Source organism: Vanessa atalanta, chromosome 1, assembly GCF_905147765.1.
Source record: "Vanessa atalanta chromosome 1, ilVanAtal1.2, whole genome shotgun sequence".
Taxonomy (NCBI): domain Eukaryota; kingdom Metazoa; phylum Arthropoda; class Insecta; order Lepidoptera; family Nymphalidae; genus Vanessa; species Vanessa atalanta.
Genome location: NC_061871.1, coordinates 3,007,994 through 4,152,095, shown reverse-complemented (window position 1 = coordinate 4,152,095; position 1,144,102 = coordinate 3,007,994). Strand labels below are relative to the sequence as shown.

The following is a 1,144,102-nucleotide window of genomic DNA, read 5'->3' as shown; positions in this document are numbered from 1 at the left end:
CATGGGATGTGTTTTAGAGAGAGAGACAAACTCCATTTATGTTATTAGGCATATACGACGTCATATTTGGTTACGTACAATCTTGGATCGCTTAGATTGAAAGGTTGACAATATTTAATACAATATATTCCCAATATGAATACTACGTTTTGTTATTATTAGTTTGTCGACGTATTCAGATTATCACATTTAAAGGATGAACATACGTCTCTTTCAAGATGTGGCAAAGCTCCCAGACCGCTTCCCTCGTCCAGTCAGAACCCGCCACCTTCTCCAGATAATCGGTTCACCTAGCTGAAATGCGTTGCCAACCTGCGATCTCTGATCAATTAGTAGTATTATCATAAATATTTAATAAGTAGATATTGTAAGATTTGTTCTTTGTTTATGCAAAAAGAAAATAAATAGAAGTGTAACAGTTGCTTTTTATTATTTTAATTACATGTTACTTTATGAAGACGGAAATGTATACGATTATTGGTGCTAGGGCTATGTGCGAGCCCGCCTGGGTAGACACAACCAACTCATCATATATTTTACCGCCAGGCAGTACTATATATATATATATATATATATATACTGAGTATTTATGTGTTCCGGTTAGAAAGTGAGTGCGCCACTGTAACTACAGGCACAAAGGACATAACATTTCAGTTTGCAAGAAAGGTTCCCCATTATGAACTACGCTAAGATAACGCTAACAAAACGAAAATATCCCAAAAATGGGCAGTCTGCTGTCTTCTAGAAGAAGATTTGGACCTTAGCCTACTGTGTTGCTGAATTTCATCCAATATAGCTGCAGCTGAAAACTACTCGTGGGTGTGTTTCACCTACCCAGAAGAGCTTACACTAAGCTCTACTATCGTTGAACTAGATTAATTAGAATAATTAAGCATGTGAAGTCAGTTTTGCTTGCCAAGATTTGTACTTGCGATCTTCGCTTAAGATCTAGATAAGACTGTTCTTACTCGTACAAAGAGGTCCAACTCATGCAGATACTTGCATGTACGTTAATCACTATTCATTGTCGTTTGAAAACCTTTTAATCCAATTAAATTATTTTATATGTACTATGTTGTTGTTATTAATATGTTGATAATCACTGTATAGTTTAGTTTTAATATTTTCTTGGTGGCTGAGCTTCGGACAAGTCCGTCTGGATAAATACCACCTACTCATCAAATATTTTACTGCGAGACAGAAATATGTATTAAATATGTGTTCTGGTGTGAAAAGCAAGTCCTACTAACTATATATACTACTAGTATATATGTACTGTCCCGTACATATAAACTCATTGGCTTTCAAACAGGATATATCACATACATATCTAATTGTATGTAACTAAAATGACTGTATTTTTTAAATATTGAAATAATTGGTTTCTTGCAGGTTCTTCTCGGTAGAATCTACATTTCGAACGTAGATTTTGCATGTTAGTTTAAAAATAAAGCATCTGTCCGTATCTCCTGTTTTTAGACTTTTTGATTGAAAAGTAATTACTTTAAGTTTATCGGTTTTTATCAGGTCTTTTACTTTTATTTGACGAACCCGCGGTCGTTTTTACTTTGACTGTAAAGAAATTATTGTAACGCGAGAAAATTAGAAAATATATATTTTTAGTTCAAAAGCTATATTGAAAACTCATTTATTTGAACTGACAAAGCGAATCGACAATGTTGTGTAATATTTTATTGTAGCTTTGCCGACTTTGTACTGCTACAATAAGATCGTATACCAAAATACTTTCCTCATAAATATAGTGACGTTAAAAAAATATAACTTTGTATTCTCATTCTTGTACTATCTATCAAACAGAAATTGAAGCTCACTCTATCTCTCAGTATAAACGAAAGCTAATGATGTCGTTAAAACTGAATGCCAATCGAAACTTTTCCAATTACTGAAGTTAAAATGACTTGAAAAAGAACTGAATTTGCTTTGAATTTATTTAATATATAAATAAAAAGAGTTTATATCAATAAAAACAAGATAATTATCAAACAAGATATAAAAAGCCCATTAGGGTTTTGCAACATCGAATTTTTATATGTATTTTTTTTTTGTTTCGGTTCCACTACATTTGGATATTTGTCGTAGGATCATTTGATAATTCTAATTTTCGAAAAAAAACCCTAAATTAAGATATGCTTAATATCATTTGAGCTTCGAAAAAAGATTTTTGTGCCAAGCGAAATATTTTCACCATCCTCCAACATCCTATTATCTGTGTTTGATTTGAAAACACAGATAATAGGATGTTGGAATACGACACATTCAAAATCCTTCTGATTAAAAAAAAATAGTTCATTAACAATATTAATTAAATGATTTTATTTATGCGTTATTGTGTTTTTATATGTATAAGTCTTAAATTATTTTGAAACGCGTTACTACATATAGGCGTACGCCTTGGACTCTGTTCTGATCTTAATAACAGTTAGTTACGTATACGGTAAGAAATATAATATTCCCTAAGAAATGAAACTGAAGATGAACTCGAGCGTAAATGTTCATAACAAACGAATTCAATGTTATTATTTTAACATAGCGTACGCTCTTTGATATGTAAAAGATTTTCATATTTTCACTGAACGATATTAAAGAAATATATTAAACACATTTTCGTTATTTATTTTGTTTCGAAACGGCAAAAGTGATTGAATAACAATATGTCACGTCGATTGAGACCACAAGTTGTCATGTTCGTGCATAGACATTCACGGATGAAGTGTAAACCACTAAAGTGCTGCTGACCCAGAATTCTAAAATGTTATAAACCTTGTGGTTGTAATTAAGGGTAATTAAAGTAAAGGTAGGTTTTATGGCTCGAGGGTGAGTGACGTTAACGCGGGTGTGTATGTTTAAAAGGTAAAAGTACATGGCAGAGTTTAAAATATTCTTGGTCGAATAATTAATAAGTGAGCGTGACCCATACGGACCTGTACCTTACCTTCTGAAAATGAAGATAAACTGATAAACGTGTACCAAAAAAAATTCCTGAAACTACCAACAAATAAAAGTGACAGTGATACCTAATGAGTACTTGAAAATAATACCTTATAATAATGCATGTAATTAAATAACAAATATTGGTCAAACGAAAATAATATAGTTAAATAAAAATGAAACAGATACTGTACTAACATAAAGTGAAGAAACTTTATTTTTACATCAAAGGCATTTTTCTTGAAAGAAAATTGGAAAATGTGTTAAATAAGTTGAGACGGGAAGCTCAGATGCTCTTTAATTTTCCGCTCTTATTATCTTTGAGTGGCTGACTTTGAAGTCACACTTTAGATTACAGATTCTATTGTAATTTTGAATAGATTAACAAATATACCAGCTGGTATTGTTTCAAGAGCAAATACTAAAAACATGATTTTAATGCGCTTTCTGCTCTCGGCTTTATCCATATATGTGTAGGTTAGTGAATATTAGGTACCCTATGTCCTTTTCCGCATTCAAGAATTGTATTCAAGAAAAATTCGTTTCGTGTATGGACGGTTGAATGTCTATCGAAAAAAAAGGAATCAATGTAAGTGAAATGAATCTATTTCACATAATACATTCACGTCTTTAGCACTGTCACCATTATCATCATCACCTTAGCTAAAAGACGTCCACTGCTGAACAAAGAGACCCCAAAAACGTCCACAAGAAATTCAGATTTCTTTATTCAACAAGGAAGTATTACACTTTATTACTGATTTTCAAAATTCTACCGATAATTTGGAAATAAACATCTCAGACCTAAAAAGAACCGGTGCAAGTAACTCAACGGGATTTCCTTTGTCAAAAATTTGTGATTAAAATGATAGATTACTTATTTTTGAAACAACCGAGACGCAGTCATTTCGTTCTCAAGACGTACAATCGTCTATCAAGTCGTTAATGTCATCATAACCTTTGACACACAAACGTCCTGTAACGGTTCTTTCGAGAAGAAGAAGAAACATTTCTTCAACGGCCAGTATTGCGCTACTAGCATCTAACGGCTTCCTCACAAGATCATCAGTCCACCTTGTAAGGGTTCTGCTTACACTGCGTCTTCCAGTTCGTGGTATACTTATAAGAACTTCTCTGCTTCATCGGCCGTCGGTTCTACGAGCTATGTGGCCCACCTACTGCCACTTCATTTCGGCAACTCTTTGAGTTATGTCGCTTATTTTGGTTCACCTGCGTTTTTTTTTCATTTCTGATTCAATCGCTTAGGGAAACTCTGAGCATAACCCACCTCATTGCTGAGCGATCTTCAGCCATCTTAGTTAGCGACCATTATCTGTTCGATAAGCCGTCACTATATCAAACACTTTCAACTTGAGATACTCCGATATATGAGACGAAAAAATGTTACGGAGCTTCCCAAATGCAGCTCAGCAGTTGGATTCGGGGATTTGCCATTTCTCAAAGTTGGACTAACTTAGTCAGGTAGCCTTGCCTGGCGTTGGTACAACATGACAATCATAACACTCGACTTGTCCGTGTTCGCTTTTAGACCCACTTGCTGAGAAACTCTGTTGAGGTCATCGAGAATTGTGCCGAGGTCTTTAACCAGTCTCCATAAATAAAAAGTTGTTCAAATTGTGCTTCAGAGTTCTGTAAAGAATGGCAATCTATATATTTATATACATATATTTCCATTCACATATATTTATATATACTAAAGGTAATATACATTTCTGCATCGCAAACCAAATACTAATACAATTAACTCCCCTATTTATACGTAAATCGTATTTATTTAGCAGCTCTCAATCGCTTTAAGTACATTAAGACTCAATCTCCACAAACAAGCGATAACGGCGAACTTACATTGAATATAAATGAGAATCGTTAGTTCAGAAAATATAGCAAAGCGCTTTCCTTTCAGTGCTGGAATAAGAATAATATTTGTTTAGTATAAATTATCGATAATTTAATTGGATAATTTATCGATAACTTAACAGACAGTAAAAGCCAAAAAAATATCGGTTTCTTGTAATTGAAACAAAATTTAAATAATTTACTCCATGAAACACTAGAGAAAAACCTTATAATCTTAATTATAATATTACTATTATTGATTGACTTCAATTGGTTTTTGGTTTTACAATTTCACACAATATAGCGTTGCTTTATTTTTACTTAGGCGATGAAAGACACTGTTCAACACATACCTTCAGACAACAACAGACTCCATTGGCGCCTAAGCCCCAAAAACCTTGATATTATTGTTTATTTGTTGTTCCAAATAAACTTAAAGACTTAAAGAATATTAGTGTTCCCAATTATTATCTTAATCTTGACAAACTGTGTCAATACTACTTTTTTCATATCTTACTACTACTACTACTAACGAAGTTACTTTCGAATCAATAATAAAGTATTCTATAAATTCCAACTCACGGCCCGTAGTTATCTACACTATCATTTATATTTTAAAAACATTCCAGTAAAAAGTTTTTATAAATTAAAATTAAGTTTTATAGTATATATAAATATTATATGTATTATTTAATTAAAGGTATTTTAGAAAATATTTTTTTTTTTTTCCAGTTGGATACAAAAGATTTCTATTAAACGAACAAACAGACACGTAGGTATAAATGTATCCAGCATGTTGGTAATATTCCAAGGACGATATCGACGAGGGAGAAGGCGCCACAGCGTCGGGACACCCTCTTTATGTCTTGGAATGTTCTTGACTGCTTCAATATTAAACTCTTATTAACGAATAAAACTAAGTTTTCTCTAAGAAAGTACCTAACTTTATACATATTAGGATATTAAAATACATATTCATAATAATATTAAATTAATTTGAATAGTTATTAATTTAAACAATTAGAACTAAATATTGTTTTATGTTAATATATTATTAACGAAAGGCTAAAATAAATATTGATTTAATTTATTAAATAAATACAATTACGAAAACAGAAATAAATATATATTTATATAATACGGTTAATTAATGTGGATCAAAAGATAGAAATATTTTTATGTAACAATTTTTGAAACAGCAAACGTGAATGAATAATTGTATATTTTATGAAAAACTAATTTTCAATTTATATCTCATTGAGTACTGAGTCGATTTCTTATGTAATTTTTAACGGATTTTGTAATGATTTAAGTCTAATAAGCCTACGTTTTTTAAACTTGCAATTGGAACAGCGTTTGAAATTGTGTGAGTTCTCGTGTTTTATAATAAGAGGGGAGTTTTTCTAACCGGGTCAAGTTCATCGGATAGTCTGTTTGATCAATACTCATAAGGAAAGTCAATAGTGATTCTGGAGGTAAAGATTTATATATATACAACATCAAAAGTTCTAATTAAAAAAAAATACGGCAAACATATTTTTACGGCACGTGTATTGTCTGAAAATCCTATACGATTTATTTTTGAAAGGTCGCAGAACTTTAATTAACTCAATTGCTAATCAATTTCATTCATATTTCGTTTTAACGTTTGTAACGTATTTGACCCAAGCGTACAGAATAGGCGCTTTATTACCTTTTTGAAAGAACTTAATTTTACATATATTAGGTACATATATTATCTTTGTTCTGGCTATAATAACTTTATCAAATATAAATTTAGCTACTGTTAATAGTTAAGTAAGTTATTTTTCAAACTTTTAAGTAAATATATTTCAAATATGATTTCAAATATATATTTTATAAAAAAAAATTAACATAGTTTTTTGAAAGTATTTATTAGTATTTTATTTAATATTTTATAACGTCGAAGATCAATTTTTGACAGTTTTCAAGCGATCAACAATTATCTTTGAAAACTTAATCAAAAGTGAAAGTCTTATATAAGAGATATAGTCATGAATAGTCTTATATAATAGATTTTCATTTAATTAGTTTGACAATATGAGAAATAAGTAAAATGTTACGTAAGCAATAAAACTACGTAAGTACACGTTATTAAAGTATATTTTACGTCTTAAAACTATTAACTTTGATTTGTTTTTATATAATTTATTTTTAAGTTGCAATAAGAACAAAATACAACATCTGTCTGTGTTTTTACACCAAACAATAGGCATATCAAAAAATCGTCTACCTAAAAAATCCCGTAAAACTGTCATTGTATAAGGTAAGGCACATAACACACTGTGATGCGTCACGCGAAAGATTTTTAACGTTAAACATATTATTAAATTATTATTATTAATTAAACACGTTATTTTTACTTTTACTTAGTGTAACTCAAAATAGAAAGGCAAATCGTCTCTATTCTAGTAATAACCAATCAAGTTTTTCTTACTAGAGAAAATTAATCAAAGTCTGCGGTTGACATTTATGCGTAGTTATAAAGTTATCTTCAATTAGGTAATTCAACACAAATGAACCGCTTATCGATTTTGTTTCGTTTTATTTCTATCGAATATCTTCTATGAGCACGATGTTTATTTGGTTATGCAAGAAACCGAATTGATGACAGTAGTGCCTCAATGTGTTTTAAATTATTCTTATTAATTATTTGCACTCTCTAGTTCTTTTTTCAATATTTTTTTAACTTCTGAGTTTTTAGCATCCAATAAAACATTGCTTAAGATGCACCTTAAAGACAATTTGGAACCTAGTTCTAAGTAGTTAATGAGACCTTTGAAACCCACATCTTCAACTACAGAAAAAGGCTGAGGTCTTTAATAATCATTTTAAAATTATTATTTTTTCTCATACTATACCTACTGGGCTTCTAATTAATGAACTTAACATGGTCTGCTGCGCGTTGGTTTCGATCGCATAAGATACTGTTTTAAATACAATAATATCTTATTGCTCGTGGGACTTACCAGCTGAAACGATGCTGAACACATTAGATGGTGATCGTTCCTATAAGTAAATAGGGATTTAGCAGGAAAAGTCCGAAGTTACCTGGAGACAATTGGAGATTATTACTAGAACTGCAGGATTGGTCGATGGATAAAAGGTTGTGTAATTATGTGTTTTGGATATGTATGTGATTTTCGGGTTAGATATAAAGAGAGGCTAAGTCCACTTGACCATTTCTGAGATTCTCTTAATTTATGATGCAGAATAATAATAAAAAAATATTGTAATTATTAACATTATAGTTCGTATGTGATATATGAGGATATGAACTATATTTAACGCCACATCCGGCCGGTGAGCGGATACAACGAACCGCGATCTGTCGAGTCGCGCGTCGCAGTGTGTAAGGCGCTTAAGACCAGACTTCAGGCGACCTCAATATCAATTTTTGCTACGATCAGTTCAGTACGACTTATCACGACTATATAGTCGTGATGAGGCTACGAGAGAGAATCGTTGTGTAGATAAATCTTGAACGTTTTAACTAACTACTTAATATATCCTGTTTTTATTGGATTTTCTTTAGAATAATTTCTTTTGAATATAGAATTCGACTTTAGTAAAAATAAAAAAATAGTTTATTAATATACTATCCAACTCAGCAAAACTAAAAGTATCATGAATATAATATATTCATAATTAATAATGTACTGAAGACTAAAAAAGAAATACCGCTACAGACGCGATAAAAGTATGATCTCAAAAAAGGTTATAAATAAATCATTTATACTCTGTATTCCACTTGCAGATAAGTATTATTAAGTAGGTCGTACACTGAAGCGTCCAACATACTATATAATAGCATTTTACCCTTGCTGACGCTATTGCCTGTCTGACTTTAAAGGGTCTAAATCAAAATCAAAATGTACTTTATTCAAGTAGTCTCTTGCGAGTATTTTTAAATCTTCATTTTACATTAAATTTGCCGATTCGAAATGTAGATTCTACCAAGAAAAACATGCAAGATACTTTTTAGATTGTTTATTCCACATGAAAATTTCTATTATCTACATTATCCTTTATTGAGTGATACGCCTTACTAATCAAATTGTTTAAACGTGTGATCGAAATTTATTAACTGGCAAAGCTAAAAATATTCGAGAAATTTTATTACAAAAGCGAACATCTTGCCCAAGGAAGTATTATAAAACTGTCTTCCTAGATTCGAACCACATGCTAGAAGTTAATATATAGGTATTTTATTATTGTATCCGATTTCATAAAATTATTTAAAATCGATTTCAGAACGTATACGTAACGTATAAATAACGATTCGTATGTATTTATTACAACCCATCACTAATCTGCATTATATATCCGACATGTTTACGGTTTCTCTCAACTAACCTCCACTATCTGCCCTCCATCAATATTCATTTAGTAAAGTATTAGGTCTGTCTTGCCTCGGCCATGTGTAAAATATACCTAGTTATATACAAAGCGTACTTTATATATAAATAGTCACAACATCGTATTAAATTAAGTTGCTTACCGCTGTCTCTCTGTCCCTATGTATGCTAAGATCTTTAAAAGTACATAACTGATTTTAATGCGTTTTTCTTAAATAGAAAGTTATTCGAGAGGGAGATTTAAATGTATTATATAACAGCCTGTAAATTTCCCACAGCTGGACTAAGGCCCTCTCTCCCTTTGAGGAGAAGGTTTGGTGCATATTCCACCACGCTGCTCCAATCCGGGTTGGTATAATACTCATGTGGCTGAATTTCGTTGAAATTAGACGGCCATCACGGCTTTAAATGAATAACACATAAATAATATTGTATAACATTAATAATTTTAGAGTTTTCTAATGTGATGTCGTAAGTAAACACCTTATTTGCGCTTACATTGCAAACGCTGACTGAACCTTACGAGATAGATCAAAATAATGTACTATAGCATTGTACACTTTAAAAAGTTCTATAAAAACCCACTATAACCATTTTCTATCCTTTACTTTTTACGAGGATTAATGGCTTATTTACTAAGTGATTTTAAGCAACACAGCATTAATACTTATTTAATCACCTTAAATAAATTACGCATTTAATACATTTAATATGGCACTTTACAGCATGTAATTTAAATGAATATTTAGTATCAGCATTGAAGCCGGGGAAGCAGTTCGCTAGTTACATATAAAGTATACTTTAGATAATTAAAAGTTATTTTATAGAAAATTTATGAATGATATATAATATCATTTTTAAATTTTCTTTTTAAAATTAATTTGTATCTATCGAATATCTATTAAAACAGTATATTTCAAAATTCGCACTTTAAATACGTTTAAGTTTTCAACTAATAAAATAAAACAACTTAAAAAACTAAAAAACATGCACGCACTAAATTATAAATGGAGCGTTTTGTACAAAAATATCGTAATCCTGACAGCAAACCCATTCATTTGATACCCATATCATGGGGGTGCATTTCAAACAGCTAGTCCGTCATCTTGGGTAGGCCACCATATTGGATTTATAATGACGTTTCTTAGCTAGTCACGTATTGTCATCAGAACTCAGAGCGTGTGCAAAATTTCATCCTAATCGAAGACCGGGAATTGGGTCAAATTAAGATTCTAAGATTTTCTTACATATATAGTTACAAGTAAACCTAGTATAAACGTGTTAATAAAATTGGTATGTTAAAGGGACGGACTGTTTATAAACAAACAATTTAAACATTAAGAGAACTTTGTCTTATAATATAGCGGCGCACGAATAAAGGATTTCGCAAAATGTTGACCTTACAGGCCACAACTATTCAATCTTCATATATATAAACTATCTCTATCTATCTATAAACTATCTAAGGCTTTCATATCACATCAAAACAAACATACATACATATATATATATATATATATATATATCATATATTATATATATATATATATAAAAAATTAAAAGGATAGACAAATATTTTACACTAGCACCACACATATACATATATAGTTCTTGTCTGTAAATTTATTTTGTAAAAACAAAGGAGCTTGTGATCGAGTCTTGTTCATGTTTCCTATCGATAACAATACGAATCGTTTTGGTCCAGTTAATTAAAGTCATACATTGCTGCGTGTTCAAGTTATAGCGCTTCAAAGGAGAAATTTATATTACGGACAGTAGGTTAATAATATTAAAAAATACCATGTATAATATTTTTTTATAAAATCCAACGCCCATGCCTAATAACTCACGCATCACGGATCACGCACCACGGATCATATACATAAAATACAATTTTATATATATTAAATGTCCAAAGTAACTAATATATTTATTTTAATTAAATTTGATATTTAATTGGAGTAAAGCCATAATAATAATTACAATTATATTTTTTAATAATCTGTAAGAGGTAATAATACCTTAGATAATAGGCATACCTTACAGCAGACTTTTTGTGGATACTTTTAAGTACTACAATGTTCTAGTATATTGTTTTGATATATCTCCAAAGGTTGAGACAACTTAAGCTATATACATAGCGAACAAAAACAGTCTTTTTGTATAAGACAGCGTGACAGTTAACCCATTTCATACAAAACATTAACAAATTAGGTGTATTCTACTTCATGACAATCTTTCTCGTTTATCGCTCTTTCCGTTGAGTGGTTTAAGAAGTTAGCGGAGATAGCCAAAAACAAAAGGCTACTGTGTTGTATACTATATGTAGATTAAATAAAATAGAGAAATCAAGAAGAAGTAAAATATGTATGTGTGTTCTTAACCGACGCATGTTTTTGTTAAGTTATTATTATAGTATAGGTTGATTATGCACGATTTAATCAATTACCTCAACCTCTAGTATTTTATCTGTTTTATCCGGTACGAGAAGCAAATTTCCGCAAAATCACCGATTTTAAATATTCAAAAGAACCTTACCAATACTCACATAAAAATGTATATATTAATCATGATTAAAGACCAATGTATTTCTTAGATGAATGCGCTGATGTTAAAAAATGACTAGAATATTTTAAACTAGATATCTTAGCCACTTTACTAAACCAGCGGCAAAACGAAACAAAAATTAAGTAAGTAAATTAGTGAGTAGTTTTGGATAAAACTTCTAGAACGGTTCTTCATGTCACTGTGGTACAGAGAATGGGATCATAGCAACAGAGCTAACATATGTACGTAAGGCGCATTTCAGGTTGCAACAAACATCAGGATTCTACGAAGATACAACAAATGACTCAGTTTAGTGCCTTGGTTTGCGAATCATTTAAAAAGTGATGTACTCTTAGTCTTTCAAAGTGCTGTACTCTTGGTCTTTCAAAGTGCAAGTCTTGTGGATACATGCCATTATATCATAGTGGAGAATAATACAAATAATATGTAGGACCATATATTTTTCGTCATTTTCCGTTACTATCTTTCTGCGTATCTTAAGAAAATTTGAGTGGTTTCTACAATAAAAAAATAAAACAAAGAACTAAGGGAATTGATTAATTATAATAACAGGACAAATTTCAAGTGTTTTATTTTTCAAAACGAAGTTGAATTGCTTATATCTGATAATGGTTGTCGAAAAAAGGTTTGAATGATACTTAAATAAGACCACTTCACGTTTATCCGTGTAATCAGCTCCAGTGTATGCCATTAATGAACCCTATAAAGTTTTCGACCTTAACAGTTCCTCTATTATGTACACCTTAATTTTTGAGTTACTAGTAACCAGACGTTAAAGTAATCCTAAAAGTTTTCACGTCACGTACATGACATACTACGAAACTTACAAAACATTTTTAATTGGGACACTTTTGAATTACGCCTCTTAGAGGAATGTACTATACAAATTGATTCTTGATTATTGTAACCCGAGATTAGGCTTATACAGGAATTGATTGCGTCGCCGTCGCTGGTTAATCATCAACCACTGCTGGACATAAGCCTCTCCGGAGGGGCGCCAAAGCTCCTGGTTCTCCGCCTTCCTCGTCTAGTCTGGTCCCATCATCTTCTTCAAATCATTGATCCATGTGGCTCGAAGGCCCCCCATTGATATATTATTATTTTTTGTATACCCTACAAACTTTATTAATATTGTTATATCTGATGATTTATGTTAATATAATTATATTTGTTTTCTACCGTATACTTTAAAGTCGCATGAAATAAATTATATCTCCAAACTTATTTTATGTCTGAACTTTATTATATGCATATTTTCTATTGATGTGCAATAAACAGTATTTGTATTGTTTTATTTATATGAACAAGCCGATTGAACGATATGGCCTGCTGTTATCATCGATTAGTGCGTTCGAAAGCGATAGAAAGATTCATAATGTACAGGTATGTTTGTGTATACTTTCACGAATCACGTGGATCCCATAAATAGTAACTAAAAATATAACTTAAGTCAAAGTAACACAGTTTTAAAGGATAAGTTTTGAAGCTTATTCCATCAAGCTGCGGGTTCGCGGAAACGCATGTGGTGGATATCCATGTGACACGTGCAGGTTTCCTGACGATGTTTTCCTCCACAACCGAGCACGAGATGATAAACATAAATTAAGCACATTATACTTTGTTATATATCTAATTAATTAATGTTACGGGTGAGCAATTCGTAGCTCTGGACCTGCGGCTTCGTCCGCTTGAAACACTTGCAATCGTGCTTTTTAACATAAGACAATTTTATAATTATAATGCATGTTTGAATAATAGATAAAAACGTATTAATAATTAGGAAGCGTGAGTCTAAAGTGGACTGCAACGCAAAGAATTGATACCACGACATGCACTTGTGCCATTCCAAAGTCTAGTCTTCGACCAGCACCGAATCAGCTTGGTGGACTAAGGTATCCCTATTCCAATGCTAAGAAGGAGTCCAAGTGCATAAATGTTGATATATTTAATTGTTAAAATATAAATACAATATCTTGAATGGATCAATTTTATATCCCTAAAAACGATGTAATCTTCATACTAACTATGCCTATATTTAAATCATTTTAGAATGAAGTTGACAAAAACGTTAAAATGACATTATGTTTAAATAGGTATAAGTACTCATATTCCCAATCTAATATTATGAATTTACACATTACTACACATAGGTGGATAACCAGCAGGAGGTTCGCCTGATGGAAAATGACTATCACCGCCCATAGACATCTGCAACTCCGGAACATCCCCAATGTTGCCTAATTTATGTTGCCTAATGTTGCCTGATTCTGAAAAAACCCTCATATTACTGATCGTTATTTGTACCGAATAGCCTAAATATTAGTTTTTATATTTCTATTTTAAATAAGTATGGCAATACCGTATAAAGTTACGAAATTCATACAAATTAGGGTTTTATTGTACGTTTTTATTTTCAAAACTAAATACATTACATACATCTCTCTGTAACCCCATATTTACTCCCCTGGAAGATACAATTAAAAAAAACTTACGTATATCGTCCGTTCAAGCTTGTTTCGTTTAAGTTTCAGAATCGGTTCAATGGTTAAGACGTGAAAGTGTTACAGGCAGACAGACAGACAGACAGATATATTATCAAATATAAACTGTAACGGTAATTAAGTATAGAGTAGTCATTTAGATGAGGTGAATAATATTATTATTGTAAGATTATTTGTATACTGACGTTGCCTGTAAGTAAGATTCAAAATATTAAGTTTTTTAAGTTCAATCAACGGAACATAAAATAAGCAACGTATTTTTAAGTTATATTTCTGGGAAATCATGAATAAAGCACACTTCACCCCATTCCAGGTAGGCGCGTGGCGCAATCCGAGGGGTTGGCACCTCGATGAATAATAATAAGGGCACAGGACACACGTGGCCATTATTCTTTACCGAAATTATTGTCTTATATAACTGTACAATGCTTAAAGTTTTTAAAAATGAGTTTCAATAAACTGTTTGCATTATATATGTATTATGAAAGCGAAAGTAGTTCATTTATTAAGCTTGATTACATAAATGATCATCATTAAATTTTGCAAACGTTCTCAGAATAGGGTACCTAGCACCTGCCCCCCCGTTACACGCGGGCGAATCTGAAAGCGGAAACTAGTCTTTTGAATTCTACAATTATAAAAACGCTTTACATAACATTATATTTAATTTTTATCATGAGCATCAAAAGGATATATTTTTGAACAACGCTTTCAATAAACTCACTAGAATAATCCTCAATTAATAGCTTTAAGGTATCTCACGGGTCTGGCTATGTTATTATAGGAAAGCAGTTGAAGCGAAAATAGCCTGAAAATTCACTTAATTACTTTGAATTAGAAGCTAGAAATATTAAATTGTTTAAAAATAAACGTCTATTCAGTTTCTTATCAATAATATATCCATAGAAAACTATGCAAGTTGTAAGTGTTTGTTGTCCCACTGTGCTTTTTGTCGCTCTTGTAGTAAGGTGCTATAATTCACAATTGCCTTAAAAATTATAAAAATATAATATAATATAATAATAGTCCTCGTAATTTATTTGACTCCACTTAACCTAAAAAATATCTTTTATTTTGTCATTTTTTTCATAATGACCACTAATAATATTTTGTACTGTTTAATAAAAAAAATATTGGCGTAATTTTAAAGAGAGGATGCAATGCATTAATAATAAAGTAAGGGCTCGCGACCCGCCGTATTGTGCGGAAATTAGTCTGCCTTTAAAGCAGAGACGAACAAACTTTTAGTTGGAAACGGGAATATAATTTTGATAGTTTAATTTATAATAGAAGAAAGTCCGTTTCCCTTATAACTAGTATTTAGAAGAGAAACAAATCACTAATTTTTAATTTGCTTATGAAAAATAAACAGGCCATTTTTCATAACAATGTGTTATTTTTATTTTGTTTTATTGAAATATTTTTATGATGATTGACTATTAGATTAAGCACTCTTTATTTCCTTTCTCTTATGTTCCGATAAGGCTACTGCTCGACCCGGGATTCAAGGGCCAGACTCCAAGGACTGCATTCGAAAAATATAACCTAACGAGGCAGAAGTCATAATTTACTCATTTACACTTATTCTAGTATGAATATGTATTTATTGTATACAATTAGCAGTAGATATTTAACGCCCACTAAAAACCTTTAAAATTTATTAAATAACATATAATAATTATAATATACTTACAGAATTTATAAGGAAAAACAATACAAATTTCGTTGTAAAATTACATTTGTAATAAAATTCAATTGAATGTAATTTTTTTTAAATAATAACCTACTCTATACATATATATTACACACAGGTTGGAAACCACTGGCCTATAATATTGGCGGCGAACAGTAGTCTGGCGCAGTGCGGGAGCGTCTAGTGCATGTGCTGCACACGCCCGTCTCGACTCGTCCACATGACTCTTTACGATCTAAACCTTACTTGAATGGTTTTACGATTTAAACTTAACGAAAATAAAACTCATGTTCAGCTGTAATAATGTGCAAACATTTTGTGTTAGTTCCTTTGGAAACGAGTGAATCTGGTATGTATTTTTAAATATTAAAATAAAAACCATTTGTTTGTGTTATGTTGACGTTTCTAAATACATTAAAGTATTCCTAAACCCTAACTTGCTATTATAAAAAGCATTTAATGAAATTTGAATTTATCAATATGTTTTAATTATGAAAAATTACATACATATATATCTGAGTACTGGCACAAAATCGTCTCGTTTCCTGTTATATTTATAATATTTCCGAATAAAGTTCATTTTATTATAAGAACGTCTAATTTATATAGAACGTTTCATATCTACCATTAAAAGCAAAATTTTCTCAATTGCTCAGAGAATTTGCAGCGAAAAATTAATGTCAACAATTGTTTTATTATCACACAAGTGTGCGCGCGCCTACGAGTAAAATCACATATTAGAAGACCATTTGTTTTTATTAAAGAACATATATATTAATCGATTATTAAAAAATATGTTGACGAAATTGAGTGTAGTTGTCGAGCCATGAAACCATAGCCATGGAATTAATTCTAATCGAGCGGCAGGAGAGGGTTATTAGTAATATTGACATCCTACAGCTCGCTCCGCAGTGGCTCGTGGGCAGCGCGCCTGCGCGCTACGCCGAACGTATCACCAACGTATTAAAAACACAAGAAATACGAATCCTTGTTATTTGTTACAATATCTATAGTGCTGGTTTGTTACTTCACAGTTCGAATGAACACGAAAATTCAATACGAAAGATGAGATTACCGAAATTGGATATGTGTGAGTTCACAAAATCGTTCGTGTTACTTACGTTTTTTGTGTACACTTGCATGATCTTCCTTCTGTTTTAGTGACGATTGAAATGTTTTTGCTTTTAATTATAAAATAATTAAGTTCTAAAGTTTATCTTCCATTTTCGTACAAATCACAAGAGAAAAACATTTTGTTTAATTTGTTAAACAATAGTGGTTTTTTTATTTAAATATAATGTTCTGCGAAATAGTTGCCCTTGTCTATATGCAAGAGTTAAATATAATAGCAAATAAATAAAAACTACGCTTAGTATTTAGGTCATTGAAATTTTGGGACGGACGTCGAGCGTCAATGTATTAAAATGACATTAAGCCTAGGAAATAGACTACAATTGTATTCGCTATTTCTATATTACCTAGCGTATAATATGTATTATATATACAATATATAATTTAGGCTACGTAAGTAAAATTATTATTATTATTTAAGCAAAGTATTGATCGCAACGTTATACCTATATTTAGGTTGGCTAACTATTTTCTCTAGAGCACCAAGTAGATTGAACGAGGATAACCTGCCAGGACAATTTATAAACTAACATGAAAAAAATATATGAAATTTGATTTTCAAAATAAAATAGATACAATTTAAAATAAGTCTCGTGATATTTTAAGTTTCAGTAACAAAAAACTAACCTACAACCGAGTGCTATAATCAATTTTCTCTTATAAGTAAATTTTGATGAAAAGAATGACAAATTTACCGTGTATTTTACATTTTCCATACAGAAAAATGTGATTATATTGGCTGCCCACTGCTGGGCTTAAACATGTGACGATGATGATGATTAGTGTGGCAAATTTACCCAATTGGTTTGTTATCCAAGTTCGATCCTAAATTCAATTCTTTGGAAAGGTTTTCTTTCAGGTCTTCGTAACGTTCGTTTAAAGTTCGGTATTAACTTACTAATAATAATAATTTGACTAACCGATTTGACGACTGATTCGATACGTTATTGCATAATGAACATTTGATAACGTTTTTATTACATTCGATTCAGTTTATTTTAAATTGTATCGAGCGAGTGTGATGTGTGTCTTACAGTCAGCAGTGCGATTCTGTAAGTATTCACTACTTATCTCACTCGTGATGTGTCGACAACTTACGGTGATACGCCATTTTGCTACGTATCCTTATAATTAATATTATCAATGTCGCATATCACAATCTGAAATTTCACGCTCGTGTTCTCCCGTGAGTTTAGAGTTTCATCATAAAAAATATCTCTAAAAATATGAATTTGTTACGAGTATGTATACATGTCTAATAAAAACTAAAATCTATACTATAATCTTTTGAAAACTACCCACAAAAATAAATATTTATTTTCAACAACATTAAATAATATTTATTTTCTTAACACCCATCAAGTACCGAATAATTATAGTTTAATTCATATGGATTAACAGCAAATCTAATTCCTGGCTACACTGAAAAATATTATTTTTATTACTCAGTTACTTAGTTTGATGTTGTATTATAAATGAAAGATATAAATGATTAACATGTAATAAAAATTAATAAATTAGCCGTCTTAACTATATTATCGTAATGTTATAGTAAAAAAAAAGTAAAAAAAAAAAACCAACAAAAAAGGATTTTGGTTCTTTAAATAAATATATTTATTTGCAAGCTTCAGAAACTTATTCAATGAGGAAGTAAATAATCTTTCAATTTCACCAACTATTAATAATGCCATCGTCATCGAATCTGTCTGTACATCCGCCTTGCGTTCGATTGCAAGTCGTAAAACTTTGTATTGTTTCGGTCAGCCAGTTGTTGTCGTAGGTGTTTGGTTCAGTGCCATAAAGCTCTTTCTAATTAACAAATTCTGTTTATTAAAAATGATAAACTCTAGTCAAGAACATTATTGTTAAGTAGATTATTCTTTAGTAACCATAAAATTTAAAACAAATCCAGAATAATTAGTCTCGTAAAGGTAAACGCTTAAATAAGTACTTTTTAAGTAGACCTCCTTAAATTCACAAGTTTATTTTAGAAGTAATGGCAAGTTTTGTAAAAATTATTGCACTTGCTCTGAGTGCAGTGTCCACAGATATAATAATGAAGTATTATAATAATGTTTCACACGATTAATTATCTTTTTTAGTTTAATATTGATTAATAACTTTAACTAACTCAGAAACCCATCTAAGTTCTTTATAACGATGATACAGAGAAGATTAGCCAGCTAACACTGATTCACTCACCAGCATAGCAAAAGCCAGGGATTGTTCATAAAATAAGAGTTTTGGTAAGCGGTAACCTTTTTTTCCTCGCTTGCACTGGACATTATTAAAACGGGATTCAAAATATAATGTAAAAAATATAAACTGAAAAACTAACAACCGGTATTTTATATGGTTATCCCAAGAGACGGAGTGATTCGTGAGAAGGTTTAGTTGTATAATGGTAATTCATTAGAGTTTTATGTAAATTATTGGAAAAAAACAAGCCGACTGGAAGCTTTACTGGCGTGCACCTCGTAAACCAATAGATTTATACGTTTTACGATCTAAATGTTTTATGTAGTTCCTTATGCTATCCATCCGAGTATCTGTTGATGGATAATTATTTTCATGAATTCGTCAAATTCTACGGGGATAAGCTGCGACGTACAATGAATAACGTAATGACAATAAGCGTGTACGTCAATGATATCAAGATCTAAAACAATTAATTACGAGTATGAATGAATATGTTCCTATTAATTACAATTTGTTAACAATCGTATGACCTAGGTCTATTGCAGGTGGCCAATTAATGCTGGTATCCATTGGCAACAGTCCTGCAACAGTAATATTCCAATTAATCGCAATTCAAACTCTGACATTCACTTGAACTGTCTCGACAAACAATCAACATATTGTGATATGTATTGTCTGTCAATCAGTCAAAAATATTCCCCTTCAATCAATATTTGTCCGATTTTGATTGGCTTTTCATTACACTCTTTTGAATGTCAAAACTCTCGATTGAATTCCGACTGAAACACTTCGATCTTCTAAGTTCTATTTCATAAATACTGAATATGGATAAAAGAAATGAAGATTTATTTTTGAAAACTTTATAAGAGATCTATATATTGACTTAAAGTTGTTACTTTGGTCGAACATTATTTTTTTCTCCAGAATAACCTGAGATGGTTGCTGAAAGGATACGATGTGACGAGACGACTTAAATGCTCTAATTAAGAATTTAATAGCGATTAAGCACTTACATACGTACAAAGTCTAGTCGCCGCGTCCATTCATAAACAGTGAATCATTATTTTTAATAAAATTTGTCGTGTTTTTTTATTTCTTAATTTCAAATGTTATTCAATAATATATAAATATTTGAATAAATTTATTTAAAATAACTATATTGTATAAGATTGACATTTTACAAATTACGTTTTAGCTACCACCCTAGCAAACCTACACTACCAAGTCTACACCTAGACTAAAAAATATTCTATTTTTAGTAAACCATTGTTGTTTGTTTAAAAAAATCGTTTATCAAAATATGAAGTTCTAAAGCTACTTGGGAACAGGTTGACTCATACATACCTATATATAATTCTAAAAACATAAACCTCATTTTAGGTGTCGTCGAGTAAAAATCATTTCGAACACATCATTGCAAAAAAAAATCTAAATTAATAGGCATTTATTGTAAGGGTTTACGTGTTTGTGAATAATAATGTATAACTGAGCAATGATGTCGTGTCAGGATTATTGCGATTTATAACACAAGTCGCAGCATCCGCTCGTCAAATTGTCAATTCTGTGTCTGCTATTCTAGTAACACCATTCCGTATTGTGTACATTGTCATCCATTCAACGTGCTATTCTTAAAACCGTATTATTCAATAGATGAATCAATATTCAATTCTCTCCAGCGATAGATAATGATTGTTAGCTTTATTTATCCTGGATATTGAATCTTTAAGAACCAGTTTAGTGTCAATGCGATTCAAATTAAAATATTATATCAATACAGGATGCATTAGATTAAAGTAACTGTCGCTATAATAAAAAAAAAACATCTCTCAGCGCTTCGGAAAGAAATACCCGATTTATATTATACAGAACCTTCGCAAAAAAACTCGGCGAGTTTCGGTCTGGAAGCGATCGCCTTACTTGCCCCCATCTCAACTGTCGCTAATTTTATTAACCGTTCAAATGTAAACGTTTCTTTAACAAGCCTTTTGAATATTACAATAATATATAGCTTGATCGTCACAATTTCTAGAAAGAATTGATGCTTTTGTGAACAAATGTTAGTTTAGTTTGGTTATTAAAAAATCTAATAGAATTATTACCGTTTTTTGAATGTCTGTCTATTTTTCAAAAGGATTTCAGGCTACCTCCACCGCGCCCTGACATTGACGCCGTTTTACTATTACTTACATCGCCTTTGGAGTTATATCCCTTGTAATTATAATTACACTGGCTCACTCACCAAACCAGAATACAACACTACAAGTATTGCTGCTTTGTAGTAGAAAATATGAAGGTGGTACCCAGACAGTTTACTTGCAAAAACCACATAATGTGACCCTATTCGTATTATTTATACGGAAATCAAATTGTTTTTAATAAAATGAACGAAAAACTGTAACGTCATATTGAACATTTACAATAACAAAGTTATTTTTATTTAAAATTTAAGTAAATGTGAAAGATACTTAACATACTCTAACTAATACATTTAATAAAATTATCAAAGAAAATGTTGCTTTCCACTTTCCAAATGTCATCTGTTGGGAATAATAACGAAACGAATAAAATATTACCGAACAAATAAATAAAATACCAGTAGTTATAATATTATTTCAATAAGAATAGACACATTGTAATGTTCACATGTAAAGTCGATCTACCAATAAAATAAAATAAAATAAATACATATTATATTTAAATATCAGCTCGCTGTGCACACACACCGTCTTCACCGCGCGCCCATTTTGTATATCCTCTTTTCCCGCGCTTTTGCGATGTGTGTCACTCGAGATGACAGATGCATAAATACACAGATAATATATATCTATATAAAATATAAATCTAATGCTAATGAATATATTATTATAGATCTCTGTACACTACATCCCTCCTTTGTTATAAATATAAAATATTATAATATATGGGATAAATAGTAAACTTCGATTTCTACAATAAGTTTTTATTTTTTATTTTTATTATACAACCAGGTAGACAAAATGAAACCATTTTACTGATCTCCATTCGTCTGAAATGATGGTTACTAATCGGTACCTCCACATCACTCTTTAATTGGCTTTTCACCGGGATCAATACTATCGTTATCCTTTTAGTACATGCCATTGTCCTACCATAATTTTTTAGGTGTACTACATTTCGCCTTATTTGTTTACCTGTCTTATCATTGTGGACTATTACGCCCCCGCTCTTACTCCATTCTAGTGTGAGGAGCTGGATCGTAATTCAAGCTTATTTTATTATTCTTTGTCATGTTTTTACGTATACCTATCCCCTACGATTAGTTTACAGTCTGAAGACTGTCTCTTTTTGTCTGCATTCTTTTCCCTTCTTTTTTGTTGTTTGTCTCTGATTCTCACTTCCTGATCTTCCGCACATGTCAATGTCTTGAATCATAGGTAATTTATCTCGGAAATGACGATGGAAGAATAACTCTGTGGGAGTCTTTCCTGTTATGGGGTGTGGCGTATTGTACATTATCTTATATTCTCTTAGAGCTTTTTTTCAGTCCAAGGTTCAGATAGAAACTCCCTCTGCTATAAAGCGTTTTGGAGGACCAAGGTGCATCACATACAGGATTTGCAACAATCTTCAGCATCTTTGTCGCACTTCGGTATCCAGGTATCCAGAATTTTTCTTAATCTAATCTCCATTGCAACGATTCCGGGATGGCCTTCATAGGCAGATCCTAACACTCGACTTCTTAAATTTGTTGGAATCTCGATCACAAAGTTCACTTTGTGATATATTATAAGTGTTAATACTTTCACCCAAATAGTATTATAAAGTTCCTTTACTTTTGATATCACTGCATCCTGATATAGATTTCCTGCAGTGGTATCGTGACAGGTAGACGTGACTTGATTATACTCAGAACTTAGTCATGATCAATTACTTTCAGATTTAAAGTCAATTTACAAAGTCTCGAAAGTGAATCTGCTATATTTGTTTTACCTGGTCTGTATTTGACATCAAAATCATATGGTTGTAGCCTTTCAATTCTGGCACATAGCTTTGATTTTGGGCTAAATACTATCTCTAATGGTTTATGGTCTGTATTTATTCTTTTTTTTTTTCTTTTTTTTTTTTTTTTTGCCGTAAAGTAACATCATCGTCAAAATGTACAACTACCCATACTAGCGCTAACACTTCTTTTTCTGATTACCGGTCTTATTACCGAATACAATACTATTATATTTCTCATCAATGTCTTACTTCGTTCGAACCTTTTTTAGTGGTTCTGTTATTATTGCTAAATGAGGAATCCACTTCCTCACAAAATTTACTAAGCTCATAAATATCTATACATTTATGATAATATTTTCTTACGCCACTTTCTTTTACAACTGAAACTATAGGTGATACCCAACTAGATGAGCCATTGACTTCTTCTAATATATATATTTTTTTACCAACTCATTAAGTATGGATTTTGTATTAAAGTACTCCTAAAGAAGTTGCGCCAAGCCGCCCTAGCAAATTTCGGGACCAACTTCCTATCACATACAATGTCGTATTCTCTGAAACTTTTTTAAATTTGGTTTGAAATGACCTCAATAGATCTAGCGGTACTGAACTACCCTAAGCTACAATAGTCTTGTTAGAATTCCGGTTCATATTTGTTACTTGAGCTTTTATTATGTTTCATAATTTACTAGGTCTTTCATGTGATTAAATTATGCTACATACAGCCAGAGTCTATTAGCATGTGACTCTTGTTCCACCAAAGCTACATTTTATCTTTATATCATTTTCCACTTTAAAAAATTATCAATTTTATTTTAATTACTTATTATATTATATGTTGATTCGGTCTTATAAGAACTAACATTGTTTTGTTATCTATTCTTTCTTCTTCTAGATTGCTCTTTTTAGGGCCTCTAGTTCAACATTTTACCCTAAAGTGGTCTATAATTCCACATTTTAAATAGGCCTTCCCACTCGCAGGTCTAATTTTAACATATGACAAAAGCTTTGTACTTCCACACTTTTTGTCCAAAAATTTCCAACTGTCTGTTTATGGCTTCTAACACATTAGTTTATATTACTATTTCATCTAAGGTCTTCTTGTCTCCTGCTTTTAAAATTGTCTTTCTCAAATCGTCCGTCCGTCTCAAATCGATCTATATTTTCTATTATTTGATCGCTAATGTGGTCCTCTTGATCAAGAACTGATATTTACAAGCTTGATGTCTTTACTTTACTAGGAACTTCTGAGACTTCTCATCAGAGTCTTGCTTTAATAAGTGATGAAATTTCAATAAATGATGCTCATATACTTTCCTTTGCTTTGGAGCAAAATACTCATGTTACTTTTTAATAGCTATGTTAAATAAATCTCCTTTATTATCATTAGCTCCCGGAATACTATAAAATATAACCTGTAAATCGTTTCCTAAAAAAGAATTGTTATAGACAGAGACCTTTTTTTAATTCGCAATAACCGCTGCCTCAATATAAATATTTAGGCCCCGCTTCCATCTCTCCCATCTAATGGAAGCTAACACTACATCTCTCTCGCATTCGAACTTTTCTAAGTGTTTTTCTAAATGTTGATATTACACACTTCCTATTGAATGCGCAAACATTTTTTACGGTATACAATGCTCAAATTTAATGTTCGTTATATTCGCAATTTAATGCTCAAATATTCCACGCAATTTAATGCTTAAATACCCAACGCAATTTAATGCTCACGATATTCACAATTTAATGCTCAAACATCCAACGCAATTTAATGCTCACGATATCCGCAATTTAATGCTCACGATATCCGCAATTTAATGCTCAAACATCCAACGCAATTTAATGCTCACGATATTTGCAATTTAATGCTCAAACATCCAACGCAATTTAATGCTCACGATATCCGCAATTTAATGCTCACGATATCCGCAATTTAATGCTCAAACATCCAACGCAATTTAATGCTCACGATATTCGCAATTTAATGCTCAAATATCCAACGCAATTTAATGCTCATGATATTCGCAATTTAATGCTTAAATATCCAACGCAATTTAATGCTCATGATATTCGCAATTTAATGCACCAAAACCACGACTCGCTTAGTTAATGATAACTTACAGAAATCAGTACTTAATACATTTCCCAATTGAATGCTCGTGTTATCCCAATTTCGCAATTTAATACTGATATCACACCATTCACATTTTGCTGCTCATATGTCTCTTACCCATATATTTTTTTCGGGACTTTGTCCAACACAGGTACGTCAGGCCCATTGTATATGGTAAACTTAAAAGTAATTAAGAGTAATTTATATTAATTAATTATTTTCGTATAAAATAAGAGTAACCTAACCCAACAATTATTATTACCTGTGCGTCTCCCGCGAATTTTCGCGTTTATTCAACAAATTTTAAGGAATTTCGAAACCTATGACAGGTTTTGTTCCGAATTCATCCCAATATAAACTGCTAGTCACTCAAAGTAATAGAACCTTTTTTTTTTTAATTTTTAAAGTCAAATAGTATAGTATTTAGTTCAGTTAGAATTGGAGTTTGTCGATAACAATTTTTTTGAATTTTGTTTACGTTATTCAACTTTTGCTGATACAACCGTAGTAGGTACCACGCTCTTACCAGCCAGTACCTTTTTCATTCTCTAAAATTAAGTATTTGGTAATTTATTAAGCAAACTACAATCAAGAATCCTCCCTACTTTTCTGCACATCTACGACTACAGCCCTCATAAATGAGACCATAACCGACCTTTTATATGCTGCTCTCGTCCTATGCTCACTGGTATAATATATTTAACTTAAAACAAACTTAAATGTTTCTCCATTTATATTTAAGTGATCAGTGTTAGTCCAAATAATAGATTAACGTTATTATTAACTTCGTCCTATGTAAGTGTAATAGACTTAAGTCCTTGGAAATAAAATCTTAAATTAAACATCGAACATCCACTACAAGATTCTAGTTATTGCCTACCATATCATCCTTAGCTTGAACTACCACCCTCATCGGGAATCGAATTCGTTTTAATTTTTGTATTCAATAACAATAAGTCCCTTTTATGATTATTATATATCACAATGTCTAATATTTCAATAAGATAATGAACTATTAAAGTTTTCTAACACTTGTTGTAGTAGGAGTCAATGTATTGATACATTTACTACAAAGTGATTAATTATGTTTATGTTTATTAATTATATTAAAGTTCTTTGTTTAGTATGTTTTCAACATCAGTATAATTAAATAAATAACTATGATATAATTAGAAATGTTAGGAAAGTGAATATATCTGCCTGGGAATTTCCTTTCCTATAATTGAAAACAAAAAAAAATAACTCACAATTTTCCTCGTCGCCACTTGTAATGTTCACATGTAAAGTCGATCTACCAATAAAATAAAATAAAATAAAATAAATACATATTATATTTAAATATCAGCTCGCTGTGCACACACACCGTCTTCACCGCGCGCCCATTTTGTATATCCTCTTTTCCCGCGCTTTTGCGATGTGTGTCACTCGAGATGACAGATGCATAAATACACAGATAATATATATCTATATAAAATATAAATCTAATGCTAATGAATATATTATTATAGATCTCTGTACACTACACACATAATATCTCAATTGGTTGGAATTTTTAAAATGTTGTTGTATGAGTAACGAGAAAGTCTGATTTTTGTATTGGTTACCTCCGAATGAATGGCTATGTTGTTGTTTATCAACGCCATCCGTTGTTATCACTGACGACATTTTCTCAATTAATATTCTGAATGCCCGCTTTGATTGTATAATTATCACCGATCCTCGTGATATTTTCTGTGTTATTTATAAAAGTACATTTCAATTTTGTCGTTTAAAGAATTAAAAAAAAAAATGATGACAGATTTTGATTACTACATTGTCTTTGTAAAAAGGTGTATTACAATAGAACTAATTGAATGAAAGTATAAGTTATGTTTATTATAAAATAAGAATATTTATCAATTAACTTTTAGTTTTGAGTTAATATTATAATTTTGGTTAATGTCTTTGTGGTAAAAAGCTAATAGAAAATCATATTACAAAATAAATAGAGTTTACTTTAAGGTAAAAGATTACATCGTGATGACACATGTGTCGAATTAATTTATTGACATGTATCTATATCTATTTATTATATTTGAATTGTTACAAATATTATTATATAAAAAAATTAAATATAACATATTGAGTGGTAGTATAACAACGAAGTTGCGGTATAATTATTGTTCATCTACGTGTAAATTAAGTTTATTGTTTATATTCATAATTTTAAAACATTGTTTCTCAGGATATTTTAGTATGTAGGTATAAAAATTTAAAACATTTTTAATTTAGGTTTATTTTTAACTTTGTACCAAATTATACCTTACGTATTTCAGTACAAAGATAAGCGTTAAATAATACAAAATTTATAATTAATTCTAACTAGGTACATACACATATAAATGAATATCTTTAACAATCATAGACGCAGCAGAAAGGGGTTTTAATATTATGTGTCATAATATTATAGATTATATAATTACAGGTAATTCTTATGTACAATCATTAAATTATCAAGCTTTCTGATACGGCCAGGATATACGGTAGTGGAACTATTGTAGTAAATACTACGTGTAGTAAATAGTAAGTAAGCCCTACGAGTTTACAGCAATCTGGTCATTTTGAGTCCCACATTTTACAGATTACACCGATTTTTTTTTTTATATATACATACATATTATACGTAAATATTTTTTTTATTTCAGTTGAGAAAATTATATCTAATCAATTTTAGATGTAACAAAAAATTCCAAAAATATTTTCAGGTGTTCAGCATATTTGTATTATTAGTTTTATGTTGTCCTTTAAATTTTAGTTTTCATAAAAATTCATAAATATTCTTTTACAGCGATGAAGAAGACGTGCAAGCCAGCTATGCTGAGCAGGATCTGGCAAGCTAGCCGACGAGCCTTGAACTTGGAACATTCTCCTCCGCAAGTATTCGCCTGTAGTCAGTGGCAGAATGGATCTCACCCGGTAACATCCTATTTTGTTTACAGGTAATTATACATCATTAACATAAAACTATGTATTTTCTTTAAATCATTTCAAAGAATATTTATTAAAAAGCCATTTAACATTTTCCAATGAATAAATTTAAATCGCATTTAAATCGTAATCAAAAATCTCAAAAATAATATGGAGTTAGTATTCGTAAATATTTACTCAGGATAAGGTTAATAAATCAATTTTAATTGCGGATTTTCTTGCTGGTTCCTCTTGAAAGGACTAAATTTTAAAGCTGATAGTTTTCAATTAAATTTATCTTGTAAAATTGTTTTGCTTGCATTGATTTAAAAGTTGTTAAAAGAATATATATATATATTTTATTTTCAATTTGAGTGTCTCAATAATCTTTGACACATATTACCAAATAGAAAATTAATTAATGAGTTTCAACATTACAATGCGCAGTGCACCATTAATTATATCAAAAGAAAGAAGGCCTACAATATAGTATAATTCAAAACTTTTTATATTCAATATGTATGTAGATAGTTTAATAATATGAGTATTTAACGACTTTAATCCAGGAGGATCGAAATATACTGTTTAAATACAAACGAACTTCATCCATAACAGGTGGCTACTATTCCTCACTGTCCTATCGATTGGAATATCTAGTTTCGCCTGTCAACGTCTCCCACGATTGTACAAGGGGCCGAAAGTGGAGCTGAATTACTTCAAATGGTTCATATACTTCACCAACTGGGGCTACCTGCTCATCGTAGTGCAAGCAGGTCTTGCGCTCGCTGTTGTCCATCGATACAAATCACAGAGATCTTTTAATATACGTAAGTAATATTTAAATTCTAAAAAAACAGTCACATAATTTATTTTTACATAATTAGGATAAATTGCTTTTGTTGTTCTCGGTAAAATCTACCTAGAGATCGGAGATGCTTACGCGATTTCCCAGATAACAAAACCATGTTTAATTTTACTAATATACGAAAAATATTTGTATACAAAAATGGTGACCAAAGTCATAGTCTTCCTAATATAATCTCTTAAATAAATTGAATTAGTCTGAAAATAATCGGCAATGAACCTTAATATTCTTAATTATAGCAATAAAAGAAGAAATGACAACAGCGTGTGGTCAAATCTCTGGATTTCAGCAATGTCAAAAGCCTCGCGTGATTTAGTTCGCTTATCAAAGGAGGCCCGCGTACAGTAATCATTGAGAACAATCAACTAACATCATGAGTCGCGTGTCGGGAGCTAAATACTTCTGGCTATTTAATGTTTCAATAACAACATTAATACAAACGATACGGTTCCAGATAATCATTGCTTCAAATCCGTTTTTAAAATTGGCCTTAGACTTATAGGTTATATCAATACTTCAAAATGATAATGTATTCATGTTACATTATCACAAAACCATTAAACAAATTATAACAATCAATTTTAATAATATACTGCAAAATTATGTTTAAGTTTAACAAATTAATTTTGATCTATTTTAACCCACAATTTCAATGGCAAAATAATGAATGAATGAATTTTGCATGACGCTTCACATTTATACACAAATGAATGTTGAATAAATGTAGCATCAGATAAGGATCGGTTTTCAGCTTATTGTATAGTGTTCATAATGTAAAGTATTTGTTATACTGTCGTGCCTATGATAATATAATAATAATTAATGCAATGTCATAGCAAATAGTGGAATGTCAACATTTAACTGTTAAAATGTTTTGTTTTTTTTTTTTAACATGATCAAGATATGAACTTATTATTATTCCTTTTCATATTATTCCTTTTTTGTTGCCATGAAACATTAAATTTTTTTTATAATTTTATTATATTTATTACATTTTTATATTTTTATTATATAAATTTTATTAACATCTTGATCATGTTAAAAAAAAAAAACAAAACAATTTAACAGTTGTTAAAAAGTTAATCGTTTTGTACTATTTTCAAGGTTCATATTTTAGTAATTATGTGTTTATATACCGTCCTCATGCATTGATAACTGGTAGAGAATGCCTTCAGACATTAAGTCTTCTGTTAAATAAATATATAACATAATTTTGCAGAAATCGTTAATCCATATCATACGAAGCCGCATAAGGTCGCTTTATCGTGAAAACCCTAATTGCATAAAACGTAATATTAAGGAAGATTAAAACTGAAAAAATATTTATCAGTAGAGTAAATCGAAGTAAAATATATCTTAAACTTTTGACAAATGACTTTAGTATGGTGGTGGATGAAAGGCTACAGGTGTTGTGGAGTTAAAATCATAATTACCGTGATGACGTCATTTAACACATATCATTATTATACGTTCAAAATACGTATGACAGGACTTTCTACTTTCTGAAGTAAATACAAGAAAAAGTAATAACATTTATGTTTACGTGGTTATTACGAGATGGCGATATGTTCATCATAAGGGATATAAGAATAATAAAAAAAAAACATTAAAAATAAATCAATAACTAATAATCCCATAATTGTTCAAAAACTACAAAATACAAATGTTTACATAAAACTGTACATATAATTACTGTTAATACTTTCACTTGATTTTACTGTACCTCAGATACCATAAGTATCTAATGTTTGTTAAAAGGCCCCGTTTGTTTGCCTTGCATTAATTGTCAACGTAAAACTCCTCATAAAATAAACTCTACAAGTATTCAATATCTTTAATGTATAGTCATCGACACACCATTATGAAATAAATATGTATTGATACGAATACTATACAAATCATTCTATTTTTATTTGTAATAATGTGAATAACATTAATAGACTTTCGTAGCTTACTGTACATAAAGGCAAAACATACGAGGGGACGGTTTGGTTGAAGTGCAGTTGATTGATACAATTTCGCGTCAATTAAACTCCGAGTGGGCTGCCACCCGCCACAATTATCCTCATTGGTTCCTCATTCCTGCTATTGACGTCCGAACCGATACTATAACGAACGACAATTGATATATCGGCCACATATGGTCACTATTGCTATAACTCCAACCACAACATAATTTTGTTGCTAGGTAGAGCTAGTTGAATTTTAAGGATAAACTATAGCAGTAATTTATTTAATAATAAATAGGAACACTACATTCATCGAGTTTATCTTACACGAATAAAAAATATAAAATGAAGAATATATATCTTTACAAATATAAAAACTACTTACACGACAACAGATGGTCCAAGACATGACAACTATATCGGCCTTCGTCTGAATTTTGCAATACTAAAGAAAAACGTTAATTGTAAGTCATAATAAGAAGTGTCAAGCATAGGCAATAGCGATAGGAGTGAAGACAAACAAATCTTATATAACAGATTCCATGCGATTTGCTTATAGCTTTAAAATATGATGTACTAAATTACATTATTGATTTTTTTATCATTATTTATAAAACAACAATAAGACTATTAACTATTTATATCCACTTTAATACTACTTCTAAAGTTCCAATAACAACTTTGTTGACATACTTAACGTCATTTTTTCACAAATCCATAAGGAATACAGTATATTTTACAAGATCTCAGCCAATGTTATATTATCAATTCAAAGTCAAAGTTATATAGGCTATAGTTATTACTACAAAAAAACCAAAGGTGAGTCGTAGGCATCCTATCCATGTAATGGAATAAGTTCCTGGCTACTTCTCTCTCCTTAAAAGGAGATATTTGAAATAGGACATTTATTCAATTGTTACTAAACTATACTTTAAGAAATACTAAATATAAGTAAACATTTGAAAAATAATGACTTTACATATTTTTTTTTTGACAGCATGTGAAGACGAAGAAATCCCGATGCCTCGTCGTCAGAGGACTCCGTTGCTGTGTCGCTCGTACTGGTTGGCTCACACCGTCGCAACTGACCTGGCTTTCGTCATCACGCTCATCTATTGGACGTTGGTGCATGATCCTAGTGCGTTACTCACATAATGATACAGCTTACAAATTCACTTTTTATTTTTTATTCATCTGAGAAATTTATTGAAAATCTTGTATGTCTACGATATAATAATATTATGTATAATACATAACAAAATTGTCTTTAAATGGTTAAATGCTAATCTATTTATCTTAAATCCATTTAATATTATTGATATTGACAACTGTATCTAATATTTTTTACTTAATTTGGACGGAACAATTGATGTAATTCAAAATTTATTTTAGCTTCATAAGTTAAATATCGGAGTTGGACCAATGACTCCTAAACCATTTAGGAGTCATTGGTGCATAAGTCGAACCCGCAGCTATAACTCAAAGATTTTTACAAGATACCGTTTTAATGCACAGAAATCCATGAAATCAATACACTCAATCTACTGGTCCACGGGGGCAATTCACTAGTAATGCTGCTGGAATTAGCCGTCACTGCTCACCCAGTACGCGCTGCGCATGCATTGTTCGGGGCTGGAGCAGGCCTCGCATATGGTGTATTTAGCGGCTTCTACTGGGCGGTTGGAGGTACCGACAGAATTGGACTACCTGCTATATATCCAGCTCTTGATTGGAATAAACCAGGTATTTAAGACATCTTTAAATTACGCCTATTATTTAATAATATTTAATTGTATCAGTATTTTTGACGTTTCGTGTAATAGCAGTGTACATGCTACTAGGCGCTTATTCTGAGTGATAAGTTTGCTTCCAACCAGTAGTAAGTTTATCAAAAGACGTGGTGTGTACTTTAAAGGCAAATAAAAAAAACGTATCGTAAAAAGTAGGTAGATAATAAAATTAACGGATTTACCAGTCAAGAATTTACAGTGCACTAAGAAGAAATAACACTTTTTTTTACTTTTGATCGTGTATACATATAATATAATGTTACATTGTGTATAATCAAAACGTGGAGGCCTTTACGCGTTACTTAAAAGAGACAAAGTTGTTATCCCTTTTTTCATCCCTTTAGCTTTAATATTTTCCGTTAAATTGGAATGACTCAAACCTGAAAACCTAGTTAACGAATCTCATGATTTCCCAGCCACATTCACCCTAATGGTGTGTATGGTGTTTTCTCTCAAATATTTATGAAATCTATTTAATAAAAAAGAATCATTACACAAAATCCGTTATCTACTTCGATTTTGAAGACGGCTGAAATGTATTTTCTGCAATCATACAAATGAATAATACTCTTATCACTCGCACCAACGTGACTAAGGTTTTATTAACAAAACCAAAGTGGATTTTCTATATTAAACGAATTGAATGTTCATAAGATTCCTTGAAAAATATTTGATAAAGTGTATCTGGGAATTCGAGTAGACGTAGTAATATTTCACACTAAACACGTGTAGCCATACTTGGAAAAGATACTATCAAGTTAATGTTTGTTCATGATAGCAAGTCAGCAGCGACTAATATGACGTGCGTTTTTATTTCACATGTGGGGTCGTTATTATATTGTATCAAGTTGATTATCTAAATATGGATCGTCGAAGTTTGAGAAGTTGCGGACAAATTAATGTAATTCTCAATTCATACGGCAATCCGTTTTTCAGGTATATCGTATATATACGGACCTCCAGTGTGAATGTGCACTGCAAGTATATAAATTTGGTGATCATTTTAAAGTTCAAAAATTAAAATCATTTTAGAATGTTTTCAAAATGCAATTTTACTTTACTTAATTATTTTCTTGTAGAGTTACTCAGTAATTCTACTTGTATAATAAATTATAAGTCTAGTCATTATTTCCGAAGAACACTTTTAGTTTATCAGTAATTAAAGTTCCAGTTATAATTCCATCGAATAATTATCAAAAGTATTATGAATTTATAAAACATTTATCTATTCTTAGCCGAAAAAAAAACAAGAATTCGTAAACCGATTAAAAAATAAAATTGAAATTGTTATTATTTACACTATCGTTATTATTTATATATTGGCATATCCATTATACGCCAACTATACAACATTTGTTGTATATTTGGCGTATAACGGAAAATTTAACTAATTTATAGTTTGTAAATTAAGTTGTCTACTTATTAAATGATTAATATAAAATTTCAGCATCAGCTCTGGGCTTCGTAGCACTTTGCGCTGCGGTGATGATGTTCGCGCATGGCGTGGCAACGTGTCTGGCGTATGCTCGCTCCCGGCTGGCTGCGAGATTGCTGCCCGCTCGCGCGCGGGCCGACCGACTCACGCTACCCACGCACTGAGGATCGAGAAAACGTCGCTATCGTGTAAAGAACTACAGGAACGCTTACAGTTATAGGTTTTAGGGAGTAAGTGTTAATTCTTAAATTACATTCCTTTAAGGATTGCTGTGAAAACGTTTGCTGAGCGAAGAATTGTTTTGAATAAAGTGTGAAGTGATAATGAAATACGGTTTCAGCAGATCTTAATGAGTGATACCATGACGCGTTAATTAAAAAAAAACCAAAACAGTGAAATTAGTAAATAATAACTGCAATACAAAACTAAAGCAATTGATAACCTTATGAAAGATAATGTATTTAATAGTTCTATTAATGCTTCTATATATATTCAGATATATAAAAAAAAAACATTAATTCATTAAATAAATACTATTATTGAATGATAACGAAACTAGTATTGGAAAGTGAATGATTATAAATCATATTAAATTAATTGAATATATATCTTCTACGGGTAAAGTGTATCAGAGGATGGGTGATATTAATGGACATAGTAATAGCCTGTTTTTCCATTTATATATTGTATAGTACTTTAGAAACAACACTACAGATTGCATAATATAATATTTTTCAATACCAATAAGTATTACTTGCTTTACGAAAGGTACATTTTAATATATATCAAATATATTATATTTTAATAAAATAATCTGATAAGGAAATTTTCCTTTAAGTATTAAATTATTGTTTTGATTTATTAATATTATAAATAATCAAAAAAATATTTTATTCTATGTACGTAACACTATTTATTAAAGTTTCTAGTACTCGTTTGAACCAAAGAGGGTGAAACTAGTGTACCTATATTAATATAAAAACAATTCAGACTTGTATAAGAAATTGTTGTGACCATTGCTTTTAAAACACATAAGATAGATAGGTACAGAAAAAAACAGTATTTTTTCCAAAAATGTAATATCAAATATTTTTATAATAATTAATACATTTTTTTTTTTGTTATTGTTAGTTAGTTCGGCATGCTATGCACACTTATGTAAAATATTTCCAAATTTATTTTTGATTACAAATGACACATTTTTAAAATTCAAGCCCAACTTTCATGTGTCAACGGTTTATTACTGAAATAAAAACTAAACCATAGAAGTGTTTTAGTTTTCAGCATCATATTGAAAGGTTCCTTAATATATTTTATTAAATCCTAAACAGTTTCTATTCGTAATTTATTGTTCAGTTTTTCTTTTAAATATCAATAGTAAGGCTGATTCTAACTGCCTGAACACCTTTTTGATTCTGTCATAATTAACAATGATTATTAAAATGATTTGAGGTAAACAAATATAAAATAAACAAGTAGAAATTCAAGAAGTGATAATTGTAATTATATACTATTGTATTATTACGCAGCATTTATTATTGTGACATTGTTACTCTTTTTTAATAATTATTTGACCGAAATTTTTCGGTTTTTGTTTACATGCATTTATTTATTATGATACGCGACTAGCTTTAAAAATATTTCTTTTAAAAGTGCTACGTAAGAACGTACGCTGTTGCTCGAATGTGTAACTAGTTTAGCGTGGTAAAAATTAGATGAAGAAGGCCGTGCCGCTCAGAGGTGGGCGATTAATTATCTACTATTTGCTAATTAAAGGACGTTTAAAAAGTGATTTTTTGTCTATGACCGTTTTACAAGATTCGCGGCTGGATAACTATTTGAATCATTCATTCTGGTACTTGTTATTCTAAGCTAATCTTTGGAATTGGTGCCGTCTCTTATAATGTGTACAATCGCTCACTTCTTTTGGGAATGGTAACAAAATATTTACAATTTACCAACTGGATTTATCAAGTTCCGCATATGAACGTGTAGAATGATGAGTATCGAATGAATAAAAGAGTTTAAATATCGAATCTCAATAACCATATAACATCATATGCATTGCTATAAAATATTACACTATTGCATTTTCCTGTCACGATTTTTTCACAATATAAGGAAAATATATTCTTTCCTACATTTGTTAACGTTTTAAATATTGAAACTTGGTAATATGTACTGATATATACTGTTGTACTGCTGTACTGTGTAATGTCTTACGGACTTACCTATAAATGTTGTTTTTGGGGTGAATAGAGAAACAATGTTGTGTCTTTTTCTTTCGAATATCAAATCCATAATAAGAGAAAGAGATCAATCTATGTTTAATGCATCACTACAATGTTTATAAGTAAGACCGTTAATTTTTAGGTGTAATCAATTTAAACATCAAGGTGAACCGTATGATTTCATTTGAAAAGAAACATCTGGATGATTAATTTATACCCATGTACCTAAACACTTTTATTTTTTCTCAGGCGCAGCATGCAAATATTGATATTAAACTCATTCTAAATTTAATAAAAATGTAAGCAGCTCTATGTATGCGATTATATCATATATTTGTTGCTACGTTGATTTCTATCGTCGAAATTTTCATATTGTTAAAATGTAACAATTACATTATGACTAAACGACCTTTAACAACGTCGTTTCATTATTGCTTTATATACGTACTAAATCTATTTTTAATATGATTTTAATGTCATTTCCGGATTATATATAGAAATTAGGGATGGGTCTAATAAATTCAGCATTAATTATATATAATATTATATTCGTCCAACTTACCGAACATTCGGTATCTCTCAAAAATTTCTAATAAAAATTGTACCCAATGCATGTCTAATATAGTAGTATAAATATTTGAAGCAAGCATATTCATTAGAGGTATTCTATAATTAACTATTCTTGATGAAAGAGGTCCTACTACATCTTAATTCGCTCTACATTCCCAAACTTATACTTGTAATTGACAAGCAAATGGGCCACCTGATGGTTAGAGGTCACCTTCGCTCATAGACAGCGGCACTATAAATTATTGTTTGAAAACAGCAGAAATAAAAAAAACCTTAGATTGATATATTCCATGTGATTTGCTAATAGCTTATGCACTACAGTCAGCTCTTGAATAATATATTTGTATTTTTATAACAACACTTATGAACTAAACCTATGTCAACTTTAATTTATTTTACAAAATTCCGATAGCATTTCTATTCGTATTTATTGTGAATGCCATAGATTGTATTATAGGTATCGAATGATGTCATATTAATTCAAAATCAAAGGTAATCCTTCTTCTCCTTTAATTTACCTGCAATTGGAACAGGCTATAAGATGTTATGTCTCTTGTGTCTCTAATTACTGAATTTGGCAGAATATTCATATTCGGTTAAATCTTTATTCGGCCCATCACTAATAGAATACTATCAAAGTGTGTTACCATATAAAATAAAATTATTTAGCATTAAATAATGAATAATTAACGTATAATTTCATACTCAGTATGTTTATTGTGATTTTTAGAAATAGCGTTATCGTTCCTAGCCTACATATAATATTTAGGCAAAACTCTGTGATGCGTTCTTCACGCAGGTAGTATTATTGTGGTATGTGTATTATGTAGGTAAGAATAATCTAAAATCAATAGTTTTGTATAATGCTTGGTATAATGAATTGTGAATTATCAATTATATAAAATAAAATCTAATCTAATATTATTTATAAATCTGGTACAAAGTATTAATATAATATTCTATGTATTATCCATGTGGTATCTGGTATTAATTAGTTTATCATTATAATAAAATTAAATTTCTTATACGAACGTTGATTTCATTAATCGTTATCGAAAATCCTCTGCAACTTACTATCCCAGGAGCATTTCTACAAGTGTGGTGTCGCCTTAATGTTAATTTATAAAACAAAAAGCAACTCACAAGATATTTGTTTTTTTTTTAAATAGTTTTTCTGTTGCACCAAGGCGTCCAGGCTTATAAATCCCTAGTCACACCCAATGATAAAGAGTGGTCACTAACACATATTTTCATTGACACTAAGAAATATAGACTATTCCTTTCATCACCAATATTCGTCCAACTTGGAAACTAATAATTTATGTCCCTTATCTGTAATTACTCTATGAGCAAAATTACAAATATAGCCTTACAAAACCTTCAAACTAGAACACAACAATACTAAGTACTTATTCCTGATTGGTGTTAGAATATCTGAAGAGTGAGTGGTGCCTAGACGGGCTTGCACGGAGACCTACCACTAATATAAAGGCTTAACTATTCAAAATTATTCCCCATTAAAGTATACATTTTATTTTAACTGGGTCATTTACTTAGTCTTTACATTTTATTTAAACTTTGGGAAACTCAAGTACCTATATTTTAACATGAATGCGCCTATAAATATATTTAATTCTAAAAAAATACAACGTTATGGAAGAAACTATATTTTTTTCGAAAGGCGTTTAAATATTTATCGTGTATTTAGGCTATTAAGTACTTCTATGGATAAGACTAAAGACGTTCCATACCTTTTTAAAGGTAATTATTAAATATTAGGAAAGAAAACAAAGGAATTCTTTATAAAAAATGATTTCACGCTCATATCGTCACATCTTATAACAACACCTCATAGTCGTGGGATTATTGTGTACAAAAACACTGTTGTAACCAACTATGAAGTACAAAAAGTAGTTGATTAATCTCAATGTAAGAAATCCATTTCATCATCAATGAATTTTGTTGAAAGCTAGTAAAAACAAAAAAACGTTTTTAATATTTATTATTTTCGAGATTAATTATCATAGTTGAAGCCAAATTAGTAAACACAATTTAATTAATGAATGTATATGTAATATTATATAATTATATGCTCAATAACACTACAAAAAAATAATATAATGGCTTGTTTTTTATGTGTACGTATCAATTTAAATAACAATTATTTTTCTTATGTTATTTCGTTTTCCAAAAGTAATCCACATTTCGTATTTGTCCTTATTAAAACATATATCATTTTACATTTGTATTTTTTAAATTAAAAGCGAAGACAAGACAACACGATTTATATAAGACTTTTACATCTATCTATAAAGACGTTAATATAATTAATAAGGGAGGTACACCGTTTGATTTAATTTTCTCAAATTTTGAAATACACAACTACTGATTTTTAAATAGTCTTCTTTTTGATGTTAGCATTTTTTTAAACCGATAAGGTCGAAGGGGTTAGAACACGCAATTGTTTTTTATTGCGAATTTTCATGTGCTTAAATTGTTTTTATACTTCTGCGGTGTAACATATGATCGTGAAGAAACCTACATGTTTCGTTAGAAAAAAACAAACAATTTTTATTTGGCTGTGGTACCACCATTTGCCTGTGTGATAATAATTATATCAACAGTCAGTATCAGTCATCTAAATCTAAAAAACCTGTATGGACTTTAGCTCTACAATATTTGTACCGAATCCCAGTAAATATTAAAACTAAATAATTATACCTTTTCTAAACCTAAACAAAATCTTATAACCAGTTTAATTTTAGAACTTATTTAAATGTTGTTTACTTTAAAAAATATAATCAAATGTTTTCTTGCATATACAAAATACTAGCAAACATTAAAAACTAAAAATAAATAGTGTAAACCACTGTTTACACTATTTATTTTTAGTTGACAGTATTTGACCTAATTTATCCATATAAGACACGATCTTGAAGTCGATTCGTTATATATCACGTTTTGATACACAATACACAATTTATCAATTTCTTTATACACAATTTATCAATCAAAATATAATAACATTAAGTGCTTAAATATTTAAACTATTTTTAATTAATATTTGTATATATATACAAATATGAATTCAAAATAGTTACTGTATAAATCTTGACCGCGTTGAAATAATAAAATAAATAATTATAATTCGCACCTACATGTTTTAAGTGAAAATAAAAACGCACATACAACACTGTTCATTTCTATCACTCTTCAACACAACAAAAGAGGGTCCAACCGGAGAACGAAGGATTTTACGTGCTTTTCGAGGCACGGCATTGAAAACACTTCCAACATCCAAAATCTAGGCTACAACATAATAACATTTTACCCTCAAGATATACGCCCTCGTTAGCTAGCTAATAGTGACCAGACCAACGAGATGCAAAAGTAATAAGAAAGCACAGAAAAATAAATATTTAATATTATATATTGGCAGTATTTGCCTTGCTAGTTATAGTAGAGTAGCAACTGCTACATTATGAATATTTAAATCCTTTCCCTTATATTAAAATATACTAACGACCCCGAACTAGTACCGGTAAGCGTGCAACCTGTACAAGAGCGTAAGCTGACTGAATTGTAGGGGAAGGCGGTGAGCTGGGAACTTTGGGGGACTCAAGGGTTCTGGTGATGATGATGACGATGATTAAGATGACTGTTCAAGACATACCTATACCAAGTTTCAAAACCAACCAGATATATCATATAATTATCATATCATATAAAATCAAACATGATACCCCCTCCCCCCCTAGGGGTTCGTCTTAAACACAACAACTTACAATTTTATATCCTACTTTATAAGAAAAAATCTGTTAACAGCTGTCTTTTCTGAATATTAAGCATATTCAACTTTGACAAGTAGAACTCTGCGTTTGGTTACTCAACAGTGTGGGAGTGACTTTAGATGGCATCCGAATGATTGACGGTGCGTGAAGGCAAATTTTCTTCTCGTAGACCTTGAATCAACGGTAGACCGCGCACAGTCGCTCACGCATGCGCTATCGATTAGGGCTGCTATATTATTACTCACAAATTAAACTAACTCACATTCAGTAATTTAATTTTTATAAAATATTATTATTTTATTTTATTAAAACAGTAATATATATATATATATATATATATAAAAAATAAAATACAGCGAAAACTGACACTAACCTCTTTTTTTGTTTAAACTTGAATATTTATTTGACAAAGAAAATATTACAACTAAAAATCTAATCTATTCTTAAAAATCATCGTCTCACTGGTTTGTATTTACTATTATTACGTGGTAATTGGCAGCCCTATCGTCGCCACTCAATTCGTCTGCTAGATCTTCGCACTGGTACACGAACTATAGAGTGTTGACTTTAGAGTCAGTCGCACTCGCGCGCTGAATGTGCGCACGGTGCGCGCGATTTTATTTTATTATTTATTTGTTTATGTCACCGGTATTATAAAAATAAGTTTATTTTTTTAATTTCAATTATAAGCAAAGTGATCGTAAAATTATTCTTAAAAAAATATTTATTTTAAATTCGGTTTTCGAAAAATGGTAAGACATAGAATATAACATAATATATAATAAATAAATAAAAATAGTTTTTTTTAAATATAACTCAATTTTAGTCTAACAATATACAGCGCTACTACTTTAATATATCTATTCAGTGTAATTAGTTAATTATATAAAATAATAATAATAACTTATTACATATACTTAATTATTTTATATAAATTGAAAATTTTCCAATGGCAACATATCACTTTTTTAACTACATATGTACAATTTATTTATATAAACATTGATATAAAGCTGTCTCATCGTACAAATTAAACAAAAACCCGTAAATAATACACACATGAACTTCTTGCCTTTGTGGATTATTCAAATTAATTAATGACGCACGTGTATTTTTATTTATGTTCTGTGCAAAAAAAATAAGTTGTTTTTCTTTAGCAGCAAAAAATATAACAATAAAAAATTATAATACAATTAAAGAACAGGATAATTAAATAATAAATGTTTTGAACGGCTTTTTACACAAATGGTTTCAGTTCAAATATCTTAATTAACTTTAACAACACAACAATAGTATCTCGGAAAATGGATCCATTCATACATTTCTTGCTTTATATATTTCGTAGTGTAGGTTACCACATATTCAACATACTTATTTGCCTTAATATTGCATGGTCTGTGCCAGCGATTTTTCATTGTTTGGCCCTTGTAAGCTATATTATTAATCACCTTAAAGTTGACTATACCGGCAATATAAACAAGAAATAAAATTAAACTCAATTTAGTTTCGATTTTTTGCAGTGTCTATAAATCTTTATTTATGTTTAATATTATTTGAGTTTATTTTTTTATAGTAATTATTAATAAATTATAACGACCTTTAACAAAAATACATACTTACCTTTAAATAATTAATAGTAATATTTCGTTAATGTAACATTGATTTTTTTCTCAAAGTTATGCTCATAATACTTTTATGGATACTTATTTCATATCAAAATGATTTATACCATATTGTATATTTTAATAATAATTTATCAAGGTAAAATATTTTTGTAAATTATTAATCTACCAACTCACATATATTCTGTTATGTTAGTGCCGATATTATATTTTCATTATAAAATTCGGCTACTATTACCTACATACATACATTGAAAAACGATATAGTTTAATTTCTAAAGCAAACCAGCTGTTTCTTTTGCATATGTCGCATCATTCAAATCATTAGTACTTTGCCAACGAAATTTATATGCGGTGCATTTGGTTTTGCGTTTTTCTGGCATTCTTCCAGGCTTTACCTAAATAAATAGGATAAACAAAAAACACTTGCATACGTTATCTAACGCGCATATAAATAACTTATATATATATATATATGTTTTATCATGTGATAATCCATACAATACGAATGTAACTCTGTGTCTCGATATCTGTTACCCTTTCACGGCTAAACCACTGAACCGATTTGATGAGATTTAGTATAAAGCAAGTTCGTTTTTTTTTTATACCTAAAATCTACGATCGACTCCCCAATATGTGGACGAAGCCGCTGTTGAAAAATATTTAGACAATTATTTGTGAAGTATGAAAAATGTCTACACAAAAAATAAGTGATTAATTTTTATTAATCAAACATTACGAGTGACATTTGACACACATAAAAAGATTCAATAAAAAATAATGCAGTATCTGTCTCAAAGATTGTTAAAAACAAACAATTTTACACTCACATAAACATGAACGAAATCGCATGTTATAGCGAACGTTTATATTTCGGTAATTCTGTATATATTTTGAATGGTATTTATTTTCCATCCGTAAGAATACTCAAAACTCATTGCATACTCGCATCCTCAAAGCGTAATAGGTCATTTTCCTCGATTTCTATAGCCGTGAATCGATTAATCAACCTACATTTTACATGAACACGCAATATGTAATGAGGGAAACCAAATAAAATGGTATTTAAATAAATCTTATCACTTGATAACGTAGGTAATTGGAGAAATTTGATGAACGGACATCCTCAACAAGAAACTGTAATAAATAAAATACTACTTTAGTAAATCTTCAATGACTGATCTTTAGTTTTTATTTTTGTTGCTTTATAATATTTTTTTTTATTTTTAACAATCATAAAATTGTTAGTTTACTTGACTGTATCCTTAATTGCAATCACGTGTCTAAAGGTCGTCGTCAATACTTTACCGTATTTACAAGCTATAATTGTTAATATTTCGATCTTAAATTGCAAATAGTCGAATGGAATTATGAATTACAATATAAATTAAAAAAAAATCATTAGAACAAATCTGATGTGTAAACTCGTTTATCTTAAAAAAAAAAAAAAAAATCAGTATATGTATCAATTTTCTAAAACAAATAAAAATAAGCAAAGGTACTATTAATTGATTAAGGCTATGAGTGCAAAATTTCAGCTCAATCCGTTGAATGAACCTCAATCAAAATTCAATGATAAGATCGATATAAAACGCCTTTAAATTAACCACCTTATTTCCTAAAACGATCAAGGAAGTAGTAAATAAATTCGAATAGTTACTGCATTGAAGTCGTAATAAAAGGCAAAAACCTAGTCGCATACATTTTAATAATACAATAAATTAAAAACTAGCGTGCTAGCAATACTTAGATAAAACACACGAAACTTATTGTGGTATTTAATTGTAATCGTTATATTCTGCGGTAAACTTGGAAAATAATTACTACAATCTACAAAGTCATCGTACTATATAATTATTTCGAGCAATTAATAAACCAGAATTTTTCAAAACGAATTATATAAGTACAATATTTTTCTCTCTAATAAAGAACTACTGGTAAATTATAATATATTTATGATTATGTAAATGCATACATCACAAGGTTCTTTGTATATCAAAGAGAACAATACGTTTCCTTCCAATCATGCAAAATAGTTATCGCTTATTAAAAACATATACAAAAATGAAAATAATATGTTCGATTTTAAATTTGCGTAAATATAATTAAAACAAAAGTGACGTTAGCCTTGATTTTTGTGCTTAAGTTTTTTTCCAATAACCTTTCATAGCGATATTATTCACACAACAACAAAGTCTATCGAATATAAGAATTGTAAACGTTTTACTTGGACCTGATACTCTAGACGACGCTCTGACACGATAATTCATTTTTCACGGTCGTTCAAGTGTATTACATATTCAACTTAGCCAAATTCATATATTTCGGTGAAGGTTATGTTGGATTACTGTTGTGTATGTGTGTATTTCTCGTTGATACAATTATTTTTTTTGAAAAAAAAACATTTTATTTGTTCACAGAGGTATAAAAGGCAAAGAAGTAAATTTTATAACATACAGACTATTAAAAATTAAAGACGTCAGTTCCAAGTGCAAGTGATTTTTTTTTTTTATAAAAAATGGCAAAGGTTCAAAATTGGAAACAAGAAGCGCCAGCAAACTTCTACGCTTGTTGTACCGCATCGCTTAAGGAAGGAAATGAATCGCCAGAAATATTCCGAAGATGTTGGAGCCGAAGGATATCGCCTCTTTACTGGCGAGTGCCGATTTTCCTATGGACTGTTATCATCATTTCCTGGTCAACGGTTTACTTTTGGGGACCTCGAGAAAAGTTCCTACTATACATGACTCATTGGGGACTTATTCTGATTTTCCTCGAGTCTCTTTTTGGCATCATTGTCGTTGTCAACAAAAACCCTGAGAGTCTATCAGGTAAGATCCTTTTAAGAATGTAACTAAAAATATTTTTGAAATACTCGTATTTAAAAAGTGATATAAATAAGTATCTAGATATTGTAGAAGTTTAACAGTGACCTGTTTAATTTGTACTATAGAGGTTTAACTCATCAAATCAAAGATCACCCGTCTCAAGCAACACTCTTGCAGTACATAAATAGCACAAGCTCGCGCTCCCATTCTGTTCACAAAATATAAACGATTGGCACATAGTGTCATTAATCCCGGCAGCAACATACAGAAAATCATTAATCTAATTTGAAACAACATACAAATTTATTACGTTATTTTTGATTTACATTATGAGAATGTTTATTTATATCGAACTATTATAGTATTATTTTAACAGAATATAATTTTAATTATAGTATCTACACTATTATTACTTAAAAATAATATGTATATTTATCTGCATTATTATTTATTAATAATTACTAATTATTAACCATGCAATAGGATGTATAATATATTCAATGCATAACGCAAAAAGGTGACCTTATTAGGTAGGTCAAATTACTTATTAAAAAAAAATTGTTAAACGATTTCGATCTTAGAGATAAAATTCGTGTCTTAATCAAAATAATGAATATAACTAATTACAATATTATTAAAATTAAAATAAACATAATTTATCGTGCTAAGGAAAAGCTTAAAATTTCATAATTTTTTTTTTTTTAAGAAATATTTTATTAAAACACAATTCATCCTTACAAAAATCTTTAATTTAAGTTGTATACTAAAAATAATATTAACTAATAATAATAAAACAATACGAATATTTCCTTACGTTAATAAAAGAAAACACTAAGAGTACGTGACCTGGTATGGCAAAATTAGTTTTATCTTTATTATTATAGATTTAGTTTGCAATCATCAAAACGTCAAGACTCCAAACGAAATAGTCGGTGACCCTGAAATGTTGAATCTAATAAAATAAATGACTAACATGCAACTAAGATCGTCGTAGAATATAATTATGTCGAAAGATTAACTTATACTTTTCAATATATCATTAATGCAATAACGAAACTCTAACGTCGCCTACGTGCGTATTTTCAATAAACACTCATTTTACTAAAAAAAAATAATTAACCCAACAATATAAACATACATTACAAAGAATACACGCCGTCCAGATTATATATCCTGTGGTGTATCTACAATTGTACATCAGTTTCGTAGAAAAGTCTATAGACTTTTTATACTATTTTAAAACATCATGTATTACAAAACTTACGCCATGCTATATCATAAAATGCCTGTTATGTTGTTTAATTAAGTCATAAATAAGGCGCGATCGAGGTGAGGATTACCTTGTCCTTGTGGAAAATTGAATTGTTGTGACTTTCGGTACACAATAAACGTGCGTTAGAAAAACTAGCATTGAAATAAACAAATAAAAAAGACATGTTATCCTTATATTTAAAACGTTTAAATGATCGTTCGATTCATGTAGCAATATTACCAGCTGTTCATGTGACAGCAATGTATTCCTAATAAATTAAATATGAACACTATAGTAACTTTAAACTTAATTATTCATTTATGCTTAGAATATAAATAATATCTTAGCTAGAAACCGAATAGCATATAATTTCCGGATAGTTTTGTGGTTAAGTAATTAGCTTTTTTTTCTCTTATATTAGCGCTGTCTATAATATTGAAGAGATAAATATTTTTTTTCACAAGTGTTAACCTAGACCTAGATTTAAAAAATTACCATTTTCATGTATTTATATTCTATTTTCTTCCAAAATAACTTATTTATTTTAACTGTCTTCCAATAAAAGTAAAATTAAGTTTAAAAAGTTATGTATTCTTTTGTCTCAATAAATAGTAGACTACCGAACGGAATGAGTTTTTTTAAAAAGTCTATTTTTTTCTTGAATTCCTAGATATTTATTTATATCAAATGGGTTCACCGACCTTGTGACATACCAATGAGTGTACTTCGCTTCATTTACACATATACTTAGGTACTACGATAATTAGTTTTAAGGCAACAAACATTTTCTAATCAATGCTGACCTAAAAACGTCTGCGTTCACATGATATGAAGGTTTCTCACCAATTTTTGAGAAGTTCATTTTATAAAAGTCAAGCATATCGTATGTTCAATTGTGTCTACGTATTCTAACAAATGAAACGTATTGTTTGTATAGAACATGTATTTTTATATAATTTCAGATTCGGCAAAGGGAATGCCTTGGATTGTAAAAACATATTGGGTGCTCTACAACATCACTGTGCCCGTGGCATTTCTTATCACACTATTCTACTGGGCAGTTTTACGAGGCTGTATGTACTTCTAATGCTTAATAAAATATTTATAGTAATTAACAAAGATTTCAATTTATAAATATCTATAGATATAATAAAAACCACGTTAAGATTACCCATTTAAACAAGTACTTATGTTGCTTCGATTATCGGACGAGAACCGGTGTATTCAATTTGTTGTGGACGGTGGCTTATCACCTCCGCTCAGCTCTGCATTATTAACTAAGCTTTATTCCGTCCTTGTAAATACCTATGAGAGATTTCTTATCTGTCATCGTAACCCGTAACCTTTTATATGCAATCGAAAAACATAATTGAAATTCTATCCACAATATTAATCTCTACCTCTTACGCAAACATTATACACCCATTTAATTATTCATACCTTTAGACATTAAAATATTTTTAATTGCAATTTTTACAGCTGGGAAAAAAATGAACTATGCTCCAAATCCGATCCTGGATATAATGCTGCACGGCGTGAATTCAGGGCTGATGTTCGTCGAACTCGTCTTCTCGACGCATCCAAGTCGGCTACTACATATAATGCAGCCTTTGTATTTCGCACTGGCCTACCTGCTGTTCAGCGTCGCATATTTCATCGGTGGAGGACTTGATCCGTAAGTTTTATGCATTAAATACATTTCCATACTTGTGCACAAAATTAGCTCAAACAAACGAAACATATCACCTAAAAAATAAAGATTATATATACATATTTATATGTATGTATATTATAAATAGTACTACTACTATTTATCTTTAGAATAGTATTTTATACAGATCTAATAAATATACATACAATTTATTTAAAAATATACTTTCCTTCTAACTTTTTAAGTTTCCCGATTAATAAGTAGTGTTACATGAAATTAGATATATTTCAACTCAAAATAAAATAGCATCTAAATATATAAAATATCAGAAGTAGGTACAATTATTTTGCTGAAATGTACATATATTTAAAGAATAAAAACGAATACCGATGTATTAGTTGATAAAATAAAAGTAATACATAGTTATTTGTAGAAGTATATACTATTGACTAATGCTTAATGCAATTGAACTAATGTTATTTTTAATGTATTGATCTTAAATATTTTAATATAATTATTGACTTACCAATGTTAAAAGCAAAATGGTTTACACCTTCTAGTATCTGCATCTCGGTTTAATGTGGAAATTAAAAAATGAAAATTATTATTATCATATGTAACCAAAAGACATTAGATACTTAACACTATACAATAACGAAGTAAACTAATATAATATGCTGTTGCTTAATAAATTAGATTTAAATTTATTCGGCTCAGCAAATTGCAAAATATTATTAAAATATATTTGTTTGTTGTAGAAGATAGATAGATAGTAAACGATATATTCTACGACGATAAGTAAACGAATAAATTATGAGATGTTTTGTATAAATATACGAATAGATACAACGCGTTTAAGGGAAGATTATAGACTTTTAGTAGATATATAATAATACCTATTATATATACTAAAAGACTATAATAAGTAGCAGGGCTTCGCAGTTATAATTTAGACTATTATTTCCCTCTTATGATTTAGACAATTATTGTATCAACTGACAAGCGTAATTTATGTTCTTTTATTGTAAATATTATTTCAGATATTAATATAAAGAAATCTTACAGAGAAATGATATGTTATATATCACTAACAGCTCGGAATTAACATACGAAATTAGGTAGCCTTAAAAGTGAATATAAAACTGGTTATAGAATGTCCAACTCTCGATTAACATTAAGAAAATATTAAGGCCTACCAGTTTATAAAGAAATTATAACAAATTTTAAATACAATTAATGTTCATTGAAATGTATTATATTAGTTCAATAAATTTGAGTAGTATTTATATTATGTATATAAATATTTAAACCTTTTATCCGTTTTTGTAAAAAATAGTTTAGATCTTGACTCTATCATGGAGCAGCGCCTTTGTTTACAATGTCGAATTCATAATTTATTTATCTATTATTCATATATTTATTACAATTTTTTTAAAAGATTATTATTGAATTACGAAACTTCTCCGCAAAACAGCCTTAAGGCTGTTTGTGTCTTAGAAGTTTATGCCTAAAGGCAACATTTGAATAATATTTTAAATTGATTACTAGCATTTTAGTTGTGTACCTCATACGTAATTATCTACTTATGCATTTACGAACCCTGTATCCGTTTTCGTAAATGTCAGAGATGCTAATAGTAAAGATACTTAAGTCTTAATAATTAGTTTCTAACGAAACATTTAGACCTTGACACTATGAAAGGCTATTAGGATGAGTATTCTTTGTTTACATCTATAGAAATAAAAATTAATGTTCTTTTGTTTGTCCTCTATGCGCTGATAAACCATAGATCAAATCGTGATGACACTTTAGTTAGTTGTTCTGCGTCTGCGAAGTTTTTTATCCCTAAAACATTAAAAAAAAATCTTTGTATTTTCTATTCGATCTATTCAGGCAGGTACTTATTCCACCCGTGCGAAACCAGGACGGGTAGTCAGTTATTTATAAATTAAGTATCAATTTTAGTAACTGCTTTAAAATAACATTTCAGTTAAATCATAAGTACTTAAGGGTTCTTGACATATTATCAGACATCCTTTCTTCTCCGAAGGTTAAGCAAATTAGACAAGATACAAAAGATACGCTGTTCACACATATATAGTCATTTTGTCAATAAACAAGGACATCGTTCGTATTTGATCGTATAAATCAAACAAAGTTTAAATTGCGCATATTTGTGGAGACCTTTGCGTTTAACGACTTTACTAATACGTAAATATATACAACTTGGGCAAAAATAGGTAGTAAGAGATTGGTGTTTATTGCTAAAACTAGTTACTACGAAAATATACTCTAATCTAAACCTCGCTTTGCATTTTAACAAAACATTAAAAACAAATTAATTTTTTTATAACCTTAAAAACTTTTTTTGTGTATATGTCGTTGAACTGTGGTTACGGCATAGTTTGAACTTTAAAAATCATTTATCAATTGCATTAATTCATATTTATAAATATATGCATAATGTACTGTAGTTGAATTTATAATTTAAAAAAAAACGACTACGGAACCTTTTTAATTATCTTTTCTATGTCTAAGCGATATGTTTGTGAACACTTCATAAAAAAAACACCAAATATATAAATCCCTATAAATCCAACAACTCGGTGTTATTGTTGTCAGTTTAAAGTAAAATGAAACTAAAGTAAAACTTACTTAATTACACTTTAAACTTAACCAATAAAAACATTGTCTTTTAAAGGTAATGAAATGCTATTGAGTGAAATAATATGATTAATTCCATTTTTTTAATAATTTTATTCGAATATACAAATTAACAATTGATAAACGTATAACCTTAACATACAGGTAGTGAGCGTGTGTTATTAGATTGTACAATATCGTTGCACAACTTTCAAAAATTGGACATTAAACATAATTTGTTTCTTTAGCCGCCATTGACCTATACCATAGTAATTACATAGGGTTGCCATTTCAATGAAAATCTATAATATATTATATAAATAATACTTAGTAATCATTTATTTTGACGAAAGTGTTTACTTTAATGATAAAGAAAGTAATAAAAAATATAAACAAGGTCAAAGTCAAACTCATTTCGTAATCATTAAATTTTGCTTGAAAAACCAATATTTACATTGTGTAAATTAATAAATCAGTCATATAAAACATCAATTAAATATTTAATTGAATTGAAATTTTTATTTGACGCAACATATTACTTGACGACACAAAGTTAATTCCATAAATATATGCAAATTACCTACATACAAAATAAACATTTTGAAACGAAACAATACAATATTTTAAAATACAATATGTTTGAAATTTACAATCTCATAAAAACGTGAGTATATAATGTTAATATTACAATACGCTAATATGTATATATCTACTAAGAATAATAAAGTATAAAACTAATTGCATAAATGATAATAAAATACGTTAAATTATATCTGACAAAAGTTAATAATTATAGCAGCGGGGCAACCCTGTGACAAGGTCATCGTAACGAAACCGATTTGATTATAAGACAAAATAAGAAATTACACCGTATTGAAATAAATAGTTCTACAATCAAAATAAACCCTGGTGGATATTACTACACATTACCATCCTGCTACAAAGTTTGGTAATCGGACATACGAACTAAATAACATTTTACTAGCTACGGCTATTAAACAAAAAGAACTATAAAAATTAAAAGTATTTTTTTTAATATTGGAATTATTTTAATTATAAAGCAATATAGTTATTATAAAAACTCACAAATTTTATTGATTATTAATGATTGTACGCTTGTGAATAATTTAGCATTGAGATTTCGTTTAGTGGTGAATATAAAAAAAGACATGTATCTCGTAAAAAAACTTAAATCAGGTTAAGGTAAAACCAACTGCATACTCAAATAATTTAACATATTTTTAAATGTGTTAAAGGGGCTGTTAACATATACTATTATTGTAATCTTAATTACCGCTGTCAAATGGTGCAATTATATTTTAAAGTAATTTACTAAACGTTCCGGGACATCTCAGAGACTTAAGGCAAGGTAAACGTTCGCCTAAAAATAAAATCAATTACTTTACAATAAATAGTGCAAAACATTGACTGGGTAGATTTTTGATTATCTACTAGCAAATGTAACGCTCCTATATTGAGTAAAGATTTTTAACTTTCACTTTTTTGGCTATTTTATAACAGAGCTAAACACAAAAAAAAGTTTATTATAATACTTAACCAAAGAGATGAATAGCTCGTTCCGTAGATGCGTTTCATTTTTTCACGAGTTCCCCATAACTTAATTACTACAAATATACCTTTTTATTATATTAAAGTAATATATTATAATTATATGAAATTAATATAAGGTTTAAGTATTCATGCGTCGACTATGAAAAAATTGAGGTGATAAACTAAAGAAAAATTATTTGTTAAGTCATCTACTGAGAATGTGACCTTCTTTCTTATACGTAACGTTATCCTTACGTCAAGGTGAATATTATAATTAATCCGATCATTTAGAGATGGTACTGCATACTAATTCAAAATACAATAAAATTGTACCCATACAATGTAACAATCATTATATTATTTTAAACAAGTAAATATTCCTTGCAGGTGGGGTAACGCGTTCATTTACCCGGTAATCGATTGGTCAAAACCTCTTCAAACACTAGTGGTAGTGACTTTGACGGCATTGTTCCTGGCTCTCATGCATATAATAACGGTCGTCGTGGCTTCAGCGCGCGACTTCATCATCAGAAAGTACTTTATCGACAAAAATGGAGAGTACAACGATGGATTCGAAGCCTAGATACGATGTTATACCCTAGTGATGGTGTAGACTTTATCCGATCGATATTAAAAGTTTTGAATATTATAAGGACAGTGATTCAAACAAACGAACAATGTTGATAAAAATGATGTGTTTAAATGATCGTAGTTGATACGGTCAATAAGGAACAATAAAACATTTATTGGAGTATTATCCAATTACGACAAATAAAAAAAGTATTTTTTTTATTTAATATCAAAGTGACATATTTTCCTTAAGAACTGCTCTAATAATAGTTTCTGAAAGAATGCATATTGTTGACACATATAAATAAAATAATACAAATTAACGTTAGTAAACATTAATCCAGAGTGTTTTTTAAAAGTGTCAAACCGTTCACCCTTGAAATAGAAGTTGATATTGACGACTGATTGGCACATATATTATCGACAATGAACTTTATAGCATTATGTTAATTATAAAACTGGTTATCATTTTCAAAACAACATTGGTAACCAGTTTAAGTACCTGCAGATTAAATAAAAACCCTATGTTGTTAAAATTTTACTGTATGTATGTATAGTTTGAATTTTTTATCTGTTTGGTGTTCATTTCTCCTAATAAGTACTAAATTTGTATAAAAAGTATTACTGTGATGTTTATCTTAGTTCATTAATACTATTAGTTAAAATGTTTGCCATTTTTTGTTATATTAAGAAACATATCATCCGCTGAATTTATAAAAATTATATATGTGTATATACTGTAAGAACAGGTCACTATACTGTAAAAGGATCTGCGATGCTGCTAATGAAACTATTGTAGTTATTATGTTCAGATGTTGTACTTAAACTTATTTATAAATCTATTTACTAATGAAGGTGCGTCCGTCCATGCTAGCTTAAAGATTAATAAAATGAAGGAAACAAATATATATATATTTTTTATTTTGCTGTCTCGACTCTTAATCGTTACAAGCACACTTAAGTTATCCTGATATTTAATGTGGAGGGGCGCGCCTTCGTAAGCGAATAAATCTATAATAGTCTTATATACATAGCAGTTTACTGCAATGACTTTAGTTAAAATATCTGACTTTAGTCATATAATTTTGATAATGTAATTCATAATTTTCTATTTATAGCTTACAGTTTTTATTGAATGTTGGTGTGTTAGCGATCAACTTAAAGAATAATAAAACGATTTTGAAAGATTTTTCCCCTTGATACTTTAGAGGCTATGTATACATGTTTCTCTATATTAAAATATATTCCTAAGATTTTGATATTTAGATTTCATCGTCTTGTAAACATCGTGTTTGTACCTAAATAGTTTGTGATTTCCTGTGTACCTATAATATAAAGATAGATATAAACTTTTCTTTTATAAATATAACATTAGCTACATATTACTTTAGTGAAAATGGTTTTTGGATTATTTTGAGGTTGTATTTGTAAGGCCGTTTTTCGAGATGAAAGTGCAATGTATTATATTAATTGTAAGTTATTGAAAAATACACAAATTATACAATTACGTTTATATTTTAATATATTCTATCTTTTTATCTACACATGTACCTACCTGACTGAGAATTTATCCTCGTAATCTAAATAACTACTGATATTTTAAGCGATAATCTTTATTCATTTATTACATTCTATAGAATAATTATGAATAACAAAACAAGATTATATATATACATATATATATTAGAGTTACGTATTTAAAAATTGAATGTGAGTACAATTTAAAATAGCAATGTTTATGTTAAGACAACATTATTGAAACTCCAAGCAAAATTAATATTTTCAAGTTTCCCCTGCATGACAATAATATGTCATGTTTTCCTCATGCACTAAAATCATTTAGTTACTATTAAGAAATATAATAATAACAGATTCTTAGGTAGATAAAGATACGGGAAATTGCTAGTTCAGACAAAAATGTATAACCCAATCGATCGCGAATCTTATCAGAGATAAGAGCAGAGTTTCAGACATTAGTGTGAACAACATTAGTATGACAACTCGACAACAGTTTGTAGTGACGCGTTTAAAGCAAATAATTTCGGGGTCGTGTCAAGATGGGTGCGATTAAGTCCTATTTTAAACAACAATTCCAATTTCGAAAGTTTGGTTTAAATTATGAATCGGAAACGGATTTTTATGTCAGTTGCTTTCAGAAGAACATATCACCTCTACCACTGTTATGTGTAAGGGGTTTGATTTTTTTGACATGTATTGGAATTATATTGGCGTCTTTTATATTGACAACGATGTATGTTAGCGCAGCCACTTGGCCGATATACATGACACACTGGGGCTTAGTGTTAATAACTCTAAGTAGTGGTTTTGGATTTGGCGTGTCGGCGACAGTTTACTACAACGGACCCATTGGTAAACACATAATAATATTAATATATACTTACTAACCGATTATAGTTATGTCTATTCAATTCAGTCAAAATTTAATGTATTTTTTCAAAACATTTAATAACATAATTTCTAAAAAAATATATTCATTACATTTATAAATTAAATTTACACTTATTTTTTTAATATCTTGCTTATTATGTGTCTTTGATAACAGACTATGTGATTATAGAAAAAATTATCACGGAAAGACCTTGGCTGTTTCACGGATCAAAATTATTGAGTCAAAGTACATAACCGCGCAAATTATATTTATTTATAAACAACACACACGTTTATATCTAAGTAAATTAATGTGTAAATGTTTTTTTTTTAAACATTCAAAAGTTGCGACGAAATGTAGCTTAATCAATTACTCATACAACTATTATCATACATGTTTTAATGATATTAAATTGTATTTTCAGACTCATCCTTTGGTCTACCTTGGTATATCAAAGTATATTGGGTATTGTATTCAATATCAATTCCGATAGCATTTTTTATCACCGTCTTTTATTGGATATTTCTGGCAAATGAAAGTAAGTATAGCTACTTAAAAAAAAAAACACTTTTTAATTGTTGACTTTTTTATTATTATATTTTTATTTTTATTTTGTTACTTGTTGATATGCTCAAAATATCCCAAAATATTTGATGAATTCTTAAAATTTTGTTCCTCATTTTAATAATTAGTAATAATAATACAAAATATAAATAATCAACAAAGCGTCTGATTAGATACGTGACATAACACCTGAATTATACATTAAACATTTAACGAATGACTCAAGCTGTTCGGCCTCCTAGATTACGACGATAAAAATTTTTACAAGAAAAAATATACTTACTAATTATTACAAAAATAGAATCTTACTAATAAAGGGGTAATATTTGTATCATTACCTCTCTCGGATTTACACTGAAACTATTAGTAGTAGTGAAATAGTGCAAAAAGTTCTTCCTTTTTTTTCATTGAACCGCCATTTATCTCTCCTGAGATTCTTCCTATATTTACTTTGTTTTATTTTTGCTACCAAACAATTTGTCGTAGTACCTTTATATATTGCAATAAAAATAAACCAAAATTATAAAATGTACAGTGACAGTCGGTTAACAGCTCTAGGTTTAATTGCGGCAAAAATTTAATAGAGTAAATTTGGGAAAATTGTCTAAGTCTGCTTAATATAAATCGCTATAATATTATGTTTTCCATTGACAGATGCGGAGTTCGCCGCTACAGTCGTGCTGGACATCTTTATCCACGCTATTAACAGCGTCCTTATGCTGATCCTGTTCCTCACGGCCCGACAGCCGACTAACCTGCTTCATTTTTATTTGCCTTTCTTTTTTGCTGTTATATACGCCATATTCACTGCGATATATTATGTTGCTGGTGGCACAGACCCGTAAGTAAACATTTGATGAAAAAAATCTCATCGAATATAGAACCTCTTCTTTTTTCAAATACGCTAGAAAAGTATTTAATGTGGGAATTGTAATTTGAAATATAATCGTTATAAGTTTAAAGTAAATTTTATTATAATATTGTTTTACCAAAGTCTTGCATATTTTGTGCCAAATATATTTACGTTAGTTTTGTTACTTTCGAAAATATCACGTATTATATATTAATTTCCTTATAAAATTATAAACACAACAACATTCTTTTTATACATTGAAAATGATATTCTCAAGGTAACGATTTAGCTTAAAGTAAATACAAGTAATAATCAATACATTTTATTTTCAGATTCGGAAATAATTTCATATATCCGGTTCTGGATTGGGCTGAGCCGGGTACCGCTATGATCATGATAGCATTATCCGCCTTTCTGATACTGGTTCTCCATTTCTTTATCGCAATGTTGACGATTTGTCGAGACGCATTTGGCCGATTTTGTCGGCAAGACAACGATGGTTTTAGATTGTCGGCATATTAGAGAACAAGATAACATTAAATCAATTGTGTTAAGTGATAAAAAGTGAAGTGTGGTTGCAGTAAGAGTGTACATATGACGTGTGTAAATATTAGGATGAGCTCAAATTGTTATTTGTAGTTTTTATAAAGATTTATGTGCATGATCTGTAAATAATCGAAAAAAAATATTTATTTATATTTCTTGATAACATTGAATTCAAACAATAAACTATGTAATATATTTCAATAAATTAAAATACATTTAATTTTGGCGTTTATTTGAACATTATACATAAATAACTGCAGTGTGGTTCATGTGATTCTAGATTTAAATAGTTTTACTATGCCGTTTTAAAAAAAGATACTAACAATGTTTATAATGGTTAAACTTAAATATTTTATTATTTATAAATTGTAATTTAATATAGTACAACAGTTAAATAAAATCTTGATTCTAAACACTGATAACGATAAATCTAAGTAACGTTACGACACTTCGAACGATTATTTGTCAGTCGTGATTGAAGCTTTGAATGTATGTGATAATGCACCCAAGATAATCAAACACATGGGGTTATTTTTAGCAAATAAAATAGAATGGTTATTTATGAAGTGAACTTTTAACGTCGGAATAATCTGTCATTGTTAGATAACTTTAAACGGAGTACTCACATTATTAGTATGACAATGTATACACAAATAAAAAAGACTACAGAATTATTATTGTAATAGTACCTAGTTATTGGTTGGTTCTTGGATTAGTCAGATTAGGTACAAGTCAAAATCGATTTTTTTCCACGTATTATGTCGTTTATATTAACATATATGTAGCAATAAAATACATATTACAGGAACTTGAAATTTATGCTTGTCACGTCAATAGTCTTAATGCGGCTATAACTGCGAAACGTAGCTATTAAAAACTTCTCTGAAACGGGCTGCATCTTCAGTTATAAATTTTATATATATTGGTTTAGTAATATTTCAATTTTGAATTTGTTTGATTTTTAGTAAAAACCTCTTTATTATTATTATTATTTATAAAATAATAGCATACCCAGCCTCGCGATGCTGTGTTTACGTTATACGTTGAATTATTTTATACATATGATAATGTTTAGTGAATAAACTGTTCTGACCTGATCTGATGATATAATGATACAAATTTCATGTCAAAATACGAGTACCTATATAGTGGTTTTTGATTTTTGTTAGGCGCGTTAAAAAAAAATGCAAAAATACAAATATGACGAATGACTATTTTTTGCCTGACAATATACTTCAGACACACCTGGGCTTAGCTGATAACTACTGCTGACCTATTAATTCTAATTACATAATAATAATAACCTTTTTGTCACTTTTAATAATGTAACTTCATTTAAGTAAAATAAAATTAAAACTACCAAAATGATGTCATCGGCTAGTCCCTGATTTTCGTTGAAAAATCCAAGAATTGCACACAACTGATATGAGATCAAAATTTGGAACTAGATTACGATTTGGCATTGATAGTCATATTGTGACACACGATAACCGGCGTTCGGCGATACGATATCCGTTGACGATAACACCATACTCAGTTCGGCGTTAGCGTGATCACATAGAAATGAGCGCCATTAAAACCTATTTTAAAGAAGAATGTCGTTTGCTAATGTTAAGCTTAGAACACCCTAAGAGTACAGATTTTTACATCAGTGTTTGGCAATCCACCCGGTCTCCTCTACCACTCTTGATATGGCGAACGCTGTTGTTTCTAGCATCATTGGGTATAGTTATAACTTCAATCACTTTCTACATAGTTAGCCCCATACCTGCCGGTTACTGGTTTATATATCTGACTCATTGGGGCCTCACCCTGATGCTATTTGCTACCGGATCAGGAGCGGCAATCTCTGCACGCTGTTACTTCGCTGGACCAATAAGTAAGTTTTTTTTTTTATATATTACTACGTTAAAGATTGTATGTATTTTTAAATGAAACACAACGAACGAACCATAGAGTATAGTAATACAGATGATGTGAACTTATATCCATTTTTTTTTTGTTTCTAACCAAGATGCTCTTTTTTTATTACAGGCGCCGAATTTTGTTTGCCCTGGTATGTGAAGACGTTTTGGGTTCTACATAATGTATCCGTTCCCTTGGCTTTCCTAATCACAATATTTTACTGGACGATACTTTATAGTGGTAAGCATTCATTATAATAATTCATACTACTAAGAATACTAGTAATTCCTATCTATTTAATATTCTTAATACGAAAGAGTTACTTTCGTATTTATAATATTAGTATAGATTATTATAGGTAGTCCGTCTGTCTGTTACTTTTTCACCAAACTTTAGGTTTTGTCAAACCACTGAAACGAAATTGATGAGTTTTTGTATGTTGCAAATTTGAACCTCAAGGAAGGAACGTAGACATGTACTATATACGTACCGAAAGACGTGTACCGAAAGCCTGACAATCATCTCCTAAAACATCCCTGGGCAACAACCAGTGATCTATTTATGCGAATACATTTTTTAATAACTATTAATGTTTAAGTTGATATGATTGAATTTAAGCAGCAAGCAGTTAAAAGTTTTCATTACATTTATGCAAACGCTATTTACCTTTTCTTTTCTTGAGTGTGTGGGAAGATTTTTTCAAACTTAAGGGTTTATTATTATTTTATTATTTAACCTTATCAGATCATAAATACATATGTACATCATAGTGTAGCTAATAGTCATCTAGTATCTAGCAGTTACCCTAAAAGGTTACAAATCCTGAAACCCTAACTTGGAACCTGGATCGGCCCAAAAAGCGCAGCATCCCAGATTTATGATTTTGCCAATGTTCCACTGTCATGTCTCGGGAAATCAATAAAACTGTTGCTAATGTGTCTGGTCTTTAGAGAGAGACTGCTAAAAGATCATACCAAATTTTCGTTCAATCAATAAAATGTGCTATAAAATCTCCTATGTAGATGATAAGTATTTAAGATAAGCGACGTATCCTAAATACGGTCAGAAATTAGTATATAGGTAATTTCATTTTAACATTTCAGAGGACTTCCTGGAGGAGTTGAACGCCGCTTTGGACATCGCAATACACGGAATCAACTCCCTTATAATGTTCCTGCTTCTTGTAACTTCTTCTCACCCCATCCGCTTCTTACATCTATTACATCCTTTTGCATTCGCGTTTACCTACGTGTTATTCAGCATCGTATACTATCTCGCTGGCGGCACAAGTCCGTAAGTTTATAAATACTCGAATATTTTTCTATCAGAATAATAACTAACCTTTTACCGAGACATAACAATGCCTTTGTACGATTAATCACGAACATCCGATATGAATTAGCGTTTTTAAATTCCATTGAAATGTTTACACGTGAGTTTTAAACCGCTCATCGTTTTAATATTCATGTTATAATAATTATTGCTGCACGTAACTATCAATTATGCCAGTTCTTTTTAGACTTAACGATAATAAGTCTGTAAAATAAAAATACTTCATTGAAGTTTTATGGTATGGTACCCATATATTTGTTTTTCTTTTTAATTTTACTCTTTTAATAATTACAATTTAAAAAAAACTTAATTGTATTTTAAGATTGAAATTACTGCAAAACAGATATAAATTTTCGCCTAAACTCAAACTCTAAATAATTTATTCAATGTAGAAGCATTATACACTTACTTGTTGACTGTCAAATTAAACTCTAACGTATTCCTGTAAGATATAGACTTCGTAAAAATGTAAATAGTTTAACATAATATTTTAAAAAAACATAATTAATTTCCAGGTTGGGTGACCCTTATATATATCCCGTAGTACATTGGGGTGAGCCGGGGATAGCCATTGTTGTCGTGGTAGTAACGGGGCTGATGCTTATTTTCCTACATTTTATCACCATCGGCCTGGGTGCGGCCCGGGACGCTATTGCAGACCGTCTCATCAGGCCCTCGGTTACAGTCCACGTGGATGAAGGCGTCGCACTCCGAAACCCTAACCCACAAAATACAGCAGTCTGACGTTCAAAAGAGAAAATAACATTTGTCATCGAATTTATTCTTTAGTATATTTAGTCGTAATCGTAAAACGATTATTGCAATGTTTCTGCGATTTTTACTAATGTTGAATAATTTTAGGTCTATCGTTAAAGGGATGTGGGAAATTAACCTTTAATTTATTTTATTGTTTATATTTTTTTGCCAAAAAAGTTTTACGATTACAACAATAAATAAGTTTAGTGTACTTAGAAAACTTTAATATTTTTACATGAAAAGTAACGTTGAAATGTTTTAAAATAATGAATAAATACTTTTATACAACAATTACGTATCTAATAAATATACCTACGATCTTTGATATTTTTAATAATATATTTTTTTATTATTATTATTAAAATTACCTGAATGAAAAGACTGACTTCAAAACCATTCCTCTATTATTTAACCACTTAACATTTTGAAAATTTAACCATTTTTAAATATATCAATCTTTTTTTTTTCGTGTCGGATGCTTTATCAAATATTTATAATTTATAATACAATTATATATCTTTGTTTCTATTAAAATGATTATCGTTTGTTACGCTCATTATGTTTACAGCAGTGAACCAACCCGCTTTAGTACTTAAATTTTTGTTCTGTTATAAAGATACATTTTTACTTTTTCATGTAATATATTCAACATAGAGCAAATTATTTAACACTTAACTGTTTTAAATATATATGGCAATTAATGATAATATTGCCTTAGAGTGCCTTAGAGAGTTAATTAATAATAGATAATCATAATTTAATTAAATTATTCGTGATATCAAATAGGTACGAATTAAAAAGGGTATTTAAATTTAACATTACATAAAAGATCATTGAACTTATGTACTGCCTTGTTTTAATAGTATTTTAATTTCAATTATTTTCTAACTATAAACTCATTTATACATTTTAAACTTAATCTGTTACCAATAAAGGTGGTTACATAAAACTTAAGATAAGGAAGAAAATTGTACAAAGGATAATACTTATTTCCTAATTGAAGACTATTGACTAAAAAATTAATAATTCAAAGACTAAATACATAATAAACTTAAAAATAAACTCTAATACAACTATCGACTAAGTTAAATAAAAATATGCTTACTACTAATAATGAAATATCATACTATTTATTTATTGCTCACAGTACGCAAAACAAGCTAAGAAACATCAATGACAAGACGAAGTATGAAGTATGCAAAGACCTTATCTATTCCAGCGATCTATTCCAGGAAAACTCTTATTAGAGCAACTATGACAACACCGGGAACATCGCGCTTAAATTACAAAAATATCATAATAAATTATACATACAAAAAATTGATTAAGAATAATTAATCATAATAATTAAAACATAAAACCACATCTATATAACATACGCATATAACGTTTAAATTCCAATTTGACTGCGAAGGTACCACTCACTCATCATATATTTTACCGCCAAGCAACAACACTTTGTATTGTTGTCTTCCGGTTTGAAGGTTAAATGAGTCCTGTCTAAATACAGACATTATAACTTAGTTCCTAAGGTTGGTATCGCATTGGAGATGTAAGAAATCCTTAAAATTTCTTACGTCGCCAATGTCTATGGGCGTTGGTGACCACTTGCTATCAGGTGACTTATTGGCAGGCTTGCCTACCTACTTCGTAAAATAAAAATGTCTTTGATTAGTTTATTTGATAGTATATAGAAGGCTATTTATACCAAGAAGACAACAGTGATAATATACACAAAGTTTGTCGGCTTTTACAGTAAAAGATTTCTGTGTAATTAGGTCCACCAGAACTGCATTAAAAGAATTATTGAGAGCCGCAAACAGAATCACTCTTTAAGGTATGGTGACATTTAAGAATAGTCGTGTATATATTTATATGTCACGTATAAATTTTTTAATAATCTATTCGTAATAAGTAATACATTGTTCGTGTAGCGATAAGATTCTGTTTAAAGCAGAATCTTAACACTTTCGGAGCCGAGCACTTGATATGCCTTTCAACTAGAATACTTATAGGTACTAAATAAATTTACCAACTAATTATTTATTTATCATTTTTGGTAAAATTGGTTTTTAAGTAAGGTAAGGTAAAGGTGAACAGATTTTTCTGCGATTTAACTATTTTAACTTTAATTTAGTAAAATTATTTTTCTTAAATAAGTAGCTTTTCTTTTGTATATTTTTATGTAGATAAATATTATTAACACACACCAAATAATCCGCACGCCAAAATGTTATCGTATTAATTGTAAAACGATATTACCTAAGTAATTTTAATATTTGTAAAAGATTATATCCACTGATTTTGAACCAGCATTGGCCAAGGAACACTAACCAACTCGACATAAAACACTGTAGCACTGTAGTGCACAAGTGCGTGCACCAAAACAGGAATACTCTCTATCCTCATTCTCACATAATTATTGGATTATAACTTTTAGCAAATCCGACGCGATTGGAAAAGAAGTTCAGGTACGGGTAACATATTATATGACAACTTGGAAGTTGGGAGTCTACAGCTACTAAGGTTTTTTTGACAAAAAACCCCAATATCTAGTATCACTTTTATAAATTGACAAATAAAACGTTTAACCATTATTTGAAATTTAATAATCTGGGTATACCCAATTAGGGTAAAAACTGTGTCCCATCCATTATTAATGCCTATCCAAAATTGGGTAGCAATTATTGACTAACAATGTTACGGCATGTATTTCTTGACATTGAGACATAAAAACCTGTTTGAATCTGCAAAACAGCTGATGGTATTACATAAAGCAGGACAGTTTACGCAAGTACACCGTTGAGTGCGGCTGCGGCGCTGCGCCGCGCAGTAAGCGACTACATCGCTCGTACACTGACGACCGTTCTCACCTTTATTTTAAATATAAGCATAGTATCCAATCAACTGTTCATGGTAGCTTAACAAAACAGAACTATGGAGTTTATCAACATCACTAATGTATTATTCATGTGACTCGATTCAACATCATATTAGCGAAACAACAGTCGACGAAGAAATATTATTAGTGTATTATATTGTTTGAGACAGAGTAGTCTAAATAACCGTTTATACTCGTGATAATGATACTTTATCGATAACGAATATCTTCATTTCTCGACGACATCTCACTTTTAGCGGTGAGTGTTGCGAAATTGTTATCAACTTGTGCTCTATACTTTAAAGTTTTAAATTTAGTGTATAGAGTATTAAGAAAACGAGAAATGCATAAAAGTGAAGTGAAAAGCAAGTGAGTTATAGTGAAAAATGGTGAAAAGAATTGGTAATAAATTTACGCTATCCGATTTATGGGTAACTTCAAATGAAAAGCTGAGCGACTTTTACTTGACGTCATGGCAACGGGGAGATTCAGCAGTACCGATGTTGCTGGTGCGGTTGTTTTTGAGCATGGTCACTGTGGGAATCTTAGTATGGTCACTGATTTCTGGAGCTAGTCCCTATTGGTTAATATACCTTACAAACTGGGGCCTACTTTTAGTAACATCATTGACTCTTAGTAGTCTATTGGTGTCATGTCTTGCAGTTGGCAATAAATTACCTGGTAAGTAGTTTTGATCCTTTTTATATCAATTATATTTTTTATACGTTTATTTAACGAAATTTTACTTATCTTATTTCAATGAAGACTATAAATAAATTAACATTGTATTATATAGCTTTGTGTATTTTATTATACACGTTGTATTTTTTAAAGGTAGGTAATTATTATTAAATTACAATATTATACAGATTTTATCGCAGAAAATAAATTTGCTGACGTAGATAAAATTATACATAATGTTTGAACGGTCGTAATTACTAAACGCGACACGCAAACGACTATAAAAAAATACAAATATTTTTAAATTATGAAAATGTTATTTATATTTTTTCCATTTCAACGCAATAATTAATAACAACCATTGTTCTTAAAAAACCCTGCTACAAGTTGTGAGAATTTATCAAAGTCTATAACTGGTTAATTGATTATTATAAAAACCCATGTCGTTTCTGGGTAGCGAGGCAAATTCCTAATCTTAAAATATAATATACAATAAAGACAATATAAAGGAAATAGATAACTGTACAACCTTGAAATAGATAGATACAAATTTAATCCTATTTAACACCAACCAAATACTTGTTTTTAATTATTATCATAATAAACCAAGTATTGTTCTTCGTATCCAAAACTTAAAATAATTGCCCAATAAAATAGTAAATAAAAACAAGGAAAGATTAGTCAAGTACTAAAGACGAAATTTTACTAGTCTCAAGGAAACAAATCAGCTTTAAAGAATATTTTTATCATATCGCTTATTGCTTATTTTCATATTTTATAAAATAATTCTAATATAATCACTTCCGCTTATAGAAAGACTCATACGGTAACAAATATTAAATATTAATTACACGATAATTCCTCGCAAACGAAGTAATGTCCCTTTTGCCTGAAATTACACTGACCCACTCACGATTCCAACCGAAACTATTCAAAGCATTGTTGTTTGACTTTAGAATAACTCAAATCCTGCCACCGATAAAATATAAAATTAAACTTTAATTCTGACTTGTACATAATTATAAAAACTTCCTTATAACTTTCGGACGTCGAACAAGACTAAATATTTCTTATAGTGGCAAGTTGACCGCAATGGGATATCCATTCAGTTTCGAAACAACATTTACATTTCACTGAATGCACGCAACTTATATCCCCGACACCCAGCGATGAACGTTTTATGTATTGCAAACACTTTTGTTGACGTTTCTTTCACGCGTACTCGTACCGGCATCACCTATGCAATGACGCCACGGATTGCCGTCATAAGTTGGCCGGTAGTTGGCCCACATGCCTCGTGCTATGACATAACATTACTACTACGGTTTATTGTTAGTCATTGGATACGTTGAAAGTAATAGTATTCTTTGACCATTCACTTACTTATATAAGGAATCGTGTCATTGAATTATTTTATACAGAGTGTTATTTTTATGATTAAATATTCATTTTATTAAATGTTTTACACAAGTTTTTTATAATGTACAAATAATAAAAAATTCTCATTAAAAACTATAATATTTTTCGTCATTATCAAACTGCTAATTAATTCTTTAAGCTACTAGTTTCAGTATAAAAAAAATATCTTCTGTTTTCAGATGGAGGCAACTTGCCGTGGTACGTGAGCTTATACTGGCTCCTTTACAACATCACTGTTTCCATAGCTATAATGATAACCGCTCTCTATTGGATTCTACTGTTTAGTCCAGGTGGGTATAATATAAAAATAAAAGGTTTCTCACAAACGTCTGTGCATAACCTGTCTGGTCTATTAACGATCTTGTAGCGCATGGCTCTATATATAATATAACACTTAAACTCCTTAATACTACACAAAATACATTCACATCAATATAATGTAAATACACAATAAAACAGATAATATCGATACAATTGAAATTAATGATTATTAACATAAAAACGATAAATAAAGATAAACTTATAAAACCTTTTTTCTGCCAATGAATTCAATACATTCTTTTTGCGGATATTGTTTTTGGTATCTTTTAACATTTGCTTTCATTTTGCCTAATAAAAATTTAAATCTTATGTAAAAAAAAATGATAAACCCAGAGAACAAATAACATGACGCAAAATTTATTATAACGACGACAGAAAACGATGCTTTATAATCTTTCCAGCTTAAAATACGGAAACATTATCCTTAAACCCATATATAAATTTATCTCATCTTTAATTTGGAGTAATACTTGATACTCACCTTATTCACTTTTAATTAATTTCTAACTCGTCCTAATCCTAACGCATGTTTCTTTTAAGTGTTCTAGCGATAAGAATGATTGAATGACTATTATTATTCTCTCATTATGAAGTTGTTGATTACATTTATAAACTTAAGGATACGAATTCATAATGATAAAAATATTTCAGAAATTAAAGCGGAACAAACTCCTGCTCAATTCTGGTTGGACGTGGCGACCCACGGATTCAATTCTTGTGTGGCCTTTGTTGAAGTTATTCTGTCACGTACTCCGCTCCACTTTGTGCACATCTACCAACCCCTTGGCATAGGGTTGTGGTATGCTATGTTCTCGGCCATTTACTATTTAGCCGGAGGTACAGACAGGTTTGTACGATTTGATATGATTAAGTATACCATAAATAACCGCTGTATTAGTATCGACTTATAGAGCTCAGATTATAAAACAAAAGGTATTATCTGACTTTTTAAGCTTACCAATAATTTTAATATAGCATCAGTAATATAATAATAATACAAGTATTAGATAAAATTTAACCGTAATAAACCTCTTGTGTAGTGCTTGATAATCATGTTTTGCGATGTTCGGCTCATACCGAACATTCCGTTAATTTCTACCGGATCCCGCTTAATCGGTAAAACCCAAATTTGGCCCAGCGTTATAACGTAGTCGTATTTTAAGTACATGCGTCAAAAGCTGCATATTATTATAAATTTAAATCAATAAACATAATATTAAGTTTGGCTTTTCGATATTATATAATTAGTCTGAGCGGATGTTGGTGAATATTATCACCAACAAGATTGGTGTATTGGTAGGATCACTTTTTATTCGTGTTTATTTACGTAACACTTAGTTTAGTATATTGAGTACATATATTTCTAATGTTGAATGGATTGCATAATAATAATTATATATTACCTACAATAATTATAAAATAAAAGATTAACCCTTTATACTAGTTAAGAATAGAATAATAATTACATTTAAAGTGTTTTAGTGGCAAATCAATCCAGGAGCATTCCTTTGAAAGTTTGGCGTTAGGCAGGTTGGGCAGTGATAGGTATAGCCTTCTGAATCCTGAACGCCGACCAGAAAGAAATGCAACTAATGATTGTGATGACTTAACACTTTTATCAAATAAGTAAATATTAAATAATTTGCTTAAAATTGCAACCCACGATTACTACATATGTGTGTAATATATTACACATATTTACAAACGTTTTGCAAATAAACACTTATACACTTTGCAGTATACAAATACAGATATATAATCAGTAGACAGTTATCCACAGGCTTATCTGACGTTGTTATCGACGATATCAACTCTCACATATGTACATTAATGTGTAAAAATCGCTGATTTAACAAAAAAAAACTATTGTTAGAAGAAGTAACGACTTAGTTGATTTTAATGCCTTGCTTATAATGGTGGTTCCGCTGTTCTGGTTTTAGATCGAGACAATACAAACTATATTAGGTTTTTTTATTAAATACACTCAGCATACCGAAATACAAAACAAACACTCGTGTACTATAATATATACTACCTGTAACCAGTATTTCTTAAAATTTTCCGTCGTGAACAAAACCGGCCAGGAACAACTAATTAGACATTAAAACAGATAATGTATAAAATTATAATAAAAATTAAGTTAATAACATTCAATTTTTTTTCTTTCTAGCATTGGTAACCCTTTCATCTACGAGGTTTTGGATTGGAGGCAATCAGACCGTGCTGGGGTGATAGTCGCAATATCAGCGGCTAGCCTTATTATGCTATACACAGCATTATGGGGTCTAAGTATATGCCGAGATAAGTTGTCTACATTACTCATTCGGACTACGAGCCTGAGTCTCCCTCTGACGCCTCCCGATAGGCACACGGCAACTGGGATAGTATGACATTACGAATATAATTGTTAAGAATAGGTACTTAAATATTTTCAATCAAATATATTGGAAAATACAAATCCTGAAACATTCCAGAGGATATTTTGAAGTCCTATTGATTCTTTTCAAAAGATCGCTACCTTATGTTTCAATTATAGTCAAATTAATGGACAATGCATTTTTTATGACATAAACAGTTACTCAATGCTGCTCTTTAAACAATAACGTCAAAATAGAGTGCAGGGTTTTTATAATATTAAAATAGACTTGTGATTCGTATTTCTTATTTCAAGCCAGTTTTATGAAAATATCCGAGCAGACCTATTCTGTAAGAGCAAACTCGAAACTCGCAGTACACAATCATAAAATGTCAGAAAGTTATATGCGACGTTGACTAAAATAGATATAACTTATAACACTAAAATGATCTTCTTAAAATCATCAAAATCACCATAAGTAAGTTAGATACAAAGTGAATTCAGAATAGGTCTGTTACACTGAGTGTATCTCGTGGCTCCGTTTCTTTATGATAACAAGATAAAAGTATAAAAAGAGCAGATTTTTACGCAAATAATATTCAATTTGTCCATAGTTAGTTCATATTACAAATTTGTTCGCATTTTTATTGTATTAATAATAACATTAATTACGGAGCTACATTATAAGACTGAAGTTTAAAAGACTGACTCAGGGCATCAAAAACACTACTGTCATGAGTCGTCAACATCAATATCCGCCTGCCCTTTTAAATGACATATAAGATTCGAAATTTACATTTACATTAGCCTTGAGCAAGAATTGTACATATTTCACAACTTATCTCGTACTTAATTACATGGCATATTTCTTATTATAACTTTTAATGATCATTAATGAGACATTTTTTATGTTATAGGTATGTATTGTACCTAAACTTTATAGTAACACTAATTCTAAACTCAAAGAGTCTATCTATTGAGGAAATTCCCAGCCACAGAGGTAATAAATCGTATAATTAATCTTCCCGCCCAATATTTGATCAAAACACAAATAAGATATAAACGAACAAAATAATTATTTAACATTAAATTAGAATGTACAAAAGCAGCCTATGTCATGGTTTGTTCTCGTTATTAATCTAAAAAAGGCCATGATATGGACGGTCATTCACGTCACAAAGGACAGAATCGGACCTATTAAATGAAAAGAAAGAAAGACAGATAACCTTTTATTTTAATTTATAGTAAGACAACAAATTTGTAGGTTTTAAAATTATTGTTTAAGTACTATTTTTAGTATAAAATGTTATCTAGATAAGCATTTCTGTATTGATTGTCGTCCTATTTCGGATTTTATGCCTACTTACTACTATATCGACGACGGCGATCATCATTCTTATAGAAGATAATCGGAATAATGTAACTTAAGCAACACTCTAGGTATCTGTCGTAAACCTCTTCGTATTCATTTCGGTTCGTGACGAAAATAGCACGTAGAAATACAATCGAAACTTGATTTTATTAATTTTAATCGATGTTAACTATTAATCAATGTAGGTAAAATTTAACATCGTTACCAACATAATTATTTACTCGAAGTAATTTTATAGTACATTAGTTACATTATATTTAGTAATTTACAAGTTACACGTTTTCATTTATGAATCATAAATCTCAGTTTGTTGCCTTTATGATGTAAATACAAAAACATTCCATCACTACTTATAGGCAAAATAATTATATGATAATGATAGTAACTTTTTCTATAAAACTACCGGTGTCGATTTTGTTGTTCACATTCTCTCATTTAAAACTTATTTAGAATATTATAAATATGTTTAGAAAAGTGTTACCTGCTTATCTAGCGAAATTTGTATGAACGCTTGAGGCAGTGGGCTAATAACGTTGGGCAAAAGACTGATGACCATTGGATCAGAGAAGTCCTAAATTGAAGACCGTGGATCTGCAAAAACAGCACGCAGAGCCCTGAACCTATGACCTCAAAAAAGAAGAGGTCTCGGTTGGTTGCAGAAGAGAGAGCTGGGAGTTTAGGAGCACCTTGGAGACGACTATCCAGAACTGGACTGCGGTTGACCATGAGAAGAAATATAAGACCACTTTGTCCTGAGTGTGTTTAAGCCTGGCAAGTCATTAGTGACTTTATTTTTGTCAATTTAGTTCATTTATAGATTGTGTAAAACAGAATCGACGTTATTATATATTATTATAGCCGAACCTTTGTTCGATTTTCATCACATGAAAATTTGATATAAGGTAAAAACTTATTGAAACCCCTGTATATATTATTGTATACATTTCAAGTTTCCCTATGTAAATATTTAGGTTTTTATTTTGTGATAATAGCATTGAGTTGTTTCTTTTTTATTATATTATAAATCAATATTATATTTTCTTCGAAAAAATTATGTTAAAGCAATAAAACACATTTTTATTCAAAACATTTATTTCCTATAATATAGCAAAATCTGAATAAACACGAAGCAACCAATTATAATATAATTAATAACAAAACTAAATATGATATGTGATTAATTTAAGATTGACTTAGCGCGTCTGTTCTGTGCAAAAATGTGATTACATTATCCAAATTACAAAAACAAATATACAGCAACAACTAAAATAAAACTTATTTATAAATTAATATAATTTAGAATTTCATTTATAGCTCCTTATTTGATGTATTTATTTGGTTTATTATTATTTTAGTTCAGTTCAATCGAACACCAATCTTTTGCATGCACTTTCTGTAAATTTAAAAAACAAAAAAATTGTCTATGACCATTGCATAACCCTTGACTACTTAAAAAAAATACAAATCAGTCGATTTTTCGTATTCGAATGTTTTATTAACAACAAGTAAGGAGCTGCAGACATAACTTGAGATAATAATAAATTTTAACAAAAAGTTGATTTTGGACAACAGTCTCAAAAAATAAGCATCTCACCATATGTTTGTATATCCAAAAATATAATTTCTTATTTACAATATAATTTTAAACTAAATTTTCGTCTATATAATAAAACTTATTCTAGCAGGCGTTACTTGGCTCGTTCCTTGGATGTGTTTTTGACTAAAGCTGAACATGACAAACCTACGCATACGTTAAGGCTTTTACAACCTAAAGCCAGTATTTAATATAAAGGAGTCGAGCAAAAATGCATAGAACACTTAACACAGAGGAGTTCTCTGCTTCATTAACAATAAATATAACATTCATTTGTTAAAATTAAATAATTTATGTGACTGGCGAATGTGTAGTGCTTAATCCGCAATAGAAAAAACTGTTTTGTCGTAACGTTCTCTTAAATAAACTACTAAAAGACAATATAAGACATTAAGAGATTATACAGAGTTTTTAAAGTAACTTTAACTTTTTAGATATATATAGGACATAGGTTATAGGTTTATAATTATATCAAAATACTCAATAATTACGATTATATGTTTTGTGCAGTTTGGAGCCTTGACAATTGACAAATACTTAGATAATATATGTATGAAAATCATGATATATGATTGCAATTTGCAATCCATCAAAATATTCAACGAACAGAAATGAAAACAATTAAAATAATTTTGACAAATGTTTCGTTATACTCACTGGACTGGACCGTTTTTCGCCCGACTCCTTTTATATATGTATATTTTTGTTTAGTGTATATGCATTAACGGCAATTTAAGAATTTGTTATACACAAAATTGATTTTGTTAAATTTAATTTTTAGTTTAAAAATGTATAATACACTCGTAGAGTTATAACGACGTTTACAGAGTCATTTTATGCATACCATAAGTCCTGTGATACTTACTATATGTGTAATTTATACAAAGTTTATTTGTGTATCTGCTTACCCTGTGCACGTGAAAGCAATATTTTTTTTTTAACTACCAATGTCAGCAGTGCATGTCAGTACCCCGAATGTACACAACACCAATTTTAATTATTTTTGTGATATTGCCAATATGACCCCTTTTGTTATGAAACAAAAAAAAAAGCTATAATGTAATCATATAAAACCTGCAAAGAGATAAACCTTTTTTACAGTACAAAATTTTTATCAAATGTAACATAAAGATCGTTGCACCAATTTACTCCCATCGCGCCTAAAACTTTCACTTAAATATTAATCTAAAAAATATATAAAAATACATATTTTAATTTGCTCTCTCGTAAAAAGGAATCAGTGTTGCGTACTTCCAGCGTACTGTGATTTCAAATAGTTGTACTAAAAAAAAAACACTAGATTGTCATGTCAGGTAAAACTATCCAAACTGTTAACAATCACCTTAACCTACGAACCTAACCTAAAAACTTACCTTAGTAACATATTGTACATTATGCATATCAAAAATCGTTATCACAAACATTACAAAATTATGCTATTATAGAAATATACATAAAGATTAATTTAGAAGGCATGTAGAGATCAAGTACTCTCATCGTCCTCGAGCAAGTGTGATATTATTAACTTACATAATATTAGCAGTCGAAAGTAAACATAACACGTTAAGACGATATATTTTAATATATCAAGTAAATGGAAAACAGTATTTTCCTTTCAATATGTAAATATTAAACATTTTTTTTTTATCAATAACTTATTTTATTTGACGATCAAAAATTGAGACAATCAAATTTTAAAAATGGCCTAAAATCATCAACAAAAACAAATTTATTGCACCCTATATATCATTATTAATTAATTTCGTATATGCACAGATATTTGTACCGTAGGTTCGTATATTTTTCACGTATCAACTTATTGCATTACAAATTAAATTTTCCCAGACTTAGTAATATAACTAATCACTATAAAATAGTTCTAATAATATCAAAAAATTAATAGTTGTATAGCATGTTTGCAAATGTTTTTAACAATTGCATAAATATTATACAAGACATTTTTATATGCAGAATTAATGCCGTAAAATCTTGCCTAAGATTTAAGTAATAATCGTTAACTCTATATAATTATTATAGTCGGTTTATGAACGCGATCATACCGCTATTATTTTCTTATCTGTGGTCGTCACGAGCTGACACACAGTCGGGACAAAATACCAAAAAAGACAATTCATTGATGGCAAGGCAAAGGCAATCGAATGAACGCGTTCATGACCCGATCACACTTCATATACAATCATTAAATTAAAAACAGTGTGATGTTAAATTGTCAAACATTCAAACGAATATCACTCAAAAACATATTTTCGTTAAAAATATAACCCGGAGGCAAATATTGTTTAGTATTTAGAAGATATCTAGTATACGACTATAGGTTATTATTTTATTGTGATATTAAAGAGATATTCGAACGAAAGTTTATCATATACTAGTGAATAGGAAAACAATGCTGCGTCTTGTTCTTTCGAATGTAAGATCAATGATGGTAAAAAGAGAAAAGTACACTTACTTATCTCTTTTAATCATGTTAAACTGCTATAAGTAGGGCCGGACTATAAATACATATTTAGAAAGTTCAATACGGAACCTTGGACTTGGACCTTTAAATAAATGATTTAAAGTAACTTCTAAGCATCATCAAGTTATATTAATTAGTTCATTTATATCGTATGAAAAATCCTTAATGCTCGTTAAAGTATAATTTGAAGGTTTAGAAAACTCGTATAAACTAAATTAAACATTACTTGTAACTTAAAATGGTATTTCAGTCGTGAACACGTTTTATACTGTGTTCTCATTGATATCGAAGATTTCTGAGTTATATATGTAATCGATTACATCTTATATCTATCATTTTTTTCTAAAAATCAGTGGCGAATTTACCACTAGGCCAAGCATACAAGATAGAGTAAACCAATATTTCAAAAAAAAAAATTGTGATTGTGATTGATAAAATGTGTGACACTTCAAAGTGCACTACAGAAAAAACTTAATACCTAAAAATAAGTTTTTTACCAAGATTCTTATTTTTCTCCTGTTTTATTTTTCTAGAAGAAATAATAGTGGTCTAACTCTATAAAATATGTAAACCCACCACGGCTAGGAGTGATATAACATGTAATGAATCATTGTCGCTGAAAGCTTCTTTAGATAGACAACTATGCAAGTTCCTCACCGCTAAGCAGAAACACTCTAAAGGAAGACTCGTCGACCGCATCCGTGTACAGTTCCTCCTGAAAGATAATAATTTCAATTTTATTTTACACTTATTGAATAAGCAGCAATAATTACGGACTGGATAAATATAATATAACACAAGAACAAAAATTTAAATCGCAATATTCAAATATAGAGTAGCACTTACAGTATGTAAAAAAATGTGCATATTAGATAAACGTCAAACGTGTAAATGTTATTATTAGTTTTAACGCCGGTACCTGGTCGAGGTGCACGGAGGGCGCGTCCAGCAGCAGCTCGGCGTCCAGCGCGCCCGCGTCGGCGCGCACGCAGCCCGCCATCGGCCTGCGGACACGCGCGTTCAGACATTACACGCTTCATATAAAGCCACAGGTCCTGTGGGTCTGGCTTCAAAACCCAGGTCGGGTCGATAAAATGTTATTGGATTTTTCTGTCGAAAAATTTTCAGTAACAGCCCAAAGTCTGGAAGTTGGAATTGTGCACACTCACGTGCCTCGTGAGTTCAGCGCCCGAACTCTTAGCGGTCGTGTCGGATTCTCATAATGCGATAGGACGACCTAGCGGATTATGAGAGAACACCTGAGTTTGCAATTCACGATTTATAAAAGAGTTTATTTCAATAGAGCTATATGAGTTCTTGTCGTTTATTTTCGATGGCGGCTGCTTTTCGAAACGGTGGTAGAGTTGAAATATCGACAAGATATTGACACGAACTATGTTTTAAAGTATTTATTTTTAACATTAACTGATACTCACTCGCTGTCCTCGTTGTGCAAAACGTTCCCGTGGAGAAACAGGTCACTCCTTACTGTGTATATGTTACTTTCGGATCCTTCTGATTGCTCAACCTGTGAACAGATTAAACAGAGAGTTTGTTCAATTAATTTTATGAGCGAAATTGAATTTAATATTTATGAAATACATGTCTGTACTATCCTCTTCTTTTATATTACCAAATTAGAATATACACATTACATTATTAAGTATTCATTAACGTACTTAGAAGTACAAACAATTCGATATTAATGAATACCGTACCAAGCATAGCTGGACACGGCCATACTAAGTAACGTTCTTGATATTACAATCACTGAGACACAAAGCATCAGACCACCGATACCATATAACCAAGAAATAAAGCAACACGCACGTGCACGTCCTCTTCGAGCACGTAGGCGTCCGCGTGCTGGTAGTGCTCGGCGCGCGACAGCGGCCACGTGCAGTGCGTGCGCGCCGAGTGGCCTTCCTCGCCCAGCGACTCCGCGATGCCGTCGCCCACCTCTACCTCGCCGGATTCGAGGGCGTTTGGTTCTAATAAACTGACCTGTGTAATAGGAAATGACTACAGTACTATCTTTGCATATTACATACCTACCTTTATATTTAACACATAATCATACATTGCGAAGAAAATATAACTGTTTACTGTTTTTGTTTTATCAGATACTAGTAATATAAATAAATATATATATATATATATATATAAATTCTGTGTGAGTCAAAACACCGCCTTTTACACCACTACTACTCTATTCACTCTTGTTAGTGTAATAAAAAACCCATAATGAATATCATAGATTATTTTAGATATTGGCCAATGACATCATTTCAATTCAATATCAAAGTGTGAATAACAATTTACAAATAAACTTTAAATACACTTTCAACTTACCATGAATAAATTATCTGAAGGTGCTTTTGGTAATTCTTGATTTTCAATCTTATTGAGGTTCTCAGGGGAATTGTTTTGTTCCTTCCTATGAATCTTCTTCATATGCATATACAGCGAACTCATATTTGTAAAGCTTTGCTCGCAATCTAGAAATTTTTTTACAAATATTTTATAATTTGTGAATTAAAACTCCTCTTTTTTTTAAATATATTTGTGTGTTACATTTATATTGAGATTAAACAAGATCATTTGCTATATAAATAACTGTAATAAATAATAACAATAAGTTTTATTATAAAACCGGCCCAGTGGCTGGTACACCTGAATTTTAACCAAACATTGTTGGTTCGAGCCCAACCAAGCAATATCGTTTTTATGTACTCATCGGCCTTCTTGTGTCGAATGTAATGCACCAAGCATGTTTATCCTCCAACTCACATTGGAGAAGTTTGGTAGAATAAGTTCCACATCTTCCTGTCAAAGGAGAAGAGATCCTTTTGCCCAGTGGTGGAATATTCACATTCACAGGCTTGTAGTAGTTAGAAAACATACGGAAAAGACAGATTCAACTGATCCCCACATCTAAGTGAGTGAGTGCGTACCTGCGTGCGGACAGGCGTGCAGGCGGCGCGCGTGCGGCGCGTGGTGGCGCGCGGCGTGGTCGCGCAGGTGCTCGCGGCGCAGGAAGGCGCGCCCGCACGTGGCGCACGCGTGCCGCCGCTCGCCCGTGTGGCGCCGCGCGTGCCGCATCAGCTTGCTGGCCGTGCGGAACGACCAGCCGCAGTTCTACACGTGAGCGTCCCTTTAGCACCACCTCATTCTCATATGTATGTCTTACTTCATTTGATCACTAGGTGTGTATCCACTGAATAACGAATTGAGAGAAAAATTTTCAGACATTCATGGAGAGTCGTATTTACCGGATAGCTGCACGGGTAGGGCTTGTCGCCGGTGTGAGCACGCGCGTGTTCGCGCAGACGGCAGGGCTGGCGGAACACGCGCGCGCAGCCCGGCCACGGACACGCGAGCACGGCGCGCCCCGTGCGCACGGCATGAGCACGTGCGTGCGCGCGCAAGCCCGACGCCCAGAAGAACCGTCGACTGCATTCCAAACATCTGAACACACGAGGATACCAGAAATTATAAAAAATATAAATTAAATTTGAGTTCACATGGAATTAATTGACTGACTTAATACCACAGATAATTAATAATTATTTTTTACCTATAAACCGCTTCTTCTATTGTATGCTCTTCGTTTAAATGTTTTGCAAGTTCTTCTCTAACATGAAATATCCTTCCACATGGCTCTTCTAGTCCATTTTCAAGATTCCTTTTAACGGGGCACTCTACTGTTGTCTGTCTCGGAGCTTTTGTGCTCTCTTTGTTGTGTGAATTTGTATGTTTTCTTAACTTCTGCTCACTCATGAATTCTTTATTACAATTTGGCATTTCACACTAAAACAATATTAGAGTATTTACAGTATTATTAATAAACAATATTAAGTTAGATAGCACGAAAAAAATTGAATTAAGTTGTGTGTAAACAAATTACCTTAAATCTTATCGGTGCAGTAGTTAACTGCTCCATGGAAATCTTTTGTATAGTGGTCATGGCTGGAAAATTATCAACATTACTCAGGTCATGATCTGAAGATGACATTGTTGATGCATTTTGTATAGTGACCACAGAATTGAAATCTTCACATGAAACGGCTTTAGAGAGATCATCAAAGGATGGCACACTGACTAAACTTGTTATTGAAGGTATAGAGGTATAATTTTCGTCTTGCACTGTTTGTGGATCTTGACGTAAAGAAGACACGGCAGCTAACGGGACCATTGTGCTGACAATGTCTGATTTCTGATCTAGATATAATCCTTCAAACTGGGACCCATCATCTGCAATTTAAATACAATATAATGCTTATATAGCTAATGTAAAAATGTAAAAATATAAAGATTATTAGCTTATATAGCTTATATATTAAGCAATTATTATAAATAATACATAAAGCTAATATTAAACAATAATTATTTTAAAATACTTACAATGTTCAATTATAATCTTCTGCGAGTCTTGAGTAAAATCTAAACACCATTTTTGTTTACTCTGATTTTCTAATTCTTTATTCTGCTGGAGATCGTTTTCAGATATAGGAATATTCTATAGAAATAGAAATGATTTATAAATTATAAAGTTAATACATATCATTGTTTTAACTATGCATAGAAACACATTAGGAAGAATATTGATGAAAAGCTGTCTCAAAAATGTCCCGTTCACATATATTCCCTTGTTAGTCAGTAAATATATATATTTACACTTAAAAACAATTTAATTTATAAATATATATACAGTCTATTCCAGCCGAAGTAGGAATAAAGATAAACAAACCTTAGATTTTGCTCAGTTATATTATGCACTACCAAAAATTTTTGATTAATATATCTTTATTTTTAATACAACACTTAACTATAAATATACACTTTAATTTTACTTCCAAAACTCCCATAACAGTTTCGTCAATACTGAATATCATAGAAAAATCAAGCTCTCGACCTATTATATTGCGTCAATTCACTGTCAAATATTGTTTATTTAGCTTTTGTCCTCTCGTGTTTGGAATAGACTATATGAATAATGACTACTAATAATATTTAAACCATTGGTGGCTTTATTTAAGCCCCACTCCCCAGTAATAGTACTGCCAAACAACAATACTAGCCAGCTTAATCACAGTCACAAGGAACATCTTCAATTTCATGATTACATTGAGAGTATTTGTGATTTATAAGTCTTATATGTACTGTGGTGTGAGGTTACCATTTACTATCAGGTGCCCAAATTTCTTATGGACCTGATCTACAGTAAATAGGGATATGTTGTACATATTTTGTATAAATACTAATACAGTTATGTCCCCTTTTTATTATACATATGTCCCCTATATCTTTGTCTTCATCTTAAAGCTACATTTTATAATACTTACTAGAATCTTAAAATACTGATTATAACAGTATAGTGATCATTATTATATGTATATAATTATCATTATTAAAAAAATATATATCATAATTTTTTTCATTATAATATTAGTATGTTTAATTGTTGTACCTGTCTGACTACTTCACCCATTAGCAATGACTCCACACTTATAGAAGTTTGATGTTGATTCTCCTCATTATCTAAATAAAAATACAAACAAACATATGTAATTGACAATACAAAACTAAATTATACAAATGACAGCCTACATTATAATATATATATATATATGATATAAATATATTCATTTTTACTTTTAATCTTCTTTATGAACATATATACATTTTTGCATCCAAAATATTTCATTGAATCACATACATTTTTATCTTGCTGGTAATACAATTAGCAGAAAGACATACATGCATATCAAAAAAATGTAATGCTATCTTTGTTTTTTTTTTAAATTATCTTACTATAAAGGATTTTCAATATTTATACACAGCCAAAACCAATGCAATTTAACATGAATATTATTCTTCATACTTACTACTAGGGCTGTTTTCAAAATATATCTTTGTTTCAACATTTGCTTGATTTTTAGAAGCAGTATCTAATTCAACTTTATTTACATTATTGTCTACTTTCAGCAAAGATTGCTTCATAGACACAAATGTTTTGTTGTTTTTACATCCTGTTATTTTTTCTATGTTGAAGTCATTATTTTTTTGATCATTTATAAAAGATGTGGTTAGAAGCGATCGAACTTCTGGAGATTCATATTTTGTAGTTTTATTTGAAGCTCTCACAGTTGATGTCTTATTTAATAAGTTAGACCTTTTGCGCAAAATATTAGGCTTTTGGAATTTTTTCTTGCTAGAATTTGTATTTTCGTGGGAAACAAACATGGTTTTCAAATTATATATTCCATTTGACACTCTTATCTTACGACCAAGCCTGAAAATAATAAAGCAAACTTAATTAAATGTAAATCAATTATTTTACATAAAAATATTGACATATAATCTAAACAACGTAAATATGGTTCAAATAAACATACAATATTGAAATCTTTATAAATAACAGAAAATTTTAACAACGATTACCTTTAATCACAATTGATCGGGACATGTAAAACTAATTTAAAGAGAGTATTAAAAAATACACTACCTATAACAAAATAATAAACCTATCCAACGACAACAAAAAATAGGTTAGATTTTTTGCATTTTATGTCTATTTACAAAGAGCACCGAATAATTAAACTAGAAACAACATATCTAAAAAACATTTCTTTTTATATATAAATGCACAAACATTATTTTATCCACAAAAAGCTCAAAGGAGAATATGAAAATACATGTATAAAGTATTACTGACAGTGACAGTTTCACAGTTTATGCAAGCAAAGAGTTTATATCTCATCATAAACTATTTATGATTATCTTATGTCACTGTCAATAAAAAGCTATATTAGAACTATGGAGTCGATGGTATTATTTTTCCATGTACACTTTAATGTTTGATATTAAATATAGCGTATACTAATACAGGGCCTGATGTAATCCTATTCTGCTTGTGGTAATCGAATACATCAAATTTTATAAATCTCGATAATTAACGAATACTTGATCAATGATTTTAGTTTTCTTTAAAATATTGCTTAGATAATGTGAATTATTTATTTATTTTTTACCTATAGCCTAGACCTTTTTATTATTATTAGACTTATAATGTTTTATTATTATAAAATTGAATATCCGGTCTCAAATAGAGTAGGGTGTAATTACTTTAGTATATCAAAGGCTATGGTGCTTTAAATTATATATTATCTCATGTTTATATTTTATGTATTTTTATAAAAATCATCGACGTTGTTGTAATATTCATAAGATAAATTTGTATTGAAGAACATAAATGTAATATATAACCAAAATTGAACTATGAGAAATTTAATCCATAAATTATATAAACATCGTGCGGAGTACGTTTTTATTTGTAGCAATTACAGTTTATATTAATATACAATATAGTTTATAATCTATAATTCTTTGATGTTTTGATTTGAGTTTGACTAGTTTTGACTTTTGACTGTTAAGTTTAATTTATGTTCACGTGAAGTCGTGAACCTATTTATTTTACTTGTATATTTGCATATGAATAGTTTACTATTTAAGTTTCATAACAAAATATATGTCTGTAATAGATGTATTAATGATTTATAACCTTGTGCCTTAAATTAATAATTTTCTACCATGGAGGACACGGACCTATTAGCACGTTTTGAAAATGTTGAAGATTTAAGTGATCCCACTTTAATTGATGATTTACAAATGGTCTTAGAGCAAATTCAAGCCGAAGACGAGGAATTTATGCAGGTGTCAATTTAAGATATTCTTCTGCGCAACTAAAGATTTTCTTTAGTTAGAGTTTCCATAAATGTATTATCCTAAAATATTATCTCAAAAAGAGATGATAATATTTTCTATTCCATTGATTAATTATTATATTTTTGCACTGTACAGATACTCTTAGATAAAATAGAAAGCATGGTTATTACTTGGGAACAACCCTGGTATCAAGAGCCAAACTGCCTCACTAGACCTCTTAAAGTAAAAGATGATGATGTATCTCAAGATTATCGAACAGATACCATATGCTCTGAAGAAAGAGAATTAATATCTAAAAATTGGAAAGACTTTCGAAAGGTATGATTTTTTTTTTTCATTTAATATATAACATATTAAAGGTTTTAAATATTGTGTTATATATTTATCGATTTAGACTTATGGTGTTCCAAATAAACCCGCATGTCTGGCACGATGGAGAAATAAAGATAAATCACGCCACCCTAATACACCAGAAGAGTTAGTGAGAAGATTTGTTATGGCTTATCTAGCAAGAGGCTTAAACAGAACTATTTATCAAGTATACAAATTCTTTATAACCCATTATGGCAATAGATTCAAAGGGCGATATTCTGTATATGAAGAGAAAATTATGCTTGTTTGTATGTACCACAATCCCAAAAATGTAGTTCCATATTTGTCAGCTGTTCTTGGACGTGAACCAAGGGGAATTTATAAAAAACTTCTTCAACTTAGTAATGGTATGTAGTATTTTTCAAATTTAATTTACAGAAGCTATACAATGTGATTCAATTCAAGCAAATGTTTTACTTAAAATTTGCTATACATTTTCTAGCAAGTGTTTAAAAAAACGAGAATAAAAAAAGTTATGTAACTAAATTTATTGCTTTGCTTAAATTGTGTACAGATTATCTCACTGCCGTCACCTGAGAGTAACACATACAGATTTACTAATGACAATTAATTAGTAGGCATCCATAACAACAATAACTTCTAACAGTAATAACACCTTGATTAAGTATGTCCATTTAATTGCCTGACATTCATGATGTCACAATTAATTAAATAAAAATGGGAATGGTAATGTGTCTCTGTTGATCTTTTATTCATATTTTCTTTACGGAATATGTAATTAATATCAACACCTATATGAACCAAGAACTTTATATATACCAAAATAGCAGAATATCTATTTACCATATAATTTTCTAATGCAAATGAAAAAACAGTGTAATTCAGAATATCATATTCTCAATACATTTAAATATTATCAGAAGGCTTAAAATATATTATCACCTTTTTTTAAGGAAAAAAAACTGAGAGGAACAATTTTAAATGGACATTGCCCTTGTGCACAAAATTTTTAAAACTTATGATGAAATACACTGGAGAGCCACTAGAAAATTTGCAAAACAAAAGGTTTGGAACGTCAATATGGGTACAACTTGAAGAAGCTATGGGAAAAGAACATATATGCTTACAAATGTTTTGGTACAACAGTTTGCATGTCCAACTATTCGTTAGATGTGATATAAAAATCAATAAACTTCGAAAGAAAATTTTGAAAAAGTAAGTTGGTAAAGTATTTTCTCATTTAAGATTCTTGATTTTTTTGTTTATTATAGTATTCATTCTTTTTTTTTAGATTAAAACTTTATCCTTATAAAATTTGGTCTGACATTCGATGGAAAGAAATTCTCAAACATTTTCCCGATGGCTTCACTCATGGTTTCTTGTATAAGACCACTTCAAATATTTTTAGAAAATACAAAGATTATCGTCAAACTCCCTTAGAAAAACTAATAGATTATGGTCTGAAAAGGATTAAAACAATGCCCAACAAAAGATTGAAAACATTAATATTAAATGAAAAACAAGAACTAGAAATAATTAATTATAAAAAGTAAGTTGTTTTCAATTACATTAATAAAGTTATAAAATAAAATATGTTTTCCTTTATCATATCAATACTACCTCTGATACTACAATCGAAAAGACATAGCTTATTCCAATGTGTAATTGCATTCAATTATATAGGAGATAAAATGATAATGATAAATTATTGAAATAATAATAATATGTTAAATATACACACAGTTGATAAATAAAAAATAAAAACTTTGAGCAAAATATTAAAATTGATTGTCACTCATATTAACTGTGCTAATTCCTTGAGTCATTTTAATATGAAACTGCCATCAAAACTTGTAGTCTGTTGTATATATTACTTTACAAAAAAAATTATTACCCTGACCTTTAAGGACACTGGTAGTTTAATTATAAATGGCAACTTAATTATGAGTTCATAAACGAATACAATAAATTAAAGGCACTAAGGTTTTTTTAATTCAAGGTAGGTAAGTTATAGTACCTAAGAAATGCGTGGTACCTGGTTCTAATCAAACAATACCTCCCTTTTGCGAAGTTGGTTAAAATGTATTATGAACAGAAAGATATCATTTTCTATAGTTGAAGTTAAATATAAATAAAATAAATACTTCACATTAAAACTTCTTAGCCGAGAGAGGGGGAGGGGGGCTTACATAGAAAATAGCTATGTGTAATGTGTATTTATGAGTACGCGACGACAAGACGCTCAGCGCAGTATGCTAATTTGGGCGTTGCGTTTCAATGTTAATAAGTAATTTAGAAAAATAATAATAAAGGATAATGATTCGTAATTAACATCGAAGTTTTTTTTTCACTAATCATAGACTTAAACTTTATAGTTGCATAAATATTTATTCGGTTAACGATGTATTTTTGTAGAAATAACATAAAGTTTGACGCTTTATAATGTGCATTTAACCTAGCTTTTTATCAATACAATACATTCTAGGGAGGCGCGTTTATATAGTGTTTACAGAAACCACTAACAATTATTTTTTATGGGTGAAACAGCGTTCAATCAACACTGAAATGTAGAAATTTTTGAAAACATGATTTTAACAAAAAATGACAAATATCTGTAATGTTTATTTAAGCGTCTATACTTTCATTTAACTGAAAAATATTTGGCTCACAATCCCTTTAAAAAGAGTCGTGAAAATGACTAATTCGGTATGAGCGCTCTTAAAGCTTCATGCTTTGCAAACAAATTTATTCCTGAATTGTGGGACTTACTGGAGATCTATCATTATGAATTATCGAAAATAGTTAGCGGAACCCTTTTCTTTTTTTGTTTAACTAGGAGGATAGGCGTTTACGCATGCCGCCCGGTCGGGGGACCGGGACGAGTATGTGGGACTCAACCGCACTTAGTGGGTAGGACAGGGCACGCTAGTGCTAATGCCCTGTCCTACCCACTAAAACCATCCTCGGGTTTCCACCATGCCGTCGAGTGGTGAGGCCACGGGATCGCCACTCACATGGTCCGCCCTGACGCCGATTAAGGAAATACCAGGAGCAGCCCCGCGGCATCCCTCACGCCAGTCTTAGCCGTGGCTGACGAGCAAGCTCAAGCCGGCCCCGTTACCCAGGGTACACCACGAGAAGGTGACTGACATGTACCCCAAGTTAGCAGAACCCAAGTAACGTAACTTAAGTCTTTTAAGTTGGCTAGTTAACAGTTGTAACTTAGCTCTGTTATGTTGGCGAATTTCCGGCTTATGATATAATTTTGTTTATTATTTTTTTTAATAATACAACAAAAAAATTTTTTTGATATAATCTCAACTGACAATCAATTGATTGAACTAAAAAAAAAAATGTTCACACTTGTAACTAAAGGGCCAATATTGTTTAATTTGAAGAAAAAAACTGAACCTTTGACTAGCTACCTGTTTAATTACGACGCCTTTTAAATTGGCAGTATGATATCCCTTTGTCTTCCCATTTTATATACATAAATGATGAATATTGGCGTGTATGGTTGGCATTACATTGTTTCCATAAAGAATATAAATTTGACATTAGTTGTCATACATAAAAAAGTGTTATTTGGTTATGTACTCTGCAGATTGTTTTGATAATGGGTATGCCCGGTTCATAGACTTCAGCTTATAAATTAATAACTGTAGTAAATTATTTTCAATAGTAGCTAGCTACTAGCACAGAGTATCTATCAATATCAAAAAAATTTAGACAACATTTTTATCTGTCAATTATTAAAACTATTAATCAAAATATTTTTATCGTACAAAGTTTTATGACAATATATAAATGTTACTTGATAGTGGCAAAATTGTAGACTGTTGATAAGTTGCCTCCGTTTACTTCTTTTTTTAAAGAATAGAATAGAATTTAGTACCAGTGTCATTGTGCAGTTGTTCAGCAGTGACTAGTAAGTGGTGGCAGTCGGTAGTTTAAATAAATTTTGTGCTTACAATTCAGATTCATTCATCAGAACTCAGATTAATAAAAACGATATTTTTGTGATTTGTTATTATAAAATTGACACAGCCGTCAGCTAAGCAATAAATTGGTATTCTGAGTATTGTACCAAAATGCCAATCAATAATACCAATAATAATAGATTTGTAGAGTTGTTAGATAGCGACGATGAATTACCATGTAAGTATACACTCAATCTAAATAAATAAACTTTATAAATACCTAAGAAGATCAAATAATAAATAAATATAGTATGGATAATATAAATTATATTTTGGTTGTTCACATGCTTGTCTACCTTTGCTGAAAAACTTAAATATTTTTGAAAATTGTTTGATTTCAAGTGATCAAATTATTGTAACACATTAAATGTAATGTTTTGCTATTTTTGAAAACAGTTTTCATCTTCATTTCAGTGGAATATACTGAAGTTTCTACAACACCAGCTTATCAAATTGATAGCAGATTTGATATGATACAGTTTAAGTGGATAAATAATTTTAAAACTTATGACAACCTCAAACAATGCAGCATGGAAACTAGTTCGACCTGTACGAGTACTAGTGATAGTGAAATTAAATATCCTGTTACAGATAATAATAATTATAATCAGACACCAGTAATTCAAAGAGGTGTGTTAAATAAACATGATTTATTCTGTTTAAAATCAATAGAAGGGTTCACAGGTGACTCTACACTGATTTGGCTAATAAATTTTTTGCTACACAAAGATTTGCAATCTGGTTATATGTTTCTCAAAAGTTGCCTCGTTAGCAATAATTTGAATAATGAAACTCTTGATTATAAATATGTAGCACCAAGTGAAACGAAACATCTTTATAAGATTGTTATAAAGATTTAATTCAGAATATTAATAATTCTTAATAGTTAACTGAGTTACCACATAAATTTTATATTATTGGTGTGGGGGGTGCGTCATACTTCTAGGATAAAATCATTATTCTACATCATACTTAGGGTTAGGTTAGGGTAAAAAGGATTTTACAATTATTATTATTTATAAAAAACTTTACATTTAATTGCAGTTTTAATGTGTCATAATTAAAAATATCTAAATCCTAAAAAAAAATATTGAAAACAAATGTTACAAACCAACAACTGTAATTTGTAATCTTGAACAAAATGTTGAAAAGATAAATAATCCTTTTGCATTTCTGTTCTCCTCATATAATTTCATTATATAATAGAGTAAAACTTGTTGGCTCAATAGTACTACCAGATAAAAGATTAGAGAAAGAATTAATTAGTCCTCAATTTATCCAACATATTATACAACTATCTGTTTTGAAATCATCTCCAATCCTAATTTTTGCTGCTTTCCTTACTATGTGAACTAAACTACTGTGACTTCAATGTGAAAATAATATAGAATGTATACAAATTGTGTCAACTGTACACCTATGTTCTAATAAAATAGTCATTTTAAAAATTCTGACACAATTAACTTTTTATTTTTATCGAAATATTTATACCTGACTTACATACCTATGTGAAGGTATTGTATTAGATATTATATTGATAGAGATATTTACCTAGGTGTAGATATGGTACTGGTTCTCATTCAATGGTAACATTAAGCTTTGGTGTGTTAGAAAACATTAAATGCAGCAATAAAAACTTGAATTGAATAGTAATTATTTAAGTGATGCCCTTAAATTATACATATAAAAATTCTACATATACAAGAAATTTTTTTTCGCGTTTCGTTCTTAAAAATTGTGACGTCACATTAGACAGTCATCTACTTGGCTTGACCGCATAGTAGTAGAACTGGCTACTTCGTACATAAGTTTTACACATTAAGTTAAGGTTTTACAGCGTAATATTTATGTTACAAAGGGTTATAAAGAAATTGAATTAGTTTTCCTACGGCAAAGTATTCGTTTCAATGGTAAAATTCCGCTTATAAAAAATCGTGGACTTTATACTAGTTAACTTTCAAGCTAATTTATTTATATATCTTCTTTTGATCTTAGATTAATGTTTCTGTTAGGGCTGCCATTCATCCGGAATTGCCCATAGTTTGAAGGACGTCCGGGGGCCGTCCGGCAGGGGTTTTTGAAAAGTGTCACTTGTTGTCAGGGGAAAACCAACTTTATATTATATAAACATTGATATAAATCTTAGTTAAATCAAATTCAACTGGATTATGTTGCCAAACACCACTGAAAGTACTCCATGTCTAATGTCGAAAAAGGTCCTATCCCTCAAGGAAAATAACATCGAAATTGATGATACGAAGTTGATTGACGAATGGACAAACTTAAAAGCAACTTTATAGCATGAACCTTACTGGCGGCGACAAGCTTTTCAGCACCAACCAGCTTTGGCTGAATTTTTTTAAACCTAACACCCGTTTATGTTCTGAACTGCTCAAAATCGCACAGTATTATTTTTCTATACCAGCTCACAATGTGAATGCAAAGAGAGTGTTTTTGCTAGTCACGTGCTAAGGATACACCCGGTTTCTTCTCTGATCAAAATCAAATATAATTTCAAGAACCTGAGTTGTTTCGACTTTTATAAATTCTTGTTGGAAAAGAATGAAATGGAAAGATATTTTATCGAAAATCGGGAGGACTGAAAAATAACAAAAAAATAAAACAAATTGATCTCGTTAAAATTAAAAGTTTTAAGAGTTTCTTAAGTACTTTTATGTTATAAACTTATAATCAACAACTACCGGCTACCTAAGTAGATGACTGAAAATATAATTGGCGTAGTTAATTTTAATATATTGTTAGTTACTAGTAGTATCATATAATAATTTTTGTAACCATATTTTAAGCCTCAGAAAGTATTGAATTTTATTAAAAATTACTATTATTTGTTGCGGCTTCATACGTACTTCATTAGGTTTTAATAATATGCTGAGTAAATGAATAAAAAATAAAAAATTATAAAGTTATTTTTATTTTTGTTGCAAAAAATAAATTTTTAAGAGGTGTCCGGGGAAAACGTATTTTGCCCAAATGACCGGGACTTTAGCGGCCTTTATCCGTCGGCAATTCAAGTGATGACAGCCCTAGTTGCAGACGACGAACACTATTCAGATTGATAATAATATCGATAGCATCGTCTTGCTTCAATACTGTCCATAGTAACGATATCTCTTATTGAGCAATATTATTGATACCAGCATAGTATCGTCGGTTTAGGACTCGACAGCCAGTGATTTTTTGATAGTATTACTTTTTTAGTGATAAAATATATTATTATTATTATTATTTTCGGAAATTTTGTTTTTCTCAGCCTTTAAGCTGGTGTAAACTACATTCACGGATATAAATCAAGTGAATGCAGTAAGTGGTGTGTGTTATTTATGTATGTAATATTTATGTGTAGTAATTATGTTGTGTCAGTCTCTTCTAATTGCATGAACTTTCCTACTATTCTACATGTGTTCAAGATAGCAGCCTTCTGTATTGGGATATAAAGGGACTCATTTAGATCTAATAATTTTAGACTATGGAGGAGATGGTTTGGGACGACACCAGTTGTGGAGATAACTATAGGGATGATGTACACTTTTTCTTGTTTCCAGATTCTTGTAACTTCTTCCTTGAGCTCATTATATTTATTTATTTTTTCAGCGTTATTTTTCTGTAGATTGTGCGTATTGGGTACTGCTATGTCTATAAGGTAAGTGACTTTATTTATTTTGTCCCGTAGAGTTATATCTGGTCTGTTATAGTGAATGGTCTTATCGGTAAGAATGCCTCGATCGTAATACATTTTGTGTGTGGCATTGTCTAAGATTGTTTGTGGTGTGTATTTGTAATATGTCGTTTTTGTGTTTTGTATAAGTTTGTATTTGAGTGCTAGTTTTTGATGAACGACATTGCTTACTTGGTTATGTCTATGAGTGTAGTCTGTCTGTGTAAGGGTTATGCATGCTCCTGTTATGTGTTGTATGGTCTCTGGTTGGATATGACATTTACGGCATTTATCATTTGTGATAGTGGGATCTTTGATAATATATTTTCTGTAGTTTTTCGTGTTAATGATTTGGTCTTGGATTGCTATAATGAAACCTTCGGTTTCTGGGAAAAGGTTTCCTATTTTGAGCCATTTGTTTGATGCTATTGTATTAATGTGGGGCTGTTCTAAGTCATGTGGGTGGCGTCCGTGTAGTACCTTCTTTTTCCAGTTTTCTAGTTTTTGCTTTCGAGGATCATCAATACAGTCATTCATATGATATCCTTGCACATTTAAATTTAATGGGGTGTAGTTAATGTCATTTAAAACTATTGCTTTATGTATATCACTAATGCGAGATTTTAAATAAAAGAATGTTTTTAGTGTATTAATTTGTTTTTGCCAGAGATTATAAATATCTATCAATCCCCTTCCTCCATTTTGTCTTTTGAGTGTTAGGCGCTCTATTGCAGATTTAGGGTGGAGATTATTGTGTTTTGTTAGAATTGTGCGTGTATTTCGTTCTATTTGTTCTATGTCAGTTTTAGTCCATTTTATAATTCCAAATGAGTATGTCAGTATAGGTATATCATATGTATTAATGGCTTTTATAAGATTTTTCCCAGAGAGTTGAGTTTTACATATAACGTTTATTCGTCTTTTATATTCTATTGTAAGTGTATGTTTGATTGATGTATGGTCGAGTCCTTTAAGTTGTTTATAGCCTAAGTATTTATATAAATCTGTTAGTTCCATAGCTGTTATTGTATCAGAAGAAGTTATTGCGTAGTTACCCGGTTTTATTTTGCCTTTTATTATATGTATTGTTTTGCACTTATCTAATCCAAATTGCATGTTGATATCCGTGCTAAATTCTTTTGTTACTTCTATTAGCTTTTTCATGTCTTTATCGCTCTTTGCATATAATTTTATGTCGTCCATATAAATCAGATGTGATATAATGGTTTCCTCTATACTTTTAAGAGGATATCCTACTCGACAACGGTGTAATAGATGCGATAAGGCGTTAAGGGCGAGGCAGAACCATAGGGGACTCAAGGAATCACCTTGATAGATCCCTTTCTTAATCTGTATCTGTCGTGTAACGATAGTATTTTGGCCATAGTTAAGGTGTAGTGTTGTTTTCCAGTATGACATTATTTTACGCAAGAAGTCTATTATTTTTGGGTTTATCTTATATATTTCTAATATTTGAATTAACCAAGAGTGTGGAATACTATCAAAAGCTTTCTGATAATCTATATAAGTGCAATGGAGTTTTTTATTTTTTGTGGCAGCATGTTTGTGAATTGTGGAATCAATAACTAATTGTTCCTTGCATCCCATATGGGCCCGCCTGCACCCCTTTTTTTCTTCTGCTATTATATTGTGTTGTTCTATGTGTGTGTTAATTTTGTTTGTAATGGCTGATGTTAAGATTTTGTATATTGTAGGTAGGCATGTGATCGGTCTGTATTGGGAAGGTTGTGGTGAGTGTTTGGTTTTTGGTAGCATGTAAGTTATTCCTATTGTCATGAATTCGGGTATTTTCTGTTGTCCTAATACGACATGTGTTAGATTTTTCGCTATGCATTTATGTAATGATGTTAATTTTTTATACCAGAAGTTGTGTATCTTGTCAATGCCTGGTGATTTCCAGTTGTGTAATTTTGCTGTTATGTTTTTTATATCTGTTTCGGTTACCTCTACAAATTCCATCTCTTCTATTATACTAAATTCTATTTTTTCGTCATTTATCCATAATGCTTTTGAATTATGGCTTACCTGTTCTTCCCATATACCAGACCAAAATACTTCTAGATCTTGTTTAGTAGGTACGTCTGTGTTCCTGTCAGTTACTGTGTTAGTGGGAGTATATGGTTTTTGTAAATTTCTATAGAAGACCTTTTCATTCGTTGTAAAGATGGCGTTATCATTTCTTCGTTGTTGTGCTTTTTTTGTATCTTCGGAGTCTATTAACTTTAAGAGCGAGTTTTTGTTTTAACGTGTCCAAATATTCTTCTGGCTTTCTATTATTTTTGTCATGTTTAGTGTGTATAATACAATTTTGGAATATTTCTTCTACTCTTTTTACTACTTTATTTGATTTATTATTATTGTAAATATACTGAGTTAGTCTACCGCAGTCCGCTCTGAGTTTTTCGATATATTTTTCGAGTCTTTGTTGCCACGGTGGTTTATTAGTTTGCTTAGTTTTTGTGCGTTGCATATTTTCAATTTGTCTAGGCTTAACTTCTTCTGTTATTACTAATGCTGTACAGTATATGAGGGTATGTATGTCTATTAGCTGTGTATCTTCTGAAATAAATCTATTTAATATGTTTTGGTTAAATATTTGAATTAAATTGTAGAGTTGTGGGCTATATTTTATTTTAGGAAGTCGAGGACGTATTAGTGGATCCGTTCCTGAGTATTGCAATAAAGTTGTACTAAATTTATCATATATTTCTTGTATGTACGTTTCAGTAATCGGATTTTGTGCGTTTAAAGTATTAACTTCGTTTTCTAATATTATCGTTACAGATTCAGTTTGTGTTGACATATCTGATGTGTGTGTGTTTTGTGTGTTTGGTATTGTAAAAGATTCTGTTTGAGAGTGAAATTCTGAATGAGACGGATTTCGGGGTAATGGTGTAGTAACGTCGTGTTGTTATAGCTGTATACGTGCTTCTTCTTTTAATCGGTTCAATTCGTTTTCGGTTAGTAGTTTGTTTTTTACTATAGTTCTTCTCTGATCGGAAATTCGCTGTTCTGTAACCGTAATCCTTGTGTAAAAAGTTCATGCATCTTCTGTCTATATGTGGTCATGTCAGTCTCTAAATTGGTAATATAGTAATATGTTCGCATGATAAATGAGTTTACCTCTTTGCTCCATCTCATGCGAACTCTCGGTTTTCCAGCCTTGGTGGACGCGGGCAAAAAGGCATTCGCCTCCCGCGCAACATTCAAAGCTGGTAAGTGTGGTTCTGTATTTAAGCTAATAGTGGAAGGTGATGACTGGACGGAGGGTGTGTATGATGAAGTGCTAAGACTATTATAAGGCTCTATTGGGCTACTTGTTCTGTCTGCCAGTCTGTTAATTTCATCATCGGTAGCGGCTGTAGCATTAACGCCGTGGGCCCGCCTGTTCAACTCACGACGACCGGCTGTAGTGTGGAATTTATCGGGAGAAGCCCGCCTGCTCAACTCCTCACCGCTGACGGTCCGCATGCTGTCACACCCAGCGCCAGCTCCAGGTGTGCCCCGGCGATCGCCCCCGGGTAGCGGTCCTATACGTTTCTTCTTACTACGCGTCTCCATACTAAATGGGTTACCATTGCCACGTTTGCCACGCCAGTAATTTAATTATCGTGTGTCCGCCCCCCACGTGATTAGATGGTCAATCAGGACGTGTGGTTGGTTTTCGGGGGGCTTATTATTATTATTATTTTTTTAAGTGATGTATATTTTAATAATTTTTATATACCGAAGAAATCATTTTTTATTATTTTAGTTTTGTTAAATTAGTTTTATTTCTTTTACTTTTACATGGATATTGTCTTTTTCTCGTTAAACTAAATTACTTATGTTTAGAAAAGTACTACTATTGAAAAATTACTGACCAACGCTAGTAAAAAACCATCGAAACTATCCATAGTATCGATAGGTTTTGGTTAAAACAAATTATTTTTGCAATACTATCAATAATATCGCTATTAATAATAGTATTGCTCATGGGCAGCAATACTATCGATACTATTGCTTACACCTTAAATATTCAAAGATGAAATCAAGTGTCTCTCAATAGTGGAGGACTACCAAATACGAACGAGCCAACTTTATTATCTTGGTTGCGAGAGTCACGCTTGACACTCGCTAAACGTCATTCAAATCAGCGTTGCAGAACTATCGATAGTTTGACTATCGATAGTTGACCTCGAAAACTATTCAGGATATCGATAGTACTATCGATAGTATCGATAGCTCTCCGTTAGCAATACTATCGATAGTGGCAATACTATCGATAGTATCGCTAAGCAATACTATTGTTAGTAGCAATACTATTGCTACTATCGATAGTATCGATAGTTTTGGACTATCGATACCCAGCGATTTTTTGATAGTATTGGTTTTTTAATGTAAGTAATGTATTCGTAATGTATTCTAATCGCTAGACTCAAGATTACTACAAAAAAGTTTCATTATAATGCCACCAACCTAATAAAAGTTTTTTTAATGTTATGATTATTTATAATGTTTATTCATGAATCAAACAAAAAAAATGTTGACAACATTTTTCACATTAAAATTTTTCATTATTCCTTATTCCGCACAAAATGTCTTTATTCTAAAAACAAATGTTGTGGTAAATTTAATTTCATTTATTTAAATATACACTATAGTTGGCCTACTAAATTACTTATCTTGAGAAAGCAATACTATCGGAAATTACTGGCTATCGATAGCACAAAACTATCGATACTATCGATAGTTTAGGTTAAAAGTCATGGTTTTTGCAAAACTATCGATAGTATCAATAGTATTGCTCATGGGAAACTATCGATAGTATCGATAGTATTGACACGTGACAATACTATCGATAGTCTCGATAGTATCGCTTATACCTTCTATCGAAAGTCTATCGATAGTGGACTATCGATATGCAACACTAATTCAAATTAATTGACTTTACTAGTTTGTATACACACACCTGTCACACGTTGTTTCCAATTTTTGGACATTATTTTTTCGATTTGTTCTCAGCTTTGACAGTCTATCTAAACATATAAACAATCAAAGTTTCTAATATAACGATTTTCCATGACGGTTTTCAATCATTCAATATTTTATATTTTATAATTACGTATGAAGTCTCGTATCATAAAAAGTGAATACCAATGAATCTCAGCAGTTCATTACAATAAGTGTTATGCAGAATGGAATATAATAAAGGATTAGTTTCGTTTTTTTACTTCAAAACCATCTAAAGTATCGACAATCCAATGCCCCAGCCTGTCTTGTGCATTTATTTGTAAGCAAATAAAATTGTAAGTAATTTGTTATACTTAGTTTGACATTATAATCTCATATGTAAGTGATTAGTTACGGTTTATGTTGTCAATATTTTTCTAATGACCTTTACTAACAGATAGTACTATCTATTCATAATTTAAAATAGTTACAGTATTGAATTGTGCCGAGCAACTACCAGGCTTGATAAAACATATAATATTGGTTATACTCTTAATATATAAAAGTTAATTTATTATAGTTAAAAATGAAACAAGTTTCATCAAAAATTAATATGAACAGAGTAAGTAAGACTCTCAACAATGTTCAATCAAATATACTAACTTGGGGTAATCCCTTTAGTGACAATGGACAAGAGGTAGTTATTTGTATAACCGGAAATCCAGGAGTGTCTGATTTTTACATAGATTTTGGTTCAGAATTGTACAGAAATTTACGGCTACCTGTTTGTGTATTAGGTAAGTACTTCTTTTATTACTTAGTGTTATAGTAACAGTGTGAATATAATGTGTATATATATGTGCAAATATTTTCTAAAAGTAATTTTCATTTTGCAAATTCTAGAAATATTTTTTATTGTTTTTTTTTCAGGTCATGCAGGTCACGAAGGCAATTCTCATAACACATCAATTGTATCAAAAAATGATTTGGCTCTATTTAACTTGGAAGGCCAACTTCAACACAAATTGGATTTTATAGAAAATCATGTAAATCAAACCAGTAAGATACATCTTGTTGGACATTCTATTGGTGCCTGGATGATTATTGAATTATTACAGAAAAATGAGAAATTAATGGAAAGAGTTTTATCCGTTAATTTGTTGTTTCCTACTTTGCAAAGAATGGCTGAATCAAGAAATGGTATATTTGTCAATAATGTTTTTAGAAAATTTGATTGGTTTATTTTGTTTTTATGTAAACTGTTATATGTACTTCCAACTTTTGTTTTCCGTTTTATTGTTTATTTATATTTAATGGTTACCTCTATGCCATCATGTTATTCTGATACAATCATGCAATTAGTTGACCATAATGTGATTGAAAAGGTTTTTTTAATGGCTTTTGATGAAATGGACACAGTTACAACACTGAACAGAGATGGCTTGAACAAAGTTAAACATATGACCAATGTAATTTATGGACATCAAGATAACTGGGCACCATTAGAATATATGGAGGATATAAAAAAGTACCAACCCCACATCCAAATGACAGAGACACACAACATAGACCATGCCTTTGTACTAAAGTCATCTGAGTGTGTTGCTAATATGGTAGCAAATTTTATTAAATCGAAAAGCATTAAAAAAAGTTAAAATATGTGCACTTAAATTTATTAAAATCGTTATATTACATATTGTTAATTTGTTTTTAGATCAAGATTTATAGAAAACCATGTATGACAAAAGCATCTTTTGCCACCAAAACATAGAATATGATTGATTTTGATTTAACAAATAGTTTTTTTAAATATATAACTTATTAGTAGAGTATTTTATTTAGTTTACAAATCTTACAATTGAATAACAAATTATTTAGGATTATAAAACGTTAATTAAACAATTATGGTATGCATTTGAAATAATACAGACCCAATGATTTTAAATTGGCATTTATGTAACTGAATTTGATGTTGTGATTACTCAGATACTTAATGATTGTCATAATGGATATTATTTATCATGTTATGTAAAGTCTTATTCATTGAATTTATATAAGCTTGACCTTTGATAATTGCCACTATAAGATTTTTATGGTTTAATTAAAATAATATTGAGGTTGGTATTTGAAACATCTATAGATATTCAGAAAAAAAGAAAAATTTCTTATAAAAATTCTGTGTGACAATACTAATTATAATTTAACACTGAGCTAAACTAATATTTGATTTTTTATCTTTTGAAAACATCCATTCGAAAATAGTTACAATATATGTTTTTTTTATAATTTTGAATTCTAATTATAAGGAATAACTTAACATAATGTTTTGTTAATTTGAGACAATCTTAAGTAGAAGTAAATTAAATTGTATATATAGTGATTTTTTTTGAGATTGCAGTTTTGTTCTGCTGATTTTGTTGTAAGCAATAGAGTAATTTTAATAGGACTAAAAAAAAATAAAAAAACTGTACTGCACTGATGTCTGCAGGCAACCTCAGTGAGATAATTAAACATTTATATCATATATATATTCACTTTTTATGTCTCTAGTTTAAGCCAAACCATTTTTTTCAGTCCTGCCAAAATATTTAAAAAAAACTTAACTTGTGAAACACAGAATCAGCATCAACATAGACATTAATTTTAATAGAAGAAATAGCAGTTCTTAAAATTTTATTTGTCCAACAATAGATTATTTGTAATTAATTATCTTAGAACAGTTTATTTAGTCAAATGTTAATCCATTCCTGTTTTCTTATAACTTTTAATTATAATATCTGGCAGTAGATATAGATATAAATATCTGACTGTCACCTCACCTTCACCTTTAACTATAAATTAAGGAAATTTTATTTAATTTGTAGTACTCACAATATTTTACAATAAATTGTTTTTTCTTTTCATTATAATTTTGTTCTTTTAAGTCATGGCTGCTTAATAACCATATCAGCTATAAATATATTTTTCTAAGCCGCATGTCTCAAAATACTGTTCGCTGGAAGTAATTATTTTATTAGAAAATAGAATATTATATCAAATAACAAATAATATTTATATAAAACTTCAGGCCTTATAAAAAATAATAAATATGCTGAAATTGTATTTTTCATAGCCTCCGATTGACATAGGTGGTTACATTTTATTAACACTTATTTGCTTTTATCTCTTATAAAGAAATGTGTTTATTTAATAAATGGTTTGTAAATAAAAGATGTTTGGTATGATATGTACTACAGATATAATATATTTCTGATTATCTAAACAAAATAAATATAAACAATAGATATTGATTTTAAATTACCGATGTATAAAAACTTATAAATATATTAGAAGAATCTGTTCTAAGCATGCCACGGTTTTTAATTAAATAGACTAAAAATGCTGATTAGAAGATCATATGAGAACTACTGTCGCTGTTGTTATCTTTATTTATTGTCTGTTTAAGATAAAAATAAAACTTAAATTTTAATTTATTTTCGCACAGCTCCATTAAAGTAAGTTAAAAATGTAGTCTCAGATTCTTCCTAATTAACCCTATGAAACTTATCATTTACTTTTGCTTTAAGTTTATGAAAAATTATTTACTGCGCGAGATAACAGAACTTGCTTACTTCATTAAAATTGTGACATTATTTGTAATTATTTCAAAGATTGGTAGATATACATAAAAACCAAGGAAGCCCAATTATGAGTCTGTAGGAAGGCTTGACTTGGTTATACTGTGTGGTAATAACCTTTTTTTGCCATTTCATGATTTTTAAGAATATCTGGAATGTTAAATCGAAAATTCTATTATTCGTACTTCCAAGCACCATATTGTGTTATATTGTTTTTACAATTAGCAAACCTGGGTATATTGTCGTCAATCAAGTTCCTATATCAAGTCCATTTCAAGCCAATTTGTACATAAAACCAATTTTCAAGTTAGTATTAAAATTTATTTTTCTTATTGAAAATTCACATTTATATAATTTAAATGTTATTTCGGTTATAATAGTTTGTATTGTACAAATTGAGTTGCAATAGATTATAAATGGATTTATTATTACATACCTGGTGGTGACATAGAATTTAACATTGAATGTAACTAACAGTATTTCAAAGGGTTGTTGAGAAAATAAATTTACTTAATAATCAATGCATTATCGGATCATATAATCATTATTAGTCACATTCATTTAAATTGTACTGTTGATTTTAAAGTGAGGTTTCTAATTTTATGTGTACAAATAAAATCTATGAACAAATGATTCAATCTAGCGGTATTTATAATTTAAAATGCGGAAAATTTATAGGTTCTCGCCAGTGGGTTCAGTAACAAGTGCGTTAATTTTTACATATATTCCATTTATTATTAAAATACTTAAAAATGTAACTATACACTAAACAAAGGACCACACACACATGACGGAACCAATAAATATTTACTATCGACCTTTTATATTCTATTATTATGTTCAAAGGAAAAGATATTTTATAGTTATATATTATCAAAGTAATTAATTTTCTGCTCGTCTGGGGTGATTATATTAAAAACGATTTTTTAAACAATTGTCGTTTTAGTAAAGTTACAATGATAATAAATGGTATTTGTATATGTATATACTATCGTCAATATTAAATAACACTTCAATGTAAATTAGTGTAAAGTATATGAATTTACTTAATTACAATTACATAATTTAATTTTTACGTGAATTAATTGTCCTGGACTAACATCATTGAGGGAGTAATGTATAAACATAGGAACTAGTAAGATATCGTTTTCACATAATACATACAATCGTTTTAAGTATTTATCGATACTAAGTTAATCTATATAATTTTGTATGATAATAATTAAAATGCAATCATCGATACACATTCGGCACTCATATAATTTGCGCACAACCTCTCATATTTAAAGATAATTACAATATCATAAAAACATAGATATAATCATACCATAACATACCAAAACACTATGTAATAATAGAATATGATACAATTACAATTTTGAAATCTTAAATCTAGCGGGATATAAAAATTCGCACTAATAATACTCGTACATCGAAAAGATAACACGCATACGTCACACTAGAGAGACTCCTCAGCACGTGGTCTCGAGCAGCGGGTCCGGCGTCTCGCTCTCTGTCGTCGAGCAGATGAGGCGCTGCGAAGTTGACTTGTACAGGCGGCGCGGGCGGCCCTCGTCGTGCGAGTGCGCGCGTAGCGGAGGCCGCGGAGACAGGCGCGCAGGCGACGGGCGCGGCGAGCACGTGCACGCGCTCAACGCGCCCGCGCCCGCGCTCGCGCCGGCCCCGCGCCAGCACTCACAGCTCGAGTTGCCGCACGAGTCGCAGATCACTCCAGCCGCGCGTTCGAGTTTTCCCCGCCGCGGTCTCGTCTCCGATCCGGCGCTCACTTCGTCTCGCGAGGCGGCCCTTCTCGTCGGTTTTCTCACCCAGGGGTCGAGTGCGTGCGGAGCATCGAGCGAGGCGCGCGCGACGTTTCGGCCGGCGCGACCGAGATCCATGTCGCTCATCTTGCGCCACGGATCGGCTTCGGGCCGCCCGCGCGTTTCGTCGACGAGCGCATGTAACGATGCATCGGGCGAGGAACGTTCGCTGCGAACTGCACGCGGCAGTAATGCGTGAGGAGCGAGTGGTGAGGGAGCCGCACTCGTTGCTGCAGGCGGGCGGCGCGGTGACGGTGCCGGTGAAGGCGTAGCAGAAGGAGCCACGGAGGGCGCCGGAGAGGGACGTGGCCGCTCCGAGTGAGAGCGCGCTCGGGCGGCGGGCGAGCGTGCAGCGGGCGTTACATCGCTGAGCGACCGCAGGTGAATACGGCGGCGAACGCCGGCTGGAGAGTCGGCGTCGGTCACGTTGATGCTAATGTTGTGTGCAACGGTACGAGGACTCCGCGCTTCGTCATTGTCGGCACTCTTGTCGAGGTTGCGCGGGCTCGCGGAACCATCCAGACTGATAACATTCTTTTCGGGGCCGGCCCGACAGGGCCCGGCCCCCGCTAGCTAGAGGAGTCTCTCTGTCGCCGAACTCGAGGTTCCGGAACTGAGTGTGGATGCAGGGTTTTGATCTTCTCCTAAAACGTAAATTGAATGAATGTTATAGGTAATATATAAAGAAAATCTTTTACGGACACTGCAACTAAAACTGAACCCACTTGATTTTAAAAATACATGATCGCGAAAATCAAAGCTACACACATGCGCACTTTTCCGCTTCTGTTTACACTTATTAATGTTTCAGAATTTCATTTTGACCCATACAGAATAGTGATGCTTTTATATAGACACACAATATCTTATCCACTGAAAAGTGGATAAGATATTAAATTAAGAATTATCCGGAGTAAATGGTATAAAAGAAATATTTTTAAAAAGTTTAAAAAAACATACTATTTTTAGCACAAGAATTGATAAGCTACGATTAACAGGCACTTCAGGCGCATACTAACGGTTTTTTCCCAGGTGTGTTATATTGTTTAGTTTCTGATTCCTGCTTAAAAAGATTGTATTATGGAGAAAGTTAACAGATGTGTGGAGTATATTGAGTACTATCTCAGTACGGGTGGTGAATGACGATGTCGTCCTGACCGATTTCAGGCTCAATCTCAAAGGAGACCAGCCACCTACGCCGGAAATATTATAGTGCACAAGTGTGTGTGCAAACACAAGTGCACTCTCTATGTCCTCACTCTCATAATCCCATGGGACGGCAAATCCAACGCGACCGGAAAGAGTTCAGGCGCAGGACCAACTGCTTTACGTGCTTTAAGAGCACGTTAGTGAACACACATCAAAATTTTAGACTCCATGCTGTTTTATTGAATATTGCTCGGTAAAACAACCCAATAACTTTTTATCGGATCGATCTAGGGTTTTAACCCTCCTTAGGATGTGTAGCCTTATATATAGCCACTAGACTAACGAGATTAATACCAAATTGGTAATACCTGAGTGAAGTATATTTATTTGAAATATTATAATAAAAAACGAAAAAAGTAAGTCGAAGTACTTCACGACAAAATTAACTTTTATGCGGATGGGCTCGATCAGCTCAAGTCAGCAAAACCCAATGCATTCATAATGATTAGAATGTCATTCGTGATTTCATTGATCAAATTATAAAATGTGCTGTGTTGGGGCAAGTGTGCTATCGGGTGTGGTGAAGGCATTGCACCACATATGTAGATAGAGACAGATAAACTACTATGCCTTTTCAACTTGCATGCATGCAATGCATATTCTTGGCACCCTTCGCAATAATACGCCAAGCGAAAATACAAAACTCAAACTCATAGTAAAACAGTCCTTATCTTAATGCTTCCCATCAAAATGATGGATTTTGCACCATCGGTATTTATTACAAATAACCAATATCAATTATTATTGGTATTTTATGATGCAATGTTTATTTAAATGTCAATATCCTACTTCCACTGTGTCCAGCGTTTTCGTCGAACTACCCGCGAAATTTTAAAATGTAAAATTTAATAAGAATTTATTTGTATCAATTGAATAAAAATGTTTTATTTTTTTGTTTGTTTATTGGCACTATAGAGTCGAAATAAGACACTTTTTTTAATGGGTATAATACCCCATTTATATTGTCTTAGATGTGCGGTACAGGTTATTTTATCATTCTTCTGTCAAATAAACACACATTACATTTTTTCTGCTGCCCTTAATTTCACCAGAATGTTCCATTGATGTTTTGTGATTTTTAAATAAAGTTTTTAAATATTTACAAATATTTTAAAACAGATTTTTGTTTGATATACTTTGTTTAAACCAGTTTAGCTAGAACATAATAAGTATAACAAAATTTGTGCATTTGAAACGGCTACGCTGGGTTTAAAAATTCTGTATATGTTAAATAAGAATCAAAGTTCATGTTCGCTAGTAGCAGTGTTTTATTCATCATCCTTACATAACATTGTTACAGGGCAAATAATGGAATACAGCTAAAAGTTTAAATAGTACTTATATGAAATACGATATAGCTTCTTACTATTATATTATAAATAATTTTCTAATATTAGTTTTGAAACTGTAAAAGTAACAAAATCAGTTAAATAATTTACTGATATGGAACTCTATATATAGTCTGATCACATATAAAATGCAAATTATATTCACGAATATGGTAATACAACAATGTGTAGTTGTCATGGCTAAAGGTAAGTGATCTAAAGTATATTTTTAAATTTATTATTTATTTCATAATTTATAATTCTTAGCAGCTGAATCATCAATAAGGTTAAAAGTAAAAGAGAACGGAATGTAACATATTAATTACACAACAATTTTGGTTTACAATTCATTATAAAGTGACATACGAAAAAGTTCCCAAAAATTGGTTTATTCTATATTATTTAGTTTTTCTATACAATTAGACTATATCTTGGAGTGTTAGGGTTTACATATGTAATTTTGAGGATTCACAGTGTTTAAAAAATAATGACTCACTAGAAAGGCACTTTGAGGCGCACATGAATATTTTCCTTTTGTAATTAATTACCGTCACTGTTTACGTACATGAAATGTTGTGCACAAAATCATAGCAATTGAAACATATTAAACTAAATAATTAATAAATATGAAAAGCCTAATATCTACTACTAGGAAGAAAATTATATCTTAATCATAAAATATTAAAGATCATTTTAAATCTTCTAAGAGCTATTAATGGTATCCATTATACTGTTTATTACAACATATTTGTCTAGGAAAGCTCTACATCATGTTCGATTATACTATAAATTTGTCGTGACGGTAGTAATTGTTAACGTAACGTAGGAAACGTAACGTCAGTCCGTATAAAACACGGGCTAAAATATATATTATAACGAATTAAGTCAGAACGTTAATATTCAAGTATCAGTTATTGGTTAGTGCATGAGTGCCTTTCGACGTTAATCGACTTATTTGAACACATGTAACATAAGTTGAATAAAAATATGTCAATATATATTATTTAAAACCCTACGTTTAGTCAAATAAATTGTCCCTTATTTTGTATTGACTATGAAATAGTGTTAATATATTTTAACGAATTCAAGCTTAATAGGAAGTAGGTTGTGATTTGTTGTAAGGGTTGTTAACTTCAAATAAAAATGAAATAATTCCACTATTATGATTTGATGAGATAATCTTACAATATTTAGTCTCGATTTTTATATATCCCAATAATATTTTATCTTTGTTAAATATATTATAGCCTAAATACGTTTGGGCTATTATTAGTTGAATTATTTGATTTTTGTCATTACCTTATGTTGCAGTTCGGTGAGAATTAAATGGTAAATAAAGTTGGTGGCTTCCTGAAGAATCGCAAGCAGTTGCAAAAACCAAAATCAAATATGTACATAAGAATAAACTAAACAAATACATATAAATTTAGAGATGCGGAAGAGTACAAAATGCATTCGATAATTATATCTTTTGACAATTTTACATATAATTTACAATTTACAGGAAAACAAATATAATATATGGACTAGTATTTTGTATGAAACTTTAAATCGTTTAAATCTAACAGATCCACCACATATAAATAAATAATAGTCTATTTTCAATGGTCGATCGTTGTCCACGTGAAATACCAAAATCAATTTCATACCATTGGGTATTTTGTACTGTCTAGAACGACTAGTGACATTTTGACGTGGCTTTTGACCTAGCACTGTAATAACTTGATGGAAACATACAATTAAAACAAATATTTCTAATGGTTGCTTACTTTTTCACGATACATGTGTATGATTATATATTTAGAAAAAAGAATAGCTATTTATTACCTTGAGTCGTCTGGCCCGTGGCCGGCAGTCTTTGTCAGTTGAGCAATTCGACTGAGACGAAACGTTTCAGTCTTTCTAAGTATTGGTTAAAGAGCTCCACGTCATTATGTCCAGCACCCTGCGAAAACAGATACGTAATTCAAAAAAAGTACTAGAAACTACTACGAATATTATATAACAAGAAGGAAATTTCTAAAGAATATATTTAATGCATAGTTGCACTCACGCATAAGAATTTCGTTTTAAATGAATACGGGTGAACGGAAATTAATATTGAAACAATGTCAAGTGAGTCGGAATTGATTTGATTAAGTATTTTAATTTAGTGACGATGTATATTTGGGGCTATTAAATGTTTATAAAAAGGAGAAAAAGAATCCTTGTCAAAATAAATAACGTTTTCATTTAAATGTTTCACAATTTGAAATTAGAACATGTAGTAAATAAAAATATTACAAGTTATTTAAATAAACGCACGAAAAATTTATGTGCGTATTATACGATGCATTAGAACAGTACAGGCAAATAGATCGGTTGGCGAATGTTTATATCTCATTGGTTAGAAAAATCTTGGAATAAAAATCTTTATTATACCAATACGCAATCGGGACAAGCAGCTAAATATTTACACAAGTAAAACGGTTTGATTCTAATTGTATCAAATCTTTTAAGGGAAAATCAATGTAAATTTATGCATGGGCATATTTAAAGACTTAAATTAAATTCCAAACATTTAATTTAAGTCTCTAATAACGAAGATATGTATACGTAATTTAAACAAAGAACGATTTTAATAATCTATTATTTCTGAGCTTCACAAGCCTTTTCTCGCAATAAAGTTCATCTATTGCTACTACTTCTACAAATCTAGTTAAGATTTATTTTTCTCGTCAGAAAATAATGATTTTCGTGTCTAGCATCAACCAATTGATGTCAAAAAAATGTCATAACTTATCAATACAGCAAGCATATTTTAGGCTAAAATTTAGTATTTTAGTCAAAATTTTCACCAGTAATCATGTATAACAATATCAGATGCCACAGACCGTATACCATTTTTGGCCTATTCTGTTTAGCAACCAAATCAAAACAAGTATTATAAATAACACTTACCTCTACCCATAATGGCTCTACGGCGCGTGGGCATCGTTCATATATGGCGAGTCCATGAGAGAAGTCTATCACCTCATCTTCAGTTCCATGAATAACAAGAACCGGCGAGGTCACTTTGGGGATTTTATCAATACTGAAACGAAAAAAACACATAAATTCTAAACAAAATCTGTACATTGTTATATGAACATCAAAAATTAATAGCAACAATAAATCATATGCCAAAACAGTAATCTTATTTTAAAAATAAACTAGTTTTATTTTTAGAAAATGATGGTTTGAGTCCAGTAGACATATTTAAGGCATTAAAAAAGCAATGCAATTATTGTTATAATCACATTTATGATATTTTTATGTAGCAAGTTTTTGTAACTTAAAAAAATATACCAGTAAAGTTATGTAATTTGAACAGTTACAGCTGTTGTATGTTAATTAAAATAATAAATAAATAAAACCAAATGTATAATTATTCATTAATTATGAAGAATTTACAGATAAGAATTATTAATAACCTTGAAGTGATAAGAGGTTAACCAAAGTCAGACTTCATAATTGTTTTGTCTGCTTTATTTTTTTGGTTTGATCGAGAAATTTAAAACACAGTTGTTATCAAACTAAACAAAATTTCAAGAGCAAGGCAAATCATGTTGTTAAATATATTGTATTTGTACTTATTTATCTCTTTACCAATTGTATTTTCCATTAATTATAGGATTATGTGGTATACAGTATATTGAATACTAGAGAAACCATAAAATTGAACATGAAGCAAAGGAGACATCAATCATTACATTGTTAAAATCTTCGTCTTTATGTATTGTTTGAACTATGGTATGCACTTTTCTTAATATAATTGTGTGGTCTGGTAATAAGTGCCCAAGTATTTTTTCGAACAAAATGGAAAACAACCATTTGTCAAATTGTTTAAACAATAATAAATTTAGTTGTGCTAACTATAATCTTAACCAGTACCAACAATATCACACAAAAAGCTAGGAAACACCAAACATAAATTAATTCTTTATTTTCTGATTATCAAGAATAAGGGTTAATTATTAAGCCCTTTAAGCAGCAGGCCACAATAATAATGAATAGTAAATAGGACAGACAATTGAAGAATACAATAATGATAAATTATATACAATAAAAATTTAAGAATCATATGCCTTGTTACAAAAACAAGATCAATGAGTAGATAATAACTAAATCATATACTTTTTATTTTTAGCTTAGTACCTTCAAAGATTAAAAAATACAAAAACCATTATAAATACTCATTATTAAATATAAATTAATTGATCACAGTGCACTTTTTCAACAATAAAGTTTGTAAATAAGACTTTGTTGACAATGCAGACAAATTTTATGAAAAAAAAAACTTTTTTATAATGATAACAACAAATTTAATTTCTATAAATACAAATATATTTTATGTCTTTGTAATAATACAAAAATCCAAGCAGTAATCAAAAAAATTTAATACATGTAATATCTTATGAATGTGAATTACACTATTATGGTAAAGTGAGCATTGTTATTTAAACTTACCTTGGAAATGCATCAAAAAACCAAGTCCTCTTAGTATTAGGGAAGGCTACACGCATGCCAGACATCAGAGGTGAATGAAGGACAACTGCCCCAACTTCATAACGGGCTGCAAGGTCTACTGTAGGCACTGTACCAATACTTTGCCCGTACAGTATTATATTCTCTGGGCTGATTCCATATCGAGTCCGTAGAGCCTGCCATGCAGCATCAATATCAGCATACAAATTTTTTTCGGAGGGCTTTCCACCACTCACACCATAACCAGAATAGTCATAACTGAATATGTTACAATTTATTCTAGTACCTAAACCTAAATAAAAGCTACTCATCTGTCCCAGATCTACAGCGTTTCCATGCGAGAACAATATTGTGAACCGAGCATTAGGGCTACATCGAACAAAGAGACAAGCTATTCTATTGCCTCTTGAAGTTCTCGAATAAAACCCTTCGATATTTTCTTTTTCACGTTCTGAATATTGCCATTCCGCACGCTCAGTAAGAGTTAACGAGAATTTGGATCCAGTCTCATCGGGTGTGAATGCATACGTGGGTTCAGGAGGCAGGAATGCTAACTTAGCCGCGATTTTCCCTGGGCATGGCGGACAACAAAACAGGCAACAGAGTTCACTGAAACTTAACCCGTTCATAGTGAAATTTTATTTTAATTCATCGAAATAAACATTCAAACATTATTCTTTACAAATCACAACTCACGAATTACAGGTCATTGCGAAAATAAAAGAGATTTCACTGATTTTGACAGTTAGACAACATTTCAGCCATTTTTTATGATATTTAATTTTTATTTAGGGCCTTGGAGAGAGTCCTTCAAGCCTGGTTTCGTTTTGAAATTGATAATTGACGAATATAAATACTTAAAATATTTCACTCACACTTAAATATATTATATTATACATTTAGTTAATGTTTAACATATCCACAATATTATAATAAGCTTCTAGTGTACAAGTATAAGTTACACATATTTTTGAGGTATAGTGTCTCACTCTATCACTCTCTTTCTTTTTGCATTTCTTTTTTTTTTAATTTTATAGGGCAGTATTTTTAGAATATTTTTTCTTTAAATTTTAGTATTATGTTTAAAATGTAAGTGAAGCGTGTTTTTTTTGTGTGTTGGTTAGTGTTATAAGAACAAAAATATCACGATCAAATATCAACTGCCAACTTATTATTGACAATATCTATGTCACTGTCAAACAATTTGCTATTTCCACTTCTCTTTGTTGACAAATATTGTGTATTATTTATTTAGTAAGTATGTTTATTTTAAACTCATAAAAAATATCTTTAATATCTCATTACCATTGTTTAATTTTAATTTAGAAATCTAATTAATTATGTACCCGTGACATATTCTTATGTAACGATAACGGTAAACTTATTAAAAATAAACGAAATAATTATTTTTCTTTGTTTTACCTAAGAATTAATATACTAATCTAATGTATCTCTGATCTTAGCTTTCTGTTTAGCAATTTTTTCTTTCATTTAAATGTCGTATTATGGTCTTGTTCTTAATTCACCCTTGAGATATAAGTGTGTGACATAGATTTACCATATGGGGTTACTTGCAGGACTATTAATGGACATATTACTCATACAAGATCTCAAACAGTAATTTTACGTATTGGCCATTGTGACCTTTAAAATCACTTAACAAAATGTGTGATGTACTACAATCTGTAAAAGAACAATTAGTTGATATTGAAAATGAATGTATCTCTCCATGTATAAAGCTTGATGATGTGTATAATGCAGCTGAGCCTTGTCTACAAAATATGCCACTGGAGGTAACACTGGAAATAAGTAATTATACCAACTTGTTTGTAAAAAATCTTTATTACTTTTAAAAAGTCATCATATATTTACAGATTATATTAAAAATATGCTCATATTTAGATGCAAATTTTATAAAAAATAATTTGAGCAAAGTATGTCAGAGATTTAATGACATTTTAGACGATATAAGTCTTTGGAAGTATAGAGCTAGTTGTAAGATGAGGGGATGTTTTCCTCCTTTATCTAATTTGGACAGCTGGAAAGAAGATGATGTTGACTGGACTGATATGTGCATTGAAATGGAATCTGAGAGAAATAAATGGTGCAATGTGGATAAAACAACAAAACACCTTGTCATAAAAGATGTTCATTATGCATCTGTTGATGCAGTTATTTTGGTGAATGTAAGTAAGACTATGATGTAAAGATAAAAAAAGTTCTATAAACTAATAATTTGTATGATTCAACCAGCTAGACCATAGGCATACATACATCATGATATCAATATTAAAGTAAATGAATACCATATAAATGTTTCAGTGTTTTTGTTGATTAATGTATCAAATATTTCCAGAAAGGTCAAACATGCATTTCTGGTGGTAGAGACAGATGTTTAGCTCTTTGGAATGTATTAGATATACAAATAGATGACAATATTGATACAGTGTTAACAGATCTCAAACCAACAAAAATTAGACATGATGCTCATGCTGGTTGGGTGTGGGACTTAGCCACGGTAGATGTTGATTCAGCTAACACTGTGTATTCTGCATCCTGGGACAACACTGTCAAAGCATGGGATATTAATTGTGGCTTTGAGTGCATAGAAACATTCAAGTGAGTTTACCATTTATTTAATTTTATAAATTTTCCAAAAATGGCAAGGGGTGCCATTTTCCAAGTGTTTTTATTTCTTTTGATTTTTGCTTCATTGCATATTTCTAATACATTTTATATAAATATATATATGTATAACTGTATTAATAATGAATTTATTATTCTTACACTAGTGAAGTAGTAAGAGTAGTTTATCATTTATTACATAAACCAAATCACATTATCTGTTTTAATAATTTTATTATTTTATTTTTGTTAAATTTTATTAATGTCTATATAATATATTAATGGTACACTTTAATATAAGTGTTTTATTGATGTGATAACTAAGTGATAATAAATTATAGACAGATAAATATTTAATACAATTTAATGTTTGTATGCTAAAATTTCAACAAAGAATAGTATACAATTAAATTAGTGTTCTTAATTTATTCGGGTTATATTTACGTAACATCACCGACGTGATTATGCCGTCCATTTTATGTTGGCGGGATCCATAATCTTCCCGAAACATGTTGGGTATAACTATAACTAAATAATGCACCTCAGTGAAACCTAATTAACCCGTAGCAATAATATTAAAATCGACTTTGACATTTTAAGAAAATACTGCAACTTAAATACACACGGTAAACGCCGTCGCCTAATTTTCTATTTAGTTTAAGAGCCTGCCAAGGGCTTTCAATATTTAAAGTACCCTTTTATAATGAAAATTATACTTTCAGTTGTAGTATGTCTGCCCTTTCCGTGGTTGCATATGGAAATAATGTGATGGCTGGTTTATATTCTAAAAAAATATTGACATTTGATATTCGATGTGGTCCCAATCCTACTAATGTATACAAGCCACACAGGGGTCCTATTTTGGCCTTAACAACTCATAAGAATCAAATTGCGTCTGTAAGCGAGGACAAAACATTAGCAATATTTGACAGCGTCGCTGGGAAAGTACTGAAAACTGATATAAAAATGCCGTCAGAGAAAGCATACCCAGTGAGCTTGAGTTGGAATACATATGCAATGTATATTGGCGATTCGAAAGGATGTCTTCATCTCTTTGATCCTAATAACCACAACTATGTTAGAACACATGAGTTATGGCAAGAAGCCTCTATAACCGAACCTTCAAATAGAATAGCAGGTTGCCACCAGGGTGACGGGACTTTGATTGCGTGCTCAGATAGAGGTGAAATTAAATTTTTGTACAATTCAAGTCCGCCGACAGAGTATAAAAGTATGCAAACTAGCACCGTGGATGTTACACAGGTAAAATAATTAACTTATACATATATTCAGAATGTTAATTTGTTTACTTGCTTAAAGTAATCTTATTGAAAAATAAATATTATTTATTTATTTCTTACCATGGTAGCCAGTTACACAGTTTTTTTTTAATCAGTATAATAATCTGTATAGTTTTAATATTCGATGTATATTTTTCTGGCCTACCCTCTTTTTATAAAATGATTAATTTTAGGAACAAATCGTATAGAAACTGTTCAAACAATACCAAGCATTCAAAAACCTACTAAAAAAAGAAAAAAATAATAAAACAATAATCCTTAATCATCAAAATTCATAGTGCGCGGATTATACTTTGACTACTCGTAACTTTAACCCTTAGTATTAATCTCCTAGATATGACTATTCGTACGCTTAAACTGTGATTCATGGAGACTAAAACTCAATTGGCTGCTAAAAAAATTTGTTACTTAAGCAGGCCCATTTCTGTCCATTCAAGGAAAACCCTTGCCAAACATTATTGAAATGGCACATCTAATAATTATTGGAAGCTGATTTTAATCAGATTAAAGCATTAAATTCAGGATTTCTGAGCTGAAAGCCTCGGTGTCGCATCACGAGGTGATGCATAGATGATTTTAGCCACAGTTCGGAATATTGAATAACGTGATTTTGTTAAGTCAATCTTCGGAGATTGGGTGTTGAATATTGTTTTGGCATCTGTTTTCTGTAATCATAATGATCTAAGGTTATCTTTAAGGCATTAGTTTTTCTCTATCTCACATTTGATTTGTCCCCAATATAAGTCAATAGTCTATTTAAAAATTGCTGTCTGAAACTGTCAGCGCATCGTCGGTATTGTGTCTATTTATTTTTAATTATTATGTAAATTGGTTTTGTTTTAAAACTAAACTACACACTAACAATCTTCATCATCTCTATAGATGATCAAAATAAATAATTCAAATACCTCAATACAATTAATAAATTGCTGCTACTATAAATGGGAATTTAAACGTTAATTATGATATTGTAATTTAACTTCCTGTATGAAATTGGTCATGTCAAAGGATTCTTATTTTTATTTTTCAGTTGCAGTATCTAAATGGAATTTTAGCTGTTGGAACATGTGATTCAGCTCTCGAGTTTTGGATACCTAATGAACAATTGAATCACAACAACTTATAAACAATTTTACAATTAGATAATAACAATTTATTGAAAGCATAATATAAAAAATATAATAACTTATTAACTCGAAGCTTCCTAACTTTATACTATGACGTTTTAATTGTGGAACAAGTGGTAATGAACCTGTATGTTAAAGCATAATATTTTTATACTCAAAACCACTAAAACAACAACTTTATACGTAAAATTAAATAAATAAAAAAAAAAGGTAAATTCACACAATTATTGGGAAAATCATCAGTTAGGAAAGGAGACACAAAACCCTATGAATACTCCTCTATATTTATTTCTTCTGCAACATTCCTTAAACAATCTATTACATATTTGTTTCAATGAAATAAATGCACACAACTAATGTTGAAAAATTAAGCGCACAAAATTTATAATCTAAAAAATTCACAAATATTTTATTGCCTAAATAAAACCTAGTGTGTTGTGTTGTGTTTCTTTTAAACTAAAATTAAACCATTGTATTAATTGTTTTATAACGATTAATTTTTAAACAACATTTCATAATAAAAATGATATTTCAAAAGATAACTCTTTTTCCTTTTATTTAGATTTACAAAAACAGTTCGGTATTTTATCAAAAATTTTTTCCTATACACGCGTTCAAAAATCATCTCCGCGAAACCGAGTCATGAGATTCTCACTTGCTAAAATCCCTCCGTGATCGTCTTCGGCATGCATTTTAACCCCCAGCTGTTTACCCCGGTATTCCAATGTAAAGAATAGCAATTCGAACACCGCTTAATAGGGTTTTAATTAAGCCTATTTTTGCGGGAGGCAAAAATAGCAACCATAACTTCTTTATCCATGAAGATTCACCAGATTTTCAATACTTGGTAGTAAAATAATGTTCTAATAAACTTAGTAGATATATTGAATTTATATAGACATTCCATTTGTGTGGAACCATTATAATGAAAATACGATCCAATAAAATCCAATTTACACTCAGGCTGAATGTGTTGGGCATGGTAGTTTGCAGGGAAGTGGGTCACTCGTCCTGTAACTGCTCATGGCCCGGTGCTCTCTTGATTGTCGGGTTTTCGTGCGTGAACGTGAATGAGTAGTTAAAATTCAGCAGTCTTGATTATTTGGCCGGGATTTTTGGCTTTGAGCGCGAAGGAAAGTATTTCCTTTTCTTAACTTATTTTTGTGACTTGTGAGTCATTTAGTTCAAACTGTGAAAGCTAGATGTAGATGTAAAGCTAAAGGTATTAAAATTTCTTATGTTTGTACTGTCCAAATAGTATACCATCACCACGGTATCTGTAATGTCCCGAGAGTACAGCTAAAACCCATTATAATTACTATATCTATCGTAAGCAATAGAATTTGATTTTATCTTTATTTTATCCCTTTTTGTAATTTTATAATTTCTGAGATATAAAAATTGGTTTTGATAATAGGATGATAAGTTTTACAAGGTTATATGTATAATTATATTTTAATTCAATAAAAGTTATGTGTTTGTATTTAATACTTAAATTAAAATAAATTACATACATTTTAGCGGTTTGCATTACTAAACGTCAAGTGTAAAAGTCACTAATCCGCAGCTTACTTATGTTTGACATGATTCATATTTCATGATATTATCAAATCAAACTTCAAACTTTAAAGAGACGTAAATGTCAACCCCTGGCACACTAATAATTTAGGAATAATAACAAATAATACTATCATACATGTTGCAAGTTGTGTCTTTAATACTTCATTGAGTGATGAAATTAAAATTTAAAACGCCTTAATAAAAGTGAGTAAAAGATAAGTTCATTGGAATAACATTTTTAACCTGTTATATTTCCCATCCTATTCGATATTACTTTTGGTATATTGGTGCTATTATAATTCAATTAAAACTTCTATTATAAAATTAAAAAAATACTTACCATGGATAAAGAAAAACCAGGTGCATCTCGTGAAAGTACAGAAGAAATGGATGTGGAAAAAGATTTGACTAATAAATTTTTGAGTGGTGAAATGTCTTTTGCGGAATACTCTAGTGAATGGTGCGATGGGGAGGACGAAGAAGATTCTGAAGAGTTTAAAAGAAATGATGAAGATGTGGCACAATCTGTACAATTAATAGAAAAAAGTAACTTTAGACGACGAAGGCGTACCCGCCTATCTCCAGCCTTAATGGGTTTGATGGGTGAAGCAAACTTAAGGTTTGCGCGTGGTGACATAGAAATGGCAGAACGTATGTGCCACGAAATTATAAAACAATTACCAACAGCTGCAGAACCATACCAAACATTAGCACAAATATATGAACATGATATAGAGAAGTCATTACAGTTTTCACTATTAGCAGCTCATTTAAGTAGTTCAGATGCAGAACATTGGTGGAGACTTGCGGGATTATGTAAACAGATAAATGATGTAAAGCAAGAAATGATATGTTACTCTCAGGCTGTAAAATCTGAACCACAAAATTTAGAGGCACATATGAAAAGGCTTGAATATTTAACAAAATTAGAAGAAAATAAATATCCTGTTAATACTTTAAATATTACACGAGTTAAATGTTATCACAAAATAGTTGTATCTTTACCATCAAGCGAAGGGGAAATAATAATGAAATATGCAAAAATGGCTGCTACTATGTATCACAGTACATCGGAGACTGAAAAAGCAGTTGAAGTAATGGCTGCTGCATATAAAAAATGTCCATCATTATTTACTTTGGAAGATATAAATATACTACTAGAATTATTAATTTTACAAAAACAATACCAATCATGCATAGACATTTTTGTTTCAAACATAGGTGTTGAAATTGAAGCAGAAATACAAACAGTTAAAAATAGTAATGACGAAATAGAAGAACACACTAATTATTTAAATTGTGTTATACCTGACAATATGGCCGTAGATTTAAAAAGTAAATTGTTAGTTTGCTTCATTCACTTGGGTGCTTTTACTCTTGTAAAGAATTTATTAAATGATTTCTTGAGCAGTGACGTTGAAAAGGCTGGAGACCTTTATATGGATATAGAAGAAGCATTTTCATCAGTTGGCCATTATGAGATGGCTATAAAGTTATTGGAGCCTCTGGTAACAAATACAAATTTTGATTTAGGAGCAGTTTGGCTTAAATATGCAGAGTGCTTACAAAAACTTGGTAGAGAGGATGATGCTATACAGGCATACTATAAAGTATTGAAACATGTACCACAGCATCCAGATGCTTGCAGAAAACTTTTTACTATTTTAAAAATGAGAGGAGATATTGGAGAAGCATTAAAAATTTTACAGCAAGACTATAAATATGTTGTCAGTGCTAGTTTATTGTATGAACAATGTCAGATATTAAAGAATCAAAATAATTTATTAAAGTATTTAGAAGTTGGGGAAGCTCTTTTTTCAAGAGATTTAACGAAATTTAGAAATCAAGAAGAATTAAAGATAGCTTGTAGGACTAAAGGTAATGTGGATCTCATTTATAGTTTTCGAACTATGAGAGGTGAGAGTACTTACCATGAGGAAGACATTCAGTTTGAAGAAGAATCATTTCGGCTTACAAATCAACAGGAGTATGAATTTTTTAAAGAATTGCTGAAAATAGCTTGTGATAACAAACTGTATTGCACAATGCAAAGATTGACATTTTATGCCATGATTTGTAAAGGATTACACTTTTGTCGCCAAGCTGTTGAATTTTACTGTTTTCAGGCTTGTTTTCTGAATCGTGATTACTCCAATGCCCTACGATTTGTCAAAGAATTTTCCACAAAATATCCTGGTCCAAGGACATATAACTTATTAAGTTTTGTTATAAATTCTTTAGATGAAAATACACATGGAAAATTTTTATCAAGGCTTTTTTTAAAAGATTACAATATTGTTAAACATATGTTTTTGGGTAATAATTTCTTGATATCAGGCAGATATCTTGTTGCCTTGAAATATTTTTTGGAATATCATGAACAGTGTAGAGAACCTTTATCTGCCTTGCTAATAGCAGTAACTATACTTGCAATGGCAGCCCAGAGAACTGTGGATAAGCATCACAACTTAATATTACAAGGGATGTCATACTTCCTAACATATAAACAACTTAGAAAATGTGACCAGGAAGCTTATTACAATATAGGCAGGGCTTACCAGATGTTGAGTATCAATAACTTGGCTATTGAATATTATGAGAGAGCATTGGCATGTGGTCCAATTACAACATGTGACAAGCATGGCCAAATAGATTTAACCAAAGAAACAGCTTACAACCTTTATGTACTGTATAAAGATCAGTCACCGGAGATAGCAAGGAGATACATTATGAATTATTTAGTTATCTGATTAAATACTAAACCATACAATCGTGTTTTAATGTTATATTTATTAAGTCCTGTTAATCTATGCTATAAATATTAAATAAAACTTAATTAAATATACAGTTAAATAATAAAAACAAATTCGATATTTTAAACATTAGATATTATTTTAGGTTAACCTAGAGAAGAAAAAATGAGTGCAGCTGTATCCGATTTGGTATCAGCAAATCTCTTATCATTTGGAGAATTGTGTGCTGTACTCGAACAATTGCAAAAGAAGAAGAGACATAGACCAGAGCAAAACAAAATATTAGCAAATTTCTTTAATAATGTCAGAATCAAAATGACGAATTCTGAAGGTGGCAAGGTATTTTATTTAATCCGTCTTATTCTATGTTCATATGTCCACAACCTGATACCCACTTACCCAGTGGCGGACTAAGCCGGTCATAGGCCCGGGGCGGCAAAGTTGAATTAGGTAGCCCACAGCTTTAAAAAATGTTTAGTTTTACAAGCTTTTTATTAAGTTTACATTTGTGTGTATGAATAAGTGTTTATGTTAATTTGAAAAAAGTCTTATTCGTGCGATAATTTCAGAACACACTCATAAACTATTACATATCAACGTAATGAAATTTAATATATTTTAAATATGGCCATTGTTTATATTTCGACGTAAATAGAATGTAGTGAATGTAAATCTAGGCGTACAAGAGTTAATTATTTGCACTTTACCCGCTACAAAGACGGGGGTTCCCCCAGCGTATTGGACGCGTTCAGCAAAGTAGGGTCTAGAGTGTAGTATTTTGATGTTGATTAAATTATGGTAAGGTATTAAGAACATTTTTAAAGTCTTGTTTAAGATTTGATCAGGGCAACGCGGATGCATTTGGGGGTCTCCCAAGATTGAAGGCCCGGAGCGAGTCGCCCCTTCAGCCTCCTTGTTTGTCCGCCACTGTTGATGCCTAAATATTTTTCAATCCTTCAGAAACAACATGAATTTTATTTTCATTTTGGCATTGAATCATAACGTTTAGTTAGCTTTTTACAAATATAAACCCCATGCTATTATTCATATTATTGCTAAAACCAATTTCTTAAAATTTTCTTTCAGGATGTTGCTTTCTTTCCAATTCTGAGGCTTCTCTTACCACAATGTGAAAGAGAAAGAAATCCATATAATTTAAAAGAAAAAAAACTAGGAAGCTTACTTGTGAAAGTATTGTCACTTAACCCAAAATCAATAGACGCTCAGAAATTGATAAATTTCAGTTCTGTTCATAGTTCTACTCAGGAGAGCGATTTTGCATGGGTAGCATATTTTGTTTTAAAAAATAGATTTGTTCAAATGTCGTCAATTTTATCGATAGCCGATATTAACGAAATGCTCGATAATATTGCAAAGGCTGATGTCGAAAATAAAGGAAGTAAGTTATTATGACTTTAATATTAATAGTTATCTCGAATCTATTCGTATGAGAATCTTTATGTAATTCAAAAAAGGTCTATTATTGATTCATACAATTTGGAAATTTATACCAACAATGGCTTATGTTTTTTATATATGTAAATATAAATTAAAAATGGAACCAGTCTGCCAAGTGTCGTAGTAATTAAACTATGTACTGGTCTTTAATAAGAAATACAGAATATGCCAGCAAGAGCCAACAATTTTTTCAAATTATCAGTAGACCGAATAGAATCATGCTCAAGTTAGCACTTGAATACAATGGTGTTTCTTTTTGATCACCGGATTAATTTTATCAGGACCCTAGGCAATGCACATACCGAAGCCCCTTTATTCTTCTCTAAACATATTTTATTTTAATTGTGACGCAATCAGCATATTAATTAAGAGTAATATTTGGCTTCAACAATTTTATTACCCATAAATTTGAAAACTTTTTCTCAATTCTCGGCCTGCATAGGGGCCCCGTATCGGCTACATGTAATGTAGTTGATTTAAACATTAGTTAAATATCTCCCGTTCGTCCGTCTTGCTATAAAGAAATAGCCTTATTTATTTATGTATGTTAGTTTGTATACAAAAAAATATATATTTTGAATAACATGCAAATATATGTAAAACAAAACTTTCAGTACTTCTAGATGAAGTGTTTAGTTATGCAATAAGAAAGCTAACAGCGCAGGAATTTAAATGGTTTTTGAGAATTATACTGAAAAATTTGAAACTGGAAATGAGCGAAAACCGAATACTGGGAACGTTTCATCCACACGCAACAGAACTTTACCAAACCTGTAGCAGTTTATATGAGGTGAGAGTGCCGTTCCGACTTTTTTAAGTTTTATCAGAATCTTTAAAAAAAACTTAGAAGTATAAAAGACACATCAAGATCTTAAAGGAATTCTCAAGTTGTTTCTACGTCTTCATTACTTAATGTTGCCACTGATATGTAGGATGCCGGGAAAATATAATAAAAAAAAAAAATATTCTACCTAAAACAATTTTATTAAATATATAGTTCGTTTGACCTTGAAAAGAAAACAATATTATACACAATCAACCATCATAAAGTTACTAAATGACTAACACAAGTCTAAGGTTAGACTTTAATTTTTTTTTTCTTATTACATTTAAAAAAAAAGTCCCGTTGGCCCCTGTAGGTTCTTATAAGAATCGTTATATAGGTACATGAAACTAATTCGCATATAAAATTTAGATCTAAAAATATGCGCTAGTGGATTGATATTTTGTGATCACTTCAGGTTTGTGAAAAACTAAAGACCAGTAATGTTCTCTCTGGAACCGAGAGTTCTGATGAAGCGGTTGTCAAATTATTCTTTGCAGTGAAGCCAATGCTATCTCAACGACTGGACGTAACCAATATCCATCAACTACCTCCCAGTATTACAAATCATATAGAAGATAAATTTGACGGGGAGAGGTTTCAGGTATACCAAGCATTCTCTGTCTCCGGCAAATTTGGGTAAATAACGTTTTTTGAAAAATATTTTTTTTTTTTTAATTTTTATCTTTTAAATATATAGATGCATATGGAAAACGGTGTATTTGAATATTTTTCGAGAAATGGACACAAGTATGCGAAAAAATACGGAAGCACTTATGATTCTGGTACATTGACACCAGATTTGAAGGATTGCTTTTCGGCGGATGTTCATAATTTTATAATTGATGGTGAAATGATGGGTTGGCACAAAAGAGACCAATGTTTTGGTTGCAAAGGTAAAAAAAAGCTTTTTACAAAATAGCCAGAAACAATATATTCTATATTCAAGTAGCTTCTTACAGGCGCGTTTTTAATGCCATATTACATAATTGAAGTAACATTACATGTGCATTGAAAGTATATTCCAATGAGAAACAATTAGAAACTTTTTTTTAAATTATATAACATTTAAAACAATATATAATTAATTTAACATATAAAAATCAGCTAATTATAATTTTGTGCTTTTTTCACGTGCATTATCTTGTACTGATTGATAAGCCCTATTTATTCATGTTTTTAACAAGATTTGAACTTCTTAATTGTTAAAGTAAAAAGTTTGCCGAATGTTGTATCACCCAGTTATTAATCAACCTTAGCAATATCCGGGTCTTGTCGAACATTTTTCGACTTCGGATACTTAAATTGTAGTATTATACGTATAATTTTTTTTGAACTTGTATTTTGTTGGCAAATATTATACCTTTATCAGACCCAATATCCATTAAAGCGATGATTGGCGAAGAGAATAGGAACATCTATCGAAGTGAAGCTGAGTTAAGATATTGGAATAACAATAAATTAATTGGCTACTTACGAAACTCTCTCTTTGCCAACCTACGCTTTGGTTGATACTAAACTTTCATTAATCTCACAAATCCAAGAAACAATTCTTTGATTTATTTAATTCAGGCTTTTTTTTATAGGAATGTCATATGACATAAAAACGATAACTGAAAATTCATCATACCGCCCTTGTTATTGTGTCTTTGATATTATATACTACAACGGCAAATCGCTCATTGGCGAACCCGAAAAGGGCGGCTTGCCACTGAAAGAGAGACTCAATATATTGGATACGCTATTCACAGATGTACCAGGCGTTATACAACATAGCAAACGAAGTATTGTCAAAGATAGGTATATTACATATATAATTATATTATTTTAATTAACGAAACATTTTTTATTATAAAAGTCGAACAAAAAGGTCTTCTGAAAGAATCTTAAGAGAAAATCGCGGGATTTTAAGTCGAACAATTGAGTTTTCATGTACTCGTAAAATTCACCAATGCAGCTCTGAAGGAAGTCGTCGTGTCGGTTTAATATACGCCAAATGTTCTGAAAGATAGAAAGTACCAACGTTTGGGCATAATATATATACTTACCATTAATATTTTACCGTTTTAGTACAGACGTCTTAAACGCTTTGAACGCGGCTATCGACAACCAGGACGAAGGCATTGTAGTGAAAGATGTGAATTCATATTACAAGTCAAACAAACGTAACGAGGGCTGGTACAAAATCAAACCGGAGGTAAGTCTAAATTTTGGAAAAAACTGGTCATATTATTATTTACTGTGAAAATTAAAATTCTACGCTACCCGAAATACTTGGTAGTAGGATTTTGTACAACCCCATCTGGGTAAATACCACTCACTCGTCACATATTCTACCATCAAATAGCAAACAGTTGTGTTCCGGTTTGAAAGGTGAGTCAATCAGTGTGGTGTAGTATAGACACTATAGGCATAACATCTTATTTCCAAAGTATGGCGGCGCATTGGCGATGTAAGAGATGGTTAATGCTTTTCGCCAATGTCTATGGACGTTGGCGACTGCTTACCAACAGGTGGCGTTTTTATGCCTCCTATATATTGTATATGAAAAAAAGACCACGAAGCATTATCCAACTAATAAAGTAAAATAAAATCGATCGATACTTCCGTCGGAAACACGGTTAAGTTTAAAGTATTACTTTTGCAGTACACTGATGACACTATGGTGGACTTAGACTTTGTGGTCATTGGTGCAGACGAAGCTGAAAATAAACGACAAGGCCGCGCTAAGAGTTTTCACGTTGCGTGTATTGATGTCAAACCTGGTAGAGTACTGCATAAATATTAAAAAAATACCTTTACTATTTTCCATCTGATTGGTGAACCAGTGGTCCGTCTATTTACCTAATAATAATATAACGAAGGCAAATAAGTTTTTCGCTATTCGTGATTAGTTGGAGGATGCATCGTAGCAAACACTAAATAATACTTTAAAGCTCTTATGAATCGTTCTTTTTTAATATATTATTTATAATTTATGTATATTTCAACGAAGACTATAAATTAATGACTGACACTAATCTAGTCGCAGCTGCTCTATCCAAACGAATGCCTATCTCACCTTTGAAGGATGCAAAAACATCCCGGATGTCACAACATCATAAGGCAATGGATGGCATCGGCGCCATGCAGTACGCAGTGTATAGTGTAAGTGCTCGCGGCAGACGGGGCGCGCTGGGTGTGCGTGGGGCGCGTGGCGGGCGGGCTGGCGGGCGCCGAGCGCGAGCGCGTGTGCGCGGCGCTGCAGCCGCACTGGCGCGCCTCGCGCAGCGCGCCGCCGCCGCCCTGCCTGCACTTCAACAAGGAGACGCCGGACTTCTGGGTCTTGCCCGACCACTCCATCGTCTTTCAGGTGAGCGATACTCGATTAGCGACATGAGTGGGGACGGCGATGATAGGCATCCTCATCATAGGATTGTTATTCGTTACCTTCAAATATACAAAGTATAAAACAAAGTCGCTGTACGCTCAGATCTTTTTAACTATGCAACGGATTTTAATTCTATTTTCATCAATAAACAGAGTGATTTATATTTATTTATTTTTAGATCTATTTTTAGTTTGTCCTTGAATGTAAAAGTCATATAAAAACCGTAGGTACGATACCCATGTGAATATATTTGTACAATAAATAAAACATTTTTGAGTTAATAGACTCTTACTGGATGCAGGTGCGAGCCACGGAGCTGATCCGCAGCTCGACTTTCGGCGCGCCATACACGCTGCGATTTCCGCGCGTCATGCGCGTGCGCACAGACAAGCCCGTTAGCGACATTATGACATTGCAGGAGTTCAACCAGTTAGTATCCGTACGTATAAAATAAACTATATTATAAAGACTATTTTCTAATATGATCATTTGAAATTATAAGTTGAATTTTGGATATTTAAGACGAGGAGTCCAGTGATTAAATTGAGCAGAAAACGCGTTAACGAGACGCAACTGAACCAAATGCAGCCGATGACGCTCCGCAGGAGGGTGGCGAATTTGCCACAAGTGTCTGAAAGGTTTCGAACGAAAACGACTGGCGATGTACAAGTTGTATCTAAGGCGCTCCTGGATAGAAAACTCTGCGTGATTTCCGATGAAGAGGACTGCAAAAAAGCAGATTTAGTAAAAGTTATTGAGTCACACGGTGGAAAACATGTTGAAAACCCAGGTAACTGAAGTTGTCTTTATATTTTTCTATGTAAAGTTTAGTTATATGTTCTTCACCGAAAACACAACTGATTGAACATCAAGACTTATATTCATAATGCTTTTTTATCTAGCTGTAAATACATTAATTACGCATTCCCCTACATGAAGAGGGGGAATCCCACATACCCCCTATATGTGAAATTGGCCGGCGTTGAGAGCGCTGGAATAATACTACTCATTTCCACTTAGCTACATATATCCATTTTAGTTTTATTTTCAAAGTTCAAAGTTTCGCTGACATAAAAATGGTATATACGAAAACAAGGTGAATTTCGTTCGTAGAAAACATTGTTTTCTTTATAACTCATTAGAAAAAGGGCGATTTATAAGCTTCATTAAAACAGGTCCAGACACTTGGTGTTGCGTAGTCGGAAGAATGACACCATTGGCCAAGAAACGCATAGAAATTCAGGAACTGGATATTGTAACGGCTTCGTGGCTCCGTTCGCTTCCTCCATCAGACACTCTATGCTCCTTAACCCCTTTAAACATGCTGTCCATGAAGAGAGAAACGAGGTGGCAGTTGAGCTTAGATTACGATTCATTTGGAGATAGTTTTAAAGACGAAATAGATGAAAACGTTTTAAAGAAATGTCTTCAAAACATGGTAAGTTTTAAAAGATGCAAGTAGTTGGTTGTTAATCTATGTCTAAATCTTATTGTCTTTGATTATTTAGTATCTATTATCAATAGTTTAGCTTAAAAGTAATATTATCAATAGTATTGCTCATGGAGATTATCGATATTATCTGTACTATGGATAGTCTATCGATAGTGGACTATCGATATGCAACACTAGACTTTAACAAGACTTACAAACTTAATAGTGAAAATAATACATTGGTGTAATATCGTTTGTAAAGCTGTAGATTCCAGGGCTATCAAGTGGCCTAATGGCCTGTCTTCCAAAAAAAAACTCTTTGTGTATAACAAATTGTAAACTTATCTGTACATTTCCTTTTCCAGCAACAATCAATATATCCAACAACAAAAGAGAAATTGAAACTGGACGAGCAGTTATTTGGTGACAATAATCCATTCTCTTTCCTTAGAAGTTGCACCATACACATTGCAAAGAACCCCTTGCATAGGCTACTGGCTAAAATGTATGGAGCTAGTGTCAGCGATGATTTTGCTTCTTTGACACATATCGTCATACCACGCGACACGTCTTCTGAAGATGTACAAAATTTCAAGAATGACGTAAATGTGAAAATTGTTTCTGACGAATGGTTAGAAGCTTGCTTTCAGGCTAAAAGGCTTGTAAATGAGTTGGACTATATAATGTAAAATTAAAAAGTAAATACATAGCCTATAAATGTCCCACTGTTGGGCTAAAAGAATATGTAAAAATCGATGTTAATTTATTCCTAAAATTTCGCATGTCATGAAAAGCACGTAGAGCCGTCGGCCCTGCAGCGGAACTCTGGCAGGTCATGTTCCATTGGGCCATGAGTGATGGAATAGTTTAACACATCGCGTAATTAATATCTACTGCGCGTGCGCGTGCTTCCAGCCGACATCATCTTATTTCTAAAATTATATTTTTCGATTATATATGTTAAAGGAAGCTTTTTTACAAAATTCTATGTTTATTGTTTTTAAATTATCATGTATTATAATCTACTTTTATTTGTAGTAAATATGAAATAAAATAAATAATTTATATTTTATCGTTTCTTTTCTATTACATATCTCCGATTTTATTATGTACGTATTATTGATTTGATTATATAAAACAAAACAGCTAGAATTATTTATATTTAGCTTTTGAGGTAAATGTCTCTGACTGCCTTTAAAATAAAACATTTTCACTGTCTTTGGAATATAGGTATATCATAATATCTAAGCAACATAAAGTCGTGCATAAAAAAGCATAAATTACAAACACTAAACAACCAATATTTTATAAGCAATCATTCTCAAAGTGCACATATGTTACTTTATGAGGTATGAAGACTTATGTATGTAATTGATACTTGGTTTGTACGATGTGAATAAGCAATTGTACGATCACAAGCGCTCGGCCGCGAAATGAATTAAAATCATCCGTGAAGCCACGATATATTAACTTACGTACATATATAAAGCCAATTTCAATAGAACTTGAGCAACCATCTGAAATGGCGAAACGCGCGATATGTTTGTATTTAAATTAGGAATACAATATAATGTAATTAGTAGATTCAACACTTTGTTACGCTATGCCCATTTATTTGTTTTTTTTTTAACAATTTCTATAGTGACAAAAAAAAAAAAATTCGACTTTTAATTTAAGCCTGCATGTACACTAAAAATATTATTTTTTTTATCATTTTTTGGCAATCCAATTTTATGTAATAAAAATGGACGACATTGATTAAATTAGATAGCGCTGCTTAGAAAAAAAGTAATTCATCCACAAATATTTTATTTTTTTACATGTAATCTCGTCATCGCCTTCTAAAAGGAAATTAAAATTCATTTACAATCGACAAAGGCATTGAGTAATGTACACAACAAATGACTCTGACTGATTATTTTTCACCTTTACCTATTTGCGACCACTCTCAAATATGTATATCCTATTGAGAAAAGAGGAGCATTAAAATCGGCTATCACTCACGTTGAACAGAATAATTACTTTTCCACACGTTCACATGAAATGAACCAGTCAGATGGTGCATTAAATGGTACCGCTTCATGAATAAACAATTATCGCTTACAATTCACTGTTTGTTATAATGCTCAAGCCTGAAAGATGTAATTATTGTTTTATTTAGTGATCTATAACCAACACTGAATATATAAGTACTTATTTTAAAAAAGATCCGACTTCTTTGTTTTCTATGAATTTAAATGGAACCAAACCGGAATGATTTCCGTCCACTCAAATAAAAAAGCACCTACCTAGGTACTAGAAAAAGGTGAATTTATGATAACTATAAAATCGCTTATGTTTCTAAAATTTACTACGCCAAACTAATTATCCTAATTTTGATATTTTACTTCCTAACTGGCTATCACAGACTTTCGAGAAAATAACGAAGTGCCGAAAAAATTTTGAATAGGGGATTGTACATATAGCATAGACGCTGATATTAATGGCTTAATAACTTTTTAAGCCGTTTATGTGTCACCAACCGATGACACCGGCTCCTTCAAATAGAAACAGCAAATAGCAATATGTTTTGTTGTTAAGCGTTTTATAAAATTCTGAGTGATAGTATCCACCCAAAGTTAACGGCAGATGTATAAAGTTGCTTCAAATTTCACGAAGGTTTTTTTTTTCTCAGAGTTGTTTTTGTTTTTGTCCGCTTACACATAAAAAAAATTAAGTCCGGCATGTACTTAATACAACTTAGCTATTATATATATTATATATGAAAATTACCATCGGTTCATAATATAGATTCTACCTAGAATAACCGGAAACTCATGAGACAGAGATTGTTTTCCCATAATTAAATCAAATAGAAAGAATTATTAACGATCTTTTATCCACTTCTATAAATATACAAAAAAGATACATTTATCATTAAATAAGTACCTACGCCTTACCAGCCCTTTTTTCTACATAGGTTTTAAATTTATTAATATTTTTTAAACAACTAAAAAACATTAACTACTATTATGTAAACCAATAATGTACCAAATCATACATCGGATATTAACGGGTATTTGATACTTACCTCAGCTCAATCTAATATTAATCATAACATGAAACAAAAATACTTACAATATAAGAGTCTTCTTAGTCAGAACAGAATTAGAAATGAATAAATCGCTGGACACCGGCGAGTGTAATACGAGATGTAATTGGCAATGGTCACCCGAGATTCCGTAACTATCGTTTACATGGATTGATGATCAAACAGTCATGGTTATAATATTATTGGATAACAATCGGTTATCAAAAAATAAAAATATATCTTTAGCTATAAGTACTAGAGCGGTTAAACTGCTAAGAGCGTAAGCTACTGACATTATATAATTTATTACCTATGTATATGTTTGGAGCTTGGGACCTTCGGTATGCTTGTGGATATACTTACAGTTGCTTTCACAGTATGTTTAATAGTTTAGATATTATGTAGATTCACGATAGTATAGATATTTTTGAAAGAAATTGTGTAGACGAAAAGGAAAGGTAAATAACACCTAGATTCATACTTCGCCAAGTTAATACATCCTTCCTGAGGCAGGGTATTCGTTTCTCTAATAAGATCCCACGGTTATTTTTAACTTGGCCTATTAAAACATCATGTCAAAAATAACTTTGATAAGATAACATTTTACTCAATCCAAGATTATGGTAAAGATAATAATGCGTTGTTTTTGTTGATTTCTATCAAGGATATATATAAATTTAATTGTACTATGATTTATGATTGATTAAGTGATTTTCTTGCCGGTTCTTTTCTGTAGAATCTACTTTCCAAAACAGTGGTAGCTTAACATTAAGTCTACGCTGTAACATGACGATTCAAAAGTGCTTTTATAAGCATACTTAAATAAAGAATGAGTATTAGATTTTGATTAATGTAATATGTACCCTACTAGATGAACTCGCGGCCTCGCTGGCTTTGAGTATAGTTTGTGTCGAAAAACTCAAAAGAATTCGTTAGCAATACCATAAATAAAAATACCATAAAAAATAAAAAAAGCATACCATTACCAAGCATCACATTAAGCTACCCTTAGTTTGACTCGTTGGTCTATTTACTAAGACGTAGTTAAACTTGTAAAGCCGGCAAATCCCAATCAAGTTAATCTATTTTTTTACTAAAAAAATCACAAAAACAGACTGATGTAAGAAAGTCTCAGGTTTACACACCCATACAATTTCCGTACCTTGGAAAGCACATGTTATAGCCGTTGGTCTATTGGATATATTTTAGATCTTGCCCTGTGTGACAATGAGCGTGAATTAAGAGGTGTGATAGGTGCACCTGTTTTTGTGCACTATACGAGTATAGTCTCTTTAACGTAGTTGACTAGTTAAAAACCTCTAATACGCCGTAAAATAGCTGTAGGTAGGTACTCGTTGTGAATCGTAGTTATTCATAAATAACATATTTCATATTGTACATGATATAAAATCAAGATATATGAAGATAAAATCATAAAGCATTCTTTGATTTTCATAAAAAGAGCGTTGGTAGATAAATTAATAAGTTGATTATTATTAAATTTATATGATTGATGAAATAATGTAGCTAGACAGTTTGTAACTACTTACAAGTTAGTAAATACTGTGTTTTATTACGGTTCTTCTCGGTGCAATTTATCTGGTGACAGCTTTATATTAAAAATCTTATAAAATGACAATTTACGAATGTTAGTGAGGGTTGAGGTTTTTGTATAATTTATGATAAGCACTAATGCATTTTTTTACAATTATGATTTTCTCCATAAGTAAGTATTATAGTAATTATATATATTTAGACAATTTATGTTCTTCCAAAACTTCTAATCCTCAAAATTTTTCAGCAATCTCAGCCTACATGAAGAAAGTATACTAAGCGCAAAGTGAAAATAGAATATTAGATAGGTACTTTATTATTTGCCAAATACCTAAGTACTTATATTTAAAGAATGGACACCTCTTTCAAATGAATATACGATAGTTAGGTATAGACTACAGACTCATCATTCAATAATGTCTACTGAAAATATACATGATAATAAGTCAAACAAAAGATTTAAAAAATATCATTTTACAAAAATAAAATAATTTAATACATGTTGGCGTAGCCGCCCCCTATTCGCTTGGCCAATAGTGATCCTACGTGGGCGGAGTCTGTATTGTTTAAGAGAACGATCTCGTAATGTTTAATCTCTGAAAAGTTATTTCAGCGGTAGCATCTCCAGTTGATTTACAAACATCTGAATTCGAGACGCTAATATCGTTGAAATTGTCACTAGAGTTACAGTACTTACCACGAAATAAATATGAAGTAAAATGTGTTATTATGAAACAATATGTTTGAATTAATTATGTTTATAAATAAGTAAATATTAAATAAATATTCAGTAATGTGAAATTTTAATACTGATACCGCCATGCAAAGTGATAGAAAAGACGGTGATTGCAATGGTGGCGGTAGGAAAGCCCTACGTACGCCCAAGTGCGCCAGGTGTCGTAATCACGGTGTAATATCATGCCTGAAGGGTCACAAGAGACTCTGCCGTTGGCGGGATTGCCGCTGCCCAGGCTGTTTGCTGGTGCTTGAGAGACAACGAGTTATGGCGGCACAGGTATGTTTAATTTAAAATCAATAAAAGGTAAATCATTAAATCATTTTACTTGGTGGTAGGGCTTTGTGCAAGCTCGTCTGGGTAGGTACCACCCACTCATCAGATATTCTACGGCCAAACAACAATACTCAGTATTGTTGTGTTCCGGTTAGAAGGGTGAGTGAGCCAGTGTAACTATAGGCACAAGGGACCTAACATCTTAGTTCTCAAGGTTGGTGGTGCATTGGCGATGTAAGGAATTGTTAATATTTCTTATAGCGCCATTGTCTATGGGCGGTGGTGACCACTTACCGTCCACCAACCTATACTATAAATAAAAGTTTAACATTTTCTAGTGCAGTATGTATACGGATATAGACGTTAATTAAGTACTTAGCTATTGTGTCAAGTGCAATGTCTCTGAAAGTGTAAACAAATTATAAGTACACTTATTAATAAGCGCAATAAACAAATGAATAATATTTAAATATAAATAAATTAATATTTTTTATTATATATTCACAGTACTTAGGTAAACAAAATTTTAGTAGGTACTTATTGCAATGCTTTATACGAATTTATCGAATATAATCTAACAAGTAATGGAGGAACGACTATTGAAAGTTATCAAAAGTTATCAAACCTACGAATGCTCAATAACTTGCAGCCCTCAGTAATGGTACCTCAGTATAATATTTATTCAAATATAAACATATGTACTTAGTACCTGCATATGTGCAGGGCCAGCCTTAACAATTAAGGCGCTACATGCTGGACATGCATTCAGGGCCATTTTATTTATGTTATATTTGGTCAAAGACGACCCTTAGAAATATTGAGCTTAAGTTTGAGTGATCGAGGACCGATTCTAACGATATTCGTAGATACTTCAGACCTCACCACCCCTGAAATTAGGCGGCCTGGGTCGTCGCCCCCTCTCTGCGGCACTGCATACATAGGTACTTATATGTAATCACGTCATGTATGATTTATATTGGTATGAATTATAACAAGCAAAAAGAAGATTCAGCTGGTAGATGATATTCCTAAATATTATCGATACTATTATGAATTATGCAAATTCCACCCGTTGGACCGGAGGGCTCATTAAGGTGAAGCTTCATTGTTCATTTAATTTGATAAATATTATTCGTTTACGTATAATATACGTGCAATATCGGATAATGTGAAAACGCTCTAACTGCCATCGGCAGCACGAATTCTAAGTGTGTTTCAGTACACTTATATCTAATTAATACGTAAGTTTATTTAAGAAGTGCAATCGTTTAATTTATCTCAGACTCACGTGAGAGATATGTTTTGTCCATATTGTGTCATCATTATACATTTATATTATATATTCATAATATAATATAAATATATTTTGAATAAACTTCTCACTAATTTGTCTAATGTTAATGGTGTAATATTGCATTGTGTTCATGACCATCTTGTACTTACATAAGCTTAAAAAAAGGTTCAGAGAACAAATTTTTTGATCTCAATTCATTGACCCCAGTCATAAATCAGCATTATGCCATATAGTCGTCATTATATACATTTGGAAATGCAAATGAACCGAGAAGGCAGATTTTTGGATATATTGTTGGAGGACCTCAGAAAAGCTTAACTTGAAATTGTTGACTTCAATTTTCTATGTACGTTCGCCGCCATCTTGAGAAAAGGGTTCAATTTGTTTTTTTTTTTTTGCGATAACTCGGCTGTGCGTCGTGTTACGACAATTGTAATAAGATACTTTTTTGTTGCTTCATTTATGCTCTACAATTTAGGTCCTACAAATTTTTAACCTACTGTTGATGGTTATTGCGATATCAAACACGAAACGCCATTAATAGCATGGGTGTGCCACAGGGATCAATTTTAGGTTCTTGTCTATTTTGATATACAACAAAACTTAATGTGCATGTTAGGCATGGGCGATACTATTCTAGCTGACACAGTTTTGTTAAGGAATTATTTTCTATAGGACAGGAAGATCCAGTGATATCTTCATTTGTGATTTGTAGTTGTACATCTTGAACGACTTTGTTATTCTTCTCAGTATTATTATTCATTACATCATCGGCATAATTAAAAATAGTTTTTATATAGTAGTTGAATACACGGCTTTAACCCAAACATTCACCCTCCATTTTACCTTGATTGATGAATTAAAAAAGTAGCCTTTGTCATTTCATAAGGCTTAGGTCTAATTTCACCAAACTATGTTTGTTAAATCTTAATCAGTAATTTACTAATGAGTTGTTAATAATTAACGGGCTGTTATATCATTAAATGTCCCAGGAACAAAATTTAACAAGCCGTTATTAAACAGAACATTTAACTGAATGGCTTGTAAGTTACTCACTCTTATTTTAAGCAACCAAATTGAAATGCTTATTTGTGACATGTCATTTAGACGAAGTTCGGTAATATTTTATCTAGTCGTATAATACGTCATTTGTTGTGCTGCGCGACCAATTTCAAAAATCGTTAGCTCCGAGTGATTTCAATGAAATGTTAACTACTTTTGATTTAAACCGATTGAAACGTCAAATAATTATAACATGGTAATATTTATTTTTGAGCTGAGGTTATGCAGCATTATTTTGTGCTCTTTGATTGTGTTTGTGGTGTGCTTCTTATTGAATATAAATAACTATGTCAAAGAAAACACGCGGACCGAATTTTTCGTCAAATGAAAAGGAAATCCTTGTTCATTTAGTTACAAAATACAAGGATCTAATTGAAAATAAGAAAACGGACGCAGTAACTACTGCGATCAAAAATGAAGGATGGAAGAAACTAGCGGAAGAATTTAACACGCGTCGCACTATTGTGTCTAAGTAATCTAAATTTTCTAAAACATTATTTTCGAAAATAAAATTGTACGCAGCGTCCATCTTGAGTTTAATTGTCTGTTACGGTCTAACGGACGTCTACAGCGGTGATTAAATTTAACGGCTTGTTATAACAAATAAACACGCGTTAACTCGTGGTGGGACACTCGATAACTTTAACAGTCCGTTAACTGACTTAACAATACGTTAAATATTTAACAGGGTATGGTGAAACTGGACCTTAAGCTTACTCCGCACCAAAATTCATCAAAATCTGTTTAGTGGCAACGTCGTGAAAGCGTAACAGACAGGCGCATTTACTTCAAGTTTATAATAGTATTATCATTAGAAGTGTGTCTACGACAAATTAATCTTTCCGTAGTAATTATAGATAGAATGTAGATACGGTACGTCCGTAAAAAAATTAAGTCATTTTCTAATGATTGTTCAAAATGCATAAACGTTGTTTAAGTTAACAAAAAGTCATATTATAATGAGTTTTATATTCCTTACTTAAGATTGTACTTTAATGATTGACTCCCCATACAAACTTCCACCCCTCTAGAATGATTTCCGTGATAAAAACTAACCTTTGTTCTTTCCCGGTACTCAAAGCGTGATAAGGTAAAAGACAGAGTTACTTTTAAATTTATAATAATTATTAATAGGGATAACAATAACATATCTGTTTTTATTAATAAAATTATATATTATCATTAGGTATTATGATAAATGTCGTTTCTTTTAAAATGGTCATTAAATTTTAGAGTATATACATAGCTAGTATACAGTATTTGTATAGCTTGCTTATATAGAATAATATAGCCAAGCTATACGAATACTATTTACTCTAAAGATAGAATAGAGATGCTTTTTATTTACACACACATTTGTACAGCATCAGATCTCATGCGCAAGTAAGTCTCCTTATAGTATACATTAGCAGCCTGTAAATTTCCCAGCTACTGGGCTAAGGTCTCCTCTCCCTTTGAGGAGAAGGTATTGGAGCATATTCGACCACGCTGCTCGAATACAGGTTTGTGGAATCCTTTTTACCCGTGGTAAAAGTCGGTCAGAAGTACAAAATTAATAGTATATCCAGGAATGAATTTACACTAGGGCCACCCTAGGCTAGGCACCCCTGGGCAGCAAAATTAGTATGAGAAAAAAAACGGAATCGGAAATGTTTTTCTTATCTTCCAAAATAATAAAAAAACGTATTTAATAAATTTACTCTAAATGAGTAATTTTATTAATTTAGTAGATAGTTGTGTAGATATCAATATTCTGCAAAATTTTGATAGTGGGGCATTTGTAGTTCCCAGGGGCAGCGTTAAGATTGAACTCAGCACTGAATATGTCTGTAGGTACATTGTTTCCTGCCAAATTTATTATAACAAAGAACCTTTAAATAATTAAAATTTACGTAAATGTTAATAAGATTAAAATAGCAGCTACTTACTATTTATAACATCAAAACTAACAATATACGACATTAAATAAAATTAATATGGTTATAAATTGCGAGACATACATAAACTCAGGTAATAATATAAAAAAAATTAAAAGTTTATCCTACTCCATTAGCAAATTGTTGTATTATAGATAAAAAATTAAAGATATAATAATCAAGCACTATTTGTAATGCAGTATGCATATAGTGATAAGTATAGCAGAGATATTAGTAAATCGCATGGAATATGTAAATTTATGGTTTGAAATAAAACTGAAACAAAAGCGTAGTGTGGTGCAAATTTGCGATATAGTTTTAATTGCCTGCCGTTCATTCAACGATTTTTATTTGCACACAGGTCGCGCTTCGACGGCAGCAAAGCGCAGGCGGCGCGGCTCGCGACGGCGAAGCGGCCGCGCTGGCGGCGCGTAAACGTGCTTACCGCGCTCGTCTACGCAGTGTACAGATTTCGCGGAATTACGCCATCCCGGCCGCAACCTTTGGTGAGTTTTATGTTTTTTTTTGCTCTACCTTCCACAGCCTCAGCAGAGAAAACTCATTCAAAAAAGGATTTACAACAAAGTGATTTACTGTTTACAAAAACAATAGATTAATAATATATGTTATGTATATTTCTTTAAAATTGCATTGATTAACAAAAACACAATGATTTTGTTAATCAATGCAATTATATTGTTTCAGTATATAAAAAGAGTTGCTCATCATCAAATGAAATCCTAAGTACTATATAAAAAGTACAAAAACACAAATATGGTATTTAGATTTTTGTTAATACTACTCAAAAAACTAAATGAGATCAGAGAAAGAGTGCACAATATCTCAAAATGAACCTAAAGTATTGAAATGTAGTATTGATTGAACGCTCAATACGTTCACATAACTTAGTTCCGTTAAAAGATAATAAACGTTGTTTAGGTAATCTAAAAGAGTTCACTTTACTACTGCGATAATGTCCGTTATGTCGCGTAGCACTCAGCGTTTTGTTATTCTTGTAAACGAGTAGACTCTGTCGTCTGTTTCGTTTCTCGCTACTGATGCCTCATGCGAATTAGCTGAATAAATATTTATTTTGGAACATTCGATCTTGTTTAAATTGTATTTTGAAAAGATGTGCTCTAGAATTTCCAACAAATTTCTTTAAAATGTGTATTTTCGAAATATCAGTTAATACATTTTTTTGTTTATGACCCAAGAGAACAGATTACATTTTTATTACGAGTCCAAATTCAATTTACGTAACGTTTTGTATGTGTGATGTTTAAGTGGTAATATTCTTTTATGTAAAAAGATACTCTTCATACTATTTAAAAATAGAGCACCGCAGTAATAAAATTTTGAACGGTGCTTCTAAGCGTCCCCGCCTCATTATAGAACAAAAGCTGTCATTTAAAACTCGGCAACATTTCACTGTCTTTAAAAAAAGTTAAATATCTTTTGACTATTTTTATGAGCTCTAAAAAATGTGTAGATTGTTTTACAAAAAACGCAAAGGCGGCTCTTTGTCGGGGTGTCGCGTTACAGCGTACTGTTGACTGTAAACATGTCTTTCCGCTCGGTTGAATGATAGCTCAGCGGGTGCCAAAAAAGATCTTTTTAAAGAGTGTTGCGAGTGTATAGTTTGATTCGATACACTTGTATCATTATATCTAATAATAATGGGTGTATGTTTATCGCTCGTCACATTCTTAGACAAAATTAGAATGAGGATAAAGTAAGTACGTACCTGATAAAAACAAAAAAAACAACAAAAGTATAACAAGATATAAATGTTAATAGTCTACTAAATATAAAAAAGTATATTAATATAGTTAATAATTTTATATTTCGTTAGTTGGTACGTTAAATAAATATAAACTGATCCGGATTCTTACTATTGGGTGATGATAAAACACTACCACGCACATCTCATTCAAAATAATATCTTCAATTCGTTCCTACCTCTCAAGGGTAGATCGGGAATAATTCGTTCCTGTAATATTAAGTTACTACATATGAATCAAAAATCAATCGATATAGCAATAGGCGTCATTCCCGGTCTCTCAGAGCACACGAGCGGCACGGAGAGCGACCCGGCGTGGAGCGAGCGCGTGCGGCGACGCAAGGCGTTCGCGGACGCGTCGCTGGAGGCGGGGCTCGCGGCGCCGCTGGGCGCGCCCGGCCCCGCGCTGTGCCGGCACCTGCTGGCGGCGCTGCTCTCCAGCTGCGCGCCGCCGCAGCGACCCAAGATATCCTTCTCAATCGAGTCCATCATTGGTGTGAAGTAGATGCATCCAACGTGTTAACGATCTATTTGTAACTATAGCCTATTCCAACCACGAGAGGACAAAATCCAAATAAACAACATCGAATTGACGCTATATCATTGGTGCAAGAGCAAGAATAATATCATATTCATTTTGGATAAAATTATAGTGGATATAAGTACTTATGTGGAATGGTTTGTAATTTTTTTGTTTGTATTTATAACACATATTAATCAAGGACTCTTTATAGCGCAAAATATAGCTGTTAACAAATCGCATGGAACACGTAAATGTAAGGATGGTTTACCTTTATTCCTTCTTCGATTGGAATAGGCTATATATTAATACTGTCGGAGTTCGTCATTTCGTTACAAATACGTATTTAATATCAGGGGATTATTATTAAAAGAGAGTACTTAATTTTAATGATGTAACGTTAGCAGCTTTTAACTCCATTTAATTCTTATATGGAATATTATGATATTCTCAGTCTGCTTCTACATTATAAGTTAGTGTTTTATTTTGTTTCATATTTCGATCTTTACTTTAAAACTTATCATTTTAAGTTAATTTAACATTCATACAAATATTAGGGTAGATATATTTAAACAGTACGTACTCTGTTGGTGTTTGTTAGTAACATTCGTTATTCGAATTTGATCACTTCTACTTGCATACAAATATAAGTTTTATTAAAATAAAAGTCATTTATCGAACAATGAGTGCTTTATTAACGAAATGTATGGTAAAAGAATGTCTATGGTGAGGTCAATGTATTACAACCAGAACTTATACATACATAGGTACACTAAACGATGCGCAGTATGAACTGCAAACTGTAAATTATGGACAATTTTGATAAAAATGAGTACAGATATATTTTTTTATATATGTTTATAAAATAACAAGAATTTGTTGACACGTCTTCGGCTATTTAGGCCTTAGATTAGAGGTAGGAATGACTTTATTAATCTCGATTTTATATGAAATTTGTACTCGACTGTACTCCCAAGATCTACCGAACGAAAAACAGCCACAACTCATTACGGGGGCCGGAAAACAAGCAGACATTCTATTATAATTTTTTTTTTACCAAACAGATAAAGAAAATCAAAACAACATTAACTTTTCACTGTAAGATTTTTAAATCAATGATTTTTCTGAGGTTTATTTTTTAGTTTATGAAGTGTAAAATATTAACAAGTTAAAAACACATGACAATGCATTGCGACTTTAGTAGGTATATAATATACAATTTTGTTTCGCACGAATTGAATCGAAATGGATAGTTTCGTGATACAAATTAGTACCTAAGTGAATTTGTATAATGATCACAGTTCATCTAAGGACATTACGATGCTTTCGAATTATACAAATCTGGTTTTTGTTCAACGTGAAGCAAGCTGTTCTAAAAAAAAACATACAAAATCTTTACTGTACTAACATTTCAAAACTATTTGTACGAGACAAACGAAGTACCCAAAAAAATATGCCTTTGAAGATTCGTAACTAAACAATGCACAATTTACAAAATAAAATAAAAATACATTTTATTTAATACGTACCTAATTTTTGCTATTAAACGGATTAAATTTTAAGTCTATTGTAATCGGCTAAAGCTACCAGCCCCCATTTTAAGTGCTTCACATGCGATAGCTACATTCTTTTCAATAACTGACAACTGTAAGCGACGTTTACTTGTTTAATAGTTAAAATATAACTAATAAATAAAGTATTACAGAAAATATTCATAAATATTATAAATACAATACAAATATCAAAATAGATACATGTAAGTACGATTTATATAATTAATTTCGACGACGACTAAATACATATCCTCAAACATCAAACAAGGGTGAAGGCGCTTCGAGTATTTATACAAACAACTACGCGACATCATAATCTATTCCATTTGAATGATTGTCTCAAATGATTTTAAATGTACTGACCAATTATAATTTATGTATTTCAACGCTTAAAAAATTGTTAATAGAAACTTGGTGACTCGAAAACAGAATACGAAAAAACATGTAAAATCTGTTGCAACATTTTATCAAAGTTTTAACCGTGGATGAGGTCTCGTTAAGGTAAATCGAATAATGTCCAGAATCACCAAATTGTATTAGAAAAAGATACATAACTCGATAAAAACGGTATTGATGTCTTAACCACGTACAAAATTTAATTAAATTTACGATTCACAACACAAAACATTACGGTCACAATTGTACGATACAACTAAGACGCAGACCGGCCGGAGGATGGGAAGTGCCCCACGAACGCCTCGCTCACTCACACACTCACGCAAACACTTAAACAGCTATTATCACGGTTTTTAGGAAAACGATACTACATTTAAAAATGTCGACAAAATCTACTAACCTTAAAATATAAATTACGAGATCACCCGTAAAGTTCGCGTTTCGCTTATAAAATAATGTGTCCGATATAAAAATTTCAACCGCAGTTCGGAGAAGTGGAGCTACCAAAATATGACTTTACTTTAAAAGTTCGTGTTCCTACATTCGTGTGGAAATACTCACGTTCCGTTCATGTGAGCGCTCATACCGCAACGGGCGCTATCGGGCTTCGTTGGCACTCGACGAGGACTGGGACTAGACGGGACTCGGGGGAGGAACGACTTGGACATCAGGGACGCACTTGTGGGTGATACATATACGAATATTACACACAATTTAGTTGTATATAACGATTAATATATACCGTCCGGATAATTTCAATCGAATATGAGACCGAAAAATAAATGAAATCCCCAAGGAATGTAAATTTAACTGTTTCCCCGAAAAACCCTTAATATTCCACTGCATACTTAACCCTACGCGATTGCAAAATATACTAATGTTCAATCGAACTACAAATTTTCAGATCCCCACTTGACAGGCTCCCTTCTAAAACGTCTTTCGTATTTATAAAAATAATTACAATAACTTTTTAAAATATTAAAAAAAAATGATCTAAAATATTTCATGACGATCTCAATTACCGATACTAGTATTCATTTATATTTCGACATTATTTCAAATTTTTAGAAAGGAGCCTGATATATCTGAAAAAAAAAATATATGACATAACAAGTGTTTAAAGTCAGACTTTTAGCTTTTATAAAAATAAAAGGTAACAATTTTATTTGCATATAGTAATATAATATACAACTCAATATGTATTTACATATACATAAAAATATTTTCATTTAATATACACATAAACAATACTTTATATCAATCGTACAAGTTGCCCGTCGTGAATCAACCGTCGCCATGCCAACTGCAAAAAAATATTACTTCCAGCATATTCTAATATTCTTTTTTAATATATTATATAAGTAGTTACTTTTCTTTACACGATATCAAATAATATTGCATATATTTTCTATGTGTGATTTTTTTTTTTCTAAAACTTATTATTTATACGTTTTAGATACACAGACGAGGGTGTTATTTTTCGAAGGGAAAAATAAATGTTAATAAAAATATAGATTATACAATTTTGATAGGAAGCAAGAGTCAACATCACAAGAATTCATTCGACGAGGGCAACTCAACATACAAATCCATTAAATAAAATACAACGTAAAAATACTATTTGGTATATTATATAGCAGATATCTAGCCCGCGTAAAATCTATCAAAGCAGTATATCTACATCGACATCGACATATATTCGTACACATATATTAGTCAAAATAAACCAGTCACAAATCACAGTTGACATAAATTCTCGATTTTACTAAGTCTTGTAATTTGTATTTTAAAATAGTAGTTAACACATCAATTTTTATATACTTAAAAATATAATCGAAAGAAAAGCCTAGTGGAGACACGAATAAATGCTTTTAGACAAATATGTGTATAAACTTTTTTGTTAATTTCTCAGTATACATTATCCAAAAACTATTAAAATGTTCACAATTAACGTCTAAAGGGATACACTTGGTACAAATGTTAGTCAATATTTAAGATAACACAAGCGCACGAAACAATGGCAGAACAGTGATCGTCAAGAACGGTACTAAAATTAATACATACGAAGGCATATGGACATCGACTCCACTGTAAGCTATAATATACCAGCGACGACATCGCGCTCGTCACAAACCAAAGCAGACAATCATACGTACTCGATATCGAACGGTCTAACACGCGTCGATTTTAATCACGAAACGACTTCGGTCCGATTCGATGTGCGATAACAACGCTAAACGTCAGCACTATGTTATTAAAATTTCACAAGTTTCCACTATGGAATATTACGGCGACCGACGGACCGTCCACGACTCTCTACGTTGCGAGAGGGACACCGTCCGCGACAAAATCAATTCGAAAATAAACAAACGTACTCCGTTCCGGTCTCGCTACGGGCCGGCGCCTAGATGCCGCACATGGCGGACAGGCGCGCACTGAGCTGCACGGGGAACTGGTCCGTGAAGCGGCGCCAGTTCTCGTCGCCCACCTGCGCCTTGAACCCGTGCAGGATCTTCGTGAACATCTCCTTCAGGTCGTCCTTGGGGTGCGACCACGACGCCACCGCGTCGCAGAAGAACATGAAGTCGGGCACCACGCCGCCCGGGTTCACCTGGATCATCTGGCAGATGCCGCGGAACGCAGAGTCCTTCTCGTCGTTGTCGCGGATGTTCCGCAGCGACGTGCACCTGCGGGAGGGGAGGGGGGTGAGCCCCGGTACTTGTCGTGAGCTTGGGCGTATCTTATCTAGTGAGCTCTGTGTTGTGATGTGGGTCGTGTGGTCGGTCGAGTGTGGTGACCGCTCGCGGGCGGTCGCGACATCCGAGGTGGGTCTCTGGACAGTGTGAGTGTCTAAAGTTTGTTATGGAGTAAGTCCTACATGATGATACATCTAGAAGGCAAATGATAATTTGAGTCCTCTCGATATAAAACGGAAGATCAACGTGTAAAAAAGAATAAAGCATATTAACATAATCGTACTAAATATATATAAATATATACAGAAAATATAGTATCGGTTAAAGTGAATATAATATTAGAGAGTGTCCAGTAAAATCATAATTATATAGACATTGAATAGCATGTTCCAAACTGAAAGCAAACACAAAACAGTACGAACGTGTGCTGCGAACGAGTCGCAAGCTCTCGGTTAAGTTAACGTTCCTTCGAATTCGATTTGTCTCGCAGTTTGGATAAAACAAAATAAAAATATAAAATTAGCATCTCATATATATTTAGAAAGCGGATGGTGTTCAACACACATACAGTACAACACTGAAAATAAGATGATTAAACAAATACCACCCCATATATCAGTGATAGTCAAAGTGTGGCCCGAGTCACATGCCTGGTTCAACAAAAACGGGATCAACTTATCGGGTAAAACAATACAACATTAATAAGCCACGAACAAACACCATCCACGATCGAAATAATAATAATCGATAAACTTATTCGATATTAAAACGTAATAGTAAATATAAAGTAATAATAAAAAAAATTGACTACAGACCACTGGCGTACGAATTGATGTAAAACGGGTGCGACGTCGTGGGGGCACACATAACCTAGCCGACCGATAGTAATCGCTACGCCACGACAACCACGACAACCGAGAACAAAACCAAGAAAACAAATCAACAAACCATTCAAAACATAGTTAAATTACATAAGTACAGCAACATATCGGTGCTACGGATGGAAATAATATCGGAACAGTTCGGAGACGGCGGGTCCCCCAGGCGCACACTAAGGGTCTAGGCACACCCCACAAACTAAAATAAATAATGGCTCAAAATGCAATGATCGTTCATTATTCGCTATCTCTAGCTGTGTTATGTTTCGGAGCTGTTTGATTATAATATACATATAAATATATATACAGGGACAGTTTCGACGTTTTGCGATGGGACGCATTAATTTTGAATTCTATTTATTTTAAATTAATATATTAATACATTTTAGTGGTTTAAGATACATAGACTTTTGATAGAATACTTCTTGCATTTAATATGTTAAAAATTAATACAAACAGAAAATCGATATATGATGAACACATTGTAACAAAAGCCGTGAAGAAGATATAATCAGTCATGACTGCCACCAAGGATAACTTTTAAACTATTTTAGCAAATAATAAAAATCATTAAGGGGTGTCAACTAAACATGAAGTCAGATTCCTCGTCTCACTTACCTGTGTTTTCGAGTAACGTCTTAGGCGTGTTGGGCCTGTTGATGATGTCTACGAGATGACTCAGTACGAGAGGTATGTACTTCGATGTTTCCGGTCCTGGAAAAGATCAAATATGATCATGTGGTTTCCTTTAACTTGTAGGTCCTATTAGTAATATGTGATATCTGCAGCGCAGTGTAAGTTTTGTTCTGATTAATAATATATAATCAAGTTTAAGTTAGAAACCATCTGTTTACCGGCATTTCAAATTTACCAGCTACTACATACAGTAGCTATTATTCGCGGTCTGATATTCCAGGATAAGACCAAATTAGACTGTTTATTTGTGCATATTTATATAAACATATATTGAGGCATAATTATATACGTTTAAAAATTATGACCTCAATTCTGTAACGAAATCGGTTCGATGTTCAGATATTATTTATATTGTATTCGCAATCGATAGTAAACAATACGTGTAAAAGCATGTTTCTGTTGATATTCGTATTTTTATCTATTCCGGATTATCCTCGGAATTAACTTTTCAAACAATTCCGCTGATATAGCTATATCGGCACTTTGCTGTAGCGTATTATATCTCAACTACAAACTATAGAGACACACATGCATCCAAAGTAAATGTGTCACCTAGTTTGATGCTGATCTCTCCGATGGCCCACGTGGCGTTGTTGCAGACTGAGATGAGCTCGGGGTTGAGGTTCATGCCGAGTATGGGCAGGAACTCCGGTATGTAGGGCAGCACGTGTTGGAAGCACGCCTTCGTCAAGTCGCCCAGTAGCGCGAACGATGATTGCCGAACCTGTATTTTATATTTTTTGTCTAATTAAAGGATTACCTTAACCTGTGACTTTATATTCGCAATCGTAATTTTTTTTTATTACCTTTTCCTCAGAAAAATAAAAATTAAATATCATTTGAATATTAGTAAAAAAAAAATTATATTCAATTTTAGAATTAGAAGATTTGGAGTAAGTAACAAGCCGAGGTTTCGGGGCAAACGTACCCGAAGTAAGTTTCAGGCTGACTTGCCGTTGATAATATTGAGATAGTTCACCAAGATCGATTAATCGATTCATGACATTGGAAACGCCAGATTAGTGAGATCTCGTGTTTCTTACCAAAAATGATAAAGTCAGTCATTTATGTGAAAATGATTAACCAAGATTAGATCGCCGAGGCATCTTCTACATTATATAGATATGGGGAAAAGCATTTTCTATTAACATTAAACCTCTGAATCTGAATACTCGTTACGTCATCATAGATCAGAAAAATGACCCTCTTTTAATACATTTTCGCCTACTAGCTTTCATTAAATCTTTGATAAGACTTACCACAATAGCTAATGTGTAAGATACTACAGACTCTACCACACGTTAATAGGTATCTGTGCGCCGAAATAATCCAGTGGCTACAACAGGTGAATCCTAATTGAAGTTTTTTGAAATTTAAATCATACCTCTGGCATTGGATCCTGCATACACTGGTACAAAAGTTGCATAAGATTAGAGTTCAACACTAAATGATTGATGTGTCCGTCCAAGCCTTCCGCGAGACCGCTCAGCAAGTCCAAAGCGACTATCATAAAGTCTTTGTCTGGTGCCTCGAATTGTTCTGGACTCTGGCTGTTTGCCTGTGGATACAAAAACATTAAATTGTGAATATTTAAAGAATTGGAAAATGTTTGCAATCGTATTAAAGCCACATAATATACGACTTAAATCTTATACTCAACAGAACATTTAAGTTACTTGTAATTCATTGATAACAATGATTTAAGAAAATCCGCTACGTTCCTTTCGCCTTCCTTTCCTTCTCAGGTCAGGGTATTTTTTAATAACACAATCCATAAGTTAGTGAGTGTGATTTTGATTTGATTTAATTTAACTAAAATAATTAATCAAAACTGGGAACCCAATATTAGTAAAATAAAATTAACATATGAAAAAAATTTAGTGAAAGGTTAAGAACATGTCACAACTTTATACATAATCTCTAAACTAATTTGAGCGAAAGCAATCGCAATTTTCAGTCCAACTAGATAGAAAACGGCAGTCGCGAGTTAAAAGTCGGGAAACACCGCCGAGATCATTTGTTTATTTAATTTTTTTATAATTACCACTCACATCATTAATCTCTGAGTATGAGATGAATGAATGAGGTGAAAGAAAACCAAATGTCAAATAATACTCTGTTACAATTGAATCTAATAATCCAAACTGGAACAGACGGAGCAAGTGTTAAACCTCGCTTTCTAGAAGGCGAGACCTTTCCACAGAAATGTGACATAGTACGCTTTTATTTATCTTATAATTGTATAAATCGCGTTCAACAGAATCAACACCAAGATCAAACTAAGATGATATGTAAGGAATTTAAAGTGTGCCTGTTGTTTCAAACAAATATAATGTATAATAATAATAATAATATTACAAAACACTTATACACACAATTGACCCGGTTATTTTCTACACTCATTGAGCTTATCATATAATATGTTCGAAATTAATCTGATATGTTTATTGAGATAATATGTATTACTCTTGAACATAATATTGTTTGGATAGATACACTTCCTATAGGCACATATGTATGGATGAAAAGAACTTATATATACTTACAATATTTTGATTTAATGTTTGTTCTATTAGTGACACACATCTCCTGAAAACTGGTTCACAATACGGTAGGAATCCTGACTGCAGAGCTGTGGCGACTGATGACAAACACTGAAAGAAATATAACATTTCAATATAATTAAATATGACAGGGTTATAAGTATGTAAACAGTAAAGGTAATAATTATATTGACCGATTAATAAAATAAACAATATACGCTATGTTAGCTTAGCTGAACTAACCTCAAGTAACGGAAATAAATCTTTATCTTCATCCTTTAAGACATTCCACTTCGTTATAAGGGGCGGCATCAATAGATCAATATACTCCTGCTTGTTTAAATGGTGTCCCACTGAATCCGCTAATGTACCGATAGCGTCGTACAATATTAACAAGTTTTTGTGCTGATATCTGCCAAAAGCGTACACTAACGTCTGCAGGATGTGGCCCAAGTATGGAACGAGTTCTGTACAAGCCTCTTCTTCTAATGTGGCGAAGGCGGAACACGCGGCTTCTTGTACGCGTTTGTTGTTATCCAGGACTCGTTTTAAAAGCTGCAATTATATTTAAACATTTACGATAAAGTCAAGGCTAAATATAAAATCGATATAGCTAAGGCTGTAGACAGTAAAAATATTTAGAAATTTAAAAATCTGACCTCGGTCATGACGGGTCGCAGGTAGAGGTCGTGCGACTGCGACACTATCCAGTGGGAGTAGCGGGACAGAGTCCAGCACGTGATGGCGCGCACCAGCGCCTTGCTCTCGGCCAGGCAGCACACGAGGTAGGGCACCAGGTCGGGCAGGTGCGGCACCATGCCGCCCATGCAGCCGTCCGCCACCGCGCCCACCGCCAGGATGCCGCTCTCCTGCGGGACGGGCGCGCGTCAGGGGCGGCAGAGCGGGGCGCTCGGCGAGCGGCGCCGGACCTACCTTGATGACCCAGTCGTCGTGGAACAGCGTCTCCTTGAGGATGGGGAACAGCACGGGCAGCAGGTCGGCGCCGAACACGTTGGCGAGCACGTCGAGCGCGGCGGCGCTGCACTTGCGCAGGTTCCAGTCGGACAGCGAGCCGTCGTCGTCGCCGCCGCCCTCCTCCTCGTCCTCCGACTCGCCGCCGCCCGACATGTTGCTGTCGCCCGCGCCGGCTGCCCGAGCCACGAACGAAACATCGCAAATAGTTACGCAAGATTTATTACATAATTAAAAGAAATACAAATTTATGTCAATATAAAAAATTCAAATCTCCTTTAATGATCGCAATCGAGTTGTTACCAAGTAACTATTACTGGTCATGTTAAAACTAGTATGATACCTATCTATTTTAGATATGCATTTTAACATTATGTAATATTTATACTCCAATTAAATACAATGTAAACAGCCACAGCACAAACGAGCCTTGATTACCTTCAAAGTCCAATAAAACAATTTAGGTTTACCTACATTGTTTTTATTTTACACTTACAAAAGACTGACTTATATTACTGATAATCAATTATATGAAATCAATTATATTAATATATTTTTAATTGATTTATAAAAACAACGTTTCAGATTTATCATATATCCATTATTATCGTAGAATATTGGAATGCACAAATAAAATGTAATTTCTATGAAGGTTATCAGAAGTATATGCTTGTTAGATTCATAATATATTGTACATTTAATGGCGTGCATAATATCACGTTTAATAGCTAGTCACGTTTTGGATAAGGTCAAAATCATAAAACGTATTATATACCGTAGCTTAGATATTGTACAAAACGTTATTATTACATTTGGTCTTAGTTAATTCCATCACCTAAAGCCAAAAAAATTGGCGCTATAATATATTTAATTACTATTATTTAAACAATGAACGCATCTCAAGCATGGGACGCTAAAATATTATGTTATTTCTAATAAAAACAGACTTACTCACTGTCAAATCAATACACAGTAATACAAAGTATTAATGCTTTATTTTATCAACCAAAGGCAAACTGATTCTTTTGTTTCATATTACTATAAGATCAGTGTTTCCAAAATAATTAAGAATTTAATTGTAATTTTACTAACTTTCATTATATATCAATGAAGTAGAAAATATCACTATATAATGTCACATAAGCCAAAACTCTACTTGATATAAAATCCACGGCTACAAATGCTATAGGGCTAGGAACTAGTAGTTAAGAAGTATTTTGAAAGTTTGACAGTCTGTGTCTCACCGTTATGCTTGATGGTGTGCGAGCGCGGCTTGTGGAAGCGCGGCCGGATGTCGGACTCGCGATCGGGCTCCGCGTCGTCGGCGTCGTCGTCGCGGTCTCCGCGCAGCAGGATGACGTCCATCACCGAGTAGCGCATGCCGCGCACCAGCACCGGCAGCAGCGCGGGCAGGCGCGGGCCCAGCACCTGCACGTCACCATGACTCTTATACCCTGGAGCTCACAAACAGCTCCCAAGAAAGAAACCCTCCTTTTGAATCAAACAGAAGATGTATTGGTTCTTATGTATTATCATTTATGAGATAGTACTATTATGATTATAGCCACTGCAGGTGAGACGTAATACAAACACTATTTACTTACTGATCAACTATTTATCTCAATTGATATGTATATATACGTATTTTAGATGTAAGCTGACATTGCCAGGAGAGTCAACAATCAATCTTAATATTGAAAATAAAAAATATCAACATGATTAAAATTAATACTCAAAAAATATTTTTCAACAAAAGCTATAAAATTATAAAAGATTTCTGGAAAATTATGAATATGAGGCAACATATATTATGTTATTTTCTAACTCAAAAGAAGGCAATAGGTTAATAATAGTAACTATTTGCTGCTGATAATACCATTTTACAAAAATCAACATTTGCTTGATCCAAATAGTTTACTTGAGTTATATATGTATAGGAGGAATTAAATCTGAATATGTATATCTCTTTCAAGTAAGCTTTTCCCTATTAATATATGTAAAGCTCATAAGAATCTCAGTAGTTTCCTTACCCAAAACTTAATTACAAAGGAATGTTAATTGAATACAATTATTTTTTTATATCCAGCCTGAAAATCATTAAATACTAACTCTACTACTTCTTTTTATCATTTACATAATCTTTCATGAACAAATAATGAATATTCCACAAATAAACATTATTTATTCATGAAAATATTATATAAATATAGATTTTCTTCTTAACTTTATCATAGGCATGAATATCTTGCCATAGATAATCTTTATTGACTTTGCAGTCGGAAACTTGGTATTAAGAGCTTATATTAACTTTTACACTGATTCTATCAAAGTAATATTAAAGTGAATATACATAATATATTAGGTTTAAATGTTTTCTTTCCCCAAAAACAAATTCTAAATGTAATACATTAAAAATTTAAACAAACCTCTCTGCAAACATTCTGTTCGGCTAACGATAACCAAAATTCACATGCTTCTAAAGCTACACCCTCTTCAGCATCTTGTGTACGCATTAACATGTACTGTTGAAAAAAGAAAATCATATAAAGTAAATTTTGCGCAATATTTTTTAGTAATGTAAATTCAATATTAGATAATGAAAATTATGTCATAATTACCTCGATAATGTTAGGTAAGTATGGTATGAGTCGATCTAATCGAACTTCTAGGAGTAACACTAAAGCATGACAAACATTTTTTCTAACATCTGGATCTTCGTCTGCTGCCAAGTGAAATAAGTTCTGCAAAAGTTTATATATAAAGAATACACTTTGTTAAGTTTCATTTCTATGGACATTTTCTTAATGGAAAACATAAAATCTTACCTCTATAAAGGAATCAATATGTAGCATCAATGCTTGTGTTCTTCCCATAATAAAATAATTGACGCAGGCAATAGCATGACATCTTATTTTAGGTGACGAGTGACGGAAAAACTGTAAGAATTTAGGTATCAAAACATTTAAGGGTCTATTTAAGGCATCACTGTCTAGTAGCTCTGCTGTGTCTTCACATATTTTCTGTAGAGCCCCAAATGCTCCCTAAAACATGAAATGACAAAATTATCATAACATACCAATTTCATAACAAGCACAACATATATTATATAGCAAAATGTATTTTTAAAATTTGTAAAGTTTATGTTCAAGGCATTTACATACCTCACAAACATTGTAATCCTGTGAATCAAGCATCTGACATAATGCTGGCAATAGTTCTGGCCATGATGTGAGTTCTCCCTTGCTAGCTATAGTTGTTATAATTATACCTACAGTAGCCCGAATCAGTGGGGAAGGATCTCCAACCGCTGATAAGCATTCTCGCTTAATAAACTCAGCTACTTCAGGTAAAAAGCTGTTATAACGCGCTTTTACGTTATTCTTCAATATTAAACCGCTTAAAGATCTTGTTGGTTCTGCTTCAGTGACCAAATTTGTCAATACAAAAATTAAATAGTTGTTGAAGTCGGGATATTTATTTAATTCTTCCAATTTCTGAGATTACATTGTTATGGAAATCAAAATCTGTCAATGACTGTCATGTCGGAAAAATCGATTTCATTACGACCGTGAAGATAACAGAGCTGCCGCTAAACAACCACTATATATAATAACCAAACTTAAGCTACCCTTTAATTTTACAATAATTGAAATAAAATCAATAATAAAGCGGTTATAATATACAAAAAAACATCCACGCCGATATATGCAATAGCTTGAAATTCTTAAAAAGGATACTTGTTGAACTGCTCTTTGAGTAGCAGTGTCTGGTGATTGAGACTCCTTAAGAAGTGTAAGTATTTGTCTTAGTCCTTCTTCTTCAGGTTTCCACTCCATTTTCATAATAATTTTACGAAAACGGTTGTATTTTACTCAGTCCTGTAGAAATCAACCATGCCAAAATTTGACGATTTAGAGTTGCCAGATGTTAAAAAAATTTAGCGATGGTAGGCAAAAAGGATACAAACTATCTTATTGGTACTTTTTTAATTAAAAAACCTAGTTTAGGGCAAAATGAAATAGTTGTTGAAATTATTATACATTTCCAAAAAAAAAATTTTTCTTAATTTTTAATTAGCAATCACAGGAATGATAGGTAATATACTAGATACTACTACTAATACTGTAGAGTTTAGTATTTTTTAAATAATTAGGTTACGATTTAGCATTACTTCTTTTTCGAACATGTTGAAGTTTGGGGTTTTTCAGTAGTCTAATGGCTTATAAGTAGTAGTAGTAGCTTATATGTATATAGTGTTCAATTATCGTATTGTTTTGTAATAGCAAAATTAATACATTCAATCGTGATTAGTTAAAATGAATGTTGCCGTGAATATAGATGAGTCTGAATAGATCCACAGAAACATAGATTTTTTTTTTTTTTTTTTCGGAAACATACTGCATAGTATAATACACAAACATTTGATATCAAAATAAGTCTAAAATTTTTTATTTTAATATGATTTCGTTATAAGTAATCTACAAGTAGCTTTTATTTAAATATAATTTTACATTTCCTAACTCAATATTACTAACCACAAACAAAATATACCTTTTATAACGATAAACATATTTATAGCATTTATCTTAAAAAACTCTTTAACACGTGATTCCTGGATTTTTTATCAAAAAAAAAAAAAAAAATAGTTTTAAAATGCCAAAATTTAAAGCCTCTACGATAAAATACCAATGCCTAGTCATATAGGAAAAAAAATGTTGAACAATTAATTGTCAATGTCAAATAGTAAAGACTACAAGTTCTAATATTTATTTTAAAACTTAATTTGTTGAATAAAGTTATTTTTACAAACTTACTCTAGACAATTGTAAAAATCATATTTCATAATGCCTAAAATTAAAGTTGAGAAAAAATCAAGAATTCACAATGAAGTTGCTAAGCAAGGTAAAAATGGTTATAAAGATGAGGTTAGACGAGCATGAAACAAACCTTATTTTTTTATTTAAAAACAAAGTTTATGTCATACATTCTCCCATATCGAAACTGTTTGAAATTTTAAATAACTATATCATGAAATGGATGAGAATCATGTGGAATTGTTATAAGTGTCAATATAAATTTTACGTGAAATCTATAACATACAACTAGAGCTAAATACTAACATTAGTTAGTTGTAGTTCTTAACTGACATACAGTTAAGAGAATTTTCCACAATGTTTATCATTTATGTAAATATTTTTTTAATGTCTGCTATAAATATTTCCAGAATAATTAGTATACATATAGGCAAAACTATAATCTCTTTTGCAGGAATTCAATTTAATAAAGATTTTGGGCAGCATATATTAAAGAACCCTCTTATTATTACTTCTATGTTGGATAAAGCAGGTCTGAGACCCACAGATGTAGCACTTGAAATTGGTCCAGGTACTGGTAATATGACAATGAAAATGCTTGATCGAGTCAAAAAAGTAGTTGCCTGTGAAATCGATACAAGGTACATAAATTTTATGGAAAAATATATGTTTATTAATTTTTCAGATATTACCTTTAACACTGACCCTATTATTATTTAAGAATGTTTAAAAATCCAATTTTTATTTCTCAGGCTGGTTGCAGAACTTCAAAAGCGTGTTCAAGGTACACCATATCAAGCCAAACTACAGATTCTAGTTGGTGATGTCTTAAAAACAGAATTACCATTTTTTGACATATGTGTTGCAAATATACCTTATCAAATAAGTTCACCATTAGTGTTTAAACTGCTCCTTCACAGACCATTCTTTAGATGTGCAGTTTTAATGTTTCAACAAGAATTTGCACAGAGATTAGTTGCAAAACCTGGTGATAAATTGTACTGCAGGTTGTCAATCAACACTCAACTTTTGGCCAGAGTTGATATGTTAATGAAGGTACATATAATACATTCTTTGATTAAACAATTTTATGATAACTTACAACATGGTAATAAGACTAGTTCATGTAATCATTATTATTTTATTATTATGAATGTGTATTGTATGTACATTATTCAATATTCTTGATTGAAATATTCTTAAAAAATATTTATTTTACAGGTGGGTAAAAATAACTTCAGGCCACCACCAAAAGTTGAATCGAGTGTAGTTAGAATAGAACCAAGAAATCCTCCTCCACCAATAAACTTTGTAGAATGGGATGGTCTGACAAGGATAGCATTCGTTCGAAAAAACAAAACTTTGGCAGCTGCATTCAAACACAATACAACAATGGCTTTACTTGATAAAAATTATAGAGTACATTGTTCTTTACACAACAAGGTGAATAAGCAATTCCACATAAATATATATAATAAGAACTTTTATTAAAAATGAAACGCTACAGTAGCCTGCACTAAAAGTTCCAAATTAAGGCTTGGAATATTTAGCTCTATTTATAACATTGTTCAGCATTTAGTTAGATTAACTCAATTTCATTCATTATAAAACGAAACTATTAACAACATAACAAAGCCACTTGTTTTTAATAGAGTTTAATTAAAGTAACTAACCTACTATTTGTTCCTACACAAATCGGTCCTTTTACTACAAATCCTAAAAATTTGTTTTTAGGAAATACCAGAAGATTTTGATATGAAAGAAAAAGTGCAAAACATATTAACAGCGGCTGAGGCTGATCAAATGCGAGCAAGGACAATGGATGTTGATGATTTCATGAAATTGTTACATGCTTTTAATTCAGAAGGAATACACTTTGCGTAATAACAGTTGTTTATTTTCAGACATGGCATATTATTTAGACAATGCAAATTCTATTGTACATTTCTCAATAAACTACTAAAATCTATATGAAATTATATATAACTCATTATGTTTACTTTGAATCAAAAATAAGAGAATTGCTGTAACCTCTATCAGCAAAATCGGAATCTTTAGTACGTTGAGATTTATAAGGAAACCCAGGTTGTCCAGGCAAAACCATTGGTTTAGTCCTGGTTACTCTCCAACCTCCCTTTTTAGTCCAATCCTGAAAATTTTCAATGATTTATATAAATATTAGTTATTTTTATGAAAAATATTTTTACATACTGAATATATATACTCACATTTCCACTGTATTTAAAGTAATAATGTATGGCCAGAACCCCAACCGCTGCTAAACCAAGTTTCCCGGTAATGTATCTATAATCTGCTGCACGCTGCACTCCCTAAAATTACAGAGGTTGTTTATATATTTTATTAATATTATATTATTATAGTTTGACATTAAATTTAAGATAAATAAAAAATATAGAAGATGCAGATCTTTTGATTATAACGATAAATTAACAATATCCTCCCATCCTTTCTAAGTTCAGACTCCATCAATCAAAATATGATTTTTTAATTGAAACTTAATTTATTACTACTTCCTTATAATATTGTGTGATTGTCAAAGCTTAGCCTTCATCTATGGTATCTTAACAATGTGATAATATAATAATTATGATATGAAGTGAAGTGTATTAAAGAAATAATTATGATATTATCAAAATAATATAACCTTAAGCTATTTACAATATTATGTTAGGTTAGTTTTGTTATGTAATCTTACCAGCATAGGTGTCAGTTTATTAAATAATACATCTAAAGGTTTTCGATAAAAGCGGCGTATCGGATTTGTTCTTTCCTTCCAATATTCTTCTACATGAACTGGTTCATTCGAAGCTAAGACCTGGTCCTTTAGCCATTGCTTACGCCAAGCTCTTTCAGCATCAGTCATACCAAGACATCTTTCTCTTTCAGATGCCACACGACCTGCAATGGCTATGGGTTTTACACCCGCTGTCTGTGCCATTTTTATCTACTTTAATTATCCTCAGTTAACTGATGTCTAGTCCCAATTCGTACTATTTTTCTCTAATTTGACATTGTCAATTTTGACATTTGAAATTCACTTTATTTTTTAACTCCCAAGTAATAAGACATACAGCATAAAAGTATCTAAGTTATGCTAATGATATCAATTTAAATTTTGTAGATTTTTTTACTCAATGTAAAAAATTAGTGCAACGTGAAACGTTATAAATTGATGTAGATGCTTATTAAGTTTTAAGTTACATTTTATCCATAGATTTAAATAAATATTTATGAACTATTGAGACAATAAGTAACCTATTTATATTTGTACAATTTAAATACAAAGAATATTCCTGTCTGTATTTACTTTTATACAGCGTAACTGAATACAGTTTTTCTTTAATAATGTGTTATCTTATCTGTCCAATTTTGCTACCAAATACCAATGGCAATAAATTGGCAAGTCGCGCCGTGTGACAGTGAGATAAATTATTTTTTCAACGCAAACCTTAATTTTTGTTTACGTTTATTTCCTATTTATATAATTGTAAGCAGTTGTTGTAAGAGGAGATCACCATGCCTCGATACCATACAGTAGAAATTAATAAAACAGAATGGATTGTACCTGAGAGATATCAAATGCTTACACCTGTGGGTTCTGGCGCTTACGGTCAAGTTTGGTATGTATTTATTTAGAATGGACAGGCACGTTGCCAGTATTTATTTTTAAGTTATTTTTGTAAAGAATATCACATTTAATGCATTGATTATAAGTAATAAAAGTAGTAAAAATGTTTAAGGAATTAAATAGAGCACTGGTTTGTGTGGGTGTAACAGGTTTCATGAACGTCCTATCAATTTTAATTAAATATTATCTATTGATTATACTGATTAAATAACAAACAAATACAAGCCAACTTAAATTATACCAAACTTAAAATAGCTTCTAGGTATATAGTTTGTAATTAGTCTATTTTTAATCACATATTTTTTCATTTTTTAATCACACAGAAAAGTATAACGACTATATTAATCAAAGATTCCATCAATAATTATAATATAATAATCATAATACTGATAACAAGATTTGATAATGTATAATCCAAAATAACTTTTCCAGCTCTGCCATTGATACTTTGCATAATATGAAAGTAGCCATCAAAAAATTGGCACGGCCCTTTCAATCAGCTGTCCATGCTAAGCGAACATACCGGGAACTGAGGATGTTAAAACATATGAACCATGAAAATGTGATTGGTACGTATGAATTACTTTTGTAATATTAAATAGGTAGATATGTATACTACCAAAATTCCCATAGCCATGTAATTTTAATGCTAGAATGATGTAATTATGTCTTTAAATTTTAATGAATACCATTCTTTTTTTTGATTTTACTTATACATATATGGTTGGACATTCAAAATGCAATTGTAAAGCAAATCCAAATTAATATCAAAGATTCAAGCTATTGTCGTAAAATAAAAGTATATAAAATAAAATCATTGTACAAAATAAGTTTCATCTGTTTTTAAGTTGTGTTATTTGATTTTAAGATAATATGCTTAAACATAATGGAGCAAACAATGAGGATCAATCTTCAAGGAACTTCATAGTGCTTAGTTAATATTTCTCTCAGTGTCAATGAGTGGTTATGACCCCTTTCCATCAGGTACCCATTAGCTAGTCCACCTGCCTATGATAAAACAAAATAATGTTATCTACATTTACACATACACAGGGTTTTGTGATTGATTAAACTTAATATTACTCCTAAAATGTATTAATGCATTATATATTTTTTGCAGGCCTTTTAGATGTATTTACTCCGGAACGCGGCTTAGAGGAGTTTCAACAAGTTTACTTGGTGACACATCTGATGGGTGCCGATTTAAATAACATAGTTCGCACTCAAAAGCTTTCCGATGAACATGTTCAGTTCCTTGTCTATCAAATTCTAAGAGGTCTCAAGTATATACATTCGGCTGGAATTATTCACAGGGTAAGAAACTGCAAAACTATTGGTTTAGAATACTGTAGAAGAATTTTTCTTATAATTGATAAGTTATATTTTATTATTATTGGTTAAAAAGTAATTTATTGGAGGACTTTCCACGTAACCTATTCTAGAGGAAATTAGCATAAGGATATGATTATATTAGAATTGTGAAAGGAAAGAAAAGAGAAAGAGAACTCTTTATTGACTTATTTTATCTTTACACATCAACATAGGATCAATCTGATAATTTTCACAGAGATATTTAATAGTGAAGTGAGATATAGATCATTAGATAATGCAAGGAAGGGAAGCCACGAGTTGTGGGCAAAGTTTGCAATATTTTTATAAATTGCTTGCCAAAAATAGCTATCAATATTTCTCTAAATTTATCTTAACTACCAATTAATGACTGTTGTAAATTCCATAATATGGGGAAAAAATTGTTATCTACAATAATTAGTTTAAATCTGTACTACTATTATATGGTGATCATAATTACTTTAATAATTCTAGGACTTGAAACCTTCAAACATCGCCGTAAATGAAGACTGTGAACTAAAAATATTAGATTTTGGTTTGGCTCGACCAACCGAGACAGAAATGACGGGTTATGTTGCCACAAGGTATGTATGGAAGTATTATTATAATCATTTTGAATACTTTTAGAAATTAATCTGCCAGACGATTTCATGGGAAACAAATAAGGCATTTTAACACTATAATACCAGTTTGTTAATATAATATGTATAGAAGGATATTACATTACATTATATTACTAAGAAGAAATGATGTCGAAAGAAAAGGTATATTATTTTTTTATAAATTAAATTAGTTATACTGTACAATCTCTTTATTTTTATGACTTAATGACATATTAGGTTTAGAATTCAAATTTTTTTTTTAAACCATGTTATCTAATCATGTAGTAAATTTTTTTTTATAATATATTTAGTTATTTATACACATCCTTTCGTAAAATATATTGAGACTGTCAACTTTTTCCTGTGTTGCTCAAAATATGTGTGATAAGAATCTCTGAATGAATGAATATCTGGTAATAACATAAATGGGAGGTCATTTATGTCATTGAGCACATCTTTCACAGAATCTATTTGTCTTATAGCCGCCATATTAAGTATTATATAACTCGTTATTATTTATTTTATGAATTCATGCAAACATATTAGATTTATCACATGTGTTTTTTAATAGATATAAAACGAATGCTCATTTTTCCCATTTAAAATCTATTACAAATAAAATCAATTAAGTTATTACAATTGTTATATATCTTAAATATTGTATATTATAATGTTAGTTAGATGTCATGTAACTCTCTCGATTCAACATTGACTACAGTCAGTCGGCGTAGGTTAATTTCTATACTTACTTTAGTTATTAGCTTGCATTCCTCTCACTCAAAACAGTGGCATTAACATAATTTTTAACTTCGATAGGTGTGAAACATGAAAAATTTGATAAAAATACTTCGTTTCAATATAAATTTAATAAAATTAGTAAATCTAATTGTCGATGTAAGTTTTCAGGCCCTTTAGGTATGCTTTGAGTTTCAAAGCGCCAAACATACATGACGTGAACGTTTGTTATCGTATTTGATTGTGATGTGATACACGTGGATATTGTCTGTAGGTGGTACAGAGCACCAGAGATCATGCTCAACTGGATGCACTACAATCAAACAGTTGACATCTGGTCTGTCGGATGCATCATGGCCGAACTACTGACCGGCAGGACTCTGTTCCCTGGCACAGACCGTATCCTTTTGTTACTTCTAATTATTCATGTCGTAGATAGTAGATATAGTAGATTTTTTTTAATATAACTTTATTTTAATTAATGTCGTACTTGTACCATAACACCTTGTACACTTTATATTATTATTTAAAAAAGGATGAGCATGAGCAAACTCAAGAGGTCTGATATTGAATTTTAACTGAGGTAAGTTTCAAACACTTATATATAATATTTACTATCTAAAAAAATATAGGATAAGATTAGTTATTAAATAATAAATGAAAACATAAAATTATGATCTGTGCAACAAAGAATAAGCTGGACGAACTGTTGCATCCGAATGTCACATTTAGAAATGTTTCACTGAATGATGTATTTAAAATGTATTCTCATCGCGCCCAAATACGTTTCATTTTAATAATGACATCACATCATTAATTAAAACATTAGAAAATGCTTTTTGTGGTAACACTGTATTTTAGCTTTCGACGTAGCATAAATTCACTTTATTTCGCTTGTAAACCTTAATGGACCAACAGATATTCATCAGTTAAATTTGATCATGGAAGTTCTTGGTACACCAGCACAGGAATTCATGCAGAAAATATCCTCAGAGTCTGTGAGTATATCCATACTTTGTGGGAGATTCCGGTTGAAACACATGTACATACTTGAATATGTTTAGATGTAAGAGAAATCTGCATTTAATATTAATATTGCCCATAAACAAATCTGAAATTGCATTTATGTACTAAACTATAGTCTATTCCAACCTTAGTAGTAAAGACAAACAAAAAATTTTTACATTGAAATTACGTGATACCACTAGTCCAGATTTAAATAATCTATGGTATTAATTATGGATTCGTTTTGAAAATTGATGAAGATTTTTTTTAGAACTTGGAATTTAAAATTAAAGTAGATTTAAGTAATTAAGTGGCATAGTATTATTTTTAAAATAAATATATGATAATGAAGTACCGTTTTTAGTACATAATATAGCAGAGGCATTAGCAAATCGTATAGAATATGTAAACCCAAGGTTTGTTTAACTTTACTCCTTCGATTGGAAGAGGTTACAGAAAAGAGATATTTGTACGTGTCGTACGTGATGTTATATATCACGAATTGGTAAATAAATGTTTATAATAATCTGCATATGGGCACTTATTAAAAGCTTGTTTAATATTTATTGTGCTTGGACTGGTGCTTCAATTAAACTCTGGTTTTGTCTCGTTACTATGCTTGTGTAAGTTTTGTGCTTGCCTTAACATTTACGCGTTCAGATATTGATCATCTCACAAGAATATTATTTTTGTGCGGAAAACCAGAACAAGAGACGATTGACAAAATAATAAGCGATGAGGTAAGCTAACTAATCAGTAACTTTGATAATAATGTACCCAATATTATATGTTGTTGTAAATTTATTCATATTTATTTACCGAGTATATTGCTGTTGTGCCTCACTAGTGAGGCGTTTCTAAATTTTTGTTGAATATTTTGTTTTATAACAAAATTCATTATTGGGCCAGTTTGTATCAATTTTGGATTTCGTGTCGCGCTTCTAATGCTTTTGAATAATAAAATCCGAATAACTTAATATTAACATTGCCGATTAATATATTAATTTTGGAAAAAAATTAAACAAAAAAGTTTTTGTTTAATTATTACGCGATTATAGCGATCATTTTTTTTTTTAATTTTGTCTCGTTCAAAGTTTGTGAGCATTGTAACCGTTTTGTCTTGATCTTTGTGATTTTTTGTCGCGTGTTGTCTTGGCGATACTTTTCAATGTTTTATATGCAATTATTTTTAAATTCATGTTGAAGTACAACCTTAGTAAATAAAACGTTAGAAAACCAGCGGAAATGGGTAGAATATAAACGTTATTTACAATACAAAATAATACGGATTATTTATAATTAAATATAGTACAACGACAAGGTTAAGGAAACGATCACACACAGCACATTTGCATTGTAAGAGGGTGGCAACTCTGCAAGAGTTGCTTATACCTATTGGGAGAAGAAAAGTAAGTAGGATTGCAGATATTAAACACTTGCAAGTAGTACAGAATATCCTTGTGCTCTGTTTATAATGCATTTCGTACTCGGCCGTGACGGAAAACATCGTGAGTACCTTCAGTTTCAGATGAAAATCCGCATCCGAAATTGCAAATGTATTTCCGTTAATAACCTGTCTTGGAGTAGCGTAGTGAAATAAGCTCCAAATCTTCTCAAGAGGAGAGTCGTCAAGCAGTGAGCTATTAACGAGTTTTTACTTTACAAATTATCGTTCTGGAAATTTCAGGCACGTAATTACATCCAGTCGCTGCCTACACTGAAGAGACGTGACTTCCGCGAAGTGTTCCGCGGCGCGAACCCGCTCGCCGTCAATCTGCTCGAGCTCATGCTGGAGCTAGACGCTGACAAGTGCGTATTGTATCATAAAAACATCAAAAATGTGACCTTCCAATTTTTTTAAATACCTGAGCTGATTTATGGTTTGTGTGTATAAACATTAGAACCAAATAGATGTATTCTTTGGAGTATACACTGGTTATTACAATTTACAACATAAATTTCTTGTGTTTTCATTCAAACTATAGTGGTGTTTATTTGTTTCTATGTGTGATTGCTTAATTGCCTCTAACCATGCGCAGACGCATCACGGCGGAGCAGGCGCTGGCGCACGAGTACTTGTCGCAGTACGCAGACCCCACGGACGAGCCCGTGTCGGCGCCCTACGACCAGAGCTTCGAGGATATGGAGTTGCCCGTTGACAAGTGGAAAGGTAACCTGCCTGTGGTGTCTTCTAGAAATACCATTCCGGACGAATTCGTCGTATCGTAGCAATTTACTTATAAATTAATTTGTAATCAAAAATTATTGTGCTCTGGCTAACTTTTATATGCGGCTGATGATCCTGAGGTCTTGGGTTCAAATCTCTGGATCTGTTCCAGGCTTTTCAGTTAAGGAATTTAGTTTGACAGTGTCGAATCCCTCCCTCATGTATGCGCCATTGTTCAGGGTTTTGTTTTAAATTATGGCTTATTATTTTTTTCTAGACGAAGGGTCTCCAAATTTACTCGTGTTTGTGTCCACCCATGCCCCTACCTAGTTATAATACGCATTCGCAGTTGCTCCACTAAGAAAGGCAGCTGTGGTTGAAATCAGTCAGGGAGATTTATTCATTGTATGCGTTTATGTTAATCGTTAACAAAAACGTTTTAAACATATTTATTTTCTACAGAACTAGTATGGAAAGAAGTAGTGGAGTTCAAGCCGCATCCGCAGCACATGAATACGGTGATCGAAGTTAACCCCTCGTAATTTACATATTATTGTATTAAAAATATATAGGCCATAGGCCATTTTAATTATTGGACTAGAACGTAATAAATGGAGCAGGCGTCCGGATAACTTTATAATACAGAAAAAAAAAAAACTGTTCTCAAAGAGTATACTAATACGCCTGTGTATTCTCTATAAAGATAATATATTTTTAATTTTTTGTTCATCTATAATCAAGCCCTGTGAACCCACTATAAATAAAATTAAAATTATAAAATGTCTGATAAGGGGAGCAACTAAGCCGGACTAAGGACGTCTGTCTCCGTTATCAAAAGTCAATTCTTATACGTATTGATTATATGATGTTATTAAATAACACTTTTGTGTCGGTCAGTATGTAACAGTATAAATAAACTTAAAACTTCTACAACGATCGCAGCCTTACTTGTCTATGGACGTTTATTATAATTTCATAGACATTTTTTTAATAAGTTTATTCCAAGTATGTATCAAAATAAGTTGTCTTATTAAAATTTATTGTAGAGTTTATTGAAAACGATGAATTTCGTATTTTATCTTTTAAGTAATATTTATTCTTTTGCCCATTAATGAGCTTTGCGTTAATTATTTGTATTTTATTTTAATCTTAGTGATTTAAAAACGATCTAAGAGCTTTATTTACTACTTACACTATTCAATCTGTTTTTTTTTTTTAAATATTATAAAATATTTTATAATTATAGGGCTATTTTATCTGTTTGGATAAATTTTAAAAGCAGTGTCAGTGTAAATTTGCCTAATGTATTATTGAGCACTAAAATGCAGTTTAAAATATTTTACGCTTTGTATTGATATTGTATTGCTTTTCGAAAATAGGTAAAAAGTGCAATAACATCGAACTTATTGTCATTATATTATTGTAAGAAAAAGGCATACTGGAAAATACCGTCCATCTTAGATGGCTATAATTATTGCTCATTTTTTTTTTAAATAAGTTTAAGAAAGGAAAAATATATATATTTTATAATTGTTTTATAAACAGGTTTAAAAACCGATTGCCATAATCAGAAATGTTACCCTTCAATTAATTGCCACATCAAGTACAACTCCGTCACAATAGTTGCAAAATTGGTTCATTGATGTTTATATCTGTGGCGAAAATCCTTAATTTAAAATATTTTCTTCCGAAGTGACGTTGAAACATGACGTTGTTGTATTCGATGTGCGACGTGCAAACAAGTTTTATCTTGTTATTGTAATGTATTGTTATTTTGACTTAAGTTTAGTATTTGAATGAATATAAGTTTACCTCGAATTTATCTTTTATTTCTTAAGAAATTATAACAGTTATGTCAAACTAATGTCCTATTTCTCTCGCTTATAAAAACAACTGTGTCCTAAACTAAGCTCCATGAGCGATTTTTATAATTTTAGAGTTTCTTCCATGTATGCTGTTGGTGGATGCTCAATAATTTAAATTTCAAAATTAAAATTTACTTTATCACATTAAGTTCACTTACATATTTAATGAAACTTGAAGCAAGAAACAATTTCATGCCCACCGATCGTTAAAGCCTACTCCAATCGAAGACGGAATAAAGAAACAAATATTAGATTTACCGTATTCCATAGTACAGCTATATAGCTTTATTTATAAAACAACGCTATTCAATTCAAATACTTATATCTACTTTAAATTCCTAAGTTACGTCACAGTATCGTTGACATTCAAAACGGCATTTTTTCGTATATCAATAAATAATATCATAGATTATTCAAGCTCTCGACCAATAATATCGCGTCAATTCGATGTAAGATATAGTACTTTGTCCTCTTGTGGTTGGAATAGACTTTAGGTGTTCTCACATTTTGGTGCGTGAAATTTAATGAAACACATTCATCTGACTGATAGGTACACTGCGCTATCTTGTCGCGAGTCATTTTTTACATGATAAATATATATAATTCAAAAGAGTATTATATATATACTTACATGTATGTATGATATAGCACTCGTATCGCTGTTTCTTCTCACAATTATCAATTGAAATGTAATAAAACTCCGGGTTAATTGAGTACATTAACTTTTATTTCGACACAGTTCAGCACTTCTGATTTACTTTGTACAAATGAATTACGGTTTTAGTTTTTCTATGAAAATAATGAAACCTCATCAGACGTACTGAACGTAGTCGTATTTACATTCTCAACGTCCTGTTGGTACATTCGTATTCCTTTATGACAATTAAGTATCTCAGGTTTAATTTAACATCTCGCTATATATCAACTCATTGTAAATCATAATGGAATCTTCAAATTCGATAAAAAATACCCGTATTTCAAACAAAATCTAACATTATCCTAAAATAAAGGTGATATAAAACGACATTGTATTTTGAATAATTTTGTACATATAGCTTGTGATTTGCCAGTTGATCGAATATAATACATTTAGTAAAATTACTTCGAATTAGACTTTATTCAACAATGATCGTATTAGATACAATCAAGCGATTAAGGTCAATAAGTAAACGCTTAATGTCTTTAGCAATTTTCGAAAATCAATATTAGACTTTGGATGAAAATTAATGAAAAGATATCTTACAAAAAAAAAATTAAGAGAACAGCAGTTATTACAATATTTACAAACATGGCATGCGATATGATGCTAGGATCTGTTCCGAGTCTCATTTTTTATTTCAGAAATGTTGGATTAAAATAAATAATTTAATTGAATGATTTTTACATATTACATTAAATTTTAATTCTATTAGCAAATATTAAAATGAACGAATGAATTAACAGTACAGATGCATGACACACTAAGCGATCCTTTCGAGATCCAGCTCATTAAAATAGTAAGTTAATCCATAAATAATATAAAATTATCACAATGTTTGTTTATGTTTTTGAGATATTTACAGTGAAGAGAATGCGTTCGCTATAGAAAGATTTAGGGGCAGATCGTCCTCGGAATCAGAGTAGTCCGTGACCATTCCGCGTACGCTGCTGCCCGTCGACCGGTCCGTATCGTCCGGTTTCGCCTCTGACTCCAGCGTAAAATTGTTTGTATTATAACTTCGATTCGTTGAACTACATTTTGAACTACAACTCGACTCACCAGAGTTTTTTTGACTATTAATTACGTTAACAACACTCCTCAGTCTTTTGCTCTCGCGGCTTAATCTGCGACGATTAACATTATTTTCTAACTTACGTTTATTATTTCTAGAGGTCCCACTGGTGCCGGGCTGGTCTAGATTCGGCAGCGGCGGCTCCTCGCACGCCGTGGCGGGAACAGCCTCGCTTGACTTCTTCGTGGACTTGACGCCCTTTCCGGAGTGGGACTTACGTTTACTTCGCTTCTCTCGCCCGGCCGGAGTGGTAGGAGACTTTTTGGTTCTGCGATGAGAAAGTTTTTTCTGTTTCCTCCTATTTCTCTCGGTGTACCCGATTCTCCTCCGAGACTTCTTCCTTTTGTTCTCGGTCCTCGAACAGTCGGAGTCGCTAGAGGGGTTCGTGGAGGAGGACGAGGAGGTGGGGGAAGAGGAAGTGGAGGCGTAGGATGTGACGGAGGAGCGGCCTTCGCGGGAGGGCGTGGTGCGGCGCGTGTCGGCCGTGCTGGCCGTGCTGGCCGAATGCGCGGAGCCGAGGCGGCGGCGCGGGCGCGGCGGCGACGGCGAAGGCGTGTAGGCGCTGTCGCTGTCGGAGTCCGGCACCTGCCGCTTGAGCGTGAGCTTCACGAGCGGTGTGGGCCGACCGTCGGTGGTGTCGCCCGGCGGCTCGGCGGGCGCGTTTTCCTGGACGATCACGTCGCTGTCCGAGCCCAGAAGGTCGACGACCTCCGGCGTTCGGTCCTGGGGCGGCTTTATGTACCCCACCACCATGACCTCCGATGAGTCGTCGTCTGTATCTGACTGAGATATCGTTTCGATGGGAATTACGTTGTCGGCCGTCGGCTCGGGAATATAGTTCTGCGGGTAGACGGGGGCCGGTACGCGAGCCGGTGCGGGCGCCCGGGACGGGCCGGGCGGCGGGTCGGCCGGCTCGGAACTTGAGATCATGACGATGTCGGAGTCAGCGCTGGCCTCTGACTCCGAGCTCGATATTACCTCGTTGACCATCGTGGACACTCTCGTGTCCGTGGTGTATTGTACGTTGCGATCGTAGCCGGTCATGTCGTAGGGCGTGGAAGCGAAGCAGTATAACTCGTGGAGAAAATGTTCAGTTCTATCTCCGAAATATCTTTGCAATGTCTCTCTGAACTCGGACGAGTTGATGTGGTACTGAGGGAGTAATTCTAAAATTCGTGCAATGACATAGGAAATGTGTCCAATGTTTTCATTTAACAAGTAATGTAGTTCCCTATTCAGCCACGGTACTAGCCGATGCATTTGAGAGTCATTGTACCTATAACATGAAATTAATCCAGTAAGTATTAGCAGATCAAATCATTTCTGGTACAAATTACAAGTACAAATGCTAAGTGATAATCACCTGTAAAATTCAGGCGAACAGTCTCTAAACCTGCCAGTAAAGTCAGGCAGTGGTCTGGCCCACAAGTTGTAGCGGTACACGGTACGACGGAAGGAGGCGGGGGAGCGGCGACGGTGCGCGGGCGGGGGGAACACGTCCGCCATCATGGGGTAGTGCAGCAACAGCTGCTGGATGGCGATCGTCTCCCGCCGCGGCAGCGTCAGCGTCGTCCTAGGCGAATACATGTCATCAAAGGCCTCATATTCAAATCTTATTTTGTTAAAATCATGAAAGCAAGCTTTTTCTATTGGGTGTTTTATATAAATGATTTTCTTCTACTTCGATTTTCTTTAATGATGTTGAAAAATAAACATATTTTGAAAAATGTTTTTATGAAAATAAATTTTGTAAAATATACATTCATAAGAAAGTGACAGAGGCAGAATCAAGAGAAATAGATAGATAACATTAAAAAGTTAATCATTATGGGGTATTAACATACCAAAATATTCATTGACATTTTAAAATGGGAGTTAAAACCCAAAGCACACAAGCATGTTAAAAGTAAATTATAATTATAAAACCATACAGCATATTATATTTGCATGATAATACTTACTCTTGAGTGAACAAAAAGCTTATCATTTCTGATTAAGGGTAAGTTGTGATGCAACGAGATAAGCATGACATTGCACAATAATAAGTACTTGTATTTTAAAAGGGACACAATACTCTAAAACTACTCTACACAGTTGAGATGGCCCAGTGGTTAGAGCGCGTGCATCTTAACCAATGATTTCAGGTTCAAACCCAGGCAGTTACCACTGAGTTTTCATGTGCTTAATTTGTATTTATAATTCATCTTGTGCTCGGCGGTGAAGGAAAACATCGTGAGGAAACCTGCATGTGTCTAATTTCAACGAAATTCTGCCACTTAGCTCAGCAGCGGGAAATTTACAGGCTGTTTATGTATGTATGTATATGTACACAGTTGATAATCAGCATTTATTTATCTAGCCCTAAAAGACATCGGACTGACAATTTTTAATTTAAAATACATAATTCACCATGGAATTATAGTCTTAAACGAAGTAATAAAAGTTTTTCAGAAATTTCCCAATTTTTCTATTATATTTTTTAGATAATCTGTTTTTTATTTATAACAAACATATTACCTGTATCTAAATCTTCTAGTAGCTGTTGTGATATTGTCGATTTCGATTCTATCAGCGATTTCATCAGTCTGCCTTTGTTCCACCATATATTCCTCATACTGATGGTTTGATCGGACATTGTGAATAATTGATCTGAAATTTTGCTTACACAGGGGACACTCTGCTTTAACCTGCAATTATAATACAAAATGAAATAAGGATTTCTCCTTTAAATTTATGTATTAGCTTTTAGTAAACTATGTTACAGAAATAACAGGGAGTTTACATACCATAAAATTCTAACAAATATTTAGTATCATACTTATTCAGATATTAACAGATAACTTATCTATCAATATTGTTCAAAATATTTATAAATAATTGACTTTAATAAATAATATAACTTACTTTACTCCAGGTGAGTAAGCATTTGAAGCAAAACTGATGGAGACAAGAATCAGTAAATGACTTGTTGCGACATGTTCCGAGGCATATTGCACACTTTGGTGGTGGCGAACTTCTGCCGCTCTCATGTTGGGGACTACTATCGTCACTCTTAACACTACTTGGATTGGCCCCTGAACTGTCATCTTGAGCTGGTGACAGTGTATCCATGGTTGATAACACCTATCTGTAATTAACAATTCCCACTCATATATTAATAAAATTTATCTGATATTTTGTTTTTATTATATTTAATAGATATTTATACCTTTAAAATGTATCTTTAAGTCTTTATACATAATTGCTGTAAGCAATAGCATCCAATTTATTAATCCATGTTTCAGTTCAAAAGCAAATCACCAATTGAAAATAATGTTATATAGAATGTATGTATTTTAATATTTAAATGTATAAATGACATAATGAAATATTATCGACTTTTATAATTGAATAGTTGTTCAATTTACAATGGCTCTAAAGCAATATATGCAGATTTAATTCAGATCCCTATTTACATGTCTACTCTGGATCTGAGTTTTGGCCATTTTAAATTGACTTCGATTAATCAAAACAGATTCAATTTGGTAACCGAAATAAAAGAACGTTATCACTCAAATAAACACCAGGTAATAATTAGTCAAATCTGATGGCTGCTTTAAGTCTCGTAATTCTTCTCTGAACTTAAATTTGTCACCTACTGTGCCTCAAATCCTGACAAACAAGTCTAGAAAGGTACATTACAAATCAATGATTACCTTTTCATGAGGGCTAAATCACACCGAAATCAATACTTCAAAATTTTTAGCTCTTAACATTTGCACTATGGCTGCAAAGCTCTATTTTACTGTAATGCAACGATTTTTATTTTATTGTCGTAGTGCGTGATTCTGATGTACATGTATCTTGACAAGAAACAGTATTGGGTGAACATACTCAAATATAAATAATAAATAGATCATTGATTGCCATTATTAAAAAATTGCAATAAAAAGAATATATATATATAAAATACACACTATTATTAAAAGTAATAAAATGGGTTACAATTACTAAGTAATATCAATATAAGATATAAAGAAGTGTTATTCTAAGATCGATAAATAATATTTGAAACAAAACTACAAAAAAAAAATCTTTATTCAAGTACCTAGGTTTTTACAAGAATTTTTAATCGTCATTTAACAAACTATATTAAGTAAAGCGGTATATTTAGTAATCGGAATGAAGATTCTACCCAGAAGAATATTAAAAGTATCGAGAAGAATTACTAGAATATTTTCAACTTTACATTCTAAAGTATCCTAATTTTTAGATGACACGTATGAAATTCAAATTAAGCACAAATCTCATAATTTTTGGTGGATACTGTGTGATAATAATATGTTTTTTCTTTTATTTATTTTAATTAATGCTTCATAACTACATTGTATTCGATATATCGAAACAATTTTTTTGTCACACAAATAGTTTTTCCTTTAAATGCATAGTTATATTGATTATGATTATCATACATATTCTATTTTATTTTTGATTCGCTTATTACCTATTTTTTTAATTTAATTTATTTCAGTAACATATCTTGTCATTTGTCAATGTCAAAAATCTTGTAAAGTAAATATCGAAATCAAAGGCATTTGCAGAATAAATCTGTAGGAAATTAGAGTTTTCTCTAATTAATCATAGGATAATGGGGTTACTAAAAAAGGTTCCACTTTGAATTTAATATCTGAAGATTCCTTTTCTAATGTTAATGGTTATATAACAGTCATTTGTTATTTTTGAAATTGGCTTATATTGATTTTAGGAAGGATTCAATTAATTCAGAATAGTTAAATTTTGATAATTATAGCAAAAAATGTTTTTAAATTGAGCCCATATTTTATATTCCAGACGACAGGCCTTGTGGGCATGGCTGTGGCGCCTAACCCTCATCATACTTTAGGATCACTTTATGGCAAAATTCTCAGAACATTGCAAAAGATGCCAGAGTCATCAGTATATAGAAAATATACTGAACAGATTGTTAAAGAAAGAGCAGCTGTTTTAAAACAGGTAATTTTATTGTATTTTTTTGTTTAACAATCATATAAATACTTACTCAATTTGGTTTCTTACTTTATAATTTTTAAAAGTTATATTTTTAGTAATTAATACCTGATGTTTTTTACAATTTTTAGACAAAAGACACATATGAAATTGAAACTAAAATAAACTGCGGTCAAGCTGAGGAGCTTATTATTCAAGCTGAAAATGAGTTAAATCTGGCACGTAAAATGTTAGTCTGGAAACCATGGGAGCCATTAGTTGCCAAGCCTCCAAAGACACAATGGGATTGGCCTCCAACCAAAGCTTAAACTCATTGCACATTGATAAGAGAATGAATTTAACAACTGTTTCCATCGTTATTTGTAGAATGCAATTATAGTTTTAATTTGTTTGAAATAAAGAGACACCAGTATAAATTAAATAACATTTTTATTCTGAACAACCTATTGAAACAAGGGTTCCCTTACTATGAATATTTCATAGCATTGAATGTTCATGTCAAATGTATTTTCCATTACAAATCTGTAATACTGTTAAAGTAAAGTGTTGAAAACATGAAAGAGTTACATTATTAATTAATCTTATGTGGCAGCAAATTTGTTATATTTACAAGAGATTTTTTTTAATAATATATGTTTACAATATTGTATAGTTATCATAAAAATTCACTAAGCTTGTGACCAATACAAGCGATGAAACAGTTAATGTCTCAAAGGTAATACATGTAAAATTTCAAATATTACGTTCTCAATTATAACTTAAAATATAACTGTATAGCATCAATTAAAAATCACCAGATGCTTTTTCATAAGAAATATTCATGTATTTTTTTTTTATAAATTAACCCTGCATGTTCAATAAATGTATTATTATTGGATATTTCTTGTCATTTTAATGGTTTTTTTATAGATTTAAGTATATGTAAGCGCAAAATTTTTTGATATATAAAACTTAAATTAATGCTATTTGTAATTAACAGAATCACTTTACAGTATTTTCAGGTGCAACAGCTCTTTATAGTACATTATTTCTTAAAAATTACAATAAATTCACCTTTTTAATTTATTTTTCAAGGTTCATAATAATATATCAGTTTACATAAGTTTTAATTGTAGTAGCAAAAATAAAACTTCCAAATCCAAATGCATGCTATTCACTTAAAGAGTAAATGTGAAACTTACTTGGGCCATTTCATAAAATTAAATATTTAAAAAATAAGCAGCAAAGAAATGCACTTAGATGTATTGCTTTATTTATTTAGATGTAAACGGATAATAATGTTTCATATACTAAATAATTCATAACAAAAACTTATTGCTTAAGAGTTTTTGATGTAAAACAATTCTTGATCTTTTCTGAATGAAATAACACAACATTAGCTCATAGACATGAGTAAGTTTTTAAGATGTACATGTATATAAAAAAAGTTTGTATAGTTTCATAAAAGAATATAGTTTCGTAAAAGAATAATAGCTCACAGAAGATAAACATACTCTTGCAAAGTAATATAAATAGATAAAAAATAAACATTTGTAGCATAGATAATACAAATATATATTGGCGGATACATTATCTTCCTAAATGGTTATTAAGCCAGTTTCATTTAATCAGTCCATTTAGCAAGAACGTATAAGAAGGTAAACATTATATATAAATATTTATTTAGTTGACACAGCAAAACAGGTATACAAAGCGTTTGAGTAGTGTGTCTTGAACCTTAATAAATATAAGACTTAATACTAGAACTTAATTAATAAATAAATTACTGTTGCAATAATGATTTTTTAAAAACACCTTTGTGTTGGCTATAAACACTATTGAAAAAACTAGTTAGTTTGATTCTCATCTATGAATAGGTTACTTGTACTATTCTTTGGCATGTCACTGCAGTACCCAGAGAAATTGTTTATATAATTATTTTCCATAAGTAAAATTAATGCATTGACTAACAGACTATTTAATGAAACAATAAGTGGGTTGGATGAAGGTTGGAAAAAATTTGGCACATTGCAAAAATAAATCAAGGAATGTACATTTATTAAAATAATCTGACATTTAAATTATCATAACATGATAATAATTGACAAAAATATCATATAAATGATTCATACATTAAAATTCATCACATTTTTTTAACATTTATATAAATAGTTCAATTATTCTTTATATATTATGAGAAATTCATTAATCATTTTGTTTATACTGCAGGTCACATGTCATCTGCGTGACAATATGGATTTACCCAACTCTTAAGTTTTGTAAACATTACAATGGTAACTCACTCATTTAAATGGTGTTAACTGTTAATATAAGTTACCGAACCATGAAAATAACTAACAACAAAATATAATATTACTGAGTTCTTCAATATACAAACTAAGTGCTCAATATGTCTAAAAATAAATAACTTTATAAAAATTACTCATTCTACAATACTTGCCTTTGAACTCTTTCAACTTAAAAGAAATATTTAAAATAACCTTTACATCTCCAGTTATGTAGATGTAACCCCTTTCCTAGCTACGAGTAGGTTCAGGACAGGGTGTTTTTTAATGTAACTAACAGCTTTTTTATGTGTTACCATCGTGAAGTCATATCCATTGCATTGTAAAATTTTGTCATGCATCCGTAGACCTGCTTTTGCAGCAGGGCTTCCTTCATGAACTTCTGTTACATATATACCCTATAAATAATGACAATGAATATATATATAGTAACGTATGAATAAATCATTATTATTAGAGTAAAATAATAAAAATTGTTGATTAATTTATTATTACCTATTTCCATATAATTGAATGGTTGAGCTTAAGATAAAACAGATTAAGAACAAATATCATTAATTTAAATAATATCAAAAACGAGTTATCAATAATGACTAATATAATTAAAAAAAACAAATTCAAAATAAATGTATTCATTTTACATATAATACAAAACATAATTATTGTATTAATCTACTTACGTTAATATAAATGTACTTGTAATGTTATTATGTACTTACGTTGTCCGTATAGCCCTGGGGGCTCTTACGATAGTCTTGGTCAATACCACCGCCGATTTTGAACCCACATTTCATAACTTCTCGACCTTCTGCATCAACACCGGCCTCTTTTTGGAGCGTAATTGGAATCTGCGGGATGTTTAAATATAAAAAATACTTACTTTGAGAAAAACAATAAAGAGAAAACAAAACAAGAACTGGGAGTGGTCTCCGAACTAACACTAAGACATTCCATTGCCGTTCCGGCTTGGTGTTGAAAAGCCATTTTCGCCATGATTGCGGTTTAAAGTTGATTTGTTTATAGTAAAATTTAATTATTTATAATAACTATATCCTTATGCGTTTGAAATCTCAGAAATATTATAAAATTTATCAATCAACGTTGAGTATACTCTTGACAGTACTTCATGTACTTGACAAGCAACCTGTATCTGTACTGTAAACTCCACAGAGTACAATAACAACTATTTTTCTTTACTCTGTACACATATATGAAATAAGATATATTTATTAAGTGATGCGCAGATTATTTTCAGATTTTTTTTTAAATGGGGTGCTGGCCAGGCCGAATGGCGTATGGGAAGTGCTCACCGCCGCCCCGATACCCATGGATATTGACACCGTAAGAAATATTATCCATCGTTTACATTGGTAATGATATTAGTTTTTATGGTTATTGCGATTGCTGTTTTTACGCTAAATTGTATTTTTTTATTTTGAATTTAATTAAATTTTGTAGGCTGGGAAGCTAACATTTAGAGGAATAAAGTAATTCAAAATGAATAATAAATGAGTAATAAATAATAAGCTACATTTTGTTTAAAAATATTCACGGTTGTTGACTTTAAGTAAGAATTTAAAAACGAAATCTAAGGCTGTTAAATATAAGCCAAAAATAATATAAAGTAATTATTTATCTTTGACTATTATATTTGAAATTGACATTTACTTTTAAGTCTGACGGTCTGTTATGACTTTTTAATAAAAAACGCAATTGTAAGATCAAGAAACAATTATCGATGAAACGAAAATAATATAACAAATTATTAATAGTGTGATTTGCAACAAATAAATTCCTATTATTAAATTTAACTTTTTTGCAATGGGTGAACATAGACACGTTTGGAGAATAGTATTCAGAAATTTTATAAATTCCCTTAAACCACGACAAATTCAAGGAAAAAATATAGGTATATATATATATTTTTTAAACACTAAGTATAATATTTTACAATTGAATAGTACAATAATTGATGTTTCTTTTCAGGCAAAGATTATATTGGAAATGTTTACTATGAAATCCCTGCAGATCCGAGTAAAGGAAAGAGGAAGCCTTCACGTTGGTATGACCCACCGAAGGGTCTTGATTTTCAAGATCCATTACCTGCTGAATGGGAAGCGTGGCTAAGAATGAGGAGGTATATATATGTAAAATAACTATATGTAATATTAATTTTGTACACAGCAAAGAAAGCAACCATATGTATGTTGTGGTGGATAAATTATTTTTTACAGTCACACTTACTGTATAGATAAGCCTTCAGAAAGTAATGGCTGCCATAAAATTGTATACATGAAAATCATGCTTCTTTATATACGACTTCATCTGAGAGAATGATGATTTATATGACAAAACAAAACGTAACATAACTTCTAGTAAAATAATCAGTTTTTTATTGTTTATTAAAATCTTGACATACTACAAACTCAGAATAATACGATTAAACTCTTTCATTAGCTGTAGACCTTGACAGTAAGAAGTGCATAAATGCTGATATCAAAAATGTTGCTTTATAATTTTTACAGAATAGAACCACCAACAGAAGAAGAAATAGCAAAGAACCTTGCCATTGCAGAAATGAAGAAGGTTAATGCTGCGAAGATTGAAAAGCAGAGGTTGATAGATGGTGGTTCTCTACCAGAACCAGTAGAAAAAGGTCATGAATCGTTTCCAACTTATTCAGAATTCACCCCTGGAGATCCAACCAATAAATATAGAAATTGAAACCTGAACACAGTATATAGTATTTATTATTGTAAATAATAGTTGTTGCTAATAAAATTAAATTAGTTTTAAAATGTGTTGGTTGTTTTGTTTTTAATAATAGCTATTAAAATAGGATAATGGCTGGCACTATTCACATTTTCAACAGAGATTAATCAACTGTGCAGGACATTATGATGCAGAATAGTGCATGCAAGCACAGATACACTGTCACTCCATGATACGTTGTAACTCCACCAGATTAGTCCTAATCCAGGTTGCAGGAGGTACAAAAAACCCTGGTGCAACACGTTGGGGCGTTATTATTTTAATGTGTCTGCATGTCTATTCTCTTATAATCTCATGGAATAACAATTTAGTGAGCATTGAATGAAGATAACTGATTTAATACATCAACAATGGAAATTTCGTATTTTTTTTCGACTAAAGGGGGGGAATGAAACTGATTTAAGTTAGGTAAATGTTTGAATTAAATAAACCAAGAAAATATAAGAATTTGGTCCATATCAGATAATTGACACAATATTATTCTTAATATTGTGTCCATTCACTTAGTTTTAAGATGATTTTACTTAGAAAAAGAAAAGCATATAAACTATAAAAAAAATGTTTTAAGAGACCAAAAATATACCGAAATTTTTAGCCACGGGCTTAAAATAGCTTTTAATATTTTAGTTTGGTCCTGGGTGTCGGGTAAAGAAAAAAAACTCTTAAGTAGAGATTCTGTATACTAGAGGCTACCTAGTAATTGCACAAAAATAATATTTAGGTATTAACTATGCTCAAATTACATTTTAAATACCCAGTTAGAAGTTAATGTATGTATCAAACTATTGTTAGTAATTTCCTGCGAGAATTGTGAAGAGGAATCCTATTAATCGATTTTTAATAGGAATAGGTATATCAAAAGATCGGCCCAGAATGTAAATCTAAGACTTTCTTCAAGATATTATAGACAATTGAACAAGTCTAACTATGTACATATAGGTATACTTTTTTTCAAATATTTTGATATGTTCCAAACGTAAAGCTTATAAGGCCAAATTTTCTTTGCATTTTTTGACCTTATTTAATAAAATAAGTTTTCCTTAAAATATTTTTTCTTTAAATACCGACTACGTTGCATTTTTAGAAATACTGTGAAAGTACTTTCCGTCAACTCAGCATTCCAACCGTAAGCTTATTCTATAGATCCGTAGAGTAATAGCTACTGAGTACAAAATCTATGCTTGCAGCTTGCACCTATTTAGGAAAGATATCCTTTAAATAACTTACTATGTTTGTTTCAAGGATATTTGATATAGATACGTAATACGTATATAATTAAAAGGTTACTGCGAAAAATTTAATTCAACCTGACGGAGTCGAGAGACTCGCCTAGAATATAATAAAGATATTTACTTTGTCCTAAGCATTTTTTAATTAGCTTTTAGCTTGCTCGATTTATATATGATAAAAGATAAAAATGAAAGAGTGATGAATACCTTTTTAAATTGTTATTACAAATATTTAAGTAAAATAATAACAAATACGAATTAATTATCAATAGGTATATCACGAAACTAGTTCCCTTAGTTACTAAACCCTAAAAATAGCGTTAAATATTTCGCGACTCTGATCTATTATGAGATTGACAAGAAGATTGAATGACGTAACCGACGTAACACTAGAATCACTTTATTAATTTTTACCCATAAAGTGCTAGAGCTACCTCCCATTTTTATCTTAATATTATTATCCTTAGAGTCATTGAATAATTCTAGAATTCACTATTTAAAAGTAAATATTCAAGGTCGTATTTAAATACAACGTTTTTGACGCAAAATGTTTTCATTTGTAATAATTTTAGTAAGTAGATGGATTTTTTCTTTAAAATGATGAAAAACTAACTAAAAACTTGCCTAATTGGGCCACAACCTCACATGGGAAATTCCCTTACGCATTCAACTATTTTGTAAGTTGTAAATTGTGATAGATATATAAAAAAAACTATAATACTAATACTAGTACATATTTAGTGTAAAACGCATTTAAAAACAACTGCGTTAATATAAATGATCTTCAAAAGTTACGAGATATATTTTCTTTTTTATTCTAGACATTTTGAAAGTCTACAAATATTTTATACACAATATTAGTATATCTGTTACAGTTTTGGCAGCGTTCGTTTGGAAAACGTTAGTTCCGGTTTTTCCCGACTATGTACGTATTTTCACTCATATAAACTATCAAATTAAAAAAGACCCTATTTAAGCCACATACATACAAGTAGACTGTACAAATATTAATGAAATTTAGCCGACTTGATTTAGATAATAAAATGAATAGTTGTCTCTTCGACTACAATCGGTGTAGTTTTCCGTTGTGTTGATTTTAGTTAGTTCAATTTAGTTGGTATGTGATAAAGTGTTCTAAGTTACATGTGCCGATAGCGGTCAACAGTCACATCTGAGTTTGGTCGAGTAACTGAATATAGCTAGCTCTCGAGTCTCGAATTCTGAGGTATAATTATACAAAGTCAAGGTTATTTTAAATTAGCATTTAACCTGTATCAGTTCAGTCGCATTTACTAAATATATGTTGCTAAGTATATACAAGACCTTTAATGTGTAACTAATTTAAGCCAAAGCTTTATTTTATATAAATATCCATTATCGAAGAATATTATCGCACACGTCGTGTTTGTAGGTAAGCAAAGTATCTATATTTAGCATAGGTAGAGTCTTTAACATATTGTGATAAAATTAAAAGTGTAAATATAATTTTAATCTTTATTAAACATTAAGATTACATGTAAGCTAATAATTGTATATAATGGAAACTTTATTTTCCTTACTGGGTTAAACTTGAACGAGTTGCTCAGTACTGGTCAAACATTAAAGTAAACTGCTTCGCTTATCACAGTAATTTAAACTCGCATGTTCATTGAAAATCTTTTTAGTAGCGTCTCTTATCAAAAAGTTACTATATAAGATGCTTTATAGACTCATAAATTGCATTCATAGATGTATCTTTGTGTATTGAACAAGTAGTGTTTACAATTTATCTCGTGCAATATACTTTAAGACAATTGCAATCACTTATTCGGATATAAGGTACATAAACTACTTTTTAAATTTTATATTTACTCATATATATGTGATTATTTAGTTATCTTTGTATTTAATTTAAATACTTATACAAAATGTTTATAGGATCAAACAAATAGTAATTAAATTAAGCGATTTATTATTATTTCAAAATGTTTGTATATACATATATATATGAACGTATTTGTAAGTTTTTAATTTAATAAATTATTATATTAAGTTGTCATACTGTTTATTTATTTTCTAACGATTTTTATAGATAGGTGTTTCTTTAAGGATATTTTGTCGGAAAATTTATAGAATTTTATTATAATACATTTAATTAATAATTTGGTTCTAAACGGGTTATATTTATAATTTAATATACTTACCTATTTATTACAGAATGGCCCAGCAAAAATCCCTATCGTCAAAGGAAATTTTCGCACTAGAAGATCAATATGGATGCCGAAATTATGCGCCGTTATCTGTTGCATTGTGCCGTGGAGAGGGTACGATTTCATATTTATATAATACTATTTTCAGAAAAAATATTTTCGACACTATGTGATTAGTACATTTATACGTCTCTTAAATATGGTAAACTTACAATTATTATTATATGTATATATTTTTAAATATATTACATTGTTTTTGCATATGTATGAGTAATATAAATTGAGGACCTCAACAAGTATGCAGCAATTATATTTTATTGAAACTATATATTAAATCGAATTTAATAACTTAACTAACTAAAAAAAATAATTAACAAAAAATGTGTGAAAGATGACCTTAACTTACTAATAGATATTAAATTATATTTATTTAATGCGTTTGTCGAAATTCCAGTTACTCGTGTATTTATTGAATTTATGGTTGATTTTCATTAAAACTACTTTCACTAAACTTAAAACTATAAGATAATTAAAAAGAAAATAACATATATATATATAAAGAATTTAATGAAATCATATCATGAATTATTTATCGCTCATCAAATAGTAGAAATACTTAATGAAGTCCTTAAATCATTCTTACGGGACTAAATATAATTCGCGTTTTGAAAAAATAGTAACGAATGAAAAAGTAACATCGTCATATTTTATTTCAAAATAATTTAAATTAGGACATTAATTAAGTATAAAAATTCAAAAGGAACCCACGAATATGAAATAATTTAAAAATACATAGTAGAGTCAAGGTCCGTAAGATCCAGAGTGTATCCAACTATAAAATCTTGCATAGTTGGTGAAACTAATTTGACGAAGGTTGTTAATACATTTTTTAATGATAACTCTATTATTTATATAAAAAATAAATTTGAAAATTGAGTCTTAGCGTCAAATGATAATACGTAGAGCATTTAATCCATTGCATGATGAAATATATGTCTCATGTATACAAATTGTATGAAGATGACGAAATGCGATAAATACAGTTTATTTTTGTTGATCACGAGAACTCAATAGTTGATAAGAAACTGTCAATGTATACTGTCAAACATATTTCATATTTAATATGAAATTTATTAAAACAAAAGTATATGGAAATTCCTAACTTTATCGTGGATTTATCAATGAACCAAATTATTGACATATTTTTAATCAGATTGATGGATAAGTGACGCTCATACATACATTCTTTGTCTTATATTATAATAGTCTTACCCCTTAAATATACTATAGAGTTGATAAACGGATACACGCATTATATAAGTCAATTGATACACTTAATTAAAAATATAATCCTTCGGATTTGCTGTCCTTGTCGATGAGTTCAATAGTACGATTTAAATGTTTTTTTTTGGCTTTATTTTTCTATGCTATTATATTTTAACGGTGGTAGGGTTTTGTGCAAGCCCGTCTGGGTAGGTACCACCCACTCATCAGATATTCTACCGCCAAATAACAGTACTCTGTATTGTTGTGTTCCGGTTAGAAGGGTGAGTGAGCCAGTGTAATTACAGGCACAAGGGACATAACATCTTAGTTCCCAAACTATACTTTTAAGCAAATTAATGTTATAGTATTATCTTATGGTAATTCATATTTCATATATGTACCTAAAATTATCGTTAAACATATTCAAATAATTGTTTTTTTTTTCTAAATTATTTATCATTCACGGGCGTGATGAAACACCAAAGGTCAGTTGTCCCTGCTTTTCTTTACTTTTAGCTATCACAGTGTTAACTTAAAACAAGCTATCTGAAGCATTTCTTCTCTGTTTCCGGAGCTCTCAGCCGCGCAGTATGTGTAAGAACTGTGATTCTATATGTTATTCGGTACAAATAATTAGGTATTTTTTTGGATTTATGCTCAATAACAGTAAAGATATGTAGGATCAAAATCAAATAGTTATTTATATATCATATTCTAAAATTTGAAGAAAATTGTTTACATTAATTTGTTTAAGAAAGTGTCTAAGTGAACAGTTTCTGTACATAACACTTAATGGCTAAATTCTTTGAATAGGGTTTAAGATAGTAAGCGTTTTAAAAAAAGTAATGAATAACACAAAATGTACTTTCAATTATATGAAAGCAAAGATACCTAAATAATAATAATAGCAGGAATATTTATATACTGATACTGTTTTCTAGCTATAATTTTTATTTCAAAATATCGGTTTTTACTAAGTACTTAGAGCTTGACGTCCTGCTGACTGCCTCAAATTACATCGGTAGCGATCGTCGCGTTTGAAAGATATATCTTATTTAAAAATGAATACTTGTATAATTTGACTTAGTTATTTCACAAATGGTAATTAATTACGTCGTTTAAAACTATACAATTAATTTTCAAAGGAGATACATATAAATGAAAAATAGAGATGTTAAATGTTTATAAATAATATTGCAGGGACGTCGTGCTTGGTTAACCCTAAACGTTTTTGTTTCTTGTTCGTCACTTCACCGTCGTAAGTGTGTGTTTTATGATAGAACTTTTGTGAGGCAGTCCAACGGCTTCCATATTCCACATTGGACTATAGCAAGCTCCTAAATTGGAATAATTAGTAAAAAAAAGTAAAGTAATTTTGGTGGCAGATTTCGGATATCTTTTTTTGCAAATTGCCAAAGAAGTTATTTATACGATATATATTTTTATATGGGTACAAATGTGGTCTAATAAGGGCTACAATTACTCTTTAATGTAGGTATTAGAACATTGTATCGCGTGAGAGTTGTTTGATTGTATTGTTTTATCTTCAAGAAAGCGGACTATACTGGAAATTTTATTATTTCTTATCTTTCTCTTAAGTAGTGAACAAATACAGTTATAATTATATCATACACACATGAAAAGTTCTAAACGAAAGCAATGTCAATTATTACAAAAACATACCTATTAACTGTTGAAGGATATAGATTATGTCAAAATATTTGTATGTTTTTTGCTCAAATTAATAAATTAGGAGACGTTTGTAATGCTTAATTAAAAAACTACTAAACCAATAAAGTTTTTTGAATGACGGGCGAGCAAATGAGCCACCTGATTGTCAGTGGTCACCATCGCCCATAGACAATGGCGCTATAAGAAATATTAACCATTTCTTACATCGCTAATGCGCCACCAAGCTAGGGAATTAAGATGTCCCTTGTTCCTGTAGTTACTCTGGCTCACTCACCCTTTAAGCCGGAAAACAACAATACTGAGTACTGTTTGGTGGTAGAATATAAGGCTATAAATATATAAAACTTATGACACGCGTTTCGGATATTTTAATATATTATACACTGTGGCGTAGCTAGGTGGGCAAGGGCCCCGGTGCATAGAAAAAGAAACAGGCCCTCATCCCCTCTTCAACTTATATTGCCCTTCAAAACTATAGATAGCAATAAGAATAGGATACAGGATACATTGAGATGAACTTATCATTAGTAAGCTAAATCCATATGTCATCTCTATTCAAAGCTTAGGTTAGAGGGCTCCCTGAGCTTCGGGGCCCTGGTGCACTGCACCACCTGGCCCTACGATAGCTACGCCACTGATTATACCTTATACATCTCTGACATGTTTTACCGACGGTTTTGCTTGTATATATCTATGTTGTTATACATATACGTACTTAATTTTTTCAGCCTATAAAAGGAACACTTGAAAAATATATAAAAAATATTTGGTTTTTCAGGGGTTTTCGTATGGGATGTAGAAGGCAAGAAATATTATGACTTTTTGAGCGCCTACTCAGCTGTGAACCAGGGTCACTGCCATCCTAGAATAGTAAAAGCGCTCAAGGAACAGGCTGATAAATTGACACTTGTGTCTAGGTATGTGTTTCTAATATTATTATATTTAACTGTTGTACAAAAGGCAGACTTAATTACTACCGGTATTCTTTATCCGGCAACCTTAGAAAGCACAGGAAGAAACTTTTCTGTTTTATAAATGAAAACTTAGTGCTTTCACAAAAAAACAGTTTACTCACGTTTACAAATACAAATACCTTGGTATATACGTACGAAAACGTATACCTTTAAATATAAATGTTATGTATTTTAACCAGGTATATGAAATAATTCAGCACCAAGAAATAAAATGTGAAATTAAGTTATAAATGTATTAACTATTTACGTATAAAATTAATAATAAGATACTCATTTACCGTGGAATTAATAAAGATATTTAAATTTTATAAGATAGGTAACATTATGGGAAATGCATATATATAATTTAAATACATACAAACGCCATGACTATATGTATATTTATTTTTTAAGTGCCAAGCTGTTTATGGCAGATTATAAATATAAGATCAGGGAACAGGAAAGAGAGGCGAACAATGATGATTATGATGATGAAATTTTTAATTTCAGAGCATTCTATTCAGACCAGCTCGGTAAATATGAGAAGTTTATGACAGAATTGCTGGGTTATGACAGACTTTTGCCAATGAACACTGGTGTCGAGGGCGGGGAGAGTGCATGCAAGATAGCTCGGAAATGGGGTTACGATGTCAAAAAGATACCAAAGGACCAGGCCAAGGTGAAAATTAACTATAGTATTCAAAATATTGGATATTACAAAGCATATAATTTTACGCGTTTATACAATCTTTATTAATAATAATCTGAAATCGTATTATGAGTTGATAAATATAGTTAAAATACTTTTTTATTGATAGCAGTTAAAACCTATCATCATTTATTTAAGGTTAAAAAGATAACACAAAGAAGGCAATGGACAATGATATCTATGCATTGTATGTTATGTAATTCTAATAATAAAATGTATACGTTTGTATTTACGTTTAGTCATAGAGACAATTACAAATGGTACAGCGATCTGAGAAACTAGGTCATAGGAGGTAGCCTACTAAAATTGGGAGAATAATTTGCGCAACAAGTGGTATTTAACAGATTATACCCCACTTACAGATTATTATAGATTTGTTCTTTTTTTTTCAGATAATATTTGCCGAAGGTAATTTTTGGGGACGCACGCTGTCGGCCGTGTCATCGTCGTCGGACCCCGTTTGTTACCAAGGTTTCGGCCCTTACATGCCCTGCCTCGAACTCGTTCCGTACAACAACATTCCAGCGCTAGAGGTGATTCACTTGATGATATAAACGCATGTGTTCTTGTACTTTAAAATTGCATGCGTCGTAAGAGTTATCCTTAAATCATATCATATCATCGAATTTTTTTATGAACTTTTGCTGGAAAGACGCAAATATTTGCAAGTCTTTCCTTTATTAGCAAGTTTGTACCTATAAAATTTTAATGTTTTTGTAATACAAATTTAAAAATTAATTATTAATGGAGATATATTTTTGAAAATAAACTTTTTCTATACATTTTGTTTATTCGATATATGATTTTTATGTATAGTAGTTGTTTGACAAAAAAAACCTATATTTCAGAAAGCGCTTCAAGATCCAACAGTAGCGGCATTTATGGTAGAACCTATTCAAGGTGAAGCTGGTGTAATTATTCCCGATGACGGTTACTTAAGGAAAGTTCGAGAACTCTGCACAAAGTACAACGTGCTTTGGATCGCAGACGAGGTGCAAACTGGATTAGGTAAGAATCTGAGTAATCTCTATCACGACGTCGAGTCAATCGATTCCTGATAGATGACAAAAAAAATGTACAATTAATCAAATGTTATTATTATATTACTATAAGAATTAATGAAAAAGTTGGATTATGACACAAAGGTTATATTAAATGTTTTATTATATCTTACAATTAGAATAGACTACATTTAGAATATTCATGGTTTTTATACAAAATAGTATTTTGTCCTTGTAGGTACTTCTTTTAAATAATGCTATCTGGGTTTTGCGACGAATTATTAATACGTCTATTTTACACCCATTTTATTTTACACGTTGGTCTTTGCTAAGCGCAAAGACCAACGAACTTTCTTCGTTTCTCAAACTAAGTATGAACCGATTTTTACGATGATTTGTGTGATGTGAGAGCACTCTGAACTGAACTCATAACTAAATAGCAAATTAACTTATCTGACTTTAGTTGCCAACTTCACTGTAATCTAATGTAATCACTGTAATGAGCAAGAAACACGCATATGGTATTAAAATATTTCGTTCCCGAAACAAACGCATTTATTGCAGTGTAAAAGCTTTACGATCGCTTAGGAAGCGAAGCTTGATTTTCTGAAAAAAGGACAGAAGCGTGTAACATTAAATTGAGAAGAGCTATTTAATTAGACCAATCTGCGCGAGTTGTCCTCGAGTTGGTCGTCTCATATTTTTTACTTTATATGAGTCGACCATCTCGAGCGCCTAATTTTTATCATAAAGTATCCCAAAGCCTTACAGCTTAGAAGATATTAATATATATTAGATAACTTTGTAGTTTTCACTTATTAATCACGCAGGACGAACTGGCAAGCTGTTGGCTGTGGAACATGAAGGAGTGAAGCCAGACATTCTTATTTTGGGCAAGGCTCTCAGTGGTGGAGTACTTCCAGTTTCAGCTGTCTTAGCTAATAACAGCGTCATGGATGTAAGTTTATCTTTCGTTACGGAATTCAAACAATTATAATTTAAACTGTAAATAATCTTTGTCTAATTTTATTTGATACTGTTTTCCAAGGTACTCAGTTTTATTTTAAAGAAATATAACATTGAAAATGTACAATTAAAATTATACCTATATAAAATATACCGAATTAAATATTCTTAAAGGTAATAAAGCCTGGCACACACGGGTCGACGTACGGCGGCAATCCCCTTGCGTGTGCTGTCGCCACGGAGGCCATTAAGGTTATGAATGTTTCATTTTATTTTATTAATTTTCTGATCAATAATTATTTTTGGAAAAATAATTTCATATGTTTTTTATGAACATACATAATGTTGTTGATTATATAATGAATCGTGCCAGTTAATATTATTATTAATTAATCTTTAGAAATCTGGGTATAAAATATACAAACTACCCTCTTTTGTAGGAGATAGATCGTATATTTTGTGTTATACTGTGGAAGTAACTAAAATACACCAGACGAGCCGAACCTATATCAGTGATCATTATTATATTCTATTTTTATTGCAAATACTTGAGACTTAGCATCTTTGGAATTGTATTACTCCGATAACGAGTAATACTTCACTAATTAAGAGTTTATTCGTTTTTACATATGTAACGTTAAAAGTAGTAATTTTTTTTTAAATGTAATCATAGTTGAAGTGTTACCACGGACAGTATTTATAGTCTCAAAGTTACACTAATTATCACTTATAATATTATGTAGGTATTCGTCAAGTTTATTTAAACAGCTACATAAATATAAATTATTCTAAAGTTATTAGTAATTTAAACATTTCCAAGACCAATGTATGATAAGGTATAATTATATCGTCAGATACCTAATTATTAAGTTACTCTACTTTTAATTACGCAAAACTGTCACTCGCAAATTTTCGTTTTAATAATATGGAATATGGATATAGCCTTCGATTTAGCCGTATTAGATTTCCAATGACTGCATTTTATATCGTATGACACTTTTACGGTTTTATTATTATTGCATATCAATTATCAAAATTCGTTGAAACGGCCTAGTGGTACTATTTATACTTTGATGTATATATGTTAACTAGTTCTCGCCCGCGGTTTTGTTCGCATTTGAGGAGGTGGTCGTCAGGCGTTAGACAAAAAACTACCCTTTCTTGAAGTTCAAGCTTGCTTCATACAAAATTTCATCAATTATTGGCCGTGAATGCATTCGCATTTATAATATTAGTATAGATTAAAATAACACAAGCAAAATGTTTTATAAAACAGGTATTGTTGGAAGAGAAATTGTGTGAAAATTCAGAGAGACTGGGACATGTGTTCCGCGAGGAATTGGAGAAGATCCCCAAGTCCAAGGTGGTGACCGTCCGCGGTAGGGGACTGATGTTTGCCATTGATGTCCACGACAGTACGTATCTCATATATTATTATAATATTTGGCTATTATTATAATATAATCGAATTTTGGGATGTTTCTGTAACAATTATAATTTTAATTAAGGTATTCCCGCGTACGATATTTGTCTCCGGCTAAAAGAAGCGGGTTTGTTGGCGAAGACAACTCACGGGCAAACGATCCGCCTGGCGCCGCCGCTCGTCATCTCCGAGGAGCAACTGAGACAGGGAGCGAGCATCATCCAGAAAGTGTTCCAAGCTTATCAGAATTAATATATATATATTTTATATAAAAATAATATCATCATATTATTTATTCATAAAGAAAAACGCAAGTACCTTAGTATTGAAAATGTATTGTAACTAAATAATTGTATTTCTATTTGTTGTATAGCTATGTATTTAAATACGTTGCCATTAAATACTAACAAAGTAATTTAGTTTTTTATTTAACCCTGAACATCATCATTATTTTGTTTTTCAAGCAAAGTAGTTGTTTTGTTAGTTAAATATGTTAAAGTTCGTGTAATGGAAGTGTATTTGTATTTCGTGTGAGAGTCGTTAAGCGTAAAGGACGTAAATAACATTTTCTTAAATAATAATATCTGTTTCGCAAAATATTTCATGCCGACTCAAAATCCACTCGACGATGTCGATATAATTATACTACATGTATTTTATTACGGGTCGAACATACATGTATGTTTCTATATTTATTAAATCGCGATAACATTTACAAGTATGGATCGGGCAGTCATTACTCTGCAGACTGAATCGCTACATTTAATAAAAACGTTATAATTTTAGCCGAGCGTCATACATCCGAATGTAGAACTATAAGGTATTTTCAAAACTCATACACACGTATATTATTGTATAATTGTGTATTAAACGAATATTTATAATAGATATTTGAATGACAGAAAATCAATGTTGCTATATAAATAATAAATTATTTTCTAATATTGTATTTAAAATTCTACTGTGGTAATGTTGGTACCTCGATGCAAAAATAGTACCTAAATGTTAAGATGTTACATCACTAAGGTATGGTGTTTCTGATATTAACTATGTATATATTTTATATTGGACACGTTATTTTCATGTATATAATTTATAGCAATATCGTATTTAGTGACTCACTAGACTAGACTACACGAACTTGTTTAAGAAACAATTTAAAGTCTCGTTTTCGACGAACATGTCAGGATCAAAACTAACTTATTTTTTGTAGTCGACTACGGACACTCCTTTGCCTCGGACAGCATGTAACCAATCGTGATCGTGTGATTCTGAAGGTAAAAGGAATGAAAATGCTCGCGTACACAAACGCAGGAAAACACCCAACGCGTTGAAAATTGATTGGAAGTTCAAAACCACTGTCACATGTTTTTAATTTATAAATAAAACAAAAGTTAGAAATTATGAATTGACTACTAACTTCCAGTCTCCGTTTAACTAGCCTTTCAGGAGAATTTTCAAATATCCTCGTTTAGTGCTCACCTATGTCCTATAAAGAATTTATCTGTATCATTTTATCCCGTTAGACACACCGTTTTATGTTGTGCGTTGTATGTCAAACAAATAATAGAAAATCGATTATAATTAATCGATACAAATTTTATTTAAATCCGTTCGCTCAACTTTAATTGTAAAACATAATAATCAACAAACACTCACACACCCATACAACAATTTTAATATTTTAAAATAAATTCTCGACAACGTCGTGTCTGACAATTAACATCTAATCATGTTAATAAACTTTAAGTAGTTCGAACGCACGCAGAACACTGCAATCGATAAAAATAGTATTCAATCATTTGCAAATAAAACATTCGAGTACAATAAATTAGCATGTATATTTTTAAAATATATAATATTATAATACGTGTCACAACACACTTGAATCACAGTTAGTTGAGGTAAATACTGTACTTGTACGGTGAACATGATTAATGGAATTTAAAAATCTATATCTGTTCTCGTAATCACATCGTATCCACCGAGTCTAGCCTAAATTTATACTATACTGGCATTTATTTATTTTGATCTTTATTTTATTACATTAAAGTGCATTATCGAGTACTCCCAGTTGCGTCCTCATTGTGTCGCTCAGCTTCGAGAGGAGTATACTCTCGTCTAAATTCATTTTTGGACTTTCTAGCAAACCTGGAACGAGCATTTTAATATTATATCATTTGCATTATAATTTAAAATCTTTGATTTGTTTTTGTTTTAACGGACTTGAGTTTCTTAAAATAATTAAGTACCCACAAAAGCAGATTTGGTAGATGGGAATGTTTCGTAATACATAAATAATCAGTAGGGTCTCCTTTCTCTCATATTTTTATCTGCTTTAGAGTTTCGGAAATCGTTTATTGAGATCGGTCACGAAAATATTATGTTGATATCTAAAAATATATATACGAAAGATTAAGTTTATAATTACCTTGACTGATACAATCCCAGCATTCCTGTATTTCGTAGCTGAGACCGGCACTATTATGGAAGTGAAATTTATATTTGCCTTTAGGTAAAGTCCATTCCGTAATGTTAGCCGCCGATATGTGGAGAACAGTCGGGCACCAGAAGTAGTCCAACTAAAAATAAAAAAATTAACATACCATTTTAAATACATATTTATGCAAAGTATACCACTTGTATAAATATTGTAGCTGAAGGCTTTATAGCATTAATTATTGATAACATTAATTATGTTTGTATTTACTATCTATAACAATCTAATAATAATGATGATCAACTGTCTCCTTGGTGTCGTAGCTACTTTATACTATTTTAGGTCAAAATTCTGATTTCTGGTACCCTATAAAATATTGCTTTTTTGTCGAGAAAATTTCGCTAGCATTTCAAAGTGTATCAATTGAATAGAATAATTTGTTTTTCACGCTATCACGTCTACTCGTACAGAAAGGTCGTAGGCTACCTAAGATCGCAACTCGCCCCACACGCCCGGGCAAAGCAACAGGGAACAGGTTCATAATCTATGGATAGAAAATCAAAATACCACTCATTGCTTAATCACAATGTCACAGAAACTATAACATCCAAAAACTTGAAATTGTACAGGTAGGTTCCTTATAGGGTGTAGACACCCGCTCAGGACTGATTTTACGAAACTCTACCTCTAAGGGAGTAAAACGAGGTTTGGAACTTTGTTTTATATTCTAGCTAGTCTATAATAAATTCACTTCGATGTTCCCAAATTATCAATCTGTCACAGCTATATACGCTTCTATTTATTTTTATAACAAATTCATATGCACGTTATGCGTTAATATTTTTTATGAATAGTAAACTTTGAAAAGACTAAACAATACGGGAAAATATACATAAATAACTATAGCTATTTAGAAATGTATGAAGTCATCAGCGATAAGTTACGAACCATTAGTTCTTATATTTAGAACCAAAGGAACATACAATTCTTAATAACCCGATTACAAAAGTATTTACAATGAAACTTAACGAGTCGCTCGTGTTATTTGCAAACTTTTGTGTTACAATAATTATATTCTATTGGCGCAATGGTATTGTATGTGCTGCGATGTCGAAGACGCATATTTGATCCTAACTAAATTATAAATTGAATATTAGTTATAAATTAAAGGCATTGCTAATTAAATGTCAATACACGACTTATTAATTAGGTATATTCGTATCGATCGTATCGTAAGCGATTGTATCGAATATTGAGAATATTTTTGAACACTATGTACACTACGTACGACAGCAAATTTAGATAATCATTTCGGCATATTTCATTTCAGCACAGTTTTATTTTTGTGGGTAAATTAATGTCACTCAAGAAATGCCAACCTACGTAAGTATGTTTAATGTAAATATATAAGATATCAATTATTGAAATTGCATTACAACATACAAATGTAAACGGAGTTAGAACCTAATTAGCGGTAAATGGTTACGTATTATAATTAACTAGAAAATCGTCCCGGTTTCACACGAATACAATAAGGGTCTACATGTAACTATACGATTGAAGAACAAACATTAAAAAATATTGTTGTTTTCCGGTTAGGAAAGTTAAAATTATCGACTTTTCTCAACTATCATAAGCGTGTTTTATAAACCTTCCCTTCAAGCACTCTGTTTATTAACGAGAATAGCATTACAATCCATTGCGTGGTTTAAAAGATCTAATCGTACAGATGTCGGTAATCGACTTTTTTACTTTTCTTACTCTCTACAGTATTAGAGATAAAAAAACATTCGTGGGGCCTGCATCTCCTCATTCAGATTGGATTGCGGTTCCAAAGGATTGTAAATTAGAGTGGATCTGTTTGCGCAAGCATTAAAATATATTTTGCTCAGAGGCTAATCGTTCTTGAGATTGGCCGCTATGAATGCGGGTGAATCTTCGCGAAGATTCTTATTATAGCTGTGAATTTATAACATATTTATTTCTACCTTCATTTTTTTTATTTATATATGATTATTCAATAGATCCTTTTAATGACGTTTTATTCATAAACTTGTTATTTAAATAACTCGAATAATTTTATAATCTTTTTATGCAAGAAATAAACAAATATATATTTCGTATCTAAATAGAGATATAACCATTCAATTTTTAAAATAAGGATAGATGAGAAGATAGGGCGAGTACACAAGTAAACGCTCTACGATCATGTGAGAAACAATCGTTGTTAAGGTGAGCTGTTAACTTTCTGGAATAGCATACAATCTATGTCAACGTATATATAATACGAGTCTTCGTCCCATGCATGGCGACGATGAGCGACGATGCGATAATTGACAACGGGCGACAACGGGCGACATCGGGCCGCGACGGGTGGTGACGGGCGCCGAAACGAACGACGCCAACTGACGTCACCGGTTATATCAATATTGTGTCCCAGTTTAAATGTATGCCCTAATTAATAGTCGTAAAGAGAGGTTAAAAAAAATACCATGCAATGAAAATTATATTAAACTTTACTTGAGGAGATTTTAGACAAGCTTTTGAATCGTCTAAATACATAACTAAATTAAATTCTGTGCTTAAAACGGCTATTAAGACAGAGGTCAGAGAGCAACCGCCCCGACTCAAACTTTAATCTACGATCAGATTAAAAGTAAATAGTTGCCTAAAGAAAAAAGTGACTTACAGAAAGGTATTTAAAAATATAATTAATTATAATACTTTCTCGATAATATCACTACACATATTAAAATACGTTTGTAAAGACATGTGTCTTAAAAATAAATTAGTCACAATAAAGTTACTTCAAACCATATCCAAATTTAAAATTGACTTTATAGATTAATTAAAAAAAAACTATTTTTTCATTATCTACTAACTTCAAGTTGCGCTTGCGAGTGGAGGATCTAACGAAATTTAAAATACAAAATTAAAATTCCTCAGTTATATTGTCAGTATAGTGTCAAATAGTTTGCGTTCAAGTTTTCGGCAATTGGGAAAATGTGAGTAAGTGTTTACTCTTCTTAATTTTTAATTTAAATGCATTACCATAACTAAGAATCTACTAAATTGAATTGGATAAAAAAGGATGTGATCTCTGCCAAATCCCTCTAAATATAGGGCGGTTAAAACAAACGAAAATGGTCACATTATGTAAGAATAAAACAAAATCCAGCCCAATTGCTGAAAAACATATAAGCTCTTTCTTTTTTTAAATTGACTGAAAACTAATGTTTAGGAATATCTATCTATGGTCAGATTGATATAAGGAATTGCCGAGCTCTGAATTAAAAAAAAACAAGGCAGTTTATGCATGTATATATAACTATAAAAGTTAGTAGGTAATTAAGTCCTGTATCTGCTGAAGTTTAACATTACTCACCAAAAGTGTCCCTTTCGTTCCCGTGATCTCAGCTCGGTTGGCCATAGTTGCTCGTGTATGAGCCGCTATAGTCGCAGTTTTTCCGTCCTTATACTTTATAGCACAAGATATGGACTCGTCAACGCCGGTCTTACTCAAGTGCCCCGTACACATGATGTCCGCTGGCGGCTCCTTGTACACGAATTGCAAAAGTTGTAACATGTAAATACCCAAGTCCAGCACAACGCCGCCACCTAAATCTTTCATTCTGAAATAATTAATGGTTTTATTATAATTAATAACTTAAGAAGAAATGTGTCATTTGTAAAAAAAAATGAACGATGTGAATAAAATAAATGTGTTAAATAAAGCAAATAGACCATAGATATATGTGATGTATCAGCAGAGTATGAAAATAAAAATGTCTTACAAATTCCTCTCAATGTCGTTAATTTCAACCCCAAATTGTATGTTTACATGATATATGTCTCCAAGCCCACCACTCGCAATGTGCTTGTCTAAAGCATCATAAGCAGGAAAGAACCTCGACCACATCCCCTCGAGGAGAAAGAGTTTTTTTTCGCGCGCCAAGTCCACTAAACTTTTTGTCTGCTTGTATGACATACCCATAGGCTTTTCACACAACACGTGTTTACCGTTTTCTAACATTATTTTTGCTACATCAAAATGCTGTAAATTAAGGACGCTGACGAAAACTATGTCTGAAAATAAAATGCGACATGCCAGAAAATTAAACCAAAATTATTTAAAAAGAACGAAAGATAAATAATAATAATAATTGTGACGTAAAATAATGAGGGCATCGTATATTGTTTTAGTATTCAAAATAAAGAAATTTGAACTAGCATCGCGAGATAAGTCCACGAGATACATATGTGCAAGGTTAAGATCAATTCATGCCAGCGATAGTTTCTGTATAGAAGGAAAATTAGAATTGCCCTAAGCGCCCTTGACGTTAGATCCGCGAGGAATGACTGATAAGGAACAGGAAAATCGAACGTTAGTTTGGTGTGTCCGGAGTAGGAAATATTATACAAAATGTACAAATTGTATGCAAGAGACGAAATAACACTAAACATACCAACGTCGGTGTCGGCTGCAATGGATTCGTAACCTTCATAGGCCGTGTCGATATTGTGGAGCGTGGCCAATCTGTGAACACGATCTAGGTCTTTGCCAGCGATGGCAACGACCTTGTGTTGTTCAGCCGGCAAGGATGCCATTGCTGTCAGGAAATCGTGAGTGATCATACCCACTCCAGCTATCCCCCATTTTAACTGTTTACCCATCTAAAATAACGTTCAACACGAATTAAAAAGTTACACTATTGTCGATCTAGGAATACACAAGCATACCAACATATACTGGCACTTATTATAACGTCTGTATTTAATTATCAAATTTCTTATGATAAGGTAAACCGTATAAAGATAACACTTGTATAAAAGGGATTACTATATATGTAATGATAGTCTAAGCATAGAGCAAGCTGAATATGCAAAATGGGAGAGTTCTAGACAATTGTGCTTTTATATGAAATTCAATATGCAATTTAGCAGTTACATAACTAGCGTAACCCAACACTGCCTCAATTGACATCTATGTAAACACCTTCATATATGTAATAACAAGTATATATATCGCGAAAAAATTGATAAAATTAGATAAAAAGAACAAGTTCTTATCAAAGATAAATAAATAATAATCTTAACACCTCTTATCTGCATTACATTTAATATTGTACTGAGATTCCTACCATAGAATAAGGTATTTGTTAGACCTTGTATATTAATGTCCTCTATACATAATTGCTGACAATAAAAGAGAGCATTTCAATTGGTCAAGTACCTTGATTAGTAATTGTTTGTATTACTTATCACAATGTTTGGTATATCTGTAACAATGTTTGTTTACAATACTTTTATTACGATTGACAATGTTTTGATGGTTTGTTAAACTGTAAACATAGCATTTAGTCCATGTCATAAACAAAATTACAAATGTTTATAATAAACAAAGTAAAATAATTACTACTTTTTTAAAAAAATGAATACAAGTAAGCTAATTTTAAAAATATATTATAAACTAAAACTATAATGAGAAGAACATGATACTGTTTCTTGTTGCCCTCCAAATATTTATTTTGTGAGATCTTAAAAATCAATAAACACAAAATATAGTTATTTGAAATAAATTAATCATATTACACTAACAAGGACTAGCAAGAAACGTGGTATTTTTTAATTTTTTGCAATTAAAATACATAGTTAATTAAACACAATCAGCATAATAAACTGACTCCACTCATTTATCATTCTGTTATATATATCATTACATATTTATGTGCCTTTTTTTACATATTCAAATTGGCATCTTGTAAATTATAAATAGATTACATTACATTTTAAATCTAAGGTTTTAATTTATGGTAAATTTCTATGAAGTCTAAAATTCAATAAAATCACTTAAAATTTTTCAATCCATTCATTTTAATATAGTAGAATATAAAGTTAAATTATGTTTAAAATAATTAGGAATTATTAAGTAATGTTTATTACTTTGTTTACTTACAATTTTTGTTTGTTCTGGCATATTTTTATTTTCTTGTTTCTGTAATATGATATAGAGATAAAGTTAATTTATTCAGTAGCACATGATTTGCTTTTTGTGTTAACAACTTAATTAGAAATAGCATGTTTTTAAGTCAAATAGATTAAAGATTAATTAAATAACGAGGTGAATGAAATCAACTTTTTTTTATATCCTAATTTAAGGACACTAAATGATATTTAATTATTTTACGTTAACCAAAATTAAAATATATAAAAAAAAAAAATTTAGAGTCATATATACATGAACACAAAGAATTACTAGACATTTGGAGTTATTATAGAAGTAAAAAAAGCATTATTTTTAAATTATTGTTAATTTAAAACTTTACTTACCTTATTTAAATAATAGTAGTCACTACGAGCTAATTATTATAACTACGACTGACGACTACCATCACAACAGATCACGAGACGACTGACAATGACAAATAACAATTGACATTTGAAAAATCAGAAATGGCAGTATATGACAAATTGACATTTGTCATCTCTGGCAAAATAATCTGCGCCCTGTTAGCGTCTTTTGTGGGGTCGATTACATTAGTCAACTAGCAGAATCTATTTAATTACAAATTAAATTAAAAACATTCGTAGTGTTCTTTTTGTAATTAACCAATGGTACCGCACTCCAATGCACCATATTTTCATACAAATGTATTCCAATGTCAAACAAGTGTTACTATATATGTTGTTGAACAAAACTGCGGGTTGTATTATGTATATGAGCTGTATTATCTTAGTCAGCGTGATCACTGTTGTATATCATTGAAATCATACAAATCCTTACAAAACTAAATTTGTAATCGCAATGTGAATTTCCGCCTATATACAATTTTAGCATATATTGTATACCTCATTCCTAATAAACTGTCTACGAAAAAAATAGCAGTGAATTATTTGAATATAAGGCTACTCAGTCATCAGTTACCACAATAATTACGTACAACACTTGGGATACAGATGTAATGACAGTATGACAGTGACATATCAATAACTTAATCTTATCTGTTTTGACATTTAAGTATTATTGTTATGACGTTTTTATTGACATAAAATGGCTCAATAAATAATGTCGTAGTTACATTACATTTTTAATTTTCTTCTGAGAATTATTATTTGCTTGCTTGCATTTCTACTAGAAATGTCATTTATTTTGTGGCGATCGTATTCAAAAGCAAGAAACAATGTTTTATCATGTGCAAACAATTGCAATTCGCTCTCATCGATTTACACTTATTTTACTCGTACGTTTAGTGACGAGAAATTTTATGATCCAGAATTTAGTAACAGCACGATTTTAATAGAGAATGGATTCAATGTACATGAATTACCAGTTGTTGTAAGGAAATTGAAAGATCTAGCAGATTTAAATGTCCCTCCGTCGACCGAAACTCCACGAGCTACAAATGACTCTCTCAGTTATCATCTGATACAAGAAGAGTTTAAGCAATGCATGGATTTACGTGAAGTTTTTTCATTAATAACAAAATGTACTAAAATTACTCCAAATATTGCATTAGGAGCTATTGAAAGGATATATGACTTAGAAAAAGATGGAAACTTGTATGTGCCAAAAACAGAAAATATTCATATAAATTTTGCTAAAGGTGCTATATTAGAAAAATTGTTAAAAGTTGTTATGAAGACTGAAGACACCCAAACAATACTTAATGTACTCAGGACAACATCATTGGTTATGGAACCTCATAAACACAAGTTTTGCGATGAGTTATTTTTAAGAGTAATTGACAATAAGTTAACTTTAGAACAATTGTGTGACTTCGCATTGTTCCTAATTAAAAATAATAATCAACAAAAATATTCAGAAACTATTGATAAGTTGTGGGTTGGATTTGTTGATAAGGAGAAAGAGATAAATGAAACTAATATTGTGCATGTCTTTGCAGTTCTGCCAGGATTGAGAGTCAGCAAAAAAACTATTGTAGCGTTACTAGAACTGAAATTATCTGAATTATGGTCTAAAATCAAAGTTCAAGCTATGCAAGATATTATTAATATTTTCATTACAGAAAAATACTTTTCATTGCAGTCTTTCCCTGTTTTGGGACATTGGTTATATACAAACATCCATGCTTTAGATGATGATGAATTATTAGATATTATTACAAAGTTCAATCGGCTGAAGTACACAGATCAGCAAGTTGAGGCAGCTGTTGAAAAGTTCTTGAAACTTAAAGGATCAAAAATCAAATCACAGGTTTTAGTCATAGGTATTTTGAATTATTGTATGCAGTTTCAATTGTGCAATCAACATATTCTCAATGTCTGCAGTCAATATTTTTTAAATAACATAAAACAGGTGCCGTCCAGTTTTTTAAAGTCTTTTATATACCCATTTGGATATTTATACTCAAGTCCTAGTCCTGAGTTTTGGACATCAGTGGAAGATGTTCTTCTGGATAATTGTTACAAAATTAATACTGATGATCTGAGTTCAATTATTCTTTCGTACATATACTGTGGTCAATACCCATTGAAGTTGGTATACAAAATATTTAGTCCAGAATATATAGCTAAAGTAAATAATAATGATGTTTTGAAAAAACTTCATTTAATTGATACGGCCTTATCATTAGAGTGTAAAGAATATTCCGGTCCATTATTACCAAAAGATCAATGGTTTCAACCAGTGTTGCAAGACTGTAGAATTAAAAATATTGTAGAAAAGATTAAGGTTAATATTTTGTCTGTAATTGGTGGATCTATGGAATTATCAACAGGTATTGTGTTACCAAACTATTGTTCTGATGAAACATACTTAATTGATGTAATGTTGCACCCAGTGGGAAAAGGCGATAATACTTTTAACTGGAAATCTCCAACTATAAGAAATGGTAGCATAGCTATTCTCATCCATTTGCCTGACCATTATTGTTTTGATTGTGAACAATTAATTGGCCCTCAGATCATGAAGAAAAAGCAATTAAAAATACTGGGTATCAAAGTAGTAAGCTTAAAGTACACATCACTTAGTAAGTTTTATACATCTCATGACACGGTATCACTTGAGAAATATCTCACAGAGAAAATCAACAATGCTGAACCTTGCTCGTAAAATTATCTTGATTATAAAATAAGTTATATTAATGTTAGTAAACAGGAATTATATATAAAATGAAATGTAAGTACATAAAATATTTATCAGTTTTATTATGTTGTTTAGTTATCAGATCAATTGTTAATGCACTTTTAATCTTATAATGTCATGTTTCATGGGTTAAACTTTGGTTCATATATAAATTTTGCCTTTTTAATGTAATTCTAAAATTAAAAAAAGCATATAAAACGAAGTTATATATGTTGTAATATATATATAGTAAGTATAACAACAGTTCATTTATTAATGATTTTTTTCTACAAATAGTGTATATGTTAAGTTTTAATTCATTTACAGATGTGCTTCTTACTGCATTGAATTTTCTTCTTTAAGTAGATACATTGATTAATAAACAAACATTTGTGATAAGTGAACCAAACACATATTAATAGACCTCTGGCCTGCCTAATGATTATATTTTATCTATTTTGATAATTATTGTTGTAAAGGTGGTAATTCTGATACTTGAATTTGTATATTCTGAGTAAAATTTATATTTAGTTCTATATTGTTAGAAGAATTAGTTGAAACTTATAATAGAAAAAATCATCAGCTTAAATTTAGAATATATTCGTTAAATTGTATTTTTATATTATAATACAAAAATATATATATTTTTAAAAAATATTAAAAGTATTCATCAACTTTGTGATATATATATATGGATATTATGATACAATTTTACAGTTTAAATAAGTGAACTATTTTTCTAGTCTCGTTTTAGTGATATACATAATGTACAAAAATTCCAAAATTTGTTGAACAAATACCTACATGTCAAACTACTGAAATTTGTTTTGAAGAAGCAATTGAGAGGGGTCACAATTTGTAATAATCTATTTTTAAACTTTTCAAATTCTTTGTCTTCCTCTCACTTAAATGTAAAAACTCTTCGCGTAAGCGATATTCTATAAAAGATTTATTTTTAAAACTATTGATATATCAACATCGTAGCCTCCATTAAATCGCGGCCATTATGGAATAACGGTAACCCCCTTTTAAAAAAGTAAGTAGTAAAATTATGCGTTTTTGGAAAACTTCATTTTGAAGCAGCGAATTAGGTGTTTATAGTGTTGTCCGGTACAGACCAATTGATTTATTGGATTGTTTAAAATATTATATATTATGTACAGTCTTTTTCGTATTGAGGTAGTGTTAGTAAAATGTTATACTAATCGTCATTTGAATACCTGATATACATTTTATAAGTCATGTTTTCGATCACTAGCATATATATAAAAATACAAACATTTAATATAAGTTCTGACTGTTTTATTCGAATATATGCCTAAATGTTTTTATTTCGATTACTTTCTGTTTTGTAATCTTGTACCTAGCGTACTGTAGGGAATTGTGTTTAAACATTACAATAGTCATGTTCTAAGTTATTCGATAATATTGATATCGTCAGTCGAAAGGAAAAAAGCTAAATGACCAAAACGGTTCTTTTAGGAATTGATGTTTTAATTAATTTCAAGGCATAATTTGTTAGTTTGAACTAAATCGAGGTAACAAAAAGTGAGATATGAATTTTCTTTTTCATTTCCACTGGTTAAAATATCGTCTTGTCTATTGTATTGCTTCCATGTTTTTGTTCGTGTAGATAACTGGCATAGACAACGATGGAGAGAAATTGAAAATCTCAAAGTTCATACGAAATTGTATTTTGTTTTTTTATTTTATTCTTAGAATTGAATAGGGGGTGTTAAATAAATAATTCGTTCATTATTATAATTTATTTTATTATACTCATAACATTTTCCTTAAATTTACTCACTTTCTAATTTACTAGAATTATTATTTGAATAGATAATTATTTTATTAATTTATTAGATAGCTTTTACAGTTGAAAACTTATATAGTTTTTGATAAATTTGTAGATCAAAAGGTTTAATTTAAACAAATTAAAAAATTATATGAATTTATTCTACATCACTATTAATTTTTTTATTTTTTTCGAAACAAAGTAATTTCTCATTTAGAAATGTTGTTCAGAAGTACAAATCATGATATTTGCAACTAGATTTGAGTAAAATCAAATATATTATTTCATTTATTGATAAATATTTAGCTTTTATCAATAAAAGCTATAGCCAGAAACGAATACTCTATACTTTATAGCCAAATGGTGTATCACAGCAACTCTAGCTTGAAATATCAAAATTTTAATGAATGTGTTTAAACTTTACGCTGGCTCACAGCCTAAAATCTAAAATAGACAATTTTTATTCATTAAGTTACAAGACACTCGATAGAGTTAGGTACATTCATTAAATGTTTATTTTTTAAATTATCCTAGAAATAGGTATCTTTATATAGATTGAAAATACGAACACGATATTTCTTTCTATTTGAAATTTAGGTTTATCTATGTGCATTTCGTATGGTGTACAAGTATAAACTATTTTAGTCAACTTAATATTTCTACCACACAATATTTTTTCAAAATCTATTGTAAATATACCCATAAGTTCAATGAACTTTAAATTGTTTTATGATCTTATGGTAACTCTACTTGGTAGATTCTATTATGGTAATCTCACCGAATCTAATTTTTTTAGATTAATTTTGAACTTTGGCACATAACAATGGTGGACTTAATGCGGTCGATTGAAATTTTTATTTTTTCGTTTTATAATTGTGTCAAAATGTTTTACATTAAACAAAATTTATCTTGTTTTTTAATGTTTTTTTTTTTTAAATCTTAGTGTGCAAATCGTGAAAAGGAAATGACGTTAGGTTTAATCTAACATCGACTCAAAAATTTATCAGTGCCTATTAATAGGCATAAAACAGTTGAATAGATTATTCATAAATATATTTATTTTTGTTTATGGTTTTTTTAAAATGAAGATATGTCAACTATAACATTATAATGATTCTGTATATTTTATATCACTAAGTGATGAAGAACACATCCACGTATATATGCTTTACTATTTATAATCTTTTAAAGAATCCGTTAAATATATTGAAATTTAGTTATAGATATAATATCTACTTAATTTTATTAAGTGAAATCTGTTTATTCAATCCTCAAGTACCATTCCATTATGAACATCACAAAATGTATCACCTTAAAAATCACGGCACAATTATCTACAAGCATACTTTTTTGTTGACAATTTATGGTCGCCATTCATACTTCTTTCACATTGCCGGAAAAATAACACAAATAATCCGGTAATGTTGTGACAGAATCATCCTTGAAAAAAAAAAAAAAATGGAACGATCGTTTTTCTATCGATATAAGCCACGTTAAGAATACGCACTATTCGCTTTTAAAGCATTTATTAAAAATGCAAAGATTAAAAAGGTTTTAATTATAAATGTTGTTAACATAATAATCTGTCACTAACATTCGTCGGATTTTGTGGTTTTAGTTATACAAGTACTTTAGGGCAGTTTTTTTAGTTAAATACATAGAAGTTTTATATATTAAATAAAATTATCAAAATTTCAAACATTCTGCAGCTTAAATAAGGTGTATTAATTTAATCAATGTTTCGAAAAATAAAGCAATAATCGATATATATTCTGTCACTGCACTTATGTTTTTGCTTAGATTTTATGAGTAGTACGGTCGACATAACAATTTAATACTGAAAGATATAGGTATTACATATTCAGGTAAACGTAGACAGGTCCATTGCAAATTAGATGTTTACCTATTTTTCAAAACAGCGTTACTGCCATCGAAGATTTTTAATTTCTATAATTCAGAGGATTTAATAATAATTAATCTATTTAAATTTATAATCTAATATTCGCAAAATTGATCATGCACTATACTTAACTATCTTTCAATCAATCTAATTTACTATTATTATGAAGTTTCGAATGATGAATTAATTTAGAATTAACTACCTAATCGCTTAAGGACTAGGAATTACAACATCGATTTCTATTTGGCAGTAACCTAATACTCGTTACATTAATTTCTTATATAATGACACCAAAATCATAAATTGACAATTTTACTTGATTAAGTATGTAGATTATTTATCCGAGACACAATAGAAATACGTAGTTTTTTAATGGTTTGTCTTTTTAAATGACAAATAAATGAAATGTTAAATAGTATTCCTTTAAAATCGCTTAGCTAACATTGACTTTGGTACTTAAAAGATATTACGAATACCGGTTTTTAATAGTATTTAATATCTGTCATTAGCAAGTATAAAGGTGAGAAGAAATTGTTACATTACTCTGTACTCAACGCAAAGTCGTTTTCGATAATGACAGATTTATATCAGTAATTACTTATAGTATTTCGAACATTTCTTAATAGTAGGCCTTATAACTAAGAATCTTGACAAGGAGCATAGTCCTTTAAGTCGTTATATATAAGAAGAATTATAATTTTCTTATGAATAAAACACCCATTTTGTAAGTATATGGGTGTCAATTACATTATAATAGAGATGACACAAACATTATATAAATGATCACAGTAAGAAATCAGCTAACTACGCGAATGTGCGTAATAATTTTCAGGTTTCGACATTATGAATAAAAACGAAACGAAAAAGTCGTACAATGTTCTACTTAACTATGAAAATTAATACATATATATATATCATGTAAAATATACATTGCGTATGTTATACTAAATCTGAAATAAAATGATTAATAAAATAACAATTAAAAAAAATGTAGTCAAAATGTTAACAAATTTGCATCGTCTGTAAATGACTAGACTAGTGTCTCTACAATGATCCGGGAAGTAAACATTTAAATTTCATCAATCTTCAGTCCCATGTTATATTTAACTTGAGCAGACAATATTCTTAGAACAAAATAACTATTTACAAAGTTAATTTAATTTAGATAAAATATTCCATGATTGTAAATTATCTACAATTTCATCAACATTATAAATGTTATTATTAAAAAAAAATCAAAGAGATACATTAAAAATCTTTAGAGGCGTGTCGGTAACTTTAGTCAGATTCCCACTTACAACTAATCTAAATAGTAACGGAACAAACGTCGAGCTAACCTAAGTTAAGGCTCTTTAAGATTCACGAATATTTCACACATATGTATGTATACAACAGTGAATATATTTTTATTAATTAAATCACCACTAAGCATCAAATGTAACAAAATTTAGATCTAATCTAACATTTACACGTCAAACGAACATTAATATAATTTCAGTAGTCGTAAGTAAATACGATATATTATACAAACGAACTATTAAACATAATATTCAGACCGCTCTGCGATCATCCGCGGCAGGTTTATTATGCGATTGTTAATTTTACATAACGATCAACAAGACGCGATCTCGATCCGTTTAAGATCCTTTAAAACAGAGTATGAAACATTTACGAACATATCACGTAGACTTTTGTAAATTGCGTTCGAAGGCGCGAACGTTTGCACTGATAGTTCAACATATATTCCTGTAGTAAAAAGATTAATATTACGGAGGCGAGAGTATAAGCGGTGCGCGTTCACGAGTAGATAGTGATCACTTCGCGTCCTCCTCCACGAACCATCAGCACTTTCTCTAGACCCTCCGTCAACACCTCCAGGAACTCCATATCTGTAATTTTAAAAAGTTATCAATAATAGAGAAAAATATTTTATTTTCAGCCATTCTGGTCCAGTCGTTAGATGACGTGGGTGTAATCAAAGATTGTGGATTCAAACCCCTGGCTCTATTGAACCAGTCCTCTCGGCTAATGCTGTGTGATGTGAATATGTACCTACATATATTTAAATTTAACATTAACATTCATTTAACATATTTTTTTTAATTTTTCTTTTTTTAACGTAGTTCAAAATAGAATTAAAGCTGTGTCTATGAAAGATAAACTCATTAATTTGCCAACGTACAGTTAGATTCCCTCTCGAGTTTGGTGTCGCGTGGAGGGCCAGGTAGATTCAGTATGACTAGTTGTGCGTCATGTGAGCGCGACACAATCACTTCGTTCAACTTCACAGCCGTGTGCATTCGTCGAACAGTGCCCTCGTCACTGTATAAAAAAAGTATATTAGTTTATTTAATATGTAAATTAATAAATTGTCTCTTTGTTTTTCAAAGTGAAGCATAAACATGTTTTTTTTTTAGTTATTGTCCGACTGAAGGTTAAAAATTGTGATACTGGACATACAAAAATATTTGTTTGTTGTTGTTTAGAAATACGAGTAAATTAAAAATAAAAGTAATAATTACAATTTAACTAAAAAAAAACAGTGTTATATCAACAACAAGTTACGGTCATTTAACTTATCATTATCATATTATATCATACAAGTTAAGTTTGCTAAGTATGTTATATTTTGATTTATAACTGGCGATGATGACTAGCCGGTGCAACTCAGTATGACCCTCTTCACATATTTTCAATTCAATTGCCTTCTTGCACAATCGTAAGAGCTTGTTGAGTTTTGGCACTTAATAAAAACCTTAAGCTTCGGCCCTAAGTTCGGACCATTTCACCCGAAGTCGAAACCGAAATTTCGGTTGGACACTAATTTGTACTAACAGTATAAATTAAATGCGTTACTAAGCCACGGAAGAGATTGTTTTATCCTCTATGCTTGCAATAACACTGGCTTAGTGGAAGAATTGTAAAGTGGGTGGTACATATTTACGGGCTTGCTCAAAGCCACCAGTAAGTTTTATATATGACAGGAGGATATTTTGCGGTGGAGAAAAAATATTGATATTTTACAATTTTATTCTTATTATTACTTAAAATGAAATATATATAAAGTTCGACTTACGGAGTAATGTTGGGCATGTTGGGCTTGGGGTTACCCACGTCGCCGTTGGGGTTGCCTTCCTTGTGCTTCTCGGCGTCAGGCGGCGGCGACTCACACTGCGAGCGTTCATCGGGCGAGTCCCACATTGAATCGATTATGTGCAACAAACTACTTCGAAATTCGTCCTAATATTTACCCCAATTTTTTCATCGTTCCATTTCGAAATTTCGTTTAAATTTGTTCGTATCGCGTACCGAGCGTTGCACATGACGGATTCAAGGCGAATGAAACACGGGATGTCATATATTATTTAAATTGTAAAACGATCACTGACTACTGACATTCAAACATCCACTCTTAGCTAATGTGGTATGAGAAACTAAAGTGAACAAACCAATGTGAATGAACTAATTGCAAACATATGACCACCGTGTGTAAATTCGCTAGGACTCTTTATGGTTAGCTATACCATGCAGTTGACCAACATAATCATAAAAATAAAATGATTAAGCAGTGCAGTAGTATCAATTAATTACATTTAAATCTCTTATCGATAAATTTATTCAGTTATTGAAAGCAATACTTAATTTATTTCAACAACTGAATAAAATCGAATATTTATATTTATAATTATTGTGGTTATATATTTTTCATTAATATCAAAGACTAAGGTGCTTTAGCTCGGTGAGAAATAAAAAAAAAAAAAAACAAAAACACGAAAATGTAAAATAATAAGACGCTGCGTTTGGTAGAACACGAAAAAGCAAATGATTAATTTATTTTGCTTGAAGAATTGGGGGTTTTTAGTAAACTTTCAGAACTGTTTTAAATTATTTCGGAAAGAAAAATAAAGGAATTATGATTCAGGTAAACCCATTCATATCTTTAGATTAAAATAAATACAAGTAACTCGATATTTCTTACATATAAATATTAATCTCATATTAACTGTATTAATTACCCACATTAATAAGGTGGTTTTCAAGTCATTTTGTAACCTATCTCATTTCCAAGAGAGTAATTACAGCTAGCGTACCACATGTCATATTAACTTTATTAACAATCACCTTTTCGTCCTTGTCCTTGTCATCGATCTCAGCGAGAGGAGGAGATGGTGCATCATCAGGGGCAGGGTCGGAGCCTGGTTCAGCGAAACGGACCTTGCTAGCCGTTTTGATATCCGCATGGTGGTGGTCTACGATAGCTTGTACCTATAAAAAATATCTTTTAATACTTTGTCGTTGGAGTAATGAGATATTTACTGTAAATTAACAGTTATACGTACATAAATGACTACAGAATAAGTTTTTAAAACTTTTAGAATTTTTCTAAAGTAGAAAACACTTAAATATTGTCTAAAACACATATTACTACCTTAAAAAAATAATCTAAGTGTATTTATTGTACATTTATTTACTTCTAATTGGAAGTAGTGCACCACATTAAGAAGAATAATATTGTGACATGGTTAAAAAAGATGTGGTTAATAAAAACAGAGAGTTAACACCGAAAGCCAACAAATGCTCAGTGAATGTTAAGCAGTTTAGCGGATGAGAAGATACAAACAGTTAAACATTACATGATAATCAGAGTAAGGGATTTGGCTTAATGATATGAATATAAATAAACATAGAAGACAATAAAATAGGCTAAGATAACAAAAGCAACTCGAAAGCAAAGATCAAGAAATCAGACCCTCAGTAATGTAACGATAAACAACCGTGAAGCCAGGGCGTAATGATGATGATATGGAATGCGAGAACTAATGATAAAATATTAGGGAACGAATAAGTTCTAAAATGCATATTAAAAGTGGACTCGATCGAGGGTAAAGTATCCAGTTTACCAGAGGCAACTTCTCCTCAGCATTTTGTTCACGATAGTCCACCAAATTTTGCATCTGTATCGGCAGCGATAGACAAACGGCATATTAATTATTTATAACTTTATATTGTGAAGTTGAACAAGCCACGCTTCATTTGTACAAATACATAGCACACTTAATAAATACACAGCTAATATGAAAATTTTAGCTTTATATCCACAATGATTTTAGTGATTAATATTAAAGTTTTAAATATTTCGTTTCAACTTACCATTCCAAGAGTTTCTTTCTTGTTTAGTCTGAGTTCTCGTAACATTTGATTGCGTTGCTCCATCATCAAGGTCCGTTCGTAAGTGTAAGCGCTGATATCGCTGTCAGTCTGAAATTTTTTTTATACATTTTATTTATTTTTTGTATAATATTGGTAAACGGACGGTTAAATGGGATATCTATTAGTAAGTGGTCACCATTGCTCATAGACATTCCATACATCGCCAATGTGCCACCAACCTTGGAAACTATGTTGTTATGTCCCTTGTGCCTGTAATTACACTGGCTCACTCACCCTTCAAATCGGAATACAAAAATTATAAGTATGCTGCTTAGTGTAAGAATATATCAATAGTTACGTTATAGTGTATTGTTTTGGTATTTTATGATTATCATAGTAGGTAAAGATTATTATTAGAACACATTTTATCTTACCATTTCAACGACTTCTACTTCTGCTTCCAGACGTAGCTGGTAGAGGAACATCTTCAGGTCTTTCTTCATTTGAATAGAATTATCTTCAATCTGGGCAACAGTGAAAATACGCATCTTGCAATTCTTCCAAGTACGATGTTGTTTTAGAAGGAATGGTAGCAACATCAGCATACCACCATCATGCACAATCCACCAAATATCTATATTACCGGACACCTACAAAAAATATACAAAATATTTATATAATTTTGTCAACAAGACCATAAAGAAAGAATTAATTGTGAGCCTACATAAGAAAAAAAAATTTAAGTCGTTAATATGTAATATATGTCTGCAAACAATGATTAAAATGTATTATATAGGATTAAAAAAATACCTTTTCTGTTGAATCAGGGAAGAAGTTGATCCCCTTGGGCACTAACATTGCCATTCTCGCGGCCGTGACAGCTCTTACGGTGTGTAAGAATACTTGCCAAGTGCGCTCGTCTTCTGATTGCCGCCAGCCATACGGCCATCCCACTATCACTGTATTGGGTTTTAATCCACCAAGACCCGTTGTTTGAACGCTGATATAGGTGTAAAAAAAAATTTATATAAAAACAATCTAAATAGAAAATCCATAATCTCATTATTTGGTTCTAGTATGACTAATTTTGGAATAAATTTGTAAAATGATAAGTAAATGCACTTACAAGTGACTTAAGCCATCAGAAATACTGTGAGATACAAGGACATCAACGAATCCTTTTACTTTTTCTTCATCCATGCATTTCCGTAAATTCTGCCTGGCTGAAGACGCTTCACCTGCCCGGCGTGTAAAGTCTCCACCCAAGACCGATACACAGACCGTAAGACCTTTACCTGTTTGGGAAATTTGAGACATGAGAAAAAAAAAATCGTTTACTGTGTCCAAAAGAATTGTGCCTTACCAGCTTTCAGTTGACTGGCAAAGGCTAGCATTTTACGATACTTGGGATTGAGATCATCGTTCAGTTTTGCAAGTACAAGAACTTGTGGGCGCCAGTTCTTTGTATGTGGAGGACCCTGTTCAAGACGTAATAAGGAGTAACGAGCAGCTGAAAGGGCTAAACCACGTAGACCATCACCCCACTCTTTCTCAGCACTGGAAAATTTAAAAACATTTTAATTTTTATACGACTTCTGTAATTTATAAGAATAATATTAAATATTAATTATATTATTATTGATCTTACCCTCGATATTCAATATATTTGTAGATAAGACCCGCCATACCCATAGCGATGAGAGCGTAGAACCACGACGTCATAAACATGATAGAGATGCACAACGTTAAGCCAGCAAGGGAAAGGGACCTAAAATTTTTTAAATATATTTAGTTTTAACGATTTATCGAAAGTTGTTTTATTCTACACCATTTAATCAATGAATAAACTTACCAATGATAGTATCGGAATCTTGGTCGCCAGTTTGGGGTTTTAAGCAAAGTTTGCAAGGCGCACGCCAAGTTAACAAAACCGTAGCACATGAGGAAAAACATCGAAAGTAGTGGGGCGAGGATATCGACGTTGCCGAGTAAGATGCCGCATTGGCAGATCAACATTGTTAAAAGTAAGGCCCTGTGGAATGATTTAATTTATTAAAATAATTTCAACACGCTTAGTTTTAAAATTATTAAATATTTTTTTAGTTTAAAATGAAATTGTAACCTTGTAGGTTCGCCTCTGCTCGAAGAAACGGCAAACGGAGCAAGAAACGGTATGATTTCATCTTTAGCTATCGCTTGAAGTAAGCGTGGAGCTCCAGTCAAAGATTGTAATCCTGCACCAAGCGTGGAAAGAAATGATCCAATCAAAATAACCCATTGATTAGGCCACGCCATATTAGCTACGACAAGTTTTCCGCCGATAGATTGACCAAATCTGAAAGTAAAATTAATACCGTTGCTTAACAAGTCAAGAGCTAATAACTGGATATTAAAAAACGAAATATAAATATCATGTCAATTATTAATAAAGAATTATTTCACAATACCCATATAGCAATATAGGTATTGTTAAATAATTCTTTATATTTGAAATTGATAAAATATTGTACTAACTTGTCACGGAGTAACAAATTGTCTACAGTTCCAGCAAAAAGTAGCACACAAGACAAATAAACAGTCGATGTTGTAAGGATAGCGCAGATGGTACCGATAGGAATACTTTTTTGGGCATCAGCCAAATCACCAGAACGATTAGACCCAGCCATAATCCCTAAGGAGAGAAAAACAATGATTAGTGTAATGTGCTTTTTTTCTATTTACCTGGTAATAAGTATTATGGTATACCTGTTACAGATGGGAAGAATATTCCAATTAAAATCGTAAACGTAGTAGTAAGGTCAGCGTAAATCTGGTTGTATGTAGGACGTTCCATTTGTTCAATATCATCGGGTTCTTTTCCATATGCGACATACTGACCGAGTTGTAGAAATGAATCTTGCAAGTTATCGAAAAATACTCCGCTTGATAAACCCTGTTACGATATTTAAAGCAAAGTCATAGATCAAGAAAAACAAGATACAGGTAGTGAAATAATTGGAATTTAGTAAGTACCTTAATGCCTTGAACAATGCTAACTTCATGTGTTTGATAGTAGGGATCGCAAGTATTGTTAGCACAATATAATTGATGTAATTCACCGCCGATATCTTTAGTGCAGTTGTCAATGTGTATGTCTTTCAATAAGCGCTTCCCAAGTACACACATCCTAAAATTGTTTTTTTAAGTAAGTAATTTGAAAAAAATGCAAAGAAATGAATATATTAAGTACGAAGCTTTTTAATCTTACTGAAGTTTATCATTTCCATTGAAGTTGACGAAAATGCCGGCATAGACAGCTGTTATAGAGAGTATGACACAGGCTAGTGCGATCGTTGCGAATTTATTTACGAACTTCACGCCAACAAACACCACCATGCCCATAATAAGCAGTAGCCCGGTGCCGTACACTCTGAAGTTGTTGTACATCGCTTCTGGATCCTTCGTGAAGTCGCCGAATATGGACATCCACGGTGCCATGTACGTCTAGTAATCAGATCATTCGATATTTATTAGGAAAAAATACTAACGAATTTAATCTGGATATAAATATTATAACATTACATTTTAAACTATGTTAGAGATCTAAATGTATTTTACGAAATTAGATTATAGATCGAATGGAATTTCACTTCTACTTGAATAATTTTATGATATCATAATATTTTCACCTATACAGCAGAGCCTGCCGTTTTATGAGTGTATGCTAAAATATAGAGATGGTCGGTTATATACTTTATTTTACGTCTCATAAATTTAATACCATTTTTTTTTTATTTTATCTCTATTATAATGCAAACTATCCGGATTAGCCCATAATACATGTTTGTATATTCCGATTATTTTATAGTAAGTGAAAATTTACCAATGTCAATGTCCCTGATCAATAAACTCTGAGAGGAACATTCGCTGTTTTTTTTACATAGCAACCATTAAATGTTGGCTTGGAAATGCAATTGAAATGTTTTTGAGATTACTATCAATTAAAAAAATATAAATATCTTTAAAAATAAATTTATAAAAGATAATTTCTTACCAAAACGATTTCAACAGCTCCAACAATATACATAGCCGCGGCTAGGGTTGTGCCTGTGTAGAATAGCATTCCGACTGCGCCTCCACACTCTGGACCCAATGAACGCCCGATCATAAAGTATGACCCGCCAGCTGGCACCACCCCATTTGTAGCAATAGCCGACATCGATATCGCAGTAAGCATCGTCTACGAGTAAAAGGCTCATTGTACAAAAACTCGATAAGAGGTCTTTGTTTTTTAAAATAATATTTTTTTACTAATACTGATGATATAAATAATAATACTACTGAGATGATAAATAACAGAAATATGATTGATAATTAAATTGAAAAAGTATTTATAGGTATATGAAAAATAACTAAAATAATAAATGTCAATTGATACTAACCGTACAACAGCAGATAAGCACAATCAAAAATCCCTGAATAGCTCCAGCAGTTCCAACCACCCATGTTAAACGAATGAAGAGTATGACGCCGAAGATATTTTGGATACAGGGAAGGTAGACGCCAATAAGCGTGCCCATGCGAGCTGGTGGTGCCGGTTTGGGAGCATCTGGATCAGCTGCTGATGCAGTAGGTATAGTGTTCGAGTAATCCGCCAGAGAACTAAGGAATGTGGCCGCTCGGGGTCGGTCTTCGATTTCCTCCTGTGATGAGATAGTAAAAAAAACTTAGTATTTAATTAATTTTCGAATTTCGAAAAAGGATTCATGATCCTTATATATTGTTATTATACAGTATATATTATATTTATATTGCCTTATGATATAAAATTAATTGTTTTATATGTACAAGAAAGAAAGAAGTGCTACTGATCAGGTATTTCCAACCATATAATAAAATCTTCACTTTAAATTTTTGTATTAAGTTTTTCTCGTTCTCGATACGAGATTTACCTGAGCTCGACTTTAAAGTGATCGTTTTTTATTCACGAACTATTTCCATCGTTCACCTTAGACGCTGAAATGGTCCTCAGTACCGGAAACGTCGCTTACATCGGCCTCGTTTTATATATAAAACTGAGTATACTTCGAACGACGTACTTTGAAAATTGTGAAATTTTTGTGCATATATGTATGTATGCATTATTACATATTTATACTTATATTTATATTAATTTGCCGTTGACTTTAGTTAAAACAAAGCTAAAAAGAATGGTTTTCATTCATAGGATTTTAACAAAAATAGAACCAGTGCTTAAAACACACGACATACATTAAAAAAAAAAAAAATTAGGACAGGCGTCTGCCTGTAATTGTTCTGTCTGTCTGTTTCTGTCTGTTATTGAAATTTGTCAAACTGTAAACTTTCTTACTCATTGAAAGCAAAAAGGGACAAAGGTACAATTTAAATTCGTCATAAGATAACCCTTCGATAAAGCTCCCTTAGTTATTTTAGCACAATATATAAATATATTTTTTTTATAGAATTGAAACAAAATGTGGATTACACTATCTAAAACTGTCCGTTGTTTTGTTTGAAACCCGAATTATAAATCATGAAACGTTTTAAACTGGTGACTGTTACAGCCGCTGTAAATTTTCACTTGCAATAAAACAGCGGGCCGTAACACGAGTCATTTATTACTCGGCTTCTTCTATTTGTTTCCATTTGTCCTGTCACCGTTACCTACCACTTTATTTAAAATGTGGATCTCTTTGGGATTACCGATCTAATCAAGTCCATTCGCTCAGTATTCGATACGAGTGTATTGAATAAATTCAATACGTAATCGTTATTAATGGCCTTTAAGTTAAATAATTTATTAAGAGTAAGCCAGAGAATTAGAGGTTAATATTTTTAATATGTGATTATGTATAAATATGGCTCGAAATGTTTTGAGTTTGCCTCAGAATCTATAGGAGTGAATTCTTTACTTTATGTTTATTTTTTAAATATTAATATTCACGTTTGTTTTAAGCAATGTAGTATAGAAGATTTGTTAAAAAAACAGTTCGCTTGTTCGTTAGTTGTTACAGATTTAGAGTAGACTAGATACCTTAAGCCAACCGACCAAGCTTGCCCGACTTCATGCGCGCTACTTTAGTTTGTCTTCGTGTAAGTGTGGCGTTGTAATCATTAAAAACTCTTCTAGGATAGTAAATCGAGAAGTCATGTGTCAATGGAGGTATTACGTACCATCGGTAAGCAATTTTGTTGCTCAGATAGTTGTATAATTAATTGTAAAATAATTCAATATAATGTTCAAGTATGAATGGGATGACTTAACCGTAGGTATAAAAAAGATCATACACTCGGTTTTCCTACTATCGTATGAACACGCTGTATCAAACTAAGTCTGTGGCGTGTTATTGATTGATAGATTATATAGATCTATCTTTGGCTGAGAGTTGACTCTTATGTTGATAATTTATAACCGCAATTAATAATGGAAATATGTTTATTCGTATTAATATTTAAAAATTTCGAACAAAGCCACGCAGTATAATAAAGAACGAAGACGTTGAGAACACTAAGTAATTTATTCGCAAAGCGTAACTCAAGAATGCTTGACCCCTGTGAGTAGCTCGGAGCACCATTTCATTTCTTTTGGTATTGATGGCTCTTGGGCTTTGCCGCGGCCTCAACTTGAGAACCTCAGATAATCTACGAAGGTCGCCCAATATCCGCCCTCGTCGTTTATATATAATAGCATTTTTGTAACAAGTACATAAAATCTTGGAATATTAAGGATATATTTCTTTCATATTGAATACCACGAGGCTCTTGATATTCTTTTTAAAACATAAATCTGAAGAACAATCTCAAATTCCTTACTTTCTAATTAATTTATACCTACTTTGCACAACATGTAAGGAACAGATGACGTGAGAGAAATAGAAAAAAAGTACGCAACGGCGGTTTTTTCTCTTATGACGATCTCTCACAGACAATCCAGACAGAAGACAGAAGTTTTGTAAGTGAAGATATGTATAAATAAATATGTGTATGGGAAATAGACCATCTGATGGTAAGTGGTCACCACCGCTAATAGATATTGGCGCTGTAAGAAATATTAACCATTCCTTACATCGTCAATGGGCCATCAGCCTTGGGAACTAAGGTGTTATGTCCTTTGTGCCTGCAGTTATACTGGATCACTAACCCTTGAAACGGGAACACAATAATACTAAGTATTGTTGTTTGGTGATAACATATCTGATCTGTGGATGGTACCTACTCAGACGGGCTTTCTCTAAGTATTATGGTTTGATAACCATAAAATATAAATAAGAGTAAGTCAACAGTAATAAATTGTTCAAGAACAAGTGCTAGTATTTCCCATTTAGTAAAAAAACCGTTACAGATATTCAATAATATAAAACCAAGAGCCATAATATGTACATAATAAAAGGCCGCCTTTAAACCAATACAATATAACAAGGTTTCATCTAGGTAAACGAATTTACGCGGAAAATACTTATCAATATTTTCGAAAGAATATTATACTACGGAAAACGGGGTCAGTGAAATTGCATCGACTTTCAGATAAACGGTTTGGACAAGAGTTCAATTATTTTCTCGTTTCAAAACATTGTAGCGCCAATTTTACGCGTTTTGTATATAGTTGAATTTATAACGGTAGTTTTTACAAATTGAATTTGCAATATCGTATTAATATCTGTATCGGGATATATTACTTATATAATAACATGAAATTTTATATATGCGTGTCGTATAATGCTTCGCTTGTCTAGAGACTAGGATCTGGGTTCTAATATCGAGTCTGATCAAAGTTACTGGGGCTTTCTATCAAGATATATGTGATTTATATATATTATTATATATATTTTATTATATTTGCAGCTATCTAGAGTATAGAAAGCTCTGAAAGCACGTAAAACCTCGTTACGTCAACCTGATATAACAGAGAGAGAATCTGGGCTTGCGTACTCACATGTGCACTATGATTTCTGTTGCGCAGTTATACCGGTTAGACACTTATGTTATGACTATCAAGGCAATATCATAATCATTGTCCTATATCTTAGTTATGATGCGAAATATGTATATCTCCTTATTTAAACGACGTTAGATAATCGGAATCGTCAATAGCACAACGGTTTAGGTGCCGTTTAGCGATGTAAAAAGTCTCAGGAACGATCCTGACCCCTTGGGCTAGTGTTGTCTCCACTCCTAACAAGCGATAAGCTTAAATAAGGAATATTAGTAATTCCTTAATTCATTTGGGGCGTTACTACTAGTATAATAAATTAAAAAATCATTATGTTTTGTTTTAAGTTAAAGTTGTATTACAGTCTTATACATATATTTCACTTATATATAGCTAACTTATTTCGGTTTTATGTAAAAGAGCCTCGAAGCAATCGTTTTACCCCTAAAGCGTTTTACCATCCACAAAGTCGCCAGTCGATAGTAACCATTAGCACACAAAGGTTTCTTAACTATTTTACCATTGAAAACGGTTGGGCGTTTTCCGGGATTTCCGACGAAAGGGTAACTATCTATCTATAGTCGACAACGTCTGTAGTTCCACATAGTAAAGTATGAAAAAGAAAATAACGCTCATCGACTTTAATTGTTACTTAAAAAAATTGTTTTGATTATTTTAAAACAGTATTCTTTCATATCTCCTTTTGTTTAATTGGGGTCAGTTCAGTGTCTAACTACATGGATAAGAATTGGCAGAATTTTGCGACCGTCCGACTGCCAGACGCCAACATAGCAAAAAAATTCCAAGTCTAACTTTTTTTTTCATTTCGTCGCCATGAAAAAAGATCATTTTTATATAAAAATCGCTTTGAATTTGATTTGATACTTGACAATACAATACCGAGCATTAACTTCATATTAGGGCTTCGTACAAGTTCGTTTGGGTAGATACCAATCACATATACTTTCGCCAAATGGCAATATTTAGTATTGTTCTGGTGGTTTGAAATATTAGTGAGCCGAGTAATTACAGATTTAAGACAAATAACATTTTAGATTTAAAGGTTGGTAAAGGTTGGTTGGTCTCATTGGCGGTGACAGGGCTATAAAACTTCAAAAGTCTATAAGAATTGCCTTTTAAAGTTACAAAAATTAAATGATTATTCAAAAATATTTATACAACACATTACATTTTCTTATTGCTCAAAATTCTTAATTTCATAAGAACGGTGGTAGAATTTTTTACTTTATATACGGTTATGTTACTTTATAGCAACATCTCAGACCTGACAAGAACCCGCGAAAGAAACTCAGTACGATTTTTTTTTGTAAGAAATATATTTTTCCAATGATAAATTATTCAAAGCGGCCTGGAGGCGATCGTTTCATTCCTAAGGCATCTATAAAGTCGTTAATGTTATTAGAAAAACCTTCAGCATACAAACGTTCTTTGAAGTTTTTTTAACCTTTCTAGGATCCTGTTGTAAAATCGTATACACAGTCCTACAAAATAATCGCTAACCCTGTGTACAGGAATAACAAGTTTATGTCTATGAAAAGCGTGCATCACAATTTTCTAGAAAATTCATTTAGTATGTATAACGGACATTCATTACATTATTGAGTATATATTGTGAAGCGACAGTTAATAACTTTTTCCTTAAATTTACTTCACAGAGAACTCATCGAGCGTACCCACAAATAGTTCTCATATGTAGGACGTCGTATTTAAATTGGCTACATCACCCTAAAGTAAAATACAGTAACATATTATACCGTGAAAGTTACTATAGTCTACAATGCGGGCTCTCAGTATTTTTTATCGCGAATTCCGCAAAACCGGTTCTGCTCACCAACTAACTAATACGGTTACAGTACCGCGATGGTTTAAATTTATTGGATTTTTCTAGAGGAGTGAGATAAATCCAATGAAATTGGAAGTGTATACACTCCCATGCTTTGGATATCATGGTAAGTTTTTGCTGCGCGTGAATTATTTTCGGTCGGGTTTGCCGTCTCATTGCGTTGTAAGAACGAGGGAAATAGATTACATATATGTTTCCTGAGACATTTGTGAACTATGTTATATGTCCTCCATACTTGGCTAATCTCCCTTAAGATTGACCGCCCAGACCACATTGATCCACATTGTAGTTCTATCTTAGGTTGAGCCAAAAAATTGTATAGCGTTTATAATGTCCACTATCATTTCATTTTAACACACGTATATACCTTGGTGTAAATTTACCTATTTATTTGTGTGAAGACGTGTTTCGAAGATTTATTTTAATTTATATAACCGAGAGCATATCTATAAAGTGCTATAGACATGCTCTCGGTTCGCGTACGATTCCAATTTCGATTACATTGTACTGGCATATTATGATGGCTTTAACGCGGATTCAGGCGGATCCCGCATTCAATCTCGCTTTTATTACTTTTTCTTACAGTTTTAAAATTGCTTTAGAGAAATTTATAGCCTAATAATGTATAATAAGACAAGCTGAAATAAATATTAACTTTATTTTTCATTATGGCCGGTGAAACTCAAGTTGCAAGATTGCGTTCATTTTCGAGACAGAAATATTCGCCGACTCTACGAACAATTTTAAAATCTTTTTAAATGCAATGCTTTTTTGTGCAATGTAAAATTGAAATTTCTTAAAGTTAAGATAGCGTAAGATCGAAGAAGTTTATTCAAGTAAGAAATTGGGTCGTAGCGCTACGCTGCTACGATGCCTTGAAGAGATGCTACGAACGCGATACGCGCGACTACTATTGCTACGATAGGTCAGTAACAGATTGCTGATCTAAAAACGTTTTGCTATCGTTGCTTAATTTGTATCATATTATTGGTTCAGCTATTTTTGTTTCTTTGTTATATATATAACAAAGAATCAATGAATCAATCTATGATTCAAATACATCTATATATATATATATATAATTTGAAACAATAGATTTTTAATATTTAATTTATCATTTTTTATACTTGATTAAATACGAGTAAAGTAAAGTTCACGAGTAAAGTGGGGATTTTTTAAGTAAATTAGACAAAACACCTTTTTTAAATACTTTCATTTCAGTCTCATGAGCTGAATCATAAAACTTGAATTTAAGGTTGTTTTGACTTACGTCAGTCATTCATAAAGATTAAATTAAGATGTGTATTTAAAATATTGTTTTAGCTTCGAACTATACAAGGTGTGATATGAATCAAAAACAAAATATGAATGAACATGATATAAAAACGGGCGCACAATATTTTCCGAAAACGTAAGATGCTTTCACGAAGAAAAAGGAATATTGTATGAAGTTAATCTTTAAGAAAGCAATATCCAAGATGGGAGGAAAATGTAAGATTTATAGCTCTGAAGAAACAGCAGACATACGATGATATTAAAATTACAAGCAGGGTAAAAAGAAAACAAATATTCGATCAAAATTTCGTCGTAGCTTGTCGACATTTTACGAGGCTGGACGATGTTTACCGAGCAAACAATATTAAGTGTGATGCGATCCCGTTGCCTAGCCGAGCAACGTGCTGGCGATTATCCTAACATTTACGATGGTACTAACTACATTATAAGCATAAATGGCGTTTAAAATATTTCGGCACTGTGGATTTATTAAACAAGCATGTGTTATAAGGATGCTTAATATTTTAGCTAGAAATTATTTACCTACACGATGTTTGTTCTACTGACAGTTAATAATAGTCTAAGATACCGTATGTATAGAAATATACATAATCATTTGTTATTTTATGTTGACATATTTAAATTTCGCTTAAAATCTAACATTTAATGATAGTAACCGTGAATATGAAAGACTTTCGACATGGGAACTTAATACTGTTTTATAGTGAATAAATTAAGCTTTCATTTTATAAAAAAAAATACAATTATATATTATTAACGCCTGAAGTTGATTTATTTGATAGTTGTGCAAACCTGTTTGTAATGGCAACATTATTGTTGTATTGAAGGTAATACAGGAAACTTATATTTTTCCAATTCCTCGTGTAATCTTCTCTCGATATGTTCTTTTGATCATTAACAATTGGGGAAGTTGGTCAAAAATAGTTACTTAAACTTTATTTTATTTACCAGCTTGTAAACATAGCTAGGTTAAATCATATCAATATACATTGTACTTATTATTTAATATATAATTTTTGTCATCATCAAATAATAGACAAGAGTATATATATCTTATACTATAATATTTGTATTTCATTCCTATATAAGAAGTGAAAATATATCTAGAACTATTGACAAACTTCGAAATATTTTAGTTATTATACATTGGAAATTATAAAATACTTTGAACCTATTATTTTAACTAAAACAAATATAATACAGATTTAAGTATTACTTTTAGATGTATAGCTGAGATGACTTAGAAAAAATTAAGGTATAATTTGAATTTATAAGTTCTGTACTCGCCTGAGATCACAAGGGTTTTCAATTACATCTGTATAATATCTCATGGGATTTTAGATGACAGAAAACAAAATGGGAAACCAACTCGTCTGAAATAATTTTGACACCGATATCCGCAAATCCACTTGGGACCAGCTTTTTACATTTAGACAAAAACCTCTCTTTTACTAAGCAAAAGGTCCTTAGTAAAAGAGAGGTTTTTACCTCGAAATTGGACTTTTACAGTATATTTAATATATAATTTAAGGATAATGTATAATTGTGACTTACATGGTAGAGATAAAGGGTCGTGTCGCAGCCCTTGTCCTTTTCCTTGGGTAGGCCATGTTCGTCAGTGTCACCTGTAAATAAAATTTTAATATAAATAAATGTTTTATAGAACTACATATATAATAATCTCAATGTCTTAAAACATGATTATAATTGAGGTTAGTTAAATCTTTTTATATCGATGGTATTGAAGAAACAAATTACGATGAAATTTTAATAATATGCATCTAGACTACTCTGATATATATATATATGTTTTCTTTTTTAGTGCAGTTTGTTAGTTTATAATGTTTCTTAAAACAAATGAATACATTGTAATTTCACTTCATAATTTATCGTTCCTTTTATGACATTGACATTATTATAAAAAAGGAAGCGTCTTCCCCTTCTCTAGACGACCTGTCTGTCGAGACTGATCATTAATTTTCCAGATATTAAGTAGCTTAAATACGAAATCAATATCAAAATAAAATAAAAACTACTTCAAAATTGAGGTAAAAAAAATATTTTAACATTCACGGTAAATATATGTATCAAGTAGATATCACTTAATTTTTCTTAACTAAGTTAATTTAATTTTCGAAATAGAAAATTAGTTCTAATGAATGCGACTTGAATGAAATGGTCCTTCCAGAACACGAGTAAGTTTGTAAAGGCTAAGTACAAATTGCGCGATTGTCAACAAGTTGTGGAGCGAGTAAACAAAGTATGTAATTTACTTACGACCCAGTTCGTCTTTAAAACGGGAGTCAAAGAACAAGGTACATTGAAATTTATTATTGAGAATAGCAAACATTCTGGTAGTAACTCGGTTAAATTCAATTCAAAGTACACTTATATAACATAAAGGCTCTCTTCAATAACAAGTTAATCAAGTTTTAGTTTATAAAGCATTGTGCAATGTGTTTTATAATTATAAAACAAGAGAGCTGAATTGTGCTATATTATAATATATAATGAACCAAATTAAAGTAAGGAATGCTATATATGCATAGCAATATGTTACTTACTGTATATGTGTGTATGTGTACTGTTTATGATATTTATTGGAGAAAAGAGAAAGAAAAATACATTATATGCGTAAAGAGAATATCTCGCGTACATTATTTGCGCAATTACTAATGCAAACATAGCCGTGCCCTTTAGGCACTCGCGCTTATTATTCTAATGCACCCCTAAGTAATGTAACAATATTTGTAAACTCTAACAACTCACATATGTATGTAAATAAATGTGTGGTCTTGAGTAATTACGGAATATTTGCCGTTTTTTGTTATAGTTTTTTTACATTCTTCACCGTAGAAATATTTTATTAACTATCTTGACGATGTTTCAAAAAGCCAAGTTGTAATAAATAATATTTTATTTGATTTAATACTCTTAATGATAGTTTTGTTTATAAGATTTTTTTTTTAATGTTAACTGTCAGTATAATGTGAATATTTAATGAAAAGGTTAAAATTTTAAATACCGAAGGCAAAATGAAATATGTCGCCAATGTAATAAGTGAATAAAATATGAAAAGGAACATACTAGTAGAATGTCAAGGGCTGACCTTTACTAACGTTAATGCTATAATGTCGACAGGACGAATATTTTTGGCGCGCTTGATCACATTATCGCTACGTGTGCTGTGTAACTTTGTTAATTTCACAACTTATATTGAGATCGTCGGATATGATGTTGCGAGAGTGTTGTTTAAAATTTTTATTAAAAGCAAAATGATTAATATAGAATCTAGGTTTAACAATAAACTTTTAAATCTAAAACGAGAACTGTACATTGTGTTTCGTCATAATCGATTTCAGATCGTTTATAAAGTTATTTAATGTAGCTTTATACAACAAATATAAACTAAATTATATAAATTTTGGTAATCAGAATTGATATTTATTATTATTCTTCATAAATAAATCCGTTACATAAATGATATATCTATTCATTATAAAGTTAAGAAAAGCAGCGATATAAACAATTAATATCAGTGGTATGATTTGTTGAAAAAATTTGGCTCACATTACATTCTATACAAGTATCAAAAGTACGATATTTTATAAATTTGAAAGTTATTTCGTTTTAAATAGTTTTACAGTCACATAATGTCTAATGAAAACGTAGCATCTTTTTTATCTTAAACAATAAAAATAAATATTCTATTTAGTTAAGTTTGAAACTATAAATATTAACAAATACTTCAATACCATATATATTTTGTTTAAGAATATTTCATTCTACAATTCGTTAGAACATATTTCATAACATAGAATGTTTTAATCCAAAACAAATATGAAATATTTCGTATTCACAAATTCAAATGGTGAAGTACGAAATGCATGTCCGAAAACACTGTGATTGTTGGCGTGCAATCATTGAAACTTTTTCAATACGTCATTCGTTTCCGGCTACAGTTAAAGCGCGGTTATAACAAAAGTCATATTGAGATTTTTGCGACTTCCGCGCGAATTTCTATACATAGTAGTGTGTGTTATTCATATGCAATCAGAAATAAATTGTGATACATTTTTTTACGATAAGCTATGTCTACGAATTCGGAAGTAAAACTGCATACAGCTAACGACTTTAACAGCCTGTAAATGTCCCAGTACTAGACTAAGGTCTTTTCAGTCTTTGAGGACAACTTTTTCTAATTCCGCTACGTTGCTCCGTGCGGGTTGGTTTGATACTTTTGTGGCAGAATTTGACTGAAACAAGATAAATGCAGGTTTCCTGACGATGTTTTACTTCTTCGGCGAGCACGAAATGAATTATAAACATAAATTAAGCACATGCAAATTAAGTGCTCCTTGCCCAGGTTTGAACCCGCAATTATCGGTGACTCGTTTAACCATTGGGCTATCGCAGCTGCCAAACTATGTAAAGTAAATATTTTAATGAGCTTGACAATTAATGATTTTAATTGATTAATTATATTTAGGTAGACTGTTAGTATTATTGATAAGAGTTTTCTTATTTAATTTATCATCCATCACCTCACCTAATTTAGTTCAAACTAAATGATAATATATTTCAGAATATATATAAATACATTTGTAAGATATTATAAAGTATCTCCGCAATAAAAAAATTATCAATTGTACAAATATTTTATAATAAAGTCCACGAATATAAAGGAAATAAGGGAACAATTGTTATTATGTATAATAAATTATCTTGAAAATAATTAAATTCTGTGTGAAGTCTAAAAATAGGATATTTACGATGACGTGTGATCAAGTAGCTGAAAAGAGACAGAATTTAATTAGACTCTCCTGTACAGCCGCTCCACACAGTGATCAAACATCCGAACGTGAACATCCAGTTCACTGTTAATTAGTCATAATAAATCTACATTACACGTAAAAGGCAACATCGGTTCGTACTAAACTAAAACTCCTAAATTAAGGGAACCTGAAATAAAATTAACCTAAATTAAGAACAACACTGGTGATCAATAAAGAAGATAAATATTGAGTTTCTTGTCAGTTCCTCTCGGAATAATCTGCCTTCTAATCTGTTGGTAGCTTTTATGTTTTTTTTAAAGAGTTTTGCTTAGGCTTATATATTATATATATATATATATATATATATATATATATATATATATATATGTATATATATATATATATATATATATATATATTCATAATTATATAATATGGATCGATGGAATTCGACACGAATAGAGTTATGTGATGTTACACTGGAGTGTAGCACTGGTAATTTCCTAACTTCGGACTGTTACTGAGTGTTACTGTACTTGTTTTTAATAAAAACATTAGGCGGACGGGCGCATGGTCTACCCGAGGGTAAGCGGTCACTATCGCCCATGGATATTGGCGTCGATAGATATATTAACCATTCCGTACACCCACCACCAACCTTTGGAATTAATATACTTTGAAACGGAACACAACAGTACTGAGTATTGATAATGGACGGTGTAATATGTCATTGAATGTAAGAGAGACAGAAACACCAATTAACTTTTCACTGGTCCCATCCGGAAATCGAACCTGTGACTCTAGCATCTTCGTCCTTTTAAAATATCTCTAGACCAACGATGCAATAATAAAATAACAATCATGTTCTTCAGTACTTTACAACAGAAAATTCATAATTATTTATTCATTTATTTGATGTCCGAACAATTGTCATCAGTTTTAATTTGTTTGAGCGGAATAAATTGAGTCCATGAATCTTAATTATATTCGGCTTCGATGTAGCCGCCGTCATTACGTTTCCATCGGGTTTTTATATTTTCCACTGTATTCAAATATATCTATTTTTAATTTTATAAATATTAATGAATTCTGTAGACATGAAGGAAAAAGTAAGCTCGAATGTTTACGTAAGATTTTAAGCTTACTTTTTCAAATACACTGTTTGTATAAATCTATATTATAGCTGGAGAGTTTGTATGGTTGAAATCCTTACTTGACAAGATAATGTGATAAGAAGATATAGATACGAGCTCCGTATAACATTATTTTTATTTTACATATTTATCAAGCCCGTCTAGGTAGGTACCACCCGCACATCAGATATTCTACCGCCAAACAACTAAACTTAGTGTTATGTTTCGGTTTGAAGCGTTAGTAAGCCAGTGTAACTACAGGCACACGGGACTTAATATTTTAGTTTCCAAGGTTGGTGATGTATTGGCGATGTAAAGAGAAATTAATAATTCCTACAGTACTAAAGTAATTTCTATAGGCAGCGGTGACCACAAATAATATAAGCCAGGACACTAAAGACCAGAGCATAAATGATTAAGTTAAACTATTATCACAAATTGTATAAAAAAGGAATTTGTTTAATCCAAATATACGCGTGTCTAGCCGCAAGCGCATCTTGCTTCTAATATAAAGCTGGACAGCTTGTTTTCATAATCTCAGGAACTATGATTGCAATTTGAATGAGTAATGATTTTAAACGTCTGTTACGTGAGGAAGCTTGTAAAACTTACACCCTAAAGAGGCGAGCGGTAACAATAAATTTCCAATATAAGCAGCTTAAAATGGGTCAGATTTAATGCGAATGAAACTGCGGCCACAGCTAGTACGAGCTAGTATTATATAAATTGACTAGAAGCCATAGCCCGGTGATATGTGATAGCGATTACGTGCTTCGAAAGATACGCTAAGCTATCGATCCCGCCTGCTACTAATGACTCTAACAAAGTAAGACGACAGACGTTAATCCAAGACTTTTCTATTTGGATGTTCTACTGAAATTGCAGTTATTATTCTTTTGTTTTTGTCATTTATATAATAACTTAAGTGGTTTGGTTTATATATATTAAATACGAACAACATCTTAGTAATTAGACATTACGGTCCAAAATTGGTTCCGAAAAGTGTTTCCATTTCTGTTAAAGACTGTTCATCTTCGGTGATTTTAGTATTTTTTGAGGTCGTATGCCTGTTATGTGTGTCTAAGATCCTTATCCTAAATAAAAGCAAACCTAACTGTCCTTCCTTGCTCTTCATAAATAATTCGGAAGCTGAATATGTTCGAATTAAAAATTCCTTTTTGTTTTTGTCAATGTGTCGGGTCAAAAAACATACGAAATTCTTCCGTATCACAAAGTTAATACGTTTTCCAGTTACGCTTCCCCGACCGTCAAAAGTTTGTTTTTCACAAAGGAAAAATGCACCAAATATGCTCTGTGAAATCAAATACTATGTGCGAGTTTTTATAGAGTTCTCTTTGCGTTTTCATATAATTTACCGAATTAAAAACGTACATATGATATATGTACAATTACATACATGGTGAAAACTGGAATTAAGATTTGCTTTTTAAATTGTTACAGGTTCCGTATGTTGACTGACTAGCACAAAGTTCACAGGACCAGGGGAATGGCCTCACTTAACATATTGAAACATATCGAAAGATATAATTTTGATTCATGGCTATTATATTTATAGATATAGAGATATTTATGTATCTATCTAACTATAATAAACTATATTCAAATAGAGTAAAATTGTGATTATAGAAAAATTGTTCATTTACTAGAAAGTAATTACGACGAGTTTGAAGCAAATATATGCTACATACATACAAAATATATGTATACAATTACAACGTAGATAAAAAAAATATTCGAATCTCTTGTAGCCTATTAAAAGCAAATACATTTTTTTATTTTATTTTTAAGATAAAACCGCTTTTGACGAGCGGATATGTATTTTCATACGTATGTACGTGCATACACACTGAAATAATATTTTGATGTTCCATAAATAAAGTACAGTTTATATAAATCATAAAATATAAAATTCGACCTCTATAAAACTTCTCTTATAAAATGTCTCGACATTTTATGTAATATTTGAGAATATTTCATACTGATCCAATTTTTATTTTCATTTTATGCTATAAAATTTTGTTCGTTCGTTTCCATTTTCAAACTTAAGTTTGATGTAAATGTGATGTAAGTATTGTAAGAACATTATACTCGTATAAAATATTCGTGTAAAAAAGAACTCTTGTTTAATGTCACATCTTTGTTAGCGTATTTATTGTATTTTAAAAATTTAATTAATATCATATCATACCATCACCGAAGTTAATGCGAATGCAGTCGCAAAAAAAGTTTTTACCGTATCTAAGAGAGCCAACTTGCTAACGACGTCTGGTGCAGTAATCTTGAAAGTCTGGAATCGATTATTTCTTACAATATTGATTATCTCTGTACATCTGGGATTGACTTATACACGTTCAATTGTGAGTCATAATAGCCGTCGTATCTAATAGTAATAACACCCATACATTCTAAGAGGTCAGAGAAATCCGAATGAAACTGAACTAGTAGATTCGTATTAAAATAATAAATAACGCAAGCATAGTTGGTTTGCTAAGTTTATGTATTCTAGTTAAATTATGAAACACATTTGTAGTATTTTAATTGTTAAAACGAACACCAACATTAAGTTTGAAACGTTCGCAGCGTACCAAGTTTTTATCTCATTTTCCGCGTTGTGAGCAGCTTGGCCAAAGTTATATAACATTTTTTGTCGCAGCAACGCATTATTCTCAGATTATGGCGGGCATTGTATACGACTATTCATGGTCTGTGCTATGCACTTAATACCTCTGATTAATCTTTCTCATTAAAATGCTTATTAATCCGCCAATGTGGATACAATATACCCATTCTTAATATAGCACCAAAACCTGCAAATTATATCCAGAATCACCTCCACACATCATCTTTCAGTTGATATCTGTATAACATAACTATGTGGTATTATATTAAATTATTATTTTTTTAAATAATCATATCGTAACAGACCTTATTGTCCATTCCGTTGGGGTATATTTTCTATAATTTTTAATGGCTTTGTCTGCCTGCATGTTTTTATTCCCAGATAGCATTACAATCAAACACTACAAAATTGAACACATAACACTACAAATTTGAATTAATGTGTATGTAAGTTTTTTTTTTTATATGTATTTAACATTCTGATTTATTCCTTGACTCTTAATACTAGACTATATTGTGTGACAGATAATTTTCTTCATTTTTGGTGTTGTTTGGTGATGTCGTTTTGATGTCCTATCGTTAAGAGTAAAGTACTTCTTATCTTCAACTTGACGATAGGTAAAACGAAACCACGAGTCAAACACCAAATAGTAGATGATTTTAATAGATATTTTTGATAAAACAAAAAAAATAAGTGAAGAATCTATTTCGAGTAAAAAGTATAGCTTGTGTTTTGTAAGAGATATCGATTGGCTGACGAAGATGCAGTGTAGCAGCAGCCTGATCGAACTCCAAAACTTCTCCTTAAAAGATAATATAAAACAGTAAAAATCAAAATTAATGATCTTTATTTAATATAGATGCGTTACACTAACTTATTGATTTCTTCAAGAAAAAATCTACCATAATTTCGGAAAGAAACAACTCAAATCCGAGAGGAACCGGCGAAAGAAACTCGGCAATGAAGAGTGCAATATTTATCCTAGGTTTCCAGTATAATTTCGCTAGGCATTTTTATGTTTTTTTATGCACCTTCGAAAATTATGAAAGAGAATTCTACTACCCGTAAGCAAAACGAATTGTTTCATGAATATAATCAGCATTACTGTTACTGAACGTGATAGTTTAAGCTTTGACGTTAACAAGGTTTAGATTAAGGATGTTAAGACGTTGGCGTTATAAATTATGGTGCAAGAAACGTAATTAATTAAACTATGTTGGATTGACAGAGATTAATTACAGACTACATCTCATGTGAACAATATAATTTCTTCCAGATACTGTAGGGCTTGTTTGGTAACTTTTTTTTTTGGTTTCTCTTTCTGAAAAAGCTTATTAACCCTACATGACACTAGTGTTTGTGTGTGTCATCGTCATTCACCCCTCCTCCCCCCGGTTGTGAACGACGATGGTTGTCTTATGAGGGCCTCCAATACCTAGTGGGCTTCCCGCGGTTTTGTTTACTATTGCCAATTTCGCTTATTAATAATTGCGGTGATTATCGGGTTATTGAGGATGTCTCATCATAAATCACTGAAACGATTTGATAGATCGTACATTACGAAAAAAATCAATTTGTTCTGATATCAATCAATTTCATATAATAATCAGACTAGATTATCAATCGTTCAGATAGTGTTTGTGAGTGTGGCATAAACTCCGCGATTATGTGCGTCAGGAATGTTCGCGGAATATCCGGATCGATTGTTTTTATACCACGATGCGTAAAAGATGCGCAGGCCTAGTGCGCAAAGTCAGTGGCAGCACCTACAGCAACCTTAGCATGATCACCAGCAGACTTGACTGCTTTTATATCAATCACTCTTGTGCAATCTCTAAAAGAATGGCGCAGCAGTGATTATTTAGTTTTTCTTTTTTGTTTTATTTGCTGTACTAACACTAGGATAAGAAAATTGTTACAAACAAAATGGGCAAATAGAATAAACTATCATTTATTTCAGAAAAAATGATTTATTATTCTTATTATTATTATAAAACCTATAAAATAGCATACAAATCACAAATACCACCGTAAGTTATGGCATTAATCTTATTTAAGTTAACTGTGTTTATAACTTGGCCACGTAAAATTTAATCATTGATATAACGATATCAATGTATAAGACAACACAGAGTAAAACTTATGTGATAAACAACTTATTCCGGTTTTAGACGGCGGCTTTCGGTCGAAACAAACTTTGTACAACAAATTCTCAATAGGAAACTTCGCCTAAGTCCGACGTTGATAGCATGGAGTTGAATCTAGTTCAACTTCGTATTAAGATGACCCGCTCAGAAACTACTCATTTAAGTTTGTAATAAGCTTTGCGACAATAATACATAACCAATCTAAATATATTGAGATATTATCATATGAACCGAGATGGTTCTGCGGTTATAACAATTGAATTCTAACCTAAAAATGTGAGTTCAAATTTGGACAAGCACCCAATTCATCTCATCACGATTAAGGAAATTATCGTGAGGAAACTTGCATGAGTTAAATGAAAATTCACCATATGGGTATTCACCAAACTGCAATAGCTGGACGGATGAGCTTAGACCAGCCGTGGAATATTTACAGACTTTAAATATTCTGTCTAATACGTAAATGAAATTGTTTGATAAATATAACTCGTATGCGGACTAGTTAATATAAGTATACTAATGGTTTCACTGATGGAATGCTTGCTTTTGATATATATATATGAGATTTTCGCGGAATAATTAATAGATAGGAATAAACCTCTACTACGAGTAAATTACCACATCCATAATCTATTTTAGCCTTTAAAAGAGACAGAGAAATAGACTAAAAGTCATTTGAAATAGATTTTTTATATCCGCGGTGTAACAGAATTAATTACATAACTTAACATAATTAAATTCCTTTAGTAATTTTAAAACATGGCTGTTCATTTTACTTGAACTTAAAACTGGAACGCAAGTCCAATTGCATTTACTATAAAAGTTTTCAGTAAAAAAACTCCGCGAATATTGTTTCTTTGCAATTTGTTTTTCCTTATCTAAACAACAGTAGTAATTAATTGAAGTTTTGTCGTAGCTGTTTCTGCTTCTTACTTTTAATTTTGTTTCGACTTTGTAAAGCGTAATATATCTTAAGAATCAAAATAGATCGCATTAAATCAACTCATATACTCTCTTTATGAGGTTGTAACAAAAAACGAGAAATACATTCTGATTTTTTATAAAAGTTTTAAATATTATTCGAACTATAATATATTAATTATTATGGAATCCTGAAATAAACTACACAAGTAATTCTTGTAAATACTATTGTATATTTATTTACATAATTTAATTCATTTGAGAAAATGCCTAACTACCGAGTTCCTTGCCGGTTCTTTTGGGTAGAATCTACATTCCAAACCGGTGGTAGATTTATTCTTTGGTGGTAGTTATTGCTTACCGCACTTAACTGTATTAACTGTTTTTTATTACTCTGAGGATTGGACCCAGTGCTCGAACGATTTCATATTTTATTGAGCTATTATATATATATTGGCTTTGACGTTCTAGTGTAGCAAGTTCGCATTTAACATATAACCAATAGTTGAGGTCACGTTGGTATACTTTGGACTCGATTTCCACTAGATTTGTTCCCGAACCCAAAGTACATAGCGTGGTCTGGCGGGTTGCCAAACGTCACTCGGTCATTTTCGCGCCCTAATTTTTCTTTCTAAAAATTATGTGACCTATGACAATATCGAGACCAAATATCTTAAGTGAGATTATGTGGATAAAGAATATCTGTATGTTTTATCTATTATAAATATTTTTAGAATACACTCTAAACATATTATACGATAGAAAATATTTGTTAATTTGGACCCTTTCCCACGTAAGTAAAGTAAAGTATCAGTCTGTATATGTTTCACTGCTGGGATAATACCACCACGCTGCTCGAATGCGGTTTGGTGGCCGTATTTCGATGAAATTAGACAAATGCAGCTTGACGCATGTTGTCCGTCACCGTCGAGCACGATATGATTAATAAACATGAATTAGCACATGAAATTTTAACAGTACTTGCCTAGTTTGAACCTACAGTCAATGGTGGACACGTCACCGATGGACGCGTTCTAACCACTTGGCAATTTCGGATTTCTCACGTATATCTAAAATTTAAGTTATCATATTCATTCAAGAGTAAGTTATTTACGTACTAAATAAACTGAAAATAGTTAATTAACAACAACACTTTGGAGAAAATTACTTATATAGAACACATACATACATAAATATTTATTACAAGACAAAAGGATTTTGTTAAGTTGCTAATATTGGCGACAATATAGTAAGTCCCTACATTAATACTTAATACATAAAAACGAAGTACAATAACAATAAACTAGTTATTATATCAGAAGACCTCGTTCTTCCTAAGCACTTTATAAATTGAGCAAAAATAAACCTAATATACAATATGACGTAACCAAAAAAACACTCTCATACCTACTTAAAATTATAGAATAGAAAATAAAATTGTTAACGCGCGTGAAAGACAAGATATTTAACTACAAAATGTATAAAATATTAATATCTTGTCTTTCACATTTAATACATTTTGTAGTTAAAAGACTTTTATTTTAAAAGAGCCAATGAATCGATTACCATTCTGTAAAAGGGTGACTCCTAAATGAATTCTGGGCGATGTGTCCAATCATTTAACACTGAAATCTCTCGTACAAAGAGATTTTGGAATAAACGAACCAAATTCAATATACTGCAATAGCTGCCGCGTGAAATTGAAATTAAGTCTTTTAATCCTTTCCTATCCCTTACATTTTTATACAGTTTTTAATTTTTATTTTCAACTAGAGTTTGTTTGAATATTGATATAAGTATTAAATATGATAAGTTTATAATTAAGACTTTATCTAAGCATTGTATAAATAACTTGTTTATCTTTTGCTTAAATTTACTTGTATTCCCATTTAGGTAGATATAACCCACTGCTATCATAGTAGTTATTCTACCTGTCGTGGTGAGTCCAGAAAATTACAAGGGATAAAATTACTTAGATTAGGTTCTTATCTAATGGCAGTAACTTTTGTTCGCTCGAAAAATGCCCTAAGGCGTTTCCCCCACGTAAAACGTATGTGGTACTCGCCGGTGCCCGCCAACTCACCGAAATACCCACTAAAAAACAAATACCCGTTCCGTCTTTTCGGGCGGGTTTTCAAGCTAGAGGAGTACCCGCGGTACCTAATGGCCCCGTACTTTGGCTTACCATATAAAATGTGGTTTATGATTATTCTCCTTAAATTCTCTATAGGTCAAAAGGATTATTTGCACGTCGGCCTCCCAAAAGTATTTATTTAAAAAAGTATAGAAATCTATATCCTTCATCATCATTATAATTATTTACGATATATATTTAAAACAAAAATATTATGATACATTATATATTATACAATAAGAATAGTCACCATTTTCCAGTATCCGAACTAGTATTACTCATCAAGGAATCCTTGTTATTACTTGGTCATAACTTCTTACATACAGATCTCTGAAACTTTCGGTCTTTATGAGAAAAAGGGCAAGAGGAAAGTGGGGAAAGTCGGTCAACAATAAAATGGGGCAGCCAAAGTAAGGATAACTAATATTGTTATGTAAGATTCGTAATAAAAGATGATTGAGACGTTCAGATGCGAGGGTCGTTAAATATGAATTATACAACGTTGTACAGATTCCTTGCCATGATAATGATATTGTTTCCCTTTACTTACATATAACGAGTGTTATACCAAATCAATTTCAGAATTACATAATACAATTATAAATAATGTGAAATTAGTTTTTGCTACTCCGTAGTTTTGGATACACAAATACCCATATCTTATTTTTTTTATGGAATTAAAATTCAAATACATTTATGTAATATTTTTTCAAATTATTAACGGTTTTCATTTGTACTGGTAAACTTCTCAATTAAATTAGCCTAGTATTTTAAAGGCTTTTCAATTGTTGGAATTGGAATTTAATTCAGTTGCAAGATGATTGTCAGATGTTCTCTCCCCGGTGTCATCTCAATTTTATATTACTATTATTTTTAAATCGTATTCTTATGCTCACTTACGACTCACGTGTTCTTCAAAGGACACTTTGCTGGCTTCTGACTTTACTGGCTGTTATAAATAAATATGTTATGGTGTATCTTTATTAAAAATCATATTTAAATTCCGTATTTATTGGAAATAGGGTAAGATAGTAAAATGGAATAAACGTGGTTTTCGATGTTCATTTTATTTATTAAGTATATTTCTTGATGCAACGCCCATCGACCTACACGTGATATGTTACAAATACCAAAAGGTCAGCACAAAGTAAAAGCGTCGGTTAATAATGACAAATTATTTTGAACACGGTAACGGAACGTATGTAGGCACGGTTAATATTTTTGGCACTAATCACAGCGCACGTTTGGGGTGAGGGTCAAGTTTAAACAATACTGTTGAAATTTTTCAATGCCATTCTTTTCATAATTTACTTCTTCAAAGATTTAGAATAGGCTTAGATTTATCAATGCAAGCGTTTATCGACGAAACAGTAAAGGAATACACTTGGAAATTTCAAAATCTGTGTCGATATCTGAACGGTTTGAATCTATTATTATCGAAGTTATGGGTTTGATCCTGACTGCTTAGCCTAATATCTTACCTACTCCTTGCATTAGCTGGATGCTTAAAAGAATAAAAGCAATGTTTTTAACTTACTGACAAAAAGAGGATTACATACATATATATTACAAAATAAAAGAAAACGAATGTTATATCTTCACTTTCAAAAAAAACAAATTCCTAGAGCGTATTTTTTCTCTATAAGCTGTGTTTATTATATTTATTTTCTTCAAGGACACGGCTTGAAATAAATTGAAAACAAAAGTCTTTTAATTTCCAACGAAGTAGACTAATTCGAACCGGTATTTCTCGCTTCTTAATGTATTTAAATTATGGTATTTGAGTAGTAAACTTGTTCTTCCAATCTTATTATCAGGATAGCCATAAGCTATATGGCACACAAATTAATCATGTTGTATACACAATATTAAATTCGATAATAATAAGAAACCAGTAACGAGTGTCTTGTTGAAATATACATTAATATGTATATTCAATTATTACACGTGTTTACACGTGAATAAATATAACTTTGTAGCATTTTGGAATTTGTCTGTTCGCTATGTCGAATAAATAAATGCATATGTTGAGACAAAGGGAATTGACAAAGTGTCCAAAGTGCTCGGCGGACATTTTAAATAATCAACTATATGTTTCTGACTATAGACAGTAACAAAGGTCAAGAGTACTGAATTTTTAAATGCTTAGCTGTAAGTACGCCACATTGTTAAAAATGCATGTTAACGCCTCAGTTGCTTAAGGGACACTACTTCTAGTCACAATATAAAATATAATACAGGCTGTAAATACAATGTGAAACGAAAAAGCTAAACGTTATAAAGATAATTAATCAAAAAATATATATTTTACTTATTATATAAATGAAACTGATTTTAATCAAATGTAAAGGCAAATGGTTGTATGTGACGACTGCAAATAAAGTAAGTTGTTTATTTTTCACCCCTTTGCCTTAATTCTTTATTAAAACTAAAAAAAACAATTGTTTCAATTCCTGAGATATGAATCAATTCCGTTTCACTATTTCGTATAAGATCCTTTCGGAGGCATTTTCTTTTAATTCCATACCATGGTAGTTTTCATAGTGAGGGCAAGGTCAAGATAGTTGGTTACTATGGTTAAAATGATTTTAAGTTTGAATCATTGTGAATATTTATATATTTTTTTAAATACTATCAATGATATTATGATTAATAATCATTATTCGATATTTTCAAATTAATTTTATTTATCGCTGAAAAATTAACTTAGACACACAATATACAGGCTTCACAAAGGTTTTCTTCACCGCCAAGCGAGAGTCGCATAATAGACACTGTGAAATTTGTGAAAAACCACAAACGACGTAAAAATGGTTTGTCAAACAAAATATCACAAGTCAAAATGTTAATACTATAGTATATGTATTTTCATAATACTTTAATATATGTATTTTTATATAAATTTTAAAAGTAACATTAATAAATTGTTAAATTGTAATCATTGTTTTTTTTTTTTATTTTGTAATATTGGCTTAAATTCTGATTTTAACGACTCTTGTCTGCCTTGTTACTTCCTGCATTTTATTTGTATTAAATATTGGTGGAAATTTTATGAGGTTATGTGTTATTTTATTGTTTTTTAATATTAATGTTCTATTGTACTGTTTGTTCCCCGAAAATTAAATAATAAAAAAAAATACAGTTCAATCGATTTAAATTAACTAACTAATATTAACAAATATTTTCTTGAATATTCCTTATTATGGGCAAGTCACTATTAATGGCTTATACGAAATAACTGTATAAGACGTGTAATAAATTTTCCGATCGCTTTTAACATTTTATTTGAGACAGCGTTCAGGTTAGCGAGCTTTCAACATCGGCATCGATTGTGGGTACGAATTTCCCTCAAACATATATTTGCATAATCTAACTTGTGTACCTATGTACATATGTATATTTGTTCCATATATTTGAACTTGTGAGTCACTCTTTCGTGCTCACAATACTAAGGAGTCAGTTCTGGTGATTATGTTTGATGTTAAATAGATGATATAAGTGTGGATAAGGCTAATTATTTTTTTTACTTTGCTGCTGTGATATTTGTAGGTATAAAAAGATAAAGATAAAAATTATCATGTCCTCCTTAACGTTTTCGGTCACGGCGCTCATTCTCCACGGACCAACTACGGGTAGGAAATATTATAGAGCTAGAGTGTGTGACTGTACCCACACATGCACTCTTAATCCGTAAAAACTCTTCACCTTTAATCCGATGGGGTGGTTATCCAGTTGAAAACAGTTCAGGCGCATGTTTGACGGTTTTACGTGTTTTTCAATGCACGGGAATGTTAAAATTGCCAACTACCAATCTCCGAGCTGCTATTAAGTATTTTTTAACAGAAAAAACCAAAAAATATTTTGGCTTGACCCGTGGTTTTTCACCAGGACATCAGACCATAAATAGTTTCAGTACGGGATATGAGTAGTATGGCTTAAGAATTGGGAGGTATTCGTCAGTTGCAATCGAAAAACTAGGAAGGCATACAATGTGAAAATGTTAAAAAGATGATGATGCTATACCATTTAATAGCAGCTATCTATAGTCATTTATATATAGAAAATACTTGGAATGTTAAAAGGTCACAATGGGGATGCAAAATTATATTTAAAAGTCGGGGCTGGTGCACGAAATGGCTTTGTCTGAATGCTGGGAAATGGCGATAATGCGATTCGATTTCTTTGCTTGTGTGTGTGTGTGTATTCATCTGTAATAACGATGTGTACATTAATATCACTTAGCTTATGCGGAGCTATCTCTGCTACTAACATTGTATGACACGTTATAAATATGTATACTTGTTTATTTACTACACGTAACCTTATTTACATATTATGATAAAGCTCATGTATATTATGTTAAATATTAGTTCAAAATACCGAAATGTTTAAAAACCGTTTTCATGGCGTAATTATATTTTATACTTTTGCACAACTAACGTTAAAAAGGTATGTGAAAAAACAAAATGTATTCAAGAATGGTCTATATTCATAAATTTAACTAATTGATATATGTATGTAACTATGGAGTATTATTCGCTTTTATTTCAACTAATTTGTTACGACATATTATTTAAAAAGATAATTTAATACATTTTTTTTAAATAAATTTATTATATATAAATTCCGTGATGCTAAATACCTTATCACTTCTACTTGAAATAAGAACAGATAATAGTAGGATAAAATTCACGTAACCGCGTCCCTCGCTTACGTACGAATAGATGCTATCAGCGGAAAATTAATGGTGGAATGGTATATTAACTCTATTCAGTCTCAGGCAGGATTACAGATAAGAAAATGTAAGTAATGGAGACACTCTCGCGGGAAACAAACTACCTGTGAAGATGACACCCATATGCATCAAAGTGACATGTATGTCTATGAAAAATAAAGGAAATAATAGTTGACCTAGAAAGAGTCGTATTAGCCCATAAAACTAAAATAAGGTAATAACCACGTTAAGTTCAAATAGTGTGTTCTATTCTATTATAGCAAATGGTAATGTCAGTAAAAGTGAGAGCCCATAACGCCCTGCTGTTGCTCCGATACGGCTCGGTAAATACGCATAAGTCATAATGTCAGCCACAATATGCGGTATTCTTCACGATGTTTTCTAGAGTATATGATTACTATAAATGCAAAAGCACAAGAAAACCTAGCCTTGCTTCCCGTTTTTAATTTTAATTTAAAATAATAAGACTTGGTCATATTTATACGTAATTGAATATATATATTTATATTTATTAAAGTATATGGAATAAGCTAGAAACCCGTTGGGATTTTGCTATCCACTCAAGAAAGCTTAAGCGAGGAGTAATATTTCAATGTTCAACGGTTTTTGACAAAAGCGAATGGATTGAAAACCAATTCCGACGATGAAAAGACTTGTGGTCGTGGATAGACGTAATCTTCTTTCGTTAGCTCCAGGCGTTGGGATTAAATGTTCTGTCTTCACTGAAGATCTGGAGCGAGCGTATAAATGCTTGCAACGTAACTTACGGCCCGATGAGCTCTTAAAATATGGGCATACTATTTCTTCTCTTGCGCTTTAACACTTAAACGTAAATGATTTCATTTTTGTATTTCTTAAAATGTGTCTTCGAAATGATCGACGAGTTAAATAACTATGAAATCAATACGGCTTCTCATTATTACCAGACACTCGCGTTTAAAATTTAGATCCGTGAGGATAGCCTTCATTTTAATATTAAATATAAAAAGGAATCCTGAATAATTCGCGCTGGACAACCAGAATCAATTTAAAAAGTTCGAAAGGAATATATCTTGAAAGTTATGCAGATGAGTTATAATATAATTTTGTACAGCCTCGATCATAAAATTTAATGTTTGGAGTAACGTTTTTAATATTCGCGAAGGAATTGAAAATTCGTAAATCTAATGATTATTCTATAACGTTTTAAAAGTATTTTTGCTACACTATTATATTATACTATATTTTGTTTACTATTTTGTCAGTATTTGTAAGAGTTTAAGTTTGATTATTGAATAGACCGTTATGATTTTGGAAACAATTATGTGAATCCTCCTTAGAGCTACATTAGTCCTATGAATACATTGAATGGTTATTATTATTTGTTATTTTTAATAATAATATATGCCAAAGAACGGCGGAAGCATTCAAATCGAAGTATATATATATACTAAGACCAACGCAGCAAATTTTGTAGCAAAATACTAATATTATAAAGTTAATGAGTTTGTTTTGTGGTTTGAACGCGCTTATATCAGTATCTACAAGTCTAATTAAAAAAAAAACTCTTTTTACATCAGATAGCCCATTATTGGAAAAGATTATGACTATATTATAATATCAAGTTACGTTCTTCGGAATGTAACGCTAAACTTGGGTATAACCGCGTAGAACAGCTAGTCGCGACTAAAACAAAGCGACTTTAGTGCTAAACTTTTATTTCATTTGCAATTGTCATTCCTTGTTCTTTATATTGACACATAAAATGATTATAAACAGAACTTATATAACAATGCTATTAAGCGAGTCATAGACAATAGCATTCGCGGCTAAACGGATTTATCACTGTTGTGGTTCGAAGGCTTGAAACCTTTCAAATGATAACTTGTCAGTTTATTTTGGAAACCTTGCCTTCACCTTCAATTGGCGTGGGCTGATCTTTTTAAATTGATGCCTAAAGTAATTCTCAAATGAAATTATTCCATAAAATATAAAGAAATTAGCTCGTGTAAAAATAGTTAATAGAAATAATATATATATACACATGAAGTATGTTTTAATTATGTATTGTATCTCTAAAACTATAGCTTGTACTGTTAAGCTATTAGCCTACCTTTTTTGCCAGGTGAAGTGCAGTTACTCTTGTTAGATGGCGATTTAGCTTCGGCAGCGGCCATTTTCTCTTTCTCGGACGACATGCTCACACGCAAAATCCCGTCAACGTCCGTCTTTACGCAACGGTTCCGCCGATTTTCATTACTATTTCAAAAATATCCGTTAACACTTCTACCGACCACTCCCTTCGACCGTACCATCGATACACTAATTAGGAAGATAATGAGCGCTGATTTGGTGATTTCTATGACTAATTATACAAACATAATATAACCGATGTCCTATTGACATAAAATATAAAATGTTTCGTATGAGGATGTTTGTATTACCTGTTGAATGATAAATAAATAAAAAGTACGTTGTTTAATTGCGGTTTAGAATAATATCTGGGTTTATTTTAATATGTTTGAAGTTATGCATGGGTATTCGAGTTATTGTGTCAATATTGGATCAATTGCTTAGTATTTTAAATAATTATGTGTTTTGGCACTTTATCTTTATGTAAATAAAAAACTAACTAGTATAAGTTAATGAATAAATGACACACTCAGATTGGTTGTTATTAAAATTGGAAATTTTAAAAGCTTACTTTTGAATTGAAATAAAATATATAGCTTTATTTTAAAATATCCGACGTCCGACTAAAATGTAAAGAGGATACGAAGGTTTGAGTAATTTTAATAAGATTTCAGTAATTAAGGGTTACGGTAGAATAGATATCATTCCAATTTTGAAATCTACATTACATGTGCGTTTAAGTTATGCCCATAATTGTATTCTTTGATATTCTGAAGGTTAATTAAAAATGATTCACCTTCGGAATTATGAATTCTCACGGTTATTAACCTTGATATAATCTGCAGTGGCTGAATCTTTGATATTCCAAGCATCTTATGTACACTTTCGCTTTCAACCGTGATAATAATTATTAATGTATATATGTAATAAATAATTTGAACATTCAATAATACGTCCGTTAAATTTTTTATAAATTCATCAAATGAAAAATAATTTTCAACGCTTATGGTCACTGGAAACAAATCAGAAATAACCGTCGGATTTTTGCAAAATCGTAATAAAATTTAATTAATTGATAAATTATAAAGAATATAATATTTTAATGATTTAATGTATATGTATATGAAACAAAATGTTGTCTAAGAATATGAACTATGACTTAATGAATGTTTAACGCAACGATATGAGTTAATTAATATAGGAATTAAATCATTAATGTTTGATTTGTATAAATATAGACGAAAATAAATTCAGTATGTATGTACAGTTTTTGCTCGAGTATTACTATTAAAATTCAAATGTAAAATGTAGGTAAATCAGCTGGTAGAAATAAAAGCTATTCCTTGTAGAAAGACTGTCTATAATAATGACTGTCAATTAACGCTACATTATTTTTTTTTTAAAAGATTCAGCATTAAAAACTAAAGCGAAATGTGACAGCCTCTTTGTTCGGGTTATGCGTACTTTATCTAATTTGAAAAGGGTCGACTCTGCGGGCATGGCGCGTAAAAGTACTGGCCTGTGTCAATCATGACCCAATTTTTAGGATTATCTTGTGTCAATCGATGAATTGAATAAATTATGCTATAATCGATTTATATTTTGATTGTATATATGATTTATAAATTTCGTGATCTGATTATATCACAATATTTGAATACAAATATTTAATTGTATTATACATTAAAATTTTAAAATGAGATTCATGCTGACGTATATATATCTATATTTAAAAAAAAGCTATTTTTGTGAGAAAATGAAGTAAAACAATGTTGCTGTGAATAGTTTAATGAATACAGAATGAGAGATGACTTAAAATGCAAACAATACACAATGAAAGTGATTTTTATAAATATGACATGGTTTTAAATAAAAATAAAGATTGTTCTATTTCGCAGAAGGCGCGAAAGCACGTATTCTTATTTGGCTATGTGTGAGTAACGGCACAAGTTCCTCAGTAAACTCGAAAGTTGTTTAATATGCGAGATTAAATACCTGAACGTATATTTCGTTACAATATTTCGGAGCGAAAACTTAACATTCGCGTTTTTTAACTTTTTTCAGAAATGTCACGCCACTCAACACATAACCTGTCAATACGCACGAAATCCGTTACGTAAGCGAGCACGACTAACTGCACCTGCACGGGGCACAGCCAAGGGAGGGTAGCGGTCGGTGTGCGTGCGAGCGTCGCGGGCGCTCGGGCGCGTCGTGCGGGGCGCGATGAGCGCGCGGTGGTGGCGCGGGCAACCGGCTCGCCGAGCTCTCCCGGGCGGGATCGATGCGGGCGGCGGGCGGCGGCGGAGTGCTGCACCGGGAGGCTGCGCCGGCCCCCGGCCCCGGGCCCCAGCCCCCTGGCCCCGCGCACGCGCAACCAGCTCATGCCCGCCGCCCGCCCGACGCCGCTGGACCGGACCGACGTTTCAATTCCCTCTCCACTGATTTACGATACTCTCGCTTAGGTCTGTTCTATTTTTTTATCTTAGTAGGCGCGCATTTCTTTAAATACGTTTTGTTTCGCACAAATATAGATCTGACAGCGACATAATATACTTCTTAAAAGCTCTATATAAAGTCAACTACTTAAAACATAAATCTGTTTTTCTATTACCCAGATATTCTTAACTAAGGCTCCATCTACCAAAATACTTTATTTTAATAAGTTTATATCTTAAATATTATTCAAATTAATGATGAATTTCGTTATATTCTAAAATATTTACGCGTTGAACTTCTTAGTAAGATGCCTCGTTTTACTAAATTTTAACATTAGCAATTCAATTTTGCTCAGGTATTAAAATACAGAAGTTGTTATATCTTGCTGTTCGGTTATTATACATTCGCGTAGTGAAGCCTGCGGTGATAAAGGCCACGGTTTTCCGTAGAATGGTGCCAAATGCCAATTCTCACGATGCGAGCGACAACGGCGAAGCTGTCGGCCCGTATTAAGGGCTGCCATTGTCTACAGCTTGGGCCTCCTGCGCTTGTCAGGAATTAAATCATATCTGCGGATGTTTATACTGAGGAGATCTTTTAATTTCTTGTTTATAGAAAGACACATTTCGAGGCAGAACGACGAGTTTTTATTTCTTGTGTTATTTATATAATTATCTATTTATGTTATTTATCCATATTTTTTGTTTAAATTGAAAGCCTATGGATGTCCCATTGCTGGGACATCCACCGCATTTGTCAATTACAGGGGCGGTTCACCGCTGGGAGTGAAAAAGATAATACACATAATTGGTATAATGGGTAGTGTATTACTGAAATTGTTTTATTTAAACATTAAGATATATATATTGCATTATTGTAATGTCAGATACTCGTTTATAAAGCTTTATTGACAACATATTATAATTATATTTAATTGTAAACACAAATTTACCGAGTTTGAGCCTAGCAGCCAAACATTAAATAATTAAATGTTCGATTGTTGAGTAAGTTATTGTTTGAATAAGACGTTATGGAATACACAGCATTAACATAAACTAACCTTCTACAAATTCATTATTATGCTGATATTTGTTACCCGGACCTCAGAGATTAAATAAGCTCGATTGTATATGAAATTATTCGGGTTCCTTGAATTCGTAGTTTGGAGTCCATGATAGGAGGTCATCTACATTTCTGCCTTTCGTAATTAATTTGAGTGTCTTTCAATCCTTAATTATCTATATCGGAAACTCGTAAAATAATACAAATCAAGAACAAGGTGAAGATATATATTATATATAATATTAAATAGTACAAATGTATATTTGTTTCATTGAATATTAGTAAAATATTTATGTCGGTTTAATTAATTCACTTTGTTTAAATTGGTAATCGAATGTTTAGAATAGTTTAGCTTTAAGCACTCGATTTACGTTTATAATGCATGTTCAGCAGAACAGCATGTTCTTTAAGAGAATAATTAATTTTTTGAAACGAAATACAATTATAACATCAATTAATTATCTTGCACAAAATATTTATGAATTATTATACTTGCAAACGTTCTATGTAAATTAACACACACATACACATAGATATGGATAAATGAAGTCGATAGATATTCCAAGTGCTGTATTTTTATTCTTCTACCGATAATTTATGTTAATACATGAGGAGACATTACTTTTGTTCCCTAACTGAAAAACGACGAAACTGAAGTACATAACATTTATAGCCGAAGATTCAGGGCGTTTTGGAGAAAAGCTTATATTATATGCGAAACATTTTATATGATGTTATAAATGTCAAGTTATTAAAATATTCTATCTAGCTAACATACAAGGGCAGGTTGACATCAGATCTTTCCTCACAGACTTCATTAGTAAGGTGTATTCATCTAAATCATCATTTAAATATCGCCCTCAACTAAATGTAAACGTAACACTTTTTTTTTAATTTATTTAGAGCTTTTCAGTTTTCAGGGAAAATTTTAGTAATATATTTAAATCTTTAACTATATATTTCATACGTTTTTTTTATTTTTTGTATTATTATTGTACGTGGAAAGTGTTATACTATACAAATAATTAGTTCTGGAGAGGTAGGGCACAGCTTTTACCAGCACAGGTTTATTAAATATAGACGGAGGCAACTTTTGCTTTATAAATTAGAAGCGCAAGAAGAAAATATTTTGTGTAATTTTAGGGCGGGTCTTTTTTCATTTAGCACTTCAGGAAAATTATAAATATATAGCTGATACTAATTTTTGTAACTTCAATTTTCACAGACGAATCCTCGGTGGACAGTATTTATTTGTATACTACGAGGCGTTTTTTAACCGATCACAGTATTGTTGCCGCTGTAAATGTGACTATCGTTAGAGAGATGTGAAAAATTGCTCGGGTTGGATTTAGTCTACACCGACAATGCAGTTTGCTTTTAGTGACAATATTCATTATTTGATTGTACCTAAACCGAAGTTTAGGGGTTCAAATCTAGTCACTGAATTTTCATAGCTAAAATGTTGGAAGGAATTATTTGTTGGTAGAATGAGCCAGTGTAACTACAGTCACAATGAACGTATCATCTTAGTTCCCAAGATTGGTGAGATTTTTTACAATGGCAATGTTTATGACATTTAGAGGCTGTTAGGTTACTTTTATACTTTGACACTACTCATCGCCGTTTTAGTCTGTTATTGAGAATGTCTAATCAGATATATTTTTACAAGTCTCAACCAGAATTTAAGATCGAGACTTGATGGTGTGCACGACACGACGACGACGACGTACCGTACGACGCTGTTGTAATACAATATAAAACGCTAATCAATCAAAATCAAATTAAGTATTAAAAATATAAACATTTTGAGCGTAATTAAATCTTATCATGCGTATAACAAGAAATTCCGTTTACTGTTTTAGCGAATAATTGTCCACATATTACCGTATAAGTGTTACCTCGAGGGTAATTACTGTGACCTTGAAATTAATTTTGCTTATTACATTCAACTTAAAGATTTGCAATATAATGTGAGAGTTTGCTTGCTTCTTACGATTTCTCGTCTCAACTGTTCCAATCGTCGTGAATGGGTATCAAAAAGGACTTGGTACTAACCTGCCCTCCCCTTTTCACGGGCGAAGCCACGTGCAGAAGTTATAGTAATACTATATGAAATTCATAGTTATATAATACAAACAATATATTTTTTATTTAATCTACAAGCTGCGTAATTACTTCTTGAACACAATAGCGTCTCGTGATAAAATTTGTCTTTGATTAGTAATCCATTTATAATTCGACCCACGCACTTAATTAAAGGTTTTTAGTAATACAAATCGATCCGCGTCGGATTAAGGACTGGCTTATTTAAAAATAACACTACGAAGAAATAGTAAATATTTTGTACATTACAAATAATAATCATATTATAAATGAAATAATTATGACAAATATATGCTGAGTGATCGTATTAATTGAACCCTTTGTTACAATTTATGACTTGTTATATTAAACCAGTGAAAACGTTAATTAATAAATAAATTTTGTGATGATACGTTATGATGTTAATCGCTGAAGTAATACGCATTTATTGTGTGTGTGTATTAAATAAATTGTTTGAAGACTAATGACAGCAAAGAAAATAAATTATCAAAAAATTATTACAAACTATTTTTTTTAATTGTCTGCTCTGCGTTTATCTAATTCTTTGAAGAAATAGTTATTATCTTATATTCTTTCATGTGATAAAAATTACAAAAGCGGTTTTTTATCATTCGTTTTCATTAATTTATTAGTATTACAGTGCAGTGTAATTATACAAAGTGTTTTTATATAATCATAGTACCGACACATATGGATGTGTCGGTACAATGGAGTACTTACTAAATTTTATTGTTCATTAGGATTTAAATTCCAAACTCTCAATAGATTTCCATTATTATAATCTCTCTTCTCTATAATCTATAATCTTATATACTCAATAAAATTACGATTCTTAGTTACAGTTTTAATAAAGTATTTATTGGTTTTATTTATTATTTGACAATTCAGTGTTACAAGCAATAATTTATATATAAAGCAATATCTTCATCATCTAAACTATTTGCCCGAACGGAAATCAAAAACGTAACCATAAGCGATAAACGAACGCCCGCTGTCATTGTGCCAGAATTTTGCTAAGCATTCACTTAACAAAATTTGCGTTACTTTATAAAATTCTCCGCAACACATAGGACATAGTACATTAAAATCTATGTTAAATGCAACATTAAGAGTGTATATTTTGCTACTAACTGTTTAGTAGCTACATGGTACATGTATTTATAAAATTCCTTATTTGTTTATTAACTCATAATAAAGGCTCTAAACGCTCTAAGAAATTAATTATGATTTAACTTGTTTTGTATGTAATAAATCCTCTTTTTTCCTAAAATATTCTTTCTTGCTAAATATGAGTCGTTTGAGAATAGAGTCTATACTATTTTTATTAATAAATGTTCCGGTTTAACGTTGTTCGTGATGGGTGTCAGCGCCATGACGATTGGGATTGTTATTTCCCGGAAATATATCGAGTACTCCTCGACCAATAACGTGAGTGTAACAAAAACATTTAGTAATAACAATATTACACATTCAGTGTGTTTCCGTATGAGACCAACCTAAAAAAACACCATCATATTAAGTGACTTTTTGTTTGAACAAGCAGCAGTTATACACACATATTAATGTTCATACACGAAAATCTATTGAAACTTTAACCGACGCCTATTACATTACATTATGTAATCGCTGGTCATATTGTCTATTCAGAGAGATTAAATTAAAATCCTTGTCTATGCATATAATTACAACATGTACACGTAAAAATTTAACGATTCAAATTGACTTAACGTTAATATTGTTGGCATACAATTGTTTTTCTATCACATGTAACGAAAATACAACGATTGAGGTCGTGGTCTGTATTCAACAAAAAAAAGAGACAACATAACCCGTATTCGATAAAAAATTAATGAGGCGTCCCTATGTTGGAGCATATTCCTATACTGAGCTCGTGTAGTGTATAATAATAGGTACTGAGTGGAAATGTAGGTTTTATTTTTTACACTAGTATCAGGGGAAATTATGAGGACACGGTGGATGGGAGGCTATCGAATCCACCTCATAGCGGCGTTCGCTTCGCTGCTTAAGTGTGTAGTTAGGGTTTTCACTTTGCAGAATTAAGTTAATTCGTGTTATCTTTTAAAGAGTTTATTATCATATCGAGTTTGAGTTTTATAGTAACAGATATCTAATGAGTATTATATGCAATAGTGTGGAATAAAATCTTATCTACACGCCTTAAAACTACGTGTACGTGGATTTAATTTTATTATGCATTAAATTTATTGTTTTGAAGGATATTAATAAGAAAGAGAATAAAATAATTCCCCATTAATATAACTATGATATTATTTTTAAGGATATATTCTTGTAAACAATTATTAAATGTTATATGTAATTTAAGTTAGCATATGTTAGTTTATTCAAATAAAACAGTAATCAGGTAATGTCAAATCTTCATGTATCTCTCTAATAAATAAATATTATGACCCTAAGGATTTTATCTGTAAGGGTAATATAACCTTTTATGTGTGTTTCGAATGTGTGACAACCTTTTTAAGTGTATCATTATTATTTTCTCTGAGGAAAATTTGTAAGGAGATATTTTCGGCTACATAATTGCGTGGCTTTGACTAAAATAACAACACATTTGGCGAAGTAGACGAATATAGGTCATGCGAATCTAGGTATAGACTAAGGGCTGACCTAGTTTTTAGATGAGCAAAATAAAAACGATAGATAAAGGGTGATTCCAGCTTTTGTTTTAGGAAAGCTTTTGAAAGATCGACCTTGAAGCAAACAATGTCCTCAGTTTGTCTTTTTAATCTTTTGTTTAAGAGGTCTTAAGAGGCCTAATTGTTGAGAAAATAGTCTAAGAGGATATTGGTCGATCGTGGATCGTGAAACTACATTTCGATGAATATTATTTTCATTAATCGAATTTAAAAAACAAATAATATTTCTGTTTATCGAAATAATCATAGAGGCGGTGTATTCAACGTAAAATAACATTTCTAGTAAAGCGACTTCGTTCATAAAGCCGTAAATATAAATTCGTTTCGTTCATAAAAATAATATCGATGCGAAGTTTCTAAGTCGAGTTCTTAACAAGAGTTACTTCAATTAACGTAGTTGGTGGTAATATTAGTTTCAGAATAAACGGTAATAGATTTTTATTATATTTTTAATAGGTTTTAAGTTTTATTATATAGCAGGCAGGTCACATGATGTTTGGCTAACTAGGGATCAGTTTCAATGTGATTTTGGCCGTTGAGGTATCAGTTGAGATGTAACTACTGAATATTTTTTATTAAACTATATCTTGCCGTTTTTTCGGTAGAACCTGCATTCCGAATCGGTGGTAGATTTTAATTAGTTCATAATATATTGATGTTGGGTTTTAATTTTCAACTGCGTTTATAAAAAGAGTAGTATAAAAATTGTCCTAATTTGTTTATTTTAAGAAAAAAAATTATTAAATAAATAATAATACATACATTACAATTTAAAATAATTTATATATATAAAATAGAAGTATTGCTTACTGATTGTTAAAATTATACCAGTAGCCCCTTAGAACAGAAAAAACCGATATAAACACAGCGGATTTTTTAGCGCTAAATATTATTAAAAGTATATTAATTATATATAGAGTAACCATAAAGAACAAACATCCAAAAACACCAACTTACTCAAATACAACATTCCGTAATATGAGTAAGATGTAGAATAAACACATATACATCTTAAAATTTCGGTAACACGTCTATCGTAAATATCAATTTAAAACAATCTGGTATAAGAATTACTTGCCAAAATACAAACTGCATACTGACGATTTTACGTTCCTCATCCGGCCGATTCTTATCAAAGCCGTTCGGGAATCGCCATCAATAACTTTGCTATCGAAATGTAAATTACTGACTACGTAACGAACCTCTAGTGATCGGCATCCCCCTATTGTGACCTAAATGTCACCGGTCGACATTATTTCAAAAGAATTTCTCCTCTCGTATAATCCCATTGTCTTTTGATTTCGTGTCATAAATTAGCTCTCGTATACGTGTCTTTTTTATTATAATTTGTGTTATTCTTGTTCATTTAGTTTGTAAGGAACTTCAGGGTTTCATGCCTCGGTTTTTCTTTTAACAATCTTAATTCCGATCTGGTAGTAAATGTTACCTCAAAAATATAATTGTAAAATCTTTTGGAATTAATTATGATTCAATTATTTTTTACTAAACTATCACGAACCTTAGGAGTATATCTTATTCATTTCACCTTGTTTAAAAAATTATTCATATTTTACAAAATATTTTCGTTAAATTTAATAACGAGTTAGTACAGATTTTATGTATTTTCTATACATACACAACTTAAATAATTGTAAATTATGTTATAATCAAAACATAAACATTATGTACAATTGTTAAATACAACATACACTAATGCAATAAACACTAACAGTAACATGTCGGAAGCCATGGATTACGAGTCTATGTATGAGTATGTATTCCTCTCACAACGGCTTCCTAAGTTGGGATTAAGTAATCGTGATTGTGTTGACGTATTAAGATTATTCAAGGTCATATGTTATTTTTATATATGTATTTTTTTGTTTATACAGTTATTTAAGACTAACAGTGTGCCCATATGTTTGTTACTTATTTTTTAATCTATGTTAGTATTACATACATTATAACAATATTAATATTAATAATAAAATTACATTTCAAGTTTTTTTTTATAATAAAGGTAGGCGAGCAAATGGACTTACAGCGCCATAAACAATGGCGCTGTAAGAAATATTAACCAGTCCTTACAACCCCAATGCGCCACCAACCTTGGGAACTAAGATCTTATGTCCCTTGTGCCTGTAGTTATACTGCCTCACTCACCCTTCAAACCGGAACACAAGGTTTCTGAGTACTGCTGTTTGGTGATACAATTTAGTGCTCATATTATCGCTATACATATTATACATAATTTAGTAAAAAGTACAAAAAAAAAGGTCGTATGATAGAAATAGGGTTTGAAATATATTTACTGAATTTATTTACATAAGGTAACTTTGAAATGTGAAATGAGAAACTAAGTTACTTTAAAATTAATTTCCTTATAACAAAATTATAATAAGTTGTTGAATAAATTTCGAAGTGATTAAATTTTCAATATATAACAATCTTAACAATTTCTAAGTCGAAAACTGTTAATTAGAGATACAGTCAAATACACGTTTTGGCTTAAAGCCAGGAAAATGCCACTGGGAAGCAAAGGCAAGGCATTAGTAGACAGGTGTAAAATGCCTAATGACTACAAACTGTAACAGTAGCGAGTCTCACTGACTTTATATGAACTATAAACGGTTTGAGTACTACGTTTAGTTTCGGACGGCGAGTTTTAGCAAATATTAACATTTTGCCGACAAATTCGCCAAATATTTAGCCGTACTGAGCTTAATTAACTATTTAATCATTCATTCTATGAAACTTAATATAAATAACAAAACAAATTACTACTTTTTTTTAAATTAAATTATTACTAGATTTTTGACAATCAATAAGCAAGTGTAAGCACTTCTATATTGAATAATGATTTTTGACTTTCACTTTGACTTTGAAATAAATGTTTTCATTTATACAACTGAATACATTTAGATATTAAATAATATATCAAAATTGACACGATTTTCTCTTTTAAATATATTTTTTTATAGTCGTAGGTTTAATCTGGGTCATGATGTAAAATGTTGTACGTTTTGATTTCATCTGAAACTATTGTTGTCTAACCTAAAAGGTTACGCTTTGCAAAATAAGAATATTCGCAGTACATAAAAAAAAAATATTTCACTTTAAAATATAGTCCATTAAGAAAGCGATTTTTTCTGTCGCTTTACGTATCTTTTTAAAGTGAATTATAATATGAAATGATCTCACAATCACAACGATTATATTTAGTGTATGTTTATATAATATTCACGTAAAGGTGAAATTCGAGGTGTAGTTATAGAGGCATTTTGTAGGTGTCTTGGGAAATAACGCTCGCATCCTAACCGGAGATTATCAGATCGGTGTATGTACATAGGAAATACCGGATATTCAGACATCGAATGTGAAATAATTAATTATAAATAACATGAAATGACCAGAATAAAAAAAAAATAAGGCAATTTGAGTTTAGTTCACTTTCATTTAACATGGTGCTTTTCTATTTTATATTGAAACAAACTTCAACATTACAACGGTAGAAGCAATTGAGAAAGTTAAGGAACAAATGAAACACCCCCACCTGCCCTTACACGGGGGAAATGACTATAAAATTGACTTTTCTCTCACTCCATTGGGTTATATTTACTTATAAGCTGAGTGTAATTTCTCACGTAAACTATAAGGTTTGTAATAATCATTATCGCAATATCCGATAAATATTGTAGTGTTGGAAGCGGATAACTTATCAAAACGCAAAAGTGATTGTGTTCTTTTCACTAAAAACGCTAAACGATGTTTATGATATAGCAGTTTGTAAATAATATATTACTTTACATTACATTACATTAGCAGCCTGTAAATTTCCCATTGCTGGGCTAAGTCATTGAGGAGAAAGTTTGGAGCATATTTCACCACGCTGCTCCAATGCGGGTTGGTGGAATATATATGCAGGTTTCACGATGTTTTCCTTCACCGCCGAGCACGAGATGAATTATAAACACAAATTAAGCACATGAAATTCAGTGGTGCTTGCCTGACTGCGCCATCTCGGCTCATATATTACTTGGTGATTGGGTTTTGTGCAAGCCCGGGTAGGTACCACCTAATCATCATAAATTCTACCGTGATGCAGTAATACTTAGGATTGTTGTGTTCCAGTCAGAAGCGTGAGGTGTCTAGTGTAACTACAGGCAAAAGACACATTGTATCTCAGGTCCCAAGATTGGTGGCGCATTGGCGATGTAAGGAATCGTTACAATTATTACGGTACTAAAACGTATAATATCAGTTTTAAGTCATATTGTTGAATATAAAGAAGCATTTTTTTTTAAATCAACTTCGTGATCGACGATGTTATTACATTAGGAATTTAAAATACTACTTCTACCTTCCGTAAAATTCGCACATACATCGAAATTATATCAGACTTAATTAAATGAAGCCTTACTTATAAACGTAGTATAATTAAATAGTGATTTCTTTTTTATTATAATAATTTAGCACCTGAAAGAAGGTTTACAGATTTTACGGATTTACTTGTCAATAAATAACATTTACTTTATTTCTTATGTAAACCTGATAGAACTATTTGTTATTATATGCATTCTTACGACGTAATATTTATTCTTGTGATAAGACTTGCCTTTTTAAGCCGTAACTGTAATATAATATTTTAACAAAAAAAAAACTGATTTCAAATTTAATTGGAACCAAGCGGAAATATTGGGTTTACCATCCCATTTGATCTCAATTAAATTTTAAAAACATTAAGCTATTCCCAAACAGAAAAATAATTTTCCAAATCGACTCAAATCGACAAAAATACGCTCGAATTGATAACCTTCTTCTTGAAAATAATATGTTAACTGTTTCTCCATTCTCCGTTCCCATTACAAAATAATAAAAATAGAAACTACTTAAAACTTGATGTATAAAATTCGTAACGCTGTAAATACATGTATTTTAGTGGTACGGTTATTTTTAACTTGTCACAAGTAGCTAACGTTCGCTCATACAAAACAAAAGGTAATTTCAAATTCTGTACTTACGAAGCTCAATAACGTCGTCCTCGAAATTCTGCCGCTTATCGCTACGAGTCTGCGGAAAATATTACTAACATTACCGTAGTAACGCGATTTGTTTTAAACGACGTGTACCTACTCTTTTTGCTCCTTACAAATAGCAACGACTTCTATATATATCGTTGTTTATTTTAAATTACTTTAACAAAACTGGTATAAGATTTATTACATAAAAACAATTGACAAACGAAGCAAACGTTTTTATTTTAATTCATATATATAAACAACATTGTATTTAACGTTTAACCTCGGTTAAAGCGGAAGTTATCTTCGTTCAACTCTATATACTACTACAACTATGTAATAGACTTAGCTAAACGCTAATATAATCGATGAGATAATAATCAAGTTTTGGTATTATTATTAATTAACTTATAATTTATATCAAGAAATTCTGCAGAGATATCATTTATGAAATTTAGGTGAGCACTAAGAGATGATTTAAAATGAGGGATGAAAGTGTATGAAAATTCGTTATTTCTAGTTTTGCAAATATGTTAATTAGTGTTTAAGCTGCGTTAAAGAGTTTCTGAAAGTTCATCACCTCAGTTGGTGAAATTAGGGATATATGTTTATATGGATGTTCGTATTTTTTCACTGCTTAAAATAAAGGATTAGAGGCATTTGTTTTTGAGTAATAGAAAGCAGTTATTACTAGCTACAGCGTTTGATAATTCACCTTAAAGAGGTAAAATCGGCTATAAAAGTTTGTTTGGAAATTCAGTAGTTTGAAGTGATAACTTATTATGGGAGGGTAAACCGCTACGTTCCGTAACGCGTTATGGCACCAGTCTGTCTTTTCCCTTACCTATACGGCAGCGGTAGGTATGAATGTTCATTAGGATTTTCAAGAATTGTAACTAAGAATAAAATATATCTTATAATCAATAAACGATTAAGTGAATAAATAACCTTTCCTTACATATGAATATACATAAAACTTAGGTAATAACCTTAGCTTTTCTCAAGTTAAGTAATTTAAGTATTAAATAGTTCAACTTAGATTAGTTTAAGTAATCACTTCTGTCGGGCGTCTCGAGACGCTCACGCATTTTTTTTAATTTACATATATGGGAACTGGTGTTCAGGCTTACGTTTATAAGTAATGACCGACGTTACAGTATTTTTCGACAAGATGACCAATCGCATACGCGTAAGATACTAGAAATACAAAAACGTCACTTTTTCAGGTGAAATCTAATAATAGAAATTGAGAACTTGAGAAAACAGGTACTTGTGAATATTGAACTTTTGGTCTTTGATAAAGATTTAGATTTCGTATTTTATTTACTGGGCCATCTTGTCTCACAATTCTGCAAGACAAACGCTAAGATTAAAACTGGTTAGAAGGGGTAATTTCCTTTGTAGAGTGACGACATGTAATGTTCCTCGGTATAATAAGTTTGCCGGCGAAATGTTCGCTACACTCCATCATGAAAATTTTTCGAAAACACGAAGCGTAATTTTACATATGAGGCTAGTAACAAAGGCTCTTTATTTTAACAAAATTATATTTTAAATGAAATGAAATTAATTTTTAGGTCAACTTCATACCCATAATTACATTACCTTTTTAAGAGTGTTTCTGTCTGCTAAGGTAATTTTTATTTTATTTTTGAATATAGAAAATATAAAAATATATTAAATTTAAGTTCGATTCAATAGCGGTTTATATTTTATCTATAAATAAAAAATATATAAACGATTAACAAGCTTATATGTCCCATTAAAAAAATCCGGTCAATTATAATTTAAATATCGAAGAGAACATAAAAATGTCATTAAAATGATTTGTCGTTGACGAAATAAAAACTGCTTTGTTAAATAATTAGAATCTTAAATCAAATTTTATTCGTTTTTTACGAGTGTGCTTGTACTCACAATGCGTAGTAAAGACGTAAATTATAATTTTATGAACACTGTATTTAAATCCAGAAGCTTATGATTACTACGTTTTAATTTAAACATTTTACCAAAAAGTCTGTACGTGATGTATTTTAATTGAAGCAGAGATATAGTGAAGTTGGAATTCTCATATTATTCGAACCGAAACATATTTATTAGCGAAATGTCTGTAGAGCTATTCTGGAACAATAAATTCGAAACTCATCACAAAAATACGTTTACGAATATCAGACTACAGAAATAATCATTATAATTAAAATAAACTAGTTATATAATAATAAATATAAATAATAAATATTGGATAACATCACATTCATTACTCTGATCTCAATGTAAGTAGCTAAAGCACTTGTGTTATGGAAAATCAGAAGTAACGAAGGTACCATAAGCACCCAGACCCAGGTCAACATAGAAAAATAATGAACTTTTTCTACATCGACTCGGCTGGGAATCGAACCTGGGACCTCGGAGTGGCGTACTCATGAAAACCGATGTACACGCTACTCGACCACGAAGGTCGTCGGACTCGAATAATGATTGGCATGGCGGATCAATTTTACATCAGCTAAAAGTAAAGTAACGACCTGTAAATGTCCCACTTTTGGGCTAAGGCCTCCTCTACCTTTAAGGAACAATTTTAAAAAAGAAATTAATAATACATACTTTAGTAATTTTTTTATTATATTAAAATGTGAGCATAGAAACAACGGCAAACAGTTCAGGAATAATTTCCTCAAAATTAAACTCCGGTGTATTAAAGTTATAATAGTCAAGTCTATAATTAACGTGGTTAAAGCACTCGACTAAAACGCTAAAAGTTAAAGCGAGCTTGTTTTTATGAAACTAATTAATAATGCATGCTTGCTACCCTTGAATTCGCATAAAACACCGGCATCATATATTCTGCGTAAACGAAGCGTTTATAAAATATGCAACGGACGCTGCCGGTCGAGCCTATTTCATGCACAAATTTCTGCGGCTGAATGCTTATGATGTAGTGAGTGTAGTTAGTTTTTGTTACTTAGGAATATATTATTTGATGTACCCAGCATTGTTGGTTCTAGGTATGGTAGGATACAATGAGCTGGGAGTAAGGAAACAGCTCGCGCTTGTAATCTATCTTTTTAATGTAGTTAGAGGTGTCGTCTATAATGCTGATGTATTAAGCCAGTTGAGTCTGTGCGCCCCAGATAGATATGTTTGGCGGAGTCATTGACTGTCGTTGTTGGCGGTGCCCAATGGGCGAACCAAGTTGCTCAAGGAGGCGCTATTGATGTGCGCGTTACGTACTCTCAACGTGATTGCCGATAGTCTGGATTTGTTTTGTTGCAGACTGAGTGAGCTTACAAAGATCTGGACCAGCCATCTGGACTCTATCCTATATAACGTAGTAATGTATTTGAAATATTGACATGTGTACAAGTTTGATAAATAAACAAATTAATTTATTATTATAGTATCTTTCTTAATTTTAGTATAATTTATTGCTAATATATGTATGTTATTTAATTTGTGGAAAATAGTAGCTACTGACTACCTTGCCGTTCTCCTCGGTAAAAACTTCATTCCAAATCGGTTACTTTATATTTAATATAATCCTGTAAAATGATAATTAATTCTTGTAATGATATCAATGCATATATAATTTGCATTTTAGAGCAAAGTAACATTCTCAAGCCGTCAAAGATTAACATAAAACCCTATATTCCAAGATCGTTATTCTTTGTGCCTCTGATAATATTGGCTTACTAAATACTAATACGGAACTGTAATACTGATATAATAACTAAAATGTGGGCGGTACCACAGATACAAAACTAAAAGACTAGAAAGCCAAAGGCATACGCAATTAAACGAATTTATTCAGCACTTTATTATGTGACTTCACAGAAATAATATACAGTTAAAGTTATATTATTATTCATCCTATATATTATATGTATCTAACTTATAATATATTGTATAATATATTTAATATGACTAATTTAATGGATTGCTTTGCTCTTTGAAACTGAGGGTCTGGATTCAAAACCCCGAATCTGGCCATTAAAATGCCTGTATTAAGGTATATAAAACATTTAGAAGTTGGGAAGCTCAGAAAGTACTTAAGACCTTTGTATTGTTTGCCTAAAGTCATTTTTTTTCATTATATATTTCATTATGTTTGTTTATTTTAAATATTCATCAGAATAATATATTTGACAGATCGTAACGTGATAGTTGAAAATACAAATATCACATAGTTATATGATTTTATGAAATTTGTTGATATTTAAAAAGTTTATTTTGGAGTTCAAAACTAGTAGAATTTAAAAAATACATTAATAAATTATTATATTCCATGAAAATTTCAACTCTGATTTAACCAACTATTATGTTTGTTTCATAAAATTTACCATAATATACGTTGATGAATATTATAATATATGTATCTATTTAAAATGCATATTGAAAATATTATTATTGGGTGGCCAAGATTTGGAGCGACCTGCATGGGTCTATTTTTCCTGATAAGTTGAACTCTGGAGCCTTTAAGAGTAGACTGAATAGGTTTCTTTTGGATGGGCGTGTGCCACCTTAGTCTTCATCTACACTTTCCATCAGGTGAGATGGAAGACAAACGTCTATTCCATTACAACTATAAAAAAAAAATATAGCTTAACAATAAAATTTAGAGTTTATCTTGATATAACTACTGAGGAATTCAATAGAGAACTAGTGGATTATTCTGTAAGAATAAATTCGAAACTCGTTGAATTGGTACGTGAAGAGAAAAAACTAACCCCGTTGGGGCTTCCAATACAATAATAAAGGTTGCATTGTTGTTGCCCCAGTTAGTGACGCAATCTATATAGTGACTTAAAATGAAATAATATAAATGATAAAAGTATAGTTACTGCCTGTAACAGGGATTCTCTACTCAGCCTGTGTCGTAAAGAAGCTTTACCTCTGGAGAAGGTTTGAAGGTTAATTATACAATAGGTTGGTGCTAACACGTCATACAAAACTTCGACACATACAAGTTTTTTTACGACCACGAAATAGGTTATAAGCAAAAATGAAGTGAATGAAATAAATGTTCCTTGCCAGCATTAGAATCCGCAAATTTTAGTTAAAAGTCATATGCTTTGACCACTGGACCGATTCGGCTCGTGTTAGATTAACGTAACGTAATGTTAATCTTTAATATATATGTATATTTCGTCGCGTAATTTCTTGTAAATATCTTTAAGGTCTACATTTTTGATTGTAAATGACCTAATAAACTTTAATGTTAATAATATATTTCTTAACTTTTCTGGTTTCACTTAGGAGACACTTATTTATCGGAAGGACATCGGTTCCGAGAATAATGGAGGGGACGCCATATTATGTCCTATCCCTTCTCCTTTGCTCCATCATGATGGGAAGTGTCTTTACTACTAAAATATATACAGGTATTCCACCCTAGATTAAGTTGGTAAATCCGGAATCTTTATTCCAATTGTAAACATCCCTAATAAGAGTATTTCAGATTACGAATGCTTTGTAAAGTAAAATAAATGCGATTTAACCAATCGGTGCTTAACTTATTTCTTTGAACATTACAGACTTTTTTATTCGATATATGTTTGTTAAAAAAGTTTCCTAGAATATCCCTGGATGACCCAAAGTCAAGTCAAGTTTAAAAACTATTTCTTTACTTACACTTCGTTGAGCTCAATGAATCTAATAAAAAAGGTAAAAATGTCGCAGATTCTATTCTCGTGGACTGACCATGGTGTTAAAAATTTAATATGAAAAAAGGAAACCGTTGTCCAGTAAATGATCATAATATGATCGTAATAAGCAAATAAATATACCTAAATGTTAAAACAAATTTCATAATATGGTATTTTTTTATAAAAAAAGTATAAATTAAAGTAATTTGAAGACTTAATTTCTACTTTGAACTCGTCCTACATACTGCTAAACATCTTGGAGCTGCGTAGAGCTCTATGAAAATAAATTTGAAATACTTCGAAACTTGAAAGTTCTTTAGAAAAATGGGGAAAAAATTCAAGTTTATAGAATATGCTCGCATTCAATTCTCAGCTTCTCAATAATAATTCTTTACAAATATCTCATACCAACACATTTTTTAAAGTTTGTTATAGGTTCTCGAATACTCAGAAACTTTGTTCTAATTTTTTTTGCATATCTTTTTTTCGTTTAATAGAAATCATACAAGTGTAATAAAAATGAATTCAAATTAGTTATTTAGTTTAGAGTTCACGTACAATTTTATGCTACACTTGTTCACAGTGAAAATAGTTGTGAGTATATGCAGGGGAGGCACGCGACTCTCTGTAACGTTATTTATCGCATCTGAATATTAACTGAAAGGACCTTTTCAACCAAACAACAATGCTAAATGCAAATTGGTCCAATTTAAAATTCTCTTTGAATTGCTGGTCGTTGGAAATGTAGTTTTTCTTATTGTTGAAAGATTCATTCATTTACATTTAATTTGCATCAAATTTAACTAATATTGAGATATTATTGTTGCTTAAGTTTATCGCATTTTAGAAAAATCGTTAATATGAAAATTGTTTTAAAAAATATAATTTCGCACATTGAATGTACAATCAATTATTAAATTATTAAAAAAAAAAACTCAAGTACCTTCCTTTTTCTTAGATGGCACAACCGGTTTTGTTTTATTTCATGAAGGATCTCTTGCCATAAAAAATAAGGCGTCGGGTTTTTCTAAGAAAACATGGCAAATTTTTCGTCAAGACCATAATAAGAATAATGACTTAGGAAAATAGAGCGAGGTCGGCGTAAGGTTGCGATAAATAGCCTCATCTTAGGCTTATTCGTTGTTGAGCACGCGGTTCAATTTATAATTTGATATCAAAGTGTACTTATACTGCGAAATATACCAAAGCTTAAAGACACCGTTAGTGCTCGCATATCTTAAAACTTTCTCAAAATTTTGTAACAAATAAGCGCTTTTGTTTTATGGTATAGGTAGTCGAAGAATTGGGTCACCGGATGATAAGGGATCCACACCGCCCATAGAAATTGGCGTCTTAAGAAATTTAAATCATTGCTTACATCGCCTCACCCTTAAAACCAGAATACAGTAATATTAAGTATTGCTTTTTGGAGGTAGAATTTCTCATGCATCGGATCTACCCAGATGGGATTGCACAAAGCCCTACCACCCAAGTTTCACAGTGCTTAAGTTGAAGTGTAGTTAAGTAGCTAGTAGTCTTGCTATATACCCTGTACAAGTTAGATCGATATTTTTCAGATGTAAATTTTCCTTTTCAACATAACTTTGTAATGACGAACATATCATTTTCCTAATTTAATGTTTTCAAAAATTTTTAAAATATTAAAAAAAATACATACAACACAAAAGTCCCTAAAAATTCAAGCGTTATCCGAAAATTTTGAGACTTTTTATTGCTTCAAAGTCAAATTTAAATAGGAACACTGAAAATAATAGACGCTTATAAAATTTTACATCGGTCGGACGGATGGGATGTGACACGAATAACAGTCAGTAACTGTTACAAATATCAATTACAAAAAATCATTGTTAAGTTATTGTTACGAACCTTTGATTGGGGTCTCTTTAGGTGGTATAACTCTTAGAAAAAAAGATATTTCGTATGGAAGTTCTGAATTTTTTTTTCACTTTTCGACCCGTGTTTCTTTTGGAAAGTTGTTTACTTTCATGGTCTGAACCACCTATTTAAATTTGGTGGGAAGTCCAATAATAACCCTGTAATATTAAATAGTTTCTTATTATGAATATTGACCCACCGTCGCTTATCTACCACCATATATATAGTACCATAAAGAATTTCACACATAATACACCCATCTCGTCACAGTTACTAGTATTTTAAAACGTTATTTTTTGGAATACTATAAATTTCTGTTTCCCATCACTAGTCCGTCTGTCAAAAGATCAAGCTAACTTGTACAGGGTATAGTTTTATTAAAAACAACTTTGTTTTTACATTCTACGATTTAAAGTGGAATTGAAATTGACATTTTTGACATAATTGACACCTGGATATACTTTAGGCCGTTTTAGTGTTACATATATTTATAAAAAAAATATAAAACTAAAGCGGTAATAATAATAAAAACGATTTGTCACTCAACGGTCGAACGTTATTCACTGCTAATAGAAATGAATGATATTCATAGAAGCACCCTATATAACATCTTTTTCGGACCCATAATTTACGGAGTTATTTGAAAAATATGACATATGAGAATAATGATTTAGTTCGGCGAAACCCGGTCAGCATGGCGATAAAAAACCCACGGAATTGTATATTTTGACCGTAGACTATATAACATAGGCAATTTGAACGTAAATAATTAAAGCAACAGACAGACAGAGCTACTTTTGCATTTATGTTAGTATAGAAAAGATGTATACATACATGATTTTTGGTTTTTGCACGACTTGTTTATCCATATAACCAAAATGATTAAAAGGAGTATTAAAATCTTTTCATGCTCTGAAATATAGATAATGATGAAAGAATACCCCAAGTTGATCTAATATATCTCACTCCAAGGAAAATTCTTGACAATATATATTTAAAATGATATATGTACGAGGTGAATTTTAGTTATTTAATGTACTATATTTATCCAATAATTTAAATAATAATAAATTTAAAGGATTTTTTGGATTATATTTTTAAATGTAAAATTTAAGTGTACATAAAGGTGCGCATAGTTTTCTTTCATTGACTTCATTAACGGAGAGTGCTTCCCTAAACCCATCGAAACTAAGAATCAAGTATTTTTTTTTGTCGTAGCGATCTTTGGACTTTAATTAATTGTCCACTCAGAAAACAAAGGAGATCATTAGGCAGTTTGTGAGAATTTTAAGGAGTCAAATTGTTCAGAAATGACGTACCCGTAGAAACAGGACCGAAGCCATTAACAGACGCCTTTCATCAAAGTCCTTTGTGGAAATTGGTGTTTGAATTTTTATTACAGACCAAAAATAATATTGACTGACTTAATTTCAAAAAAGCAAAGACGTTTCTAATTTTCCTTATTAAATTCAACATGTATACAATATTAAAATAAGAACAAGAATAAACTTATTAAGCACTTCATATGAATTCCAATTTATATTGAAATATCATTATATTCAAAATGTATATAAAATAAAACAACAAATATCATTCTAGTATTGACAGTAGGTATGTATAATTGCTTTTAGTCATTGATTCAGCTTGAAGTTTGAACAGAGCTCTTATTTAAGTTAAACAAGGACGCTTACTCCGAGAGATAAAATGAAATGTAAATAATAAAAAAAGGACTTATACGCGTGAGAAATTCTACTTCTCGGCGTACTTAAAAATAGATTGTAATTGCATGCAAATAATTGATTACAATAAAGTAATAATAATATACTTATTAATAAAAAATATAAATATATTTAGATTAATGTATTTTGTAAATAATAAGTCACAATATAAATTTGTAATAAAATAAGATAAGGATGTTTCGAGCGGCTTGATAATATAATTATTTGGTTGTTTAGCGAGCAACTTCGTCATGTAGTTTTCAGGTAACCCCTGTGCGGGCGCATCATCACAATTCATCATTTCATTTTCTCATAGCGCGTCTAAAAAAGTATAACTTCAAAAAGAAAGTTATGACTATAATAATGATGATGAGTGTCATCATGGGTAGGGATCACGTTTCTGGGACTAAGCAGGCTATTTCTTGACACGACGTGTGCGAAAAACATTCATCATCAGCAATAATAATGGTCATCTTGAACATTAATGTACATAGATTTAACAAACAATTTAAAAAATATGATTTGTTTTTGGAACAGCGGCGTAATTAATTAAAAATATATTTCTTATTCATCATTTGTGACTTGATGGTTTGTTCCTTTTTCACTCAGAGAATCGGAATTGCAATTCAACGAGGAAATGTAGCTAGTATTTTTGTCACTTGTAACAATTCTCGAGGAATTGTTGCAAGTTCTATGATGTTTAAAGTAATTTGTTTTTTTTTTTTTTGGAAATAAATTCGACATTGACCGATCAGAAAAATCTCTGTTTAACTAAATTAACTGTAATACTAATGTTTATACGTAAAGCGGTATATTTATAAGCTGTCTTTGAAATAAATATTAAAAAAAAATATATATTTATAAAAGACATTTTCGACGATAAATTTGATAATGATCGAATGTGTTTCATGGAGTTTGTAAATATTGTTTACTATGAATTTTGGGTTTATTTTCTAACTCCAAGAAATAGAAGCAATAGGCCGTAAGGAAAATGTACACAATACATGAGTGACAAATGAGAAGCATTAATATCTTGTATCCTTCTGGGGCTGACATCGGGAATAATAGATCTCATTGGCCCCGTCACATTTGGGCTCGAAGAAAAAACTTTGGTCATTCTTTCGACTCTATTTATGCGTAAACTGCAATGTCAGTCCTTTTTGAAATATATTGCTGTTGTTATACAGAGGGTTTGTAAAGATTAAGTTTTTAATTATAAGTTTTTGCGGGATGACCAAAATAATAGAAAAATGTAGTATATAAATAATATTATATATTAGCCACTAAAAATGGCTGGTCATCGGAATATTTAAAAAAAATGAACATAGCATTGTTGTATTTGGGCTTACAGGGTGAGTGGGCCAGTGTAACTACAGGCGCAAAGGACATAGCATCTCAGTTCCAAAGGTTGCTGGCTTATTGGAGATGTAAGAAATGGTTAAAATTTTCTACAGCTTAAATGTCTATGCGCAGCGGTGACCACATTTCATATGTGTTATATTAGATCTATAGAAAATATTTCAAATTAATCTTATTTACCAACATATATTACTTACGTATCTCGTTATAATACAAGAGACATTAACATTCGATTTTTTTTTTATTAAAAAGTAGATTCGAAAGCACTTTCTTTTTTTAAATGAAGGAAAAAAATAATGTTAACATTTAGTTCCATTTTTGAATATCGCAAACTATTCGCCAATAAAAGTTTAAATTTAGCCTAAAAGGTCATATATAATCCGATTAATTTCACGTGGCTTATTACATTACAGAAAAATGACGTCACACGATTTGAAATTGAAGCCAATGAAATTTTAAACGTGATATCAAATTTCGCAATTCGAAGCCAATATTCATGGTAATCGCATCGATATTAATTTTGTGTAAACGATGTCAGTGGGTCGACTCGAATGAACTTGGGCGTATAGCAATAATGGCCTATTGGTGATGTGAGTTTGGCTTAATGCTATTTGACCAAATAGCCGGAACTATTCGCCTTGAAGTTCCCGGTGGGCTACCATGTTGGCCATACGCTTGACGTTTAGTGGCAAAACTTTAAATTGATAAGTTTTTATATTGAACTAAAATTTATTCTGTAAGTACTTGGAATTGAGCTGAGAACTAAAAAGACTTTAGTTAGGATTTCTTTATATAATTATTTAAATAAAATATCGATCTATTTTATAAATTGATGATCAAAGAAAAATCCCGCCCTATAACGACTATCTGTAAATGTCGATGTTGCCAGTTTAAAAATGTAGTGTATTGTTATGTTTATACAAAGTGACAGATACTCGTGTGCAAAATACAGAATGTTCTTTAACTAAAACAGTAAAGGAAAATCTGAAAATATAGAAGATTTAATGAATTTGTCTGATTAAACGTTTCAAATTTAATTATATTGTACCAGATAAAGTACACACTGTAAAAATAATACGTATAACATTTAATATTGAATATTATATTCTGGTCGAGCAGTATTTTCCGAATATTCTTATAAAAAAAATTATTTTGCTCTGTAACGAAAATATTTTAATGAATAAACTTAATCTTCCATTTTCAGTTCGACAATGTTTCTGAAGCTTCTACAAGATATTAATTCGAAGCGCTACGGTCAGTTCAATCGTTAAATCTAAAATTGAAAGTCTGTTTCCGATTCTTGCGACTTTAAATACAATTATTATAAAAATATTAAAACGCCAGTATCAGTAATATATTAATATGTGTCGATATATCATATATCCATTCCGAATTCATTTCAATTTGATGAGTTGGAAGTTCTTTTGAATTAAATAGCTGAACGCTGTTGGCAACATATGCCTGAAATGTGTGAGTTACAATATAAATCAAAGCTGAAAGATTATGAACATTTATTTTCAATTAATGTATTTATTTAAAAGTTTTTTGAGTTCATATAAAGTTAATAGTATTTTAATACAAACTTAGGACGATTTTTTTTTACCTTTATCACAATTGTTGGATATTTTATTTTTCATTTAAAAAATATTGGGTTAATTAATTTATTTGTAATATTTATTGTTGTATAATTATACGTATATATGTATTAGCCTCTACAAATTACTTACGTGTTAAATTGTATGTTGTTATCATTGTCGCTTGAAATGTAATTAGTGTATTAATTATAAATATTTATACCTTAATACTTTCGAGAGTAATGAGTAAAACCTTCAATGTGCTCGTAATGTTTCTTCTTTCAAAAATGTAAGAATTAACTTCTTATGATGAACTGGAACTTACCTGAAATAGAAAAAAAATAGATTAAATTACTTGCATTTCATATATGTTCATGATCTTAAATGTTTAAGAAAAAAAAAAATATATATAACTCAAACGAACTCGGTTTTTCGCTATTAATTTTGTAACACAGTAATATGTTCAAAGAAATTATGTCATTAACATCTATTCCAGAAAAAAGTCGATGGCCTTGTATAAGAGGTATATTGTGGGTAGTGATCGAAATCAATAAATAATGTATAATATAGAATATTTCTGTTACTGTTTGTCTCCGCTTTCTTCTTCTAAGCACTCAGTGTATTTATACGGTGAAAGAAGAGAAAAGTTTGTATATATAACATGCCAATAACTTATAAAACTATATGTATACATCTTTATGGCTAACGCTTACTAAACCTTAGGAGATACATCAAAACAATGTTTCAAAAATAATGTCATTTCACACTGTAACTACTCCGACAAACATCATGATATTTTGCAAAAACTAAAGAAAAGGTACCAACACGTCTCCGTCACACGCTACAACAAAAATAAATAAATTAAAAATAGGATTGAGTGTGACGTTCATCGTTCACGCCTCCATTGAAAATGAATGTTTGTTTTTTTTTATTAATTGCAGTCAATAATTAAATAAAGGTCCTAGGTGTTCCTTGTATCAAAGTCATTTAATGACGTAACATAAAGTTTGTATTGAAACAGCCATTTACATTTTCCCTCATAAAACAGATTCGGTTTATAGTTACTTAAGAGCACAGAACTAAGGAGCTTATACGGCTTCAAAGGGTACTAAAGTATTAAGATCTTTATCCTTCTATAGAAAGTTGAAAATGTAACTATTAAATTAAAGCTAGTTTGTTGGCCGACTAACAATGTATATTTTTATACATTTACTATCGAATCCCGACAGACATTGTCCTGCAGTTTTTTATATCATTCCCACCTACCTACCAGCAGTCATAACGGTCGGTTAAACGGTATAAAAGTTGATGTGCTGCAGTGACATCAGGCAGCGTAGTTAAGAGGATGGTATAAAAAATAGCTTTTTTTGGGCATACTTAATGAGATAACTTTCGTGGTAATCGATCAAATAGTATCGCTATCTTAATCTCAAACAGTTACAACAAATAAAACAATACATATCAGCTTGATCATTGTTTCACTTTAAACATAATATATAAAACGGTTGGTTTCAGTTTTTAATTAATACTTCCAATTATTTACATAATCTATGATTACATGAATAAAAAAAAACTGTACACAACGATTACTATATTTTCTACCGATTAAAGCTGTGTAATATTAAAATAATTCATGTAATTTTAGATAAAATAAAAGTTTCCAATATTAGTTTCTAATAAAAAAGTATAATAAAGTTCAATATAAAGATATAAGTACAGTTATTAATTTAGTAAAATACATATAAGGTTAATTTCTTCAGAAATGTTCTCCAAGATAATTATCACTTTCCAGATGAGCACCAATATACACATGAAGAATGTTCATTTAATTTAATACAATTTATTTAGTAATTACCTGCGTTAATTAAGAGGCAGTAAGTTAAACGGCAATTCGTTGAATAATTAAGCCGGTGAAGTTTATCAAAAATAACGTCTACATGATTTACAATATCGCGATAATGTTGAGATAACGATACGCGTCTGACCTATTTATTATTGCACAGGATATATTGTAGGGCACAAGTTTGTGCATCAACGAGAGTGCACTCTTTTTTATTTATTCTCACCATTCGGTAAGACGGCTTACCAATACGATCGAAAAGATTTGATGACCATAGGTTTAAGAGTTATTCGAAGCACAGTAGTGTAAGCATTGACACCTTCCAAACTCCGAGCTGCTACGGCCAACGGTAATATACCAAGCGATCTGTTGCAACAAAACGTGTAGAAATAAATATCTCGGCATTTTTTCAGTATAAACTACACACACTGACACCAAACTGATATAATTATTGCGGCTTAAACATTTTAGCGCGAATTACGCGTATAATGACAAGCCCGTCTGGCTTGATATCATCCACTCACCAGTTATTCTACCGTAAAATAGAAACACTATATATTTCTCTGGTCTTTTTTATAAATATGTCGAGGTCGAGGTTGATCACACGTATATATTTTATCAATCAATCAATCAGAATATACTTTATTCAAGTAGGCTTATACAAGCACTTTTGAAACGTCATTTAACAAACTTTATAAATATAAGCGAAGCAGCAGTCTGAATATTCTCTCTTAACCAATAATTAATTATTACACGTGTTATTGCGACCTCACCTTTAATAAATACCTGTAATTAATACGAATTAGCCCGACTATCAATATTATTCTCATTACTGCTCAGTGTTATGAGGTTATGACACAGTCATTTATCGTAATCACCCATTAATGTTCCGTTTTGTAATTTTGAACCGTTCAGGATGAACGAGGTACAGTCGGTATGATATTACAACATTATTTCTGTGTTCCTTTTATAAATCTACTAGCTGTTAACCGCTCATTTCGCTGGCCATTAAATAAAAAAGGGGGAGCTATCGTTGAAAATTGAAAAAGAATAGCTTTTAACCATCTACGGACGATTTTGCGGCGATGCATCACAGTCTCATAGCGATACGTTGAATAGTTTTCACGTGATTGACGCACAAAGAAAATACGTAACATAGATTTCATTTTGAAAAATATTTTTTATATCATTCATATCTGCACAGTGCACAGACATGTCAGTTTCATAAATTTTTATTTGTTTTTTTTTGTGTATGTGTGTGCGTGTATAATTGTAAGGCGGCATCCCTATTTATGCTTTAGGATTAATTTTATGGTTTTATTTTTAACCCGCATATACGTGCGTTGATGATATTTATTTGTGTTTAATATCGAAAGCAATTCAGTTTTTATTAAAGATACGTAATAAAAATAATACAATTATATATTCTACATTCGAAATATTTATCCTAACACATCTGTCGTTTCTACTTCGAAAATGACAATTACTCCATACTATAAAAAATGGATATATACTCGTAAACGTGAAATTTACGCCGTTTTTTTATGACTGTCGTACATAGGAATAATTATTCAAAGGGAAGGAAGAAATCTATTTCGGTTCGAGCTTAGATAGAATAATCCGATTAATTGCAATCGAAGACCGTCGATTCAATTCTTGATATTCCACGAAATCGGTTATTTGAGCACATTGAACTCTCATATGCTTAACTTTTGTTTATAATTCGGCGGTGAAAGAAAACATCGTATTAAAACCTGTACCTTAATGTCGCAATCACCACTAGAGCAACCTGGTGGAAAAAGCCCTAAACTTTAAGAGAAAATAAGGCTTTATTTATTATGAATTGATAATAAGGTATAAAAAAGTATTTATACAAATAGCTGTTATATTATGAAAAATAATACCAAGCAAACAATATTTATTGGTGGCAGGCCTTTGAGCATGCCCACCTGGGTAAGTACCATCGATTCATCACATAGTGTCCCGCAAAAAGCAATACTAAAATTGTGAAAACAGTGCTTCTTTGTATTTTAATTAGAAGGCTAATCAAGTCAATGTTACTATGGACACATGACATCACACCTTAGCTCCCAATATTAGTAACGTATCGACGATGTAAGGGTTGGTTAATATTTCTTACAATACCGATAACTATTAGCGGTGGTGACCACTTACCATCAGACATCCTATATGTCAGTCTACTTTTTTCCATAACTATTAAAATAAAATAACATTAATAATTAGGGGTAAATAGTTGCGACGGGCGTGGGAGCTGGTATTATTTTCTTATTTACTTAGTCGACCTTCGCAGACATCTTGTTTCTCTGTTAAGTTCAGAGTAAATATTAAATACTAATATTGCTAAGTCCTGTAACATCTGGCGTCGAACATTTCAACTTTTTATCAATTGAAAAACATTTCCACAGGCATTATTAACGACCAATGTTCAAGGTAATGTTTGACTTCGAATAGGACGGGGAAGCCAAAGTTATTTGACATTGTAAAAAGCTGAAAAATATTGTCAAATTATCAAATTGTGTTTATTATGTGTAAACAAAAAAATCCGTTACAATAAAACGTATAAAAGTGAGTTATATTTAGTTTAGGAAAACAAGGGTGAAAATATAGTATCTTTTCGGTCATATTAGGGCGTAAGAATTTTGCAAAATTGGCGAATGGTGGCGAAGAGACAGTAAGGAAACCTACATATATCGGATGAAAAATTCCTTAATGTGACTCTACAAACCGAAATTGGAGTAACGAGCTGGGTTAAGATATAAGCCGTCTTTTAAAAAGGAGGAGGCTTTGGCCCAGCAGTGAGTAGCTGTATAATTAATTTAGGTGTCAATTTCGATTTACAGGCCGCTCAGTCATATAGATACAGGTACAACCTTGAGCTCTTGGTCTATGACCGTCCTCACTCCTAGCCTAAGGTTACATAATAAGAATATTTTAATAGGTATATATGCAAAATCTTAAACATGTTGATCCAATGGTATTAAAATAGTAAAATTAACTCTAGATGTAATTTGTGCATTCATTCAACATTGCAATTTACTTAGTAACTGACACGTAACGTCTACGTTAATATCAATTATCGCCATTTAAAATTTTTAATAAAACAACTCCCAACAATGTAATCATGTTGATAGAACACCAAGTTACAAAACCAATTCAATTACAACGAGGGAAATGGAACGTTCAAATTAAGCACGATCGTTTATTATTTATATTTTGGAACGTGAAAATTAAATTTGTTTATTTACATTGTGAATAAAGTACTACAAATTTAACAAACGTTTATCGGACATTGTTCCTCAAAGTGTGTACATTTTTATTTAAATACCGGCGGGCAAAATCTGACGGTAAGTGGTCACCGCCGTTACATTGTAAGAAATTCATCGCTATTGCGCCACAAACCGTGCGGACTAAGACGTTATATCCATTCTGTTTGTAATTACATTGGCTCGCTTACTGGCTCTTCAAACTGTAACACAAAAAGTATTATTTGGTGATAGAATATATGATGAGTGGGTGATACCTTTCCAGAGGGAGCAGCAGGTCTTAGGGGCATGTTTCAATAAAAAAAAAATTAAAACATTTTTAGATACCATATTCGAAATTTTTGGATTACGAATTGGTGATTATTTTTATTATTAATAATAATATTACATTAAATAAAAAAAAAATGATTTAAGAACACAGATAAAAAAGGTTTTGCAAGAGATACAGTCTTTTTGAAATTCGAATTCTAATCTTTGACAAAAGGATGACAGGATACGCGCCAAAAACTGTGGACAATAAAAACGTTTACCCTACATAAGAATTGAAATACACAGCAATCCGTATTTCAATATAGTGAAAAAAGTTTATAAAAAAGTAAAATTAATAATAGCGTAACTGCTAATGATGTGTAACGTTTAACCTAATTCCCACTGAACTACATTCCAGCGCGCGCTTCCCCCAACCTCCTGCTACACACTTCCGTCGAATTCGCAAAATTAGTCCTTTCCAAATCTGCATACCGAATACTATTATGTTTAATGACGACAAAACAATCAAGATATAAAAAACAGGACAACTTATTCAGTACAGTACATGAATCAAGTACCCTTATAGCAATTTTATATATTTTTTTAAAATAGATTGATATACGAGATGATTGATCTGTATATGATGAGGTAATAATACGGCCCTTTTTAAAGCGACTGCCCAGTTATGAGGGATGTATAATAGAAAACATAAGTTCACCCTCTATTTTATTACTTTCATAATAATTTGATAAGGCGGCAAACCCGAAAGGATTGGAAAGATTTCAGGGAGTATATATACTGTCAATTTTCAAACACCAATAATGTTTTAATGTCGTCACCCAAAACTTTGAAACCAGAACCGCGGTCGCTCTGTCTCATAAGTTAGCTACTCCACTAACGAGGCAGTTACGAGTAGAATTGATTGACAAATGTATACGGAGCACAAACGGAGGGCATTATCCTCTTCGCTTATATCACAGTTACAGTATATTCAGCTAAAAATACTCGTACATTCGTTATAAACATGTATATATTCAGATTGCTCTCACTAGCGTTCTATTATAGTTCCATTCTAAATTTGCTTATTACATTAGCATTTATGAGGCGAAACTCTGTTGGGATTATACGCGTTATAGCACTACACATACGCATTTATCTTATTCCATGTTGAATTAATGTACTGTAGCTTAGTATAGATATTCCATATCTTGTTGTTGTATATGTACATATAAAATATAGCCGACGTCTTTATATAACAAGATTAGGTGTGGTACACGATGGTAACCTAGACAAGTATGTTTAGAGGATTCTGTTTTTTGAAAATACTTTTTATGGTAGAGCAGTCATTTTCGGTTAGGAGACATTCTTTTTTATAATAAAAAAAAAAGAAAACTGTTTCTATACATACTTTGATAATTTTCGTTTAGTATACTTTAGTTATTTTCATAGTATTATGTCATATGGCATATTTCTTTGTATACTGGTTTTATTTTACAAAAGAGAGCAGTCCAGTCTCTTTATAATCTTGGAGATACTCCCTTTGGGATGTTTTTAACAAAGTAGGAATACTCACAGTTTGTGCCACAATATATTTACAACAATGTAATGTATATTCACAGTAAATTAGATCCCTTTGATAGAATCAGTGATAATCATTGTATGTTTACGAGACGTAAGGATAAGCTTATACCGCCAAGTTTCCGACTCCGCAAAGTCAATAAATCCTTCTTGGGGCAAGGTATTCGCTTCTATAATAAAATGCCGCAGATATTTTTACCTTTGCCGGTTCCTAAATTTAAATAATTTGTTATGTTTTTCTATAAAAATAAAGTATATTTTAATTTTGATTTTGGTACGATAAAATTAAGAGAAAGGTAAATAAATAAATTTATTTTAAGGTAAATAAATTTAAGAGAAAGTTAGAGGAAATATCGATACATAGAATACAATACCTACATATCAAGATAACGTCAACTTATTTTATTTATGATGAAACATAAGCAATCGAAGGCAAGATTTACAATTTTTACCATTTTGATTTTGATCAAATCAACACGCCCAAAGCCGCCAGCGTGAACAATTTATTGAAACACATTGTCTATTACGCAAACGTGACTACTATTTAAATACGACGTAAAAGGCTTTTAACGTATTGCAACAATGCAGTTGAAACTTTTGGCACAAAAAATCCAAATCAATCAAAACTCATTGATGACAGACTCTCCACTAAAATTACATTATGACTTTTAATCCAAAAATGTATGAGTAGAGGACCAAGGGCTTAATATATGTCAATAAGTAAATTCATTAGTCTCTTATAGTAGCGTTAAAAATGATCAGATTGAACAGTAGCGATAATGACCAAAATGTCAATGTACTATTGCGTATTATTAAAGCACGCACACATCAACACGTGGAGGGGTTATGTAGTGACGTCACGGGAAAACGAGATGTGTGATGTAACTGTCATATAGTTAGAGAGAGAAGGAATATAGGCCAAGCACCGACCTACCTCTGATACAGTGGCCCGCGGAGCCACCTACGTCAACTACGTAACTCATAATAAGGCCGCCGGAGAAAGAGGGAGTCTTCAAATTATTCCAACGATTTTTTTTTATTTAACTTTTGACGCAAGCACCCCATAATGGAATTCAAATTTTATTCGCGACCCAGAAAATTGCGACGTCTGTAATCAGGACTTATTTAATTCCGTCTAATTTTAATTGAAATAACGGGTAAATCGTTATCTAAATAAAAATTATGAATTATGAGTACTTTTCTGTAAATATCTTATATAATAATATAGTTATAAAAACAGATCAAGCACATGTAAACTGATTAGCGCTTGCCCCGAATAGAATCTGCAAACTTCGTCTAAGATACTACTTCAAGCCACTGTGCCATCTTGTTCCGATTTAATTCTGAATTCAAATAAATAAATGAATAAAGGAAATATTACCTGTAATAATAATAATCATCTTATTTATTTTTCTTATTAAAGTTAGTAAATTAAACGAGAAAATGATAAATATTTTCTCAAACGGCTAGCATTAAATAGTTGCCAGTAATCTGCAGATATTAAGCCGTTAAACAGCCTGTGAGTCAGCTATCTCCGGTTCCGTAAGCGCTAAGTATCCAACAATTGTTTTAAATTGAACCCAACGGTACCCTTCTGTACTTATACAAAGTTAAATCATTATTTTTAATACGTTCTAAAAAAGCAAGTAAAGTCTGTAAATGTTCCACTATTGGGCTCAGGCTATTTGAGGAGAAGGCTAGTTCCACCACAATGCTCTAACGATTGGTGGACGAAGAGTGGCAAATTTTTCATCGACAATTTTATTAATTTGTTCCTAGAATATATATATTATTAAAATTATGTAGACGTGCTTAGTCAATACTAAGCACGTCTACATAATTCACATCACAATCACACAATCACACTAATGTGTGATGATATGTGTAATTTAACAGATATTTAGACAATCATAGTGATTTTTATAGACATAATTTTTCCTTACCTTGACTAGGTAGTTGCTTCAATAGAATTAGATTATATATTTTTTCAAAATAAATATAATTCGATTATAATTGGATCGAAGCCTGGACGGGTAGCTAGTATGTTGATATAAAATTTATAATTCAGATAAATGTTATCAAGGTTTTATTATATTTTCGATATGTATATATTTTGTGTTATCATATAATTAGTTCAACGATTCTTAAATATTTATCATATAATGTTTATACAAAGATAGTCTTTTGGGATCTTTGAATTAGTGATAAAAAAACTGCGTGTGTCATAAAATAAATTATTCGCATGAAGTAAAAATACTTCCAAAGCTTCTTAGAACCCAAATTTAAAGATCGCATATATAATTTATGATGTCGATATCGAGAGTTTTTTAAATAGGTCATGATTCAGCAACATCTCATTTCGGTTAAGTATACACTATGTGACGTGACTCGAATCTTATGTACGCATAATACAACTCTTGTTTATGTAGAGGTAACTTGTATTGTAACTGTCAAGCTGTATCTATATTTGATATTTATTAAAAAAAACTGCGTCGTTGGTTTAGTAGCTAGATAAGGCTGTACACCCCGAAGTCCATGGTTAGTTCCCCAGGTTGGGCTGATAAAAACTTATTGGGTTTTTCTATCGAAAAATTCTCAGTCTGGTAGTTGAAAGTGAGTACAATACAAAAAATAGTTGTTAGTGTTGTGTTAACTCTTTCTAGTGAAATCGAATGTGCCGTTCGATCGGGTTATGAGATTGCACCTGTGTCTACCCACCAATTTGTGCACTATAATAACGTAATAACTTCATAATTGGCTGGTCTCACTTAAGATTGGTCGACGTGTTTAAAATCGGCCAGAACCACAAAAAAAAAGAAAAAAAAAGTAATCGATCTTTAAAAAGTATTATTATTAATATTCCCATATACCACTCCATTTCGGGTTATCATTTGTATTAGGTACAGGGACGACAATATGCCAAGAGGTCAGGATCGATCCTGCGACTTTTTACATCGCTAGGCGGCTCGTAAGCCATTGCGCTACTGACGCTTAAATTTGGTAAAATCGGTTATAGCTTCTTCATCTTATAAGTCTATTTATAATTCGAGAAAATGTATAAGTTCCTACGGGATAGTTTAGAATGTCTATACAAATTTGAAGTTCACACGAGGAAAGTTTTGGGATCATCTCGTATATTTTAAGTAAATTCACCAAAATTTACATATATCGATTAGTTCCAAAGGCGTTCATCATTTTATGCTCTATAAATTTTTGATACCGATAACAATCCCAATGTGTTTATTTAAAACTAGCTGTGCCCGTGACTTCGTACGCGTTTGATTTTAACAAAAAAGTAAGTGTAGCCTAATTCACGTCAAAATCGGTGCAGCCATTCCAGAGATCAGCCGAAACAAACAGACAGTCAGACAAAAATTTTAAAAGTGTGTTTCTTTGGTATATGTGCCGCGTATACATACATATGCTTTTAGCAAAAAGCGGGTATATTCATGTTACAAACAGACACTCCAAATTTAAATTAATATATATATATATATATATATATATATATATATATATATATATATATATATATATATATATATATATATATGTATATATAACGGTGTATGTAATATGATTAGTAAACTGATATAATATGTGTATCTACACATGCAAAAGTAACTCTGTCTGTATCGCTAAACCAAACCATTGAACCGATTTTGATGAAAGGGGTATGAGGAATATTGTAGGTGAAGGTATGAAGCAAGCTTGAACCCTAAGGTAGGACACTTTTTTGTATTAAATATCTGAGGACTAAAACCCTTAAACCGCAAGCGAAGCCGCGGGCGACAGTTAGTGGAAATATAAAATCGAATGACAATAAATGAATCAAATATTGTAATTAATCGCGATGGCTTAGCGGTTAGGACAAGTCAATATAGCGCTGGTTCAAATGTGAGTGGTTCAAGTGTATATTGTTTGTGGTTATAATTCATATCGTATCTGGTGTTTGAGGAAATCCAGATTTCCTTAACCACCAGATTTCATCCAGCATATTCAGATATGCTGGATGAAAATCTACCAAATTTCTATCCAACGTTCACAACCTCTTCTTAAAAGGAGAAGCCTTAATCCAGCGCTGAGACAAAACTGTCATATATATAAAGCCTTAAAACATTAATCAGCATAAAATAATCATTTCCATAAATAAAATTACTCTGCGTCATACACAATATTACCGATCGATGTTGTCTCCGCACAGATAAAAATGATGAGATTTACATAATATTTTCAGCATACATAATTTCTTTGAAATATCGTTAAATTATTTTAATCAATCAAAGTACGCCAGCACCGGGCTTATATTCCATTCTCTGTAGGCAGTGACGGATCCGGTTTACGCCCGCGAGGCATGAGCTTAGAACCGTAATAATTGATGGGGCCAAAATTGTAAATTGGTTTTAGTTATCAAAACTAATTTAGCGCTTTCCTATTCCTTCATTAAACATTAGATTTTTTATTTAGGTAGGTATTTAGGTAGATTTATGTTAATTGTAAACGAAAAGTTACGTAAAAGTAAACGTTAAATTTGTATGAGGGTGTATATTTCTATATTTTAGACTAGCTGTGCCCGCGACTTAGTCCTTTAATCAGAATGGAAACAGTTTGTGGTTACAAGAGTACATATTAACATAATTAAAACTTATTAATTACTCATATAAAATATTGCCTTTGTTATGTTTCGATGTCGCCTTTTGTTATTCAAATAATATATCAAATATCTTTGATATTTTATTTATATTAACAATTTATCCCTATTGTGGTACAAAATATTCACATAATAAATTATATATATAGTCTTTAAATATTATGTTATTGAATTATGAATATTTCAATGCAGCTTAGGATTTATCTTGATGATTAATGAAATGAATAAAAAAAACAACTTAGACATGATATAATTATTATTTTTTATTAAACATTTCTGTTATTAGTGTTATAATATTAATATGAATATTATTCCACATCCCAAAAGACTAGGTAAAAGTAGTTTCAGAGAGACGGTCGTTATGCTGTCTCTTCGTGTAGGCTGCCTGCTCGTAGGTACTGGGGCGATGTTACGAGTTTTATTTACGACTTGCGTCTGAGCTCAACTCCGACTTCGCCTCTGGAGGATTTAGGCCTATCTCATTCGTAACAGAGCAATAAATCCCGCTATATACATTTATATGTTATTTATTATATATCGGTTGTATAAGTTTTATATTTGAATGTTAGAAATCTTATTTGCATTAAAATAAAAAAGCTGAATATTGATGGTCTTTTGTTTGAACGCGTTATCCTGAAGAGAATATTTTAAATACGACTGTACGACATACTGGTAGTCGGTGAGTCGAAAAATTAATTTTGCATTTGATATCTCAACAAAATAATAATCTATTTTCAAAATTTCGCCTAAGTGTACGCATGAAATAGAAACTATTATAACAATATTGACAACGTCCAATACCAAATTAAGATGGGACCGCTTTAAAGCTATACTGTACCTAATGAAAGCGCTTTCATTAAAATCGGTTCACAAGCAAAAAAAATACCGCAACATAATTAAATGAGAGGTATCTCCCTTTTTTGAGTGCTCAAGATAAAGCCACTGTCAAATCGTCAAAATTGTCTGATTTTTGAATATGGGCTACTTATAATTCCTAATACATAAGTAAGAATTCTTCTAATCAGAATCGTACGGCACATTATCAAAATAATCAAAATCTTAATTGAATATATATATATATGTATATATATGAAAGCACTTTTGAATCATGTAAGAGTGTTTAATTAACTTTTACCGAGAAGAACAGGCAAGTAACTCAGTAGTTAATCTTTTCAACCATTTTAATTACAGAGTATGTCATTAAATTATAATGAAATTTATATCCTGCCTAGAAATTAACAAATACCAAGTCCACAATTTTTATCATTACCTAGTTGTCGCCTGCAGCTTCGCTCGCATTTTAGAGGTTGATTGTGATATGTTAGGCAAAATCCTTCCTTTTAGTTCAAGTTTGCTTCATACCAAATTTCGTCAAATTCGGTTCATTGCTTTGGCAAAGAAAGAGCGACAGACAGACAGACAGAGTTACTTTCACATTTATAAAATTAGTGTGGATATGCTCTTGTTTCGAGTAATATGTTTTATTTATAAATGGTTTTAGACTGAGAATGAGCGGCCAAGTTAAAAATAACGGTGGAATCTTATATAGACAAATACCGTACCCGAAGAAGGAATTTATAATATAAAATTTATGATGTTATTATAATGTAGACTGAAGCATTTAAATCTTCTGATTTATATTCCTACTCCTTATTTAAAATTAATGTTATAATTTTAATAATAATAATTATATTAGATTTATATTTAATTTAGATTAGATTGCTCACGAAATTATTTCACCGAAGAACATTTCCGATTAGCAAAAAAAAATATAATTATTTATAAATTTTTTAAAATAAAATTTTAAGATAACGAAAAAATAAAATAAAGTTGAGCAAATTTATATACTTCATTGCATTTTACAGCTTTATAAAGAAATAACTCGCTAGAATAAAAGTTTTAATCGTAGCGTGGTAAAATGCCGGTTAAAGGGAACATAGATTATGTTAACGATATGAAAAAACCGATCGACTTATAAAGGGAGCTAACGATGGGTTATACGTGAGGTGATTTCGAAGTATTGTTAACAGCGAAGTGAGTTAAATATGTTATTTGATGGGCTGTCATCCGACCCGGTGAAATTCCACGCGGGACCCCTTGAAAGCAAGTGAATGTGCCCTCGACCTGTCATAAAATTCCCATAAAACCCGCATGTCTGCGCCATTCAGGTGAGAAAAGTTCACATGATACGTATCCTTAACTTTGTGATAGATTTATGTTTTTTATACATGACTTAGTGTCGTGTATTATTTATAACTATGCATCATGGTTTTACATTAGTATAATAAATATTCTTGTTTTTTTCGGCTAGGAAATTTGAAATTCTCGCTTTATGCTTTTCTGTACTAGTGATGATGTCTTCCTGGTCACGACGGACAATCTTAAGAGAGAGAGTATTACAACACAGATGCACTCTCTATTCCGTCACTTCATAATCCGATGGGACGGTAAATACGACCAAAGAAAGAGTTCAGACGGTACACATTTTTCGACAGATAATCCCAATAACTTTTAATAGGCCTTACCCGGGGTTTGAACTCAGAACATCGGGATTTGTGGCTTTATATCAAGCCACTAGACCAAAGAGGCAGTCATTTCTCTACTCTAAGGTCTACTATAATTTGCTTGGATTAAATACATACCTTTCTCTTGAATCACTCGGTTTATTGATGATGGACAGACGGTGGGAAGCGACATTGTTTTATACTAATTAACTACTTGTAGAGATTGGTAGATGGAATGGCAAATAGACATTAGCATTGTAAGAAATATTAACCATCCCTTACGTCGCCAATGCGTTACCAACTTTGAGTGATGAGTGGGCTTGCAGGAAGCCCTACCACCGTGTACAAGTAATATCAAACGAATAAGTAAAAACAATAAAATAAAATTTTCATTATATAATATTGATTGATATTGGTTAATCTATATCACTGTGTATTATCACATTAATAATATGTCAACTTTGATTTGACATCAGGGATTAATAAGATTAAAATCAATCTATAATCCGATGTAATGTAATACATACGCAATGAAAGCGAATACAAAACCAAAAACGAAAGCAACGGGTAAAAACGTTCTAATCATCATCATTATACAACCTAAACTAACCAGGCACTCAAACACACATAGAAGATCTATGGAGTTTAGTTATGAAGATTAGATTATATCTCAAATTAAGTATTTGAGAATAGAAAACGACAGTTTTTATGAATTACATGTTTTTTTTATATCATTGGAACCGACATGGCCTAGTGATAAGAACGCGTGCATCTTAACCGATGATTGCGGGTTCAAGCCCAGGCAATCACCACTGAATTTACATGTGTTTAATTTGTGTTTATAATTAATCTCGTGCTCGGCGGTAAGAAAAACATCCTGAGGAAAAGTGCATGTGTCTAATTTCAACAAAATTCTGCTCCATGTGTATCCACCAACTCACAATGGAGCAACGCGGTGGAATATGCTCCAAAACATCTCCTCAAAGGGAGAGGAGGCCTTAGTCCAGTAGTGGGAAATTTACAGACTGTTAATGTAATATCATTACAAACCAACAGAATTTCTCATAGAATAAAATTCTAGAATACTATAAATAGTTACAAGTTCAGTATTAATCTAGAATTCGTAAATGACTGGCTAATACTCGTTATGTATTCACTCGTTTTAAATAATTCGCCAGTCTTGCAGTTTCTCGGTACGAGCGAGAGAGAGTTAGAGAATTATTGCGATGAATTATATATTATACGACAGTCGTTTGCAGCTTGCCTGTGGTTGTAAGTTTCGCTAAGTTCATTAAGACCCTACTCAAATATATACGAGAACTTAGTATGAAAATAATTGTAACAATTGTACAAAGACTTCGAGCAGAAATTGCCAAAGGAAATATTCAATTTAATGTTTGATATTAAACTGTTGTAACAGTTTATTTAGTAACAATTAGTAGAGAAGAATACTTATCTATACTAATGTTATAAACGCGAACTTAATTGTGTCTCTTCGTTGCTCTTATGCTTATGCTCAGTATGAGACTTGTGAGAGATTATCCTTTAAAAATCTCATTACCTGCCCTTATTATACTTGTGTCTGTCAACATATTACCCAACCACTAATTACTCCTGCGAAATTGATATGACGTCACCATTGAGATTCCAAAATCGAACAATAAAACATTTCTTAAAGCTTAATAGTTCTCAAAATTTCATATTCATGCTGAGATACTGATACACATAAATTACACTTAAATACTACTTACTACTAATACTTAGTATTACTTACTAATACTTAGTGACATTTTTAAAATCCCTATTATTACAGTGTGGTATTGTTTACAAGTATTTTTGGATATTCTCTGGGTATAAAAGGTATATTAATACCCATATCGAGAAATAAGACGTGGTATGTCATTAAACGTAACGAAGTTATTAATTAAATGTCCGTAAATTTAATGAGCAAATTGATCAAGAAGTTTCGATACGGGCATTCAATCCTGTTACCATCCAACGAAATATACCATTTTCCCTCTAAAACTTTGATTTAGGATCCATTTAGAAATTGTTTTGTTTATGTTGCTTTTATTATAACTTGGGCAAAGTCGAAATAACTACGTTTCCAGCCGCTGTCAAGAAGAGAGAAAGTTATGGGATATTTATTGGTATAGTCAAATCTAATAATGGAATTATTACAATAAATAAATATATTTTACAACTATTATTGTATATATGTCTTGTATATTAATAAAGTAAGCCGATTTTTGTCCCGGTGATTATGGGACGATAGCTGCACATAAAAATTCGGCCTCGTTTTGAAGAGCTCCAGCCGTAGATGTGCAGAAAAATAATGAGGATTCTTGATTGTAATAAGACTAAATTGTTACAATTTAAAAAATAATTAATTTTAGAGAGCAGAAAAAAGTTACTGGCTGGTTAGAGTATAAGATAAAAAAAGGAAAAACGTAAACGAAATTAAAGTAAATTGTTAACGACAGACTCCAGTTCTAACTTAACTAATGTATTTAAATAAATTAAAAATTTCATTAAAATAAAGTTGCATCATTTTAGCGCCAAATGTAAATGAGTGACTTGCAGCATACAATTAAATGAAATCAAATCAAAACCTGCCATATTTGCCTGCCATTTTGAAATTTGTAAAAAATCTTTTGAATAAACGCGAAGTTTCGTGAGCGACCCACTAGTTATTTTAATTCGTGCTAATTAAATTACTATGCAACGGAAATGGTCACTAATTAATTGAACGTTTTCTTTGCAAGGTTTTCTTCGGTGAGTTATATCGATGCTGTGAAGTGCGGATGTAAATCTGTCATATGTGAATTACTCTAAGAGACTTTTGCACTTCAATGACACAATCACTGGCTGTGCCTGAATTATATTTCGAACAAACTACTGTAGTATACTGTGTATGTATGATGGTACTGTTATAGATTTTGTACATTTTGTGTATCCAGCTATCGTATCGCGACGTGATACCGCTGTCGTGTTATATGCAAACATTTTCCCTGTAAACATAATACCTGCAATTGTTTTATCTGATAAAAAACATTATTTTATTGAAAGGATAAAAAACCAATGGCTATTTCACGTACACGGACTAATTGATATGCAATCTGAATCACTTGGCAAGTTTTGCAAAATAACTTTTGGCTTTATTTAGAACTTGAATTACATTCTTAATTTTATTTGATGCTATGATTTTACTTTTAGAATACAGAAATTAATTTAAGACTTAGTATTATAATGTCATAATAATATGATGTAACGTATGTGGCACAATTTTTTATAATTCAATGTATTTACTGTATTGTATTTAGAGGTGGGGGACGACCAAAGAAACGATGGATGAATTGTGTGAAAGACTATATGGTTAGAAAGAATGTTACTTATGAGATGACGTCCGACAGAGAAGTATGGAAGAAGAAGACATGCTGCGCCGACCCCAAGTAAAATTGGGATAAGGGCAGGAGAATGATGATGATGGAGGATGATGTATTTACATATTGTTACTTGTAATAAATTGGTGCAAAACAAATACCAATGCAATGTCCTTAACTTGCGTTTTTTGTCTTCTCGCCCAGTTGCTTTGCTCTCGCTGGTTATCGTCTTATTCAATATATCCGGCTATATGGACTATGTCCATTTTGTCACCATTATCTAATTATATTCAATGGAAATTACAACAAAAAACATCCCTATACATCAAATCACTTTTTCCTTCAGAGATTGATTTGGCACGATAACCAGGTGTAATAGCGTTGCTATACAAACTGAAGTTGAATTTTATGCCTGAGTACTCAATGTTATAAATAAATCACTCAAAGCAAAATAAATTTTAAGTAAAAAATATGATCTATATTTGAAATCGTTAAAGTGTGTCTAAACTATAAAACGTCATACAACCTTATTTAAGTGTAATAGTGCGTTTCTAATCAAATATATGTCAAGGTATGAATTTTCCATGTGTAGAGGTATTTTAGAATCGTTAACTTTAAGAAATACTATAATCTATTATAGAGGTTTATATTAGCATTGTAAAAGTAAAATATATTTATCAATCTTGCTAATCTCTGCAGACGTGTTGTCCGTTCCTTTTTCTTTGAGTTTGGTAGTTTTGCGTGCCTGCATGTTTTTATTTTCAAGTAGCAGTCCAATCAAAATTACAGGACTTTTGTATTGATTTACAATATTTTTCGTAGAATTAGCAAATTACCCGGAACCATACGAGCGTTACTCGACGAATAACTTTCTTGATATATGGTTTAGTTAATACTAATTATAGTGAAATAAATGCTTATTATTCATTTACTATTAAAATATGCAATATTATTTAATATTTGTCCAGCGCAAGCCACTGACCTTTCATAAGAGCCGATTCAGACGCACCGCCATCTTTATCTTGCCCTGATAACAACCTCATCTTAATTCAATACACTTTAAAGGTAATCCAATCACTTTATAAAACTGTTTGTTTCGATAATAGATTTTTTTATTTATACGAGAAAAAGTAGGTTATCCTTTGGTTATCGCCGGGCATGTGACTGATAAACTGCCATGAACCAAAGATTTTAATCATTGGTTAAAAGCAAGGAGGTTGGAATTTAAATGACAGCAATGATTGCAATTAACACAATCTCTAATTTTGATTGAATTTAAATTTGGAATATAAAAGATAATATCTGCTGTCGATTTAAATCCAGTCCGATCCATCCGTCTATAAACACAAGTATGTCTGTTTTAAGCGTATGTGTATCCATATACATATATGTATGAAATTAATTAATTCATCATACGTTTTTGTAATTGTAAAAAAATAACTCCAAGAAATCAAATGAAGAAGTTGTGTAAGAAGGCAGGCAAAATTACATCCAGCAAACTTTTTTCATGTGAAACATTAGGTGGCGCGCATTTGGAGGAGGTAAGAAGGATTTGTATACTTTGGCAGCAAGCGGTTTGATGCCCTGTTATGCCATTATGACCTTCTCAGGTGCCGCTTTTTACTTCCGTATTTATTAATTTATTTTATTTTATTTTGTCTTTATAAATCCTTCTGAAATAACAGTCATAATTATATTATAAAGTGGGGAATTATACTTGTATCTTCTGGGAGTACTACATTTCTAAATAATAAAATAAAAAACATCCAGGGCACTGATTGGCTATTATATATACTTATATGCAGCGTACATATTTTGATATACAATACATATACACTAGTTTATTACGTTAAAATAGTCGGAGAATTATTTGACCGTTCACCTTTCAAAGGAACGCCGCCAAAACACATACATACACGAAAATTTAGCGTGTAAGATTTGTATATATGCAAATATCGACAGAATATAATCATATACGATATTTTAAGCATATCCTTTATACATACAATAGCATCGTTAAAAAAAAAGAAGCTAATCTAAACGTAATTTTGTTGGTGGGCTCTCGGACACTAAGGTAGGATCGTTCTTGGCGCGACATTTTTTATTATTGGTAAAGCGTAACCGCAGCTGGTTCTTGCTGGGTCTTTACATTCGTAACCAGTGGTAGTTTTATATATAATTTAATAGTATTATAATTCTAAACTGCTGCTGTAACTGCTGCAACATGTCAATTCAAACCCGCTTAAAGCTTGCTTTCCTTACTTTGATTTGGATAATGATCGTTATTACAATTGTGGTACATAATTTTTACATTTTAATTTTCATATCTTACCGTTACTGTTAACTGAATTATATTTGAGATTATCACGTTTTGAGTTCATATCGCTATTGGAACCGAACAAAACACAATTAGAAGATTCCACTTTGTAATCACATTAAATACTATTCTCTTGAGTTATAAAATAATACTGGCTCTTAATATACTGTAAGAGTGTTATCATCCATAAAGTTCTATGCACTTCATTGGGTTTTATCTGTATTTATATTTTATAACTTAGGTTCAAACGAGGCGCATCGTGAATCATTCTACAATCAGCTGCTACGACTTAAAGTAAGTGATGTATTTATTGCAAAGCGAATAAAATATATATTCGGAACCGGTGCGGTGGTAACGATTGCAAATTATAGGAGTAACTCTAAATGTATTTTTGAATAGTAGCCTTAATTAATTGTTTATAAAAATCAGCAGCTCGGAAAAAAATATAATTGGAGATGGGATGGATGATTACGTAGACGGCTATGAAAGCATCGTGCACTAGGCTACACAATCAATAAGTGATTACATGTCTCGTTAGTTTAATAGCTAGTGTTCAAATAAAGCCGGTCAATAAGGAGTTATTCGGTCGAAGTTCTTTTACGTGGCTTACAGTAGAGTTAACTAGGGTAGTCAGGAAAAAGCGTTACGCTCCCACGAGGCGAACATTTCATCTTTTCTCTCTTTTTATTATATAATGTGTATAACATTAATATTAAATATATATTTTTTTGTTATAGATTTAATTCATACGGGATTTTTAATAAAGACAATATTTATTGTCATTTAATTATTCTTAAACATTAATATAAGTCACCGTATCTCATTTAATACACAAAATATAACAAAAGTCACTTCGTCCCAACCGGGTGTCCCACGATTCATCTCGTTTTGTTTTATGTCGAGTATATCTCGGTACCATCTCGAATTCAGCAGTATTTGCTGTGGCTAGAGATGTAAGTAAGGCTGCTCGTCTTGTGCCAGAATTGTGCGCGGTCGTGTCGGCTTACCGTTGCATCGAACTAAGAGACTCGGCGTTAGAGAGTGCCTCTGAGAGTGTTTGCGTATACACTTGCGCTCTATATTGTATAAGTATCAAGTCTTACATTGTCAATGTCTTTGAAGGATTATTTTTCATTCATTATTTTACTATGTTTATCATACTTTATCAAAGCAGGATTAAAAGGTATTAGCAAACAATGATAAAATCCATGCATGTAAAAAATTTGAGTTGGTGGTGAATAGTCGCAATATTTGTTGAAAAAAAAGGTAACCAAACAGTAATTTATTCGTGACGATCTATCGAATAATTTTAGTTCTTAAATAACTAAAATATATATTTTTTAAATATGTTTGATATAGATGAAGCCGAATTTGTATACGTAACCTGATACTGAGATGACACAAGAATCTACAACTATTCTAAACGAGACTGCCATACGGCAACGTTAACGCTACTGATTTTCAGATCGATCGCTTAAAGTGATCTAATGATGAGGTTAAGGTTAAGGTACTGAAGTTTGGAAAGCATTGGCTTTAAAAACAACAATTGATTACATTTCCATTACTTGGACTAGCCCTGTAGAATACTTACCTGCTTAAAACTGGACCTGCCAATTCACCCGTATGGTAAATTGTATGAGAATTAGTGGTGATCGAGAATTCATACACCAAGTTGTGCTGTTAGCTATACGATACGTTCTCACCATGTTACATGAGAGCTACACGTGTAAATAGGCCAACCATAAACGTGTCGGTTTATCATGCCACTACACTCTCTTCATCTTGATATTAAATGCATTTATTTGAGCTCAACGATTCAATTGCTCGGTATTGACAAATATAAATAATGTCTAAAGATAAATGGGTAATCTTATCAGAATATTCCAGTCAACGAACCAGACCAAGGTTACAGAAAAAAAAACACAAACATAGATGACGTGGTTGACAGCGCAATGAAGGAGTTTGAAGTGGTTCAGACTTCTTAAAGTTCCAGAGTCTATTAGCGAAAGTGTCCAGTTACCATGACGTGGTCAATTTACTCGTCTGTGTTCGTAACATCCATTAAAAATATATTGTAAGAACTTTTGAGAACATGTATTTCTTTTGAGAATTCTAGATCAAGCATTTAGTTTTAAAACACTTTTTTATAAATGCAGTATTAACCTCTTAATCATTTTCAACAGCAGGTTTGAATTAAACAGGAATTTCAAGGAGTGTGTAAATTTATAGTAGCTGAACTATTTTCATTTGTTAGAAATTGTTATCCGAAAAAAAACTATTCAAATTTCTTTAAAACAATCGCGTTCTTTTCAGATAACTGGGCTGCCATTGGACGATAACCGTCCCATTGTTGGCCGCGTTTAATATAATTCAAATCACATGATTTACTGATAACGATCTGCCACAAATTACATATATCTTGATGTTTATATTGTCGATGATGTTTGCGCAGTCCGTTTCCAAAATTAATTGCACGCAATTCATGTTATCTTTACACGGAATCATTATTATGATAGCATACATCACATTCACAACACATAATGCTTTTTATGCTGTAATTATAACTTGCTTAAAAATTTGGTTTACGAATGAAGTTTTATGAGTTATAAATAAATAAATATTGGACAACATCACATACATTACTCTGATCCCAATGTAAGTAGCTAAAGCACTAGTGTTATGGCAAATCAGAAGTAACGACGGTACCACAAACACTCTGGGTGTTTGTGGTATACCCAAGACAACATAGAAAACTAATGATTTTTTTCTACATCGACTCTGCCAGGAATCGAACATGGGACCTCGGAGTGGCGTACCCATGAAAACCGGTGTACACACTACTCGACCACGGAGGCCGTCATATATTTCATGCAATAAAACTATGGTTCGTATAGCTTTCGATTTACAAATCGGCCGTATTGGCGATTTAGGTGTAGATTTTATGAACAAAAAAAATTATTCTCGGAACAAAAACAAGATTAAAAATATTGCTATCTCTTTCTCTCGTGTAAGGTTGAGAAGGAAGGGTTGAGAATGTTTCTAAATTTTCGTATATTTCGATGTACGAAAATGTGATTACATTTAATAACAAGACTTTATTTGTATTTATCGGTGATGTGAGATATATTTTTTATTACACGATTATTTCTTAGATTCGGGCGAAATTCAGAATACGTAGCTGTGCCAAATACGAGCACTTTATTGGATTGTGTTACTGTACAGCGCCCGGTAATCTTGGGAGAAATTTCAAAAATCGTCCTCGGTCTTCGTGCCGAATACTAATGATCAAGCATAAATTGATTTATATTGGAGCCTGTGTGGACTATATTTGTTGAATGATGTAATAAATAGAGTTTCCTTTATTTTTGTATTTGTTTTTCTTTATTCATCACAAATACCAAAAGCGTTTTGGTTTTATCTTATTTGGTAGGGCTTTGTATAAGCCGGGCTGGACAGGTATCATCCTCAGATCGTATAACATTCTACCGCCAAATAGCAATACTTATTGTTGTGTTCAATTTTTTTGTGGTAGGGCTTTGTGCAAGCCCGTCTGGGTAGGTACCACCCACTCATCAGATATTCTACCGCCAAACAGCAGTACTCAGTATTGTTGTGTTCCGGTTTGAAGGGTGAGTGAGCCAGTGTAACTATAGGCACAAGGGACGTAACATCTTAGTTCCCAAGGTTGGTGGCGCATTGCTGATGTAAGGAAGGGTTAATATTTCTACAACATAAAAAAAAATTGTCAATGTCAATGTACTTCCACAGGTTGGGTATAACATTTTACCAAAAGTTGGAGGCACATTGGCAATGTAAGGGAAATATGTAACCTAAATGCCAGTCTATTAAATTATTTAAAAAAACGTTTATCCCTTTATATTCTTTATTCCGCTATAAACGTAATTTTTGTGTTTAGAATTGCACGAGAAACCTTTTTTGTCATGAACTCATTACATTTGTTTATTTCATTAACAACTGTGATCATTATCATATCATGTTCTATTTATTTTATCCAGAAGAAAAATCTTTTTAAGTGATAAGACCGCTTTTTGCTGATTTCATTTCTGTATACAGCTATGTTGTTGAATGTAAAAGAACATAATAGTATTGCATTTAATTCTTCTATTTATGAGCTACTTATAGTAACCGATACAAGAGTTATTATTTACACTTTCAATGAACTGCTTGAAATCTTGGATGATTTTTAGTACACATTAAGCCAGCATTGAGAATTCTGGTCGTCTTTGTTATGATCTCACTTTTTCATGATATAGGTAGGCGGACGAGCAAAGAGCCACCTGATGGTAAGTGGTAACCACCGACCATAGATAATGGCGCTGCAAGACATTTTATATGAACTATTTCTTACATTGCCAAAGTGCCACCAACCTTGGAAACTAAGATGTTATGTTATGTCCCTTGTGCCTGTAGTTACACTGGCTCACTGACCCTTCAAACTGGAATAAAAGAACACTACGTACTACGTAACAGCTTGGATGTAGAATATCTGATGAATACAACGATTATACAATATTTTTATACGTGTATCCTATATGATACCGGATAACTATATGTAGTAATGGCAGTTTGTTTATAATAAATCTAGCCTGATTGCAAACTGTCGAAAAGTTATGAACGGCTCATATTATTTCAATATAACAACCGCCTATTAACCTAAAAGATATCGACATTTTATGCGTTTTATTGTAAATTGACTCCGTTCACAATTTTCCGACAATTAACAGTCTAGATTTATTGTAAAGTAACGGTCATCACAATTTAACGGTGACAAAATTATTATATTTACGATAGTCACACGATCGTGTGTTGTCAGCACGCGAATATGACATTTCAAGATGGCGTTCTGCTGTGAGTTTCGAGTCTCTACCTACCTTTACCGATACCTTTGTAAGTTTAAGTCTTGCTTGTGGTTGGGTGGTAAAATATACTGTTTTATATATTAATATAATAATACCGAGAGTTATATTTATATTTGTGACTATTTGTGACGATTAATTATGAAGAATTATATAGTGCGATCGTATTAGCACCGCGGTCGTTCACCACCGCACCAGGTAATTCACCTGGTGCGGTGTCACCATTAAAATACAATAATAATAACCAATACAAAAATATAATATTTCTAAGTTGGAACGAATAGTTAGTATACTTAAATTTTTGTATAATTTTATTAGTTATAAGTTTTATAACTAATAAAATTATACAATACTCTTAAGTTGAAAATATAAGTGTTATTATATGATATAAGATTATGGCTGGCTTTACGGGGCTGAAATTTAGTTAAATTTTATCAATGTAACGAAAACAATCATCTTTAAAGTTATTTCAATGCAAATGGAGACTAGCAAGTTTCTGCGCAGACACAGGTACGCTCTCTATTTCTTTACTATAATAATCCAATAGAACATCAAATAGGACACGACCGGAAAGCCTTCAGGCAAAATACTTAGATGTTTGCCGAGGCGTCGAAATCTAAATACTTCGATTATTCGGGCTGTTTCTGAAACCAAGTAACTATTGGTCACACACATCTACTCAAAAAATATTTGCAAGAAAAACCAAGTAACTTTTGGTCAGACCCTGGATTTGAATTCAAAATTTCGAGATTTGCAGCTAGCCACTATGCCAATGAGGTATTGGAATAAAATATAATACGAAACATATACGCCATTTATATATACTTCAGTTATCATATCATTCTAGATAATCACCATTATCTAAGTCTGCTATATCTTGTCATTGTAAAGAACCCTGTACATAAGATACCAAACGCATGAATAGCTTTTACAGGATCTACTTACTACTACTACATGTTGCGATTTTTTTTTATTTTGAAACCTCGATTGGTCCGCTCTGGGAGTAAGACCGACTCCTAAGACGTGAAGACTAACGGCATGACGCATTCTTATGACTCTTTGTACTCCCTTGTGTACCTGGCGCGTAAATTACATACTTCGTTGATACAAAAATATATTTATTTTAATAACGAAATTCGTAAGTTTTAATTCATATTTACTTATTTCATCATCATCATCTAAACTGACCGATCTCTACTGTTGGACAAAGGCCGCTACCAAGGATCTCCACAACAGCCGGTCTTACGCTGCCCACATCCGTTATTTCGTAGGGAAACTTCGAACATAGTCCTCTCTATTGCTCTTTTTGTGACTTTGAGCCCTGTTATGAGGCGCTAAGTTAGACATCACGTCTCTGTTCCATAACTCATCAATGGCACACATTGGGCGATGACTTTCGACTTGAAATACTTTGGGACGAGAAGATGTTACTTAGCTTTCCAAACGCTGCCCGAGTTGGTTACGGCAATTGAACTTTTTTTAAAAGTTGGGTATGTCCTAGGTAAATATAATCGACAACAACAACAGAGTGCAGAATCTGCAATTTATTAATTTGGTTGAATTATATATTTTAATATCAATAACCATCAATTCTTACTGGGGTTCCTTGCCTGATAATTTTTTTATAGATGGTAGAGCTTTATACGACACATGAATACTTTTATTGTTAAGGGGGAGTTAGCAAAAACAATAAAAATAGGTTAATATTTTTTTTTAAATAAATAATTAAAAAAATATATATTAACAATATATAATATCAGTTATCTGCGTGGCGCTTATATGTTTGCTTATTGTTTTATATTATTTATCTTTTTATTTGCAGATAATTGTTCATTACGACTTGTTTCATCATCATCAGTTTTCCATCATAGCTGTCGCTGTTTAAAGTAGGGAGCAAACTAACACACATGCAAAAACTTGAATATAAAACTTTGTCTAGTTTCAAAGCTGCTTTATTCTGAAATATTAAAGCGACATAAGAGCTGAGTTAGACAGAACAGACACTGGCTAGAACACGATTTGAATTGAAGATCGTACGTTCAAAACTTGTCTTTTTGTTGGCATAATTTGTTTATAATCAACCTCATGCTTGGCTGTGAAGAATCAGAAACCTGCATTTGTTGAATAAATGTATTTAATTTAGCTCTAAAACCTACTCGTCAAAAGCTGAGGAGATTTTTAATTAACCGCGGGACTATACAGAGTGTTGCTATATTAAACAAAAATTTTGTTTTTTTTTACGTCCGTATTTTATATAAATAATATCACCTAGCACCCATTAAAGTAGGGTTTTACGTTTTACGTCGTTAAATAGGAAAGAAAGGTGTAGAGGGAAATTATCAATTTGTTTGTATTTTTTTTTGTTCGTTACCCGAGAACTCCGTGATTGGTTGGGAAAAATTCTCTTTGTATGGGAAATGGAAAGAATAATAATAGAAATAGAAAATAATATAATCCCTATTCTTTTCATCAACATTTGTAGCCGGATATATATATTATAAATAAGTATAAATTATTGAATGTTCTATTTTAATTACAAAGGATTCAAATCGTGATTAAAAAAAAACGATTTTCAATTGAAGTGTACCGTCATTTTTATTTATATATCTTATCATTTTTAATGATAAAATTGGTAATAATATCACTGATATAATTAATAGATACAGTCGTAATATCACTTGTAATGCGTACACATATTTTTTTTGTAAATAGAGAAATATAATTTGAAACAATATCAAAAACATTTTTTGTAAAGCTAATAGCACAAATACAATCGTATGTCTTCGTTAATATATAACGGGGGATATCTAATTGCACATAAAAACTGAACGTAGATATCTCCATTTAAATTTGGCTACCTTATCGGCAGCAAGACAGATAATTATATATCTACGGGTTGCGGGTGCTAAATAACATAAAAGATATTCCATCGTATATATCCTAATCACTTCTGAGTGTGCACATTTCGATGTGCAGTACAAGTAGCAGTTTATAATGAATACCAATAAAGTATTTAATTTTTTATTATATATGGCCTGACTATTTTAGTCATATCTATATATAGTATAAATATGTTAGTTACTTTGGACATTTAATGATGATTAAAATTGTATTTTACAGTGTAACCTTCGAATGAACACTCTAGAATATAATATAATGTGCAAACACATCTAACGATGGAAAACGTTCGATGCGAGACGGGTGGTCGGATAACTGACTGTAACAATACATTTTATCGAATTCATATATCTAGGAAAAAGTGTAACTGCTGAGTTTCTTGCCGGTCAGCAGAATCTTCTTTCCAAACCGGTGTTAGCTTTATATTTAATTCAACACATGACGATTCAAAAGTTCTTGTATGAGCCTATTTGAATAAAGGAATTTAAATTTGATTTTTGAGTGTACCAGCGACCCGTCCTGGTTTTGCATGGCTATTCAGCCATTTCCGTTCACAATGTTAACAAATTATAAATACAAATCTTTATCTATGATCGTTCTTTCTTTTAGTAAAAACTGCTTCATAATCTGTTGGGTGGTTAGGAAGAAAGCGAAGACAAACCCAAATAGAGAAATAGTTTAAATGTTCACTTATAGTTAAATTTAGAAATTTATAAATTAATATGACCACAATTATTTTACACAGAAAGGATAAAAGTGTATTCCTTCTAGATAGAATTACATTTTTAAACTAACTTGACGAGATTATTGTAAATATTGAGATATATTGGATTAAATTAAGAATTAGAAGAAAAATCAAAAACGTATAATTTAATATACATATATGAAAGTCAAGACAAAGTGTAGATTTATGTTGATACAATATTATTAAGGCAAAACAATTATTATACTATATGCCTCTGGGAATTTCCAAATCAATAAAATTAATAATCCTAATACATTAATAATCTATGTAAATAACGGATATCGATGACGATAGATTGGAATTAATCATTATTTAAGGTGTTAGATATATTGTATACAACTATATGACATCACAAAACCTTAAAGTCAGATATAAAAAATATACTGATATGTGTTCCATGGCTCTCTTTCTGTGGTAGTTGTAAGGTCTGGGGGTAGTTTGACAGAGGTTAAGGTTTGCTTAGCAAGGGAATATGATAATATGTAAATATTTGTGAAGTAAATCGAACATTGACAAATAAATTAATACTTGAGAATAGAAAATATGGATACTTTTAGAGGTTGGATGTCTGGTATAATACAAAAAAAGTAGAACTTTACATATAGGTATATTTTGGACAGTATCTTTATATATATAACCTATGTGTTATTCTTATGTATTCACTATATTATCGTAAAGTTTCATTAAAATCCATTCAGTACACTTTGCGTGAAATAGTAACAAACATCCATACATACAAACTTTCGCCTTTATAATATTATTGAGAATAAATTATCGCGATAAAGAGCGCCTTATCGCTATACCGTACCTATTCTAGGTAACCTCTTAGACGGAGAGATTACTGTGGGATTTGAAGAATTAGGGTAGTAAAAAGCTGGACATTAACAAAAATTAAGTAAAAACATATACTGTGCTTAAATTTACAATAGAATATAATCATTATAACATTATGGTGATAATGCAATAAATAAAATAAAGTACAGTTAGTAGATAGTCCTTTTATATATGAAAGGTTTATATGGCAGCGTTAATCATTGAGGCAACTACTACATGATCTGTATAATCTAAATTAAACTTGGTTTTAATTAAATCGTACTTATAGTGAATAATAAAAAGTATTAATTATCTTTGTCAACATCGATTGTCAATTTACATTCGACATATCAACAGCTTATGGATTAACTTGGCATTGATCAATAATAGTACAGTTACAATACCAAAATAACATCCTCGTCAACGACTATTCACAATCTTATCGTAGTTTAAATCCTAACTTCGTCAGAAACCTTAAATGTTTTAAGAAAGGATTAAGTTTTCGATAAAGTGACATCTGTATTATAATGATATTGATAATAATTAATCGAATGACCAATCGAATGATGCTTAGAATTTTTGGTTATTACGTATCGTATTAAAATTGTACATTAGCAAAATTTTGAAACACTGCGAGTGAATTATGTGAGATAGATAGAAATTTCATTAAGATAGCATCTGCTTTGATCGAGTGGCTTATAAAACTGAAGCCCCAAGTATCGGGAAAATAAAAAATCGTATGGTTTTACCGTCTATGGTTTCGATATATTGGCATTTGCAAATCATCATCCGTGTGGTGGCAACTTAGGAACCCAATTACGACCATAATTATTTCAGAAATAGTCGGCTATAAGGTCTGCTCAATCATTACGCCGCTGCACCGTCCTCAATAGAAGATAAAACATGACTCTCATATTTGTATTTATTCATATATCTATGATATTTAGTTAGTCAAATAGAGTAAATATACACCGAGAAGAACCAGCCTATTCTCGGTAGGATCTACATTCTGAACCTTGTAAAATGTCTATTCGAAATCCTTGTAAGGGCCTAGTTGAATAAATTAAATTATGATTTGATTTAAATGACAACAAATGTTTTTTTTTAATTAAGAATCCTACGTAGTAAGTAATTGTACCTTAAAGTATATTCATTATGGATCCTTTTCGTTATGAACTACCGTATTTTTACACTAGTCATTATCAGTAAAATAAATGGTACTTGTATAAATTATCTTCATTAAATTATATCGCTCGTACTGTGGTAATCCTTTTAATTAAAATTTCTTAGTACATTTAAAACGTGTCAATATTTTATATAGTGCTAGTTGTCGCCCGCGGCATCGCTCGCGTTTCAATGGTTGGTCGTCAGGAGTTTGGCATAATAAGCCTTGCCCTTCCTTGGGGTTCAAGCTTGCTTCATGCACAGTTTCATCGAATTCGGTTGAGTGGTTTGACCGCAAAAGAACTACAGACAGACAGACACACGGACAGAAGCACTTTCGCATTTATAAATTTAGTATAGATTTTTACCGGAATAGCGGTTCCACGCATTCAACGAAAACTGGAAAATGATTATGTTCACCTGATCAACCACTTTAAAAGAGAGGTCAGCCAACTGCGCTGGGCATAGAATAGTGCATAAGTTTTCCGTCACTCTCATAATGAGATAAGTCGGCAAATCCAAAAGGAACGGTTCGGGCACATGACCAAAGGTTTTACGTACTTTATAAGACTATGAATTTTCCTTGTAATATAGCACCTATTTTTTTGTTTTTCTACGACACACGCGATTTGATAAAATTGAATGAATCAGCAATCTCAATCGTACCGATCAATCTTCCTTGTTTCACTTTCTGTAAATTTTACGTACATTGGCGGCATATTATGATGTCAAATCAACATTTCTGTGTGTGTTTTTATGTGTAACATCAATTATATGCGGTTATGGCAAATGGCACGACGCTCTCTTATGTCGTCGTGACGCAGCCTTCCTTAAAATCTTATATATGTAGGGCGCGTGTTTTATTTACTTCGTTGCTATATATTGTTACAATAACAAGAAATACTTTAACCGAAACAGCATTGTTTACGACTCGACAATTTTTACACCCCGTTCCAAGGTTGATGAACTGGTCAAATTTAGTTCATATATGTGTATTTATCATGTTCATATAAACTCGATAAAGTTTACAACTGGCGTGATAATTATGACATGCAGAAATATAAAGGCAGAAATACGTTATATATATATTATAATCAGTTATTGTTACGATTATGTTTATCACACAACAGAGTTATTGATGATGACAAATTATGCTCGTGGGAGTCTGCTTTCGTTGTGGCTCATAGTTTGCTTCAAATAATACCCGTAAACCCGTAAACCATTGCGCTATTGACGCTATGTCAATAGTCGCCGAGCGATGTAAAAACTCGTACGTTCAAGCCTGATCCCTTGGGCTATTCCTAGCGCAACCTTTGAGCTAAATTTGTGGGGTTATAAGAAATATTAGGAATCCTTTGTAATTTGCAATTTTTGCTATGCAGTTAGTATTCTTAAAAAAAATACAAGTCAGGTTAGTTTTTTTTATAGTATATACGTTGCTTATAACAATTTAAAGAGGTTGACCAAAAACTGAATAGACACGGCTATTATTTAATTATTAATAAAAATGATAAAGATGCATTTTGTTTGGAGTTTTGATTAATGAAAACAAATTTGACTGCGACTGCAAATAACAATTAAAACGAGGCAAATGTTAATTGTGAATTCTTTTGTTACGGCTCGACACGGCTAATGAAAAACAATGGAATAATGATTCACGTTGCTGTCAAAACCAACAGCAGTTTGGACAAAATATTAATCTAAGTAATATTAATTGAACGACGCATTCCCATAGGCACTAATATAATTTTGAAGATAACTTTTGGGCTGTATGTTTTTTTTTAAATTTAAAATTGGTCGGCGGACCGGAAAATGGCCCACTCGATGGTAAGGCACTACTGTTTGTGGGCATGGGTGCTGTTTAAACTATTCCTTACACCACCAATGGGATAAACCCACACAACCAATATTGGGAGCTAAGATGTTTTATCTTTTTGGCTGTAGTTGATCTAGCCTACTCATCCTTCAAACTGCAACACATAAATACTAAATATTGCTGTTTGGCCGTAGAATAACAGATCAGTAAAATATGATGATGCTGGGCTGGCACGCACAAAGTTTCCTCCAAAACCAAATTTATTAATCGATGTTTGCTAATTATTTATATTATGGATGAACTATTAACTCTTCCAACACTCGAGTTTTGCAGTCTTAGTCATAAAGTCCTTGATTAAAACTAAAACTTGGCATGTTTTATGTATGATAATGGATCATCAAATTATTCCTCTACCAACAGTTAAGATGTCCAACATATCGATCATCATCAATCATCGAGTTGAAACTTATATTTTTTTTTAGTAATCACGTTACCAACTTCATCCGTTCTTTAAAATGAGGCCTACCAAGGAGGCAACTAAAAGAAAATTATAGGACGTTTTTATAGTACCTACCTATTCATAATAATAGTTTCGAATAAGGACATTTACAGGCTCGTAATTTTTTAATAGCATAATTAAACCTCTTTGGTTTTTTTTTGTATTATTGTTAGAATTATACATATATCAAAATAAAGACCTAAATAATAATTATTTATATTATAATATTGTATAATATAATATATAAGGTCCTGGACAGGTATAAATTGTATATATATCATATTGAGCTTACAAAGATGTTGTATTGAGTCCTTACAGTAAAATATACTTATCTCAACGATGGAGGCACAGTTTATTCTTATAATTTTGATTAAATTTACTGAAATAACTCGCGTTAATTAAGAAAGAAAGGATAAGAACCCTTTTAGTACATCATTGGAACATGATATTTAATTTATTCGTATTTTATTAATGCTGCCTTTCATTGAAATGTGATTCTATGTTTTTGGATTAAAGATTATTGTAACTTTTGAAATAAAAAAAAAAGTTTAACGAGAATAATATATTCGTGGTCCTCGTTATACAGTCGTAAATAGGAGCGTGTTCAACGAAACTAATGTATTTTACGTATTTTGATATATACGTTTTTATAAATGAGATTCGTGTGTTAATAAATCCAAATATATATGATTCTTTCAAAATTAACAATTTTAATTGGATTTAAATTATCATTATTGAATTGATTAAAAGATTAAAAAGATAAGATTAATAAGATTTGACGAAACGCGAGTCGGACTTACCTACAAATGGTTCGGCATAAAGTTGCAGGTTAACGACTTGTCCGATGGCATTCAATGATTCAGATTAAGTAGTTCGTTTTACAAATGAAACTTGGTACTAATAAAATAATAAATTTATATAATAAACATAATTTTAATATATATTTTCTATTATGTTGTAGTATCTATGTATGTATGTTTATAAGTATAAACTCAAATCCTTCCGTCCTTGAATATGGAACATGAAATAAAAGTTAATAATTAAATTAAAATTAATTAAGAGTTCAGTTGGGTCGGTGCTATAAAAAGTTATCTGGTTTGTCTGCGGAAAAGTTCTTAATAACACGAAAACCACGTAAAGCATATTATGAGAGAGAGGAAGTAAAGAGCGCATCTTTGTTTGCACAGCACAGGGGATATATTGCACAAGAGTGGGTGCACTCTTGTGCAATATATCCCCTGTGCTATGTAACGAGATTGGCTGACGTAAAATTATCATCATGTCTCAAATTGGACAAAATTTTGTAACACTATTATCCTCTAACTCAAATTGGACCACCGTGGTGGAATAACAAACACTAATAACAAATTTGTGTTTATTTATTCATCTCGTGCTCGGCGGTGAAGGAAAACATCATGAGGAAACCTGCATGTGTCTAATTTCAACGATATTCTGCCACATGTGTATATAATAATAATAATAAGCTCCTAACCTTCTCCTCGAAGAGGGAGAGGAGGATTTAGCGCAGCAGTGCGAAATTTACAGACTGTTACTGTTGATGGATTAAGCTTGACTTCACAAAATAGAAGGCCAATCCCCGGTAGTGGGATATAAACGCATTTATACTGTATGTAACTATTTAGGAATAAGAAATTAATCAATAGTCTTATTGATCTTATGTTTAGACGAGCAGTTGTGCTTAGACTGAGCGTAGGTATTGTTATATTGTGGTTATATTATTATTATTGAAACTTATAAATACGTACTCATGCGACATTATTACATTCACATTTAGTCGATATTTTTATAAAACAAGGTATACATTGTTTTTTTACCTACCTAACTACCTTCAGCACGAATTTGGAAAATGATATACGTGATATTAATTATTATTATTTAGAGTTTAAGTCTGTAATCATTTGCAAACAATACGGAGTAAATGAGAATCTATATTATGTGTTTAAATATAAAGATGTAACCCTAAATAACAAGATACAGGTATAAATTTAGTCTTGATATTTACGTTGTTCCTGATAACGTTTTTCTACTAGGTTTATATAATCCTATTAAATGTGAGCGATACGAGTCGATTTTGGTATATATAAAGAGTCTCAAGCAGTAGAATCACTAAAGTTGTAATTGTCACATAAAACAATGCGTGCTGCTTTTATTTTGGCCCTTGGCCTAGCGGTGGCCGTGGGTGAGTTTATTAGCTTTCTAAATAAGTAGAAATAGCAATTATCTGTAACCACCGATTGAGTACCAGCATTACATATAGAGATAGAATAGAAGTCTATATCTGACTTAAAGTGTCCTGTGTATTTTTTTATGACATGAGCGATAGTCACCACTACCCATAGATATTGGCATCGTACTTGGCGGTAGGCCTTTGTACAAGCCCGTCTGCATGTGTACCACCCATGTACTCATTATATATTATACTGCTAAACAGCAGTACTGAGTATTGTTGTGTTCCAGTTTCAGGGGTGAGTGAGCCTATGTAACCACAGACATAAGGGACATAAGATATCAGTTCCCAGGGTTGGGAATGGGCTGTGTAAGGAATGGGTAATGTTTCTTACAGCGTCATTGTCACTTACCATCGGATGGCCCATTTACCCGTCTGTCTATCTATATCATAAAAAAACCGTAAAAACCTTAAAAAATCCTTATAACGCCAATTTGCCACTAGACTTGGAAACTATGATGGTAAGTCCCATGTCCCTGTAGTTACATTGGCTCATTCAACTTTCAAACAGGAATACAATAATACTAAGTATTGCTTCTTGGCGGTAGAATATATGTTGAGTGGGATGTACCTACCCAGACAGGCATACATAAAGTCTCACTTGTAAAGTGCCACCAATAGTACCACACTTATTATAAAAAAAACCAATAGCGATATGTTAGGAAAAGCAATTTTATTCAATTTTATGTAATATGCATTTTCAGCCAGCACTTCGGCTAAAAGGATTATCGGAGGATCTGTGACATCGATCGATCGGTATCCATTTGCTGCCGCTATGCTTCGTTCACCCTCGGGCACTGGAACGTTCTGGCAGGCTTGTGGTGCTTCTATTTTAAATAACAGAGCCGTTCTTACTGCTGCCCATTGTTTCAAGTGAGTATATTTTTATTTATAAAATTTTAAATTCATGAACCATCTTCGTAATGAGTGTATTATGTGTATTATATAAAGAATGAAGTTAAGTTTCCGAAAGAATCATCATCATCATCCTCTCCAGTTTTGTCGAGTCGTTTTCGGTGTTAGGTTTTTGTGTCCAGGTGATACCCATGACTTTAAGGAGTCAATGTCGTCGATACATTTGCTGCAGAACGATATGTGTTTCACGGACAATGCCTTGACCATCATTATATTAGGATCTTGCTTCACCTGGCACCATATGGCCAGCATATAAACGTTACGAAATGAACATTACTTCTCAATTTCTTCCTGACTTCATGAATTTGGCTTAAGAAAATGTTGTATTCTTGGTTTTATTATTTTTACTGGACATAATCACTTAATTGACTTCAATAGGAGAGGTTTCTCAATTTTGTCCGTATATATTATTTATTTCCACCAACCCGCATTGGAGCAGCGTGATGGAATATGCTCCAAACCTTCTCCTCAAGGGAGAGGAGGCCTTAGCCCAGCAGTGGGAAATTTACAGGCTGCTAATGTAATGTAATGTAAAATATTATTTATGATTTTGCTAAATCGTTTTGGGATTCCTATATTGTGTATAAGACATTCTAGTTCAGGCTTCAGTTCAAATGTAAATTCCGACAAATTTTTGAAGTCAGATTTTATTGATTTTGAAAAAAAAAGCAAATAGATAACTAAAACCAAATGTATAGTCTTTTACTGGCAGTTTATTTATTTGAATCTATAATCTTAATAAAATAGTATTTACACTCAACATTGTTGTAACCATATTATATCTAAAATAACTGTTATTCGTTTTAGCTTGCATCCTTCAAATAATCAATGGCGTATTCGCGTTGGGTCCACCAATGCCAACAGTGGTGGTGTAGTGTTTACCAGCAACAGAATTATCAACCACCCTAGTTATAATAGAGTCACCGCAGACTATGATGTCGCAGTCGTAAGAATTAATGGGGCATTCTCTTTCAACAACAACGTGCGTGCGGGACGTATCGCTGGCGCTAACTACCATTTGGCCGATAACCAGGTCGTGTGGGCCATCGGATGGGGACTAGTTAATGTAAGTTCTATATTAACTTACTTATTGCATCGTATAATATGTATTGTAAACTATAGTAAGCGAAGGTAGAACTTTGTGCAAGTTCGTCCTGGTAGGTTAGGATTGGTGAGTAGGTACCAACTGCTCATCACATATTATATCGCCAAACAGTAATTCTTAGTATTGTTTTGTTCCGTTTGAAAACAATTTATCCATAAATGCTTATATTTTCCAAATTTCCAACTGCGTCACTTTAAATTCTAAGGCCCTCACCTGCTGGTGAGGCCCTCACCTATCAATAGTGGAACAATTTGAGTCAATCGAAATTGAGTCTGCTGTTAATGTGTAACATCTTTCCTCTCGCTTTTTTGCGATCTGTGAATTCGTGAAAAAAGTGCAACAGAAGCTGGAACAGAAGCACGCGCTCTTTGATTTGAGCAATGAATGCACGTGGTGCTACAGTTGGTTGCAGATGGTACCAACTAATTTGTTTGTAAGATTAATTTTTATTCAGAAGAAGCGGTCTTATTGAGCGGCAATACTGATTTTTCTGATTTGTTTTAATTATTTTCGTTGATAAGAAACGATATTAGTGTCACAACGTATTTCAAAATCGGCGTAATACAGCTGGCTTTGTATTGCTGCTTCTCTCAGCGATGTTATGTTACAAATTGTATTATTATAGGTTCCATACTGTAGTACTCAGTTTTTCACACTCACTAAATTAATGCTTGAATCTGAACTACTATAGAGGTGTAATATATATATTCTTTAAGAATCTTGAAATTTGAAACTCACCGCAGAATACGAACGTGAAATGTCATAATGTGATATGAGACATTGAATATAGTATTCATACAATTTATAGAATACACTCATCCGAATGGCATATAATCGTAAGTTGTAAACAATACACGAGTGGAATACAGAATGAAATCTTTCAGAATCACAGTGCTGTTACAATACAGGCGAATGCTCTCGTTTAGGGACCGCTCTAACGAATGTTGATTGCTTTATATAAAGTGCTTAATATTAAATTATGAATAATCTTTCAGTTGAATGGACCGGCTTCTGAACAGCTTCGTCACGTTCAAGTTTGGACTATTAACCAGGAAATCTGTAGGAGCCGTTACGCCAGGATTGGACGCGTCGTCACTAATAGCATGTTGTGCTCTGGTTGGCTTGATGTCGGCGGTCGCGACCAATGCCAGGGCGACTCAGGCGGTCCCCTGCTACACAACGACGTTATTGTCGGTGTTTGCTCTTGGGGAGAGCAATGTGCTTTGCCTTTTTACCCCGGTGTTAATGGTCGTGTATCTCAGTTTTCTTCGTGGATTGAATTCAATGCCTAATTGTATAATTTGAAATAAATATTATAACAATTATCTTATAAAAACAACGTTTTATTAAGTTTTTAATGTATTTTAGGTTGTAAATAAAAACACTGAAAAAGTATTAATATAAATTACTCCGATACACATTAAACTACTACCGGTAGGTATAACATGGTCAAAGTAAATATTTTTATTTAATAAAGAAGCGTTAAACTTGCTTGTTAATTATCAAATATAAGAAGAATCGGCGAAAATCTCAGCGGAATGTTTTTAAATTTTATATTTAACAATTATGTGCTCGTAGCACTATTAAAATTCTTTAAAAGATCATCTAAACTTTAATTGTTTTGTAATATCTTTACACAAACACACACACAAACAATTCTTTATCAATTTAATATTTTTGAACATTTTCTGGAACCTGGTAAAAGCGTATACAGTGTCAGACAAAATATCAATCTTACTTTGTTTATATAGAGTTTTCCCATATGAATAGATTGACGAGTCAAATTGGGCTTGGCATGACGAATTCAGGCTTACTTTATAATCTATAGTGATACCACAGAATTCGGTTGTTTCTAGAAAAGCGAACAACGGTAAGCGCTGCGGTAACGCAGCCACACACACTCACACACACATGTAAAAGCTTATCTTAACTACCTATGAACTACCCTATGGCAATGTTTGTACTCGATTGGGTAGTCAAAACTTAAAAGCGTAACGAAAAATTAAAAAAACCGTCTTTCGCATTTTCAATATTAGTTATGTCATTATTTTCGAAGGGCTCAGAGAAGTGAAGAAATTTACGGCGCACTTTCCAAGAAAACGCTGCCAGAGCTATAACAGATTCAAGAAAACCTTACACATAGGGATTGCAATCCGGATCCAATAAACCGGATCCGGATTGCGATCCGGTACCAATATACCGGATCCGGTGCTAGCAATTTTGGCAAAATGATAGAACTGTTGCATGAGTAGACACTTTAAATGCGCTTGATTGTTAGAAACTCTTTAACCTAGGCTTGATTAAATTACATCGTTAATGTACTGCAGAACATACTATCAGCACCGCTTAAAAAACTTCGGTTTTGATACTGAATAGATATTATTGGCATGAGCAAGAGTCATGGTCAAAGTAGATAAGCTTATGATTTGATATGAACAGCTGTGCTTTGCACATTAGCTATGATTAGCTATGGTCGATATTTTATATAAAAATAATAAAGAAAAGATGACCGCCTAGCAACAACTCCAACATTATTAAATGAATCAGATATAGGCGACGAAGACACAACGAATGATGATGAACGAGGAGTTACAGTTACAATAACTGATCCTCATCATCCTTATCTTTCTAAGGCAGAAGTAATTCTTAGATACAATGAGTTTCTTCAATAAGTGGAAAAAGTATTAAAGCTTTTCAAAAGATTGTCTACTAAAAACGATATGTAACTGCAAACATATTTGACAGACGAAACAGGTAAAGAATAACGCCTTACTTTGGATTACCGCTAAAAACCTAATTAATGTTTTTTACCGTAACTTGTTGAAACTAAATTTTAATTATATTACAAACTCATTATTGTGGTAATTGTGCCACTCATTAGACAGATTTATCAAATAGTATTTAACTGAACCGGATTCCGTTCGATTCCGGCCGGATTGGTAATCACGCCGGATTGCAATCCCTACTTACACACTACACTGTTACACTGGGTCAGTCACCCTTAAAACCAGAATACAACAATACCGAGTATAGTTGGTTGGCGCTAGAATAAACGACAAGTGGGTAGGTAACCCAAACGGGTGTGCATAAAGCCCTCCTGCCAAGTAAATTGCTGTACATTTTAAATTACTGTTATTGATATTACGTTACGGTGTCCATTTTTTAAAGCAGTGGTGGCTCAGTTGCTGGAACACGGCCAGAACCATAAACTTAATGTTTATGTGTTTAATTATATTCAGTGAAGTAAAACATCGCAAGGAGGACCTGCATGTGTCGAAATTCACTAAAACTCTGTCACATGTGTATTCTACTCGACTCGCAATGATGAAAAAGCAACAAAGGTTTTTCCTCAAGAGGAGAAAAAAAAATTGTCAAAAAACTGTAAAAAAAAGCTTAATAGCTTAATAGAAAATATAATATGGGGGCAAGGTAACGCGCTCATTTCGAACCCTTATAATTTGAAAAGCACCTATATAGTTTAGATTTTATTGCTATCTAAAAAACCCTGATTTCGTCACTAGCTCAATCATTTCTTAGGGTATCTTCTAATGTCCTAAAAATCTGAAATACGGCATGAAAGCTAGTATTAGGGCACAAACAACAAAAAAAATAAATAAAACTTGTATCTTTTGTCCTTCAACCTCTTAAATTAGTTTGTATGACACTTCGGTAATTTTGGTTTGCAGGTCTGAATATTGATATAAGGTCGCTTGTTATTATAAATTATAAATATAAAGACTGATTTCCACTTCTATCAGGGTAAACCATTTGAAATTTTGAATAACACAATATGAGGAACAAAGGCGATTCAAAGTGGTAGCGACTCCACAAAAATGGTGTTGAACATTCCCGCCAACCAAAAAACGGAAAAAAGCAAATGTCACAGGCAATTTACAAAAAGAAATGAAATTGCACCAAAACCATTTTCACGTAAAATGTTGCTCAGTCTAGACCATATGACTCACACAGTCAAAAAGTTATCAGATCTCATGTAGAGCCAAGCTTCTAACTCTACACGCCTTGTCACTACAAGGCATAACTTCACAAACGCTACATCTTAGTCAAAATTTGTGGCGTGGCCCTTTGGATCCGATAACCTTTTGATAATGCGAGTCATATGGCGGAACCTTGGCAACATTTTGCATGAAAATGTTGTGTTGGGATTAATATTATTCTAAAACAGATATAAAAAGCAAATTAAATATATGACAAGTACATCATATCTTTCTTCACCTGACATCTTTACGCACGAGTGTTTTCTCAACCGTTCAATGTTTATATTTTTCTCAATCTGGGAATTTGCTATAAAAAGTTGTCAGGCACGAACATAATAAAAAATAAAATAAAAGTCAGGCTAATGTTAACACAGTGCAGCTTAATTGCACCTTTCTTTTCAACAATTATAATTATGTATTTATATTCAATAATAATTTGAGGACCCAGAAAATCACAAACCTTAACATCTTGAGTGATGCCAATCGACATACCGTCTAGGAGGAAGAAAACGAATATATAAATATGTAAGAAATTGGACTGAACTTATGCTATAATAATATAAAACATAAAGATTTATGTAAAAGTTTAGAATATTTAACTTATATTTTTTGTATTGTATGAAATTAAAACCAAATATACGTTTTTGAATTTCCTATTGTGTTTTTAAAATTTTGTTACGACAGAGAACGGCATAATTACTATTTTTATTTGTAAGGAGACGAACGACGTTCTCGATGGAAGCTGCGAATACTGTGGACGAATTACCTTGCTTTTTGTTGTATTTATTACCTTAGTTAGCTGAACCTATTAAAGTCTACGAATTCCGTCAGTCAGTCACTGATTAGTCTGAGTTATTTTAAGCGCCATTTCACTGAAAGCTTATATCCTTTAATATACATATAATGTCATGTCAAGCAATAGATTTGAATTTCACTTTTAACATTTTTACTTTTCCATGTTCAATATTTTATAATTTACAGTAAAAAATATAGTTAGTTTAATACAGCTTTGTTGTGTAAAAAATATTTACTAATGTGTCTCCTATTTTCATCATCAGTGCACATTTACACAAAGTCTGTATTTTTAACGGATCTATCACTATCTAACTGGAGGTGTTTGTTCACTGGATCTGGAATACCGTCAAGTATGTGAACTCATTAACAGGAACTACATACGCCATTGCTGGAAATCAAAACGTATTAGTAAGACGAACGTAAGACGAATCACGTTATAAAAATTAGAGAAAATCAGTATATATTTTCTATCATTTCGTGATTGTCGAAATGATTTTTTAAATTCATAAAAGTAGGTAAAGATTGTATGAACATGCTACAAAAAAAGGACAAAATTTTGGGGGCAGTCTGTATGGCTTCCCTATCTCTTACGCATACGGCATCGATAAGTCTATAATATCACTTATTTCACTGTCGGGCGTCCTGAGACGCTCACGTATTTTCTTTTGTTAATTATAACTGACATATGTAACAAAAGAAAAGTATAAATACTCTAATTTATTCAAACGAGTGTGGTCCATCAGCACATAAGAAAAAAAAATAGTCGCACCAGATGATATTAAAATGATGACGTAGTAAATAATTAATTGGTAAAACTGGAAAAGTAAAAAATAACATCTCCCGTTCCAACCTCTCCATTAACAATAAGCCAATTACTTCGGCTCGGGATCGCTACTGTGTTTATAACCTATTTGCTGATATTTCAATTTCGAATCTCTCATATCATATCCGACCTTCGCTGAATAGTTACTGAAAAACGTTGCCAAATAATTTTTAATTTTATTACTCTAAGGGCCGATTTTTCAATCCTTAGATAAACAGACAGATAGCGTTTATTCGACCGATACCCAAAAAACCAGTTGTTCAATCGTCAGATAGACTTTATTCGACGAGTAATTCCATTATCGAAGGAATAAATCTATATTTAACCCTTTAACGACCCGATAACCGCTATTTCATAGATAAACGTTGAAAAAGACGTTGATTTTTAATTGTTGAAAGTTTAACTTATGAGTAGCTGAACTTCTGCCTCATTAAAGTTCGCCGAACGCTCTCTCTTTTTAGACTCCATTATATCTACAGTCTACACCAATTATACCTATTCCAAAAAAAATACTTTCAATTAAACACCACATCCAACCAAACGACAAAATTAAAAATAATAGATACGGTGTGTGACATGACAGTGACGTTATTGACAGAAATTGTGAAAAACATCTGTCTTGCTCTAATGCTTGTCTAAGCAATATATTTGTCTCGCTCCTTTGAAGTTGGAGTTGCCAGAGTTGAATTATTATGTCAGGTAATTATCAATGGAATAAATAACAGTCGAAAAACCGGTGAGCATTTATTCATCTGATAAACACCCAAATAATTTTATTCCTTAGATAGTTGTTGTACCTATTAACTGAGGATTGAAAAATCGGCCCTAAGTGTTAAAGATGTAATAAGTTCATTTAAATTATTGAATATAATGCAAACGACCGACCTTTGTTGGGGAACTCTGTGAAGGCAGTCAATTTGATAATTGATGCGATTGCACCTTACCTCTTAAATCCTATCTTGAGTGGCGTGATTTCTGAGATTATGGAGCACTATGGAAGTTCCAATTTTTAAATCAGGTACTTTAGATGCCAATGATTAATCTCTGTTGTACCGACTCTTTGCAAGATCTTTGAAAAACGAATACTAAATCAAATGTTAGATGTATATTTTGACAAATACAAGTTTAAATTAATTTGGCTTGACAGAGGGTCGCTCGACAACCGATGCTGGTGTTGAGCTCGTAATAAATACATATTTTAGAGCCTGGGAGGACTAACAGGAAGCTTAAGAAAATTTAAATAATGTAGGATATGAAGAAGGAAAAATGAAGTAGTTCATAAAAATGTTAAAAGTAAAAGTTTCAAATTTGCATGATTCTCTAGATTACTAAGGGAAAACTTATTTAAATTAATGTTACATAAAGTCTACTTTAGGTTAATAAGATAAAGCCAAAAGACGTTTAAAATTGTTACATTAAACATTTTTTTTTTGGAATTTTAACTTTTTAATTGTAATAAAATGTCACAAAAGTGTCGAACTGTATAACTAAATTTAGAAACTGTAAAAGTAATTTAAGATCTGTTTTTTTAAGAACAATATGTAAAACCCACCAATATATTTTGTTACTTGCATTTAAAAAGTTGTTTAAATGAAACCTTCTTCTTCTTCTATTTCCCCCAGTTTTTATATAACAAAATAACTCAGTCCAATGAATACTTCATCTAATGAAGTGCGTAGAAATACAACGCACAGTAATCGCAGCCCTGTTCTAGAGCATAGTTCGTCTACTTACAAATAAAAATAGTAATTATGCCGTTCTGTGCCATAACAATATTTAAAAAACAAAAACGGAATGTTGATAGAACTTAAGAATGTGGACGCCATAACATATAATTTAATATTTACCCGGGATCTTGAGTTACTCTAAAATGTCTGTATAATATTAAAATTTCGTGTCTTATTCGAAATTTAAATGAAATTATTTTTTAAAACAATATTTAAGCAAACGTTAAATTATAAACGCAAGTAATTTTATTATAATTATAATAAAGTAGAAATCGCTTATGCAGCATCAGGTTCAACATCTTATGAACATTAGCCTGATTCTAAATTTGATTTTATTATGTTGGTGCCTGTCATTTTTTTATAGCAAATTTCTAGATTATGAAGTCCTTATGAACATTGAACGTTTGAGAAAACAGTCGTGCTTAAGCACTTCAGTAGAATAAAGATACAATGCACTAGTAGGATATGTAATTGAAAGTTGATGACTGAATAAGGTATAAATTAAAAATATGACGTAGTAAATTTCATACGATATATTGTAGTGTGTTAACGGTTGCTTCACAATATATTTATGATAATATAATTTTTATACGGAAGAATATACAAAAATATACCATAAATGCCGATACATCTTTTTATATATTAATAGCGTAAGCCGATTTTTGTATTGACTATGGGAGCTGCACAAAAAATCGTTATGGTCTCATTTAGAAGAGCTTCAGCCGTAGATGTGCAGAAAATTAAAGAGGATTCTTGATTGCAATTTACTAAATTGTTATAATTTGAAATAGAATTAATTTTAGAGACCTTTGCTACGGCTGTATAAGTAAAAAAAAAATTAAAAACAAACAAAATTAAAGTAAATTGTTATCGACAAACTATAAGTTATACTAAGTACATATAAAGTTTCATCATTTTAGCACCAAATTTGGATGATTGACTTGCAGTTTACAATCAAATGAAATAAAAAAAAACCTGTCTAAATATGTATTGAAATTCCCAAAAAATCTTTTGAATAAAGGTGAAGTTTCGCGCACGACCCACTACTATATCGTATATACATACATATATATAGTGTCCTGATACGGTAAAGAGAACGATTTTGGGCAGTGGTATATTAAAATACCGAAAAATATCATCAATTTATCGTTTAGTAAATTTAAAAAAAATCTAAGACAAAATTAATCCATAAATTTTATTATTATTTAATTTATTTGACTTTTTGGATAAATATTAAGAGATAGAAATATAAGGAGGGTTGATAAAAAATTTCGAAAATACTTACATCACTGTGAATCTGGTTATTTAACAGAGCAAATAATGCGATTTAATTGCCGTTTCTTCTCGCTGGAGGATTCGAAAATGCTTTATCGTAACATTTGCTGAATAAAATATATCTGATTTGATTGTTGTAATTATGTTTGTTTCATAATAAAATATTTATTATTATAGCTAGATATCTATTACTTAAGCTAATATTTGATTAACGTATAAGTAGGCTTATTATAATAAATTAATGAGCATATTACTGATAATATATTATTTGTTTCACAGATGCGATAAGAAATGTAATGTTAATTTTTTTTGTTAAACTGCATAGTCATGATTATTTTTTTTTATGTATTAGGTGGTAAAGGATTACAGAGCTCAGCCACCGCGTCTGTTCTCAACGGAATACTAAATGCTTAGAGTAAATTATAGTGCACAAATGTGTGCGCAAATCCAGGTGCACTCTGTACCAAGGGCTTAACGCGCTTTTCGTACCATCGCAGCGTAAACGCTGCAAACATTCAGGCTTTGCACTGCTATTAAAATTCTCGTAGAAAAACCAAATGTTTTTTAATAGCCGATCCGGGTCGAACTCACGACCTCAGACTTTTAAGCTGGTCGCTAAAGCAATGAAACAATTCAAATCATACTGATAACATAAAGCCGGTAACGAGGATTTCTGTTTTTTTTTTCAGCTCAAGCAATCAAATTATATCCGTCTTATTGGCGATCGCTCGAAAAATCGTTAATTGCAATATGTATTTAAATAAATGCATAAAAATATTTTCAATTTGACAGTAATTTCAGCTCTTTTGTTAGCCATATACTATATTTTTTTATTATAATTTTGCTCAATGGAAGGTAATTATTTTTTACACCTGTTGTTTTGGTAATAATACGATAATATAATAACATAAAAAGAAAGGGAATGATAAAACTAGAGTACGGCTTTGCACGATACAAAATATAGTATAATATAGTTATGATTTATTATGTGAATAAAAATACTCTTTGAAAATCTTTTATTTGACCAGTTAGTCGTCAAACTAGTTTTGTTATAAAGTAATCGGATAAATTTACTCTATTTGAATTTTCTCTTAAAATAATCTGATTTCAACCAGATGAGAGAATTTCAATTAATAAGAATGAATAAAAGAAGAGTTTGCTTGGTTAATTTTCGTTTGTTTGGTACAGATAACTATTAAAAATAAAAAATAAATATAATTATCATGTTTATTCATTGCAGTGTATTTTATAGACACTAAATAACAACTCGCTCGTTCTGACAGACCGATAAGTTATGAGTGAATTTATAATTAATGAGAACCAATAAGTAATTATAAAGCAAATTATTAATTCGTTGTATTATTATAATAATATAATAAAACAACGAACGAAAGTGCATCGGTGGAGACGGGCTATGATGACATAAAGCGTTGCACTGTTTGCCTTCACGACATACGCGCCGATTCTACTCCCAACGCTCATCAATACATATTTAAATATGAAATATCTATCATTTTTCTGAAGGCGAAACTCCTCGAGAATGCTTTTAATGGTAATTTTCCTATCTATTCGTAATAATTCATTCATTATGAAACAATGAAAAATGAAACCTTTGCCTGCGGAAATATGTATCTTATGACTTTGTGTAGACATTTTTTAAATATGAGTACATCTTTTATGTATAAAAATATCCAAAATATACTATAAGGGCAGTATCATCGATAGTTGCTTAAATTTAATAACCGCGTATGCTGCGGACTTGAGTCGTATGAGATGAGACAAATGGGAATTTCAGTTTTAATATACAATGATTATAATTATATAAAAAAATAACAATAACCTAATCACTTTTAAAGAGACTTTTGTTCAATAGTAAGGAATAAACGGAGTATTAAATTTTACATTAGATTTTTTGATTTTAAAGAGTTTTTAACGAAATTTATTATTACCCACACTGTACCGCAACTTCGACCGGATCAAAGTCATAAGTCAAAAATCTTCATTCAAAATAGAAGCGTTACAGTTGCTTATTGATTGTCAAAAATTTACCAACACCCACCAACCTGTTTCGCATATATAAATGTACATCTTTTAAAATATCAATAATGCAAGTTGGGTACCATATTCGTTTTAATTACCTTGACAAGGTTGTACATTAATTTGACGATGATAAAATTATATTAATACGATATTAAAGTAATATTTTATTTGATTCCTGCATAAATCACTCGATAATCAAGGATTACTGCGTTTGTATATTAATCCGGTTTTTCATAGTTATCTTATCTCATACACAAATGGTACGTGTAGAGTTATTAATTTGTAATTTTTACACATTATACGACTATATCGAATTTATTAATTGCCATAATTTAATGGCTTCTCGCAGTTTTTGTCGTTAATTGCTTTTATATATTTTGTAAAATCTTAATTTTAGTTGAATCAAACTTCGTTGGCAGAAGTATATTTATTAAAATTGAATTATTTTTAATAATAAACTAGCTCAAATAGACAATAATAAGAAAATTTGTCATGTCTTTGTTGTCGTCATTATCGGCAATCTTTAAAAAAATACTTTTTCTGAATGCTTAATTCGAATTATGAAATATATTTTTTTAAGAATAAATGACAATTCAATTAACATAATAACCTACATATTTAAATTGGTCTAAATGAGTTAGGTACTTCGAGTTTCCCCATGTTCACTCAGCTACATTAAAAACTGGTATAGAACTGTTCACTCACGGAGGAGAGCGGCATCTTGTTAAATTATCGACGTGCAGTAACAAATATAATCTCAAATTGGACGTATTTTTTTAAATTAGTCATCTCAGTCTACATGCTCAGTATCCATCATTGCCTACGCTTTGGCTTTGTAAGAAGTACATTTTGCTAATACGCCACCAATCTTGGGAACTAAAAAATTATGTCTCTTGTAACTGGAGTTGTAATAGCTCATTCAACTTTCAAACCGAAACTATCAATACAAAACTGTATATCTGTTTGGCGGTAGAATATTTGGTAAGAGGGATGTCCCCACCCAAATGGTCTTGCACAAAGTCCCATTACCTAGAGATGCTGTTGCTAAAATGATCGTTTGACACTCGAACCATGGCAAAAATGTTTTTAAATAATGAATTTAATACTGGAAAAGCGTAAGTAATAAGTCAGCATTAATAAATATGAAAGTAAAGCAGATTTGCATCCGTTAATCACTATAAAAAAATCCGTTAATCACTATGAATCAATCGCCATAATTCACAAGCGGTGATATGCGATTCGTTTACTTCCGGATAGCAGAATTGTCTAGGAAGCGTTATCCGGAAGTTTTACTGGCTTGCTACGATTATTAGATAGTACGGTAAAATATCAGACGTCTTCTTACATTTATTCAAAAATTAAATAAAAAGTATTTTTTTTCATAGTATTCGGACTTCAAGCAACCAAGCAGATAGATGCAAATTTACAAAGTAAATATTTTGTTAAAAATAATCACTAACTTATTTATGTTACTAATTATGTTTGGTATTTTTTTTTTTGGCCGAAAAGAAAACGGTTGTTTCGGTTTTTGTACGAAATAACTTTTTCATTGCGAAATATATATAGTAGACATTAAAGGTGACATAAAAGTATATACATATAAAAGGCGTGTTATATTCATATTATAGCAATTTCAGTTTTTTTTTCATATGATACCGACTTTCAAATGTAGCTCTTAACAGTAAAAATAAAATAACTTAGAACAATGTCATAACAATCTAACTCTTTGTAACTATTGTGCTAATATCTCTTTTCGAATCTCATTGAACTTCAGGTGTTTTGTTTTCTACTTTTATTAATAATATTTTATAATATGTGGAATATTACTAAAAGTGGTAGTAGTATATCATGAGGACAGCGCTAGAAGAGTGGGATGGAGGCATTTCTATCGGAGGCATAAAAATCATTAACCTCCGGTATGCCGATGATACTCCACTATTGGCTTCCTCAGAAAAGGAAATGGCTGAAGAGTCGAGCGCACAAGTGAGATGGTTGGTCTTTCCATTAATAAGATGAAGACTAAAGTCATGGTAGTAGACCGAGCTGGAACTTTTGCACAAACTTACGGATCTGGAGTTTGTTAATGAGTTCGTGTACCTGGGATCACTTAGAAGCAATCAGGCACAAATAAATTTACAGACATACCCAGAATACTACCAAGACCAGACTCGTGCGAAATTTGGTATTCTCAATATTTCTGTATGGCTCATGGTCAATCCGAGTAGCTGACCGAAAGAAGATCGAGACTTTCGAAATGTGGTGATACAGACGAATGTTGCGTATACCGTGCCAGCAAAAAGAACCAACAAGTCTATTCTCGACCAACAGGAGGTTACTACTAGACTATCCACCAACGAGTTCTAAGATATTTTGGTCATATTGCCCGGTGACAACCGGACAGTCTTGATAAACTAGTTGTAGTTGGGAAAATCGAAGACAAATGATCACGCGGTCGATAACCTATCCGCTGGTCCGACCAGATTCAAAATATAACGGGACTCAATATTTCGACTGCCCTGAGACTGAGACTGAGACTGAGTCGAGGACAGAGTGGTGTGAATAAAGCTAGTCGACACATCGGTGATAGTATTTCAGGACTAGCACGACTTTCAGTAATGAAGCACATGAAGCAGAAGAAGAGAAGAAGATTTAAAACATATATAAATATTAAAACAATAATTATCGGTCGGTAAATTTTATTTTAAATTTGTATATTAGTATTATTTATATTGGGTATAGTTTTTAATTAATTTTGTGGGAATTTTAAAGTACGACCATTAGTCCGCTTTCGTTCATGTTCGAATACGAATTTCCGTTGTGGTCATTTTATTTCAGTTCCTTTCAATTAAATTCCTAGTTGTTATTCATTTTTGGAAAGCTAAGAAAAGGGTAATATTTTTAAAAATCAGAAGAAAAAAATCCTTTTTTATAAATAAATATTTGAAGTTGCATTTTAGACTTATTTTGGAAAAAGCTAAAAAACCGAAAAGTGGTTCACTTTTGCATGATGCGTGTGGGGGTCAAAGTTATCGCAAATAGTCATCCCTATCACCTCCTAACGGGAATACGTCGAATTACCAATGAGCCTGTATATATAGCATTATTAATAAACTTATTATAAAATTAATAAATTCTTCATTGCTACAATAAGAATATGTGGCCTTTCCATGTTTTCCAAAGCAAATCATGGTGGTTTTAATAAAAGGCATTTTTATATTTTTAATCTTAGCACATATAATACATTTGAATTACAAATAACTAACGATAGTGATATCGTTAAATATTTGTAATTGATTAATATTATATAAGGAATTAAAGGCCTTAATGAGGGATTTAGTATTAGTGTTTTTATCAGATGATAGTTTTGACGATTTCGACTGGTAGGTATAAAAACATATCGTCTCGAGTGTAGGATATCACAGTCTGAGCGAGTTTCATTCAGGATGCGTGCTGCACTCATATTATTGGCCCTAGGCTTAGCTGCGGTTACAGGTATGAATAAGTGTTAATAATTACATTTAAATTTTCTAATAATATACTGTACAATAAATTTTTATTCAAATGTTTACATTTTTGCTACAGCCGTACCTTCCAATCCGCAAAGGATTATCGGAGGATCAGTCACAAATATTAGTCAGTACCCGAGTGGTGTGGCTCTTCTCTTCTCATGGACTGGATCTGGAAGCTTCTTCCAGGCCTGTGGAGGTGCCATTATTAACAACAGGGCCGTACTTACTGCCGCACATTGCCTCATGTAAGTAGAACTGCTTCTGGATTTGACTAATATAATCAAATATTTTGAAAAACAACTAAAACAAATTGATTTTATAATTCGATTCTTAACTTATGATTTCGTTTATGCAATAATTTCAGTGGTGACCCGATTGCACGTTGGCGCAGTCGCGTCGGTTCCACCAATGCCAACAGCGGTGGAGTTGTTCACACGACCAGCAGAATAATTATTCATCCTAACTACAACACGCGCACATTCGACCAAGATATAGCAATCTTGCAAATCGCTGGCAGTTTCTCTTTCAATAACAATGTACGCGCTGGTCAAATTGCAGGCAGCAACTACAATCTCGGTGACAACCAACCCGTTTGGGCCATCGGATGGGGAACTACAAGTGTAAGTTTTACGAACTTGGAAGTATTTATTTAAAGTTTTTACGAGATTATATATTTGGAAATACTCTTCGAGAGGCATTGGGTGATTTTCATAGTGTATTACCATGCGAGTTTAAATATGCTAATAAATAGAAAGCACATGTTAAATATAAATAATTTATAATTAAATAGGGCCGCACGAATTCACAATAATTTTGAACTTATTTCTACACTTTTCTATTATGACGGAACTGATATAATAATTTCTTTATTTCAGGTTGGTGGAAGTCCTTCTGAACAGCTTCGCCACGTCCAAGTTTGGACTGTTAACCAGGCTACCTGCAGAACTCGTTACGCTGAGCTGGGTCGCACTATCACTGACAATATGTTGTGCTCCGGTTGGCTCGACGTTGGTGGTCGTGACCAATGCCAGGGAGACTCTGGTGGTCCTCTGTTCCATAATGGAGTTGTCGTCGGTGTTTGCTCTTGGGGAGAGAGATGTGCTCTGGCTCGTTATCCTGGTGTTAATGTTCGTGTATCTCGCTACACATCCTGGATTCAAAGCAATGCATAATTTTAAAAAGGAAACGATACTGTTATAAGCAATAAAAAAATACAAAACCAAAATATCTTTCATTTAGATACATGTCAAAAAATTTGGTAACAAATAAAATACTATTTATCCATTTTTGGTCCAAATGTATAAGTACGGGCAAACAAAAAAAATGTTACATTATTATGGAACTTATTTATTATGTATATGTTTTATTTTGACATCAAGCTCTAGGACCTTGAATTTATTTGAGTTAAAAAATTTGTTACTTTTTAATTAAATGAAATGTTTCTCAGACCATTTTTTTTAGTTTTGTTGTTCTGATCACACTATCATTCAAAGCTTTTAATAATTATTATTTATTTATAAAATTTATAGTCTTTAATCGCTTGGCGTAATAATAACATCTAAACCAAGAATTGGAGAGAAATATCTTGAATAATCGAGCTTAGGTCATAAACCATAATATGCACATAACATGTACTTAGGCGTGGAATAATTGGAAAAATCGTATCATTGTGGAAATTGATGGTTGCAAAAGACCGGATAATTGGAATCTTCGAAAGGTTTTTACAATCGTCTGATATATTTCTGGATCATTGCAAAAAACAACAAGTTTGTTTAGGACAATTGGTAACTTGACTTCTGATTGGCTAATTTAAGAGTTGATTTATACATCTTGATTCTGATAAGCTTTGTAAGACAATCAGTAAATGCACATCTGTGAAGACTGTAAAGTTACTATCAGGCAGTCAATGAGTTACTAATATTAAATATGTAGGTTGTATTTTTGGGTTGACCCTAAAAATAGCTACGACGTTTGAGAGAACCTTAGATGCTAATTGTCATGCATTGCCACAAAAGGCCGGTTGCCGGTTCGTCGAATTAACATGAATCGCTCATGGTGTATATCAGTTGAAGCAAGAAATAAGTCATTTCAGAGAACACATTCCCGATAACGGATCATTTAAAATTGAAGTCAGTCATTACTGAGCTTATAATATATCTTCAAACGGGGGACGTCTTTATGTAGCCGATACGATGGTGTTTTTGGGAATAGCATTGGATTCCAAGTTTCAGAAAAGTTAGACAACTAAATGATTTTGATACCGCTCTAGTATATTTTGGTTATTTTCACAGTATTATATTACTTTGGGGTAACGCTGCATATATTGAATCTGTTTTAATTTTACAAAAGAGATGTTCGGGATGTTGTTAACAAATTAGTAATACTCAATGTTACGTCACAATATATTTACAAATATATTATTTATATTCACAGTAACAATGATCACTTTGATAAAATCAGTGATAATAATCATTGTATGTGCACAAGAAGTAATGATAAGCTTATAACGCCAAGTTTCCAACTTCGCAAAGTCAATAAATCCTTCTTGGGGTAACATTTTTAACTTTGCCGTTTCATAAATTCAAATTATTTGTAAAAAAAAAGATTGACAAAGAAGATATAACATTCAATACAAGATTATAAAGATGATAAAAAAGCGTGGAGTTATTACTTGTCGATTTCCAGGCATCCTATATTACATACATATATAATTGTATTTAACTAACATGACTTTATTTTTAAACGTTGAAAAAGAGTAACTACTGAGTTTCTTGCAGGTTTTTCTCGGTAGAATCTACATTCCGAACCGGTGGTAGTTTCACTTAATATAGTTTGTTAAAAGACGATTCAAAAGCCTATTCGAATAAAGTATATTTTGATTTTGATCTGCTGACCAGAACAGAGTTACAAGGAACCAATTCATGGATGGTTCGTGGACGTTTCATATTGCAGCTTATCGGTGCCAGACGTTATAATGTATATAAGTATTTTCATAGATAAATCTTTATCAGGAAAGAACCGATCGTCCGACAGTTATTGTACGATTGTAAATGCGTCATTGGCAAAAGATTAATTGCATTGCATAATATGTTTGCATAGGATAGGCTATGTTCGAATTTTACGAGATATATGTATCTCCTCCAGCTGTTGGATTGGAGAATATTATTATGGTGCCGAACGATTACGATATAATTGTTTAATCCAGTTACTACGACTGAGGTTCTTGCCGTTTCTTCTTGGTAGAATCTACATTCTGAATCGATGGTAGTTATACGTTCAATCAGTTCTGTAAAATGACGATTCAAAAGTACTTATAACACACTTGAATAAAGTATATTTTGATTATGGATGTTGCTGTATCCCTTATAAGCCTAATAGAATAATAATTAAAGATATTAAAAGACAGCGTTATTAGAATGGGGTACGAAGAACAGGCACACTAATAATCTAACAGCCAGTGTTCCGCAGACTTACAGTACAGTAGCAAACTCCATACTAATGCCACGTATACTGCTTCACCTGCCGTTGGGGAAATGGAGGTTCACTATTCCCAACGAGGGATCCTTTGAGCGCGCCAAGGAGTCGAAAAGCATAAAAAAATACTGTCAAAACTTGATCGCAGCATGTCTGCTATTTTGATATCATAAAATATATAAGAAAAAATATAGAAAAATTTAATGGCAGACACTTATTCCGGTTCCTACTATATTTTATATAATTTCAAAACTGCTTAAATTTTATACAAATTTACGTTATTTCAGCAAAGCTTAAATTTATATATAATATTTATATTATTGTTATATACGTATATTTACAAAAGCAGATACATAGGCTGTCTGTTCTAAGATGCAGGCAGACCACATAATAGTTTCTCAGTCGTGCTAATAAAGGTGCATTACTTTGATTCTCGCACTCTTAATTTCACAGGTAACTATTGTTTCAGCATAGCTGCAATTTATGTCTTTTATTTATATAAATAATAACAATAATAGTTAAAATACAAATGAATTTATATAATAGTTTTCATGAACTTAAAATGCGTGCGTTGTGTGTGTGTTTGTGTGTGAGTGTGTGTTTGTTTCAATCAGTAAAGAAGACATACTGTAGTATTTTAAAGCGTTATTGGTTCAATCGGGTAATATTTCATTGGTCGTTTAATTGTACTGGGCACATTTGGATAAATGGTCTTCTTCGTGTCGACCATTTTGGCAATTTTTTGTAGAACTTCTGGTAGCGTGTAATAGTATTTAGTATACAAAGTCGACGTACACTTAGGAGATTTGATATAGGTACTATATCATTTTTCAGTAGGGATTCGATGTTTATTAAAAATAATTTAAGATACATCTTTGCGCGCGTTCTTTCGATCAGGTGTGTGGTCACCAATCCTCCAAATACAGTTATCCAGTCAATGATAAGTGAAGAAACATCACCATATAAAATGAATTTATTATTATGTTTGATGTTATAAATACTCTGAGAAAAATGGTTTGAGCTAAATCTAGAAGTGGACGAAACTCAGTACCTAAATGGGCGTTATTGTAAGTGGCATTTATTATAACAATATAATAATGTACCGCGTCACCAAAAATACACATTAAAAAGTACAATAAATTGCAAAGATAAATAATTAAGATAAACAATTGAATTTTAACAATTTATTAAAAATGCCATAACTTCAGCTTAGGTTGCTTTTCAGTCTACGTTTTGTACATTTGCTGCCATCACTTGCATATATAGTTTTTTTATAAATTATTATAGTAGAAAAAAAGTACTACCCTAGAAGACGCTCTATAAATAAAGATTGTTCTTGATAATAAGTAAAGAAATTTCTATAGATATTATAAATAAGGTATACACAATTAAACTTAATAACCATTCCCATAATAAAAAAAACACAATATACTTTATCCAAGTAGGCTTTTACAGGCACTATTAAATCGTCCTTTTACAAAACTGTATTAAGTGAAGCTGCGACCGGTTCGGAATGTAGATTTTACTGAGAAGAACCGGCAAGAAACTCAGTAGTTACTCTTTTCCATATTTTAGTCCAGACACATTGAGATTTTTGTAACGTTAGAAGCTATTGTCTGCACAGGGATTTAAGTTAGTATGATATCGTAGCATTTAAAACTGCGAATCAAAAACTACCTCGAATATGACAAAACCGAAATAATCGAATATGGCCGTCGTTAGTAGGAACTAAGTAAAATCCATGAAATTCATTTAAAACTGACTTAGTAAACATGGTTTCACTATTTTTTTAAAAAACTGTATGTGATCATCAAATATAAATATATAAATATTTCCACTTTAGTAAAATACTATTAAATATATATATATATAAAAAAAAAATGAACACGTCGAACATAATATTAAGAATCTCGTTACGAAGTCTATTTAAAACTTTCTAAAATAAATATTTGAGTGTTTACACACTAAAAATACTAATGTTTATAATACATTAAGTTGCTAACTAGTAAGTTAAAGTAAATACTTCTAGATGTTGATAATGTTACATGGGCAATGGTTCACTAAATTCTGAGAATGTAGAAACCGTTGTTTCAATGCGCTCACAATCATAATTTGATTATTGGCGATCGTATAATCTTGAAGATAGCGAGGCTTAGGTCAAAAGGGAAGGGAATTTATCGAATTGTTTTTTTTGTTTGGTTTTCATTATTAGAGAAAATTTAAGTTAATTTTAGGAGAAGTAATAACGTAGCAGCAACGATCTGATATTTACTTCAACAAAGGAACAGATAATTCAGGGCCATAAGACAAGACCGGTGTAGAGTATTGGAAAGATTATACTCATAAAATCGTTTATTCTGGCTAATCATTAATAAGCCAAGTCTACTGATTATTTAAATTTGAAAAACATTCAAACCATAAACCACTCTGTATCCAAAAATAACCAACCACGTATCACATATTCTACCGCCAGCGACAATACATAGTTTTGTTGTTTTACGGTTTCTGGGTAAGCCCGTGTTATACAAGGGATATATTAACATCAATGTGTATGGGCCGTAGTGACTACGTACCACCACGTAGTCTATTTGCCAGTCCAGCCCGCTTACCTTTGGCATAAAAAAAGATTTATTTTATAATGTAAGCATCCGCTAAGATAGGATTTGAGGAAATTATTTACGGAGGGAAATAGGGAGGGTAAAGTTGTATGAATTTTACCTGTAGTAATATAATTTTTAATAATCTTTATGTTTATATATTTCGCATTTCTAAATTGGCTAGTCGGTCAAGTAGTCACCTTTTAGGCTGAAGATTCTGAGGTACTACTGGGTTCAAATGTTGGATCGGACCAATAAAATGTCAGGTATATCGTTCGTATTATTAGTTTGCAAGTTTGTATTGTTAATAAACTTTTGTTAAATGGCTTTTCCAAAGTGCTTGTAAGAGTTGAATTTCCCACTGCTGGGCTAAGGCCTCCTCTCCCTTTGAGGAGAAGGTTTGGAGTTTATTTCACCAGGCTGCTCAAATGCGAGTTGGTGGATATACATGTGGCAGAATTTTGTTGAAATTAGACATATGCAGTTTTCCTCACGATTTCCTTCACCGCCGAGCACGAGATGAATTATAAATACAAATTAAGCACATGAAAATTCAGTGGTGCTTGCCTGGGCTTGAACCCGCAATCATCATCATCATCAATCATCGGTTAAGATGCACGCGTTCTAACTACTGGGCTATCTCTATCTATATGTATCGAGTGGAAAAACAGACAGTGCATCTACGTTTTTGTATACGCCTGTTTGCTATAATCTCCTCGCTGTTGGCTTGTTCCTAATGAAAACGTCTTTCTATGTTTGCTCCAATGAATCATGGCGGTTTTAAATATGAACCATATCATGTATTTCGCTATGGAAATGTTATACATTGAAATTAAATTTGACCACAACGCGCTTTGAGCCTGTTTGTCGTTCAATGAACTTTATTATTTGAGTATAGCAGATATAATAAATTTAGATTTCATATAACACATCACTATCGTTACGGATTTATGCCTTTATAATATTTATAATTAATTATAGAAAGAATTAAAGAGCTTAATGAGGGATTTAGTTTTAGTGTTTTTATCTTCTGATACTTCTCCGATTTCGACTGGTAGGTATAAAAACCTATCGTCTCGAGTGTAGGATATCACAGTCTTAGTGAGTTTCATCCAGGATGCGTGCTGCACTCATATTATTGGCCCTAGGCCTAGCTGCGGTTACAGGTATGAATAAGTGTTAATAATTACATTTAAATTTTCTAATAATATACTGTACAATAAATTTATATTCAAATGTTTACATTATTGCTACAGCCGTACCCTCCAATCCGCAAAGGATTATCGGAGGATCAGTCACAAATATTAGTCAGTACCCGAGTGGTGTGGCTCTTCTCTTCTCATGGACTGGATCTGGAAGTTTCTTCCAGGCCTGTGGAGGTGCCATTATTAACAACAGGGCCGTACTTACTGCCGCACATTGCCTCATGTAAGTAGAGCTGCTTCTTGATTTGACTAATATAATCAAATATTTTTCAATATATTTAACCAATTGATTTTATAATTTGATACTTAACTTATGATTTCGTTTATGCAATCATTTCAGTGGTGACCCGATTGCACGCTGGCGCAGTCGCGTCGGTTCCACCAATGCCAACAGCGGTGGAGTTGTTCACACGACCAGCAGAATAATTATTCATCCTAACTACAACACACGCACTTTAGACCAAGATATAGCAATCTTGCAAATCGCTGGCAGTTTCTCTTGCAATAACAATGTACGCGCTGGTCAAATTGCAGGCAGCAACTACAATCTCGGTGACAACCAAGTCGTTTGGGCCATCGGATGGGGAACTACAAGTGTAAGTTTCACGAGCTTGGAAGTATTTATTTAAAGTTTTTACAAGATTTGATTTTATATTTGGAAATACTCTTCAGGATGCATTGGATTACATCGTTCTTTTACCATGCGGGGTTAGATATTTTAATAAACAAATAGTAAACACATGTTAAATAATTTGTAATTAAATAGGGCTGTTCGAATTCACAATAATTTGGAACTTATTTCTAAATTTATTTAAGCTTTTCTATTATAGATATCGATTATAACGAAGTTCTATATTAATTTATTTATTTCAGGTTGGTGGACGTCCTTCTGAACAGCTTCGCCACGTCCAAATTTGGACTGTTAACCAGGCTACTTGCAGAACTCGTTACGCTGAGCTGGGTCGCACTATCACCGACAATATGTTGTGCTCCGGTTGGCTCGACGTCGGTGGTCGTGACCAATGCCAGGGAGACTCTGGTGGTCCTCTGTTCCATAATGGAGTTATCGTTGGTGTTTGCTCTTGGGGAGAGAGATGTGCTCTGGCTCGTTATCCTGGTGTTAATGTTCGTGTATCTCGCTACACATCCTGGATTCAAAGCAATTCTTAATTTTAAAAAGGAATCATAATATTATAACGTGCAATAAAAATATAACAAAAACAAACAAACATTTTTATTAGTCTATCTGAAACTAAAAAACATATATTAAATAGGTTTGCCGTAGAACAAAGTATCTAAATATTTCAAAATTTTCTTTTTGGGATAGAAGAAATTATTGTGGGTCTTTTACAAAAGTATACGAAAGTATCTACTTTCTTTATGTCATATTGGTTGGTGGACTAGCAATTGGGCAACCTGATTATGAGTAGTAGTCATATAATTTAAATATTTTTCTATTTTTGAAGTTGCAATTTTGACTTATTTTGAAAAAATCTAAAAAACGCGATAACTCAAAAATGGTTCACTTTTGCATCATGTATATGGGTTGTTAAAATTATTTCAAATAGTCACTTCTATCACCTCCTAACGGGAATCACGTCGAATTACCAATAACCCTATATATATAATTTTTTATTTAACCCATTAAAGACTTAGCTTTATACTAATATTTACATAAGAATTATTTTACAAGGTATACTGAAAATGAAAACTCTAAGTTATTTAAAATAATGTCTAAAACTTAACTCAAGTTCGATGAATATTATTACCCTTAGTACTAGGTGAACTGTATGACGGATGTAATATAAGAAATATTAATCATTCCTCATATCCGAAATGCGCCACCCAACTTGGTAACTAACATGTTATATCTCTGTGTCTGTAGTTATACTGCCTCACCGATGCCTAATAAGTATTATATAGCCCGCTGCGTTTGGGGGTAGAACATTTGATGAAAGAGTGGTACCAACCTAGACGGTCTTGTACAAAGCTTGACCATTTCAGTACAAAAATAAATATTTTTTTAATTGGAACATTGTTTCATGAAATATGACTTTTTGTTGAAGCTCGTGCGTGTCATGTGAAAAAACACTACGTAACAATTGGCATGTTTTTGCTTTTTGGTTAGGTTGTGTCGGTTTTTCAAAATTACTTCCAGCACATATAAATATTTAACATTCAAGTAGTGGCGTTGTTGGCTTCGTGAGCGTGATGTGGTTGTAAGATTGCATATAAATCATAAATATCAACGCTCTCGTGAGCCTCGCCATACAGGATCTGGTTAGAATCGGACCACTGAACGTATCTATTTAGCAAAATCGACGCTTTATTAGTGCGAGTTGCACCTGTTGTCCTCTGTAGTATGTAACAAGTCTGGGAATGTCTGTAATGTCAATAGATAATCAGCTTAGTGGCTGAATATAATAGGTGACTATCGAAAACCTCATATCAGTAATATGCGACGCAATGTAATCCATTTAGTCGTGCACAACGACTCAACATGTAAGTGATTAGGTGTTATAAATATGATTATTAAAACGATCAGCTTTAACAAGGAGGATTGTATAATCTTTAATCTTTACATAATACGTTTACGGACTATGGACAAAAAAAAAAACATATACAATCAAGAATCAATCGGCTTTCCTTATAAAAGAGAAATACTAGAATACAGTGGAGGGGTTATTATGTACGGATCGGACGTGTTTAACTATATAGCCGCCAGCTGAGATTTTTATAACATTTTTATAATAATTTATATAACATTTTATATAACATAATTTCTTTAATTTTATCTAAACTAATATTATTAATATGAAACTAGCTCTGTTTGCTTGTCTGTTGTTCTTTTAAGAATTTGATGAAATTTGGCATGAAGTACGTGAACTCCGAGGAAGGACATAAGCTACTAATAGGTTCTTACATACCCAACACCTGACGACCAACCCCTTAAAAGCGAGCGAAGCCACGGTCTACAATTTTCAATGGTACACATTAAATCGATTCAAATAACATTTTATGAACGTATAATTGCATATATTTTTTTCGAAATTAATTTTTAGGCAACACGTATTTTTATAAATGAATACATACCTATTTTTATTATTAATTTAATTCTTTATCACAAATCATTCAACTGTGTCTGAACTGAATACACAAATAATTCAGCGCTCTTAACTAGGATTCAAATATTTTTAACAGACCATAAGCTGAATTATTTAATTAATAAACAATAAAATTAAAATAAAAATTAAAAATAACATTACTTAAATTAAAAAGTCAAAACTCAAATGATCTTTCTATACTAAGGTTGCAGTTATAACATAGTAAGTTGCAGCTCATTAAAGATAAACAAACAATTTATTTTGAGAAACATCTATATTTAAGAGATATTAATTATTGTTGATACAATATATAATATTATCTTTAAATATCTTTAAGTGTGTTTATAGAAAATATATAGGACTGATTTTATAGTACTGTATTATTATAAATATATATTTATAAGTGTTTAGAAAACTGTTTAAATGTTTTTTTTTTTTTTATATAAGTAGCAGTGTTCGAATGTATGCGCAAACAGACATTTTCATCATATATTTAAAGTGTATCTTCTACCACGGTCTGAGATATGCTTTACAATATGCACTGCAAATCTGAAGGTATCGAAATAGAAATAACACGAAAACGATTGCTTTGTTATCTTGCGTATTGTTCGAACTGCTATTAACTCGATAATTTCTACAAAAGAAGGCTTAAACGATATAACGTTACATAGCTAGGGTCACGTAGATCTATCGTAGATATGATACGACTGCTCATAACAATATTTATTGTTCAGCGATTGACCAGTTATTAAACTTTAATGTAATAATATTAAAAAAACATTCTATTCCACGTATCGTATAGAGGTCTATCGTAGAAAACAGTTATCTATTAGCTAGTCTGGCACGCACTTATCCTTGAAGATTTTGGACTTGATTATTTGAGAAATTTTATCTATTTTAAATCCAAAATTATTTAGTTTCATTAATAATCATCTCAATGATATATATATATATATAATACTACATACATATATATAATACTAGCGAGCCGCTCCGGCTTCGCACGGGCGCATTGCTGATACTAATTATACTACAGAATGTCTTACAACGTTCACAGCTTTTTTGACATTAGACAGTACAAGCCGTTATGTCCCTGCATTTTTTAATCTATAATATCTTCGAAAATATTAATTTAAATTACAGGCTGCAAAGGGATACATTAAATGCACAATGTATTTAAGGTTATCAATTGGATAAAGATTCATGTTGTATTGTTTAAAATAGCTTCGAAAATAAGCCATTATTTCTCGTAAAAAGTAGAGGAACTATACAAGAATTTGCATTAAGGGTAGTCGTCCTTTTGTGGTCCTGAAGGAGACGGCGGAGCAGAAACGGGTCCAGTGCTCGGCTTAAAAGATCACTAAACCTTGTACCCTTGTGCACTATTATATATCCTGGGTAGTTGGGTGGTTTCCCTTGGAGACTGGTCGCCATAGCTGCAATCTTTCAGGACGACATTATCACATATACCAACTTAGATTAATATTACATATTAGATTTTAGATATGCGACAGAATGAACCGTGAAGCAGATCTTTTTGTTTATACAATCTTTGTAAAATTAATGGATCTAGTTTAGAGAAAAAAATAATAATTATGAAATACATTTAGTTTTGTACGATTAAAATTTCTCATTTTTCTTGATTTATAGTTAAGGGAGGCAGAAGAGTAGATAGAACAGCTGATATACAATTGATCTTTACTCAAACAATTTTAAAGCGCTTCCAACGACGATCTAAGATGTTACGACTTGTGTATAAACACTGGCTCACTTACCCTTCCAACCAGACAAGCAAAAAAATAAACAAGTGTTCTACTAAAAATATAAGTTTGCACATTTAAATATACCTAACTTCACTTACGGGGAGATTTTACAATTGTACTTTTTAATTACGTATTACTATTTTTCATATTTGTTATTATTTTAATTAAATTTTCTTTGTTTGTGCGGAAATTATAAATTACATAATATACTGTTTAAAACATCACATAAATTCGATTAATAAAACAGAAAATATCTTTAAAGACAAAAATACAAATATTTATTTATTTAGCCCTGACATAGATAACATTACATAGGTAAAAGTATAACAATCTACTACACAGATAAAGTAGATTCTTAAAAACGGTGATAACTAACAAGCGTTGAATGTTCCGGTTAAATCACCATTTCGATTCAAATGGTAAACATTAAATCAGCCTTCCTATACTAGTTGTAATAAAAAAATAACTAAACAAAATTACATTACATCAAAAGTCAACCCATCAGTAAAGTAATAAAAATAATGCATTAAGACAGGATGGTATTTTAATACTAATTTACAAATGCACAATTACGTTAAGTAAAATTAAAGGAAATGATATACATAGCTATGACGCTCCATGCATAGTTTAACTCGAGTGCTTATGCTTTAAGTGGTTTAAAAGTTTACCTTGTAGCCTTAAATTATAAAGCAACTAATTAAAATTTTCCATATAAATTCAGGTATTTATTTTGTTCTTACCTAAATGTTTGGTTCAATCAGATTCATTTTTCCAATAAATCGTGAAACACGTTTTGTCATTTGTTTATCCAACATATATAATAAACCAGATAATATAAGATGGGACGAACAACAAAGAAAGGACCTTTTGCTAAAAACATATTAGTGCTCACGTATATACGAGTATATTGCAATCTCAATCCCCTTACTCTCATAATCCGATCGTATTGCAATCAGATACGATCGGAGTGAGTTTAGGCGCAGGACAAACATTGGCAAATTCCAAACTTCGAGTAGCTGATAATTTCTCCGTAAGCGCTCGATCCGAGCCCTGAACTGGGAATCTGAAGTCTTTCAAATTAGTCTCTACATGAAAAGAACAGTGAAAAACAAAAAGAGTTATTATCATACTGTTAATTTTGGTAATCAAAATAATATTCCTTGATTATCTGATGTAAATGAATAAAATATATCAACACCGTGACGAAGTGTGCACGTGTCAGGCCAAATTCCGAAAAAAAAAAACTGTAATCGTTACCTCAGGCAATTGAAACCCGTATAAGACTAAATAATGTAAAGGTAGGTCAGCTCTTTAAATATAAATTGAAGTTCAATCGAGAGATAAAAGTATTACGCGATTAAAAGCGGTTGCAAATTAATTTCGGATAACATTCGGTTGGAACACAAATTGAAAGATTTGGAACATGAGATAAAGCAAGGAACAGAAGAGATTATTGTACTTTAACAAGTATTCCTGCGGATTAATTTTTATTCTTACTTAATAATACAATTTTATTACGAACATTACTAATATTGGGTATGCTATCTATATTCAAAGATATTTTATTTTTACATACATATGTACATTGCCTGATTTGTATACTTCGGCTTCGCTTGTGTTTTAGGGGTTGGTTGTCAGGTATTAGGTATATATCCTGCCTTGTGGTTCAAGCTTGCTTCGCAACGAATCTCGTCAAATTCGATACAGAGGTTTGGCCGTAAAAGCGTAAGAGACAGACAGAGTTACTTTCACATTTGTAATATTTCTATAGATAAGACTGTTTTTAGTTCGGTGGAGATACGGTTAGGTGCTAACAAGTAATAATGTAATCAATGAATGTGTATCAAATAAATATTTCGGTTAGTTATAAAGTTGACAAAAAATTGTTTTGTCTCAGTACATTAATGAAAATAAATATATGTTATATATTTATTTAATAAGTTTAATTCACAAATGTCAAATAAAAACTAAGAGCATGACAAAAACTGTTCGAGTTTTGACAATTTAATTTTAAGCATTAGTCAATGCTTTAAATAAAGTAAAGTAATAAAATTTCCTTCGAAAGTTTGATTTTTTTGACAATATTTTTTTTCTAAATAGGTTAACTTGAAATAAATCGAACAATATAAACCAATCGTAAATGTTTACGTCATCAAGTTCCTAGAAATGTGATAATAAACAATTGGTTTCTAGCTATTATTAGTTTCTTGAACGAGTCTGTCAAGTACTCTTCATTGTGTATGACGAATAGATTTTGGAGTGATCGAGATATGTTTCTTATGCGTACCGCCTTGGAAAATTCATTTAGAGTTAAGGCGATAATCACACATTTTTGGGCCTACTATACTTCAAAAGTAAAATTCAACATTTTGCCCGCCGCCCGTCTGTTAGGATCCTAATTAGAATAGGGCTTGAGTTACTAAGTCAAAAAATGTATGGTTGATACGGTTTTTTGATAGCGCGTCGGATAGGTACCACTTACTCATTATATATTCTACCATCGAAGAGCAATACTTAGTATAAATGCATCACCTCAGTAGGTAATGCAATTAGGTATATGTTTAAAATTAATTTATTAATTTTTATACCCCCTCTGAATCTAAATAACTCCAGTTTGAAAGGTAAGAAAGTCCGTGTGTGTACTGTGAATCTCAGTTTTCAAGGTTGTTGGCACTGTTATATGAAAATCATCTCGTAAAACAAATGAATAATCTAATTATTATTACAGTAGCAAGCGGACAGATAGGAGTGATCCTGAATAGATTTTATTTTCATCAGATATACGAATCCATATCAATAAGAACTATTTCTATAATTTTAACCACTGTCTAAGCAGTAATCTTAAATTTTAATGAGGACACGTTAAAAACGTATGACATTATGATATTAAATTAAAAAGTATATATATATTCATTTTTCTTCCTCGGGAAAATAATATAGGTAAACAGTCGGATATAATATTTTTTTTGTATTATTATATGAAGATGATCAATATTTATAAATGAAACAAGATTAAATTGAAATGACAGATAGTATCACTTATCTATTAGTAAGGTTTTAATCAATTAACCTCTCTATATAAATTGTGAGACAGATGTGACACAAGCGCAGTTGGCTTGTACAGTGAAAATGAGAGGTGTTTTCATGTTTACGTTTCTGGCCATGGGGCTGGCCACTGTCAGCTGTGAGTTTTTTTTTTTGACATATATAAACTTTTTTATTTTATTTAAATTATTTATTGTTCTTATTCTTTTGTATACAATCTCTAAACTTAAGAAAATATTGCTGAATATAGACAAAATTTTATATGTCGTTGCCACGCGTGGATATTAAAGGGGTAGTTATTAGTGCTGTCAAATAAGAAATTATGTGCAAACGAATCAGTGCAGTGTAGTACACAAAAGTAATTTTATTATTATGTTCACAATTCAGTTTGTACGCTTAATAATCCTATCATCAATGAAATGCAGTTGTTCGCACGTTTAAAAAAAATACAGTGAATTATTATGATGCGCGCGCACAGGATGACAGGATTACATTATGAAGTTGAATATGAATGATTAGAAAACTGACAAACAAAATGTTTGTTTGCTTAACTGCCACACAATTAATTTAATACATTATTAAGAACTTTGTATCAAGATGGTGGCAATGCGTTGGCAATTAAAGCGTATTATTGATACAATTCTTCCTTTGAGGTCGATGATGGAAATTCTTCTAAAACGGTACGGCTGTAAAAGTTCTTACCCTGTGGGTTGTATTTTGGTCATAATTCTACTTTACTTTTCTTTGATTTATTTTAATTCAAAGATAGGAAAATAATTATACTTTATATTCGGATGATAATGTTTCAAATAGCATCTTTATAACGTAGCGCTAAAATCTTTTGTGTTTATTGAGATTACAGACTTGTGCAATCTCAAGCGGGAAATATGGGGAACTCATCTTATATTTATCGCAAAAAATGTTTATTTGAAGGGACGAGTTTGCCAGAAGATTCTTAGATGACCGCTTTTAAAAGCTAAATTTGAAATATAAATATATGTTTCTTTAGTATTCATATAAGAAATCCTTTTTAGATTATTTCCAAAGGGTCACAATTTACAAATTTTAAAACGTCTAAATAAAATCATAACAATTGCCTGCATTCATATGTAATTTAATTACCAATCAGTAATCAGAGTATAATACGTACAAAATAGATACAGTACAAGTTTACCGCACGTATCAAGGGTTTTTGGTAGCTAAAGCAATAACGTACACTTCGCACAGCATCGAATTCAAGTATCCATTGAACGTAAAATTAATGTTAGTAATACCATATATTGTCAAGGCAGAAATCGTTATGGGTATCAAACCAAATTGAACGAGAATTAAGTCTTCAGTACTGTTTAATTGCCGTCGACTTTAACATTAAGGTTCCTGTTAGAATGAGGGCTATACTCGTCTTACAATGTCACTATAATATTACGAATATTGACCGATTATGCAGCCGGTGACTAGACAACTAGCATCTATTATATTTCTTACCCGCATGACAAGTCGATGTATATCGATGCAAGCAGGAATCTCATTTTATTTCAACGATATCGAATCTCGTTACCGATCTTTTAGGTTTTATCAATTTATTTTGATGCGAACATTCTTTTGTGTTTTCTGTAATTTTGATTATATCATCGACGCATATGAGATGACAAATCATTCTGTGTCTCGTATCTGTAATTTTTAAGAATGTTTGTGTATGTGTTTTCTCTGTATCACCTTTATGAAATTCACATTTTATTTCTAAATTTTGAGGACGAATAGATTATTAGAATATTGATAGCATTTTTTTAATCCTACATAATACTTAAAGTATATAATGTTATGTTACAGCCCAGGCATCAATGAGGATAATGGGTGGGACACTCACAAATGTCGAGTCGTATCCTTACATTACTTCACTCCTCCGTTCGCAAGACATGGTGACTTATAGGCAGACATGTGCCGGTAGCGTTCTTACTAGCAGACACATCTTGTCTGCCGCTCAGTGTTTCGTGTAAGTTTATATTAATCATTTATTTATTAATTATATTTAATAGTTTTGGAGCATACTCGATTAAGAATTTGTATTGAATTGCTTGTCTGCACTAAAACCATAGAGTCGATATATCAATGAGAAACTTCACACGTTGCTTATGAAGGATTCAGAATTGAGATTCTGATTACTGAACTGAGATATTAATTATTAAATAATTTTAACTCTGAGAAATCAATCGGCACTACATTACATACATCATTAACAGCCTGTAAATTTCCTACTGCTAGGCTAAGGCACATGCAGAATTTCATTGAAATTAGACTCATGCAGGTTTCATCACGAAGTTTTCCTTCACTGTCGAGCACGAGATGAATTATAAACACAAATTAAGCACATGAAAATTCAGTGGTACTTGCCTGGGTTTGAACCCGCAATCATCTGTTAAGATGCACGCGTTCTTACCACTGGGCCATCTCGGCTCAATCGGCACTAATTCAACGCTTTTGTTTATGATTTTGAATTCGGTAATAATGTGACTTTTGTTTAGTTTGTTAAGTGACAAAATTAAAAGCTAGGGTTGATAGGTCACCAGCCAGATAAGAATCAGATATTCTTGCGACAAACAGCAATACTTAGTATTTCTGTGTTTCTTGAAAGGTGAGTGAGCGTGTACAACTACAGGCACAAGACACATAACATCTTAGTTCCCAAGGCTAGTGGCACATTGGCTAATTTCCCCCAGTTACATATTATATCATAAAATAATCTAAACTAAGGTATAACCTAATGTAATTGTTGTGTTGTTGTTGTATAATGTAACTTTAGAATATTGTTCGTATGATATTATTAATAAAAAAAATAGGAAAAATATATATAATAGGTTCACTTATATACATACAATACAATAACTATATAATATTAATAATGAAACGTAATTTTACAGCGTTTCTTTTCGTGTGTCACGTAGATGAGTTGAAACTTAATGACTTACCGCTTCTAAACTCGAACGACCTCTAATAAAAGCTGTTTGGTGTAGTCAAAAAAAATTAGCTTATATATTTTTTTTTGATTTTTCAGTGGTGATACAGCAAATAATTGGCGAATCAGGGCTGGGTCCACGTGGGCCAACAGCGGCGGTACTATTTACTTCACCGATCAGATTGTCCGCCATCCTAATTTTAATGCACGCACGTTCGACAGTGATTTAGCCATTATTCGAACTACTACGCCTATAGACATCGTCAACACCGTACGCGTCGGATCTATCGCTGGCACTACCTATCAGATTCTCGATAATCAAGCTGTGTGGGCTATTGGATGGGGAGCAACTTCGGTGAGCATATTAAATCATGCCATTTTATAAAAATCTGTTAAAAGTGAATTTTAAACAGTGAGTTTTTATATGCTCAATTCGTGTTAATAGGAAAATAATTATACAAAGGAAATGCATGATTTTCATGGTATAGTTAGGCGGACAGCCAAATGGGCTACTATATGGTATGTGGTCACCACCGTCCATTGAAATTGTTGTTCTAAGAAATATTAGCCACAATATGTCATAAGCCTTAGAAGCCGTAACGTAATGACGTACGTAATGACGTAATGACGTTGCCAGAGCAAAATAGCCAGTGGCTGGCTCGTTCATCTTTCAAACTGAAACATAACAGTACTAAGTAATGCTGTTTAAAGGTATAATATTAGATGAGGTAATATATGATGTGAGTGTGTGTGTGAGCCATACCAGCTTGTAAATGTATCGGATTACATTAAAATCAAATTCAATACCCAAAAAACAAGCACAAAATATTAATAAACAGGCCAAAATGAAATTAGTTACATAAGTGTTTAATGCAGGCCTGTGCGTAAGAAACAGTGCCACTCCAATTAACAATGTTTTGTATTATTCGTTGGACGGGTGCACGAATTAGTGCACCGACATGGCCCATAGTTACGACCAACATGGCCAATGTTTGTAACCATATTCAATATCAAGGTGATCTATCAATTAATAAAGTAATTGATATACGTGACGAGATGTTTCAACTTAAATCTACTACATGAAACAGAATAAATGGTTTCAAGTGTTGACGATTAAATATATTTATTAAATTTTGAACTTTATCAATTGTTTGTCAATAAAGTCAATACAGTGGTGATAATTTTGAAACTGATATATTAAGAATCCAATACTGAACTCACTAATGTTCCGAGTGCTTTCTAACTCGTCTCATAATGTTATATTTGAATTTGTCTACCGGTTACTAAGTTGTATGCAAGACGTACACAGTTACCTTACGTTACATCATACCCTTATTTTGTCCGGTGTTGCCACTTACTTTCTTATAATTGAAATAAATGTTTTTTTGATAATATTTTACAGTTTGGAGGTGCCAAGTCTGAGCAGCTTCGCCACGTGCAGATCTGGACTGTAAACCAACAGGAGTGCAAAAATCGCTACGCTGCTCTGGGGTATCCTATCACAGATAACATGCTCTGCTCTGGGTGGCTCGACGTTGGCGGCCGCGACCAATGCCAGGACGACGCTGGAGGTCCTCTCCTACATAATTCAGTAATCGTCGGTGTTAGCTCGTGGGGTCACCAGTGTGGGTTAGCCCGTTACCCAGGTGTAAATACGCGCGTTAGTCGGTTCACTCCGTGGATTCAGGCTAATACATAATCTTGTTAATAACCATTGATATTAAAGAAATTGAAATAAATGGTAAAAATGATAAGAAATTATATTATATGAGTTTTATTTTTAAAAGTATTTATAACATACTTGCTGTTTCCCGACCGCTCCACTGGGTATTAAATATATAGATTGGAAAGAATGAATGTAACTCAAAAAAATAATATACATTTAACCATTTAGGGACGATTTCGCGTTGATCGGTCATAATCTCGTACTAATACGTTCAATAGTATTCACGTGGTTGAGTTTTATTTCATTGACAGTACAAAAGTAAAAATAAACATTTTTTTTATATATATGGATTTGTGTATACCGTGTCACAGTGGCGAATTAAAGAATGTGTTACGAGACTAGCCCTAGCCTCCAATACGGTGCTACGTCATAGGTAACATAATTAATAATATCATTAATAATGTCACATTATTATTATTACATATTATTACAATTATTATTGTAATTAATTGATCAATAATTTGTACAACTTTAGTTGATATTATTTTATAACATTTAAAACTGGCATGTAACACTATTTCTTATTTTAAAAGTGATTGAGCTGTCATAAGGAAAACAATTGGATGATTGGGGGCATTGTAAAAATATAGAGGGAGATTGAAACATCATTGTACAACATAATTTTATTTTGCCATCCCGAACTACTGAAATTACAAATGATAAAATTTTGTATTATGATTTTGCAGTACATTAAGCTATTGTCGATAGGAGTTCTCTTGGTTGACAAAAATGTTGCTTGATGATATTTTTATATTAAGTTTTCAAGAGATATATTGCTTAACATGCTTACATTCAGTGCACATATTTATCTGAGTGTCATTGGATAGCTCTTGAAAAGCTCATTTCTCTAAGTTATCAACTACACGATGGAACTTTTTAAAACTTGAACTTAAAAAAATCTTAAAGAAAAATGGTATCTTATCGTGTAGTTTTTGAGCAATGGAATATTTTCATAGCGGGCCTTTGTAAAAACAACCTTTTTTCTAATTCTTAATATTTTCAAGAAATCTGGAAAAAAAGCCGAATATTGCTATGAAAAAGAATTAAGTAAATGCAAGCGTAATTATTCAGTCTTATTAAAAACGCTACAAAGATATATCAACAGTAAGCACATGCTTTTATTTATTATATAACACGTATTTTTATTTACTTATTAAATCTTTATTGCACAAGATTTATAATAAATATAAAAAGAAGAGCAGGTAAATTATAAAGTATGCAAAGGCGACCTTATCACTTAGAGTGATCGCTCTCAGGAAACCTCTATTCAGAATTAAGGTAGGATAAAAATCCGGCAAAGTGTTCACTTATAAATAACTTATATAAAAAAATAACTTAAGAATAAGATATTATATATAAGAAATACACACATATCTTCTTTATCTTTACATAGTATAAAACAAAGTCGCTTTTTCTGTCCCTATGTCCCTTTGTATGGTTAAATCTTTAACGCACGCAACGGATTTTGATGCGGTTTTTTTAAATAGGTAGAGTGATTCGAGAGGAAGGTTTTTGTATATAATACATAGACAATATAGTTAAGTAACACTGATAATTTTAAAATTTTCTAATGTGATGTAAATTTATACATTTTTTTCGATTACATTGTAAACGCTGGCTGAACCCTACGAGATAGATCAAAATAATGTACTTCAGTATTGTACACCTTAAAACGGTCTTCAAAAAAGTCCGCGATGGTATATGTCTATCTCTTAGGGATCACCCACATTGCAACCGTGCGAAGCCGGGGCGGGTCGCTAGTAATATATATAATACACACACAAAGAAATATTATGCATACGTACACGTAATAATGTATTATGATAAAGTTTCATTGATAGGTAATAAGTACACAAACGACTTTTACATATCTGTATGGTTTTAGCTTGACGAATTTTACGCGGCAGGAAATTATTTGATAGTTTTAACTGTAAAGGTGTCGCGGGGGCGTCAACAATAGACTATTTGACTGGTTTTTAAAATGCATTTTATATTATTTGGTAGAGGTTAAGGAACCCAGTAAAAGTTGTCTTTTTTAATTTTAGTACATATTTGCTGAAAAATATAAAAAATATTACATATTCAAATAGCGCGCGAAAACGCCAATATGGCGCTGCAATGGGGTCGGTGACGTCACTTGCTCTATTGTAATCTGTGGCACATATAATCTATATACAGTAGGCAAACGAGGTTAATAAGCAAGTGACGTCATCATAAGCCCGACCAATCGGGAGCGTTTTGTGTCACGTGAAAAACGTTTAAAAAAATGCATTTTTATTCATTATATATACTGGTTATAATAATTTAAACTTTATTTTTCGCATTGTCAAATAGCCTATTGATTTGCCATTATTTAATATATTTACTGAATAAATATGGTGTATGGGATAGTATATTAATATTTCTTAGTGCCAATCTCTGTGGCCTTTAATAACTGTAGTACACAGATGGCCCATTTTCCAGTATGCCAGACATTATTTAATTTAAAAAAAAATTAAGTTGATTCTTTTCTGATGACGGCTCATTAGATACTATATCGATATGTTTATACAGTTTAGTAGAGTAGTAGAATTATTGTAACGAAATGTGTTAATCTAATTCATTGTCCATTGCAATCATTATCAATCGATAATAACGCTTAGTTTCTAAGCTGAGTTAACGAAATTAAATGTCAGACAATATTTTTTTTCTTATCGGTTTTTAAATTAAATTAAATTAAATTTTGTAAATTCATTAGATAATATTGATTAATGTTGCAAGTCTAGTTATAAATCAATACAATCAGTTGTTATTTTTACCTCTAAGACTCATATTTGTCAATACATTAATATATTTATAAACTTTTCGGTAAAAATATATTAATAATATTATTTTCGATTGTTTTTAGATTATATTTTATTTTTCGAAAGTATAGCATATCGCCTAATTGCCTCCACTGGTGACAGGACGGCTGGTTCATGTTTTGCCCAGAGGATCGGAATTGCGATTCAATGAGAAAATGCTGCTAGCTTTCGTTCCACCGTTCAACGCGGTCATGATTTGTACAGTAAATATTTATAATTTTCATTTGTATTATTATATTAAGTTATTACAAATCATAAATATATTTAATGTAAAAAAAAATCTTCATCACCCATTGGATTTTCGACAGTGTAATTATATTATAACTGCGCCAACATAAAACATATTCATACATCATAAATGAGATATTCTATCGTATATTAAAATTCAAAATAATATGTTATAAGTTTAGTAATAAACTTGTGTATGCTGCTGAGATATTTTATGTGTTCAAGCTTAGGCGTCCATTATACATTTCAGAGTCTTTGCGAAAGGCGACTTTAATGTTAATAACTTCGTTCATTGCTGGGTTTCTTAACAACACTTACTAAAGTTTACTTGTACACTTATTAATAGACGGGTAACGTAAAATATCGTAACAGTAGCACGCTTCGTTTCAGCTTAAGTAGAAATATGGAAGGTTGCCAACTTTGCTTGTTAGACATTGTTTTTCTTGCGGTCTAGTTTTTGGATTATACGTAAGATTAAATAGAAACGTAATGTCTTTTTTTATTACATTTTCTTATAATGAAATATTTCGTAACGATAAATATTTAAAGCATTATACGGTTTCACATATCACTCGCTTATTAAGCGAGTGTTTAGTGAACAATGATGTATTTTGCTTTGCATGGTCAAATCAATGGTAACAATTTATATATTTTAAACTAATTGTCGCCCGCGGCTTCATCGTCTTCTCTTTTATATGTTACATTGGCAGATTATTTAGCGCTAAATTTGCATTTTTAAATAAGATGATAAAATCCTTTTTTTTAAGTTAATAGTTTAAATAAAGTTCAACCTATGATTATGTAAGTCAAATGGAATATATATTATTATGAATCTTCTCTTATATTATTATAAAGCCAAATCCAGATTAACTTCTTCGTTGTACACTTAAAATCCCATTCGTAATATTTCCTTCAATAACCCGAGAATGGTCGGGCCATTCTTATTGTATCACATAAATCAAGTAATTATTAACAAATTATGTTAAAACAATAATTTATTTTAATTCACTAAAATTAGCGTAAAATCTGTGATGGCATTGAAAACGTTGTTAAACGGGTTATTAAACATTGTTTTCTCTCTTTCTAACCTAAATGCCTTGACTGTCGAAAGACGAAGATACAACATTAACCAATCTTCGCCTAAACATAATTTATATGTTAATATTTAGGATAGGTACTTGAAACAATGGCTTGAAAACTTTTTTAGGAATTTAAATGATACGAATCTTATTATATGGTTATCATATAAATTCCAATTGCGTGTAAAAGGAGTAATATGCTTATAAATGATTTACATAAATATATATAGTATGTATGATGTAATTTTGAATGTTTATGTTCCACAAACTATATAGAGATAGACGTGTGCATTAATGTATAATGTGCCTGAGTTATGGGTATACCTTTTTTACTAAACTTATTTAAGTTTGCAAAGTATCGATCGTCGCCTAAATAAATACTTCGTCCTTAAACTCACCGAGTACCCCAAATGATAGCGTGACTCAGCCCTTCTCATTCTGGAAAGTTGTCTACGTACCTGAAAGGAGATAATGATGTATTACTTATGATTTTATTTAAAAAAAATCATTTAAACGTTTAATTTTTTTTGTTTAGTTTTTTTTTTAGTAAATGATAGTAAGCGGTTACCACCGCCTAAAGACTATGGCGCTGTAAGAAATATTAACCATGTCTTAAATCACCAATGCGTCACCAGGAACTAAGATGTTATGTTCCTTGCGCCTGTAGTTACACTGGCTCACTCACTCTTCAAACCGGAAGACAACAATACTGGGTACTGCTGTTTGGCGGTAGATTATGTGATGAGTGGATGGTACCTAGAAAAAACAATAAAACCAAAATACATAAAACCCATACCTCAATATTCAGCGATTAACTATGTCATTTAACAAATTTAAATCCCATGTCATAACCAAAAAATATTACAATATTATATTAATTACAAAAAAGGTTATGTAATAATTTAATTGTAATTAACTGATAAAATTCTGATATTAATTGTAGAGAAGAGTATCTACTGAGTATCTCCCCGGTTCTTGCCATTATAATCTATTTTTCGAATCGGCTTAAATTTAATACAAACATTGTAACATGATGATTCAAAAGTCCTTTAATAAGCCCATCAGAGTTAAAAATATTTAGCCCTGATTTTGCTAAATATTTTTTTTTAAATATCGCGTTTCGCAGTTTAACCCGCTTTAAATTTAGACTGTTAACGTGACAAGCGTGAATTACTTGTTCTTTTAACGAATAATTAATATTCTATTATCAGCGTTTTCTTAAACTCTCATGGTTTTTTGTTTCGCTTTGAGTTAAAGTTACACGTGAGATTTAGAGGCATGGTCTGTATTCAAGGCCATTTCGAAATGACTTATTGTGTCTGAAAAAGCTGACAGTATAGGTATACCATTGTCAAACAAAGGGCAGATGTTACTTTTTTTACATTCTCATTTCCTCTTACGTCTCTTATTACTTTTGACGACCTCCGTGATCGAGTAGTGTGTACACCGGTTTCATGGGTACGCCACTCCGAGATCTCGGGTTCGATTCCCGGCCGAGTAGATGTAGAAAAAGTTCATTAGTTTTCTATGTTGTCTTGGGTCTGGGTGCTTGTGGTACCGTCGTTACTTCTGATTTCCTATAAATAAATAAATATTGGACAACATCACATAATTTCACATCACATTAAGTGCTTTAGCTACTTACATTGGGATCAGAGTAATGTATGTGATGTTGTCCAATATTTATTTATTTATTTATTTATAACTAATATGTATAATGTACGTATGTAATTAGTGATTATTCATCCATCATCCAGTGTAAAGTAAGAATTTAGTCTTATACATAATAATGTACTTGAAATATTTATATAAATATAAGGTTTTATATATTTACATTAAAGATTAATCTGTTTAAATCGTTATTAAAATAAGTAATGAGTTTATATTAAATATATATTTGTATTCATTGAAATCCTACACTATATATATTCTACATGTAATTATAGATTATGACAAATACATTTTATGAATTATTTTTAATCTAAGATTTTATTTCATTAAGCGTAACAATGACTTTATTATGACACCAAAAAGATCCTTAGTTCACTGAGCTATCTTTTATATAAAGTTTTATCTACTTGCCTTGGTGGTCAATTGGTTAAAACGCTGAATTTCTATGGACTTAATTTGTGTTTAAAATTCGTCTCGTGCTCGGCAGTGAAAAAAACATCGTGAGGAAATGTAATGTAACTTCAATGAAATCCTACTGTATGTTGTCCAACAAAGCACATTAGAAGAGCGTGTTAGAAACGAATGGTAACGCCAAACCTTCTCCTCAAGTTGTCTCCTTTTATAGTAGTTATATATAGTCAGGAGACAAGACGTGACTAGCAAAACTTAATTTTCGTTCGTAATTTTAACAAGTTGTAATTTTTTTTTTTATTAATAAAAATTGAAAACAAATAGCACATTTTATATTAAAGAAATCAATAAATATAAATACATGATATGGACTAGTACAAATCAGATATCTTATATAATTCAGGAATATAAATAGCAAGGAAAATTCAAATTTCACAGCGTCAAATACCCGTAGAGCTAAAGTGGAACCACTCCGAGCGGATTCTATGATTTGAAAACCTTCACTTGGAATACCAATTCTAAACGAATAACTTACGTAGCGAAATACATAAACGTAGTCAGCTGATACTGAATTTATTTAAGTATACATATACCTCCAAGTTTATATCTTTAGATCACATTTCATAGACACTATATGTAAATGCCCCCCAAAAGTCTCGTTAGGAATAAGGTTTAGAAAGTACGATTATCTGTAATATACTCATTCACAATTATTAGAAGGTTTTTTTTTTTCTTGTAGATCTTCAACGTCGAGAGCATAATTAATTATAAAGATAATTTAGTACGAAAAATGATGCTTGGCCGAATTTAAGCCCGTTATCTTCGTTAAACATCCTCCATATCATCTTTCCAGTGAGTCTTGGTCACGTCGTCACGTCCCCCACTTCAACGTCGCTATATATTCCCGTGTTTTTTTTTCTCCAAGACAGTAGTACAGTAAGAAATATGAACCATTCCTTACATCGACAAAGCGCTACTAATTTTGGGAAATAATTTTTATGTCCCTTGTGCATGTATATATGTAGTTATACTGGCTCACTCACCCTTCAAACCGGAGCACAACAATACTGAGTATTGCTGTTGGGTGGTAGAATATCTAATAAGCGGTTACCGACCCAAAAGCTTGCACAAAGCCCTACCACCAAGTGCTATATGCTATATGCATATATTTTTATAATCATATCTTTTTCGATGTTCATTATTATTGTATTTCTCTAATTATAAATTAATTTAATAAACATCAATTTAGATGTCTCTCATCGTCCATCCCGTGACGTAAAGGCAACATTTTTATCTATCTGTGCGCATTGCATTAAGTCTTTGATATAAGCGACGTTTATTTTACGAATTTTGTCAATAGAATGTCGGAATATCTTTGATGAGAATTTGATAATTATAAATTTCTAACGGTTTTAAAGTAAAGTATAATAACATACAATTTATCTTGAAGAATACTCAAATATTATTTTGCTAAGACCAGAGTACTGACTGCCAATTCACCAGTTCCAGGAGTTCTCGTTACATTAAACAGTACAGCTCTTAATTTCATATGCTATTATATAATTGCATTACCGATAATGTATACGCAATAAACATGATGAATTAATTTAACTCAGTGCAAAATGTTTAGGTACTGTGATATTATGTATGTAACATGTCTTTGTATAAACTACGTTCCAAATATATGTTCTAATATGCATATATGTGATTTCCGGTCGGTGATTTTATACGATTACAAAATAAGCTTTTACATTTCATAATTTTATCAATAAAGTTCCATAATTACAATATTTCAGCCCCTAATTAACAATTAAACATTTTTAGCTCTAATTGTTTGTTAGTATGTTTAATATCGTTATAGATATAACATATAGGCATTTTATTAAAATTAAAAATCTTACACTTTATTTAAATAGACTTTTACAGATTCCAAGTTCCTTTGATTCGTTATTTAAAAATTATACATCTTACATAATGAATTATAAGACTCACTATTTAGTTATTCTTATACATTAGTATAAAGAAGTAAAATTTGTTTGTTTGTATGTAGGGATAATCTTAGGAACTAAATATCCAATTCTTTAAAAAAAATGCTGGTAGAACTCTACATTATTCCTGAATATAGAGTATAAATATTACATACCTATATCATATATTATTATCTTTACTAATTAATTGCAACCGTGTGAAAACTGGGTGGGTGATGAATTAAATGTAGAGTTAACAAACGGTTACTGTTACTTTAAATGTATATATTTGAAATAATATGTGATTAGATGTGAAAAGTCTTTAAAAAAGTATGATATTTGGATTTAAATAAGCAATATGTTATATTTGCGACCAATTATATGAAAATTAACATATAATTGATGTTTCTTAAAAAAAATGTTTTTATATTTAAAGTAAAAAAAATTAAGTTAATAGATTTAAGAGTAATCGTATGCTCTATTAATAATGAAGCAAAATGTATTTTATTAACTTAGAACTAGAATTACCTTCTCTTTACTTTCACTCAGTTTCAGATAAAAGTGTGGGGTTGAAAGCTTTTATAACTTTGCCACATAGAGGTAAATTGCAGGCATTTCCGATGTCTCCATTGGGAGTGCTTCAGAGCCAAGCCAATCGAATAATATTCGGTCGCAATATCGTTTAAAACTTTCACAGATTTCAAAGTTTCGAATTACACATCCCTGATATATTTTTTTAGCGTTATATTTTTTATTATATATATTATTTTATATTAAGAATGTGAGACCATATTGCAAGGTATCAAACAAACTCAGAATCACATGTGATTTTAATACCTTTGTGTACCAATTAGAGTACATGAGCTTTGTAGGTAAAAATCTTGTTTTTGATAAAGATATATGTACTTACAAATTCTTTGGCTTTCACAACAATATTTTATAAGGAATTGCGGGTATTTTTCTATCCAATACTTAAGAAACAGCAAATAATGCTGTGATATAATTTTACTATTGTAATGGTTAAAACATTGATGTGTTAATTAAAACAAAATTTCTGTATACTGTAATTTTACTGGTTAAATTTCAAGGGCACTACTTTAGGTTAAAAAAACACCTATTAAAAAAAATATATTTTTTATTTTTTATTCAACTGATAAAGCCTGGGTCTTAAATTTGTGAACGCAACTCATTTGACTAAATTCTCCGTCTGTTGTAACGGAAGCCAATGTCAGCGAGCGGAAACACCCGAGCGGGCACGGCGAGGCCCGACTACCTGGATCGATACTTGAACTTGCTACGTATGCCTCAGCATTGAGCAGTTTATAGCTTCTATTAAGGTACGGTCATGGCTGAAGCCAAGGCTGTTTTATTTGAATTCGAAACACAAAAGGGTTTATTTTAATAACAACGTGTTCGAGAATTCAAATATTCGTTATTTAAAATTATAAATTATGACTGGAATTATTTCGGGAAACTGAACGTTTTATGGCTGCGTGGTACAGTCGTAAGCCTGTTTAATTTTTGGATAATGAAACTGTAAATTACAATACTCCAAATTAACTAACTTAAATGTTAGATTATGCCATTATTCAAGCCGAGTCTTCGTAATAGAGACATTTATGTAATAAGGGTCGTTGGATTATTTAAATTTTAAACACAAAAAGAGTTTATTTAAATTTATTAGGAAATAAAGGCGACAAACGTCGTGTTATTTAAGACAATTGCCATTTCGTTTATTTTATAAAAAAAATCAGACATTTAAAAAAATACTTAAGTATAACGAAACGTAACAAATTGATTACGATAGTTTTCAGCTATATATATATATGTATATTTTAAATATAATATTGGACAACATTACATACATTACTCTGATCCCAATTTAAGTAGCTAAAGCACTTGTATTATGGAAAATCAGAAGTAACGACGGTACCACATACACCCAGACCCAAGATAATATAGAAAAGTAATGAACTTTTTCTACATCGACTCGGCCGGGAATCGAACCCGGGACCTCGGAGTGACGTAACCATGAAAACCGGTGTACACACTACTCGATCACGGAGGTCGTCGTAATAATAATAAGTATGTACCAAAAAAATTGGGTCATTGACATTTTTACTTTTTACTTTACCTTCTTAAAATTTTTACTTTCTTAAAAATTCTATATTCGATCTCATCAAATTTATTCATTCATTTATATTTAAGCTCATTATAACCGTGTGAATATGACAAAATATCGCTTTCACGACCTTGAAATGTTGGATTGACATTGGCGTGTTGATATATCATTGATTTATGACATGCGAGTCCTTGATATTGTTATTGAACGACGTACGATCGAAATAGCAGTCGCCGTATTGTAAGTGACATGTAATGAAAAACAAACTTTACATTCTGATAAAATGAAAACGTATATTGTTTGTTATTTATTATAATAATTATAGCTTCTTTTTTTATTAATTAACATAGATTGATAAATGGGCTACGCGATGGTAAGTTACCACCGCCTTTCGATCGTCAATGCGCCACCAACCTTGGGAATAAAAGATGTCATCACTTTGTTAGTTGCCCTTCGGATTGGAACACAAAAAGTATTTCTGTTTGGTGGTAGAATCAACAAAATCGTTGTAATTCGACGTCGCATGTAAATATATAATTGTTTGTCTAATATAGTATCGTATTATTAATGTTTGAACACTCAGTAGGAGTTATGGTTATAATTGGATAGTAGGCCTTTGGTTATTTTTAGTCCAATCGGACGTTATGAAAACATTAAGTATTAACGCAAGGTTTGTATCATATTGAAGACGTCGTTATTGTCCTTGGTGTGTGAAGGTTACTTGTACGGTTACTGGTTGTGTTGCTGGTTTCCATGACAGTTAATTGCATTGTTGAATGCCTCGTTAGTGTTAGTTATAAATAGTGGTTAGCGGTTCTGCGGCTCTGGATCTGTTAGGTCCAGGGTTTCCGTGTCAGGCTAAAGTAAGTTTGGTTTTTCGATCGAGTATTTCTCAGTAGAATCTGGAAACCCGAAATCTGGAAGTTGAAAGTGGTTCCACTCCCATGCCTTTTATCACCTAATGTTTATATTTATATATTAAAGATCACAGTTTTTATGTGAACGTTTTATTTATAATTATACCGTCCAAAACTTCATACTGAAACCTTATAATACCTTGCAAAATTTTGCTGCACGTATTCGGAATATCTAGTATATTTCTCATCTGTCGATATTATCCGGTCGATACACAGCAAGGGACTACGTTAGGTGAAAATTGTGAAATGATCTGGTGCAAAATACGGTCTATGATATATTCTCCATGTAGGTATGCGGGCTGGCACGACGTTGGATGAAATTGATCACGTATTTATGGGAGCTCAAACTTGATACGAGTTAAGAATTTCGCTACAATAGGGATTTGAACATCGTAATCGCCTCGTTCTATACATAAGCAAATTAAGGGATGTTAAGGTATGTGATAGGGAAAAATTCAAATATCAAATAATTTTGGATCTTATTACGTCTTGGTCATGGATATATAGAATAGAAGATTTTCTGTAGATTTCTCTGGTTCTGGAATAAAACTTCCAACTCAACCTTTTTCTTTCACGCTGTGGTAACCTGTAGAATAGTATTCGGGCCTTGGAGCTACTTGGACCGTTTTCGACACGTATCGGTGAGGCTGTGGGATCGTGTTGATGTAACACATTCCCCAGTGCGGCTAAGTGGAGGTCTCCAAGGGGTTCTCTATCTAACTTAACCTTGTCTAACAGCTGTGCTGTTCTATAAGAACTGTCTTCGTATATCAGCCGTTAAATGTTGAAAAGCGACTCAAAGTGTACAACAACATATGTATTACATATAAGATAATTGTATATATTGATCTAAGTATCAATTAAATATTATAAGTTTTTAAATTTAATGGTGCACAACATTTTCTGAAATTTGATTATCGTATTTTGTTTTGTTTTGAGTTTGAGTTTATTCTTACATAATGTTTCTATTAATGTATTTAATTTCATGATATATCTTAAGTACGCACTTTAATAGTAATATTACTTTAAATTCAAGTGAATGAAAATAATCTGTTTTTTAAAATATAATTGCATGTAAAATGATTTTCGTATTTTAAAATTAATATATTTCTCATATAATTGGGGATATTTAAAGGTCTTTAAATTTTATATATCTCTGATGATACGATTTCTTCCAACGCCATTCGATTTGCACGGTTTCTTATTTGTTTTAATGCCATATTATTCGGATACCTAACATTGGTTACCCTGTCGTGATGTTTTCTTCGGATAACTGTCAGCAGTAGGTAGTTTACGATAGATTATCTACTATCAAGAGTCATTAACAGACTCGCCTTTGAAAATGAACTACATTACAGACAAAAGGAACAGTAGCACAAAGAGCCCTTTGTAACGCGGGACAATGTTTCACTTTCATCGAATTACGTGAACTTGAGACACACATTAGCTACCTGACCCTGTAAAGTTAACCTACATGTAATGTGATTAACTGCAAAATATATTTTAAATAATATAAAGTTTTATATAAACCTCATAGTTCTTAAAAAGAATCAACAATTTATTTAAATTTAATTTATGCAATATAAAATTACTTTTCTTAAGTTTTTATCTCGAGCTATTCGTAAAGTTAGGTTTATGAAAATGGAAGTTGAAAGTACCGTGCGCTTTGGAGCCTTAAATAGTTTGTTTAATTTTTTAGTTCAGTGACGTTCAATGTAAAGAAATTTCTTTTTATTGAACGTCGATTGGAAAAAGGTAAAGTTTTCAGGCATTATGCCTATCACTTAAGACCTATTTTTAATTTTAGACGATAACGGAATGTGATTGATTAAATCATTATATTTAAAACAATAATATTTTATATTAATATAAATTTATATTATCTTTATGTTTTCATATTTTTTTTAACGTTTTGACGCCTAAATATCCTACAAGATTAAATTGAGCAACTAATTCTTGTACAATAAATGTTTATTGTACGTTCTAAAAACTACTAATTAACTCGTTCAAACGTAATGCCAATATATATTTTTATAAATTTTTGAAAGATAGTTGACTGATATACCTTAGGGGGTAAATAATAATAATAATTAATAAGAAAAGCTACGATGATAATAAAACAAAATATATTTTTTTAGTAGTATTTGTTTAGTTAGTAGACTCTCAATGGTAGTTTTGAATATTTTTTAGGAATTTTACAATATTAATTTTTATTTTTATTTCTATTTACCAGTTCGGAATATCAATTCAACAAAGGACCAGTAAGATACTAAGTTTCATAATAATAAAAAAAGGTAAATGTAGTAATCATATACATACAAATTATATTTACATATCGTTTATATACGAATACTTAATTTACCGATACGACTTGGGAACCTTCAAGCACAGGGCCGGCAATGCACCTGCAAGCCCCCCCATTATAAAACCAATAATACTTTTCAATAATTTATTTTATCCTGTACAGTATAATAATCCTTTAATTATTGTTGAGTTTATTAGCTAATAAACAAAAAACCAACATCATACGTTTAATTATTATTCACATTGTAAATATTTACATGATTTATTAAGAGCGGAGCCTTCATGCTATAAATAGAATGAAAGCAAAATTCATTCAATCCTAAAGTCTGGCATAACTTGTGTATTTTTGTTAAAAATTATAAAAGTCATTAATAATAATCGTTTACTGTGTACTAACTTGTAGTTTAATAATACTAATTACACTAACTTACTAAAATAAAAGAACTATATATAGTTTCATAACGAAATATTATTTATTACGCGACGAAATATGAATGGTATGTAACACTAATAAATTTTATTCAACTACTATATGAAGTTCGAATGAAAAATGGGTTATAATTCCCTGGGTCAAGGTGTATGCATTTATCACGGGTTAGAAAGATTTTCAAGATGGTGTTCACTCAAACATATTAATCAAATCTGAGCTTCAATATCCTGGAAATATACTATTTATGTTGTTATGAAGAAATTGGAAAATCTGCGATTAATTTAAGTAATACTACTTGTTGTCTGCGGCTTCGTTTGCGTTTTAGGGATCGATCATCAGGTTTTAGGTATAAAAAGCAGCCCTTGTCCTTCCTCGGGCTCGCTTCTTGCTTGAAGCTTGCGTCATATAAATTTTCATTGAATTAGGTTCAGTGGTTTGGCCGTAAAAGAGCCACAGAAAACAGACTTAAAGATTTACTTGATTAAAAAAATATATGCATTTTGATTTTGGAACTTGGTCCTCATTAGCGAATTTTATAGAGTGCGTAAACTTTGTGTACGCTTTTAGAATTCTAACACTGATTGCACCTTAAATATAAATATTTAACTAGTGACCCACCCAGCTTCGCACGGGTGCAATACTGATACTAATCATCATTTAATTTTACATTAAATTTAAAGCTACCACCGGTTTGAAATGTAGATTCTAAGCTGAATCGGTAAGAAATTCGTATTCGTAGCTAACCCTTTCTGACAATCAATTATTTAGATTATTAAAAACAATAATTCAATTATGTCTTATCCTTCATCGAAATCAACGAATTCTAAATCCTCACTTTTTATCATTTATTTAATCGTTAATCGATTTATACGCCTTATCAATCAAAGTTCTCTTATCATGTGATTTAAATTTATTGACTGGCAAATATAAAAGTATTTGAGGATTTTTTTTATTATAGCGAACACCTTGCCCGAGGCAGAAAAAATGACTTTTCGGAGACACGTGTTTACAATATATTTTCCAGTATTTTTTGTATGACATAGGTAAGCGGACGAATACATGGGTCGACAGTCACCACCGCCCATAGACAATGACGCCGTAAGAAATATTAGCCATTCCTTACATCGCTAATGCGCCACCAACCTTGGGAACTAAGATGTTTACCCTTCAAAACGGAACACAACAATTCTACTGCTGTTTGGCGGTAGAATAAAATAATGATGAGTAGGTGATGTCAACCCTACCACCAAGTGAAAGCCACTGTTTCTTTCAAAATAATCAATATGATATTATTATATATTATGTATTACATACTGTGATATATATAATTTACACACTAATAATTAGACCATGTGCTTGGAATGACGGTCATAATCAATCACAGGATGGCGTCTGCGTAATTAACACATCGTTAATGAGTTTGACGTTATTGATGAACATTCTTATCTACATTTTTATCTCTATGTGTATTGGCATTAATAATTCAAAAAAATTATAAATAGCACTTGTTATATTTGAATAAAATATTAGTTTTATTTAAATATGCTATTTTATTTTATCATTGACTTCCTCGTGAGCGATTCAGCCAATCTGATGCTAGACTAGCGAACTGCACACGGCTATAGGACATAATGTATTCCCTCGTTATCATAATCCGATAAAATAGCATATCCGATCCGATAAGACCGGAAAGAGTTCAGGCGACCAAAGTTTTACTTGCTTTTCGAGGCACGGCAATACATACACTGCTTACTTTCAGACTCCGTGTGATTTTCTCGGTAGAAAAACCCAATAGTTATTTTCTAGTTCGACCCGGGCTTGAACCCTCAGGACTCTACTAGCTAGCCACTATCTAGATTAACGAGCTACTCAGTCAAATATCACATTATGATAGCCTATGTTTGTCTGCACAATGCACATTTGATAACATGTTGATGTTAATTTAGTCGGAAAACAAATGACGGTTCGGGCACTTAATCAGGATTAGCTATGCGTCCCGAATTCACACAGATAAATATAAGTATAAAATTAATATAAACATCTAACGTAACCGAGCTACGATTAGTACCATTTTTCCACACCCTCAGTTCTTTCGTATGTTTTTCTCATATTCAATAATATTCTAATATTATAAAGAGGTAAAATTTGTTTGTAGGTATTCTCTGGAATCGAGATCTGATCGAATTCTAAAATTTCATTTTACTGGTGGTTTTAATGTAGATTACATTGCTCTTGAGTGCTATGGGGTGAAAATTATATTTGTATTTATATCGTGAGAAGGATGAGCGAGTCATCCTACAAATGCTTCAAAAAATATTATCGTTTTGGGATATTTAGCATGGAAAGCGTCTAATCCGACAATTTTGTCTACAAAAATTAGTCATCAAGATATATATAAAAAAAAAAAAAAAATATATAATTATCCCCAAGCTATAACATACCATATTATGAAGTTTCCATGAAAATTAGCTTAAAAGAAAAATACATAAAATGATTGTTCTTTCAATATTTATAAATTGCAATCGTTTACACTATATTTTAATTTATTTAATTTATTTATTCGAAGGGAAGAAGGTTTTGTATAAAACAGAATTAGGGATCTTTTCTGATTGGTAACTTCAACTGAGCTTGATATTGAGATACCAGATCAAGCTTTTACAAGGCTAAGTGAGAAATTGGAACTACTTTAAGTTTCATGTATTCTTATTCCATTAAATTTGAAGTTGCAATTAGTCAAATTGTTCCATAGGTTATGTAGATAACCCTTGAAGAACGCATGGTCCTGTTACACCATACTGTACTAAGCATTTTATAAAACGATCGTTGTTATTAATAATAATAATACTATCATTTTAAAATCTTTAAGATTATAAATGGCCTAAATACATTATAAACTAATTTAATTTCCATGACGAGTAAGTAATGCATCAAAAAATAATGTTGATTTTTAAATAGCAAAAACGTTTCTAATGAATTAACATTAAGTAGTAAGTAGTAAAAGTACCGCCTGCAGTTCCTACAGCTTTTTCGTTTTGGTTAACAGCATATAAACTTAAATGTGACTATTTTTGTGAATATCTTGCATTAAAACGAATATAATTTATATTAAAAAGATAATTAGTCTAAAAAATAAGGTATATTTTAAATCTTTGTACTTTAATGTGATAAATATGACCGCCCAATCATAAAACTGAAAAGGGTTGAAAAATGTATGATCTTATCTAATGTATTACATGTGTACATATATTAAAACGTATATGTCTCAATACTGGGGTAAGGATACGGTCTAATGTAGGTAGGTGGATACATGCGTAGCAGAACGATAATTTTCTTTTACCATAGGGGGAAGAGATCAATTTTAAAACGAAAATTCAGTGGAGCTTGCATGAGTTTAAACACGAAATATTCGGTTAAGATACACGTTCCAACCACTGCGCCACCTCGATTGTCAAAAATATTATCAAAGCTTAATATAAAATGAAAAATGTATAATTTTTCATTTTTATATTAGTACCGCAGACATTTTGACACACTATTGAAATTACATTTTATAAAAAAATAAACAGTTAAATTTTTTGTATGATCGATACGGTAATAGCTTTGGCATAAATTTTAATTATAATAACTTTTATTTCAGGTTACCTACCTTATAATAAGGTTACTTACCTTATGGTGATGTAAAAGGTATTAAAAATAACGACGTATGTGTTTCTTCGTCTATTTTTTTTCTAGAACATACGGTTATTGTTAGGAAATTTAAAATATGTACTGTATAAAGAAAATAGTAAAAATTATAGTGTATGTTCTGTATTAAAAAAATCCTCACGTCACTTTGTTTTATTTTTGTAACGAGTTATCCCATCAGTGTAACCGTTTCGCCAATCAGATAATGAAAAAAAGTCGTTCCTTGCCCCTTTTGCAATTAAAGACTTGCGATAGCTACTTAGAAGGTTCTGTGCTTGGAATTGCAAATCAAACTGGAACAATAAACTATTTGGAATAAGATTCAAGCTTTTTTTTTAAGAAAAAAATATTTAAATTTCTACCAGCCAGTAAGTAACAACCGGATGATATCGGTAGCGATTATATAATTATTACTATCTCTTTCCCATACGAGGGATTAAAAAAGGATAGCCAATGTGGTATCTTTTAGTCCTTTCTAATTAAATGAGATTTTTGATCGTGAAGGAACGCAATAGTACCATTCGATTTTTATATGTAAAAGTAACATTAAATATATATATATTTTCCTTGAACTTGATTCTGAACTTGACCTTATTTCACATAATAATATTAATAATTATATGTTTCGTAATTAACAATAATTACCTTGTGATATGCTGCTGTAGCCATCCGGTGTCATCAACGGAGTATCTCCACTACTGAACATTTTCACCACTTGTCTCCACACACACGGATTAACGGATTAATTGTTCATTTTCTTTTAAAGCCTAGTGCACAATATATACTTTAATCATATGTATTTTTTGCAATTATATAAGTGTCAAAATAAAATAAAGTTACGGCTTTTAAACTACCCGCTAATAAGCAAAGGACTCTTCTCTTTGGAGTTTAGAGTTTATAACATTACTCTGATTCAATGTGGGTTGTTGTATATCATTTTTTGCAAGTCCATCTGGTTAGGTACCATCTCTTTATCACATATTGTACTGGAAAAACTTAGTATATTTGTATTCCGATTTAAAGGATAACTGATCCAGTGTAATTAAGGGCACAAGGGACATAGCATCAGTGTCTAGAGTTAGTGGCGTATTGGCGATCTAAATAATGATTTTTTATTTAACATAACACCGATATCAATGACCCGTGTGCCTGTCCACCTTCCTATACTATATATTTTTTCACAATTTAATTTGCTACATGTAAGTTTCCTCACAATGTCCCATACATTATATACCTTCAACGCCGACGACCATGTGAATTATAAACACAAATTAAGCACATGAAAATTCAGTGGTGCTTGCCAGGGCTCGAGCCCGTAATTCTCGGTTTCTATTACTAACATACATTTCTAGTTACCGAATACGCTACGCTATTAGTAAACGCGTCTAATATAGAGTATAATTTATCGCAATTTCAATAGTTCTTAACGTTAATTATACTGTGAAACTAAATCTATGAAACCTTGTTGCCAAGCTTATTAAATGTACCTACAATATTGTTTATTACAAAATATACTAATACATTGTCGACATCATACATAAAGCATGCATATAAAATAATCAAGGTGTTAAAGGGTTAGTGTAAAGTACATCGTGGGAAGAAATTGTCTTAATATAATTCACTAGCGACTCGCCCCGGCTTTGTACGAGTGAAATGCTGAAACTAAATATACTACAGAATGTTTTACAACGTTCACAGTTTTTCAATCGTTAGACAATAGTAACCGGTCTTTTTTAAGACCTTTTTAAGGTGTACAATAATGTAGTACATTGCTTTTAATCTATTTCGTTGGGTTCAGCCAGCATTTGCAATGTAAGCTCAAAAATATGTTTATTTACGACATCACATCAGAAACCTCTAAAATTATTAGTGTTTCTCTGTTATATTGTGCGTGTATTATACACATAACCTTTTCTCTTAAATCAATCTATCTATTATAAAAACCGAATCAAAATCCGTTGTGTAATAACATATCAAAAAATCATAATGATTACTTGACCTTCACGGGCTTTATTGACTGGCCTATATAACTTTTATGTATTTTGGTGAAGTTTTATTTATAATTATAGGCATTAAATAAACGTCTCCCAATTTATTAGTAGATAGATGACGAATAAATAAATATGCTTTTATTAGTTATCTATAAACAGTGATACGTTATATATTTTATGAGATATTTAAGCAACGAAAGAAATTTATTGATCTAAATTTCGAAATTTGTGTATTTTCCTCGCCCTTAAATTACCATTAACCAACCTCTCCGTAAATCCGCTCACCATAAATAACTTTAACAGCTAAGGGTTTAAGCGTTATTAAGGCTTGTAACACTGGGCCTATATTATTGATATCAACTTGTTTAACAGATACCCAAACGGCATCATACAAATTTATACAAAATGCTGTGTCCCTCGTGTGTAGTGACACTAATAGCACTGGCTCATTTTATCAATTGTACTAATGTGTTCCGTTTTAATTTTGAAATATTTCTTTTTAAATAAAGTAACAAATGAAAAATCTAAATCAAAATGTACTATAATTCAAATAGACTTTTACAATCATTATATTTTTATTGACTATAATGTACAAGATTTTACGAATCGTCGAACTATCTACGGCCATTAACGTAGATTTTATTTAGAAGAACAGAGATAAACTCTGCAGTTCCTATCTCTTTGTTCCTTATCTCTTTGATCGACTAAGTTAAATAGATGTGAATTAAATACAATTATATCAATACATAGTATAAAACAAAGTCGCGTCCCGCTGTCTGTCTGTCCCTGTGTATGCTTAGTTCTTTAAAACTACGCAACGGATTTTGAAGTGGATTCAAAAGGAAGGTTTATATGTGTAATACATGCATGACATAGTAGAGGAAACACTGATAATTTTAAAGGTTCTAATGTGATGTCGTATACAAAAACTCTTTTTTGCACTTAAATTTAAAACGATGGCTGAACCCTATGAGATAGATCAAAATAATATAGGTACTACAGTATTGTACACCTTAAAAAGTTCAACAGAAAAGTCCGCAATGTTATATGTCTATCTCTTATGGATAACCCACAATAATCATTTTTTGTCCTTTACTTTTTACGAGAAATAATGGCTTATTTACAAAGCAATTTAAAGCAACCATTGATCCTTTTCAAATTAAGTACCTTAAATAAATTATGCATTTAATATATATCAATATGGTCTTTGTGCTTGTATTTTAAATAAATATTTTCGAAGAAATTACAGATTTAAAATGAAAGGCCATAGCGGTTTGTATTGTCTAATGACAATAAAGATGTGAACGTTGTATATAAAGACATTCTGTAATATATTCAGTATCAGCATTGTACAATGAAAATCAACAAAAATTAAGTAACTTCACACTTTTTTAACATGATCTATTTTTAACGTTGAGTAAAAATATCTGCGTAATTTTATTACAGAAACTACACCTTGGGCGTTATCTACGAAGTCGAAAACTTGGTGTTATAAGCTTATTATTACTCATTATTTTCCCATCACATTTCATAATATGTGACTTTGTAATCAGTTCAGTGCTGAAAAATAAACGATACTACTATTATAATGAAATATTAGTTCGTAAATTTAAAGCTTAATATGAAATTATCATTTCTAGATCAGTTGAAATTAATTAAAGCGTAACACGTGCATATATATTAATACGATTTTATCGTTATTCAAATATGGCGTTTAATTACAAGATCGGTATTGGACGATTATTGGAAATGCTCAATTATCTGTTACGTCACGTCCTTTTATATTTTGCGGATATTGCTATTTAGTTAAATTAGTTATCGGAAAATGTTCAAAGTTAAATTAATTAATTGTACTATAATAATTGTTGCAATACAAAGTTTATTTTGATTTGTTAATATGTTTTATAATTATAATACTTTGTAATGAGTTTATGTATTAAATATATAAAATTAGGCTGTCGGAATGAAGCCTCGTGCTTCTGTAAGCACGAGGGAGTAATCTTTAAATTGTCTGTATTTGATCTTTGATTCCGTTTCCGAGGGATATGTAGTACGATATCTAAACTCTAGTCTAATAACCGAACGCTTGGACATCGTGAAGCAATAGAATCCGATCTTCACCGAGACAAACCATATGATTGAATTGTGGAACATTGCTCAATGGCGTCGCCAACTCGTCAGTGTTTGAAAATGTTATAAACTTTAGCAGTAATTGTACCCAATATTATCAATGCGAACGTGCGATTAATTGTGTATCGGTTTGTCTGTTACGAGTTCACGTCTTAACTACTCAACCGATGATCATGAAGTTCAGCATACACATTGTCAAGCATACAAGGATACATAGAGATCAGAGGATAACATCTGCCCCATAATTGGGCGAATACTGGTTTTGAATAAATCTGTCCCTGATCCGATTTTACCTTAACGTACTTATTTAAATATACTCTAGTATATTTTACGTACCCCAAGTTAAAAATGCGATTACGTATAGTGATAAAGCCCATCCTCTGTTTCGTTTAAATATTGTATGACATAATCCTATTATTCCTATTGTGATGTTGCCTGCAAAAATGTCAATAAATATAAATACATACATAAGCTAAACTATAATCACGGAAAACTAGTTTCTAGAGACTTCTCATAAATAAACTAAAATATTAAACGACAATAATCATGAAATCATTGACAATATATATATAAAAAAAATGAAATAAGATTAAATATTCGAATATATGCAACGATTCACAATACCTCAAAGCAATGTTCTATCTAGTTTGACAGTTTGGATCCGCTTAAACCGGACTCGGATTAAATTCAGCGAGTCCGATGTTCAGCATGAATGAAATTAGGTATTTGAATATTTTAATTAATCTGCTTGGCTACGGTTAAAACTTTCCATATTTAGTTGTTTCACTGAAATTAACATTTCAGAACGTAAACATCAATATATCAGGTATAATAACAACATATATCAATGAATATGGTTATACTGTATTTTATATAATATATAAAACACTATATATGTATATAATGAACGCACTATTTATTTGTTCACTTATAACGATAAAGTTCAGTAAAGAACATTCCGTCACAATTCAACGCATTTTGTGCAATCAATACTTGTATCACTCACTTCAATACGTCAAGATAGCTCAACAAAAGTTAACGAGTAAATCGAGAATTTTCCCTTCGCGAAAACACGTCGGATCGGGTATGGTGGTGCGCCACCACTGCCACCACCGACCCCATGAAAGCTACGCGACATTGAACGTGTATAAATTAGGTACGGTATATCATTCCATCGTTTCAATATATACGTAGCTGTTACGTGAAATCGCTTCAGTCTTGCGTTTAGGATCGCCCATAGTTTAGTTTGAGTGCAGTCATGCAACAGAACTGATTTTCAGTTTGTTCGTGTAAAACTTTATATTAAGTAGTACAAAAGTATGCGGAAATCATTTTTAAAGTACTTTAAGCTTACTGTGTTTCCCTTTTATGGAACTTAAAACAAAAAAATATATATATAAATGTTTGTAATGATTTTATTAGAAACCTCAGTTTTTTTATGTTCATGTGCTAAGTTGTTTCTGAAACAAAACACTGTCTATGAAACTCCAAACTGCTTAAATTTTAATAATAAATAAAATTTATCTTAATTAAAATGATAAACTACATTTATAAAAATGATTTATATTATATTTTATTAAAAATAACAGCCACGATTATTCTGTGTACAACCCTGCGAGTTGCTGACGTCACGACAATATACTGATCATGCACTGCGAATGCTAGACCACACCTATTGTGCAAACTTGACATAACAATGCAAACCGTAACAACTGCATTAAATCATATTGCTGTATATAATAAAACGTGACACCTGTAGGTCTATTCTGTAAGGACAATCTCGAAACTCACCGCTGAAAACGAACGTGAAATGTCAGGATGTGATATGGGACATTAACTATCCTATCATCCTATATATCATATTCCACCACGCTGCTCCAATGCGGGTTGGCGGAATACACATGTGGCAGAATTTCGTTGAAATTAGACACATGCAGGTTTCCTCACGATGTTTTCCTTCACCGCCGAGCACGAGATGAATTATAAACACAAATAAAGCACATGAAAGTTTAGTGGTGCCTGCCTGGGTTTGAACCCGAAATCATCGGTTAAGATGCACGCGTTCTAACCACTGGGCCATCTCGGCTCAATGTATAGAGTACATGCATCAAAATGACGTAACGACGTAATTTTTATCGTTTCACTAGTGAGACGTCTCACGTCACATATGTTCCAATAAAGTAACGAAAACTACGGTAGAAACACAATTAAGTTTTCACGTATGGGCAATAACTTCTTCGGAGCATATTCAATCACTTTGCTCTACTATGGATTAGTAACATGATAATTTTACCAAACACATGAAGGTTCAATGGTTTTCTTTACTACTAAATACCGTAATTATAAACCAAAGCTTACCAGTGCTTGTTTGAATTTCGAACGAAATATTAAAATACGTATTCTCGAATTACATGATGTTGTCGAAAATATCATAGAAAAATTCGAAAAACATATAAATTCTTTTAACTGTCGAAATGTAGCAACTCACCCATTTTTTCTCATTTAACAAGAAATGCTGACGTCAACCGAAATGAAACTGCTACGAGACCGTGTAACGAGATCTTATATTCTTATAGTCCAGTCTTAATTGCTTTTTATTAATGTTTAATTTATTTTACTAATATATATTGGTATAAATGGGACTCCAATACTAAAACATTTTGTAGATATGAAATGGATGTTGAGTTTAATTTTTTTAAACTATTATTTAATTTACGTGTAGACAGACTGTTATCGAGAAAGGAGCCATCAATTCCCTTTCAAATATTAGGAGCAATAATAACAAACAATTAAGGATTTTTTGTTATTTTTTCAAATAAAAATAGTCCTAATAAATAGTGATAAAGAATGTTTATTGATTCGTTTGTGACGCTTTAACTTTTCAACAAATCTTTAAGAAAATCATACATGTTGACAAACGTTATCTAATACATGACGAGGAGGTGTAGCCGCTTGTGGAATCTAGTTAATATTAAAATAGCGTTTCATTTACCATTGACAATGCAAGGCTAAAAAAGACATATCTGTAATTATCCTAGGCTTATACCCTTTTTGTATGCAACATAATTCTTAGAAAGGTATTCCCTCTTCAGAAGTAGGCCGGGTAATATAAAGTTTCTGCTCACAAAAAGCGTCTTAGCGTTCGACTTCCGCTTACAATACCTAGAGCTTAGAATTCATAAAAAGCAAATAAAAGGCCAATTCATAAAAACGTAACAGTCTGTAAAGGTTCCAATGCTATGCAAGGCTTTCTCTACTCTTGAGGAGAAGGTTTGGAGCTTTTTCCACCACACTGCTCTTCGGGTTGATGGATATATGTCTAGCTGAATTTCATTCAACCCAAGTTTACTCTATAAGGTTTTTTCAGCGCTGAGCACAAGATGTTAATTTTAAATTCAAATTAAGCACATATCAGTTTCTTAACCATGGTACGAATACTAAATCTTCGTTTAGAATTCACGTATAAGATACCACTAGGCCATCTTATTTAAAAATGTATTATTTTCAACAATACATAGTAATCACTTAAATAAAACGTTTATTGTGTTACATATTATATATACGGCGGACTTCATCCATAATGGGTTAGGAACCAAAACCTAGTAAGTTACTAGTAAGGACTGTGTTAGGTGGTATACATATATTTTTAAATAAATTACTCAAAAAAACATGGAATCATAATACTAAAATTTAATTAGTTCTTGAAATTCAAGAAAAACATATAACCGATATTTCTTTTTTTATTGTAATATAATTCAACTTAGAATCAATTGAAACGAACATAAAATTCACTTCTCCACCAGACAGTCATTAAATTTCATACAAAACCCTCTTCAATAAAATTTATTCGAATTATATCTATTATTTCTTCATGACCGTAGAAAATGGAGTTCGCAATTATGAATTCAAATGGTTATTGAAAAAATTATAGCAACAGTAACAATTTACAATTTCCCTCGTTCCCTGATTTCCCTTTATCAACAACTTTGAAGTTTCATCGTTCGTTATCTACAAGAGGCCGGCCCTGACCGCGCCATGGTCGTCGTTGTATTTAATTTATCGATCAGGTACATAGCACGAGCCGGCACATATCAAACAAGTTGTATTGTTTGTTCTGTCATTAAGGTTTTAATGTCACACTGTTTACAATTACAACTGTTAATATACTTGAACCGAAGCAATACTGTACTGTCTTTTGATAAAATATAAAAATTAATGAAAACTATTTTGTACTTTTAAGCTACAAAATAATTTTCATTTTTATTTATTTTAATATTAATTACAAAGTCTTACAAGTAATTTATCGCTCTGCTTAGTATTACTTTACTGGGTGGTTTACTTTGTGGTGGGGCTTTGTGTAAGCCCGCTTGGGTAGGTATAATTTAATCATCAGATATTCAACCGCCAAACAGCAAAATTATTGTGCCTGTACACAAATTACATAACATCTTAGTTCCCAAGCTTGGTGGCGCATAAGCAACCTAATGGATGGTTAAAATTTCTTACAGTGTTAATACCTACGGGCGGTGTTGACGACTTTCTATTATCTAGTTCGCTAATCTATCTCTACATATGCTTCTAGAATTCTTGCTACCATTCCACGCGATCAAAATCTATACGGTAACTATTTTTAATTAATATTTGTATAAATTTACGGACTTAATGTTAATGATTCTTATTAAAATTAAAAAAAGTTCTCTACATAGTATAAAACAAAGTTGCTTCCCACCGTCTGTACGCTTAGATCTTTTAAACTACCTATCTGATTTTAATGCGGTTTCCAAAGTGATTTCAGAGGAAAGTTTATATGAATATATGCATACTTTAGTAGAGAAAAGTCGTGAATTTCAACTTCACTAGCCGGAAAAACATAAGATTTTTTTCTTTTTATATTTGTGCTTCAATCTAAAATTTGTATTTAGACCCATATCGTACTCATATGAAGCCGGAATAGGTAGCTAAGTACTATAAATAAAAATGCATTGTCATCGGTCCTGAGCCAACAAGCAAGATTTCAAATCCGTAGGATAAGATCGAGTGGCTCTAATTGGGCTTGTAAGATTTGACCTAAACAAACTAATATTGAAAGTTAAATAAAAGCTTGTATAATGAGTACCAACTGATTTTCTTGTTCAGTTCTTCTCGGTTGAATTTACATTGATTATATATTTAATAATTATAATATTAAATAGGTCACGAAATTTAGGTCGAGGTATCAAATACGGGTAAGCAATATGGCATTTTCGAGTGTTTTATTTGTGTTTACAATCCATTTATTTCGTGGGTTGAGAGAAATATTGAAGAGTTGTGAGTCACGTATATTCGCTACGAAATAGAATACAGCCTTTTGAGTAGTTAGTTAAACTGCATTTTATATCGATGGCAAAGACGTTGGTTTTAATTCCTTTATATTTTCTTGCCAGATGTCTGCATTTAGTTAAATGGCTTAAGAATGGGATCTGTTTCTAATAGTCACAACTATTCTGTTGCTAGTAGTTCTCATTTCAAAATAACAATAAAAAGATCTAGTAAGATTGTGTGTTGAACATTATTTTCTTAAACAATGGAGCGTGCGCGAGGAATTTGGGTAAGGTTAATTATAAAAGCCTCCACTCACACTTACAACGTCACGTCCTACTTAAATAACTCATATTTTCATAATTGTTTTTCAATTTAGGTACTCTATATATAATGCTTTGTTCTGACTGATGAGCTTAAATTACACAGCACACACAGACTTGACATTCGGAAAGAAATTGGTCGTTAGCGTAGAGGCAAGTTTGAAGAGGGGCGCTGCACCTAGTCTTTCACTTTATATAATCGATGCGATCGAAGATCTTGGCATACTAAGAGAAATAATTATGGTCGACTGGTCGTGTAGCAAAGATAACGAGTAACGATATTCTATTATATGACAAAGGATCGGTTCGGTTTAGTCTTCCAAGAGATGTTAAATAACTGAATATTTTCATACTGTTTGACAGGTCAAAATGTTCTGTACCCCATTTCGTATTTTCAAGCTGTTAATCTCTTCGATCACACTATTCGTTGATGTTTCTGTAGACGCTAGTCAATCCTTTTCATCAAGTACCCTCTGCTAATTTAAACTACGTGGTACCGTGTCGTTTCTTAGCGATCAATTAAATGATAAATAATTAAAAATATCCACCATATCAAACATTTTTTTTAAATACATAGGTATATTTAATTTTTTTAGTGTAATTTTAATCTAAAAACGTAATTCTGATTTAAAAACTGAAATAAATACTAGACTTATATTATTTTTACTTTGTTGTTGTTGAACCATATTTTTGGCATAAAACCTAACCTACTTTCATAATCGTTGCTTAAAAAAGCGCACAGAATTTAAGTGAGGTAATCACGACTTTTTATAACTTAGCGAGCGTTCTTGTAAATAGGGCAGGGCAGGGCCCACCGCAAAGGGGCGCACGCGATAATCTGTCTACCGTTGCCTTTTGTAGAGACTTTGATACAGACATTTCGCTACATAAATGTCTGCAGTATTTGTTAAGAGGATTAGTGAGTTTCATTGTTTACATACTTTAATATTTCCAGTAAATATTAACATTATTAACTTTTGTTAAGGTTTACATTATAAGTAATTGGAAAACTTTTAGGCTCATTTTCTTAAAGCAACGCTTTATTCGTTATTATAAACCTTTTTTTGTACTGAAGGAAAAATATGTACGGAGTTTTAATTCAACAAAGTATTATAATTTATTTTAATATTTCGGTAAGGATAAAGCACGTTAATACAATTTGCTAATATTTTACAACTTAGTGGCGTTATAATGTAAAGAGAGTTTTTTTATTATTAATAATGAGAAATTTAATTTAAGTAGTATTTTCTAACATTCTTCTATTTCCACATTCGAAAGTGAAAGAAAGATGTTTATTTTTTAAGTTTCTTCCTATAGACATTAAGCAATATTGTCTAACGCTTTCCTTCTTCTCTGCTACTAAGATTCTTACAGGCGCAGAAGTATAATCTTATCAATATTTGCATTGAAATAGTTTGTCATTTCGATGTTTGCAATAAATGAAATAAAAACATTGACTATAGATCAGCATTAGTACCAATTTCGTTAAAAGTTCAAAATAATTCTCAAAAGATATTTTGTTTCAACCACACATTTTAACATCACACAGGTTACTATTTTTCATTTTATAGAAATAAAGCAAATTAATTTTAATAATAAGTAATTTCTTTTAAGATTATTTCAACTTACATAAATAGATTTATTTATTAGCATATTTTCTTTTTGGATTTCTCGTTGGTCTTTTAACAAACTAATAAGACACTTCACTTAGTGGTAGGGCTTTGTGCTAGCCCGTCTGGGTAGGTTCCACCTACTCATCAGATATTCTATTGATAAGGAATATATATTGAGGACATTGATAAGGAATGGTTAATATTTCTTACAACGCCATTGTCTATGGGCGGTGGTGACCACTTACCATCAGGTGGCCCATTTGCTCGTCCACCTACCGATATCATACAAAAAAAAACTAATAAGGCTTAAAAATGAGATGTTGGGTTGGAATTCTGAGGTGTCGTGTTTATCTTGGGTTGAAAAGCTGATAATCATATCCCTGATCTCTCTCAGTTAGGGAAGAATGCACTAGTTATGACCATTTTATTTTTTGTTTGATTAAATTTTTAGACTAAAAGCAAATAAGTTGGGTACTAGTAAAAACTCGGAGGCGAAGAGGCCTTCGTCGCTTCTGCCTATTTAAAAACATTATTTCTTGTCAGCCTTTTTGTGGTTATGGAAGGATTTAAGAGTTGAGCTGCCGAAATTGTTTTCAAAAACTCTTACACAATATAATATCTTCTGCTTTTTCCTGAAGCTTAGTCTTCATGGCCATCATTCTGTCAAGTTGACAAATTATGCCGCTTAAAAATTCTTTATTTTAATACTACCGAGCAGTTGACAGTCACTATTATTATTAAAATGCTTAATTAATGTTTGTCGTGAAAGATATGGCTTACATATCTTATCATCTTAAAATCAACTATTAGTATACGCGCATAGTTCAGTACCTCGTTAGTCTAGTGGTAAGTATAATATCCTGAAGGCCTGGGTTTATTTGCCGAGTCGGGTCAATAAAAGGATTTTTTTTTTTAAAGAACTGTTCATTACCGGATAAGTTGTAACTCACATTGGTTCCAAGCCTGCAAAGAGATTATTATAAGAGTCAATTCATAAAAAAGGATTGAGTTTGCGCACAATTTTTCACTATTATACGTTCCATGCAGTAGGTTAGAAGAGGACATCATCTTCATCGGCATAGTTAGTACATTTGAAACGTAATGATTATGAATGGTAATTAATCTTAATGACAATTTTGTTTTCCAAAGAAAACATCCTTTACTTTCTTAACCAACAACATATTTTAATAATAGGGTCTTTTAGAAAATATTTGTTAGTCACATAAATAATAAAAAATAACCATTAAAGTAATTAAAATTCTTCAGTAGTTTTTATAGCACTGATAAGATCCGATTCATTGTCAAGTACGAGCATACTCGCTACTAACGATGATTAGAATTTTATTTTCAGCAGCGCATGTAATTGGATACATTATGTAAATATTTATTAAGTTAATTAAACATGCCTTTATATGTTTGTTCTAATAATCTTAGAAAAATAAGTTACATTACTAGTAAATATTTTACTGCTGGACAAAAGGCTTGACGAGTTCATTCTTTCTGCTCCATCAAGTTGGTGTATACTCGTGAAGTAACTATGAAAATCAAAATATTACGTAATCGAGTCGATCGAGAAGCAATGTTATTCTACAGGATTAAATTGAATGTGAAGCGACTACCGTTCGAAATGTACATTCAACTGAGTAAAACTCGCCAGATATATCATAGTCTTATAATGTATACTGTGTAGAATATTCAGTCAGTAAAAACGTATATTTCTATAAATTTGAATATAAATCTTATCATAAATATCGTTAGATTGAGTATTGTCGGCGGGAGTATTTTCATTACAGGATTTTACGCTATGTAGTAGTTATCACTTGCAATCAGCCTACTAATGTTTGCTCTTATTCGTTCAAAACATCGCTATTTTTTTACCAACACTTTATCTTTAATTGCTAAGGCGTTTTTACTGGTGATAAACTATTGTTAGTTTAAAACTGTTTATAATAATTGCACTACTATTTTTACTTCGCATTATCGATTCCTACGAACTTGTTTTCAGGTGGTTTATAAGTCAGGCAAATGAAATTGAATAACGTAACTCTACTTTAGCAGCAGATTTCAATTAAGCTTTTAAAAATATTCTTAACGTTACTCTGTTAGACCTTGGTTAGGAATATCTCAAATTATTAAAAACTAGTCAAATTGTCTATGTCTCAAACTCTTTGTCTTTGATTATTTCTGTCTATGATATAGTATTTATTACACTTGACAGTACGCCAGAAGGATATGTAAGAGGGTCAACGTCTATATCGAATAACTCTGTTATAATAATGAATATATATTCAATTAAAATTGACAACAAAACAAAATATGAGTATAGATGCATTGTAATTTTAAAACTGGATGTTCATCGGATAAAACAATTATCAGATTAGAAATAAGACTGTTATGTAAAGTTTTTGAAAGTTAAACAACAAATGTAAATGACGAGAACGGGACCAGACGATTCGTAATACGATTCAATCTGAAAGTGAATCAGATCGTCTTCATAAATCCAACATTTGCAATACTATGCAAACGGTATTTGCGGGAGCTTTGAAATATTCAATTAATATAATGTTTTTGATGGCTCATTTTAGTAAGACAAATATTTTAAAGATGATTATAAAGGTGTAAGTATCATCATCGTGAGTCGCTATCTATTAACAAATATGTATATAGTAATGTATACATACATATAGCTATGTACATATTTAAACAAGCAATCCATGTCTAGTAATGACCAGCCATTGTTTGTCTTGTTTTCGATCGTTTCCAAGTAAATAATAATTATTCATTATTTTATTATATTATATTTTTTGTGGATGAAACGAACATTAAAGTAAATTTCGTTATCAGGGATAACATCATGTTTTTTCAAACATACACAATATGTATATATTTTTCAACATAGTTGTATAAACAAATATTTTGAAACTTTTAAGCGTTATTTAAAATATATATAAATATTTTGAACTAAGTTGTTTAGAAAGGAGATAGAGATAGGACACGTGAAACTAACCGAAGATTAATCAAGCCTTCCTCAAGAGTTGGGCTATCAAATGCAAAAATATACATTCTAATCCGACTGGTAGTTCTAGAGATTAGCGTTCAAATAAACAGCTTTATTATATATAGTGTGGATAATAACTACTTAGCGGTTTATTTTCGGTGTAATGTATATTATGGGCTGATATTATGACTGTGATTTTATATTACATTTGATAGTGTAAAGTGATATCAAAAGCCTACTTAAATATTGTATATTTTAAATTAGAAAAAAAAAATCTATAACAAATAAATCGTATTTGGGATCACTAATCTCTCAGAACATAATAATATGGCCGTTTGAATATATTGATTCAACGTTGTATGATGTAAATCTGCGTCCACTGTGACTTTCATTACCAAATTTCGTCTCAGGTCAACAACCGGAATCATTGTCGGGATGAGTCTCGTGTCTGATGCTATTAACACTAGGAACAAGAATAAACTTGTTACTTCAAGTACCCGATTACACAGGGTTAGTAACTATTTTTTGGGGCAATGTATACGTTTTTACAACAGGATCCCAGAAAACGTTCAAAATTATTCAATTATAAAATTCAAAAGAGTCGTTAAAGAGCGTTTGTGTGCTAAAGGATATTACAACACTAATGACTTTTTAGTTGACTGCACACCTTGGGAATGAAATGATCGCTTCCAGGCTGTTTCAAACAACTAAAATATACTTATCATTGTACCTACATGGAAAATGGTTAAAAAAAATATATCCCGCTGAGTTTCTTTCGCCGGTTCTTCTCAGGTCCGAGGTGCTAAATTCCGAACCGGTGGTAGATTTTTGACAATCAATAAGCAAGTGCAAACACTTCTATATTGAATAAAGATTTTTGACTTTGACTTTTGACTTTGACTTTGACCTGCCTGGAAATTTGTTCCAAAACATAACTTGATTGATTTCTTTAAGGAAAACTCATAGTTATATTTTAATTTGGAATTGTAATTAAAACCGTAAAGAGGATTAAAAATCGTTAATATCACAGGTTTTTTTTAAATACATGTGGTAGGTTTTCTTTGCGGACGGGCAAATGGGCCTACTGATGGAAAGTGCTCTCCACTGCCCATATTACATTAGCGCTGCAAAAACAATAAACCAATCACAACATTTGACATATTTACTTTTAGTTTACAAATAGTTTTATTGAGCCGTTTAAAGGAGAAAGTAAAACAGTTGAAGTCATTAACAGTACAAAATTAAATAATACGGAACTTAAAAGTTGACAAGTACATGTAATTACGGTAATCAAACTTCATACAAAACTAAAGACTATTTACATGAGATAAAGACACATGATTACTTGTTTGATGCAAGGTTCAGTTATCGTCAGCATTTCGACGTAACTCTCCAACATGGGCGTCAAAGTAAAAAACGGTAAAAAATATGAATTGGTGGCGCCAGATGGTGGATGGGGTTACATGATTGGTGTAGGCGTGATTATAAATTTGGTGAGTTTATTTAGAATATCAGATAATTTATCAACACAATTAAGTCCAAATATATGCGATGTTGATACATTTATTCCCTTAGCTGATTTAAAACATATGTCACTACAAGTAATTTAACTGCATTATCGGAAGCGAATTGTTTGTGATTGATGAATATTTTCATCACCAAAATTTGTTTTTCATGTTAAAAATGTGTTAATATTTTTATAGAAAAAATCATATGTTTTATAACAAGTTCATCTTACATAAATATACAAATTACCTAAACGAATACGTTAGGAAATATTAGATAAGTTGGTAAAAAATATACTTACTTCAACGGAAATCTTGTACACCATTTTTAAATCGTAGGGAATCTCAATTACTTTAAATTCTTATTTTAAAATAGTAAATTACACCATCAGATATTCAAAGCAATCAGCTTACAAAAAGGAACGGACTTTGAATAAAAATCATTTGGATAAGTAAATAATAAATACGAGTAAATTTAATTGCTTTTAGAATAATCTTCCATTCGTATATTTTGTTACTTTTAGTTACAATAGGCATTATTTACATACATATTTTCCATGTGACCACCAACCACTGTATAACATACAGTGGTTGGTGGATTGGCCTGGTTATGAGCTGGCCAATACATTATGAAAATCGTAATCTATTTTTTTTTTAAATTATCATATCGTGTTTTCCATGTCTTTTTTGATAAAATGACGAGTGCCAACATTACCTATTTACCTCATCCATTTCGATTCGTACAACTAACATAAACGATCTAGAAATTGTTTAGTTCACACCAATTTCAGTTTGTTAGTCTTACAAATACCTCGCAAGTAGATATAGTTTTATTGATTTTAGTATTGCTTCAAGACTTAAGCTCATAAATATATTGAAGTCTTTGCCTAGATTTGATGCTTAATATATTTTGGGTTAAAAATGAGGAGCAGAACAGGCAAATTTTTGCAAGACCGATGGTATTTTCTTAAGCCGTTAATTTTCATATTTATGGCTTTTGTTTTCGGTTCGTATTATTATTCATCAATACTTTGTTGTTCAACAGATAACCATATCAACGTTCCTGGCGAGTTTTGGAATGATATTTAAGGATCTTTTCATTGAACTGAACATGGATTCAACTAGTATCACTTTTTTAAATGGAGTTAGTGCACTAAGTGCTGCTTTAGCAGGTATTTATATAAGCAAATCTATTTTGTTTATTGTTTTGACAAGCATTTCTAAATTATATTCATATTTTATAAAGCTCAAGCTTCGTTGTATTAATTAAGAAGAAAAAGCTGTTTTGTTTGTCTGGATTTTAATAGAAGGGTTACTGGACCTCTCATTGAGATTAAATGATAAACATCGAACCTTTTCAAATTTTATTACTACTGACGTAAATGGTACGGTACATTTTATGGCATGCCAAATTTTTATTTTAACCTTATTAACTTTAGGATCCAAATCCTGAAATATATTTTTGTAATTTATTATTAAAACACTTTGATTATATAAAAAAGGCATGTTTATTAAAAGTCAGATTATCCTACTGTTTACTTTTCCGTTTCACTACAAATTCACTGTTTTCGTTTCCAGGAATGATTGTGAATCCTCTATTAAAGCTTCTATCCTTACGTCAACTCGGCCTGGTTGCTGCGACAATATTTAATTTGGGAATATTTGGCAACGTTTTTGTGAATTCGAAACTGACATTTTTCCTTTGCTTAGGAGTGCTACAGGTAAACTTTTTTATAACTATTTTAAATAAAAATAGATAAAAACATAAAAATCTATAAATATTGTAAACTTTTAAGCGGTACTTTGGGAACAAAATGAATGACTACAGAAAATAATTTGATCATACTATTCACGTGCAACAATTACAATAAAAAAAAATAAAAAATATGTAAAATTACCTTCAGAATATAGATTCTACCAATTCCTAATAAACTCAATTCAGTTACTCTTTTTAATGATCAAAATATGTCGATATACTAGCTACTTAAGCACCTGCATATAAGAATAATAATAGTAACTTCATGATGTTTTGTCATCTCTATAATTTTCTATAGACTTGTGTTAATATATTATGTAGGTAATGACATAATATATGGAATTGGAAACTTGTTGTTATTTTTTTCTTTAAGCTTAGTGCTTATTTAATGATAACATTGGACACCTTGATGTATTAGCAGCAAATGATTTCAAATCGCAATGCCATTGAAAGCGATGAATTACATTTGTATATCAAAAATAGGAAGGGACCTAAAATAAATCCTCGTGGAACGCCCATTTTCTTTATAGATCTGAAAAACTTTGTTATATTTATTAGCTTTGATCTAGGTATGAGAGAGAAATGAGATTATGAAGTCTTTATATCACAACAAAGGAATTCTGCTAGTTCTTGTATTTATTTATTTTTAAATCAGAAAATTATTGTTGTACTCAGATGCAGGTAAAGAAAATGTGCAGAAAAAACATTTCGAAGTAGCACTATGATCATATCGTAGTATAAAATTATTTAATTTATTGTATTTCAGAGTGTGGGTAACGGATTGATATATAATATATCCTGTACAGTATTGAATAACTATTTTGTTAAGAGGCGACTGCTGGCTGTCAGTTTTACGCAGACTATTATAGGTAACAAAATTTTTGTTATTTCTTAGCAAAACTTTTTTTTTGTTATGATACAAACAAGATTTAGTCTTCGTAATAATATATTTTAAAATAAACATGACAATATAAAAAAATACTTTTGGCATTATGTTAAATTGCTATATTTTGTTAGATCTCAAAACAACCGAGAAAAAAACTTAAGAACCTACTTTATAATTAGTAAGACTGAGCCATGTACAATACATAATACCAATATGGGTTCGAATGCTCCTAAAATTAAGGACATTAAATATATTTTCTCAATAAAATTAATTAAATAAGTAAATTAACTATAACTTTATCTTTCTAGGAGCTATCGCCTTATTTTCACCTCAATTTGTCAAGTGGACTTTAGAAACATTTGGATTGAGAGGAACTTTATTAATCATATCAGCTGTTTCCTTGCAAAATATAGTCGGAATGGCCTTGATGCAGCCAGTGGAGTGGCATATGAAAAAGGTTGAAGTATCCGAAGACAATGAAAACGGTATACCACTTATATTATATTAAAAAATACAAGATGTGAAATAAAATCTGATTTACGATGATTATAATATAATTATTAAAAATTCAATTCTCAAAATCTAACCCAAATATTTCATAATTCAAAAATTATTATATCTGTGATATTTCAGAAACTAAGTCCCTTTTGGCTTCGGAAGAAAAAGGTTTCAAAGGCAAAGAAGATTTAAAACCAGTAAACAAATCTGAGCTCGAAAACGGCATCAAGAAATCAATTGAGAAATTCAGTGTTGAAAATACAAAAAATGAAGAGTATCATGGCAGAAAGTAAGATCTTAATCTGGTCGTCTTAACGTACAGAACCGCATTTTTAGTAATACAAGTACAGAGCTTCATAATAATTCAATACGGCAAATAATTTTATACATATGATAACATAAACATTTATGTAAAGAAAAATCGAAGTTAGAATTTTGGTGCTATATTGGAGACTAGGGAAGGCTACTGTTTGGAAACATTATAACAATTCCGAATAATATTTAAATTTACGTTTTATCAAATGATAATATATTTGAAAAAATACAAACACATAAACTCCCTCCACGCTAGTAGCTAGCGCAACTCAGATATTTCTGTACCCATTTTGATTATATAGTTTTAAGTTAACGAAACAATTTAATTCTTTTGCAGAAATTTCATTTCAAATTTCATAGATGTCTCACTTTTTAAGACCTTTCTTTTATCGAATGCAGCTGTCGGAGTGGCTCTAAGTTTGTTCTCTGAATATTTATTTATATTTATGCTTCCACAAGCCTTATACGCATTAGGATGGAATGAGGTAACTTTTACCAAATTTTTATATGAGCAAAAAAATAGTAATTTTCTTTTTTCGTTTTCTTTCACTAAGTTCAACTTGAAGCGGGTTAATTATTCATAAAATAAGTGGCACATTAGCTTTAGATTTTAAATATTTATAATGCAATATTTTTAGGGAAATATAGCTTGGGCTCTGACTTTAAACGCGATGACTGATTTGGGGACGAGAGCTTTTTTTATATTCATGAGCAGCTGGCTTCTTAACGTTGGAAGCCATGAGATTTACGTGGTTGGACTAGTCCTGGCTCTAATTACCAAGCTTGGTATGAACTGTTGTATAATAAGTTATTGACTATAATCCGTACCTACATTAAGACAAAAATAATAGCGTTCCAAGTAATTGTGGTGATTATTGGTGGTTGACCTTTGGATTAGCCTGTTTGGGTAGGTACCTTATATATTCTACCGCCAGACAGCAATACTTTGTATTGTTGTGTTCTGGTTCGAATGGTGAGTGAGCCAGTGTAGCTAAATGAACAAGGAACATAATCTTAGTTCCTAAAGTTGGAGGTTCATTGGTGATAAATGGCTTATATTTCTCACAGGGCATCTTTTCACTTACCGTCCTATTGTAAAAACATGATAGAAATTTTAGCTAAACGCTATAAATATATTTGAATTATAATTAATCATAATTCTAATTATGATTATAAATGAAATTAATTAAAAATTTTATGATTAATAAATTTACGACAAGAAAACGGAATGTAAATAAAGGAAAGTAAATTCTAAAAATTCTTCTTTTAGGAATGCTCTGGTCAGATGATATGCTGGTGATGACAGTTTTTATAACAATGATGGGAATACCGCGTTGCACTATAATGATGCTTCTACCAGTAGTAGTGGCGGATAGTGTAGATCAAGACAAGTTTAGCTCTGCAATGGGAATAGTGCTACTATTATTTGGATTCTTCAATTTGTCTGTCGGTCCCTCTATAGGTAAGTTGTTACATGATTTTCCTTGTAAATTAACTTTTTAGTTCGAAGTCTGTATTTCATACCGTAAAATCTAGTAGGTATCAAACCAAGATTTTAAGCCTGATAATCATTATAATAAAAAAGTTAAAAATAATATGTACTATCTGAGTTAAGGATCATGATTTATTTAAAATCTTTATTATTATTTATTATTGACTTTCAAGGCTAAAAGAGTTTCAACACAAATAATTTATGTGTAAGCATATACATACATAATAAGCATCTTTTCTAAAATCGATAGTCCTGACGGAATTATCAACACACAGCTAACAGTACTGAGTCTTTAAAGCTGATATTTGGAATATAAGTTTATTTTTAACGAAAGCATTTTTAGGATTATTATACTTTAAAAGAGAGAAACAAGAGTTGTAACTTTGTAAATATTTTATATGAACATTAAATGTGTTATGATTGTTTATACATGAAAAGAGTATCGAAATATTTTGATAATCGTCATATTTAGATATATCCCAGTGTTATCAACCTTTAACAAATCTTCTGATAGAAGACGAAGCTAGTCTACCAAAGTTGCTACGTATGTTCTCAAAAAAATCTGTTTTTGTGGGAACGGATCAAAGAAAGGCGGAACGGATCTATCAATATTTTTGAAAGAAATCACCATAACAATTTTGGCCGCTTATCAATGTTGCCAACCTAATTTAAGATTATTTTTTTCTAGGTGCTATACGAGACTTGACAAATAGTTACTCGACAGCTTTCTACATATTATCATCATGTTTTGGTATAGTCATTATGTTCTGGACCATAGAATTGATATATAAAAAGAACAAACACAAGAGGATACCGAAGGAAGAGCCGATAAAAGCCTGATATTACTAAAGCTTGCTCATGAAGTTATTTATGAATTAGAATTATTTATTATTATTGCTCATTATTGTAATTATTAACACAATATTTAATAAATAATTTGTAATATGTTATTTTTATGATTTGGCTTAACTGCTGTGTATTTAACCAGATAAACATTTGGTCGCTTTAATTAAAATTAAGTTATTATATTAAGATTTAAGGGTCAGGACCCTATATATAGTAACATATATTATTCTACAATACAATCAGCATCGAATCAATTTATCTATTCGCTAAGCAGTTGAGTGTTCAAATTGTTAAGAAATTATTTTTTTGACCCATTTGCTGTTAAAACATTCACGTTAAAGAAAAAAAGGAAATAAATAATTAAATTTATACACAGGGATGAAAAGTCATTTGGTAACAGAGGAGTTGAATGACGACATAATAATTTGGATAATTCATAAATACAAAACGTTTATTACAAAAAATTAGTAAAAAACTCATATTAACTAAACACAATTATATATATGTGGATAAAGATAAAAAGCGTGTAGCTAGTGCTTGTTGACTTTCAGGCACGATATGATATTATAAAAATTTAATTGTATTTGATTCAAAAATGTTGGAAAGTAAAGTAACTAGTGAGTTTATTTCCGGTTCTTCTCGGTAGGATCGACATTCCAACTCGGTAGTAGCTTTACATTTAATATAATTCTGTAAAATGACGATTCAAGAGTGCTTGTAAAAACTTCTTGAATAATAATAAAGTAACATTTTGATTTTGAATAAGATCTGATTTAAACTTTTCACAAGCAACTAGAACTAAAACCCGGGTTTGGAATTATTTACTTTGATTCGCCAACTTCTTTACACAGCCCTTCGTAATATATTTTAGTGACTAAAGACCTTCTGAGGTATTGAAGTGCAAATGCTGCCAACTTGCAAACAACTCCGGTCTGCTGCTGAGAATTTCTTGACTGCAAAATCTTCTTTATTGGTTCGGTCGGGTAATTGTATCCAGAACCTCAGTTGACCAAGTTTATGTACAAATGCAAAATCGCCTAGACCAATGAATTTCTCTAAACATAAATTATGTTAATAGAACTATATTTTAAAAATATAAGTAATGCTAATAATATTAAAGTTAACTCCATCAAATTGATAGTAATTAATAAATATAACTAATAGTTTTATAAGGACGTAAAGGTTTAAAATATGAATATAATTTCAGTACATGTTTTGGTCAATACATTGTTCTAGATATAATTTAAAATTATAAATTTAGTAATTTTCTTATTTTTTATTGCCCTTTTATGTCTAAGGATATGAAATCGTTAATAAAAATAAATGCCTCTACTCACTCGACTGGTTCACATTTATTTGGTAATAAGGCTTTATGATAGCCCATCTGGGTACCCACTAATATTGTTGTGTGCGACTTTGAAAGGGTTAGTGAGTCAGTGTGACTGCACGCACAAAGGACATAACATTTTAGCTCCTAGTTAGTTAGTATTTCTGGTTAATATCACTCATCACTTATCATTAAGTTGCCTGTCTGCATCTTTTAACGAACTCTTTTGGAACACTATCTTATTATTTAATGATTCGTGCTCTTAATCATAAAGCTCGACGCTTATTTGCTTAATTGTCCTGAGTTGTGGGTATTAACGTAAGCTGAGGTACTGCATAACGGAATTCCTGATGCCAAAATATATTTGAAGTTTGTAATGGCATTCGAATTTCAAAGACGCAAAATGACACAGTAACATTATCAAAGTTAAGTGCCAACGTCGTCTATTCTCGTATCCAGTTTATAATTAAGGTAAATTATCCAGTACCTAATTTTATAACTCATAAGAAGGTCGGGTTGTTGGCCTTACTAATGACTTTTACCTCGCATGTAAATAAGGTACTAAGTTTCATTACACTTCATGTGTTTTCAGGTCCCTTTTGTAATGTAGCATTAACTCTTGTTTACTTTTGATTATTTATTTTAAATTGAAATAGAAATTCACAAGACTACACTGTCATATGCACAAAATAATCTTTAAGGACAATTAAGTGTTAAAGGATTTTATTTTCATAATTTTTCTAATTATACTAGCGACTCGCCCGGCTTTGCACGATTGTTATTTACTATAGGTACGTATATTAATTTTACAACATATATTTAATTAATATTAGTTTATATAGATACGTCATATCATAATATTTTTATTATTCTGAAACAGTGATCAAAATGTCGGATTAATTGTTACACCCAGTTATCAGATTACCCGCAGCGAATGATTTTTTTAGTTGGACATAATACGGAAACGGTAGTATCCGCTGTTTTCATTCGGCTGTTATAGTGTAATGGTAATTTTTATTCTATATTAAATGCATATGGTAACTAACATATTTATTTCAATAAGAATTAAAAAATAATTTAAAACACAATCACACAGTCACAAAATAAGTTAAAAATTAGTTATTATGTGGGTGCCTAAAATATAAACGGTTTCAATAGCTAAGTATTTTCTATAGGTATTTTAATACTCTACAATTTTCTAGTACACTGTTTTGATGTATCTTCTAAAGTTTTTCCAGCATTATAAAAGCCCAGTGTACGGAAACAGTCCTTTGAATACTTAAAACATTCCTCGTTTATGCTTCTTTCTATTTATACTAATAATAACCGTAATAAAAATCCGTTTAATGGCTTGGAAGTTGAGATACAGACAGAAACAAAACCCGTCTTTGTTTTATACTATACAATAGATATTTTTATTTATGCTTATATTTGTATAATGAAAATAATACCAACAACTTCGAATTGTTAAGAAACAAATAATTGTGAACAATGTCAAAGTAATATTTGTTATAGTTGTCATAACTATGAAAAATTAAAAAAAAAAAACTTATGTTTAAGAGTTTTGTTAATGTATTGATATACAATTTGTTCTGTACAATATTGAATAAGTACTTTGTCGAGAGGAGACTCCTAGCTGTCAGTTTCACGCAGGCCGTCGTAGGTTAGTATTTTTTATATATTTTTCTTGATCAAAACTATTCTCTGTACAATAAAAACTCATTGCTAGCGACTTCCTCTCTTTAATAGGGTATATTCACATTTCATGACTTCACTTACCAAATAGTAAACATAAATACGCATACTCATACTTCGCAACGACAACTATTTTTTCTATGTAGGCGTATTCTTTCCGAATAATATTTCTGAGCATCGCCTCGTACTAATTTTCTTTCTACAGACTCCTTGTGGATTCAACAGCTCCTATCCGACGATGGTTTATCATGTTATATATCTGGAACTCAAAAAATCATGCCCATTTACGTATGATTCCGCGTTGATTGATCAGTCTTACAACGATTCATTAAAAAACGTTAGTGCATATCAAATAGATCCCAATATTAAATTATAAGTAAGTTTAATTAGTTAAATATAATAACTCTTTTGTACAAACAAAAGAGTTATCATATTATTTCAATAGTACCTTTTGTTATTGGATATTGTTTTATTTGCTTCCAATTGATTGCGTAACATCCTCCTTAAGCAATTTTTATCTTCGTAGAACTTTATAATATTAACTGATTTCCGCTTGTTATTTTGTTGTTATATATAGGGTTTGAATTATACTTACAGTGAATTATACTTTACGGTATTCAAACTTACATTAATTAAACTTAACTTAAATTACATTCAAAAAACACTAAATTATCATATCAAGAGATGTCGTTGTTGTCGTCTCATAAAAGTGAGATAAGCTTAGGCTTAGAGGATATTTATTACTTTTATCGGATGTTTCGCTGCAAAATATCATCGGAATGGGCTTGATGCAGTCAGTAGAGTAGCACATGAAAACGCTGACATACCTGAGGACAAAGAAACGGCATATTAGTTATATTGTAATAAATACTATAATACTATGACTAGGAAAGAGAGATTTAAATGCATTTAACAAATAATTTGACCCCGAAAACCTCATCAAGGTACCAACTCAGTAATCAAATATAAAATATAAAGACGAAGAAAAAATTATCAGAATGTTAGTACATTCTTGATCCAATTGACTTAACTTTTAAGTATTGTTATGATATATTTCCAAGAAAGGGCTTTCTTTTATAAAATACCAAAATAGTTTACAGCGAAATGGACTTTTCATAACGTAAAATACCAAAGTTTTTAGTACCTAGCAAACTGTATTGGCAATACCATGTTATTAAATCGGTACTGTGCGGTTCGATTACAAATCATTTTCATAGTAATTTAAACTTTGATGGCTTTTTCCAGTATACTTGGTAAGGCGATTTCGAAAATAATTGGAACCTCTGAAGCGCGTAAGAAAAAAACAACCAATCGGACATTACTGTTTACATTATATTTGTTTATAGAAACATTCTATTATGTTTCCAGATAGTCCGAATTCCAAAGTCGTCTTACTTTTGAATACTTATGTAATGCATCTTGCAGAGCGGTTCTTTGTGTGTTCTCGGCGTATTGATTTATAATTATGCTTCAACAACCCTTATTCACATTTGGATCGAACGAAGTTTATTCCAATCACTCTTTGAATAAAGTGAAAAAATAAATCACGTACGCTCCTACGCGCTTGATTGCAAAGTTCGTCTTGAACTTAGACTTCGGGATTTTTTATGAATGTATACAATATTTCATTATATTGAATGTAATGTTATATGTATGATTTTTAGGGAATAATGCTTTGTCTTTAAACACGATGAGTGATTTGGACACGAGTGCCTGGTTTATATTCATGAGCAATTGAATGCTTATCGCTGGAAGCCACGAAATTTATGTCGTTGGACTAGTACTGGACCTAACTACCAGGCTTGATATGGGCAGTTTTGGTGTAAATTATTAAATTTAGTAGAACTCGTATCTGCAAAACGATAAATAAACGGACATTTCCAGTTAGAGTTTTAATATTTACATGTATACATCTACTTACCTAATATTTGAAATAAATAATAATAGCAATTGCAATCAATACCTATACTTATAATAAAATTGGAGTGTCTGTTTCTAATATTAAAATAAACACTTTTTAGTAAATGCATTATATATGTACACGGCATATACCAAAATTCTTTCTTCTTCTTTAATGTTTGTCTGTCTGTCTGTCTGTTTCTTCCGGCTAATCTCTGGAACGGCTCGATTTTGACGGGACTTTCACATAACTTTTTTGTTAAATTCAAACGCGCATGAAGTCGCGGACACAGCTAGTATATAAATATAATTGTTCTGAAGATATTGTTTGTTGACGGACTGCCAAAAAATTATTCATCTGACTGGCATTAATAATAGTGTTGGCGCGTAAATCTCAATTGATTTGTTTTATTAAAAATGTTATAACAACTATATTATTTTTTTATGTATGAGCCTAAGCAATGCCTTATTATTATTAGTATTATGACAATTAAAAAATGTGATATTTTGAACAATCGCGTCGAGATGCGACTATTCGGAACCCCAACGTTTTAAACTCTTCGCAAACAACTTATTAAAATACAGTGACAGTATTAATAAAAATTCTTCAAGAAGGTGAAGTTAAAAAGTTTTTTTATCTGTGGTTCCAAGCAAACATAAATCCTCAAATAGCATTAAAGTAAAACTAAAGTTATGTCATTGTAAATATAACTCTATACATACAAATCAGAATTTATTTTATTTTACGGAATAAATAAAATATAAGTGACATACATATTTGCGCCTTTCGTGCTCTTAGTATTTACTTCAATGGTTTCCGCCCTTAACGTCTTTCCTGACAGTGTGCCAACGAGTGCGACTTTCTGCAAAAATGCTCGTTCTAAGCCTTTGCCTTGCCTTGTCATATTTAGAATTTATTTAATAATATTGACATTATGATACTTGGATAAACTCTTTACAAGCCAAACCTCAGATTTATTATTAGGTATTATGTACTACAAACAATTCTTGATTATTATATACTTATTTATGCACTATAATTTTATTTCAAAAATTCCGTTAACATTTTCACCAACAACCAACGCCATTTTTTTACAAAATCATAATACATACTACTTATAGACTTCTCATGTCGTTTATTTATCGTTACTTCTGCAATTGGTTTAGGCTACAAATATTTGACAGATAGATGCTGACATAACTTAATTTAATACTACATTTTTGCATTTTGTTAGGTATTTTATTGGCTTTATATTATTAGTTACTCAATCGCTTTTAATTTTTAATATTTGTCTTTAGTTATAGCTATTATACCTTGCACGTAATACTTGATATACACGTATAAAAAGAACATAGAAATTAACAAGACGAAGAGACGATTAAAGCACGACGTCGCGAGGTATTGCTCTTGTAATTCATCTTGAAGTCTTGTTTATTTATTATTATTAATTATACTTACACAATATGGAATGAAAATATTAAGTATTTTTTTTACATTACATGCCTGTAAATTTCCCATTGCAGGGCTAAGGCCTCCTCTCCCTTTGAGGACAAGGTTTGGAGCATATTCCACCACGCTACTCAAATGCGGGTTGGTGCCACACATATGGCAGAATTTCGTTGAAATTAGACACATGCAGATTTCCTCACGATGTTTTCCTTCACCGCCGAGCACGAGATGAATTATAAACACAAATTTAGCACATGAAAATTCAGGGGTGCCTGTCTGGGTTGAACCTGACCTGACCCGAAATCATCGGTTAAAATTCACGCGTTCTAACCACTGGGCCATTTCGGCTCTTATATTTTTGAAGTTATACTGATTTTGACACGTTGTGATAAAGGATGAGAGTGATTTTTTCAAATGACGCGATATCTATATGGTGAAGTTGCTCGTTAAATGTAATTGATTTATTTTGAGTAATTATTGAGTTAAGTCACTAGAAATAGACAACTTCACACCTTACCTTATTTGACAATGTTTGTTTTATTACAAATTTAATTTACGAATGTTAAAATTTATAACTAACTGTTTTTGTGGTGATGAAAATGAAGAAATTATATTTCTTTTAATAATTGTTATTATATTATAATTTTATTAATAAGTAGATTATACAGATAAAGGATTGTAATTATTAATTATGATTATATATATAAAACTATCACTGATTTGTCCCGTCAAAGATAACCGAAGTGCATTCGAAATGTTTCAAATAATTTATATATTTATCGAAGGGGTTAGGCGTCAACTCGTTATCAGAGATGATGATATTCGTAAATGTAATTCTTGTCGTTCACGTTCGTAATATATTTTCGATACTCCCATCAACTATCACACTTTTCGGTTGTCACTTGTTCTTATACGTCATACTGACGGTGCCAGATTGTACGATATATATTAATCCTAATTAAACTTTGTGATGCTTCGACATATTCATTAAATCTAAATCACCTTCATATCACTTCACGAAACACCTAAGACTACTCGTTAACCTCTAAGCTATTTGTCGTATACATTCAACATAATTGGAATTTAGAAGGACGTATAAGTTTTTCGAAACTGAACATAACATAATTACATTACATTACATTTACATTACATACATTTACATTACATACATTTACATTACATACATTTACATTCATTTACATTACATTACATAATTAATTAAATTAACATCTTTGTGAGAGAGTCCTTGTTGTTATTTTTATCTTACTTTAAGAAATATAGAGCTATCTATTCGTATTTTGGTATGATATATCTTCACCTATGAGAACTAATTCCGTATTTTTTATTTATGATACGCCTCAATATTCGATATTATACTAAGTTGAAAATATATATATGCTTAGAAAATTTTGAGTATCAGTGTTTCGTGACGGTTCACGAAACACTGATACTCAAAATTTTAAAAATAAAGCCTTATCGGTATAAGGTTTTATTTAACTCATGAAATAACTCTTATTTAACTATTAAAATATTTCAAGATTTTTTTTTTTCAAATAAGGCAAAGAAGACATATCAAATATATTTAAATATAAAACGATATCACGTATTCAAATTTAAATGTTTATTTTCCTTGTCTGGCAACGCAGGAATCGTCCAAAATATAAAAAAAAATCTAATTTGTCTGCTGGCTAACTGCTTAGGTAATATTATAGTGCTTCATTGTCTGCACAGGTGCATGTGAGTTCCGGTGCATGGTTTACCTGTTTTCCGAGGCCAGGTATCTACTGTCAAATTCTAGATTTCGGTTTGGTATGAAATACTCAATAGAAAATCCTAATAACTTTTTAATGGCCAGAGCCGAAGCTTGGACCGACGACCCATCTGTGGCCACAGGACTACCAAGACAGTTTCAAATAGTATTGGATATTTAATAATAAAGTATTTTTATATGTTGATTACATTTATATACTGTAAAATTTCCATCGCATTATATTATTATACAGTTAAGAAAAGTAAACATAATAAAACAGTAAAGTCGTGTGGGGTTTACCTCAATAACGACTCTAAGCCGTCATATTATATTGTCTTAGATTCGAAACCGAAATACGTTGTAAATATGCGTGGGTATGTCAACATCAGAAGACAAACACGTATTGTAGTGTAACTCGTGTGTTTGAGATTTGATTTAAAACTGAGAGTATTGATAAAAGCAAACAACACATTTTCAAATTTCGAACTCGCTGTATTGTGTAATTTTAATCAAAAGGTTTAAATAACGAAGATGGTAGCTTTGACGAAGACGTTGGTTGTTCGTCTATTAAATATCATACACTAAAACCTCTTTATCTTAAACTGCTTGCTTGGAAGCGCATTACCGGTATAAAATTTAGTGTATATTTGAAGTGCCAGAATCTGTGGGTAAACTTATCATTATAGGAGTACGTTTGTTTGTGTGCGTTCTTACAATAAATTTAAATAAAGGTGGAAATATTTCTTTCGGATTGGCCCGCGGAGAATAGCAAATATATCTTTACAACAGATATCTTAAAGTTTATCCTTTATTGTTAACTCTTCAGACGTATATACAAATAAATAAACACTTAGTGAGTCTCATAACAATAATAATAGTTTTATAAACGTGTATGTATGTATTGTTTTGGGAAAAACAATAGAAATACACTATTATGCGGCTATTGATAATAATAATTTATCTATTCCTGTTATTATTTATGTTATTGAACGACTTATGATGCGAAGCGCTATAAAGTGACTTCGTTGTGGATTTTTTTTCACAATTTCTCCAACTATTTTATTATTATACTCTTGTTAGTTCACATAGTCAAGATAGTTTGCATAAAATAATTTAATATAGATCAATTCTCTACTTTAAAAAAAATATATAATGTGATACATACGTAAAAACCATCTAGATAGAACAAAAACTTTTCCAATCAATTGAAAAAAAACCCTAATTGGTTTTTTTTTTAAATAAATTTGTTTCAGTATATATTATGTATGTTCCAGTAACAATAGGTATGGCAAACAATAAAATAATAATTGATTAAAAATTAAAAGATATATATATATATATATGTTCGATTCATTTATTCATTACCATTACATGATTACTATATTGAACACATTGAAGTTTATCCTAAATGAAGATATAAAATTCAATTCAATACAAAATTCAAATTCAAATGTGATAGTTTTTTTTTTTATAATATATTATGTTCATTATTATTTATTAGCGTAGGCAGCTAATATTTATAACTTTTTGATTATATGCAGTGGTCGATAGTTGATATTCCAAACTTATCTTAAAATAAATAAATCTTCTGTTTTACTGCTCCTAAGCGGCTGGACCAAAGGGTTTTTGTGTGTGTTTAGATTGGACCCGATAGGTGTCGCTGCAAATTCTTCTCAGGTCAGTATATTTTCTTTTCCGAACCGGTGGTAGTGTTTAGTTTGACTACCAATAAGTAAGTGCAATGTTTTTATATCAAATAAAGGAATTTTAGTTTGAATTGTAAGTGAATACAATTCTTATTTAAAAGTCAAGGGCAACTAGTTTATATATATATATATATATATTTATTAATAAAAGTATATTCACAAAAATGTTTATCATGGTATTTTGTCTCTGAGTCAGAGACAATCGTTAAATAAACACGAGAAGTAAAGATATACTACTAAGTTTCCAACACCGCAACGTCAATAAATCCTTACAATGATAAAACAAGCTATATATATTTTATATTTGTCAAGCTTTAAAGAGCTTTACATCTCATCTTAAAAGAAATGTTACTGAATATTAGTCATTACGAGATAGTAATCGAGATTCTAGATGATAAAAAGAGATGAGTTGTTTAATTTAATTGGTGGTATCTATTGGCTTTCTCGCCGATTCCCTTTGACTAAATCTATTTTCCGAACCGTACCTTTGTATTCAGTATTTTTTTTTTAAATGATAATTCAAAAGTGCAAGTTAATGTTTACGAACTCTGTTCTCTCGAAAATATCTAAACTAAACTTTAAAATTTTGAAAAACGTAGTGCAAAAACCTTTTTAAAAGTATAACATCTCGCTATATTGCCTCCACTGGTGACAGGAGGAGATTATTTTTTTGCCCAGAAGATGGGAATTGCAATTCAACGGGGATTCCAGCCACCATTCCACGCGGTCATGATTCGTACAGTAACTAATTTTAATTATTATTTGTATATAGTTAAGGCTTTACGTTAATATTTCTTATGTGAATAAAGTTAGATAAAAGAAGTTTAAAAATGTATTAATAAATTAAAAAAAAAAAACTTATTTTTTATATATGGCCTGTGTACAAGGATATTGCCATGATCTGATGAAAACAAATATCACATTGTGTAGGCGATATATGATAAGTTCATAAATTAAAAAAAAAAAGAAGTGTTATAAGATCTTAGATATAAGTATTTACTATTAAAGCCACTTTATAGGACCTGTTTGTTTGACTAAAACTAAACAAATCCGGCGAAGTCGATCAATCAACTTCAAAATAGACAGCACACAGACCTCTAGGTTATAAAAAACTTGTCTGAGCCGTTTGCTTAAAATACTTCTAATTAAATTGTTGGTTGTAACAGAAAATCATAGAATTGATTATATTTAGTAACAATTCTAAATATAATATAAATGATTTACTAACGACATAATTCATTCCCTGGCAGCTTGTTTAGTTTACATTTGTAAAATACAAGCTAATATATATTGAAATAAATGCTTATTGTATCCGTTTTAGAACATTTCAATACAAGCTTGTCAAGAGAATATATATGTAAACATAAGTAATTTTAAGCAAATTTATGTATTATTTAATATATCATATAATAAATATATTTTTCTTTTATTTTCTTATCTGTTGATAATCGTATTTCCACAGATGTGTTGCCCGTTCATTAATCGTGTATCGTGGGTCATTCCTATAAATTTATTTACTTTTCTGAAGATTTTGACTGCTAGAAAAAAAAGACTGGCATGATGCAATACGCTTGTATGTTTTTATTTTTTTACCGATTAAATTTTTATATCATAAAGTGATTCTAGGTTTTTAATAGGAGTTGTTTATTTTGGCATTTAATTAGTAAATTGATGCAGTGAAATCGCAGTCGACCTGCTTTACTTATGTAACGAACTTTTTACAAACACATCCGGTAGGTTTGTAACATACTCTTTAGCTTTGTTGTTTTTTTTTTTTATAATATAACAGATAAGTGCTTGTCGCTGCTCATATTCTATGCGTTCACGCATCGTTCAACCGATTGAGTTCAAGCTTTGTATAGTCGGCACTTTTACAAAAGGTGTCGCACCGTGTTGGACAATTGCTTACAAAGAAAAAACGGCGTGCCGGGAATTCACTAATATTTCTAGAATGAGATATATAATATAATGATAATATTTCATAGACTGTATGAATTTTGGAATATTTTTAGAATGTATATTTTATTCCTTGTGAAAGACCTCAAAATAAAATAAAATACAACAACATTAATTTATTACACAATATTATTCAATTGTATTAATTGTCGTATTATAATACGACAAGATAACCACGACATCCTCAGATCATTAGTCATAATTAATTTCAATAGTCTTTAATCAAAGATGATGAAGATTTAATGTAATTGTCATACAATTAAATTTTAAATGCAAATGTAATTTGGACTAATTCAATTTCTAAACTAGGTAGGTACATGTATTCCTTTCTTGAATGGAGTATTCACTTGTGTATCGAATAACAAATGTCGCTATCCTAGTCTTTGCATTATAATTGATTCATTTCTATTTCTATATTTAAAAAAAAAAAATATATTCTTAACGTGTTCGCACGTCTTGTTATCATAAATATATACTGGAAAGCAACATTAAATACTTTTACGTTAATAATCGCGTCGAGGTGTTTTATAGACTTCGACTCCATTACTCAGAAGTAAAACGCCAAATATGTTTGAACTGTAAAAGTAACTAAAGCTATATTAAGGCGCGCCGTATCCACATCAGTCAACAGTCTCATTAAAACCGAATGCTGCAGAGCCCACCAACTTATTAATATTAGAGCCTTATTAAAGCTTACAACAAATAATACATCATCTTTCCACATTTTTAAATTAAATTGAATTATTATATAGCATTTTTCTCATCGTCATAGATTAAATTATATGAAAAGGCCTTGTTCATATTTGACAACATTTTATTTTAAAAATCACCGGACAGTCAGTAACAAAGTATTTAATTACTCAAATATATCTCTCTCATCATATAAATTCCAAAGAGAATTAAAATAATAATATCGATCGAGTCGATGGTGGGTAACAACGTAGTTTGCTGGTGCTGAAAGTACAACGCTGTATAAAATACTTTACGGGTATAAATAGGTATATTGGCAAAAATATTATTTTTTATTTGTTTTTAGAGGTTTGTGCAAGCCCGTCTGGGTATACCGAATTGAAGGGTGAGGGGGCTGGTGTAACTATTGGTACATTGGACATAAGATCTGGATTGGGATTTGACGATATAAGGAACGGTTAATGAAGGGGACCACTTACCATCAGGTGGTTCATTTGTGTATCTGCCTATCTATTTTATATATCCAATAAAACTACCTTTTTATGTAATAGGTAGGCGGACAGGCAAATGGGTCAATAACCATGCCTTACTTCGTCAATGCGCCACCGACCTTGGGAACTAAGATGTTATGTCCCTTGTGCCTTTGCCAATACCAAGTATTGCTGGTTGGCGGCAGAATATCTGATGAGTGGCTGGTACCTACCCAGACGGGTTTGCCCTACCACCATGTAAACAACTATAATTATCCTTTAAAATGCAAATATTTTCAATATTTTATTATGCAATACGATGATATTGATGACGACTCAAATGCAGAAATTAAAACAAAACCTTCATAATATTTTGCGTCGTTTCATTATTGCCAGTGTAATAAAAACTTGTTCTATTAAGTCTAAAAATTCACTGGAACGCTCTTATGTTAAGTACCTGATGTACACACATTGTCAGCAAAGTTTTACTACAATGAAAGAAAACTAATATTTATATCCTGAGTGTTCTGGTTTGAAGCAGTATGAACCAGATGTTGAACATTGAACATTCTAGTTTGTTAAAAAATATAATAAGTCAATTTTAGACTCAGTTAAAAAAAATGTTTAATAAAATTTATTTCAATATTTGCCTTTTGAATTTCAATGGCATTTGTAAACTTGATAATAAAATAAATGCATCTATGAATAATTTATCTTTTTAATACAGGGCATTTCCTTCAAAGAAGGTTGTTTTATAAGCCTTGAATTGTTTAAGCAAAATTTATTATTTTTATCTTTATTGCGAATTTTTTTAGTAAGGGTACTACTTAATAAGGATGCGGCTTGTTAAAAACTAATCGTATTATGTTATTTTGGCCCGATGTCTCATCCGGATTAAATAATATATATATACAATTGAAAGTAGGTAGGCATGTGGAAAATTGGGTCACCTAATGCAAAATAGTATGTAAGAAACATTAACCATTTATTCCAAAGTCGCTGCGTTATCTGCCTTGTAAATTAAGATTATGTCCCTTGCGCCTGTAGTTATTCTGGTTGATTCACTTTCATACTGGAACGCAGTAATACTAAGCATACTGTTTGGTAGAAAATTTGACGAGTGATATCTACGCTTCCGAATAGATACCTTCTTATCATACATTCTCACACAAAACTCTACTACCAAGCAATAGTTTTATTTCCTTGTTTTATACTAGATATTAAATCTATCGAAGAGGGTCACCTCGTTCATGATGTCAAACAGGACTAGTAACAAGATAAGTATCCCTCAATGAAGTTCAAAGTTTAACATCCATCATAAGTTCGCAGGTTATCAGCACATATTGAGAAACAATGTAATCCAATCAAGTTAGGAAGTATGTCAAGTATGGTCTGGAATGATGAACCCTTAGATACTAATTGATGTCAAAAAACTTGAGGATACAATCACACTTGGCACGTGTAATAATATAAGTTAATATTAGACAGTAAGTTTTAACGTGTGTGCTTATGTACTTGTAATGAATACATTAACATTGTCATCTAGAATAAACAGCACACATAAGCAAAATAATATACACGTATAGCTATTGTTTGAAATTTTTAGATTAAATGCAATTTTAGTTTGACTTTGTTGTTTTTGTAAATTATTTTCAACTGCTCAATATTTAGTATTATGCTAATAACTAAAAATGTAGTCAAAATAATCGTATTCTTTTGTTTTTTATAATGTCTATGTAAAGAGGTAGGTTTATTCGGTAGAACTGAATGACGTCAAATTAAAAAAAGCGCATGCTTTCGGAAACCAGACTCGGAAGAAATTCTGACGTAATATATATGACGACATAAGTATAAAATAGCTTGGTATATATAACATTGTTATGGTAGAATGAGTTCCAATCCTTCTACATTATAGGACTCCGGCTACTCATCTAATCTCGCCGGATAATCATCTAAATATTATTTAGTCAATTGCAATTTACTGTTGTGTGTACATCGTACGTATGCTATTGTAGCGTTACACACGCGACATTCTTATAAATATTTTAACATTTACTAAAGACCACACTTTTCACTTGGTGGGAGGGCTTTGTGCAAGCCCTCTGGTTAGGTACCATCCACTAATCAGATAATCTACCGTCAAACAGCAGTACTCAGTATTGTTGTGTTCCGGTTTGAAATTTGAATGGTTAATATTTCTTACAATGCCATTGTCGACGGGCGGTGGTAACTACTTACCATCAGGTGGCCCATGTGCTCGTCCGTCTATATATGAAAAATATTTGTAAGAATATAGTTGTATAAACCTAGACAGAACATTTCGGTATTTTAATTTTGCTATTGATTACATATTAGTATCGAAGACAATCATCATGTCCTCATCAAGATCACGATTAAGCTAATACATAGATAAGAATCAAATAAATAATAAATTATATCCACTTGCATTTATATTATTAATATGATATTTAAATTTTATCCAAAAAAAAAACAAAAAAAGAATTAAAAAATTGGAGGACTTTAAATACAAAATTAACATTTACTTTAAACGGTGCTATCAAAACGAAAAGTGACCTTTATAAAAAAACTTTTACTTTTTCGAACTTGACTGTTCGGGTTCGACGATGGTCCGACTTCAACTGGTTCTGAAAAACCTTAACAAAAACTTTCCGTCACTTAACCCATTAAGGTACGACGGATTCGTTTTCGAAAATCGATATATAAATTAAATTCAATTAAAAGCGTTCACCTTTTTCTGTGTTCGGTCTTTATCTTATTGCTTATGAGTTGATATCACTTGATTAAATTAAGGCTGTATCAAGTATACATATATACCATTATATAATTATATGTATGTATATTTTTTTAATTAGTTATGAACCAATACCATTTATATTACAATATTTATTGTAGTAAGTGATTTATCTGCCTGTAACTATTTTTCTAACGGTACCTCACCGGACGGCTTATTATTCCTCAGGTATTAGAATAAATATGTCTAAATATGTCGTGTTATATGTCATATAAATTTATCTTAATATACTCAACTAAATTGGAAATTGGTCTTAGCAGGGTAACTTATACTGTAAAACTAAAATACTAACTTTTTTATAAAGCGAAATGCAAAAGTTAAAAAAAACCTATAATATATTTATTAAGTTACATAGTAATATAGTTTATACATTGTAAACATTTTTTAAAATGTACCAATACATATATTTGTCCGTAAGTATTGTTCCGATTGCGATAAACAATATGATTAATTATAAAAATGTTTAAAATTAATATTAAGTTCAATTTATGGAAGGAATATATTTATTGAAGGAAAGTCGAAGGTGAGTAAGTGAATAACAATGTAAGCTGTGCGAGGTTCCAAATAATTAAGACACTTGTGCACCGTTTTCGATAAAAAATAAGTAATGATATCAAAATATGTATGAAGAGTTTGAATAAGTGAAATCTGTGCTTTTTCATTGCTCGAAAAAATGATTTTTAATTTTTTGTAAACGAGGTATCTTGGCTCAGATTGTTGTTTACAAAATATAGTTTTTTTGAAAATCGTTGAGTCGTTTGAGCCGAGATGGCCCAGTGGTTAGAACGCGTACATCTTAACCGATGATTTCGTGTTCAAACCCAGGCAGGCTCCACTGAATTTTCATATGCTTAATTTGTGTTTATAATTCATCTCGTGCTCGGCGGTGAAGGAAAACATAGTGAGGAAACCTGCATGTGGCTAATTTCAATGAAATTCCGCCACATGTCTATTCCGCCAACCCGCATTGGAGCAGCGTGGTGGAATATGCCACAAACCTTCTCCTCAAAGGGAGAGGAGGCCTTTAGCCCAGCAGTGGGATATTTACAGGCTGCTAATGAGTCGTTTCCAAAGTGTTGTAGATATAAAGTTATTTTTTTCGGTATCAATATAAAACATTTAAAAAAATAGATAGGTGTAAAATTTATTGTTTGACTTAGTATAGATACAAATTTAAAGATTGACTAACGCTGTTCGCCTGAAATGCTTAAACAGGCAGTTTTATCTCTATTTAGATAAGCAGTAAGTATTCCCAAAAATATAGGTCCGAAATACAAGCAAATAACATAAAATATATCTGTTGCTGCTATATATAATAGCAACTATAATACTATTTAACTATAATATTACTATACTCACTAACTATAATATTATTTCAAAAGTACATTATCAGTAGGGATAATATAAGCTGGTTTTCGAAACAATATTAAAAAAAATCATCATTAATTATCCTATAATAAAAAAAAAGTTGGTGAGTCAAAGTATTCTTAATTTAAAATTATTTCACAACAATCACTAATTAGATATTTTTATTATGCTAGGGCAATATTTACATTGTTATTAACAATTAACATTAAAACATTAATAATAACATTTCACTATCTAAGCACGCGTAATTACGATAACATTAGATTTTAAAGTTCAACTAACGCACGAACCGACTTAAACCCGACCGAGGTTGAAGACATAATATTATTTAAGAAATATTTGGAGATAATTTAATGGACTGCGGCATCGTTGTTTTAACTTCACTTCGAAGTAGAGTGATGCATTATCTAACGTTAGATATAGAACCGGATCAAAAACAAACACGATGTCCCCGTGTGTTTTCAATTCAATTAATATCAAAATCCTAGTTTAAATCCAAGTTTGTTTGTTTATTTAAATGTATTAATGGTATTTTTATAGGTGTGTATCCGTGTGCGTTTTTAACAAATTGATAAATTAATTAGGAACTTCTATATATATAAAAACGAAATACCACTCACTGAATAATCACTAAATCTCAGAAACTATGACGTCTACAAACTCGAAATTTGGCAGGTAGGTTCCTTATAGTATATATTCCTCTACCCCTTAGGGGTCAAACGGGGGTTGGAAGTTTGCGTTTTATATATTTCGCGCGGGTAAAGCCGCAGGTTCTGCTAGTATAAAATAAATCGTTCGTGAATTTATCTTTAATACTATATACATATAAGCTAGCTAATCGCCCGACTACATCCGAGTTCCCATTCCCCATTCAAATATACAAAAAAAAAATCATCAAAATCCGACCATTTAGGAGAGGATCAATACGTACACACGTATAGAAGATTTATATATGAAAGATATTTTAGGAAATTATGACAAGTAAAGATGCATGATCGGCTTACCCTTCCTTCATCCATAGACACTGGTACGATGATAAGTCAACCCTTACACGCTTCATCGCGCCGTCAACGATCGAATATGAAATATTTGTTCCTTATGTAATTACACTGGCTCACTGATCCTTCAAACCGAAACACAGCACCATAATCTATCGATATCGATATATTATATTACAGATTTGCGGTGGAATGAAAGCTACATAAATTAATATGCACTATTGTGTTTGCAACACTAGTCGACCGTTCCCTGACTCTCATAGTTGAAACGGAAATCTGACACCACCAGTTAGAGATCAACGTACAATACCCAGATTTAGCGCCCTCTTTAAGGTAGAGTATCACAGCTAACTCCATTGTTGTATTGTGAATTTTTCTATAGAAAAATCCGGATTTGAAATCAAGACCTCAAATCTGAAGTTAGTCACTATACCACCGTGACAGCTAACAATTAAGAAAATATAGTACCTCCACAGACGTGCGCCTGCACAAAGGCTGAATGTATAAATACTATGAGTGGATTATGACTTCAAACGGATTTTTCTTTAAAAGGTACGAAGACAATGGCCCCTTTAATCTCTCTTTCCCCCTTGTGAGGCGCACTCGGCTTGGGGCGCACAGACAAAGATGGTAACTGAAGATTACTAGAAAAAAATAAGAGTTTAAAATCAAGTTTTGTACGTGAATAATTATAATATTTCATAGTAAAAATACGATAACAATTTGGTAAAAAATTACTGAATAAGATTACTTATATTTTATTAAACTAGGAAAATAAGCCAAACTATATATTTAACAAAAAAAAAAGGTTTTTAATATACATGAAAAAACATTGCACATTTCAGATATTATATGATTCATTGTTTCGCTTTACGTCTCTTTGCTTTACAAGTAAAAACTGTACCATATTTAACCTTTAGCTATTCGCATCAGAATACATACATACATCGTTATTTGCGTCGGATCCAGTACTTTGATTATTTAGATGAATGAAGTCCATTCATCTAAATAATCAAACACAATTATTATGATATTTAACTCAAGCGAAGTTTTTTACTAGCCCATTTAAAATTACGTGATAATAAATATGATATGTTTTAAAAAATACATTCGAAATTCAAAGTTATTTTATTTTAAACATAATTCATAAAATTAAAGAGATAATTTAAGCTCAAAGTAAATGATTGAACCCAAAATCTTCAACAATCTTCAACGAATTATACACCTAAACCGTTCTCGATTAACACTCAGTCATTGGTTACCGTAAAACCGTATGAAAAATCCGATTGGTTGGTTTTGATTTTATCACGTCGCGACAAATAAACAGACAGGCACGAGGGGGGGGTTATATGATGCAGTGATGTAAAACATATTCTAGACACTATATTAAAATTCCATTGTATATACAGCTGTCCAAATGTATTGAAAAAAGGATATCTTGTTTAAAAACTTTAAAATTAAGAAACTGCGTAGTTAAATAGTAAACAATCTTGTTTACTATTCAAATTAGCCAGCGGTGGAACACGCTCAAATTTATGAAAAAAAGCGCGAATCCAAATGTCTGCGGAGATTTGATTAACTATTATAAGAAACTCGTTTACATTTACAGTTTTAGAATATCGAAATACTCATTAACATATAAGAAATGTAATATTTATTACTACAGTTACCAATATCTCGAGATTTAAAAATATCTACGAATTATCTTTCAATACGCGACAACCACAGAATCACTATAAAATATTGATTTGTTTTTCTTATAATCACAATATCTATATACAGAGGTCATCGCTTATTTTAAAACTGTCCTTTTGCTTATCTGCCTTCGAATTCTATTCCGGTAAATGAATTATGATAGATGAAGCCTATCTAGTACATTGGTCCAAAGAAATCATGCAAAAGATCTCCAAACTTCCGGACACATTAAAACGCAGACACGCTAATACAAAAATTAAAATAATACAATTAATGTAAATGTCTTATTTGCACTTGACAATAAAGTCGTTTATTGTCAAGTGCAAATAAGACATTTACATTAACAGCCTGTAAATTTCCCACTGCTGGGCTAAGGTCTCCTCTCCCTTTGAGGAGAAGGTTTGGAGCATATTCCACCACGCTGCTTCAATGCGGGTTGGTGTTTTCGGAAATGATTTAAAAACACAAATTAAGCACATGAAAGTTCAGGGGTGCTTGCCTGGGTTTGAACCCGAAATCATCGGTTAAGATGCACGTGTTCTAACCACTGAACCATCTCGGCTCAAGTGTAAATATTAATTAAATTAATTTCAGGAAAATATTAGCTGTCGACACCCACGTTACGAAAATAACCTTCAGAGGTATAAGAAAATGGTGTCATCTGCAATTCCATTTCCATTGTCAATAATTAAGAATTTCTACAATCGGTACTATTTCCTGCGATCGTTCACACGGGATAATTAACGATTCATTGATGTAGTTTCGTAAGAAAATATATTAATTTGCACGCTCATTATATTATTATCCGATACGTTGTTTTGTTGTCACTTATATATTTTAAAAATATGGTTAATATAACATAAAACCAGACATATATTTTAACATATAATCTATCTACATTATCTTTATAATATACTCAAATTATATCCTACAAAAACAGCTTAAAGATTTTATCGCTCGTTAAGTGTGTTATAAAATGTGTTCTAATTAAAATATATAACATTTATTTATTTATAAATATTACTTAGTTACATTAAGATATTTCTGAGGAATAAATAACTGTTGGATAGAATAAACAGTCGTAAAAAATAATTTATAGTAGGTACAAGCTAAAATGTAGGTAAGTATTCAAACAGATTATTGTTACCGTGGATAAGTTCAAGTCTAACGCAAGAACAAATTGTAGAATAGGATAAAATGATTAATTTATTCGTATTGTGGAAGGAAAATATACTGAAAAATTATTACTTAGAAAAAAGAATTGTGTCAATTTTATTGGTCAATTCTGAAAATAGATAAGTAAGATTTGTTAAGAATTGCATGAGATATTATTTATGTATGTAATTTATTTAAATATATTTTTGTGTGTTTTTGTTGTACACAGGCACACAGGCAAAGGCCTGTAATTATAAGTGCAATTTATTTATTTCACAATAATTTGTATTCAATCTCTTATTTATTAAAATATTGAGACTTTTGTTGGTGGTTCGATATATATAAATAGATGGTAAATTTTGTCCCAATGATTGTGAAACGATAGCTGCACATAAAAGATCAGTTATGCTCTTATTTTGAAGAGCTTCAGCCTTAGATGTGCAGAAAATTAAAGAGATTTCTTGATTGCAATTTACTAAATTGTTACGATTTAACAAAGAATTAATTTGTGAGAGCGGAAAAAAGTTACTGGCCGGGTAGAGAGCGGCGCAATGGCTGTATAAAAAAAACGAATGTAAAACGTTCGAACAGACGTCGTCAGTTTACAATGACATAAAATCAAAACTGTCAAAGGTTTCGAAATTTGTAAAAATCTGTTGAATAAACGCGAGCATTTCGCGTGCGACCCGCTAGTCTTAATCTAGTCTTATAATAAATTTGAATTCATTCACAGCAATTTTACTACTAAGTAAGTGCCGTAAGCTTACGACAATTGTCTAACCAAAGGTCAATCGCGGAAGTATTTATAATCTATACATATAATAAAATTGGAGTGTCTGTTTGTAATATTAAAATAACCGCTTTTTACTAAATGCATATGTATGTATACATGGTACGTACACCAAAATGTCATTTTTTTATTTTTTGTCTGTCTGTCTGTCTGTTTGTTCCGGAAAATCTCTGGAACGGCTGGACCAATTTTGACGGGACTTTCACTGGCAGGAAGCTGATGTTATAAGGAGTAACTTAGGCTACAGCGATAACTTTTTGGTTAAATTCAAGCGCGCACGAAGTCACGGGCACAGCTAGTGTTATATAAAAACTGTATTAACTGTTTCTTAGTTACAAAAAAGACGGATGGCTGATGATGAACCGTTAGCTTATAATCAACCCAGCCGGATTTTAAACTGATACAACGGGCCGATTTCAGTTAAATTATAATCTTACCTAATATATAATATTACAAATTATCGATTTTTTATGTATTTTATTTTAAACTAGCTACCAGTACGGGTAGATAATGGTTAATATAAAACGTTTATATATTAATATAGATCTCTATTGATCGCCATGTTTTTTTCCATAACCAATTCACGCAAAACCTTTAATTAATTATGCACATAATCCTTACTTATTAATATCTTCGTCCATTAGTGAAAGCTGTATTAAAATCCATTTGGTAGTTTTTGAGTTTATGGCGTACAGGCGCAGCGGGAGGACTTGATTTTGCTCTATTTACAGTTTAAAATATCTTGATATATTGTAAATAGATGGCAATCTTAATTTTTGTAATGCTTCAATTGTTTTAATCTAAACGCTTAGATACCAACAACAACTTTCAAAGACTCGAAATTTGAACTCTCTCGGTTTACATTTAAAAACTTAGGTCGATCATATTGAGAGTATGTTATTCTACGTCATAATTCTTAAAAATTCTGCCCTTAGTTATTTAAAACACAATAGATTTCAATAACAACCAAAACACAGATTATTTTCAGACTTCTAAGGCAGGAACAAATTATGGCTGAATGCTTTTTGAATTATGGCATATATATCGTACACGAGCTATAAGCCATTAAATGCTTATGGAATTGGAATCCATTCACGTTGAAAGTAGTTTCGCACCCAATAAATCTTATACTTTTGTTTTATATAAAATATATTTATAATTACTTAAATATGTTATCTTTAGATTGTTAGTCTTTTACATTTGCAAACAAGAAGAATATATTATAAGCCTTTTTTTAATCATGGGAAAATTAATAATAAAACGCTCATGATATCTTAACAATTTCATTATGAATTATATTTAAAAATACATAATTTATGCAAAAACTGTCTGCATAAAAAACATCTGAAGCAATAAAATATAGTTGATGATGTTAATAGTTAATGAAATTAAATAAACAAATTCCTGTTTTTTATTTTTCATAAACCGGATACTTAAAAATAATCTAAGAAATATAAAAATAGATAAGGTTTCGTCGAATAACCGTTTCGAGAGCTAAAAATAGACGTATAAAGTAAGTGAATAAATTAATTTCAATTTCAACGATATCAAGGTTTTCAAATTCAATTTTTATTTGTATAACATTTTTTTTTAGCCATTAAGACATTAGCAACGGATTCTTGTGGAAGTAGCAACGAAATAATAACTTATTATCCAACTGTATAATTACTCCCTAATTAATATGCCAATAAATGTGCTTGATAGGTATTTTAGTGCGGTATGAATGAAAATACTCGACACAACCATTTGGACGCTTGTAAAAACTTTCTGTCAACACATTTGGTCCGAAAACTGACATTGAATATAATATTATGAAATCGTGGCAGTTGATGTCGCATGGAAGTAAAAGAGAGACGCGTCCCTGAATAATAAAATCGATTTTTAATAATCATAATGAAATAAATCGTTCAGTGTGTTTATGAAGATCGCGTAGTGTGCTTAGCTCATTGTGAGACAGCGCACGATGCTGTACTGACAAGAATATTTCTTGGTTTATCAGTTGTTTGTCAGTTTACGTTTGGGAAATCCGTTATTTCTGTTTACGGTCTTATGCTATAATATATCCTTTATTAATGTGATATATTTTAATCCTTAAACAAACAAAATCGGAGCAGTTTATTTATAAAACCCATGAGACCACTATACGAGGTTGTTTTATAAAGAAAGGTTGTCGTAATTGATTCTTAGATACGCTTTAATCGTTGAGGCGTTAAGTAAAATGAGTTCGCAAGGTAAAAGTAGCCTGGGAAGCTGTGATAGTGATGAGAAGAAATATGAGCTGGTGCCTCCCGAGGGCGGCTGGGGGTATGCGGTTTGCGTTGGCCTCTCTGTTATTTTTGTAAGTAATATTATATTTTAATTTAAGTGTTCGGAATAATAGTTCTAATTTTATTGCCTTTATTTAGAAATCAAAAGTAATTGTGATTATTAGATATGTAAACAAAAAAAAAATAATTATGGTTGCGACTTTTTTTTTAGTTACTTTTAATATTATTTCCTTCTATATATATTAAATTTTATTAAATTATGTTTCAAAATAGATAAAATAATATTAAATGTATTTTTTATTTAAAATAAAAAAAAAAACATATTCCTATTTAATTATATAAATTCAATAGGAATTGTTACTTTTAATTAATAAATTGTTTATCATAATCTAAAGATTTATTAACAAAATCTTAATACACGTTTAATTTTTGCATATTTACCTAACAACAAGAGATTCACGTTTTGTATCACGTATATATTTTGAACACAAATCATTTTGACCCGTGCTACATTGTCATTAGGATATATTTTTGTTAATCCATAAAAAATATCCTATCGAGTAATAATACTTTGTAAGCGAAAAATATAATGCACATAGAATTTAACCTCATTTAAAAATATAATACAATATGTTTATACATATTTAAAGGTATAAAGTAATACAGCAAAAATTACTAAGATACATTTCAAGTTTTTGGATTTAATTGGAAAAAGATTTACTGTGATACGAGCTTTACTTTGAATTCGGAGCAGAGGTATGGGATCAAAGGCGACGGATTTTATCTAAATCTCAATCTTGTAGAGCCGAGAGGTAGAGCTTAAAAAACACGTTGGTCTAAAGTACAAATCTTGGGTTAAAATTTGAACCACTAGTTTTGTGTGTTTATGTGTGTGTTGATGATATGCATGCATTGGAAGTCCTTAGCATAATATGATAATAGATAAAATGTTGTGGAACATATATATTCAAATTTATACTTTAATACATAATAATAAAATACGCCCTAGTGATAATATCTTTTGCATTTTAATTGTTAAAACATGTAAAAAATACATTTGTGTTTTAATAAAATTTAGATATTATATTATAAGCGAAACGACGTACCACGTTGTTTTATGTTTATAAAATGAAAATTATGATTTACGAATTCAACCTATATATTTTTCATTACATTTTATAGCATTCAATGATAATTAACATTTAACATAAAATCCTAACTAATCATATAAACCAATAAATCAACATACCGCGATAAATTATTTAACGTATGTACTACGAGCAGAAATCGAACCCCCAGCCTATCATCTGACTACTGAGTCATCAAATTGTAATGCGAATCGCGCTACCACTTACGTACCTACTTGATATATGATCTGTAACCAGTACTTTACGAAATCGTATCATGTTTATCATATTTAATAGACAAATAGACTTTATTTTATAATAAATATTCCCTTTTTCATCAAAAATATCACCACAGCATAATAATAATTATTATATAAACAAGATTCACGCAAGTCTCGTCAATTTTCTCCATTTAAAACTTGTTAAAATACTTATATAATAATATTATGTACCTTCGAAACTCGCTGAATTTCTGGAATAATTTTTATGTATATTTGTAACGATATTTTTTTTACTTAGGTATAAGAATAAATTGTCTCCTTTAAAAAATATATCGATAAAAAAAAGTCCGTTTTATTTGTATTACGCCTTAGAGCCCGACATTTAGGTCATTTAAATAAAAAAATAAAATAAATAAACATTACTAATCAAACAAGGCGTTCTATAATTTAAATCCTCATTAACGTCAAATGAAAATAAAAACAATGTATGTTTTTTTTTATTCATAAAATAATATCGATCAACACTTTTATCTTATAACAACTTTATTACAAATGAACATAGCTTAAGCGTAAATAAATAACTTAAATACAAATTAAGCTAATCATTACTCCCGAAGATTTAAGAAAAGGAGAATATATGTTTTATTAAGAGCATTAAAAAAAGCGTAGAGTCTGTAATTGTTGATTTTCGTGTAGGATATAAAATAAAATTTAAATTGCAAAATACTACTGAATTCGTAGTGGGTTCTTCGTAATAAAATTTATTTTCCATAAGTACTACCTTAACATACTGGGCAATACCTACATCTGTTCTAAAAGAGGTTTTTAGAGTTGATTTAATTATAAACATAAATTAAGCATATAAAAACATTTATGCTTGTCCGGACCTGAACATGCGACATTTAACTCTACATGTTTCTTTCTACTGGTCTCAACTTTGGATACAAAATAGAATCATATATGATGAGCCTAATTCAATAAATAATGTTAGGATTTTTGATCTAATAATAATTAATTATTACAATACTAAAATAGTTTGTAGTTTTTTATATTTTGCGCTAAAAGTCTTTGGAAATAGCATTGCACGATTTTACATGTAGATATCTATTATGTAATTAATAATAATGACGTGAAATTGGATTGAATCAGCCTCATTATTATATTAATTATTAAATAATATCACAGTTTTTAATGATTTATTTTTTCTATGTTTTCCTTTACACACTAGACGAATACACGACTTGGTTTATACATTATGTTAAGTTATGCAATATGTTTTGAAAAAATAACTCCAACTAGAATGAAACAATGATACGTATTTGTGGTAACTGTTCGGTGGTGTGGTGTGATGTGGTGGTACCTACTCAAGCCAGCTGCCATAAAACTCTACCACTAATTAAATATAGAGTCTCAAATACAATATTAGCGTGTATATTATGATCTTATTCGATAAATTTAAACCATTTATTTATATGTCTTGCTATAATTTTATATCAATTTTATTGTGATAATGCCCTTTGGCCTATAATTAGACATTAGTCTGCAAACGATTCTTGATGTGAGGGTCGAGACCTCCAAATGAATGTCCATCAAAATTAAATAGTAGGTCAATTATCTTAACAGGCAAGGTGTTTTAACAATATAACTAAGAATAAGAAACACTACTTATTTATGTTAGATAAACTCGCTCGTTTTTGAAAGAATAGATGTTGATATGGACTACTAATGGTACGGTACTGTGCAACTTGGCTATAAAGTATTCAATGATCAGTTATAATATTAGTTAAAAACAATATTATTATACCCTCAATGATATTGTATTCTTAGTAAAGTAATTAAATGCAGCATGTAAGTAATTGTTATAGTAAATATAAATAAAAATATTCTTTAAACAAGCAGGTTCTTACAAGCACTTATGAATCGTCATTTTATAGAAATATATTAAAAGTTAAAATATCTGTTCTGAATGTAGAACCGAGAAGAACATTCGAAATACATTATATTACTTATTTTCACGCTTTTTTATCATATATTTAATCTTGTGTTGAATAATATGCCTTTGAATATGAATAATTTGAATTTATGAATCATTACAGTGGCAATCGACGTGGCTCTCTATTATAAATTAAAAAAAGGAATTCACTTGAATTTTAAGTAGATATTATATTTTATAAATAAATATTTAATAACTTACATTTTTAAATACTAGACAGTTCATATAACAGAGACATTAAGGTAATAAAAAATAGTATTCCGACTATATTTTAACGAATCAACAGTTACTGTTACAAATGTTAATATATACAATTGCAGTAAATGACAAGAGCAAAGACATAAATTAATCTTCCAATACCAAGCCCGAACGTACTTAAGCATTTCACATTTGTGAGATAGTGTTTTTTTTTTTTATTGGGGCCGAAAGGATGACAGGGCAACGACCGATCACAGAGTAACTACTAATCATTAAATAAGTGATTACTTTTTTTAAATGTTAGACATCTTGACATATTGTTGATGGCACCATGTCATGGCAGAATGATTCTCTATGTAGTCAAAAATGTAAATATCATTGTTTATTGTGAAATCTTATAGAAATGAATAAATAGTATTTTTTTTAATAAATCATTAAATTAATTAACTTACTAAATTACCACTTTACAAAGGAACCTAACCTAACATTCGAAAAAGAGTCGATTTAAATACAGCAATTTTTTTTTTGTTTATCAACGACCACAAGCAAATTCTACGTAGGATCAAAGCATTTTCTGTTATATATGTGTTATGTACTATTTATATTAAGAATAAATAGAAATAGAGTATTGATGGCCTAGTTGTAACAAGACGCGAATCTCAATCAATGGTTCTGAATTCAAATCCAGGGAACCACTGAATTCCTATTCTTAATTTAATTTTAATTAATCTCCTGCTACGAAACCTTGTTTATAAGAATCTATCACGTGTAAACTTCTTCTCACTAAAAGAGCCAAGCAGTAAGGTATTAAGATAAGACAATTAATTAATCGCAAATCTTTCATTATTAATAAAAAAGATCTTACTCTTAACCTGCTGATTAAAAAACCAGTAAGCATCATCTTATCTAAAGTTTATCGGTGAGACCACACAGTGACATTGCCAGTTATCTTAGATAAAGCGATTTAAAGCGCGTACACAATAGGCGATTTTTATTATTCTTCTGCTAAGGCAAAATGATTTGAACCATATAAACAGACTATTAATTATATACAGGAAAAAAAGTATATACTTTAGTTCGCTAATTATAATTTATTTTTATTAATTGATGTGTAACATCTTTCCTCCCGCTTTCTCCCTATAGTGTGAGTAATTGTATGAGAAGGGACGGAAATGTGTAACAGCAGTGTTGTAATAAAAGAGTAATGCTGAACAACCCATCGAAGTGTGTACTTGTGCATAAGCGCTTGTGCATAACGTGCACGCATGGCTAGATTAACATACATTGTATAGCTTATAAATACTTAAAGTATGTTAAACAATTAATAATTATATACAAGAAAAAAAAAGTTTTACCTGGCATATATATTTAAAAAAAAAAAATTTGCTTTTTCTGCGTTGATAAGTTCTTGTTAATTAATAAATAAGTTCTTATAAATTTACTTTTTATATCGCTATTTATATATATATATATATATCTACGACATTAGTAACAAAGACCTATAACACCAATGTGCCACCAAACTATTGATCTAAGATGCTATGACCCTTTGTAGTTTTACTGGTTCACTTATCCTTTAAGCCGGACCAAAACAATAAAGACTATTGTTGTTTGACGATAAAATATATCTTGGCACAAAATCTCTATTACCAAGTGTAAGATTTTCCAAGATTACTAATATAAAAATTCGGACTTGAATTAAATTATTTTATTTTAACATACATATGAATATAATAGTTTCATTTAAATGTGAAAGGGATTGTAAAAATACATTCAGTTTTCAATTGATTTCCGTAAATAATAATAAACAAGGAAATTCGAAAGAATTTCAATTTTTTTTTTTATTTTTTGTAAATATTAAAACATCAAGCGGTTTCATTTTTTCGATATTTCAGACAATTTATGTAGAACATATATGTTTTTAATTAATTTTAATATATATATGTATGTATATATAGATAACATCACCTTCAAGGAATGTCTCTGCTTTAATACCTTTCTCTAAAACTACATTCACTCTTTAGTAACACGTTTTAATATGTAACATTTAAATTACACAGTATTTAATTATATTTTATCGTTCGCAGTACGTAGACACACAAGTGTGGTCATAGCTTTATAAACAATAGTTTTGGTTACGTCGTTAACGCCGTTCATTTCCGTATAATCTTTTGTGCGCGAGTGTGTTCAATCCCTTACTTATACTGCCAAAATCTAAGTACACATTTTTTAAAGATTAAATGTAAAATAAGACTAAATAAATAAACACCTTTTTTATCGCTCGGGTAATGTAATAATTTATTGTTTTGGTTATATTCATTATATATCTATAAAAAAAATAGTAAACCATATTTTAATAAAGCATTTGTTAAAATATAATTCCAAACTATATTATAAAAAAGTCTTATCATTTTATTATCAGGGCTATAATTAATCAGTGTCAGAAAAATTAAAATAATTTAATTTAATTACTTTATGATTTACAAGATACATATAGAATAGACTTGCCAACCGTATAGTTTATTTCCCATTATAGTTCATGTGAATAAGATGTATTAAATTTATGTTATATGCTACCGAAAAATCATGATTCAACGTTCTGTATCGTATGTGTGTCATAAATCTTTACTAGCGGAATCTTATTTATAAAACATAACCTGCACACAAACCGTCTTGACGGGTGAATTAAAATAGCAGTTCTTGTCCGTTATTCAAACTATCTCCACAACAAATTTCATCTAAATCGATTCAGCGGCTTAATCGTGAAAAGGTAACTAACACAATTTTTTTTAAGATGAAATTATATTTGAGACAAATAAAATCAAGTAACAGCTAAGTTACTTGATTTTATTGAAATCCATAAAACTAAAGGCAGCTGATTTGAAAAAAAAATGCTTTTAAATTGGATGAATCGTTATCTAATGGCGTCATATAATAAGGATGCTATGGCCTGATCAACAACAAAAAACTAGAACGTAAACAAAGTGCTTTCTAACTAGCGTAACCTAACGGTGTCAATAGGAACGCGTCTAAACGGAAACTTTTTGAATACGATTAAGATTAAGCCTTGATTACGGAAGTGTGTATTCATTTAATCAGTTGCAAGAAAACAACCCATTCATTCAGTAAACAAAAATATTTTTTTCCGTTTCAACTGGTTTTAAATGAGTATAAATAATTTATTACTATGACCTAAAATCTGGGTTTGCGAAAGTAATAACAAAACGCAGTAGATATCTATTCACGTTGTTATGTACTCTATGGCTTTTTTGTATTCCTTTTAATGTGGAAGTATAATTTTATGATAATCAGTTAATCAGTTAGACATGAAAGCGTAACAAACAAATAAATAACCAGTAACATCAATTTATCGAACGATATATTTTTTTAATGATATAATCTTTTGAAAACGCGTCACCATAACAAACTAAACTATAAGTGACAAATTAACTTGATATTAATATTATAATATTCTTATTTTAAATATTATGGATTATGTATTTTATATTTAACAAAACCAACAAACAAACGAACGCTCTTTATTACCACTGTGATAATTTTAAATAAAATAAATATAATATAAAACTATATCATTTCCAACTCCAATACACAATAATTACTCAAAGAGTAAACATGCTATTAATAAATTGTATTAAAATAAGTGTATGTACTATATTTATTGAACTGCACATGATACTGGTGAGCTGACATGACCGAGATCCGAGATGATGATGAGATGAGGTGAAGGAAAACATCGTTAGGAAACCTTCATATATCGGAGGATATTATTTCATAAGCATAGGGATAAGTTAGAAAATAATATATCTCTTTTGAAATGTTAAGAAAACGAACAAAAATATGCTCAAATATTTACTGCTTTTAATATGTATATACCATCAGTATTCTCCTTATTGGGTTAATGTTCAAGATGACCTTGACTTCATTAAACGACAATATTTGTTACTTATTACTGTTATGTTTATTTATAAATCACGACAGACTATAAGAACAGATTATTTACGATTTTATAATTGATATTCAAAACTCATTGTTTCAGATCGCTGGTACAGCCCACCAACCGGTCTTTGGGTTTATATACAATGACTTTCTAGACGAGCTGGGCGTGGGTACAGGCGCTGTGACAGTGGTATACGGGGTGTTTCAAGTTACACTGGCCATTGCTGGTGAGTCTTACTTTTAGTATGATTATATAAATAAATAACAATTAAACAGTAATTGCAGTAGGTACCAAATATATAATTCGAAAATAATTACATATATAGATTTATTTATAATTTTCTAAAAAATATTGTAGAGAAAGTCTTTGTATCAAAAACAGGATGCTATCAACTTGGATCATAAATAAAAGTGTAATTTTGTATCAAAAATGTTATTTATATAAAAGTTACGGCAAAACTTGACCTTGAATTTTAGTTCTAAAGCCGCATATTTGAAATCATAACTGCTGCTTGGACTACATCACAAAACTAAGACTACAGCACTGCAAAATCATACCGCGTAACGTTACTTTCGCGATTTAAATGAACACGTGGTTCACGTCAAATTTATAAAAAATCATATTAACGCACGAATATAAAATCTCGACTTGTACAATTATATAATTCAAAGTGTGACGTAATTTTCGCATTTCGGGTTAACCATAAGAATGGTTTAGTAACCGAATAACGAGTCCTTTTAATGTATTTACGTCAGTAGTACGAGTTGTAAGCTCAAATTATCACGTTGCCTTTATTATATTAATTGGGACACGTGCAGCGCTTCTGGCAGATAGTTAATGAAATGGTATTTCATAATCACTTCGGTGGTGTGAAATATTTATCTATGAAGCCAAAAATTTAAATCTTAAGGCAAACCACTTGTGTTATGTTTTAATAAAGTTTATTTGTTTGAAACTCATTGATAGACCAAGTTTAATCTTTCATCGGTTAAAAAAATGCTTAAATTTATTAAGAAATGTGATATAATTTTCAAAATATCATAACATAAAAAATTTAAAATGTATATTTTCCAAGTAACAATATTAAAATACATATTTTTAACTGCTTATGTTTTATGTTTTTTATGAAAAAATAATAAGAAAATATATATATGTACATACATATTAAATATACGAAATGAAAGAATGGTTACTAAAATTATTACGAAAAAATCGAATATACACGCGGAAGGTTTATTTGTTCAATACGTTTTTTTTATTCTTTTGTAAACTATATGCAGGACGACTTTAGGAAGTAGCATACTCAATTTTCTTTTGACAGTTTTTTGTATGTCAGATACATACAAAAAATCTAATTTTGGTTACAGCTAAAAGTATAAATGGAAAAAACAAATATACATTTATTAAAACGTCTTCTTTAATTATTAAACTTTACAAATATCATATCATATAATATTTTTGAGTGCTTATCTTTCATAAATATTAAAATAAAACACGGCACTCAAATTTTTAAATAAATTAAAACAAAAAGGTATCAAACGTTCTGCTATGTGCAAACATATATTTGAATGTTGTCTCCAGTTATTTTAACTTATTCATGTCTGCCCGTAATAAGACCATGGAATAGTCTTACTAATAATTTTCGTGATCTTAAAGAAATTATACATCTTTGTTAATTATTATCGCTTTCAGACATGGCGTCTTGTAATGCCTGGTTAAGCCACTCATTATGTCATTACTTGTACTCATATTTATACTACATTTAACTTATTATTTTAACCGCAGAAAACTGTAACAGCACTTGCTGCTATGTTATTATTTTAATTTAAAACAATTATAATATAAATATAAATTAAAATGTCACTTGTTACCAGGCTCTCTACATTCCTACTTGTTTATATTTTATTGTTAGTAATAATTATATATTTAATTACTTTTTAAATGACGTGTACGAGCTTTTAGCTGTAAATTATTCTGCACCTACGCATTAAATGTTCAAGTAAATTTTTAAACTATTTTCATTTAAAATATTTCAGTTTTTTATTATTGTCCAAGGAATTTTTAGTCCACATTTTATTTTTATTTATGAAAACTAATTTTGACTTGACTTGCCGATAGTTGTTTCTGTGTTTAAATATATATATTTTTTTTTATTTTAAACATTCAAAACAAAACTGAATACAAATACGAACCCTTACGAAATATTGATAGATACAAAATAATATGCACAGCTATCACTGTAAATATAATAAAAAAAAAGATAGAGCGACTATATAGCGAGACCTGAAAAAAGAACAAGGTGTTCTTTTTTCAATATAAATTAATATTACTATTATATATATTTACATACCAGAGTAAAATAGTCCCTAAGTATATTGAAAGAACAAAAAGTATTAATTAGTCATTAGAACTTGTACATAATTACCAATTACTCTTTGCATTATTTAATAAACTTAATTACATACATTACACGATATTTAAAAAAGAAATTATTTTGTATATAATCTGTGCTCAGTTACGATAACCTTATTTTCAATTAAACAATAATTATACTGATTAGTTGGTTAAAAATGGTGCCTAATTGAATTACGGAGATTCTATCGTGAGTTATTGTAATAAATAACAATCCTTATTCTAGAATCCACGAAATTTGTTTTATTTATTTATTTAATTTGACAAGTTAATTTGTAAGTTTAACTATGTATACGAAGTGAGTATTTCCACCATGATTTACCACATAACAAAATATCAAAAGGTTGTCACACTTTCCACAACAGATACGATCCATAAACACAGCACTTCAATGTTTAAAAACTTTAGATATCCCAAATCATATTTCGATGAACATGCGAAAATCTGTCATTTTAAACACGTGTAGTGTTTAAATTCGTGACTGCAATAGATTTGACCTTATCCAATTAAACCGTCACTTCTCAATACGAAAATTGTACCGCCTAGTTATTTGCCTTCAGCCCGTTTCCGTGATTAAACTTCAGGCTAACGACTGAGGTATACATAAAAAAAGATGTGAAACATTGAGATTTAAATTATTTATAATCAAATAAAAACAGTTTGATTGATAAAATAAATTTATTTTTCTGATAATTATAATAATAGCAGCAACGCAGTGTATTGTGTACGTGCCATGCATACATGTGGGGGTGTAGAGCGGTGGTAAAGAAGGATTAGAAGAGCGTTATGTCGTTTGACGTCACGGCATTCGGATCAGTCGTAACCCGGAAATCCGCCAATAGATCGATTTCAACATAAAAATAATAATTAATAAATATTATCAGATAAATATCATGTACTTCGTTCCGTACATACACAGGTAAGTAGATACATATGTATCACCTTACCTTATCGATATTGCTCATTCGCATCACTGATCCCCAGTATTGCCAATTTTTACGATTCACGTGTTGTGGGAAAATTTCGATATTCTAGTCTCTCGTGAACCATATCACGTAATAACCGATGCCTAAACATCGCAATTTTCAGTCCATGTTCTCGATAAAATACCTTTTACATAGAGCAACATAATATAATCATATAAAAAGTAAGTACAAAAACTAAAAACCAACTACTGACAAATTGCACTAAATAGTATTAAACAAGAAAATTACCTGAAACTCTTGAGAATGACAAGAAATATGGTTTGTTATATGTAATACATATTAATAGTTATATATAGAGGATAAAATAAATTGTATCCATTAAGTAAAAAGCAGATATATATATATATATATATATATATATATATATATATATATATATATATATATATATATATATATATATATATATATATATATATATACTTGATGGATACAGTTTCATTTATCCTCTATAAATAACTATTATTATATATTACATACATACATATATGATGTCGGTAGCTCACGAGAAAATGGGCCACCTGATGGTCAGTGGTCACCACTGTCCATAGACAACGGCGCTGTAAGAAATATTAACCATTCCTTACAACACCAATGCGCCAATCACACATGTTTTTCTGATGGTGACCACTTACAGATGTCAGCTATTTTTAACCTTATCAATTCAGAAATTGAAATCGTTTATTAAGACAAAAATGATAAATAAGGCATATTATACAACACAAGATTCTACAGATACCAAAAGCGTGGAGCTAATACTCGTTGATTTCTAGACAGGACACAAACTTTTTAATTAAAATGGTGGCAAAGAGTAACTACTAGGCGGTCTTTCTCGATGAAATCTACTTTCCGAACTTCTGGGAATTTACATTTAATTCAATAATGTACATAATGATTTAAAATTTGCTATTATATTGTCAACTTGACAAAGAATATTTATATTTGATTTGAAGGCTCATTTGTTAGTTTTGCCTATTACAAATAAAACTCATTTTCCCTCTTTTTTGTTGTTGTACATTTTTACATTACATTAACAGCCTGTAAGTTTTCCACTGCTGGGCTAAGGCCCAGGAAGGTTTGGAGCATATTCCACCACGCTGCTCCAATGCGGTTTGGTGGAATACACATGTGGCAGAATTTCGTTGAAATTAGACACATGCAGATTTCCTCACGATGTTTTCCTTCACCGCTGAGCACGACATGAATTATAAACACAAATTAAGCACATGAAAATTCAGTGGTGCTTGTCTAGGTTTGAACGCGAAATCATCGGTAAAGATGCACGCGTTCTAACCACTGGGCCATCTCGTTCTGTACATTAACTAACATAATTATGGTAATATCGGTGTTGGATTACTTAGTAAATATATCATCTCGTCAAAACTTAGTTAACTTTCCTCTTAGTCAAAGCCGAAAATCAGTTTAGTTACATTAAAAGTGTTAATGGAATTTCGGTGTCTATGTTGACAGTGTCGGAAGATCGCAAAAACAGAAGTCCACTGAAGCTAGCAACAGGTAGCTAGGTAGAGCTATAAAACATTTTTTCAATCGATGTTTGTATCGCTTTTATAACGGACACTAAATCATCGTATGTCATAACATTTCAGGTTTAACTTTTACACGAACTTTTCAATAAATAAATGTTAACGAATAAAAAAATGAGCATTTAATATAATCAAATTTTACAAATCAAAATATACTTTATTTAAGTAGGCTTTTACAAGCACTTTTGAATCGTCATTTAACAAACTATTTAAAGTAAAGCTACCACCGGTTCGGAATGTACATAGATTCTACAGAGAAGAACCGGCAAGAAACTCAGCAGTTACTCTTTTTAAACATCTAAAAATACAGTCATATTAGTTAAATACATAAATATATATGTATGTTATGTCTCCTGACTGGAAGTCAACAAGTTAATGAGTTCCTAATAGTTTAATTGTTAAAAAAAGAAAATGTTTTGTTGAACAATTAATAAATTTATCTTATTAATAAATTATTCTATAAAAGTCTATCTACTACGATTATTTAAATTTAAATCAATGCACCGTATAAAATATTACTCTATTATAAGTTGATTGGCATTTCTTAATTTTAAATGTTATATTGATAAAAATCTGAATCAATGAGAAAAATGCAAAGTGATAAAAAACCAACGCCATAATTGTAGCGAATTACAATATTCTCTCGCTATAATTGCATCCAGTGGTCGAACACCTTTCCAATCGACAAACATACCTTATTTAACTAGAGACTTAAGTTTCGGATGAGACTCAATCTTCTGAGCTAAATAATTATCTCAACGCTGTTATGTATCATGAAAGATTTATTTCTTAGTTTTATATAGTACTTGCTTTAACCTAATAAATATATTTTATATATAGTAGGCAATAATGTGAATATACTTTATATAAATTTGTATCAAAAACAATTTTTATATGATTTCGTATGTGTATTTTCGACTGCGAAAGGGTTCCCTTATCTGAATTCAATCCTGCGAGCCGAATAAGATCATCCTTGGAAGATTTAAGCCGTACTAAAAACATTACACTTTTTTTATTCAATAATTATAATTACTCATTATAAATTAAATGTATAATAATATTTTTTTGGTTTTAATAACGATCTTATCCTTTTATTCGAAATTTGAATATTTGAAACAAATATAATATGAAAAATAGATATGATACAATTTTACAATATAAATTAAATATAAAACTATAATTGATGCTTAAAATAATATATATCTACACCTTACACATTAGATCAATTAGTTGATTTCTTATTAAGCCTAAAATAGAACAGTCTCTAAATACAGGATACATTTAAATCAATGATTCGACACTATGAAGTATTTTTATATAAAATATTTATATTGAATTAACGTATCAAATAGCAAAAACTTTTTACATGAATATTTTATTAGTGTTTATTTATGCAGCCAATTTTGTTTCTTCGTGTAAAATATCGCAAAAAAACCAAATGCCTCATGTTTCCTTCGCGTTTCTTAATAGTGTTCTGTACACTATTAAGAAATCATATTACCGAAGACGAGACTGTATGATGCATACCTTTGCCTTTTTTTTTAAACAAATTTAAAAAATACACTTATGACATAACTTATCAGAAAACCGATCAAATTTAAACTTGCTATTAAAGGAGTGGGGAAAACTTTATAGATCATTGGAACTGTTAAGTAAATTAATTCTACTCTAATTTTAAGGAGTATGTGAAGGGAGTTTGACTCACAATGCATACATAAAACTAATATAAACTACTACTTAAATGGTAGTTCACGCTGTAAATAACGTATAAAGCACAAGATAATACGATTTATTATTAAAACATCGTCTTTTATTATAATTACTTTATTTAAGACATGAGTATTCAAGATCCCATCAAATTGACGGTAGAGTTTCCATCAGAGATTTAAGATAAAATAAGGAACCCTAAAACGATTAGATTATAAGGAAACGGGAATTAAGAATGAATAAATTGTCTAAACTAGTTCTATAAATGCAAAGAAAAAACAAGTTAGATTGAATTAAGATAATCTTGTTGGATTCGGATTACACAACTTTATTTTTAAAATAACTTAAATACTTTTATATGTGTATTCAGGATACTATTTAATTAATTATATATCACTATTAAAATAATCATCTTGCTAAATAAAATTAATTAACCAACTGGTTTTGTAAAAACTATCAGCATGTTGTTAATTTTCACGTGCACAAAAGCTGATCGCCGGATGAACGCTTACGTCCGAAATATCAACGTGATTAAGTGGCATCGATATCGCAACATGCAACAAAATATTACGTTTATATATAAAGCACTTTACATCATTATCTTTAATTGTCTTTACGTATATTTCTATAAAAGTACGTACTCTGTGTCAGCACGTTTAACTGGTAGGTCGATAATTATATGGATGGAAGTATTTTTAAAAATTCCTAAAATATTTGAACCTTTTTAGAACCGGATTCGGTCGAAGGTTGAGAATAGAGAATCAAAAAAGACCTTCGGTCGGCCATAGTTTGACATTTATTGAACCACGCTGCTCGCATTATTACATGAATACAAATGAAAATAAATTATTTTTTAACCCATCAAAACAACGATATGATTAATTATCCTGACATTCAATGAGTTTAATGTGAAAAAGTCTTTAATCGAATATATATATATATATATATATATATAGGTTTGCTGAAATAATAAAAGAATGTTGCAATATTAGAAAATTAACGACGGGTAATTTCGTTTGTTTCAGGTTTTTCATCGAATATCGTCCTCAAGAAACTATCACTGAGGCAAGTCGGACTTATCGGAGCGTTTATTTACACATTAGCCTCATTCCTAGCTATATTTGTGTCATCTACAACACAATTAATTGTAACGAATGGGTTCCTTCAAGGTCTAGGAATGGGTCTACTTATTCCAGTATCCTATACTAGTTTCAATAGTTACTTTACAAGGAAAAAAGTGCTTTATTTAAGTTTGTGTAAGGCTTCAATTGGTTTGATAACGATGGTATATCCATTGTTCATAAAATTTACGATAACGGAGTACGGATTTCGAGGGACGTTGGCTATCCTTTGTGCAATCTCCGCTCACAGCATATTTGGTGCCCTAGTCATGCAACCTGTGCAATGGCATATGGTGAAAAGAATGAAGTCTTGCGAAAAAATTGTCCGTAAGTATACACACGCTATAATCTATATGTTACTATAAAAGCTCGAATTACGGTAAATCTTAAGATTGCCCAGTAAAACCTAAAATTTACCGATTATGAATGGTAAATGTCTATAAAACTTTGGGATTCGAGCTCTTACCATTATTCACTTGGTAAATCTTAGGATTTACATGTAAGGCTAGGTTAGGTTGGAATGGTAAAAGTCTGAAAAAGTCGTCCCTTTATAATAAATACTTACATTTACCAACACGGACGTTTTAGTGGAAAATCTTAAGATTTACCTTAGTTCGAGCTTTTACAGTAACATATATAAAAGTTGATAAATTTGAAACTGACTTATCTGTCTCATAGTTAGGTTTAAAACCCCGGTTGGCTAAATACGAATATACTAAAAGTTTAGATTGAAACATTGGTAGTGATCATTATTCGAACATTGGTAACAGTCAGTAGTTTACAGTCACAAAAAGCACATGAAGCCTTTGATCCCGGACCTCTTTCCGGTCATGTCAGATTGCCATTCTCTCAAATACGAGAACGAAGAGATAGAGAAAGCATGTCTGTTTGAATACACACATATATGCACTCCCGTGACAGCGATCAAGAATTTACAAAAAGTATAGAGGGAGATTTATTAAAAAAAATAACAATCGCCCCAATTACTTTAGAGACAAGAAGCGTAAATAAGTTATTACAGAAAAAGATCTTTATTTTTATAGGTGACATTATGATTGTTAGTTAAATATGCCTAAAATTAAGTATAATTTTGCAGTTATTCCACCAACACCTGCTTCTGAAGATAATGACAACAAATTCGACTTCTTAAAAACCAACAACATCGCAAGACAGGACACAAAATCCGTGCAAAATATATATACGAAAACTTATGAAGATGGTCAAAAGGAATCGGGATTGTTATTCATTCCGAAGTTAACAGATTCGAGAAGGCTCAGCATACCTGTAGTTCTGATCCCCAGCGATGCAAGGACAGACAGCAAATTCAACTCTAGTGATAATGTATACTTAGAGAACCTGTTTAAAGCCGCTTCGGTATCCAGTTTGGGCAACTTTGGTAACATTGTCGTGGAACCAATGCCGATCATTAAGAACAAGGAAGGCAAGTGGTGAGTTTGACTTATTAACTTAACTATTTAACCTATGCTAGAAAATATGTATAAGCGTGGGTAGATACCACTTATGACTTATTTCAACCACAACATAACAACAACATTAAAAATTTTAACAGCCTGTGAATTTCCCACTGCTGGTCCTCTTCTCCCTCTGAGGAGAAGGTTCGGAGCATATTCCACTACACTACTTCAATGTGGGTTGATGGATACACATGTGGCAGAATTTCGTTAAAACTAGACACATGCAGGTTTCCTAACGATATTTTCGTTCACCGCCGAGCACAAGATGAATTATACACACAAATTAAGCACATGAAAATTCAGTGGTGCTTGCCTGGGTTTGAACCCGCAATCATCGGTTAAGATGCCCGCGTTCTAACCACTGGACCATCTCAGCTAACACTTTTATTATTTTTTATGTCTGTGTTAGTGTGTTAAATACAGGCATAAGATATATCTTAGATCCAATGATTTGCAGGGAGTTGACAGTACAAAGAATAGCTTATGTTTCTTAGAGTGTTTTTATATAGAATTGTTTTGTCTATTCTAAATTTAAAAAAACAATCTTTGAATGCAAAATTTTAACAAACCGCTTTCGAGATCTGTTGTTTTCCTTTTTGATTATGTTAATAAATTGCATCATTCTGATCCATTACTTAACCTTCACAACAATCTATAAATTATTCTTCTTCTGTCTAATTTCTCGTTTTTCCTTAGCTTTCTATACTTATTGCTCTTTAGTTACATACAAAAAAAACTGCAAAAGAATGTATTTGTTATGTGTGTATATTAGTAAAATTCTCTTGTTTTAGGCAAACAATTGCGGAATACTTGGATTTAACGCTTTTAAAAGACATTGTTTATGACAACATAATATTTGGGATGTCGATGACATTTTTTGCGGATTTAACGTTTTTCACACTCGAACCACTTTTCCTTGACAAGAATAACCTTAGTAAGGTAAGTTTTTCTCTTATACAATTAATCACAAAAATATTCTCTGCTCAGTCCACATTCAGCATTACTTATATTTTAAAACAGTAAAACTGCATTCCTTATTCTAAATACTAACTTATTTTCCGTTAACTCTTCTCGTGATATGCTTAAAACTATTAATAGCTTTGCTTAGATTTATCCGGTCGGATTATTGAACTGACGTTTTTTTTTTCAAACCTAGAATATAATTAAATTATAAAGCTTCTAATAAAACACATACCTTTTTTGGAATTTGAAAAGTTTCATTGTTTAGAGAGAGAAGGTTACATAGGAGTTATCTATCTAAGAATAATTCATGTCGGACTGGTAGTCAGTTTATTTTTAACGGTGTAGAAACCCTAAAAATAAAACAATCTATACTGATATTAAAAAATCGAAAGTAATTCTCTTACCTCTTCACTTTTTTACCGCTGAACCGATCTAGATTAAATTTGGTAAGGAGATAGTTTGTGTAGACTACTTTTTTTAATTCACCCTTCGAGGGAGTAAATTAGGGTGTGAGAGTTTGTTTGCTATAAGTAAATCTTCATAAATTTCACGCGTGTCAAGCTGCAGGTTCAACTAGTAGTTAATAAAATATGTTTTTTTTTTTCAAATTGAGTGAAGGTGAAACCGCAGCACAGAGCTATAGCTATTAATTTCATAACAGATCATTATCTTAAAGATCACATTGCTTTATTGTTATTAAGTAAATTGTGATTTTTAATTTAGTAATCCATACAGTACGTGTAACATTATGACGTATATCGTATAACGTTAAAAAGGCTTCAATTTAAAATTATAGTTACCTTGAATTCGAGTATCAAGTATTTGAATTCAAGCGTATGCTCGTTGACCTATTACACAATATTATATAATTTCAAAAATGTCTAACGTTTTCAACGATCATATATTATATCATAATTATAAAATCAGTCAAGCCTATTAAATATGCCGGGGAAATAACTATAATACGTTTGACTATAAAATGCGAACTAAAGTTCAAACATCATTCGTCAGTAATTCACAGCAAATTTGCTACAGAAGAACTTAAATAAAAAAGTGTTCAACTTGCTAGATCTTCGCTTCGCTCGTAAATTTTTTAAAGGTCTAATTAAAAAGTGCATGATAAATTTACATTCCAAACTTTAATGGATTCCGTCCAGCCATTCTAATGTGATTGACTTTTGAACGCACACAGATACAATTAAATATATCTATATATATATCTATAAATATATCTATATATATATCTATATATCTATAAATATATATATAAATCAAATATCCATAAATATCTACAACACTAACATAAGTCTTTATAACAATATAAATACATATTTTTTAAATTAACTCCACCACTGAATTCACCACCTTAAATATGAATACTAGATCGACAAGGTCATAATAAATAAATCGACCAGAATAGCGCCTTAGCTGTCGGTCGGTATTTAGTGCTTAATACATTAAGATGTACGGGACCGCTGAGTGCGGTAAGCTACAGCGTATTTTTCTTACCCGGGTTCAACATCTGCTAATATATACAAAACTACTCGTCCAAATTGAAAAGTGTGCGTACCTATATTTGTATATACCGCAATCTTGAAGTAGGAAGATATTCAAAACTAGCTGCTCCATGACCGTGGATCTAAGCGTAATGTCATAAATTACATCTAGACCTTTCTTAAGAAATGTACTATTTATCGGATTTATTTGCAAATATAATCTTTGATCGTATGATAAGTGCATTCAAACAAACGAACATATCTGCATTATATTTTAGTATGCCTTTTGCAGTTTTGTTAATATTGCGTGATAAATAAACGGAGCTTAATAATTATCCTCAAATTTAAAATATAGTATTAATAAAAAAATTACCGGCATTAAAATTTTCATTTTTATTTATTAAGGCTTAATATATATTTTATTTATTTATTATATATTATTTCTTTTGCATTATTCAAATAACTCGGCCTTGTATAACTTTAGATTCAGGCCCAATTTCCACGAGATAATAAAGTGATCATTAATAGCTTGAATGACATTCTATTAATAATACTAATCTAAAAAACGACTACAAAAAAGGTTATCCGACGCATTTAAAACTTCTTGCTTTTTATTCCTATTCTATATTTGAATTTAACGTATTATGTTAGTTAATTTGAATAAGAGTAAGATAAAACGACATTCTATCTGTATAAGCTATGTGGAACTGTGTCATAATTAATAAATTTATGCTAATAGAACATCTACATGAATCTCTTTTATTAATGGATAATCCGTTTTGTTATATAAATTATAACATACCTTCAAATATATATAAACATTTTATAACAATTTAAAAAAATAAATTTAATTTTTTTATTTTAAAGCGATATTTTGTAAACTTACAAAAGTTTTATAAAGTGAAATGTCAATTAATATATTATAATTAGTAGAATCGTTTTGTTATTTAATAAATGCACCAGATAACATATCTAACTAAAACACAAAATTAAATCTCTAATAATAAAATTAATTGTCTTGACTCTATAGGCATCTGTTGAGAAAGGTTTATTTTCAACTTTAAAGGAAGAAAGAGGGGTGGGAACAATGTACGAATCTTACTCTTAGGAAGTTGGAACGGAAAGTTAATTCTCATTATTTTTTTTGAAATATCTTAATGATTAAGCTAAAGATTTAGCAAAGGCTTAATTTTTATATTGAACGCACAACTAACTACGCAACATATTGCAGTCGATATCAGCTAGGTAAAATATGATGTAAGACATTAATTGACCTTAGGTCGTTAAAAAATAAATTTAACTGTTAATTAATTCCCACAAATTAAATTATAAAACAATTAATGGTCTGTTTGTTTGAGCATCACGCGAAAACTACAGAACGGTTTATGATTAAAATTATTCGGTTGATTAGACTTATTAAAAGCAGTACGACTGTAACTCACAATATTCTAAAGTAAAACCGTGAGAAATACCCAATGAATACGAAATAAATCCCAATGCGTGATAAACTAAAATGTAAGCGGTATAGGCCGCAGTTATAAGACACAAAATTACATAATATTATACAATCGGATCGTAACATTTTGTGATGCATGCCGCGATATATTTGTTAGTACAAATCGAAAAAAAAAAATCACTCTGATTCTGTTTCACCGGGTGTCAGGTCGGGGTATTTTCTTTTCCGAGCCGGTGGTTGTGTTTTATTTGACAATCAATAAGTAAGTGTAATGCTTCATTATTGAATAAAGGAATTTGATTTGATGCAATTAATATTTTTCATTTAAATAATTGTTTTATAATCATTTCTATGTCTAAATTCATATTATAAACTCTGCCTTCTGGTTAGTTACCATTCAATTACGACCGGTCGTAATTAAATTTGACATTGTGGTAGTTTAGAAACACGATCCCTGAATATCGTAATTATTTTGGGATATCCAAAAATAATCTGATACAAACAAAGTTACGGGAAACAGTTTATAGTTGTGCATTTTATAATAACTTTGATGTGGCTAATTTATTATAATTTAAACTCCAAAATTCCTTGCATGTCATGCATGTCAAGTAAGAATTTAAAGACAGCGTCTATTTAATTCTAGTTTTTTACATATACGATAAAATAGATTATCTAAAAGTAGATGCATAACTTAAAACTAGAAAAAACCGGATTTACGACTAGCTTGAACTTGACCTAGCGTAAAAATGGAAAAATTCAGTGTGTTTATAAAAATATTTCATGTGTTTTAAACGCATCAGATGAATAAAATCACAAATAAAATAGACTTAAGAGTTTTTCTTTTTGGTAAAATATTGAATAATTCCTAATAGAAACATAGAATTATTAAATAATAAAAAAAATATATGTTGAGTTTTATAAAGTAACAAATTCGAAACAGGTCGTAGATTTACTTATGAGTTATGACCTTTTAAAGTAGAGGAGATTTAAATATATATATAGCATGACCGGTTGATTTTGATACTTTCTTTTACAAATATTGAAATGGAAATAATTAATATATATTAAATGTCTTGTTTGCATTAACTGAATAAAACAACCATATAAGCATTGTCTTTTGTATATTAACAATTGATTCACAATGAATAAGCGTGGTGGGTACCACTTCAAGCATTTTTAAGATAAAAGGTCGCCTTTGTTCAGCAAAGGGATATTTACAAATGGTAAATTTTACTTTTTAACTAAAACTCGCAGAAATGCAAACGCGCCATTGGGACTATACCTTTACACCGACGATATGTAGATTTGTTTTTATGTTAAACGTACTTGAGTTCGTTTTATTTTTGACTAAGGTTATATGGTAGAAAATGATTAAATCATTAAGGCATTTACATCATATATTTTCGTGGTATACAAGTTATCCTTGAAGTCATTTCATATTTGGTCTAAAAATATGACTTTAAGAAGTGATATTTAGCAGTGAGTTATGTCATAGGTGCATTGAAGGCATAAGTGAGCAACCTATTGTTATAAGCACAGAGTCACGTAAAATTTATTAAAATCTTATCTAACTTTACGATAACAAAATTAGTGTTAGAGGACTCGCATTATTATTTAAAATATTTAATATCATAACATCTTAGTTCCCAAAATTGATGGCGTATTGGTGATGTAAGAAATGGTTAATATTTCTTACATTGCCATTGTCTCGTCCGCCTACAGATACCATAAAAAAAGTATGATCACCACAAGTGCAGTCTCCATTCCCGTTCATATTCAAAAACATTATTATCTTTTGATAGTGTACTTTTTAAAAAAAAAATTAATTAATTTAATTTAAATTAACACATGAAAATTGTCTTTTTTATTTTTTTTTTATTTAATAAATTTCATCATATGACAAAATCAGACCATGTGTCACTGTCAAAAATCTACTTTCAAAAATATCGATTATCTCTTTAATTTATTTTAATTTTCGAATCCAATTATCGAGGCCATAATGCAATAACCTTCAAAATTCTGAATTATCTGACTCTTGGTATCAGACCTTCTTTCTTGTTTACTTAATACATGAACGATAATTTAATTATTATAACATAGATGTATACAGTTACTGTAACAAACGACATACACCGCAACGCGGTCAACACACTCTCGTAGAGAAATAAGCTTTGATTTCAAGATACAGGAGTATTATAATGTGGCATTTCAATTACAAAAATATATTTGAAATTTAAACAAACCTGCAATACCTAAATCGTACATATTTTTTAATAACAATGTTCATGTATGTAACATCCAATTGTATGTATATGAGATGAAAATAATTAAATCAGTAGAACAGGCTTCTTTCTTAATTGAGCTAATAATAATAATGTAGGTTCGGAACGTTGGTTGTTCAGTCTCTGCTGGATAAATAATAAATTTTTGTTAGATATATAGACAGATATGATAAGACTTTATTCTGTAATCAACTAATATCTTTCATACAGAACTTAAATAAACCCAGTTTTTCTACGGCTGATTAAAACCTAATTTTTTCCACGTTTGGATGACATTTCTCGAAATTGCTCCAATGCGGGTTCTTATGTGGCAGAATTACAGTTTACACATGAAGTTTTTTCATGACGTTGTCCTTTATCGTGAAGTTGTGACAATGAGAAGAATTAAAAACACTAATTAAGTACATGAGAACTTAGATGTGATGGTAGGAAGGGATTTCCCTATAGACCGAGTAGGCCCGGGAGAAGTCATTATCAAAATTTAAGGGTCAGTCAAGTTTAGTAGGTGAGCATTTAGTGGTCGCGCAACCTACTCGTCAATGCTTCAAAACTCAAATAAATATCCGTAGTACCTCGCAACGGCAAATTACCGGCGTTACTTTGCCATAGTCCTAGGACAAACGACGTATCAAATCCGCTCTTTGGTGATAGTCCGATCTGAAGTCGCGATCTTTGGTTACTACCGTTATATAAATATGCATGTTGCTATTGTATTTATTCCTTTTGCCTTCAATTCATATTCTTTACCCATCCAAAGATTACAATTTATTCAGTTCGTATTCTCTGCCGTTTCTTTCGGTAAGAAATTGTAGCCGAAACAAGCTCAACAAAATGACTGACGCGAGAATATGCCGCTTCTGTTATTTTCGTTTATAAACGTTCCGTTGTCTGTTGCTTTTCTGAGATTCATTTTTCAAGTCTGTTCTCAGGCCGAGATAGCGAACATCATAGCGGTTGGAGGCGCAACGGATATGACAGCGAGATTATTGCTCGGCCTTTCGGGACAATTCTTTAAGCTGAACAGTCGCTATATGTTTTATGCGGGTGCTTTATTCGCCGCATTATTCAGATTAGGTAAGTTTTAATTTACTTTCTTGACTTTCATTTAGTATATTTATAGGATTTAAATATAGAATAGTATATTTTTAAAATAGATCTAATAAGGTTATTATATATAGTAATAAAATGTGATATGCATGCGAAATAGACCAAGATAAACGAAAGAAGGATGGTTTTTGCAGACGACTTTTTAACAATAACGATACAATTATTTCCTTGTATTTGAATTCCACACATTCCGAGTTGACAAAGGAATGTATTATGTGGTTTCTCATTCTCTCTTCCTTTCCAGTTGATATATTTCTACAATATAATTGAAATATAATTCCATAAATAATGCCACTTCAAAGATTCCAACGATTAGTGTTAAAATAATCAAGGCTTAAGTTTGTTTATGTAAGGAATTAAATACAGCAAACTAAAAAGAACTAGATTGTTTGCTTTGAGAATTTTGAATAGTTGTGATAAAAATATTAATGTAATAAATTGGATTATAATAGTCCTTACCGTTGCGGTATCTGATACTATAAGCAACTTTTAAATATAAATATAAAAAAGGCTAAAAAGAACTCTAATGATAGTAGTAAATACGATGACCATTTACGTATAATTCTATTGATCAGAAGAAAATACTTTTATATTTATTTGTCCTTTGTTTCATACCAAAAAATGGCTAGATATAGTGGCTAAATATAAGGTCGGAGATCCCGAGGCCCTGGCTTCAAGCACCAGGTCGGACCACTAAGAGACATTAAGAGATTTTCTTTCAAAAAAAATCTCTCCTCCCGTGACTAGGATAGAACGTCAAGCCCTCAGTCCTGCGTCTGAAATCTTACCGGTCGTGTCGGATTACGAGATTAAGAGAACAGAAAGTGCACACACTTGTACAGAATAATATGTCCTGCGTATTTGGCTAGTCTCTCAGCGGTCAGGTTGACAACAAAACCCAAAATCATACACAAAACGCAAATTTCTAATATTTTTTTTTTTTTTCAGTTTTTATACAGTTCACCACATATCTTCCTATGCTGATACTGACGGGGATACTTGGAGCTCTCCGGTCTCTAGTGCACATAGCGCAGCCCATAGTGATGGCTGAACACGTTCCTATAGAACAATACCCACCAGCGTATGGCCTTTATATGCTTTTAGCCGGTGGTATCAGCTTGAGTGTGGGACCTATGATAGGTAAGCTATAAGTTGGGCTAAGGCTTCCTCTCTATTTAAGGTTGGAGTCTACCTCGCGGTTCCAATGCGGTTTGGTGGAGTAAGCTATTTAACCAAATATGTGGGTATTTCCATTATGTTTCCACTGTTTTCTAACTATTTTAAAGCTGGATTTAAGACAAATTAATGCATTCTTTAGATGATAGCATCGTCTAATAAAGTAGTAATATCATAAAGATTGTAATGAATGCAATGATCATTTACACGGTACCGAATAAATGAAATGATTTATTGTTGAATATATATTAATATTTAAATGCATGAGTTGACATTTCCACGAAAAAAGTCATAAGTCTTCGTAGACACGTGCAAATCATAAAAGTCTAATGAATAATGAATTTACGTTATCAGTATTTTCTTGTAAAATATATATATTTGAATTATTAACATTAAGTGCAAATATGAATTAAAAATAGTTACTGTATAAATTTTGACCGCGTGGAATGGTGGCAAGAATGCTAGTAGCATTTCCCCGTTGAATCGCAATTCCGATCCTTTGGGCTAAAAACGAACTAGCCCTCATGTCACCAGTGGAGCCAATAAGGCGAGGTGTTATACTGTTGAACTATATCAGTTGAACTATTGATATATCTTGTAAAGTTTATTATATTCATGAGACGGACACTTATTACTGTTTCTTAAATTTAAATGCTAATAAAATAAAACATTTTTTTTTCTTGTTCAAACAACAATCTAAAAATTGCTTTACAAACAGAAGGCAAACGGGGCAGTAGCTTACACTTATCAAAATTATGATAAAAGTTTTATAAACGCGGAGCATTTGAGTGAAACTTCGCGAGGAGCGTAGAGAAAGTTGTAAGACTTTGAACCAACTTCTCGATTAATATTAAAGAGCTCGGTAAACACACTTTCTTGTTCGACGAAAATATAAGCTGAATTCGGAACTGGAATATTTCCTTTAACGACTTGTTGAATATTGTTACTTGCATTCATTCTCTATCGCCTTCGAAGAAAACAACGAGACCAGAGAGTCAATAATGAAGTCACCGCGACATTTCTTGCTATTACAAAGTTTGAACGTCAATATATCAATAATCTTTTTATTGTTTCGCGAATTTGTTAAAAGACGCTGTAAATCTTTTTCGTGTATTATTGTTTTCAAATGATGACTTTACCATATTATTTTTTCAGGTTTTATTCGTGACTACACGGGAAGTTACGTAATTGCTTTCGTCATGCTAGCAGTTTGCAACTTTTGTTGTGTCATTCCATGGACTGTAGAAGGCATCATTATGTTTGTGAAACGAAGAAGAAGTCGAAACACATGATTTAAGTGATTATAAAAATGTTATTTTTAAAAAGACTTTCAGTTGAAAGGTGTCAGTGTCGATTTAAACGTTTTACTTTAAAATATATTGTGATTGTTAAAACAAACATTATAACGCGAGTACCCAAAGAACTAACAAACTCAACTTCACTATAGTGTTGACTATTCATTAAATAATCCATTTATCCAAATATGTTAAAATAATAACCGGAATTATCGGAAAATATTATTGTAAAATATCTTGAAGTCGCAAATATAAATTAATTTATGTATTGAAAATGACAAATATTATTACTCAAAATAATCGAAACTAATGTTTGTATTTTTACTTTAAATGTAAGTTTATTGAGAGATATGAATATATTGTTTGAAAATTTAAATGAAAGCGCCTGATTATTTTAAATTGCAATCGTGCATGTATACGTATAAACAAAAGCAGTGCATAAGTGGAACAGGAGTTTGTGATATAAATGTTGTGCACCATTTGAAATACTAAAGTTATGTGTTCAGTTACGTACGTTAAGACTCTTATTGTGTTCGTAATAGGCTATTATGATAGTACTTAGTAATTAGTTTATGTTATATTTTATTTTTATGTGTACGTCATACGGATATATATACTTAAGAAAATATATAAATCGAGTTATATTGTCTAGTAATATGTGCCATTAATTTGTATAAATAAATAAACTTGCTACATATTTCCAATATTCTTATATTACATATTTACCAAAAAAAAATATAACATTAACATATCAGCTTATAATACTCAATTTTATAATGATTATCTACTCCAATAAAATGTATATGTACGAGTATATTATGTTTATAAACAAATACTATTGTAAAGAAAATAAGTACATAAAATATCAAAAAGATCTCTGGATATTAAACAATAAAACTGTTGGAAATAAATATGGTACTTTTTTACACACAACTTTTTTTTAAGCTTTCCTGAATTTTTATAATGACGACGCTTTAAAGTTTAAAGCTATCTGTCAAACTGTGACTGTATCTGAATTAACAAGCATGTATTTAATGCAGGAAAGTGGTTTAAGCCACACACGTTTAAACGTACAACACATCTTTAATTTTGTATGTAATATCTATAATTCTACAGTAATATTATAAATACGAAAAAACCCCGTCTGCCTGTATGTATGTGTGTGTGTACATACTTAAGGGAGTGGATAGCTAGATTCATTTAAGTTACATTGATTCCTATTTATTCAGTAATAGAAAAACTTAAAAAATAATTTTGTTAACGTACATCATATAGAGCACTTCCTCCTCTTTTCTAAAACAATTAATAACAATTCAATGACATAGAAATAAATATGCAATGTATCCTCTGAATTTGTTATTATTAGCTTTTTTCCTTGATCTATCCATCATAAGATTTTTTTTATTATATTGTAATAATATATAACACAGTACTAAGGGAACCTTCAGCTTAATTTTGCAATATATAGTTTGAATTATTTTTTACGTAATCGATACACGAACTAGAATGAAACGCCTCAGTCACCTAATTAATTAGTCCGGGACATAACCTTGTCTTCAACGGATTTACAATAAATTGGTGTTTATACTTAATTATTGATATAGTTTCATATTTATCGAGTATATCAACACAAGAAAAAAAAGCCAGTCAGCGGGTTGTTCTTCGTTATAAAATTTATTATCATTCTTTATTGTAATTCAATCCCAACGCTTAGATATCATATATTAATTACTAGCGACCCGCCCCGGCTTCGTGCGGGTGCAATGCTAATACTAAATATATTTAGAATACAGAATGTCTCTAAAATTATCAGTGATTCTCTACTATATTGGGCATGTATTAAACATATAAACCTTCCTCTTGAATCAATCTATCTATTAAAAAAATCCGTATCAAAATCCGTCGTGTAATTTTAAAGATCTAAGCATACATAGGGACAGACAGCTGTAAGCTACTTTGATTAATACTATGTAATGAAGATCCGTCTTAATTATTTAAAGCAAAGCTGTTCTAGATATTTGATAATTGATTTGTATCGCCACATATACGTAGTTGTAAGTCTACAAAATGATATACTATTCAATAATTGATTTACTTGATGGTAGGGCTTTGTGCAAGTCCGTCTGGGTGGGTACTACCCACTCATCAGATATTCTACCGCCGAAGACAGGACTTGGTATTGTTGTGTTCCGGTTTGACGGGTGCGTGAGCCAGGGTATAATATCCAACTACAGGCACTACAGAGATATAATATCTTAGCTCCCACGGTTCGTGGCACATTATTGTTTTAAGGAGTGGCTTTCGCTGAGTTTCTTTCGCCGGTTCTTCTCAGGTCAGGGTGTTTCCTTTTCCGAACCGGTGGTAGTGTTTAATTTGACTATCAATAAGTGTAATGCTTCTATATTGAATAAAGGATTTTGAGTTTGAGTTTGAAAATTTCTTACTGTTAAGATATCTTTGTGCGGTAGTAACCATCAGGTGACCCATTTAGCCGTCCGCCTACGTACCTATATGATAAAAATTACAAAAATGATCGCACGTCCGCATTTAACTTCATTATTTTTGTAGACATACATAATCAGATCTATTATTATATAGACCTTTTAAACGTTATATACAACTTTGTGTTTAATTTTTGAACAACAATAGCATAACATTGTAAAGATGACTAACTCGTAGAAATAAAGCATAAAACATAACTGACAATAAATATTTTTCACTGTTAATAAACATTCGACAAATGCTTATAATAATAAATCTTCAAAAATAACACTTGTCTTTCGAAATCACGTCGCTTGAGATTTGGGACTCTTGTAGATGCGTATCTGGGATTTAGACCCGGGATTTAATTTTGCAACAAACAATAACAAAGGTCATATTTACGAAAATTATATTTTCGTTATAAATACACAAAATGGCATGACCTTTTTCACAACATTAGAAAATATTGAATACATTAACTATGGTCACAACTAATAGCATTATCAACGATTTATCAATGTAAATAATCGTAATGATAAGAAACAAAATGTCACGATGAAATACGAACAGTGAAATTATTTCAAAACGCACTAACATTGCAGATGCGAACGAACAAAGAAGTTTTATCGGTGTGAACACACAGTCCATTTACTATGAGCTGACACGTATAGACTTTTATCTAATGCATCCGGTAGCTTAGTCTGTCTGTGGCAATAGTGAAGGAACAACGAAACTATTTATAAGAATGAATACAAAAATTGATACGGAGAAAAGTGTACGATGTGCTTCGGATAAAGACAAATGGGGATACATGGTGTGTTTTGGTACTATTATTACATTTGTAAGTACACACAGTTATTTAATTATATTTATTAAATGTAAATATGCATATAAAATAAGCATGAAGTGAAGCATTAAACGGAATATATTTATATCTTTCTTTGTTTATCTAGCTTAGAAACTAAATCGTTGTTATCATTTTATATGTTTAAGATACAGAACATTGATTGTGTTTTTTGAAATAGGCCTCTAACATTTACTAGATATGAATCAAATTGCAATGAATATAAATAAGGAAAAACTATTCTGATACCTAGGGTCTTCAAATATGATAATATCTTGTATTACATTCAAATTCTATTTTATTTTAAATATCTATTAAGTATATATAATTAATATAATTTGTTAATATATTTCATATTGTTATAATTGACATTTTATTCAAATATCGGTTATTAATAAATAATATGTTTGAATACAGTCATAATGACAGCGATAATAATGAATTGTGAAATTCAATAGATTGCATATTTATTATTATTTAATTCTGTAAATAGCATAGACTCATATCGGAAATAGGTACTCTAATATCTGCTCTAATCTGTGTTAAATACATATTAAAACATTACATTATTTTGAGCAGCTAAACTATATATAACTATATAATATCTATATATTGTGTTTATTTTGTTGCACTAACCTTCAATCTACTAGGTATACACACGTTTTATGCGTTAAAGACCGTCAGCTATACATTCATTATATCGTTGTAAAAATCTAACACAGACTAAAAAGATGTAAACAAAATAATAGTATAAAAAACAGCTGTTACAATTTCTTCAACAAATCGCTATATACAAGTACCTTCTAGAAGTCTAAAAAAAGAATGTATAACAACTGAGTTGTATTTTTTAATTTCCAGATCGCTGGCATCGGTCACGTGAACTCGTTTGGCTTGATATACAAGGATTTTATAATTGAGACAAATTCAAATGCCAAATCCTTAACAACAGCTCACGGGGTATTTTCTATGATGTTAGCAATAGGAGGTAAGTAAACGTGACGTATGAAATAAGAAATATCTTACAGTTCAATGATAAATACAGTAAAAAGTAAGTCACCCTCTGTAAATGTCCTAAAGCTGGGCTCTCAAGGAAAAGGTCTCTAATTTACACCATCAGGCGGCTCCGTTGTGGGTTGGAAGATGTCTATGCAATGGAAACCTTCAGAAAGGCCCCCTTGTGGACTAACTAATGTAGGATTTTTAATTATATAAGTTATGACGGGTTTGCTGATAGACTCTCGCATCTATATTCGCCAGAATATCCAAAGGTGGAAAGCGCGCTAGGATTGTTAATACCTCATAGGATGTCGTGCGTTATCGATGACTACTCTCCACTACAAATTTTGGATCTTAGTTCTGTAGCGGTAGATGATCGACCATCTTTTTTAACAAACGGGCGCCCCGTAGAGGGCCATTAATCACACGATATCTGCATCAGACACTAGTCCACTTCGGGTGTGTGTGAACTTATGGTTTTTTTACCAGTGCTACTTTTGCTAATTCTCCTCCAAATAAGCTTATAACTCTAAATAGAATCAAAGGGGACTAGAATAATCGTTAATTTAAATTCCAATCAAAGAAAACTAAAATTGAATCTATATTGTTATCTGTTAGACTAAAATGGTTACAAAGATCTACGTCACTAACGAAATTACCTCAATTTATCCACAATAATATTGTATTTTATGTTTCTTTTAGGTTTAACTTTGAACGTGATGTCTAAGAGCTATACTTTAAGAATCGGAGGTTGTATCGGAGCCTTCTTCGTGACGATGGGCTCATTTCTAACAATAATCATAACAAGTGCAAATCAACTTCCCTTTACATTTGGGTTACTTCAGGGAATTGGTTTCGGAATGATGGTCCCTGTTTGTTACTCAACTTTAAACCATTACTTTGTGAAGAAGAGAACTCAAGTGATGAGCTTAATAAAAGCGACGCAAGGAGTCATTTTAATTTGGTATCCTCAACTAATAAAAATGATATTATCAAATTACGGATTCAGAGCAACCTTACTCATTATAAGTGGAATATCTTTACATACTTTTCCAGGAATGTCTACAATGGTAACAAATATTAAGAAAACACGAACAGCAAGTATTTTTATCTCATATAAATTGTTAGCGTCTTTTATAATATACTATATCACGGCTGATTTCTTACAGATGAGATAGAAGTAACGAAGGAAAGAGATGAAAATGTTGATTTACTACAAGATCATAAAATGAGCAATGTCTCGAATGAAAATAAAACATTTGATAAGAAAAAGTCAATAACCACACTTGGGTATGATATTAATTTTTACTATTACAACCGTTTGAATTACATAATATCGCATGATATGAGTATAGTGAAATAACATTTAATATAATAGATATTGTGTTTCATGCTGTAAAAAATGTTATATTGGCATCTACAACATCTATTGAATCTATATAATGATTCGACTCATCATTGTCTTCTCTACCTTACCTGATTTCTTCGTCTGACGCCATGGCGTGCCATACATTGCCTATGATTATTTTTTAACTATTTTTTTTGACATATAAACTTAATTAAAATAGTGTTTATTTTACAGAAATAATTTCTTGGAAATTTTAAATGTAAAAACTTTAAAAGATCCCGTCTTCTGCAATATATGTATTGGACAAAGTTTTGTTAATTTCTCCGATATGATATTTTTCATCTTACAACCGATGCTTTTATATCAATATGGATTTGATACGGTAAGTGCTCATTGAGTATTTATGAATAATAATAATAATATGAGATGAGAACCCAAAAATCGAGACAAGCAGCGTAAAGTCTTTTTGTTATTAATTTTAGTTTATAATTGTTTTATTTCCTAAGCGGTAAGTGAAAACGTCATACATATATAAGACTGAAACGGAACACGTGTTTACATTGACATACATTGGATTAATCTGGTGGAATTCGATTCAGAATATTTACTTAACGGGAGCAATGGCCTTTGTCCAACACTGGAACATATACGAATGTTAATTAATTACTTTTAAAGGTATTTAAATGATGAAATTAATAAATAACCTTTCAAATATTATTTTCAGAATGAAGTAGCGGCATGTATATCAATCAGCGCCGGCGCAGATGTCGCGGGTCGTTTTGGTCTTGCATTTTTAAGCAGTATCGTCAATGTGAACACAAGATTACTGTTCTTCGTGGCAACATTATTAACTCTGACAGCTAGAATAGGTATCGAACTATTTATTTATCCAAGTACTTAAGCTTATTATAATGATTGCCCAAAAACTAATATTAGCATTCGATAAGTTTGTTACATAGTTTGTAGACATTTATAATTTTGTACATAATAATGGAAATGTTTACACTTTATGAGCTATTTTTGTAACGTATTCAAGTCGCTCTACATCAGCGTCATAATAATAAATTATGCAAGAATAAGCAATTATTCAAATGCGTTCAAGTGTTTATATCCATGTTCATAATTATAATAAATACTTTAAACCAAACTTGGTTGGATATAAAACATTAGACATGAAAGTGTATTCAACCAAATATTACAATATATTCGTTAACCTTCCAATAAAACAAATCTCAAAATTAATACGAGTTAATATATAATAAAAAATCGAATATGAATTGCGCAATATATCAAAACTGTAATATTATATACTTTATTAGGTACACTTTAATAGTTATTTTAAAATTTTGTACTTGATTGAAAGCTACCACAGCTACGAAATGAAAATTCTACCGGCTAGAAACGGAGTAGTTACTATTTTTCATCGATCATATATGCATTTATATAATACCTTGAAAATATTTAATTCTTTTTTATTATCTATAAAATATTGCACAGCGTACAATACCTTATTCAGTAATATATTTTTAACATGTTATTATTTATTGGTAATTTTTTTTATTTTCTAATTTCAGTAATTCTTCATGTACGCCAATTTGTATGGGTCGCTGTCGTAACGAGTCTTTTGGGTATACTTCGGGCATGGCTGCACGTAACCAGCCCACTCGTCATCTCGAACCACGTAGCCCATAAAGATTTCACAGGAGCCTACGCGCTATTCATGTTAGCCACTGGCTTGGTTAATATCGTCTTCTCCCCATTTATTGGTATGTTATAAGTTTTATATTATTAAAAATATTATTGATTTCATAACAATAAAATAATTATTTAAACATTTAACAGCCTGTATATATCTCACTGCTGAATGTTTAGATCTTATTCCACTATGCGACTCTAATAGGGGTCCGTTTGTACACCGGACACGGTAGATTTTCGTCCAACATGCAGGATAACCTATGTACCTGGTTATGTTTTCTTTAACCGTTGAGCACGATCCAAATTATAATTATTAACTGATTTATCTATAAATATTTTTAGGGTGATTAGTTGATCGATGATGTGTCTTCTTTTTTCAAATTTCAAATCTATAATGTCAGGAAGATAGAAATCAGTAAACTGAACAGTCAAACAATATAAAAATTTGAATACTATTATGCAATCAAAATCTGCATCGATATTTTCACATATAGTATAGAGTTGTTCCCAACGTACTGTTTTTAATCTCGACATACAGCTCCTCTGCTAAATTAAACGTCAGTTCTGCGGCACAAGTGCTAAAACTAAAATGAAGCTGTGTCTAAAAACTTTTCGAATTAAAATCCTTTTCCACACGTTAAATTGCCACTGTGACCTTAATCTTGTGAACATTACATTCTGGAACGATGTTCCTACAAAATGGTTATGCAAATAATGTTTTACACTGTCCCTTTAAATGGAGATGTAAAAAATTTCGCCAGAACGAGGTTTTTCTTGCAATGTTTTTTTTTTTTATTTTATTTCATGACACCTTATATGGATAATAAACCTTATTAAAGTTATATGACATTAATTTTAAGGAGGTCTTATTGCTTAAAGCGATCTGATACCGACAGCCGGCGAAAGAATTTCGACGAAACTCATAAGTACAATTAAAATGTAAAAAATATATTTTAATTATAAGAGCCAATTTAATAAAATAAACGTAAGAAACATAAGAACTATAAACATATTATATTATATATGTAAATTAATATAAAAATGTACGTATACAGAATTCACATTGATCTCGAAATCTGATTACCTCATAGTTTAAAGTCTCGAAAACAATTTTAAATCGAATTTAGGATTTAAAAGACTACATAGCTCATTCCTATAATCCAAGATTGAAAACTTGCTCGAAAATATGTGTTCTTGCATGAATTCAATTTTCTAGCGCATATTGCTACACGCGGCGTATTTTTAGATTGAAGTGTTTATTCATGGTAAAGTGGAGCAATTCTAGATGTTTCCATTCCGACAGACATGTAAAAATATTCGTTTGTTGAATAGACTTATATCTCCTCTAACCTATTTGGATAAAATAACGAAGCAGATTGAATGAAATATCTCAAATCCGGTACAAAATATAGAATTCGGGCATAAAATAAGATTCTCCGAGATATTATTTCGTATTGTAATAATTTCAAAAAAAATTAAGGATAGTCCCGCGACTATTCTTAAATATGTTTATATATATCCTTATAAGTTATCGATTAAAATATATAAAAGTTTTTATAACTAAATATGATGATATAAGAAAATCAGAATCGATCGGTAATTCGACCATAATAATGATTAAAAATTTGAGGGACTATATAAATAAAATGGTCCAAATATTGCAACTCGAAGGAATTAGATATTTGGACCATTTTATTTTTAATGATTACACTGAAGCTCGTCGTTAGCTACTTAACAAAAAAAATATATATCGGATGACAAATATGGTATAAAATGGCATTGATCTGTTTTGTATTTGCTTACTTCTGTATCTCTAAGTTATAATGTCAAAATCAGAAAAAAAAATAGTTTAAATTTTTACTTACTTTATTTAAACATACTTTTGCATAATGTGTTAATTTATATATTTATCTGAGACTACTTAATTTTTGTTAGGTAACCTATACCTTTTATCTGTTTCAGGGATGCTGAAAGACGTATATCAAGATTACATACCAGCGTTCTACGCTTTGACAGTATGCTGTCTGCCATGTTTATTTTTATGGTCCCTGGAATATTACATATATAGAAATAAAGAACACAACTCCAATCCAATCGATACTGTCTAGATGTCATCAATAAAATACCGCAAGATAATATTAAAATCATATGAACTACATAATTAAGCTCGTAACTAGGTTACGGTATATTGTTTAAGATAAAATTGTATAATACCTTAGACTAGATCAAGAATGTTTCTGTACATAGACGTCACTACGACGCCTAAAGTGTAATGAAATTTACTATGATATAATATGTTAAATACGTTATGCGTCTGTAAATAATACTATTTAATCTTAAAACTTAAATATTTATAAATATATTAAATTGTGCATAAAAACTTTTTGATCGTTCTGTATTCTTATTTATTTTTAAAATATCTATATGTCACTAAAATTAATTGGGACATTTGCTTTTTATGTCTGTGCTTATTGCGTAATAATAAAAAAAAAACGTAATATGCATTCGAGTTTACTCGTGATCTATGGTGGTATAATCGTGTAAACATTAAAAAATGGATCGACACTTATCTTCAGTGTCTTAAACACTGATTAAAATCACATAAACCAACTCGTCTTTATATGTTAAAAAGACATTAGTCGAAAGCTAATGACGCATTAGCTAACCACTGAGCGTGCAGTGTTTAGTGCCTCTGATCAGCATTTTAAAAACGATGTTAGACTAGTTCATAAAAAACAAAAATAACTTTTAATGAGGTTTTATATTTTTATCATGATTTGCACTTTATAAGGGTTATGGGTTATTATGAATTATAAATTGTGTTAATTATAAACGACAAACTGAGCTAAAATTCGATCATCAGAAGTGTAGACTCGTAATTATTCTCAGGGTCACTGTGAGTAGAGCGTTTGAGGTCGAGTGGGGTGTCTGAGTCTGAAGAGTAGTTACTAGGCCTTGAGTCTTGGTCACATCTTATTCATTTTACACATTTTATTATCTGTTTTTTTACTTCAAACCTTCAATCATTAACGCTTACATTAGTAAACAAAAATAATGTTTAAGGTGTGTGAGTATACACTAGGTAATAAAATAGAATTAATTTTTCTTTTTAATTTGACTTGAATTTCGTTTTAGCCTATTTAATAAAATCTATGGTCCAAATTTTCGATATAGCCAATGCTAAATGATGATTCAAAAGTTTTTGTCAGAGCCTGATCATTATATAACATACAATGTCCAGACTACTTTGAAGAAAAATGTAATATGGTATCACTTGATGGTCCTTGTTTCGATATAGAATAAATACTTTGTTGCAGAGATTAATTGAATACGAACATTGATAATCAAAAGACTAGACAGAATTATTTATTTATACGTGAACACGCATAATTAAAATCACATACAAATTTTAATTATACTCTTAAATAAAATTAAAAAACGTGAAATTATCCATCAGCTCATATATAGTACGTCATTATTTAATATTACATATGTTATTATGAATGCATATCGTGACAAGGAACAATTTACTAGTTAAGGGAAGTCTGTCATAAATCTTCTATTTATAGGAAACACGCAGATCGAACACTTTATGATCAACTTATTGTCTTGGCTGATGTTTTGTTCAGTGATACTTTTTATCAAATTAATAAAGAAGTTGTATATGCGGCTAACAACTAAAAATTATATTCTAGACTAACCTATCTTATCAAAATGGTTTAGTTTAGAATTTGTCTACATAGCATAGCATAGCAGCCCGTAAATGTCCCACTGCTGGGATAAAGGCCTCCTCTCCCTTTGAGGAGAAGGTTTGGAGCGTATTCCACCACGCTGCTCCAACGCGGGTTGGCGGAATACACATGTGGCAGAATTTCGTTGAAATTAGACACATGCAGGTTTCCTCACGATGTTTTCCTTCACCGCCGAGCACGATATGAATTATAAACACAAATTAAGCACATGAAATTTCAGTGGTGCCTGCCTGGGTTTGAACCCGAAATCATCGGTTAAGATGCACGCGTTCTAGCCACTGGGCCATCTCGGCTCTATATAGGCTCTATATGTCTACATAATAAACATCATCACTATACAGTTGAAATGACTCTACTAGGGGTTTATATTAGTTAATAATATTTCATAATAATAAATCTATGGTATTGAGACACCTTCAGTACAATACAATACTCCTATTTCTAATTTACGATTTCGTCATTTAAAAATGTTGTTTAAAACATTTTTCTCGAACATATTTTTATGACCCACATTGTTCGTTTGATATTTCCATGGGCTTGGTAGGTATAGATTGCCAGGTCGGATGGTATAAGGTATTATTTGTATCCGTAAATAGAGCCACTGCCTCGGGGCTGATAAAACACCTATCAGTCTATTTGCAGTTTTTCAGCGATAAGTAAATAACAAACAGAAGAGTTATCACTGCGATTTTTTTATACAAGACTTTTTTTTCGCTATAATCACAATTCGCCCAGCACGTCACACAATGTTACTAACATTCTGCCACGTGAATGATTTGCTTCATATGTTGCGTTGGCAAAACTAGACATTAAACTAATATGTATCTCGATGATAATGATTTTAGGTTTGGGTCACTGGCAAACGGTTGCCCCGTCATGGCAATTTATTTGTATTGGCACTACGACTGTTTATCCTGGTTTGGACGAATGTGTTTGTATTTGCGACATTGGCACCCTACTTTATTTCCGAGTGAAGGCCATTGAATATAAAAGGTTAATTTATTTATTTTTAAATACAGTTGTTACTTTCAAATAAAATTGTTTGATGGAAAAATGTAATTTGCGATTAAATATATAGCAGCAGTAATGACGATTCCGGAAATTATTTTTTCGTTAATAGTTTAATTATAAATTAAATGATTGATCGCCTTAAGAATCACTTGCGTCTGCGCGAGCACACGCACGCGTTTGCTCGACCTCTCACTAACTACGTATTTACATTGCAGGTTAGTGGATAGAAATAGGCCAGAATGTCTTTCAAAGATTGCATGTCTTTTTTATTTTTTATCTTCATGAATAATTATAAACTCAAATTTTATACATGAAAAGCTTATGCCGGCATGGTTTGCAGATTTGAATATTCGTTTAAACGCCGTATAGAAATGCGTAATTAATCCACAGAGAGACGCTTTATTAAAACACATCCATTAGTTGATTTAAGCGATATATATTTGCGGTAAGAACTCATTAATACAAATTATTTACCAACAGCCTTAACTTACCTAGTTTGTCACTCCATTCAATGGTCCTTAATGATTGGCCCGAGATTTCGTGTGCAAATCCTACATCGTCAAACATGGACCTCACGACGCGGTGAACGCACATCTACGGACTGAATATTAAGGCGGAACGTGGTATCATTAATTCTAATAAATCCGTCAATTTACAAAGTCATTTATAATGCGATATTTAACTTTAACTGACGTTTCTACTCGAACGTAAAAATGTATATGAATTATATAGATATTTAAAATTATTATACATATATTTTGTAACGATATGTTTGTATAAAATACATATATGCTTAATAGATTGTAATTATAGTTTATATTATTTTAAATAATTATGAAGTTAAATAGACAAAGTATCTTCAGAACTTATAGCGTTTTCTATGTTCATAATAATTCAATTATTATTTTTACATGTGGGAAATCTTTTAACGTATCTCTATGGGATGATCCGGGGTTAGCGGGATTCTTACGCACTAAAAGCCCTGCGATGTCCTTCCTCTGCGCGGATCGGACGGGTCACAAATGGATCAAAAATAAAAAAATAAATATAGCACATCAATACAATGTTTTGTGGATTGTATACGATATTTAATGCGGCATTTTTAATAATAATAATAATATATATTTGTATTAAATTATAAAAGTAAAATAGAATAGAAGGTAAAAATTAGGGAAGCATAATTATAGTAAAATATAATATATTCAACAAAAGCACAATTCAGAATAGACAATTATTATAATCTTTATCCAATTATTTTACAGCAACAGCAAAATATAATTATTATTTCACAAATGTCATATAATTACAAGATAAAAGGTGAAGTTTTATCATTAGTGTTGAAAGTGTTCAATCGAACAAGTTCAGTTCAAGCCATTGTTTGGCAAACAATAGAGTTTTTTTTTTAATATTGTCTATATAGACTGGAAAGCGTTACCTTCCAGGCACAGGCAGGTCTAGCTCAGAACTCGCGATCGATAGAGCTAGCTCGCCCGGGGAGTCGGCGTGAGAACAATGACTGTGCGAACCTTTTTCAAATAAAACATAATCTGAATTTACACCAAGATTTTTTAGGGTCAGATCGTTATTGTATTTGTGTAAAAAAGAAATTAATTATATTTTAAGGTGCTATTTTTTAACATACCGGAGATTTATACATTAATCTCACTGAATGAATATATAAATATACATAACCCTTATATTTTACGTGCTATAATCTCAATTGAAAATAATATGTTTATGACTGTAACACCTATTTTTTTGTAATGTCTGAAAACTTCTAATATATATATATATAAGTATACGAGAAGATGTAGCGCGTTACGGAGATGGTTTTAGTATATAATGCCGACGGTTCTTAATATGTTAGTTACACAGGGTTATTTTAATTGACATTATATTTTACTGTAACTCAAAGCCAACATTAACTTAAATATGAAAGCGAAAAGCATTTCAAATATTTAGTATAAAAATTTACTAGCATTTCGTTACTTGAAAGTTATGAATAAAATTTGTTCTAACAGCTCACGAAGTCACGCTGAGTCATAAACAGTCAGACTGTTAGGTTAAAAGTAAAGTAATATACATACGACGTTTCTGTTTAATTTTATTTCGAAAGTAAATAAGAAAATGTAAAGTTCATTTTTCGTGTCTTTTTCTATTACATAAATTTTGATATAAAGAGGTTTATGAAACTATATACGCTTGAAAAATAGCTACAGACATTATTTATTTACTCAATATATCAAAATATGTTTTTAAATTAAAAGTTACTCAAGGAGAAACAACAAGAAGAGGCTACTCTTTTCTAAAGATTAAATTACATATGTAATTAAATACAATAGAATTATTGTTTATCTGCAAGTAAATCAATTCCTATAATAATCGTTTATCAATGGAATATTCATCAACATTCGATTTAAATATATCAATTGACATATTTCAAATTTATGTTAAAGGAAAAGTAATCCAGATTCTATTGATTTTTTACTCTAATATAAAAAAAACTGTTTCATAGAATATGCGTTTCATTAAAATTCGTTCAAGTTATTAGATTTTAAACAATATACCTGCTATTAATAATTAAATATTTCCAATAATTTCCAAGTTATATAAATTATGTGAAAAAAACACGCCGTCGTAAAGTATAACGATAGGAATATTTTGATTACTAATATATGTATGTACATTATCATACTAAATAAAAATAGTTGAAAGTTGTTTTGACTCTATGTAGGAATCTTCCACTCACATCGTCTACGTATGTATGAATGACGTATTAATTTTAGTTTAACGGTATATTACGTAAAGGCATTTATTTTTAATCTCAAGGCGATATAGTACAGCTTCCATAGAATTAGTTAGTAGGTTAAAGCTATAGTCATTTTTAATACCTTCACTTCAATGTACAAATCATTAAAATAACGTTTGCACCAATATCGCGTAAAAGAACTTCATTACAAAATTAATTTATAAAAATAAGAATCCTTATAGACGGCATTAAATGAGTATTTGATAGAAATGTCACACACAATTTAACAAGAAGATTCGCGAATAAAAGTACTATTAATTCTATAAAGCCTCTTTTCGCCTTATTAGCCCAGCCGATTAAAGTAGCAATTTTCCCTCGGAAATCGTTGGGGAGGTCACTGGCAATCTACATTTTGGTTTACGTGATTCGCACCCTGTTGCACGTATTAAGTATTGAGTAACTTGTTTTTTCCGTTTTTTGTTCTTCGAGTAGAAAAAAACGAGCAGGGAGAAAATTAAGACAGTGAATGTGGTGGTGTGGTGGTGAATGCTTCCAATCAAATAAAATTTACTTGGTGGCCTTATGCAAGATCCTCTGGGTAGGTACCACCCACATAAACTACCGTCAAAAATAAATAGTTAGCGCATTTGTGTTACGGTTACGGTAGTGGAAATAAATTTTAGTACCCAGCTCAGTGGTGCATTTTCGACGTTAGGAATAGTAAGAATGACTTAAGGCGTTAATGTGTATGAGTGTTGATGACCACTACCATTAGATGGCTTATTCCTTCGACCGCCTACCTATACTAAGCAATTTACAAAAAAACATTACGGCTGTTATCAATACTGCAGTCCTCTCATATAACTTTTATTTGCATAGGCAAATTCAGACTACCTGTCTCAAGTTTAGATAACTTGAAATATCCTTAACAGTTAAACAGGGCTACTTACTTAAACTTTACTCAACTTGACCTTAATTAATCGATGGCGCTGAACGGCTTTGCTTACGAATATTTTGACTTAAATTTATCTATATTTTAAATTTATCTATCTATTTATGTATTGTTTCGTTGTGTAACTCACAAAACAATTACACTCTGATCGGGTGGTTGTATACTTATTTATATCTACACATGATATGATATAACAATGACTATGAAAAGTAACTCTATTAACGAAACTCAATGTTTTAATTTACTTTACTCCATATTTATTTTTTAGTTTTCTTAATTATTAATTCTTTCGATAAACACAAAGATACTTTACATCTTCCGTACCGACATCCTGTAACGGACACTTTATTAACCTCTAATGTTTTTTGACAAGAGTATTAAAAGGCCAATTTTTAGATACATAGATGGATCTATAATTTTAGGTTTGCACTTGCTTTGTCCACTACGGGATACAAATATACTAATATTGTGTCCATTTAAGCTCAATTTAAATAAATACCGTACAAATTATAACACAAAATTAATACTGTAAAAAATACAAATCAATTTGAGGTGAATATCAAGGATAAGCTCAAATTATATTATATCTCATAAAAATTTATATAATAAAATCCTCCGCGTCTGTCTGTACTCCTTATTTTAACACTGAAACTATGGAACGGATTTTCATACGTTTATCAATGGGCGGAGTGATTCATGAAGGTTCATGTGTATAAATCATTAATAGTGCCATTATGCCGACTGGTTGCTGTACTAGACTGCAGCATAAAAATATAACCATTATTATAACTCTATTGGTTATAAATATTATAACCTTAACTGACCCGTACACGCCGGGACGGATAGTTAGTACATATGTAATAATACTAAGAGTATTATTTTTTCTTTTTATGAAAAATTTAGGCGAACCACGGTCACCACCGCCCATAGACATTAGCGCTGTTATAAGTAATAACGATTCTTTACTTCGCCAACCTTGGGAACTAAGATGTTATGTTTATGTGCCTCTAGTTAAACTGGCTCACTCACCCTTCAAATCAGAACACAACAATATCGAGTATTGCTGCTTGGCGGCAAAATATCTGATGAGTAGGTACCTGCTCAGACGGGTTTGCAAAAAGGCCTACCACCAAGTAAAAAAAATATTTATGTACACATTACATATTAAATATATACCTAAGCAACAAAACTAACTGTGTACAGCATTAATCACTAGAAAATGTTACTACAGATTTGTATTCATAGACGTGTTCAAACTTCTGATATCATCTGAAATTTAGGTAACAAATTCTATAGGGGATTGCAACAATCCACTGTCAGCCTACTGTGGGAATATTTGCATGTGGTCCAGATTACTAGCGCCATCTATTAGGTCGGGCGTCACCTTGTTGTATCTGAGATTTGTTTGAATTTAGCTCAAATGAACCCGATATTAGTCTCCCGTTGTGACAAAGCGAGTGGAAACTAAAATAGATTTTACACTGCCTATCGATGTATCTTTAACAGGGTCTATTAACAACTTTAATTCTCTCATCAAAAATATAAATTAATTAGTCTTATCGCTCAGTGAAGGACTAAATAGATACCCGTCACAGGACGTACGTCATCTGTGAAATATCTTTTTGTAAATGATCTTTTCTTATTGAAAGAATTATAATCATGGAATATAGTAAATAAATATGGAAAAATGTAAATTAAAACAAATTTTTTGAGGAGAAGGTTAAGAGCATATTCCACCACGCTGTTACAATGTAAGTGGATTCAAATTTGGCAGAATTTCGATGAAATTAGACACATGCAGGTTTCCTCGCGATGTTTTCTTTCACCGCCGAGCACGAGATGTATTATAAACACAAATTAAGCACATGAAAATTCAGTGGTGCTTGCCTGGGAACCCGCAATCATCGGTTAAGATGTACGCGTTCTAAGCACTGGGCCGTCTCGGCTCTTAATAACATATAGCAACGAAGTATATAAGGTAGAGGAGGCATGATGACAGCAGAGCGTTATGCCATTAGCTGTATAGGAGTCAATTCTACTCCCAATGTGCGCCAATAGATGTTATACATTAAAAGGAAGTATTAGTGTTTAATTAATATAATTATGTAACTTGTTGATTAAGAGTAACTTCTCAGTTTGCCATCAATATTCCCAATAGGATATAATTTCCGAATCGGTATTAGCATTACATTTAATTCAATACCGCAACGTGATGAGTCAAAGCGTAAAAACCTAGTTGAATTCATATTATTTCAGTTTTGATTTTGAGACATATTCATATATAAAGATACTATATAAGTGTTTCTGATTTTATATCTAAACTATCCCATTCAAACGATTTTTGAAAGTTTGGGTCACCATTGTTGATGACGTTTAGGTAGATTTTACGTTGATATATCATCAAAGGATGGCTTAAATGGGCGTAATTATATGGAGCTGATTGACATAGATCTTCATGTAGATACGTTTATATTGAAACGACTCTGCCTATTGAGTATTTAATTAAAGTGATAGTCCCGATTATTTTATTTTAAAAGTTTAATCAGCTTAACTTAAGTATCGAAACTATAACACATTATGTCGTTTTGAAAACTTTATACATTTTGGTAAACAGATGTTTAACCTTTGTTTATTATATCCAATTTATTTAATATAAGTTATGTCTGATAATTCGCTTTACATATTAATACTGATTTAGTGTTCATTTTCAAAAGGAAATAAATTCATAAATACGATTCCTTAATGGAAAAATTTATTACTAAAATTCAGTGTAAATAATTATAATTATTGCAATTATATTAATTTCGACTATAATAGTCAATAAATTAGATTTTATAAATAAACTAATAGAAATACGTATCTACATTCAGTAGATTATCCAATACCGAAAGGTAAAGGCCTAGTCTTATTTAGAGAGTTTGAAGCTCATTCAAAAACGCGACTTGGTAGTCGATACATGTGACAGATTATCATCGACCACTGGCAGATTACGTTATGATGTTTGAATTCACGCCAAGCAAGAGGTGAATCATAAAAACAAATTTAAAAGTACATTACTTTGGTGGTGCTTACCTTGGGCTTGAACTCAGAATCATCGGTTAATATTCACGTCATGTAACAACTGGGCCATCACGGCTCTCAACCATTAACAAGTAAAATTGAGAAAATATAGGTCTCATTAAATATTACTGACTGATGTACTTTCAATAACTACAAAGACTGAACTAGTTATGAAGCTCTTGAGGCAACGCTGATTACTGAGTTTCCGATTGAACTTCCAACTTAAATTAAACCTCTCATACAACGATACCATTTCCCAATAACTTTAGACTGCCTTGTGTTATAATAACGTCGAAATGTCTGAGCGTCTAATTAAAAAATAATAGTATATTAATCAACAATTTTCAAATTAAGTTGGTATTTTTAATGATCGAAACTTACCTACAGATATTGATTTTATTTGTAACCTGGGCTGGATTTATACTAAGGGCTAGGGCGGAAATTTTTCAGGGTTAAAATAATAAAAATCTTAGTGTTATCGAAAATGCGTTTTTTATCTTCCAATAAATAATAAATTGTTCACTATAAATGAGTTATTTTATTTATTTATTAATTGTATTGAAACATTATCCATTTTTTGCTAAATTTCGGTCACTGGGCTGCACTTTTTTCAGTGCCCTGGGCACTGGCTATTTGAATTCAGCACTGATTGTAAAATACTGCTAAAGTAACTATGTCTGCCTGTTTGATACCTCGTTACGACTAAACTACTTAACCTATAGCATGAAATTCAACATAAAAAGAGCTTAGACCCTGAAAAAGGAAAGAGATAGAGGATAGACCTATTTCGCTCACACGTAACTCCTACATGACCGAAAGATTCGAACAAATACAGAAGTAATAAAATTAGATTGATGTTCACACAAATGACTTTTATTTGTTAGCGATAAATTGTGAACAAAACATTATCGTCGAGAAATGCTTTTCATGTAAGTGGAGCAGCAGGAAAATTTGATGATACCGCTTGGCTATGGGCCAAGTTTTGGTTCCGTACATTAACACGAGACGTTTCTGTTGTGTCAAACACGATCTGTTAGTTTGCTTAAGAGAGTGATGACGTAGCACGATATTGACAATATTTAAAAACAGTTCGTTTCTTTTTGGAATAATCTGTACTAATATTATAAATGCGAAAGCAGCTTTGTCTGTTGCTCTTTCGCGACCAAAGCACTGAACATACTTTTATATGCCTAACACCCTACGAACCCCTAAAACGCGAAAGAAACCGTGAGCGACAGCTATACCCTGTTCAAGTTAGCTATTGTAGTAGGGATATAAACGAGAAAATACTGCTAACATTCTTGCTACCATCCCATCCCATATATAGGTACATGTAATTAAGATCTAAGATTATTATGGAAATAAAAATAGAAAAATAAGGAAACTTAATTTCTTTAATATTTTAACGATATATATTTCGTTGTAATATCTATTTTTCAATGTTAGGAGTATCTATGCCATCTAGTAGTTACTAAGCGAACCTATGTCTACGCCATCTAGTGGTACTGGTTAGAATTATCAAATTCCTCAAACTGTTTCCGAATGAAAATGGCGCTGGCTTTGCTATTGTAATACTACTCTCGTGCAATAGATGGCGTTAGAAAGGAAATTTAAAGGTTAAAATCTAAAAAATATTTTGTAAAATGTATTACACAAAATTTAGTCTATAATTTAAACATTTGCAAAATAAGACAGAAACAGAAATAATAACATTAATTATTTATAAGGCCAACACGCAATGAAGATTTTACAGAAGCTGGTTTTGAAATGTTTTTTTTTTTTTTTAATTAAAATGATTGAAAATGGACAGTATGCATACAGGCAAACGGATCACCTAAAAAGTTATAGCTACCATTGATACCAAATACCATGCCTCAATATCAATTTTACATCCTGGGCTGTGAAGTTTATAATCGTATTTCCTAAGTCATAAATGGCAGAGCGGGAAATAAGTACAGTACTTAGTTAATTTATTGTTATAGAACAGAAACAGACTATATAAAAATGAACGTGGTGATCTGATTGATTTTTACACACACAAAGGCTCGCCCCTCCACGTTCAATTATTGGCGTAATTAGTTTATAATATAATAATATTAATTAGTTGAATGACGCTCGTGTTCACAATATGTGTGCGTGAGATTAATAAAAATTAAGAGTAGAGACAGCAAAAAATACGTGAAGGATGTCTTCGTGAGTGAATATAACTATACCACCGTATTATTTATCGTTTATTATTATTATTCTTAGTAGATTCATTTTTTTTTTAATACGGGTAATACCTATGCAACAAAAATATTTTTTCATGTAAAATGGTTAGCGATAATATATCTAATCCATTGTTATCAATAGCTTCCAATACAACCTAATTTAACTAAGTATTCTAAATAATAAATGTATTTATACCATACTAGCTAAACTTCCGGCTTTACCCGCGCGAAATTCAATAAACTTTATCTATATTTATCTTTTTTTTTTAGTTATGTTCATAATTTTATATCAAAATACGTGAATACGACAAAGACCATTGATTTTTTCTGTGCTTGAATAACAGTTACAAATTCATCATAAGCTCGCCCTTGGAGGAAGTCACCGCGAGGAAACCAGCAGTATATTCACCAACCCACGTTGCTGTATCGTGATGGAGAATCGAAACCTTCTTTATAAAAGGAAATTTATGATATATGATATATTTACTTTACTCTAATAAATTAAATTAATATTACTATAATTTGTAAAAGGCGTCGATAATAATCTACGATCTATAGAGATCATTAAGCACTTAGTCGTACCTTCTGAATATGATTGAAATCATTAACATAAATGCTTTGCTTTGTTAAAATTTGAATGAGAGTTTTAAACTTATTAAGTAATTAAATGTTTGCGGTATTTAATCTAATATCTTGCCCCGGGACCGATCAAACGAGATAAGACCATCAAAAACCGAACAACATGTACCTACGAATATTACAAATGCGAAAGTAACTCTCTCTTATACCTCTTCACACTTAAACTTTTTAACTGATCTAAATAAAATTAGCTGCGGAGATAGTTTGAATCCCAGGGAAGCACGTAGGCTACTTTTTTTATTTACCCCTTCAGGGGGTAAAATGTGGAGTGTCGGTTTTGTGTGGCACAGATAAAGTTTAATAAATTTCGCTCGGGTAAAGCCGCAGGTTCAGCTAGTATGATATATATACATACATTTCGAATACTTAGCTAAATTACGTTGTATTGAAAGCTATTTGATAACAATAGATTGGATTGATATCAATTACCTAGTATAGAATATTTAGGTTGAATTCGCCACAGATCAGAAATAATTCACGGTCAGGGATAGCATCCGAAAGGTCTCGGTCGCCAGATATAGCAATCAAGAAATCGATTTCAATTAAAATCCAACAGCGCTCGTATTGTTAATCATATTTAACCGACTTCAAGGGGGAGGTTCTTTATTTCCCTTGTAGATATTTGTTGAGATTTCCGCATTAATTTTGATTCCTATATTGCTTTCACTTAGTGTAATCTTTGTGTATAAAAGGGTTCTTTCTCATGTGCAGACTTTTAGTTAAAATAGTTTTGTTAACAAAAATTAAATAACGACACAAAAGTTTCTACGGGTAGGAACCTACATGTCGCTTACGGTCTCGTTTTTGATTTTTCAAAAGACCTTCAAACTCTGCGTCAATTAGATAGCCTAGATGAGCCTTAAGTATATACAAACTAATAAAAAATGTAAACAACTGCAATAAATCGATGTAACAAGTTTATACAAATTTATTATTTTAAACAGAGGCTAACTTAACGATTTGTTCGAACTGTTTCTATTGTATTTTGTTAAAATAGTTTGCCTATAACTGTGCAGTGAGCAAATTTCTAATCTACGAGTATCGAATACTTGATAAATTGACCGATTTACCGGGTTTTATGAACGTAACCTATAAATACTTTACTTTAAACATATAATACTTGGCGGCAGGGCTTTGTGCAAGCCCGTCTGGGTAGGTACCACTCAAACGTCAGATATTTTACCGCCAAACAGCAATACTTTGTGTTTCGCTTTAAAGAATAAGTGAGCCAGTGTAACTACAGGCACAAGGGACATAACATCTTAGCACCCAAGGTTGGTGGCGCATTGCTGTAATAAAAGGAATGGTTATTATTTCTTACAGTGTCAATTTCTATGGGTGGTAGTGACCACTTACCATCAGGTGGTCCTTTTCCCGTCTATACATATTACATAAAAAAATGTCATAATAGCCGATGTCGCATATCACTTTGATTGATTTTATATCAATCAGAATAGTTGTACAGGCGGCAAATTGTTATAACTTATAAGGGTAACTTATAACTTATATGATACGTTTGTCATTCTATTTCGATCCCAGTTCGACTATTCCTCAAAAAAATTGACCTAAGTTTAATCGTTACTGAGGTCCAATTCTTATTATCATCAGTTACGATAGGATCCCAATGATATACCGATCCAACTTTGATGAGAGTACTTTAATACAAAATTCGAAATAGTCTTATTTTTTCGCGTCAATCAATGTTAGATGTGCTCGATTTAAAAGTAATTTTTCTCCATCTATTTGAAAAGATAAGTTTTTGACATCTTCGCAATTTCCTCAAAGGATACTTACGAGCTAAAACTGAACATCGATTTCTTATTCACGCAGTCTTTTAATTAGTTTATGCAAATAGAACTGTCTTAACTGTAACGTTTCGTCTGAAACGGCTACGATAGGTACATAAAAACAGTTCATTCATTAAGCGTTTAACTAATCATCAATCAATTCATCCTTTTTCTGTTATTTTTTCGATAGGCGGACGAGCAAATGGTAACTGGTCACCACAGCCCATAGACAAAGGCGCTGTAAGAAATATTAACTATTCCTTATATCACTAATACTCCACCAACCTTGAGAACTAAGATGTCCTTTGTGCCTGTACACTTGCTCACTCACCCTTCAAACCGGAACACAACGATACTGAATATTGCTGTTTGGTGGTAGAATATCTGATGAGTGGGTGGTACCTACCCAGACGGGCTTGCACAAAGCTCTGCCGCAAAGTAAGTCATCTAATCATCTCCGGTAGCTATTGATGTATTTGTTTATATAAAAAGTAATATAAACAAAGTAAGTTGTTATAAATATTTGCAAATTTCGAAAATAAATGACAAATTAATAAAGTAAAGTACAGTAACAATCACATTGCTGACTAAAGGCCTCTCTATTCTGGAGAAGTTTTGGAGCTTACTCCACCACGCTGATCCAATATGTGTTGGTTGATACGTGTGGCAGATTTTCATCCGAGATGCGTGATGAATAATGTTAATTAACAGAAATAAAGCATAATTTCTGTGGTGCTCGTACCGGGTTTGAAATCAAATCATCGGTTAAGATTTACGTCTAAAAACCGTCAATAGCGCAATGATTTACGGGCCGCCTTTGTTAAAAGTCGCAGGATTGATCCCGAAAAAAACAATATCCGTCTCATAAACAAAGGCAATAACAGTTGAATAATGAGATTAGTTCTCAGTCGCTGTTTACATTTATTACTGTTGGTGTGATAGTGTTTCTTTTTGTCATAAGAAAGACCAGCGATATGAAACCCTGTAAATAAAGGCTAAGCCCTGTAAAATCTGTCATTCGCTCTTTGATAACAGGATGATCTTTACACTCGTTGCTCACTACATGTTTACACATACTTTAAACACCCCTATTATGTTACAACTTAACACGTCTACGAACTACTCGGTATTATATATTTACATGTGTGCATTTCAGCACATGAGATAACACACGCGTGTCTGTGAGTGAGATAACACACGTGTGTGTTTATTTACGATGACTGACAATTACTTATTAATATAAAATAATATATTTGTAATAATTGTCAAAAATATTGACAAAATTAGAATTTATAATTACAAACAAATATATAAATTATATATATACAACAAGGGACGCCTTAGACGAGGCCGCGTCTTTGTCCACTGAGTCTGCACTAGTGAGATAGGCTAATACTAAGTTACCCAAGACCAAGTCCGTTTCAAACGTACAATTGAATCTTTAAAGTTCGTATCATTTATATTATTAAGTTAGTGAGTTTGTATGTTTAAATAAAATATAATTTAGATAATTTCAAGAAGACATTTTGGGTCGGATAGTAAGTATTCTTTGACATGTGTATATACCAACTTACACTGGAGCATTTATTATATAGACTCTATATTTATGAGATTTCTTTTTCCATACAGTTGTATGGAAATGTTCGATGAAAAATTTTATTTGACTTTCAGTTCTAAGTATGGGACCCCAAAACATATTGTTATTTTTGTGTGAACATCTTAATGCGTTTCACATAATACATCTACATATCAAGTTTCAAGAGTATAGTTCTTATAGTTTCGGAAAAAAGTGGCTGTCACATACGGACGGATAGATACACATAAAGACATGACGAATCTATTAGGGTTCTGTTTTTTGCCATTTGGCTACGGAACCCTAAAAAAACACCATTAATTTTTCTTTCAGGCTCGGACAGTAAGGTCGATATTGGCGCGACTTATAATATGCTAAAAGAGTTTGTTGTGTTTTATTTGGAATTAAGAGCTTAACTGAATAAGTAGTTTAGTTCAATATGTACGATTTGGTGGTTTATTTATGTTGAGATATATTCGAAGTGAGAGCTATTTTTGAAATTGTTTTAAGTGAATTAAATTATTGTTTTTAATCCATTTCTCTTCTGGACGCTATACATATATTCAAATAGGTAGGTAAGACTACCTGGTGGTAGGCGATCACGACCACCATTAGATAGTAATGTAAGAAAATTCCATTAATTGGCAATGCGCCACCATCTCTCTTGTGCTTGTTACGCTGCTTGACTTGAAACCAGAACACATCAAATTATTTTTGGTGGTAGAATATGTAATGGTTGAGTCGTACCTACCCAGACAGGTTTGCAACCCCCTACCGCCAAGTAGTAATACTAGCCTAGTAGATCAGTAAACTCTATTTTAAAAAATATATTGCGCAAAGTCAATAAATCATTATTGGGGCAAGGTATCCGTTTCTATAATAAAATTTCGCAGACATTTTTAATTTTGCCGTTTCATAAATACAAATCATTTGTAAAAAATACATTTTTTAATACAAGATTATATAGATGATAAAAAAGCGTGGAGTTAATGCTTGTTGACTTCCAGGCAGGATATATAACACACATGTATAATTGTATTTAAATAACATGACTGTATTTTATGAAATGACTGTATTTAGATGTTGAAAAAGAGTAACTACTGAGTTTCTTGCCAGTTCTTCTGAGTAGAATCTACATTCCGAACCGATAGCTTTACTTAATATAGTTTGTTAAATGACGAATCAAAAGTGCTTGTAAAAGCGTACTTGAATAAAGTTTATTTTATTTTGATTTTGATTATAACATTAATCTTAAAGACTCTTTTTAATTTATGCAGTAAATAATTACGGGCTTCCACTGCTTTATAACCTCCCTATAAATCTGACCTTGCTCTGGATAGAACTTATTAATAGTCTGACCCAGAATTTTAACACAAGACCTCAGCGTCTCCAGCTGTATAAGTTACTAGACCAATGAGGTAGGATTTTGATTGATTGATTGATATTCGATGATTTTATGAGCACTGGATTTGAGAATCGTATCATAACAATGTATTTTACGTCTAATCTTTTACGGCTCCCTAAATTCTTTAGAAACTTTACAACGGAGTTCTATCTGTGTTACATAAATTAATATTTCAAGAAATTTCTTTCGTTTACATAACAAAGAAAACATTTCTATAAAAATCTATAAGGAATGCGAGACGTACCTAATCCTGAACAAACATGGATCTTTTATATTTCATCAGAAATATATTTCGGCTTAAGATATTAAACGTCAACCTTCATATTATTCGATCATTAAAAAAATAAACGTAAGGGAGTTCTCTGTATTTCAAATTTCATATTTGTTAAAAATGACGTATTCGTAGCTATACGCAATTTTTTAGGCGTATGTGAAATTATTCATATATTCTATTCATTCATCTGTATCTGTAACTAAAAGACTGATGAGCATGAGAGGCATGGAGTGGAAGAAGATGACCTAAGAAGACATGGATGGAGGATATGAGGATGGATGTGGACGATCGGATGACGAATAATATAGGAGAATGGAAAGAAAATACATGCCACGCTGACCCCAAATAGTTTGAGACAAGGCTGCCCTTGAAAAGAAAAGAAGAAGATATTTATTAAACTGTCATAAAGAATATTTTTTACTATGAGTGTACCCTAGAAACCTTTGACCTTTTTATGACCTACAATTTTCTACTACGTTGATTGGTATCTCCTTAGGTAGCGTTAATCATGTACCATTTTATACTAATTATTAACAAATAATATTCAAACCGGCCTCGTTTGTCGCTCTTTTTAATAGCGAAAACACCATCAAAATTCGTTGATTGGTTTAGAAGAAGTTAGCAAATATACAAATAGAAGCAATAAAGCGTTAAAAGTCGCTTTACTGTTACTATTTATAGATATAGGTAGAAATAAGTATGTTACCGTGTTTAAACAAAAAACACTTCAGCCTTAAATAATATACATTAATTTTTGAAACAGCCTGTCAGTTTCTGCCAATGTGTGCTTATTTTGATAGCTATTGTTCTCGGCAATTAGCCTACTTTTATAAGAGTTTGTTCATTTTAGTAGAAGCATTAAAAGTTGAGATGTTACATTTTTCCTTTTATATATGAGTAGCATCTAGTTCTTAACATATTCTATCTATAATTCTATGTACAATGCAGTTCCAGTTGGTTTTATATATATATATATATATATATATATATATTTGTATACAACTTAAACTACGAATATTATATGATGATGATGTCGTCTTGATCGATTTCGGTTAACTAGTGCTCAAACACAGGCGTTCTCTTTATTCTCTAGCTCTAATAATCCGACGGGACAACAAAAAAGAGTTCAGGCGCAAGACTAACGGATTTATGGGCTTACGTGGTGCTTGCTGTTACGAGGCACAGGATTGAACACACTTCAGAATTTAGAATTTAAGATACCAGTATCTGTTTCTCTACAGAAGAATCCAATTACTTTTTGATGCAAGGTTTGAATGTAGTAACTCGGGATCTGTGCCCTCGTTTGAGATATGTCCACTACACCAACGAGGCTTTGTATACCTATACTAAATAATTCCAAAAGTCTCATTGTTGTTAATTTTATCTCAATGCAAACTTATCTATTAAGGATAAGCATAGCATCGTAAAAACTATAATACAAATTCATGAAATAAGATTAAAAGTATGTGTGGTGTGGGTATATTTTTAAACGCTGGTCCGTATCTCAATTTATATTAATACAGGATAATCCGTGTCCTGGAAAATGACAATACAGTTCCAAAAAATAAAAACTGAATGTTCATAAATAGCGTGCGTCGTCAAAGTCCCGCGAATAGCTTGTATAATATTCCTTATTGGTTCCGCTTGCTCCATTAGACGTCTTTCATCTATCATAAATCTTCGGAACTAGTCGGGCCCATTTATTTGATATTTTGTTCATTGGCCGAATATAACGGACAATGGTCTAACAATATGATGAATCGCTTTTACCTTTTCCGTTGAAACATTATTCACGTTACCTGTAATGAAAGAATAATAAATATTAATAACGAAACTTCATAATATTTAAGGGAAAAATAGTAGAATTCGAAATTTGAATTTACTAGAAAACATAAATTTTATATCAACATTATCGATCGAAAGACATCAAACCTAGAGTTACACTGGCTCACTCACCCTTCAAACCGCAACACAACAATACTGAGTACTGCTGTTTGGCGGTAGAATGTGATGTTTGAATGGTACTTACCCAGACGGGTTTGCACAAATCCCTACCATTTAAAAAATCTTATAAATTTATTGCAAAGAAATAATTAGCCATTTCAATGTTCCAAATATGTTCCCATTCCTTATAACGAATGATAGACTAACATTGTCTCTTTCCTTCGTTTCTATTATTATTTATGTCACGTCGTTAGTGCTATCGCGCGAATCAAACTAACAACTGAATTTGACTAGCGACAAATATTTCCATAAACGAGTATTCAATGTACTATAACAATCAGATAAAAACGAGACAAGATCTTAGTAAGAGAATATTTAAAAATATATATTGTATTTTTACTACCAACAAAATCGTATTTATTATAAGCTCAGTTAGTCAGTAGGTTTAAAGATTTAACCCACACATACTCACTAACAGGTGGAGTTAAGTAAAAGCTTGTAATAAATAGGAACTGTTATCGTCATAGAGCTAGATAAATGTTCTTCCATAAGGCGCGTTAAGAAAAATCTTTAAAATATATTTAAAAATAAGCGCGTTCTCTCCAGGTTCACTCGCACACAAACAAACAAATATTCTTACGCACACAAACTCTCGCAAAACATCGACTGCTATAATTTTATAGATAAAAATATATTTTAACTGATTGTGTAATCTTATTTTGTTTTTGGTTACGAATAATATTATCCTTTAAGTTGGTAATATGTAAGCATTTTAATTTCATAAGAATTGTCATTTAATATAATATACAAATATTATTTATAAATAGTTAGTCTATAAACCATGACAGCGTGAAATGGTGGCAAGAATGCTAGCAGCATTTCCATGTTGAATCGCAATTCCGATCTTCTGGGCATAAAACGAACCAGCCCTCTCCTGTCACTAGTGGAGTGTTACGCTTTAAATGAACCTTTTTTATTACTACTCCAAGATGTTTCAACAGCGAATAAGACAAAAAAATAATTTGGAATATGAATTTATAGGTGTATTTGTTATGTATATATATGTATATAAATGTGTTCGTAAATAATAAGCAAATAATATCCGTCTGAACAAAGTTTGTATACTAGTAGTTCCGTATATTACAATTAATCATCCCGACGTGTTGGCGGTTCACGGTTAATCCGTCCTGCTTCGTTGTTATCCAAATAATCCCCGCCTAAGACATTTACGTTGCACGTATTAACTCATGGAATATTATTTTAGATAAACGACCTGATACGTTTATCTTTATTAATATTATACATGCATGAAAATTACTCTTTCTGTCTGCTTGTTGTTGTTTTATGGTATAATACTAAATCGAATTTGATGAAATTTGGCTTGAAGCAAACTTGAACTCTAAGGAAACCATAGGTTGTTTTACCGATGACCAAACATAAAACTCGAGCGAAGACGCGGGCGACAGCTAGTATATTAACGTTGAAATAACGCTAGCAATCTTGCCACCACACAGCTTTTTTAATTTTTATTTATACGTACATATAATATTATAAACTTTTTATGCCTGACAACGGATTACTAACCCCTAAAATGAACAAAACCGGTAGTACTAACTACTTATACGTATATATTAACGCTAAGTTATATAAATATACTTATATTATAATTGCAAAAGTGACTTTGTTTATTTATAACCCACCATCATTAAATTTTGGATACACATTACCTATATATAGAGTATCTAGTTCCTGCTAAACCCAATATACAATCAATATACATAGTTCAAAACATACAAGCATTTTCAGTATAATTCAACACATAACACTGAAATACTCAAAATTCCTACGAATATGTTAGTCTTTCTGAATACGATTACGTGTTTTATATTTAATCAAAAACTCGGAACAATTAATTATTATAAACGTCCGCGTCGTAATAAGAACCGTTAAACAAGATTAATCCTTTTACATCAACGTGAGGCGAAATAAAGGATGGTATCATTTCGCTGGAATTTAGCATTAAAGAGTTAACAACAGGTGATGTAGATTATCGGTATAATCTTGTTGACAATATAAAAACGTATTTGATTTTATTAATACATTAATGTTAAGCCGTTACTGTTATATATATATGGGTATATATAGCTGTTACCTGCCGCTTCACTGGACATTAAATAAAAAAGGGAGAGTATGAATGGGTCATCTATGAACGATGGAACGAAACTATCATTATATCGTTACATAGTATGAAACAAAGTCGCTTACCGCTGTCTCTCCCTGTGTATGCTTAGATCTTTAAAGTTACACAACGGATTTTGATGCAGTTTTTTTTTAATTATCTAATTAAAAAAAAATAACTGATACTGCACAATATAGTTGAGAAACACTGATTGTTTTAGAGGTTTCTAAAGTGATGTCGTAAATAAACATACTTTTTTGCGATTACAAAAGTTCTTCAAAAAAGTCCGAGATGGTATATGTCTATCTCTTACGGATAACCCACAATAACCATTTTTTATCCTTTACTTTTTACGAGAAATAATGGCTTATTTTCGAAGTTATAAAAATATTAACATAAAAAAATTAACGGTTTAAAACAAGGGACAGACTGTATGACTGGATGACGATTTGTATTGTCTAATGTCTGAAAAACTGTAAACGTTATAAACATTCTGTAGTATATTTAGTATCAGCATTGCACCCGTGCGAAGCCAGAGGGGATCGCTAGTATAAAATATTAAATATATAAGCATATTCAATAATAATTCAGCTAACAAATAGTCATATCATACGTATTTTTCCTCAGTCTTTCTTTCATAGAAGCTACTGGAAAATGTTAAAAAATTAAAAAATATATTTTGATAACGATTAATACTTACATCAAAAGTATTAGTGAAAATAGGTTAAAAATATTATATCACGATGCTTAAGGAGTTTTTCCTGAATAATCTAAACAGACATGCCTTTCATCTTGTATTATTAGTATTTTTATTTTGTATATTCGTGTAACAGGTTGACGTAAACATATAAATTTGTTGAAATCAATGGTTAAAAAAGTACGTTAAATAAAATATGATTTTTTTAAAACGTGTTTCGAACGAGTTTCATTTTCTCGGTGAGGGTTTTGTTTCATTCCGTTTCACGAATTTATAGACTTGTGATTTAGACTCTATGTTTCGTTTGACTGCTTTGTTAGTTTGTAAGTGTCTAGATATGCAACTAGAAATACGACGAAGCGCATACGACCTCATTGGGCTATTCTGCCAGGAAATTTTCAGTAGCAGCTTTCAGTACGGATTTAGTAAGCAATATTCACTGTCATGTTTCTCGGAAAGCAGGTAAAGTTATTTTTCCTGCGCCCGATATCTGGTATTCTGACAGGCATATAAAATTACTTTTAATAAAATATATTTAAAAACAAATATTACTCTCAAGTAAAGACCTTTCAGTACTAGACTTGGCTTATTTATGGTTTATATATTCTTATGTCCCGTTCTCTGTCTTAGTATCGAATTCACAGTTTTTCTTCAGTTAAAATAATTTAAGGAACCCTAAATTATAAGTATCGTCTAAAGATTAAAACTATTCAGAAAAGCGTTTTTTCAACGTAATTACAATTTTTTTATTTAGATTATAAGGACTGAAAAAAATTAAAATAAATTCATTAATTAAACTTCTCATTCAAAGGAATCTGCAGCGTTCACTTAAATGCGAATTTTTATGCAAACTTTTCATTTTGAAATATTTTGTAAAGTTTTAACCGTGTCTACAAACATCTCTCTAGGCAAAGTAAAACAAATACACCCTTGATATTTATATTACATTTAATGAACACATTTTCATTTATATTTTTTTTATTAGAGTACATTTTTTTATATTGTCAACTGGCCAGACCGAAAGAAAACCAGACAGGAAGTGTTGATGGCTTAAGGCAGAACGCTCGGGGCCACCACCACTGAATTAAATTGCTCAATTAGTTCAACTTGTGCTCGGCGGTGAGAATCTGCCACGTGTCCACCACCCATCCACCAAACCGTAATGAAACAGCACGGTGGCACTCCACTCCAGTTAAAAACCTTCTCCTCAAAATGTACAGGAGGCTTTTGCGCAACAGTGGGACGTAAACAGGCCATAATTTACTTTTCACAACAAATAATTAAAACATTCAAAACAGTTATTGTATAATAATTACATGGAATAGTTGCAAGTATGCTGTTGTATGATATGAATGGATCAAAGACATCATTTGGAATAAGAGGCGAATATTTGGATCGTTTGGTAATGTGACCGTGATAGTGTCGACGCCAACGACGGGGTTAGTATGTCAACACATATAGTGTCCCACACTAGGGTCCGTCCTCGTTCCCAGGAAACCAGTGTCATTCCATTAGATCTCTTGCTATGATCCCGACTAATTCCACGAGGCTCGATAAGAGCAGGAATATTTATGGTTTTGCAAAAGCCTTTTTTATTGGATAAATAAGAGAACTGTGCCGGAAAAGCCTAGCTGAGCTCCTAAACCAAAAAGACCGTATAAATCGAAACAGTTCACCTTCTTTCCACGCGAGCATCTTTGTTCAGAACACGGCAGTTAAATAATAATTAAAGAAGCATAATATTCTATTTAACTAATATTAAAAAAAAAACCTTATTGTGTTACTTAAATATTATAAAAATAAAAGTATTTTTGTTTAAACTGATCGTTGATCGGTTGTCAATGAACGGTTAATGAAGAAAATAAAAAAGATAAATAGCCTTTAATTTTCACACACAGAACAATATATGCTCGTAGTAAATAGTCATTATACTAAATTTATATGGTCACTGTAACTAACAGCTGAATTTATTGATAGTTTATACGCTTGGCTTGTACATTTGAATAAAATTTGATTTTACAAATTAAAATTTTCATTTCAATTATTTTTTGACGTTGTTAAAAATAAAACGATAATTATTTAACCATTGTCCAAAGAAGTTATAGTCGAAGTGTATTTAAAGTTAGGGAGAAGATTGAAGGCGTGAACTAATACATAGCTTCGAATAGGAAGAAGAAACTTGAAGTACACCACATAACACAATTGTAAAATGTCAAGAAGTGATATGCGACTTTGACTATTATAATTATAACATTAAAAGGATGTCCGCTTCAAAATCTGTCGGTTTCCGACATTTCACGCAAGGTACGAAGTGAGTTATTACGGAATAGCGCTGCTGTACATTGCTGATCTATTGAAGCGTACACCTCCCGACATATTGACAATACACTGGCAGCCATGACATTTACTATTTGTATGCCTTACAATAGGTAAACATAGTGATTTAGTTTAGCGAATATTATGTATCTTGTATACACTTCGGAGGAACAATATACCTTCAAAGTCTATTGTCGAGGTACTAATGTTAGTTGTGCTGTCTGTTAGTTTAGACATTGAGATATTACATAAAATTTAATTAATATTATATAAAAATAATACAAAACCTTCTGTTATTTTCTCTTTTACTATTCGTTCTACTTCTGTAATTAGTTTAGGTGTGTGTCGAAAGCCACGAGCAGGAAATGAAAACCACATTGAGCAATATGTCTTGTACTCGTTGCTCGAGAAAATTCCCGTTTGATGAAACGAGGAGACTGGACATGTTGCAAACGGAGGCGATTACTGCTCATCAAATTGTACTCAAGCATGAAGTAATATGACTCTGCATATGGCACTACGCTTATAAAGATTTTTAGTATTTTTAGGGTTTTTTTTTTTATAAAAAACAAAAATCTTTATAGGATAACTTTGATATTTCTTTTGCGGTTTTTTTTTTTAAATTATGGAGCTTTTTTGAATGTGATGTACGGAATGGTTAATATTTGTTATAGTGCCAATGTCTATGAGTAGTGGTGACCACTTATCATTAGGTGGCATTTTGGAGGTAGATTTGGGATATATTGGGAATTAAGTCATTATATCATTTATTATGAATTCGTTATTTTAAATTCAAATGACTGAAATTAAATTAAAATTGAAGAACAAGCTATCCTTTCTTATTTTTTTATAACAACTGCATCTAAAATTTTATTATTTATATAGGTAATATAACCAATTTAAAATGATACATTAAAATTATATTAAAGAATCCTCAATAATATGTACATTATATTATTAAAACATATTAACAAACAAACTAAACCGTATCTCCATAAACATGACAAGGTATATTTCTGACATTTAAATGTCTTTAGGATAGCGTCGTCAATGCAAATCGAACTGAATTCAATATTTTTATCCATAATCAAATTCACACGACGAATGTGTAAATCTTGTACACTCTATAAATGCAAAATAAACACAATCGAAATAAATATCAAACACGCCGTATAAAAAGCAAACTAAAGTGACAGTTTATTTCATCAGCTTACTGAGCACTCTCGGCAAAATATACGAGAGAATCATATTAGCTAGAATAAAGGCCATCATACAGGCCAGACAAATCACAATAAACGAGCAATTCGGTTTTAGAGCCGGACACTCGTGCGTAAATCAGGTCCACCGCTTAACGGAAGACATATTAAAAGGGTTCGCCTTCAGCAAATCCACCTCCACAGGAGCTCTATTCTTCGACGTAGCGAAAGCATTCGACAAAGTCTGGCACAACGGTTTATTATATAAACTACAATCACTAGGGTTGCCAGACAGTCTCGTGCACATCATACGAGACTACTTGACGAATCGCACCTTCCGCTACCGAGTAGAAGGCACCCTGTCCTCATCTCGCCCCATCAGGGCTGGAGTCCCTCAGGGCTCCGCGCTATCCCCGATTCTGTACTGCCTCTTCACCAATGACATACCGAACGTCACTAAAAAGGTCAACTTAGCCCTCTTCGCGGACGATACCGCACTATACACCACCTCGACCTCAACAAAAGTCATCACCACACGACTCCAATCCGCAGCCAACGCACTAGGCAACTGGTTTAGGAAATGGAGAATCGAGGTAAACCCCGATAAAAGCGTAGCAGTACACTTCACTAGAAATCCCATCTACATCAAATGGAATCAGGGCAAACCGGGAGACATTAAATTATTCAACCAACCGATACCGTGGAAATCGGAAGCCAAATACCTAGGAGTCACACTAGACAGGAAACTAAACTTCAACTCACACATCACCAGAGTCCGAAACAAAGCAGCGTTCGTACTAGGAAGACTGTATATGATACTGTGCGGGCGGAGTAAAATGTCTCTTAGAAATAAGACGACACTATACAAAGCCTGCATACGTCCTATCATGACCTATGCGAGCCCTGTCTTTGCCCATATCAAAGCGTCGCAAATCAAAAAATTGCAGACAATACAAAATCGATTTCTCCGCATCGCCACGGATTCGCCGTGGTACATTCGTAACGTAGACCTTCACAAAGACTTCGACATCGATTCGATCGCGAAACACCTCAAAATACTTTCCACGGCGTATTTTGAGAGAGCCAAGCAACATAGCAATCCGTTGATAGCACAAGCTTGTCAATACACCTCCCTCAGAGGTAATTTACCTAACAGACTCAGGCGACCTATGCACGTCCTGAACGACGAAGACGATAGCTTCACTATCGCAAACGCACCATTAGTAGTAGGGAAAACAACAACCACCACACTACACAATTCACACCCACAGCGTTTCCGCCGGCGGAAACGAGGACCCAGATTGGCGACGTCACGGAGGCGGCCGTGACGTCAGTAAATTCTATCAGTGCTTAAATTCACACCCCACCGACTACGTTCTGAGCCGAGGTGCGATCTCATAGGAGACACCCTCAGGACGAACGTCACTCTCGAGCCCAAAAGGGTTCACTCTAAGGCAGAGTCGTAACACTCGCCCCAACGTTCGGTGACGCTGTAAAGGCCAGTAGGGCCAACAGCAATACTCAAACATGATAAAAAACGACAGTTTATTTCGAAGTTTTTCCAGAAAATTCCTCAGCGATCCAATAAACAATACGACAACTGAAATTTCACTATATTTGCCTGGAATCCTATCGGTGGTCTGGGGAATACATTTTCCATATCAATAAATCCATACGCCGTGAAATAGGATTACAAGCACGATAAGCGAATCGAATGCGACTGATGGGCGGATATTAATTAAATAGACTTCAGTTTTTATATACGCACACACGTATATCATTAATTAAAAAATCCATTAGGTGTGTGTACGTATTACGCTGTGATTTCAATAACGTTAAACAAAGTTGATACCTTTATAACTACGTGAATTGGACTTGTCGTAAACACACATACAAACATTTGTGTAAGTGTGTGCTTATGCAAATCTTTATTCTGTTGCGACTATATTGCACACATCAGAATTTTAATTTATTGGATACTTTATTTGAGATTGTAAGGAAAATGTGATGGTCATAAATGTCGCACAGCAACCAGAACACAACTAAACTAAGTATTGCTGTTTGGCGGTAGAATAACTGGTGATTGGGTAGTATCTACACAGACGAGCTTAGCTTTATTCGCATATCACATATTTATAATAGCAATCAAAAATGGCGGAACTTACGCTTAAAGTTGTTTTCCTATACTAACATTTATATTTGTTAAGAATAAACGAGACCTTACCCATTCAGCGACTTAAAACTAAAGATATAACAAATACATTCAGTTAGTTCGTAAAGTGACGCTGATGTACGTACATGTCCACGTCTACACCGTGTCGTGAATTTATTTAACAGTAGTAACATTTTATGCAAAGCAGAAAATACTTTATACGCCGTTGGCTTAGAAAAATGAGCTCTATTACGCAGTATTTTTAATTCTTTTAATAAATAATCCAATTACAAAGACTTATTGAATTACTTTTTTATCTGTGCATTTCCATTGCATACCTACTGTATTATACACATCAGCCCGCATTCGTCCACTGCTGGACATAGGCCTCTCCAAATGCACGCCACTGTGGTCTTTCTTCGGCAACTCGCATCCAGCTCCTGCCAGCCGTCTTGCGCAAATCGTCACTCCACCGAGCCTGAGGACGTCCTACACTACGTTTGCCGAGACGCGGTCTCCACTCTAGAACACGTTTTCCCCAACGGTTATCGGTTCTACGACAAATATGGCCAGCCCACTGCCACTTCAGCTTACTAATCCGGTGGGCTATGTCGATGACCTTGGTTCTCTGACGGATCACCTCATTTCTGATGCGATCCCTCAGAGATACTCCGAGCATAGCCCTTTCCATAGCACGCTGAGCGACTTTAACCCGGTGGACCAGCTTTGTCGTGAGTGTCCACGTTTCGGCTCCGTATGTCATGACGGGTAGGACGCACTGGTTGAAGACTTTCGTCTTAAGGCACTGTGGGATCGACGATGTGAAGATTCGTCGTAACTTCCCAAATGCTGCCCAACCTAGCTGAATTCTTCTATTCAACTCGTCCTCAAAGTTGTTTCTACCTAATCGCAATGTCTGCCCGAGGTAGACATATTTTTGAACAACTTCGAGGACGGTACCGTGTATCGCAATCGGTTCCGGTAGAACATGTTCACTGAACATGACCTTGGTTTTATCCAAGTTCATCCGTAGGCCGATGCGCATAGAAGAATCAGCCAGCTCATTCAGCATCTGTTGTAGGTCCTGCAGCGTTTCTGCCAATCCCATACCATTGCATCGAGGAGTGAGACAAGGGGACGTTATTTCCCCCAAATTGTTCACTAATGCAATGGAGGACATGTTCAAGACGCTGAACTGGAAAGGGCGTGGCATCAACATCAATGGCGAGTACATCTCTCACTTGAGATTCGCAGATGACATCGTCATCATGGCAGAAACGCTGCAGGACCTACAACTGTATTATAATAGATAGAAATTTAAGATTCATTGATTTCATTGGTTTAAAATGTATTTTTAATAAATAAATTTCACACAACAATCGACACGATGTCTATCACACTCATTCAATCTTTTACTTGCAGTCGGGTTTACGTAATTCATCTAAAGGTATACAAGGGTGTATGATGACGTAATGTTTTCTTATATGGTACGTCTTCCTGAATAAACTACACCGCCTTCCAGATTATCGTGAAACTGTGAATCTGTTCATTGATAATTTGTATTTATTACTATAGTTTTATTATTCTTTCTTTAAATAATAAAATATTCTATATGAAAATAGTTGTATTCAATACGAAATATGTAGGTACTTTTTAACATCAGTGATGTTTCTATTAAAAAGATTAAGCAAGAATGGTTTATTTTGCATGCAGTTTGGAGGTGTCGTAGGAGTTAATCTGGAAACACAGTATTCTGTGTGCACTAATACGCAAAGGGCTACTATCAATCAATGACCTTTCAGTTTAAAGACAAATTAGTTAATCTGACTTTAATCAGCGTTTCAGAAACTCTACACCTCATAATTATTATTCGTTAAGGATAAAAGAAAAAACATAATGTGTTTTAATTTACCTCAAATGTTGTACAACAATATTTTAATTTTAATTGAAACAGTTGGACAGTTAATGGACAAGGCTATTTGAATATAAAAGGAATTCCAAGCTTCATTAGACAAGCTGAAGTTTTAAGGTGACGAGTTCTTTATTCTATTTATCTGAAATAATTTTACACATAGAATTTTATTTTATTTTGTCATTCTATTTTATTCATTTACACGTTGGATTCGAACTAATTTTTTTGGCTGAATTTTGGTAATTGAAATTTGGCTTTATAATTTGAGATAAACACTACATAATCTATGTCAATTTTATTTATAATTATTAGGAATTAATCTTAGAATAATAATAATATTTATACCACAAAAATATATTTATGAAGACGGTTGATCTATGACAATATAGTTCTCACAGCCCCGACGTCTGGGGCTTAAAAGATAGGACGTGAACCTGGGGTTGTGGAAACGCAAAGTGGGGGCCGTTTCCTTTTTCAGACGGCCTTGAGGAGAATGGCAGCCGAGATGGCCTCGTGCTGCCGTACGCACTAGCGAACACCATCGCCCCCTGAAGATAGCTACGCCGCTTCAGCGGAGCACTGTTGCGGGTCGTGGATGCGTTATATCGACACGCTATACCAATCCGTGCCGAGGACATCCACCGCAGTGGTTTTAGTGACTAGAAATGCCACAAAGCCCGGTTATCCCCCCAGGTGTAACCTTATAAAGATTTCCACAGCATTAAATTAATGAAAAAAGGGTAATATAGGTCTCAATGTATAATAACATAGATTTTTGAACGAAATATAGTTCAGGTACTCGCTATCCTAGCTAGGCAAATTCAATAACCTGTGTTAAGGATAATCAGTCCACTGCAGTTGAAATATCGCCTAGGTAATTATAACATATTCTAACGCAACGTTTTCTTTTAAATTGAGCTAGTGAAAAATGATATGTAGACCAGTCTGCATTCAGCTTATTATACAACTAAGGATCAAGATAATAACCGGAACGTTTAGTAAAAACAAATTTTAGAGTATGTAAGCACGAATGTTATTTTTGCGTCTTTTCACAGTAGCAATGTAAGGTTACGCTGGTATAGAATTAAATTTGAGACGAATAATTGTCTTACGCAAAGAACCTCACAATTTGAATATAACAAGTTGGATGGAGTTATGGCCGAAAAATTGCCACTTTTAAGATGGCGCGTTGAGCAATTTCTAGAGGCTTCATAATAGTTTATGGTGCACCGCCACAACATGAGATGCAGTATAAAATGGGAGTAATTGACATAATGCATAATATAATTAAAACTGAAAAGTCTGCAACACATCGAAGTGTTTTAGAATTATAAACTAATTTTGGTATCCTGCCTGTTACTCAATATGTTCTTTTATACGCCTAACAAGAACAATGCCGATATATTTATTTTACATAACATGTCCAAGATAACACTAAATATTTTATAATAACTTTATGGATCTTTATTCTTCACTATATTCTTGTTGTAATCCAAGGTATGTAATACATGAAGAAATTAAACAAAAGTAAAATGTTGTCTATGCATGCCATGTTTGGGCTGATCTATACATATAATAAAATTGGAGTGTCTGTTTGTAATATTAAAATAACCGCGTTTTACTAAATGCATATGAATGTATACAAGGTACATATACCTAAATAACATTTTTTTACAATTTTTGTCTGTCTGTCTGTCTTTCTTTGTTCCGGCTAACCACTGGAACGGCTGGACCGATTTTGACGGGACTTTCACTGGCAGATGGCTGATGTAATAAGGAGTAACTAAGGCTACTTTTAGTTTAGAATTATACGTAAAATAATAATAAAGTCACGCTTTTTTATTAAATTCAAACGCGCACGAAGTCGCGGGCACAGCTAGTTATAAAATATATTTGAAGGGGCACAATAATCTCTAAATCACAAAAATAGAAGTAAATACTTACTGTATAAGAGAGAAATGAATAATAATTAAAAAACATTATAATTTTAGTATAATATATCGCCCAATAAATTTAATTCTTAAAATAGTTGCACAGTTTAAAATAAAAGATTTTTAAATAACATAGTTTGAGTGCGTTTATATACAAAATAATCTATAAAAATAACTTCCTGATATTTGAAACACAGGCTCCTAATGTAGTCAATGTAATAACAATCTTACTAAATATCATACTGAATGTAAATTTCTTAAGACTAAAACTTAATGAACGGGTCAACGTTCCATGAGATAACGGTGAACCCAATTATTTCAGGTACTTGGACCTTTATTCTAACTATTTACGCTCCGACGACGGCTACGGCGAACTCGTAAAGACTGAGAATTTAAGTCGTTTTGACTTATCTTTAGAGCACAAAGAGTTAAGTTGTAAAGAACATGTTTGCTCATGAGTTCTTTTTTATGACACACTCATAGCGTCTGAATTAAAATATCTCAATAACTCATGCCTGCTGCTTTGTAGCTTAATATTGTTTAAGGGATTAAATTTTCCTGGTGCATAAGAATGACTAAGAATGCTTTCCATTATTTATTTATTTTATATGATAGTTGGCAAACGAGCAGGACCACCTGACAAGTGACGACCATTGCCCATGGACATCTGCAACCCTTAGAGAAGCAACCTTGACTATTTAAACTTACTTACTTCAGAATATAAAACAAATAAATTGAATATAATGGATTCCACCAACGATATCGCACCCAGAAAAGCAAGGAAATTTGTACCAGGAACCTTACTGATTATTAATCCAAAGTATCTTTGAGGTTTGTAAAGTCAAAAGAATAGGTCTATCTAGTAACGAGTCACGAGGCAACAGCGTTATATCTAATTTCTAAAATGCACTTCTCAGGTTTAAGTGCACTGTAGATTACACGTCTGGAAAATAGCTTTCCGAGCATCTCTGTGTATCTTTCATTTGAGACGTCTCTTAATTAAAGAGATAATCTGATAGATGTTCGTAATGCGATAATATGAACATGTTTATGTAGGAACAGATACAACAGTCACAAATAATTTTATAATGTTTTTTCGAAAATTAAACATAAAAACAAAACATCAAAATACGAAGTTAATATTAAATCAAAATTCCTACTAAATAGAGAAATAAAGAATATATATCTATAACGACTAATAATAAATAAAAGAAAAAAAAATAATTGAGAAATTATCGAAGAAAAATATATTATGATATATAATATAGATGGATATAGTATGAATAAAGAAATCAAGCAAACCCATAAAAACACAATTGAATCGTCATGTTGTAGTGTTGAATTAAAGGCAAATCTTCCACCGGTTCGGAAATTAGATTCAACCGCGAAGAACAAACATACGATTTACAGTATTATATCGTTATGGAATTGAATGATTTCTAAGAAGCACAAGTTTTGTATAAAATGATTTTAAAAAACACACACACAAAAAATATTTTTGTTTGTAATTTGGTTATAGTACTTTTTCAGCCTTTGCCTATAATAGTCTTTTGTTTCAAATAAACTTATTGCATAACTATGGTTTATGATGTACTTCGTTTTGTTCATTTTTTTTTCACATTTTTAATAAGAACTGCAGTAAATCTTCGTTATTTGTTTTTGGTGGTAAATGGTGAACATCTCCCATAGACAATGGTGCTGTAAGAAATCTTAACCATTCCTTACATCGCCGATGCGCTACGGATCTTGGAAACTAAGATATTATTATGTTCCTTGTGCCTGTAATTACACTGGCTATAGGACCCCTCAAATCGGAACACTAAATTACTGAATATTGCTATTTGGAGCTAAAATATCTGATGAGTGGATCGTACCTATCCAGACTTGTACAATGCCCTACCACTAAGTAAAACTTTTTATACAATTCTCAAAATTATATAAAAATCGCAGGTCCGATATCCTCTTGGGATAATCTAAAAACTTATCACTTTAAATGTTAGCAATTCTTTCGATAGACAAGAAGTGCTATAGGCAATTGAAAACGAATAAAACTTAAACTTGAAAGAGAAAGAACTAGGGAATAAAAACTTTTGACGAATTCAATTCTTTGTCTTAGGGGTGATACTAATTCAATTATCGACAGCGATCTTTAAAGAAGTCCAATTTTCCGGTCCATTATCATGGCAGCGTCGGAAAAATCGGTGGCAACTTTAATCTCGTTAGGCAAGGTAATAGGGTTGTTAGAATATGCTATCTTGTATTCAAATTTTTCTCAACCCTATCGAATATAGTGTTCTAGTTATATTTATTTAGATTATATAATTATTTTTTGTAAAAGAATTACTTATAAATTTTTTTATTAAAAATGTTTATTTATTTTCAAGCGAAATATGATTACATAATTATAAATTGAATTTGAAATTGAAAAATTAAATAATCAAATTTATTATATATATTATATTATAGTTACTAATATAATATATTATATTATATTAGTAACTACTGATCAAGCTGATAATATCGTAAGAAATATTGAATGTTTCGTATGAAATTTTGCCCAACCTTCAATTGGAACAGCGTGGTAAATTTATATCCTATTATTGTTAATTCTTGTCATTTTTAACCTTGATTTACTAACAATTAATTATTTGTAAGTTTGTCATCTCCAACTTTATCTTTGCAAGTGGTATTCACCTTAATAGGTAATGCGTTTAATTTTAAGTTGTATTAAAATTGTATACCTTTGTACGTGTTGATGTATTTACCACTGGTGAATCTTAAATAAATAAATAAATAAATATCCTAACTCTCTCCTTAAGACGGTCTAAGCTCACCTTTGAGACACCATTACGAAATGTTAATTTATAGCTATTATAATACTACTATGTTTTTATGTACCATTAAAAATATGTATATTAATAAAATACTTAATATTAATATACATTTCTCCCCCAACTGGGCGTAAATTGAGTGACTACGTACTATCATATCGTTAAGCGATCCGTGTACCATTGAGCTATTATGACTTAAACTGTTGGAGGATTAAAGAAGCTAAGATAGCTTCTTAAGCGATAAAGCTGCCTTCATACAACTTAATACTGTTCAATGTACTATACATTTACATATATTATGTATATGTAATTCGGCAAAATAAAGACAGCTTAAATATTCAATATATAAAAATGTTTGTAGTAGAAAAATAAAGTAAGATCATTTATTTTTCAAGGGTTACGTAAAGAAACACTGTACTCTAATTAGGCCTTGAAACTAGACCCATTGCTTCCTGAGACTTACTTCGTAAAACAATCAATCTCATGGCGTTTATTAGACGTATGGTGTTAGTGATGTGTGTAATTGGCTTGACTGATGAACTACACCCTAGCCGGAAGTATACATTGAAGAAACAGTTGGTACTAGAAAGTACTTTACAATTTAGACGAAAAATCTAAGTATAAATGTAAATGTCAAAAACATTCTCGTAAAAAATTACTCGATTGAATATACGCGTCGGAATTCGTTAGTGTAAATAACATTCCCAGAATTTATCGTTAAGCTACTAAAATTGCAAACGTAAATTTTTCTTATTCTTTTTACCAATTTGTTTCTTGTTGATTTCCAATTTCGAACTTATTCTAGCTGAAGTTCTACGATCTGAAATGTAAAATTAGATAATTATTGTTTTTAAAAATAGGTTTACACAAACCAATTTTATTCAGTCAGCTGTTAAATTATAATAGAAAAGGTGTACTAAATTATTTTTTATTACTAGATCAGACAATAAATCCATTAGTTTGTTTAAAGTTACAAAAATCGAACCGTGTGAAGTTATCCTTACAAATGCGAAATTGAGTTTGTTTGTTAAACTTTCAACGCGGACTACGGACGTTATCAGGGGTACGAAATACCTACCACCACCCACTACACCCCGCCATACGCGCACGGAACTGCGAGCGGAAACCAGTTTACTACATATATAACAGGTAATGAATATATTTGGAATACTGATTAAATTATTGTAATTGTAATCGATAAACAGTTCCTTTTAAAGAAGAAAGCATCGGTCACGTAGCATTTCTTAGACGTCCTTGCCCGCATCCGGCTTAGACGTGCTCGGGCAAAGTGTGATTGATCGACTTGCTAGGAGCCGGCACTTTCCCAGACACCAATAATCGTAATATTGGGGTTATTGGACAGACGAGATAGATCGTTCCTGGATATTAAGTAACACATATATTTTTTTTTAAGATTGTCTTTTTATTATGGAGACAGCAATGTGATTTTTTATACAGATATTTCTTTTACACTATCGAAAAATATACGAGAGTGTTAGGAATAATCAGTGAAAAATAGGTATTTATCTTTGGGAAAAACCAAATGTCTTTGATTAGTTCTAGTATCTATAATATTTGTTAGTATACCACATTTGACAACTCTATGATATAAAATACCTATGGAAGCGAATTAGTATTTAAAACATTAACCTGAGAGCCTGTCAGTAACCATTATTGACATTATATATGCTCTAGGAATGGTTTGCTACAATCTAGTTCAAACTCCACGCACGCTCATTGGTCAAATCAAATAGCACGCGCTTTCCGTTACACACTTCCGTCCCTTTTATCAAAATTATCCCATATATTGCAGGAAAACGAGAGGAAATACGTTACGCATCAAAAATAATTCTGATAATAATTTAGAGAGCAAAGCCGTGATAATAAAAATGTATCAAAACAAATACGATACTGATTGCGAGTGTGTTCCACGATAAAACTGACGTATTATAATCTAATAAATATTAGTCTTCACAATAGGTTTACGATGGCAATTCGTTTTATAAGTTTACGCAGGGACAGATAGCTTGGACTCATTTATTTACCCTATGGTTTCATTTGATTTACTGTAAACAGATTACTATAGTATGGCAAAAAAAAATGTATGTTAAAATTGTTAAAAAAATGTTAGACATACATCGGAAGTTAGTTGTTTGTTACCTCTTCACGCTTAAGCCGCTGAACCGATTTTGATAAAATTGGGTGTGGAGATAGTTTCAGTCCCTGGGATGAACATAGGCCTTTGTAATTAAACCCTCGTGTGGACAAAATGGCGAGTAACGGATTGTGTATTGGTAAGTTCTATAAATTTCAAAGTTCAAGCGGGTGAAGCTGTAGGGTTCGCCTAGTAAGAAATATAATTATGTTGATCGGTTTAGGTAAATGTGTATTTAAATACTTGAATATATCTTATTTATTTTGTCTTGTATGTTAACAACTATATAATTTTTTTTTTTTATAAAGAAAAATAAAATTCTGGGGACTTATCAAAACATTTTTGTGTTTCAGTTGAATTGCAAACGTCTTGTGGAGCGACAGAAATTGAAGAAAAATCATGTTTCAAACACGAATTAAATATTAACTATATTTGTATATTTTAAATTTGAACGGCGGCTATACATTGTGTACACCTCCACAGACAGTATTACTCACTAAATTTCCTACCCCAAAACCTTTCATTTCTATGGGAATTATTGTGATAATGGCTCTGATCTTTCTATAGAGACTACATAAATCCCCAATCAACTTAAACTACTAACCACGAGGACTTAATTCCGTTAAATTAATTTACCGGCTTATTTATGTATTTCAGCTATCTATTACATTTTAATTTATTATTCAGTATTAATTTTAAGTACTAGAATCTATATCCAGGTCGTATAATTCTCCTAGTCGGGAGTTAAAACCGTTCCTACTATCCACTACATATGACTAAGCCATAAATAAATGCAATTTCCCGGTAGTGTGTTTAGTAATTAACAGATTAGTAATATGTCAATAATAATTAAAACGAAGAAGAAATAATTCATAATTAGAATGAAAAGAACTTTTGACGTGTAAACTAAAATACGGGTTGTTCCGCACTACCAGAAAATTGCATTCGCATTTAATTTAGTACCTACTCAGTTTTGTTGCTTGATTATAATGATACGAGCGCTATATCTGCCTTTTAATCAGAAAAAAATACTTTCCAGTTATACTTTTAAATGATACTTGAAATTTCTTAATTAATTACCAAATATCAAATAGCTATAATGGGTTTAATCCAACTATAATTTTCAAGCAATAATAACTTAGCGAACATAATTAACGTGGGTTAAATTATTGAAATTAATTCAATGAAAAGCTTAACCCAAAATATGAAGAAGTTTATGAAAGCTAACTAAAAATTAAATATTGAAAATTATTATGCAAATAATTTCCACGTACTTAATTATAGATATTGTGTGTATTTACTATTATATTTAGAGATATATAATCATATATAACTTCAGAAAATAATTTTACTCGGTTAAAAAATTTACTTATTTGGAGGGTTTGGTTCAAGCCCTGCTGGGTAGCTTTGAAACGTCATATATTCTATCGGCAAACACAATACTTAGTATTATTGTGTTCAGGTTAAAAGGGTGAGTGGCGCATTAGCGATGTACGGAATGGCTTAAAATTTGTCAGTGGTGACCACTTACCAAAATGTGGTCCCATGACAGTCTACCGATGTTATAAAAAAAATATATATATAAGAACGCTTGATACAAAAATATCAGGTTACGTTTTTTTTCAATTACTTAAGTAAAGTTTTCTTTATAAACTACTTGTAAGGTTTAATCGTGTGGACTGCCGTCTTAGTATTTTATAACATCGACGAAATAAAATAATTTAAATAAAAAAAAAACAACCTAAAAATGTTTACATCTATGACATGAAAATTAAGCAGTATGGAGCTTAATAGCATTACAAAACTTATTATTCATTGAAATTTCTATAAATTTGTCGAATACTTTAAGCGCTTCAAGCGTACTTGAGTTACTAAGTAAGAATGTTAATAAATGTCTCGAGGCTTTCCATAAATCTAGCACGTGTCACTGTAGAGAACGTACACACTCTGGTACTGATAACACTTGTTCTTAATTTATTGCTTTCGCTTTAATGTAATATTTAAAGTTATTAATTAAAACAATCTTAAATATTCCAAATAAAACGAAACCATTGCTTATCAAATCATCAATAATGGTTCAAGCTTGAAAGATTACCAGTATTCTGTCTATGTCTCGAGGCTTTCCATAAATCTAGCACGTGTCACTGTAGAGAACGTACACACTCTGGTACTGATAACACTTGTTCTTAATTGATTGCTTTCGTTTTAATGTAATATTAAAAGTTATTAATTAAAACAATCTTAAACATTCCAAATAAAACGAAACTATTGGTTATCAAATCATCAATAATGGTTCAAGCTTGAAAGATTACCAGTATTCTGTTCTCTTGATCTATTTGTAAAACTATTATAATTACGAATTAAATTTTATACGAAAATCATAGAAGTTACGATTATTTGGTGGTAGGGGTTTTTGCAAACCGTCTGGGTAGGTACCACCCCTCTCCATATAGTTTACTGCTAAGCAGTAATACTTTGTATTGTTTTGTTCCACTTTGAAGGCTGAGTTAGCCAGTGTAACTACAGACACAAGGAACATACAATTTCAGTTTCCATTTTCGAGCGTTTAACTATCGATACACATATAATTTAAAATTTTAATTTTTATATATTATTGCTATCTCTTTCACCTGCGGGGGTTAAAAAAGGAACGTCTTAATCCTGTTACATTAGTCGAAATCGAATTTATTATTGAATTAAATTATTGCCCTGGGCATGATCCTTTTGGAGATTATTATGTCAGCGATTCATTTTTGTTAACTATTTTAATATTACTTTTGGACCCTCTCGCTTGATCCCCGACGATCTTTTAATAACAAATACCTACTGACCTACTTTTAATGGACTCAAGAATATTCATCAATAGTTTGTTATGGATTTTATTAATTAAAACAATGATCCTGTCATCACTCGTAGCCAAACTATATATTACGATAGTAAATTAATTCATCTTAAACATATCTGGGCAAGAGCTATTAAAATATCAATTAGTCTTACACACACTACCACACGTATTCATATTACATACATCGATACATATAAAAAAATTGTAGTGTCTGTTTGTAATATCAAAATAATTGCTTTCTACTAAATGCATATGTATGTGACGGGCCACTGTGTTTTGGGAATGTCAAGAAACGAAAAAAAGTAATAATGACCTTTTTGACAGTAACATTGGATATTGTGCGGTTTGACGTTTCTTCACTCTGACGCAACTTCAGGCTCTTTTGTGTAATGCATGGGCATTTTTCGTAAGCAAGACTTGCTTGGTGGAGCGTCGTTACTTTATTAAATAAATCGAAAGTGCTGGTTGTATTACTGTTCTATTGTAAAACCTTGAAAAACGTGGTTTTAATTCTCCTCGCCCGCCTACCCACGATTGCTCGGTTGCCACAGATGGATACAGAAAATAATGATAATGGCAATGTGTCGTTATATGTATAAAATAAACTAACAGATAGCTGATGTAATAAGGAGTAGCTTAGGCTACAACAATAACTTTTTTGTTAAATTCAAACGCGCATGAAGTCGCGGGCACAGCTAGTATTTAATATGATGCATTCGTAGTTTACATGCACACGGCCATAGACAAGAGACGTCATGTCAAAGTTAAAATCAATTATGTTTTGCGACTTGTATTCTTCTGAAATTGTTATAATAACAATGTTCCGTCCATCTCAGCCTCATTTTTCCTATCGTTCGAATCAATATATCTCATATTATTATCAATAATAATTACGGTCGGATTTAGACCAATGGGTGACCACTTAAAATCTTGAATTACCAAGACATTACTATTTTACATGAAAATTAAGTTTTCTAGTACCAGTTAAACTAAATGGAAGTACCAATTTACCTTTCTAATTAAACTCAACTTCTAGCGTGTTTAAAATTGGTTATAAAAGAATATAAATTCTGGCCGGTCATGTGATCCTCTCACTTTACCCGAACGTCTTAATAACAAATAATAACGGAACCTTTGATGTGACAACATATGTACCTTGGAAGGATTTACAGTCGTTTTTATGAAGTTTTTAAGGTGATGTGTTTGTGAAAATATACTGACTAGCTACTAAAAACATTGCAAAAATAAATTAGGCTACTAAAAACATTGCAAAAAAAATAGTTATTTAAAGTAAGAAGACTGGCAAATGGACAACCTTACTTTAACCTGTGAGAGATATTAACCACCATAAAAGCATCGTCTATACGTCATCAAATTGGGAACTAAGATGTTAGGTCTCGTCTACCTGCAATTAAATTGACTAGTAACTCGAATATTTTATTATCATTTTTATTTAATCTTATTTAGAATACAATGAAGCTACTTATATTTTTTTAAGGCATAGTGTCCTTGACAGTCTTGGAAATATAAAAGTTAGTAAAAAGTTGTAAAATTGTTTGTCTTATTCTACATTCTCATTTCATCTGATTAGTATCTATAATATTAAAGTATGCCGAAACCTATGTATCAGGAGATTCTCTCTCTGTGAAATAATAGTTACTATATAGGCAACTTATAGTTAAATTAATGACAATTACTTTATTATGTATATTGTAACGACACAGACAAATGTAACATTTCTAAGGGGTTGTATACGGGGTATCATACTCTTGCATATAACAAGCGATTGATACGTTGCTGAGGATTCATATGTGTATCAAATTGATTCGGTTAGTCTCGACGACAACCGACCGAGATTGCATCGTGTTATATTACAAGAGGTGCGCATTGTCGATACTCGCTACTGCGATATTCGAAGTAACATTACAAATGCTTGCAATTTCGAACATTACTCAGCGGTCTCTGTGGATTGTATGCGTTTGAATATAGAAATTAAAAATCACTTAGATTTAATTAATTTATATTATACTAGCTGATGTCCGTTGCGGCTTTGCTCGTGGAAGTTATATCTTCAGATTAACTTAAAAAATTACGTTGATTTAAGACTTTGTATACCACATCGGTATGTATTTCACTCCTTAGGGTAGAATATTAAAAAAATGACGGCCTTACACACAATCTAGCAACCATTATTTCACCCCCATATTTTTAAATTTTCTAATATTTCTTCCTTAGTGGATGTCTACTTAATAAAAAGATTCTACTAACTTTAATAGCTCGGCGATCATGAATCAGTCAGTCAGTCAGAACATGTAATTTTATAAGTATATATAATAAATATGTAATTAAATCAATGTAAGTTCATACTGATCAGCTTTGCAACGAATTTGAATTCCATTTTTAAAAACTTAGGTTTTCAGAAATTTAACTAAAATTATTTCCTAACATAAATCGTGTTACAAAGGACGGTTTACTTTAAAATGTTTACGATATTAGCGTAGATAACTTTATAAAAGTGATCACAAATTGGAATTAAATCGCGTCATCTCAAATCCTGCAGCGCGAGAGCTTTCGATGACATTATTTCCTGACAGTAATCACATTTCGATCTGACGTCGCGCCAGTCGCTTCGATTAGTCAAATATTAAACCTAATAATAACTGAAATATTCAATTGTTTCATATATATCCTACCTAAGATTTTAAATGGAAAAGTGAGTTTGTTTGTTCGTTTGTCTTGCTTTCGCGTCATAGCTACTCGACTAAATCTCTTCATACTAAGGTTTATGTGAAGGGTACAGAAAAGGGCACTAACAACACCATTTATTATTATTATTATTATTTTAATTTTCAACATTTAATGTTTCTCCTCTTTCGAGGGGGTTAAAACTTAAAACGCGGGCCACAGCCAAGCGTTAAGAAGTGTTTATATTAAGAATGTGGTCGATGTAGTTGAAGATGTTATAAACTTTCGGGTGATACGGCAGGTGTTAAGGATTGTGGCTTTCTGGAGCATGTGGAGTATATATGTTGGCATTTGTAAGGTGTTCAGACTTTTTGTCAGGGATTTTGGTACGATACCTGTCGATGAAAGGACTATTGGGACTATGTGTACTATTTGTGCTTTCCATTGTGTTTTAATTTCTATGGCAAGATCTTGATATTTACTTAGTTTTTCTGATATTGTGGTTTGTATGTTATGTGAATTAGGAACAGCTATGTCAATCAGATAAACAACTCTATTGGTTTTATCGTGAATGGTGATATCTGGCCTATTATAATGGATGGTTTTGTCAGTAATTATTGTTCTATCCCAGTAGATTTTATGGTTTCTGTTGTCTAATACACTTAGTGGTTTATATTTGTAGTATGGTTTAATTTCTGTTATAAGTTTATATTTGAATGCTAAGTGTTGGTGTATGATTGCGGCCACTTGATCATGTCTATGCTTATAATCGGTTTGTGCGAGAGATTTGCAAGCCCCCGTTATATGCTGAATAGTTTCAGAGGCTGTGTTACAATGTCGGCATAAGTCACTTGGTTGATTGCGATCTTTCATGATGTACTTCCTATAATTACGAGTTGCTATTATTTGATCTTGAATAGCGAGCATAAAACCTTCGGTCTCAGGAAACAGTTCACCTCGTTTGAGCCATTCGTTCGACTTATCTTTGTCGACGTAGGGTTGGTTCAAATCGGCTAGGTGCCTTCCATGTAGTGTTTTTCCGGCCCATGCCGACATTTGTTGTTGTATACTTATGACGTTTTCAGTTAAATGAGTGTTTTTGTCATGTAAGTTTAGTGGTGTAAGTTTTTTATCTATTTCTGTTGCGTGTTTATGTAGAGGTGAGTGTTCGGATTTAACATGGAAATATGCTCTGAGTGATAAGATCTGCTTATTGTGTAAATTTTGTACGTCTATCAATCCTCTTCCTCCTTCTTGGCGAGGTAGTGTGAGCCTCTGGATACAAGATTTTGGATGATGTTTCCTATTTTTGGTTAAATTTGTATTTATTGTGCGTTGCAGTTTTTTGATGTCGCTTTTTGTCCAGTGTATTATTCCAAAAGAGTAAGTAAGTAATGGTATTGCATATGTGTTAATAGCTTTTATTGTGTTTTTCGAGTTGAGATGTGTCTTTAATACGAGATTTAGTCGGTGAGAGAATTTTTTAAGCAGTTCTTTTTTTATTGTCGTTTGTAAAATTTGCCTAGATTGTTTAAAACCAAGGTATTTGTATGTATCTTGTTCATTCATTGGCTCAATTTGTTCACCGGTTTCAAGTAGGTAGTTGTTGTTAGTAAATTTTCCTTTCAAAATTGACAGAATTTTGCACTTATCGACTCCAAATTTCATTTGAATATCTTTTGAAAACTGTTCAGTAATTTTTGCTAACTTAAACAAGGTGTTTTTTTCGGTTGAATAAAGCTTTATGTCATCCAAGTACATTAGGTGCGATAAGGTATACTGGGAGTTATTACTGTAAAGTGTAAATCCTTCCTTGGTTTCATTCAATAATTGTGAAAGAGGATTGAGGGCCAAGCAAAACCACAAGGGGCTAAGAGCGTCCCCCTGAAAAATTCCACGTTGGATGCGGATTGGTTCAGAAGTTAGAGATTTCATGGAAGATTGTTTTATTCTCAGTACAGTTTGCCAGTGTTGCATGGAATTTTGAAGAAAGGATATTAATGTTGGGTTTATTCTGTACAGTTTTAAAACATATATTAACCAGCTATGTGGAACCGAATCAAATGCTTTTTGATAATCTATAAACATAGTATGAATGTCTGTTTTTGATTTAGCGGCACTATTTAAAATGATTGCATCAATAGTAAGTTGCTCTTTACAACCTTGACTATTTTTTCGACACCCCTTTTGTTGTTCGGCTAAAATATTGTATTTAGTTAAGTGTTTATGTATTTCTTCACTTATGCAAGCTGATAGAATTTTATATATGGTTTGCAAACAAGTTATTGGACGGTATTTATCTGGATTTGTAGTATCGTATTTGTCTTTAGGTATTAAGTATGTGATTCCTTGTGTTATGTATTTCGGTAGTAAACGTGGTGATTGAATAAATATGTTTAAATACTTGTGTAAGTATGAGTGTGTGCTAGTAAATTTCTTGTACCAATAGTTATGAATATTGTCTGAGCCTGCAGATTTCCAATTGTGTGTTCGTGTAATGACTTCTATGAATGTATCTATTGGTATGAATTCAAACTGCATCTCTGGAATATGTGTAGTCGTTTCATTAACCCAGTCTATGTGTTCATTATGATGTACGGGGTTTTCCCATCTGTTAGCCCAGAATTCACGAAATATTTCTAAAGGAGGTATTTCTAGATTTTGGTCAATATCTTTATCCGTCGATATTAAATTTCTATAAAAATTTTTTTCGTTGTTAGCAAATTTATTATTTTGTTCTTTACGGGCTGTACATGTCAAATACCTCTTCAGCCTGCTTGCTGTTGCATTGAGTTTCTGTTTCAAAGTATCTAAGAAGTGTTCTAGTTGTGTGTTTGTGTTTTCATGTTGTGCGTGTAATTGGTATTGTGTTTTTATGACTTCTACTGCAGTTACTACTTTTCGGTTTCTATTTCCCCTAATATATTGTGTTAATCTGCCTATGTTGGCTCGTAATTTCCCTATCTTATTTTCTAATCTTCTTTGCCAACTAGGTTTTCGAAATGATTTATTTTGATTGCTGTTTAGGTTGCTTTGGGTTGAGAATGACATTCTGGCCCCATTACATTTAGCTGCAGTCCATGCTGCCGAGTAAATTATTGTTTGTAGAGTATTAAAATCAGTATCAGTGTTTACAAATTTTTTTAGTATCCTTGTATTTATGTATTTTGTAATAAAACTAAACTTTTTAGATGTCTTTTGTTTAGGAATGTATGGTCTGCTAGTTGGTTCTGTACTAGAAAAATGTTCTTGAGCACGTAAGAATGTATTCTCTATTTCAATGTTTACTTCTAAGGTAGTATCGAGTATAGATTGAGTGCTGTTGAGTCGTTCCATATCGTTAATAAAGTTGATACCGTCTGTAGTTTCATCATCGATAGGTGTTGCTGTAGTAGAATTAGTGCATGTAACTGTAGTGTTTTGAATATTTCTAGATTGCAAGTTGATTTCTAAGTTGGATTTTAGTGTATAGTTGGGTGAATTGATGTGTTCAATGTTACTTTGTTCTCTTGTTTGTACCTGTTCATTATCTATGTTTTCGGCTAGTGTATGTGTTAAACGTAATTCATCAGCTACTTGTTGTTTAATAAGAGTTAATCTATTCTCTTTTATATATTTGTTATTTATTATGGCTCTTCTTTGATCTGCTAATCTTTGCTCTGTAATGTGTGCAAGCTCTGGGTGTAAATTTATAAACTCTTCGTGTAAACGTGTCCTATAAGCAGTCTTATTGGTCTCTAAATGTGTGACTCTGAAATATATTTTAATAATTGTTTCATTCCATTCGTTTGTCCATTTCATGCGTTTTCCTGATAGTGTCTTATTGGAAGTTTGAAGATTTGTAGAGTGTTGTTGAACTTGGGTTTGGATAACTTGTAATTCTGCTTTAACTTCATCGTAAATCTGATCTATTGTTTCTTGTGCTAATAATTTTTTTTGTATAATAGCTCTACGCTGGTCGCCAATTCTCTGTCTGCTTACTTCCATATGTGGATATTTGTCTATAAATTTGATATGTAATGAAGAAAGATATGAGTTTGTGTCTGTTTCTAAATTTGTAAGATAAAGGTAGGTACGCAGGATAAACTTATTCATTTCTGGACTCCATTTGTTACGTTTTTTAAAGTTACTGGTGATGGGCACGGGTTCTTTGACAAATATTGTCTCCTGTGCAACATCCGCCAGTTGTGCACCGTTTGATGATGAGTGTGACGAAGACGCACACAAAAATGGCGCTGAAGATGGAATTGATGGGAATAGAGATATAGAGGATGAGTAAGAAGTCTGTGAGGTCTCTTCTTCTACCGACGGCATATTTGCCTGTATATTTTTCTTTATTTTGGACCTAGTTATCATATTATTCCCACGAGTAGCTGGGGACCTAACGGTCAATCACAGCAGAGCCCCGCGTTCACTGTGATAAGGGTAAATTAAATTAGAGGTCCCCTTGTCTCTAAAGTTCGCATACTTACGACTAAGCACCCCCTTAGCCATGGAGCCCTCGGCGTATGCTGTTCCACCTTGGCTTGGGTTGTATCTCTCTTGGTCTGTCTTCTCATCTTAGGCCAATCCGACATGAGTAGCTCTATCGGTATAGCCCTAAGAATCATTGAAGCGCGCAAGCCTTATTATTATTATTATTATTGTCATCGATATAATTGAAGATTTCTAATAAGTTAGATTTTTCGTAAAACAATTACAACGTGTAATTTGATTTCTAGAAAATAATTAATAATATTATATTGATTATTTATTAGATTAGATAATGTTTTAGTATAGGTTTATAATATTTAATCTATATTGGAATAAAACTTTTATATTCGGGCACTTTTATTTTTAATTACAGATCAATTCAAGTGAACTAGTCTAGCTAACTACTTTTGTATTTTGATAATCAAGTATATACTCATTTTTAACTAAGCTTGGCTTGGCTTACCATTAAGTCGATGATAACATAAAATTTACAAAAGTCTTATAAAAAATATATAAGTTAAAATGTTCTTGCAACATTCATTTCAATAAAAAAATATATTAAATCCTAAAAGGGAATACTAAAAATCGATATCAGGTAGGCATAAAAATTCAATAAGCCCTCGCTTTACGTACACTCAACTACATTGTAGAGACGCTCATAGTGTATACGCAAATGGAATTTAATATGGAAGCTTTTCAAACATACTCTTTACCAGGGTAGATACCGAACCATTTGTGGCAAGGACAGGTTTTATGTTATATATAGCCTATTCCAATGGAAAGTATAAAAAAAGATAAACAAACCTTAGATTTACGTATTTCATTCGATTTGCTAATAACTCAGCTATATTGTGCACTACTAAGAGTTTATGATTAATATATCTTTATTTATAATGCAACACTATTGCACTTAACCACTGATTTCACTTTAATTTTACTTCCAAAATTCCGATAACAGTTTCGTCGACGTACAAAACGCCATTTTGTTACAAATTCATAGTGAAAATTATAGTTTTATCAAGCTCTCGACCAATGATGTCGCGTCATTTCGCTTTTTGGTTGGAATAGAGTATATGTACAAATATCAGACACATCATCGTATTACCTCATTTTCTAAAGGCAAGCTTAGAATAGGGCTGCCGATTCTTAGAAGCCGGGTCCGAGAAAGTGATATAGTTATTAAAAAAATTCGAAAGAATTTTTAATAATTTACCAGTGCGATTTCAGTTTTAAGCTCAGAAAAGGCGCAATGACCACCTCCTAATGTTGATCCTATGACTGAATTTTGTTTGGTCGTGTGATGTGCTCTCTAAAATCGAAATAATGGTATGGCGTAGCATTTCAATACCTTTTACAAAATCTAGTGACATTCTCAACTTCGTTACTGACACAATACTTAGCACGTGGCACATTATTCCAAGCGACAAAGCAATGAACTACACAAACTTAGGACCTACACTTCCAAGCAAAACTCGACAACTTATAACTTCAAAACAAGTGAGCGATGATTTTAAAATTAGTTACACTTAAGTTTGTATAGTAGTTTCAATGTTGTTATATTAGTTTTCTTGCTAGAAATTTTACACGACATTTTACTTTTCATTTTTTACTTTAAATAGTATGAGCATTTTGAGGCGTTTTGTTAAGATTCTGTGTTACACTGTTATTTTTAATTATCTATGAATTGTTTTTAAATTGTAATAATTCGAATTGTAAATGAAAAGACACGGCAAAACATTATTTACTTCTTTCTTACATTACTTCGCCATTTCGTTCGTATCTACTTGATTTAAAGCCAATCTCTTGCGATTGCAGGATATAAAGTCGCCTTATTTGTTTTTCCGCGAACTACGCTTTTTATTTGCTATAAATTAAAAGCAACGTTCGAATCAAGAAGACTCTTTTAATACGATTTAATTTAATTATAATATACTTTACTAATAAATGAATACTTTGGCATTATTTTAATTTGTATACAAATATAAGAGATGATATGTTAAGTTATTTTGGTATTTATAATAAGCAATATGTAATCACTTGGTGGTAGAGCTATGTACAAACTTGTCTGGGTAGGTGCCACCCACTCATAAGATTTCCTACAGCCAAATAGCTGTACTAAGTATTGTTCTGTTCCGGTTGGAAGGGTGAGTGAGCCAGTGTAACTACAGGCACAAGTGACATAACATTTTAGTCACGAAGGTTGGTGACACATTGGCAATATTAAGGAATGAAAATGATTTCTTACAGCGCCATTGTCTATTGGCGATGGTGACCATCAGGTGGCTCATTTGCCGACTACATATCTTATAAAAAATATATATGCTATTTGTTTATAATATTATCATATATATTTGATACATGAATAAATACAATTAAATGATCTTCAATCGACGTCGGCGATTGTCAAAATAATGTCCCAAGCGTGTGGAATTCGATTGCATTCTTGCCTAAATTGGAATAGTATTGTCGTAACATTCCCCTAATAAAAGTACAAAAGGGAAAGAGAATTGAACGCAGGAATAGTGTATGTGAATAAAGAATCAAATAAGTGTTACCTACTATTAACTTTTTTTTAAACTATGTTTTTAAAAAAAAGGAAAGAAATGCAGAGTGTAGTGTAATAGATTTTGAGATTAGAGTAGGCTCTAATTGAAATGTCGAAAATGGTTGAAATATACATATATATGGATTATCCTTCTATTTTATTTTTATATTAATTAATTTTTACGGATTCGTGGCCTTGTTTAACTTAATTACTAGACGTTTATATTTTTTATTGGCTACATAATATATATTGAAGATGAAACATTAAATTCACCTTTGTTACATTAATAGTCTTAACAAAATGTGCGTAAAATTGCGAAGCGTAGCTACTTATATAATAACATAATAAACCATAACCTTCTCCAAAACGCAGTACATCCCCTAATATAAGTTTTATCAATATTAGCATTAGTGGTTTTTTAGTTAAGGTTATAACCCAAATGTATCCTCATTGATTCGTATATATAGACGGATGTCTCATCTCTTTAATTTCAATTACTTATCTATATGTAATCGAACTAAACATCAAAACTATGTATATAAAATATTTTCTTCGTCCATTTATCTTTTCCTCGAATTTCCAACGTAGATATTGCACCGTCATTTGGTCATTTTCACTTTTCGTAATTCGCTCACTATTGCTATTTTCATGATTTAATCCGTTTTGACCCACTTGACGAGGGTATTCCGCACCCTCTAATATATACTTAGTCTAGTTAATGGAAACTCAATATTAGTACACAAAACAGTATTTAAAAAAAATCCATACTGTTCCACAGTGGAATTAAAAACTCCTCTTCTTTTAATAATATAGCTTTATTATTATTAGCTTACTAATTATTACTGGTCAGCAGAATGTATGCTGCAGTATGTATGGAAAGGATTTGTCACATTTTATAGACCGGACGCCAACTTGACGCTTGAAGTGAGGCTTGCTCGCTGATTCGGTAAGTACGGTTGTAAGACTATTTCGGTTATAAAATAAGGTTTCTGAATCAGCAGGTTCAATAGGACTCAACGGTCACAACTCGACGGTTCTACGTGTGATATTATAGAAAGATATCATTGGTTCCATTGGAAGCAATCAATTGCCTTTGAATTTTGCTTGCTGTCAAAAAAGTATTGCAACAATGTCGAGAGATTTATCGCTTAAAAACAAACAATAGCTGTCTACGTATTTTTTCAGTCGTCTATCACGTGCCACAGAATAGCTGTCATTTGAATACAGTTTTTTTTAGCAGACTTCAAAGAGAAGATTTAGAAGATCTACATACAAGCTTGAATAAAGCTCTACCACCAAAAAAATATATCGTACTCAGTGTTAAGAGCAAGAGCAAGAAAATGTAGAGCTGCTTAGATAGGTACGAGTAAGAGCATCGATTAAAAAACGATTCTAATAATAAGCATTATTTTATATCTAATTCTTCGTCTAGACTTTGAAGGGCAGTTTTTTTGAACGATTTGCACACTATTATATAAATTATTTTTATAATCATTTTGTATATTATGTTTGAAATATAGGTAGACAATTGTCAAGTGTCAACACTATAAAAAGCGTAGCGTAACGTAAATTTAAAGAAAATCATCTATTCATTAACATACTTCAAGGTTTATGTATTTTGTATGCTGTAAATGTGTGTGTGTGTTGTAGTGTAAGAGGAATATTTGCGCCGTTAGCTTCAACCAGCATTTTCCGCCGCGGCTATTCTCCGTAATGACGGCCGTTTCTTTGACACGAGACGAAGCCATTGTGTCTACTCATATGGTGACTCACAAGAGGGACTTACACACTTAACTTGATCACGCTATATTTACACTGTCGTCTTTTATCTGCCATTTTTAACGACTCACAACTATTCGACTAAAGAACCTATATTTTTATCGCAGTTGTATAAATAATTAGTCAAATTCCAGTGACTGAAATACGTCAATTTTGTATATGTGCATGTATATGCTTATAATTAATTTCGTGCTCGGCAGTGAAGGAAAAATTTGCGATGAAATGGTCATCAAGTGTCAGGTGAAACTCTACCTCTCATCATATTTTCTTAAAATAAAAAAATCATATTAATTAAATTTTAAGAACAACTAATTAATCATACTTTGTTGTAAAATTTACAGTTAATTTAATAAAACACAATTTAATATTTTTAATTTCTTACTTAATTTGAATCTTTACGATATATTTTTACCGCCAAACAACGGTACTCAGTATTGTTGTGTTCCAGTTCGAAGGTTAAGTGAGCCAGTGTAACCACAGGGACAAGGGATATATTTTAGTTCCCAAGGTTGGCAGCACATTGGCGATACAAGGGATGGATAATATTTCTTACAGCGCCATTGTCTATGGTAGTGACTATTTACCATCAGGTGGCCCATATGGTCGACATACTTTGACATAAAATAGATATATATGTGTGTATATATAGCAGGTAGATCATAATATACCTTAATGATTACGAATTGAGATGGGATTCTCACTAATTTGCACTAATGCGAGACAGTTTGTACGAACGTAGCACCAAATGTGGTTAATCGTTAATGTGTTCACATTTCCTGGCAAATGACAATTCTCTTCTAAGACACTTAATGCTCTTAACGACTGTTATTGCAATTGTTTATTCAAAATTAAAATAACAAAAATTATATATATTTATTTATTATATAATTATTAAAATATGATTATTAAAATATTTATCAGATTTATATTAAGTATAATTAAAAATATATATGTTTCGCTTTTTATTGTTGTTTCGTTGGTCGGTCGTATTTCGGACGGCAACAATTGAACAACCTTATTTTTCGCTGAAAAAAACGCTCCTACGCGTTTCCCTCACGTTAAGTGATGGGGTGTGTGGAACTCATCGGTGCAGAGAACGCCTGGTGTGCTCCAGGCATTCTGCAATTGCGCAACCTGTGACATACTAATCCAACGCAGACTTACCAACCTTTAAATATGTAAAACTACCGTTTCTGAGTTAATTATTTTATAATATTCATTTAAAAAAAAAAAAAAAAATCTAGCCTCTAGGTGCATGTAAGAACTTTTAGCAGATTTTCTAACAACTTAAAATGTATTGATTGATAGTCAGTGAACAATTTAATAAAGAATTTTAATAAAGAAACGAAACTCATTAATATAATATACGAAAAATTTAAAAAGACCTAAAAGTGATCCTTGAGGAACACTTAATCATAATATCATAATCAGACATAGACGACATTATTTCATGAATGGTATCCTGCTGAATTATTTGACCATGAATTTATGAGATCAAAAGTTTAACCAATAGTTGGACCATTTCCTCACACGAGGTAATAGATTCATAAAAGCCTGTAATACTTCCACAAATTCAGGGACGGGTCGTTATAGACAAAGTCTTCCTTGGTACTTTTTCATATTGTTATATTTTCTCTACGTGTATGTAATCGGTCCTCCTAAACGGTTGGACTGATTTCGTTTTTTAATTTTTTTAAGTTGGATGGCTTAGATTAGATACTAATAGCCGGATATAATAAGGACGGGCAGTCTAAGAACAATCAAAATAAAGTGGAATTGGTTTTATCATCTAGATTATATCGTACAAAATAATATGAAACATTAATACGTCATTATTAACATGAGCTCTGAATGTATCCATTAATGAATATAACTTTATTAATAAATATAATATTCCCTCATCATAATTACCATCGTGCTTTCTAATTATTATTATTATATTTTTATTATTAATAGATTAATTATGTGTTTACAAAGATAACATAAAATATATCTCTTAGCATTCATATCATTTTGTATAAAGTTTTTGTTTATTTCCAGGTGTAGTACCGCCCAAGATAATGAAGCACGTCTGATTGTATTTGACCTCTCATGTATTATTCATTTAATATTATTAGGAAACAAATATTGGATTTGTTTTGATGGTTATATTATACATTCAATATGGAATTATTTACGTGATATAAAAGCTTATGATTTTTCTATCATTGTTTTATAATACAGAACATATTTAAGTGTGTGTCTGTATATTACTTAGTTGTCGTAAAATGTAGATAACATTTCCTAACAGACGCACGAAGTCGGATGTGGAACCCCTTTTGGCAGCCCCGACGAGACCTTAAGGCTAGGATAGAAAATTTAACAGTTCAAGCTCCTTGATCCCGAGTTGCCTGAGGCAGCGTGGTCTATGTAATCATAGGCTGTGCGTTACCCTTAGATCAAGCTAGCCATCTTTAAACGTAGATTTAATACTAGTAATTATTTATATCAATGTTTATTAGAAATTGTTAAGCTTCAATAAAACCATGCAAATAATATACAATTATCTAGTTGGAACTAAGTCATTAATTTAAATATATTTAATTATTTATAAAATAACTAGCTTCAAATGTTCTATGATCATTATATAACATTTTAATTAACATAAGCGAAGTATATTCGATAAGCAATATTATTATTTAAAATAAATACTTTACGTTTTATTTATACACACAGCGAAAGAATAAAAGAGATATAGCCAAAGTTTTTAAGCGAAAGAATTTAAATTTATATTTCAACATAAATTTAAATATCCCTGAGAGAGAGAAAGGTTATTTCTTTTGAGGTTATAAACGATAACAAATACTACAATAAAAACAATTAATAGGCACTTATTTAGATACACTTGTTTTCGAATACGATTTTAGCCGTTAGGTTTATTTACTAAAGTTATGTATGACCTTATTTGCAAATAAATTAAATGTTCGAGGCACATCCATATATACCTTTCTATATACGTTATACATTGAATATCAAGCGAAATAACTCCAGTATTTCGCAATTACATACCAACATTACATTTTTATCTTGCTCATTGCAAAATAAATCGTTAACATAATGAATTTAATAATAAAACATACATTATTAAGACAGTATTATTCTGTAACAATTCATTTCGTTTATAACTCGTTAAATGTTGCAAACCTCGTACGGTGATATAGATTTTTCCACTCACGAAGGCGCGCGCCTTATTCCTAAATAATCGTCATGCATTAAAAAATTCTAGTCGGTCGGTCGTGAAGCTTCAAGTTTATTCAACAGATTTTTAGGAATTTCGAAACCTATAACAGGTATATTTTTATTTAATTTCATTGTAAACTGACGACGTTTGTTCGCACGTTTTACATTTGTTTTTTTTTTTTTGTATAGTACCGATCTGTACCCGGCCAGTAACGTTTTTCAGCATTCTAAAATTAGTTATCTGTTTAATCGTAATTATTTAATAAATTGTAATCAAGAATCCTCTTTAATTTTCTGCACATCTACGGCTGAAGCTTCTCAAAATAAGACCATAGCAGATCTTCTTGATGCAGCTATCGTCCCATAATCACTTTAACAAAAATCGGCTTACGCTATTAATATACATATAAGATGATCTTATTTTTTTTATCTCTATTCTTGCATTAGTCATCACTTGCACACTAGGCACGAGCGACACTTATACTAATGCACGCTGTATCTTCAATCTACACTATTTTGATGTGTGTATTCTTTGTTGATTTTATTATTATGATATATGACAAAATATATTGTCGTTTAACTTCATCAGAAATAAAATGTAAGCGTGATAATTTTAATAATTACGATGAAATGTCATAGAGGCGTTTTGATCTACATACATACTGATTATATACTAGCTATACTCCCGACTTCGTGCTCATTAGAATTTACCAAAAAAGTTATATTTGTAGCCCAAGTTACTCCTTATTACATCAGCTATCTGCCAGTGAAAGCCCCGCTAAGATCGGTCCAGCCGTTCCAGCGATTAGCCGGAATAAACAAACAGACAGACAGACAAAATGAAAAAATATGTAATTTTGTTATTGTTGTTATTTTGTTTTGTTATTGTATACATACATATGCTTTTAATAAAAAGCGGTTTTTTAGAATTACAAACAGACACCCCAATTTTATTATATGTATAGAGATCATTTCACAACTTCTATAGATGTACATATACATGTATATTTAAAACTCCTAAACAAAATCATTGTAGTTTTAAAATAATAAATCTGCGATCGATCTGGCACCGAAACGACGTCGTGCACACGCCTGAATTTTAAAGCTACCGAGAAAACAAAAATAAAAGGAGAGAAGTAACCATTTAAAATCACAAAAAAATGTGATTATTTTAGTCAAAACATATAACAAAATTGTAGTAAATATGAAAAATGACACCTAAATTTTCAACCTCACTCCGCTAGTTTTTAAAACTGCTTCTTTTGCACATGGCTTTTTTATCTAATACAGGGGAATTCATACGCGAAGAACAAAAATTGGACAATGTGGACCTAACTTCAAAAAATCTGCTATAATTTTAATATGCCTAGATTGAAAGGAACAAACATGGATTTACAAAAACTAAAAAAAAAAAACATTTAGCTTAATTTTTTTATCCGTAAGGAATAAGTTCCTTAGAAACACACAATGTTGTATAGGTGCTCCAATAAATATATTATTAATAGTTTTAAAAATATACTTTTTTCCGCTCGCAGGAAAAATAATTTTTAGGGTGTAAATTAATCACAGAGCAAAATAAAATTATTACTTATAAATACTAATTATTTAGGCTGTAAATTTTAGTCGGGGTTAAGTAAGAGTCCTACGACCTTGTACATTTTTAATATTCGTAAACTTTATAATTGCAAAAAGCAACAAATATAAGAAACATACATTTCGTATAATGGTTTTAAAATGTAGATAAAAAGTGTTAAAACCGTGGGTCACGAGACAATAGCGACGGTGGGTCGACCCGTTTTGTTTGTTAGACAGCACTTAAAGCCTTATTGTTGTTCTAGGTCACCTGGGACGTCTGTATCCGCGGTGAATACATTCAGAAAGTGCTGCGGAAAGAACTCCGCCACGCTTAATCCATTTATGCAAAGTTCAAACCTTTGTATTACTTTCTCTTGTATTTTCATGCATTGAAATTTGTTTTACAAACTACGTTTAGAATGAAAGATCTGGTTTTTTATTATGATGTACTGAAATAAATGTGAACTTATGAACACGTGCTTACATTTGCATTCTAGTCGCACAACTCATCGCCATGCCTTGTTTACTCTCCTAAATATTTTTGTAATATGTAGCTTTACGAGTAACTGCATCATACCTACATACATACATTGCAGATACAATACATATAAGAGGCGACAATATATATTTAAATCATCTGCCTTTATCCCCACTCTAATCCTCCCTAATTTAAGGCCTTACAGTGTGTTAATAGTGTTTATATGTTTCTATTATATAGAGTTTGCTGAATATAATGTAATGGAAGCAGATACAAAAAACTCCAATATTTGTTCTTTATGCTAATACGCGTCGTGTTAATTAATAATTTGTTTGAAATTAATATTGTTATCCTTACTTAATATATGTAATATGAGAGATTGGGCCACACTAACCAAGTTCATTAAAACAACGACAACAAGAGTGTGCACAAACGCAACTGTATTCTTAGTTCCTTCATAACACGATCCGAAAAGTCTACAATATGAAAACAACGAGGGAGTAAGCTTCTAGTAAAAATCTCAGAATCGTACTTTTTTTGTCTTTGAATTCATCCCCCCAATCTAACCACTAAACCAACGAGGCAGTCACAAGACAAACATATTACTATGTACATACAAACATACGCACACATTTTTATATAGATAACTTATTCATTCATAACATTAAGATTTAAGAACAACAAAATCGAGTTCTAATTTTGATTTTGATTTTTTGATTTTTGATTCTAGGTAACTAAATGATCACGTGCATTCGGCTGTACCAGGTAAATTACAAAGGAAGATGTAGGAATCTAGTTATTGAACAGATATCTTCAAACAATAGACGTTTACCATCCGAGATAATTTAAATCGATTCGACCCCTTTTCGTAAATTGACTCTCGAATTGTCGCCCTTCAATATTCATAGACTCTCAAAAGATAACAAAGTGAAGTGTTGATTTCCTCTTGAGGAACATTAGCATCAAGATTTATATTTGATAATAACAGCTACCTGCCGTTTTCACAAAGAACAATTCATAGATAAAATATTAAATGACCAATATCATAGGAAAATGTAAAAGTTACAAAGTCACTTAGTCTTGGTGGTAGGACTTTGTGAAAAACCTGCCCGGGTAGGTATCATCCTCGCATCAGATATTCTGTCGCCAAGCAGCGTATTTGGTATTATTGTGTTCCGGATTGAAGGGTGAGTCAGTGTAACTACAGGCACAAGGGACAAAACATCTTAGTTCCCAAGGTTGGCGGCGCATTGGTGATGTAAGGAATTTTAACTTCTTACAGCGCCATTGTATATGGGTGGTGGTGTCCACATTGTGTTCCATCACACTGTTTATTCCACGGGTTAGTTGATGCGACATGGTTTCAACAAACAGCACATATCGTTTGAAAAAAGTGTCTGTTGTGACTTTAACGATGTAATTAGTTTTTATGACTGTCTATTGACAATTTTAATTCTCAGTTGTACACATTTTACGAGTCAGTCAGTCAGATAGAACTTGTAGTAATTATATTTTATTTCCAAACGAAAATGATTACATGAACCATTATTATTAATAAGTAATAACAACTAGAACTATTCCGCACTAAAGCAATTATAAACACGCTAAAGTTAGTGTAACTTCACTACATAACTAGAAAAAACACATTATTTATTTTTAAGTAATAACGTTCTTCTTCGTTATTTTTGTAATATTCACAAACGGAATACGAATTGTATAAAATAAAATCCTAGTTAATTTAATAGGTAATCTGTTCGCTATTTAATTGTCCGAGGTAATCCATCTATCGCGGATGATTGATAACGCTAGGAGCTTAGTGTACGAAAATATGTTTATGTAAGTGAAAAATTACCTTTATAATGTTATATTTGAATATCTGAGCTAACGTTATTTATTTCTATTTGTATGAGCAATATTCGTGTTCGCCAAGTTCATTATTGTAAGCACACAACTTCTAGGAAATTTCCAGGCCTAATTTTTCACTTTCACAGAGGTCATTAAAATATAATAAAAAATTAAAGGTTAATTTCAATCACAATATATACGTGTATCATAAATCATAACTCCTGCATCAAAACAAAGCTTATATTCTCTATAATTATTTCTTATTAACGCTATTCACACATATTATATAATATTCGTTCACATATATTTATTATAGTGGTTATATATTTCATTAGTGCTTACGCTGTTATAATTAGACTATTTGCGTCGCACATTTGTCGAATAAACCATGATTAATTGCTAATAAAATATGAGATTGAATTCATGACATTGATTCATGATGCCATGTCATTGTTACAATAAAAAACCCTATGTCAAAAACGCGTTAATGTTTTTTTTTATTTTGTCGTAAAGTGTATTGTCTGTGGTATTGTGTGTGGAATGTTTTATTTCATATCACATTTGAGCCTGGACTAGATGGGACATCCCAAATTTCAGACATTGAAAAAAGATAAACTTCGATACGAACTCTAATGCCCAATTTCAACCTCGTCATAGCTATATTTTACTCATAAACGTAAACCGATTTCAATATATCTGCTATAATGCTATAAGAACTATTATCATTTTATTCGTCATGAGATGATTTTTGAAAAGCTATTTATTAGGCACCTACACTCCATTAGAAACTCTTCTGAAAAAATTATCTAGATAGACCCATTAGCGTAGGGTGTGCGTTGTATAACAGTCAGCCATTTTAAAAATGTTCTTAAGTAGATAATGTATTCGTAGTAAATATGAATTCATTTTAAATTTCTGCTCTCCTTCTCTATATAAACTTTAACTATGCCATATCAAACAAACCACACCGCGCGCAGCATGCATAAAAAACCCTACAAAGGTTTTTATTTTCGTATTATAAATAGATTGATTATAATATTATATTCCGATAAGATTCCTATAAAATATAGGATTCCAACTTTTACTTTTCAACGACTTTTAGTGATATTATTAAAAATAATAATTGATAAATTTCTATGGTAAATCCCAGTATCGGGCGTAATTTAACTTTCCATAAACAATTTCTCATATAAAATTGCAAGCGGGAATCGTTAAAAAGTCGACGTCAAACAGAGTGTCATTATCCAATTATAAGATTATCCAGAGCTAAAGTGATTGTTGGAATAACGAATCGTATCTATATTAGAGGTACACAAGCCTAATAAATGGGGTTCCGTACAAAGAATCTGATGTGATATCAATAATTTATTATTCGTTTGTTTTTAAACGCGATGATGTAAACAAATTAAAATTATCGGTGTTTTAAATCTGGGCAAATATTATGGCATAATAAGCATGCAAATTAAATAACAATTCCGGGTAGTGGAAAGAAGCAACGAGTCTTTTTGTTAAAACATAATGATTAATAATTAAAGTGCGCCTCTGCCTCTTCTTATAATCTGAGAACTGGGCTTCAAGTACTTGCTTATTGCTATTATGCATTTTAATTCACTTGATTTGAAGGCGAAGGAAACGATGAAGTGTAAAACGTATCTCTGCTACGGCATGTGTATCCTCTAACTTCGAAAACACATTCAAGAGTGGATTATAGAGCTGATACGATGCCGCGAGGAGCCCTCATACATAAAAGGTAAATTTTGTAAGCGTTCGCATTCGTACGTTAAAATAAAGCACGCGCTTTTTTGTACTGTGTATAGATTCTATAATAATACACATTATCTAGCAATTACGTTAACAACACATAAATCATGATAGAAACTCGTTTTAATTAGTAAATTATTATTATACAGGTTGACATAATATGATAGCCTATTTAAATCTTAGTAAGATGGCAATTTATACCTTTAGGTAAGTCTTTTATATTCAGTTACGGGGCATCTTACATTTGAGAATAGAACAGCATTACTACAGACACACAGTCGACTTCCGGTGTTACGCTATTATGATACTTGGACCCTATAAAATTTATAATTATTAAATTTATTATCGCATATCACATTTTAACTATAAAAATAAATAAATAATCGAAACATTAATTGATCGTGTAAATAGAACAACGTAAATAATTTGCGTAATTCATGGAAATTTTAACGCACGTATGTATCAAAACTCTACACACATACATATATGTTTTAACAAATACAGTATTAATTCGTCTTCTTGGTAACTATTCAATATGTAGGGTAGGTACGTATTATTCTTCAAACTTCAAGCTATTTTAATTTTAAATATTTCAAAATTACTTTAGCCGCGAAAATGTTGATATATCATAATCGTTGGCGAGGTCGGATTTAGAGGACTGGAGGAGACAGAGGTTTGGAGGGCCCAAGGAGGGAGTTTTTTTTAAACAGTATTTATATTAAAATTTATTTTTTTAAGGTTAGTTTTTTAACGTTAATTTTAGAGGCCCTGGTGCAGTTGTCCCGGTTCGCCTACCCTACCCTACATTCGACTCTGATTATACATACCATACAGATGGATGGGTATGTTAAGGATCATTTAATTGACGACCTCCGTGGTCGAGTATCGGTTTTCATGGGTACGCCACTCCGAGGTCCCGGGTTCGATTCCTGGCCGAGTCGATGTAGAAAAAGTTCATAGTTTTCTATACATAACATTGTCTTGGGTCTGGGTGTATGTGGTACCGTCGTTACTTCTGATTTTCGATAACACAAGTGCTCTAGCTACTTACATTGGGATCAGAGTAATGTATGTGATGTTGTCCAATATTTATTTATTTATAATTATTTCAAGTTACGTATGAAAACCATTTAACTTCTGAATGTCTTAAAGACACAGCTATGATAGAACTCGAACAAATTTTAGATAATCTCTACCCATCAACGTCATCTACACAACGTATGTTTGCTTAGTATAAGAAAATCATAAATTATACAGACAGACAGAAGCCGCATGGCATAGTTAGTTATATTATAATATAAAGGAATGACTAATGTTTATTCTATGGTTTATGTATATCTCCTTAGTTATGCGAGTATGTTCTTGAGGCGGTATTTATAGTCACACTGAGGTTGTATAAGATTACATTTTGTACTTGTGTTTATAAAATAGAATACGTACAATGTTTTAATACAAAATATATAAACATTTTGCTTATTATAACGTGGTATTTTATTACGCTTAACTAGATAATTAATATTTAGTAACTTTTTATACTTGTAAAGGGCGAATAAAATGACTAGTAATAATCCATTATATAATTTTTCTATTTGTTTATGTTTTGCGTCGTAAATTAGTTGTGTTGAGAATGTCGCGTACGATAAGTCTGCTACGATATTTTACATTACGTAGTTGGTTCGCTTATTTACATTTTATTTACGAACACGACGACATGCGGAGTATCTGTGATTATATTAACATTTGTACAAGTATGTAATCTCCATTCGACGGCTTATAGTTTCTCAAACTCAAATTCATTCGTGCAATATATATACTAAAATTATAAATACGAAAGTAAGTCTGTGTGTTCAAAACCGAATTTAATAAAACTTGGTATGAAGAAGGCTTGAACTCCAAGGAAACACATATACTACTTTTTTATGCCTGCCACCTGACGACCAAACCCAAAACGCGAACGAAGCCGCGGTTGTTAACTTATAGAATATATTTTACAAGTTCTAAAAAGAAAATACGCTGTCCTCAGAAAAACCGGCGAAATAATCTCGGCTTAGCTCATCAAAATAGTCGTGTAAGGCAATTATTTGCGTTAACCAAACTTTTGCGTTTATTCACTAGCATTGCACCGTGCGCTAGTTGGATCGTGAATAAGCAAATATTTCGGTATATTTGTGTAATTTGGGGAGGCCTATGTCCAGCAGTGGACGAATGCGGGCTGATGTGTGTGTGTGTGTGTGTGTGTGTGTAATTTGCGTGCTTAGTCCATGTGATTCTCAATAATAAAGACACATTTCAACTAACGAGACGATCAGACAAGAACCTTTAACCTTTAATCTTGTATATAATTTTGTAAAGAATAATGAACTTTGTTTATTCTCATTTTAAACATAAACTTTAAATTATTCACCGTAAATAAAAAATAAAAAAGTATATCTTTTTAAAAAGATATACTTTTTTATATAACCTAAGGCATGCCCTAATACTTATTATGGTTATAAAAAATATAATATTTAATAATATTTTTTTTATTTTCTAGTATCGTACGTTATCCTTCCAAGTGGTACGTATACTAAAATATAAACAGCTATGATAAACATCGATGCATGACTTCATCACTTTTATCATAGGTTTAGCGATGATCTGATAAACTAAATGAATAAATCCAGTTAAATCCAGTTATTAGATTTTATAATATCCAGTTAAAGAAGTCATTTACGTATACTTCGTTATTAACTTAGAAATAATATTAAATGGTAAAATCTAAGCAATTATTGGGCTCCTCTCTATGATTGAAGATTTAGAACTTATAACTCTACGCTTATCCCATGAAATGAAATTTGGTAGATTTACATGTGGAACTTTTTCATCTAGCCCGTGGCGGCTCTTGATCTCGAAAAGAATAACGATAAACAAAAGACAAGCACATAAAAATTCAATATTAAGATTCGCTGTTGCCATCTCAGTTCGTTGTATAAATATTTTATGTTTCTCTGCAATAGTATATTCGGTTTTTTTTACAATGTTATTACGAAATGGTGTCTAATAACATTCAATTAAAAACATTTTAATTTAAATTAAATAGTATCTTTCATTTAAGTGTTAAAAGAAAACTTTACTTTTAAAAGACACTCGCAGATTATATAATCCACTTCCGAGCGTAAGGTTATCACAGAAATCTGTCGTGACCGAAGGGCCTGTATGGCTTCACCGCGTGTTGGCTCCAATTACCTACATCGTGGACGAGCCTACGAGTAAGAAGATTAAGTAGCCTTATATCATTTATTATTACAAAATATATACATTATATATTTATACAATAATATTATAATAATATAAATGTCTTAAAATTTAAATTAGACAATTGTTTTTACATTGAATAATTTAAATAAAACATATCTTGTTATAAAAAAATGTATTTGCTTAAATATTTTTCGTAACTGTATTGTAAATACAAAGCAAAAAAGTGCCGAGATGGCCCAGTGGTTAGAACGCGGGAATCTTAACCGATGATTTCGGGTTCAAACCCAGGCATGCACCACTGAAATTTCATGTGCTTAATTTGTGTTTATAATTCAGGTGAAGGAAAACATCGTGAGGAAACCTGCATGTGTCTAATTTCAACGAAATTCTGCCACATGTGTATTCCGCCAACCCGCATTGGAGCAGCGTGGTGGAATATGCTCCAAACCTTCTCCTCAAAGGTAGAGGAGGCCTTTATCCCAGCAGTGGGACATTTACGGGCTGCTAATGTAAAAAAAAAAATGTTGTATTGTAAATAATCGTACATTATAATTGCTATTCAAACCGTTATATACGGTAAACCTATAGATCTGAATTGTTTTATGTATTACTAAAATATAAGCTGATTAACAAACTTGAACCGATATTAACTTAAGTGATAGGGCAAGTTCGTCTTGGTAGGTAGCACCCACTCGTAGGATATTCACCGTTTAACAGCAATACTTATGATTGATGTGTTCCAATTTGAAGGGTGAGTAAGCTAACCACATGGACATAACATCTTAGCTGCCAAGGTTGATAGTGTATCGATGATGTAGGGTATTGATATTTCGTACAGTGTTGAAGTCTATGGGCGGTGATGACCACTTACTAGCAGGTGGCTCATTTGCCCTATAATATAAAAAAAGATCAAATGAATGATTTGCATTTAAATGAATCTCATAACAACAACCACAAGAAGTTGATTACCAGACTAGCTTGCGCTTTGTGTTCTGCGACGATAATGCAGCAGGACGAAATATATTATAATCGCCTTCTGAGTGAATTCCCGACACGGCAAATACTTGGAAAGCACAATCAGATAATTACAGGTTTACGTGCGTTTCGAGGCAAGGAGCACTGTCTACACCCAAACTTCGAGCTGCTACTGATAATGTATTAACAGAAAAATCTGATAACTAATAACAGAAAAGTTAATAACATTACTAGTTTAGCAGAAAATCAACAATTCCTAAATTGGAACAGGCAATATAACCGTTTGTTGAACTGAAACGCTGTTCGAAGTCAGATTAACTATTTTGCTTTTTATCTGAACGATCATTGGTCAGTGCAGCCGATTACACAATAGGCGACCAATGAGCTTTCAGGTTAAGCTATTGTTAATTTGTTTAGCGTTCCAAAAATCATAAACTTAAGGGATAGGAATAAACATGAGTAACATGTTAATTAAATCATATTTGTACAAATAGCAGCACCTTAGGCTACGTTTGTCTCGATATTGTAATTGCAATGATCCTTATTACGAACTATAATAATCACATTTAGAGGATACACGCACAAAAATAGCTACACGAACAAAAATAACGTCTAGCCGGAATTCTTTCAACATTTCTAGAGTATGGTACAAAGTGTGTTCTTATAGAATGTCACTGCAATACACGAGACCGAAGCTTAACCCCCAGTGTGTATATTTACCCCCTTTTTTGATCCATCTGTAACGGTAGAATTTAGAAGAATAACCACCAATACTTTATCCAAAAGGAAAACTTTTACGGACCGTTATTATAGAAGATTTTTTTTCCCTTAGAAACATTGTATAAACATGTTATGTAGAACTCAATTTCGACCTTGAAATATAGTTAGTCAGATCACGCTTGAAAAATACTTTAAAACTGCTGCAGTTGCTAGATATTAGTGTTAGTCGATGAACAGTGTGGTTAGCCACGTTCATTCGACTTTGTTTAACGGAGAGTAAATTGCCTCGTGTACAGTTATCGGGAAAAGGCTTTTAAACTTGTCGAACGACGGAGGATTATCTGAGTTATATTAAAACTTTTACCATCATACTTTAGATACTTTAAAACTAGAAAATAAGTTACCAAAACTTTGCGTGTAAATATGAAACAATAGTCTTAGTTGTAGTCTTTGTCGTCTTTTGCGTAATAGTAAATTGCTTGATTTTTAATGAGTTTTTAATCATACCAATTAATTTGATAACGGTTGATATGTTCTTTTGAATAATTATAATTAAAATTAGTTATATAAGACCAGAGTTCTGTAAACAACATGATAGTTAGGTAATAAGTTTTTTATCCTAATACTTGGCTAATGATAATTTCACTGATTCACAATTTAAACTGGGCTACCGCAACGTTTATTTGCTAATAAAGTAGATAAATAATGGAGGCAACGATTCAGATCGGCAATTAAAAAACACTACTAGTAATAATTAGTTTGAAAGCGGTTCTTAAATCGTAATAATTATGACGTAGTACAGTTATTATGTCTGAGTTAAGACCTAAAGCCTTAAACGAGCGCGATCGAAGAGACCGTGACCTTCGTTATTGGCCTGAGATTATTACGTCACAACAACAAACTAATGCGGTAACTATATTTCACCCTTTACACAAACATTTCGAGTTGTTTTAAAGTGGAGTTTACATCAGTTGAGTTAGGAGTAAAGTGCATCCTATATAGAGTAGCCTGTATGAAAGCATCACGGGATAATGGCACTACTTAAGATAGAAGTGGCTGAAATAAAGTGGATGGAAACTAGGTGATGGATACTCTTGTTTGTAGATTCTGATCCGTTCAAAACTTTATAACACGGATATCTCATAGATATTTTATAATTCAAAATCAAGTAATTAAATGAAGTTTTGACGTCTTATTGAATTCTTTGCTTATGAAGTAGGTTATATTAATTAACATATCGAATAATATAATGTTTTTTTTTTTTTTTTTAATTAATTTATTGGTTATTTTTTAATTTAAAAAAGACTTTTTTAAATTAAATCATAATATAAAAATATCCTAATACATGATGCGTATGACAAAAAGTGTGCCAAACAATTTCTTACCAGATTCAAATATTCTGCTATTATTAAATTTCTTCTTTAATTATGTTTATTAATAAACATTTTCGGCCTAAGCGTTGTTTGGAGGATGTTTCGTTAAAACCGATTCTTCTGTTATATTTATTTGGAATTCGAAAAAAAATACACAACATCATCTGTACTGTATATTTCCAAATCAACACAAGTTAATTTTACTTCTATTTTCATTGAATTAAAACTGCTTAGGTTATAGTTACAATGCATTCGCAACGAAAGATTGATTTGATCCGGCTGCTTTATTAAATCCGGTAGAGTTATACAGTCTGGATAAACGTTCGCTATAAAGAAGAGATTATTTTATAAAAGTAAACAATTCCAGCGATATTTATAAATAAATTCATGGGATGCTTTTAGATTTTATAATATATTCATATTTAGTTATATAATAGTAAGCGCGTTTGGTTTATATATTAACCACTTTTACGGCATTTAGTTGCTTCATGATCAATTATATCAAAGACGATAAACTGTTTTGAACATAAATCTGTGGCGTGTGGTTGCCACTTGTCAAACCATTTAAAACATAATAAATTTATTTCTGCTAAATCAGCACAAACTTAACGTAAAAAGGCTTTATATATTGAAACAATTAACATCTGTACATTGTTTCTATCAGGCTTACCAACATTAAGAGTTATTAGATATAAAATTAGCTATTTTTAAAATACATATTTTTTATATTATATTACAAATATTTTTCTTGAAAATAAAATAAAAATAGACATATATAAGATACGGATGAAGCTATTAGGACATTAATTGATCCAGTGGCTACTGCGATAATGATAGTGGATTAAATTTCCGCTCTTGACAAATATTTGTATAGTTTATGGTACGAAGAGTGTGTTAAGGGTGTGCGCATTTTCGTCGCCTAATACAATCATCGAATGTTAAACGCACCTTATTATTTTTATCGCTCACATTTTCTTCTTAAGAATTACAGTTGGAATGATTTTTTATTATTACTAGCAATGGAAACTGGGAATTCGTAACGTTGTTCTATATAAACAAAAGATGTTCGTTGTCAGCATGTCGGTGACGTTACTCGTTTTACATTACACAATATAGAATTAAGTTTTAATCTATTCGCAAGAACCTTTTTATAACACAAAAAGTCAAAGTCAAATGTATCAAGCAGTATTCGTCACATGTGGATGATTTCTACACGTATCATATTTACCACCCTGCATTGGAGCAGCGTGGTGGAAAACCCTCCAAGTCTTATCCTCGAGTAGAAACGTTTAATTTATTATTTTAATTACATAAATTATTATTATATTACAAAACATTAAAAAAGTACACTTTCGAATGTGAAGTTCGCCGGTTTCAAATAAACATTGGCGACATTACGACTTTATGACAACAAGTGCATACGATCGATAAAGTGCATGTGGATTGTACAAATAGGTTTATTAGCTAATGATTTACGAAGTACTGCAAATCATTAAGCATTAATAACATGTGCATGAATTGTAATAAAAGTCAAGTAAACCCGTTCGTATCTGCATAAAATAAATATTATGATCTAAAAACACGTTAAGTTATATTGTTTATTCGTCAATGTGATACGGGCCACTAACACAAGGTCTAGCCGTAATCGCGCTAGTACTATACAAGTGACATCATTGTTAGATTTACTATAAATATATGTATCTATATAGTTTCCTTTGACATAATTTAAGTGGATAGTTGACACGATTAGCTGTTGATACCTGTATCGATACTTAATACCGACGGTTTGTTAACGATGTTCGTTTCATTATTATAATATATTTCAAATTAATTAATATTGTTTGTCTGTAGATTAGTATTATCAATGTTCTGGAGATAATCATTTAACATCATAGAAATCTGGACCGAGGCCGGATTTAGGGCATCCGGGGTCAATGCCCGGGCCTCCATATGACAATGGCAGACAAAATAGAGATTTCTAAAAAATTGTAGCTTCCAAATTCTAACGAGTAAATAATGAAATAAACTTTTATGTAGTATGTATGTCTTGTAGTTTACTATATCTATTAATATGTTATGTTTGTTAATATAAGTACATTCCGTAATTATTAAGTAACTACTGAGTTTCTTGTCTGTTCTTCTCCGTAGTATCTACATTCCGAACCGGTGGTAGCTTTACTTGATATAGTTTGTTAAATGACGAATCAAAAGTGCATGTAAAAGCGTACTTGAATAAAGTTTATTTTATTTTGATTTTGATTATAACATTAATCTTAAAGAAACTTTTTAATTTATACAGTAAATAATTACGGGCTTCCACTTCTTTATTAACCTCCCTATAAATCTGGCCTTGCTCTGGCTAGAACTTATAAATAGCCTGACCCAGGATTTTAACACAAGACCTCAGCGGCTCCAGTTGTATAAGTTACTAGACCAATGTGGTAGGCTTTTCTCAGGACTTTTATTTACTTCATTTGCATTAGTGCTGAGCGCTTGATTTTTTATAGCCCGGAATGAAGCAATACGGAAAATAAGTAAGCGAATTATTGCTAGTATAAGAATTAGTTTAAAGTATGTTATTATAGTCTAGTTTATAAATACGCCGACCACTAGGTTCAAACCCAAAGCCAGTAAAAATATTATTGGATTTTTTATCGAGAAATCAGCCTGGAGTCTGGTGTTGCCATTGTTAACACTCACGTCACTACCGTTTCTCGAATGTACGTAAATACGTTTAGCGGATGAACTTTTTCCGCTCGCGTCAGATTGTCCGTGTGAATTATATGAGTGCAGTATTGCCGCACTCTACACATGTTTACTGTAATATCTCCCCCACAAATAGCTGATTTCCCTTGAGAATGGTCACTTTATCTGAAAATGGGCACCATCATCATGAAAGTACTTATTCTCAGACTCTTATGTAAGTATGAAGTTTATTTGTATTTTTGTATTCAGCACTCTATAGACCAAACGTCTTTCATGCACTGGTGGATTGATCAGGTCGATATCCACACTGAGGCCAACCACAAATTTAGTGTATCGTAACTGGCAAACCTAAACCACTATATATGTAATAGAAAATATTTTCTCGTTAGTTTGTATGTACGAAATTTAATATAATAACTAACTTAATTATTATGTAATTATGTCATATATAATATCCCGATATATTTGTTTCGGTTTGCGTTTTTAGCTTATCGCAGCTCAAAAATACAAAATTTTGGTTGAAAATTCTCGTCTTATATTCCGATTTCGTGATGTAGATCGCAAAGAGAATATTAATTAAAAACTAAACCATCGCAAAGCACAGCGAATTCTAATCGTAGCATCGCGTAAAGGAATTAGCCTCTAATCCAGTTCGAGTATGGCTTCCCACGAAATAGGTCAATTCAGTTTTGATTACAGTACAGTTTATATTACAAATAGGAAAAATATTAATGAATTCGTGACATACTTTATAACTCAATATAAAAAAAGACTAATCTCATTAAATAACAGTATACAAATAGAAGCAAAATTGTTCATATTTATTTATAATACAAAACACAATTTTAAAAATGAAATAAATTTTAAATGTTTAATAACGGAGTTTGTTGTACATATACATACAAACAAACACTAGCAAATGTATACGCGTATTATAAAAATCCAATAAAAGACGTACTTTTTATGTATTTATTTACGAGTACATACAAATGTTTAAAAAGTACACCTACTGTTAAAACTGTAGTTTAACTATTTCGAATAATAATTGAAATGTGTATCTCGGTATCATATCTTTATTTTATTGACATCTGTATGTAAGTAATGAAATCGGCATGGGAATATATAACATACAGAATTATTTAATAAATAAATAAAATACATTAATAAAATTAGCGAGAGTCAAAGCAAGTGGTTAACTGGGACTGCTAATGTTTAATATATGTATAATGTATATGCAGTTTCCAAGTTTGTTTGTTGATTCATATAATTAATTGTTTGTTCATCTCGTGCTCAACGCTCGAGGAAAATATCGGGAAATTTGCTTGAATCAGGAGAAAATCTGGTGCATTTTTTCCCTTATTATAGCAGTATTGAAATTGGTTATAACGCCTTCTTTAACGGAAGAGTCAATTGTCGAGCAGTGGACGTTTATTAAGCTCGCCATTGTGTTAAAGTTTCGTTATCGTTATTTTAATTAAAACGATATTAACGTTTTTCTAGAGTACAATGAGACTCGTTATAAGAGGTCCAATCAACTCCGGTTGAACAATAGCGACCGACAGTCCGACGGCTTCTTATTATGAATCAAATAATTAAAAGGGGACTCATAAACAATTAACGGAAAAACAAACGACGAAGAAAAGCAAAATATAATAATATCTCAAAAAAAGTTACGTTCCTAATTTGAACTTTATACAATAACTAGCGACCCGCCCCGGCTTCGCATGGGTGCAATGGTGATACTATTTTTTTTTTATGTTATCGTTAGGCGGACGAGCAAATGGGCCACCTTATGGTAAGTGGTCATCATCGCCCATAGACAATGGCGTTGTATGAAATATTAACCATTCCTTACATCACCAATGCGCCACCAACCTTGGAAATTAAGATGTTACGTCCCTTGTGCCTGTACTTACACTGGCTCACTCACCCTTCAAACCGGAACACAACAATACTGGCGGTAGAATATCTGATGAGTGGGTGGTACCTACCTAGGAGGGCTTGCACAAAGCCCTACCACCAACAATATACTACGGAATGTCTTTACACATAACGAAAGGATATATAAGGATTAATGCGGTATTGCTTTAAATCACTTCGTAAAAGCCAATAATTATTTATCGTAAAAACTAAAGGATAAAAAATGGTTATTGTGGGATATATGGGCTAAGTGCTAGACATATACGGTCATGGACTTTTTTGTAGAACTTTTTAATGGGTACAATACCGTAGTACATTATTCGATCTATCTCGTAGGGTTCAGTCAGCGTTTACAATATAAGCGTAAAATATGGTGTGCGGTGGTGACCACTTATTACCGTCACATGGTCCATTTGCTCGTCCACCTACCAATATCATTAAAAAAAAGAAATGACATCTAAATAATTCTAAAACACACGAATAAAGTCAGTAGTAACGTATAGTTGTTTTTCCGTGAGCAAACCACATACAACAATATAGGGTGTATATTGGTGACTGCAACATCTGGCCTTATCGTAACATTGGCTCGACGCCAAAACCGTTTACTTTAAATACATAGGTAAGAGTTCATAAATCAACAGGTCATGTGTTCGATAATATTTAAGCGTTCCGATAATCTATTAAAATTTATCTATCTCACCTGGAAATATGTTAAAGTATACAAATAGATAAAGTCGATATTGCACACGTAAATCTTCAATGTATATTGCGGGTTCGAACCCGGGCAAGCTTCACTGAATTTAAATATGCTTAATTTGAGTTTGAATAAACTCTAAACCTTCTTCTGAAAAGGAGACAAAGCCCAGCAGGAATGTAGTTACAAGCTTTTACTTTGCGTTTATACAAATATAATTTTTAATATAAATCGTGAATTGAATAGCTGAAAATAAATTCAATTTTGTTCGATGATTATTATTTACATTCGAATCAGCCCGACACAATAATATTACAGAGCGTTTCGTTACAATCGTTTTTCATTATAAATGCGATCAATTTTAACGTAACCATTTTAATCTGGTCTCATTTTTTATTTTATATAAAACGATATTTTTCTTATACGATTGTTTATTTAAATCTGGTTCAAATATAAACCCAAATATAAGAATTCCAAAAGACGTATTCGCAAGAAAATATTTTCTCAATCATTTGAGTTTCTATTTCCATGATGGTTTATAAGTTTTCCTAGTTTGAAAGCGATTACGATTGCCGTCATTTATAAAAAAAGGTACAGACATACACTTATTCACATACGCGTCCTCGCATAAAATTAATTGTTATTTTAAAACATTACTTTGATTGTCAAAAAATATTGTTTAATTTTTGTGTTTCGAAGTTTTTTGGTTTTTTAATATAATAATTATTTATCTAAAATCTGTGAAAGAACTAACTTTTAAAACACAGCGAAAACTTATTTCGAATTCAGGTCTGGTATTAAAATTATAAACAAAACTTGTGTGTAAAAAATAATAACAATATTTTTTCTCGTCAAATCATCTGTGAGATATTAAGCATTCTTCGATATTCCTTATAAGAATGAACTCTGTCATTATCTACGCTAACCAAAAAAAATCACCCACCAACACAATAACGATCAACGGAAAACATGACATTTAATTAAATCAAAACATGTAAACGACTCCGGTACAATTTAATTGCAATCATGTAAAGATTACGTTCAATTACAAAACGATTTAGAAATTTCAAACGTAAATTTATAATATAATCACAAATGCAAAGTAAATTTACTCGCTAAATTGAATTCCGTAAAATAACTATCCGCCCTTTCACGAACTAGATTAAATTTGTACCTTTATTGTAATAAGGGAAGAAATAGCTTCTAAAATTTTATTTTAATATGAAATTCAACCGGGCAACTGAGCGATATGGCAGTAATTTTATATTATATTAGTTTACTCAGTCTTCAAAGGACTTGTTTTATAATTTAAATAACATAATATAACGATATTATGAAAAGATGGATCTTGTTTATTCATACGGTTCCTTATAATTTTCAAAATGATTATTATTATACGAAATTCAAATTTGAATTGGAAGTTCGAAATATAAAATTCGATTTTTTTTTTTATTAATAACTAATATAAATAACTAACATCTACAATTGAATATCAGTTCGTTTCATATTTAAATATTGATACATTCGTTCATGTTTATTTTAAGCAAATGCAAAGCTTAATTCAAATAACAAATAAACATCGATGAAAAACAAACATAGCTTAAATTCTCCTTGTTTACCTTTAATCTTCTCTATTTGATATCAAAATACATAGTTCAAAACAATCACGAGACTTCATACCGACTTGGGATTGGAAACGAATGAAATGATCGGAAAGTTAGAAATGAAACCTCTTTTTATTCGAAGCAATATTTTATTTGTTTCCATCGACAATAAAACCTGTTGAAGTTTACAGATAGAACAAATGACATCAATGTGTCTGTATATATACCCTTAAAATGTATTAAGATAAAAAGTTTAAAGGGACTTTATTCTGTAAAAAATTTAATCGCTATTTTTTTTTACTAGACCTGCAATTGATACAAGTAGTTATTATTGTACCTTAGAATGTAGAGACATGCTATCACATTGGATTTTTCTGAAGGTCTTTTTAAGACCTTAATATTTTTAGAAAATTGTTTCGATATATCTCCGACGTTTAAGACAGCATTAGCCATGTTTTTTGGATAAAATACCGTTATATTTTAGCCATCTTGTAAGAAATATTTACAAATGTTATACAGAAATCTCGTCTACCGCTCTATAAATGGAAACCGTACCAATATCCGTTGAATGGTTTAGAAGACGTTAGCGAAGATACAGACAGGAAGAAAGCGACCTTTCTTTATAAACACTAATTGAAGATACATAATATTAAAAAAATATCAAGAGTTGTCATCATTATAATCAGCCTGTATTAGTCCACTGCTGGACGAGCCTCCCTCAAGGCTCCACCCTCGACCAGGATTCTCATTTTTTTTTTCATTATTTTCTCACTTAAATTTGATCAAAACAATTAAACTCTAAAAGTTGAATATAAGCGGTGAACTGGGGAATTCGCTATTAAGTATGTTTATGCACATATGTCTTATGTTACAAATCGTAACATTAAAATATATTTTTATATTAAACATCACTTTTTTTATAAAAAATATTTATTTCATATATTAACATTCGAAATAATAACCAACCACAATAATTATGAAATATTATTTAAGTGCAATGTTATTAGCCGAAATGGCCCAGAGGCTAGAACGTGTGCATCATAACCGATGATTGCGGGTTCAAACCCAGATAAGCACCACTGAATTTTGATGTGCTTAATTTGTGTTTCAACGACATTCTGCCACATGTGAATCCACCAACCCGCATTAGAGCAGCATGGTGGAATATAGGAGGCCTTAGCCCAGCAGTGAAAAATTTACAGGCTGTTAATGAATGAAAAATTTAAGTGCAAAAATAATTACGATATTTGATTTACCAGGACGACTATCTATGAATAAATAATATGCAAACTGAAACGAAGCCACAATTTAAAATGAATCATCGCGTAAACTAAACTAGTCAATTTTAAAATTAAAAAAATCTTTACCTTTTATTTTGTTTACAAGCAAGCATTCACATCGCGGCTACGACTGCGTTAGTGAAAAAATAGCGGTTTCAACGCGAGATGTAAGCTAGTGTAAATCCTCTAATACTAAAACCGTATAAGTAATTAAACTATATTTATTTCTCTTAGTGGGATTTGAACCACGATAAATGAATAAATCTGCAGAAGTGCAGGTCTTCTCTTAAATTAACAAAAATATTTTGAGTTTCAGTTCTTTTTTTTTATTTTTAGCATTAGCAGCCTGTAAATTTTCCCACTACTGGGCTAAAGGCCTCCTCTCCCTTTGAGGAGAAGGTTTGGAGCATATTCCACCACGCTCCTCCAATGCGGGTTGGCAAAATACACATGTGGCAGAATTTCGTTGAAATTAGACAAATGCAGGTTTCCTCACGATGTTTTCCTTCACCGCCGAGCACGAGATGAATTATAAACACAAATTAAGCACATGAAAATTCAGTGGTGCCTGCCTGGGTTTGAACCCGAAATCATCGGTTAAGATGCACGCGTTCTAACCACTGGGCCATTTCGTCTCGGTTTCAGTTCTAAGTATGTGGAACTCCCATATCTTTTTTTTCTATTTTTGTGTGAAAATTTCTTACCAAGTTTCACCAGTATAGTTCTTAGTTTCGGAAAAATGTGGCTGTGACATAGGGACGGACAGACAGACAGACATGGACGAATTCATCTTATAGACGAATATAACTATGTAATCATAATATATGAGAACCGTGAAAAATCAATCAAGTGACACCCTGTTGAGCAAATACGAAACTGTATATTGAAAAAAATAGCAAACTAATGATACTGTACATTTTCCATTTGTACAAACAATGGTTTCCTATGTTTATCATGTTTGCAATTTCATTGGCATCGTCTCGAAATAGATTTACAATACTAATATAATATTTGGCATATAATATTATTGATGAAATTATTAATAATATTACTCGTAATTTAATTGGCCTCGTATGCTTTTGCAGATGACTGAATCCGTGGGTTATCAGGGACAATGTATTTAGTGTTTATACGGTAAAAGGTGAGCGCGACGTGATATTTGTTTCGGCAAATGGATTATTAACGTACTAGTTGTCGCCCGCAGCTTCGCTCGCGTTTTTGGGGGTTGGTTGTCACGTTAGGCAAAAAAAGTACCCTATGTCTTTCCTTGGAGTTCAAGTTTGCTTCATACCAAATTTCGTCAAAATCGGTTCATTGGTTTGGCCGTGAAAGAGCGACAGACAGACAGACAGAGTTACTTTCACATTTATAATATTAGTAAAGATTATAACCATAGCGTTTCGTTCTTATCACTCCAAGTCTTATATTCAACCTCTGGCGTGGTGTTTCTAACTTTGGTAAAAAATCAGCCATATCTCTCAGACATTACTGTGATACAATCTTATATATTAATAGCGTAAGCCGATTTTTGTCCCAGTGATTATGTGGCGATAGCTGCATATAAAAATTCGGTTATAATCTAATTTTGAATAGCTCGATTCAGGTCATTCTCGATGGCATTTTACTAAATGGTTACGTTAATTAATAAATTATATTTTTTCTTATAAAAATTTACTAGCCAATTAGATGTACTTATAAGAAAAAAATAAAAAGTAAACAAAATTAAAGTAAATTGTTTTCGACAAACTCCAATACTAACTGAACTAATGTTTACTATTTGATATTAAAAAAAAAAATCATTTAAAGAGGTTTCATCATTTTGGCGCCAAATGTAGATTAATGAATTGCAGTTTACAATTAAATGAAGTCAAAACAAAACCTGTCATAGGTTTCGAAATTTCTAAAAAAATATTTTGAATAAACGAGAAGTTACTATATAGGTATAAATACAGCATTTGGATGAGAGACGCAGCCATATACTTGCATACAAATATTAATAATCGAACACACACTAGCTAAAATAATAAAAAAAAAAAACTATATAATATAAAGATTATAAATGCTACACAATTATTTAAATAAATTACATTAGTCAAGATTTTTAAAACAATAGTTTTCTGTATCATTAAATTATACCAATTGTATACAATCATAAACGAAAGTCTATTTACTGAATTAAAAACATTTGATCGATTTTGATCTTATTTAATAAAAAAATAAAGCCGTAATTAGTATGTAAAATTTTTAGAGCTCTGTTTCGCCACCGTATCAAACGCTTACAAGTAAGCCACTTTAATCACATGACTCCGAGCAACTGGTTTCAGTTGACTTTATTAGTCACCAGTCACGAGATAATGACGAAATTTCTCATAAAACGATCTTACTTCAAGCTGGTTATAAGCCTGTTTTTTTTTATTTTTATTATAAAATATGCATTTAAATAACATTTATCTTTAGAATTACGTTAACAATTTTGTGTAGATTATATTATATTCTCCTTGAGAAAGTGATCAAGCAACATGTAGGACGCAGCATCGAAAATTCTAGACTAGTTCTTAAACTCTGTTTTGCTTAGCATAATTTAAATTAAATATTATTATTATATACCATTATAAACCATTGTGCTATTGACGCTTCCCATTATGTAAATATTAGTCGATATCGTGGTTACAGTGATCAAAGGAAAGCGTCGCCTTTATGTGCTTAATTTGTATTTCGAATTTATCAAGTGCTCCGTGGAAAAAGAAAGCATTGTCATCAAACCTACTTGTATTAGTTGAAAGTCTGTAACATTTTGTTTTTTTATTTATCATAAAAAACAATTTTACAAAAAACTGTATACATATAATTACCGGTTGATATTTTAATGTAATCAACCAATTAATTTATACACGTTTTGTAAAAAACAGTTATTATAATAATGATATATAATGAACTAAGTGTAAAGTGTCGCTCACAGCTTCGCTCGCAATTCAGGGGTTGCTCGTTAGGTGGTATAAAAGACCTATATCATTTTATCTAATTCGGTTCAAGGGTTTGGTTAGTTTTGCCGTGAAAAGACAAACATAATTTCTTTAACATTTATAATGCTAGTATAGAATCAAACATTAATGCATATATTGTTGTAATTCTAAATAACAATAAATTATTATTATTGGGGGCAATAAAGTAACATAATACTCATTAACTATTAATTAATATTACATATAATACGTGCAGGAAAGTTAAATTTGTGTTCATCAACTGCTATCGTCGCATGAACAGATAACTTATCAGAATGACTAACAGCTGACCTACAGCAGGTCGAGAACAAGTTGAACTATTCAATAATGAGCTTTCATTGAACAATACTTGTTGATAATGAAACTATTGTTTAGTTCATGTATTAAAAATTGTTAAACATGTTATCTTGTTAAATGTAATAACAAATATATATTTATAATAACAAACTCGATACTTGATGAATTTTCAACGATGATTAATAAAGAGTAGGTATAGGCATTTTCAAATCGTTTTATTGTACCTAAACTGTTATTTTAATAAAGTTCTTTTACAGACATCAAAATATAATTCTTGTTACAAAAATCTATTCTAAATATGAATAAATCCCCTAAAGACTTTCTTAGCAATTTCAAAGTATTTATTTATACTCTTTGTAGGAAACAATAGCGTTGTTACCAAGCAGTGTGACCAGTGACATTGGAATTAAAATAAAACAAAAAATATATATAACATATTCCAACCATAAGAGGATAAAAGTCAAATAAACAACATTTGACAGCAAATTGGCGAGCTGTCTTTGGTCGAGAGCTTGATTTATTCTATTCGAACGTTGACGAAACTGTTATCAGAATTTTGGAAGTAAAATTAAAGTGTAAAAAAGTAGTTAAGTTTAATAGTGTTGTATTATAAATATTAATTATATACTCTTAGTAGTGCACAATATAGCTGAGTTATTAGCAAATCGCATGAAATACGTAAATCTAAGGTTTGTCCTTCTTCCATTGGAATAGGCTTTACATATCATTTATCTTATCAAGCGTGTAGATGGCGATTACCTGTCGCCTATATATAAAAAATAAAGTACTATCTCATATTTTTGTTAATAATATTCGAAATAATGATAATATTGAATGTAAGGGCTTCTATTTTATCATTTAAGTAAGAAACAATAATAATTTATAAATTCTGAAAACCTAGGCTAGTCTGTGGTTATTGTTATTTTCCTGATCTTTTCATGAAATCACAAACATATTTGGAGGTAGACTTTGTGAAATCCCTTCTAGGTAGATGACACCCTTATTCTACCGCCAAACAGCAATATATATCATAGTTGTGTTCCAACTGGAAGGGTGAGTGATCCAGTATAATTACAGCATAAAGCACATAACATGTCAGTTAACAAAGATGGCTAATATTTCTTACGGCGTCAATGTCTATGGTTTTGACCTCTTACCATAAAGTGATCCATTTACACATAATTTATCAATTAGGCATAGACAGTACCTTCTTTATGAAGGCAAAAAATGGAAAGGGTCTAGTCAAACGTAATCGAAACCAAACGTAAAAACCGTAAAAACAAAACGCCCTATTATTAAGATTCTTCCGAGGCCTTATAATAAAATAAATAACTAATACTAAAAAATATATACGATAAATATTTTAGTTCCATTTAAATATACAAATTTATAGCTGTAATAACAATGCTTAATATTATTTGAATTGCTTAAAATAAAACCATGTAAATATCAGGCTGAGATATTACCTTGAGTCCAAATGATCGGTCACTATATTGCGAATGAGGGTCGTCTGTCTGACCGCGGATTTACTATTAGGGTTTCTATTTAGGGTAACTTCAAAAGCAATTTTTGATTCAGTTCTCCGTCACTCTCACACTTCAGTGTTATCATAAGCGTGTAAAGATGAGAGACAATTTGTACCCTCTGTTTGAATAGTTCCCCTTCGATTTTATCTTTCGTATGTGTACGTATCTCGCTATTGTAACCACCGATCTACAACTTTTAGAAAATAATATTCATATAATAATAATAATGCCATTAAATAATGAATTCTATAAACGACCTTGGAGGTATTTAGCCCCTGTTCATTAAATTGAAATTTTATAGTTGTATTTATTAATTTTATTAGCGACCCGCCCCGGCTTCGCACGGGTGCAATGCTGATACTAAATATAGTACAGAATGTCCTTATGTATAACGTTCACAGCTTTTTTGTCATCAGACAATACAAATCGCTATATCCCTGCATTTTAAATCCGTTATATCTTCGAAAATATTAATTTAAATTACATGCTGTAAGGAGCATCAGAATCCGTGATGTGTTGTTTTAAAGATCTAAACATACATAGGGACAAACATACAGCGGGAAGCGACTTTGTTTTATATTATGTAAAGAGAAATAAGAGTTTGAAAAGTATTTAAAATTGTCATTAAACTAGAGAAATATATTATAAATTAATTGCATATAGAGATTAACATATTGTTTTAATAATAATAATATATCTCTACCCAAATACACAAGACTGCGTTTAATTGTAATATGAAGTTGACATTCTCGTTGGTCCAGTAGCCACAGATCTCAAGGTTCAGGGTTCAAACCAAAGGTCGGGTCTAAAAAATATATCGATTTTTTTTTGTCGCAAAGTACTCAGCACACAAATAAACTCACCCCGGTTAAGTCGGATCTATCTTCCTATATTGAGAGAGATTATTGTGAGTGAGGGCATACATAATATGTCGTGTGTAGTTTAGCTGGCCTTGATATTGGCCTCGCAACTAATATTCATCAAAATGACATAATCATATGTATTATTTATATAATTATAAAGTGCTAGTGCCAATTCTAATACAAGGGCTGCTATTTTATTTCTTATATAAATATGAATGTTTGTCATAGTTCGTATTCTATGGATTCACGCATCGTTCGTTTGATTGCTATTTGCGTAAAAACTTTTTGTTTATAGAACTTTTTGTATTTAGTATATAATAGGTGGAACTAGTTGTAACAGATAACTGTTTACGGAAACAATTAAAAAATCATTAAAACGCATTCCTGACATTAATCAGTACTTTGTGTTATCTCGCTTATCTTCAAAAAATAAATAATTATCAATTTCAATTGCATTTTTACTGCAAAGACCGCTTTAAATTGTCGTAACATTTATTTTGTTAAGGATATCATACTCGTAAAAAATCAAGCCAAAGTTACCTCGTGTATGTCCGTCTCTCACAGATTATTTTCGCCAAATTAAATAAACGAATATAAAAAAAAAAATTGATACTTGTATAGTTTATGAAGCCCCAATTACGGACTGTGCATATAATGCATGCGAATTACTTCCGATTGAAGGTTGGATTTTAGGTAGAAATAAAAGAAAAAATATTAAAGGACCATGTGGCGTATCGAAGAAAGGGGTCCGTTGTAAGAAATACAATTCTATTTCTGTTAATCCTAAAATGTAAATTTAAAAATACATATATTAAACAAAATGAATAACAATTAGTTCTCACTCCCAATCTCCCTCACTACCGAGCCTAAACTTTTAATAAATACGTTTAGAGGAAACTTTAAACAAACAAAAACTTTTCCAAATACCTAAAAACTCGGAATTTTTTGAAAAATTTAAAAGTGTACAAAACATAATACTTATGTTCAGAGTGAATGTCAATTAGTTTAATGAGTACTGTTCCACCTTCATACGACGAAATTTTTTAATTAATTTATAATAGTTAATAAAAATGTATTTTGATAATTCGTCAAAATTTACAAACAAATGAAATTTTTAAGTATCATAGATTTATTTAACTGCGTTTATGTAACTTCACTTATCGGTATGTGTATATTTGAGGATCATACTTTGCATCTGAACTACATACATATATCTGCTATATATTCCACCAAAACAATGGAGTTTTAAGTTAGTACACAATTTATCTGATTTCTGTATTAACGTTTTAGCAAAAGGGAATGATAGAAATAAATCTTGCTAGTTAATATAGTTCACTTCTGTGACCTTGACATTGAGTTTAAACAAGGAAGCATAAAAGTTATGTATTTGCGATCTATAGTGATACGTTCATGAACTTGTGAGCCCGTAATTCTGGTGGAATTTATAACATGGTTGGAACGTAAAATGTTTTACGAGGAACGCTCTCGACCTTGTCGTATTAGCGTTTCGCCATTAATCTTACTAATAAAGGTGGTACTACACTATACGTAATTTTATTACCCTATACGATTTATTTGCAAATAGTTTCTTACAGAATTTGTAATATATAACATAAAAGGGCTATCTCGGCCCAGTAGTTAGGGCACACGAATTTTAACCGATGATTGCGGGTTGAAATCCAGGCAAGCAACATAGATTCTTCATGTGTTTAATTTGTGGTTATAGAATTATAGATCATAATTCATCCGCGCTCGACGTTAAAAAAGCCTGCATTTGCCATCTCATTTTTACTTTATTTTACTTTATTCAAACAAACAAGCCTTTAATTGAAACTAGTATGTGTACCTTAGGTACTCATACTAGCTTCTTCTTCATTATTTATCTCGGTATACTTAATCGATGAATACTTTAGTCCTGGTTTAGCATCGCCCTCAAACTCAATAGTTTGGAATATTCATAGTAATTTACCCAAATACCACTAAGTAATTTACTAAATAGTATCAAAATCAAAATATAGCTCATTCAAGTAAGCTTTTACGAGTACTATTCCATCCTCATTTCATGACATACGAACTCATAAAGCGGGTGATTTGTACATACTAGTAGTATTACTTATTATTAATAAATTGATCATCATTATGTAAGTAAAACCGTATCATCAACCATCCCCAATATTAGAAATTAATAGGCGGAACCAGGGATGTGATGGATATGTAATTTGTATGGATTTGAATATGGATACGGATATATAAATCCCTGATCTATAACATCCCTGATCGCAACGGCGACATTTAGGGCAGATGCCTGACGCAGAAACTACATAACAGTGCAAATCGTTGTATAAAAAACATTCAAAACAGAAAATAATACTACTATATAGTATAGTATAATTCATTGGTTGGTACCGACTGAAACAAACATTACAACGAACCAAGAGCAAATAGTAATTTCCTAATTTAGCTTTAAAACAAACTGAAACTGTAGTTTTAAACTATGATTTCAACAATGTAAATTATACCATTGATACATTTATTAAATGTTCCTGACTAAGTTGTTAGCTTTGAAGGTTCATAAATCATAAAATTCGCTGGTATCTACCGAATTCACTTTTAATATTTCTCACGTAAATAGTAATTATTTACCAAGTGACCCGTGCGAGGTGATTAGGGCGGAATTCCTTCACTGCAGTATTTCGAGCAAAAGCTATTCAACTTCAGTTCTTAATGTTTCGCGAACCGACAACAATTTTGTACCGAGCGGATTAATTAATGGTTTCGTTCAAGACGAATGGTGATAAACTAAAAATTTTAACGCGAATTTCATTGATGAATAACAATATATAAAAATACTTGGAACTATTTCCAACATTAAATGAAAATAAGCTATTAGTCGCTCACTGCTGGTACAAAACTTTCTCTTCCGTTAAGACGTTTTGTAGCTTATTCTAGGGTGCTGCTTAGAAGTAGCTCATTCAATTCATGAGGTTTCGCATTCATCAGCTTGATATTTTCCGTTATCGGCGAGAACATAATGAATTATAAAAACAAACTAATTTTGCTAACATTTTGTGGAACTTGATCATAGAACCTAAATAGAACCCACGACCTTCGTGTTCCATTCTCTGGGAATCTCATGTCATCTCCTTTTAGGCCTAGTCTACTAATATATATTATTAAATAAAATTGAAAACTATGTTTAAGTTCCTCGTACATTAAATTGGTTGGTTTTCACAATTCGTAGAGATTACTCTCAACTCTTACAAGTAGCCATCAGATTTAATACGTGTACTCAGCTGGCACGACTGTAAAGCGGTTAACTGTGTAGAGAAGATCTTTCCCAATCATTGTATGTGTCTCTTAAATTCATGAAAACTTTATTGAAATTGGTCTGCAATTGATAACATTGACATTAACACATACATACGAGTACATATGTGGTAAAAAAAAAACACACACACAGTGATCTTTCTTAAATCAGCAAAATCTTCCCAAATTAGATTAATCCAGACCTTGGCTACCATAAAATAATACTCATTACAATAACATCAAATTGAAAAGCTAACACATATTTATCAGTACTTTAGCTTATTGTAATTAAGCGTAGAATCACCATATTAAGATATACAATTTAATCTAACCTTCGGAACTATCACAAGTTAAAATTAATTTCTCAACTTCGCTTGCATCGCTCAATGTAATGTAATATAAGCGGCTGGTGGAACACATCTGGTTTAAATGAATCCTCTTATACGTATATTTGTGCTGACAAGCTACATTTGAATATGGAACACAATGGTTTGTCCTTGGAAATATTTCCTTAAATAAAATGTCCTATTTATTATATTTCTACATAAAGAGCTCTTCGATCTATTTACTATCTCATAGCTCTAGACTACCTTAGGGAGGTTTTATATTTACGACGACCTTATGTATATCCACAATAATATTGATTATTTTGACAGAAATAGTGACAAATATTGTATAAATAGGAGAAGTAAAGAAACACCTGTAACAGCAAATTTCCGTCTTCGCAAAGTCAATTTATCCCTCGTTGGGCATGATTTTCGCGTCTGTAATATTTTGTTGACTATTGTTAGCTGATAACGCCAAACGACGTTTTGAATTCGATTCATTTTAAAAATTTCTTTTTAATAATTTTATAGCTTAAAGCTCTGTGATTTTAATAAAAAAAGACATCGTATCCATTCTATTGAATCTATGCTATTGCAAGACGCCGCTCTCTAAGATTATAAATATCTCTTAATGAATATTCCTCGTCCCAAGATACTTTTCTAATTCATTGATTTCAAGCTATCCTTGCTTCAGTAAATAGCATTACAGGTTGTTCACAAATGATTAAATTAAAATACAGTCCAAATTACAGATGTTACAGAGGTGAAAGAAAACAAGAACATGGATTGTGTCTGAGTGAGTGAAATTCCTAAGGTCCAAATTACCACACGAACCCTTTGGAATGCCCCATTAGTTTACCTTACAGAATATATTTTGATACCAAATTTAACAACTTAAGCAGCGAGCCCGTTTTCTAGCTTCATCAAGTTAAGGGTCAGACTTTAATATGCAGACAAAATCATTACCCATTATAAGACTGGAAATGTGTCCGCATACATGTAAACTGATTGGGAAAAGTAGGTTTATTGTTTCGGCTTAAGCGATATTTTTTATTCAAGGAAGTCAGGTAGGCTTTTCCATCACGGGTGCATTTTAATGATACATGCTCTTACATTTCTGGAGCTTTCTGGAGTATTCGTGATGGTAAAAAATTAGATGAATGTGAAGGATTATCTCTAATGTGGGACACCACTTAGGTTATCAATTGGGTCATGGCTCCAGTCTCATGTCTTTGAAGCAATTAGAAAAGCCAGTAATGTGTATGGATTTAGACATGGATACGGATATATGAATCCCTGCTCCATAACATCTCTGATCGAAAGATGCCTATGGCATAAGCTACATAACAGTGCTAAATCGATTGCGATTTTAACCCAGCTTTAAACAAAATATTAAAAAGGTCATATAAGGATTGTAATGCTATCTGGTAGTACTCGTTTATTCGAACCATTAAGGTATATTCTAGATGTTGAGTGTGGTTCTTTAAGAACGTTATCGAGAAATATATATACTGTAATGAATCACTTGCTGGGAAACGATCAAAATTTACTTTGCGAGCTCTTGTTAGTTAACGTGTCACCGCATAATTCCACTTCGCTGGCTGCACGCTCTTTGCCTTCCCTCTAGCCACTTTTTAACTTAAACGAGGAAACATTAAGCATTTGCGGTTTTTTAATGTGAATAGTATAAAATATGTATGAGTATAAAAATAATTTTAGTTTAACAAAATTGATTTACAGTTTTTTTCGTTATCAGGAGATCAAAATGCTATAAAAAAAGAACATTGGAAGATTTTAAGTTATACATAAAATTATCTTAATTTTTTTACTATTAATGTTAAAAAATTATAGCTATTTATGAAAAATATTGATTCTAAGATTATTTATGGCTGAACAATGGGAAGTTAAGAATATTAATATAATAAGAAAGTATTCAAGGGGTTGGTTTGTGACTCTGACAATATTGCTTTCTAGTAAACGTTTTAATCAAGTGTAGCAATCCAGCAAACGATTCATTCCAGCAGCGCTATTCTAAGAACTAAATTCGTATCTCACTCGTTAAATGGTGAAAGGCGTCTTATGGTGTTATTATGACGCGTTTGTTTAATAATTACATTCAATGACGTTTATCACTTTCTGTCATCTCACAATTATTTCTACGGTGATATCTGAGTTAATTCATACAAAGTTTTACCATAATACGAAAATAAATCGTATACAATTGTTCTAACTCTTTAGTTACTTCATTAAAGTATTCACAAATAAAACAAACGATTTAAATACTATATCAATATTTGGTTTAATATTTTCTGTAACAACAGTTCAATATTAGGTACCTGCCCACTTTTTTTTTTATAAAAATAGATGAGTTCTATTTCCATTTCGTTAATAACTACAAATTCGTCAATAACACAACACAAATATTCCAATTTAAATATATAAATTCGGATAAATTTCTTATTTCTTTATTATTTTATTAAACTTAAGACTTGTATATAAATAGTTTGGTCAATATTCGATCATAAACAGTAAAGAAACAGACATTTTCGTATCAAGTTTCATTTAAAATGATAATTTTTAACCTTTGTTCGTAAAGATGATTCTAAAGTACAATTTTAAAATAGAGTAGCAACAATCTCTCGTAAAAATGTATAAATTGCATGTTTGTAGCACGTGTAAAGTTTTCCACTGATTATATAATATAATACTATCCATATATTTATTAATTTTTCACAGTAACGCTGAATTTCATGAACGCTAAGAGCTCTAAATAATTAAACGAATGAAAGTAACATTCACTCTGCAAAAATTAAAACAAAACTAGAACGTGTTTCGATACAGGATTTAGAAAAATTAAGCAAACATTCTATGGATAAATATTAGATATATCCAGACTATATTATTATTAAATATAATAATACGTATGTGGAACTTTGGACAGGAGTGTTGCAATTCAAAGACCTTAAAATTTGAAGCAAATTAAAAATTGCTCTTTAATAAGGTACATATATAGAGTTTACTAACTCTTTAAATTGTACGGTTTATAGAAAAAAATACATAAAATACGTATACATATCGCATTTTCAAGCGTATTCTGATTTCTTACATTCAATGATTGTAGTATAAATAAACATTAGTAACCTCAACAGGAAAGCAAATCGAGAAACTATATCAGACTATATGAATGATATTAAAGTACAAATTCTATGTATAAATATAAATCTAATTATATTTTCGTTCTTATAAAAATCTTTCTACTTTAATCTTATGCCTGGTAAACATTATAAATTAAATATAAACACAGGCTTTATGAACCACTATATAACTTTGAAAAGGCAATCTTTTTTAAATTCGCCAAAATTTTGAGTCTCTGCCGTTCACGAACAAACTGCTTTTAAATATGTAACAGGGTAAACTCTTGTTGCCGTTTGTAGACGAAAATTGAATGTTGAGTAGTTTTTTAATATAGTAAAAATATGTACAGTTAGGCTACCTTCAGAAGATTAACTTAAATTTGATTCAAAGATTAGGAGTGACTCAAATATACTAATATGTTCGTGTGAAGACAATTTCGGAGCCAATTGAGTGCTATACATTTCGGAGATATCATACTGTTTGCGTAAATCAATAAATACTTTTTATTGTTTGCTGTTATCCGGCTTGAAGGGTAAGTCAGTACCAGACACACGAGGTATCCTATAATTTGCGGTACAGTGACGACATACGGAACATTTATGCTTGTTACGGAGCCAGTATGTACTTATTTATCACAAGGTGGCTCATCTGTATTTCTATAATACAAATATGAAACTTCATTACATCTCTACCGAAAACAACCATTAGAGAGGCAGTATGTACATTTTTTAGGAAAAAACAGGACATTTTACATTTTATTTATATAATATCAGACTTGCCTCGTTGATCCAGTGGCTAGATTTAAGTCCACAGATCTCACATCCACAGATCTCGAGGTCCTGTGTTCAAACCCCAAGTCGTGCCGATATATATTATTTGGTTTTTTAGGCAAAATTTTCAGCAGCATTGCGCAGTCTGGAAGTCGGAATTGGGTACACCACCGTACCTTGATAAGCACGTAAAGTTCTTGCGCCTGAACACTTCCCGGTCGGGTTGAATTCGCTTTCCCATCGGCTTATGAGAGTAAGGGATTAGAGAGTGCATGTATTTGCCAGTTTCCCTTAAGATTGACCACTGTTACCGAAATTGGTCAGTGCGACATTATTATTATTACTATAAAATGTTTCCTTTTTTAATAATATATGCTAAAGCAAGTGTATCAATAATAAAACATACGCACATAGATTTTTTATCAAGATAACACAAAGAATCAATTTAAAACGATACTCAATAGCCGGCTATCTGAAACCTGAAATGGATTGAACAGTAACATTTTCCACGTAACGAATGTACACAAAATCCTATTCTAAGCTAAAATGAACTTTATCGTAACAGAATAAAGTTTACATTTCAAAGCAAATAACCTTCGTTAGACGGAAAAAAGGATAGGCAGAAATAGGTCATACTAGTAAACTACATTTCAAAAGAGGCACTTTTCAAATGTGTCAAAGGGAACATAATTAGACTAAGTTTGTTGCAAAGACCTTAAGACATAAATGAATCTGAGTAAATACGATATATCTCATGCAAGAATATTTTTATAACTTTAAGTTATTTAAATATTCAAGTAACATCAAAGTATAAGTTGTGTTTGGTCATGCGGTGTTATATAACATTCCAGCTGATCTGCGTAGTTTGAACGTTCCTGCTTCTTATCTTCAGAATTAGGCGATCAAACTGGAAAATATTTTTTCAATCTCAGTTATTATTATCAAAGATCACGCTCGAGCAAGCCGAGACCCACTGGTTAAGCACGTGCATCTTAACCGATGATTGTGGGTTCAAACCCAGGCAACCACCACTGAATTTTCATTTGCTTAGTTTGTGTTTATAATTCATCTCGTGCTCAACAGTAAAGAAAAACATCATAATGAAACCTGCATGTCTCTAATTTCAACGAAATTCTGCCACATGTGTAACCACCAATCCGCAATGGAGTAGCGTGATGGAATAAGCTCCAAACCTTCTCTTCAGACCTTAGCCCATCAGTGGGACATTTACAGGCTGTTAAAGTGTTTAGTTGCTATTCAAGGAAACCAATTCTTATACTTATAAAATATGATTTCCATTTAACAAAATTTAAATTTGCATAAATATACTCAGTTACGGTTTTAGGTGATAACATAAGTATATACTTATATTATCGTATTATCTAATCATATAATTAAGTTAATTACATTCAGTATAAACCGTTATAATAAAGAGCCTTTGAAATATCAAATCTCTCCTGCTCCAAAACGATTCATTATAATTTATGATAATTTATAACTTCAACGTAACACAAATGTTTAGTTTAATAAGAGACGCCTTTACGAATATTTTAATATATCAGTTAATTACAAGTATTTAGCATATTTGCACAGTGAAGGTATAAAGGACTTTATATTCTTAACGTTATAATCATTCGAGACTTGAAATTTCCTAAATCTGTTGAAATGTGTTCACGCTCGTGCGTAGCTGTCGTAAATTGGCAAAATATTCAAAGCATTGTTCGTGCGATATATATGCAAATACCAATAATCCTGTGTTCTTGAATAACTCATCAGCACCGAGTCCCGGTAAACCCAATTGCTCACAGGGGTAACTTTACGATAAAAATGTAAGCAAAGTATCCGACTCGAAATTGAACGCGACCGTTGTACATAAACATTTCAACTAAACGACTGTATGACTATACGTCATTTCATAACTCACAGGTAATAAAATCACATTTTTATAGCGTTTTTACTAAGATATCTTTTCTCTTTGTCGTTTAAAAGACTAAAAAGCCTAATCGAGAGAGACAGCATGTTATTTAAGGTAACCTTAATAATTATGTTGGTCATATTTACGCAGTTTGATAAGTTATCATTATTTAATTTAAAAGTATGTATTATTGCTCAAAAAATATATCAAATGACTGACTACTTAAACAGGAATTTATATATTACATCTTATTCAGTAGGATTTTTAATTAGAACCACAGATTATATATTTTATACGGATTTTGATAGTTTCCAATAATAGAAATAGCGATACGAAAGCAACAGATAACGTCGAATTTAAACTTTTATAATTGTGACTTTTTTTTTTTATTATTAAAACAATTATTAAAATTATGACCTTAACTATATACAAATAAGAATTAGAAATTGTTACATTGCAAATCATGACCGTGTCGAATGGTGGTGAATTTCGCTGAATCTCAATTCCGATCCTCTGGTCAAAGAATAAACCAGCTCGCCTGTTGTGTTATACTTTTAATGAAGCTTGTGTGTTATACTTTTGCATTACTGCTCCCAAGGTCTGTTTGAACTGTTGTTTTAATTTTTATGTATAGTCGGATTTTTCAGATAGGAAAATAGATATAATAGATTAACCTGAATTCGTTTCAATCAAATTCGACCTCATGGCTACTACTTATTATATTTATTTTACTACATTTGAATTCCATTCCTCGGTACACACATTAAGACACCTATCTATTATATAGTTTACTAGCTGTGCTCGCGACTTCGTTCGCGATTGAATTTAACAAAACAATTATCACTGTAGCCTAAATTACTGCTTATTACAACAGTTATCTGCCAGTGAAAGTCCCGTCAAAATCAATCTAGCAATTCCAAAGATTAGCCGGAACAAACAGACAGAGAAACAAAAATTGAAAAAAAGTTATTTTGGTATATGTACCGTGCATACATGCATATGCATTTAGTAAAAAGCGTTTATTTTATAATTACAAACAGACACTCCAATTTTATTATATGTATATAGATTTATATAATTAAATAAATATAAAATATTAATGATTAATAATATTGTTTATTTATACTGTATTACTTAACACTTATGTGCGTAAAAGTAAATGTTAAGGTATATGAAAAACATTGCATGCCTAAACAAAACTACACGCTTTGTATTTGACAGTGTGAGGAAAGGGCAGAACGGAAAATCCGGAAAACGTTCGATATTAACGTTTGTTGAGTTTTGTTTATAGTTAGACATTTCTATTGATGTAGTGAAAGAGTAAGTGTTTACTTAGTTTTAGGGAATTCCGAAGACTTGCTTGTGAATACAAAGCTTATACCCATCGTGGTAGGATAAATATATTTCGCTTATGATCATTGAGTTGATATCGAATATAATTAAATTACGGAAAAGTAAAGTAATAGTAAATACACTGCTTTGTTTCTAAAGACATGGTTTGGAGCTTATTCCACCACGCACAGCAATATGAGTCGATGGAAAACTTGTTGCCGATCTCCATCCGACTCAAGTCGGTTTCGTTACGATATTTTCGTAATGAACACAAATTAAAATCATGAAAAATTTCTGAGTTCGAAATCGTTGTTGACCCGCTCGGCCAGGTCGGATATATTAACAAGCTATAACTGAATAAAATCAATAAATAAATAATTTATTCATTAATTGAAATGTATATTGCAATCGTGTCTTACATATATAAAAACATTTCGAGTTAGTTCTATTTGTTTTAGTTGAATACAAATAAATGTATACATTATTATTACGTATTTTCTTGTATAACTGCGTCGTTAATCAAGTAGCGATATTATAAACTAGATGGTAAGGTCCTGGGTTCATTATTTATCTCAGATAGCAAATAGAGAAATGCACTTGAGCTCCTTCTGTATATTAGGATAGGAAAACGGTGATATAGTTTACGCACACTAGTCATTAACTATAGTTATCCTTTTTTTTTCTCGCTGGTAAAACGCATTACTCGCTTCCCCCACGTGATGGAAAGTGGGGGGGTGTGTGGGACTCCCCGGAGCCCTTGACGTCGAGTGCGCCCAGGTACGCCGGGTTTACCCACTAAAAAACCAGTGGTACCCTCTCCGTCTTTCGGCGGGCGCCACGGGATCGCTTACGCATGCTACCATATCGCAACTATAGTTTATCCTGCACAACTGGCTAATAAGAATTAAAATCGATCACAAGGACATCTTCATATTTTTTAACAAAGATGTCATATCATATTAGTATATCTATATATACATATAACCTCGCCTTATTGCCTCCACTGGTGCCAGAAGGGCTAGTTCGTTTTTAGCCCAGAGGATCGGAATTGCGATTCAAAGGGGAAATGTTGCTAGCATTTTTGCCCCCATTCCACGCGGTCAAGATTTATACAGTAACTATTTTAATTAATATTTGTATATATTTAAATAATAATAATAAATAATTTATAACATTAAGTGCTTAAGCACTTAATGTTAATAAGCGTATTTTAAATAATATAATATATTATATAGCACTATCCTTCGAGGTGTAAATTAAAAAAGAATAATATTCTCCGGGACTCAAATTATCTTAAACAACAAATTTCACCAAAATCGGTTTAGCAGTTTCAGCGTAAAGAGGTAACAGACGTAGTTGCTTTCGCATTTATAGTATTAGTATATGATTTATTTTCGTTTACGACACAAATTCGAATTCAAAATCTGTACGATTATCCTAAGCCGATTTTAATTACATTTATTATAAAGATAAACTTCAGTGCCTTTAGTTTTATCCCGGACAAAATCACGGGTAAGATCTTGTAAATATTGATAACGTAATTATTTTAACCATTATCTTGATTACATAAAGTACATATTATGTATGTTCGCGGAGTCGTCGAGACTATTCAAAGCAATGCCTACGCTCCGAGAAGTCAATCAAATTACTAACGTTACTTGCTTACTGAGTTCATCGTTGAGAGAAGCCTTCCAAACATTGGAAATCTAATTCACTTTAAATATATAAGTTTTCCTATTTCCAATAATGGAAAATTATTTTTTAATCTGTCGTTGAGTGATAACCTATAATAAAATTATAAATCCAAATATATTGTTATCTTTTTATTACTTAATCACGCTAAAATCCTTACCTAACCTATTAAATAAGTATATTGGCATATAAATTATGTATTTACGGTACGAGAAATTACGCGGCCAAAGTCACGGGTAACAGCTAGAACATGTATAGGCAAAAGATAGCGTATTAAGTAAACTATTCAATACATTTTTGTCTGTTTTTAATACACACAAGATTTTTATGTTTATGTTATATTGTAACTGTATATACAACATACCAACTAATGCATTCTGTGTTGTATTTATTTAGAAGTTATGTAACTGTTAATTTTTCCAAATAATACAATACATAAATAAATGTCCTACCTTATATAGCAGTACACTAAAAAATATCGCACTTGGAACGCTGAACGGAGAAGTATTGTTCAATTATCACAAGAAAATATGTCGCGATTCACGCAGTTTTACTCACAAAATTATTTCCATCAACTTCATATCTCACTTATGGTAAGAATTGCATTAGTTGGCTAATATCAATGAATAATTTTGACAAAACCATTTATTATTTTACGAAGGGCCGTTCACGTCAATTAAAATAAGGGCCTTAGATTATTTATTTAAAAAAGTGTAATTTCACTGTATTCATCAATCACTCGGTCCATTTACAGCTGTGTACTTTTAACAACCGCGTCGAGGTACATCGCTATGGTTATTAATTGTTTTTTGATTATCTATGGATAGATATTTTAATTTCAGGTACAATCTTAATAGTGCCCACTAGGGTCAGCATGCGAAACTTAGCGTATTCTCAACAGATTTTTACAAATTTCGAAAAATTTTGTTTTGATTTAATTTCATTGTAAACTGACAACGTCTATTCGTATGTTTGTTTTTTTTTTATATACAACCATATCGCCGCTCTCTACCCGGCCAGTAACTTTTTTCCGCTCTCTAAAATTAATTCTTTGTTAAATCGTAACGTAAGGCCTTATCCGATCTTTTATATATATATATGCGCTAGCCTCATAAATTAACATTAAAATTAATGTTACATTGTGACGGACAAATAACAATTTATTATAAATGGTTACATAAATATATTTAGACCTTATCAATATCACCTTAAGCGAGTCTGATTAACATTTTATACCTGTACTTAGTATAACGTTCGTCCTACGAACATATAGTCTGTTAACGACCAATAAAGAACGATAAATGTAGTCTTCGTAAAGACAATGAAATTACTAACATTATTTACAGGGCTCAACGTAAAGATAAATTGTTAGTTTTTTCGCCCTCACCGCTCACGGTTGTTACAAATAACGCTTTTCGAAATAGCTAATGTATCGTGAAAGGCAAAAATTGATGATGAAAATGTTAATCAACGATGTTGTTTTTACTTAATTCTGAAACGTACGCAATCCTGAACGAATATTAGACCATTGAACAGGATAAACATATGTGTGCACACACACACACTTTCGCTTTCTAATGAGGTTCGATATGATCCAATGGACATATAATGTAGATCTATGTAAGACCTGCTGAATGTTCATGAGCTTAATTTTTCATTTTAATTAAAATCACGGTAAAGGAAAATATCATGGGAATACCTCCATACAACGTCCGATAGAATTTTCAACATGGTAGATTTAGTCTAGCAATGTAGAGTACGTTACAAGATTAGGAAACTATGTATCTAAAAATAATACTTTCTATGCGCGCAAACTGTTTACATTCAGTTGTAAAGTGTTTCGACTAAAATACACAATATGAAAGGCTAATATTTAATAAACTTAACTGAGGTATATTCAGAGATTTTAATGTATTTATTCAGACACGTTTGAATACCACACAATTTCGTTATTTATTTACGTTTCATTAAGATGTTATGTCCATTGTGCCTGTAGTTACATTGGCTCACTCACCCTTCACCCCGGAACACACCAATACTGAGTACTGTTGTTTGGCGGTAGAATATCTAATGCGTGGGTGGGCTTGCACAAAGCCCTACCTACCACCAAGAAAAAGTTTTAGTTGTTTGTTTTTTTTTAAAGAAGGGGGGGGGGGGTATAATCAGATTATATTCCAATAAAAAAGTTATTCCTGATACATATAAGATATAAATTATGTTTATATCACATAATTTTCTTTATCGATAAATTGAACCCGTCGTTAGTATGTAATATATGTCGTATGCAGTCTGTATCTGGTTTTAAACTCGCTTTTGTCATGTCTGAATCGATTCGTTTATTTAAAGATCAATTTAAAGATATAAAAATTATAATTTGTTGTTGCAATTTGAATCCGTATTTTGTCCTTTCGAAGCGTATCAAGAATTGCATGAACGAATATATATAGTTGCATAGCCTGTGGGAATACTTGCATGAAATGTGATCTCGACTTTGTGCGCGGATACTTTGAATATGATATACTTTCCAACCATTCGAATATGAGTAATTTTACCGAGTGACTATAAAACTATTATAGAAATGTGCCTGATGTGTGTAAAAATGTTTAAAATTCTCTAGGTTTCGATTACCCTAAGATATTTACACCTTTGTGCATGCCCGTCTGGGTAGGTACCACCCACTCATCAGATATTCTACAGCCAAAAAGCATACTGCTTTCAGTATTGTTGTGTTCCCGTTTGAAGGGTGAGTGAGCCAGTGTAACTACAGGCACAAGGTTGACTTAAGTTAGTTCTCAAGGTTGGTGGTGCATTGGCGATGTAAGGAATGGTTAATATTTCTTATAGCACCATCGCCTGTGGGCGAAGGTGACCGCTTACCATCAGGTGGTCCGTTTGCTCGTCCGCCAAACGATAACATAAAAAATATACCGAATAAAAATCTAATGGAAAATAATTTATTACATACGTATTTACTTTTATTCTGTTATATATCTCTAAAAACAATCAAAACGAAATTTTATTACAAAGTGGACGACAAAATGTTACCTGTAGAAAACATTTATTTTAATTATCTATCCTATCATCAAAATGAAAAAATAAGTTCGTTATTCACTTAAAGCTGTACTAAAGGCGTAATATCCTGTACCGTTTTAATTAAAACCTTGCGAATGTTCGAACTTCTACAATATAGTTCGATTCAACTATTTTTGCTTTCAATATTGCATTAAATATATAATTAGTCTTATATAAGTAAGGTTATCTTTTTACACATGTATATGCATTTTATATTCATTTAAAATATTGAATGCATGTTTATATTTTTTCGTATCGTATCTCAAAGATTTAAATTTAAAATGGCAAAAAAATAAGATGTGTTGTATGTAGTAAACCAACTTTTTATATATCTAACAAACTTTGTAAATGTGAATGTGAATCGTTGCGTTATGTTTCAGTTTTGCTTTCATTGGAATGAGACCTTAAGTCATAACAAGAGTAAGGCGTTGAACTACCTTGTAGAAGTATGTCATTATTAGTGTAATAAATAAAGAGAAACAAGAGAATTTACAATTTCGCTGCCCAGCAATTAATAAGTACAAGAATAAATCTAATAAGTAACTAATTAGTATCAACCTGCTCTTTTGGCTCATTATAAGATTTAAAAAAAAAACAAATGATAGGTCACTAAAAAAGTTCTTAGTATTTCCGACAGTATATCTATTTTAGTAAAAGGTTGTCATTCTTGGTAGAGTCTACATTTCATACCGATGCTTTACATAATAGGATGGAGGAGGAGTCAATCTTAAAAATATCAATTAAAAAGTGACATTTTGAATAAAAAATGTTTATATTTTATTATTAACTAGCGACTCACACCGGCTTCGCACGGGTAAAAAATATTTACCCGTGCGATAGCATAGATAGCTTTCTAACATGTTTTTTTTTTGTACAATTGCATCATTGGTTCCAGAGCTTAGAGGGGTATCTAGTTATCTACATATAAACAAACACATTTTATTTCTTTATAATATTATTATTGATTGGCAATACAATTTAGTGGGAATACAATCTAGTGAGTTATGAGTGGAATTCAAAAGTATTTGTAAGAATTTAGATTATAATAAGTGGTAGGCCTTTATACAAGCCCGACTGGGTAGGTACGCACTCATCAGATACTATGCATATTATAATAATACTTTACTTTTACTAAATAATAATAAATATTTTGTATTATTGCCAGTGTAACTACGGGAACAAAAGATATAATAAGTTAGTTTCCAAGATAGGATGTGCATTGGTAATGAGAGAAATGTTAATTATTTTTTAAAACGCCAATGTTTATAGACGATGGTGACCACACACCGTGAGGTGGACTATTCGTACCTACATATATTATAAAAAAATACAAACAAAGCGTGACAACTAACTATTTTATGGTTTATTAATCCAAAATCATGTTCTATGATTATACGATAAAATTTTAATACCAGTATAAATATTTTTTTTTATTTAACAATTATTTGGCGCCTTTGCCCGTCCGTCTACAAATATCTTACTAAAAAGTTTAAAATTACTAAGGTTTTAGATTCTGCTTAATTGAATAAACAAAAAAAAATGTAGTAGTCCCGATATAATAGACGATAGTTATATATTATTATGCAAATGTACGTAACTAACTCAAACAAGTAAGTTTCAAAATGTTAGCTAACTAGGACGTACGGTGTTACAAAGTTTTCCAGATAAAGGCGAATTTAGAAAGAATAGATTTTCGAGTTCACTAGTACCTTAATAATGCATTTAAATAAAAATATATTTATTATAAGCGATTTTATTCGATACACAATCAACTTCTAATATATAACAACGACTTCAAAAAGGAAATGAGTATTTGTTTGACATTTTTTTTTTTTGTATATTTGCGATGATTACTACGAAACGTCAGACCGATTCGTTGTATACCGTTTTTTACACGGTTTCCCAAAAAATAATTGTTATAACATAACCTTATTCTCAAAATATGAGAGAGGAAAGAATCAAAATCGAAAAATGTGTATGACGTGTGTAAAACATTTCAGTAAATTAATACAGTAATTTAAATAATTTCAAAAAGTAATCGACTCCTAAAATCTGATTTAAAATTTTATTCTTTTAAATTTAATGATTTATCAAATTTTATAAGTTGACAAGAATATAACGTTAATTTAAATTAAATATATTCACTATTCATGCTAATTGACAACACAATTTCAATCACACTGGTGTTCAATGACAGGAATGTGATTACGAGATTAATGAGCCAATAAAATTATCCAGAATTTGTCCAAGTAATCAATGACCGAAATAGTATCGTGATTGCTATTTCAATCCTTAAATAGAAGTAAATTAAAGTCTATGTATCTGTCCGCCTGTTTGTGCGCTTACTTTAGTTATACTGTTGCGTTATGAAAAAAATGATAGTGAAGTTTTATGGCGCGCGAACAGGGTGGCATGAAACTACATGATGAAGTCGTTCGCTAAATCGCCAATTAAGTGTCAAGCCGTTAAAAATGGACAACTTCACGCCTTATTTGTGATGTTTTAATTTGTGTGTGAGGATTATAGCCGTGGTGAAAATAGAAGAAATTTTATTTATGTTAATTATTATTATAACAGAAGTATTATCGTTTTATTGTTATTAATTATTATTTGTATACAGTTAAAAAAAATTACGACGCGGATGAAGAAATTTTCATGCGCGTACATGAGTACACGCGCCTTTTAATTTTAAGTGAGTTTTTGAATTGTATTTTGAAAATATATCATAAAATCTTAAGAATTGTCATTATTGATTTGTTAACTTTCTGACTGGATGTATTATATAAATTAATGTGTACCTTATTTATATACTTAACGACTATGTAATAGGTGAAAACGAGTACTGTTCAGACACTTGCTGATTCTTCACAATAGAGTCACTTCACAGCATCGCCGCTTTCACGCGTAGTTATTTTTTTCTACTTATAAATAAGAAGATTTTTTTATATTTTGTAATACCTAAGTGAACAAACTACCAAATAAATATACATAAAACTTATACCAGAAGAGGCAGCGCTTTTCGGAGAGGATTTTAGTATTATTATTTAAGTAGTCGCGTTTTTACGTGTTTTAAATTTAGACAATTGACGTGGTAAGTCATATAATAAAAAAAAAAATTAATATTTAACAGTTTTTATAGTCTCTCTTTAGCTATAGCTGTATCTCCTAACTCAGACAGTATCTCACCCTTTGAGGAAAAGGTTTGGAGCTTATTCCACCACGCTGCTCCAAAGCGGTTTGGAGATGCGTATATGGAAAAAAATCGTTAAAATTGAACATACAGTTTTCCTCACGATGATTTCCTTGTTTGTAGAAATGGAAATTCAGTGGATCTTGCCTGGGATTGAACCCGTAATCATCAGTTAAGATCTCGTCTCATATAGCTCAGATGCTAGTCCTTTAAATGTTCATTACATACAACAATATATTTTAAGAAATTAATAATGTTATCTAACTAAAAGCATGTTAAAAATATAGAATCTCCAAAATATTAATATTATAGTATAATTTAAAGCAAAACACGTGATAGCATTGAATTTATATACATAAATAAATAAACATAAGCAGCCCGTAAATGTCCCACTGCTGGGATAAAGGCCTCCTCTCCCTTTGAGGAGAAGGTTTGGAGCATATTCCACCACGCTGCTCCAATGCGGGTTGGCGGAATACACATGTGGCTGAATTTCGTTGAAATTAGACACATGCAGGTTTCCTCACGATGTTTTCCTTCACCGCCGAGCACGAGATGAATTATAAACACAAATTAAGCATATGAAATTTCAGTGGTGCCTGCCTGGGTTTGAACCCGAAATCATCGGTTAAGATGCACGCGTTCTTACCACTGGGCCATCTCGGCTCTCATTTATATAAGACTCTTAATAAAGGGTTTTACAGTTCTATACAGGCCGACCCAAATTCAATTCACTCGTGACATTTAAATTGTATGAATGAAAGGACTCCTTATTAAGATAGATTTAAGGTTTTGTCTTATTTAATAATCCTATAATATTTACTTATATTGCTTTGCCGGTAGGCAAATAATTTTAGGATTTTTCGTTAACTATATATTAGCAAAACCGGATGACCTCCTTTTAGGATTGTTTTAGGATTACCCTGTCTGAAAATCAAAATCAAAATACACCTACTTCATTCAAATCGGGTCTTACGACTACTATTTAGTTGTCATTTTACAGGCTTAAATTCACTATCAAGCTTCCACCGTTACGGAATATTGATTCTATCGAGAAGAAACAGTACAGAACACAATAGTTGCCATAATATGTGTATGTACCCTGTATGACCTTCAACACGAATATTAACACCAAGTTCTTTTATTATTTATATAATCCTGTACGTGTTTCTCTCGCGTGATGTGGGAAGGTATGTGGGACTCACCGGTGCTGAGAACGCCTGATGCGTCCCAGCTTACCTACCAAAAGCCAGCGGTACCAAGTCCGTCACATCGGATCGCTTACGCATGGTACCGTGACGCCCCGAAATATAATCCTGTAATCTGCCTTATTTGTTTTTTTTTTACATATGTTTAAAATTTAGATATAGAGGCAAATTTAAAATGTTTTGCGATTTTTTATTATAGTATCGAATACCCTGCCCTAAGAAAGATGTACTAACTTTGTGAGGTTGAAAGCTTGGTGTGTGTGTATCTTTAAGGTGAACCGTTGAATTCAATTGAAGTTTATGTGCTGGAACATCATATAACGGTACTTGGTGATAGGGCTTTAGGCAAGAGACATAACATCTTCCTTCTTTCGGTTGGTCGCCATCGGTTGGTGGCGCATCGGCGATGTAAGGAATGGTTAATATTACAGCGCTTTTGTCTTTGGGCCATTCGGTCAACGTTGATTTGTATATACTTCTTGTCGATGTAGTTAATTCTTATGTTAATCAAGACACAATCCGTTATTTTCAAGTACGTTAATGTAACTCCTTACAAAATATATAATCTTTTGAAGTGATAACTTTTTATGGGAGAGTAAACCGTTACGTAACGCGTTACGGCGCTAGTCTCTCGGACTTCCCTTCCTCTTAAACATTCTTAGTTACAATTCTCGAATACGGACATTAGAATTTTGTGTATGTACATAGAAAAGAAAAAAATATTATATAATATCATATATTTTTTAATAAACAACCTTTCCTTACATTATTATTACTATTACTGTACGTCCCGTGACGCACACTACACACATACGTGTTTTGTATTAAAACACGTATGTGTGTAGACACATATAGGCATATCGTAAGTGTGTTCATGAATTCCAAATGTACATTTAATTAAAAATACTTCGGAATATATTCTCAAATTATTATTAATTAAAGATAACGTGCATATCACGAATGAATCATTCATTAAGCGACAATTAATACTATATTAATATAAGGCGATGTTATATCAATATCAGTAGGACACTACACAGCAATGATTAATATTTGCCATCCGCATATCAAACATCAATCGGTATTGGAGCACTCGTGTAATGAGCGTTGTAACGCGGTTTAATTGAAATGTACATAACGTACATAATACAAGTTTGAATATATTGTTCATTTTTAATTTAGTTAATAGTTTTTTTCTTTAAATAAAACAATTGATAATTGTATCCTTGTTAAAAAAAAAAAAATTTTTTTTGTTTATCAAAAATGTAGTTTAATGGCACAGACATAAAGGATAGATTTTAATAATTATATTATTCTATATAATATTTGAGATAATATTGTATTGAAATAGAATAATGATTAGCAAAAAAAATATATGATAGCTTCACCGAACATGGTTTTTTTATGAATAATTAAAACGCTATCCGACTTCTACGTAAAGTTTTATTATTACAATCTGTCAAGAAACTAGAAGGATGTTGCTGAATTTAAGCTGATGAGCCCAAGCCCTGATATGCACCACTGAATTTCCATATGCTTAATTTGCGTTTATAATAGATGATCATGATCGACGATGAACGAAAACATCGTGACGAAAACTGTAAGTACCGGATGCAAATCTGACACATGTCACCAAGCTGCCGAAGCTTGGTGGAGTATGCTCCAGACCTTTTTCTCAAAAGGATAAGAGGCCTCAGCCTAGCATTGGGACATTTACAAGCTGTTATTTTAATTTCATACTTCACGCTATTGACAGAGCATACAAACTTTTCGCATTTATACTTTACGCTAACGATATTATACAATATCAATTAAAAAATATTTTACGACGAATTTACGACGTACGGTTGACTTAAAGATATTTTTATATGTTATTATATTTTCCTAATGTATTATTTTTTATTTTTAATAGTCCTTTAGAACTTATATTATAAGAGACTCAGATAGATTATGAAAATTTTACATTATAATAATTGAAGCGGTGATTCTATTTTTTATCTGTGCTGTACAAATTGGCAATTAATCCGTCAGCAATCGCGTAATTTAAAAAAAAATAGATTAGTTTTTTTTAACAATGTAAAGATAGTCTTTTTATAATTAATTTATATTTTTACAAATAAAAACGTGTGATAATGATCAGCTTACCTGAATCTGGAAGCAACTTCCCTTTCAGCTCCACATCGCTCTCAGCGGAGGTAGCGCCATAATTTTTAAACGTCTTCCCCGAAGGCTCCTCAAACTTCGTCACCTTGAAGCGTTCAGACATTTTCACTTTCTTGTATCACTTCACACTTATATCTTTAGGAAACTTATAGTTGCACTTATCTAATATGATATAGTTATATTATAAACACAGATATTTTTTGATTTCACTTTGATACGTTTACACTAAGATATGTTTTTGATATGATTGTTTAAATGTAGTTTTTAACGTCTCTGTTTACTTACATCTTCTACAACCTCATCCTAAATATATTACAGACAAAAAAAAACTTGAATTCTGTTTATAATTAGTAACAGCAGTCTTATTTTTTTTTTACTTTAGTTTTTTGTAATATTTGTTCTAGTCGAAAATGTCTTAATATCTAAAATAGAAGTGCGATTCTTACAGTTCAAAATTATGTTTCCGCTAAATATTAATTTACGAAATGTTACTATTATAAAAAATAAAAAATAATATTACCGCGAAAAATTATTTGACAAAAACCGTTAAAAAATCATAATTAAATTAATAAATACAACGATAGACAACGTTATATTTCAAAAGCAAGTTCACGTATATATTTATTATATACGTGAACATATATTATTGGTATCTAATTCAACATAAAAAACTTAAAAGGTAACAAACTATTATGGAATTGATTTCTGATTGTAAGTCTGTTCAGATTGTTCGAATCGCTTGCAGATGTTAGACTAATATCTCAAGCGTGTGAACGTGATTTTTTTGTATCTTAACCGGTTATAAGTCAAAACACTTTTAACTGTATTTCATGAGTTGCTCGCCGTTAAAAACATTCACAAAAGGTTTACATTAAAACTTTCAAGAGAATCTCCTTTGTTTCAAGTCGTAAAAAAATATTGTAATTAAGTTTAATATATTTTAAACTAAATAATAATTTGTAATATGTCGTAAAAATAAATCACTTGAATAGACTCGTGACACGTTTATTTACATTGTTGTTATTTTAGACAATAACTATTAACCTAATAGTAAATAAGAGCAATTAATATGTGAAATTGTATTAAAATTTCGTTGTTGATTACTTTGTAATATTTTTCAGTAAAAAGATTCATTACAATTTTAGACATATAAAACCTTTATATTTAGACCTGTTTGGTTTGACGTTGACGAGGGTAAAAGAATATAAAAATTTCTCTGTACCGATACGATGTTACTTTTGATGACTGAAACTGAAGCCGCGTCTAAAAGTTAAGAGTTGTTTCTTGAAGCATTTAATAAATTGCCTGAAGTTATTGTATGATATTAAATAAATATTAGTAAGATAATATGCTTTAAAGATAAAATATAAAATAAGTGATAATCACCTTGAAAGTGTCATAGACTAATAATAATTATCCGTCCCGTCCTCGTACATGTAAAATTCATCAAAAAAAAAAATACGACAACAAATTCCCTTGAAGTTGAAATTTGCAAAAATTCTTTCATTGTGAGAGTTAAGTAACTATGCTAAATTTCAAGTAAAGCGGAACTAGAATTTCAGGGATCTCGTGACGAGTCAGTCAGTGGTATTTCGTTTATATATAAAGATATATATTAGTACGGTCTATATTCCATAACGATAATATTTTTGCAAATGCAATCTCAATATTAATGAACTTTTTTGGAACATCAATAACTGTTATTGACATAACTCATATGTAGTTTAATAAGCTAGCCATCAGATAGACGATCAGTAATACTTTCATTTCTTTTCAATTTATCAATATATCTTGTATTAAATTATTTATATGCAACGTACAAAATGACGAACCGGCAGTTGTTTTTTTTATTTCAGACGCTGAGCAGAGTTGCATTATTAACAACCGAATGAAAATCGAGGCGGACCCGAAGCATCAACAAGTACTTTTAAACATTAATTAATTAAGTAACTAAATTAATATAAAAAGGAAAAAAACGTTCGTGAAATATTTAGTAGAATTCTGAGAATTATAACATGCTAGCTTCGCTAGAAGAAAATATTTTTTTTTTTAATAATGGTTTCTCAAAATAACTATTAAGTCGCTATTTATTTAGTAAGAGTCTACCGAAAAGTCTACTCTTTTCCACAATTTGAATAAGATAAGTATATACATTAAGCACATTATTGTTGTGTAGTATTACGAAGTCTGTTATAATTAAACTGAAATCACTATTATATAAATAATATGTAAATTGTGTTCAATAAAAAATATATATTGCCTATTTCATTTTTTCTTTCACTTTAAAGTTATTTAAACTTTTTACAAATAATTATTTTGAAAAAAAAAATTATATTTGAGTCCTATATATGATTTGATCGTTAGTGCGTTTGTAATAAAAAACATTTGTTTCAATGATACGTTGCTATGTTTGAATCCGATAGAAAAAGTTTGGAGCACAAGTAAGAATTGAACTAGCGCGTAGAGAGATTGAAGTTGCTCAAGTCAAGCTCTAACTAGCGCAAATTCTAGTCGTCAATCATTCGTGCTCGTAGTGTTCTGAAGAAGACTTCCACGAACAATTCATATTAAATTGGTTTATACATTATATTGAAAAAATCTGTAGACCAGTCATTAGACTTGACTTGACAACTTGGATATACCCGCATAAGGTCGAGATAATTTCTATGCAGTTATTATAATTTTGGATTAATAAATCATAAAATAGTTAACGCTTTGTTTGTATAAATATTACGCAAGTTTATATGTGTAGCGCACTGTAAGCATTCATTTGAAGATATAAATTAATATATATTGCACAAAATGTATCTGTATGAATATCTTGAGTACTCTTACGTCATTGATATCGACATGGAGCTCATAAATAATTCTATAAATATCGAGTGACAATCGGCGTATACTGAAACGATCTAGTACGGACAGACAAATGACAAGCAATTGATATGTATTGGAAATCAGGGACGATGATTTAACTGAGGTTGTTGAAACTGAGCTGCGTTCGAACGCAGTGTACAAAAACAATTGACAATTAATCGATTAATTGTGAACAATTACCGATTTTTTTCGAAATCGACTGTATAAAAGACGGTACAGATAAAATCGGTTGAGTAACTTTTTCATTTCGAATAAAGGTTTATAGCTTTATAGACCATTTTATCCTGCATTATGGTGATGCAAATGTGTGTTCTAGGAGTCTAGCTGAATAAGGAATATTTTGATTTTTACTAAAAATAACGGTTGAAGAAGACTTTTGCACCAAACCCAAATTTGTTATGTTAGAGTTTGATTGTTTTAATATTAAAGAGCATATCCATAACTTTTTTTAATATTCATTTTTATTGGCAGACAAATGAGCGTAGTTATAAATTATTGCTTTCCACAAAAACACATAATGTTTTGTTTATAAAATAGTAGCAATGTGAGTTTTCATGAATCACTTTTTTCTTTATTGTTCACTCCATTTGTGCGTACAGCTTATGTTAGGATTGGGAATGACAATAGCCCTAGGATCAGTATCTATTCTGCGACGTCCACATTGTTGGTGACTAAGCTAATGAGCGTAATGTTTGAAATAGTAATGTTAAAAATAATCTATTAAAAATAAAATTCGTTAAGGATAATCCGCTAAGCATCGATGTACTTATATAAATACGAATCATTGTTGATAGATACTAAAAACTGGCATATGCAAAAAGTTGACGAGTAGATAAAACATTAATATTGTATGCATAGGTACCGGTTCCGTTTTAAACGATAATATTGATATCTCTTTCTCACGTATGGCATTGATAAGGATCACGATTAACAGTTGTAGGATTTACATAGTGCTGATATCCTGACCGTTTTAAGTCGTTGCGGTTATGTTAAACGGAGAATATGCAACGTTGTAGGATTAAATTGCACAAATGTGTGCGCAAACTAAAAAAAGGTACAAAAAATGAAACAAATGAAGAGAGTTCACATGCTTAGTCAACTGTTTTTCGTGCGTTACGAGGCACAGTGCTGTATCACTATATAAACGACCAAATACTCAGAATTTTTTGACAAAAAAAAACTAGTAACTTTGGCATATAAAGCCTTATTACCTATATATCGCTTAGAAAAGCCCAATAACTTTTTATCGTCCGGACCTGGGGTTTGAACCTAGAACCTCGGGATCTGCGGTCATACATCTAGACACTACACCAACGAGGCCGTCAAAGTGAGTCATAATTTTCCCCTGTTTCGTCGATTAACTTACAACTTTACTGAATTCTCAAACTCGTGTGCTTCCCTAACTTTTAAAATGAAAAGCGTACGATCAAGTTTTAATTACGTTATATTTTTTTTGGGTTTCGGTATTTAATTACGTCATTAAACGATTAGGGGAAATCCCTTACAACTGAATAGTTTTACGTTATAAGAAAATAATCTTTCGGAAACATTGATTGCTCCAGTTATCGCTTTATGTCAACAATTTACTTTTGTACGAACCAGAGTGTGTTCAATATCTCTTAAACTGATTAGAAATATAATCAATTATATCAATAGTCAGATGCGTTGCGCATTTTCTAATGCCATTCAGTGCATCAGCCTACTTAGCTCGATCAATGTTTACATTACGCTCATATTACAGAAACGACATAACATACTAAACATAAGTAGAATTTATTAATGTATATCATTTTTAAAAATAGAACGCAATCAATATTCGGTTAATTCGGATTTTTATTTTTTAAACGTATACCTATTAACCTCATAAATAATCTGATTACGAAATTACCTACGAATAATTTTGAGAACAAGATATTTATATAAAATAGTATACAAGTTGGTCTCAATTAAGCACGTACTAATTACAGGCTAGAATTTCGAGCACCGAGACTCGAAATTCACGCAAAATACCCGATAGTCCGGTATTCTGAAATACCGCGAACTGTTCAATATTCGGAGGTTACATTGAATATTCAGGTCTTTAACTAAATATAGTATAGGAAACACCTGTAATGTTAATTAGAAAAAAGGAATAAAATAATATTGTTTGTTGTCCACGCTCCAGAGCTGGTTCGGCTTCTAAATTCTAGTACGACCTGCTAAATTATTATAATGATGTCAAATTCATTATCGTTAACGAGAACGGTTTCATACGTCAAGTGAGTTCTCGACGTGTTCATAAAAACGTCAGGTATTTTTTTTTTTAATAAAAGAAATAAACGAAGGCTGCTGAAAATCCTGGTCTAATTTTGATTAAAGGTTGTATTAATTTTATTTGCGCTTATTATAATATCAAATTATATGTAATTCAAATCCACATATATCTATATATGCACATAAATTTTCTATCGCTCAAACTTTAGACAAAATAATCCCCGCTTAATTTCTTAAATAGATTTTTGTCTGTTTAAGTATTTAATTTTCCAAACCTATTTTATTTATTTACTTTGACTATCAATAAGCAAGTGTAATGCTTCTACTTTGAATAAATTCATTTAAATATATATTTTAAATATTTTCTAAAGAAATTCGAAAATACTAATAAAAACAAATATATATATATATATATATTTTAATGTTGCAAATAAATGGAATAGGAATGATACGTTTCTACGATCACAACTTAAGCCATGAAATATTAAAAAAAAAAACCAATGATATTATAACGCTAATGCTAAGCAATGTTTATTCAAATAACAACAACTTAAAAACGGTTATTCGTTATTAAAATGTGAAACTTATAGCTTACAGCCCTGACCTTCATCAACACATATATGTATTTATTTGTCCTAACAAGTCCTTCCGACGATGTTGTAACATAATTTATTGCATATGATATCATCAAAAACTCACTACGGATGTAAACGATAACATAAACGTTATTTTAAATGTCCCAATCAAAGTTCATACTACGATATCTGTTTGTCTACATCTAAACCTTCTTGAATTTATCATTTTTATGTGACATAAAATTGTGTAACGTAAATCGTATTAACACGACAGATTTATCGAAATATGAAACCGACGTCGATTCGAAGTTCGTTATCATACACTCAGCAGCTGGTCTGTATCAGTAACGCAAACGCATAACAATTCATTTCATTGTTATTTATGTTTTCACCTTGAATAACCGCTAATGTTTTTAATAGGTAAACAGAATTCAAGAGTTTAATAAACAAACCTGGTAGGAAATATGACACAGCGCAATACTGCGATCGCAACATATACCGCTAACAATTCAGCCGATGATCAACATAATTTAAAACTTATGAATGAAAGTAACCGTTCGTATATTTACATTTAACGTCCTTTACCTGGGCCTATATGATTACAGCAGGCTTAGCGTATCTAATCTGGTTAGTTGCACTTCTTACGTCACTACAAAGTCGCGCGTGCCGCGAAAAAAGTTCAACAAACTTAACCTTAAATAAAAACTATTTTATCAATCGATCGCAGATCGAATGCATCGTTTGTTTACACGAAACGCACTACGCAACGCGTAGTAAATTTGTTTTAATTCACTATTTCAGAAACAAATCAGGGGATCTGGAAGAACTGAACATACACAACTGTTGATTGGGAAGTTGTTTTGTATTTTTCAGTAATGTTTGCGCGAGTTTCGGTCGGCGAGGAAGCCGAGGAGACGCGAGCAACGCGCGACGGCCCGGACTCGTCTGATGGGGGAACGCGCCGGCTCTCTGCGCACACTGTATACAAGTGTACGCTAACATGTTGCTGCTGATTCGGTTCTGCTATTGCAGGAGCGGTTTTGCATCTGATCATCTGAAATCATTGTGGATGTTTACAAGTGACCTATTTCAGTTTTCCTCAAGCGATCACTTACTTTAATTTATTGTTTGCTTTATATTATGTTGCCTTTCTATTTTTAATATTACTTATACTAATAACGTTCACATAAACCGAGTATATTTTTTCTCAAATAAGAAAACAAAGTACTTTTACTAAAAATAGTATACCAATGTTAATACCTACGTTACATTCTTTGTATAGGTACTCGTATATGGTAATCACTAATTACCTGATTCGATAAAATATTCATAATATGTACGAGACGTATATTATTTTATAAAGGTAACGCTAAGTTTATTTGTTTACTCGAAACTACTGTTATCTGAATTTTAACTCTCGATTAACTGACAGATTAATTAATTTCCTAAGTAAGAACTAAATTATGCAGTGCAAACTTATTTTATAGCTGTAATTATTTAATAAGTTGCCAAATTACATCAATCAATACAAAGACTTCATTTGTTTTAAAAAATTAAAGCACTGATTGATTACTGTATGTTACTTTAATTATCTTAAAAGAATTTTAAGAATATGGTACTTCAGTAATGCGTTAAATTCTTAAACAAAGAATTTTATTGTAAATTATTGAAATTTGGAAATATTATTTGTAATAGTAAATTTACGAGATATTCTTTATGACATTTTAATAAATTAAAATTACGTCTGATATTATGCGTATTTTTTTCTGTTTATAGATATATTCACTCATACATATATGACATTTGCATACCATTTTATGGTTGTTGTGGCAGGTTATGGTTTTAAAATATAATTGTACCTACAACTTTGCAAATAAATAATTTCAATTTGAAAAAAAAAACTAACTTTGACTCAACTTTATTCCCCGAAGGCCACCTAATGGTTGCGATCCTAATCACGCATTACCCCCTTTATATACAAAAGTGATGATACTTTTTGTAATTCTTATTAACATACATATAATTCAATACGGTTTCATCTACAATGAACTTGGGGGTAGAGCTTTGTGCCAACCTCTCTGGCCACTTATAATATATTCTACCGCCAAACAGTAATACCGAGTATTGTTGTGTTGCGATTTGAAGGGTGTATAAACCCTTCCAGTTGGTGTGTGTGCCCCTGTAACAAAAGGTTTTGATAGGGTATTGACGATATCAGAGATAATTAATATTTTCCCGGTATCTAAAAAATAATACTCTCGTATTTTGTACGAATTTCCATAAAGTATATATTAAATAATAAATAATTATTGCGCTCTTAAAATATGCGAATTAAATAATAAAGAATAAAGTCTTTATTATAATATTATTACATAGTTAATTTACAATTAAATTTACAATGCCTATAAATTATAACTCTATTTTAATCTGTATGCTTAAGGCAATAATAATAGCGACTGATTTCCATATAACTTTATAGACATTTGGAATTATAGCGACTAGACCTTCGTTCCCATGCTCAAAGAAAGTATTTTCCTAAATTTTGAACTTTGCAATAAACTTTTAACTCGCTCCAAGCTGGACTCACAAAATTTTCAATTTTCAACTTCAACCAATCAATTTATTCGAGGTACTGTATATGTAAAACTATTACGACATATGAATTTACTAGCGGTAAGTCTTAAAACTTTATACCCATATTTAGAAGAGAATTTCTGCCGATATAATGAGATTTCAATAGATCAAAGGACGTCGTAGTAACTTCATTTATTAAGCTGAATCACCAATGCAGCTTAACCGAAGACCGGAGATAAATCACATAATACACGGAGTGCATTAGTATACTGCACCCAGGCACTGGTTTTTTCCTAGAGTATATATACGCCAGTTGACCGAAAAATATTTTACTAAATATGCCTCGCCTGAATGTCAATATCCGTTAAAAAACAGAACTGAACAATACAAATATTGATCGTATCAATATTGCGACAAGATTTTCATTCAAAAACAATTTCTAAAAATCGATCTATACGCGATTTAGTCCGTACCCACAGTCAACGCTCCATTCGAAGCTGTCAGAAACAAAATTCATCTAGTTTTTATGCAGTGCTATTTATTGCTGAACGGAATTTAATCAAAAATTACTAAGGTTTCGTAAATTGTTATTTGTTATAATATGCGCCATTATATCTGTCAAAAACTGGAGAATAATAACACTTAACAGTAGAATAACTGATATTAATGTACTTCAGATTTTAAAAATCCCTACCTATAATAAAAATATTATCTAAATATAATATACTTACATTTATTAAAAATATACATTGCGGTCGAGACATCTCGTTCAGAACAAAAATAACCTAGAGACCACTGCTGATTGGTCTACACCCATTCTGATATAACTTTTTATAAACTAAATACATACACACTGCAATAATATATGACCACATCAAATTATACATAAGCCGTAATCTTGAAATACTGTTCGAAGTGCAACCCCATCTCCTTGACCGGCATTCGCCGAACTTGATCTAGATTCAGTTAAAGGTTAATTGAGAAACTAACCCTACCCTTGGTTATTGAGTTTACAAAGCTTCTTAAACACTTTTCATCTGAGGTAAAAATACCTAAATTAACAAATGATATTTAAAACACACTCGCTAACATGGAATTGGGCTGATCTTGTCTTCAGGCGCCTTGATTGCCGATGGACCCGACACATGCTAGAGTGGAGATGACGTTTAGGCAAACCGATGACCCGATGACCTTAAAAAAGGTAGCAGGTGCGGGTTACCCTATGCGGGCTAGCCAATATGATGGTTGGCATTCTATGAGCCTCCCCCGGCTTTCGTTTCGTTTTCGGCAAAAGGCTAAAATAAAACCAAAAAACGAAAATCTGGTTTTCCGAATTTAGACACTTCAAGCTGTAACTTTTCAAATAATATAAAGAGATAACGATAAATAATCTAAATTGCCTCATAGGAAATGGTCACCTCTTGTAAATATTGTCTCACTCACCTTTGAAGCCGAAGCACAGCGGTATAAAGAGATGTATAGAATAACTGACTAGTGTAGACTGCAAAAAAAGGACCTACTCAAAATTATATCACCGGAAAATCCATTACAACAGTAATAATATTGATCTTTTTCTTGATTTGTCATTCTATCAGGCATTGTATATACTGTGTAACGAAGAGTGACGTACGTTAGATACTTTTTGTCTCGGGAAATTCACGGGAGCGAAAATTCGGGCTAAGTACAACTAGAAAAAGTAAAGATAGCATAATAAATACTACATGAATATTTATATTGAATATTATACTACAAAATGTTATCGTAAATAACGAACGCCCAATGTTAGGTAATTGAGCGATGGTCTTGTTGATTGAACGCCGAAATTGTATTTATATAAAATAAATCTAGTTTGATATCGGAATTGAGGTCAAAAGTTACGTAAATCATTTTATCATAACATCATATTTAATAAATATCAGTTTTAATAAATGTGCTAAAGTTATGAAAATCATTGAAAATATTAAAGTATTCAGTAAAGTCGACTCTCGGTTATTCTCGGATGAAACTGTTTTTAAGTGACACTTTGTTATATATTTCAAAGATGACTCTTATATGATGCATGTACATACATTTCAGCTTAACCAACATGGGGCTTGTAGGGTAATCTATTCACGGAAAGCTGGGCACGATTTTAATCACTTTATTCGCATGTAAAAAGAGTTTATCGAAGTTTGCACCAATTTACTGCTTGCTGTAGTGCTATAAAATTTCAGTCATTTTTAAATACTTCGCCCACCATTTTTAAACAAAGTTCCCCATACTTTAATTTTCATGAGAATTTTGCGTTAAAAGAGTATATCTTGTATATCTTGTTGGGGTTTCATAGACAATGTTATTTAAATAAATACTTATTCTTAATATAGTCTATTGAATATAGATTAGTTTTTCATTTTAATCAATCAGCAATTTTTATGCTTCTATGTTGAATAAGGATTTTTATTCCAACGATTATATTGAAATTAACGTCGTCGTGTGAGGTCATGAGAATTAATAAAAATATATGAAATCCGATACTAATTTAAATGTATTTAGAGTTGAATTATAATATGAAAACTTCTTTATTTATTACTCTTTATTTCTTGGCTTAGTTACAAAATAAATAAAAATATTCTAAACGATCAGACGTTAGCGCTTGAAATTCAGATAGGTACGTTGTGAAACAATATTTTTACGTGACAAGATTTTCATTCAAAAACTTTATTAAAAATCTATCTGTATGCGATTTAGCCGTCCCCACAATCAACTTTCCATTTGAAGTTGACAGACCGATAAATCCGTTTAGTTTTTATGCAGTTTTTTAATGCTATATTTTGGTGGATGAACATATAGGCTACCTGATGGTAACTGGTCTTCTCCGCTTATAGACAATGGTGCTGTAAGAAATTTTAACCATCCCTTACATCGACAATATGCCACCAACCCTGGGAGCTAATGTTATGTTCCTGGTGCCGTAGGTTCACTAGCTTCAAACCGGAATGCAACAATCCCAATTATTGTAATCCTAAGCTATTCAGCGATGGAATATAAACATTCTCTATAACGATTTTTAATCGCCCATATTTTATACACCATTATTAATGATGATGTCCACCTGACCGATTGTGTCCTCGATGGCAATTCTCAAAGGACTCTAGACAACCACGCAGACTATATTATAACGTTCCTACAACTGTGTGGTCAAACATAAAAACCCTAAGTTCCCTTTTTTTTCTATTTGGGACACTAAAACTCGGCTTAAAAGAGTTCAGAAGAGTTCTTGTTTATTACACTTTTTCTCAGGAAATTGTAGATTTATCTTCAACAGCTTATGTTATTGGCTTGGAATGGATATAATCTTATAATATAATCTTATTGTAAATGCGAAATCGAGTGTCTGTTTGTTACGCTTAACTCCTCAACCAATATGGAAAAGGGCATAATGTACCTATAAACTTAATTAAACAACAAAATTAACTGTACAAAAACTAACTTATCTCAATGAGGAATCTTCCAGACAACCGTTAGAGTTACATTAATATAAGATACACCTGATTTATATTATTATTTTTGCACGTTCTTAAGGATATTTAACTAAAAATAACTTATAGCCAAAAGAGTTTTAACAGCTTAAAATGTGTTTAATACGACTTTTGTAAATTTAAAAGACAAGCATAACAGTTTTTTACACTTAATGTAAACGGACAAACTTGAATTCTTCTTATATTACTACTGGGGAGAAAAATTCTCAACTTACTTAAATAGTAAATACGAAAATATAGTTTTCGATTCTCCATTTTTAAGAATTCACTTGGCCAGGGATGGTCAAATTCTTATTTTACCCAGATTTACTTTTGAGTAGTGGTATGCCTCTCCAAGGTTCCGGGTTCAATTACCGGCCGAGTCGATGTAGAAAATGTTCATTAGTTTTCTATGTTGTCTTGGGTCTGGGTGTCTGTGGTACCGTCGTTACTTCTGATTTTCCATAACATAAGTGCTTTATCTACTTACATTGGGATCAGAGTGATGTATGTGATGTTGTCCAATATGTATGTATTATTTATTTATTAACCACCTACTGGGTCAATCCTATACTACCAGTGATTTCGCTTAAATACATACAAATAATATCATCAAAATCGATCCAACCGATATAAGTTCAGGTACAAACACGTACAAAAGATTTATATGTATATATTAAAATTTTATGAGACAGAAAATAAAACGAGTATCGTTTTATCTATATTTATGTTTTGTATGTTTATTCACAAGCGCAAAAGAGCATCCCGATAAAATAAAATAAGACTATGACATCAAAACGTGGAGTCTCGTAAAAACTTGGACATATTTAAATTTTATTTTTCTCATTTATTTCCAAAGAGTATTTTATTATAAATTTCAAAATACATATCACGTTTTATTTAAATGAACGAATGCTTAAAATAATTACATTAAATATGATATTTGATTAACGTAAGTTCAGTTTTATTGAGTGAATTAAATGAGTCATTAAATACATTTATTTTTGCATTGAACTGTTATAAAATACCTTGCATAATTTCAGGGATCATATCACGGGGTGGTACGGCATAAAGACATTATACGACCTACTGTTTTATTAGGATTTTCTATAATAGGAATACTAACTTATGTCACTAACTTGGTGACCTTAATGTCGTTGGAAGTCATTAACCTCAAAACAACATCGAAATAAAACTGTGTATAGGTAACGTCTTTTTATCGCTATTTTTATTTAATGGATTTTAGAGCGAGGTACTTCCATATCTTTAACGTGTGATGCTTTTGTTATCTCCGGGGCTAAGATTTGTTTAAATAACATATTTTGGGGTATTACTGTGTTTGCACATATTACTATTTGACAATCGTCTGATTTAGTAATACCTACTTCGCGAGTTTGTGCCCGTTCAATATTTTTGTATTGATATTTATGCTAATGTATTCAAAAGCATGTACACGTGTTTTTCTTCAATTCTTCACAGTTAATTTTGACCGATGACAGCTCCACCTTGTACAAATATAAATACTCTTTACTATACCACATCATAAAAAATAGGTTATATATAAAGCTAGGGAAGATGACAAAAGTCTTATTGCTAAAAAGCGACTAGTACATACATAGACCAAAAAGACAAAACTGCATGCAAGAGTATTAAATTAATTATATTATACATAAATTAGGTATATATCGTGTTTTTTTTTAATTAATCTTAGTCAGTCATCATTTCATAATTTTACGTAAAATACATACGTAATACACTAAACGTGAGTTAATCTCGCATTAGGAGTAGGTACGTAATATCCCAAGAGAACAAGCAGCTCGATCATGTAAAATATAATATACCTAATTTACATTATAATTATTTTTGTGTTCCAGCTAGAAGGGTGAGTGAGCCAGTGTAATCACAGGCACAAGGAACATCACATCTTAGTTCACAAGGTTGGTGGCGCATAGGTGATGTGAGGAATGGTTAATATTTCTTACTGCGCCTTTGTCTACGGGCGGTGGTGACCACTTACCATCAGGTGGACTATGTGCTCGTCCGCCAACCAATGCCATAAAAAAGTGCCAGTCGGTCATCTCGATAGAATCTCCATTTCGAAACGGATTTTGATTTGATTTCCGTTTGATTTTCTTGTTGAATGTGATTGTACTCGCATGAGTTCGTATTTATTTGAAACATATTCTTTTACTCTGCTAACAGTAGAAAGAGCTTGCCATCTCTTTCTATTTCTCTGTGTCTCTTTTCATTGTATACGGTTTTAAATTATTTTTTGTTACTGTTTTAAATAACATAGTTTTCATAATAATTTAATGATTCTTAATAGTTGTTAATTTATTTGATTGTGTCTGTTATTTTATATCTAAAGCAACTTAGTTAAACCGAGTGTCCCGGGAAACCTGTTTCAATATTTAACTGGAATAATTTATTTTATACACTTAGGTCTTCATGAGGCCATATTAACAAGTCGAGTTAATATATTATACGTAAAGCCGCAACCTTAGTGAAATATTATTCCTTCAATGTCATGGTTTTAATTATAATTATGTTGCGGTTTGTCGTTACACCGTGTATACTAATTATTCTGGTATACGTGTATTTATTATGATAATTTTATAACGTATTTTTATAATCGTAAATAAAAAAACAATAAATATATATTTTCCGCATCCTCGCTCGTATATAGAGACTGTTGTCAAAATTTTAATATAATTTAGTTTTTTTTTTATTGCCTTATTAGTATTAAGTTAATTTTAATTTTCTTTTTTATATGTATAGAAGAATTGATAGAGGATGTAACTACAATAAAAATATATTATAAATATACAATTTGCTGTATTGGAATCAACATGGGGTCTACTAAACCCGATAACAATATTGTCACGCCATGCGGGATATAAGATTAACAATAAGAAAACTCAGCAGGAAGGATTTAACGAGTTTATATCTGTTATAACCCTTCAAGTTCAGATGCCGCAGAATATTATAACTCTTAAATGTCCATTACCGCCGTACAGATATTTTGGCAAACTCTTGAGTCAGATTTAGATAACGAACGTTTCCATCCCTTGCACGCCTATACATGTGCATAGTACGAGTAGCCTTCTATTTAATATTTATTTCTTATCAAGAAAAAAAAATATTTTAATTTATAGATGTTAGAAAACAAACTTATTTCTTATAATAAGATCTTAATAGGTACTATATAATTATGCAAACTTACTATGCCCTTAAGCCGAAACACCGTAATACTAAGTACTGATGAATGGATGGTAACTACCTAGATAGGCTTGCAACAGCATTAACTCTAATGAAAATAAATTGATGGAGACAATTAAAACTGCAATAAATTAAAATGTACCTGTGTATATTATTTAAAAAAAAAATCTTATTTGTACAGAATGGCTAAATAATTTTAGACCAGTGCGTTATGTGTCAACTGATTACTATTTGATTTATTACATAAGTAATATTGATTATAAAAATGATTAATAAAAAACGTACCATTTTAATAAAAATCAACATAACTTTGACATACTTAGCAAAAAAATCTAAAAAAAAAATTTATTAAATTAAAAATAATATGATTAATTTTTAATATGGCAATGAGGTAATTGAATAAATATTTTAACTTGGTAATAAGTAATTTAGCTTTTAACTCGGTGGTAGGGCTTTGTGTGAGACCGCCTCGGTATGTGCCACCCACTCATTAGATATTTTACCGCGAATTGTAACTACAGGCACAAAGGACATAACATCTTAGCACCCTTAGTTAATGTTCAATCGGTGCTGACTATTTATACCACCAGGTGACATATTTTCTTGTTAAAATACCTATATATATACGTATTTACTAAAAAAATGAGGCGTTCGATAATCCTTAAAATTATGAAAAACTAACACAATATCGCATATAACTTAACATTAACAGAACTACTTACATTAAAAAAAGAAAAACAAGTTCAGATTAAATAAAAGAAGTTGAAAAAAAGGAAGTTCCATAAGAATTATTAGGCCTTTTCTACATAAATTCGAGGTTTGTAGGTAAGAAAATGTAAAACAGTATTTTTTAAAACAACAGGGCAGCGACCGCAATCCCGCAGTCGTGACAACCTTACGTGCTAAAACCTAATGTAATACAATAGCCGAGTAAGCCTTTAATATATTTTTAGATATTAAGTAACGAGTCACAGACTGCTTTTAATTATTAGAAATCATTTTAATTAAAATTGTTAGGAATATAATTATAATGGCAAAACTTATATCGTAACCCACAATTTGTTTTAAGGTACAAGGTATCTCAAGAATGTTTTCTTGTTATAGAAAATTTAATCAAGATTTTTTTTTTATTATAAATTTTAAAAGATTTTATCATATTTTTATTATTTTTTATTATAGGGTTACTTATTATTAAAAGAGCTTAAATACATTTAATAAAATAAAGATATTCGTAAAGTACATGTCTTTCATTCATCAAAAGAGGTCGCATTAAAATGGTTAGAGCGAAAATGCACGTGACACATTTTCAGTTTTTAGCTCGTTTGTGGAATAAGTTTTGCAAAAATACATGTATTTTTATAAAGGTTAATGAACTTTAAATCAATTTTGTACATAACAGGTGTAATCTGTTACAATTCAAGCTATATCAATGATAACAGTGTTTGGATAATATTTAAATCATTCAAAATATTTAATAATTATATGCAAATTGTTAACTTCGTGTGTCCGTGGATTTTTTCGCATACATATTCGCAAAAACTACAAATAGAAATCGGTCTGGCATTTAATAAAAAAATAAACGTCAACTGTGTCAAATTTTAGTGTATTACCAACGAGCGTCCTACGTTGTAGTTATTTTGTATTTTATGTTAAAACACCATGTCGTCACCTAAAACATCTGATGTTGGACTCGAAGAAGTCGATATAGACATAACACTGCTGACTCTTAGAAAGCCCACGGAATTGAAAAAAGTCATCGAGTCTATACCGAAACCTCATCGAGCTGTTCCGAAAAATGGATTGCCACTCTGGTATAGACTCGGTCTCGAGTGCAAATTGCCCGTACCGAAAATGCCAGAAGGGAAAATCGTATTTTCACGCGGGAAAATCGGAGAAGATGTAAGTCGGAACTTATATTCATTTAATTAAGATCAACTGCATCTAAAATTTATCAATTTCCTTCTACACGTATAAGCGAGTGTTATTAATTACAATAATGACGATATTTATTATTTTATATGGATAAATAATAATATAATTCATGAAGACAGTACTTTTCTTTGATACGGTTATCGTTTTATAGTTTTGTTACTAAAACGCCTTAAATTAAAAATAAAGTCTAGAAGTCGAAACGAGTTTACTCCGACTACTTGGTGGTAGGTCGTGGTGCAAGACTGTTTGGGTAGATACCAAACACTCATCAAATATTCTATTATATTGAAATTCTATATATTATTGAATCATAAGATTATTGAAAGAAATTATTTTAATTGGATGTTTGAAAAACATTTTTATTGTTGATGATATACTTACAAAAAATAATATAAATTAAGAAAATTTTATAAAAAATACCATGGTTGAATAATTTGTCTAAAGTATTTTTTTTTAATTCACGGTAAGGTATTATTTATAGTCATTCTTTACTAACTTACTAAGAAAGGACTTGGGCTACTTTTTATACCTAACACTTAACAACTAACCCCTAAATCGCAAAGCCGCTGGCGTCAACTAGTATAATAAGATATTTTACACTGCTAACCTTGACTCTTGCCTGTAATTATATACATTCACCCACCCTCCAAACCGGAACCGACTTAGACGAGCACAAAGTCAAACCACCGTTTAATGTTACTACATATTGCAAGTATAATATCACTATAAAATATAATGTTTCTTTTTATATTATTTATAGGCAAAAAGCACAGGTTTTATTATTGAACATTATAACAATTACATATTAATGTTACTTAGATATTGGGTTCAAGGTAAGTTAGTTTCGTTTATAGAAAATTCTACATCATACTAGATAAATTCGTCTTCGATGATGTCCTTGCTTTATTCAAAATATTGTTTTATAATTCCTTTTATAAATATATGTTTCCAATAATAAACTAAATCCAATAATTTTATTAAATTAAAACTATTTGTTCAATACTATTGTGGTTGATATGAGAGCTGAACCTGATCCCGTAAGAATCATCAAAATCAGTTCCCAAGTAAGAAATGTACACCCTTAATACCTATCCATGTCTAATTTCAATTAATTTTTATTTCAATCGCCCGCACTGAGAGGAAAACCGATACATCCAATATTTACTTTTAATACCATTTTATTTTTTAATTCAGTCAAATAAATATTGCCTTTTAAATATTTGAATGAGTGAAATATCAAAGTAACTGTTTATATAAAATTATTTACCTCCGAAACGAGTTCGCTATCAAAATACCTATTTCTCTACAGAAGTAATTTGTATTGATAAAAGTTTTCATTACTTTCCCTTGGTGGTGGGGCTTTGAGCAAGATTGGGTAGATACCAACCTCTCATTACGTTATGTTCTTCCACCAAATACCAATATTAGTATTGTTGTATTTTGGTTTGAAGCGTGTTTGAGCCAGTAAGACTACAAACACAAGATAACATCGTTCAAAAAGTTTATGTCGCTTTGTCGATGTAAGGGATAATATTTTGTACAGTGTCGATATCTATGAACACCACTTACCTCTAGGTAGCTTTTTTGCTATTCTGCCAATCTATTTGTACTCTGTACATGTGTAATATTTAAACGGCCAAAGCGACTAAGTCGATGTTTAATGCAATAAGAAATTTAAAAATAAACCAACCGCTAACCTCAGAGCCGAGCCAAGATGGCCCAGTAGATAGAGTACATGGATTTTCCTTAGATCGCAGATTAAAATGTGAAAAAGCTCTTCCGATTTTCATGGTCTTAATTCGTGAATATAATTGTGGGATGGGTAATGTTCACATATAAGGTCGATTTAAATATTACATTAAATAGATATTATATTTAAATATCAGCTCGCTGTGCACACACACCGTATCTTATTTTCCCGCGCTTTCCGCGATATGTGTCACTCAAGATGACAGATACATAAATACACAGATAATATATATTAATAATACTAATTATGTTATTACAGATCTGTGTACATTACAGAGCGTATCTTTGAAATTTTACTATTTTACTTAACATTACTTTTTCATTATACTATGAGGGAAAACTACTAATTTCAACCATCACTTACTCTCAATATCGGATGGGACGGCAAGCTGACTCGACTCTATGTGATTTCCAAGGCACTAGAACAACCTTCAAGTTCGCGACAGAGAATTTCTAGTTACAAAATACCTATTTTATTTTATTGGCATTTCCCGGTCGTGAACGCAGCATTCTCGTGATCTGTAGTCAGTATTGTCATAATTTAGCCACTGTGAGATGAGGTACTAATTATGTACGTATGTGCAATTCTCTTGTATCAATTAGTTCGAGTACTTACATTTTCTTCATATGATAAATTCAACGCATTATTTCGTGTAGCTTATTATATATGACGTCGCGTTGATAATTTCAGAGGGAGATTGAGTATTAATCATTGTTTGTGATTAATTGTTTGTCTAGTCTGGTAATTATTGTGTTTTTCGTGATAACAAATTGTTTATTTGTAATATAATATTTATGTTAAGAGCGGGTAGTCCCGAGTAGGGTAGTGTGTCGAAAAACGTGCTGACAGCTGACTCAACTCAACTTTTCACCGTCGCACGAGGCAGATACTTTCTAATCTATTGGCTCTTAAGAAATCAACCTGGAAAATACAAGGAAATTAAATAACAGTGTACTGAACAATAACAACATATCTTTATTTTTGATATTCCGCCATTATTATGCCCACCATCGTGGATAACAGCCAAGAACACTTTAAAGGCCCTTCTGATAATCCGACATATACCTATATACACATTTATAATCAATAATATACTGTTTGCCTACGGACATAAAAATAAAAAATACTAGAACCGACAAGCTCCCTACGAAAAAATATAAGGGTTAAATTTTAAGGTTAAAAATAAAATAATATAAAAAGTAATGTATATATAGAGCAGTCTATATATATGTACGTGTCTCTTCCAGATATTTTTGTGTGTACAAGTGTATAAAAAATATAAATACAAATATTTTATACGTGTAAATGTAAATGAACTTTTGTACACGCAAAAGACTGCTCTTCAAGCAATAAGATTGTATTTTGTACATACATTTATCATTCAATAATATAAAACAAAGTCGCTTACCGCTTTCTGTCCCTATTTATGCTTAGATCTTTAAAATTACAGAACGGATTTTGATGCGGTTTTTGTAATAGATAGATTAATTCAAGGGGAAGGTTTATATGTATAATACATGCACAATATAGTTGAGAAACACTAATAATTTTAAAGGTTTCTAAAGTGATGTAAATAAACACATTTTTTGTGCTTACATTGCAAATGCTGGCATAACCCTACGAAATAGATCAAAATAATGTACTACTACTATTGTACACCTTAAAAAGGTCTTCAAAAAAGTATGTATGATGGTATATGTCTATCTCTTAGGAATAACCTACAATAAGTATTTTTTATTCCTCTACTTTTTACGAGAAATAATGGCTTATTTTCGAAGCGGTTTAAGTAATACAGCATCAATCCGTATCCAATTAAGTACCTGAAATACATTGTGAATTTAATATAGATCAATTTGGCCCGTCACAGCATGTCATTTAAATGAATGAAGATATTACAGATTTAAAACGCAGGGACATCTCAATCCAAATGATACATACCTGGAACAAATAACATAAACATTAATACACAGTTGAAATTCATCATTACATAGTATAAAACAAAGTCGCTTACCGCAGTCTGTCCCTATGTATACTTAGATCTTTAAAATTACATAACGGATTTTGATGTGTTTTTTTTTAATAGACAGATTGATTCAAGAGTAAGGTTTATATGTATAATACTTGCACTATATGGTAGAGAAACAATGAATTTTAAAGGTTTCTAAAGTGATGTCGTAAATAAAAACATTTTTTTGCGTTTACATTGCAAACGCTGGCTGAACCCTACGAGATAGATTTTTTATCTTTTAATTTTTATGTGAAATAAGGGTTTATTTTCGAAGCGATTTAAAGCAAAATACCGTTCAATCTTATCCAATTAAGTTAGTACAAAAAATACATTGTGCATTTAATATAGATTAATGTGGCCCTTTACAGCAAAATTTTCGAAGATATTACAGATTTAAAATGCAAGGACATAGCGGGTTGTATTGTCTTATATCTGAAAAACTGTGAACGTTGTAAGACATTCTGTATTATATATAGGGGCAGCATTGTACCCGTGCAAAGCCAGGGCGGATAGCTAGTTATATATTTGCCTTACACAACGTATTTGCCGGTTCTTTTTGACGAAATCTACACTCCTCACCATTATTAAATGTAAAATGACGTATCAAAAGTATACGTAAGAGCCTAGTATATTGTGTTCTATATTACAAGAAGCCAATAATACACTAACCCAAGTATATGTATTTAAACGATTTACCACAAATAAATACTTCAATAGAAAAAATAATCCTCTGTGTTTGAAGTATAAAACATGTTTATACAGCTGTTACAAAGGAGTTCTGATCATTAATCTTCTTACATCGACTTACCGCGTTTTGAATGTTTAAAATGCAAATTTCAATGCCTTTCAAAATACATTCACATAGAAAATTATTAAGCATCATTTATTATTTATGAAAACGACGAAAATATTTATAGGTCAACGGGTATGGGATGGATATGAAATTCGCAAATTCAATCCTCTCTTGGGCACTATTGTTTTTAATTTTTTATTATATACTTTGGCGGACGAGCAAATAGGCCACCTGATGGTAAGTGCTCACCACCACCCATTGACAAAGGTGCTGTAAGAAATATCAACCATTCCTTACATCGCCAGTGCGCCACCAACCTTGGGAACTAAGATTTTACGTCCCATGTGCAATTACACCGACTCACTCATCCTTCAAAATAAAATACAAAAATAATGAGTACAGCTGTTTGACGGTAGAATATCCGATGAGTGGGACTACCCAGATGGGGTTTCACAATGTCCCACCAAGTAACGATTTTAAGCCAATGAGACAATAGGTGAATTTTTTAAGAGCGAAATAATAACCTATTTTCATACATAAGATACCATATATACACACAAGCAACCTAACCATCCACCTGATCTCATTCCGCTAGTTTACATTAGTGCTGCCTTTTAGAAATAACTATAATACACTGCCGAACGGACACAACGACAAAAAATAATAATTTTAAATAATTAACATAATATAATTTATTTATGTAAATTAATGAATAAGTAATCGCTAATTACTTACTAATTGGTATATGTTTAATGTTCATTATACATGCTAGCTTATCGCTGGTATATAATGCTATTCATTTCATTATTTACATCAAAGGATTACCCCACACATTAATCATAATACCATTAAATTATCAACGTGTAAATACCCCATAGTATAAGTATATTTAAGCCTCAAAACGTAAAGCATACACAGACACATTTGGCTTGTATCCAATACTGGGGTTAAATGTTAAGCGAAATTTAACATTTAAATTCAACGATGACTAAAGCAAGTAATTCCAGTATTGTAAAGCATGAGGAATGGAACATTTCAAACTGAAATACGTTTAAGAATAGAGAATTAACATTATTTAAATTAATATATAAGTATATATATGTTGCTATTATACAAAGCTAAAGATTTTGTTTGAAAGAGTGAATATTAGGACTACGAGTAGAGTTTGTACATATGTAATCTCTGAAGCTAGTCATCCGATTTTGGATTCTTTCATTATTATTTAAATTCAACCTTCTGATTTATATTATCCCATTGAAGTAAAAATACTTCTCGTTGAGAACAATTTTCTGATTTAACAAGTTCGACGAAAAACTGTGGAACGACTGCTTTTCTTACGCACGCTGCCGATGACGTACGGATTATTTATAAATTCCTATAATTATAATATAAATTTTAATATATAATACAGACAGAAGCAGTTCTATCGGGTTTTGCTAGTAGTTTATATATTGAGAGAGATTGTAGACGATAAAATCACCCTACAAGCCGCGGAGGCGGAGCATTTATCGAGGTTACGGCCGCTCAGAGCAGCTAGCTTATATTAAAAAGTTTTGAGTGTTGTGTCTGATCGCTCTTATCCCATAAACTACTTATCCGATTTCAATAACTCTTTTTACGTTAGATAGCCCATTTAGTGACAAAGATGTTATATTGAACTAACTTAAATACGCAAACTGATACAGTAACAAGTAATAAGTAATTGAAATCATGACTATAATACTTCCACGTTTACTTTAAAAATTTCAATGATATCTGGAGGCAAAACTAGTTTTTAAACAAGAGTCAGTAGATTAAGAAGTATTTTAAACTCTTTTATACTCATAATATCACTTCGATAAATGGATGAAATATATTTTATCATTATTTAACGAGTTTTTGGTTTGCTGTCGTATCATAATAAAAAAATATGTTGTATACAAATAAAATTTGGTTATGATTTTTTCCTTCATTTTCATAATAATCAGAATGAAGTTAACGATGACTGACGTTTTTTGTAATTATACTTATCAACTTTAATTTCTTAATAATATAATTTATATATATAATAATTTCGGGTTCAAATCCAGGCAAGCACCACTGAATTATCATGTGCTTCATTTGTGTTTATAATACATCTCGTGCTCGGCGGTGATGGAAATCGTGAGGAAACCTGTATGTGTCTAATTTCAACGAAATTCTGCCACATGTGTATTCCGCCAACCCGCATTGGAGTAGCGTGGTGGAATATTCTCCAAACCTTTCCCTCAAAGGGAGAGGAGGCCTTAGTCCAGCAGTGGGAAATTTACAGGCTGCTAATGTAAATAATGTAAGTAATTATTGTGTATCGTTTATACCTGGTGACTTTGTGTATTCTCTGTAGACGGTATCACCCACTCATCATATATTGCAATACCAAGCTGCAATACTTAATCTTGTTGATTTTCCCTTTTAAAGGGTTCTGAGCCAGTGTAACTACTAACACGAAGGGCATAACATCTTTATTCTAAAGACGGTAGCGCAATCGTGATACAGTGCCGATGTCAAGGAGCGGTGATGATCACTTACCATCAGGTAGCCTTTCACCCCGTCTACCTACGATATATATTATTAACACAAATATACAATGATACAACTGTGATAATGCCAAATCAAATCAAATCAAAACATACTTTATTCAAGTAGACTTTTACAAGCACTTTTGAATCATTTCACAAACTATTTAAAGTAAATCTACCACCGAATGAATGTAGATTCTACCAAGAAGAACCGGCAAGAAACTCAGTAGTTACTCTTTTTCAACGTCCCAGTTTTCTTAAATACATATCTGAGGGAAGGCCTAACGCCTAAATTATAAATAGGCGTGTATAGTCACCCTAAGCTACATTAATTATATTGGGCGTAGATATTTATCAAGGTGAAAAAGTTGTCTGTAATACAATGTCAGTCAATTAAGGTAAAAGATGGTCGCTTTGTGTAGAAACACTCGATCGCTTGCTCCAATTTTAGCGACACTTTTAACGTTACTTAGTCTACTTCCGTTGAAATTCCCACTAAATGGTCTTTTGTCGATTCATCTTTGCTTTGTATCAACAGTGTATCTAATTTTTATAAGAATTTGGAAGAGTTTATAAATTGCTAGGAATAAGCTTATAAGTACATTTGGCAATATGTATACAATATATGTGGATGGTTGAGTATTTAGACGTAAAAGCGTAATCAATACTAATATTATAGATACGAAAGTAACTCTGTCTCTTAGGTAACAGATCTTCACGCTTAAACCGCTGAACTTATTTAGATGAAATTTGATATGGAGATAGTATGAGTGCCGGGGAAGAACAGCTGTTTTTTATAATTTAGTCCTTGAGGGGATAAAATGGGGGAGTGATGGTTTGTGTACTATATAAATATAGGTAAAGTTTCGTGCCGTTAAAGCCGCAGGTTTAGCTAGTAAGCAAATAAAGAAACTCTCTTTTAAAATTAGTCAGGATACATTTATATATATTAAAATAAATTTGAGTAGCCTCTTTTTTCTGTTTTTTTTCTTATATTAAACTTTAGTATGGATATACATACAAAATATTAAGTTAACTGAATTAGGCATAAGAATTATACCAATGTAACCATTTTTTTTACTGAAATGATTTCAGTAATTCTCAAGCACTAAGTCACGGATATAAAACCGTAAATAAAAAAAAATTAAACATATTTTGCTTTTATTTTTCTACTCTTAAATCATGATATATAATAAGTTTTAGCTCTTGGTAATATTTTTTAATTATCATATTTATATTTTAACGAATTGATAATGGTTTCCCACCTATTAATGTTATGAAACTCCGTTTGAGAGCCGGGCTATTCACATAATACGTATAGCATCTAAAACAAACACTGTTAAATTAATACGACATTGTGAGGCAGTGAACTGAATTAAACTGTACAGAGCTTTGATATTAATTGCTATTCCAAATTAAATCGAATAAGTCCCGATCTATTGTGTTTCTACACATCTATAATAAATATAATACATTACCCACGTATTAAATCGAAGTGCAAAAACAGAAAGAAAAACATATTTTCTTTTTCAGCCAAGAATTTCACCATAATCGGACGATTAATATATATATAATAATAAGATACAAACAAATACAACGACTATAAAAAAATACGATTTTTAATTTGAACCAATACAATGACTTCGCATTGTGAAAAATATCAGAATATCCGGAATAAAAACAATAGAAAAATTCTTTCTTTTAATAAATAGTAAAGTCGCCTATGAATCTTACCATAATGGCCTAGATACGAAACTCGGGAGCAATGAAAGGGTGTCATTTCCACGTTTAATGAGGAGCTTTATAAAAAAAAAACTAGTTTTTTCACCTCTTAACTCGCCCTGTGCTGCTATTTGTTTAAGCTGTTTTGTATAAGTATAGCTATAATGTGAAATTTAAGTTTTTATGGAACATATTCCAAAATTAAATTTAATATTGTTTTAACTATACATATAAATAATAAACTTAATAAAATAATTAAATTATACTAAGACGGAAAACTAGACAGCAGATCATGTTGTTCATGTTCGTGTTTTATTCGTATTTGAATGTCTTTATCTGTTTTGTGTGTCAATAATATAAAATATATAAAACGTATTTAAAAAAAAAGAGATTTTAAGATAAAATTAAACAAAACAAGGGCAAAGATCTGAGAAGAATCGGCGAAGTAAAAGTATAAAGTGACATATGACACAAATAAAATTCAGAATAAAAAAAAAATAAAGTGACATAAGATAACATCGAACCATTTATGATCTTACATTATGTTATATATGTTAATATGTTTATATCACCTAGGTACGGCGTCTTGGATTGGGCAGCGGGCCGTGTCCTACATTCGACTTGTCGGATCCATATTGCTACAATGTTTCGTACGATTACGTTCCCGAACACGACCCACACTTGGCTCATCATTTCGCGCAAAAACCAGCAAGAAACAGAATGAAACTACTAGGTTATTGTACTAAAGACGGTAGAGCGGTCTGCACCTTGAAGGAATTTAACCATTACAGGAAGTATCTCTACAACCAGTTTATGGATCGAATCCATATGGTGATGAAGGAGATGGTAAGAATCTAATTTTCATCTAGTTAGGTTACCGGCCTTTTAAATAAATTTTGTACATTACAACACTAAGCGAATAAGACAAAGTTCCATAAGTAAGGATGGAATAAAAGTTTAAAATTAGATGATTCGTCAAAAACGTTTGCGTTTATATTATTTCGTAAATAAAAAATTTGCCTTTTATAGATTATGAGGCTAATTAACAATAGTACTAGTAACTCTCATATTGATTGCAGAAAATTAATCACTTGTAGTAACACTAGTTAAACAGCGCTGTCTGATCTCAGCAGCGCTCAGAGAAGTACATGCGTTCTTGTTTTTAATGACTACAACCACATATACTACCTTTTAAATTGCTTCATATTATGAAATATTACATAAAAATGTTTTATAAGGATGAGCGAGCTCGTGACGACTTAACCCTCAAACGTGTAAATGTGGACGTCGCACGACGATTACAAATCTTCACAAAAGCGGAGCGCGCGAGGGAGCATCTTGAAAAGGTGGCACAGGAACATGCTGATGAGTGGGCGGAGAAAAAGAGACTGTAAGTATATACATATATATACTCAACCTGATGGTAAGTGATAGTGGAGTCCAAACGCGAAGACAGCCGTCTACAGACAGGAAGAATGAACTGCACTTGTCGCCCTCGACATGCCGGCCCGCAAGATGCCTCTTCACGCCTCGTTTGAAAGAAGCCGGGTTATACGAGTGCTAGTAAAGAATTCCATTTTTTGGCAGTGCGACAAAATAATAGAATTGCCGAAATTCTTCATGCACGATGAAAGATGTCCCAATTAAGCGGTATTAAGTACTCAGCGCAGCCACCCAAAAGGTGCTAGCTCAACGCAAGATTTTACCTGCATTTTTTACAACAGATTTTGCGATTAAGGTCGGCAATTTTGCTTTGTATCCCTAGCGTGCCACAGAGGAATGAAGTAAGGGAAAATGGTGACTTTTTCGCTGTGGAAACGCATACCTGCGATTCTTAGCACTACATTATCAGAGCCCCATTTGGCAATGAGTTCTAACGTCGTTTCGAGTTCAATAACAAGATCCTCAGTTTCCGTTCGCCCAGCTACTGCGCGTCCGTGGTAACTTCCATGCACTGTACTATCATCAGCATAGCAATATATGTCTCCAAGCTCAAGCATATATTAGATTTTTAAGCGTTTTTTTTTAATACAAATAAAATTAAGACAACTTACATACAATAAAATAAACAATAACACATCGAACCTTTAAGAAAAGAGCGTACTCTTTCCTGAAAGGCCGGCAACGCACCTGCAAGCCCCCCGGTGTTGCAGATGTCCATGAGCGGTGGTAGTCACTTTCCATGCTCGTTTGCCACCTCTGACAAAAAAACATCGATACTTGTACCATCTAACCTGATTATAAAAAACAATTAATTAATTGATCACTTTAATTAGTTCAACGTCTAAAAACGTTTGATGTCCGTAAGGTATACATTCTTAAGTATTCCATTTCACGATTTAATCGACAAAACATAACGTAACATAAAAATTGCACACAAACACGCTTGCATTTTTAATATTAAGATAACTGTGTCATGACTAAATTAGATTCGAGCGATACGTAGCTATATTCAGTTACGCTCTCAAGCATATTATCAAAGTGAATCGAATTCTACGAGGCTTCCGCAAAGTTATGCTCGTTAAACTATAAATAGAACTGCATATTTACACTAAAGCCTTGCAGCTGACTGGACAAGATACTTTTAGCACGTAAGAGTCGCTTGATATATTTCCCCTACTTTCTCATACAGTGTTCCCATTCCTTCGATGCCAATTTACATTAGCTGAAACGGAATGTATAATGTTGGTATTTACTTCACTTTGAGCGAGATAGTTGTCGGAACTCGGAACTATGCGCTCCGTATAAAGTTACTATACGTTTAATTATTTTTTATCATTTCATATTAATTAGCTTATGTTTAGTTACATTTAATCAATATTTTATATTATAATGGTGGGGGGGGGAGTCTACAGTTGAGCACACTTACCTTAACTAAGGAAAGAAGGCGTTAATTAGCCTGTTTATCGCCCAAACAAAATATTACTGTGTATTTAAATAGTACTAAAATCGCATGTTATACAATTAAAGTGATTGTAGTTACTCTTTTTTTTCAAATGAAATAAATAGTCACCTATAAATAATTTAATTTATACGTCTTGTATATATTTTTGTATTGTTTAGTAAATGTATTGGTGTTTTTTTTTTTGTTACGAAGAATGGAATGATTGGTAAATCGTATTAAAAATAATATTGAGGAAGATTATAGGCTGTATAAATTTAAACTACGAGGAATATACACATAGCGAAGCAGTTACGACATCAATCTAGCAAACTGTACCCACTTGTATTTGAAGTCAAAATGTTTACGAAACAAGCATGGATAATCAAAATTTAACGCCGCGCAAACGCAGTTAAGTACACAGCGAGTAGAGTAGTATTATTACGAGTAGTATTATGTATAAAATATATTAAGTATATTATGCTACCTCATTGGTCTAGAGGCTAGCTTATAAGACCACAGATACCGAGGATCTGGGGTCAAATCTATGGTCGAGCCAATAAAATGTTATTGATTTTTCTGTGGAGATATTTTCAATAGCAATCTAGATAGATTACGCTCCCTCGATAAGCCTAGTTTGGTCCTATGTATGAATAGGTGTTTTTCTCGTTCTATTCGATTCCCAACGGCATTTGTATTTACGCACACTCTTACGCTCCTCAATAAAATTTCCTTCAGTGCATTTTGTATATATTTTGAATTTGTTTATATGCTAAAATAAATTCAAAACTTTAGTTTTGTCCTCCCACTATTTTTACTATATTTTAAATCCTCCCACCGCGTATGTTTGTCCGTCTGTCTGAACGGGATAATCTCAAAAAATACTGAACGGTTTTCACCAAAGAAGTTATTCATGAGGTGTATAATTCATTAATGTGTGTAATTTAGCTGAAATATGACGATGAATGTTGAAGATGTCAAAAAAAATCTGAGAACTCGATTGGCGTTCGCCGCGTAAACAAATAGAGTTAAACGTATTACGATATAAACTTTTTTATTTACCTGTCCCGGGTCTCCCGGGCTTGTAATGGTATAAACACGATTAAACTTGTTTTATTTTTCACAAAGAGGCCTTTTGTAAGAGGTTAAGTGAACGGCTTTGTGCTAAATCCACCTGTAGTCTTTGATAACCACTTTTTCTTTAAAACTATATAAAGATTGACTAGAGCTCTTTTTTGTATTATAAGTACTGACAATTTGAAAAAACAATTTCAAACCGAGATATCTTTTAATATTTTTAAGAGAAAAACAAACGACTTTTGTTTTCCTCGTAACGGCGGTACTAACATTTATTGTCAGATTTTATTTTTATCAATATGTCGTAAGTTTTCTTTTGTTCAACAATATTAATTTTAACTAAAATATACTTTTAGCAATGCCTGAATAAGTGCAAACAAAGGCATTGTAATGTGTGTAAAAGGGTGTTGCGTTTTTGCGCTCCTCGCAACTTGACCATGATAAATAAAGCGTTAATTTCTCTTTTATTTATTATTTTTGACGCTGTAACGTGTACAAATTCACGCCAAAACCACATTTGACGCTTCAGAAATACCATTTGTTTCAACAAATATGTGTTGCGTATTGTAAAGTTCGCTTCGCGGCGTACAACCGTGCAAAAAATGTATCCGTTGTGGTCACGAGCTGAATTATGACACAAAGGTGAAAACGTGTTTGATGTTTTATTCTTAACTAATAGTAGCCGCGATTTTGTGAGCGTTTGAATTTACCAAAATAGTTATTGTTCAGTTCGTATATAATTCTATAGCTTATTAATGATGTATTGGACAGCTTTTGTAGTTTTAAGTCGTTGATAGGAGGAATCCGACGTGACGGTTCCGCGCGGTTCTGGACAGTATTTGGACATTACAGCGTGACTCTATTATTATTTTATATATAATTGTAAAATAAAAGTAGCCTTAGTTACATCTCCTTATTACATCAGCTATCTGCCAGTGAAAGTTACGTCCAAATCGGTCCAGCCGTTCCAGAGATTAGCCGGAACAAACAGACAGACAGACAAAGAAAAATTGTAAAAAATGTTATTTTGGTATATTTACCGTGTCTACATACATATGCATTTAGTAAAAAGCGGTTATTTGAATATTACAAATAGACACTAACATTTTATTTTATGTATAGATTGTAATTACATATATTATGTGTATTGGGTACTAAATTGTATTGAACAACCTTCTTTGTTATGTCTTTAATATAATTCCTATCTACTTTCTTAAGATCTTCAACGTTAGGCTGAACTACTCATCTAGTCGGAGCGAAATGCCAAGCAAACACAATCTGAAAGGATTCTAAGTTAAGATTTCAGTTGGAGTAGAAGCATTTGCGACCGAAATTTTCAAAACAAACATCTATCCGTATAATTTCCTCTTCTAAGAAGCAAAGGTTGTGGCTAATGTATGGAAAAACCGCTTCAACACTCGATCGTAACGAACACTCGACTCGGGACATTTTGTAGATACACAAAAAAACTGACGCAACCCATTAGGGCTCCATTAAGAACATGGTGATATTTTTCGTATCAAAAAGTCTTCGAAAAATACATGATATATTTTAGTAGATTTTTTTTTTCGCTCACTATAAAACATTCGGTACTCTATCCCGATATACGAGTATTTGATGATAGTTCACTTTATAAAGAGCAATTTGTCAAGGAACGTTCAGCTTGACTTGTAGTCTGTATAAATATTGTTATGCTTAAATCAAGGTATACGCATCCTTTCGGCGCCATAACCGGATAATAACTCCCATTTCCTTTGACCTTACGAAGGTTTTTTTACGCACTGCTTAACATATTTTTTTATAACGTTCGATGTAACCGATACAGTTTATTGCTTTTCGTTATCTGAGATTCTATTATCTGAGGGTCTATTAGATTTTTTTGAAAAGTCGACAAAAATATGATTGCGCGTTGTCGGTATAATATATAAATATTTATGTATCCTTGAAAATGATCGAAAGTGTTAAAGTTACGAAAAAAGTGTTGCTTCTTACCTATCTAAATATACATTTCATAAAATATTGTCCAAAAACATGCTTTTTCTCTTCAGCACTGAAATTATTAAAAAAAAAAATTAAAATAAAATATAATTTCTTGGTGGTAGGGCTTTGTGCAAGCCCGTCTGGGTAGGTACCATCTACTCATCAGACATTCTACCGCCAAACGACAGTATTGAGTATTGTTGTGTACCGGTTTGAAGGGTGAGTGAGCCAGTGTAAATACAGGCATAAGGGACATAACACCTTAGTTCCCTAGGTTGGTGGCACATCGGCGATGTAAGGAATGGTTAATATTTCTTACAGCGCCATTGTCTATGGGCGTAAAAAAAGGTCATAAAAAAATATAAAATAAAATAAATAAAAGTTCTTCGCCACATATGCTGCTCAAACTGTTTAAACACGATAAACTAAAAAAAAAATATCATACGATTTTCACCAAAGGGCGGATTCATGTGGAATGTTTCGGTGTTAAATTAATTAAAGGTTTTGTAATTTGGTTGAAATATGACGATTATTGTTGCACCTGACAATCCCGTAGTTCTTGCAAGGATTGCTCGGAATTATAGGTAAAGATTCATGTCTTCTAATCACTGAGCCATTACGGCTCCGGTTTCAAAGCTCCCGGAAAACTTTTCAGATAACTGAAAAAGATTTAAGCGCCAAACGACTGTACTGACTATACCACTATATCTGTTAAAGCTTAGGTAAAAGTGTGTCACCTACTTTATTTGTAAAAAAACTTATGTGATACTAACTTTAAATTTATAGGTCTTGTCTTCGTTTTAGAGAACTGTTTATAAATTAACTATTTTGAATGAATATATTAAAATTGATAATAGATTTAAGCAAAATATTCTGAGTTCATTTTAGACATTTTATTCAAATCTAGAAACATTTTCCCGAAAGCGGAAGGAAAGCAAAAAGTCCCCTTTTAGAATTCCATAACCCCTAATGGAAAAATGCGGTTTTCAATAACTTGAATTATCGGACCATTCATCAGACAGGCTCCGGATATCAAATTAATGTTCACTATCGTGTAAGCCTTATCGTAATAACGTGAATCAGTGATGGATGATATCATTACTCTTTTAATAGAAATTATACCGACATCGTTTGAAAAAAAGGTAATCCCTTAATTGAATATATTATAAATTTTCTTTTACGCGTAATAAGTGAAAATCAAAGTATTATGTTATTATATAATATCGTGAATGCTGTTTAAAATAAATTGTATATTTTATCAATATATAAAAAATATTATATTTCAAGGCATAACTGATATTATATCTATTCATGACGTACCTATATACACATATATTTACACACTTACAAACCTTAACTAGCAAAGCGGACCGTAACGGATTTATTTTTCTTATAAAAAAAAGAAGATTTTAAGCTTCATAATTTGAAATGTTTCTTCGAAATATAGATGATGTATTAAGAATTTTTTTATACCCAGTCTACTCCTTCAAAAAGGAGCCGTTAATTATATATCCTAGGAAATATCATTACACGAAAATCTGTTTGTTTTTAACTCGGTGTAAGCTCTACCCTCGAATTCATAAGGCTTTTATCGGTTGTCTTCGGAGAGTAGTTCGAATAATCACTTATGATAATATTATATCTACTTAGTGTTTGAAATTGTTCCAAAAATTCGGCTTCGTGTCGCCAACATAGTGCGCTGGCTACAAGCAACTTTTTATTATGGAAATCCATTCTGTGGTGTTAAGTTGTCGCAAAAAAACGGAACAGTATAAAACAACTGCAAGGTACACTTGCAAGCTTTTTATGTTTATATACCACAAAACAAAACGGCGACAAGCAAAATCTCCGCTTCTCATTTTATCAAAGGTTACATACTGGTTATATGACCTTTTTATATTTGATATCTCGTTGATATCGTCTCAATTATTGTGTCGGTTTGTATTAATCAGTACCAATAATGATAATTTTAAATATAGAACAGAGATAGATTTATTTTATTTAGTTTATTACACAAAAGAAATAAGTCCATTACCTACAAAATGATTTATTTGTGCAGATTTCTATTTTAAAAACATATTTTTTTTTATGAAATAATATTTTTTTGATAAGGAACACACAAAGTCATTGAATATCACAGACACATATTAAATACTTTATATATTTGTATCGAAGAGATAAACGTTTTAGTTATTATACTTCAGAACTTTAAGGACAATGAAATACGTCTTACTTTGTATTTATTTATTGGAAACTAAGGCTAAGCGCGCACTTTGAAAAAAAATCGTTGCGTAAAAAAATCGTCAATCTGTGAACAACAGAAATGTACGATCAAATACATCTACGATCCGCGCGCTGCGAAAATAAATCGTTTGCGATTTAAAATAGCAGATGCGTGTTCGTGTGTATATTTTGTACCCTATAAAGCTATTGGATATAAAGATATTGGATTATAATTTTTTTTATCTTTTTGACAAAGATCGTTGTACAGTACGTAAAAAAATCCTTTAGAAGGTCTTAATACTGACAAAGGATGGACCCAGTACCGTTTAGTTATCTTCTAATTCTTATTCAAAATTATTTTACGTAAAATTATGTAATATATAATGGTTATTTTCTTTTTTAAGCCTATGTTTCGATGTACACTCTCGTCCGCGGTGCCACAGCGAGTTTTTGGCCCTTATTTCGCAGGCGATAATAAATCGTGGTGCGCGTAGGACTTATTGTCGTTTGCGATTTTTATCCGCACTTTAAAAGTCGCAACGAATACATTTTGTAGTGCGCGCATACCCTAATATTGCTCGTACCGGAAACAGCACAGAAATAAACGCAAGTGAATTTTCAAGAAATTTCAAGCAAGCATAGCTACAAAGAATGTAATACAAATTTCGTCGCAACAAACACAAAGAGCTTTTGAATTTCTCATAAGCGCGTTCACTAGAAAAGTGTAAACAAGTGAGCAAGAACTTGTAAATGTCCCACAACTGGGCACTGGGGCTGAACCTTTCATACTTGTAAGAGAAGGGGATTACTCCACCCTGATGGTCCGATACCGGTTAGTTATATATTGGGCAGTATTTCACCCGATGCATGCATTTTTCCTCTCGATGTTTTTCTTCTGCGCCGAACTCAAGCTAAATGATTTAAACTTACGATCTTCTATTAAGATCCATGTTTTCAACCCTCTGAGCCAGCGCAACTCTAAAAAGTATATAAGCACAAATTTAGCACATAATAAGAATAGCTCTTATCGGGCCTTGATTCACTAATCTTCAGTTAATATTCACGCGTTTCATCCTCTGAGCCAGCTCGATTCCATCATATTCGTATCTCTTGTGCAATCTTATTAGTTATCTACAGTGTTTTATCTCGATTCATATTTTACTTCTTCCGTAAAACATAAACGCTAAGTAATTACCTTGATTTTCTTAGAAATTAATATTCAAATGTATCTTGATAGTCCCAACTTGTGTTGCGCAATCTAGACTTAAAGCTTTCACGAAACTTGTAAACTCGGTGCACATTTGCATAACCCATTTAACCGAGTCATTCGTCAAGCGCCGTCGGCGCTACAATCGAGTATAGACTCGCAATACTATGTAGATAGAGTTGGCTACAATGTTTGACAATTTGCATCCAATGTTTGTGAAGTCTGATTCGTGATTGTTGATCTGTTATTTGTAAACAGTTTGAACGGTCGGTAAACATTCGAAATTCATTAATAACCAATGTCGAGATGTTTATAACGAAAGACTTATGAAATTCAGTTCAATATATTTTAGCTGGCCATTTAGACTGAATAAAAATAATCAATGGAAAGTTTCAAAAAGCCGTCAAAGAAGTTTATCTGCTTACGGTTATTATTAGCATTAACAATTTTATAAATTAAAGCACCTCTTAGGAATCGCAACAATGGTCTCCAGGCCATTCAAAAAATATATATCATAAAAATAAATTTATGAAATAAAAGAAACAATATCTCTCTGGATTCTTTGGCCAGTTCTTCTCAGGTCTGCAGTGTTACTTTCCGTGTACTGCTTTGATGTTGAATAGTTTTAGAATTATGAATTTTAAAATTAAAAACAAATTAATGAATATTGCGATTAATAAACTAGTCTTTTAAATCTATAGTTGAAAATCCAGCCGTAGCTAGCTTTCTCCGTTTTTTTTTTGAGCTCTCATCTGCGAATAACGTACGTAAATCAAAGCGACTGAGCTCTCAAGTTTTAATTAAAAGAAGGCAACGGATCGTGACGAAGCCAAGAGTAGACACTATAGGTACTGAGTTGAAATTATTCATGTAATACGAGATACTTTACAAGTGCGTCGTGCACCTGATTTATTTATGTGTTTGGGAGTTTTCTCAATGTTTACTTAATTCTATTGAAAATTACATTGCGTAAGTTAAACGAAGGGTCTGGTAATCTATTGTAGAAGTTTTTTTTAATAGCTGTCTTAAAAAAGTACAAATCGAATTGAACTTATAAAAAAGATACAGCGCGTTACAGGAAAGGTTTTAGTATCTATTATTATTATAAATGTAGACTATTGACTTGACATACATAAATTTAATGTCTGAACTAGATTAAAACATATTATAAATAAATGAATTGTAACACACACATTACCTTTATGTTCATAACATTTTATTTGACTACAAACGTAATTATTTCTGTGTATAATAAAATAATGCAATGTTCACACTAGTTAAAAAATATATCTTTTTCTCTATTATAGTAACAGTCTACTTAAATAATATATTTTCAGAGCAAAGGAACAAGAAAAGAAGATACAAGCCAGAATGAAATATTTGGCGGAGTTCAATGAAAAACAGCGCAAAGAACGTGCCGCGCGGGCGCACGAGAAACAAAATCGTATCAAGCAAAGAGTGCAAGCTGCGGCTGAAATGGAACTCCGACGAAAGATCACGATGGTGCGGCAATGGAGAACTAACGAGAAGAAGAGATTAAACAGGTTAAAACAAGAAAGGGAGGCGAAACAGAAACGATTGGAAGATGAGGTAGGAATATTATAGTTGGTAAAAACTTGTAATGGAGAAGTGGAACTAATCAGAAAAATGTCGGCAAGGGTTTAAAACAATAAAAAAATGCCACACACCTAAAAGTCATATTTTAAATCATAATATCATTACACATGATGATAATTTCGCCCTGACCGATTTCGATCACTGCGGCCAATCTTAAAGGAAACCAAACAAGTACGCAGAACATATAGCACACAAGCATTCAAGCAAATAGCAAATCTGCTATCATATTATATTTTTACAAAACCAACCAATTGTTTTGCAATAATCATTTGACAAATTATAGTTTGGAATGTGTTCCAAATAGATTAAATTTAATTTTAAATCAGCTCAAATATAATATCTAAAACAAATATCCCGCTGAGTTTCTTTCGCCAGTTCTTCTAAGGTCCGAGGTGATCTCATTTTACTCTGATCCCAATATAAGTAGCTAAAGTACTTGTGTTATGCAAAATCATTAGTAACGACGGTACCGCAAACACCCAGACCCAAGACAGCATATACATAACTCGACCACGGAGGTCGTCACATTATATTTTTTATAGGCGAATAATAAGTGGCAAGCACGAGTCGACGCTCAAAATCAAAAAATTCAAGAAGAATCCATGCTCCTAAAGCTATACACAGATGACATGAAAGCCGCTGCGACAAGGAGAGCCAAGTAATCATTTATTTATTAATACGAACATTGATTCCTTTTAAAAGGATCACACTATAAGAGAGCAGAGGATGGCCAAGTTAGAACGACCTTTCTGACCCAGGCAAACAGGAATGATTTTTTTATATATTTAATTTGGTTGTAATTCATCTCACGCTAGGCGGTGAAGGCAACTATCGCGAGGACACATACATGAGTACGACGTATATTTGCTATTTTTTAACCCACCAATGAACATTGGAGCAGCGCAGCGGAATAAGCTTACAACCTTCTCTTAAAAGGAGTGCAATATGTACAGGCTGTTACTACATCGTAATTGTGCAACCAATTTCCATTCATAGTTAAAATTTCGTTTGTAGGAAAGCAGAAATATACGCATATAATACAGACTTGGAGCTTCAACGTATTCGCCTCGCGAATTTCAAATTGATGCACGGCGGTACTGCGAAAGCGGCGCAGCTTGTTAGGAAAATGGGCATTGAATTTGAAAAGGTAATATACAGTCACAGTTGACGACCTCGTTATATTTCTGGTGATAAAACTGTACATACGTACAAATCACCATTATATAATAAATATGTAGTCTTGCTAATGAATCGTCTATTTTCGAAGATTTTCTCTTAAATGAACCCTAATCAGAGTTCATTTAATGTTTCTCTTTAAGATATTTTAAGCCTATCTAAACTTTTATTTCAGTCAAAACGTGGTGCGAAAGGAATGAGTCCTGAGCTAGCCCAACGTTTAGCGGTTGAAGCGATGTCATCGGCTGTATCCACTCAAGGAGATGCGCTGATGACCCTCGGACAGGCTCGGGCTCGCATGGATTTGGAGACAGTTCTACCAACAGCACCTATTAAATTACTGGATGAGGTAAGTACATCCATAACGTAGTAAAGGTTGGGCAAACATTTTTCGCTTAGCATAGACCTGTTGCGATTGGAAAGACTTTAAAAATAAAAGATTCAGTAGTTATAAATTTAAAAAAGCGTATTTAATATAATGTTGAATAATATTTATATGTATGTATTTAGATGCTTGAAAGCGCAGTCATCGAATTCGCTAGAAGACGCGTGAATATACTCCTACGTGATATTCAACGAATGGTACGCTCGAGAGCTGCTCAGATATTCTTTCAAAACATACGACCGTCATCTTCGAAGAAGAGGTATGCAAGGGCTTTCATTTATAAAAATCTCATAGATATTTCCAAACAATTTGAAGTCAGATATATGTCTTTTAACTGTCACACTTCTGAGCAAAAGCCTTAAACTATAAGTATAAGCACAACATTTCCATTTCCAGGATCAATTTTAAATTGTTTTTAAAATCCCTTAAACTTTCGCCCCGTGCAATCTTTCTCTTCATATTATTTCAATTAATTTCTGATTATTTTGAGAGAAAACCGAAATGTTGATGTTTAGTCATATCTGACTATTTTTTTAGACCTTCCATACTATCTCTACCATTAAGGCTCAGATATATCTAAGGATAAATTAACATTGCATCACAATTTAAAAACTTATTAATGAATACTTTTGAGTTCTTGAGTCTTATTTAACTGTTTATTCACGAGAGTACTTCTGCATATATCATACTCATCTTATCAAAGAGATTTAGACATAAACAATTTTACTACTTTTTACTGATATGATATATTGCTAACACTTAGGTCAACAAAAACGCCTCGTTGGTCGAAACAAGTAGCGGCGGAGTTAGCACGTCATTATGTGGACGCACGTGGTGCTTCTATAGTCTTCGGTGAAATTGTCAACATAGCTGCGGATACCACCACCGACATAGATATGAAGAGTGTAAAGGACAGACCACCCACGCCAGTGGTAAGACATTTTATTGTAATGAAAATAATTAGGAACGAAATCATAGTATCGTATATATATTCGTAGCAAACCTCTTTTGCTACAAATAGGTTACAAACTGTGATAAAACCTTTATTATATTTTTAATACCACATTCGTTGTATGACAATATTAATGTAGTTTTTTTTTTAATAATGTATTAAATATCAGTCGACAGTATCCGAGAGTCGAACAGATAAATTATATATTTATTCATACATTTTATTTTGTGGTTATCTCAAAAACTTGGGAGAGGGAGAAACTGTGATCCAAACTAACCATTTGGTAGGAAAAAATTTTTCATTTATCGATACGTTTTTTATAAAACCAAAACTTTTTCTACCACTTTCGAAGAAAGAAAAAGTTGAGTGTCTCGTCAAAATGAAGATATTCGTGAAGTTTCAGCTTGATATAAAGAGTCCAACCCGTAGACTATTATTATATTATGAAAATTTTATTTCTTAAAAATATATATTTTTATATTATAAAATATCAGTTATACTTTTAGAATATTTATTACAAATAATTAGATTTTTTTATTTTTTCTCTGCGAATATTGTATTTGATGAAGTTGAAGAGACTAAAAATCGTTTACATTTAGGACCTTTCCAAATAGAATGGAGTGTACGTGCTGGAGTACTCTGCATATTTAGATTGAAGCAATATTTGAAATGGCACATTTCCACTCATTTTATTTTGTTATTGAATCTCTTGATTCTCTTAAATACAAAGAAGAATCAAAAATAGTATTGTACTATCTGACTTTATAAATATATTTTTTAGAGTAATATATTAATTGCCGGGAAATATTTTTAACCTTCTAAAATAATAAAATATTAACAGCTTTACGTTAGAAAATGTGTTTTGGTTGGTGACCCAACCATCAACAATACTTGTCTACCACTAATACTGTCTTGTCTTGATTATCGAATAAATAAGTCACAGATTTTTCCTGTCAAGAAATTCTCAGTAAAAGATCGGGATATATATTGACAATGGTTCAATCTTGTGCCTGGAAAAGCACGTAACGACATTAATCCGGCTACTGATCTATTTTACTTGGCGTCCCTTCTCTACGGCCTCCGCTACCAAAATCCATTCAATAGAACATCATCAGTAAACAGGATACATACACCGATAGTAAAATAAATCAGTCATCCTCCACAAAAAACTCAAATAGATCTTACTCAATTTTCTATAAAGTAAATTAAAAATATCCATTCTATTAACGAGTTTGATGTCGAAACATTAGTATTTAAGAAATATTTTATAAGCAGTTCAAATATCAACGTATAATTATACGACATAAATGTTTCCTCCACCAGCCATCCAAGACGAAACTAGCTGAAGTTACTTTCTCGGATCGCGTGGAGGATTTGCCTGATCCGGTTTCTGTGGGGACTTACTTACCTGAAAGAAGGAAATTGCTCGAGGTATTTTACTTGTATGGAATTTTAAGCAGGAGCTGAGATAACGATCGGTCTTGTTCTATTTGTTTCTGTATCGTATTGGCGGTTACATTCAATTATTTTGTGTATTTTTTATTTTGGCATAATTTTTTTTAATTAATGATTGATCATGTTCAAGACAAAGTTGAAAACATCCTTTTTAGTCAATAAATTAATAATTCAATGGATACATTTTAAGATATTTAACTCAAATATATTGAAGATATTATTTTTGTTCCGTTCGAAATTTTTAGGAATTCACTAAATCTTTCTTAGATTGTCCAATTTACTTTTTTAACTATATGATTTCAAACGATTTAACCGAATTAGTCTGATTAATGGATATTTCCACGGGAGAATCTTCAGTAGAGTAGAAGGACAGGAAAAATAGAATAAGACTTCTTCTTAATTGAAAGAAAATGCGCTGCGATACAAGTTGCAAATTTTAATAGGCTATTATAGTTTCTTTGGCATTCCATTTTTCCTCGCAAAGCTTTGTAGCTCGTGAATCATTAAAACGCTACAGGCTACCGTAGCTCTACGAATCAATTTTGCCACAATATTTTCATTGAGAAATTAAAATGCAACGACGCTATACAAGGTTTTGATGTATAAAGAAGAAATTTAATAGAACTTTCTAGTGCCTGGAGTTTATAGACATTGTATGAAAGTACAAAAGTAGCCTCCTAAGGTTGGAGTTAATTACACCACAAAGATTACTTATTTACATAAGTTGTTTGTCTACAGATGATAAATGTCGCAGCTAGACTGATGTCTCGATCCGTCATTCAAAAGGTACAAAACGGTATGGACATAACAGTGGGCACAGTTACTCTACCGCACATGAGACATTCGAGTAAGTATATTTAAATTAAATAACTCAGTACTCAATCGTACACTTCTTTTTTGTTCACTGAAAAGATATATATAATTACGATATAATAAACATCAAACAAATCTTATATATTTGTAGTGGAATGGGGTGAGGCGGTGGAGGGATTGGCTGAAGCGGTTGTGGATAACCGTATACATTCAGACTGTGCGGATGTGAGACGAACAACCGAGTTCCTTGCGCACAGGATACTGCGGTCGTTGCTGCTCGAAATGAGACAGGAGAAACAGAAAATGGTAACGAATATTTAATGTTATTTGATAATAGGTTCCTCCTTTATATCTATAAGAAACTGGCACAAGAGATTATTGATATTATTTTTTTGTTTTTACTTTTAATTTCTTCCCTTTGAGGAGAAGGTTTAGGAATACAATTGGGTAAGGTTTGTTAACATGCGTGATTTTCAAAGAATATTAAACGTTTATATTCACGTTCAAACGAAATAAAGCTGACCAAGGATGCTAGAAATTATATTTGAAGGGAAAGGCTCATAAATAACATAAAACCCAAATAAAAGAATAACTAAACGAACAACTTAATGAGCATAGGCATTTTTATAACTCACGTAGAAGCAATAACTTATTAATAAATAAAAAAATTTTGATCGTTAATAAAACCTAAATTAATATTAAAGTTCGAAGTTAAATATTGTTACCAAATGTTTAAACTCAAAGGAATTGTCAACATTCAAATATTTTGACGTATAGAATCAAATTGATTTTATCCAAATCCATTTGTAGAATTTGATTAAATTCATTAGCAAATTTCTGAATGTGTTTGGAAAGTTTGCTGTTGTTGTAGCTCTCGTCGAAGTTGAAGGAAAGTTTATCCAACAAAAGTTTTAGACGTGTAGCAATTAGGAAACAAAATTATTGGCGTATTCCATTATCTAAGAGTAATTAGTTGACAAATATGTTTGTTATGACAATTGTCTTGTCGTGTCTTTATTTAAAATATAAATCGCTATAAGTCAAATTTTAAAAATCGAACTTTATACTATGTTTGAAATCAATGAAAAATTTGCTAGGTCTTTAATTAAAAATGGGAATTCATTAATGCGCCTAAATATTTGTAATCTACTAGTCTTCGCTTACGCTGTTGGGGGGATCGTAGGTACAAAAAAGTAGCCTATATCCTTCCTTGGGATTTCAGCTTGCTTCATACAAAAAGTCATTCAATTTAATTCAGTAGTTTAGCCGTGTTAACTCAACATAGAGACAGTTACTTTCGAATGAATAATATTAGCACTGATATAAAAATATTACTACTATTGTTTCAGAGATCAAGCATGTCCGACGAAAAAAAGGACTTCTATGTTCCTGGTCAAGTTATAGCTGGCTAAAAAATAGGCAATTAAATAATTCTGTTTTATATACGTTGTTTAAAAACGTTTAAAATCTCGAGATGTTTGTAATGACGAATTGATTGTATGTTTATCTTTTCATATGATTATATATCTTTTCTAGATTTTTTAATTGTTTTACATGTTAATGTTAAAAAAAATTATGAAGTATATATAATTTTTTACTCAATAGTTTTATTTCGACTCGTATCTACTCACCTCGCAAAATAATATTAATAAATCCTGATGGAATTTCGAACAGAGCGCCGCATTAATTTTTTAAAACAAAAGTGTAAATATTCATACTCACAACGCAAATGCTATTGTTGACGCCTATATTAAATGTTTTTGAACTGTATTTACAAGTATGTAATAGTCTAATCCCCTTTTGACCGTAAAGACATGTTAAAGACTTTGTTTAATTTATTGATAGTCATAATAAACCGCTGTTAAATTCCTAATAAACAATAAATAAAAACATCCCAAAGCAATTTGTAAGCTGTGATACATGATATACTTGTAAAAGATCATAGGATCTTTTACAAGTATACGAATATTCTTAAATAGATAATATTATCATGGCAACACAAGATGACAATTTTAATTACGAAAGTTAGCAATTATTTTGCCAATAAGGTAACGGTGGTAACCTATTGTTTTAAATAGTTAGCATTTATTATCTTTGGATGCTTGTAATATTGTCAATATTATCTTCATTGACAAAATCACCTAATCTTCTACTTCATTTAATCAGTTCGTTTAATTAGTCAATATTATTAACTATGGCAGTGTTTACATCCCTTTACCCCAGAAAATACGTAAAGCTTTTGGCCTTGCCCCTAAACTCTTGACGGCCGTGTCGGATTTTCCGTCCCATCGGATTATGAACGTGAGAGAACCTGCGTACACACTCATGCACTATAATATGCCCCGTGCGGTTGGCTAGTCTCTTATGGGAATATAAAATTTTTCATATCTTATTGTTATTTCATCAACAAAGCGGCAGATATTAGCAAATTAATAGCAAAGTAATACGCTTAACCAACATAACGCACGTTATTAACTAAAGTACCAACTTTACAATAGTTTAGTTGTATTGCTACACTATGGCAAAAACTATCATGATAACTATTATTATAATCAAATTAAATCGAAGCGTAATCACATAATAATATCAAAAAAATAGATTCATATGTTTCAATTAAATTAATTTATTAAAAATGTGGGCAGAATAAATCGTACACAGACACTTTATATGTAATTAATTTGGCATGTACTTTAACTTTTCACCTTCCACAACGAGTAACGAATTTCATGTCAGTCAATAACACATTACTCGAAGCGATGTACATAGACTTGGCCAAGAAAAAGCCTAAGTGGGCATTCATTGCCAGCTCCGAAGTACTTTCACCCTAAGGGGTGTTTTGACTGAAGTGTCGCTACGTGATCCGCATTCGATACGCGCCCCTTAACCACATAATAAGAGTGGATACGGCGATGGGTACATAAAGTACGCCTCATTTGGTATCTGTACCCTTATACCTTATACGCGTTTAGGTAATCTGGTTTTACCGAATTTTAATGATTTTATTATTATACTTATGAGGCAAAAAAAATCTAAGTTTGTTTTATGTTATTTGATTGATACTATTAATGAGTTTTTACAAAATTGACGGTTTGACTGTGCGAAATTCTAATTAAAAAAATACAAATTTCAAAAATGGAAACGTCTTGTCAGTGTTAAAATTTCAGTGATCATGTAAAAAAACGTAACACTCAAAAAAAAATCTCAAACCCAAGAAAAATAAATAGAACCAACCACAATGCAATTGTTACACGAACAGACGTCTATTCTAACCGTTAAAGATATTGGAAACGTGCACACATCCTTAAAAGATGCGTCCTCGCATAACATCGAAGTGAAAGAGAAGCGGTCGTCAAATGCATCCATATTTGTGATGAATCCGGTCGCGAGTGGAGATAATATGCAGATAGATTTAAATAGCGCACAAAAGATTAAAGATGAGACAGTCGTGATGCCGCAGCTTGTGCCGTGTTGTGAAGGGAAAGAGTTGCAGGTAAGGCAGGCAAATAAAAATATCGTTTAAGGTATCAAAAAGTTTTAATGTCAACTTCATTATTTTTACTCATATGTGGATTGTTGACGAGTATGTGGATCGGAGTATCAATTATTCTATTCTTTACTTTCAAGCAGTTAGTATTCGGAGGACTTGCTGGATGTTCTCCCCTAGCGTTTTGTACCTTTATTTATCTTTAAAAAAATTGTAATTAGAATTAAGGAGCAAATAATTTGTAATTTTAATTTGCAAAAATACGTTGTAGGTAAATGCTGAGTATTATTTACTGGAAATTATTTTTGTCATCAATTAAGTTATATCATACATGTGTATCTAATTTTAAATGTGCATGAGTATTTAAAAGCGCAGAAGCCAGAATCTATCTAAATTCCAACCCATTTTCTTATCGTTCTTTCCTTCTATTAATAACAACGGTCTAAAAAGAGGCCGGGGTGCTTTGAAATCGGCCTTTCCTGTCAAACACAGAAAATAAATGGAAACTGACGCGATCTGAATTTAATCTACCGGCTTCACTAAGCGATTTTAGGCGACGAACAAAAACACACCGTTACATTGGACCCGTCGATCAAAATGTAAAAGAAAGACCAACGAAACAAAGACTTTTTATAAAATCTAGTTGCTATTTTTCTGTAGATCTTTTTGAGCGATAAAGAAAATATATTAGCCTTTATTTTATATAAATTAAATTAGTCGCTGTGTATTATATTTTCTTCGAAGAAAAATATAGTACTTAATAAATTTCAATTCAAACGTCAATACTTTATAAGTAATTATTTTTCCATTATTTTTGAGATATAAATACATCAATAGCTTTTAAACTTTGAATTTGCTCTTTAGATTAACGAAGATTTGGTTCGTACCGGCCTATCAGCTATTTCAGTGAAACATGACAGCGTGGTCCAGTGTTTGAGTATGTCTTGTGCTTGCGAAAGGATGCAAGTGCCCCCGGGGCTTGTTAAGGTATTATATGGTATCCGGGCGCTTTTTTCTAAAAAGTATTCTTTTATTGAATAATAAGACTTATTTATTAATTTAGCATGAATAAACTTTTTAAAATTTGTAACTGGTAAATTGATTATATTACCGTATACAAACGTAAAGTATGGGTTACAAATTTATTGTTATTTCTTATTAATAGTATGTATATCAGCTTTTAAGGAATATTTTTGTATATTCTTTTGTATAAACGTTTTGTCTTTTATAACAAAAGAGAAACAAAGCAATGTCTTTTATTATATGTAATACGTTTTATACCTATACAGCACAGAAACTCATTTCGATCACTTCACCGCCCCGACCTAAAGCGTGTACCGTATCTCCGACGTATGACACCGGATGAACTTGAGTCATTGTTTCGCGGCTACGCGGATATCCCAACGCGTGGAAAGAAGAGAGGTAAGAAATATATCTATATTAATAAAAGAGGCCTATCTGATAAAAATATTATCTACCTACCTAATTAATATAGGCAATAAATAATTACAAGCTTTTTGGTTAAATAACTAAAATTCGATAGAAAACTGGATCCTCATGACTTAGAAATAAGCTTTTAGAGAATCTTATTATTGAAGAATATTGTCTGTTTTCCTTACCAGATTAGTTTTTAAAATAATTCAATTGTATAACTTGTATAACATGACATGCTGCGCCGACCCCAAGTAAAATTGGGATGATGATGATGTATAACTTGTATAACACAAATAAAGAGATTCAGTAAACTAATTTATTAAATCAAATTAAATCCATCGAGAATAACCAGTAATCGATTGAAGAAACTTCATGATTCATTTGTGTAAGATAAATTCATTAAAACGTAGTGACAAAAAAAAATCTACCCAAGGAAAGCCGCGGTTATGAGCAAGTTTAAGTATATTAAATATTCATTACAGAAACCCCAAAAGAAACCTTCATGGTTTTACCTCCAGATGAAAACGATCGATCAAGAAAAGTTCGAGATAAAACCAATTTAGAAGAAGGTAAAACATTTTATTATAATTAAATAGGCAATTACTTACGTAAAACGTACGTACCTACTCATAATAGTATTTTAAGTTTTTCGTATACCTAAATATGACACATAGTTGTTTATTTTTATGATATAGGTAGGCAGACGAAGGAATCTCACACCTGATTATAAGTGGTCACCAATCCTTACATCGCCAATGCGCCATCAACCTTGGGAACTAAGAGGTTATATCCCTTGTGTCTGTAGTTACACTGGCTCATTCACCCTTCAAAAAGGAACACAACAGTAATGAGTTATAATGTTTGACGGTAGAATATCTGATAAGTGGATGGTACCTACCCAGACGGGGTTACACAAAGCCCTACCACCAAGTACATCATTCCCTACGATTGCTTTAATTAGGAGTTTAGTTAAGAATTAAATCGGCTCGCCATGATGGTCGAAAACATCAGGAGACAGCAAAATAAAAATGCGAATAAACTAATGAGTATCGTTGCAATTTTTGTCCAATGGTTGAATTAAGTGTCGGTTTAGGCATTTAAATCTACAATATCACAAATACTATAATTTGTGCTTTAATTTGTAATAGAAAAATGACGAGCAAATACTTAGTTCACCAGAGAGTCACCACACTGGAACATTTACAAATACTTAGTATTACTTGCAATGCGCCGTCAACTAAGATGTTAAGTGCAGATGGGGCACTATTTTCAAAGTCAAAGTCAAAAATCTTTATTCAATATAGAAGTGTTTACACTTGCTTATTGATTGTCAAAAATCTACCACCGGTTCGGAATTTAGCACCTCGGACCTGAGAAGAACTGGCGAAAAAAACTCAGCGGGATATATATATTTTTTTTTTTAACCATTTTCCATGTACAATTTTAGTTATTTGAAACAGCCATTCATTCATTATTGTCACAATTATAAAACTTTGAAATAGTTATATCGTGTAAAGTGTATTGGTTTTCGCAGGAGGTAATCTACATCCAATCCCAGAGACAAGATCTTGTGCGGATGATGTACCGGCCGGTATGCGACTCCATGGAGCGCGTGCGAGACTATATACCTCCGTTCTAGCTGGAGCCAAAGCTGGTGATCAACTGGAGTAAGCTACAATACTAGTATTCAAATTTGATATATAATGTCGAACTCAATCACATTATATATTTAATTCATCTATGATTACATAGATACGTAGCGTCTGAGGAAAGTAGAAAAATAGGAAACAAGCGTTATTTAAGTAAAAACAGTATAGAACGTGTTTTGTTTTATGTACAAATTATTCGTTACCTTGCCAAATCATATTAAAAATTTATATATGGGAAAAAACATAGACACTGATTATTAGCATGTTGAGTGCTATCTTGACCTCGTGCCTTTTGGTAGTTTATATGTAAGTATTTAATTCAAAAATTATTATTTTTTACAGCAATGCTTCTGCAAACGATGACTGCGCCACACCTATTTTAGCTGACCCCATTCCCGAGGATGAAATCCCACTCTATGAAGAACTACAAATTATACTTCCACCTCGCTGCGATGACGTCACTGCTGGGTCTTCTCACAACGGCTCAGAAAAAAAAACATTTGAATGAACAATCAACAATATAAGAATTGACTGATCATTCTTTGTCAATAGATTATAAATGATGAAGACTTTCTAGCTTTAAAAAGTTGAAAGCTACAAGATGTAAGCTAATGTACAAAGGTCTTAAAACTCGCTGCAAGTGGAGAAAACTTAAACAGACGTTTAAGAATAAACTAGGGAAAATTATGATGTATCTAGCTTGGATCATAGATGATATGTTTTATTAATTACTATTAATATCAAGCTCGTTAAATATTTTTTTATCGTGCGGTTTTACGAAATTTGTTTTTTACCAATTTCAACATAAATATAAAATAAATATCCATATCAATACTAATGTTTGTTAAAATTGTTCCATTTATATATTTTTTTAATTCAATTTAAAAATGTATAACAAAGCAAACTTAATATAAATTTTACTTGCAAAATTTATTCTAAAATAGGATACTGGATACTATTACTATTACTAATACTAATTCAATGTACACATACCGAAGCAGGCCTTGTGGAATTTATGGAGTCACCTACAATTTTCAACTTGAGTGAGGAGTTTTAAAGATTAACTTAAGGCGGTGCTTCATCGACAGCATCTGCCCGTGATGTGACTATCTAGGATTTCAGTTTGAGCATTTGCCTGAGTCAAAGTTTTAAGACTTTAATGCTCGATTCTACTCTCTCTCGGGTGTAATTTTACAAATTGCTTCATTGATATTCGAACTTGAACTGTTATAATACCGACGAATGCTCCAAATGAGACACCGCCCCTAGTTTTAACAATTTTTTATAGGTAGATTTCACCGAAAGAGTTGATAATTTATTTGTTGGCGACGTAATTGCAAGAATTTGTCACACCTATTTGTTAATAAAACAAAAAAAATAATTTAAGACTAATCAATTATCCATTACTATACATATTAACGACTCTTATAATAAAGAGGAATAAAATACGAAACATTAAAAAAAAACTCGCATTATAAGTGTGAATTTATATTGAATAACTTTTCTACAATATTATACAGCAGACTGTAACGCAACGACGCATACCTTTCGAGATAATTTACAACCAAGCAATACCATTGAAACGATTAAAAAAGAAAACAATCCTACAATTCACATCGTTCTGTGCTACAATATAGCACTTTAATATATCTAAAAATTAAATACATCCAAATAATTTCATAGGGTTGTGAATTTTATTTAACTAAAACTTACGCCCGAGTCATTCCTTACAACATTTTCTTAAACTATTTCGAAATAGGATTTAGGGTATAAAAGCTTCTTGATTTTACAAATCTTGGTTACAATAACTTCTATTCAATGGAAGAACCTTATTAAAGGCGTATTATTTTAGAACAAAAAAAAAAACTTACAAAATAATCACCAATAATGAACTTATACCAGATCAATTTATAATTATAAACAACCAGACACTTATCATTGTTTTCATACAAAAAATATATATTTATTACATTTAGAAAGGAATTTTATGAATCATCTGTAGTTACATTAAACCTAATTTCTTTGAAGGAATAACATAAAATATCGAAGTACAAAAATAAGAAACTGTAACAAATACTAAAGTAAAAAATAATAGGTCTTAAAATAATAATTTATTTAATGGTCTCTCCAATACAACAATATTAATATTAAATATCTTAATGTCGAATATAATGAAACAAAATATGTTAACTAGGGCCTGTGCGTACGTACGAGTACGGCTACACGCAACGAGCTATGTTTAGATTAGGTTAACACTAAACATGATGTTTTTCATTTTCTCTAGGAATCTCATAAACTTCATGATGTTCTTTCAAATCATAGACCAAAAAACCATTATACAAACCTACGATTTCCTTCCTCCTTTATCACGGAGTAATTTATATAGCCGATAATTATGAGCGTGTAGCTAGTACGGTTCACATACTATTTTTAAGGAGGCACACATTATTGTCAACATTAGAATATATCATTCGTTGACCTTGAAAAAGTTTTACATGATACATGACAGATGACAGAAACTTTTCAAAGTATTATAAACAGCTTGCTGTACGGTTGGCAGCCATAGTCCAACAGTGATGACCTTGGTGGACAGATAGCAACAACCGTTGGCACTCGAAATTTAGTTGTCAACAACTACACAGTCCAGACTAACTAAGGTCAAATCTTGTCATAATTTCTTCACAAAACATACACGACTAATTTGACCATAATCGTTAAATCTACGTTCTGGGCTGCAATATATTGAAATATATCTTTGAAGAAACCATTTATTTTAACACAAGCGTACTGATATCACCTTTAACATCATCTATTGAAGATTTAAAGCAACTATACGAAATGAAATATTTTTAATTAAAGTATATTAAGAACATATTGTTGTGTAATAATTTTGAAGTGAAACTTCTTTGGGCACATATTGTAGTCTATCGAATTTATCTGCAAGTTTGTAAGTGTAGCATTGGACGCAAAAAGGTTTCACTCCTGTCATATACACTTCGATCATTCTGTTACTAAATTAAAAATAAAAGAAGTATCATTGTCTTGGAAGTATTGTTTATAGTTGAACAATTTTTAGGTGGGAAAAATACGTGTCTGTGTGCGTGAAGACAACGCTTTCAAGAAATATAAAGAGGATTGTAAAACATACTAAAATTTTCATAAGAAATACTTGGCACAGATACATACCACTAATATTACTTCACTCTCCTTCCTTGTCGCGTCACTTACAGATGATTTCATTCGAATTAATATTTTTAATTAAATTTATATTCAATAAAATAGGTGGTGTTCTAAAATTTTAATTGAAGTTTTTTTTTTTTTGTTTCAAATATTGTAACTCAGCAAAAGTATTGATAAACGAATGCGCTTAAAATGGCAATTCAATCGAAAGCGAAATAATGTTTAATCTGTGGTTTGGTCCTACAGGGACGAATATCAATAACCCTTAATTTTGTTAATCAAAATAGAAACAATGGAGAGATGTGTTATTTTACATAACATGTGCCTTTTGCGCAATATAGTTGTATTAATGTTAAGCTTTCTGTTAAATGATTTGACAAATGGAAACTTGTGATTTACATATGATTCAAAAATATTGGCCGTAACACCAGACCATAGACATTATAGTAATAAAAATTAATTGACAAGCTTCTAAATTATTAATATTTACTTCAAAGTTGTATATAATATAACTAATTATTTTGTATCTAATATGAATCGCATGTTCACTTGTCAATTCGTTAAACTATTTGATAGCAATCAATCCTCTTTACAAGTCTTCTCTACAGAACATTGACATCCATAAACCAAGATGGTCCCGAGTAATTCTAGAATTAAAAACACCTAAAGCTGAAACACAAGCCTACCAGCGGACACCGATCAATTCCTGGATTAACATATTCGCATATTTTCAAAGCAAAGATCGAAAAATCATAAAATTAATGTCATTATATAAATATTATTTAATAAAAATAATATTTTGCGACACTTCAATGACTTTTTAGGATTATATGAAAAAATTACAAAATATTGAAATAGGCTTTTCGTTGAAGCATTTTATGAATGCAATATATACCTAAATATGAAGGGTGTATTCCAATTTGAAATATTCACGTAATGGCTCATTCATATAACAATTACTGTATTCTAAAAACTGCACAATTCGCTAATATCCCTTGTATTAGTGATTTTTATTTAATTTTTTAACATTTGTGACTCTTCTCCCAACAATTTAGAACTGTTGAAAATATAATATGTATTTATTTAAATAAATTACAAGGCCCGTAAATGGCAACATTTTTGACATTTATAATTGATTTAAAAAAGTTTTTATTAAATTTTTCTTCAATCTAAAATCGAAATGATAATATTTGTTAAAGTAATTTAAATTTACTTTTTCATTTAATATATTTATTTATCTTACCTATAACAAAAAAGTGTTAGTGTTTTATTTTTATTATATTAAGCAATTATATTGTGAATAACAAAATAGATAATCATTCATTGGAATTACACCTTAAAGTATGAACGTTTCAAACATCCTAACTTTATATAGCGCTGTCTTTTTAAAGAATTTAAATTTACTTTAAATTTTCGTTATAAATTTAAACTATGAGTGCGAAAACTTTCAGTCTATCTCGAGTCATCATCTACTGTATATAAACTGCGTACCAATTTCCATAAGCTACTGTACAATATTCTTCTAAATAAACGCAGGCGTGCTTCCATTATTGCTTTATAAATACTCGTATAAGAACATCCTTCGATCGCCGACTCTTAATCGATTACTATAATGTATTAGCTCCGAAACTAACTTACTATCATACAAACAAAATTGGAGGTACACGTTTAAATTATAATATTAATAAAAAAAAAAATCATTTACTCTACGTAATCATTTCCTTTTAAATAACATAAAAAAATAATAATCAAATATTTCGATACAACAAAGCTCTAATTTTCATTTAAATAATGGAATAATTGATTTATCATTTGTGTGACAATTAGTTCACTTGTATGACTAACTAACGTTGAATAGTCCATAGTCGTTTCACTGCTCGACAGTCTGTGCACCACTCGCGTTAAGTCCAATCGATCGACACTGGTTCACGTGGAAATTTCTAGATCCGACAAGCACGGACGCAGCTTACTTATTATAAATGGCATCGAAATCCTCACCTGAAATTAACAAATCACAGTTAAGTTTCCCTTTTTATTTAAAGATTATGATGACGACGAACTATCTTTATAGTACAGGAATATATAAATGATACATATTGACTATTGGGGAGGACCAATAAACTAAAAATTGAGTTCTAGTTTAGATTTTTTTTCCTAAGCATTCCGTGTTATAATCTGCTTTATGAAAATTTTAGAGGTCACATAGCATTTCAAATTAATTGTTTAATATTTATTTGATATGATAGAGAATGGAATTGAAAACTATCTTTATCGATACTCGCACCCGTCGGCAGAGTGTAGATAACGAGTGCGAGCGAGATGCAAATAGAGGCTAGACCATTTTCATTGGATATTTTTTTTATACTGAATATATGCTATGATGCCAATTCTCATATACAAATTTAGATTATAATTTAGATTTAATAGAACATAAAATATTGCCAACTTTTGGGTGGAATGAACATCATCAAAATGAAATTAATTACTGTAGTAACTGTACTGTAGTTATAGAGGATTGAAGCGGCCGTCAGAGGTAAAGCTAAAAGCATCCACCAGTTTTACCAAGGAGAATGGTTACAAACATTACTATGTACTCTTTTTTATAAATGAATTGTCGTTAATTTTATATATCCTGTCCGAAAAACTACGAAAATACACACACACTACACTTTTTCATAGCTGATTGTTGGATATACGTGTGACAGAATTTAACACATGCAGGTTTCCTTTGATGTTATTCTTAATAGCCAACCGCCAAATGAATTGTAAAAACAAATTAACCACTTACAAACTGAGTGGTTCCTGCCCAAATTTGATCCCATTATCATTGGTTAAGATCTACATACGCCAACTAATATAACCTTGGTACCGTATACTACGACCTAGTATACCGTACACTATAAAATTATCATCTACCATCTGATTGCTATCAAAATAAATTTAATATAATTACATTTTTGGTAGTACGAAAATACGGTTTGTGTAAGAATCTCACCGTGCGTGCTGGAGGCGGCTAGCGGCCGCCTACTCCGCAGCTCATAACTTGTGGTTGGTGGTGAGCCACGTGAGGCCCTCGTACAGACCGTCACCGGATGTCGCACACGACGGCTGCACGTACCAGTTACGGTCGCGAATTCTAGTCAAACCGAGCTTCTCTTGGATTTCGTGCGGCTTCATTGCTGGAAATGGTACAAAGTTTAAATAACATTAAAAAATAATATAATGAAAATCATTTGATACAACGTGTATAATCTAATATCTTAGATACCAAGATTGCTAGCACACTGACATTGTAAACAATGGTTAATATTTCTTACTGCCAATGTCTCTGGCCGGATCCGGTGGTCGATTTGCACTTATGCCTACCTATAATACCTTTTAAAAAAGTAAGCATCATATTATGTTTCCACTTAAGGGATTAAGTGCACTTATAGTATAGATATATTCAAGTCTGTCTTAAAGTTAAAAAAAAATGTATAAGTACACGTAGTTTAAACATACCATCAGGCAAGTCTTGCTTATTGGCAAATATGAGTATAATAGCGTCGCGCATCTCTCGGTCGTTTATGATCCGGTGCAACTCCTGCCGCGCCTCGTCAATGCGATCTCGGTCGGCGCAGTCGACTACGAATATCAGACCCTGAGTGCCTGGAAACGAAACGAAAAAAAAAAATTATAACAATAAACATAATTATTTAAATAAAATCAAGATTTTTTTAAAATAGGTATTAATAATTTCTTATTGACTTTCCCGATATTCAATAACAATGTAACAACTACCTACAAAACAAAAAAATTCAATTATATTAAATAATAATAATCTTAAATTTTAGAGTTCCATTTTCTTGTGACGTTATCAGCACGAACTTTGCTGTTGACTACGATCCGAAATTAAGCCAGAAATACTGCAGTTTACACACACAAATCTAGAAACTGCTTTGTTTCAAATTAACATCTAATAAATTTAAAAAAAAATCCATCGCATTCTTAAATAGTATAATACCTTACATGGTGAGGTTTACCAAAAAAGTCAAACTGTATTTTCTTAATTGATTTAAAACTGTTGTATTAATTAGTATTAATTAGCATTCAAAGCTATACATGGCTATAGATGGAATCGAAGACGGTGTCAAGGTCTATTAATCCCAAAAAAAACATACGATATAAACATATAATAATTTTATATATAATTTTAAACAATGGCTGGTTAGCAAAATGTTTATAGTAACGTAAGTTTAGGTACAATTTAAACAAGTAAGGTGTTACATTGTTAATACAACAGCAGTCAAAACAACTACAAAAAGTATTACGTACTCGTAAAACGCGTTTTTGTACGTTTTTCTTTCCATATATTTTAGTATTAAAGTTTTGCATCTTATGCGAACTATTATAACTTGTCTTATTTGTGGTCAATTAACTTAAACATAATTCACATGTACCAAGTTATAACGATCGTATATTTTCTATCGAGCTGATATCGAAACATAATACTCAGTTTCTAACCGTATATTACGGGTCTTAAGCTGAACAACAGTGAACTTTTTGATTTTATTACTATTGAGCAAGTTTTCATTCAGGAACTACATATTTTAAAAATTGAAAATACAGGTTGTTTTTTTTTTAAATAATTAAATTTCATACAAAATAATTTTCGTTTTTTTTTCTTCCTTGAAGAAGAAGTTTCCTTGTTAAATTACAATTGTAAAAAATAGATTACTATAGATTAGTAGTGTATTATTGTAATGTTACCTGTGTAATAATGCCTCCAGAGCGGCCGTATTTTGTCCTGCCCCCCGACGTCCCACACGTTAAATTTGACATTCTTATACGTAACAGTTTCCACGTTGAAACCGACCGTAGGTATCGTTGTGACAGACTGACCTAATTTTAATTTATATAAAATAGCTGAAACGTGTTATTAAGGAAATTTACTCGGTAAAGTTACTTTTTTCATTAGATCCCTTTCCAGAAGGTTTGGAACTTTTGTCACCAAACAGAAGATCTAGAATTTCATATCTATGCAGGTTTTACGACATCCTCTTTCACTTGTGGAGGAATTCATAACAAACGAATCTTCTAAAGTTAGTGCTGTTCCGCATTTAAGCTGCAGATATTATTATTATATAATTCTATCTAATAATTATTAAATTATAATTTAAATAAGAGGATGGGTTTGTTATTATAGCAAAGCTAATAATAACTTCAAGTATTCATGGAAACGAGAACGATGCCTCGGGCGTATTCTATCAACAATAAACTCGAAAGGCAAATTCATCTTTCTACAGTGTAGATAAAACTAATATTTACCAAAGAACTAAATAATTATTTTTAGTTACACTTACGAAGAACGACAAAAATGAAAAGTTAAATACAAAAACTGACTTCCGAAAGACAGCGAAAGCTAGGTTGGAATTAAGGGCTGGTATTAAAATTGTAAACAAAACTTGTGTGTAAAAAAAAACACAACAAAGGTCACAAGTGGCGGGCCATATGTACCTATATGTAACATTATTGGGTGAGTCGGTTAGGCTGTTTTTTGATTTATTTTGGATATTATTCTATTAGCTCCGGCAGTATAAGAAACGAATATTGCAAATTGCAAAATATTATAAAAAAAAAACAACGAGTGTTTCAGATGATGACTGTACATAGTCTTTTTCGAATGTATTTTCCTTCACGTATAAAAAAAAAGATATATAAATAGATCTATATTTATAAGACTAGGTGAAACATATTGTCCCTTCCAGTAAATACTGGAAAAATTAATAACATTGATAAATATCAAATTTGATATTTGTTAATAGTTTTATTACAAAGAATAAAAATCGAAATACCGACGACACGGAGACAATTATAGAATCTGCATTTATGCCCCTCGTATCTGATATAACACTGGCTCACACACACCGAGCCGGAAAATAGCAATACAAAGTATATGATACTAATGATAATATTTAGCGGTAGAGTATATGGCGACTACCAGACCTCGTTGTCTGAGATGTATGCCATTACTATTAGTCAACTTCATAATTTATGATGCAAGGAATCAATTTAAAACCTAACAATTGAGTAGAGATGACCCCGTGTATAGTACCTACATGTGAATTTTAACCGAAGATTGTCGCTTATATTTACTCACTTGTAATGTATTTATATGATATAATTCGTATTTGGGAAGGAAAGCATCGTAAGCAAAACTGCAAATGCAAAAAGAAATTCTGACACATGTGCACCACCCCAACCCGTTTTGGAGGAGCGTGTTGGGATAAATTCAAAACTTATTCCTAAAGAAAGAGGATGTCTTCGTACAGCAGTGATATATTTACTAGCTCTTACATTTACGAGCTGTTACAAATTTCCTAATAAGGAAAATAAGAATTATTTGTATAATCACGAGCGTTAAAACGAATGATTTTGTCATGGTCGGTGGCTATTATGTAATATCAGAAGAATTTTAAAACAATAACTGTAAACTATTTCGTTGGAAACACACGACTATTTTCACAACACGATATAACAATTACCTATGTACATATATAACACAGATAATAATAAATAAGAATTGATATCATAATATTGTGATGTTACGAATGTCAGATTATGTTGGTTAGACTACTAACAAATAATAATAAAATTATTATTCTGATAGAAGTATTGTTAATGCGTAGTTATAGGCATGTATTAAAATTGAATTATTTAAAGGATACTAGTCTTTCCAGCAGCGTCGAGGCCCAGCATCAATATCCTCATCTCCTTGTTACCGAAGATCTTCGATAGCAACTTACCCATCGTGCTGAGCTCGCCTCAACCGCACAACTGAAACGTAAAAAAATTACAATTGTAACTATGAAATTATTTTATAATACGATGAATATTTTTATGTTTTAAAAATATAAACGTTAAAAACTTTAGACATATTTTATCTTCTTAAAATGGATATTATTTTTATTCACGATTTGTAGCACGCGGTGTAGCATTTGTTTGGAAAATATTATACCAATAAAAACTTTTTGTTTAAATATAAATTTCACAAACATTGTAACTAATGATATGTAGACGTATATTTTAAATAGCTTAGCGTTCGTGTAATCGTAAATATTTATAAATAAATAAAAAAAAAAACAATTTGGAATTACCAGAAGACTCGAATGAAGTATTTAAGGAAAAAGAATCATCTTAAACTAAACACAGATATGTTTGAGTTAACACTTACATACAGCCTTAAAATGAGGGCGGATCCGGAAAAAGGAGATTATATATATTACATAGCGATGGTTGTAGTAGGGAATCAGGTTTAAATGTGACAATGTGTCAAGAAAATTTTCATACGTAAAGAGTTTATTTTTAATTAATACTTTTCCAAGTAATGCACAATTATACTGTCCGTAACAAATTTAGCTAATAAAGTTATTTTTAAACAATCCAAATTATATTTTAAATTTTAATATTTCAAATCGAATATTGTATAAAAATATATATGAATAAAAAGTAAATAAAAGTGCGAACCAATTCGTTACTTAACGAGTTACGATTTATATTAAATCGCTTGCATAATATTTCTTTTAAGAATTATTTTAAAATATTTTCGTTCTATTTTCAAACCACGCTTCCATTAAAGACCGTTAACTTTCGAGTTAGATTTCTCGTTGCTTTAACTTTCTCTTTCCACTAACTAATACATATCGAGATTAAATGACCATTTTATATAAAGATATTACGCAAAAGTATTTATAAAACCGTTGGTTATTATTATCATAGCAACATTTGTGATTACATAATCACTATCGCGGCATTTGCCAAAACCCTACTTCACCCTTGCCCTTTGTTACGCTCCGTCGACCTGGTGATTATGACTAACGAACTACCAACATACTACTACAAAATTACAACGTTTGGAAAAAAACACGTACAGTAGTATACTACAGCAATACACAACGATAATACTATATCTATTATTATGATTTTTAACTGGGGTCATCATTTTAGGGTGAGATATAGATTTTTATTTTACCCTAAAATTTTACCATTTTTAGGACCGTTAGTTTAAAATAAATGTACGTATAGCCTATTCCAATGGAAGGAGGAAAAAGATAAACAAACCTTGGATTTACGTGTTTCATGTGAATAACTAATAACTCAGCTATATTGCGCACTACTAAGGGTTTATGATTAATATATCTTTATTTATAATACAACACTATTATACTTAACAACTTATTTCCACTTTAATTTTACTTCCAAAATTCCGATAACAGTTTCGCCGACGTTCAAACGCCATTTTTTCGTCCTCTTTAATCTATAGTGAATATCACAGATTAATCAAGCTCTCGACCAATGATATCGCGTCAATTTGCTGTCAAATGTTGTTTATCTGGCTTTTTACTTTTATGGTTCGAATATAGACAGATTGTAAACTGTCGAAAAATTGTAACTGGATTATTTAATTTACAATGAAACATATACAAGTTTGACCTTAAAGGTTATGTTAGATTAGCGAGTTTATCATTGAACTCAAATTAGACCAGTTAACAATAAATAGATAATATTTTATAAATCGTTGCAGCTAAGACTGCATCGTTGGTGTAATGGCTGGATCATAATGCGGATCTTTAAATCGTAATCCCAAATCGGAGCAATAAAGGATTTCTTTAAAGAAATTTTCTCTCTCCCAGTATTCGAAAATTTGGCAGTGTAACCTAACCGAGCCTTCACGCACGTAAATCCGTCGGTCTTGCGTCCGATCTCTTTCCGGTATGTCGGATTTCCGTCCCATCGGACTACGTGATTGAATGAATAGAGAGCTCACCTGTATATGAGCACACCCTTGTGCTTTAAGAGATATTAACCCTTACACAGATAGCTACTATTATATAAAAAAAATATAGGTATATACTAGTACCTAGTTTATAATTAAAAAAAAAAAAAACAATATATCCAATTTTAAAAATAACAGAAATCAGTATTTATTTTTTATGCGTTTAATTCTATTTTCAAATACTATTTAATTAACTTTATTTTATTTTTTCAAGTTTAATTGACGGCGTAGTAGTGTGGTCTAAGAAGGCCGTTTACCTGTAATTTAATCAAAGTTCAGTATTATTATAGCAATTGAAGTTAGTTTTTATTGTTATTAGTTAAGTTTATTCTTTGATAAATTACGCTACTGTTATAGGTAAAAGTTTATAGGGCATTGCGCAATTTATAATTAAGAATCGAGTAAATTAGAAAACCTATTTATTTTATTGCTATGGCGTAGGTAGACGGACGACCCGATGGTAAGAGGTCACCACTGCTCAAAGACATCGGCTCCGTATGAAATTTTAACCATTTCTTACATAATCAATGCGCCACCAACCTTGGGAACTGATATATGTTATGTCCCTTGTGCGTGTACCCTTCGCTGTAGAATATATGATGATTATGATATATTTATAGATATATATTTGTAAAATAAATAGTTTCAATAAAATATTGAACGTCAAATGAAAAAGAGATCCGATTTCTCGGGAATGTTTTTTAAAATATTGCTTAATATATCCAAAAGCACTATTTAAAACTGAAAAATTAAGTATAACTGAAGTTATCGGTAAACTCTAAATCAACGTATGCTACATTATGTACTATATAAAACGAATAAACCTCGAACGTATAAAAAGCCTCCTTATTGTATTGTAGTATACAAGCAAGAAGAACAAGCTTTATAGTGAATTTGGGTTAGGTTAGTAAATTGAAAAATATTATTTTAATAACTATGGTCCACGGTGGCGAAGCAAGTACATTAAACGCAGGCAACACATCTAACGCCGAGATGGCCCAGTGCTTAGTACACGTGAATCTTAACTGATGATTACGGGATCAAACCTAGGCAAGCACCGTTGAATTTTCATGTGCCTAATTTGTGTTTATAAATAATCTCGTGCTCAGCGGTGAAGACAAACATCGTGAGTAAACCAACCATGCGTCTAATTAAAATAACATTCATTTAGATCTCAAAAAACAATATGAAAACACAGGTTTCAATACAAACACTAGCTTTATAGTTTTATCGTAGGCTTCAAGTGGACAATATTGGAGGATGTATAAATCAAGAACATGTTTATTAAATCGTAACGCTTAGGTAACATAATATAATACTATAATAACCAGATTATTACACTAATCACTTGTACCTATAACAGTAACCTCAATTGGGCTAGGCTAAGCTAGGGCTGGCAACTTACCAAGTATCAATACTTTTTTCTCCGGTTCAAAAGAAGAACCAATCTTATTACAAACACAAGGGATACCCGTGGTTAGTCCATTCACGGTTCAATGGGTGGCCTATTTAACTTGCAGTGCAGTGTTGTTTTATTTGTAGTAGTTAATATTATCAAGGGATGCATAATTTCTCGACAGTTCCAATGTTTATAAACGAAATAATATTACATTTATTTGATCATGAGAAACATCCCTCAAGTCAAAAGAGCTAGGGCTAAAATACATCGTTCATATGTACACACACATATATAATTCATTTAAAAAATAATAAATTTATTTGTGCTAAAAGAAATAACGTTAAAGTTCAACGTTACTATGACCAAAAATAATACGCAAAAAGACATATACTATACTATTTGCCGCCGCGGCTTCGTTCACCTTTTTTAGGGGATTAGTAAGTTAGGTATAAAAAGCAGCTTTTCCCTTTTTATTGAATTCAAGCTTGCTTACTATCAAATTTCGTATGTATCTGTAGGTCTTTACCTACAGATACATACGAACAGAGTTACTTTCGCATTTATAATATTAGTATAAATAAAACAATAGATTTTTTTCCCCTTTTTCTAATATGATTATCGGAAGTGTGGGGTATTGATATTCGCCCTTTTAATAACAGAAAACAGATTTAATTATGCCTTCGATTTTTAAATTGTTATAAGTAAGAATCGACGAGGAAATCTCGCTTAGTCGACATCCCACGAGATACCTTCCGCCGGCCTAGATATCGCCGAGCTAAATATAGGAAACAAGGGCCCTTTAACTGAATTTAACGATGTCGCTCGATACATCAGACGTCATATTAAATAAGACACCTACAATAATACAGACGTACACGTGACATTTCACACGTACTACATTTAAATATAAATAATAAAAGAAAAAATTTGAAAGTGTAAATATTTTTGTTTTTTATTATCACGAATACTTCAAAGCTTAATGCCTTAATTACTGGAAATTGAAAACAAAAAATAATCATTCCCTACCTAATCTATTCCTATAAATAGTATAAAATAAAGTCGTTTTGTGCCTCGATCTGTAAGTACGCTTTCTTCATCTAAACCACTGCGGTTTTTAATTAGAAAAAGAGTAATAATAGGGATAGGTTTGTATATTCATAAATGATAATAAACTATCTTCGTACGCTTACTAAATTACAAGTAGTTAATTTGCTAACGCTGGTTAAACCTTAGGACACATCAAAACAATTTACTAGAGAATTGTAGATCTTTAAAACATCTACGTCAAAAGTCTGGTACAGCATGTTACTTCTTCTAAGCTACCTACTACTAATAACGATTTTTATGTATTACAAATTAGTAAAAAAAAACCAATAGACTATTTATCTTGGGCATTTCATAGAGATTAAAGTTATCTTTCACACTATAACATTCGAATGAATAGTTGAGAAGATACTTCCGAAACGGGTCGGTGGATAGCAAAAACATTTTAATCTTGCCAGTGAAAATTGTCCAAATTTGAATGACCATGAACACATTTATATAGAATAAGTTATAAAAGACATATATCGAATCAATATATTCTTAACAAATTGCACCCGTGCAAAACTTTTGCGAGTCGCTAGACAAAACATAAATACTAAAGTGTGTCGGTTGGATTGTCTTTATTTAAAAAAAAAGGATGTTGATCAATTAATCAATAAACCAATGGTGATCAATGACTTTGCACGGGGGATTTAAATAGTTTATTGGCCAGTTATCGAAAAATTCATTAAGATTATTTTATAGACATCATTTCATTACTCAGACGAATACACCTACCTATCTATTACTGTATACTACATATTAAACAGTATCAAGTACAAAATTATAATGACTACTTAAATTATACTCGTGTGCACAAGTAAGATAATAAACAAACGTGATACTTATAAAGATAATTAAACTTGTATTATATAAGTAAAACATTAGTCGATCACTAGTGTTTTACTGTAATCGCAAACCTAAGTACCAAATTTAATATGGTGTCGAATGTAACGTCAACTCGTGAAAAGTAAAACGCCATGTCGCTGAAATTAATCATCGTCGGGCAAAACGAGACATCGATGATACAGAGTAGGTATTGAATATTGAAACGATGTCGGTTCGATCGACATTTGGAATTTAACGGCGTGCTTTGATGCCATAAAAGTCGAAATAAGGGTAGAATGTTTGTACACGGAACCCTAAATTGGGTCGATGTGAATCATGTTCCGTGATGGTAAAATATATATTATACCTACAAAATAAAATAAATATTATTATATTATTTTATAATATTTTAATTGAAACTCACAAGTGTACCTACATCCAAGTATTTATCAACGTATTTTTTTTATAATTGAATTAAAATATTTAAAAATCGTTTTTTTTTAAATTACACATTTGAAAAATACTACAGGATTTTCTGTTATACAGAAAAAGTAAAACGAAGTCCAGCGCTTTAAATATTTAGTTTGAATAGACATGAAAAGAAATTGCTATATTATACAGCATAGCAACGCTTGATAAAGCAAACATTAGTGGAGCAACGAGTGACGTAAGCTATTGAAGTCTCAAATGTGGCTTAACAACGAGGAAGCGGCCCTCGCACAATTAGAGAACTTATTCAATAATATCTTTGGAGGCGCAAATTGGGACAATTCCAGCGAACTTGTATACCCGACGTTCCTTCATAATTTAAAATTAATACAAAATTAATTTGTACACATTTTCATTTTCTACGTAAGTATTAGATTCGAGTTTTAACAGTATAATGCGAAAATTAATTTTGAAAGGTATTTAACATAAAAAATAGTAATATTTCTAGTAGTTCCACTAACTGTAGAACTACTAGGAATATTGTGTTTACGCCTTACGTTTATAAAGCTGAGGTTACTACAAATTTCAAATATGGTTTTGAATGATTTTCTATAGCGATAGTTTGTAGCGCGTTCTGTAGAGTAATTATAATATCAAAAGAAATACTTTATAATAACTTCACATTCAAGAATAAAAAATTTGATGACAAGATCAAAGAACACTTTGATTTAGATTTGATTTATGCGCCCTAACACCATTAACTTCGGGATCACCCTTCTATTTCCGGAGGGTCAAGTTAAGGGCGTTACCCGATTTCCACACCATTTCCTTCAGCCAGCTAATTCGTACTCGACGTTTATTTTTTGTTTCAGATGTAAACTATGATTTAAACAAACACAGACATCAAAATATAAGTGTTATAATCATTAAAAAAGGTTGAGAACAAACAGACAACAAATAAGGTTACATTTAAATATTTAACTTATAAGTATGTTGGTATTTTTGAATCATAGCTTCACAAGAATATCAATGACATGAAACTACCACTGCTTTAAAATGTAGAATCTACTAAGAACCGAAAAGAAACTCATCAGTATTCAAACACCTATTTTTTTATTTTATTGTAAATTTCTTTAACACATTCCGATATAATATAGGATACCTATCGTTGAATTTTACACCTTCATGTTCAAATATTTAAGATGATGCTCTCCGGACCTTACAACCATGACTTGGGAAGCACTAAACGAATTCCAATCGGATTCTGTGTTACGTCTGTTTGTGTAAATACTTTTGCACTATAATAGTATATCCTGATAATCTTACGAATGGCTAAAATAAATCAGGTTTCTTCACGATTATAAAGACCTTCTTACTACGTAACTTAGGTATTTAATTGTATAACAGCATGTACAATATACAGTAGCGTGTATCTAGAATGGCATGCAGTTGGATTTGCTAGTTTTAAACTTTAACCATTCTTTCAGAAAGTCAGTACTTATACAACATTGTATTAAAATTACATAGACAACTTAAATAAGTCACACAAACTTCAATTGCCAATACGAGTCTACAAACGAGATGCAGCTTTACGTCTGATCACCATTTACAAATAGTTAACAGAAAATTTACCTAAATGAATAAAGGATTTTCATCGCTCCATGAAATTAATAGATTCTGTCGGTTAAGCAAAATTGAATCGTAGCCAAGTCATTTATTCAACTGTATACAATCTATTTCAATATTCCATAGTGTTATTTTAATTCGGTTCAAATTAATTATCTCGTATATAAACCATATGTGGTTTGAAAATACATCAAGAGTATTATAAATATAGGATATAGAGATATTTTATAGTCCAATATTTACTCACGAATGTTAGGCGCTATTCATAAAATAAGATTATTATTATTTTTATACAAATATAGACGTATGTCTTTTCAAATATGATAGCTCCAAAGTAGAAAATTTTATACAACTTATTGTCGCTCATTGCTGCCCTCGCGTTTTATTGGTTGTTCGTCAGTACGTATAAAAAAGTATGTTCTTTCTTGAACTTCCAATGGTTTGGCCATGAAAGAGAAACAAGATTTAAGGCAGGCAGATACGAGTTAACCTAAGCGATCGCAGTTATTTCTTGCATTATAAAAATATATCCTTATAAAAACGTTTAAACGTTAAGACTACTGAGTCTGGAAATCCTAAATTTTGAAAGCTTTTTTGTAAATAAAAAAAGAAAAATTTACATCTACGAAGTTAGTGTAGTAATTTTAAAGGAATATTTACGATAAAGAATTGGACAAGGTTTAAAATAGAAGACAGAACGATGAGGTCACAGTTAATTTTTTGCCGACGAAGAACCTGTTCGCTAACTCGTGTTTCTTAGTGGGTTAGTAAAGAAAAAAAGACTCACAGTCTGTGACCGCAAACACGGTTCTGAACCATACTTTTAACGGTAACCCGTTTTTCAAACCGAAAATATATCTACCTACTTGTAAGAAAACGATTTAAAACCTTGCAATCATATAACTTTCTATGTTATATTACTTTACATTACATTTTACATTAACAGCCTGTAAATTTCCCTGCTGGGCTAAGGCCTCCTCTACCTTTGAGGAGAAGGTTTGGAGCATAATCCACCACGCTGCTCAAATGCGGGTTGGTGGAATACACATGTGGCAGAATTTCGTTGAAATTAGACACATGCAGGTTTCCTCTCTATGTTTTCCTTCACCGCCGAGCACGAGATGAATTATAAACACAAATTAAGCACATGAAAATTCAGTGGTGCCTGTCTGGGTTTGAACCCGAAATCATCGGTTAAGAAGCACGCGTTCTAGCCACTGTGCAATCTCGGCTATAGTTCTTATATATTAACAATAATATTAACTCCACGTGTATTAAGATCTAGCAATCAAATTATATACGCAAAAGTAAAATCCAACGATCAAAACTAGTTAACGCTGAACTAGGAACATTCTAATACTAAAATTTAACACAATAATTTAAAAAAAAAAACACTAGAAACACGCAAACGATTCACGTGGAGTTCACAAATTAAGCGATAAAGTAATATGTTGAATACTATTAGAAGAAAAACACAATAGCAACGTAACAAAATTCAGACATGCGAGTGTTTAAGGGGACTACATGAGCTAAATGCAAGTTTTATAATGCAAAAAAGTATATGATCCAATGCAGTAAACCAAATGAAAAAAATATATGATAATCTTCAGGATACATGCTAAGTATTTGTTATTTTGAAAACATGATATAATTAATTTGGTACGATAGAAAAAAATCACAAAGTTACCTCTAAAAAGATCTTTTAATCAATAATAACTATACTTATATACGTTCCATAATTCTGGTTTTTTGTCAGATTATTCTACAAGCAATATACTATTTAACCTGGGTGTCACTTTTTTAGTAAAATCAATAGATTTTTTTTAAATCCGATATTCTTATTTTCGAACAAAATGCGTACGCATGTGTGCGTAAACGCCGTGTACAGACAATGCCGGCCGAGGCCTGATGCTATACAGACGTGTCGATCTTTTCGCCGCATCATTCATTACGTTACGAGATATTTTTTTGTAATTTTAATTGTAAATTCATTGTTTCATGTTTTCTTATAATAAATTTTATTCTTTCTTGTAAATAAATATATTAAGTTAAAATAGTGTAGTAGTAATTAGGCATTTGTTTTTTTATTATATTATTTGTTATAAATTTTAATTGTGTAAATATGGGAAATAAAGTGAAACGCGCGAGGAAAACTAAAAAACGTTTATGAACATATGAACGATATTAAAAGGTAAGAGTATTTAATTAGTAAACATATTTTTTTTTTATAAATTATGAATATTGAAAACATCTATTAGAAAAATGTGCAATCAGTTCGCATATAATCAGATTTTTCGAGCCATTCTTAATAATTACGATAGAGTATTTGGTCAAAGGAAAGAAAACATCAATTGACTTTCATGGGGATCAAGTGACTACATTCGATCCCCATGAACTCGAAGCATTTTTTTTTCATTATAACTACTATGACATATTAAGATACATATTTTTAAATACATAATTTTATAATTAATAAAAATGTAATTACTAACATATATTTATTTTTTACAGAATAAAGAAAGTCGAAAACAATAACACGGAAGCTATTTATATTGCGTAAGAGTTTAATTTTATCGATTGTTTATAATAAGAATTAAAGTTATGTATGAACTAATTTTAATAATAATAAAAAAAAGTAAAGTCGTAACAAAAAAAATGTAATTGTTGTGAACCAGAGAACTAGAATATTTAGAAGTGTCATTTGTACATAAATTTAAATTTTTTTGTAACGTCCGCCATATTGGATTGAATATAGCAGCAATTCATGAATCGTGCATTGTCATCGAGATTAAATATGTGAGCCAACTTTCTGCTGAAAGTGGGTGTAATATTTATTCCAAGATTCCAGGACATATGTAATAACATTAATACATACAAGTGAAATTAAATAAAAAAATTTAAAAAAAATTAACACTAAATGTTTTTTTTTTGTAATACTAAATATAAATAAAAATATTTTAAGTTTAATTAAATCAGTTTTATTTTTTAATCATTTTGTATAGAATAACAGTCAAAAGCAATACAAATAATTCTAATATCCTATCTATTTTTATGAGATTTATGATTAAACCTATTATGATTAACCTTTTATTCATCAATGATTCAACCAAATCGAATTGACAACATTTTTTTCTAGTAAATATTTAGAATTTTTTTTTTTTAATTGAATATATATTTTTTCTTTATGAACCAATATTAATAAAACGAACAAATACTACGCTATATGTTACCCCACGGTCACTACACTACAGATTTCGAACACTTACGATTTTATTATATAAATAGATCATTAAACTTTTATAAAATGTTAAAAATTGGTATGTTTCAATATTTAGTATAAGAACTAATTGTGGTATAATAATATAAATAATAGAAAAAAAAGGTTAAAACTAACTGTCTATTTTATTGTATACAAAATATAAATAAAAATATTGTAAGTTTAATTGAATCAGTTTTATTTTATAATCATTTGTTAACTAACATCGAAAGAAATAAAAATAATTCTGTTGTCCTATCTATTTTTTATGAGATTTATGATTGATCTTACGTCGCTCGGTTTGACGCCATCTATTAGAATATTTGGGCGTAATCTCGTTACCTCGCTTAACCCTTAGTACACGGGCTTGCCGTTTTTGTCGATTTTGTAAGTGTGTGCGTGCGATTCTCAAGGGCACTTAGCTCTTGTAGTCCTCTTAATGTAAAACGGGAGAAGGAAATGCTTTTTATTTCTCGTAGAAATACACGAATGGATTGATATATTGAGAGAGCCAATATCTACGACTCGATAACGATATGATACCTTCAAAATTATCGTTTATTTTTTACAAAAAATAACCTCAGCTTTAACGTACCTATGGAGCAATATTTATATATCAGTTACGATACGAAACGATGCAATGTGCAATTGGATCGTATGCTTAAATAGAATAGCAAACGTCTAAAACAAATTTAGGTAAATGCACGACTTAACAGACTAATGGATTCGTTTAATGACTTGTCATCTAATCGATATTGACATCTTTCATTATAATAAAACTAATTTTGTTAAACATTCCAAAGATCTCATACCTTATAAGTAATATATTTATGTATTTTACTTTGTTATATCTTAATTTTAATTACTATATAATTTAGTTATTAAATTTTGATATATTTTGTATCGGTTAGTTTGATTTATATTTTTGGAGGTCAATGTTGTTTACACCTTTAAAGATGTATCACTTTGATTGTTAATCATAAGTGTTTAGAAAACGTCTGCCGGATGATTCTAGAAATCCATTTTTTTAATATAATGAGTATTTATTTTTAATATTATTATCCGCTTGTAATTATCTAAATACTGATTGTAGGTACAGATAAGGTAATAATAACCTGCACTAGCCCTATTTTAAGTCATCACCGAAATCTCTAAGGGCAATGCAATATCATATTATTGCAATACATAATTTATTATATATATTAAATACAATATTGTAAATTTCTCTTCATTTCATTAAAAGCCGTTGTCATTTTTATGCAAGATTTATGTTGTTTACGGATATCATAAATAAATGGTTTTGAATGGAATCTACGTTTAAGTAATAAATATATGCGCATAAATAAATTCATTTGTTTTAATGGAATTGATTGCATCACTACTAAAACAAAACATAGATAAGGTATGTTATATGTTCGTTAATATGAGCGTTAGGTACCTATGTTTAAATTTTCCAGTTTTAAACATAAACTTATAAGCCGATCGATATTGAACGTAAACATGTGATGTCTAAATTTTTTGTATTATAATAAATATAATATATTTATAGTGAAATATGTCTAAAACCTGAATGAAAATGCGAATTTTAATCAATCAATTAAGGCAGTAATTAATATCTTACATATTATCTAATGAGCCGAATGTGGTTTGAACCGAAACGAAGTTCGACCGAACGTTCGGTAAAAATGAAAAATTCAGCTATCATTACAACAGCGGTTAACAGAGATTTTTCTAATGATTTCAGTCAAGATAATGCAAACGCCATTTAAACTAAATTTCGGTCGAATATCGAAATTCAGCTCAAGCTCAAGTGTCGAAATTCGTTTACACCGACGTACAACGATTTTCATCCCATCTCTAATATTATCGATTAAATGTGCAGATATATAAAAACAGCACAATTCGCAATAACCCCTCGAATTGCACCGGAAACGGGACACACAGTGACGTTTCTATGCTTATTATACAGGAATCCATATCGTAATATTTGTGACTCACGCTTGTTCAATCGTTTAGGGTGTGGACTAATCTGGAAATGGTATATCCTTAACATTATGAATAGGGTTCTTGGTTGATTAATAAATTTGTATATTTAAACATAGAACATTATAAACTACTAAAATATAAACTTTTAACAATATTTTATTGTATATTCACACAGTTATTACTTTTTTTATAATAAATTATTTACATTATTTAGCTATACACCATATTTTAAAAATAAATGGAGTATGTACCTACCTACTTAATACCTATCTTACTATAAGACATACGTTTGTACTATAAAGCTTGGAAGAAAAAGATTGGAATTATTCCCTAAAAGCGACGATCTAAATCCTAATATTAGAGTCAAACCATTAATGAAGGCCATGCCCTGTTAGCTTATTTACCTTGAACCAAAATGCCTACAAAACTACAAAAATATACTAACAGAGATAAAGAACCGAATGGTTAACGTTGAAATCTGCACATTTTTCTGTTAGGTAGAAGCATATTCAGCGACTCGACTATGGTTTACGCTACGTAGACACTAATTCTATCTTTGGACGACTGTCTTTTATGGCTTCGTATCCCCTCGAAAGGCAACGTCCCAATAGTTACAACGATTTATTGAAACAGGGAAACCTTGTAGGGGCCGTGCATCCCGATATTGAAGACAAGTGAAAATAGTTTTCTATTTATATATATCGATCTGTAGAAATAATAAATTGATATTTGGTAAATTAAAGTGAGTTTTTTGGCCAATAAAAATCACGTGATATATTTTTATAAATACTCCTAAGCCTGAAGCGCTGTAACAAATTTCGACAGACATGATGTCTGTTGTAGTTCGAAGTGCCTCATTAAGGATTAAAGGACTGCTTCAAACACGATCAAGATTAACCTTCACCTTTAGAACAGTTCTCAGTAGAGTGAAATTTGTATCATATATTTTTTAAATATTACTTTTATCAAAATATCAAAGTAAGTAATAATTACTTTTATGTATAGATTTTTAGGAAAATTATAGTCAATGTTAAATTCATTTAAGAAATATAATTAATTATTCCTCCAACCCAAAAAAAACTAGACAATATTGAATCTATTTTGCTATCATATATATGACTTATATTATAAAAATACATTCGAGTCATACGTTGCAGAAAAACGCATTAAATTAAATGCTAGATGCATTTAATTTAATTTGTTTTTATAGGAAAACGGACTTATTTCTGCACTGGAAGATATCTCTTATGCTTCCATTTGTGGATTTACGTAACGTAGCAAGTTAAGCTCCGTCGCTTAAAACGGTTGAGAACTCAGCTTATTCCTCTTTAAAATTTTACTTAGCCTTGGAACAAAGACAGCGTATAGGGAGGCGATAAATTACGAGAAAAAGTTACTTAAACGAGAACTACTTCCATGAACTCAAGACTTAAGTAAGGTTAAGCGAAATTTTAATCCTGTACAAGTTTATGTCGTGTATCTCCTAAGGTTTATTAGTTTTTTGAAACGGAGGCGTAAATTAGCAAGTCCAAGTGGGAAAATGCTGTCCCATTTTCTTACTTAACGTTTAGACAGCCACCCACTGCTCATCTATTTTTATCTTTTCCTTTCAGTTTATTAATTTATTTTATATATAATATTTCCGTCGCTTCATGTTTTTTTTCTATTCAGATATAAAAAAAACCTTACTACCAACAGCATTTATTAATAAAAATTAATTATAACAAATATTATAAGTAGGAAATCCAACAACAAGTCAATGCCTTTTATTTAATAAGACACAAGGAAAATAAAAAGGAAGTACGAGAACCTACTTGTTTCATACAAGCTTTATACTGATAAACACATTGGTTAGAACACGCGATGAAACAAAACGACAAGATACATAGAAAACTTAAAAACATATTTTACTAATTAAAAAAAAAAATACCTTGAAAGAAATAAACTTCGAGAAATAAAAAAAAAACAAGCACATATACACCATCTTGAAAACATTTCTGCGAATAATGCCGACATCGTTCCGGAGTGCGACGAGCAACAACGCCAAGTGTTTGTGGCTATCTTGAAACGTGATATAATATATTATACTTGAAGTTGCCAAGGTAGTCTTCAGAAATCGACAAGTGTTAGACACGGAACGAATTCAAAATATACATTTCAGAAAATGTTATCAGTTCTCTGTTTTGAATTTAACAATGTGATTGATAAATATCAGTAAATTAAATTTGATTATAATTAATGATACGAGTTGCTAGTAAAAAAATCAAATCAAACACCAGATAGATTATATGCAAAAAAATTTAAACAACACGAAATTTATGAAATTTATATTCTCTGTTTATCTGCATTTATGCTGACAGCATCCTTTTTTGATTAAACTGTTATTCATGCTCTGTAACGTGTTATTTCATACATGGAAACATATTTCATATTTTATTTTTAGCACTTACGTATGAAACCCTTTAATATTTTATGAGCTCTAGTTAATTGCCTTTCGGAAAGGCATGTCACCTTTTCAGGCAGAAGATAGTAGAGCTGAATTAATAATAACAAATAAAGTTCGGCAGATGTATTTTTTAACATCGATAAATAAAAATATTGACGAATTTGGATGAATGTTCGTATATTTTTACGAATCGTAACTAATGAAAAATCGGAGTTGCAAAAAACTGTACCTTCGTTTGATGCACCTGTATTTAACGAGACGAGGTTGCCAATTTTTTTCCATAAGGATCATCATTTATATCTATAAATGGAAACGACGTAACATTTATTCCTAAAATAAAAGTATAACGATGTCTCGTTCATTATAATGCATATCGAAAGTATACTGAATATAAAAATTAAACTGGGTTTATAGATATTACAAATCGAAAGGAAGCATCGTAAATTATAAAACTAGAGATATTACGACGCCTCGTGTTATCACGTTATGGTATGATTTTAAAGCGGACAAACTTTTCGCTTTAATGGAAAAAGTTGCAGACGTTGCAAAAATAATAACAACAGATAAAATTAATAATGTTTCTCCAGGGGTACCAATCCAAGAAAGCTATGATTAAATACCACGCTAACGGTTAGTAACAAGAGACAGGCCGAATACCTAAAATTCTAGGTCAATGGACAAATAATTCTCTTCAAATGTAATCAACTAGCGCAATTGATAGGTCGAATCCCGTTTCGTTGACAAAGGCAACATTTACTGAACGTTAATAGAAGTACAGATACGATATCTTAGCAAATAAACTTAACCGTTTGTTTTATTTGATTGTAACGAAAAATCTTTACTTAATGCCTTTTGCTTCTTTACTTAATGCTTTATGCTTTTCACTTAATGCCTTATGCTTCTTTTTCGTACAGAAAATTGTCATCTATAATAATATTATAAATTCGAAAGTAACTCTGTTTGTCTGTTCCGCTTTCACGGTTAAACCACTGAACTTAATTTGATGAAATTTAGTATGAAGCAAAGCTTCGAACCCTTTGGCCATAGGCTACTTTTATATCCCTGACGACACACCCTTAAAACGCGAACGAAGCCGTGGACGACAACTAGTTTAAAAATAAAACTTTTATCAAATAAAAATCGTCAATCGAATAAAATCGACCTTCTTAATATTATTTTCTGTATGAGGTACTTCTATCGAAAGTTGTAAATATATCTCCTTCGTTTCTTGGTCACAAAATAAAATATCATCCCGTTGTTATACAAATCGACATTACAAATAGCTATTGTTTGGGATGTGATTAATTAGATAATGCTTCTTATTTCAAATGTCAAATCACAGAAATAAAGAATAAGGTTTTTATGTGAGACGGTTAGTACCTTACAATAATTCATTAACATTATGTTATTTTAGGAGTAGTAACATCTATCCTTTCTCTCTCCCGCAAACTTTGGGCGTGATTTCGTGAAAAGGGACGGAAGTGTGTAACAAGAAGCCAAAGAAATTTGATTTATGCAATAAGCGCGTGCGGTGTTAATAGTTGGGTGTCAGATGATACCAACCGCCGAGAAGAATTTGCCGAGAGAATATATTCTTAATGGTGTACTATACTTATACCAAGGTGAGATGTCACAAGAAACATCATAAGTAAGGTTTAGATTAGTTAAAATTAGATCATTAGTACAGTGTGATACACGATTACAGGCATGAATGTAAATTTACCAATGTTTAAACGTGATTTATTTCTAGTATCAAAAATTTTATTTCATTTTTAAATACAATTATATTAAGAAACAAAGACATCGAAAGCGACCAGACATTTACCTAGGTCAAGGGCCTGTCTAGTATTAACTAGAAATAAGGTCGTTACTGTATCGCCTACAGCTAGACTTTGACGGCCATATTATACAATACTTTATTTTTAAAAGTGATCAATTGTAGTGCACGGCTTTCTTAAGTTTCTATAAGATTTATTCTATATTTCTTTTTCAGTCAAAAAGAAAAGTTGTTATTCTGAAATAAATAATGATTAACACTAAATACACATTCGTAATAAGTGTATACGTATAACTTTTATGTGAAAGGGCTTTGTATGTATACATACAAAGCAAAATTCTTTAAATATTCTACTGAGTACTTTCCTTAAACTTACAAAGATCAACTGAACAAAGTTTCTTTACAATCGGAAGTATGGTTTCCAAACGCAATATACAAAAATTATTATTTATAGATTGATTTCTTTAAAAGAATAAGATGACTTAGGTATGTAGATATTAAGACAATGGAAACCATACAAACCAAACGTAGCAGTGCACTGAGCCGTTCAATACTGAATGGAATTCGTGTCGCTGCCACTCGAAGCTCCGGTGAACTGCAAAATGTATTTCAATCTGACACCTAAATTGGGTTGGAAACCAGTAAACCATCTTAGATTTCGAGTTTCGGATCTAAATGGGTCATTGAACTTTTTAATCACACTGAGGAAAACAATTGCGTTCCTGTTATAAGTATTACCAGTATAGCTAGGATAAGAATAGACATTATGCCTTGAAATTAATTATATAAAATTACCAATTCACTCAAGCGTAACCTATAAGTAAACTTATTGATTAAATTTGAAAACTACAAATACTAACGACTTCAGGACATCTATTTTGACATGTGCAAGGTCAATAAACTTTACTATAAACGTCCCCCTGAAGCTCATTCAACTGACGTAAACAGCACTTGTCCGAGTAACAGCGTTGACGCTTTGCGTACGATTATATTTAGACGAGCGTAACATCGTAGCGTGAAAGTCACTATTTATGGTTTATCGGTGCAATAACATCTTCAATGATAGAAGTACGCATGCACGGAAACGATACAATTTTCGAGATTACTGTTTTGCTAGTATGCAGACTGTTGTGCCGCTTTTATAATATGTTCTGGTCTAATTCATAAAATGCTTATTCCAATAACTGTTATAAATAACAAAAATGGTTCGGATATTAGAGGAGATAAGTATTTCCGTTTGTGTTTCATTAATTAATACTTTATCTACTACATATAACGTTATATTTATATATGACATATAATCATCTGAACGGTGTGTATCTAATAATTATATATTTTTTTATGATTTTAATTTTTAAGTCAAAACTTGAATATATTTCACCTTAATCGAAACAAACCGATTTTTGATATCAACATAGTAGATAAAAACGAATGGTTCTTTGGGAGCTCCGTCTGCGTTGCATTACCATTAAACCGATTGCGGTTTTCAAATAACTTCCACCAAAAAACAATTGAACGATACAAAATAAAATTCATACTGTGCGAAAAAAAGTGAAAAGATGAGAAACATTTATTTAATGGATTTTGTTGCTAGTTTGTAAGTCTGTTTAGACGTTCAACTCAAAGTTTACTCGATAGACTAAAAACAGTCATGTGAACGCAATTCATAACATTTACAAAACTATTCGAAAATAAGTTCAAAAATCAAATCAGTTTCTTAGTTGACCCAGGATTTATACGATCAGGATGTTTCCGCTCGGAGACAGGCATGTCGACTGTCGATTGCCCGATCGCACCCAACTAAATTAACTCCATTGCACCTATCGTGAGTAGACGGGCGAGAATGTGGAACGTCGCTCGTATTGTGTTATAATGGGACACTAATCATACCTCCTCATATTGAAAAGACAATGGAAGTAATTAAGTTATCATGACACGCGTGTAACTAGATAAGGATCGTAACTTTCCTAATTATGATTTCGCTTCCTTGTAGAAAACATACAATATTATACTTAATGTTATTTCCATTTATAATTTGAAATAGTGAAAAATTAGGTATTAAATCTTTAGGTAAGCAATGTTCCGTATCAGAGGAATTTTCTTTCGTATCGAAGTTCAGAATTCACTATTCGACTGACCAGCTTATTAATACGATTTCTTGAGAAAATATAGAATACTATTAAATTAAATACATTTAAATAACGATTTCCGTTACACGTTTTAAATTGTATATAGTTATATTAAAACCAAAAAATAGAAACATGCCTTGCAATTATCATTAGCACTCGAGTACCTAATTTTCTGGAGAACTAATACGCGTAATGATATCTTATTACACGCAATTAAAACCGCACACGGAACACGCAGACCACAACCGCAGTATCTATAGAGGCTTCTTGGCCTCTATGTCTAACGTAGTAAGGCCTAAAGGTTAATCTTCACGCTAGTGTCTGAAGACACATATGGGGGTACATGTAATGGCATGAATACATCGTATACGAGTTAACACGCGAGAAACACGCCGTCAACTGGCCGACGGCTTGTGCGATGAATACTAATTAGATTTAACGGATTTTTGAATTACTTATTTTGAAAGTGTCGATTACAGCCCGCCACGAGTACGACACTAAGTTCTCGAGAACGACGCGGAAAGGATTTTTCAAACGATTCAATGAACTGTATATACGTCTCATAATACGAACGATATTAGATCTTTATTCAAATAATACCGCAGTGATAAGGACACGCGAAATGTCGGCATTTTTTTGGATTCTATGAATGAGTTACTATTCTAATCTAAGGTGGAATTTAAATTCTGATGATCATTAAAATACCATTCATCTAAGCCTGGGAACCCGAGCAGACGTCTCGTATCAGTACGACCGTTACAAAGGAAACTATAAATTAAAAACAGGTTTATAAAAATTACACGATCTGTTTACTTTTTTGTTCAACGAAAGAATATATCTATTAAAATATTTCTATGAAACAGCAATATCTCAACTAATATAATAAATGAGAAAGTGAATTGTTTGTTTGTTACGCTTTTACATCTTAACTACTTAACAGATGATCATGACATTTTGAATATACGCTGTCCGGGGTACAAAAAAAGGCATAGCTTACTTAAGACACACGCGGGCGTAGTCACGCCTGACAACTAGTATATCGTATGTTTGAAATGAATTATTTTGTCTTGGTCATAAGTTATTGTTATTATCGAGTAAAATTGTTCAGAAATAGCAACTCCCTTTTCCATTCTCTCATTTTCATTTCGAATTCGAACTTCTAGGGAGTCGATTTCCGTTAAATCCTTTTATAGTAGAACATATTCTATTATAAGTATAATATAATCAACTCAAATTTTCAATTTTTTTATCGATATCATCTGAATCAAAAGATAGAAAATCTGTCGACAAACAGAGACGAGAATGATATAGAAATATTTTTGCCTTTTTTTATACACGTATAGTGTAAACGTATAAATATAGTAGAGGGAATAAGTGGTATTTCACTTATAAAGACAGATTTTACAAGCTCCTTACAACGACTAGTCGCTATGAGATCATACAATTGTTTCTTCATCAGACTTCTAAAACATTCCATAACGAAAGTAAAAAAAATAAAACATTTCATCATCTGTGTGTATACAAAAAACTTTTATTACGCCCATTGTCACAAGATAATCGTTCATTCACGGAAAACAACTAGAAATTTTATATAACATTAATATTAGAACCGGTTTAATTGACTGCGTGTTTATTTACTACATTCAAGACTACCGAGCGACTACTGAGAAACCAGATGGGTAGTATTTATCATGTACCTAGAACCCGTGATACGCTATAGAACCTAAAGGATTTTACATATGAATTTTAGTTTAAGATTGTTATATACTTATGAAGTCATTAAAACACAATATAATTAAACGAGACAAGATGACATAAGCCATCGCTGATTTCATTTTCGGGCAACAACACTAGTATTCATGAAGTTTTATGAAACCTTCGTATTATCGTGAATAAAAATCTGACTGGCTGAGCTGAGCTTCGAGCCTTTCCCATAAGAGTAGACATTTTGGTATTTTCCCCGTAGTGGGATATCTTTGCCAGCATATTACATTATGAACATATAGTATTATGAAATTATTTTATCGGAGCATCTTTAATTATTTGATAATATAATCACTTATTTTTAACCGACTTCCAAAAGGAGATGCTTAATTAAAATGATTGTTTTTTTTCATTAGTGTGTTATTATACGAACTTCGCCTCATAAAAAACGTTTAAAAGTAACGTTTAACTTTTATCGTACTTTAATTACGTAAATAATAAACGGTTTAATTGCGTGCCTGGTATGACAAGTATTATAAGGCACTAGTCGCTCGTCAGGTCCCATATTTTTTTGTTAATTTTTAACGAGTAGGAATGAGATTGATCAACTGTTCAGAAATAAGATTAGAAATTTAACATCACAATTTTCAGCAAAATGAATAATTCAAAACAGAAGTTTTTCATTGACTGCCCCGTAAATAAATAAATAAATAAATAAATAAATAAAATAAGTAAATTATTCAGGAAAACTGTCGGAGTAAGGTGTGTGTATATTTAAGGTTTATGTGTACGCACACGCTTGAACAATATATTATTTTACGTGAAGTTTATTATTCTTAATTGAATTTGGCCGAAATCAGACGAATGTTTGAATATTTTTTTTATCGTCTCGACATTAATTATAATACTCACATCGACAAGACACCGCAAATGCTCCGAAACCATTCCACTCCGTTGTATTTTTTCAGAAAACTATCACAGCACTACAGTTTATTATCTGACGATACGCACACATAACCTGTAACAATAAAAACAGTTACATAAATTTAAATTATCATAACAACATAAACCTGGACCCTTAAATATATCGTCGATGCCTTTGACACATCGTAACTGTATATAAAACACAAAACGACAATTTGTATCATAAAATGTTTTAATTTCATAATAGTGTACTAAATTTCTTAACGAATTTTCTATAAACATTAACTGATGATTATTTTATCACGAAAGTTATTGTATTTGAATGACAGACAATAAGAAATTTCTTATGTTATAAACTATTTGCAGTTTTGCCAAATGCGAACCCGACATTGACTTATTATGTACAATCCGTTCATTAATCACGAGAGATTTTGGCTCAAACCTGCTCCAACGCAATAAGATATACCGAATAATTTCGACCCGACTGTGCTTCTAATACTTTGTAACTATCTACGTATCTATAAATATAAAAAGCTATAGTAATGCCTGAGTTTCTAAGTAAACTCCAAGTAAACTCATCGAAACAGAAGAATGAATTTGCTTTTACTGTATTTTAATAAATAAAATAATAATCAAAATATTGTTCATTCAAGTAGGTTCATAAAAGCACTTTTGAATTGACATGTTAGTGTTGAATTACATGTAAAACTACCACCGGTTCGGAAAGTAGATTCTACCGGGAAGAACCGGCAAGAAACTCAGTATTCAGCTACTCTTTTCCACAATTTTAACTACCGAGTATATCAGTAAGGTACATTATTATTCTGTATATCATGTCTAGAAATTAATAAATACTAAATCCACGTTTTTTATCTTTAATAAGTTTTTATTTCTACATGCGACAGAAAAGTACCTATCTCATGAATTTAGATTTTTTTTTGCTTTCTAATAACAATCATTATTTTCTAGTATCAAACGAATAAATACAATTATCGCAGCCTCAATAGCTGCCTTCGATTCTTACATAAAAGCGTGCTTCGTGGAAAAATCAACCTCCATGAATCGATTTAAAGTGTATCGCAATAAAATTAGGTAAATTTCATGTCACGTCATTAAATTACCACTCCAAATACGAATAAATAATTATGTTCGTTTTTTTATAAAAGAGACACTTGAATAACTACGATTCGATGACGTTATTCACTCGTTACCACAATTTCACAGTGTTTCCAGATTTCAAAAAGATTGATAACCAATAAAAATCCGTAAATGAACCACAGATATTGAAAAAGTCTCCAATGACAAATCGAAAATTATTCCTATAACCCAAGTTGAAATTGAATTCATGCACGTCATTTTGTTTAATATTACAAGGAAGGTTAAAAGCAAAAGACATTTGATAAATGTCATAAGGTTAAACTAAGAATAGACGAACTATTGTTTGGTTTTCTTTTGTTAAAAAGCGTAGTACCAACATTGCTTTAATAATAACTAAATAAAATAGTAAATTTGTTAACGAGGCCATTCAAAATTATCCACAAACTCTTCAAGAATAATTTAGGTTACTTCGAAATTAGCTTATGACTGACTGACATTTAAATGTTATTCCGTGTTAAGTTTGTAAGTGTATTAAATGTTACTTCAAGTTTGTAGTGTAACTCTCTCAGTCACCCTTAAAACTAAAACACGGCAATACAAAGTATTGATGTTTGCTAGTAGAATAATAGAGTGGGTAGAACGTACACTGGAGGGCTTAACCAAGCCCTTTCACGAATTCATTTGATACGTCATTCTGATGGAATTGTTTTTAGAACTCATATAAAACTCACTTTAGTAATTTAAAAAATATTATATGCTTTGTATATGTAGCTTAGAGGATCACTCGTACATCAACCAATAATTGTACGTATATTTTTCTTAATATAAAGACATTCTTAGAAAAAAGTTTTCTTCCATCAGTATATTTCAGAAATAGAATCAAATTTTTATTTCGATTCAAAAAATACCACACCAATTGGAACGTACTACCATTTATGTTTCTCATCATTGTCCATTTAACTCAGACTGAAGTTTGAATACTTTACAGAAAGCAAAATCAATTTTGATAAAATAAATAAAATATAACAGAATATTCAACGCTTAGCATTTGATAATTGTCTCGTCTTCGTCTCCAAAATCGAATTGATATCAAATAATACTAACCATACTGAAAAACATAACCGTACTACAACTAATCAATACCACGACACAACATAAAACTTTTAGTACGTTGAATAAAGAAAATATAGGCTAAACTAAACCATTTTCTTAACTATCAAAACTTCCGTGAGGCAGACCAATAAATTGTGCTTTGAAATATACATTTTTATCAATTTTTCTTATCGTTGTTGCTTTTTGTATGCCGGCTAGTTCTTATATTAGTACTTTTATTATATTATTATAATTACTAGGCACAATTCTGGTTTCTTTATACACTTTGTGTCGAATCTCAACGATATCAGGACCGCGATGTGAAGGTCGCAGATTCAATTCTTAGCTCTTGGCATTAACATATCCTAACACAAAATTTAACGCTAAATTTATTCCACAAATGAAACGCCTACTTCTATTCAACATATCCAATTTGAGGAATCACACGTACCATCTGGCTGCACTAGTTAGTAGGTCGGAGCTTCCGACTACCACGCATATTTAAACATGAGCGATAACGTACAAACACGATAAATATATTATTTAGAAAAAAAAAATGACCTTGAACATTGAATTTCAAATTGGCAACATTACACACAACACGAGCAAAAAGTATGACTTTTATGTAATTTCAAGTTCGATTTTGTTGAATGTTCTTGACTTGAGCTAAGTCAATATTTAACGTAAACAAGTAGTTACTACCTAATAAATGTTATATTCAATGCAATTGTTATAGTCAATAGGTATTGGTTTATTGAAGAAGGAAATGAGACAATACTATTGTCTCATTCATAATTACTAAAAATTGAAGTGCTAATCTATACTTATAAATAGACAAAGACAAAAATATTTCAGTCACATTTTCTGTTTTTTTTTTTTTTTACTAACGAAATTTTATTTGTTTGTTAGCATTTTCAAAATAAGACATTAGAAATTTACAAATTCACGTTTTCCTAGAATTTTCACTAATGATTATGGTCGAATTTCGACACGTGGGTAAAAACTGAACACTAATCCTGTATGAATGTAAATAGTTATTAATTATCCGCATTGACTTTAAAAACCCTGGTCATAGTTTATTAACTATCGGCGTTCACTATAAATACCGAAGTCTTCACGAAATATATAAAATATTCCTCGAAAATTTATATAAATAAAATAAAAGGTCTTTCCTTAGAGTTCTAACTTCCTTCATACCAAATTTCATCTAATTCGGTGCAGTGGTTTAACCGTGAAATATCAACAACAAACATATAGACAGACTTTCGCATTTATAATTTTAATGTAGATAAACCGTCAAAGAGGTAAGGGGTAAGCAGCTACATCAACATCAAAGCTCAAAGAATACACATAACATGAATGCCATATCTAAAAAAACTACGTATCACAGTGAGACTCTTCTGTCTAAAACGGATTAGTACTTATTGTATAAACCAGAAGTAAACAAATATAAAATGTCTTTCTTTATAATATCACTTACTAAATTAATTCATATATAGACCGAGATGATTTATCTCGGACCCAAATATTCGTTTTCATGTGTGATTAAAAATCTTGACAGAATCGAACACCGCAAAATTCAATTGACACACAATCAGAGTCGTTTTAAAGACCAACATTGAATTTAACATCGTTTGTCAATTATTTCATACTAAAAAAAAATTATAACTTATTTTAGGCAAGAGCACTACCACGTGGGTGGTCAACGTGGTTATGTAAGAAACATTAACCATTATGTAAGAGCCATCACCGATGCAAGACCAATATTTAAGTCTGAAGTCTCCTGTGTGCTTGAATGTGCTTGTAATTACACTGCCTCACTCACCCTTCAAACTGGTGCATACGAATACCATTACTGTTAGAAAGTGATGTGTAAGTGATACCGATGTGCAATTTTAGTAACTATCTATTTAATCGAACAGTTTAGATGCGGCACCTTAAAGTACGAAGGTTAATTATAATAGGGTTATGTTCTTCCAACGCTTAACGCTTGTCACTTATAATGGGTTCCGTGAATCAGTTGCCATCCGCTCTGGGCATCGTCGTGCATGACAACGAATCAGTACTCACATACCGAAACCGCGCGATAAAAGATACTCCGTATGAATGATTTCAGTTTACGTTTTATTTATTGTATTTTGTAGATATTTAAAAATTGAAGCATCAGAATATATTAAATTGATTTAAAACAACTGTTTTATCGATCACGAATGTTCATGTATTTAATAATCGTATATATATCGCGCGCTCCTCCATGTTTTTTTTTTTTTAATAAAATTTCCTTAATATTTTTTTTTTTTGTTGTCTTTATAATCGTCTCACGCACACAAAGACATCATATAAGTTCGAGCGTCACTCACTCATATAATTGTACATTGATAATAATAACTTAACGTAGATGGGCGCGCCTTCGTAAGTGACTAGAGCTAACTCAAATTAAGGAAAATATTCAGCAAGAAAAAACATTAAATATTAACTACAAGCTTTTTCAATGTCTCAGCAATCTTGTACACACAGAATAATATATGTTTAAATTATATTATTTATTAATATCTATTTAACACGAGATTTTAAATGAATGCATTACTTAGAAAATGTTGTTATTTTGCGCAGTTGAACGCTTGATGTACTACCTCGTGTTTATCCAATGATACATTTTATTAAAAATCGTGTCATTGTTTCTATTAAATGTATCCTAGACTTCCATGACGTAATATCGAAACGCCGCTCCGTGACAATAAGACGGGAGCCGTAATCTTCTCCAAACGTATAGAATCTCGTAATATAGAATAAATAAAACTAGAATAGTTAATTGATAAAGGTAGATCAAGAATAGTTCCTAAAAAAGTTAAGAGGTGATCATTTATATATAAACGTCCATAGACAACAGAACTGATTCAAAAAATAGACCGAAGAACTATTCCGACCAACACAGTTTTCAAGTTAAAAACCACATTGATATTGGTACTTTGAAGACGTTCCAATAACAAATAGACACAAGTGTTAAATAAAACACTCAGAACATAAGACATTTTTCTTCGGGTTAGATTCTTTTTTTTAAAACATTACCCCACAATGTTAAGGTATTTTTTATAAAATTGCAACTTTCGAAGCAAGAAACGTCAGAATTTACACTTAATGCGTCGCATTTCGCTTGACATAGTTATATTACTAGTGGTACTTACTCGTTAGGTTACTAGCCTAGTGCCCTAAAAAGAATCGGTTGAAACTGGAAAGTCCGAAACAAAATCGGTCGCTATGTTTTCACAAACCATGCTAATAATATTATATATTACATTAAAAATTAGTCAAAATACAATACTATATTAAAATAACCGTCTATAATACTGCAGGAATTCTTAAAGTATGTCAACACGAACTTAACATAGAATGGGAATAGCCATGGGAACGTGAAGTCGATTTTTAAGAAATTTAATTTTACAAAAAGTATTACTGCCATTTAGTTTTATTTACTTGTGTTCTTAAACTATAAAAGGTACCCAGATTAATGATTCATATCGTTTAAATGACTTTAGATATGTGATATTGAAAATATTATGGATTTAAATTAATTATTTAACAATAATGAGCTGTTAGATTCATTATTTCTCATTCACACCAAAGTGTTCTTAGATATCTATAAGCATGTGTTTTATCATAATAATCACTTTAAAAAAAGGAAACCCAATACAACAATCTCAAAACTCAAACTAATGAGGTCATAATAATATCAGTATCAAGTAAAACATTTAACAACGATCTATTCAAATTTGTTTCTCACACACTAATTAGTGAGAGTGAAAGTGTATAAGGAATGCTTGAGTGTGAATTCTTATTGCAATACCGAGTAACATATGATTGTAAGGTTGATTATGACTTTTTATAGTGCAATTATGAGTATAAACATTTGAAATGAGACTTGTTGACAGCTTAGACGGTAAACAAGAGTTTAATAAATTTCTTACAGTGAAAGTTTGCTACTACTACTATATTTAAAAAAATTAAATATTACTTTTTATTCTAATTTTGTGTATGAAATTGATTATACATACATACACGTACATATTAAAAGACATTTTTAATTACAGATAAATAACAAGCATGGCAATCACATTTGAATAAATTAAAACAGTAATTATTTTATGTAACGCGTATTGCATTGTTTGAATTCAGCATTTATAAATATATTTTAATAATCAACCAACTGAATTACTTGATAACATAGGAAGTTAATACGATTTATCATTATATCCTTTTGATTTTTATAACAAAAACTATTCAATAATGTAACTGTTTAGTATTTATGAAGTAACTCTTCATAATGTTCTTACTTTTTTATATTAAATATAGCAAGATAGAGATATATGTATTACCTGACAGGTAAATGTTCAGTTTCATCAACATTTACTCCCATAAACAATTTCCTACATTATTAACTTGGTACCTAAAATGATACTACCTCCATTTGGCATTCAAAGTGGAACACTACAGTGATAAGCAATGTTTGGCAATAAAATATTCCTAGTCTGTGAGTGGATCCTATCTTGTTGGGCCTGCACAAAGCCTTACCACAGGTCAAATGATTACTATCAATTGACTATAAATTTGACTTGGAGATGTTTTATCAATGACCTGCTTAATTGAATAAATTGGTCAATGATTACCTCAATCATATGTAGTATGTACTTATATTACAATAAAGAACATATATATTTACAGACTTTGTCTGGGTGAAATAAGAATTGATTTTACCGATCGCCGTCTACCAGGTCCAACCTAAACCATCCAGATGACAAATCTATACAAACAAAAAATCATTTAAAAGGAGCTCAGTTACATACTGAACATGAAACATATAAGATTTAATGAAAGATTAACTCTGAATATTCTGTATGTGATACCTACCATGAACTAATTATAAACAGATTAATTAGCAGAAATAAATGACAAAGTTGTTTAATCTTTGAATTTTATCAATAATAGGTATTCTAAAGTTTAAAGCATCAAATTTCACAGAAATAAGTCTACACTACATAAATATACACATTGATAAAAAAAATCCGAAGAAGTATAAACTAATCAACCATAAAAACCTTCTCTAGTTTTTTGTGAAGACTCATTGACAATATAAATAGATTATTAAACTACTGTTTTAAATTCATTTAATAAAACAATCAAGATGTTTACGAAATTGATGACCTCATGTATAATAAACACATGATATTCAATTATTTATTCTGATATATACCTAACATTTTCACTGACATGTGAGTCTCCAGTTCTACGACGGTGAATAAAGCTATACAGACCTTAATAATAGTGTATTTAAATTATTCTTATTAACATTAATTATTTTATAATTCTGTAATATTAATTTTAAGATACTTGTTGCTAACCGAAAAAGAAGTAAATGTTTTAATTACCATTATTACTTTAATAGAAATCTTATCTCAAGAATAATAAGTGCAATTTAAATTATGAACATTATATAACTTGAAATCTACATATTGAAAGTTCCATCATATGCAATATATAGTGTGTTCTAAATTGATACAAAAAAAAAATGTTTGGTGTTTTTTTTTTTCTTGGATGTACTTCCAATGTCTTTGCCTTCTCTTAGGAATGTCTTTGAGTACAACCTAAAACTATTTTCTACATCATATTATTTTAAAGGCTGAATCAAAAATTAGGCAATTAACAACATCATCTAAATGATTCTAATTGGACAAACAGTGATATTAGGCTATGAAAGCTTAATGAGTCATTAATTAATGCTCAAGCTGAATTTAGTGGTTGGTCTATATTTTTAAAGCGAAATATCTGCATAAAATATACAAGCTCATAGAAATATATATATAGCCACACAGTTTGTTGGTTATGTTTAATATATTTTTAAAAAGTTTTATTACTTCTTGACATTTGTTTCAATTTAAAAAGAATAACTTACTAGTAATCTTAACGATATAAATGCAAATAAGTAATGTTATCAATTATTTTACAATTCACTACACATCCATTGATTGATTTAAAATTTTAAATGACTATATTTTCAAATAGTAAACGTCATGATTCATCGGCGCGAAGGCGGTAACTAAATCATATTATACTATTTGCATTTTTGATTTCTAAAAACAAGTTGTTTTTAAATTATTCTTAGGCGGTTATCTTATAGCGCACTTTTTAATTATTAATGTATAAAATGTACTATGAGAGATGTGTTTAAAAATAGGTAACCATTAGTATATGAGACTGTCACAGTATAAAAGGCGGAGCCTCATAGCTCGTCAGTCGTCAGCAGGCTTGGGCGATGGCGGTCAAATAACGGCCGGGTAGACAAACGATAACCAAACACAATTTACTTCACTTGGAATGCAATTATTATCATTTATATAAACAAAATGAAGAAAGCAATATAATTAAAAATTGTAAAACTCACCACATGACAAACGAAATTAACAATTCCTATAACTACCATTCACTCACAACACAAAACATTCCACATCCACGATTGACAATCAAAGTCACACTATAGGACGGAGAACACTAGCGCCACGTGTTTCGAAGCATCACCAGCCGAAAACGAAATTAATACTGTATTGTGAAGTTTCGCCGATTTACATGTTAACCAACGTTAAAAAAATCTTGTTGATCGGATAATTCTTCAAGCTAATATTTTAGTTTTAAACTAAATAGAAGATATAAAATTCCAGTTATCTTATTTTGTAAATATATTAAAGAAATAGCTTTAGCCACAAAATGCATTGCTAGTATTATTAATTATAAAACTACCATTACATAATATTTTCAATTGAAATAATATTTAATATTTATAGAATACTATTTCTTTATATTATAACAGTGTAGTGTACAGTTTGCTCTTTTATTTTTTAATTGAAGAGAGTTTACAATAGAAAAACTTGTATGTCTATTTATTTTTCTTATCAAATTATCAAATGTCATTGTCAAATTCAAACGCGACTATTTCTTAAGCTAATTTGTAATTAAGTGTTTTGGGTAAAGATATTTAAATTAAAATCTTTCTATAATGTTAATTCGGCATTTTATAAAATTGACAAGTACTGCGAGAGTAGTAACGTACAATAAGTTTTTTATAAACAAGAGAATTACACTATCACCTTTATGTCGCTGTAGAAATATTCAAACCAGGTTATAAATTTACGATTTATTATTATTTATAAAATAATCTTATTCACATTCCATACCATGTTTACGTCCTGACAGTGCATGGAAAATATTGGTATCGCCCTGCGACAATTTTTAAACAATGAAATCATTATATACGTACATGATATAATCAGAATGATTTATTTAAAAAAAAAAATATTTAGTCATGCAAAAATGTTACATATATATGTTACTGTTACCAAATTACAACATTTTTAAGGCATTTTTTTTTTAAATTAATTGTTGATTCTTTCTCTGTCATAAATAAATTGAACTGATGTATTATTAATTTGTTCGTAATTTTTAACCCAGATTTTTTAGATAGTTTTAAGAATTGATGTATTTCTCAAATTTCATTTGCATAAGACATGTTAGTACCCTATAACCTCGAACTTGATCATATATGTATTATAAAACAATTTATTTTTTTATGAAATATTCTGGGAAAATATCTAAATAAAGATGAAAACTATATTAACATCAGGAGAATAGAGGATAATTGGATAGATGCTGGAAATAGCCAGTTTCAAGAGATTTTAGATGTAGTTTTATATTATTCATACAAGTCCTGAATTTCAGACTGTACACAACAGAGAGCGGAACGAAAGATGCAGAGAAACTCACTAACACAAATGATATAATATTTTCTGGGGGACCTTCAAAAGTATCTACAGGTCATAGGAATAAGTTATCCTCAGATGAACTACTTGAAAAACTCATAGCAAATTTATCAACAGACATTCATCAAAAGAATAGAGTATATAAAAATGACCTAGTAACAGTTATAAACAAAATAAAAGAATTAAATATGTCATCGAAAAAACAAGGTTTACTTTTATTGAAGTGCTGTTCGGAGCTGCTTCCAGATGAAACACCCAGTGTGAGAATGGCTTTAGTTGAACTAGTATGGAATACTATCAAGTAAGGATCTGCATTTTCAATAAAGAAATAAATATAATGGTTGACAAATTTTATTTAATAAGTTCAAGATGATGACTACTCCGCTAATATATGCTAAGCTTTTTTATCAATATTTTTTATAAACAGTTTATTAGATAGTACATAAACATTTTGAAAGTTAATACATACAAACCAACAATCCTATATTTAGTATTTAATTAACTACTCTTAGAGCTGAGATGGCCCAGTGGTTAGAACGCGTGTATCTTAACCGATGATTTCGTGTTCAAACTCCAGGCAGGCACCACTGAATTATCATGTGCTTAATTTGTGTTTATAAATCATCATGTGCTTGACGGTGAAGGAAAACATCGTGTGGAAACCTGCATGTGTCTAATTTCAATGAAATTCTGTCACATTTGTATTCCGCCAACCCGCATTGGAGCAGTGTGGTGAAATGTGCTCCAAAACCTTCTTCTCAAAGGGAGAGGAGGCCCAGCAGTGGGAAAATTTACAGGCTGCTAATGCTAATGCTAACTACTCTTATTGTGGATCAAAGTCTATGTTGGTGATAAATGTATCTTTTATTGATTATGTTGATTTTCATGCAGGATAAATCAGAAATTGTTTAAATAATTAGTTAACAAACTTATATAAATTGGTAGAAAAGAATATCTCTGAATTTAATACATGACATAACAATTGAAAAGTGTTTCTCTAATCCTACTTTAGTAAGATTATTTTAATTTTTAATATACTCGTAAAAAAAATTAAGTTAAACAAATGATCTTATTCTGATATATGAAAGTGTTACAATAACATCCAATATTTTGTTTAATTACAGGCCACATACAAAGTTTGATGTTGAACATTACAATGAACTCTTAAGGGCGTACATTGCCAACAATAGAATTCTCACAGTTAGTACGTTTGTTGCACAGATGGGATCAGTGAAGCCTAATTTGACTACTTATGAACTTATATTAAGGACCTTAGGAGAGGTAAGGTACTAATTTCTATGAATAAAAATAGTTAAACTATTTAAATATAAATAAATTAAAAAATGAATTAGTACATACTATATTGTTTTAGTAGAATTCTCAATAATAAGTACATAATTGAAATTAAATTGATAAATTATACTGAATAATTGTTCCTATTTAACAAAATCTTAGGTACTTTTATATTTAATATAAATAGTTACAGATTTATGTTTGACAAGAACTTTGGTATATAAATTAATAGTTATGCAATGATTGCTTTATAATCAGTGATCGAATAATCGGATGCATATTTACCTAAAGTTATTTTTTGACTAAGAAATTATGGAAGCGACTTCTTAAAACATATTTTTTAAATATAAATCCCGGGATTTCAAAAATTCGGGAATGCAAAACTAATCGCATACGTAGCATGGAGACGACTTATTTAGCGTGTAGTATTATGAATTTAAAAGCCAACATTAGCCAGCACCCGATCTATAGTCGGAAAGCACTAAACGATAATTCTGAAATAGCTTGATTTTTTACGATCGATACAAAAGTGCATTCCATATTAGCAAACACCTCAACTTTAGGTAAATATGCATCCGATTATTCGATCACTGTTTATAATGGACATTGTACATATTATATTTACAAACAGACAGACATCTTTCAAAACCAAAGATCTTAGAACCTAAAGAAACTAAAATTTAGACTCCATACAATAACATATGACGATTATATTAAATATGATTTTAGGCAGGAGATATAAACCAGTGCACTGAAGTTATATCTAATATGAAAGCTCAAGATTTACCAGCTACAGAAAATGTGTTCAACTCTCTGATTATTTGTCAAGGAAAGATGGGGTATGTATTAGTGAAACATTTAATAGGCTAATTAATGTGACCATTTGTCCTGTTTTCTAAGGGACAGTCTCCTTTCTTGATTAATATTTTAAAGTCTTCAAGTATGAATCCAAAACAACTTGGATAGTTAAACCTATTATTTGAAATCTGAAAAATATAAAAGCTACTCATAAATAATATAATTATAAAATTAATTTTTTTATTTGCATCAATTAATTACTTTATAAGATTTGTATATGTATTTCTTACATTCCAGAAAACTAGAGAACATTCAAGAGATCTTAACTATGATGAAATCTCTCAAACTAGAATATTCGATAAACACATTCACAGCGGTCGCTAGAGCTTTTGCTTTTAATAAAAATAATGAACTTCTTATTGATGAAATTGAAAAGGCAAGAAACATTGGAATCAAGTTTGACGAGATCCATATAATGGAGATTGTCAAAACTTTAGCAGCTGTTTCAAATTATGGACCAATACCACAAGTAATTTTTTTTATTTTATATTTTATAAATAGACATTTTTGGGAAGCATGGCACACATTCTTAAGACTGCTGATTGAATAGTTTTAAATATTAATAATAAAGGAACAAAAAAATCCTATATTAAATTTTAGAATAATAATAGATATAGATTTAACCATTTTCAAAATAAAGGTGGATTAGACTTCCTATTTTCCTTGACTTTTCATGATTTTTGAAGAACGTTCCCCAGGTACTAAGTTAACGCTAATTTTGATAGAAATTACTTAATACAAATTAATTAAAGACTAGTTAAACACTAACATAACCACACACCGTTTTAATTTGTTTAGTTTATCATTTTGTTTTACTCTTTCGGCACATTTTTATGTTTAAAACAGGAGTAAGAGATACATAGTAATTGTTGATCTATTCAAACTAGAATCACTTCACAGAACAGGATTTAAGTTACGTAGACAATCAAGTGCAAATGCTAAAACACATTCAGAATTCCCCACATATTGTTTTAATAAAAGATATATGTATCTTGTAAAAAAATATTTTTTATTTTTTACCATAATATTTCGGAAGTCAAATGAGGTACTTTCTACAGCTAATTGGTATTCAGTTTGTTTTACATAAAAAAAAATATTATTTTAGGTACTAAAATACTTACCGAAGGAAATACTTCAAACACCATCGATAACTCCGTTTATGCAAAGTGTGTCCACAACGCTGGTGTTTCAAAACCATCCCATGGTTGCTCTGGAGATTTATAAATGCTTGCCGTTGCCTTCATTCGGACCCAAAGATGACATGGGTTTGCACGGTAGAAGTCTGGTTAGAGACTGCGTGAAAGCGTCCATGGTAAGTGTGTATTAGATTTATATGAAATAGTTAAATCAGAAATAATATAAAAAGAACTATATTATACCTTAAAAATTAACGACTCTGTATGAATGAATGAATTAATTTATAATCAGTATAACTCGGGATGATGGATACTAACTATGTCCGATACATTCAAATCAGTTAATGTTTATAAAATATTTGGTGGAATGGTCTTTGGTAAAAATCTTTCACCTATTCGAATCAAAGCAAAAGTAAGGGTAAACAAACCTTTATTTTTTGATTAAAATATAATACAATAGTATTCAACTTCATTACTTATATCCACTTTCTTTCTTTCCAAACTTTAGATAACAACTTCGCCGTCATTCAAAATATATTTTTGAAATGAAAGCGAAGTTGTTAATTAATAATTATATACAACAATATACGACCATTATAGTACAGTAGGATGAGTGGCCTGTCTATTGAGAATATAATAAAAAAATATAAACAATATATGTATCTCAACGCACTGGTAAAAGCTTTTTATAAAATGACCAGTAATTTTATGTAATCTATGATTAATTTAATTTTTCAGTCTTCAAGTATCATCGCTCAAATAACCCAAGAGCTGATGACGTCTGGTCGGAACCCTATCGCTATACAGAATGCAGCGGAAGCAGCTCTCCAGCTTGGCAAAATTCCCCTCGCCCTGGACATGTTTACGCGAATGAAACACGTGGGATTACCGCTCAGACCGCACTACTTCTGGCCTATCTTCATACACACTTCTAAGACATATGGAGAGAAGGGTAAATTTAGTGATTTTATATTGTTATATTCTATTGGCGCGTTTTGGGAGTAAGACCGAATAGTATGCCGTAAGGGTAAATAGTATGACAGCTATCTACTCCCTCTATGTTCGTGCGCACATACTATATATTTAGTTGCTCCACTCCAAACTCCACGCTTTTTATATTGTACTCCATTTTTTTTCCTATATTACAAATTTAAATAAACATCAATTTGTTGTTCTACATGTGCCCGTCACGTGATGGCTATATTTTTTTTTTTCAATTTTTTCTTCTAGGTATAATGAACACACTCTCCACAATGGTGGCTATGGAAGTGAAACCGGACTATGAGACGATCATAGATTATATATTACCACACGTCAGTTTTACATCACCACAGAATCTCATGAAGAAGTTTCTAGAAACAGGACTGACTGTCACAAGCGTCTTGACACCTATGATGGTTACATTGTTGAATACGGGGCAGGTTAGAGCGGCTAGTGAAATATGTAAGTAAATTCATTTATAATGTCCTGATTGATTTGGAAGATAGACAATCAAATTTAGTGTTTAGGCTTCCAAGCAGGATGTATTAAATATATACATATATAATTGTATTTAACTAACATAAATTATTTTTAAATGTTGAAAAAGAGTAACTACTGTGTTTCTTGCCGGTTTTTCTCGGTAGAATCTGCATTCCGCACCGGCGGTAGCTTCACTTAATATAGTTTGTAATGTTGTTGTTTCAGAAGTGCTCGTAAAAGCCTACTTGAAAAAAGTATATAATCTTTATTTTGATTTTTGAGTAAACGGGAAAGTAAATATGATAGGGCAAATGTGTGTGCACAGATGAAGTGGTATTCTCTATTCAATCACTTCTCATTATTTAACGTTTGATGAGCTTATTTATTGATTTTATTCTATTTGGTTTGTTAACCAGCGAGCGTAAGAAAAATTGCAAATATAAATGAACTTACTAAAATATAGCTGTTGATTCACTTAATACATAACCGGTTAGCTGCATAAGGCGAAGGGACGAGACCTCTGGTACATAAAGGAGAACCTACGACCAGCTGTGGTCTATGATTTGATAAATGATTGTGATGAAATACCCACAATTCTATTTCATTATATATGTTATAAACATTTTAAATGTTGTGTATATGTCTACAGGTGAATTATTTCAGGGGAAGGTTGATGCAGAAGTTCTATTACAGCCATTATTAAAAGGGTATTTAATCAGCTCGGACACAAAGTCAACTATTCATATATTAGAGGATGTAACGTCCAAAGCTTCAGAGAAAGACAAAGATTGGGTGGGTAGGTTCTTATGTGTTTGTATGAGCAAGAAGAAAGTCAAAGAGGATATTACAGAAGTATTGTTATTGGTTAAGGTAAGTCTGAGCATCCTGTTTATATAATAAAAAATATTTATACATTGGAAATAGAAGTATATCTTATATTGTATATATATATATATATATATATATAATACCTTCAGTATTGTATCGGCTTCATTGTACTCTGAATTTATTTCGTTTTTACATAGTTGTGTGTTGAATGCATTAGATGAAGCATTAAAGCAATAACACAAATTTACTCAGTTTTGTATATCGAGCCATTCACTTGCTTCGTCAGTTTTAATAAAGAATACAACGAATAATAACTCACTTGAATTTGATTTAATTAAATATATGAAATAATTTGACGTGATTATTACTAAACTTGTAAAATGTTATTTTATCTTTATTTAAGGCCTTGCAAAATACTCAAATAAGAATATCGACATCCGCAGCCGACTATTGTATCTCCAAAATACCGGAAAATCATAGAAAAGATAATACAGAGAGTGTTAAAGAGGCATTTATTCAGATCACAGATGACAGATTGGTCGATGACGGAGAGTTCTTCGTTCAACGCATACCGCATCCAGTAAGTCACATACCTATAAATTTTATGTTGATGCCTTCAATTTTTGGGTTATAAAAGTTTTAAAGAGGTGTTTGATTAAACAACGACTGTCCTTTTCTCTCCTCATTGATTTTACTTTTGAAAGAAGAAGAAATCATTTTTCGATTTTCTCTTTGTGCAAGCTTGTCTGGGTAGGTTACCACCCTGTCATTCTACCGACAAACTGCAATACGTAGTATTATTATGTTACCGCTTATAGGTTGAGTGCACCAGAGTTAATACAGGGAAAAGGGAAATAATATCATAGTTCCCAAGATTTGTGGTGCATTGGATATATAAGGAATGGTTAAAATTTCTATACAGCGTCAATGTCTATGGGTGGTGGTGATCCTAAATATCTACATATATCATAAAAGGTGAACTATCTATCTATATCATAGAAAAGTCGACAATGTTCACGTTAAATCAATCAATTAATCCTTATTCCAGTAAAATGTTTCAGTGCTTACACAGTGTATAGATTCAATGTGCCGCCCAACTTCTTCTCATTTCATTGTTTCTCTAGACTCTTCTTGTGTTTTTTGTTATTGTTTTTTTTCAAATTGTAATTTCTACTTTTGTTTTCCGTACTTGTATACACCAGACGTATAAATAGTATTAATAAAAAAAATGTATTGTTCTAATAATACCATGAACTACTAAAAGCAAAATTCTACTAAAGGCTTAGTTAAGACTAACAAAAGAGAATAAAAATAATAGAAGTTATAAAAAAAATGTCGAAGCCGATAAGTTTCACCGTATTTCACGTTTAGTGAAGAGTGGAATTATGCCACACGTGTATCCACTAACTGCCATTAAAGAGCATTAGAGGAATTAGTAGAGCAGTGTTATGATAAGCTCCAAACCTTCCCCACAAAGGAAATGGACCAGTGGAACATTTACAGGGTAACTTTTACTTAAAATAATTATTAGAGTAAATTCGGTAAATTAATTTAGTGAACCAGTGTTCAAGGGCAACAAACATGTTTATATAGATTTTACTTATTTTGAATAGAAACAAATGAACGAGGCGGGTTTAAAAGCCCATCTAGTTGAACTAGAAGCGAAGGGTATGAACACGCGTGGTGTTCTTCGAAAATTACTCCAGCAGTACTGCAGGGAGGGGAACCTGGCTGCAGCTAGAGAAATACTGGACAAATGCCAAACGGAAGGGGTGAGGATTTTATTTTAACTAATTTAATTATAGTGAGGAAAGGTGTACCACCATTGTTCTAATTTTAATATTGCGTGAGAAATGGCAAAATATATAATCTTCTTCGAAAGGTGATGCATATTTTAGTATGATTTTTTTCGTATTACAAAAAATGTCTTCTCATCAATTCGTACAAATGTTTTACATATTATTAAGATAATTATATCTTAAAGTTTATTTGCAATAAGATTTCGCGCATTAACATTAATGATGATGTCCTAATACGGTCACGGTGGCTATTCTCCGTTGAGTAGAACTGCACAAGAAATATAAGAGTGATCGAATATAAGTTAGTTCACTATTCCCTCGGTAGTAGAACAATCTGTCTGGCTACTGCATATGAGTGTAAGAACGTCAGATTTGTTGCCGTAATTATGATTTCCTACATGCAAATATTTGTTAATACTTGGGCGTTAATTTTGTACACACGCACTGAAGGGTTTTCGCCAGAATTATGTCAGACTGATGGGCGTTCATCTTCAAAACCGTTTATATTTGTCTAGGTTTTCCTATCAGCCGGTATGAAGGCCTCAATATTCGATCTCCATGTTAAGTTGGGAGAGTTGGATTTGGCGGAGATTGCTCTAGCGGATCTAAACAAGTCATCGCCGAATTTCACACTAGACGAATACAAAGTGATAGATTTTGCGACTCTAATGGTGTACAGGAAGAAGATTAAAAAGGCGTTCGAGCTTATCAATGAACAATCTAAGAAAAGGTTGGTAAATTTGCTGTGGTTTTGTAGAAGTTAAAGGTTTTTTTCATATTCGCACCCTATTGGGCTACGTCCTAAGCCGTCGCCTTTGCTTATTGATATGCGATCTGAAACGTTATGGACCTTAAGTCTATAATAATACGAGTTAAATCAGAATGACTTATGGATGTGAGCTAGTGTAACTACAGACAGAAGGGACATAACATAGGGTGTATAAGGCGAATTGACGATGCAAACAATAGTGAATATTTCTTAAGACATTAATGTCTATGAGGGTGCACACTTCCCTCTTTACAATTTGCCAACAGACGGATAAAAGGCGGCCGTAACATATCGATGAACTGCTGGCGGCTGCTGGACGCGACGGCGGCGCAGGGCTCGCCCGCCGACACGCGCCACATGCTGGAGCTGCTCACCTCGCTGCGCTACTGCCGCCCAGACAACACCATGCTCGGCCCGCTCGTGCGGGTACATTTGAAAAGGTTGTTGACCTTAGCATTATCACCCTGTTCGTGTGACTTGTTAGAAAGAGATACAATATTCCGTTGTGGTACTGTCGCCCATACAACGCCATGCTCGTTCATGTGTGTGCGTTAGAAGGCATAGACAACATTATTATTATCGTCCAGATCGTGTTACTTTTATTAAATAGTTACAGTACATTCCGTTCCCTACTGATGCAGACTCTAGATGAGTAATATGACCTGACTATTGTTGTCTCTTTTGCTTAGATGCTATTAGAAAGATAGAGATTTATAAAATACATTAATTTTCCAGTGGTAATCTCGAAGAAGCTGTTAAAGAATTCGTAAAATTATCAGAAAAGTACAAGAAAACTCCGCTCAAACACGAATTATTATGTAAAATATTAAAAGCAATGAGTGACGGCAAGACGGAAGATACTTTTATCGAGAATGAGAAAGCTAATGGAAAACTCAATAGACTGGTACAGACGATCCTCAATGTTAATAAACAAATACACGGACCTGGCGACGTTCATGTGAGTAAATTTCGATGTTCACGATGTTCAAGCGATAAATTTAACATTCTAATATTGTAGGAAGAACTATTGAACAATGTTTTGAGTAAAATGCTTACTGTTAAAATAGTAGATACTTTTATCTATAATAAATAGACCAGCTTAAACTTTACACCAAAAACGTTGGATAGATCTGCGGCAGAATTTAAAAATTTTGGTAATTTTGTAATCATTTTATTTAAATCACCTTAATCCCTAGACTATATGTTTTCCAGCTAACTTTAATAGCAGCTTTAGCAGATGTTGGATACAAGAAGACATTACGCAAATTATTCCTTGATCCTACAATAAAGTTCCACCCGGACGCCTTGATGCGTCACTGTGAGAGGTTTGCTGATGAGAAAAAAGTGGAAGCATTAGAAGCTATAGGAGAATGTGCCCGGGACTTGAGGCATATTAATGTTGAAGAGATTTATAACATGATTTTGGAAGTCTTCCGTGAGTTTCAACCACATATATTAGACAATACGTTATTATTTTTCTCGGATTTCTATACAGATTGACCAAGTTTTGTATAAAAATAAAAGCCCAAAAATAGCTTCGTAAAATTTTCACGTTATCTATCTAAATGTTTTTAATTATTTTGCTTGTTTATAAATAGTACATATTTCTATACCTTGTTTCAGAACGTGACGACAAATGTCAAGAGGCTTTATCGTTGTGGTACAAAATGCAAGAGAACGAGATAATGCCGTCTCAAAAGTTCGTTAGAAACCTATGCTCAATGTGCAAGGCAAATAACAAACATATCCCGTCAGATTTATCCATATTTCTCGATAAACAAATGAAGACTGTCTAAATTGTATAAGGCTTGTTTTAAAGCTCTACTTCTAGTAAAAATTGTTAAGTGTGATGTATGAAAAAAAATTGTTGATATCTGTGATATTATTATTTATTACACGAGTTAATATGATACAGTGGTTTTATTTATTGGTAGAATTTTATTTAGAAACACTCTTTTCCTAAGGATTGAACTATTTTTATATACTACATATTTATTTAAATTTGAAATTAAATAACTTTCATTAATATACGAATGTTTGAATAAAGTTCATATTAATATGTTTTGTTATTATTAAGATCCTCTATAATCTTTTTATTCAAAGCAGCAAGTTCAGTCATGGCTTCTTTCTTTATAGGTTCATAATCTGCCTTCAAAGTTATAGACGCTATGTCTTCTTCAAGTACAGTCTTTCTGTTTTCCAGTTGTGCAAGATTTTCCTCTAAACTGTTCAATTTTGCATACATTTCATTACCGTCCAAGCTCTCCTGCAATTATTTATTAAAAGTAAATTTATTTGTTACCGAAACTTATGCTAGTATTAGAGACTTAATTGTACCTGTAATTTTCTCAGTTTACTGGAAGCTTCTACAACAGCACTCTCCGTCGGAGCCAACTTCTCTTTGAGCATTCTCATTTCATTCTCCAAAGTCTTCTTTCGTTCCTCACCTGTAAATTAAATTGCTAATTTTAAATCTGAGGTATTAAATCGCCTATCGATAAAATTTTACCGAACTGACCTTCGTCTCTTAATTTTTCCAAATCTGTCAATGTCACGAGCTCCTCTTTCATAACCAATGTTTTCTCTGGAAGTGTTTGCAGTTCTGTTGCGAGTCGTTCTCGAGTCGCCTCAGCCTGTAAGATAGAAAATAAAGAGTTCCAACTTATTTAGTTATTTACCATATATTATATTCTTCATGCTATATTTAATTTTAGGCAATGTAACATGACTATATGACTAAAAATAGTATACTAGCCTTTTTTAAATTAGCCTGAAATCTTTCGTAATCTTTGGTTAAACTTTCAACAGTTTTCTTACTGTCGTCGTTTAAAGAAGAATATCCCTCTCTTTGTTTGAGAGAATCTATCTCACTCAAATCCAGATCAATATTAGAACTGCTATGTTCTAAAGCAAAAACTATATCTTTTTCTAGTTGTTCAATTTTCTCTTGCTCCTTTTTAACATTTTCTTCGTATGTCGACATAAACACGTCCATAGTTTCTTCCCTCTTCTTCAATTCTCTGTATTTTTGATGACGTTCAGAATTTCCTTCTTCGAGATCCTAGTGGACAAAACGATTTTCATGAATTTCTACAAAATAATTCTTTCAAATAAGTTACCTCATACTATCATACCTGTTCGGCTTGCTCAATAAGTTCTTGAACTTTACGGATCTGGTCTTTAAGATTAGCTGCATTGCTATCGAGTGATGCAATTGCTGCGTTGTCTTCACGTACCTGAAAATCTAATATAATTAGAAGTATTTTACGATTTTTTAATTGCCTCTAAAATTTTGGCACATACAATCAAAGCTAATTTGATCTTATGTATGATGTATTTCTTAATCGAAATACACTTCAAACGGACATATAAACGTTAAAACATACAATTCTTATATAAATAATAATATTACGAATGCATAAATGTCATTACTTGTAATAGTAATTTTTCTCTTTCCTCTTGTGGATCTAAGCGATTATTGATCTCATTCTTTATATTATCACGTTTCTCTTCAGCGGCTCCTAATCTGCGATGTAATTCTAGTAAGTTCATTTTAATCTGCGAATGAAATCAGTATACTACATTAAGGTTATTTTATAGGGCAAATAGAATAAAATAATTATACCTTAATATCAATATAACCGAGATGGCCCAGTGGTTAGAACGCGTGCATCTTAACCGATGATTTCGGGTTCAAACCCAGGCAGGCACCACTGAATTTTCATGTGCTTAATTTGTGTTTATAATTCATCTCGTGCTCGGCGGTGAAGGAAAACATCGTGAGGAAACCTGCATGTGTCTAATTTCAACGAAATTCTGCCACATGCGTATTCCACCAACCCGCATTGGAGCAGCGTGGTGGAATATGCTCCAAACCTTCTCCTCAAAGGGAGAGGAGGCCTTTAGCCCAGCAGTGGGAAATATACAGGCTACTAATTAAAAAAAAAAAATCAATATAACACATTTGAGCCTTAGACATGATAAATATTTAACACTTGGATAAATATTGTAAATGTCGCCTTTACCTGTGAACCTGTTATTTCTTTGGTAAACTCTTCCTTCTCTCGATTTAGATGATCGATTTGAATCCTCGCTTGCTCCACTTCTTCCCGCAAACCAGCTGCTGTAGCTTCAAGTTCATTGTACTGTGACTTTTGCTCTGTAGTCATGTCAGAGAGTAACTTTGATATTGTCGATTGTTCCTAAACAAACCAACAAATAAAGATATAGATCTTTAGTATTCGTTTACTATATACAGACATTATGCCGCATTAGGGCCATAATTGGATGTTATTATTTACTTAAATATTAGTATATTTTAATGTAATTAATTTAAAACCTTGTCTAATTGTTCTCTGAGTTGTCGCAATTGATTCTCTTTTCTTTGTTTCTCTAAAAACACTTGCTCGACTTCCTCTTGTAGCTTTTTATTGTTAATTTCTAATTCTTTTGTTTGTTCTTCTACTGAATACTTGGTGGCTTCGCCGTTAGCGATACGAATAGCAGTGTTATAATCTGCTAAACGTCCTTGTAAATCTGAAAAAATATGTATGATGTCAGTCATATTTATTAAATGAAATACTATATTATTTATAGATATTTTTTATGACATCTTATAAAAAATATTACCTGTCAACTCTTGCGCTAACTCCCTGACTCTCTTCTCGTAGTGCTTTTTCGCCGATTTTTCCCTTTCCCCAGCATCAGCTTGTTCGGAAAGTCTTGCTATTTCAGCTTTCATCTCTCTTACCTTCACTTGCATAAGCTCTTCCCAGTATCGTTTATCTTGCAACTGCCGCTTGCGGAATCCTCGAGCGGTGCTCGTGCGTAAACCAGATAACCCTTGCTGAGTTATTGGTCTATCGATCTATTTAAAGAATAAAAATTTAAGGGAATAGCGAAAATCGACTTTAACAACGCTATTATTTATATAAAAGTGTTTAATAAAAAAACTAGGGTTTATAAACAGGCCGCACTAAGGACGATGTGGTTACTGTTTGTACTACTGAAAAAGTTCCTAGAACAAATATGTAAGAAGTTTTGTAACAACTCGCCAGTAGTCTAATAAATATCACATTTTTTTTACTCAATAATAGACATTTCTAAGCACTTTTTTTTGACATTTTAATATTTTCTTATTTGAGATATTGGTTTATAATGCGAATATAACCGAAAAAAAATATCATATCATATATATCATATATCAGAATAATTATTCGTGAAATTTGTGAATGTGCATTACGTATAACTGAATAGTTCATTCCTACTAAAGATCCAGCAATTAACAAATCCATGCAATTTTGTCTGACATCTAATTTAATTCAGAGTTAAGTAATAAATTGCAGTTTGTTTAATGGTAGTAAACACCTAATTATAACAAATATGAAGTTAATTTCTAATTATACACCATTGAAAATCCGGTCATAGCAGTGGTCTGCCTGCTTGCAGTAGGCGGCGCTGGACCAAATCCGGCCGTTGAAAGGCGAGAAGCCGTGCCACCTCTATATGCAGACGTGGGCCTCATTGTGCCGCTTCTACGAAAATAAATTATGGTTTAACGTTTAAATTTTCACTCATGTCCGTATTTCGAGTCGTAAACGCTTTATAAATTACGTTTTTTCGTAGAAATATTACCTTATTGAACTAAAATTACTTAATTGTATGGATTTTTTTTTAAATAATTTTCAAAATATAATACAGTCATACATAAATTAGATAATTATTTTACATTATGACAACAATTCTAAACGCTGCAATCATATCTTCAACATTAGTTAAAACATCATAAAAATTCATAAGAAAGAATGGCATACTTTTGTTATCATCGTTCATTAATGTTATAATACTTATATAAAATTAGTTGAGGCCAAAGAAAACTATATTTATTTGTATTGTAGAAACGAATACAAAAATATATAATCAAACTTACCTTGATATTGCAGATCCACTGTTAGTATACTCGCGGTAGCCCCTCCTAGAGACCGGTCTGGGAACATCAGTTCTCCTGCCAGTGTTAACACGTTCTGCGCTGCTCTCAGAAAAATCCATATTCACTTCAATCTAATTACTTTTTTCACATCCAATGAGAGCTGTATTAATAATTAATTAAATAGGTACGTTCACGCGCACTAGCTTTGTTGTTTATACGTTGCTATGGCAACAAGAATGACATATTTAAGCTGTTAACACACCGTATTGGCAAAGGCCGACGCCGTAGCGTTTAAATTTTTGTGTAAAATCATGAACTATAAGCGTATAAGTAACATAAGTGACACAAGTAACATAACTAAAAGAATTCGTATGAGTTTCGACAAAGTTTGTCGCTGTAGTATTGGTATAACTATTTGACTTATGTTGGAGTTAATACCTTATACCAATACCAGTGTGTGTACAGATATAATAGTGGCTCCTTTGACACATCAACCATACCAAATCATAATACTTTATGCAAGAACAGACACACAGAGTTGCTTTCGTATTTATAAAATTAATATGGATTTGTCCTAAGGAAAGACGATCATGAGACTATCTCCAAAAGTTATATTAGCTACCCTTTACGACTTTAAGTACGAATGTGCATAATATTCTCTCGCTGCTATGTAATGTACTTTTAATTTCCTCTCTCCTTGCTGTCTGAAAGAGTGCTCCATTATTTATCTTTCGTCAGAAGACTATCACAGCCTAAGATCGACACTTTTAAAGCAGTTCCCGCAAGCTATTCACGAATCTTAGACATTTTTATTATTATTTTTTATTTATTTATTTATTTATACTATATTGTACACCACATGATACAGATTAAAATATGTTACAAGAAAAATTTAGATATTATTGTAGAGTAGAACGGGCGGCCTTATGGTTAAGTAGCCATTTCCTCCAGACAACCCAAATTTTTTATGGCAGCTATCCTTCCATTTTTCATTTGCAATTATTCCTTTTCAGCACATTTAAAAGTGACCGTTGCACACCCTTACTTACCATCCTTTTTAGACTTCATTGTTAAGTAACTATGTATTAGTATACCTAATTATACTAATTTATATTTTGAATATTTATTTTTTACCGTTTAACTCTGTTTATTTTAATTCCCTCCTATTATAAATAGTATTTATTTAAATATAAAGTACCTAATATTATTTTTTAATTTATAAATCTACCTTCTTGATTAATTACTATTGTTCTTAAAATTCTCCTTCTTCTCTAATTGTCTCAAAGATTGACAGAAAGAGATCTTTTATTGGTACGCCTAGACAAAAGTGCGCAGTACGATGTACAAAACATTTTAATCGAATTGTTCAATTAAATTTTCCACTTGTAAGAAATTTTGTGTACAATTAAGTAATTTTCGACATAATATTTAATTAAATTACATAAGCATATTATTTTAAATGTAAACCATGTTGAAGCAGTTAGTTAATATGTATAAAGCAAATATGCATAACCCGCCAGCATAATTTTAAGTAGGTGATAATATTCAGCGCATTATCTTAATTATGTAAAATAAATAGTAAAAAGTAAAAAAAGGTACGATTACTTAAAGTCATATTACATTATTCAAAAAGAGAACGCGACTGTTCAAAAATAATTATAAAATGTATTTAAAATATTGTTCGTTACTATTAATATTTAATCATAACTTTGCAAAAAGTTTTGGAATTTTCGATGTTAGGAATACTTTTAATCATCTTAACTTGGAACTAAGTTCTCAGGTGGCCTTTATAGGAGGGGATATCAATACGCGATGGATTGAACAGAACTTAGATCATTTCGACCCAAAAGAACGAAGAAAATGGAATATGAGATATTTTGAAGGGTTAAATTTTTGGAAATTAGGCGGTCCTATCTATTTATTTTTGGGTGGTGAGAGTGCAGCTTCATCTGGTTGGATCTATACAGGTATAATGTACGACTTAGCAAAGGAAACGCATGGTGCAATGTTCGTTTCAGAGCATCGTTACTATGGTCAGAGTAAGCCGTTGAATACGACAGATGTAAATAATTTTAAATATTTAAGTTCAAGACAGGCACTCGCTGATAATGCAAAATTATTAAAATCCATTAAATTGCTGCCAATTTTCAAAAATTCTAAAGTCGTCGTTATCGGTGGTTCGTACTCTGGAAACTTGGCGGCTTGGATGCGATTGAAGTATCCTGATCTAGTTGATGCCGCTATTGCAAGCAGTGGTCCTGTTCTAGCCAAGACGGACTTTTATGAATACTTAGAAAAAGTAAATGATAACTATGAACAATATGGTGGTACAGGTTGCTTGGATAACATAAGAAATATTTTTGCTAGATATGATAAATTACTACAAAGCTCCGACGGTATTGAACAATTAAAGAAAGAAGAAAATATATGCAATGAATGCGATATGACAGTGTCGGAGAATCAGCAATTATTTTTCGTTTCCAAAGCTGACGATTTTATGTATAATTCCCAATACGGTACTACAGATACAATTGAAGATCATTGTAAAAATTTTAATCGTACTTTAATCGTACTTAAAACATATCAGAATGTGTCAAAACCAAATTTTTGGTCTGTAAGGACGGGGTGTTATTGTTATGATTTTAATGCAATGATAGAGGAATTTCGTGCCGAGGAAAATGATTGGATCTTAGCGTGGGTTTATCAAACCTGTACAGAATTCGGTTACTTTCAGACAACAACTTCAAAATCGCAACCATTCACGGATAATATTCGACTCGATTTTTATACAAAAATGTGTACTGCTTTATATGGAGCCGAATTCGACGAGAAAAGAGTTGATGCAGGCGTAAAAAGAACGAATGAAATGTATGGAGGATTAAAACCGAATGTCACAAATGTGGTTTTTTCGAATGGTGATTTAGACCCGTGGAGTACTCTAAGCGTTTTAGAAGACTTGTCGTATAAAGCACCAGCAGTAGTAATACCTCGGGCGTCTCACTGTCGAGATTTGTTTTCGAATATAAAAGGAGACTCTGAAGAATTAAGAGAAGCCAGGAAACATATCAGATACCTTATTAAAAATTGGATAGGAGCTGGTGATTACTTGTCTATGTAATGATCGTGAAACTTTTTAAATATATTTCATCAAGATGGCGCTCATGTAACCAAGTCAACAAATAAGTGTTAAACTCTAACCATAGACATTATCACCACAGTATACCATTTCTCATACACTCATACAAATCGAGGCACTACTATTGGATCCATGATTGCTTAAGATAAATTTATTTACACTGGTTCACTCACTCTTATAAATCAAACAATAAATACATTTTTAGTGGTAGGATATTCGCTAAATGCCTGTCGACCGTGGTATATTTATATTTGATTAGGAATATTATATTGTTGATTGGAAATAAAAAAAATATTTATTAAAATAACTGTATATTTGATTCATACACATGTTCCTTAAATTAGGTTACTGTTTAACCAACACCCTACGTTACAGGTTGCGGATGTTGACGCCGTACGTATCTACAAGTGTACAGCGATTCGATTTAAAAAATAATAATTTATTCACATATTCATATACTTCAAAACATTAAATAATTGAATCACTCGTCATAGCGATTTCACTTACATTATAAAAATGTTCTAAAATATTTTTTAAAAATCGAAAACGATGTTTAGAAAAAGTATCACTCGTTTCGTTCGCTTACGAAAATTTAAAAATCGAATGATTGAAAATAATTACATAAAATATTGTGATTTCAAAGAAGTCTTAGAATTAAGATAATACCTAAGTTACATAAAACAGAATGGTAACCTGTGTAGCACCTCCGAAACTCAAATTTAGGATGTTTTTCAGTTTTAAGCAAGTAATATAGACTCCAATGTACATATTTATTAAATTTTTAATTTACTTTAAAGGTTTGGGTTAAAATTATAAGCTTATAAAAAATGTAAAAATATTGACAACGATAAAAAAAAAATGTCAAAATTATTGTACAAAAATATTATACTAAGTTTAACATAATTGAGTATTGATAAATATAACCATAACAGAAATAGCGTATATGTGATATTAAGTTATTGAAAACTTAGTTAAGTAACAACTAACTTCTTATATTAAAATGGAAATTTTTATTTACAAAGAGAGAAAAGATATACATTTTCTTATTTTAACATTAGAAGTATTAGAAGTATCATTTAAAATTTACAATTTTTTTCATTCATTTTCGAACGAGAAATTATTATTATTTTTCTCGTAATATTTCAAGTGACAATATTGAGAAAAATAATAAATTTCATAAATATCAAATGCAGTCTAGAAAGCCAGTGTTCAACGTCCAGATTTCCAACCCTGTGCTGACTAGGATTGACACTTTAACTTAAAAACGAAACTTATTATATTTAATATATTATATAAGTAAAAATTATGATTTTGTAACTTCCAAAAATCTCAGAAGATAAGAACGTAATGTTTTAAAATCCTAACGTTTCAGAACGTCTTTATTTTATATTGGCAGTGATTATTGAAGATGAAGCACTTAGGTTAACATTACTAACTACTACCACTAATCTAGAACGTTCTACACGGTAAATAATTCATTACTAGTAATCTATATTACAGACTCTATACTAAAATGTCGTTTCGAATATACTTTGTCGAACATAAAAGTAAATTATAATCATAATTTACAATAAGTATTTACAATATAATTTTCGATACCATCACTTCAATATAACAATTCTCAAGAGACTGTTTAACTCTTGCGAAACTTCGATCGGCTGTTCTCTTCTAAAATTAAATCGTATATTACGTGAGAAAGATACAGCTACGATTTTCGTACTAACTCTTTATGTATATAAAATATGGAATTTAATATTGCATCATAAGAAGACTAACTAATCATGGATAGAAGTTTCGTAATGTCAAAGAGTTTTGGTCGAAGTGATATTATCAATATAAGCTAATGTGGTCCTTGTGGTGTTCGTGTGCGAATATTTCTTTAGTCCCATTCTCCGATGAACATGTGACGAGCGTTGGCAGCCGGTGGTGGAGGGAATCCGCGTCCGGGAATCGGCAAGCGGCCGTAAAGTGCATATGGGTCGTATTGTTCTCCGTCTGAAATATCAAAGGTTTTTTTTATAGAAGAGGTAGTAGATGATAGACCACCCAGTGGTGAGTAGTCATTTTTCGTGAATGTTGACAATGTCATATATTACTGTAGATTTGTCAATGTCGGGCGATTCTTTTTCTGATTTTAGTACCCTAATTTAAATTCTCATCAATATATTATTTCTAATACTAAACAAAATAAAAAAAAAACTCATTTTACATGTTGTAATATGTTATAATGAAAAGTAATTTCTTCTCTAAAAATGGATATATTTTTTTTTTACAATGTCGACAGACTAATTTGATTGTTGTTACGTATAAAAATATTATATTATATTTTAATTATTTATTAGATATATGTATATAATATTATGTAAGTGTTAATGAATATTAAGAACAATCCCATGTATTGTCAAAATGTCGAACTTTATTTCTGAACAAAATATTTATTGATCTTTGGAAATACTAGTACTTGTTGGTTTAATTCTATGGTTGTTCGTTCGATTGCAAAAACGACAAACAAGTTCCTGACGTAGGGCATACATGATCACGAGTTCATGTCGATCGCTTTCAAGAGCTTACATACACGTTGGGATTTGTACCTACGGGGATATATTTTTGTATGTTTTAACTCACAAGCATGTTAGATTCAAAACACATAAAACTTATTCTTGTATTGGATAATCGGTTTGGTACCGATAATTCCGTGCAGCTTGTTAGTAACTGTGCTACGGAAAAAAACCTTCGCTTCATTCTCTATATCAGATATATACTCAAATATATGATGACTACATCTAATTTGGGATGAAAGCGAAGCTTGCGATGATGAAGTCCAGCGGCTGTCTCTGGTCGCTGTAGTCGAATATGGTCGCGTATTGAACACAAATTGAAAGAGAAATCTCAACAGTCTAAGGTGAGGGTAGAAGTGGATAGACAAGGTAAAGTGTCGAAATTACGAAGCATCGGGTGAGGTGCAACCAAGCTAAGCGTATAAGAGAAAGGTAAATACCAAGACTGGAGCGAAGAGTCGGATAAAGTGCGTTAGTTAGCGTGGCTGCTGGATCATCATGGGGCGCAGCCTGCGCTCCCTGTCGGGATAGAATTGGAACATGAGCTTCTCTTTTCTCGGGGGACGGTCGTACGCACCGATTCCACTCTCGTAGGAGCGTGCGTGCCAGAGAGCTGATTGGGGCAGGGGGTGGGCGAAGGGTGGCACGTGCGCAGGGAAGGGGCCGGGATGCGCGTGCGCCACGCTGTAGCGCTTGCTCGGCACCGGCACCTCCTTCAGCGTCAGGCGCTCTGTCATCGCAGGAAGCACGTGCTTGCCGGTCGCCTTCACGAAGTTGGGCACGCGAGCGCGCAGGCCACAATAGTAGGGATCATCTGGAAGGATATATTTTACCTTGATAAATGTGATTTCTAAAATTGCATGCAATAAACAATAGAACTAGACCTGATGATTTTGATAAGTGTCTATAGCAAAACGTGTGAACATTTTAAATGGACTGTATTTACAATCTAAAACCCGCCATAACATTTAACGTTTCAAAGGATACATTCTCACGTTCGTTAGGAAGCAAAATGTTAAAGTTGATTATTTTTGTACCACAAAATCTACATTCAATGAGTCAGTATTAAGTGCTCTAAACGGAAGAAAAAGCAACCGATCAATCATGCAGTTCACGAGACATCATGTAAAAGTATTTCAAATTAAAACAATGAATGCGTGCACCTTATGTTCCGCATCCTACGCCTGCAGCTCGAATACCGTCAATTTAAATATCAAGGATATGACCAAATGTCAGGCAGAGGTTGCGAAACGGTATTGTCTGGTAACCTCTGCACCATCTGAACGACCGACATTTGGAGCAAGCGTGAACCGAACACGTCATTTACAAAGCGAGCATGCGTTAAATGAAACTTGATGAATACTGTTATAGTTTTGCTGATATCCAGTCACTTTTAAAAAGGTTACTATTGTTAAGTTGACGCCATGGCATTACAAACATGTATTCATTATTTTTATATTATAAATTTTATTCTATAACCTATTTCAATTCCAGGGGTTCAAGTTAAATAAACCAGTTTGACCTTGAATTGATATGACATCATTGGTCGAGATCTAAAATAAGCTATCATCTCCATTATGGATTCGAGATTGACGTATTAAAAAGCTAGCGGTCATTATTGAAATAAAAATTAAACTACATATAAGTTGTCAAGTGTTGTGATAATTGTATTATAAATAAAAATAATCAAGAACTCTTTGTAGTGTAAATATTAAATTTGCAAAACGCATGGAATTTGTAATTCTATTGTCTGGTTATCTTTACTCTGTCATTGGGTTATCGTATAGTGACAACTATGATATTTTAATATTTTCCCACGTTACGTTAAATGTGACGGTAATCCCGATGAGATCACATTTCGGTTTCGGTTCGGTTCGAATTCATTTTGTATCAGTTTTACATGTCCTGATTACCAAGCGTTTCTTGCAACTTATTAAAATCCTAACACGTCCCACATTATTCGACTCAAACAAAATTAGCTTGGTTACGACCAGCAATGATGTAGGTCATAATATTAAGATAAATAAAGTCCTTTATAAACAAGTCGCGGACATTGTTATATATTAAGACGTGTAAAATATTTATAGTTTCAAAGTAAGAATCCGATAATATATTCAATATAACGCATACCATTTTGATTTTATTATTTATGTGTATACGTCATTCGCGTTGTTTTGTAAGAGCATTTCGAAATATTGAGAGTTATAAATGATAAGCCGTTTGACTTTTCGATATTCACACTTGCAACGAAATTGTAAAGCATATGATCCACGCATGAATAACAGTGCGTGAATTAAAATACGTGCATTACTGAAACTATATATGTTAATCTTAGCATCGCTTAAAGAAACTAAACTTAAAAGTTAGTTCAAATGAAATCAAATTAGCATTTAGTTAAAATTCAAATACTTTTTAATGAGAATCTCAAGCTCGAAACTTTTATTTTTACAAAAGCGAGACGCAAGAGGATCTTTACACATGACCAAACATAGGAAGCTAGGCATTCATGTAGGCGCCTTCAGTAGTCTATATACATTTCAAAGCTCTGTAATAGCCAACTAGTGGGACGAAGTACAGTGTGGGCGACCAGAAGATAACTCTAAATTAAATTCTAAAGGCAGTAGTAATAGAGATGGTACCCTAGCTTACACAAACCGAGTTGTCTACCGTACATCTCTTGTACTAAATTTATTACCTTGGAATAATTAATGCAACGATTGTTGGGATATTTTTTCGTATCTTCCTTTAAGTTAATTAAAGCGACAATACTTGTACTTAGTGCAGTGTTTTGTGTCCCTAATTTAATGCTAAAGACGAGTATTTTAATTAGTGCTCTTTACTACAGGGAAAGTACAAATACTATTTCTTTTGAAGGTTCTAATTAAATAAGACCAAAATAAGCATAAACTTTTGAAAACTGTGGTTCGGAAGTTTGGAAATAGATTTTGTTTTTGTGTCAACAATTATGTATTTGAGGGGTGTGTGTAGCTCACCATATTTCTTGTTGTCCTTTCCTTTATCTGACTTTCCTCTCGGGAACTGTGTAGGGACGCGTTCATTCACTTCAATGTCATCATAATCCGGCTGTGAAAGAAAAAAGAAAGATATATTTAGCTTCAATGAACATCAACAATTTTAATATACAAGAAAATAATCCTCTTTAACACCGTACACAATATTTTCAGTTGTCTTTTAAGTTGCTACTAATTGAAATATGTTGTAACCTCAAAGGTTAAACATAACAAATCTATTATCCTTTTATTTCGTTTTATTCTATAAATCTGATCAGACTATAACTCTGTCCGGATCTTGGTTCGAGCTCCTAACTCACTTAATAAACAAGCCTTTAAACAAGTCGGATTGAAACGTTTCAAAGTACATAAACAGCGTCAATACGATTATATTATCGGAACATACAGAATCGTATTAAAACTAGAACGAGAAAAAACATTAACAGCAAAGAAATAAATGCGTGGGTACTTGACTATCCTTATCTTCTTACACGGTAAAACGAGATCAATGGACAACTAATGGTGATACGATGCTCATATTGTAGAGAGGAACTTATCTGGGGAAAGAGATGCTCGCCACCCCGATTTCGATACGCGTTCGCATAAATCAATGGACTTTTGTCATTCTTTATAACTTTAATGGACCGAATCAACGTTAATCAATTTCATTGTGTCTGTAAAAGTCTTTTAACTAAATGTTGGTATTATATTTTATTTGATAAAATATAAATTATTAATTTGGCTCAAACTATTGTAATATGCCCTATAAAAGAGTTTTTCTTGTCTAGTTATTATCTTATTAAGAATGAATTAGAAAATTACTTTATGATTGTCTTATCAAGTAATACTTTTGTTAAAGTAATTGCTTAAGCATGAACCTAAATGCATATAATTAATGCCTTTAAATAAATTAATAGAATATATGCATGTTTTGAACATTGTATATATTTTAATAATAAAGGGATTGAAGATCGCCTTTCAACCTAATAAATAAATAAGTAAATCTCGAGATAAAAAATCTACTCGACTAAGCGTAAAGAGCAACAAGTCTATATAATCGTTATCGCTATCTTTAAAATCGCTTTCCATTGTTATTTATAGCGTGACACGAATGTACGAAGGCGAGTGAATCAATAATAAAAGTAAACTTGCAAAATGAACATTCTTGATCTTTGTCATGTCACAGCACAAGCTATTTGGATACACCAATAAGAAGATTGACTGAGTCTCACGCCTGCGTACATTCATCTTTGGCGGCGAGGATAAGATCAAGCAGAAATACCATCGATATAGATCCTACCATTGTTAACTTGATTTTGTTCAATTTGAATAAAGAACAACCTGTTAAGCACCATTCGTAGCGATCTGTATCTTAAATAACAGACGGTTGACATTTAAAGTAATTATTGAGCGTTATACGGTAATTTGTAACGTAAAAGATATTTTAAATTGCTTACCATCATATTATTTATATACACATATTCACACAGGATATTATGTGATTTTTTTTTCTTATATGGAAATCCATATAAGAAAAAAAAATCATATAATATTTATATCTACTTAGATATAAATATATCTAAGTAGAATATACTTGATTAAATTAACTTGTAATAGAAAGTAAAAATATCAGCCTGTAATTGAACCACTGCTGCTCCTAAGCCTTCTCTCCTTTTGAGCGGAAGGTTCGGAACTAATGTCGACGCACTGCCTATTGGTTTGATATACAGGTTGCAGATTTATACTACGTTTCTTATCAACGCCAAGAACAAGATGATTTATTATAGACGCAAGCCCATGAAAATTAAGAGGTGCTTGAAGTGGTCTAGGGTTAAACCCATGATATTTAGCTAGAAAGCACGTGTTAAAAACGCAAATGTTGTTTCCTAAAAGATGTTTTAAAAAGTCAAAAACATATGAAATGAGCAGTATTAAGTTGTTTAATATATAAATATAATATTAATGAAGATACGAATCGAAGTGAAGTAATGCAGTCTAATGATATAATTGAAAGGCTTAAATAATTTTATTTTTTGTCAGGAAACTTTCACCCGTTTTTTTTTAAAGCAAACCTGTTAAACTGTAGAGTGAGATTTGATGATACACTTTTGTAGATACTAAGATATGACTATCTTATGTCGGATTATTAGATGAATTCCGAAGTAACGCGCGTTAAATGACCAAACTTTCACTTTGAGTCAAATATTTTATTTGGTCACGATAGAATCTTTGATATGTGTATCAGCGATTATCAAAGAGATTTACAAATTTATTGACAGAGAAAATAATTACAAGATTTTGCTCATAAAAAACAAACCGCAACATATTCAATATTTATAAAACATAATTGTAAAATTTGTGAAGACTTTATTTCAAAAATTTTTACGTAATAAATGTTGTTGAGCCGACATGGATTAGTGATTCGAACGCGTTCATCGATATTTTAGAGTTATATTATATTGTTAATTTTTCTCTAAATGTTATGTGATGCAGCTAAATTTTTGTTTACAATTATATTGTGCTCATTGGTGAACTAAAATATCTTGAGAAAACCTCCATGAGACGGATGGAAATTTATCGGATTCGTATTTAATGCATTGAAGCAACATCCTGGAATAAGCTCCAAGACTTTTCTTGATTAATTTACAGGCTACTAATACTAATAATCATCCGTTGATAAAATTGCATTAGGTAGAAAATATTAACATAAGTTGCGAATTAAAGAATTCCATTATTCATGTCGAGAGTCATTTCGAAATCGCTTCGAGTGAATTCGTCCATTAACGTCCCATTATGCATTAACTGCCCCTTTTATTTTAAAAATCTCCTTTATAATTCCAAATCTTAGGGTCAAGGTTTGATTTCCATTAAGAGGCTTTGTGATTCACGATTCTGTCCCCAGTTTAAAGTGATTTGTATCCCCTTTCGCATTAAGATTAAGGATTTAGAAGCCTTTTACATATGACAAGTAGTTGATAACTCATTTTAAGTGCCAATCCGAATAATAAATTTGATATGAATTTTGTTAGCGAATAATTGGAATTACTTTATTTTGAAACTCACGAAGCATAAAACCTCAAAATTAATGCACATTGCATGAGAGCTGACGCTATCGAAGTAACAATTTAAATGTTAATATAGCCCTTATATTTGAAGTGAATATTCTTGTATCGTGTTCGCTTCGAAACGCGTTAGATTAATGTCCTTTATAAATATTATTAGTTTTATTTTCAAATATACTCTAAAATTATTTACGAGTATTATATTTTTTACAACTTGCTTTACGTGATTTCATATCTGCATTAATTTAATTATATTTGCTTAATTACATAAATAAAATAAATAGAAAATTAATGATTTCGTCTATTTTTCGGTTTTATTGACCCAAAAGGACCAAAGGATTTAAGTAAGACAAATATTTGCGACATACTTAATCCAGTCGGTAGCATTACACTGCTTGCGGTTACTATTTAAGGCAAATATTTTGACATATTTGAGTTATTTATATATTACATAAGTGAGTTGTTTGTATGTACTTTATATCCAAACATCCATCCGCAATCCAAGTGAAGTGCCGCTATTAGAAATATGATTGCAGTAAAAAGTAAAATTGGAATGAAATTTTTAAAATAATGTATTGTAGGTATTTTATTTTATTTAATTTGTTTTATAACCCGAATATTACTTTTTTGTCTAAGAAAATTTTCGCATCTAAAAATAGCTAAAGTAAAATTCGTTACAACAATTTGATTTAAAATCTAAACTGGTATTACGAGATGGAATAAGTTAACGCAATTTTCACTTACACTGAAATTACACGGACAATTTGTAACCGCATCTAATATGTAAAAAATTGGTCATAACAATATGTGTTTGTCGGTCAGTAATAATTGAAATGGAATGCTTTGTGTGAATGGGATTACATTAAACTAAACTATTTGAAGGGCAAATCACGAGTGTGCTCGATTCAACGTGGTTGTGATATTAATTTAGTTTCAAATTACTTTGCTTTATGAAATGTTACTTAACATAAACCTCGGTTTACATTACGGAAAGTTTTGTTGTATTGATGTTTGAATATTTATTGTTGAATGGTTAATTGATTGAGTAATTGTTATCATTCTGCCGGATATTAGAGGTAGTAAAAGTTTTATTTCATTCAACCGTATTCATGTTTATGAAAATATCTCGGTTTATTGGCTGACTATCTAGTCTATCTATAATATTATTTATCTAATTATATTATTTATCTAAATAATATAATTCTTACCTTAGGAATATCGGCTGGTCCATAACCATTTTCTCTAGGTGGTAGATTAGGTGGCTTTTCACCTCTTCTGGCGCCCATTTGCATCATCAATTGCTCTCTCGTCGCGGCAACAACCCCATGTCCGTTGTGGCCGTTGTGACCATTGTGGCCGTTATGGCCGTTATGGCCATTATGTCCATTGTGGCCGTTATGACCGTAGCCCCCAGAGCTACCGCTTGATCCAGATCCATTAGCATTAGAGCTGGCGATACTATAGGGGTCTTCGTCGGGAATTGGGATGCGAGGTCTGTTCTTAATATCCATCGGTCTTTGAACTGTCAGACAAAAATAATAGATTAAATTTTTGGAATATTGACATTCAATTCCTATAACGTATATATTTCATATAATAAAATTAATTTACTATGTTATAAATGTCGCATCCATTTGTTTTGTTTAATCAAGGAATAATTGGCGACCTTTTTGAATAACAAAAATAAACAAAAAAAGAAGACAATCTCGTTAGACGTTAAGTCTGAATTTAAAATGGTTTCTCAATTAAATTCGATCCTGACTCCCTTTTCTTTTCCAAATGAGAATCGAGTTTGTATTGAATGTGTGACCTTTTATTTCGCAGGTAGTTTCAAAGAATCAATTAAGTTAGAACTATCAGCATATAATTATGTACGCATTTGGAGGCAGAATAATTTATTATATGGAGCAATTTAAATTTCGATTTACGTTAATGAACCACTTTGTCTATTTATTATAGGAATATATATTTTTACTGATTTAAAAAAAGGAAGTTCTCAATTCGGTTGTATTTTCATAATGTTTGTTAGCTCAGAAATCTGTCATTTATCCCGTTTTGAAAATCTCCTTTTTCTTTAATAGGTTTAACTTCCCACTTGGTTCTATTTCAGTTTGAAGGACAATACTATCAATAAGTTAAGTAAAAATTTAAAGAACATTCAGTTTAAGTATCAGTGTTAATAACCTATGACATAGAGAATATAAAATAAAGATATCGAGTTCTTGGAATCACTTCGAAGACATTTTGACGGAAGTATTACAAACGTAAAAAAAAAAAATCTTTAATATTTTATTATAAAAATCTAAATCGATTATCTAACACGGTCTGTGCATTCGGTCGGGTAACATTTTGCAATCGACCCGAGCGTAATGTCGTGATGCCGAGATCGGATGGCAATCACTCGCCACGACTAGAAACTACGATTATAATGCGAAGTAAAGGTTGAAGGTATTAATATATAACGTATTTATCTGTACCGTATTTCCATTTAGTACTTGATATACAGGAAGTTCCATCTAGTATATAATACGAACAAGAATCAATCCAAGAATGAGCAAAATTGCATGATAGGTATAAAGTAAGAAGTAAGTGTGTTTAATAGTTTTTTATTAGACTGTACATACATCAATTTATTACAAATTACTATAGGTTGCATGGTTAGGATTTTAACTCTTCTTTTTTTTAATGTTCTATATTCTTAATAAAAAATATTGGTGCATAAATAATAAAACGAACACGTTTTTACGTACAAAATACGCACATCAGTAAAGTTAGTTTATATCAGTTATATAAAAGTGAATAGTTGATTTATTAAATAAATATGATATTAAAACTAAAACCACGAAGAACACCCGGATTCAATCTACAAGTTTATAACTAGAATATTTTGCATAGTTTCGCAGTATTTATATTTATTGATATATTATTTTAAGAAAAGCTTGGGACATACAAACTGTATTAATTCTTCAGAAAGACCTGTTTACTTGACTTGTGTTGAATTGCTAATCTGTACCAACCACTGAAGCAATGTGGTGTTAATTTTTCTCCCTAATAGGGAGGAGGCCTTTGACAATCAATAGGAAATTCACTGTTACTTTTTTAAATTTTAATAATTATTTAAATATTAATATTCGTTCATTTGGATGAATAATAATTTCATATTACTAAATAAGTAATAATGATAACTTGAAATAAAATGAAGTATTTAAAAAACGCCTGCTATAATAAAGTTACAATAAAACTAAAACATTTAATTACATTAAAATGCATGGAAATAGAATCTGTGAGTGCAAAGCAACTGTACAGTAACCACAACACCAAACAATTGCATATAAATCGTATAGCATAAGTTTTGACATTTCCAGTTTAAAATATTCCAATAACTGTTTGTCGGTCATGTTAAATTAAATCGAATGAGCCAGCGGAAATAACATAAAAGAACCTTTCGAAGTACACAGTAGGCAATGATAATTAATTTCTAATAACCGAGAACCCTTAATAATGACTGGTAAAATTGAGTAGCCTTAAGGCAGTGTTATCGTAATGTATTTATAAATTATTCCAATGTAATTTAAGCAGCCGAAATTAAAACGGTTTGATGCGTGATTAATAGTGATGTGTTCCTGATATAAATATAAAACACTTTGTTAAGATGTAAAATAGTTAAAAAAACATAATTTCTGTAATATGTTCGTAATAGTGCGTTGATTGAAGATAAAAGGTATGTATCATACATCTTGTCTCCTAAGATCTACGTGTCTAGCGAAGCGGCATTCGCAGCTGCGGGATTAGAATTCAGATTAGCCTTGTCAATGACCTGAATCCTAAAACGGTACCAAAGTTTTCAATGTCCAGAAAATTGTAGCCATAAATTGAAGATAATATTTCTAACGCGGACTTCAAAGGGTTTCTTCGGCAGTAAATTATAACAACGACGTAAAAAAAGTATGCAGTGGTATTTCTTTTAAAATTATTTTTATTAACATATTTTAATTTTTATGTTTTCCGTGTGCGAGTGTAAACTTCAAATGTTAAAGAGCATTTGAAAAATTCAGTTACAAAATATATCCATTAAGTAGAATAAGCAACATCAAATTCACTTTCAGTTATTTTTAAATTCGTTGTAAACATCCTATTGTAGTCGATTTGTACTATTTTGCATAACATCAGTCACGATTTGCATTTGACCAACTTTTAAGGTTTCAATAGTCGATAATCTAAAGTTTGAAATGAGCACTCTAATGAGATATAGGTAAATGGATTTATTCTGACGATCTAGTTATGCCACAGACAGTCACGAATGCGCACGACCTTCGTGTTGAAATCGAAATTTGTCGGTCTGTAGAACATGTTGTCTCTGTTAACAAAGCAGCAGATTCTATTACGGAAACATATATTAGACAGCAAGAGGAGTTTTTAAGAAGTAGTTATCAGGAAATATCAGTTCATAAATTGATCGTATTTTATAGTACGTCCAATAGTTTTACTAACCACGAGTACATCATACTTAGGTTTTATGATTTGAATATAAAGCTGCTACTGCAATTTTTATTTGAGAAAAAAAAGGAATCTAATATTTTATTTGATGTATACATTCAATAAATAATGGTTAGACCGCGTAACCGCTGCAGGAAATCTAGAAGCAAATCATATCAAAGCTGGGAAATCACGGGAACCTTAGTATGCGGTTTCTTTCCCATAAATTCTGTATGATTTGAACAAACCAATATCGGATATAGAATACTTGCAAAGTTTGCAATATGGTTAAGCTAAGTCAGGAATTTGCTGTAAAGTTGAGTGAAATGAGGAGTACATCATGAGATCGAAGTTAGATTGCATTGTTGCACAACAATAAAGCGAGCTACTGAGAAGTGAGCCAGTGCATAGCTGATGCGGTTGCGTGCTATGAGAACTAAATCAGATTTGTAATTTATAATAAAATAGCTGGAAATGAAATAAGTTTAGTGTGAAATAGTTATGCTTGCACTATTAACAACATATATTTAAAGTATAATATAAGTTAAAGATATGGTTAACGCGAAAACATATCAAAACAATATTTGTATCATTTTTAATCAATATAAAATATCTAAATTGTTTTTGATTACCAAAAATGAATTGAATTTGATAAGTATTGATTGGACTCAAATCAATTAGCTTGTCGATATGAGTTTGCTTGATCATCTATACAAGTTAAATTTATGGTAATTTCATGATATTTTAATTTTCTTTTTATTTCTTCAAAAAATTTAAATCTTTAATTAAATTCAAGTTTTCTCCATTTAAAAACTCTTTACTATATTGAAGGCCATAACGACTTTGTGTAAGAAGTATTTGCAGTTTGCCGTGAGAATGTTGCATTATAAAAATTAAAATTTTGTTCGTTAGTTGTTTCTTAATGATAAGTGTTGAGGTCGGTTCATTGTTGTATTGCATAAAGCTGGAGCTTGATGGAGGTCTGAGACAAGGTGACTGTAACATTGGATCGAAAACTGCGTATAAGAATAGGTAACAGAATTAGGTATATTTGCGGTGTTCCTTACGTGATGTGTTCAACGGTAATTAATGTCTCAATCGATGACGCGTGACCGATGTTCGATAACGTCCTTGTAATGTTCGGACAATAGATGATTAATAAAGGAAGATTTTGTGTTTATAAAGATGGCGTTTATCTCACGACTATCCTCTATGTCATTGACAATGGCACCAATCGAATCTAACTTCAGTTGAACTTGCTAGTTACTGTGAAATATTGTTTATAGGGTGTTTTGACAAATGTAGTTCATGGCGCATCATTGAGATGGTATTCTTTTCTGCAACCAGATAAAACATGGCAGTCCATTTGGAACACTGTGTCTTTGTCAGGGCGTTTCGCGTTAGGTCATTTATTTTCTACGAATTGTATTGTTCATTTTATGTCATCTTGGCAATACTAATGCGATTTTTCCTCTGATTTGCTTTCTTCATTTCTATATTGCGAGAAATGTAGCATCCCTTTACGTCAAGTTTAATGATCAGGCATACGCTATCCGATTAAGATTATTTAATGACGTACAACAATTTATATAAAGCTTGAGGCTAATCCATTACTTAAGCTTTTTACTAATATTTTTTGTTTCGCAATTTATTTCATAAGTTTTATCTTGTTTTGTACTATTGATTTTTTAATATGCGGAAGTTCTACATGGTCTTCGAGTGATTATATTTTGATAGAAGTTTTGTAATGACGTCCAAGGTAATAAAATGGGTTGGACAAAATGGTTTCCTGTTCTGAAGTTTTTGTTCGGCTTGTACCATGACAAATTCGTGGTCAATGTGCGTTTAATTAGTACACGTTTGATACTCACCTTTTATATACGAAATAAAAGAACAAATTAAATCAAAAGCATATGTAAGTTAAGAATGCAGTGTTATTACATAGCTGTTGTAATATTTCATTAGAATATAATATATAACAGAACTTAAAACGCCTTGAACATAAAATTGTAGAGTAAAATATTAAAAAGTTACAAATTAATTAGTACAGTCTAAGATCGTATCTAACAAAAGAATTCAAAGCATCGTCGGTACAAAACATCAGCGTTATGCGATTAATAAACGTTTAGAGCCAATTAATAATACGAAGAATGACTGTTAGGCATAATTTTATAATTTGTACAAAAACTTACTACCGGTTAAAAAAATATGGCTTAATCATCTCAAGTTCATAGTGGATTGGCTAGACAGATAGATGCGCAGATTTTTTGATAAATCGATGAACATTTTTATTCTACGTTCGTGATGTTTGTAAATTAAATAAAGGCTAATTTTCATCAGTGGCCTTGTCGTACTATCCTATCCAGGGAATCTATGTATATTTTAGTTTAATTTTGAGTATTTATTACCCATCGTCTGCATAAAACCAATCGATAATTTAAAATTTATATGAGAATAATTTGCTTTCAGATTTTTTATAAAATTTTACTCATAAAATACGTAAGGCTGGCGAAGATTTACATTTCTATTTATGTCTTAAGGGGTCACTCAACTTGTCAACCGGACATATATAGATCTATAATTTTAAATACGCATTAATAGCGAGAGTCAAGTTAAGTGGTCATATTAATAGTTCATTGAATTTATTGGGCGAAGGTTTTTGCAGAAGGTTCGAAAACATAAAATTAATACTTGTTTTTGGAAATCCCCTTACAAAAATTTAAGGAAACAGGAAATGACACCTCTTAGTGTTAGTCATTATAAAAAAAAAACAACTTAATGTTTTAGTTAGTTAAAGTTGAATCACGTTATTCAATTTACAAATGTAACTTAAATAATTCAAAAATAAAAGTTCAATGTATAATAGTGATTGAAGTACTTGTATCGTGTACATAAATATAATTGTTTTAAATAATTAAACATTGAAAACGTAACAGCTTTTGTCCTACTATTGGGGAAGGCCTCCAAGAGAATATATTAACTTCTTTACCATGCAGCAGATAAACATTTGAAAAAATTTCATCTAGAACATGCAGGTTTCCTTCACTGCATGATTGAGTTAAATTTGACAAAAGTCTTGGGTTCAATTCCAAACAACTTCTGGGCAATTATTCATAAAAAAATTGCAAATAAAATAGACTTACCCGGTGGCAATTTCGATTTCAACATGTCCATGGCGACGACATTGATGATCAGCACCCAGATGGGGCATTCTAAGAGTTCGTTGTCTGATTTGACAAATGCGATGGCGCTCAAACATTGCGTCTCGAGCCTCCGACGGTCTGGGTATGAACGTCGCAGCTCCCGGTTCACGTTGGATTGAAACTTTTTCATATCGAATAACTAGAACAAAATGAAAATAAAAATTATTATAAATGAGTATTTATAATCTATGTCAAAAAGCTGCGCCTTCCTATCAACGGAATAAAAAATTAATTTCTCAGGGTGTTTCAGTATAGTCTTGACTGCTTGGTCTATTGTCTCGTGAAAGATGAATAATCCAGTATAATTAACGGCAGAGGGTTTTTATGTTCCAATGATGTCGCATTGATTTACAATACTGAATGCTCGTTATGTATTTGGGCAAATGCCCACACAGTGGATTGTGACTGAGTGGAGTGGACTTACTTTAATGTTGGCTACATTTTATCTTTAAAAAATATCAGTTTCTTCTGAACGTGTACGTAAGTCACTGATCTCCTCCTAGGCGCCTAAGCCGATTTTAAAGTATTTTATTTGGTTTGGGTGCTATCGAGTTCAGAAAAAAATATTGTAAAAAAATTGAATTAATACCTATTTTTTTTAACCATACGAAATCGGGACGAGCCTCTATATTATTATAACCTTCTAGTATTAAATTAACTCTTAATTTTCTTATGATTGTCAAATCGGAACGTCATTGTTTTAATAAACGCACGATTGCATCGTCATAAACGAATGAAGTCGGACAAATCAATACAGTTGAGATGTTATCAAATTAATATTACATAACAAGGCAGCGGTCAATAATGAAAATATAAAACGGTCGAGTGCCGCCAACGCTTGATTTGATGTTGCCTCATCGTTAGTTTCTCATTAACGTAATTATTTATGTGTATGAAGATAATATACAAATAAGATGTTATTAAAAGAATGGACCAGTTTTATTTTTCGTTATTTATAAACTATATTGTAAATAATATTAATGAGTTTTATATTTTCTAAATTGAAACCCGTACTATAGAAATAATATTTCTTAAAAAACTTTTGAACGACCAATCAATGAATAATATAACATAATATATAGCTTATAATCTACTATGAAGAATTCAATTATCTAAAGATATTTTTATAAAAGAGTAACATGAACGCAGCGTAAGTCGAGTTGACGAAATTGAATTAGGCTTGTTGCACAATCATTGCAACTGTGGCTGAGGTCCGCTGCGTCTGGACGCCGTTTCAAATTCGACTTGACATTGACCGCAAGAAACATCGATGTTATCTATAAAAAATTACCGCCACTCATTCGTAAGTCATCGCTCGTCTATCCCTACGAACGTGAACTACCGACCATCATGGAATGATATTTAGAAAGTTTCTGATTAATGAAGTTACATTTCATAAATGAATAAACAAAATGCTGATATAATTTATGTTAATTTACTTAATTTCGACGACATTGTAACTATTGCAAATTTATATATTCGCACTATTAGCGACATGCAAGACACCGAAACCGCTGAAGAACGGTGATATAAACTCCAAGTTCAACTCCTTAACATAGAAAATTACTTGGTGTTAGGACTTTGTGCAAGCCCATCTGGGTAGGTATCACCCACTCGTTAGATATTCTACCGCCAAACACTACTACTCAGTATTGTTGTGTTCCGGTTTAAAGGGTGAGTAAGCCAGTGTAACTACAGGTACAAGGGACACAACATCTTAGATTCCAAGGTTGGTGGCGCATTGGCGATGTAAGGAATGATTAATATTTATTACAGTGCCATTGTCTATGGGCGGTGGTGACCACTTACCATCAGGTGGCCCATCTGCTCGACCGCCAACCTACGCCATAAAAAAAAAAGAAAAAAATGGAGGCCTTTGTACATTGATACTTTTATGAGTAACTTTAATGTTTTTTTTGTATCACATGGCAGCATATGGTTCTACCATAGCGTGCTAATTAATATTGTACGATTTAACGATTGTTATCTATTAAAATTACAAAGTACAGAATGCTCGGAAACCACCGGGTTGACATGACAGATAGCATTGTTTCGTATCAATTAGTTAGGGAATTTGTTGTGGGAGATCAGATGAGTCGAATAAAAATCTCAGGATCATGCGGTCGTTTCACAATTTGGTATTGTTAGGAAACGACTATAAGAATCCATTAAGAATAATGTAGATCAAGAGTGTTTGTACGTCAGTTGAGTTTGAAAGAAAAGGTCTACAAAATTAGGAATCATTTTAGCGTCTGATCCTGCTGCTCGCTTACATTGACTTTCATAATTCTCACAATAATTGAATGAATTGCAAACAAAATACGTGAGGCAATGACCATTCTTTTCTTAAGCCATCTTTTCACATTGTTCTTCAGTTACATAAACGGTAGTTAATGGAGTATGAATTACTAATGAACGTTTTGCTCTGTACTAGGAAGTGAATATTCTATTGTTTGGATTGACCTAATTAGTGGGCTTCAAATGTTACATAGACCTAAAAACAATTGTATTGTATACATTCGACTTACACATGCTATTTTTAATTAGAATAAGATTTGTATTGAAGATAGAGAAACACGAAGCGACTATGATTGATGTTCAATAAAGGATTTTTTTTGTAGTAAAAACAAAATATTAAAAAAATGGTCGGTGTACGACTTGTTCTGCCCACACAAGACTTTCTAAGGCTGATCTTATAGACAATATTGTTGAAAAAAACCCGATGAATCAAATTTATATTTTTTTTATATTAATTATTATTATTAATCCGATTGTATTACTTCAAGATTGATAGTAACATAATTTGATTGGAAATGTGCGAGACGAAATAAAGCTTAACACCTACACAAGTAGGTACACAATACAAATAACGTGAACAAACAAAATCAAAATCAACTTTAAAACGGGAACAAAAAATAAGACCGACGACCAGAACATTAAAATGAAAATTTAGTAAATTAAAATAAATAGAACTAAAAAGACTTAAACGCACTCTCGAACATATAACGTGGAGGACGTTTTTGAAGTCAGTTGAAATTATAGACGAGTTCATGAATTTGGATGGCCTTAGACGCCATCAAGTTTAAATTATGTGGCAAAGTCATGGTTGAAGTGAATCGTGCATGTACGTTTAACAATCGTGATACATCTGAAATGACCAATGCTATAAAGTTTTAATGTAACGCATCTTAGTAATAGTATAATATTAATACAATGTGAAAAAGAAAACTTATATAGGTATAATATACCAAGACGAAATGGTGCGATAAATTTCGCTGGCGAACTTTTATTCAAATATTATCAAATTATATCAGGTTTTAAATAGCATAAAGAATTACATTGAATTCAATCATGACAGAATATTTAAATTTATCACAGTTAAATTCCCTTTTTAAATAAAGAAAAGCAATTATAAATTAACCTTTTATTATTAGTGTTTTTTTTTCTGTATTTAATTCTAAGAATTGGGATCGCAGATAATTTTGTTTCCAAATCTTCAGTTTCTCGTAGAAATTGATACATTAACACTATTCTATGGATTTACGTTATTAATAATAATGTCGTAGCCAATTTCAAAAGTAAAACTGAATTTTATAAAAGTAAAATATAAAAATATAACCATAGAATGTAATGCTAGGCAATTATGCGGGCAACCGTGAAATTAATAGACCATGTTTCGAAATTTCACTACATAAAGGCATCCATCTTGACGGAAATGATTACAGGTAAACACCCATTTCGTATACTTGGACAAAGTGGTATTAAAGATTACATTAACTTTATGTCGTCACCGGTATTTCATGTGCAGTAAAGGTGAAAATTGCTTGTAATTATACAAGTTAGGACATTACATTGCGCTTACTGTATTTTACTTGAAAATGCAATCGTTGATATTTTCTAATATTATAATTGTGTTTTTTAATTGGATTAGACGTGTTGGCCACTACATGGTAAAGGTAAAAACATTGTGCTATATATTAAAAACACGTTTTACTGATGTAACCTTGTGTTTTTTGGCAAGTTCCTTTAAGAATACACTGGCTGACGCTCATATAAGAATATAAAATTACTGGGTTTTATATTATTTTGTGAGCATCAGCTGTGCGGTACTCGTGCTGAAGGTTTGGGCAATGGTTTATCGGTGAAGTTAAAGTTTCTATCGATGAGATCGCGAGTAGAATTTATTGCACATAAGCGTAGCCTAAGTTCATTTAATTTATTTACGACAAATGCATTCGAAATCGATATTTCTATTCGCAATTCTGGATCGAAACGATTTATATTAATCATACGTCGAGTCTTTCGTCAATATTAGTTCACGTGACATAAAATACCAATGTTCCTTACAATAAGGAGTTTCCTACAAACGACTTAGTATATTCATAACATGCCCAGCTTTATGATAGATATCTAAATAAAAGTATTTTAAGCTTATATGAACCATACCTTAAATATTTTTTCTTGTTCTAGCGAGTATCCTGGTAGTTTCAAAATGTCTTGGCCTATCGCAGTCTCCTCGTTGCTGGTAGCCGCCGTACTCTTCACAAACACGCTACTCTTTGAATAGCGCCTGATGAGTATATTACCGGCGTCGTCCATTTTTATTTTGACGCCCTGATAAAAGAAAAACGTTATTTAGTTATAGTACGTTAAGCTATATTTTAAAGACAACATAGGTATTGCTGGTGGACGATTTGAATAATGATATCAAAAAGAACGTGTGTACAGAAGTGATACGATTTTGCATAAGAGTCTTTCTTAAATAGACATTCAAATTTCGAATATTTTCTCGAAGTAATTCTGCGAGAAACTTCGTAAAGAGCTTCCCTTATTTTAAAACGAGAAACATCTTAATCATCAACATCTTTAGTATACACGTGTTGTTACGTTATTTTTTCGAACACAATATCAATTATTTGTAAAAAAAAATAAGAATCGACCCATTGCCTTCCTTTACAAAATCAATGGAAACACGATAATGTCCCTCGGTTAAGAGGACGATCGATCTCAAATTACAAAGGGTGAATCACCTTTAGTCGAAAACGAACGGTAATTAATTTCCAGAATCCGTTATCCGTGACGTAACTGTCCTTGAAGGAAATCGGATTCGTATGTTTAAAGCTATTTGCGATTTATGATACGAGATAACAAGAGCTTCGAACAAAAGAATGTTTTCTTATGAACCAATGACATGCTTCATATTTTATAGAGTTATAGTTTGTAATAATTCTTGAAAAAATCATATTTGTACCAAGAGGCACTTGTGGCTTCTTTTGTAAATAATGGGGCGGCGTATTTATAGCTTTCCACGCGATTTTAATTTAACTTAGAATATTTTACGTTTATCGTTGGTGATTTTTTATTTTGCTGTGATTAGAAATGTCGTAGTTATATCGAAACATAACGAATAGAGTGAGAGACGTTATCATTGATATTAGTGCAATGAAAAAAAAATATACAAACTTTAAAAAGGCCGTTATACTAATAAAAATATATCAAGTTACACAGTATGAAAAGATTATGTATTATACTCTTACAGTAAAAACATCGTTAGGAAATCTGCTTGATCATGCGTCATACTTGCAGGTATCCACCAAACCTCATTGGAGCAGTATTGTGAATACCATAAATTATAATCTGTACCCTTCCAAATCGTCTCCTCAAAAGAAGAAAATACTTTTGCAGCGTTTAGAGGCTTTTATATTAATCAGTTGCAATATTTCACTAACCTTAACGTAAATTATCTACAAAATTATAAATTTACTTAATTAATTTTTAATAACAGTTGGAAACGAGAAGCGCAACATTGACGAAACGCAGGCGCATTTAATAATCGTCGTTTCGAATACCATAGCCGCAGTCGTCCGTGTATAATGCATGCATACAAGGCGGACATAATCAGACATGTAACGTAGCTGATTTTATTTAGTAAACAGACCAAAATAATCTGAACTTGATTGTTTTCTTGTAAAAACCTTTAATCGAAAAAATTAAAGCAAAATTGATTACCTACGACTTCATTCATACAATAATCGATGTATTCTTTCAGAATTATCAAATCATGCAGCTATTCCTTGCGTTTAATTTGTATCGTACGTAAATATTCCTGCAGTTAAAAGAGTTTTATATGTTGATACAGACAATCAATTATTAGCATACTTAATTAAATCAAAATCCGTGAAGTGGTTTTCGCGTGACGCGGACAGACAGACGGACAAGACGAGGACGAGGAACGCGAGTTTTATAATATAATATAAAGATTGTCGGGACAAAACAATATAGATTAAATAACTCCATTGAATGTTAGAAATTGAAAGGTTTATTAGGCGATTAATTTTGGTTGAATTATATTTAGGTTATATTTTGCAAGGTTTTATTTAAATATTACCCATAAGTAGGTTCGGATCTAATCTTGAAACTTAACTTGTTACTATGAACTGATTGATTATATTTTTGACAAAATTTTAATTTTTATTCGTTTGAATACTTGTATCAAAGATTAGTTTCTATTATTTCCTAATGAGTGCTCATATTATCCGAATACAAAATAGTTTATATCAAACTTGGAATTTTCAATTTAATCCCAAAATAAAAATATTTGATTTATTCATTTCGTTTTCATTCAACTCTACAGGTGGTCGGACCGCTAGTTTAAATATTTGGTTATAATCACCTATCATATCAAAGTTTCGGACTCATCAAATCAAATTTGTTCTACGTCATTAGTCAGAAGAGGGCAAACAGGTTACAAATACAGTTTATTTTATTTCACACATTGTTAACCTCGGTGACTATAAACGTTTGGCCACGAGTAATTTAACCCGACTAACTGTTAGATACGGTTAATATAAAAACTATTATTAATATCGTTACCTACTGTACGTGTATGTAATATACGTTTGTAATTATATATTGTATAGTTTTAATTGATTAATTGTAGAATTTTATAATAATAGTTGTCACTTTGATATTTATACTAGTTCCTATTTCGAAAAATCTGAGCTGGGTTTGTTTTGTTTTGTTTATGTAAAGCACTTTAAAAAATACCCTTTTTGATTTAATTCCATGAATATATATTTCATCTCGTCAATAATGCGACACGTTGTACGAGGCTCGCTAAATTGCTAACTTCCTAAACCCGGATGGTACTGAGAATATCTCGACTAAAAACTCAATAAATTTTTTGGCCGGAATTAACCCAGAATCTGTAGCTTGCTGTTATAATAATGAAGTTGATGAAGAGAGATATGGCGATCTAAATTAATATACATACATACACAGCTAAAATTGGTTCAGTATTCACGTAATCTAACTAAAATTATAAATGTGAAAGTTTAAATAGACGGACGTCTGTTACTCAATCAAGTCAGAACGACTGAATCATCATCTCATCTCCATGGCAAATTTCATTCGAATCCTCTAAATTTTGAAATTCAAAAATTGAAATTTGGCATAGGCTTTTGTCGGAAATAGCACATACTTTTATTCTGGAAAATGTACCTACACAGAAACTACGGCTAGACACTAGTATTCTTCATAAGTAGACACTAAATTGACTAGACTTGACCTTCTACTCGACAGCTCGTTCCTTCATTACCAAATGTCAAATATATTTTGACCCTATTTTGTTTGTTTGCCTCTTTATAATCCCACGTTTTTATTGGACTTCATAACAATATCTATCGCTTCCTATTGTTATATACTTAACGATCGCTATTAACGTGATTGGCTTAACGTAGATCCTATAATTATAAATCCTGTGAATTTTGTTAGTAAATTAACATTTCTCTATGTTTTTTATTATTATAATTACAATAATGTCAATCCATAAAATAATTCAATTTTCAAATATTATTTTAAGGGTTTTAAATTTAAAGTAAGACAGGTAGATCTAAGTACGTATATTTACAATTATTTTTTATTTCGTTTTGCATCAGTCGTGATATCCTTTAAACGAAACAATACTTCATTTAATTCTGATTTATTTTACGTATTATTATTTTTTGTTTATATGTTTTGGCATTCATTGTTAAAAAATAAACAATAATTATTATTATAGAATGTATGAGTAAAGCCTTTTTTTAACTTTGCTTGTAATGTACCATGGCTGGATTTTATGACATAAGTCGATTTAATTAAAAATATTTTTAAGAATAAAACAAAACATAGCACCTTTTTTTGTGATGAAATAATTGACAGCAGCAATTACAGATAATTAAACAAAGATACTTTGTTCTAATACAGTAGTTATAGTACTAAAAAAATAATAATGAAAAAAAATAACAATTGAAATTATTTAAAATGAACGCAGTTTATATTCATAACTTTATTAATTACTTGATATTACTAATATAATTAATGTCACAGAGTCACATCCCGTGAGTTTGAAGTCGGTTCTTCGTGGTATAAAATATAATTTAAGATGAGGATTCAAAGTAGCTTGTACGAGTGAACTCTGAATCAATTATATTCTATAAATTAATTTCAAGGTAATGATAAATATTAATTTTTTAAATCGCCACTACCATGACATCAAAATTGACAGACCCCTTACCTATAATCACACTGGCTCACCCAACATTCTATCTACTAATTTTAATAAAACCAATTTTTAAATAATATATTAAAAAATAAAATTACTTGATGGTTTGTCTTTGTGCAAGCCCGTCTGGGTAGGTACCACCCATTCATCACATATTCTACCGCCAAACAACCGTATTCAGTCTTGTTGTGTACCGGTTTCAAGAGTGAGTGAGCCAATGTAACTACAGACACAAGAGACATAACATCTTATTTTCCAAGGTTAGTAGCACATTGGCGATGTAAGGAATGGTTAATATTTGTTACAGCGCTATTGTCTATGGTGGGTGGTGATCCTTCACCATCAAGTGGCTCATTCGCTCGTCCGCCTACCTATATCTTAAAAAATAGAGTCACGTTTTCGGGTATGTTGTAATGGTTTATGATTAAATGATTGTCTATCATTTTTTTTGTTAATATTATCAGATTGATTACGTCATTCACTTTACAAATCATTTGGGTTTCTACTTTTTATTCGAAGAATACAAAAAACGTGAATATTTGTCAGATATGGTATAATTGAGGATACTAATCATAAATATTTAACATTTTAATTATCCTCGCTATAAAGTTTATTTTCTGTTTTCATTATTCATTGATAAATAAAAAAAAACTGTCAAAGGTTTTTTGCCGACTATTTTGTAAAAGGTCACACTTAAATTGATTCTTAAATTAGATTGAAATGCTTTATTTATTTTCTTCAAATTACTTAAAGTCGATGTTATTCCTTGATTGTATTACTTAATCTATGTACTAAAACAGCCCATGACATGATCATATCTAGGGAAATAAGTTAACTAATCACTTATATTCACTTATATCATCAAACTGCTGCACTGCAGGTCGAGGTAACACGTAAGGTATAATCGGGCACATGCTAGTTCCTTTCTATATATTCCTTTACCAAGCACAAGATGAATTATAAACACAATTTAATCACGCTAATAGTTGGTACAAATACGCATCTGTAATCTCCGATTGAAATTTGAATATCTTATCTATCTCTATTCTTAAAGAAGAGATTTAAAAAGAAAATACGATTTTATATGTCAGTATAATATATTACACAATCAAATTGTATGTTTCCTTATAATTCGGTTCCCAGATTAATAACTGAAGTCATGAAATTGAATTTATACCGTCTCTAATACTCCCACATTAGTGCTCGTGTTTTGTATAATAATGATATTTTTAATGCGTGGGCGTTTCCATAACTTCGTTTGAGGCTTAGCCATCGATCAGCTCATCTCCATCCGTGCCATTACGTCATCCGTTGCTTGATTTAGAGGTCTTTACGAGTCTTGAGTAACGTGTATGGCAATTAAAAAATAATAATGGATTAACAGTAGAATGATATTAATAATTATATTTATATTTTATTTATAAGTAAAAACTCTATCTATAAATTTAGTCTATTAAATTATTTTCACATAGAATAATATCTAATATACACACTACTCTGAGACTATTGTCAGACCTTACTTGGGCCAATATCTGAATAAAATATAATGAGTTCAAATACGGAACTCTGAGTTTACCGATAAAGTAGTGCTTGTCAATCATCTTGTGGTTGGCAATAACGAAGAACATACAATTGTAGAATTTAATTTACATGTAAATACAACCTGCACAGTAAAAATATAATCTATCTTTTAATAGCAATGGACCAATTGAATGAATGGATTATCAGACTGTTATTCGCTTCCAGTCTCAATCAGTAAAGTACGAATGATTGGATATGTATATAATGTATGTTTGAAAATCATATTAAATGTTACGCTCCAAACGGAATCGAACCCACACTTCCTCCGATATTGCGGTCAAGGCAGTTTATTAATAAGTGTTCGTATGCCAATTGGATAGAAAATGGAAATTATTTTAATACGACTGTAATTTGATTGGTGTAACTTCTAGACTAACGTCGCAAGTATCTACCAATGAAATAAGGCTATGAGATGGGTGATACAGATTCGATATTTAAAACTTATTTAAGATAGAAACGAATTTATTAAACTGCAATATAATTAGAATTAAATTCAATTAATTTCAATTTAATGAAAAGCGTGTGCATCAGTTGCATTAATGTCATTATAATTGGTATTTCAATGAATTAGGTCAAGTTATTTGCCATAGGAAATTATAATACCATTAATGGAGAAGTAAGGCCTGCATTGCGCAGATGCTCATCATATACCATATTTGGATGTGGTAGCATCATACTACTGTGTTACTGTTTTGGATCGTAATTGCTAATTAGTAAATAATATCATATCTAAAAAATAGTAACAATCAAAGGAGATTATTACATTTTGTTACTACTTTAAAGGTATTGCTTACGTTTTTACTGTAATGTTAAATTGGCTTAAATGTAATTTATTACGTTTATTAATCTATACTAATATTATAATAACAGCAGATAAGTTTGTTTCATTTAATGCGCTAATCCAAAGATCAAGTGTACACATGCTCGGGATTATTAAATAGCTCTTGAATGTTGTACATATCGTACCTTACCTAATAACTGTCACAATCTTTATGTGTGATTTAATAAATAAATATATCTAACCAGTTCGAATCGAAGAAATGGTTTTACGATACACAGCCGAAAAAAAATTAAAAAAAAATGTCAGTGTGGGCCACGTCTTCCAAGAAGACGACAAGCTCGTAGTGCAGCGAAGATTTGCTGATGTTCAGCAAAAATATAAAATAACGTCAAAATTTATAAAAATAAAATATGAAAAAAGGCAGACTGTGAGCACGTGGATGTTGTAAATTAAATCAAAAAAAAAAAAAGATACAAAGCCGATTTACAGAGAAAACTTAAGAGGTAGATACATTTCGTCGTCATTTGTTTGCAAAAAATTTACAAGCTAGGACTAATCAACTACACGTGATGTGAACTACATAGGGTGTGTGTGCTATCACAGGTTCAATCACTATGACCACTCTTATAGTCCAATGGAAAGACGACTAATGCAGATAGATACTTATGTTGATAGACATAAGTATCTATCTGCTTTAGTATCATAAAAAATACAAATTAAATATGAAATACCCCAAAGGCACATATGACAAGTCTGTGTAGCTACAAATGTAATAATAAAATATATATGCAAAGGGAAGGCAATAATATGACTTTAGACATCAAGCACGGAATCAAGGTTTAAGCGCTCTGCATAACTTCGTACTATATCTTATATTTATATAGTATATAATTACCTGTCCTATGTGTTTCTTCAATTCTTCTGTCTTCTGGTCTCTGTGTGGGTTATCGAATCCGCAGAGGCCAATTCTGAAAAGATAGAAAAGATTTATTTAATAAATGCAATCGTATTCAAATCACGTCCTGTGTATTTTTTATGTGATGATTTCTGCTTTGTCTGGAGAATAGCCAGACAATTTTATAATATATATATACGGAAAAACCGCTTATAAAAATAAAACATTATCGTGATAAACAAATACCCGAGGTAATTCACTTTGTTCCGATGCAATGCATAATTTCACTTGTCATATAAAATTTTACATATATGGTTATTTACGTACCATTATCGTTATTTATTGAACGATATAAATGATGGTTCAACAAATAACGATACGATATCGAATATAACTGAAAGTTGTATTAATAGCATTATTTCGCCAAATATTAACAATTACCAAGAATCACGACTATGAGATTTAGATCCGTTCCTTGTAGTAGTACCTATGCATCTAATATTTGATTGATATTTCGATGTCATATTTAAAATTCCTTTCGAATATAAATTCTACTTGTATAGATATTTCTACCGATATATGAATTTATTATTTTTTATCATGTCATAATCGACTTATTTGATAAAATTAGGGCATGCATCACCAATTTTTATTTACTTTATTTTTAAGTAGTTATAACCCGCGCCTTTAAGTGTTAGGCATAAAAAAGTATCCTCCCTAGGTTCATTAACCAATCAAATTCGGTTCAAGGGTTTGACCGTGAAAGAGCAACAGGCAGACAGACGGACCGACAGAGCTACTAATGCACTTGTAATAATAGCATAGATTATACATCGTTAGTGGAAAAGAAGAAACTAAAAATTGTACTTTAAAGAAACGAGGTTTAATAAATTAAGATTAAATATTTTTCCTTTTTTATTTTCCAAAAGTACAATTACGGCGCTTTACCGTTTCTTCCTTTTGACTGACGATGTAATTCGTGTTGCTGTAAGAAATTTTATATGTGTTGGCTGAACTTCCAAACACGTTCAAGCGCACTTGGTATCCACCAAGCCACAGCAGGACACCAAGGTGTCGTAGAAGTTCTAACAGACGCTTTACTAATCGTTCTATCAACAAACATTCAGAATACGTATCTTTATAAAATTAGGCTTATTTAAGAAAATTAAACAAATGAAGCATTAAACATCGATTGCATGTGTTTCTCATGTAACAAGTAGAAGTATGACGACAGAGGAATTTGTGAAACATCAAGAGTTTCATCACGTACGCTATAGGAATATTGTTTTCTCAAAACCGTTCCTTGCTCGCCCTGAGAAATAACATTTGTCTCATTATTATTCCGTATGTGAGGCTGCACTGGCGGCGCTTACTGATAGAAAATTTCTATTCGACTATATTTCTCGTTCAAGTACAAGGTTGATATTCAACGAACGATACATCAACTTAACGGACGATTAGTTTCTATCGAAAGTTTGAAATCTATAAATCATTCCGATTATTTTTATAATCGTTTTCTTTTCGAGTTATACAAGATAACATATTCTTGTTACTTTTTGTTTAAAAGCGTAGTTCGAGAACGTCGGTCACAGACTAAATTGACATTTGTCGTACGTTTTTTTTTTAATAACTTATCTACGCAGACGTATTGTCCGCGCCTTTGATATGAAATAAGATGATAAATATAGCAATACGGCAAAAAACATCGAAACTGAGTGATTCACTCTCTAATAAAATTAATCTCATAGCATAGTTTTATAACCCAATCAAGTTAAAAAGTTCTCAGAATGACCTTCCCAAAGCAATTGTATTTGTGTCAGTTTAACGGAATTGTAATATGATATTATAATGAAAAAGGTATTAAATTGAACGTACATAAAGCAAAACGACACAAAATATGTCTCTTTAACGAAACGCACACGCGAATAACTTACGTTACGAGTATTATAAGGACTTTGGTATTCGTGTTATGTGTTTAGTTAGTGGAAGGGAAATATAGGTCAGATGTTATTTATAGTTAATGCGTTTTGAAAAGATGCGTATAAACTTAAAGGTTAGCACATTTATTTTACAACAATCAAGTTACGTTTTACGTCCTCGAGCTTTTACGTTCAGATAAAATTCTATGGCCTGGTTCTAAAAGGGCAAATATCAGTAATCCTTTATTTTGGTAAATTAGAATAGAACATATATTAAGTATTTTATATTACATAATTATGCCTTTTTCCGTAATTTTATCGGTATTAGTAATATTATGCTGACGTAGTTTTCGAATATTTTTATTTTTTTCGTATATTTGGTCTGTAATAATATAATATTTACTTTTTATTTAATAATGTACTTAGGCCCTTTTAGCAGCAGTGTTTTTGTTTATCTATTTATTGTATAGAGTATTATTTCAATGAACCGTAAATATATATTCTGCAGTTTTCACTTTTATCAAACTAGTGGTTTTCGGTTGGGAGTGGAAAGATTGAGATATAGGCAGGTTATATTTCAAGTGAATTTAAGTAGGAATTATTTAGCAAGTGAATGAAATCCAATCTAATTAACAACCTATACGTATCGATAGTTCGTCGAACCAGTCTTGAAGTGAACGGCGCCACGTCCTTGGCGTAGCTACTGTCGCTCAAACGCGTGGCACTCGTCTATACCTAATGGTTTATTATTTGCCAATCTTAATTGTTATAGCATTTATAGCCATTTGTTTTATTATGAATTTATATTTTTATACATCTAGATATGTATAAGATTAAATGGTTCATATTAATAATGGTTCAGTTGAGATTCGATTGAGTTGCCAACTAATTTTGTTAGCAAAACGTCTCACAAACTTGTTTCTTGTAAATATTATTTCTGTTTTACTTGAGACGTCATATTAAAGACTTGTCAATTAAGTAAAAAATAAACCTTTTATTAAGCAGGTATTTCATAATGCGTGAGTGGTACCTACTGACAAAATAATCAATTAACACTACTATGATAGCTACTGTTAGTAGTTAAACATTCATACTAGTTTTTACTCGCATCCTGCTTATATTCAGGGTTAAAATTATGCCTACGTCATTATCCATATACCATAGACTATTTTTGAAATAAATTAAGATGATCTATTTACAGATACTGCTTGAAAAAAGCAAAGTAAAAGACACATTATCATAATTTTGCAAAAATGTATATCTATTAAATACCTATATAATAAAAAAATATATCATCCCAACAACTTTAGAAGTGTTTTTTAATTAATTCTGGCTTTTATTTGTGCCGAGATTTGGGCACAGATTATTTCGCCAATGTCACGTGCGAAAAAATCATACAATTGGCGCTTAAACTATTTTTTTTATAACTGTCATTTCTAAGATTGCAATAGGATTCTATCATTCAGCCAAGAATGTTCATAATAATACCGATTAAATAGTATCAGATGCACAGATAATGAAATGTGCACAGATGCAAAATCACAGACATCGAGTTTGACCATGGACATGCGTGACTTAACCAAGGCTGTGTCATAATGAAATGGTATCCATAACAAGTACTAATTCTTTATTGTTCCGTTATCTAATAAAATAACTGGTTATTTCGTTATTAACTATTTCAGTCACGAACCGAATGAAATTGTGGCTGTGGTATGCTAATCATGTATTATGATTAATTATTATATAATCAGTACGAATAGTTATGTTTTACGAAAATTGTTTTTATTATTGATACAATTATGTTTATTCCTTCTTGTCAAGTTATTTAATAATATTAGAATGTTACAATGAGAAATGGATAGCCATAAAATTATATGCTTTAATAAGCTAGACATAAGAGTGTTACTCTTTGTGAATATGGTACAAAATTACATTATCTTATTTACTTACATTACCTTGAAATTAAGATCGAATGCTCTAATAAACTGGAATGAGGTATTGATTTCAATCAAACACATTTCAAATGTTATTCGTTCTGATTTCAAACCATTACAAATATCTTCTTATAGTAATTACAAAGAAATAAGTAGTGAAAAATACAACGATGTTTATATTCTTTTTAATTTTATTTAACGATTTTTTTCAATTAAGTATATATTTTATCTGCATTTTGAATTCATTCTCGCAAAAAACGTACAGTTTTTTTTTAAATATGTTAGGCGGTTTGTGCCGTTTAATTACAAAGCAATGGCGCATTTTTTTTAGCTGGTTTCGGAATCATAAAATTTATTGCGCCATTTTTATTCCATAATAACACTCAAAAATCTATATGAAACAACACCATTAATTAGTTAATAGTATTATAATTATAGTTAAACTGATAATAAATTAGAATTATCTTTATAAATATTTTCGGACTCAAATATTTCTATTAATTACGTTTTGTAACTGTCCATTAAATTTTAGCTTTTTAATTTTAGAGTAAAAATGATCGTTATTTATATTATATTTGAAGAATTAAAGTTAACCAACCTAACATGATAATGCGTCTTCTGGAAAAAACTTAAACAAGTACGTACGTATGTTATATACCGAACCCACGAGTGAAAAGGTTCTATTTAAAGTATAATATAATGTTTCTTAACAATGTACAGTAGCTAAAGCCGTTTTTATTCTTGGATATGACGAAAACATTTCCCTAACATCCTATTTGCATACACAGAATAGTGCAATTGCGTCATATTAGTTTAAATAAGGTCGTAATTGTTTGCATGAGCACACTTCATACAACTGTTCGTATAACGTTAAATTTATATACATGTACCATAAGCAAGCGACGATCTGGCGTACAGGACATTTCACGATGATTAAGCATAACCAAATATAATCTCGGTAACAATTCGGCTGGATGAATGGGTTATTGTCGACGTTCCGTTGTTTTACGACACACTCGTTACATATCACCGCGTGCTAGAACAGATGACGTGACTATATTCGACACGTAATGGACACTCAAGTGCTCCGGATATCGAATGACGGAAGTTTTCTTACATGCGATTTGCTACACACTTTTTATTAGTTTTTAAGGACACGTTTTACGTTTAGGTTCCTATTTCCGCATTGTTTGGGCGATGTTTTGGAAGAAAAAAACAATTATGCTTTGTATGTGTCTCACTAATTTAAATAACATCGACAGTTTGTTTTAACCGAGACTAGAATGTCAGTAAAGCGAATTGAATCACGACATCAATCCAGACATACATACAAATTATATTCGCAGCTGGTTCATTCTGTGCAGGTAAATTTATAGCTTAAGATGTTATACCGTCTGTATTAGGCAATACGATGAAACTCACTTACCTTTTATAAAAGATAAGTAAGTGTATTTCAGCTTAAAATATATAGTTTAATGAAGGAAAGAGAGTGAACTGAGGGCTTGTAGACAGTGATGAGCATATACACAATGTTCAGATAGAATCATTTAAGTATTCGGTTAGTTTTTAATATTTGACATGCGCCGATGTCTTGGACATCAGTTATTCAGGCCGGCCGAGTTAGACAGTGCGGGGGACATATTTTGTCAGCTGATATTTTGAAATATTTTCAACAGATTTAAATAGGTTATTTAATTCATCAAATAATATTATTCGCGAATGTCTTTAAATCTTAAATTAAAATAAAATTGGTAGCTTATTAATGATGACCTTTGATTCTTTTGTAACTGATTTGATTATTGAGGTCAAAAGTCAATCGATTAAAGTCTTAAGTCTTGTCTATCGATTTTTTTTTTCCATATAATCTTTACATTCTAATTTAAGTCGTTAATTGTGGAAAGTTGGTAGGTATATTCCTTTGGTTGCATACGTTAAGTGACAGGACAGTAGTTAACCCTACCTTAATCAACAAAAAAACATCGATGTAGTAAAATCGATGGAGCGATAAGAATAATTGAGATTTTTCACGTCTTGTTTACGTATGCGAATTATATCTTTAAATGTCAAAGAAAAAAATCACACAATCGGTACAATGTCGGAGATTTTCAATAAAGGCGGAACTTTGATATCATTAATATTTCCTCATTTAGCCAGGACAGGTTCCTAGAAACTCGTCGGACCAATGTTTTTATTGTAAAATTTAGTTTCCTTTAAAGAACATTAGAGAACACCTTATATGATCGTTCCAATCATACGATCGATGTCAGTATCTCTACAATAATTATAGTTATAAAAAATCTAAGGAGGAAATATAAATAACTCGGCCATATAATTCCAAAGTCCCTGGGTATAAATATTAAAATATATTTTTTTAATGTTTATCGATAATCGATGCAAAGATCGATTGAAAGCACTTTCGTTCGCGGAAGCGCAAGCGCAGCCTCGATGAAAGTAAAAGCTGATTGGTCGGTACCGGATTTACTTGAACGATTCATATATTTAATAAGATATTTAACATGCGAAGGAAACGATTTGTTGATAGTTGATATGGGATATTACTTCCTTAGAGCTGTGAAATATTTATATCAACATATACTATTATTGTCATTTCAACGAAATACAAAAAATAATAATAACATAAATAGTTTTTTTTTTTTTTTTATTTTTCTTTTTAGTTTTTAAAGTAAAATACTGGACGAGTATCTTCTATATGACCAGTCCTTGCTGTTTAGATTAAGTTATGTATCACTGCTAGAGTTATTCTGTAAGACGAACTAGAATTTCAATAACGAACAAATTGAATGAACTATAGCAATCGTAATAATTTAAAATCACACATGCACACACACACACACACACACACAGTCTCACTTACAGCTATAATCAGATGTAGACTATAGATGATAAGAACCTTATACCATAATTCGGTAAAGACGTCCTTGTCGCACCGTAGTTAATGATTTAATCCTAATTAGCGGATTACAATACATAGTAAATAACATAAGCGCTTGAGTATAGAATTGTTTGGCCAAGTAACTTAAGTTCAGCTTAGGTCACCCTTTGTGATAGGCCTAATGTATCTTCAAGGCCTCCATGTAAATGCAAATACTATTTTAAAAACAATTATTTAAATACTTGACACTTTAGACGAAAACGAATGTTTGTTTTTTTTTCTTTATTTTATTATACCTACATATGTGTTTATAACTTAGAAGGTTTAAGAGTAAAGTCCGAAGGAAACATCTCGTGGAAACATACGAATACTCGTGATAATTTTTAACCTGGGGAGATTATCGATGGCTTAGCTTCAAATCTTCAAAGGCCTTTGCCGAACTTTAATCAATTTTACTTTACCTTTTCAAACATGTTAATTTTAAGATAGTTGTAGATACTTTGAATCATCGATAACTCAATTTAAATAAATCGTTTATTAGGCCTTTGTCAATATCAAATTATATTTTCTTGTTACTGCCAACCACATAAAGCCACATAGCTATATAATTATGTTATAAGGAAACAACCTTAAAAGCAATTAAAATTCCGCTGAAATTCGTTACTAAAAAATATTTACTACCTAATTTAATAGTACATTATTAATAATAAAAAAAAATATTGTGGAGGGCTCAATATTGCAAGAAAAGTTTTAGATTTGAATGAAGTAGATGGCTAAGGGGGTGATAGCTACAGCGATTAAGGATTTGTCTAGACATCGATAAGAATGGAAGAGAAAATCACTCCCCACCCCTAAACATCGACTCTTAATAAATAGGAAAAGGCCAAGCCAATGATGATGATAAGAAAATATATATGGCTCACACTAATTTACCCTTGGTGTTTACAATGAAACAATTCACAAAAATACATGTGCCTATATCTCGTGTGACCGTTGTAGGTCGATCTTGAGACAATAGGGTCTAGTGATGTGATCCGTGACGTCGATGATTTGTGCCAAGGATTGTGATTGTCTGCGGATGTTCAGCTGTCACCTTGCTGTTACAATTGGGGCGATTGAAGATCATTACGGTTAGTGACTGATTTCGAATGATATAAGAAACTCTTTTTTTTTTAATTTAATTTTAACGATTTCTCGTGTTCTGCGTGATAATAGTCATATAGATCATAAGATGTTTTTTAAAAGTTATTTCCATCAATGAAATCGGTATATGATTTATTATTTATTACAATTAGTGGGGCTTGATCATACGTTATTAATTTTCATTATAGTTTTAAGAAAGTAGACGTAACTAGGAACTGATATAGTATAGAACATCATCTATAGACAGAGATACAGAAATAATTTTATATTTCCCTCCGTGTCATTGTCAGTGTATGATCTAAAATGTTTTATCCCTTGTGCCTGTAGTTACGTTGAGTCCACTTTCAAGTCTGAATATAGCAAAAGAAGTATTATTATAAATTGTGTAGCTCAAGTCGAATGGCATGAGACACCGCTGCGTTATTTACTAATTCTATAAAGCGTAAAAAATCATTTTGCGCGCACCGCAACTTTCTTTTTCCCCTCATTATTCCCTTTATTTACAATTACAAATGCTCCAGTTATTTTCTATGTCAATATCACTTATTTGTAAACTTACTTTCTTTTACATTTTTTAACGATTGCTCGAAGTCCGTTATTTACAATAACAAGTACTCTGTTAGATTATTTATTTAAATGGTAGTGTTTTGCTTGTAATTATCTGAAGTCAAAGGTTCTTTACGATTATTTATAGAATTATAAAGCAAAGCAATATATATAAAGTTGACTATCGTATAATAAATAATTGTCACAATGATAGACTCGGTAATTTAGATGGTTATTTTTGTTACCTTATAGTTTAAAAGAAAAAAAAAAATTATTTATAATATATGAAAAATACCAACAAAAGGTGATTTAGTGTTAGATATTTTTATATCTAACACTAACGGACTCACGGTTCACGGACTCCTATCTTGTTAACTAAGTGATTTTTAACTCAATTCTTAAAAACAAAACTCTATGGTTTAGTTGTTTCACGTTTCAGGATAGTTTTTTATCAACATTGTTTCACTTTTCTATAGAGGGTAGGTACCACCCATTAATCAGATATTCTACCGCCAAATAATAGTACTATGTATTGTTGTGTTCCGGTTAGAAGGGTGAGTGAGTCAGTGTAATCAAAGGCTCAAGAGACATAACATCTTAGTTCCCAAGGTTGGTGGCGCATAGGTGATGTAAGGAATGGTTAATACTTCTTACAGTGCCTTTATCTATGGGCGGTGATGACCACTTACCATCAGGTGGCCCATATGCGCGTCCGCCAACCAATGCCATAAAAAAGTAAATGTGGCTTACTCTTAAAACGCGAGTGTAGCCGCGCGAGACAACTAGTATTTTTTATGTATTTAAAATTATTATGTCCAAAAAAAACTACAGGATTCGAAACAATAGCTAGATTTGCATTTATATTATTGTAAATAAATTTATTGATCCTAGATAGGCGTAAAAGAACACGCTGCCATCGTGATTTATTCGAGTATTTTATTCATCGGTGCTAGAATCTGACATATGTGAGCCATTGGAGGTTGGGTCATATCTCACTGAGTCACAATAGACCACACAAACATTGCTAATGTACATGTGTTAATACAATTCTAAATAACGTCACGAAGAGAATAGGATAAAAATTTTATTCAAGTTTATCTTCCATGAGCCGAGATGGCCCAGTGGCTAGAACGCGTGCATGTTAATCTATGATTTCGGGTTCAAACCCAGGCAGGCACCACTGAAATTTCATGTGCTTAATTTGTGTTTATAATTCATCTCGTGCTCGGCGATGAAGGAAAACATCGTGAGGAAAATTGAACGTGTCTAATTCCAACGAAATTCTGCCACATGTGTATTCCGCCAACCCGCATTGGAGCAGCGTGGTGGAATATGCTCCAAACCTTCTCCTCAAAGGGAGATGAGGCCTTTATCCCAGCAGTGGGACATTTACGGGCTGCTAATGCTAATGCTTATCTTCCATAGATCCTAGAGCTAAAGAACATACAAATTAAAAGTTTTATATTAAATATATAAGATCTCAACTATAAATATAAGTTGATTAGTCACTTTATGTAACAATTTGTTGAGACAAGTTCAAATATATCTTACAACAAACGGCAAATGTATGTAAATGTATCTTCGTAGTGTGTGGCTGGTGACGTGCTTTATTCTTATATATTATCGTTAGGTAATAATCGATGTTGATTACCTTATTAACCGTCCTCAATAAGTTGAGAAGGTTATATGCTAGATTCACATGTATTTTTATATGCTTTATTACTACACAGCATTTTACACTTGTCCATAACGGTATATGGGTATATTCAAGTATTTTGAAATCGCTATATTACAAGATAAATTAAATATATGGCAACTATCGGTTCAGAATTTCGATGTAGAAGAATTTAGTACGATAGAGAAGACAACAATTGCAAAATTAAGCTACAAAAAGTTTATAAGTTTATAAAAGAGATAATAGAGATTATTCATACCAACCTAGCTATATGAAAACACTACGATTCTGTCCCCTATTGGCAATTGTCGTATCCACACTAGCGCGAGCTACACGCTTATTTGGATTTGAGATAGGACCAATAGTGACGTTAATTTGGTGGTCATTATTCTTTTTTTTTAATATAATACATATATATGTACCTATATATTTTTAATTTTATACTTCGATGATTATTATAATTTTATCAAAATGCTAGGATTCAATCCGAATGTTTACTTTATAAAACTTTGAACAGATTAACTAACTTGTAATGATAGCTTAAGCCTAGCCGGTAGGTCTAACGGGATGACATTTAGTACAGGGATTTGTTATGGAACTTGGGTGACCACTAAGGAACGATTATTTAAAATGTATCTCCTGTGAGGGATGAAAGTTTGTATCGATATTGACCATATCTGATCTGATATTAGAAATATGAAAATTTGTTTATATGTATATATACTGAGTATATGAGTATCGGGTATAATGAGTTTAAGATAGACACTATTTTTGAAATTACAATTATGGAAATTAATCTATAGGCAACGCAGGTATAAAAGAAAACTCTAATACTTAAGAAATTCCGGCGAATTTCTGTTATATTATTTTTGATCGGATATTCAATCGAGAACACGGCTAGTAGGCAATAACATTTATCAACTTAAACCGTACTTTTAACTAAAGCGTAAATGTAGTAAAAAGTTACTAATATGATATTAACGTGGTTTTAAACGAAGGCCTTTTTTTTAAATTATCGCCTTTGAAGATGTCAAATGTGTTTTACATAAGAATTTCGTACTTTCGCTTTAGAGAAAGTTAAATCAGACACGTCTCCTATGTTTTGCCGCTTAAAATCCTCCAAGCTTGTAACATAAATTTGTAATATTATATATTGCTAATATTTTCAAAAATTTGAACCATAAAATAATGCTCAAAATCAAAATTAAATACTATATATACTTTATTCCAATAGGCTCTTGTAAGCACCTTTGAATAATTTGACAAGATACATTTAAGCCGACCAATAATTCGAAATATAGTTTCTACCGCGAAGAATCGGCTCGAAACTCAGTCATCGTCTACTCTTTTTTTGGAGAACTCTTTCCAAGCCAAGGGTAGATACCAACCGCTCATCACATACTCTAGAGCCAAAAAGCAATGACTATTGTGTTCCGGTTTGAAGGGTGAGTGAGCCAGTATAACTACAGGCAAAAGGGACACAACATCTTAGCTCCATGATATTTGTCAGTGTCAGTAGGCGACGGCCGTTAAAGCAAATAGCTATCGAGAGTATATTCTTCTTTCATTATTAAGTCGATACTAGTCAAATGTTCGTCACAATAGTTTCTCTACATGACCTTAACTTTGACAAAGAAAAAAAACTCGTATCATTTGCACATATATAAGTTGCATATCTGTCGCCATCTTAAACTGTTAAATTCCATTCCGAATGAACAATGATGTTGAGTTCACGCTCAGAATCGAACCTGCCGACCTTCGCCACACCTACTGAACCATTGATACACGTTTAATAACAGGATGTTGTCGTCACTGCATTTTTGTCGTGTAATCACATTGAAGAAGCTTTCTTGTATACCAATAAAATTTGATGATTTTTAAATTAGCTGTTTATTATTAAATTTAAAAAGGCACACGTGTAACACATTCTGAGAAGTATTCCTGGTGATATATATATATTGATATAAGTTTTATAATTAATACGGCATGACTAATATGACAATATATGACCTAATATGACAATATAGTAGCGATCACTTGATTGTTTAATTACTTGTTTTAAGTAGTTTCTGCTCACGGGTTCGCTCTTATGTCAGGAGAGAGAAGTGCAGGCGTTTGGGATAATAAGTACGCAATGTGCTATGACCGACTTGTAATCGGACAAATTTCATTCAAATTCGTTCGCCCATTCTGGCGTGTTTGATTTATAAGTTATCCATTAGTAATAATCATAAACAAGATAAACTCGACGAATCAAAAAGAAGAGCGACTTGGTATTTAATTTTTTTCCTGTAATAAAACATTATTGTCATCTTCATTCACTTGCCCTTTCGTCCGATGTATCAGTCGACGCAGTTATATATAATAACAATCCAGGAAATATATTTTGACGGACTTTTACTGACAGCTGACTGTCTGATGTCAACCTTCGTTGGGAATGATTTATCTCATTCTCCGTCACCATACCATTGACGCGAATCTTAACCAACCTCCAAACTTTCTCCTCAAAACGAAGAGAAGGCCTTTGTCGAGCACTAACAGGCTGTTTCTATTCTTTACCTAACTTTATTCTTAACATAATTGAAGATCTGATCTGACAAGGCTCCTTTTATCTGTCGGATACGACGCCTCGAACGCAACCAAAAAATAATTAAAATATAGTCTATAAAAAAGTATGTTTATTTTGTCAAATTAATCTTAATTCAAAAGAGATATTTATAATTGATGTGATTAATATATTATAAGCCAACCAGAATTACACTACTTGTAAGTCTGAATTCGTTAGTGGGGAAGCTATTTATTGTAGTGACCACTACCCATTCGTCATACAAGTAATTTGTTGTTACGAAAATCCTATTTGTTTTGGTTTGGTAATTTATTATAGCAAGGCTTTTTCACGTTACAATTAAGGCTAACGAGGTATTAAACGATAAATTTGTTTCTTTGTTAACAAGCCTATAATTTTAGTTAGCGAATGGAATGTTTTCTTGCCTATTTGTACGAAGTTAATTTGAGCCAATTTATATTCATTGAAACCCTTGTATGTGTCACAAGACTATTAAAAACATATTATATACTAGGGAAAGGATACTCACGGCGGGACGTGTTTGACCACCGGAAATGATATCTCAAGGACGAGACAACCAAGGTTAACTACATAAAGAGGACTACCACTGCGACAAAGAGACCTTGACCTTTCAGGTCTAAATGAATTGGTCAACTAATTCACTACCTGTTAGGATACGCTCGGGTAAGAACGATGCACGTATCCAGTTTTGCATAGGTCAGAAAGGAGGACCGCTCTGCTGAAAGTGAGGCTAAATGTTCAAGTATATTCCTTAATAAATTTTGAACATTGCAAGTATTATTTTTATAAAAAAATTGTTAACATTTCTTGAACATAGTTTTATATCGTAAGCAAATTATCGTAGAGCCTTATGACTTAATATGCTTATTAAAATCTTTAAGCTTACATGTTTCGAATATTAATATCCTAACAAATATTACACATATTAACAAAATATGCAAGACAATATTAAACACTATTTACGCTTTAGATAAGCTAAGAAAACGTTTGGCACTCATTAACCTTTATTCTCTTGTAATTATATTATAATCTAGTGGTAAATAAATTTGATCGACCTCCACATATTGCCTAAGACTAGTAGATGAGCAAAAGGTTACTTGACCAATTTAAGGAGATGAAATTACAAAATTTCGCCACACTAAATATAATGTATGTTCATCTACGTACTGATATAGTTCATGCGAAACTAGATCTTATTGTGTGGTAGTTATAATAAAAATGATTTGTGTATTTTGAACGCGAATCAGATCCAGGGTCGCATTTAATTTGTCAAGGTTAATTGTTTTCTATAAAATGTAATATATGAAAATTTTTAAGGACCTTGTTAATTAGTATAATTATTTTGCAATTAATGTGCGTCATCTACTCTCAAAATGAAAATGATATTTTGTAAAACATTTTGATCTTATTTAAATTAAAATTATCGCGTTAGTTACAAATGATGAATACATGCCATCAATACCTAACCTTTATTAATATTCTTGTAACTTTTGTTTAATTTTTCTTCATAAAAACGGAAATAATTTCTATTCGTGTTGATAATTGCAAAACTAACCGGAAATGTGTTTTCATGCTTATTAAAACGATGTAATAATTGTTGTACCAAATTGATAGTTCTATCAATTAAGTATATTGTATTTATTATAAAATGAATATATCGACGTTATCAATTAAATTATTGTTTTAGGAAACATTATTTTGCGTATGCCAATTAAGATGATCACGACGGAAGTCAATTGAGTTCCTTTTTGGCAATGTTCAACATTAGTGAAAGATTAAATATTGACGAAATACTTAAATAAAAATTCAAAGACTATTACATACAATTTACAAGTCAAAGTAACTTAGCATGTCGAAGGTTGTTATTACATAAAATAAATAAACATAAAAACAAAGATGGCGCGGAGCTATAACCGATTTCGAAACATTCATACAGTAATCGTAATGTTCCTTTCTACGGATACATTTGGGTTAATTCTGATAGATTGCAATATAAACAATAAACGTATGAACGTTGCTCGTTCGATTAACAAGGTCGATATATCGATTATCGATATACAATTGAATAAAGTTATTATTAATATTGATAGAATTAGATCAATCGACTAATTTATTTGGCATAGTTCTGCACTAGTATATTATTATTTTAATATTATTTCAATTTAATCACATTAAAAATACAGAACAACCTTTTTAGGTATCATATCGATTCAAGGTATCCATGAGAATATAATATGTTTTAATTATACTGCGTTTTTGATTTATTTAATGACGAAACAAAATGTCTTGATAATTTATCAAAACAATCATAAGCACGAACATTCGTAACGTTTTGTTTTCTATGCCAACAAAGCTGAAGTGATCGTTAGCGCATACGAAATCCTAGACATGACAGTCATAAACTGCCGTGCAAAATTAGACTATGACAACCCTTTTAATGCAAGTACATACGTGACACGAAACCAGAAGCCGTGGGACGAATCTACACGAGTCATCAGTAATAAAACACAGGAACTGCTCTAACCCACGTGCCCTAAACCATCTGATTAAGCATTTGAATATATTGACAGCTACCAGTTACCACATACTTTAAACATTTACACCCGCTGTTCAAATATGACCACTAACTAGTAGAATTACGAATGCAATGACTTGTTGGAGTAACTAGCTCGTGTATTTTAGGAGGAGTGTTAGGCGTCACGAAAGCTTCGCATGCGCAAATTGCGTTAAGCCTTAATTTAATTCTTACGAGTTGTTAGAAGGCGAATTGGCAATTTTTTTATAAATTAGATCTAGCACGCAATGTTTTACGTGGTCATGTTGATTTATCTAGGCTAAGATTAAAAGGGCCAAAGAAAGTGGACTCGAATTGCGTGGTAATTGAAAGTTGATTTTCTCCTGGTGTCTAAGCGAAGAATAAATTTAGGTTGTGGTTTGAAGCGATTCTGAGATAAATCGTAGTTTACTCCTTATTGGTAACACTTTGTATTTCTGCAAATGTAATTTGTCTATTACTTCGCTAACAAACCAATGATTTCAAGTCGTAAATAGAATTTAATAATTTGTTTTAAATAATCTTACTCTAAGTATCTTGTCATAATGTATACCTAATAAATAATTTCTTTATACAATTGAAAATAGCGGAATAATTAAAATTAATATTTTACGATAATTGTTTGGACATTGTTATATTTAACATTACAAAGCGACTTGCATAATATCTGAAGCAAATTCGTTGACACTGACCAAAAAGATCGCTTGCAAAAGCCTACCTCAATGTCGTCCTACTTTCCAATCGTAACCGCAGATATAATCAAGTGGACAATATAACTAATAAATAATTATGTCACACAAGCTATAAATACATTATATATTTGAAAACACATGCGTATTATTACAGACATAAGGTTTAAAATTGATTGGCATTTTTGAAATGTCAAATGCTTTGTAATCGTAAGCGGCGGACAGCAGAAATCAACTTAATCCACTTCGTCAGCTGCGTACAACGTTTATGCGTGGACCATGGTATACACGAGAACCAATTGAATTTGAAACTTCAATAAGTTTACTAGGGTTTATATTTGTTTGTCGATTGACCAGGATTTGAAACTGACGCCAATGGTTGTCTCTGTATATTGTCCTGGCGCCTAAGAAATATTTCTGTATAAGTCAAATATTACAGACAGATTGATAGGGTTGTCTACACGAGCTGTGGCGAATTAGTAATTTCCTATTATTAGAAAGATAATGTATGTACGTTTAATTTAAACACAAACGGGTCAAGGATATCGTCGTAACAAGCCGTGTTATTAGTAAGACACAACAATCTTATTATATGGACCTACCATTGACATTTAAATATATATCTTCGAGATTATTTTCTTTCAAAACAATCTCAGTCTTTAGGTTAATGAGAACTTATGAGAATACGCGGTATGGTCATTATCCTATTCGAAATTACTTAGTAAACATCATTTACATAATGATCAATACACGTACGGCCAATCAATGATAATCTGGCTACCATATTACGCTTGATTCTACAAAAACCAAGGCCCTCCATTGTACGACAGCGCACGGAGTTCCGCGCGAACTAACAAAGCTAAGATATCGATAAGAACACAATAAACAATAACATTCAGCTAATGCTGTTGCAACACATAATAGTTATGCGACCGTGGTCTGGGGACCGTTTACAATGTGCGTCGTCCTTGAACGATAAATCGACGAGAGCTCAAAATATCGGAACTAAAAATCTTTTATAATTTTATTTAAAAAAAAAAGAAAAGAAAAAAAACGATGTCAAATTATTTTAATGTGTAGTCTTAATTATGCCTTAAACTGTGTATATCATTAGATTTTTATTGTCCCTACATTACGATACGTTCACTAATGATACAATCCTTTTTTTATACTGGAAGTACCAGTAAACGTTAAAAAGTAAAAATAGTAATAATTAACCGTTAAAGATATTTGAATTATTTGCAATTAAAAGGTCAATAGGTAAACATATTGGATGGTAATAATTAAGATTTATTGTTTAAATACATACGGTAAATATTATAATAAACAGTACGATTTAAAATCGTGGACGTTAAAGGGAACTAGACGCGTGCCGACTTGAAATATCGTGTGGGCAGATTGCATAGACATTATCGACGGGGCTGGGCTGCAGAATTAGGGCGACTGTGCACCTGGTATGTTCACTAACATTCCGCTTAAGCAATGTTCAATCGTAAATAATATTAAGCGTATAGCTTTACTGCTTTATAAATTATGAAAATAAATATTTATTTGAAAATTCAAATCAAAATATTAATGTCATACTGAAGTTTCATTATTGATGGACAAATAATATTATCCCTTGTCGTGTATAATTCCTTGTTGACTTGTAAACACCATAGTTTATAGAATTTTTGTTACTAGGTTAAAATTATTCATCATAATTGAAAAGCTGACATTGCTAACATCTCCTTTATCAATATTATATTTTTTTGCTTATATTTATTCCTCTTATATCTTTACATACAAGTCGTGTTACCCGAGGTTTGCTCATGTTTTAGGAATTAGTTGTCAGTAGGCTTAAAAAGTGGCCTATGTCCTTTCCTGGAGTTCCAGCTTGCTTGATACCTATTTTCATCAAAATCGGTTGAGTGGTTTCGCCATGAAAGAGCAACAGACAGTCAGACAAGGTTCTTAGGCATTTATAATACTAGTATATTTTATGATAAAATTTTTATTTTTCAATCACATAACATGTAGATTAAACACGTTTAGAGTCAAAACAAAACGAATATGGCCTTACCGCACACAACACTAGCTATGATAAAAGGGCCATTCAATTCGTGAAGTCACACATAAATAACGTTCCCCAGTTATCAGATACATATTCCGACTTCCCTGACCGTCGGGTCACTTTACACCATTTTTGCACTTACAAGACAATGTAGCTTCCCTCCGTATTGTAAATAGAGCGATTGTTTACCTAAACCAGGATTTTATTTATCACCAACTTCTAACACTTGTGTACGTTAAACCATTCCGGTGCACGTTGTATTTATTCCATTGCAAAAAAGATTATACGCGTTGGTATGTGAAATGAAAATTTACTTTAAAGTAACTGATAAACGTGGACTTGAATTATGTTAATGGCTGTATTAATATTTGTTAAATTAAGAAAAAAAAAAAACAAATGAACATTAGAATGAGAATGTTTTTTTTTAGTGCAAAATTGTCTATGATATTATAATACAACTCCATTTCCACTATTGACTAGACAGAACGTAAGTCAACTAACAATAAATAAATCTTCGCGTGTCTAAGTCGCGCGGTCTAAACGCAAAAAGACAACAGCACCAGTAAGTCCACTTCCTATAAAACAAAGTCCATTAATTCAAATAAAATTAACGTTGGACCGGCTATTTTCCTATCAGACATCCGTAAACCAGTTCTAATTATTAGAGGGAATGTTCGATCTTTATTGTTTGCGGGAGCTCCTGTACATACATAGATCTGGCTAATTAAATCTGTGTGTAAGGCGGTTTCATTAAAATGGTGAAATTCGTGTGTGTGCATCAGATAGTCGCCGGCTCCGACGTGCAGGACACTTCCTGGTCGGCTGATGCGAGTAATATTGTGCGCAATTGTTTTATATTTTATTTCATGTGAGTACTTATTAATGGAGTATGAGCAAGGATTATTTTTTTGTAAATATAACCAAAAAATTTCGACAAAAATATATTTATTCAACATTTTAGATACTACCTTAAAAAATAAAAAGTTATTAATACCTTATTTTTGTTTTTTTCTTTTTTTTTTTAAATCAAATGAATTGAATAATATTTAACTTATAACTTCATTTTACTTTTTTTTTTTTTTTAATATTTTTTGCATTGTTTTATTTTATAAAATATGTCTCATGTACTCCCCTTATGTTCGTATCAGTTAATGATGAAAATAAATGAAACTACGTCAACACGAACCTACCTCAATGATCTAGCATCCAGTCATTACGCGGCGAGATGCTGTGTTAGCTAAGATGACATCGCATTGACTTCCAGAGTCCTCATGGATTGAATAATGGGGACTTTATTGGAATAGATTTTTTTATTGTACAGTCAGGATCAAAAACAAATAATAATAGAGATATAAACTGCTATTAATAAAATGTACAAATAGGTGTTTAGCACTATATTAACGTTTTGGATAAGACTGTACTAAAAAAAAATACAAATTATATCTTAGCGATTAATAATATTATACATAATTAATAAAAATATTACAACACATAAATAAAAACAAAAGCAAAATAAATAATATTTGACATAGAATAATATCTGGTACTCATTATGGATTTCCGAACAATTTACGTTTTAAACGTCGACGAAGTTGTTATCGGAACTTTGGAAGTAAAATTTAAGTGCATATAAGTAGTTAAATGGAATAGTCTTGCATTATAAATAAAGATATACTAATCAAGAATCAATCTTCATTTTTAATTAACATTGTATTGTTTTGTTTTTTATTGTTATAATAAAAAAAAAAATTAGAAAAGCATTTAAAGTCGGTATATTCTGTAATAAAACCTTTCGTCGTTTACCATTTGATAGTCGATCAAACTGTTGTCGACTTCGACTATTCCATACTACAAAATGTGCTTTGTGAATGAACAAAATGTTAGTTTAACTCGACATCGATTCAATATAATAAAATAAAAAAAATCTTGACATTTACATTAAATATCATGTAACACCTATGTCTGTCTGTGTAGTCAATAATTATAAATGACAGATATCGATGATCTGATTCGACTATCAAAATTATATAACAAAAAAATCGTACGTCTGGTTGCAGAGATTACAAGAAAGTCGATCGTATAGTATATGAAATCAATCAAACGGCTGCCAAATCAATGTGGTTAACATGCAAAATTTTAATGCCGATTGCATTACAGTGATTTGAACTGTGTTAAGCAACTAATGAATAATCGAATCGATATCGACGCACGTTTATGCGATTGCCTAATTGTTGCCTCAACTAGCACATAACGTAGCTCTCGTTTTACCGAAAAATACTGGACAGCATGTTCCTTGTTGAGGAAGGAAATGGAAAACTTAATTAAATCAAGACTGGAAGTTTCTATCTGTAGTTAAGGTATATCCAATTCACCAAACCAACGTATATTTGTCAAAATATATAATATGGGTACATCTCTACACGATTATAAAATTAATTAATTGAAGGCATTTTTCGATTAAAAAATTGTGCCCGTTCGTAAATGTTATACTAAATATAGTTATAAGGATCACTTGTATAATTCTAACGGTTTACTTTAAATAAAATGTTATTTGTAAAGTGGAGCTCAATAAAACATTTGATGCGACCTTGTTCGCGCGTCGCTGATTTTGTTTCGTCGTAAGTCTTGCCGACTTCGAGAAAGGAAATCTTACGATTTTGAGTAATTTAATTTTTAAAATCGTATTTTGAAATTAAGTGTTTTATCATGAGTATGTAATAATTTACTTTTAAGAAATTACTTTAATCAATATTGGATGTAAAAAATACAAAATACGGAAAGAAAAAAAATGATAGCTCATAGTTAATTTTTTTTTTGTACATTCGAATTGTGAGGAAGATAAAACTCTCGAGAGATACTCAATCTAGCTCAATTGTGATTCGCAACGCGCTTGCAATTATCACACCGGTAGATTGCGTAATAATCGCCGTGCTCCATTAAATACAACACTCACCGTTTAAACGAAAGTGGTTTAAATTTTATCTGAATACTATTCGTCGCTACAAAATTTTATACTTTTATAATAAATTCAAATCAATAAATCAGTAATTAATATGACTCATGTAGAATAAGCGACATGGCAACACTTCAATTAACACCTATGTTTAATGCAAACCATACGAATAGGTACGATAAATCACAATTTCTGAATGTTTCATCACACAGTGTACTTCATGCAAACTACTGACAGATGCTAATTCCCTAATAACATTAATATTTAATAACAAGTTGCAAACAAAGACCCGTATAATTACATACATTCTAAGATCAACGTCATATTATATTTATAATGTCGGCATAAAGCTTGTTCCTGACTAAGCTATCTTGCTAAGTTATTTGTTTCAAAGCGAACTGATTATATCACATAATTAGTGCAAATGTAGGGCGACCACGTGCCACGGGCTCGACTTGAGACAACTCGCGGAGATATTTTGCAATATGAATAAATCATTGTAATAGTTAACAAAATATAGAGTCGTTTCGACCGTAGCTATGTCTACACTTTACAAGCCGGTTTAATTGGGAGTTGTTGATTGTAAATTTATTCGATTGGACTTTATCTGGCCCATGTAATATTTATTACTACTTCATTATTCAGTACATTTTGATTCTTACTTAATCCTTGAAGTTGGATAACTTAATACTAATACCTTTTTTTACTAATAGGCCAAATGGGTCACCTGATGGTAAGTGGTCACAACCGCCCATAGACAACGGCGTTATAAAAAATATTAACCATTCCTTACATCGCCAATGAGCCACTGACCTTGAGAACTAAGATGTTATGTCCCTTGTTCCTGTAGTTACACTGGCTCACTGATCCTTCAAACCAGAACACAATAACACTGGGCACTGGCTGTTTGGCGGTAGAATAGAGGATAAGAGGTTGGTACCCACTCAGATCAGCTAGCACAAAACCCTACCACCAAAATAATACATTTCCATCAATACATTTTCAGGTATTAGCCGTAACCTACCTTAGCACCTTAGTCAACCCGTGGCCACGACAAACGAAAAAGTAAAGACCGGAATATATCGTTGGATTTCAAAAGATTTATTGATATGAAATATATATAAATATAAAATAGAGCCTTTATATAAGTAGAAAATAAAAAGTTATCCTTACCTCATGCCATCAAATCCATCATCTGAACCGTTGATAGTGAGTACCGGTGCACGCGCATAAGCTTTCGCAACCCGTCTGTGCTTTTCAAACACTATCACCTTAGCCCAGATCTCGTCGTCGATCTGTGTCCATTTATCCAGTACTTCCTGTATGTGCTCCTACAAACAAAAGAGACATTTACAATTATTACTATTAATAACGAATTACACGAGTTACAACGAGTATTTAAATGTTTTAACGTGTTATAAATATTAACAATGTTACAAAGGTTCGAGAGATAAAACAAAAAATAATTCGTACGGAATTTGCTATAGAGATAGGAGATAGCAATATAGACTCAGACTAGATAAAGACTCAGTGACGAGAAAACTCATATAACAGTTTAAACGTTAAATAATATTTCATTAAACGATAGTGCTTTCATTTTCTTTTTAACTGCTTTTATAATTTTACATTTTAAACATTGTTATTATTATGTAAGCCGCCGACATGATTTAATGCGTCCGCTCTTTAATGATGGGAATCGTAGTCTTCCCGAAAACCAGATATAGAAATTTGATTATTAATAATAATGTTTCGAACAGTTACTGTTTATTTAGATAGTAAAGTTAAGTACAAGAATTTAATTGCAAAACGACACCCACAGCGACCTTGCGTTGTGGTAGGTGTTATATGGAAGATTACCACAGTTTAGACATAATCCCGGTGTGGCAACTTCTCGCAATCAGACGACATACTATAGCGTAACGATACGCTCTAGTAAACCACTTCCAACATAGATCATAAAGCTTCAAGGTATGACATATAAAAGGAACGGTTAATTTACGCGTTTTTACACTACTCTGCAGCTTACTTAATATTTAAAAAAAAATGCTTGTAAATAAACATTTCTCTATTTAGTGAAAGAGATGGCAGTACGTTGTGACCTTTTTCTTGTAATCACATCTAGGATAACACATAAAAATGTTTTGTTTCGTTTCTAAATAATAATTATTTTACAATAATATTTTTATCTATAATACCTAAGTGCCATGTTTGTCTATTTTACCACCATTTTTGTTACAAGGAAAATGCATAAAATGACCGGTATATAATTTTAAGTTACAAAAATAGAACGAATTGACTTAGTAAATACCAAAAACTCTATAAAGGAAACCTGCAATAGAATATTTTTAGTTTAGTTAATGAAAACCAGATTTCAAATAATTGTGTAATTGATATTTAAGCGCAGTGAATCAACAAAATCGGAATGAATTGAATTAATTAAATATTCAAACATATTTACAACTCACACTTTCTAAAAGTGCGATCGGAGAAAGTTCCGTTTTCAGGATCGAGGGGTTTTGTTCTCTCTGAGACATGTGGTCTTAAAGTATAGCAACTAGACCAATGTTTTTTTTTGTTACAAAAAACCTAATAGAAAAAGCCGGCAGTATAGAGTGGCTTTTGAATATTTGATGAACGATGTAAACGCGCCATCTAGTGGCGATAATCAACATTCCTTTTAAAGTCTATATCTTATATTCTAGCAATTGTTAAGTACACATGTATCAAACGTAGTCTAGCATCTTCAATTGAAAAGGAAAATTGTTAACGTTACCAAGCGTAATTATGTAAAACATCAGCCTGCGAATTCAATTGTTTTATTGAATGCAATTTATTGTTTCAACCGTTAACATTTTTTGCTTCTCAACCTCCGAGACGAGCTTCACTTTCAATTTTATTTAACAGCTGGAAGCAATAAAAATATAATATTTGAATCCAGTTATTATTTGCGGTGGAACTGTTGACGATTCGTCATGAGATTTTTTTTTCTATTTCGTTTTTTTTTATTACTATTATATTATAAACTTTATTGCGTAACTGTGTTATATATTTTTCTATATAATGTTACTTTATTTTAAAATGTATTTATTTTATTACTTATCTTATATGAGTGTACTTACCTACTGCTTTTAATTTTTGTAAATTGGCTATATTCCTAAAAAAATATATAGGTATTATAGTGTATTTTTAAATATTGTAGTATAATTAAAGTGTTTAAATAATGAGCATGAAGTGATGCCCGAAAATGTCCTAATAGTTAACATGTTATTTATACATTGAGCCGAGGTGGCCCAGTGGTTAGAACGCGTGCATCTTAACCGATGATTTCGGGTTCAAACCCAGGCAGGCACCACTGAACTTTCAACTACTTAATTCAAGTGTTTATAATTCATCTCGTGCTCGGCGGTGAAGGAAAACATCGTGAGGAAACCTGCATGTGTCTAATTTCAACGAAATTCTGCCACATGTGTATTATGTGTATTCCGCCAACCCGCAGTGGAGCAGCGTGGTGGAATATGCTCCAAACCTTCTCCTCAAAGAGAGAGGAGGCCTTTAGTCCAGCAGTGGGAAAATTTAGAGGCTGCTAATGCTAATGCTTATACATTTTGCCATAGTTTGTTAAAGACAATTTATATCATTCAAGTTTGTATTAAACGCTTGTATTCACATTTCAATTTTAATACGTTACAAGTAACATTATTTTGTCTATCTCACAATGGTCTCACAATACAAAGGGCATATACGACATAACAAATCGCAGGCACTTTCTCTACTTCACTATCTGAATCAACGTCGTTACGTCAAATCATCTCACATTGACATCTACATTGGCTTAGTATTGATAAATATTTTTGCTAATGTATTCCCATCTTACAATCGCGTTTCATTGTGGTATAAGCTATTTGTGAATAATGCTCGTTAGTGTCTAGTTTTGTATTTATTCGTATTGAATCAGTCATGCTCGATCATTGCTCTGATTTATGTTTTACTTTTTATTCGTGCAGCTTAAGTATGTGAATTGTATTTTATGTTATTTCTATTTATATCGGACTACCTTAAATGCAACTTGTTTTTGATCGAGTTAAGAATATCAGTCTTTAAAATTGTTCATTTTTATAGATATACCTTTGTGGGTTTGTCTATTAATTAGGTTTAACTGGTTAAATAATGTTGTTTCTTGTTTATTATGTCATATCATACATGACAGAAAAAAGGACTAACAAATAACTTTACATTATTAGTTTTTAAGTTGAAATGATTGAATTCGGATTTTAAATTTGAAACAGAACTTAATATATATATTATATTTTAGTGAACAAAAGAGTACTATCAAAAACATACTTTTATGAGTCATTTTCAATTTCTTCAAACCTAATAAATAATACCTTCGCTTCAAAATGAACGATAATAAAAACGGTTTGGAGTTGATCAAGGCCTACCACAACTCGGTGGAACTTATCTCATTAATATTTTATTATTATTATCTATAAATTGGTTTAGTAATATATTGTCGTTTTAATTGTAACAAATCTTTATGGGGCTTATGGAACGGATTTAAGTATTCGTTTGATAAATTTCGTAATATTATAAATACTAAAATTTAAAATTGGAATGTTTTATATTTAATTAATACAATTATCGACGTAAGATGACATATTATATTATCGACGTATTATAAAAGCTATAGTTTTTTTTTTAAATTCAATAACTGCATGCATTCGCTGCCAGTAAATCTTATATAAGTATTTATTTACGTTAAACATGTAACAAAAAAAAAACATCTTTGTACCTTCACATATATTAATTCTCTTTAGACAATTTTAATAATAAATACCTACATCCGCCATAAATACATTGCAAGACGTTATGTCATCATAGATAATTGCAATCCATATTATATTCGTAATTAAAATCAATTATCATTAGTGTAGAGTACATTTCGTAATTGTACTATTTATTAAATAGGGAAAATATGTCTAGAAATGTATTTATACTTTTTTGACGTGTTAATATCTTTCCTAAAATCTGTAGGAGTGATTTCGTTAAAAGGGACGGAAGTGTGTAACGGACGTGTGTGGGCGGAAAGCGCGCCGTTTTTGATTGGACCCATGAGCGCAGGAAAGTGCTAGAGTTGGCTGTTAGACGATACGAACCCAATTTCCGAGAGCATTGTTGATGTTGCTTATTTCAATGGTGGTACATTTAGGTGAGATATCAGATGTTACACATATGCGACTTCTGTAAGGCTCGCTTATTTATTTCTAATTTCACAAGACATCGTTAAACCTCGCCACGAATTTAAGATTATTTAATGTCCAATTAACTCACCTTTTAGTCGCCTTTATTCGAAAGGACAAAAAAGAGCCTATATGATTATTATTCCTAAATCAATTTTTAGTCGATAATTTGATAAATTACTTGAAGTCACCAGAACGCAGTTGCTTGTCTTTTTGTCACAAGGCTACCTAAACTTTAATAAATTACAATTAATTATTTATAAAACTTTTTAATTCTCTATGGAGGTAACATATAAGTAATGCATGTCACTGGTATGTTTTTTTCTTCGTTTAGCTTTTATATTAATAAGCGTCGACAATAAACATTATGATATATAGAGTCGTTTGGCAACCATTCATGAACAAAATAAATATAAGACAAAACCTCCACAAAGTTTAAGTCGTAATCTTGCAGAACCTAAAACATTTGAAACAAAAACAAGCCTTTTGTCCCAAAAAAGAATATAAATTCAAGACAACTGAGGACATTGAAATCTGCTAAAAAGGACATGATTTTAGAAGTAAGAGATAATCTTGTATATTTTAAAAGTTTACCCTTTCTGAAAAAACAGGTCCGGTATCTTTAGTTTATTTAAAGGTACGATTTTATTTTTGTGACTTTTTATATACATTTTTTTTTATTCGTTCTAATCTTTAGGTACATAAAGGTTATATATTGTGGTAATAAACGTTATAATCGTTTTTAAATAATATATTGTAAAATATATTTTGGTGTATTTGTTAAATTTGGATTTAGTTATTGTAGTGTAATAATAGTCAGTTAAAATATTATATAATGATTAGTTAATAGTTAATACTGGTGCTAATAGCTGTGTGACACACTCGACATTAAGAATAAATGAATAAAATACCTTCCATATAAGGCAAGGACGTTAGAGGCAGTTGATGTATTTCAAAATCGCATAAGTTTTTCCGATATATTTTAATAGAAATAAAATCGTCTTTTATTGATAAAATATGTTTCTTCGTATATTTATAGACGCACACAGGCTGTAGTTTTTTAAACTTTTATTTCTTTGCCATTAAAATCACATTATTATTCCATTTCAAGACTATAATTTAGTTTTTTTTTTCGAATCTGTAGATTCCAAGTAATATGTATTATAAACATTTTTTACAATTCGTTAAAACATTGAATTTATTAGAAAATTACAAAACAATTTAATTAATACTTGAGATGCTTATTTTATTTATTACTTACGTGTGACTTGAACAATTTTAAAGTTAATAAGTTTAGATAAGTACAATGTGTTCTAAAAATAAAAATCTTATCAAAAGTTAAAATACTACACGAATTAAAGCCATTAAGTTGTCGAATATCAGTTTAGAAAACATTACTTGAATGATAACACACCTTAAGTACGGTTTGCACGCAACATATTAAATATTCATCACAAAATTACTTTTAATTTATGTTAACAAAGAGTTTTGTTATAAAAAGTAATTCATAATAAAAAGCGCCGTATGAAGAAGAATAGAAATGTAATTATGTACATATGTTTCTACACACCTGTAGGTTGTACTTTCCGCATTCTTAAAATGCATTGTTAGTGACAATTGAATATGAACCTTTATTCATCGCAACAAGGTCTAATTTAATCAACTTGGAGGTTTCGAATGTTGCTCTACATATACAAACAGTTAAATGAAGGCCTTGTGGTCAAGTTTCCGTAATGTTCTTGTATTAGACTGGTCCTTATGAAGTATGTTGTCAACATGAATATGTATAAATATAATTTGAACCTTATGTCTCAGAATATAAGGCTCTCGGATGGAGGATGACTAAGAAATTATAATTCTTTATTTATATTCTTGTACGAATTGTAACAGTATTTTTTGTGGCCTATCAAACTTTTGTTATTAACTGTTTTTGTTGAAAGAGAAGAAAATAATCGTTCACATTTCAAACAAAACCATATTGGGTATTAAAGGTTTATTAGTGAAAAAACCTGAATTAAAAGGAGGGACTCCACACATACACACAAAATGCAACTAGTGCCTTATTACGAAAAGGCATAAAAAATGCATGCAACTTAACACGTATTTTTTAAAAATTAATCACAAGTTTTGTTAGTATTTATTATAAGACTAGAGAATTGAAACTAAATAAAATACCATCTAAACAAACTATGTTATACAAGTGTAAAACGAAAATTCGAAGTCCTAAAAATTATTGAAATTCCAACCAAACGCCATCAAATTTTATATAATTTATAAAATGTTTTTAAAAAGTATTCGTTTATAGTTTATCATATTTGTATTAAAAATTGTTAAGACACTAAGTAGACGGATCAAAAATACAATTCTTATTCACACGTCAAATTAAATAACAAATTTATTACAATTTTAAGCCGGTAAAAATTTAGTCATAAATTTAGACCTGCATCCAAAGAATTGAGCCATAGATCCGAGTAACCTGTTGTAGATTCAAATATTTTAAGAATATATGATTATTGACCTACTTGACACCGATGGGTTTTTATTGCCGCCATGTTTGATCAGAAGTCGTTAATATAATAAGTAAGTAGTATTGGTTCGGACACTTTTGAAAAATCAGCGAGGCGTTTTAAAACGGATAAAATTTCAAATGCTATAAGTTCAAGGTTAGTCGAGGTTGGTTGAAAGAAACATGCAGCATCTTCGCACTTATACATGTTTTAATAATGTCATGATAATACATTAAAAATTTTCCATATAATTCTTTTGTTTTTAAAATAAATTCGTACATCGTTTATTAATTTGTTTTTGACTTATAATATATCCTTTATAATATGAAAGTGTAACAAACTTTTATCTAAACTCAAAATTTTATGATTAAATTTATCACAAATTAGAAAATATATGTTAAAATTCATTCCGAAGTTTCACCAAAAGGAATGCCGCGCCGATTTGAATAAAACTTTGGAACCGTCCTACAACAATGAATTTAAATTAGTCTAAATTAAATGTCACCATTAATTTAGTTGCTATCTTGGATTACATCTTATTGTTTTGAATATATAGGAAATATGAATCAAACATAATTTGACATTTCAAACGAAAAAAGTATTTTTTTTATTGTGATTTAAAATTAAAAGATGACATTTAAAAATTGTATAATAAGCCACACGTATTAATTAAAATATACATTTTTAATATATAATATTTAAATATTAATTTAGATTAATTCCTGACATTTAAATTAAAGTATAACAACAAAATAATATTATTATATTCGTGTATTTGGACTTCAGAAAGAGTTTGTTAATAGTGCTGAAATATCAAGTACCTACTATTTATTATTATGATTAAAAATGGTTATAAATTTTTTTTTTTTATTATTTCGCCAAATAAGTATATGTTACAATATAATAGGGAAATAAATATTATCAAATTTTTACATATATAAATTATTGCCCAAAGGTATTTATAAGTTAATAAAGACTCATTTATAAAATTGTACCACGCAACTATCAAAATAAAATATAACAAATTTATGCAAACACTTATTAAAATTATAAAATTGTGTAATAAAAATCAATACCAAAATTCAAAATCAAGTGTTAAAAAAAAGTCCGTCTAAAATCTTCAGCCATAGGCTTTGACCTAGCTTGCCTTGTTAGCTATTATAGAAATCCGCCTAGTTGATTAGTCATTTCTAAATCGAAACAAAAGTGAAAACAGCTATACATAATATATGTGTATTGTTTACAACATATACCTATGTACGTCTGCTCTGAACTAGTTTTTTCTTATCATTGACATGGCGTGATATTATCTCATGCAGTGAAAGCTTACACTTTTAATTCACCATACGCTTATTTTGTACATTAAGAAAGCGTATTAATACGATAGGAAAAAAAATATTTTCTCTTTATCGACATGTGTTGATGTATTTTAGATTTGATACTTTTAGATATTCAACATAAGATTATATATGTAGATGATAAAAAAGCGTGGAACTAATAGTTGTTGAGTTTTAAATTAAGTTGTATTTAACTGATAATATATGTATCTCAAATGTTGGAAAAAAGTATCTACTGATTTTCTTGCCGGTTCTTCTTGGTTGAACCTACATTCCGAACCAGTGGTAGCTTTACGTTTAGCACAATTTTGTAAAACGCCTATTCAAAAGTGCAAAAGGCTACTTGTATAAAGTATGTTTATTTTAATTTTTAATTTAGAGACCCTAACAGACAATACAGAGAACAATTGAGAAAGGAAAGTTTGTGTATTTGAACTTTTAAGGATACCGCCGCTGCTCTTCTCCTTAGGAGCCTAACACACAAAGATAATTAAAGCCATATGGTATATATATACCAGCAAATAGGCCACCTGATGTTAAGTGGTATACACATGGCATACACATGGCAATACGAAATATTAACCATTCCTTACATTGTCAATGCGCCACTAACGTTAGGAACTAAGATGTTATGTCTCTTCTGCCTGTAGTTACACTGGCTCACTCACCCTTTAAATCGGAACACAACAATACTGGGTACTGCTATTTTGGGATTTAAAACGTGTCGCTATAAAAACAAACCATCGGTCCTCATACACAATAATTTGTCTAAAACTCGGAGAACCGAGTAAGCCGTCATAACTATTAACAATAGATAATCTTTTGAATCAAAATGTTGCAATAATAAAACGATATTTAATTGAGTTCTATTAATATACTAAATTTTATTGCATTAATAAATATGCGATAAAATATTAGCACAACTATTAATAGTACTAATGGGTAATTCGATTATTATTTCATCACAATTAGTAGCACGATTAACAATTAACATTTTTATTTAAGACTAATAAATACTCAGATTTATAAATATATGTCAGAAAATAGTAAATGGATTTAATAAATATAGTTATGTAAAACTTGGAAGTAAACATGTAAGAGGATAAATGGATGACCCCTGGCTCTGTCACTTGATCGCCGCTCACCAACCGACATACCGCCGACATACCGCCTTAAGGCCAACAAGGGATGATCAAGGCTGCTCTATTTATTATTTAAATGTATTCGTTAATCGACATATAACAAATCATAAATTATTTATATTTATAAAGATATTCCAATAATGCTTTGTATATTTGCTCTTAATTATTTTACTTTTAAATATTTTCTTGCTCTGATTGCTCTCAAAATAATATACAGAAGATAACCTTATTTAATAAAAAGATAAAAATCGAAATTTTCTTTTTTTTTATTTAAAAACCTGTATGGTCTTTGACGTTAATAATATCGTCCATCATATCTTCGGTATAAAAAAAAGTCGTGTCCAAGCCATAAGAAAACCAAGTTTAGTAAAGTCATTAATTACATCTTTTGTAACACCGTTCAAAACAACCGACGTCTATTCACGAACATTCCTCAAGATTTGACGTTAACAGGTGTTATTCCTTTACAACTGTCTTAAGCACTGACACCATCATTTGAATGATGTATTATTTGAATTACTTTAGTTCTTAAATCAGAGTGATAGGGTTTAGATTTGCATGTAAATATACTCACTTCCAATCGTGTAGAACATGAGTGACATAGTGTAACAGTCAGTGTAGACGAAACAAAGTCCACGTGCTCGAGTTTTGATGGATAGGTTGTTAGAAAGTCAATCGGAACCGTTAAGAATGGTCATGCTTTACAACACATGCTTTACAATATACATATCTGTAATACCTATAATTCGTTTTAAGAGTTAATTTTGTTAATCGAATAATTAAATGACTATATTAATATACGACCTTATTTATTTCAACGTCAGAAATATCGCGCAATATTTTATTTTAAAAAGCAATTTAATTTTTTCAAGGTACAATATTGTTATTGCACTGAAATTTCAACTTTATAATACTTGTGAGATTTTCTTAGTGATGTAACAGCTCATGGCAGTAGATGGAAATGTGTCAGTTTATCTCAATGGTGTAAGCATATGACCTGCCATATCGTGTGAAAATCAACGTGCATGAACGCACGCGGACACGCTCGTGAAAGCCTGAGGATATTACGTATACGTTAAAAGCGGAGTCCATTTAACACCACTGCGAACCGTAATTTCGCACATTGTCAAATTACTAAAATTCAATACTAAATTGATTTTCGGAATCGCAACCAAAACAATTTACGAAAATATTTTGAACTGGTTAAAGTAATCGGTTCGAGAATTTAGTCTGAATTGTTCTTAAATCCGCTACGTTCAGTTGTATTCATCGTTGTAGTTTCGAAGGAAAAATAAGTAATATATTATTTCATTGAACCGATAGACATGTAATATATTTCCAAGTAAAGCAAAGCCAATACAACAATTTACACAGCAAACCGTACAAAAAAATCAACAAGCGATGTATAGTATCCGCTATTTTTTGCATGCATTGCTAGATCAATTCATAGTGCAATAGAAAATAAACCTTAAGTTAAGGCAGTGAGAGATTGTTATTGAATGATAAGATATCGGTAATAATAAAGCTGCAGAACAAGACAGGTGCGCAAAATAGAAAGTTGTTCGCTTCCTGGTCACCAGTTCGCCTCGTCGCATGGCGTGTGGCCGCGGCTTTATTCTCACAAGGACATAGCAACAAAGTTACTAATTCAGCAATATTTAAATACGAAGCCTCTTAGTTAAGCCTTTGTGGTTAAGGTGAATACTTAAATATTAAACAATATCGTTGTCGTGTAACACTTGTACAAACATATAATGTCTTAAAGAATGCAAATTAACTTTTAAATATCTGTAAGCTATATCTATAAATATTCAATATACTAACAACATATTAACATCAATATATTCATGTTGTGTGCTTGTAACTTTGCAATTTCAAATATTTAATAATTTTATTATACGGCAGTGAAACGAAAGGAAGAGTTGGGATCTCAGATAAACGACTTTCACTGCGGACGCTAAAAAGTGAAACTGGAATGAGCGGGCGCAAGCCAAATTACTGAATAGCAAATTTCAGATTTCGAAGGTATATATTGTATTTTTTTTTATTAAATATTAAATAAAAACTCAAATCAAAAGTACACAGTTTTAATTATTGCTCGATTTTGGATCAGATTTAGATTTTTATATTTAATAATAATAATAATAAACTATAATAAACTCCTGAATTTATTATTTGAAGATATTTCGAAACATCACTTTTAATAAAAAGGTTATATTTGAAAGGTGAAACAACTGTCGCAACAGGTAACTTTGTTTGAAGGTCATTTTAATAATAAAAAGCAGTAAAGGATGAAACACAAAGAAAAAGAATTAAATCTTATAATCCGAACATTTAGAGACATTATAGAGAGAAACTTGATTGGTCTAACTTTATAACAATATCTAATATAAAATCTGTTCATTATGAAAATGATTAATGTTCAAACTGACAATGTATGTACCTACGTGTATCACAAAAATGTATTTTTAGTCTGCCGATGTACAGTGCCAGCAAATTATTTTACCCAGACTATAAATGTTAATCAGATATTTAAATAAGTTTTAATATACCGCCAAACAGCAGTACTCAGTATTGTTGTGTTCCGGTTTGAAGGATGAGTGAGCTAGTGTAACTATAGGCACAAAGGACATAACCCCTTGGTTCAAGGTTGGTGGCCCATTTGAAGATATAGATGAATCAACAGAAAAATACACCCATTGGTCAATATCATTATTATTATTATCACCGATACAAAAATATCCTGTTTATTTATCGAGGAACTGCTTCTTGGAAGTCTTAATATTAAATGTCAAAGTATTGATTTGATTTCATTATTTAGTGTTTCAAAAGGACTCGTATACGCACAAATTTATACTACCAATCTATTCACCAATTTAATTTAACCCTAACTGGTAAATAAAGGATAATGGACGTTTTTTATGTTACAAAATGTAGTTTCTTGGGGCATAAAGTAATAGTTTGAGAGACAATAAAATAGGCATTTTTTTTAATAATCCTAGAGCAAATATTGCTTTCGATAGTGGATATTATTTGGTATGGACGTTTATAAGCTACGTATCAATTGGTAAGGAATTCCTTCTCTTATTCTTAACATTAAATCTTATGTTACATAGGATTAAGTCCTATGTGTTTAAATAACTATTGAGAGTATCTATAATAATTCGATGAAATTTAGAATAAAGTAAGCTTGAACCACATAGACTAGTTTTTAATACCTAACACCTGACTACCTACCCCTAAAACACTAGCGATCATGTATGTACAAATGTTACATAGGTTGGAACTTATTTACAGATTAAATAATTTAATTAGTGGTTTTTAAATTCCAGGTTCTTGGTCTATATTGTTAGAGACTGTTGTTTCTATTCCTTAATAGAAACTACAACTAAACTATAATACACAAAACTTATACCCAAAGACGCAGATAACTTAGATAATTTCTTTAGGTTTTAGTATAATATACATGACAGGCAACCTACCGTTGTTATAAATAGAATAAAAATAAGTTATAACTCAAATAAAAATATACTTTATGTTCAACTCAAGTAAGCTCACTCGAATTCATTTATTTATCAATAAAATAATAACTTACTATGATTATGACTCTTATTATGATACACTAGAGTATGTTTATCAGAACTCTTTCGGTATTTATATTTATATTACCTTTTTTTTTCATTTTAAAGGTTATATTGAATTGTACAATTTTATTCTTTGCTAAAGTATATGAACGGATTAGTATTGAATAGTATGTTACGAGTAACACGCTTCATATTGCATTTGCAACGTTTTTTAACTAACGATATAAGATAAAAAAATATCATTCTGATTTAGAATTTCCTTAAAAATAAAAATAATTAATATTATGAGTCAGTGACAATGATGACTTATTAAATAAAGCAATGTAATCATTTCAAAAACTTAACATGATAAGATATTGCGAAGAAATTAAACATATAATTTTCTTCCTTATGAAACGTAACTGATGGTGTTGCCATTTTATATTTTATTGAATTAAAATCGTTTAACCTTGATACGTCACGAATAAACTGGTTTAAGTTTTTGCACAGTCATATTTCGAGTTAAATTGTTTGAGTTTAAATTACTTAATTTCAAATAATTATTGATTTACTGATAACCCATGTCAAACTTGTCCTGATCGGGATTTATTAAAAAAATAAGTGAATAAAACGGATGTTGACACGGTGGGATTTATCTTATTTATCTTAAAACAAACATCATGTTTTTTGTTAATATATTAATATCATACAATTATCACACAAACAAAAATGATATAAAATTTTATTCGTCTGTCATTTTTTATTATACACATGTAGTATCATAACTTGTTAATATCCCACGGCTGGGCTAAAGGCCTCTTGTCTCGGATTAGAACTGGAAACACATTGGGCAAATTTTGAGATTTTCTCAAGATATTTCCTTGACCACCGAAGACGAGATGAATTAAAAATACGAATTAAGCACATGCAAATTCGGTCATGCTTACCCTGATTCGAACTTGGACAATTGTCTCATTTTTTGAGAGTAAAAAGTAGTATTCAATGATGCACAAAATATTAAATAAATAAACTGGTATTTTTTAGAGATCCTTTAAGTGTGAAAATGTAAGCTAAGCGTCGTTTTGACATATAAGGGTCATCAAAACTTGCCGGATGCGGGGAGGTCCACGCTCGTTCGTGCAAGGACATTACGAATGCCCCTAGTTCCCACATTATTAAGGTCATCAGAACAAGGATGGTTGGATATAAATACTTTGCCTGCACGATTCGCTTTGGGGTATTTCGAGGAAACACTTAAATAATTTCTTTAAAATTAATAAATAAAGTTTAAGGCTATTAATAATTGTTTCGTATGAATAGTTATTTTATTTGATTACTATTTTTTTAGCTAATGTGACGCTAATAGTACAGAAGATCGTGTGAAAACATTGTTTTTACAAAAATCACCTTAACTGATTGTACCTCTATTTTTATTCTAATATTTCATATGTTCTAAGGTATCAAATTACATTTAATATATAATTATAATATTCTCATTAACGTGACGTAACATTGTTGTATATATTATTTAAGGTATTTTTTAAATTTGTGTGTATATTTTGTCGTTGTTAATAGCGACAGGTAATCGCTTGCAACATCAGATGTCAATTCTTTTGATAAATGTTGATTGTGTAGCACAATATTAAAGCAGACGTTGTAACTCAGTCCCAAGCGTACAGAATCATTAATATCCCCAACCTTTTCTAACGATTACACATATGCAACTAAATACCAATAGAACAGCGGCAGTTATTTCGAAAGATGATGTTTAAGCTGAACGCATAATGCATGTTTACTATTTTATCTGAACAAATAAAAATCTGACATTTAGCTTCAAATACAAAATCATAAAGCATATTGTACAAAGCAGAAAATTCCTAATTAGATATATTAAAGTACATTCATTGAAGTTTAAGGTATGAAGTGACAAAAAGCAATTGTTAATGTTACTTATGATCGCTAATGGAAGGGTAGTTAAGATTAACAATACCCACAGGTGATAAGTACTTTGACATGTGTCAACGCAAAATAAGCTTTATTTTCGTAATTAAAGAACACTTTTTTAGATTGTCGATCTTACTATTAGTAACAACGTAATCTTTGCTTGCGGCATTTTCTTTCAATCATCGAAATGTCAAATGTTGACCTATGACGCTTTGCCACTTGTCTTGCATTGTTACTGTTATGTATGGTGGTCGTTACGTTAAGCCTTAAGTACAGTAATGAGATATTGGTAGTTTGCATAATTGTTTTGCAATCGTTCACTGTTATCATATTTACACAGAGTTATTAAGTTTATGCTTTATTTATATTTAGGTACCTTTTTTTTCTGACGGTGCTTTAATACTCTGTGGCGCTCCACTTCTTTATTATTTGAGTTAGTTTTTCTTTGTATTCATTGTTTTTTACTTTAAGAGGTAGTTGGGTTATTGGAACGGGTTGGAATCTGAGGGATATCTCCGGATTCTGAGAATATTTCATGCTAAAGGCTGAAATTATCCTATTTTAACAATATTATATACGTAGCTAATGGCCGATGACGTCACTTATATAGAAAAACTAAATTATATTTAGATTGCCGGCCTTAGAGGAGCGAACTATATTATTACATGTATTAACTAATAATATAAATTGAAAGTTAACATTAAGTCAACATAAAGGCCAAAGTTCGCTCATCAAATGGTACAAATCAAATGATTGCAGAACCAACTTACTAATGCTATTTCCGTTACGGCATTTCCACTAACCGTTGTTTTCAACTGTTAGTGTTTTTACATGAAGGTATCGATCTTATTTAAATATTTTTTTATTGTTTACATTAAATGTAAAATAAGGTTAAACTATAATAACTGTTATAAAAATAGACCTAAAGTATTATTTTTTATACTATTTTTTTTTAGTAACGGCGTGCATTTAAGCAAAGAACCACCTAATTCACTAAAGTCTTTTATATTGTTTTGTAATATACATTTCCTAAGTGTTTTGTAAGACGTATCAAGTTTTTTTTTCTTTTTTATTTATTTAAGGTAGGTTATATTTCGAATAGATGGTTTGGCGAATCACGTCATAGCAAAAAAAGAATAACGAGTGTACGTAAAACTTAGTTTCACTTTCGGCACGCATCACGCGGGTGAGGTCGTTGGTACCGTATTTAACATGTGTTGTCATTGAATTTTAAACCTTATGACAATCAATTTAGAAGTTAAGCTTTAAATACATTTCGAAGACAGTCGTGATTTCTGAGCAATTAAACTATCCAAGCCCCGGTGGAGATGAGAAATGTCAGTTCTATTACGTAAAGCGAAATTTGAACCTAACAGTTTATGATTTTCGTTACTGTTTACCTTCGATTGAATTGATAACTGTATATTTTATAATACATTTATATAAAGTAGCGAAACTGATTCGTTGTGGTAATTTTCAACACATTTAATTTTAAAGTTCAAACACTAATTTTCTAGCATAGAAAAGGTCAAGAAATACATTATTAATCTCTTACATCTATTGAATAAATAACTTTTATTTTTTTTCAATGGCAACATTATGTCATGTTTTTTTATTTATTTAAAATTTTGTCATATTTAACTAGTGCAAGCTTTTAATATTAAGTCCATGTTGTGTTTTGATATAATCAATTATTAACAATTAATTTAATTTAAGACTTAAAAAAATACGCGAAACAGTGTAAAAATTAAATGTTCAGGTAGATAAGTAATACTTATATTGAAAGAATATATCATTTGATGAATTTAATATACGATGATTCAAACAGCTAATTCATCAATCAGTTAAACTTGCTCATTATATTGTCAGTATGAATTTGGTAATTACACAATAAATATAATATAAATTTATACAAGCGCAGCTCTAACATACAATTTGCAAAGTAATATGACGTCAGTCGTCAGATTAGTACTGGTAAAATATTAAGTTAAAAATTCAAATATTTCCTAATATAACCTTTATTACTTGAGCCAGGGTGAGGCTAGTTGCCATGTGTAAAAACTCATTAAGCTGTATAAAATAATTCTAGGTACGGATTATGAAATTCTTGTTTTGAATACTAATTTATTTCAAATTCAATTAATTTATACTCGTATTGCTACTAAATACATATATTAAATGAAGTGTTACACCAAAACATGTACATATGTTAAATAATAATCAACACTTAATTATATACACTGAGGACTTATATAATTTAAAGTGATTATTTTACAAATATTTTTATTTTTTACTTATTAATATTTTTATTCAATATTTTTTTTTACTAGCAACATTTACCTCATGAATCACAATTACTATGTTGGCGAAAAATGTATCAGTTCTTCATTGAAGGCTTAATTATAGAGCGAGTTAAGTATTCTAGTATTTCTAGCTTTTTAAACCCAAGGTAAGATATTTTTATAAATATTTAAGCATGCATAAGTAAATGCAACAACTTTGATTGGACAAAGTACAGTTTTATCTAGTACATTTGTCGCATTACAAGTCCCCAGACAGGTATTGGCCAATACTAACTTGCGACATGAGCTCAGTGGCCAGTGCCAATCGTGTAATAAGGACATGGTTGTATAATTTATGTTCGTTTAACTGACCGAGGCTGTTTGGAACCTTATCTAAATATGATTCAATAACGATTGATATTTGTAAAACGTACATAGGAATTGGGAACAATTATAATAGGCCAGCTGTTTTCCAAATATAGGATATACGCGCAAGCATATATATGTCTTTTCATAAATAGACTAATACTTATAGTATATTGATGATGTCTTTGATAAATTATTTTAAAATATTTCTAATTATTTATCTGTGATTAATTTAACTTTTAAATATAAGGATTTTTGGCATTCCGTCATATCATTCAACTAAATTTATCAATTTAAAAGTTTCGCAGCGCAATAAAAATCAAAATCTTATTTTAATGGAAAAATAAAAATCCTAAGCCGAAATATTCTGAAGGATTATAGTATGCAATCAAATGAACTATCAATCAGATTAAAAAACGATTTAGGTAGCATTAAGGCGGGCCACACACACTAAGTACACTGTGTCCGATTTCTCGATTTTACACGATTAGGTACATAAAAGGCTGAATTCCATGCAAAACATTACTTGGCGTACACTGACAATTTTATACAAGGTTAAAAATCCTAAAGTCCGGTTAAATTTTGCAGGAGTGGTGCGTCCGGTCGAGGTGTATATGAAATAGCCGGTTTATTAAAAGCGTAATCGTTATAAATTTTATACGTAGAAGCGTGTTATCGCTTCGCTTGTTTGAACTGAATAGGAGAATCAGATCGATTATTATTTTCTGTGTTTATTTTGACAACATATAATTTTTTACTCTAATACAAAAATGAAAATAATGCTCATGCTAATAAAAAAATGCTCTGAAAATTAAATGAATTAAACAAGTTATGAAATAGTTTGGTGGTCTCTTGGTGGAAGGGTTTTGTGCAAGCCCGTCTGTGTAGGTATCACCTACTCATCAGATATTCTACCACCAAACAGTATTATTGTTTTCTGGTTGAAGGATGAGTGGGCCAGCGTAACTGCAGGCACAAGGTATATCTTAGCTCCCAGGGTTGGTGGGGCTTTATTTATTACAGCACTAATGTCTATGAGCGGTGGTGAACACCTACCATCAGGTGGTCCATATGCCATATTATATAAAATATACCTATTATATAAAAAAAAAATCGTGACTCCAATGAAACCAATGCTACGTTCTGAGTATTTATCGGGAACGTATAAAGTTTAACATCCATCGTCAGTAAGATACCTAAATCAAGGCAATAAGGATTAAGATTTGGCAAATGGAATTGTATCACTGCCATCCAAGATTATTTTTAGTGAAGTAACTTGTCATGAAATGACAAGATAATTATCCAAATACGATACTTAATAAAATTACGTCAAAACTTCATAACTAAACAAAATTAAACTTTGATACAAATTAAATTATTTCTGAGGTTCGATATATTTCTCACAATATAATATTATTTATATTTCAAATTTACTTTAATAGTTAATTTGATGTTCGCACTTTGATTTAAAAATCAACAAAATCGAGTTATAACATTTCATTATTTAGTAAATGATATTTAAAAAAAAAAAGAATAAATTTCAACTAATTGCGATAAATTAGTTACAAACATTTACAAAAACTCAGCAAAATTCGCTTAAGTGTTTGCAATGCTAACACAGCTACTTTGTAAGATTCCAGGAAATTATTTGATAATTCTTGACATTGTATGGTAAGTAAGGTCAAACAGCGAAGCTTGCTGTGTTCCGGACGGTTCGGTGCTGTAATACACCATTGTTGTATCGGTCACGATCTCGATCAATGGGTCAGAGTTGACCCGCTTGTCAATGATTGGCAGCCGGTCACGAAAATTGAGACTAAGTTCCCACTAAACTATTCCATTTTGTTAATAAAAATTTACCTCGAATTTGTAAAGCTATTTTATTGTAACATTTAGAATATTCAGGAAATTACGTTTTTAAATTAGAGATAACCTCTTAAGGACACCGTGGAATAAACTTTAATAAATCATTGTTATTTGTAACTTACAATGATGACTTAAAGTTTTTCAATAAGCTCTTTAAATTATATGTTATGTTGAACTCGGGACAATGTCTATTAGATTTTTTTTAAATTATGCAATTATAATGTTAAACATCATGATTTCGTAATGAAGGTTCACGACAGAACTATACGGCGTAATCGTGTACTTTGGAGGATGGCCATTGTAAATTCGTTCCAACAAAATAGTCGTCACGATGACTTCAAATGTGTGACATTATCTTGCGTAGTTGAGAGATCGTGGAAAGAAATTGACCCGAATCAAAGTTGACAATAGACTAAAATATTGTTTTCCATAAATCTGTGAGAGTATCACGAAAATATAAATTGTTGAATGTTATGTATGTGTTGAACTATAAGATGTGCTTGCGAAAGGTCTGAAAGTGGTGACCATTTTTTGGGAGAATTGGAAGATAAACTAATTAATGGTGGATCTGATAGTACTCAAATAACTTTTGTCATAGATATTTCTTTAAAAGGAATTAACTGTATTTTTACAGTGCCAAATCATTGTTGAATTTGGAATTATAAATTAACTTGTATACAATGCTAAGCTTACGGCTATAATTCATTAAGTAAATCAAGCCAAAGGATTAATATTTGACGAATGGAATAAAATTATATTTTTGCCTCTCAAGGTTTACTTCGATAAAATAACTTGTCATGGACTGACAAGATAATAATTTAAATACGATCTTTGATATATTATGTCAAAATGTTTTAAATATAAAATAATATTGAATACAAATTAATTTAAAGGACTTCTATAAGATTTGTGTCTTTGCGGAAGAAACTATTATATTTTTTATTATCCTGCACAAAGAAATATGAAACGTGTTATAAAATTATGTATCAATATGGAAGATCATGTAATTAATTATTACAACAATAACAATTACAAGAACATTTCAATTGGGATCAATAAAATTATATAATTGATAAAGAGATAAAAATTAAACGTAACGCAGCGAGAGTTCGAATTACCTACTTTTAGGACCAGAAACATTCTCACGTCCTTAATAGCACTATCGGAAACAGTTACAAAAAACGCAGCCGTAGACAAAGGAAATGGATACATTTACGCGGAGTGACTATGGGACACTAGTGTTTATTAAATTAACCAAGCAATTTGCACACCCGTGCGTATTGCGTAAGAAATATTTCGTAATAGTCATTCGCATATGCTTAACAGCTTAGCACATTAACAGCGATAAAAATTCTACAAAAACCATTTGGATCTTAATGATTTATTTATTCAAACTTAGGTAACACCTTTTTGTTTAACGTCTTGATATTTGAAAGCAGTCCGTAAGTCACCAGCGCCGTTATGGAAGGGTGTAATTTTAAAAATGAACTTTCTTTGTGCTGTTCACTAGCAAACGTTAGTATTAAAGGCATTAGTTTCATCCATTCCCTGTCATTTGCGTTGCCTACCAACCATTATTACGATATCGGTGTGAACTCGTCTGTAACGTTACTTATATATTGGCTCGCCGACCTCGTAATTGATGCGTAGAAAGTAAGAAACTAATTAGGTATTATCGAATAGCTATTATATTTATATGATTTTGTCAAAATAATTATTAAGCAGATACACAAAACAGGTTAAAGAATTTCGAAAACACCAAAATTTTAGGATTTCGATTCAAGATAAAATAATTACTAATTTCGATATGTTTTTAAACAGCCCTCGGTGAAATATTTATTCTATACATTTACGTAATAGATAAGAAATAGAAAACTTAAGATCGAAATTTTATTTTGTTACTACAATAGAGAACGCCGCTTCGGGTTCGAGGTGTGAAGATAAATATCATTATGTAACTTGTCTTGTCTGTTTTATTTCATCTTTATGTAATTCTCATTTCGTTTTAGATTTTATGACATACCCTCTAGATTAAGTGCAAATTATTATATCATATACTTAACATCCACATAAAAATAGGCTAATAATTAAATAGATTTTTCAATAAATTTTGATCTTTCTATTTTGGAGTTTTGCTATCAACGAACTTTAGTGTTATTATTATATATTAGTGTTACCTTATAGAGTTTGTCCTTCTGGTACCACACATCTTCCTCTTCCTCTATTTGAGGGGCGAATGCTTGTGTAAGATCATCGCGAGATCGCGATAGAATGCGCCGCCGAGACACCATCTCTCCCCCCGTCGCCGCTTCGAACGGACCTAGGCTGTAACAACGTCACATTAAATTAGTCCATATATTTATTAGTAGGGAAAAAGTAATAATAATAATACACTCAGATAAGAAGTCACACTAAAACAAAACAACAAAATATTACAAAAAGGGGCTACTAAATTAATTATCTTCCTTGGTTAGGTTTATCTGGTACAAATTAGACTATCAACATAAAACAATTTGAATTATATTTTTATTAGAAAACGCCTATTAAAATTCCACTAATAAAGCAAACTAACGCGGAACTCGTAATTATAATCTCTACAACAAACTAATATAATTGTCAAACTTTCTATGGGAGCTTAGGCTCATACGTAATAGTATTATAAAACAAAACAATTCCCTTGTGAAAGCAATGCGTTTTATTGTGTTTTGTATCGTTTATAATTCAGACATCTTCATCAGCACTCTATTCACAATGATTTTATATTAATGACGAACTATTTGTCTGTAACTTAAAGTAATGGAAATTTTTGACAAATTATAACCGATCAATCCTTGGTAGTGTGACAGTGAGTGTTATTAACTTTGATTAGTTTGAAATATACGACTTAGACTATGGTTTATGTAATATTCATTTTTGTGAGAAAAATTTAGGAAGTGCTTAAGTTAAGATACAATAAATCTACTTTGCATTTTATAAAATAATTTCATACAAATTTATTACATAATTTGGTTAATTGTATAATACAATAATAATAAATTTATACGAAGTAAGATCCAGTAAATGTTCTTCTGCTGGGCTAAGACCTCTTTTCAGAAGGTTTAGATATTAATTGTGGCCGATGAGCAGTTCCATCCGACATATGCAGGTTTCCTTCACGGTTCTTCACGATGCTTTTCTTCACATCCGAGCACGAAATTTATTTTAATACACGCAAATTATTTACATAAAAAAATCAATATTTCTTGCATGTTAAAATTAATCAGTCCAACCATTAGACCATCGCGGCCCTCTTTAGTTAACTAGACTCTGAATTTCTAAAATAATTATTCCTATGGTAGGTAATATTAAACATTACGACATTCAATAAATAATGGCAGTTAAAGATAGTGTCTATATAATTGTATAGTGATCATTACTACCCAGAATGATATTAGTAAAAAGGCAGTAAAATATATTTATCTAGTATGCCAGTTGTTACGATAGAAAAAAAAATCTTGAACAGATCTACGAGGCGTTGTTAAATCACATCACTAGCATCTTCAAACCAGGGCTAACAAAACATTATACACGCTTCCTTCCGACTCGAACAATATGTGGCATTGGATTCGGCATTGGCATTATCTAATGATCGTACAGTTCCTCCCATTCATCGTACTTTGTTTATATCTTTGCTGGTAATGTAACAATGGCTAGTGTTGTCGGAGAAAGTATCGATAAGCTTGTGTTCGATGTGGTCTTGTTAACGCAATTGGATCCGTGCTAATGATACTGAATGATAAACTGTCCGTTCTTTACTTACTTCCTTTCTATTTGTTTTTCATAAATTATTACTATTAATAAAAATAAAAAGACTTAAAAAATACGTTATCAATGTTTTTAGAATTATCCACTTTCTTTTTGAATTTGGAATGTTGGTCGATAGTACAAGAAATTGTTACTTAAATTACCAAAAAGGTACTGTAAAACAAACACTAAAACGAAACAAATTACCCTTTTTGTTAGTAAGAGGGACTTTCACAGCTGATTTAGTGGTCTGCTGAGTATCATTCGCAATCTATTACGGCATGATCAAGATAGCTTTGTTTTTCTCGTTTATCTAAATTGCCTTCATACTGTCAGAGTTCAAATTAATATTGTTCAAATTTTGCATGTTTTTTTTATTTAATAGTCAACATCGCATATAGACATTGGTGCTGTAGAAGATATCAACCATTCCTCTGAAACTAAGATGTTGTGTCCCTTGTCCCTGATGTTACACTGACTTCCCCACCGCAACATACAATTAACATTGCTGTTTGTGGGTAAAATATCTAATGACTGTGTGGTAACCTTCAAACCGGAACACAGCATTAATAAGTATTGCTGTTTGACGGGTTATCTAATGATTGGGTGGCTACCCAGACAGGTTTGCACCAAGCCCTACCACCAAGTTAATATGAGGAAAATAACATATTTTTTTTTTACTTTTTATATAAAATCAATTGCAAATATAATCTAAGTATATTGTATAACATAAATAAAATCGTTATTGTTTTAAATTACAACATTATTAGTTGTGAACTCTCATTAAATGATATTAATACTGAAATTAAAGCTTTTCTCGCTCATTTTAGAGCTATTTTAAATCTTATATTGCTATGTTATTTTAATTGATAATAAATTCTGTAGCTATGAATTGCTTTTAACACTTATCAAATGTAGATCCAATTGCAGAATGCTTTAAATTGCGCGATCTTAGGAACGCTGCGCACGCGCACATAACCTTCGTGTCGTCGATCAAAGAGTGCGTTTATCTAAGCGAACTCAGGAGTTATTATTTATTTTGTCATGTTTAATTTAATCTTTAGTGACGGTAAACGTTTTTTAAATAATACAAAGCGACGCTAAAAAGTAATTTGAAATTAAATTAATACGATAATACAAATAATTTTCTATGATATAAATGCACGCATGTACAATGCACCAATAGTACAAAATCGTTCAATTTACCATCTGTTTGAAAATTTTGTGAACAATTTTATCTTAAATCTAGCTACATTGTTATATTTAAGGAAACAGTTATACATCTGATTGAATAATGGTGTACAATACAAAGTGGTTACTATCGTAATGGGGTTGTAATAGTGTTGTATAATAATTACGTCAGCGAACCTGTTTCAACTGACCCATATCGACGCGGGTCTAAGGACTAAGCGGGTACATGATAGCGATTTTTAAAATTTAGCGATTTTGTGTAGGTATTTCATTGTTTATTATTTAATGAAAGGATAATACACTTCCATACAAATCAAATATGCTTGTCTCCAATTATTTTATTGTATAATATTTATTGCATTGAGTTGCTTTCATTGAGCTCAAAGTCTGTTAAGGCCGTTTCAACCGCTGTCAATTTTATAGTTTACAGATTAAAATCGACTCGTGTGAACTACTTTTTTTTTATGATATTGCTACTGCTCGGACGAGCAAATCGGCCACCTTATGTGGTCACCGACGCCCATAGACAATGGCGTTGTAAGAAATATTAACCATTCCTTACATCATCAATGCGCCATCAACTTTGGGAACTAAAATGTTACGTCCCTTGTGCTGTAGTTACATACTTTTTTAGAAACAACATTTTAAATTAGTCTATTTATCAAAATAAAGCTGAAACCAATACATCTAAACAATTACTTACTTATGCAGACTATAAAATAAATAAATCGCTAGAGGCGAACATCCTTACGCAACTATTAAAGCCGCTTTCGCTATCAGCGCATCGTCGAGGTCCCGTTAAACCTAGACGGCCAGTCATTACGGGAACCTAGCGGAACGAGTATTCTTAGTTTATTTTTATAACTTGGAGGCATGCAATTACTACGGTAAGGATGCCACGTGGTGTTATGTAATCGTTTTATCTTACAAGCGGGAATGCATGAGAGGAACGGAGCATTTTAAACGTATTAAATTTGATCGGTTGTTAGGTAGAGCTGTTTAAATTATCGCAGTAATTTTTTTGTGACTTCGTATTTAATAAACAATTCAAGTCACTGTTGATTTCTATAAGTACTTTAATAGCTTGCGTCTCGTATTTATATTTTAGTATTATATATAGATTTTATTAATACAATATTAATAAAAAAATGTATAGTAATGTGTATTGTATGTATAGTAATGTAGATGTATTGTATTCTAAAGCTTTTTAATTTTATTTCAACTTCATTTCCTTCATAAAATGTGATTGCATATGTCTTTTTCAAGTCTTTTAGGCTCGTAATATTACAAAAAAATACCAGTACACGCGTGAGCTGTACGTCGCGTCGGTGCGTTAAATGTTACAACACTTTTGAAAAATAAAGTAAAAATAGCCGGAGAACATTCTTTACAACTACTTTCCAAGTCAAATGACAACGTGCTCGAGATTCTAATAACAAGTAACTATTATGTACAATTTGGGTTTACTTCCGAGCTAATTTAATACTTATACTCTTTGAACTAAGAAGTAAAATCGCGTAAAGTTTTTCATATATCGATAAAATACTGCATTATGAAGCTGAGACGTTCCTTTCTATGATTGGTCTCGTCCTATTTTCATACATGAAACGATTGTTTGAAAAGAATATTTTCGCAATATGTAGCTAGACTTAAGATAACTATTGACAATGGTGAGTTAAAATTGGGCAATGAAGTCATAGTAATCGGTTCACGGTCACTTTTCGACACGACATTAACATTTTGTTCATCGGAGGTACATTTAATTAATTCACATATTTTTCGTGACCTTGAAGATAGCACCGGTTAATGATTTAATTAATTTGATATTCCCCTGCGTTAAAATTAATTTTAATAGGTAATATGACGACAGATGTGTGGTAATACTTTGTATTATAAATCCTTCTTGGCGCAAGGTATCCGTTTCTATAATAAAATTCCGCAGATATTTTTAACTTTGCCGATTCATAAATTCACTTCGATTGTAAATACTAAGTTAATAAAAAAATCATATCATTCAATACAAGATTATATAGATGATAAAAAAGCGTGGAGCTAATACTTGTTGGTACACATATATAATTGTATTTAGCTTATATTACTTTGTATTTTAAATTTTGAAAAAGAGTAACTACTAAATTTCTTGCCGGTTCTTCTCGGTAGAAACTTCCTTCCAAACCGGTGGTAGCTTCACTTGAATAAAGTATAGTTTGATTTTGATTTTTTTAAGTAAAGCTCGCGTCTTAGTAACGTGTAATTTATACAGGAGGTTTTCTTATAATGTACTTAGAACTTCCAAAGATAAAAAAATATTGCAAGATTATATCTTTGAGAATAAATATTACACTATTATTATTATTATTACCCCTATGATATGAAACGAGCAATATTTTCATCCATTTTAAATAATACTTTATAATTTCTGTTTTGTCACCGGATACATTTTAACTGATATATTTTATATCGTAAAAGCATTGTAACGTAATACATGCCCCGTTCGTTTGATGTTAAACCCACCGTGTTACGTAAATCAAAGGTCGCAACCGATGTGGGAGTTAAGACCTCGATAGAGTATCGTACCCGCTTATTAGAAGTGTATAAAACTATTTTTTTTTTTAAACAAATTAACATATTTCTTGTTGGTAGAAAGGACATATAAATATTATTATCTAGTTTTAATTATATAGGCTGTTAAAACTTGAGGTTAGATTTATTTTTCTTTTATTTAGTTTGCTATTAAAAATCTAAATATATAACAAAACTGCTGTTATCTGTCATAATTGTATCAAGTACTATTACGATGTAATTATAATAATAAAATATTCCCATATAACGGTAATGAACAAACAAATTCTTTAAAATTTATTTTAAACAATTTTTAATTAACCATTTATATAATTAATTGTGTAGAAATATTCAATAAAGTTTTTATAAATAAGTGCCTGATAATAAGTTTAGGACATTTTTTATGTTGTATAAAATAGATCAGCTTTTGCGTGGGTTTACGTCGGCAAGTGTTACAAAAGTTGTCTTAGCGTGAAACCGACAAGAGTCGCGCGTGTAAAGCTCAGAAGGATTACATCAAAGTCTGCCATCTGCCTAAACTGAACACTTGTTCCGTATCCACGTTAAATCAACCGCTAGTCTAGAAAAACTCTATAGTTTTTTTAAATGTCATTCTCGGCTTTTGTTTAAATTTTGTATATACGAAAGTTGAATGGTATATTATTTAAATAAGTAAATAAATTAAAGTTATGAAACAACTGACATTTAAAATGTAACCAAATAAATTAATATGTTTTTTGATATAACCTTGTTTCGAAAAATATACGTTTGTATTTCTACGTATTATTAAAAAAGTTGCATCGACATAACGATATGAAAGAACTTTTTGATGAAATAGAAAGATTTGGCACTAGTTCTAATGTTCTTGTATTTAAAACAGGCATTTTTTATCAGTTTGGGGCGATGGCATTTGACATGTAGCTCGTTTCGTAACGGGCCTCTTGTACAAGGAAACCTAGGTGGTTATCTGTTGGCCGCAGTTAAAGTTATGGACATGTGGTCTTAGAGTTAATTGAAGATGTTATGTCGTAATATATTAATCGTAGATCAGCATTAAGCTTACCGCATACCGGTTTTACAAGAACTGTTTTAGTATGTTTATCATTATTTTGGCTTCATATATGCGAACATTTTAGCATTTTGTATAGCATTATTAGCATTAGCAGCCTGTAAATTTCCCACTGCTGGGCTAAGGCCTCCTCTCCCTCTGAGGAGAAGGTTTGGAGCATTTTACACCACGCTGCTCCAATGCGGGTTGATGGAATACACATGTGGCAGAATTTCGTTGAAATTAGACACATGCAGGTTTCCTCACGATATTTTCCTTCACCACCGAGCACGACATAAATTATAAACACAAATTAAGCAGATGAAAATTCAGTGGTACTTGCCTGGGCTTGAACCCGAAATCATCGGCTAAGATGCACGCGTTCTAACCACTGGGCCATCTCGGCTCGATTTGCATATTTTAGCATATGAGGAGATAACTACATATATGATTAATATAAGCTCTGTATGAACTTATTAATATATTAAATGTGAATGTTGGGATGACTCTGTGTTTATTACTCAATCGATCAGATCAGAATGAAATTTGGCACACACATAGATTATAGTCTGGAAAAACAAAAATGCTACTTTTACTTTTGATCCGCAGCACCAGCTAAGGCCCCAATCCTCCTCTCATACGCTATTATTTTATATTGGCATTTATGAGACTTCTTAAATGTGTTCTTTAAAGTTATATTAGCATTTTCCATAATTAAATTCAATAATAATTATTATTTTCTATGAAAGTTCATATTAAGCCGGCTCCTTCTGTATTTTAAACTTCGAAATATTGAAAGCAAAATGACGTCTGAAAATGAACGTCTTAACGATGTTATTCATTCATTCATTCATTCATCGGGAATTGATTACCCAACAACAATACTCATTGATTTTATTTTACCACTCGCGAGCCTAGTAATATAGGTCTAGCTCAAACACGTGTGTTTCTAGAGAAAAATTGTTTGAATAGTGTGGTTGTAAATTTCCAGTGAGTTCTATGTTAAATGAACCCGTCCACTTGAATAATGATATAATGTGATGGTATGGACCGCTACAATTATCTGCCGTTACGATCAGGTGACATTTCGTGGTTCGCAAATCTTACTCCTGATTGTAAATTCTTCGCACGGCGCTTTAGCTAAGAACCTCCTTGTGACCGGGATCTGGGTCACTTTATACGGAATATTTTGGGATCATTTTCTGTTTTTGTTCATTATATGCATAATAAATATGACAACACAAAGTGATTATATATCGATATTTAACCGGTTGTTTCACTATGACTTAAAAATGCACAAAAATGCCTTTACATTTACACAATAAAATTCAAGACAATATACAAGTTTTTATAATCGATTTTAGTAATAAAATATCGATATAGTTTTTTATTCGAGACGATTTCACATATTGACATTTAAATAATCATGATAGGTATGAATACATCGTATATATGCGTATGTATATATTTTTGAGTAAAAAAACCGATAATGTACAGATTAATTGTTAGATAAAGCTCGTTATGTCTAATATCATGACCTATGCGGTCAAGTAGATAATTTGTCTAACAAGTTTTTTTAAAATACAATACATTGCTATCTTCATCATAATAAGCAGAAGGATTTTCCTGCATGATTTGTATATTTTTAATGGAAATAAAAAACATTAAACGATTTTGAACAAAACATAACTTTGATAATGTACAAGTCCATCGTCATTATTATTGTGTATCAATCTAAGTTTAGTTTAAACGAATGGGATTATTCTGGGGTGGAGTAAAGATTATGGCTTCCTGGGCCAAATGGAATTTTTTTTTTCATTCTTATAAAGTGAAGATCCAAGAGACTTAAAATATGATTTGATTCCTGTTCATTTTACAAAAAAAAATGTCAGACAATACGGCAAATAATATACAAAACTTAACTCCTAGGCAAGAACGGTGGAAAAAAACGGTTGACAAAGGATGAAAATATTACAAAATTAAAATAATATCTATTTTAAAACATAAAAATAAACAAGAATTAAGAAATTGTGCCAATTTTAACTGAATCGATTGAAAGGAATTAAAATAAGGATGCACGATTTGAACCATAAATTAAGAGGTAAAGATAAACAATTTTTTTAAATAATAACGTAAAGGCACGAACTTGCACGACGAAATAACTAATTAAAATTCGTACAAAAAAGGGGAAATATCACCCACAGACATTTAATAAGATTTAACACATGTGAAACTTTATAAGCGGTTGCTCATTAACAAATTAATTTAGTTATACTAATATTAATTGAAATATATTTTAAATGTAAGTCAAGGTAACCTTTTTCTCAATCGTAATTTGTAAACTGTTACAGAAATATGCACAAAAATTCTATTTATTTCCTCTAACACCGAAACTGGTGTGTTGACCGAACATATCTCAAGGTAATAAAAAGTCTTACGTTTCTTGCGTCTTTGACGGGTTGGAATTAGTTCTGTTACTATAACATAGCTCATAAAATGTGTGACATTTGTAGAGAGATAAAATATTTTATTTCAATTCATACTAATCATAAATATAAAAAATCCACTGTAATCGATAGGTAAGTATCTATATTATGTATAAACAAACAGCTTATGTTATGGGCCAAGAAATACTATACACAAATTAAGATTTATTTCAAAATTCAAATTTAACAAGCAAAATATTTAGAATCCAAACATAAAGCTTTATAACTGCACAGAGAAACAATTTAAAAAAAAACGAATATCTAATAATTCTACGGTTCTGCCTTCCCCGGGACTCAAACTATACCGATAAAAAATTTCATTTAAATCTGCTCAGTGTTTTGAGTGTGAAGAAGTAACAGAGTTATTTCTGTATTTATAATATTAGTAAAGTTTTAAAGCTCTGCTAAATATATATTTTTATATAACCTAACTCAAAATTGTTACTGAGGATATAATTTAATATTCGCTGCATTATTCTCAGCTAGAAGTAATAATGGTTAGTACATGTATAGGTTTCCAATGAACTTAAATGCAATGTTTCAACAAGTGTTGCTAGTTATCTACACATAAGTATACCTAAAATTATTTTCCTTATTCTCGAGACACTAAGGTTCAAATTGTCTATAAATTTTCTACTTTATTGTCTCTAAAATGGCATCTGCCAAAAAAGGTTATAACTGCAGTTAGTATAAAAATTTTAAGCACATATGGACGTGAGAACATACAGATTGTGTACAAGGTTAGATTACTTAGGTCCGATTTAGCTCAAGTTAGTGTCTATTGTTATTTTGTATCTCACATAAATATAATTTAATAAGATTTATTCATATTTTGGCAAAGACACAAAATATTTTATATATATTTTTTTATATATTAATATCAGCTTTGCTAGAAAGAGTTATTATAGTATAAATTTAATATTTTTATTGATAAAAAAATATTTTCACTTCTGGCATTGGACACTGAAGTCGTATATATCATAAACTAACGTGATATTAATAGGGCTACCTGTAGGTCATCTAATATCAAGTACAATTATATTAAATGGTTGCAAAGTGTTTAGATAGCGGTTTAAAAAAATATATTTATGGTTAAATAAAAAAAAAAGTATGTTATAATTTAAAAACAATCAAATTATAAAGGCGTTGTGTAATAATTGCGGAAATAGAAACCGAATTAATTTGGCATAATATCGGTCACAAAGACTTTCTCCCAAACTTTGCATACACGCATTTAAGAGACGGTGTTTGTCCATTAATTCTGCTAATGTTGCCTTGCGTAATAGCAGCGAAAAGCGTGATTGTTAAAGGCACGAGTTGCCAGTTCAAATTAATTATTTCTTATTTAATTTAATCTGTGTTAAGTGTAGCACGTTTACCGTTTATTATTCTTTTGTGTGTATGTGAGGTTAGTTCAAAATGTTTTTTTTTTTTTTGTTTCTTATAACGGACTTAATATTCGTTTAAAAAAAACATTTGCGTTGTATTAAAATTCTGTATTCAAACAAAAACGAGACAGAATAACTTGAAAATACTGACCTTAATGCAGATTATAAAAAAAAATAGCCAAAATAAAACATTGTTACGTAGAATGAAATACATTATACGTGTATAGCTGACAATTGTCAAAAAAGGACAATAAATGTAATCACTTAGTAAAAATCCTAATAATGAAGTAATAACGAGGAATACACCTGGATGTGGTTCTTCAAGTATAAAATCATAACTTATAGTTGGAAACTATTAAGAATATTAAAATAAAATTCATACAAGTTTTAGAACATGATAATATTATATTTCCATTGACTATGAGATTTACGAAAACGTGTTCAAGAACGCGGGTAACATTCGTCCCCTCCGAATATAACTACTATTTATTAAACATATATATTATTTAACTGGTAACATTATAGGTAATTCCAACAGATGTTTTATTGTTTAAATGTATCAAAGATGCTGTAGTCATATTTATGTTTAATTAACAGTACAATTACTCAGCTACGTCATTCACAACCTTATTATCCTTCAGTCATCAGGTACGTAAAGAAAAATGTTTAAATGATTATTATTAATGCAAATGATATTTACCATATTATTGTTTATTATTGTAAAAGTACACGTGCACTTTTAAATTTTAAATAATGTACTTTTCATACATTAATAAGAACTATAATTAATATCAAATTACGCATTAATGATAAATTTTCGCAATTCATAGTATGGATAATCACAGCCCATAGACATAAGGGCTATAAATAATACTTTCCTTATATCGGCATTGAGAGCTGAGTCGTTAAGAGTGCTTATGCCTGTAGTTACACTGGCTCACTCAAGTCGGAACACAAAAATACTAAGTATTTCTGTTTGGCGGTAGTTAGTAGTAATATCTGATGAGTGGGTGTTACTTATCCAAACGGGGTCGCACAGAACCCCACCATTATCATATATTGTATCATGGAATAAGTTCCTAAATATCTCCTCAAAAAAAGAGGATTTCTTAGCTAAGCAGTGGGGCATTATCAAGCTACTTATGAATATTGTCGAAACGGTAAAGCGTCAAATGGTCATGTCGATTTGTTAGTCGCGTTGTGACAATATTGATAACGCTAGTCAACAATGGAGATCAAACATGTAGATAGATATGTCATGAAACTGCCCTCTCGTTTTGTAAGTTAGTAAGTAATTAAATTAATAATGTGACTGTTTTTCTTTATACACAATTCAAATCGAACTCACGTGATCCGTTTAAGTTAGCCAAGGTCTCGGGGCAAACATTTCGAATTAAAAAACTTAGTACCAAGCGAAGATCAGAAGTTTATTTAATTTATTAGCAAATAAATAACCGAACGACGTCAATTGACAACAATATATCTTTCTACGAGAATTGAGTATTTATTTTTAGACTCGACGGACAGCATGGACACTTCGAAGATATATGACTCTCGAGGACAATGAAAACTTACGCGGATTATGTTATTTACGAATACATTAATATATTGAGTACCTGTTACTAAATTGCTATTCTTTTGGATACGATTATCGTACTGCAATTTCCAAAGACATTTGTGTTTCTAAGGAACCGATGTATTCTCTTAAACAATTTATTTAACATCAAGAAAATGCCACTGTTCAAGATATTTTTTGATGCTCAGATTCAGTCTCTAAATCTTCAGTCTTCGATACAATTAAAGAGAAATATCCAACTTTACGTATTTCCTGAGTAATGAAACAAATTCCTATTTTATTATATTAAGGAATCAATCCCCGGGACTTATTCGTACCCTACAATGGCCCCACAACGATTGAATAATCCATATACGTCTACCTCGATAGATACGTTTTCACCTCGAACAATAACAATTCGATTCTCATGTTCAATGTTATGGGCGGTGTCTAGCAAATACGTCGTTATGATCAGTAATTGATCGATCACAAATTTAGTTATTAATAAAATACATTTCTTATATTTTAAATTCGATTTGTAAATGTACTTGAAAGTATTAAGATACTTCACTGCAGGTTAAACAGAAATGTTCGTGTATCGCTTTCTCATTATAAAATGTTATGTCTGTGTAATATATAAATATAGTATAAATGTAAAAGTTAATTTTATTACAATTTCAATACAAATAATTTATTTGTGTACAGTTATTAGGATACGAATTAATTACTTCTGTGAATAAAAGCGTAAGTAAGTAGTTAGAATAGTCGACAAGCAAACATACTATAAGGCTTATATAAAATACACGAAGCGTAAACGCAGTCGCAAAAAGACCTTTCACTTGAAATCCACATACCTCGGCGTAGATATCGACGAAGACCTCGATAAGTTCGTCTTGGTCCTGAGCCTGAACAACTTATGGTTGCGTAAATCCATCTTTACAACAACAACAGTTACAACAAAACAACAAAACACCACACACGACCACCCACAATCCGCGACCACTCTTTACTAATGAAATAATTAGAACAACACATCGCAATCTTATTAACATAAAAATTTCAAGTTATAGCCTTAGATCCAGTCATTAGTGGCAAGTACATTGTTAGACGGTTGGGAAATCCCGCTCTAGCCGACAAATAAACTCATACGAGGGAAAGAGAAAGGTGCATTTAAGCCTGCATTGTTGAAACAAACTGTTGTAATTGTGAATGGTCATAGTAATTTTATTAGACGAGTGGATAATCATAAAAGTGAAAAAGTGTGATATAATCAAACGAATTCGAAACGGTGCACAGTATTTAAATGAAATATTGTTAAAATAGCACTCTTAATTGGTTTACGTGATTAATTTTTTTTAAAAGTCGGTTATTATTATTCGAAATATATTTATTCGTATAATATATTCATAGAATAATTTAAGCAATATTTATGTAGATTTAGGAGTCCTCTTTAAAACTTAATAATATAATATATTTAATTTAAAATAAGTTTTATTTTAAAACATTGTTCCATCTATTAATTATTCCTTTTTGGTAGGGTTTCGTGTTATCCCGTCTAGATGGGTATCAGCCACACATCATATTCTACTGCCAAACAGCAACACTTAGTATTGTTGTATTCCGGTCAGTGACGTAGCTATCGTAGGGTCAGGTGGTGCAGTGCACCATGGCCCCTGAGCTCAGGGGGCCATCTAACCTAAGCTTTGAAACCTAGGCTTAGAAAACTGTTAACGAGATTTTTTTTCCTATCTATAATTTTGAAGGGCAATATGATTCCGGTATGTATGGGTAGCCAGGCACAAGGCACATAACATCTTAGCTTCAAGGTTGGTGGTGCATTGGCGATGGAAGAAATGGTTAAAATTTCTACCAGCGTGAATGACAATGACAGTGGATGCATCATTGCCCATTAGCCATTTGGCCAACATTCGTTTATCAATTTAAATCTACTTTGTACCTAATTACAATAGAGACATATACTAATTATTCAATTCATTATATTTGTATGCTAATCATACATCTTGCCGATACAATTCGGTTTTCAAGCAAAGTATTCTAGTACGTTCGTATTGCAATTATATAATCAGGTACAATAACGCTTAGCCGATCTAAAGTTTGAGTGTGATACCGTTAACGCACGTCTCTTGAATATAAATTAATGTATAGGCTACATTTCGCGCTTGTCCTGCAGAACTAACTGTTTGTGATCGCTTGGCAATGCATATAATTTGTAACGAGTTATAAATACTAAAATATATGTATGATTTTTAAGCATTCCTCTCTATGACACTTGAATATGAAAACGTTTTAATTCGATAAATAATTTGAAAAAATTAAAACGAACATTAAATGTATATATCTTAGAGAAATGTTAATTGATATAAGCTAAACACAGACTGTCTTGAATATATTCAAATGAAAATGAAACATTTCAATGAATTACTATAATGAGTTGTCAAAATTTTAATACTTGAGTGCGCAGAGTGCGTTACTGCCTAAATACTACTTTGTCTAAATTGTGTGGTCTCGCTCTATCACGATCCCCTGCCATATCTTTGATCTCATGTTTCATTTAATAATTATTTGTTGTCAGTGAAGCTATTTACTGAATAATGAAATTTCAGATATCGATAAGCGATATGATAACAATACGCCTCTAAACAGCGTATAAAACAGTTTTGAAAATTTAATGAGTGATATACTAAGTCAGTCGATACAGCAAATCAATAATTGATTAATGAGATCTTTATATTAGTCAGTGAAATCCTAGATGAAAGAATGTTTGTGTTGTCATAATATAATTGGATATTTATAAATTACAATTATATATGACATGTCTTTGAGTAACGTGGAAAAACTTTTCAAGTATCAAGGGACTTTGATAGAGTTGACTAATGGTGATGAGTGAACATAGAGTTATTTATGTCGGGAGCTCGGTATGTTAGATATTACTAGAAGTATTCGTGTTTATGCCAAGCTTGATGAGATGTGATATTACGGAATAATGACTCTTATTACTTTGGATTAAGAAACGTAATTAACTGTACATTATGTGGCTAGTCACACGCACTCTACAATGGACATATTGCATTAGTAGCCTGGGAAAATCGTGCAATTATTATAGGGTTCAGGTTTTATATCAGTATTATATATACGTAAGCAGATGAGCAAGAATTTTTATCATAAACAAGCTGATCCGACAGACGTTGTCTTGTCTTAGCTATAAATATCAAGAAAAACCGTGTAAACTGCTAAAACGGCATAATCGTTCTTAAGTTTTCTGAAAACTTCCAGTTTTAAAATTTTTCTTTCCGTAAATACAAAGTATTACAAAACGTAGAAATAAAAATGAATGAAATCGGTTATGTCGTTCTCAGGTGTATAGCGTGACCAAGGGATTATTTTTTATAAATAATAATAAACTCTACTGAATATAGTCATCAAATCAAGTAATTTACGTACCTAATATGTTACAAGACCACAAAACGTATTCATATAATTTATCCATGATTAGCTCTGAGGTTACCTGTCTAGGTCGAAGTTAGGTAGGCCAAATGACCTAATGGACTTAAATTATACACCTCGCCGATCCCCAAAACTTTGTTAGACGAGATATAATTTGATCTCTATGACCTTCCTTAAAATATACAATATAAAATCAATAGCTTCCTTTGTCCGACAATCTTGTAATCAGCTCTGGTCTGCTTCCAATCGGTATGTATCAAAGCAACCCATAATTTAAGAACAAGAAATTAAAATATATATATATGTATATCTGACACTAAAATAATGTCGTAGTTAAGTTTAAAAATTTGAAGGAACAGCCGCAACATCTAACCACGCAAGATAATGTCTGGTTTACTAGAGTAAATTTTGGACACGTATAAACACTTTATCTTCCAAATATGTACTTTGATAAAATATATTATTGCTTGTTAAACTAAATAAAAAATTACAATCGATGTTATTGAAAATGATATTCATATTATCACCTACTGGAGTTATTTCTTGAAGGCTCAAGATAAAAATAGCGCTTACTACTAACTACACGTTAAAGAAGTAAAACATTGCATGTGCAAACGTTGTAATCAAATTCGACCTTGAAGTTTTACTCCCATCGAGCCCAGAACAATTTACTTCAAAATTGTATATTAATATTATAAGGCTAAGGTTTTTTTTAAGCCCGGTAATCTTTGGAAATACCTGTCGGATATTGTGTATTTGATAGCCCAGTTCTTAGGAAAGGTTATAAGCTATTTTAAATCACGCAAGCGCCCATTGTGGTACAACGTGAAGAAGCATTTAAAATAATTTTACAATATTTGAAAAAATCAATTAAATCTGATATTGTTTTATAGTAGTCAGCGGACTCAGTGAATAAATAAACATAAAGACAAACAAAACGCGTTAATAACAATGTGTTCGCGTGACCGGTGATACGATCGGCCGCCCACTTTCCCCCGATAAGAACAATTAACCCTGAATTAAGACTCATTAAGTTTAAATCGATCGTTTAGATCAAATTAATGGGATTTTAAAATGTTGAGGCGTTGTTGAGCTGGAACGCTGTCAATCTCTATTAGAGATTGATAAAGATGTTGGATTCCGTTTAAGTGGAACCTGGTGTAATTTATACGAAGCAGTCAAAGCTTTTGTTGTCGTTTTATGCTATTTGTATCAAGATCCATTCCGTCAATGTCCTCATCACTACGTATAAATAGATTCATGAATTTATTTACTCTACTTTACCCTGATCTAAGGTCATTTTCTTCTTCCGGTGGGTTACAAGACCACAAGATGTATTAATTTATTTTATCCGTATTTAATTCTTAGATAACAAGATAAGATATCTTTTCCGAAAGAAACGTTCTCATGTAACATGTGGCGCAAACTGTGGTGCTTGTCAAAATTTGAGGTTTCTTTATCAAGGAGGTTTATTAACAAAATAGCCTAAGCTTATTCTACTTTACATATAAAAAAATGGTACGTAAGTATTAGTTAAGTATACTAGTTTTATTTGTACTTTTATGTTTAATCGAATGGTTGGCAGCAATAGCTATTATATTATGACCGAGTATTTTATAAGCTTTCTGAAACTAGCCATTAATCTAATAGCATTTCTCTATTGAATCACAGTTCCCACTTTCACGGAGAAAATTTTACAAGCGATAATGTCACCACGAATAAGACGAAATAAAATATTATAGTTTTAAATTCATGGAATCTAAAAAGAGGTTTTAATGTAAGCATAATGTTTTTAAAAATCATACAAAAATAACCTATTGTATGGTCAAGTTTATGCATTGTACAATAAATAGACAAAAAACTGAACTCTAGATTGTTAACACGCACGTTGATACTTCGTACCTTTATTATGTCGCCTATTCAAATCAATATGAAATAAAAAACGATTCGAAACCTTTTAAACGTCCGTGGGTTTAACATTCACTTCCATTCCGATAGTGAGTATTGAGATAAAAATATCCTAGAGGATATTCCTCCAGTGAATATATCAGCAACTAGCTTATTATGTAACCGTTGTATAAAATTTAAGCGATGTTGCGTTTCGCTTTATGTTTTTCAAGTAAAATATTTAGCAAAAATTGTGTAAATTCTTAGTTTGTTTTTTCTATTTTACATCTTGGATTACATTCTATATTTGAAAAAATAAAAAATGCCTATATATATTATAATGCTGGGCAATGGCCAGCTCTCTTCTTAAGAATAAAGTTAGTAGGTTGATGTGGATATACATGTAAAAGATTTGAATTCGATATATACAGGTTGCGTTTATGAATTTTTTTTCAGCATAAGTTCGAGATATAAGATTAGCATTTAAAATTTTATATCACACGTATAAGACGTATAGCTTAAAGTCGCGCAATGGATTGATAAATGCACTGGAGGTTTATCTTTACTTCGGTGTTTATAAAAGAACTAAAGAAGCGTAGTATCTGACGCGTGCCTTGAACACGCGCCTACAATCTGTAAGATCTAGCAATACAAAGAAATGAAGTCAGTGGAACGTCCGTCTGCGGATGCAGATGAATATTTTTGTTTCTGTATTCATGTATTATACATAATAAGGTTTTTCATACATTTTTTTTTAAATCTCTTACTTATGTTAAACAACAATTTCATTTGTTTCAAATTTAAGCAATATAATTTATTTTGTACGAATATATATAATAATATATATATGAATGACAAAAGATTTAAATCAAATGATTGTATTTCTAATTCGATCAATTCTTAATTACAAAGATGTCATTAATTATAACACGGATATGTCACGCTCATTTAGACATTTAATATTTTTTATAAATAAATTATACGACTAAATTAAAAATACACTAATCAGGTCGATATAATACGAGATTAAATTAGTTCACGATTATTAACATATAACTTCCTAAATTATAATGAAAATTAATGTGTTCATAACGATATTATAATAATTTATTTTATTGATTTATTTAGACATAAGTATAATACGAACGTTAAAATTATAAAATATTAGAATTTTCGTGTGTCCCGCTGCGTCCGACCGTCTGATTGAACTACTAATACTAATAAACGCAGTTTAACTTTTTAGCTGTTGTTCAATTATTACACTACTGTACTTGTCTTATTCTTTCAAATGTCAAATTACTGTTTGTAAAAAGAGATAAATTAATGTGTGGTTATTCATATATTAAGCAGTGCGTCTTTGTATCACTGTAAGTAAACAAAATATATAAATTATTATAGATGAAAAATATCCTTCAACATGTCTAAATATCATACAAGCGAAGATTCAATGCTTGTGGTTTTAATGACATATCTAAGCTGAACTTAAAAGTAAATTATTTAATATCTACACTTATATTACAAAAACCAAAGTAGGTCTGTTTGTCTGTCTGTCAGTCACTCTTTCACGGCGAAACCACTGAACCAAATTTGACGTAATCAAGCAAGAAATAAAGCAAACTTGAACTCCAAAGAACTAGGCTACTTTTTAATCCTAATATCTGATGTCTAACCCCTAAAACGATAGCGAAGTCGCGGACAACAACTAGTATAAAATAAATGATAGATACGATAATATAATGTCACGTATTAACAAAAGAACGTTCTAGAAATAAAGAACATTAGCTATGGATGCCATTTTACACATATTATACATCAATTTCTCTTGATTAGTATTCAGAATCGTCAATCAATGGGTCTATTTCATGCCCATCACGTCACAGACGCAGTGAGGCCACGTCATTTGATGTATACGAAGAATTAGGTAACAATTATATTTTGATTTATCTAACAAATATTTAAGAATTTAATTTTATTGTATAACTTTAGGATAATTACATACGTTTAATTAAAAAAAATATCAATAATATATAAACAAATAGAGAATAGTGCGGCAAGCGTTGGTAATCCATGTATCGTTCCGTATACTCTATTGAAACATATTATACATATATAAGATATGACACACACATAAGACCAAGACATAAGAGTCAAAAATAGTCGAATCGTTTTTTATCGCTTTACATGTGGAGTGATACTTCGTTTTTGTACTTTTGACATACATTATCCCAATAAGATGACACAAACATTTAAATTGTAGTCAAGATCTCTTGTATTATTCAACGATTTTTAAAAGCAAAGTTTACTTAGGCATTTTTATTTTAAGCAACCCCCTTTGCATAAAAGATTGATGGATTTGTATATCGAATACATACAATGCGCTTTCAAGGGTCTGACTTTACAAATTTCATGAATAAAAACGATGACATTTGCTTATTGATGTCGGTAGCGATAATTTTTTACTTGCAAAATCATTCCGAACATGTGCGTAAGCATTCTTAGCGGATTATAAATGCGAGGGAACCGTACGAGCCTGCCTTATTTAAATAAACAAATTGAAATATTTTTTTTTTAACGCATTCATTGGCCACCTTATACCGTCCAGACAATATGAGTGTAAGCTACTACTTACTCATAAAATTATGTTAACTGAGTTACAAGTCACCCAGTGAATTTCAATACCTCAATCCAAATGATACATACCTGGAACAAATAACATAAACATTAATACACAGTTGAAATTCATCATTACATAGTATAAAACAAAGTCGCTTACCGCAGTCTGTCCCTATGTATACTTAGATCTTTAAAATTACATAACGGATTTTGATGTGTTTTTATTTAATAGATAGATTGATTCAAGAGTAAGGTTTATATGTATAATACTTGCACTATATGGTAGAGAAACAATGAATTTTAGAGGTTTCTAGAGTGATGTCGTAAATAAAAACATTTGTTTTGCGTTTACATTGCAAACGCTGGCTGAACTCTACGAGATAGATTTTTTATCTTTTACTTTTTATGAGAAATAAGGGTTTATTTTCGAAGCGATTTTAAGCAATATACCGTTCAACCTTATCCAATTAAGTTAGTACATAAAATACATTGTGCTTATAATATAGATTAATGTCGCCCTTTACAGTGTGTAATTTAAATGAAAATTTTCGAAGATATTACAGATTTAAAATGCAGGGACATAGCGGTTTGTATTGTCTTATGTCCGAGAAACTATGAACGTTGTAAAACATTCTGTAGTATATTTAGTATCAGCATTGCACCCGTGCAAAGCCAGGGCGGGTCGCTAGTCTATATAAAAAGTGAATGAGTTTTTATCATCGTTATGTACAACAATAAATAATGTTTTTGTCTTAATTACTCGATATTATTATCTCAAAATAATATCTTATATAAAAATCTTCATTACAAGAGAGTAGTGATAAGAATTGCTATATAAAATGAAATCGTGGACGTACAAATGAGTTTCTAATCAAAACGAAGTATGATAAATATAATCGATATAATACTATACCATCAATAAATCATTATGCAACGATGCACAGCATAGGAAATGTATGCACACAAATCGATTACTACTTTCACCGTAACATCACGCTTGATTTCACGGCAATATTATACGATCGATTGAAAATACACAACTAATCGTATGTCTAACGATATTAATAAAGGATCACTTTAAACTGGGCAGATAATGCCGTTTTGTTATCTAGTTGAATTGACGCCCGTCTCTCGCACGTCACGCGTAAATAAAAATGATTTATTGATCGTTTTATCAAACTGTAAACTGTTCTATGATAAAACAGAATTGGTTTCAATTTCATTGTATTGTATCGATACAAATAATATATAGAATGAGTACATCTTATTTTGTTTAATACGATTGAGTTTAGAAAGTTTTGTACTTCCGTTTGAAATAAATAAAAAAAACGTCTCAAAGATGTAACTATATCATACTATCTGATTCATACTATCTACACAATAGATTCGATGTCTATAGAAATACAGTCACGGAATACGATGACCGGACTTCAGTTCCGGTAACTGTGTTCCCGTTTCCGGTAATTGCTGGTCTCTTAATACAATTACAAATACAAAGTGTACCAAATAACTAAATTATATTTTTCGTTTATTTTTTTTTTTTTAATTCTCAATTTATTTCTAGTTGATACAATTTTTTGTTTTTTTTTTTTAAATTATTATAACACCTTGTTCATGTCTACAGTTCAGTCACTAACTGCCTATGATATTATATTGTCGATCGGCTTAAGTTAACAAAGAGCTTGTCAGTAAGATATTATACTTGTTTACTGTTTGTTGCATCATATTATGACCGCAGGTGACTTTTGATTAATCGTATTATAACATTCTTTGTAGTTACATCATAGCTTATTGATATATCTTCTGATAAAGTCGGCGCGCTATAGCTATTATACAAACAAACCAATTTAAATCGGGTCGAGATGGGTCAAAAATAAAATATCTTTTTGTATAGATTCAATATTAAGCTTAAAATATTTTAGCTTCAAAAAATTAGGTTATTTATCGATGAAAGCTTTTAAAGAAATGTTTATAGTACGCATTACCAATATACTATTTATTAAGATTTAAATATTTTATTTTATGATGACCCAGCAAAAAAAATCGTCTGAATTTAAGCATGTATGTGCACTAATCGATCATTCTCAGATTTGCTTTTATACGTTTAATCATCATTTAAATTGTTTAAAATAACATTATAATTGCTCCAAAATAATAATAATTGCTTGATTCAAGGTAACAGCGATTTTCAGTATAGATTCGAATCAGAAGAACTATCAAGAAAATCAATAGTAACTTTTTTCCGACGATTAAGCGGTAGCTATATAAATACATATATATAATGTTAAAAATATATGCACCTAAAAATATCTCCAAATAACAGAATAAAAATTGCGAATCTAATCGATACAAAGTCCAAACTTGTTTCAACAATTTTTTTAAATTCTACGGGTGCTCTCTTTTTGCGAAAAAGCACTAAACTGTTATTTTTCGTTTTTAATTGTATTCTTTGTTGAAAGTTCTGCATACAAATAAAACTGTCAGACAAGAATTTAGGTTAGACCGTTATAAAATAAATGCAAGATTTTAAAACCTATTTCGTTATACATTTTAAGAAAGTGCTTAAGAATTATTAAAATTAATTTAATTTAGCTGGAAACAATTAAAGCTCAAAACTGTTTTAATGCCCTTACTAAATACGCCTTCTTAACTATATTTGGCTCAAGGTCGACTCACTGACCGTATCTTTTAAGTTCCTCGGCCTGTCACATGGAATAGTTGAATTTATAATTTTATGGTTTTAACTTTTAACTGAATAATAACGATAAATTGTGTTCAATTCTGTTAATAAGAGATTATAGGTAATTCATTTGCGCATTTCAAAAATTAAATAAAATGACTCAGTGTCACGTGTTTTCTACGTGCTTAATAACGGAAGGTCACGAGTTCAAATCCGGGTTAGCCTGTTCTAAGTTTTGCATATTATTAATTTATAATTTTATTTCATCTCAGCCCGTGCGTTGATTAAGGAACATATCTATGTATCCACCTAATAGGCCCATTTATTAAATGCTATGAAATAGTTTATTTAGTTCTTTACGTTAAGTCATATATATAATTAGTCAGGTTGTATTGTACATATTTTTACTAACGTTTATTTATGTTTAATAAATATATAGTGAAGTTTAAATATTTTCGTCAACTACTTGTACGGTACAAAGTGTTTCGTAATAAAATTCGCCACGAAAGTGAACAGTGGGAACATTCCGTGTGGAAACTGATGTCGTGACGGACGGTGACACTTTTGTAATATTTTGTCGGTTATTAGTTCATGAGGTCGGTGCCGAGTTTATATTGTGCGGTTGGATACATTAAATGGCTCGGTTTATTTCCTCACTTAATTTAAATTTTGTTTAATACACCTTTAAGTTTTACCCGGAATTGTAATTATCGTAATGAATGATCGCCTACCGATCGCCTATAGGAAAGTACCTAATATTTGTGCATTTTATAATAATGGTTATTTTTTACATGCTTTTGTTTAAGTTTATATGTGAGCACGTGTGGATTTTTTTATAATTGAATTGTAGTTTTGCGCACATTAATTTCTAGTCGTTATATAATTCAATACAAAGTAAATTAGGCCAATTATAAAGAAGATATAAATAAGTATAGTTATTAGTCGTTAACCATGCAAGACATATAAACTAAGCTATATGTAGTTGATCTGATTATGTTTATGAAAAGGGTAATCAGAAGATTTAAAATTATCTTATATAATGGCGTAAGTAATTTACTAAAGTATATTTTATTTATATTTTGTTTTTGATAACATTTGACATACTAGTTTCACAGTCACGTTGAAACGTATGCCAACTAATATTTATCGACTATTATATAACGCACATAGTTTTACAAGGAAGCCGTTCCGCGGCGTGCTTAGAAGAAGCACGCTAGAGCCAGAGGTATGAATCTCTCCGCATTTCTCTTGCTTTCAACTACGGTTGAATAACCTCGATTATCGCATTAAGTAATTACGTCAAATACCACAATGAATGTTGTCAAGAAAAATGACCTTGTGTTGATGAGTTTTCACTGTTTTTCTAACTACAGGAGAAAGTTTATGGTGATTCAGTAACTGTTTAATCGACAACAAAATAAATATACTATCAAGTAAGTTAAGTATTTTTATCATTAAAGTAAAGTAAAGAAAATAGTCTGTAAATGTACCACTTTTGGGTAAAGACTTATTTTTCCTCTTAAAATAGACGTTTGGAGCGCCTTCGACGCTGCTCCAATTGGTGTCGCACACAGATATGACGCGCAACTTCATTTGACCAATTTACGTTTTCTTTCTAGCGTGCACGAGAATTCAAAGTCAATGGTAAATATATTTATTAGATATAGAAGCGTTACACTTGCTTATTGATAGTCAAAAAACCTCAGAATAAACCAGAGAATAATCGGCGAAAGAAACTATAAAAAATAATGAATATCACATTTTACAATCATTTTTTATCATTATATTTTTGTTATTTGAAATAGCCTAGAGGCTATTATCTCATTCCCAGTTTATACAATAATCTAAGAAAAGTTCGGTTTATATACACAAATTAAGCATATGAATTTTTTCTCATTTCTAACGCAGTAGTCATATCAGGTTTCGACTAAAAACATTATTTTTTAATACTGACATCAACACAGTGTTATAGATTCTAAGCTAGTAACAGACAAACAATGAATAAAACAATTGACATTTGTTAAGAGTGAAAACAAGAACACTTAGACTAGGTGAAGTCAATTAAAACGGTTAATTGTTATGGTTCTAACGTAGCAGTACCACTGCGATCTTACAAATAAGTACCATAGACAATAAAAAGTGATAGTCTGTTCATGCTCCTATGTATTTTATTTCCTATGTATTTTATTATTTGAAAGTGTATTTTATTTATAGGCAAATTGTGCGGGTTTTAAGAATAATGAGTAGAAATAAAAGTTTTCTACAATATCTACCGAAAATATACACTTATTAAATTATAAAGAATGCAAATTAATACTCGTGGTAAATGTGAAAATGTGACGCATTTAAAAACGTTTTATCGTTACGTTTAGAAACGTCAAGTAAACATATTGTGTACACTACTGATAAAATGTTAACGCAAAAATAACCTTAAAGACAAAAAAATTACAGTGTATTGCTTGTAAAAATTATATAATGATAAATATCATATTGTTCGTATCAATCAAATATCAAGTCATAATCAGTTGTATCAATTTAAATATAGCAATTATTTTTTTTATTCTGTGGAAACATATTCCACATAAAAAAGAACAAAAACAAATTAATTCGCCATCATTACCAAATTAATTTTCCAATTATTCATTAACACATATAACAATGAATAAAATGAATTATCGATAAATTAAAAAAATAGATAATCATTTTATAATGTGTCACAACTTTATAAAGACGTTTTTTGTCGTATGGCTAAGGTTATCTTTAGCAAAGATTAACCATAATGTATTGTGACCGCGATACAAGAGATTAGAAAGTTTATTTTATGGGTTTTCTTCGGGAAAATATTGATTTCTCCCATCGCGTCTGTTACAATGAATATTGTGAACGGAATGATCGCCGCGACAAACGCATAAAATGTAGTAAAATAATTGTGCCAGCGTCCAGTACAATGTTACAGGACTATCATTTGGACGGCGTGTTTTTCTATCATTTATATCATGTTTCATTGCATATTCTTTAAGATATTTATTTAAATTTATAAAAAAAAACGAGGAGGTAATGATATTAATATTCGTGATTCTACAAGCGCCATGAAAGCAAATAAAGGTAAAATAAAATTATAAATAAATATTTAAATCATATTGTATTTTAAAATATTAGTATTATAAAACATATCATTTCATTATATGTAAATATATGTATATGCAGTTGTCATTTAATTAAATATTACAATTATAAATATAAAATACATCACTACAAACATTTTGTTTCATATTTGATTATTTGTGTTCTGTTTTACTAACTATGGTGTGCTTAATATGGGTGGAGCAAGAACATGGACACATTTATTGTACATGATTTCGCATATACATGGGAAAGCATTACTTACAGGCACATGCAGGCATGCAGAGTTAATATAAACTTAACATAAACATATACTTACGGTTTGACAGAATATTTATTGTATACTCGTTTTAAGTTTTCCTAGATAATATCTTTAGAGAGATTTTTGAAAGGATTTATTTTCGTACTTATATAGTGGATAGAGTCGAGAGGAGTTAATGTGTGTTCACAGAAAATATAAGGAGGAATACAACATAAACACTTATTTGAAATTAATGTCGTGAATTTAGCAAGTGCTGTAAAATTACTCTGTCGACTTGTATGGCATATGTAGCATATAAAAACTGTTTAAATATGTTCATTATTCCTAAAAATCTTATTTAAACAAAGAACTTAACCTTTTTGCCGTAAGCTGACGAAACACTATTTTTTAAATAACTTAATCATTGGTACGATATTTTTTAATAACATAACATCATATTTTAGATCTGCTATTCTGTAATACCTTAGTACGAAACATTGAAATATGTCTTGTGTTCTACAAAATACACAAAAATATATTCAATGCAGATGTAACGTGTACTGTAACTATTTTAAAATTTGATTGCGTATACTTATTCCAGTCTTTAATGTAAATAACTTCAGTACACCTTTAAATACAACATCCCTGTATTGTCAAAGTCACTTCTCTAAGCTATAAGCCTAAATAATGCTAGATAATGATTTCTCTGAAAGATACATAGGATGGAAAGTTTAAACAAACACTATTCTACTCGTTTGAGGCAAAATTTCACATTTACCTCACTAAGTAAACAGTCAAGCGTGAAACTGTTCTCTATATCGTTGGATTCATTCATTTAAGATTTCATATAATTTACATATTATGATTCTTAATTAAATTAAAATTATTAGTAATTACATATAATTATATCTTTGGTTTTATTAATTCAAATTTACTATCTTCTTGGTTGTCTCGGCTATTTTGTGTTTCTTCTTCAGAAGACTATAAATGTATTTTTTTTTTTTTTAATCAATGTAATTTCATTACGATATGCCAGTATCGTTCATAGTGTTACTCAACTATGCCTAATAAACATATATAAATATGCAAAACACTCAGTCTCTTGAAATGTTATGTCATGAAGTCATCGCGTGATTTTATTTATATAAAATATATTTTAGCCTCTATATTTATAGCATGTGAATTTACAAAACTTCTGAGATTTTTTTAATTAAATTTAAAATATATATCTAATTTTTTTTTTTAAATTAAAATTGGAAGAATACATTTTTAAATAATTTTACTCAAAAATGGTATTACCTTGGAAAATTATCTATGAATTATATTGAACACGATTTACACTTTGTCTCTGAAAAAAAAACAATTTATATTGTATGTTTTAGTATCATATTTATATATAATAATATATCAGCAGCTGGATATATTTTCGAATTTTAAATACACGATATTCTTTAAGGATAGGACCAGAGAATAGCATTTTAGACTGTCGGATAATTTAATCTCAGCAAAAATTTTATGATAAAAATATTTATGTTATTATTTATTGGTCATTATTTTTTTTTCTTGACATTTTGTTACCCTTATATCACATCATCAACGTCTCTTATCACATTGATCATTAAAAAAAAAAAACGTTTACTTGTTTATATTTAGTGAAAAAATTAACAATCAGTACATTGTTATACGAGCAGTAATTTAAAACTAAAAATATAGTCAAAAGTATAAATAATTGTAAAAGTCAAATGCCAAGTTTCCAAGAATCGCATATTATCGAATAAGCATTTAATATGAATCGTAGTGTCACAATCAAGTGAATTTTAAATTAAACAGCAGATCGGAGATGTTAACAAATGACCCTAATTACACTGACTTACTCAGAATTTAAACCGGAACATAGAGTTTTCAACAGACGGGTTTGTCAAAGTCCGAATTAAATACTATATATTCACTAGCTGGTTCGACCTTCGTCTATTATTATTACTATTCGTCGGCCCTTATGCAGTCATTTATTAAAAATATTAGTACTTAAATATATATTTTGAAAGTTAGTTTATAGTATTAGTAAAAATTGATTGATTAGTTAGTTTTCGTTACTGTTACTTTGAATTGTCTTTTTTTTTTAGTTAATTTCGCATTTGTTTCGAGGTGATACGGGTCGACTCCGGTTGTTATCGAATCTGTTTACGATTGTGTGACATTTTGGTAAACTCGTTATAACAAGTTACCTATCGGGTAAAACCAGACGGCCTTACTGCCTACAATCTCCTTCATAAAATACCGATGATTGGAATAAATAAACGCTTTTGTTGTAACTATTTGTTTTTATATACAATATATTATTCTGATTTACATTTGATTTTTAAAACTTATATTTTTATTTGTTTTTTTTTTATGCAATTTATATTTCAATTTCGCTGATTTTTAGACGTATGGATCGCGCCTTCATCGTCAGTTAAACGCCGCGCCGATGAATTTTTAATTAAAATTTAAAATCCATCAACAAATTCTATAAAAGTAGAATTTATAAGCAATAATTGTTTATTGTTTTGTTTTATTTACCGTTTTGAAGGATGAGTGAGCCAGTGTAACTACAGGCACAAGGGACATAAGTTCCCAAGGTTAGTGGCGCATTGGCAATGTGAGGAATGGTTAATTTACGGCACTAATGCTGATGGGCAGTGTCGTTCACTTGCCATCAGGTGGTCTATTTGTCCATTCGCCTACCTATGCCACACGGCTATGCTATACAAGGCGGGTCTGGACAAAGCACTATCAACGGGAAAAAATCTTTTTTTCCCTTAAAGTTTCCACGAATAAAGTCTTAATATTGTATAATTATAATATTTTAAATTGAGATTACATCTGACCGGAGAGATCCGGCTCATTAATAAATTTATTGACGATTCTTTAAGTTCTTATAATTTATATGGAATTGTATTGTTAATCTTCATTATGTATATTAAATTAGTTATTATCATATGTCACTCTTTAAATTATCTTCGTTGAGAGGACTTTTAATAGGTTTATATAATAGTCAAGATGTTTTTTATATTTACCGAATATATTTCGATACCACTAATTAAAAATTTTGTTTTGCGATAAAATATAACATTATTTTTTTTTTTAATTTATATAGATGGTCGTTTTACTATTATTAAGTGATATAATGTTGTGCCTTGGTTTAATATGCAGTGTTCTTGGCAAAAATCCTATTGACTCGTCTATATACATATATAGCTAAAGATCCGTACCGACTCAGTTTACATATATATTTTATATAAATATTTTAAAAACATGAATAAGGCTAAGATTTGCTAAGTGAATAATCCGATAAAGAATTTTGAAATTAATGTATTGTATGCTTGAGTTACTATTCAGCTGTACTCACCTAAAACAGTTCCAAGTCCAAAGGTCATAAAATCCAAAATAAAATCAAAAATCAAAATATTCTTTATTCAAGTAGGCTCATAAAACAATATTGAATTGTCATGTTACCATGTTAAATTAAATTTGAAGCTACTGTGTATTATAGACACAAAAATCAACTAAAAGTGAAACTCAAGAGTTGTCTCTTGACACTTCTCAATGTCGATCCGTTATTCGTTATGAAAACATTTTCACGAGGACAAGTTATTCAATGTGTGTACAATAACTTAACAGTATTATAAAATGATTGCGCGCTTTTGTGAAATACTTGAAAGTAAGTAGTGACAGAATGTTCAAATTTTTATATCATTCTTATCAAATTATGTCCAAAAATTATATTATAATCGTTTTTTCTTCACCTACGTATTTTTCAATTTCAAAGATAAATACTTAGCATTAGCAGCCTGTAAATTTTCCCACTGCTGGGATAAAGGCCTCCTCTTCCTCTCCCTTTGAGGAGAAGGTTTGGAGCATAATCCACGTTGCTCCAATGCGGGTTAGCGGAATACACATGTGGCAGAATTTAGTTGAAATTAGACACATGCAGGTTTCCTCACGATGTTTTCCTTCACCGCCGAGCACGAGATGAATTATAAACACAAATTAAGCACATCAAAATTCAGTGGTGCCTGCCTGGGTTTGAACCCGAAATCATCGGTTAAGATGCACGCGTTCTAACCACTGGGCCATCTCGGCTCATAATTACTTGTAATATCTGTAATGTAAAAAAAATACATTAACATACGGTTTCTGTTCTTTAATCGAACATGTTGCAAATGTGATACACTCTTAATTGTCTTATTTCGAATCAGCCAAACATATATTAAACTCTTTTTTATTTCATAAAACAAACCAAAAAAAGCGATTTTTGATTTTATCACCTAGTAATAAGAACTAATTTTCTAAAATATCTAGAATAAATTTTGACAAAACAAAATTCAATCGCAATTTGACCTTATCAAACTAATCGAACATATTATGCTGACAGGATGGAAGGCGCCACTTGTTATGATAAAAACGACTTCAAATACAATTTAAAAAAAAAAAGCTAAAGTAAAAAATATTTAAGTATGTATACAATCAAGTCGAAAATCAATTCTTTACTTTGTACTTTAATCAATAATAATTGTCATTTGTTATCACGTCCCTCCATCTATAGTACCTACTAATATTATAAAGAAATAAAATTTGTTTGTTTGTACGAGGTAATCTCTGGAGCTACTTGGTGGTAGGGCTTTGTGCAAGCGCGTCTGGGTAGGTACCACCCACTCATCAGATATTCTACCGCCAAATAACAGTACTCTGTATTGTTGTGTTCCGGCTAGAAGGGTGAGTGAGCCAGTGTAATCACAGGCACAAGGGACATAACATCTTAGTTCCCGAGGTTGGTGGCGCACAGGTGATGTAAGGAATGGTTAATATTTCTTACAGCGCCTTTGTCTATGGGCGGTGGTGACCACTTACCATCAGGTGGCCCATATGCTCGTCCGCCAACCAATACCATAAAAAAAGCTAGAGAGAGCTAAGTCTATTATTTTTTTCACTAGTGAGAAATAAAATATTCCTGAGTTCTATAGGGCAGCCCGTACCGTATAAATTGCACCTTTGCGAAGCCGAGGCGGATCGTTAGTATTTGTATATGTACCTAATAATTTACGTAATAATCAATCATAGTATGTGTGCATAAAATGTATTATGAAAATGATTTATTGTTGCAGTCAAATTGTATAATCGATTTGGAGGACAAAATATATACTTACATAATAACACGTTTTTTTTAAGTAATTTACATTCTAGTTTGTTTTTGCACACTTCATTAAAAATCGTTTGAATAAATAAAACTATACGATTTCTCACATCTAGCTCTTATATATACCTACTTTACTTTTATATATTTGTAAATAAAAATGATAAATACCTAGATGGAACGATAAATATATCATTTATCGAAGCAATAATGTATTTTTATATACAGTAGTATAACACATGGATAAGACATATTTATGATAAAATCGCTTACTTTAGCGTAAATTAAAGCCAATAAAAAATAAAGAATTTCAAAGAATGATTAACTACATTTCTACATTAAAAAAACCTATTTTATATAAGAAATTCAGAAATACCAAATTTCTGAAAATGTTTATTTGACTTTTTAAGTAGGTATTATTCGAAATGATTTAGAAGCGATCGCTCATAAAACTTGCACTGTAAAAAAGCTATAATTCACATTTTTAATAGATTTTTCCTTTAAATATTCATATTGATAATATTTGTATTATAAAATAAATTATATATAGTACGAAAACGATTTTGAATTATAATTTTTTTTATGATATTGTATATAAGTTTATCGTTTTACTAATATGCAATAGTTATTGTATTATATCGTTAAACTTTGTTCCAAACTTAATTCGTTCTGTCACGGTTGCGCCAGGATTTAGCAACCGACAACTGATATTCGCGCAAGCAACTCAGATTCAGCAATATGTAACATACATTATGTTGCTAGATATTTTATACGCCTCTTAAAGTTACAGTGCAATACTAACAGCATACAACTTTTGCAGTTATATTTTTTTACTTAAAGTAGCTACTCATTTATTAAAATATTATAAGAACCGGAGCTTAGATAAATACTGTCGAATGATTAATATATTATATATGTATATTAGAATAAATATGCTTAATTAATGACATCGTTTCTTTTTTTATAAAATAAACTGAATGAAATATTACCCAAGCTTGCTAGATTATTAAACTTGAGCGCTACAAAAATTAATAAAAATATTTTAATTACAATTCGTAGGTGCATAGCATAACTTTAAACATAGTATTATATTGCTTTTAATTGAGCAATACGTCAATCAAACCACGCAAATCAAACGTGCAAAATAAATTGCTCAAACAAGTGCATACTGCATTTTAGATAATTTGGAAAATCGTCTGAAAGTACCGGATACTGCACCGTTTACTATCGTACGTATTTAGATCTTACCGTTTGGGAATTAGATTCAATTTCGTTCGTCAACAATCACTCACGAATCGGAAAATAGATAATAGTTCTGTTGTAAAATATACCCATTAAATCATGTTCTTCCGACGGCCTTAAGACTCGGAAATGTGTGGAACAATGCTGCCTGCATCTCTACATGCTCAAAATATGTTAATCATTATTAAGTTAAAACGGAATCCCTATGGTTTGTTTATAAAATTATCATATAAAAATCAAATGCAATTATTATTATTAAAAATATTGTAAAATATGTTATAATAATATAATTTATTGCAATCTTGAAATAATTTTCTCTATTTCGTAACGTGTATTTAAGCGAGGATAAGAAATGTAAATATTACAAGTCCGAAAAAGGCGAGTCTGGTTGGAAATGTTTATATACTAGTATTATAATATAAAGACGTGGGTTCTTCGTAACTATCAATAGCGTATGCCTGTTTCACATGCGCTGGTTATTGCCAAACAACCTGCTAACATGTTATTGTCGACGATGACAATGCTTCGCGTTATTTAGTTAAACGGGCCATTAGCTTTCCTTTGTCAAATATAAAATTGTATCGAATTATAGAAACGTACGATTCTCGACTTTGTGCGATTGTAATAAAGGATTACACAGCTACTGGACGGGATTGTTTTTATGTTAATTTCTATTCTTTTATACAAAGGTGACGCGTGATGAAATTTTATAGATGGGCGTGGAGCGTGAGACTTTCGACGGAATCGCTAACAGAATGCTTAGTGTCTGTTACAGTAAACGGGAATTTAAATCAAACTACATGTGTTGTTTAATTACATATTTTTATATTTAATTATAAATTAAATGTAAATTCAAGTTACAATTAAAGTCGAAAAAATTTTTTTTTATTCTGTTAGATTATATCAGTAGTTACAATGTTGCCCGGGGACTTTCAATAATTACCAGAACTAACAAATTAGGTCCACAGTATATTTCGGAATAATTTGCGCCGGCTAAGTCAATATTTTTATGGAAGAGCATAATTTTATGCAACAAATGAGTAAGGTAAATGAAATTCATGATAAAACACATCTATCGAGAAGAACCAAAAGAAGACGCTTTTATATTCTATACTAATATAGTAAATAGGAAAGTAACTATGGTTGCCTGTTACTGTTTCATGGCTAAAACACTAAATCCATTTTGGTCAAATTTGGTACGAAGCAAGCTTAAACTTTAAAGGACGGATATAGGCTATTTTTCCCTCATTCAGGGGGTTATGTTGGGGATAAAAGGTTGTATACAAGTTGAAGTATCTTCGTCGCAAACTGAATTCGAAGCAAGCGAAGCCGCGTATTCAGCTAGTTATTAATATTTGATATGACATTTGCCTTAAATAAAACTATTTCCATAAAAAGATAGACAACATATATTTCTTAATTATGCATTGAAATGAAAAAAAAAACGAGTTTGCGTGTTTAGTCCAAGGTTCAACTTATTATATTTGTATTTCAAAATCGATATAACACATTTGGTAACTCCACGTGATTATATCATCTAGTAAATATATACAATTCGTCAACATTACACTCGCTTTTAAAATTATACGTCATGATCCGGTTTATCTATTATCACATTTGTATATAATTTATTTTCCATTAATTTTCTTTTCTAGTTTAAATTATAGTGTATATAATAAGTAGAATACCTAACAGCGTGTTAACAGGCCACCGCTAGGCAGAGGTCTCCGTGCATATTATGGAGTATGTGGGGTGTTCCACAACATTGCCAACCGAAATGATTTTATTTTTAAATATTCGTTACAAAATAAAATAATGTATTATACATATATAATAATAATAAATTTTGAATTCGGAATATAAAAATCATATATGTTACCTTCTTTTCCTTAACATTCGTGTAATAAATTAAATTCGTTGAAAACTTCTCGTAATGATTTATTAATTAAAACAAAGTGTCTTTCGCGCTAAAATGTTAATTAATTAAGAGATTTTAGATCAATATCTCTCTTGTTAATTTATCCATAATTCTTATCGATCCACTTACTCGATTTTAACTTTTATATCATTGTATTGGGAGGCTTTTAAAATTTAATGATGAACGGTTATATCAATGAGGTAACAGCCAATCAAATGTCACGATCACACCTTTAATATTACTAATAATTGAGTGTAATTTTAATTGTAAGTTAATATTAAGATATAAAAATGCAAAGAGATTCAAAATTATGAATTATATTATTTTTTCCATACACAATATTTTCAGAAGTGTCCGTAAGCCGTAAATGAACGATTTAAATAATGTAGTATGTATTCTATGTTATTAAATAGGTACAAACGTATTGCGATAGATTTAATAAAGATAAAATATTTTCAACTCAGCCTTATATGTACTTGTATATTTTTGATTGAAATAGTATGTTAATAGAACCTTTATATTGATAAGATAAAATATATGAGACACCAATCAAGTACTAACATTAAGGATAGCAATAAAATATATTTAAATTAATTTACTACATACTACATATAAATTTCGACATACTTTATGTATGAAAAAACTAAGTTATACTTGTTTTTTTTTTTATATTTCATACTGGACTTAATGTTTCGTGACCTTGAGTTACAATATAAACTTTTTTACCAGCTGTACTCGTACTTTCTCGGTGACTGCAAGAGTTGCAATATAATTTCAAAATGCAGTAACGACTTTAGGCAACAAGAGTTTCGACAAATTTCGCTCCCAGATAATGAAATAAGGAAACTATTCCGACTTTAGCTGATATAATATTTCGATAAATTGTGTCATGTTTTGAATTTGTAACAATAAATATTTTAAATTTTCATAAAAGAGTGACAGACTTGCGTGAGTTACTTCTTTGACTCTATATTTCAAACTAGTGATTGATTTAATAACGATACAATCCCTAGTTCGAGGCCATTGTTTTAGTAAAGTAGCTTTATAATTGAAAAAAAATTACCAACTTCAAAATAAATAAAATTTGTTTGCGAGCTTTAATTTCATTATTTCAAGGTCAACAAATGTCCATTAAAGACAATGGTCAATAATTTAACATTAAATATCTATTGATTAAATATTTCTTTTATAAATATAAGTACAGCTTAAACGTAACATAATCATACAATTTTATTGAAACAGTTCTGATCGCTCCGTTGTAAAGACATCAACGCGTACGTGACGCTCGTTGAAATCTTTCGTTGGGTGTAATACAATAAAATATATATATATATATATGAACACTTATTATTTAAAATTCAAGCAATTAAAAATGAACTCAAACGGAATGATGAGTATTTTTTTCGTAATTAACATGCAATTTTTTAAATTAATAAACATTTATACAAATACAGTTCCGCATAAATTTTATATTCCACACGCACGTCTAATTGCTGCAAGTACTCGTACTTATCAAAAAAACACCTTTCGTCACCAACTTCCGTGTATTGAAATTGTGTAACAACCAATTATAAATAAGAAAATAAGCTAAAACTCACTTGCAAAATTGGTGAAAGTAGTGAAAATATATTTGTACGCGTTCAACGTCACAATTGCTGGCACAAAACACTGATATGCACTGTCATACACGCGTTCTATTTTTGAAAATTAGCGCTTATATGGGGCGGCTGATATCGCGCTTTAGTACGGCGCGCGCATTGGCGGTGGGCGCACGGGGCGACGGGCGGCGAGAGACTGCGCGCGAGTACGCTCCCACCGTCCGAAATACTAATCACCTTGCTGTTGACGATTGAGGTGCATGACTTGAGAAATGGCGGATTTCGCTATGACAATTTCTTCTTAAAAACTTATACTTTGAAAGAATTATTAGCAAAAACATTAGTAATATTGCATTTTTTTTTTAAATATAGAACGTACCCAAACTGTAATATACGATATTTTATCCATTTCAACTAAAACGCAGTTAATTAAAAAAAATGAGCGTGGAATATTAAATTATACGCAATATGATTGTAAATAAAAGGATATTTAGCTTCATTTTCGAACTTAAAATGTACCCAATAGGTTTTTGCTTCTGACCCGCAGGCACGGACAACAAATATAAAAAATCACGTATATATATTAATAATAATAATAATTCTCCACAGTTAGTTTGGAAACATAACTTTTCATAAAAAAAACCGTTATAATGGTCTGCCCTTATTATGTTAATATGTATATACGGTGACGAATCTTATAACTTGGACCATCAACGTGAAGGTAACACACGGATCTAAATGACGATTGTCATTTCTCCCACATCCATAAGGTCACTAATAAATATCACCCATCTCTGCTTGACGTCACGCAGAACACCTCATTCGGGTCACTGTCAATATTTCGTTCTTTTCCGCTAATCCTTGAAATATTTAACAGATGTAATTCGTATTAAATAACAAGGTTATGCAGACAGAAGCCGAACTCGAATACTAAAATGAAAGCTATTCTTATTAACACAAGCGACCCGCCCCGGCTTCGCACGGGTGCCATTTATACGGTACAGGTATATCATATAGCACTAGGCAATAATTTAGCTATGAAAAAAATATATAGAATAGAATCACAAGTTCCGGAGATTACTCCCTATATACAAATGAAATAAATATCTCTTTATAATATTCATATGGACATTATATAAACAAATATAAAAATAAGGAATAAGCCCCAAATCACTTCTCTAAACTTCTGCTCCTCCAACAATGGGATAATTACAGGCAAAGTTAATTCAATCATATATTTCTAATTCTGTTAATTAAAATACTTATGTTATTTTTGAGAAATCATATTATTCTTAAGATAACTTTACAGATTTATAATTCAAACTATACTAGTTTCCAGGCAAGGAATAATTGGAGGAAGTCAAAGACAATAGTGACCTGGGCTCATAACTTTTGGTATCGATGGTATAAACCGATCCTAAAAGTAAGACAATCGGGGAAACATAGGTGTGTTTTACACAACAAGCAATAATTTATAATATCATTGTTAGGAGCCTGATTCATCGTCTCAGCCTACAACCAGCTAAATACAATTAGAGGTACAAAATTATTATTTAGTCTTAAATGGTACATCAGGTCGTAGGACGAGCTTTGATGTTGATTTAGGATGACTGAACATCGACGACTTTTCTCAAAAGGTTCTGATTTAAAAAAAAAGATTAGTAGCAATACCCCAAATTCATTAAAGCTAATGCCTCATATTCCTAGTTACACTCTTTTAACGCCTATCACTTGTGTTAGGCTTAGCGACTTTTTATATCGCATGCGGGCAGTAATTCATCGCCTTATTGACGCTTCATTTAATAACATTTGTCTTGAAAGAATATCAGTTAAATAAACAATAATATAGCATTATCAAGCCAAACATTTCTTTCCAGATGAATTTGATGTTGTAGGTTTTTAACATATACAAACTCGTAACTCAATAATTACATCATAGTTATCCTAAGCTTGTATAAGGAAATTATAAAAGTTTAATATTCAAATATTAGGAAATATAATTCAATAGGGGTTACTTTTTATTTTTTAAAAATGTGTCAAAATCTGAATTGAAAATTAATATAAGTATTTATTCAATAATATTTTGATTTTAATATAAATTTATTAAGTTTTAAACGCGTTATGATTGAAGAATGCACGCGGCCTTACACTGTATCATCGCTATGACATTCGGCATTGGCCCCGATTGTAGTGGATTCGATATTCGGTTACGACACGCGGGTGACGAACTTGGTAACATTACACGAATATTTTATGAACATCGTTTGACTTTTAATTTCGAATCATTTAAATATTTTGTGTTATTTGGTCTTAAAATGTTATATGATGTAATTCTATAAAAACATGAAAATATACTATACAAATATATTTTAATATACTACAAATAGAGCCGAAATGATCCCGTGGTTAGAACGCGTACATCTTAACCGATGATTGCGGGTTCAAACCCAGGCAAGCACCATTGAATTTTCATAGGCTTAATTTGCATTTATAATTCATCTCGTGCTCGGCGGTGAAAGAAAATATCGTGAGGAAACCTGCATGTGTCTAATTTCAATGAAATTCTGCCACATATCCACCAATCCGCATTGGAGCAGCGTGGTGGAATATGCTCCAAATCTTCTCCTCAAAGGGAGAGGAGGCCTTTATCCCAGCAGTGGGAAATTTACAGGCGGTAAACGTAATACTGCAAATAATATTGTTGTTTAATTTAAAATAAAAAGTATAAATATTTAGAGCATCTACTAGGTGTTTTTCTTAGTGAAAACTATACTCAACAACAACTATCCTTAAATTAAGAAAATTTTGTACTCATGTTTTAGTGATATCTAAAAAGGATAGCTATTTATTAAAGAGGGTTTATAGAATACCATTGCATGATACTATATTTCAAAATAATCAGCACCAAAGACGTTTCTAAAATTAATCAGATGTTTGAAACTGGTTTAAAATTCAGTTGCAAGATTTGACTAATACTTTTGACACATGTTACGTTAAATAAAAAACAGCTTGCAACTCATACATACATTCATTTTGTGACAAATGTTCATTCATTCATTCATTATACAACAGATAGTTAAAAGAACAGCTACAATCCTGAATGTCTAATGCTCTATATACATGAACACTATTTAATGAGGGATCACTCTAAATTGTTGATGCTATCAATAATAGATTAAAAATATTCTACCAATAGACATCAATAACGAATAAATTATTAATTTATGTAATTTATGTCATTCCTGAACTGCAGGGAGCACTTTCTACTATACCATTTATAATTTGGTTCCTACGATTAGTCGAGGCGTTAATAAACATTTTCAAAAACATTGAAAGTCTTAATTCAAATCAACATAAATGTATTTCATAAATATGCATGAAAAATTATACTAGTAATCATAGGTTTTTTGTTGTAAATTTATATAACATACATACATAAGCAGCCCGTAAATGTCCCACTGCTGGGATAAAGGCCTCCTCTCCCTTTGAGGAGAAGGTTTTGGTTCCACCACGCTGCTCCAATGCGGGTTGGCGGAATACACATGTGGCTGAATTTCGTTGAAATTAGACACATGCAGGTTTCCTCACGATGTTTTCCTTCACCGCCGAGCACGAGATGAATTATAAACACAAATTAAGCACATGAAATTTCAGTGGTGCCTGCCTGGGTTTGAACCCGAAATCATCGGTTAAGATGCACGCGTTCTAACCACTGGGCCATCTCGGCTCGTAAATTTATAGATATATCTTAATAGTTAATAAGCACTTATAGCTTGAAAATCATAACAGCTAAAAGGCAACGCCCAGATATTTAAATCTTTGGCAAAATGAAAGGTCAAATCAAAGTCTGACATTTGTAAATAAGATAATGGGTTGATATTGTGAATTATATTTTATTGCTAGTTGGCTCCTATCACAAAGACTACAACTTTTTGTTAATGTTTGATTTATTCACCACAAAGAAATAGATTTTCAATCTGTATACACAATTAAAAATTATGGCACGTGCATATTATGACCCATAAAAATATAGATAGGGATCGTTTTAATGTACAAGATTCGAGAACCAAAACCAGTGACGAGATTGACGTCCAATAGTTTCCTTCAAGTAGTCTGTGAACTAATGATTCGTAATTACTAGACAAAAAAAAAAAACAAATCACTAAGATCGTAAGACGAAAAAGAGAATACGTGATTATGAACAGATACAATACAAATAAAGTATATCTGACATTGTTAATAAGCACCTCATATTTAGAAACCTTCAGAATCAAAATATACTTTATTCAAGTAAGCTTTTACAAGTCATTTACAGAACTAAATATATTAAAAGTAAAGCTACGACCGGTTCGGAATGTAGACTCCACCGGGAAGAATCGCAAAGAAACTCAGTAGTTCCTCTATATATCATATATTATGTTAGTGAAATATAATTATATAATATATCATGCCGGAATGTCAGCAAGTATTTCCTTAGAGAGTACAAAAAGCCGTTGGTTCGCCTGATCTTCTTCAGATCGTGTTGAAGTCATTCCACAGGACTATTACAGAGAGGAAAGAAATGGGAAAAATTACATATATGTTTATGAGCATGTTTACGCAATGTAATACATGCAAAAATGGATAATCTTAAATTGGCCACTATTGCAGTTTTTCTGTCGATTCGGGTTATCGTGTAGACCTCTCATAGATCCAAACAAATATTATATTATTTATTTAGTAATCACCGTCCATTTAATAGTGCAAGTTATGCTGTTGTTTCTACATTTAACGAAGGTATAATTATCTCTTCAAGAGGAGCTACGGCGGCTCAAAGGCTGAGGTAATGAGATAATTTGTGATATACAGATCTACTCTTAAGCTGTACGATTATCTTTTTTAACTATAATTATGAACGTAAGGTCATAATTTGAATACCAATATGATATGTAAATATTTTTGTTGATATTCGAATCAAGTATAGCTATTTAATTTGTTCGTTTTATAATTATAAAAATATTTTTATATAAATAGTAATTGTAATGTACGTGTGTTAGTGATCGCTTAACTTCTAAATAAGTTGACCAATTAAAACCATAAACATATTTTTTTCATCAAGAACTCATTTATGGTTCTGTACTTACATTTGTAATAAGAAATCTTAAATTCATAAAAGTACCTATTGGTTTAGCGTTGAATGATAACATTACAATATCTGGATTTAATAGTTGGCGTGTGGCGTATAGCGAAAAGACCATTTATTTTTCTTCTTCTTTCAATGACCTCGTTGACACAGTACATTCTTTTCACTCATTTTATTTCATTTGAGTTTTTATATTGTCTTGACTGTAGATATACAGTCATCATTATTGTGTTAGAAAAAGGCATCTAATCGATTTTAACATATCTACAATAATAAAAACTGAACTTGTTTTACAAATTGGAATATCACAATACAAATGTAATATCATTAATACAATTATACAAACGGACCACGAGAGAGAGACCAAAAAGTCACAAAATTAGCAGATAATAACCAAAATTTCTTGACTCATGGTTCATTACTTTATATTTTAATTTCATCGTGGACGTTATTAGTTAAATAATGTTGTGTCTTCTCCTTTCGAATGCCAAATATGTTTGAAAGAAAGAGCTAAACATAGGTTTATAAGTTATTATTTAATTAAAAAAAAACAACAATCACATAGTCACAAAACTAAATCTAACAAATCATCAAGACTGATTTATTATCTGTGTCACAGCTAAATAAAGAAATATTGGTATTTTTGCTTTAAAAGCAATTTCATTTTCATAATTCGAATTTAACAAAGTATGATGTTTCGAACGGAATATGATGTAATTTATAATTTCCGCACATACAATTAAATTGTGATGTAAGTTAATAAATATGAAACATCTCGTATCTCTCACTCCCCGTAAGTTAATTTAGGCATATTTAAATGTGCAAACTTATAATTTTGTATGAACACTTATTTTTTATATTATGTCAATGACATATAAAGCATAAATATTACTTTAAATAGCATGATAGTCCCATCGGTGGCTCAAGTATTAATAACAAACCTTCTTTAAAATATCTTTTATAATCGATTAATGCGCTATTCTATAACGGAAGCAATTAATGTGACTAATAAAATCTAAAACAACTTAAAGAAAAATACTTTTATTATTTCGTGTTAATTTGAGAAATAAATGCTTCAATTTTATAGATGTATATTCCTTCACTAATTTTATATAAAAAAATGGTCATAGTTTTTGATAAGATTAAATATAAAGAAAATATAATTATCGATGATATAAAACTTACTTACAAAAGATTATTCTAGTTGATCATTAGTCTTCATACTTATTAGGCAAAGAATTTTTGCTTTTTTTTTTTCTCAGAAGTCCTGTATGCAGTTTCATTTGTCTGGTTGGAAGAGTAAGTGATCCACAAGTCATGGCATCTTAGATCTCATCGTTAGAAACGATTTCATATTGTTGGGATGTTGATCAATTACATATTAGTTAATCCTATTTATTCGTTTGTTTCCTTTAAATATAAATAAAAAAAGTGTAAATAAATTATAGGTATATTAAAAAAGTACAAATATCAATCATGCAAAAAAATGCTTTGTAACATTTATTACTATAACGAACTGTTTTTCGTATAAAAAAAAAATAATCCCTAAACTCGATCCATTTGACAAATATTGTATACACATACACAACAAGATCACCTTCACGGTTCATTCCCATCTGACGTCGATGTTTCGGTTTTTTGTGCTAAGTTTAGGTATATGCAAATTTCACAGTCGACAACTATAAAAAGATTAATTAGGGCTCTACGATAAAATAGAGCAAAGTGAATTTTATCAACACGTTTTGCGGGTGATTAACAAAAAAAAACATCAAATCTTCTGCGAAAAAAAACAGGTTCGCGATATGAAAAAGTATCAGATTATTTTAATCCGGCTTTGAACAGCAACGACTCTTCCGTTTGTTATTAGGAATACATTTATATAAATGTTTGTATGGCTAAAAACGTTTAAACAAAAAAAACGCTTCTTAATCTGCGTTAATCCGCGCTAGACATTGACTGAAAAGGAAATACCTATATGATTACAAAAAAACCTATTAACAGATATTCTAAATACAGAAATATAGCATAATTATAATAAGTACATTTTTGTTTGTAATCTATACAGGACATTAAAACGTCACAATGTTTAAAAGTAGGGGCAAAACCCAACAGATATTAACGATGACGTATCTGGTAAAATTTGCTTCTATTATTTCTCTTATTAGCAAGTAATATGAGTCATCATAACTTGTGACCTTGGGTTCATTAATAAAAACTCGTCATAGTAAAGGTTCGTTAACAATATTTGATTGGGAATTATTTTATGGATGACACATAAACCTACGTGGTATTTTTTATTTAAGACATAACATTATTTTCCATAATATTTTTTTTTGCAAAAGAAGTTCTAGAAGCTTCTAGAAATTTCTCAAAATCGTAAAATTTAATTTTACGATTTTAATCAATCTGCTAGTTTTAATTAACCTCCTTTCTATTATTCAAATTATTAATGTTCCTCGTAATTTCTTCCTTTACCGTTCGAGATAAGTTAAAGTTAAGATAACACTTGAAATAATTATCTTGAACCAGTAACTCCTTGGGCACCGACCATGCCATCGGGGTCATCTCGGCCGTATTCTGGCGCCATCTACTTAAGTATCAAGTGAATGGGCTCGCGGCATCCAGATAGATTGATATACACGAGATTAGGTGTTTAAATAGCAAATTAAAAAATATTATACAAAATAAACACTTATGTGTTATTAACTTTTACAATTATTATTGAGTTCGAACATATCATGAAATAAATGCGAAAGATAATGAGTAAGATATCATTATATGCCTCCGGCACTGCACGATAATCTTGCGTTCATAGACGATGTAAAAGTGTATAGATACGTGTCTCATTGGTCTAGTGACTAGTACATGAGGCTGCAGAACTTGCGGTACTGGGCAAGATTCCCAGGTCATAGCATTCAAAAGTTATTTGGTTTTTCAATCACGTAAACTCCATTAACATCCGAAGTCTGGAAGCGACTTGTTTTTTTTTCCAGTTGTATGAAATTGCCGTCTCATCGGATTATCTATAATAACGAAAGAAAATATAGTGCACCTGTATAATGGCTTTCACAGTCGCCTAGTCTCCTTTTGATAATCATCTCTAAAATCCGTCATGTCAGGTATCAACAATGTTCATTTAAGGCTATCATACGAACATGTCGACCTTAACTGAAGATTGCTAGCTTAAATCCATCCATGCGTTCATTTCTGTTTGAATGATATTCATTTTAAATTCATCTTGTACTTGGTGGCAAAGGAAAACACCGTCAGGACATTAGTATATTTTTACATGATATAGTGCCAAAAGTTTGTTACATTTCGTTTCCTTGTATATTTTATAAATAATTTCAAGTATATCTTTTTACCTATTGACACTAAACGTTCTCACTGTTCAAATAAACTCAAAAGCAACATTTTTGGCTTATGTTTAATTTCCTCTTATTCTGCAAATGCGGGGTCCCTTTTAAGGCGGTTATGGGAGGTCGTCGACCTTAACTTAGACACATTTTCCTTTTGCGAACGTGTGATGTCATCTTATATACAAAAGACACGTTTCGCGTTTAATTTTTAATTACTATTCTTCATATGGCGCTTAAATTATGAAAAATGAATATTTTAGTTTTTGTGTATTCTGCAATGGTTTGAGTGTTGCCGCTTTTAGAACTTAATGGATTTTAAAGGTACTTATTTTTTTATTCTACGTCTAGGTATGTCATGTCTTGAGCCCAACAAGTTTAGAGGTTTACATCATGTTTGAAATGAGCAAAACTAGCGATGTTCCAGGAGATGATGTAACGAGTTGGTTATAAAATGTGTCATTTATAAAAAATAATGATTACTCCAGCTATAATATATAGAGCACTAATACTAACATTAAACATAATATCTTTTTAATTATATCGCAATGATATTAGTTTTAAAACTTATCATTATACAATTGCGTACATTAATATAAAATAACATGACATGGCAAAGTTTAATATTCAAAATGTTTCATTCGAGACATTGATACATTTACTTCGATATGCAAACATTTTAATCGAGGTAGGTTTTGAATACGCACGCACAATACACATACATTAAAAATATTAAAATATTGGCAATTTATTAAACTCGCCTGATGTATTATCGCGACCTGGGTACATTTAAAAACCTATTACTCTTAACACGATACTGAAATGATTATTTTATTAAAGAACATAAATCGATTAAACAATTCATTCGATTACAAATAAAAATCTCAGTCGATTGCAGTAAATCGATATTTCGTTATTAACATTTTGGCTGCTTGCTTTGCGATACCGCGTGTTCGTTCGCAATGTTAATTGCTTGATTTGTATTACTTGATAATATTCGTTTTATATTTTTGTTATCAAATAATAAGAATTTTTAAAATAAGATAAAATACGTAAATATAATTTAAATAATATATTTTCTGTAAAGGGATGAATGGCTTATAAATGTGTTTATATGAAGTATATTTTATTTAAAAAAGGAATAATTATAATTAGGCATCCTATTAAAAATTTACAGCTATATTTTAATAAAAATAGTTCATAAATTTATTAAATTAAATGAAATATAAAGATTTTTCGGGATCGAATATTTGTTTATTGAATAATATATTTTTTTTATAAAAATCAAAAGATCCTGATATATAGTATATATATAAATATAAATCATGAGCAAAGCCTGAAGCAATAGGCTTTAGGCCTTGTTCATGATAAGTAAATCGTCAGAAGAGCAAATGCGTTATTGGTCATTTTCTTTCGCTGAATAAAGAGGGATGACTTGATTTTTTAAATAAATAATGTAATACTTATATTTGAATTCTTTAAAATTTTAAAGCTACTTTTACGGCAATTTTTTTTTTTATATTGTACTAGGGTTGTCATTCCATTCTTTCAGTATATAATATTTATCATTGAATTGAAAAATTCAGATTGCTCCCGAACTTCGAGCGTTGCTGTCTCTGAACAAATTTCTCATACGTGTATATTTACTCACATACGATGGCGCACCCCTCCACCCAAAAGAATCAGCGTGCATAAGTATGAGTAGCACTCGTGCTAACAGCATGTCTTAGTGCAGGTGAAATGACTAAGGTAAGAAAAAAGACGGCAAAACAAAATACCAATTAGATTAAATACATTTGTTGACACACGCTGACAATTTAACATGAGTGAACAATGTGCCTTCGTGTGTTAACAGATTCGGAAATTTTAAAATCTATAAATTTATTTTAAATTTTACAAACATTTCACAAGGAACTTTATATTAAGTTGAATTACCTTTATTATAGATTTTTTTGTTTACTGGCAACCCTTAAATATATAACCAAACAAACTACAAACAAGTTCGAAGAAATGCGAAAGTTAGCCGAGAAGAAAGCTCGTGCGATATTCAATATATTATCTTAATATAAATATTTATTAGTGACAACCTCGGATTTATTAGTTCGAAACTTCCTCGAGTCTCACGATATAATTAAGAGTTTTATTATTAAGATTATAAAAATTAATTGCATGAATCATTGCTAATCATAACGAAATTATAGTTACCTCCGCTCTCTCTTTACTCTGACACTCCTCGTCTTATGATACAATTTATAAAAAAATTAACAGACTTCAAAATTAGAAATTAGTGAACTAAAAATAAAAACATTGATCTATGAAAATACTAGACCGATTTTAATGAAACTTACACTGTTCCCTAAGTTGAAGTGTACCTAACTTAGATTTAATAATCATCTTAATACCACTTTCAGTTTTCGAGAAATTCGTGGACAAACATACACTTACAATTTTGTAAGTATATGTTTGTCCACGATTTGTATTGTGTGTTTTTTGTTTAATTCAAGTTTAGTTGTAATATTACAATTTAATTAAGTGCTGAACTGTCCTCGCCCTTTAAAGAAATGATCTTCCGTGTAATCAATACGTCACTTATCAATAACATTGTAACCGTTCCATTTATAATAATTTGGTATTATACAAAAAATTGTGTGTTTTTTTTAAATTAAACACAAAAAGTGTTTGTTCAAGCTGGGTTTGGGTTTAAACAAACTTTGTTCATTTCACTGTATATTGGTTACGTTCTTAATACCAGTGACAATGTTATAAATAAGAAACGTTTGGGAGTATAGTGAAAAAATATGATGACTTAATACTATGAGAAAGTATTTAGCTTAAGCCGCCACGCTGAACCGATTTAGATGACATTTGAGGTGTTGATAGTTTGAGTTCTGTGGGAGGAGATAGTTATTTTTATTGCACCCTTGAAGTGTTAAAATGGGGGTTTATTGTGTGTTATAAGTTTTATAAATTTCGCATGGATAACGTCGCGAGTTTAGCTAGTATTAAATAAATTGCAAATCGTCAGATTTTGTGTGTTTTTATATTACCGTGTCAATGTATACTTAAGTATACATTGACACGGTTTATTTTTCCGGTAACGTTAGCGTCGAAGATGAAATCAATATAACTCAAATAAAGTTATGTTATCTAGGCCTAAATACACTCAACAGTATTACACTTCATGACAACATCTACGAGTTGACATTGGCACTGACATTTTGCAGATGCATGCAATTAGTATCTGTTAAAAATATAATAACAGATATACTTATATCACAAAAGTATATAGCGGAACACTCTTTATTCCGTTATACAATTCCTTACAACATTCCGATATGTTAATATACGATTATATTTAAAGTTTAAAGTGTATTTGGATTGATGTTTCATCAAATTTTCGTTTAATAAAGACATGTATTTTATAATAGATTGCAATCTTATATCCTTATAAGACACATTTTCGTTAATTTTTATTTAATTTAAAATTTATTTTTAGCGAAGCTAATGGTGTGTTAGTGGCGAGCACGTCGTACCACCTTTAATACCTTCGAATCTCAAAAAAAAAAAACATGTAATTTAATACGCGTGTAAATCTTCTTGTAACGATTAGTCAAATCAACACTTAATAATGATGTGATAATAAAGAATTTAATACTAATTTAAATGTCAGTAAAAAACCATTTAACAATATTCACTATTAATTTCCAGCATTTTAAATTTATTCAATAAAACATAACATAACGTAACATTCTTGATATAATCTATGTATAAGCAATGGATGAACGCAATAAATATACAGCTCGTGAAATATTTAAAAAGAAAACTGTATGTAATGTCCATGCATCAGTTACGCAAAGGGGACATCATTGTATGCTTAACGGTTCATTGTTCAGTTAATGTACGAGACAAATAACTCTTTTTGGCGGCAAAACGTGGGAGGTGTATTTTTAAGCTGTTGCAATTTTAATCAATTTATTTTGAACCGTAATACAATGATATAAAGACGATAATGCTCGTTGACTCAAAATGTTTTTAGGCTTGTATTTTGTAGCTCGACATTCGGTTACGTGTTACACCGTAAGCTATAACGCAGGCGTTTTACAGTTATTACATAGGTGTACGATTGATAATAAAATAAAATCGAGTTTTCCCAATGCGCATTCAGTCTCGACAAAAATACCTAAATTTGAAAATTATCATAAGAAAGTTATGATAATTTAGACGTTAAAGTGAGCACTATTATTTTTGTAATATATTTACGATAAACTTTAAAATAAACACCATTTAAATGTCCCATTGATAGACTAACATCATACACTACGCATGGAGTTAGTCAGTCCCAACAAAATACATATTGAAGCTTATTCAATAACAGTGCTCCAATATCCAATCGGTCAACATGGCATAGCTAATTTTCAAACGACACGTACAAATTTCATCACGATGTTTTTTTTTGACCATCGAGCACGAGATAAATAAAAACACAAATTTTAATTGAACTGGCAACCTTCAGTTACGGTTCCCTTGGCACTGAGCTAGAGATTTGGCCAGACTTTACCTGAGTGAAGTTTATTGGTAATATATTCATAGAATACATTCTCAATCAATTAAACGGCATTCGTTTTAATTTTACAATTTATTGAAAGATTTATAATTAATTTTATAATAATAATTATATAGATTAATATGTGAAGCAAAAACTTTGTAACTGTTTTACGAAAATTAGGCGGACGGAAGAGTATGATAAAAAAATCATTACACACACTACCATGCATTTAACACATACAAATTTACTATAGGGTCTAGCAATCAAAAATAGTAAATAGTTGCTTGCGTAGTACGTGCGCACTTCACACTATCAATGACAACACCTCATGTCAAAGTTAAAAATCAATGACGTTTTTTATGAAATTTGTTTTTTTTTTTTAAATAATGACAAGGTATCATTCTGATGAGCCTCATTCCATTCATTTCCTATTTGTCAAATCATTTCATTAATATTTTTGTTATCAATTAATAACGGTTGAATTTCGACCAATGAGAGAGTACTAATCAAACTATAATTGGGTGTTATATCAATGCTCAGATAAAATATAATGATATTTGAGATACTCAATCAGCTTTAATTCCTGTAAAAACATCTGAAGATTATACTATTACGCACGTAATATCTCATGGTCCCGTAACCAATGTCGGTCAGAAGAACTGTGCCATGCCACCCGCAGCTCGATATACGATACAAGACTTCTCGTAAATTCTTGTTCAATGTAAGGATGCTCCACTCATTCAAAGAAGTAGTGAAGCTATTACTATGGAGATCATTCAAACATTTTTTATTAATTATGACGTGTCCTTTTATTCAAGCTATGTTTAATATAATCACTGATTTAAGTAAGGTTAACAGATTACTTTTATAATTACAATTTTTTTTTTACAAATTCTTAAGTATAGTGTGCCCAAAGTTCAATTATCTATATTTAAAAGAAATGTTTGTGTGCGTATTTTCGTAAATAATGATTTTATCTAGCATATCTTGAGTACCAATGACTGTATCAAAAAGTATTTTAATTGACGCGTCATTATATTAAATTAAATTCTTTAGAATTCGATATTTTGATATCGAACAGTTCCATACATCATAAGTGCTTAAAAACAAACAAACTCGAGCGCTTTGGGATAGAGATCATTATCATGACTCTTGTCCATTTAATCAATGATTTAATTAACATATTAATATACAACATAAATAGATAAAATACGACAACACAAGTCAAAAGAATTAAACAATGGCATATTGTTATCAACAACTATAATAGACATCGTTAAAAAACGCTTACGCATTCAATAAACTCACGTATTAATCGATTAACGACGATAAGAAAAAGTTACTTAACATTCTATTAACAGTTGAAAGTAATTTCAAAGATGAATGAATTAATATCTCGTTTAGTTTCATAATTAAGATTCGTTCCGACAGAAATAGTGTCTATAATTATAATAATACCGCGACAAATTTTGTCTTCGCCTATCAGGGTAGCTATCATTCAGAGAGGTGTAACCTTTCTGAACGGACAAAACGCATTGCGTTTTTTAAATATTGTGCTATTTCATACATCTTGGATCATTGCAACTTAAATTATTTTATTAATTTTAAACCTTAAGTAACACTTAAACCCAACTCATCTCTGTAGTGTTTGTCATAATTTTCCTCACAACTGTTATAAAAGCGACTGGATCTACAATTCCCTCTTAAACTACGTCGAAACAATTACATCGCGAAACATACAAAATATTTACTACACTTTAGCTAAGCAAAGTAAAGTTGAAAATTAGTGTTTATATTATAAAGACGAATAAACAAAACTAATATATTATTATAATAAATCTAATTAAAAGCTGTTCACTGGAACGTTAGCTTTAAACGAGCGAATAATGTCGAGGACGGACGATAGCACCCAAAATAACTACCTTATTCTGATATATTTTCAGTTCCAATAATTCAAGGAAGTTAAGCGTGTAGTATGCACATGGACATGTATGTGTTATACACACACATGTTTATGTTTTCGGCATTCTTTGCGTAGATATTGAATATGCTGATGCAGTTTTTTGAATATCCGTTACGTTTTGTCATTTCCCGGGATAACAAAACAACTTTTACGATATTTCTAGAAATTATTATTTATATCTACAGTTAAATTTAACATAATGCATACACACAAACACAAGCGAACACACTAACACACATGCGGCACCGTTACACTTTTTAATATGTACGATATATCGATATTCCTTAAATGTGAACTTATGGAGATGTGAATACTTCCCGTCCTGACATGTGTTTTCCAAACTTGGTCTCGTACCGGTCAGCAGATGTCTCGTCTCAGGTTTATCAAGCAATGGAACGCAAAATACTGATAGTCAGACTGATAGACTGCATCGGGAATACTACATTACGCTTCACTTAAATCACTGACGTCTTCTGGAAACGTCTATCGCATGACAAATACTCTTTGCGTGAAATTAGGAACTCATGTATTATGATAACAACTCAAATAGAAGACGATTCTGAAATACGGTCGGACGATGGTAGGGGGTTAACTAGACTACGTGATGATGGTTATCGTGAATGGTAGAATGAGATAAGGGACGCCTATCTAGCAGTAGTATTTTGTGCTAATAAGTCATAATACAGCACTTACATACATACATACAAAGTAGACTACGTAATGAAAGATTGGTCATCCCTTGCTTAGACGGTAAAAGGTTGAATGAGATAAAGGATACATTTGACCATCAGTAGGTTTGTCTGTGCATTCATTAAGTTAAAGTAACTTAAAATTTATAATATATGTTCATCAATAACTCGTCTTAATACATCACTTTATAGACGAAGGTGAACTTGTTTAATAAACGTTTAAATAATCTCAGATTATAATTTATTCAGCAATGTCCCATCACGAACATTGATACTAATCCATTAAAAGTAATAACGAAATATTTGTAGATTTTCTCAACAAAATTCCTGCTCGAAAAGGCTAATGTTTTCAGAGAAATGACCTAACACGTACAGCCTACTAACCTCGAGTTCGCTTTATTAGGTAAGTCGAGTAACAGTCGGACACAAACCTGATGAAAAAACAAGGTGAAGACTGACAACACGACATAACTCTGATTGATTACCTAAATATTTAACCTCTTTACTTAATACGATTATATTATTCCTTGTGAAGATGTTCCATGTGTAGTTTCTTTATTTTATTTTTAACAATTGAAGTGTTCTAAATATAAGCGTACTCTGGAATGGAATGTTTAAGTTTAGCTATTTTTTTAATGTAAGAAGTCTGTCAAAAAATTAAATTAAAAATCATATTATTAGCAAATAGTCGTTTAAATAAATAATTAAAAATTATATAGTAAGTATTCATTGACTGGTTGTGTACTGATTTAATGATTCTGAAATTCCAACACCTAAGGGTGGAATAAGGTTGAATATAATAACATTTTTGAATCGATATCATCGTTTGATTCAATTTACACGAGCATATTTATTTTGAAATCTATAATGTATTTTTTTTATTCGGATCTCCGGAAAAGTAATAATCAGATAAGCACTGTTTCCTAAACATTTAGATATATTTGTCAGCTTGGAAGAATAAACCTGTGTTAAGAGGCCCAAAAGAAACTCCTTTCCTTAATTAGCACTGGCATCGTTTTTGGGCATCAGCTAATCTATGACTTAATTATCTGTTCTCATTCCTTATTTAAAATCTGAATTCATATTCTGATGTTATCAAACAGAATAATCCCACAGCAGGTTTAAAATTGGCGCCCAATGATGCAATAACGAGATTACGGTACCTTAAATATTTATCACCGTCCGTGTATATAAATAACTTACTCTTAATTCACTCAATACAACCGGACCCGCTGACCATTCATTGATTTATTTGGCAGATTGAACCGTACACGAGAAAAAACTTTATGAACTCTGCGAAACGCAAGTGGCGAATTGAAGAACGATTTCAAGGAATGCGTGTGAGTTAATTTTGTTATTAATTTTTAAAGATTGATTCTTTTAGTGAATACTATCGTTATCGTGATAAAACAGGAAGTGTTTTTCGATTCGAATTATAGATATCAAAATTTTGATACTTTCTTAAAACATATTTCATTTGAATACGATTACATTTGTAATTAAATATTTAATAAAATTTAAACTTAAAGAGATTTATAAAAGTATAGTTTTCAATTGAATAAATGATTTAAATTTTTAAAAAATCTAGAAAATTTTAATGTTTGTATGTACATTTTTTACGCTTGCGTTTTATCATTTTTGTCTTTTATCTGATATCGTTCCTAGCTCCAAATTGAAGGTAAACATCAATCATTTATAATTCAGATCAAAATTAACCAAATCCTTTATTATGCATACCATAGAAATTCTTGATGATAATATTTATGGTATTTTTTTTATGGGAAATATAAAGAGAAAATTCATTTAACCAAAAAACACGTGTATTTAAATAATTATATATATATATATATAATTATTTAAATACACGTATTATATATATATATATATATATATATATATATATATATTATGTATAAGGTACGCAATTCGAACTAACAGTAGGGAAATGGGTTCAATTGAACCCCGAATTCCTTTCCATGCCAGGAGAAATATCTCTATATCCATAATGGTATAACTTCTTTCATGACCGTTTGAGCGTGCGTCCATTAGTATTATAGTACTAGTATAACCACTTGGTGGTAGGGTAGATGCCACCCATTCATCATGTATTCTACCGTCAAACAGCAATAAGTAGTATTGATGTATTCTTGTTTGAAGGCTGAATGAGGCAGTGTAACTTCAGGTAAAAGGGACATATCACATAATATCTTAATTCCAAAGGTTGGTGGCGTATTGATGATATGAGTATATTTTTTTCAGTACCAATGTCTATGGACAGCTTACCAACGCGACCCGAGGTAGCCCAATTGTCAGTCCGCCTGTGATATAATCTATGACGTAATAAAACTGATAAAAAATATTCAAAATAATCTCATAACGAAAAGTATATATATAAGCTCACCATGAACTGTCAAGCATTTATAATATAAAATGTATATTCAATTTATTTTTATGTATTGTTGCTAAATATTTATGATACAATTTTATTAAATTCACCTCGACTTACACTTAGTAAATCCTTAATAACTTATGACATAATATCTGCTTTCAAACAGACAATATAAAATATTTGAATAGAAGTACACATTTGTTATGTTTTTTTTCGAATTCGTACGTTTGATTCCCGACACTCGGCGAATTAGATCAAGACCGAAATAAGGTTAAGACTTCTAAATAGTTTGTCTGTATATTTAAAAGTGGTTATACTTATATAGCCTTTTCCAGTCGAAGGAAGACTGAAGAAAACTAAACCTTAGATTACGTCTTCCATGACCTTGATATAAGCTCAGCTATGTTGTACACTACGTTAGTACATATATCTTTATAATTCCAAACTTTTGACTACTTATATTCACTTTAATTTAACATCCAAAGTAATAACAGCTTCGACGATGTTCGAAACGTCATTTTTTTCCTAATAAATATCAAGATTATTCAAGCTCTTGACCAATGATATCGCATCGATTCGATGTCAAATGTTGTTTATTTGACATTTGTCCTCCGTGGTTGGAATAGACAATATGTATATTACTACAAAATAGATGTTTGGCGTGAGCGCCATCGCTGTTTGTATAGAGATATATATGTATTTATAATTTTATTTAATTTCTCTCTGAACGTTGTAAGTTTATTTTAATCTGTATGCATGTATTTTAATGTATATATAAAGAAATATTGATCTAACTGGGTGAACCACGATGCCACTCGTTTTTTTTTTTCGAATCAGTTTGTACAGAGCTTAAATAAACTGAGCAAGCGATGAAAGATCAAAAAGCATTGTTTACATGAGTTGCTCTTGTATTGTAGACTCATTTCAAACATTTCAGTAAGTAGGTGTCGCCCGCACAACTAAATGTATACCATAAGAAATCTGCGTATTATATAAGCAAGATGGTCTGTTTGTTCGGCAACTTCGCTTTAAAATATAAATTTGATAGATACAAGTATTCACATTACTATCAAACTAACTCAAATACAGACAGACGGATTATAAAACATTGTAAATATGTATACGTTGTACTTTTTTGTAAATATGCAATGCGATCTACGAAGCTTATTTTAATTGAAATGTCATAAGACGACTTTATAGATGAAAGTTACAGAAATACCTTCACAGAAATGTCGACAACTATTTTTAATTAATTTTTTTGTACTCTTTGACCTATTTTATAAGCAATTCGTAATCTCAGAGATATTAATAAATTAGTGAAACGCTCGCATAAAGATCTTAATTAATAATATTCGTAAATGTAAATATATATATATATAATATGTTTGAGACAAAGATAGACTTCGATTTTTATCGATTACAATAACATTTAGTCTGTGTCATCTGTGTGTTTTCATTGAGCAGGTTTTTCTAATATCCACGTCGTAGTATCGTGTCACATCAAATCCAATACCGTTCAACCGATCGCCATGACTGTTGGTATTTAAACACAGGCGTGACAACGTCTGCTTGGTTTTCCTAATAAAATATATTTATCTCAAGTCTTACAATTACATATGATATATTTAAAGATTGTGTGTATGCATAGTCAGGGTGTCTCGCTAGTTATGTAAAGGGGTATCAAAGATCGAACGTTTTAGACACCCCACTGAAAGTAAGATGACATATCATATTTATGGCACATGGGAGCTTATAGGCATTGTCTTCGTAGGTCGTGATGTATAGTACAAACGTATGATGCATTTCAGGATAGGTGATACATATACCGTAAATGTACACGCAAATATAGCTCTTATTTTGTAAATAGAAACGTCGTCATTGCCATTCACTGATGCGATAGTCGTAATTTACATGTGTTTTACGGTGGGTGTCGGTGCGAATAAATCGTGTAATATCCGAGTTTAAGCTTTGTAAAACATGAATGCATGATAACGCAGTCACCTAGGTTCTGATGTCGTGATAGTGTTTTTATATTGTCAAGACATTTTTGGTATTTCTCAAGATAAATCAGATTGTTGATAAATGTAAATACCATCGACGGTATTTATATTTCTTTTATCTATATGTGTTTGAAAATGGTTGCAGTTTATTCCACGCACTTATGAAATGGATTAGGGGAAATATATGATAGATTTTTTACCGACGCATGCTTTGCTCACGATGTTTTCTTTTACAGTCGATCATGATATGACTTATAAACACAAATAAAGTACATACACATTCTGTACAGCTTGCACGGGTTTTAATCGATTATTACTTAAGATTCGCGTGTTCTGCCACTGAGTAATATCTTCGCATTGTTATTAAGTTTCGTATATTTTTAGTAACATTATATATATATTTTAATATCTTACTATTAATTTATTGATTAATTGCATATTATTAATTCATAATGCAATTACAACATCGGAGTAATATAAAAACAATACCATTGGTAACACTTATAATTTAATCTTAAATTTTAAAATTAAAAATAAAATTAAATTTAAAATTAAATATAATCTTATATAAATATATCTTGAAGTTATGTTTATAATTCTTTGCTTAACACTTTTAATGAAGACACACTAAATACACTAAATAAAATCAACTTCAGTAATGAAACTGAACTCTACATGAGTACATTTTCGTTAAATGTATATCCAAGTGTAGAACACAGTGCAAAGATTTTACAATTTATTCATCCATATTGTAGGTTTAAGACATGAACTACAGCCGAGTTTATTTATATACATATAAAGCTTTATTCAAACGCAATATACGATATATTACATGAACCATTAGACTGTGTTAACACGAGGAACCTTGTTCATTGGTCCTCTACGCGAAGAAGACTCAACAAACCAATGCGGTCCCCGCTCGACCGGGTTATTTACTCTATGACATTTATAAAAACATAACTCATTTGGTCTTACAATAATGCATAATTATATACTATGTATATTTTAACAGTTAAGGTAATAATGTCTATTTGGACTAAGATCATATAGATTTTTATGCGAATGCTTGAACTATTTATCTATAGAAATATATACTGGTGTAGTATCTTGGTAATGTCAGAGGATGTCCCCCTTACCATTCTCACTGAAGACTAAGCAACTGAAAAATAATTAAAATTTTATAGCTGATAATAGTATGATAAAACCAAGAGAGTTTATAAACAGGGCCAATGAATTTACTTGATTTCCTAGTTGGTAGTTCGAAGTTGGTACCACTTCCAAACATCAGTTTGTTTCTGAAAAATTCTTCAAAGAAAACCTTTTTGTTTGTATAACCATTACAATGGATTTCATGATGTTGAATAAATAAATATTACTTCGAACCTAATAGTGTTATTCATATGAAAATTGTTATAATTAATAGTGTAAATGTCCATGGGCTACGATGCTCACCATACATTAGCAGGTTGTAAATTTCCCACTGCTGGACTAAGGGCCCTTTCCCTTTGAGGAGAAGGTTTGTAGCATGTTCCACCACGCTGCTCAAATGCGGGTTGGTGGAATACACATGTGGCAGAATTTCGTTGAAATTAGACACCGCCGAGCACGAGCTGAATTATAAACACAAATAAAGCACATCACCTTAGCCAACCTCAAATTGAGACTATCAGAAATATTAACCACCCCTGATATCACCGACGCGCTACCAACCTTGGGAATGAAGATATTATGTCTCTTGTGCCTTTATATAAAATATATCTTTAATAATTGTTAGCTAAAACTTTTTGCTGAATAATATACAATTTTATCCTTAAAATAATATTTTAGAGTCAAATACGCCCAACACCGCGCAGTAAGCGCATCCGCTGGCGGGCAGTTCAATACGCGGTGCGCACAATGCGCGCGCGCATCTCATTGCGTTGTCACTTGCGCTCCGTTTTGCATAACTATTCATAGGGTCCTGATGGACAATGGATCCAAGTTTTTTGTAACAAATCACGACTACAATGCTCATAAAATATTTAACCTTCGTGAACTTCGTGAACTTTACATTTTAAGTCGATTTAATGAAAACGGACTTCAAACGAAAATGAACCTAAAATTAAATACAATTGAATATCCCATTTTAAATTTCTATAAGGTACGCAAATTACGATTTTTTAATAAATTTTAATAAGTTACAATAAACATTCGATAACAATAAAAGAACAAACGCGTAGTTCGGTACATTGATACATCAAAACAAAAATAGGGAAAGAGCCGCAAGTTGACACATAAAAAAAAACCAATAATTCCAATGATCTGCAAAATACAATTCAAATAAAACAGTAATGTATTGGCTGTAGACATCCTATCCGCTGCGTTTGGAAATTATTGGACATGTAGAAAACGGCGAAGTAAGATTTCTTTCATTGCATTGAAGTTCTATTATAACGTCAATTGGGGACCTCCGACGTTCAGTATACAATTACAAGATGTGTTCATCGTTCCACAATCTGTCAGGTTGGTTGTGTTCTGTCCCTCTATAAATAAAATGGATTTATTTGTACGTACCGCCTCAATTTATTACTATTTTGGATACAATGTTTACTTGATAGTATCGTTGTAACTTACTGCTTTTAAGAGCCCTATTCGGGTGAGCTTTACTATTTCGACTTCAAATTATGTGAACTTGTAAAGGAGGATCGTCGATTTCAATTTAATGGAACTGAAGTATTGTAATTTGCATTTATTTAAATGCATACGGATATATTAATCTATTATCGATATAATTTATTTCAGTGAATTAATGGATTTTTAATGGACATAAAAATGAGGTTCGGGAAAAAGATCATATATTGATTGCTTGATTGCGTCATTGATCTATAATTATAGTCTAGCTTTAGTTTTAGCTCTAGTCTAGTCTAGCTCTTTAGACTGTAAATTTCTTGGGACTAGGTTCAAACCAAAATCGGGTCAATGAAAGCAGAGGTCACATAAACAAAATATATTATACATTTTATTTATTTTGTTTACTTGACCTACGTGCATCTAAATACATCATAATTATATAATTATTTAATCAAGTCCAAACACTTATATAAGAATATTAAGTTCAATAGATTCAGTCATGAATAAGTCTGTAAGTTAGACTATTAATTGTTCAGCTGTGATTTAGTTCAGTGCGGCGTCCACTGAGGCTGTCGGTCCCGACATAATAATGTTAGTGTAACATAATAGGAATCATTTTACAATCCTAATCAATAATTATAGTTTAATAAATATCAAAATATATAAGTAGAACTGGAAACGAAATAAACAAAAACGTGTACGAGTACAGGCGTCGCTTTTCAGATTTAAAAAAATAAACGATAAATATTTTAGTGTTATCAAACTTCTTCCGAAGAGCCGAGATGGTTAGAATGCGTGCATCTTAACCGATGATTTCGGGCTCAAACCCAGGTAGGAACCACTGAATTTTCATGTGCTTAATTTGTGTTTATAATTCATCTCGTGCTCGGCGGTAAAGGAAAACATCGCGAGGAAACCTGCATGTGTGTAATTTCAACGAAATTCTGCCACATGTGTATTCCACCAACCCGCATTGAAGCAGCGCGGTGGAATATGCTCCAAAGCCTTCTCCTCAAGGGAGAGGAGGCCTTAGTTCAGCAGTGGGAAATTTACAGGCTGCTAATGTAATAATGTAAAAACTTCTTCTATTCTCTAAAGTGATTTCTCAGATGTCAATAAAAAAGTGAATACATAAAACAACAAATCCATAGTAAATAAGATTCTCTAATTGTTTGCTTTGCGCGCTCAGATTATAAATATTACGTAATCGTTTTTGATTTCATACTCGATGTTGTGGCTTCACTAATATGTTCCGTGCGCTCCGTCTGCATTTTTTTATAGTCTAAGCTCACACGATACATTATTTATAATATTTTTGCAACACTACAAAGAAAACACATTGATTCTTTCTTACGCATATCAAAACACACACATACATATTTGTCTGTCTCCCTTATATATGCCATTTGAATACACTCTTAATCAAATTGAAGCAACAAAAACTAATCAATATTTGTTAACTCGAATAAAATTTGTTTTTATTGTTAATTAATAATTGGTAGTTAAATTGAATCGAGTCTTGGATACTGCAGTTAGAACTAATGTGGAATAAATGCTAAAAGAAATCTATCTTCGTCGTGACAAAGTGAATATTTTTATAATTTACTTTAATAAAGTAAAGTTCGTTAACGTTCGTAAATTTTCGAAACAGGGTAACGCTTGATGATTCAAAATTACTTGAAGTTTTCCTGTTCGACTGAATACAGATTAGGATAAAATTATAATAAGAATGCTAGTCTAGAGATATCAATCAACTCAATTCTCTTATTACACGTACTCGTAAATAGGGTGCTATTCTGTCGCAAGAGCTCTTAAGCGCCGCACGAGCTATAATGAAATCATAAGTCACGATCTACTGGGCTCAATTACCATTCTCACCTGAATATTAATTCAGTCGAAATTGGATCTTTTCAAGTTGTAATAAAGCTTAAAACGATGACATATTTTTAAATATTAGGGTGCTCTATGCAGATCTAGAAAGAATGTACAGCATTTCAAAAGTTAAGTCAAGGCGCTGTTTATCGCGGTTGAAAATACGTTTAAGAATGATTGAGCTGAGATTAAGACCGTTTCGTTAAATATTATAACTCATTGCATAAATGTTACTTACTTTAATATGGAATAATTGACCTATTCTTTTATCTCGTAGTTCGTGATTGATTATAGTTAATTATTTTGTAAAATTATATAATACAGAAAATTCCAGCATATTTGAATTAATACCAGCAACTTGTATCGGCTCAAATTATTTTTCGTTTGAACTTAAACCTTTAGTCGGTATAAAAAGGTTTGCCTACTACAGTAGGCAGTATTTTCACGCTACTACTAGAGAAAGCCGCTAGTCAACTAAATGCCTGTAAAAATACCACCACTCTACTTTCCAGGAAAAGACTCAGAGCATACTCTACCACACTGCTCTACGCTGTGTTGTCGGTAGACACACACACATGTGATAGTATTTTATTGAATAGTGAACACAAATTAAGAACATGAAATTTCAATGGCGGCTTTGATCCCAATCTACGTTTATAATTTATATATTCTTACGATTGTAAACAAAGTTATAACACTTATTCGGAAATGTAATAATAATATACACGTGATATTTCTCACGTCTCGTCAGATTGCCGGTCAATCATACAATGAGAGGGACATAGAGAGTATTAGTCAGAAATACTTTAAACAATTACACAAGCTTTAATAACAAAACTTATTTGATGTGATACGCATTAATTTCCACACGATATATGAATAATGAACTCAAAACGTAGCAAGTGAAGACCGTGTGTATTGTTAAATATTTATAAAATATTTACACACAAATAATATTGATTTAATCACATTATAAATATTAACAATATATATTGACATATGATAGCAACGTATTACGCAGCTAAACTAACAATAGTTCTCTTGATATAATAACAATGTTGTGTAACAAACGCACATGAATGCTGATAATAGTGACCAAACTTTCATTTTGTATAATACATTATTGTTTGTGACATTTGATTGTAATTGTAATGCGCAATCCTTACCCTTCTATATTATTTTGACTCGGCCCCATACGGTCTTGGCCAGTGTTACTATTGTGAAACTAATTAAGTTTTACAATCTAACTAAATCAATCGGAGGTGTGATTTCGTCCACGCTATTATAATGAGTTATTTTTTTTATTATAAATATTTTTTTTATGATATCGGTGGGTGGACGAGCAAATAGATCACCTGATGGTAAGTGGTCACTACCGCCCATAGACAGTGGCGCTGTAAGAAATATTCACCATTCCTTACATCACCAATGCACCACCAACCTCGTAAACTAAGACGTTATGTCCCTTGTGCCTGTAGTTACACTGGCTCACTCACCCTTCAAACCGGAACACAACAATACTGAGTACTGCTTTTTGGCGGTTGAATATCTGATGAGTGGGTGGTACCTTATCAGATAGGCTTGCACAAAGCCCTACCACCAAGTAAATTATATTAGAACAGTCAGGTTTGAACGGGGATGAACACTATATATAATAAACTATTTAAGATTAAAAACCTCTACGATAGTCATTGATCATTCCCCTAAAGGCTTGTCCACATAGTTCAAAAACAGTTACTGTGAAATATTGGTATTAAAAATAAAATTAGCGATCATTGTTTTATTTAATACATACATGTTACAGAAAGCGACTTTACTTTGTTATATGTTACAGTCATATTGGTTATACGTATATGTAGTTATTATACATAATTACTGAAATGTCAAGACAGTGTAAAATATTAATCACTTTGTCTAGAGATTATTTATAATAGCACGTCAAAGTTGGTCAATTATATTTGTGTGTTAAATAAAATAATATAAAAAACAACAAATCTGAGACTTAACATCATATCGTAATTAATATTTCGACTACTAACAAATTACAATTACTTATATTATCCTCACCAGTGATCTGATCCTTATCAATGACTTAAATAAAAAATACTATACAAAAGTTTAGCCCCTTATTGTTATTTAAACCGTTCAAGATATTAAATAAAATTGCTTATTAAATTTATTGATTTTATGTCAATCAACACTTTGTCCAATATAAGTAGATATTGTTTATTATGGTTGGGTAGTAGGTATATATACGTATTTGTAATGAACTAAAAACCCACCCAAAGCGTTGCCGTACTCTTGTACCTGTCGTCCAAATCGAAATCATGATATACTTTATTCAAGAAGGCTTTTACAAGCACTTTTGAATCGTCATTTAACCAACTATATTAAGTAAAGCTACCACCGGTTCGGAATGTAGATTCTACCGAGAAGAATCGGCAAGAAATTTAATAGTTACTCTTGGTCAACATCTAAAAATACAATCATGTTAGTTAAATACAATTATATATGTATGTTATATATCCTGCCATCGTCGTCATCAATTGTCGACGTTTGCCTAATAACTTGACGTTTACGATCTCACTTAAGAAGTCCTAAGGATCGAGGAGTGAAATAAAAATAGTATATAGCCTTACGCAAGAAACGAGCTTTAATAAATTCAATATAGAAAGATTTATTCAAATCAAACTGGTATTTCTTGAGATGACCGCGTTTGAATATCAAATCTTACGTTGTCATTTTACCAATCGTGTATTATTGTTTTAACTAAAATATATATAAGTAAATAATATTTTTGATGACGACCTCCGTGGTCGAGGTCACTCCACTCCGAGGTCCCGGGTTCGATTCCTGGCCGAGTCGATGTTGAAAAAGTTAATTAGTTTTCTATGTTGTCTTGGTTCTGGGTGTTTGTGGTACCTTCGTTACTTCTGATATTCCATAAAAAAGTGCTTTAGCTACTTACAATGGCATCTGAGTAATGTATGTGATGCTGTTTTATATTTATTTACCTATTTTATTTTTAAAATACACAAACAATTTAATTGTAATTGCCCAAATAATAATAATGCGACCTTGAAGGATTTACTTATAGACATTGAAGAGTTCCACTATCACGTATTGCCAAATAGAAATTCTTAGTATTGTTGTGTTCCGGTTTGGAGGATGAGTTAGTCAGTGTACTGTGTAATCACTATTGGGAGATAACATATTAGATTCCAAGGTTGGTGGCACACTGGGGATGTAAGGAATGATTATTATTTCTTACATCGCCTAAGTGCGGTGGTGACCACTTACCATCAGGACGATTTCCCCGTCCATCTACCACTATTATAGAAAAAGACAATTCGAGTCTTCTTTAACCTAGTTTATTTAAGTCAGCCCTTCATGAGGACGCTCGTAAGCCATTACAAAAGCAGTTAACGTATTATTACATTTTTTACTGCCGATACTCGAGATAAGGTTTGAAAGTAAAGCGCTGTGTAAACATTTTGATGCACATTTGCACCTTATTTACGGTCGTGTAAAATAAATATGTTAAGCAATTTTAGACTTTAACGTTAATGCAGTAAGGAATATGTTTAATATGATTAGTGTTTTAAGAAATGAAATTTAATGTGAGATTTTTTAATATTTCCTAACTAACCATTGCAACATTTCGCTACCGAGAAGTTAACGTTTACGTTTTGCTCCGTTGTACGAAACTAGTTATTGACGTAATCGTGGAATTACATTCACACTTAAGACATGAATATATAGACTATATATAAACAAAAGATATATGACACTCGATGATATGGAACACAGGCTAAAACACGTGAATCTTAAACAAAGATTGCGGATTCAAACCTGGGCAACCATTCAATTTTCATGGGTTTAATTTAGGTTTATATTTATTTTGTGCTCTCCGTGCATGTGTGTCCAACAATGCGGCGTAGACGCCCAGCTTATAGCTCCAAAACTTCTCCTCAAAATGTAGAGGATTACACCGGAGTGGGGCACTAGGGATCTATCACATTTTTTTAAATATTAAACTATTTCTCTGTTTACGGATTAGGTAAAATTTCAAAAGACATATATGTTACCTCATTCTTAAATATGGTTAGTTCCAAATATAGTGATAATTGTTATTGAATAGCTATTAATATACTGAATAAGAAAAATATAATTGCACCGTGTCTGATCGCGTTTTGTATGTATTCTTTCAAATTAATAAATTGTAACTTAACTATGTCTAACGAACATCAACTTAGAGCTCTTAGAAAGCGTAATAAAATTATATTAGTACTTTTATTTCCGTAATAAGTGTATTCTCACTATCACAAAAATATATATGTGTCAATATAAAAATATATGTTTGTAAATCATTCAACGAAAAAGGTTTTGCTATTGTAAATAATAGTATGCAAGTGCAAACTTATACCTAAAAGGAACACAGAAACACAAACAGAAGAACAGAAAGAAAATTCTTGTTTTTTCCGACTAGGAGAATTAAAATTTTCTCTACTATAATATATGTATTATGTATTACACATATGAACCTTTCTCTTGAAGTACTCTGTTTATTGATAAAAAACGCATTAAAATCCGTACCGTAGTTTAAAATATCTAAAGGATATGACTTGAAGCGACTTTGTTTTATGCTCTGTAGAGGTACTACTAGTCTTTTATTAATAGTTACTCGTGTCGTTATTTATAATAATAATATTTGAAGTCTCAAAATACAATGAGCTAAGCAAACAACAGCTAATATCTCGAATTTTAAGCACTCTACGCGAATTATATGTTTGATTAAAAACAATCGAATTATTATTTTTTTTTCGGTTTGATTTTGTGGTGCGATAAATATCTTGGTCGTGGTACAGAATAATTAAAAAATAAAATAAAAAGAAATAATAAAGGATACTTTACGAGATATTAATCAATATAAATATATATTCTAATGTGATTTAATTTTCTCTTATTTTGTAAAATAAAAAGAAAGCGGTGGACATTGTAAAAAATAAAGTAACTGGTTGTCGCCCGCGGCCTCGCTCGTGTTAGAAATAAAAGTACACGTCGTTTTATGGAGTTCAAGCTTGCTTCATACTAAATTTGATCTAATTAGATTCAGTGCTGTGGATGTGAAAAATACATTTATAATATTAGTATAGATTGTTACACCGAAAATGCATCACCAACTACGAGATATAAAATGGTAGGTCATACCAGTAAACTATTTTCCTCACCGTCATACCAAAATTCAGCAATACCGATGATTGATATACGCCGAAAGAATAAAGTTTACAGGCCATTAATGCGTCAAACAAAACCAGTATCTCTATTATTTAATTCCTAACTTAGAATCAATTCTAAGTTTCAATTCATCAACAAAAATATTAATGACCTAAAATGATTTTGAACTTAAAACAATCAACTCCTGAAATGAATTAAGAGAGAATTAGAACATCTCGAAAATTCGATTAGTCGTATGGACAATTCAGAATATAAGATATTTTAACCAATCAAAAATACCAGCAATAATAAAATGACAGAATTATTAAGAAAGCAATCGCGTTAATACATTAATCAAGAGTGCCAGTTTTTTGAACCGTCATGATTATTCTATTCCAAACATTCCTTCACGGAATCGGTTGTCGTACGAATTTCATTACTGCTCTCTGGTATTTATCTGCTTGCGTTTTTGAATATATATTGATATATGTTACAGGTATTCGATTTAGTTTTTTTTGTTATTTTACATGATATCAATAACGCTACATTGAAAGGGATAATCTCTTTCAAAATAAATTCCTTATTATGAAATCCTTTTAAAAATGGAACAAACAATTTCAGTTAATATAATTTGATCTGACTTAAAAATATTTTATCACAAAACGCAAATTTATTATAACTTTGTCTTTGTTGATTTGTAATTTATATACCTCTAGCTTTATCAATAATCTCTACAAGCACATTAATAAAATTTTATAAAACCCTTTTATCTTTATGCATTCAAATTACTTAAACAATTTTATGCGAATTATTCGCACTAAATATTGAAACTAAAATATATCAAAACGTTATAATTAAAACAAACATGTTCACGTGTAGACATATATAGTATCTCAGTACGCACGCGCGCGCGGAATTTTGAGAGACTCTTATAAAAAGACACCTCGCGACTATTAAAACATAAATTTTCACTTACGATCCATTATCTCAACAGCATTGTTAGTTTATCTACTTGATAAGGCCAGACCAATTAAAAATTTGTTCTAGTGATAAATAAAAGACCACACCGCGATGGAATTACTGCTGTGCGGTAGCGGTGTAATATTGATGAGCCTGTGGTTCTTTGTTCGTTTTTTGTGCACTGATTGCATATAAAAATGTTCAGAATATTCTACAATCTCTTTAAACGAATTAACAGAAAAATGCTCTTATTTTTTTAGTGTAAAAACATTCATTACTTATCGGCCTTAATAGAGCCAAAAACATTAAAGATTACGATGTTTTCGCAAATTTACTATTAAAGTTTAAATATATAAATATGTTAACTAATCTTCACATATTATATAATAAATGATCAAATAAACTACGATATAATGATATGAAATTATAACATTTTCGTGAAATAATTGTATCATTATGACTAATGAGTCAATGGTCCAATTTAACTACTAATTAAACTATAATTTACTAATAAATGGTAATGTGAATTAGACATAGTTGCTACTTTATACTAATTGTTATATTCCTAATAATAATAAACAATTATTTTCCATTAAGCGTAATATTTTATCGAAATAATATAGGCTTTGAAACGAAGTTCTTTTACTTACGGCTTACTAGAGACCGAATTAGCAGAAATAAGAAAGAAGCGTTATATCCCCTAGGTAACCTTTCCCTCTCTTTCTAGCGTGAAAAGTATACATTAGAAAGAGACAGTGGTCTCTTTCTGTTGTCAATATCATTAAAACTTCATTTTTGTTATTGCTTTAATTCACGCATGATTTTAAAAATATATTTGTTAATGTGATTTAATTATATTATATATATATATATTTAAAGCAACTTTGTGCCAATCGGATATCCCGCGACACCTCTTGCTTTTTCTTATGACTATACTTATTAGTCAGACGAAAAATGGAAAATATATAAAAATTTAACCAATTTCTTAATCAATATAAGATGAAATCCGATGATTCAGTTATAAATCATCTTCGCACTACATGCCTAGCAGACAGTTATTTAATATGGCAATCAATCCTTTGCCGACCTCCGTGGCCGAGTAGTGGTTTTCATGGGTACGCCACTCCGAGGTTCCGGGTTCGATTCCCCGCCGAGACAAGTGCTTCTCAAGTGTTCTCTATAACACAAGTGCTTTAGCTACTTACATTGGGATCAGAGTAACGTATGTGATGTTGTCCAATATATATTTATTTATTTATAAATCCTTACCAATATTTTAAAAGTAAAATGTTTTGTGATAGCTAAAACGTGGACAAAGGTAAACATGGAATTCAAGGTCACTGAGAAGTCTATGAAGCCATATGCATGAAATATTTTTGAGGATGAAATAAGAAATAAGATTGTCCGATGGAAAATTAAAGTTACCAACATAGATTACAAAACTGATAATTTTAACATAAGTTAAAATGTAGCATCATTAGCAATCTTACAAGCTGAAATGACAATGTGTGACCAGCCGGTCTCGAACGTCGAAAGAGAAGACGAGCCCTGGAGTAGTGACTCCTGATCGGTGAACATAAGTTAGGGCGCTAGGTGGACCGATAACCCAAAAAAGTTGGTGGAACCCAACTGGATGCAGAAGTTGGAGAACTAAAAGTATCGTAGGGCGACGCTTATTAACATCAGACAACTGCAATAAGCTGAATACATATGAAATCCTTCTTTCACGCATAAATAGAAGCATTAGCATTAGCAGCCCGTAAATGTCTCACTGCTGGGATAAAGGCCTCCTGTCCCTTTGAGGAGAAGGTTTGGAGCATATTCCACCACGCTGCTCCAATGCGGGTTGGCGGAATACACATGTGGCAGAATTTCGTTGAAATTAGACACATGCAGGTTTCCTCGCGATGATTTTCCTTCACCGCCGAGCACGAGATGAATTATAAACACAAATTAAGCACATGAAAATTCAGTGGTGCCTGCCTGGGTTTGAACCCGAAATCATCGGTTAAGATGCACGCGTTCTAACCACTGGGCCATCTCGGCTCGTAAATGTAAATAGAAGAACCAAGCAAATGTAAATACGTTTTTGTATAAAGAAAGTGCTTAAAACGTAATTTCTTTTTGAAACTGCAATTTTATCTCGAAAAATGCACGGACGTAAAACCCGTGATCCACGAATGAAAACTTCATTCAAATAAGTTTAAATTTATACCAAACATGTTACCAGTATTTTAATATGCATGTAAATAGTGAATGAGAATATACTTATTATAATTTCCCAATAAATCACCATTTCGGTGGGTGGTACCCACGCAGTTATCAAACGTGGCCTATTTACAAAATAAGGAAGCACCATTACAACGCTCAGTCTATTGTGTCTACTTACGATTCTATATTACCTAATAAAATTATGTAGGTATTTAAACCCATGTCAAGTATCGTATCTAAGTTGTGCAATCATATTTCCACGAGAAATTGCTTTAGTGGACACCGAAGCGGAATCCCTCTTGCTTTACATTGCTCGTTAGGGTAGACGTTATGTAAATTCACACCAAAAACTTCTGTAAGAAGTAGAACTGCAACTAAAAGGCGATCACTCTAACAGATTGTAGACAAACAGTCAATATGTGAAACATCCATATCATAGAATTTATGTCTGTGATGGGTACTTTATTTAAAAAGGTACGTTCGAAGCGTTAATTTACAAATGTTTATTTACCTAAATTGTAAAGCTAACACTGGTTAAATGTAGATTATACCGAGAAAAACCGGTTTTAAATCATTAAGTCTATGTCTTACAGATATTAACATCAACTCCCAAACCTTGTATCGTAGACTTATGTTTTCGAAGGCTCTAGTCGATAATAAATAACTATAATTTTATCTGGAACATGTCAATTCAATTTGAACACGTTTTACCCCGAGCTAAACACGGATAAAGTCGTATTTGTGTGTTTATTGCGATACAAGAGACCCCCTATTTCTAATATGTAGGCGTCGTAAGCGTGGCAAATATTGGTAATGTTGATAAATAAATCCTTTCGTTAATGCAATGGTGTCAAAACAAGATATTTACTAGACAGTTCAAACGCGCAGCATTGTTGCTCTAGAGACTTTTTAAAAGGATTTGTCAAGCTCGAATTGGTCGTATATATCCCACTTATCAGTTATTCCACTGTCAATGGCAATATTTTTTAAACATTTTATTGCTGGTATGTTTAAATTTGAATTGGAAACCAGTGTTGTTACAGCCACAACAAATATAACACTTTAAATCCTATGACAAGTTGCGTGGTGACCTTTTACATTAGCAGCCTGTAAATTTCTCACTGCTGGGCTAAGGCCTCCTCTCCCTTTAAGGAGAAGGTTTGGAGCATATTCCACCACGCTGCTCCAATGCGAGTTGGTGGAATACACATGTGACAGATTTTCGTTGAAATTAGACACATGCAGGTTTCCTCACGATGTTTTCCTTTACCGCCGAGCTGAATTATAAACACAAATTAACTTGAACTTGAAAGGGCTTGAACCAGAATTCATCGGTAATGATGCACACGTTCTATCTACTGGATCATCTCGGCTGGGTGACCTTTTGCCATCAAGTAATATATTGGCTAATTTAGGAAAACTTTCTAGTACTGAAAAAGTGCGAGTCGGACTCGCACACGAAGGATTTCGTACTATTATCTATAAAAACAGGGAGACAATCATGTCTCTTGTATGGGAGTCCCACTTAAATATTTATTTTATTCTGTTTTTCGTATTTGCTGTTATAGTGGCAACAGAAATACATCATCCGTAAAAAAATTAAATGTCGAATTATCACAGTTCATCAGATACAGCCTGGTGACAGACGGACAAACGGGCGGACGGACAGATAAGTATTAGTAATAGCTTCCCGTTTTACCCTTTGGGTACGGAACCCCAAAAAGGTACAAACAAGACGAATCACTTATCGCTATATTATTTAAAACATTTTTTTTTAAAAAAATACATAGAACGTTATTTTAAAGCAGTAATTTTTTACACAGTTACTATTCAGTAATTCCAAAGGTTAACTGTTAAGTCATTGAAATCAAAATATATTTTTATATTCTTAAGCAAATAATCATTTAAATGAAATAGTTCGCGCTCATGCGACGCCTCCCTACCAAAAACACCGTCAAGTTCTTTTGTTTTATTGTAAACTTCTCACACAATGTACTTATTGTCTAATTTTAAATCCTAGTATTTCATCTATTATCTTGTTAACAGATACTGACGACTGACGTTTCATCGATAGCTCGCGCGATGAGATCTATGAAGTTCACACAAAAAAATAATTGAGTAATTAAATGTATGTGTTTTGTAATTAAGTCTGTGATTTCGGCGGTCGCTGTCTGCTTCAGCGGTTAATATCGATCATTTTGCTGTAATAGCCTCGTCTGTTTTTTGTTCATCCATAAAATATATCTGGTTGTTATTATTTAATTGGATGTCGTTAGGTACAATTATTATTATTGTTAAAAACCGTCTGGTTAACAACCTTAGACGATTTTATTTTTTTTAAATATATGATACGCGAGGTTCTATTTTTAATTAATATTGATAACGATAATTAACTTATTCGAATTAGTAGATATTATAGTAAGCCAAATTTTTCGGGAATATTTTTCTCTAATATCCATATTATATTATGAATATAAATAAAATCTTCAAACTTTTTCACACGCTAAATTCAATGTGGTTTTTACCATAATTCAACACAATGATCTATAAATTGATGTATAATATTTTAATATTAAATAAAATCATATATAACAAGCGGTTTTTGTTCGTTCGTGTGATTTCAGGGCGCTACCATTACTTAAGATAACTGTCTCTTAAAATATCTAGCAAATGAATAAACTACATAATCACAAGTTTTTAAAAGACCAACAAGAATTCCATGATATACCTATATCTTTTTTTATACAAAAAAGTATCCAATTGTATCTATGTTTAAAAAAAAATTCGAAAGAATAAACGATAATTCAAGCTCAAATTTGTCACACAATATCTTTTAGAATACTTATCAATAATAATATTATATTCATTTTAGTTTGAAAACTTTCTGTTTATTCTTTACTTTATTTATTGATTTATAAAAAAATAACCATTATTTTTTAATTAACTCTTTCTTTATTTCTAATAATATATACCATCTTAATAAATACATGTATACTTATTATTAGGTATATTATATTTTACGCCATACAGCGCCATCTATGTAGGAATTCACAAACTATTTCGTTAAGCTAACACAATATTATGAACGTGTTGAATAACGAGTTTCCACAAATGGCCGTTCACTACAAACGGCGCTCCAATATAAGAAGCCTATAACTTAGAATATATTATATTTATAACGGAGCATTAACAATTATAAATCCGAAAGTGAGGATGTTAAATAATTGTCTATTTGGGTGTTTATTGAGAATTCAAGTTTGAAGAGATACCTGTAAAAGAATTTATATAATTATTATCGCTATTCAAAGTGTTGGTAATACCAAAGATTACGAATTCGTACGTTTCTAGGTTGGGGTAGAAAAGATTTTACGATTTTTCTTTCAATATTTTTTTAGTATCAGCGCGGTGTTTGGGCTTTGGCAGACTGGCAGTTACACTCGCTTCCTCGGTAAGCGCGTTAAGCCGCTTCTCATAAACTCTCTTCGGCAGTGTTGGAATAAAAGAATTGAGAGCGCACTTCTGTTTGCGCACATAGGTATATACCTTTTTTATGTAAAATTGATTAGCGGACGGGCGTATTTGGGTTGTATCGAAGAGATGGCTAATTAGCCATAAGTCCGGCTATTGTACAACACATCAAATATTCGTATATATTTTTAGTATTATTTATTTTTTTGTTTAGCCCTAAGATTTCTGTATTTTATGTTTGTGGTGTACAGTAGAGTATTATAAAATAACAAATCCGCCTGACATGACTTGATAGTAAGTGATCACCACGGCTCGTAGATATTGGCGCTGGCATTAACATTAACCATTCCTTAGAATGCCAATGCACTATCAACCCAGGAAATTAACTTGTTATGACTCTTGTGACGGTCAACTCTTGACCACATTAGATAGATATATAACATAATGTTCATAATAATTAGTGTTGCTCTAATTAAATGTTTCTTAACAATATCAAACGAGAAAGTCCCGGCCAAGTATCAAAATTATGCCAAACGGATACTATTCTCAAATTAGATGAATTTGAATATAAAATATTTCAACGTTTATACAAAAATCCATAACTAAAATCCCTTAGTTTATGAGGCTCTTAAGCCGTAGATTAAAATTATATCGCTTGTCGGCCTGACAACATTCTAGGCTGGATTTGCAGACCGCATACTTAAATCTTATCTTACGAAAGCTTGTTCCTTTCTGTGGAGAATTTATAGGTAACGAAGCCGGGAAGTAGGTTAAATGACTAAGTGAGAACTATTCAATAGACATGAAATGTAAAGCAGCAATCTATTGTAACGAGAAGTAATTAAGTAGATTTTGCATTTTAAACAATAATTTCTTTAGACGGATAATTAAAATTGATAATTCACAAGTTAGTATTTACACAATAATCCGATTCGAGATTGCTAGAAAGTTTTAAGAAATTTTGCTAGAGCAAATCTATTCTTAATGAATAAATATAATAATTAATACCTGAATTAGTAACATCTTGTAAATATATTTCGGTTGGACGAAGGCCTGCTATTAATGAGAAAGTTTGGAACTTATGAATATAAATGCCAATGGAAAGGAAAAAACAGCGTAAGCGCCTCTATGGAAATTTTGGGAAACGAAGTTTAAACTATTTACATTAAATCTCATTTTCCTACAATTACACGTGACACATGCAGGCGTTTGCAGGCGATTTTTGACTCTAGCTTAGATTTGCGCATTGTTGCCTGAACGCTTGATCAATAGACAAGTGTAAAACAATCAATTATGGTCGTTAACATAATGCTACGACTTAGGATACGGGAGGCGGATAATGTTCTTGACGTATAACGCGGGCGAAAGCATCCCGACTGTACCGATATAGAAATATCCGTTACTATCTCTGAAAATTCAAAACGTAAACCAGTCATATATTTAAATAATTTAATTGTTATCTACATAAAATTTAATCGTTGCTTAAATTCCGAACATACCTTCGTTCCCGCCGTTTCCTCTTCGTTGTACTCGTACCTTTAATGGTTCTGTACAAGGTCATCATCTTGTCAACACTGCACTAATCACTACCACCAATAAATAATTATACACGCGTATAATAATTACTAGTTTATACCTCACACTTGATAAGAACGTATTTTATTTTTTAGTGACACAATTGACATTATTTGACGAACCACTTGTTTCCACAATCCACCAGACCCGTAGATTAAAGATCTGTAAAGAAAAATAACAAAATTAATAAATGTAATATTTTTAATCATAAGAAAAACAACCAAAAACATTATTTTTATTTATATTTAAGAAACATATTCCAACGCGGGTATATAACGTTATTATATATTCCTAGGAAATTGCCGGCATGTTTTGCAATGCCGTTCTTTTACAAGAAATTCTGAGATGCGACACGTATGTATAGATACGTTGATGCACTATTTCAGGAACCATTACGCGCTTTTCAATACTAACTTTAAAAACTTTCAGCTCGATCGGATAAATACGCATAGAATATGATCGATTAAGAGATAAAATTATATTATTTGTTCATATCTATCTCTACTTACCGTCTACTCGAGAGCCAAATTAGCAATGACTTCAAATCTAATAAGGAATGGCGCAAGAAACAGGACCACTCCAAACACCAGTTTGGTTGGCGAGGCTTTGGCAGAATAAGCCAAATTGTACACCGCCAATATTTATAGGCGAAGATAATATAATAATAGAGAATATTCCGTTTAAAAAACAGCATCTTAAGATACTATTTATTTTAATAGGCATTTACTCTTGGTATCGCATGCATCCATTCAGACAATTCTGCTGAGACCAAATTAAGGCAAAGAGCATACACGACTCCATCGGTAACAAATTAATAAGCACATTTAAGAAGCACTAACTTCGAATAACGGATACAAATAGTTATACCTATGATTATGAAATGAACGTTGATGAGTAGTTCAACTCTGGAGCTTCTTAAAAGTGTCGTATTACCACATTTTGGTAGTCGTACATGTTTGTTAATTACTATCCCCGTATGTACAGAACACAAACAAATTTCACTCTTAACATATATACAAATGGTCTTGCTCATTTTCTTTTCCCACGTAAAACGAAAATCACTATGGCGCCTGTCAATTATAATATACGATAAATTTCGTCGACGATAGCAACTGAACCGGTTCATTGACCCACTAACCGAATGCCATAGCCGACTAGATTTACGAGCTATTCCGCTGCTTGATTGAATGCCGCTGACAAATCGAACCGCCATGTTCAAAATTTTAATTAATAAAAATTTAATATGAACCCTATCGATTATTCTAAGTAAAAGCGGAACGAGTATTTGCTATGAAGTTAAACTTTTACGACTACTTACTTAAATTTTTACTGCTGTATAAATAATCAAATTTCTACCCTTTTTTGTTTCAGTTGGTTAGTGGTCAACACCGAACGCATAGACATAATATGAAGATGTAATGTCCCTTACGTCTGTAGAATGTATTGCTATTTGGCGGTAGAATATATTATGAAGACTAGGTGGTATCTATTCAGTCGGACTTGCACAAAAATGAATACCAAGTATTCCATTATGTTATATAAGTACAAATTACCAAAAATGTTTTTATAGAAAACCCTTCATTGCACACAAGTTCAATTTAAATTACCTTTTAACGAACAAGTATTTGTCTAATTCTTGAACTAAACTAAATAAGATGTAGTGTACCCAAGCACCAAGTGTGTGCGTAATTTTAGATCGATCGATAAGGCGCAATTTGCTTAATTCAGTTGTAAGATGGATTAGTAAAAGATAGTAACACGTTACTAAAAAGAACGTTAAAAATGCAGATAAAACAGATTTATTAGTAAACAGTTTCCATCAGCGTGTGATTCAGTTCTAGGTACCCTTTATCCTATTCAAAAACTCTGACAACATATCTACAAAATTATATAATAATCGGTTAAGTAGTGTGTGAAAGCGTAACAAACAAACAAACACCATTTCAAATTTATAAAATTACTTAGGACTCAGGGCCAGATCTACCATATTGCTTTTTGGGCTTCAGCCCAGAACCCCGTGCATTTAAGGGGGCCCCAGCTAGGTCAAGTCAAAGTCAAAAAGAGACGATAATGCGTAAGAATCCATAACTTTATTAAATTAAAAAGATCGTATGGTTTGCAGTCCTGTGAGTCCTGCAATTAATCAAACCCATTCAGATATGTCTTAGGTGGGCCCCTAAGTAGTGTTAGCCCAGGGCCCCCTAAAATAACGGTCCGGCCATGTTAGGACTTAAACTAAAGTCCCAATTTAGTACCGTCAGCAAAAAAAACATCAAATCTTTTGTGTAAGCACATCATGATTTCATTTTAATTTTTTTATTAACGATTTCTTGATTTTGGCCACAATCTGAATTATCTACTTCGGTTATAATGTATCGTTTCATCAATGTTTTAAATAAATCGATAACGTTATTATTTATACAAATCGATTAATTATCTAAGCCTGTTCCTGGTTCCGTGACCTCGAGAGAAAAGAACTTAACCTTTTACTTTCGTCGGCTTACATTTTTCTGTCCCCTCGAGCGAATAATTTCTCTTAAAACGTCAACACCCTATGAAAGTGTTCGCTTCGATTGGTGTGCATTATAATGTATACACAACGAGAGAGCGTCCGTCTTAAACAAATATGAAAGGTGTATACGCTCTCAAACGCTAATTACTTCGAAGCGTGTAAAATAAATGAAGTTTTTCTTTATATAACGCTTATTATACATTAATATAAAAGCGAGTTTAGATTACTCGTTACATTCCAACAAACAGATATGAATTTAAATTAATATATCATATTAAGACATTTAATTGTTTTATTTTTGGAGTGCTCTATTATAATTACTATTGAAATCAAATACATATTAGTAGTAAAAATATTTATGACTTGTGTTTGGGAACTCAACTTACGTTACTTATAAGAAATTCAATAATAATCTATACTTTGACGACCTCCGTGGTCGAGTAGTATGTACACCGGTTTTCACTCCGAGGTCCCGGGTTCGATTCCAAGCCGAGTCGATGTAGAAAAAGTTCATTAGTTATCTATGATGTCTTGGGTTTGGGTGTTTGTTGTGCCGTCGTTACTTCTGATTTTCCATAACACAAGTGCTTTAGCTACTTCATTGGGATCAGAGTAATGTATGTGATGTTGTCCAATATTTATTTATACTTATATTATAAATACGAACCTCTAAACCAATATTGATGAATATTAGTACGAAGCAAGTTTGAATGGTTACATTATATAATTATAAATGGTTACATTTTTTTCACCCTTAAGTGGGGAAAGTTAGAGATGACGTTGTATGCGATTTCTTAAAGGTTTTCCGTCGCAAATTTAATTCCGCGCAAAGCCGCGACTTCATCTAGTACATATATTTCTATACCTACGGTGCTATACTGTAAGAACTCACTTCGTATCTCACTCGTGATCTATTAAGATCGAATTTTATAATCAATATTTTTAAATGTTAGTATCCGGTTCTCTTTGATTACATTAATGATGATAAATTAATAAATATGATTTTCTAAACCACAATAATAATAGACTGAGTGCCAGTGTTCCGTAGACTTACAGTATAGCAGCAAACCTCATATTAATATACTGTAAAGTACCTTAGACTATAAAGTGTTATTTGGTGTTTAGGAAATCTTCAATATTTATTCGATATTTCCATAATAATACCGTAGCCACCTCCGATATATGTAGAATACTAGTTGTCGCCCTTGTCTTCGATCATGTTTTAGGGGTTGGTCGTCAGGTATTAACTAGGTTTATAGTAATGAATCTCACCATGAGTCGTTCTTTATTTGTGATACAGTTAACCGATGACAAATGAAAATACATAAAGAGATACACCTTTTTAGAAATAGACCACCATAGCTGCTTATAACAAGGGAAGTTATGGGGCTCCCTAACCGAAACCCAAGCCATCGAATATCCGAAAAAAAAAATGTATCCGGAAACGCAACCGAATCAGATAAAAAAAATATTATTTATAAAAATAATAGACTATTTGGTTGTTAAGGCAATTTGTTTTCTTATGTGATTATACTTAATAACAAACCTTGTAATTTTCTCATCCTAAATTACATTACAGTTTACAATTTCTAAATTAATTTATGTTCGAAACTGAAACAAGACCTTACAATCGGATAATCCGAAATCATTTCCATATCCAGATCCGCAGATGAACAAGAACATAAGATTCGTTTCCTAATATGAAAGAAGAACAATACAAACTATAAAATTATTTCAATTCACAGTATACCGGCGGAAAAACAACGAATGAACCGAGGAGAAATTCTATTGATACATTGTCGTGATTGTTCTTACAATTAGCATTTTTCTCATGCGGATGTCTGTCTGTTATTTCCTTGATTCGCTTTTCGTAACATTAGTTGTTTCGTATCTTATAATTTTTTAAATTTCAATATTCGATTGACTGTTCTAATTTTAAACAGACAAATAAAAACAAAAACAGACAATGCCGCGACATCGAAATATATTTTTTTTTCTTTGCGCGACAATCGCATGAAAGCTACTCAAGTATCGCTGATAACAGTCAACCGTCTGTTATAGACCGTCATTGTATAAGAATGATTAATGTCGTTATTAAAGTATTAGGAGACGAGCAGTGGTTAAGAGTACACATTTGTGAAATAAAGCCCATTCAGGTCCCACTGCTGGGCAAATGCAAAACTTTCTCTCTCTCTCTCATCAAGAGAATTGCTTCTCTATTGCTGATCGGTGAATGCACAACGCATACTTTATCTTGAAATATACAAGTTTTATAAACACAATTTAAGCACTTGTAAAGTCAACGGTTAAAATCCACATGTTCTAATCGCTGAGCCATAATTTATTGATTGTCACAAAATGCATAATAGTTGCATATTGCATAGTCTTGGAATTGCATACATTGAAATCTTATTCGTAGTACATACAAGATTTTACTATTACAGCACTCATTCGAATCCGCTTTTCACTAATAGAATATGTATGTATGCTGCGTCGTGTAACAATAATTAGACGTGCTTACTGTCGCGATCTGAATAAATACCAGCGCGAGCAGCTGGTACCGATGAGATCTCCATCTTTCACTATCGTACTTTTAATCCAGTGACTTTATTGCCAACGTTTGGATCGCTTACCAGATAACTTAATAGATTTTGAAATTAGACCTGATAGTGGGTAGGTTTTCGGTGTAAATTCAATTTTAATCCTGGGGAAGATGAACGTCGCATCGTATGATAAAAATAACATTAACGTTCCATTCTTTAAAAGACGATTACTCCTATAAAATCTCTTCTTCAGAAGAGAAATATCTATTTTTAGAAAAATAACTAATCACCATTATGCATTAGGGTTGAAGTAACTGATATTTGCCAGAGAAATATCTATTTATTATACACGGATAACGATAAAAAATTTGTATAAACATATTAGTTCATTATTGCGTAGGCTTACAATCCCTTCATACTAGAACAAGTAAAAACAAGCAATAAAAACGTTTTTTTAGATCAAAGTGTAATATAAAAAAAAATATATATTTAAACTTAGATAATTTTCTTGACGAGCGACAAACGCTAGTTTACTTAATGGTATGGCTTTATTAAAGCCCGGCTGGGTAGGTGTCACTCACTCACCGTATAGTACTTTGTCAAACGACAATACTAGGGTGACTAAAAGAATTTAACTATAGGTATAGGATATCTTACATCTTGGATACTTAGGTTCCATGGTAGGTGGCAGTGACCCTTATAAATGAAAAAAACATCGTAGTGCATCAAAGAAAAAATTAATTCAATATAATATGTTAAAATTAATCCTATAGTGAAATTTAATAACAAGTAGCAAATAAACAACAATTTGTAAAACTTATTTATATATGCTAATAAGACTGGGGCGTTGTAAGTTAATTTTATCAGTTAATCAACCGTTGCGAATCAATCCGTTGATTGATTCGCAACGAAACCACATTCGATAATTAAGTGTTAACTGAATTCTTCACAATTTTCAACAAATAATATAATTGTATGTGATTATTAGACCGTACTATCAAATATCGTACGCACTTACAATACGGGTTCGCGATAATCTCAGTAACTTGATTCTCCGGTTTTCCTTAACTTACACATAATCTCCGCTAAAACAGTTCTGTGCCCACATACAGTCATTTTTACGTATATACTAAATTCAACAAGAATAATCAAACCCATCAATTAAACATATGTACGTCACAGACAATTTGATATTTTGTTTTGTTAGTTTCGAGTAAAAATTTTATGAACTGAATTATTTCGGCACTTTGAGCTATATAGGATACCGTGATCACTCTTAAGAAAGAGCCAACTGCGCGAGGCATATTATGTGTTCAAACACAAACGCACTCTCTTATCCAATGGGATGGCAATCCGACACGACAGGAAATTAGACAATTATTGCAACAATTTTTACAAGACACTCAACTTAAGACAAAAATATGCATAGATTAAATAGTGTCATGGTTTTATAAAAATCAATACTTTGTGTTGGTGTATTCCGGTTTGAGAAGTGAGTGAGCCAGTGTAATTACAAGGGACATAACATATTATAGCCCATAGTTAGCCCCACATTCACCGCGTAAGGAAGCATTAATTGCTTGAAGTGCTATGTATATTGGTCAAGGTGACTTATCATCGCCTGATCCATTTACTCGAATTTTCCTAAAACTGCAAATAAAAAGATGTAGACACCGCTATAAGCATAAACAATTACGATTATTGTTTGAAAACATTTCTAAATAACAATCAAATGCTTAAGAAATTTTAACAATTCACAACAATCAATTAAATGCTTATTGGTTTATTAGATGCGAGATATTATGAGCAAGACTGGAATCCATTCAATTCACAAATGCAGTTTTGGATATTTTACACAACAATTACTAAAATTGCGTCTGACTTGAGAGAAATCACGCAACAGCTGTGAGTAACAATTATTTCGTAATGGAAAGTGTCAGGTCTCTGGTTGCTGAGTCAACTGGCCAAAATTGGACAGCATATTATTATGGAAATGGTATAGCTTTTTTCGCTGAAAGCTATTTAAATTTGAAGGTCCAAAAATGAGTCAAATGACTACGTCACACACACATACAAAAGGTCTCGTTAAAATCGATATGATATGACTTTTCTAATCTCTACTTTTAAACTGTATCAATACTGAACTAAGAGCCATGATGACCTAGTAGCTTAGAGACGTGAATCTTAACCGATGATTCTAAATTCAAAACCAAAAGTAGCGCCACTTTTCAGAATTCATGACGTGTTTAATTTGTATTTATAATTCATGCTCGGTGTGAAGTAAATCATCCCGAGGTATCATCTCCGTGGTGGATGAGAATCTGCCTCGAGGTCCTACCAACGCAGAGCGTGGAACAGCGTGGTGGGGTAAGTTCCAAAACTTCTGCTCGAAGGAGTAAGAAGGCTTTTACCCAGCAAGGGTTGTAAGAAGCTGTTTTTTTTTACTTTACACTTAATACTAATCTGAAAAAATACTCAATAAGATATATAGTAAATTAATATAATAAATCGGTATGAGTATAAAAATTAATATTGATATTATCTTTCAATTAGAAACAAACAGACTAGAATACCGTTAGGTTATGAAACAAAAAAAGTTGCCAATTATTCGACAAAATTATGAAACAGAGGCCAATGACCATCAAACGTTGGGACGTAATTTATGTAAGTGACACCCTGCGTAACTAATTCTAAGTATAATCGTGCTGGCGCGCTGGAAGACGATAAAGGCCAAGTTAGTGTGCCACAATTAATATGCTCTATGCGTTCACGTATCCTGAACCCACGATTGGAACATAAACGATCAACCAAACTAACTTGAACCATTCAGACATACAAAAGATCTGTCAAAGGGCTTTATCTTTTTTGGCATTATTTTCCGTATTGCATCACATGCAACTGCACGAGTGACACGGAGGGTATATTTAATTTAATATGAGTCTTATTTGTTTGACATCAAGAGTTAACAATGATTACGTTTTGAGGTTTGCCGTGGAGGAAATAAAGGTTAAAATTTTAAATGCAAGCTTAGGATGTTACGAGGCCCGCTCATAGAGATTACACAATTTATGAGGTTAATCTATATCCTTTGGGTACTACTTGGATAGTTTGCGGCGGAAATCGGTTTCTTGTTCCTGTTAATTAAAATAATTTGATAGCGTTTAGCAGCGAACATGGTAATCGATTATGACATGTAAAATATGGAAATTTGGTTAATTGATTCGTTAGTAAAATGGTTAATACCAGCTAACCAGTCAATGTCTAATAAGTAGGAGGAACGCGCATCGGCTTTCCTGATTTAAATTCAAAAAATCTGACTCACACTTCGCTAAAAGCAAGAATATATAAATAACAATGTAAAAGAATACTATTGCTCTCATAATTTAAATATAAAAATACAGTATGCTAGTGTCAAATATTAGCAATTATTTACCAAATTCTATTTTTAAATTTTAGATTTATAGCGTCTATTTTAAGTAATCTCCTGGACGCAGGTATGATTATTAAGCAACTATAAGTCTTTTAAATTTTCTAATATATATTTGATACGGGTAACACGAAATAGATTGACTCATCTCTGTTTGCTAATAAAGGTCAAGAGTCCTCACGAATAGGATTTGCGGTTGATAGTTCGTTTAGTAAATTCTTCTGTATGTGGACGACCTTCAAGAGTGGGAAAAGATTTAAACATTCGCTTAGTAATTTGCCTCCGGTTGAATATTACACATTTGTTTGTAGTTTTCAAGACCGCACACTGTTAATAAATTATCCTTAACGTTGATGCATTTTTGTGATACAATTATGATTAATGTTGTTTACAATATTTATACTCAAAGAGATCAGGAACAATAAGTGGAAGACATAGATTGCAACTGATAAGTGCCGCTTTAAATCCGAGTAAGCCTTTTTTTTATTCGGTAAATCAGTAATTATCAGCATTGGCTCACCACGAGAAAATTTTAAGAAATCTTGACTCTGCTATATAGCCTCTAAAACTAAACGCAAACTAAATCTCTTTCACATAAATACGGCTCCAATAGAGATGAGGCTATCTGTAACAAAGAGTTTTTCAAACTGTGGGTTGTGACCGCCTATTACACGATATTCGGGGGATCGTGGGTTTGTAGGTACTGCAATGATAGTACTATTATTACTGCAATGACGAAGGCAAGAAGTTTATTATTGTTTATTTTTTAATAATTTGTCCTGAACCCATGTCTATACAATCTGTTTTGAACTGTTAAGTTCAAAAAGCTTTACTTTGTCATCACAATTTAGGATACCTCTTTAAGAAAGTCATTTAAATCAGAATATAGAACCTTGAAATATCGTATATTGACTGTCAATTATTATCAGTATAGGTCACCAAATAGAAAATAAAAAAGTAGTATTGAACACTTCTGACACTTATTATTGACCTTGGGGATCGTCTGATTTTTTTCTGTATTGAAATCTATACCAATAAGTTTGAGAAACACTGGTCTAATAGACAAGAGGCTTATTAATCGGTAGTTAATTTACTTTATTACAAGTTATGCGTTCTAATACAGCGAACTTTAATTTACGTAACAATATGTACCGAGGCCAATTAATCATTGGTTATTTACGATTAGACGGTAATAATCATCATTAAAAGCGATCGCTTCAGTTTATATCGTTATAGATATATAGGTCACTAAATTCTTAACACATTTAAATATTCAGAAATTGCCTTACTTAACTTCAATGGAAATTGCGTTCCAGAGTGCATAATGATAATCATAAATATTGGCGTCACGAATGCAGCAATAGTGGAATTATTGTAAAGTACTTCATCTTTGTTTTGATATCATTAGGGCCGTGTTTCTCGCTTTCAACACTCGGTATGGCGGGCATCAATAATGTTTACTTATAGCAAACAAATCGTCATCGCGTTTGACGATTTCGTCGGCCCCATTTCGCGTACCGTTCGCATCGCCGAGTATAGAGAAACAACATATCTGAAAAGGCACGTTGTTTATACATTTTGAAGATTTGATGTCTAAAAATATACCATTTTATTAGTCGTATAACCATTTTTTAGTCTCTATATGAAGGTTGTCCCAGAAGTCAGAATTCTTTGTCGTATTTGAACGCATTTACAAGATCGCTAATAAAACTAGCAGTCATTAATAATTAATTAATAAGTAACGCATACCAATGTTGAATAACTCAAGATAATAGAGATGATAAAAAGCGTGGTGTTAATATTTGTTGTTTTTCAGGCATATATATGTATATACAAATTAAATTGTACTGAACTACTGAGTTTCTTGGCCATTAGAGTTAGTAGCTTAATATTTAAAATAATCTTGTACCTACACTGACGATTCGAATGGCCTTATAAAAGTGTTATTTGAATAAATTATATTTTGATTTTGAAAACGCATTAAAACTCAAGCAATTAATATCACAATATTTAAATGGCCTCAACTAAATTAACTGGTCCATTACATCATACCAATGTAAGGTGATCAAAATTTAGCACCGATCTTACGCAGACGGTACGCATAAAGTATAGACGTATTCAGTTGGTCACTTTCGATACCGATTACGCAATGACTCAAGTACGATTCCATTCATCTCTGCGGTTCTTTTACATTTTAGTAAATTTCTTTGGACTACGAAAATATACTGTTTTATATGTTTAAAGTTGGTATTGATTCGTAATCGTGTTTCTAGATAACAGACATGTTGACCGGTCAGGTTTACTCATATTTAAGGAATTTTAATAATAAAAAAATGCTTCCTCTTAAAACTGTTACTTTATGGCAACACCTGGTCAAAACGCTTGGGTTGGTTATTATACCGCTTAATACTTCATACTATAATTTATTGTTTATCTTTGAGCCATTATAACGAAATGCTTAAGAGACTTCATACCTTCATTCCCATGTCCGTTTGCAACTCATACAGCCAGTGTTTCTACAGGTACAAGAGACATAACACCTTAGTTCCCAAGCTTGGTGGCGCATTGCACATGTAAGAGATGTCCAATGTCCTTGGTCCGTACATTTACCTACCTTAGCTAGCCAGACAAGTTAAAAAAAAAATATTACATTTACATTGGTAACACCATCACATTCCTTTTATGAGAAACTACTAAGCTATTAAAAGGTATTTTTACTGTTTTGTTTTTTTTTTTTTAATATAAACTATACAATTAAAAAATGTAAATTATATAACATAAATAATTATATAAATTAAAAAAATAACATCTATCGCACAACTAAAAAAAACGCTCCAGCCTTTAACAAATCTTTAACAGTTATAGTAAAACTAATATTTTATACTTTATACGATAAAAAGCTTGTTAATTTGACAGCTAGACTTTGAAATTTTTGTTAATATAACACTTCTAGTTCAATGTCGAATTAATATTCTAGTGTTTACAGAAGCCGTGTCTACCTCGAATTCTGAGTACAAGTGTATATTGGTTATGACTTATTAATATTTATGAGGCTTAATATTTTTTTTATCTTCAACCTTTGTTTAAAATGTATTGTATGAATACATAGATCTAAGGCCCACCGTTTTCAATTTACCTTAATTGTTTTTAATTATGATTAAAACTCAGATATTGTTATAAATATTTTAATTTTCGTACTTCTTATGAAAGCATAATTTCGTAATGTTGAGCAAATACGTTAATCAAAACTATAACGCATGTAATTAACCGAACATACTTAGATTATCTTAGAAAATAAATATAATATTTTAAGATTCGTGTTTTCATCGCGTGCTTGATTATGTTGACATTGTTAGGAAACCTGCATGTACCAAATTAAATTATACAACTATGTTGTCTTTTCCGGCTTGAGTTCGGTCTAGGCGAGTATTCTTAACGGATAAAACAGTACGTTGGTTATATTATAGAACACAAATATGTGTGTAAACACAGAAGTAATTTTATTCTCCAACTCATATACCCATATGTGTAAGAGAATTCAAACGTCGGAGCAACGGTTTTACGAGTTTCTCGAAGAATGGAAGACCATATTGTTATTCATAATTATTTAACTAAAATATCCAGTAAGCAGTATTTGCCATCTTTATCGGCTAGTCAATATACCCATAAGACACTTACTATTTATAAACAAACTCGCATTGGAATGAGTAGTCTAAACTCTTGCTTACGACGAGAGTAACTGCTATGAACAGGAGGAAAATTCTACTAACGGCATTGATACGTTCCCGATTGTATTCCGATATAACTTAGACTATTCCTTACAAAAAATAATCTCAGCTCAAAGATAACTGAGGACCAATTCTACTTATATTGCTATGGTTATATATGGTTTACGATATGATCTCGATTAAACTCGAATAGACCCTCGAACTGGATCGTTACGTTTTTACTATAGGCAGTCAGGTAACGGCAAGGATTACGTTTCGATTCGATTGCAATAAACTGTCAATTTGTTTGCAGAATGCCGGCCCTGATCTATTTAAATTATTTTGATATATATGATATTAGTGTATTTTACGTTAATCTAATTTACATATATATTGTCAATGGTAAATTAATTTTGAGTAAATATCTGCTTCGAAAACAACCGAGATGGCCCAGTGGTTAAAGCCGATGATTTCGGGTTCAAACCCAGGCAACCACTGAATTTCATGTGCTTAATTTGTGTTTATAAGTCATCACGTGCTCGTCAGTGAAGGAAACATCGTGAGGAAACCTGCATGTGTCTAATTTCAACGAAATTCTGCCACATGTGTATTCTACCAACCCGCCTTGGAGCAGCGTGGTGGAAAATGCTGCAAATCTTCTCCTCAGAGGGAGAGGAGGCTTTAGCCCAGCAGTGGGAAATTTAGAGGCTGCTAATGTAATTTGCTTCGACTAACTTTAAAGGACTAGCAGGATATTTATTTAATATATTTAACTATATACTCTTACAAATAGCATTAGAGCCAATGAGTCGCGAGTCACATAAATTCTCGTACACAAGCGAGCGGTAACTAACAATCTCTTAAAGTTAATTATTGTATTTATCATAACTACACTTTCTCTGATAATTGCATAATAGTTGAAATTACATTTTATTTCATACATTCATTCTTTTTATTCTCATTCGAAATTCGTTTTTTGTAATGATATTTTAACCAGTACATTTATAAACGCTTTATTATTATTTCATAACTTTTCTAATACATAATACCTCGTCTTATTGCCTTGACAGGAGACTGATCCATTTTCGCCTTTGTATCGTAATATAATTCAAGGGGAAAATGCTACAAGCACTCTTACCATCTCACACGGACATGACTATTAGTTTATAAAGTGTTAAATTCTAAGGCGTTTATTTTTAAATCAATGAAAATTGTTTTATTTAAATAAAGATTCTTATATTCATAATATTTTTCGAAGCGAAGCGGCGTAGCAGTTATAATATATAGCCTCCATTCTTATTTTCGCGTTATGTTATAAATGTATGTATATATTATACGATTATTTTAAATTAATTACATATATATTAGTAATAAATGATATAGTCAATAGTATATTTCCAAAGAAAACACTGAGTAATGTATGGCAATTTGAACAAAGAGTAGAGATGACGTTCAAACCAGATTTATGTAACAAATCCATGTAAAGGGAAGACAATCTCTTCCTACCGACTGTCATAACGAGCAAGATCTGTATGGAAAGTGTTGGTATTTCATAGTATGGAAGAGACAAAGTAAAAAAAAAATACGCTCTATTTAAAAACGATATTAAGAGAACTTAAATATACGGTGAATAATTTGTCACAAAAATAGGTGCAACAAAGTTAGTGATACTTTCTCGTGCGGATCTCTGGTGCTCGTTGTTGATAAGAAACTGAGTTACAGGTCACTAGAATGTCACCTCTTGGCCAATACCGAAATAGTTCTTGGTAACGTTGAAGAAAACACATCGAACTCAAACATAGCTATTTGATATTAAGGTAAGCTTAAGCTTAATTCAAACAATTTTTTCTCGATGTTCTGATTCTCGTGAAAAATGAACCACATGAAATACATGGACCTTTCTTATGATTGACTTTCTTTGTTATACTAAAAATTTAAATTATATGTAAAACTATAACTTTATACCTATTTTCAGATTGCGAGTAAAACGTGAACTAAAAATTGAAATTAGCTTTATAAAACTTTAACAAAATTAATCAATTATTAATTATTTCTTTAGATAAGTCAATTCGTATTCAAATCTGTTTTGGTTTTTCAATTAAATTATACATAGAGTTTGAGAGTATTTCATTAATACATCTAAATATTAAAATATAATACGGTCAGTCTATCAGCTGATGATATCAAAATATTACATCATTCTTAAAAAACGTAAACATATTTAAAGTCTTTAGTGATCGACCTTTGTTAAATATTTTTATAAATCCGTGATGAATGATTCACGGGTCATATTTCTTAGCGTTTTTTGATTAAATGTCATAAATATAAAAGATACGAAACTATAAAACTGAACCTGTCATTCAATACAACCTTAAATATTGCGATAGCATTTACATAATCACCACGACAAGATTCCGAGGTTAATATCTAAATGATCAATATGTTAACACATCCTTGAAACCATTTACCCAAAAGGATGGCGACTTCTAATGGCACGTGTATAATATTCATCATAGTTCTTATACCTATGTTTGTGCAATTTTTGACGTGAAATAGTTCAACCCCAAATCATGTTTTTTTTTTTTTTTAATTCAAAATTTGTTATCAAATAACGCTAAAGTATTCTGTATTTAAATTTTGAAAATGTAATTTTTGCTATTTATAATTGTCATATGATAACAATCAACTAGGATTTTTTGTTAAAGATTATATTTGGAAATACAAATTTTCACTCCTATTCAAAAACATGTTATGTAATAATTTTCCGAGTCAGCTAAATAATTACAGTTGTGGTTTGTATTAAATATCTTAATAATGTTGATAGACGAAATGATCAACATAAATTATATGAATAATATTATAATACCGATACAGCAGTAATCACAGCTACTGGTTTCTCCGTTAATTGGCGCAAGTTCGATTTCCGATCATTAATACAAATACAACTGCACTAGAACCGCCACTGTACATAAATTACTTTATAACAGACGATTAATCGCATTCTTTTGTTTCTAGTCGACATTCAATTTTTGTTACTAGTTTATTTGCCTTTTTTGTTAATTAGTTAATTAGCATTAGCATTTTTTTTAGCATTAGCAGCCTGTAAATTTTCCCACTGCTGGTTTAAAGGCCTCCTCTCCCTTTGAGGAGAAGGTTTGGAGCATATTCCACCACGCTGCTCCAATGCGGGTTGGCGGAATACACATGTGGCAGAATTTCGTTGAAATTAGACACATACAGGTTTCCTCACGATGTTTTCCTTCACCGCCGAGCACGAGATGAATTATAAACACAAATTAAGCACATGAAAATTCAGTGCTGCCTGCCTGGGTTTGAACCCGAAATCATCGGTTAAGATGCACGCGTTCTTACCACTGGGCCATCTCGGCTCAACTTATTTAACTAGTAAAAACTATTTCAAATAACAGACAATCTTTATGATAAATTTAATTTTAATCCGTCCTGCAATATTTGTATACTGATGTGATAAACATACGGACGTTAACAGTATTCGTGGGATTCATTATAACCGTACATGCCGCGCCGCGCCTATTTTTCTTTAAAGGATTCCACTAGTGACTTGTGTGACCATAATTATTGTAAAATGTATTCGTCGCTTAATTAATTCTCGATCACTTCCTTCTGATGTCTATGGTAAAAGAATTTCTTTATTGTCTCTTTATTACCTTAGCAAACAAGGAGTTTCTATATCAATCATTTTAATTAAATTAAAAATACCTTAAATTTATTCTAATTAGTAATATAATATGACTTATAAAAGTAAAACGATCCTTGATTAGGTGACAGCAAAATAATGAATCTATTATAATTAAATGTTATAAAACTTCTTATGTATATGTTGTTAAAATATATTTCATAAAATTAAAATAAAAAAAAAAATAATTATATAGTTATGCTTAATCTAATATCGTACGCCAATATAATAGTAAAATAGGTAATGAAATTAATTTAATCATTCAAATAAGACATTTAATATATTTACGTCAAACCTCATCAAATCAACATATTATTAATTAACACCGCACGGAATTTGTTTTTTTTTTTTTTTAATTAAATAGTGCGTGTGGCATACATAACATGGCATGTTATGTATGCTTCGTCCACTATACCTAATAAATAAATAAATATTGTTTGACTTACCAGTTTAAGATTAAACTATTGAAAAAAAAACTCGCAAAAAGGCAAACTTCTTAAAAACAAATAATCACTTCACTTAATAAAATTAATATTGTATTAATATAATCTAAATATATATATTTTTAAAAATTAATTTTATACACAGTCGTTCGAATTTAACTGACACAACTCAAAGTCGACAATCGGTCGACGAAGAGAACGTACGAAGATGCGCACGCACGCACGTGTTCGCGGTGTCGAGTATAACACTACTTTGCGCGCACCTGTGTCGCCCACAGCACCTCAGAAGTGGGTGACATAGAAACCATAAACCTTAAAATATATCCAATTTCTTTTTCAAAAACAAACTATCTAGTAACTATAAGTATTATTATTACTGTTATATCACTGGTTATGTGTTTCTTATCTTATTTTACGATTAAAGTATGATTAATCTCATACAATAATTCACATTACGAACCAATGGGAGATTCACATTTAATTTATTTTGTTAAATGACTATTGAACAGTCGTTGGACGAATATATCAACTTAAGTAAATATATGATTTTGATTATATTTTACAAATATATTCTTGTTGTACAATATTATGTTAATAAAAATATATACATATATTGACCTCCAAGTCTAAGCTTCACCCACGCTTTTAAATCGAGCTTTTAAACGCATACGAAATATCTATACATAGAAAAGCGTGACCGGGTTTGAACATCAATTCTAAAAATATTAAAAAGAGACATAAATATTCTTCCCTCTCAACTATCCTATCAAGAGTTCGGGCTCCCGCAAAACATATTCACATAGTATAACTTTTATATTTGCTACTCAGGCTTTAAACGCAATCATAGTTTTTTTTTTAAATAAAATCGACGTGTCGATAGTGTTGCACCTATTGTGGTCACGAACTAACAAAATATGTATAAAATACACGGTTTAACTTTAAATAAACAAAAGAAACACGGTAAAGACACGAAGGTTGAACAAATTAAACCCGCAATTTTAGAGAAACCAGTTGCAATGACAGCTGTCATTGGTCACAAAATTAATATCGATTTACGTTAATAAAATATTATTAAAAAAAAACAACAATGTTATATGCCGAGAAATGCAATTTATATTTCTATTCTACAAAGAGTACCTCCTACTGAAACTCCTATACGTTCAACTGATTAAACATAAAGATATCAAACTATATTTCTTTCTACGAGTGTTTTTATTAAGTAATTACTTAACGTATTAAAATAACTTAGGTAAGAATGATAATATACTGTTTACGTAATCTTTATAACATTATTATACACTTTTTTTTTAATATTACAATTAGATTAAATCTATGGAAATTGTACGACATACGTTTTCGTGCTGAATCGTGAGTCGTGACGTCATACACTTTCTTAGTAATTGCATGATTCGCATAACAGCGCATGCCCGGTGATTAGACTCGCACTCCGATCTGTGCATTTCTCGTGAATAATTTTAGTTTCGTAAAGTGAAACTGGATTCGAATAAAAACTAAATACTTATTAATAATATTATATCTAAAAACTCTGCTATTTCTGACATATAGCCGATATATAAGCTAGTTAAATTCACTTACAGCAATAATCAAGACATCACTTATATTGAAGGGGGGGGTATTTTTCATTCATGTTCACATACTTTAGGCGCTGCTACCGATAATATTCATATTCTAAAAGCAATTTATCTTGATTGATCTAGATGAAAAAATAACATAAACGTAGGAATAAAATTCTAATTTCATAATTATTAAAATGCCCGACAATAATCTGGAGCTTCTTAACATTTTTGAGTAAATAAAATGTACATGTTAGGAACAAGAGAGAAACAAATCAAGATACAGTATAATCGAAATTAATAAAACAGGAAAACATATGAACGATCACAGAAATGTTTATTATTATTATTATAAGTTTGTATTGTAAAGTATTTATTTAACAAAATATTATGAATATTATACACTTCCATATTACATACATAATTCAAATTATATTTCAAATCAAACAGTTTCTTCAGAAATATTTAATGTCCCTGTGATTTTGCTTGTGGTATTTAAGTATGAATACAGAAATAATCAAAAAATTAGTTGATATGAGAGCGCAGTAAGCGTTAGTCTGAAGTAACGGTACGCCCTTATTTGTGTTTGACCGCTTATATTTCTATCGGATATCGAATAGCTAATAGGCTTTTTATAGCTGCCTCGTCAATCACTGTGTCTGTATGTTTTTAATAAATTATTATTCCGTTTCAAAATATTTATCGAAGTCACTAAAGTAAGTATTGAGAATTGCCAGTACTTATAAGCATTTTTAAGTAAAATAAATAAATTCAACTATAAATTTATAATTCTCATAACATATTTTAATAAAATCACGTAATGATATCAACTATTTAGGTTTTCTTTTACGAATACATTTATTTTTCTAAATATATAGTATGTTACTTAGTAATCTCGTTAATCACATATTTTATATCACTCATTATAGAGATTTCAAAATGTAAGGGAACGTAGAAAGCTGATATTTATACATATAGTGCAGGAAAGGTTTACAAAAGATATATTTTATTTTGTATACGATAACTCGATCTCTATAATACGAGAATTGTAATAATATTATTTTTTTCTTGCTTTTAATAGTTTTAATACGTTCTACAATATAGGCCTAATGATTTTATTAGCTATCGTTGATTGTTGGTGGAATATCGCACGACAAAATTAAAAAACCAAGATATGGAAATTTGCTAGTTCTCTTGTAATACATATAAACAAAATGTCTATTATTATGTCGAGTCGAGTAATCGCCAATAACTAAATAAACTGTTTTTGAAGAAAGCGGAGTAAGCTCTTGGGATCTGAGTCGACAATTGCAAGATAAGTTTTTCCAAATATCCAGATACACAATATCAAAAATTCTATTTCTGTTCACTTGTACTATAAGCCATTTCTTCCGATACAATGATTGGTAACAATAGCAAATGATTACATTCTAATTATGAGAACTCCTAGTTAACGTATCTTCGAAAATTTAAACACGATATTGACATTATTACGAAGCAAAAACGGATTACGTTTTACAGCAACACTAATACATAACGAGATGTTACAAATTTCACTTTGCCTTCGTAAATATTGCGTACAAATTTATGACGCTATTTACTTTACTTTAGAATATGGAGAAGATACTAATTCAAGAATACAGCAAGTTTAAGTAATTTTCAACAACACCGGTTTACAATGCTTATATTATTCCTACAGATATCACAATATATCTTCTCGTTTAGCAACCAAAATCCACGGCCCAAATTCAAATATTTATTTATAAAGATTTCAAACCAAAAAGTTTCTATTACAATTATTTATACAATTTTTATATTGAATATAACTCAATACCCTATGTAGTTATACAACTATTAATGATTATTTTTTATAAATCTCATAAGTAAAATAATTTATAGGCTTAAAATAGTATACGATTTACTGAAAAAATGAAATTCCAATACAAAATGTTTCTACCTTCAACAAAAATTCAAAATGAAGCTATTAATTAAAGGAAAGCTAAATTAAATTTAAATCAGCATTAATTATGTATATTTTGTGATTATTTTTTTATTATTATTTATTTTAAACAAACATCACCATGACCTCATCTCGTAGACATTGAAAATTATACAGATCGTTAGGCCAGCGGACTATCAGGCAACAAGTATTAACCCAATTCAGAACACTTTCACTAACAAGCCGCGGCATTTCGATGACACGCGTGCTTGAACACGCGATCTTCTCGTTAAGATGATAGTCATTAGTAATTATTATATGATAAAAAAACAATTACTTGCTTTTATTTACTAAATTATTACCGGAGCGTTTAAAAAAGTCGTATACAAATCAAGATTTTTACTATTTTTGGATTTTTAAACAATTTGATGTAATATTCAGGATAATAAAATTTTTTTTTTTTTTTTATGGTATAGGGGGCAAACGAGCAGGAGGCTCACCTGATGGAAAGCGACTACCACCGCCCATGGACATCTGCAACACCAGGGGGGTTACAGGTGCGTTGCCGGCCTTTAAGAAATAAGTACGCTCTTTTCTTGAAGGTTCCCAAGTCGTATCGGTTCGGAAAAACCGCCGGCGAAAGCTGGTTCCACAGAGTGGTTGTGCGAGGCAAAAAATGCCTTAAAAATCGCGCTGTTGTGGATTTACGGACATCTAAGTGGTGTGGGTGAAATTTAGAATTTTGTCGAGATGTCCGAAGATGGAATTCAGCTGCCGGGATTAATCCAAACAATTCCTCGGAACACTCCCCGTGGAAAATTCGGTAGAAGATGCAGAGTGATCCAACATCTCTACGCAACGCCAAAGGATCGAGCAGATCAGAAAGGGCTTGATCGTCGATAACTCGAGCTGCTCTACGTTGGATACGGTCAAATGGAAGGAGCTGGTACTGGGGAGCACCCGCCCAGAGGTGAGAGCAGTACTCCATGTGAGGCCGAATTTGCGCCTTGTATAGTCTTAGGCGATGGGCCGACGTGAAATACTGTCTTGCCTTGCTGAGCACACCAAGCTTTTTTGATGCCAATTTGGCTTTGCCTTCCAGTTGACCGCGGAACTGAACGAGGCTCGAAACATCAACGCCAAGTATTCCGTTACTAGCTGTGGCGGCTAACGGAATGTTCTCGAATCGTGGAGATACGACGAATGGTGTTTTTTTAGCGGTTAACGCGCAAACTTGCGTCTTTTTGGGGTTGAAATGGACTAGGTTTAGCCGGCCCCAGTTCGAGACTTCGTTTAACGAAGACTCGATTTCAGACACAAGTTTGTTCCGGTTTTCTTCGACGTTTTCCCGAGAAATATTAGCACGGCCGGTGAATGAGGTGTCAACGGTACTGTCGTCTGCATAGCAGTGAATGTTCCTGATTTGCAACAAGTCATTGATATGCAGAAGAAACAGAGTGGGTGACAGAACGCAGCCTTGTGGAACACCAGCGTTGACGAATTTTTGGTCGGAGCATGCACCGTCGACAACGACTTTGATGCTCCGATCTGCCAAAAAGCTGGTAATCCAACTGCATAATTTCCCGGGAAGCCCATAGGAAGGAAGCTTCGAAAGAAGCGCTTTGTGCCATACGCGATCGAAGGCCTTCGCTATGTCCAGACTGGCTGCTAATGCCTCCCCCTTGCTCTCAACTGCTTCCGCCCATTTATGAGTAAGGTAAACTAGAAGATCACCGGCTGAGCGACCTCGACGGAAACCGTACTGGCGGTCACTAATCAGCTGGTACTCCTCTAGATACCACAGGAGCTGACAGTTTACAATGGACTCCATTACCTTGGAGAACAAGGGGGTGATGGCTATAGGCCTATAATTGGACGGGTCTGAGCGGTTACCCTTTTTGGGAATCGGATGCACTAAAGCAGTCTTCCAGGAGATCGGGACGACGCCTAATGCGTAAGATTGCCGGAAAAGACGCGTTAAGACCGGTGCCAACTCGGGAGCACATGTCCGTAGCACGATTGGAGGGATGCCATCGGGTCCACTCGACTTATGAATGTCCAAGGAAAAAAGTGCTTTACGAACTGCACTTTGCCGGAATTTAACCTCCGGCATCGTGGTATCACATCGCGGTATTGTTGGTGGTGAATTTCCTTGGTCATCCAGGGTCGAATTCGACGCGAAGAGAGAGCCTAAAAGATCAGCTTTCTCTTTCGCGGTATGGGCCAATGACTCACCGTCCTTGTGCAGAGATGGAAAAGAAGGCTGACAGAAATTCCCAAGAACAGCTTTAGCGAGAGACCAGAACGCACGTGTTCCTGAAGGGAGACGCACCAGTCTCTCGCCAATTCTGCCAATGTACTCCGTCTTCGCCTTAGCAATCACATTTTTGAAGGACCTAGAGGCAGAGTTATATTCCTTTCTGAATGCGCTGGTCTTTACATCACGAGACGCTGATGCGTTAGCCCAGTCATGGTAACGTTCCCATTTTCGGCGTGAGGCCGTTTTGCAGAAATGACCAAACCAGGGCTGGGACTTGCCACCGATGGGCACCGCAGAAAACGGAATGAACAGTTCCATACCCTGAAGCACCACATCGGCAACAGAGTCGGCAATAATGCTCGGATCATCCAGCGAGAAACAAACCTGCCCCCATGGGTAGGAGGCAAAGAAGGACCGCATCCCATCCCAATCCGCTGACTTGTAGTGCCACACGCGGCGGCAGCCCATGAAACGAGGTCGTGAGTACCGCATAACCGGAACTGTACTCCGAACGAGTAAAAACGAACGAGTAAAAAGAACGAAAAAATGTAAAACAGGTGAAAAGGTAGATTGTCTCTTTCCGTCATCGGTAATTTTATATTCGAAAGAAGAAGACATAGCATTTTTGTAATATACTACTACAACTAAACATCGATTATTACTATGATACTAAGTAGCTGTTTAGTAAATATAGATTTATCTCTTTCTGTCTTTATTTATTTAACATTCCGGAGAAGAAGTCACCGAATTGTTTAACAAAATTTATAAGTAAGGGCAATACTTAGTATCTAAAATTATTTACCAAAAAAGAGACAAACCGGCGAGTTACTTTTTGCCTGCTACACTTCTATATATAACGACGAAAATACCCAAGTTTTAATTATTAATAATACTCATTCCGTGATTTCCAGCGAGCAACACCGGTACATGGACAAGCTGACAATATTTTGACCATTTTGATTATAAAACGCAGATGTAAGTAATATAATGTAGACGCACTTTCTAAATGAATATAAAAATGTAATGTGTTATACTTTTGTTAACCATAATGCATATAAGTTAGTTGACGTTCATAAATAATTACACTATTGAGACAAAAGTACCTATTGAGTTTTTTGTCAGTCTATCCGGTAAAAATGGTACAATTTACATACCAAACCGTTGATAGCTTTCCATCATAAAAATTCAATGGTACTTATAAGAGCGTACTTGAATAAAGTTATTTTTTGGTTTTTATTTTGAAATCTACTTTGGACATAGTATTATAGGATATTGAGTTCCACGTGTATCACAGATATTCCTAAACAAGGAATCGACAGATGTGCTCACTGCTCAGCAGTAGGTTGTTTCTAATTTGTTATTTTAATCAACGATCTTAACTATCCCAGATAGTTCACGAACAAGTATTATCTTTTTTAAGAAACATGTACGATTTTAACTTAGTGCATTTTGTAGAAGTTAACAGCTAATTGCGTTTAATCAGAGAGCGCATAGGGCGAATTTAATTAATGTCTGCAGTCAGCCATGTTGCGTTTTGCGAATGTCTGGTCGAGTTTATTTTTTACTAACATGTTAGTTTATTTAAGGTTAGACCGTGTTCTGCAATCGTGTTGACTTTACTAGCACGAACTTGCCTTCAAATATTCCTTTTTTTTAGCACATAATTTTAGAAGCTAGATTTTTTTGTTAAATATTCTGTACATATTTTGTATCAGGTGCGAGACGAAATTAAATATATAATTCGAGGAATACTTTTCATTTTTAAATTACATAAAATAAGGTTTTTGATTCGACTTAAATTTACTATAAATTTACTTGATACATTTGCTGACTATGATTCAATTTTCTTTAAATTTTTCAGTAGAAGACCCATTTTAATGAAGAACCTATTTATTTAAGTAATCTTTGTCTGTCTGTCTGTAAAAGCGGTTGACAGATGTTACTTAAGTAAATATTTTCTAAATTGTAAAAAATAATACTTACATCACATACCAAAACATACAATAATTACATATAAGTATGTCTCAGATATATTTCTAATAAGCAAGCTGTATAAGATTCATACCAAGGAATTGCTCGAATTATAAACTAATATGGTAAAAGACCCAACGTGTGCCCATTGGTTTGTTCAAACATGGTGATCAGCGTCTTAGCTAAGGGCTAGGCAGGCAGACGGTTACAAGGGGCTCCACTTTCGGGCTAGGTCACTTTGCAGACCAACAGCTTGTATGCAGCTGGGTATAGACACAATTAATATATTATGCCATCAAAAATAAATTAAACATGCATTTAATTAGGATAGGTGCCACAAACTTGAGTTGTAGTGGTTCCCTTCCCTTACATAATAATAATAACGGTTATTATGCGTAAATAAATTATACTTTCTGAGTTACTGTGGTGGTTTTTTATTCTATAAGATAAATATTTGGGGGCCCAAAATTCAAATCTTCTCAGTGGCGCTCACGATCCACTGATAGTGATTTAAAGACAAATAGACTGTCAATTTTACATTCAATCAAATAAAATCCATTGTATTTGAGACTTGCCTTAACTAACGTGCTAAAATTGATTGACAAGTAAAAAGATGATAAAAAGAACAAGGAAATCGTAACTATATTTTTCGAAATCACCTTGACCTTCCTGACGGCACGACCTCCGTTAAAAGATTTTAAAACAGGATTTGATTGACACAACAAAGGCATCTTAATTCATAGCACCCTTACAAACATGCTAGTCTAGTAACTATATCAAAAGCCAAAATAATTTTGCAGTCCACAGTTCAAGTCCCGAATTAGGATAATTAGGTTAATTTTTTTTTTTAAATTACAAGAATTTCTGTATTTCAAAAATAAATACTCCTTGTAAATAATCACATTTTGACTTTGATTATAAAATGCAGCTATTTGATTCTAAAAAAAACCTTGAAAGTGGCTAAGTCTTGTATCAGTCATATAGACCGTCCTCTAAGCTTTTATAAACAAACCTACACAGAGATTAACAATAGAATACATTTAGCGAATGTGTCAAGGTTAGAGATGACGAGAGTAACACGTCTCAGCCAACTGTGTGTTTAGTCATAAACTTATATATAAATTACCTTTATACTATATTATTTTACATAATATTTATTAACCTAAATGTTATTATTATTTTTTTTATTAAGACACACAAATGTTTAAAACTAAATATTTCATAATGGCGAATGTAGTGAGATGTAATTTTGATGCTCGGGACTGTCCGCTTTAGTTTTTTTTAGGGACTAGATTAACCCCAATCTGAGATGAGCCGACCAAGTCAAGTCGACAAAAGTTAATAATTATTCTTCTTAAATTAAGAAGTGATAAGCTTCTCGTTACTCGGTATCAACGTAAAACCGTTAATCCTGCTAGATCCTGTTAGACAAAACAATAAGTTTTTATGGCAATAAAGACAGACTTATAAAGTTTAGTTTGTACTTTAAATAAATAAAAGAAAGAAATATGGTTAGTTAAAAGTTTTTTTAATGCAAGGATATACTTCAAGATGTAGGGGAAAATGTTACTATAAAAGGTTTTTATTTCATTTTTTGCCACACTGACCACTGTGATCGGAGCCAAGGGCAAAGAATCTTTATTTTACTATTATAAGCTAACGGCTGTCCACCTGCTTAGCCAGTACTAAATAACACTTTAGTAACCAATAAATATATTTATGAGTTAATATATATATAATCTTCATCTCTGCCAAAGTCAGCAGTAAACGTATAATAATTAACACAAGTTAAATGATGACAGACATAACCGGAAAGATCTAACGCTTTGTGCGTTCCCAGGCAAGGTAAGTTCTTAATTTCGTGGCGTTACAGAGTGCTAAAAAGGAAAGTGTCAACTTGTCAATGCACCTGAGGAATTCGCCTGGGCTAAGCTAACCTCTTCTCGTTTTGAGATGAAGGTTTTGAAGCTGATGTCACTACTCTTGGTGGAAACTGTGAATATTTTATAAAAACCAACATTGCCCCGACCGGGGATTTGAATCATACCAGCCAGACTAAGGATACAATTTTAACATAAAATAATAGTAAAATACCCTTTAAGTAATTAAATGCAACTGACACGAACAAGGCCCTCGTAAGTACGATAAGTGATACAAATTAAATAGAACAAATCTTGATAATGTTTAAGCTGAATCTCATTATCTAATTAGCTTATAAACGTGTATTTTTCTTTTCATTAATGAAGCAATGCCGCCTACTCGCAAATCTAACACGACGATAACTAACCGCGTACTAATGCAAATGTTACGCCCACGCACGAAAGTAAAAGGAATTAATTGGGTATTTACAAGAACTACTATGTGAATAAGTACTCACTTTGTTCTTAGGCTCGTGACAAATATACATTTAATTTATGAAATAAATAAGAACGCTAATTTAAGTTATAGTAGTACCCTTTAGCAGTAGCCCAAAATCACTAATTTGTCAACTAATGTTCACAGTAACTACATCTACAACGAACTTACCTAATAAGAACACTAACTAATTATTAACACTAGGACGCCCACCGTGGAGGAATTCGGCCGACCTCAAGATGATCAATGACAGTGCGTGAGCGACAACCAGAGGAGCGTCTTCTGCCTCGGGAACTCCTTCTATCGCCTCACGTCTGCCTAATTGCATGCATCGACGGCAGCGACTTATTAATATAGATGAGCGTTACCCAATGGCGTTAGTGAAGTTTTGTTTTTATATGTCACATATAAAAACAAAACCTCAACACGTAAATATATACTTCTAATATACCAGTTAAACATACACAAATTAAATAACCATGAATTGAACCGCTATATCTTAAATTGAAATTTTGGATTGGCCGTATCATATTACTGAAATTAGTTTATAAACAGTATATACAAGGATAAAGTCAATTTATTTATTTATATATTTGACAACACCAACTAGTAGTACAACAAAAATACACAGTACTTAAACCAAAAGTCATAATAAGTAAATTTCCTACTTTTTTACAATTACAATATTTTATTTATATGAATTTAAAAAATCACTATTATATAAAATAAAAATATATTTATCAGAATAAAACATGAAAACGTCACTCTACAATGAGTCACAATAGCCTTCACAATCCTAGCTTTATAAAACTATATTATATTTGATATTTTTAATTTATTATGATAACATCAACCGAAAAACTAATGACATAAGAAATTCTAAGGCCTTATTTGATGATATCATCGAACGTAAAAAAGTATCGAAATTAATAACGTATATGAGATATCGATCAAATTAATTGCCTAAAGGTGACAAGGTCGAAAAATCATTATTTATAAATTCAGAAAGTAGAGTTGTTAAACATAGAAGTGGCACTAATGAAAAATAATTTCAGTATGTATCTAAACCTCATAAATATTCTGGGGAGAAATTAGAAAGCTAAAAAAATTTTTGTTTTTTTTTTAATTCAGTTATTTAGTAGTTAGTTCCACCGCTCATCAGATATACCACCAAACTGCAATACTTAATGTATGAGCAAAGCGGCGTCATCACCTACCAACTACACGAATACCTACGTTTTATTGGATTTGTTCATTGATAGTAGGATGCTAATCTGTAACAAAAAACTCGAATTTTACCACAGAACACAAGTGTGAAATGACAGAATGTGTTATGTGACATCTCTCTTATTTACTTATTAAAAGCTTAAGCCGATCCGTCCTATAATTACTGGGATAAAAATCGTTTATCCCAGTGATTATAGGACGATAGCTGCAATATAAAAAATCGGTTATGGTCTCATTATGAAGAGCTCCAGCCGTAGATGCATTACCGTCTTTACCATAGGGCACATGGGACACGTGCCCAGGGCCTCGAAGAACCAAAAATTTACCAAATTAAACCAAAAATTATCTAGCAAAAGGGCTCCAAATTCATGGGTGCCCAAGGGCCCCAGCATAGCTTGAGACAACTCTGCGTATACGGGCAGAAAAATAAAAATAATTCTTGACTGCAATTTACTAAATTGTTACGATTTAACAAAGAATTAATTTTAGAGAGCGGAAAAAATGGAGCGTTAGAATTGGAGTTTGTTTTCGACAAACTATTCTATTATAAATATTCTAACTGAACTAATGTTTACCATTTAATATTAAAAATTTAATTTAAGAGGTTTCATCATTTTGGCGATGATGCTTGCAGATTGCAATGATATTAAATCAAAACAAAACTTATCATAGGTTACGGAATTCTTAAAAAAATCTTTTGAATAAACGCGGGAAACCCTCTAGTTGACTATAAAAAAATATTAAATTTATAGGATAAGTGTATCAAAATGGCGTATCACTAAGTCGGTTGGCAACTTTTCACTACATCACGTGTCAATATGTCATAATAATAGGATGAGTATTTTGTGCAAATACTAGTTAGTAACACTAATAAATATTTCGTTTTCGGTTGATAGCATTTCTACTGTATATGGTTTTCTAAGTTTCTGACTAATTAGCGCCTCGACCTGACTTCGCACGGATACAATTATTAAGATTTCATATATTTTTTAGTTACATGCATCCAACCTACAACTATATTTATAGTCCCTTCAATTATCTCCTCCTTCATCGTACTTAGTCCTTGATACTAATTCATTTCAACAATTATACTTTCCGTTTGTTCAAAAATCCAAATGAAATATTTTCTGAAAAAATATTTAAATAATGCAAATATTAAAATTTTATGTTAAAAATTGATTATCATATAGGGATTAGTCGGTTACATAAAAAAAGATAGAATTAATAAAAAAATATATAGATTCTGGACGGTTTTGATCGCGTGATATAAAACTTTGCCGTACTTGAAAGTTACCGGATCGAGAGTCGAAATCATTCTGTAAATATGTTACTCACAATTAATAAAAATTTATAATTGAAAGATCATTTAACAAAAGAAAATCATTATAAGAAAATATAATTTCTTAATTGTTCTTAAAAGTATATTAGGATAAAAAACAAAAACAAAAATTATTAAATACTTTATTTGTACAATATCATAGAACCTTTATTTTTTTAATAGAATAACAAATAAAATACAATGCAGTGATCCAAGACAAAGCTAACGGCCTGATGGTAGAGCAGTGGATACAAGCTGAAACGATGATAATACTACTTATATTATTAATAAAATAAAAAATATAGCAATATTGCCTCTGATAAATATCTATCTTTTCTATCTATATTTTTATAATTAAATAATGAATAGACAGCAATTTAAGTATTTTATTACTAATAAGACAATAAAATACCCCAAATAAATAGTAAAAAGTGGATAATGATCTCTATAATAAAAAATCAGGTCTGCAACAACAAAGCGACTCCAGCTAACGTCCACTTGGAGGGTTTGTCCTTGGTCTTTAAATTGAAGGTCCACACGTAAGTAGGTCCCCGCGTGCGGGTCTTGTACACGGGGCACTCGTACATATTGCGCAGGTCCTGTTTGTCTTGTGTAATAGCCTGAAAATTGTATTATTCATATAATATATTTATTATTATTTAAAATTTGAATAGGCGCCAAAAAGCCCGTCTGTGAAGACACCATCCACCGATTTATGCTGTACATTCCTGTATTTTGGTCTGAATGCTAAATGAGTCAATTCTTGGAAAATATACCTCTTGGGATAAAGTCTATTTTTGCATAATTTGTGTAAGTATATAAATATTATTATTTTTGACTATAACGCTTTCACGAACGAATTTCTAGAACTGCTCAATGTGTTTTGGAAAGAGTAAAATTTAATTATAATAACTACTAATAATTCGAAATCAAACCGTCAATTAACGGAACTAACTATTTTTAATTTTTATTTGTAAGTTAATTCTTCCACAACTTTACTTACCCTAACATTAATAACTGGCATAGGTGGGAAGAGATCCTTCAAACGCGAGTCCATTATGATGCCGGCGTGCAAGTCCCATCTAGCGCCTTCCATTAGGAGGCCGTGCACGTATGCACCATCTCGTGGAGCTGAACGGGAATCTGCTATGCTGTTTTATAAATTACTTTAACTAAGTCCCGACAAAAACGTATGGAACCCTTTGATAAGTTACGATCAAACTAAGAAAAAAAGGTTAAAGCTTTATTAAATTAGCCAATAAAATTTTGTATCCATTTAACATTTTTTATATCTGAGAAATAACGTAAATGATTTCACTATTCAAATGTTCCAAAGACTTATGACGCAATGGAGAGATAACCTATAGATAACATTTATTAGTTTGGTTAGGTCTGTCTTCCGATTTTATAAAAAAATATACTAAAATTATTTTCCTTTTCTACGATTATAATTGATTATTTAGATTCATCAACAATGTTAAAAATACATGGACCATACAGTTGACCAAATCTAGACACGCGGTAGCGTGTCAGCCAAGTTCTAGTAACAGAACTGGCTAGTAGCACCGTGTGTAATATTACACGAACCATTTGGAGCCACTTTTGACCTCCTCATAACTCAAAAACTATTTGACATAGATGTGTCAAATTTGGCTCATATATTAAGACTCGCGAGATACATATGTGTTCCAAATTTCATAAACGCATCTCAAATGGTTATTTAGATATTAACGTCTAAAAATCGTCATTTTTATCACTGACTGACCTATAGATCAAAACTATATCCTACTTCCAGGTGACCTAGAAAGTTCAAATTTGGCATGCAGGTAGATAATTAGGCCAATATAAAGGAAAAAATCTGAAACTGGTAATTTTTTATCATTTTATTATAATTTTTCATTTTATTGGGTCTATAGGAACACTTATATACTTAGTTCCTGTAATAACTGTAATAATAAAAAAATGATGTAAGAACCAGCAATCAAAACTTATGACAGCCGGTCTTCAAGTGGATTTTAAGGTCTTCACGTGAATATATAACAAGTTGAATACCACCCTTAAGTTTTTTAAATCCAAATATTTCCGTTTTAGTACTTATGAGTATAGCCGACTTTCGTATTTATTACGTTATTAACTAGCATTTAGCGCACATCAATGGTGCCAAATAATTATACTTAAAATAAAATAATAATAGGCATTTCGGTACACGGCGCGCGACGCGACGCCGGAGCAGCGGGTTAGGAGCGTTGCGATTAAACCTTAACGCGGACGTGTCTGAGCGAGTGGCAACCGCGCTCATAAGAATTATTTCAATACCTTCCGATGGAAACTGCCTAGTCTATTCGACTGCATATTTTTTGTTTGAGTATACTAGTATACAACAATAAAAAAGGTTTCGTGAGATTGTAGTAGAGTATGTATATCGTAACTGGAATGATTTAAGTTTGTACTCTAGCGCTACAAACGGGGATCCTTATTGCTTGGAAGAACAGTATCGAGCAAGCATGCTGATGTCAGCAAAGGACTGATGAATGGGTCCAATGGAAAAATAGAGAAGGTACATTGGGGACGTCGATAACAGCAATAGCGCACGTAAAATAACAATTCAATTTAAACATAATTTAATTTGCGAACTAGAAGTCAAAACCAAGTTACAGATATTAAGTAATGTACATATATGTTCAAAGGAAATAATTCTCTATTTGCTTAGCATATTCTACTATTATACACAAATTACAAGGCCTTCGCCTTGACGGTGCTCTTTTCGACATAGGCTCCTCTATATTAAGTAAAGAGCAGGCTTACGTTGGCCTCTCTAGAGTTAAAACCTCAGATGGAGTACATCTTATCAATTTAGGTCCAATTCAAATCAAGACACAAGAGAGCTCTATTGTAGAGTACAACCGTCTGCGCACGTTATACCACCCCTACTTGGCCAAATTAAGTATAAACAGAAAACGCGTAAAAAAAAATCCGGTCACTGAATGGGCAATTCACTCGAACATTTCAGAGGTACCTACAAGAAAAATAAGAACGTATCAAAAAAAAGACAATTATACCCCGTAAACGTAGGAAAATAGAATAGCTTAACAAAAACCATTTGGTATTAATTTTGTTATTAATAAGTACCTATTAATAATTTATATACAAAAAGTTGTGATATCCCATCAAAAACATAAATGTAAAAATGAGAGCCAAGTTAAATATTATGATATATACCTTGGTTGTTGACTTCAACGACAAAAGAAGTGAGATGTAAATTTTTGCCAAGTTAAATAGCCCTTCTGAAATTTATTTATAACTACATAAAATAGCATTTCTTCTTATAACTTGGGATAATATATTGTTGCCTAAGGTCTGACTTGGCTAGTTCTTATATGTTTATAAACACAACTTGTAGTTTGTGTTTAGAATAACAAATTATAACTCAGAACATCTAAGAAGAATGGAGGACAGCTCAGTATTGCTTAGTTAGTATATACGTACATTAAGAGCTGCGATGGTCCAGTCACTAGAAAACATTAATCTTAACCAGATATTGCGAGTTCATATCTAGACAAGTACCATTGAATATTTGCGTGCTTAATTTGTGTTTATAATTCATTTGTAAAGGCTTAGAACTTACGAAGGCTATAATATAATTCTTATATGAGAACTAGCCAAGTCAGACCTTAGGCAACAATATATTATCCCAAGTTATAAGAAGAAATGCTATTTTATGTAGTTATAAATAAATTTCAGAAGGGCTATTTAACTTGGCAAAAATTTACATCTCACTTCTTTTGTCGTTGAAGTCGACAACCAAGGTATATATCATAATATTTAACTTGGCTCTCATTTTTACATTTATGTTTTTGATGGGATCTAATTTAATCATATTAATGTTTACGTGAAATCTTCTTTCATTTTTTTGGTAACGTCACACTGTAGACACATCTTGTCTAGCGGCAACTCGTAGCGACGCGCAGTACTCTGCATTATTGCGGTCAACAGACTTTGTGGGTTGAAGAACCCACCCAGCCACACTGATGTCGGCAACTGTTTGAATAGTATACGTTCTACTAACTACGCAAAATAGAATTGAATTGATTCTTAAATTTATAGACTACTATGACTTTATTTTATTAAATAAGTTCCCCAATATTAAAGTATACGTTTTATTTCTTTTGATATCATTTAATATGGAAATTCGAAATCTACTTTTATTTAAACCAAATAATTAATGATATAAAACTTACAACAAAATCTGTAGCCCAAGTCTCCAACTCACGCAGACGGAGTAGCAAATCTACAAACCAAGCTGAGAGCCCTAGCAGTGACGGGTAAGCCCTGTTACCCCAAATCGCAGGTACCTGAGAATAATTTCCATTTAATTGAACCCATAGCTATAAACTCTACAATGAAAGTAACTGTAGTCAAAGAGGAATTTTCTTTAAGGAAGGCCATGTAACAAAAACATTATACACAAGCATACGCACACCGCATAGATCTACATTACTTACCAATAAACTATGAGCAAGAAAACATACTCTCAGTTAACGTTACTAAACGTTTTCTAGAGTGACAATTTTAAATCGAATATTTAGAATACTATACATTCTTTCCATGCAAAAAAAAAAACAAAAATTAAGGGCATGCAATAAAACATTCCGAATTCTTAAGGTTGCTATTTAATAACATAAAATAAAATTTACCTGATCCAAGAACAGGGCATTTTCCAACTCTTCCATATCAGAGGTAATTGTCAGTTCACCCTATAAAAAAACCACGAAATAAGAGTCATAATATACTGTAAAAATAATTTTTACCTAAATCTATATTTCAAAACAATTTTCTAACTGTACGATGCTTTCCAAAAATTCAAATTCTAAAAATAAAACTTTCTGAGTACCTTAAGACCTAGATCTAATTCTCTCAGAGACCGCTTCATTTCTCCCGTCAAATAGTTCATACGCTCACATTCCTGGAACGCAACTATGACGTAAGGTGTTCGCTCCTCCACTTTCCCCATTATCTCAACCATGTTGAATTCTTCTGGTAACTTCTCTATTACTTCATCTAGCATTTGTTTAACCTAAGTCAAAAATTTTAAGAATTTATATTTATCTACAACATTATATTTTTAATGACCTTATACATCTGGTGCTACCTAATGATAAGAGGTCAGCCCTGCCAATTAGAAAAGTGCTGTAAGAAATATTAACCCTTAGGAACTAACAAAATCCGGAGTATAGCAAAGACTATGTAGTGCTGTTTAGGAGAAGCCAGACTGGTTTGCATACACACACGATTAACTCTGCTTCAATAACAGATATCAAATTAATAATTAGATTTGAAATTAAAAGTAGTTGTCGTAATTGTTTTACTCGACTAATTGACCATTAATAATATAATCTGTACTTATCGAACGTTTTTTTTTTTTAATTATTGGTGCTATCTGATGCACGAACTTTTCCCTATAATAATACCTTGTCTTCTCTAGTCACTGTTGTTGCTCCGGAAGCTTGAGCGTCTCTAGGTTGCATCTCAAAAATAGTTCTAAACAAATTTTCTGAAGTTGTCGTTAAAAATCCAATCTCAGCGTTGGGATGAAGGCCATATAAATATGGGGACTCTTGAGGCATGGCATCTTCTATATACTGATGGTACCCCACATAGTCTGTATTTGGCGGTGCAGGAAAACCTGGCGCTAGTTGCAATTCACCATCGACCTGATTTCAAAATTGTTTTTGAATGCTTTAAAAAAGTTACCTATTTTTTAATTTATAATATGCTTACCAAATCGGGTTGCATCAACTCCTCAAGATATGCATTACAAAGTCGTCTATCCCAGTCATCTGTAATATGACCGCCATACATAATTTCCCCAAATAAATACCTCAAGTCTTCCCAAGGAACTTTGGAGTTAGCTTCCAAATAATTATACAAAACGAAAACACTTATTGTCAGGTCACCTGGAAATATCATAGGACATCATATTAATTGCTAGAGATTAAGATCTTTTTAATAAGTGTTACTGTTTTATTATTCTTACCAACGTTAAAGGGATAAATTTTATTCCATCCTTGAGGTCCAAATTTTCTTCTTTCTGCAACAACCGCATGAAAATAACATAGAGCAAAGAGTATAGCTTTAAATTCCGCTTCTTTACCACACATTTCCAAAGTTTCTTGATTAAAATTATCAAGCGCCTTGTGTAAATTTGCCTAAAATAAATTTGCATTCCTTTAATTTCTATAATAAACTGGCTATACTTTATACATATTACTAATACCTAAAATCACACAATTTCAACTTCAAATGAATATCTTTAAAATAATTGAGTTATATGACAAAAACTAAAAATTCAGTAGAGCGCAAAGTAATATTTTTATACAACCAGTATTCATTATTAGATCACTGCATTTTTTTAAATCTGATTTCATGCGATAAACTGCAATGATTTCCATTAACAGAATAAGGTCACTTAACAAACCTGCATTCCAGTAGGCGGTTCATTGGTTATCTTGATACTGGACTCTAATATTCCCTGAGGTATGATATGCGCGGTGGGCGTGGCGGCGGGCTCCGCCGACATAAATAACCTAAAGTCATCGTGACACCTGCCTGCGAAACTCTCCATCTTTTTCTCAAGGCTAGGTAACCATTTCTTCACCAAATGAATATTCTAAAAATACCAATATTTTTGGAGAATTATGAACTTAAATTTCATTTTATAAAATCAAATTTAGCATTAGTTCGAGTTATTGATGAGTTAGAACCAGGTATAGTACCTGCAAAACAACCCAGTGCCCTTTCTTTAGGGATTCGTCCATTGCTTGCTCAGCTACTATCTCCTGCCCTTGACCCAATGAGACGTTATGAAAATTCCCAGTATCAGCTGTAAAACCCAAGGCTTTTCCCAAAGCTTCCACATCCTTAAGTGGATTAACTCCAGGTGATAATATAAAAAAGATAGGCGTTGTTGGGCTGGTTTCCTCAAATGACTTACTAAATTCCACTGTTCTGTTCTCTACATATCGTGCACCCATCTTTTCCTCAATATAAGTTCTATAAATAATATAATTAAAATTTTATTTAAAGATGCTTACTCACCAAACAAAGAGCCAAAACTTTCAATTATTTATCAAAATATTAGTGTATAAAAATTTAATATACTAAAAATTATTGCACACCTTTCTAAAATCTATTATTTTTTATTATTAAAACAATAAACTTTATATTGCAATTAGCAGTGATTAACATTTTTAAACTACGCTATCAAAATAACAATACTTACGCAACAGCATACGTCATTCTATCAGGTCGTAATGCCCGAAGCATACACAATCTTTGAAGTGCTGTTTTATTTTTCCATTCCTATTAAAATAAAAAATAACTCTTTAACTGTAATTGCAATTTAAATGTAAAGAGTAAATACTTTCTAACAGTACTGCATAGTAGGTATTTTTTATGCTGCTCTTCTAACTAAATAGCGATAAATATAAGAATTAGCACAATAATCACAACGTATTACAATGCGAAACTGCCAATCTCTGACTTTCGTCTTTATACGGAAGCCAAAAAAATAGATATTTATTGCCTCTAGTAGAGATATTCAATTTGAATTTTACTTCTGAGCACGATCGCGAATTGTCAGAAAGATAACATACAGGAAGAAAAATGTCTATAATACAGAATGGCACTACTTAAGTGTTACGCGAGAGAGGCAACGTAACACGCATGTTGGGCTTATTTATCTTTAAGCAATTGTATTAACAAGTTTTACCTGTGGGAACTTTTCACGCTCGGGGCATTCCATTTCTACAATTTTCTTCCATCTTTTCGGAGAAGTTTCTATATCTCTATCGAGATTTCTAAATTCATCTTTACTCGCTAAGGAACATATCCCACCCCAACTTTGATTAGATAAAAAATCCACTGGACTCGTAACATGAGGTTTGATTGGAAAACGAAGGAAAAAATCTAATTCAGCCGGTGATACTTCTTCGCTCATTAGAAGAATCTAAAATTATTATTGAATCCAATCAATAAAGAAAAAAATCTTAATAAAAGGTCTTCATTTTTTATTTTAATAAATTTTACTCCAACTAAACGCGTCAATTGTTTTTACCTGAAAAGTCATCTGAGATGCAAATATTAACTTGTCACATTCAAAGAGACCCCTCGACGTGTACTGAAATACTGAATACGTGATGCAATCTATTAAATTTTTAATCCTTTGGCTGACTTCCTCGGCTGGATCAGCTTTGGATATTGCTTTTTGAAACACGACGCTAAATGCCTAGTATGAATATATTAATTACGAAAAATATTACTACACAGAAAAAGAAAATTATTCGTTTAAAAAATAAGTAATATACCTTGAGAGAAAATTGATAAATAGGGTTAATAGTATTTAAGTCATTTAATATGAAATAGAGAAGCGAAGCTCTGGCCGCAGCTGGTCGATAGAATTCACGGGCTTGATCTATTTGGTGCGATGTTACTTTAGCTTCAGAAACCTATTACATGTAGAGTAAGTAAATAGTAATCACGTTAGATATCACATATCATATAAAATTTACATGATTTAGAATCATTTGCTTTAGTATTTCACCTTTTTTTCTATATCCGCTGCAGTCTTTTTGGTGGTTTCTAAGTTTTCTATTAACGCCGTATCGCCTAAAATATTTGCACCTGCTGACGATAGACGAGACAGTAAATCATCTTCAAGTTTCTTCAACTGTATTTTGAATTCGTTTTGTTGTTTTGTTAAATCAGCTTTTAACTCTTCTAAATCTGGCCTCTCCGCTTTCACTACTTCTGCTAATAGCTGATCCTCGAGACCATCCCGCGTAACAGTAAAATTTACTAACGTAGTCTGAGCTTGCATTTCCGGCTTGTAATGGGGATTTGCTAGCTTCGTATGCAATATTAACTTAAAGTTAGGACTATATTCAACTTCTTTATCCCCAATTTTAATAGCCCTGAAAACATAATTAAATATATATTTTTATTTCAGTTTTCAATTATCCCTTTAATAAAATTTTCCTTTGCGGATACACACCTTCCTTTTTTTATTAAATTTCGACCTAGTAATGGGTCTAAGACTGGATCGACCGTTTCACCAATATTTTCCAGGAGTATCGTCTCACCCTTAATAATAGCTTTTTCTATAGTATCAAGGTAGCCCTTTTGCCCAAGACGAATTACCTTTAGTATATCACCGTACTTTTGTTTTATCCACTTGACTCCTTGAAGCTAAAAAAACTTATCGATTAATTTGGCATACTTTTATTAATCCTACCTTCTTTATAAATAAACAGATTATTTCAAAATATTTTTGACTTTGTCAGTGTATATTTAATAAACTGTCAAGACACAATTACTTTTAAGTTGAATACTTATGATTAATAAGAGGTGAGAAATTATTTTGTATAGATTAAATATATTAACACATATTTGAATGAAATGGTAATATTACTATATTAGGTTAAGCCTCTCGCATAATTGTAAACAACTATGAAAAAAAAATGTCAATACCTGCGGATCAATCATCAAAGGCCAACGATCAGAGTTAGAAAGTATAGTAGCGTTTTCGGTGCTCATACGATCAGAGGGTAAACCTTCATTATGCCATATCGCTATATTAGTGTCATCTGTTAACATTGTTAGCGGGTCTAGTCCTTCCGTTATTGGAATTGGCGGCTACAAAATGTATACGTCGTTACTATAATCTGTATAATTAATACAATAAATTGTATTGTCAAAAAAATAATAGACTCACCTCTAAGGTTTTTAAGAACACTAGCCAGTTCTTATGCAATAAATCTAATCGGTACAATTTAGTAAAACAACCAACGTACGATATAAAGGCACAAACAAGAAGCACGTCGCCTGGTAAGGTCGTGCTTTGCTGCATAAATCTAAAATATAAACGCAATACTTATATTAAAATACTTATATTTTAAATAGTAGTTCAATTAAATGATCGCCACTAGTAACTTTAGCATTATATATATGTACATAATTTTACATTTTTTTATGAATTATATGTTGATTTACTTTACATTACGTAGATTGGCGAAATATTTTTTGTGACGTATACAGGTATGAGGTTGTTACAAATGAAAAAATGAAAACCAAATACGCACATGGACACAGCTTCTGCCCATCTAACATTTTCGCTGGCGAGTCCGTTGACCAAACGATTAGCCAACTGAATCGTTCTATTTGTAGCATCTGCTTCTTGTTGACATTTTAATTTCTCTGCTGTTGCCTTCTCGAAGTCAGCTGTTAACGTTGCTAATTTCTCTTCTAAGGACTATTAAAAATATTAAAAACTTAACAAAGCCTAACAAATGAATGAATATTAAACAATATTATAAATTGATGATAATATTAAAATGATTGCTTACGGCCACTTTGGACTTGATCGATTTAAGTTTTTCCGTAGCAGCTGCCAATTCCGCATTAGCTGCGGCTAATGCTTTTCTCTTCGGTTCAACATCGCAAAATACTTCATAAAACTTAATTATATTTATGACCCAAGCACATAGACCGGCAGCGGCAGCAGATTTTGATCTTATAAATTCTGAACAAGTAACAACAAAATACATATGAAAAACTTTCGCAAAAATATATACAACTCACATTAAAATGTGTGTACTTGTGTATGCAAACATAATTTTGAAATATTACTAATTTTAAACGAAATTGGCATTTCATATATTTGGTACCTGGCTCGAATTCGGAATCCTTAAGGTATGGCTGTATAGCCTTAATGACGTCTGGATGAATATTTTCTTTATCGTAATTTATAAGAGCCTCCAAGAAAACATCGACTTTTGCCATCATCATCTAAAAAATATAGTTTAATAAAACTAAGCTGCAATTTTCACCTCTTTTTGACTAAATTTACTGAACGTAATGTAAGTAATCATGATAATCAAAAATAGAATACCTTAGCAGATTTCCAACTTCTGTCCTTCGGTATCTTTCCACCGGGTGCCAATAAAACCATTACAGCCGCTGTAACATTCGTAACAGCTCCGGGAGGTGAACCAAAAGATTTAAGTTCAGTCAGGTTAGCTTTATTAAGAGTATTTAGGGCTTCTTGAGCAGCTACCAAAGCCGGTTCCGCCTTTATAAGATCTTCTTCGCAATCTTTTTGCTTTTTAGATACTTCTTCAGCAATCACAGCTACTTTCTCTTCTTCTTCATCAGCTAAAATATAAATTTGAATAATAGTATTATTAATATTTGTTATTCTTTTAAGTGTTAATCAACGTTACTCTAAATGTTTTGGGTGACCATACCTAGAGCTTTTTCACTTTGTACTTTAGCTGTTTCAACGCCTACCATTTCTATCAGTTTATCGGCGGCTTCGTTCTTTTGTTGTAATTCTATTTCTTGTAGAGCTAATTTAGCTTTCAATTCATCCACTTGGGATGCTGTACTACGAAGTTTTTCTAATCCGTTTTCCAATCTACAACATTATTTAAATTAAAATTGTGTTTTCTTTTTAATATTTATCCAGAAATGAGAACCGATATTGTGATACCTTGATATTTTAGCACGAAGTTCATCAGTTTTTTGATTAACCAGTTTGGCGTATAAGCTAATTTGCTCTAGGTAACTCTTGGGCGTTGTATAATTATAACGCCTCTCATTACTTAGATAAGCCTTTGAAATTGTGTTTACCGAAGTATGTACATAAGCCATGAACCTCGAGATTGAATCTCGCAAATTAATCTAAAAAAGATAAACTCTAACATATAGCATAAGTCCAATAATAAAAATATCAGTAACTAATATGAGCAATAACTAATAGAAAGCAACCAAAAGTATGTTCTGTTCGTTAAGTAGTTCATGGACACTGATTATAAATAGAAAAATGAAAGTTAATTTGTGCTTAATAAAAAAACTACATAAAAATAATAATTAAATACCGGAAGCACGTGTAATTCCTCCAGGAACTTCATTGATACTGAAACTAAGGCTTCTTGTGGCCATTCGTGGAACCAATTAATAGACGTGCAATTGATTAGAGCTGGAAACTTTCTCGATCTGACTCGTAACGTCGAGCCGACAGGAGAAAAACAAAGAACCACTTTTAATTGCTTACGAACTCGATCAATGAAGAATTTCCAACAAATCTCTCGCGTGTCCTGCAATCCTGCACCTTTTACCTAGAATTGAAATTAAAGCATTTTATAACTAATGAATATATATTTACAACATTGAGAATAAATGAGATTTTTATCAAAATACCTCATTTCTAACACCACCGATTATATTTTCTATGTCGTCGTCGGAGAAAAGATCGCCAACTTCACCAGAAGCTAGTAAATCATTAATCAATACAAGAAACTGTTCATTAGCGACTTGAGCATCTGTCATGAGAAACATTATTCCAACATTCTTTAAACCAGTTTTGATGTATAAGCCGGAGAGCTCATGCTGCAAAATTAAAGGAAATATTTTATAAATTACTTTTTAAGTCTTAATATATTTGTATTATATTTGTATAACATTACCTTTAAATCAGAAACTCCGTAACCTTTCTTTAGTTGAATCTGGAATACTTCCAGACTGGATATAAATGCCGCTAAGCGCGATAAAGATTGCTTGCCTGAACCACCAACACCAACGAGAAGAGCACTACCTCTCGGACTTTCGAGAATCCGACTTATTCTGCAAACAGCATTTATTGTTGCAGTTATGTGTAATGTAGTTTTTTATTAAATTAAAAAAACGGTATTACTAATGAATACCTGCAAATATGCATCATGGCATCCTCGAATAATACGAGGTTCATAGCTGCAATAAGATCATTATAGCTGGAAAGAGCTTCAATAAGGAGCTTATTTAACTGTTCCCATGACGCAACTGGCATATATTTCGGTTCACCGATACCTCCCGCGAAATGACAAAATATGTTTGGACGTTCAAACACTGCGCCTTCATCTATGTCCTATGGAGCACCAGACTTGCTTTTGACATTGGTAATATGTTTACCGGTATAAATATATCTACATTTCTTGATGTTATTAAAAAATAAAACTTATGGCTTTTGAATATTCAAAAACTTAATGGCTTTTGAATATTCAGACTAAGAAGTATAGTAGTTCTTTTAAAATTTTAAATACCATTATACTTATTGCTTACCTCGAAATTCTTCTTACAGAGATCAACTTGCATTTTGAGAAAAGCATCTATATCTTTATCTTCGGTTAATTTATCCCCATACACCCTATGCGTTTCGTGCAACCAAAGACGAAGTAGGTCCGATGGATAAACCAAACATTCATTTGTACTGAAAAGGAATCCCTATGCAAAACGAGACAAGAGTATTACTAGAAAATTAACTAATTTGAATATTATGTATACGTTTTTCTCTGTTTTACCTGAAACACGTTGGACAAATCTCTCAAATTGAAGATATAGTGGAACTTAATGGCCGTTGGCAAGAACACTTGTGATACTTTATTATGCAAAGCAATTGTTGCTGCCACCACATTCTCTGTGAAATGTAACCTTTATCACTTAAAATAATGTTAGCAATAAGTATTAACAGTTCTAAGCCTTTTGACTTTTGATAATTATGAAATATTACTTGTACTGTATGCAAAACACGTATATCTATAAATAAAGTTTGAATTGCATTAAATAATGTCTAAATTAAATTACATAAATGACAAAACTTACTCGAAATCTTAGCAATTTGACCATTTATTCTTAACTCCGGATTCATCAAATGTTGGCTCAGAATCGAATGATAGATATTGTTCAAAGCCTCCGAATTAGGGAAACTTATCGCAAAAACGCAAAAATGTCTTTGTAATCTTGGGTTTATTGTAAAACTACCAGACGTCGGATTCATGCAAGATATATATTGAGTATTATGAATATCTTTTAACGTTAATTTGGTACGATCGTACCAGTGATTGTAATCTAAGTGCTGTCGAATTATTGTATGAGGCTGAACTGTCCCATAAGGATCTACTTCAGGCATGTTCATATCATCTATAAAATATATCAGGGTTTTATTGCCCGGAGGACCGTAATTGCGGCCAGCTTTTTTCTCCAAAGGTTTCTCTAAAATCTTCTGTAACATTTCCGACGTAGTGTAGAAATTAAAAGGAATTGATTGAATGGCATAGTTTTCCGAAAGGCTGTAAATATAAGAAAATTAGTATGCAATGTTAAAAATACATAAAAAAGTGATAAAACTTACCTCTGAAGTTTTTCATTTACAAGTACTGTTTTGCCACATCCAGCGCTTCCAACAAGCATTACCGGATGTTTATTTTTCATTAACAAATCAAGAAAATATCTCACTCTGATTGTTTCTGCCGTTGGAACAAGTACAGCCTAGAAAAAATATTATATTCAAATAAGCAAAATTTAGAAATATATGTATTGCTATATTTTATTAATTTATCAGTAATTATATAAAAGTCAGTATATAGAAATCATCTATTTCATGAGAATTATATTACCTGCAATGGGATATCTGAATCTAATTCAAACTTCATTATCTTCTCAGTCCAAGGCGTAAACTGCTTTGTTTCTGGATCAATATAATAATCAAAAACTGTTCCTCCAGGTGGAAATTTCACATTTTTAAACTCATTGATCCACCACTTCGAAAATTCTGTAAAATTATACAAAAGTCTCAACAAGAATATATTTCACTTACATATTGTTTATTATTAGATATATAGATTACCTATTCTGTAATCAATATTCGTATCTTGAAACATAGCAGATCCAAAGGCCCAGACACAAGCAAACACGAAATATATATCATGCCAATCTTTAGGACAATCTGGCGGTGTATTCTCTTGAACTAATAAACAACTCAACAAATGACAAAGCATTTGTATATGCGCCATATCAGCAATTGGCGTAATTTTTTTAAACCTGTTTCTAATATTCTCTAAGCACGGTGGAATATATTTGTCAAACAGAATGACCAAATTTGATTTTTCAGCAGGTATTTTTCTTGTTTCCACCCAACTTGTAACATAACTGTTAAAAAACAGATAAATTTTATTTTAATTGAACTTTACAATTATTTATACTCATTATTAATATTATAAACTTTTTACTAAAATTATAAAGCTATAACATCTTAGTGTACATTGATCCAATGACATTTACATATAACTCTTATTTGTCACTTACGGATTCCAACCTAAGTCTTGTGGATTGATATACAGAATACCAGCTCTTGATACAGTAGCAGGAGTAGCCGTACGCAAATTAGAAATTTCAAACATCAATCTCATACTTGGAGTGAGCGCTATTCTTTCATTGCTAGCCAAAGTTAATATTTTATTATCATCCATAACTGTATTTAATGATTCAATCCACATTGGATCTATATCTCCATCTAAGAGTATCCACTTCGGATTCTCACCGACGATATTAGCTTGATCTCTCATTATAACTGAAAATAGTCCATCCTTCCATTCTCTGGTAGCCGGATTGATTATACCAAATAATTCATCGTTAGTAACAGCTTTTGGATTCAAATCATTATATATAGGTTTCTTTTTCAAATTTTGGTACGTTTTAAATAGAGTCTTCCACACTTGAGTTTTACCAGTGCCAGCATTTCCAACAATAAATACTGAATGTCGCACTTCAAGTAATTCTTCTAATTGAACCACTTTTAGAATAAAATTGTCTTCTGGTTGTAAGAGTAAATCCATTGCGGCTTGTTTAACTGTCCTTTCAAATTCCAAATCACGTTTCCTTGGTACTTCAAGAGCAGGAAATAAATCACCTATCAATCCCATAAATACAGGCATATCGTCTGTTACTATCTTCGGAATATTGAAATCACGTAATGTTCTCATCAGTACTTCCTCCTCAGGTCTTCCAGGGTCACCTCTCTAACGAATAATTAATTTAATAAAGTAAACATGATAACAATAAATTTATAATTAACAATTAAAATATCATGCTGAGGAATTGCTATACAGAAGATAATTATAGTTATGTTTTGTTATTTGTTTGGTAGATAAAAGTAGATTTTTTTTTAATAATTTTTAAAATACAAGAATAAATTACTATATTTTTTTTGTTAACAAATTCTAGAATAAATGTCACAAAAATACCTTTAAAGAGCCAGCAACGACCAATACAGATTTAATTGCTCTTAATCCCCAATCATAATGATCTTGTTTTGATAATAGCTCTTTACATAATGTATATAAAGTTATAAACTTTCTAGCCAAAATTTTTGCATCTTGAAATCCTTCAGCCACTAACATTATCTCACAAATTAATTCAAAATCTGGTACAACCATCGCACATGGTCTAAAGAGAGCTTTCAAATTCTCTGGCAACTCCGTTCGTCCAGCATACCCTGGATTCATTGTAATAAATATTCCTACAGAAGGTACTAAGACTATTGTTTCCCCCATAAAGTTGAATTTATCTTTTTTGTCTCTAAAAACATAATCAAAATTTAAAATATGTAGAATAATATATGTAGAAAAATAATTCATGATGTAATCAATAACAATAGATATCATGATATATGACCTTATCGCATCTTGAACGGATTTTACTTGAACTGCTACTACTGACAGAACTTCGACGGAAATTCTGTTGAATTCATCAAAACATCCCCAAGCACCAGTTTGTGCTAATCCTTTGTAAATATTACCACAAGACTGCAAAACAAACATACAACATTATTGTAAGGAAGATAGCAAAACAACGCAATTTTGTCTATTTCGCGTTAGAAAAAAATATATTACCTGATAATCCATTTGCTCGGAACAGTTAAATACATAAACCATTATTCCTAGAGCTCTTCCTAGATCCTTGGTAGTTTCTGTCTTACCCGTTCCAGCTGGACCAGCTGGACCGCCACCCATTATCAAATGTAAAGACTGTGAATTTTAAATAATAATTAATTTCAATTTACTTGATATATATACATATATTTGTAACATACCTGAGTCAAAGTTATGTAGCATCTATCCGTTAATGGTGTAATTACCAATCTAGGAGTATTTCCTAAATACTCATAGCTGTATTTAAACTGAGCATCACATATATTAGCAAAACAGTGGTATTCTTTTTCATCCCATCTAAAAACGAAATAATATTTTTAATATACATATAATGTTTTATTATTCAGCTAGTATTTTATAGTAGTTTTTTTTGTACAAAAATAATGTAATGGAATTGAAGCCATAAAATAGTGATTTAAAAAGCGTGAATGATCGTGAAAATGAAGTATAACCTTTACTAAAATGTGCAGATGATACATGGTTTTTGAAAACCTGTGTCTGAGTTGAGACTGCCATTGAAATGCTGATCCTGCTTCAACTTTCCCTTGAATTAATTTGCTAACCACATCTCTAGAATGTACATCTATCGTACAAATTGTCATGATTTTTTGACGATCTTGTTTGCTTAACTCTCCAATTAACAGACTGATCAATGTACTTAATTGGGATAATTGCTTTTTATAGTAATCCTTAAGAGCATTGTCATATCCTTCTTCTAATCGCCCGAACGCTATGTTTACTTCAGATGTCCACCAAATTTGAGAACAGCATAAAGACACTTGTGCCATGTAATCAAAAAGCCATTGTTCTCGAGATTTCTCCTCATATGAGACGATTCCTTCCCCAAAATAATGACGAATAGAAGATCGCATTATATCTTGTAATCGGTTAAGCCATATTTCTACCTAATGTTTCGAAATAATTAAAATTAGGATATTTTCTAAACTAAACAAGATAACAAGAATATACTAGTTATATTTGCATTTACTTACTGCACCAGTACAATCACATTGACCATGAAATAGTACTATTTCGCCATCCTTAGCTATCATTCCTGAAGCAGTTTTTTCGCCAGGTACATTACTTTCTATAAACTGTAGTTTGGCAATAGAATCAAATAATTTTGTCAGATGTCTGGAAAATGAGAAATATAATAGAAATACTAATTTAACAAAACTTTTAAATAATTAAACTAGAAAATGACTACCTTATTACTAGATCAGCTTGATTTCCATTCGATAAAATATCTAATAAATCGGCTGACGACACAAAATAAAATCTCGGAAATGCTAATCTTTTTGTTTCTAAATATTCAGCTAACGCTTTTTCACAAATAACAAGATCTTTTTGTAAGCTGTCTAAAATTGCTACCAAACCTTCTTTATTTGTTCCCCTTACGACATTTGGTGTTTTCGCCATGTCTTTCGACAAAACCTACAAAGAATATATTATTCTTGATATAACCAAAATATGCTAATGTATTATAAATTGTGATACTATTTAAGTTTTATAGTTACTTTAAATTCCGCATCTATTCTATCAAATCTAGCTGAATCTTCTGGCAGTTGTTTTCTTATATCCTCTGAACTCATAAATATGCTCTCTAGATGCGTCCATGTTCTTTGTACTTCAAACCATACTGTTATAACTTGATCTGCAATTGACAACTTTTGCTGCCAACCAGATACTTCTTCTAAGAAATGAGCGATAAATTTAGATGTAATCAAATTTTGTAATTGCACCTAAAAATGAACTTATTTTATGTTTTCGTTCATACTTTCAACACAATAATTACTGTATAAATAATCTATTTCGTTACCTGATTTTCTTCTAAAGTTTCTATAAGCTCTTCGCTAGCTCTCAATAATACACAACCAGTTCTCGTATGTATCTCTTGTTCGAATTCCATACCACTCCAAGTTGTATGCAAATCTTTTAATATTTTCTCCATTGACATTTCTTTAACTGCTTTATCGACAATATTTTTAACTTCTTCCTCAAATTCGTGAAGATTTAAAGCTAACAAATCCGCTAACGTTGTATTTGCATCCATGACAATTCTCACCTATATTATAAAACTAATTTAATCGTTCAATTGGGGTGTGTAAATTTTGCCTTGATATATTAGAACAAAAATAGCAAGTGCCGTCAATCACATAAGGAAAATATGACATGCATAGTGAAAAAAATTGGATTGTGTTATTTTAAAATCTACATAAATTACATTCCGCTTTAACGAACCAATACAAATATATTTTTTAAGTTATATAAAGCAAGTATTATTTGAAAAAAAAAATAACCAATATCGTCCAATAATATCATAACGCACTTATAACATTAACTAAGACAAATATAGGCCTAAAACCAAGATGATATTTGACGCCATTTATTATATATAACTTTCACGATTATTATACTTACAGTGAGTTCAGGTGGCAATGCAGCTAAGCTCTGTGAATCACAAACGTATTTACAAGTTGAAACCAAATGGCCCAAAAAACAAACCTTTTTAATATATTACAATATTTACAATTTTGAAAATATAATATAATGCATTTCAGTTTACAAAAGGCATTTGAAAAGAGCAAATTATACCAAATCACAACACCGACACACGATGCGACCATGCAGAAATGCATTAGAGACTTTTAGCCAATAACAAAATCATTCCAATCAATAAAATTAGTGCAAATTTATATATAGGCAGTATAAACGCTTTTCTGTACAGATTAAGGTTTACACATTTATAAAAGGAATGGAAGATATATTTACAAGATTCAATTTGTGTTACTTCTCTCATCTCTCATCCAATTTTACCTTAGTGGTTCTCATTAGTTGATCCCAATGTCTTTCTCTGATAGCAGGATTTTGTAATTCAGCTACCGCTCTTAGTGAAGTTAACATATTTTTCACTGTAGCTTCCAAGTTGATATATGTGTCCCAACTAAAAAAAATATTTTCTTTTGCACCTTCTGGTTGGATTTTTTTCAATATTCACTTTAAAATCATAGTAGCTCAAGTAATCTTACCTTCTCATCTCTTTATCTAACAATCTAATCTCTTTAGCGAATTTTTTGCATTCGATATCCATATTTTCAACGTCAATTTTACGCCACGGTGTCGTTTTCCAATCTTCTATACTAGTTCGTACTATATAAACGTAATCCCATAATTGCTAAAGATAAAGTAATTAATTAGATAAATTTTCTAATTCAGAATCTTCAAATGTGTTCATTTTACTATAAAAAAAAAATTAAATATAAACTATGTGTAATTTTCACCTTAAGCATTCGTAACTCTTTCCTACACTGCTTAAGTAGTTTAAATTCTGGAATGTTCACTTCGAAAAGTGAACCTGATTCTTGTATACCCTTCATTTCGTCTTCTAAATGTAGCATTTCCTTATCAACCCGTGACATAACCGCATAGGGATCGTCGCATTCGTATTTGAAAAACTGCCCAAGACATTATAAAGTACATTCATACATATACAGTACAAATAAAAGAATAAAAAACTATACTTAAAATTGTAATAGCATACCTCATATTTCTTAAACACTTCTCTATAATAAGTGACGTGAGAGTCGAATGTAGTTATTTTTTTTCTTATTCCTGCTACCTCTGCTGCTTGAAGTGGAGCTACTTGTTGCTTTACAGTTATAGCAAGCTTTTTAGTTGTTTGCCATTGTTCCGGTAATTCCTTAAAGTGTTGTTATATTGTTAGACATTTTATGTAAAATAATAATAATTATTTTTTTAATTTGTATTTTCTTCACAATACTGAAACAAATACAAAAAAGTAAGGAAAACATAAGAAGCAATAGAAGATACTTGTAATAGCACGTTGACTTCTTCTGGTATATCCATATCGTAAAATTTCAAAAGTTCAATTGTTTCCGTTAACGGTTGAAACATATCATCAGTTGTTAAAGCGCGATCTTTGACGTGCATCAAATAAGCCATAACAGAAACTAATGCTTCATAATCTCCTTCAGGAACTGGTTGCAAAAGACCTGTAAGATTATCAAATCTTTATCATGAATGTGTAATACAAATGTATATAAAATTTACGAACTCGAACTTATTAAAGCTATAATATTTGTATGAATGAAGTTTTACCTTCATCAGCTTTTCGAATAAAATTTCCCAAATCGCTAAGACTAGATGTGACATTTTCTACTAAGTGTTCTTTGTACATGTTTCCCCATTTACGGACTGTGTTTAACAGAGCTTGTCGAAATGGTCTTATATCAACCTGAAATTTTATTTACAATATCAAAATACAACTAACCTAACGTTTATAAATAGTTTATAGAATACGAAATCTTTGAGTATTACCTGAAACCATGAATTAAAGACTTTGTAAGAATCCATATCTTCTATATCCATAAACAAGTTTTCATATTGATCGATTTGTTCCCTGAAAGCTTCCATTTTTGGTGGACATGGTACAGGTTGCACGACTTCCTTGTCTTCAGAACCGATCCTATCTATCTCATCGGGACTAAGTATTCTTCCATAAGTTAGAAATATTTCCATGACAGCATCTCTCTCTTCTAACCACAAATACGAATAGTTTTCGAATGTCTTGCAAAAATCATTGGCTTCTTCTACTACCTGTAATTGAAACATTGGGATTTTATATTTGCGTTGTAATTTATATAATTATTATTACAAAAATCTATTTACTCTTTCGATCCCATTTAATATCTCCTCTTTCATTTCATTTATGTCACACTGGCTTATAATTTGTGCTTCATATGAATTACTTTTCTTCGGATCAATCCTTGTAATGAATGTCGACATTCTGAGTATGTCTTCAATCAAATTACTTATCATGGCTGAGAAACCTTTCTCTTCGTTTGGATCTAAGCTTGGGCAAAAAACCATATCAGGTTCAAGAAGTTCCAACTGTGCTTCGAATAAAGGGGCTAATTTATTTTTAGGATTCATGTGTTCAGATATGTAACCTAAACTGAAAGATGAAGAAAAGAATTAAGTGACGGACTATTTAACATTAATTAAAGACTAATTTATATAGCCTTTTCTTCTTAGTAATATATCTGATTATCTTTTTTCTGTAAAATAAACTTAATAGGACATTATTTTTGAAAATGCGTATCCTCAATTCTCCTGTGTCTCAAATCACAGGGAATACATTTATTTATTTTAAAAAATGTTAAATACATTTTTCATACCTGCAAGCTATTGATTTGAACAAAGTTTCTTCAATCAAACCATCTATGAAGGAGATATAAGAAAGCCATATCTCACTGTCTTGATTATCTTGCATATTAAATAATTCCATGTTTTCTTTCAGAAGTACATTAATGCGATCTGCTGTTTCTTTAATTTCGCTGTAACGCTTATTTGTTCGTTCTTGCCAATCATCTAGATTTAATAATGTATCCTGTGTATAAACAAATCCACTGTTACAAAATTATAATTACACAATAATTATTAAATTATTTTATTTTTGAAATTCAATTATTTAAAAACAAAAACCTTAGTCTATAAATATTAATTTACATTACTGCTACCCTATGTACTACAACGTACCTTTTTGCCCTCTTTTCTTTCAAATAATGGTTGCGATGCCCAAGTTTTCATAATGGTTTTCATTTCTTTTAAATTATCTTGTATTTTTGACATGCGCTTAAATAAACTGCCAACTAATGTATTCAGTTCTTCTAGATAATTCCATAAGTCTAAAAAATAATAAATTAACGTTATAATATATTATATAATTGTATGTTTTATTTGAAAAGTATGAGGAAGTTGTAGGAAGACCTTTAGAATTCCAGTTTAACTCATTCTGTCCCATATCAATTCTTTGATCGATCGCTTTTATTTCGTCTTCAACTAAATCAAACTCCACTTTTTGACTATTTTTTCGTATTGTATTATACCAATCTATAGTATTATTAAGATTGATTCGATACTGCCTATATACCTCTTGCTTCTTAAATAGTTCTAAGCTCTCGGGTGGTAAATCTTTTTGAACATCTGGATTATTTCGAAGATGGTGAATCTCTTTCATCAATTCAAGAAGCTAAATAAAAATTAAAAAATATTTATAACCGTACTAAAGAAGGAGTTCGTAACTCCCAAATTTAAAATTTACGTTTTGTATTTAATCGAGTTTCGATCCTCTTACCGTCGGACTAAAGTTTAATATCAAATCAGAGCCTTGACGGGCCAGAATGGTGTTATTTGACTTGCTTTCAATGGTTTTTGGAACTGTCACCGCCCAGTCATTGAAATATTTCCTCTTAAATTCATTAATATCATCCATCAACTTATCATATCTTTTAAAAATTTTCATCGCTTCCTCACAATTTTTTATTCTGATAAAATTGTTAACATTTTAAAATTTAATAATACCACTAGTGTTGTTTTTAACTTTTACTAACATAATGGTAAAGTTAAATGTTGTTAATAAGATTTAATGCTAAACTATGGTTTATTAAAATCTCATCAACAACACTTGATCGAAATATATGTCAACATTAATTTCTAAGTTATATGGACAGAAAAAGTTTTTATACCATAAATTATCTGAAGATAAACAAGCAAATAATAGGCTTTCGCAATTTGCCCCACCCAGCTAAGAAACGGGTGCGGCAAATTGCGAAAGCTTACTACAAGCTTGATTACTCGAAGACATACCTGCAGCCTGAAACATTAATGCTGGCTTTATCTGAAAGCGAAATCTTTAACCGAACATTAGGAAAAGGTCTCAATATAAAATACTTCTAACGAAATAAATATATTTTAGAAAACCCATACCATAAAACCTTTTTCAACTTGATAGTAAACTTACGGGTGCTGGAGATTCCTGAAATTGGAAACTGGTTTAGTGATTCTAGCAGCTAGTGTGGTCATATATAGAAGTCCTCCTGCAATCGGTGGAAAAAACGCGTCTATTTCCATGTGACCATATTTTTGTTGACGATGGCATTGTTCCGCAAAAAGCTCCTAAAAAGAGAATATCCAGAATTAAGACAAAGTAAAGATATATGTATTTTAAATACAAAAATAAAAAATGGTAATGCACATAATATTAAAAAAATCCTATGCTTACTTCGCATACAATTATTTCTTCCTCGAGCATTACAATTATTTCAACATATTTTGCTGTAAATTCATTTTTAATAAGTGGTCGATCTAAAACTGAACCTACTATATCGATCAACTGAAAAATTGCAAATTTGAAAACATTACTATAAATTAAAAGTAAAATACATTTTTCTTTATTCGAAGATGAGAAAGAGAAGCGCACCTTAAATATACCCTCTAAAGTGGAACAATTATCGAATGATTCTACTAAGACTGTTGATAACTTTAAATCTAAATCAATAATGTTTTCTTGGAAAGCTTTGAAATCATCGTTAAACGTTTCATCATCAGGATCCAGAACATCATACGATTTTGAAGCGAAACTATGGAAAAATCCATCGAATTCCGCAGAAATATCTCTTATCTGACCTCCGAGTACTCGACCTTTCATTCCGCCAATTTCAATTTTTTCCAATTTTTGAAATTCGAGTACTGTTTTGAAAAACCATTGAATAGTATTCAATCTATCCAGAAACTTATTCATCCTCTCGAATACTACGTTAGGGTGGAACGTCCATGGGATGACAGCTCTATCGACGAAATAAGTGGGCAACCTCTCCTTAAAAAACTCGAAAGTACACCGGAAATTTTTGAGTATATCAATTGTAAGTTGAATGCGTTGCCTCGCTTCGTCAATGTCGCTGTGAAATAAAGTGCTCGGGTCTAAACATTTCTTCGCCTGAAAATTATTTTATTATAAAGCGTAAAACTTCGAACAAATTAACTCTGAACAAAGTCAAATTAAAAACAGAAACTATTCCTTTTGACTTTATAATCAATATCAAAAATACTGATTAACATATGAACTATACCTGATAAATAAGTAAATTACTTATTTGTTTTATCAAAACCATGAGTTTCGACGAACTACAATAATATTTGGAGTCTCTCCACACCATGCATATTACGTGAAAGAGGGGACGAAATAAAGGCTGACATTCTGTAAAATCTGTGTCTTCTAATGCTTGAAAATGCTTCTCTAATGTATGCAAATATAAATCAATTTCACGTGCTTCGGCTAAAGCTACAAAAAAATGATTATTATTAATACCCAAAGTTGTAAAATCTTAATTTTAAGACAATAATCAATGATTGTAGTGATAGTGTAGTGTAGTTAAATATGAATGTATGACTACTATAAATTGACCAATTATTATATTATTAAATGTACAGCCAAGTTCAATATAAAAACATCAAGTCAGTTGAGCTAACAAATAAATTTACTGGAATAATAATGAAAAAAACCTTTATTAGTAATAAAGTACCTGACACAATATTCTTAAATAGTCGACTGAAACACGGATAATAAGCAGAGGTTGTCTTTTCTAGAATGACAGCCATACATCGCACCCTGTCAGTGCGGAGTTGATCGTAGATGTAATTTAAATTGCTTAAGCGTGACCTCCAAAAAGCTAATTCTGTAAAAGTGAATGCCTTAAACTATCTACCGTTTTATGTTAAAAATAAAAAGTATAGACCTAAAATTTAGTTATTCAGTAAAATGAATTTAGTCTAGGAAAATCTCAGTTTTGCTCTGCTCCACAAAAGGTGGACACGATTTCCATACTCTGCTTTTCTTTGACCCCTTAGAATATAAATTGATAATCTAATATACATAATATACATATATTATATAATAATGTTGGCTTGGTATCAATAAAATGATTCCCGATTTGAAATCCTCGACTCCTGTTAAATAACTACACAAACACAAAGATTTTACTTTTGAAAGAACTTTTAAATGTATAAATGAAAACAGGACAAATTCTTCTTTTGGATAAAAAATATCTTAAAAAATAATTATAGCGTAAAATTATTTGTATGAGGAAATATAATTTAGTCTTAAATTGTCTAACCAACACTCGGCAGTGGGTTTTGTCCATTCTCGAAAGCTTGAGACGAATCCTCCATCATTACATCGTTGATCTGTTGAGCCCACTTGATAACCACTCCTTCTATTGCACTTTTTAGGTAAAGGTCTACTTCTTCACCCCGTAATAAGCCTTTCTCTGCCTCGTAAACTAATTCAACTCCTACAGGCATTGGTAAAACTGTCTGTCCATTTACTTTTCCTTTGACCTACGATGATACGCAACGTACAACAAAACAACTTCACATCTTAAAATACCTTTTAAATAATGTATAAATAAATGTTTCTTTATAAACTTTTTCTTATCTTATTTATATCAAGATATAAAAAAGTTATACCTCATAAACTGTGCTTTTAAGGTTATGTATTTGCTTAAGAATGTCTTGAGACACGACGAGTGGCCACCCTTCATGGTTCAGAGGATTCGACAGAAGAGGAACGAATACTTCGTCGACTAAAGCGGCCAATTCGTCGATCAATCTTGGCGCTAGATCACCTGCATAATATTTTTCAATAATAACTGATGTCAATGTTGCTCTTATTCATAAAATATTAATACTATAATTATTTATATAGGAAAACTAAATCATAAATTGAATACGTACCAAATATCACCATTTCAGCACAACGTTCCTTAGCCACGACATCAGGTCGCTTTTTAACAAAATAAACGGCTTTGTTTTTCAGATAACAAGGAAATGATATTAATGGAACAAGTTGAGCTGAATGTGTCAAAACTATAACCAGGAGAATGGGATAAGGCTTATCCAAGAACTCTTTCAGCGTTGACCTGTGTTCCTCTACACTCAATACTCGCATCCATTTCTCTGGTTTTAATTTAAGAGACTTTACAACATACGAGCCTATGAAATCCAAACGAGGGTCTTGATTAGTAGTTGACGGACCCGGTTGATCCATTTTCAGAGACACGTCTCTATGCCATTTTTATAAAAATTTGCTTAGAGCTCAAGTAGTCAACAACCAGCATAAAGTCTAAAGACTCAATGAAATGCTGTACAGCAAAAGCAGAGCCTGGCAAATGGCAAGTCACGCAAGTCTTATGGTAGGCCATTATAAAACGATGTCTCCTTTGTAACGAGCCATCAGCTTTCCTACGAAAATAGATTATAGGGAGTACCGTGAACAGAAAAATAATTTTAACTTACTATATATATTATTACTACTATTTACTTATTATTCGGCTTTTTGATTAAGCATGGTATACCGAACACTATCAAAATAACAATTAGTGATTTGTACGTATTTAAATGTAGTAATTTGTAATATTGGCAAGTATTAGTAATTCTTCAATTGTTTTCTTTCATATAGATTGTACCACTTATAAGTGTGGGTCACCTATAGACAAAATAAATGTACGTAATTACAGTTTGTGTTGCCGACAGTACATTTATGTTGTACTTTTAAAGGCGCGTACCAGGCACATGCAGTGCCGCCCCGTGCGCCCGCCAGATGACACTCGCGACGTCGCGAATAAGGTCAACTGTCGCTCGCTATCAAAGATATCAGCACGAGCTTCGTCGGTTTCCATTGTCGGTAAAGGCACGACTTTTTCCACTACACGGCAACAGCGGAATGTGTTCATTCATTTAAAAATTAAATAAACTAACTAACTCCCCTACTATTCGTTTGCATACGGTACAGAGAACGTTTAAGATACCGGGAAATATAATCAATTTACCATTTACAAAATTTAAAAAGTTTATTAAGACTAAATTAGTAAATAAAATCTATTATTCATTAAAATAACACTTTTTAGAAAAAAACTTCCATCACAGAACAATAATTATTGTGAAAGACAGCATTGTAAATTTGTTTATTTGAAAAGAGCAACCATGCGAGTTTCTTGCCGTTTCTTGTCGCTGGAGGCTGCTTTCCGAAACGGTAGTAGTGTTTAAATATTGACGATTCAAAAACGCTTCATTGTGAAGATTACTGAATAAAATTGATTTGATTTAATTAGAAATATTTCCATAAGCTGTCATATAAACGAAACTTATTAATTGTAACAAGTTAGACACGATTTTTGATCTATGTGTTGAAATGAAATACTTTCAACGCCAGTAAATATTTTGATTTTGAAAAAAAACCTACAAATATTTACGTTAAATATTTGTTTTTTGTTTTGTTCCCCACCAATATTCCTATTGTGCCATTCTAGTGTCAGAAAAAACATTTTATTTGATAATTCTATCATGCGAAACATTTTATAAATAAATCGTATAGTTATAGTAAGTTATCGTATACTCGTATATCTGTTCATTATATTTAAATATATATTTACAATATATCCAGCACATGTTGGATATTACATATGATTAAATGCTTCTGATGTTTAGACTTGCATTTACAGATACGAATAATAATATATCTTATTAATTAATTATTCTACATTACTTTCCTTCTAGAATTGTCTAATAAAATTGTCTTTTTCGCTATTCCTTGCGTTAGGTATTAGGTACTTCATACTAGTTAATTTTCAAAATAAAAACTCAAAATAGTATATAAATCGAAATATATGTAAAAATACGAGGCCAAATTAATGAATTTAATATTTGAATTATGACTATGTATCAAATGTTTTTTGTATGCTCTATTTTTACTTAGTATGGATCGAAGACCTCAAAACAGTTAGGTATGTCTACATTTTATATTTCACATGGTGAAAAATTGTAATAACTCAGAATGTATTGTTTCCCACCAACCACTTTTACTAAAGGATCTTAATTCAATAGAATTAATATTACATAAATTACTTTTATCCTGCAGAAAAATAAAAAATCCACGCTTTTGAATCTAATAAGAGTATATTATCTTGTATTTAGTAATAAGCCCTTTTTGTAATATATTACAAAACATATACATTTGGCAATTAAACTCGTGTGTTCATCTCTGTGACAGAAACTCCAAAACCGGAGAAGGCCAAATGCTGGAGAGGTTTTTTGTGTATGATTAATAACTTTTAAAGTGAATAGTTATTCGTTTCCAAAATCAAAATATACTTTATTCAAGTAGGATTTTACAAGCACTTTTGAATCGTTATGTAACACTGGTTCGGAATGCTGATTGTACCGAGAAGAACCAGCAAGAAATCAGTAGTTACTCTTTTCCAAAGTTTAAAGATACAAAGTCATCCTGCATGGATCATCTATCACCTATATAATCTTGTATTTAATATTATGCCTTCTTTAGCAATGCATTTTTTACAAATGATTTAAATTTATGAATCGTAAAAGTTAAAAATATCTGCAGAATTTATTATAGAAACGGATACCTTGCCTAACGAAGGATTTATTGACTTTGCGGAGTCGGAAACTTGACGTTATAAACTTATCCTTACCTCTCGTGCACATACAATGATTATCACAGATTCTATCAAAGTGATCAATGTTACTGTAAATATATATTATTGATGTAAATAAATTGTGACGCAACAATAAGTATACCTACTTTTTTTAAACATCCCGAATGGAGTCTCTAGCTCCAAGATAATAAATAGACCGGACTGCTCTATTTTGTAAAATAAAAACACATTCAATATCTGCAGCGTTACCCCAAAGTAATATGCCATAATACTATGAAAATAACCAAAATAAACTAGACGAGCGGTATCAATATCAGTCACTCGTCTAACGTCATTAGACCACTAAATATTCTTGTATTGCTCTGTCCCATTTTGAAAGAAGAGTATGCCAAATAATCACAACCAGAGGGGTAATACAACAGGCGCGGGTCATATAGGATCATCGCTCCCGAAAATCATATACGAAAAATCTAAAGTAAATTGAGTCCTTTCTTATCGTCATGCAGATAGCTAATTCATGAAACATTATGAAAAACCAATTATGAAGCACAAGTCAAATAGGTTTCAAACTAATACTAAGGTTAACAAAATGGTTGTAACTGTACAATTTGCTAAAAATGTATCTAATAGAGAAAACGCTACTTTAATTAAAAGGAATGGACATATATGTAGGTATATGAGAATAAAATTAATAAAACAACAATATTTATAATATAATTAGTAAATAAAACAAAATATTTTATTATACATTTATTGATAATGACAGCGATGGTTGACTCAAATCCGCTACTTGGCAAAAATATTTCCACTAGAAGTGAACTATTTTTGTATTTAAATATTAAAATCTCTTTATTTATTAAATGTTTACAATAATGAAGATGCAACCACCTACGCTACCAAGTAGCCGCCAAAACTATTCGCTTATCACATTAAAAAATTATAAGAAATACATTTGATTTGTGATCTACGTTTATTTTACACAATCGTTAGACTGGCAAAGAAATAAACTCATATCTAATCTAATAATTAACCATATAATACGAAATTATACATAAAAGCTCGTATCGAATTGACTGCAATAAATACGAAATACACTACGCGAATGTAAAATAATAATAATAATAATATAAAACAAATAATTTCATTTACCTAATAACTATTATTTAAAACAAAAGCACAGCACATGGTCAGCTTAATTTCTAAACAAAATTAAATTAGGACCTACGACTTTGCTTTTAAGGTCACTATTAGCCTATTACTAGGAGCCCTACGTCTCAACCTCGCCGGTGCCTCGCCGTCCTGCGCCCGATCCCCCCCCTCTCTCCTCTTGCCCGTGTTCTAACAAAAACTACTGGACAATAAGCACATCGAGAGTTTCAAAGACACATTCTAAGATATATGAAAACTTCTTATTAAAATTTTCCATTAGACTTTTATTAACGTCGACTACACATTGAGCCCTTCAGTCGAGGCCGGGTTACGTACGAAATTACGAAATGTACTTTTTCCAGAACGTCATTCAAAAATGCAAAAATTTATTGAAAACGCGTCTCGTCTATAAAATCTAACTTAAAACCTACGCGTCCGGAAGAACGATAATGCAAAAATGGAATGTATTAAGTACGACAGTCTAAAAGCATTCGATAGTGAACGGGAGACACGAAATGATGTCAGTCGAGGCTTACACTACGAGTCGGCGTTTCTTTACGAGTGCAAAGTTAGAACGGTTGAATATATTTTTTGACAAATTGAATATTTAATAATCACTTACAATTAGATATTATTTATACAACACTGTGTACAGGAATGGAGGCAAGTGACGGGCTATGATGTAGCGAAAGTGAATACTTACAAACTCTAGTAAATAACGAGGCGCCATTAACTTCTATTTGTGTACTCATTAAGTGTACTTAACGATTACTTCACTAAGAGGATGGAATATACATTAGGTGAGCTACAGACTATGCCGGTCCGACTTGAATCGAAACGGTCGAATGTGGACATTACCTAACACGATAGGTTACACGCGAACTACACCGCTAGTATATATTATGATATTAGTTTAACGTCTATCCGGATACAGAGCTAACGTTCTTTACGGAGAGAAAATATACAGTTAACCGATTATTGTTCGAATGTGGATGGAGATAATAATTTGAGGACAAAATTTCATTTGATTATGATATTCAATTAATATACATCAGGCCAAAAAGTACTACAAACACTTACTTTTTATATTACATCTCAAAATTTACCTACACAACCTAATCGATATACGACAGTGGCCCAAGTGGCAAGCGAGCGACAACTCGAGATCGTTTACGAAATAGCATAGGAATAGACAATCAAGATGTTAAGAGCAAAGTATCATACAAATATTTACGAAAAATAAGCCTTGTCGTATAGACGTTTAGGTTTGATTTCGCTTGACACTTGCGCCGAAAAGAATGTCAGTGTTTTTGGCCATATTTTGTCCTTCGCATGGCTTTCTGTGTACTAAGTACAAGTCTTATTAAGGACGAAGATGTAGCATTGGACGATTTCGTAAATCTATTTCGAAATGATAAGGGCAAAAATCTAATTTAGTGACAATAGAAAAATAAATCATTTACGGTCTCTAGTCCCAGTGGCAAGAAACTATCACAACGAACTGGCAATCGTGCCGACGACACGTGATCCTGAGCAACTTCGAGGCTAATGTTTACGCATACAAATATAAGTAAAAAAGATACAAGCCGTATCTTGAGTGGCCATCGTTCCCTATACATCGATACACACGCCAGGGAGTAATATAAAAATGCTTATAGGAACTCAATTAGCTAAAATCGATGTTCATCACAACATCGCTTTAAGTGACGCTAAATATAACCTATAACCGGATGTTAATGGAAGTTAAGACTGGTCCTGATATTTGTCAAGATATATTTATCGTGATACGCCGAATGGGATAATTTCGTTGCGAATAGTTATCGTATTTAATTATTAAAAAATTAAAAACACATATATACAATGAGCTAATACATAAATAATCCTTCATAATGTCAACGCCACACCACTATACAGTAAAAAAAATCTATACAAGCAATTTACCGATTCTCGCCGATCACAAATAATTCATTGATTCTAAAACATTAAATTATCGTCATAACACACAAAGATTCACATATTTACATTGAAACGTAACAATAAAATTAAATCACACGATTGAATTCGTTCAATCTATTTACAAATTTAGTGGTCAATGAATTAAAAACATAATCAAATTAATTATAATAATACACGTTAATGAAACGCCGTCATACATTTACGTCGAAGGGAATCGAATGGTTTTCCGTCGATGATTGTTTGACTGTGTCAACAAACGCGAGGAGAACCGATTTTCCCACATTTTATCAAGACATGTGAAATAAATAGACATACTGCGTCGCTTACAAATCAAACGGATGAAAGGAAACTACTATAAAATATAAAGCACCATATGCGTTACAGGACTGCAACTCAAATAGAATTGGACTTGAGGTGTGAAGTGGACGTAATAATAAATTCGCTTCGACAGCTGCTCGGGCGAGGGTCGACTTTATTTGCCTCTGGTCTTGGTTCCGACCGCGTTTATACTGTCCCCGCGACTCCGCGATCTGTGCAAGTTGTGTAATCCTTCCCCTGAAATCAAATGTCAAATATTACTGTTTGCTACTTTCGCCATTAGCGCCCCATATTGACAGGATTTACTAAATAAACATTTATATTATTACCTTAAATAAAAAAAAAATTTAAGCCATCTTAAAAGTAAAGGAAATGTTTTATATTATTTACAGATTAGTCATATTGTGTAGTCATCCAAAGTATATTTTATTCATAATTAATTAGAAAACATAATAATCGGTGCATTGCAATATTTAGCAGAAAACATATTTTTCTAAATGCATTTTTTTAATAAATCTGCCAAGCAATGCAGTGTTTTAAAGTAACCTATTCACTCTATACGGCCAGAAAAGAGACTTCTCGCTGTAGTAGTAGCGCACGGTAAGTAAGTGAGATAAGAAGGAAGGCCGCGTACCCTTGCTGGAGGCGCGGCGCAGCTCGGCGTCGCGGAAGGCGCGCGCGCTGCGGCCGCGCCGGTCGTGCACGAGCTTGTCGGCGCGCACGAAGATGCCGTGCCGCGCGCGGCACGAGAAGTACCGCGTGCCGCCCACCGAGCCGTCGTTCTTGCCTGCGGGGTGCGTGCACCGTTAACGTTCGTGATACTATTCGTTTTTGTATTCTTGTACCTTTTGAGTGTTTGTCTTCGTTTCGTTTCCACTCGATTCGACGATCGGATCTCGTCCAGCCGATTAAGAATTATGACGAGTGACGTCTAGGATTTATTTTTTTATCGTAACAGTCGAGGGCCGATCGCGTCCTCGCACTCGTAATATCCGGAAGCGACGTACCGGTGGGCGCGTCGAGCTCGACGCCGACCCAGACGCCGCCGGCGAAGGTGGTGGGCCCGACGTAGGCCACGACGCCCGTGCTGCTGCTGAGGCGCAGCTGCACGCTCTCGCCGACCGACAGCCACTCGGGCACGGGGTGCCGGCTGCTCTCGAAATATTCTGCGAATAATTAAATATTATTATAGAAAGAAAAACAAGCGTGTCACGATGGTGACAAATATTAGTATTGCAAGAAATATGAACATATTATTTCTTACAAGATTGATACGAAGGGCGGCAGTAAACTTTCGTAACTAAGTTGTTATATACATCTCGTACATGTAATTACACTGAGTCACTCACCCTTAATATTTGGCGATAGAATAAAAAGAGTATATAGTACATAAGCAGAAACTTGTACAACGATAAAAGTGAAAATTACAATTTAGCTAGTAAGTACAAGTTAAAAAATGCCCGTGTATCGTACAGTCTTTCGATAAATTTGGATGTAACCATTCGAATGAGAATAAATTGTTTTTATAATAATCAGGTGTTATATGATAAAAGCCTTACAGATGTAGTGAATAATCCTTTCCTATCGGCAAAACTCGGAACAACGATAACACCCGAATGGTGCCGATGTGTCTATGAATTACTATATTATTAAATTACGTGTAGGTATCAAATAAATCGCATACTTTATTTATCAATGTCAAATGTCAAACTGCCCGTTTGACGTATATTACAATGAGATGTTAAAACCACCACGATTCTATAATATAAAGAATTCGTTAGGTAAACAAAAATATAACTAGTTACCGAGGACGTTTTATTTCAATAAAACGCACTGATAAAAACCAAATTCCGGTTGAGATGATCTAATGATTCTATAAGGATTGGAACCCCAAAAGTCTAACTATAAGTCAAAACTACAGTAGGATTTTGCAGATCTTTTTATAACAATAAATTTTTGTAATTAATTAAAAATACTATGACATAACAAAAAAGACACCTCAACATAAAACAAAAAATACCAGCAGAGAAATTAATATAAATAAATATGATTTGTTAATGTGGATCGAATAAAATCAATGTTTATTATTTACAAAAATGACAGACAAGAGTAAAATGTAAAAAGTATATCAAAATATAGGTGGCCTGCATTAGTACACGAGTCCATGAAGTTTATCACAAAATCTAACATAAATATCAACAAAATATTTCTGTGGTATTAACTACTCTATATAGATACTTCCTCTTGCAATGCGACCGTTCCCTACGTTGTCTCGATGGGTACTGAGTGCGAGTGAAGTAGTAAGACAAAAACGAACATTTCCGAGAAAATACGAAAGGAAAGGATTATTCACTACATCTACATACATACATAGCATTACTATTTGGCTATATGACATTACAAGTTATGTATTAAGTTTGCGTAAAGATCATATTCGCATGAGAAATAAATAAATATTGATGATTTGGGAAGGCGTACTTAATTCGGATGTGATCGGTTTTACGAAATTTGCCGATGCTACATCTAAGTCGTGTCGTACTATACCCGCACTCTAAAGTCGTTTCAAACTTTTCTCCCCCTTCTGAAATAGAGCATAGAGCCTTCTCTGCGTAAGAGTTACCGGTATTAATGATAAAAGAACAATTGGAACTCGTCGCTCACCGTCGCCGATGCGCTCCGTGGAGGAGGCGGGCGTGTCGCGCAGCGCGGGCTCGTGCGCGGGCTCGTGCGCGGAGCGGGGGCGCGGCGCGGGGTGCGAGGCGCGCGCGGCCGAGCGCGACGCGGCGCCGGCGCGGCGGCGGACCACCTGCGAGCGGGACGCGCAGTCGTAAGTACCGACCGAAATCAACACTAACTTTTGGTGATTGATGTTACAGTTTTTTGCCCAAATACCATATTTTAAAATTGCTGTAGAATTGTAACTAAAAAAAAAAAACAATTTTAGTTGTAGTAAAGTAAATAAAGTTATTTTTTTTTTATTAATTTGAAAATCCTTTTATTAATTGATCAATTATTTTAAAATAAATATTTTTAAAATTTTTAGTTCTTATAGATTTATATTTGAAGTTCATGTATGTAATATAAAATATTACATTTTTTTTTATTAAAAAGTTAATTTTCAAAATATTACTTTTCCAGCGGGCAGCGAGGTGTTGACGACGGAGTCCGGTCCCGGCGAATCGCTCTCTCCGACAGAGGACGCTTCCCGGCTTCGTGTCTCATGACTGGACTGCTCTGAGCTCAGTGATTCCACTTCCGCTTCACCTGTGTAATTCAACAATAAGGCGTATCATATTATTATAGTTACAGTAGTTATTTTCAATACTTTAGTAAAAAAAAAATAGATAGAAATAAAAAGTAACTTCATTACTTACCGAATGATGTCTCATGTGCCGTTTCTCCGTTGACTTGGATGGGTTCTCCCTTATGTAACTGACTAGAAAGCACGGCGCTTTCGACTGGTATAGCCCCCAGAGGATCCACTAGCTGACCGTCTTTTTTATCTTTAGAAATCTCCTCGCAGTCCCTCAAAAATGGGTTGATTCTATTCCGAGATCCCGGAGTTAAGACCGGAGTTTTCGCTTTTTCGAATGTCGCCTCTTCGAGTTCATTTTTCGATTCGACAATTTCGTTCTTTAGTTCAGTGATATCGTTCCTCAGTTCAGTGATCTCATTCCTAAGTCCTGCCATCGAAGTTTTCGTTCTGCTGAGGTTCGTGTAATCCATCGTCTTGTCGAAGTCCGGCGTGTCATCTACTGACATGCTCCTGATTGAGAGCGTGTCATCGTTTGTGAGATTTGAAGATGATACTGCTTGGGAACCTTAAAAATCATAGTCATTAAACACCACACCAGTATGAAAGCAAAGATTAATAATCACAAATAAAATAATTTTAACGCTGTTTTAAAAATTGCAACGAATCATATAATCAATAAGTACCATATCCGCTCGAAGATATTGAAGGTGAGTTCTTATTGGGTACTCGTTCACATGCTAACTCGTGGAGCGAGTCGAGGGTCTTTGAAGTGGGCAGGAAGCCGCGCGATGTTGCTCTTGAGCGGGTGCGCTAGAAGATCGTTGTGATAAATTTACATGATTTGTTAAAACAACACTTGTTAAGGAAATTAACTGAACCTTACAAAATAGGATATACCAAAACTTGTTTGAAATAAAATACAAAGTGAGGCGTGGGTCTAAAGTGCAAAATAAAATTACAACAAAATACGAACCAAAGATAAAGAATGTCTGTTAACCCTTAAATTTGACGGTGCCAAGTTTGAACGAGTTATTGCTTAAATTTTTTTATTATTCAATTATGTATTAAAATGCAAATCATTAGGTGATTCTTGTCTTTATATGAAATGAGAATCCTTACATTTGAGCGTGGCGTTGTGAGCTCATCGGTCGGGGCTGACTCGGGTTCAGAATGCGAGTCATCATCGTTCCTACGGCCAGGTTCCTCGTGTAAAGTCGTCATACGCAATCCTAATTTCACGCTTGCCGGAGATGCTACAAAAATAAACTTAATTACTTTATAATTCATTATTGTTTTTTCGTAGATTGTACTAGCGAAAAACTTAGAAATAGTTACAAAATAAACATTAAGCCTAGCAAAGCATTAAACCTAAACTTAGCTAAAAACTTAATAAATATATTTATACATTATATATAAAATATCTGAACTGAATACATAAATAGCCTGTCGCAAATAATTTTCCACCTTAATACGACAAAATATAAACAAATTTGAAAACATTATTTAGTATTCGCCAATATCATGCTCGCACGTGAATGATTTTCATGCCAATGTCAAATCAATAAACTCCTAATGAGTCGTAGCAAACAAAAATAAAACACGACCGATGAAACGAAACTGCTTCAAACGAAAAAAATCTATGAAACTCCAAATCCTAGTAAATCGCTTCGTTTGAAATTGACACCTGTGATCACGGGTTTAGTTTTGTGTGACACACGTATCAATTGAGAAGACAAAATGAGCAGAACAAAAGTGATGACACGAAACCAAACAAAAATTTTGAAACAAGCCTCTAATGATTCTACGACTTAATATCTGCACGTACACTTGTTTGGCGTCTGTAGTCGCAGTGAGTTCAGGTTCAAATTCAAGTTAAGGAACGTTGGTCGAGCTGCAATAAAAATGGTAAAATTCTTATCAATTTACGAGCCTACCTTAATATTTATCGCAGAAGTCACATTCAGGAATGTTACAGATCATTTTTACAAACCTTTATACACGAGAAATTCAAATACAAAAATACAATAACTTTTTGTACATCATTATCATAACACAAAAAATTATATATTGTTTTTTAAATTACACATATATACTATGACAATATCATCCTATTTCAGAGGGGAGGTATGAGTAAAATAAATGATATTCAATTGTTAACTATAAACCTATAAAGTTTATGTAAATTTATTTATTATCCAAATTCATAATTATATTATTTATTATTTTGAATATATATATTGAAATTTAATTCGAATTATATTAAGTCTAAAATTATTCTATCTAATCCATGCGTCGGTATAATTTACGTTTATATTAGATCTTTTAAAATAGTTTATACATCTCTCTATTAACTACATAGTACATGCACCTGGTACCTAACACATACACAAACCTACGATCAATTTTATTTTATCTATGACTACTTTTGCTATCTACTTACATAGATACAAAACTGTCTTTCAAGTTTTTAATCTACCTCACAACGTTTATTATAAATAAAACCTTTATATAAAATATACTTATTATTTGGCTGTTATATTCAATTGTTTTTTGAAATTTTATCATACAATATTTGATAAAAAAAGGAAATATATATTCGATCCGCCGGAAATCACGTGAGGGTGGGAAAGGAAATAATTACAGGTCATGCTCGTTCCATGCAAATGAAAGATACACGCAAACAAACATAGGGTAACACGACAGAAGCCAGCTGAATGCTCTTAGCTCGCTGAGTCGATTGCTTTCATCATATTTTCTATATTTTTTAATGTTTCATTTGAAATTTCTTTATCTTTATTTACGATTTTACAGGAAAATATTTAATTTAAATTTCGATAAAAATTTTGCCAAATTTTTCTAGAATGATTCTGAATAAATTTTACAGCCAATTGAATATTGAAAATAAAAATGATTCCGATCGTGTATATTTTTATTACAACTATTCGATTCCAATGTTGCATAAAACATACGTCTAATAATTTTGCCATACAGTTGCCATTCCGAGTTATTACCATTGATTATCATCTGTTTACCTGATAAAAACGAGCCTGAAGGTAGCGAGGAATTGAGATACAAAAAAAAAACAACGTTAGTTCAAGCTGGGTTCAAAAATGTTGACTCTTCGTTTCGGGAGTATTATTTGTGAGAAATTTAAAATTTTTACACTGCGCAAAAATTTTAAAACATTCATTCAAATATACTCCACGAAGACTGAAATGATAAGCTCTTTGTCGAAATTGTATTGGACGAATACAATCTCAACAAAGAAGTTAAAAATAACATATGAAAATAGAAGGAAACAAGAGTCACAGATAGTGTATGGAGCATAGCATCGCCACGAAGCAAGTGGAACAAAATGTAAATCATAGTGAAACCAGAGAGGTATATGCGGCGTTTTTGTGGACAAAACTGAGAGTGAATTAAATAAATGACTGTGTTATTTGTTGTTGTATGTATGTTTAATTAATTTCAAATACTTTTTGCATGTGTTTTTAACACTACGCGATCTAAATTTAATTACTCTTCTATTTCGTTTTTAAAGTCTATATCATCGTGCATCTTTATATTTTCTTACACAAACGCTAATATCACTTAAAACCTATGCTACGTGGTGCACTATACGCATCAGAACTAAATACTTTATACATACAATATTTGTCGAAATAAATAAACTGTTATGTAATTTAGACCGTGTCCGTTAAATTCGAATGCATATGAATATAAGATGAGTAATTCTTAAATCGTGTTCGGAGAAAATGATAAATAGAATCGAATGAGTGAGGGAAAATAGAACGTGGTTTTAGAAATAGGAGTGTTTCGCTTTTTGATTTGTAGTTTAAGATGTACTGAAAAAGAAAAATCACATTACAAGAAAAATATCAATCTGAAATAAACGTCCCAATAATTTGTTCCGGAGTCGCCCGATCGCTTTGTAAGTTCTTTAATGAATCTTTTCATTTGAATCTAGTCTTTCGGTACTTTGTCACGCAAGAAAACAGACGGGAGGAGTCACAATGCTCGCAACTCACCGAGGCCGAAGGGCTTGGTGGGCGTGACGACGTCGGCGTCGGCGTGCGCGGGCGCGGCGTAGGAGTGGCGGTGCGCGGGCCGGCGCGGCGCCTCGTCCGCGAGGTCGGCCACGCTGCCCGAGCGCCCGCCGCCCAGCCCCGACAGCGACTCGAACGACGAGTCCAGGCGCATGATCTGCATCACAGTGCGAATTGTACTCTGTGTATTTCATTATAATAGACGTACTCCTCTCTCGTTTCCCGTTTGTGCCATCGATTTTGCTTTTCTTTCAATCGAACACCGTTGATATTTTATTAAACTACATCCCAGCACCTTTAATATGGGTGTTCTTTATAAATTTTGGTGACTCGTTCGTTGCAGTTTCAATTAAAGTAATGTGCTCCTTACGTTTAAAATAGGAACTTTTTGCTTGAATAGGTGACGTGAACAGGCAAGGAATGTGAACACGTTAACATTCAATCATAAGATATTTGAAAATAGTATTTAATAATAAAATGTGTTTTCTTCAGAAATCTTTAATAATTTCAATGAATTAATTTATCTGTATTTAAATACTAAAAAAACAATTATCATTCACAGTATAGCAAAAGAACCGGAGATAAATGTAGAGACTTGTAGCACAACGATGACATAACCAAAGCCACATACGATGAATAAACATAGTTAAACTAATCGGTTTTACCGATCTTACATTAGCTTATCTATGACAAGATACACAACAAGACGTATCGAAGACATCCTAAACATAAATCTAGGCACTAAATGTATTCATCTAAAAGAAAGGAACATGATGACTGTTTGATATATGTATATACAGTGGCTGTAAACACCATAGCTAGAACACCGAATAAGAACCAAAACATGAAATGCAAAATAGGATAGCAAGGCAAAGTGTAGGGCCATGCTTGACTCACGTTCGTCCCGTTCTTGGCCGCGGTCTCGAGCGCCTGCGACAGCTGCGCCCGCGTGCGTAGCGACAACACATATATTAGGGCTTGTTTATGCGAGCGAGTTTATTCATAAGCATTTTACGAAGTGAAACTTCTTTGGGAACGAGACTAAAATATATTTTGTAAGTAACTAAAAATATCCAACGATTCAGGCGCAAAAAGGTTTCACTTCCGTCACGTGTAATATGTTGCACGCAGTTAACTTTTTATAATCTATGAAAACATTACAAAGTACAGTAGGTACAGATGTGGTACGCAATTGAGTAAAAAAAATTGTTTTCGAAGTCTATGCTGACAAGAGTTTTTCAAAGTTTTGTGAACATCATCAGATTCCGTATACAAAATATACGTTGTCCAAGTTATAATGACGTTATACACCGGTACAAATATATATATATATATATATATTTTTTAATTTTGAAAAATAAATATTAAAAGTTTAGTATATAATATTATAAAAAGTATACATAAATAGATTTTAGTTAATTGATATTTTAAGTTCCTTTATTAGTTGTTTTTATACGTATTTAGATATATTTATCATAGCAATATTTCATTATTTATCTCGTGTAAATTGCTTGCCAATTTTATCTTTGTAAATAAGATAATACAATAAAAGAACATTTTTCTACGTGTTATTTTAGTATCCCGTATTTTATAAATTTATTATTATTTTACTTATAAATGAATGTATCTTTATAGTTTTGGAAGACCGAATACTAAGATTCAGATCTGTCACATTATATTCGTAAGTTATATACAAAAAAATAATGAATCCGTTTTTATTATATGTAAATAACAACAATAAATCTACGTTGTGTTAATATGTTAGTTACAACATTGATAACCTGCGGAAGCAATTTTTTAGTAAGTAAGCTCGCTCGTACGAATATAGTCACTAAGTGAGAAGCTTCACAACATCGATTCAGCTGGTGTGAAAACGACAGAGGTCTTATAAATACTTGTGATAGAGAAAGTGTGCCGTATCGATAGCTTTATTTATTTCGGAAGCGGACGCAACATAATGTATTAGGGTAGTTTCTCACCACGCTACGCGATGCAACGCTATCTTGCTCAATTTGATCCGAATCCGATAATTCTGCCTGCCCTTGCAATGTTGATACGAAACGTACAACGTATTGCGTTGCGTTGCATAAAGATTGTAACGCATCGCGTCGTGAGAAAGTTCCCTGAAAATACCACAATTACTAGTGACACGTCGAACACGTTACTTTTTAATCGACTGCGTTTTTTTTTGTTTTCGTGATTATCTAATTTTATTTTAAGCTGTGATTTAGTGAGCAAATAATTATATTTTGATTTTATTTTTATTCTGTTGCTGTTACATAATGTAATGAAAACTGATGAAAATATATAAAGAATGCTTATATATTTTTTTCTTATACCTTTTCATCAGCGACTACACACACGCGTGACATGTGGCGCGACACCTCCAATGAGCCTATCTCCACGCATCGTAACTGAAGATAAGCCATCGCAACGAGCCGTCGGGCTCAGCGCAGCTGCACTGGGGTTGGCTACGCACCTGCGAGAAGTTGGGCACGGAAGCGGTTTTCCGCATGGTGATGGGCTGGCCGCGCGCCTGCTCCAGCTCCTTCACGGCGACGCTCTGGCGCAGGCGGTCGAGCGTGAGTATGCTCTCGACGGCGCTCACGCCGCGAGTGTATTTTTCTAAGATGAATTACATCGTGAGCGACATTGAAACGTCTACGTATCGTGTTCAGAGATTTTTTACTTTTGTTGGACATCGTAAAATCTGCTTTAGAAAGACTACGTTCAGTTTAAACAGTTGCAAATTCGGTTTGAAGTGGATATCGATTCATTTGTGTCTGCGACAAGCTGCACTGCACTGCTTGAAACTTGGTATAAGTAAATTCTTCGTGAAGAGAATGTTATCCCACTTATTATTATTTAAAATACAAAAGTATTCTCTACAGTAGGTCGTGTGGCTAGCTCGTACTTCGTATGTACTCGATTGTAATTCATATGCATACTGTATTTCAGGGCGCATATGATGGAAATTAGAAAACTAGACTTATTGTGTCCCATACTCTATGACTTACGTCGTTATGTCCGTCCATTGTGCCCCTTATTCCACTACCTCACTCACACTTCAAATCAAAACACAGCAAGATACAAACACATCACATCCAAAGTGACCTTTGGCCGATGTCGATCATGAGGATATTAAAAGAGGTATTAACCGATATAAGTTTCGCCGTCGGCAGCGCTGGCCTCCTCTCCCGTGGCTGCGATCTGCGCCAGACTCTCGCGTTCCTCTAACTCCTCGGAGGCCTTCGGAATGTTGGATACCACCTCGTACGTCACACCCGTTGACGCTAGCTGGTCGATCCTGGATCAAAAAAGCTCATAACTATACTAACGATTCGTCTATCCTGTCGTTACATTTTATATTTATATTACTCGTCTATCATCATATGATAACAATTTTCTTTTGTATGACATAAGAACCGTAAGAAATATTAACCATTCCTCGCATCACCAATACGCCACCGACCTTGGGAACTGAGATGTTCTTATGCCGGTAATAACATTGGCTACGTGTCATTCATCCTCGCAACCATAAAACAACATTACTGATGCTGTTTGATGGCAGAATATACGAAATAAGATTGAAATAAATTTTATGTTCCAAAGTAACTTAGAGCTCAAACATATTAGAAGTCGACAGGGAGGTGCACGTAGCAGACTAATGACAGATTATACCTGACGATTTTCTTCCGTATCCGGTCGGTGAGGCTCTGGCGCTTGTAGATGTTGAGCGCGAGGCGCTTGCGCAGGATGAGGTCCATGGGCGCGGGGTGCGACAGGCGCACCGTCGTCTTCAGGATCAGGTACACGCGCTCGTTCGCTGCGACAAATTGCCAACAATTACCTCGACTATTAAAAACGTTTTCTTCGGCAGACTTTGGAGTGTTTTATTTGGTTTTGTTTGTTTTGTACATCAAGCTGTTCTAAATACATATGTACCGGACGTAAGTGAGAATGTTACCTTCAGTGATTCGGTTCAGGTACTGTGAGTCGTGTATGGAGGAGTCCCATGAAGCGACGGCGGACACGTCCTTGTCGTGGTGGTGCAGGATCTGTAGCTCGTAGAACTTGTTGCCGTGCTCCTTGGGCAGGATGGAGTTGAGGCCGGCCACCGTCACCTCCTCGCCCGATGAATTCGTCGTCAGGTCGTCCGCTGGATAAGATATCGTAATGTCTTATTCATATCTTATTGAGGTCAACGTTTTCCATTGGATCACGAAGCAAACGAGTAGAAATAATAATTTAGAAGGATTGTTATTTTTATTTTTTACAGTGTATAAACCAAGAATCGTTTTCAGAAACCCTAACGAAGATAAATGAAATAAAATAAATAATTAAAGTTTCCCTCACCGTTGAGGTCCAGGAAGAGCACGGGTATGTGCTGCTCCATGCCGGGCGGCGGGCTCCAGGCGGCCGGCGCGCCGGGGATGGGGCTGCCGGGGCTCGGCACCAGCACCTACCGGGGCAAGCACATAAGGTCAATAAATCTGGAGATATATAGACTTTATACTTATTACTTGTGTTGATATTTTTTATATTTTTCTTTTTCGGAGCACGACAATTCTTAGCAAAATGTGTGAATGTAATAAGTAAATAAGTAAGCTAGACAAAGTTACTCACCGCATTTCTCTCCTCAGTGAGCGACACCCATTGCTCGACGAGACTCTGTTCCCGCTCCATGTCACGCTCACTCTTCAATGAAGGAGACATGTTCACCAGCTTCTATACATTTAAAAACCATTTTGAGTCAAAGACACATTTCCACGCAGTTATCTGAATTATTAATATAAACACACAGCACGTATTGTTTGGTTTTGTTATCTTCTTTTAATAACATATGAATTTACTTGTAACTGGGCGTGCAAATGTTGGCGGCGTCGGGCGAGCGCGTCGCTCCAGCGTTCCCGAAGAACTGCCAAATCTTCTTCTTGGTACGAATCCAGAGGCTTTTGTAGACGTGATCTAAGGTTTATTACAAATACATTATACGTCAAAGAAATATTAAATATATTCCAAACTGGTATATTTCAAATCTATTACAGACTGTATCATAGATTATATCACAGCTCATAGAATATGAGAAAAATATAACCAACATTATTATTATATAGGTTATAAATAATAATGAGTGCGCGCGTAGACGAGGGTATAATCTCAACGGCTAATACATCGGCTACAGAGTACTCTCGTACCTGACGGTGACGGAGCCCAGCTCGACGCTGACGATGTGCTGGCAGATGATGGGCAGCGTGCCGGAGTTGGCGGCGGGGCGCACGCGCACGCCCACGCGGCGCTGCTGGCCCTGCCGCACCTGGTACACGCCGCCCGTCACGATGTCGGCGCGCGGGGACACCTGCACCACACTCGGTAACCTGGGCTCACTTTCCTCGCAGGCATTCGGATCGTGCGAGTACGGTATTAGTACTCAGCGATATGTTTCGGAATAGGCCGCAAGGGACAAAATTTTATGAAATTTTGTCACTGACCTGATGACCTGATCAGGCAATGATAACTATGTGCGATTTTTTCCTTAAGCTCGACGCCCTCGTTCATGAAATCCGATAAAATAATTAAGCTACGGCTATCAAGTCTCTCAACGAACCTCGACCGGCGCGTACTCGCCCTGGTCGTTGAGCTCGTGAATCTCGACCCAGAGCTCGATCTTGCGGGTGAGCTCCGCCCAGCGGTCGGCCAGCGAGCGCGCCTTGGCCAGCTGCTGCTGCTCGACCACCCAGTTTCCGCACGCACGGCTGAAGCCCGCCGAACGGTGACCCCACACCTCGATGGACAGTGCACCCTCTACAGGTGGAAAGTATTATATTCATTTTTGTGAATTCTCAAAAAAAAACCAACAGGATTCGACAAAACGAATAAGATAACTATTGTAAAGATTTAAAATTCAACTAACGACTCAACGAAGGCACACAAAGGATAGAGATATCGCTTTTTTATGTGATAGTCAGAATTACAACATATATATTTATTTTAGAAGCAGTTTGAAATAGATCGATCATTTATGCTAGCACGTTCGCCTCACCGGCGCAGTGCTCGACGAACTCCTCGGTGAGCGGCACGGTGAAGTCGCGGCGGTGGTCGAAGCGGAAGGTGACGAGCTGGTGGCGCGGCGAGGCGGGCGCGGCGGCGGGCGCGGGCGGCGTGTCGGCGCTCACCTGCGGCGCCACCACCACGGGCTCGCCGCCGCCCCACAGCGAGTACTGGCAGAACACGAAGTTGGACAGCGACGGCGGCAGCCCGCTCGCCTGCTTGATCACCACGCGGACGGTCACCTGCGGACACGCACGGGCCTCACTGAAACGTTGACTCAACGAGTAGCGAGACAATACGTTTGCTCTTTTGAAAGAGACCTCAAGTGATTTCGTGGTGAGGAGTCGACGATGGCTATCGTATAAAAAAAAGGTATCCACATATAGAATTTATCCGCGTTATAGTAAAATAAACTTAAAAAATATAACCTTGTTTGTATTTTGTGTTGCAGTAATATATCCTATAAGCACGAGCGTTACAAGCTCACACTAATGCACGCCGATAATAATATAGCGTGTAGAGCCGAACGTTCGTGAGTGAATGGGTCCACAATAAAATTAGTGTCCGTTGATATCTGATATATGTATTTAATGGACGCTCATAACTATATACTTTACTTATAAATACACATTGTTCAAAAGAGAGACGCTTTAAGTTACTTACTTGCTGTGTAGCGGGATCTATGGGCTCGTCGTCATCTCGCATATCACCAGAACTATCAGAAGCCGCTTCACATATCCTATCTTGTGGAAACTGTCCGGACACTCGACTTATTTCGACCTAAAAATACAATAAATGATCAAATACACCTAAATAATAACTAGACTTTTTACCTTAATAACTTGACTTTTTTAACTATTAATAGTTTATTCTATTCTATAGAATTAAAATAGAAATATAAATTAGAAGATTAAATTTTATAGAAAAAACAACAATTAACCAACCTGTAACCTCCCTGCTACTTCCCCTTGCTGACTTATAATGGGCGTGTGGTAGTCTAAAGTGACGTCATGAAACAGCGCTTCTAAGAAAATATTCGCTACACCGATCAAGTTGTGGTTTTCTTGTGACTCGTAGAACGGATCTATTGCTTTTTCGCCTTGTTCCTAAAAATATAGGATGACATTAATTTCATACGGAACAATGGCATATATAAGGACGGCCTTAAACTAAAAAATTCAAGTCCTAATAAAAACAGCAATTAAATTAAGTCCCATATGAATAAACAACATCGGAAAAGATGTGCAAATGAAAATAAATGTTGAATAATATTAGAACCTAGTACAATTAGTATATTACATATATTACGGTTTTTTTTAAATATATTTTAAATCAGAAGAGACTATTTCTGAAGTAAAATTTGAATAAGTTCAATTTTTATAAATTTAAAGCTTTTTGTGTATATACACCGGGAAAGAGGTAAAATAATAAAAAACGAGTTAGATGTCTGTGTCAACTACTATTGAAACGCACCGTTGGTGTGTCGGGGTCGATTTGAACTCCGTCCTGAAAATAAATTGGTATATATGTTTGGTGCGTTAGTAACTACATCGCTTAGTTACAACATACATATAAGCTAACAGATAATGTGTTCAAGATTACGGTGCAAATTGTTAGTAGCGATAATTAAATTTTCGCGTTAACGGTACATATGATAAATGTTAATTATGATTATTAGTAAAATATGATTTTACACTAATTTAATATGAATAACTTTCAAAGCTTCCTTAACTACATCACAGAAAGTTCGCGAAATTTAACTTTGCCGCTCAGAAATCAAGCATTTGGAATGAGCGTTATATAGAAAATGAAAATTAATACTTTTAATATGGTAATTACGTGCTATTTCGGATGTACATTAATAGGCTGCCTGTTAAGACAGCATTACGATTTCGGCTACGACTGTTCAGTTATATAGCAAGCAGGAACCAAGATTAAACGAACTTTAACGATTGAATAAAACGCGCTTGCGTCGCAACTTTAGCCGAGATAATAAATTCGGCTTAGTTAAATTCTGGATAATTCAGAGCGGCAAAATTACTTGGGATAAATTATAGTGGTGCTGATTCTGTTGGTGCAATCCCTAAGCTGTTTTTTGTTTATGGACTAGCTTGGAATTCTTTTCTAACTCCACACGTAAAAAAACAATAGCAATATATTTATTTTTGTCATTAGTGCAGTTTAGTGTTTTATTTTTATAAAAAAAATTGAGCGAATTTGCAAATAGGTCACTTGATGGTAAGCTGTAACCACCACCCATGGACATTGGCACTTTAAGATATTTAGGTATTCCTCACATCGTCAGTGTACAGCCCTGAGAACTAAAGTGTTATATCCCTTGCGCTTATAGCTACACTGGCTCGCTCATACTTTAAACCGACAACAATACTAAGTATTGCTGTTTCTCGGTAGAATTTGTGTCGAGTGGGTATTACCTAACCAAATGGGCTGGCACAAAGGTAGAGCTTTGTGCAAGCCATGTAATTTACTAAATACAACAGAACTAGCACCAATATCTATAAATCCCAAAAACCTTTGGTAGCCTTAAAAAAATAACGAATTCTTTATCTCTTAAATCTTAGCAAAATAATAAATTCAAAAATATTCTAGAAATGCATTCAATAAAAACACAACTAGTAATACTCACGTCTTCAATAATATCGTCTCGCTGCTGACGCCGCCTCCATTCGTCGTACATTTCTCGCATGTCTACGAGTTTGTTCTCCAGCTTCTCCATGGACCAAACCTGTGCGCCTCTTGTAGGCCGCTTTACCATTATTGCCGGCTCCGAAACAAATGCTCCACGCTATAGTAAAAAAAAAAAAACAGTTGCATACGTACACGCTGCACTCATTTATAAAAGTTATATTTTTATTGGACCCTAATTTGTGTGGTGGAGATTATAAACTGTTGACACAAAAAAGTTGTGAAAACTTTACATGAATATTTAATTTAAGTATTCCTTTTAAACTAACTCGTATTTTTTAAAATGTTGTCTCTACTTTTAGGCGAGGGAGACTAGCCAACGAGTCGTTCCAGTTAAATCTACCTTTCTGTTGGGGCTGAGGTTCTGCGGCGGTATCTGCAGCGTGACGCTGAACCTGGTGTTGCGGCGCATCTCCTCGGCCAGGAAGTTGGCCTCCTGCACGAGCGCGTTGGCGCGCAGGATGTCGGCCTTGAGGCGGCCCAGCGAGCGCTTGAACGTGTCGTCGCGCTCGGCCGCCCAGCGCTCCACGCGCGCCGCCGTCGTCGGCGTGCACGCCGTCATCTTGCCTGCCGGCCCAAGAGTATTTAAACAAAAAGTAAAAGTTAAGTAATCTATTCTTTTCTACTACCGATACATGCCCAACTGCTTCTTATGAGGTTTTATATATTTTGTGCCTGTAATAAAACAGACTCACTTCACACAGAGGAACATGATTGATTACTGAGTATTACTGCTATGTGAGTGACATTAACTGACAGATAGATGGATTGAGAGAAACCTATCATAATTATAAACATTAACACAACTTTATAGATGCATTAATTGTAATATGTCATATTATTACCTAATTTTAACGGATCATAGGAATACGGAGGATATGGAGTCGATGGTGACAATATGTTTCTGAGCTGTTGAAATTGTCGTTCATATTCTTGTCTCTGTTTTTCCAGGGCCACTGAAAATTAAATAAATCTAGTAAGTATGTGTTGTTGATACAGTATTAATTTTTAATATTGGATATTATTATGTTAATTTGAGAGGTCAATAACCTTGTTTGTCCTCCTCGTGCTGCTTTTCAAGCCGCGAGATGGCGGTCTGTATGGGGTCATTGCTGAGCTCGTTGAGCATGATCTCGTCACGAGCGAAGTTATAGTCGATGGGTTGCGCCGGTGTCTGTGGCTCGGACGTCGCAGCTGTAAAATATTAAATGTTTAAAATTTCCATATTAAGTTCAACGTTTCGCTATTTTATTATTAAATAAATCTTAAATTTTACATCGAGTAAATTAATACGTAAGGCGTATTTTTCAACTCGTTTCAACAAATATTAAAAAAAAAATTCTGTTGTTGCCATTGGCCAGTAACATTGGGAGGTTTTCAAAAAGTTCATAAATTGGAAACACCCAAATTTCAAAATAACATAATATCAAACGTTCCACTCACTGATGTCCTTGGGGCAGTTGACGCGGAAGAAGTGGTGGTTGCCCCACAGGATGCGGTCGGCGTGTCCGAGGCGCACGCGCGACACGACGGGCGTGCCGTTGACGAAGCAGCGCGCGCCGTTCAGCGGCTCCATGTGCAGCCAGCCGCCCTCCACCACCAGCAGGCTGTGCTGGGGCTGGATGCCCAGGCCGGACAGCTGGATAGCTGCCGCGCTGTCGGCGCCGACGAGCGTACGTTCCTGTAAAAAAATAATTATTTTATCGAAACTGTAACAAAACAACGAACACGAACACTTGATAACGCTGTGACGTGTGACCTACATAGATATTTAACTGACTCTTTTGTCTAGTGGATAGCGAGGAACGTTACAGACCATGACAACGCTCTGGACTCAAACCAGACCACTAACGGTTTCATGAGTTTTTAAAATGTATAATAGGAGAGTAAAATTCGAGTGGTCACATATAATTATTGTAGACTTTGTTAGAAGTATAGCCTATTCGTTATATTGCAAATGTGCCAGATCCTTGACCACAATTTCTGTTACGCAGTTGGATTTGGCCGAAATTCAGTCAGGTCATAATCTATGTAATAAGTATTATTTCTTTATGTGTCAATCACGTGATAACGGAGACCATGGTGCTTATGAACAATCGACGCGGAATCGTCCATAGATGTTTGTAGGCTATTCATTTTTTGAATTACGTTTATCCATCCCCAGGCGGGCGTTTAACAGATAGTAATGATATTATGTATGTATATGTACCAGTTTCGTAATATTTACCTTTAAATAGTACACTAGCAGTTCATTCAGCGAAGGATCCGCATTCAGATTTACGAGGTAAAACTTATTCTTCTCGACTTTAATGCCGCTCGCTTGTACGCTGATGCCCATCTTTTCGAGAGCATGTTGTCTTTCGCTTTGTATCCGACCTGCAGATCGAAGAATAGAAAAGTTATTAGTGAACATTTACTAAGTGAAATAAATTTAAAGAGCATTTATATTGTATACTGACCAGTTTCAACTAATTTTTCTTCCCAGGTACGGGACATTTCCTTCATCAGGTGCTCGCTTTGTGCCAATTGCTCATGAACGTCTTCGCCCACAGGAGAACCCTTACACAACGAATAAATGTTTAACGTTTCAAATATTCATAAAAATTAATAAAAGTTTTATTTTACCCAATAATTTTAGATTTTTGTACTTGAAAATTAATATTGTACTAGTTTTAGTAGTGTAAAATATTCCTTCACCCAAAACGATAAATCGTCTATTGTCGTTATTTTTTCAAGATATTATACATTTCATTTGTTTTATAAAAAAAAATCGTTCTTATAACAATAAAACTTTGAGTAAAATATACTTCAAGCATTATATCGATTATTACTTATAAATTTCAATGTCTAAGGCACGATTGAATCGCTCCAAGTCAATAAAGTGCCACTTATGTGGCTGACGACGCAAATACTTTTATCTTATTAGCATTTTCAGAGCTGTTGTAACGCCTTTTACGGATTATCCACAGCTTTAACGGGGTTACTGACTTCATAAAAATATAAATAAAACAATTCAAACCTGATTTACGTAAAATTACATTAATTTTTCATAGTAAGTAGTTTTTTTTTTATTATATAGAAGAGTTATTTAGTTAATTACTCAGTTAAATATTTATATAAAAATCAACAACAGCTTCATATTCCGTACTATATTACAACACTGATAAAAAATCAATGCAATTAGTTTGATTGAAAAATAGAAGCAATATTAGGCAAAACTTATTGAAATCTTCAAAGACGTTTCCACAAATCTTCCAAATAGTACGGTTCTCAAATAACGCCGGTAACATTATCTTCTATTTGAAGTATAATAACGAAATCCCAATATTATATTGATCTATTTGAAGTGTAATAACTAAATCGAAATCTAATTGAAACGAGTAAAACGAAATGTTACATTACATTTTATTACATTAACAGCCTGTAAATTTCCCACTGCTGGGCTAAGGCCTCCTCTCCCTTTGAGGAGAAGGTTTGAAGCATATTCCACCACGCTGCTCCAATGCGGTTTAGTGGAATGTGGCACATGTGGCACATGTGGCAGAATTTCGTTGAAATAAGACACATGCAGGTTTCCTCACGATGTTTTCCTTCACCGCCGAGCACGAGATGAATTATAAACACAAATTAAGGACATGAAATTTCAGTGGTGCCTGCCTGGGTTTGAACCCGAAATCATCGGTTAAGATGCACGCGTTCTGTTTAATAATAATCATTGACTGCCTGACCGGGTAGAGAAAATAATGTTAAAAACAAAATACTCTTGATTAGACTATAAAAATACTAAATGTTTAAATCGGGTAGAATACATGGATCCTAACCGCATAACGCGCGTTAAATCCCGCACAACCACCACTGTTTTTTAACAACTTCCCATTCCAAATAGCACACATAATTGCTTAACAATAACCAAGGGACACAGGACTCATCGGACAGGGAAATAATTAACATGCATAGCTTATACGTTAATAATAAAACATCTCGTGTTATGCGGTAAAGGAATAAATCGTGGGAAAACTTGCATATTTCGAAATAATTTCTACCACATAAGAATCCAGCCTGCATTAGAGAACAAACTGCAAAAATTCTCCTTAGGGAACGAATCTAAATTAATTAAAGATTTTTGTAATTTTTTCATAGATCTACTACTAGTTCAATTTAGGTAAAATGTGTCTATATAATACGGGTTAAACTACTAACCGTTGCATGCTTGAGCATCTCCTTGAGCGCTTCGACTTCCTGGCGAAGTTCTCGAATGATCCTCGCATTGGGATCTTCGTTGACGACGGCGTGGTTGACGATACGTTTGGCTCGGTCGGCGTATCTTAACGTGGATAATGTCTCTTCGTAGTTATCTGCCGCTGGTGATACTGTAGCTACCTATTAGATTATTTACAGACAATATTATTACTAGTATAAGCAAAATGTTTAGAAATTAATTTGCAATACTTAAATGGTAACTTAGATAATGGGGTTTTTCATAAGAGAATAATTCCAAAATAATGACATGGACCATTACCATAACAGTTTTACTGTTTCCTCCAAGGTTGTCTTTCAAGAGCCACGTGAGCACCGAGTCTCTGTAGGGCACGAACTTGTCCTTGTTATTCTTGCCTGAAGACTGATCTGCCAGTTTTGATATGACGAGACCCAATGTCGTTAGCGACCTGTGAACAATGACTTTTTGAAACGCACGTTTCTTCACTACTTTGATAAATTAATTTAATGAAATATTCAATCACCTTCACATATTGCTATAAAAGTATTTACTACCACTATAAAAAAAAACTATTAACTTTTTCTTACTTGTTGATATTAGACCCTTCTTTCAACCGATCCCCTACCGCGCCAGTCTTTACTGCCCTCTCTGATCCTGCCAAGTCGACTAAGGAGAGCCTTGCCACTTTCTCCCCTGTAACCCCAGTGGCGGCGTCACAGAGAGTTTGTGTTAACACCACGCTGAAGACAGCATGTGATCGTGATGACTCGCTATTCATATTAGTAGCAGCGACTGTCCGCGACTTGTTACCTTCTGTCATCAGGTTGTCAATATCCTATAAAAATATTAAAATTATATTAGATGTGTAGATTAATTTTTAAAGACTATTATATAGAGGAAATATTTCGATATAATAATAAGTTCAAATTCGTAAGCATAATAATGCAATTTTTTTATCTTCACTCCTCCGCACACTCAAGGTACAAAGCACAATAATGGAATATTAAACTAAAAGTAATCACTTAAGTAAACACCGGAGATGTTTTCTCGTGAATCCTTAACTTAGATTTACGTGTTCAGATGTCTAATGAAATTTTATTATTATTGTTTCAAGAACAACGACAAAAAGCAAACTCATAGAAAATCGAATTATTTTCCAATTGAAACTTGTTACAAATGTTTTAATTGTATAAGTCAAATAACGTTTTAATCTAATTGTAAAGCCTGTTACTTTTGTATTTATTATGTATCTCAATTGCCCTTATTCTCGCAGACGGCACAGAAACGAAACAAATTAACGCGATTTACTTCTGCCAATTCGTGACGAGTAGAGAGATTTACATTATATATTTGGACGTGACATTTTTAAAAGAACAAACAACTTGTATATTAATATCTTCCACATTTCATGATCAATATTAAAACAACAACGAGTAATTGTATTTATCATAAACTAAATTATATAAATAAGCTGTTTTACTCGGCTATTGAGAAGAGGAGAAGAGAGAAGAAAGTGTTGACGCCTTGATATTATTTTAAATAACGAAATATAAGCAAAAGTTTACAAATATTGTAAATGGAACAACATTTTAACAGAGTGAGAAAACAATACGGAATCTTTACGACCAGTTTAAATGAACAGATGGAATCAAATCTATTGATTTATATTCATGTTTGTAACTTTGAAGGTGAATTCACTAGAAATTCAACCATGTTCTCCAACTTCGTTGACTTAATGATCTATAAAGTCCAACCTAGATTTACCTTTAGAGACTAAAACTAAGGCCAAGTTCTGTAGTGAAATTCAATTATATAAACAAGGTTCGCTAAGATTATACACCTATAATACAACCTCTTTAGGAGGGTGAAAAACGTGACGTAAAGCAAGACCAAGTTCTATTTATTATTCCCCAATAACATTTAAGTACTCAGAATAAGTACGTACTTGTAACATAAGCATTCTTTCTTAAAACACTTTTGGTTTATCGAAGTAATCTTAAAAAAAAAAGTCGAAAGACATAAAATGTATTAAATATAACTTTTTTAAATATATCAATATAGGTAATATCATTTCATTAAAATACTTTAAGGCTTTTCATAAAATATTCGTTATATCTAATAATATATGACAAACAAAAAACCCTTAATTTAAACACTCGCTATATTGATGAGAATAAATCTTTTTAAAAGTTACGTCACGAACAACGATGGCACTGATGCTAGTAGTAAATCATAGAAGCTTCAATCGACTCATTTAGTAATGAAATACAAATGATTTATAGGGTTGAGCAGTATTATAACACTTCAATATATAGAAACGGGGAATACATGTCGTAATTATTTTAAGTAAATTAAAAGTAATAGTACTTGTTTCTATAAAATTCATACGAATGCAGACGCCATTATATCATTGGCGAAACTGCCCAGTTATTAGTACAATAATATAATTATATATAATTTTCATAAACTTAATATAATTTTGCCATAACGTTAAAAACATTTACGAGTTAAGTAGAATATTAATTTCAGTAGTCGTTGAATACAAAGCAATATATAACGAGTATGTCTCACATTATAAAACATCAACTGTAGAATCTCATGACTGAGAATATCATTAAAAATAATCTGGTAAATTACTATCTTTCACAAAAAAACAATTTAAATCAAAACTTTTTAAAATATTTATACTCAACATATTACGTACATACATTTATCATAAAAAAATATAGTATTTACTCCAAACACACGGAACGTACGAGTTACATATGAATTTGATACACGTGTAAAATAAACCAATTACATTTTAATGTGTACCAATCCAATATCCTCAAAGTACGCTTCCCCAACTCGCGGTTTAATATCAAGTCGAAACATAAATCACGATTGTATCAAGATGACAACTGTAGTTATCCTTATCTCATTTTTCTAGTTTGGAATACAATGTTCTCTGAGACGAGACAAGAACAAGACAAACATTGTGATTATGCGCGGCGGTTTGATTATTCATTTTATTTATTATTTATTCGTGTTCTGTATTTTTCAATTAAGGCAAATCGAAGTAAATTGCTTTGATTTTCTCTAGTAATTATATTATTGGGTTTCACTATAGTCCTGTACGATTTCTGCTACGGCGGTTCCATTCTGTCCAGTGTTGTCCAGTGTTGGGCCCAGCACTGGGCAGTTCTTGCTGCGGGGGCACTCTCTATTTTTACCTGTCATGTCTAATGGGATGGAATTCTGACACGACCGGAGTACGTTCAGCAACACGACTAAGGAGTTTAGACTAGAGACCGAAACACGGGATTAAGAAATAAATCGAGTACTTATTTAAAAATTCAGTGGTGTGTTCGAGATTGAGCCTGCAATCTTCGGCTACGATTCTAACCACTGGGCCAACTCGGCTCTGTCAAAGTAACGCGAGTATTACGTAATTTCATCGTCAATAATATATTCTATTCATACAAAAAGCTAAGAGAATTGTACTGTCTGCACAGTTTAATATGGCGTGTGATAGATGGGAAGGTGGTTGGGAGGTCAGGAGGTAGAGGTAGATGGGAGAATATGTAAGATAGGGTAGGAGGATCATGATTATACAATTTCTTCAGGTTGTGTGATAATGCAATATCGAATATATACTTTTTAATAAGATTAAGTTCTTCCGAGGCAGCGCTATATAGCCAAATTCTACACGGATCAAGGCTACAGGAAAAAAGGTTTTTTTCTTTTTTAAATTTACAATACGCTTCTAATTCACTTTATATTGACTTCAAATTAGCTCAGACACGGTGTATCATCGATACCAAGATTAAATATGAATTTCCTAATTGGTACACCGACTAACATTTTTATATAATTACTATAAACATACGTATACAACGTATCTTAATCTTTTAATTTATGTCAACATAAATTCTTATGATACAACATATGTATTACATATACATACATAAGACAAGCTATAAATAACTAGCGATCCGCCCCGGCTTCGCACGGGTGCAATGCTGATACTAAATATACTACAGAATGTCATACAACCTTCACAGTTTTTCAGTCATTAGACAATATAAACCTTCCTCTTGAATCGATCTATCTATTAAAAAAAACCGCATCAAAATTTTAAAGATCTGACAGACTGCGGTAAGCGACTTTGTTTTATACTATTAAATAAAAATAATTATTAATACAAATAAACACTCGTGTTAGGTCAGAGGTATAACCTCGCATGATTTATGGACAGCAGATACTACAGTATTTTTCATGAATAGATTCCGATCCACGATCGTCAGAGTAACAGCCAGTTATGACCAGTGCACTAACCAGAAAATAATATATACAATATTTACAACCAAATGTTGAATATGTATCCAAAATGGAAGCTAGCGTGAGTTGGATCCTTAAAATCGCTTGTTAAATTTGTACTAGTTTAATAAGGAAACGAGGTCAGGGTCGTTAGTACTGACGAGCGGTTCACAGGGCCACCGTCTATTCACCGTGTAATCGATGGTTGATCGAGAAACACTTTCCCTGAGTTTGTCTGGCCATTGTGTTTACACAAAGACTTATCAGAAAATGAAAGATTAGAAATTTATACAAGATCAGTAAAGTATTATGCGTCTTTCTAAAAAGGAATTTATTTTGTCCTTTACTAACTTGCACATCATTTAAAGGTAATAACAAAGAAAAAAAAATCATGCTTTCATTGAATTATTCTTTTATCAATCAAAGTAAACTATCTGTTTTTTAGTGTTTATAATAAAAAAAAAATGACCATAATGAAATAATAATTGTTATTTTTTTTTCATTAATACAAAAACTGAACTAGGTCAAAAGTAATTAGAAAAAATAGTATATCTACTCGGCTATGTTCAATTTGTTCATTTGTCCAACTTGGATATGTAAACGGCTTAATTATAAAAAAAAAACAAGTCAATTGTTGTTAGGGCTCTATGCAAGATGAATAAGTCAGTGTAACTAAAGACACAAGGGACGGAACCATTAGTAATGATTAATACCATTACCATCAGGTAGGCCATTTACCGGTCCATTACCTATGAAATAAAAACGGACAAGTTTAAAAAGAGGACATAATAATTTTTTTTTCATTAATCAAAAATAGAAGTCTCGTAAACTCTATTAAATAATAAATAAGAGCTAATTATTAATTTATAAGAAACTTCCTGCAAATCTTTAAATATAAACAAAACTTTAAACACGATTCACAGATACAGACTTGTTTGACATAAATTATAAAGATATAAATGTACTTTTTTTAAAAATCCGTAAATAAATATTTTCATAGTATAGCTAGAATGTTTAACATTAAATTTAAAAGAGGCTTTAGTGTTCACAGTATCATGTATAGAATTGTTGAAAATGAATAACGATAGACGAATAAACAAACGGACTGGTAATTTGACGGCACGAAAAAACGAGTTAAAGTGTACCGATTAAAGTAAAACTTAGCAATTAAGGAATATGCTGAATTTTTATCGAATATGTATATATTACCATTTTTAGGTGCGGTTACTAATACGAAATTATTTCGGATTATCCAATTGTTTCGGATAGTTACGATTACGGATATTAGATTATTTAGAAGTTGTTAAAGCAAAATGACAAGATATTAATTTGACTTTATTTGGTATACATAGTAGTAGAAATCATCACAAAAAAACTAATAGCTGTAAAATACTCTAAGTATAAAATAAAATGCAAAAATCAAAATTATAATACATATATTTTTTTTCGCTACGGATAGATTTTTATTTCAGATATCCGATAGTTTCGGTTACGATTACGTAGCTCCACAACGGACCTAGTTATTATAACATAAAAACTGATATTATTACTATAGTATACAATATTTTTGATCTCGTTGGTTCATTCTTGTTGAGAATTTTTACGTGAAAAACGTGTTTTCAGACTATAAATCTGTACGAAAAGGCTAAAGGTCATCTAACTGTAGGAGGAAAACACACTATTTTCGAGAACTATAGTGAAAGCGTTAAAACAATTTCCAGCTTTGCCGTAATTAATTCTTGGACCAAACGTTTCATTCGCTATTGTTTATGTTGGTTACCATTACAATTCGGTATTTATGTTACCCTTCAGCCGATATTACCTGTTTTCTGCGAACGGCATCGTTAATGGTAGCAATTCGGTGTTCGTACCCGTCCCTGTGGAATCGTTTATTCGATTTGTCAGTGATTAAACACATCAAGCACGACTTGTAAAACATTCGTATTTGTATATTTTATACGTTTCCACTATCAAAATAAAACGAACTCAAAATTTATATGTGTGTGACAGAGTCGCTCGACGGCGATATCAGGTTTTTGTTATTCTTTCTCTTGTCTTCTATCAAATTTATGGATAGGTTTTTATAAGTGCCCCAAACCATTGTGTGTAGAAGGTTTAAAGGTTGATGGTAGGGTTCTTTATAAATTCAGTATTGCTTCGACACAAAACAGATGAATTATTTGAAACAGACATGCATTTTAGAGCACGTCTCGCTACCAGCGAGTCTCCGACACATACAACCGAACTTTTTATTTTAAATGGTTTAACATCTTATTTCTGACACATGTATTTTATTTTCTACAATTGTATATATAATAAGCAATGAAAGAAAATACCAGGAAACAGACAGACGTTAGAAGATCACATTCATGTGATCTCCTAACGGTAAACATGACTAATGTCTGATTACTTTTCTTTAGAGACGTTGTGTTTTGCTTACGTAGACTAGTCTACGAAACATAATTCATTTCGTTACATAAAAGCACCTCAATAAACAAATTTAACAGCTCGTTGCTCTTAACTCAAAAAGACTCGTTAAATACAGGAGAGAGTAAATCTCTAACACTTCGGCACTTGGGGTAATAACATTTTATTTTTAAATGAAGTTTTTTTAGCGGGGAGACCTACCTGGGAAATAACTAGACAGAAACAAGCTATCGGTAACATGAATATATAAATATTTGTCGGTCGGTAGGTCCGATGCCATAATGCTGAACAATCTCTCTCACTCTCTCTCTGGGTAATAATTCACAATAATCGCTTTTGTCTGAATGTTCGATGTTTTGAAAGATATAATGACAAATCTTATTTTGAGGTATCTGGTGATTCTTTGGCTTAAGAAGACTGTGATTATGGAGTTTTAGTGTACATACGTAGTGATATTCCCGATCTCTTATACCCAGCATATCTCACGAGGCAAATGTATCGCCTCTAAACCAATTTTACCCGATAGTTTATTACATAACGAACATCTGTTAGCTTGATATATTCAATTCAATTCAACAGTTTTTTTTTTGTTATAAAAACTGCTCTAGATTCGAAGAGTCATGGAAATTTGCTAGCAATATAATCGTCGAATCGAACGAAGAACCGAAAGAACCGGTGTTAAATATCTACCGTAGTAAAATATCAAACATTCATAAACATTTAGTTTTATACAATAAACATATATGGATATGATGCTATATAAATTAAAAAGATATAGGTATATTTTTCAAATTTCCACGTCATGTATAAGTCGATTATTTATAATATATATTATATATTGCAATATTGATGAAAGAATAGCGGTCACATGTTGTTTATGGATAATAATATCTGATCATTTTATATATTAACAATTATCTTCTAAAATCTGTCCTTCTGAGAATACGATAAACTGTATATATGCGTCAGTTGGTCAGTTTAAATACTACTTATAATTTTGAAACGCATAAAACTTACATTTGACTTGTTGATACAAATTGAGTAAAGATACAACCAAGAGATACTATTTCAGAACTTGGGAACTATTGTTTCTACTCTAAATTATGACAAAATGGATACAATATTTTAACCTATTTTTTTATACGTAATATACCTAAATACCTAATGTTTAAAAAATACATATTTATAGCAACAAAGTCACGGGCGGCAACGCGTCAATTTAAAATAAATGCGTCGATAGAAAACAATATGAGCATTGCATTGCATTGCAAATTATAACAACCACATCGGGTGGTGTTTAATATTACATTGATGATGCAGTCGATTTAATATTACAATAGCGACCGCAATTCAGCGCAAAATGCATAGATATCCTATTATGCTCTCTACTTTTTACTCTCGTGGGCTCGAAAAACAAAGTTTTATGACATAACTCACTACTCATTTCTTGTCCTAATCTACAGTTGGTAAGAGTTAATATGGAGTATTTTCCGACCTCAAGAGCACAAAATAAAAAACATTTAACATCAAATTGAAGCGTTATCATTGGTCGAGAGCGTAAGAAGATATTAATTATGGTGTAGCGTATTTAGGTGTATGCGTACGTTGAAACGTCTATGTTTTGTCTATGGAATGATTTTGACGTATGACGTACTTCTTTTCTCTTCCCTTCTGGTGTGAGCCGCGGTAACGTGTGTTATGTGAGTGCGCCGCGCTTTTGAAATTAGCTTGTGTAACGGACTTATCCTTCTCCTATAATATCACCCATCCCTTTGGCTGTGTTCTTCGAGTGTATGAAGACCAAGGGAGCGCTCCCAAGAAGAACGTGTCTTCACCGAGCCCAGAGTTTTGAGGTAACACCCTTTTATACCAAAAATACAGTCCACTTTTCTCTCGCGCGTACATTTTGGTCCTTCGTAGCCAAATTTGAGATTTAAAATTTAGTGTAAATCGGCGATTTTGTGTGTTTTAAATCGCGTGTTAATACTTCAAAATCATTCCATGGAGAAACGGATAATACTTTCGTTAGGAGCTAATGTGTAATTTAAAATAGTGTTAATTTTTTATTTCGCTTTACAACATTACGTAATTTATATTAATTGCGTATTATTTGCATTGTAGAAAAGTGTAATTTTACATAAAAATAATTTAGTCGATTATTTTTCGAAGTACCTTCATATTTTGTGATATTGTCGGTCGATGCGCAACCGCACAATATAGACCGGACGCGTCGTGTTATAACGCTGTCGAGTTAAAAAGTTTAGTATTATATTATTTAGTGTCATAATAATTGTGTTTCTTTACTTAGGACAACTTGTTTTTTAGTTTGAATTGAATATAAATCTTATTCCTTAGCTAGTCTCGTGTTTTGTAAAATAATAATTGTATTGTGTTAAATATGGATTTAAATCAATTATTATTTCATAGAAAATTTCTTGTTAAGCAATTAGACCGTATGTTGCATTACGAAAGTTCGGATTTAGTTGATGAGTTCGACGCGAGTTATGGTGATTTAGACTTAATTCGTTCTCAGTTTGAAGAAACACAGACTAAAATCGAATCAACTTTAATATCTCAAAAATTATTTGTAGAATCCGAACAGGAGGAAATCCGTGATAATTTTATGGACAAAGTGATCGATATTCGTGCGAAATATAATAAATTCTTAAAGCGTAAGTCAATTATTGAGCGTAGTGATAGTGATAATAATTCTGAGCGTAAATCTGATTGTGGAAAGTGTAGTGTTCCGAATACAAGTGTTAGGTTACCTAAGCTGCCGTTGTTAACGTTTTCCGGTGAGTATTCAGAATGGTGTAGTTATTTTGATTTCTTCAATTCTACCATAATCGGTAATAATAGTTTATCGGACATACAAAAGTTTCAATATTTACGTGGAAGTTTAAAAGGTGAAGCATACAATTTAATTAAATGTTTATCATTAACATCCGATAATTTTTCTGTAGCCTGGAATTCCCTTGTAGAAAGATACTCCGATAAACGTCGTATCGCAAATAAATACATGGATGAATTGTTGAATTTAACTTCGTTGCGTAGTGACATAGACGTCGAAGGTATGAAACGTTTAAGAAATAATTTGGTAGAAAATTTAAGTGCATTGAAGGCTTTAGGTTTTCCTACCGGTGAATGGAGTTTTTTGTTGCTTCACTTAGTGTTAAAAAAATTAGATAGTGAGTCGAGACGTCGCTTTGAATTGTCCTTAGAAAATGATCGCGAATATCCGACATATGTTCAACTTCTAGATTTTTTAGATAAGCAAATACGTGCTTGTGAAGCGTCGAGTCAAGGTTCGATGCGTAGGGTGTTGAGTGTTAAGAGTGCTAGCGGGAATAAGTATGTTTCTTCTTTTACAACCGGATTTAAAAATAATAATAAGTGTGTAATGTGTTATTCTAATCATGAGTTGTATAAATGTTCTAAGTTTTTACATCTGTCTTCGTATAATAGATCGAAAGTGGTAAAGCGAAATAAATTGTGTTTTTTGTGTTTATCAGGTAATCATGTTGCCTCTGAGTGTAAATCAAACTTTAAATGTGACAAGTGTGTAATGTCACATAATAAACTCTTGCACTTTAAGCAAGATAGTGTGAATGAGAAAGAGTGTTCTCGTGTTCGTGAAAACGAAAGTGGTGTGCGGCGAGTGTCTGGCGAGTGTGTGAATGCCAGCGGAGAACAGGCTGTAGTGTCCCTTAAAGGCTCTGTGTGTGCGAGCTCGGGAACAGTTTTGTTGTCCACTGCCGTGGTTCGAGTGAGGCGACGTGACGGCTCCTGCGAGATGGCTCGCGTGTTGTTGGATCCCGGTTCACAGTCGTCGTTCGTAACCTCTAGTTTCATTCGTCGATTAGGCTTACCGATTCGGCAGGTGTGTGTGCCAGTGTGTGGTCTCAGTATGTCTAATGTGTGTAAGGCGAATGGTGTCGTGTCGTGTGAGATACTACCTGAGAATAGTGATGATAATTCCCAAATTGTGTCATGTTTAGTGTTAAATAAAATTACGAACTTAATACCTAATGTTTATGTTCCTATTGAACAGTGGGATCATTTAAAACCATTAAAGCTTGCCGATTCAAAATTTAATATTCCATCTAAGGTTGATATTTTGTTGGGCGCTGAGGTGTTTCCCTCTATCATAAGAGACGGTCGTGTCGTAGGTGCGTGTGGGGGTCCCTATGCTATCAACAGTGTGTTTGGTTGGTTGGTTATGGGAGAGGTGAGAAATAAAAATCTAAAGAACCTGCAGAAGGTATCTATGTCTAATTTTATATCTGATGAAAACCTAGATTCAATTTTGAAAAGGTTCTGGGAGATTGAATCCGAACCAATTGTTGGTTCTTTTTTAAGTCTGGAGGAGAGGCGCTGTGAAGATCATTTTGTTTCAACTCATACTCGTGAAAAGAATGGGAGATATAGAATTAGACTGCCTTTTAAAACTGATCGACCGGACTTAGGTAATTCGCGGGATATCGCTTTGCGGCGTTTATTAGCTTTGGAAGGAAGGTTAAACAAAAATGAATTATTGAAAAAGGCATATAGTGATTTTATGAAGGATTATTTGGATTCGGGTCACATGGAATTGGTTAAAAATAATTTGGATGTTCGTTATAGGCCTAACTACATTCCACATCATTGTGTTATAAAAGAGTCTAGTTCAACGACTAAACTACGTGTTGTCTTCGATGGTTCTGCGAAGTCGGGTAATGGCGTGTCGCTTAATGAATGTTTGTTGGTGGGGCCTAAGCTTCAGAAGGATATTGAAACTATTCTTTTGAGGTTTAGGTTACATGAGATAGTTTTTGTAGCGGACATAAAACAAATGTTTCGAGGAATATTGGTAAGCGAAGATGATAGGGACTATCAGCGAATTTTGTGGCGAGATTCATCATTTGATTCGGTTCGTGAATATAGACTTCGAACGGTCACGTATGGCCTCTCTTCTTCTCCGTATCTCGCAATACGGACCTTGCAACAGCTGGCCTCTGATGAAGGGCACAATTATCCAAATGCTGCTAAGGTTCTTGTTAACGATATCTTTGTCGATGACATCGTGAGCGGAGCAGCAGATTTGAAGTCTGCACTAAAATTAAAGGATGAACTCATAGCTTTATGTTCTCGTGGGTGTTTCGAACTTCGCAAGTGGGCAAGTAACAATCCTTCTGTGTTGATTAATATTCCTGAATGTGATAAGGAACTTAGTGTGAATTTTATTGCAGCAGAAGATGAAAGTGTCATCAAGGTGTTGGGTGTGCAATGGAATCCACAAAGTGATGTGTTCCACTATAATGTTAGACTCGATTCGTGTGAGTGTACCAAACGAGCAGTGTTATCTCAAATTGCTAAGTGTTACGATCCCTTAGGGTGGTTAAGCCCAGTCACATTGTTTGCTAAGTGTGTGATGCAACAATTGTGGGTGCGTGGTTTATCGTGGGATGAACCTTTACCAGTTGATCTTAAAAGGGTGTGGTTACAATATACTAAGGAGTTTTCAGTCTTGTCGAGTGTGAGAATAAATCGATTTGTATCGACGACTGCAGCTTCGATTGAGCTTCATGGGTTCTCAGATAGTTCTGAGCGTGGTTACGCTGCTGTTGTCTACTTTCGGGTTACTGCTGCTAATGGACGCAGTGAGACGTATTTACTTATGTCGAAATCTCGTGTTGCACCTCTTAAAAGGATTAGTATACCACGGTTGGAGTTGTGTGCTACAGTAATTCTATCTCGTTTGATAAAATATGTTATGAACGTGTTCGAAGATAGAATAAAAATCGATAGAGTTTTTGCGTGGACCGATTCTACTATCGCTTTGTCCTGGATAAAGAGTTCATCTCATCAATATAAAACTTTTGTGGCTAATCGAGCCAGTGAGTGTCAGTGTAATGTTAGTCCTGAAAATTGGTTTCATATTGCTTCGGTTCATAACCCCGCGGACGGTGCTTCGCGGGGAATGTTACCCTCAGAGTTACTTTCATACAACCTTTGGTGGCAAGGGCCTCCTTGGTTACGTTTGTCACGGGATCAGTGGCCTGTGTCTATGACTAATGACATAGGGGATAGTGAAGTTAATATTATAAATAGTGAAAGGCGTGTTATTAAAGCTTTTGTTTGTGTGAATGACATTGATTTTGATTTGCTACATAAGTACTCAGATCTTTCTAAGCTAGTGTGTGTTACGGCGTGGTGTTATCGGTTTAAAGTTAATTGTTTAAATGTTGAAAAAACTAAGTGTAATTATATTACAGGGTCGGAGTACAATTTAGCGTTATTTAATTTGATTAAGTTAGTTCAAAGAAATGAGTTTAGCGATGTGTTTAATTGTTTATCAAAAAATAGACCGTGTGCAACTGGTATACAAAGGCTAAAACCCTTTATAGATAGGTCTGGCATACTGCGTGTTGGCGGGCGGTTGTCTAATTCTTCGTTGAATAATGATATAAAAAATCAAATTATCTTACCTAAAAGAAATCATCTTACAAAATTAATTATTGATTATTACCATAAAATCTATTTACATGTTGGTGTACAAACATTACAATATTTATTGCAACAGAAGTATTGGATACTGTCAGCTCGTAGTATTGTTCGACAAAGAGTATTTCAGTGTATTACTTGTTTTAGGAATAAGTCGAAAGCTGTGCAACCGCTTATGGGCGATTTGCCTTCTTTTCGAGTGGATAGGTGTCGTGCTTTTTTACGTGTTGGTATTGATTATTGTGGGCCTTTTATGATAAAACTAGGAATTCATAGAAATGCCAAACTTTATAAGGCCTATGTGTGTTTGTTTGTGTGTATGGTGACTCGTGCAATCCACTTAGAGTTAGTGTCAGAATTAACAGCTGAAGCCTTTATTGCTGCTTTAAAACGATTTTGTAGCCGTCGAGGTGTGTGTACGGATGTGTACTGTGATTGTGGTCGAACCTTTGTGAAAGCGAGTAAAATGTTGTGTGAATATTGTGTCTTACATAATTCTAGTGATTTTAAAGACAAAGTTTCGAAGGAATGCCTAAAACAAAATATTAATTTTCATTTTAATCCACCATATTCACCACATATGGGTGGTATGTGGGAGATACAAGTACGTAGTTTCAAACATCACCTGAAGCGCGTGATAGGTCAGCAGACGCTTACATATGAGGAATTCTATACTATCGTAAGTCAAATAGAGGCCGTGTTGAACTCTCGTCCAATTTGTCCGTTAAGTTCTGACCCTAGTGACCCACAAGCGTTAACACCTGGTCATTTTTTAATAGGTCACCCGCTTGTAGCTATACCTGAACCAAACGTAACAAATGAAAAATTAAATCGTTTGACTCGATGGCAACTTCTAAGTAATATCGTGCAGCATTATTGGCAACGATGGAGTCAAGAGTATCTCCATACGTTACAAAAAAGGTCCAAGTGGACAGAGTCACGGAACAATGTTAAGATAGGCTCATTAGTGGTCCTCAAAGAGGACAATTTACCACCCTTGCAATGGCGTCTCGGTGTTATTGAGAATACGCATCCCGGCAAGGATGGTGTGGTTCGAGTGGTTTCTGTGCGCACTGCACAAGGTGTTTGCAAGCGTGCAGTTGTTAAAGTGTGTCCGCTCCCGGACAGTGAATAATATATTTTTGTATTTTAATCAATAATAGTATAGTTTAGTTATAGTGTAGTGTAGAAGCCGTCCGAGTGTTTATATTAGAGTGAGTGACTCTAAGGCGGGCGGTATGTAGCGTATTTAGGTGTATGCGTACGTTGAAACGTCTATGTTTTGTCTATGGAATGATTTTGACGTATGACGTACTTCTTTTCTCTTCCCTTCTGGTGTGAGCCGCGGTAACGTGTGTTATGTGAGTGCGCCGCGCTTTTGAAATTAGCTTGTGTAACGGACTTATCCTTCTCCTATAATATCACCCATCCCTTTGGCTGTGTTCTTCGAGTGTATGAAGACCAAGGGAGCGCTCCCAAGAAGAACGTGTCTTCACCGAGCCCAGAGTTTTGAGGTAACACCCTTTTATACCAAAAATACAGTCCACTTTTCTCTCGCGCGTACATATGGATTTGACCTAAAAATGGTAAACGTGGAAACTATAAATATATATATATAAGTAGTTTAGTGAAATTGTTTGGAATGTTTGATATATATAATAACTCTTAAAAGTGTACATTATAGCGGACCTATTAGCAAATCGCGTGGCTTACGTGTATCAAATATTTGTTTATCTTTATTCCTTCTTCGATTGGAATATACCATTGATTATTTAATCATAATTAAAAATACTGTTAATGATATCAACGTCTTTCAAATTTCAAAAGCCTTCATAAAAATGTCTACGGTACTTTTAAGATAAACTCGAAAATAAATACAGAAAGCCTCTCTTTTCGAGTCGGTCAAAATGAAATAAAGACAGCTAAAGTAAAATTTAAACAAGAGTACGTCTTGAGACGAGCCATCCGGGAATAGGAGAATACAAAGCGTCTGATATGCCCAATTAAACAAAATGCAAAGGAAGAAACGAGGCGGAGTTGTCACTCACAAATACAAGGACAGTTTAAAATAATGAGCAATAAAACAAAGAATTAACTTGATGTATAAATAAACTCAACAAAATAATAAAGTCTTTGTTAGAAATAAATTTTGGTGTATAGAATATTGGCATACTAGCTGACCCTGTCGTCAATCGTCGCACGTAAAAGTTGATATAATAAGATAATTAAAAGTATACTCGCTTTCAAGCTGAGTTTTAGGATAGTGTGTCTATTGGTATATGTATGTATGTGTTTGTGTTCATAAAGTTAAGACTTAGTTTTTGGTTATACATAAAAATAAATATTTTATTAAACATCTAAAAATCAAAATAATGGATAAATTAGGATCACTTGGAATACTGCCAAGGATTTTAACTGCAGAACCCAATTAAATCTCAATTTATTTTTTAATTATCAATTAATTGGATGGAAAAATGTTAAGCAGAGGCGATAAGGCGAGGATTATATCAAACCACTCACATTGACGTAACTCAAAATCCAAAGTTCAAAGTGCAATAAACAAAAAGAACTTAATATTTACAAACAAGTATATACATATTGTGTTTCAACTACCTATAGTCGTACAAGTATCATTCGTACTACGTAAAGTAATCATTCAATAATGCTGTGGCAGATGAGTTCCCTTCCCTTACGGAGTTTATGATGTAAGAATAACTCAAAACGTTGATGTGAGAGTACTTTGCTTCTGCGTAGACAGACATAAGTCACCAAGAAAACAAAACGAGCAAAGTTATCAATTGATATTTTAATTTCGCAAGAAAATACGCCGGTTCGTGAGAGTAAAATTGAAATGGTTGCCTTACACAAATACGGGTTCGAACCGCTTGTTTACTTAGACATAGCCCGCAGCTGCTTTTTTCTTAATATAAAAGAAAGATTTAAATGGTTTTTTTTTTTTCAGATAAACCTCGTTTCAAGGAGTCTATTTTAATCCATTCTATATTTTATACATATATATTGAATATTTTATTGTCGTTGCCAGTCAAATCGAATCAAAACCGCTTATCATGTTTACATTTGACTTACGATCTGAAGCAATGTAGAGTGCGTTACGATCGAAACAAATTTCGCTTCATCTCGGCAACTGCTTTTATTATTATACTTTTGTGCTGTGATTACCGTGGTGCTACCTCTTAGTCTTAGTATTTATCATATTAATTTGTCATTTCTTTTTTTTTCGGGTGAGTTCCTAAGTTCCTATGATGGTTTCTTCTTGTCAAATACAGTTTAATGTGGTTTTTTTTTCTTTTTTCTTAAGAAAAAGTGTTGTTTAGTTTTTGTTTTCTTATACTTTAATTTCATTTATTTTAATTTTCGTGTGCGCGTGTATTTGTTTATGTTCACTCAATAGTCAGGGGCCATCTGAAAATCAGTGTTGTGCATTAGCACAGCATATACTGAGATAAACCCCTTGCTACCTACACTGTTTTATTATATTGAATTGTTAAATATTTTAATGTATATTTAATTGTTTTTCTTGAATTTAATTATTTTCTTGTGTACTATCGTTGTAATGTATGTGTATGAGTAGCAAAAATAAATGGTTTAAGGTAAATTATCAGATTGTTTTCGAAGAAGTCAATATTTTTTTACTATTTATATAAACTTTGCAATGTAATGTGATCTTGAAAGTTAATGTATTGATTTGTTAGTATAAATATTTTACTTCATAATTTAGGTTGACAGCATTGTAATACATCATACTCGTAACTGGCGTTGTTAGTTGCTGTATTGATGTAAAAAGCTAGGTGGAATGTTATAAGATATTTTGAAGACAGTGATCGTTGATCAGTACTACAGCAAATATATATACAATATATATTCACAAATTGTTTTCTCATTACAGATATATCATATAATTAACAAGAAAATAGGCCAAACACGTAAAAACCGAAAACACTGTTAAATCAATTATTCGCTTCATTCATTCGTCATTGTATGTTATTATTGGGAATAACTATCTTACTCAGTGTCGTATAATTATAATTAAACAACCAAAAACTAATGTATCTAAATATATTTTATATTTATACATTCTACTCAATGGGCGTTATGGGTGTCCTTTTGGATTTTCAAAAAATGTTTGCTTTTTCTATAATATTTATTGACTACTATTATTGTAATGTACACTATAAATCAACATAAAACGTTTTTGAATTTTATAAATATTAGCTTATAAAGAAATAAATTACAATTGATAAATTGTAACGATAAAAGAACCATCGCCCCGTAAGTTTGGACGCGATAAAACCATTTCCATGTAAATCAAGAGCGGTTGAATGAAAGGGTATTATCAGATTCAATTTAATTAAAAATAACAACGAATACGATATCACAAACCGAATCTGATGAGTCGGTTTGAGCGGGCTCGAAGCAAAATTAAACATTTTCAAAGTAAAACTGCTGGCCTGAAGGATGTTCAAAGCGATTCGAGAGAAATAATGGATACCGTTAAGCCCTCGAGCTTCAACTAACCGTAATGAAGCTGTCGGAACGGCCAATCTGAGAGAAAACGACGATTTCATCTACGGCGGAACAATTTTTGATGCTTTCAAACAATATTTATTTAGCATCCACTCCTCTCGGGATATTATTCAAATAAAAAGACCAAATTCGTGCCTTAAAAATAAGCTTCAAATTAAATTTGGCTTAAATTCCCTTAAACAGATCGTTGTCATCTATTTTTGTCGCTAAGATATTTTTCTTTTCTTTTTGGAACGAAGTTATTTTACGCGGCTTACAGTGGAGTTTACTGGCAAAAATCATCACGTAAGGAAAAAACGTTATGCTAGAGGGGCCATGCGATCTGCCTCTCTCTTTCTCTTTCTCTAAGTCTTTTTCTATATACGGTTTATTTTAATATTAATTTTACTAACACGGGATTTTAATAACAGTTTTGTTATTGTTAATTCATTTTTTTTATCTGTTATTGACTACGTAATAGATAGTGAAACTAATTTCGCCCAACCAGATATACCACGACTCCTCTCGCTTTTTTTTTATTTAACTCGTAGTACTCAAAATTTAAAAAACCAATATTTATAACGACAATTATGAAAACTATTTCATCCGTCCACTTCGTTCTATAGACGGCGTACTAAGATAAACGCGGCTCTGACATGACTCCTACGCAATTTCTTCAGAGCTTTCAAATTATATGTAGCGTAGGAGTTGCGTTTGCGCAACACCTATTATACGATAATACTATCTTTATACGAATTTAGCTATTAATGGTTAGTCCATTGTTAGTTTGAGACCACTCTTCAATAATCCGAATTAATTTTGTGAATTTGCTGATGATGTAAAGCATTATAATAGAAAAAGAGGAGGCAAATGCATTCAAAATGGGAGCACTATTATTCTAATCTAACTACTTAATTGATATACGTTTAGTCCAAGTCCTAGTACAGACAGATCTAATATTGACCTAAATTATAATTAGTTCCCGATGCATTGAGATGATCTACTGACCTGGAATGACGTAACGGCGAGTTGTGATAATCCATCGACGTAGGGTCCCAAAACCACATGTTCGCGCACGCGCAGAGAACGCCGCGTCGTCTCAGGATCGAGGAGGTCGTGCACACGTTCATTGTAAATCTCCATATATGAAACCTCCACCTAAAGAGAAAAATATAATATGAAATTTACTCTTATTAATAGATTTAAAGAGTAAGTATATAATCGAAGTTGTTACTATAAAGGTTCTGTTATTTAAAAATACATCTGAAACGTTCTATCGTTAGTCTTTCCGAAAATATATCATTACTCATCAGGTAATAATCCGTAGAATTTTTTCAACATTTCATAAAAATAAAGCCAAACTGAAAGATTTTTCAATGAGTTTTTATATCGTGGTTGACAGCTGTCACCGAACCCATGCTAGCTGAAAAAGAGTATAATAACTATAACATCCACATGCTCGATTGCCCGGTTGTGTTTAAGAGGCACTCCAAACACCTAGAACGGCCACTCCGGTCCTTAGAGGGCATAATGGCCTCCGACCCTAAGAACCTCATCAGATTCGTGGCTGATGTTGGTCTGGCTGAGGTGTTGTGATCACGAATTTGAGGTTTATCACAATAGATCCAAGCGCCGGTTGCAATATTAAATATATAATTCTTCAATTGTGACCGTGCCTCAGCAGTAGGGATATTAGAAGACTGATTATGAACCGTTATCTACGCGGGCAAAGCCGCGGGCGACCGCTAGTATCATATCAAATTATAAAATAATAAATTTGCTTTATTTCAAAGTTTACTCCTTTTTAGAGCGTTTATTAACTAACGTAGCGTTTGTAACTATTAATTTATTCACGTACAACCTGCACTTGTACAAGTTAAATCTACTTACATCTTCAAACCATGGACTAATTCTGCACCCTTACTAAACACCAAGAGTCTTTACCTTTAGCCACACTTTCGAGCTATTACTTACAGTTACCATGTTCGATGTATTTTTACCTTGTATGTGAGGGCAGGGGGCGACTGCTGGCGCGCGATTCTTTCAAACAACGCGTCACAGAGACGAGGTATGATACCGCCTTCGTTGGGTCCGGGTGCGCCCATCATCGTGTATGATTTTCCAGAACCTAGAAAAATTAAGGTACCATAAGTTTAATTAACATTATGTTAACATTTATAAATAAAAAATATATATGTACAAAAGGTTAAGTGTAAAAAGAAATGTTGAATATAATTCAATTACATATAAATATTTTATTCAGTAATGTTCGCAGGATTCGCATTGATTGATGACAGTGCTGTGTATTTTGTTAAGCAAAGGCTATAAGCTGTTCATAAGGATGATATCTTGTTCTACTTATTAATTTGAAGGTAATGAGTTCAGGCGTGTCACTATAAAATTAATACGACTGTGTTTTTTTTTTATGGCATTGTTTGGCGGACGAGCATATGGGCCACCTGATGGTAAGTGGTCACCACCGCCCATAGACAAAGGTGCTTTAAGAAATATTAACCATTCCTTACATCACCTATGCGCCACCAACACTTGGGAACTAAGATGTTATGTCCCTTGTGCCTGTGATTACACTGGCTCACTCACCCTTCTAACCGGAACACAACAATACAGTGTACTGTTATTTGGCGGTAGAATATCTGATGAGTGTAGTAAATATTTCGTGAGAATAACGTATTATTCAGCATATTATAGCTTAGACTATCATTAACGGCCCCGTTAGTCTAATTAAATGGCTAGTTTATAAGGCTGCAGATTCCGAGTTCTTGAATTCGAATTACTGTGCCATAAAATCACACCGCAGCTGTTTTATCTCCCTTGAGAACGGCCGCCGGGGCCCAAATCAGCCAAAAATAACACCATTATATCGATATAATTTTTTTTTTTTCAGATATAATGTATCGGGTAATCAAAGGAGTAAAACTTAGTATCGAAATCGGAATATGTAATTCATATCAACTGTAATTTTTGATTTAATATAAATGTATAATTAATGTAAGTCCTGACTAAAGTTATCTACACTTGAAGAGCAACATTCATTCTGTATAAATAACCCATCTACGCTCAACGCTCTCGTCATCTTTTATACATTAAAGAAACGACGCGATCCCGGTCATCATCCCACCGTTTATACCGGCCGTGTCTCTCAAACGTATGCATCTAATATTCCGTTTGTGGATGTACAGATGGCGAATTGGGACGAGTGATTTCAAATTTCGAATTGATAGCAACATTACACAACACAAAGGCGCAACTTTAATAGCATGCGTCACAATATATTCACAAAAACTATGGAATATTTCTCATACATATTGGTCTATGATTTCCACCTATACAAAACAATACCTTCATAAAAAAATAAACATGAATGTGTAATTACTTTGTCCATTGGTTATCTATCGTGCCATTATGGATAATTAGCAATGTTCAACGTCTAATTAAAACTAACTATTTCAGCGTACGTTATGAGTTTCTCGCACGCGGCGTAGTTAGTCAAGTATAACAAGCTTAATCCTACGCTAAGGCTCTCGTGGAACTCGAGACGAGAGTAGCGAGGCACATTAAGAAAAGTGCTTAGTACGAACATAGTTTAGAGCCGCACCAACCGCCCATACATTTTGCTCTTCAATTAACGTTGATGAAAACACCTGCTATATGCAGACACTAAATATATGAGAACGGAAAATATTAAAAGAGCATAAAACGAGAAAAACGAGATATGAACACTGCGAAATCCAATGATTCAACTGCTACGTTTGTTACGATAGCTCGTTGACGTAACAATAGAAACAAACTCCAATTATAAAAATGAATATGTACAATAAAATGAATAAGCAATTTTTAAAATGAAATATCGCAATCAACGTTACAATTTTACATAATATTAAAAATAGCATTTATTTTTTGTAAACAATTTAAAGTTACGATGTTTTTATTCTAAGTGTCAGTGTGTGTGCTTACTATTTTGTAAATAGAACCAATGTAAGTATTGCTTTCATGCGGACCCATGTTACTGGTAGCGAGTTTTATTTCATAAATCAAGAGCAAAGAGCGTTGACGTGTAACGATGGCGTTAAGAAACAAGCCATAATTCTTCTGTGCCTTAGAAACGCGACTTATCTACGCGCACAATAGACTTATAACTATAACCGTTTGGAATTAAGTAAGCCTTTTAAATGGCATCATATTTAATACACTAATGTTTCATTAATCTTCAAGCAATTTTAACTTCCTTATATGTTTCAAATCCGGTTACTCAAGAAACGATTCGTTTTACTTACGGATGATAGTATTGCCTGCTAAACGAATTCAAAACCACCCTTTAATTTTCGAAATTGCATATATAGGGACTACTTTATCGGCTCGCTATTCGTAAGTCAAAAACGATCGGTTACTGATGCACAATAACGATTCGTTAAAGATAGGAACCAAGCATGAACGTAAACAACTAATATGTTTACATAAATTAACATTTCTTTTAGTTATTTTGATTTATAAGATAATTTTCATCTAAATTTTTCTCTTGGCATTTTTACTACATTTTTGAACGATAACATCCAATGACGTATCGAATAAAAAATAAAATACGTAAAGACAGCGGCCTCTTTACTTCAGACTCTTTCTTAAGATATCCAAAAAGGTACTTAAGTTTAAAAATGCAGTGTGTTTCCAAGTTGCGGTGGAGATACCGAACGACACTGGCAGTCGGCCAGCTCGACGAGGATTCATCATCAAAGCATTGTTGTAAGATATCACTATCACTGTCGGCTATGTCGAGACACTGGTTCTAGTTTCTCTTGCTTCTCTATTGTTTGCAACTGAATTGTCATAGTTACTATGAACTTACGTATTGAATGGATATAGGGTTACTACCGACTATTTCATAGAATTCTGTAAGAAACGATTGCTCAGTTACGATAGTCGGCTGTACGAAGTGATATTATATAATGTAAAAGAAAAATATGAATTATATAAAGCAAAATTGATTACTTTTCAATAAGGGTAATACGACTACATTTGCTTTGAATTTCTCATACAAAACTTGCTAATGATGGGCTTGGGTAGCAATGTCTTTGAATATATTTGTAGAAATATTATTTGTAGTCAAATTTGTACCAATGTATTTATAATCGTATGAACAGTTTATAAATTGATATACAGCGGTAAAATGTACTGGCTAGTTACAGTAAAGAATTACAGAAAAATCTTCTTCTCAAGTATCAATATTTGACAACATACTCGGTCATGGTCAAAGGGTGTCGAGGTGTATTTAATCCCAACCAGATATAAAATAAACCATAAAAGATGCCGCATAGCTTTAGTAACACTAACCATCGTTATATCGTTATTTTTCCTGTATCTTAAGCTTCAAAGATGTATGGATTCCAGCAAGGCACATTCGATATTCGCATCGAGTAGCATATTCGGACGCGGAACGTCACGGTCAGTCGAGCGTATTATAACCCAATAACAACTTGTCATTTGCATACGACTAAGTATTAATTCACATGGAAATGACAAATTACGTTATGGCAATCGGTCCGTGCTGCGTATACAAGTCGTTATATGCTCTATTGCAAACTATGTCAAAAACGTCGAGAAATACTGAAAATATAATGCGGTGAGACTAATGTAATCGTTCACTGATAATGTGTATGAAATTTTTTTCACTTCCGCATTTATAATATCCGTTAGGAAGTTAGGATTATGTCGTATTTGCTGTTTGTAATCAATGGGTAGCCTTTTAAGCTCACCAAGATAATTCGACGGTAAACAAACATTACAGTAACTCCGCACTAAGTACTAACGTACTACGTATGTTCTCAATAACGTATTTTTTTAAGTAAAATACGTTCGTAATATTTACATTACAACCAAATTGTTTTCGGCGTGCATCTTCTGTAAAGTTGGTTAATTTATTGTCATATAGCTGAATTACATTATTTTATAAATATTCAATTAAATTTGAAGCCTAATAAAAACATGAGAGAAAATCTTAAAAAACAAAACAAACCTTTGCGGGTTCCACGTACGAATATTCATGCTACGAAACAATATTGACCAAAGCATTGAAACCGTTAACAGTTCCACTGTTCAAGTGTTTTTTGTTACAAAAATATCTTTTATACAGAAGTTGAGTACGGCCCCTCGACAATTAACGAATGCAAACACTAGGTAGTTGAAATTCAGTTAACACGACAATTTAAAAGAGGTAGCGTAACAAGCAATATTTGTTCTCAAAATCCAATAATATATTGGCTTAACGAGCTCCTCGAATGAATCATACGATATTAAACTAATTCATCAATCTTTTTTTATTTGTCTAAGGGCACTTACAATTTTATCTTTATTACATCGTTAGTTGATATAGGTACATTATTACCCCTAAAAATATAATATTATGTTAAATAACTCCTAATCCGCGAATGAATTAAGTAAAAACAATTTATTTCAATGGAAAGTTAAAAAAATATATTTTCCGCTACCGCCTCATCTCCCCCTTAAACCTCCCGCTACATAAGTGACATAAGCTGGCACCTGCATTTTAGGTCACCCGGACGCGCCACCTGCTTTCAACACGCTTTGTTCTCGTTTCGCGACGATGGGTGCTTTACTTGTAGGTACTTACAATCTATAGACTCTTTACTTTTACAAAACAAGCATAGAACCAAGTCAACGGTGGTACGTATATTTAAAACAAAATAGCTAAAAGTATTTATTAAAAAAAAAAACGTAAACATACCATTTGATGGTAAGTGTACACTTCGCCTTATAGATGGCAATGGACAGAAAAGGCCAAAGAAGAGATACAACACACAGGACTTTACGAGTTGCATCAGGTTATTACTATGAAGCTAGCCCACTCAACTTTTATACTAAATACCAAAGAATGCAGACCCGTTCGGTAGAATATTAATTGAACTAGGCAGACTACGATTAGCATAGTTCTTTATTTTTTTAATATTACGAGAGATTTCGCTGAATTAAATTAAGTATTCGTCTACTAAAAACAGACCATTAATTTCGCGCTGAATCCAAACCATTTTCTAGATAGTCTTTGTTTGCCACCTTTCTAAGGATTAACATTTAGTACTGTTTTCGAAAAGCGCGCTATATTTCTATATATTTTAAAAATGCAAACAATCTTTATCAAAATCAAAAATTATAACAATAAGCTCTTACTATACATATGTATTATTATTTATAAATACTGTTTTATATTAGCCTAAACATAACATATCTACTAATATATTTTTTGATCTTTTTTATTTCATTTCAGATGAAGCAAAAATAAATCATGAATATACACAACATAGTTGTAACATGTCACTAAATTTACATCTTTCTACAACAAAATATGATTTAAACACATTTTAATAAACGAATGCTAAGGCTAACAAATTCATTAAGACACTTTTAGAACTCCGCTCAATTTTCAAACATTAAAAAAAAGAAAAGGTTTGTCTTCAAAGAATAAATCGGTAAACTTGTATCAGTTTAACAGCCATACGAACGATGGTTTTAATATATTTTATGCATTAAACTACTTATGTATGTATGTATATATTAAAGTTAGCTTTCAAACAAAACAACGTAGCATTACCGCCGTAGCACTTTCCAGCATCGTCTACGAAATAATAATGAGTTACTAGAGTCAATATGGACTCAAAACAAATTACAAATTATTCACGCTCACTGATTTTTGTTGTGTCTACTTACATATTTAAACGCTAATTTCGTTGGCACAACTCATATTTGGTTTGCCAACAATATTTTACTTTTTTTAATAAAAATAAATTGTAAATGTAAACAAATATTCGTAATTAGTGTAAATTATAAACACAAGCTATTAACTCATCTTAAAGATACAAGAACTTTAAAAAAAAATATATTTTTATATTTTTCAGCCAAATGGTGTTTATTTAAATAAATAAAAAAATCAGTCCTGGTAATTTGTAGTCTTCGAATTCACAGTGTTTTAACCAAATGGAAACCACACCGTTTCAGACATTTATATATATATCTAACTACACATAAAATAAGATTCAATAGAATATACTTGTTAACTTAAGGCGTCCCAGAGGAAAATACCTACATGGCAACTTATCCTCTTAAATTTCAAACACAGTACGAATGCATAACGTAAAGTTTAACTTATATTCGGTTTCAGCTAGTATCTCAGAATTCAAGACTTGCAGCGTGTTGTTGTATAAGTTTTTACATAACAATACTTTAATTCCTTATTAGGGAGTTGCCGTGTGGTTAATGTAGGAGTAGAGATTCCATCCTTCCCTCATGTGAAATATCTATTGGTCTTGGTAAAACCAACTCGTATGCCGTGACGGCTAACGACATGACGCTCTCCACGGCCCTTCTGTACTCTCTCTCGTGTGCGCGTCGCATATATTTTTCGCTATATATGACAATATTTTAATAAAAAATATATATATTTTAGTAACAAAACTTCATGTTTTCGTTTCGTCTTTCATTTTACCCTTTTTCAATTTTTGTTATCTTTACTTATAAATTCTCATTACAAACATCAATGTTCGATGATGATCGATGTTTGATTACCTTAACTAATTTGTTTTTTTTACCTAAATCAATTTTAAGGAGCCTCTTTAGGTCTGACATAATATACGAGCTGTAAAATACCCAGAGAAGATTGATCAGCCAGGCGACCGTCCGATAAATTACCACTAAATAAATGGGATAAAAGTATAAACTAAAGATGACATGAATTCCTAATTAAAATACAGATAAATATTTAATATCAGATCAGCACGCTAAAACCTTGAATGGCATTTGAGATATATTAGAGCCGAAATTAAAATATATGTAATTTAATTGTGTAGTAAATATTTTATGTTACTGTAGAGTAACAATTGACATTATTTGACTAATAAGCCGTTCAAAGTTTTATTTATTATTTAGTTACCTGATTCATAGTGCCAGGCCAGAGCTGATATAAAACATTTAGAAAAATCTTTTTTATTAATCCGTCTTAACAATTAGTCATTTAACAATATGTATAAAATACACTTGGGTATATAATATTGTGAATATAAATTATTAGAAGCATGTATGTAATTGTATACACATATCGTCTTTAAACTTTGTTCAACCCATTTACCCAAAAGTGACGTCAAACCTATCTATCAATATGCCAGAGAAAGTCACCGAGGATAATTACTTTAAGCGAATCGTTCGTTAGCCGGTTTTATCCAGTAAATTCACGTGAATTCAGGCAGGATTCCTCCCCAAGGAGACATTCATGCACCAAGCTGATATTCGACAGTTCTATATAAAAAAGAATTTGAAGATCTTTAAAGTTTTAGGAGAGATTGTTACAAGAATAACCATAGACTAAAACACTTTATATTATTTTACGAACGATTATAGACCGTTAAATACGCAAACACAATATATTTTCGGTATACGGAACTTCTGTTTTTATTTACAAGTTAATAATGCAAATAATCACGCCTGGCATTTTGGCAAGAATGTACAAACAAGCATTCTTATTTCACAAAGGCACTGCATTCGCTCAGTCGCAATGCCGATTCTTTGAGGAAACAAATTAAAAACATGCACAACTATAACACAAACTAAATTGCGGGTTATTATAACAGTTCTACAAATCTACATTCTAAGCCGCTGAAATCTTTGCATTTAAATAAATTAAATTAAAACATTCTATATTCAAGTAGATCTCATAAAGATTTTTTAAATAGTCTTATAATACGAATAAATGGCTATTGAAAAGTGTTAGTAAGGTACATTATTTTAAAATCGGTATACGTAAAAGTTTATAACGTTAAAAACAAATTGGACTAAAAAAAATGTACTCCTATAGTAGAACATTAAATTAATTTATTAACGTTCTCATCGGTTATCATATTAAAAACACCAGTAAGACATTCCTCTGAATTGGTTTAATAAGATTGCGAGCACGTGGTTGGACTGCGGCCAACATTGGTCCAAGAAATCCAGCGGAGGGATTTGAGAGGGCAAGCCGAGGCTCCAGGAAGTAATAAGAGCGATTTGTCACATTATGCATGGCAACATTCCAGCTGCGTGAGTGTGCACATATATTGGTGCAACTCTTTTGGACTGAAAATACAATTGGCCCGAAAATAACTAGAGATTGATGACAATCCTCAGATTTATTATCAACATGGTTCAATAACATTGCATGCTGTACCGAAAAATACGTAAAAAATCTACCACTAAAGTATAATGTATTCGTCATAGATGAGAGTTAAGACAATACTAGAGTCTTTAGTCGTTTCCTTGTCGGAATTTTCTTCATAAATATATCTGTAACAATGTTACTTGTACATATGTACATATGAAATAAATAAAAATATGTATAAAGTTACGAAATCAAATGTTTAATGCCCAAGTGGGCCAGTTACTGTGTTCAGTTTAATAACTTTATATAACGAGAGTTGTTAAATTATTAAGTTTTTAAAAAAAACCATAATAACATATTTTTTTTACAAAAATATATAAATACTAGTGTAAAGCCAAACACTATGATAAAATCAACATTATATCACGTCTCTAAAGTTTTACTCGACAGCGTTTATTTTCTATTGAATAAGTTGCGTTCGTCGCTTCGAAATAATTAAATACGACTTATATTTAAATATACCTTTGTTTTACAAATAAAAGAACTGCTGAACCAGTTCTTTTATTTGGTATTTCATTGGTATTTTAACTGATTTAAAAAAAAATAATAAAAGCGTTTTAAAAACTTTTATTATTCTGTTCGGTCTTCTCTTGCCACGTATTCTCTTCTCAAATAAGCATTTGAGAAGAGAACACGTGGTGCTTTTATTAAGATATATTAGCTCAGTGGGTAGTTGTATTATAAGTAGTTTGTTCTCAATAACAAATTGCAATGTCGTTTATTATTTTGACTCTAAGCACTTATCTAATAAGCCAATTACTGCACTTTAGTTATATGGCAGGCATAACTGTTTTTATAAACACACAGGTTATATATTTATAGTAAAATGAACTCATAACATGTTGGGAATTTTATTAAAACGCTTTTTATTTTACCTAGTACCACACTGTTTAAATGATTAATAAACTATTAAGAACTTTTTAATATATTTTAAAAGTCGTGTAAAAGTGTGTAGTATTAGATTTATACCTACTACCCCTAATTAACACTTATTTCCATAATTTTCACATTATAAAAAGGAACTTGCACGTTCTAAGCATTGTATATAAACTGTTTAATGTACTACTTACTGTTTTTAGTACATAAAGTATTTTGGTCAAAAGTAACTATACATACAATAATATTTATGAGCAGTACAATCGTCCGTCATTATATTGCGAGCCAAGTTGAACGGACAAGGAATGGCTCACTAAATGACGCAGTCTATCGGCATTAAGCCACGCCCACGGCACAACCAGACATTTAATGTAGCGAAAAACACAGATGGTTAGGAAAATTCTACTACATGACTCAAAAATATATTAACCTATAACAAATATATTGAAAAATGCTAAGTAAATACAAATGTATTTTGTAAGTAAATTCTTACATAAGATAAATAAATTTATATCAAAATCAAAATATTCTTCATTCTAGTGGGCTCATAAAAGCACTTTTGAATTAAATTTAAAGCTACCACCGGTTCGAAAAGTAAATTTTACCTAGAAGAACAGGCAAGAATCTCAGTAGTAACTCTTTTCCGCCATTTAATTACAGAGTATGTCAGTAAAGAACAATTATTTTTTATATATCCTGCCTACTAGTCAACAAATACTAATATATGTTTTTTCGGTAATATTAGAGCCAAAGTCGCATTAAAAATAAAATGGTAATAGAAAAAATCTTGAAAAATCTTACACAAATTCTAAATTCAAAAAATACCTACGTTCTATATCACCTTAACGAATGCAGGATCTATAAGGATTACATAGGAAATTGTAGGGTAACGTGATAGATAGGCAACCGGGCTCAGCCCAGCCTTATCTAATTTGTTTATCGCGTCGTTTGCCAATGCCCTAAGTTATCGGGTCTTTGTAAGGAATCGAATTCAAAGCTTATTCCATAGTAAATTTTACAATGCCCTCGACTAACCTCTTACAATTCCTTGACCTTTTAACTAGTTTACTGATAACAATCAATGGTATCGATTTCTGTAAATATACTATTTGTAATACAACAACATATCTATATTACAAGTAAGACAGTTTGTTTGTTACGCTTACACTGAATACTCAAACGATCATCATAAAATTTTACATACACCTTGTCTGGGGTAGGGTACCTAACCCCTCCCCTCCCTCCCCTCCTCATACACGGGTCGGAAATTAGTATCTACATAATATATTATGTACTAGTCTCCACCATTTTAACAGACACATTAGATCCGTATCTATAATAGGTATTTTAATAAGAATTACGTGGTTTTGAATGACTTATTTATAATGTTGCATAATTTATTAAATAAGGAAAAAATATTTTTAATTTACTTAAAAAAATATAAAAATGTATATGTTATGAATTATGAATGTCCGATAGTTGTCAAGTTTAAGCTGTCACACCCAGCCACAGGCAAAAGCGAAATTATGCCAATCAATTTGTAATAAAAGCCATCGACTGATAAAGCAAGTACTAAACTAAACAAATTTACTCGTAACGTTTAAAAATTAACCTTATTCACTTTACAATAAAGTCTGTTCTGGAAAAATAATATTGCTAAGCTCTTAAGACTACAACCCTAGGCGGTTGTTCAACCTCGCCTTTAGAGGCTTGTTCTGAAAAATAGGTGAAGAGCCTATTCATTCACAGGTTCACAAGGCTGAGGAGTTACTAGGTAACAATAACCGTCACGTGGATTTGTTATAGCAAACTTTTACGAGTCAAAAATATATATAATAAAATATTTATTTAGTGCTGTACTAAACACGTGAGTCATCCTACCCTGAAGTCCACTGAAAAGAAAGTGCGAACTCATATTAAGAAATATATGTCAAACAAATTTACTAACATAACTTACAAGACGCAGAATTAAAAAATAATAATTGGAAAATCCAAACGCGGGCATTTCATAATAAAAAAAACATTTCACTTATTGCTAAATCTCAAAGTTAAAGCAAAAAAACTTAGCACTTATTGCCAAATCTCAAAGTTAAACAAAAAAAGTCATCAAGTAGAAGTAAAAACAAGTCTTTCGGTTTTTTATTTAAATAATAATTGAAGAACATTACGTAAGATAGCCATTCGTAATAGGGCTTCGAGTTAATGAACCGAAGTTATTTTTAAAAAAAAATACTCTATTGCTGTTGTTAAGTTGTTGGACTATTTTGATTTTTTTATATAGGGCGAAGAATAAATCGATTGAAAAACTCTCTGTTGCTTTGCATCATGAGTCGTGCAATATACACAGAAGTTACGTTGGCCAGTTAGCTTACAGCTTAGATATTAATCAAATTGCCTTGGGGTAGTTTTAAAGACCTGCTTAATTAGCTAGTCTCCTCAAAAATTTAAAGCCGTGGCTTAAATAAGTCAGAAAAACAAAATTATCATTCATTCTTCATAAAAAATATACGAAAAATACTTAAATCATTTAAATCAATCTGTTATTTACATGACTTTTGGTTATAATAATATAACAATATTATTATTTAGGACATATGTGTAAAGATTACGTGTATTGTTCTTAATCAACGATTGTTTAAGATTTATTTGTTTATTCGGCAAATTGAATTTTAGAGGAACCATTTGCTAAAGTTACGACGTTCGAGATATATCTGGCGTTTCGAGTAATTGCTCGATTTGTAATGTAATATCTGCGTTACAAGGCATTTAAATTGCTTGAAAGGTTGAGTATAACCATAACAATAAGAATTCTAACATTAATGGTGATTACAAGAAAATTCAGAGCACAACTTGAAGTGATTAAATTCGTTATTTCACCTTTTATATATAGTAAGTACAGCGATCACCATATATAAATATGAGATATGATTGCATAGTATATGCGCACTAAATGTTGAATATTATATAATTATTCTTATAAAAACTTTTTATTCGGAATTAAAGATCAAATTTTTTTTTTTAATAAAATTCACTCAATAATGAAATTGCCAATTTTTACGAAAGCGAACTCTAACAACGATTTAGAAGGCGAGCAATTGAATAAATAATTTTATTCTCCCGACAAAACAAAATAGAACCCTAATCATTGACACTGTAATCATTTTTAACGCTCTCAATGCGTCGCCAACTTTAGAAACTAAGATAAGTCATTTGCGCCTGTAATTACACTCACCATTCAGACCGAAACAATAATGAGCGCCGACGCGACGACCACTATTTATTTCTAATCTGTCAACGCATTACGGGAAACAAATAGATTATAGTGAAATCGTCAAACTGTCGAATATAATCCGTTAACTCATTACCGTATAACAAAAAGCGACGGGCGATTTAAATTTATGGAATAGCATAAATGTATGTCGTGTTGTGTGACCGAAACAATCGTTCAGTGACACGGTTGTTCATTCCACGTTATGCGCTTAATAGGTAAGTCTGTGTAACAAATCAGCTGTCTGCGCTGTGGCGTACGAAACGTGGTTTACCTGTCCACCTCCGTAAGCTACTGGCTTAACTACAGATGAACATTAGTCAGACAAAGAACCTGATTTAATTGAGAAAATAACTACAAGCTGCAGACGGAGGTAAACCGTAATAGCATTACAACGTCCTTTATTTTTTTCTATTTAACTAATTCGTAGAGATTATCTACGGAAGTTAATGATTAAAAATTAAAGATTTATGTTAATACCATACAAAAGTCTGAAAATATACAAAACTCCAATGTCCTATTCTTTAACAATAACCTTTGTAACAAATACTACATTATGTAACGATATTTAAAATTTACTTCAATTTTAACACCATCAATCTTTCTTTCGAATAGTACAAGTAGAAAATGTTGTCTAGGTATATATAAAGCTTCACGATAGTCCTTATAAAGACAATCTTTGAGCGAAAAATCGTCAAGATAAGAAAATGATCTCTTAATAGTATAAACATAAAACCTGCATAGCGTCGCAGATGGGGCGTGAAACAAAGCCGTTAGTGGGTTAGCAATGCGCGGTAGCCGCTTTTGTTCTTCGACCTAGAGCCGATCCAACCACGGACGCCGACTGAGCGCTAATTGCTGTTTAATAAACGAAACGGACGCCGCGGATTTCGCTTTCATGTGAAATCTTTACGAGTATTGAATCATTTAATATATCATTCATAACGTTTATAATTTATTTTGAGTTTTAATAAATAAAATGAAATTTTAATCTTTTGAACAGAATGAAATTTAAAATAAATTTTAAATGTGTATTTAGTGAATAGTTTGGTTTGGTGAGCTTGGATTTTGATTGAAAGGTCATGCTTTGTTTAGCGATTTACGCTTATTATAGTAATGAATTATTGATGTAGTTCTTCTGGCCGATTTTAGCAACGGTGAACATTTACGAGGGAGACCAGGTAGCTGCGCTAGAAATATTGTAATGCAAAAATGGGGAACTATATGCATATTTCTTTCTTTAATAACTTCCATTGGGACGGCAATATGGAGTAGATAGACGGCAATAAGGAGACGACTGGAGAGAGATTAAGTAGACAAAGTAACCAGGTATACTGCCAACGTTGCATCTCGAGGGTGATACTATCTGTATCTGCATCTTGATAGAAAACCTTTACTGTTTAAGCCTAATTCTATCTTCGAAATAAAAACATCAACCAACAGCCACTTTAAGAATGAAGCAGTGTGACTTCAGTAATCATTATTTTATACAAAAGTACTATCTTTAAAAATGCTTTTGATTTATGTATGTATGTATGTAAAAGTTTTTTACATTTTATTAATAATCTATGTTGTTATTTATAAGATACCGTCTCACATCTATTATAATAAATAAGTTTTCTAACATGCAATTTCCTCTACAGCACACCTTTAAATCGTTTTATCGACGAAACGTTCAAACAATAAATTGATCACAACCGATGTTACCTATACATATATAACTATTTAAATTGAAACAAACACTAGAATTGAAAACATTTTCAATATTATAACCGTCAAATATGGAATATGCAAACACGAATCGCAATTTATCCTGAAGTGCACGTGAGTCGTTCAACTCGTTTGCGTGGAAATACAATCGGTTCAATGTTTTCATTTTAGTAATATTTTAAATGCTAATGTTCTTGTGATTTTATGTTTATTTTATAATCATGCTCGTACAAATCGTTATTATGTTATTACCAAATGACTTTTTCTTTACTTTTCCCATTAGTGGTGCTTCATAATTCGGACTTTGGTTCTGTTGTAAATAGGGCAGAGTACACAAGAGTAATAATATAGTCACAGTTTTGATTCTAAACCATACTTTAGCGTCCAATAGCTGTGAATGTGAATTTTCGAAAACCCAAACAATAATAAGTTCGATGCAAAATATCACGTTAAATTTGTTAAAATGGAAAGGATTTATGAATGAAAGCGAAAATATACAAATAAAAAAACTTTAAACTATTCCTATTTTTAGTTTATTTATTTACCGTCAATTCTGGAATAGGACCGATAAATTTTTAGAAAACCTGCATGGTTTTCGCTCCATTTCGTTTACTGCACAAACCATATAAATATACCTTTACATTTCAATGTAAGTTTGAACAGGTAAAGTTATTTACAGAATGTATACTGTTAAATACTTATTCTGAACTTACCCGTGATAATCACGTCATACATTTTCAGTTTTTACCATTTTCTAAAGAAGGTCTATATAATATATTTGAAGCGTGAAACTACTAAATTTGTACACAAAAACAGTTTTTCATACTTGTAGAAATACTAAGCAAAAACCAAAATAACTCTCGAGGCCCTCGCAATATGCACAATATCTCTTATATCTGTTACAGAGGCGCAGTTATTTTTCATTATATTCATAGTGTCGCTAAGACAAAGGCCTTTTTATTTTTCTCACTCTGCCTTTATACCGTCTACCCCTTGACACCTCGAGTAAAAACAAAGCCTTACGATCACGCTATGTTTTACTTTGTAGCTATTTTATATTAAAAGTAATATTTTCATATTACTTACACATTTATGTTACTTTTACTATAAAAAAATTCACAATTCTAACATTCCTCCTACACTTCCGCAACTTTTTTTTATTTGGAACAGTTCCTAAATCGGAACTAATGAATCATTCATGGTCATTTATGGTCAAACATGAAGTAATTTAATGTAATGTTAGTAATATAATGTTACGATTGTTTTATTGATATCCCCGACAATTGCGAAAGTTGATTGGTAATTCAGAGAAAACTTCTTTCACGTCTGATGATGACTAAATTAAAGAGCTGATAAATAAAAAAAAAGTTATCTAACAATTAAAAACAAGAAACTAAAATATATTATCTGTATTTTCTTATTTTCATTGGCTGACATTGGAACACAACCACTCATTGTGCCGCTTGACGGTGAAATAATTAATGAACGGGTTGTTTTTACCCATAGAGAAAGCTCTCCTACAAATATTATCAATAATTGTGATACTTTGCAATGTTCTACATATTATGTTTATCAAGATTAGTAAAATATAAAGTAAATATAAATAAAAATTGTTTACATTTCGCTTCAAAATATAAACAATCAATCAAAATTAAAATGAATCCAAATAAGCAAATGAATTTTCAATCAAGTAGATGGATTATTTCCGTACAGGAGTAAATATTATATTGCGACAGGTCTTAAAAAAACGTAGTTTTTTTTTTTTAAAGTATTGTTTTTTTTAAAAAAAAAACAACAAATTATATCTACAAACTAAAACCTTTTATCACGTCGGAACTGCAAAAAAAAACTAGCCAGCAATGTTAGCAATTGAATTTAGTAACAAAATTTATAGTACGCTAATGCAATGTTGAATTTTGTATAACCCTAAAAGTTCCTTGGGACCCTCAAGCGTAGAGACAATTTGAACAAATTGATATTCAACTGACGGGAGGTCGGCGACGAGACAAGATAATGCACTCAGAGTAGAAAACTGTTTCGTTTTACGCAAATGTCGATAACATTAACTGCTTGGGGATATTGTTTGATCTGTCTAGCATGAGCTTACGGATTACCTCGACTATCTATCAGTCTAGATTTAGCTAATTTATTATAGATTAGCTAGCTGCCTGACCCGGCTTCAATTCTATTCCATCTAGGGAACCACTTAAAACATACAAAAAGTTCTCAAAACCGGGCCAGCCATTTAATAAGAGTACAGTAAATACAAACGTATCTAAAGAAGAATCATTTACATAATCATATTATGCAGACAAAAATATAAAAAATAATTTCGAAACTTCCTTTTATTTAATTAATGACTTAGAATAAGAATTAAAAATAAAATGATTATTTATTATATTGTCACTGACCAAAACTAAACGAAGCGAAACCTTTCGTCCAAAGGTAAGTAATACAAAGCATTAATTCTGTCCAATCTATCCAAATTTACTATACGAAGAGAAGGTAAATAAAAATGTTAAATATATATATATAAAGTAACTAATACTAGTTTTAAAGGGAAACTTCTTTGAGCGCGATGAGACCAAGTTTGAGTGAAAAGTTTCTGACGGGAAAATATTTTTACTAACTTCTGACGCGTGGCCCGAGTTCCACGCGTTTTAATTTACTTTATCCTTCATTTAATTAAACAAAAATGCACTAACTCTAGTCTCTCGGTCAGTATTAATCCGGAACGCGAAAGGTCACCATGAATTTCCTAACATAATTAAACTTCTAATTGGAGAGAGTTTCGCTTGTACATCTAACCATTTACGTACGGATACATCAGTCGACCTAAATGAGAAAATGCAAAGAAATTAAAGCACTACCTTAATTACATTTTCAAGACACATAGACTTTATAATTAGAAACGAATATTTTCTACAAAGTTGACAAATACATTTTATTATATAAATCGTTAAAAGTTTCGCCCATCATAATTATAGTTTAAAAATAATAATAAAGGGAAAGCTTTATTTATTACATTTTCATCGACAAATGCCTGTAATGATTTTGTTTTAACTTTGCAATAACGTTATAACCGATTTCGAAGATTTGAACTGCATTATATTTTATTATATTTAAACATATGTATAATTTTTTTGAATTTTGAGAAAAGCCATTGTTTAAAAAACATATATTACTTAATTTTTCTAGTTTTATTCAAATAAAAAGACAATTTTTATTACTAGGATGTTTCAAAAAAACCTTTTAAGAAAGACGTCACAGATGTGACGTACTATAAAATTGAAAAGTTAGCTAGTTTGGATCTCTGATTAATTTTATTAAAAAGTAAACGTATGAAACGAAAATTCGTGGAGTCTAAAATAATATCTATTACCATGGACGGATAAAACATTGTGATATTTTCTAAGTAATCTGCTCCGTTATACCAATTATTGCAATACCGATTAATGTGTTCGCTCTTAGGGCATAATTTAAATTGCAATAATAATACTGCACTTGAATTACTTCTTGTCTTTTCTGGCCGCTTCCTATCAGTGAAAAAAAAAATACCTTATTTGAACCAATTGGTCCAATAGTACCAGGCTAATAAAATTAGTACTACTTGACACAGACTTAATACTATTTCGTATTACATAGAAAACCTTTTAAGTAAACCCCTTTTCACATTTTAATGCTTTCTACGACATTTTTTATACTTCCAATTTGTTTTGAAAAACTTTGTCTTTATTTTCATGTTCAACTCTCATTGTATTTTAAGCTTAAAAATATAACGGAAATACGGACGTAATGTACTTGAGGTTCGCATGGTTGCAACCTGAACCCTGATTGAACTAATGAATCTTGTGGAAGCTTCTGACTGATCTCACTCTCTCGTTGCAAAATAAATCAATATTCTGTTTATCAAAGCTACGAGTACGGCTTATAAATGATTATCTACTGAAGACGATATAGATTTGAAAATAGTTTTATTCATTATCTTTTAGACATTGAAATCTTTTAAATGTCAGCCTAATGGTGTTAAACGTTCACACATGACACTGTTCATAGTGATCACAAAGCGCGCAGTATCTATCATGCTCACCAAGAAGACATATTAAACATTTTTTCACCCAACAACTATACACGAAACTTAGTAATAAATATATAAAATATTTGAATTTAACTTTGCCCATAACTCAGTATTGTGGTCAGGTCAGTCGGACGCGGTTATTACAAAGCTAGAAACCTTCTCTGTTAAATCGGTCCGGCTCTCTTTGTGACAAACATCTAGCTCGATAATCCATTATATTTGTCTATACAGCTGTTTCTATCATTCGTATATTGTAGGTATATTCAGGATGATCAGTAATTTGTCTGTAGCTCTTTCGTGGCCAAGCCAATGATCCGAATTTAATTAAATTTGATATGAAGCAAGGTTTAACTCCAAAGTAGGAGATATATATAGGCTACTAGGACCTACCCTAAAACGCGACCAAAACTGCGGACGACAACTAGTTTGCTATATATGATCCTATAGCAGTGTTTAATCTTTTTAGATTACATTTATAAGTAAAGTATTATTTCTTTGCCTGTAATTTGTAAATAAATAGTTAAGCTGATATTTAATTGTATAAAATGAAAATAGATATTAAAAAAAAACATTACAATTGAAATAAACATAGATATTTGCATATAACGCTATTTATAAACTCAACCGTTTTGAACACGATGATTTCGGGTTCAAACCCAGGCAGGCACCACTGAATTTTCATGTACTTAATTTGTGTTTATAATTCATCTCGTGCTCGGCGGTGAAGGAAAACATCGTGAGGAAACCTGCATGTGTCTAATTTCAACGAAATTCTGCCACATGTGTATTCCGCCAACCCGCATTGGAGCAGCGTGGTGGAAAATGCTCCAAACCTTCTCCTCAAGGGGAGAGGAGGCCTTTAGCCCAGCAGTGGGATTTTTTTTTTTATGTTATAGGGGGCAAACGAGCAGGAGGCTCATCTGATGGCAAGTGATTACCACCGCCCATGGACATCTGCAACACCAGGTATACAGGCTGCTAATGCTAATGCTATAAACTCAAGTATCAAATTATTTAAAATATTTGCAAAATATGAAAATTTTGCATAAATAAACAAACTATTTAAAAAACATAGACGTGATACCTTTCCAAAATATATCTGAGTGATAACCCTATTTGTCTTGAAGACTGCCTTTTTCCTATCTTAATCGAACTCCAAACGTACGTCGTTACTTACCTTTCACGTAACACCTAATTTTCATATAACGATACCTAACAAACCCAAGTCGAAGGTATAACACACAGTCAATTTTAACGATATGAATAAAACAGCGTTTCAATTCATACATCACAAAAGCTTTGAATTTTTCGAATCAATTTTCCGCGTTGAACCACTCTCGTCTTTGAATAGGGAATCAGCAAGAAATATTAACAGTTTTACCGAAGTTTGAACGAATTTAAGGTCTTTCAAGCTATAGTAGGATTTTTGAGTCTTTTTAATTCCGATTAAATAATAGTTATCTGTATGTAAATTGTATTGTATATTCGGAAAACTAATTATGTTATTTCTTTGGTCATCACGAGTGAACGGCTGCACCGATTTTGCTAATTCCTTTTTATTGTTTGTTAATTTTAGGAGAAGGTTCTTATGAAAGAAAATTCAAGAAAACTTAACGATCATATTAACTTTTCTAATTAACCACCGTTAATATAACCGCTTGATACAACTGTCATAAATCTTAAAAATCCGTGTTTTTCGCATAGCCAGTTGTATGGCGCCGTATCGTCATACCAACAAAACTATTCATATACGCGCCAAAAAATTAAACTAATACTGTTGTGTATCATAAAACATTATAATAATAAACAACACGTTTTTGAAATAAATTTACTTTTTCATTAATTATACAAATTCTAATTGAATATTCATAGGAAAGGCAGGACATCGTTTCTCGAGTCAGCTTGTTTACAACAACATTATTAATATATTTAAGGCGAAAACTAAAATCATATCATGCAAAGCGCGACGAATATTACCGCACTAAGTAACATACAAATTATTCTGAAAGCATATTCCGCCATAATTTCTAGCGCAAAGCCTCAGAGAACTTTTATATCACCTGAGCTGACGTTTGGGGCGCCATTCTTTTGATTCACGAGACCTAAATTAAAGTCTGTTTACGTAAAAAATCCTTTTACGGCATATACACCTTGATTCATAGGCGCTTTAGGCATCAGAGCGTTATAAAACCCGTGGGTGAAGGGAAAAAAACTAACTGTTGCGTTGAGACTCGTTATTCCGCCTGTGTGAGTGAGTGTTGAATGAAGAATGAATGGGGCAGGCGAACCGTTGGAAAATCACTTTCGATTTCTCCACCGTATTACGGGAACAAAAACTGCTAACTGAGCATAAACTCTATCTAAAATGTAGTAACATTTTATTAAACCTAGCTACTCTTAAATTTCTTTTTTGTTTAATATTACTTTGAATTTTAATTTTAATTAATATTTGATGTATGTATAAAAAATGTCTGATTACGAAATAATTAAAAAGAAATATATTTTATATCAAATCGAACATAACTAAATTGTTCTATCGGGTTTTTTTCTATTTTAATTTCCAGTTTTAACTAAGAGAGAAAATAAAACATAAAAGACAATTTCCCACGAATATATTACGATCTTTCTCTCGTGTGTTAATTATTTTCTCACCTCTCAAGGTACAAATTATTTACGAGTTTTACCCAACGATAAGAGCGAAACGGCAATTTCCACATTATACGAGCTTTATGAAACAATATGTCTTGAAATTAACTTAAAGGTAATTTCATGTTGTAAAGTTAATTTATACATATATCAGAACTGACGACGACGGGTGTTCGATACGTATATTTATTTAAATATATTATAAGATACGAGCTATAAAATGAAATATATGTTTAGTATATTCGGTATATTTTAACAAAGTTTATATTTATAACTGAACTCGCTTTAAAACGCTGGTGGTTGAAACGAAACATGAACTTTTGAAAAAAAAAAACAAACTTAATTTATGTTATAAATACTAAATTGATGGAACGGAAGTTCGAGGTTTTATTAAAAAATTAAGAAATTGACAATTAAATTGTTTGTCACTTATTTATTTAACCCATACATTATTACAGAATTGTTATTTATACCTAGTTCTGAGTATTTGTAACATAATGTTTATATATACCTTCATCTAAAATGTATCGAAGGAGGGCGAATCGTGATATTATAAGCCCTTATTGTATCAAGAGTAACGAAGAATTATTTCGAGGAAAACAATTAAGAAGGCGGGCGTAATAATGAGGTTTGGCATTAAATATATGTTCGATTAAACTTCTGTTACTTGTAGAAATTTACTCCGAAAAGCTTAAGATTGTTTTCTAAGTAATAATAAGGTTCAACAAAATAAGTCTACTGTTTAACTATAAACACTGAGTTATAATCCCCTAATATATTACATAACGTATGATATTGTAATTTTCGGAAATAAATACAAAACTTCTTTGTTTATATATTTTTTAAAATAACTTCTTATTAATAATAAAACTTTATTTTAGGGTATCAAGGCATTCCATAAAGTTAACTACCAACATCTACATTTTCATAACTAGAAATCAATGAAAAATCACTGAAAAACATGTTACCTAGATAGCGGTTATCGTTTAAATAAAATATAAAAAAAAAAAAACTGTAAGTACATTCAGCGTGTAGTTATTTATATTAAAATATGCATTATTTATTTATAGTCTGTATAAGTTTCGCGTGTCAACAAATTATACTTACAAAGTACACACACATAAACATTCATTAGACTAATGACATATACGTAATTATAAAGCTCCGTAACACTTTTACAGAACTGCGGATGAAATTAAAACAAATGCATATTTAGAATCATAAAAAGATAATATTTCATGAGATAATTTTTAGAATAGCTAGAGATATTGCAGGTAATATTTGCATTAAATGCATTTACAGAAAAATGTTCTATAAATAGAGTTCTATGTTATTAAAGTAACTAATGTTTTATCATAAAGGTAATGAGGTAAGTTTCATTCGAAAAGTATTTTTTCTGACAAATAACGAAACATTTAAATAATATAGGCAACACTGGTTTTTATTGCTGAAGTATGTGAAGCAACTTAAGATAAGAACCCGCTATAAATCTACGATACTAAGAAAAGTTGAATGCATTTTCAAAACTTATATGGAATATTAAAAAGACATTTTCTTGTTGAATCGCTATCACGAGACGACATCGATAAAAACGTTTAAGCGCCATAAAACCAAGATAGGGTTTAACGAACATCAGAAGTGAGGCGATATAAAGCAGACATTGAGATTTAACGTATCATGACGTTAACGCTAATCGTATATTTCGAACCGTAGTTTCAAACAGACAAGTTTATCGTATTATTGGGACTGCTTCAAAGGAATCACGTCATAGATACCGACAGACTCGCTCGCTCACACGATCGTTTAGAAATTAGTAAACATTCGTTTGATTTTTCTTCATCAAAGTTTCCTTTACTAAGACATGTGGAATAATTTCCATTAGAGTTAAATGTGTAGGTGTTTGATTGTTTATTTAGGAAGACAAACTATGCAAGCGGTTCCTGATACATTATCGCTAAAAGTTTATCAATAAAATACATAATCTGGAGACCAAAAACAAAACAAGCTAGTAACTACTACTTATTCTACTGCCAGCCCAACACTTTGTATTGCTGTGTTGCAGTTTGAAGGTTGAGTGACCCAGTGTATTTAATAGCACGAGTGGATTAACATCTCATTTCCTATAGTATTTGGTACGATAAAAATAATGGTTAATATATCTTGCAGTTGCAATAACAGTACTTACTATCAGACTGTTTATCTGCCTTTATATCTTAAATTTAAAAATATATATCTATAAATATATTGTACATATTGGTTGGTAATTCGCGTTACATATTGTTTTAGGAATCTATTCTAAGCCGTCAGCGCTTTCCCCTTGTAACATCCCTTCGCATTTTTTTATTTACGTGAGGGAATTTTTAATAACGCCCCGCTTACTTGACGGGACTTTGACGGTTACACAAAAAGGCCCGAATGAGGGCGTCATTTGTGGCTTTGTTTCTGTCGAGAACAACGCCAAATAATTTCAAGAGCCCTACGTGCAGTATAAAATTTCGTCATCACGTTTCTATTCACAAAAAAAGAATATTTTCGTTTTACGTAAAAAAAGTAGTAAAATCTCGAGCGTATACAAGAAGGTGAGAAACATAAAAAGGAAATTTTCCTTGGGCGATGTTTTCATGCCTCTCTATCTATTCAGGTTAACTCGCTTTAAATGTAGGCGCGCGTGAAAATGCTCTCGTTCCCCTGCAGAAACTTTATATATTTTATTATTCCTGAATGAACTACTTACGTAAACGTTATAATCTAAGGAACTTAACTTTGGGGTTTTCATTCAAAATCCCTAAATCCTTCCAGCAAAAACGGTAATATTTTCTCAAACTGGACGATAAACAAGATTAAAATTACACAACGCGGGCCCACGCCCGCAAATAAATCTCTTAACATAGAAATGTTTCGTCAGTTATACAGAACGTACAAAACAAATTATCCAAACTTTGATACCTTAAAATCATACTTTATTATTAATCTCTGTTGACTCTTCTTATTTAAAAAAATATATTTTGTCACAATTTGAACATATTACATCGAAATATTTATCAATTTTAAATTTCTAAATTTAAGCAAACATTGAAAATAATATAAACAAATGTCAGATACTATGTGTATGGAACCTACTTAATATAACGAATCTTTATTTTATTTAATTGAACAATTACACACAGATTGCAACAAAAAATGTTTCAAATGTAAGAGCAAGTTATATGTGTCCACATCTTAATTCCACACATATAAATTTTCAATGTGTAATTGAAACCTAGAAACAATCTCTATGAAGTATTTCTATTCACGTATACATAATGTATAATGCACATATTTGCTGAACGGAGACTTGGCAAGTCAACACATGATACCTACCGTCTTCTAGGCGTAATCTTCTCAAACAGGGTTATTGCTCCCGTGAGTCACACGAGCGAACTAAATAGGTGCAAACTAGACAATGTCTATGAAATAATTTATTAGAGTTTATTGAATTAAATCACTACATATTACTAAATAAAGTCATCTAGCCGCATCTATTCATGATAATCTCAAAAGTTTGCAGTAATGGACGCAGTGATTCGTGAGGTAGGTTTAAGTGTATAATTCATTAAGCAAATAATAAAACGATGGTTGTTGATGTTCTCAGAATAAAGTAAAGATTCAGCCGCCGAAATCTACCGACTCTGGGAAATAATGGCAATAGTAAACTGCATACCAAAATTTTATTATTTTTACCGAGTACTAGGAATACTAGAGTAATGTTATATATATCATACAGATACATAATTTTGACTTAAATTGATTGGCAAAGAGACCTATTTTGATTAAAATAATATATGAAACTAATAAAACTTTAAATGAACTATGTAATGTAATATATTTATTTATTAGTATGTATTATTGAGACCATATGTTATGATGTTCTAGTGTTTTTCACATATAGCTGTGAATATTAAATCAAAGTGAACTGTAAATGCAATTTAGCCACGAAAACCAGTCCTAACATCAGACTGCACTTTAACATCACATCCAATTACAGTAACTGGCAGTATCAACACCTACGTCCTTAAATATCACGCAGCTAGAACTAGGTTTAACATCCGACACACGTCACAATCTCGGAAGCCAACGGCAAAGCGATGTCTCGTTACAGGAGTAAAATATAGTCCGATTGAATTGGCTCTATACGTTTTCGTATATATACTCCCTCGGGGTTACTAACAGCGAAATTCGCTTAGCTACGAGGCTATCAGTTATGTCGAATAAATTGGTATGTTCTCGAGTTTTTTTTTTCTATATATCAATAAACTTTTTCCGTGAAAAAACTAAGCAACAAAATGATTATTTATATTACAACATGCTCATCATTATGAATTTCGGAAATTACTAATTTAATTGATCTACTGACCGGTGTTTTTTTACACATCTTTGTAGAGGAAATAATTAGCTTAAAAAATCATCATTAATATTTTGCGTCCAAATATTTTCTTTAGAAATAAACAACTCATATTTTCGACGAACAACTAGTAACGATACAATACCATTACAATAGAGAATTGTGCAACAATGTATATTTAGTAATAGAAACCTTACGTGTTACGTATGCATGATTATATGCCATAAGTTATATGTTATCTTTCCATTTGAAATAAAAACAAATAATAATGTATAACCTGAAATACGTAATTAATAAGTTGTGGCATACCGAGACATAGCAACGCGAATAATACGCGAATATCTGACATATAAGCGTATTTATGACCCAACATCAATAATATCGAAATGAGCTGGGTTCCTTTATCATTAGCATTTTTTTAGCATTAGCAGCCCGTAATTGTCCCACTGCTGGGATAAAGGCCTCCTCTCCTTTGAGGAGACGGTTTGGAGCATATTCCACCACGCTGCTCCAATGCGGGTTGGCGGAATACACATGTGGCAGAATTTCGTTGAAATTAGACACATGCAGGTTTCCTCACGATGTTTTCCTTCACCGCCGAGCACGAGATGAATTATAAACACAGATTAAGCACATGAAAAATCAGTGGTGCCTGCCTGGGTTTGAACTCGAAATCATCGGTTAAGATGCACGCGTTCAAACCACTGGGCCATCTCGGTTCCTTTATCCCTAAGATTATATTCAGTAGTGAGGCAGACACACGACAGTATTCTATAGGTTATTATTACTGAAAATATTTTGAATGACGGCTACATTCATGCAGTTGTATTTAAATAGTTTAAAACAAACCTGTCTGTCCATACGCGAAGATGCAGGCATTGTATCCTTCGAAAGCGTTGTCCAGTATATCTCGACCTAGACATTCGAAAACTGTCTTCTGAGAGGCGAAGTTGGGCAGCGTGGGATCCAGTGAGTAGAAACAGTGATCGAATGCGAACGTCTTTGGTTGTTTCCTGGAAAAAGAAAATTTATTCTGTATTATAATGAAACATGTGTTCCGTTCATAATACTGGTATAGGAGTACTACACTCAAGAGGAGGCTTCAATCCTAAACAGCAATAATTTTAGTAAGAACTGTTCATTTTTTTAAGTATTTTTATTAAATTTAAGGCTTGAATTATATTCATGATGCAATTTTTTCTTTGAAAATTTTATAGAATAATACTCTTATAATATTCCTAGAGTTAAATGCGTTACTCGAGTAACTGCGGATAAAATCGGTGATACCAGCTTATTAAACAATAATCTAATTTAAACGATTTAAAAAATTACATGTTAGTTTTACTAACATGTAATTTTTTAAATCGATACGTCAATATAAATAAAACTATTAACAGTAACGATTACTTGGATTTGTTTACAAAAATATCTTGACCAGTTACGTGTAGGAATATTACAAATAATACTAAAATATTTATATGTAAAATATGTATGTATAATATGTATCTTGTAAAATAAATAAACATCAAGATTCGTAAGAGACATCGTCGTATAAATTTATAATATGCGTTAAATGTTTCGTTTATATTTATAAAAATTACCCGTCCCGTCGAGTAATTCAATTATTTTACGTCCGAATATTTCATACAAGGGTCATTTTTCAATTTAATTAAGGTAATGACTGTCGAGGTTATCACTGGCACTTGTAACGTTTATATTAAACGTATTTATTATTAATATCAGTTTTGTTATTTGAAATAGAGGTAAATATTATTTTAAGATATATTTTTATTTATATACCATGTTAGTGTATAAAGATATACTATATGCTATTTTCAATAGTGAATCGGCACCTGTTAAGTGGCCCCCCTCGTTCTTGTACACTTCTTACACCACGGGACCACGGTAATTGCTGTTATATCACCTATGCCTATAATGACAACGAATAACTTCACCTTTCAAACATTAAAAATATATTTTGCCGTTTGAGAATAACAGATAAGTTAATTGTAGAAGGAATAAAATAAATAATTTTATTTAAGTAAAAGGCCATTTAGCTTGAAGACATTTTCAATGCTGATTGTTTTGATAAATGTTTTCCGCTTCGTCATGGTTGTGAAATCGTGCTTGTACCGACACAAATGCATCATGTGCAACAACATTGTCGGCGTTTAGGCCAAGGTCACACGTTTGAATTAATTTGATTTATTAAACCGAGATTATAGTACAAATTATAAAGACACTGTTAAAGCGATTTAAATCTCTCAATCCTTGGTGGTAAGGTCTTGTGCAAGCCCGTCTGTGTAGGTACCACCCACTCACCAGATATTCTACTGCTAAACATCAATACTCAGTATTGTTGTGTCCCGGTTTGAAGGGTGAGTGAGCCAGTGTTACTACAGGCACAAGGGGCATAACATCTTAGTTATCAATTTTGACGGCGCATTGTCTAAGTCGATTTCTTACAACGCCATTGGTTACTGGTGGTGACCACTTACGATCAGGTGGCCCATTTGCTCGTCCATCTACCTATATCATACAAAATGATTAGTAAAATTATATTTAAAATTTAAGTTTTTTTTATAATTAATGTAAACAATAAATTTTAACAACACGGATACCTAACTCAAAAACAGACGGCATATTATATTTCTCGGGTTTAATACAATACAATAGGCTTGGTAGGTCCGATGAGAGTTAGTGTAACGCAACCCAAATTCTGTACAAAACTTTATCGTTGTTTGAAATTAAATATATGTACATTAAGCCTTAATGCGAAAAATGTTTAAACAATATTTAAATATTTTTTAATTAGCATTTAATAATTTAAATGCAAATTAAATTACTGTAAAAATCGTAATGGGCTTGATTGTTTTTTTTAATTAGTCAATTGTATAATAGTCATGACTATAACTACAAAGTGTTTACAACAGAAGTACCTACTAATTTTACTTTACCTCATTATAAACAGTTAGAGACATCATATTTTTGAAGTATAAAATTATTCATAGCTGTAATTGTAGTAAGCGTTTTTACCGTTTCATACGACGCGAGATGGTTTATTTTAAAAACTGAAATAGAGTGTTAATAGTTATCTACTTTAAAACTTCCGACAATTTTATCGCAATTATAAAAACGTGGCAGTAAATTTTTCTACTAACAACTGCACTAGGAAGTGAAGCACACATATCAAAAGTATATTAAAACAAATTATACAATTCTTTTAAAAAATGCTTTGCCAATTTTTATTTTATACCTATATATATATATAAAGAGTTTTAAAATGAAATTTTTAAAATTATTTAACGAACAACGGTTTAATTTTTGCTCTGCAATTTGATTCAGTGTTTTGCTATTTTAAAATATTATTATAATACGTAGGTTTTATTGTAAGGCTATATTTTTTATATTAATAACAAATTATTTATTATTTAATTATTTCTATATTTTTTATATTATTTACGTACGACAAACAAATACGACAAATCGAGAGTATCTTTCCTAAAATAAACTTAAACTAAATTAATTACTATACTAACGTAACTGTTTTTTTTTTTTCTTCAATTATTTAGATATATATAATATACCTCGAGTCGTAGAACCACCCGCAAATGAAACAGTACGATTATAATTTGTCCTTTACCGCTGATACAGAAAGCGAAGAGACTTAAATACTACTCGTAGTAGAAATAACGAAGATATTAAAGACTTTTGTATGGGAAAAGCTATTGTGCTATTTCCTGTAATCCGGACAGCGAACCCCTCCCCGCCCTTTTGTTATTAGCTCGACCGCTGAACGGTTATATTATTTTCATCTAAAAATCTTCTAAGCAAAATGGAAACCTTATATTTATTTTGTTTATTACACTTGCATATTTTCAAATATTTACTTTTTACAGGAGTTATAAACATATGTTTATAAAATACAGTATCTATTAATGTAATAAGTAATTATGAATTACAAATTTTACCACAGGCATTGATAATATATATACTTTTTAACGTGCTGATTTTTAAATTAATAATTATAGAGGCTGTATAACGTACCACATACAGTTTAAATAGTAGGCCAAGGTTAGTTGAAAAAAAATAGGTAGTAGAGTATCCGTCTGAGTTCAGTAGGCGCCTCCCACTCTTCAGTTTTTCTATACTATTAACTAGCAAGATTTTGCAGCATTTCTATACGAATAGGTATATGCGTTAGTTTAATTGTAACAACTCATATTTTCCGACGCAGTATCGAATCATTTCTATTACCAATTTGTTATTGTTTTGTTCATCTCCTATTTTATATTCAATAAATAATTACATGTACTATTAAAAGTAAATCCAATGTTAGTATCGTTACCATGAGAATAAAATATTTAGGTGTAATGTATATATCTCACCGAATTTTAATCTAAACGAAATAGGTTACATAATATCTTTATGAAAGGACTCAGTATGACAAATAAAATTAACGCACAAGAATACAAAGCCGCCAATCTAGACACGCGGAAGCGTGTCAGCCAAGTTCTAGTATAGCAGAACTGGCGTGCAGCACCGTGTGTAATATTACACGAACCATTTGGAGCCACTTTTGACCTCCTCATAACTCAAAAACTATTTGACATAAATGTGTCAAATTTGGCTCATATATTAAGACTCGCGAGATACATATGTGTTCCAAATTTCATAAACGCATCTCAAATGGTTATTTAGATATTAACGTCTAAAAATCGTCATTTTTATCACTGACTGACCTATAGATCAAAACTATAACCTACTTCCAGGTGACCTAGAAAGTTCAAATTTGGCATGCAGGTAGATAATTACGCCAATATAAAGGAAAAAATCTGAAACTGGTAATTTTTTATCATATTATTATAATTTTTCATTTTATTGGATCTATTAGGAACACTTATATATTTAGTTCCTGTAATAACTGTAATAAAAAAAATTATGTAAGAACCAGCAATCAAAACTTATGACAGCCGGTCTTAATGTGGATTTTAAGGTCTTCACGTGAATATATAACAAGTTGAATACCACCCTTAAGTTTTTTAAATCCAAATATTTCCGTTTTATTACTTATGAGTATAGCCGACTTTCGTATTTATTACGTTATTAACTAGCATTTAGTGCACATCAATGGCGCAAAATCATTATACTTAAAAAAAAAAATAATAATAGGCATTTCGGTACACAGCTGGAGCAGCGGGATAGGAGCGTTGCGATTAAACCTTAACGCGGACGTGTCTGAGCGAGTGGCAACCGCGCTCATAAGAATTATTTCAATCCCTTCCGATGGAAGCTGCCTAGTCTATTCGACTGCATATTTTTGTTTGAGTATACTAGTATACAACAATAAAATAAGTTTCGTGAGACTGTAGTAGAGTATGTATATCGTAACTGGAATGATTTAAGTTTGTACTCTAGCGCTACAAACGGGGATCCTTATTGCTTGGAAGAACAGTATCGAGCAAGCATGCTGATGTCAGTAAAGGACTGGTGAATGGATTCAATGGAAAAATAGAGAAGATACATTGGGGACGTCGATAACAGCAATAGCGCACGTAAAATAACAGTTTAATTTAAACATACTTTAATTTGCGAACTAGAAGTCAAAACTAAGTTACAGATATTAAGTATTGTACATATATGTTCAAAGGAAACAATTCTCTATTTGCTTAGCATATTCTACTACTATAAAAAAATCACAAGGCCTTCGCCTTGACGGTGCTCTTTTCGACATAGGCTCCTCTATATTAAGTAAAGAGCAGGCTTACGTTGGCCTCTCTAGAGTTAAAAACTTAGATGGAGTACATCTTATCAATTTAGGTCCAAGTCAAATCAAGACACAAGAGAGCTCTATTGTAGAATACAACCGTTTGCGCACGTTATACCACCCCTACTTGGGCAAATTAAGTATAAACAGAAAACGCGTAAAAAAATTCCGGTCACTGAGTGGGCAATTCACTCGAACATTTCAGAGGTACCTACAAGAACAATAAGAACGTATCAAAAAAAGACAATTATACCCCGTAAACATAGGAAAATAGAATAGTTTAACAAAAACCATTTGGTATTAATTTTGTTATTAATAAGTACCTACTAATAATTTATACAAAAAGTAGTGATATCCCATCAAAAACATAAATGTAAAAATGAGAGCCAAGTTAAATATTATGATATATACCTTGGTTGTTGTCTTCAACGACAAAAGAAGTGAGATCTAAATTTGTGCCAAGTTAAAAAGTCCTTTCTGAAATTTATTTATAACTACATAAAATATCATTTCTTCTTATAACTTGGGGTAATATATTGTTGCCTAAGGTCTGACTTGGCTAGTTCTTATATGTTTATAAACACAAATTGTAGTTTGTGTTTAGAATAACAAATTATAACTCAGAACATCTAAGAAGAATGGAGGACAGGTCAGTATTGCTTAGTTAGTATACGTACATTAAGAGCTGCGATGGTCCAGTCTCTAGAAAATATGAATCTTAACCAGATATTGCGAGTTCATATCCAGACAAGTACCATGAATTTTTGCGTGTCTAATTTGTGTTAATAATTCATTTGTAACAGGCTTAGAACTTACGAAGGCTATAATATAATTCGTATATGAGAACTAGCCAAGTCAGACCTTAGGCAACAATATATTACCCCAAGTTATAAGAAGAAATGATATTTTATGTAGTTATAAATAAATTTCAGAAAGGACTTTTTAACTTGGCACAAATTTAGATCTCACTTCTTTTGTCGTTGAAGACAACAACCAAGGTATATATCATAATATTTAACTTGGCTCTCATTTTTACATTTATGTTTTTGATGGGATTATTTTAACTCAGTGAAAAAGATTTGTTTGTGCCTAGCATATTTTATCAGATAAACTAAAAGATCCTCATTGTTATATTATTTAATTTAGAAACTCTTTGATATGGATGACTTATTTAGAACAAATATATATAAATCTAGCTGTCGCCCGCGGCTTCGCTCGCGTTTTAGTGGTTGGTCATTAGCTGTTTGTCATAAAAAGCTTATGTAGGTACTTCCTAAGTGTGTTTGCTTCATACCAAATTTCAAATTGGGTCCAGTGGTTTGGTCGCGAAAGAGCAATGAACAGGCAGAGATACTCCGTATTTATAATATTACTATAGATATATAATTTTTATTTAGTCAGCTAAAATATTCTTAACATTTTAATATAATTTTCAGGGAATACTCTTAGTTTTAATATTTGATACAAATGCCTGAGATAAGATTACCTCTGCTCATTAAAACATGCATTATAAGAGATATAAGCGTTGCTTAAATCGTTATGGGACGCCTAAGTGTTGGAAGCTAACTTATCATCAACATGGGGCCTATAATGACTTTTATGTTTATTTAAGCAGTTAGTCTAACTACCAGATAGTATATGGTCATGTTTGCCAATAGGCACTAGCACTTTCAGCATTACAAATTATTCCTTCCAACGTCGATACATGCCAGACAATAAGGTGTAGTGTTATGGTCTTCGTGAATGTCCTCCACATTATATAACTTGAACTTCAAACCGGAACGTAACTACTGAACACGTCTTGACGCGAGGTGCGATCTACATATAAAGATCGTCAATACCAAAAAAATATATTAATAAGAATAAATATTGGACAACATCACATACATTACTCTGATCCCAATGTAAGTAGCTAAAGCACTTGTGTTATGGAAATCAGAAGTAACGATTGTACCACAAACACCCAGACCCAAGAAAATATAGAAAACTAATGAACTTTTTCTATATCGACTCGTCCGGGAATCGAACCCGGGACCTCGGAGTAGCGTACCCATGAAAACCGGTGTACATACTACTCGACCACAGAGGTCGTCAAATTAAGAAATAACAAAAATGTAAAAAATAATGGTGTTTAGCGGAAAAATAACTGATGAGCGAGAGAGTATTATACCATACATAAAACGGAATATAGGGCATTAATCGTTTGTTGATAAATACGTTTTTGTAAAAGTATCACACTCTTTTTCAATTGAGCTACGATATAATTACGAAATATTTTAGTTATAATAATGTCCTTCATCGGTAATATATTTCGAGGAAAGTGCAATCCGACGAACTTAGTTCAGCAGAACTCAGTGACTGTCCAAAATGTCTAGACTGAGTAATTGATTGAGGACTGCTTAGTTCATCCGTCGTTCGTGGCATATAGATAAGTGATTAAGTCAGATGTATTACGTGGTAGGTTACGCTCTACATCATTCTGTTAGAGCTATTGCTTGACACAATAGGCTTCGCTGTATATTTATAATAATTATAATACGCTTAATGTAATCTCAAACAATATAAGTTTAAATTATATCATATCAATAAAATCAGACAAACTGTAAGAGGCGAAGTTACCGCGGTACTTATTCCACACGTACGTGTTCTTTACATACGAAACTACATCACAACTTGTTAATAACATCATCCTAACTTTTAGATCGGTTGCTTATTGAAATAATTTTGAGTAAGAGTTTGTATTTAAATTCCCTATTATTATAGACAATATAGGAGATAAATATTACAGAATACCCACAAATAAGAAATACAATAAATAAGGGTCGAACAAATATTATTAAACTTCACAAGGAACCTATCGGAGAATGAAAGAAAAAAGTTTCACCCTTAATTTCATATTTATGGTAAAACTTTTGGAACCTTTTCAAAAAATGTAAATATTTTCTCATCTATACGATTTTGGAATATTTTAATACATGAATATTAAAATGAATATTTAGAAGACCTGATTGATAAATATAATTTAGTAATATCACTATTTTGACACTATTGCAGCGTGACGGACGGTAAAATCATCATAAAAACAAAAAACAAAAAGGGCGGTTTGTTTGATCGTTTCAAATTAGTTTAGTTTAGAGATAACAGTTTAGAGATTGTATATAACGGATTCTGCATTGAAAGTATTCGATTTGAATACGATTTTTTGAATAGTTAAGTATCTTTCTTATTTGTATTTTACATAATCTTAAGTATTAGGAAAATTTGAAAACAATTAAAGAATAAATACCTACATATATATATAATTCAAAAACGAAAATTATAGTAGTTTAAATAACGTATTTCCACAGTTATCGATTATAGATCTCATACTTAAGTTCACGCTACATTATACCATACATTTTTTTTCGATTTATCGATCAAATTTTATAATAGGTAGGTAACTGACATTTGGACAATCTGTTAAGTGTTAAGTATGTTAAGTGATCCACCTATATAGGTGGATATATTATATTACCGCTTACATCGCCAATGCGCCTAGGAACATGAAGACACATATGAAGTTAAGTTGCCTCTAATTATACTGGATCTCTACATGATAGGGTGAGTCCCTACAAACCGGAACACGACAATACCAAATAGTGCTGTTTAGTGATAGAAAAATGAGTTCATTTAGAGGTTAATTTTTTTATGCTATATTTAATTATAAATGAAAAATCATATTTAAAAATATATAAAAAGAAATGTAAATTGTGTTTTTAGAAATTTTCCTCCAGCATTACCCCCCTTTTCGAAAGTCCGGCTCGAATTGAAAGTTTATTTCTAACAACAAACGGATAACACTTAAAATGTACTTAACATTAATTATCTCCATACATTTTCATTACTTACTCATAGTGTGCATAATATATTCAGCCCGTAAGGACGACGAAAGTGCTCTTTGCAGGTTTTCTTTACCTTGTAAGTAGTCGTTAGTGTCACGACCCGAGACACGAATAGCTTAAATAAAGGACAGTAACAATTTTACGAGTATAGCGGTATTTACATAAAAAAATAATTAATTAGACACGTCGTTATCATTAAAGTACGTGGTACCCGTAGTTGTTATTTATACAGTTATTAAAATTATTATCTTTGCACATTATATACCACCTTGATGAGATATATATATATATATATATATAGGTGGTATACGCTACAAACTATCTCGTTAACAGCAACAATAGCCTTTGTTGCTGTTAACGAGACAATGATGTCCTTTATTTAGTCCTGCTGATCGATTTACTTCTGAAAGACTTGACCGATTGCGATTATATACACATACTATATTTTAGTGTAACTGTTTTATTGAGAAGACAATTCCTGTCTAATTCACGATTTCATGTATAACGCTATAATCGAGTTATTAACAAATTACATACTTATGAAACACTAAGAGCTGCAATTTCATTAATTACTGATAAATCAATTCGCAGCTTTGGTTGCGAAAAATATAATAATTTTTATATTTTTTGCTAACTCTAGGCGAGTTGGCTGAGTTACCAAAGCAGCGAATTGATTTATCAGTAATTAATTAAATTGCAATAATAACAGCCCTTCATACATATAATAATCTCATGTTCTTTTAAAAAGTAGGTTACATAAGTAACATAGGTATTATAATATTCTATTTCCCTCTGTAATACGAGGGCGTCGTTACGTAAAATTGGGCAACAATTTCAATTTAAGTTCGGGCGTCGCTTTACAATTGCATATTATTAACATTAATAGTAAACTTCAGCTGTATTTCTATTATAAAACAAGGTTCAAAATTTGACTATCGATTTTGAGAAAGCCATGCCAAGTCAATTGCTTTAAGCTTAATGCATATAGGAGCCATTATTTTCGAATTCATTTTCACGAAACAAATACATATTTAAAATACAACATTTACAACATATGACTTCAATAAAAACTTTTTCGAGAAAAAAAAGTGTTAAGGATTTCATTATTGTAATATAAAATAAAATAGGAGAGGTATTAAAAACAAACCGTGTACGAGGGATTAATTCCAGTTACCGTAGTTAAGGGAAGGTCAGACACCCGCCTTTTGTATTTTAATCCCCTTAAGTAGAACATCTAATGCCCTTAATGGTTATTCGATTACAATACACCGAACTATAATTTCCAATTTAATGTAACCATGAATAGAACGAAAATATATTTATAACAACTACCTACACCAAATGGGCAGTTAAAAGAACCGGAATTAAGTTAAGCAAAATTATTAATTCAAGCAAAACATTTTAGTCTTTCCTAGCAAAATAAACTTTATTTAAGTGGAGTTTTCTAATAAAAACCAATTTAATCAATGTACAAGTAGATTATGTCAGTTTAACCATAAGCTACCATCGTCGGTCTGTTTAAAGATCCGAAATAAGTAACTGGTAATTTACTTGCTGCGAACCAAATATTTCTGCTAGAAAATTTACGAAAACTTTTTTTTATTGAGTATAGATGATTAACTTTGGTTAATATAAGCTCTTAAATCTGTTTACGAGTTTAAGTCAACCGTAAAAGGATAACAGTTTTTAATCTAGCGCTGAATTCTATGTTGTTTATAGCTTTTGTGGGTAAAGATACAATAGTCGTAAATGCATAAGGAGCGCGCAGTGACGCGACGACAGGACGCCGGAAGAGTCCACAAAACTCGCCATTGAATAGTACCCGTTGGCGGTTTGCCAGATACTTATTCATCAAAATTGCAAAGCAATGACACCAAAACACCCAGTTTTAAAACCGAAACACCCAGCGCCAGAATGTTTTATGACGCCAATTGCAAAAGTCGTAAGGCATACGGTATGATAGTTGTGACAGACGCAATTTTAATACGGATGATTAAATCTTTCGACGTTATATTTGTTATATATGCAGAAATATACATTAACTAAATATAATTGTACATCAGAGTTGTAGTGTATTAAACATTGCCAAAGTGAATGAGAATATAACGAGATTCGGCAGAGCGGAAAATTGCTGCTTTACCCTTTAAACTACAGAATCATTGGGATACACGATACTCCTAAAATTAGGCCGAATCGCCACTAGATCTCCATTAGCGCAAATGCTATGTCATTCGGACGCTGCGAAAAACGGGTAACAAATTTATTTGGGCTTCGTAGATACTGTGGTATTATAATATACCTACGTGTCCAGTATTCGTAACCAAAAGCGAACTCTTATTATTTAACGATGTACATATGGCTGTTTTATATCACATTATGACAAACGGGTTTCAACCGCGATCATACCTTTTTCAAATTATTCTTTCCCTCAGGCATTTCGATACCGTTTACTAATTTAACATTTCGACTGACACCGTACCTCATTACTTTATAAACTCTGATTTCACAAATAAATATTTTATAAAAAATAAATTGCTAATTGAACTGTACTTAAGATTTACAGCCAATCATAAATAAGTTCATGATATTTCGTGAAAACATTTCTTATATGAATAGATTTTTTTAGTATTCGTTAAAGAAAAACTAATATTTACCTCGTAAATACAAACGAATACATTTATTTGTAGCTTCTGTGGAGGGATCAAACTAAACCGTAATGTAAAGATAAAACTTTGACATACATCGCGAGAGCTCCACACATAGTTGCGGCGAGGACTAGATTGTACTACCACGTATATATGAAAATTTTGTTTACATATTTACCCACATATCTTTGTTTGCGGGTAAATATGTAAACAAAATCTTTTCTTTCAAAGGAAATAATAGAAAAATACAAACATAATATTTACTACATCGAATATGTATAATCACGATTAAAATATAACAATATTCATCATTTTTAATAGAAAAACTCACTTGTAACATTTAACACTACTGATATCAAAATTGTAGTAAAATTTGAAACAATTTGAACGACTCCGCTAAATATAATATCGTCCAACGAAAATAATTAATTCGCGAAGTAAGTGATATATTCTACATATTTTAACTCGGTGAATTTTTAGGACCGAGCTCGCTACAAGAACCTGATACCGTAACAAAGGTCAGGTCAGATATCAGAGGTTACGTAAGGTTTAGTTAGCAAAAAAATCTATATTTAGCATAATAAGTAGTTCACACTTTATACACGCCTCAATATACGTTCATACCGTAGTAATAGTGACAATTTAAGTGTCGCTTTTCGCGCTGGATATCGGACAACGGTAAATATATTCGTGTTTAAGAAATACAAAATATATTACGCGCTCAACGTTCGACTTGAACTCGCAATAATAATAATTCAAAATAGAGTTTTAGATATGGATATAGTATATAGACTAGATAGGAAACCATTTAAACCACTTAACATTAACTAGAATTGCCACTACTTATTCGATATATTATTATAATGATAATTATGCTAAAATAATCATTACAATTCACTTAAAACGTAATATTTTGTCTGAATGACTGGTATACCGGTTTTGCTCGTGACGATTACCTAGTTACTACTATAAAATAACGATATAAGATAAACTTAAAATTTGGAAGGACAATCGTTTTGTAATTTATAGCGCACAAAAATGAAAAAATAATAATTGAAATACAGTTTTTCGCTGCGTTTCGTAATCATTAAACTTCATAAACCGATAAATTCTCGGTGTTCTTAATTTAATACACAAAGAAATGCACTAATATACCTTTTATGAAGAAGAAAAAATAATAATGCTTAAAACGTATGGTTTAACTGTATATTATGGTTTATTATCTACACCCAAATGCCGGCAAAACAGAGTAAAGAAAATAAAGTTAAATTTTTTATATGCAAAATTTCTTCTTTCTTTCTTAGCGATACTATATTAATTTAAATTAACGATTTAAGTGCAAATTACATTCAGGTTGAAATTGATAAAGGTTAACAGATAAAGGTATGAATTAGATTTCTCTTGAACACAAAAATGAAAAATATAGGGCGAGTTTATCCGAGCAGAGTTTATCTCGTAAATTCAATTTGCATTTCATAAACGACCTTTAGAAATTTTGTTTGGTAGAAATTTGCTCACAAATAATTTTATTCTAAATATCAATTTTAGTCGGTTATATTTTGTGTCATATTTATTTTAAATTAAAACCTTTCTGTCATAGACGACAATACATTTTTTGAAATATATACAGAATGCAATAATTTAAGCATGTAGGTAAAGATTAACATTAATAATTAATAAAAGCATACACTATGATACAGCTTCGTATATAACTTTAAGTTTTAATAAGTGTTTGAAAACGTAAACTTATAACAGCAAGTTTCCGACTCTACAAAGTCGTCCTTCTTGTGCAAGGTATTCGTTTTCATAAGCAAATATTTTTAAATAGTATAAAATTTTGTACAATTATTAAGAAATAATAATTGTACAACGTACATATAGTATGTAATAAACCTTTTACACGATACAATAATTTATTACACGAAAAAAAAAAACACAAAATTAGTATTAATTTATTTCCATACAGTATATATAAAATGAAAAATAGGTGAAACGTGAAAAGCGGTTTTTTTAACGAATAGTTTCAGTACAATCAAAGGTTATTTAAATATAGAAAGTTATCAACACATGTTTAACGCTTCAACGACCTTTATAGACATCGGCAATAACTTTTCCAATTCGGAAGGTAGACGTCATAATCTTGAAAAGCAATAATCTAACATCCCCAAGTATTACAGCTCCGTAGTAAAGTACCAGATCAATATCGCACCCCAAAAGATTACCGTGTCTGTGAATGAAGGTTTACAGGGTGACATTATAATATAAGCTACACTACTGTTATCATATAAATATATAATTCAAGGCAATACAAAATTTAAAGAAGAATTTTATAATAATTGTTAAGACATATTTACTTGGGGGTTGGCTTAGTATAAGCCCGTCTGGGTAGGTTAGACTAGTTTATACTCATGAGGTATTCTGCCGCAAAACAGCAATACTTAATAATGTTGTATTCTGGATTGGAGGGTTAGTAAGCCAGTGTAACTACAGGCACAAGGGACATAACAACTTGGTTCCAAATGTCGGTAACGCATTGGCGATGTAAGGAATGGTTAATATTTCATACAGCGCAAACATTTATAATAAGTGGTCACGACCAAAAAAATAGTGAGAGTTGGCGGTGGTGATCGTCACTTAACATCTCTAAATTTAGTTTTGGTAAATAAACCGATAAACCGATCTAAAAACAATTTGGTATGAATGTAGCTTGGACCGTGTTTTCTAATAAAGAACTAGAAGTTAAAATATAAATAACCAACTACTGACCGGCACGCTATGCAATATATCTTAAATTTTGTGTGTAATGATCACATACGACTCGCACTCTACTTTTGTTGATCTACGCGAAACTACGACCTCTACGCAAGTATCAACAATAACTCGACTGATTTTATACTTAGATTTTCGACCAAGAAACATGATTTTTATATAAAATATTGTTTATAATAGTTCGATGCACCAATGCAGCGTATAAATTTCAACAACAAAATATAATAAATTTGTCCTTCTCTATGTTTGTATATACTAAAAGTACAATATCTATATTTAACAAGGTCCGCACGAACAAACTCATTTATAATTTAATCAATAATAATATAAATAATAATAGTGCAAATAAGGTTGCACTTTTTACTTTTATGATTCATCCAAATTCAACACTAAAAAGCAACCAAACTTATGAGACCATCGCTCATTGCTACAAACGTATGTTTATATGACATGAAAAAAGAACAGTTTTTAGAAACGTACAAACATGTTGAAATCCACAATAGTGTAACGATTGTTCAGAGTTCCGAGGGAGCTCCCTTAACAGCTTCAAGAACTTTTATGAATAAGAGTCCTTGAAAAGGATGACGGTTGGCAAACCTATTCAAGAGGTCTCTGAAGCGCCTCATAATAGTTTACACACGGAGACAATATCAACTTAGGAGATACTGAAGTTAACACAGCTCGTTACGTGAATAGGGAGAACAGTATGACATATTCCATCTCTTACAGGTTTTAATTAAACTAAACATAATATATTCTGGTTAAGCTTTGATTATATATGATAGTATATAAACCCTGATAATAAAATTAAATAAATACTATTGAAAAACAAACGTTAACAAATTTACTAAATTAATTATGTATGTCACGTATAGTGATTTTTCGGTAATAAAAATATTCATATTTTAATTTCTATAGTATGGCGAATTTGTCACCGAAACTATAGGCACAGTTTATCTATTACATGAGAATTTATAGAGTATTCATTCATACAGTGACAATCTACTTTGTATCTATGAGGAAGATTGCCTTTTTTCACATAGATAGTTTCCAACATTTGTTTCCAACGAAAATTGAATAACTACTCATTATCTATCATGACTGGTAGATTTTAAGTACCAAACTGACTACTATTATTAGCTGAACTTGATTTTGCTATCCACCAACCCGCATTGGAGTAGCGTAGTGGAAAAAGCTACAAAATCTTCTCCACAAAGGTAGAGGAGGCCTAAACCCAGCAGTGGGACATTTAAAGACTGTTACTTTACTTTTAATTTTTAAGTAACGTATATTACACTTTCAAGGAAACTTGATTAGGCCAAATAGTAACAATCGTAAATACGTCGCATCTCTAGTTTATAGAAATAACATTCAACAAAGTTATATTTTATGGTAAGATTTGAAGTTGAGGAACCCAATCACGATCGCTAACAACTGCTCTCACTTTCGCACACTGATGTCCCTCGTAGACACTATTATCAATGCGGACAAGACCAGAATAATAAACAATATTCAATGTCAAAGACCTTTACTTAGCGCCGGACGATTAGATAACTACTATAGCGATTTTATTATTATCATAACAAAATATTTATACAGTATGTAGTGAGAAAATCAGTATGTATATATGTATACATACTGATTATATATGTGTATATATAGATATGTACAGATTATTTTTGAATTGATAACAATTCACGCGTAAATAATCTAGAATATTTTAAAATAGCCGAGATGGCTCAGTGGTTAGAACGCGTGCATCTTAACCGATGATTTCGGGTTCAAACGCAGACTTTGAACTATTACTTTGAAATAACTACATATTTGAACTAATTTGTGTTTATAATTCATCTGAAGGAAAACATCGTGAGGAAACCTAAATGTGTCTAATTTCAACGAAATTCTGCCACATGTGTAACCCGCATTGGAGCTGTGTGGTGGAATATGCTCCAAACCTTCTCCTCAAAGGGAAAGGAGGCCTTAGCCCAGCAGTGGGAAAAGTGCTCGAAACGTCGGGATGTTAAAATAATTAATATACGCGATTAAATCCGTTAAAAACTAGTTTTATTTCAATGTGTAATAATCGCGAAAATCTAAGACAACATTAATACATAAATTACTTCAAAAGCAAGTGAGACAACTACTACCTCTACCACCACTGACCACGACGTAAACGTTTATAAGCAAAATGGTAAATATAGCAATGTGCAGATCACATGGCATAGTTAGAAGACGATTCAAAAGTGATTATATGAGCTTACTTGCATAAAGTATATTGAAATATTTTGTTATATTGTACTTTTATATTTTATATAATAATTTTTTTTAATATTATTTCCTTAATTACGTAGAGTATAAAGTTTATTTTTCTTTACGTATCACTATCACTATTAAGATACAGCTTTATCAATAAATTTGTTTAGAAATACTTTAAAATATGACTATTTTATACTATATCGTGAATTTAAGATAATTAAATTACAGTGTATATAAATAATCAAAACAAATAAGAAATAGTTAATTAAGAAATCGTCGTTGTCGACAGATTTATTGAAAATTACTCGCCGTTTTCGAGTGTAATAAACAAATCAAATCGGACAGTATGAACAATTACAAAAATCGAAAAGAAATATATATTTAGTTCGATTAATTTACCATTCTGAATCGCGAAATGATGTAATCCAATATTGACTTATATAGTAACACGAAATACATTGACTAATATTAATAAACTTGTGGGCGAGCCATCGCAAAGACTGGCAGACTTAATGCTAGCCTTCCTCAGCATCGTCCATCCAAATGTGGACATTTTATTCGTCAGTCATCTTCGCCGTGCCGTCATCGAGGGAAATGAATAAACACGACATAAAAAGAGATAGAAATATACGTTTGAATATTATAACGAAGGGAATAGGGGACATGATCACGCAAAGTTAAGGGCACTAGAGGTAAACAAGACGCTGGGGTCGTGTTTATCTCCGTGTTAGGGAAAGACTCGGGGCGATGACGTCACGGGCGCCAGAGCGACTCGGGGCGTATCAACTGTACTCGTGTTGATACGCTCTCGATACGACGATAATCACACTTCTCATTTTATCCAGGAAGTAAATTTAATCATTAATATTTTTGTCATCACTAACTATATGTTATTAAACTTGATTCAAATATATTTAACAAAACAAAAGTAGCTTCAAATTAACTAAAATTAGTTTTACTGATTTAACACAAACTCTATGCATGTATTTGTGAGGATACAAATATGTATCCTCACAGACAACATTTCGTATATAAACAGAGAGGTTAGTGGGTTACCGCTTCAATATTTCCAGGTATTCAAATTCATTCGGTGCTCTTAATGAAATTCCACTAGCGTGAAGCATCCACCGGCGGGCGTCGACTCGGAAAATTAATATAAATTTCTCATCAAGCTGTATTTGCCGCTAAACTTAGAAGTGCTATGTCGCCATTAGGCTTAACTGAGACAGATTTGGTCATTATCCGCTACAATTATAACAACTAACACAAACTTAATAGACTATTAAGATGCCAGATGATATCATCTGTGGTCTCGTATGAGTATTCCAGTGTTTACTAAATAAATAAATATTTGGTATATATGTATACATTTTATCGAAATATGAACAAAATGTTTTGTCCTCGTTTAAAGAATATCAAAATACCTATTTAATAGGATTATTCACCAGCTTCACCGTTCAATAGTGAGGCGATAAAACGAATATGCCTGTTTAGCTTGTTTTTAGTATCGTATGTAAATTAATTAACATTTGATATGAAAACATGCGATACAGCCAACATATAACATATAACTTTTATATAATGTAATTTAATTTAAATTCCATAAAAACCCCTCATAATCAAAAATTTGTATGAATCGATTTTATCGCGCGTTACATGTCGACCCTGGCGTATAGGTTATCAAAACGTCGACACTTTCTAAAATATTAGAAAAATAAAGAAGACAATCGTATTCTCTGTCTCCCTCTCTAAAAGAGAAAGAGTTAGTTATCATAATTTTGAACATGGTTTAATGCACAAGAATGTAGTCGACTAACAAAACTTTCAGTGGAAGTTTCAGTCCCAACACTTTTCAGATCCAAAGTCACAAGAATAGCCCATTGTCTCGACGAGTTTATCTGTAAAATGTCAAGGTTCTTTGAAAGTCCGTTCGACTTTACAAATGCTATAAATAATTACGAATATTATGTATTTTTATTCAAAAATATATAATTAATTCACCGCATTATTTTTACGTTCCCGTCATTGATTATTCGACGATCTCATTTTCCAACATTGTATTATTATTATTTACATTTAGAAATCATGAATGTTAATAATATCTTTATAAAAAGAACTATTTCTATAAAAATGGCAGATCCTTTATTGCTAATAATTAAGAAGGTGCAAAAGTCCTCTTTTTACGCTTATATTTCATTAAATTCATAAAACGAAAATTCACCCTAAAATCTATTACAATGAAATCCCGGTACATACGAAATAATAAATTTAATTATTACAACCATAATTACTTTGTTATTGTTCACAAGTTAAATACACATTATATACTAATGTCAACGCCAATGTGAATATAGATGTTCGTGGTACAGTCATACCACGAGTAACATAAAAATGGTATTAGATTAGATCATAAAGAATGTGCCCCGCGTGCGTTGCAATGCCTTTTTTATTTGTAAAGTTGAATTAAATTTAACCCGACACAAATAAGTGCACAACACGTATTGTACGTTGATACTAGGTACTACTACAACTACGAGTATGAGCACGACATCTATAATGCCTTCATACAAATACCAACAGTAAAATTCAACTCGATCGGGTTCTACTCCGTAATTTTTAAATTATGAAGTAAGAAATAAAAAAAAATATAAAATTTGAAGATATATTACATTTTTTAGTATGAAATGTTTTAACTCATTCAATGATGCAAAATTTGTGAATAAAATATGATAGATTTTTTTTTTATTTATGAAATTATTTTTAGTAGGTTTTTTAATAATTACGAAAAGTATATGTCAAAAGATATCACTACGAGAGAAGAAAGTAACTTATGGTTTATTTAAGTAAATATATTTAAGAGTTATCAAACAATTAAAAATTTTTTTTAAGTTTGAATTTACCATCTTCCTTACTTATCGAAACTAAATCTAAACACAGTTTTGATTAAAGTGCTTCAATAGCCGCTACTATAGTTCCATCCAAAGTAATTTTCACAGCTGCAGGAATTCAATGTCATCAATTCAACCGAGCTATGGATTAAAATGGCGTATCTACATATTATGACCAAAATCCGTACCTGTAGTTCGAGAAATAAAATATATCCACGTATCACGAATGTGAAATAAATCTCTTGAAATTATTATTTTCCACATACTCTCAACGTACCTGTAACAAAACAGAATATTGTTGTTTATTATTTAATAAAAATACGTACATTTTTATCGAATTTAAATTATATATATATATATATGATATATTGTTTTCATCCAGCTTCATTAGTAAAACATAATAGAATAACAACAAGTAATAACATTTTTTTAAAATTATTTATTAGTTCCAAACATACAATAAAAGAAAATATAGTATATAATAATATAAATAAATATATACATATCTCTTTACCCAAATATATAGAGATAAATATATAGTGTAAAGACATAGAACATATATATGTATGTCAGATGTGTAAAATTGAATTTTCTTTTTTCTGTAATAGGCCAACTAGCAAAATAATCATTCTTCACCAATGCGTCACCAACCTTGAGAACAAAGGTGTTATGTCCCTTGTGCCTGTAGTTACACTGGATCACTCACCCTTCAAACCGGAACATAACAACACTAAGACATAAGTATTGCTGTTTGGCGGTAGGTAAATATGTGATGAGTGCGTGGTAGTGTGATAGCAGACGGGTTTGTAAAGAGCCCTACCACCAAGTAAAGATAGAAAGATAGATAGATAGAATATAATCTATATTAAAAAAATACAGGGATATACCTACATATATTATATTTTATTAGAACCAATCATATTTGAATAGACCTTTCGATTAGAATATTCGCCAAAATTTATTCATGAAGTCTAAAAATATGTTATTTAAGCCTCACATCACGTAAGATACGAAAATGGAAACTTGGAAGAAATTATATGAGTGAATAAATTCAAAACACGTAGACTATTTTCGAATAGAATCAAATATAAATACCATACATAATTTGATTGTAATTATATTGTACCATACAATTTAGAGCCGTTTATTTGATGTTTAATTATTGAAATTGAATGAAATGAAATGAAAACTCATCTAAATGTAATTAATTGATTTCTATTTAAGGCTTTAACTAAAGAAAACACTTTTCGATTTGTATACATTTAGTTTATGTAGCAGAGAAAAAGTTACAAATTGAGGTATATAAGTTGTTTTTAAGAAATAAAAGGAATTAAACCGGCAACCGTTCTGTAACGAATACAAAAATCACATTTAATTTTTAAAAAGTATTCAAATTATTGAAACATCTATGCTAATTGCATCCAGCATATGTTGACATATGACATTGTGTTGATTGTGGCCTCGGTAGCCTTCGGCCATGGCGCGACATTACGTACATGTACTACGTCACCAAATATTTATTACATAAAGAAAAATTTCCATAAAAACTCAATTACGTATTATAATTGTTAGATTTTGACATACCGACAAACATTACACGTTATTTATGTTTATAATTATAGACAAACTTATTTATAAATACGTACTGATAAACTATTCTATGAGATATTTATCAAACGTCATGTTCTATGATCGCAAAATATTTTTAAGGAAAGATGTCAGTGATAGGTTAATACTATAATATAATTTTCATTATTCAGTTCATATAATAGCTATTGTATATTTTTAAATCAACTTAACGATAAAAAATAAGCTTTTTATTTACTTTGAAATTTTATATGAACGAAAGTTAACTCACCTTGAAACGGAAATTTCCACTAGAGTAAATCCAGTAGCGTTAGTAAAACATTCGCGGAATAATTCAATTGTTTCATACTATTTATTGAGTATTTTTTTTCTTCGCCGTGAAAGATTTTGCATATAATCGCTATATCCCTGAGGCCCTGAGCTTATTAATTGCGAATAAAAGCGGGAAATATTCAATGATATTACAAATGCATGACAAATGGGTGTAATGAGTTTTCAAATCCACTTTTAAGTGACTTTTCCGTGAATCATGATGTATAATGCATTGTTCACTCGGATATGCGACCGAATCGACTTCCGATGGTCAGTCGCATTATGAGAGACTATCGTACACACAACGTGTGCTGTCCATTGTTTTATATTCTCAGAAAAGCTGAGCTGAATTTCAAATGAAATTTTCAAGTCTAGCCAATACGTATGGAAGACCCGACTAGACGGCTGAGTCAGCTCATAAAAGAAATTGAAAATACTCCTTTATTAAATTAAATGAAACTGGCATTTTTAAAATCACAGAAATTTGGTTGAAATAACAAATAAAACACGTTGAATAATTAAAGTAAGCCTTAATTTAAAATGAGACATTTATTTTATATTTACATAACATTCTACAAAATAATAATAATAAATATTTAGTTAATACCGACCAGAATCGTTTTATATTATTTATAAAAACTAAATAAATTTTCGTATATCGTTCATGTCAGACGATAGATAGAAACATAAAAAAATCCTCTATACCGCTGACCGACAGTCGGTCTTTAAAATTTACCTTTAAGTTTTAATGAGTACGAACACACAAAAGTACGAACCGTATTATACAAAAGTCTCAATAATTGTGTGAGTGATAACTAATACGTGGAAATGTTGAACTTTTAAAACATTAAAATTGTCAGACAGTTTTCCAAGAAAGAGTTTTACAATAAATATGGATTAATTATAACTGACGGCGACTGATAAAATTATGTAATAAGTCTCCCATTTGTTACTTATTTTTGTTAGCGGACGAAAAATAATTTACTTTTACTTTTACAACAAAGGTTCTCGTTTACTATATTTGTGTACATAGTGTATGCAAATCAAGATAATATCTCCGATTGCAAAATGACGTAGACAGAAAGACGCAATAGATTCAGTAGTTATTTATCCAACAAATCCCATTATTCCCCCCATAATCCAATCGAACCGGTCGCCGTAGCGACTGCCTTTGCAAACACTAGTGACGTAAACTCAGGTTAACCTGATATCGATTCTTGGCGCAGCGACCTCAGAGACGTCACCGACTTGATCGACATCATCGTCTTTTTTACATTTATATCAAGAAGAGACATCATATTTACAGCTAAAACAAAATATTTTTACTATAATATTCATATATAAATCTAATAATTACGAAATATAAGTATTAATAAGTATTTATTTGATTTTTTTTATTTAAAAAATAGTTCTATTTTAAAATGATGGATATTTCATAACTTGAATGCTGTATAACTGAAGGTATTAAGTACTAATCTACTTAATTTTACTTAAGTAAAAAAAAAATTTGTGCTTCAAAGTACCTGAATAGAAAGCAAAAATTTATATATTTAAATTAATGCTTACATATTTGACATATTTTAATTTTTGCTACTTTCACTAAAGTTATGATTTCGAAGGCTTATTACTTTACAAGATTAATAAAAGTAACGTTATCAACATATTGAAACAAGAACTAACCAACGAGATTAGCCCGATGATAGAAGTTAATGTTCTAATACTGGGCTAAGGCCTAGCTTTTGGTTACCAACCATGGGTTTCATCCGACACATATAGTTCATTTGTGCTATCTTGGATCCACGATCTAGATTCATTTATTCTAACCGCTTTATCACCTCGGCTTATATATACTAGTCGAGACAAGCTTCTCTACTAAAAAAATATCTAAGGCCCAGCCTTTAAATATCTAAGGCCCCTTCTCCTTTTAGAAGAGTTTAGTTTCGAAAATTTTCTACCACATTACACCAATGCGAGTTGGGCGATCTCTATCATGTATCTCAAACATATTTACTGAATATATTCCGCCTTCACTTTATAAAAACAAAGTTTTATTATCACGTTAACAATAACACATTGTTTGAAATTAGTTCATGATAATTAACTGAAATACAAGGCTGTAGTCCATTTACGAGCAGTATTATTTAATGAAGAGGCCCAAAGCCATACGTTTAAGCAACCGTAAATGAATCATTTAAGTGTTTAAGCGTTTCGAAATTTAGCCTCGATGTTGAATGATGGTAACTTGAAAAATCCCTAATCTTTCTTTTAATGTTTTATGTAATTTAAATATAAAATTTTATAATATATTATAATTAAATGTAAACGTCAATTTAGGGTTTTACCTTTTTAAATAAAAAATACGAATAGTCTGGTTTATGTTTAAAATATAATCTATACAAATATTATGAATACGAAAGTAATTTTGTATTTTACCTCTTCAGACTCAAACCGCTGAATCGTTTTAGATAAATTTTAGTGAGGGGATAATTTGAGCCCTGGAGAATAAAATAAGTTATATTTTTAAGTTCATCCCTTGAATGTGTAAAATGGAGCTGATGGTTAGTGTGTCCAAATGGAAAGTTTTGTAAATTTCGTGGAGGTAAGGCCGCAGGTTCAGCTAGTCTTCTATAAATAAAAACACATAGGTAACGGATATGTGACTTAGTATAAATTTAAAACAAACAAATAACTTAATAATACTTTAGGTATTCATTTTCATTAACGAAATCTGGACAAAAATTGTGTAGTTAACAAAAAAAACGTGATCCCTAGAGCAAAACGTGTCCAGAACTTGAATCGGGCTCTTAAGTATCTAGTTTCGATAGCACGCACCAATTGGACGGAGAGTTTCAGAAATTAGAATTTATAGCGGCAAAATACGCTTAAAAGCTAAAGTGGTACAACTACGGCAATAAATTCAGTGTTCAGTGACCTTTTGATTTTGAGTTACCTACTACCTAAACGACATGGAATGCTAGTTTTCCTATACAATGAGGTTATTCGATAAATAATAATGTATTGTATATGTATGCATATATAATGTATTTTTGATATTTGATAAAGCGTGAAGTTATAATTATTACCTTGGTATAATAATTATTCAACACAAATCAACCAATCTACTGTGGCAAATGTATCATCGTGTGTATGATACAGAATATAAATATACATCCAAATTTAACACAAATCACAATACGACGAGGAAAGGCTACATATTATTCGTTGCTTAAGTCATTGAATCAGTTTTGAGCATTAACCAAGTTAGCTCGAACTTTTAAACAGCATTAGTGTTATTCGATAAATCAAATACTACATCTCTTCCTCAATCCCCCGACTTTCTCGAATCGAATTTAACAAGACTAGTTAGAGCATCCATTAAGCTGTTATTGCGGTAGTTATTCTAGCAATGGAGTGCACGATCCATGATCACGAATTTATTTCTTTCTAATTCTATGTTTTTCTCTTAGGAAAGCGATCTCGTAAAAATCGTCATTATAATTAATCAATGATGATCACACCCAATAATGTTTAACATTATGACAAATGATTTTTTAACAATACTTAACAATTGAAATTGTAAATTAGATTAGTTTAAAAAAAAACCGTTTCCAAGCACAACATATTTCTAGAGCATTGTTTATTCTCACGTCTTTCAGTTTGTGTAGGCACTCTGCGCGGAATTTCGCCATTCTAATGACTAGCCTACTGTACAGGATATATTTATAATTCATAAATGTGTGCGAAAACACAAACGCTATTCTCTAATAATCCGACGAGAGGGCAATCTGGCACGGGGAGAGATAAGACGCAGGACCAACGGCTTTACGTGATTTCCGACGCGACGAAATGTAACACTCCTAACTTCCTAAATCTGAGCTGGTATACATTTCTTGACTGTAATTTCGATAACTTATCATTGGCTCGATCCTGGATTCGAATTTAATACAGTGATATTAAAGAAATAGGCCAATAGAGTGTTGAACTAATGAAAATATTTTATTCCATTGTAAGTATGAATAACTCATACATATTTTATGTTGGGTATTGTACTGAAAGTTCTAATAAAGTTATATATTTGTATAACAGAATTAACATTTATGCCATCACCAAAAATCAAACCCTTGTATTGAGATATTCTGATCAGCGTACTGACAATATAAACAATGGTTAATACTTCATACAATGTATGTATATTCGATTAGACACTTATGCCTGTTTATTTGGTAAGTATTATCAAGTCTATCAGAGCCTAAGAGAGCATAGACAACAAAGAAAAACTAAAAAAAGGCTAATGAATAACTAACAAAGACTGTATGAAAACAAATCTAGGACCGTTGTATACACAATCTTCATTCTACACTGTACAAACACAGAAAGCGTTTTCTTTTTTAGTCTTTTTTGTCTGAGATACGATTAATTGAATTATATATTTAACGAGTTACTAGTGAAATTGGTCATAATTTTACTACTAGCCATCGGGGTGTGTCACTATGTAGCGTGGGCGTCACGCTTTTGTAATTTCATAAAAACGTCATATCAGAACATTTAATACGAATAATTCAATTACTTACAAGATTAAAAATTGCTAATGTTTTTTTACTAAAAGTAATATTTTAAGAGAAGTATATTATGACTTAAATAATTCATACAACGATACAAAGTGAGTATAATATTCTTGGAAAACATTAAAAAAGAACTGATATAATATTTAACAATAATTATTATTTATTTTGCTAGAAATTTTCTTATCAGTCGTTTCTTGTAATTTATTACCTTTATTGAACCGTACTTTCACAATCAGCAATTATTTCGATATTAACTTATTTATATAACCATTTATTGGCTACACAATTAAATAAAGAGAAAAATCAATTTTAAGAATGTATGAGTTTCGATACCTTATGCGCAATTCAACTTCAATAACATTCAACATACTTATACTTTTACTATATCCATTGCCTACTTATAAAATTACTAATAAACGCTGATAACGGTAGGACAGGTCACATCACTACGCAATCATATCGCGATGAGTCATTACGGACGCCGCGGGCTTCCAATTCGATGCCAGAGTCGATAGAATATGACAAGGTATGTTTTGTGAAGGCGTGGACTCCCCTAATGAAAGTCAAACACGCGAACCGCCGCCCTGAACCACCCGCCAATGTTATTAATATAAATATTCCACGCTCCTTCGTTTTTATACTGTTTGTGAACTTCCCTGCTTTTTTTTATAAACTAGCTATCACACGTGACTTGTATTTGAGCCCTAATAAAAGTCAGCTTCGCTTTGTAAGCTATCTTGAATAAAAAACATTACCACGAACCTGTGCTCTATTGCTTTATGTTAGAATGGCAATCTAACAGAAGGAACTTTTAGATTTATAAAAATATAAGTCAGTAAAATAAACAGAAAATAAAACATCATTTAAATATTTAATGAATCCTGGGTTTATTTACTACAAAATCTTCGCGTTAAATATACAAAGGTTACACGTTTATAAGTCTCTACGTTTAAAATAATTATATATCGTTAACAATGGCAGCGTACAATTTATGCTGAAAGAGTATGCAAAACATCTAAAAAAAAGTCTAAAATGCTGCATTTTGAAATTGTATGGAAATATGGAAATTATATTTTTTTTTTATAAATTAATTAATATGTATTGCTGCAAGCTCTTTTCTTGCACGAATGAGTGGTTCATATAATTCAAGTTGTTTTCGTCGTATTTGAGAAGATGTAATCATATTTGGTACATAATTAATATACGGAGAATAATAAGGTTATGAAACATTACGTCATAATATTACAAATCACTATTAATATTATTTTCAGCGTTAAAACATTCATTCAATTATATTATATGACATCGCAATAGTAATAGAAACAACACGAATTCTCTCTAATTCAAATAGGCGTTGTTTTTCTCCCTTTGCAAAACCTCGACACGTTGTGTGGGCTCCGTTAAATAAATAAGTAGCGTGCTGTACCAGCAACGACCTTCGCCATCTGCGTCCGCTCTAAAAATAAACCGTCTGCTTTCTACACGCGCCTATGCCATACAAAGAAACATCCTTCGAATTAATAGAAACAATTTTAAAAAATCTTGGACTAGTTTATTCAAGGATCAAACTGTTTTTATAAAATATGCAAGTAGCGAGTTTATGTTAGAAGAATAATATGAAAGACTTTACATGTTATAGACAGGCGGACAGGCAAATAGGCCATCAGATGGTAAGTAGCCACCAACCCCATAGCCATTGGCGCTATAAGAAATATTAGCCATCACACCAATGCGCCAACAACCTTGGGGGCGAAAGTACCGTGTGCTTAAAGTTACCTTTCGCGGTTTCAGCAAGAAAACAATTCCCTAAACACTCAACAATTTTACGAAATTATCACACGTATTACGAGCCAGTATTTTAGTATTTATCTTAATAATTTTTTACTAACCTTTAACCTTTAAAGCCGAAAATAAAGAAATATATATAATTAAGAGACATACTATTTAGATATTGCTGTTATTCTTAACCGTGTCCTGCTGGCTAATATAAAGACCGTGGAAGGTTTTTATATATAATATGAAAATATTTTCTACACAATAGCTGGTGTCCAAAAATATTAAAAGTCTTAGGAGATACATCAGAATAATGTACTAGCAAAATTGTAAATCTTAAATAAGCCTACAGATAAGTCCGTGATAGCATATGTCTATCTTTAAAGGTTAGCTCATAACAGCTATTATTATATTACATATTACTAAAAAAACAATAGGTCATTGGCGAAGCCTTATCTCCAATTCATTAATTAATCCGTATTCAGTTAGTTACATAAGTTAGTTAAATATTGTCTTTTATATAATAACAGTCGAATGAACACTTTATAAAATTTTATCGTTTTAAAGTTAACGTTAAATGTTGACGTTGATAGTGAAAATTATCCAAATTTGATATATATGATATATTTTTTTATGGCATTGGTTGGCGGACGAGCATATGGACCACCTGATGGTAAGTGATCACCACCGCCCAAAGAGAAAGGCGCTGTAAGAAATATTAACCATTCCTTACATCACCTATGCGCCACCAACCTTGGGAACTAAGATGTTATGTCCCTTGTGCCTGTGATTACACTGGCTCACTCACCCTTCTAACCGGGACACAATAATACAGAGTATTGTTATTTGGTGGTAGAATATCTGATGAGTGGGTGGTACCTACCCAGGCGGGCTTGCACAAAGCCCTACCACCAATGATATAAGCCGTGGACACATTTAGATCTATGTCTCACAGTAAAATTATTATTCATATATTTCATTTATTTCTTTATTGATAAACCGCGAAGCCGTAACGCATCGCTTATTAAAGACAAACATTTTAAGATGATTTTATTTTAATAGCAATTGCTTAAGCGTTATCGGTACGAATCTTAGTGAATGTTCATTTAATTAATTTCAATGGAAACAACTTAATGCCCATTTGTGCTGCTCTTTGAGTACAAAGCAAATGGGCGAAACCATTCATAAGCCGTATTAGGTGCCGAAAGTCGAGATTGACTTTTTTTCCTTTCCTAGAAAGGTATTCTCAGATATTTCATTTTAAGACTGTACGTGCAAACGGAACGAAATGAGATCTTTTTCACTGAACCCTTCGAGAAACGGTACAAAACAAATACCCTACGATAGGTGTCGGTCGTTTCATCCAAATTGAAATTAGGCCTATTTCTCTTTCACTGTGTCGGGATAAATAGAAAATGTTTCGAAATACAATAACAACGAAACCAATCTAGCATTGACGCATTCACTCTATATCCAATCTTAAAATAAGATTCTCGTAAAGATTTACCGACTGAATCTCTTATTACACAAGGTCTCGATGTACTCACTAACAACAAAGAATCAATTGTTATCACTGAAGGTTACTCTACTATTAGTGATCACAACTAAGCTATGGGAAAGATAAAACCACATAGCATATGGGTAACTTCTTCTTTCGCGAAGACTTCACTTTGCCTTTGTTACTACACGTCCTATATGTTCGATGTAAAGATGCGTCATCATAGTACTACCGCGTAGTCTGCAATGTTTACAAGTAACGAGGTCAGCTAGAAAATTGCAGTTCGCAATCATAAGCGTACAGTAACAACGCACAATGATACTTAAAGAGTGCCAATGTTATAATGAATTTGAAAGGGATCGCTGACTCAGCTTAAGCGTAGGTAGACCGTACATTTCTAAGTTATTAGCGAAGGGATAAACGAAAGCAGATAGCGCCCCTTTATGGTAATGAATGAAACGGTTGCAGCGCATTGAAACAAAACTATAAATGCAAATGCAAATTAGAGAAAATATGCGAACTTTTACATAAATATGCAACATCCGGCACACAAATGAATATATCTTTGTTTTATTGAAGACGATACCTACAATGAAGATACATTAAAAATAAATGCTTGTTTTTGTTTCGTATTATATTATTTTCAAGCTTCATTCATCCGATTGGGCTGAGAGTGGCTGAGTACAGTTTGTAAAGTATTAACGCTTACGTAAAGATATCGTACCTATTATTATATATGTACAATAGATGGTGCTATTTATAGAGGTATTGAAAAACATGCCGCTCTTTAGTTGATAATTGGTAAATGACTATATTTGTAAAATATGCAAGCCAACGAAGTCACGATATTTTAATACTACATAGAAATCTAATAGCCCGTAGATTCTCTCCGCTGACTTCTGTTGGACATCGAGACAGCGAACTTATTGGACCCAATATCAAAGTAATATTGACATTTCAGAATTTCTCTAGCAAAGAGATATTATTTAATCTCGTGTTCATATTTACGCTCGACCGGTTTATTCGAGCCGAGTACTAGAAGTAATAAAAAGTATTTCGGTGTATCGATGATAATATATGCTCTAGTATATATATAATTTTCATCAACTAAGAATGTCTTGTCGCAGTGATATCGTTTCCAGTTCTGAGTCAGGTAGGTGTTTCATGTGGCTGTTTTATGAGTTTCGCCAACTTCCTGTCTTGCACAGACACTCCAGCCCTCCCACGTGGACACGTGCATGCTTCGATAGATACTATTTACGGCGATGTAATACAAACGAAGTTGACACTAAACAAACGAAATGTATTTATTATAATTTCATTAAATATAAATTTTAAATATTTTAAAGTAGCATTAACTGTAACAAAACAGATATGCGTGTTAAATTATTTCAAATTGAGGATCCCTAAGGACGGTTATCACGACGCATGAATGCAAGAACACGGCCCGTTGTCCCATAATCAAGGAAGAGCTTGAAGCATTGTTAGCGATTAAGCGCGCAGTTTTCAAAGCGTTCCATCACGGCCCGCTGCGCTTCCGAGCGAAATGGCCTATTTATCCCACATGCTGTTCTCGGTATTAAATCAACTTTAATATAAATATCACTCAATGCTTTTGATGTTACAGTTGATTTTTGAATGACAGGTAACATCTGGAACAGGTATGCAAGAAATGTAATAAATTGCGTACAATTTTGAATGTTCGAAAATAATAGGTAAGTATATAACAAATCCGACATTTAAATGTAACAATTTACAGCATCGGCAGTCATTTTACACACCGGATGTATGTTTAGACGCGTGAGAATAACAATACCGATGTCGTTGGTATGACAGACGGATGAAATTGATTCCATTTATATACGGACACGCTCACCGACCTTAAAGTGAATCAACATCATGAGTGATTTCTTCCTTTTAATTACAAACTAACTTTTTAACAATTGTGTAAATCAGTATAAGCGTATCACTTGGTATTTAAAATCTAAGTAGTATAGTTAATTCCAGTTGAAAAAAAAAGTATAATGTATGAGAAAATTATCTTTCTCTCAAATGTATTTATTTTTATTATACACACGTAACAACATTATTCCCTGCACTTCCTAAGGTTGGCTGGTAGAAAATGCTTTTAGCATTAAGCCCGCCTTTCGTACAATTGATATAATATATTGTGTTGTGCAATAAAGTGTGAAATATACAAAGGGTAAAGGTTGACCCTAAATTCACATTAAGTTTTAAAAGTAAAAAACGACTAATACATGTATTTTAATTTTATTTGAATATTAATATTGGTATATTGTCATAATTAAAAACAATAGTTATTTTTTTAGATTATATAACTGAAATGAACAAACTAGCACCCACGATTTAGCGCCAATCTTAAAAATTACATTTCATTTTTCAATTCAAATTATCAATGTGTGTTGCGTTATATTTGTATCGGATTATATTCTTTTTTTTTTTCGAATAAATTAAACGCTACGCGAGCTAGAGGACGTGGGCTAGTATTTCATAAAAAATATACTTGCCTTTTCTCTCATAAATCAGGATAAATTAGTTATTCCAACAAACGAGCTTAAGAAGTCTTTAGAGTCTCGAGGCATAACTTAATGGAGTTTAATTAGAACGTGTTGCTCGACAGCTGAATTAACAAATATCGTTTAAGAAAATAAACTGAATGCAATAAATTTTATCGAAAAACCTTTATTGCAAACAGTTTTCTGGATTTAAACATGATTAAATTAACTTCATGAAATTGACAGTTCATGAAGTAAATTTCGTCGTACAATGAAATCAAATTATGTTATGTTATGACAACATATATTTTATATTTAATTTTTTCAATGTTTTTTGTCAACTATTATAAAATACATTACATTATATATCCAACGTCAGTCATATCGTTGAGCTTTATATTTTATTTAGATCCGTATATGCCACCTGTCCTCCGCAATTCTCGTGCACAGAAATATGGTATTGAATTAAACATATCGGATATATTGCTTAGTTCGAGGTTAGGTTTATCATCATATATTTATAATATAAACACAAAAAATATGATCACATTTTAATTTTAAGTCATAGATAAAAAATATGGTTTATTATTTAATTTAAAGTATAGATTAATGAACGATCACGAATATGGTTCACTAAATACCTAACTACAATATATTGTTTAAGCATTACCTAAGCACTAATACCCGATACAACTGATCTCTCAAACCAACTATACTAGTAATAATACCGTGTTCGTTTGTGCGGCGAAATCCAATTAGTGTACTCGTAAGCCTCTTACTCATTCAGACTTCTCGGTTAAATTACACGATTGTAAATAGACGTGACGTAGACGTTAGTTCACATTCATAACTCCACCCACGATATAATCCCTACCGCCTTTGTACGGAGAAAATAATGATGCTGAAAACATACTTTCTTGGATTTATTCCTTGTATTTACAGATATATTGTTGCACCTAAGTCTATTTACATGAAGACTACATACGCTACAAAACAGTTGTTTAAAGTTATATTCAATTTGTAGATGCACAAAAATATACAAATAGGTACCTACATTTAAAATATTAAATTATTATTATACATTTATTATTAGTCCAATGTCTGTTGAACTAGATTAATAACCTTTACAATGAAAAATCTGACTGGAGGAATATAGATATTTAAAAATATTGAAAATTATAAAGTTTTTTTTATTCTACTGTAAACGTATAAATACATAACCATACCTACACGTCCTTACTTTTAATATTTACTTACTTTTAACATTTTCAGACGTGTTAACATTTTACATATGCGATTGTTTTTGTATTTATACTTTTGAAGATTTTTTGAAGAATTTTTCAATATTTGTTTATGTTATCTAAATATTACGATCATGTTAAAGTTTATTATCAACCGAATTAATTAATTAATAATTGAATTATAAAAATACTTACCTTACTTCCTACCTAGCTAAAATTATTATAATATGTAATATCAAATGTTTTGATTTCATTAAAGCTAATAATCTTTTAAAAAAATGTCTATTAACAAAACCTTATATGTTACTTCTGTGACCAGATGCTGCAAATCAATAGAAGTCACTGTATAAACATAATCATTAATTAATGAAATCCTTATACGCATTCATTCATTAATTCGATTACTTAATTTAGTCATCGTCATCATTAGTCTTTATCTCATTTATCGGGGTCGAGCGGTGCGTTATTGTATTAAATTCACGTAGGTATAATATAGTCTTCTAATCTACTCGTTTACGGTTAAAGATTGAACCGAATTTGATAAATTTAGTATGAAGCAAGGCCAATCCCAAGGAATTATATAGGCTACTTTTTTACCCGTCAAATGGGTTGATGAGGTTATGGATGAGGGATAGTATGCCAGCTCTTTAAGGATTTTTGTCATAAACAGATTTCAACACGGGCGATGACGAGGCTTCTGCCAGTAAACGATATTGTTCAAATCAACAGTCAGAGTACATAATTAAATATAGCTTAGTGGTCTACCGTACAAATAAAGAGGAATCATAATCTCAATAGAAAACTTAACACTAGTTAGCGTTAACTATGAAATGTATGTATAGAATATACATTTCTTATGTGTACTATCAAGACCGTCGACACGTGTTAAATACAATACTTGTAAAAAAAATAAAATAAGCTAAGTTTTCTGCTGCATCGCAGCGATTTTAACTTCTTAACGAAGTTCTTGTGTCTCTCGCCCGACAATATTAATGCGAATTTCGTATTAAGTTTATCTATATATGTAATAAAATTGGAGTATCTGTTTGTAATATTAAAATATAATCGCTTTTTACTAAATGCATATACACGGTACATATACCAAAATAATATGGTTTTTTTTTCAATTTTGGTCTGTCTGTCTGTTTGTTTGTGCCAGCCAATCTCTTGAATCTACAATGCTGTTAATGTATATTTTTTTATTTTGATGGGTTACTTTTGTGGATCTCATCACTGACAAATATGCTAAAGAAAATATTTTTTTTATAACTATAGAAAATGTAGGTACACAAAACTTAACCTAAATTACTCCTTACATATTTTCCCAACGGCACTAGGATTTTTGAAAGTAATCTTGTAAGAGGAAAGAAAAAAATAAAACACGAAGAGCGGTAGAGACAGCGGCTATCTTTAAACACATTCTCATTAACAAATGCTCTATTGTAATAAGGTCTACCACGACCTCATTTCCACTTCTTAAGGAATGGTAAGCGATATACACACTTTTAAAAGAACTTTTAAATACTGCTACGTGCTAACCAAACATGCAACAATTACTTATTAAAAAACATTATAATTTTCAAAGTTATCAGGTTGTCAGCATTTTAGGAGTGAGATACGAAGTGAGATCTTACAGAATAGAACTGATTTCCCGTAATTTTATCCCTAATACTTTATACCTTCAAAAAGGAGTAGGAATATATATAATTTCTATACGACAGTGAATTGATAATTTCTACATACCTAGCCTAGTTTACAATAACAAAACGTTATTTTCAACTTTTAAATGGATTCCGTGATTGACACATCCAATAAATTTCCAAACCCTTTACTATCGAACACTAACGAACACTTTTATTCGAATAGGAGTATATTTTGTGAAAATTAACAATTTTTTTTTTTATAAAAATAAATCATGAGTATTTATACAATTTTAATGTTAGCGTTAAATTAAAGAACATTGCGTACATTTAGGTCAGGGTAAAAAATAGTATGTCAGTCAGTTTCGATGAATATTTTATGAGCAAAAAAATCAATACATTTCATTGAATGGCATTTCATTCTTACTGCTTTTGTTTCATTTTATGATTATTATACAGACTTTACGATACTTAATTGTCGTATAAACATAAACTGAAGCAATATTTTTTAGATTTACTTTAAGTGTGTATGTACGTATTTAGATCTGTAGTATAGCGATAGTATTTAAATGTATAAATTTATAGTGTAGACTATTGATGGCACACGTATAAACCTTAGTGGTTTTTTAGCTACTATCATTATATTAAATATTGTACTGTCATTTTAAATGGATAAATAATTTAAAAAAAAAAAAACGATTTTTTATTTTAATATAAGCCGAGCAAAACGTTACAATGTGTTTAAAGACAAACAATATGCCATTAAAAATAATAATACCATCATCGTTCTCTTGCCCTTATCCCAATTTTACTTGGGGCAGCATCTTCTTTCATACTTCTCTGTCGGAAATGAATATAAATAATGAATAAAAAAATAATAATAATAATGATAACAAATTAAATTGGAATTAAAAGCGATGATTATTATAATAATCTCATAATCACTAAGATAGTTTATTTATTAATGTTATAAATACTTTAAAACCCGACCGACGTGCGTTGCTACATCACTTTTAAGTCTGTTTGTTAGACTTGGGCTAAAATATTTTCTGTAGTCAAAAATATTCTCATGGTTGTATCAACGTGGCGGTATACAAATCAATGTGGCGAGTTACAAAAAAGTGGTTAGTATAGACTTGACCGAGTATACCAATACTCGGTCGAACTATGAATTAAATATATCAACCTCATAAATATTTCTTTTTTTTTAATTTTTGCAATCACAAAACAAGCGATCCAATCTTGAGACGGCACCTTCAGCACTCGCCTGTAATTTAACAATCTCTGATAATTATAATAATCTATGGTTTAAGCATCACGTTACAGTATATGTCAGCACGATTATTCACCTGTATAGTAACAATTTAATTTATAATTTCGTATATTCGCCTACAGTCGAGTCAGCTGTTTTATACTGCATTTTTTTCTCTCACGGGTGTAAAGTTACAAATTGAATTATTACACTGTAATACTCAGTTCTCACTAAATTATAAAATACTCGAATCTGAATTGTTACAATACAGGCGTATGCTCCCAGCGAAGGATCAAGCGGTAAGCGATAATATTATAGAACCATTTTTCCTCATATTTTGCATTTTTATAAATATAACGCAGCTTTAAATCATCGACATCGGTTGTCACGTAATTGAGAAATTAATCAAATGACAGTCTTTATCACCATGAGTGCTCCCGATTCTGAATAACGCATGTATTACGCTCTATTGTATTAACCAAACATTTAAGCCAGTTCCTCCATTTTCAAACATTTTAAACGTTACCTTTCTGATAAGACTTCATCTTTTCCTCTCTGTCTGTTGATCTTTCAGGTAAAAATAATAATATAATGAAATTAAAGTGTTTTTTAGTTATTTATGTCTATAAATACGTATATCATTGCCGATAATCTCTACAAATTCAACGATATTGATTTTATGTTTGGCACGGTTCCAGTTCTTTTTTTATTCGTAACTGGAACAAAAAAGGCAAATGAGCCACCTGATGGTCCGCGGGCATCCCTATCTATCTATCGGACAGTTCTTGGCACTGTAAGACACAAACTATTCCTTAATCCTTACATGGTCAATTCGCCCTCAACCTTACTATTTAAGAGACTTTTATTAACTTTTGAAAAAACTATGAAACTCCATGTTACTAGCCCGTTCCGCTAGACATTCAATATAAAAAGGGAGAAGGATAATCAGGATCATAATTCGAATAATGAATAGCCTATAAAAGTCTACGTTCTAATTCGCGTCGATTGGTTGTTTTCATACCGATAAATGCAGTAGTTACCGTGATTGACGCACAGAGTAAAAACTCATTACATATTCGGAAAAAAGGATTTATAGAACGCTTATTACATTACTACATTACTCATAATTACTGGATGACATATATGTGGGTAATATTTGTATGTAATCATGGTAACAATAATTGCATTGCAAATGCTATTCGTGTTTGACAACTTGTCTAAGGCTTACCGTTCTTATTGTCACATGGTCACTGATAAGCGTTAAATTATACTTGAATAAACACAAAGACGTATTCAGAATTACATTTTTTTATATTCATTTATATTATTAAAAGCAACTTAAAGTACTTAGCAGACTTTACTTACTTTAACAAAGAAAGACAAAGAAAGTTTTTATCCGGACCTAACCATTTCACCTTTTAAAAGTATTTTTTGTTATATTATAATGTTAAAATAAAAAACAACGATATTAAAATATTAAAAATATAATTTATAAATAACTTGTTGTCGCCCACGGATTCGTTCACATTTTAAAGGTTAGTCGATAGGCGATAGGCATAAAATGGTAGTGTATGGAGTTCCTTAGAGTTCAAGTTTGCTTCATACAGAATTTCATCAAATTCTGTTGAGTAATTTGGCCATAAAAAATCAACAGACAGACAGATTATAGTATTGATTAAGTTACGAAGAAAATAGGGAAAATGTTTTGTTTTTGTTAAATTTTGTATCATTGGAAAGATCTAAAACTGAAAATGTGCCTTTACAAAGTTTCCCACCCACACGGCGATAGTTAATTTATTGTAATAAGTTTTCGAAGCAGTTCTTCGTGGTCACATAGTAGACTGTTGGTTTGCTGGTTTATTTTAAAACCTTATTCAGTTATAATAATAGAATCGCCATCGCCTATTTGCGAACCCAAAAAAAGACATTACAAAAAACTGATTTTCTTTCACTTCAATAACTAGTTAGACGACTATTAATCATTATTATACGTTTAAATATAAATTTCAATGTGATTTATGCACCTTGTCCACGCGGCGCGCGGCAGGCATATTCATTGCATCAACAATGCACAAGTCTCGCTACTAAAAACAGCCTTGACATTAGTAATGGCATACATATATGGCGTTGAGAAACAGCGCCTATTATTGCATGGCACGTGTATTATATCCTTAACACATTTATTTCGCTTTACAATTGAAATAAATTTAAAATAATCAAAAAAAGAAATCGTATATTTCAAACTCCATTTTTGAAGTGAACAAACCTAAATACAATAGCAATCAAAAACATAGGAAATAATGGCATCTCGATTTTATTCAAAACTAGCTACGCCCAATTCTGTGTGCAACTTTGTTCGCGTTTGAATTTAACAAAAAATTTATTGTTGTAACCTTAGTTACTCCTTATTACATCAGCTATCGCCAGCCAGTGAAAGTCCCGTCAAAATTGGTCCAGCCGTTCCAGTGATTAGCCGGAACAAACAGACAGACAAAAATTGTAACAAATGTTTTTTTTGATATATGTAGCGTGTAAACATACATATTCAATTTGTAAAAAGCGATTATTTTAATATATAATAGATGGTTCAATGTGTACGCCTAGTAGTCAACCAAGCACAAAAATACATGCAAATGTAAAAACATTACCCATTACTAAAAAGAAAATAGGCTAGGACAACCGCCTCGTTGGTCAAGTGGTTAGAATGGCAAGATTTCAGATAACCAATTTTGATTTAAGCCCTCGTCGATTGACGTCCCGTCGAATTATGAGAGACTATCTATGTTTGTACAGATACATGTGTACTATCGACATGCGCACTCCGTGTTATTAACCATGACCGAAATTAAGTCATGCGGACGTTTTTTTTATAATTTAATTATTAAACTATTTATACAATTCAACGTCAGTATAAACTAACCGCTGTAGGTACAAAAATAGCGTACAGAGAATACTCTCTCCTTTACTTATTATATCACCAATAACACCTCACCTTTTTAAGAAAACGGTAAGTTGTTACAAAATTATATACTTGAACTGAAATAAAACTATGGTAAAGGGTTGAAAACAAATGAGCATTTAATAGTAACAAGTACATTCCCGTGGGAGCACGGCTACTGTCGGAATTCATTTTCTCCAGTGAAGCGATCGGAGGCTTATTGATAGTCGCTGATCCTAGCCAACGTCGGCAATCTGACAAATGAATGTTATATGCGATGAATTGTTTTTACATTTATTTTTAAAGAAACGATATATAACTAACATTTATGTATATATTCTTTACAAGTAAACAATTAGTGATCTATTTTAATAGATTATATTTATTAAAATATTTCGTTATTTAAACATAGTATCACCTAAAATCAGCAGTTCAATTAAATAGTTGTTTTAAATTTAAATAATTTTAAAAATACGCAGTACTTCATATTTATAAAATTCGAAATTAAATATGTATATCGTGAGTTAATTTTGTATCTGCGTTTATAAGTATTATGCTTTGCAGTGACGCACAGTTTAATTTTTATTTCTTAACACATTATTAGTAGGCCGATATCAATTGTAATAAAAGTTTTATATCGGATCGTCGTTTAATGGAACAATGAGTTACAAAAATATATTTAATTAAAAATGAATACACCTTTGTTTACGTACACATCTACATAAACATTATTATGTCACTTGCGGAGTCTCCCGTTGAGGCAAACATCGGTCCAAAGGATACTACTTTGTTATAGCACCTCACCAGTTTGAGTACCTGTGTATTCAATACTGCAACGAAATCCAGACATTAGGTTGATCGCATATATGTGAATATGAAATTTTTGTTTAAGTTTGTATGTACCAAGAAATGTTTAATACAAGATTTTTGAATGATTAATACAAACACGTAGGTAAAAAGATATATTAGAAACAGAAATGAAAGAGATATGTATTCACGAAGATATAGCGAAACAGTATGTTGAGATAAAATGTAGGAATAAACGTCTTCAGTAACAGGTTAAGATACCCTTGTCCACCAGTGGGACATTCACTGGCGTTAACTTTTTTATATAAAAACCCTAAAAATAATTTTATTCGCTTAAAAAACTCATTAGTTGATGTAAGGACTTGAGTCTTCATTATAAATGCGCTCACCTTCCCTACCCCTTTTAATAATGAGAGTACGATTCCATGTACTATGGTAATCAAACCACGTCAACACATTACTTGGTGGAAATACCTACACATCCAGCCGTGACCTACATTCCGTTTCAAGAAAAAACTAGGTAGACGATTTAAAAATCCTCTTTTTTCAAAGAGCTGTACGAGCGCGCTAGAGCTTTCTGTAAAGACAGGTAATATTACTCACACTAAGACATAGCAGTTAATGTTTGATAGAAAAACCTACAGAGCTCTTTTAGTCTTACAAAATTAAAAATGTTTGTAGAGTTGAAGAAAAAAGTACTCATTTAATTTAAGTAATTACGTTCTTTTCAAATACTATGAAACATTAAGACGACGTTACAATACAAATCGTAATGATAAAACTGAAAATCTATTTAGAGCAAATCTTTTTTCAAAAAAACCAAAGACAAAAAGTTTGTGTATAAAGGACACCTTCTGTATAAATTAATATAGGTGAAGTACAATTATACAACATCAACTAATTAAATAATATACAAATTATTACATATTCCTACATATATAACAATAATATGTATACAATAACACTTGATGGTAGGGCTTTGCGCAAGTCCGTCTGTGTAGGTGCCACCCACTCATCATATATTCCAACGCCAAACAGAATTACTTAATATTGTTGTGTTTAACGGTTTAACCGTTATGTCAGCCAGTGTAACTACAGGCACTAGGGATATAATATCTTAGTTCCCAGGGTTGGTGGCGCATTGGTTGGTTAATATTGACCGGTGACCTATTCAATCTGTCTACCTCTGACAAAAAATATAAAATAAATATACAAACGAAATAAAATAAAGTCAATGGCGGTAACACGTTCAGTAATATAATTATGACGAACAACCAGAGCCAGAATTATCGCAAACGACGGGAAATTCATTCCATATCAGCAATTTACATATCAATCATGAATCACACTGTTTATTAGTAACTAATGTATTTTATTGTTCTAAAATTATTAAGTTTAAATCATTTTCTTTTTTCGTAACTCCTGTTTCAATAGTAATTTCTTTGCGAATTTATTCTTCTATTATTATTCGAATAACATCGCTCTCGAATTTTTGTATTCGCAATTGGTAACTGTACCGAATCGAATCTCAAACATTTTATTTTTCTACCTCTAGGTCTAGATTATAATTACAATTTTCTACAAACCTATGTTTTATTAAAATATATTTTATCGTGTTAGAGTCGATTAACATTTGTCAGAAGAATAAAATTTACGTTTTGGCAAATTTTCTATAGAAAAATTTACAAACTAATTTTTCACAATCCATACATGTTATAGAATTGTTGTTAATGCAATAAATGTATCGTGTTTTATAAAGCAGGTAGTATTTGGTCCTGGGTTTAATCTCCCCGGCCTCGCCGCATTATCATCACAATAATGCTCGACCATTAGAGATAGAGTGTATATCTGTGTTTGCGCACACTAGACTACAATCTATTTCATTTTTGTTTATGTTAAAAATATCAAGTAGAAAGCTTTCGGTACCGACATATACAAAGTATGTCCTAACATAAGTATTCACATTTTATATAAACCGATGCGGAACACTAAAAACTGCACTCAGCGGTTTTGGTGAAAGCGTGATATACAAGGAATATAATTACTTCATTTCGTGTTTTATTTGCATGTTGTGAAACTCTACCAAATAAATCTTGCTTTACGTTAAATACATCATATAAAAACTCTTATAAAATATGTACTTTATTATATATTATAAACAATAGGAACTATTCTTCTAATCATATATTACCTTATATGTGTCTAGAGGATTTATTGAAGAAACTAATTTATGAGAACCCGGTCACGGTAAAGAAAATAAAAGGCTGACTACATCTGAAAATATTTGTAACGTTTGATCAAAGTAACATTGACTTATTGATACGTAACTAATATTTTGACATTTGAAACAGATATCCTGGAGAAATGATAAAACTCGCCGAGCTAACAGAGACAGCTGAATTGCCAGTACGATACGAATATTTTTCACACTTTTCTATATCCAAGATTTTTTAGATTATTGGAGTAGTTCACTATTCTAAATTTGTTTTTAACTACAAGATCCTAAACCATGTTTAAGCACGAGACTCGTTTAACTTGACCTCTGTCGTGTAAAGGTTAAGTATCAAGTAATGTAAGTTATGCAGTATTCGCTGCAAGTACAACGACCCGCCGTGGCTGAACGAAATTACTGCTAGCTCGCTACAACGCTGCACTGCGCCAGCTAACGGTAACACTTTAGTTACTAATTAATCATGAATTAAGAAAATGTCTAGAGCGTGAACTGCATTTCTTCGTGAATCTACATATATAATAACATGGATTAAAGGATTCATTATATGATGCATTCAATCAAGGTCATTGAGTGTTGCTTTTTGTAAATATTAAAGTATTTTAATAATATTGTAGATAACAAAAAAAAATACACATATTTAATATATGTAAGTACTTAATAAAAATCATACGTAGAAAAGGGTTTAAATATAAAATCTAAGCCATGGAAGTAGTTACCTACAACGCAATCAATGAAATCAAGATGCAATTTCGTTGACAGGAGATGTGTAACGGTTTTGTATTAAAATACTCTAAAGCTTCTTGCTTGCTGCATATTTATTATGTTTATAATGTTTTTATCTACTACTGGATGAGGATCAATAAAAGAACTGTCGCGGAAGGAGACCGCGGAGCGGGAGCATGAGGAAAATGCCTCCGCTAACCAAGTGGATAAAGAAGAAAGAAGAAGTGGAAGAAGAAGGAGTCCGAGTAAAGAGTTCTACCCCAGAGCCCCTCTAAGTTTGGACACCCGCATGGACCAACCATCGGGGAGCCACGGTAACATGAGCAGGCGATCCCGTGATACGCCCAAAGGGACAAAGTGGGTACCACTGGTTTTTTAGTGGGTGTTCTGGCGTACTCAGCGCAGGCGAGTCCAACATACCGTTATAGCGTTTTTCCAACAAGAACAAAAAAACGGTCATTAATAGTAAGATATGCAAAACTTTCATTGATGTCGGAAAATCATACTAAATAATTAACTGTTATAAAAATCCAAGTTCATATTAATGTTTTAAATGATCTCTATAACACCAGCCTTATTACTATCCGTTAACAGGTATGAATCAGAAACTTAGGCACTATCACAATAATTATTACTACTTACTGTGAATGTGTCACTGGTAGGCTAAGTTTATTTCACCAAGCTGCTCCAATACGGGTTGTTGGATACACATGTTAAAAAATTCTTACGATGTTTTCCTAAGCACATGAAAATACAGTGGTGCTAGTCTGAGTTTTAGCCCGTAATCATCGGTTAAGCACGCATTATAACCATAATCATAATAACCATATAATAAAATTATAACACAAATAAAGTAAATGCTTAAAAATGTAGCAAATGTACATGAATAATAAATTACAACTATTATTTTCCATCGCACGTTTTGAAGTTACTGCGGCGTGTGGTCAGGTCAGACCGCAAACACTGTAATGTCAAGTGGCTGTCACCTAAATGTATGACACGGAACGACGAATAAATCTGTCAGAAATTCAGATCTATACCATGAATTAAATATATAACAACGATTAGAATAGCGAAAAAAACCCTGCATAATTTTATAGTAGCTTACCGAACCGGCTTTGCAAGGGTACAACAAGGGTTCACATAAAACATTTATATTGAAAGACAAACAAACAAAGAAAATATCGCTGGTATACGCAGAACATCTCACTAAAAATGCATCACAATGGTTAAGGACCTCATAGTGAACAAAAGTCAAGAACAAGAATATTATTTAAAACTTTCTTTACGTAAGTATCATAAATATCAGTAAATAAAAGTAAATTATCAATAATAACTTTCACAAGTCCAAAATTTTATCCGCATTCTATATTCAAATGAGAGGAAGAGTAAAGATATATTTAAAGCATACCAGCTTGGCGAGAACTAATTTTTTTGTAAAAACTTTTTTTTAATAATAAAAAAAAAATATATATAAATATATCATCTTCCACTTACAACATTAGCTTATATCCACCTTAATTTATAATTTACTTTTTAAGTTTGTATAATTTGCCGTCATTTACATCGCCTGTTTTCACGAATTCATAATAAATAGCATATTTTTTTAGATCACGACCTCTAAAAATGTCACATCAAGTCAAGGTCAAAATTGTTTATTTATTTACTCATCCGAACCGTTGAAATATAAAGTATACAAAAACCAGCTTTTAGTTGACAAATGACAATTTTATTCAGCCAAAGACAATTTAAAATTTCAGATTAACCGATGGTTGAGTTAAATACTAAATGAAATGAGAAAGTTGTAATTAATGATAATAAAAGCAATACGCCTGTCGAAACAGAGCGACTAATGACCGCTTTGTTTGGCAATTTATCTAACAGGTTACCTTGAACCCATTGACCGACAAAAATTTTCACAATGTATTTTTTAGTTAAACAAAAAAGGTGATCTCATTTCGTTGCTATAATCAATTTTGTCTATTTACGATATAGAACCTACGTAATTCACTCAAGGCTAAAAGTAATGATAAATATTGTACATATATAGATATAATTATTTTTGCAAAATTTTAAATAAACCCAGAGTAACTATAACGTTAAATATTCAAGTAAGTAATTACAATAGTATGCAATTTATTTGCTTACTTACTATTGATCCTAAAAGGCAATTATTAGTAACAAACGTTTTCAGTACACCAAATACCTGATGTGTAACTTGAATTTTCTGAGCAGCGGTAAAAGGAGACACCGCACTGCGATATTGAGGCAGGACTGTATCTGAGCACTCAACTTGATGAGCACACATCCGCCAGGGTTACCGACAACCGCCACGCATTCTGCTCACACTTTTATACGTGTAATAAAACTACATCCGGACATTATATTTGTTATAATAATCTTGCTAATTCATAAATGCGAAAGGTTTTATGCCACAACAAAAATGCTGGCCTGTTAATACAAAACTTCTGTAAGATTTGGTGTAGACATCAATCAATTAGGCAATCGAAAAAGAGATAAGGTATTTATTAGATTCGTAATTAAATTGAAAAAAAGTAGCATGACTAGAATATAATTCCTAGTTAATTACTAAAAAAAATCAAATGACACATAATCAAAATGTATAAGTTCATAAATAGTTATCTCTGCGATGGAGATTGATGTGGATGTTTCTCGACAATTGAAGCGAAGTGAAAGAGCACAAAAGAATTTAAACAAAGGAAAGAGGTCTGTTACGACTTCGTATAAATAATTCTGAAACTAAGTCTACGACGGCTGAATGAACGACTAGAGCATTGTTCTAACAGATGAATGAAAATGAACTGGTGATTGTAATTAAATTGTTGACTGCTATGCTGTATTCTATAAAGTATTTATTCAGTGCCTTCCTGTCGTGTCTTAGACACCCCTGAACATATTACTTCTTACGATAAGGACGACATGGTTCTTCCCATTACCATTTTCACCGAGACCGAATTACAGAATCCTTCTTGTATTACTGATGAAACCTCTGTGCCAGCTTTTAATCAAGTGAATGACTATTGTTTTTCCTTTCATTTGCAGGTCAAGACTGCTTCTTAGTGATATAATTTACATTACGTAATGAAGAATTGGAAATTGTGGTTTTAGGTTTGCGTGGAAGAATGATCATTTTAAAGATAATATTTTTGACTACGGTCACAAAATTTCTTTTAGCTAGAATAAAAATTTCCGTAACTTTATTTTAATGCGAAGAATGGGGACTCCGCTGTGCATGCAGAAACAAAATGGATTTTCGTTGCATATTGCAGTGTTCGTTCTAATTATGATATTTTTACCGACCGTTCTATTATTTACATCCATTGAAATTGTTTAAAAAAAATTAAATAGATTAAATAAATCAAACTAAACAAAAAAAAAGTTTGGTGCTGTCATGGACACGACGCTAATTGGTACTTAATATTAAACGCATGTCGTGTCTACATCATTAAAAATGTAATAATATGTATTTTTTGACTGTCATTTTATTCTGTAGCCCTTAGAAGATAAAATAAAAAAAAAAAACAATGTCCATAAAACGAACAAATTAATATTTCGAAAAATACTGCTGTACGTACTTTAAATGTCTAGACACTAAAGTCCGGGATAAAAATACTTCCTACTAATTGCAGTAAAACCGTTTCAAAAAAAAAAAATGCATTTTGTAATGGGAAATACTACCATAACTTCATAAATTACCTTGTTTTCGTGAGTATCATAGGAAATAAGCAATCAAAATGTTCACTTATGTAAATCCTGTTTTAATACCGTGGTAATACTATCTGCATTTAATAGTTACTATAAATTTAAATCAATGCTAATTTAAATGTTAAGTTGTGCAATTATGTCAATTAACAAAATTCTATACTAATCGAAAATTGTTTTGTAATTCATAAAATTAGTAGTTATTTTTGACATCAACGTAACATAATAACAGTGTCGTTGGATATAGGTAAGGTTTTGGCAAGCATGACAGACGCAGCGTTATCTAAGAAAAAAACTAATAAAGGGAAAACAAATCATCATTCACTGGCCCATATCCCATTTTGGTATAGTGTTTAAGCTGTGTGGATATATTGGGCTGACTTTAATGGCCGACCCGCCTATTGAGACGCTAATCCTCCTTTAGAATGCTATTGTTGGTGGGTTGGTTGCCAGCTCTCATACGGCATGGTTGAGCAGCTTATGTGCTCAATTGATGGGTGCGCTTAACAAAAATCCCTTAGTGTGCTCTTATTCCTCGTATCCCTAACACCCCATCTCATACTACTAGCCTGGAACACGATGGTAAAGATATACAATTAACATATTATTTCTAGTTGATGACAAAATTTTGTTGCTAGCAAAATTTGAATTGCTCCAAATTTAAATCTTACGAGACGTAAAACATTTAATAGATTTCTTTGTTTGTTTTAATGTTCCCAATATATTTCTGTTACATTCGATCAACATAGGAAGAAAATAAAATTAACATTTATTATACGTACATATTAGTACTTACATTATGAATTTTAAATACGTTTGCTGTCTTAATGTTCAATGTAAAACCTATACTCACAATACACATGCTTTTACGTCTTATCAATACATCGTCACTCTTTTAATCTTATCGATTGGGGCTGACCCATAATTTATCTTTTATCTTTTACCTTCCAGCATTATCGTGGCTTATACTAACAAACATGGCTGGAATCAATGAAGGCAGTAGCTTAGGGCAAGTACATTGTACGTGAAAAGGAAAATTATGTTCATAACCGAATATTTTTAGACGAATTAAATCTTGATAATTGTTTTTATAAATATAAACAATGAAATTTAGCAACGGCTACATAATTTCTTAAGATTCATCGTTTTAATATAAACATAATATAAATTATTTAAAATTATAAGTAGACTTGTTTGGAGGTTTGTTAATTAATCTAGCTCATACAACGGGACGGATTCTAATAAAACATGCCATAGAAGTTAATTTTCTCGTAGAATAGAATAGGTACGCTACATTATACAAATTTGATAAATAAAAATCAACTTTAAAATGCGAACAAGACTTATCGGATTATGAGCGTGAGGGAATAGAGTGCACATATATTTGCACACACATATGACACACATCGCCGCCGTGACCGAAATCGTTCAGGAGGACATCACATGCATATTGATATAACCGAATATTCCTTATAATTATAAGGTAATTAATATCTTAGTTATGTTTCCGCAACTCACAAGTGGGTCAGGGATCAGTGAAAACTATGAAATCGTTTTAGTTCGTAACAGATTGTTTCAACGATAACCATCTGTATCAAACTAACGGATTTAGACTAGTTTAGGTATAACAACAATTTAACAAAATCGTGTCGATCGTGCGATTGTTAAGCACATTTGCCAACTGATGACGCTATTGATATCATCATCACATTCGATGTTAAATCAAATTTTCGTAGTTCGACATAAATTATAAATGAAAATTAGCAAATAATATTTTGCGTTATCGCAATTGCTCGCTGTTTTAGAACGTTCAAATTGCGATCACGTACACTTTGCTATCTTGTAAGTATAATTAATTTATGTTACGGTTCCTCACCTGCAAATATTCACTCCGAATGTTTGATTATGCACAAGCAGCAATTAGTGTGTTTCAGTATAAATTGCGGGCAAACTAAGAATAGATCTAAATCAAACTTCAGCATAGATTATGAAACATCTCTATTTAAATAATGATGTGGCCATTTTGAAAAAATTTGGTATGTAATCAACAACATATCTCTGAATTAGTTCAATTATGTATATTGAATTAATATTCAAATACAATATGCGTACATTTGAACACTCCGTAATATGTTAATTTAAAAACATCGGAATTAAAAGATGACTAATAAAATTATTCAACGCGGACTTTATTTGTAAATTGTAATGTTTAATTAGCAGATTATTTTTATTCATATCCATACATACATATATATTTTTTCTACTGCCATACGTAACTGTAAATAAAATTGTGTTTGAAATAATACAATTATATTTGAAAAGCAAAACTAAAAGATATAGTCAGTCACTTTATATAAATTTGGTAAAATAAGTTCAAAGTTGTCTCTTTTCGCGGCTGTAGCTATGGAAACGTTCTTACAAAAACAATACAAATGTATCAAATAGAAAGTAAAAATCTATCTAAATGATATATATGTATAAATAAAAAAATAATTAAAAGAAATTTTTGGTGAATTTTAAATTTAACCTTACAGTTTCAGATATTTTACTGCCGATCTAAAGCAAATACATATTAAGCTCAGTCGTCTCGACAAAGGCATTAATCGTGCAGAATATTATCTAAAGTAAATATTACCCTCAGACGTCTTGACGAAGGAAAGAAATACAATATATATGTGCATCTAACGCACGCACGAGTGGATTGATTTTATTGAAATTCAGTAGCTTTTCGAGTTACGAACATCGCGGATTACGACACTTATGACGAAATAAATCCCCCAAGTGAACAACAGTAACACAGATTATGACGATAATCTAGAATAATGCATATATTGTATGTGTTCTGTTGCACACTTCGACGCAAATCAGCAACATAGTGCTCTATTATCGCTAGCCATTTATGAATGTAATTATTTACTTGTTATCTTATATATAGTTAGCTAAGAATTTAAAATAACTGTTAATTTGTAGACGTAATTGACTTTATATTAATTGCATTAATTATTTTTTTCTTTGAATATCAACCTGGTTGTTGAACCTGCAAGAGACTGATAAGTGTAACCTAAGCGTGTTCCATTAGTATCCAACAACAATTTTGCAAGCTAATAGCCTTACTTTGAAAAAGTTTGCTACTAAAAAATAAGAATGTTTATATTAATAATTATTATTAAAATCCATACTTTAGTTCATGCATACGTTAGTCTACTTGGTGGTAGGGCTTTGTGCAAGCCCGTCTGGGTAGGAACCACTTACTCATCAGTTATTCTACCGCCAAACAGCAGTACTTAGTATTGTTGTGTTCCGGTTTTAAGGGTGAGTGAGCCAGTGTAACTACAGGCACGAGGGACATAACATCTTAGTTCCCGAGGTTGGTGGCGCATTGGTGACGTAAGGAATAGTTCATATTTCTTACAGCGCCATTGTCTATGGGGGTAGTGACCACTTACCATCAGGTGACCTATTTGCTCGTCCGCCTACCGATATCATAAAAAAAAAACTGTAGTTACTCAATGACGGTGGAGCTACACGTTTCTATCATGTATTAGAACATAACGGTTCCGCTTTAACATTTCATAAAAAATAATTATATTATATTGTAGTATAAAGTAAAATATAGAATAATTCTTCTTTTTCTATGTAAATAAAAATGAGAATAGGAAATGTAAGTTGATAATTCTACAATAATAATTACAAACCTTCGTTCAACGTTTCCTTTGTTTCCATTAGTAATGAGTAAAATAAATTAAAAATAAGAAAGGACATTTCGAACGAACAAAGCATTACCGTATAAGACAATTATGTTAAATGCTGGTTACGATCTGAATCCCACGACGAACCGTTAGGAAAAGGTCGAATCGGGCACTGCACACCCACGTTTCGCACAAATAGATGATTTAAATAAGACACTAATGCCCATTACTTTTATTGGCGGTTTCTACGTATTCGCTATCGGCTCGAACCATTTTTGTGCAACGAAATATGAGATATTCTCCGTTTTATTATTTTCAGAACTGTATTTGAAATTGTATTCTGTCACAAAGTATATACATTAACTTTATAACAAATCATACCAGATCAGAGTTACGTGTTATTTTTATAGATTTTCAGAAAATTAACAATATTTTGTATTTTAATAATAAAAATATGTGAAACGCAATAAATCGACGTTTATATTATACGTAACTTTATTTATTTATTAGCCAACGGCGATACTACTTGGTACTTCAGCAACCGAAAGCTGAACGATTAAGAAAAATATTTTTTTAAACGATCTACATTACTTAATAAAAATATGTTTGTAACGTGCATTGATAGCCTAAAAGACGGACTTCTCTGTAGAGTACCAGTGCTATTAAATGAATGAATTCTCACATTTTTTATTTTACTGTTTTAGTTACAGTGTCACGGCCATAAATAAAAAATAATGCAGCACGAATAAATAAAATAGACGTCCTGTGCTAATAGGCTAAAATTTGTTTTTAAAAGGTAACAAAATGTATTTTGTGTAAACTTTATAGACAACAGTTTCGTTTTTTATTTTATCATAGTTTAGCAGAAAAAACGCGTTCATTATTATAAAAAAAGGATTACAATCAATTGTTTTTTATTTAATTACCATAGCAAAAAGTTCTACCAAACCATCTCGAAATTTCGAAAGCAATTTTGATAAAGTCGGCTTTATTAGTTCGTTCATCTGCACCCTCGGAGGAGATGAAATCATTCGGTTTATATCCGGCATCGGCACGGGTTACAACGAATATCTTGGATATAATAGAGCTCTGAGAATCGACGAATAGTCGCGTTGAAACATACCTCTGGAGAATTCATCCTTAGATAAAAATCATATTATTGAGTTTGATATATTTTACCGTTTTTTTTCTTTTTCTTTCAGTACTCGATAGTTTTGACTTAATGACCTGTATACATAAAATATAAGTATAAAAAACTAAATAATTTTCTTGAATAATTTAAAAGACAATACCTACCTATATATTGGGGTAATTCATACATTAATGAAATATATTCATTAATGTAACTATGGAATCATATTTATATTTATCGACATGATATGATGCATTATAAGCCTGTAAAAAGAATGCAGTCACGTCGTTATCGAATAATCAATACCGATAAGAAAAAAATCAGTATAGACGTTTGATTAGACATTTTATAATAAGCTTTACTAGTTATGAAATACTTTATATACCAATTATATCTTCCATAAATTCAGATACTAACCATGTAATGTATCTATTACACAACTACGAATACAAATGGGTGTGAAATTCTAAAACGTATTATCACGATATGTATTACTACGAAGTACCCGAGTAAAGCTGTTTACACAATAAACCAGATGCAAATCATATTTTTAATTTCAATAGCAAAGTACTAAATTTAGCTTAATTCACTAAGTAGCTTCAGATGAGACCGATTTCTGTCTATGTTATTACTATCGATTTGCAAGATAAACACTATTTAAAATATAAACTGGCTAATATGAAATAATTCAAGGCAATTTCTACAGAATTTTATGAATAATACGGTCAAGGTTTTTATGAATTATAATAAAGACAATAAATAAACTCAAACACTTCGTGATTGCGAAACTATGCAATCGTTTATACAATTTAAGGCAATTGAGAATCGCTAGAAAATAAGTCTACAAGCGTAATAATTTTTTCATTCAATTGACAACCTATTTTGTAAGAATCATATGCAAAACACAAGAGCAAAATCAAACTTTTAATTAAAAAAATACAACTTTTGCGAGGTCTCAAAATAGAGAAATCGGTACACAGTTTGCACTAATTTCTCTATTCGTGTCTCTAATTAGTGGTGTTTTGCAATAACATTTTCATATATCCCAGTGCATTTCCTTTGAATAAAATAGAATCAACGAAGCGACGTATCATAAATCAGTTACAGACATTTCAATTTCGACTAAAATCGCACACAGGCAAATGTCTGTGAAGTTGAAGAATATGAACAGCGATGTTGATCGATGAAAACTAAAAAAAATATCTATAAAGGCACATTTGGGTCAATCAATAGGACGACATCGCTTTCAATTGCCCGACACGTGACTCCGACGACTTTGACTTACAACTTTCGTTAATTTCATTAATTCCGTTGGCATCGGCGAGGCAAATTCGCTTTACTTCAATAAAAGTCAGAAGTCGAACTACCGAACAAATATACCAGATAAAAATAGGGTAATGAAATTCCATTCGCGTCGATTGTTCCTCTACGTTTCACTATCCTATTCTGTTTTGATAAAATAACGCATTTTTTTCATTAGCAAATTATTTTGATAACTCGGCAATATCTTAGTCGTCATAATTCCACTTTTTAAACAAATTTCACACTTGATAGTGTATAATACAGATTATTTAGTTTTCATATAAATTCTATTTTTTTACATGGTTATATTTATCTTCACCTGTTTCACGCATTCTGTGTGGGTTTTGAATCTTGCGACTGAATTTAAAGACAATTCCTTTCAACCGGCTGAGCTGAAAGGTTTGGGTGGGTGGGTGTTAAATTTATTTTTTAAAACTCATGTGGTATACAAACAACAGTGAATAAATTTTTGAAATAAACTCCTGAATTATATAAAATTTCCAGTTGAAATGAGATTTTCGGTATAACTTCGACAAAGAAGTATTTTACAACTAGGCGTTGCCTACACCAAGGAAAAGTAATTTATTACGCGACACCGCAGCGCGGCGGAGCGGCGGAAAACGGAATATTTAGAGTGAACAAACTCCGCCGTACCTCCGCAATAAGACCGCAGATTATTCAACATTTAAAAATAATACCAGAAACACGAAACTCAGAATATCCATTGGGATTGGAAAATCTTATAAAATTTTAATAATTTTGATAAGCCGGTGTTACTTATCAATGATTACGTAATGTAAGTTGAGTACACGTATATAAGACTAATGCAATATTATATAAATAATTAATTTATAGTCGTTTATTCTGCATACCGTTGATGTATTTATTATTAAATCATTATTTTTTTAAAACAAGAATTATTTATTTTTCATATATATTAAAAAAGAAGATGAAATTATGTTTAAAAAATATACATATATATTATGTTAGGTAAAAGTTATGTATTTTGTAGTTCCGTAATATATTATTTTAAACAAAATCAATCGCAAAATTGGTCCTTACAATACGATAGGATTTACTTTGTTTGAATTTATCATCGTCGAATCTTTATAAAAAATATCGTGTTTTCGAATCACTAAGGAACTTTTTAATTAGATTTCACTCTAAATTATATTCACAAAGTAATGTTCCAACTTATTTAAAAAGAAGTGAATAAAATAATAAAACAACTTGTACTAATGCTATCAGATAACTTGGAACTCGTTTAGTGAGACATTTAGACAAGTATCTATTACAAAACGATTTACGCAACACGCTTTAAATTGCAGATCGCCTTTCTCTGAATAAATTGCAAGAACATCCATTTTCTATTACTATAGAAGTCCAGTGCGTATGATACAAAAGTTATAAACTGTGCTATTATTATTCGACCCACTTATAACTGTACGCTTATAAATTAAGTTTAAAACACATTACACAATAACAGCCTGTTAATTTCTCACTGTTGGGCTAAGGCCTTCTCTCCCTTTGCTGCTCCAATGCGGGTTGGTGGATACACATGTGGCAGAATGAAATTAGACACATGCAGGTTTCTTCACCATGTTTTCCTTCACCGCCGAGCACGAGATGAATTATAAACACAAATTAAGCACGTGAAAACTAAGAGGTGCTTGCCTGGGTTTGAATCCGTAATCATCGGTTAAGATGCACGCGTTCTAACCACTCGGCCATCTCGGCCATCTCGGCTCACACACGGCTCACGGGAAAAGTTTAAAACGGAAAATAGTAATAGTAATGAAAAACTATCTACGAAATAAATATAGGTTATTGTGTTTAATGTACTTGTTATGTCATTTTAGAAGTGAAACTTCTTTAAAGACGCTAAGCGTAAAATTTCAAGGCCATTTTCGTGTCCAACATCATTGACAACGTTTTATTTCTGTAACGTGCACTAAGTTAAATGCGCTTTATTTATTTATTTATTACATTTAAGTGCGTCTTTCGATTGTACTCATAGTTCGTAATGTTTTATATTTCGGTAAACTGTACCTCATAATAAATGCGCGCGCGTCGCTTGCGTAAAACGGCGTGGTGGCGTGCCAATCAGAGCGTCTCGGCTATCTGGATGATTTTGAACACTATTTTATGAAGAATATTTAATTTCGTTAGCCTTGTAAAAAGATAAGGTTATTATAATTTTACGAATAGAATAGAAAACGTAACTTAAAACATGTGTATTATGTTTGTACATTAATTACATGATTCGAATTTATTTGAAATTACGTTATATGTAAAGTTTTATTAGGCATTCATTTTTAAATTACTCGAAATTGAAGGTTTTAGTAGACTATATCGATAAACAAAAGTATCTGGTAGATATATTTTAAAAATATCTATTTAATACCAAACCTTATTATGGATCAAATTATTCCAATTTTGTACAGAACATTAAATATAATTTTAATATAGGCATTAACGGATTAAACATTTTGACAGCGTAAGTATTTTTCACATATTTAATATAAGAAACAGTTAATATATTCAGTCTGTGGACAAAAATGACCACGAAGGTGACCAGCAAAATATGGCCATAAGGATGTTCTGTATTTTGCTGCTATAAATAAATAAATCGAAAAATGGTAGTTAGGCCACATCAGCCTTGTCGTGTTAGATATCGCCTCTTCCTCGGTTCTTTATTTATTGTATTTTTTTTTATCTAGGACAAGGATTCAATGAGATCAGCTTTATAATTGATTACGGACTGAAGAATCGCAGATTTAATTGTTTTGAACTGGTTTCATTAATATGAAATAGTTGCACGTGCGCTTTCTTTATTTTCTATCATTGAAGCATTATGATCAACTGTACGAAATCCGTTCAAGCAACAAAGCATTTCCTTATTATTGAATAATTAACAATGGGTTAATTTAATTTGGAAACACGGCATAGCGAGATTGTAATATTAGGTCATAATACATATATCTAAATCTTTATTACATATTAAGATCTTCTGAAATGTAAGTTAAAAACATACATTTTGTAATTTTAAAACGATGCACATTTAACAAAAATAAATATTTATCTTTTTTCACTCGCGTCAGCATACAGAGTTAAATATTTTTGGAGCTATTCTATTATAAAGAAACCAGAGAAGCCAGAAAATTCATTCCGTTTAAAACCAGATTCCTTCCTTCCTTCCTTTTTTTAGAATATACTTTTCAAAATTTACCTCTTAGAAAAACGTAACAGCTACATCAGCTACCGAAAGTATAACATATATATACATATAAAAAATATATAAAGGCGTATCTATTGCATCATTTACACTAACATTTCAATGTCATGTCGGAAGTAGGTGTTCGTGTGCCACTCACATATTTAAATAACACAGAATACCCACAACGGCAAAGATTTGTCTAGACTCTAGATCTAGAATAACAAATGTTTGTAAGAATATTTGCATTGATGTTTGTTACTCGCCAAAATGTGGAACCGTAAATTCTCAGAAATTTAAAGAGTAGCATCATATTGAAATAGTATAACATTCAGGTACATTTTTATAAATTATTTATTTTCGACGAAGATTTACAAAAAAAGTTTCTTCAAAATATTGTCATTAATAACAATACAAATTATTCCAAAAGACATTTTTCAGTTCTTTTACAGGTACCTACTCCATTTATTAATTAAAACTAGTCGAATTAAGGCTACATACAATTTTCTTCGACAAATAAAATAAGCAAATTTTTGGTAATTAAATTTATTACACAACTCAATTATATATTATTCGACTAAATCGACAAGATAAGAGATTACAATTTAATATACCTACATCGCGAAAGTTCCAAGTCTACTTAAAACTTTCGATTAAAAAGAGAAAGAAAAGTTAGGATTTGTAATTCAACTGGAAAATTGTTAAGATATCTGTATTTTGTAGAACGAAACATACCTTTCTTTGTCGTGAGTCGACTGCGGATACTGTAGGACAGTCTGCTGTCCTTCCATTTCCACCACACATTGTGTCCCTAATTCGAGTTCTGAAACAAAATAATTTGTTCTTTGTTACAGGGTTTCGGACGTTATTAATAAAAATAAAGCGCAATACAATTTCGTTTTATTTGAAGGTAAACGATTTTTATTTGATTTTTAGTTGATCAATCATCGTTTACATTAGTCTCTATTTTATAAATCGATGTAGCCCTGTATATGTGTCTGTCTGCTTAAATTCATAAAATCAATTTATTTCTTAATCGTTTTCAAAAAGTCAGTGTTATAAACACTATAAATTGCTAAAAAACTTGATAAAATATAATCAATGATAAAGATATACAAAATTCCGATATAAACTTATCCGCCAAAAGTAGGTAAAACATATATTCTGAAATATATGTTTCAGAACATGTTATACATTTTTAACATAATATGCTAAGTAAAGAGATTACGCTAAATATGTGCAGTTGAGCCACCTCCATTCCGAAGGTTTTAGGGCATAATCCTTTGATACAGCCTTAGGGACAATGTATTCCAAAACAAAATATACACCTAAAACTCACAGAAACTATACTAAAAGGCTCGTGTGATAAAAAAAAAAACAAGTTTGCATCGTGTTTTGTGACATGTGTCTATGGCATTATATTATTAACACTAGCTCGCTATTCGCACAAACTTCGACAACATCGATGATGTAATGCGGAAGAGCGTTTATCATAACTTAAACAATCGTACATATTTATTTGTCTCTTTAATCATTTTTGCTACACTGCATTTTATACTTAACATTATAAAAAACTATAATTCGTTTTATGATGTCATTTCTAAAGAAAGAATAATTAAAAAGGGTAACTAGATTATATAATATAATTTTCTCCGTATAGTATATGAATTAGATGCGATACATCTATTAAAAAAAAATTGTTCGAATATCCAATGTTACGTCAGAAGGATATAGTTCAATGAACAATAAAACCTTTATTTCCAGAATATAAAAAGTTGACGCGATTATTAATTTTATTAGTTTGCAATTATTGTGCTGTATTTTAGTGTTAGCTTTTGCTAAGCTCACAAAGACACAAAATTTAAAAAACATTATATATATTTCGATGACAATATCATATAATAGACGTTTTGTAACAAACAAATTTACAAAGTATGTGACAATCCTTTGAAAGTATAAATTTGAATACAAGAGACTTCACTTCCGGCGCCGTACTTCAATTTTTTGCGTAGTTAAGTAACACGAGTAAAAAAAATTTTTATATTATAATACTCAAAAGTACGAACATTATTATCTTTCGTAATAAGGTAACGCCTTTATTAAACAAACCAATCTAAACATTGTCCGCGAAATTATCAATCACGCCGTCATGTCGCTCGGATAACGTAAGACAAACAAACAAACAAGTTTCGAACTTCGCGATTTGTATGATGACTCAACGGAGATCGGTGCGACGTGTCCGCACCGATTTTTTCAAATCCGGTTTTAGCTGTACTAGACTATTGTACTGGTTTAGACAAATGCTTAAGTAACGGAATTCAGCTCTTACATTTAGATCTCATTGGTTAATAGTCAAAAACAATATTAAATCTTAAATAATATATTTATCTAAGTTTTTATCTTAGAGAAACTATATTTTCATTAATAGTCATTCATGGGTGACTCATAACAAAGTATTATTAAAAAAACTCTAAATGTTTTGTAACATGTTGTTCTGTTTATATACATATGATAGTGTATGTCTATTGAACCAATCAAAACATAGGAAATTTAATTAAAAAAAACTTGTAAATAATAATGAAAATGCTTTTCTATAAATATCAATAATTACAATATCTATTAATTACATCGGTTTCCATCAATTTACTTCTATAATAATAAAGAGATACTTAACTTATTAATATTTAACCCATATTAAAATCAAAAACCCAAGCCTTATGCTTCACAACAATTTACTTGTTAAAAAAGTACTTATTGTGTACAAAAACTTAACATTTATATGAATTAATGGAATAGAATAACAAAGAATGTATGAAAGAACATGTTCACTTAACTTATCATATGAATAATTTTATAAGAACAATATATATTTATTAAAGTATGTATAATCAGCACCTTGATAAGGAAAATTATCAATGGTATAATTTCTCATTAATTAATGTCAAATGTCTGTGCTATTTTTAAATAAAGCTAATTTATTTCATATAAGATAGGTCTTGCATGTGTAACATATAATGTAAAAACAAAGTAAATATGGATCAAATTACATTATGTTCTATTTAAACATAATGTCATATTACTAAATACATAATACAAATGATTATAATATTTTCTTAATAATTTTCTTAAATTTATGTATAAATGAACATATATGTTTTTAGGACAAATGTATTAATTTCTTATACTGCTATCTTAGTAAAAGTACCACCTTGTGTGACACTTAAGTACATTATCGCACCTGCATGGTATTTACATCTTTAAGCACATTCATACATATTTTGTTACTCATTTTCAAGGTGTTATTCAAGTTTTAATAGTTCAAATATGCTCACATAATTTCAGAAAACTAAAAAAGCAAAACATTTTGATGCTTTATCACATTTTTTATGACCAATTTTAACAAGTGACTACATTATCATGCAATTATTACATAAAATATGATATTGTTTTATTATTATTAAAATAATTTCAAGTATTAGCCATAGTTTGTCTGTTTTAAGGTATTTGCGTTTATAATATGCATCTTTGTTGCAATGTTTTCAATAATTCCAATGTTCATTATGTTTCTTGCTATTATTATATATATTCGGATTGATTGTACGGTATAAACACATAATATGTGAATACAGAGTATTCTTCATTCATACTTTTAATATAAGACTTTAGCTTAATATCGTAACAAGACTAATAAATATTGTAATGAAAAAGTCGTATCGTCGTCGTATTGCACTAAATAAATAATCACATTATCTGCTGCCCATTCGGTACGCAGATAAACTCAAGCACACGCAGTCACCTGTACGATTGCAAATTTCTTTATTTATTACCAGTATAAAACCAGCTTACCTCGCCTGTTAAAGGGACGAACCCGAACAGCTACTTTAATCTTATCCGAGGCCATTTTCACACAAATTACACAAATATATTTAAAACACAACACTTTCCACAATTAAGTATAATAAATTATTGCACATATTCACCCATATTCTAAAACAACAAAATTCATTATTTCACGTTATATTCACGACGTTCCCAAGATGACACTGCCCGCCATATTGTTTTTACACTAGTATAGTGTTTGACTAAATCGCTAAAATAAAAACCGATCTAAACTGAAAATATATCGATTCAAACTACACTATATTTAAAAAACTTATGTTTAAGCCTTTATTTAAAGGTTATAAAAAATAGTACAATTGCTTTTAATATACTTATAGGTTAAACTTTATTTATATGTATTAAGCCTATAAATATTTTTTATTATACCATACCATTGTGTTACCTAAAATTACAATTCATCTGCTGAAGGTGAATATAAATTTAAAACATTAATATACTTTACTGCTTAAAGTTTATTCTTTCCATAATCACATTTTTAGTTTTTTATTCAAAAGCGGATACCTTTTTTATATTAACTACAAAAAAGTTATCTTATACAATGCAATTCACCCTATGTTTGTAAAATTTAATGTTTTTAGCTTATTATTAGCTTATTTCTAAATTGCGAGCTTTAAAAGCCTTTTGCATATTTTACTCACAGACTTTTTTTTATTTCTTTGAAATAAATACTAATATAAAGAAAATGAAACATTATTCGTTTAAAAAGGATTAATGAAATAATAATTCATGTAGTATTTTGTAAAAGTAAATTATGCCGTAAAATGTTTGTATTTAAAAACTTAGTTTTCTATAGAGTTTACGTAAATCACTCACGTCCTGACCTATGACGGTCAGTGACTTAACATTTTATGACTTTTGTGATCGTCAACGTCAAAAACATTTATTTAGCTGTCATGAATAAAAACATTAGTTCTCAATTTTCTTTGAATTTCATGTAAATAAAAAAATATATTTAATATTTATAAACACTGCATCAGGGGGTAAGAACTTTGCATGCAACAATTCTTGTACTATTTAAAATTTGTTATAAATCAGTAGAAATAATGTAAATATTGTTATTTCATGAAATCATCAAGAATAATTGTACATTTTTAAAATTAGATTAAATATTATAAATTTCTAATGTCACATATATTAAAATTGTTAAAACTTTTATTTACAGATATTTTGTGAAATCTAAATCACGGAATTTTAAAAATGGCTTCGGATCCATTATTTGGATGGGATTTAACTTTTAAGACTGTTGAAAAAGATATTAAAAGAAAGTCTGATATAATAGTCGCTTTTATTCATTGGAACTTAATGAAAAGGGGTTTTCGGAGTATTGGAATTGGTGATGAGGTATAAGCATAAGTATCAATTACAGTTGATTAATTAAAAAAAAAAACTAAACTAGTCACATATTATTAGTCTCTTCTATTATTTAATAAATATGCATGCTGTATGTGATATTTGTTTTAATATTTAGCGAAAACTGTCTGGCAATGAGGAAAAAAGTGAACTACTGCCAACGGGTTGGAATGATAAGGATAACTACACTTTACGGTATCTTTTTGAAGAGAAATTGTATATTTTACATGGATTGAATACTGATGGAAATCTTATTGTTAATCTAATGGTAAATATATAATTCTTCATATTTTAGATATGTCTTGAAATAAAATTAAAACTATTCCTTGAAAATCTCTAAATTTATTGTTCTTTTACTTCTATAATATTATGTATGCTATTTAAATATTTAATGTGATCATCTGTTATTTGTAATTTTATTCAAATGTGTATGTATAAATTACAATATTGTCATTATGTAAACAGAGGTCAGAAGATTTGGCTGTATCCAACATAGCATCAAACATAGAAGACACAGTGAAGGAAACCAGTGGTTCAATTGAGAAAATGCTACCAAATCACAAAGATCTCATGCATAACATCAAGAGAGACTTGATTGATTCAATTACTGATAGACTGACAAGTTCGGCACAAACTCAAACCATTGGTAGAGGTATGAGAATCTCAGTTTAGAAAAAATAATCTAAATAATGTTTAAACAATTACTATTACATAATATAATTTAAAAAAATTATTTGAGGTGAAATGTTATATATATCATAACAAAATATTCACCTATATTAAATGATGTAGTGAAAATTGTCATTAAGAAACATTATTCTATGTAAATGATGATGTTAATAATTCTATAAATTTAACAGGGTTCGAAAAAAAACGATTTTTATAACAAATATCAAAAATCCAATTTTTTTATATATATCTGATATATATCCAAGCTAAGAAAACGAAACAAATTTCATTCTGTAAACACTTAAATATGTGAAAGGAATTTGTAAAATAATACAAGTGTCTAGCCTAAATCTCGATATAAATAATATATGAGTTTAATAACATAGCAAAATTTTAATTAATATGTTATCCTTCATTTAATTACAGATAATTCACGTAGCAATAATAGGGATAATCCAGTTAGAATTCCACCTCAGCCCCGGCCTCAACCTGTTCCTGAAAATCCCAACTTGTGGTATATAAATTTAATAATTCAACATGCTCAATAATTTTTAAAATATATGTTTGATTGAATTTATTTTTATAAGCTTTGCAGAAGAATTGTACATCTTTAAATTAAGTTGTGATTTAACCAAATACAAAAGAAATGTTCAATGATGAAAGACATCACCAACATCATGTTTATTTTTAAAAATTAATTAGGTGGTCTGATTATGATTAATGTCATTATAAAATTTACATTATATTTCAGGGAGCCACCTCCTTCAAACTTAAGGAATATTGGACGTTCTGATCTAGATCCATTTGCAGCACCTGGTGGTGGAATGCTCTTTAACCCATTTGGTCCAGGCAGAGATCTTGAAAACCCAGGACTCGGCATTCCTGGTGGTCTACCACGGTTGGTTACATGTTAACATACACATTGGTACCATGTTGTGCTAGTTTTTTTTTAATGAGTTCTGCAACACGACAGTCTATGTTAACACAATAAGCCATTCAGATGAGGTATTACAATCTGATTCTTCTTAGCGGAAGGAATTCCTATGAATCCCTTTCATGTAGTGTCACCCAATCTTTGTTGGGTCTGTCTGTCTTGTTTTTTTAAATTGACTTAAAAAATATAGAATGAGAATAATTTAAATTATATATGTCATTTATCTTACAGGGGTGCGGTACCTCCTGGAGCGCGTTTCGACCCATTTGGCCCTCCAGGTTTTGTTCCCCTACCTGGTCGACGACAACCACCACCAGACGCAGACCACCTCCCTCCCCCTGGTTTTAATGATAACATGTTCTTGTAATCCTTAAACCTCTGTATCTTTATGTATTCATCAATAAAATTATGATATATTATTTTATTTGTTATTTTTTACATGTCTTTATTTTTTCGGATATTAAGTGTAGGTACGTGTAACAGGACTGTTCTTATTGCAAAACACTCAATTGACTTTTTCAGGCTTCGGTATCAAACTTAGAGATTGAGTACTTGATTGTTATTAGGCGAAATGTCGTAATAAGCCTTTAAGTTTACGCATCTGTTACTTAATTAAATATTACCAAAATAATATACATGTGTGAAGCCTTCGTCATGGCGCCGCACGCTGGCATTAGGGGTTTCCTTACTTAATCCATTATAATACGATTTGGTATAGTAAACGTAAACTTGGTAGTATACATATAAGTCAATGCGTATATTATTACATGTATATAATTTCTGAAAATAATGAGTTGCTTGCCGGTTCTTGTCAGTAGACTCTACATTCCTAACCGATGATAGTTTAAATTTAATTAATTCTGTAAAAAGAGCCAATTTGAATGAAGTATTATTTTTAAATTATTATATAATTTGTTATATATAAATATGATAAAACCTAAATAAAATTAATTGTAAACTATATATTAAACTTATAACATTGTTATTTTGTCTTCAGGCGAGATGGTAGTAGAAACTAGAAGAATTTATATTTTAAATACTAGCAACTCGATTAAATTTTCTAGTTGGCAACGTTATACTTCAGTTTCACAATTTTTTTTGTGCAGTGCACACGTTTTCCGCGTGTGTGGTGATTTTATTAGCGGTTCACGGCTGAATCCGTTCAACTTTTATTCAATGTGTATGGCTGTGGAGGTAAGTGTAATCTTAAGTTACTTTTTAGAAGTTAATCCGCCCTCGCGTTCTTCTGTACGGAGGTCATGCCCTGCCAACTAAGGACGTCATCGTGCAGGCGTCGTGGAACAATTATCATTTTCCTTTATATGCTAAAGTAGGTGGAGTTTTCCATAGTTCCACTTTTTTCCATAGCTCGGTAACGTAAAATATACTTCATTTGAATTACAGTAAATTAAGAACTCGTAAAAAATTGGCCAGGTTATATTTGAAAATTTCATAAGTTGATCTTTTTATAACTAAATTTGTTGATAACACCTAAATTACTGATAATAGTTTATATTTAAAGTTCCTTCGAATTGTAGGTATAGGTTCAATTAATTTCATAAACTTCTCTTTGCTCTGTCACTTTGTTTCTCGTGACAGAAGTTACATAGTTATCTCTCCCATAAATTATGTCTCGTTCAGTAAATTATAATAAAATGTAGCAGTAGTGTTATGTTATATAAACAGAGGATTCATATTCTCGTATATTGATGATAACTAGCAGGCCCTTATTTTAACAATACCCTCTAAATAAGTCACATTTTTTATCTCACTTAACATTGCTTGTGAAATTGCTTTAATATTTGAGCAACAGTTACTGTTAATATTAATACAAAATGAAATATCAATTAGGTAATTGTAATCAACAAAATTTCAAATAAATGCATAAGACATTGAAAAAAAGATTACACCATATTAAATATTCCCACTGTTATTATTTACCAAATTTTTTTTTAGAACAGTACCTGCTTAATTAATATTAATTATATAAATAGCTTAAGAGTTTACCTTAAAATTAGTTTTTTTTCCATAATGACCTTGCATCAAATTAAATAGATTGTATTTTTAATATTACTTTATTTTATTATTTTGTGTTATTGAAGATTACTTTGACCATGAACTGCACAAAATGTTAATTTAATATAATGAAAAAGTATCTGTCCGTAGTGCCCCACTGCTGGGCAAAGGCCTTCTCTTCCTTTGAGGAGAAGATTTGGAGTCATAGCCTCCATGCTGCCGAAAGGCTTAATACAATTCAAATATCAAGATATTTATATATAAAACCTATGAATTTCACAATGATGAGGCATACTGCAAATAAACAGTTAAATGTATATGATTGATGTATCATGATTCATACAAATAGAAAAATTAGACTTTACATGTGGTTAACAAATAATGTAACTATTACAAACTAATCTTCAGTAAAAATTATATATATATAGCCTTATATATAAACCTTAAAAACCATATAAAATTAAATTAATATCCATATTTATGATTTAAAAAATAAATATGTCTAGAATAATCTCTAATGGCTTAATTGTAAAAATCGGATTAGCAAAAAAGATTAGACCTGATCTAGTATTTGCTATGTGTTATATTTACCAAAATGTTTTAGTTAATTATCTCAGTAAATATTTTTAATATGATTTTCAATTAAAATAGTCTTACTGTTATTTGGATCTGTTTATCTGCAGTCAAATTTTGTCATTTATACTTATATTTTTAATAGCTTCAATATTGAATATGTCAATAATAATATAAGTATTAAGAAAAAAATTAAATCAGAACCAAAAATATACAATATTGTAATAAAAAATATTGCATATAAATGATGATATCTATGTGTAATTACTAAAGTATTATTTACAATAAAAAAGAGGTTTTACTTAAAATAATTCAATCTAAATTTACTAGTCACAATTTATAACATCCTTATATTTTTATGTCGCCTAAATATTCGGGTTTAAGAAGGTTTTAACAAAAAAACTATTATCAATTTTGATACTTCTCAAACTATCAAAATTTAATCATTTATAATTTGTTCCTCATGAAAATGATTTGTCACGATAAAATGAATATGAGTTCACACAACTTTTTAATCAGTCGTATTGACGTCAAACTACGAACGTAAGGTAAATCAATAACAGACGTATTGTAAATCAATGTGCAATAACTGCATATTGCGTAAACGTAACATATAGTGACTTTTTTATTTTAAATTAGTGGTTAGGTACATATTTTCATGAAACAATATTTATTCGTAACTGATTTCGTTACTTTATGTCGACGATATATTTATACGAAACTTAACATTTACATCTTAGTTATAAAAAAAAATTTAATATTATTATATAGGTTCCTTTAAAAATACGAGGCTCATTTTTTTTAGGTTTATATAGTTTTGTTTATTTGCTAGTGGATTCTGGATCCTTGATTGGGGTATAGGACATTGACCCGGCCTTGGCAGGCGTGTTGACCCTGCGCAGACGTTGACGTTAGTCAATAAGGTCGAAATCGCACTATTTCGTGCGAGTATTTATGGACTGACAAATATTTACCCTGATAAAATTACACTTTCTCTTAAAAAACTAAATTACCGCAAAGTAAAAAGGTATGTACGTTGTAGGTCTCTCTATATATATTATGTTTAAATATCTAGTAGCAGTTAACTCGACTGGATAAATGCGATGGCGTCATCCCTCCTCAAATAGAATTGTTGTAGAGCCACCACAATTATACTAATTTGTTAGGTACTAACACCAATTTTTAAGTTCGTTATACTGATGGGTACAATTGGGTCTTTGTCAATTAAATATTTCCATGGCTTCACTAGTATGTTACAAAACGAAACAATATAAATTAATTTATGATATCGATTCACGAGCGGATACATCGTAAACTGTATTTTTTAATGTATTCGTTTTTGAATTCGAAAATAGCTGCTCACTTGTCGCTCAAACGCCCTGAAAATTACGAAAATATATTTCTTGAAAAATAAAGTGTCATATAACAACATATATCCACTAATTCTATTAAATACATCAGACTTCGCATTCGAAGAAATTCGAACCCTATATCATTGCTAAATCGACCATTAGACAGACAGAGGGAGGGCCGGTTGGCTGACTATATATAAAGAGCACCGGTTTGTACCGCAGCCCGTAAGGGCTACAGGGTCGTTGCACGGAGCCCCCGAATGGCGGGCTTTCGAACTAAAAGGGCGTCGCTCTCTCTATGTCCTTCCTTCATTCCTACATATTAATAATGATTGATTTATCTTCAATCTCGATGTATATTGTCAATGTAATCAAATTTAACGAATTAATGGATTTAATTTGAAGTGACAAATGATACATTACAACTTTACTGGTAAATAGTCCAATCTCTAATTATTATATCGATAATAAACAGTATACCCCGTTCGAATATCGGTCACGGGTGGCGGCCTAACCCAAAGACTAGACTACTGGAGTTGTAGAGTACAACTATATTCACTATAATATCAGAGGATATTGTATTGCGCATACTCATTATAATAATTTCCATCTCATTTAATGCGACGGCAATCGAATGGAACGGCGAGTGATCAGGCGGAGGACATTTGTTTTTCCTATAAACATGGAGCATATAGAAAAAGTGTAATCCGGGTTGCATCCGATTTAAAGACAAACAAAATACATTCCTGATCTGGTATTTAACCCTGGGACCTCGTAATCACAACCTACCAAGCTAACTACAATACAAACGAGACAGTTAGCAATAAATCACCTACTACATATATTAGAAATAAACAAGAATTATTTTAAGTGTCGTAAATCATAGTATACGTAAATAAATAATTAAAAGATTATTCTCTGCGAATATGTATTTCGTATAATACATTAAAATCATCTGTTTTATAAATTATTTATAGCTTCTAGAGAAAAAGAAACCGAACTGATTGTTGAAAATCGTAACAAAATATAGGTACTTATCATATTTTCTAGTAGATTTCTAATAATAAAACAAGGTAACAATATATTAAGTAAAACATTAAATTATAACGATTATGAAGCTTTCTAGAAGTTGTTTACTAGCTAAAACAGGTTTTGTTTCAAGCGTTGATATTTCATTTATACGACGTAGAAGTTAATAATAACCTGACATTTGATTATTTTATTTCGTTACTTATTGTCTTTGTAATAGTAAAAATCCCTTTAAAAATGTGCTTCCGAATAAATACATTTACATTATCCTGTTTTATTATAAAATGTGTTATTCAGTTACAGTTGTGTGCTACATATCCATAGATAGAGGCGGTTTAGATCTCTCTTCGTGCCTACAATTCGGGTCACTGAGCTAGGTCACGTCTCACGCCACGGTCAGGACACGTTAACGATTTTCCATATTTAAACGATTAATCGATATATGTATAACTATCTTAATTTTGCAATTAATATACAGTTTTATTCGATTGTGAATTATTCGATGTATATTTCTTAAATTGTATCAAATGAGGCAAAAAAATCTATGATATACCTACCTATGTTAATATTAATAAGTTAATATTCAATAAGTTAACAATAATGAAGTGACTTATTGAAGTAATGCCGCTAATAGGGTATTCAATATTCATCGTATATAATTTATAGATTAATTCATATTTGACGTCACAGTTCACCGTTTTGTCCTGGCATGTCAAGTTATCTGTGTCATTTGCGTCTTTCGTTTTTAAAGTGGGCGTTTGGCGAACAATTTTTATGTACCTAATTACCAGCAATTCTTGTAATCTTTTATTTTAAATATCTTTATAAATTCCATATATTTATCTAATCATTACCTTAAATCAAATTATTTTTTTATCGATTATAAGTAATTATAATTTAAATAATAACAACGTGACCCCGCACATAAGGTATTTACAGTAGTTATATAAATAAATCGAAAAATGAATAAAATAATACTATTATTAAATATATTTTTGTGTAACAAAATTGTCTTCATGAATCACTTGAGTATTTTTTTCAATTTCAAGATAAATTAAAAGGAATTTTCCGCACGGCTTGCTTTTAAAATAATAATGTATGCACAAAATGTAATGTATTATAGTGAGTAATGTCTTATTTGATAAATTGATTAATACGTCAATACTCGATTATGTAGCTTCCGACTTTAATCAAAGAAAATAATTATAGTATTCAAAAAAGTGTCACGACAGTTTTAACATGACCCAATTTAGTGTAGTACATTCTAAAGCTAAAGGTCACTCTTTATTTATCCGTTCTGACATTGCGCTAGGGTTATGTTATTTTTAGCATCGTATCTAGAAGGTCGTGAGTCCTACCTAATCTATGATATTGTAGGAGCAGGCGAGAGTACGAGGCGCAGGCGGAGTCGATGACCGAGTATTGATCCCAGCGAAGTGGGTCGCGACCCGTTTCCCGTTGCAATACAAACGGGTAGGGCTGCACCGTTTGTCTCGTCAGACAAGATTATACCACATGAACAGTCACGACCACAACTATTAGTACCGATACTCACAACATTCAACGACATTTCAATTTTGTCAAGTTAAATTTTGTTAATGTTTCTGAATTTCGATTTTCAATAAGCCAATTTGTATGCATACTCATTTGCCTATAATGATAATGGTTTACAAACTGGTTATTCGTTCGAAACGACTAAATGTAACTGTCCTTATAAACGAAACTTCTAGTCACGTAAATTCGCGATTATCCGTAACCGGTACGAATTTATTTATTGTTTCGAATCATTCTTTTAATCTATATTTATCATCAATTAGCTAAATAAACGTGATGTATTTCTATGTAACTATGTATATAAGATTTTTATATTTGAAGTGAACGTTAGGTAATGGTTAAAGAAATTCAGGGGTGTCGCCCCCGCAGCGATGCACTTTGTGGGTGTCGTCAATATATATGCATTCGCTCTGTGAAAGTTGATTTGCACAAATCCCCACCCAAGCTGAAGTACAAAGCGCCCATGTTACATTCACTTTCCATTGACTGAATGTTAACCCTAAGTGAATAGGTACAGCCTAGGATGTTTTCATCGCATATTTAAATACCTAGACTTTAACCGTTAATATCATGAATACGTACAACTCGGATAGCTACTTAAATCAACTCAGCTTTAATCTGTATATTTACAAATCGTTATCATTAAGAACATTCTCGACATCGACATACAATACGAATTTCGTCGTATCTGTTACAAAAGATACAAATAGTTTTTTATCTTAGAAGACTTTTTTATTTATCTATGTTAAGTTTACATATTGTCGAACATGACATTTTTGTATTGCACCTAATTTATTTTTGCTCTTGTTGCTAAGAAGTTTTAATTGAAGCGCTGACCTTCGGGCTTTGTTATTAGCGCAACGTGATTGCGGTTGTTGTGTCCGTACTATTTATATTTTGTTTTGCGACTCGATATAGATTTTATTAAGATTAACCTAATTGCTTATGATAGAACGTGTGAAGACGTTCTCTGTGAGGGACTGTGTGGCAATGTGACCATTCTTAATCTTGTGAAAGTATTGAATATATGAACTATATCAATAAATTCTCCCTATACGATAATCGATAGCTTGTATAAAAAATAAGAATCTAATATGCGTTTGTTCATATGTATATTCGCAATCAACCAAGATCAAGATGAAGTAAAAAGAAACGTGAATTTTTTTCCTGAAGTTTATTTGAAATTAATGTCGATGATATTAGAAAATAATCTTAAACAAGATTTGTTGAAAGTTTGTTCCAACTTGTTGTTTGGAATACTGCGCGCACGTTTGTCGTGGGAGTTCCGAACAATACTTCGTTACTGTTTGTATAGGAAAAGCACGTTGCTATAGGCTGACGCGTGTTTTGATCACGTGGTCAGAAATTAAAGACGGCTTGGACTGAACGCCAAGAATATAAAGCATCTTTGGCAGACGTTATTTACTTGATGGATTCGTCAAAATAATAATAAATATAACTACAATTCAAACATTCTGAAACATGAAACAAATATATATGTATTTTTTTTAAATTAGCTGATTCATGAGAAATTTTGAGGAGAAGATAAATTCGGACTATATAGCTATTTTGGATTAACTCATGTAAACGTGCTATTGCTGGACTGCAGATAAATTGTCATCAGAGCGTGTTCAAGTGAAGATAAAACAAGGATGTATTTATTAATGTGTTAAGCAGATAACGATAAAATAGGTCAGGTTTCAGTTGAATGTATGTAATTACAATGGAAACTTGAACGTACAGAACATTGGATTTCAAAAAAATACATTTATCTATTACTACTATTTATCTACTTTTATACCTTCGATCCTCTTACAAGTTGCGGCTGATAATAATTTATTTTAATCCTTTGTTTTCGAAACGAAGCGAAGGTGAATAATTTCTTCCTTCCTTCTGCAGAACTTACTGCACGAAATAGATACAAATATGTCTGACAGATTGTCTAAAGTAAATATACTTTCAGGAAGTGATTGCTGCAGCGTAAAACAACAAACGTTGGCCGTGACCTTTTCAATGATAATGCTTATGTATACATCGTATAAAATACACTTTTTAAGAACTTCCATATATTATGGGATACCCGCATAACTATCACACAGGTACATAATGTAGACATTATAACTTCTTTTACGGTAAACGGGTTGGGTTTAAAATAATCCTCCACGATTTTGGGGAAACAAATTGTTGTATATGTTAGAGAATTGGTCCATGATTACAACAATACCACTCGCGTCCTGCGAAACTGCACCATTTTCGAGAAAATTAAGAAAAACTATCATAACCTATACACGCGGAAATATGTCAAATAGATCATAATATTACTATAAGAGCAGGATAAGTAACTATTTTGTATAAGTTCGACAAGGATGCCAAATATCACGAATGTGTTTTGACGTTATTCATATTTACATATGTCGTTCGTTGTTTCTTTTTGACTCGCGTATTTCGAATGAGTGCTCATTTTGTTTGTTGTGATTTATTTCGATGATTTTGCTAGAAAGCTTAGATTTATACATTTGATTGTATAAAATTGATACAAAACCGACTCTGTTAACTCTGACTCAATATGGTCTTGTCGGACTTACCCCTAGAGTGTTTTTTAAGAAACCGAAGGCGCGAAGGTGCTGCACATCCCGTAGCGCCGAAGGCCACTGAGTTTCGAAATTGTTAATAAATAGCCTGATTTGAGGTAAGAATTATATGATTAGTTTTTGCCAATATCTCAAGAACGAAGCAATTTCGCATGATGGGAATGGTACCAGAGCATAGGGAGAATACTCATATACTTCCCCACAGCCCCTATACCCCCCGCTCCTGGAGCAGATTACTAAACCGCAACCCGGTAAACACCTTCACTTTTAAATAGCATGAATAAATTTTAAAAGTATCATTTTTATATATCTGTATATAATTTTGTGTATCGCAAGTTTTACAAACATTTCTGACGATGTGATCCTCGTGAAACGAAGGCATTATCTAAAATAAAGTGTATAATTGATTTAATAATGCTTCATAACTTTTAAGAAAACGGAAGATTATTGAATAAAAATATTGATTACTGAAATCGGAAAATATAGAGTATAGAGAAAAGAAAACATACAAATAATAAAGCCATAAAAATATAGTAATTGTTACGTTTATACAATAGAAACCCCAAACAAAGTAATTGTATGACATAGTTCAGCAATTTGTTCTGATAAAAATTACAAATTAATACCCTTAGAATGAAAATTTGATCAAAGTGAATAAATGTTTATACTAATACTTTAGTGCATTACACCGAAAAACCTGTTAAGTATTTCTTTAGTTTTGAAACTTAAAAAGAAAAAAATCTCTTGAAATGATAAGCCTGTGACAAAAAAACATTCAATCTCATTTTACACAATTCAGAACTAAATTACATTAATGACTTAATAATGAGTCATCGTTGTTATCATCTATGTAGATAATAATCAATACAAGCGTTGTACTACTAACCTTTTTGTGACGGGGAAAATCTAACCTAGTCTCTCCGAATAATAAAATATGTTGAACGTAAAATTGTGTGGGTGTATCTAAATTTATTATAGAGGTGTAAAGGTGGGCGGACACTGGTACAACCTTTGCTTGTGATTTGTATATAAATACAACTTAGCCTAAGTTCCACACAGAAAGGTAGAAAATTATTGCGTAATTAAAAAAATATATAAAATAATACTCCATAGTTCGGAAATGTTACGTTTCCAAAACTATTTTTTTAATTATCTTTTCCAAATAGAGTATCGACATCTTAAATTATAATATTATTTATGGTGTAGTGGTTGCGATACGTGTATTTAAGTGGATGTATATTTTTGCCATTATACGCAAATGCGACTGAACGGTATAATGGTTATGTTCGTTGCAGCTGCGTAGGAGTTAAGCCCGGTTTCTTTCTTGATTTACTATTATTAGAAAACGAGTACAGATGTCGACCGCTAAACGAAGATTCTGAAATAAAATTGTCTGAACAATCAATTCGATGCGCAACCTTAATGGTTTGATTTGTATATAATGTTACAGACACGATGAATGTGAGTACTCATTGTTGTCTGATTTTTAGCCTAAACTTCGTAACATATCATCAGATTGTCATCAGTCATGTTATTAATATTTAATGTCGTCGATGGTTTGTTTTGTCTTGATTGAGACTGAATATTGTTACATACCTAGCAACTGGTAAATCTGAAAAATCTATGTAGTATGTGCGTTAATGTGAAACGTGTGCGTGTGTTAGTCGGATGACGCCATCACGCTGCCATCGCCGCCGTCTCGCGTGACGTCGTGTCCGCGGTCGTAGTCGGTGCGCCCGTTCCCGCCAGCGTGCCCCGTGCCCGCCAGCGCCAGTCTCTGCTCGAACGCGGCACGGACCGTGTCGATCCGTTGCGATGTGAACGCCTAAACCTTACAACTGTCTACAACGACAGCCTCTGTTGCGTGTGAATCGACTATAATTTTACTTTTGTGATATTCATTAACTTTTTGATATTCCATATTATTTGCATCCGTTGCGTGGAATATACGTAAGTGACGTTTTGTGTCATCATTAACCTCGGTGCTCTGTATTACTGACACGTTTTAGGACCGTAGTCTTAAGTGCCGTGTGACGAAAGTAACATTCTGGGAATAAAAACACATTATCCGACCCTGTTATTTGGATATGGTCAAAAGAAGCGGTCAGGTAATGTGTCTTGGCAAAGAATTTAAACCTTTGTAAAGGCTTCCTGCTTTGGTTTTGTTTTTTTTGCCCCATTTTTTTTTTACATTCAACAGGTGGCTTTGATATGATTGTAGACTTTTTTTTCTACTTTTTAGTCGTCACTGTTAAATCCTCAACTAAAAGTTTCCTATCGCGTTGAGCGTTGCAACAGATTGTTTTCTATATTTTCTCTTTTTGCTCACTCTAGAAAGTAGCATGACATTGATCATCGATACATCATGTTTCTTCATATAATGTATCATATTTTTGCAAATATTATAAAATTATCACTTAATTTAATATTATCAAGCTTACTGTCAAGTTTTTCTTCGACAATTGAAATGCAATTGCATTTTAATTATATTTGAATATTTAACAGTCACTGTTCTTAGTCGTAGTTAGATGGAATTAAACATGTTTTAGTTAGACTTACGTTTGTGCACTTAGTTTTATTAGTGTTACCACCCACTTGTGGCTCTTGGGTGTGTCTTGAGCGATGTTCCTGGTAAATTGTAGAATACACAGTCCACAATAATTTTTCTGTTTGCAGGCTACTTTTTGTTGCTACAAATTGTATTATGATGGATGATTTTATTTATTATGATTTGGTCAAAATAAAAAAGACAAATATAATTGTGTCTATTCAAAACAAAGGTCGCTTTGTTGTAATTATTATTTAAAATAATCAACAAAGTGAGTCAAGACAGTGATTAAGTGTTATCCATGTACAGGTTTTTTAATAAAGTCAAGAAAACGTAGTTTTTCAGAGCATATCATTAATAAAATAAAACTAGAATAGTGTGATCAGTTCAAACGAAATCGGAAATAAATATCAAATTAAATAATAATTGGTATACTTATTATTTATTTATTTTTATGATCTCGTTTTGTATGGTGGCATACAAGTCGGATAACTCACTATATAATATAGGTATATAATCATATGCTAATGTAAGGTAAGAATAATAGGTAACATTGTATAAGTGAAGATATGATAGATGGATGGTAGATAGAGATGCCTAGGTATCATCTGTTGCTATTCGTCTGAATAGGTGTAAAAAATATACATTCAAAAGTTTCATAGTTACCCCCAATACACCCAATTTTAAATACATGTGTAATAAAAAGATAACAATGACAAATTGGTTGGGCTTTAAAAAATATTTCAATTTTAGACTGGTCCTTATAAGGAAGGGGTCACTAGTTAATTAGCTTTACCCAGTTTTAATCTACGAAGCATAGATATGAATAGATATAACAATGGAGAACGACAAATTTAGTACGAGATGTGTAGAGGATAATAATTAAGTAAACACGGTGTCTAGAGATTTGCCGCGTCTTGGCACAGCAATTTATATGGATTACGATATCGTTGATAACGTGCACATTATAGGCCACCTTGGGTGACTACGTGACTATGTCATGAGCGATCACACAATATTGTCTTTCTATTCCTTCTCCAAAGATAAGCCACGACTTAATCATATTGTTTTGTAAATAAGGTATATTATTACGGTTCAGTTAATCTCGCTAATCGTAATTAGAGTTTATCGGTAGGTACACTTACTCTAAAGCAATTTAAATACCGATCTAATTAGTTGGCATGAAAATTACAAAACAAATATACCTTCCTAATTGTAGATATATTAAGTTTAATAAAAGAGAAGACAAACAAATACGCAATGTGTTATTTTGAGAGAGCAAGTTTTTAATTTTTTTCATTTGTATCTAACTTATGATGAAATGATACACTGATGACAATATAGTTTACAATTTCTAACGAATAGTACAAATGCAGTTATATTTTCTTAGAAAAAAAGTAATGTTGTATACAATAGTAATGAATGGTAAGGCTTTGTTGATTTCCTAGAATTATGGATAATAAAGCCGAAGCAACTAAGTGCATAGCATAGTAGTTGTGGTCAGACGACCTCGATCCAACGTTTCCGCTAGCGGCGCTTTTTCATTTATTTTCTAAACCTATTGCATTTTGCTGAAATAGATTTTTTTATTCCGGACGTAGGTGTTTAATAATAAGATTTTTATCTTTCAAAATATCTAGGGAGTTCTCGTCAACTCAAGTAAACAACGAGGAAATATTATCCTCATAAATGAATAGCACACCGTTTCTCTTAGATGCAATGTTAAATTACAAACATAGCTCGCTTGTTGTGGTTGAGTTTGTCCTTTGTGGTGTTCTTGTTCGACACGTGTTTGTACTCAGGCTGTAAACAAGACGACGAGCGGTTTGGACATAAATAGGTTGCAAATAATATTAGCGATGTTTATTTCAATTCTGTACAGTTTTTATTGCATTACGTGCTATTTTTTATATGAACATTCGTGACATTATTCTGTACTCATTGAAAATAATGGCTTTTAGACTCAGCAATTGCTTGATAAAATGTATACACAATACTTTGAGACGGTGTGCAAAGGGCGAACGTTAAAATGCAAATCTAAATCGTCTGCATTATTGCATATGGGTATAGGTGGTCTAGAGGTTATCGACCGTCTTGTCTACTCGCATTTTGGACAACCTCTCACCCTCTCCACTGGCTAATGAACTATGTGTTGAGACATCTGAGAATTATCTGTCTCTATTAACAGAAGAATCATTCTGTTTGTCGTCTCTTGTACCGAATTCCAATGAACTTGTGTCTTTTTCGTTTATTGAAAAAATAAAATCATACTAAAACTTTGTGCTATAAGCACTTCATTAGAATGTTATTTTAAAGCAAATTAAATTGATCTTGTTGACGTTATAAATTAATATTTAAGAACGTGTATTGTTATTATTGTATGCTCTAAAACTGACGATTAATTTATCTCGAGATTTCGGAGCTGTCTAAATTCCCAGCGTGAAATACGCATGTCGGCTCTCTCCTGCGTTCTGTTTGGCATCAGCCCAAGTCTGGCCGTTTCCCCTTGAATGAATCTTCGGGAAAATAAATTATTCTTAAATATAAGGTTGGTCGGTCATCTCGAGACTTATCGATGGCGTAGATTTAAATATTCCATGTATGCTATTAACGGGATATTAAACCAACGTTCTGAGATTGGCGTGGTTTAAATTACTCACATTCATTGTCTGCCAAAATTACTTGCGCCGTCTTTTTGAGTTAAGTGCGTAGAAGCCAAGTAAATATAACTTTTATCTATGTTTAAAATAAAATATATACGTACCATTTCGTGGATTCCCTGAAAATTATTTTGGCAAAATATCTGTGCTATTTGTATTTACCGCTCGACTTTAAACGTTTCTTAAGCCACGAAGGTAATTATTATCTGCAAGAGAAGACATTTTATTGTATTAATATATCGATGTAGGTTAGCTCTGAAGTATGCCTTCAGCATTACGTGTTTAGCATTAACATCACAATGGCCGTAAACTTGCAATCACACTTCTCATTAGTAATAATTTATAAATTAACGAATGTCCTTACTTTTGTAATTGCTACGAAAAGTAGGTTTTTATTTATATTAAGAGTGTGTAGTAAACAAAACATCGTTGTAATTGTTAATTTGCTTGTTTCAGCTGGGCAACTGTTCTGTGGCGACATTGATGGAGTTCCGCTTGGACAGCGCGGAGTACTGCCAGGCCCAACACAAATAAATTCGCGGGCGTCCCGTGAAGACGAGGTAGCGGGCTAGCGACAGGACCCATGCTGCCGGGAGCGCACGTCTCTCGCACCCCAAGCACTTTGCGATATACACCCATCCATTTGTAAGTTTCCGCTTGCCAATCTCAAAAAGAGGAAGGTTAATTTGTTAATTGAATTGACATCTTTAACTAATATGAACTGATTTTAATGATTGCTATTTTATTAATGAAGGTAAATCATTCATCTCAAGTAAATAAAAAAAAATAAGCAACAAAATGCAAAATTAGCATAGTAGTCACTTTCTGTATGTAAACTACTCAATATCTTCGCCGATTGTTGATCAATTTTTATGGCTATATTTTATTTTATCGTTAAAATACAATTATTACACATTATATAAAATTCATTATTTTAGGGGTATTTTTGCTTTTAAGTAGTATTTAATCGTAGATACGTAATACACTTTGACATTGCACTGTACTAACGCGACCAAAAGTTATAACCAAAACACACACAACGAGTGTATTGTTGCGTAGTGTTTACAATAATGTTATCACTTATACATACCTACACAAGAGGCGATGTGAACGCGCTAATAAGTGATGCGCTATTGGCACTGGATCAGCAGTTCGCGAATACCGCTGGACGTATCCACTCACATGACCTAAACTTTGCTTTGAAATCTGTACGCTATTTTTAAAAAAGTTTTTAATCCACTTCAGTCGCCATTTGCTCATCGACGCAAATATTGTTAAATATGATAAAAGAAAAATAATCTGCACAACTGAAAGTGATGACGCTAAAAATGATTCTCTTTTTGTTTCAGTTACCTTAAAATTGGATCCCACTTTTAATTGGAGCATATCATTGCCGAAGTAAACGACTTATGTTTTGTCGAATAATTTCTTATTAATTTAGATTCCCAATTCGTAAATTTTGTTTGATAGTCTTCGAATGTGCTCAAGTGGTTGAAAGCGACATCCATGCGGGTGGTTCTAATTATATAATTGGACCCTTTTTAAAGAAAAGTCACGAAACTGGAGTGTGTTGTGTGGAAATAGAGTGACAATTTGTCTGTTAAACTCTGACGGATCGCTACAACTTGACGCGTGTGAATAAATCTGCCACCTCGGTGCGGGAGTGGTGGTGAATCTTCTTTGACTGTAGGAACGTAAAGTAGTCATCATGAAGCAGAAGGACATCAGGCCGGCGCCGTCTCTCATTGAGTACAAGAACATGCGCTTCCTCATCACCGACCGACCATCGGATGTCACCATCCAAGGCTACTTACAGGTGTGTATTATTATTATTTTGATATTTTCCATTCAATTCAGTTATTGAATTAAATCAATATCGAGTCCTAGTGGTATATTAAATAGAAATATTCAATTATAATTTTAATAACTTTTCTGAGCGACTCGACCTTTCTTAATATGAAATTGGTCTCGGAAAATTGGTCCTCCAGAATTTCCTTATCTTATAAGAAATGACGAGAACCGTGATCTTGTTGAATGTTTTATGCTTTTGTTTGTGTGGCCTCTTATTTCTGACATAATGGATCCTTTGAATTTCGCTTCAAGTGGCATCACTGTTCTTTTAAGTGCTGAAAAAGTTTACTGAATTTATCTCAAGTAGTGTATTAACTTTTACTGATTATTTTGTACTTAAAATTTTCACATATTATTATTATTATAATTAATATGTTATAATAATATCCGTACAATCATCATTTCTGTCATAATATTATCTATTGCATCTTCGAAATTTTTAGTAACGTTTTTTTATGTGTCTAAATACGTATATTATGTCTACATATTTTTTGTCCCATAGTAAATAAAAATGAAGCATGACTTTAACTTTTCAAGTCTTGCCGATTAGGGCGGAAAAGTGGCGCTATTGTCTGAGTCACAATAGCTCACGTACATTCGACAATAAATTTCTATCCCCATTGTAAGAATGCTTAGCAATTATATATACAAGCCTAGTTATGTTACTAGAGAGATTCGCCTTGTCATTTTAATTAGGTCAATTTACGCCACCCTATATAGAGCATTATATAAAATTTACGTATTTTTTTATAATTTTATCCTAAATATTAGAAGGCATTATGGAATCATTCGGTAATAAATTTGTACTTTGTTACCGAATGATTCCACGTACACGTTCCATACTTATTGATGAATTTCGTTGTCGCCTGTCATTTTGATTGAATAGATTTTTGATTGATTCGAAGTTAATCAAAACAAGATAACCTATGACGTCAATACTATCGATATAATATTCGGATATTTAATCGATTGACATTTGTCAGCGTTTAAACTGACTGTAATGTTTTTAATAGATATCTTATTCAGAAAAAATGCTTACATAACAAGACAGATTAACTTTATATAATTTAAAACAAAGAAAATCAAAATAATCTATTTGTTGGTCTAATCTAATTGATAACTACATGTTTGATAAGAGTTATAAGGATACTTTGATAAGAATAAGTCCCCTAAAACTTTTCTGAAATATCGAATCTTTACTATATTTTTAATTACTTAATAGTAATATGTAATGTTTGTATCATTTAAAATATGTTTTTTTTTAAGAATTTGTGACGTCAATCCTATCAACTTAATAAGCAATAGTTCACTGCGTCTTTTGACCGACTATGCGGTCTAAGTAAATTGGTATTATTATTCAGTGGCACTGTATGTACGCTTTTGCAACGTATACCAATTTTTGAGGAACGTCTCTGCAATTTTTTTTACATTCTAAACCTAGCGACTTTTAAGATTAAGTACTATTGATAAAATTGGATATGAAATTACCGTACATGGGCCGTCTCATATATAAAATATATTTCTATTATTATTTGTAAACAGCAACAATAACAGTATTTACAGAGTTTCTGTCGCCGCTTTTTTCAAGTATTTCTTACGGAACCATTGGTAAATTATTATTGACAATCAATATATTTAATAACGATTTTGTATTTCGTACAAAAAAAAACACTTACTATGTAATAAGGAAAATATATCCATGAAAAAGATTGATACGAGAAAACGGGTCAAAGATATTCTCAGAAAATTTCTTGAGTAATGCGGTATTTGAATTTAAAAATGAACAAAAAAGAATGTAAGTATATCATTACATGATATTAATTGACTTTGTAGATACAGATTAAACCGAAGCAATTAAAATAGACGTCACGACATTCTTGATAGAAAACCAAATTACATGATAACTTATACCGTTATTCTAACACAAACTTATTTTAGATTACTAATTATACAAATTATTAGAATCATTAGTTCATAACAATCAAACGTGGCAAATTCACAGCAACAGGAGAACTACGACAGGATTTAAAATAATAAATTTGTATGACGTTCGTTTTTTATATTTTACAAGCTACCTTATTAAGCATATTACGCTAAGCTTATTATTACGGTCTATGGTTACATTAGAATAACCTATCTAAATATGAAATATAAATATCTTATACTATTTTTCTTAACACTCTTTTACTTCTGATAAGAACTCATTGTTACATTCAACCGGCACTAAAGTAGAAGTTTACTTGGTCATTTTATAATCGCTTAGATTAAAATTGCATTTCGTTCGGAATAACAAGTTTCAATGCTAATATATAGTTAAACAAAACCTTGAGTTCATCAAAAGCGATAACTATGTATAATGAAAAGTACAACAATTATGTACTACCTGTGCGTTTTTGCTTCTAGTTTATGTAAATAACATTGGAAACGCGACGCTTTAGCCACGAAGGTATGCTGTCTGCGTCCAAAGATGGGCACTGCACCGAAGTATAATCCACTTTTTATACCGATAGTCATGGGATCTCACATACTAAGTCCCTTATGCCTTTAATTATTTACACTGGCTCAGCCAGCCTTCAAACTGGAAGATCGCAATTCGAGGTTCTGACATAGACAATAAGTTAAGTAACGGCTGTCTCGAGTCATTATTTTTTTGAAGTAAAATGATTTGTTATGTGTTATTAGGAGCTGAGGAAGCATAACGTGTGCACCGTGGTCCGCGTGTGTGAACCGAGCTACGACACGGCGCCGCTGAAGGCGGAGGGCATCGAGGTGCGCGACCTGGCGTACGACGATGGAACCTTCCCGCCCGCTAACGTCGTCGACGACTGGTTCGAGATCCTTCGCGATAAGTTAGTTTCTGATTCAATTTCTAGTTTCAAATTTAACTTGGCAACGAGTCTTATATTAGATTACGTCACCGAATATTTAATGTCGTGAATTAAAGCCGCTTAATTTCTGCGTTTGCAAAATATTAAAATTTATGTATTTTGGTGCAGCAGCAAAATTAACCATTCCATACATTTTAGAAACTGTATTCTTGATTGATTGATTTTAAGCAAGTAATGCCTTTATTTTTATATCTGATCTCTCGGGTTGCTGATTCTTCGGACAATGAAACGGAATGGTTCTGGCCATCTTAAATGATGTGGGTTATAAGTTACCGCTATGTGTTATTACCGCTTTTTAAAAAGAAATGCTCCGTCCGTATATCCAGAGCGGCGAACAAGCCGGAGGCGGCGGTGGCGGTGCACTGCGTGGCGGGACTGGGCCGCGCGCCCGTCATGGTCGCCATCGCGCTCATCGAGCTCGGCATGAAGTACGAGGAGGCCGTCGAAACCATCCGAGAGTGAGTACAGCGGACTTCTTAACTTCACTGTGTCTATTTTAAAGATCGTCTTGTTTTTGGTACTGTAAAAGAGACAATGGTGCCGGTTTCTGTCTTGGCAAATTCATTTATTAAAATTGAGATTGTGAATGAATCGTCACTCGTGATTCTTAATTTTCCGTAGACAATGTTTTCAAATAAACGCCTTTCGGTTCACAGCCAGCGTCGTGGTGCAATCAACGCCAAGCAGCTCTCGTACCTGGAGAAGTACAGGCCGAAGTCGCGTCTCAAGAAGAACGGGCACAAGAACTCGTGTTGCGTGCAGTAGCGCGCGCGGCGAATGTAGCTCTGCTTTCACACACACACTGACACAAGGAAGCCTAGACAACTAAACTAGTTATAACTTTAACCCCCCTTCCCCATTGCCTCTTTTGAATCCACCCCTGTCTTAATTTTGCCAGAGGTTGCAACCAGATTTTCAGTCACCTGTGGGCTTAGACAAAATGCATCCGGTACCTTCGTTCCTTTAGCTATTTCAACATAACGACATTCATCATAACAATTAACTTAACAGATATTGGTATATTACCTGGCCTTAAGATCGTTAAGAAACTATGTCGCGTAGAATGATATCGTAACATAAAAGTCAAAGTTATTCAATATAAAAGCATTACATTTGCTTATTGATTGTCAAAATTCGACCACCAGTGGGGAACGAAACTTAAGACGTCTGCCTAGCCCGCTGAGCTCGATACGGACGCCCGGACACGCTGCCAGCGTCCGAGCCAGAACTTGGTTACAACCTCTGACTTGTTACCCTCGGCATAGTTATTGGAGTATTTTTATTAAATTCATTTGAGATCGTATGCTGATGTTTGAATGTCCAAAGTAAAGGTGTATATCCCTCGTGCTGTACTTGTCCTAGCGGAATCCGTTAATAGACGCGAGCCACGATTTGTGTTCATAGTTGAAACAGCTACTTGGGTACTTACATACTTGTTCATAATAAAATCCAATGTCCATAATAATTACCATCGAGTCATCAGAGTCGCGCTTACTCCTTGATTCTTTTTATTTCTTAATGTGTGTTGAAATCATGATATATTTTTCCTAAATATTATTTTCTATGTAGAGCCTTATTATTATCCATAAGAAAAATTGAGACATAATAGGAGAAAATCTTGATGGGTTTTGTGTTTCTAAGATAATAACTGTATCGTCTGACTAAAGTAATTTTATTTTAAATTCTTATTTTATTTAATATGAGAACATCTAACTTATATGAATACACCGTTTATAATGAATTTCACAAATATTTTACAACCTTTGACTAAATAAATAAATTTCTAATAAATTACAACCTGACACGAAAAGATACTTGACTCACTAAATGTTCCAATGAAAAAATAGCTCTTTGATATTATTTTTCTATTTCTAATTTTATGAAGATACTAATCGAAATATATGATTGTGTAACCACGGAACAGTCACATTCATAAATAAAAATATTTATAAGCAATTGAATTGATGTTTGATTATCAACCAACCTACCCTAAACTAATTACAATTCGTTGACAGTGAGAAGTAAAACTATATGAAAAATAATTGAACATTATGTTTAAATTCAAAATAAAGATGATTCATTAGGAGCCTGCGTGAAAAAGTGATCACATGGGTCAGCACAACGACTAAACATTTTCGATATATACACTAAAATTATCTAGCCAGTTAGTAAAATATTGTAAGTATTCAAAACTTTTTTTAAAACTAGATCAATTCAGCGCTTTCCTATCACGTTCCATGTTTGGCAGCAAGTTTCCTATTACTTCATAAAGTACTTGCGTACATTGTGTATACTCTATTCCAAACATAACAAGAAAAAAGCCAAAAACAACATTTGACAGCAAATTGACGCGATATCATTGGTTGATTAATCTATGATATTAAATATGGATTTGCGAAAAAATGGCGTTAACGAAACTGTTATCGGAATTTTGGAAGTAAAATTAAAGTGGAAATAAGTAGTTAAGTGCAATAGTGTTGTATTAGAAATAAAGATATATTAATCATAAACTCTTAGTAGTGCACAATATCGCTGTGTTATTAGCAAATCGCATGAAATACGTAAATCTAAGGTTGATTTATCTTTTTTCCTGCTTCCATTGGAATATGCTATAGACGAAAAATGAATATTTAATATAATCAAAAACCTACCACACATAGGAAGACTTTTTAAATGGTTTGGACCAATTTAATCAATTAACGGGACGTGTATCATTTACCGTTGGTGTCAGTTTACCAAACAAAGCAACAAGAATTCAGAGAATATTATTTTCGACGTCGATAAAGTTACAGTTACCATTATTTGCGATAACAATATTCGTTAAAATCTACATTCTCCTTATGTTTCCTTATATTAATCAAACGATATTTAAATATATATAAATAAAACAATTTATCTTTGTTCCGAAATTAGTTCGGAGTTTATTTATAAAAGTGATTTGTTTTAAGATGATATTCGTAACGGTATATTATTTGACAATGTGACGTGATTACGTTAGAAGGTAATAAGTAATAATTTTTAAATTGATCAACACACAGAAATACCCTTAAAATGTTAGTAAAATACAATTTAAACTTATAAATTAAATACCTACTAAAAACATACAAAATAAATATTTTTATAACTGGCATACGACAAGTTTAACGGATATTTACTGCTTTTATAAGTACTGTAAATATATTTTTATATTTCGTTATGAAGGTTTTACTGAACTTCACTTTTACTTTAAAACAATTGTTGTACTAAGTGCCGATTCTTAACATGTTTTTAAATAAAATTCAGCATGAATAAATATATTTAAACTTAATGATATAATATAAGAGGTAGATTTGAAAGATCTTTAAAACAGTATCAAATAATCTATTAAAAACAAAGTAACGAAAAAGCCATCGACATATGAAATCTCAACATAAAACTGTTTTTGTAATAGATTTATTTAAAGCTAAGTTTTTTTTTTCTGAATATAACTTCTAGTAATCTTAGTTAAAATATTTACAACGGTGCCGATATTGTTGTACACAATCTAAATTAAATCAATTATCATGACAGAAGAGACAGGATAGTAATCCTTTTCTAACACCACACACGAGAAAGAGATATCAATATTCATAAGATTGTATAAAACATAACAAAAGCGTCAACATCTAATGTTTTTAAAACACTTAAAAGCTTAATATACTATCGTTTTATAATTACTTGAAGAATCTTATATTACGTGTATTAAAACTAGCTTTTACCTGCTGCTTTGCTCTCCTGAGATTTTCCGGGAGAAAAAGTAGCCTATATTCTTCTCTGGTCCTAAAGCAACACATTTTCTCATTCATATATTCATGCTTTAGTGGCAGCTAATGGAATGGCTGACCACACGTTGATGTGATTATGTTTGAAATGGGACGTTATATTGGTTGCTCTCTGTTGTGAAAATATGTGGTTCTTTATCTCCAGCGCTCGCCATGTTCGTGAGGCAAAATACGTACCAGTTTCTAAGTAACCACAAGCTTTAAAACACAAACATTTTCATCGAAATCAGTCCAGTGGTTTCCGAGGGGCTCGGACTCGCTCGCTAGAAATATAAAAAAGGAGAATCTAATCCTTAAGTACATTTCCACTTTTACAGCTAACAACAGTGTGGACACACCTCGCTGACTCTATTGTTTCATAATACAATTGAACTGTTATTCTGCACTTGCTTATCTAAAAAAACATGTACATTTTTTATTAAATTTTAATTAAGATTTTAGTTACCTCTTTTCTGATGTATGACATAAAAAGCATTAATTATATAATATTCTTATAAATGTATATAATTTTCTTAAAAAGAAAAACTTTGTTAAAAAAATAGAGGCCCTCTATTAAATTCTGATAGAAATAGTCAATAATAAATTATGGCTTTTCCGTATTAGTATACCAGTAGTACGTCTCACCGGTATACTAGTAGTACGCTACTTACTCGTCTTTCGGGCGTATCGCTGCACGAAGGTCGCCACATCGAACTTGCGCTTGCATCCTTCGTAGTTCATGTAACGAATCTTTCCGAAAATGGCGCGCTCCGCCCAGCCCTGGTCGTGGATACCGCATATCGACCACATGCACCCTGAAACGCATTATATTATTTAACTAGTAAAACGTTATTTATTAACAAGTGCTGGCACAGAGTCAGACAAGACTGAGATCATAGGCAGGACGAAGGTGACAAATTAAGTGCACACAGAGTCAAGTGAATGTGACACTACCAGCTTCCTTACCCCAGGGCATTACATAATTATAAATGTTTATTTCTTCATTTCTTACCTACATAACCACTGGGATCCCTGCCATCAATACTGTAATGGTCATTTAAATATATAGCACATTCTAGAGCCTGTTCAGGTGTCTCCGACCATTCCAAAATTTTCTTACACCAGTACATTCGTAAAAATCCATGCATTTTTCCTTCCTCCATCATTTGTATCTGGGCCGCGTTCCACAGATCATCATGAGTAATGGCTTGTGATAGTTGTTCCAGTTTATAAATGTGCGCTCTTTTATCCAATCTAAAACAGAAAACAAGAAATTGGATTTCGTAATATATTTTTTGTTTTAGTATCTAATATAGTAACAGTAAAAATTTATGAGTTTATTGATAACCTCACTCAGAATATACATAAAATAAGTAGAAGTAGGTATTTTCGCTATTGAACAAAGAAGCGCTAGTCCTAAGAAAGCCTAAATCAATTTTATATTACTAAAGAATATATGATTAATATCAAATATGCAATGCAATGCAAGACTAATTTCTACCCATCTTCACTGAAAGAGAATTTCATTTAAACATCAAAGTCCTAAACCAAATGTGTGATTAAAATATTGTGAATTTATCCAACCGCAGTAACGTAACGACAGTTTACATCAATTCTGCGAAATTGTTATCATTTATAAATATCGATTATAGCATGATATCGTTTATCAAACCATTAGCAAAAAAACTGATAACATCCATATCTGCAATGATGTGCAAACAATGTGCAGTATACAAGTAGATATATTACTTGTGATCATTAAGTGTCTTCTGTGCCCATGCACTGGCTCCCTCAATACTATCATAGTGTTTGCAGTAGAAACAGAAATTGTCGGCTAGTTCACGTCTGACTATTGCTTCCTCGAGGAATGCATTTACACTCTCGGTATGTTTTGATTTATATTCTTGTACACAGAGGGCTACTCTTTGTACTGATATTTGACCTAGAATAGAGAAAATATTACATCATTACAAACATTATTAAGCATGTTTTAAAGAAAATAAAGAAAACCATGCTTGTAAAACTTAATTGTAAAATTAATTTCAAAGACATGCAAAACATTACATTTATAAAACTATTCTATTCTGTTTATGAAAAAAAACATCTCAAATATATTGCAAATCATGAAGACATCAGTGATTTATGTTCATATATCAATATTAAAAACAACAGAAATCTGAAAAATTTCTCAACATATTAATTGGTCTTAACTTTTGCAGACAACAATAAAAAATTAGAACCTATAAGATTATAATAATAATATTATTACTTACCAAAATGAAACCAAGGTGACAAATTACTAAGGGCATTTTGTGTCGGGTCATTCCTCTTTGTAGCATATATTTTTAGACGTTTATCAATGAAACTCTTCAAAACCTGCAGTGCGTATTCATAGCCAGGAGTTGCCCAGTCTACTGGCTTCACAGTCTCATCTGCCTCTCTTGATTTTATTGCTTCTTCCCAGTCTATTGGCTAGAACATTAATTATAAAACTATTAAATATAATCACAAAAATATAAATAGATATTAATTTAACATAAATTCTCATGGCATATACTCCTCATCATCCACATTAATGTACTAATATGAAATTATTGTACAGTCATCAAAAAAATATATACTAAGTTAAAACTACACACTTGATTTGTTCATATATTTACAAATTATAATTTAAAAAAAAAATTTTAACTTTACATTCTGCATATAAGACTGATTTGAGTCACAATGTGAATATATTTTTCAGACTGTACTAATGCTTTGTAATAAACAACTACAAATAATGATAAGAAATGAACACATCAAAATATCACATGTATATTTGTACAGAATGTGATGTATAGAAATGATATTTATTACAAGTAATAAGTTAAAATAAAAGTACTTAAAGCTTTAATATTTATTTTCAGCTAATCATTAGTATTAAAATGTTTACCTCAGGCTTAAATTTACTGGTATAAGGGTGTTTAATAACAGGCGGAAATTCTGTGAGAAACTCCTCAAGTTTAGATGTAATTTTGTTCCTTATAGTCCTTGCTGAATATTCCTGCTTATCTGATGCAACCCAGCATGGAACAACATTATGAGCATCCACCTTAAAACCAAACTTTATTGTAAATATAAGAAATATTATTTTAATGTTGGTTTGACATCTCAAATTTAACTTATATAAATATATTTGGCAGTGTGATTATTGCTATTATTTTATATAAAAAAATAAATTTCATGTTAATACAGTTAAGTAAGTACAGTATAGTATAACAAATTATGTTAACAGGTAAATTGTTATACTTATACATCAACCTTCATGTACCTCTCTTAATATAAATATATATATATATATATAAAAATAACAGAAATGTGTCTTATATTTGGAATTGGTTACAAGTAAATGGAATACTTACTTAACTAACAAAATACAATCTATTTAATATGGTATAATATATTTTATATGACGTAATATGAATTTAATTAAATTGTGATTTTTCTTGCAGTTATTAACAATGTTTTTACCCAGTTTACTTTATATGAGATTTTAACATACTTGTATTAATGGTACATCTTTTTTCAGTTTCCTTTTAGCATCTTCGAGCCAACCCAGTGGTACTCTTAATGGGTTGAAGTCGCAAACTACAGCACCAATTTTGTGATCTAAAACCCATTGTGGTAAGACTTCACCGCCACTACCTTCTAGCAAGTGAAATGATATGTTTAGTTTGTTGCATTCTTCTGCTACTTGTTCAAGTCCTATAATTTTAGAAGATAACGTTAATATCAAAGATTATATTTCATGTTTTTCTAACATTAAATGATACACCTACTGTGATATACCTTTTAATAGGAAATCAAACTGCCTCACCGAAGCATCTAAATATTTTGCTATTAAGCAGAAACATACATGAAGAGGTACTTTATTTTTAAGCGCCAGCTTTTGCGCGAACAAAAATGCCCAATTATCTTGTACTCTGCTATCGCGAGACATCCAATACACAATGCCCTCACAATCATCAGCGACCATCTGTTCTTGTGAAACTATTCTTAAGCGCTTCTTATTAAAACTAAAGTTCAAAATTGACTCCGCGGTATCTTCCCGCTTTTTCTGTATGTCGTTCTTAATATTATCGATATCAATATTAGCATGTGTTAAGTTTTTGGCCTTCTTTGCTGCTGTAGATACATTTGAAACGGTAACAACAGTTCTCTTAGAACCGCTAATCATTTTAGTATTTTTGGTTAAAACTTTTAAAATAATGGATAGAATCTTTCTAGTTCTTCGTATTTTTTTGTATAAGTTTAAAATTTGACAGGAGTTATTAATCCTATCATGCAAGCCATTTGGTGTAAAACGTTGTGAATGTAGGCTGTGGTTGTGGATAAAAAGTAACTCTTTGGTTTCGTTTTGCTCAATGTTATCTGGGAAAGTCTGTTTGGGATTTTACTTATTGATTTTTCCAGCATCGATAAGTAATTTTACAATGATAGCTATTAAATAGATGGCAGTTAATGGTTGTTAAAAACGTACATACATAAAGAAAATAATACTTAATGAACAATATTAATATGTTGATTTTATAGATGTGGCAATAATGAATAACCTATAGACTTTTCATCTTTCAGATGTCAATGAGTGACAACTGATTGACATCTGACAATTTAAGACAGCTTACATATTTCACATTATTCATGTACCTTTTTAAAAAAAATGGATGGATGAATGAAATGAATATGAAGTTTGATATCGACAAATATATGTACGACAAATTATTTATATATCTAGATGTAATGTCGCACTACAGAAGAAGTAAAACAAACGAGCCATCTTATTTTTATAAAGTGACAGCAACGCTTGACACTTTATTAATGTCATACTACTTTAGTACCTACTTTGCGTTTGCGTGTACTTTGTGGTCAAAATATGCTTAACAAAGCACACTATTTTTCATTAGGAGATTTTCGAATGAGCGGCATTAAGAGATAGCATATATATTTTTATAAAAATAACTTACAAAGAAAGAAGATTGCAACATTTACACAGTTTATATATTTGTAAAATTAAAAAATATATCAATTTCGTATACGTTTTTTCATAAGTGTCTTCAAATTATGCACCAGTGTTTGTATTGTCTTCATCAAAATTTGAAAAATATTTTTGTTTTATATAGTCGTTGCATGGATGACACTCTTTTCTATTTATATTCATTTTAATGCATTCAATTGAGCAAAATGATATGAGCTTACACCAGCTACAGGACACCTTGTTTTCACTCAATGGCTGAATGCATTCAAAACACACATTAAATTTTTTTTTCTGAAATAATTTCTAGTCTTAATCTTTGCTTAATAAGTCTAGTTCTTAGGGCACACGAAATATGGAACTCTGTTGTAAAGTGTACCATTGTCACTAAGGATTCCATACCACAAACTTTGGTGTTATTATAGATATATAAAACTACACTCGAATTGACCACTTTTTAGTATTACCAGACACTCGAATGATACTTCTTCATTTACATTGTAAATATTTTTGTTAGGCTTTAAAATAAAAAAATAAAAAATAGTATAAAGCGAATATATCGGCCTTTCGGAGCCTCCGTGCGAATGGCGGCGCTAGGTTCGGGACCCATATGGCCCAATGGTAAAGAAAGTATTTCTTGAAAGATCATATACTTAATTATATATAAAACTATCTAGGGATTGATTGTACCAATATTGTTTTTGTATAACATGTCACAGTTTTATTTTAAACGAAGAGTAAGTATGTTTTGAAAATCCTTTAAATAGTTTCAATTAAATATTTTTATATAACGACTTACGTCGACGACTAGCTCTGGTTTTACATAAGAGCGGTTCATAGTTTCTACATCAAGTTCTAATGTCAGTTTTCTTCTTACATTATGCTGTCTTAGGAGACGAGTTGCGTCAGATTCTATCATATCTCTTAATGAGGCTGTGAGGGTTTGTTGACAATTCACATTGGCATGTTTCTGACCGTAATTATTCCAGGACATAAAAATTACCATGCAGAGTAAATGTCTCAATACCCGTTTGTCATTATATATTTTCTTTTTCGTACTAGATAGGATGTCCCACATTTCGAGACAACGTTGAGGAGCGAGCCACAAACCATAAATGTTGGTATTTAGTTCTTTTATTATCATGTTCCATTGCCGGTGTCTATATCTGAACAGGAAATAGCAAAAAGAACTGTATACAATTTTACAAAACGACTTAGCATTTTACTTTTTTGGTACATGATATGTATTTTCTTAAAATACATATAATGTACCAAAATAGTCGTCGCGTATTGGAAGAGACTGCTCCCACTTAAAATGGCATTTATAAATAAAGAAAATATTAAAAATGTATCGTAATATATACCCCTAATAAAGAATAACGGAATCTCTCTCAATTGAAAACTAACTGGTCTGTTCCTGTTTGGTTAAAAGGACTTCGTATGACGCTCAATCGTCTTCTCAATAACGAAAACGTCTAGAGAATGAATAGCATATTTTTAAAACTTACTTGTTAATAACTACGATGAGTTCTTTCATTAGTTTTGCTTGCAGCCATCTTATATAGATGAGCCTAGCGCAGTCCGTCATTAGACCTGTTGCTTGCTTATAATCATCTACTTCATCAGAAGTCATTTTTCCCATCGATTTAGTTGATAGCTTATCGTCTTTTTTCGTCTTGTCCGGTTTTTTGCTCTTTGAGTCTTGTTTTCTAGCTTGATCAAATATTCGAAATTGGAATTTATGTTATAATATATTTTTAATAATATTTTGTTCGCACAAACAAACAAATTTATACCTAAAGATGTACCTACTTGGAATTGTTGACTTAAACTGAGTGTTATTATCCACTTCATTTAAATTTTGTTTTGTATAGATGAAAATATTCTGATAGACACTCTCATCATTTTGACATTCTATCAACGGATCAGCTCCGAAAAGCAGTAAATTTGTAAGCTGTGTATTTGTTTTAGATAAAATTGTAAATATATGTAATATAGTGCATTTAATATAGACCTTATAAATGAATAGGTAGGTATAATTTAATGAAAACTGTATATATTTATTAAAATATATACAACCTCTACGATAAGTATACAGCAATTATTCTATTATTTATAGAAGCAAATTTATTAATAAAAAATTGCGTAATTTGTTATGTTACCGTTTGCAGTCGTTCTGCGCCTGTCATACTTCTGAAGTAAGACATACTGAACAATTTTACCAATATACTTTGATTAGCATCATTTATTATAGCATTGAGATTAACTTTTGGATGTTTTATAAACGCATTAAAGAGATCCAAATTTTTATTCATTGCTAAATCTATAGCCGATCTTCCTTTAAATTGAACTATCGGATCGCAGTTGTGTTCCAGTAAAAGCTCCAGTAATTGGCGACGTATCTGGTTTTACATTCATAGATATTAAAAATGTTGTAAAATTAAATATTATAGTATACTTTTAACTTCGCAATGTATGTACATTGCCTATATTATACATTATTTTTGGATTATAGCCTCAATTGTCCGACGAACTTATCGACAGAGGTGCATCTGGTATGGTAATGAGCTGACTGCAAAACCAACGCGTTATACGACGTCTTTCGTCAGTCCTATCCTTACTTACTTGGGACCAGACAAGATGCAATTATGTTGAACCGTCGGGCAATATAAAAAAGTATACATTATAAAATACATAAAGCAATATACCAAAGAGTGTATCAAAATTATTATTGTTAGATAGCATTCTTACTTACATCTTCTTCGTTATTATTATCAGTCTTTTTTGTTATCACAACATGAAGAAGTGTAGGACCATACAATGTTACATGTGAATTTGTCGGATCTTTTGTTTCTTGCGTGTAAACAGGCCTGTGATTTACATCCGCACCGTTTTCTAATAGCACGTTGATCATTTCAAAGTTAGTTTGGGTAATAGGTCGAGACACAACGACGTCTAAACAAGTATAATCAAAGACCTAGAAATAATAATTCATTAAAAGCAACTATCGATTTTTTAGTTATATATGTTATTTCATTTTATGATATTACTTGCGGATAAGATTCATTGATATTAGCACCATATTGTACTAAACGACGCAGTAAATCAGGACAATTGGAAGTTACTGCTATAAACAAAGCTGGTTGAGGAAATTGAACAGATTTAGGATCAGCACCATCTGACAGTAATTGAAGAATAGTAAACATTATTTTCGATAACCTAAAAACAAGGAAAGTCATGAACATGAATATGAAAATTTCTTTTAAGATATTTTTTAATATAACCTTTTTAATACATACATATCTATTTTTAGCTTCTCAGCACTATCTATGGACACTTTTTCTTTTTCATTTGTATCCCACATGGCTTCCTTGCTAGTTTTCATTGTTTCCTTTATTACTTTAGATGATACTTTTTTTGGTACCTTTTCAGCTTTCCTTTGATCTTCTTCATTAGCTTCAATTTCTTTAACCATATCATTGACGTCGAATAAATAGGAAATAGCATTCGCACCATTTGGTAGTATAAATGAATCAGTAACTTTAATACAGTATTCGCGACTAACATCATTATACAATCTTAATTCCTCTGAAAACGGGTCATCTTCTGGATCTAATATTTTAGGCTGTGGATCAGTTTTTTTCTTGATTGGCGATTGATCTTTTATAGATAGTAACGATTTAATTTTCTTTGAACTCATATTTCTGGCTATTTTGCTTGGAATTTTGGTCAAAGTGCCACCTGCACTTGTGGATAATGGATCACGTATTATATTCCATTCAAAAACCTTTTGTTCGACTGGCGCTGCAGAAATATATATCTATATGTATATAAAAAAAACAATACATACAGAATATTTATCGTAGGAAGTATTTGTAGAACATTACGTGGAGCAGGTGTTGCAGCTGGTGGCAACATAGCATAGAGCATTCCATTAGAAACGATATCATTTCGAGCACAAGTATATCGCATCAACGCCACGGCGAGCGGAGAGCAGCAGTTGTCGTTATAATAGTCAACATTAGCTCCAGCCTCAACGAGAAAATTTATAATATCAGGGTGATCTCCACACTACAATACATATATAAAATTTTCGGTTAGATTATTTCTATATATTAATTATATTATTTAACTCAAGATTTTTTTCTATTATTGGCGACAACTTAACACACATTTAACTGATGATAAAAAAGTAGAAAAAACTTACAACAGCGTACATAATTGCAGAATTTCCTTGAATATCACAAACATCGGGGTTAATTTTTTTCCCATTTATAAGCTTAGCCACTTCAGCGATATATCCTAAGTAACAAGCCATGAGCAATGTTCTGTAGCAAATCATTTAAAAATAAAAAAATCATTATAATATGTTCATATTAAGTTATATAATTATAATATGTACTTATTTATGATAATATTTTCGAACAGAATTGACTCATAAAATATTTTACATAAATATCTATAAAACTAACTATAATTTAAAGAAATAATTGGATGTTTGATGTGATGTTAGAAGAAATAGAGCCTTTTTATCATTGCGTAGGTATCTATGTATAAACCTGCATAGTAGCTCTTGTGATCCAGCTGGTTTAAATTGTATTCTCGGTCCAGACAAAACAGACGTGAGGTCGAATATCAATGGGTTCCTTTGTTTCTCATGTTTGTAGCTATGTTTCATCATATTAATCATCATGCTATTGTTACTCCAAACATAATAAGTTTCAGTTTCATCGTCTCTCTGATAATGAAAATATGTTAATAATAAGGTTTAATCACTTTAATCATTTACTATGGTACGTTCGCCTGGACAGGTACCAACCCACTCATCAGATATTCTAATCCCATACAGCAATACTTGGTAAGGGTATGTTTCAATTTGAAGGCTGTCAACCAGTGTAACTGCAGATATAAGGAACCCAGATATAAGCACCCAATATTGGTGGCGAATCGACGATGCAAGGAATCGTTAATATTTCATAAAGCGCCAATGTCTATGTGTGGTGGTAAACCCAGTGGCTCATTTGCCCGTACGCTTACCTATATCGAAAAAAAGAGTTAGTAAACTAATACAATCCAGTGACATCTAGTATAAGATATTTACGGGTTTTAAAATAACTGATATACTTATACACAAAATAAATCGTATATCTTAACCAAATCTTTATTATCTGAACTTTCATCCTTTTCATTAAGCGTACAAATTTTTCCATCATAATAGTTATGATTTAAAAAGTCAATATGGCAAAGTGGGCTGCGGATGTCAGAGCAGTTCTTGGGATACACCTTCTTCCATCTTTCAACAGCTACTCGGGGGTCAGCACCGCATCGTTTGAGTAGTTCGATAGCGCTATTTACCTCGCCTACCTACGGGAAGTGTAATATAATAGAAAATTTGAATTTAGACTAGAAATATGAAATTAAATTATGATGATAATAACACGGTCACGACGGGTAATATCAACGCAGACTATCATGTTAATAGGTAGTGTATTATTTAGTAAATCTACTACAGATTTATTGTAGTAAACAACACACAACTACACACAAGTGCATTTTTATTTTTCCTATCACAAAATCAGATTTGACTGCGAATCTGGCTGGAGTGGCTGGGAGAAATCACAGTGAAACGAGAGTGCTAACACTGCCTAACTCCGTGCTTTTACTTAAAACTTCTTAACAAAAAAATCATTAAATCATTAATCAAACATTGTAGTGGCCTGATCCGAGGATCGAACTGGAATATAGCCTAATAAACTAGCCGACGACGTAAGTTTTTCGCACTTGAATGAAAAAGAATTATAAATAAATTCATATATTGCATGGAATTCGTAAATTTAAGATTTGTTTATCTTTATTCGAATGGAATAGGCTATACATATTTGTCTAAAATATACAGACAATCAAAGCGTTGAGAGGCTTCTTCTTTATGTTTATTTATATTACCTATAAGGAAAATACGAACAGCCCCGTTCGCAAAGGATCAATTTATGAATAAAGAAAACGAAAAGTGAGCTTAGCAAGATAATAATAAGTTGGTGTATTTAATTTATAATGTTTTTATATATCTATATTTATAAACAGTTCGCTGTTATTTTTAATGCGCACTACGCAATAACCGCTACATATTTAGATAAGGATTTTGTTCCATTATATTGATCGTGTTTCAGAGTAAGTTTTCAGTTAAACATTAGTTAAGAATTAGTGTTAAAGAAGGTACATTTTTGTATTCAATATCAAAGTATGAAATGGCTTCGCAAACAACTTAGTATTTTCTACTAATGTGTATTTTTATCACTTAGTAAACCGTATCAAAATACGTCGAGTGGTTTAGCAGAAGAAAGCGGAGATCCAAATAGAAACAGAAAGCGACTATGTTTTATACTATTTATAGAAGTCTATTTTACTAAATAAAAAAAAAGAGTTGTTACTAACAGTTTCGACTTTTGAAGTCAATATAATTCTGTGCGATTCAACTAAAGTTCGCCCACTGCTGATGGACATAAAATCTGGTACAATATTAGGTGCAGATGGCCGCCAAGCCAGCCTCACGAGCTGGGATCCTCGCCATAGACCTACGTTATCATGCATGTCAGCTTGATTTTCCACACCAGGACCCCATCGAACGTTACTAAGAAATAAACCCTGTCCATAAATAATAGCAGCATAATTTTTGTGCAATTGTTAAAAAATATGAATATTTTAATATACGGTCTTTAAAATTGTAGTTTTAGAAGGTTATATTTTATATGATTAATTAATTAAGCATTTTTTTTTGTGTTATTATACATTTTCATTCAAGTTAATAAATGAAACTTATTTTACAAGATATGTTAATTTTGTAGACATTACTCTCCGTCTTGTTTTGTATATCATCAACAAAATCGATGCAGTAAATTTCCATACAATAAGTATTTTTTATTACTCAACAAAGAACTACTTAATTAATATATACAAATTACAACATATATAACTAATAAAATTAATAATTACGGTAAAAGTTTTTCCGTTAGGATACGACATGGTTCCGTAGCCGTGAAACTGGTTACAATAAAAGTATCCTTCATATGTCACAGCATTCTCGATGGCTTTTTCGGGTCCTCGGAATCGACAAGAATAATCCCCGATACCGTGCATAGTATCACGAACAAAATGCCCCTCATACCATTCTAAAGACTAAAAATAATTTAAAATATACGTTATAGTATTTGTGAATAAATGAGTAATCAAAATATTTAGAGTAGTAAGGTAAACTTCTGAAAACGTTCCACTGCTAGGCTGAGCCTTTCCCTCCTATCGAGGAGAACATTTGGAATTTATTCCACCACGTTACTCCAATGAGGTAGTCGATACACATGTTTTAGAATATCATCCGTGAAGAAATTTACATGGTTTCTTCACTACGATTTCCTATACCGTGCAACACAAAAAGCCTAAGAAAAAATCTGAGTGGTGCTTTTCCGGATTTAAACCCCACATCTTTACCAAAGTTAAGATTTACCTCATTTGACCGGGCTATTCAGTTCGAATCAAATTGGCAGCAAGATATTTATGAACTGTAATTTTACAGTTCTAAATGTCGTTGAATTGTTTTGTTTAAACTATAATTTATTATTATTAAATGACATGTATTTACTTTAACTCCGGACCAGTGATTTTCTCCCTTGCCATGTTTTCTACTTTCATCGTCTTTATTACCTATATAATACTGCAAATAATCTCGCGTGTCCATTTTTAGTTTAAAGCGTAGCGTTTTTAGCGTCAAAAAGGCTTATATTAAATTTCGATGCAGTCGTTGTTTATTAAATACGACAACATAAAATAAGTAATATTACATTATTTCTTTTAAAAAGAGTACATTTGTGATTGTGGTAATTATATTTACATATATATTGACACGAATACAATCGACACAAAAGTATTTAAATGAGTACCTTTAAAAAAATTTTACTGATAACTGAAAAGGTTTTATATTTTGATATATGTATTTAGTTTAATTTATAAAGTATATTTTCATACCAAGAAACTCTTAGGCTAGTAGACTTAATTGTTACGTAATTCGATATATTTATAATATAATATTAATTACGCCACAAAATTTAGGGTCTTCCCATTCAAATGGTGAAAATTAGTCGGCAGCCTAGGGCGCTTAAAAAATGAGGTCGGGTGTTCATTTGAAAATAAATATTCAAATTTACATTACTACTGAGATAAAATCCTAAAGAAGTAACTTAAATTATTTATTTATATTCTTTAATATGTTTTATTCTGTCGTTAGGTAATGAAAATAATTTAAATAGGTTATGTTAGGTTAGTTATTTAATGTTTTGGGCATTTACCATTCAGAATAAGGTAAATCTTAGGTTTTACTGGAATATCTTAGGATTTACCGTAGTTCGAGCTTTTATAGTAACATATACACTTATAACACATAGATTAATAAAATAAATAGGAAAAATAAAAATAATACACAAATATCATTCGTATGTATGTATTGTTTCAATTCCAATAGTATCGTAATACCAACTATAAAATATATTATAAAAAATTAAAAATATTTTATGACAATTTTTTCTTTCTTTTTTTTTATTCTTAGAAACTTTCAGGCGCTCTCAATTAAATAAATTATAAATTTTAATTTCTATACACTTAATGTTTAATTAAATTAACAACAATTACATCGCCAACAACTTTTCTTTGCACGTTCGAAGTATGTGTATTCCTGAAAAAAAAGTTTATAAGTTTAAAGATTACAAAATAGTAAGAGCATTACATAATAATTAAAGAATACAGATGTTACTTCCTGAAAGTAATCAGGTCAAAAACTCATTTATTACTCATTAAAACTAAATTTTGTAAGATTATTTTAATTTATTATTAAGTAAATTTTCAGATTATTAAGAGACAAGAGCCTTTTCCGTATGTTATTTGAGTTATTTTGGCTGAATTTGTTAAGCTGACTGTGCTGATTTCAGTCTTACAACGAACATGTCAAGTGGAGACAATGAAAATAATTAACACATAAAACTGAAAATACTTACAAGCAAAAATGCCGCGGCCAATAGAAGAGCTTTATGTTTTGGCTGTGCTGTATCAGTAGGATAGATAATGTTTGTTGTAAAAGTAACGAGCTCTCGGTCCCAACCGTGGGATATTGTTCCAACTTCACGTAAGGAATCCCCACTCAATATCTGAAAGAATATTGTTTTTTTGAGGCAATCAATATAATACGTGTTGATTTAATAACCAATACATTATATAATAAATGTGTACAGAACTACGTATACAATATATAATTAAAATGTAAAATCGATAAATTTTCATTTATTACGATGTGTAGAATATATTGGTGAAGTTTGTTCACATACCCAAAGTGTAATTTAATTTAAAGATGATTGATTATATTGCGGTTCGCCGCCGCTCGTAATTATTTTAATTATTACTACTAACATTATATTGATTAACAAAACCTCGTTTTGGTTTTGTAGTACGCCGGTCATCATTCGTCTTCTGATTGATGACGATATAACTTTTATTTAAATTAAGATGTGTGTAAAATACACATTTGGTTCTCTTTATTTTCAATTTATCTGAGATTATAAAACCAAAGGCAGATGGAGTGAAGCTACAAAAGCGAATGAAATATCAAAAGCGAATGTAAATTCCCGACAGTGTGAAATGAAAAGGGTCGCTATAACAATCCACGCGCCCCACTTGCCTTTTGTTTTATAATCTGAGTATATTCCCTACAGTTGTGTTATAATTCAACAAATGTTTTTTATTTTAGGCTTACAAGACATTTAAGTAATATACTTTATTACTATTGCATTATACGTGAATTAGGAGGTAACATAAAATGATCTGGACTTGACCCTTACGAACTGAATCACTTGTTAAAAGTAAACCGAGCGTTAATTTAAATTCTCAATCTCGTAATTAATAAAATATTTTTGAAAGGAATAACATAATATATTCTTAATATTATACTATATGAACATTTTGCAAGCTTATATTTTTTGTATTATTACCTTAAATTTAGAAAGCTGAAGAGCACTTTTTTTTAAAACTGCCGGGCCTTCTACAACATAGAGGACGTCATCCGCCGCATCTCTTACAAGAAAGAACGGTACCATCCACGTCCACTGTTGTTGTATTCGACCAATATAGTCTCCTGGAGGTGTTACTACTCTCATCTCCTGATTCATAAAATGTTAAAAAATATGTAAGAAAATATTCCAATGTAATTAAATGCTATCGAAGACAAATTATTATGTATTAAATGAATAGGTCGTTGATAAATGTTATCTTTTATGCAAATTTTCATTTGCTGTATAAATAGTGCACTTCAGGAGTGATCCGAACATAACCTAACCTAATCGATCTTGGCTTCATAATTCATTTAATCTTGTAAATGGAGAGTCATAGGTGGTAAGATTACTTGAATGAAGTATGTTTTTCTTTTAGATTTAGATTACCTGCAACCTACAAGGGAACAAGCAAGACGCTGCTGCGAGTCGCCTTTGCAGCACCAACGCCTCCTGCCTCGTGCTGTCGTGCAAGTGCATCACAAAGGCTCGTCCCATGCCACATAGACTTCTTTGTGTTTTCGAAGATACTTCGCTAGCGATGTATAACGATTCGCCGTGAGGTACCTTTACTATGTATCTGTTTTCTGAATTTATTCCCGATGTTACTAGAAATATAATAAACGGCAAATATTATCAATGATTATTTTTTATATTCATTCAAAAATTAAAATAAAGAATAATATCCGGAATCCGGGAATAAGTGTTTTAAGATTGTCACATTTTGCGTCATATTACAAATTCTAAGTTGGAAAAACAGTTACAAATACGAAAATAAACATACAATATTTCTAATAAATCGATAAGTATTTACTAAGCAACTTACAGTCATCAAGTTCTACAGTTTGTTGTATGTGCAGGCTGGAAGCACCGATGAGAAAATCTAAGCCGTGTAATGGTATGAACTGCCCTCGACTGTTCGATTGCCAATCTGTCGTTGATACTGGGAGTTCAGCTCGATTACTCTCTGTATAAAAAATATTATAGAATTAAAATATTTCATTCTCTCTCCTTCAAAACACAATCTGATTGTTGTGTATCTCTAGGACGCAAACCAATCAGATAGTTAGACTGGTTGATTAGTTCTAGGTCAAGCAAATATTTCCTTCTCTCTAGTTCTTACTAGGTTACTTCCAATCAGATTGTGTTTTGAAGGAGACCACTAGACTATCAGAAACCGATATAAATAAATACGATACATATGAGTCTACACCAGCACGAAAACGAACTTCAGAAATAAAGGAATGAAGAGAGGAGAGGGAGTGAATAAACATTGTCAAATCTAAAAAAAAAAACAATAAAACTTACCTTGCACTTGGGGTTGGACGCTTATCACCAGATCGGGTCTCAATGTGGATCCATCGTCTAAGGGAATTATTTATTTCATTTTATTATTATTATTTCTTCTTGCTTTCGTTTTTTAGGACTACAAAAAGCCTTTCGTAAGAATATTTTCAAATTGGCCGCTAGAGGATATTGTAGCCCACCGATGGTCCAAATTGCATTTGTTGTGCAATAAAGTCTTATATGTAGTTATAATTGCTCAATATTATTTACATTGAAGAAAAATTATAAAAAATGTGACTAAACTGACTATTACTATACAAACATGACATAGAAATTATAGAAAAAATACGCCATCCAAAAGATTGTCCTGTGACATTATTTTTATATATTCTTATTTTTAGGTATTTTTCAAATTCATGCATGATTTTTTATCGATAATTGATTCATATCTTAATATATTTTTCTTCATAAGTATTACTTCTTTATATTTACAGTAATTTAAATGTTTTACGAACCTACCTAAAATACTGTCAGTGTACAAAATGTACTAAAAAATATTTGTAATTTAAATAAATTATGACTAGACAACACTGGAGGTTTATTTAGATAAATTAAATTATTTGTTTATGATAAGCGCCAAAACATCGTCGGTGCAAAACTGCAAAGTAACCTACAAACTATTTGTTGAATAACAAATATAGCATTACCTTCAGTAGCTGCTGGATTATCCATACCTCTTGCACTTCCACTATTATTCGCCATGACAGGAGATCTAACCACTTATGTAAATTAAGTATGTAATAATGATGTATAATTATAATGTTCTTTATTATTAGTATTGCACTGTACTGAGTTATCGACACAATTCAATCGTTCGCACGCCTTGTTATCAATAGATAAATCTCTATCATTATCAATAGTACAACAACTTGTTGAGCATCGTATTTCGTAAAGTATTTTAGCTTTCATTACGTCAGCCATTTTAGTTTTTAATCATAATTACAAATATAACTTCTCAGGGTGTCTCATTGCCTGTACTAATTAATCATATAACTTCGTTTTTCGATTTGACTCCTTTTTGGTACTGCAGCTGCTTATACTTATATTCCGGTTGGTTCATATTCATGTTGTTTTCCGGTTTGAAGGGTGAGTGAGCCAGTGTAACTATAGGCATAAGGAACATAACATATTAATTCCCGCGATTGGTGGCGCATTTGCGATGCATGGGTTCAAGTTTCTTACGGCGCTGGTGTCTATGAGCAGTGGTGACAACATATCATCATCATAAGGTGGTCAGGTGGCCCAAAATAATATTTTTGCGATTAGGTCAGTTAATTATATTCTCAGATTCCTAAAGTAGCTTCTGTAGGAATCTGAGATTTTTTTCTGAAAAAGAAGATTATTTTTTACAACTGACAGATATTTTCGCTTTCTTTATAAGATTTCATATACGTATAAGTCTTTTAAGTAATCCTTAGAGACTAATTTGACGCACGATGCTTAACTTGATAAAGATTTTTCCTGAAACCTTTGAACATTATAATAATAGTTGCCAATGCCGCCTTTTACTCCCTGTTGATTCTGCAATTAGGTACATAATCGAGCTCTTCGTCGAGTTTTGAGTTTATTCTTACAAAATGGCTAGATTAATATTTATATCCGTGGAATGCTGTAAAGAGATATCATATAAAATTATCTTTGATAAGAAATCAGACAACAGATACACATAAATCAAACGAAGCATAAATTATGGGTTGATTATTATTAATCTTTCAAAGTTAAAACCTTTATGTTCTGTTCTTGCATGACAGACGCAGTTTTGCTTTTTTGGAATTTCTCGGTGACGCGCGAAGGGAAACTATTGAATGTAGTCGTGAATTATTTGTATCGAAACATATGTATATAGACAACATATATTCGATAATTATATTATTGTACTCGATTGAAAACTTATTTTCTAACTAAAAATACTTATAACATATTATAAATTCAGACAGACTTTCGTCCGATTCTGAATTGAATAAATGAAATTTTAATTACCTGTCTGGACAAAATTAAACATTATAAAGGAATATTATTATTATTTATCTATTTTATCTGAATTATATTTGAACGACGTCGACACCCAATATTGTTATTCCTAAGTATTTACAGTTCAAAAGATTTAAAATGTATGAAGTATTTACGTTCAAAAATGCCGCATACATTTTATAGACCGTATGGTAATTGATTAGAACTAAATTCTTCAATCTCTTCCTTTGCGTGTCTAAAGAACGCAGAAAGGAACTGAAATAATCGGGGAGGTGAATCAAACTTTAGCCGAGTACGATGACTTTAGTATACCAGCCCAGCCAGTTAGTGTCGACCACGGGAGCGGTTATGGTTACAACGCCGGGGGTGCTACTTTACAGCGGGTAACATATAGTTTAAAATAAAACAACGTTTGAAAACCATTTATATTAATATGTTATCATGAACTTGAACATAGTTACGAATAGAATAAGTTTCAAGTAACATTCATGTTTTTGGCAAAATGTATGTTTCCGTTCAAAATGAGCTTTGAAAGTACTTCTAACAACACATGTAATTAATATTATCGATGATGATATTACGGATATGAGCTGATATCATAACAGTGTATTACTATGTTAAAATTACATCAATTCTGCCAGAGTTTTACTCGGAAGACTTAGAAGATTAAATAGGATATTATTTAGATAGATCAAATAACTCGTACCGTTTTTAAATATGTATTTTAATTTTCAGTTTAAAATGTTGAATACCACCATTATTTAAATAATTGGTAATATTATATATATGCTGATTAAAATTTATTAATAATTTTAGATATTAGACTAAAATGACTAGTCTCGATAAAACAACGACTATTTTATTGTCCTAGTATAGTCTAGATTTTGTGCACTAGTGCTAATTGTGCAGTGTAACACCCTCTTCAATTGGGAATAGCGACTATCATTACGCTAAATTATGTTATTTATGGCATAAACTTTTTATCAACACTACCAGATATACCAAGTCATTTTTGTCGAAGTAGTGCTGATCCTTGTTGAAGACAAGTTTAGAAAACGAGATAAAATCAGCTCTATATTTTTTGCAGCAACTTTTATATATTTTTCACTTAATAAAAGACATATATGTATAATTTAAACAAATATGCATACATGTATAAATATATTATGTAAAATTATTCGAAATATTCATTGTTTAATACGAATTTTGTGTTTATCTATATGATTCTTTTTTTTATATTCTATATAAAGTTCTGAATATATAGTAATTTAAAAGTTCAAGTATATAATATAATTATATATATTTAATAATCTTTAATTGCCGTAATGCTTAGTTTATGACGACATACTTAAACAATAATACATAGTATACATGTAAGTAAATATTTAACAACGATAGACATATTTTTTAAAACACCCATAATATAAACGTCATCTACAAAACCTTGGACATTTCCCCCTAGATCGAACCGTTTTCTATAGCTGACTTTGACGTTAAACAATCAGAAATGCAATAAAATATTATTAGCAAAATCCTTATACAACGTTCAATATTTAAATGGAAAACATTTAACAATGAAAGCTTTTGTATTTCGCATAAATTATTATTTAAATCTTAGCGAATAGTCAATTATAAATGTAACGACGTATATCGAATTAAACAGTTTTATTCATACGCGTCTATGGCCGGTTAAACCCGTATGAATAATATAAAAATTAGATTGTTAACTAGGGAATAATCGATGGTGATTATCCGTGGACACTAAGATAATAAGTGACATTTAGAAAAAATACATCTATTAAAATGTTTATAAATGATTACGATAATAATATTTTAATTAATACAATCATAAATCAGAAGCTTGATAATTGAGTTTCACTACTCATATTTGTTGAGCTTCTTTCTCGTAATAAGTAACTGCGATTTCTGCACATAATGGCTCATTGCAAGGTCGGTTTCGAAGTTTCTTTATCGGTGAAGCGCTCTCTGCCAACCTAGATTTAGTTTCAAAGTGGCAGGAAGGCAAGGGCTTGCTTCGCATTCACCATCTAACTCATCGACTAAATTTTCATGCAATTCTCTTAAAGCCATAAGAGCCGAACGCGCAGCTCGCTGACAACTCATATCACCTTCACAGGAGGAGTCTGCTTCGGACAGAAATACTAAGTCACATGTTGTTGGAGGAGCCTCACCCTAGAAGAAAAAAAATATATATATTCATATTCTTTATATTTAAGAATTGTTTAGCACCAAAGTTCTATCTATACTTACACAAAGGTAACAAATCTGGTGTAAGCTACACAAAGGAAGAAACAGCTGACCACGATCTCCAGCTAATAAGTCGACACCACGGCATCTTTGTACAATCTTTGCTAAAACTGGGCAAGCACCCATAGAGCTAACTGTAATAAAATAAGTGAAATGTTAACAATATTATATTACCTTTGTTAATAATTCGACCACTGTTAGTGTATAATTTTACCTGTCGACATTACAGGAGTATGATGGCTTCCACTTCCACCCATATATCCTTCAGAGAGCTGTTCCTCCATTTTACCATTTAAATAATGACCAGCTCCTTGTTCATCTTCAAAATCATCATTTTTTTCAGATGCAATCGGAATGTCATTCGGCATGAGTACCTTTTCCTTTTTTATAACAACTCTTTTATATTTATCACTAGTGTGATCAGAAGAGGAACGAACAACTGAAGACGCTTTTTGCATTTGCAAACTTTGCTTGAATTCTTTTAGCGCTTTGCGCATTTTTTCCAAACTATAAGCTGCAGCCAAACGAGACAGCAATTTTTCTTTCATTTCTTGTTCTTCTTTAGAGTCTAGCTCTTCACCAATATTTGAATAATGTAATGCTTCATCCACTATTATTCCTTCCATATTTTTCAACTTCTTATCGATATTATCCAATTTCGATTCATTGTCGGTTCCAGAGTTTCTTTTTTCGTCTTTAGCAAGTGAATGATCGTTATTCATTCGAATATTTGTTTCCTCATTCGGTTGAACGTAATTGCGTTTTGCATAATTATTTTTTCTAAAGGAATTTAAGGGGTATATCACCTCCTTATTAAATGTGTCAAAGTATTGTTTTTTGAGTCGATCCTCGTTTAGATTATTTACAAAGGAAACTGATTTTTTAAGCCGTTTGTCAATGCCGAAATAATCTGACCAATCGATAGACTTCTTCTTGATTTTAATTGGTTTTTCAGTTTCCTGATTATTATCATTCTCGTGTTGATCTTTGTCATGATTATGTTTGTGATCTTTATCATGAGTATGTTCTGATTCATGGGTGTTATGATAGTGTTCTTCTTTACCGAATACTCCTGGGGGATGAATTTTGTGCTCACTTTCTTCGTGATTATTATCTTCGTACATTGTCAAATTTTGGTCATGCTCGGTGTGATTATGAGGTAAAACCAACGTCGGTGGCTTACTATCATGCAATTTTTCAACATGATCAGTGTTACGCTTAACGGGAGATTTAATAAATTCATTTTCTGCATTCCCAAATATTTTTGACAAGTCTCTGATTATTTTTGGATCTGTTCCGGCACTATTTCTGAATGTCTTAGTATCGCGTTTATTCTGGTCAGGAGCAAATCTTTTCTTTTGACTATTGAAATTATACGGTTCACTGCTCCTTTTAGTTACAGGAAATCGCTTTTCAATCGTTTCATATGCATACTGATCTTCGTCTGCTAAATCAGAGAGACTATCATCGTTAAGGGGTTGAAAGGCAATAGCATATTCTTCTCGCATGTCGTCTTTATCATTATCATCATCATTATCAGAAACTTCATATGAATTATAGTTAGAATTACGAGGAACAATATCTCCATTGTTCTTAATATATTCGCTCTCGGTTAATACGGATCGATCCATATTGGATTCTGGACTTCGTTTTCTTTTAAAAGCTACGGGACCCCAATTATTAGGAAATCGTTTTTTGATAATTTTATCTTTATATAATTTTACTACGCCTTCTGCATTGTCTTCATTCTTAGAACGCCCTTGGTTATTCTTGTATTTAGACCAGAGCTGATCCAAAAGAACTGCATATTCAATGTCGTTGTCTCCTTCGTTTTCCAGAATGTGACTATTTTCATCTACATCTTCATCTCTATCCATAAACAAGTCTCGAAGTCTATCGTTGTCTGAATGTTGACTTCGTTCGCGGAAAGGAGATGGTTGCCGTGTATTAGAATTCGGTCTACTAAATGCAGATTTTTTCTTGATTATTTTGTACTCATAAGCTTCAGATGGCCTTTCATTTTCTAGCAACCTGACAATATACTTTGGAGATGTTTCATCTTCAGCATTTTCAGGATCTACTGAATAATCAGGCTCTGTAATTAACAATACATATAAACATGAAAAGCATTAATAAATTACGATTTAGTTTTGAAAATATGTTTAAAAAAATAATGAATCCTGTAAAACATAACATAAATTGTGTATGTTGTCCGTAAAATCTTTTTTAATCTAATAAAAAATATTATTTTAAGTAGTGTTGTTATAATTTTGCGCTGCATGAGAAGCATTAATGTGGATTAAATTTATACGATAATGTAAATTTTTTGTCATACCAGGATAAGCTTGCGGCGGCACGAAGTCGTAAAAAGCTTCATAATCTGACGATTCAACGGGTACATGCACGCGCCCACGTTGTCGTCGCTGCAACGCTTCAAGTGCCCCACGCAACGATCCGCCGCGCTCCGCCGTGCACACAACCATGCACACGGTCGCCAAACACAGCCATAGAACTCGCATACTGCAACACCTGTATTGATTGTTACATTAATAGTCGCTCAAACGTTAGACCTATCAACAATAATATTGTTATATCCAGGTTTATATCATAAAAAATAATTCAATAGATCAATGATTTAAAGAAATAAAATGCGTATCTCTAATGCATTGAAACGTGGACTGACAGTAACTTGATTATTTTGTTTTGCAAGCGGTAACGATGTATATATTATTCCTAACATGGAATTAAAATAATCTTCGTCTTATAACGTATATTTTTATAGAAGTAAGTTGTTTTTTATCTGATGTCAATGTGCGGTTTAAACTTTCACATTTAGGACCCAAATGAAAAGAAAAATACACCTTTATTGCTTTGTTGTATGATCGATGTTTATATTATTATATATTTTTATGAGTTCCATGAGATATAATTGGAGAATATAGAAAATAAGATAACAGATTTTATCGATTTGATTTTGAAAGAGGAGATGTCAAAATTAGTGTGATGTTTTTACTAAAAGTTAAACCTAATTCAATACAAGAATTTGAAAATCCTGCTACTCTTCGAATGTTCCACACGATATAATTTTGTAGTTTTGTCAAGCGATGTATAACAAATGTATATGGTAAGCCAAGCTGCCATACGAAGAAATTACACACAACATTATTTTCCTATTTTTTTTAATATAATGAATACACTTTACTTTGTATATTCAATATTTAAAAGAATAAGATTAACAGATGTACTATAGGTACATATAGAACACATCATATCATAATATATTAAATAAATCATGTTGATTTTTCTAGAATAATGATAATGATAGGTTGACAGATATTGTAGGTTGACAATAAAATGTATGTTTATCCTGAGAGGGTTGTAACCAAAAATCTTTGTGAGGAATCCTAACGGAGAAATTCAGATAAATATTTATTTGTTTATTTCAAGAATTATTCATTAAAATGGACGTAGGTTTTTACATATTTTTAAATTTAAATAAATAAGATAATAAATAACAATAATTGAGGGATTTTGTCGGCTTATGTCTCGTATATTGATTTGTTTAACATATATTATTTATATAAAATATAAATATTATTCTAAAATGTACATATATTATTTATATATAACATATTTAATTTCGTAGAAATAACTTCCAGTCGGGTCAGTTATATAGGTCACCATTTTCTATAAACATACGATTTGACCGCCCGTCAAACAAAGAAATCTGAATGATACATACAGATCGTTCTTATGAGCTTTAGGCGTCAACAAAACATTGTTATTTCAAACAGACGCTGTTTGAGATAGCCTTTATATTCATAAGAACTTACCTTAAACCATTTATCACGACACAACAAAACACAGGGTGTATTTTTCAGCGTGTACGATCACTAGGGTGTCTGGAAAACAACTGGGATACTGAAAGTTGGCACCGTGCGCCCTACCTCATGCGCAGTAGACATGCCAGGGTTCCGCAGGTTTCAGGGGCTACGGAACCCGCTATGAATGATATAGCTGAAAAGATATAAGCGGGGCGGAGCGAGGAGGGGAGCAGTTATATAACTACGATCGATAGAGGGAGCGAAGCCGGGCTTAGGTACAGTACACAGTGTTGCAAAATGTTTATTTATTTTTATTGGAATCAAGTCCACTCTAGTTTATTGCTTGCAGTATTCGCTCTATGACCTGCATTCATTATCTCTTCTATATTCCAAGCAATAATAGTACATTCCACGGACACTGTTATATAAAGTAGCGTATGCAAAGAGAGAAATATAAGATTCATTTATTAATATATAATAAACGAATGTGTAGCAATAAAACATTTTTAATTCCATTAATGTAAATCACCCAAGTCAATATCTTTGTCAATGTATAAAAATATAAACACTCTAGAGTATTATTCGGGACAAAACCTTAACGTTAATTTAAACATAGAAAGTTGTAGAATTAAATATCTTTTCTGAAGAAAAAAATATTTCCTTAGACACAAAGGAAAGTATAGAGTTGAACAACTTTTGTTTGTAATAAAGATAGGTGGTAATTAATTGTTCTTTCAAAGAGTTAACATAAAATGATAAAAAAATAATTAGTAAAGTAACAGAAATTTTAGTTTTAGAACATTTTGTTTTTATTATAACGCATTTTAATTCAGGCGTTAACGTACTATATTTTAAGATATTTTGGTGTTGATGCAAATCTTTTTACTTCTAATATCATAAATCATAATAGATACATAAATTAATATACATACGTGAAATTTGCTTTATCTGAAACTCCGATAAACAGTAATGTACATAAACTTCATCAGGTATCAGACAATTTAGACGAATTAAAGCTTTTATTACAAAACATTATTTATAAACAGTCAAAATAATATTAATGATGTATTGTTAGATGTTATATTATTGCTCAAATTAATACTTTAATTGCAACTAGATTTTAAAAAATTAAATAATATTGTTCTTATTAATATATAATGGCAACATTTATGACTTAAGTTTGCAATTGTGCGTGCTGTGACTGCAGGACTTATTAAATCGATTTCAATTAAACCTACATGTGCCGTAGTTCAACGTATATTATACCTAGTCATACACTTTCCACCCCTCTCAATAAAAGTTGGCAGACAATCACAAAATGTATCTCTATATAACCGAATAATAAGTAACCGAAAAGGATGTCGCCACTTAGCTCTGCATTCATATGCATATATATTGCTTAATGTTGTCTTAGATTTTCGCGATTATTACACATTGAAATAAAACTAGTTTTTAACGGATTTAATCGCGTATATTAATTATTTTATTTTAACATCCCGACGTTTCGAGCACTTTGCAGTGTTCGTGGTCACGGGCAGACTAAGGTGACATTTGTCTGTTCGAATAAAAAAGAAATATTATTTACAATTACCGCCAACGATTTCTTAATTGGTATCTTGAGTAGCGTTCCGGTTGCACGCAGAAGGCACTAACTGTATCTTTACCAAATCCAACAGACTGCAAGACCTTAGACTGGCGTTAGTTAGACTAGTTTTATTTCAATATATATTGCTTTCCAGATATTCATTTAACTAATTATTATCGTTAGGGATACATTTACTCAAAGCAATAAAGTGGAGTGCAATCTAGAGTTGGTTTCGAACGAAGCAACGCAACTTCGCTCAAACTAATTTTACTACTGCATCGGAGGAGCTATGCATGGTCGCGTTTATTGAGATACTAAGAGAATTGTTGCCTCAAACTGTAGAGCACAAAATTATGTAACTATTTTAATTTAAAAAACATTATTTACAAAGGTAAAATAAAAATGTATCAATCTAATGTTATGGTACAAATTAAATTTTTTGATTGTTTTACGGATCACTCTTTTTTTGCACCCAATTGCTAAATATATATATATATATATACATATGTATTCGGCATATCGGTTAAGATGTAAGACGTTGCTGAAATTATACTGCCTTTAAACAGGAATAAAGAAATAGAACGTATTTCTGTTTGCGGTCGATTAATTGATGAGAGGGTTATACCGACCCAGACGACAGACATAGTCCTGCTTGGTTTGTTGTTTGGTAACTGCGTAAGAGTTGTTTGGTAGCTGTAAGAAGGGTTATCAATTAAAAAAAATAATTAAAATAGAACATTTCTTAAGCATCGTTCAGGGTTATCTGCGGACAGCAGTATACTGCACCAAGACAGGCTCACAATTACCTTTTTTCATTCCTAACAATAAACAATTTTTAATTTGAACACTTTGTATGTTGACAACTTGTTTTGCGTGCCGGATTTATTTGGTTTAAATTTATGTTCTTTATAAAAACAATAAGATATTTGTGAGGCGCTGTTAAACTCTGGGGTCACCGATCTGCTTTTATTTCAAGCTTAAACATTTATTTACGATGCCTTTCAAGCCTTTATTCGCTGCTTTAGTCACGTTTTGAATTTCTTATAAAAAATTGTAAACAACATTGATTGTGAACGCGGTTTAATGATCAACATTCTGAGGCTTCTCATTCTTGTATCGTGGTATTTAATTGAAGACGCCCGCCAGCCGCCCATGTCGTTGTAATTATTTTTATTTGCACTCTTCTCCTTATGATGCCCAGCTTCATTACCCTGTAGGCATGCTAGTTTTTACTATAAAGTTATTTGTACGAACATAATTTTCTTTACAATTTTGTAATGGTTCGTAACTTTTTTTAAAAACACAAAATGTATTTTATTAAGACATAATGCTATTACAGATTTTATTAAATAGTGTATATATCAAAGGCTTTGAAAATATCGTAATATTATTAGTATGGATACATAATACTTGTCATATTGCAATTGAACGCAACTTTGACAATAGTCGAAATTTTAGTCAAATTGTAATTTTTAATATACAATTATAGAGTTAAATTATATCAACTAATTTTCGCCCAGTGACCGAAATTCGGCCATAGCCATCGTTGATAATAATTTTAGTGAAAACATATACGAGTATATGAATCTGTATGTACCGAAAGATACTGGCAACAGTTGGTTGTGCAAGGCGATGTGTCCTACGATGTCTCGCGTCCTGGTATTTGGATCATTTGATATTTACTGTAGCTTTTGTAATTTGTGTAAATTGAGTGCTTTAGGTAAAAAGTGTTATTAACACATTCAAGTCTATAGACCCGTCCGACGGATTTTTTAAAATGATTATTAAATGCCTGGTGACCTTTTTTGCATTACTTCCTGAAAACTTCGTCCATATTTCTTCGTCCGTTTCTACGTCATTGCGAGTTGCGTCAAATATTACGACTTTCGTTGGTTGGTAATTAACAGTTTCATAAACAGAAAAAAATATAACTCAAGTTATAAAACAGAAAATATTTTTTTGTCTATTTATAGGATTACAGACAATACATTAACAGGGAAATACGCAAAATATCATCGTAAATAAATTTCGTTTAACTTCTCTGCTAGAAGTTATTCGTTGGAAATATATCCCCCCAGCATATTCCTCAAATCACCTTATATAACTGTATTTTACTGTGTGGTATAACTGTGTACATAAATATAAAAATAATACTTTCAAAATACAATAAAGGTCCTACTCGTGATTCGGCATCTGTAAATTTTAATTCTAATTATAATTAAATCTGTAATAGTAAAAAATAATTACCATGACACGAATTCTCAATAACGACTATCGCCACGTAGGCAATTCGGTTCCTATTGTTCTCGAGGCTAAACTTGAACTGGTCGAAAAATGTAAAATGTGGCTTATTTTTTAATATAAGTATGTAGTCATAATATAATGACTAATTGCAATGACTTCCTATTACAACGAGAAATCTTAATAAGTAATTAGTGAAGTAAGGAAAAGTTACATTCAAACTGCACGAATACTTTATATAAACTCTGCTTTTATCACTGTAACGCGGTTCTTACTGCTCTCACGGCTAAGTTTAAGTTAGCCCGTCACTGCACAATGCACGTTTTACACCATATGTGGAACTTGCTATATGAAAATGCACATCATCACTTCTGTTTTGCTTTCGTGGTGTTCATACGCGCTATCCTGTCCCAAAATTCTTGTACCTGAATTTACTGGACTTCTTTCTTGCACTTATGAGGACATTAGCTAGTTTTTTGGTTGGTGATTTTAAATACTTTGAAATTATTGTGTGTAAATGTAGGTCAAACAATATATAGTCATTCTAAAAAACTACATTGATATTATGAAAGATAAGATTCTTGGGACATGTTATTCTGTGAGAATGGCTTAGATTCAGACAATATATAAAGGGCAAAAGGTATAAATGTCCTGTCTCATCAACCAGATGTTATTATAAAATACATTTATATGGCGTGTCGGTCGATGTCCTTCCCGGAGAAGCTAATCATGTCAAAAAAGTTACATACTACCTTATAGTTGTTTATTTGAATGTCGTTCAACAAAGAAAACATAATACCTGGAGATAATCAGGAAAACGGTAATAATATAATCATAATAAAAGTAATGTTATGAAAAGCAAAGCAAAGCAAACTGAAAAAAAGGAGGACTGTGCATACAACATAAAAATAATATTTGTTTTATCAACTAGACGATGGAAAGAACAAAAGGATATTTTAATAATTTATAAGAGCTTTATATTATATAGAGAAAGAGGATTAATAAAATAAAAAACTCGTAAGGTTGTAAAATATTATCAAAATGTGATAAGTATAGATTACTACAACCAAATGTTATTCAACTATTTATGTGAATATAAGTCCATAGTAGATAATTGGTGAATAAATAATATCAATAAAAAAAAATCAATCATCATCCATACATGATCTATATCTTATTTTTAGAGTGGATAACTAAGGTATTATATATAGATTTTGTTTCATTGTATTTCTTAGAATACAGTACATTAACAGAGTCATTAAAATGCATGTGCAATGTACATGCATTTTGGTGGTAGGGCTTTGTGCAAGCCCGTCTGGGTAGGTACCACTCACTCATCAGATATTCTACTGCCAAATAACAGTACTCTGTATTGTTGTGTTCCGGCTAGAAGGGTGAGTGAGCCAGTGTAATCACAGGCACAAGGGACATAACATCTTAGTTCCCGAGGTTGGTGGCGCATAGGTGATGTAAGGAATGGTTAATATTTCTTACAGCGCCTTTGTCTATGGGCGGTGGTGACCACTTACCATCAGGTGGCCCGCCAACTAATGCCATAAAAAAAAAAAAACAAAAACATAATACTGTACTAAATTGATAAATGGTAGTTTTTTTTTGGTTAAACGTCATACAGATGAGGGCTCAGGCTTATAAATTTGTATTTTTTTTAAATTTCAGGACAAACTATACTGCGTAAGCGGCCATGTGAAGTGGAAGCGACCTGCCAACTCCCTTTGTTATAATTATCTCGGATGATAGAACAAATGTAACCGTAGTTTTACAGATGATTTCACGTGAAGGTCATTACCACTTCGGCTGGTACGGCGTCTTCGTTCTCTGTGTCTGAACACTAAATATTTGCGCTGAGAATTTTCATAAAATATAATCCGATAATATTTTAATCAAATTTTAGTATTTATATTTTCGATTAAAAATCTTTAAAAAATAGAGTCTTAATAAATAAAAATGTTTGTATTTTGTACTACTTTAATCTTACAACATAAATTCAATATTCACAATGCAGTGTTGCATTATTTTTTTTCAAAATATAATCGCATAAAAAAGTAAATTCTAAATGTAGGTACGAATAAATTATTTAACTTAAAATATCAATGGCATAACAGATCTTTCGTAAACATTTCGTTAGTTTTTATATATAACTTAAACCCTAAGAATCCGTTTACGCACCTTGATGCGTACACATAGACAGTATGATTTTTTTACCATCAATATTTAAATAAAAAAGATTAAATTATTATTTAAATCAGCCCAAAAGGTAACAATTTGATTTTAAAACGTTTTTTTTTCAGGTAAATAGTTTCGAAAAATAATATAAATATAAATTACTTAGTTGTCTAAGTAAGTACACGCAAATGTAAATAAAATTTTAACAAAAATCGTTATTATTATAAATTTGACGATAAAAGAAGATAGAAATATATATCAAACTTAAACGTAAAACTTAATTTAAATGATCGATTTCCCACAATGGCACTTGTTTGACTACTAAATAAATATCACTATATATGTAGTAAGTCTGGGCAAGAATATGCTTTCATTTGAAATAATTCAACATAAATATAACTAACAATCTCGATACCAAACGAGTCCAGTAACGGTAACGGTTATTGTTCTGATTTACCATAAAGAGTAGATAAATAAGATATATTAATACGGATACCCAATTATCCTTAAATTTATTTGATTCGAAATATCGAATAACGCATGGAAAACACCGTCAATAATACGTTGTTTTCTCAACTAGAATTCCTCGACCGGGTCCTCAGCGTCGGCCAGCTTAACGAGACCTATGAAGCTCTTCTCTGGCTGCATCAATGAGTGTCTATCTCCACCGGTGTTTCTCACCGCGAGTCTGTCTCCGGCTTTCAAGAATAGAGCCGCAGCAGAAAAGCAGGAGTTCGGTTTATCTAAACGCTCAGTGGAGTGCGTGGACTGAGCGCATTGAAGAATAGTTTCCCTTTCATCCATGTATGCGTTTGTGCGATGTAACACCCACGAGATTATATCGTGGCTATCCAAATAATAAATCTGAAATAAATGATTAGGTTAATAATGCATAAGCTATTTGAAAAAGAATTTTGTTTTGTTCTATTTCGAAACACTAAATTAGCATGGTCCTTCTGGAGCATTAAGACAGAGAAGGCGCATGTTCGTTCTTTAGGATTACTAACGATATCTTTTACTTCTAGAAGAGAATTAAAATTTAGTTGGACTTCGTAAACGACGAGTTAAATTTTACCTGAGCACAATGATGTACAATTAAGTTGTGTTGGATGTTTGTATAGAGTGCTTATAATTTTTGTTGCATTACCTGCACGTAAACGAAGTAGACACCGGTGTGGTGCACGTGGATGTGCCCGTTCCGAGTGAGAGTGGGACGCGGGTGAGGTGACGCGACGGTCCAGGGCGCGGGGTACCACACGTCGTGTGGCGCGCCGTGAGCCACGCGGACCAGACCGTTTCCTATGAGATAAATTATAATAACAATGTTACACCAAAATTTTCGAATAACTGTATTTTACATATATAAATTCATTCATATTAGGTATCTAAAGGAATTTAATCCTCATAACTGTCAAGTACGACGTAATTTTATTTCAATTAAGTAGGTGATGAGAGCCATCATCAAACTCAAGAAGGGCGTTCTGTTACATGTTAAGTGTGCTTTTCCCGTCATTCAAGTGTGAAACCTCAAAATACTATAACTTGTGAAGAAAATAACTATATATTTGAGTTTTTTAATAATTTTGTGTCATTAATTATTACAGGTGACAATGCCAGGCTCGTGTCGTTTCATTATAATTCATAAAAAAATTCAAAGTAAAAATACTTTTTAAAAAAAGCTTTTATTTAAATGCTCTAAAAAGAAGAAAATAAAATTTTCCTTTAAAATTTTAACTATCAATTTATAACCTCATTTTTCAACACAATTTCTTTAATCATAAAAGCATGTATTATGTGGATATATTTTCCAATTTTTTTTTACATTCTAGAATTTGCCTCATAAATTTTTATAGTATTTTTTTTAATATTATTTGCGCTAAATAATTAAGTCACCTTAATAAATTGCTAAATTTACGGTAAATTCATAATTCATAATTTTTGTTTCTTGATTATATACTGTACCTTTGTAATGTTCGTGAATCTCGGTACTGAGATGTGACGTGTTACCGTGGAAGTGAGCAGCTATGAAGGGTCTTCGCTGACCCTCCTAGAAAAGAACAAAATTGTCTTTTATATGAAAAAAATAAAATAAATTACAGAATATTAAAAATATTAAAAAAAGTTAATTGACCTCATCATTACTGTTCCTGACAGTTCTGGATACGGTGTGCAGAGACAACTTGCCAAGAGGATCGCTTGGGATGAATTTCTTCGTTTTACGCCTGATGAAAATTTTACATGTTACAAATTATTTTGTATTGTTAGAAAATGATATAATTATTGAATATTTTATGTTTTATTTAAAATTTGTTTCAAAGATTTTTTTTTAGCTAAACCATAAGATTTTAAAATTACAAATCATAATAAATTATGTTTTAATCCTAAGTAATAAAAGTACATTTATTAAAACTTCAATGGTCAGAATTTAGTTAACTAAATATTTATGAAATAAAACTGGTAAAAATACATATGAATATTATACTAATTAGTAATATAAAACCTTTCTTAACAAAAACTTACAATGGCTTTTGTTACGACAAAGTAAATTTGTAAAAGCGCTGAACCTTTCAGACTACGATATTAAATACATTTTAATGACCAAACTTTCGAGCAAGCGTAACTTTTTGATAATAATACGTCAAATTTCAGGAGCAAATCTGAAATACTAAACTCAAATCCCTTGTCTCCTACATATCTCTATGTTCCTATGTGTAAAGAATATTTAGGGTAACGATCGCATTCTTTTTTTGTCATTAACAGCTCCCATAGACAACTTTTTTTTTTATGAAGCCTTACGATCCATTCATATTACCTATCGTCAAACTCTTTCTTTATCACAGATGGTAATTTATGAATCGATCATCAATTTATCTAATTTTTCTTATAGTCTTGTGCAAGTAAATAAACTGGGCTACAACTAGATTAAAAAAACTCGACATTAATTATTTAAGGTATTAATATAAGTTGAAAAAAATAGTACCGAGACGGACTCTTATAGAGCCCTGTTACTAGTTAAATTTGAATACAGTATTATTACAAATAATTATATTTTGCAAATTCATCAAGCGTTGGAAAATTGCCGATAACGATCTTTAATTCTAGATAAGGATGTTGTTCTAACCCAATGTGTAACTCGTTTGCCCTTAAACGATTATAGGTCGAACAGACATGTTATGCCTGAGTAAGAACAAACAGCTATCTTGAGTTTAAATTGGACTTATATTGTATATAATATATTTTGTTTTTAATAATTATAATAGGATATCGTGGCTAAGCTCATTACTAGTAATTTTATTAAAATTTAAAGTTGACACTACAGTTTTGTTAAACAAAAAATCAATTTCATTCCTTGCTGTTATCATAACTTTTTAAGCGCGTATATGTAACCTAATAATTTAATTAATACGATTATCTTGTACGATATCTTCTTTTTATTATTTAATACTCAAACCGCACCTCTCTTGTTCTGTTGAGTTCGTGGTTACGGTACCACGAGAAATGTTCGCTAAATTATATCACACATGAAATTTAATACATCCATTATGATCAAAAACAAAAGATTGTAAAGGCAGTGTTACATAACAAGTGTATTATATTAGTACGTGTAGACTCGCCGTATTGATTTCGTCGCGACTCGGGATATCTTATATTACAAGTCTTTGTATAATGCTCGGGGGATATTAAATTCACCATCGAGGTTAGTCACGTAGAGAAGAATTTCTATATTACTAACGATCGGCTCGGTTGAGGTATATTCTATAATTTATGGAGGTATATAATTATGTATATAACACAAACGTAACATTAGCGTAATGTATGCACTAGATGATGGCTGTTTCAAACAACTAATATATACTTATCATTGTACCTACATGGAAAATGGTTAAAAAAAATGAAAAAAAATATATCCCGCTGAGTTTCTTTCGCCGGTTCTTCTCAGGTCCAAGGTGCTAAATTCCGAACCGGTGGTAGATTTTTGACAATCAATAAGCAAGTGTGTTTGGAATATGCTCCAAACCTTCTCCTCAAAGGGAGAGGAGGCCTTTATCTCAGCAGTGGGACATTTACGGGCTGCTAATGCTAATGCAATAAGCAAGTGCAAACACTTCTATATTGAATAAAGATTTTTGACTTTTGACTTTGACTAATCCCACAACATATTCAACATACTTTGATAAAATAATTTAATAAACATATATATTATATAATTATTATTTCATAATCATATAATATATTTATAATTCATAAATAGTAAAATAATTGGTTAAGAAAACGTGTATCATAAATTAATGAATGAGTTTGTCTTGTAATAGGGAACCCTAAATGCAGGTCATACGTGTAATATAACTGTCATATAATATATTATATGCGAGTAGATCTCATATATCATAACAAGATCGATGATTTTTACAGAAACGGTGACAAACATTGTAAAAATACGAGAAGCGAAGATAAACTTATTCCATCAATAGTTTGCATTGACAATGAAAGTACATACTTCCTAGGGCTTCCTAGGGCGCTTCATTACAGATAAGGCATGTCTGATAGGATTATACTACATATAATAGCTTGGTGTTAATGATCGTTGTTGTTCATACAGGACACATAAATACAATTGTATCTGATTATTACATGTAAGTAGTTTTTGACTAAAAAACAGTCACAACTGAGTTTCTTGATGGTTCTCTACGGTAGACTCAATATTCCGAACCGATGTTAGTTTGGTTGTAACTAAGTATATTTTGATTTTGATATCGATCATATTATTATCTACACGCTTGCTGTAAATAATACTCATTTTATTTATTAAAGGCTAGCTAATGCCCAGTGTAAGTTTCTACGCCATTTATTTTTTTTGTAAGCAATTGTGAGGTAGATGCTTGGGGGCTTTGTGGAAGCCCGCCTGTGTAGGTGATATCCACTCATCAGATTTTATATCGGCAAACGGTAATATTTAGTATTGTTATGTTTCGGTTTGAAGTGTTAGTGAGCCAGTGTAACTAAAGGCACAAAGGCTAACATCTTAACTCTCAATGTTGATGGCGCTTTGGCAATGTAAAGAATAGTTAAAATTTACATATCTATGGTCAGGTGGTGACCACTCACCATCTAGTGGCCCATTTACCTGTCCGCTTACCTATACTACTAGGTACTTTAAAAATGTTTCCGGGTACCAAATTAGCTATTACAAAAAATATTCTCCGCAACTGCTAACAACAACTGGAAGGTAATTCCGACGAGAGTATGTACATACCAATAATAATAATTATACCAAATATATTAAACGGTGTGATATAGTATTGAAAGCAATTGTCTTGAAGATATACTTATATATTTTTAAATTTAATATCTTACTTTTCAAAAAAAGAATCATTAAAAAAAACATTACTAATTAAAGTAAAATGTAACTTATAAAAGATAAACGTAGTCCGCTGTAGAGTACATTATTAAAACTCTTAACTTATCCGAGCTCACAATGAACAAGCAAACGTTTTTAAGCTCCAAGCGTTTCCGCCTTATAATTTAGCAACAAACCGCGCTAATTGGAACGTAAAAAAAACTTGCTCTTAACTTACGAGCTATTTTAAAAGGAAACGTTCTTGGTATCTGTTTCTTTACATTTCAAGCTATTCATGAATATCGCCTTGATTTATGTAACCGGGTAGCTTACTAATTAGCGTAATATATGCACGAAATCAATTCTACAACATCATTAACATACTTTGATAAACTGAATTCAATAAACATATACTTTATTCCAATCATAAAAGGAGAAAAGAAAATGAACAACATTTGACAGCAAATTGGCGCGATATCATTGGCCGAGAGCTTGATTAATCTATGATATTTACTATTGATTTGCGAAAAATGGCATTTTGAACGTTGACGAAACTGTTGTCGAAATTTTGGAAGTAAAATTAAAGTGGATATAAGTATTTAAGTGTAATAGTGTTGTATTACAAACAAAGATATATTAATCATAAACGCTTAGTAGTACACAACGTAGCCGAGTTATTATCAAATCTCATTAAATACGTTCCTACTAATTCCTACTTCAATTGGAGTAGGCTATATATTATTATACTGTTATTATGAGTTAATTATATTTTTACGCTATGCCTTATAAGTATAGGTTGCCTAGAAATCATTGCCCACGGCGTGAAATAAAAATTTAATACGTGATAATATTGTTGGTTAATCCAACGTATAACACAAATTAATGAATGAGGTTGTCTTGTTATAGGGAACCCTAAAAACATGTCATACGTGTTCTCATAGTGAAACTCGATAGCCAATGCGGTTGCATTCCTCTACCACAGCGTAATCGCAAACCTTAAACAAGTTTTTACTACGAGATCATTTTTATAAAATGTTTTGTATTTATATACGCAATATTTTACTAGAGCTATTCCATAGAGTATTAATGTAATAGACATTTTCAACGTTACCAGCCATTACCGGGACAGACTATGTTTTATTAATAACATGAAAGCAAATAGTGTTACGGCTTTATCACCTGACGGTACATTGTCTGTGGCTATAAATATTGTCAGCGTTAGAGAGACCTCATTAAAATAACAACTATCAGGGGACTTAAAATGTTATGTCCAATATGTTATAGTTATACTAACACACAGATCTCGCAAACTTTTCAACAAATAAATATATAATGTTTCTTTGGCTTTTGTCTTTGAGCGTAAACTAGTTCCAACGAGGCATCTACTGGACCAATAGCAATGGTGTGATGATATACTGTGTATCTAAATAACAATTCTGTATAATGAATCTTAACAACTCTGTTGTGTATAAAAGTTTGTGTTATAAGTATTTCAACTATATGTGATCACAAATAAAAAGGAATGTTTGTGACTTACTTTTTGTTGAAACTGACCTAATAAAATTCCTTTTAAGGTTTATGAGGCGTCTTGAAATATTGGCCGTATAGTTTTAACGAGCATTATACGATAGCTGTTCGTTAAAAATAAAGGTACTAGAATTTTGTCTAAATAAAAAAATTCTCATATTTGTATTATATAAAACATGTTAAATATGTCCACGTTTTATAACCTTTATGTCTAAAACTAATAGTAGTAAATGAAAAACAAAATTATGTAGTTGGAACGAAGGGGAGACTTAAAGCCTAGAATCATTCTTTTCTAGTAAATTAAGGTAAAATAGAAATTCCTGAGGACATTAATAATAAAAACACACACATACACAAAGTAATAGTGATACTATAATAGGATGTTCAATAAGAAATAAAATTCATGAGAAAAAATATTAAATGTCATTATAAAAATACCGTCGAATATCGTACTATGAATATAGTAGGTAGGTAGTAAGAAAATAAGGAATCCCAAAAATAAAGTTTTATGAAACATTTTCATAAAAATGTTCTCAAAAACAAGGTTTCAAGATAAGCTTAGTGGAAACCTTTCTGATGTCTATAAGAAGCTTGTCTAACGGCGTGAACAAAAATGAATACAGAGAAAACAAGAACTATGAATGGTTTATGACATTAAAACGAACCGTTCAAACGTAGCTTTCATTAAATTAAGATTGTGGTTAAATTTCAGCATAGCAATATCGATATCATCAAAACTCTGAACATCAGCTGCTAGTCATCTAATAAGAAATTTAGCATACTCTATTCTTAAGTATCAGTAATTATAAAAAGAAAAATAAACATGAAACAAATAATTTAGAGCATTAAGAGTGCGCATTTTAATATTATTGGTTTGATATAAATAAAATTGACGGCAGCCAATTAATATTTAAGATAATTGACCAATACTTATGAGTAATTAGTAATGTAATATAGGAAATAAATGGTATCATAGTTATTATTTTATCTAACTTATAAACACATTCTAAAAGACAAGAATATTAAATAATACTTTACCTTTCTTCCGTTTTGGAAATAGCCTTTGGTGCCGAGAAGCCAGCAATTTTCTCAGAACTGCTGTCAGGGAAGACACTGCGTTTGTCACGAGTGCTGTGGTTTGCTTCTGTGGTCGGAAATAGCGACGGCAAAGCTGAAAAATTATTTAAAAAGTTAAATATGTTTTGATGAAATAAGAATTTTTATAAATGAATAATTTTTATCATAAATAATTTGTTCAATGCATTTATCAAAACTATGTACCTAATTAGTTAATGAAAGTGTAAAATAAAAATTAGATTATCTAATAAAACTGTTTATCTTCTAATCAGATTTTAAATCTTGATCGATCATTCATCTAACTATTAAAAAATGACCATTATTATTCTATAAAATAGCAATATATCTTACCACTCTCAGGTATCTCCGGGTTCTCATTCAGTAAACGTTTAATTTCTTTAATGTTGGATGCTTGACCTTGTTTGACCATCGCAACTGAATCCGTAAAGTCCTCGGGCTTTAGACGTACCATATTGGTTGTGCCAATCTGTAATTTCACAAATCAATAAACAATATTAAACTATCTACAATTGTTTCAGAAGTATCATTGTTTTATAATAAGTCTTTCAGTAAAAACCTTGGGTAAAAACTAGGTACGGGCGTTAGTTTAAATAATTACATATTCTAACTATTTGTTAACACTTATAATGAAGTAACAATAATTTTAGGTGCCGTTATTAAATGAATATAAGCTTTAGCAAAAGTAAATTTTATACTTCTAATATTTTTTTCTTGTGATAGTTTCACCTAGAACGCTAGCAACTATGATTTTCACTTTTAAAGATTTTCTATCAAAGGACGAGTCTAACGTGTCAAATCATATGATATATTAACGTAAACTTTGAAATACATATATGCTGGACATATATTTGGAACGAGTGAATATAAACTCAAATTGACGGTGTCATAAATACTGCATATAGATTACCAAAATTCTACGTGTATCATATGAATGGCTACAAAATATGTTGAAGACGACATCAAAATCCAAATTTTTCTCAATAATGTTATACAGAATGAGCAGCATATCAATTCTTGTGAACACAATAATGTTCGAAGCGAACCTAACCAATAAAATTTCATATTAAATTCTTCCACTCAGTACCGTTATTTGTCTGTTTAAGTATTTAATACGGTCAATTATAATTTTAATTAGTAGCTTAAATTAATTATTGTCCCCTTTTAGGAGAGCATTTTACTTATTTCTAGTGATTCCTTATTATCATCTGTGAACATTTTTCGCACTCATGATTTTTAAACCACACGGCTTAGTTTATTAAATACAGTATAAACATTACACTTGCCAATGTTTTTTTATTGCCTGTTTAAAAAAGTACTTTTTTAATTAATTTTTGTTATTCCTAATTGTGTATTCTAATGTAATCCTCAAAATTTTACATAAAACATATTTTACTAAGGATACATAAGGGACAAATATTTATTACATTCTCAATGTTAAAAATATTTATCTTTTGTAGCGCTCATAATGTTTATTTACATTAAATTGACATATTTATCGTCTGAAACGTGTTCCTAGCGATCTTTATTAAATTTCATACGAAACAATACAAACAAGAAGATTAGCGTTCGCTTCAGCCGCTATCGTTAGTATTAAAGCATTCAAATCAAGCTTCCAGTAATATTATTATACAATGAGAGTGTTTTAATTAATTTAAGATCCGTCAGTAGCCCATACTTATTTTTGATGAAGAATATTCGTAAAAGATTATTTTACACCATAGATTTATAATTTTATACCATTATATCAAATGTTGTTGTTGATTCTGTATACATATATGTACATATATATTATTTCTATTGTTAAGTGTAGCGTAAAATTAATCTTTATATTTTATTGCTTAGCCGTTACGGTTTATATTTATCTGATTTGTAGATTGTTTGTTGTAACTGTTATAAATATAATAAAACCTACCCCCCTTTATCTTATTAGACATAATACCTGCCGATGGCGTTATCTTAATGAAACCATAATAGGCACTCTTCATTTGGTTGCGGTAAAAATAGTTTTGTGATTAACTAAAAATTACTCTTCAGTTATGATATTACGTTAAGCGCCAGATAGTTTTTTGTTTTATTTTTTAAAGGAAGAGCGATGCAATGAGTTCTTTATATATTAAAATTATTGCTCTTTGCTCTAATTGTGCCCTTTCATATTTTTAAGCATCTAAATTAATATTAATATCAGCATAAATATAACAATATTTTTTGTAAAATTTGTATGATATGTTTACAAAATTAATATGACATGTCGTTGAAAAATCTACATTATTATACATTTTCTTAGACTTTCTTTATCAATATTTATAACTTATTGAATTGCATTACAATGTATCATTGTCTAATGTATCCTTACTGTAATCAAACCCCTCAATTACTTTTGCATTTATAATGTATGTACAGAATAAAACGCGTATGTAACGAAGATATTATAATCAAAAATATATTTTATGACACATAATAATATACATAGTTGCTACTCAATTACAAATTTGTTTTTTGTCGTTCGCTTTATATTTAATTTAACTTGTAAAATGTATAATTTATTTTTTGCTTACGAATAGTATTCACTTAAACTCGTAGTTTAATAAAACGTTTAGGCGTGCTATTGCTGGTAATTGTAGTTCTTATCTAGTTAAGCGAAAATCAATAACACAATCGCGCCGCGCGCCCTCGGTAATCGACTCAATTCCGACTTTCAGACTAAACCTATTTGACATCTATACTTATAGGGTTATCTTTCACGTTTAACGATACTCAAACTGCAAACTTCTTGAGCCTGCTTCTATCATTTACCTCTTACGAAAATAGTAATCTATTCGGCTTTTAGATAATAATTAAAGTTGATACAAATATCTCCTGATTGACGTCTCTAGTATAGGTTTCTGTTATTTCGAACGAAGTCTGAATGATGTTCATGAACGTTTGAGGCAGAGCGATATTTGTATCAAAATTAATTTTACCTGACAGTTAATTGACAAGTCAATATGTACTCATGATTATATCATGACTATATCACATATAAAATGTACACAAATTGTTAATTCAGAAGGAAATTGCAACCAGAAAATATAGAAAGATATAAATTAATTTCAACTCGAACTTTACCATCCTTCAATATTTCATTCCGTAATGTATCAGATTACCAGTTTTTTTTGGAAAAAATTAACAAACTGTTGAAAGGCGAATATCCTCATTAAATAAGAAAAAATACTGCGAAGCGGTTTGCTGTCAGTTTTCAGAACGTGTATCTTAATGATTTGGGTCAATACAACTTTGTTGTTGCCGGATCAGAATTAAATTATTTCTTTAGAATCCAGTTGAGAGAAAATGTTTCACGAGCTGAGTATACACAACCTACATTTCGATTATTTTAATCCAGTTTTAAATACAAATTTACATTGGGATAAATTGTATATTGTTGAAAACGTTTTACGGTAAGCGTAAAATAATTAACAAAATAATATTTTGTTCATTATTACGTCTTCCAATTTATCTTCTTAACAAGGAAAATTATAGATATTTCCAAATTCAAAATTGTTCAAGTTTTCATTTGATGTACAATAAATATATAATTAAAAAAAATTAATGTCTGCCAATTTATTTGATTACTTTTTTTTGGACATTTAAATGCCTCCATGACCAACTGCGTCCGTTTAGGATATATGTATTTATATAGTGTACAAGTACTCGCTGCGTCCTCGTTGTCATAGTTTGATGGAAGGACAACCCAATAGAACTCAAAAGAATTTGGGATAATTGACGAAGCAGGTCAAACTCTTGTCTGCCATTACCAAACCAAATTACCTAAAAGAGCCAATATGTGATTTGTTTTAAATTCACTCACTTTTTCCCTCCGCCGATCATAATCTGGATACCAGTCACCACTCTCCGCGTCTTCATCGTCATCGTATATATCCTCATCATCAGCAAGCTGGGTATCATCTTCTAAAACTGTTAAGCCGTGTAATTTTTCGAGAGACTCAAAGCTCTGTTTATCCTTGTTTGCGTCTTTAGAGCTCTCAACGAGATTGCTGTCTTGGTCATCGTCAGCATAAATCTGTGGATAAAATGAAACAAAATTTAAAAAAAAAATCTAATTTATATTAAATGATAAAATTTATAAAGTCAGATGGGAATGGTGCACATTTACGATACGGATACAGATGTAGGAAGTTTGTTTCCAAACTAAATACCCGGTAATCGATTACAGAAATTCAGGCGTGTTATATAATAAATAGCTTATATAAAAGGCATAATAAACCCTCTCGAGTGAAATATTGCGAGACGCAATCAATCTCATGTCGCTCATTAACGAACTTATTTTTAACCCTTTAGCATGTTACCCATAGTAACGTTACTTTCACCTTGGCGTCACTTTCCTTTGATGGATTACTGGGAACGCTACATGAATGTATACAGCGTCTTTTATCAATAAAAAAAAATATATATATATTTTCAAAAAATCTTATTGTATTGTATTCTCCAGTTCTCGGTGAACATCATTTTATTGTGAAAATAAACACAGACTATGTTATATCATCATTTCAATTATTATTTTCATATATTTTTATTAATTTCAAAGATATATATATATATATATATATAATAGTTATTATAAGCGTTTTTGTATTTGATTTGTAATTTGTACAATTTAACATATCACTATTTTTTTGGTTTTAACATACTTATTTTGAGTCTTCTATACTTTTCATAATATTATAAACATTATTAAATTCCATATACATATATTTTTATATTCGTGCTGAATATCAATAGCAAAACACTCTAGTCGTGATAACGAACAGTTGTATGTATGTTGATGATAAAACTAAACGTCACATCTGTGAAAAAGTATATGTTCTAAACATAATTTTTTAACTTGTTACTCAACCATGCTCCAACAATTAAAATTAAATTATTATCTACTACGATATGGTACATTATATATATATTTTTTAATTGTCTTTGATTTCCTAAATCCTGATTCACGCTTTTCGAAGTGACCTAGCAGCCGGCTTCTTACTAAAAATTCGATTTCGATTTGATGAACATAAAAGTTTGAAGTATTTTGTTTATAGTTATTAAACGAAATCCGAAGCATTAAACGCTTGGTTTCAAAAATAAAATAATCGTTTCATTTGATCGCTATTACAAGCAAGGACGGGATTTAATGTGTTCGTAGCGTGTTTTATTGGTTTTATGATTGAATGTAACATTTATAACAAACAGCTGTATTATTTAACGATTGATTACTTATAAAACAATCTCATTTAATCGCCTAAAATAAAACGTTTTATATACATGTTTATTGTGACTATTTCTACGAATCGTTTTGAATGTTATTTTGATTTATTTAATTGAATAAGTAAACAGAATAGATTTCTTATTAACATATTATTTATATATTTTTATAATAATAAGGAAAATATCAAACTTGGTAATGAAAACTTCCAAACTTATAAAAAAAAATTTTTAAGAAACCGAGAATATGAATTTATACGAATATATCCGTAAATGTTTACAATATTATTATTTTAATATCATATATTTATCCGGATTAATTCGGCGTCATTATAAACGATATCAAACAATAATATTTAAACATTAAATACGATGGGAATTAAGAATTATAGATTGATCTATTTTTACATATGATACATCTCAAATAATTTAACTATCATACATTTTAAGATATTGAGCCGAGATGGCCCAGTGGTTAGAACGCGTGCATCTTAACCGATGATTTCGGGTTCAAACCCAGGCAGGCACCACTGAAATTTCATGTGCTTAATTTGTGTTTATAATTCATCTCGTGCTCGGCGGTGAAGGAAAACATCGTGAGGAAACCTGCATGTGTCTAATTTCAACGAAATTCTGCCACATGTGTATTCCGCCAACCCGCATTGGAGCAGCGTGGTGGAATATGCTCCAAAACCTTCTCCTCAAAGGGAGAAGAGGCCTTTATCCCAGCAGTGGGACATTTACGGGCTGCTAATGCTAATGCTACATTTTAAGATAATTTTATTAATACACTTAAAATACAATAAAATTTTATTCAGTATTAAGACGTTTTTCCGGCTTATTAGGTAATAATAATTAAAACAGTACGTTAGCTTTAAGCAATTGGATTGATTTTCAAATGAAAGTAATAAACTTCGACGAAATATCCATATGATCGAACTCATTATGATATTGACTGGCTGGTCCATCGAACACATTACAATCATAAGCAGACACTGGTGTGCTTGTTAAATGTAATTACTTCAATTATATTACTAGTAATTACAACAAATATATAATAGGTAAAACTACATATCTATCTTTTACGAGATCGAATGTTCGATACAAACTATTATGGATGAAATTGGTGGTAGGGCTTTGTATAAGCCCGTCTGGGTAAGTACCACCCACTCATCACGTATTTTACTGCCAAACAGCAATCTTTTGTATTATTGTGTTCCGGTTTGAATGGTTAGTGAGCCATTGTATCGACAGGCATCAAGGGATATAATAACGTTCCCAGTGTTGGTAGCGCATTGGAGATGCAAGGAATAATTAAAATTTCTCAAGGCGCCAATGTCTGTGGGCCGTGGTGACCACTTACTATCAGGTGGCCCATTAGCCTGTCCGTTTACATATTACAAGAAAAATATATTTTTTCATATTATTTATACATATTTTCATATTATAAATAAGGCGCAGGACAAAAGGATGACTCCTCACAAAGCACCCGAGGTATTGTCTTCCTAACTTCAGGTTCTTGATAGATATTAAAAAATCAACGATATATTTATCAACAATATATTTATTTATTTTTAATTAGACTAGCGAGTATAATATTGTTAAACTAAACGCTTACAAAAGGTCAAATAAACACCTAATTAATACAACAAAATGTAAAGTTACTACTGTAATGTAAGTATCTATAATGTATGTAGGGTCTGGCTGTAGTTTGGTTAGTTGTAAACATACCGTAAGAGTTTTCGTAATTTTGTGTACCTTTACTAAAATGACGTAGGTCTGACTTTGAGTTGAATACCCAAACGTAAATGTAAACGATAAATGTCAAAACAATTATAAAATATAAATGAAAACATAAATTTTACTAATTTAAAAATATGTGTTTGTAATTTAGTCACGGTTCGGGGTAAGAGAATTAGTGGCGTTTAAATTAATGCCCGCAATCAATTGGAGCGCTCAAATTGGGTTTGACGGGCCGCGTGCCGCTGCGGATCCTATTATAGCTTTGGCGCAATAATCTTGTCCTTGCTATATTTTATTGATAATATAATTAAACTATACTAATATCATCTATATCATAAATTCTAATATTGCATAGTATCCATACCATGTCATTAAATATTGACACTGTTACTTAAAATATTTACGGAAGGTAAAAAACAAAACGTGGATTTTTTTTTCATCAATAATGTTTATTTACACCATTAAATTATTAGACGTGTCTCTCGACTAAGCCTGGTATATTTATCGTGTAGTTCATCCGTTTCAATTTTTAAGTCCATGATCATCTATCTTTGCATTAAGAATTTACGTGTCAGTAATGGAATGCATTTTTGAACGTTTTAACACGCTCACATTTCTTATCAAGAATTGAACCCGAAATATTATTTATTAAAAATTAATAAGTATTCTATTTTGATGTTTCATTTGCAGATCACCATTATTAAATATTGCAATGTAGCATGTGGTAATAAAATAGCGCCATCTGCTATAAACGTGGCTAGAGTTATTGTTTTTAATAGAATGAATGTTAAATACATTCTAATAAATATTATTCTAATAAAATACATACACTCTTCAATAGAAATACTATGGCTCCCGTTGCTACATCTCAATGCAACCAGAGCGTGAATTTTCCCGACTGGCATCACGTCAGCAGCTAATAAGAACGGACGTTAGTCCTTTGTTTTAAAGATCATTGAACTTATATCAAAACAATTCTTTAATACGTATACACATTTCACAAAGCGTGACCCGCTTATGATTTCTCATATGTATTTTTAAATCTCTAAAACTTTGGTGTCGCGTTCTAATTCGCAAAAATAAAATGACTTTTAGGAATAATAAAGACTAACGGTAATGGAACGGATAAATGGATCAAGTTTCATTTCCTCGTCGCCCGCCTGACCTGCAAGCGCAAAATGGCGGACGGCAACGCATCTATCCAATTGTAAATGCAGTTCTTTTAAATGGCAAGTAAATTGGGAAATTGTTCTCGCATCTCCCGTTGATTGCTCAATGATTAACTTAACAACGCTTTGAGATATCCACAATTGTGATTACGAAATCTAAAAAATAGGGCGCAATATATATTTTGCATATATTTGTAGTTTGTCTTTAGATAATATAATAATTATCATCTTTACTGATTTGACTGCTACTAATAAATATCCAACATAAAAATAATATTCTACATTTAATTTAAAAACTCTTATATAATTTAACAAAGCTTTTCGGAAATAGATACGAATGTAACAATTTCATCCCCGAATGTGACCTTGGACTCTCTCGCCCACATCTGTGACGCATGCTCACTGAAGTACTATACCTAGGTATCCTATACAGTCCTATAGGCATTATACAGATATGTTCAATAGAATACTTCGCAGCTCACAAATTCCACGATCGCCTACGGGCGAAATATTTGAAATGGATGCGCGTGGCACTTCATTAGAAGACACGTATATGAGTCTCTATAGTGCTATATATTTTACTCATTTCTAATTAAGCATATTTGTAGATTTATACACAGTAAATCCTTTTAGGTTTATAAAATAATAGTAATTTAAATGTGGCCGTTGGCAAAGTAGCTTATCCGGCCGAAAGTTAAAAAAAAATGCAAGGATGTTTTGTTCAAATTACAATTTCCCAAAAACATTCCATAATCCACTTTTATATTTAAAAAAGGAATTGTTCTAAAAAAAGTTTCTAATTATTTATATTTTTTGGTGTAAACTGTGCCAACGTAAATATAATAAATCATGACCTACATTTTTGATTGGTAGTAGATTGAAATACTATTAATTAAATAATACTAATACTTTAATAAAATATAATGTTAAATTATTATAAAGTTAGTAAAACAGCTAAGACTTTCATTTACAATAAAAAATGATAAAACTTTAAAACGTAATCATAATAGTTAGATAACAAACGGATAAAATGTTATTAATGAACTATTTACCTCGCTAGGTTATTTTTTTACAACCGCGGTGTGTCTAACTGGGCCAGAGCCAAATCGATACGGATTTTATTAAAAACATTCGCAACGAAAAGTGGCAATTTGCCAGTAAACCGTTTCATTCACCTTCATAATATGATATCAACTATTATTTCTGTATTAAACTAATTATTATCTAGTATTCTAAACTATATTTGCTGTCGAAAAAATTGAACCTTGTAGAAATATTGCTTCTAAAATATAATACCATATTTTTGCCTTTTAAACGTGACAGAAGTGTTGGTTAATTTCACGCCCAAAGAATCGGAATTGCGATTCAACGAGGAAATGCTCCTAGCATTCTTGCCACCACTCCAGGTAGTCATTATTTGTCAGTTATTTTTAATTTCGATTTGCAAAAATTTTCATCTTTTCAATTTGAATATATGTTAAAATACTTACGTAGGTAAAGTATTTCTAATATACTTAATTATACAAAAAACTGGATTGTTTAAATAGAATAAAATTCAAATTTTATTATTTTAAATCAAATAAAACTAGTCAAAAATAAAACATTAATAAAATATCAATAGGTAAAAACTAAATAAAGATAGTTGGAAAACTTATTACACCTTGCTATATGTACATACATATATACCATACTGGGCTCGTAGCCTAAAAAATTGCTTGGTTCTAATTGGATTACAAAAATCTGTTTGTCTTATGCGTAGGCGTAACTCACGAAAGTAGCTCTTGAAAAATTCTTGATAGTAAAAATATTTATTTAAATGAGTCACACTCATAAACATACGAATGAACTCACACAATTTAAAATTCTATCTAATCTAAGTAACAAATCGTTCAAAGGTTATTTATATACCTATACTTTATCAATTACGTCGAGGGGTCTTATTCTTTGAGTTGATAATGTCGTGATTATTTCGTGATAATTTGGGGTGTCAAAGTTTATCATGTTTTATAATTTGCTTTTTTATTACGTTAACAATAATTTAGCGTAAATACTTTGCTTAATTTCCAGTACGCATTTAACTTTGATAGACGATAACTTTGGCTAGATTTCATTTTAGAAACTTAATTTTTATATTAGTTGTGAAGGAATAAAATTGGCATGAGTGCCAAGTCAAAGTTTAAGCTTTTATACAATACCTAACCTCAAATTGCCATTACGAAAGTATCAAAGTTATGTAAGAACGTCTGCTCTCGGAACACGTCGCGCTGTTGAGTCGCAAATATGCATCTTTTATCGACTTTTAGCTCTCAGACTCTGCTCTATGAATAATAATTAACTTTTAAGAAGAAGCATTAAGACAGGGTTCATGACTTGAAATTCAAATTCACCTTCGTCAGCTTGAAAGTGGAAATACAAATATGTGATTTTTTTAAAGTAATTTTATCTAAACAAATAAAACATTATTTTTTTTTTCAGAATATATTTGTTGTTTACATTCCATATTTAAAGGCAGTCTGTTCCTATTATAAATAAACACAAATAGTAATACACATAATTTAAATATGAACAGGGAGTTTTCAGGCTAGTGATTATACGCTTTGATGTCGCCGAAGGTTTTCACTTCGATCAAAATTAAACAGATTTATTAAACCATTGTATTCTTTGAAATATATCGTGTTTAATGACTATTGATATGATAGGTACAGATATAATTAAATACTCTTTTACACGCAGAAGTAAAAAAAAATCGTGAACACATTTATAAGCTAACCTAACTTAGAAATAAAATTTGATGAATGATAAATAATGAAAGATGAATAAATAGAACGATGTTTATTTAATCAATTGAATAAAAATTAACAAAAAATGGTCATACATTTCCCATAATGAAGACATGCTATAATTCTGATCCGATCATTATTTCATTCAAATTAGACAATCATTACGCCAATAAAAAAGAAATTATACAATTTTGAATATATTTAATAATTAAAAAGTATTACAATTGTCTGTCTTATTCTCACTCTCATTAATTAGTTCTATCATATTTGACAATACACCAGAAAGCTTTGTTTTAGGGTCTATATAGCTTAATAACTCTGCTATAGTATTTTTTTTAAGTTATAGATGGCAAACGAGCAGAAGTCTCACCTGATCGAAAGTGACTACAACCGCCCATGGACGAATAATAATCATTACGTATAAAGTGAATAAAAAGCATAAAAAAAACAAATAATAGCGAAAATAATTCAATAAATTTGACTAAACTGTCGTAAATAAATTATTGCCACAATTGGTTTTATATCGTGTCAAGTTGTATGTCCACCGGTATAATAATACCCATTATTATTGATATCAAATATGAGTCAATGCGCGAGCAAGTATTTATCAATTCAAGCTACAGAGTTGCCTCTGATGCGTTTCCTGAAACTATGACGTCCTTAATGCGCTCATTAAACCGCAAAAGTATGAAATCTATAACAAAGGAGGTTACTGAAACCGATGAGCAAATGCTTCTGTACGCTCGTGTACAGAATATCTAACGATACTGCCATCATTGCCAGCCACAGGAGGTACCCAGCTAAGTAGAAGCCAAATGGATATCTTCGACCTCTTACGGTCCTCGAAACTTGATAATTGAAGCTTTTAACTTTAGTGCCAATTGCAAAGCGTGAATGCTGTGCTCAGCCAGAACTTCTCAAGACATTATCGAAATTGCGAGGGAGTCCAATAATACAGAACGAATAGAAAGACACCGATGATCTTAACGAGATGATCCCTGTTGATACAACCATGACAAATAATTATGAATACTCCGTTGAAAATCGTACAATATAATACTCAACTAGCGACCAGACCCGGCTTCGCACGAGTAGAATAAGGATCTACATAAAATGCTTATATCATAATTTTCCGACAAATTCAACTATCATCTTAATATTTCAGTTAATTAACACAGAATATTAATAGTTATATTCGTAAACCTCTCCGTCCATTAGTGAAAACCCTTAAAAAAATTGTTGGGTAGTTTTTAGCTTATAACGAACAGACGAGTAGTGCTATTTTCCCTTATGATATCTTACTTACTGACTCATATTTATCAAACTGTCATTCTTAAATAAAGTTGTGTAGTACGAAGGAACCATTACGTATAATTTTAGACTTCAAATACTCTAATATGATTATCTGACCTAATAATATTGACTTCCATCATTTTAAGGTTACCTTACTATATATAAAATTATACAATGTACTTTCAATATGAGTCATCATTTACGCCAAAAATAACATGTTAAATTCATAGCAAAAACACGTATAGTGACAGTAAGTCTAATAATACCAAATAATAAAAAAAAATATTTTTAAGTTATTTTGTAATTTGAACGTATTTTTAACAAATTGATAAAAGCTATATAATATACACATTTTTGCAACGGCAATTTCTAAATGGAAGATCAGCAGCTGTCGAATGAATTTTGGGGCAAATATTTACCAGTCGACGGGCTTGTAAAAGGTTTTTATATAATATTTTGAATATATTTTTCAATACTTTACACATACTGCTTAAGCGTGTACATATAATTAGTTATTACCTATTTGGTTTCAAAAATGTAGTCAAACATCCCAACTCATATACGCATATTAGTCACAATGGTTAATTTTACTTTAATCGGCGTTGTAGAAACTGGAGGCATAATTATTAACTTATTTTATTGAGTTTGTTTAAAATGACGTTTTTTAATGTAGTATTTTATAACACTTTAAGGTAAAGTAATCTAGAACAACGATATATGTATAGTATATATATAGATATATCTTTAATAGACGAAAACCAAAAGCAAACGTCTCTGAATTTGCGATAGTGTAACCCGATCACATCTTAACGGCTGTAAGTATTTAATTAAGAGATGAGTACTCTATATCCATAACATCACACGAACAAAGTGTTTACGTAAATGATATTATAATTAAATACATACTCAGTAGAGCTTTAACTGGTTATTAAATGTGCCCGTGCATGATGCTCTTTGCGGTGTGTTATGACGCAAGCGACGTGAGGACGCAAAATCGTATTAACCCACATATTCGACTGAAATAGAACCGCCTGCGAAATATTTCCCTTCGAAAATTCGTGTTTGGCATCCGTGTCGACCGCTATGCAATTTGCAAGGAATCTATTTTTGGTAATGAAGCAGAAAACGTAAACACCTCTATAAGGCAACTCGAACACTAACTTGTTTTTAGATTATTGAAATAGACGTCGTTGTTATAATTTTATGTACGTTTTATGATTTGAAACTATTTTTCTTAACATTTTAAAGGGTATAAAGTAATATATGAAATATATTATATAGCTGAGATAGTCCAGTGATTAGAACATGTGAATTTTAACCAAGGCAAAAACCCCGTAGCACCACGTACAGGAAATCATTGCGAGGAAACCTGTATTTACCTGGTGGTAAGTCTTTTTGCAAGCCCGCATGGGTAGGTACTAGCCACTCATCAGATATTCTACCGTTAAACAATACTGAGTATTATTGTGTTTCATTTTGAAGGATGAGTGACCATGTGTAACTACAGGCACAAGGGATATGATATCTTAGTTGCCAAGGTTGCTGGTTAGTTGATTAGCCCATTGGTACCGTCAATGTCTATTAGCGAGAACAACTCACTATCACATTAATACCTACCTCTTACATTAATAACAAAACCACCTAGATTTCATAAACGTGGCTTCAAAACTTCTAAAAGAGGGAGGAAGGCATTTTCCAGCAGCGTGATATTTACAGGCTGTTAATTCACTTTACGTTAACGTTACGGAGTATATTATAAAACATCTTACTTAGTTTTAATATTTAATTACGTATAATTACCTCTAACTAAAAATAAAACCGTAAGTAGGGACATTCGATAAAAAAAACTCATTAATAATATCCAATCATTCAGTAATTTATGGCTACCATCACTTAAAGATTAATTGATAGATTAATAATAGTCTACGCAGTACAGTGTAGAGGATGTTACTGTAGTTTATAAAAGCAGTAGTATGCTTGTTGCTTGTGATATCAAAAGGTAAATTTAAACGATATCGTAAGAAACTCGAAGTCATGTAGATGATAAAAAAGGAGTGAAGATTGATGAACATTGATATTTCATTGATATTAATGCAGGTTATAAAGATTTAATTGTATAAATAGGAGACATATATAATTTGATTAATGGAAAAAAGTAGTTACTGACTGAGATTATCTCGGTAGAATAAACATTCCGTTGATACTTACTTTACATTTAATCTTTCTAATTGACGATTGAAAAGTTCTTATGTTCTCAAATAAAGTTTATTATTGCATGTTTTAAAATTATGTTAAATTAATTTTATTCTTACCAAAATTGAGACACGGGAAACTAGAAGAAACGTTGTATGTTATTGCAAGTATTAGTGGTTTTGCCTTTGAGGGCGAAACCCAGATATAGTCGTATCACATTACTAAATTAATAATTTAATGACTACTTATATAAAATGAATGCCAAAAACAATTTTGTTGCAATAAAAATAACAATGTTGAAATACAAGTTATATTTTATAAGGGAAATCCGGTACTTATTTTTTTACCTAACTAAGCATAAAAACTTTTATTGACAAATTAATTTATACCTAGATCATCAAAGACAATTTATTTATTTTTATTATAAATCTTGTTCTTAAAAATGTATTAAATTTAAAGTGCAGCAATAATAATAATTTATAATCTGTAGCACAACTAAAAGCCATTAAACTAAGAATTGAATTGAATTGAATAAGTAAAAACGACCACCGCGTTTAAAATAAAACGACGAATGTAATATATGCAATAAAATAAAATACGGCATGTATTTTATTAATTAAATAAAATAAAAGCTTAAAGTGATTAAACAATTGGGTATTGCCAATAATAATACGCTGTAATATTATTTGAAAGCACAGATAGCCTAAAGGAACAAGATAGAGATCTTTATAATAAATAACGAAAAACATTTACATAGATAACGTAACCCGACTAGACGTAACGTAGGCGACCCGACCTAACTGGCACTGTAACACAATATACCACTCAAACAATACCATCACGTGTATTATATTGCGTGTTTATTCAGGAGCAAACGTCAAGACGATAAGGCTTTTAAGCTTAAACATGATCCTTCAAATGCCAACCATGCTCTTCAGCAGTGTTTATGAAAAAAAAACTAATGTATTTTTAAAATAAGACGACATATTCTTTTGTTATTTTATCAATATTTAGAATAAAGATAGGTCAATGAGAGCTCGTGTATGTATCTTAACTGTGGGTCACGGGTTCATATAGAAATATCTAATTAATCTGTCAAGTACTTTTATATTTAGAAATCATTTCATGATTGGCTGTGTATAATACTTTTTGAAATTTATTATGTATATCCACGAACTCGTAATAATGTAACGTGATGGAATAAACACGCTTACTTATTTTAAAAAAAGAATCATAAGACCAAATAATTTTAAGCATGTTGAAGAAATACTTTTACAGAACCAAATTTCATACGCCATTTCTTTTACTGTAACGACCATGTCAATCATAAATCATTGGGCATTAAGGCACTCAACGAGGGTTATAATATCTTTATTTATAAAGGCTCACACATCTGTACCGCTAAGCGTCTGTTTATTACTCGTAGCTATCTTGATCAGTTACACAGGTAAGACGGGAGCTTTAAAGTACTTATTATCACTGAAGTCGATGTTTTGCTATTCTTTCAGATTTATTCGATACAACTCCATGTTTTATAAACGATGGTATCGCTTAAATATATGATTTATACAGCTGTATATTATGTTTAGAAATTTTATATTTATAGAAAGGAAGTATATAGAAATAAATTAAAATTTATTCGAAGTAAATACCTAATTGAAAAGAAGTAAGAGTAAATAGTCGACGTCGCTGTTCTATTCACTAACACAAATATTCCACTTTGTGATAAATAATACGATTGAAATCTATTGAAATTGGACATGCAAAATTCTAATCATCATTAGCATTAGCATTAGCATTAGCAGCTCGTAAATGTCCCACTGCTGGGATAAAGGCCTCCTCTCCCTTTGAGGAGAAGGTTTGGAGCATATTCCACCACGCTGCTCCAATGCGGGTTGGCGGAATACACATGTGGCAGAATTTCGTTGAAATTAGACACATGCAGGTTTCCTCACGATGTTTTCCTTCACTGCCGAGCACGAGATGAATTATAAAAACAAATTAAGCACATGAAATTTCAGTGGTGCCTGCCTGGGTTTGAACCCGAAATCATCGGTTAAGATGCACGCGTTCTAACCACTGGGCCATCTCGGCTAATCATCATAACACCATCAAATGTTTCCGTAAAGGGTTAATACACTTCTACATATTTTCTTCTGATTCAACGCTATACAAAAACAAATAATACTTTGAAATCTTTTGATCGATGGATTTTCAAATAATTAACTACAAGAATATATAATTGATTCGATAAATTCCGTCATAGATTCTTAAAGACGATTCAAGATAGAAACACATGTTTTCTAGAAGCAATTGATCTAACGGGTCTGATTATTTAATGAGAATAGTACATTCATTTACTAATTAATTCTATGAACTCAAATCTCTATATTTAGAACAAACAAATTGATATACAATCGGCGTAGTTACTATAGATACTAGTAGAGTTTTGTGCAGGATCGTCCGTTTAAGAATTATCCCATTAGTGTCACCGTGTTTTGTGTTCCGTTTGCCAGTAAATTATATCAATAAAGAAGTATTTTTGTGTTTCTATTTGATATGTTAAAAACGGGCAAAGTATGTTTAATCTTCATTGTGTCTTCATTCTAACGATCAAAATCTTCTTCGACCCGTGGATATTAGTTTTATTACATTTAATAGATATTTATTTATTCTTTTTTATTTCACTACACAAACTTATTATATACATATTTCTTCCAGCCACCCTCTTGGCTGAAAGAAATTAGTATATAATATGTTTGCTCTGTAACACAAATTATGTTCATGTTAAATATTCTTAAGAGCATTATTGGTACATAAAGGCCGTATTTATCGAGATACAAATCTGCCTCGGCAATATAAAAAAAAGGACCTGTATTCATACAATATAAAGGATACTTATGCACTTGAAAAGTTAAATCTGAAGTAATGGTAATTAACTGGAGCCTATTGGAGCCATTTTAAATTGTACTATAACAGAAAGCCCCTAAGATATTTAATGCAACAATGCTTCAACAATATTCAATATTTCTTATATCGAATTATGAATAGGTTACTTATAATAATATTTGATATGACCAGTAAATAGACGATTAATTTATGATGTGTATGAAATATTAATATTAATGTCTGCTAACGCGCAAATAGCATACTAATGATTCTGAACGGACGTGACTATATGTATAAATAGTTCTACCTGTTGCCGGGTCTTATTTCTTCCCTGAGGAAGTTTATTTTTAAATAATAGTGGCGATTCAATTCTAGTAAAGGGATATTTAAAAACATTAACAATTTGTTTGTATTTCAGAGTATATTTATTTAACCAAATAAGTTAGTATGTTCGGGATATTAGTTTGACAGTAAATTACTTCTTATATATTATGACGTCTTAATAATTTGTAACAGCCGTTAGCAGTTTAAAAAAAAGTACTTTTAATATGACATTAAAATATACTCAATATGGCTATTACTGATTTCAAAAGGAAATGTGGGAGGAGTGTAGATGGGTGTCTAACGTGGGAGGGCGAGATCGATATAACTAGGGAAACTCGGGCACCATTCATTACTCCAAAGCACTAAGAACTTGTACAACTTAAATCACTTTATATATGATATATACATACTCTTACAATTTTCTTCTAGCATATGGAGTTGGAACTCTTTTTAATAAATAATTATTTTTAATTGTTACCGCTTTCTGTTTTTCAGTGATAAAATTACTTCATCCTTATGTGAATGAAATTGCTATAGATTCAGTAAACAATAAAATAATTAGTGTAATCTGTTATAGTATTCTTACTATTAAATAATTGTTTAGATTACTTCATGAAATATACGTAATATACGTATATTTTACGTAAAATTATATATAAGAAGGTACATATATATAGAAACGAAACAATGTAAATTCATTTTGAATTAACTATAAACAAAATCAGTAAAACGTAATAAATATTTATCTTCAAAAATTAATGCTTCGCAAAAGCTTAACACTTCCTGTGTGAATCCAGCATTTTGATGGTAATAAAACAAAGATGGCGGATAGTCTGTCTGTGCTGGCCTTCGGGCGTCAAGAGATCTTATCAACGGACGCTTACGTGCAACTATGTCGTATTTAACAAGGATCTGCCGACGATAAAGATTTTCATTTATAATATTTAAATAATAATATAAAATATCTGTTTACTCCTTCTGAAATATCTTCGAAATCAGATATCTATAGGTAATTAAAATAAATACAGTTAGCAAATTATTTAGAATTAAGTTAATATTGCTCTGAGAACAATTATAATATGTAGTTAATAACGATCATATTTTCAAGAAATGACTAATATTCCTGCGTGAGCGTACGGGTACGAGTGTCAAAAGATCCGATCATTTGTCAATTTATGATTGTGATATATTGATAAATATGTTTTTACAATCTCAATCAACAAGTAAAATTACGTTTTAACAATATAAGTGTAGTAATTAAGTTACTTAAAAAGACTGGGTCACAATAACATTATATCGTAGTAAGAACTTTCGTAATGATATAACTTATTCATTTGCAGCTTGAATTTTTATTTATATTTTTATGTACTTAACATACGAAAAGTTTCTGATTTATAAGCATCATGATCCATTGTCACATTCATCAGAAACTATTTATATAAACGTATACAATTGAACTTTTGATGTTTTATTAAAGACTAGTTGTCGCCCGCGGCTTCGCTCGCGTTTTAGGGATCGGTTGTCATGTGTTTGGCAAAAAATGTCGCCTATGTCCTTTATTGGAGTTCAAGTTTGCTTCATATCGAATTTTGTCAAATTCGGTTCATTGGTTTGGCAGTAAAAGAGCAACAGACAGACAGATAGACAGAGTTACTTTCACATTTATAATGTTAGTATAAATTTTCATTTATTAATACTATTTCAATATCAATACAATTAAATACGTTGTTTTTTGTTAAAAATTAAAGTATTAAATTTGTAATTGTTGAACTATCACAGCAAGTAAAGCTAACGATTTTAAGAATAATTACGCGCTGCTTGGACCGTATTTGATAACAAATATATACATTTACGTCAATTTAAATATGTTCGTTACAGCGTGATTCATTGATCCAAAGCTAACAATGGTTTCGTAGGCATAATGTGGGCGTTAGTTTAATATTTGTCATGCGGGCGGCCAGTGGTCACTTTAATTAGATTTATGTGGGTAATCCTCTCTGCTAACTCGATTGTCGGCCTGTACTGGACCAACAATACCTCCTGTGATCGTAATCATAGGTCATGAACTCTTTAATTCGGTGTTACAAGTATTTCTTGCAATGACATAATTTGTGTTGTCGTCTCATGGCGTCACAAAACATCTGTCACGCTAGTTATATGATAATTCATTGAGTAATATTATTAAAAACATCCGCTTTAGGCATTTTAAAATATAGAATACACTATTTCAGGTGCCGACACTGCCAAGAAGCAATTTATTACGTCGAAAGATTATTTTTAGATACAAAGGCATGTGCGAGCTTTTTTGGGCACAACGATATAATCAACAGTAGCGTAGGTAAAATCGAATATGGTATTTTCACATACCTGTTATATATTTGATAATATGAAAAGAATAATAAAAATAAATTTCTATATGGTTTTTTTAACGGCACTGATTCTGAGAATAAAAATATTATATAAAACACGCCAAAATGTAATTACGAAGATGGATGTCCTATAAATATATATATATTATATAAATGTTTGCTCTATCTAGACACGCGGTAGCGTGTCAGCCAAGTTCTAGTATCAGAACTGGCGTGCAGCACCGTGTGTAATATTACACGAACCATTTGGAGCCACTTTTGACCTCCTCATAACTCAAAAACTATTTGACATAAATGTGTCAAATTTGGCTCATATATTGAGACTCATGAGATACATATGTGTTCCAAATTTCATAAACGCATCTCAAATGGTTATTTAGATATTAACGTCTAAAAATCGTCATTTTTATCACTGACTGACCTATAGATCAAAACTATAACCAACTTCCAGGTGACCTAGAAAGTTGAAATTTGGCATGCAGGTAGATAATTAGGCCAATATAAAGGAAAAAATCTGAAACTGGTAATTTTTTATCATTTTATTATAATTTTTCATTTTATTGGGTCTATAGGAAAACTTATATACTTAGTTCCTGTAAAAACTGTAAATAAAAAAAATGATGTAAGAACCAGCAATCAAAACTTATGACAGCCGGTCTTAATGTGGATTTTAAGGTCTTCACGTGAATATATAACAAGTTGAATACCACCCTTAAGTTTTTTAAATCCAAATATTTTCGTTTTATTACTTATTAGTATAGCCGACTTTGGTATATTTATTACGTTATTAACTAGCATTTAGCGCACATCAATGGTGCAAAATCTATATATATACTTAAAAAAAAAAATAGGCATTTCGGTACACGGCGCGCGACGTGACGCCGAAGCAGCGGGATAGAAGCGTTGCGATTAAACCTTAACGCGGACGTGTCTGAGCGAGTGGCAACCGCGCTCATAAGAATTATTTCAATGCCTTCCGATGGAAGCTGCCTAGTCTATTTGACTGCATATTTTTTGTTTGAGTATACTAGTATACAACAATAAAATAGGTTTCGTGAGACTGTAGTAGAGTATGTATATCGTAACAGGAATGATTTAAGTTTGTACTCTAGCGCTACAAACGGGGATCCTTATTGCTTGGAAGAACAGTATCGAGTGAGCATGCTGATGTCAGCAAAGGACTGGTGAATGGGTCCAATGGTAAAATAGAGAAAGTACATTGAGGACGTCGACAACAGCAATAGCGCACGTAAAATAACAATTCAATTTAAACATAATTTAATTTGCGAACTAGAAGCCAAACCAAGTTACAGATATTAAGTAATGAACATATATGTTCAAAGGAAACAATTCTCTATTTGCTTAGCATATTCTACTACTATACACAAATCACAAGGCCTTAACCTTGACGGTGCTCTTTTCGACATAGGCTCCTCTATATTAAGTAAAGAGCAGGCTTACGTTGGCCTCTCTAGAGTTAAAAACTTAGATGGAGTACATCTTATCAATTTAGGTCCAAGTCAAATCAAGACACAAGAGAGCTCTATTGTAGAGTACAGCCGTTTGCGCACATTATACCACCCCTACTAGGGCAAATTAAGTATAAACAGAAAACGCGTAAAAAATATCCGGACACTGAATGGGCAATTCACTCGAACATTTCAGAGGTACCTACAAGAAAAATAAGAACGTATCAAAAAAAGACAATTATACCCCGTAAACATAAGAAAATAGAATAGCTTAACAAAAACCATTTGGTATTAATTTTGTTATTAATAAGTACCTACTAATAATTTATATACAAAAAGTAGTGATATCCCATCAAAAACATAAATGTAAAAATGAGAGCCAAGTTAAATATCATGATATATACCTTGGTCGTTGTCTTCAATGACAAAAGAAGTGAGATCTAAATTTGTGCCAAGTTAAATAGTCCTTTCTGAAATTTATTTATAACTACATAAAATATCATTTCTTCTTATAACTTGGGGTAATATATTGTTGCCTATAGTCTGACTTGGCTAGTTCTCATATACAAATTATATTATAGCCTTCGTAAGTTCTAAGCCTGTTACAAATGAATTATAAACACAAATTAAGCACGCAAATATTCAATGGTACTTGTCTGGATATGAACTCGCAATATCTGGTTAAGATTCATGTTTTCTAGTGACTGGACCATCGCAGCTCTTAATGTACGTTAATACTAACTAAGCAATACTGAGCTGTCCTCAATTCTTCTTAGATGTTCTGAGCTATAATTTGTTATTCTAAACACAAACTACAATTTGTGTTTATAAACATATAAGAACTAGCCAAGTCAGACCTTAGGCAACAATATATTACCCCAAGTTATAAGAAGAAATGATATTTTATGTAGTTATAAATAAATTTCAGAAAGGACTATTTAACTTGGCACAAATTTAGATCTCACTTCTTTTGTCATTGAAGACAACGACCAAGGTATATATCATGATATTTAACTTGGCTCTCATTTTTACATTTATGTTTTTGATGGGATATATTTTATTACCAATAACAACTTCATAAGTGTTTTTCAACACTATATTGTATACATGTACATTATTCATGTATTTGGCTGTATCGTCGGGTAAGGCTGATAAAAATGATATTTTGGTTGTTTCTGTCTCAGTCCCTGGAGTCTGGATGTTATAAGTGTTTACCCGTACCTCATAAGGGACGTAAAGTCGTTGGCCTCCGAATTAACTTTCTCAAATCGTGTCAGAATTGTTATCATAATTATGAGAGAGAAGGACGTGTAATTCAATCCAACCATCATACAATTTTTAAAGGCCGCTTGCAGGATAAAGGTCTCCCCTAATTGGTGTCACACCGGATGGTCCTGCTCCCTTCGTCCTCACGTCGTCCCGTCGTCGTATCCCACCTTCGAAGACATTAAGATAATATAACTAGTCTATTTGAGACCGGAAACATGTTATGATCTTTTTGTTCCAGGTTATTATACTGGTTGCTGGTCGACATCATCAGAAGCAGAGCTATCAACAACTTCCATGACGACCTTCAGACCTATTCCACTGGACAAGTCAAGCCTGAGGAGTAATTTTTCCAGTCCAGTCATAATTTCATTAGGTAAATGAATAAAATTATTTGGCACGAATTTATGAAACTTTGATTTCATGTATGAATAATGATTTTTTTATGCGTTAAGATAATGTAATATTACCGTTACTTTAAAGGTAATATATATATAAATATGTTTTTACTCAAATCTTACCACGTGAGGTTCATATTATGTATATATGCTGTCAAAAATAAGGCAACAAATTATTTTGACCAATATAAATGAACGGTAGAAATTATATGGACAATTGCTGATAACTCTTTGTGTTTGGCATATATCTATTTTGAAGACGTATCTTTTTATTTGTATAGTTAAAAGCCAAATATTTGAATATATTTGCATTCCAATTAAACATTTATAAATTTGAGTTAATAGGAGATTAAAAATAAATAAAAAAATAATATACATAAAATTTAAAATATTTTTATTAGTACCCAAAACGACAGGATATTATACAGATATAAGGCGCCAAATAATATTTAAATTTTAATCTTGGCGCCATCATAATTTACCGTCACAGATGACTTTGTAAAAATGTTATCAAAACTTTTACTGTTTCCCACGACTATAAAAATGTTTTGTATCTAGACCAAACGGTTTTACGTCAAATTAATTATATACATAATTGTAATATGAATAGGAACAGCCAGGAGGCGATCGTTTCATTCCCAAGGTGTGCTATCAAACATAAACTCACTAATTGTATAGTAACCTTTCGCGCACTAGCGTTCCTTAACAATTTTTTTAAATTTCGCAACAGAAGCATTTTGAACGCTTTCTGGGATCCTGTTGTAGAAGCGTATACATTGCCCCACAAAAGAGTTACTGACTCTATGCAGTCGAGTAACAGGAGTAACAAGATTGTGTTTGTTCCTTGTACCAATGTTATGAGAATCACATTTTCTCATAAAAACATAATATTTATCCGTACATACAAAACATTACAGAATATATATTGAGAAGCAACAGTCAATATCTTAATTTCTTTAAATTAATACCTAAATGATTCCTTGGCTCCTAGGTTATAGATTGCGCGAATAGCCCTCTTCTGCAGCACAAATATAGTATGGATAGCGGCTGCGTTACCCCAAAGCATAATACCATAGCCCATTATACTGTGAAAGTAACTGAAATAAACTAGGCGAGCCGTATCAACATCGTTAAATAATCTAATTTTTTGACCGCAAATGTCGCAGAACTCAGTCTACCCGCCAATCCATTTATATGGGGGAGCCACTGTAACTTGGCATATTCTCATATTACACACATACATACATATCGCATATTTATCTAATTATAAATATAAAAAAAATATTCTTCTTCAATTAAAATCTTTGTGTTCTTAATTTAAATTCATTATTATAAAATCTATCGGCATTGTATCGTAACAAAATTGAACTATTAACAACTGTTTTTTTTGTTTTAAATACCTACAGATCTGGCGGTGACTCTAATGACGAAAGGTCAACCATAATGTCTAACATTAAACGTTATACAAACGTTAAAGATAAAAGATATAACCTTGGCATTGTAATGTCTACTTATATGCGTTAAAAGCGACCATATTTTAAAATTATAAAATTCAAGTTTAAGTTTTTTTAATTTATAACATAGAACGAAACTAAGTAAAAATAATAACGGTGGACCGAAATATTTTTTACTAGCTAGCCTACTTTTTCAGTATACGAAGACAATTATTTTATCCATCAATTTCTACAGAAGAATACTGCTTCGATCTATACTAAAATTTGTTTTCTTATTTTTTGTTTGTAGGTAGTTCCCAGAAGTTCTGGAACTAGTGATCCAATTTAAAAAAAAATCACTGGCAAGGAGCTTACTTTATTCCTGATTAAAAAAATGCGGTGCGCGGTTACCTCGTGCATAGTCGGGGCGGATCGCTAGTATTTTATAATATAGTAAAGCTTTCCATACTAAGAAGGTTTAAACAATCCAACTAAGTAATTACACTCGTAAAAACCGGTCGTATCGTTTCGAAAAAAACACATACATACGAGGGTAAACAGAAAATCTCTAACTTTTAAGGAATTAACCCCAAGTTACATTAAATGGCGAGATGACGACCAACTTTCAACAGAATTCAATTTATTTAATACTTTTATTTCTTTGCTAGACAACATTAAAAAACTGGTTATAATATTTACTAACAAGATAATTCATTGAATTTTTTGTACATCAATGTTTGTATTTTCCGTCTAACTACTACATGTTTACAGATGATTAGTAAAAACTTGTTAGAAAAAAAATGAGATGTGTGGACATGTTTATAACGTTCTATGGCTACAGAGTATACTCGGCGTGATACTCATTGTATCAATTGTTTATCTCTACATAGTATAGATATAAATATGGATATAAAGCAAAGTCGGTTCTTGCCGTCTGTAGGTTTTTTAAACAACGCAACGGATTTTAATGCTTACATCAATAAATAGATTGATTGAAGAGGAAGGCTTTTATGTACTAGAATATTATAGTAATGAAAAGCCGTGACCCGAATGGAGCCGGAACGGGTAGTTAGTATTTATAACGATAAAATCTCGAAGTAAATTAATGATTACTTCTATAAACATTACACATCCGGGTGGCCTTTCATCCTTTAAAACTACCCACCGGTTCTCTAGATAAAATATTAACTTAAACTCGTATTAATCTAATTCAATGAGGAATACATATTTAGATCTAATATCTTACTTTTGGCGTGCTTCTTGCCCTTCTAGGGAGAGACTACGTCAATGTCTATATTTACTCTAAATAAATTATACATTGAAATAAAGACTTAGTTCTGAAATATGATCCAAATGTAATCTTGGTAAGTACTAATTTTATTTAGTCCCTTTACCATTCACACGCTGCACGTGCGCTCACCGCTGAATTTACAAAACGTCTTGCAAACATTGGCGTTTTTCCAACAACGTTGTATACCCACCAAATCTATATTTATTCCTGTTCGACAACTCATTTGTGCCACCTTTATACCTCTATGACGTTCATTCGACTGATCAAGCAGAAAATATAATAAAAGGCAAATACCATAAACATTACAGATATTTAATACTTTAATTCAGCATCGGCGGTATTTCTTTTACCTGTTCCTTTATTTCAAATGTTGATAATAAATCTCTTTTCAAGTAAATCGTAAGTCAACAATTTTACCCAAATACTTTTAAAATCTAATATATTATGATTTCTCTCTATATTTAAATAAACATAAAATTTCCTACTATACGTGATCATATGTTACAAAGAGTTTTCAAAGTAACAAATAAACCAAATTCAAGTAGCAGATACGTAGAGCTGTTAAAAGTTAATGAATCGAGAACCCATTTTATAGCCGATTAATTCCTCACGATGTGTTGAGAGCGTGTTATTATATTTTAATATCTTGTATACATTTCGGCGATTGAAAGTAGAATTTATTACTAACGCATAAATACTGGGTGCTTACTCAGAGTGTTATAATATAAAGGTTAACAATAAAAACATATAATACAGATTTTACTTACAATATTTACCTAATTTACATAATATTTTGTAAAATCTGTAAACTTCAATAAGAACATTAATTCTAAATTCAATGTTTATAAATATACGATATCGAAGTAGAAAATGTAAACAAATTTGACCTTGAGTTGACATAACTCAGTCTCACGCTTTACTCAAATTATATAATATATTATTACGTAATAATTATTTATTTATTTAGCCATAAAGGTGCAAGACAAGGTATAAATAAATTATGATAATAATACATGGCAATAACAACTTAATTCTGAAATGTGATCTAAATATAATCTTGGTACTTACCAAAAAGGACTCAGAAAAATAAGTATGTACTTATTTATTTTATGTTCACACATTTATAAAATTCGATTTCCGACCGTAATTGTAATTAAAAATCTGAGGAAAATATGTATATGAATATGCTTTACGTATGAATTCCATATGTATGCATAAGTTTTGAATGTTCATACATATAGAAATATTGGAAAATATTATTTTTATCTATATTTTTTAAAGATAACACTAAAGCTCGTCAATAGCTACGAACTAAGAAACAAAATAGTTGATAAATGGATGAGAAAACGGTAGTTTTTTGTCTTTGGCTATTTATATTCACCGATCAATAAAGGTAAAGCAGATTAGGTTTCGGATGCCTTTCTATAGTAAGATAAGATATTTTATTGACGCTATACCGCCCTTGTACTCAATTATGAGAGTTCATAATGAACATTTAAAAGTAATAATAATAAAGAACTGATAAAATTTAACGCTTTATAATAATCTGAAGAGTTAATTTTGTTTTCATCAAATTACGATTGAAACTTCAAAAATGAAACGCATATTAATAAAAAAAAACTTTTTCAACAACAGTACTTATAATTAAGAAAATTAAATGTTTAGTACAAGTGGAGCGGCCACTTCAATATATAAAATGCAACTAATTAAAGATGGACATACACCAATAAATAGTACATATCTCATAATTCCAACTATTCGTGACGTGATCGGACACAAATATTATTACGTACATAGCTAGCCGTGATGGTCCTATGAATAGAACGTGTTGATGTCAGTGGATCACTGTAATTAAGGATAACTATATCCAACGATGGCAGGTCCAACTCCAGACAAGAACAACCGACAATAAGCGTGCTTAATTTGTTTTGATAATTCAGGCTTTAGCAAAAATGACCGTAAATGTACCGCTACTGACCAGTAGTGGTACATATAGAGACTGATACTTTACATTTAAGATGCGTATAGAATTGAATATTTACCTATTCATATAAATAATTATAAATTAAATGGATCCTAAAATATTTAATAACACTCAGAAGAGACCTCTCACTGCAGTGCTATTCTGAATTTCTAATTCAAGTTGAGTGGATTGCCGTTTAGAAATAAGTTAAATGGGACTTACTATTAAATACACTTCGTCGTGTTTATGTTTTAATTTAGATTATTCATTCCGTTTGACTATTCTAGCATTATGAAGTTCAAACTCGTAATTATTTCTATTGTCTCAATTCAAGAAAAGTAATTCAATAAATTGAAAAATCTAGGGATAGTCATGATTGTTAAATTAATATTAAATAAATTAGTAATATTTGCTGCTTAAGATTTTACTAATATCAGAGATGCGAACATTATTTATATTATTAAAATATTAATTTAAAATCAGAAACAATAACTACATCTTCTTATTACTAACATATCATAGAAAACATAAATTTAACTTACTTAAATTACAGTGTAAAATCCGATCCGACGGGAGAGAGCTTAAACGCAGATCGTCAACGACTTAAAGTCCTAACGGGACGGGAATAAAAACACTGCCTACTTCCAAACTCTGAACTACTTTCTTCACAGAGAGAAGCGAATTTCTTCACAGAGAGAACCACATGACAGAAAAGAAACGAAAACGAAAGCTCGGAATCTACAGCCTTATAAGCTAATAGCAAGAGTAGCGTGTTACATACTAAAATTTTAATTATAAAATCTTAACAATTTAAACAAGTCTACTTAACAACTAAATTTTTGGGAAGAAGTTAGAACACGTGCATCTTAACCGACTGCAACGAAGACATTCCTCTCTTGCTCCATGATGAAAGAAAACATCAGGAGGAAACCTGCATGTGTCTAATTTCAATTCAATTCGGGCTCATGTGTATCCACCACCCCGCATTGGAGCAGAGTGGTGGAATTAGCTCCAAACCTTCTCCTCAAAGAGAGGGGGGGCCTTAGCTAAGCACTGGGACATATACTGCCCGTTAAAATACTGTTTTCTTTTAAATCTTAACAAATATAAACAATAGACAAGTTAACTATTGTAGTCCAATGAAAACTTTTACCGTGTTAGATATAAAATTATATATAACGATATCAATAATATAAACTATTACTAAGTATAGCGGTTGCGCAACGAGGGTCCACTGCAGCGCATCATTTTTTATTTACAAACCTAACTGGTTTGCAAACAAAACCAGTTCCAAATATTGTAGCGCGGACATCCGCCACCGATTTTGGTCAAGCCTTTTTTTACGCTAAATTGTATGAATTTATTCATTGTGGTTCCAATTTTTTATTATCAGTGAATCAATAGTCGGCCGACGAAATTTCAATATTGAAATAAAAAAGAAAACTGTTTCCGTTCACGAAATAAGATAACAATAAAAAAAAACTCTGATCATACTCTGATAATAATTTGAAAAAAAAAAGTATGCAATTATAATTTACAACAAAACAAAACCTTCGAATATAAATATTTTTATTTTATTTATTTCAAAATAAGAACAAATAAATAAGCCTGACATTTATACTAATCTAAATTTGATAAAACAAATAGGAAGGAAAATCCCATTCAGTTAATTAAACACAGCAATTATACGAATATCGAGCAATATATAGGATTTATTTGAGTTTAAACGTTTAAAATAGCATAAATAACAATTTACAGCTACATATTTAACTTGTATAACATTCTCATACTTGGCACACCTTGGCTAAACATTTCAGCTTTTGTTTTGATCAAAAATAACCAACACGATATTACAAATCATAAATGATCAATTCCAACGAATTCGAAATGAATCAGTGTTCTATATAGTTATACCACCATTCATATTTTATTAGTGTTTTTCAAGTGTTGTATCGATATTTTGATATTCTCCAAATAACTGAATGATAAATGAATTTAAAAAAAATACAAGCTACAAGAAAGACCAGAGGTATTCAACATTTTATGAGTATGAATTGGAATGTTTTATATTCTGTCATCATATCATCAATGATCGAGTCAATTGAATGTAATGATCTCCGTGCAGCTGTATAGAACCTTGGACTAGCTCCGACTTATTATGTATTATCAAGCTTCAAGTTGTTACTTCACTGATTATGTAAATAAAGGAAATCGATACTTGTTATTACCTATTTGTAATATCTACATACTTATCTATTTGATATCACACTAAGTTTTAAAATATTTATGTTTTCAATGTATTAAAAACTCATAGCCGATCTAAATTAGCTATAATTATTCATTCAACATTAACTACATGTTTCACAAAAAATATGTACAGTAGTAATGTCAACGTTTTATAGTAGCATCAATTAACACCATAGATGTAAAAATAATGTAAATGTTATGAATTTAAAGTTGTCAATTGTCACGCTTTAAGCAATGAAATAAACGTCGTGTCCAAAACCTAAAATAATATTTATATCGTAAACATACATGTTTGTTTCATGTTACATTTTCACTTTATCTATGACATATTTAAATATGTCAATGTATGTATTCTATCTTCCACGAGACATAAAGTATGAAGAATGTAAACAATGAGCACTCACCGTGTCTTCCAGAGCTTTGAATTCGTTAAATAACCTGTTGTTTTCGAGTTTCTGGTTTAAGGACATCACGTTTGCCGACATCGCTATCATATTAGCGGTGAGCTCATCAACCTCTTCTCGGAGACGAGTAAGTTGTATCTCCCGAACAATTGTAAGGGCCAGTAACCAAACCGCCAAAGCCCCTACGGTCACCCCGAAGACGATGCACCCGTGCCGCCTTCGGTTACCCCTTTCTGTACCCGCATATTGTCGCTCGTAATCTTCACTCATTAAGTTCTTTGATAAGTCCTTCACATCCTTCAATGCTTCCGTCTGGGTGTACATGGTGACAGGCTCGGGTATAAGCGCACGATTTTCGGCCATCACACCCTTGATTGACACTGCACTCGCGATCTGTTACACGATAACAAATAGGAGCAATTAGCCGTTATCGGCCCATTATCGTGTTCTAAGAAGGTCGGTTCGACTTATTGATAATAGAACCACGTGCTGAGAAATATCCGAAAGTCAGGAAGAAATACACGCGTGACCGGCGAGGCGGACTAGAACCGAGTGGAACAAAACGAAGCGAGTCGTGTGGCACGCGGCGCCCGCGCAACGTTGCATACGGCTCGTCAACGCTCAACTATCCGAATGCGGTAATTGGGAAGATTAACCTTCGTAAACACTCATAGTGTAAACAATTGAATAATTAATGACAAACAGTCGTTAGCGTTATAAGTATTCGCTGTGAAAGAATTTCATTATGTTGATATTATGTGGACCTGTACAATGCATACATAATGTCTGCTTATAACGGCATTATCAGCCGGCGCTGCTGTTAATATTAAGTAATAGTTAATAACTGGACGTTTTTCTCTCGTGCTTCATGAATATTCATCGTTTATGCAAGTAGAACAATCTACAATATACTAGCAGTAAAATTTATAAATTATTAAAAAAATATGTTTGTAATTAATTGAAAATAATATTATTAAAATAAAAAGAATAAAATTTGATGAACGATTTTCATTTAATTTAGTGATAAATGGTCTAAATTTATTTGATTTACACAGTTGTAATATAAAAAATTTCATTATTTGCAAACAACAATAGCAATAGCAGTAAGAACCCAAAATGGAATGTTACTTTGCTAAAATTGCAGTCATCAATTCATATTACTTAAGAAGATACCTGACTACTCTTATATAAAAACATTTAAGCTAAAAACTTGCTGCCTTTAACGTCCTTTAGAAAAACGTTACAAATACAATGATAAAAAAATCTAATTAAGCTGTACCTATGTACATAATATTGGCTATATAAGGCAATTGATTTTTTAGGTAACAGTGTTATAATTGTAATTGATGAAAACCAAAATCCTATGAGCCAATAACAATTTGAAAAAATTTAAATGCCAATTGCGTATCGTTATCTAACTGTAATTTGCAAAGTACACCTTCGCATTTCTCAATTTATAAATAACGTCAAAGTAAGATACACTAATGAATAATTTTATAAAAAACATGCAATACAAATTGATATGGAGTCGTGTCTGTCCGTGTAAAGTTTATTACAATATCAATCGTTCGTTTATTTTTTAAATTAATAATGGGAAGCCATCCACCCATAGACATTGGCATGAATGAATTATTAATACATGTGTACCCACAAACCACAATATAACAATACTAAATATTTCGGCGGTATCTTGGCGGTAGAGTGGGTGGTACCTACACCGACTGTCTGACTGAATGTCCATGAGCAATGGTTACCACTTACCATCCGGTTGCCCGTCCGCCAACACATTATCCGCCAGCCTTGCTTATTTTATATAAAAAGCATCGATATTTAAAATGATACTTTCACGTTTTAAAAAATAAAAGACTCAGACTCAGACAGAAGACTCAGATTTGGGTAAAACCTTAAAAAACCTAAAATGTAAATAGTAGAGTACGTTTTAGACATATTAGGCTTGTTAATATAATATTACACCCTTTACTTAACTCCAATACTTATTTTAAGCTTACTGGTAAACACATTACAAACTCTTTCTTTCTTTCTAAAAATAATTAATTATATACTCGTATATTAGCCCACAAAATTAAAGCATTCAAAGAAAACATTCTTAGTTAGTTATAAATAAATCAAATCACTTAAAATATGCAGGTCAAATAATAATCTCTCGCCGTTTGAAGTCAGATTATATATATCTCAAAGCAATTCAAAGTATTTTCTTAATATAATTGATGACGCAGGCGTCAGACAGTTCAAAGATCGCTCCAGTAGATTTCTAGTACGAGAGTGTGACACTATCAGATGCTCCAATTATATACAAGAAACCGTGAACAAAAACTATGACAGAAATGTGATGCTTTAATGTAATATTTTAATGTTACATCATTGTATTACGCTGAATATTTATACTAAGTGTGTTAACACTCAATTACGATCAGGATTGACGTCTTACTGACTGATTCTTGACCCATTAGCCACAGCAGTCATTCTCAAAAGAGACTATATTAGTCCACAATAGTGATATCAGTGCAGAATGCACCTGTGTCTGCGTAATTTATTGCTGTTTCTTTACTCTCATATTCCGATGGGACGGCTAATCCAACACGACCAGACAGATTTCAGACAAACGGAATTCCAGATAAAACCATGATCATTAAAGCCAAAACAAATAATGAAATTGTAAAAACACAGTTGCAAAAACGTGACGTATTTGCAACTGTGTTTTTACAATACATATACATTGATACATATATAACGTGACTTTAAATTAAAAGCAAATAAAATGGTACTTTGATAAATTGAATAATAAATATACGTCATCAATCACGCAAGAGAAATATCTATTTTGATGGTTCAATAAACAAATTTTGTCTAATGGTTTGTTGCAAATGTTTAGTTATGAAAATGGTTTTTAAATTACCAACTAAATTAATATGTTATGTTTTTAAATTGCTATTTATTCATATATTGTAAAATACGTGTAATTTGGTATTTACTGGTCGTATATATATATATACCATATAAGTTACTAGTTGTCGTCCGCGGCTTCGCCCGTGTTTTTGAGTGTTGGTCGTCAAGCCGGAGTTCAAGTTTGCTTCATATAAAATTTAATAAAATTCGGTTTATGTTGTTTGGCAGTGAAAGAGCATCAGATAGACAGAGTTACTTTCGCATTTATACTATTAGTATAGATGTGTTTTGAAAAACTGATTATATCATGTCGGACTAGCAATGCACATACCGCACTGGCCCCTCTAATCTTTATAACTCCCTAACATTTTGTTTTTTTTCTACCATAAAGTAATTTTAAACATAATTACGAGATTTTTTTTACTAGATTACGATGATATGTCTTCATTCTATTCAAATAAAAAAAATATTAGGCGTCAACAATTACATTTAAAATGAATTTTAAAAACTTGTTTCTAAATTTTTGATCTTCGTATAAGCCATCCAGCCGATGTGTATCCCCTACATTGTCTGATGGATAATCCAGTCCTCGTTGCTTTTTCTCAATCTTATAATCTATGAGATGTATTATGTCTGATACATCTGTTCCATTTTACTAAGCTTTTCCTATTCTATTATATATTTTCCTTGTCATAAAATATATGCCCTATATATCTTATGACAAGGAAAAATGATAATAAGGCAGTTAGTAAACTGCATTTCTCTTCTGCACAATGTTAGAGGGCGGGTTATTTTTATGTCCGTTATAGAGATTCTTATTTAACAGACGATACGTTATACTTATCTATATGTATACATTTAATAAAATTGGAGTGTCTGATGTTTGTAATACTAAAATAACCGCGTTTTACTAAATGCATATGCATGTATACACGGTACATATACCTAAATATTTTTTTTTACAATTTTTGTCTGTCTGTCTATCTGTTTGTTCCGGCTAATCTCTGGAACGGCTGGACCGATTTTGACGGGACTTCACTGGCAGATAGCTGATGTAATAAGGAGTAACTTAGGCTACTTTTATTTTAGAATTATATAAAATAATAATAAAGTCACGCTTTTTTATTAAATTCAAATGCGCACGAAGTCGCGGGCACAGCTAGTAATTCATATATATTAACGTGTTATATGTATTTCAAACTACATACAAAGTATGCAGGCTGCAAATGATACAAATTGTTTGGCGACACAATAAGGTTAATTGCTTATTTAGGCTTGTCATTTCGATTAAAATAAACAGGTTTATAAATTTCAATATTTATGTATTCGATGATGTAAGTTACGCGAAAATTAAACGAAATGTGTGCCTTTCCACAGTCTAAAAATAAGTCGTTAATGTGCGTCTACTGACACACATATGCTTAATATTGGATTGATGCTATCCAGCAATACAGTAATGATATTTGTTTCTTTGTCTCGAAGTGAAAATAAAATTATCAATGATTCAAATTAAAAAATGAAAATAAATGTACTTATAATGTTTGAAAAAAAATTGCCGCTCGTAATACATTATTCGTATAAGTTATGTATCATTTGACTGTATTTTGGAATGCAAGAACATTCCCATTACTGCCACAGCGATATCGGAATACTTGTCATTGATGTTTAGAGCCTAAATCAATTCCGTGTTCAATTGGAAGGTCAAAAGGCCAAGGCCAAATTGGCATCGAAAAGACTCGGTGTACTCAGCAATGCAAGTTTGTACGGACTTCACATCAGCCCATTGCCTAAAACTATACTATGCGCAAATTCGGCCTCACATGGAGTACTGCTTTCACCTCTTGACGGGTGCTCCCCAGCATCGTCAATTTTTCTTTTCGACCTGCTTGATCCTTTGACTTTGCGTAGATATGTTAGAGCACTTTGCATATTGTACCATATTTTTCACAGGGAAAATTCGTAGATATTCTTTGAATTAATCCCGGCCGCTGAGTTCCACCGCCGGACATCGGGTTGGAATTCTAAGTTTTATCCGCAACATCTAGATATTTGAAAATCCACAACAGTGCCATTTATAAGGCATTGTCTGACTTGCACAAACACTTTTTGGAACAAGCTTTCGCCCGCGATTTTTCAAATACAGTTAAATAGAAACAGCTCAATAATATATTGCTATTATTATCTTACACTGATATAAAACCACAGAGTATATAGTACCAGCCCGGATGAGCGTGTACAAATCCGAGTGACTTAATGACTTTATCTGTGCCAGTAACGTTGACGTTGAAACAGTATGGTCAATTTCCAAATTAATTATCAGCGTTCTTGCAGTAATAAAAATTACTTAATTGGTTAGCTCTGTATGTAATAATTAATTAGAGATAAAAATTAAATGTGAATCTTTTTTCTGGATTTATGCCCTCTTTTCTTTTGAGGAGAGGGTTTTATTAGAATCCTATTCAACTTGGAAGAACATCCAAGATATACAAAATAACTCACGATTTTGCCTTAACCACGAGCATGAGATTTATAACTATACAAATAAATAAAGTACATGAAAATGACTTGTGCTTGTCGGGTTTGAGCCCGCTATCTTCCATTATCATTTGTTAGCCTTACCTATAGAACACAAACCATCACTCCCGTTTTATCCCCCTCGACGGTTGAATAAAGAACTCCTCAGGACTCAAACTATCTCCATACAAAATTTCATCTAAATCGGTACAGCGGTTTAAGCTTGAATAGGTACCAGCATTTGGTTAGTTAGCTTCAAAATAATTATTATTAATAACAAAATATTTATGTAGAATACAAAGCAGTACAAAGTATTAGATATAATTGTCATTACTCATAAAATACTTATACTTTGAACAACGTACGCAATATATACCGATATCTAAATATAATGTTTGCGGCTTTTGCTAGTCATAAGTTATTTTAACGACGTCATGAATAAGCCAGCACAAAAATATTGACATCACTAGCGTTCAATAATTATATCTGGTCACATTACTGCTTGCGATCATCTGCTCGTCTTAAATCCAATATCAGAGCTCACTCGTTAAATGTAACGATAAGAATATAAAGTACTACTGTTGTGGAGAAAGTCGGATATGTACTGAGTAGTATCTACCAAAGCTTTCTGAAAGAAACTTTTTCCATTGTATTTACCGATTTTTTCCATTGTAATTAACGGTTTTTTATAACATAATTTAGACAATTAAATGGTATTGTCTAGAATAGTAAAACTAATATAGTGATAAAAACATTTATACGACTATGTTTTAATGGTCGTTTCCATATTAGAGGAATTATATTTATAAAGGCTGTATAATAAAATTACTTTGTTGCAACAATTTCCATGAACTTATGATCTTGATGTTTATTGTTACAATATTAATGAATATATTTATAATATAAAAATAAATATTATGTTAAAATAATAGATTATAATTTTTTTAAATCAAATTCCTGTTTTCCTTATTAATTATAATTATTAAAAACAATCGTGATTCTAAAAATAAAATGATTAATTTTTCCGTATCGTAATAGTTATTACTATCTCTTTTATCTTTATGCAATTCTGTTTAATATGCACTTATTGTCTTATCTTTTATAGTCAAGACGTTTTTGATATAAAACTCTTATAAAACTAACTATATATTATAATTGAACAAATTGAGCAAAAATTTAGCCTTGCCAAATAATTTATATCCTTCATCCTTCCGTGCAAAAATATGAAATCAGAATGAAATATTTTGCCAAATAATTCTAGTAAAACTCCTTCGAAGAAAAGCCCACACTAAAAAAACCACTAAAAAAGGATTAACCATATGGATTATTATTTGAGTTATTTTTATTTTGTTATATATGTTAGTGTAAATCTATTTAAATATAGTCATTAAACGTTTTCTATCAGTCGTTATCAAACACAAGTACTCTTAATTTCAGTTTTGTCTCAATCTTATTAATCCGATTTAATCAAAGATTTACGTATTTCCTTAAGCACGGGAATGTAATATTAATCAACTTGGTAACTTTTTAACATAAAACTCGATAACTTTTTTGAACCTGGCACCTTGACATATGCTGTGTTTAACTAATAAAACCTCATTACAAAAATAGTACATTATCGTTTATTATATTGGGTTGAGGAAAAAAATATTTTCGTTTTTTATATACAAATTCAAGATCTTTTAATTTTTTCCTTGTTTTCATTGATAATGTAAACTTTGATGATGTAAATTTTGATATGTTTTCCTTGTTAATTTCCATTTGATTATCATAAACATATATGTGCCGTTTTGTGTTGTAACTAAAATGTATGTAATGATTGAAAACCACACCTTTTCTGTTTATTAATTCCGGCCGTTTTTTCTATTTATGACTCGAGTATCATCAGCTGTTTCAGTAATGATCCGAATCAATGATTTTGCCCATCCATTGAAGCTAATAAACGATGCTTTTCCAATCCCACAATAAACAAAGCAATATATTACATAATAAGTTGTGAGTTAATCCGGGTTACGGTATTGTCAGTGGACCTGCCTTTGACCATGTTCTTTTTCGCAAATTCTTGGCGTTTGTAATCCACATTTAATCAACAGTGATCAAACGGTTCGGTTTCATTATATGTCAATAGAAATAATAATAGAAATATGGCGGGAAACTGTTTTTACTTTTTATTTTCCTGTTATTAAAATGTTATGTATTAAATGGTAAAACAGCCCGATACAAACAATACCACCAAATACTATTTTATACTTAATTGACTGCAATTTTTTATTTATAAAATACGAAAAGACTTTCCGTGAATTTCGCATTTCGCGTTTTTCCAGTTCGGGAAGTAATCCCAGGTGAACGTAATTCTTAAAACTTTTCTCATTATCATAATTATATCAATTTCTCGGTTTATGACAAAATTAGTTACTTCGAATTTTCAGATTAGTATTGCACATTAATTAGGGTAAAATGGTTTTTTTTTACTAGTATTTCCAATCTCTTATATCTTACACATATTAAAATAGGATTTAACAAACAAAATACTTGATATTTTAAGAATTAAAGTAACAATACTATTACTTTGTTAATTTTTAGGAAATTCGACGATAAGATTTACGACGTTATGGTTTTGCATAATTAAAAAATTAAAAAGGACCCTTGCCTTATTATTCTTGAGGTTCTTCTCCTGATATAGACTACGGGCCATATTGTGGGTGCCCACTGCCTACATGTGTTGACATATTTGGTGAGTATCATGTCAAGAGGCAGCTGATAATGAGGCAAGCAAACTTAGCAAATATTTGTCTCTTATTTCAATGTACTAGAATATTGTACCATTTGCATTAAATACACGATACTAAGTAAAAATTTTCTAGGTTTTCACAATGTTTTTCATAGCAACATAATAGAACTTCAACTTTTTAAATGTGATATCAACAATCAATATTCTACTTCTTCCTGATTTATAAAATATCCTTTTTGTTTTTTAACGTCCTCTCGTTTGTAATGATTAAAAATAGAAACTTTGAAACCCATTTGACTAGGTAAAATTATTGCTAGGCATGCAAATGCATTTTTTAATCGTTTATTTATAAATATATTTAATGAAGTTGGTAAACGAAGCGCCTGTTTAATAATTTTAGCAACAAATTTTTCTTGTGTTATTTTGCGGAAACTTTCAATGATATATTGTTTTGAAATTTGTTTTATTAAAATGAAATACTAAAATATCAATATTGATTATTTATTTAAAGTAAAAGTGAAAGTGAAAGTTAACGATATTTTTTTTCACATATCATTCTTGTTATATATTTAGTTGACCGAAACCGATCGTCAGTTTTCAAATACAAGTATAAACGCTATAATACAATAATACGAAATAAAAAAGAAAACCGTTCCAAATTTGCATCTAAAGCACATATAGAAAAATTTAATCGATAAGGGCAGCAGTGTTTCAGCCATTGTTTTATATTCACTACTTAGAAATTGTTTGAATTTGTTTGAATGTTTTAATTCTAGTACTTTATAGTGCAAAGTGTATGTATCTATTAGACGGGATTTCAAATTATGATAATACTATGATAATATTAATATTATTATAGAAATAGTTCCGTTTCATCTGCTTTAAATTTTGTCAACGCTATAATCGGGAATTTAATATTCTTATATAAAAATATTTCCTTACTGATATTATAAAGACAGCAACGCATAATTTTGAGAGTTTATGGATAAAAAATACTAAGCACTTAGCTTTTTATCCTGAAAAATGCATTTTGCCATTTATTAAAGGGATAACTGGCTTGACGAAATAAAACAGGCTAATTTGGAGAACTTAAAAATCGTGTTCACTGAATCCCGGTATGATCGCTAATCAAATGCGTTTTGTTTTGAATAAATCTCGACCGTCATTTATTTCTTATTTCTTGTTGAAGCAATTACAGGATAGTTTTTATGCAATTCTGGTTAATGTGGCATTGATATTAAGCATTGTTTTGTGATTACTTTACACTAAAACGTTTAAGCAGATCGGGATTAAATTTGTTAGAATGCATAGTTCATATGGCAAGTAAAGTTACCCCTGATTACATATATTCCATCCTAGTGTTTGAATATGTGAGTTCGAATACACACGCACATACTCATTGAGGTCGATGTCACCCACCAAAGGTGACTTTATAAAATTCATTTAAATGCTTGTTCTATAATATAACCCAATTTAACCCAAAGGTTAGGATAGGTAAGTTTAGGATTTTTTTAGTATGAAAATTTTCGTTCCTAACTTTAATCGTACAGAATTGTAACTTGTCATGGATTATTCTCATAATACAGGAACATTGACTTAATTTTTTTTGTTTAAACATTTGATAAAACAAGAAGATATTAATATTTGCTACAAACAAATAAGTTTTAAAATATTCTGTATGAATTTCAGGAGTCATAACAAATTTTATCTATGTATTATTTATACGAAATAACTTGTACCTAATAATTAAAAGTAAAATGATGTTATTTACCTAAATCTTCCAAGGCTTGATTGAGCTGATTGTCCTAGAGTGGAAAAGAGTGTTACAAAAATAGCTAGCAATATATAATATATAATAATCCAAAGGTGTCCCGTAACTTATTGTAAGTTAGGGGACACCTTTGGATCAGGCTGGCTGATAACATAAAAAATAAAATTGGGGGGAACTGCTGGATTCAGAGGGAAAGGAATTGGTCGGAATGGCGCCATTTATGGAAAGCTTATTTTCAGCAAATAATTTGTCGCCCAGCCAAGCGGACGGGTTAGACAGTGAATGAACAAAGTAACAACAAAGGCCACTAATCGGCTACTAGATATAGAGAAATATCTATTATTACACCGCGTGGAAAGATGAATTAGGAAAAGTATCACACATTGCGTCATATCACACTGGACTATCATCAAAACAGGTCAAACTTAGAAAATGATCGAGTGACACAGTAATCAGATATTTTGCCTTGGACCAGATAAAATAACCTTGGCCTATTCACAAAGCCAAAAGGAAACTATTCTATTGATGTTTCCTAACCATAAAAGTAATTCATAACATAGACATCTAGTACCTACCTACCTACAAAATGCCAGTAATAGAATATATTTACGAAGTGAAATGTACTAGGTAAAGAAACATATATATTTATTCAAAGGTAGACTATATTTTAATGATATTTTATTAGATTTCTAGTAATTAAATATTCCAATTTTAATTATAACTTCGCTTTACTATGTGTTCACACAATTGAGTACCAATAACGTGAGTACAAACATTACAATTAAACCTAAAATGATTTCAGTCTCAGCAGCTGCTGTGAAATTTAATTAAAATTTCATTAAAGACATTGCTCCGACGAAAACTTTGACATGGTACTAAAATTCTACAATTTCTTAATTTATAATATATGAATACCAGACAGTATGGCTCCATGTGTGACATAATTACCTCTTAACTATTTCCTAGTCAGCTAAAGTAATCAGCACAGTTTTTTTTTTGCAAAGTCATCTGTCAAATGTTAACAATAAACAAAACTATTTGTGAAGGTAAATAAAGTTTTAATATCTGAATATTAAATCTAGAATCGCATGAAATTATATTAGATGTGTCATAGAAGTTCGTATTTGCTTAACTTTATGTGTTCGAAATAAAATATAGCGCAAGGCTTCTACCGATAAAAACATTCGTCCGACTATAATTCATATAATAAAAAATATAAAGTAGTAAAAGCTATTATTATATAAACGTACTGAAATATTTCTTACTATAATTTACTTAATAAACAATTATGCTAAGTTTTGAATCGGATGTTCTTCCGGAGTAAAAAGTCTATTTAGGTATTTCCTGTAACAATCAGTATTAAGTAAAAATATAATTGGTAAAACTAATCTTATATGAATTAATTCTATACTAAATTCATGCTTTTTGAAATACATTAAAATTTTAAACAAATGAATTTAGTATAGTAGTATTTAGTAGAGTAAAGTAGGTAATGAGTTTCCCTTGAAAAATTAAAATGCTCATTATAACATAGAGTAGACGAAGTTTGTCACATCTTAATAAATTGTCAAAAGTTAAGTTATGTATTAAGTTAAATTATGTATTAACGATTTATTCATATTATGCTATCGATACAAGTAGAATCGTGGCGTTGTTGTGGTGAATAAAAAATAGTTTAGAGTCCAGTGAGTCAAAACACAGTAGTGTCATTTAATTAGGTCCAAAATGTCGCTGTGCATTCCACGTTTTGCTCAGATTTTCCTAATGTAATTCAGATAATGTATATTGAAACAAGGCATGAAGCAAATGCTTTAATCAAATATAATTCAGTTTTCAAACTTATGGATTTCTTTTAAATTTATGTAAAATGATGTTTATCCCCTTGATCGGATGATGATTTTAATTTTTCTTGTGAAGTAAAAATACTTACATAAAAAATACTATTCGAAATCGATCCAAGGATTCAAACTTTGAGTTATATTTTATATAGTTAACAGCTATTAAGATATCAGTTGCCTCTTATTTTACTATCATAATTATATCAATCTAAACCCAGGCTATCTGACAATGATCACGTTACAATTTTGCGTAGTACATACTAAACAATAAACATTAAATGAAACTAATAACAACATGACCTCGCTTTCCCGAAAAAAACGACTCAAATTTCACAGTAAGGTATTTACAGCTATTGTAAACAATGTCTCGATATTACAGTGTCTTATTACATAGATCGGCTACAATTTTCCAATAATCATTAATAGATACAAAGAAATAAGCCGATTCAATGTTATTATATAACGTAGAGTGATGTTATTGAAAATCGTTTACATAGCTTATAGATTTTCAAACGAAAATCGTCTTTAACGCAATAAAATAAGTTATAGAGTTATTATGAGAAAAATGTTAGTCTTAAAGGTGAAATAATTATATTGTTTATAATTTTATGCGAAGTTGAAACAGTAAACGTTGTGCAATTATTACATCCGTCAGCATCCATACTCTATATTTGCTATGTTATCTTTAAATTATATATAAACTATTTATTATTTGGCCTTATTTTTTTTTTAAAAAATCGACCCCGTACTGTAATATAAAATAAGAAAGATAGGCTTTAAATAAAAAATACAATCTTTTCTTAAAAGGTTTCTCCAAAATAAATGCGAACTCAAGCTGTGTGTCATTTTTGACCAACATAAAAAACGAATGTATATCATTTACTCATTATCTATCATTTGTTTTAAAAATAAATAACAAAATTTATAACAAATTATGAATAAAAAAAAATAAACAAAAAAATCTGAAAAGATCGTCTAAGATTGAATTATGAAAGGAGAAATCACTGAAAAGGATAAGGTCATTCAACTGTGCCAAATTCTCAAATTACTTCACTAAAATTACCGGAATATTTTCAAGAAGCTGACGCCACTTTGCTTTATATTCTTATACTTTCATTAAGCCCAAAGAATTTTAGTTTGTTGAACCCTTTTTATGAATATTGTTTTGATTTTAACATTAAGGTTTACTAAGTTTAAATAAAACCGATGCAATCATAATAAAGCAAGTACAACATTGATAGACCAACCAATAAATAAACACAAATGTAGTTACGTAAAAATAAAATTTAGCTTATAAATATCCCACTGCTGGACTAAGGTCTTCTTGTGAATAAAAGTATTGGAGGTTTATTTCACCCCGCTGCTCCAATGCAAGTTGGTAGAAGACACATTGGTGGAAAACACATGTGGAAGATTTTCAACGGACACATGCAGATTTCCTGTCAGGAAATGTTGTTTGATGATGATTGATGTTTTCCTTCACCACTTAGCGGGAGTTACATTTGTAAGCACGAATTAACCGGTGCTTTCCCGGCTTGGAACTTGCAATTTTCGGTGAGTAGTGTAATAGTAAGGGGATCGGGGTGGATGTGGTCTTTTATAAATTATATATATATGTCGGAGAAGCAGGATGCCGAACAGTTGGGTTCGGGGATTGATCCGACATTTGTAAGGCTATGTGGGCGTGCAATGGAGATATTCATAAAATAAAACGTATTTAATATCGTCTGATTACTATATTAATTGATTCAATAATCGTACACCACAATAATATCAAAGGATTACAATAATTCATCTCGATTAAGAGCAAATGGGTTTGCAAGCAACCATCGCATTCGAGAAGCTTGTCAAAACATAACGACTCGCGTTGCCATGACGCTTACAACTCCATTCGGGGTGACCCGCTCTTATAAGTAAATCAGCCATCAAACATTATTGCCAACTACTCGATTCATTAATTATCCAAATCAACAACCAAAGTAACCACGCTCCGATACGGCCATCCTGCACTATCACACGTCCTCGTGTGTCTCGTTGCTGTAAACCTCCTCGTCTGTAAACAATAAAACAACAAATGTACACATCATAACCCGCTTGGCCATTCTGACCACCACACGATGAATATTATAACCGTCCATGCTATCTCAATAGCATAATATTCTCTAGCAGCATAACTTTACAAGGTAAGCGACCAGCAAGACCACTAAGGTCTATTTACGCCACTTAGTCAATCTCTTGCCACCAAGGCTGTCATTTGCCACCAAGGCCAATTTTGTCACCAAGTCAATCACTTGCCACCAAGGCCATCATTTGCCACCAAGGCCATCATTTGCCACCAAGGCCAATTTTGTCACCAAGTCAATCTCTAGTAGGGTCACTATGCTATGCTTTCTCTTACCAAGTAATTTGTTAACACCGAAATCAAAACAAAATGAAAACTGCCCACCGTTATCAATAGAAAATAGACCTAGAGCTGGGGCTTCATGGTGCAGATATCCACTCGACGTTCCACAACCGACTCGCTTGTTTTGTTTTCCTTCTTCGCACAACGCGTCGATATGTGGCTTCGCTCGCCGCAGGAAAAACACGTCAGCGGGGATGTTTTCTTCGAGACGTCCATTGTATTTCTTGCTTGCTTGAGCTTTGGCGTTGTTAACCTGCTGAGTGAGCCTTCGTGGTCTGATATGTGTTCTGATCCCACTTCTGATGTCGGAGAAGCAGGATGCCGAACAGTTGGGTTCGGGGATTGATCCGACATTTGTAAGGCTATGTGGGCGTGCAATGGAGATATTCATAAAATAAAACGTATTTAATATCGTCTGATTACTATATTAATTGATTCAATAATCGTACACCACAATAATATCAAAGGATTACAATAATTCATCTCGATTAAGAGCAAATGGGTTTGCAAGCAACCATCGCATTCGAGAAGCTTGTCAAAACATAACGACTCGCGTTGCCATGACGCTTACAACTCCATTCGGGGTGACCCGCTCTTATAAGTAAATCAGCCATCAAACATTATTGCCAACTACTCGATTCATTAATTATCCAAATCAACAACCAAAGTAACCACGCTCCGATATATATATATATTTAATAAAACTACAAAAATTACCAGCTAATTATTTTATTATATTTTTAAAACTTACGTATTTAAAATCATATATTTATTAAATGACAAGTATAGTTTCCAATAAAAAAAAATACATAACTATTTAGGGTATTTCAAAATTTAAAGAAATTTATTTAGGCATTAATATTTATATTAGCTTTTTCTATGAAATAATGGTCTTATTATAAGCTCATGTAAAATAAAATAAATAGTGACGTAAATAAACATGACCTAAGACACCAATACAATTAATATTAATATTGATTTGGTCACGTGTTACGAAACGTGTCAATTTTGCAAGAAAGTGTTTACAAAGTGATCCTTATTATGTATTTACACGATTACATAGTTAATTTATTAAATCGCGTGATTGTTTTCCACTTTTTGATTGGTCAAGTCTTAATTTCAAACTTATTAGTTATATACTTCAATTCCGAACAAATTTTTTTTTCACACGGAATTATATTTATTTATTTAGTTTTTATGACAAGTAATGTTTGAATAACAATAATGAATGAAAAATACAAACATTAGTAATATTAACGACAATCTATCGAGATCATAACCCAATTACAATTCTTTATAAACACTTAAGATATAAGTATAAAAAAATAGCAATTTCAGACAAGACCTAGGAGATATTCTGATAAGTTGTACGATGAGTCAGAGAATACCTGAGTTGACTTTCAATCACTTGAAATCATTATAAAAACATAATTTTATTTAATCAAATACAACTACCGTATTTTTTTTCGGAAATTTTTAAAGTTCTGGACAGATAAACTTTGTCACAAATTCTTTTGATTTTCGTATTTTCTTCATGAAGTAAGTGGTTACCACTGTCCATAGACAATGTCACCGTTAGAAATATTAACCATTCCTTACATCGCCAGTGCACCACCCACCACGGAAACTAAGATGTTATGTTCCTTGTGCCTCTAGTTGCACTGACTCACTCACCCTTCAAACCGGAATACAACAATACTAAGTATAACTGCTTGACGGTAGAATTTATGATGAAAGGATGGTACCACGAAATAAAATTTTGACATTTTTCTTCCAATAAAATGACTATAGTTATATTATTTTTGGCTGATCATCAGTTCAAGAAAGTCCTAAAACGAAGATGTAATTTCATTATAAAATGATTTATATATTATCTACTACTGCACCAAAATAAAAAATAAAAAAAATATTAATTAAAAATACAGTCAACCGTTTTAGATAAAAAAAAATCACACGTTTTTTTGGCACACTATTTTTGTCGAACGCTTTCGCCGTTCCACTTTACCCAAGGACTATGTCACTAACGGTTCGGCATTCATCTCAGGATAACTGTTGTTAGTCTAGAACAACCATACTCCACTCGAGTCGACATACAAGATGTCTATAGCCCGTGGCCAATAACTTATTGAAATTTCGTTGAATTGATCGCTAGTAATATCTTTTACGTTTATTTTTTCGATAAATTATTAGTTCAGCTAAATATAAGCTATTTTGCCGAGTTTCATCAAAATAATTTAATCTTTTTTTTAAATATCATGTATACTAATATTATAAATGCGAAAGTAACTCTGTCTGTCTGTTGCTTATTCGCAACTAAACTACTGAACCGAATTTGATGAAATTTTGCATTAGGCAAGTTTCAACCCCAAGGAAGGACCCTTTGTGGATCCCTCAATTATTGTTACGGTCTTCATTGTTATTTCATAAATTTTATACGAGCATTATTCAAACGATATCTTCTTGATATGATCCGAGTGAAAGTAAAAACGAGAACATTCAAGTTCACTAGATAATCGAGATGTTTTATGACTTCGCCTCAAGGTCGTTACAGTACAGAATCTAGAAAATTTCGCTAGACTTTCATCGCTAGACTGGCAAAGTGCCAGCGTAGGGAACTAAACAAATAGGTAAGGGAGACTTTACTTGGCAGACGGCCAGCACACAATTTATATAACGGTATTATGCATAGATACACTACAAATAGCACGTTAACGTTCTATTGCGTGGTTATTAAAGTTTTATTAAAGAAAATAAGCTCCAAGATATCATCTTCATGAATAAAACGTGTCTAGCAATAATGGCTGATTTATGAAATCTATAATACAGTTAATTTCCATATAACTTTCCTCGAAGTACTTTATTCAACTTCTTTGTTGGTTGGCAGACTGACAAAAAGGTCACCTAGTGATAAGTGGTCACCATCACCCATGGCATTGGCACTGGAAGAAATATTTTCTCAACCAACCCTAACATCGTCAAAGCTCCGCCAACCTTGGGAACTAAGATGTCATATCCCTTGTGTCTGTTAAAAACTATAAAATATATGATGATTAGTTGTCAACTTGTCACATCCGGACGGAATTGCACCGAGACTAAACACTAAAAACATATTCTAGCTTAGTCAAGTTAGTTTAATAAATATTACATTGTGTGCAACAAAACAAGCTCAAATTAATTTGGAATCTCACATAATATAGATATATTAATATCCTTTAGAATCTAAGACAATGATATTACGGGTCGTGTTATTGTTATCAATTCCGTAACGAACAAGCTATTTATGTATATAATTTTATGAATTAACTTATAACGGAACAATCACTCAACATATACATGACAAAGACAACGTTTTCCACGTCTTAAAGAAAAAATGTTTAGCATCAAGTTCATTCAACTTTTTCACGTGACTCATCCCACCTCAAAAACAATTTCAAATTATAATATTGCCATATACTGTAACTTCGCTTTATAGATATTTAGTACGTTCCAGTAATATTATAATATTTAGGTATTCACGTCGTGACATATAGACATGGCTTAGCAGTGAGATTGTGAAGGAATTCACTTCGTATCTCACTCGGAAAATGTTGACAACCGACTTATACGCCATTTTGATACGTGTATTCAAAAATATTTTAAATTGTTATGTTCAATGTAAAATATCACATTCCGACATTACACGCACTTTTTCTGCGGTGAGATTCGCATTTCTTGGTACACAATAAACCTACAGTACGAAAAGTATGCAAAAAAAATGTATTAAATATAGGTGAATAAAGACTATTGTCATATTATAATTAACTAGCATTTAAAACTTAATAGCTTATTTTAATGATCGAATACTGAAAAAAATCCATACAGACAAATTATGTTAGCAAATCTATATAGATGAAGATATGGATCATATTTCGTAACATTTTTTTTCTATTGTGCTAATTATTAGACTTTAAATGATTCAAACTTTGGAATGTAATGATTTCGCTTTCTTCGAAATTCGTGCGTGTGTACCGTCACATCGCACAGCGGAAGTTAAAACGAACACAACATCTAAGTAACTGACACAAATTCTTCTTCAGGTGATTAAGACCAATTTGAATAGACATACACAAATAGGTAAATAAAGACGCTTAGTTTTAAATAAACTAATGAAATTATTGTTATAATCTCAAAGTCTGAGTTAAATAAAACTGAGTTCCATTTTTTTTATATATATCCAATTTCGGATAAATGTCATTGCTGTGTGGCGTGGGATACATTAGAATCCCACGCCCACAGCCCGCCTATCACAAAGACAAAAATGTCAAAGAAATAATTAATAAAAAATTAAAAAAAGGAGTTAATTTAATTAAATTTATTTTTTTTGCAGATGGTAACTAAAGTTGTGTGATCTTTCTTCTATTCGATCTTATTATTATGTATATATATTATTATATTATATTATATATATGTTATTATTCTCACTGAATAATAGTCAATTTCACAGTATAGAGTGTTAGCACAAACACAGGTACACTCTCTATTTCTTCAATCTCATTCTCAGTTAGAGCGAATCTTCCATACGTGCTATCCGTGATACGAGAATTTTACTGGCTCTAGGCTGATATTGGGAATTTATTTATTTATGCTTTATTGCACCAACAGTTAATAATAGATTATCCCTAAGAATTAACATTTAAAAGTTGCATGAATGCAACAGGCGGCCTTATCGCTAAAACACCGATCTCTTCCAGGCAACCTTTGGGCAGAGGACTGGTGACAGGATGTAGAACTAATTTGGGAAGGAGTACAATATTTTTTATAAATTATATATTAATACCATGGGATCGCCACTAAACGAGATGTAGTGAGTAGTTTAAATGTCAGGATTCAGTCAGGTTTAAGTATGAAAAAACGTAAATTAAACAAAAATAAAAAAAATTACATACTTTAAAGACTTTATGGGTACTGTTGAGAAATCACAAAAATTCAATAAAATAACTGTAAGCTGCATACATTTTACTTGTTTGTTTTAGATATTGTTAATTTATTCAAAATGAAAACGTCAAACATGGATAAAATATACGCTTGTAACCAAATTAATTTGATTTTTACTAATCTCCGACAGTCCATAAATATTAACCCACTAACATAATACATCCGTTGCTTTACAAGAGCCTGTATTCAAATTTGTTCTATCAATAATATTAAAGTCTATTGACAAGTTTGTGTAAGCCCACGCAGAGGATAGAGTTCCGTAGGTTCCATAAAATAAAATGAAACAATTTTTATTAAAAATATTTTATTATATCGTACATTCAATTTAACTTATTTTTTACGCATGTACTTTACCAAAAATGTGTTTTGTTGATTTACAAAATCTTTATCATCGACACATGCCTATTAAATGTAGAGACAGTAAATATGACCTTAGATTGTTCACAATATTTTTAAGTCAAATTAAAATACATAACATTTTTGATTTCTTACCAGTAATATTATTTTACTATCTAAAGCATCTCTAACATCTAGTTTAATTATAATCTTATGAGACGAACATAACGAAATTGTACAATTTCAGTTTTGGCTACTGAACTCTAAAAATGTTGTATACCAGAAAACGCCACCGCATAAAAAGCGGTAGCATGATTAATACATCTTATTATTGTTACTTTATGTTACGGTGTCAGTATAAATGACCTAAAAGCAAACATCTTCGTAACGGTAATGTGGAGCAGGGGCATTGACAGCGTTACTCACTCCAACGATCCCGGAACACATGCGAAACTTATGCGAAAATAAAATTTGTGTTTGACTTTAATCGAGATTGCCGATATCATTCTAAATACGGTCGATGCCAACGAAAGTGCATAGTGGCTTTCTCTTTAAAAAATTAAAAAGGGTTATGCAATTTATTTTACTTACTAACATTTATTTAAATATTTTATGGTTGAACTAATTTGCTCAACTCGTATATAGCAAAATAAGTTTATCTTTTTAACCGACTTAAAAAAAGGAGCTGGTTCATGATTCAACTGTATGTTTTTAATAAAAACAAAACATAACTTTGACCTTTTTACTCTATACATTTATCGTTCGCCTACTTGTATTAGGATTAATGAGATTAACTAAAATATACAAAATAACAGTTTCTAAGAGGTAATGTTTTTCCAGGACATGCCCGGATAGTAGTAATTTGTACATACGTCAATCAACTTTCTACTTAAAACTAATTTATAACATAACAAGAAACTAGACAACGAAAAGTACACACAAGAACACGTAGGACAACGCTTTAAACCATTAAACAGTAGGAAAATAGCTATATATTTATCAATCTAAGCTATATTTAAATAAAATAAGACGAAGAAGTTTATATATACAAAAATGTATGTTCTTTTTTTATGTGGTACCAATATATATTTTAAGCGGTTGCATTGCAAGTATTTCAATTCGCAGTTCATGAATGTCACTTTAGTGTTTATATGTATACAAGTCTAGAACACATAAAAAAACAGCCTAATTGAATTGCCTCCGGTTAAAAAGGAGTTAAATCCCATGTGTCAAAGTTACAATGATAGCAATAATTTGAATAAGTTTCCTACGTGACTTATGTCACTAGATAATGAACGATTCAATTAAAGCCTATATTACCTTTGTTCCATAAACCCTAATACGTGAATGAGTAACGGTAACAAAGAATTTGTCTCTTTGAGTAATATTACAAACACGCGGTGCCGATTCGACAAGTTTGAAAACAATGAGACCGGGGAAATTCGGATAGGGCTGACACGAAGAAAAAAGCTAACGTACGTAACAAAAAAAAACTTGATACAATTATAACAATGTGTACTTAGAACAAAATTTATTTAAATTAAAATACTATTTAAATCTAATAACCTTAATAAATCATACAGCTATTTAAATTATTACATTCGATGTGTTATTCTTAGACTTCAAAGATAGCTTGCAAAAAAATAAAAATTGCCAACCCTGTATGATTCATTTAGGGAGCTCCAATTTCTTCAGCGTATTTTCGTGTCAGTTACACGAGACACTCATTAATTATTCCGAATACTAATAATAATGCATACATACATACACGCGATCGTTTCTGACCCATGGAAGATGGTTTATGACCATTCTGGACATTTTAAAAATATGATATAAGGGAGATGGACGAGATTAAACATTAATCTCGTAATCTGATTATAATTATAAATAACTAAACATCCTCCTCTACCTCTTTTTATACTTAAAATAGGAATAAAAGGAAGAAGATAAATAAATTAATCCATCACCTAGCTTCAGGGCAGTTTGTTGGATACACATTCAGCTGATTTACTACACAATTATATCTTACTCATGCAGGATGGATAATAGACATAAATAAAGCACGTAAAAACTCAGTGATCTTCGTGATTTAATTTGATTTGAATTATTAAATAGAATAGGGGCGCCAACTCCTTGGATTTTTCGGTCTCAGCACCCATGACTATAACCTCTAAAATTGCAAGGCAAGACAAGTCGCGAGCCGCATACATTAATAAAACCTTTCCGTCATACTGCCTGTCTGATCAAGAAAAGTAAGAGACTGCAAATTTCCCATTTCTGGGCTCAGACCTCTACTCTTTTTGAGGCAAATTTTGATTCATATTCCACCACGTTGCTTCAGTAGATATAAGTATACACACATGGTTCAAACTTTCAGTTGTAACATGTAGAATTCATCGCGATTTATCCGTTCACCGCCGAGTGCTTGGCGGGATTGGACCCCCCCAATCTTCGAGTAAGATTCGCGAATTCTAAGCACCGAACTCATCTCTCTTTATTCTTAAACGAAACATATGAAAAAAAAAAAAAAATATTTAAAGTCGGCACGGCAGGAAGATAAGAATAAGGTGAGCATTAGATATACTTAGATTGCCATTTATCTACCATTACTTCGGTAAGCAATCCACTTCGCTATCTCGGCCATTTAAATATGATAAATCTGAATAATAACTCCAGTCGTAAAATTTGTATTTCTTTGCAAAGGAATCTTTTCTCGGTAAAAAGGATTCCGAGCTTAGTGCATGAAACAGTATCTACAGCAAGACAAAGGCATACGTAGAAGTCTTTGATCTTATATTTAATTTTTGTAACTATCAAATTTAGAGTTATGAATATTTTACATAATTAAACTCATAGTTCATATCAGAATATATCTACTAATGCTCCTTAATTAAAATGTAGAGTTTATTCCATCATACAACTCATGGATCAGTATCAGAATTACTATCGCTTTTTTTGGATTCTATGTATATATTTCTTAAGGAATGTCTTCCTTCCTTCACCACCAAGTAGGCTAAGAATAATTGTAAGTACAAGTATAGTGAAAACCCAATGGGACTTACTTTTATATAAACCGGAATGAATAAGTATTTGTTAAATTGAAAACTTTTTGAAAAGAAAATATTGTAGTTGGTGCTAAAAGCTGACTTATTGCTAGAAGCGATTTTCTAGCAATTACCCCCTGTAGACTAATCAGAAATACGTGTCAATTGATTTATTCTAATGGTTATTCTAGCTTATGGCGTTTAGACCGATCTAGGATTTCTAATATTTTATATTATTCAATTTACGTAGGTTAATGATATCGTTGATTGATAAATTACGAATATGATATTATATTGGTATTTAAATTTTAGTAAAAAATATGTTATGTATATTAAACTGCTAGGGTTTTACCTGCTGAATTTGGAAAGTCCATTGGTTATTAATAAATCAAAACTATTCGTCTAATATTAATATTGACATCTGTATTTGATATTATACTTATTTATTGTTTCCGTAGCCTTCGTTTTACCTCGTTTATTGGTTCGATTATAATATATAGCGTTAACATACATAAATACCACTGTTTTGTAACTTTGATTAAAGCTATGAATATACATAACATATTTATAAATAGACATTCCTTATCTTTAAAATAATTGATTAAATATTATATACACATATATAAATAATAATACTTTTACAATGTATCATAATTATAATAAAAAGGTTAGTTTTATTTTTTCCTTACGTTAGTTTATTTATTTTATTTATTTTTAATATTGAAATAATATATTTGTACCATCGAAATTATAGTAATAGTTTAATTTCTAACATCATGCATGTTATGTTTGCCAAACAAAATTAGATATGTACACGTAAATATATAATGAAATACCCATTGTTCCAATGTACGTTTGCAGTACTAGAAGCAATTATTTTAATAATTCTCTACTTTTATGTCTAGTATGAAACAGGCTTATCAATATAAATACCAAACACAATGCAAATATCATTCTATTTACAGCACTACATCAATGCTCGTGGTATAGTAATGTTGAATATGATAAGAACATCCTATAACGGATTTGTTAATATTTAAAATAAGGCATTGTATTGAGTTATTTAAGGACCTATTAACAAATTCTCCAGGTTTTATTTAAATCAATATTCTACCTGATTTCTATCCACAATAATATTATAATCTCTTAATTCCTTACGGATATATTTCAAGGTAAGCATATGCCAGACTACCTGAGCTTTAGGATCAAGGTTTTTCTGGCGCTTATTTTTTATCCCTGTCATTCTGGCTATAATTAGATGGTTCATCGTAACATTCTAAGTTAGCTAGATAATATAAATATCTCAGTAACGGAAATATAACATAGAAATTTCTACAGCAGCAACACCAAATGTTCAAACAGGACGGAATTCTATTATTAGTACCCATAAGATTTGCTAAGCACATGACAAGCATTGCATTTCTTGAATCTTAGCGACGAGCCTGCAGTAAATGCAAAAACATTCCGCATGGAGCGCGCTCACGAATAGTCCAGCTAAATTTGTCCACATGGGTTTAGAATTCTGATAAGGCTTTGTTTATAGTAACCGACTTCGTTATCGTGACATTTCCTTAAAGATACGATTTAACCTACATAATCAATTACGAGCTACAAATCTAACTGAAATTAAGTATCTTCTGTGGTGTTAGTTTATTTCTGTCAACTTTGGATAATTATTTATCACGCAAACATGCGTCGTACTGCGTCGGGTATGCACCCAACATGGTACTACTACGTATACATTGCTTACCGAATACGAAACTACGTCAACGTCCAACAGTCATTCAAGATCGTGGTTAAATATAAAGGAAAACAAAATCGAGTTACCTTGATTGATTTATATAAAATATTGATGAATTTCTATAAAGAAAGCATAAGGTTTTTAATTTTATTTTAAGTGTGTACGAAATATGAAATTGATAACTCTTCTAAACACAATTTTTATTTTAATCATACTGAATTTCCTTTTTTTGGCAGTAGAATTTAGAATATACCATAAGTTTTGTAATATGGAAGACCTTCAGAAACGGGTTTCCTAAAAGGCACAAACCACATGTCTAAAAACTGACTGTGTAAATGTATCTTTACCAGACATGCTATGGTAGCAGCTGGCGCATACCATACATAAGATTCAGTAAAATTTTACGATTATTATTATAAACAGTAAAAAATTCAAAAATGGTAATTTTTTTTAACAATTGTATTTTAAATTTATGCTTTGAATAAAGTAAAAAATATATATATACAATTTACTACATTTCATTAAAAATAAACTAGGATATAAAACTACATAATAGTAAATAAAAACTACAATGCGGCTTTATTAATTCTCTACTAATTTTATACAGTTTGTATATCAATTCTCATTTTTAACGAGTAGGTACGTTAAAAAACAGTCCATATTAGATTCTGACTATCTTAATTAAATAGCATGTGGCCATTGATGTTCTCGTAGAATGTTAATATTTGAAAAACATATTTCAAAAATAACAATTACTAAATTATTATTTTAAGCAGATCTATCTTTATAGATCAGTTTTAAATAATAATTTAGTTCTTTTACGTAAAAAATGCATTACCTACGAAAAATATATTTTTTAATTTTAATAGTTTTAAAAATTTTGTAATTTTTGATAGTTTTAAAATTTTAATAAATATACCTTTACTTTTAATTAATATCACAATAAAATTATAACTTACGTATTATTCTGTAAATATACTAAATAAATATTATAATTAAAAATTAAATTTAAAAGTATATATTATTTAATTAGTTTGGAAATAAGCAACAATTGAGCTATCTGTCAACATTAAAATATTTGCTGAAATCATCAATACTGATGCTTTGAAAAAATTAAAACGATTATAAGTACGATACCGCGAACCTTCACTGTAAAACCTTCGAGTACCCAGCTCAAAACAGTCGCCACTCGCGAACGCGCCTCTCTTGTCGGTCGGCCTACATTCCGTTCACATCGCGCTTGTGTCTGAGCAGTTTGAATTTGGCGCGTCAGTACAGTAGCGGTCAAGCCGCGCGCGCGCTCCAATGCCAGCCGGCGGCCGAACGAACGTATTGAAAGTTTTGCTCGTGTTATTTACTTTTTTGTTTGTTTTGGTGCGGTAGTCGGACTTGTTTTTAGTGAATAGAGATAAAAACTGTAAATGTAGACGTTTTCAGTGAAATAATTACCTATTAATGAATTAAACTCTACATTATTTTATTATTAGTGCGTAAGTGTCATGATTTTTTTGTTATCAACTCGCGGTTATCTTACGGGCCGTGCGAACTTTTAATAAGCTTTACTTCCTTTGTTTAGGGACGGCGACGCCTACGCTAATGATTGTGTGAACGGTAGTGTAGTGTACTAAATAGTGTAGTACAACACACAATCATAATATTTACGATGGACGGCGAAAGAAAAATAAATCTAGGTGAAGGGGTCCCATTGAATTCGGCAGGTGCAGCGAATATTTTTTTGAACACGGGTAAAAATAAGAAAGTAAACGACGGGACTGTTATTCATCTGAAAACAGGTGATTATCAGTTCCAAAGATTCTCTCTGAACTTAAAATTCAAACATTAAACTAAACGAACATGTTCTATTTTTTTATTTTAGAGAAGCCGGCGGACGTCGGTGTTCATATAAATACGACATTTTCTATAGCGTCTTCCAAGAAAATAAAGCTATTGTTTATATTCAACTTTTTACTCAGTGTAATATGTATGGTAATAAGCTGTTCCATTGCATTCTATTACTGGAACGAAATGATTTCGATGCGAAGGCAACTGGACGACTTAAGAGAACAATTTCTGATACAGAACCTAAGAGACGGAGTTCTAAATCAAGATAAGACTGTTCAGAGCCCGCTGATCTCGAATTTGAGGCCTCATCTTGGCAAAGGACCAGAGGTAGTACGTGAAGGTCGAATGGACTATCGTAGAAGTGAAATATCACCAAACGCGAGAAAGTACTTTGTTGAAGATCTTGGTGAAGATATGCTACTGGTAGACTCCAGTAAAAAAAATCCTAGTCATGATTTAGAACCAATATATGATTTGTCTGTCTTCCAAAAAGGTAGGAACAGTTATTTAAGCTTACTACACTCTTTCCATTAATATAGTAATTTGTATCTCAAGCTCAACTTACGGTTTCATACCTTTATTGCAGAACCTCTAGTCGTACAGTTCAATGGTGCTATGAGAGAATTAAACATTGGGACTCAATGTGAGTATAATACATTTAATCCATTTATTTATGAGAAATCAGTAATATAATTACTGCAATATTTTTTTAACTATATAAAAAGTTATTTGGTTTTGCTTCATACAATTAATATTAGTATGTTTAAGAATAAAATAATTTTACACACCATCCAATATATCAATAATCATTTATTTTGTAAATAATTATATTTACTAAACTATAATAGATTACAAAATCTAATAAAACAATTCAAGAATGCCTATTAAAATGTTAATTTATACCGCAGGATGTGTGTACAAAGCCTTTATATTTACTATGAGTGTTTATTACACATGAATCATCTACACATGTCAAAGACATCAACTTTATTACAATGGTGTAAAGCACAAATTATATTAGCACACCCTGTGAACCATTAAGTACAGTCACATAGTTAAATGCTTAGCTTATATTTATGCCAGTTCTGATTAATAATTAATCTCTCGCAGTAATTAAACGGCCAGACATTGCTATATGATTCCTTTTTTAAATTCCTTTTCATTCACTAGAAAATGTAGTCTTACTAGTAATATGCAACAGATGTTATGGGTAACAAACTATTAAATTATTCATATTTTACATGTGCAGAGTACAAATGAAAAATATGTACATGTAATGTACATGTATGCCAAAATAATTGTTAAAAATATTGTAGTATTTATATTAGTACACAAAACTAGCTTAATATATATGCAGTGAGAGATTATTAGTTATATATATTCAATTATTATAAATAGGTCTAGTATTTAACAAACTGTTAGACATAGTACATTTGAATTGATATATCCAACAGATATATTTTTTTATGCATGCTCTTGGAACCCTATCTCATTCACTTCCTGGCATAAAAAGTAACACTAGAATAAAAGTTGTATATATTTCGTTTCTTTTATAATCCAAACAGCAAGAAATTTTGAAAGATGTATTAACATGAAGATACAATTTTATTTTGTTTGTATTTATATATCATATAACTAATCACTTGTAATTAATCAGCACTTAGTTCTATCACATAGATTACAACAAAAACAATTAAATAGATTACAATAACATTGCACAAATATTTAAACTACAGCAAAAGTATATGTGTTAGTACAGTGTAACATATACTGAAAAATAAACATAATTAACTAAAATACTTTAACAGCAATAGCCCAATTACATTAAACTACTAATTTACTAATTTAACGACAAAAAAAATGGATTATATTTCCTTATAATTTTTTTCGTATTAAAAGCCAAATGCTGGTTGTGTATTCCCTGTATGTGTTAATTTTTAATATTTGGTTCGTGTTGCATCACTAAGGCCCAGAGCGGGTGGTAGATACATTCGACATATCCTTACGATGTTTTTTTTAACCCCAAACACGACATGAATTATAGATACAATCAAAGTATACGAAATATTACCTTTCTTGCTTGCGCTTTTTCTCTGAGCACACGTTGGCCTTTATTTCTACTGCCTCAATGGACTTTTATATTTATACTGACTATTGATGACGAATGCTTGCATTATTGTCAAGTAGTTTGTTTTTTCCTTTAACTAAAATATTTCTAAATGAATGGGACAATATTTTGTTATTGTTGTAACTCTCAATGGATTTAAAAATGACAAATTCCCGAAACTGAAGTTCCAACACCAATCCAACTTCACTTAATTACAGCTGACTGTGAAGCTTATTGTTATTGTTACAGAGCTGTTGAGCTCGTTATAGTAAACAAACTAACTGATACTTTAAAACATGAACATATTTTCACACGGCTAGTTTATAATTATCAATTTGAAAATATAACCACACATATATCTCATTTTTAACACTACAAATTTGTAACTAATATTTATGAATTTATTGTAATAAGTATTTGTTATTAATTTTCTTTTCGCTATGACGTTAGTTCTAGTGGGAAGATAATTGTATTATTGACTCTAATTACATAATTTTCCTTAAGCTATAAGTTTACTAATTGTTGAATATTCATTCCAGCATTAATTGGGCCATGGGTTCGTGACGTCGAAGTCTCTACAAAGAACAGTGAATCAAAAATTGAACTGAACACTAATTATTTTACCGTTAAAGAGAGTGGGCTGTATATAGTCTATGCTCAGGTATGTTCAAATCTCTTTATACTTTAAAAAATATATATTTCTTACAGAAATATTATTAAATACTGTTTTTAATATTATTAAGGACTCATTCAAATACTACAAATCTTTTTTATGTGAACTTTGGTTTAAACCATACTCTATACAGCTTATAAAATGATATCCAAAAATCTTAACATTTAGCTATAATCATTTACCATTCAGTATGCATAAAATACATGTAAGCATATATAATGAGCTATAAATAATCACTAGTAATTAATTAGATATGATACTTGGAATAACAAGTGTTATATCAAACAATCATCTATTTAGGGAGAAGTTATGTTAATAGTCATTACATACATGAAAATGACAGTGTTTATGATTTTTCTTTCAAAAGCGTACTTTAATAAATTCCATATATTTTAATATGTAATATAAACATTGTCAGTAATTCAATTATTTATGCTTTTTATCAGGTGGTATATTTGACGCATGCTCCAAACTGCTACTTTGTCTGGGCCAGACAACCTGCACAGGAGCCACGATTACTAACTACTTGTGCTACTGGTGATGACTCCAGCTCCAGACCTCTAAATAAATCCCAAATCTCCTGTTCAGTTCAAACTGTTGCCAGATTATACAAAGGGGACACAGTAAACATTGCTCAGCGAGAACAAAACAGGACACTGTGGCTCCGTCCAGGTTACACATACTTTGGTTTTGTTAAACTTAGTTCCTAATTTGGCTGTGATAGTGATAATGAACTCTAAAATGGATCTTCCATACCATTAGGGACATGCAATATACTCCTATAAATATAAATTGTTTACACAATTTAAAATTTTGGTAAAATGTGGGCAAATAACTTTTGTGCCACTTCCATTCTTTTGATATGAATGGTGTCACAAAATGTCTATTATAAGAGTAATGTACAGAAAGTGATTTAGGTGTGCCATATATTGTACATAGTGGTCGATTACAAATACATCACACTTAGTACTTAGAATGAGAGACAGCTGCTAATATAACTATTAAGTTAGAATAACAGTTATCCAAATTCATTTCAATTTCAAAGACACGATGAAACTGTTATAACTACATAAGTAATATTCGCATTACTCTTAAATTATACTTACTCTTTATTAATGTTAAGCTATGATTATTTTGATAAATGATTAATATTAGTTTTAAATTACTGTTATTAGATACAAATGAAAAAATATATTTGACGCGATTTAAACTTACTCAATAAAGCTCATGATTTTTTCCTGTATTGTGGATAAAAACAAAACAATGAAGATTAGCTTTAAATGAGTCACATAAACAATGCTTCCATTGTGTATAAGTAAGAGGCGAATGATTTAAAATCTCCTTGTTAGCTGAAAAATCCCACTTTTTGTACCAAAATTTCCTTGTTAAGTTTATCTAAAATTTATTATGTATTCCAGTGTGTAAAATTTGTCTGTATTCATTTGTTTATGTTATTATTATATGTGATGTAATGTGTGCTATGGAAATAATAATAATTAAGAAACTTAATTTTGCTCAAACAGCATTTTTGTACTCTATCATTATTATTATTATTAATGAATATGTATTATATTCATAGTACTGCCAGTGTAGCAGGTTTTTATTCAATTTTATGCAACATTAATGCATATTTAGGTTTTATAATACAGTGTATTTTAATGTAGAAGTTATATCACTTAAGGTGTAGTCAATAGAACGAGTCAAGGTTTATTTAAGTTGTCATTTGACATTGTTGAATATATTTTTAAAGGTGCTGATTTGTTAATAGTGTGAATGTGTGATATTTGAAACGATAGCATTAAGAATATTGACAGATATTTCTATTAAGAACATTTAGTATGCTATTATTTCTAATAGCGAAAAACAGTTATTTCTGGATTATAGTTAACTTTTACTTATTATATTAATTATTTAAAGTACCTTCTTAATGCCGGTACTATAAGTATATATCGTAGATTGAGTTCGAAAAACACTAAATTTGCTACTTGATAGCTAAACGAAAAACTAAATACTTAAATAGTATAAAAGATATATATCTAAAAGATATTGGTGCGATTTTGTGTTTAAATTTAACAGGATCTCTTTTTGTTGTGTGGGTTTAAGGAAAGGAAATTAGTTTAGTTTTGAGATTGCCAAAAGCAATAATATCAATACTACTTAGCAAAACTACCAGTGTTAGTATAATAAAAATTAAGGTACAAATTGTACAACTAAATAGTACTAAATAATGGCAACACTGTTATTTTTCATAATACGAAAAAATGTGTTCATATAGCTTAATTTTTGTCCCATGTTCAATTCCGACAATAGTTTCAATACAAGTAATCATAAATATGTTTTACACAGATTACTTAATGTGATATATATTAAGATTTAATAATGTTAAAATGTTTAGATAGTATCTATATTTAGTGATAACTTGGAAATTCGTTACCTACATTTAAAACGGAAATGTAAACATTTGTAAAGTGCAGGCCATTAACGATGTCATTTATATCTTATGTTTGTATATACTACGATGTATATTTAAAATATTTCTACACTCCCGTCCATCAATAAAATGTGCCTTAAACGAATATGTTTTTCTCTCTCCTCCAAAATTTAGCAACAATATTTCTATCAATCATAAATCCCCTCTGATGACCTTCTGGTCAGCGGCAATCATATAACTCGTGGCAGCAGAGAGACTGAAATAATTTGACATTTATGTATTATTCTCATAATATTAAAATTATATATTAAACGTTTATTAGAATCAAATAAATTGAAAACCCTTGTGGACATGTGGGTTCTGGGTGTTCGAAAGAGTGAAATCGAAATGGCATACATTTTTGGACAAAAAAACAGATTAATGACGGTACGTTTTCACCGGTACGTTTGTTTTTACTTTCTATATTTTTTCTATTTCTAATCTTAATGGAGAAAGCATCATGCACAATAACCGGTTGAAAAACAATGGCATATTTCCTACAAGTAATTTTAGTAAAGGCTATGATAGTGCATCAACGATGAGAGGAAGTTTCAGCGGAGCTCATACTATAAGCAGAAAATTTCCGCTAGCAGTTTACATGCATTGTAATGCTCATTCACTGAATTTCCAAAATGCGGAGGCTATTTATAGGTTTAGGTACTATAACTTGTGTCAGGATTTTTATTCACGCATTTGCCCTACGTTCGACTGTACTGACCACGTCCTCTCCCCCGAAATGAATGCCTGGCTACGACCATGCTTCAATTAAATAAAAATCATTAGCAGCGTAAAAAAATCCGAATTCACAAACTTTAATAGTTTCTTCTTGTACTATACTATGTTTTGAATAGATTACCTAGGTCATTTATTTACGCTATTTTCGATACTTGGAAGTTTACTTTTGCGAAAACGTCATGTCGGAAAAAGAACTACGCGCATATTCTTTTCTCTTTACTATGCTCCGGGTATTCCCCCTAGATTTCATCATCAGACTGGGCTTCATGCGCAAGCAATCCTGTGTCGCCCCCCGAAAAGTAAGTATCGCTGGTTTTTAAATGAGCATACCCGCAACAACAAGTTCCCTATTATCCCAATTTATATAAGGGTCACGTATAAATTTTTTTTTTAAACTAAATAAACGAGGGTATTTGAAGCGTAATAAAGCTTTGTGTTGTCGGATTATCGAATCGAATAGTCTATGCCCGATTTTTTTAAATATAATCTGCTCTATTTTTTGTATTATAATGTATATATAATATGAATACAAATCGAAACGAATGATAATGAATAGTAAATCGATTGTTCAAGTTATTTTAGGTAAACTCTAATCAGTAATCAGTATTGAGATTTGACATTAGTGATTGGAAAATCTTGACATTGACAGTTTAAGACTCGAGTGGAAAATAAATAATTATAAAATATAAATACATAAATTTATAACTATAGTATTCATTAATCAAATTCCTGTGTATAGTTATATATAAAATCATGCTTTCCAGGTGCTTAAGATTTGTATAGAAATATTTTATAAAAGCTCAATTTATGTAAGAATTGTTTTTTTTTTAGGTTAAGAATTAAACGAGATATAAAATATTTCGTGCGGTGTTTATCCGATAAACCTCCTTCAGATCACGATGGTAAAATATCAGAAATTAAAACTAAAGATAGCAAAGAACAAAATAAATCGACTGAATCTAGTACTGAAAAGATTCAAGCCCTTCTGAAACTGATGATGTCTGAGCCTAAAATATCCGAAAGTGAATACAGAGAAAAGTTTGCTACAGCACCGGAAAGACAGAAAAAGCATAAGCCTGATGTATTAGAAGTTAAAATGGAGAAGATTGGTAAACTGTTATTTAAAGTAAATGAAGTTATCGCAATTGAACATATCACTTATCGTAATAATAATTAATTTTAGAGGAAAGCATCACCAAAGCGGCAAGTGATGTTGCTCAAGCCATTGGAGGAGATGTTAAGCAGACAGAAGCTGAATTACTATCTAAAGTTCTTGGGAAAATAAACCAAACTTCTACATCCCTCAGGTAAAATAAAAACTGAAATAAGACATGATTTTAGTGATAAATTAAAAAATAAATTTGGAATAAAAAATCTGTATATACATTTTCAGTGATTTAATAGTGGGAATGAAAGTAGACAGGTCAAAAGACAGTGATGAAACTGTAACAAAAGAAACAAGAGGGCAACAAGTAAAACGCTTGATGAAGCCAAGAGAAGGCACAGAAGACATTCGATACTCCCAAAGAAAAGAGAAAACAACATTTGAAAAGAAAAGAAGGTAAATGTTTAAGTATTACAATTCCGTATTTTACAGATCTCAACTGATTTTATCTTATTTCACATGTACAGCCTGTAAATTATCCACTGCTTGGCTAAGGCCTCCTCTCCCTTTGAGGAGAAGGTTAGGATTATATTCCAACATGCTCCTCCAATGCGGGTTGGTGTATTCACATGTGGAAAATTATGTTGAAATGAGACACATGCAGGTTTCCTCACTATGTTTTCCTTCAACACTGAGCATGAGATGAATTATAAACACAAAATTAGCACATGAAAATTCAGTGGTGCTTGCCTGGGTTTGAACCCACAATAGCCATCTCAGCACATTATTTATCTATCTGTATCTTTATTTAATCTTATTTGATACATACTAACTGCTTTAAAGAGAAGTTCATAAAAAAAATTTTAGTTGTATGCTCTAAATTAAAAAAAAAATGTTACCCAAAAATATGACATGATGATGCTCATTTGCTTAAAAAAATTATTGTATATCTAAAAAATATATACATTTAAATCTGTATGGGTGATGTACCTCTATATATTTACATCACAAATGATAAAATTTATTAATAATGTTGATCATTATGTACTCAAAATATTTCTTTCTGATGTGAATATATTATATTCTGATTAAGATATTTTATAATTATGTTTAAATTTAGGCTCTTCAAAATGAAATATGTATAGGAGAAATTCAGTAATACTCTTTTTTAGCATGCCTCAACCCATTTCAATGGACATCTTCAGTGGTGAACCACTTGGTATATTCAAAACGAAACAAGAGAACTATGGAACCAAGTTGGAAGTTTGGGATCACTTGAGCCAAAGAGAGCTCTTGTTGGCTACTTCACAACCACCTGCCAATTATTTCCAGAAGATGATCCAGTGGACTGAGCAGGGAAAAGTTTGGAAGTTTCCTATAGATAATGAACAAGGTAACATTAAATAATTATTTATTTTTTTTAAATTAACCTGTTGCTTAAATGACTGGGAAATTATTCATATATATAGAGCAAAAATTAACAGTTTTAGGTTTTGAGCAAATCGAAATAAAATACTACAACTTTACCAATTTTTGTCCCTTATACATAAACATTTATGCACTATTTTTAATTACAGGAATAGAGGAAGAACAAAATGTCCACTTTTCTGAGCATATATTCCTTGATGCACATTTGGAAGGTTGGTGCCCAACTAAGGGTCCAATCCGTCACTTCATGGAACTTGTGTGTGTGGGACTTTCAAAAAATGCATTTTACACAGTTAAAGAAAAACAGGATCACATTATGTGGTACAAAGAGTATTTTGAATCTAAACAGGATATTCTTAAAGATATTGGTGTGTGGGAAACTCAATCGACCAGTGAAGCTTCTACGTAACTTTGATAAATTAATTTAATAGATAGATTAAATATATAATAAAATTAATGAACAGATCGTTTTTCATTCAATATCTGCACATCACATTAATTAATTATTATGATTACTCAGTACCAAAATAGTATTGTATATCAATGTTTCTATTTGTTTATATTACAAATTTGGTTAGGTTTAGCCGTGAAAATGTAACAGAGAGACACTTTTGCATTTATAATATTAGGGTAGATTATTAGACATATTATTTCGATTGGTGGTTTAACTAAAAATATAGTATTTGATTCAGAGTTGGATCAATTAAGACATATGTACATACAATGTATAATAAAACTAAACCATAATAATTTGATAAGTCATTGACATATACACATAATAAGTTGATACATATAAAATTTTTTTTTAGTTTTCTTCAAATGTTTTTATCTGAGAAAAGCCAATTCAGCATTTCTAATTTTTTGGATGTGGAAGTCTATTTTTTTTCGAAACTGCGTTTGATTTTACATTTGACATTATCGAAGACTCTACATCTACTTCTACATCTTTCCGAAGAAGGATATATTAATTAATCCATTAACCACTAAAGGTAGTTCAAAACAAAAAAAAATAGAGCAAATTTTCCGATCCGATGAAAGTGGACCACGTGTATTAGACTGTCGTCTCTGTGAACATAACCGAGACTAACGCAGAAGCCAGAATGCTTGATTCCGTTTTCCACACTGCTCGCTTTACCCTCGGATAACTGACTCTACATTCATTTGAAATTATTAGAAATATAGGAAAATAAATATTATATTTATATAATATATATATATATGTATATTATAATAATATTATTGAAGCAAGTGACTTGGATGGTGATTGAGTTAGTGCAAGGCTGCTTACACTGCCCCACAACTTGTTGTTGCAATTGATTTTAGAGGATTTATAAAATTAAAACAAGCACATTTTCTAATTACTTCACTTTATTGCACCTATGGAAGTACACTTTGTCGCTAAATTTCGATGTTTAAAAATCACCATTATTAATATATTGAATATTCTCAATTTTTACGAGAAGAATAAAAATTCAATGTACCTAAAATATTCGTTCGATTAATTATCGATTACATGATGTTATTTCTTACAAGTTATAATACATTTTAGAATCACCAAAATACCAGTTAAAAAGAAAGCATCGAAATAATACTTAACGAGTACAAGAAACAGATGACATTTGATATACTCGTCCGAGTAGGCACCAAAAAATTGCATTAAGTCTTAAAAAAAAACAAGGAACTCATTACATCTAAGTACATATTCTTATATTATTTGTCGTATACTTTAAAAGCCTCCAAAACATATCCAAAAAAAATACAAAATAGGGTTCTCAAAAAGATTGACATTTTGTACAAACTACGTGGCTGTATGTACGTTAAAATTTCATCAATTTTCTCAAAAGAAGTGGCAAGGCTTTTTCAATAATTACATTACAAAAATAGATAAAGCGGAGTGAGACAATTGTTCTAAAACGTAACTATCATTTATAAATTATAAAAGCATCGCATTAACAGCTAACATTTATAAAAATAAGTTACTAAACAAAATATTGTCTTGAGTATTTTTTGTTCTGAGTAGATTGGACATTATATTATTATTGTTTGTATAATAATTGTTTTTTCAATATGTCTTAACGTATTGTGTAATAAGTGTGATTTTACCTGACTAACCAATGCTTCTAATATTTTTAAACAGATAAAAAAACAAGTAACAAGTTGGTATTCAATTTTAACAAAATTATTACATAAAAAACCCAAACAACAGGAAGACAAGAAGGAAGCAAGTCTGAAAGACGATTCGAAAAAGGAAGCGAGATTCTTTAGACAGCAACATTATTATAAAGGATAAGATTAACTTGATTTTTTTTCTGGTAATTAATTATGACTGTAAGTTATGTTACGATTATTTTTGAATCTAAAATCATTCATAAAATAAATGGAATGAACTGGAATGTTTTATAAAAAAAGTTTCACGATACCTTTTCAAAGTGTAATTTGAAGATCACGTTCACACCAATTCATGTGTATGTGTGTGTGGTATTAGTATTAAGTCTAATTTATAGACTGTGTAACGCATTCAACTTGATTATATTACTAATTAGATAAAAAAATTACACTAGTGTCACATTTTAGCCAAATGAATTAATTACTATATTTTTTTTATTATCATAACACAGAGGAAGCAAATGGCTCCCTGATGGTAAGTCGTGCTCTGTCTAGACATTCAATACTTTGAATTCTAAAAAAAATATCATATTGTCTATGAATCAATCTCCTATCGCATGTTACCTTTTTATAAGCCATATTGTTTAAAATTATTTAAGTCATACGAAATTCAGCATAATTTAATAAAGAAATGAATATGCATCATAAATAAGAGAGAGTGATACATAGCAAAATGAGAAATGCAGAAGAAATAATCACAATCTAAAATCGTCTAAAACCGCGAATCAACCAACAAAAGAATTATTTTTTTATTATTATTGACTTTATGAAGGATTGTAAACGCGAGAATAACCAGATATTGAACTGAAAGTCCACCGTAACATATAATACAAATACCAGACACATTCAAATGATAAATACATAAAACTCAATTAACATATATATTTATCATATTTCGATGTAAAATGTTGAAAGGAGATACACTGATACCTAATCACGTTTCTCATTAAACCTTTAATCTTATTTATATTCTTACTTAGGTATTTACTTTAATTTTACCTCAATTATGCAACCGTTAAAGGTGAAAGTGGAAGAATATTTTTAAACACTGTTAATTGTAGTTTAAAGTCACTTTACAGTGAATCAATAGTTAACAAAATTGAAATAATATATCAGAATCCAATTTCCATCCAATTTTATGTTGTTATTGAGAGAATATAGTTTTAAAACTGTCTTAAAATTAAATACGTTTTGTAATTAAAATTGAAAAATATTTTACACAATACAAAAGGAACGATGTTTCTTGGAATCAACAATATTGTCATAACATTAGAATATTCGTAAATTGACCTCGCTCACTGGACGGCTGGATGGCATGCGGCGTAACACGTCTTACATCACCTGAAATAAATAGAAATTTTGATACAATCATTATATAACTGATCAATTTAATTTAGAAAACAATAATTTCAATACCATTTTAAGACCTTATTTCTTTTTAAGCTAAACGTTAAACTAATGCTAGGTGTAGTTGTGACAGGATACACAATTGATATTATTTTCAGATCGTTAGGTCGAAATGTTGTTGTTGTTCCACTGTGATTGTCAATTGTTTGATTGTACATTTTTTTAAAAGAACAATCTTCTTTTCAATTCAGGCTTTATCTGTTATCTATATTAGTAAGCATTTTTAAAAAGCTTCTTGTAGGAATAACTAAAATAAATATATTTAAATTTGTTACAAAAACAGAAAGAGATTTGTTTTATAGACGATTTAATGCACTCATATCGAGATTGTGTTTTTACAATTTAGTACTCGCCAAACCTATAAAGAATTTTTGATAACAAAAATTCTGGTCTGTCTAATCTACAAGATCACTCTCATAATTTATAGGCAACATTAAACAGAAATCTTTGTTTGAAAATACGCTACGATAACTCTGTAGTCCCCCATATAGATGCATGGAACAAACCCACAATTAAAAGTTTTTGATGGACAGGCTATATATACCGGTGAGTCTTGCCCGTAACTTTCCATGCAATTTTATATCGACTACCATGAACGAATGGGATAAGATGTCGACGAATAGCGACCTGCAGGATCTGGCTGGCCTCGAAGGCGGTCCCGGGCAGCAGCACGATGGGCGCGGCCACGCGGCCCGCCTCCACGCACACCATGTTGGGGAACTCGTCGTCGCCGAAGTCCGGGATCTCCTTCGCGAACTCCGCCCACGGGTTCCAGATCACTGCAATGGAAGACAACTTAGAGCTCCCTGCCCAGCATACACTGTAAACTAGTCTAACTTAGCATTCCTAGAAGTTTTAAAACGATTTTTTACATACTTAATGCTTCGTCAAAATATAAATTTATAATGTTATGTAAACTCAAGTTTAATGCGTGTCGTTCTCTATAGCCTGTTTGAAATGCAAAATTAAAGGTCTGAAGTTTTTGGAGAACATATTATATAGGCTTCCAAAATGAAACCTAAAATTACCCCAAGAATTTATGTAAGCTAACAAAAAGTGACCATCATGAGTTATAATATACCCTATTCCAAGCAAAGAAAGACAAAAGATAAACAAATTATTCCAAGCTATATGCTAGGTCTCCCATATAATGTTACAGTTTTTCAATAATATATAATTATTTATAATACAACATTACACATAAGTAAAGTTAGTATGACTACATATAACCACTTTAATTTTACTTCCAAAGTTTCAATTTCATTCCATTCGAAGGGAATCCATAATGAAGACCAGAGACATTCTAAATTTCGACCAATGATATCGCGTCAATTGAATATAAAAATTATTAATATGTCTTTACTCCTGTTGTGGTCTGAATAGGCTGTAGGTATTATATCTCACCAGTGTCGGGGAAATTGTACTTCTGTATCCTCATCTTGCGTCCGCTGACGACGTTGGTGATGATGTGCTCCTGCATGGTGTTCTGGTAGATCCTGTCCGTCCACTCGTTGATTGTCACGACCTCACGCGTCTCCTGGTACACTGCACCCTCTCGTGTCTGTGGACATTTAGATCATTATGACAAAACAAGAAAACATAATTTCAATAACATTTTTAATAGTGATTTTCTCTGAATAATTTAATACCTCATTATAATTTAAGGCGATTATTTTATGAATTAATATTATTATTTATTCATTTCTTGAATAGTCGACTGCCTCTTTGGCCAAAGGAACCGATGAAAAGTATTGGGTTTTTCTTTCGAAAAATTCTGTCACAGTCCAGAATCTGGAAGATAGAAGCGTGTACACTTCCGTGCCTTGGAAAGCACGTAAAAACTGACCAATCCCGAGCCTTAACACTGTCCGGTCGTGTCGTATTTGCACTCCCTTAATATTTGTAAGGAAATAGGGGGCGCACCTGTGTTGGACGCACTGCATATTTAGTGCACAAGATCCGTGGCCAAAATCACCTTACAAATGAAATGGAAGATTATTTTTCTAACTCACCTTGTCAATGAACATGCAGCCGTGCATGCCAGTAATTTGGCAGCGGCGCACGTCTGGCACTTTGAAGTAGGTGTGCAGCAGTAACTGGCAGCTAAAAGTTAACTCCTTACTGGGATTGTAAACACCGATATTAAAGTGCAGCTCCTTTTCTCGAAGGATGAGTCGATATGTCAGTCTGAACCTGTAAAATAATAAATAATAAAGTACTTCGACGCTGAAGTACTTCTAACTTTATCTAGTTTACTTCTTTAGGCGAAAACACTTTACACAATAGTATTCAATTTAATAATACAGAACGAAATGATCATCGATTTTATAAAAAATATAATATTATATTTCGCTTTTTAGTCAATAGCTAAGAATACAAATGCCAAAAATTCCTAAAAATACACACATTTTGCCTATTTTATAATTAAAAAAAAGTTATAATTAGTTGCTCACTGGAAGTGCCACATGGAGCGCGTGAAGTCATCGTCCATGAGGCTGAAGACCGCCTCGACGTCGCCGCTGGGCAGCCGCTCCGGCATCTTCTCCACGTGCCAGCGCGCCACCCGCGCGAACCCGTGCTGAGGACCGAACGCCCATTGTCCGAATTGAGCTGTGGAAAATGCATCATCATTTATATAATAACGATAACAAAATTTCTAGTCCAAGGTCTTGAATGGTAGTTGGTTAAATTTACAAATTGATTCAAAATCCCAATTTACATATTAGATCCTTAGCTATGAAATTGTCATTCTATATAGGAATAAAAACCCTCCTCTCCACGCCACCTCTGCAATAATTGCTGTGCATATTTGTATGTAATTATTTTTATTTTATTCATCATTACATACAAATTTGATGTCTCTATAAGATTAGTATGGCTATATAGTTTCTACTCTCTACATAACGTTAAATACAGGCACCATTCATCTCGATTAATTTCGAGATAATGTGTAAAATATTTGTTAAGAAAACCTATAAAAATACTTTTATCAGTACCTACAGCACTGAAATGCAAAAAATAATAATCGAACCAGTTCTTTCCATTTACCCGTTAAGGCCTTACAGTAAGCCGTGTTTACAATATATTAAATATATAACTATTGGTCGGTATTCATTATTAAAATGATGTTTAACTAATGATTCGGAATGGTAAAAAAAAACTTTTATAATTAGGAAAAATCAGCCCGCGATTCAAAAAGCCTTTACAGGAATTTCACAGTTATATCGAACTTTATGAAAACACCATATTAAGCAGGCAATAAATTAGTAGTGACGTTAAACGAAAATCAACATCTTAACTTTCAAGTTGGTAAACATTCCAAAATTGCGACAACTTGGTTAAAAAAACGCTATATTTATGTGGACCGATACTCGAAGCACGCCTTTTAGTAGAAGACACTCGTACGACTAAAACCCGCTCCATGACCATAATAAGTATGTTGCTGTAACACTGTATTATGCTAATATTTGGATACAGAAGCTTAAGTTTTTTCGACATCTGAGAACTGGCAAACAATAAACATACCATATTAATAAACGCAGTTTCAGTTTGTTAGCTGTATTACGTTTGGTATGCAGCGCTGTACTTAAACAAAATAACATGAGATAAGGGCATCGCAACGGAAGTACAAGAATCGATTATTTTCTCGTTTCTATGAATTATTTGTTTGTAAGGAACACCTTGTGAGGAATATTCAATTACTGTTTTATATACCGGCTATGTATATAAGGGCCTAAACAGACCCGTTGATAGAACTTGTGGATCGTAACCACAAATCGCGAGCTCGAATCTACACGAATACGTTTTCGAATGCTTAATTCGTGTCTATTCTATATCAATGTAATTCTGTCGATTCTACCGACCCGACAGTACTGTAGCCTGATGCATTTGCTGAGGAGTTCAATATTTACTTGCCATTACAGTACTATGTATTATTTGTCTTAATTATTGAAGTCCTGTTTTAGATTTTGAATTCCTTTATGTATGATAAGAGTCATGAAATAAATATTTTAATATGCATTTGAAAGAGAAAATATTTAATTTTTCATGATATAAACATTTTAAATGGACCACTTTAATCAGTTGTTAAACACATCATTTGATAAGACCTTTGCGTTAAGTTATAGAAAATGTATAAGAATAACAAATACACATTGGTATATTAACTGTAACAATAATTAATTTTTAGATAAAAACAGATAACACTTACGAAATACAAACGGTATTCCTCCTCGTATCGCTCTCTTCCCGTCGAACACAGCCTGTTTACTGAAACAATAAAAACATATTTATAAATATTTTTTTAAATTTCGAATCACGAGCGGGAAAAGTTTACAGAACGAGTAGCTTGAATTCGCGCATTTCGAAATGTTCAAAGAAGATTGCTGGCATACTAGTATAAAGTTTCGTCTGAGAAAACATTTTAGTTGAAATTTTCTGATGTACAAAGCGTTATAATCAGTACGAAGACGAGAAAAATGTTAACTTTCGGTAACTTTTTTTCAGGGCTTCGACAGAGTTGTTTCATTATTCCCTTATCAATATTTCTTAACGGCATTTGCTTATAATACTCGTATTATTAGCAACTTAACGATATTAAAATATGAATAAGCTCTCTCCCACTCGATCGCAGTCGTAAGCTTCTAAAAAGTATTTTTTTTTATGGCAACGACTTTATTATTAAAGAACTCTATAAAGGTTTATTTTTTACATACATTGTATAAAAGATTAATACAAATGATGCCAATGAGCCAATTAACTAGTGCAGCAAATTGAATTTAAAAAAGGATCGATTTGATCCCCGTCATCTCAGTTGATTCTATATAAATTATTACACTTAATAGCGGAGAGCCGGCGAGAAATGCATACAGATATTCGAGTATCGTCGTGTAAAGACGAAGATAATGCGATGTGAACGGCAACAGTTTAACCTGACGTGCGGAGACAGCACCAGCATTACCTTCCAACTCACGTTTTGAACAAGATCAATTTTAGCGGTTGCATTCCAACGCGGCCGGGGGACGTTGCAAAAAGCACCCTTATATTATAAATGCATCAGTGGTCAGGTCGGCATCGCGACAAAAACGGAGCCGAGCAAGCCGCGTATAAATTATTTATGCCATTTTTAGCATTTCGGAGTTTGTGACGCGACTGGACGGATACCTCGGTTCACCGGCAGATGTCACAGTGGACGAAACGAACGTATTCTTATTGCGGGATAATCTTGCGAATTTTTACACCATTACATGCCGCATGCCTTTTAATTAAGAGACGATTGTATTTGCGGCTACAGACGATGTTGTAATTTTTTATATCGAGTATCATCACAGTACTACGGCGTCTTTTATTCATTACTTAAAACAAATTTTCGAATGAGTCATTGAATAATATGTATTGGTTTTGTAATGATTTTATTCTCTGAGTTATATTTGCAGTTGAGATAACAGCGATGACAATGTTGCGAAACGTAGTCGTGTACTTAAATCACTGATAAATAAATCAATATCGCCTACGTCTCTCAAACAAGTTCTCACGTCCAATGCATCGCGATTCTCAATTATAGGAAAATCATATTTCAATTATCAATTTAATTATTAACGACACACATAAAAGTGACTTTGTAAAACATAGATGTTTGTTTTTTATTCGACGTATCTGTAAGCAATTTGCACACAAAGGTCAAAGAATCGCTAGCAGGTGCTCTACTATTAAATAAGCATATTATTCGCGGTTGAACAATTAATTTTATTAATCAACTATAATGCTTACATAACTAATTAATATTCTGTCCGTCTACACTCGTTAACTATGGACGACTAAGTCATTAGCGAGGACTGTTAATAAAAAATAATCAAATACCGACCACCATAATAATATAAATTACTCAGCGGGAGTAATTACTGTAACCAAGAGTTTTGTCATGTGGATCTCAACTCGAAACGTATTTACCTTATAAAATTTGCACTTAAACTGTTTAAAGTCAAAGAAACTTTTTTTTAATTCCGCACTAATACATTTACGTAGTTTAAGATTTTAGTGAACCCACTTTCAATGAACAATGAGTAGTGGGTCGCAGGTACCTACTGTTGGAACTTTTTCAACGCTATTGAAATTCCAGAAAATAGGTGGGACTAGATAAAGTTTTAATTAGAGATTCCGGATGAAATTCCTTCATGAGCGGCGGTCGGCTGATACATTCCCGCTTCGGCAACGGCCAAGTTTTTACCACCACACAAACTCGTTCCGTCCTCAGTCCGTCTCCCTTGGAAACAATGGCTATAGAAAATGTGGCTATGCCGATCGATTTCTTACTATAATCATCGCTATAAAGTGTTTAAAGTATTAATTAAACCTTCAATTCCAAGAACAATATCCAGAATATATAGAATGAACATCGTACGCCACTCGTATATTAACTAATTACTAATAAATATATATATATATACTAAGATATTTTAATAATTTAATATTTTTCTACCAACTACCACATATATATATATATATATATAAATAAAACCATGAAATAAGCTTTTGTCAAGTAAAACGTGGAACATTACAAAAAAAAACAAATGAATCCAAAATCGAGTGATCTACTAGTAAAAGTATCCATCGATCATCAGATCAGCTCGTTGATATGAAATTATTCTATCGTGAACCGAATATTATATAAAATAAATTAATTATTAATGAAACTTGCAAAATATCAAAGCGACAAAAAACTAATATAATCGAGTGGAAAACAAATATATGCATTTTTGTATATATAACCAAAAATAACAATGACTTAATAGTAAAAATATATATTTGAAGTTGTATACGTCTTATAAAATGACATGGTATCAATGTTATTATGAAAATGTCTTCGAATAAACCACTATGTAAACTGTGTAAGTGTTTTAACTTCTAGATAGTGCTTATCAGTTCTAAGACTAGTTAATCAGCCCGTGCGCTGAGCTATAAACATGGTACAAAAACCGAGCACCGCGAACAATGTCAGCGCTTTCATCCCATTGTTGCACGCTTTCATGAACTAATCCAATACGAGCCGTTTATTGCTTCTCAACATTGTTGTTAAGTATCCGTTCTCATGAGATGTTCAGAAGCGTTTAGATACTTAACCCTTATGCAACATAGTTCGGCAGCTAATAGTAGCTCGCACGAAAGGTGACGTAGGTGATGATTTGGTTTGGAAAAAAATGGTGGGCTTAAATATACTACCCAGCGTCGTGGGGCTGATTATCATAAATTTAAACCAACATCAAAAATAGAGGAGGAAATCTATTCCGCTGAGTTCTTATATCTGATTTGAATTTCCTAATTGACCCCCAACCCAATAACCAATGAGGTTAAGATTTTTAAATAAAAAAACGTTAGTACTTATTTTAAATTGCTATAAAATCACGCGAAGCTTTGACATTTGTCGTTAGCTACCGAATAAAAATTAATGGTCAAGAGCGATCAGGTAAGCTGTTCAAAGATAAGCTTTTAATGCAATTATAAAGAATAAGTAAAATGAGCGGACTCCGTTATGCTCACGAGTGGCATTTATTAAAAGAGAACGCGAGTATCTATTCGCGTCGGACCGGGCGGGAAGTTATAAAACAGAAAAAAAAGTAAACTTTAATAAAATTGCAGAGTCAATTACTTACAAGTTTTATTAAGTGGTTTCGGATATAAATACTAGAATTAAGTTATCATAGTAATTACGAAAACAAGTACACCTATTTGAATAAGCAGCGGTTAATGAGATCGAAATTTGCACCTTTCAGATACGTATTGGAAAATAAAAAAGTTACAATTTTATACTATAACTAGTGATGACTCGCGGTATTTACTCGAATTAAATTTGCACTGTAAAATGTAGTACGACATGTACTACATTTTACAGTGCAAATTTATATTATTTATATTTCATATAAACCGTTTATGACTATAATAGTATAAAAAATACTATCAAATCGGACTTTATGACATAGATTACAGTTTATACATTGTCAGACAAAAAGCCTTTTATAGCAAAGTAATTTATTCAATAAAAATAACTCCAATTTAACAACTTAAAATGTAAAACCATTAATAAATATCTACTCGCATAACAAAAAAATAAACGTTTCAGAAATAACTTAAAAGTCTTAAATTGAAATAATAACTTTAGTCTGATTTAAAGCAATTCTAAAAGCTTATAAAAGGGAGATGACTGATTAGGCGTGTGATAAGGCCAATATTTTAAAAACATTCAATATATATTTTAAAATCTACAATAAGAAGCGCCTTCAATATTCGTTAAATGTATCCGAGTTAAGCAGCTAGCCAATCAATGATACCTTCTATAATTTGATATTATATATTTTTTTAATATATTATGTGACCGAGTGCATACGTAAGCGCCAATAAAGGCTTGTGTTATAAATATTTTATTTTTATATTTCAATTAATATTAATATTTTACTATTGTTTCAAACAAAATATATTTTATATTTACACTTTGTAAAAAAAAAATAGTATACGATATTCAGACTTCATGCCCTAAAATATTACACCCTACAATGGAGACCTTAAGATGGGCATGATTTAGTAAAGACAAAACGCGTGTAGAAAATAATTATAAATTTGATATGTAAAGACAAGATTAAATTGGTTTTTTAATAACCGTTTTTTTTTAATTTTTTAAAAGTAACATATAATAATCATGTAATTAATTTTTATCGATTCTATTATGTATCATTAATGGAAATATACCTACTTGAAAAATTATACAAAATTTGTTGTAAATAGACTAAAAAAAGTCTTATCTACAAGAAATTTCTTGTAACTGTGTAGTGATAAGTAAAAAAAAACGATAACATAATAATTATAAGTAAAATATGCAGAAATTTGCTTTGTTTTATTTATATTTTATTAAGTATTTTATATCGCAGGATTATTAAGGCTGTGATAGTAACATTTAAATAGAAACATTGTAACTTCACAGAATATTGTCAATCTCCTTAATCTTTTCAATGTTATAAATGAATATACCATTTAAATTATAAGATCCGAAAAAGGTCCGTTTTAAGTTTAATATCTGGTATTTATTATAAACTAATAAATACCAGATATTGATTACATTGACAATATTAATAATAACTATGCTGATTTTAAAATATTTTGTTTCACAGATTTATATAACAAAGAAGATAATCGCTAAGATACCTACATATAAATGCTTTGACTTGAATAATGGTACAATATAACGACGTAGTAGAATAAGTCTCTCAAAAAATCATTGACTTCAATTAGTCTCAAATTCGCCTTCCAGGTAATGAGGCGTAGCCAAATTGTTTAAGAAAAAAGCGTTCAAGTGCATATCACATTTGTGCCGCTTACCACCCATTATAGTCATATGAAATTTTATCATATATTATTGTTGGCAGTTTAAAAAAAACTTAAAGATTTATTTGTGCATCTATTTTATTCAATAACTGTGATATACCACCTCCTTATTTCGTTAAATTCATACAAAGTTACCCAACAATTAAAGGAGTGAGTGATGTTTAGCTGAGGTTTAGATGAATGCATTATGGTTTAGTGTAAATTGGCTGAAATATGACGATGCCAACTGGCAGTTTTACTGGCGTGCGCAGCGAGTTACATAAAAACTTTTATGTAGACCTTTATTGGACACATAGAAAATAATAAAACACTAAAGTTTGTTTACGACAGGATCGACATTTTGTCAATCTTAATTACATATGCATATTAGAAAATAAAATATCGGGTTTGTAAAGGATCGGCGGATCGTTATAATTTATTTGATCACGCACACACACCACAGGTGACAGTGAAAATTCAGATGGAGTCACATACATTATATGAAATAAAATTATTTACGTTATGTATAACTCTATAGGTAATGCATCTGTTAGTAGGTATATGGACACAACAATAATTAAATATCTGTTGTGATAATTTTTATTCGTAGCTCTTATCTACTATTTTCTATTCACTACATTTAGTAACAATTTATACTGAGTGTTCTGATTTAAAAAAAAATTGCAATGTTTTTTTTTAGTGCACTCCTATAAGAAGATGTTTGTTAGAGTTAAAAGGTTGTTTAGGATGGGCATTGCATAGAAGGCGCGAAAAATAAATATAAGCATCATATTAAATTATATAAAGAGCGTGGCTAATTTGCTGTAAAAAGGTTAAACTATTAAGACGGAAAATAAAGGATTAATAACAATGCATCATATTCATTTGTCTCGTGAATTAGTTTTTTTAAACAATATCTACTTAATAATCTAATTATTTGAACATTCTTGTTACCTCGTAAGTCAAAACTATAAAAAATACAGTAAAACCTATTTGAAGTATTCCCGAGTTAATGACTTGAAACGTGTTACTTTGACATATTAAGAGGAGGCAATAAACAGGTTTATTAAAAAAAAAAACTAGTTGATAAAGGTTGGTGCTACTGTGCAGAAACAAACAAAAAAGGTCGCATAAGTGATGCGACACTCGATACTACTGGGTGGAGCTGGAGTGAGATACAATTAAACTATAATTTCAGTGTCTTTGTATACAATTACTATAACGACTTTGAGACTAACAATTACTTAAGAAAACAACATTAAAGCGCATACTATAATCCTTTTTAATTTTATAAATATCATAAATATAAAAATGATAAGACACTCGAGCGATAGAAGTCATGCCATAAGCGCGTTTAATATAAAAATATGGAATCATCAAAGGACGTTGGATCAAGTGGATAAAACACATGAATTTTGTAACAAGATTGCAGGTCAATCAAGGCAAATCTAAGAAGGACAATTTAGTCTTTACGTGCTCTATTTTTGCTTATAATTCATGCTTGTTCGACCGTAAAGGCAAACATTGACGAGTTGTCCTGTAAGTGTCTTATTAATTCTGACACATATAGGTAAATAACCACCCCGAAATAGTGCACTATAACGGAGATAATATACATGACCCCTTCTTAAACATGAGGAGTGGCTTGGCTATCAATTGTGCGAGCACGAGCAACTGCTGCAATTACGAAGTCATCTAGGATAGTCGAAAGACTAAAAACATTTTCACAATACACAATTAACATAAACCATGACCTGCATTATTTTCCAACCGGTTTTACAAATGAATTATGAGTATAGGAAATGAAACATAGGCCGATATTATATCATAGGTAACCTTCGTGGTACCACGGCCGTTGAAAGTATTATAAATTTATCAGGAACAGGCGTAGGCGCAAGTCGTACGTGCTCGAGACACTACGTACACGGATTTTGTAATACTTGTGCCTAATCAAACATCTAAAATCTACATATTATTTATTATGTACATAATTATCTGCACATACATATCAATAAAATATTGTATGAGTAAAATTTCAAGGAAAGACTCAATGGAAACAATAAAAACATTGATAAAAAATACATACTCAGCGATCTAAAAGAAAAAAGAACTCTATCTAGCTTTACAGTACAACGGTTTTATTATAATGAGTAAATTGATATAATTGTTTACTGGGAGTAACTACTGAATTTCTGTATTTCGAACCGGTAGTACTGAGTGGTACAGAAGTGCCCTTAAGAACTTACTTCAATAAATTATATTTGAGTTGTCTAAATAAACGATGAAAATGATAAAAGATAACATTAACCATACAAATCATTTCAATATAATTCGTGATTTTTAATAAGCCACGTTGATCGTAAAACCAGCTCAGAGAATTATTAAGTACCTTTTCTATATAACACACGTGTACAATTTTATAATATACGTGTACATTTTATTTAAAAGACAAAAAACCAGCTCTACAATCTCTACGTAACTCACCTCAGTTGGGATTTAACCTGACAAGAGACGGATATTATATATTAATAATACTCATATAATATAAAATGTAAGTATATAATACCAAACTACTATATTAAAATGTACTGCAACAAAATATGATAATTATTGTAAATATTCAAAAAGATAACAAAAGTTTGCTAGCTGCTGTATAATTACAGTCGCACAAAATACATTAATACTTTTGCAGTTTTGTAATGTTACTCAGAGAACTGCTAAACAAACAGCAGTGATAATAAATAGAGAAAAGATAGGAGCGGACAGAGACAAACATCTAGGTAGTCGCCGACAGGGGTCAGTGGTGGACCACAGTCCGCAGATGCTCCGGACAGGCGATTAATTTTCACCCCGGGTCGATTTAACACCGCCTGATAAGCCGATTACGAACCTCGGGGACGTGTTTCGGGAAATTTTGTATATTTATAAATATATCTTATTCTATGTTTATAAATAAATATTAATAAATTGATAAGCGACATAAATACTTCCGATACGGTTTCAAAATTGTGTTCTATGTAACGTTTTATTTATATAACAAATTTTAGGTACATTTTCCATAACACAGATTAAATCTATAAAAATATGTTTAGACTTCAAAAACATTTAGCGTCATAAAAATAAATCCAATCCTTATATTTTAGTTTCATCAGTAGTATCAGTATACCGTGTTTGATAAATTCGTATTCAACACGTCATAAACGATGTCAGCTGTTCCTAAGTAATGAATCAATAGATCATACTACATGCAACCATGTAAGGCCGGACGAAACAAATTTTGGTGATGTCATTCAAAACTTAGAGAATTCAATCGCGTGTTCCTTACTTAACTATGATCAAATATCTAACTTCCTGCGATTAAATAGAGTATCTTAAGAACAGCAAAGTCGACAATCGTATGATCAAATCGACGGCATCGTCAGACGTAACGTACCTACATAATTACACGCCCAAACAAAATGAGCTAGCTATCACGAACTGACGAAAATTATAATCACCACGCAATCTAAGCGTAGGATGATAATAAGGCAAGAAAATTTATACATTAACAGACGTAGAAACAATATCTATATTTGGTTAAAAAAATCGTTACAACGATTTAACTTAATTTTCAGCGGATATCTTATAAGGTAAATGAAAACCAAGGAGGAAAATTAATAATTCTTTAAATTCATTAATCTTCAACACGAATACATTTTGAAGACGTCAAAGGTCGAATAAATTATTTAACTCAACGTATCATGCTATAAATCATATTCATAGACGGCATTAACTCTTACCCGTAAATTTGTATACATTAAATAGTATCCAAATGACTCCTAGAACTTAGTATTAAATCGGGAATTAACGAATCAAGAAACGATTTTATAAGTGGGAGGATTACTAAAGCACAAATTGGCCCGTTAAGTAGGATCGGCGCGTCTAATATTTCATAGCAGCTGTCTTCTGTCTATCGTGTGGAACAATCGATGCCTTGGGTGTCATCCGAAGGGACAAAAAGAGCAACATGTGTTGGACATTGACGGTGAGCACGTGTACGGCAGAGCATCGACTCTTTCTGCTTATGATAACAGTAGGAACTCATTACACAATAGACAAAGAGAGTACGGCAACAACCGCGTAACATGTGTTCAAATCATTATTTAAGATTAAGGTTACAGCGTTTCCGAGTCTATAAACCATGTAACTATATTATCATTTGCTTTAACAAGAAAAGTTTAATTTAATTAAATTTTATAATAGGTACTATTAAAATGTTAATTTATTTTATATGAAGAGATGCCGCGCCTTATTATCTCGTTAATATGAACGACTCTGTTCACAGATCTTATTTATGGCAATATTTCTTCATATTATGTAACAACTTCAAATATAATTTATTATAATATTATTCTTTTCGATTCTCACTTCACGCAATGGATTCGTATGCTTTAGATAAAGCATATTGTTGTAATAATCAGTTAATTATCTGAATGTTAAATTAAACTAGTAGATAATAAAAAAATCATATATCGTGTTAAATTAAAAAGTTGAATCGCATGTTTAAAGAAAAATAAAGATGTTCCCGATATTCACGCCGCTTTACGAACCGCGTTTACTTGAAGTCAAGTGGAAGGAGATATGAGGTCTATTCAAGAGCAGTGGCGTGTGACGCAGAGGTCGCAATGATGCTGGCATTCCTTATGCTTATGCGTTTTTTTAACGCGGTTACCTTTAAAAAAAACTTTGTTCCAACAGCATCTCGGCTTATTACTCGCCGTGGGAGATACAAATCAATTTATAAGAACCTCTAATTTTTCTGCAATATTAATTGCTCAATTTGTAATTTAAATATGCTTCACAGTAAGACATAATTAATCATAGCAAGAAAATACACGTCAAACTAGTTCCAAGGAATACTTATAATAGTTGATAGCGGAGATGTTCCCGCGCATTCTCATTAATTGTAAAGCACTAGAAAAGATTTTGAATTTTTATGATAAAAAATTAACCACAATGACCAACTAGGGTATTATTAATTTGTTAATGGTCGGAAATGAGAATCATTGGCAGTATTACTCCGTGAGTAAAATCAAGACCACGTGGAAGCTGATACGACGGGTGGCTATTCAGAGGCATTGGTGTGTGACTGAGGTCGGCGGTGACAGGCATTCCCGGCTTCAATCTTGTTCTTATTCGTTAGTTACCTATTGCAATGCTTTGGCTGCTGATTATTTCATTCATTTTGCTGTCTTATTTTAAGCTGAACCGCTATTCAGTTTTCAAAATATGACATCTATTGCAAGCATGTACCTATATAACTATTTTAGAGAAAATATCATATAAGTTTAGCAAAAAACTTATAAATTCTACAATAATATATATAAAGCCTAAGGAACGCAAAGAAACAGTGAAAATTATTAAAACAGATTAAAACGATATTAGAACCAAATACGGAGACTATGATAGAAATAATTTCCCATCTAATGACGCGATAAACCCGTTTCAGCGACCACTGATCCGTGAAGTGGCGCATAATGTGAAGCTTGGACCCATTGACGCGCGTCGATCGATGGTAATCACACGGTCATCTCGGCCTGCATCGCCGCATAAAATTATCTGGGCATTAGCGGGGTGGACCATTTGTCATCGGAGGGGGATGGGGAGAGGGAGGGTAGTTAGAAAGTGGCGGCGACTCGGGGCTGCAGACGCGACCACAAAAACAAGATGTGGTAGGGGCGAAGCTACCCGCTATAACTACGCTGTAGTAATAAATTGTTTGTTTGCACTGGATTAGCGAAGCTCTGCTTTTAACGTGACTCATTAGAATACTGAATTTGACTAGTATTTCTTTATATTGTACATTATGGTGTTGTGGTAATATATACCACTTAATACAAAACCGAAATATTATTCGTATCGATCCTTTACTTTAAACAATAATATAAAATAACCGATATATTTATACACTTTATTCGCGCTGAATCTACTTATGGGGTAACGTTGGCTGAGATTAACAATTCTTAAGCATATCGAATCTATCCATTAGATTCCTCTGAGTCATTTCACGCTGCCGAAATCCCGGCCATAAAGGGTCAAGCGGCGCGTCACGTCCCTCGCCACAAAAAGCACAGAAACTATGTTTAATATTAAAACGGAAAGCGGCTCAGTTTTTGCCAATGATACGAGTTCTCGTCGACGTACACTAGCTTCTGGGTAATTTAATTCATAATGAAACAAGAAACGTCTAAATCGAGTTATCTTATAAAACAATTTATTTATTATAATTTTACAACATATTTTGAGCTCAACTTGGGAGTAGAACATTTTAATACATGAACTCTATTTTATAGTTTAATAATATACTTCTAAGTTATATTCCATATAACTAATAATCCCAGAAAACTATTTTATCGGACAGGATAAAAAAACGTAATATAAGTCAAGATATATTAATAATTTGAGTCAGAGTTATTTAACTTTAATGAGTTTCCTTTACATTTATGTAAAATCAATTGTTTCAAATTTCTCATTCAGAATTTCCAAATCTATGTATACCTATTTCTTTGAGTATTTATGATGCCGCTTGTTAAAAATCACTCAAAGATATTATGTTTAATAAAATTTAACATTATAACAGTTAATAACAAATAGTTGTTCGACAGAAATTGATTTATCACAATAATAATCCTAATCGTATCAATTAAATTAAGGGTAATTTTTCAATCTAATTTGATAATGGTTATACCCATAAAAAAAATTTAAAAAGTAATCGATCATTTCGAGTGTGTGTGATCATTTCGAGCAGATTATCTGCCACACTCTGCCTATTTATGCATTATTGGATGCAATGGCTTACTAATTGTGAAAATACATCAGATAATCGTCTATTTTATCCATTATATGACAGTATAAATTACCTTAATACAAAATAATCCTCATAAAAAAGTTTTTAATGTTTTGAAAACAAAACATGAAGAAAAATAATCTATCAAAATGTTATTTTGTATAATGTCATTGTCTTAGACGTCAATATTAAAAATACTTCGGTGATGTGTTCCGAGTTAAAGATACTAAATCATTAAAGAGATTTAATTATACAGTTTATTGCTCACGTAACTGTGGTGGGAGCGTATTTTAAGATCATAATTATGTACATAATTAACGTTTCTAATTACGTAAATAATTTGAACATTATAATTCATAAAACGTATCTGAATCATATCTTGGGTTTTTTATGATTAAAAGTCTTAATATATATTTTATCAAGTACACATACATTACAAATGAAAAAATATTTCTTAGAATATGTTATATATTCTAAGAAATTTATATATTAATAAATGTTAATTACGAATTTATTACTTACCAAAGTTTTTGTTAAAATTTTGTATGAGATTGAATTATTAATATTTATTGGCTAATAATAATGTTAATATTAGACAATTTTTAATAAATAGTATATATACTATATATTTACACACAAATAAATATATGTGTAAATATGTAGTCAGTAGGTTAACATATGTACGAAGTCTAGTTTAATTGTCGAACCGATTTAAAAATGTATGTTATTCGGATGTATGAAATAACGATGATCGAATCATTTTGTACCACGGAACTGATCACAAGAAAACTTTTGAGCTCATTATTTCAGACAGAAGCGATAAAAATGATTTTTTTTGTAATTATTAACCCCGTATTTTCTCGTAAATCACCTATATACATGGCAGGTCTAGGACTAATTCTATATCAAATTTTATTACGATCGGTTAAGTAGCTTAGTCGTGATGGGAAAACAGACACTGAGATTACTTTAGTATTTATAGTATTATATATCACAATAGTCTAATAATAAACTTATATCAAAATACATTTTTAAATTGATATACATATATAGTTAAATGAAAGGAAGAAAAGCCAAAGCTTTTACTTTACGGGTTTAGTCAGTAAAAAAGTTACTATTGAATATCTTATCGAATCGTTTCAGTAGAATTTACTTTCGGTAATAGTGGGAATATTATTGCTTTTTATGTGTTAGAAGATAACTGGCATAATATCTACTTTAATTTACTTTTAATGCATAAATATATAACAACAATACCAATAGGTTGCATTATAGTAAGATTTATGTCGTTACGATAACTGTAGTGACGATACTTTGAATGAATATTGACAATATTAAATAATAATAAACAGATTAACGTACAATAATATTTAATTCCACCTCTCCCAACAACTTGTTAGATATTTTAATGTAATCGTTCCTCTTTAAGTATTTACTTCTATATAAATTTCTCGCTTTGTACCATTTTAATCTGCAATAAGGGTTTACACAATTCAAATTAAATTTGTCATCACATCTTTAACTTTTTGATATTCAAAATCTAAGTAATTCACAAGTTGACGTGCATAATAGTATATACATTCAAATTCACAGTAAAAGTAAATTCGAATTGGCCATTCAATAATACAGTAGTTCTACAAAATATAAACTTACTTCAGGGAACAAGTCGATATTTACGTCAATAATACTGTACTTTGTAAATACATGAAACGAATTCAGAAATGAGGAAATAAAAAAAGACACAAAATAATGGAGTTTGCTATAGTAGAGTCCAACCCTAGGATCGCATAGAATCATTAGCGGCAGTCGTTTGTTAGAGCCACTCGCGGCCGAGACGCGTTTTTGTCGACGCGCCAAATTGCACCCGCACACCCGCGCAGCGCACAATACGTGACTACAAATTGATTCAGAATTAATTGCAATCAAATAACGCTAGGTGACACTTTATTTTCAATTACCAACAATATAAGTACAATAACATTGAACCGAAAAAAAAACAAATCGTAATTTGATACGCAATAAATTTCTATAACGTATTTTTATTTAAAGAAGATGAGCAAAAACGCGTGAGTGTCATATATGGACTAGACAAAGACAACAAATGCATAATCTTTGGAGTTCTGTATATAATATCTGTGGAAGGCATCTACGTAACAAAACCACAAAATTCGCAGGGCTTTAGTCTCTAGTGGCTCTGTAGTCGACGAATACACATCTCAGATATATCCAAATCACAAAATTTTTTTCACTCAACTTACAAACAAATGAAGTACACCAATATCAAAATATTCTTTATTCAAATAGGCTTATAAAAGCATGGTGGTTCGGAAAGTACATAGATTCATCCGAGAAAAACCGGCGACAAACTGAGTAGTGTTTCTTTTCCACCATTAATTATATTATGCAATGTTTTGTATCATTTACTGTGTGTAATGAGGCTGAAACCAACTGATGTACCGTTTAATCGGCAAAACATAGAATCAAGTTTCAAAACATTAAAAAATAAATTACTGATTTTTTTTTCTGGCTTTTATTTGTGCCAAAAAGGCACAGTTTATTTCGCCAATGTCACGTGCGATAAATTACTATTAAAACCCACATGATTTACTAAGCAATCAATTGACAGGAATAAGTCACGTCAAGTTTTAGCTTCTTAGATCGGCGATGGAATAAGAATTGAGTTAGTTCATAAATAATGTTCAGGCATACGTTTACCCATTGTATTCTATGGATGTCTTTGCCACGCTCCTTATCATAATAATATCTAGTAAAGCTTAAATTTTTCGAAATAGTTAGTAAACATCTGCCACGCTATATAAAGTTCATTTTGATTTTACTATAAGCTACAACAAGACAGTCCAAGTTACCTAAACCGTGTTCTTGAGGATAAAATTAAGGTCCATATTTTTTATATAAATATGAAAAAATGTTATAATACAATCGTGAATCACAATCTATCATAGTTATCTATCTACACATTGTGCTAATTAAATCTTACGACTAGCCTCAACTTCACACATGCATTTTTTTTAATATATTGCAGTATATCCAAAAAGATCAGTCGAAACTGCAAGACGTAAATGGCTATTTTTATGAACAGGACATGAAAATGCATACGATATTTATTTTAATGAGAATTAATAACTACTGCGCGACTATTTGTAAAGAAATATTACCGTATTTTTAACCAAGTCTTAGTACTTAAGTCAAGGTGACCATTGTTAGGTAACGCCCTATATTAACAATTAACGACTACTTTATTGTACACCAGTTTTGCTTATGTAATATAAGTTAAATAAAAATGTAATACACTGATCACGTGATACGTTTTCCGAAATCGTTTGTGATATGATGAAGAACATCGCGTCAAAATTCATCTAATCAAGCAATTCAGAATAAAGCGAATAGACTGATTGATTTATATTATTTGAAGAGAAACATATAAGCACTACGCTGTAAATAGTCGTATATGTATAATTAAATAGTCTCTTTTAAAGTTGTATAGCCTCCAAGCGCAAGTTTTCGGTTATTTGAAATATCGTGAAATCTGGTTCATTTACGAAAACATAATATACAATTATTTAATTTCATAATAATATACCAAGTTTACGAAGTTGCTTGTATAACTCTTCCTATATGAACCGTATCACTTATAAACTCTTGTAACCCCTTAGCAGATCGCCCCAAACAAATAAACAGAATCAGCAGCCCTTTTGAAGCTTAACAAAGTTCTCACAAGATATGCAAAACGTTTGATTTATACAAACATAATGAATTGCCGTATACAAATTTCGTTTGCTCATTTATTAAATCTGAGGACAACACTTACAGAATTTAACATACTTTCCTAGAATTTAACCGCAAAAAGAAAACTATCTCGAAAACACACAAAAAAAAATTTTGTTAGATAAGTCCCTGTATATATACAGGGACTTATCTAACAAAATTTTTTTATACAGAATATATTCTGTTCCAGTTAAAACATTAAAAACTCTCAGGTGTCACTGAGACATTTAAGTTTAAAAATTTTAATCGTATTATACCATAAAAAAATTATACTAAAGTATAATATCTCACTAATAACTACGCCAATCCAGGCGTATCATAAATTATAATAGCTTCAGTAATTAGTTTGACATTCGAAGTAAAACGACCATGCGATAGCTGGCTTCCAGTTTACGCGAACACATGGTTTATTTGCAAATTAGATGATTAAAATCTACTCATCAAATATAAATTATAACGATGTATCAGGGCTGTCAACTCTGTTTAGGAATCTAGTAATAAAAGGTTTACAGTACTTCCTGTAAATATCCCACTTGGTCTACAACCTCCTCTCTTCTTGGAGGTTTTGTGATTATTCCACTGCCCTGATCCAATGCTGGTTTCATCCGACAAGCATTTCATTTCATCCGTACCTAGTTAGCGAATACTTTGTTCCAAGATATATTGAAGTATCGTAGAAATTAAGTCAATATTATAACAACTTCGACAGATGTATAGGTATAGTTAATTGTAGTATAAATATATACTAAATTCGTTTACATTTCGCAACCCTACGGTGAAAATCGAAATTATTCAGAACATATTGTAGGCGTATATCAAAATAAAAAAAAAAGATTAATGGTCTAAATTATATCAAATTGTCAATATTCATTTTCTCTTTACAAGAGCAGGTTGAATAATATATTAGCGAAATATATACATACCTTAAATAGAGAGATATTTAAAATAATCATTTGTTTTGGTGTAAATTAATCAAAAGTATTACTTTAGAAGCACACCAAGGGTATCAATAGAACTAGTCTACCGTTATGTAATTCTGTACTGCGCAGTTATATTTTAAATTCTTGTAACACAATGTAAGACTAAAGAATGTTCAATTCTCAAAAATTCCTTTCATATTGCCAAACACTTCTATTATCCTCATCGACTCGCCCTCAGTTTAGCCCAGTTTCTTCGAGCACGTCAAAAAGAATAACGGATGAACAGTAGTTCATTATTCAAATGGCTAAGCCCTCGGTAACACGCTGGTCCGCCAGGAGGCCCGAATTCACTAATCGACGCCGCCTCATTAGCGGAAGCGCTTGTTCCTACACGGATATATTCACGGTCGGTTTTTTTGATCTCATTTGTTCAACTCGAGCTCAGAGAATCTTAAACATTATATTCATTCGAAATTGTTATAAGGCCTTTGTTTAAATACTCGAACACTTTAAATGATTTTTATAAGAAAAGGTTATTTTGTTATTGAACAATAAAAACTAAATTTCCTACTTTGAGGTAACTACTTTATGAGTATTTGTTTCTTTTTACATTTCCCACTTAATGAAAAAATATATATTATAGAATATTATAATAAAATCCCACTAATATACCAACTTAATATTCCGATATACGGATATCGGAAACTATAAGTACTTAATTTTGCGTGATATTTCATTATAATAACTGTAATTTCTGAGAATTGTAATAAAATTAATATAGAATAATAACTTGAGGTATTCATATGTTCCGAGTAAATGTCACAATTTGAACTGATATGTTAAATTACGATTAAAAATATCTGTATAAAGTTATATAATTTAATCAAATATTGAAGAAATAAGAGTTACCGAGTTAAAATTAAACGTACTTACTAAACGTACTCGTAAAAGAAATAATTAGAACAGAAACATTAAAGTCGCTTATTGATCGTGAAAACTATTATCAGTTTGAATAGGAATAGCTCAGACCTGAGAATAACCGACGAAAGAAACAGCGAGATTGTCATTGTTGGTAGTTTTTTTTTTAACAATTTACGTATGCACTTATATTTTTGTTCATTTAAGGCGGCCTGGAGGCGATCATTTCATTTCCAAGATATAATAGCCATCTATAAAGTCGTTAGTTTTATATTAACCTTTAGCTAACAGACGTTACTCAACAATTTTTTTGAATTACACAATTGCAAATATTTCATTTTTTACTCTGGGTAGTGGTTAAAAAAACTTTATACAATTTTCTACAAAAAAATTACTAACCCTGAATCGGGTAATCGAGGTAACAAGAATTAACAAAGTTATATATAGTGATGTATATTAGTGATATATCGATATTATATCTGTAATGTCCTTTTTTGTTCTTTTCATGACGTGTCTACAAAATTTCGTGATCGGTTGAGTTAGACACAAAAGCGTAACAAATCAGCAAACTTAATTTCGCATTTATAATATTCGTTAAGATTTAGAATATAAGGCGTTAAATCAAAATCAGGAATCAGTTAAGACTTGAAATTGAAACAATGCTAATGGGGAAATAAGTACGTCAAGTCTCAGTTTGTAGAAGGAAAGTCATGCAAAGAACGAAACGTCGAGATGACGAGGCGTGGGTGATTACTGCTCAGTGCATCTCATTTCCTCCGCGGATTATTATTGATGGGATGTTAATTTTATACAACGAAAAGGTCACGCAATCAACTATTAAGACCAATGTATATATATGCTTTAATATTTATAATTATTATACATATTTTCACCATTACAAAATAATAGTTAATAGAATCTTGTTGAAGATCGAACATTAATAAGGCAGTTTAATAACGACTTAAGTACGAGGATAATATGTATAATTTAATATCTTTACCCTGAAGAGAACGCTAAATATATGCATGACTTATATTGCCATTTCAATGTTCATTACAGATTGAATCATTGATATACAGTAGGTTTACAATTATTTATATACTTTGATTAAATACCTAATACGTTGGCAAATTTACCGCCTGAGCGCTTACATTTATGCTAATTACCGTAATAATTTTGGTACAAAGGAAATTAACGCCAATAAATTATGAAAAAAATAAACTGAAAATTGTCATAACGTTCGCAAAATCATTCAAATTCTAGTGTTTATGATGAGGTTCAAAATGTATTGAAGCAAAAATGCAGTTCATTTGATGTTATTTTGTTTGAGAATCGTACAATATATAATTTGATGTAATTTAACGTAATTTCGAATTATAAAGTTAGAAAAATATAATGCTGAATAAAATATAATAAAAACAAACACTGATCAAGTAGTGTACTTCATTAAACCTAGCTGTATTTTCATTCAAGTTTTATATCAACAATACACGAAACTTGCAAAAAAAAGTGTAATAATTTAATTGATAAAAATAAAATTATTAATATGTAGAAATACATGTATCAAATTGCCAACGAAAATATGGTCAATTTATGAAACATTATCAAAATAAAATCCATGTATTTGTCATGGTAAAGGAAAATTGAAAATTCGTAAACAATGAGCCATTATATATTTGACGTATAAATAATACAATATGAAAATAAAACTTAATAATGTTTAAGTTTATTCAACCAAACATGAAGTGTTTTTGCTTTATAAGTATAATCATTGTGTAAAATAGCCTCTTTGGTCTAAATTATTTAATCATAGAAATATTTAAGTCAAATAACTAATTTTTTTAGTTGATTATATTGTTGTATTTCTGTTTAACAGGCTTCAGTAAATCTTAATTCATTTAACATTAACATTATGTAATTCTTTTAAGTTTTATTCTAGATTATCCTTATTGTGCATCAACTGAATTTTAAATAAACTTTTGTATATAATTACTCAAAATGCAGTAAATATATATAAAATACTGTGGAAAAATTTACCTTACTTAGTTCAACAGAATTAGTTTAAAATTCTGTCACAAGATTTAAGCCACTTGTGAAGTTAAATAAATTTCTAAAAAATATATATAGTCTAGTACATATGCAGCTAGGTAAATATTTTCATAGTTATTATCGCACAATTAAATTTTCTTACCTTACAAATAATTGTTCTTGATTGTTAACCCGCCATGATACTACTGTTGCACCTGTAACAAACATATAAGGGCTTATATTAGGATATATATTTTTATTATATAGTGCATGTAAAGTCTGTTCAAAGTACACCTGTTAATTATTATATATTACTTTATATTATAAAGAACTCTTTTCATCCTTATGAAGGTACTGTAGGTACAGTTTGTTCAAAATTATTTTAGTAATATAATAATTGTTAAGTTTCAATCTATTTCTAATGAATTAGTTGAACATTATAAATTAAATCACTTAGAAAAATAAATTAATCATGTTAAATTGATACAAAGCAAAAACAAATGATAATAAAAATTGCCCTGTTTACAATTTATAGACTAAAATTATATTATAAGCATTGGTATTAAAAAATTGTTAATATTAATAAACTTGTTATTAACATCATGTAGTGTTCAGTAATTTCATCAAAATTTGCTATATAAAAGAACATTTAGAATAATATAGTTAATCATGAGTTTAATAATTTCTGTTGGAGTGATAATACAAATCACTTCCTAATTATTTATTAATGTTGCTAGACAGCTTATGATCATTTTTTGTGAGTACATCAAATAACCACTTACAATTTAGAAGCAAGTATACAGTTTACTTCCTACAATCCAATAGCCAAGGTCATATCGCCGCAGACAACTTCTTAGTCTATTCATTGAAAAAAAAACTTGTTACCTCCTATTATACTTAACACGACCTCAAAAATCATGCAACAATATTAAATACTTCAAATTAATTGCCAGGTAAATTGATTATATGTTTGCCGCCGTATGAATATTAAAACTTTCAGAATAACAATTTAAAAGTTCCGCGCATTACTTCGAAAATAAACAAAAAAACTTTTACAGGTTATGCGGTTTTTTCTGAAAGGATAATAAATATAACGTCAATTTTAAGCTCACATAACAAGACTGGTAAGAATTTAGAAATAGAAATTTAATCAATCAAACTTACCGAAAAGATTTACGGTACAAGTTGTATTGTTGCCTCTGTCGAGAACGACAACACTCGTCGCTGCCATTTTCCGTTTGACAGCAAAGCCAACTGCCAAACAAAGCTATGTTGAATGCTACTTACTAGGCACGCACTATTATGTTGTACTAAGGTATCGGTTTACGCTTTTATCGGTTTATCATAAGCTAAGTACGAATTTTATTAAATTCACAATCTAAACAATATAATTTGTTCTTAAATAAAATATAAGTGTCATTGATCTGATTTATTTTTGTATTTTAGGAAAATGTTACGGTAAATAAACTTACAACACAAATGAACGCAGCCATAATAAGCCAATGAGAAACGGCCAACGCTGTGCCGGGTAATGTCATCTTCGGCAATATACGTGTATCGTGTATTTTTCCGGTCCTTGTCCTCATCATTCTGAGGAGCTTATACTTATAGCTTCACTTGAGCGTCGAAGACTTAGGCACGATTAACTTATAGTGAAAGTTCAAAATGTTAGGGTTAATTAAAATCGCCTTATTTTTAGGAGTAATTTATTTATGTAAAGCCGCCGAAGAAGATGTACTCGATCTTACAGATGCCGATTTCTCTAGCGCTATAGCTCAACATGATACCGCTCTCGTCATGTTTTATGCTCCATGGTAAGAATTTATATAAAACTATATTCTTATATCGTAGTAAATATAATTCAGCGGTCTAATTTAATTATATTTCATATAAGGTGCGGTCATTGTAAGCGCTTAAAACCCGAATACGCTGATGCGGCCGGCGTGCTAAAGAGCGATGATCCTCCAGTAACTCTAGCTAAAGTAGACTGTACAGAAGGCGGAAAGAGTACCTGTGAAAAGTTCTCTGTGTCAGGATATCCAACACTTAAAATTTTCAGAAATGGAGAGCTTTCACAGGACTACAATGGTCCCAGAGAATCTAGTAAGTGAATTATTAACTTAGTCACTGGAGTTCATTGAACTTCTAAGGTCAATGATCAAATATTTTATAGGAGTTATCTTCAGTAGGTGTCTTTTGAATCAGATATATAAACTTTCTCTATAGGCTTATAGAAATTCAAGTATATTTCCTTATAAAAATAAATACGATTAATATTTATATAGCATTTTTTTACTATTGCAGGGATTAATTTTTTTTATATTAATATTTGTTGCTACTATTAATATATAATAATAATATAAGTATAAAAATATAATAATAATAAAATGTGTTCCACAGATGGCATTGTCAAATACATGCGCGCTCAAGTGGGTCCAAGCTCCAGGGACCTGCTTACTGTTGAGAACTTTGAAAACATCCTCGCTAAAGATGAAGTTGTCATCGTCGGTTTCTTTGAAAAGGAGACAGATCTTAAGGGTGAATTCTTGAAAACAGCAGATAAGATGAGGGAAGAAATTATCTTTGCACACTCAACAGCAAAGGAAGTTCTTGAAAAGACTGGCTACAAGTAAGTTATATTTGAACTGTTTGATTTCTTAGTGCTAAAAATTCATTTGAAAAATATACACTGACATTTTTAAAACTATAGATAGTATAAATATATTAACTCATAATACTAACCAATTAACTCATAATACTAACTAGTTACTAAATTTAATTGAGTTATTGTGGATGATTTTGTGCACTTAAATTAAGCTAAAAAAAATAACTTACGTAATATGTAAGAATACATTTAAATGTTTAATGAATTGTAGCACTGACTTTCTCTAGCCTAAAATTTGTCATGGTGTCATGAAATAATTAACAACGACTTATCTAGAATATGAAATTAAACATTTTGATGTATAGTGATATGTTATCAGTATCAACATTAGATAGAATTAGCCAAAATATTATAAAACATCATCGAACCTTTTTGAACTATAAAAATAAATCCTCATAAATATTTTAATACTGGTTAAAAATATCAAACAGTATATAAAAAGTTGCAAGAATAAGTCCAATAAAAAAAAATAAAAAACAATATTAACTTTCCAATAAAATAGTTTTTCATATAGTATATCCATTTTATTAACTATAACAAAAGCTTTATTGATTTATTTAATTACAGCTTGTAATTTTAGTAAATTAGCTTTTTAGCTGTGTGACTGGTGACTTGATTCATTTATGTAATGTTTTCACAGGTGTAAAGTATCACTTAATTACAACATATGTATACTAAGTATACAATAGATGGTGCTATTAATATTCATTTCTATACAAACATAAATTTCTTTTCATTTTCGTTATTAAACACTTGTGTTCTTAACACAATGGTTGCTTCATTTTTTTTTATATATTTAAAATAATACTAATTTTTGTGAACTGATAAAATAATACATTACTCGTTAATGTTCTAGAATAATTGAGAGTTTTAACATTTATCTTCCTTAAAGTTTTTGCACATTTTCATAATAACATATAAAAACATATTATAGTGATATGCTATCAATGTTGACAACCACAGATTAAATTAAATTAGCCGAAATATAATTAACCATATATTAAGCAAGATTTAATAATAAAGCCTTAAAAAACAATGGATTTAATGTGGAGGTTATCAATTTGGGTGATAAGATGTATACAATTTATTTTGATTATTTTGATTTTCATAAGCAGGTATAGATTTCAGAAATAAATGATTAGGCATTTGTAGGCAAATATATACCTATATATTTTTTATGCTGTTGTCCTTCATTTTTGTTTTCATTATTATACATTAGAGAAATTTTCGAAGATTATTTTTTTATATGATAAAATAATGGGTATTATAAAAAAATTAAAATTTTGTAAGTTATCAATATATTTTTTTACTCTGAATGCACAAGGATTTGAAAGAATGCTTGAAACGGTAAAACGTCTTTTTATTAAACCTGCAATTTTCACAATCGACTTGTTTCCGAATGTATACATTCGGAAACACGTCGATTAAAATTGTATTACACGAATAGGCCAACATTGTTTTTGGTATTTTTATTGATTTTAATAATTACGGTGAATTTTACGTTTCGTGAATATTAAATTCAGTATGCCAATTTTTAACATTTTCTAGTATAAAGTATGTTTCGTAAAATATTTACGTCATAAAACGAGTATGCAAATGTTTATTTTATTATAACAAATATACACATACTTGTTTTATTTTATTCATATTAAAATTATCTACAAGTTTCGTGACTGACATTCTTGCTGTTAATGGTCTGGCGAAGTATTTAACTACCTATCACAGAAATAGTCAATAAGTGAAAAATGTTGTCACGTAATAAATTAAATTACAACGATTATGAGGTAAAATAAAAGGATAACCTTGCATGATAATACATTGCACCTGATAATAACAAAATTTAATAAATGATGTATTATTTTTATTCTCCAGGGACAACGTTGTTCTGTACCGTCCCAAACGCCTGCACAACAAATTCGAAAGTGACTTCGTCGAATACAAGGGCGAGCCGTCTCTGAAGGGCTTCATCAAAGCGAATTAGTAAGTAACATTTGTAATGAGTTTTACAAATTACAACCGTATGGAATATTATAATATGTATTATGTTTGCGTGAGGACGCATCGCTCGGAAATTACTCGACAGATTTTAATAAAATCTGTCATGTTGATAGCTTATATCCTGGACAATAGATAAGATTTATACGCTCCGGAAAACATTGGTTAAATAATATAACCCCAATGACTAGCGAGTTTAACAGTTTTAAGCGACGTTGCGAGTTGAGAGTACTGCTCGTTTTAAATGTTTGTGTTTTTTTGTTACAAATATTTAATTTTTTTTTTCAATAGGAACATATTATATAATTCAAGTTTGAAGATACTAATCTATTTTAGATATTTCGTAATATATCGTCGTAAAATATATTTATAATTTGTATGTGTTTGTTACTACAGCCATGGTTTGGTCGGCATTCGTCAAAAGGAGAACATCCAAGATTTCACAAACCCGCTTGTTGTAGCCTACTACGATGTCGATTACGTCAAGAACGCCAAGGGTACAAACTACTGGAGGAACCGTGTGCTTAAGGTATTTAAAATTGAAATTCAGTATAATGTATTTATTCAATACCATTCTACATATAAAAGTTTGGATTGTCGTTCCTATTGACGAAATTCATCGATTTTAATGTTAAAAAAATACTCAGATAAGACTAATGTAAGAATAAAGACAGCAAAAAAACATAATATTTCTTAAGTAAAATTCATAAAAAAAAAAATTGAATTGAAGGTCTTTACAGACAATAATACCGATGTCAGTGTATATGACTACATATTCATTATATTGTGTATAACAACAATGAGCCAATATAACCGACACTAGCGCAATACGTATTTAATGCAATGTTTCCTCCGCTAGCTCCACTTAACACTTTGACTTGAAGTAGTTTAAATTATAGATATGAACGCTAAAAATGATATCATCGTTATAAATAAATATAATAGGGTATTTTCGGTAGTGAAAAATATATTATTTAATTTGATAAAATTACATAATACATTTTGTATAATAAAATCACGTGACCTAAAACATTATCCGTCATATTTTGGCGTCAGATAGGCAAAAATTATCATTAATATCATCTGGTACTTATAATATACATAATGGATAAGCAACTTTTCTGGAGTTTTAATAGTATTTATACATTACACTCCAACGATAGCGATTGTAATTCATTATTTTCCCAAAAAACACCAAATATTTATAGCTGTTAAAGTTAAATGAGTACCGATCGTACATACACCACTGTTGTTTTTAACAATCTGACGTCATCAAAATGATTGACAGCGTTTTTGCGGGAATAAAAAAGGTTTTATATTTAATTTAATTTTACCACAAGAAAGCGTGTTTATTTTGCCGTAAAAAAATATATTTTTGAGGCCTTTATTAGGAAAATCAACATTTTGAAGTACTTTTTCAAACATAGTAGAATAATATTACATTATTGGTACCGATAGATAAGGGATGAAGATGCGGGTTCAAACCTGTTCAAGCAACACTGAATTTTCATGAGCCTTATTTTTGATCATAATTCATCTCGTCGGTGAATAAAAAGAGAGTGAACAGCGTAGGGACCGCGTGACGGCAAAATGTAAGTGGTCACCACTTCTCATAGACATTAATAGTTATACTGCCTCCCAAATCTTTTAAATCGAAATACAAATACCGAAATATTCTACCGCCGAATAGCGATACTAAGTATTGCTCATATCTCCTATCTGTATATCTACCGTTTAGTTCATATATCAACATGGTAGCGTGGTGGAACAAGTAACCTAGCCCAGAGACAGGTCATTTCCAGGCCGTTACTATATTAATATCTATATCTCAGGTTGCAAAGGAAATGACTGAAGTGACATTCGCAATCAGCGATAAGGATGACTTCATGCACGAGCTCAACGATTACGGCATCGACTTCGCGAAGGGCGATAAGCCCGTGGTAGCTGGCAAGGACAGCGATGGAAACAAATTTGTAATGAGTGCCGAATTCAGGTAATTCAAAAAATAAAAACTTTATATTTGAACTCAATATACTTTATTTTCCAGCTCTTGAACTCACTGCTATGCAATTGAACCTTAAATTTACTGGATGATTTTACTCTATTTGTATTGAAGGAGTAAAGATAAACATACATTAGATTTATATATTATAACAATAATAAGCTCTGCTATATTATTCATTATAACATTTTTATTGATATATCTTTATTTAACAAACAAGTTTTATTTCCAAATTTCCGTAAAACATAGTCGACCTTCAAACGCCATTTTTTCGCAAACCCACTTTAGACATCACAGATTATAGATCTCGCCCAAATAGTGTACTATATATGTATGTAGTGCTATATACTACTATAGTTGGAATATGATATGTTTGTTATAAGAATTATTAATAAAACAATTCTGCTTACTTTACCTGGCAGAGTTTAATATACCTTTAAAAACATCTTATATATTTTGTTGTTTTATTTTATATAGCATTGTAGACCTTATGGCCTTCGCTAAAGACCTCGTCGATGGCAAATTGGAGCCTTTCATCAAATCAGAACCTGTACCTGCTAGCAACGATGGTCCAGTTAAAGTAGCAGTTGGCAAAAACTTCAAAGAACTTGTTACCGACAGCGACAGAGATGCCCTTATCGAGTTTTACGCTCCCTGGTGTGGACATTGTCAGAAACTTGCTCCAGTGTGGGAGGAACTTGGTGTAAAGGTGAAGTATAAAATACTTATAATTTATTTATAATTAGACTGGAATCTTAAAACCCCATAAACAAAACAAATAACTAACCCAAATCATTTCTTACTTGAAGATACATATAAAAAATTGTATGACTTATATAGATACAGAAAGGTTTATACCTAAGCTTGTAATTACAACTATTTTTTGTTACAGTTGCAAGATGAACCTGTTGACATCATCAAAATTGATGCTACTGCCAATGATTGGCCCAAGTCTCTATATGATGTCTCTGGCTTCCCAACCATCTACTGGAAACCCAAGGACAGCTCTAAGAAACCTGTCCGATACAATGTAAGTTCTGCTTAAATCCTAAAAAAAAAAAATAACTAAGTATCATAAAACATAGCTTCGCCGCGTCTGTCTATGACGGATTTAACCAATTGACACAAAGGGTGATTCATAAGGTATAAACCAATTGGACTATATGTATTCTTTATTCTACCCGTGCGACATCGGACCCGGTACCTACAATTGCATAATATTTTAAAATGACCACTTTTATTTGCTTAAACAGTAAAATAAAGCATTAATTATATCAATGATCACAGGGAGGACGTGCTGTTGAAGACTTCATCAAATATGTAGCTGACAATGCATCCAATGAGCTCAAAGGCTGGGACAGAAAAGGAAACGTCAAGGACGAGTTGTAAAACTTATGTTGTGATGTAAACTTTCCATGAAAGATCTGTGAGTGTATGGAATGAGTGGTTGTTGTGTGCAAGATAATTTTCATTTACACAAGTTTGATTTAAATAAATAAGATTATTATGTAATAAGAGTAGTTTACAAGAAATGAAAAATGATCAAAATTCGTACGAGGACTAACTTTTATCATTCCAACTTTTATACGAGTGATTTTACCAATTATTTGGGATTTATCAATGAAAATTGGTCAGTAGTTGCACTTTTAATGGAACGATTATTTTATACATTTGTATGTCAACATACTTTCATACCTAGCTTTTCATAGATAAAGCCCCAATATTATTCGAAATACAGTAATTATACGCATTTCTTATTTGTCAGTGAAAATGAATATAAATTAGGAATATTTATAAAATTTGTTGTTTTATTTTGTGTTACATTAATTGTTTTTCCTGATAAAAACACCTTTTAAAATGAGTTTTATATTTATATATACACCACAACTCATTCACCAGATATATATCAGCTAGTCGTGCCTAATGATGATGTGCTGTAATTGATGATAAGATAAAGTTTGCATAGGTAGTAGCTATATTAATGTATCTAGCTCAAATGAATTTCAGAGTTCAAATTTTGTATGAATTGAAATTTTGAATTTGATTGAATTATGGGGATGATAATAAAATTAAATTAATCCGTTACTACATTTCACGTCAATTAAGGGTCAAAGTGATATTACGTCGTTGGCCGTCTGAAAACAATTTTTGACGCCTGTAGGCGACGATGACTATGCCATACCATACCATAAAAGTTATAAAGTTAAAAATAATAATTTTAAAAGTTAAAATAGAAGTTTATGTATATTTATATATATATATTTATATGTATATATATATATGTATATATATATATTAAACATAGCTCGTGGACAATTTAAAAAAATATATGGAATCATTGCTTAACATGATAATATAATAATATTTTTTTAATATATCATCTTAATTTGTGTTTCATATTAATTTATATTTCATATTAACCGATATATAATGGTATTGATGACAATGATAATTTTTAAATAGGTACTTATATAGTGTAGTTTTATTCCCAAAGAACAAGCATACTTTCGCGCTTGTCTTAAAAAAAATAAAGAAAAGATCGAAAGCTACCTAATTTAATATAGGAAGAGTAATCAAAGAAATTTTGTCACTCACGAAAGAGAGCCACTAATTTAAAGTCGAGTGGCGAGTTAGTGAATCAATCTATTCTGTGCCCCTAAAGATATTTATATTTGTGAACTGCCTTTTTCAATTAATGTCAATATCCAAGAAATTAAACACTGAAGATTTTTATTTTGTAATTCAACAGATAGCCTGGCCCTCATGGGCCAATTTATAATAAGTGATACTGTAAGAAATATTCATCACTAGTTGTCGCCCGCGGCTTCACTCGCTCGTTCGTTTTAGGGGTTGGTTGTCATGTGTTAGGCAAAAAAGTAGTCTATGTCTTTCCTTAGAGTTCAAGTTTGCTTCATACCAAATTTCATCAAATACATTGCTGTGGTAATGAAAGAGCGCCAGACAGACAGACAAACCGTTATTTTCACATTTATAATATTAGTATAGATTTCTCATAGCACCCATGCACTACCAAACTCGGGAAATAAAATGTTATTCCCTTTGTGCCTCAAATTAAACTGGCTCACTCATCCCCCAAAATGGAACACAATCCATACTTCCATACTAATATTATAAATGCGAAAGTAACTCTGTCTGTCTGTCTGTCTCGCTTTCACGCCAAAACTACTGGACCGATTTAAATGAAATTTGGTACACAAATAGTCTAGAGCATGAGAAAGGACATTACTTTTTATTTGGAAAAAAGTAATGTAAAAGGGTTGAAAAGGGGGATGAACGGTTGTAAGTTCTTGAAAGTATTGCCATTTTTAGAACTAGAAGCATAAAACTTACATTTTAGTCTGTACACTTATAAACTAACATATCATGTCACCCACTAGAGAGCGAATTTTAGAAATTATGAAATATGGGTTGAAAGTTTGTATGGAAGTTCGTCATTTTTAAGTTAAAATCATGAAACTTTATTTTTGGGCTACAGATTAAAATTGAGTTGATTCGCATTTAAGCGTTTTTGTATATTTTACGCCTAAGGAGAGAAATTGGGTAGACATTTCGTATATAGGATAGTCTGGAAGTTCGTCATTTTTGAAGTTAGAAGCATGAATATTTTTTTTTTGTGCCACTGATTAAAAATGTGTTGATACGCATTTAAGCGTTTCTGGATATTTTAAGTCTAAGGTCTGAAATACACACCAATGTGGTATACAAAGAGGTCTTACATTAACTATTAAATAAGTTAATTTGTAAATATATTGATATTGTACACGAGCGAAGCCACGGGTAATAGCTAGTATGTTATAATTAATCATAAGTATTGCCCTTTGGCTGTAGAATGTCTGGCTTGCATAAAACCCTACCACGAAGCAAATGCATGATGCATTTTTAATAACAATTATGTTCACTGTTGAGCTAAAACATTGTAAAGAATAAATTCTATGTTAAAGTTGAGTGGAAATATTTAAGAAAAAGTGGAATCCTCGTGTTCAATCCACTGACTATATTTAAATAAAAGAAAAACAAATTCTACATATGTTATATATTTTCCTCTTTCCATCTTTCTATCCACTCCACAATTGTATTAACATTGGAATGCAACTGATCTTCAGTGCTGTTTTGTAGTTCTTGCACAATCTCTGGTTTGTATGATGACTGTGCTTCTTCCAGCAAAGTCTCAAATATTTCACATTGTATATTATCTTCTAATTTTTTACCAGTGTAACCTCTGAAAACAAAAATATTTTTAAACAAATCTAATAATTAATGTTTTATTTATATTTTTATTTTTGTTCTCTAACTAATAGACAAGTCTACAATAATTAATAACTAGACAATCATTGACAGCAAAGTAAAAAATCTAAATAATTAAACTGACTTAAAACTGAGGCCTTAATGATGATAAATTTAAAATCTTTGACCAAGTATTAGCTGTTATTAGTTATGTACTTACGGCACTTTACAGTTAAACTACTAACCTGTACTTTTATAAATACAAAACTTTGTAATCATGCTGAACTTATTATATTAAAATGCACACTTCAGGCATGTTGGCACATTTAATTGATTAATGTAGCAGGTAATCTTTTATTAATAGTACAACATCTATTCTCTATAGTAGATAGGATAGTCATAACTAACTCACAGTTGTACTGATACTTACCTAGCAGATAATCTATCATACAATGAAGTGTTATTTGTTCTTATGACAAATACTCCATCAAACCATCTCTCAGGGAAGAACTCGCAGCCATGATAGTCAACAATATTACCTCCTTTTGCCATCATACCCTCCATTATGTCTAACAGCTAACAACAAAATTATAAAATATTTACATTTGTAATAATATGTATAGGCACTTAAAAGTATGTAATTAAATATAGTATTCTTTTTTTGTCAAAAATATTTTTATAATTGTTTTTATTTATAATTAAGGATATAATGTTTTTTTATATAATTATTTACCTTATCTTCATTCAGAAATGGACATTGGTAATCTGGATCATACTCATCTAAACAATTGTGCTCTTCAGCAAGCTTAGATACTTCTCTCCATGAAAACTTTGTTCTCTCTGAGAGTAGACGAGAAATTGTAGACTTGCCAACACCCGGTGTACCTGGACATCACATCACCACATCACATTTTATTATTACAATATAACATAATAATTTTGATTGAAATATAAATAATATTATTACTAACCAGTAATCAATATATTAGGTTGAATCCTTCGTATTGCTTCCATTTTTAAGTCTACAAAGAATTACTAATAATAAACAGTAAACACATGGCAGAGTGGCATTTCTCAAACACTTGTCAATGTCAATTTGTCGCTTATATTTTGATAAGAAGTGATAAAATTTTCAATTTTAAAGTGTTATTCAATCGTAAAATCGATTACACTCATTGATTAATTGCTTTGATTTTTGAAATAAGCAGTACTTAATCGTTTACGTACTACCCGTACGTACTTAATATTATATTAAAGCTAATTTGTTACTGCAAAAAAATATTTTGATAGGATAGGGTTATAGCTAATAACGATACAAAATAATTACATACTTAAAATAATAAATTATATATAAAGTTATTTTTGTTTTACGTTAGTAATAATATATCTTAAATTATGTTTATAAATATAACGTAACCGAGCAATAAATCGTGAATTGAATTTCGAATATTATATCTGAATCGATACTTTAATCATCGATACAAAAGTCATCACTAATTTATTTTGAGGTTAGAATTTGAAAATGAAAATAAAAATTCACAATTATAAAAAGTATTTATTAAAATCTGATAAATGATATAAAATATGAAGATATATAGACCGCGGGGAATATCTAAAGGTCAGATTGCACTGGTAACTGTTTTGGGCGTCTTTAGTGGCGTTTATATTTGGAGACCATTATTTGATGAACTTATTCCAAGGAAGAAAAAGGAAATTAAGAGCGACCCTGAAAAACCTTTAAGCCAATAAAATGAGTATGTTAAGGACCTGGGTTGCTTCGTCCAGCCCAATCGTTAAAATGTTAATGGCTATATCAATAACCTCAATGTTGGCTGTAGGACACAAATTGTATTTAGCACCTTATCTTAGGAAACAGAGACATCTTCAAGCAGAAGACTGGGCTAATACAATAATAGAACAGGAAGAAAATATGAAAAATACAGCAGGAGTAAATCATTAGTTTCTTAATGCTTATTTAAAAAAAGTTAAATTACT

The 1,144,102-nt window shown here is 31.4% G+C and overlaps 51 protein-coding genes, 1 long non-coding RNA gene and 1 pseudogene across 86 annotated transcripts; 33 read left to right on the top strand and 20 right to left on the bottom strand.

Moving 5' to 3' along the window:
• Window positions 1-16,126: 16,126 nt before the first annotated feature.
• On the top strand, window positions 16,127-38,136 carry LOC125066162 (protein rolling stone-like). Of its 3 annotated transcripts, none has more exons than XM_047674114.1 (6): window positions 16,127-16,296; window positions 28,199-28,349; window positions 28,933-29,144; window positions 32,129-32,269; window positions 32,647-32,874; window positions 34,369-38,136. In XM_047674114.1, the coding sequence occupies exons 1-6, from the start codon at window positions 16,251-16,253 to the stop codon at window positions 34,518-34,520; spliced, it is 930 nt and encodes a 309-aa protein (XP_047530070.1). In that variant the 5' UTR covers window positions 16,127-16,250; the 3' UTR covers window positions 34,521-38,136. The 3 variants fall into 3 exon arrangements, with proteins under 3 accessions (XP_047530070.1, XP_047530079.1, XP_047530087.1); XM_047674123.1 differs by lacking the exon at window positions 16,127-16,296 and adding an exon at window positions 16,867-17,037; XM_047674131.1 differs by lacking the exon at window positions 16,127-16,296 and adding an exon at window positions 18,182-18,264.
• A 3,375-nt stretch (window positions 38,137-41,511) lies between these two features.
• On the top strand, window positions 41,512-53,152 carry LOC125066725 (protein rolling stone-like). The gene is made up of 5 exons (XM_047674964.1): window positions 41,512-41,700; window positions 44,991-45,401; window positions 47,613-47,723; window positions 48,130-48,325; window positions 52,883-53,152. Exons 2-5 carry the CDS (start codon window positions 45,089-45,091, stop codon window positions 53,076-53,078), a joined length of 816 nt encoding a protein of 271 aa, XP_047530920.1. The 5' UTR covers window positions 41,512-41,700; window positions 44,991-45,088; the 3' UTR covers window positions 53,079-53,152.
• Window positions 53,153-55,065: 1,913 nt separating this feature from the next.
• On the top strand, window positions 55,066-57,595 carry LOC125065780 (protein rolling stone-like). Its single transcript, XM_047673602.1, has 4 exons — window positions 55,066-55,435; window positions 55,879-55,992; window positions 56,673-56,859; window positions 57,204-57,595. The coding sequence occupies exons 1-4, from the start codon at window positions 55,123-55,125 to the stop codon at window positions 57,391-57,393; spliced, it is 804 nt and encodes a 267-aa protein (XP_047529558.1). The 5' UTR covers window positions 55,066-55,122; the 3' UTR covers window positions 57,394-57,595.
• A 1,385-nt stretch (window positions 57,596-58,980) lies between these two features.
• On the top strand, window positions 58,981-61,579 carry LOC125066345 (protein rolling stone-like). The gene is made up of 4 exons (XM_047674398.1): window positions 58,981-59,296; window positions 59,452-59,562; window positions 60,426-60,615; window positions 61,170-61,579. Exons 1-4 carry the CDS (start codon window positions 58,981-58,983, stop codon window positions 61,396-61,398), a joined length of 846 nt encoding a protein of 281 aa, XP_047530354.1. The 3' UTR covers window positions 61,399-61,579.
• A 2,634-nt stretch (window positions 61,580-64,213) lies between these two features.
• LOC125074442 (protein rolling stone-like) lies at window positions 64,214-71,858 on the top strand. 2 transcript variants are annotated; one of them, XM_047685865.1, is made up of 5 exons: window positions 64,214-64,972; window positions 66,571-66,681; window positions 67,364-67,559; window positions 68,883-69,129; window positions 71,100-71,858. In XM_047685865.1, exons 1-4 carry the CDS (start codon window positions 64,678-64,680, stop codon window positions 69,100-69,102), a joined length of 822 nt encoding a protein of 273 aa, XP_047541821.1. In that variant the 5' UTR covers window positions 64,214-64,677; the 3' UTR covers window positions 69,103-69,129; window positions 71,100-71,858. The 2 variants fall into 2 exon arrangements, with proteins under 2 accessions (XP_047541821.1, XP_047541787.1); XM_047685831.1 differs by having other exon boundaries at window positions 68,883-71,552.
• Window positions 71,859-71,880: 22 nt separating this feature from the next.
• On the bottom strand, window positions 71,881-81,202 carry LOC125074291 (zinc finger protein 554-like). 2 transcript variants are annotated; one of them, XM_047685622.1, is made up of 13 exons: window positions 80,958-81,202; window positions 80,402-80,808; window positions 79,984-80,054; window positions 78,918-79,032; window positions 78,421-78,767; window positions 78,091-78,323; window positions 77,786-77,981; window positions 77,468-77,651; window positions 76,866-77,011; window positions 76,344-76,517; window positions 75,950-76,041; window positions 75,433-75,517; window positions 71,881-75,228 (listed from the first exon to the last, which is right to left on the bottom strand). In XM_047685622.1, the coding sequence occupies exons 2-13, from the start codon at window positions 80,757-80,759 to the stop codon at window positions 75,154-75,156; spliced, it is 2,076 nt and encodes a 691-aa protein (XP_047541578.1). In that variant the 5' UTR covers window positions 80,760-80,808; window positions 80,958-81,202; the 3' UTR covers window positions 71,881-75,153. The 2 variants fall into 2 exon arrangements, with proteins under 2 accessions (XP_047541578.1, XP_047541658.1); XM_047685702.1 differs by having other exon boundaries at window positions 81,022-81,202.
• A 740-nt stretch (window positions 81,203-81,942) lies between these two features.
• On the top strand, window positions 81,943-84,153 carry LOC125064886. The gene is made up of 5 exons (XM_047672191.1): window positions 81,943-82,229; window positions 82,377-82,559; window positions 82,636-82,960; window positions 83,528-83,789; window positions 83,866-84,153. Exons 1-5 carry the CDS (start codon window positions 82,107-82,109, stop codon window positions 84,125-84,127), a joined length of 1,155 nt encoding a protein of 384 aa, XP_047528147.1. The 5' UTR covers window positions 81,943-82,106; the 3' UTR covers window positions 84,128-84,153.
• A 5,768-nt stretch (window positions 84,154-89,921) lies between these two features.
• On the bottom strand, window positions 89,922-93,812 carry LOC125077244 (annotated as a pseudogene).
• A 1,379-nt stretch (window positions 93,813-95,191) lies between these two features.
• Window positions 95,192-97,619, top strand: LOC125075579 (lipid droplet-associated hydrolase). 2 transcript variants are annotated; one of them, XM_047688319.1, is made up of 3 exons: window positions 95,192-95,539; window positions 95,764-95,980; window positions 96,114-97,619. In XM_047688319.1, exons 2-3 carry the CDS (start codon window positions 95,770-95,772, stop codon window positions 96,836-96,838), a joined length of 936 nt encoding a protein of 311 aa, XP_047544275.1. In that variant the 5' UTR covers window positions 95,192-95,539; window positions 95,764-95,769; the 3' UTR covers window positions 96,839-97,619. The 2 variants fall into 2 exon arrangements, with proteins under 2 accessions (XP_047544275.1, XP_047543445.1); XM_047687489.1 differs by having other exon boundaries at window positions 95,192-95,980.
• Window positions 97,620-101,127: 3,508 nt separating this feature from the next.
• On the bottom strand, window positions 101,128-108,526 carry LOC125076840 (alpha/beta hydrolase domain-containing protein 17B). Its single transcript, XM_047688587.1, has 5 exons — window positions 108,360-108,526; window positions 107,646-108,278; window positions 106,098-106,230; window positions 104,985-105,102; window positions 101,128-101,264 (listed from the first exon to the last, which is right to left on the bottom strand). The coding sequence occupies exons 1-4, from the start codon at window positions 108,371-108,373 to the stop codon at window positions 105,019-105,021; spliced, it is 864 nt and encodes a 287-aa protein (XP_047544543.1). The 5' UTR covers window positions 108,374-108,526; the 3' UTR covers window positions 101,128-101,264; window positions 104,985-105,018.
• A 330-nt stretch (window positions 108,527-108,856) lies between these two features.
• LOC125066916 (F-box/WD repeat-containing protein 9-like) lies at window positions 108,857-113,257 on the top strand. Of its 3 annotated transcripts, none has more exons than XM_047675253.1 (6): window positions 108,857-108,917; window positions 109,241-109,456; window positions 109,538-109,849; window positions 110,020-110,282; window positions 111,011-111,551; window positions 112,620-113,257. In XM_047675253.1, exons 2-6 carry the CDS (start codon window positions 109,328-109,330, stop codon window positions 112,713-112,715), a joined length of 1,341 nt encoding a protein of 446 aa, XP_047531209.1. In that variant the 5' UTR covers window positions 108,857-108,917; window positions 109,241-109,327; the 3' UTR covers window positions 112,716-113,257. The 3 variants fall into 3 exon arrangements, with proteins under 3 accessions (XP_047531209.1, XP_047531217.1, XP_047531201.1); XM_047675261.1 differs by having other exon boundaries at window positions 108,904-108,921; XM_047675245.1 differs by lacking the exon at window positions 108,857-108,917 and adding an exon at window positions 109,020-109,038.
• Window positions 113,258-114,318: 1,061 nt separating this feature from the next.
• On the top strand, window positions 114,319-125,081 carry LOC125064872 (DNA ligase 4-like). 2 transcript variants are annotated; one of them, XM_047672169.1, is made up of 14 exons: window positions 114,329-114,480; window positions 117,175-117,368; window positions 118,116-118,428; window positions 119,102-119,277; window positions 119,729-119,914; window positions 120,011-120,206; window positions 120,897-121,110; window positions 121,381-121,507; window positions 121,958-122,075; window positions 122,475-122,662; window positions 122,982-123,119; window positions 123,203-123,470; window positions 123,856-124,118; window positions 124,478-125,081. In XM_047672169.1, the coding sequence occupies exons 2-14, from the start codon at window positions 117,195-117,197 to the stop codon at window positions 124,799-124,801; spliced, it is 2,685 nt and encodes an 894-aa protein (XP_047528125.1). In that variant the 5' UTR covers window positions 114,329-114,480; window positions 117,175-117,194; the 3' UTR covers window positions 124,802-125,081. The 2 variants fall into 2 exon arrangements, with proteins under 2 accessions (XP_047528134.1, XP_047528125.1); XM_047672178.1 differs by lacking the exon at window positions 117,175-117,368 and having other exon boundaries at window positions 114,319-116,075.
• Window positions 125,082-129,438: 4,357 nt separating this feature from the next.
• Window positions 129,439-136,789, top strand: LOC125065309 (doublesex- and mab-3-related transcription factor 2). 2 transcript variants are annotated; one of them, XM_047672854.1, is made up of 4 exons: window positions 129,439-129,751; window positions 134,382-134,526; window positions 136,088-136,329; window positions 136,623-136,789. In XM_047672854.1, exons 1-3 carry the CDS (start codon window positions 129,557-129,559, stop codon window positions 136,306-136,308), a joined length of 561 nt encoding a protein of 186 aa, XP_047528810.1. In that variant the 5' UTR covers window positions 129,439-129,556; the 3' UTR covers window positions 136,309-136,329; window positions 136,623-136,789. The 2 variants fall into 2 exon arrangements, with proteins under 2 accessions (XP_047528810.1, XP_047528802.1); XM_047672846.1 differs by lacking the exon at window positions 136,623-136,789 and having other exon boundaries at window positions 136,088-136,614.
• A 215-nt stretch (window positions 136,790-137,004) lies between these two features.
• Window positions 137,005-149,954, bottom strand: LOC125067863 (transportin-1). The gene is made up of 15 exons (XM_047676764.1): window positions 149,795-149,954; window positions 149,219-149,551; window positions 148,883-149,098; window positions 148,676-148,798; window positions 148,484-148,579; window positions 147,302-147,485; window positions 146,019-146,233; window positions 145,745-145,954; window positions 145,329-145,640; window positions 145,089-145,196; window positions 143,927-144,100; window positions 143,095-143,266; window positions 142,465-142,560; window positions 141,784-141,859; window positions 137,005-140,959 (listed from the first exon to the last, which is right to left on the bottom strand). The coding sequence occupies exons 1-15, from the start codon at window positions 149,897-149,899 to the stop codon at window positions 140,677-140,679; spliced, it is 2,703 nt and encodes a 900-aa protein (XP_047532720.1). The 5' UTR covers window positions 149,900-149,954; the 3' UTR covers window positions 137,005-140,676.
• An 844-nt stretch (window positions 149,955-150,798) lies between these two features.
• LOC125066041 (probable dimethyladenosine transferase) lies at window positions 150,799-152,776 on the top strand. The gene is made up of 5 exons (XM_047673936.1): window positions 150,799-150,959; window positions 151,326-151,512; window positions 151,624-151,927; window positions 152,093-152,314; window positions 152,606-152,776. The coding sequence occupies exons 1-5, from the start codon at window positions 150,902-150,904 to the stop codon at window positions 152,753-152,755; spliced, it is 921 nt and encodes a 306-aa protein (XP_047529892.1). The 5' UTR covers window positions 150,799-150,901; the 3' UTR covers window positions 152,756-152,776.
• Window positions 152,753-153,911, bottom strand: LOC125066049. The gene is made up of 3 exons (XM_047673948.1): window positions 153,588-153,911; window positions 153,100-153,201; window positions 152,753-153,020 (listed from the first exon to the last, which is right to left on the bottom strand). Exons 1-3 carry the CDS (start codon window positions 153,828-153,830, stop codon window positions 152,868-152,870), a joined length of 498 nt encoding a protein of 165 aa, XP_047529904.1. The 5' UTR covers window positions 153,831-153,911; the 3' UTR covers window positions 152,753-152,867.
• A 371-nt stretch (window positions 153,912-154,282) lies between these two features.
• On the top strand, window positions 154,283-162,210 carry LOC125077605 (mitogen-activated protein kinase p38b-like). 2 transcript variants are annotated; one of them, XM_047689585.1, is made up of 9 exons: window positions 154,283-154,512; window positions 154,953-155,089; window positions 155,641-155,834; window positions 156,345-156,454; window positions 157,482-157,606; window positions 158,873-158,952; window positions 159,900-160,021; window positions 160,252-160,382; window positions 160,842-162,210. In XM_047689585.1, exons 1-9 carry the CDS (start codon window positions 154,409-154,411, stop codon window positions 160,919-160,921), a joined length of 1,083 nt encoding a protein of 360 aa, XP_047545541.1. In that variant the 5' UTR covers window positions 154,283-154,408; the 3' UTR covers window positions 160,922-162,210. The 2 variants fall into 2 exon arrangements, with proteins under 2 accessions (XP_047545541.1, XP_047545532.1); XM_047689576.1 differs by lacking the exon at window positions 158,873-158,952 and adding an exon at window positions 158,126-158,205 and having other exon boundaries at window positions 154,284-154,512.
• Window positions 162,211-162,955: 745 nt separating this feature from the next.
• LOC125066700 (E3 ubiquitin-protein ligase Topors) lies at window positions 162,956-167,859 on the bottom strand. The gene is made up of 5 exons (XM_047674927.1): window positions 167,712-167,859; window positions 166,921-167,143; window positions 166,534-166,703; window positions 165,380-165,589; window positions 162,956-165,292 (listed from the first exon to the last, which is right to left on the bottom strand). Exons 2-5 carry the CDS (start codon window positions 167,125-167,127, stop codon window positions 163,801-163,803), a joined length of 2,079 nt encoding a protein of 692 aa, XP_047530883.1. The 5' UTR covers window positions 167,128-167,143; window positions 167,712-167,859; the 3' UTR covers window positions 162,956-163,800.
• Window positions 167,860-168,522: 663 nt separating this feature from the next.
• Window positions 168,523-169,632, top strand: LOC125065717 (NADH dehydrogenase [ubiquinone] 1 alpha subcomplex subunit 5). The gene is made up of 3 exons (XM_047673498.1): window positions 168,523-168,661; window positions 168,847-169,008; window positions 169,134-169,632. The coding sequence occupies exons 1-3, from the start codon at window positions 168,644-168,646 to the stop codon at window positions 169,308-169,310; spliced, it is 357 nt and encodes a 118-aa protein (XP_047529454.1). The 5' UTR covers window positions 168,523-168,643; the 3' UTR covers window positions 169,311-169,632.
• A 389-nt stretch (window positions 169,633-170,021) lies between these two features.
• LOC125065708 (tax1-binding protein 3 homolog) lies at window positions 170,022-172,430 on the bottom strand. The gene is made up of 3 exons (XM_047673486.1): window positions 172,227-172,430; window positions 172,007-172,135; window positions 170,022-171,685 (listed from the first exon to the last, which is right to left on the bottom strand). Exons 1-3 carry the CDS (start codon window positions 172,278-172,280, stop codon window positions 171,497-171,499), a joined length of 372 nt encoding a protein of 123 aa, XP_047529442.1. The 5' UTR covers window positions 172,281-172,430; the 3' UTR covers window positions 170,022-171,496.
• Window positions 172,431-172,963: 533 nt separating this feature from the next.
• On the top strand, window positions 172,964-174,047 carry LOC125065151 (NADH dehydrogenase [ubiquinone] 1 alpha subcomplex assembly factor 2). The gene is made up of 3 exons (XM_047672624.1): window positions 172,964-173,196; window positions 173,274-173,424; window positions 173,813-174,047. Exons 1-3 carry the CDS (start codon window positions 173,109-173,111, stop codon window positions 174,009-174,011), a joined length of 438 nt encoding a protein of 145 aa, XP_047528580.1. The 5' UTR covers window positions 172,964-173,108; the 3' UTR covers window positions 174,012-174,047.
• A 2,966-nt stretch (window positions 174,048-177,013) lies between these two features.
• On the top strand, window positions 177,014-185,902 carry LOC125076243 (ornithine aminotransferase, mitochondrial). Its single transcript, XM_047688363.1, has 10 exons — window positions 177,014-177,106; window positions 177,485-177,591; window positions 181,214-181,352; window positions 181,899-182,067; window positions 182,490-182,630; window positions 182,946-183,105; window positions 183,929-184,056; window positions 184,239-184,316; window positions 185,341-185,479; window positions 185,573-185,902. Exons 2-10 carry the CDS (start codon window positions 177,486-177,488, stop codon window positions 185,737-185,739), a joined length of 1,227 nt encoding a protein of 408 aa, XP_047544319.1. The 5' UTR covers window positions 177,014-177,106; window position 177,485; the 3' UTR covers window positions 185,740-185,902.
• Window positions 185,903-187,309: 1,407 nt separating this feature from the next.
• On the bottom strand, window positions 187,310-194,334 carry LOC125067086 (trans-1,2-dihydrobenzene-1,2-diol dehydrogenase-like). 3 transcript variants are annotated; one of them, XM_047675467.1, is made up of 7 exons: window positions 194,258-194,334; window positions 193,884-193,922; window positions 192,394-192,601; window positions 191,722-192,013; window positions 191,313-191,559; window positions 187,919-188,069; window positions 187,310-187,638 (listed from the first exon to the last, which is right to left on the bottom strand). In XM_047675467.1, exons 2-7 carry the CDS (start codon window positions 193,902-193,904, stop codon window positions 187,535-187,537), a joined length of 1,023 nt encoding a protein of 340 aa, XP_047531423.1. In that variant the 5' UTR covers window positions 193,905-193,922; window positions 194,258-194,334; the 3' UTR covers window positions 187,310-187,534. The 3 variants fall into 3 exon arrangements, with proteins under 3 accessions (XP_047531423.1, XP_047531426.1, XP_047531432.1); XM_047675470.1 differs by lacking the exons at window positions 193,884-193,922; window positions 194,258-194,334 and adding an exon at window positions 193,069-193,359; XM_047675476.1 differs by lacking the exons at window positions 193,884-193,922; window positions 194,258-194,334 and adding an exon at window positions 193,161-193,182.
• A 660-nt stretch (window positions 194,335-194,994) lies between these two features.
• Window positions 194,995-198,742, top strand: LOC125065480 (FAST kinase domain-containing protein 3, mitochondrial-like). Its single transcript, XM_047673101.1, has one exon. The coding sequence runs from the start codon at window positions 195,066-195,068 to the stop codon at window positions 196,998-197,000; it is 1,935 nt and encodes a 644-aa protein (XP_047529057.1). The 5' UTR covers window positions 194,995-195,065; the 3' UTR covers window positions 197,001-198,742.
• Window positions 198,743-198,928: 186 nt separating this feature from the next.
• On the bottom strand, window positions 198,929-542,055 carry LOC125067601 (solute carrier family 12 member 4). 7 transcript variants are annotated; one of them, XM_047676273.1, is made up of 22 exons: window positions 541,937-542,055; window positions 535,381-535,701; window positions 218,503-218,573; window positions 210,280-210,540; window positions 209,892-210,077; window positions 209,106-209,341; window positions 208,871-209,024; window positions 208,604-208,790; window positions 208,373-208,529; window positions 207,981-208,193; window positions 207,711-207,890; window positions 207,507-207,626; window positions 207,222-207,415; window positions 206,985-207,153; window positions 206,669-206,858; window positions 206,293-206,508; window positions 205,859-205,966; window positions 205,609-205,662; window positions 204,830-204,973; window positions 203,784-203,947; window positions 202,890-203,029; window positions 198,929-202,596 (listed from the first exon to the last, which is right to left on the bottom strand). In XM_047676273.1, exons 2-22 carry the CDS (start codon window positions 535,499-535,501, stop codon window positions 202,505-202,507), a joined length of 3,357 nt encoding a protein of 1,118 aa, XP_047532229.1. In that variant the 5' UTR covers window positions 535,502-535,701; window positions 541,937-542,055; the 3' UTR covers window positions 198,929-202,504. The 7 variants fall into 7 exon arrangements, with proteins under 7 accessions (XP_047532229.1, XP_047532219.1, XP_047532237.1 ...); XM_047676263.1 differs by having other exon boundaries at window positions 541,686-542,036; XM_047676281.1 differs by lacking the exon at window positions 541,937-542,055 and adding an exon at window positions 541,553-541,659.
• On the top strand, window positions 297,764-301,222 carry LOC125067684 (trypsin, alkaline A-like). The gene is made up of 4 exons (XM_047676407.1): window positions 297,764-297,847; window positions 298,600-298,768; window positions 299,618-299,876; window positions 300,911-301,222. The coding sequence occupies exons 1-4, from the start codon at window positions 297,802-297,804 to the stop codon at window positions 301,205-301,207; spliced, it is 771 nt and encodes a 256-aa protein (XP_047532363.1). The 5' UTR covers window positions 297,764-297,801; the 3' UTR covers window positions 301,208-301,222.
• Window positions 313,977-322,580, top strand: LOC125067664 (trypsin, alkaline C-like). Of its 2 annotated transcripts, XM_047676382.1 has the most exons (5): window positions 313,977-314,062; window positions 314,153-314,324; window positions 314,444-314,699; window positions 314,955-315,261; window positions 322,536-322,580. In XM_047676382.1, exons 1-4 carry the CDS (start codon window positions 314,014-314,016, stop codon window positions 315,249-315,251), a joined length of 774 nt encoding a protein of 257 aa, XP_047532338.1. In that variant the 5' UTR covers window positions 313,977-314,013; the 3' UTR covers window positions 315,252-315,261; window positions 322,536-322,580. The 2 variants fall into 2 exon arrangements, with proteins under 2 accessions (XP_047532338.1, XP_047532330.1); XM_047676374.1 differs by lacking the exon at window positions 322,536-322,580 and having other exon boundaries at window positions 314,955-315,304.
• LOC125067677 (trypsin, alkaline C-like) lies at window positions 321,243-322,580 on the top strand. Its single transcript, XM_047676395.1, has 4 exons — window positions 321,243-321,316; window positions 321,407-321,578; window positions 321,696-321,951; window positions 322,229-322,580. The coding sequence occupies exons 1-4, from the start codon at window positions 321,268-321,270 to the stop codon at window positions 322,523-322,525; spliced, it is 774 nt and encodes a 257-aa protein (XP_047532351.1). The 5' UTR covers window positions 321,243-321,267; the 3' UTR covers window positions 322,526-322,580.
• LOC125067694 (trypsin CFT-1-like) lies at window positions 323,202-333,983 on the top strand. The gene is made up of 5 exons (XM_047676418.1): window positions 323,202-323,208; window positions 329,317-329,406; window positions 331,098-331,260; window positions 332,320-332,575; window positions 333,623-333,983. Exons 2-5 carry the CDS (start codon window positions 329,352-329,354, stop codon window positions 333,917-333,919), a joined length of 771 nt encoding a protein of 256 aa, XP_047532374.1. The 5' UTR covers window positions 323,202-323,208; window positions 329,317-329,351; the 3' UTR covers window positions 333,920-333,983.
• Window positions 352,630-353,546, top strand: LOC125067702. Its single transcript, XR_007119740.1, has 3 exons — window positions 352,630-352,640; window positions 352,679-352,683; window positions 353,405-353,546. It is a non-coding gene; the product is annotated as an uncharacterized LOC125067702 (long non-coding RNA).
• LOC125067638 (monocarboxylate transporter 12-like) lies at window positions 367,330-373,319 on the top strand. The gene is made up of 10 exons (XM_047676343.1): window positions 367,330-367,448; window positions 368,506-368,632; window positions 369,039-369,181; window positions 369,983-370,085; window positions 370,411-370,587; window positions 370,736-370,889; window positions 371,253-371,400; window positions 371,554-371,701; window positions 372,186-372,377; window positions 373,096-373,319. Exons 1-10 carry the CDS (start codon window positions 367,353-367,355, stop codon window positions 373,245-373,247), a joined length of 1,440 nt encoding a protein of 479 aa, XP_047532299.1. The 5' UTR covers window positions 367,330-367,352; the 3' UTR covers window positions 373,248-373,319.
• LOC125067631 (monocarboxylate transporter 9-like) lies at window positions 396,866-424,035 on the top strand. Its single transcript, XM_047676329.1, has 8 exons — window positions 396,866-397,352; window positions 404,878-405,004; window positions 412,453-412,875; window positions 413,645-413,996; window positions 414,815-414,962; window positions 421,150-421,294; window positions 422,276-422,467; window positions 423,659-424,035. The coding sequence occupies exons 1-8, from the start codon at window positions 397,233-397,235 to the stop codon at window positions 423,793-423,795; spliced, it is 1,644 nt and encodes a 547-aa protein (XP_047532285.1). The 5' UTR covers window positions 396,866-397,232; the 3' UTR covers window positions 423,796-424,035.
• On the top strand, window positions 426,890-433,529 carry LOC125067649 (monocarboxylate transporter 1-like). Of its 2 annotated transcripts, none has more exons than XM_047676362.1 (8): window positions 426,890-427,093; window positions 427,982-428,108; window positions 428,822-429,220; window positions 429,289-429,409; window positions 429,702-429,849; window positions 430,192-430,336; window positions 431,042-431,233; window positions 433,125-433,529. In XM_047676362.1, exons 1-8 carry the CDS (start codon window positions 427,025-427,027, stop codon window positions 433,268-433,270), a joined length of 1,347 nt encoding a protein of 448 aa, XP_047532318.1. In that variant the 5' UTR covers window positions 426,890-427,024; the 3' UTR covers window positions 433,271-433,529. The 2 variants fall into 2 exon arrangements, with proteins under 2 accessions (XP_047532318.1, XP_047532310.1); XM_047676354.1 differs by having other exon boundaries at window positions 426,890-427,120.
• A 9,992-nt stretch (window positions 542,056-552,047) lies between the features above and the next one.
• On the top strand, window positions 552,048-578,345 carry LOC125065649. Its single transcript, XM_047673397.1, has 13 exons — window positions 552,048-552,289; window positions 561,709-561,978; window positions 562,371-562,522; window positions 571,838-572,090; window positions 572,660-572,775; window positions 573,132-573,264; window positions 573,469-573,642; window positions 573,804-573,937; window positions 574,442-574,610; window positions 575,954-576,061; window positions 576,824-576,932; window positions 577,050-577,204; window positions 578,248-578,345. Exons 1-13 carry the CDS (start codon window positions 552,050-552,052, stop codon window positions 578,308-578,310), a joined length of 2,076 nt encoding a protein of 691 aa, XP_047529353.1. The 5' UTR covers window positions 552,048-552,049; the 3' UTR covers window positions 578,311-578,345.
• A 1,707-nt stretch (window positions 578,346-580,052) lies between these two features.
• On the top strand, window positions 580,053-584,000 carry LOC125065123. The gene is made up of 6 exons (XM_047672573.1): window positions 580,053-580,388; window positions 581,247-581,369; window positions 581,672-581,804; window positions 582,299-582,385; window positions 583,351-583,483; window positions 583,808-584,000. The coding sequence occupies exons 1-6, from the start codon at window positions 580,134-580,136 to the stop codon at window positions 583,971-583,973; spliced, it is 897 nt and encodes a 298-aa protein (XP_047528529.1). The 5' UTR covers window positions 580,053-580,133; the 3' UTR covers window positions 583,974-584,000.
• A 937-nt stretch (window positions 584,001-584,937) lies between these two features.
• Window positions 584,938-623,815, bottom strand: LOC125069961 (ADP-ribosylation factor 6). The gene is made up of 7 exons (XM_047679638.1): window positions 623,674-623,815; window positions 615,036-615,141; window positions 593,353-593,461; window positions 591,395-591,550; window positions 590,147-590,293; window positions 589,641-589,824; window positions 584,938-588,643 (listed from the first exon to the last, which is right to left on the bottom strand). The coding sequence occupies exons 3-6, from the start codon at window positions 593,432-593,434 to the stop codon at window positions 589,682-589,684; spliced, it is 528 nt and encodes a 175-aa protein (XP_047535594.1). The 5' UTR covers window positions 593,435-593,461; window positions 615,036-615,141; window positions 623,674-623,815; the 3' UTR covers window positions 584,938-588,643; window positions 589,641-589,681.
• Window positions 623,816-624,222: 407 nt separating this feature from the next.
• Window positions 624,223-635,081, top strand: LOC125066947 (leucine-rich PPR motif-containing protein, mitochondrial-like). Its single transcript, XM_047675284.1, has 16 exons — window positions 624,223-624,404; window positions 625,002-625,343; window positions 626,167-626,323; window positions 627,065-627,174; window positions 627,431-627,662; window positions 628,299-628,505; window positions 629,068-629,281; window positions 629,560-629,772; window positions 630,440-630,660; window positions 631,022-631,198; window positions 632,232-632,390; window positions 632,933-633,147; window positions 633,453-633,626; window positions 633,922-634,144; window positions 634,399-634,621; window positions 634,810-635,081. The coding sequence occupies exons 1-16, from the start codon at window positions 624,283-624,285 to the stop codon at window positions 634,980-634,982; spliced, it is 3,162 nt and encodes a 1,053-aa protein (XP_047531240.1). The 5' UTR covers window positions 624,223-624,282; the 3' UTR covers window positions 634,983-635,081.
• A 158-nt stretch (window positions 635,082-635,239) lies between these two features.
• On the bottom strand, window positions 635,240-639,234 carry LOC125077239 (intraflagellar transport protein 74 homolog). Its single transcript, XM_047689123.1, has 11 exons — window positions 639,116-639,234; window positions 638,594-638,720; window positions 637,816-638,053; window positions 637,526-637,722; window positions 637,212-637,388; window positions 636,619-636,744; window positions 636,321-636,422; window positions 635,942-636,247; window positions 635,705-635,819; window positions 635,524-635,633; window positions 635,240-635,452 (listed from the first exon to the last, which is right to left on the bottom strand). Exons 1-11 carry the CDS (start codon window positions 639,232-639,234, stop codon window positions 635,240-635,242), a joined length of 1,830 nt encoding a protein of 609 aa, XP_047545079.1.
• A 1,474-nt stretch (window positions 639,235-640,708) lies between these two features.
• On the top strand, window positions 640,709-642,553 carry LOC125066025 (putative serine protease K12H4.7). The gene has a single exon (XM_047673912.1). The coding sequence runs from the start codon at window positions 640,779-640,781 to the stop codon at window positions 642,231-642,233; it is 1,455 nt and encodes a 484-aa protein (XP_047529868.1). The 5' UTR covers window positions 640,709-640,778; the 3' UTR covers window positions 642,234-642,553.
• An 801-nt stretch (window positions 642,554-643,354) lies between these two features.
• Window positions 643,355-749,694, bottom strand: LOC125066005. 3 transcript variants are annotated; one of them, XM_047673893.1, is made up of 10 exons: window positions 726,418-726,474; window positions 713,728-713,875; window positions 692,480-692,637; window positions 670,361-670,433; window positions 663,008-663,175; window positions 658,502-658,700; window positions 652,091-652,404; window positions 647,803-647,893; window positions 645,250-645,623; window positions 643,355-644,246 (listed from the first exon to the last, which is right to left on the bottom strand). In XM_047673893.1, exons 2-9 carry the CDS (start codon window positions 713,839-713,841, stop codon window positions 645,286-645,288), a joined length of 1,455 nt encoding a protein of 484 aa, XP_047529849.1. In that variant the 5' UTR covers window positions 713,842-713,875; window positions 726,418-726,474; the 3' UTR covers window positions 643,355-644,246; window positions 645,250-645,285. The 3 variants fall into 3 exon arrangements, with proteins under 3 accessions (XP_047529849.1, XP_047529841.1, XP_047529856.1); XM_047673885.1 differs by having other exon boundaries at window positions 645,387-645,623; XM_047673900.1 differs by lacking the exon at window positions 726,418-726,474 and adding an exon at window positions 749,504-749,694 and having other exon boundaries at window positions 643,356-644,246; window positions 645,387-645,623.
• Window positions 749,695-816,905: 67,211 nt separating this feature from the next.
• On the bottom strand, window positions 816,906-843,178 carry LOC125077229 (dynein beta chain, ciliary). Its single transcript, XM_047689111.1, has 66 exons — window positions 842,866-843,178; window positions 842,599-842,756; window positions 842,247-842,469; window positions 841,656-841,808; window positions 841,203-841,414; window positions 840,554-841,069; window positions 840,356-840,466; window positions 840,095-840,249; window positions 839,429-839,618; window positions 839,062-839,323; window positions 838,831-838,979; window positions 838,470-838,681; window positions 837,961-838,246; window positions 837,610-837,888; window positions 837,391-837,526; window positions 837,103-837,284; window positions 836,813-836,971; window positions 836,553-836,726; window positions 836,301-836,446; window positions 836,089-836,215; window positions 835,693-835,722; window positions 835,091-835,336; window positions 834,789-835,013; window positions 834,479-834,705; window positions 834,264-834,405; window positions 833,764-834,176; window positions 833,433-833,568; window positions 833,233-833,367; window positions 833,015-833,145; window positions 832,585-832,918; window positions 831,647-832,359; window positions 831,189-831,490; window positions 830,959-831,113; window positions 830,694-830,830; window positions 830,165-830,631; window positions 829,864-829,979; window positions 829,625-829,786; window positions 829,231-829,430; window positions 828,994-829,150; window positions 828,728-828,916; window positions 828,406-828,645; window positions 828,018-828,208; window positions 827,773-827,942; window positions 827,418-827,680; window positions 827,194-827,314; window positions 826,873-827,048; window positions 826,609-826,778; window positions 826,242-826,380; window positions 825,998-826,162; window positions 825,522-825,715; window positions 825,072-825,441; window positions 824,836-824,976; window positions 824,586-824,756; window positions 824,241-824,477; window positions 823,752-823,831; window positions 823,246-823,522; window positions 822,948-823,139; window positions 822,507-822,678; window positions 822,251-822,426; window positions 821,941-822,183; window positions 821,364-821,546; window positions 821,167-821,226; window positions 820,711-820,824; window positions 820,362-820,510; window positions 817,476-817,623; window positions 816,906-817,092 (listed from the first exon to the last, which is right to left on the bottom strand). Exons 1-66 carry the CDS (start codon window positions 843,176-843,178, stop codon window positions 816,931-816,933), a joined length of 13,464 nt encoding a protein of 4,487 aa, XP_047545067.1. The 3' UTR covers window positions 816,906-816,930.
• Window positions 843,179-846,324: 3,146 nt separating this feature from the next.
• LOC125066577 (kinesin-like protein KIF13B) lies at window positions 846,325-974,580 on the bottom strand. 6 transcript variants are annotated; one of them, XM_047674712.1, is made up of 38 exons: window positions 974,383-974,580; window positions 971,272-971,359; window positions 915,035-915,198; window positions 889,017-889,144; window positions 888,025-888,174; window positions 869,871-870,118; window positions 869,584-869,731; window positions 869,265-869,444; window positions 867,524-867,623; window positions 867,292-867,440; window positions 866,508-866,745; window positions 866,115-866,258; window positions 865,910-866,020; window positions 865,408-865,631; window positions 865,006-865,164; window positions 863,832-863,864; window positions 863,303-863,464; window positions 863,022-863,138; window positions 862,351-862,600; window positions 861,916-862,112; window positions 861,506-861,666; window positions 861,161-861,275; window positions 860,934-861,035; window positions 860,664-860,769; window positions 860,275-860,466; window positions 859,989-860,133; window positions 859,466-859,614; window positions 858,787-858,932; window positions 858,287-858,430; window positions 856,290-856,464; window positions 853,381-853,514; window positions 852,945-853,071; window positions 852,380-852,826; window positions 852,136-852,269; window positions 851,667-851,811; window positions 850,013-850,171; window positions 849,640-849,792; window positions 846,325-849,242 (listed from the first exon to the last, which is right to left on the bottom strand). In XM_047674712.1, exons 1-38 carry the CDS (start codon window positions 974,435-974,437, stop codon window positions 849,160-849,162), a joined length of 5,862 nt encoding a protein of 1,953 aa, XP_047530668.1. In that variant the 5' UTR covers window positions 974,438-974,580; the 3' UTR covers window positions 846,325-849,159. The 6 variants fall into 6 exon arrangements, with proteins under 6 accessions (XP_047530668.1, XP_047530682.1, XP_047530697.1 ...); XM_047674726.1 differs by lacking the exon at window positions 858,287-858,430 and adding an exon at window positions 857,205-857,246; XM_047674741.1 differs by lacking the exon at window positions 858,287-858,430.
• Window positions 974,581-975,357: 777 nt separating this feature from the next.
• On the top strand, window positions 975,358-977,808 carry LOC125064741 (proteasome inhibitor PI31 subunit). The gene is made up of 7 exons (XM_047671938.1): window positions 975,358-975,416; window positions 975,599-975,777; window positions 975,905-976,054; window positions 976,252-976,438; window positions 976,882-976,969; window positions 977,207-977,353; window positions 977,621-977,808. Exons 2-7 carry the CDS (start codon window positions 975,634-975,636, stop codon window positions 977,754-977,756), a joined length of 852 nt encoding a protein of 283 aa, XP_047527894.1. The 5' UTR covers window positions 975,358-975,416; window positions 975,599-975,633; the 3' UTR covers window positions 977,757-977,808.
• A 636-nt stretch (window positions 977,809-978,444) lies between these two features.
• LOC125064336 (PRL-1 phosphatase) lies at window positions 978,445-998,412 on the top strand. Of its 3 annotated transcripts, none has more exons than XM_047673354.1 (6): window positions 978,445-978,583; window positions 992,169-992,357; window positions 993,062-993,528; window positions 996,246-996,412; window positions 996,778-996,909; window positions 997,108-998,412. In XM_047673354.1, exons 3-6 carry the CDS (start codon window positions 993,421-993,423, stop codon window positions 997,214-997,216), a joined length of 516 nt encoding a protein of 171 aa, XP_047529310.1. In that variant the 5' UTR covers window positions 978,445-978,583; window positions 992,169-992,357; window positions 993,062-993,420; the 3' UTR covers window positions 997,217-998,412. The 3 variants fall into 3 exon arrangements, with proteins under 3 accessions (XP_047529310.1, XP_047527684.1, XP_047528506.1); XM_047671728.1 differs by lacking the exon at window positions 978,445-978,583 and adding an exon at window positions 988,268-988,454; XM_047672550.1 differs by lacking the exon at window positions 978,445-978,583 and adding an exon at window positions 988,268-988,612.
• A 960-nt stretch (window positions 998,413-999,372) lies between these two features.
• On the bottom strand, window positions 999,373-1,004,591 carry LOC125077008 (deoxyribodipyrimidine photo-lyase). Of its 4 annotated transcripts, XM_047689064.1 has the most exons (9): window positions 1,004,059-1,004,591; window positions 1,003,772-1,003,974; window positions 1,003,163-1,003,321; window positions 1,002,504-1,002,702; window positions 1,001,980-1,002,172; window positions 1,001,243-1,001,484; window positions 1,000,902-1,001,045; window positions 1,000,590-1,000,645; window positions 999,373-1,000,514 (listed from the first exon to the last, which is right to left on the bottom strand). In XM_047689064.1, the coding sequence occupies exons 1-8, from the start codon at window positions 1,004,444-1,004,446 to the stop codon at window positions 1,000,608-1,000,610; spliced, it is 1,566 nt and encodes a 521-aa protein (XP_047545020.1). In that variant the 5' UTR covers window positions 1,004,447-1,004,591; the 3' UTR covers window positions 999,373-1,000,514; window positions 1,000,590-1,000,607. The 4 variants fall into 4 exon arrangements, with proteins under 4 accessions (XP_047545020.1, XP_047544853.1, XP_047544937.1 ...); XM_047688897.1 differs by lacking the exon at window positions 1,000,590-1,000,645 and having other exon boundaries at window positions 999,373-1,000,249; XM_047688981.1 differs by having other exon boundaries at window positions 999,373-1,000,645; window positions 1,004,059-1,004,590.
• A 737-nt stretch (window positions 1,004,592-1,005,328) lies between these two features.
• LOC125077223 (ankyrin repeat and MYND domain-containing protein 1-like) lies at window positions 1,005,329-1,013,019 on the bottom strand. Its single transcript, XM_047689099.1, has 15 exons — window positions 1,012,875-1,013,019; window positions 1,012,232-1,012,414; window positions 1,011,674-1,011,883; window positions 1,010,396-1,010,605; window positions 1,009,801-1,009,979; window positions 1,009,449-1,009,569; window positions 1,009,129-1,009,312; window positions 1,008,541-1,009,045; window positions 1,008,292-1,008,460; window positions 1,007,997-1,008,218; window positions 1,007,404-1,007,643; window positions 1,007,074-1,007,195; window positions 1,006,750-1,006,950; window positions 1,006,245-1,006,407; window positions 1,005,329-1,005,499 (listed from the first exon to the last, which is right to left on the bottom strand). Exons 1-15 carry the CDS (start codon window positions 1,012,968-1,012,970, stop codon window positions 1,005,329-1,005,331), a joined length of 2,976 nt encoding a protein of 991 aa, XP_047545055.1. The 5' UTR covers window positions 1,012,971-1,013,019.
• An 811-nt stretch (window positions 1,013,020-1,013,830) lies between these two features.
• On the bottom strand, window positions 1,013,831-1,024,896 carry LOC125077216. The gene is made up of 13 exons (XM_047689086.1): window positions 1,024,743-1,024,896; window positions 1,023,245-1,023,438; window positions 1,021,124-1,023,004; window positions 1,020,913-1,021,043; window positions 1,020,625-1,020,834; window positions 1,018,651-1,018,654; window positions 1,017,318-1,017,389; window positions 1,016,632-1,016,688; window positions 1,016,150-1,016,290; window positions 1,015,714-1,015,931; window positions 1,015,267-1,015,434; window positions 1,014,280-1,014,429; window positions 1,013,831-1,013,960 (listed from the first exon to the last, which is right to left on the bottom strand). The coding sequence occupies exons 2-13, from the start codon at window positions 1,023,426-1,023,428 to the stop codon at window positions 1,013,904-1,013,906; spliced, it is 3,273 nt and encodes a 1,090-aa protein (XP_047545042.1). The 5' UTR covers window positions 1,023,429-1,023,438; window positions 1,024,743-1,024,896; the 3' UTR covers window positions 1,013,831-1,013,903.
• Window positions 1,024,897-1,030,606: 5,710 nt separating this feature from the next.
• On the bottom strand, window positions 1,030,607-1,069,790 carry LOC125064652 (protein eiger). The gene is made up of 8 exons (XM_047671815.1): window positions 1,069,179-1,069,790; window positions 1,042,551-1,042,763; window positions 1,039,037-1,039,172; window positions 1,038,647-1,038,779; window positions 1,032,875-1,032,965; window positions 1,032,706-1,032,790; window positions 1,031,891-1,032,042; window positions 1,030,607-1,031,607 (listed from the first exon to the last, which is right to left on the bottom strand). The coding sequence occupies exons 1-8, from the start codon at window positions 1,069,539-1,069,541 to the stop codon at window positions 1,031,320-1,031,322; spliced, it is 1,461 nt and encodes a 486-aa protein (XP_047527771.1). The 5' UTR covers window positions 1,069,542-1,069,790; the 3' UTR covers window positions 1,030,607-1,031,319.
• Window positions 1,069,791-1,094,616: 24,826 nt separating this feature from the next.
• LOC125067019 lies at window positions 1,094,617-1,100,636 on the top strand. 3 transcript variants are annotated; one of them, XM_047675400.1, is made up of 6 exons: window positions 1,094,617-1,094,928; window positions 1,095,015-1,095,183; window positions 1,095,315-1,095,773; window positions 1,095,867-1,095,923; window positions 1,097,927-1,098,048; window positions 1,098,507-1,100,636. In XM_047675400.1, the coding sequence occupies exons 2-6, from the start codon at window positions 1,095,102-1,095,104 to the stop codon at window positions 1,098,768-1,098,770; spliced, it is 984 nt and encodes a 327-aa protein (XP_047531356.1). In that variant the 5' UTR covers window positions 1,094,617-1,094,928; window positions 1,095,015-1,095,101; the 3' UTR covers window positions 1,098,771-1,100,636. The 3 variants fall into 3 exon arrangements, with proteins under 3 accessions (XP_047531356.1, XP_047531347.1, XP_047531364.1); XM_047675391.1 differs by having other exon boundaries at window positions 1,095,015-1,095,231; XM_047675408.1 differs by lacking the exon at window positions 1,094,617-1,094,928 and having other exon boundaries at window positions 1,095,177-1,095,231; window positions 1,095,320-1,095,773.
• A 1,257-nt stretch (window positions 1,100,637-1,101,893) lies between these two features.
• Window positions 1,101,894-1,104,259, top strand: LOC125064251 (28S ribosomal protein S31, mitochondrial). Its single transcript, XM_047671205.1, has 6 exons — window positions 1,101,894-1,102,029; window positions 1,102,097-1,102,374; window positions 1,102,449-1,102,572; window positions 1,102,659-1,102,826; window positions 1,103,543-1,103,763; window positions 1,103,948-1,104,259. The coding sequence occupies exons 1-6, from the start codon at window positions 1,102,019-1,102,021 to the stop codon at window positions 1,104,205-1,104,207; spliced, it is 1,062 nt and encodes a 353-aa protein (XP_047527161.1). The 5' UTR covers window positions 1,101,894-1,102,018; the 3' UTR covers window positions 1,104,208-1,104,259.
• Window positions 1,104,260-1,105,164: 905 nt separating this feature from the next.
• On the bottom strand, window positions 1,105,165-1,132,479 carry LOC125066731 (glucose-6-phosphate 1-epimerase). Its single transcript, XM_047674978.1, has 8 exons — window positions 1,132,365-1,132,479; window positions 1,131,364-1,131,415; window positions 1,111,582-1,111,640; window positions 1,109,825-1,109,981; window positions 1,109,384-1,109,564; window positions 1,108,776-1,108,932; window positions 1,107,999-1,108,150; window positions 1,105,165-1,107,305 (listed from the first exon to the last, which is right to left on the bottom strand). Exons 1-8 carry the CDS (start codon window positions 1,132,429-1,132,431, stop codon window positions 1,107,297-1,107,299), a joined length of 834 nt encoding a protein of 277 aa, XP_047530934.1. The 5' UTR covers window positions 1,132,432-1,132,479; the 3' UTR covers window positions 1,105,165-1,107,296.
• Window positions 1,132,480-1,132,744: 265 nt separating this feature from the next.
• Window positions 1,132,745-1,139,644, top strand: LOC125065352 (protein disulfide-isomerase A3). The gene is made up of 9 exons (XM_047672915.1): window positions 1,132,745-1,133,014; window positions 1,133,095-1,133,303; window positions 1,133,601-1,133,829; window positions 1,135,738-1,135,845; window positions 1,136,257-1,136,389; window positions 1,137,693-1,137,853; window positions 1,138,340-1,138,571; window positions 1,138,755-1,138,892; window positions 1,139,150-1,139,644. The coding sequence occupies exons 1-9, from the start codon at window positions 1,132,866-1,132,868 to the stop codon at window positions 1,139,249-1,139,251; spliced, it is 1,461 nt and encodes a 486-aa protein (XP_047528871.1). The 5' UTR covers window positions 1,132,745-1,132,865; the 3' UTR covers window positions 1,139,252-1,139,644.
• A 2,257-nt stretch (window positions 1,139,645-1,141,901) lies between these two features.
• LOC125065207 (adenylate kinase isoenzyme 6 homolog) lies at window positions 1,141,902-1,143,286 on the bottom strand. The gene is made up of 4 exons (XM_047672712.1): window positions 1,143,079-1,143,286; window positions 1,142,841-1,142,992; window positions 1,142,538-1,142,683; window positions 1,141,902-1,142,102 (listed from the first exon to the last, which is right to left on the bottom strand). The coding sequence occupies exons 1-4, from the start codon at window positions 1,143,119-1,143,121 to the stop codon at window positions 1,141,913-1,141,915; spliced, it is 531 nt and encodes a 176-aa protein (XP_047528668.1). The 5' UTR covers window positions 1,143,122-1,143,286; the 3' UTR covers window positions 1,141,902-1,141,912.
• Window positions 1,143,287-1,144,102: the final 816 nt, after the last annotated feature.

Bases quoted from the DNA above. Each gene is read 5' to 3' on its own strand.
- LOC125067631 (XM_047676329.1), top strand. From the start codon at position 397,233: ATGAGTTCGCAAGGTAAAAGTAGCCTGGGAAGCTGTGATAGTGATGAG. The intron at 421,295-422,275 runs GTAAGTTTTAAT...TTTTTTTTTCAG, and splicing joins CGCCGCATTATTCAGATTAG to TTTTTATACAGTTCACCACA. The intron at 422,468-423,658 runs GTAAGCTATAAG...TTATTTTTTCAG, and splicing joins GAGTGTGGGACCTATGATAG to GTTTTATTCGTGACTACACG.
- LOC125067019 (XM_047675391.1), top strand. From the start codon at position 1,095,102: ATGGACGGCGAAAGAAAAATAAATCTAGGTGAAGGGGTCCCATTGAAT. The intron at 1,095,232-1,095,314 runs GTGATTATCAGT...TTTTTATTTTAG, and splicing joins TGTTATTCATCTGAAAACAG to AGAAGCCGGCGGACGTCGGT. The intron at 1,095,774-1,095,866 runs GTAGGAACAGTT...CCTTTATTGCAG, and splicing joins TTTGTCTGTCTTCCAAAAAG to AACCTCTAGTCGTACAGTTC.
- LOC125067863 (XM_047676764.1), bottom strand. From the start codon at position 149,899: ATGAAAATGGAGTGGAAACCTGAAGAAGAAGGACTAAGACAAATACTT. The intron at 146,234-147,301 runs GTGAGACACAGA...TGGCTCGGGCAG, and splicing joins GCACACCATCAAGCATAACG to CCGGCGCGGGCGACAGCAAC. The intron at 144,101-145,088 runs GTAAGTATATAT...TTGTATCCACAG, and splicing joins AAACATTAAATCAAAATATT to GCAAACAGCCAGAGTCCAGA.
- LOC125065123 (XM_047672573.1), top strand. From the start codon at position 580,134: ATGCAATTGTTACACGAACAGACGTCTATTCTAACCGTTAAAGATATT. The intron at 580,389-581,246 runs GTAAGGCAGGCA...TTTGCTCTTTAG, and splicing joins GTGAAGGGAAAGAGTTGCAG to ATTAACGAAGATTTGGTTCG. The intron at 581,805-582,298 runs GTAAGAAATATA...TATTCATTACAG, and splicing joins AACGCGTGGAAAGAAGAGAG to AAACCCCAAAAGAAACCTTC.
- LOC125076840 (XM_047688587.1), bottom strand. The intron at 106,231-107,645 runs GTAAGTTTAAAT...TTTTCGTTTCAG, and splicing joins TTTTTTGATGCATTTCCAAG to TATTGATAAAATCCCCAAAG. The intron at 105,103-106,097 runs GTAAGTGTTATT...CTGTTTTCGCAG, and splicing joins TAGAGCCATTATGGGTAGAG to GGTGCTGGACATAATGACGT.
- LOC125066700 (XM_047674927.1), bottom strand. From the start codon at position 167,127: ATGGATACACTGTCACCAGCTCAAGATGACAGTTCAGGGGCCAATCCA. The intron at 166,704-166,920 runs GTAAGTTATATT...TTATAATTGCAG, and splicing joins GCTTACTCACCTGGAGTAAA to GTTAAAGCAGAGTGTCCCCT. The intron at 165,293-165,379 runs GTGATTATCACT...TTCATGTTATAG, and splicing joins TGTTCGCCTGAATTTTACAG to GTACAATGACTCTCAAATGC.
- LOC125066345 (XM_047674398.1), top strand. From the start codon at position 58,981: ATGAGCGCCATTAAAACCTATTTTAAAGAAGAATGTCGTTTGCTAATG. The intron at 59,297-59,451 runs GTAAGTTTTTTT...TTTTTATTACAG, and splicing joins TTACTTCGCTGGACCAATAA to GCGCCGAATTTTGTTTGCCC. The intron at 59,563-60,425 runs GTAAGCATTCAT...TTAACATTTCAG, and splicing joins CTGGACGATACTTTATAGTG to AGGACTTCCTGGAGGAGTTG.
- LOC125067086 (XM_047675467.1), bottom strand. From the start codon at position 193,904: ATGCCAGAACAAACAAAAATT. The intron at 192,602-193,883 runs GTAAGTAAACAA...ACGTTATTTTAG, and splicing joins TGCCAGAACAAACAAAAATT to ATGGGTAAACAGTTAAAATG. The intron at 191,560-191,721 runs GTAAGACATTTT...TAATTATTTCAG, and splicing joins AACGACATTGAGAGGAATTT to AATGAAAGATTTAGGTGGCG.
- LOC125077239 (XM_047689123.1), bottom strand. From the start codon at position 639,234: ATGGATTTTTCTGAGAGCAGCGCAGAACGTGTTAACACTGGCAGGAGA. The intron at 636,248-636,320 runs GTATGATAGTAT...TTTGTCCACTAG, and splicing joins TTATTGAGCAAGCCGAACAG to GATCTCGAAGAAGGAAATTC. The intron at 635,820-635,941 runs GCTAGTATACTA...TCTATCTTACAG, and splicing joins TTCAGGCTAATTTAAAAAAG to GCTGAGGCGACTCGAGAACG.
- LOC125077216 (XM_047689086.1), bottom strand. From the start codon at position 1,023,428: ATGCGAGTTCTATGGCTGTGTTTGGCGACCGTGTGCATGGTTGTGTGC. The intron at 1,023,005-1,023,244 runs GTATGACAAAAA...TGTTAATTACAG, and splicing joins GCCGCCGCAAGCTTATCCTG to AGCCTGATTATTCAGTAGAT. The intron at 1,015,932-1,016,149 runs GTAAGTTGCTTA...TTATATTTCTAG, and splicing joins AACTGTAGAACTTGATGACT to TAACATCGGGAATAAATTCA.
- LOC125065151 (XM_047672624.1), top strand. From the start codon at position 173,109: ATGGGTGAACATAGACACGTTTGGAGAATAGTATTCAGAAATTTTATA. The intron at 173,197-173,273 runs GTATATATATAT...GTTTCTTTTCAG, and splicing joins AATTCAAGGAAAAAATATAG to GCAAAGATTATATTGGAAAT. The intron at 173,425-173,812 runs GTATATATATGT...TAATTTTTACAG, and splicing joins GCGTGGCTAAGAATGAGGAG to AATAGAACCACCAACAGAAG.
- LOC125066025 (XM_047673912.1), top strand. From the start codon at position 640,779: ATGTATTTAAAATATTGTTCGTTACTATTAATATTTAATCATAACTTT.
- LOC125064336 (XM_047673354.1), top strand. From the start codon at position 993,421: ATGAAGCAGAAGGACATCAGGCCGGCGCCGTCTCTCATTGAGTACAAG. The intron at 993,529-996,245 runs GTGTGTATTATT...ATGTGTTATTAG, and splicing joins CCATCCAAGGCTACTTACAG to GAGCTGAGGAAGCATAACGT. The intron at 996,413-996,777 runs GTTAGTTTCTGA...CCGTATATCCAG, and splicing joins TTCGAGATCCTTCGCGATAA to AGCGGCGAACAAGCCGGAGG.
- LOC125066947 (XM_047675284.1), top strand. From the start codon at position 624,283: ATGTTAATTCGGCATTTTATAAAATTGACAAGTACTGCGAGAGTAGTA. The intron at 627,663-628,298 runs GTAATTTTTTTT...ATATTATTTTAG, and splicing joins ATTATGGACCAATACCACAA to GTACTAAAATACTTACCGAA. The intron at 628,506-629,067 runs GTAAGTGTGTAT...TTAATTTTTCAG, and splicing joins ACTGCGTGAAAGCGTCCATG to TCTTCAAGTATCATCGCTCA.
- LOC125066162 (XM_047674114.1), top strand. From the start codon at position 16,251: ATGTGCAAACATTTTGTGTTAGTTCCTTTGGAAACGAGTGAATCTG. The intron at 16,297-28,198 runs GTATGTATTTTT...ATTCTTTTACAG, and splicing joins TTTGGAAACGAGTGAATCTG to CGATGAAGAAGACGTGCAAG. The intron at 29,145-32,128 runs GTAAGTAATATT...TTTTTTTGACAG, and splicing joins ACAGAGATCTTTTAATATAC to CATGTGAAGACGAAGAAATC.
- LOC125066916 (XM_047675253.1), top strand. From the start codon at position 109,328: ATGTGTGATGTACTACAATCTGTAAAAGAACAATTAGTTGATATTGAA. The intron at 109,850-110,019 runs GTAAGTAAGACT...AAATATTTCCAG, and splicing joins ATGCAGTTATTTTGGTGAAT to AAAGGTCAAACATGCATTTC. The intron at 111,552-112,619 runs GTAAAATAATTA...TTTATTTTTCAG, and splicing joins GCACCGTGGATGTTACACAG to TTGCAGTATCTAAATGGAAT.
- LOC125077229 (XM_047689111.1), bottom strand. From the start codon at position 843,178: ATGGATCAACCGGGTCCGTCAACTACTAATCAAGACCCTCGTTTGGAT. The intron at 822,184-822,250 runs GTAAGCATATTA...TTTTGAAATCAG, and splicing joins AGTTGATGCAACCCGATTTG to GTCGATGGTGAATTGCAACT. The intron at 821,547-821,940 runs GTATTATTATAG...TTTTTGACTTAG, and splicing joins CAGTGACTAGAGAAGACAAG to GTTAAACAAATGCTAGATGA.
- LOC125074442 (XM_047685865.1), top strand. From the start codon at position 64,678: ATGGTGAAAAGAATTGGTAATAAATTTACGCTATCCGATTTATGGGTA. The intron at 64,973-66,570 runs GTAAGTAGTTTT...TTCTGTTTTCAG, and splicing joins AGTTGGCAATAAATTACCTG to ATGGAGGCAACTTGCCGTGG. The intron at 67,560-68,882 runs GTTTGTACGATT...TTTTCTTTCTAG, and splicing joins TTAGCCGGAGGTACAGACAG to CATTGGTAACCCTTTCATCT.
- LOC125065480 (XM_047673101.1), top strand. From the start codon at position 195,066: ATGTCATTTATTTTGTGGCGATCGTATTCAAAAGCAAGAAACAATGTT.
- LOC125067677 (XM_047676395.1), top strand. From the start codon at position 321,268: ATGCGTGCTGCACTCATATTATTGGCCCTAGGCCTAGCTGCGGTTACA. The intron at 321,317-321,406 runs GTATGAATAAGT...TTATTGCTACAG, and splicing joins AGGCCTAGCTGCGGTTACAG to CCGTACCCTCCAATCCGCAA. The intron at 321,952-322,228 runs GTAAGTTTCACG...TATTTATTTCAG, and splicing joins TCGGATGGGGAACTACAAGT to GTTGGTGGACGTCCTTCTGA.
- LOC125066731 (XM_047674978.1), bottom strand. From the start codon at position 1,132,431: ATGGCAGCGACGAGTGTTGTCGTTCTCGACAGAGGCAACAATACAACT. The intron at 1,111,641-1,131,363 runs GTAAGAAAATTT...TTATTGTTTCAG, and splicing joins CAAGAACAATTATTTGTAAG to TAAACAGGCTGTGTTCGACG. The intron at 1,108,151-1,108,775 runs GTGAGATATAAT...CTTCCATTGCAG, and splicing joins GTACAATTTCCCCGACACTG to TGATCTGGAACCCGTGGGCG.
- LOC125077223 (XM_047689099.1), bottom strand. From the start codon at position 1,012,970: ATGGACACGCGAGATTATTTGCAGTATTATATAGGTAATAAAGACGAT. The intron at 1,010,606-1,011,673 runs GTTAGTAACAAC...CACTTCCCGTAG, and splicing joins TGACTTCAAAAGTCGAAACT to GTAGGCGAGGTAAATAGCGC. The intron at 1,007,644-1,007,996 runs GTAAGTAAGAAT...ATGTAAAACCAG, and splicing joins ATAATAATAACGAAGAAGAT to ATACGTCGCCAATTACTGGA.
- LOC125067601 (XM_047676273.1), bottom strand. From the start codon at position 535,501: ATGTCTGAACGCTTCAAGGTGACGAAGTTTGAGGAGCCTTCGGGGAAG. The intron at 207,627-207,710 runs GTAAGTTTATTC...AAAAAATTTTAG, and splicing joins AGATTCCGATACTATCATTG to GTCCCTTTCCCTTGCTGGCT. The intron at 203,030-203,783 runs GTAAGTCGAACT...TTTTTTATACAG, and splicing joins AACATGCCCAACATTACTCC to TGACGAGGGCACTGTTCGAC.
- LOC125066049 (XM_047673948.1), bottom strand. From the start codon at position 153,830: ATGGCACAGACAGCGGGTGTAAAACCCATAGCCATTGCAGGTCGTGTG. The intron at 153,202-153,587 runs GTAAGATTACAT...CTGTAATTTTAG, and splicing joins ATAAACTGACACCTATGCTG to GGAGTGCAGCGTGCAGCAGA. The intron at 153,021-153,099 runs GTGAGTATATAT...GAAAATTTTCAG, and splicing joins ACTTTAAATACAGTGGAAAT to GATTGGACTAAAAAGGGAGG.
- LOC125064872 (XM_047672178.1), top strand. From the start codon at position 114,618: ATGGATAAAGAAAAACCAGGTGCATCTCGTGAAAGTACAGAAGAAATG. The intron at 120,207-120,896 runs GTAAAAAAAAGC...TTTTTTTTATAG, and splicing joins CCAATGTTTTGGTTGCAAAG to GAATGTCATATGACATAAAA. The intron at 122,076-122,474 runs GTAGAGTACTGC...TGCTCGCGGCAG, and splicing joins GTGTATTGATGTCAAACCTG to ACGGGGCGCGCTGGGTGTGC.
- LOC125065352 (XM_047672915.1), top strand. From the start codon at position 1,132,866: ATGTTAGGGTTAATTAAAATCGCCTTATTTTTAGGAGTAATTTATTTA. The intron at 1,133,304-1,133,600 runs GTAAGTGAATTA...TGTGTTCCACAG, and splicing joins CAATGGTCCCAGAGAATCTA to ATGGCATTGTCAAATACATG. The intron at 1,135,846-1,136,256 runs GTAAGTAACATT...TTGTTACTACAG, and splicing joins GGCTTCATCAAAGCGAATTA to CCATGGTTTGGTCGGCATTC.
- LOC125066041 (XM_047673936.1), top strand. From the start codon at position 150,902: ATGCCTAAAATTAAAGTTGAGAAAAAATCAAGAATTCACAATGAAGTT. The intron at 150,960-151,325 runs GTAAAAATGGTT...TCTCTTTTGCAG, and splicing joins CAATGAAGTTGCTAAGCAAG to GAATTCAATTTAATAAAGAT. The intron at 151,928-152,092 runs GTACATATAATA...TTTATTTTACAG, and splicing joins GAGTTGATATGTTAATGAAG to GTGGGTAAAAATAACTTCAG.
- LOC125065708 (XM_047673486.1), bottom strand. From the start codon at position 172,280: ATGGCGAAAATGGCTTTTCAACACCAAGCCGGAACGGCAATGGAATGT. The intron at 172,136-172,226 runs GTTAGTTCGGAG...AACATCCCGCAG, and splicing joins CGGCAATGGAATGTCTTAGT to ATTCCAATTACGCTCCAAAA. The intron at 171,686-172,006 runs GTAAGTACATAA...CATTATTTATAG, and splicing joins CCCAGGGCTATACGGACAAC to GGTATATATGTAACAGAAGT.
- LOC125067649 (XM_047676354.1), top strand. From the start codon at position 427,025: ATGAATACAAAAATTGATACGGAGAAAAGTGTACGATGTGCTTCGGAT. The intron at 428,109-428,821 runs GTAAGTAAACGT...TGTTTCTTTTAG, and splicing joins TATGATGTTAGCAATAGGAG to GTTTAACTTTGAACGTGATG. The intron at 429,850-430,191 runs GTAAGTGCTCAT...TATTATTTTCAG, and splicing joins ATCAATATGGATTTGATACG to AATGAAGTAGCGGCATGTAT.
- LOC125064886 (XM_047672191.1), top strand. From the start codon at position 82,107: ATGGAGGACACGGACCTATTAGCACGTTTTGAAAATGTTGAAGATTTA. The intron at 82,560-82,635 runs GTATGATTTTTT...TTATCGATTTAG, and splicing joins ATTGGAAAGACTTTCGAAAG to ACTTATGGTGTTCCAAATAA. The intron at 83,790-83,865 runs GTAAGTTGGTAA...CTTTTTTTTTAG, and splicing joins CGAAAGAAAATTTTGAAAAA to ATTAAAACTTTATCCTTATA.
- LOC125067664 (XM_047676382.1), top strand. From the start codon at position 314,014: ATGCGTGCTGCACTCATATTATTGGCCCTAGGCTTAGCTGCGGTTACA. The intron at 314,325-314,443 runs GTAAGTAGAACT...CAATAATTTCAG, and splicing joins ACTGCCGCACATTGCCTCAT to TGGTGACCCGATTGCACGTT. The intron at 314,700-314,954 runs GTAAGTTTTACG...TCTTTATTTCAG, and splicing joins TCGGATGGGGAACTACAAGT to GTTGGTGGAAGTCCTTCTGA.
- LOC125067684 (XM_047676407.1), top strand. From the start codon at position 297,802: ATGCGTGCTGCTTTTATTTTGGCCCTTGGCCTAGCGGTGGCCGTGG. The intron at 297,848-298,599 runs GTGAGTTTATTA...ATGCATTTTCAG, and splicing joins TGGCCTAGCGGTGGCCGTGG to CCAGCACTTCGGCTAAAAGG. The intron at 299,877-300,910 runs GTAAGTTCTATA...ATAATCTTTCAG, and splicing joins TCGGATGGGGACTAGTTAAT to TTGAATGGACCGGCTTCTGA.
- LOC125064652 (XM_047671815.1), bottom strand. From the start codon at position 1,069,541: ATGGCCGAAAATCGTGCGCTTATACCCGAGCCTGTCACCATGTACACC. The intron at 1,042,764-1,069,178 runs GTGAGTGCTCAT...TTTTATCCACAG, and splicing joins TCAAAGCTCTGGAAGACACG to ATTTATGCTGACGATGACCA. The intron at 1,032,043-1,032,705 runs GTACAGTATATA...TTTATCTCATAG, and splicing joins GATTCACGAACATTACAAAG to GAAACGGTCTGGTCCGCGTG.
- LOC125065207 (XM_047672712.1), bottom strand. From the start codon at position 1,143,121: ATGGAAGCAATACGAAGGATTCAACCTAATATATTGATTACTG. The intron at 1,142,684-1,142,840 runs GTAAATAATTAT...TTTTGTTGTTAG, and splicing joins CATTTCTGAATGAAGATAAG to CTGTTAGACATAATGGAGGG. The intron at 1,142,103-1,142,537 runs GTAAGTATCAGT...TTTTGTTTTCAG, and splicing joins TATGATAGATTATCTGCTAG to AGGTTACACTGGTAAAAAAT.
- LOC125066577 (XM_047674712.1), bottom strand. From the start codon at position 974,437: ATGGCCTCGGATAAGATTAAAGTAGCTGTTCGGGTTCGTCCCTTTAAC. The intron at 971,360-974,382 runs GTAAGCTGGTTT...ATTTTGTTTCAG, and splicing joins TCGTCCCTTTAACAGGCGAG to AACTCGAATTAGGGACACAA. The intron at 853,515-856,289 runs GTGAGTTGCGAG...TTATTTTTGTAG, and splicing joins CACCAAGCCCTTCGGCCTCG to CATCTCCGGCAAGCGTGAAA.
- LOC125074291 (XM_047685622.1), bottom strand. From the start codon at position 80,759: ATGTTTGTTTCCCACGAAAATACAAATTCTAGCAAGAAAAAATTCCAA. The intron at 80,055-80,401 runs GTAAGTATGAAG...ATTTTTATTTAG, and splicing joins TTTTGAAAACAGCCCTAGTA to ATAATGAGGAGAATCAACAT. The intron at 79,033-79,983 runs GTACAACAATTA...CTATTTCTATAG, and splicing joins TGGGTGAAGTAGTCAGACAG to AATATTCCTATATCTGAAAA.
- LOC125064251 (XM_047671205.1), top strand. The intron at 1,102,375-1,102,448 runs GTAAACTGTTAT...AATTAATTTTAG, and splicing joins AGTTAAAATGGAGAAGATTG to AGGAAAGCATCACCAAAGCG. The intron at 1,102,827-1,103,542 runs GTAAATGTTTAA...ACTCTTTTTTAG, and splicing joins ACATTTGAAAAGAAAAGAAG to CATGCCTCAACCCATTTCAA.
- LOC125065780 (XM_047673602.1), top strand. From the start codon at position 55,123: ATGGGTGCGATTAAGTCCTATTTTAAACAACAATTCCAATTTCGAAAG. The intron at 55,436-55,878 runs GTAAACACATAA...TTGTATTTTCAG, and splicing joins TTACTACAACGGACCCATTG to ACTCATCCTTTGGTCTACCT. The intron at 55,993-56,672 runs GTAAGTATAGCT...TTCCATTGACAG, and splicing joins GATATTTCTGGCAAATGAAA to ATGCGGAGTTCGCCGCTACA.
- LOC125067694 (XM_047676418.1), top strand. From the start codon at position 329,352: ATGAGAGGTGTTTTCATGTTTACGTTTCTGGCCATGGGGCTGGCCACT. The intron at 329,407-331,097 runs GTGAGTTTTTTT...GTTATGTTACAG, and splicing joins GGGGCTGGCCACTGTCAGCT to CCCAGGCATCAATGAGGATA. The intron at 332,576-333,622 runs GTGAGCATATTA...AATATTTTACAG, and splicing joins TTGGATGGGGAGCAACTTCG to TTTGGAGGTGCCAAGTCTGA.
- LOC125065717 (XM_047673498.1), top strand. The intron at 169,009-169,133 runs GTAATTTTATTG...TACAATTTTTAG, and splicing joins GAGCAGCTGTTTTAAAACAG to ACAAAAGACACATATGAAAT.
- LOC125077605 (XM_047689585.1), top strand. From the start codon at position 154,409: ATGCCTCGATACCATACAGTAGAAATTAATAAAACAGAATGGATTGTA. The intron at 154,513-154,952 runs GTATGTATTTAT...TAACTTTTCCAG, and splicing joins GGCGCTTACGGTCAAGTTTG to CTCTGCCATTGATACTTTGC. The intron at 155,835-156,344 runs GTAAGAAACTGC...TAATAATTCTAG, and splicing joins CGGCTGGAATTATTCACAGG to GACTTGAAACCTTCAAACAT.
- LOC125069961 (XM_047679638.1), bottom strand. From the start codon at position 593,434: ATGGGTAAGTTGCTATCGAAGATCTTCGGTAACAAGGAGATGAGGATA. The intron at 591,551-593,352 runs GTATCCTTTAAA...AACACGTTTCAG, and splicing joins CGACGCTGCTGGAAAGACTA to CTATTTTATATAAATTAAAA. The intron at 590,294-591,394 runs GTAACATTACAA...TTTCGTTTCCAG, and splicing joins CTGGAGGCATTATTACACAG to GCACTCAGGGTCTGATATTC.
- LOC125065309 (XM_047672854.1), top strand. From the start codon at position 129,557: ATGCAAAGTGATAGAAAAGACGGTGATTGCAATGGTGGCGGTAGGAAA. The intron at 129,752-134,381 runs GTATGTTTAATT...ATTTGCACACAG, and splicing joins AACGAGTTATGGCGGCACAG to GTCGCGCTTCGACGGCAGCA. The intron at 134,527-136,087 runs GTGAGTTTTATG...CCGGTCTCTCAG, and splicing joins CATCCCGGCCGCAACCTTTG to AGCACACGAGCGGCACGGAG.
- LOC125066005 (XM_047673900.1), bottom strand. From the start codon at position 713,841: ATGGTGTCTCGGCGGCGCATTCTATCGCGATCTCGCGATGATCTTACA. The intron at 645,624-647,802 runs GTGAGCTACACA...ATATCCTTCCAG, and splicing joins AAAGGACAACAAGAAATATG to ATGATCCCTACTATTGTGGC. The intron at 644,247-645,386 runs GTGCGTACGACC...TTGATATTTCAG, and splicing joins CTCCTACGAGAGTGGAATCG to ACGGAGAACAATACGACCCA.
- LOC125077008 (XM_047688820.1), bottom strand. From the start codon at position 1,004,446: ATGATTAGCGGTTCTAAGAGAACTGTTGTTACCGTTTCAAATGTATCT. The intron at 1,002,173-1,002,503 runs GTAAGTAATAAT...TCTCTATTCTAG, and splicing joins GTCACCTTGGTTTCATTTTG to GTCAAATATCAGTACAAAGA. The intron at 1,000,515-1,000,901 runs GTAAGTAGCGTA...TTATATTTCTAG, and splicing joins GCGATACGCCCGAAAGACGA to CGAGCGAGTCCGAGCCCCTC.
- LOC125075579 (XM_047688319.1), top strand. From the start codon at position 95,770: ATGAAACAAGTTTCATCAAAAATTAATATGAACAGAGTAAGTAAGACT. The intron at 95,981-96,113 runs GTAAGTACTTCT...TTTTTTTTTCAG, and splicing joins GCTACCTGTTTGTGTATTAG to GTCATGCAGGTCACGAAGGC.
- LOC125065649 (XM_047673397.1), top strand. From the start codon at position 552,050: ATGTCGTCACCTAAAACATCTGATGTTGGACTCGAAGAAGTCGATATA. The intron at 573,643-573,803 runs GTAAGTACATCC...GTATGTATTTAG, and splicing joins CTATTAAATTACTGGATGAG to ATGCTTGAAAGCGCAGTCAT. The intron at 574,611-575,953 runs GTAAGACATTTT...TTCCTCCACCAG, and splicing joins ACAGACCACCCACGCCAGTG to CCATCCAAGACGAAACTAGC.
- LOC125064741 (XM_047671938.1), top strand. From the start codon at position 975,634: ATGGCTTCGGATCCATTATTTGGATGGGATTTAACTTTTAAGACTGTT. The intron at 976,055-976,251 runs GTAAATATATAA...TTATGTAAACAG, and splicing joins ATCTTATTGTTAATCTAATG to AGGTCAGAAGATTTGGCTGT. The intron at 976,439-976,881 runs GTATGAGAATCT...ATTTAATTACAG, and splicing joins AACTCAAACCATTGGTAGAG to ATAATTCACGTAGCAATAAT.
- LOC125067638 (XM_047676343.1), top strand. From the start codon at position 367,353: ATGGGCGTCAAAGTAAAAAACGGTAAAAAATATGAATTGGTGGCGCCA. The intron at 370,086-370,410 runs GTAACAAAATTT...TTATCTTTCTAG, and splicing joins TTTTACGCAGACTATTATAG to GAGCTATCGCCTTATTTTCA. The intron at 371,401-371,553 runs GTAACTTTTACC...CAATATTTTTAG, and splicing joins ACGCATTAGGATGGAATGAG to GGAAATATAGCTTGGGCTCT.
- LOC125076243 (XM_047688363.1), top strand. From the start codon at position 177,486: ATGGCCCAGCAAAAATCCCTATCGTCAAAGGAAATTTTCGCACTAGAA. The intron at 177,592-181,213 runs GTACGATTTCAT...TTGGTTTTTCAG, and splicing joins TGCATTGTGCCGTGGAGAGG to GGGTTTTCGTATGGGATGTA. The intron at 182,631-182,945 runs GTGATTCACTTG...CCTATATTTCAG, and splicing joins ACAACATTCCAGCGCTAGAG to AAAGCGCTTCAAGATCCAAC.
- LOC125066725 (XM_047674964.1), top strand. From the start codon at position 45,089: ATGGCAAAGGTTCAAAATTGGAAACAAGAAGCGCCAGCAAACTTCTAC. The intron at 47,724-48,129 runs GTATGTACTTCT...CAATTTTTACAG, and splicing joins CTGGGCAGTTTTACGAGGCT to CTGGGAAAAAAATGAACTAT. The intron at 48,326-52,882 runs GTAAGTTTTATG...TATTCCTTGCAG, and splicing joins ATCGGTGGAGGACTTGATCC to GTGGGGTAACGCGTTCATTT.